We start from the raw sequence: 1072077 nt of genomic DNA, 5'->3' as shown, positions 1-1072077 counted from the left end.
GAATTACTTGTAATTTAAACGAATATATAAATTAATGAATATAATAATAAAAGAAATTTTATATTTCAATAATAGGTTAAAATTAAACAATTAGAAGAATTTGATCACGTATCGTAGAGGTGCACAACAGATCATAAAAATGGTTGAAAGTACATATTAAAATGGGCCGTTAGGTGAAAATGGCGATTCTCGGTGTCGAAAACTCCGTTTAAATCGGCAAAAGTATCAGGCTAGCATGTTAGGCAAGGAGGTCGACGGAGGTATTCTGAGCGAAGGTGTTGCCTCCCTACATTGCCTCCACGTAGTCACGCTGCTATTGGTCAGAGCGCGGGAGCCTACTGCCCCTTCTGTGCATACCCGCCAGCGCTCTGATTGGCCGTCGCGGTCGGCTGGGCATCCGCACCGCGCGCCGCGCCGCCGTTCCGATGGCGATGGGTAATAAAGTGGGGGTAGGCGTGCCGCTGCTAGAATACCTACTGCAACTTCCTCGCTCATCATGCTTCCCGCGTAACAGGAGCGATTTCTGAGGAATTAAAGACGACTCTAAACTCGAGATTCTCGCTTTTCTAATAACCTAAAATTCTTTTCATAATTCTTATCATCTTTCAAGGGTCTTAACGGATGCATAATACATTTCTCGTTATTACTTAATAATAATTTAATACTAATATGTATTGTTCATTAAATTAACATGTATTTATTAATAACATTTGCTTATGTGATACATATAATTCACGCGTACGCATAAGCGATATGTGCGTATATTGCGAGATTAACAATAAGATGATAACAAATTGAAATTAACTGTAATGAATGTTTTATCTAACCAAGTATACCTTGTGGTTTTAGGAAACAGTTTGTTTCATTAATTAATAAACACAAATTAAATATTGCAGGTACTGTTTTATAATCAGGAGAATCTTTGTATATTGCAAAATCTATTTGATCGGTATACGAACAATTGCTGTCATGTTGATTTACTATGCGATATGTAACTATGTAATAATATCCTATATCCTATCAGTGATTATCGTCGCCGTCGGATCGTTTTTTGGTTAAGATATATTAAAAATATTAATAGTATACATTAATTGTTTATGCCTTTATGCCAATAAACAATATGCGATTCAATGAATTTAAAATAAAATGTCTTAAAAAACGTTATTGAATATAAAAAACCACAATAAAAACGCATTCCCTAAATCAGCATACGAATTTTAAAGAATTCTTAAAAAATGACGTCATGTTAACATTGTTATGTGCCCTTTAACATAGGGCATGATCTCTCGAACAAGATTAAACGATAAAAGGTCTCAGAATATTGTTGCATAATGCTAGCCAACGAAAGAAAGGAAACTACGAATGCCGTCGCTCGAATGCTCGGCAGGAAGATAATCTAAATTCCGAAATGCGACGAACGACACGGGACTAATCTCAAGAAATACGATCATCTTATCATTGTCCTTATAATGTGAGGGATGCTCTCTCGAACAAGATTGAACGATAAAGAGTTATAAAATGTTTTTGCATATAATGCGTAGCTAAGGATTAATAAATTCTTATGTGTATATCTCAGCAACCATCACAGACATAAACATCATTCATGAATGACATAAAATATTGTAATTAGCGCAAATGTGATTAGTGTGATTGCAATATCATTAATAATACATCTCACATTAGCGAGGAAGCTGATGTGACAACGTAAACGACCCTGCTTTGGAAACAGGCCACTCGCTACTTAAAATAAACCTTTAAAAATCAGTTAGCAAAAACTCGAAAATATTTACGATAGACGTTGCCGTGCACGCCGCGCGCCGCGACGCGCGCCGGCATTCCCTGACTCGGCGATCTAGGTCAAGGCCAATTTAGAAAGTAGGTCAATGTACAGCTCGTGACAAAAGTGTCCCGCCGCCGCGCCGTCCGCCGCTCAGGTAGGTCAAGGCCATGTGTCGCTGACTAACTGGCGCGAGAAAGTCTTCCCTCGTTTATATCGCAAATATCTGGGCAACCACCGAAGATATAGAGATGATTCAAAAAGGACTGTTTAGTTTATACTCTGCGCTATTGGAATATCTCGATTTTGTTACTAACAATTACGTCCTTCCGTTTATTTAACATGATAAAGCGCGCGCGTGCCGTAACGATCGGGCGTAAAATGATTTCTGACTTTCGTAAAACGCTTATATCTCGGCAACCGTAAATGATAGAAAGATGAATTAAAAAAGACTTTGTACTTCGTACTTTGCCCTATTGGTATTTCTCAATTGTATTACTCGCAATTATGTACTTTCGTTTATTAAAGCAATAAAGTGCGAGCTGATGGCCAAAAGAATCGCGCGCCTCGCCGCATTCATCATTTTCATTAAACGTTTATATCTCGGCAATCGTAAAAGACAGAAAGATGATTCAAAAAGCACTTTTTAGATCGTGCTCTACTCTATTAGAATTGCTCACTTCTATTATTGGCAATCATTTTATTTCCATTTATTAAGATTATTAAGACGAGAGAAAGCGCGTGTAAAATCTTAAGGATTCGGGCGCCAAGCGATTTTCTATTTTCATTAAACGCTTATATCTCGGCAACCGCAAACGATAGAAAGACGATTCAACAAGCACTCGTTTGTTTGAAATCTGCCCTATTGGAATTAGTCATTATTAATATTGGCAATTTTACAGTTTCGATTACTATAAGACGAGAAAGCGCGCGAGATCTTAACGAAACGTGCGCCGAGCGACTTTTTATTTTCATTAAACACTTATGGTATATATATTGAAATTTTAACTGAAGGTAGAGTATAAATGTTGCTCTCGATCTACTGCAGTCTCGTTTTTACAGTATTATACTAGTTGTTGAGAAAAAAATTTAGTCTCATTACTTTTTAAACAGACCACGTATATATATATGAATTTATATATATATATATATATATATATATTGTATTTCTCTGCATGTTTTTTATATTTCAAGATTAGGTATAACTTTTCGGGACATTGTCTCATTTCTAAGATTTCGGGATTATGACATTTCGGCACATTGTCACGTTTTTTAAATTTTGGGATTTTGACTTTTCGGGACAATACGCGAGTTTTCAAATTTCGGCACATTTTTTTTCGGAACTTGGCATGTCCACCTAAAAATCGAGATTTATACGACGCGATGGGATGCATAATAAAGCGTAACAAAAGAACGTTCCGTCTGCATGGAATCTGATTTATTTAAGTAATTTGATTCGCGACTCTTCTCCGAATTGATGTAATAAGCGAAATGGAGAACGGCTTCGCCAGCGAGCGAGCGGAAGAGACCGCGTTACTTTATTAAATAAATGTAAATCAATCGTAGGAACGATCAGGAAACATCCGAGTTTGGAACTTTCGTCGGACTGCTATAAAACGGCGCGGCGCAAGAACGGAGAGCGTGGAGAAAAGTAAGCTGAGAAACTAATCATGACCTCGAATTCAATGCGGAATTTCCGCGGAATCATCGTTCGGAATCGCAGCGCCGCGCCGCGCCGCCCGCCGCCCGCGTGGATTCGCTCGTACCTCACACGCGGGTACCTAATATTAATTTCAATCTACATAAATGCATAATAATAAATTCAATAGCGGCTCCCGCGGATGTGCGCGACGGGAAAATTCTCTTGCGATCACGCGACTGCGCGCGCGGGCTTCTTCTTTCTTTCTTTCCTCTGAACGAGAGAGATAAAGCTATTGCGTTATCCCCGTTGAGATAATCATTTAATTAATAATCGTTATAAAGTAACCATGTATTTTCATACATAGTTGACAGATAAATAAGTTATTAATATATAACATAATATTTTAAGGATAAAGTAGTGATATATAGATATATATAGAGTCAGGTTTCACGGGTATAATCAAGTTTGCTTCACAGTGTATTAAAGATTCAGTTTTTCTATTCAACCTCTATTAGAAATTGTGACTATTGAACCGTAAAGGTTCAAGATGTAAAACTCCGTTCCGAGAATTTCATCTGACGCGAGACGCTCACGAGACGAGATTCAAGTAACAACTACCAAATACGAGTCTTAAAGGCAATATCGCGATGTGTAGGTAATTGTTACTCTGTTATAGGATTGATTATAGTAATTTTCTTTCACCCTGCTTCACCCAATTTTCCTCGCTCGCGGCGCGTCTGTCTTTTTACAATCCCCTCGCACTCCAGCATGGAAATTAGCTTCGTTCGACAAAGATCATCAACGAGATTGTCGTCGCGGGATAAAAGTAGGGTTAATATTTCAGTTGTTTCGCCATGCACGTTTTACGGTTTCGTTACTCTGCTCGGCAAACGAGATTCGCGCAGATAGCGTCGATACTAGAATTTCGAGCAATGTAATTTGCGAGTTGCATTAACGCAGGGACATATTATGGTCCCTGCAATGTTATTAATTTTATCTATCTGTCTTCTAGAAATCATAAAGATACCTCGCCAACTTATTTCGAGAAGATAATATCCGATAAATTAGTTTCAGGATATGATTACCCGATCAGCGCCAATTTTTGCATAAAAGCGCGAGACGAGGGTCGATATGAGCCCTTTTCACGACTCGAATCCCTCTCGACGTCCCGGCCTTCGACATTGGTAACCTTCAACAATTCGAAACCCCCCAGAGTCTCGTTTGCATGCTGGCAGTTGTGCGCTGCCGTGCCGGAAGGGTAGGTAAAGTTTCGTCTTCGACCCCGCTTCGTGTCAGTCCCAGGCGAATATTAGCGTTGCGTCCGGGTACATGTGATATCGTCGGTTCGTCGTTTCGTCGTTTCGCAATTCCGCGGACACGGCGAACGAGCCACGGGGTCCGATCTTAGGGGTCCGGCTGTTTCAATTTTCGAAAGTTCGTCGAAAGCTGCTGTGCTGCCATTCGGTGACAACGGTCGCGCGGTAGAGAATGCTCGATATGAATTTCATATTGCGCCGGAGACATTGCTCGGTTGCTCGTTGTTGCCAGTCGCGGAAGCGAATTGTTGCAAATGCGCGTAACGGCACTAACGACGCTCATTCGGTTTGTAATTTATTTGTGAAACTGTTTGCAACGACGACGCGGAACGCAAAGAGAATTTGAATAAAAACTATCAAGAATAAATCTAGATATTTATCTCTTAAATGGAACGCATTGATCACTCGTGTCTCTCTCACTAAAATCTTTTGGATTTCTAAAATACTCTTTTGTTATGTACATACCTAGATAGAACAGAAAGTCACAATGAAGCCAAAATGATGTCAAAATGATGGTAAAATGAGCAAACAATTAATCGTCATTTGCAGGTCATCATTTTGGCATCATTTTGACTTTGTTATTATGACTTGTTGTTGTTTTACTAAGTTTTTACATGAAAGATTCAAATGTATTATTCAAAAATGCTAAAAATATATGCATCATGAAAATTACTTATATATAAAAGTCTACATGTTGGAAAATATCAAAGTTATATGTACGTCTTATTATTTGACGAAGCGTAACCGCGTTGGATCCGGCGGCGGAATAGACTCGGGTCGGGAGCGGATTAGACTCGCGCTCGCGATCGATCGCGGCCGGCTGGAATCGCGGTTCGGTCGGGAGAGCGCACGGTAGTCACGGTACCGATCGCGGCCGGCTGGCTCATCTTAATCACCAATTCATCACCCGCCATTGCCCCTAGAGGCATTCGCGCGTGAACCTAACCAGATAGACGATACATCGACCGTACCAAACGCGTAGCTCCGCACAGCCTCCGTGCCGATCTAATAGATTGTCAGTATACAGGCCGACGAGAAGAGGCAGTGGTATGGACAATCTCGGCCGTCCGGCCTGGTTACCACGACCGGTTAATGCCTGGACCGGCTCCCCCGGTCTCGGAGAAGACAGGGTGGGATGCGAGAGGAGGGTGCGCTGAGCTCGGGGCTCCGGGGCTCGGGTAGGACGAGAGGGAGGGTGGGCTAAAGTTAAGGCTGGTTCGGGGGATGGTTGGAATTGATACGAACGTTCCCGCTGACGTGGACGGCCCGACCCGCAGCTCCGCTCTCGCCGATAACAACCCTTAAATCATTCCTAACCAGGGGGCGGGGGCTGCCCCCCACACTTCGTCGCCCACTCCGCCGCGCGCCGCGTCATTCTTCGCCCGATGCGTTTTTCTACTTATTGTTAGGGAAAATCGGTGATATCAAGAAATTGCTGATTTGCGGCCGGTAACGAACCGCTCGGAACGAACCGCGATTGCCACGAGGAGGAGGAGGGGACATCCCGAATACGCTCAAGATATTGCTCTTCTGCACTTGGAATACGCACTATCATCAGATAAGGCTCCAAGTACTGAAAGCTATTTTATACCACTAAGCTAAGTACCACAAGTTCCTAATTTTTTTACAACTACAAAAAGTAAAGAAAAAATTTATACACGCATATTTTTGCTGCTAAAGATATATATTTTTAAGATTTTCTTTTTATAGGAGGCAGAGGGCAATAAGTAATAGCGCGCAGGTTGTAATATTTATTACATATTGCGTTACATAAACTGACTTCGTGAGTACTTAAAAAATTATTATTTAAAAAATATTCCAAACAAGATAAATTCGGGACAATATTAAATTTTATTAGAAATTACGTCATTCTTGTGTGATGCTGAAATTCATAATTTTCACGAATTATGTGAATTATCTGTTAAATAAGAATTATACGAATATCGTAGTAATAATGTACCTTAATGTATGTTTCTAGCTACAACAGGCAATTGATATATAAAGGATTAATCGCGCAAAAGTATTTCTTCTTGTTTAGATCGAGGACTGGAATTAAACCGCGCTGTCCGTACGCAACTGTCGAGAGTAATAAGTATTAGAAGCAACGCCGAGTAGAAAGGCTTAGTGGAGAACGGCGCGCAAACGTTCCACCCCTTTCGCCAACGCGGAAATGCGTTGGCCCGTGAACTCACCGATAATGCAGAATTATAGTCCACGGCACTGCTGGAACCTCCCTTTTCGAACCAGCCGTGCGACTACCTACGAAACGCCTATCACCGCGCGTATCGAGGCGTGAGCAGGGGGTTGGTTTGCACGCACGTATTACACCTCGGTGATTACGCGTCCCATCCCGACCTGCCCCCCCCCCCCCCTCTACCGTGGCTGGTCCGAGAAAGATCTCGCTGGATTTTGCGGCATTTCCCATGCTGCGTGTCCTTCCTGCAGCAAAACGCGTAAAGGTCTCTCGGATATCTTTATGGCTTTATGGTCTTCATTTTTGTGAGGCGCCTGATCGGATAGTTTCGACAATGGCCGAGAATCAAATTGCAGCGAATGCTGCAGGAAAAAGAAAAGATAGACACTATATATATATATTAGGAAATAGACGGTAGTTGCATGGTATTACAAGTACTACAATTATAATTAAAGCAAGTCAATAAATTTATTTATATTAATAAGACGTCTCAATTTGGATTCTTAAAGTAAAAAAACCCGTTTAGTTATTGTAAATCGAGCAAATGTTAATGATCAAACAAGCAGTGTTAATGCAAAAATAGGCGAAAGTGTAAAAATTTACGAGAAAGATATAAAATGAAAAAACTTGTTGCGTAAACGTAAAGAAATATAGTCGACAGAAATATAAGCGACAGAAAATGTGACGTATGTTTCTTTTCCCCAAATCATTTTAGTTTATAATTATATTATAGTTGTTAATATAATGTATAAACAGCGACATTTTAGTTTAGGACCCGGTTAGTTGCAAACGTAATCGTGACGTTGGCGGAATTAAATGTAGCGAACGGGAGCAACGCGAGACTTTCATTGCGCCGTACAGGCAATGAAAATTGCAATTATCTCAAATTAAAGAGACATACGTACGTTCTAAAAAGTTTGCGGTCAAAGCGGATATAGCGAGCTGAGATTACTTTTTCTCTGCAATTGTATAGTGACATATCGTAATATCGTAGAGCGTATTACATTATAAAGTTTTTGCATTACACTGCTTTTTCGTTCTCGTGTCGAAAGCAGGTAAATGATATGCATTTGGTCGTCAGACCAATAATACTTTTTTACTAAAAATAATATAAGTTAATCCGGGTTTTCATAAATTATTATTTGTTGCAACTGTTATAGAACTTTACATGATATTTTCCTTTTTATTACCTAATCTTAGCAATCGATTGAGTGTTCTTCTCTACATAGCTCTTCTACTCTTCTCTGCTTCCTTTTCTTCTTTCTAACAAAAGGTAGATTTGTGACGTTAAGCGCGCACGCACGACACCCTCTCTCTCTCTCTCTCTTTCTTGCATTGTGATTTGAGAGTTACAATAGAAACTGGTACAAGGCGAAGATTTGATGTATAATTCGTGGGGATACTTACAATTAGGCTCGCGCCCTAGGGATGAACTAGTAACAGAGATTGTCGAAACCACTGGCCATCCCCCGGGGAGCTATCACCATCGCGTTTTACCCTCGTTCCAAACCCTTGATATTACAAGCTTGTATAATACGCGCTTGAATTTTCATAAAGATTTACGAACGGAATCACTGTAAGTGAAATTAACGACAGGGCACAGGGCTATACGAACAGTCGTGTTAGGCGAATAATTTGAATAGATCTGAATATAAAGCTAAATTGGCGTGTTCGACGATCCGAATTACTTGAATATTCCAAGTATCGCGCTTTTTACAGCGCTCTAATGAAGAGCCGCATGGCCGAATGATCGCGTCGATCTAAATGACAAATTTGCTTTGTAGATTCCAGTAGAATATATGCAGTATAATCGAAAATGATAAAAATAACCATAATGTCCGTAATATAAGTAATATCGTTTTAACTCGGTAACAATCTCTATAATCTGTAATCCCCCATCGAGTCTCTCCGCTCTGCTCGCTTATCCTATCTTTATATCTAATCTTATCTATGGATTGACGACAATTGATTGCACCGTGGGGACCATTTTATATGGGTTAATTCGGGGTGCGCGAATGTTCTTACCCGTAATCTATGTGTTTAGCTATATAGTATACACCCTCGCTTTCTCTAAATTTGTCCCTTGTTTCTCGGCATTTTGTTTCAATTCGCCCGGGGCGCATGTAGTCTCAATATGATTTATTATTGCTCGTCATACAAAATTAATTTATCGCGTTTTAATTATCTGTCTTTTAAATACAATAGAGTGCACAAAATCTAAAAAAAATTCTCAAGAATTATTATCATGCGTTATCCGGGCGATTGACTGCAATTGGCCAATGCCGCGAGCGTGTGAAAGGGTTTTAAAATGGTGAAGATATGCTCGAACGGTCTCTATCAGGCAGCAGCAAAAGATCTCATGGAGCGACGTACGCGTCAATGGCGTTTGAAGTTTGAAGACCGTTATTAAAATTCAGCTCGTCAGATTAAACGGCGCTTTCTCTAATATGTATGCTGAATATGCATGCCTAGGTAATTTTACAAGAAGCCGTAGAGATATAATGAATGAATACAATGGCCGTTTATTGACTATCGGCTGTTATACGTCGAGCGAAATATTCGCGATTTAAAGAATTTTTAAATAAGCAGCAAAATTTTAGATCAATAACATAATAGCGGGAGAAATACGCAATCCAGGTAAACGTCGAGTTTTTACTGTTAAATCAGGACGAGGATATGTCGTTCGCCGTGGTATGCGTAGAACGCCAGCAGTAAACCCGCCAGTATTACATGGTAAAGGGTTCGGTAAAACCGGAGGAGTCGAACGTGTGGAAAACCTATAGAATCTTTTTGCCGGAGCGCCGCTCGTTAAGCTCTCTTGAAAACGGATAAAAATTACGGATCCACGGATCTCTAAATTCCTCCCGACGGCAAAAAGCAAAAGCGCCAGAGCCGATTTACGCTCTCGCCACATTCGTAACATTACGAGGTATCATCAGACGTCGCATAATTCGTTAAAAAACGACTTGGACCATTTGTATGTTGGATCGTCATTGTCCTTAAAATAAAAAATAAAAAAAAATTAATTCGATTTGGCTGCAACAAGCTATGGTCGCGGATGAATTGAATTCTTGGAACCTCGGATAATCGCCGGTGTTATAATCGCGGACCAAAGATTTCCAATTGTGAGCGTTTTTAGCGAGTACTAGCCGGTATGACGTGCGGTTGGGAATGAGGGAGCGCGAAGGTGCCGAGGCGAGGGTTCAGTCCGTTCTCCGCGAGAGAGGGGGGAGGGTTTCGGCTGGACGTGGGGACGTAGATAGTGGTTTTGAGAGGGTATGGGTCCGGCGTTAGAGACAATAGTAGGCGGACAAAAGCATGATATACGGCGACCCTCGGAGCAGCGGTATTAAAATCATATTTTTAAGCCCTCCACCTCGGGGTCGCGGGGAGAGCCGTGGGGTACCCTTTCCCTGCCGGTCGGCCGGCCGCCTCTTTTAACCGCCGACCGCCGACCCCTATCCCGCAATCCACGCCGGACCGCGAAATGGCAGAGGACGGGCGCTGTCTTTGCGGCGTGCGGCGTGCGGCGTGCTCGGCATCGCCGGATTTAATTGGATTCGCTGGCCGTAATTAATGCGCCTACCGTCGACTAAGACGGACTGTATTGATTTACTTCCAATATCATCCCTCGTGACAGCCCGGCCGGAGTCTCTCCAGTCATTCCGAGAGAAAATTGCCCATCACGCGAGTCCGTGCGTTCTTATTGGCGGCACGGCTTCTCTCACTCATATTAATATATTTTATTATTAAGTCAGTTACTAAACTATCATTATTTTCTATTAGTATTTTTATATTTTATGATGTATAATTAGAAGCATATATACTTTGTACATTATATACATAAGTCATCCGTTTCTATAAATGTTTCGACATTAATTTTACCCCGGTCTCAACGATGTTTCTTGAACTCGTGGCAAGAGGAATTATGCGACGACAGTTTCTATCCGTGATGTTTTCATAAATCTGCAGTCGTCGCGTCGAGCAGGAAAAAAATAATTTGATGCTCTTGAAACGCTTATGCCCGCGCGTATGCTATCCCGGGTGCACTTCATTAAAACTTTTAAATTTTGCCTCATCCTCATCGTTTCGCAGGGTGACTCACGAAACGGGAGGGTTTCGCTATGCCGTGTGTCGCGTAGCGTTGCGCCGCGCCGCGCCGCGCTAGCATGAATTTGCCGGTCCCTTGAACGTCGTTACGTCAGCCGCGACTCTCGCGTAGTGCTTCTCTGCATAGTTTCTCATGTAAGTGTCTCGCTCTATACGTATTTCTTTCACTCATACCCGCAACTATGCAACTCATGTATCTTGTTGCAAACTATCGCAGTCGTGCGATTATCTATGATATCGCTATGATGGGAGTGCGCGAAGACCTAATCGGTAATTCGACTTTGTTTATACCCCGATCGCTAATCTTGAAACAGAATATATCCGCTCTCGATTTTCGTAGTTGCATATCGCTTGAATTTTTATACGAGGAGTACGAGAAAGCGCCCTTTTCATCCTTGACACATATTCTTTCGCGTTGCCTTTCGCGTTTACGCAAGAAATCGCGCCGTGAATGTGTAAGATGCATAGATATGTAAACTTATCTAATCTGCCGCGATCAATATTAATTGTTTTCTTCCTAGGACTAATTGGGCGAGATCGCTCGATATGACGATCTATATTTAAGGATTAGGGTCCGTGTTATTTCACTTGTGTTAATCTCCTGAGGATCTAAGGGCCGCCCGACGACGTTATTAGGCCCCGGATGACACGAGGGTCGGACGTCTAATCGACCTAGGAATAATGTGTTGCCGGGAACTTGGTCTCCGGCCGAGCTTGCTCCGAGGGATATTCTAATCCGCTTCTGAGAGCTCCTATATACCCGCTTCTCGCAGAATCCAACGGGGAAGAGGAAAGCGAGAGGTGCCAGCATTGCCAGCCGTATGCGCTATGCACATGCCAGCCAGCCCACCACCCTCCGCTTATTCGTCGCGAAGCTCACGCTCGCGCGAGGATAGACGGCGGAGTATAGAAGGTGAAGGAAGGGATGAGAGGGGAGGAAAACGATAATTCGGCTCACTCGGTGCATGCTCGGTGGTTGAGCTCCGAGAACGGAGACTCGAGTCTCGCTCTCGGGGTGAGCAACTGCGGGCGATTTTCTACCTACCTACTCGACTCTTCATCTCCCCTCTTGATATCGCTGTTAGATGGCGACTACCGAAATTCCGCTAATCTCGATTTACGGCACCGCGGCAAATCATATGTGCCTCCGGCAGTTCTCCTGTGTGTCTTCGCGTTATTAGCCGCTATCAACGCTGCCGCGTTTCCGAACCATCGGCTGTAGACGTTGATTGCGCGCGTGGTAAACGGCTTGACATTCCGCAAGCCATTTACTCATCTCGAAGATTTAAAAGACATTTATTACGATCATGTTCGCGTATATGGAAAAAGAACGGTTTTGCTGAAATGTTAAAAATTTTGTTAGATGCATGTAGATCTGAAAATAATTTTGTTGAAAATGGAAATCAAAATAATTCTGTAGGGTGCTCAAGCACATGATAATATGCTGTAAACAGTTTTTACATTCTAACAACCAGTTTGAGCGTCTTACATAATTATTTTGATTTCTCCATTTCGAACAAAATTATTTTCAAATCTGTTCCGAAAAAACCGTTCTTTCCATTCCGTATAGACAGAGAATAGTCGAATGATGAACATGAACTAGCTAGCGTGTTTCTTGCTAAATAATCTGAATAATAAATAGACAATAATAGCGCTTTAACTTTCAAAATACGTAATAATTTTCTGGAAACTTTAAATTGCACGAGCGGTGAACATTTCCTATTTTTTAAAAATATTTTAACATCAAAATTGGCTCGGACATGAATAATCTACATGTGTCATTTAAATCTTGAGTTAAAACAAGGCTTGAAATAAGAATTTTTTTCAAGCCTAGATACTAAATCGTATTTTTAAGTTTGAAGAGAAGAAGGGCGAGAACTGCTCTTTTTCGAGTCTTAAGAGCGATGATACGAGCACGAAAGCCATCCAAATCGTTCAACTATGTCTGGTACTACAAGCATACTCAATAACTATCTGCCGGTGGCGTGTAGAATCCGCGAATTTATCAATTTATCGTGTATTCCTCCCTGGCCGAAGGCTAGATGGGAAGATTGCCTGGAATGTCGCCAGGCGAGCAATCGTTCGTCCAGCTGGAAGGAGAAACTTGCGAGGCGCGCCCGGCGCCTGGAAGCCTTTGTGAAAGAAAGTGGCGAAAAAGAATGCACGGAGGTGGACTTGAGAAAGAAAAAGGAACGTGGACTGTAAGGTGGACAGGAAGAGTGGTGAAAGAAATGGAGAAAGGAAGAAAGGAAGAGAGGAAGAAAGGGAGAAAGAAAGAAAGGAAGGAAGGAAGGAAGGAAGGAAGGAAGGAAGGACAAAGTCTGGCGAAGACCACGAAATATCTGTCAATCGCAAGAGCGGGGAGGACCACGGCGGCGAAGTCGATTTAACGCCCGTTAAGGAAGCAATTCCTTTAAGAAGGACGAGCGTCTCGCCCGCAAGGACAACGTAACCCCGGAGAGATCCTTGACCCTTGCCGGGTCTTACGACCTTTTCTCCACGGGGAATCGCTTCCGTGCCGCCATTATCGGCGGACGAATAGAACATCAATAACCAATTTCGTAAGACTAATATCGCGAAAATTAGTTTTCCCTCCCCGAAAGTCCTCTCCCGCGCGTCCTTCGTATTTCACCGCCGCGCCGCGCCCCGCGCCAGTACCTTTCGTTAAAAGATCATGGTCCCGCTCGATAGCGACGTTCATGGTTTTCTTAATGTCCATTCACGGGTGGCGAACGATCGTGAATCTCCTTTTATCGTCGCGCAGTAGTCGTTTTTCTCCGCATCCCTTCTTTTTTTTAATACTCCACAGATATATCGCGGCGACGTCATTACGTCATTTACGTCGCGTCGGAGCGATGTGGCAAATTTTTTAACTGGCATTCTTCCCGGTTTACAGGAATCTCAACGACTAATTCAGTATTTTTAAACTTCACAAATTACTACACAATGTGTATTTCCTGCTGAAAGAACCGTGATGTCAAACCTCGACGGACTTGTTTCGTCTCGCATTGTATATTACATAAATTCTCCAAGTCCGACGCGCCGCCTAAATTTTATGGAAATTTCACGAGAGCGAGATGGCCGAGATGTCAACAAACGCGTCACGCCCGTGTTGGAGACTTATTGTTAGCTACGATCGCGTCAAGTTTCGCGGTATTACGTCACTCGAGGAGATGGCCCATCAAAAGCGGCGATGGCTCATAAACCGTCGACGATGCGTCGGCGTCGCGTCGCGCGTCGGCGCGAATCCCGTCGGGATGCAAATTTCATGGGTTTTTCCAATGGCGTTGATGAATAAGGAATCGTGAGGTCGCGCGCCGTATGCAAGTAACAAAATGAAGTACGGAAGGGAAGAGTGGCGTAAAGACCTCGTTGGAAAACTAGGTTTCATCAAGCCCTGGTCCCCTTTTCTCTCAGCCCTTCTCGCTCTTTCCCCTCTTTCTCTCCCTTTCTCGTGTCGCAATCTCGACTCCTTTATGTATATACATTCGCTCTTATCAGAACGTGCGCTTGTAGGGAATGGCCGACACCGGAGAAGGCCCGAAACAGAATTTTGCGTACCAAAGTTGACGGAGCACCCGCCATGCATTATTCCACCCGGTCCTTTGTGCGCGCGTCGTGCCGTCCGCCGTCGTGCCGTATCTGTTACGTGTTCTCGGTTCTCGCACTTTTTCATCGTTTTCTTTGTTGCTGTCGAATGTCGATGGCTGCCGCTCAGTAAGGAAATCGACTGGCGCATCCACACATGCACCCTGCCTACTCCCCCCCCCTCTCTATCACTCTGTTAACGAAAATTGCATTTAAGCAACTTTGTCTAAATAATTAACTTAGAATTAATAGTATATACATATAAATATATTACTGTATACTATAAATGTAAAATAAATAATGGGATAATTATGCAGTCGGTATATTGAGCGAGTGACGTGTCACGAACAAAAGCTAATCAATTTTAATAAATGTCACTCGTCCATATGTCACCGGATAAATTTGCAGTATAACAGACGCTCGTTGAAGCTATTAATTCGTTGAGCATCAACATGAAATGTGCCCGTATGTTAATTTGTCATTATTTTCAATGTCTAATCGGTGTAATCACGTAACAAATTAGACCTTAGAGTTTGTTAAGAGTCTTCTTCTTGTTTTTAGCCTGTACCTCTGTACCTAATTTCTCATTTACAAAGGTTTTCCAGAAGAACTGAGAGAAACGATTGGATGCCTCGCGATTCGCGACATAGAATCGGCAACTTTGACTCGTCGTGCGAAGATTACGAAACAACATGAAGAGAGGGACGAAGTTCGTCGTACAGACCATTAATCTGTCCAATCCGAAAACATGCATAAAGCCGAAGGTTCAGAGACTCGTTAGTGCGGATGCAGATTCCTCCTCCGATCCTAATCGCGCGAGCGATTACCGGACCCTTAGACCGGTGGCGGTTAAAGTTTGCTCGTGGAAAGATGCGCAGAGCAAGTGCCCGCCAAAGGTGAGAAAAGATTATTTAAGTTCAATTAGTTCTGGAATCGCAAACACATCTGACTGTAAGAAGCATTATGCGTAAATATTCATACACTAATACGTCATGAAATGTTTGAATCAAACTTGGAGATAAAAAAAAAGTATCGGCGCATATACATAAAAATGTTGCCGAAACGTTAAAACGTCTGACACATAAAAATACCGCGATAGAAAGAGGAGAGTGCGAGCGATGTCTAAATCTTTGGCACGACATCATAGATACTTTATGCCCTATGCCCTATGCCCTATGCCATACATTACACGCAAATCGCGAGGCATCCAATTCTCGGTTAAATCACGTGGCTTGTCGCTGTGTCGGAGCGTTCACTTGGCTCTCGCGCGATATTGACACGCTGCGTAACCGGCGTAACGAGATGATGGTGTTCGAGCACCTATACGGAATTGGTTAGTCGATACGTAGTTGCGTTTACCTGGAATTAGCTCGACAGTCGGTGTACCCTAACTATAGCGATGGGTCTCTAATGGAGGAGAGCGGTCCGAGTCTCTGTAACTGTTACAGGACATTATCGAGATCTTGGAACAGGAAGTCGAGCACAAGAGATGAATAACGCGGAATAGCAGAAGACGTGGCATATTTATTTCCGTAATTCCGTGATACTTTGATTTTAGAAATATATCGCAATCTAAACGGTGTTACCCGCGTAATTAAAACAGATAATAAATAATGAGTCTTAATTAATGTGTCTAATTGTCTCAAATATTTATGGTTCTTTATATCAAAATTTAATTAACTTTATTACATCACTTTACTTATACTTATAGTATTATTTGATATGCATAATTATTTAAATAAATAAAGATTAAATCCAGAAATTCTGAAATGTCTGATGTGATGATGAAATTTGGGTCAGATATATCTATAATGATGCTAAACTATTTGTACATCGTCTTTATTCATGCAGTTCTGCGAAACTCCTCAGGAGCCTCCGCCACTTTCGACCAACGCAATACTTTGCAGAGTTGCGGCGTTTTTTATAAAAGGCGCTATCGTTGCTGCTCTTATCTGTTGGACTTGTTCGGAGGGTCTTTGGGGCGACAGCACCGAAACGGAAGATCTATATTGCAGAATGACGGGCGTAATTTTTCCCGATCGGCCGGTAAATAAATGTTAAATACAAGCGTTAAAAGAATTGCATGGGTGGATTTCGCTTACGGGTTACGGCTTACGGTTTACGTTGATACGTTATCTTTCGTATCTTTCGCGTAGATCCGCTTGCCGCATCTCGAGGGAATAAAATACTCCGTGTTCGAGACGTACAATCACATGCTGGTGAAAGGCATGGATATTATCGTCAGCGTGCCGCGCGAGGTGCATCGAAAACTGCAAGGTCTCTTACTGCCGTGCGACACAACGAAGGAAACGGAGAGGACGCAAGCGAAACGGAACTCTGACGAGAATTCCGCGGAAATGTAATGTCGCAAATTGTGCGTATCAAAATCCGAGATACCGCGTTGCAATGGATATATACATGTACACGATATTTTTCTTTCAAAAAGTTAGTACAAAATCTTTTAGTCATCTTGATATTGCGCGGAATTTGAGTGAGAGCGTGAATTATTGTGAGATTAAAAATTCCTGTAGCGTTAACATGCGAATAAACGCACTTAATTTGCCATGGCCTTTGTGCAGGCCAATGAAGATATTCTAACGTGTCCTTTTCTTTCTTAGTTTTTACATACATACGTGGTGCTCGGTAACCGCGAATATATATGAGACATACAGGATTAAAATTCTGCGCGACATCTTTTCCATTTTTTTCCTCCTCGCGATGCTCAAGGGCTCAAGGGCACACGAGGGAGCTGGCAAGGTGTGCATATCAAGCGATTTTTATGGCCTGCCTATGTATCGTTGTAAAATCTTGGATAAAATCTTAGAAGCCGAGATAAAAATTCGCATTTTCATTACATGCATCTTCACGTATCACGTATCCTTCCGCGTTCCGCCGCGCCGCAATGTCTTAGAGCGTTAATGTTACACCATGTACCTACATGTCGCGAGATATGCGACACCCTGCACCACGCCTGCACGTATGATGTACGAGCTGTTAATGAGAGAATACTTTACGAGTTGGATTCGCTCGGTCGAATCGCGCGACGCATCCGCTTTCGCAACTCATAAAGACACCTAGATCTAAAGAAAGGAAAAAACTTACGTGTGAGACCAGGCTTCCTCGGGCATACAGGGCATACCGCGAATCTCTCAAAGCCGCCGCTCCGCTGTGAACTGTGAACTATGAGCTGTGACTCCTCACGCGCCGAGTATTCCTTTTTCGTCGAACTGGAAGAAAGTTTCGGCCCTCATTTTTCAGGCGCGTCTATCTCCTTTTTGCGGCACGTGAGCGTCGTTTGTCAGGGCACCTATTTTACTTTATAAGCGCGCCTTGTTTTCGTGCGCGGGCGGCGGTTGAGTTTGTATATCGCGTCGTTGCGCGTGGAAAGGTAATACCAGCAAGACCACTTGACCAGGTATCGCGGCTTAAATGAACACGCCGGAGGGGATTCGGACAATTAAACAGTTTATTCAGATCAAAACATGGTGTAGTATATACATACGAGTTAGTTAAACGATATCGGGTCGGGGTTGACGGATAAGGGAGGAAGGGGGCAAGGGAGGGTTTCGAGGGTTGATGTGTCTGATATGAAATCACCTATACAGTGAACTTGAGGTTCGGGCTTACGACCGCCGATCGATTACATGGACTCTCTCGCGTCGTTACGTACAGTTGATTATGTACAGTCACATTACTCGCTACTGTTACTTTTCTTCTTTTTTGTTCTCTCCTTCGCGCTTGATTGTTGGGTCACGTCAACCGAGAACGTGACTTTCGGTATCTACTTTCGGGCGATCCTTCTCGCAACACGCTCGCTGAATAAGATCCTTGCGCATGTGTGTGAAAAAGATTGATATATCTCCGACATTCTCCACTTTTACAAAATGAATACGAGCAGTAGTACTTTGTCTTATTCTAACTCTCTCGGTCTGCTTTAATGCGTCACCTCCATCATCTCTCTCTCTCTCTCTCTCTCTCTCTCTCTCTCTCTCTCTCTCTCTCTCTCTCTCTCTCTCTCTCTCTCTCTCTCTCCTCTCTCTCTCTCTCTCTCTCTCTCTCTCTCTCTCTCTCTCTCTCTCTCTCTCTCTCACACACACACATTCATAAACTTGGAACAAATTCGCGTGGACGTAAAAGATATGTGCCGTTGGATTGACCGCTCTCGATAATTCTTCGACGATCATTAGATAACGATTGCTACCCAGACAGCACGTATGTCTAAAAGACATCTAAAAGAGATTTAAACGCGTCGAAAAGATATCTTTTAGATATGCGTGCTGTATGGATAGATTCAAGGGATTGTCACAAACTGGTTAAGAAAAAGATTACGTAAAAAGTTCAGCACCAGTTATTAAAATCTTCAAAATTATCGAACGCCTAGAAAATAAAAAAAAAACAGGATTCTTTGTTTTCTTGAAAAGGAAGAACAATTGTGCGACAGAGAAATAACGAAGCTACGTTTTATTCGCAATAAAAGTGTTGAGAGAATTAACAAATTTATCTTTCAACGTCTATATGACGTACGGTGGGCAGTGAATTTAAAAGATCTCGGTGGAGCGCGTTGTCGAGCGTTTTCGTGTCAAACGTAAACGCCGATGTAAACAATTCCCACAATTCCGCCCTCGCGCAGGCAGGGCGACGGAAAGTTAAACGAGACGCTCGACAAGTCGTTTCGCCCAACTTATCTCTTCCTCTTGAAAACGTGAACGTCGTCAATCTATCGTTAGACTCTCCCGTGATAATATATACAGCGATACATTAGCTAACGAGCAACCATCGTATTTGACCATTATCTCTTTATACACATCGAAACACACGGACTCGACGATTGATTCGACGTTATTCGCTTCCTGTATTCCGAAACCGACTATTTCGCGTCGCCGACGCGACACTCGTTATTCATTCTTCGGTCCGTCACTCTCTTCCTCTCTCCTTTTTTCTTTTTTCTTTTTTGTTTTCTTTTTACACATTACGAGTCTATCGATCATCCGAAGCGAGCGCAAACTTTTCCACAAGTAAAGTTCGCGTTATATCGTTTCCATTAGGGATACGCTTTTCGTCGATTCGTTAGTTCCATTCTCGCCGTAGAAGTTTCACGACTTCGTCGCGAAGTGTCACGTGGAAGACCAGTTTTTGCAAAACCTTACAAAGTGAAGCTCTTTTCGCGCGCGAGAACGCATAGAATGTCGCGAATGCTACGGCGTGTCTCTTTCAATTTCTCTCTCTCTCTCTCTCTCTCTCTCTCTCTCTCTCGCTCTCTCTCGTCGCGAATCGAACGCGAATAACGATTTGAAGGATCCATTAAAACTATGTATATATTTACACATACGCATATACATACGCACGCACACACACACACACACACGCACACCCCGGTGAGAATGCTTTTTAGAACGTGTTTGAGAGTGTTCGAGTCTCGTAATGGCAGTATTTTTCATCATTCAGTGGGCATACAGAAAACTCATATCAGCGGTAGAAAAATTTATAAATGCTCTATCACAATTACCAATAGAGTGTAATGTGCGCCTAGTCTTGTTTCCGTAAGAATCGTTTTCACTTTGTACGTTACGCGGCTCGGCGTCGTTCGGTTTTTCATCTCTCTCGAGATGGGACAAGAGGGTTGCCTCTTCTTTCAACTGCCCGTTAATTTATTTCTTCCTATTCGAGATCGTAAAAATTAAACTGCAGTGAGACTACGCGATCGATGCGATCTCAAAATTCGATATGTAGACGCGTTCGATATGTAGACAATTCACGAGCGCTTTACTTTCATCTAAGGGATTTTCTTGAATTTTAATATATCGTTATCGTTATTCACATCCGCAATATCGCGCGAACGTAAATATCATCGACCGCATTCGCTCGGTATTATCGGTACCGCGATGTGTGAAAGTTGTGCCCAAAAATATCGAATTCGGAGAATTTAAACAGGATATCGACGCCCGCCTCGTTTCCCATCCCCTTCCTCTCGCTTTATCGCGATATCGGAGCTGATCGTTCAACCTTAAAACCGCATTTCACGCCTTCAAACTACACGCCAAAGTGGCATCGAGCATTCCCTTTCTTCTTTTCAGTCCGCGTTTCCCTCCCGCCCTCCTCTCACCCTCCTCTCGACTTCTTCTCGGTTCCTCCTCTATCCCCGGTATATTTTCGCGCGGTTCCTCCATTCGTCTTCATTCGAGCCATCGGAAAAGGGGTTCGTTCGAGAGCCTTTTATCTTTCCTCGTCTTTCACGGCCTGATGCTTCCGGACCAACGTTTCGTTGGTATAGGGATTCGGATTTATTTAGGGACGTCGCGTCGCGAGATGCTAGCGGTTTCGCGGTTTCACGGGAAGATATATATAAGAAATACAAGAAAAAGAAGACGAGGGGAATAATAACGAACGAAGGATCGAACAAACGATTAATGCGGCCGGAGAAAAATTATCCGAGGCCAAAAACATTTAACGAAATAAATGTACTTAATTGGCTGGAAATGAAAAGAAGAGAAAAAAGTACAATTATTTTTGCACCGTACATGAAATAAAAATTGATTCTGTTGGAGAAAATTCCAAAAGTGGGGTTGGAATAAAAGAGTTGGATTTTGATGTTCTTCCGTCGAGATGCTTCTCGAAAACGTATTTTAAATTCGGTATTCAATCCGAGCAGCTCTCGTTCGAACAACTCGCGATTCGATTTTCCGTTCTCTCTTTATGGTCCGCGATCCGCGACCGCCATAAAGGAGAGAAGCGAACTTGGAGAAATATTCGAGAAGACACACCGTCGAAGATCATCCCGGTTTGGAACAAAAAGGAGGGCAAAGACGGTTAAGTCGACGACCGAAAACAGAATGTTAGAACTTCGCAATACCTGCCGAGGCGGGGTGAAGAAACTTGGACGAGTTTTCGGTTAACTTCTCCGCATACTTCAGCCCCTTTCTCCCGCTCCCCGAGGGAGAAACTGGCGCGGCGATCGTGTTTCGGAAACAATCGCGACGGACGGTGTCTCTCTTAATTTCGCGGACGTGGACTCGGGACTCGCTACTGCTCGCTACTATGCCCGATACCGCGAGAACTCGCCCTTCCGTTGCCGTCGCGCGTCGCCTCGAATCGGAAAATCGGATCGGGCGGCACCGGACTGATCGGACTCGAGCGAAATCAATTGTTCGCCAGACATAATGTCGATCCCCGACCCCGACACGTAACGTATCCCGGGCGTCCAGGGCATCCTATCGCCCGGGATCGATCGCTCCAACTACCCCGCTATAGCGAGTCCTTTCCTCGTTTCGCCGAACGAGTCGATCGCGCTGGAGATCGTTAGCAAACACGTTAAAGCTAACAGGCGGCTGTCACGAAAACGGACAACGCAAACGCTTCCTCGGGAAGCGGGACCTCGAAATCGTTCTTAGATACGCGACGAGTACTCTCGAGCACGTTCGAGCCTCGCCTCTCGCTGGGATCTCGTGCCGGCCTCCGATCTCCGATCGCGCCGCACGCGGTTTAGTCGTTTATTCTTGATCGCTGTCGGGACGGCGACGACGACGACGACGGCGACGACGATGGTACCCCATGTCAGCTGCGGACGAGTCGAGCTTCTAGACGCAGCTTTCCGGCAGCCTGTTCGCCATCAGTCTTCGTTTGATCGCCTCGCCGTCGAGGCATTCGCCGGCCACGACGACACCCTGTCCGCCGCCCACGACGACGCCTTGGGCGCCACCGATTACGACGCCCTGGCCGGCACCCACCATCACCCCCGTCACCGGCATCCCCGGCATCCCCGGCAGGCTCGGTATCGTGCTCCTCGACGGTAACCTCAGCTCGGTCGGCCTCCCCGTGAACTTGTGGCAGAGCTCGTCTATGCTTGGCGTAGGTCCGGGCGTGACCCAGTGTCCCGGGGGATAACCGCCTGGATAACTCGGTGGGCTAACCTCCACGAGGTTACCCTCTACAACACCGAAGCAGACGGGGTTCTCTGTTGGGAGCTGCAAGTCGAGTGCGTTATGGGGTGGAAACGCGGAGAATAAGTTGCGCTCGGGGGTGCGCTCCTCTTTCTCTCGCCCGCCCTCGCGGTTCCTTATTCTTCGCCGATTCTTTATTTTAGGTCACGCGGCAAGGATAAAAGTTATCTTTAATGATAAAACGTTTGGCGAACAGAGCGATATTTCATGCTTCTTTAAACTTTTTCATCAACTCTTTTAATGTGCTATCCTTGTGTAAAAATAAAAGCAGATACTCGAAAAATACTATAGATTCTTGGAAAGACGATTCTATTCATCTTAATTTTGAAAATGGCAATTTAAATGTTTTTCCTTTTATTTTTGAACAAACTTTCATGCACTTTAGAAAGTACGGTTACTGGTTAAAACCGTGGTTAAAAGGATTAAACAAAAATCTTCCTTTAATTAAGTTTGATTAAACATGTAACTTTTGAAATTTCAAAGTTAAATAAATACGGAATAGTTTATAGAATATAAAATAAGTAAAAGCAGTATACGGAAATTACAATCTTAATTTTTCTACATTGAATTAGAAATCTAGAATTTTTGTAAAGAAATGCTAAACGCGTCTACGAACATCTTGTAGGAAGATGAACAAATTTTTTCTAAGAGAGAGAATAAAATCTAATTAAGAATCCCCCAGATGGGTATGATACAGTTTTGGTATAATCACTTTGTTTCCTTTATATTACAATTATGTATTATGAAGACAATTGCAACGAGCAAGATGTATCGATAAAATATTTACATATTTACAGTTCACAAGTCTTGGGCTAATTCCAAGTTTGAAGGAGGCACGTGCCATCCTTCCCGTTCATACAAATGGTCTACAATCTACGTCAACAAACGATCGTAATCGGATTCGCGCAGAGGCTGTTTAGCGGGTATCGGCTTCGAAGAGTCTTACCGAACTTGTTCGGGATCACGTCGGGATCAGTCTCCACGGTCTGCTGAGAATTCTGCAAGGGGTATTGTTGGGGCGGTAACTCGCTGAGTTCCGCCGGTTTCTCGTGCCGCGGTTTTGCTACGCGCTCCCGACGTACTCTGACCACCACTACCAGGATGATGAGCACCAGAGTCACCAGGGCGCCAACCACGACGCCTATCAGCGGCGACAACACGATGCCGGCGTCCTGACCTGCAACGATAAGGCGACTTTTACCTTCATGTGTTACGAGCTCAATCAAAGATCGCTTAAAACTTATTTGCTCATTAAATTGCTTCATCAATTATTCAGTTAAGTGGATACGGCTAGTAATCTATAAATAACATATTCAGAAACGATTTAGAAAGATTATTTTTCACTCGTCCAAATCCGCAGCAACCGATCACTCAATCGCACGAATAAAATAAAATAAAATAAAATAAATTTCTTATAAATTGTGAGGCGTTAAATGTACATTAATTACTTCTTGCCTTTCTTAATTCCAGAAAAATATCTTCAACACGCTATTCCTATCGGTCTATTATATAATAAGTGTTGCACATCATGCTTGTATTTTCTTCTTTATACTAAAAATTTTTTTCTACTACGATCCAGACGCGATGTTGAATATTTAATTAAATCGAAATCATAAGGATTGCGAGAAAAGAATTACTGCTACTTGTTGTTAAGCCCACAGCGGTCGAAGAATAAAATTAATGTGCGCATAATCTTCCGAGGAAGAGGATTATAACCACACTGTGTCACAATAAAGAGAAGACGTTGCTTCCACCCTCTCCTATGCTACTTATGAGTCTCTTCATTTTTTTCATGTTCTCCTTCTCTTCCTACAAGTCAGTTTTGCTATATGCGTAAACAAACACCGACTGACGCGACGTCGCCGCGCCGTAGAGAAAACATTTTATATTCTTCAATGTCGGGATTACATCTGGTAGGCGGTATTTTTTTGCCGTCACGTACATGATGGGTTTTACCAGCATTCAGTATTTTCGAATCGTTCCTAGAATCTCAAGTAGTAATGGCAATGTGCGCGCAGCATCCGGCATAGATTCCGCGAGATACGCCGCCCTGATGATTAAAAATCACTTGCAATATAGATGCGAGCCCAGTCATGTAATATTCATTTATATCCATGTCACGCATCAGGACAAATAATTATTTAATCTTTAAACACGAAATGTTGTCTCGTGTCAAAATAAGTTCACAAATTATTATTTTGTCAGTTAAAAAAAAAACGAGTTTTCGAATATATGAAAACGAACAGGCCTAATTATAAAATTTACGTAATATATATTTTTTATTTATGTATTCTGATTCTTCAATTTTTTTGTATTACTCAAACATTCAAAATTATAAATAAAATTCTATCTTAAATTCCAGTGCCAATTATAGAGCCTTTGAAGTGGGTTAAACGCATTAGAATAAAAACATGCGACGCTCCTCCACCTTTGTCTTACAAAATTTTGCGTGCCGAGGTAGACGCGCGATGACACCAGAGGTTTGCTCTATGGTTTAGCGCGTCATGTCGAAATTATTTCTCACGATCGTGCACGATCACCGCACGGTATGAGAAATCTTGCAGCATTGTTTTTCGCTTTCAGAGCTCCGCGCCGCCCGCACTGCCCGCGCCGCCATACGTCGGGTTCAAGCTTCTCGCTCCCGTTCGCGCACACGTGATAGCGTCCCGCTTGATAGCGCCGGCAGGGCGTGGGACCGCGCCTGCTGTTTTTGTCGGATAATTAACAAAACTGCTTTCTTGCATCGTTCTGAGTTGAGATCAGGTGGGCTGGTGTGCGAAGCGGAGCTGCGAGCTATAAGGTAGGTAGGTAGGTAAGGGGGTAAGGGGGCGCGAAAGAGCGCATACCGCTCGCTTGCTTTAATCTTTAAATTTTCGCCAACTTATTTACGTCGATTAAGCCAACTTCCGTCTCGCGAAGGCAGATGCACGCTTATATCGTAGGCTTGAATCACGTTGATATCGTTTAGTGTATCGTTCCACCATTAGAAAATATATAGTCGGTTTGAATATTACTATTTATCATTTACCTGGCTGTTCTTTTAATGTGATTATCATTACAATATTTCTACGTCAAGATATTTTTTTAGCGCACAGATTTTACATTTTCTTTTGTCGGGATTGCACGCGGGTGGTGAGAGCCTGGCGAAAGTAGAGACGTTAGTATAGCGTGTTTTACAAAGGACATTAATTATTATACAAACAGTGAAAAGATTCGGTAAGAATATTAAATAATTTTATTTGCTGAAAATAATGAATCTGTAAATTATTTCGCTATAATATGAAACTGTCTCGTGTTGCCACAAGGAAATGTATTTTGTTATTTACTAAGAGTAGACTCCGTTTTGCTTTAGCAGCAAATTTGTGTTTCTGCAGACAAATTTGCTCAGCGAGATTCTTCAACGAGACAAACCGTAATGTTAAATAATTAATTATGGCGGTTAGCTAACAATAAGATTGATTGCTTTCAAATCGAATAGTATAGCTACAGTTCTCTCGCAACAAAAAACCCTTCCTTTTTTCCCGTTATGCTCCACGTAGATGACGTATAAGAGAAATGGCATCGTGACAATCGGATCGGCCGTCTGAGCCGTCTCGTCTGTGTGGCGTGCGGCAACTCTCGCCGTAATACAGGCATATTTACACGTGTAAATGCATTAAAGCGCACGCTTGTGGCCGCGCGTCCGCGTGTGTGTGTGTGTGTACGTGTGAGGTATTTTGTCGGCGCGTGGTGCGCGTGGTGCGCGGTAATGCCCGTAAAACCCTGGGTTTAATCAGCCGGCAGCCTAGGGTACACACCACTGTGACCGAGCCCGTAACCCGAGGAACGTTCTGCGCCACGCGGCGGTATTATGCCGGGCATGTTATCGGGCCGTAAATGAGTTCCACGCCGAGGAACTCGGCAACGCGCGACGCCGCGCGCCGCGCGCCGCGGCCCGCACCGTTCCAGCCGAATGCCGGAATTGTGACGAGCGAGTGGCGAGCTTAAGAAATTCGTAAACGCACGTCGCTGCATCTCACAGGCGACCGTTTATAGATTGTCGTTTTACGCGTTGCATATCTCGATTGCGTGCATGCCGTTGCGCGACTCGCGAGTGCGGATAGATTTTCCGTTCCGGAAACGCGTGCGTATATCAGGGAGATTCGCGGAAAGCCGCCAGGTATAGTCACGTCAGAACGGCGAGCTGAATTTCTTCCCGAGGGACCCTTCTGCGGTGCTTAAAATAAAAAAAAAGCTAAACAACGTTGCACGCCCTGGGACTATTAGCATAGCTTGGCGCATACATGATTACGCGCTGTTGCGTTTTAAAAAAGTATCTCTCGTCGTATTTCGCATTGAAAGATTTTTTGTGAGAGCAAATGTATCCTGTTTGTAATAAATTTGCGATTTTTAATTTTATTTCTTATGTGTACTAAATGGCGCGATATTACTTATATTTAGAGTTCTGCGAATTGAACTTAAATTAAAAAGCATCGAGGAATTACCGAGGAAAAAAAGACATTCACGAATGTAAAATCTGAGTTTAGTATAAAGTTCTTATGCTATTATATAAATGTCTTAGCTAACTTTTTTCGCGACATCTCGCGCTTTTCAGTTAATCATAATCGCAAAGGCTATCCTTCTAACCGCGCGCGCGCGCGCGCGGGGACGAAAAATAGTCACGCCGCGCACCGTTTTGCGCGGGCTGATGATGCGAATATCGCATTCGACGCATAGTCGTTTTCATTTTTCGTGTAATTGGCCACGGCTTCGACTAGACTGTAAAGGAAGATTTATGGAAGTCGCAGCAGCACGTACAGCGAGCATGTCACGTGTGAGCACACATAAGCGACACGGAGTCCTATTGCAACGAGCTTAAGAAACTCTCGTAAATTCATCCAGCTCTGGATGAACTGCAGTAAGGCTTTTGACAATTTAGTTGAAGAAGATTTATAATGCCGGAGTATCGCGCGCTACTTTGACGGCTTAAGCTTTTAAATATTTCATTTATTTCTCCATCATTTTTCGACCGCGATACGATTCGCTGTCTCGTTTTAATACACCTCGAGTTTCAATTACGTCATTTCGCTATGTCATTTTGTTCCCTGTTCAAGCTTCTTTTACTATCACACCTATCGAGAACGCAAAAATATTGTGATTTGAAATTTAATTTAAATTGTCGAATGTTCCACATTTGTTAAGGCTTGTATTGGTCTTGCGCTCTGCTCGCGATGCCTCGCGTGCGAGCGTGTGTGTTTTTCAGATCGATGGGTAATTTTTCAATTTATTATTACTTCTATGGAACTTGGGCTCGATGGGGAATAGCTACAGTTAGCGATCGTATACAACCCTAAGCCTCCGATACTGTCTCGTAAAAGTTGCAATGGAAGTTTAATCGAGTTCTACGCGGAGAAACGTCTGGTGCCAGGGTAGTAAAGATAAACCGGTCCTTATATCGTCGATCCTTGAGAAAGGACTAACGGGATTCTCGAAGAGGGAGGGAGAGGGAGAGAGAGATCGCATATCCTAGCGGGTTCCCGAATCCCAAGTTCATCGAAGTTTAGATCACTAATCGGACTTGCAGTAGGGTCAGGAATGGAATCTAACCACTTGGATTATTTGGAAAAAATATCCCTCTCGACGCAGATAGGGAGAACTTGAAAAAAAAGAGGAAAATTCCGATCGTCCAATCCGAAATGTTGCGAAAGTTTGTCTATCTGTCAGGAACGCCGGAAACTTTTCTTGTATTTTTGATGGATCGTTATCTCTGTCGCTTATTTCTGCGAGATTTTAGGAAGATATGTATCTACTAACACAATATCTTTGACATCAATTAATTTTGTTATCTGACGCGGCAGGTAATCAAATGGCGGGTGATCAATCTCAATTATGTATTTCGTTATGTTTTGGCATGGATCGGAATTACGGTAAAAACTTGTTCCAAAGAATGAATAATTGCGTTACAAACTTTTGGTATGTGTTGAATTATTAGCTGTTGCCCGAAGATTTTGTTATTTTGGAAAGATGGTATATCAATAGCTATTTTGGACCAAGAAAATGACTTTGTGAGTCGTGTCGTGAGTAATCTGAATTTTATTTAATTTTAATTAAATTAGTAAGAGTAACTCAGGATGAATCTTACCGGGGAGCGGTATGCTCGGCAGGGTTAGGGAAGATCGTCTTTAAGGGGAAGAGTTACAGCACGTAACGGTGGCGTCTGCGTCAGAGGTAAGACGAAGCTCGGAGGTCATGGTGGCCGGTTAAGTCACCAAGAAGCCAGGCTTAGCCGGCGCCCAAATCCAAGTTTGGCTCACCTGGATTAATTCCAACGTAGGGTCGACCCCAAATCGCTGTTACGCTGCCTTTCCCCCGCTTTCAGCTAAAGCGACTTAGAGTCTCTCCCCGCTTTCAATTAATGAAACGTTCACGCGGCTCACCTCCCGTCGCGGCGTCGCTCCGTCACCATGGATCATTTCTCGAACGAATTTCTGAACCTCATTGTGGAAAACCTCATCAAGAACCGAAGCTAATGTAAGCTTTTGGGGCTTTTAATGTAAACTGGCCTAGCACGTTCCACACAATTATTAACCACCAATATAATATTGTAATTTCATTATAATTTTATCGCTATTTTAGAAAGAGTTTGATTCCGAAATGTCATAAATCGATTTCTGATCTAGTACGATTTCCTTTTCTTATTCGGTCATTTTGAATCTTTATAATACCATTATGATACATTCTGTAAAAAGACTTTCCTTCTGACAGCATACCACGTACGGAATGCATTAATCAGTCATCACGTGCAATAATCAGTCATCACAGGATAGTGAACTTGGAGACTAAATGCGGGAATACGGTAGCAAATCAGCCGATTAGTGTTAATCGCTTAAGAAGCTCGTGCTAAGTCAACAAAGCTACTCGAACATCAGGAAACCTTTGTTCCGGATCATCTATCATCGGCGTGCGCTCCCATCAAAGCTAACGAAGGATGATGAAGAGACGGCCGGTAGGTTGATGGTCGGTAAGTTGGATCGTCTTTGACGCAATTAGTCGACATCGCGCTGGGAATGCACAATTTCGAAGACGCGAGATGCTTATGAAAATTTCAGGAAGCAGGAAACGTATTCTACGTCGGACTTATTAAAAAGTTATCTTAGATATCGTCATTGCACTCAATCGCGAATATTAATAAAAGAACATGTCATTCTGTACGCATAAGAAGGGTGAAAATATTTTAGATAACTATTATCCACACTAAATTATGGAATTAACACATGGTGGTTTCGACATGCAATGTTCTTCTAATTGCAATCAGCAGATCCGGCAAATTCGGAGAGATCATCGTAGATCTTTTCTTCGTACGTGCGTATTATACGTATTACGTAATATACGTATACGCGTATACAAGTACGCTTGATGGTGCGTGTCGAGGCGAAATCGGACAGCAATTACCACCGCAATCCCGCCATACGGAGTGGATTGGCTCCCGGTCTGGCTTGCACAGTCGAGATGAAAGGACCAAGTTCTGCGGCAAGGCATGGCCACAGATCTTGAGCAGCCTGTCCGTAATAAATGCTCATGACAGAAGGAGGGGCAGCTTCGCAGAGGGTTTCGGCTTTCGATCGTCGACGACTGGGAAGATTTCGAAGTCGGCGAGTTCTAATCTCAATTGTTGTAGGAAGCGTCGCGTCCCGTCGCGTCGCGTCGCGTGGCATCGACGTCGATGGTACCCTTTATCTGATACGACCGTACCTCTACGAGACCTCTGCTTGATGCCGCTGTAATTCGAATACCCGCGGGCTCGTTTCGACCGAATTAACTCGGCGGATCGTCCGAATCAATCCTCCCATCCTCCGTAGCACGCCGCACGATGTAAGCCGCACAGATCGCGTTTGTACTCGCAATTGTTCGTTGTTTAATTGACGAGCTTTAATTCGGCACAAGGATAGCACTTTTTTAATAATTGTCTTCCGTAGATAAAGCGGTAGGATAATAAATCTACCCTGCAAATTCCTTCAAGTTAAAAGAGAAAAAAGGAAAGAAACGGTGCGTACTCCCGGACTAAGGTAATTACGTATAAATCGGTTATAAATGTCACGATATTTATAATTCTGAGTACAAAGGACGGTGTTCATTATAGACGAAAACGTTATTAGTCTATGTGCGCGCATGATGAATCGCGCTTTTAATTTTCAAAGTAATTAAAAATTTTCACAGCGTTCGCTGTAAATTAGATATAGTTTTGTAACATGGAATATACATTCGTTTGTGAAATTTTCGACTCAAAATTTGAAGAAGGTTAGTGCATTATTTTAAGAAGGTACCTAAATTGAATTGTGATCCAGTGATCATTCCTGATACATTATTAGAGTAGGAATTCATTTGTGATACTTCTTTTTTTTTTTTTTAAGAGTTACATCTGAAGAACCAGGTTTCGGAGTTTATATATTGCACAACTTTCGTCTTATAAGTATAACTACGTTCAATTCTAAAGTCTGTACGAGAAACAGGAAAGAAATAAATATCGCCGCACGAGCGACTAGCAATCCCTCGAACAATCTTCTTTCCGTCAAGCGCAAACTGCTAGTTAAAATTCGCGCAGGTCTTCGAGCGACAGTTTCGCAAACATCTCGGACGAGAATTGTTGTCGTGAGAGGTTGACGACGGCGTATAACAAGTAACTGCAAAGCCGAAGAAATTTGATCGTTACACGTTGCTCGTTCGTTTTTTCCGAATTCTGTTATTCGCGTTATACGCCGATTCGCGAGCGACGATTAGCGTTTTTTAAATAAATAATGCCCCTCTCATAAAACGGTTAAAAAATCACAACTTTCAAACAATGGCAAAACCGCTGGAACGAACGTACGGGTATAGAAAAAAACCTAGTAAGTACGAAGGGGATTAAGAGCTCGTATCGATAACCGATAAAGTTTACTTTTAACAGGACCAATTCCGAAACTTTTCGATTACGCCACATAGATGCTTAAGTTGGAGTTTACCAGTTCGCCTCACAAGGAAACTTCCGTTTTCATTTCTCGATATTCGTAATCGTCGAAATCTGGGAACACTTTTTCAACGAGTCGCTGATCTATCGTCCGCTGATTTCCGCTTCGACGATGAAAGGGACCGTGTACATTTAAAGCAGTCTCCGAAGGAAACCACTTTCAGCGAGAAACGCTAGGGTGGATAGTGCATGGCGCTAATTATTCTTTCCCGCCGGACCGTGAAAAAAAAAGGCGACCGCGCCATCGCCGTCGGGGACGAAATAACCGGGCGAGGTTACGCGATAAAAACGGAAATGGAAGGGAAAACGTAGCGGCGTGCATGTGGAAAGATGTGGCGCTTCGGCGACGTCTGACGAGGTCGCCCGTGGAAACGAGAAGCGCGAAATCGGACGGGAATATGAACGAGGAAACGGGAAAAGGGGAGTGAGACCGACGAAGGAGAGGCGCGGGACAGAGGGGGACCGAGAAAAATGACGACGGGGGTAAACAGAGCTAAGTGAAGTTAACGATCGGGCAAGAAGAGCGGCAAAAATGACCCCGGGAAAATTACCGCACGCGCAACGGCTTAATGTCCAAAAAGACGAGAGCAGAGGAGAGAGAAAGAGAGAGAGAGAATAAATAAAGAAGGGAGATGTAGGGAGAGAAAGACAAAGAGGGAAAGGGGAGAGAGAGAGATAGAAAGAGAGAGAGTGAGAGAGAGGGGGGAAGGAAGTCAAAGAGAACGGTCGAGGTCAGGAACGAGAGAGAGATATCACAAGAACGGAGAGAAAGGAAAGCTGCAGCTGCTTAATGACCACCCTGTACATTCGTATCTTTCTTGGATAGGCTTTCCTTTTTCTCTATCCTTTGCAGTTCCGCTTTACTTCCTTTTTTCGCCCCAAGTCCTTCGCGCAGTCCCGGCACTGGGTGCCGCTGGGACCATTATCTGTAATTGCTTTCCTTAATTCGATGTTCGTTGCCTATGTGGTGGAACAAAAAAATTCGCGTAATAAGTTAGAAACGTCTTAAGTGCCGCCTCGACTTGTGTGAAATCGCGTGAAAAGTTCGAATCCGTCAGGCACGTCGTGTTTCGCGACGGATACTCCGTTTACCATTTGCACGATTTCTCGCGTGGTCTAATAACGCCTCTCGATCTTTCTGCGCAAGATAGATTCGCCGTCTTTTCCAAAATCGGTGGCCGCAGCTTCTCTTCCATGATTCTTCGCGTATAAACGACAAGTGACGAACGTACAGAACGGGATAGAATTCCGGGCGACAGTTGTCTCTTTGGGTGATCGATACCGGAAATAAATCGCACCACGGCGGCGGCGGCGGCGGCGACCAGAATCTCCTTCGGCTCACGTTCGAATGCAGATTTCTCAATTTGTTTTTGAGCACGCGGACTGGCGGGCGCTCGCAGCCACAGGGTCAAAAGTCACGCGGAAAAACCGCGTCGGTCGCCATCGAGCGGCAAATTGATCGACGCTGCGACGACCGTAAATCACTTCACTGACAATTGATTTGGGTGCTACCCGTTTTACCTCGGACTACTGCGAGAACTACTGTTTACGAGAATGCGCGTGCACGTAACACTACGTTGCGTTGCCTACGCGAGCACGAGTTGGTTGCGGCTTCATTTGCTACCGTGTTTAATGATACGCAACGTGACGCTCTCGTAACATTTGCCACGTTCTCGTTGCGTTACCCTGTACGTACTCCCCGTTGTATTGTGTTGAGATACGCCTATTTCTATACTCACGCTTTACAATGAAAATAATTAGTAGTCAACTTTCTAGATTTATTTTACAATTTTAGAGATAGAAGAGATTTATTTTATGTTCTGCAGCTTTTATATTAAATAGTTGTAGTGCAAAAGGTTTAAAGGTATTAAGAACTTGTGTGTTATTAAATAAAAATAAGAGTTTAGAGTTTTTGAAGAATGAGAAAATTCAAGTCAAAATGACAAGTACTTTAATTAATTAAAATTAAATTAAACTCGTAATTTCATTTGTTAAATATAAAAAACATTTTGCACCCCATTCGATAAAAAAATAACATGAAAATTTTAATTCAAAGCTTAATTAAAAAAATGCAAAACAATGAAAATGACAAATTACAGTAAAAATAGTGATTTCCTTTGCTATGTATAAAAAAACCTCTAAATCGACAAATCTGGCGTTTCTGCAACGAAAATAAAACTGATATTTAATAATTGGTCCGTATCGCAATCTGATATTTCTTCTCTTTTAATTTTGGAGCGTCATCTAAATTTTATAAAATCCAATTACAGAGGAATGCACTTTTACATAAACATCGCTTTATAAAAAATAAATATCGATTTTATATAATGTATAATACCATAGAGAATCTCTCTCGATCGGATATTTCTGTAAATTGAGAAAAACGAAATATTCGATATATATTCTTCGGAGTTAATTCTGGCGCGTTTCCGGGCTTTCCTTGATAAGCAGCGATGCGCAATATATACGAACTAATGGGGCGTGGTGCATTCGTCTCTCGTAACGTTGTCTCGAGGATGGTGATCCGTCTTGTTTACCGCGCCGCGCCCGTGCCGCGTCGTCGACAGTTGACACCACCCACCTCGAGAACAGCCGCTATCCGAATCATCCTCCCCTGCCCGAAAGACCCATATGAACCCACGGTGACCTTGCGTCGATCCGTGTACCCAACCAGCATCTTTCGCTAATTTTCGAGCAATCGTGGATGCCCGCTAAATTGAGCAGGCTTGAGCTCGGTTGACTTCTCCTCGACGATTCGATCTCGCGCCGACTAATTGTAAGTGATAGACGATACACGATTTTTCATCCTGTCATCGCGATAATCCAATCTGCTCGCGTATTGCGCTATCGACCTGGCTAGGAATATCTTGGCGCAAGAACGAGACAAGAATATTACAAAATTTCAGGTGCGCGCAATTTAATACTACGTTGATCCTTCCGATGAGTCGCAATCCATCGCTCGAGAATGCCGATTCGTCGACACGTATCAATAACAGCCGCATAGAATGCAGTCGCGATCAAACATTGGTCTTCGATTATTTGACAAATGCGACGGGGTGCGTTAACGTCACTTGGGAGCACGTACTTACCGGTGCGTTTTTCAGCATCGCGATACGTGACCTCGCTGAGAATGACGGGTTGACTTCGACCCTTGGCGTTTACCGCGTAAACCGCCACATGGACCCCAGCCTCGACCGAGGCCTCCAGCCCGGCGAGGGCGAAGGACGGCTCGTCCGGGTTGGAGACGTTGTAGAGGGGCTGGCTGCTGGCTAGGTAATCGACGTCGCCGTGATAAACTTCCAGGACGAATTTCTGCGGCAGCCCGCCGTCGTATCCCGGCACGCATTTCACCTCTACGCTGGTATACGTCTGATTCGCCAAGGTGCAGTTGCGCACCGGAAACGGTTTCCCTGGAACGAGAGTGCTCGATGACGGAAATTGACGGGACGGAAGGCGACGGGAGGCGGTTCATATATTGTGTGACTTAACTGTACAGCTTAAGTAGTCGCCCCGTGCAAATAATGGAGTTTCGACAAAAGCACCACGAGAGGCTTTCTCCCTATTTCTTTCTCGCGGCCGTGGCCGTTGCCTCCTGACACTAAATCTTTCTCAGCGACACGCACGACCGCCACTTCCGTCTCGTGACATTTTCTGGACATCTTGTACGCGTCTATACATCCGAAAGCGGCTCTACAGGTTGGCTCAACCGGCTCAACGACCCGCGCCAACTCTCGGAAATCAAGCCCGGCGCGCGAGTGAAAAATGCTCGCGTGTCCATGACTGGCAAAGATTTAGTGTACCAGGATCGTAATGGGCGTAGAGATGTGTCCTGCTCTCTTTTTCTTCCCGCACCTCCGGGTCCGCCTGAGCCGACTACAACTGTCAGCGTGACACATCCTTCCCGCTCGCGCCATCGGGATCTCGCCGTTCCCTTCCTCGTCGAGAATGAGGGCGCGTCGCGTCGTTTTTTCTCCTTCCGGCCGAAATCAATTCTCGCGCGTCGTTCTTACCGAAAGTCATCGGTCGTGACCGTGGCAAAGAGGACGGATACCGCTCGTTTCGTTTCGCAAAAGAATGTTATACGCGTGTTTCCTCTTTCAATCTAATTTCAATATTCAACGCGCCAGTTTCACGTTTATCCGCTCGAGATTTCATTTATCACAAAGTCCGTCGCCGTCGTCATCGTCATCGTCGTCGTCGTCGTTGTCGTCCTCCCTCTTCCTCCTCGTTATGACTCGCGGATCTACAAAACGTATATTGAATCTCGACAATGCTTCGTTTGTACTTTACGCGCGCTTGTTCTCTCCTCGCTCGTCTTTGCCCTTCCGTTTCTTATGTCGCTTTGCCACGTAGCCCCATTCTCCGCGAACAAACATTTGTAACCCGCGCTTTCGTGCTCGTAAAAGGGCATCGCCCGAATAGAGACAAATTCAAATTAGTTTTGCAAACAAAGAAGCGGCTAAGTTCGTCAAACTGGATGACTCGTACAGAGAACGGCGTATTCTCTTAATATTTTTCTACACAAAAACCACGTCAAAAAATCGGTACGTCAAGTAAACACGTGTAATATGACCACACCGAGAAGAAATATGTGCAGTTTATTTTTACACTCACAATCAGTTATTAAGAGAATGGATCGCGATAAATTTTTTTGCAGAAAATTATTTATTCACGAGTAAGTAATTCTTTGCTAAATAGAGTAATCTCTTATAAACTATATTCATAATGGTTAATATTGTATATCTTATCTACAAAATTTGACGCTCTTTTAAAAAATTCTTTTGGAACGTATTGATATTATTAATCTATTTTTACATATCGCGATTTTTGAGAGAGAAATTGGAATATCTTTGTTTCATTCATGCGTTTGGGGATTTCGTAAATTTCAATTCAACGTTTCGGAATTCCAATTGTACGTTTGATATGCGTAACGAGTGGCATCTAACGTGATCCTCGATTCTATCGCGAGACCCTGTCCCGGAAATCCCGTCTTTTTACCATTCTTCCACGTTTCGACGGGCATATTCCTTACCGAAATGCTTCGCGGAATGCTAACCGACATCAATAACGTTGGAGGATGAGGGAGGGAGGGAGAGAGGAAACGGATAGAGGTACAAAAATAATATCATGCCATCGGGTTTACGGGTCGTTGGCATTGGTGGAGCACCGCGAGAGGGTTTCGATATCGAGGCAAAGGAACGGATGGTGCGCAAAAGGAGGACGGACGATTTTATTTTCGAGTGGGGGGGGGGGGCAGAGAAAGAGAGAGAAGGGAGGGGTGAGAGGCGAGAGGGCGAGGGGCACACCCCGATCGGCGCCGCTCACATTCGACGTATTCGTCAATGTCAATACGTCCTCGGCCGATCGCCATGTCAACGTCACTGTCGATCACGCACGGACGAGGGAGGGAGAGGGAGAGGAAGGGCGAAAAAAAAGGAGAACGAGGAAACCCGAAAAATTCGCCTGGGGATTAATGCCGATTTAACGGTCGATGATTGGTCGCCTCCCATTGTACGGCGATGATTCGCGGGAATCGCGCCGCGCTCTTTTTCCCCCAAGAGATCCCGTAAAAACAGCGATTTTGCGTTTCAATTGTCGTCGCGCCACACGTTTTTGGCGATTTTTGCGCGGACAGCTCGCGCGATTAAAAATGCACCTAATTTTATAATCCGATAAAGAATTTATTATGAGGCGCCACGGCGCTGTGAATGCCGCTTTTGTTCAACTCGAGCGTTTTTCTATGATTTTGTGTATCGAACTAAATGTCGAGTATGTTTCTTTAAATTTTAAAAGGCACGCCATACTTTGCCAGTCATCTATTTATTCGCGTAACTCTCGTAGTTATATACTGCATTGTTTCCTCAAACACAAGGAATGTTCACAATTTCGAACAAGTATGCCGACTTTAGGTATAATCCAATAATCTCTAATGTAATAATCATACAACGTTCCACCGACAAATGTAGTTTTAAAAACTCATCGATTGTACGAGTACTTGTTCCTTCCACACACATTTTCACCCTCTTCCCCCCGTCCCTATTAATACTCTTAAATTCTAAATAAATAAAAAGTATTTCTAACGAGATAAAACGAGGATAAAACAATCATTTTGATTGCTAGTTCGTATTTAGATTAACTTGATTTTTATCGTTGCTCTTTTAGCTGCTTGCAAACGTAATAAAGGAGATACAATACATTGAAACGGAAGGACAAACGTATCCTACACAAACTGTCGGTTAATAAACAGTTTATAGTTAACAGTCAGGATCAATACCCTGCGTTCGATCAATTTTTCCCATTAATTTTAAAATTTAACATTAACATTTCGTCCTGTAAAGTCCCTTTAAATATCTCGCTGCAGTTTATCGTGTATACTTACCGGCTGCTACCAGCTGAAAAAGACATGGCCTCGACTGAGTACCGACGACATTGTCCGCCCAGCACGAGAGGGTACCGTAATCCAGCTCGGTAGACGGTGTGTATCTCAGCACGCTGACGCCGCTCGACTTCTCCATGGAGAATCTAGCAGGTGCTACCTCCAGGGTCTCGCCGCTGTTGTTGAATTTCCACCGGAAATTGTGTGCCGGCGGATCGGCCTCGACCCTACAGGCGATGTCAAGCGACTCACCTCGCGATGCGCCGACCACTATAATTCGGTCCTCCTTGCACACCGGCGCGACTGGAAGCAGAATTATCGATTTGTATGTACCAGCGGGAGAAGCGAGACAATCTTCTTCTCCGCTATGTATTTCGGAGCTTATAACGCGACGGGGTAACCCATTGATGACCATCGCGCTGTACTACGGATTTTACTGTCGCCATGCGAAATTTCAAAACAATCAAAACTGCGAAGGGATTGGAATTCAATAGGTTACAAGCATGCAATTTTTAATTTTATACGTGAGAATTAGTATTGCAGAATTATTAATTTGTATGTACTAACGAGAAACGAGAGGATGTTTTTCTTCGCTACGAGTTTTATAATTTTCAACGCGACAGGGTGGTCCTTTGATGACCATCGTACCGTACTACGGATTTTACCGTCGGTGCTAGAATTCGTGATATTTATAACAATCAGGATTTCCGCGAAGAGTGGAATTCAAAAAGCTATGAGCATGAAATTTCGATTTTATACGTGAATTATAGTATTGTAGAGTTATTGATTCGTATGTGCTACCGAGAAGCGGCGCGAGAGGATTTTTTTCCGCTACGTGTTTTGTAATTTTTAACGTGACGGGGTGGCCCTTTGATGACCATCGTATCATACTACGGTTTTTTACCATCAGTGCTAGAATTCGCGATATTTATAACAATCAAGATTTCGGCGAAGGATGGAATTCAAAAAGCTACGAGCATAAAATCTTGAATTTTCACATTTAGAAAGAGGATATACACGTTCGGCGATTTTTAATTTGGTGAAATGCAAAACTAAATTGTATTAACTGAAGTTTCAAAATAACAATCAATAGATTTTATTGGAGAATTATTGATAATTATCGCATCGTACTATAAATTTTATTATCAATGCTAGAATGTACATGAAATTTATTTGTAGTTAATCAGTGGGATTTTCGTGAAAGGTGAAATTTCAAATATTACGATATATATAGAATTTTTAATTTTCGCAATTATACGGCTCAAGGAACACGTGTTTGACGATTTAATTTGCAAAAAGAGACCGGTATGTTAATTAAAGTTTTAAAATAATCGGCAGACGTCTGATGACGTTGAGAAAGATGTAAAGTAAATATCAGCGCTGTTTCTCTTTTCCCTCTTCGTCAGAAGATTCACAGATTTCATTTGCGAATTAGTGTTGTAAATTTCAAAATGACTGCTTTATGCTTTCCTCGCCTTCGGGCATGTCCCGTCAAGAGATTACTTGGGCGACGAGCGACGCGTATTAATTGCGCTTCTCGATAAACGTTATTAATGCTACTCTCTTTAGCTCCGTGAGCTCCGTCCTCTTTAGCTCGCTACCTTGGGGTACAGTTTTTATGAAGTGACGCTTTTTTCTTCGTCGTCGACCGTCTTACGCCAACGGCTTTCCACTTTGTTATGCCAACCAGAAATTATCTATAGCTGCGAGAAAGATAAGTTTTTAGGATACGACGGCTTTTTTCACGAACAAGCATCTGGCATTCATTAAGCGACAAGGGCGTTAATTGCCGATCGTAATCTCAGGAAGTAACAAAGTCTACTCTGCTATTTGTGACTGACAATATTGTCTAATTCAGATACGCTTACGGTTAAGTGACTTATTTGATACGCTAATTAAATTTAATAAAAAAAATTGATGTAGAGAAAAAAATTTGTTATTACTATTTAATACATTTAATGTATAAGTTATTATGATTCTAGGCTTACTTATAATTCAAGTAATCGTTTTGTCGCTGTAAAAAAATATCACAAAGCTACAAATTCGTTCTATGCACTCGCATTTAATGCTCGTTTAATACTAATCGACCGTTCTTCTACAACGCTGTACAAATTATTCTTATGTATCGTTCTAGAAATATTGGTGGATCGGACGGGAAGGGAAGATTTTTCTGTGGATCTGGTAAAGCCGTAGTAGACGAGATAAAGCGATGACGAGATTCAAGTACCTACCACCTCGACGTTATCTGTACACGGAAGGGCAGAAGGTCTCCCAGTCTGATGGTATGCCAATAATGACCTGCATATCGCAGTTGCATATTCTGGGAAAACACACAAATGATAGCGATATCGTACAGCGGACGATTTTTCTGACACAACCCGGTGTTTTGTCACGCGTCGGGGGCGGCTGCCGCACCCCCTCTCCCAACCGACGCGCGACGGTGGAATTTCGTTTTATCAACGCGAGGTTATGCGAAAAGGTCTACTCTCCCTTTCCCACCGTCTCGCGTCTTTCCGACGCGACGATATATATTTGTCCCGATTTATCTACGTTTATCTGTGCCTCTCTTTGTCTCCATTCGTCTCGCGCCCTCCGTGCGAAGAGCGGAGGAGGAGACAAACACGGGGCATACGTATCTCATCGTGTAACCGCGAACGAAACATTTCCGAGGCTGAACGGTGGAAATTGATATTACGCGAATAATTAGAACCAAGATCAAAAATGCTGATATAATATCCAACAAATGTAGCTTGGAGAATATAAAACGAGAGTCGGATCCAGGTTGAAAAGCTTGTGATCTCGACTGGTTGAAAGTACTCATTATTAAACTCGGATTGCTTTTAGCATGTCACTTTTATTACAAACTTTTCAGCTTTATTATACGTTCATAATTACTGCACATTTCCTATCGTAATTCGATTCGCAAAAGACAAGCAATTGTTATTAATTTTCGATGATGGCTGTAATACAGCATTCCATGAGAGTTAAAGCTTTTTACTGTTTAATATTAAATTTAAGCGGGAGGGAATGCGCCGCATTACAGGCTTATTGTTCTTCTCCCGTAACGCTGCATTGTTCCATTTGTAGTATTTTCAATTGCCTCATGTTTGAACTTTGATGACGGGTTTTTATCCGAACAAGCAACACGAAACAAAAGCGCCGTCAGAGAAATTTTACGATAGAAAGGTAAACGCGAAAGGTGCGAGATATGTGTGTGTAACACGCGTGTGTAATTGTAAACGCATTGTATTTACAATATTACACGGTTTTTATGGATGATATCCACATAAAACTAACTCGAAATCGTAGTCTATGTAGGTATATCATTTTTAAATCTAATAAATGTGATATTGCAATGCACAGTAGGTAATCATAAATAGATGTGACAATTACCATATAATGACTACAGATTATTTTATTTTATGAATTATTTTACACGCGTTAATCTCGAAAACGGAGAATGTTATTTATATATTTATTCGGTATTTTATATTATAGATATCACTTTTCTGTTAATTAAAAATACGAATAATTTCTTGAGATTATGCAGAATAAATATCAGACAAACTGTAGACTTTTTGTCCGCATAATAAATTGAGTAATTTAAAGTCAACAATAAATCGTGTTAAATAATCATATTGACTATAGCATGCGGTTTCAATTAGTTCCCATAAAATTTAATTAACATTTATACATCGAAAAATGGCAAAGCTATTTTGTTATAGTTATTAATTAATATCGTTCGATTAAACCTTCATGTATGTGTAATATCCGATTACCGTGCAATTTGGTAAATCGGTATGATTTTTGTTTGGAATATTTACAAAGTTTGTACATTAATGAATAATCTATTGTCACGTAACTATTAATCTTGAAAAAAATTTATAAATATAGAAAAAGCAGTTTTTTGAAAAACGCGAGACAACTTTATTATGAATAAGTTAGAGACTCTAATTAGTTCTCCTTGCAAATAAAAAAATATAATATACCTAACACCCTCCCAGATTCGAGAAAACATAGTATAGGATAATAATCAGAAAATATATGAAAATAAAATATATATATGACAATAATATCCAGATTGCCATTCTTGTATAAAATAAAAAAGTCTGACAATAATAAATAAATTATTCAAGTATTTCTTTCTTTCTTTCTTTTATGTCACATGTGTGTTTTCTCTGTAACGATTGATTCGAACGTGATATCGAATCGCAGTATGAACTTGAAAGCTTTTATTCTATCTTCTTTAGATACACTTGCGTCCCGGTTACCCTAAATTCCATTATATTACTATAGTGTCGATGGCGTAAACGTAACGTTATTTCCTCTTTTCTAATAACGGCGTAATATCCAAGGAAATAAACCACGAAACCGTGGTTTCCTGATTTCGATTCGTGGATACTCGCGAGATGCTGGCTTATCTAAGACTATTTCCTCTATCTTTACGAGGTCGTTACGATCCACGGTTAAATATTGAGGATTCTTGCCTGTCTGCAGGGTTGGAGTTCGTATGTGATCTCGCAAGTGGTGTCGAGGTTTCATACTAAATGGCTCTGCGTGTCAATTATTCCCGGATAATTTTACGAATTAGATTAAGCGCCTCGCGCGAAACCCTCACGTTATACTTTTACGAAAATCAGATTAAGAAAATCCAATTGATTTTAATCCCGTACTTTGACATCTTTTATCGTTCCAAATGATAAGATCTTAATTTAATATTTTAATTTTTAAACAGAGCACATTCTCGAGTATTCTAGAGATTTCTTAAACTGGAGCGACATTTTACCGAAAAATGTCTGGAAACGGAATTCGGATTTTCTCCCAAATACCTCGCAAATTGTGCGTCCTACAAGAAAAGTGCACGAGGTCCTTTCATGCCTCTCTCGTTTGAGATCTCTTACTTGGAAGGGCCGCTTTCGTAATTCGTGCTCTAGAGAGTTTTCAAGAGCGAGAACCGCGCACGTGTTCTGCCCTATTCCGTAAGCTACGGTATATATACGAATCACTTCTTTCGTGGAACTTAGGGGCGGCTCTCGTGTCGACAGTCGGCTATATTCTGGGAATTGGATTTAAAAAATGTAGCCGATGCTAAGTACTCTTAAAATATTTACGACAAATGTGATTCTCAGTACATATAGCACATAGTATATATACATAATAAATGTTTATACAAAAGTTGGAATAGAAATCATCTACCTACTATCAGTAAAAAAGAATCTTGTGACGTACGATTTAAACACAGAATGCATTAACGCGTGATAAAACATAGTTGAAAATATTTTCTTTTTCGAAGGCTGTTGTTGGGAATATTTTGTAATCATGGATCAACTTACATTTCACTCGAAAGTGCAGCGGCTCGCTGCGCGTCTCGTTCAGAGCGTTCGTTGCTGCGCAGACGTAGCGACCAGCACTGCTTCTTGTTACACTTTGCAAGACGAGGCTCTGATTCGACCAGATAATCCTCGCCGACGTATTATGCGCCAGGATTTGATTCTGTAAAAAGAAGAGGTTTCAATTAAAATCACCTTATTGCGCAACGAACATGAGACTTCTTGCGATACTGATACGTGTGTATTATCAAGCGGCTGACAGAGAGAAAGGGAGAAATATAGATAAAAGGAAAAGGAGAAAAGAGCAATCCTCTATTCTGCGAGAGAACTTGTTCTGCCGCGAGATCGAGCGCGCGATTTCATTTCTCGTTATTTTCTAATTTCGCGATAAATTAGAGATAAGCGCAACCGCGCGCGCGTCTCGCTACGATGTCTTCCTGCCTGTTACGACCTGTTCGTTATTGTATCATTTTTTTTACCCCCGGAGGAATGCCACTGTGGACCAAACGAGCGCTTTTATGACCGTGAAAGACAAAAGGGAAGTATCTTGTAAGATTACGAAGAAGCATGTACCTTAAGTATGCATTACTGAACGCGCAATATAATACTGTGGCAATTCGAACGAGTTAACGAGTCGTGTTTGCATAACGTGTCATTAGAAGTTTTCACAAAACAGACTGCTGCTGTTCGTGTATCCGTACTAACATATAAATATATATATATATATATATATATATATATGTTAATGCGTACCAGCTATAATTTATTGTAATCAATTGTGTTATATGTATGTATTTACCAGAGATATATATATTTTTGACCAAACTGACTTTATTATCGAAGATTCTTAACTCAACGTTTCGACACTGGTTTTGTGTCCTTTTCAAGATATTTCTAAAAAGTATACATAACGAAGTCATTACAAGCACGCTGTTACAGAAACAATTTCACCCAAGGAACAATTAAAAAGGAAATACCTACCTATCTAATCCTGTTCACAATTATTTCTGCCAAAAAATTGGATTCAATTATAAAACGTGGCAAAGACAAACTCGTAAATATGAAGGAAACAGGTGTCGTCTACAAAATTGAATGTAATGACTGTAACGCCTCCTACATTGGACAGACTCTAAGACATTTGGAGACTCGTGTTAAGGAACATCTAAGCGACATTAAAAAAGATGTGAATAAGCACTCCGTAGTTAGTAAGCACCGACTTACACACGGACATAATTTCAAATGGTCCGATACGGAGATTATGCATAGGGAGAGAAATGTGAGGAAGAGAGAGATTGCGGAGATGTTTTACATAAAAAAAGAACAAATGAACGCGATTAATTTAAAGAAAGACACTGAAAATCTCAATCCGCTATACGACAGAATTATAAGAACTACCTAATCATTTCTCTCTATGTGTATGTTTTTATTCCGTTGACCTAGTCACTTATTTGTATTTCGATGATTAGTCGATCGCCGTCTTTCGTTTCGGAACGACGTGTCTCCTGTCGGTTCCGTTTGCATTATGATTACGGGACACTGTATTGCGACTCTTAAGAATTTGACAAAGTTGCTACAACTGCAAGAACTTTACATATGGCAGAAATAATTGTGAACAGGATTAGATAGGTAGATATTTCCTTTTTAATTGTTCCTTGGGTGAAATTGTTTCTGTAACAGCGTGCTTGTAATGACTTCGTTATGTATACTTTTTAGAAATCTCTTGAAAAGGACACAAAACCAGTGTCGAAACGTTGAGTTAAGAATCTTCGATAATAAAGTCAGTTTGGTCAAAAAATATATATCTCTGGTTAATTTTTCACTGACGAAGAAAAGAATTTGTTAATGTATGTATTTAGCTGATCGCGTCTTTTTATCGCTATTAAAAATCACAGCGTCGCTGTTTTTGTTGAGTAATAATATTAAAGAGATAATATTATATATCTATAAATAAGAGATAATACAATCTCTTAATTTTCATTCAATTAAACTTTAATTTAACTGAGTTTGTTAGTAAATATTAGAAATATATGTGTAATTGCAACGGACAACTCGACATACCCCTCTCGATATTTTTAAGAAAAATTGTTTCCCAGTTTGTCGAAGAATCCGTCGCTAAAATTATTGTCATTGCTACTCGCAATGATGTCGCGCACGTTAACGAAACAACAGAATAATATATTCTGCGTTATCTGACAGGAGTTGCGCGGGACAAATACGATTTTACCAGTTTTACCGGTCGCGAGAGGAGCTACGCACGGTTACATGTCTCCGTAACGAATTTGCCGCTTTAATTAGCTCCAAAAGGGTGAGCCCCATTATGTCTTACTTTGTCCCTGTTTTCGCAACAAAATGAGAAGCGGGACGAATGTAGTGCTAATATCGCACTCCGTTGAAACTTGCAGCGGGAACGAACTCGGAGCGGAGTGGAACAGCCGCACGTCAGAGCCAACAAGTAGCTCGAGTCGGTGCATACGCTGCCGTCGCGTCGCGTCGGTGCCGTTGCCAAATGCAGGCCGAACCGCTTAATCAGGCGAGAGGCGGCCTTCGAAAGTTCCACGACCGCCATCTACTACCTAATTTACAGGCTAGTTGCTGGCGAAACGCCGTAGTTCGTAACGTAATTACAAAGTCGGTTATTAAAAACTAATATCGAACTTGTTATTTGGAACCATTTTCTTGGAATTCGGCAGTGAATACATCACTCTGTTACTCCTCTCGCATTTTCATAAAAATTTACCTCCCTTGTATTAAGCGATATATCTTTTTAGCTCTTTCTTCTGGATGCCGAACGCGCGGTAAAAGTTCGACACGCAGGATGGGTTGGGAGAGGAATATCTCAGAGTCGGCGTATGTCCGTCATAGTGCACTGCCCATAAAAGTGGTCCTGCCTATTTAATCAGACGAGAAACGACAGTCGGGCGTCTTGTCTCGCCGGCAAACATTTTCTCGTCCAGTAAAAGTCCCTTAAGTTTTTCACCCTGCTCCTCGCTTTCCTCTTTCCTCTTTCCTCCCTTCCATCATCTCCTCACCGCCATTTCGTTCTTATGCCTCTTACCTTACTACCGTTTCCTCCATTACACCGGCGCGGCGGACCCTCTTCTCTCCCGTTCCGCCAGAATCCGCTCGCCGAAGATAATTCGAAATCGATTTGAAACGAGGCCATTTGAATCTTGGAGAAGTTGGCGAGGTTGGGATATAGACCGGGGAATGCGCGAGGGGCGAAGCGAAGGGGAAGGTTCAGAGATTCCTTCTTCCACTCACTTCTGTCTTCCACCCCTTCGGGACGCGTTTCTTTCTTCTGCATGCCGCTCGAAGGGGTAGATTTATTCAATTGTTTTATAATCTTGGCAGCTCGACACGGCGAGGCGAGGCGAGGCGAGGCGAGGCGAGGCGAGGCAAGGCGCGTCGCGACGTCGTCCCTCATTGAAACCCTTTTCCCCTTCTTTTTCCTCGTTCATTGTATTTTTCGCTTGCGCGATTTCACGACAATAGTGCGGAGATATTTAATTACTTGTGCACGATTAACTGGTTATACCAATAAACTTATCTTGTTGTATTATTAGAATATGCAATAGAATGCCAATACGAGATCAACACGCAATTGGAGAGAGCTTATTTTCGAAATGTGTATTACATATCGATATTGATGTATTTAATAAAAAACGATTCCCATTTTATATATAAAAAAAAATTCAAGTGATTCAGAAAAACAAGCTCGAAAAATTTTTTAATATTTCAGCTTTGCAATTCATATGCCCTATAAAGCGCCAAATAAAATATCAGAGATAATATATTAGGCATTTTAGAGCACTTAGTCACTCATGTCACGATCATGTGAATTGAATGCGCGGGTTGATATACATGGAGTTTTTTTCGATTAAATTCACACAATCTTGATACATGAAATAGATTTTTTCAATAAAACGTAATAAAAAGCAATAAAAAGAGGGAAAAACAAAAAAAAATGAACGCGGTGTTTGCGGCCATTAGCGACGTAACTCAATTAAACTGCATTGTAATCTATGTAATCAGCCATCCATGTGGTCGAGTCTAGGCTAGGAGGTTTAGCACGCTTAGCATAGGTTAAGCCCCGGTTAAATCCCGAGGTTTATCTTCGATTTACTTGCGGCAAGAGACGAAGCTCGGAAAGGACTCGTTAAACGTTATATCTTGTTAAGCCCCGCGGAGGAATTTTTAACGGAACGCCTTTACATCTCTTCTCTCTGTATGTTTCCGTTGAAATTCTATATTCAATAATTTTATAAGATAATTCTGATCACATTACCGCAACGTCGCAATTCCTTGCGCGTAATCTTCCTCTTTATTCAAAAAGAATTCCTTTGGAACATTAGATGTATATATAAATATTTATATATTTTTTTAATAACAACTCAACGTTTTGATGAATGTGAGAAAATAAATTAGATATTACTTATTCTTGTCCAATAATTCTCGTAATTAAACATGACCCAAAAAAGACAAAGAAGATTGAAATAAAATTCTGTTATTATACATATCAATTATTATATTTGGATTTCGTTTGCGTCTCTTTATGCATGTTATATATAGTTTTCCTTTCTTGAGTTTGTAATCATTAAGCTTCTCTTTTATCTGTTTGAAAGTAAAACTGCTCAAAGCTTTATTTCACGATGTCTGCGTCAGATAAGAACCGCCGAAGCTTATCGGTCAAAACCACCATCAAAGAGACATCTCCGCGATGGAGATTCGCTACACGAAGATCGATATCGCGGCAGCTTACACGTATGGTCCCGTTGCGTACTCCCGCCTCGACAGAGATAGCAAAGTTTAAAGTTCCCTTGCGCGACTCGAATCCCCCAGCCTCCACCTTTTCGTTCCCACGAGTCGGAATTCTGTTCTTTCGTCGTTCCCGTCCGCGTTTCTCCTCGTCGCGTCGCGTCGTCTCGACGAAGCGGAATGGAGAGTACGATATCGTCCTGTGTAGTCAGCTCCTGACTTTCGTTTATCTTTTCTTGCGACCGAGCCATTCTACCAAGAGCCACCATCCGTCCTGCGTCTCATTCTACTTATCCAATCTACTCCTCCATCTGGTATACTTGTATTTGTCCGCGTAAGTAGATTCGCGCTAGTAATTTCGTTCTAATTCAAGCTCGCGATCGTTCGCGTATTTGCCTTCACACACAATAGTATAGTATAGTATAGTATAATACAATCAAAATTATATAAGACGTAAACAAGCTGAAAATACAACCATCCAAAAATTGTAGGATTTGTGAATTGATATCTTCAAGTTTAAAAGCCAAGTCTTAAAAATAAAATAGCGCGACGAGATCCGCGGATTATTTCTGATAGATAAAAAAAAAATCAGTAAGCCAAGATTGAAAAATTATACGTCAGATTCTACAAATTTATATTGTAATGTAATGAATGTGATGTGACAACCAGATTTTCGAGCAAAAATCATGTGCGCTTTGTTCAATCACGCGGCACATTTTGGTTCAGCGTTATTAATTTAATTTTATTATAGAGCTACGGCGAACGCAACAAGGCCCTTTGATCAGTCAGTCCCAAAACTAGAAGCGGAGAGAGCACTACGCTTCCGATAATTAGGTTTCATAGGGTTTGCTCCGTAAATGAGGATCAACTAACTTCCCCATTGTGTCCATTCTCCGAGCGCAGACAGCTGACACCCTTCTACCTATCGACAAGCCTAATTGCATTGGCCTAAGAGAATTGCTGTCGCTAATGGCTAATGTTATCTATCTCTGCGTCTTCGATACCTTCCTTTCTACGGTTCTTTAAAAGATATTATATAACGATACTAATGGGTTAAACGGGGTCAGTTGGTAAATGCGCGTCATTCGAAATTATTTTAGTTCCCCAATAGTCGTATGGCTGAAACGGTGATCATGTTACTTATCCTGAGTCAGTCTCTTGCGCCCCTTTTTCGATTCTTAGAACGCTCTCGCGCCAATCGATAGTAAGACATTCCATACGCGACACTCGATTTCTAGGAATGCGTCCGAGATGTCCCTCGTTGGCCCACGAAATCTCGGGACCATCGTACCACCGGACGGCCCGTCCAATTTCGTTTTGGCATCACCTTTCGGATCCTGAGAATCTATCGAATTTTCTCGCGCCCTTCAAACGAGGATCGCCTCTCGTATAGGAATGCCCGTCCGCGCGGTTCTGGACACAGAAACCATCTCCCATCACAGGAGGATCCTGTGCGGTCGCGTGATCCTCTCAGTGTTCCGCTCTCTCACATCTACCTCTCTCGTATGGTCAGACGCAAAAGGAGCAAGCTCGAGGAAAAAGAAAAGGGTTCTGCGGGATGAGAGGGGGGATCGTTCATTCCGGTCAGACGGCACACTGATTCTTTGAAAAATTGCCAACAAGCCGCGGCCATACTACCTTCCACTCTCCGTTCCTTCCTTCCTTCCTTCCTTCCTTCCTTCCTTCCTTCCGTCCTTCCTTTCTGCTTCTGTTGCCTCGTCTCCTGGCAGACCGCTATCCCTCAAAGGAATCTTTTTATTCCGTTTATTCTTGCGAAGCGCAGACCGCTGTCTTGGTCCTTCTTCATCCGCTCACAGGACGCGGCCGTTCCTTCAATCATCGTTCGCGATTCAGCCGAGACAGTAATTCGCGAATCTCGCCCTATGTTACGACGTGTAATCACAAACGCAACGTGTCGCGCATATGCGTAAGGGTGCATCGGTTAACAGTCAAGTGGCCGATACTAGTTTGCCCAAGTTATTTGTATTTTGGTTTTAGCTTTTAGCAATAGAGCAATCCCAATTGCACGCAGGGTCATATAGAGATGTGCTGTTATCGAATATTCGCAGTGCGTTGCAGTGTTGTCGATTTTATTACGATAGAAACGAGTGGCGCAGAGTCGATCAATTACGGTGTTGCGCGGATCGTACTATTTCTGACCGAGTTTTGAAAAATATTTTTCGCACAGGACGGTTATGATCTTTTATCCAAGCGCAATTCTTTCCAACTCCCAATCGAAATGTGAAATTTGAAACTAAAAATTATTACTGCGAGTAGAAAGTGCTTCCAACGAGCTCCATGCTGTTCCTTCCTTCTTTCCTTCCTTTAAATTTACCATAAATTACATAGTATACGTTTGCATTAAACAATATATTATATTAAAATAAAGGAAGAAAATAAAATATATAATAAAATGAAATTTTCAAGTGTTTTCTACATAAAGCTGCATAATTCTCTGTGTTAAATTTTGATTATGTACACTCGTTTAATTACAATAAAAGCAATATACATACTTTTTATATGTGTGTATAAAGAGGAAATCAAAGAAGATACTTAATAAATTATCGAGACTTTGTTCCACATTTAATTATATTCCCTTTAATTTACGTTTCTTTCCTTTTTAATGTTCCACAGTTAATAATAATGGAGCAAAAAATTAAAATAATGCAGTCCGGTTTTTGATAAGAAAAATAAATATTTTATGTATGTTCCATGATAACTTTTTTAGAAGCATTAAAAACAATAGTTAAAAAATTCAAGCTATAAAAGATTAATAACAAATTCTTTAAAACATTTATTAAATTTTATTTTATACTGATGAATTATGCTCACTACATCAAAGTCTCATATTTTTTTTAATTCTACAATTTTATAGTTTAACAGTCATTTATTTTTTATGTTGCAAAATATCTCAAAATATCTTAAAATCTTAATCTTGAATCTTGGCATGTTTGTAGCCACATCACAGGATGATACAAGAATATTTAAATATACTTGTTCTTTTTTCAAATATTGAAACTATTAATATTTCGAAACAATAACCTATGTCAACGTTTCTACATGTCCTGGAAATGTAAAAACGCTAAAAACTTATGCTAGAAACATATCCAAATACGCTTCATCTGTGTAAGGCTTGAGCGCAAATGTTTTTGGCGTTCTCGGGGAAAGTTTGGCAATTGCAATAGACGGTTGTATTGAGCCATTAGAATCAGCCGGGATCAATAGCGTCCATTGCAGGATTTTGGTCGGTGTATTCGGCGGAATGTCAGAGATACGGCGTGGAAGTAGTTCCGAACAGCTGTTCGAAAGTTGCCGACTATCGGGCTCTTTTTAGGAGTGCCAGAGACGAAGACTGTAGGTGGGATCGCGATCGGCTATCGCTCCTGATTCCTCGTCGCGTCGTCTTATCTCTTAACGAAAAATTGCGAGATCGAAATCGTATGAAACGAATCCATACTCTCACCCCTCCTGGAATCTCGGGGAGTCGCCCTTAGCGCCAGCGGGAACCCCGACACGCCTTGATCGCGATGGTAGTGAAATTGATTGATGTACGGCCCGCCGAATTCTCGACATCCACCTTCTCGGGAACCCACATACACACATACGCACATGCACACATACACACATAGATATGCTCTCACGCTTTTCGACTCCTCCGCACTCTCGCACCCTGCGCCGCATTAAGATCCGAACTTGTCGAGCCGAATCTCGCGTGAGAAGGAAATGCACTCGGTAGATTCGTAGCGCGGAAGCCGTTATCCTTGGCGCGCGCTCGTGCAATCCAATCGATGTATGTACAAAAGCCACGACGCCGCGCCGATACGAGCGCATCAAACAGCGGCGAGGCGACGTGGAATTTCAAGTTTGATCGATATTGCCCGTCTCGTGCTGGTGAAATCAGTTTGCTGGAATTCAGGAAGTAGAAACAGTTTTTTTTTCAACGTCGTTTTGATGAACTTAAAATACGTTAACGTTTCAACACTGACAAAGATTTCTTAAAAGAAATAACGCGACGTATTCGCTGTTTCAATTCTTGCACTTCCTGTACAGAATGGATTCAAACTGTCTCTTAATGGGGAGCGAAGGTGCAGCTAGATATAAGAGAGAGAGAGAGAGAGAGAGACTTGACGGAGCTCGAGATAAATTCTCGATCTTTCTGCGTGTCCACGAGGACAACGGTATTAATGGGACTCTTCCGGCAGTACGCTCGGTCAATCCACTTTGCGAGAAAAGATGAAGAGTTGAGAGAATCCTTTCAGGCTCTCTCTCCTCGTCTAAACCGGCTGGCCGATTGGCTCGTCGATGCTGCAGGTAGGTACAGAACTTCTCTATTGTCCCCGTGAATGATAGAACCGACTTAATCACTGCACTCCATTATGTCGGCTACCCCACATTTCTTTCTTCGCCTTCTCGATTTCTTCCTTCTTTTCGCCTTATTCTCTCCCTTTCCGCCCTGGCCCCTGTTATTTCCGTTTCTCTTTCACTTTCCGGTTCCATTCAATCCCTCTCGCTCATGCGTCGTTTCCTTCTTCCCGCTCTTCTCCCTCTCCTCCTTTACTCGCCCTCCGACCGTTCATGATTCTTTCTCCCTCTTTACGATTGCCACTCAAAAGGTTACTGCTGCCCGAAACGCTTTTCTAAGACCCCGTCTAATCGTAAGTCGGTGGTGCCGGATCCCGGTCCGATTGCTAGCTCGGGATTGATTGGCAGATAGAACGTGCTAACGGCCCTTATAATTCCTAGGCAAACTTTTCTAGATGAGTGAAAGGGATCGGCCACGCCGAATGAATGAAACATTTCTGGTGTACCGAGCGCGAACGTGAAAATCCACTCTAACGAGATCTAAAGGCAATCGCGTCCAAGACTCGAGAAATAATCAACATGGAAATAAAGCAATGTACAATAGAAATCAATCGTTCCCCCCCCCCCTGTTATAACACTTGATGTGTCTGTTAATACGCGCACATATTAATTATGAAGAAAATTATCAATCATGAATTTGAGGAAAATAAATGGACGTTAGCTTCTACGTTGTTTCAAAAATAATCGTTTGGAGAGAAGAACGAGCGTATTAAGCCAAGAAATCGTCTTCGGTGCTCATTTCTACTTAAACGTACTTTTCTTCTGAAAGAAAAACGTTCATCGTATTCGACTTCCGTTATGTCCGGGAGTTCAATAATCAGCAAGAAGTCCGAGTATGTACGTGTGTGTGTGTGATTGCGGATAGTTTTAAGAACCAGTATTACGATAATGGCGCGAATCGGGTGCGGTTGGATAATCCATCCATCGTTTGAAGGCACGTACAAAGACTAGAAGGAGCTTAACTGGAGGGTGAGAAGCGGATCGCGCGACTAGAAGACGATCCGCAACCAAGAGGAAGAAGTCGCGGGCGGAGAACGTAGGTAAGAGGTAAGAAGGGTAGCGGAGGAGGAGGTGACATAGTCGGTGCGATAGTCGGGCGCTCTCCCTCCGGAATGAAGTCGGATCATATTTTTAAGATGCAATTTCGAGGGAAATCTCTTACGCGGTAGCAGCTGCTCACCGCCCACCGTTAGCCCGTTTCCTGCAGCCCTTCGCGACGTATATCCGGCGAAAGATCGCCGTGCGACGAAACGAAAAGAGGGCGGGAGCGAGGAGAGGGAAGAGGATGAGCCGGGTTAAAGTGAACGACGGAACATGGCAGGGATATGAGGCCCTAGGCTGATCCCGGAAAAGACCGGAGGAAAGCTAATGCACCGCACCGCGCCGCGCCGCGCCGCGCCGCGCCGCGCGTTCCTGCGGGATTCCTGGCTAGCGTAGCCGATGGTAATATAATTATGGCGTAAATATACGTGTGTACCGCAATCTTCCGCCAGGTGTTATGGCCGTTGGATTAATGCATTAAGATCCGAGGGGGTTAAAAGGGGGCGGGGGAGAGGGGAAAGGGTGAATGCCGCTTTAAAAGCTCGGGAACGCAGCGCGGATCTTCCACTTAAGCTTGTAAAATTATAAACTTATTAAATTATGAGTTTTAAGAAACGTTCATTAAACATTTTCTGTCGAATGCTTTAAGATGAGCAAGAAGGAAGAAGATTGTGAGATATTGCGATAGTTGAAAGCACGATGTATATTTCAGAAATATATTGACTGTGTATAAGATTAGTTATTAGTCATAAAGTTTATGGAATTATTTGAGTGATTGAAAGATGCCTGTCAAGCTGTCTTCTTGCCATATTATATTACACACGACGGAGTTGCGCAAGTTATCGGATAAGCTCGATAAAAGTAACGCACGATCATTTATAATCGTGTCATTCCGTAACTTGAACTACATTTGCAAATTGAATTTTATTAAACTTCTATTGTTTTCATCAACATGCAACGAAATAGTATATGAGTCTCATAAAATTTGTGCTTAAACGGTTGTTCTCTCTCTTATCCAGAAAGGTTGTTCTTATCCAGAGAAAATTACAGAACAAGTTATCGACGATCCCAATGTTGGAAATTAACGCGCATCCATTCGTAATCGCGTGGTTTTATAATTTAAACTACATCCGCAGAGAGATTGAGCTTCATTAAGTTATATGTGTATTATATGTGAACCACAAGTTATATGTGTATCTCGCGAATGTCGCTCGCGTGTCGTTAGATCCTCGCAGACTTGCGGGGATCATCGAGAGACGACAAAAATTAATGCACAGCTATTTGTGATCGCGTGCCACGTGCACCGCGCGATTCTGGGGTTGCAGCCGGTGATCGGGACGATTAGAATTCAGGAGGTTGTGCTTCCGTGGCTGCCACCGATACACAGGCCAAAGTTTGTCGCTGATAGTCTCGATCTCGAGTACGCCTTGGGAGCGTTCCTTTAACTTCCGTCTCCGCTGCAATTGCCGCGCCTGTAGGTGTATACACAATGCGCAACGGCAGCGGTAGCGGAGTGGAGGCGGCGGCTGCGTTTCGAAATTCAAGTAGCGCTGCCTAGAATAAGCAGGCAGGCGGTCTCCCGAGGCAACTATCTCTCGTATGAGCTGGGACCGACTAACGTTGGTTACGCTTTGATACCCGTTTTATGCTCGTTCAGCTCGTTGCGCGCGTCTTTTATTCCCCGAGATGCAACGACGTCACGAATGTGAGATAAATCATGTACGGCATTCAATCTGGCTCGATATAGCAGCTTTTCGACGCAGCTTTAGAAGTGACATCATTTAAAATTGTATCCGATCGCAAAATGTACACGTTTATAACTGTCAGAGGAGGTAGTAACTATCGCATCGAGAACGTCGGGATAGTTTAAGTAAATTATTGTCATTATTGATGCCGTAATAAGAATATAAAATCAAAGTGTTGACCCGTCATTTGTAAAATTGTTTATATTGCATCTATTTGCCACGGATTTGAAGATATAGAATTATAGATGATAAAATTCACGATAGAGATCTTTGTAACAAAAAGAGGCCTATCGATAGGTATCGACGTAACGTCGTGTAGGAGGCTTCTCTTCAATATCGTTACGTGATAGCTCATATATATTATGTAAATAAAAGATTTAAAGTTCTACTCCGTGTTCGGTGTACGAAGCGGGACGAAAGTGTCACGCGTATCGACGAAACCCACCATAAAAGTCTTCCTATACGTGGGTACTGCGTAAAATTTACGTGGTGTCGTATTTTCGGAACTATCGCGATATCATAAAAAAGCGGTATACAAGGATATATTTAAGAATTCTTACGTCATGTATCCAGACGAGCTTGGACCAAGGAGGGTTGGCTCTAATGTGGCACTCGAAGTATACGTCATCCCCTTCTTTAATGTCCTCTGGGCTTAAGGTCGATCCGAGGTTTAACGATACTATCGGCGGATCTGCAACAGCAAAATATTCAAACATTTCTATGTTGTACACATTGACAAAGAATATTTCAAGATTGCATATACGTATTTTCTATATCAGTCTCTCTTTCTTTAATTGTTTTATTAATACAATTTTTGGATATTAAAATTGACATTGATATTAGCGTAAAAGAGAAGATAAAAAGGAATAAAGGGATAGACTTATGTTATGATATGCTTCGTTGATTCGAATATTTTGTCGTGAAATATATATAATATTGTAAATATAAGCGATAAAAGCATCGTAAATCGCTGTTTTCATTACCGGACTCGCTCGCGCGTCACACGCACGCGCGCACGCACACACACACACACACACACACACACACACACACACACACACACACACACACACACACACACACACACACACACACACACACCTCGATTTCTGCCAGCGAGCTATGTCCGCGAGGCATAATCTTCAACTTCTCCCTCCATTAGCTCCGATATTTTTCCTGCTCGTGAGACTCTCAATAATATCTCGCGCCGTTCCTACGGTAACTCGTAAATGTTCTCCCGCGACTCTATACGGATAGCTGCCAGCAATCAAGTCTTTATTTGCTCGTTGTATCTGGCATTTATTGTGCACATTAGTTTAACCATAGCGAGCCCCTCCGATCCTTTTTCGTAAGTTTACTTCCGTGCGGTATATTTTAATTCTCGCGGAATTTTATCACTCGTGTCGGTTTACAGTCATACCGTCCCTCCGCAGTCGTCAGTCCCTCCGAACCGCGCTGCTGATTTACCGTTTCGTTAGCTTGTTTTTTTTTACAAGTTATGGCAAGGTTCGTTAATATTAGAACAAGATTGGAAGGAATTACCGGAAGTTCAATCTTCTTTCGCCGTTATCTGTCGGAAGCGACAGTGACGACGAAGACGAGGGATCGACCGCGCCAGGCCGGACCGTCTCTCTGAGATGGTGTAATTTCAAGTCCGGACTCCGTAGAAACGGTCACCGTAATCGAATACGTGACATGACACCATTTCCCGTATTCTGCAGTTTTTCCCGTTACGCGAATACTCGTCCATGCTCCTTATGTATTTCCTGGTCGCCCGTTACTCGGTCGCTATATTTCTGCCCGACGTGCAGGTGCAACGGACGCAACCGGACAGATAAGAACGAACGATAAACCGTATAGAATCGAAAAATTTATCGCTGCCGAAGTAATAAGCGCGCACCTCCGCAAAATTGAAAAAAATACCTGAGGCGGCACGGGAGTCTTCCGCTCGCATCGCACTTTTTCCCGTTATTTATACATATTATACAATTAAAATGAACATACGATGATATACGGCACCTCGCAACATCGTAAGAGTGGTCTCTATTCTATCAAAGATTACCTCTGCGTCAACGTTCGTGGATATAAATTTATGTCGCGATGCTCTAACCGTTCCTTTAAAGAGCATTCGATTTATTGCACCGATACCAACCCACTTTTCAAAAGAGAGAAAAAGTGAGCGTAAAAGACTGAAAAGATGAAATTTAGATTAATAATTATAATGATAATGATATTAAGGCTCAAATAATGAAACTTGATTAAGATAATGAAATATCGATTAATTTTCTCAAGTGTTTCAAAAGAATGAATTAGATTACCTATTGTTGCATGAAATTCTTTGTTTTCTTTAATCATTTTCACAATAAATCGACTGTCATAGTTTCATTAGAACGCTATTACTTAACTGACGGCAATATTAGGTGCTGCGAGAGAGATTTCATTGGCGATAGATTAAAGATACCGACACGGATGACAGTTGCGCAGGAAAAAACTTTCGAGATTACGAGTCGCCCACGACCGGCGCGGGCGCCTTAACCGTCTTATCGCGAGTATCAGCAGGATAATTTATCCGCGACTTAAAAGAACCCCCGAGTTTCTGTGTTCATGTGTGTAAAATCTGCTTTTATGCCCATGTGACAGCGTCATTATTTTTTCTGACGCAGCTTTTACGAAGTTTATAATTATTGTCCAAGTATTATATCGTGCAAGTGAGACAGAGGAATTTTACACGGCGCCGTACAATAATCTCGCGAGGAAATGATGCTGCGCGAGGTAGAATTTGCCAGCTACCGTCTAACGCGCAATCATTGTCCGGTGCCGACAAATATAAAACACGTGGACATTCGCGTTAAAGATTTCCAGGACGATAACTCTGAGCGCGACTCATTTGGAGAAAGGACGCTGCTGGATGGAACATGGAACGAGATATTCGGTTCTCCTTCTCCCGCAACCTTCCAGCTGTGTTGTCACCCATCGTTTTAATATGCACTGAGCGTGCCGTAACTCTCGACACGCTAAGTCGAACATAAAGTTTACGAGGCCGGATGAGCGTAGTTACGTGATAAATTTCACGGGCGCCCGGCTAACTGGACGCGTGTTACGCGCGCGACGTATATATAATAATATTCCTACATCGCGCTTATAACCATTTGCAATAAACAAGATAGATAGAGAGAGAGAGAGAGAGAGGGGGGGGGGAGTGGCAGTAAAAAAGAGAGAGAAAGAGAGAGAAAGCAAAGAGAAGAGAGAGCATCGCGTAAAAACGAGATGAGACCGTTCGATGCTGGAAAAAAAAACGGCGCCTTTGAACGTAATTATCGCTCGAGACGAAAGACGACGCGTTTAATACTTTTAAGGTCTAAAGAATTGCGATCTAAGAAACTAAGGATATCGAGATCTTACAGTGTCTATAAAATTGCTTGTTGTGTATAAAAGGAGAGATTGCGTTGGATAATGGAAGGAAGAGTCTAATAGAAGTGGAAAAGCTACTTGGTTGTTAGTGAACGGAAGTATGGAAACATAAAATGTAACAGAAATTATGAATAGGTTTATATTAATTAATTTGACAATCGGGATCGAGAGACTCCGATGAAGATGAACGGCAACGCCGAATTTTTGACAGTAATTTATAAGAAATGGGAAGATCTTTTTATTGACGGTTGTAAAAAAGGGGAGCAGCACATATGGGACGCGAAAAGTAAATGATACGTGAACACGGGGCATGGAGAAGGTGCGTTTTGGTGCGCAGAATGAAGAGGTTCATAAAATCGGCCGAATGAAGATGAGATCGAGAATGTCGAGTGGTTGTCGGGCAATTTCTTCATTTTCTTTTTTTACGACACATGCGTGTGACGATATGCGACAATGGAACGAGTCGAAAGAGAACGGAGGGATAGAAAGAGAAGGCGAGAAAGAGAGATCGACAAACGCTGTAAAGTACCATTCGTCATGGTGTCGTATTCGATTTACCGCGATCAGTTTCGCGATCTGTCGGTCGTGAGCGAGTTTACGGTTCCGCGAGAAATTGGAACGTTAAGGAAAAATGTAATGTGTACTCACATACGACGTTGATCTTCCAGGACTTCTCGACGAAGAGTCCGGTCACGTTTGGATTCTCTGCTCGGCAGGTGATAGATTTCCCATGATCCTCCACACCCGGCTCGAACTCTACCGTGCTGACGGTTCGATTCTCGGATCTTTCCTCCTGCGAACCATCCAAGAAATTCAGTAAAATTATCGTTTTTATCTATCATGCCGATTTGCTCGCTATGTATTAGTAAATCGCGCGGAAACAGCAGCGACATGTGTTTATAAATCTTTTAAGCTTGTAAATAGATGAATTAACGAAATAATACGATTTAATTGGAATATTACATGTTATACATATGTTAAACAATAAAATCTTTAATTAAATAAGATTAAAACATTTTTAATTTTATTTAATTATTAAATAATATAAGAGATAAAGAGAATTTGAGATTATTCAAAGATATTCTTTAACCGGCTATTTACTATTGCATATCTCGTATAATTCTCTTTGCAAAACTTTTTATTTGCCCATGCAAGTCAATACAAACAACGAATTGAAACGATTGAGGTCGGAGCACGTATATGGGAAAGCTCATCGAGGAAGATGACGTGGAAGTGAATTAGCACGCGCGTCAGTAGTATAAAGTGTGTGCGCTTTCGCTCAGACGAAAGTCCTAGTTGCCAACTGCTATATTCTGTTAAGGAACTAGGTATGCCGGCTGAGTCGAGCTTCGATCTCTTGAAAACGCGTTTCGTAGCTCGCAATCTCTCACGACGAAAAGTCATTCAAATCTCGCACGACGACGTGACGTGGAAGCGAGTGCGCCGACACAGATGAAGCGCTTCGATCAGCGACATAAATGGATTAATATTTCGATAAATTTAACTCATTAATGCTAGAAACAGCAAATAATTATATATTTTAACATGATTATATGTACTATTTTTATTTTTATAATTGAAAATAAAATATTTGTTAATATATGTTAACCCTTAAATGCCACACCTCTCAAGAATCTCGTAAATGACACATGGGGTCTAAAAGACCCCAGCATGAAAAATGTCTCCTTACTTATTGATTTTTTGATATTTAGTTATGAAAATTATTTTCAATGTTGTTCAAGGCTTAGAAAAGAGAATAAAATGCTTATATTGTTAAAATTTCAATTTCAACATAGTATAAAAAATTAAGATCGCCAACAGTTAAAATATTGGCTCCAAAATCAAAAAAATAAAAAATAATAAATAAATAAATATGAGCTCCATTTTTGGCGGGAACATTTGAAAATATTTCATTCTAAAGGGTCTGGGATCCGCTGGACCCCGGGTGGCATTTAAGGGTTAATATATAAGATATAATAATAGATATATGTAAATTTTTGAGAAAATGATTGATTAGTATTATACCAGAAGTAACAACTTAAAAAATAGCTGCTTCAATAACTATTAAAAACTTATTTCTAAAATTTATTTCTAGACAGAATTTAAAAAATTATTTGCTATTGCTACGACTAATCTATTGCTACAGCCATTACTTGATGAATATGTCTATGCTAATATTTAATTTCCTACTTAGAGAGTCTAAATATGTACATTTGCATTCAATTCGTTGCCTCGCTCTTATCAAACTTGTCTCCAGAATCTTTGTTACTTGCGTTAACCTACTCAAGTTTACAACAGTTAGGTTTCACAAAACCCAACACAGGAGGAAATCGCGAATCCTGCCTTCTAATTGTCAGTCACTTCGCGCTTTAATCATTATGCTAATCACATAACTACTATATAAGCCAAATTTCGTAACTCTATGAATACGTAATACTGCCGAGAATGTCGATAAATACTGATTATTGTTTTATCTTCTCTTTGTCTTACATATCTCTATATATTGTCTATTTTTATATCTTAGCTGCTCCATGTCTCAACTCTTAACGATGTTACATCACGCTGCGATATATATTATATTACAGTTATTATTAATAATTATTAATAATAAAAATATATATCCTGCGTAATATGCCTCTAATCTTCATTCATTTTATTTCAATAATTCGGACCCTAATTACATGGTAAGCCTTTCTTTCGTTTTGAATGACAAATTGAATATGTGAAAAAAAGTAAAGAAAATTTTAAATTTATCTTCAAAATTTCCTAATAAATAAAATATAAAACAAAATGTAAAATAAAAGAAAATATATTTTATTAATTATATAATTTCAAGATCATATTCAGAAATAATCTTACCAGATTTTTTTCTAAATACATGCATGACTTTAAGGGTGTAAGAATACATCTGGAGAAACATCCGAAGATATGAGTGCCAACATCGGCAGAATGCGCGTGCAGTGGGAAAAAACATAAATAAAAGAGAAACGAGAAGAAAAAAGTAGATATTTCTTTTACGATGTTATTCTTTGACTTCTATTAAAAATTTATATGTTTATGTGATATCTCCGATGATACTGACACATATCAGTGCTATTTATGGATCCACTCACACGCTTCGACCAAATCCACAGATGACGAAAGGTGAAAGAGATTTTAGTGGCAGAGGTCATGTGCGCATTGAAAATTTGGACCAGAACATGACGCGAGAGGAAAGATGTGGACTGTATTAAAAAAAAAATATATATATATATAGAATATTATAGGAGCGAGCAAAGTGTGAGCTGTATTTCAAGAAAGCTTGCGCTTCCGTGACTCACATATTTATGAATATATGTAACGTAATAATATAAGTTATGAATATATGTAACGTAATAATATAAGTTACAAATCCATGTACGGAGTTACGGCTGAAAGTACAAAACACTATGGGAATTAAATGTTATTTCCTTTTTCAAAAATACACATTATAAATAAAAATGTATATTCCATTAGAATGGACGCTAGCAACGAAGGGATTAAAGGTCGGGTGCAATACGCGGAACTTCAGCTGCGCTCTCCGTTTCGTATCCGTTGGGAAAAATAAAGATAGAGAGAAAGAGAGATGGACAAGTATGATTTTTAAAAAATAATAATCTCGCGGTAAGAGGGAACGTTCCGAAACGTTCTCGTACGGTATAATTCCGTGGCGCAAGATGGCGAGGGAAAGCGGAACGGGGAAAAAAGGACGAGAAAAATCTGATTCGACGCGCCGCTCGCCATGGTTAATTTCGGTTATATTAGGTTCCGCAGGGGCGGGCCGTAAGCAACCGTGGTAACATCTGTCGGGAATTCGTCCTCGCCGGTTTTCAGACGCTCGAAAAAGCTCCGAGACCTGCCGACGTGGCGAGAATCTTTCCTAAGCAGCGCGAATTCCGATCAGGGATTTCGCTTATTTTTCATTTGCCGAGGAAAAGCAAGAGCTGTTCGCTGCGTGTATAGAAGGAGATAATCGAAAAACCGGGACGAGGGTACAATACCTGTGATAGAATAATAGATAAGAGCATGAGAACCGCGCGCTGTTTCCAGATGATTTTTAAAGTTATATCAATATAAAGTGTCGGAAGCTCAATTATTGCCACAAGTTTGTAAATGTGTATCTCTGTATACTATAAAAAAAAAACAATAAAATAGTATATTGGGGTAATTTTAACGATGTGTTTATGGCCGTGCCAAAATTTTTGCCGAAAGACAATCGATTATTTAATAATGTATACTCAATTTTGTCTGATACAATCAATTTTGCTGGATTGTTCAATCAGATATGATCAATTTTGCCGAAGCGATATAATTATTTATCGTAGTGTACACGGCGTTTCATCTTATCGATGCTTGATAACAGCTAATTACTACATACAGACATACAATAAACTTTTCTAAACAAAGAAAATCACTGTTACAAGGATAAATGATATTTAAAATATAGAGAAGGAGAGACATCAACTGTATCATTCATTAAGATTTCCAAATTTCTAGATATTTAAGTATAACAATACTTCATCATTGAATTCTAATACTTTCCTTTGTCTTTGTTTGTCTCATATTGTAATTTATTAATTTTTAAAATAGATAATATGAATCGATCTAATTCAATGACAGAAATTTATACATGCACATAATACTTTTTATGTATGAATATAAAAATTTCATTTAAACCCTGAGGGGATAGACAATAAACTTATCTTATAAAAATTTCATTTACTAATTTATGTATATGTGACTGTCATATTTCACAGAAAATAAAATATAAAACAGATTGTCATACATAAATAACAGTCGTAAGTTTCTAGATCCATTTCTTACATTACTGTTGTTGCAACTCGCAACTGTTGTCGTATCTAATTTGAAACGTACGTGATGCACGCAGCAATCGTTTGCACCGCTAATCAGCGAATATAACGGAGTTTTCGCCCGCTCTGGGAATACGCTTCGGAGCACCCGATATGCGGAGACGCCAAAACGTCGTTAAGCATTGCGGCCGGGGTTCGTTAATGAACTACGTGAAATTAATTAGGGCCGTACGTCAACGGCGCCGGAGACAACGCCGACTCCAAAGTGCGGCGCGTTGGCGTGTACGCGAGCCAACGCGCGGAAGTTACAGCTCTGATTCCAGATTATCGATAATGCCAGGCCCCCTAGGGCCGTGCGTATCTAACTATCACGATTCGAGCCGTCCTGGCATTGGCTAGTAAAGTTCTATAGAACGTTCGACGTGACCGAGGTACTCCCATTCGAGTCTAAACGCGAGTACGACGAACTTTGGAACGTATTCGCGCATCAAGAAAATCGAACGATTATTATTCACGTATTCGTAAGATATTCTTGAATACAATAAGAACAACAAAAATGCAGTAATGAAAATTAAGAAATTTTGCATAACAGGTATCCTATTTTTAAAATATCAAGAATGTTCTCACATTTCTAGCATTTTCAATAAAATATATGTATAAAATGCTAGATATTTTTATTACGTCTTGATATAAGCGAGATGAAATAAGTTGAGATGAATGGACCGACCTATAATATCCTACAACGTTTCCCATCCTAAAGGATATGTCAATAGAATCGACACCGTATATATAATACCGTAACTTTGGACTTGGAAATTCAACCGGCAATATGTTCTGATATTAAATATGGACCTCCGAAAATTCCATTCTAATTATCAAATTGATACACGATTAATAAAATTAATAATTAATATACCGACGATCCAAGCTAAAACAGCAATTCATGGAGACTTAATTTTCATAATTACACGTGACATATCTATTCCATCGATTTGGCGTTTCATTCATTACGCCGTGATTAATAAATGGCGATTCCCTGCGGGCCGGGTTCCTTGCCCCTGCTCCGTTCGGATGTAGTTTAGCAGACACTCCAGGAAGCCAGGCAGTAATGTGCTCTTGACGATATATACATTATCGGATAATGTCGAATATTCCCATCGGCCCGGACGCGGATTTTCGCACTGTGCGTCCGCTCTCGTAACGACCGCGTCTAGCGGAAAGGGCTTTTAGTATCGTAACATTTTGACAAGTATTATGCAACTCGCAGTTACAGCGCCGGAGGAAGTTTCTAATGCCACTCTCTGAAAGATCAATATTTCCTCCTCGAAAGAAAGATAAAATGCATATAAACGCAAATTCTTAGCTTCTTTATCGTGATAGTTTGTTGTTTCAGTTATCGCTATGATTATTAACAATTATTAGCGCGTTCACTTTTACAACTACTATTATGTTTTCAAGTGTGTTATTCTTTATTATACGAACAAAGTCGAAACGCTTGCAAAACACATATTTTTGCATCTTTCTCTAGAGCGTTAAAATGGTCAAAATAAGTAAGTAAATAAATTAAAAATAAAAAGTTCTTTACATGCTGTGTAGAGCGATAATGTTCTAGATTTATTTTGATATTTATAGCGGCATTGTCATGCAACGTGCACGATAGATTAATGCTTCTCGTCCAGAGCGTTCGCGTGTTCTCCGCAACTTGCTTCTCGCTGCTATTCGTTTAGCAGTTTAGCTAAACGCGGCGAGTAGATATCGCTCTTCGGTAGTCTCGACAGCGCGGCGCTTATAGAAGAGAGATGTAAATATAAAGTGGATGTTCGGGCCGGGATCGGCTGAATCGGTATAGCTTAATTGGCAATTAGCATGCCGCCAATGAAAATATCTGGAGTCGACAGGTGTGGCTGCTTAATTCAATCGGCGCGTCTCGAAAGCTCCGATCTCCGCCACTACAACACCACCACTACCTCCACCAATGTCGACGCTACCATCGCTTTCAACCAGCTATCACAATCGGATGTGACTCCGAGCTCGGGTGAATCCAATCCGTTTGGGCAGAGTACTAGTTCTTTATTTGTTCCTCGGTAGTCGATCCTTTCTTTTCTCTTCTCTTCTCCTTCTCCGCTTTCTTCGCTTTTCTTCGTTTCTGCCTCTCTGTCCTTTTTCTTTTGCCTTCCCGTCTTCCTTCTTTATCCCGGTCCTCCCGGCTCTTATGACTGTGCTCCTCTCGCGAGAATCTCTCCCAAGGGAAAGATTCGCTATTGAGGGGTGTAGTTATCGGTTCCCCGGGGTGTTTCGACCTTTTAACCCAGCATCCCTTCTTGCATTCGCGCCGTCATCGGCGCCAGCTCAACGTCTCATTCTTAACACACTCGAAAGCGGCACGTAATTCTCGAAAGTATCGGTGGAAAATTGACTCGATCGTGCGATCTCACGACGTGGCGCATTGAAATATATCTTGATGTATTATATTTGAAGGAGTCACAGATACCTCCATCGTCAGATATTTATTGAGTATCAATACTGTCGTTCGATATAAATGCGAAGCTAATTGGCGCGAACAAGTGGCAATTTGGCGAGGAGAGATTGCCTTAACTATTCTGCATATCGGAGGGCTCTTTCTCAGACAATAGATTTATCTCTTCGATAAAACATCCCGGACAAATATCCTCTTACAAGCGTGCAGTGGACAAGGTTACAGATGTCCAAGCTATCACTATGAACGATGGATAACACATCTCGTGGCTCTCAGCATAGAATTTTTATCTATTGACTGTTTGTCTCACTGACTTAGAATTTTATTTTCTAAAATGCTGCGTGTAAAAATAATGAGTTACTAATCAAAATGTAATTAATGCGATTTCCGATTCAATCGAAAGATTTTTCAGCGCGTGAGAACTCGTTTCTATACGACGTCGCAAAATACAGCCGAGCAAAATCCCTAAGCTTTATAAATGAAAGTTTGAAACAACCGAAATTGAGCCAGACAATGCGTTATCGCGTTATCTTTGCACCCGGTCTTTTTTAAACTCCTAGAGTCAGTGATGGCGATTAATTAACGGGGACCCGACTGGAGGATAATAAGCAGCTTACCCGTTAATTACATGCTTCTGTGCGCCATGGGAATTATGTGCGAATCGAATCGCGTTAAAACAACGTATTAGCAAATAGGTCCTGATCGGTCCTGATTAATCGAAGCGAATCGCAGGCGAGGGAAAGTTCGCGCCTCTGGGATTAGCCGCGCGCGCGAGTCCGGCGGTACCTTTCAGTGTTTCGCGAAAGTGCCGGAACAAAAATGGAAGTGACGAGCCGCGGAAGAAAGCGGGAAAAAGCGGGAAAAAGCGGCTTTTGTGCCGGGGGACAAAAGATACGGGATATACCCATGGTATAAGCCATAGGAGAGGGATAAGGAGCAGCTACTTCTAGGTCGAGGATTCGCGCAACCCGCTGTTATACTTCTTATTTTCTTCCTTACCGTCGTGTGCTTCAGCTGTCTTCTCCGACCCTTGTACCAGGTTATCACCGCAGGTGGCCTTGAACCAGCGGTCTCGCACTCCATGTCATACCGCTGCCCCGCTAGGAGGGACTCGTTGCCGATTCCTTTCCTACCCGGTCTTCTTATGATCACAGATAAAGGTTTCACTAAAAAAAAAAGTGATGTAAACTTTGAAGGCGTTGTTCTGCTACGTCACATCCAAGTACTAAATTCTTACATCGGACTTTGTCAGCATATTCCATTAGGTACTTGGTAAAATCTGATCAAATATTTTAAGAATATTCCATATATTAAAATTTACAATATAATATACGTGAAATTGAAGCGAAGCGTCGATGAAAATACCCACAAATTATTAACATTTAATCAGAAACCAATTTAATCAATTATTTGAAAAATTTTTAATATTAATTAAATTAATTATTGTATGTGTGATATTATTACTTTATTACGCATATTATACATAAAAATTTCATTTCCTTCAATGATTTGTTAGGAAATTATTTCCTAATAAAAGCATTTTTTAGGAAATTTTCTACGTAATAAATATTTTATAAATTTTAATTCAATTAAATTTGAAATACTAATGTGTAAGAACTGATCTGCTTTGAGGCTTTCTAATAATAATATAAATATAAATATAGATATATGTGTACAAACATAAAAAAGCTTAACATTTTTTATTTTTAATGAAAACTGTGTTCTCTGCCTTAAGGAATTAAAAATATGACCGATAAAAATATGAGAGCTCTAGCTACGGTCGTGTCAAATCGCTAAAATGGATCTCACGTTATAAAATGATAAATTGCCGACCTGCAGCTACCCTTCACTTCTGGATGAAGCTTCGGTATATCGTATCAGTTGCGCACCACGTGGAAACAATTGCGTAAGTTAAACAAATATTTTCGACGTTGTTCGAGTGGACGCATTTAATCAACATTTATTCGGCAAATATTTTTGCGCAAAGAATGAATATTTAGTCATATACGTATACGATACGCGGTATCGTCTCCCCGGGTAATCAAGTGTTCACATCGCCAACCTTCGCAATTATTGTTTCTGAATTTCTGATCTAATATTAATTTGCTCTTTTCGTCAAGTCTCGCGTTTGCGTACGCATGTATGCGTGTACGCTGAAAAACTGCACCGTCCTAAATTTTACTCGCGAAGTGACGATGGTTCTGACGGCCAATAAATCCAAGTTTCCAATTCGTTGGTGTCGACTAGATACAATTCGTTCATTCGTGAAATATGAAAACTGTGTATAGAGATTTCCATACGCTGTTTGCGATACACTTACTCCGATAATACTAGCATGTATTCGTTATTCATTATCTTTATGTTACCATCCTTATTACTAGTAAATTGTTTACATATTGACGCGGCGTTTACATGGATGCTAAATATTTATTACTCCATTTACGTAATTGAGCAATTTATTTTAGTGAAACGGTGTGTTATTTTTCGTTTAGAAATAAATATTCGATAGATATAAAAATCGGACGATTCTATTAGAATTAGTTATAAAATTAGCACTTTAGACGTTCGTGTAAAATATAAATTTATACATTTATTAAGTAACAGTATTATATATAAAACGCGAGATTACAACAAATACAATATGGAATGCGCGCGCGGTATAACATACCTAAATAAGTATGGTGCTATTAAAGCAGCTTGCTTTAAATTACAAATTTGTAATTTAAAGTTTATAATCAACTTTTAAAGCTAATAAGTTTAAGCACACTAATGCGTCGGTCGATGCAGCAATCTCGCAATTGATGTGCGCTGTCCCAAAGCGTTGAGTGCAAGAGGATGCGCTGTTTGTTCGAAATACGATTTTTAATTTTCATTTCACGGGGAATAAAATAAAACGGCAGAATAAATACGCATTGGATGCGCAGGCACTTTGCCGAAGTAACAAAAATCAAAGAGCGTTCATCATTTAGGATAGATCCCGGCTCGTTCCACTTCTTTCATCAGGATTTCCTCTCTGATCGTTTCAATCTGTAATTTTTTTATTCGCCGCTATGATGGGATCGCTCTTCGCTCATCGATAACCGGCCTGCAATTTCGTTAGTAGCTTCGACGAAAATCCGATGATTTTTGGAGGACCTGATTATTGGGCGCGTATCGATCACCGTCTCTCCGTATGGTCCTCGATATTCTCCCGTGGAAAAGCGAAATTCCTGCTTCCATAATACACGCGTAAAAAGGAGCAAGACTGATGGAATCCTTATGAGAACGTCGGTGATGGATAACGGTCTAATCGAATCAAGGGCCAGCAATCGAATCGTCCTGACCGATAACGATCGGGAGGGAAAGGTTCGCGGAAAATGGTAGCGAATCGGCTCGCGCGATACAAAAATCCCATCGTGTCGCAGACTTGACGCGTTCGTTGGATAAGGCACGACGCGAGATAAGATCCCACTCGCCAATTTTTCGGTTTAGTACGAAAATTAGGGCCGTCACCTTATTCCTATTCTACACCTCGCTCTAAACCCGCCCTAGGCGGGTTAACGAAGAATTCTAATTTCGGAGGAGCCTATAGAGGATATAGTCTGCCTTTCATGCTTCTTCTCTCGCTCCTTCTCAGGAGAGAAAAGGAGTGAGAAGAAGCAGGAGGACGAACGAGCCGGGTGGGATCGGAGGGTGAATTTAATATATTTCTCGTCTTATCTCGCCTTATCTTCCCTTAAAGGCGACTCGCCAGCGGCGAGAGAGCAAAGGATGTTGGCCCACTTTTGGTGTCTCGTAGATTTTATCGTTAATGCGAGACAAGATAGGCTCAGGGGCGAGGCCTCTGATTTGTTGGCCGCGTGATAAGAATTTATATTTTCCATCTTTGCTTTCATTACTTGTACTCTTGTCCTTTTAATAAAAATATTCGGCTGTTATAGATGACCACGAGAGAAACGCAAATTTGTGTTGTGCAAATATGTTTCCACGTGGATATTTCCTTTCGCGTAGATAAGAATATTGTTCTATTTAAATCAATGCAACAGAAATATTTAGATTCACTTACAATTGAGGTCCAGGGAAATCGATGTCTCCTTCGGATCCACCAAGTCCGTGTTGCGCGCTTCGCAGGTAAAGTTTGAACCGAGGTCAGAGCGATTGATGGGCTGTAGCGTTAATCTGTGAGTGTTAGAACAAGTTACACATATATAAATACATATATAAAACTAATCCGTGTGAGGAGGCATTATAAGAGAAAGATTTCCTACGTAATATTATATATACAAATATCTGTGGGAAAATATGATGAAAGAAATTATCCTACCTATTCTCGATTACATCTCCAGCATTATTTTCGTATTCCTCGTCTTTCACTCGGCCGTTTATGAGCCATCTAACCATTGGTTGTGGCTTACCTGCAATAAACAAGACATTAATTTTATTTTAGATTTTATAATTGTGTTATCTAAGAAAATATTTGATCTGGTTCGTTGCAAGAATTTCGCTAGTTGACACATCCTTCGTAGTTACCCTCCAGAATTAATTACCTTCTGTAAGAGTTCTCTGTGTGCAATAGCTATCCTTGTAACTATCATTCTGAGTCGAAAAACGAGCGAGGGATAACGCAGCGATGTGCGCTCGCGGCAAGCGTTCGTCAGAGACCGGTGAAGATCGTATGCACGGTGCAACGAGCTTTGCCGAGGCTACTAAGCGGTAGACGAGTTCTCGGGAACTTTTAAATTAGCCAATACACCTCCTCCCTGTCCTCTCGGAGCTTTCGGTACCGGTATGCCAAACAAAAACTAGGAGACTTCGGTCTCGAGGCGTTCGATAACTGCAAGTTATACATAGGTTGCTGCGCGCACCAACATGGACGTGGGCCAATAAATACGGGCTGTACAACGGGTCGGAATATGCGGCGGAAACGATCAAAGCAATTGAAAAATTAAAAACGAGATTACACGGCCGACCCACGGGGTTCAGGCTCTCTCTCGAAAGATCGAAATGAAGTATGCGCGAAAGTAAACGCGGTTATATTGCTCGTCCATGCGTCTCCTGACTATGAAATTGTTTTTTCAACTTTTCACCTATTATCACTTAAAAATGTTTAAACAATATGTTTTATTTTCCACAAATAAAGGGAAGAATTATTAATGGTGTTTCAACCGCGTTTTATCTAGCGAAGTAATATCTATTGATAAAAAGCAGAGAGAGAGAGAGAGAGAGAGAGAGAGAGAGAGAGAGAGAGAGAGAGAGAGAGAGAGAGAGAGAGAGAGAGAGAGAGAGAGAAGAGAGAGAGAGAGAGAGAGAGAGAGAGAGAGAGAGAGAGAGAGAGAGAGAGAGAGAGAGAGAGAGAGAGAGAGAGAATCGATGCACACGGGGATATTAGATTTTTATATTATAAATTCATTAAATCTTTTAAACGACGAGAGGTACATGCGCTATAATATAGTTATCTTTTGACGATGCTGAAATATTAATGTTCACTTTAGTGCGATGCGCATCCAATTAGAGTACCTTTATTTTAAATATATCGGGAGTAAAAGTGCTGATTTGACACTCGGAGATATCGGTGTTTTACCGTGATATTAGCTTTATCTTTGCGGGCTACGTCGCGCCAATATTTGTGCTACCTGGCCGGGGTTGTGGAACACGGACCGACGATGTGATCAAGGGAGAACCATGTAACGAGAGTAACTGTGGCTTACGCCAGATACGAACGGAAGTAATTCCTCTTACGGGAAATAGTGGTCGGGACTCTGCCCAATCTCGCTTTGTTTCATACCTATTGAAAATGTGTATTCAGTTCTCTAACTTTCTCTCTCCCTCTTTCTCTTTCTCGTAAAAATGGATTTTCATATAGATAATATATCATCCAAGTTACAATTCATTTTCATATCAAGCATCTAAAAATATTTTACAAATACACAACATTATTAAATGCGCTAACGTATTAATTCTATCGATTGACAATAAGGAGAATATGTAGTATTTTATATTTAATTTTTTATATTTAAGACAAGTAATTTTTTAGATAATAAAACTTACTTGGATCTTTGTTAGATTAAAATTTCCATAACTTTTTAAAGCAATTTGCATAGTAAATCATGTAATAACACTTATTTAGAAACAAAAATAGCGAAAAGAAAATAGTGAAAATTGTCCAAGTTATATAAGCCGTTGAAGCAAAATTCTTTTTTTACTAGAGTAAACGCCGATCATGTTTTCAGCTGAACCAGCAGTATAAAAGAGATCGTTGCAAGTACATCGTCTATCATCTGTACTTTTAGCGCGAGCCGCAGAAATTCATGTAGAGGCAGTATTGGTAAAGTGACGGCCATCAAAGGTTCGAATTTTCAAAACTGTGAAAAATGGGTTTTATTTTGTTTATGAAAACCGTTATACGTGTTTCCCATTAATCCATCCAATACCACTGGACCACATATGTCCCAAGAAATATTTGAAAAATTCTATTGGAATTGCAAATTTTATCAAAAACGAAAAAAAAGTACAATAAACAAAGATATGTTTTATCGCGAATCATATAAATATCTCAATTTTAAAAAACTATCTCAATTTAATTCAATAGCAAAATAAATCTCTCTCTGGAATGTATACTTGATTGTGCGATTTAACACCATCATGTGATTATTTTTTTTAGATTATAGTTTTTAATTCTGTATGGAATTAAATATCGTTGTAGGAAACTTTTTTGATCCTGACTGTAGTGCTACAGTCAGACAAAAATCGCCGGAAAAAATGAACGAGAGCAATCCCTCGAGCCTCGGGAGTGCGGGAAAAATGTGCCATTCAAATGCCGTCGTTTCATTGTTATTCACGGTAGCGTGCGGCACCGGAAACGCAATTTAATCAGGTCCGATGCAACATCGACGCGACACTTAAAATTGCAACCTGATCTTCAGCCGGAAAACACGACGCACATAGCCGACGTGGGAACGGCCTCTCGCCTAGATTAGTTCCATATCATTGTTATTCACGATGCCCGCCAATCCTGATTGCGTTTTAACCGTCTCGTTGCTTCTGATTCTCATCGTTCTCGTCTTCCGTTCCCTTTTCTTGTGCGCCGCCGATCCGTCTAGCGAACGCCATATTGCCGTCTCTCGAAATTAATTCTATCATGTTTATTAGGTTTTATCTGAATCGCGACGGAAATGTAATAAATTTAAAAGAGAAAAGACTTTCTTGTGACTCCGTTTCTTACATTTACAAACACCTCTTATATTTACGCGTATTGGACATTTTTTAAATTTTAATTAACTTCCATGAAATTTGAATCGCGTTGAGATAAAAATGTGAAAGCGTCCTTTTTGACATATCAACAGTTTTTTCGTTTAAAAAATTAATCGACCAAGCAAATTTTATCCGAATGCCAATATATTCGAGATGTGTGATCAGATAACAATAATCTATAAAATTACTGGACATTTTAGAGAAGGGACAATTTTTGTTTTCGGATCGATTTCAAATGAAGAATTTTCGTCTTTCAAAGTTTTACTGACTGTCGAGAATCTACATTTCTCATCCACAGTATAGCTTCCATCCGAAAAGTCGGCAAGTTCTTCATTCGCACAAAAAATACAGTTGTTCAAAACTGTCTTGCGCTCAAACCTGCCTCCGAAGTTTCCTGTAAATTTATAGCAACACTTGGAAATGTTTTCGTACAAACGAGTATTTTATTACGAGAGTACGACGTACGAGGATGGTGGACTGTAATTTCCCAAATATCTGTTTACGCGTTTTGTTTTACGCTGCGTAATAATCTATAATAACGTAGTTGCGCATGTGAAAGTCTTCGGTCTCATCGCTACTAATTATATACACAAATCGCGCAATCTCGCCACATAAGGAAATTCCCGGAGGAAGAAGAAAAAGTGAGGAAAAAAGCAGGAGGGAGGAGGAAAAAGGAACGAATAGTCCCCATTCGTCCGCGGAGTGCTGTACGCTTAATTCGACGGTAAGCATTTTTCAGTGAGCAGACGGCGCGTTATAACGACACAGCGGTTCCACTTAATTCGTAAGCTCAGCCGCTCGTTTGCATGAGTACTTAGGGATGAGCGAGAGGTCGGTCGTCGACCGTGGTGGTTGAGCCGAATAACGGTGATGGCGACGACGCGACGGTCGCGAGGGTAAGATCTTGGCGCGCCCCTGGCGTTGACTTTAACCACTCGGACTACATTCAAACCCCAACCTTCGACTTCCGCTCACCCCCCACCTCCCACCTCCCACCTCCCGCCCGATACGACATTGGAGGCGACGCGACGCGACGCACACCCTCACCCCCGCCTCTCGTTTCCCTCGAATCTGGCGACAACCGGTGTGCTATCTGCGATTCTGCGCTGCGCGGAGCGATAGAGGGAGAACACTAAAGTGCGAATTTTAATCCGCGGATACCGGACGATATCTTGAGGGATTAAGACTTGAGTCCACAAGCGCGCCCGGGTCGGCATCTAACAAGTTTTGGTTCGAACTCCGCTTAAAGCAAATACCTACTACGTCGAGTACTCGGCGAATCCTCTCGGCAGACTCAGCTCCTTTACCCCTGCCACCCTCGACCCCTGTCTCGTCATGATTTAGGAGACTCCTTGTTTGATTAAAACCGATCGTGATACTCTTCTCGCATAGCATCTTCGCGGCGATTTCACGATTTCAGTAGCTGTAGATGCCTTTTCTCGTAAATTGCAGAGGCGTTTAACATAATAATATAAAGACGTCATTGTATTCATAGTGATCGGGGCATAAAAGTTTAGAAAAGCGTGCGCTATATAGAAACGAAATATTTCGCAAGGAAGTCTGCGAATCGGGGAATGTTTTTCCTATCGAGAGAAAGCGGTAAAAAAAGGTATTACGGAAATATAAAAGCAGCGATACGTAGGGAGATTTTTGCGTCTTCGGCTCGCGGAACCAATAGCTACGGTTATTACGCCTCCAATATCAATATTTTCGTCGTTCCCGTGATATCCGGGGTTTTATCGACTGTTGCATTATTGAATGCTGGATTTTCCATCGCTGGATATTCCCGAAACGTGCAATGTAGACATTCCGGGAGCGCGAGTTCGTACAATTATGTCGCTCACCGATTACGCTAAAGCCGGCGAATTACTTACGGTCGTAAACTGCAGCCGTTCATCGTCAGCAGTAAATTTTATTCGAGATTATGAGTCGAAGGAAATTTACGACGACATTTACGTGGACGTTTACGTGTGACAGTTATATATGTATATGATCGGGGGCTTTTTCTTATCGAACTCGCTTCGTCCTTCGACTGGCTAATCTTCCCAGTGCTTTCGGTGGAAGATTCTGTACTTAAATATTGCACTAGTTCTATCGTTTTTTATTTTGCGTTTGCATCTCCAGCCAGTGAAACCAGCATTATCTCGTATTTTCATTTATCGCGCCATATCTTATTTTCGATTGGAACTTTCGCGATTTACGAGTTTTCCGGTTACGTGCTCGCCCCCTCTCCTTACCCCTCTTTACCCACCCCTCCCAGAACTGGATTATGTTTTCCGATTCCCCCCACGGAGATGCGCTATCATATTCGAATCGTGGCGTCGATAGTTCTCCCGGTCTGCCGGCCGACCAATATCGATTTCCGCAGTAAAAACTCTCCGCGGTGTCCGACGAATATTTCCTATGGTTTCACATCGCAAAAAATTCCTTCGCCGATGCTCTCCCTTGTTGGCGCGCGTTCTTATCATCCCCTGGCATTTGATTTCAATACCACGGCGAGCGCAATGAATTTTTACAATCGAGCGCTGCCCCGCACGGATGTACCGTACGGAAACGTGCCCCAGCTGAAATTCGACTCTTTCCGAGACAATAAACGGGAACAATGTATCAACGTATATAGTTAATATTATTGTATTAATCCTGTAAATACAGCGACATTTTGGACAATGTTTACAGAGACCGCGCGCGCGCGCGCATTTAAATAAAACATTAATTTCTAATATGAATCACTATCACAGCAATCTACTAGAATGGCAAATATTTAATAATTGGTATAAATTAGATTATAATTATCTGCGGCCAGAGAATCAATTTAATTCAATGTTTAATTATGCAATTACAGTAATTACGCCGCTTGTACGCGCTTTTGTGGTGCATCGGCTCCGGAAAATTTGCGACGTTCACCGCGATGTGTCGCATCGGAGATTAGGGGGAGAATAAATGCGTATTCGTTTTATCTTCGAGCTACGTACTCGATAAACGGAGTAGCTTATATGTACGCTCCGGGGAAATAGGGAGAGTGTTTTGCAGGGTTGTATAGTCGAAAAATTTTAGACTTTTACAGGACTGGCGAGAGAAACATTCGTTTGTTTCACACAGAAACACAGGTAAACGGGAATGATATCGAAATATAAACCGGCCTACTACTGGATGTCTATTGCTACAATAGACAATAGCTGCAGAAAACTGACGACTAATCATTACATGCACAATTTGCAGATATAGAAAAAAATCTGCAATATGAATAGTTGGGAGCAATTTATTTGCAATCTTGTAGTTTTATCACGCAATGCGCGAATCAACTTCCACCTATATATGAGCTACATATTATTTTAACTAATAAAACCAAATAATATTAACGGAATAAGAAATGTATTGTATATATGTATAGCGTGACTTGAGAGAACGCGGCTGCATTATAAATATAAAATATAAATACAAAAACATGAACGGAAAGAACACGATCTTGATATCCTGCTAGATACGCGGAAAATTGCGTATTCGGCAGCGTAAAATTTGTATTTAATTGTATGCGTCGGTCAACAATCGCCGGAATCTTCCTCCCTCTTCCAACTTGAATCGGAAATCAAATTCGATATCTCAATTTTCGTCACGCGCTTGTCGCCAGGTTGCTGGGATTAACGGACGCTTCGAGAAACGTTATATTCCAAAGAGTTATTGTCTCTCCCGCGGGTCTCATCGTTGGAAAAATTATTTTTCCTCGGTTTACGTCCCTCTTCTCTTTCTTTTCTTTGAACGTAGCAGCGAGAACAAGCTATTCTGTAATCGCATCTTCGATGCCGTTTCTTTCCTTGCTTGCGATAATCGTTTCTTCATTTTCGACGGACGGTTTTCGAGATGTGACCGGAATATCTTGGAGCGGTGGAGCGAAGACGCGATTCGAGACTCTCATCAAAGTTGTACCCTTAAATTCAAGCGCCGCTGTCGACCGGTAATCATCCGCGATATAAGAATTTATACGGGCCGCGAGGGGATGAATTCTCCTTGCGTCCATCCGACGCCGACGGGTGGATGGAAATGTGGCGTGAAGAAGGGCGAAGGACTTCCTTTCCTTACGTACGTATATACATCCTCTATGGAAGGACCCTCGATTCTTTCTGGGCACGAAGTCAAGTAATTGGCAATAAATTCTGGGCGCGGGGCGAGTCGTAAAATTTTCTCGCCGGCATTGTCATAAATTATAGATAACGCGGATACATCCTCTGCGTGAAGAGAGTTAGGCGTGCTTGTAAATCCCTAATTGTAACAGAATGCTCGAGAGAAATATATAATTGTGCCATGTTCTCATTACATCATATGGTTCTTTCCGGTATCGCGTCCACGAAAAAAAAACTGTAACGAACGATACTCTGGAAGGTTATTTTCTTCTATTAACTTTTGTATAAATTAAAAAAATCAATGTTAAAAGAGTAATATCTCGCGTTAATATCTTCCTGATGACGGACACATTCGCCCGCGTGTAGATATTCGCGTGACTTACTCGAAAACTTATTTATACACGCAGCGGCGGTATTACCGATCGATCTTCGTTTAAATGGTGTGGCAAACTCGAAAATGATGAGCGCGATATTAAATTCCCATTTTTATTACATCAACGTTAACATAGCGCGCCGCTTAATTACGCGGCACATGGCGTTGTTTTTACAAGACGGCGCGGCGGCCGAATTACGCGAGAGAGAGAGAGAGAGAGAGAGAGAGAGAGAGAGAGAGAGAGAGAGAGAGAGATTCGCGCGGCTCCCGTTTTCAGAGCTCGCGTCGCGCACTGGTTCCAGGTTTCACCGCGTACCTCGCTTTATGAAGATTAGATCCGTCCGGGGCGTATCCCGCACGCATGTCGCACAAGTCCCGGACAATTTTCTAGCACGGATAGACACGGATAACCGCGTGTCGTAAAGATAACAAGCAGCGGAACGGCAAACGTCCCACGGCTGGGCGCAATTACAACGAAATTGTAATTTTCAAAAATTCGATAGAAATGTAGCTCGTCATTATGAGAGGAGAGCGAAAGTACGCAAGCGAACGCGCGTCGATTATGATACCGCTACGATATCTGTTTTCAGCATTTTGATAACTACGCGAATTACGCACGTTCGCTCGCGCAAAAAAGGCCCCTGCGGAGCGGAATGTCACGTGTCAGCCTGTCACTTACAACCGGGAACGTCGTCCGATTGTTTTAACAAGCGAGTTTTTAATTTTAAATAAAAACATGACTCCTCTCTCTCTCTCTCTCTCTCTCTCTGTCTTTCGCCGCCATCCGCGCTTTGTTCTCTGACTGGCAAAAGATCGCTTGACATTTAATGCTCGTATTATACTCGTCTCGTGCACTCTATACGTCGCAGCCATGAATCGGATCAAAATTCGCCACGAGTTTCAAACGATTTAAAAGCAAAAAAGAAGATGGAGAAAAAAGAGAAGAAAATGTCACCGCTCGTTCCGCCAGCCGTGATACTTGATCGCGAAATATCGATTTCACTCCTCCTTTGTAAGCGTTATTTACAATTAAATTAAAACGCTGGATTCGCGTCCGGCGGATGGAGTCTTCGGGAGCGCGACGCCGAATGTATTGTTAAGGATAAGCCGATCTTCTCGATATTCAATTTATACGCCGCAATGCGTTTGATCGATGCGCAGCGTGAATGCAATTCCCATCGAATCTGCATACGGCAATATTCCCTCGGCTTTGTATATTTCAATATATGTACACATACACACACATACAACACACACACACACACACACACACACACACACACACACACACACACACACACATCCGCCGAAATGTGGGACTTGCGATGAACAAGGGCACCGAATCCGCCGTTATCCATTGCCTGTATTTGGCAACGATGACTAATATGACTGCTCGAGGCGATTCTAATAGCGAGATTCATCTCCTCTCGCGGTAACGAAGCCGACCAATATCTTCCTTCTTTTTGCTTTCACTTTTTTCCGTTTTTGTTTTGTTTCCGCTTTTAACGAAACGAGAAGGATGGACAATATATCGTGATGTATAACGCTGTTCATCGATGAACGGACGTTTCGATAGGAATTTGCCGTTGACAGATTACATCGGTTCAACATATTTGTGTAATTCCGTAAAAAGAAATAGGTTCGATTCAGCATCGTTGCGATAAATAAGTTATAATAAATATATTGGAAGTAATCAAAGAATATAGCTAAATCAACGTAACTTAATTACGAAATAATTAAAATATAATTAAAGTTTCATTCATATAATAATTGCGATATAAATAACTGTGACGTAAACGTGACACTGCATAATAGTTTTTGATTTTAATTAATTTGCGAATCTAAATTGTTAAACATTAATTCGCTGAAATCCTGACATTTTCATAAATCCGGTGTTTATCTTAAAAGTATGTCGCGTTTTGATGAAAACAATTAAATAATGACGAGTAGAAGGGGACGAAGAGGGGGAGGAGGGAGAGAGAGAGAGAGAGAGAGAGAGAGAGAGAGAGAGAGAGAGAGAGAGAGAGAGAGAGAGAGAGAGAGACATACAGCAGTAATGAATATTCAAACAGCAGATGAGACTGCACTCGGCGCGATTCGAGTTTACCGAATTTTGTCGCGACGCGACTTAAAATCTTCAACGACACTTCATCCTCAGCATATTTCGGGCCCGAGAAGGAGAGCAGGAGGCGTACAGTGTTTAATCACAGCGAGAGCTCGAAGGACGTCTCCGTAAGAGAACGACGGACATTGAGAACGAGCGGCAACCAGGTTGAACCCCACGAAGTAGGGGCAGGGTTGGAAATAATCTTTTAAGGCGGGCCGAAGAAGTTGCCGCAGTTATAAACAGAAATTTAGATCCAGTTGCTAAAGTAAACAGCGGGGAGCGTCGCTCGAGTGCTCCCTGTCTCATTCCATCTCTTTCCAGTTTCTCTCGCCTCCGTTGGTCCTCGATCCACGCACCAATCTAGGTAACCCCGGGGATACCCCGCACTCAACTGCGGGGATAGAGAGAGAAAGAGAGAGAAAGAGAGAGAGAGAGAGGGGGGGGGGAAGGGAGAACGGCCATCCTCGCGTTTCACTGAACTTTTCACTTAGCCACGGTCGCCGATAAAAAGTTGGCTGATCTAATAATCGGCGACACACCAGTGACTCCAACCACGATCGAAGTTTTTCAAACGATTTCGCGGTGAGGTTGCCGCGAGCGACAACTCTCAAAAATGTGCCGCGTGTGACCTAGGTGGGACTCGATGGAAAAAGGGGAGATCTTACTTCGCCGCGAGTTTTCTAGATGGGACGGGAAAGAATTTTATTCCCGATGATGTCAAAAAGAAAGAGAAAGAGAGAGGGGGGGGGGGGGAGGAGAGATAGAGCATGCGGTGGAAATTTGCTGATTTATTCTCGGAAGGTTCCCTCGGAACTACGTACATCATCCCTTTCGGCGCGTATATCAAATGTCAGTCGTACAAACTTGTCTTAATCTTCAATCACCCATAATTTAAAAACTGACTGATTACGTTCTTTCTTTTATTTTTAAGGACAATTTTAAATTAATCGAAAAGCTCATAAACATAAAATAGCTTGCTGGGATATCCTGTATAGATAAGTGTAGATGTGTCGCAACAGAGTTAGCGGGGGCAGAACGTTTTTCGGTGTATACATATTATATAATTGTATTTTGTGTTAGCTTACCACCCGTGACGCGACACGTGAGATAAGGTGTATCGCCTTCCTCATAAGGGCCAGCTGTGCCGTTCAAGATGCGACCCCATCGATCCAAAATGGTTGGCTGCTCCGGTGGAACTGAAATAGAAAAGAAAATTTGTATAAGGTCTAGTTCCAGAAACAAAAAAAATTAAATTATAATAATTATAACTTATTTTTAATATACCTATAATAATAAAATATAAAATATATATTTATCCTTTTATATTATATATTATTATATATATAATAATATTATATTAATATATATATATATATATATATATATATATATATATATGGCTACATAAAACATTATTATTATTATTGTCTTCTATATCTCCTACGAGAACACTATTTTAGCACAATGAAATTAATATAGTAAACAAACCAATAAAACTTAAATATCAAATAATTACAAGATAGAGAAATGTAATTAAAGATGTCGAATCAGTAAAAATAACTTTTTAAAAAATTTGTTTATTATTTGGTGGCTTAATTGATCATTTCACTATTTAAATGCGTGACGTAATTTTTGTAGGATTTTGGTTGCTTTCACGAGTCGTATAGGCCTTATTAAGGTTTTACAAGAGTAGCAAGAGCTTGGACACAGCGTGGATATCAAAGATATTTATGTCACTTGAGTTATGCATTTAGCCGTCACTGGCTTCCTGCTTTGCTTCATTGTATTTGGAACAAATTCAGCGTACCTGCAACGGGATACGTGCTTGGGTATCGGCTACACCGGTGTGTAGCTATGATCGTTCACGGATTAAGCGCAGCGATATTTTTTCGCGGAATATTCGCTCTCGCGAAATCGAAGCGGAGTCGGATAAACCGGCCAGGATATTTCTCTTGCTTTTTTCATTATTTTGGAAGTTACGCGCATACGTCGAACGTATCCGGCATTTTATCAACGAGGTTGGTGGCACTCGCTCTTCTCTCTTTCTTCTCTGCTCTCCTACACCGCTACAAATCGCGTTTATCTCCCCCTCTTTCTCCTGTCCTTTGCTCATTTCCCTGCTCTTTTAGATATTTTTCGTAAATTATTGCGTAAATTGCGGCCTTAGGTAAAGCGTCTCGACTCCTGTTTGCTATTGCGGAGTAATTTTCGGCAACCGTAATCGCGTGGATGTATATATCAACGTTTTATCGATTTTTTTTTAATTTAAAAAGTCAGTGCTCCGGTATTTTCAAAGTACGCAGTTCTCGACTAGGTAGAATATTGCTACTCGATATATCGGCTGAAGGATCTATGGGTGAGTTTACTCGACACTGCGAATCCTGCGTTTAACGATATGTGTATACGAGAACGTACACCAGCCACTCTGACGCAGCCTTTTCTCCCTCGAAACCTCCCCCGCACGTTCGCCGTACGATATTTGCTAGAAAGAGAAGTATGCGTATATCTATTGAACTGTGAAATATTCAACGCGGATTTCACAGTTCGTAGTACCGACTGGGGGTTTTTTTTTACGAGCAATCCTAGGGCCGCTCGGCCGACTCGAGCCTTAAAAAAAATTGTTTAAACGGAGAGTACTCTCGCGTTTATGGGATGCTGTGATCACAGCTTCAGCAAGCCATAAATGAGTGATACGCGCGTTAGCCTATCGTCGAATAAATGTTTGTATAATTAAATATATGTGTAACGTGTGTCGATTTGATATAATTGCCCGCTAATAATTACCTTGTCTACTCATCTATAAGAAAAATTTTGTTGCGATGTTTACGTCGAAATGTACGCCGGCTGTACGTGCACTCCGACAAAAATCCCCGAAATAGCTCGAGAATCTTCGTACCGCATTAAGGAAAATCCCGCGTTAAAGAAAAACACGATCGCGGGAGAAGGTTAAGCACAAATCTAGTTTTTCTAATTGTAAGTAGCAGTGACGACCAGCGTGAGCGCCAAGCGGATCATCGCGGAAAACGATCAAAAATCCGTGTATGATAACGCATGGTTCCCCGACGGCGGCATTTAATCAAACGTTCTTCTCGCGTTCCGACAAATTGAATTTTGGGGTATCCACCGTAACATCCTCCCGCCAACACCTCGGTGGCTGGCCCGAGAGTGAGCCTTTTCTCCTCTTTTCCCGTCTTCTTCATCCGGCCGTATCCCTTTGCCGCTCTCCCGTTCTCCTGCTTTCCCACTTTTCAGCCATCTCCTCTTCTCTCGTGATGGCGCAACGCCGCGATGAAATTTTCTCCCTATCCGCCGTTTCACCTGCCGGAACGTACCTGTAAAGTATTCACGAGGATTTATGGCCGCTTTTCAATCCATAATCGGGGTATACCCCGGGTGGGAAATAAAGCGTCATCCATCGTGGCCACGCACGTCAGCGTGCCAATCAATCGATGCCCGGCGCGTCTCTCGGTCTCACTCTCTCTTTATTTTTTTTATCTTCTCTATTTTGGTGCACACTCTCGTCTCGTCCTTTTATTTTCAACGCCATGGCTCGAAATTTCACTCTGGTTTCCTGGTCGCTCTACTCTTCTTTTTGAGCTCTTCATCTTTTTTTTTTATTTTTTTTTATTTTTCCCCTTACAGACAGCCTTGGGAGAGGCTCGGAATGGAAAGGGAACGTCGAGGAGATATCACTGTAGGATTTTCGCATGGAAAACGCCTCGCAGAAAGCCCCTTGTGTTAAGCTCGTTTGACGCTGCGCGCGCACGGACTAAGCTTCAGGCGTAGATTAATTAAATCCGCATCAAAGTCGATGCGCGAGAGCGTGCGAATTGCTTTCCTCGATGTTGCTATTCGTTTCCAATTCATTTTCTTCAAGTGCGTCCTCGTCCTTCCCTTTGGAATCGCGCTCGTTATTTATAAAATCGTAATTTTAGATATCCCATCGAGTGTATATTCTTACCTCGTAATTACGTTTTATAATACGAAAGGTGAAGATAAATTACGTAAATTACGTAAACTACGGCAAATTATTCTACGTGCAATATATCAGAATTCGTACCAAATTGCTTGAAACGCAACTTGAATCCACGTTCCATAATTATATCACTTTATATGAATAATTTCAAATTTCTCAATGCTTTATCAAATAGTTTTTGTAAAATCTAAAAGTGTAATTAAAATTAAATTGCTATAAAAGTAACAACGCATAATGATATTACAGAATTCTGATTTATATTGATATTAATATTAATATAATTAAACATTATTAATGTTAACTATAATGTTGTAAAATTAACGTTCTAAATTTAATCGACTGCGGTTAAAGGAAGGATCAATGTCCTTCTTCCAAATTGCGCGTAACGCAACCGATACGTAATAACAATTAAACGTCACATTTGGATGACGATGCGGCGAGCATGGTAATGTTCGCGTAACATTTAATGACATCGCCGATAATTTAGTCCAATTTACTTCGAAAAGCTGCGTATCCGGGCAAATTAAATGAGGATCATAGCATGTCGTGCATCATCCGATCTGCGACGATCCGCGACGGGCGACGACACCCCGGAGAGCTTAATTTCTACGAGACTCTGGGGGCGATATTTCGCTGGACTTTTGCGCGACCACGGCACACCTGGTATATTTTCTCTCTGCTCTTTAATCCAGGATCCATCTCGATCACTCGGCAATCTCTCTATATAAAAGCCGAGAAGATTATTTATTGAACCTGAGACTACGCTAACGTCAAAATAGAGACCATATCCGCGATAAATAAATCGGAAATCAAGAGAAACGTTTATTTTGTTTTTTGACAGAAAAAAATGAATAAAATAAATATTTTAAAGTTTAATGTCTTAAATCGACATATTCTTATAAAATATACATCTTTGTTAAAATTCTTTCTAAGGTAAGACATCTTTGTTTAAAAAAATTAAAAATTCCTTCATTTGTTTTAATAAAAATTTGAGTAAGTTGGCGATATATTTGTATTTGACATATAGATTACTTCCTTCTGTGATTCGCAACATAAAAAAATTGTTCTCAACTGATTAGCTTAAGTCACCGAATGTGTATCTTTTCAATAGATATGAAATAAGACATTAATATTGTGTGACAAGTTTCAATATATTTATATTCCCATGTCCCGGATTGACGCAAATCCGGGAAGGTATAGAGACATTCGGCGGAATTATTCGTCAATCTGTAAAATCGCTTTTCGTGCGGACGCGAGAGAGGCATGAAATACACGGAATTTATTTGTTATAGATTTCATTATCGGATTTAACCAGTCGAGTGAAACGAAGTCAACGAAAAATCTGAAATTAAGCAATTAACCGTCACGACGTATTGCGACGTATTGCGAGGGAATGAAGTCATTCTTTATCGGAATATCGCGTCGCGATGAATTGATGAAGCGAAAGGCGAAGGTACTAAAAGCCTGCATGATGAAATTCTGAAAGAAAGCTAAATTTCATCTCGTTTATCGAGCAAAGCAGGCGTCTCATTTGATCACATAACAGGCATTACGTTCATTAATCGCTTGGAAGTGTTTCGGAGAGAGGGCAATATATCGTCGGGCAAAAGTATGTATTCTTTTACGTGTGTGTCACAGGTATTTTCTAGTTTATTTTCTTATAGACCCTCGGGAAGATCAAGTATTAACAAGTTACATGTCAGACGTGATGCCAAATCATATATTAAACGTGTCGCATTTATGAAACTGTGTCGATTAAACTCGTCAAGTCACAAATGGTTAAGTTAATAAATACTGCGACGCGACGCTTTGATTCTGCACTTTCTTTTATTTTTTATTTTTGCTTTTAATTAATAGAAATCTGAAAAAGCTAGAGATATATTTTTGTACGCGCGGTACCACACAGATTACCCTCTTCAGTATATAACGTAAGATCGATACCCCGTGCACGATACTAATCGGGAGTTACACACGCGCGCGTGGGTGTAGATATCTCGGAGAAGCATCGCTCGCAGGCGAAACGTAATCGTAGAGTACGCCGGTAGTTACAGATACAACATCGCTTTAGAGATCGAAGTAGCCGTTCATTTCTGCAAATAGGAAGTCTAGTTTCGCGTGCAATGTCGTACACATGTAACAGTCCGCCTCTGCAAATATGGAGTTTAATTTGCCTGCGACGTTACGTATATGCATCTGCCTCTTAAATGTCTTGTATATGTATATATCCAGTTATCCATTGTTATACAAGTAACGTAGAACGCTATAAGGTCGACAAATAAATTTATTTCTCTATATTTCTGTTGCAAAATACCACGCCACGTTTTTAACCCGCGGTTCTTTTTTCCTCTCCGTAGATATTTACCATCGAATCCTTGTGTATAAGGTAAATTAGTAGACAAAATCTGCTCTAATTACTGTTTCACGCGGTCAGAGTTTCGATCTGCTTGCGCGTACCTTGCTATCGTTATTTACGACAATTGAGAAGTTGTACGTTGAATGCTACTCGTTCACGCTCTAGGTATCGAGTGGTATCGAGAACCGTGGCGGGGCCTGCTGAGGCCCGTGTGTGAAGTTAGTGGAAGAGATTGGGCACGACTGGATGGAAATTGTAATGGCAATTACCATTGGTAATCAATGGGCCGCGCTCAGATCGCGGCAATAATTTCAAGACCGGCTGGAAAACGGACGGTTCTGTGTACTAGCGCGCGTATGCGTCTACGTGTGGGGTGGAAGAACCAAAGTGGCGGAGGCGTGTGCTCACCGCAATTTTAATTGAGTTAATTTTAAGCTCGCGGGCCACCGAGATACGGGCGGCTTCGCGTGCGCGCGAATAAAGCGTCGAAAAGAAAGATTTCGGCGGGCATTACGGTTGCGTGCAGTTAAAAACATTTTTCCAGCAACATATCTTTTTTTTGTATCTACTGGTATTATCTCACCTAAAATTTTCAAAATCGACTTACAGCACATTTTTTCTTGGCACACGGAAGTTACATTTTGCCTCGGGTATCTATCGGATTCGAGAATGCTTTCCGAAAAATTTACACGAGTTTTTCCCTGGTGTTGAGAGTAAATGCGTTCACGTCCACAATTTTGTAAAAAGCAAGAAAATACGAAGAGTTAATGATTCGTCGTTACGATATCAAAGACGATCATGAACTTGGCAATTCAACGAAACTACAATCAGCCGCATTCTCTTAAAATTGTAAAAATGGCGATAACGAGCTAGCGGCTGGTACTACGCATGTCCCAAATGGCCACGTGCAATCAAGTCGCGATTTTTATTACATTTTTTTTTGCACAAATTCATGGCGCGTAGAAACCAGCAAACACACACACACACACACATCACGCGAATGCACGGATCGGCAAAGAGAATATTCGTGATTTTTATCAAAGAAGGGTTTGCAATGTAAATGGAATGAATCCGCGTGAATAGTCGATTACAAAGTGTATGTGTATGATGTAATTAAAATTATTATTTTATTACAGAATACGCGCGGTGAAATATCGTAAATTCAATGAAGTATAAAGTATGGAGGATGCGTTTTAAAGATATTACAAATAAAGGATCATGATCATGTTATTACGACGCGACTTTTAAACAGGAGCAATATTTCATTGCCGATAATCGGAATATTCCCCGATTGAGGAAACGGTTTTTGCTGAGGATATTTGCCACAGGAATGTATGAAATTGTTATACGGGGGTTGACCTACTGACCCGCAGGTTCAAACAGATTGGTCGCGCGGTTATCGAGATTCCGGCTAACTCCCTATGGGGCAGATCGTACATCGAGATGGCATTCGCAGACGAAATTACGTGTCACGAAAATATTCGCTTATTATTCCGCCGCCCTCGGCACTCAAAAACGAATATTGCCACACATTTCCGAGAGATTATTTATCTTCCGCGCACGGAAACGATCTGCGCCCCGCCACTTCTTCCCGAATATATATCACTTACAGCTACACGAAGGCAACGATCAAGTGAAGATTGAAGAAACGTGGACGGGAAGTTAACGGATCGTTTGTCATGTTCCAGCTCGTTTTCCGTAAATTTTTGCGTCGCGGCGACGGTCACGTTGAACGCGGAAATTCCAGCGGGATGGATGATTAATTGAAATCACTTCTCTCTCGGGATTTTTGCGAAACGGGATTTAATCGTGTATCTCGTTTTATAACTGTATTACGTTACACGGTGCATTAACTGCATAGGAATAAGCAGATTCCATCTCTCTCGTTTCCTTGTATTTTGTATTCACCGTCGTGCGGATTACCTTGTCATTTAACTGCATAACAATAGTACCGCGGCTCGCCGAGCGTGTTTCATTTCATTTCTTCCAAGCGCGACATGCGTATGCGAAAATTTTCTCCCGTCACATTTTCGGCACTTAAACGCGACGTGAACAGCGAGCTGACGTTATGCAAGCCGAATAAAGTTATCGATCGCGACACACAAGTGATGGAAAGTATAAATTATATATACGAGATGATGTGTAAAACATATATCGAGAAAATGTTAGAGACGTAATGTGTAACATTCGCAAAATTGAACAAAAAGGATTTGTGAAACGAGTGGTATTGCTTCAATTCGTCGATAACAGATTTGTTTCATATTTATTTATATTTTATGTGATCCGGCGCGCGGCGTCTTTCCGTTTCGAATCCAACATGCGTTATCTTGTCATATTGTTGCGCATTGTTTCTTCATCTTCGTTTGAACTCATGGTGATCGGGAAAGACGCGTGTTTCAGGTTGTCGTATGTCGTATCGGGGTCGTAACGTAAATTGTTATCGACAGGAATATCATTGCTCGCGCCCTCGCGGCGCGGGCGTGGGCGTACAGTATCGGTTAAGGCGACGTCGCTGGAGTGCAGGCGGCTAAATCGATTCTCAAGCAATTACCACCTACGTAACACGAGCGTTTGAACCGACGTGCTAAACAGGGACTGCGACTTCGTGCCATGAGATTCCCTCCTCTCCTTCCCCCCCGTTTATCGAGAAGCGAGCGTAAACGATTGAATCGGGCGCAAGTTTTTCCCCTTTTAAACGCAACGTGAAATACCAACGCGAACCGAGAAGACGTCCGACGGCAATTCTGCCGTAATGCTAAAGAGAAATCGGGCTGCGGTGGAAGGAGCGGGATCACGAAAACGCTGCTTCGCACGTCGACAAACTGGTCAACAAGTTAGAATCGGGAAGTTGCGATGTTGTTAGAGAAGGACATTCACAAAAGAGACAAGTTTTTCCGTTTATTCGTTGCTCGTAATGAGCGAAGTTGCGCGACCCTATAATACCACGACAATTCGCTGAATTTAATATGCATCGCGATAGAATTCTAACTGGAGCCAAGCTCTTGATTTTCTCCGCTTTTCACCCTTTTCTATCGTTTTCTCATTCTTCGCCTGCGCGAGCCGATCGTCTTCGCATCGACGCGACAAGATTTTCGATATACCACGCTATTATCTCTGCGAGGGAGTGAATTGCACGCTAATGGATTACATCCAGCGGACGGTTACGTTCGAGTTAAGATCCATCATTCGTAACTGCGCTATTAAACCCCCCCGAGGCTCTCTCTCTCTCACCGACGTGAAGGATTACATGTATATATGCGTCGGCGACACGACGCGGGTGCTCTGTCCTCGGATTTCAATAAAAACGTCAAATTTTATTTTCAAATTTACCAGCACTACCGTCGCGCCCATCGTTCATGTTCCTTGTCACCGTCGAGCTCGTCTTCCTTCGTCTGGGTCTAGGGTCCCGTGTCGTTTTTCCTCTTCTTCCGTTCGTCTTCCTCTTTCTCCGCTTCTCCTCCTCCTCCTTCTCCCTTTCTCAGTGAGTCTCTCCCGGTAGGGTCTGTTCGCTGCATGTCACCGAGTGTGTGTGTTCCCTTCGTTTCCCTCGCAGAAAACCGATCGCGATAGAAACGAGAGTTTCAACCTATTGGCGCGATGGCGAATGGCGAGACCGCGTATTATTTTCGAGACGTAATCGGTCGTTATATTCTCGCTACTGCGCTCTGAATACGTTTAACAGTCGCGAGTTGAAACTTGAAACGAATGGCATAATTGGAACAGCTCGGACATAACACGTGTGATGTCTAAATATCTCTCGAGTTTCGCGTGGTGTAACAAGATAGGTATTCCCTCGACTCGACGTATGTCGAAAGACGTCCGCGACAGGAATATGGAAAGGTACGTCGGCGATACAGTGGTATAACCCAGTGGCAAACGGTTTGTCAGGAGGTCGTGAATTAATTCGCGCTCGGCACCACCTACCCGGCCCACCCGCTCACTCGCCGGAAAGTTAAATTCACGAGTCGTGTGCGAGGTACACGAGTTTCCACTATCGTTCTAAAATTCAAACGAGCCACCGGCGAACTGGGCACGGTACTCGATCGTCGGGGTCGCGCCGCGGTTTTAAAATACTTGTACGACCGAGACCACCTGAGTCGACTGCGAAACGAAATTCGCGAGCGATATCTCGCAGGAGAGAAGGGTGGACGGGGGAGGGGAAATAACCGTGGTATATGTGGAGTACGCTGCTGGAGGCGACTACATTTTAGAAAGTAAATTGCTCGGAACTTGATACGTTCCGTTTTGAACCAAAGCGACAAATTAGCCATTCTTTTTAATCAAAACTTGAGTTCTTGAAACAAATTGTTAATAAAAATCAATATTATAAGACCGCTGCATGACATGATAATAGAAATGATACCGATACCGATAGGTGATATACATAGGTATAAATGTCAAGCTGTTTATTGCGAAGAATAAAATACTATAGGTAATTATTGCTCGTCAGAAGGTAAAATTCGATGCGCTATTGATAATATGATTAAAAATTGTTCTTAATTCGGAGCTTGCTTTTCTTATGACTGCATCTTTCACGCCAATTTATTCTGGAAAGTCCGTTTCTGGCTTTATTCATCGTCTTGAAGAATATTTCATCTTCCGTTCGAGTGACGGAAGCAGAATGAGACATTCACGAGCGTCGTTCCGATTTAAGGTAATCGCCCTCGTCCAGCCTTGTTCATCTCTCCATCTCTCGTATGAGATATGACGCGTTTCGCTGAAGAAAGCATAAGCGTGACGAGGCTAGAAGTGAGAGTGGAAAAACGAGGAAATGAACGTGGCAACCTGTTTTATCCTCCATTTCTCTCTCTTTCTCTCTCTACGTCCATCCTTTTTCCTATCCCGTTATTCTCTTCTCCTTTCTCTCTCTCTCTCTCTCTCTCTCTCTCTCTCTCTCTCTCTCTCTCTCTCTCTCTATCTATCTATCTCGCCGCTGGTCGATTTGAATAAGCCTGCTGAGCTTGAAGCTCTCGCGAGTTGAAAAGCCGCACAGTGTTTGTCGAATGCCACTTCGTATGCCAGCAACGCAAAGTACGTTCCTAAGCAGGTGAGCATTTTCATATTCGGCCGTGTGCGCATTGTACGTGAGCGAGTTTTTATGCCAAATGTAGAGACAGGCGAAATGGAACTGAGAATGCAACGGCGACTCTCTTTTTCCCCGACGAAATCTGGGATTACCATCGCCCTCGTTTCGGGTTCACGGGTCGACGAAAGAAACGCTTAAAGCGCGATGATAAAGTTTCAGCGATACGCTTCCGCGTGACTATTACACGTTGTAACAATTATATACATAAAATATTGCCAAATATTTTCGATAGAGTTGAGTGTATAACATTATTATCGCTGTAATCATATCGAAACGTGCTCATTGATACTAATTAAATTATTGTAGGTACAATAATAATTATATCATACTGCATAATTGCATAATTAAATAAATTGTAGCGTAATATTACAAGTTGATAAACTAATCTTTTCCTTGAAAACTGGATATTTGTATGTGGTATATGGAATGTATGGAATAAAATCACACACACACATTGTCAAAAGATTTACAGATGTTCACCGATCAATTAAGCTGCATATTATAAAAGACTGAAATCTCACAAATAATCATTTCTTCGTATTATTGTATATGCAATTTCTTGGCCATTTCTACAATTTTACGAAAAAGATCGTTTTCGTTAATGCGTTAAAAATATTTCTTAATGAAAGAAAAGCGTAAAGGAGAGTAATTATTTTAAAACGTAACTCAGGGAGTTACTTTTCTATTCGCAATTATGAAATAAAGGAACGCGGCTTAGAAATTTTCAAGTTACAACGACGCCGCGACGGTGTGATTATTCGATGTGTAAATTACCAGCGTGGAAATCCGATGACATACCAGGAGCGAAGAATCCCGGCAATCTAGCTACCGTAAATGCCGGGCCTACTTTATCGAGGCGACAATAGCTGCCTGTGGAATGATACGCGGTCGCTCGGGTAATAATAAATATTGGATTCCAACGGATTTCAATATCATTCCGTTGCACGAATCATCCTTCATTTCGCATTATTGGAACAGTTACGAAAGCTTCTTCCCTCCTCTCGTTCTTTTCTTCCTTTTTGCTTTAATCTCTCTCTCTCTCTCTCTCTCTCTCTCTCTCTCTCTCTCTCTCACTCACTCACTCACTCACTCACTCACTCACTCACTCACTCACTCACTCACTCACTCACTCACTACCGCCATCACCAAATCCTGTAACCCGGTGGTCCAGGAACTCCCTTGTTAAATTTTTACGGCCAGCAGTTTTTGCGACGAGCAATGTACGGGGACAAGCGGAAGCGGGTTTCGTGTCATCCTTCAGGATCGCCTGGAATTTATGGGGCTCGGCGCATCAATATACATTTATAGAGCACCGTCGATACATTTAATCGAATATTCGAAGCGGCGGTGAGTCGGGATGAAGGGAGTTCGACGACCTTATACGTACTTACACGTTACCTCTACGTCATACAGGACGTGCCATCGACGCTGATCGATTTCGAATACAAAATCCTCGTATTATTTGAGCTACTAACCTAGGACTAAAAGAGGACCGGGGTTGAGTGGTGATCTGGATGTGACTTTATAGATTTATGGGAATTCTGCAACATGCATTGGCAGTGGTCGTCAAGTATATTAATTGTGCACCAGTTACGAGAGCTATACACTGTTAAATATTAATGGATGAAATTTAAACCAATACCTTGAGTTAAATAACATTTTATTATTTTTAACTATCACGTGTGTCGAAATTTATTATTTTAACTCCATTGTTTTAATTAAATTAACGATATATTGAGTAGGAATAGTGGCGACCTTTAGGAATGGTTAAAATTGACTCAAATTGAGTATATAATTTGACACTACGAATTTAACAATAGAAACGCTTAAACTCGGTGAAAATGTTCGTGACAATCGACAACTTGGGTCGAAATAAACAGCAGAGACATATAGGAAGAGCATATATCAAAGAATTCATAAATAAAAGTTATTTGCTAAACAACGATAAGGCATTTTGAGAATTGATCCGTAAGTGACATCCACGATCCAGTATTCGTTTATATAATTTTATTTAATTAAACTTAAAGAATAGAAAACGGTAATTAAACTGAACAAAATTATTCGCAAAGTTGTCTTTATAATTGATTGTGATAGTTAGATACTTTATTGTTTATTTGGTATTTTTCTGGATAAAAATATAAATTTTTATTCTAGTGATTCAAACCTTCCTACCCTTAATCCTATCCATATTGGTATAACGAATGTGTACCTTCAATAGAACCATGTATGGAGCCAGGTATCTAATAAAATGGCGAGGTACACGATTTTTAACGAAACTATGAGAGAGGGAAACTAATTGGACGCAGAACGATGACGAAAAATAAAATATTTCCTTCGACGGTGTGCGAATGGAACTCGATATGAAAGAAGGCTCTCGATGATGAAAAGATATCCATCTCTTCGCAACAACGTCTTTCATCTTTCCATACACCCTACTTCTGCCTGGCAACGTGGTCAGAGCCGAGCTGATTGGCCGGAACTCCGTGAAAGGAGACTCGATCGAAAAGGACGGGAGAGACTTTTTTCTAGACCTTGTCTCAGTCTGAGATTCGTACCTTCTTTTTCTTACGGGACGACCCCCTACCTACGACCGCGCGAAGTCGATAAGTCAAAGCGGCCGACATTTTAATTATGGCACACTCGGAAATTGCAAGGTACACGGAAACGAATGTAACGCCAGCGAGTCTCGTTAATTCTTCCACAGCCCCCGACCGCGTCTTCCATCCTGCCTCTCTTCCCGACTCACTCTGTATTGTCTCGTACAGAAAATATGTTTCCGAACGATACGATGCGATGCGAATCTGCTTTGATCGCGATATAGGTGAAACAAGTGAACTGATTTTCAATAATTGACAATCAGTTTTTATGTTCTTTTATAAATGGAAATGAAACAAGTTATTTTTCTAAAGAGCTGCCGAGAAAGAAAGAGCTGAGAGAGGGTGAAGTTCCAGGGTTCAAATGTTTAAATGTTCAAATGTTCGTTTTATCTTTTACAATACGTACAATTATTTGCTATTATACAGTTGCGCTGGGTATTTAAGGGATTCCCGGATTCCTGCACGGCTAAATAAATGTCTCCATCTATCTATTTATTTCTTCGGAGCGGCTTTTTTCACAAAACGAAATGGGATCCAACCGTTCTGTTTTTATCGATTTGCGAGATTTGAATTATGATCGTCGCGATATTGGCCGCGGATTAATGTTCAATTTCCGCGCCGGATGTGGTCGCTAATGGACGTGCGAGTGACTCGAGGAAATATTGGAAAAGCGATCGGCATCTTTGAGAAAAGTTTTCGATAATAAATATTCGAATTTCTTTTTTTTTAGGTAAAGTAGATGAGAATCCAAATTATAAACGCCTTTTACCAGAGTTTACTTTTTTATCAAGCGCGTTGCAAGAGAGTAAAGTATTATGTAATGTTTAACGCAAAAATAACGCGAGTCTATGATAATGCTTATGTTCTACTTCCTTTTTCACACAATCGCTCGTTTCGTGCGCGCCTCAAAGTTCCTAATATCTTCTCCTGTTCGTCGTTACCCTCGATAACACAATCGAATCGTAATTACGGTAGCGTGTCTTCGTCCGTCTAGACTTAAAAGTTACGGCAACTCTCGCGAGCAATCGTCAGGGTCGTTTAAGCCTAAGTGGTCTAATTTTCAACCACCAAATGGCTGTCTTCGGATTCCTTAGTACCTCGTTAACCGCCAGTGTGGACGAGGAAGTGTGTCTGCGGGTCTTTATTGGTTTTAGATATCTGCTGAGGTCGCGTATAGAAGTTCCACGAATGAACTACGTACACACACGCACGCGCGCGCGCGTGCGTGCGTGCGTGTGTGTGTGTGTGTGTGTGTGGGGGGGGGGATATATATATATATATCCCACACGATATATATACATCCCCTGACCGTTTGATACTCTTCTCTTCCCGATTCTACTTTCCAAACGGCTTTTCACGATTTTTCTTTCATATTTTACGAACCACGCAGAATTATTTTTGAAATAACTTCCATAAACTCAATTTCGTAAAGAAAATTAATTGATATGGCAATGCAATTTCGCTCGAAAATTTTCAATTTAATCTTCCGCTCGCACTGCCTGCATTCCCGATGCATTTAATGCGCGCGTGCTTTTGCAACTTTCCGAAAGATAGCTAAAATCCGGATGATAGATGAAGCGTTAACGAAGTGTTAGTCGAAGCCGCGGTGATAATTCGAAACCAGCTTATACTTATATGCAGTATTATGGAACCTTTCCCACCGCGAAACTGCTGGCCACTATGTCATCGCAAGCAAGTTGCGACGTCGCCGACGCGACGTTACCCGGGAAAAATGTTATCCGACACCATACGTCTTCAGGATGATGTAAAGAGAGGCAAGGGTCCGTAAGAATAATGCGGGCGTTTTCAGAAGTCGTCGACGGGCGAAATGGATTCTCGCGAGTTATCCATGGGATATGGGTTATGGGTCGAGGAAAGGGGACGAGGAAAACGATGGGGCAAGGCCCATATTCGGATTCGGGACTGGAAGGGATGTGCGAAACGATGACGGATGAAAAAGTGCTCGCGATTCGTATAAAGTGATTTTAAGTGAGAGTCAGCTCGCGTCGAAAGTTTGCCCCGCTGAGATATGACGGCAAATATTAAAATCTGCTGGCCGGTCGGAATTCGTGGCCCTTCGGCGTGAATTCATAAGGGCGAGTGATTCTTACCTCACGTATAGAGGAACACGATAAAATTGCAAGAGTTTAGTATATATAGGGAAGGAAATAATCAGCCAGTCTTTATACCGTTAATGTTTGAACGATTAAAAGACAGTGAATATCAAAATACAAATTTTTCCTGATTAATAGAAAAAAAAAACATTTATCGAGATCATAATAATCAAATAAACGTTTCGTCCATTCTAGCTTATTGCGTATAAATTGCAAGCATATTTATAGACTCACGCATTACGTAATGCACAATCGATGACTTATGTAAAGCCGATCGCCGCACCATCGGCGATCCCCCGCCAAATTTATTGCGGTAACGTACGATTATATAGGCGGCAGGTTCCAGTCTGAGGCATCGATTCGGCGTGAATTCTGGTCGCATCGTAAAGTCAACGGTTTCAATAATACCTCACTATTTTACACGTTCCGTTTATTGCGGTGACGCGTAACAGTAATTTGCCAGAAAAAAAGATGGAAATTCTATATATAGACGACCAACGACCAACGACCGTCACGCGCAATAAAGATCCCGCTCGACGACGTCGCCGTCGTCGTGGTGTGTTCCTAGCGGTGGGTCGGATGTCGCGTAGATGTTACTAGGAAGAAGAAGGTGGGAAGATACGCTCCTGTTGAGATATTCGTCTCTTGGCGGTGGATACGGCGAGGAAAATTTTGTGTACTTATCGAGTTATGTACTCGCTTCACGTTTGTCGGATGTATCGAGCCAATTTGGGCGTCTGCAGTCAGATCAACTGCAGCTGCAGGCGAGAGGGAGACGAGGGGACGGGAGAGGGGGGGAGAAGGCGCGGGAGGCCGAGTGCGGATAGCGAGGGGATCCGGAGAGCCAAGCCGGAAGGTAAAGGAGCCGATTTCTACGCTAATATTTGCGAAACATTACTCTAAGGTAAAGCGACACATACTTGCGGAATGAACACTCGTCGTCGAGAAGGACTCCACCTCTCGTCAAGGGTAAGATAAAGAGGGGAGGGAGCCGCGACGTTCTTAGTGGGACATCTTGCGCCGAATTTCACCGGCGCGGTTCGTGAATTTCGACGGCGAATCGAGTTCGTTTGCTATGATTTGCATCTGAATCGAGTCGACGCCCGTGCACAATTAGATCGATCGACTGTGATGAGACCGTTCGAATGATTGGATTGGCCTCCTGGAGAAACATCGTCGAGAAAAATGTATAAAATTTTACCGCTTTGAAGTGTCTCGAGTCTTTCACACGGAAACTTCAAGTAGAACCATACATTTTCGCCGGCTTTTGACGTCATGGGATTTACGTTATCACTTTAAAGAGAAGAAAATCTTTCGAGTTAAAAAATATATGACTGATTTTGATTTATTACCTTATGTGCATAAAAATGTTATTTTTTATTATTTTCTTATTAATTGCAAATAATTTAAATATATCTTATATCTTTTTTACATGAGGAAAAAACCATGAGTTTGGCCATAAAAAATCTTATTTAAAATCTTATTCTAAATCAACATTGCACGTAATAGGTATACAACGTGTACTAAATATTTCGAATTTTATATTTGCAACGGTTACATTATTTTCCATCAAAATACATACAAGCGAGCCTCCCCTCCGCATGTACGCTTTATCGTTATTTAATAATTAAGCGGATTAAAAGGTTATCCTTTTATTTGTTTAATAAACTCACGCAAACACGCATACGCCAACGCGCGGAACGAGTGTTGGATTATAAACTGAGCAATCGGCCGCGAGAACGAGAAATTCTCTTTGAGCGACCTCGCCGTTTCTCTAGCACTTCGAGGGGGTGACCTCGATAGTTCGAATCAGCCACAAACGATGACGTAATTCGGGCGGCGCGGCGGCGATATTAGTCGAGATGTTCGGATACCTCCGGCAACTAACGCGATTACCGAGCCGTTTTTGGTTACCCGCGCGAGATCGTAATGCCAGGAGGGGTGCGAGGAATGCCCGCACCACACTACCACCCTCGCGTTTTCCCCCACGTCGTAGAGCCACACGTCCGCACTCCCCGTTTGTTCCGGCCGCGCGTTATATGCCGAGGGCTCGAGGGCCCGGAGAGATGTGCGGGCGAAACTTCTTCAGCAAGTACTGCGCATAGCACCGGCATCTACTTGGAATAATTCGCGTAGTTAGCGCGCAGCAGTTTATCACGCCGCGGGTGACAACGTTCGCTCGCCCGTATATATGTGTATATAGGTACGCTCGCACTTGCGGATTTCAAGCCGACAAGAGGGGGTGATGGGGGGGGGGGGGTGGGAAGAGAGAGAGAGAGAGAGAGAGAGAGAGAGCCTGTTGTCGTTGCTATACACATAGTTCAGTAAGCCGAAACCAAGACCGCGGAGGATGCTCAGTAAAAGCGTTGGATGAGAACGAGACAAAATAGTCGACAGATCAGTTTTACAACCAGCTATTTGCTACATTAACGCGACTTTAATCTCGCAGCTATTGTGTCCGATTGTAGCAGTTTTCATCTTTTCGTCTTAGAGTGCCGCGCAAATTTCGATTTATTCAATTGTGTGACGACACCTCAAAATGGTGAATATATAATGATATGAAAAATAAGTGTAGCCACCGACACAAACGCAATGAGATATCTCGTAATTATGAAGACACTTTTCAAGAAACAATTGCTCTTTTATTGTTTTTTTTTAAAATAATAATTTACAATATGCAAATGTATTTCATATTTGATAGATATTGATCTTAATAATTTTTCAAATAAATAAATTGTTAAGTTTTAAACATATTGAAAAACAGAAAAAAAGATCAACATATTTATATGTATTGAAACGTATACAGGAGGCTCATTCGAGTTTGAATATGTGTATATACAGCAAATAAACGCACGGTAAGGTTAAATAATGAGACCAATCGTTCCGCGTGCAATTACAATGAAAGGAATCTGATATTGGATGATTATTGGCAGGCTATTTGACGGATTATTTTCTCGCAATTTCATCCGATCGGTATTACCTACTAATTTACCTACTAATTTACATTGAGAGAATAATTTTATGATTAACAGATTCTATTGTATCATTCGCAATGTATAAAACTGTTTGCGATAAATTCGATTACCATATTTAAATTAATCGTCCATTTCGCCCGCGTTTCTTCTTCGTTCGAGAAACAGTGTCTTCTCATCGTGGTAAAATACTTCGGGACGTTACGGCCGCAAGATGCTTTAATAAAAGATCATCAATCACTTTCCATTACGTGCTGGCGCGCGTACACGCGGGCTGTGTTTTGTCGCAACACGCGAAAGTCGCGTTTTAATGAAAGATCGTCGGTCTTCTAGATTTCATTCTGGGCGCCTGGTTCATTTTGCCGTATTAAATTCTCGACGTGCAGTCGACAAAATGGCGATGTGGGGCGCGCGCGCGCGCGCGAGCGACGTTATTTTCTCTACATCGTCTATTTTAATGAAAAATAACTCGGTTCGCACTGCACATCGGAAAGTTCGTTAAAAATATTCCTTCCGCGAACGGATTCCCTTCACGACGGATTGGAATCCCTAGAAACTTTATGTCAACTCGTCCTGAGTCGAAATTGCTTTCCCACGTCTCAGATACATCCGCGTCGTCGACCTTTTCAAGATTACGAATTGTTATATCCGCCGTTTATACGACATTTCACGCGTGACGATCGTCGATCTCATCAATGGACGGAGGAGAATCGTCTTTTTCAATTCTATCGGGAAGGGCTGGATGGCGCGAACCGTCCGCGTCCGGAGAGGCCGACGTCCGCAAAGGCTTCCGAAAATCGTGGTACGCGCGAGCCAGCAACTTGGATTTATGTCTCCCATAAATTCATGCGACTTCGCGGACCGTTTTTCCGTTCTCGAATCCCGTTTGCCAATCTCCCTTTCTCTCTCTTTCTCTCTCTCTTCTTCTCGCTCTTTACCCTCTTTTTATCCCTCGGTCCCGACACTCTCTTTCCTCACCGGCGCGGCGCATTCCGGAATTCCGCGAGTTCTTCCCCACCCACGAGAATGAATCCCTCCTGGCTGCGGTCAGTTTGCTACTTATTATCAAGTGAAATATCGCGGTCGATTTGTTATCGCAGAGGGTGGGTACTTTGTGGGAGATCGCGAGGCTTACGATTCATGCGCTTGTTGCAGCGACAAGAACAGAAATCTCAATGTTGCCGGCGTACCGTGGTATTTTATGCTCTCGTAAATATGAAACGTCGGTTAATGTCTCAAGTACTTCATACATCATTCGCGTACACGTGTGTCACAAGCAAATTTGTAAAACAGGCGGTTAGGTGATATATCTATAATAGCATTTAAAGAAATGGCACAAAACAACCAGAGTTCTAAGAATCGTTGAAAAATTGTTGTAAATATTAACAAATTGACTGCCACTGACTGTCATAAGTACCTGACACATAAATTTCAGTCATGTGTAATTAACAGCCTAATTCATCTCCAATTGTAACCTTTTATCAATTTTATATATTAACATAATAAAAATATTAAAAAATCGTGACATTTGACGAACGTTTCGGAACAAATTTAACAGCTTTGGAATACCTGGAATAACTCTGATACATGTTTCATATCCTAATTATTTTACTTGTATAAAAAAATATCGTGCGCTTGGTGACTAGGAAGATTTGTCAAACCCTTTGGCAGTCTCTCTCTCTCAATGTGTTAAAAACTATCATCACTACATTTGCGTAATTGTAGATCGGCGCGAGATCGTTCCCGAAATAATTCGGAAAATAATTATATAAATTCCGCAAATATATAACAAATATATAATAAATAAAAAATCGTTCACCTCACAGATACTCCGCCGTTGCTCGATGCCTCCCAGGGACGCGCACTAATAACGGTAGATTGCGACGACCTTGCATGATACTCCATATATACTGCCGATGCTATTAATCGCACACGATGCATTTACATTGAAAAAACGTGAAATACTTGCTTCGTAAATAGATCATTTCAACGCGAGTTGTCCGCATTGTCCTAATTGAAGTCGCGATCTAATAATCGCGATAATTTTAATAATCGTAGAAACTAATCGCAAACACGATGATGCAACGGCACAGCGGCTGCCCGACCGTCGCGTCCCAAGTCTCGCTCGCGCGGATGTTTTGTATTTACAGTTTACATCTACGCAGATACGTACATCGCAAGGAATGAGTTCCGCGAAATATTCAGTATACTATAGAATAACCGTTTACGTTGATTATTCACATTGATTGTGTTTATTCCGCGATTATCATAATGTGACACAGGATGAAGCGACCGAATTAACCGAAAACTGACTCGTTGAAGGAACAGTAAGTCCAATTAATAGGATATCAGTAAGGTGTATTAGCTCGCTAGACGAGAAAGGTCGAATAGAGGGTGGAACGATAGACTTGCGATTTAATTTGCACGGCAAGTACGGGAACGAAACCCTGACAGGAAGGGGATGGTTAATTAGCCCTGCCACAAAGGAGCTCGATTATGTGGTGCTATACGACCGCGAATAGCACAGGCTACTTTTTTCTACTCTTCCTCCTCCTTTGCACCTCTCACACGCAGCGGCTCACTTATACCCCATTAGTCGACGCATAGAATATAACCGTATACCATACGCCCGCTGGAAAAAGGGTTGCCGACCTCGATACAAACTCCCTCATTGTTCATCGCGTGCATATGGGTGTATGTGTATGTCTGCAAGCGCACGCAGCCATGTGCGCTGGCTTAAAAAGGTGGAACAAATTTCTGCTCGGCGCTACGGCGCGCGGCGCTTTGCAAAGGCAGCCCCTTTGGTTGAAGGGGCAAAGATGAATTTTTCGCCGATCTGCGTACGTCACGAGCGCGTCAAAGTATTTCGCATTATTTGTACCTTCGAGGATGGCGCTTGTCCCTGGCGTTTGTCCCTTGAATCGGATTATCAACTTTGCCCACTTTTGCACGCGAAATATCGCAGCGCGATCGCGTTTAATTCTTGATTTCCTTTGTCCCATGGACAAGAGAGCCGACATGCCACGTCACGTAACACTTTTTTTGCGCAACAGCTTATTACAGTTTCACGAGTTTTTGAGTGGAGGTTTCATCAGAAGTATCCCTCGACAAGCATTGTACTTTTTTGCGATGCGAATTGCAATTCAAGATACACGACTTGGATGGATTTTGCGTAAAAAAATTTCTTTATATTGCGTAATAATTATTTACGTTTACATTTTGCAGTAGACAATGAGATGTAATCACGCAACATGAAAAAATTCGATTATATCGTGCGATGTATCTATCCGAATAAACGAAATCAATGTCGCAAACACTATTATGCGATCGATCAAGAGCTATATCAAAGCGTATATTAATAACGCGGGAGGAGAGGCATTTTGTTTAGACGGGGGATTAAATCCTCGAGGAAAAACACAAATCCCAATTCCTTCTACGACCAACTCCGTCCGATAATCCGCTTTCGCTTGTCTCAAATTATTCCGAGGAGACGCGCCGCTTAGCCGCCTCCCGACAGTTTGACAAAGACGCTTTATATTATTTCGAGCTTAATTTCGACTTGCATTATCCAAGCTCTCGAGTATCTCCCGATATTATTTCAACTGCGAAGCGAGAGCATCGATCTAGCGGGGCGCCTTTTTCCTCGCGAGGAAACGTAGACCAAGATTTTCCTCCGACGTTAATGCAACGGGAAGGCTAAAGCGGAGAAACGGAGCAGAGAGGGACGGCAGGAAACGGAGTTACGAGAAAGAGAAGGAGGGGGGGGGGGACGAGAGAGAGAAGGGAATGAACGAGAGAGAAAAGGTTAGGTTAATTAAGGGAAGACTTAACGACGAGGTTTGTCCACCCACGTCCATTCGCGTTCTTCCTCCTTCGCACCCCATTCACCGTGAGAGTTTGGCTCGAGCTAACGCGGAAAGTTCGCGTGGATTTCTGAAATTCTAATTCGCTCCTCTAATCTGCGCTATCCTTCTTTTCACAGACGCGCGACGCGACGGCGACGCCCGCCTTCGAGGCACGCCTAGCTTCAGAAAGTGCTCGCTCGTCTCTATCTTCTTACAAGGGTGAAAGAATGCTGCAGATAATTACGTATATAAAAGCGATCGCGGCGATTCAAAGAGGCGATAATTGGAAAAAGGAAGAAAGAAACGTGATAGGAGAAACGTTTCGGATTCGGATGTTCTTCTCTAAGGTTCGCATTAAGGAATATGTTGTGCAACTTCTTGTCAGTATTTCGGGGGCGAAACTGCGTTTCCGTGTTCCGCGAAACTGGCAGGAGACCAGGAGTAACGACACGCATTTCGGAGAGGGGGGGGGGGGTTGCTCGCGAAACTCACGTAAGTATAACGAACGCTAACTATTGCGCCACGCGCCGGCGCGTAATACACTTACACGATTACGGTGGATAATAATATTGCGCCCATATATACTGCAACACAGCGCGCGTTGTAACACGATAGCGTAACAATACCGCGCGAATACTGACGCATTAGCCTAATCTATAAGACGGTGCGCCTCACGCGCGATGTCTCGCGCTTGTGTGTGTTAATATATCATAGTCGTGTTCGCAAGAACATACGCGTGTAGTCCATCACGTGTACACGTACCTTGTGCAATCTACAACATCCCTTGCATAAGGAGAAGCCCTATTGCAATGTATTTTGCATAATTATCGCAAAATTGATATTTGTTTCTTTGATGATTTATGTGTCTCGCTCGTACATACATTCGAAATAAAGACTCTTGTTGAAATATTAAAAGACATATCTCGCGTATATATTTAATCGTCTGTTTGTTAATTTTTCAAAATTTTAACTCCGCATATAACGCAAAAACAATCTGGCAGTTTATATATTCAGCAAACTCTCTTAACTTGTAATACATTACAACTCGAATGCAAGACTATTGCGAGAACAGCTGTGTAAATGATATATGACTGTTAAATTTCGTATATGTATTCCGAAAGCACAGCAAAAAGCGCAGTAAGAATCTCAAAGTGTTTCTTATGTCTCGAGAAGTTTAAAGAGACGGACGGAGTACGTCGTGGAAAATAACAAAAGTTACACGGTATGTCGGGATTCGCTCAACGGCGGCCACATTCATGCAAACTTAAACGTCGAAGAGCTTAGATTACGTATTCTTCCCGGCGCGGCGTCTCGGCACCGCAATATGCGAGCAAGAGAAAGAGATAAAGCGGAAGAGACGCGCTTGGACATTGCATCGCTGGTATAGGACCGGTTATCGCGGAAAAGCCCAGGAAAATCGGAGAGAGACAGGTAGAGATAGATAGAAAGAGGAAGGGGGGAGGGGAGAGGAGGGAGGGGGGGGGGAGAGAGAGAGAGAGACGCAATCTAGAAACTCTCGGGAACCAATCTTCTCTGATGAAAATACCTTGTCCTCTGTGAGGTTTGATACCGCACCCGCGGGGGCCAATTTCGTTCGTTACTTTTTGGAATACCGCGAGTACGTTTGAATTGGACGGAGTCCTTGCGAGGCAGATTCCAGGGAAACATTTTGAGGGTACGTGCAGACGAGCGTGGTTGGCAAAGCAGGAGTAAGGAGGTGGAAAATGGATTGGCCTCTCAACGCGTGTCGCTTCCGCGATCAGTTCTCTCGACGAAAAATATTGATGCAGCTTAATTAGAGCTCGAAACCACGTGCGAGCACAATTGCACAAGGGAAAAACGCTTCGATGTTAAACTACCATCAAAATAGGTACAAAATGGGTATTAAAAAAAGGGCTTATTGTACTCTTCTTAATTGGCGCGATGTGATTTGTACGGAATTTTAACATAAGAGGGACTCAATTACAAATAACTTACATGGAGTTGAAACCTTGAGAGACGTGGTAGATTGCAAGTTCTCGCGATGTTTTCGTAATGGAAAAATGGATCTCAACCTCGAGGAGGAATATGTCAATAAAAGCATTATCCATTTACTCTCACGAATACCCTGTATTTGCGGGTCTTATATGGATATTCGACGCGGGGTGTTCCAAGTCGAACATTTCAGAAACACTACGCGCGCTCGGCTATTACTAGAAAGGGTTAGATCGCCTGAGGGATCAGCCGGAGAATTTCATGCTGGTCGTCGGGTCTTCTGGGAATCTGCACTGCGACACTTACATTCTCACTATCCTTATCCCTTTCCATGTCGTTCGAATCTCTCTCTCTCTCTCTCTCTCTCTCTCTCCCTCTCTTTCTTTACCTCTTTCTTTCTCTCGCACCCTCTCGCCCTTTCACTATTCCGTTCCAGTCGATAGCAGCGGCGAAGAGAGGCGCCAAAGATGGATTCCGGTATCGGAAGGATCGGGAGTAGAATTTCCCAGGTTATATTCCTGCCGCGAGCTATACGGGATATCCCGAGATTCGAACGTACTTCGCTACCGACTGCTCCAACTGGGGCTTCCATGAAAGTTACACCTTCGTACGATGTGGACTTTATGATCGACCCACACGACGTTATACTCGCACCGCGTGTATCCGGGTAAAGAAAGCGCAGCGTGGTACCCGGATATTATTCCAAATCGTGAGAGAAAGTAAGCAGAAGCAAAATCACCGCGATGTACGGTAATGGTGATCGCGAAATTCTTCGTGGATGTCGTTCGCGCAGTTAGGGCTCGCTGTCTTCGTCATAGAATGCATAGAATGCATGCAGAGAATGTTATACTTGTATAAGAATCGAGATTCGTCGTGACTGAACTTGCGAGCTTCTGCTCGAAACGATGCGCTCAGATACGAATCGGGAAAACTTGGGTCATGCGATCCACGTGGCGGAAAAACCGCAGGCGTGCAGGAGGAAATCGTGACCGCGATTGGTTCATGCATTTTTCAGTGATCGCGGCATTTGCTTGATCGGACGTTTATATGTCCCTTCGACGTCGGCGTCGGGCTCTGCGAAAGGCGGCACGCGTTGATAAAACGGTCGTACACGAGTGAGTGTGTGCTCGAATAAGTGGCGCGCATAGAAAGTAACGCGGACTCCGGTCGCAAGTTCGCGACTGCAGCGAGAGATCGATCGGTGCCGTGCCCTCGCGAAATAGCGATCTATAATACACCTATACCCTTCATGTTCGATCTGATCGCCACGAATCGTTTCTTCACGGCGGCAGCAGCAACGGTAGCGGCAGCGGCGGCGCGGTGCGACGCGACGTGCGTGTCGAGCTTGATCGATTTCTCGAGCGAAATGTAACCGCTATTTCTCTCTTTCCCCGGTTCTCGCTTTTCCAATGTCCGCGAGAGCGTACAATGCACCTTAAGGCTCCTCTTTAAAGTCGTGGTAAATTAGTTTGCTACGATCTTCCTTTGATTGAAAGGGGAGCGACGGTTTGCTTTTCGTGTAAATGTCGTTGCTGCGACTATTACTATTGCGCGCCGTATTATTTATTATGATCGATATGATAGCATAATTTATACCAGATATCATATTTAAAGTTATTATATTCCGTAATGTTATTTAAAGAGTTTATATTTATCTCTGTTATCTTATACTTAAATTTGAAACAAATATGCTCATGTGTCCGATTGAAAAAAACTTTCAATCAGATATATTTGTTTTTATATTGCATATATTTAAAATTAAAAGTTTGACGAAATTATGGCATTAAAAAATATTGGGAATCATACAGAGTGATCACAATTTAAAAATAAAAATGAAAAATAAATTCATATGAAACTGATTGATTAAAGTAAATTTATACAGAATTATAGATTTATAATTTACTCTTTCTCTGACTTTTTAAATTTAATAACGCATATCACTTATAGATATCCTTCTGTAAAGCAGTGGTAGCGACGTTTATAAAAAAATTGTTAATCGCTATATTTAGAGTATGTGATGGATTAAATTCTTCTAGAGGTCGGTACTCAGACTCACCGATCACGGTCAAGTTATACCGGAAGCTGCGCGTCTGGCCCTTCCGGAAATCCACTCTACATCTGTAGGTTGCCGCGTCGTGTCGCTTTATATCGTCGATCACCAGAACCGCCGGGCTCGGAAAGGACGTTCGAAAAAAGGCGCGTGGACCGAAAACCCCAGAGTCTGACGAGTGTTGCGCCTTCGTCACTGGCTTCTCTCGCGCGTCAATTCTGTAACAAGAAAAAAATATGTTTTGAAAACTTTAAAACTTAATCCTAGAATGTGCAAAATGTTCCATATACAAAACAAACGATTTTTCTCTTAGCAAATTCTCACATTAGGATTATTTTATTACTTAATTTAGATTTACAATTACGTTTACAACTTAAATACGTTATATTTCTTATACTAGATCGATCCTGTTCAATTTACAAAGTTCGTCTAATTTTCTTTCGTTTGTGTTCTATTCTTTAAGTCCAATACAGCGCCATTGTACACTCGAATTTCTTTTTCTTTCGCGCGATTGTAAGACAATTACCAGAGGTTTCGAGAATTCAGGGCACGATCGGTGGTATTCTGATACATAGAAAACGATCGCACAATTTCCGACCAATAAAATTCCAACCTCACGCAAGGAGATTCTACCGAGCGACGGCAGACAATGGGGATCGCGCAGCGCGGAGTTGAAAGAGGCGTTGAACGAGGCGCTGGGGAAAAAATATGCATTGCGATTCATTGACCGTCCCAGCGAACCGTGATAGTATATATCGAAGTATTACCCGCTTACGAGCCCAATATAATTATTTCAAATCGATGGTATAATTATCGTGCGCGGTGCAGAGAATGGAGCGCGGCGTGCAGGTAGCCGGCGATAACGCAATTAAATCGCAACCGTGTTATCCGATATTTTGAACGAACACCGCTCATTTCATCGATATCGCGTAGATACTAGGCTAGCTGAAGAAAAAGGACCGATACGCGCGATTGAATTGAATCGAATCGAATCAAATCGAACCGCGTCGGCTGATTACAATGGATAATTGGAAAATATAATCACACCGCGCCGCTCGGGGTATAATCTACGGCATTTACGTTATATTACGGTTTAATACTCGTGCAAAATATATATACCTAATAGATATATATATATGTATATATATATATGTATATAGGCGAGCATTTTGCGAAATTGAGAGACGCTGATACGCGACACAAGCGATTGATTAAGTTTCGATAGTCGATGTCTCTCTCTCTCTCTCTCTCTCGGCATAACTTTTTAAATTGAACATAAAGACGATAAGAATAAGATTCGCGAAGAGAGTATAATGACAACAATATAGTGCGCAAAATAAATTTGCGAAATAATGGAAATCAAAGAAAGCAATGAAAATGAGATGAAACTGGGAGGGAATAAAGAGAAATATTCGCAGTTGATTTTTGCCGTTTTGTATTCGCAATAATTCTGAAATGAGATTTTACGAGTGCGCGTTCAGCGATTCCCGTTTGACATTAACTGCAATTATATGCACGTGTAATATAGTAACTATATGTTAATGGGAACGTAAAATTTCCCGGTGGCGCAATATCGGATCTCGTTTGACGTAAATATAATGTCAAAAGCTTCCTGCTGGTGAAATTACGTATTTTATTAACAAAAGTGGCGATATACGTTACGAAATTTGCGATCAGTGCGGAAGGAAAGTTATTATTATTATTAATTTCACACACACACACACACACACACACACACACACACACACACACACACACACACATGCACAATTTAGCAGAGAATACTGCTATCCATATCGTCGTAAAACTACTTCGTCACAACGAACAACACATTATGACGTCGTAATTATTTAATAAAAGGACATTTCCTCGTGACAAAGATCAGATTTAATGTACCACAATTATGTCTCGTATACCTACCACTGCGACGTTAATTATCACATCATATCTCTTGATATTCACAACGTAGAATAATTCGTAGAATAATGCGATCCTAAATGTGAGAGCGCACGAACCGAGTGTGTTTGTATCGTGTATAAGCTTAGAAAAAAACGCGCATCGTTACCTTCTTCTTACCTTGGATGCGTTTGCGAGGCTTATGCATGTCGGCACAAGAGTTTTCATTTCTCTCCTTTGGATTTCGCGTGAACGGAGGGACGCGGGAGACGCGATGCGGCGCGGCCGAGAAGTGGAGGCAATAGAAGAAGTGACGGAGACGAAAGCGGGAGGAATGGAGGATACGCGGCCGAGAGATGCAATAAGGAAATGCGTATCTTTCGTCTTCCCTTTATGTGCAGGCAGGACCGTTCCCTTATCCTTCGGCAGGCGTTCTCGAGGAGCACTCCTCGGCGAAGACTCTCGATTCACGTCGACGCGGCGACGTGGGCGCCGGGTAATACGGAATCGATGTCTGTTTTATGAAACGTTTTATCTTGCCGCGCAGCCGGCTTTCCAATATTTCGCTCGACTCTCGCCTGCCTCGTTCACGACCTTTCCCTTCAAACTATCGTTCTCCATCCTCACTGTTATTTCCTCTCGCTTCATCACATATCGGCCCGTTCTTTCCCATACGGTTGCGTTCCGCTTCGATTATCTTCTCGGGAATGATACATATACTTTTTAAACCAGTGGTACTGAACTAGAGGTACATGTCCCCTCGAGACGTACAAGTCGTTGCGGTGGATTTTGAAAAAATTCAGAGCGCGGACGCGTCTCGATATCGACGTAATTTTCGATGTTTCGATCGATAAGACAAAAAAATAAGTACTTTCCGTGTAGTTGCGACAGCATTTTGATAATCCGAAAAACGTCAAAATGAAAAGAACCACTGCCTTAAAAATAGACGGCTAAAATAAACAGCCGCGCAGTAAGTACTGAGTACTGTGAGTACAGACTATCGAGAGCTCGCGAACGATGTTCGATCTTCTTTTTTTTTAACGCTAATAGATTTTATTCGCGATGCGGTATTGAACGAAAAAAGAGAAGGAAGATCGTCCGTTTAAGGAATCTGGCTTTCTGCGGTCGCGCATAATTGGAAATGCGGTCATTTCATATTTAGGTCGAATAATTTCGGGGTAGAGTTAAATTCATTTTCAATATTCCGCCCTAATCCACGGTCTCGTGCACGACCTTTCTTTTTTCCTTCCCTCTCGCGTGTCTCCCATGCGCCCCTCCGCTAACGATATACTTTCGTAAAAATGATAAATGCCCGGCGAGCAAAGGGTAAATAGCGACGGAATGAACGTACGGCTTGCCGCTTTTGCATAGCGTAGAAGATATACAAGAAAATTATACATCTCTAAATATTTATTGGCACATTAATTTTGCGACGTGTCTTTAACCCATCCTCCGGTGTCTTTACCACCCCCCCCCCCTCCAGCCCTCGTGACACGTGAGAGAGGAGTAGGGGAGAAGGCAGCACAATAATTCTCGTCGCGTCTCGTTGTTTACCGTGGCGCGCCCACGGGATAAAGTCGTCGGGACGACCCTCTTTTACAGTTTTCTAGATTACATGAATTTCGAGAGCGGCTGAGTGCTTTTTAATATTTCGCTCCACTATTACCCGCGCACCTTGTATGCGTACGCGATTCCTGCCCATCTACCCTTCTTCTTCCTTTGCACACGTTCTTCCTTCATTCCCTTCTCCTTCCTTCTCTCTTCCCCTCCTTCCACCTTCTACCTTCCAGCTTCCCTCACGTTCGCCGGCGGTCGGTCTTTTATAACGAAAATAACACGCATGCCCTTGGGGCAAAGGGTAAATAGCAAGAGAATAAATGCATGGCACCCGTTTTACGGGCACGTGCAATAAAATTCTTTTTCTTCCTTAACTCTTTTTCCCCTACAGCTCTATGTTAATTCCCCGCGTTTCTATGAAAATCGTATTCACGGCGTATCGCGATCAACCGGTGAAATTATCTAAAATTTGCGCGGTGCTTTTATATTCGTCCTTATCAAGTCGTTGAGGCCGTTACGTTAACATAGTAATAAACAGCTGCAATATTCATGAGAACCTTGTTTATACGTTCGTACCTGGACGCGTGTATATTGCGCCGTTTTAATAAATCTGTCAAAGTAGTCTTACACTTATTGTCAGCTTCCCGCAGAAAACGTGCGAGAACCATTTCGCCACCAAACTCCGTCCGTCATTCTGCCGGCGTGTTTTTATGCATAAGTACTCCCCTAGAACCTTGAACTTTGCCGTTGCAGATTTCCGCCCCGCGTTAATGCACCTTCGATTCGTTCCCGGCTTGTTTCGTTGTAAGCTCCCCGAAATGAGAGCGAACACCCGTGCCCGTGGCGTGATAAATTTGTTTTGCAAAGTAAAAAGGTTTGCGCTGTCTTCTCGAGAAAATTTGATGTACGGTTCTTCGACGCTTCGAGGATAACGCAATATTGTAGAGATTTTACATAGCTAAGGATATATTAAGATTTTTACTATCGATAGCTGCTTTCAAAAAGTAAAACTTTGAAACCAATGCTTTGATATTTGCCATAGTTTAACATCTTGCGAGTCAATTTAATTCTCGTAATATTACGTAGGTATTACTATGTATGTACTATTAATTATTACTATTTATCGCGTGATGAATATTTATCGCATTTATAATTACGTGGCGACGCTAATGAGATCACAAAACGCGACAAAATTAGATGCGCGATAATCCATTTGTCGAGATACGAAAACAAGCAAATTAATATTGATCTGAGATATGAGAGCACATATACGAAAGGAAACACGTACACGTACAGACGCACATACAGTATTTGGAATTTACATTTACCTTATAACGTTTTATTTGATGTACTATTTCGTATTTCGTAGAAGAGAGGCTTGTCTTATATAGCACCGAGATCGTTAGGTATGCGACGCGCTGTTGTTTACGCCGGCCGCGGCTTCTCGGAAACATGACGTAGTGGGGGTGAGTAGGGATAAGATGACTAGGCTTATCGAGCACGCATGCATATCCCCACTCTATCCCCCATTGTTCGCGCGTCGACGCCGCCGACTCGGCCGCTGATACGGCTGATACCCTATTGCGACATTACCGTTAACCGTTCACGCGCCGAGACTCGAGCAGGTAACTTCCGCTCCGTGTATCGTCGTAATATTTCATTGAATGCGATCGCGGCAAATGCCGAGAAACATAAAACGCGATTACTTTGAACAATTAACGAATGCTATTTCGCACGGTTTAATCGTCTCTTGTGTTTCACGATTTGTGAACGTATCGAGACGATGGCTATTCATCGAAACGGATATTTCGCACGATTTAGAATTAATACGAGGAACGAGTCTCACAAATCATTTCGTTTCGTCGCGATACTTACGGGCGACGATTGTCTTTTTGATAATGGTCGGATTAGAATATATTCTTGCTTTCGCTCTTTCCGCCGACACGCTAATATAATTTGCTCGGTAATTTCGCGATTTACAAATACGATTATTTCAAACAATTAACGATTGCCAAAATCCGGCACGGTTTAACCGTCTCTTGTGTTTAGCGATTCGTGAACGTATCGAGACGACGTTTATCCATCGAAGCGGATATTTCGCGCGATTCGTAGTAAGCATTGACGATAGGGAACGAAACTCGCAAGTTATTTTATTTCGTCGCGATATTTACAGGCGACGATTGCCTTTTTTAACAACGATCGGATTAGAATACATTTTTGCTCTCGCTCTTTCCGTCAACGTTAGTACAATTTGTTCGGCAATTTCGCGATTTACAAACGTGATCACTTCGAATAATTAACGATTGTCAAAATCCTGCACGGTTTAACCGTCTCTTGTGTTTAGCGATTCATGAACGTATCGAAATGACGGCTATCCATCAAAGCGGATATTTCGCGCGATTCAGAATAGGCATTGATAACAGGGAACGGAGGCACACAAGTTATTTCGTTTCATCGCGATACTTACGGGTGACGATTGTGTGTTTTTCTAACGGTCGGATTAGAATATATTTTCGCTCTCGCTCTTTCCGTCGACGTTAATACAATTTATTCGGTAATGCCGCGATTTACTCGTTCAAATTATATATTATATCACGCATATAATGTTGAAGTAGGCGTCGGCGTTGTATATTTTCAAACATTTTTTATTGCGGTTTTATTAGCCACTAACTCAATTCGCGCTGTCTCGCGGTATATCAGGATAAAATTGCCAATTCCATTTATGAATTTTTCGGTTATTAACAAAACCGTCACAGCTAGGAAACGGATCGATTTCGAGTCGTAATACTCGTACGTTAAAACGCCCTGTCATTCGAAGTTTATTCGCTACCGTGCAGAACGCCGCGAGTAATTAACAAATCGCATAAGTTCGTGTAATTATGTTTATGTGTTTTCGTGTGTGAAGGTTGTGCTACGAAAAATTAGCAATAGAGAAACATGAGAGGAGAAGGAGGCTCGGGGAAGCATCTGGCGACGGCGGAGCAATCAAAGGGTGAGTATATTTTATTATTTACTTGTTACGTATTATACGTTGTAAAATTTATTATTTATCGAACATTCTAATATTAATATTTTTATTTTTTACACTTTGTGTAATACGATGCATATGAAATATCTTTCATTATTTAAGAGATAATACTTTTTTCATTAAAATAATCAATACAATATTTTTAAGACTTTCAACATATACATTTCTGTGGGTTACTTGTATGAGAGAAATTGATACTTTTACTCATTAAATTTTAGAAAAGTTTATGCTTAAGAAAACATTTCTTTAATTTCGGAAATCTTTAAATCTCTGTTAAATATCTACTTGAATAATAAATATAAAATTTAGTACATATAATAATTGTATTTTAAAATATAATAATATAATATTAGATAATGTTCTAATCTGAATATATTTGTATTTTATTTTTATTTGTATTTGTATTTTACAGATCAACGTAGTTGTGCTACAACTCCGCTGCTGCGCATCGTAGTGGTGAGTTTAATATTATTTTTTAATTTAAATTTGGGGTAATATTGGGGTAATATGGTATATAATTTTGTTGATTTATTATATTTATTTATTGTGCTGATATGTTCGAGAATATGGGCGAGACGATTGCGCGCGCGAACTGATATATTTAGATATTGTGTGTATTTATATGAAGAATAAAAATATGAATAACAATTATTACTTATGAAACAATAATAGAGAAATATTGTTAATATTTGGGTGTACTTGTTTATTTTTCGTTTTTTCTCTATTGGTTTAAATTGGCGCAAAATAACAATATACTTAGAAATTTTATTCAGCACTCATATATACTGAAAGTATAAAACATACAGACTATATTTCATTGCTATGGTATTTTCGAATTTAACTAATGACGATTAATAACATTTATTTATGTAACGCGCCAGTTTAACGCTAATCTTTCATAGTCTATCTATATTTATTGGTGACTTGATTTTGCAATACTTAAAGAAAAGTGAAAAGTAACGTGAGAGTCAATTGTTGTTTCCTCTTGAGAGGAGTAAAAGAATTTTTGTATTCAGATTATTTATAAGTGGATTAATTAGATGCCATTTATGTTAAAATGTTTGAAATTGAAATAATTCTGTTATATTAAAAACAATTGGATTGGTTTCTGTAATATAATAACGAGATATCGAATCTCTTGATGATTTTAGTAATCGTTTCGCTTCTTAATCGAGTTGTCATCTTTAATCAAGATATACTTATTGAACGTGCACATCTCGAGATATAAAACTTTATTTCGATTATCTCAATTGATACGCTTTTAAAATAAAATTTAACTAATGATTTAAATTGCGGGCTTAAAATAAGTATTCGCAAAAAAATCAATCTCACAGATAGAATAACGAACTTTGTGAGTTTTTTTTATCGCACTCACAGAGTTCGTGCGATACTATCAAGATCGTAGGTTTTATTATTGAAAGTTATCTCAGAGGGTGAAACCCTCAAGCCGTTCAAGCGAACATCCATCGAAAATCATTCTTGAAGAATAAAACTGTCGAGTATGTTTTACTATTCAGTAGCTCTTGCAGAGCGGAGCTCTCGTACGAACAATCACTGATTGTTAGTCGCAAATTCAGACAAAAAATTTCTGTATCTCACGCCATTGTAACTCTTCTCATCTTTAAAAAGCGGTCTTTATACAAATAATATTATAGATAGGACATGTTGCGTTGATAATACAAACTCGACAAACATCGACAAGAGTGACGTGTCTAATGTACAATAACCCAAGTTCAATATAGATATAGCTGTATGTATTTTTTGAAAGTGCGAACGGGTGCGAACGATGGTCGAAATAGTTTTAAGGGCTTATAAAATTTAAAAAATTTTAAAAGATCAAAGATTTTTTTCCATATTTTATTATATTAAAGTCATAAAAATGGAACTGATATAGATTAATATATTGTAAGTAAATAATAAAAAATTATAAAATTTACATCCACAACTTTAAACGCTCTTTTCTCAAAACATTATTTTTCAAAGCGGTAGCCACACAATAACTCAAATCCGGTTTATGACTGAAATTTCAAAGCAATATTTTTAATATTTTGCATCAGCTCACGAAGGCTCGATCAATTTTTTTTTAAAGTTATAATGAAAAGAGAAAAAAATTTTCGGGAAGAAATAAATTTATCTAGCAATGCTTTCAAGAATTTAAATTTGTTCGTGCAGTATCTTTACGGTATATTAGTATAAAATACTACTGAAAAAGAAATATATGTATACTTAAAAATATATTTATTTATAATATTAATCCGATTCGTGCATTTAATAACGTTACTTTATTTAGTAATATTTTCAAGAATTTTAAATTTATTCGTGCAGTATCTTTACAACGTATTAGTAAAATTCTATTTAAGAAATGTACAAAGAGTCAACATAATGTTTTTTAAAAAATCTATATATATGTATACAAAACATTAAAATAAGAAAATATTCATTTATAATTTTATCCGATTCGTGCATTTAAAAAACTGTCGTAAATGTAAATCATACATATAGTGAGAGTGAGACTTATTAATATGGTGGAGAATATAACAGTTGAATTATGTGTATATAAAGTCATGGAAATAAATGCATCTAAATATATCATTTATCGGTAATATGCAGTATATTGCGTTTGCAACAGAAATCACACACGTCAGGACACATTCTTTCTTGGCGGTAAGAGCTAAATTGAATTAATATTGCGCAATGACGGCACTGTATATCGAGCCGTGAACCTAGAAATCAATCTCGGTTTTATTTCTTCGACATGTTTGGCGCAATCTTCAATACAGCCATTACGCGATCAATTGCGCAATAATGCCATTTAAAGACAACAGTTAATTGCGTGAGTTGGATGAGACGAGACAGAAAGGAGAAAAGCATTTTATCGCGGGTGAGAATCATTTCGGTCGGTTCTTACGACAGTTAGACGTTAGTTAGTTGAGCCGCCATATTCCATGTATTTTTCACGTCAATGTTACCTCTCGCCACTCGCCGCGTAGAACGACGCGTCGCGGTCCCCGGCGTCCCCGCGCGAAGGGTAAATAACAACCGAATAAAATGTGTACATACCGTTCGCCGTCCGCCGTCGGCCGTCGACCGTCCCGGGATCTACCACAGCCGCGAACAAACCGCAAAACGAAACCACGAAAAACACGAGCCACTCGAGCGACTTTACACTACGTCGCGTCCGCGACCGGCGGCGACCGCGCGAATGCCGCGAATGGCCGCGAAACGCCGAAGCCGTTAGCCGAAGCACTTAGAGCGCGCTTCTCGCGCTACTCCAGCTACTCCTCATGCCACGCCGCGCGCGATTGGTCGAGCGCGCGTCACGTAACGTCACGTACGCGAATCGCGAAGGTATTCTCATGGTGTCATGGCTCATGGCGGTGCTGGTGCTTGTGTCGCGTTTCGCGCGGTATAATAATGCCGGTAATCGCGGTGAGATCACCGAAGTGTTGCGCGCTTGTGTAAGGATCGACGCTGCGTTATCGTCGAGTAAGACGCGTTGGGTAAGAATCGTCGTCAAGTAATACGCGCGGGCTCGTGTAAAGCGACGGACATTCGGTAACGTCGTGACTCCGGCGCCGCGCCGTGGCTCCACTGCTCCGCTCCGGTACCGCGACGCCACGGCGCGTCACCATGGCACTCGGACGAAGGAATTCGTCGCGATCATGAGATCCGAATTCTCGCTTGCTCGAGATCAGGGCCGATGTAGTCGGACTCCCGCTGTCGAGAGGAGAACTTTAGAGTGACATGTAGCATGTAGCGCGGGTCGGGTGCCAATCGACAGGATGGTTGAAGGCCGAGGAGGGGGGCAAGGGGGAAGGGGGGGGAGCGACGAGATCGCGTTGAAGTTGGACGAGAAAAGCTCGGCTGGTATCGTGCGCGAAATCGCAGCGGTGCGCGGTGTGACTCGGTGACGATTTAAACGTCGCGATAACGCGAGCGGGATCAGTGCTCGCTCCGAGAAAGTTGAACGGTTTAACGGTGTCGAAACGGTAGCGCTCGCGAGCGGTTGGCAGCGAAGAGAGTGAGCCGACAAGAATGATTTCTTTACGAGGTAAGACATTTCCCTCTCCCTTCCCTCCTCTTTTTTCTGCGTAAATTATCATGCATTAACGTTAATTGATTGCTGTCCTTAGATGGAGTTGCAGAACGACGTGGTGGCTTCGTTCAACAGGAGGACAGGGAATTCTTCTCGCCTTGTATTGTCCCGCATGACGTAAGACACTCCAGAGAGGTAAGTGCGAAAACTCGAGAAATTCTCCATTACTTTTAATAAGCACGATCGCGCGCTGTACTTTCCGGCCTTCCCGCGCCTCCTTTTCAGCGGTTTCAGCCGAGAGTTGACGATACGGATCAATGGAGAATTATAAAAATTTCTTGACCACGCTGTGCTCTCTCCCTGAAGAGATTTTGTTGCGTGTTTGTACAGCTAGAATTAAGTTTAATATTTTGACGAATTAATTATCCTTAGCCTTTCCATGCGCTGTAAAAACAAACGGTCGTGTATTATCTTATCGACATGCCGGCTATTAATAAATAACATTACGCGCATTCATCTCGATATAACAATATTTGCGACGTCGACGCATACGCATATTTCACTATGCATGGGGGTGTATTTATACCAATTTCAAGTCAAAGAGGCGCGTTTTCGCTGTGGCCTGTCGCCGCTTTGTGAGAGAGGCAGAAAGTGCTCGGTCCGCAAAAAGTAATATTTACAATATAGAGTAATCAAGTTTTTTAGCTTTATTCGGCCGGTGCAAAAAATAAAAAAATAAAATAAAATAAAATAAAATAAAATAAAAACGAAAACGAGATTACGAGACGCGGACACAATTTCCGGTGGTTACATTTAAAATTCAGAGGCGCGTCGCCCTCGCCGAAGTCACCGCGGATCTCTTGCGATGTGTCTGCAGCGTATAACCGTGTTCGTCAGGTGGCACGAGGCGCGTTTCCCCGAGCAGTCGCAGTCGGGACACTCGGGACTCGGGACTCGGGACTCGGGACTCGGGAGTGACGGGGGAGAACGTTGGTGTGCGCTAAACTCGCGTGCCTCACAATCGCCGCTATTCGTGTTCCCGCGTCCGCGCCGGCTGTCGTCGGCAAATGCCTCTCGTCGTAGCGCCTCAGCCGGGCCTCGGCCTCGGTTTTGCCGAATATTTCCGGTTTCGCGTATATACAATGTACATGTAAGCGCGCACGCACTTCGATTCGGCGTGACTCTTGCCGGCCGGCCGCCCGGCCGGATTTTAGTAGAAATAACGACACGTAGTCAGACATATCGGGTTCGGGTAGTTGCGGCTGACGCTATCGTGATCGTGACGTACAGTACTACGTACTGCGTCGTACTGCTATACGATCGCCGTATACGTTGACCCGCGTCACTTTAATTGTTTCGCATTTCCGTCCCTCCTTTCACTGAAACTCCCCTCTTCGCGCGCGATAAATCACTATGGAAATAATGGAAATATAACGGGTTAATAGAACATTAACCCGTTCGTAAAACGATTTCGTTATTGCTGCCTGCAATTTGAATTATCGCACGACAGATGGAAGTCAGGTTGCACGCGTACAGATTAAATATATGAGTTAATCAATTATAAATTATATGAAAATAAAATGGGACAATGAGGAAGGAGATATGAGAGTACTTATTTATCGAAACAAATATTACGAAAAATGTGAGAAAGTGTGTAAAGACATTTAATTGTTCTTTTATACCTAAGGCTTTTATACCTAAAACACTTTTTATAGAAATTTGGAAACAGAACAAATTTGTTATGCAATAATCTGAGCTTACAAGCGGAAATTTTTTTCACTTTTGTTAATTACTTCCGTTTGCCTTCGTTATCTACGAAGCCGTTTAGAGAATTATGAATAAAAATATTCAAACGGGAATATATTGGGTTATGAGAAGTGAAAAAGATTTAAATTATTGACAATCAATTTGAAAATATCTGAATGGCAACAGTTTGACAACAGAGCGAAATTTCCGCGGAATTGCTACGCGTCAATTCATCATAGAATTTATTTTCCGCTGACAGTACTAGCGAGAGGTTAACGATTGTAACCACTTTTGATGAATTTGAGTGATAGAAACAATATTACAAACGCGGAAAATGCACTTTGTTTGGTTATCGCGTTTTCCGGTGCGATTACCGCGTGATGAAATCATGAGGCTTTCGCCATAAATACTCGCGATAGGATTTGCCGGCGCGCTCGTTCCGACGTGCGAATTGTTCCTGCAATTCATTTCGGTAATAACGTGTTATTCGCAGCAAACACGTGGAATGTATTTTCGACGCGCGAGATTCCATTCCATACAATTAGTCGCTTGATTTTCTTCAGGGGCTTATCGGAGCCTGAAATCGAACCCGCTATCATCAATATAGTCGACGTTTCCACGTTGCCACCTCTGCTCTCGCGAGTGAAAAATCGTCCCATCTTGGAGCAAACCCGGGCGAGGAAAAGTTCGTAAACTCGGTACGCGCCTTTCTACCCTCGACGAATCAAAGGAGACTCGAGAAGGGCGAAAGACGAAGGACTGACGATACTCGAGAAATATGCGATCGCACCGCGTCTTTTCCTTTGACACGCGCGTCGATAAGAGCCCGCGCGATTATTCCGCGGTCGAGAAATCTTCTCGGGAGATTGTTTCTCATATTACACACCTTCACCGACTCGCTCAAAGGATATACCATTTTCGTTACTCGCTCTCGTTCCGTTTTCCCGGCGCACTTGCACACGCGAGTGTGAAATTAAGCCTGTAGCGAGTACGCGAATTTGTCTTGCCGAAGCGATACTTAACGAAAACGTTTAATCGCGGCATTCGCTTGCATTCGCGTGACCATTCTAATCGGGCGATTTCTACTTTCTACCCAGGTTTTCCTTCAGCGGGACGCGGGACGAGTGCATTATACGCTGGATTATACGAGTAGCGACGAAATAATCGCGCTCGAAGGAAAGCGTTTGCGTTTCGTGCCTGTGTCGCATCGAGTCTGTAAATTCTTTTGGCTCTACGATTGTGCGTAATGCATAACGCCGCGCCGTAATGCATAACGTGGCCTCTAAGCAGTCTAAGCCCGTGTCTCGCTTGCTTTTCATCTCGCTTAAAAATCCATCCGCAACAATCGTCGACTAGTGCACGCATGCAGTCTATTCTCGACGACCGGACCTTTGAAGAGTTCCCAGTACTCTTTATGGCCCCGGTAATGCTTGTCCTTAGCGGCGAGGCCGGCCCCGATAATTTCGGCTCGATAACAAAATTCAATATTTCTGCGGTAATAGCCGTACAGGCGCACAATGGCGATGGTAATGCGGCGCAGTTCGCCCGCGGCACAAGTCCCGTGTTAATATTTAGGGTTACTACTCGTGAGCACGCCACGGTGAGTGCATCACGCACTTTCGTGCAACCCCGTTGGCGTTTTTTCGAGCTCCTAGGTTTCGGCTGAAATTATCGAGCCTTATACAGGGAGAACAGTAGATCACTTTGAAGCGAGTCTAAATACGCGTGTCGATAGCATTAGTTCCACAGTTCAGAAATCTTAATTGACAAAATTTTATTAGCTTCAGCGTGATGCTCTTCAAAGCGCTTCGCAATAGCAATGTTTATTACTTTGCAAAAAAAAAAAATAATAATAATAACGCGCGATATTTTACTCGAAAGTGGTATGCATTGCAAAAGTCAGACTTCTGTTAGAGAGCCGAGCAATTAACAGCGGCCTCGCGTTTAAATTCGACGACCTCGTCGAAAACCATGGGCGCGTTAATACATCACTTTTTTAACGGCGTTTCCTGGCATGTCGTGGTGCTTTGTTTTCACAGCTAAACATTGTTATGCAGATAGGACCAGACGGCATTGTTGTTTGGCTGAATCTCCGTGCGTAACCACGGAGCCATTCTCATGATAATTTTTGGAGATTATTTTTCGTAATTTCTCACGGAATACGTTCAACATCCTCTTTTCTCCTCCGGTTCTGGGAATAGAGAGCGCGATCGCCAGCGGTATTTCCTTTAATTTTCTTCTCCCGCGCACTATCTCATCGCGCGTTTCAGCTAAATAAACCCGCCTACCTATATCGCGGAACATGTACATTCCAGTAACCGAATGTTACTACGAGTTGAAGTTTGCGACGGGTACTATAATTACCTTTGTTTGCCAAGTTTTCTCCGACTATGGCGACGATCTTTGATCAACGTTAAGTAATGAGCACACAGTAAATTGTTCCGAAAACATCTCTAATCTTTATCCCTCCTTTACCTGCCTCTCATCGCCTTCTCTCCTCCGCTTTCGTTTTATTCTAGCAACATCCTTTGAAAGTCTTGAAGCCTTGTCGTAGGTCTAAAGGACCGAAATTACTTGCTAGGCAGGCAATATAACGGAAAGTCGTGTTAGTATATCAGGACCTATTTGCACGCGAGAGGAAGAAAAGGATAGCACAGGCCAATTCACTTAAATTGCGTTCCTCCAATCCGATCTGCGTTACAGCCGCGCTCGAATTTCACCTTCCGCGTCATTTCTTCGCGCTGAAGCTTCGCACGGTCGCCATGAATACCCGGTCGGATTAAATTTGCTGTTGCTAAACGCGGGATGAAAGCGTAATTACATGCACGTCACAAAAACACGGCGTTACGTGGTGACACAGCGGCCATTGTAACGCCGTAATACCGTAACGTCGTACTGCGCGACACTCATTATTCCAAATTGATGATTAATTATATGTGTAATTATAATAATAATAATAATGATAATGGCAATGGCAATGGTAGTAATAACGAGGATGCGCCGAGCGATGCTAGAGGAGACGTTGTTTATGACGATTGTAAATTATCGTTCACGAAGGCGTCGTTAGGCGGGGGGGGGGGGGGGAGGGGGAAAGAATGAATGCTGTGTTCGCGCGTAGCGATGACACCGCGCGAATGTGACAATCATACATACATACATATATGCACGGTACATATAAACATCTTTACGCCTCGCCTTCTCATACGGATGTATCCGGTCGGTGAACGTCGAAGAGAGGTTACTCGAGAAATGACAATGTAACAAAAGTGCGTGTGTTTCCTCTCGAAATGGGAGTACGTATGTTAGCCATTGCGTCCAATAGTAGCACAACTAGAACGTCTAAGCCGCGATAACTGGAATACTCCGTCCCATGCCATGTATGCGCATCCTCGATGAGCAGCGAAACACAATTACGTCCTATCAGCGTTCATTGAATTTCATCCTATTATAGCAAGGTGATTTATAGAATTACGGAGTGCACGGCGCACGACTGCATTTATGAGAGGAAGTCGCGTTGCCTCACCCTCACACTTTACGTCAAAACGTGCGCACGTGACATTTTGTATAAACCTTGTGGAAATTTATTGCACAAAGTAAATCCAGAAACGGCACGAAACACTGTGAGAATGGCAGGGAAAAAAACTTATTGGGCCGTACAAAGAGGCACGCTCATCGCACGCACGTCACATTGTCGCGTGCGCCTCGGAACGAGGAGGTTTTTTTCGGTTTAAAAGATTAAAAGGGGGGGGGGGATTATCTCGCGCGCAATATAACGGAGAAGACGTGTAGTCAAATGTCGTCACGCGCGACACACACGCGAGCGTGGACGTGGATTCGCGTGGCTTTATTTACATGCAAATGTAAAAAATGGCAGCCGCACCGGCGCGGCGCGTTCTTGCGCGGAAAGAAAAGCGGAGGAACGGAAGAGAAATAGAGGAGAAAAGATTATTTGATCCAGTCGCGCGATAAAAACAGACAAGCGAAACGTAACGGGGAGACAGACCGGTAACGGAAATCAATAATGCGAGTTGAACGGACGTTCGTAGGATTCGGTGTCGATTCGGCTCTAATTATCCGCATTGGTGAGATGACGAAGAAACTGCGTCCAGAAAGTAGGTTAGCAAGCATTTATTTATCTCTTACGTCGGATGCAACGGGTTCGATAGTTCTTGGTTCTACGGATAAACGAGATCGCTATCGTTGAAACATTCACGCGATTATATGAACGACAATGAAAAGTTCACAATCGGCGAACGTTCGTTTTACGCTATTAGCCAAATTGGCGCCCCAAGCCCATTCACGGTGGTGAATCACGTCGCTACGAACGGACGATGAATTAATTTCGCCGTGCGCGCGTATCGGAGTTGATTTTCAGCGGCGGAAACACGCCGTTTTGGAAGCGAATTTCGCCGCTGTCAATTCCGAAAGACAGTTTCTGCCCAATGTACATCGATGTGCTTCCCAATCTCTCTTCCCCGCCCCTGAAATCGAGTCTGCGCAACCGATAACAACTACTGTTGTATCGCGGTGCCTATGCTTGCACTTTGCCGATTGACGTTCCAACTTTCCCGATTGTCGACGAGATGATAAACCAATCCCCTCGTGGACCAATTGTGCGCCAGTTGGCCGGGGCAGACGGTTCAATATGATTCGATACGTTACAGGCGATTCCAATGATAACTTGTAGTCCAATGCAGCGTGAGCGAAAGTTCAATTTCAGCGTCCTCGATCACCGGAGGTGACCTTATCGCGCGTTCTACAATACGCGGACATCTGCCAATGAGACGGCGAGATGAAATCCAAACGTAAAGTTACCTTAAAAAGCTGCTGAGGTACTTTCTCATGCATTTAAAGATATTAAAGCAATCTAGCCTAAGTTACGATCTGTCATTTTTAAAGAAAGTTGCTACAACAATCTGTTTCTTCGTATCTGTGGAGAACTTGAAGCGTTATTAGATTATTGTACAAGTTTATCGGTTAATTCATAATTTGACATTCGTTCGAGTTTATTCGAAACGAACGAACAAAGAGAAAGGACATGATCAGTCTTCCAATTTTCAACGTCGATTTTCTCGAGAATAATGTATGACGTAAAAAAAAATAATTTTGCATTATCGACTTATTTTTCTATGTAGCATCATTATATACCTATAGACTTTGGTTATATATCATCATAAATTACGCGCGGAATATTCCACATATAAACCTAGTCGGGTTGCAACCAATATACTTCATCTCCTGCTCCTCAGCCATATTTCTCCCTCTGTCTCCCCGCGTTCCATCTTCGTCATTCCTACTCTATCAGCTGACACTCACCGGCTACGATTTGGGGCTCTCCGTTGCCCTCTATGTTATCCTTTCTATCTCGATCTCCCGTCCGCGTTCTCATTCGGCTATCCCCCTCGCACTCTCTGATTTAGGTCGTAGCCGGCCCGCTAACTGATTGAGGGTGATTGACGCTCTGGCTGAATACCGGACAAGCCCAGAACCCATTATTTACTGCTCGGCCCTGTACAACGTTATAATTGCCGGCAGCTATTCCACCCTCGCTTTCTCCCCATTTTCTCTCGTCCTTCCTCTCCGTCTCTCGTCGGTGCCATGAGCTGGTCAAGCGAACGAGTCGGCTTATCGACTCGCGCTCATTGGAGCCGATTTCGAAGCCCGATCCTTTGCCGCGATCATGGAAATGTACGTTTCGATGAAGCGTTTATCGCGCGAACTTAATGACACTAGTGATTACAGATAAAGGCACTCGCAAATTGGTGGTAACAATTGCCCCGCTTGTCATTTATCAAGCGAAAAACAAAGTTACGCGCTCCCGTCGAAATCAATTATCAATTCGAATCACGATACCACGTGCTACAACCGCGACAATACGAGACAAGTTTTTCCTATATAGCATATCGATATTTAAAAGTCTGTGGTAGCAGTGTAAAGTAGAGCGTAATTTAACGCAAATGCTTGCCTCTACGCATTTGCTTGCCGAAAGATAAATTGGATTTCTGTGTCACACGATGAGATCTCGTTTCTTAGAATTAGAGAGAACCCGCGGTCAGATATTGGTCCCAGTGAAAGTGGCCTCGCGTAACAGACGTCACGTCCGACATACAGTTTGTCCCAAGAAGCCACCTTCTTGGGACAATCCTGGGATCGATCCTGACGGGGTTAAGTAACCTGATGGTGGTCCTTGCAAGAAATATACTCGCGCCGTGGACTCGGGCACGAATCACGTTCATGGCTGGCCATCCCCCATCGCGGCTTCTGTCATCTTAATCCCTCGGATCCTTTTTACACGGCTTTCTCATTCGCATCTTCTGTGTACCCGAGCCCTTGTGGACTTTGGAGCTCGGGACGCGTTGGGACCGCCTTCCCTCTTATCCACTTGAATTACGGCGAGGCACGTCTGCTCCTAGTAGGTCCTGCTGGGGACTGGACATCTCGTTTATGTTTTACGAGAAGGCAAAATTCGCCGAATGATCGGGCCGTAAAAAAATATAACAGACCGCAAGGCTAAACTTCATTTTTATTCATGCAAAAAAAATCTCATTTTCTTTATCACGTTGTATCATATTTGAAAATAAAATATTAGCAAAAGGGCTTGGCATAAAAAGTATAGATAGTTCCTTGAGATAAACTTGATGAATTAATAATAATATCAGAATGACTGTGTATCTTGTTATTTGTTATTTTGATATCTGTCAAAAGAAAAATATAAAGAGAGTGTATTTAGTTTACGATAAGTTCTAAAAGTATTTTTGTCATAAAGTCTGTGGAAATAATTCAAATTTAAGAAAAAAATTTATATAATTGCAATAATCTTAAAATAAAATTATTTTTATAGATTTTGTGACAAAAATTCTAAATAGCTTTTTATTATCGACACAAGAATGAACGTAAAATAATCTTGATGGATTTATTTTAATTAATAACAATTGATTTTTTTAACGATAAAATGGAATCTCTACGCGATTGATCGTAATTTGTAAATTCGCTCCCATGTGCGAGCGCTACTGACGTTTTCGTTGAAAGGTTTCACGACAGATTTCCCGAAAGTTGCTCCACCTCCTAAACACATGAAGTTCGCCTCCAAATCGAGGGAGCGGTTAGTTGATTTCGACGATGGTCGACTTTTGCGATCAACGTGGGCTACTGAGAATATGTTCGTGTGACATCACGTACAACGAAGATGGTGTTGCAATCAGGTCAGCCCGATCAGTCAGTTGATAAAAGATTCGAAGGATAGGTTTTGTCCCATACCGGACATAGCTGGGCGACCGTGTCGAGCACGTTTCTATGAAGACTAACTATGAGTTCTTCCGATTATATGATTCACCAGGATTTCGCTGTAGAAAAAAAGCTTGAGTGCCTTCGATAATCATCGTGAAACCAAGTCCCTCGTCGTTTGAACGAGATTATCGTTATCACATCTGACATTGTCTTTGTAGACATGTTAAAAATTTCTTGCGACATTTCTTTGCTTTTAGCTTAAATAATAATTTGTTTTCATCATTACCTTCTTAAGCTGTGAACTGATGGATGTTAACTTTGTTTCGAGTTACTTTTTCCCATTTCAACGAAGAAGTTTTTAAATCACTGTAGAAAATGACATCTTAATAACTAAATCTTGAGATTAAAGCATGAAACTATGAAATCAAGTTCGATATCTTGGATATTCAGAAGTAAATTTCTTTTAAAATAAGTATGTATCTCGTTTATAGCGCAGGAATGCTCCTTTCTGTTGGAAAAATAATTCTCTGATATTTTTTTAAAATGCGCGCTTTATAAATTTAAAACTCGTTAAAACACCGTTGATATAAAATATTGATTAAGCAGCTGCCTTTTTCCTCTTCATTTTACCATTTCTTCTCTTTTTTGTGCTTTCTTTCTTCGAGTCCTCGTCTCGTTAAGGTACGACCTGCGAGCTTAATAGAAGCTAACATCTCTCAAAGGATAGCTAGAAAGGATCGCTAATAGATGAGACGGTTTACTATTATAATGAAATTGCTACGAGTAACCGTGGGTGTGGCCCATCATCCAATTACAAGATAATTGTTTGTAATTATTTAATATAGATCGGTGATATAGGAAATAAGTCAAGCATGCACATCGACTCTCAACTTTGTCAAGCTAACAATAAAATGATGGCACTTTAATCCACGTGTCCGTTAAACACCTCATCCGTGTCCGTTAAATCCTCAAGTTCGAATCGAATTCTTGATCACGTAGCCGAGTATCGCAACATCTTACCGTTAATCTTATTGCCCCCCCCGTTACGTAAGTTTCGTAAATTTTGCTTATCTTGCCAGGTCTGGTACTGACTTGAAACTCGAATGTCGACTGCGGGAGATAGCACAGAATTGTTCGGTCCTTTAAGCGAGCTGCATGTACACGGCGGCGGTTGGAAGTTGCTAGATGCTTCCGAAACGTCGGGGCCAAGGGATAGCCGCAGTTTCTGTTTTGATGCGTCAAGAAGAGCGGGCCGGAATTGTGCTTTAGGTTGCGCCAAAGTTGAATCTCCGCAATGCCCGTTGCTTCAAAGTACCGAGTACTATGTAGACATGTAGAGGTAGGGTCTCGATCGAAAATTACATTTTACACGGAAGCTACGCTCAACTGCAACATGCGCCGTTGCTTTCATATATTTTATATGAAAGACGCATTAATTGTTATGCTTGAGTAGCGTTATGTGATTATATATATATATTTCTTTAAATTTTTCGCATTTTAAATGCGAACAAAATCGTACCATTTTTAAAGTAAATTTAGTTGACGTAAATCTTAGAAACGAGGACAAAGTGATTAGCAAGTAGCATTAAGCTTTATTAAAATCTAATGGCAATGCAACGCGGTTTGAAAAGTAAAACGTTGTTATGTATCAATTCATACACTCTTAAGCATGTACCGCGTAGTATCTCCAAATTCGAGGTACAAATTTGTAATTTAGAAATTTGTACCTCGAATTTGGAGATACTACGCGGTACATGCTTAAGAGTGTACTGTTATCCTGATATTTAATCGCAAAGTTCAGCATTAATCTGTAAATCTCTCTCTCTTTCTCTCTCTCTCCTCCCCTCTCTCACAGATAATTTCTTCGCTCGAGAGCAATGTCGTCGGTATTCTAGCTTCGCTCACGAGACAAAGATACTCGACAAAGATACTCGACAAAGATGCGAAGTAGAATCCCGCGTTAAGGAAGCAAAGGAGGAAAGTTTCCAAAGTTTCGAGCAGTTTCCAGTATTTGCTGCCATGTTTCAGCGTACTCGTTTCACGGACGCTTGTTCCTGTTTGCAGAGTTATAAATTGAGTGTGTTTAGCTAGATGGAGAATGATATTTTTCCGCAGCGTCGAACGTCTTGGTTTCCTCGCGGGGCGAGTGAGATTATACGCTTCCGAGAAAGATTGAGTCTTTGCGCGTATATGTATATGCGTTTGCGTATTGCTATGATATCTCTAGTTTTGATTATAATGCTTCTCTCCGTTTGACTAACGTGCCGCAAAGTTAACGCGCGCGATTTCTACGATTTGCAAAAAAGAAATTTTCTCTTTTTTCTATATTTTCGTTCTTGCAATATATTTATAATGGCTCACATCGAGTTTGCAAGAAATGTTGGAATTTCGTTTCGATATTGCGCTGTGAATCAATATTGCGTCATAGCCGGATATAACAGCCATAATATAGAGGTGGATTGAATCGCTGTTAAATCTCTTTCCTGCGGATATTTTTGAAGAAAACTATGAGAGGTTTTATATCATTTAATTTTCGTCAACTTTTAATACATGATATAATTAAGAAAAAGCATTTTTATTTTCATCCAATTTTTACTGCTGCCTTTTCATATCTTTATATTCTAATAAAATTTGAATATACTCTATCGGAGAAATGAGATAAAAATAATTGTATATTGAAGCATAGGAAGTGCTCGTTACATTCCGACCATCGTTATGTACTTAATATTTGCTCGAGAGATGGTACGTTTTCAATGCGCCAAGTTTTACTTGAATTCTACAAAGTGACCAGTTAATTAAAATGCGAGTATTTCATTGGATTCTGCTTTATATTTCAACGTAATTATGGCCACCGACCGTTTTCATCGCGAGATAGATTTGAAAATGTCGAAACGCGCGTATACGCGCGGGTATACGTGTATATTACATTATTGCGCGATCTTATTACACGCGCGCTCTCTTTACAAATACGAGAACGCGGTGCATGAACACGGTTCGTCGACGAGAAATCGTTTTCATTCTACAAGTCGAGCGTCCTCGTGTCCTAAATCATTTAGCAGCGTGTCTGTGGTTGAGCTGCGGTTGCGTTATATTCCGGAGGGGAAGAGTTTCCTATCGCCCAAGGCGTGCGGTAGGAAGAGACGCGCCGCGAGGACGGGAGCTGTATTTCAAGAAATCAATGTGACATACGGGTGCATAGTTCATCGCTGAGAGATCACCTCGTCCTCGTGAGAGTTGAGAGAGCTCGAGAGATGAGGTCGCAACCCATTCTCGACCTCCGGAGACCAGAGAGAACAAACCTTATTATGCGTCTCTGTTTCTCCCCTTTTCTCTCTCTCTCTCTCTCTCTCTCTCTCTCTCTCTGTCTTTCTTCCTCTCTCTTTCTCTGCGAGATTCTCCGTTTCGCGTGAATCCTGCAAAGTGGCGAGGATGCCGTCAACCGAATAACCAGACCATAAACCACCGTCGTGGCGGCCGGTTTGCGCTGGCGGGGGTCCCGTTTACGTCACCCGTAAACCGGGCGTCCTGCCGGATTTCGACGAGCAAACACACTCTGTGGCTACGGCGCCTCGTAAAGCCAACGAATCCACGGAGCTGACGCACCGTTTTCCGCGGGCGACGCTCCTCGGGGACGAGGTAGCTCGCACGTTCCCGGCGAGACCCGACCCTACCGCTATCCACCTCCTGCGGAAAGATCCTGCGGAGCGGTCGAGCGTTTTTCTCCTTGGAAATCACGCCGAATTGCCATCGGCAAGAGATAAATGCGCTATATTCGCGACAGATAAATATTTAATGCGTCTACAGCCCGTGGAGATGATAACGTCTCTAAATCCGTTGGTACGCGGATCCGATGTCCCTTTTCCTCCCCCTCCCCTTTCCTGTGCTGGAAGACGTGGGAGAAATTAAGCGGGAATATTTGCCTTGTAGGATTACGTCTGAATGACGAGATTTTCCACGATACGGATACACGGCAGATTATGTCGAGTTAAGGAGCGTGCTGACGCTTCGTTCCGCGGATCGGTATCCAGGGACGTAGCGCCGCTGCGGATTTGACCTTTCCGTGCGCGCCGGTCGGACCATCGCATTCTTCGCTCGTAGCTAAGAACTGCGCTCTACTCCGGTTTTATCTGGCTCGACCTCTCCGCAGACTATTCCGCCAAGGTTTTCTCTAGCCTTCTCTACTAAGCCGCGTACATGATTGCGAGAGCGCGCATTTGCGAAATTGCCATGGCAAACGCTGGCGACGCCGTATGTAAGCTGGATTACGACAAAGCACGCCTGAGCTGATCAGTTTTTCGTTTGGGAACGGAATGTCCCGCTGTAATCCTAGGTATGCATCACGTTAACGGATGATATATCAACATAATCTTGAATGCGCGTTGTCACAGTATGTCGAAGCATAAAATATTCGTGTAACCCGAGGTTGAGATTCTACAGAGATACAAGAAACTCGTACATAGAAGAATCGCAGATTAACGGCTCGTTCATTAATTGCTATAGATTAAATTAACTCCAAATTTTTTCCTTTCGTGGAAATACAGTTATGTATATTCCTTTTGAATCCCCCCTCAAGAACTCAGATCCGAGTTATTGTGAATAAATTTTGAACGCGAATTTTACATTTCGTTTGTGAAGGATTTCGCGCATTTATAGAAGCTTCTTCACTCATTCAATCGCCTCGATATGGAAAATGCGACTTGCGTATTTTACGGGAGATCGAATCTTGAACTTCGAGAGGTTCACGTGCGCATTTTGCACCAATAATCGAGATTTCGCTAAATAACCGTCCGGCGTCGACGGCGGGCGCGACATAAAAATTTCCGAAACGCACGATTAATGATTTCCGTGAAAATCGGTCGTATGTAACGTAAAACGCGTATATATAATAACGCGACGCCACAGCGTCACGAGGTTCTTATTGCTATTCGCGGTTCACACAGAAGGAAGCGGTAAATTCTTTCCCCGAGACGCCGTCGTCAACGCGTTCAACCGATTCAGTGCGCCGCGCCGCGCCGCGCCGCGCCGTCGACACGCGACGTTACTCCGTGCACCTAAGAGCGCCATTATCACGTCTTGCTGGCTGAAGTAGCGAGCGACAAGGTCGCTCATGTATGCCTAAGTGCGCGACGTTATTGCGTGTCATTACGCATAACAATACGGTCTCCTAATGCCGCTGGCAATTTGTAACGTTGGCCCGATCCGCCCGATATGACGACGAAAACTCGAGTCACATTTCAGAAATGTTTCGATTAGCGCGGTTTTAAATTTAAATTACCATTTTACAAGATTCATAAATCGAATAAATTAATTTCCGAATATTACCAAGAAAAATAGGAAATGTGTTCGTTTTAATCAAAGGAAACAGCATATCATTTTTCGTCCAGTTAGCATTTCCGCTTTAAAAGTGTATAGTAACGACATGGCGGGAGGCAGATATCAGATACTCGTGACAGATCAGATCCCTCGCTTGTTGGAAATTTTAGGGGAGTTTCTTCAAGATCACACTCGTTCGGCAGAACATTTTCGATGACGAGTTGTCTCGTCGTATATATCGATATAGGTATACATATTTCGATGTACAATATTATACTAGATCGTAGGAAACTTGATCGGTTCAGTGCAACGTTGTACTAAACACAATTTTTTTATTATCGTAATCTTCGAAACGAGAAAGCGAGATCAATTGTGTCTTACAAAACAGTATAAATTGAATACATAATAAATAAGATTCAATATTTTGTGGATGGAGAAGCCGCGTTTAAAATCACCCTTCAGAGATGAATCCGGGAAAGAATTATCGCTCGATAAGATAAGAAAATGAATGTGCTTAAGTAAGATACTCGGCTGAAACGTATGTGGGTTAATTCTGCGTGATGCGTAAAGTCTGCTGGTGACGTAAGCGGATTAAGGCCTTAAAGGGGGAGTAAAGTTGAGAATTTACGGACATTTACGTCCCGCAAAATCCAGCCTTCTACGGCTTGGGTCCGATCTACGACCCAGGGCAGATATGTGGCCGAGCAAGACAAAATAAAGCCGCCTTTCTCGTGTAAGATTATGCGACGGGTAGGTATTTTGCATAAGGAATATTACCATGATCGATCTAATTTTAACCATGGTAAAAATCATGAGATGAGAAACGCGCTTACTGACTATAGGTATACCAAGAATAACATTGAAAATGTCTTTAATACTGCTCGAAATAATTAGGTCGTTTCTTCAATCATCCCACATACACACACACACACACACACACACACATTTCACTTAATAAATATTAAAATACCATTTATTTTGAAAATTTCTCCTGACATTCAAATTTGAAGCTAAAATAGTTACGCATATTTATACATATAAATGCAGCATTTCGAGTCATTCACTAATTTAATCGATAATTGATGTAATCTACGAATTATTCATGGCAGTGATACCTTAATTGCTTCAGTATATTCCGCGATTGCTTATCGATAACGTTAATCCTCAGAAATATTGATTGTATCTTCGATGATTCTCTATATGATTGGGAAATAACCCAATCATGATGATATCGCTGCGGGAGTTCCGTTTGCAAGGATGAGCGGGAGTGTCAATCTCATTTCGGAAACTTCGTACCCCGGTTGATATCGGCAGATGCGGCATGGCATCGGTGAGAAATTGATTGATTAGAAAACTTCCCTCTGTGTTAATATTTGTAAGCAATATCGCCGCCTACGAACCTCTCGGAAACTCATTACCGCGTTGGGGCTCATTTTCATCAAAGTAATCCGCGATATGTCGAATTTGCTCATTAGCTAGTTTATTTATTACCCTGGAATAAAATTATCCTTTTGGCATCATAATTTTTTTTATGTTAAATTACAGCTTGGATCATCTGATAGAAATGTATTTCAGAAATAAATTAAAAATTAAAATCAGGATTGTTCGCGAGAAGGGCCATGTCGGTTCTGATTGTTTGGCGAATGAAATATATGTCATAGAAATATTGTAGGATGATGAGATATTTAGAGGCAACCACGGAAAGAGTACGGAAGAGTCAACGAACTCTATAATGTACACGTATATCGAGCGCGCCAAAAAAATTCATGCACCGTTCTCTCTTCCCGTAACAAGTAACCCATCACCGGAGAATAACGAATCGCTGGATCGGTGTATACGTCTTCTTTATTTACGAGGGAAAATTCTCTGCAGCGCGCCTGAACGCTCCAGCGTCGTGTTCCGCAACAACCGTCCAATTAAATGCCGTCCGAAGGAAAGGATTAGCAAGGCGTGAATAACGCGGAGTGGTCCGTCGTGGAAAAGCCGCGGCGTTTTACAATACAGCAACGGTGGCGCGGATGGAGGGGTGGACGAAGGAACGAGCGGCCATTAAATCAGTGTGCATCGATTACGTTTATTGTGCCCGCCCGCGCCGGTAAGCGTGCCCGCCGGAAATGCGGAAAGAAACACTCGAGCGAACGCCCGTTCTCCATTACTCGCCGGACTGGAATCGCCGCTTATTGTTACAATGCAGCAATGGGGGAGAAACCAGTTCGCCGAAGTCGCGCGCGATAAACCTCCTCCTTCGCCCATAATTTCGAATTCTTTCCACGCGAGACCTCGCCGGTGTTTTACGACGTTTTCTCGAGCGTCTTACTAATAGCCGACTAATTCGTTTTTCGCTGTATATTCTCGCGACCATTGTTCCTGCCTTTTTCTCTGCCTGGCGTGCGTGCGGAGGAAGGAAAAACGAGAACTTTCTAAGAAAGTGGCAACGCGCGAGTTCTCGCGATGCTTTATTTCGCGCTTTTACCACCCTTCCGCCGCTAATCTTCCGTCTTCTGCTTTCTTTCCTTTTTTCATTTCGCCCTCTCTCTCTCTCTCTCTCTCTCTCTCTCTCTCTCTCCTTGGTATTAATATAACTTTGTTTTCACACATATTCTTTTACCTTCTCTTTTCATCTGCTTATCATGTGTATGTACGAAGATGCTGGTTTTCTCTCGTTTTGACTTTTTCCATCTATTTTTCACTATCTTGCTAGATACTCTTTCGCCTTCATCCCTGCGCTTTCCTCTTTGCTTCGTGTTTGCCTCGGCGTTGCATGTTCTACCTATCTCATTATCTCAGAAACGACTTGATTGCGTACTCGTATGTTATACTTACCACCATGTACGCAGACACCATATGCGATATATATAATCACACATTTTAAACATTCATGCACGGATTTCCAAGTTATATATATATATATATTTGTTTTTCACGAGGTGACGCCGTGTTTTGTAGCGTGAATATTCTGTATTAAGTACATTTTGGTGAATTATATTTATCGTTTGATTTTAAATAAGCCATATTTGGGACAAATTAAATTATACGTCAACGTATATGCTTTTCAAAAAATTTTTGAAAGCAAATTAAAAATGAACAAAAAATTTTTATATGCGTTCTGTTGATAAATATAACGAATATACACGTCCCAGATGAATCCCGACATTTCTGCACCGTGTAAAGTCATTATCAATCATTGCCGAGCATAATCACCGTTTTATTCGCGACCGCATATAGGAGTCCGCGCGGTCGGCAAAAAGTCTCCCGATATTTCTTTTCCCTCCCTTTTTCCCCGTTAATTTTTTCACCGTCTCGTTGCAGTAACGACGGTGCAACTGGCGTTTAATTGCGAAACGTTTCAGCCATAATGCGAAACGATGAATCAACGCGGCTCGCGGACTCTATCCTGTTTAATTACAAAATATCCACACCTACTGGCTCTTTGCCTGTCTACGCCTCCATCTGGTCTCCGCGTCGCTACAGGATCGCGTTATTTTTCTTCGCTCGAACGTACCCGGCCCGTCATTTCTCCCTCTCGCAGAATTTTTGCTGTTTGAACTCAGCAATAAACCCGCTAAACGCGGCAAACGAGAGCGTGCAAAAATTAATATATCGCAATTTGCGCAATTCGACCGTTGATTTCCGCGTTTGATAAATGCGGATGCAAATGTACGACGACCATGACGTTATTCCTCGACGATAACGATTATAATTACCGTTTATCATTATGAATTACGAAAAATTATGATACAAAAAATGAAAAATCGAACAGAGTGTCGATGCGCGACGAGTGTTGTAATCATTAGTTAATAATCTAATCGATATTGTTCATCGACGACTTTATATTAATTTAATGCGTTTTTATATTTCAATAAAAATGAGTTTTGTGTAGTTCAAAGCTGAGCTATTAAGTCAGCAATTTTTTCGTATGTATTTTTATAATAGGTATCAATATTCGTAAATGCACCGCACGTTTGTAATAGTACCGCCGGATGTTGGTAACTTGCGGATTCCCAGTGTACAAGCTTCCGCTGTCGGCGCAAAGTTTCTATTACTGCTTTCCACGATGAAACTTTGTTGCTCAAATTCGAAATGACAAAGTAGTGCCGTGCACACGGTGACGCGGCGATTTATCGGACGCCTCGGATACAATACAAGCACTGTAAAAAGTTTTCATCGTACATATAAAACGTATATAAAGGCGCTGTGCAAAAAGAACGAAAGTTAAACTATAAAATTTAAAAAAGGCTATATATAAATATAGCAAAAAATTCTATATATATATATATATATATACACTTAAGAAAGCTTTTTCAAAATTCTTGGCGAAGTAATATAATGTATTTTTGCACAATACAGATCGCGTGTACGTGAAAGAGGCTTTTATTTGTGGTTTTCGGCGACTTTTATGCAAAACAATCGCGACGCAAAGCCATTCCGCGAAATAGAAATTGCCTTTCTGCAGAGCACTCTCGTGCCGTGAAATTGTTTGCACGTAAAGAATGAAACTTAAATGATTCCTTTCTGGCTCTTCGCGGATATTTGCGTTGTGCTCGATTTAAATGCGATTTCTCAAGGGGAATCGGACAGGGATATACAGCTGTAAATTAAAATATTTAATATTCCACTCAGAAAACGTCGATTGCGAGTGAATGTAGGCGTTGATCGCGACGTTAAAAATTTTACACCCTATCGGCACTATCGATGACTAAGGGAAGTGGAAGCTACGCGAAAGTACATACCATGTAATCGGTCGGCACTTCAATTGAACGCCGTTTCGTCGTTGCGACAATTCGCGCTTAATTTTCGAGATCTGGTATAAGCGCGAAAGTTGAAACTCCATTAGTAGAAAACGGCTATATGAAGTACCGTCTCGCTGCTTTTGCGAATCGTGAAGGCTTTGCTGGCAAAAGCTTTAAGCCTCGGTTACGTCAGATAGCTCCGCACGCGTCGACCGGCGCACAAAAGTGGAAAGTAAAAGCAGATGGAGAGAATGGGGGATGGTAGAAGGCGCGCATGTACGCGAAATATACAGACGCCACTTGCTGGTATACGGAAATATGCTGAATATTTTCCGAGGATATGTCGGATATCCTCGGATTTATACAATTCCACGTCAGTTATTGCCTTTAAGGGCGGCGCGATATTTTATTGTACATTGGAGTCCCGGGAAAAGAGAAAAGTGGCTTATCCGTCCGCGCGATTTCTTTAGTCTTTTATTTTGCTACCTGTCACCCGACATTCATGAAATAAGTGTCGAGAATTTAGTCTTTGTAATGTCGAAACGGGGAGAGAGAAAGTCGGTAATACGAACTATCTCATCTTTTGACACGTTCAATCTGGTTGCCGCGGTCTCGTAATTGCGTAGAAATGAGGGTCTGTTAAATTAAATTCAGCGCACGATAGAATTTTATAGTACTTCGAGAGTTGTCTGGAATTATTAATCCGCTGAATCCGGTAGGGGAAAAAAAAGTAGCTCACGAATTTGCGAAATGTCCGTGTTCATGTAGAAGTCGATGCAAACATGCACACATCCGTGCATTCAGCAAGGCTCATGATGTAAACCGTTCCCTGTAAAGTTTCATCATATATGTGTATGTATATATGTACCTCTAACTTCCGCAAAAGTTCACCTCAGCGCTCCTCTCTCACTGCAGCGCGCGAGAAAAAACCACCGCGCCATTCTCATTTATGCACTTTCTATTACGGAAACTCGTATTTCAATATTGCGTAATATTACTCATTGAACACGTATGCATGTGCAATACTTGCTCCAGAAATGATATTCTCCAATGATTCTTCTAATAATTCGTTTAAATTGATCTACGCGCAAAATTGTATTTTCCGGCAAATTATTTCGATTGATTTTGAAATCTATGCATTGCGGGTACCTTTTGATTAACAAATTTCAATGTTCTCCTATAATAATCGATAAAATCGTCTTCTGAACCGGACTTTCTTGCAATCTTACAAATGCAGGGTCGGAACATACGAAGGCATTAGCATTTTCAGTGGGGCCTTGAAAGTTTAAGTGCACAGTGACAGTCGTACACAGACATACCGGGAGCATCTCGTCAGAAAGTTTTACGTCAGAAACTCTTAGAAGACTGCGTACCACGGAGAAATGGCGTGTCATTAATATAACACATATTTTTGCATGCTAGCCGTAGATTCGGTAATATTATGCGCGGTCGCTCAAATATTCAACGGCGGTCGCGTCGTTGCGGCACGGCTACGGCTATGCATACCGGATACGTTATAGATCGCGGACGAGCCGCGCGTTGGTAAAGGGGCACGGGCACGGTGTTCAATTCGTAGGATAGTTAAGGGCACTGACGTAACTACTGCAGCTAATGAGGCATAAACAACCGGGGGTGCTAGGTGCCCGAGACCGCGCGTACGGCAACCATCCTCTAAACCTCTCTCTCTCTCTCTCTCTCTCTCTCTCTCTCTCTCTCTCTCTCTCTCTCTCTCTCTCTCTCTCTCTCTCTCTCTCTCTCTCTCTCTCTCTCTCTCTCTCTCCCTCTCCGTCTGCTGTTCGCTCACCCGCCTGCCACCCGCTCTCTGCACCCTGCGCCCGACCGACTATCCTCGTCTATTTTAGTGGCCGTCTATAGTTTAGTCACTGTTCTCGTAAACTAATAATATCGGCGCCGCAGAACGGTCCTTCCGTGCGGTCAGCCTCGAATTTATGGTCGCCGACCTCCAAGCCGGCTCGCGCTCGCGCTCTATCCGCCCGGGATCGTCGTTCTGGATCGTTCCGGTAAAACATCCATGGATTACGGTTCGCCACGTCTGAACTGTGGAAACCGGACAACGTTCGCGCAGGCCATTTCGGCTTTTCTACGAGTCTCTCGACGTCAAAAGTCCTCTATCGGATCGCGTGTGCTCGGCGGAGGCTGAGAGAATCAGAAGAGTGACGTTCTCGTAGTCGTACTTCTGTTTAATCGTATCAACTGGGTTAACGCTATTCTATTTCAGTTGCGGAGTGCCGTCGAACTAAACTTTACTGGCCGAAATAAACATTTAATACAAATATGATATGCGTCGGAAAAAGAGAAAAGTGATCGAGTGAAATAATTAAAAATATAAAACAGAATTAGGATGAAATAAAAGGAGTCGGTTGGCTCGCATTAATTGGCTCGCAAGTAGCACGCATGTGAAAAAGTGCAATCCCTATTTTTTGTATCATATATCTGCAACGCGCATTCCATATGAAGAAGGGCGTTAACATTTAGAATTATATTCGCATCGCGAAACGCCGAAAAGTGACATCAATCTTATTCTGTGCAAGCTCGCTGGATCACGCAATACGCTGTATATCCTTATTTAGATTAATGCTTCTTTTTTTTCGTTACCACACGATTCCAATCGCTCGATTAGTCTTATGGCATGCGACACGCAACAAGTTCGCGTGAAGCGAGCTTAATCTCGGTCGAGACGCGAGTTGAGTGATGAGTACACATCAAAAATGATTTTCTTACGCAAGATCGTACACGATATTATGTAATTGTTTAAGTACCTTTTACATATATTTCCTATTCTCGAAAATATACGCTGATTCTTAATTATTTTGCCATAAATTTGAATTGCAATGACGATATCGTGAATTGCTGCACAGCAGCAATATATCGTAATATATAAAGTTTACTAAAAAATAAATTAAAACCAAATATAAATTATATGACGTGATGATACGCGAGATACTCGAATGAGTAAAATGAGTTGTATAAATACTGTAATATTTAAAAGAAAATATAACACTGCAGATTTGTTAAAAGATTAAGAAGATTATGTCTTAACTCAGATTGCCATCACATGTGCCATCATAGTGTATGTCGTTCCAAGTTCTAACGCATACGCATTTACTTCATTTAGAAGGAGATGAATTATTCAAGATAAACTATTTTCCTCATAACGAACGGCCGGGGACGGCTTCTATATATATAAAACTTACTCTATATTTTCAAGTAATCCTAGGTTTCTTGTACGATAAGAAAATCTCGCTTCGTTTGATCCGTTCGATCCATCAAAATAGAGAGGAAGACTGCCGTCTTCGACGTTCACCGAGTGTCTTTAAAAAGTGTATCCTCGGATTTAATACCAGTCATTACCGCGTACCAGTACGATCGTCCCGCGTACTAATTTCCGAGGACGTCGCTGGTTAGGGTCATTATTCGCTGTAAGAAATCCTTCAGGGAGATTTTTATCATTCCCTCTGGGGAATAGATGGAGAGATAGGCGGCCGGTCCGATAAGCTTCTCGCCGGCTACGCCGATGATAATTTAAGTAGCATGAGCCGCCTGGTTGAGTTTTGTTTACTACGCGGGAAACGAGCATGGAGCATGGGAAGGAATTCTGTGAACGAACGACGAGAACGAAAGAAAGTAAGAGCGCGAGATCGGCGGACGAGTAATTCTAACGGGTTTAAGAGGGTCGTTCTTAAAGCTCGCCCGACCGGCGTAAGGATCGGCGACTGAGGGCGTACGACCGCTAAGAAGAACGAAGACGAGAGAAAGAAGCGGGAGAAAGTGGGAAGGGAATGTATAGAGAAAGCGGAAGGACGTTTCCGCGAAGAGGGAGAGTAACGTCGAGCCGAGTAGCGCAAGCCGAGGAGCGTACTTGTTCGCGTTTCAAAGTAATTTCGTTAAACGCTCGTGGAAGCTTGCCCGTGAGAGAGGAACAACGCTCCCGTTGTTTAAACGTATAGCCTTCTTCCGAACAGTTGAGAGGATAGAACATTCGCCGGCACTTCAGACGCGGCGGTGGAGGCGACGAAACGAGGGAGAAATCGATCGTCTCGTCGTTTTCATCGTCTTCGTCGTCGTCGCATCTCGCATCGCCGCACGACCGAGGCGCGAGGGTACGAGAAACGTCATCTCTCCCTCCCTCTCTCTCTCTCTCGCTCTCTCTCTCTCTCGTTGCGTCGTGACATATTTGCCACTCGTCTGTAAAATGTGACTAAATCGCCGCGGAATCTAAACGGCCGCCATCGAAGCCATCGTATCGAACAACGGTTTCACGGATCATCGAGCGATGATGACGTGGCAATAAAACGCCACTCGTTTGAAAATGAGACGACGAATTTGCTATATTGCTCGACGGCGTGAAGAGAAAAGCATCGTTAATAATATTACTCATTATTAACATTATTATAATTATCGCACGAAGAGAAAAAGCATGAACAAATTTTCCGGTCTATTAGATAGCGTAATCACGCGATTTCTTTTGAACGTACGCTTATTTAAGAAGAATACCATTAAAAAAAATTGTATTATTTTCCTCATTATACTATGGCATTTGTTCTCCCTCTTTAAAGGTTAATTGATGCATTTACTCGCTAATTACGCCATTAACTACGGTATTAAAATCAGCTTACATTAGTATCAAAAATTACATCAATTCTAGCGAGCGAGAGAAATGCATGAAATTTTGCTCTGGTATTCGTTGGGAGATACTCGAAACAATTAATTCTGCCAATGGTCGATTAAATACACGGCCGTTGCAACTTTCATCTAGTTGAAATATCAACAATTTTACACACTATAAAATCTACTCGCGCATACATGAGCGCGTATATTTTGTTCTTCATGTAGAAGTCAGTATCTTTCACGTTGTACGCTGCAATCGACACAATTGTTGTATATTCATATCAAGCGATGATCGCATCTCCACATTAGAGACCGGCAAACAGCGTGGGAAACTCAGCGAAGTTTAACAGTGGCAGCAGCGGCGCCCTTTATTCGCCAATAATTATTATTGAGAGGCCCACGGATCAATTAATTCTGGCTTTCCGTGGCGGTTTACCGATCTACAGCTAAACTACGAGTCCGTGCAAACGTCGCCGCTTATGCGCGCAAGAGCTGGCTCCGGGCCTCGATTTCATCCTATTCGCCTAATAATTACCGTAGAATTTCATTAGGCCGCAGACAGGCGTTTTCCGCGTGTTAGCTGCCGAACAGACTCGCATAAATCGACTCGTAACCTGCCTCGCATAATCCACCTCGCGGCAGAAAGCGAGAGCTCTCGACAAGTGCATCGAACACCGTTTACTAATTTGTTAAGTGGAATTTGTCGCGGAACGACGAGTTGATTCACGGCCAGCGCCTCAGGAAATAAGCGTGTACGGTAAGCGACAGCGAAAATCATGAACGTGCAAAATGTGCACTGCTACGTTGTTTACGAACCGAGAATGTCATATAATAAATGCGACAGCTATGGTATACCTTTGCTACATATATTATGACTGTTCGTATATCCTACGTCCTACGCAGATCGATTGACCGTTTCTAGATTTCGTGACGCACACGTTCCATGTAGTAACAAACATGTTCTACATCATATTGCACACAAATCATATCTGCTATTTATCGTTAACGTTTTTTCATGACACATTTTTGATGTCTAATGCCTTATTCATATTTCATATCGAGCACTTGCTTCGCCGAATGGGAGCTAAAGCAATCTGCGTCGTGTTTTATTTGTACAACCCATTATGCATATCATCGATGTGTCAATAAATTTCACGAATCGTGACGACCGTTGGGAATTGACATTCGGTAACGCGGGGTAAATCGTTAGAAATTTATTCACACGGCGAGGTCTCGGCCGACTCCAAGTTATTCCCGGCGGCATGGCTAAAGCCGACGCGTAAAATTCACGCCATCCTTTACATAACTGGATTCAATCGGAAGGCGTTTTCCTCGTGAACGCGACTTCACGAATGCACATCGATGAGGTTCTTCCCCGTTCGCTCGGGGTTTGAAGGGAGCTGCAGCTTGGCGCAGAGCATGGCGCGGGAGGTGGTCTTACGCATTGGAGAGAAGCGGAATAAATGTAGATTCAACGCGCTCGCGCGTATTCCCGCGACATTCTACTTGCCTACCGTTCGCGAAAAGTTAAGTCGAACGTAAAGCATTGCGCGGGCGTGTATATCCACAGAAAAGCGTCGCGGCTTGAAAACCGCTGTAACATAACGTAGGAGATTAATTACCGGCACCCTGTGGAGTGTTCTACGGGAATCGCTTTTTAGAACCGCCGCACGGCCGAGTCGATAAATTATTTACGGTTAGACGGCAGAATCTGCGAGCTAGAATCGTACGCCTCCAGTGCCTCCACGTTACGGGGCGTTACGGGATCGATTTAGAGGAAGCTTTCAAATATAAATTTAATCGAGATACGTTTTATTCGGGCAATTCGTATCGTTCGAACAAAAATTGATTCAGCTCAAAACGATAGTTTGATGACGAAACAAATTCTCTCCCATACGACACAAAGATTCTTGCACTGGAAGCAGGTAATAGAAAACATTACCCCGAGCAACGTCCGTGAAATTACAATATAATATGAATCGCTTTAAAAAAGAGCTTTTGTTTCAAAAATGTCAAAAATGGATTTTCTCTGTACGTGATGTTTTTTATTTGTAGACATATATATATGTATATATATGTATATATATATATTCGGATATCGAAAGATTTTTACATTTCCAGCTGACGACTATTGTAAAAGTAATAATGAAACGGAATAGTAATGAAATACTTTCTTGAAATAAAGTTTTAATGTTAGCCTGCTGAATGTCTTTTGTGTTTTGTGTTCTGAAAAATGAAAGATACGGAATAATATCCGTTCTAAAAAATAACGAAAATTGATATATTCATCAGTTATAACTCTCACGCGTATAAAGTTAAACAAGAACGATTATTTATACATATTTTGGAGTATTTAAAGTTTGCTCCATTATTTTCGTAAAATAGAGCATAAAGAGCAAAAATAAAGATCTGCATTGCTATATCGTCCGGATATGTCCAGGTGGGGCTATTTCAATTTCCTATTTCTCCAGATATCGCGAATTTAACGGACGGAAACATTATTTGTATTTCCCTAGAGTTTTGAGCATTATCCCACCTTTCTCGACACGTATCGCCGTGCATATGCACGCGTACGTATAACGTGTTTGCGATACGGATGTAAACCACGATGCTGACCGTAAGAAAGTTAGGAGGTTTAGGCGCAGGTCTGTAACGTGCGTGAACGTGAGTTCACATCCGTAACAAGCTTACAAATACCGGCACTTGACGTTCATACGAAGTCGGACAGATAATTGATCCTTAGAACGAAGTTTCTCGAATGTTGCGAGAATGGACAAAGCGAGAGGCTTTGTTGCGGACCACCTAAACTCTGTAGTTCTCTTCAGAGGATCTATCGTATTATTCGCGCGTCAGAGATTCCAGGACATAATTCTATTTATAATTTTATGATCTGTATAGTTTGATATATGTGTTTATTTAAATATATATTTTACATATGCGTATTTTTCTGATTCTTCAGATGTTGTTCATATTATATACATGAAATTATAAAACAAGTTTTTTCTTCAATTCTGATAAAATGTGAATTATCTAAAATGTGTTTGAGTTTGAAAGCGTCATATTCGGATATAATTCGTTAATTATAGTTTGTTTAAAATTTCAATTCACGTACTACGTCCATGAACCCCCGCATTCTCACTTCAGAGTAGAAATTTAACATAGCGTATGTTGATTCGACTGCCACTCACTTCGCTGAAAGGCACTTATGCTCATATGAAATATTATTTCACGCTTCTTGTCTTGCTTTACGGGAAGATACAGACGTTCCACGAACAAAAGCGTCGGACGGATGGGCCGCCAATATTTTCAGTAGTAACACTCGATGTCTGGAACATTGGGTTGAAGCGGCAAGAGCAGAAAGAAAAACCGTAGAGGTACGGTATATATATAAGAGTAGACAAGAGATCGGCGTTCCACGGTCAAAGAAGAGGTACGAAGTAGAAAGACACGTGAAAGATGATACGTCCAAAGGTGGAATATATACACATCCTACCTATATTTGATACTGCTGTCATGCCGTATGGCGTGCGGTAGACACAGTTGATTTATTCAACCGGAAATGGAACTAGAGTGACCGTCACATACTCGACCCCCTACGCTCCCCTGTTACTATCCCCGAAAATACGTGAAAGAGATAATTGTGAGTCATTCGACCGATGTGAAATTGAGGAACAAAGTAACAAAGTTTCACCATCAACAAGTGTCTGCAAACATTTATAAGATAAATTCAACTCTTTTCTTTCTTGCGGTAGAGCTAAGTTTGGTTAAATAATAATAGACGTAAGGAAATAAGATCGATCGTCCTGGGAGTTTTGAAATTATTTGGTACAAGGATTCATCAGATATATGTTCATCAGCTAATGTTATTTAATATTTATACGACTAATTGTGACTACCTGTCGCGCTTCATGCTTATATGCAAAATTAATTTTAGAATATTTCTGACACTAATTAGCGTATGTTTTATTTCACGCGCAAAAAGCAAACTGCAAGCATGTCTTCTTTTATCTTCTCTGATCTGAATATTTCCCTATTATTTACTTTTGGAGGACGGATAATAATACTGTCAACATGAGAAAATACGATAGTAAGCCGTACGGGACTCGTCAGTCGTTTGTCGTCCGACTACTCGCCAAACTCGATTTGATGAAGTTGTCGTGTAAAAACGCTGTTTAGGTTTTCTCGTTAATGGCGGTAGCCATAGTGCATTGTCCAGGCTAGTATGGAATGGAATATTAATGGAACACCTGCTGTCTCTCTTTGCCGAGAGTAGGTTCACATATTTTCTACACATGGGAGAATGCTTTTAAAAGTGCCGGCGAAGGCTCTCTGTTTGTTTGATAATAAGAGAAAAGCTTCAATTCCCCCTCCGTCTCCCCCTCTTTCCCCACTCAAGCCCCCCCCCCTATTCCGCTATCGTTCACATAGTCCTCGCTGTCCGTGCGGGCGAAGATTAATCGTGTAACAACACCTGGCACTTAATCGGTCTGCTTGCGGAAAATCCCGTCCTCTCGCAAGTAGTAGTAGTTACGCTCTTGTCAGACACGGAGCTCACCTCGACGCTATCGACAAAGCTTCCATTGTCCCAGTTAGGTCAGAATTACTGATGTGTCGTTCTAGATAGAGAGCGGAAGGTACAGCGCGTATAGCAGATTTAGCCGCTACACAATTCGTGGGGACAAAAGACTGCGTTTATAGCCTAATTGACAGGATAGTTTATTGAGTAAACTTTCCAAGTTAATCGAACTTCATGTCGCTTGGTCAATAAAACAACCGAAACGTCGTTTGTAATTAGACGAGAATTTCCAATACATTTTATAAACGAATTAAACTCCGTGCTGTCGCAAATATAGCAGCAAAATACTTTATCACTACATTTCTTATATTGATAATTTAATTGAACTCGCGATTGAGCATGACATCAGTCGCTACATGTACATACATTTACATTTACATACACATACATTTGAATACAAATCATGAAGTCATTATCGCGTATGCCATTCGATATAGTCGTAGAATGAGAGCATTTCTCAATATATCAGGCTCGATTTCTGGCAGCTTTTGACTGCTGTCGCGGGATGTTTAACGTGTTAAAGTTAACAGGTACTGCAGGCTGAATGGATAATCTGCGCCGCGCAAGAATTGGGGCGATTCAGTTAAGACGGGCACTTAAAGCGCGGAATTCCCAATGAAGATCGCGTACCGTGCGGATCGCGCTACATTCCCACCGTACGCGATTCCGGAATGAAGATAAAAAGAAAGGGAAAGAAGAAAAAAGAAAAAAGTATCAAAAGTATCACGTCCCGGAAACCCGTACAGTCGTTTCCCTGGCAGCCGCGCACCCAATAATCGTCTCCACCGGTAGTGATCATAACAGTTACGTCGCGCGCGAGACCGTCTCTATTTTCACCCAGCGGAGTATAACATTATTATAAGAACGCGGCTACGAGGAAAGCCGGGAGAGGGAGAGAGAGAGAGAACGTCATCGATATGAACGGCACACGTGTTGCGAGCGATATTTCTCGAATAAATCCGCAACAAGCTTTCGTGTGGAAGGTTTAATCCGTATTTATACGTTCCAAGTTCTTCTCGCATTTATTTATTATGTTATTTATTATTCGCATTGTAATATCCGAAGCACAACGTTTTAAAATCAGATAAACGGATATCGTCTGATAAGAGGAAAGATAGGAATTTTCTTCGTAGATTCAGTCGTGTCACGGATTTTTCGATAAAAAGTCAAGTTTGGGGAGAGACGAAAAATGAAGTCGGAATAGAAATCTTCTGGAGAAATTGTCCGCGAGGCAGATTGCCACGATCCTCGTGGGCGTCCGCCATTTCCGCTTTCGAAACCCTTTCCCCTTTCGAAAGAGCGCAGCTTATCCCCGCGATCATCCGGTTTCCGCGTTCCCTCTTGGTTACCTGAGAGACGAGGAAACGCACCGCGTAGTGCCACTCGAATTCACATTTCACGCGTTATAATCTTTAATTAAAGCGAGTTTTCCGCCGTGCATAATGCGAGGTCATTAGACGACGTCGGAATCGTCGGGTTGCCATCGTCGCTTCCATGCCATTTCCATCCCGTCTCTTGGTCTGCCGTTTTGTTTCCGTCTTCCTTTACCTCGAGCCAGCCGCTGTTTCGCGAGAGCATTTAAGCGAGTGGCGGTCGTCGTTAAAAATTACGAGCCGCGATATCTTACGACGTTACCTCGACGTTCCCTGCATCGCGTATCGCTCCTTGATATGCAATCGTCATTAACCCATTTCGCGTACCGTCTCATAAGCGTACCCCGTCGCATATCTTTGGGAAGCAACCGCTCCGCGCTCGCGGTTGATCGCTCGAGTTCGCCTTCATTACGCGCGGGACAGCGCACACAATAGATGTTTTCCATAATTATTTCTTCCGTAATTGATTTTCTTTTGAGAACAACATCCGGAAAGAGGTAGCGTATATTAGAGATTAATTTCTCTTTTGCACTTAGAGCGTATTTTCGATAAAATGATAGTTGAAGCAATATACGTATGTAACGCTCTCCGTTGCATAAATTGGTTAAATAAAGCCGAAGGTTGCGGTCGTTTGTGTTGCGTTACATCATTGACGCCGATCCTCTTAACTGTCAACGGTAGAGCTTATTTACTCGCTCGTTCAATGTGTACATAACTGTATCTTATTGTGAACAGTCTTGATTCTCCTCGGTATCTCTCCGATTCAAGTTCAGGTAACCAAGAGCGATCTCACCGCTGCAAGTCCCGACCGATCGTTTCTGTTTCGCATTCGGGGCGGATTCGATGCCGCCGCCATTGAACATCCGCTTACGTTTCTCGAACGACGATGCACCTCCATTACGGATGATGCCGTTCGTTTCCCCGCTCTCGTTTCACCCCTTTGCGGGTATGCCACTCGTCATCTTCCTCGTCGACGTTGTGATGTACTCGCGACGCACTGCACTCGAGTTTGCGAGTGCAGGCTTTCTCGCGATCGTCCGGGAAACGAGCGTCCTCGTCGTCATCGTCATCGTCGTCGTCGTCGTCGTCGTCGTCGACGTCGAGAAAGAAGGAAAAGAAGAAGACTCTAAAGAAGCCAGCCAAGCTAAGGAGCGGATGAAGGCGCAGTAATGGAGGATGTTTGCGAGTACGATGGGGTTGGTAGTTAGGGCGGATGGATAAAGGGGTTTTATTATGTCTGAGGAAGAGTCACGCGAGTGCTAGGTAACGGGAGATATACTCGTGAGGCGACGACAAAAAGCAGGTGGGTGGTTTTCTATGTCCGAGAACGAGTCACGAAGGTGCACGCGGGCAAGTCTGCCCTGGCCATGCGATATAAAAGGTTTTATTGTGTCTCCGTGGACAAGTTACGTGAAAGATGGCTAAGAGACTTACGCACGTGGTTTCGTCACAAAGATAAAGCCTTCATTCACTTATTGCTTGACAGGCGCGGTGCGAGATCATCATAGACGAGATTAAAGGCGTTCTTCGCTACCTCGACCACTTACAAATCTTCATAGCTTCGTTCAGCCTTTCGCGCAAATGCAGGTGGATTTTAAAATGCAGATCTGGATTTTACTTGAAAATAATTAATGCAGAATTACAAAACATATTACAAAACTGATCCATGGTTCAATAATCATGACAAGAGTTTTTAATATGTAAAAAAGAATAACAATATCTACAATACGTATATATATATATATATATATATATATATATATATAAAGTGTTCTCCGTTACATACTCGCGATCAAAAGATTGGAGCGAAGAATGCAGTCGTTTGTGCTGATTTCTCGAATTTATTCAGGTCAGGTGTTGTCTAATTTTGCCGTTTCATTTATCATGCATACACATCTCGATCTTTTTTCTTATCCGTGACACTCTGACATATCTTGTATCTGCCGCTGTGCGATTCCGCGTAATTTTCCGTTATCCGGATATCCGAAAAGTATCGCAGCAGTATTATCGCCGAGCGTCCCGCGGCATCGATTGATTCAACCTATCTACCTGCGCCGTCCGCGCAACATCGTCGCATCCATCACCCCTTCGGGTCCATAAATAAATTATGGTCGCGTGACATTTACCGGTTACACATCGGCGCGCTCTTTCTTCGTCCTCACTCTCCCGGCCTCTTTCGACATGGTCCGAGTATAAAGGGAACTTCTTCACCTACGTCCGTACGACGAAAACGTGGCGCGGCATGCGTTCACTCAAAGAGTTTTCCCATGAACGCGAACGCTGATGTAAAGAGCAAAATAAAGGACGGGAAAGAAGGATAGGGAGGGGAGGGGAGGGGAGGGAAGAAAGAGGGAAGGAGAGAGAGAGAGAACTGTAGGAAAACATGTAGGAAAGCGGAACGAGCCAACGAAATCGTGTTCTTTAAGTTTCCTTTCGCAGCATTGCCGAGCCTTCACTCTTTTGACCGGTCATCCGATAAGGAGATCCCAGCATTCGTTTTTAGTCGGAGATGAGCGTGGGCTCCTGGAGTATCCAGCTAAACCGCTCGCAGAAACCATTGCGACCGCAAGCGAAAAAACAAATGACTCCGCGCGATATTTCCCGCGAAAATCCTAATAGAAGTGGAAATCGCGTTCCTTGCAATTTAGTACTCTTATAGCAAGAATGTCACACGCGATTTAATATTGTTGTGATTTACAGTTCAAGCATATTGCAAGACTTTGTTCTTGTAATAAAAGAAGAATAGAAAAAAAGAAATAATTTTGATACACTGCGGGAAAGAGTTCAAGTCAGACTGAATTTTATTTGCAAAATATTTGTCCAAATAAAAGCAACGATATCCGAAAGAAAGACAGTACATATTCTACGTTTAATCGCAAGTAACAAAAAGGGTTACTGCAAAGAGACATTTTGTATTTGTTGTATAAATAATTTTACAGTTTTTATTTGCTATTTTATCACTTTTCATTCAAACTGGATTATATCAAGGCATTTTATTCTTACGGCACTTTATCTTGATCGTGCTCAACCGAGTCCATCTTTTGCAAAAGATGCGTTTGAGACGAGATATAAATAGTTTAACAGGGACTACGCGGAGATACGTGAGAAACTGTTAAGTGACGGGTAGTAAAAACTGAATGACGTCAGACAATCGGAAAGATCCGCGTGCGACCCTAAAACTGTACGGTTATTTATTGCGGAGTGAGCGGTAGCGGATGCGTCTGCAGTGTATACGTGAAGAAGTATACCGCTTGCCTTTATCGGGAACGTTTATGTGCTCGGATTATAGCCGGCGGGAAATTGGCCCCTGACCCAAGCTACGCGTGTTTTTGATCGACTACTTTAAGGTTGCTATCCCTCAAGAGATGGACGGCTACCCGCGACACAAAGATAAAACTAGCACCCCGCTTTCATTGTCTTGCCTTTCTTCTCTTTTATTATTTTTTTTTGCTGGAGAGTTATGCGAAGTGGTACACCGTTAAATTACATGGTGCGTCACGGTCTGCGGTCGAGATTACGCGCGATGGCGAAGAGATCTGCTCGGTCTGCAATATCGCTAATGGCTGCGAATTGCACGAACAATAAAATAAACAATGGTGCACTTTGCACTAAATAACAACTTTGAGAGCCGTCCATAATGCACGTGGAACTGATAGTCGGAAAATTCAATTCAATTGCTATCTTACTGCCATTAGCTGAAAAAAAAACCAGGGAAGTCGTATCCCAAAAATTTGCGCCGGTTGCACGATAGATCCCGGGAATCCTATTTATCGCTTCTCGGCTTTCTTTTACCTCCTACGTACGTGACGTCAAAGCTAGACATCGTATATCGATGCTCGCTTTTATAGGACATCTAAAAATATTTCTGGGTCATTGTCCGCCAGTGTTTCGTTCCTCGTAATAACCGAGCGCGAAGTGGAGTTTTGAGCGCCACGCTGGCAGAAAATGCAGTTTTATACGAACAATTTTCGTCCGTACTTGCGGGCGGGAAGAGCCTTCAAAATGGCACGGACACGGTTTTTTTTTTTTACTATCGTACATACGAGCTCGTAAAAGAGCGCGAAGGAGACTCGACGATTACGACGTCTACGGCCACCGACAAAGTCGGACGTTAAGTGTTCAAAGCGGATACTCTTCGCGTGACTTACAATCCCAATATGGCGATCCGGTTACAAGCGGATCGTATTGCGGGAATTTTTAGGGCCCGGCCACCTTACTGTGCGCCAGATTACTCGACAATTACAAAGGTAATCCGCCGTTTGTTTGGACATCGCGTGACGGGAAAGGAACGATATTTTAGTGGTAGGTCATGCGTATAATTTCGGCGAAATTAATGTTTACTCTCGACACCATTGCTGTTGCCTTTGGGCGTTTTCGGATAGCGTGGCTACTATCCGAAGAAAATAGAGAGGTCGGAAGAAGGGTGAGGTATTCAGGCAGAAATTCCAGCAATAGAATTTTTGTTGCGAAGGCATTAGGTACGTCATTGGCACGAAAAAGTCATCGTGTCGCGCCACTCCTCAGCTTGCGGCTGTATTGCATCGAGTTATACGTTCGATGGCCTCAGTATCGGCCTCGTAAATACTTGATTAGATAAAGGACTACGTGGAAGCCCTTTCTTTCCTCGCGCACGGGTATAGCGCGATAAGGCAACATGGAGAATACAGTGGCGTGCGTGAAGACAGTAAATATTTCCCGCGAAGCATAAAACGCGATACGCGTCCCGCCTGGTTACGTTCGTATGGGGCTTTAAATAAAGCGATGAATTTAGTTAGAAGAGGGTAGGCGCCAAGCTCTCCTTGGCCTTTAAGTAAAATCTCCGTTGAACTAGAAGGGAAGATTTATGCGACGTTTAAATCAGTAAATAGTTTCACGGTGGATAATCCTTTTTGCTACAGGAGAGAAGCGCCTGTTTTCCTCTCTCTACCTACAACCACCGATCTCACTTTCCCCTGTCCGAGGAGAAAGAGAGAGAGAGAGAGAGAGAGAGAGAGAGAGAGAGAGAGAGAGAGAGAGAGAGAGAGAGAGAGAGAGAGAGAGAGAGAGAGAGAGAGAGAGAGAGAGAGAGAGAGAGAGAGAGAGAGAGAGAGAGAGAGAGAGAGAGAGGGGAGGGAAGTAAAGGAGAGCGCATTTTAATGTGGGCACGATTTACAGCGCGAGTATTATCTTCATTAGCGTGCTCCGTCCTGACATTTTCCAGCTGTAATAATTACTTAAAGCATTATTTCGCGCCGCGTAATCTCTTCGCCTTCCAAGGTTTCTCAATCTCGCTCTTAATACCTAGCCAACAGCGGGTATTCCACGTGAGATATCGTCGATGGAAGTTGTTTCGATCTCGCCACGAACAAAGCTACAAATAGTGTTGTTAACCGAAACAAATTACTTTCTGTCTACGAATAGGGGAGCTTCATTCCACGTTATCATGTACCAGGTGGTGCCCAAGGTGCAAGGGATTCCAAGCAAGATTAATGCTTCGGAAGATGCGCGGGGGCTTTCAAAGGATGATAACTCATAGAAGGGGCGGCGCGCTGGCGTGTAACGTGCCACTAAATTGTACTCGCGGTGGAAAAGTGGATATGTCAACCGTCTCGTTAGCTTGTAGTGGCCTTTAAATAAAGCGATAAATTCGCCGGAGGAGTTCATGACCTCATGCATCCTAGAGCGACGCGCTGCCTCTCTCTACCTCCGCTTCTCCGTTTCTCCCTGCAGCTTTTTATAAGCGCGATTGCTCGCTTGGCATTCTTTAACCACGGAAAATATATGCACGTTGCGAAGTCTCTCGAAGGTAATACATTTTTTTTACCAATCTGTGTGTACGGCGTAAAATACTCAAGTTGACGGCGGGTTCGGGAAGAAGAAGCGGATTGGCCGGTGGGAGTCCGATGGGAAAAATTCAACGCGTAAAAAAAAAATTTCGCGTCGGACAGAAATAATACCTTTCCCCTCTCTGCCCCTCTCCCCCAAATGGAGATTTAGAGACCTGTGATTCATGGAGATAGGTAGAGCTCTAATTTCTATTGTTCCTGGGACGGTGGAACCGCGGAGGAAGCCAGGTGCCCGCACATATACCTTTACATGCATACACATCGTCTCGAAACGACTTCCACCGGGTGGCGAGTAATAGCTCCGCTGGCCGGTAGATTAAAACGCCCGCGGGTTTCCGGCCGTTTCGTCGCCATTTATATTCGTCTACATGAGGCTCCTGGTGAAACGTGTCAGGCATTGCATATGTGACCGATCCCCGGGAACTCCTGACGCGTTTTCAGCCCGCCAGCAGCTTGCGAGCGAGTCGGCTCGTCGCAACGGACAGTTTAAAGCTTACCGCGGCGTGTCCTACGTCGGTAATCCTCTCAATTTACTTCTCGTTATTGTGTACGTCCCGCACGACTGTTTTCCCTCGACGCGACGTCCCGGACAAGGTCCTTTTAATTCCTCGCGTTCTCTGCTCGGCGACCGTATTATACTCGTCTCCGCACGAGGAAAGATTCCCTTCATCGAGCAGCGCTCGTTCGTTTTAAAGCGCTGGTCTCAATTAGGCGCATCCAGCGCAGCCGTTGGCGTATATCTACATTTTTTAAATTTTTATATCCCCTGTATTGCCATATGCGAAACGACCGGCCGGGACTTCTAATAAGCCCGGAGCTCTCGCGGCCAGCTGGAGGCATACGAGCGTTGTAATGAACCATTAAAACTGAGCGGAAGGATCGGAAGATCTCCCAGAATCGAAAGACGTACTTTATTTCAAAGTGGAACGAGAGAGAGAGAGAGAGAGAGAGAGAGAGAGAGAGAGAGAGAGAGAGAGAGAGAGAGAGAGAGAGAGAGAGAGAGAGAGAGAGAGAGAAAGACAAAGACCAAAGATCCCTTGCCATTGTATAATTGGATTTGAAAGTAAATTATACGCGGTATCCATATACTCGGCTCGAGTTTGTCTTCTATTTGGCAAGATCTCGCCTCTTAACGCGGTGGGCTATAATTCCAATCTCGCGCATACAGATTAGTGCGCAGATATTTCCGTTTCATCGTGCGACCGTGGCGGCTTCGATTTTGACGGGTTGAACTTCCAGCGGCAATTGACTAACAATAAGTACCACAGCTCGCACAGTTTTATACGGCCTCGTTTCGTCCAGTTCCCACTTACGATTCTTCGACTGTCTCTGCGAATTCGTAACTTTTTGCGCGCGCGGCTGAGGTTCCTAGCGTTACACGTCGAGTTATGAGATACCAAGTTGGTCCGTGTACGCGTAAAAGTTTTCGAGTGCATTCGAAGTTTGAAAAACACGTGACGCGCGTACTGTACCGCAATTCGATGACGGCGTTGCGAACCGAGAGAACATTTCTCTGTCCCCGTTAATTAATTTAGCTGAATTGCGAACGAACGGTAATGGTGGACATTTTGCCGGCCTGCCAGCTCGATAGTGAAACGACGAGCGCCAGCTTCTCAAGTCACTCGAGTGGACAAACGTAACGCCTGTAATTACGGAATACGAACGATCGGATCGATTAATTATCAGGATTGAAAGCACATTTGTGTTGAGCTTATTTAAATATTGCCAATTCGCGTGATGGAAATAACGAGGCGTGCAATGCACTGGCAATTAAATACAGATACCGCAGGCTAAACATGGAACGAACGCCGGAGATCAAACACATTCGCTCGTCATCGGAACGTTGCGATAAAGTGCAGTCTGCGTAATCGATTTTCATATCAAATACCACGGTATTTTATGCACGTCCACGTTGACGCTCCAAAATTCATCCCGGCATAATTAGCCACTTTAGCGTACAAATAACTGCTGCGCTTTTGACCGGTTACATATCGCGCGCTGCAAATTAATTTTGGAAAAATGGTTACGTCTGGCTAATCAGCGAATATCGATGGTGCTTTCGTGCGAAAGGGGTGAAAAAAATAACTCTTAAAATGCTAAGTATTTTATCTATTCGTTTATAATCTGTTCACGTAAGCGCATGCACATTAAGACATGTTCATTCCGTATCAAAATATCTATTTGATGCAATATTCTTCCCCCAGGCATTTACTTTCAACAGATTCATGTGCACAAATTATCTGCGAAACTCAAATTTGACGATGGCGATTACTACATCGTATCTTTGATCTGTATAATCTTTAGAAGACGCGTTGCAACATTGATTACATGATCTATATTACACCGAATTTCCATTTGATTAATTCGAAATAGATGTAAATTACACTTCTTGATCTAATATTGGTTGGTTACATGTTCCGCAAACCCGCAATAAAATCAGAACTTGAGATATAGCAATGAAGATATTCGACATTCATTAAATTCGATAGTATGATGGCGGTCATTCATTCTTTTTCGTATGGAAAAGTAGAACGGATAAAAAAGAAAAGAAATAAGACAATACGAGTCAGAGTGTCTATTTCAGGATTTAATATATATTAAACAGATTTAGGTTACTCTCATCTTCTGAACGTGCATTCATTTTTTATTCGGTACATTGATTTTTCGAGTTTACGCTATCGCGGTGTGATGGTCCTATAACAAAGTTTGGGTTCGTTCATTTTTTTTTTAGATCCGCTTGTGTGCTCCTATCGACAATGTCGTATATTCTCGTTGACGGTGTAGGGTGCCAAGGTTCGACAAGAAATTTTCAGGGACTCGGAGTACTGGAGGTATATCGTCGCCTTACCCCTATCACACTCCTACGAACAGGATTCGCGGCAGAAGGCAGTGCTGCTGAATTATTAAAGGGAGGTCGACGAGGTTGTCGCTTGTTCGAGTCGAGAGCGACCGTGCTATGAACGCGGAGACAAAGCGCTCGAGTCGTATATACGAGACGCACGTCACGATGGTGATTTTAATCGTGCTCGTTGCGGCAAAGTTCCAATATTTGGATCAACTCCATCTTCTCGCCATTGTAGTCGCGATTCTGTCGCTTTGGAAAAGCTCACCCTTTCACGAAAATAATTTCCTCCTTTCCGCTAAAGTTATATAATTTTAACGTGAATCTATGATTGTAAGTAGCTGCTATGATTTGTAGCAGCTACTCTGCAAAACCTATCTATATATTTTCATAAAAGTTTTGTGAATCTTATCTTGTATCTCTTCAAGTTTTTATTGATGGAAATGTTGTGTAAATGTCGACATTTTAAAAAGAGGCACTCTCGCAGAATTTCAACAAAACGAGGGAGAGTCACTGCCGAACAATCCCGCCTGCATCTAAATCTGCGTTGCGGTCCGTGTGTGCTCGGTTTTGAAACAAGAACGCGGTGTACGGTCTCGTAGTCGGATGATTCCCACGTCGACCTTTTTAACCGTCGCGGCGTCGGCGTAGTTGCGCATGACCGCCTGGCATAGCGCAACGCGTAGTTACAACGCGAGCGACTATTGTTTCTTCCGGACGCGTGTAATAGATTGCACGAATCTAATTTAATCCCTTCGCTCGCGGGGGCTCCCGAACTCGTTTAGATAAGTGCTGTTAATTACAAGTGCCGCAGTCAACTAATCCTGTCAAATGCGCTTGCGAGATCACTCAGGTGAGCGAAGGTAACTTCGCGCAAATTACAAACGTCGGCGATACGTTCCTCATGTTGATTCACTATCATTTCCGTGTCAGTGAATTTAATCGGTTTATCGAAACCGTTCATTAATTTTTCTAAGCGACGTATCGCACTTTTAATTCTTAACATATGCATAATATTCTTGTAGAAGCATCGAAAAACAATATTTGTTCAACTATTATATACAATCTTTGCATTAAAATATAATTGTTCAAAAGAAAATAAAAAATTATATCTTGTACAATTTACTTTAAACAATGAAGTATTACGTTAAAATTTTCACAGATTTAACCTTCTATTAAATATATTTAATATTTTTACAGAGAATCTGTTTTCTGAGACTTTCTAAAACCTCAGATATGAAATTAATAAGTACTTTTAAGGATTTTTGACATTCACATTTCACATATACACATATAATTCGAATTTATTAAAAAATAAGTTGTACAATATTTAATGATCTCAACATTCTTAATCTGGGCTCAAGAAAACGTGTAAGCTACTATGGATTAATTGGAATGTTTCATATTGCAATCATCTTTAGATTAGAGTTAAACTGTAACAGCGGACCAAAAACGTTGAGCATCACTGGCGTCTGTAACCTCATTCGTTCACCCGTGTTACACACGCGAGATCCCCACGAGTAGCGTGTAGTAACACCTAAACTCTTTTACAGCTGCACTCTGTATCTATCGTTTCAATTACACGATCGCTACATTCCAGGAAAAATTCCTTCATCGTTTTTAAAATCGTTTTTTTTAACGGGATAGAGATGTATGTAGCGAGGACGGAAAAAGCTCACCGTACAAATTATACTTTCACGAGATTCATCGTACTGCCAATATAAATACCAAAGTTAGTTGACTTAGCTTTTTAATATCTCTTTTTCAAACCCTTATTACAATTATGAGTATACTTGGCGGCTAAAAAAAGAAACTATGATGCTAATAATACTGCGCAAACAAATGTGAAACGGTATCCATAATGCCAAACTAAACTAAATCATTCCAAAAATCTTGCGTATAATTTATTAGCATGAGCATAAAAGCGATTCCGTCCTCCTATATTTGCCGAACGTAAAATATTAACGACCGAGATCCGATAAGATTAATGGTCATCCTAAATGTGCGATCGCGTGCAACGTTTGCAGAGTATTATTTATTAAGGAGCCGGTCAACGGACCGTATTATCCGAGCTTTTTTTCAAGCTTACTTAGGTAGCGAGGTATAAAATTCATGTCGGAACATTCGTAAGATCGTATAGTATTCGATTTTTCTTCCATAAATCCTCGAAAAATAACGATATCCCTTAACGAATCTACGCGACCTACGAATCTACGACTTGGCAGGTTGGCGAGTAAGTAGTAACGGGCGACTCTAGTCAGTCAGCCGTGTCATTCTTAATAACGCGCTTATATATAGAACGCGCCGGTGCGAACTGCAGCGTGTTACGAGTTACGAGTACGCGTGAATTGATGGAACGCAATCTCCGTGCGTCGTGAAAGGAGCTCGAGAAGGTGCCCTCGAGGGGAGGCACATTCGAGATGGCTTTTGCGAGAAAATATACGAGCGCATGTCAGAAGAAAGAATAGATACAACGTAACTGTTAACGTGACATCAAAGTCACCCGCGATTTATGCGTTCCCGGACGAGCTCGCGAGAGAGGCGAGTATTAAGCGAGCGGCAAATAACGGCTGAGACGGGAGACGCTGGGTGAGAAACGCACGCGCGAGAATATCACCCGTGCTCGTGCTCACGGAGGGCGGACGAAAAAAGGAAAGAGGAGAAGCATTAATGACCCGCTCTTTACTAGAGAGGTGTGTTTCTCACATACATATAAATCGCGGAAACTAGTAGCAGTAGTAACACGTTGCGCGTAACGTTACTCTTTGTTGTCATGCGGAGAATTCCAGCGTAAGTTTCGGTGTATAGATATGGTATCGACTATCGATTAAATATTAAATCTACGAAGGCCCCGTACTTAAACGAGACGCGCCAAGAATCCGCAGTGCGATGATGTAAATTAAATGAAGATCTGCGTGCTGCTTCGCGTAATATCATTTGCGGTACGTTATATTGTTTTTCACAAATTTCATCGCGATAACAAGCATTCCCGCGATCGATGCTTGAACGTATAAATCTCGGTCTAAATCTTTTCATCTTGTCCCTTTAAGGCTCTCGAGATGATTTACAGCGGAGACTTGTGTGCGCGCGTCTGAAAAAGATACTGCGAAAATATACGCGGTGGAATATTTTAGGGCGGACCGATCGTTACCGGTGAAACACACAGCGCGGCCGCGCCATAAACGTCCCAAATACCGTAATTTACCGCGTTATTCCGTGTGCCCGCCGGGCGTGTTACACAGTAACGGAAGACTAAATAGATATCGAGCGGCCACTCGCACCGACATGCACTTTGCCCCGAACTTTTCGTTTGTTGTGCGCGCGCGTGCGGCAGCGTTTTATTTTTCCACGGTATCCCGCGGTAACGACCGTCAACGGTCGTCAATTTGCAAGAAAAATATTGAAAAAGATATAATTATCCGCGGTGATCGCCGGTGAGGTTTTTTTACGTGAAAATTACGGGATCGAACGAGCGAACCGCCGGGATACACTGCTGATGCGATGGGGCGAGGGGGTTTTAATAAAATTAGTTGGCAAGTTCGGCCAATAAGGTGGCGATGAACGATGTGGTCCCGTATACGTCGTGCCCGTGCTGCGTTGGCGATGATAATACCGTTGCAGTAGGGGAGAGGAGGACTGAGGGGGGGCAGACACGTCGTTGGTTGACGCGAAAATACGAGGCTGCTCGAGCTGGCAAGTTTCCTGATTAAAGCCGTTAATTTGTAATTAAAGGGTGTGTACGCGCGCGCGCACGACAAACGAGGCTGCCCTTTCCCCTCGTTTTCGTCTCTCGATGCCAGAATCACCATGACGGACGATGCTGTGCGTTTTGCGATGCGATGCGACGCGACGCAGCGCGGCGCGGCGCGGTGCGGCACGGAACTCGCGCGATTACGTTTCGCTTCCGCGGACCGTAAAATTTAATCTTTCCGGGCCTCGCGCGTTACGCTTCTCGGTCCTTTTTTCTTGTTCCGAACGATGCGCACGGGCGATCGCCGTGTACAGTTCGCGTCCAAAATCAAAGGGTGCAAATTCGAACGTCAAAAGTTACAAGAGGCACTCCTCTCGCTTATTACCAGCTCGAAAGACATCAATCTCTTGATCGTAAAGGATGGAGGGAAAATTGTTGACTCTACCACTACGATAGAGCAAACAAACTCGCCGTTCTGCTGCGCCGTCCTCGAAATTCCACTATGACATTATTAATCGTGGCGCAACCGTTGTTTTTCTCGCGAGACTTTGAATCAACATTCGATCAAACATTGAAAATTGACATCTGCATATCAAAACGGTTGTTTTAAAAAAAGAGAAAAATAAACAGATTTTTCCTTTTACGTCCGTGATATCCCGTACACGAGATCGGCGAGATTCTGTATATTCGACGAAACATTCTTTTCCGCATGCGTTCTTCGTGCGGTGAGAATTCGGCGCGCGGCGCCGCGGCTCCCGCTTTCCACGCGCACGCTATTCACAACTCGAGGAATCTCCATGTGTAATCAGAGGATCCTCTCGATACGCGACGTTCGCGTCTTTTTACGGTGGGCGAGACTTAAAGCGGCACGGAGCCCCGTGGAGCTCGAGATTCTGGGCTGAAAAGCGACGCTCTCGGGGAATCTTGAAGAAGGCGGCGTTTCTGAAAGGAGCACTATCAGGCTCCGAATTATTGATACCGAAGGCTTTCAAAAAGGCATTCAAAAAGGGAGAAGCCGCTCGATCTCGCGTGGCATTAACGACTATCTGCAAATTATGAAAAACGTGAGCTCCACTCGTTTTTCAAAGCTTTAACTGACCTTTTAATTAATAATCCTCCCATTGAAAAAAATTGATTTGCGAAAAATCGAAATAGCCTTAATGTCCCACGAGTTTGATTCATTAAAAGATTAAATATAATATAGATAATCGTTTTAATTAAATTGCTACTGGTTTTAGTTTATATAGGTCACAGTTAAATATACTAAAATTATTAAACGTTTAATAATTAAACGATTATAGAAATTGGAAATAAAGTGAGTTTAAATGAGGAATATTTATTATAAAAATCACATTTTGTTAAATAAGTTGTACAATTTTTAACAAGTTAATGATATAAGGAGATAGAACTTGCGTGCAATTTTAATAAATCACGCCGCTCTACGATTTATATGTCCTATATTATAGCTGCGTTACATATTGCGTTGTAATATCGATACATGGGCTTTCCCATTGCATGAGCTTTTAAGCATCGCAATGGCTTTTCATGCGCTACGAGCTTGTTCCGTTTAATCATTTTCCAAGAAGAACCGTTGCTAGACGGACAATACATCACTGTAACCAGATTTAAAACAGGACACGAAATTTCGTTGCCCGTGCGATACGTGAAACGCGAATGCGATACGAAAAATGTACAGAATGGCCGAGGAGGGAAAGACGAGGACGGTCGAAGGGAAGAGAAGTTACGTGCTACGCGTGCAAAGCGGGATCCCAAACGGGCAGGGCCCGAAAAACGATCGCTGTCACGGCAAAATCGAATCGGTCCTCTTAGCTGTCATGGATAGACCCGGGAAAACGGAAGGATGATCTTTAAAGAGACGAGAAATAATGTATCTCGCAGTGACACGTGTTTTCCTCTTGTCGACTAATAAAAAAAAAAACAACTGATTATATCTATGGAATGGACGAAGAGAAACATTATTCGATCACACCCATAATGATTCGTCTTAACAAGATTATGAGTTTATTATTACTGCGATATTCACTTTTTATCGGGCTATTTTTGCGACTTTCCAAGTGAAGATCCAACGTTCAATTTTCGGAAAATTATACAAGTCTTTCCGAAAATTTTATGACGTGTAACTCGTATAAATTTGTCCAAAATTGCTTCTTTCGAAATTAAATTCGTAAACTGTCAATCATATCTTTTATTTTTAATAATAAAAAGTAAAATTGAATACGCAAATCAACTCGTTTTAAATTCAATATTTTAAAATTACATCGCGAATGTGCTCTCTGAAGAAAAAAATTTGTATAAAATATCCGTCTTATTTCAATTATACATGAGATTGAAAATAAAATTGAAATGCCAAATACAAGTGATCGGCACAGCAAAAGAAAAAAAAAATCGATTCGCCCTTGGTAACATTGAGTTGAAATCCGTAATCAGATAGAATTAAAGTACCTCTATAAATATCCAATAGCATTTCTCTTGCAAAGCACCTCTCAAGATGACAACGGGCACTTTAAGGGTTCACGAGACATGGCCGATGCGCACGTTATCCTCTGAGAGCTACGATCCAATCTGAGCCCAGTCTGATATTTTACGATCAAAGAGCCGGGAAGAAGAAAAAAAGAAAGATTCGTGCCGCCATAAGGGCTCGTTCAAACGAGCTGGCAATTGCCGTATTATATACTTTCCACTGCTCAAGATTACAAGGCACGCGAGCTTTAAGCTCGGTAATAATGTTGGGCGTTCTGGGGTGGCCTCGCGGCACGTGCAACTTAAATGCCGGCTTAAGACCTCAAATTATAGGAATGTAGGCTCTTAAATTTTTGGAGCCATGAGATCCAGCTGAATTTTACGGTCACTTTACTCCGGTGACTCTGGAGCTTGGAGTAATCACGGGACGGAAGTCGCAGAAGACATCTTCTACTATTCTACTATTCTCGGTTATCTCTCTCCTCCATTTCATATCCATGAATAGGACAGACGCAAATTGCATTCTGAAATTTGTTAGACGCACCGAATACAAATATTGGAACATCATGTAAGGAGTTAATAAGAAGAATTAAATATTTTTGTCTAAAAGAATATCAATGAATTATACGAAACTTGTTAAGACTTTTCTTAAAATTATGTACTTACATTTGTTTATTTGATTAATCTAGTGATGACGGTATAAGGAATATAATTATATGTATCTATATATTTCGTCTTCTATTAAAAAAGCGTAACAAAGTAGTTGCAATGCTTTTGCTCTATTTTGTTTACTAATAAGTTAAAAAAAAACCTATTTTGCACGATGCAGTGGTAAATAAACCTTCCTGTCTCGCTGTTTACAATTTACTATTCATTGCTAATTGCTTACTGATGTGCATGCGGTTTTATTCAGAACAAGTCACCGAGGCGAGGGGAAAAAAAAGCGCCTCGAGTGCTCTCACGTGAGACAACGAGATTGCCGGAATGCGTGCGTATTTACGCGACAGGGGTCGTAGGTGCCGGTAGGGTGGAGATGGCGGGGGTGGAGATTAACGACTGCCGAGGAATAATTGCCGGAACACGCAAAACGCCGAGCCACTCGAGCTGATCTTCAGACTGGGAAGAGAAAGGCGAAGGAGGAATAGTGCGAGAGAAGGCGAGAGTCACAAGAGGAATGAACGTGGAGTGTCTGTCTCTGTGTGTGTGTGTGTGTCGGAAGAGCGTAAGAGGGAAGAAGGATGGGTCGTTACGCCGTGGAAAAGCGGTGACAACGCCTCGGCTTTGAATCCGCCTTCCTTCCGTCGGGAAGGAAGGATAAGGGCGGGGGAGGGTTTGGAGATATAGGGTGAAAGAGGAGGAAGCAGCTCGGATCTGTCCGTCTGCCCGTTCGCGAGTACGGCGGGCGGGATGCTCTGCAAAATTTAAGGAGTCCATGGCAAACAGCCCGTACAGTGCCGCACGGAGGGTGGAAATGAAAACTGAGCGCGAGGATTTTTCTTCGCGCGCACTTCTGGCAATAAATATAAAGAAGGAGATGTTGTTGAGGAGGATGTTGCATTATATTGTGATCGTGCCGCTCGTGCGTGCGCAATGCTACGTGCTACTCACGTTAGCTATTTATTTATGCTCTTGTGACGGCGCGAAAGAACAAAAAGATGTTTGTTGCGCTCTCGTACGATCCTTCATATTCGCCTATATTTAAGCGCGAACGTGTGCTACGGATGGTATTTTAACAGTTAAAGACGCTCGACTAATCCACGCGCCATCGAATTTTTCGTCCCGCGGGATCGGCGCTGGGTCTCGCGTTATCGCAAAGTTTTAACGAGATTGCCATTTACGAAATTACCGCGCGATGATCGGGAAACTCGGGGAACTAAAAAGTAACCGATTAATCTGGGACGATATATTAACGTGATAAACCGACGCGCGGTGCTCGGCAAGCCCGTGGTCTCGCGCCGTTTGTAGATTTCGCTGAGTGTAAATGATATTACGTGCGCACATGCACATGTGGGAGCACCTCCACAGGGATGTATCTCGCTGTCCCTCTCTCTTCCTCCCCCGCAACTACGTCGCGGCCGTTGCTCTTCCTCTCGTGCGCGTGACTATTCACAAACCTGACTAAATGCGCGTATGCACGAGAGGGAGAGAAGGGATGGCGGATAGTTAGGCAGGGTACAAATACATGTAAACATTCGGCTAAATGCGACGGATAGAGAAAGAGACAAATTCGCTTAGATACACGATTGTGAGGGTGTGTACACGTGCCATATGCAAGGCACCATGCGGGTGACACGGCTAATATGGGCGCGCGCGCGTGGATTCTCCGCGGCTACAGGAGGGAAAAAAAAATCGTCACGCGCGCATAAGTGTATAATACTGTACGCACGTCCCGCTCGTATTAATACACGCACGCACACGAATTAGCGTCGCCGTGGCTGCAAGCGGCCGGGGAATAGTAAGCGGCGGTCCTCTCGAGCGGTAAATCAGGGATTTCGGCCTGGTACGTGCGCGCCTCGCCGAAACGATCGCTCGATACTCGCTCGTCCGTGCCGCAATCCTATCCTTTTCCCTTCGTTGCGCCGCACTGATCTCTTTTTTTTTCCTTCCCTCCTCCGGCCCATCCTCCCTCACGTACGCGCGTCCCTCGTTACTATCCGTTGTTCATGCAAGACCGGCGCGGGCGGATGCGTCTCGGGATTTTCTACCAAACTGACGTCGCGTTCGTGTAATTCCGCGTGATGTGCTGCCGACGCGAATCACCTCGATCCGATCGATCGATTGATCGGAATCGGAAGGAAACGCGATACCAGGGTGGACTCGAATCGGGGGAACGACGAGCGCGGCACGAATTCCAATGACCTATTAATACCAATTAAATGCTAGACCCGAGGAGTTTTCAGCTGGAAATCGATGGTATCGGCATTTTCCGCAAATTCGCTGACGCACCTGTAAACAAACGTGCACATCGGCGCATGTTTAACGGATAAATATATTAAAATCATTGGAGCGGCGTTATAGCGTTTTGCAAACAACTCTACCGCCCGGCGTATTTGACGGCGTAAATACCGATGAGTCTAATGAATACCGTGCGATAACGGAGCCGAGATAAAACTTTCACACGGCCGCCACGGTAGATTGAAACGCGAGATAATTAATTAACTGTACGGCGCAGGCAATTCGCCGAAATGAGGGAGGCGAGAATACCGTTTCCGCAAGGCGCGCAATCTTGTTCTTTTTCATTCAAGAAGTCGTCTCCATGAATAGCAGCACGAGACGGAAAAGCGGATTGCGGTATCGCGACACAGTAACAGCTCCCTGATGCGAAAATAAGAAGCGGAAGCGAGATGGTTTCCCCAAGAAACTAGCGTAAAATATAAAATTCGATTTCGCGGGTTAAACTCCCCGAAGATGGTGAAGTTCAGCGGAAACAACAGTGACCGATAAATAAACTCACTCTTCGTGAAACATTACGGAAACTTTCACGTTAACACTTGTTCTCGCACGCTTCACTGTTGGACCTTAAAGTAGAAATTTTTGTACATTATTGTTTATAAAAGAAACACATGTATTATTATACATACATAATATTTCCTTATAGACCTTTACAAACGATATTTTAAAATGGATATACCGGTTGATGTTACAGGACCTGTCAAGTTTACATGGATTATCAGCTTCCGAGTCTTCCGACTGGTAACGACGGATTTATGCGAATAATACTTTCGCGAGCGCGGCAAGGTGAGTAAGCAAGCAGTTTGAATAAAGCGACGATGATAGAGAACATTGGGGGCGCGACGGCTTTTAGTGTTTGCGTATGCGATACCCCTCATTCGGCCGTGTGCGTGTATGTGTGTGAGTGTTGTACGCGAGTACAGGCACGCGCACTCCTACTCTCTAAGGAAAAGTACGCTCAAGTGTTCATGTTTAGACGGCACAAAAATCCAATATTAAGAGCCATGGCGCCGGGCCGGGCCCGGTGGTAGAGAATCGGAAGTTACCGTGAATATACGTCGAGAGGAATTATGCGCCTTGCTTAAAACACTTCGCGATTTTCTCGAAAAAAAAGCGACGTGGAATGTGGTTCTTCTGTCTGTTGCCCTTACCTACCTACCTGTGCGGTCCCACGAGCTTGCCGCAATACTCTTGGAAACTTTCAAAGAAATTGGGGCGACGGATATCATCGCGGAATTTACGCGCGGAATTTACGCGCTCTCGGCCGAAGCGTGCCGATGTTAATCCCATTAATCCTGTTACATTCAATTAATATCTCGTTTGCATCGGCAATATCTGTTTAAGTAATTAAATGATTATCCGTTAAATATACAGCTGAAGAAACCTCACTCGTAATAATTCTATCGGGATTATTCACACCCGTATCAAGTTACGATATCGATGCGCGTTCAATTAATATTTGTCTCGTGATGGAATTATCGGCTCGCTTGTGTGGGAAAATTAGCATTTATTGAAAATGTATTGTAATAAAATTTGAATATATATACATATATTCAAATAAATAAATATCGCATATATATATATATATATATATATATATATAATATTCATTTACTTTAAGAAAGAAGTTGTAAAACATAACAACATATTAAAACTGACCAAAAACAAAATGGGAAATAATTAGCTACATGTATATGTAAAATGGTCTTGTCGGATATTCAATTAAAAGATTGATAAATCTATCTCATATCTATTTCGCATAATTTGCGTGATAGGTTTACTCTGAGATAAGTGTATAATGCCTCAAGGCTTGTACATTAACGCAACATATAGAATATATGTTCAAATCGAGTTATGCTAACAGTCTCTGCTGCTAAGATTAGATTATGTGTTCGAATCAAATTTCGTACGTTGTCTACGTGATTTTAAATTGCGATCAAATATATGGCACATTTCAAAATAAACTAAGATATGCTCAAAATACTTGAATAGTATACATAAACGAATATGAAATAATGCAATCAAACACGGTGCAACTTATTTCAAGAAAAGTTTTATTCATATTTACTCTTATTTGCCAAAAGCTCTTTTCTTATCAGGATTTAAGCATGTCGTTCGTGTATTGTAAAAAAATATAATTTGGCAACGAGTTTTTCCGCCGTCATTGAATATTTCGTTTCGTTCACGTTAATAATTTATTCGAGACTGCATACACGATTCGTGAGAATAAGAATCGCGTGTATCTTAACAAACTTTCTGCGCACAACGCGTATAATCTATGGGCGTGTATAAGCCCGCAATTAGAACACTTATCGATTATTACCAGAACTTTCTGTGTACGTTCGCGGCATGCAGAGTACACTTGTGTATGTATATAAAACAGCTGATTAATCCCGGCGCCCGCTTTTCTAGTGAGTTACTCGATCTCGTCAAAGTTTGATAAATTCTATATATGCATTTGTCGACCTCAATGCGCGCGCTCGCAGCACCAGTCAACCGTGCTGCAAAGTTTATTATAATTAACGGAGGCGTCGGAGGCCACGGAGCAACATTATGTTTGATTAACAAAGAGCGGCAGAAATGTCATTCGCTTGGACTTTCTTTACATTCACCCAGCCGTAAACAAGAAAGTAATATAAAATTAGCAAGAGAAAATCTGGATAGCACCATTGCACGAGGTCTTTTAATGTTTCGAATATTTTTGACCAGAAAATCCGTAAACCGCTCCGCTGCTATGTTAATACATTTCGACATTTCTGCACTTGTTTTATGTCACGTCTTCAATTCATAAAAATTATTATTACAAATATTGAACACGATAATGTACGACAGTATTATATTTAAATTGTAATGCGCGCAGGGAGGGAGGTATAAGAACGAAAGACGAAGAGAAGAGCGATATAACGCGATCGTTTGCATGCCCAGCCCGACCTTTTTCTAAATCGCATTGAAACGCCGCTCGATCGTACTTAATCCACGATTAAGCCCCAGTTCAGGCATCATTAAGCCTGAACTAAAGGACATCGAGAACCGCCGTGGAGACGGCTGCGAGATAAACGCACGATCGATTCTTCCCAGTATAAGCCGAGCCTTGACTCCTCGATCGTCCGTGATTCCGTCCCTATTCACTAGTCTGGCCGAACGCCGGGTTTACCACTGTCGACTGATAGGCGCCGTCGCTACACGCGCGTATCCCACAGCTAACTCTGAAATGTATTGATTCCGGGACGCTAAACTGGGCAGCGCTGTTCCGAATTTAGCACAAACAGTATGTAACTTGTTCCAGTGTAATTTGTTAATTCATTATTAAAACGAAACTTGGCGTCGGGGCATCCATTTTCCATTAATTAGCCTCTAACTTGCGTTTAACGTCGCAATGTTAAGCCAATCTTCTAATGTAGTTTATTAAAGCCGTTTAGAACACTCTCTTCTTAACTATTGCTATTGTTTGTTAAGAATATAATTGCTTTTACGCGCGATGTATTCTCGTCATTTGCCATTCCCGCCGGTGGTATCCGCGACAAGTTTTAGGATAATGGAACATACATTCGTTTTACAGCACGCTGCATGCACTTAAGCCGCGACACGAGGAAAACGTGTTTCAAGGTTTGCTGCAGGCAACACATTTTCATTCTTGTTACGTTCCCGTGTGTTCTCATGCGTCCCATGTGTTCGCGCACGGAAAGAGCACGTTTGTCGATTTAAGGGCCGTGAATCTTTAAAGTCGAGAACGGAAGAGATGCGCGCAACGGACAGGCCTGCATCCGAATGCTTTCACGGTGGTATACCGTTAGATTCCACCACACACTCGGTCGTCATTTGGTACAATGAAATCTCCAGGAATGAAACACCGTCGGAGTATCATATTTCGCAATTTCGCATGGTCGGCCGCTCATTTCAAGCTGGTTTAGGCGAGCTTGGCGGAGCATTAATTCGGCTGAATGACGGTTTTGGCCCATCATCGTCATCTCGTAACCGAATGCAGGTATCTAAAGCGCGATTCATGTTCTACAGTTTTGTCCGATACCGCGCGCTAGTTGAACTTGCTGTCTTCATGCAAACTTTCATTAACTTGCACGTATCGACTTGTACGTCGTTGGAATATCGCGTTTAATGAATGTTGAACTGACGCATAGGATGCGTCCCACATCCATTAATCCCATAATCTTAATTTTAATGATTCTCTCCCGAATGATCGGTAGATTTTTTTCGAGAATATTCAGCTTATTATTCATTACAAATTTCCAGCCTTTAACAGCTTATTGTTAGATAAACAGATTCCGAATTTAAATGAGCAGTCACGATTGCGTACGGCCAGATTAGAACGTAATCGTACTGCAGTAATAATTAATCAGCTCTTCCGTCCCACTTCCGATGCGCGCTGGTCCGTCGGCGTCGTTCCGCTCATCGCGAGCTTCCGCATGGCCGCGGGCGATGAAAAGTATTGAACGGCGATCGATGTAAGCCGGGAAAGGGCATGATGAATTCTCAGTTCTCACTTCTCACTTCTCACTTCTCACTTCTCAATTCTGTAGTTGAGCGCGACAGCTTCTGTTGCGGCGGCAATTAGGAAATGAAAGTCAACGGCTGAAAAATCGTTCCCTCGCAATCGAGTCGTTCCGTACCGGCACAAAGTGGATCCTCGAGAGTGACCATTTAAGGGTAGCAGATGGTGGAGCGAGAGGCAGGCCGCGAATATCGAACGAGGGAAAAGACAAAAAGGGAGGTTGAGAAAGGAAAGGGGTAATAGCAACGAGCGGAGCGGCGAATGGACAGTTAAAGTGGGGAAAAGGGAAATAGAGGAAGACGGGTGGGACGGACTTTTTTGAAAGTTCAAGCCGGCCGGAGTTATCGATAATCGATCATGCGAACTACTACTCCCGGACTCGTTTCGTGGTTGAGCGACGTCGTGCGTCTACGGCGATTTTAAATTCGCAAAGGAGAATAAGGCGCGCGGAACGGCCCGCTCGACCGTGAACGTGCAAATTTGAGTCTCCACGGTCGACTCCCCGCGGAAGCTGTATCTATCGACGGCACAGTCGATTGGTCTGGCGGATGGGAAACTGGGTTATGCAATGATTCGATAAATAAATAATCGTACCGGATTTATAGACTCATGAAGATACGAAATTATGATTCAGTCAGGTCACTGCGACCTGACGATGCGAACGCCGAAAATTATAAAAGTTCCAAAGATACAAAAATATTCATAGTGACATGCATCATGTAGGATGTAGGTTGCGAAAGGAAATATGATTGTCGCGTTTGTTCCTCGATTGATATTTCAATCCAGCACTTTTGTCAGGAAATATTAATCATTTCCGCCCGGGCGGATTTCTCTCTCTCTCTCTCTCTCTCTCTCTCTCTCTCTCTCTCTCTCTCTCTCTCTCTCTCTCTCTCTCTCTCTCTCTCTCTCTCTCTCTCTCCGTCAGTTTGTTCATTTCGTTTTCCCGCGACTAGCGACTAGCTGATTCAAGCCACGCGACTTCTTGACATTTCAATTACAAATTAACCGTTCACCAACCACGTTGCAAGGGTCTCACCCCCGATGCTCGATCCATCGCGCAATTCGTTGAGGAGGACAGGGGAGATGGGTGCGAGTGGAGGGGGGATGAATTTTTAAAAAGCTCGAGGAAAACGGGGAAGTGATTTGAAAGTTTCGAGGATGCCGAGTAGAAAAGTTTTTAAAGGGTGCTGGAAGACGAGAGAGGAGGCAGCGGAGGATGATATAAAAAAGGAGGAAACAAGATGGCGCGCGGTAGGCTGCGGCGGATGGAGGAACAGTGTAAGCCATGAAATTGAACTGGCTGTCTGCAACACCTTCGGCTTCGAGGAGGATGCTCTGCAGCCAGTTATATCGAGTTGTATACCGGCAACGGAGACTGGAAAGAAGAAAGTTCCTGCTCGCGCGTCTGCATGCGGAATTTTTACGATAAATCACGGCGATGAGTTTTAAAGCATGCGAAACGCGCCCTTCGTTCTCGTACCTCCTACTGTAATTTAATTGTAATTATTACGCCAGTTCACACACACACACACACACACACAACCATAATCTCATTTGCAACGACTTTCTCATATTATACGCACAGGCCGAGATAAAAAAAAAAGAGGAAAAAGTGCCTTTTTGGTTGAACCGCTGATTGGCATTTTCGCTTTAGCATTTACAAATAGTTCGATACAGAGGAGATATATTTTCTGAGAAAAACTAATAGAATCCCAAGCAATTTTACGCCAATTAATTTTGCTCGGGGGTGCTTCTACTTTTATGGATTCTGAAATTATAGCCGGAAACCCTACAGGTTCGCGATTGATCTACAATCAACTTCGAATTTCCCGGTGAATAAATTATCCATCTCGAACGAGATTGTTAATAAATTCATCTTTAATTGAGAATATATTTACTGCCGATATATCATATTCTAGATCTAGATCTCTTGTCAGACCTTTCTCGGGGTCAGTGTGAAACACCGAAATATCGGTACAGAAGGTGAAAGTCGAAGATCGAAGGGAGGGAAGACGCGCGCGAAAGGAGAAAATTGAGCTCTTCACTCAAGGGAAGAATACAAAAGTGCGAAAGATTCCACTCGATCTATGTATTTTGTCTCTGCATGTATGACGGTGTTGTATCGTTCGCGTACGTATGCCTTTCGGGGTTGCCTTGTGTAAAACGTTAAGGGAATCCAATGTATCATCGTGCTAACAATACAAGGGAGAACGCGAAAAAGGGGGCGAAGGCAGAAGGCGAAAGAGAGGGACGCGAGAGAGAGGGAGAGAGAGAGAGAGAGGGGCGAAGATAGGACGAAGGACGACAGTACGTGTCCCACGACTCTATCCCTTTCTCTCTTTTCCTTCCCCCTTTCTCTCGCCGCAACCACCTCATGACGTTATTTATTACTTATTGAAGCGGGCTTGTAATTTCCTCGCGTGATATAGTACTCGCGGAAAAATAATATCGGCCGCCCTCTGCATGCATTATGTATACATATATGGCGATTTTCGTGCGAGCAGGGAACGGAACGGCGCGCGCGGATGGTTCCCGATTCCTGGTTGCCCGTTTATATCTGACTGGTGGGGTACCTTAGGTCAAAGGCACCTCGGTCGCCCCGGGGGCGGAAGTCGGCGGACAATATGCATAGCGCAAGTTCGAAGTTGCATTTAATGTACTGAGCAACGAGCGACGCCGCTTAATTATTCAGGTGAATGAGTTTGCGATGGACGCGGGGAGAAGCGGAGAGGTCGCGAAGGGTCCGTTTTATCGTTTCGTACCCTTCCTGTTTTCAACGTCGTCGCTTCCGTTTTCGGATGTCTGTCTCCCGCCTCGCCTTGGCGTGCGCGACAGAAACGAAAATAAAAGGAAAAATGAAGAAAAAGAAGAAACGAAAAGATAAGAAAGGAACGTCGTAAATAACGTAATGAAATTTTTGAGACGGGTCGAGACACGCCGACGGCATTTAAGGCGCGACTTTATGAAGTCTTTAAATTCCCCGGTGCGGAAGGATATTATTAAATTTCCAACGGCAAAGTTTGCGTTTCCCCCCTCCCGCGCACTTGTTTGTCCCGAGTTCTTCCGGTTTTGCTGATACCTCCGCGCTGTATCCCTCTCCCCTCCTCCCTTCACCCGCGCGACCGGATTATAAAAAGCGATAAATAACGTTGTATAATGAGCACTTGTTCCGCGCGCACGTCGGCACGCGTCCTCGCGTTTTAACGCGAACGCGTCGTCGACGTCGGAAACATTGTGTCGAACTATTAATTTGTTCGCCGCGCGGCGAAACAATGGACGATGATGCAAGGTACGATCGATACTACGCGCTTTGCGAACAAACTTAACCCCTGTGACACACGACCGATCGATATATGATAGACGACAAAGGAAAGATAAAGTGGATAAGAGAACGCGTCGATGAATAATGAAGGAGCCGTCATGTCACAGGGGGGCGATCGCCGGCACGTGTTTCCCGATGCAGTCGAGTCCAAGCGCAATGTCAAAATACTTCTCCGTGATATATACCATTGAAACGCAAAAAATAAACGATCGTCACGATTTTTTCGGCCGATGACTTACGCGCGGAATACGTGCGATCCGTCAGTTTTCGGGATCGGTACTCCACGCGCATCACGCGTATAAATCTCTCTTTAGAATTTTGAAAAGCGATCGGATAATCCTCACTTAAAGCGCCCGGCGAATATACCTTTGACACTCGTTCAACCTTGAGGATGACTTCCGCGTCTCGTGCAGGTAGAAGCTCCGAACCGAGACAAAGGGCCGCATGGTGAGCGGCGGCGCCGGCGTTCCTATTTCCTGTGTATCGAAACACCTTGAAATATTCATGAGCCTAGTCCAGAGTATCGCTTACCGCTGGATTGTGAAATTTTAAACCATCCCTTCCCCTACGGTCCTCTCTCTCTTTCTCGCCCTCACTCTCATTCCCTCACAGTCTCTCTTTCTCTTTCTCTACCCTCGCGCCAACCCCCTGAACACCAACTTCCTGTCGGTGTGTGTCCAGATCTCGCGCTCGGCTTGCCAATCTCGGTAAGCGCGTGCGCGCACACGTCCTGCAGTTTGTCCTACAACATGTATCAAAATGTTCGAGCGACAGCTCGGAAAGTAGTTCAGCTGCCGAGGACCGCGGCGGTTGGAGAAAAAACTCCGTGCAGAAACGTCCTTCCATATTTTTTCAGTTATATTCGATTTTCGCTTTTTTGAGCTAAACGTATGTAATAAAGCAAGAAAATTATGTTCGCATTTTAGGGATTGGAATATATAAAAGAATAGCGTGTACAAAATGCATGAAATACTATTACCGATTTATTCATCATCAATGGTTATGACATTTGTAACGAAATTAAAACGGAATTGTTTTACTTTTTATAAGAATTATATATACAATTCACATTTAATAGAAATGTATCGATTGAACACATATTTACCATAATATTGAAGTTAATACAGACAAAAAATTATGTCGAGTTGAATTAGAGTGTTAATTTTTCGCAGCCATTTATTTCATATTTGCTTTGACAACACGATGCACCTTCGTTTCTAGTTATTGGTAGATTTAAGGTTAAATCGTGCCAATTAACGTTTACACCGAGTAACCGTTTATTTCACTGAATGGCACTTCGTTAACTAACTTGCTCGATCGACTTGCTTGGCGCACTCTCGTGCTTTGATTACACGTTTTAATCAGAATATCTCGAAAATTAAACTCTAATGGAACAGAGAACAATAATTCGGTTAAGGTAAAAATATAGGAGCTCTCTCTCGGGATATTCGTTGGAATATTCTTTTAAGCTATACGTATAATTTATATAAATTAATCTGTTTAGAGAAACTTGATACATCCCGGCGTTCCTATTTCCTGTGACTGAATGTCATCCGAGTGACTGAACGTCATATGAGCTTAACCTGTATTTTTAATATTTATTCAAAGAAAAATGTAGATAAACGTAATAACGTGATTATAAAACTTATGGTTTAAACATACACATATATACATATATATCTCTCGGATTTTATTATTCATCTTCGTCAAAATAATTTCGAGTGAAATATATTTCAAAGCAGAGAATATATACGCTTCAAAGCTAGTAACCGGAGCTTCTAACCGTATCGACGCAATGATTTTTCGTCGTGTCTACTAGCTGCGTCTGTATACTCTCTATTTCCGGATCGCACTGTGCGGCGACAATATCACACGGGCACGTGTATGCGACAGGCACGCACACGCACATCTGAACGTGCTCAGGCGCAACGACGGAGATACATTTCGGTAGAATCGGTCCGGATATAATCCGGCGCACTCGTCCTGCGAACATCCCCCGCGAGCCGGCTTGCTCCCTCCCCCTCTCCTTTCCCCCCTTTCGCCCTGCCGCTCACATTCCACATCCCCGATCCGTCCTCTTCCGTTTTCCTCATGCCGCCACCGCCTCATCCTCTAGCAAACCTCGTACCGGCCATCCGTAGTCACTGCGCAAACACGCGACAGCGTACGAGGCTGTATTTCGACCGGCAAGTGGTACGAATGCGAAATGGGTCAGGCGTAAGCAGCGAAATCACTGCCTGTCCTATCAGGCTGTTCTCCCTCACTCCCCCCCCCCTCTCTCTCTCTCTCTGTTTCTCTATTTCTCTTCCCTTCTCTCCATCTCTGTCCGACTAGCTTCGGACAACCAACAGCACGTGGACATTGTTCGATAGTACCGGAAGCTACCGCCTCTGAACGCGGCTCGAAGAGAAATATTAATGCATACTTTGGGCCCAGAAAGCTACATGTCCAAAGTCTGACAAATTTATGGGAAACGCAGGTGTATACGGAATTAGTAAATCGTCGTTGCTGTGCGTGTTTCGATATATAACGGTCTAGCTCTCCATTTCCGGTGAGTATTAATTAATGTTTCCAGCGAGCAATTATGGTTATTACAATTATTAGATATTGAGACCCATAAATTTCCGCTTCAGAAGTAAATGAGTTATGTGATGTCGGTTTAAAAAATATTTTATTATTTATACAATTTGAAGTTTTTCACTGCATTTTTTAGTTATTCCAAAAACTATACATATACTTGTATGTAAAATGAAATAAGATGACAGTAGAGTAAAAGTACGCATTTGATGCGTAACGTAATTCATAGATAAAATCTACTTCACAAAAAAGCTTCATAAGAAACTCTCCACCTAAAGGATAAATGCTTAATCGACTATATAAAGGAGTTGCCTCCGAACGGATCGCAAATCAGTTGATAATTGAATCAAGGTTGAAAAATTAAAAACGTGACTTAGATTATAAACTTCATCATCTGCTGAAGGCAAAGCTGAAGACGTGCGCGAGGAAGTGTCGTCTCCTTTACGTAGCGAGGAACAGCAAATTAAAGTCTAATAGAGCGAAGAAACTCGGAAGTAATTGAAGGGCCAACGCAGGTCTCATACAAAGGAAGAATATTATAAAAAGAGCTCGAGACTGTCACGCTTGAAAAAGCTTCAATTGAAGCTCCTCGCTAAACAACAGAGGGAAAATCTTACAGACATACGCAAGACCAATTTTACTATTGTCTTCTGCCATCGCAATTTCCTTATGCGCCAAGTTTTTCGAGATAATGAACGTTAAAAAATCTCTAATTTACATCTCTCACGTTGCTGGAATCACCGTTGAAATTTGTCTGAAATTGGCGTAATGTGCCATTTGCAGACAAGACACATAATAATCTAAAATTTCTAAAACATTTGCACTTCTACCAAATAGGCAAATACATTTAAACGCTATTCATAAGAATTTATGTTATACGTGCATTTTCTTTTATTACTTTATAAATATTAGATATGGATTATATCAAATATTTTCTGTTACAATTTCTTCATCATGCAGAGAATCCATGCCTCGCAAAACGGTCAAATCGCATACTTGTTTTTTCCGCTTCTAGAGTATACGCGAGATAACATTTCGATTTCAACTTTATCACGGCATTTCGGAAACTCCGAAAACTGTGGGTACCCTCTACCATCACCGTCCGACAGATTGTCCATTCCGGTCTGAGCACGTTTGCTGTACTGATACTGTTAGAACGCAGTAGCTTGATCTACCTCACCCTTTCCGTATCTGACCCCCCGTTCCATTTTTACGGACACGCACGTACCGTTTTATGCCCCACATACGTTTCCCTCTCACGACGCGACGCACGACACGCGTCGCAAACGGGCAGTTTTACGAGAGCGCATTTTTTCCCTCTCTCCGAATGTTCTACAAACGTCGTTGCGCGCGTGATGGAAGTGGCGGAACCTGCCGTAAGGAAACTGGCGGGAGGAGGCTGCGGGCGAGTCGTCGCCCGTCGTATTCAGGGCGGGCGATAGCTCAGCGTTGCAGCCAGCGCTTATTTTATGGGTAATGCATTTCGCCATCGTACGTTTATTTTATTTCGTGATTTGCTACGCGCGGCGGCGTATTACCACTCGTACGGTTCTACGTACAGGTAGAGTATACGCGACACCGTTTCGCACGTAAGTAACATGGCGCAATATGGCTCTGTTAGATTACGTTGGCTTTGGCCTCATCATAATCTTGATACATTTTTCGACGCGTTTATTTGTCACCGCGATGTGCGCGTAAAACACGAGGGAAAAGTAATAGTTTTAATTTCTGGGCTAAAAATTTAAAAGATGGTACAATGTAATTCCGACTGTCGTAGCTAAGCATGTAGAAAATATCTATCGATACTTTATTAGCTTCTTGAAAGTTTATAATAATGCGACAAGAGAAAAAAAGAGCTTCTACAGAGCTTCTTTTCCTCTGGTATCTTGCAAGCGAGCGTTTATCTCAAGAATGTACAATACCTACTATCGACTGGATTTATTGACTCAACCGCTCGTAATATTATGTACCGGAATGTCTCTCGGGCTACCAAATTTAATTTCAACCTCGGCAAATGCCATCACATCGATCGTTTCCGGGATACCGGGATGGGTGGTCGTCGAAATTACTTGACGTTTAAAAGAGGAAGGAACGGTCTCGTCGCGTTTGCCATTATCTGTGTATATACGCGTTCGTCCGTGGAACGCACAGGCCCGGGCTTTGTTTTGTTGGGGTAAACAGGAATGGCAATAATACTCGGTGTATCACGAGGTATCGAACTATCAGACTCTCCGCCGGGACCAATATCGCGCGCTACAAAAATACGGAAAACGCGATGGAACCGGTAGCGACACGGCAAACAGATAAGGTCGTCCACGTGGAGGGAAGAAAAAAACGAAGAGAAAGAACCAAGTCGAAGGTACGTCGGTCGGCTCCTTCTTCGGGATTCTTCACCCATGGATTTTCCTCCGTTGTTCGATTAGCGTGATTCGTTGGCTTGGATATTATTAAAATCAAACGTTATCAGCGAGGTTAATCCAAGATAATTGGCAAACAAAATTACCTAATATAATTTTGAAAAACCCAAATTTTGATATAAAAATGCTATAAGATTTGCTATAACAAGGTGATTTTACACAGGATAACAAATCGCGATACAGCACGAGAAAGTGAATAAAAAAGACAAAAAAATGTGTCATATTTTTACCAATAACTCTTTTATCGCAAGTGATGAATTTGCTGCACGAAGCAAGATATATTTGTGAGAGCCGAGAAAATAGCCGACAATAGTCGCAAACATTTTATCTTATCGGGCTGAATATTGTTTCGTACTTTAATTTCCAGACACGGCGATTAATTCCGCGGTTGAGGTGCTGCAGACGAATGTACGAAGCGGCGTAAAATATTTCGTACGCGGTATAGGCACCGATAGTAAAATATCGCGGACCGGAAGTAACGTAGGAAGACGGATAGCCGGCAGCACGCAGCGTGCGGCAAGAAATCGATTGTCCCCGCCTAAGATTAATCGGCATGTGAAGTTCACTATCTATACAGGTGTACATCTGACGACAGCATTGATCGTCGCTTTGATCTGTCCTAATTGGAAGGTGCGGGCAGGTCTTTGCAAATCGAGCCACACGGAAATGATTATCTCACTATCAGATCGAAAAACCGTACAGCCCGTCCCACCTGTCAGATTCTGACGAACTCGCACTGTTTTCGATCCTAGCGTTTTCGTTTGCAAAAATGTTTACAAACGCTGTCGCGTGCAAAGTCGCCCGGGGGTAATATCGCGATTAGTAACGGGGGCGAGAAGCGTAAAATCGTCACGCTTACCGATCCCGTCGAACGTAGGGAGATCGGTGATTCTAACTCGCGGTGAAATCCCGCCGCATGTCCGCAGGTCATTCCAATAGATATGGCCACTTCGGGGTAACAACGAGCACGCCTATGGTCCTACCCGGATGCACTTGACACGCACATACACACATATACATACACAAATGCTCGCTCGCTCGCTCGCTCGCTCGCGCGCCGCGGGTTTGTAACGGAGGCGAGCGTACGGCGTTTATGCAAATTCGAGCATGTGCTCGCGGGAAGTTCCTAATACAATTCGGTTTTGCGTACGCGTACACGCCTGGTACTTAACCGTTGTCAACTGTATCGGCGAGATTCGCCCTGTCGTGCAACGTCCGCGCAACAATTGCGCCACGTTCCATCGTCCCGTTCAGCCTTCGCTCCCGTGTTTTTGCTCTGTCGCATAAATACGAGTCGCTGTCGCCCATCTCTCACTGGTCATTACAAGCATCCCGGACAATCTGTCATATTGCATATCGCGCATTAATAAATAGCCGTAAAAATTCAAAATGTCGGTGGAGAGAAAGAGTATCAAATGAGAGCCGAAACTACAAGTGTCAATGATATTATTTATTATGATTATTTAAACTTATAGCAATGGGTTATACTATAATATTTGCGACGAAGCAACACTCCATACTTTCACTATTTTACAGCAATTTTATTTTTATTCACAATTTTGAATTTTCCTTATTCACGTGCAACTCCATTCACCATAATTCGCACGTTTAAAATATGTAACACAATGCCAAGATATTTTAACAAACGATGATTGAACGACGGTCTCTAAATATAAGGCGATTAAGTATAAATTAAAAAAAGTATAATAAATGATGCTGCGCGAAAGTTAATGTTTCTCTTGGGTTAACTTTTTCCTTGCGCCATGATTAAGGACTCGTTGCGGTTCAAGCGTCGGATTAATGGTATACACCGGGACACGGTGCGCGACTTATGAATATCCATGAGGCGACTTCCGCGATCGACGATGCGCCGGATCGTTTACCCTCTATCATCTATAATCGTGCACCGCATAGTTCCGCTCTCATGAATTCCGCCACATTTATGACGTTTCCAAAAATCCGTTTGGTCCCAGCGAATCTACCTGCAAGCTGTCTCCAGAAATATTATAACTCGGAGCGACGACACGACCGGAGTTTTATGAATAATCATAAAAGCCGGCCGTTCCGCGATACGTCAGAAGCAGCGTATACGCCACGCTGCGCTTCGCCGTCTCGGATCCTTACAGTGGCTTTCGCGTAAATCGAAATGTCGGCTACGCGCGTATCAGTGGCTGTAAAACAGCGGCGCCCGCGCCCATCTAATCTCGTCATATCAGCCGCGACGGATCTGCGGCGTTCGCAATTCGAATGCGTAACAAACGGTGAAAACGCGCGGCCCGAAAGACATCGGCGGAGCGGATTCGCATTGGCGCCGCCGCAGGGTGCGCAGGGTCGATAATCCGGCGGTAGCGTCACGTTGTCGATGAAATCGTCGTTCTTCATCCCGCGAGTAACGAGCGGGAAATTGAATTCATCGGCGCCGGCCGTGCTTGAATCCCGCGTGTTTACGTCATCGGTGCTTGACCGGTGCGGTGTCTGGCGTACCGATTTCCCTTGACGCGGCACAACGCTACGTTTACGTCGGTTTAGGATTTGCCTGGAAATTGGCAATTACTAATGCGTGACCAGCCCCACGGACTGACTCATGCCAATAGCCTTCCCTCCCCCCCCCCCCGGTCACGGCGACAAACGGATGCGCGCCCCACGATCGGCAGCTCGTTTTCAAACGCTCGTTGGAATCGTCGATGTCAAACGAAACCCAAATAAAAAGAGAAAAAAGGAGCAAAGTTTCACGGAGCGCCGGTTTTTCGCAAACTATCAAAATCCGGAAAAATCGATCGGCTAATCGAATCGACCGGGAAAAGTACGATCGGACGCGCAATAACACCGCGTCAGGCTCGAGCGTATCGTCACGTAACGATTAACGATAACCGTCGCTATATCAACGTGTTTCAAAAAAATTTCGCATTGCTGGACGTATGGCACGGTATACCGTTTGTATTTAATAACGCGCAAAGGGGATCGCCAAGGGGATCGGATGTAAATCCGTGGAAGCTCGCGAACTCTTTAAGGAAGAGGATGAACGACGAGCGACGAGCGACGAGCGACGAGCGAGGAAAGAGAGAATCATACGGGAAAGGTAAACGTTTATCGGCACCATCCGCTCGTCCTTCTTTTTATCGGCACGAGCTGAGCACGCGTTCTATCGTCTTCACCCTTCGTCGATGCTTCCTATACGCCGCTCCGTTTTCCGCTCCGTTGCCTCTCCGCGACCGAGGTCGTCCGTTCTCCACCCCCGGTGGATGAAAATATATCATTCCGCCTTCTTCGCCGGGAAAAGTAAGTAGGTCGCGGCGCCATTATCGCTTGCCACTGGACCTTCCGATATACTCGCAACTCCTGTCTGCGGAATGCATATCCCGGCGCGACACATGCATAAGTTACGAGACCGAATGCGCATGCAAGCCCGATGTAGTACGCAGGGGTGGACCGGGGAAGAGGGTGGCGGCATTCGCGCATTCTCTCGGCGCGGCACGCTACGATTTCTTCATCCCTTTATTCCCACGACGTCCTTATATTTTTATATTCGTCGCGTTTCCGCGTACGCGCCGCGCCGCGATGACGACTTTTGCGCAAAAAGAGAGCGAGAAAGACAGAGAAAGAGGAATGATTTTATGCGATCGTTACCGCGTTGGGTGAACGGGTACGTTAGAAAAATATGACGCCCGGAAGATGCGCGAATCCGCCGTTTCGTCATGGTCGCGATTTTTAATTTAACAAGCGCGGACCACTCGCCCTGATATCGTGAGGCTAATCTATTCCTGAGGATGAAACGTGGGAAATATAGATGGCAGACGTGTTCCACGAAACTACAAAACAGTGTTAATCGGGTAATTAGCGCGGCGTTATATCGGTATAATGATATTAATAAGAAATGTCTACATGTACATAAATCAGTGTCGCGAGGTCATTGCATGATGGCTTATCGCGCATTCATACACCTGTGATTAATTCAGTAATCGGTTTGCACCATAATCGAATTACTCTGTATTATTGGACGTTAGTGAAATCTTTAATCCTGAAGTGCATAGGTACGTGTGAAAGTTGGTTAGGTTAATTAATTTGTTATTTTATTTTGTGCAAGCTTTTGTCTTGAATTCAGTGGAATTTACACGTTTATTTGCCTCTTCGAAAAGATTGGAGATCAAATTTAGATCAACGTCGCGGAGGCATATCGATAATTGACAGTAGCGAGTATAAACGTCCATGTGAACCGGATGAGCAACGACTGCAATCTTGTCGTGGCATCGATGGAGCGAAGATCGCGAGGAGGAGGTCACCGACGTCAAAACTCAGCTGGTTCCGCGTTAAAGCCGGCTTACTTAGAGATTGGCTCCTGCACTAGCGATGCATATTTATGAGTCATCGTTCTCGTATCAAAAGAGCCGACTTCGTTCCAGACGATATTATCGATTAGACGTCATTTGGGCATCGCGAGTTCCCTAAAATACCACTCGCCAATCTAGTTATACACGCTATACTCTGTACCCATCCCCACTGACTTTCTCGGAATCGATTCAATATTAATCTTTATCTTACGAAAGTGTAGCGTTACTTTTACCAAGAGTAGAGTGTTATTTTAGATTCTAGAGATCTTTTAGATACTCTTTAGATATTAGTTGTTCATAAAAGTAAAAAAATCTACCTTTCTTTTGCCATTCTAAAAAGACATTTTAATCACGTAAGCGATAGAGTAAACACTATTGCACTTTTTCCAAGTATATATAACTAACGATAATAGACGGTAAAGAAGAGAGATTGAAAAAACTTAAAGTTCCCGCCCCGGCCAATATCTTTCATGGATATTCATGAGTTATTTGACTTTTGGAGTATGCAATTAACAAGCCCCATCAAACTGTTGGAGTAATAACTTGGCGTGAAGCTCTAGTCGAGACAGAGAGGGAAGACTCGATCGATCGATAGCTTAGCAAAATGTGTTCTAATACGATGGCAAACTATCCGCGCAATATCCGATCGGGAAGATCATTTTCATGGATATTCATGGGGTTATTCCTCTTCCGAACGCGCGTAGTTAAAACCCCTTTCGAACTGGCTGACTTACTCGTTGCCCCATATGTACGAACTTGTGTTCTCGAGAAAAGTGCTTCCGGAAATTTGTGAAAATCAGAAAGCATAGCGACAGCTAGTATAAACCGTACCGTCGCCACGTCGATTGGTTTCGGAGTTTTGACGGAACGAGTGAAAACTATATGTTTGTGCATCTCAATGTTAATAATATCCGTTGTTTCATCGGGTACGTTAAAAGTTAATTGCGATAAGACATTTGTTTCGAATTATCAAAGTATAGGGATTTTATGTTATATTGTTACATTCATAGCAAAGTTATGTAGAGCTCGATGTATGTGATGAATTTTTAAGCAAGCTGCCGTTCATTCACCGTCCACTTGAATAAGTTATAATTAGCTAACCCGTTATATCGTAATAACATTGTTACGTGGCAGTATTTCAAGTTTTACAAACATAAACCTGATAATCAACGTTCATTGAATCGATTGTAGATTGCATTATTCATAATTTTATGATACTCTATTTATAGTAAAATGCATTCATATATAGGTTCGTATGCGCTCATTGCAACTGACTTTTAAGAGAAAATTCCGATGATATTTCATCAATGTCATGATTACAATAAAGTTACGTTTTAAAGCGATTAGACATCATTTAGCGTTGCCATTTGTCAGAACAAAATCAATGGAATTTCTTAATTTATCGTGAGAGTAAATAACCATATCACAATATTTTGGACGTAGATTTCCGAGAACTTTCTTCGCTTGTCTGATTCAAAGAGAATTCTTTCGCTTAAAAGAGGATAGATATTACCAGTGTCTATTTAATGGATTTCTTCTAATGGGTATTAACATCTGGTTAATAAATGAGTGTATGTATTCTTATTGGAGATGTAATTATCTCCAATAAGAATAACAAGAGCCGCGAATATATATATACCTACCGTTTATAATAATTTAATTAATACCGCTCATCGGCGCCGCAATATTTCATAAGCAGATTAATGGGCGGTGGCTCACCCCGACGTGAAATAATGACGGAGCGTCGCGCAACGTTACGCAGACGTCCCGGCATCGTTTACACCGATTTGCCCCTGTTTACAGTGTTTACACAGCGCCGGCTCTAATCTCAGCCGGCATCGACAAATGGATTCTCGTAATTCTCCGGTCGATTTACGAAGTTCCGATTAACTCGACCCCAAACGACTCGACGACCAGAAAGTGGCGTCCATTGTTGCCCGAGCGCTACCGAAATGCCCGTAAATGGATTGGATAGATACCGAAAGCGACGGCTTGAAAGAATCCACAGCCTTTTTACGCGCGCTTTCCTCTCGCGCGCGGTCTGTCCGATCGACACTCGCCTGGAAAGTCTCTCGTTAATCAACAGCCATACCTGGAAAAATCTCTCTCTCTCTCTCTCTCTCTCTCGTATTAATTCGGAGAGCTTTCCGAATCTGACATTAGATTTTCTCGGACGAGTGTATTTCACGTGCACGCGTTACGTCCTTCCATTTCGCTTCTACATCAGGTGATAGCCCCGCGAGGATGTTCCTATTCTCGTTGAGTTCTTCTTCTTCTTCTTGAGTCCTTTCTTCCACTGACTTTTCCAATCTCGCATTGTCGCGCTTTCACGCTTTCGCGAAAACGCCCGTTTGAAATGTCAACGCCGACGTTTCGGCGATCCTTCGTTTCGTTTCGATATCGGCGGGACGTTCCTGGCATCGCGTGGACTGAAAAGAAATCCGGCGCGTACACCGTACACCGGGGCTACATTCTAAAAATGATCGCAAATAGGCGTAGAACGCGCGCCGTGCTGCGCCGGCACAACAACGAGGCGTCATTCAGTCGGGCCTGCCATTGGCCCAGGCGGGCACTTTGCTAATTGCAAAAAATCCGACGCGACCTCGATATTCCCTCGGTCTCGTTCCGGACTTTCTCCTCCGCGCGGCCCAATTTCTCGTTGTGATTTTATGGTGGCGCAAGACGCAACGTCGCGCAAAAATCGCGCGACTTGTGCGCGCTTCCGAGTGAGGTCGGCGCGTCCAACGAATATATAATGAGAAAGTAATTATAAGTTTCGTAAATCTATGAAACTAGAAGTATAACTTTAATCCTTTAACCATGAGGAAGAGAAGATGCGCGGAAGTTCGGGGCGTAATATTTCTCTCGCGGATGTACTCATTCCGTCACGTCCGCGGTAATTATTACGCCGCGGCACGTTAATCCGGAGCTTACGCCCGGCGCAAGAATAGCAGTCTCGATAAGATTAATTACCTTCGTCGGGTGCTCGCCCCGCGGACTTCCGGTCGCGTCGCCCCGGCTGAATGCAGTTATCGCGGCGATGTTATCATCGGTGGATCGCTCGAATGTCTGGCGAAGCGGCGCGGCGGCAGCTTCGAATAACCGGCTAATAGCCCACGAAACCCGTGTTGTCGGTCGGCGCGATACAGAATCGCGGCCGTATTTTGCCATGCCGTATCGCCCGCGTCAACAAAGAGCGAACCCTTTCTCGCTAATGAACCACGAAACGCGGCAACGTCATAGAAATATTTTGAAAGGCGAGATGCACCGCCCGCGCGCCTTCTTTTGTTGCTTCCTCAACCCCCTATCCTTCTTCCGCCCAACTCTTCAACCTATCCATCTATCTTCGTCCTTTATCATTCTTCTTCGCCACTGCGATCCGCCTCCTTCTCGCCGCGCGTCCTTCTCTACCCTCTCTACCCTCTACCCTCAACCCTCAACCACGATGCTCTTACTCCTCTACAACACCTAAACCTGTTCGAGGAAACGCGAGCTTTCTTAAAATGATCCTAGCCGATCGCGCGCGGCATCTCTTTAGAATCCCACCCTATTTAGTCCATTGTATGTCACGGGAGCAAAAGGTGACGTAAACTACGCCGATACTCTCGAGATACCTCCTTCTCGCAACTGAGTACGAAAGGCGAAAGGGCGAATTGCGTGGATACACTATGCGGCTCAACTCTTTGTGCTATATTGAATTTCCAAGTTCGATATACTGCGAGCGTTGTGTGAACAAATATTTGCCGCGCCATCGTTGGGATCGTTGAACACGTATCCGAAATTCGTTAAGTAAAATTATGCGCGTTCGAATGAAAGAGCGTTATACGCATAAATTCTAGAATAAAACTTGGCGATTTCTCTTTCTCTCTCTTTTCCTGCTTAAAAGAGAAGACGAAAGAAGAACGCATGTAATTAAAACAAGTATTCCCGTTAGCCGGGAATAATTGAGCGCAGCTTCGCTAAAGCGCACTCGCTCGGATCGTGGGAGGCAAATACAGGCGGAGGGGTCGACAGAAAGATTGACCCGGCACTCAGTGAAATTTATCGTAAGAAAGAGCCCCCAGGGTCCTCTTGGCTTTCAGGCCCTACTCGGGTCCTTCGCTCGGAAAGGATTCGTCGACCCTAATTCCCGAGCGCCGAATGTAAAAGGATGAAAGTCGGCGACCTGTTCCGCGCTTTAAGAACGGGATCGATACCTCCGTTGGCTCTGCGATCCAGACCAGCGCGATCGTTTGAGGTAGAACGGAAGTTTCGCGACGCTCCGGTCTCCGCTAGCACATTCGATACCTCTCTCATTAATCTTGTGTACGTCTCGCCGACGAATAGCGCACGCCCAAAGTCAACGCGACATTACGCGAATTGCTGTCGAACGCGATACGGACGCAGCTCGAAAATTTAACGTTTCTATCTGCGTTAGCCAATCCTATCATCAATTTAAACGCGACATTTTGCATATTTTTGCGTCCCGTCGAGTCCTTTTCTTTTTTCCTTTTTTCACTTTTTTTAAATTGTTTACGCGAACTAGATGCAATTCACGATTCCGATGAATCTCTTGAAACGCTTAAAAAAACTAGATGACACGAATCAACCAGCAGCGACTCTGGAATAATTCTGAATGGACGATGAGGCTGCTGAATTCCGTGATTTCGCAGGGCACGTCCGTGGAGCTACATCATGAATATGTAAAGCGATTGTAGGCTGTCACGTCACCGCGCAACCCGCGCGCCCTCAAAATACCCTCCTCCCTCTCCCTCGATTCGACTCCTCTAACAGATTCTCCGATTATCCAGGCGGACATTTTAAATGATACCTGCTGTGAGCAAACAAATTACTCATCGGCTGATAAAATACTGGTAATTGTCTCGGCCATGCAACCCGGCAGACGCATCGTCATCAACGTCGCCGTCGCCGTCGCCGTCGCCCGCGCCATCGTCGTTCGCCGCAAAACGCTCTTTAATTAAAAGCACCAAGCGCATTCATTGACTCCGTAATAATCCATTCGCGGCGTTCAGGAAATGCCGAGACGTTTAAAACGTCTCTGTGAATATTACGAACCCTCGCGAAAACGTTAACGAGCGTAATACTTGCCTTTTTACATTAAGAGGTAATTTCTACAGGAGGAAAACCGTGCGTGCGGTTCTTTCCGCTCTTTACAACTATTCGCGTAACTCGCATCAAATCAAGTACAATATTTCTTGCTACCTCTATCAACGCTATCAAAGAATGTTTACTGATCTCCTCCTTTCCCTGCATTATCTTTTTCCCCGCATAGTCTTTTTATCACAGTTTATTGCTTTTCCTCCCATTCTATCTAAATAAACAGATCTGTCGAATATAACGTGTTTGCGTACACACGTTCAGAGCGCAAAATGATACCGGCAAGATCCCCTTCTCGATCTTTAATTCATAGATGTGCACTCGGGTTAAGGTCTTGGTAAATTTTCACAGATTTCCCCGGAATACGTACGTGATCCTGAATGAATGAATGAACCTTATCGGTACCGACCGGCCGAGTGTCGCCAACGGAAAAGTTACGTCCAGGGTTTTGAAAGGAATTTCGTGGCACGAATCACTTATGTATTCGCGTGATTTTCATAATACGTTGAGTGGCTTCGATGAGAAACATTAGTATTCAGTGGTACACTCGCTGTCTATTTTTTTCACCCGAAAATTGTGAATAATTCCGTTGGCGTTGACTATACGCGATCTGCGACGTGTAAATTCAAGAAATTATTTCGCAGAAATCTCGTGTTACACGATATTTCCTCTTTATATAATTGCATATAAGAATAAAAATTCTTTTTCTGAAAAATGGAAATATTTTTCCATGTAGCATTTATTAATCTTCTGCGTAACATTCTCATATTACGTTTAAATACCGCCCTTAATTTCATGTTTAATAATGATGCAACGAACGCCTCTGTTCCGCAATTTCCGGTACGAAAGTTTCGCACATATCTTCGTTTTACCGTGGAAACAGTTTTATCTAAATAAACGAGAAACTCGTTAACAAGAAAAAAGACGGAAAAAATATGAAAAGTCGAACAGAATTATTCACATTTTTGGAGCGAGAGAACAAGTATATTATCGAGCTTCTCATTAAAGCGATTCAAAATCGCTTATTATTAATGAATATCGCGCGGATACATCTCAGTGACTTTTGAAAACATCCAGAATGAGATTTTGAAAGCATTTCAATTATATATATATATAAACATCCCTTCTCTTCAATATATATCGGCTATGAAAAGCTACAAACATTTCGACGTAAACAGACATATTCAAAGCGCGGCGAAAGATCAAGCATTACAGTGGATCGTTAACTCACCGATTGATTTTGAAATCCTCTATCGAGATTTGGCTGTTATTTCCTCGCACGGCAGATTGTGAAGGCTCGGTCGTTCGCGAATAACTGCGCGGAACGGATGGGCCGGCGAATTTTAAGAACATCGAGTCAATCCGCGAAAGAGACGTGGCTACGTCCTGGAAGCGGCCATAAGTGTCTCCACGGTGTCTGCCGAAGGATAAACTACCCCTTCGCTGACTTCTACGGGCGATATATAATATCCGGATCTCTCTGCATTTGGTTTCTGGCGAAAGTTGCCGCATAAATTTATACTCTCGGCGGTGAGCCGGTTGGGTGAGCCGGCTAGGCCGCGGAAAAATCGTAACTTTCCGACGGTACCGCCAGTTTTTTGTCGTTCTACGTCGCCCAGTTCTACCGGGGCGCGGCCAACTTCCACCAGCGTACGTTCCTCGCTGTCTTCCTACTCCAGCCGTACCCTTCATCCTCGTTTTGAAAATCCCCACGTGAATTATCGCGCTGGGATAACGTAAAACGTGCGTCGTGCATACGCGCGTACCTCACGAAATTGCCCTTATTTCGCACGCGAATGAGAATCAAAAGTTGTTCGACAATAATCGAGAAACGAAAATGTTAAACAAATAACAAGAAAAAAAAGGTTTAGATAAATAAACTAATCTCATTATTGTATACGAATCGTCGCAATTTTGAATGAAGGAACGCGAAACAACAATATGTTTGTGATTGACAAAAGTTGCTGAACCTTGTGTTATGTTTAATAAACGCGCACGTTCGTATGTAATTGGTATGAGATACGCGTTGTAAATTGACGATGATATTTTGCCTCTAGTTTATTGATTCGATAAAGGGAATTAATATTTGGTTTCTACATCCAATCAAATAAAAATTGCAATAGCCGATGCAATACTATGTGATATAATTTGATAAAATCTCATTGCAAAAATTAAAGAAACTTGGATAGTACAACATTTCGATAATGAATCGTATCAGGTGTTTTCTTTTTTGAGACCGCACGATTTCGTGCTTCTTGAACGCGAAAAATAATATTTCCCGTTTCATTTTTAATTTTCGAGTTTCTCGCTCGTTTCTCGCCTCTCTCGCGGACGAAAGCTCGAAGAAGCGTAACTAAGTACCGTAACGAGTTAATTAAGTCACTTGGTAACCTTAGTAAATTCGGAACTTGCATTCAAAGGTCGTTCGTCTGCTCTCTTGTAGCAAATGATAGAAGTATACTGTGAAGTTTGATAATTAACTCGGAACTTTGAACAATGCTTGACAATATGAAGTACCGACTTTAATTCCGTCACCATCCGACGCTATCGTCAACAACTGTAGAACAATTATCTCGATAACAAAATCGCCGAAGGATGTCGAACGTCATTTACGGTATCTTTTCCACGTAAATAGGAAATTATAGAAAGAGATATCATTAATGTTAACTCGTTAGTTGTCACGATTCTTATTTGTGGACCAATTATTTTTTATTCTTTGTATCATTAATTAATATTATCAATCGTTTTTACATCATTAAGTAAGAATAAAGATAAAAATTTGACAATTAATCGGTTAATAATGATGATTGAACATGATATTTCATATATTTTCAGATATTTTATGTATTTGTTCCTAAGTAGGTATATACATATAGTACAATCTCAATCGTGAATGGCAGTACTGCAGTGCTAAAAACGCGCGATAAGTAATCGGATATGATCGGAAACGTCTCCGATCTCGACTGAACGTTTTAGCACTTTTAGTAGATAAACCTGCGTGATTGTTATAAGGCATATTTTCCCGTGGATCCAATTCCAAGTGAGAAAGAACAGGCGGAAGTGCTTGAACCTGCGCAGCGGCGCGGCGGCGGCGGTAAGGTAATCGTATAATTTCCAACTTTTCCCCTTGGCGTTCTGGTTTCCCCATGGCTTTGTTCCCCGCATACGCTTTCCACGCGTTTCTTTGATGCCGGCGCTCACGCCACACTTCGAAATAGAAGGCGGTCTCGGAATATCTTCTTCTCTTCTTCTTTTTTTCCTTCCTTTCTTCCTTTTTCCTCCTCTCGTCCTACGTCTGCAGTGGAAACATTCCGCGGTGTTTCGCGCGCGCACAGCCTGGCCGCCAGTGTGTATTTGCATCCTCAAAATATAATTCCTTCAGAGTGGCGAGGGTTTATTGTGCTCGCACAAATACTACCCGTCAGACAATTCGCGCAAACGAGCGCCTCACGAGCTCGCTACGGTTTCAGGTACAGGCAATAACCCGCGCCGTGCACATCCCGCGTACATCCAAATCTCTCTTGTTTATCTACCAAAATCTTGACGTAAGATTCACGATTACGACCGGCGAACGCGATAAATATTTTTTCATTGGTCGGTCGCGCACCGAGATAATACTTGAAATAAGGGGGCCGATGAGTCGTATACTGCGATGTGATATAAACGAGATTCCTGCGGTATTAACTGTTAAAAAGTGACGCGTGTACATTACACCTGAATTCTATCATCGTACCCTACGATTAAAACCGCCCACAACGCGTATAGATCACGACGATGAGAAAGATCGGCGTCGGCCTAATGCGCGCACGTGTATCGAGTTCGCTCGAGGTTTAACGAAATAAAAGCCGTGAGCAGAGGTACGGGACGCAACGACTCGTCTCATTTCTACTGCAGGGATAAATAGCGAAAGAACAGAAGAGAAACGGCGGCGTGCAAAATGGGGAGGAAAAAATCACTTTCCAGGGCGGGACGCCATTCCCGGAGAGAATGCCGGTGTCTCCGTTTTCATATCCTTCGCCTCCTAGTGGTGAGACGCGAGCGGCAATTTCTCATTTTCCTCGAGCTTATTTCACCGTCAAGAGAGCGACGCGACGCGTCAATAGCGGATAGATCACGATCGACGGATTCGCTCTCATCCGTCACGTCGTCCAAGACTCTTCTTTTTCTCTCTCTCTCTCTCTTTTTTTTCAAATCGCGGCTTCATACCTTCGATCTCCCGTAGTAGAGCACGGGACGACAAGTCCGACGTAGGTCCGTATGATATTTTTATATCGAGGCCTCCGCGCGCGTGTGGCTCATAAATCTGTCAGCCGCGAAGGTGTCTCTCGCGATATGGATCATGCGCGTGGGGAAGGGTAAATCGCGGGGATCGGCGCGGCGTGAAAATCGCGTTGTCGAGAACTCGCTATTGTCCGGCGTGCAGATTCCTTTATTCTGCCGTTCTCGTCGCGCTTGCTGCCTACTCGTTTTCCTGCACGAGAGGACCGCCGAGAACGATCGCGCGTCCACGCCGTCCACGGTGCTTCGATATTGTCCGCGCCGTCGATTCCGCGCGGCCTTCGCCGCCGACGATCGGCCGTTTGATGGATTGCGACACGAAGTGGCGGCAGTCTGTCTCTCCTTTTAGTTGCCTTTATCGTCGTAATTTACGGCGCGCGTACTGGCAAGACAAACTGCACGGGATACCGACGACAATGCACAATGGTACACAATCTAAACAGGCATGGCAAGCAAACGCTCTGAATGTCTTTTTCCTTTTCTTCCCTCGCGTAACAGAAAATCTAGAGGATCCCATGAGATGTACCGAATCATGTTAACGGCTTCACCTGTCTCGTCTCGGATTGCAAATAACACTCGTGTAATAATTTCCATATGATACTTATCTCACAGTAACTCTCGTGTAATATAGTAATCTCGGGCTCTTACAATGTCGCATCACGTCTTACCATGTCTTAAAAGGCAATGCCGCCTCGCTCGCGACTCCGAATAATTTCGTGGAGTAGCCACTACGACGACGCCGAGAGAAAATGAAGAAAAAAGGAAGCAAAGAGTAGGAACGGGGCGAGCAAAAGGTGACGCGAAGAGCAAAGGCGGAGATTTAAAAAGCGGAAAAGGGAGAGAAAGAGAGAATGACCCAAAGATGCTTTCGAGACTGGCCTTTCCAGGACGACGCGACGATTTCCGGATGATTATTCTCTCCGTGGCTCGGTTTTTCGCGAAGGGTACCTATTACGAGCCCATAAGCCGACTGAAACGCTTGAAAAGAGGCCTGCTTCCACGAGATTAAGATCAAAGGAAGTGGCTCGAGGCAAGGGCTGTCGCTACTGTTACTGCTGCTGGCTGTTGGAGACACGGTTGGGACCGAACGAAGCGATGCCTCCGAAAGGTAGCATTAGTCGAGAAACGTTGGTTCTGCAGTCAACACTTGTCTGCACGAGCCAGTGAGGATGAATTAAAATAAAGCCGGCGCGTCTCAATGAGATAACTGGCAATAGACTGTTTTCATAAAGAGGAGATGTTAATCGGACATCTTGAACTGCAATTTCTGCAGCTATAGAAACTGCTTGAGAGAGAAGACTCAACATCTATTATTAAATTTGCAACAGTGCATTCTCTATTGTAATGATTAAAATGACAAACTGTTGAATATCTTTGTTACATGATACAAAAAATGCAAGTCACTAATTAACAATCACTGACTTGCTCTAAGAGGAAAAAATGTAATGTATGTAAATTATTATTGAGGAATATATAATATTTATTATATTTCTCAATTATAATTATTCAGTATTATTAAAAAATATTCTTAACTTTTCACACGTAAAAATAAAAAATGACAGTACATGTTACCTTTTGCAATGAGAAAATTGACAAAATGCTTGAATGTTGTACAAAATAACATTAAAATAGCGAAATACTAGAGTATTTAAACAGTCGGGATGTTTTTGAAGCAAATATCCTCAATGCTCTTTCGATCGGAAATCGAAAGAGGAATCTTCTTTGACGGTGAGATTGCTCGAAATCGCATGGCAGTTCCTTTAGCTCTCGAATCATCGAAGAGGTTCCAATATGGCGTTGGTGCAGAGAGTGTGGAGGTCGAATAAAGGAATAGGATCTAGCTCGAGCTCTATTTATAGCTGCTTTCGTTTTTGGTTACTATGTGATGTGAATGCAAAAAGCTAGACGCGCCGACTAACGTACGTCCGACTAACGTACCCACCCCCCTCGGTAAACCTCAAAGATTACGTCCGTATGCCTTTGTTCGGGGTTCGACTCTTATCGGGGTGGACTGTCACGGGTTCGTTTCATCGATCTCCTTTCCGGTGAGTAAAGAAACGTTGCCCCGCTATTGTTTGCGAAGGGATCGTCGTTATCGCGTTGTCGGGAATAAAAAAGTAATATCGCGAGTTTGAGGAACGAGGGGAAAAAAAGTTTCCGTGTAAATTCGTCGGAGGCGTCAGCGGCGTTGGCCCCGCAGCGACATTCTCCTCCTCAGGATGAGATACGGCGTAGTCCTGCGTGCGATGCGTCGGACGTCGAAAATAGCGAGAGCGTTATCGTCCCTTTCGAGCATCGCGCATCGTACGGGCGACTTCCGGAAGGAGATAACGGCGAAGCGCTCCGTAAGTTCGTAACAGGAAAGTAGTACGCAGCATAGTAGTACGCAGATACTTCTGTATCACTGCAACGAATTCTTTTTGTCTCTTATCACGTTATTTATCTTATATTGCTATTGCATTAAAATATTTGTGTATGCTTTATACTAAAATCGATACTTTTAGTCATTTTATTGGTATCTTTACCCGATCAGAATCTAAAATAAATTGTTTCATGCTCGCTCTTACTGTTGCAACGAACGTATAAGGCCAAAAGGATAAAAGGTGTCCGCAATATACATATTTTGTCGAGATAAGTCATAACCAGCAACGTTGGAGTTTCGATTATACTGGTGGGTCGATTAATATCGCCTATGTGGAACCGGTGAAATTTTGTCTAGAGAGTAATCACCTGCCACCGGCATCGTTCGTGAGCGACGGTTTGTAAAACACCTTCGTGAAGTTTGCGAACGCGAACTAGAACGGTACGTACCGCCGCCTCCGCCGCCTCCGCCACCGTCGCCATTGCCGCCACCCCGTCGCACGAGGAATGCTTTATAGCCCGTGACAGGGGAAGTGGAAAGAGCGAATCAGCGAAAACAGGGTAGCTAGATATCGAGGAATGAGCGCCGCTGATACGCGCCGCACCCGCTCTCTCGCACGGTTTCGGGATATCCTGCAATAAAACCGAACGATCGTCCGGTCGAGGGTGGCCGATCCGGCTACGGAGGGTTGCCCGCCGCGGCACACCGGAGAGCATTGAAAATAATTACCGGCGATCCGATACACTAGCCATCGAGCTATCGTTCGCAGAGGAACTTTCGACGGCCGGCTGCAGCGCGGCAACCCAGCAAAAACCCAGCTGCCGTCGACGTCATATGCGACGTTCATTGCGAAGTCACCCTGCTCCCTTTCTCTCTCTTTCTCCTCCTCTTCCTCCTCCTCCTCTACCCACATTTCGTTATCCTGCGGCTTACGATCGCGCGCTACAGGAAATGGCGATAAGGCCGAGAGAGCCTTGTGTCTCGCCTAAGTACCAGGTGGTTTCCGCGGTTTAAGCGACGTACTTCCGGCCGCGCGACCCGACGCGATACGGCCTCGTAAAATGCACGGCCGATATACGTGACGAGCGTGTCTATTAATTCGATTAATAGACAACACGATCAAGTGGCACGATCGCGTGCCTGCAAGATTCACGGTGACTCGCGCGAGGCGAGCGGAAATTATATCGTATCGTGCTCCGACTACGGGAATGCCGATTCTTGCGAACGAATCCGAGAGAGCGTTTCCCCGAAATGTCCGCGCTAATAATATATCTATCGTTGGCACTGGTCTTCGTACAAAACGTCGGTGCCGTGTGTAATCATTCTTTACGGGAACATCGTGTCCATTAAGTGCACCGGCTTCTCTTCCTCGTTTATGCCCGAGACGTTTATCGCGAGCACGCGAACGCCGTATTTCTTTTCGGAGCACACTCGAAACGTTGTCCTACGGCTGCAGATACATTCCTAAGGCTCATTTAATTTCGTTCACATAGCGCCGTTTATTTCGCCGCCGTCGTGTCGCCGACGCTTTCGCGACGTCTCCCCTTTCTCTTCTTTCTTTCTCTCGTTCTTTTTTTCTCTTTTCCTCGCTGCTTCTTCTATCGGTCGTGCCGATGGAAAATGTAACCGAGAGGGGAAAAAGGGCAGGAGAAAGGATTCTGAATGCCTCCCCTCCCCCCCCTCTCTCTCTCTTTCTCTCTCTTCGCACCTGCATCTCGGCAATGCGGCGATCCATAACTCCTCGATAGTGCAATTCGGTCGATTCTCTGAATACGTAATTGCCCGTTCCTACACGATGTCGTTCACATTTTCTCGTCGATTTTGTTCCTTTGCTCCTTTCTCTTTTTTCTTGCCCTCTGCCTCGCCGCGCGTTTCCTTCGTCCTGCGTCGAAGCGCGACGATGCCTCGTGCCGCCAATGTATCATCGATATTACATCGCATAGGTGTTGCCCTGACCTCAATAACTCGCCGATAGATAGATCGATAGATAGATATGTGATACCGCGATGCAAGGTGGCTTCTTAGTGCCTGCGAAAATCGTTCGCGCGAATATAAAAAGGACCGAGCGACGTCGAATAATTTATTACGCGTATTATAGCTCCCATAGAGCTTGATATCCCGATCATTCGCCAGCACAAAAATTGTTTTCAAAGATACGCGGGATACATGCGTGTCACATTTATTTTCCATTGCGTGAAAATTAGTGAAAATTGTGAATCAATTATTTTGTTGGAGCTATATTTATTACGCACGTACTTATGGCCAGAGCTAACGAGAACGAACGGAAACGACGCGGGTGGAACGTGATGACACCGAGCATTGAGCAATCTTTGATAAAGGGCAGTTCGTATCTCGACATTAAAAGCCATCCCTGTCTGCGCGACTGCCGTGTCTATCGAGGCGAACTAGGCTAGGTAAGGCTCGTAAATATCGGGTTACGGACGTAAAGATTGGGAATCCACCGTGCAATCGTTCGTTATTAGCCGTCGGCGCAATATATACGCCGCTTTAACCCGGGAAGACTATGAAGCTGCGCGTGTATCTTAGGATTAATCATCACGCCGATCCTCGGGCATGGAGACGATTTGCATAATTACTCGGGTTAGGGTGAGGTAGACGGGAGCCAATTGTCGGCGCCGACCTTACGCGAAAGTACATGCATCATATATCGCATAATTCCGACGTCTACATAATATCGTGAATTCAACTGAAAATTTAATGAACCAATGAAAAGTTCATTTCCCTTAATTTATATATTATTACGCATTACATTGAAGTCTTGGAAAAGTCGAATAGAAGTTTATCGCTTCTCTTTTTCTTATATACGTGCATCTTTCTATTTACAATCAATATTCTAATTTATAATTTATAATTAGTTTGTGCAATGCATAACAATCTAAAAAAATAGAATTAATTGGACAATGAAAAATAAGTATTAAGCTGCGAAAATTAATAACAAAAGAATGATCGGTACATGTGAATACTATATCTGAAAACCTATTCCAAAATTAATGAAATATAATATCTAGTAAGTAATGTGTGTAATTCAATGTGGAAAGTTTCAATTGATTGTACCAGAAGCATGTAACGTAATATGTTAGTATTAATAACATAATCTCTGTTTCTTCAAATATTGTTCATACTCTGTACATTATGGAAATAAATAGCGTGTTATGTTTTAATGGAGATAAATTTTAAATAAAACGTGATATGCTAAATGTAAAAAATAATTCGTATAGAAAAAATTGCAACTTCCACGCAGCAAATTTAAAAAAATAGTGATTTCTTAATGATGGCTTAATGGTTTACAATTTTACATACATAGCAGAGCTTGCGTTCGTATGTATAAACGTATGCGTTTAAATCTTAATATCGACGATTGCGTTCCTGCGGAATATATCCATAGAGATTCGTAAATATCAAGTTACGAGCGTGTAAAGACCGTGATTCTCGAGGGATTGTTCATTATTAGCAGCTAGTGCAATACTGGTTTGTTCCGTGCAACGAAGTTGCAGTACACTGAAGTTTCATCGACCTATACGCAGCTTATTCCATACGTTTTCACGCTTGGTTACCTATCGGGTAATAATGGCATAAACGTAATGATACACAGATTCAAAATTTTTATATGCAGTAAAATACTGTAATGAAGAGAGTACGTAAAAGAAATACTTAACAACAGGTTTTTATAAACTTGATTTTGATGTACTAATTAAAGGTACATTAATATTTACGTGTCGTGAGACTCTTCTTGCCAAATTACATTCGAGTAACTTTGGAAGGCTCGTTAGTAAAATGTAATATCCCTCGCAGGTGCAGCAGGATGAACGTTAACGCTAAGAGGAACAGCACATCCGTCATTCCGAGTATCCCTCTTTCGTAAGCGATTGTTGCAATTCCTGGGTTGCAGCGGGAATAGCATCCTTAGATTTCGGCGAAACAATTCGCATAGGATTCCACGCAATAGGAACTCCTGGATTGCCGCAGTGCCCCGCCGGTCCGTAAACTTGGCTCTTGCGGGGAAATAAAGACCGCAGATATCTCGCGTGGGAATCGTTCGTTATTAGCCGGCAGGCAATAAGTTTCCCTTATTGCCGCGTAAACGATGCACTCGGTGGCCGCGCGAGCGCGGCGCTGCCGCAAAGGGAGAGTTTAAGGGTAGCGCTCGAAAGAGCGTTAAAACGGGCGGACGAGAGAGTAAGAGAGAAGAGGAACGATCGGAGCAGGTAATATACAGACACCATTTTTAAAGTTAAGCATCGCCACGCAATGCGATTTAAATGGAGATAGACGAGATCCTATTCGCGGGGGTGGACCGAATCGTGTGCCTCCTCTATTTTTTCTCCCCATCTACCTTTCCCCCTCATTGTCCATTTGAGACTGGCTTAAATCTAACGCCAGTCGAGACGGAATTTAATTTGGTCCCCCTTTCAATTTCTTGTTCCTGACCGAATACTACGCCAGTTACAACTTCATTCGCATTATTAATTCGATATAATAGATGTACCCACTCTATTCGTTCTCTTTATTCTATCCACCTTGTCCTATCGTGATACATTCGTTGCCGTTTCGCAGAATCCCGTCCCACCGATCTGGCTATTTCTCATCCAGCTCTCGTGCATCCACGGAAGACAGCAATGGCTCTTCGCTCGATCGTAACAACCCCCTGCAGATCCGGTTCATGTAAAGCGTTCGCTCTTCTTCCTCGAGCGATAGGGAAAGCCATTTTATGCGGGTATTTAAGGGATGGTGCGCGCCATCTCTCATACCGTATCTACTCGAATCGCCGGCCGGGCCGTACCGTTCGAGCTATTCATGCATGATGCACACGGCGGTAACGCGCTTCCGCCACGCGTTAAAGCGCCCTTTTTGAAATCTCGCCGCAGTGAAAACGCAGCCGGAGAAATGATTGGGATTTATTGGCTGTATAATCTGGACGCACGCGCCGCGTCCGTTTATTTTCCGGTTATCCGCTCGCTCTGTAATAGCTAAAGATATATGTGTGTATACATATACATATACATATATATACCGCGCGATTTGTCGAGCTCTTGGACATCCGGTGCAAATGACCGGCTTTAATGCGTTTCCAGGTTTTAACAATCACGTCGCACATCGATTTTATTTTACATGTTTATTCCAATTTTTTCATCTTTTCGTCGTATCCTCCATCCCCCTAGCCAGCATCGGTAAGCTGCGTAACGCGGCGTAAAATCAAACGTGACAATTATTCGCTAAATGCGGGATTATGATACATCGCGCGCGGCGCTTCATTACGGAACAGCGTTTATATCCCCGGCGCTCTATCGCGCCGTGCTCTTACTCAGCGAGTTGTTATAATTTACCGGCTGTGTGTCGCTATACCAGCAATGCGTGCACGGTACGTGCACGCGCGTATTGTTACACGAGTGACACAGTGACGTGATGCGCCTGAATAAGCGGCGGCAGATAGGAACCGATAGGGAATCTGGGACCCTCCCTCCCGCCTTTCCATACGCGAGCGAAACCGACATTTGCAAATGCTTATTAATTAGTCATTCGTCGGTCTAATGGCGGAACGCGCTGGCCTTTGATGTGGCGCTAATAATTACACGCAATTAGATACTATTAAGGGTCAATATGCACACCTTTATATGCACTTTGCGGCCGTACGATCCCTTTGGCGTACTAAATCTACGGTACCGCGAATATAAATAGCCTTTATCCTGCGGTGCGTTACACGCTCATTCCGATATACGTAATCCATTGATATCCCATGTTATAATTTCCAGGGAATAATTATATGGTGTTAGAGACATTCGGTCGAGCAGCACCGCAATCTTTCGGTCTCTAATCAAACGGGGAAATAAAACCATCGCGTTACCTATCGCGTATCGTAGGAGAACATGGGTTAAAAGCACAGCTCTTGTTGCTGCGAGCAATAGTACTGTAATTCAATCGATTCATGCATTATTATACGTTATCGCCTACGGCCACGTTACGGCCACTGGGATATAATTTTTCTCTACTCTATCTCTGTGTTTTCAACTTTGCCTCGTCATAAGCACGCGTCCACAATCGACGTACAATCCATTTCTATAGACGCGAACATGTTTCGTTAATTTTCTAATCTTTTTTTCACTTAACGTTCGTATACCGTCCATTGACAGGCACGATTGCGGGCGCGTCCATAATCCGTCTGTCGGTGGTTCCGCGCGCGAACGGAACATTCGGAATGCCTGTCGCGTTGTTTCCGCACGATCTGCCGCGCGAGAGAAAGGACGAGGAAGAGAGGGATTCACAATCGGAATGATCTCCGGCGCGGGCGTGTCAACAGGCGCGGTGCGGCGCGCGGCGTGGCGTGGCGCAGAGGCGGCGCGGTCGCCGCAAGCGCCAAACCGCAGCGCTGTCAACGTGCGTAATTAATCCGCATTTCAGCGGGCCCGGCACACGCCCGACAGCAGCCTAAGATTTACCGCAATCCAATTTTACACCTGTCCGTCAGAACCCGCGACCCCGGGCGTCGCCCTTCGGTGAACGATGAAACCGGCGCCAGTTTTGATAATTATCAACGTATATTCGCGTCACCTTTAACCGTCTTTCTTCCTATCCGCTTCGACCGATTCCTCCGCGTACCGAAGATACGTCAAGTCGCGTTTTTTCGATTTCGACGCGAGAACGGAGCGCGTCTTTGATATGCCGGCCATGGACGACCGCGAGATGGACTCGAAATCGAGTTGGATGAGTTCTGGGTTTAATCGCGCACGTCCTGAATTTTAATGAAACGCCGCTACTACCCCTCCTAGCTATTTACGTTGCCGTAACGGGACACGTCTTAAGTGACTGACGTGTGTCCCTCGTAAACTGCATCTCATTTCAGACTCGTTAGAAATCCAAGTCGGATCGCAGATTTATTTTCACTTCCACGCGGCTTCCTTACGTTGACGCTACAACGCAATATCGCATGCAATTTGCACGTGCGATATGTGTGTAAACATTATGCCCGTGGTTTTGCGCGACACTGAAATCTAGACTTTACACACGTACATACGCGGACGCGATATATGGGACGTTAACGACTTTCATTTTCTGCCTGTAACGAGTCTGTAACATCCGCACCGCGTGCGTTACCGTCGACGGTCGGCTCGAAGCCACGTACGTTGGACGGGAGCGAGCGCACTTAATGCCGTTCGAAGCCAGCAATTTCGCACGAACAGGCGTTCTTCGTAAATGTCCGCGAAGCAACGTACCAGCAATTTAGGAATATTCGCTCCTCTGAGTCGCACGATGGCATGGCGTATCCTTTATATCAGTTTTACACATCCGGGGGGCGATCAACGGCAACCAGCAGCTATGACCCTAACATCCCTGAAATACGTTGCGAGATATGTTATGACATGCTACTAATAAAAATCCTGTCTCCGTACCTCTTCATACCTCTATAACTTTGCCAATAATTCTTTGCTACGTAAATAGTAGTACGAGACAGTAATGTTAGAAATACGACGAAACAGATGTCGAGATACTGAAACAAGAGAAGAACTATGAGACCCTTTAAGAACTCGTGGGCAAGTGACACTATGAAGGGGATGTTTGAAAGCCGAACGTAAATTTTCAAAAGGTGGGGAGGTCGCGTATGCACTGGCGCGGATTTCAACGAGCTTAATTCGAAGCGCGTACTGCCGGACAATCTGCGATCTTTATTTCACGCCGTGCCGATATTTCCGCTTGTTCGTGCCGCGCCGGCAGTTTCCACGATTATTGCCGCGCAGTCCGAGAGACAAAAGGCATCATCCGTGGGATCGTTGATACTGACGATCGTATAACTTTTGATTGGCGCACGGTTTTATTATTCCGACGACGCCTTCGAAAAGCGCCGTCGCGCTGCTCGTTCGGGATCCAGCACACGGGGTAGAAAATCGGAATGAGAATTAGCGAAGGGTCGTCGATCCGGCACGTCTTTTATTCAAGTCGTTTTAAAGTCCAACAACGTTTCTTGCACGATGGGAGATACTTCGAGACACTTCTTATCGACAGATAAAATTATAATTAACGACACTTTATTGATAATAACTAATGACGGAGTCCTTTGGACAACTTTATTGACAGCTCGATGATTTTGCGTTATTGCACAATATGGGTGAATATTGTGTAAGTAAAAGATGCTTTTTGATTCTCGACCCAGGCAATAATTTCTCGTAAAAAAAAACTCAAGGGGAGAGGAACAATCTATCACTAGACCTGAGTACTTGTCACGGTATTGCGTGAACGGCTGCCTCGAAAAATCAAAATTTTATCTCGATACTGTCTCGGTCTGGATTTATCACACTCATCTGATATCACTATCAAGAATTTGATGCGGCGTAGTGCAGTCATTATTGTTATTGCAGCGACGGTGACGATAACGACAGTAACTACAAGCGATGGTCCACGGTGAATGGTGAAATCGCCGCAATAAAGTCCGCGGAAAGATAATATTTGTACTGGGGAATAGTTGTGTATGTCGGCGACTTCCTCTTGGAGTAGCATTCGCTTGTTCTACGGTGTCAATCGGGACTGTCGCCGGAAGTCAACCATCGGCGACCGTAACGCCGAAATGAGGCACGATAAAACTTAAATGAAGCAATTTTCGTTAATAGTTTACGGAATGGATCTCCGGAGGGAATACGACACTGAAAACACGATGCGCCTGTGTGAAAGAACAAACCAAGGGAGGGAAAATGTGTCGCGCATTGCATTGCGGATATGCTAACCGGTGCGGTTACGCACTGACAAACGATCCTTTGCGCTGTATTTCGCGTAGTTTCGCACGAAAACGAGGAACGTACTAAAATGCTTTACGAGAACGGCGCGTATAAGCTGCGGTCCAAAGGCTAAAACAATCCGACGAGCCGTGGATTACGAGAACAGTAGAGACGCCCTCGTGAAATCCGCCGACGCAATCATAGTCGCGACGAGTTACAGTGTCGTGAATACTTTGGGTGATGGGAGTGGCCTGCACCGCGGCAATCGTTGTCAAGCATTAGGATCGTTAATATATCTTTCATATATGTCGATACGCTTCCCTCGAATATGATATATCTAACGAAGAGCACGAGAGTCGCGAAGAGAACCTTATTTAACGATATTGATCGAAATCTTCTTATGAAAAAATTTGTTAACGTTCCCTAGGATTCTTAAAAAAGAAATTGAGATTCTTGATCCTCGTAAATTTTAGAAAACATTATCTTTTAATTTTTTACCGTACTGAAATTTCTTTATTAAAAATTAAAATTGGTATATGGAGAACCAGATAAATGATAATTTCAGAAAAATGATAATTTTCTAACTACTCATCCACATGTGAGAAGAGTGATATTTTCTCTTCTAAAAATATTGGCTTTGGAATTTATGATGGTTATATTTGCATGTGCAGTCAATAATTAATTTTCCGACAAAATGTATGCCCTACAATTTTTAGAAGATTAATTGAAATTTTATTCATACCTGCTCCCTGCAACGAGATGGTAAACGTCGAGGCAAATTGTACGAAAAATAGCACGTTTCTCTCCCGAGCAGAATTCTTTAGTGTCGGTTGAATACGGTCCGGGGATTTTAATTTGCAAGAAAGAATTTCGACAAAAAGGCATCGCGCCGTTTTCGAGCGATCGCCGTGCCCGATATCGACACGGGCGACCATTAAATCCATTCACCTGGTTGCTTTCGTGCCCAAGGAGTCCATACGTGGTGACGGCGACGACGGCGGCGACGGCGGCGACGGCGGCAGCGGCACGGGGGAGGCGGGCTCGATTTCGAGAGACCACAGGCCGGAGGTTCCGCAGGCATTATGTGATTCGAATCTCGGTATTATTCTATAATCTATTCCGCGGGGATGATAGTGTTGGCGGTGGCGGTTAGGCTCGGTTGCATGCCGACCGTGGTTTGTTCGACCCCTGCACGCCACTGCCCACTCCCTCCGACCATCAATAAGCATCCCTCCCTCTCGCAATGCGCGCGTGCACTCCGGCGATCGCTGGGGGCAGGGATGCGTGGATCACCCCGCACGACGAGAGATACTCACGTGAATCGCGCGCGCACCATGTTACCCGTTGTAAACTCGCCTGATATGCAAGTCCCTGGGTTTAAAGCCTGGTATACGTTGTAACCTTCTTGATTATGGTTGCGCCTGGCGCTGATGGTAAGAGAGCGAAAGGGTCGCGCGGTCGTTGTTACCACTTATTTGCTGCATAATGGCGGGGGGATGTTTTGTCGGAGAAAAAAGGAGGGAAAGAAAGAGGGAGAAAGAGAGAGGAAAAAAGGAAAAGAGAAGATATCGCCGGAGAAAAGAGTGAGGCGAGATAACGACCGAGACGTGAGGATACGCTGATTTATGGAATTTGTAAGAAATACAGTAGAATACGATGTCCTAAATTATCTCTCCCTCTCTTTCTTTCTCTGGCTCGATTGAAATTTATCCCGATCGGTTTTCGCGCCTTTTGCGTTCCGCTGGGACTACATATAGATACATAAGCGCGATGAATACGATAGCGGATATTAATATCAGTTTATTAAACTATTAAACGCATCTACGATCGCCATAGAAATTTAGTGTAACTTTCATGGGTGCTTATATTCACGCATGCGTGCACGCAAACTACAATATATATTGTAGTTATGATTAATCAGATTTACGGATGTAACAATAAATCTGATTGGATCTGCGCACGTAACTACGATAATGCTATAATCGGCGTAAGCGTACCGGTCGCCGATCGGCCGGAAGTTATTGTCGCAAACAGTTTGGGATTTTATCGCAGGAGCAATCGTAACGCAAACACTCCTTCATCACGAAACGGCGTTCTCGGTTTCTCGATTGCCAAAAATTACATTAATAATCGTAGATACCATCGGAGATCGAGCTGAGCTCCGAATTCTCGGAAGTGCATACAGAGCAGTCGTAGCTTCTGACCTACAACCCCCGGGAGCGTGGCCCAGGGCCACGACCCCTGGACAGTTTCCACACGCCTCGTAATCCAGGGATGAATCCCCAAGATCCACGGCCTGGTTTCGCCAAAAGGTCTTCGAGCTTTCGACTTCTCGCGGCCGAAATCCCGCCCGAGGTTTGCGTTTTTACCATAAATGTAATCGGCGATTGATTCTACGATGGAAATTTTTGACAATTTTCGTCCACCCTGTTCTTCTCCAACATTTTTAACGAAATCTTGGATTCGCGAGGAAACTTTAAACGCGTAAAAATTTCATCTTTTTCTCCATTTTACGTGACGAATGAAGAAACATATTACTGCATCACTTAATGCCGAGATAATTTACATAGATCAAATCATGGAAAGTAAATAAGGAGAAACAGCCTCTATAACAACCTCTCATATTTGGTAATTTTTTGATATAGCATAATTTCATTACTATTCTTTTTTTCATTGCATGAACGATATTTGTACCTTGTCGATGAATTTTTCATGCTTTGACTCACGTGCAATTAATCGTACAATATTTGATGCAATTACGCGTGAACACACATAACTCGAAGCGAATAAACTGAAAGCGCCCGATAATTTTATGGAACTGTAATCGACGAAAAAGCGATTGCTGCGGAATAGGTCTGCCGGTTCGCTGGCCGATCGATCGCAGCAGCACCGACCTCGTGCGAGTCTGATGTCAAAGGTTTAATTCGTCGGCTTATGACACTGTCGCAGAGGTCAAATCGTGAAGCGTTCGCTCGAATAATCTAGCTCGAATAATCTAGCTGACAATAGCTGACAATAGCTGAGAATAGACGAGAATATCGACTATCTTTTCTGAATTATTGAATCACAAATCTAAAGAAGGCAGATGTTATATGCGAGATAAAAGTCAAGACTATTTATAACCGTGTCTGCGTTGCAAGATGACATTTGAAAATATATTACGCTTGGTCTTAGCGATTAATAAGTGTTTTTTCCGTTACAACAACTTGTTGTAACATAATATAGTTTGTAACGTTTCTGTAACACGATTGTAATGGCTGCAAATAGCCCGGCTATATCTGTGGTATTAAGTGCAATGAACCGACCACGTATTAAGTCTGAGAGGAAACTGCGCTGGTTAAAACGAGCTGGTTTCTAACGTACGTTCATTAGACTAAAGAAGAGAGCGTATTTAATTATATTATCATTAGGAGATGCGGTAGCGTCTCGACGCCAAGGGCATGTAAAAAAAAAATGATCACGATTTCTATTACCTTTATTACCGTTATATAATCTGTAATTGTCGATTATTTACACTATGTATAGTCAGAACACGTGCAACGTCTTCAGTCGACTTGGCAATTAATCAGATTATTATCATCGAATGTAACGGTGGGGTTGAAAATTACTATAATTACTCGAAAATTGATAATGACATCTGTACGGGGGGGAGGGGAGGGATAACGATGTTTGATATAGCGCACCAGGTTGCAAACCCTTCTCCCAAAGAATTTCACGTTAAACGAGCTCTCTGCGTGCAACGGTCGTTGCGAGAAAGTATGATAGCTACGTTGCTCGTCCGAATTTATGGTATCGTTCGATTACCCGATGCGTGCGAGCCATTCGCCGCAGGTAATTCTGCCATCATGATTATGGCGTGCATTCTCTCGCATTCGATGCGACGCGTGGCGCGTCGCCCATATTCTCTTATCCGTGACGACGCGTAGCTGTTTACGCGAAAACATCACTTTCGGGGCTTTTAGCGACGCGAATTGGCTTGATCTTTTGATGCACGACCCGCTAATAAATCTTGAAAGTAAAATGTCAGAAGTATAATTTTAAATTAATCCTAAATTGTCGAACGAATGTCGAAAAATAGCTCCTTGAAGCTTCTTTAAAAAATCAAGGAAGGAAAAAATACAGTTAAAGGATTATTGGAAGAATATCATATAAATAGGTATAAAAGCAAAGGTCCTCGAGGTTTAATAATTTGTCGAATAATTTTAAAATAATTTAAAATAATTGATTGAAAGTCTTTCTCGGCTTTCGCGACTATATTTATTATTCTTAAAACCCACTTTTATAAATATCATCTAAGGTCGAGATAGAAATTCGACTCGGTTGTAGATCTAGACAAAGAGGACAAGAGATGTCGATAAACTGCCGCTGAAAGCAGTAACAAAATTGAATTTGAGGGAAGATCGATACCTCAGTCTGATCTAAAGCTACCTAAGACTATCCTAAACGAGTTTGTTCCGCGTACGAGGAAAAAAGCACCGGAAAAGATCCAGGTGAACCCTTTGGGCGAAACACAAAGTGGACAAAAGATCCAGGGAGCGCATCGTGAACATCGCGATACAAGTGGATGCGCATAAATATTTGATAACACGGCGAGATAGGCAGCGGCGTCGATACAACAACGCTCGTGTCTGATGGAAGTTTTGTGTATGTGTGTGTGTGTGTGTGTGATGTTGGCGAGAAGGGGTAGAAAGGGGCCGAGTACGAGGGGCGCTTTTGGCCGCGCGCATAGCTCGCATACCGGGCCTTCCTCGCATGGTATGTTATAATTAGTGCTCCTCCTCCGTGCACGCACGCAACATCGATATGTCCACGAGCTTCGGAATACTTCCCTAATGAGATGGCAGCGATAAACAACGGGTTAAGTGCTCGCGCGCGACCAGGCGCGTCCGCCTATCCTCCGCGCGTTGCCCGTCTAAGGGACACGCCATCGAGAGGATCGTATCGTGCAAAAGAGCTGACGAGTCGCGAAATGTATCGTCGCAAAACTCTGTCGGTTAATGAGCGTGGCAAGTATAAGAAATTCCGCCTGCTCGCGAAATTGTAAAATGCGCGACAGTGTTAGAGCACTCGATTCACATCAAGTTTTTCGATATGCATTGCGCGACGCGTCAATTTTCCTCTCGTTTTCCGAGGGGGGCGAACGAGTATTTATCTTACGATTTCGTTGCATCCCGACGCGTGTGTGAACGCGTTAACTGGTGCGTCCTCACGAGAGACGCGCGGACGAGAATTGAAATTTTTCGGGCGTTTTTCAGAAAAATTGCGCTTGTAGATAAATCATACAATGTCTATTCAGCAGTCATCGCGAATGTATGTTTGCGGAAAGAAATAAACGCACGCGAAGGCTAAGCGTATCTCGGCTCTTGGCATTTAGCTCTTGCCGCAATAGATTTACATTGTACATCTCGCGTGCACGACGTAAGCATGTTTTACAACTCTGGCCAAATAAAAGCGTCGGCAGAAATCACGTTTCCTTCTTTCTTTTTTTTTTGCAACACGAAAATTTTACTGGTCGCGCGAATCAGGTCGGCGGTAAATCGCTGACGTTGAAGGCTAACGCGAGTTATTAATATAATGATAAATTAATAATAATAAATTTATTACAATGTACAACAATGAAAAGCTACAAGAGATTAAACATTAGATTGAATGTGAAAGAGACAAAGAAGTACGCGCAAATGGTGAGACACTAACAATACTGCTATTATGAAGCCTACCTAATAATAGTATAAGGTGAGAGAGATGGAAACGTGCATAATAAATGCACGAATCTCAGACGCACACACACTCCTATTCACACATGCAAAACACGTATACACATATAACCTACACTAATAAAACACGTCTATAATTTGGACTCGCGTCTAATAGTATTGCTCGAAAGAGTATGCGCATAAGAACAGGTCGAAGAAAATAAGCTATAGATACTAGTTTAAAGAGAAAGCAATCGAAACGATGAAACAAGAGGCCGCAGCGCGAAGAGAAGATAGAGAAAAGGAGGATTTTTTGGAAGACGGTAGTTTATTGCAATATTTGACAGTACAGTAGGGGAAAAGGCAGCGCGGAATTTACAATTAGTAGAGTAGTGATGTGAAGGAAAAGACAATAGGTCAATAAGACAATATATGTCACGCGAAATCTTTTATTCGCGGTGATAATCGAGGTACTTCGTTTATGCGATTAAAGATTTTCCAGTCTTCAAATGCGATAAGGAGAATTTCCATCTCTTCGTTCCTGTTCGTGATGTTAATTGTCGCGAAATTTTCGTACCTTTGATTCGCGTAACCCACGCTGGTTTATTGGCGTCATCGATCGCGTGATTTCCCGCGATTCGTGCCGTAGCACTGTAGCACTTTGAACTTGATCTATTAATAACGCCGCAAGGAGATTAATCGCGTCGCAGTCGCGCCCTCGTGCCCATCATGAATCAACGGATCTGAAAATCGTTTTTTTGATCTCGAGTCCGCGCGCGTCCGCCGTGAGAAATGTCCGGGCCACACGAAAGTACCGACCTCGTGTGCGGGGGAAAAAGTTTCTGTATTAGCGTCATTTACTCTTATTTGCCGCGACAAACGTCGTCGCCATTAGGACCCTAGTGCGGTACGATCGCGAGAGAGAAGGGGGACCGCAATTGTAGGTCGTCCTGGGACGAATAGAGGTAGACGGCGCGCGTTGGTAATGCGCGTCCGTGGATTCGCGAGCTTCTTCCTTCGTGGCCCCTCGCCACTTTCTTCCGTAATAATCATTACGCTGGATAGCCCCCGGAAACGGTGCCCTGGAGGTATAGGTGCGCGGGAGATACATACACCGATACCGACACCCACCCCCCCCCCCCCCCCCCGCCAATTATGTTTCATCAAGACTTTAATTCGGTACTTTGAACACCGTAACGCAACGACCCGGGACGAACGGAATTGCTTGCCGAGTACCTGTATCTGGAAAGGCGCAGTTGGGAAATTAAATATCGCAAGGAGTCTTGCCTCTCGGCATGGAAATACACTTTACGCGAATATTCGCGTATTCTTTAAGAGTACGGCGCCAATTTGGTAATAGTTATTGTTGAAATTCTGCTAAGCGCAGTCAGTGTGACATTTAAACGATAGTTTCAGAAGGTGCTTTTGAAAATGGCAATTACAATAATTGAATCATCATCCATATCATGGAACATATATATTCGTCCTACTTTTGCATTATTTAAAAAACGTTGGGTAAAAGTCAATTTAAAAATTTAATTAAAACAGGAAAATTAAAAATTTAAATGTCGAGAGACGCAGACAATACTATGATCCTAATATGCTGTGGAACGAGATTAAACCATGTTTAATCCGATCTACGCGCGATTGTATAAAGTCCTGCGGTGAAAAAGAATGCATTTATAATGAAGTTTTATCTGATATCCTCGCAAATCTCTGATGTTACTATGACGGTGAGACGAACAGCGAAGAGGCGTCCCCATCGTTATCAATTATAACGCCGATAAAGCTGCCAAACTAAATCTGGGAAACATCAAGCAGCAAACCACCCCTTATGCTCGTCGATTGAAATTTATCGACACGCCATAATTACACGCTACAGAAGTTGATTATGCGACGTTTGATTTCCATTAGGCGCGTGCATTTAAGTACCGACGCGGCTCACAAAATGCATTTAAAATTCGCATAAAAGTTAAGTTAGCAATTAACGGAAACTCGAAACTTGGTTCTCTCAGAAAGTGGCACTCGCGAAATAATTCAAAATTAGAGTCAGGCACGACGCGTTTGAAAGAAACATACACACTGATGTTTTCTCTTCCCTATAATATATGTATTGCAATATAGCATATTTGTTTATACAGTTAGTACAGCAAAAATATTTTTTTTTTAAGAGAAAAAGAAACGCGAATGATTATTTCTTATAATTTTCGCGATGCTAAACAATCTTCAAGATACTCTGTGATGTGAAGTAAAATTTCTTACCACGCCATATTCGTATGATTATAGCATAAATAAGTAAGTTTGACTTTAAATCTCTCATAATCAGTGATTGATAGAGTTGATTTTTAAGATCAAGATTGTATTGAGTATTAAAAACAATACAAGAAACAATTCATTTCTGGGGCTTTTTTCCTGTTAAACTGTGTAATTTTTCATTTTATATTATTAATATTCTATATTTTATATATATATATATATATATATATATATATATATATAATAAAAAAACTACAAATCATTTCCAAGCTTAACTCAGGTAAATCCCTTCATTGTAAAGCGGCAGTTGATTACGCATTCGATTGTAAATCGGGGGAAAAGAGCATATCTAAAGGTTTGTCCTCCCCCGGGCATTCCCGCAGTATCGATTTGATGACGACGGATCGAGCGGTTGGAGAAAAAAACGAGGAAAACCGTTGGAGAGAATCAGGGGGAAAGGGAGGATTGCATGCCACAAGCGGTGGCAAAGGTCGGCAGGGAAAAGTACACGCGTCGGATACACGATACGTATATCCGTATATATGTATTCGTTATCGTGAACCGGTTAAGCGTTTCCTACCTCTATTTGCGTTCTGTCGAAATACACTGTTTGTCTTCAATCCGCGTGGATCGAAAAATATTGAAGAGGTCGGGCATACGGGTTAATAGCACGCCTCAGCGATCTGCACTTCGAAATGCAAACTCAAATAACGCGTACGATACCAATAGTCGCATTGCGTTTAATTGAGCGGATTCCCTGCGTCGTTAAAATTTTAATGATTGCTACGTAAGTGTTATTGGCGATCCCGCCCGTAGGCAATCCTCTGCGGAAGTCGCGGAAGCTCTGCTTCTAACGCAGGCACGTTCAGAAATGATGTTTCTTGCGAGCCCGTTTGGGCAAACGGAAAAGCGGGGGTAAAGGGATTGTATGTGAACGTATAATTCGAGGACCGCTTATTCGTAAAGGAGAATATCGTGCTGGGGATGTGGAATACGGAAAGGGAATTTCCGTCAGAGGCAGCGGAGCACCGACGAGCCAGTGGTGATGTACGTTTAATAACGGGAGGTGAGTCGGACTTGTGCCACGATGTCGTAATAAAGAAGGGCGCCGCAATAGGGGCGGCTTTACTACATATTAGTCGCCAGGATCGTAGATCCTCAGAGTGTACTTGGAGATTTTTAGAAATCCTACATATGAGCTGAAAAACGGTAAATCAAAACACGGATTTCCACCGGAAATCATTGACGGCAGTTTCGATGATTGTCACGATAAATCGTGCCTCAATGCTTATACCTCGTCAGAGGCTTTGATCACATTCTTTGACGTTTTGAAGCGAATAAAGATCTTTGTGCAATTTGCTACGCAACACTGATGCAAAGATTTAGGCGACGAAAAGCACGTTAACCCTATAGGTATACACAGTGGGGTCTCGGAAACCCCAGACCAACTTTCTTTTTCCGCGTTTCTGTTTGTAGACCGCATTTTTTACCCGTATATCTCGGAGCTCTTTAATTCTATCGACTTTTATACATTATAGGCCTGTTCCTTGATCAATTCTCGATCGATTAAAAAAAAATAAACTAAAATATATCCATTTTTACTGAAGTTACGATAACAAATGTGGATGGGGTTTCCGAGACCCCACAGTGTATAATACGTAGGTAAAATAAGACTGTGTATACCTGGGGTTAACATTACGATATAATATATAAATAAAATTTTAAAATTGTATCACTTCTCATCTCTTTCTTCAAATTATTTAATTCATGTCTTCTAAGACTGTATATCAGTTGGAAATTTATTAAGAATGTGCTTCTAAGAATTATTTTTGTAAATTTCTACCGCATATTTCGTTATCTAATTGAAGCTACAGTCGTTCTGTAGTCAACACAATTTCGCAAATGCTAATTCCGCAGAAATTTTGCATGCGATAAGAACGAGATTGCAAACTCACGTGTACAGTGGTACTCCGGCTTCGTCTTTAAACCAGAAAACCATGTGCAGCATGTCTTCGCCGGGAGGAGTTATGTCGCACGGCAATTCGGCAGGCCTCCCTTCGACCACGCTGATATTCACCAACGGAACTGAAAACAGATGTTTTATTTGTTTAAATAATCGCTTTATTGTCTTTGTAGCTGATGCAATATTAATTAGAAGCCTGTGGAGCATTCCCTTAAAGAATAAAAATCCCGTACCTTCGCAGAGGTCTAATAAACGGATTCTTCTCCAATCTTCAAAAGCTCGCCGCGAGAAACGAATTTTATAGACAATTTTTCTAGCGAACACTTATGGAGAAGGAACGATGTAGATACGCATTTATTTCGATAAGTGATATTCGCGTGTGACTCGATATCAGAAATACCGACGATTTGCTGGTCGGTGCCGGTTGGACGATACACGAAATCAGAGATTTTGCGATGGGATTAAGAGATTCGGCTTATGAAATTCCGTTTTTCTGTGGAACATCTCCTGATCGTTGTCATCGTAGTTCGTAACACATCTCTCTCTTTCCCTCCCTCCCTCCCTCTTCTCCTTTCTCTTTCTCTCTCATGGTGACCGGAGGCGCAATCCGGCTGGACCAATTCGAGTAAGTGGATAGCTCGTTGGTCAGATCTCGCACGGGAAGGCCAATTCCTTTCGTAAATTTCCGGTAGGCTATTTCCAAGAAACGAGTTTCCATTCGATTCGGTCGGCTGCCTCCGTTCTCCTCCCGCGTGGCGAAGCGGACCTGATATAGCCGCTACACGGGGAGGAAAACCATGGCATACGAAGACCGTGGCGCCGTTTTGTTCGTGACGCAAGGGTCCTCCGGACTTTTTGTCGTTGACCGAGAAAGAAGAGAAGCGACCTGGCGTCTCGCCTCGCCGCTCTCGATTTTGTCACGCGCCGGGACATTGGATAGCCGCTGGTTATTCCTACCGTCGAAATGTAACGAGGATGAAGCGTCTCCCTGCCCGAAATGAAGGCAACAACATGGAAATCTATCTTTTTGTCTTTCAAACGTTTTTGCTCTACAGTAGAATAACATTACATTGAGTCGATCTCTTCGTATGGACTTATGGACGTGTATTACTTTGTGATTTGATGTTATCTGCCTGCTATCACATCTGTGAAATATCTCATCTAAGAACGATAATTCTTTAGGAAAGAAACGTAACGTTTTTTTCCTGATATTTATTTCTGCGTTTAACAAAGTGTAGCTTTCGTTCTTTTATTCTCTTTTTTCACACAATCATATTTGATATTTGAAAAAGTTTGAAATTAAATTATATCTTACTAACAGTACGATATCATGCCAAGTGTCAGGAAGGTAATATTTGTTCACCAAAATATTTTATCAGAGTCGAAACATCGAATTGTTGAACTCTTGTTTTAACGAATCTAAACATAAATTTTTTACCTTAGTCTCTTGCCAATAATCGACACGACATTTACTATAACCAGCAACTCACGCTATTCTGGCTTTGGGTAGAATTTTAAAAGACCTTATCAGCACGAGCAAGGGACAAGTATAAAGATTAGCATAGGCTTAGTATTTATTGCATGCCTCCGGCTCCAACGACGGGCATAAATATTGTTTAAGGGCGACTCTTTATCATATAAACGCCCCGGCGTAACGGTGCTCATTTGAATTCCCGCTTTTTCCAGGGCATAAAATGGGCTTCGCTGACGCGCAACAAGCCGTTTACTTCCTCTCCGGTTACTGGAGTAGTTGCTGGTGCTGTTGCTACGGCGGTGCACCAACGGTAGCAGGAAAGCCGCAAGTCTTCGCCATTGTACATAGGAAATGCAAGAAACCTCCGCAGATTCGTTATACTTTCATGTACGTATCTTAACTACAATTCTTAACTACAATGGTTGGTTTAGCATCTTGTTTTTCTACGTTATTTAATTACCGATAAATTTAAATATAATAGCCTACTTAGCCTATTTTGGAAGAAAAAACGTACTTTGAATGGAAATAAATTAACTGCAATCAGTAGGAAAGCGAAACAATTATTCACGTGAAACTTGTACTCGAAAATTTTTTCACACGACGTGAAAAAAACGATACATATAAAGTTGTAGTTTTTATAGAAGTATCGGAATTTAATTTGCCCGATTTTTTTTTTCTATCGTCACGTTTTCGCTTGTTTCAGTTTGCAAATTATTAAAATTATGAGCTGTTAGAAGACAATAAGGCTTTGCAATCTTGTCCAATGACTATATATTATTAATGAGGCCGTGCTAACGGCCTCATTAATAAAGCGAAGTTGAAAGCGACCGCGATTTATCTTCACCCATACTTTTTATTGTATTTTTATACATGTCACCTTTTATTCATACTTTTTTCTAAAATGTTTTTATATTAATATGATCTTATTAAAAATTTATCTAAAAGAGATAAAATTGGTCTTTTTTCATCTAATTACTAATTCTAATATATTGATTTCAAAATTGGTCAATTTCAGATAATTTCATGTCATATTTAATCAAGAAGATTTTAATTAAAGTTAACGAATTATTGATAAAATTTAATATTCGAGAAGGAAACGGACTGTAAGTATGCCTGATTTTCCTACCTCCTTTTGTTAATTCCCGCAATTCAACGACGTCGACAATCGCGGCTTTCACACTGAAAACGCCTATTGATCTCGAGACATTGGATATTGTCTTCTATCTGGAAATCTGCGTTTATTCGCAACGATTACACGTTTATATTTTTACGCCGGTGAGCACGAAAGCAACTGTCGATGGCCCATCAATCGTTCGCTGGCTGACGCGTGTACTTTAAATATCAGAAAAGCCTTGAAAATTGTTTCGATTAATGAAATTCCGCAACACGTCCGCAATTAACCCTCAAAGACCCGAGGCGCTGGTCGAAATGTCCAGTGGCGCGCTAATGGCGGGTGATGGTCGTGTAGCATTCGAAACGTATTTAATGAATTCATTATCGATCCAAATCGGCATTTGGTCTCACGTTTCGCTCAGAGCCATGCGAAACAGGCGATTCCGAAATCGATATGTGAGATCGTTTCGCGTGAATCGTTATGTCAAAACCGCTAATCCCGAATCTAATTCTAAAAATTAGAGACAAAATCGAAAGGAAGGAGGGAGCAGTTTCAAGTTTGCCAATTCGCGAAATCGGAACGGTCCGGCGCGGCGCGGCGCGTCGTAACGTTGATTGAGCAAGTTTTTCGATCAATTCGTGTCGTGCGCCGAGAAAAATTTCACTTCGTCGATTGGCGACGATCGTTTTTCGTTAACGCGACTGTCGTTTTCCACATACCGTCGATAAGGGAAACGTAGCGGGAATAATACTGCAAGTTCAGAAACTCGCGACGTAACGCGTGGACGTTCCTTTTAAAATAAAAATAAAGAGAAAGTTTTGAAGAGCTGATTCGCCGCGTACGAAGCGCCAGCGTGCAAAAATACGGCCTTCGAACGACGCCGCGTCTAATGGAAAAAGTGGATGTCATGAAGAGGATGAAGTTTCAACCTGCGCGAGGAAGGACTCGAAAAAGTTTAGTCAATATCTGCGGGGAAGTACGGGAAACGGATATGTGTCGCGTTCGGAAACGTAACGGACGTGTGTCGCTCGCGCGACGCGTTTTTAACACGTTCAATTATATACCCGCCGCGGTAACGACGACAGATGTTCGGTTACATCGCCGTGACGTTGTCACTCGTATGTTTCAGAATGATGTCTTCGTTAATAATTAACAGCGCCCGCTCGGCAGCTTCGCGAGCGTAATTACAGCGAGGGAGGGCGGCGGCGGCGGCGGCGCGGGCGTGCGCGCTCGAGAAAAGTTACATAATTCTATTAATAATACCGGGCCATTACATCTGCGCGGAGAGAACCGCGTGAATAATGAAAACTTCCCGACAAAAACTTTGTCGTGGAAGGCATTAATTGCTAATGAGAAGCTAGAGATCAAACTCATGATCTTAATGCGACCCGTCCCAGGAAACATTTTGAGAATGTCGCCCCTCTAATTCTTTTTCCATCCGTTAATATCGCGCAGCATGTGGTGCAGGGAAGATTGAACCCAAGTTTCCGTCCGAAAAGAGGAAGAAAGAAAAGGAGGGAGAAAGAGAGAGGCAAGACTTCCGTAGGTGGACGTCCAAGTCCGTTGTGTTCTCCCCGGGGGGATTTTCGCGTGAACTTTTCTGAACTTATACCCCCGGCGTTCTTCGCCGAAGCCGCGACATGACAGTGAAAGCAGATATTTTCATAAATCTCCGGGAGCGACATAGATTGATCATGTCGCTGTATCGACGTCGCCATTACACCGTAATCGCTCGGGCCCGGATATACGTTAATGGACGATGTCGCTATACAGCATGCAACTTAGGCACGCACGATCGTCTCAAAGCCACGGATCTTTGAAAGGGATGAACGTCGGAATGTTTATACAGTTCGCGTTTAAGGTAAACGTGTACATATACGCTATGTGCATATTTATATTATAATGTCTACATTATATTTATACTCGAGTAACGTTAATCGAATCTTTTATTCGACTGTTGTATATCGTGCGGATTTGCTGACTAAAATAATTCCACCGTGATAAACCGATCGCTGTGAGTTAACGTTCGACACGCGACTCAAGATACTTGCGAATGTATCTGCCGCGATTAGCTCGCAATAGGAAGAGTTTCGTCGCATTACCAGCGCAGTTGGTACGGTCGGACTGATTCAAGGATAGCGACCGAAACATGGTGTTACGTCCGTTATTTAGGGGTAGTTAAGTATCCTGAGCACCCTCCTGTTACCCTCGTAACACTCCTCTCGGGCTGGTCTCCTCAACTTGGCAAACCCGTTTGCTTCCACTAAGCGTATCAGCCTCACCATTGTCTACGCTCATTGTCCCTCCCTGCCCACCTCCTCTTCACGTCTACTTCGTGTCGTATTAAGTTAAAGGCAGCGCCAGCTAGGACAAATTAGCAGCCGCGTTAATCAGTTCCTTAATTTTCCGCGGTGGCCCCACCGAGGTGGAAAATAGAGGAAATGCAGTTCTGCGAGTTTTTGCTCTCTGTGAATCACGGCACGGAGCCGGCACGGAGAATCTATTGTTTGCGAGAAACGTTCCTTTTGCACCAAGTTTTAATGGCGAAGAGTCGTTTCGCGATACCGGTGCGGTAAAAGCTCATCGTTCTTAAATCGTAAGAAATTACCGAATCGATTTCGAAGCTCCTTAAATCAGCTTGGATGATCCACGACGTCATACCGTCCACGAATCGTATTTTGAGAGAAAAAACTAAGATTTATAATTATATAGTTAAACTAGCACGCGTCGCCATTGATACTTTCGTGTATACCCGTATTCGTTCTATGACGATTGCAAATTTCTTGCTTCGCGTGGCAGACTTCCCCAAGGACGAACGCGCCGCTTTTGTTTCGAATACGATACGCGGACAATTTCACGGAGCCTCGTTGGAGAACAGCGCTGCGCGCTGGCACGAAAAGCCCAGGCGGTCCATAAAATCCGCGCTACTGTCTTTGTCTTCGAATTCGTGGTGAAATCGGTGAAACCAGGCGTAGCGTGCGGCTCGCGGGGCCCGCGCGCCGGGATTTTGCGTCCCACCCCGCGGTTAAGCGGAGGCAACACAACGGGGGATGGGTGTTGGCGCGGACTGCGGCGAAAGTGGTAGCGACAGCGGACGGCGGGCGAGCTTACGCTTTATTGCGTATTTACATATTTCCACCGAATCCCCGTGACGTTTCATAAAATTCAACGTCTTTACAAGGGTCGACGCGAGACGCATCGTCGACACTTTATACCTTTGAATTTTCGTGACGAAGATTTGCCCGCGCCGGCGCCGCTCCGGTGACAGCGGTCGAGCTTCCGTTCCGCGGGGGTCGCGATGCTTTTATTTCTTCGAGCATCCAGAGAAGATCGCTTTAAAAGGACGGAATTTCCCTGCGATCGTGGAGGTTCGGTGACCCGTCTGCCGCCCTCCTATTCTATGCGTTCTACATCTGACGCTTCACCGGTGTGCGGCTGCAAAGCGCCATGGGAAACGATTCCACAGGTTCCACCGCAACAACAACGGTTTCTCAATATAGAACTTTCGTCCGAATTGATATGTATGAGAAGCATATTGTGCATGCAATACGTAGGTTTGTGCGTCCTTTTCCTTCAGCTTGTACATTCTCCTCGGATGTCTTTGAAAATATAGTTTCGATTTAATATGGACGTAAGTTGACGTAGAATTGATAACTGAAAAGACTGTATTCGCGCGGTGTTGGTACGGCGTGTTTAAATCTTCGTCCATATCATGTCTATATCATCGCTCGGTGTTTCTATTTGCTACAAAGCGTGTATAACGATACTTTTACCAATGCAAATTTCATAAATTGTCTCTCTCATATTATTGTAAAATGTGTCATTATATGTAAGATAAAGTATTAATAATTCCTACAACGCTGAACGTGCAGTACATGTCGTCGAGAACTCGTAAGAAACAAATTGCATTACATTCCGTTACATCTTCGTCTAACAATTTTCCCTACACAAGCAATTCTCCATGGCAAGATACTTTATTCCCCTCGGGGAATTTAATCCCGTGTTGCACCGTATCGAGCAAGTGTCCGCGATTTTTCTTGTCAGCTGCACCGACCGACCTGTTGGCAAATAATTTCCTCGCTGGACAAAACGCTGGCTGCGGAGAGCGAAAGGGAATTCATTGGACCGGGCCGCGCTTTGTCTTGGCTAAACTCGCCTGCACGAAGCCGCCTCGTGAAAGTTCTCGTCGGCTCCATACCGCAGGGATTAAACTTGGTACGGTTCTTCGGGGTAGATCCTTCCAGGGTAGGGTAGAGTAGGGTGGGATAGGGTAGGGTAGGATTGGTAGGGCGGCCAGGGTATATCGCGGAAAAGCTGGCCCCGGACCGAACTCACCCCCTCTCCATCGCAGCCGTCGAGTCGCAGCGTTAAAGCTCCGTTAAAGCCGAACCACGTAAAATTAATTAGGACGTTTACGAGCGACCCGGTTTCGGCAGGCTGCCTCCAACTACGACGCGGCTCTCGTAAAATTCGACGAAAGAGTGGATTAACCGGCCCCTGCACTCCCAATTCCTTTCTGCCGCGTGTGGAACCGCTCGAAGAGCTTCGATTTTGCGGAATGAAAAATAATAGAGAGCCAACGTCGCGAGGATCCAGGTGGATGATACGGGCTTAGCCGGATCGGATGGTTAGTTGCGATGAGGTACGGTAACACGTTTCGCTTCGACCCCGAGATCTCGTGGACCATCTACGAGCGCGCCAGGACGATTGCGACCGGGCGTGTAGAAACCGTACGGGGCAATTTGGATTACGAGCGTGTTATATTCCTCAAACGCACTGGTTCTCTACCATTTGTTTCGTTACATTCGCTATATATATAATATACGAGTTATTTTATTTCCGCAGATCTATTTACATGCAGGCTAAGTCAAAACAAGATTTTTGCATTTCTGTATATCTTTTGCACCGTATAAAATACGCTGGGTTTAAAATTGTAAAAAGTCAAAGTCGTTTCCTGTGCGACATCTCGTAAAACTCTCCCAAGTTGCTTTTCATTTATAATATACGGCATAAGAATGATAAAAGGATTATATCAAATGTTAAACGACTCAACTCCGTACAAGCGGAGCTTTATAATTTAATATTATATCTCACGACTCTTCCCGGAAGTTACATACGAGCGCACACTATTATCGAATTCGCCAAAAACCTAGTTTATTCCGTAATCCGCAATCGCGGATTTCCGCAGAGGTCCGGCGTATTATGGGCGCGCTTTGGGCTTCTCTCGTGCCGATTTACTAGTTGAATCAAGAGAATCAGGATATCCTGAAAACACGCTGCCAGGCGTTCCAGGGCAGCCTGCCGGCGCATCGCTACATCGCAGGGGAGTCGTAGTTTGCAGGAAAGCAGGCTAATTGAGAGGTCGGCCTCCGGAGAGTAGAACGAATCGCTTAGCTACCCCACTTCCGCCCTTCCATCCTTTCGCTCCTCCCCCCTTCCCCCCCTCTCTCTCTCTCTCTTCCTCTCCTTCTCCCTCTCACTATCTCTCCCTTTCCCTTGAGCTGCAGAGGTACGCTTACAGCGTAACGACGTCGCTTTGGAATTATTAATAGATCCTTACCCCACGAGATCCCCATTGTTGCCCGAAGACTGGTTCCCATCAGGCTTCTTTCGTGGGTGATAACTGCCACTGCGGAGGGTGTCAGATATATGCGACGAGTGTAAAAGAGTTTTAGAGTAAAAGAAACTACATGTGTGAGACTACATTCAGTCTTTCAGACAAAATGACTTAAAGATAAATAATTAAAAGTTGAAATATTTCAAAAGTCTCCCACTGATAAAAAGGAAGAAACAAAGCTTCGATTTTCAATGAGCAAATTATATAAATATTTTACTTATATAGCTTTTTAAGACGCGCGAGAGATATCTGAAGGTATTCCTCTCACTTAACTTTTAAATGGTAAAAAAATTCGTTAAGAATTTTATCTTCGTGTCATCCGCGGATTAAATTAAATGTTTCAGATTTACTTGCGCAGCAGTGTCAAACGCTCTGTATTAAAATTAAAGTTTTAATCGTAATAAAAAATATGTAATATTCATATCTAAATTTGTCAAAAATTCGATAAACAGATAATTATCGGATCATAAGACTCGCATTAATATATCATCGTCTAGACGATTAAGACGATATATCTTTTAATAGATTCTGCACCGGATTATATTAATCTTGATACGTCGACAATTTTAACACAGAAGAGAAGCTTTTGAATTATTTGCGCGCACACGAGAACAATTTAAATTTAAAATCTCAGCTTAGTTTCTTGTTCACTTTGATATTCGCAGTCTGGTAAAATGCAAATCTCCATTTTCCGAAATACAGTAGTATGCGATAAACCATTGTAACCCAGCTTCTACAAATATTTTATCCCGTACCCCTGTATCGACGCTATTCAGTTTCTCATCGATGCAATGATTTATGTATCACAACGTGCAAATCGCGTAATATTTTTGACCCTGTTACGTGGAGTGTGTGTATGTATATCCACGGTGTTCGTCCTATACTCTCGATATTTGGTTTAAATTCAAACGAACGTCTATATGCTTTAACATGTTTTATTCAAACGTATTCGCTTTTTATGTGAAGCAAGATCTACTTAAAAAGAGGATTGACCGGTTAATGAAATTTAAAAATTCATTCAACATCTACAAGTAATCTTGTTCGGGAAAAAAAAAAGACAAAATGGGTCAACCGATGAAACAGGACCCGACGGACAGCAGGCGAGATGGGCAGGATTATAAGGTCGCGGTTCATTGCGTTCACTGTTATATATGAGGCGATAATAAAAAAAAATCAGACAGCGTGGACGCGTTGTATTTCACGTGGCGAACGGTAATTGCTGCTCGCGTTTTCTGGCGACGCGACGCGACGCGCGGACTGTCGCAGCTCGCGCGATTAATTTCCTCTCGCCAACACATATGCCATGCGGAAAGGCACACGCTTCGAACGGGCGACACAAGGCGTAACAGAGTCGCGAGGGTCGCGGACGTGCAGCTCCTCGGCATTGATGCGACGTATAACATCCCGTAATGCGATGAACGTTACGGCGGCCGTAGAACGCGTCGCGTCGCGTCGCGTCGCGTCGCGCCGCGTCGGCGACGTCTGACGTCGGTGTTGCTGGTAGTGCCGTTGCTGTTGCATTGTGCAGTGCCCGGCACCAGCCCGCGAGACACTGAGTTACGAGCCACGGAAGGGAGGTCGCGGCCACTTCCGGTTGTAATGCAGTTTGCGCAACAATGGGAGCCACAATGGGCCAAGGGACCCGCGTAACATTGCGCTCCCTTCGGAGACGTTGGCCTTTGACCGAGGATCAAAGCGCTTTCCCTCACATCCCCGACCTCGTATAATTCGCGCGAAACCTTTGCGGGATGAACCTGATCTTCGTGGCGGATTCATGGCCAGTGATTCCGGATCATTCCTTAGGGTATATCGAGATACAATTATCCTTAATCAACTGTATACGGCGAATTTTACTTGGTATGTGACACGAATGCGCGAGAATACGGAGATATCATTTTCTCGAAACAATCCAGTAACAATTTTTAGAGCAGAAACATCGAAAAGATATAGTATATATGTATGTATAATAAGTAGCGCTCACGAAAAGAAAGCAGAGAATAAAAATCTATCGAGCTCATTAAAAAGTCCGATAGAGCTTGCGACTGCAGCGCAAAGGGCGCGATCATTTAACAGATTTTCAACTGCTAGTAGGGTTTCAGACAGGAACGAGAGAGAGAGAGAGAGAGAGAGAGAGAGAGAGAGAGAGAGAGAGAGAGAGAGAGAGAGAGAGAGAGAGAGAGAGAGAGAGAGAGAGAGAGAGAGAGAACTGGGCGCGGTGAATGTATTTAAGATATCTTTAATTAACGTACTTTCATTGCAAATCTAATCGACGGGCGTTAATGAAAGCCGTTGAAGACGGTTTCTTCGTTCCAGCCGCTTCTTTTATTATCCTCGCTATCTCACAGAGGTGGAAGGTATAGAATTGGCGGCAAATGAGCGGCGTGGGCGCCTTGGCGTTGTCGGCTCGCTAAGGAAGAGTCAGCCAAGAAGTTCGCCAGTTTATCACGCTAGGAAAAAGATATGGACTCGGAAAGAAGCGACTAATTGAAACGTTGCTTCTGCGCGATTGCTCCGAATGGCAACGAATTGTCGATATGACGTCGCGCACGAACGGCTTTCAAAAGGCGATCGTAATTAAGGCAGCACGCGTATTCGCAGTTCTTTCTTTCGATAGTAAACTAGAAGAAGATCTGATAAGTTGGCTTCGCAAAATGTTCACTGGCATATATTTCTTAATATGAATTACGAAATAAATATCGCGGGCATTACAGTGAGTCGACAGCGCGAGATTGAATTAATTTCGGATAAAGAATTGGCGTCGGCGGACCGCTTGAGAGATCGTTAGGGCACAGCGCGATGAAAGGGGTGAGACGTAAAGGGGGAAGGTGGGGGGCAAGGTAGACTTCTCGCGAACGTTCTTCGAAAACTTTAAATAATGTTTGTAAACTCCGCCCGAAGTAATTCGCGTAAGAAAAGAGAATTCCAGATCCGCGGCGAATGGAGGGATCGAGTTTACGACAACTTTAGAAATAATGCCATGATCTTGCGGTCGATTATACTTCGACGCGCAAACGGATGACGGATAAACGGAGAAAACCCCGCGGATTGTGCAGATACGGTAAATGCATTCGCTCCAATTTCGACGAGAACGAGAATTAATTATTCCCTTATGCATCCAACAAACATTTGATCGATAAATTACTTATATTTTTGTTATTTCAACACGATTATTATATCAATGATGAATACGGATTCACGTTTACCAATTTCAAAGGTCGCGTATGGATTGATTGATTGATTATTAACATCAAAGTTCAAATTTAACACCTTTAATGTAATAAATGTGTTCGGGGTATAATTTAATTTAAGACTTACGGTAAACGAAACGAGTTACCGTTCGCCATTATTTATTAATATCCCCGAGTATATTTTCGTCAGGTCGGATTACGTGCCTCGAAAGTGGCTTAACGAACTTTCTTACGAGATTCATAAAGTCTGTAACCGACGTCGTTCGGAAAGTTTTTACGCGCGGGAAACCAGTAGCGCACGCCTCGATTTTGGAGAAGCGCTTTATCGCTCGCTTATTAACAATCCTCCAACTTTTGTTTCTCCTCGCAATCCGGTAACTATCTTCGAAGGGATGCCTCAAAACGTATATATATATATCCTTCATTCTCCCTTTTAAAGATCCGCTATGCGACGCGACGCGGAAAATGCTGTTGCGCAGCGAGCGAGAAGATTTTTCACGCAAAGCGAGATCGCTGTACGCTGTTAATATTTTTTTCTTTTTTTGTTTATTTCTGTTGTCGGGATAAAGTAAAATATGTGTGCAGCAGAATCAAAAATGTGTGCACGCAGCGGCGCGCAGTCCCCGAATTTTCCTGACAATACGGCTTTCGAAGCTCGAACGAATGTAATTGTTTGATCGTCGTCTAGTTGGTAGATATGTACGATGCCCGACGGCGGCATATTGGTATTTGCTTGTCGCACGCGTCAATACCGTCACTTAACTAGCAAATATCCGACCTGAAGCGAGGTAGATAGGCGGCCAAACTCCCGGACCGAGCACTCCCACCTACAAATCCCGTGCTTGATAATGTCACCTATTGTGACTGTTCTGGCACAGACTGCGCGCTACAAACATCGGAGATCCGGTTACAATGAATTTTAGTCTTGCCATCAAGTTGCTGAAACAATTAATGAGATGCGAGGTACACGGTTCGCGGAAGTCACTACATTATTAAAATTTCTATTATATCAAATATATTAAATACCATTTATTATAATAATACATAAAAATATATTTGATATCTGATATTAAAGTATCAAATTTATTTCCGTGTTATATTAATATTTCTTCAGTATCAAATACATTTATCGTTTTTGTTACAACAACGACTACGTACAATAATTAATTTAATCTAAATTTTAGCATAAAAACATAATTTCCTTCTTATATCTTTATTTTCAAAATTAAATTACCTTTTATCTATGAGTTACAAACACTCCGGAAAAAAATATCTTCTCTAATTAAACGAGCTTTTTTCTGTAATGTATTAAGATGGATCGTTACTTTCTTCGCCAATTTATAAATTCTTTGAAGAATTCTTGGAAGAATTCTGTAACCCAAGGAAAAGTTACGCGTTCGAGCGCTTAAGTGTGGAAATATAAGTTTCGACAAATGAACCCACGAGTTTGCCGTTTGACCGATACAAGTGGCACAACACGGGTTATATCGGTGATTCCACGAGCCAGCCTGTTTGCTTTCGCCGGCTTTACTATTCTATTTTTCCTCGGCAAAACAGGGTCATCTCGATCCGTATTCAAAGATGTCGGGGCAATTTTATATCCCATATGTGCACCGCAGCAGCACGCCGGAATAGTAACTGCAATAAGCGATTCCACTTGTTTCAAATACAGTCTGTGCACGTTGGTTTCGTTTTATTTCTTTCTTTCCGCCGTAATTGCATCTCGTTACGCGCGATTATATAATCCTTAGTGCGATCCGCAACGTAGAAAAATCGACGATTAAGCCGGCCGAGGATTAAAGAGCGAAGCGAGCAGTCGGAACGGCGAGTGCTGATTATTTTCGGCGTACATTATTTTCAAAGGGAATCTCTTTGCGCTCAATTTTTTTTGAAGAATAAAAGAAAGCCTGATATTTTTTTGCGCCCAATGTCGCGGGTTGGAGTACCAATCGAGTCGCTGAACACTGCCTCTCTTTCTCTCTCATTCATGGACGCGTGGAATCCGTTGATATTTCCGCTTTTTGCGAATAAAACATGTCAAATATGGATTCCGCGCGAATTCAACGATCGTCCGGATTCAGTGAGAGTGGCCGAACCGTTAAAAAGTTTTGTTCCGCCATTACGGTCACGCGATAACAGTCGATTCGCGTCAGCGCAACTTGCTGCCCAATGTTGCCTACCCTTTGACAGAATATCTCGTTTTCGAGCGTGGTCGTATGCTTCCTACCGAAAATAACGCGCCATTTCCGTCGCACCGATTAAGTCAGACGCGCGCGCTTTTAAATCCCCCCGGTCGCAACAGATTATAGCTTTAGTTTTGAGACGACGTATCTCGCGTGACGAGTGTACAACGCGCGCGATAAACGGAGAACAATGCGGGACGCGGCGACAGATGTACGACAAACGGACGCGTTGTTATACGCGCCGATAGCGTTAGACTGTATTTGGCAACGACACAACACTCGGGCGTAGTTAAAACGGGAGGGGGGAGGGGCTAATTAAAACCGCGAATAATTGACCGCTCGGCGCTTTCCAATAATTAATTCCATCGTCGGAGATAACGTCACGATTCGTTTTGCATAGGCATAACGTCAGCGACCCTCCCGCGTGTGTCGCGTCGGCTATGCGTTCGACACACGCGTCCACTAACATATACATTTTATCCGCGCGTTGATATCCGCGAAACCGCGCTGTGACGTCGCGTTGTGCCCGCTCAATTTTCATACATACGTATCGAATCAACTTGATGGACGTTTCAATAAATTATTTCCGACATTCAATGGGGAACTGCCCATTGCCCAGCCAGTTCTTTGGAATAAATCAATCTTATATAGTATATCATGGATATCATAGCAAGTCATCCTTTAAATATACGGACCTATTGTCATGGTACTGCGATATAATTTGCCTACTTAATATGGTCTGCTTCACATTGATTTAATTTGATGTATAATTAAAGTGATGTGTTATATTTATAACACCTATCGTAAAAGGCGAGTAGAGAGTGTATAGCTTAAAGAGAGAAATAAAATCTTGAATAAAATGAATATTAACGAACAAAATATACGACTTGTTCACCATGTATCACGTATGTAGATATATTGATAGAAAGTTTAAAAAGTTTCCGGAATTTATTTTTAACTTTTCATTCGACACAGGAAACGAAATACGCTCGAGAAAGCATATATCCGTTCTTAATTTTTAATTAGTACACAATCTCGGAGGAACCTACAAGTTGCATTCAACTGTACGTGAATAAAATGGATAATACGTTATGTGAGATGTGTGCCTGCAATTTTCCATTATGGCGAACCGCAATTGCCGGAGTGAACATAATGAGCTTTTGTCGTCATCATGCGCTACCGTACGTCCTCTTGTGTAGCACAGTTGTAATTTTATGACAAGATAATACGCACGTTTAACATGCAAGAATTTACGACGTATGCGATATCGAAAATTATCTATTAATCGGCTGTGGCTATAACGCGATCGCGCTTGCATTGCCCGCGATCATTTATTCATGTGGCTCTAATTGAGTCACGTAGGACATAGAAAGCTCCACGTGGTTACACATGTATTTCCCGCCGCGATATCTTTCAGATCGTGAGCGATAAGAGTCATTAAGCGTGACGAAGCGTCAAGAGTATCGCGGAGCCTTGACAATCTTGACATGCCGCTATTCGAGAATATTTTACGCCAGGCGATGTATGTAGGTAATTAAAAGGGAATGAAGTCGATCGGCAGGCAGAGACGGAGGAGGAATGGGAAAACGCAGGTGATTCAGCATACGAGAATAACTTATATTATACGCGTTTCGTACGCGCGTATGAGATCGCCGCGTACAATTGTGCTGCGCGGAGAAGTTTCAGCGGAATTCCAAATGTAATTTCATCAACGTAAGTGCTCTGCAGCGGTACGTACATCTTCGACGTGTCGCTATTCTTAACACCGGCACGTTAAAAATACGCGCTATCGGATTATTTAATATCAGTCCCCCGCGCCACCGGCTGGGCGGACGAAGAAGATACGGCTGCGAATGTACGGCGGCGAGTAGTATGAATACGGGGCTACCTCAGGCGTACGATGGCGACCGCGACGGCGCGGCGAGTCGGTTACAGATAATCGCCACGGTCGTAGAAGTCAGGCCATTTGGACGCGAAATTGTTAACTTAATTCCATTCTCTAATTCAATTAACGCCGCGCCTCCGTGCCAGACGTACCTACCTTCCTACCTACCAGGTAGTCCGCCGCGTGATTAAATGGAAAGTACTTTTGCGCGCGGGGAAGCGATCTTTCACGCTTTCCACGTTTCCGGAGCGAGTAACAGGCGAACATGGCCGCACACATTTAGCTCGCGCTCCACATCCGACGGGTCTACCTTAGTAATCTGCCTCAGTGACGAGGTGCACCGCGCCGGGCATTTATTTCCGGCTCGTCCGTTTTGGTCGTTCTCGCGTTGCCTCAGCGTCACCGTGATGTTACGACATTGCGTCGCCGTCGCCGTGAGACGCGTTCGCCGCGCCGGACACTTCGAGAGCCATAACACGAATCATTATTCAACGGTACTCTCGACCGAAAATGTGCGATCCGAAAAATCCTTCTCGAAATGTATATTTCGAGCATGCCGATGTAAAAAAGATGATAACTCTAATTAAGCGAGAGTTATGTTATTGCAAATTTTGTAATTATAATTCATTAATTTGAAATATATCAGGAAAATCGTTAAGGTCATCGTGAAGTTACACAATGAACATTCGGAAAATTTGACTTTCTCGTCACGAGTTCTTGTTATCGTTAATCAATCCCTAATTGTAGCATTGTATACTAAATACATCATAAAGCTATATATTATTAAACGTGTTTAAAATAAATTACTTATTTCCATTCATGTTTCTAAAATATGTATGCGTAAATTTGATTTTAAATGTTACGCAAAAAATGATTGCGACGAACATGAGAACATACATAATGTAAAACTTCTCAAAGTAAAACTATTTCGACGACTTGAAGCGAGCGTAATTTAATACAGAGGAAGTTTAGAGAAGGCGTGCACAGATTTCTGCGAGTGGAATTGTATTCAATTAAGAAGAAATCGGGGTCTTTAGTTGGATGAACTTGGCATACGTAACTAGCAGAAGATATTTAAATAGAACGTTTCCGAATACATTACAAGACCGCATAAAGAAAGAAGAAAGAATAAATCGCTAAAGAATGGCAGTTTTACAATCAAAAGACCTTCGCGCTTTTAACTAATAATTCCACGTGCATTTCTATCCGTAGCAAATCGTTTAAATCGCTCAAATCGTCAAAACCCCATTTTACCTCCTATTTACATTTTATTCATTACAGTCGCGTACATCTGTTATAAAAATGTATTCAAGAAAATTCCTAAGCTTAACGAAACGATATTAACGTTGTTATAAAAATATTAACATAATTCATAAAACTGTCGATATCCTTACAACAACATAATTATATGCGCAGATATTATATTCCACGAATTCCACAGAGTATTGGCAATTTCAGGAAATCGATGATAATGCCTTATATTTCACGGAATGTTATCGCGCAGCATTCGCAAAACAATCGCAGTGTCTCGTAACCGGTGGTGCAAGGGTCTTGTCCGTTATTAGAAGGACGATCCCCGTCCTTCTTCGAGAGGGGTAGGCTGCGAGCAAAACCGTTCGAACCGTGCATCGGTTAAGCCGAGAATGATTGCCTCTAATTTCTACCGGGGAGGGCCGCAAGAAACTTCCTAATGCTTTCAACATGCTCCCTGCTAGCTGGTATCAGCTAGCACCCAGACATCCACCCCCGGCTTTTTGCTATCGGATATACGAAGGCGCGCGATCTACGTGACTGCGTTCGACGCGAGCTTCGAAACGGTCAGTTTCATCCGACTAATTCGCGCGATAAACGGGAATATTGCCGACGTGATCGAGAAATGCGGTAAGAACCACGAACGTTTCTTTCAGAATTAACGGTGATTTATGACTAATTTCCTAAATAATTTCGAATTTCCGCCGAGCGAAGGCGAAACTGACCATCGAAAAGCATTTCAAAGCCAGCTAAATTTATACGACACGTATACTTTATTCGTTTCAGTGCTACATACAACTATTTGAAACTAAATGTCCGTTTACTGCGTGTGCGACAGAATCTTCTTATGTCTCATTCACTGAAAGGGAATTATAACACGCTTTTATATAAATAAAATTTATCTTAATCGCTTATGTGTAATTATATAGAACTATAATAAGGAGGTAAAACGAGATAGTAAGAGCGATAGGAATTGCGAGATCATCTCGGTCAAAGCAATCCACAGCGTCCTTTCACTGTTAATACATTGCACAGGAGAGATTATATACGAGAGTTAATTATACTCACAATCAGTTATACTCTCATAAATTTAATAGATGGCCATTTTGAAAACAATGATGTAATCAAGATATAAAATTATATCTCGATCTCGATGTGTTATTGGAGTACGTTACCCGTTGTAATCAATAAATGCAATTAATTCTACGCTACGTTTCCTCGAAAGCATTATTATTCCCGTTCCTCTTCTGTTTCTATACCGATTTATACATTACAAACAGCTCTCGGAAATACTTATAGTAATCTACTTCGGTAATGCCGTTTAATAATAATCCGATTTCAACTGTGCAACAAAGCGATCGATTATTCGGTGTATTAATACTGTCCTACACATCTTTGCGATCAATTAGCAAGGACGCATTGTGCCCACAATACGCCTGGATTACCCGCATCCGGATCCAAGGAGCGACATCAGCCCTGTCAATGTAGCCGCGTTTGACTTGGGTTGTGAAATGAAACGGTCAGACTCATCAGACTAATCCTCGTGATAATCAAGAGTCGAGTACTTCGGTGAGCTTAATTACGAGGGTCGGTGCACGCAATTACGCGTTCGTTACTACATACGGGCCCGGCTTTGCGAACGCGTTTTCAGCTTGTTGGCCCGCCCGCTCGAATAAATATTTCATCGTGCCGCTCTGCGGAACGTGAGTTTTCCACGTCAATTACCGCAATGGGATTTGAAACTTAAATGCGCACAAATCAAATCTGATATGATCCTTACGACAAGTTTGGCGAGTACGTATCGTATCCCCAACTTCGGTTACCGAAGCGTTACGATGGCGCATTTCACGTTCCATCGATGGTATCAAATTAGCGTCTTCAACGCGCATAATTCGATTTGGCTTTGATTTGATACAGTCGTGATATTACGGTTTATTGGCAGCTCGTATCAAACGCTATAATTGAAATAGGGTACGCATCACATGTCTCGAATTTGATTACTTATTAATCGTGCGTTTTGCGTTGCATCAACCGCTACTACTTAACATTAAATTAATTTCCCCTACATTGATGTATGTGTGCTCGACTATAATGCTATATTCACTCTTTCCTAATTGTCACACGGAATAAATCTCAAAAGCCCCACACATATTTTACCGAAGTAACCCGAAGTGAGCGAAAAGAATATAGCCTCGTGGCATAATCGCTGCGGCAACCCCTTCTCCTCTATCCTTACCTCATGAACCAAAGTTCGTACAGGGGCGTCGAATCTTCCGAGGAGAGAACAAGTTTGTAAGAATCGTCGGGAACGAGCTGCGATGAAAGTTTTCATCAAGGAGCATCGTATACTCGCGCTGCGATGTCGCATTTTAACGCCTTACGTATATTCATACGCCACGCCACGCCGTGCCGGCGAAGGAGAGCGAGGAGGTGCGGCTGTCGTTGGGGATGTCGGTCGGATTCTTAAGGCGCCAGCCGGTCGCCGCCGCCGCCGCCGCTGCCGCTGCGGCGGAGAACTTGGAACAAGTCGAGCAATCTGGAATCGAATGGAGTTTCGGGGACTTAGCCGAGTGAAAAATTGCTAGAGGCAACTTTCCCACGCGATGTGCCTTATTCCTTGGGCCCATTAAGCGACTCAACAAGTACGATTCCAGTTTCCAGTAATCGTCTCGTCGCTGCGCTTTGAATGCGGGATCGCGGGACGCTCCGTCGCGCGATTCCATCGAAGATTCGAAATGGAAAATCGTGAGAGGAAGGGAACGGGAAGAATTGGTGAAGAAAATTGTTTGTATCGCGCCGCTGCTTGGAAACCTACGTCGTGGATAGTCTCTCGTCGAGGAACGCTGGAGAACGTAAACAATCAGAATTGCGGAGAAGCGAGCTCCATTCGCTTCGCGTTGCTCACTTTCCAAATAAATTTACGAAACAGTTCAGGGTGAAAATACCAGTGTTTTGGAATTTGGCTAATCCCATTTATTTCGTGGTTCCTCGACGCAGACAAATCCACGGGCGAATAACAAAGGTTAATGTTGATGCTGATAAACAAAAAAATAAATGTTGAGCTTTTTCCGAGATATACTTTCGCTTACGTAAAATAGACGTAAAGTAGAATTATGAAACGCTGGAGGAGAGTACAAGTGAAATTTTAATTCCTCGAAATTATAGTCGTGCCGCGGCTGCGCTTTCTGCAAAAATAATCCGCCTAATCTCATGCCCTTTGCCTTCCTCCCACTTGCCTTCTCCTCTTCCAGCATTAAAATTCTCCACCGGCGGAGTTCCGGTTTAACGAGTACCTACCTGTCCTTCATTAACGTATCTCACTTTCTATTCCGTAAATGTTTTCGCCATCCTAACGAGTATTACTCGGCCCCTGGTTGGGGGAAGTTTTGCAATAAACATGCGCCAGTGGCGCACAAGGCGCAAGGCAGAGACCGTAAATTTTCGACAGTTTTAAAGGCAAATGTAGCTAAGAGCGGACGTAGCCAGGTAAGCGTCAGAGTGCATACCTCTCCCGCTTCGGTCGTCAACGCCCTCCGTGCACCGTGGGAGCCGTGTCGGAGAAAGGGAGCGGAAACGACGTACTTTGACCCGTCGCAGAGTTCGAAGTTCTCTCCATAACACCGCCGTATGGAAGAGCATTCTTGCTTTATGGAAAGAGTACTAAAGGTTAGACCAGGGTGGTCTCGAGTGCGGCAGCTCGTCAGCCGTAAAGCTTTCCCGAATCTCGTAAGCGCGGCTCATGTCGATTAGGAGATCGTATCGAGTTTCCTGTGCTAAATTAAAACGAGATCTTCGGCGAAACGTCAAATATAATTCGGTTATAAGTTTCTCGGTTCTCCTACGATATTTGTCTCTTTACTAGTTTATAAATACAAATATATAATATATTCTTTTTGCACTATGTAATAAAAATAGCGTTTAATTCCATTAAATTCTGTCCACAACTCCACAAAATAATAGCTATTTGTGGACTTCCAGTTCCAGTAACTTCTCGATTGATATTCTGGGTATGTATCCAGAGCGTAGCGCAGGGATTTTTTTACAGAATATTATTTTAAACAGAGTTATTTGGCTCTAATTTGAAAAAAATTGAAATCACAGTTGTAAATAACGACATCGAAATGGATGAAGCAAAAAATAATTACGCATCGCTGCGCGGATCAACGTTGTTTTCGATCCTCACTCGATCGCGCGTGCAGTCAAGAGCCGCATTATAATCGCAAATACGCGCCATTGATAAAATTTAATTAATTGATCGCTCCGACGGCGCCGCGTTTCGCCTGCCGTGTCAATATATTTTAATTAACATCGCCCTTTAATTGAACATGTAGACGTCGAAAATTTGTGACGCGCGTAAAACTCTCTTCGCCAAAGCAGCGGAAAGCGCACGGAAGGTCGACAATTATTTCCGATCGGTTGGGCCGCAGACGGATGCGATTGGCATCATTGGTATTGCGGGGGCCCGGCCGTAGGAGAACACCGGCCGAAGTGGGGATAGGGAGGCTTTCGCAAATTTGAATTCGAATCTACGAGCCAAAGAGCCCGACGAGTGAAGTGCTCGGTACATTCCACCCTCGAACGTATGGATAGCGTAGGAAGAGTGCGAGAGGCAGAGGCAGAGGTGGAGGTGGAGGTGGAGAAAGGGAAGAGGGGGATGAGTCGAAATCCACTTCGACGGTAATTGCATGTTCGGAGTTATCGCGAATCTACTGCTGCCGCCGTGCGCGATAGAGGGTCCGGTTCGAGGATCCCCGCTTTCGACATGCGTTTTGCGTTATTGATCGATCGGTCGGATGACGCGCGCCGCGCCGCGCCGCGCCGCGCCGGCACCTTCTTGCGAGCGAACGAGATAACCCCTGAGTAATTAGCAAAATTACGGGGGACGTGATTCGAACAGTCGATCGGGGATTTGCCGCGCGAGGCGGCCGCGGCCGTTGTAAGCACGGACGGAAATAAAACGCAGAGTCACTTGAAAACGATATAATATTTTTAAATCGCATTTTATTAAAGCAAAATTGGCATTCGCATAAAAATTCTTATAACTGGATCAAATATATCGTTAACAGGAAAAAGCAGAAAAATTGTGAAAAAACCCGTGGAAGCAAAAACTTGCATTTTATTTCTGTTTTTATTATTTTCATTATTGACAACAGTCGCTAAAGTTCCTGAGCAACTATTCAGTTCTTGATATCTGGAAAACAAAGTGATAATTCCGTGCTACGTTAACGGCGCGCGGCGGTGAAAACGTGGTTTGAGACAACTGTTTCCACGATTCACGCGCTTTCTTTTTTTCATTCTGGAGCAAAATCCTTGGGATTTAGCCGCGAATTGTCACCGCGACTGGTTGGTGGTGTAGCTATCGCGACGCCACGATCTCGCTCTGAAGAGAGATAGCGGTTAGAGGACTTCTTCTTGTTCGAGCAAGCCGCGCGATCTTCGCCGCGGGAGCTCCCAAGCGAGTTCGATGCACGGCACATCGTTGATCCCGCGAAATCCACGGAAGGAGATCCCACGGAGCCCATAACTTTTACCCCCTCGAATTGCTCTTCCGTAGTTTTCAGATCCGAAGCACGATACCTCCTTGCGCCTCGCGCCTCGCGCCTCGCGTTTCGCGCTCGTTAACCCACATCGGTGCATCAGATGCCGATGTTGGAGCGCGTAATTTCTCCTCTTCCGCCATTAAAGGAGCTTTAAGTCGCAACGAGCGGCCGAGCCGCGATTCGAGTTTCGCGATTAGGCTTAATCACGTACCAATCGAACCCTAACCAGGCTGGGTTGCGGCTAGACGAAACTTCCGTTCGGTCATTGCAACCCCGATCGATTAATAGGCTTGGGCTATTCACGGGATAGGTATGCGCTTACAATTAACAACAGGATCACGTGACCGCGCGCTAATTGTCATATATAAATAGACGTTTTGAACAACAAGAGAATAAAATCTGCCGATGAAATTATATATACATTCAAATTGAACTTCCATATAAATCGTAATTGCGAAATTGATGTTATTAAAGGTTAAAAGGGGGAAAGAAAAAGAGAGAAGGAGAATGAGAGAGAGAAAGAGAGATAATTAATACTCTATTATTTTGTGTGCGTAATAGTACAATTCCGCATAGAAAACAAGATACGAAATTGTCTATGTGAACAGTATGATACGATACGATAATACGGTAGCAATAACGCGTTAAACGTCCAATTACAAGCCTTTCAACAAATGTCGAAGTGCTCGCGTACGGTTATAACCGTTGCGTGCGCGAGGATGTAGTCGATATTTTTATTGGTCTTCTAAGTACAGGGCAATCCGCGCGCGCTCGCTGCGGGGATGTTGGGGTCTCGAAGCAGTTCAAATATTACGGGTGAAAACACCCGGAGCACGAGGTTCTTCGGTTGTGTGCTCGGTTCTTAAACCCGGCATCGAAGTCACTAAGCTCGGCGAGGACCGCAAAGACAATATTATCTCGGGGAAGTCCTCGCGATGTTGTCCCGCTTAGCCCTCGAGCTATTTCGATATACGTACGCTCTTCTTGATTTTTCGCAAAACTGCTGGAGGATGTGTTCCTCCATTAATGGAGAAACACTGTCTTCGATTTTTTAAATTGCACCTAGTTGGTTGCCACATCACGCGTTTACTAACCGCCTTTACGTGCTCTGCAGCCTTTTAATGCGATGGTGGATGGTCACTTATTAAATAAACAGGAGTGTTATTGAATGTGCATCTTCCTCAAGATGTTATTTCCGATATGAGTCGCTGGAAAAAAAAACACGAAACGCATTAATGTTTTATCTCTCTTTCTCTCTCTCGATTACGATTTATTTAAATAATATATATTTTCCATATATCTTTTAGTAGCAATAAAAATAATATGTATCGAGTATTTTGTGCGTTCATTGAAGGATGCTCTGCACACAGCAAAGTTTCAGCTCATACTCTTAATAGTCTTGATACGTGAACGTATTTCTAATAAATCACCGAATTCGTTAAATTCGCTTGGAAATTGGAGGTACTTATTCACGCATACGATGGCGAACGTTGAACTTAACGAGGCACAGTAGGTAGACGTTCGCAGAAGAAAAATCCATGTAACACGCTATCGATCATAAAAATTGCAGGTGCACAGAGATATTGTTCGCGTCGGCAACCGGAACCGAGGAGAAGGGACAGCGAAACGACGTCCCGGTCCGAGATAGATGGCGGATGTAAAACCAGATTTAATAAGCTGTAAACCGATTTATACTTTCGCGTGGCGCCGGCGTGGTAAAATCCGCTGCGAAATAATCACGCGGCCATTAAATATTTCAGGCTATTCTGACCGCGGGCATAGCTTGAGTGGCGTGCATGCCGCGTGCATCATTTATGTACGGCACATGCAATACACCAGGCGTTTATAATCCTCACCGCGCGCGGAGCTTAGTGGAGAGTACAGTAATGCGCCCATTACTTACACACGCCGTGATCATATCGCGCTTTCCATTCGATACCGACATAGAGGAAGGAAGAGGAAACCGTTGTACGCGTAACACGTGAACGCGATCATTTTTATATCTCTTTCGCAATCCGACGCAATCCCGCGTCGCGAATTCCAGAGATAAACGCAATAATACGCTCTTCTGCTAATGGCGCAGATGATTATCCCTCGGAATCTTTTCATAACGGTACTTTGAAGATCGCGTCGATATTTAATTAAATCCGTGAACCCGCCTTCTTTTGTTTCAGGAGAACGTCGTCCTGGGGATTCAAAGAAGAAAATTTATTCTTTCGGAATATTATACGCCCGTCTCGTATATTATGTACATATCTATTGCTATTATACGTACATAAGGGACGCTAAGGGCTGCGCGCCATTAGAATTCCGGCTGTACAAGGAAGGACACTTAGAACCGAGGACCGCAGCTTGGAGCATCCTACAAATCTTACCGCGAGGGCCTCAGCTTCCGGTTTTGCGGAAACACGCTCGCAACGATGGCCGAACGATGTCGTCCAAGAGCTTTTCCACGTTCCCCCGGGCATCGCGGTATTATTTGATCGGCGCATATTCGGCGATTCTATCGGCATTTCCGTGATTATTCCGCGGTTTTCTCGATTTTCCTGTCGAGTGATAGCGCAGAAAATTCCCGCGAAATAACGAAATGGCGAGCGTCAATGTATCTCGTTAAATAAGCGAAATATTTTAGAGGCATCGAGTTCGTGTGCGAATGCACAGTTCGGCAAAATGTTATCTTTTCATTGTCATGTACTAAACTTGTAATTCTCTCTGCGATGATGCTCTTCATAAAATTAATAAAATGGAAAAAAAATATTACACTATTATTAATCCATCGTTTTATTCTTTCTTTCATATAACCTTCTTATAGTCAATTTTCTTTTGAATAATTTGTGTGTAAGATATTTATGAGCTTAATGAAAGTACTACTGACTGGAATATCGCAAAAATTGGATGTTACAGTTGTTGATTATGGAATAATATTGTTTCTTCATTTTAATAGACTTTTCTGTAGGTGACTCAAATCTTCCCTTTATTCACTATCTCACCGCAGCACGCGCTAATATAATCCAATACTTGGCGCCGACTTTCCGCAGAGTTCTTAATTGCGAATGGAGCTAATGAAGACAGCGGAGAAGCGTTAATCGGTGCCACTTTATATATACATAGTATATCAATTTATCTTAATAAAAACTTCCTAGCATGGTTAAGAGAACAGATCGATTTAATGATTAACGTAATCACATTACTTTACTCGGAACACAATTAAAAATTTAAATCCTTAATAATGTAACGCAATTTAAAGCTTAAACTAACAAGAATTGGATATTATTTCAGAGGAGCAATGTTAATTTAATGCGATATTGCTCCAATCAAATCAAATTTTAATCATGCTATCGAACGCATCATTTTTTAAATAAATTATCATGAAAATAAAAAGTACGCCGCATGAAATTTTTTCTTTTGGCAAAACAATCGAGGACTTTTTTCAAGTTGGACACCCGACCATTCCCAAGTTTCCGGTAGTCGCGAAACTTATTTACCTTCGGTTTTAACGGGCAGTCAAGAAGTTATTAGGGAATTCGTAGCTTCTTCGCTGACGACTTACAGCAATATTCCTCGTGAGTTAACTCGGCAGTTAGCGCAGACTATCCGCCAAAAAGTTGCGGAGCTCGGACGGAGTTGATGAAGAGGGCGGGGGAACGTTGGCCGAAGCTACCTACGCGACAGTTTGCTTATTTAAGCTTAGCTTAAGCAAAGCTCCCGAGTTACCGCGGAATGAGCGAAGGAGGAAGCTTGGAGAGAGAGACAGAGAGAGAGAGAGAGAGAGAGAAATAGTTTGACAACAAGTGCGTATAGTAGTAGATCGAAAACTTTCGATTCACCAATAACCGCCGCAATCTTACTTGCGTGCTTAATCATACATAATCACGAATGTACACAATCTGATATCAAAATTTTTCTACTAGATAATCAAAAAGGTTTGTGCAATATCAAGGATTAAACGATAATAATGTTGGAAGGATTTACAAAATCTATCTATACTTTCGACACCAACTGGCTGACTTATCCTTTCTTCGCGATTAATTCTTACAAATATATTTCTAACAAGATAATGCAAGCTATCTTGGTTGCCTAATCAGAGAGAATTCCAGTTAAGTGAGCCTTCTAAGAAATAAAATCACAGGGATAAATTCAGCGATTTTAGGTACATTCCTCCCCCTCCCGTTCTCTCTCTCTTTCTCTCTCTCTGTCTTTTTCGTCAGATTCTATAATCTGTTAATTATTCTTTTTCTTTTGTAATATTATATTGCGTTTTTTATTACTTAAATGTAGCATACTCTTCAGATAAATTTCTGTCATTAATTAAAATTCATGGTTTTTATTAGAACGAGCAAATTACAGAATATTATTTCTTTGCACAAAACAAAGAGATTGCGTCAAAAAATTGATTAATTTCGAAATCGTATGAAAACATTTGATTTGATAAGAAAACGTTGCAAAGAGTATTTATCATTTTCGACTTGACTTTTGAAAAGGTAAGAATCCTCCAAAACTCATATTTTAGAAATATTTATATTTTTATAAACTTTTGTTCTTCTAATAAAAATTTACGAAGTCAATTTTTTTGTTACAGTCATTTTAATCTATCTAACTCTTCTAAATTTAGCTACTGAAATGTGGACCCGCGAAACGGAAGGTACGCGATCAAATTTCCGTTGTCACGTTGACGCGGAAACGGTCGGTATTGACGTGGCTTCCGCGGTTTTTCTCGCGAGCAGTCGTCGCGACAGTTACAGCGGACAAAAGAAGAAAACGCGAAGGGGTTGAAAAGGAGGTAGGGCTGCGATCTTGGAAATTCTCCCCCTCTTTTTATCGAGTCGCCTCGCGCTTTGCGCTTTCAGCGTCGACTGTAATCTGCCCGGGGTGAATTCAGAGAAGCCGCCGCGCGACGTTCTCCTGGAACGTACTGAAAAAGAACATGTACGAGCACGGCGTCGACCGGTGTCGGTTTTCCGCGTGCAGCCTCCAGTAGCTGCCAGTATATAGCGACGCGACGCGTCTTTTAGCCCTTCCTTCGTGAGCCTTTGACGTCCGTGTATTTCCGCGTCGGCGGCGTAACCGCGCGTTCGTAGCGTCGCTATTTCTTCTTGACGTAAGATGGGATTTGCCGTATTCAAGCACGGGAGGGTGCCTTTTAGATCTTTTCTTTTATTCTCTCTCTCTCTTTCTCCGTTTCTCTCGTCCTTTTCCCTTCGCCGTCCTATACCGCGACGTTTGCGCGAGGGAATTACCGCGTGTTTTTTATCCCGCGCTTCTTACGCGTGGACTCGTAATTCCTCTTTTCATTAGGCCTCTGTCACGTTGTTGACGAAAAACCGCGAAGCCGATAAGAGCGACGGCGCGTGGAATGTTACTGACACTCTGATTTATATGCCATTAACTATTGTATTTAAAATCGTGCGTATCTAACAGCTGCAGCACATACAAATATGTAAAACGAAATCGCCGGAGTTGAGATAAATGAGAAAGTTATCCCACGAGACGGGAGAACATCGGTCGAGAATGCTTTCCTGCATCGCGGACCGCCGGTGTATATTAACCAATAAACAGGGTCGCGGATTTAACGGCGGCGATATGCTTTTTTTACGCGACACTTCCATTTTTCCTGACCGAGCATTAAAGGCGAGCGACGCGTGTATAAAACCGATGGATATTAGCGGCGCGTCGTACGCCCTGAGTTATGCGTCCCCAGTAAAAAATAGGGAGAGGCGGGATGTAAAAAAAAATGGAAAGAAAGACGGAGGGAGAGAAGAGAGGGCTATTTGTACAGGCTGCCCCATAACGACGGGCTCGCCTTAACGCTCATAACGTGCAGGTGCATGGAGAACGACTGTCTCCTGGAAAATACGAGCTGGGCGTGATGCCCTGTGCGGATTAGAGAGAGAGAGCGGAACAGAAATTTGATTCATCTAATAGTAAGTGAAATACATTGAGAGTACAGCTATAAGATAAATTCATGCCTTCATACATTCATATTCGTGTACTCATTATACGAGCAATACGTTGTCCAAGTTTAATAATTCGTCAAATATAATCCAGTTACGATCTTTAAGCGCCGATAAGACCGATAAGACAGCGACTTATTAAGCATGAAACAACAATAAGGATTATTCCTGAATGCAGGAGGCTTGGAATGACAAAGCAGTGTTTGCGCGCCGATGCGCTACGTGCGATAATTTCGAAATTTGCGCTTCGGCGTGCGTGCTTACGTAACATCTGAACGCTGCGTCAAGGCGACAAAGCCGATAATTGCATTGTTAACTGCCAGGATAACAATCAATCCAGTTTGCGTTTCGTCGGTCATTATTTTATCCGTTAATGGCAAAGTCGACCCGCGCGAATATTTTAACCATGCCGAGAGACCGAGGCTGCCCGGAGAAATTCTGGCAGTATTCTCCGGTGTCTAACTACCATGAAATTGTGTGCATAAGTTAATTAACGAGCGTATCACGCGAACGAGGACGAAAAGTATGCCAAGCATAGCTAATAATAATCGTTTTGCGAGCGATGCATCAGCTCGCAACAATGCTCTTTAGATATGTTCTTGCAGCAGGAAATTGTGCCGTTTCTTAACATTATGGCGAAACAACAATACACAATGAGATACAAATGGAAACACAAATGATACAGAATGCTACCGCGTCTCGCTAATTGACATGCATAACATACGCGAACTATTTACGGCAGAATAGTAGCATAAGAAAGAAAATCCGATGCAGCATCTCAGTAAGAAAAGATCGTATTATTTTTTACACATTTTTTGGCATTCACAGATCGTTTTTTTCTGTTACTTATATTTTTTCTCTAAATCCGAGAAAATCCATTCCATCGTAACTAACGAAATCATTTTTACAACAAATTCAATCGCGATAAACTTATCAACAGCGTTCATATGCAATATATTTGTCCAAAAAAACCTTGAAATTCTTATCGTTACTGTCATTAGCTGCGCGTTCAATTAGGATAATTAATTCGACACTCCATTTTCATATTCTATTTGCATATTCAAAAAATAGCTCAGAGCTTTACGTTTTTCAAATTAATAACGCAAGTAGCTACCGTCATAGAATTTTCGTTATTATATTATATTATATTTACTATATTATTTAAAATACTCAATTATAATTACACAGTTATAAATATAACTGTCAATTTGCACTTTCTATTTGTATTTATTTATAAAGCTAAATTTCTCACATTAAATGACTACGATATTAAAATACCTGAACAAATTCTTTTCGTAAATAACGAGATTGCAAAAGTATCTTGTGCTATAGATTTTCAATGTATTCTGTAATAGCGTCTCGTAATGGTGACGAGATCCCGTGCACGATTGTGGTATAATACATTCCATTTAGGTAAACCGCGCGGTATCCCTTATAAATTGAATAGCCAAACACGTTTATCCCATATGATATGAAACCTATGCAGAACTTATGCAATTATTAAATAAGCAGATTCTCTCTACTCATCGAATGAGAGAGAATCCAATTACCGCATACTGGATTAATAAACCAGCGAAAAACATAAGCAATTAGCAGGATATCCGTTACGTTAAGTTATCCGTTATCATTTAAAAGTTGAATAATTCTTAAGTTTCGATTACTTGCAATGTTTATCATTCTATTTAATAAAAGGCATTTATTTTCTGCATTCCGGCTATAAATTGAAATTTTAAATTGACCCAATTGATCTAATCTAGTTTAAAGGTCATACCTAATTATATTGGATGAGCACAGTATTCGTTGCTTCATCCATTAGCTTGTTATATTTAGAAAAATATCCGACGTAGAGCGTAATATTTTTGGACGCAGTAAGATTAGGAATAATGTTACGCGGTCGTAATAATATTAATGTGTGAGCAAGAATTACGCGTGTAGAAATGTGGAAAAATAGTATGCCGTTGCTCCTTTTCTTTGAGAAAACTGTACGGCATTCAAGCATTTTATGTCGTTGATTACTGCAGCCTTACCACTGACGACTCTCTTTGCAGTTCCGAATAGTAATTCCCGCGTTCCCGCGTTCTCTCTCTCTCTCTCTCTCTCTCTCTCTCTCTCTCTCTCTCTCTCTCTCTCTCTCTCTCTCTCTCTCTCGCTTCCTCTTCTCGTAAGTTGCTCAGAGTGTTTACTCATATCCCCGTAGGGAAGTTTTAGACTTCATGGGGTGGAGAAACAAACAAACGCTCAGAAAAGATAAGAACTTCGTTAATATATGCATTACTTGTACGCGCTAATATCTCATCATCCATTTTACTTGGCGCCCGATTCTCCTCCGCTTGTTCTTTGTTTCTCCTTGCACCGCCGCGCCATGCTGATAAATGGATTGCAAATTGCGCGTGATTAAGTAGTAAAAACTTTAAACGAACAAAAAAAACCAGCGATAATTATCAATCGCCGTATGTATTGCCGGCAGAAATGCGAAGACGGATGATAGATATGCAGTCGATATCCGCTTCGTTCGCGATGTAGTATATACGAAAAAAAAAGAAAAAAAGTGACGAGCGTAAAAAACATGTTCCGACAACCTGTCTCGCGTTTACATTCGTTTTATTTCGCAGATAATGATTTTTTACAGTGACAAACGGAAAGAAAAGCGTGATAGGGCGGTGGAGGGCAAGGATAGGGATGTAATACCCGCCCTTATTTTCAACTATATTTGACAGGGTTCAACGAACCGGAATCTCATTTTCTTTTTTATCTTATTAACGATGAACAATCGTCCACTTAACGAACGCGAACGCGGTCGCGGTTCGGGCTTTATTTTGCCGCGGTAATATGTGTTTTGTCATCGTGACGATGGCATCATTGCCCACGTAACACGCGTTTTATAAAATCACGGTCCATTCTTCGCCGCTTTTACGACGGGAAATTTTGCAGCGAGCTTCGACGTGGCGCCGCGTCATCGGCTTGTTCCGGGTGGAGATGATTATCGATCTGATCAGAATTGCTCGATCACGCGTGGGTTTCTTCGAGCATTCGATTCGCGCGTAACGTCTTCGCGCGTATAGCATATGACGATATGACAACCGGCACGTGTACCAACCGGAAGAAAAGACAATGACAAGGAAAAAAAATACCGACACGTGTATAAAATGAAAATAAAACGCATTTGCGCAAATAGCGTGGTGCGTCATCGGGGAAAATGCATTCAAAAGACACCTGGTGCTAACGAGGAAGATGAGACGGCGCTCTCGTGTCGCCGAACAAATGAGCGCGGGAACAAAAGAGCGTCGTTCTTTCCCGACCCGTCTTAGAATTAAGATAAACGAACGTACACTCGCACTCGCACACACCAATCCACAGGAAACTCTTAAATTGCTCGCAAGAAACGCAAGAGCCGCTTTTTCGTCCGTAGTACTCGGTGTGCCGTCTGCTGGTTTGGACAGCGTCTTAAAGAGAGGCCGTCTAGCCCGATTAGATCCGTGGCTTGTGCGGAGGGAGAAGAAAACTCGAGGGTGCAAGACGCCGCGGAAATTACCGTCACAGACCGTTGGAGGTCATGTGTCGGTGCCTAAGGGAATTAACGAGAGCGGTCGAGCCGAACTTACGCGCTCCCCGCGAAGCCGGTAGTAAAAATAGAAAGCGGGACTTTGGCATTTGCCCGTGAAACCTGCAGCGAGGCAAATTGAAAATTACGATCACAAGTTGACTCATGCGGAAGCGCCAGTATTTTTATGCATGTCCTTCCATCATCGTTTCACTTAAAGAACACGCTCGTAGACACTCGAAGCATTTTATGTATCGATTATTCATGTTGAATTATTGCTCACAGAGTTTATATTAAAAACAAATCTGTTAATATGTTAATATATGCTAATGTATGCCGTTATTCTATATTCTATATTCTCTTTTGTGAAAAGAACTAATATAGTCCAAGGGGAAGATGATAAAATATCTCTCTTTCCAGAAATTATTTCGCCCAGCGTGGAGATGAGGAGAGAAACGTTTCCCAGTCGACCGATAATTTTCTAATTACATGGATCCAAACGAAGTTAAGCGGATTTAATAAAAACGAGAGCAACTATAAATTAAATATTTTAAGAAGCAACGGGAATTTTTTCTCAAGATCCCTCGAGAATCTCGCGTGTTATCGTTCTCCACGTGCGACTTATTCAAACACTGCCTGTCAAAAGCGACATCAGGAACTTCGTTCCACTTAACGCATTACGGCGACGTTAATGAAAGCGGGTCTGTTTACTCTTCTCACACCTGCGAACGGGAACGTGCACGGTGCACGCGGATGCGTTATAAATGCGCGAGCGTCGACGCGTCGGTGCGGTGGTGCGCGCGTTGAAATTTATCGGAGGCCTCCGCGCTGCATTGCGTTGGTCCGTCACGGCGGTCGCGAGAAACCGGAAAAAGAGCCGGAAGTCCTATTGTTCGTCAGCGTAGCAGAGTCCCCCCGCGAAATACGCGCACGCTGAAACGGCGCGAATTCGCCGCAAGAAACGCGCGGAATTAACGCTCCTCAAGGTTCGTCCGGGACGTCTCACGGCGCGGCGCGGGCGGCGGAAAGCCAACCGATCTGGCTGATTTAGCATCGCGAGCGCTTCCGTCGTCGCGGTAGATCGCAAAGATAATCGACACGCTCAGTGACATGGAACGCATTAAAAGATCTGCTCGGCGAAACTCGTTGAATTGTCTCGGGCAGGCGCGACGATTTTTCTCTCGCGACTCAGCCGATTGTCCGAGCTGCATAAATCCGAGACCGACTTCGCGGCAGGCGTATAATTTCCGAAAGCGATTTTGTGCAGGGCGAGTTACGCGCCGGCTGCGGTTTCTGCCGTTTTTAAAGCGTCGCGCGAGCAAACTGCTATTAATACACTTTCTCACAATATGAAAAATATTCCCAATTACGCAACATATAATAAATTGCTTATACAAACTTATCTTCTTTTTATCACTTTCAAGTGCTGAATTATGTTATATCCCGATATAATGATTACGTTGCACTGTATAATTTATGTGTTTCTAACTTAGCAAAGTTAACACGAGGATTCCATTAAGCTAATTATGTTAGTTTCGCGAAATCAACTCTACGTGCTTAGAGACGGATGGCAATAGTCAAATGAAAGCTTTCCGGAGCTTTGACATTGTTGCCGGGGCATAATTTTTCAGAGCGCTCTAACATTCTGATAACAATTATTAACTCTGCAATCCATCGCGTCTCGGAAATCTATGGATTTTTGCGAGAAATCCGATAACGCTATCACTCGCGCGTTTGCGTAATGCATGTTTTTTTCGACGAATCGGCGTCATAAAATTTCAGCTGATCTCCCATTAGAGGCATCGCGAAATATCAGCATCGCCGATTTGCCTTTGATCTCGAATGCATCAAACGCATACAATCGGGCGCGCGCGAACACACGGCACTCGACACGCGCGCATTCACCCAACGACGTAATAATAACCGCGTATAATTGAATCGGCAACGCTAATTTCGGTAATGGCCACATTCCGCCGAGCAAACGAACGAAAGAGCGTTGACTCGTTTGGCCGGTATTCACACACTCGCACACGCGCGCGTAAATTGTAATTAAGTGCACGGCGTCGTTATCTTTTATATACACGCACGTATACAATTATATTATTATATCGTGATTGCCTCCCGCGGAAGGGGCGGGAGGGACGAGGGAATGACGTTTCGCGCTTTATCGGCGCGACTTTTCGCGCGACGGCACACGGTATACCGTATTAATAATTTGTTCGCGAAGATCCAATTGTTTCGTGCTAAATTGACACTGCGTACTAAAGCAGCTGGATGCCCGCGGGGCGATCGCCATTTCGCAAACTACGGATTACCGCGATTCCATTAATGTACATATCGAACGCGTTGCCCCGTCGAAATAACGCCGTGACGAGCACGCGCGCGAAATTAACGGGCGTGCGGCGTGTTACATTTCGGCGAAAAAAATCTTATACCGAATGCAAAGGTAATAATTTCCATTTGAATTAATTCTTCGCCTAATTAAATATAAATTATAAGACATTGAGATAATAAAGGCCCACGGCTATGTGAGGCCGTGACAAACACATTTTCACAGGTCAATGTTACAGATGTTATGATCGAGGAATATCATGTACTCGCAATTATGCGTAGAACTGTATTTCACACGCACGATCATCTGTTAATAAAAACTCTCAACTTCTATCTCGAATAATATTTTGTTTAAAATATTATTGCAAAATTCACCTGCTCTTTAAATGTCCCTTTAGGGTTGCTTGATATTTCAATAATTGCTAACAAGAGCTCTTGTCTAATCAGTTCTGGCTCCAAGCACTTACGAGGTATCACGTAAGCGCATCTACGTAAGCATTTGCCTCTAGTACTGTAGGTAGGAACTCCGAAAAACACTCTGCAATAATAATTACAATATCGCACAATCGAAAAGATCTTACAACATATAGATCTTAAAACGATCTCAAATAGATCTTACAATGTATAGCTATATGTATATATGTATATATGTATTCTGAGTAAAAGAAGAGTGCACAAAATATTAACATGTTTGATATTAACATTATAATTGTTATAATTTTGTATTCTACGCTCCTAGGACAAACAAAGTTTATTTTATCGTTGTCGAATAAAGTCTATTTTAGAAATCCTATTTATAAATTTTTGTGCTGTACTGTGCAATACAGAAAATGTTCGAAGAATTAAAAATATGCGTGTATATAAAACATATATTAACACATATCATACAAGAAGCATGGCAAACAAAAATATAAATAGTAGGTATTATATCCTGAAATCTGATGTGAATCATAGCTCGCTCAAAGTGAGTTTGATTTAAAAGACGTCGTAACAAGATAAATAAACGATCTAATATTTTTTGATTGCATATATGTATATAACGTAATTATATATAGATTCAATGAATTATCAAATAATTAAATTGAATTATCGATACATGTACAACAATCATTTTTTTTAAACAGTTTAAGAATAGCACAAATATAATGTGATCTTCGAGAATTTTCAAAATCTGGTGTAGTTGCGAATGCACGTGTACGCGCAAATGTGTATGTATGTGTGTGTGTGTGTGTACCTGTGTTAATATTCAGAGCAGAAAATAGATATCTATGATGATTTATTCAGTCGCAATGCGACAATCGCCTCGCACTCTATGCATATTTAATATATCATACGTAATACGCGTCTTTTTTGCGTAACTTCGAAGGCATAAGAGCTCTCTGACTCTACAGATGATTAGAAAACATTGATTAACCCCCTCCTTTATCGGTAACATCGAGGTTTGATCGTTAACTATGCAGACAATTTCACGGGTCAAAAAAGTTTTGATTCACGAAAGAGTGTGACGCACGCGTATGCGTGTTTAAAAATCATCATTCAAACTTTAAACTTCAAACACGTGTAACGCGCGTTATGCCTCAATTGCGTGCATGAAGAAGTAGATGTTCCGCATTTTGCTGACACCGGGTGCTTCACGCTCTGTGGTTGCGTGAATAAATGAACATGACGTACGTAAATAACATGTTCCTTGTTTACTACACCGCTGACTTAAATTATAGAATTATGATTTACGATCGCGCACGTAGGTACGTCTGTGCGGACGTAACGTTGATTTAACGTTACATTAATACGTTACGGCTGAAATTAATACGTTACGGCTGAAAAGCACACACCTTGCATCTCATGTGAATCGTTATTATTAGAAGCAAGATTAAAAATATGTTGTAAGCAGTACTGATAATAGCTGCAGCATGTTCGAATCTTTTATCGGTACTTTTATCAGTAACTTTTAACAGTAACGGTATAAGCATAACCGAAACTTTCTGCGCTGCAGAAATTAGCACTACTTATAAATGCAACGAAACATGACAGTATCATATAATCGAAATAGTTTATAATAACAAGTAAATAGGAAATGTACGGCTGGATCTACTCTTAATAATATTATTCTCATGAATTTATGTACATTTTTCGCTTAGCAAACTTTGCGACATTACTGTCGATCTGGACGCAATCTCAAGCTGAAGCTATAATAATATAATCACATAATTTAATTGATAATCAATTTAATAATACCGATACTAATACGAATCTTTAAAACCACTGTAATAAATATGTTGCGAAAAATATTACCCCAGCCAGGGTTCAAACCTGGACCTCTCTACTATTCGGGGACGGATGTCTTTATCAATTCGACCACTGAGGCATGTAGTAATATTTATCGCAACAATATAAATATTAAAGAGAACGTCTTTAAAGGCAAACGTGTATAAATCATATTAAGTCATGACAGGTTTATGATAACAATCAAGTAAATAAGAAATGTGCTAATATACGGTCGAGCTAAATCTTTTGTGTCTAATAATATTATTCGCATGAATTTATGAATAAACGTTCGTGACTCATTTAATTACTATTATATCTATATATATAAAATCATATTTTTAAACCTGTTATAAATACTTTGAAGTATAACTGTACGCGACAAAACGATCAATCATGTCAAATCAACATATTAATGAACAAATAAAAGAAATCAATATATATTTATTTTACTTTAAAGAATATTATATAAACCAAATCTCTCTCTCAGAAATTTTTACTTTGCCAGTAAATAATTACCAATAAAGACTTTTTATTCGGCCTAACTGGCCATCTTTATTATAATCGTCACGATGTTTTGATCATTGGTTTTGCTCTCAATTGATGTAACTTTTGATGCTAATATATATAAGCATACTTCTTAAAATCCCTGTAAAGAATTTATTGCGAAAAATGTCTGTGTGTGTGGGGGGGGAGGGGAGGAGTCTCTGCTAATATTTATACTCTATGCCTCTATGGAATTTCTTTTAATATTTAATATGGCAAAAAGTTTCTTCAAAAATTATCATCATTCTTTGTATATTATCGTATTTAATAATTTTCTTTCTCTATCCTCTTTTATCATCAATAGCGCGCGAAAGAAATATGACAAATTGTGTAATTCTTATATATTTTTTGAAATTTCAGTCCCACTTAGAATTTCATAATGTCCTAATTACATTTATGTTTTTGATATCATTTATTATGCGCTTAATCTTATACATGATTATTTCAAGTTTTTACAATTATGTAAAATATGTCCATGACTTTTATTACTATTCGATTCAATAAAACGGCATCTGGACACTGAATTAATATGTATCATGGATACATATGTATTAAAAACTTCATCTTGTCTCTATCATCGACATTATAGCGTTTAGGCGATTGCGTGAGCATACTGCATTTTACGATAAGACTCGCAATTTCGCATATTATTGACAGCAAATATCTCGTGTATAACGCATAAAATCCTAACGCAAAGAATTATTTCATTGAGTTCACTACGTAGTATTGAGATAACAACTAAACGGGCTATAAAAAACATGATTTCATCCATACGAGATAAAATCATACATTTGATGAAACGAGAAATGATTTATTTATGAGTGGATAATCATTCCTCGCGTTTATATTATATAAATTTTTATCTCTATTGTTTATCTCACGCTTATTCATCGCTTATAATACTTAATATTCTTTGCAGTATAAACTTAGAATATGATACGAAATTACCGAGGTAATAGATAAGAATTTTAATATAAAGATTTTATTTTAGTGTTATTTCTCCAACATTTGTGATCTCAAAATTCAATCTCTTTTCAATTTCTTGAGATCTTTAATGCAGAAATGGAAACATGAACATTGCAATTCTAAACTTAAACTGATACTGATACTGAACTTTCACAAATTTTCTTCTTTTCTTTTCTGAAACTCAATTTCTAAAATTTCCGAACTACGTCATTGGAATTTCTAAAATCGCATCACTGCAGTGCACTTAGACTTTCAGTCGTATTACGCATCGTATTTCTTCGTGAAAAACTTAGGTGTCGTCGTGATCGTCCATCATTCATTAACGAGACGTATCTTTATTCCAGTAAAAACAAAAATTACACGGGACTTTTCCTTTCCTTTACGATCGCGCGGATTCATTGAAGTGATCTATGGTGGGTGTCTTCGGCGGGGAATCGGACTGCCAGAGTGGGAGATGAATTATAAAGTGGCGTTCTACGGTGAGAGGTCTGACAGTTACACTTTGCCCGTTTGCTGCACCAAAGCGACGCGTTGCACGTGCGAGCCTTGCTCGGGGTTACGTGTATACCGGAGTGCATCGACAAGAGATTCATCGAGAAGAGAGCTGTGCTCTCTCCAGCCAGTGTAACGTTAGTATCATTTATGTTTCATATCTCATGAGTCAGTCCGCGTCATTTCTGTGTCCTGACTTCTCCTCACCGATTCCGATTCAAGGCACCCGCGCCGCGCCGTTTTGATCTCCCTCGGCAACATGCGTTATCGCGATATCTAAACTGTACAACAGTTAACACTCGAGAACGCATCCCGCTCTCATAGAAAGGGTTTCGGAATATGGGAGCTTATCGATTCGTGTCTGCACCGCGGGCCCTATCGTGTTTTTCCTCTTTTTTCTCCTTTTTTTTTTGCACAATCTCGTGTTGTAGCTCGATTGCAATAAATCATACGCGCGTTCGCTATATATGTTCAACAGTTTGATGTGTGTACATTATAAATGGTGGACATAAAACGCGATCCCGTTCGTGTCATTCGTGATTCACGTGACCCAAGGGGGTTTCGACGTTACGAAATTAGCGCACGTTAATTAATGTCGGCACGATTTTTGAGATGCCCCCTCGCGCACCAGTGAAAGGAGTAATACGCGATTTTCGTACGGAGCACGAACGGCGAATTATGTAAATTGATCGCGGTAATAATTGCGCTTAGTCCGCGCTGCGCGACGACTCTTTGTGGGCCCGTATTTCGTTCCTCCGAGCGCTAATGCATGCGCGTAATGGCACAGAAAGGCAGTCGTGTTAATTAGGGATGAATTAATTAACACGCTCGGTTAATTACAACGCTATTAACTCCTCCCGCTAATTAAAGAGAATATTTATTTATGTTAAACCTATATCGCGCTTCTCCGTTGCGTGCATCGCCACGGACGAAGGCTTATGATAATGTCGCGATATAGACTGCTGTTTAAAAAATGAAGAATGAATAATTGATGTGCCTTAAACTCGAATGCAAAATATTGGGGACGTTAAAACGGCAGACTCCTCACTTAAAATTAAACGATATAGGTATACGGTCTTCTAGTTATAGCAGGTGCTTTTTCGCACCAAGTTTCTTGTGCGGGAAAGTGACTTTACGCGATGGTTTGGATATGGATGGTTCGGTCTCTGACTTTAATTAGCCGGCAACGGATATGAACATTAACTGTCTCTGAAAAAAAGAAAAACAAAAAACAAAACTAGAGATCGCGCGAAATACGAATACCGTAGTGACAAGCGGCTAGTAAACGCCAATTAAATATGATTTTGCACGATAGCGATAGTTGGAATTACGGGCTCACGTGTCGTCATGCGACGCGTAAATCGTGGCTTTACGTGGTTTCGCGTTATTGCGCTCCCATTGATCTGTTAAGTGTACCAAATATCGCAATCAATTTACGATCACGCTTTCGCCGTCGATCGTCTCTTTTTATACAATCGATAGATGCGCATGACGGGATAAACGTGACGATAACATTTAGAGCAACAACCATGATAGAGACATTCTGCATTCTGCTGCACGCCAGAATTATCAAGTGATAAAAACGATAGGAAAATTATCTTTCTTGCAGAGTGATGACATTATGATAAACAAATGCGTGAAGCAACTTTACAGAGGTCTATATCCTAACGTAATAATATCCTAGGATTATTATCATTCAACTGCAGACACTCTGTACGATAATCATTGTTCGCAGAATGTCGTATAATCTATCAGTTGGTCCAGCATGTCCGATTTCCCATCTCGGACCGAGCCTTACCCAAAGCTGTTCAGGATCACAGTATTTGACGTTTATGACGATTTTGGATATGCTCGTGCGATCCCAGGAGAAGATATCTCAATCCTGCGAGCGTGTAAGGTCGAGAAGTCCACCTGAATACTACTACGATTTCATCGTCGTCGGCGGTGAGTAAACAGATCTCAATTTATCCATGCGCATTCTTAAAGTGTTGCCGAGTTAGAAACTAATAATTTGAAATTTTCCCAGTAATTTATCAAATACTGTTCACGCTATCACGATAAAAATTGTTGTAAAAACTGTGCCGTAGAAGAATTGAGCATAAAGAAACCATTTTAAATAAAAAATATAAATTTGCGCCAATTCTTGATACTATTATTTTAGAGAATTATACTTCATATTCTAGAATCAATAACTTTAATATCGTAAAACTTGAAAAACGAGATCTCTTAGTTACGGCCTTTCAAAATACCGATGTATGTCGAAGTCAGGTTCATTTGTTATGCAATCAGCTATCGTACGACTCTTCTGATTACTCACATTAGTGAGAGTTTTTCTGATGAAGCTATCGTTCAGAAATTGTAGTTCCACAAAACGATTGGCAGAAGCTATTATTTTAATTAAGGATAAAAGTGTAATGGCTATTTACCACGTTGAAAGGAAGAGTCGAGGAAAGTAACGGCCGGTGATTTTCTAATGGACAAGTGAAATTGATCGACGTAATTGGAATGTATCCTTGTATGCTTCTTACGTACACGTGTGATCGGATAACCGGTTCGAGTATTGATTCGAGCGCATGATAACAATCAAGTCGGCCTTATTGGAGTAACGAACCGATGTATCGTGAAAATGTGCAAACAACAAATCATTTCGCTGATCAGCGCCGACCGTTACTTGGACGCGACTTTGCGAAAGGCTGCCGATTTCGATAAACAGACCAAAACGGCTCGGTTCACGGCGCAACGGAAGCTAGACGATAGCGCGGCTCGTAAATGCCGTTCATTATGTGTGAAAGTCAGCGAACCGCAGATTGGAAATAATAAAATAACGCGTAACCTTCAAACGAATAGAAATAGCTGCACGCGACGTGTCGAAATATCGCTCCATAACCCATTTTTCTTTTTTTTTCTTTTTTTTAGACAATGGAAAACTAATTCTAAAAACGGGAAGTGAAATGAAATGCATAATCTATAAATGATGGAGCATTAATAACTCAGGCAAATGTACGTGATTATTCGTAGTACTTGCACATTACTGTTACCCTATATATCTAGCAAATACTACTTTGATAATATAACACAATATACAATATAAACGGATATAATCGCGCGCTATCACGCAATGGTTCAATCGGTACACGATATCCGCCACCAAAATAGCATGATTGTGTTAATGAAATATTTACCGGGGATACATAATTCACTGGGAAAATGAAAAACAACTGATGTCCCGCTCGTAAATTTAACGATGTAGCATATATCAGGAGAATAACAATTCCTAGCGCATACACACAACACCACACAGACATATATGTACATAAAAAATATATTTTTTATCAGAACTTTTTTAACATGCGCGTTACTTAATGCTACCTCGAATGTTACAAACGAACGAGTTTCTCAGCTCGGGGACTAATTTTCTATACAATTAATACTTCTCGCTGTCGCTCGTTGTAACAGTAATAATGTGTAAACTCGAGAACTCGCGAGTGTTTTCCCCGCTGGGGAGAGCAAAGGATTAATAGTAAGTCTCTCGATGCACAGCGCGATATTCGTCCTGACTTTCGACATTTACATTCGACCGACGTGAGTGGAGTCTGGCTGTAAAGGAAAAAAAAGGGAGAAAGGAGAAGCATATAATTGAATATTTTAGTATGCGGTTGATAAAACCCGTCGCGTAAATCCCGTCCCGGAAATTCGCCGGTCGGGAGCGGACGATACCAAACTCGGGATCGAGCGATCGAAACTAATTTTCTTTGCTTCCCTTTCGGTGATTATTCTCGATAGGACTCCCGGGATATCCGGACGGGAAGATGGAATTTTTCAGTGACTCGACCGGTTATCCGGTCGCCGTATGGATGACCGCGCTTCGCGCTCGTAATATCGACCGACCCTCTTGCCCGAATTTTCCACCTCGCGAGAATCCCCGCTTACCCTGTAAGTAAGAATACCGCGACGTGTCGCAGAAAAAAAAAGACTAAAGATAGAATGAAAAAAGTCTCTCTTAGTTCCCTCGGATATTATTACGATATTTACAATTGCTTCTAATTAGAGACAGTCTGAAGTTACATTATGTAAGGATTTGTACGCGCGGTAGGTTTTTCCGAATAAACCTGTGTGTCGCCTAAGAGACGCGCGCCGGATGCAGAAATAAACGCATGCACCGAAACGTACCTGTGTGGAATGATTAATCGTTACGTCGTCGGTGACCGCGGGTGTATTACCGCGGAGGTGAGGAGAAAATATTAATAATACCGTCGCTGAGTAATTAGCGTGATGCTTATTAATTATTCCGTCAATGCCCGGTCGGAAGAAAGAAGCTCGCGGAATAATTATAATGGCGCAATGCTCGAAGCAGAAGTTGGGGAGCGGTAAAAGGGTCGACTCGACTGGAAAGGAAAGAAAATGGGTTTTGTCATTATCATTAGAGCTGAGCGGTACGCTGTCGCGATAAAGCTCCGTTGAATAAAATCCTGATATGAATAGTGCAGCGTAACGTGATGTAATTGAAATAATTGCAAAGATGTTGTAACATCTCACTTAAAAATATAAATTATGCTCAAAGCAAAACGGGAGGGGGGAGGGAGAGGTGAGACGCGAGAAATCTCGCGCGCGTCGAGAGAATCGAGGCAAAAGCTTATTATTCCGCCAACAGTCGACGTAAAGAATGATGAAGGTGCACTTGTAACAATCCGGAAAATAAGCGCCCTTTATCACTCCGGAGTCGCCTGAATGTGCAGAAGATGGATTAGAAAATCAAGATAAAACACCGGTTCTCTCTCTCGCGGGAAAAAACGCAAAGTGAGCAAAATGAATACCGCCGATATACCCCGGCTGTTTATGTGATCCGTAAACATAGTTTCGTGTATAACGCAAGATCTAAACCTCCCGAAAAATCCATTCGAATAACAAATGTTTTTCGCGCAACGTTTATTTCACATTCCCGTTGTACAGCGAAAGGAAAAAAAAATGTTGCGCGCGTTCTCCGATGAGAAACGAAGAAATACGTATGAATAAATATATTCAACGTAACGCATTAGCAAATGAAATAATCGCTATAAAACGTTTTACAACATTGTATGCTATAACTCCTCCCCCGTCCTCTGCTCTCCGTAACCGGAATAATGAAAGAGCAGGAAACATTTTCATGCAGCGTAGCATCCGCAGCAACAATAAATACACAATTTTTACGAATTGTTCGCGAAAATTTAACAAGCTATTAAAGCACTAATTAAAAAATAATTGGGAATAGTGCGCTCGGCAAGATCGACAGTTCACAGGAGAGGAAGGCACCTGGTGCTTGTCTCGCAGCGAATTTTCCGCCTCCGTCAAACGAAACGGAAAAAAACACTATAAACCTTCCGGTGACGTTTACATGTTTACCATGGCCAAACACAGTTATCACGAGTCGTCGCCCGTGGCCCACGGCTGGTAATTGTTATTTGTCGTTTACAGGAGCACGGCGCGGCGCGATCTCGCTGGTGAAAATGCAATTCGACGCGCATGATCGTTCCTACGCACCGCGTATCCCGTTCGGATGCGATATTAATACAGACCGTTATTTATTCGGTCGCGAGGTGCGTGATTATTGCATCATTAATTTAATTACCGTCCCCGTGCCGCGCCAACCCTGCCTCTCTCTCTCTCTTTCTCTCTCTGCCCGGGTACCCCCGTGTCCCCTCTGTCGAAACCGCCGCGTTCGACGCGGACCGTCGCGTCATTACACCGACGAAGCTACGTTCCATTATTCCATACGTTCCTGTCCCGGCCTGTCGGGACATATAAATCCTCGAAGGTGGTAAAATTCGTTGGGAGAGAAACAGAGAGAGATAGAGAGAGAGAAGGGGGATTGGGATGCAGATCGCCAGCGCGAGCGATGCGAAGAGGACGGTGCATAATGTGATTTAAACGGCTCAACGAATTTTATACGCTCTTTGCATTTCGGGATAATTCGTACCGGCGACGCGATCGCCCATGCGCGAACGCGCCCGACCGTCCTGCATTTTGTTTATACATTTTGGTGATCTGTCGCAGCAGCTCGTTAATATGCGACGACGACTGCAGCGGGAGCTGATATTGGCGAATTATTCATGGAGGCCGAGTCGAGACGGAATGCAAGTGATAATTTTTAAGAGGGAGAAACGAGAGACAGCTGTAATTCGGAACTCGGCCTCCTTGAAAAGTGAAAAGCGGGACTAGAAGCGGCATTAGAAAAATTAATTTGGATGAAGAAAACAATAGATACAGCAAATATTGTTGACCTATGCTACTTTTTTATTTAATATATATGAAGATTATACTAAATTGTTATATTGGTATTTTCATGTGGATGATGGATGCGCAGCACAATATATCTGGCAAACTAATAAGTATGATCTGTATCTTTGGCAACCCCATGCATCTGCAGACCCCAAGTTTGCAATTTTTCACGGCAATAACCAGGCAGAGAGATCGCCCGTGTTTTTCTCTCGACGGGGCGCGACTTTTCCCCCCGCATTTTTCGCCGATCAAACACGACTGCCTGCGCAGCTAGAAAATAAAACGGCGGCCGAGCGGAATAAACGTGCATCATTCTGCATCTGCAACGCGTCAAAACGCGACGCGCTAAATATTGTCGGAAAAGTCGGCGCTAGACGCGTCGAAATCGATACGCTCCCGGCGGAGATAAAGATTTCTCCCGGCCCCCTCGGCTTCATTTTAATAATTAAATATCGGATCTTGAATGAAATATTCACACGATTTTAATATCCGCCGCGCTACATGCATTTCCCAACACTCGCGAATCGCGTACAGTAATTTATACGAATATCCGAGCGCAGCTGTAAATGATATAGCCACTGACGTCTCTTTGACGTGTTTTTTCTTTTTTTTTAAATAGGTTGCATTTTTTCATTAACATATTGCATTTCTCGAATTTTTAAATTATTCTAAATTTCAAAATTTGACTATCGGGTTTCAAATGTACAATCATTTGAAGAATCATTTAGTAGGGGAAACGTTAAACTTAATTTGCTAAATCGAATAGTTGATAATTATATGTTAAATATTCCATGTATGAAAATGTGAAGACGAATATCTCGACAGAGGTGACATTATATAAATACGCTATTTTACACTAGCGAGTTTGTATCGTTTATTCATGTCTTATAAATAAGTATACTTAAAGTATATAATTATGTTCTCCCACACATACGCGCACCAACGCACCAACGCACGTCACGATCGTCGAGACTTGTTTTCTAGATGAGTACAAATTGCGATCTGGGATCTCACGCGCCGCTCGTTTCCTATTACGAGTTATTTCCAATCGCGCATATAGCGATCAATGAGTCACGTATTAATGTCAGCGTCGGCGATTGACGGGTCGCATAAGTACGGATATACGAGTATACCAGGAGGACGTACCGGCATTGCGCATGATGACCTGAATAAATTGGTTTGATTTTGGAAGCGGAAGTGTAGCGATACTATACCTCGTTCGATATTAACCGCTCGACCGCTATCGTTATGTCTCACGTAACACTATCTGTCGAGGAAGCTCGTAGACGAACCGCGAGAATAGCACGTACGTTGTAAGGAAGCAAGTGTAGCGTGGCGCATACGTAAAATCGGGAAACGAGCGAGATCAGGCTGAGAAGGGGAGAAGAGAAGGTGTACTTTGGTTTCTTCGCGCGGCGATAAATCACGGACCCTTGACCGAGAAGCCGCGACGATACGCGCGACGTAAATGGCGTCTAACGATAAGCAAACTGTCGGGTGCGAGCGAGTTGGCGTGGTCGTAAAGATACGAATCGACGAACGCGGTAGCGCGAATGTTTTGCACACCGCGTGCACGGTGACGAGCGAAACCACGCGAGAGGCGAGAGACACGATATGTTCTCGGTGCTCGTACCCGTGCCGCGCCGTGGCGATGCTCGCGTAATCTCGAAATTCCTCCGCGATTCCAGCGGGGGATACGTCGTACGCTCGTACACACGTACGTTTTGACTTCGTACGAAATCGATCGTGACGGAGATCGTGGACAGCATTATAGGAGAAATCGTGGAGAACCGGGAAAAATCAGCGAACATTCGTTTGTTCGTTCACTTGCGCACTCATCAGGCGATGCACGAGTGCATCGGACTCCTTTCAACGCACGCACATATGCGCGTTGTACGTCGCTTACGTAAGAGCGGGTCGTTACTGTCGGGACAGAACTACGATTTCACCTGCTGTTCTCTCCCTCTCTCTCTCTTTCTCCTTCCTTCGTGTATCCGGTCTCGTTCGAATGCAGTCGCATTACAGTTGCAGGAAGGATGGGAAAGAGGAGGAGGAGGAGGAACTCCCGTGACGTGCAAAAGGAGGAAACCAGCCGGCACATGGGCTGGGATTATCGTTGCTCGCGGATTATCACGGATATTTAGAGAGACCCGGCTCGCCGGCTATATCCTTCTCCTCTCTCTCTCTCTCTCTCTCTCTCCTTGTGGTCGTGGAAATAACAAGCCGAGGAACATTCACGTTGCGACACGTAAATTAGGCTCTCCGTTTTCTGGCATTTTTGCAGCCACGACTTAAAAGCGGCATGCACGCTTTTTGCCCGCGGTCCCATTGATATTGGAATTATTCGATGAACGTTCCACTTATCGCTCCAGTCATCATACACGAGATCTAATAATACCACGAGTAATCTAGAGAAGTATTATTATTGTGTGGAAACGCAATTTTTTTCCTTTTTTACTTCCTACACTAGCAGCTTAATATTTCACGTAAGATAGTTAGTAATAATTGAACGATTGGCATATACTTAGGTATGACGAAAGTCATCTATCACATTTGGATCTCGTTGAAATGATCATGACAGAATTAGCGGATTATTTAATAAATATGCAGGTAATATATATAGCATGTTATTATTTATTTACGTGAATATTCATTAATAATCGTTTATCGAATTTGGGTTAACTGGGTTATCTATTTTTATTGGTTTCAGGCAAGCAAATAAAAATAAATAAATACTGTGAGCTTTAAAAAGAATTGATAAATTTTGAATTTTGAATTCTGCAAAAAACTGAAGATTACTTAATATTGAAAAGTTACATATGCGAATAATAATTTATCTGAGTTGATAAAAAAATGTTTAATTGTAACAAATATGATGTCAATTATACTGTAGTAAAAAGACAATTTGTTGCAATAGCGGCAACCCCATTCGTTCACCAACAACTTTCATGAATAGTATTTCATATCTTGGCCTTCAGAGATTAATAAAAATAATCAGTGTCCAAGAATTCCACGTCTCGTAACAGCAATTCCCGCGATCTTTATTACCAACGAATGCCGTTGTCAGTTGACTTTATTAAAATTCCTAACGGTGCTAAAGAGTAGAATACTTTGGTTAACGTTACACAAAGCTAGGACGTCATCTCCCACGTTGAAACGTCATATTTCTACTTACGTCTTCAACATCTCTCATAAATTGCGCTTACAAAGAGCTGTCAACAAGTGCTTAGTTGACTCGTTATCTTGTTTTATATAAGTATATACATATATATAATTTTAATTTCGTAGAGTTAATAATTTAATATTTCTTTTATTAAAAAACTCAATTTTATTTATTATTCACTTTAATCATAATCTCATTTATTCTTAATTGCATTTCCGGCAGTTGTATGTAATATTCGATAATCGATCGTTAACGTACGCTCATGTAAATATTCAATAAATTAAAATTTTTTAATTAAAACACACATTTAATATACACAGAGAATAAATTACTGTACATGCAACTGAAATAGCTAGTAGTAAGACCATGTTAGCTTTCGAACGGGCATCGAAAGAATATTTTTTCAACGCTCTGGGGCGCAAACGTGCCGTACGGAAAATCGTGCGGAAAGAAGTACTATACTGTCGTGTCACTGTTCGCGGGTGTTACTACTTTACTGATTCTTCCTGCGAGAGAGAGAGAGAGAGAGAGAGAGAGAGAGAGAGAGAGAGAGAGAGAGAGAGAGAGAGAGAGAGAGAGAGAGGCTGAACGGATCGCGAATATCGAAAAAACGGCGACAAGAACGATCGCGATCGGACGCAGTCTATTTTCCGCGCTGTTGCTCTGGGAGCGGGTCGCCGTCGTCGTCGAGCCGCGCGGGGAAACGTGAGGAAACGGAGAACAATCCCGGTGCGCAATGGGGAGAATATTACCATTCGAATGAGACAGACATTTGAATGACATTCTTGCACGCTCATTAGACAACATATTTTTCTTAATCTCGGTCGAATCATGTTATACGGAAAATGCAAGAAGAAATGTACAGGAAGGACAAGACCAGATTTTCTAAGAAAAAACTGATGTTTAGAGGTATAGATATTAACAGCTAAATCAACTGTCATCCGTATGAACTGTCATCCGAGGAAACTGAAATATTTTATTATTTCTACAAAGAGAAAATTAGTACAAAAAAAGATATATTCATCTTTTATTAACGATATTTTAATTTAAGCAGGAAAAAGGCCACTGTATTAAAAAATAATGGTACTAATAGACGTACATACTTTAATAGAGATGAAAAATTCATATAGGTTTTTTAGTTTTCATGTGAGTTAGATATTCTAGACACTTATTTAAAATTTACTTTATTTAAATAATAATATGTCCAATTATATTCTATTTGAGCATTTACAGCGGATAAAAAGTGAGAGATTTGCGCGGTTTATTTTTACTGGATATTTTTGTAGAGAAAGAACATGCTATATACTATAAATATGTTTTATTTAATATACTAATATAAATCGTGTCACGATAAAGCTATTTTGTGATAATATCTTTCTGTTCTGCATAAAGTTATTTCTAAGCTAGGTTATGCAAATATTCTTTTTGGCCATTAATATATTCCTAGAACAATGTAATTAACATAAATTCAATTCGTATTCGCGTTTGCTTACTTTAAAGTACGTGTACGGAAAGTTTGTCCGGAAGAGGAAGTAATTTTCCTTATTAATTGCTGAATTCAAAGTGGTTCTCATAAAGGAGCTAATTATAGACATCGTTAAGCTGATTTAGCGCGGATAAAATTCCTCCTGGTTTGTTCCGACATGGCGTCAATATGAAAATTCTTCTAGAAACACGCGGGACAGTGCTTAAAGGTCGCGGCGCGGCATCAAGCTCAACTAAATGACTAATTATCGAGAGACGAATTTGGCGCGTGCCCGCGTGACTCACTCGCGCGAACTCATGCCGGCGTATTTTTCTTCCTTCCGGGACTTTCTTCTTGCTTCTATTTGTGGATAGAAGAAGGAAAAGAACCGGCGGTTTCGCCGCGTAACTCGTTTTTCTACAAACGATAGCGCCGTGCCTTCTCGAGCACGCTGCAAACACGTTTAACAACCATCGATTGAAATATCACGAGTATTTCACCGAGCGAAAGAGGAAAAAGCGGCGAGATCGGAAATATTTCATCGCACGAAGACTGTAGCTGAATACGAATATATAAAAAAGAAAATAAATCTATAAGTTTTATATTTAATACAGTTAAAACATGTGCAATTTCCCAGACAGCACGTTACCGCGGCTGTGGTTAAATAAATATTTATCCGCCTTGTATTATAAATATAAAATTCATGGATGTGTATGAACAAGAGGTGGAAACTGACTTGCGGAAGTAATCTTGTTGAATATGCATTAACTGTCTCGTTCCCTCACCTATATATCTTATAACGTGATCAGTCGTTTCATAATTCACGAGAAATCTGGTACATAAATAGAAATGTCAGGGTCTAATAGAAACAAAAATAGAAGTTACGTAAATGACACAATGATATTAAAAAACAACTAATATCTTTAATTAAAATCTCGAATACTGTTTATGCAGCGGTATAAAATTAGGGAAAAAGGGAAGAAAATTTATATAAATTATTTGTACATATATTTTAACATGTGGCATGAGAGATGTACTGTTATATATGTTCAAGTTTGAGCACGTAAACGCGTTTGCTTTTCAGAGAAGTTATTTTTCCTCGTTTGATAACGACTTTTATCAAGTATACCATTACGAGCGACCGGAAAGGTTCGTTTACATTGTTGCAATATTTTGGTGTCATGCAAATAATGCGGTTCGGAGCCATGCACCGATATGCAAATCTCAGCTATTTATGCCAGATATACAGATTGATTTTTACGATGCGTTTTGATCTCTATTAAGAAATTATCATGATTCGTTCGGTCGTAAAAATATATTCCTCTTCTAAATAACAGAAATGAAAATTTCTCGCTCGAAAAATTCTCTCCCGTTGGCTCCTCGTCGATGGAGTTCGTTATGCCGAGACATTTATCAGCTTCACTAATAGAAAGAAAGTGACTTAATATGAGGGGCAATCAAATTGCGCTCGCGCGTTCACCGCAAAATTAATCTGTAAAAACGCCGGGCGCGTAAGCGTATTCATGCACACGGAAATGTCCATTAAGTCAGGAAAGAAAGCATTTGTATTTGGCCGTTGTACGCAAGCCCGATTTACATGGATGTAATTATGCGCGATCGACAAAGTAGGGCAGGCAAATCGTATTACGCAAGTGGCAGTCACCGTAACGCGATTTGATACACATGCGGAAATGCTAATTGAATTTCTTGATTAGAATATCCCGGCTGTAATCTGTAATATCTGCGGGAAAATAGAATTCGATTAACGCGATTCCGTTGTAAGCGACGGACCTGCGAAACGTATTTATGTCGCATGGAACGCGTATCTCACGGTCCCGTTGAGTTAATCTGTCCAATTAATTGGACATTAAAAATGGAAGAAAAATAAACGTAAATTCCCCCTGTCGTTATGTTTATTGTCAATACGCTGCAGCAAAATAATACATTTTCATGTATGATGAAACAACATTATTGAAGCTCCTGCATTATTGTACTTGCGCTATACGGGCGTACAAATTATGCCAGTCGCGTGACCGTTTCAAACGAACGTCGCCGATAATGCGGTGACATTCGCAAATCTCGACTGACCACGCGAACGCAGAGGCCTCCGCTTATGGGAACGCCTGTTTCCATCCTATTCGTGAAAACCTAAATTAACAATTCATTTGTCCGGCACAGAGTTGCGAAAGCATCGCGATAAGATGCTTTATTTAAATGGTCCAAGCATGTTTTAGAACTTACGCCTTACGCTGTTCGCAGTGTTCTAGTTAAAAGTACAGGCATGCAAATAAACTGACGTAATATCCTGCAACCGACTAAAGATGCAAAACCCAGAATTAGAAATAGAACGTCGAATAAATTTATACACCAACATAAAATATCAAGATTTGACGTGTACATACAATATTTCTCATATGTGTACAAATAGCATATAATATTTATTGCATATCGTATTACGTGACTTGGTAATTTCGGAAAGATCCGTTTTGGAAAAGCAGAGAAATATTTAAATCAACAAAGAGACCAGCACAGAAAAATGTACACGGCTGTGATCACTTAGCTCTTGGCGAACCATTGTCAAGGCCTTAACCACCAGCTTTCCACTGCGCCGTAGACAAGCCTTTTCGTAACAATTGATAAGATCGTAATAATAAGCCGCGGCGCCAAATTACGTATATCCGGCGATAGTCGATTAACATAACAATCTGAAGCTATATATTACGTCCTTACGTCAACACGATAATCACCATCGAATGGTGACTTTTCAACTGTTATCGGACGCACAGAGCTCTTCCTGTGTGGCTTTCCTCACGCCTATCATTAAGTGAACATTGGTATACGGACGGTGAGAGAGGAAGAACGATCCAGCGGCGATAAAGCCGCGATTTATCGGCCGATGATGGATCTAATCGCGAAAAAAAGTTAATTAAGGTCGCGCAGATGCTTTCCTTCCGGCGAATGTAATTATAGCGCGGCGTTTCACCCGAAACCTGTTTCTTCCGCATCGCCGCCGCGCGCCGGTCGCGGATGCATTTTTCTCGAACCGTAGCCGGTTTCGCGCTGAATAACGATAGGACTTTAATGACTTTTGTCGCTTCGGAATTAGGAGGATCAGCCGGTGCCGTGGTGGCGTCTAGACTGAGCGACATACCGGAATGGAAAGTTTTGTTGCTAGAAGCTGGCCCGGACGAACCACCGGGTGCCGAGGTTCCCAGTATGGTGGCAATGTTTCTGGGTAAGTTTCAATTGGACCCTCCCTGTATACACAGCGCCGCTGTTCTGTTATCTACACCACGTTCAAACCTCGCGATAATGAGTAATTAGGGTACTTACAATCTAGGATCAGTTTTGATTTTTACTTTGTCGTTCAACATGGAAATGAATATCAAAATTATGAGATAGAAAATGCACGAAAGTTTTTTCGCCCTTGATTCATTTTGATTCGATTATTCCCTGTGGAATATTTCTGTAGAATAACCTTCTTTCATTTTTAATGTTCGTTAATTATGCTGTAAAATAAAACTTTAAATGTGTCTGCTTAAAATTCAATAAGAACTAATATATTATCATTTATTAGCATCTCTGAAGCTTGATTTTAATCGGGACGCCACGCGTTTAATTCAACGATAATTTTATTAAAAGAGAATCGATGTCAAATTAGTTACGATAAAATCTGTCGAGATGTGATAGAACGACTCATTGTCAGTGAGTATAATATTTAAGATATCCGCGGATCTGGAATAACGCGAATAATCATATCGCCTTTATTTAAAATACGAGTGTTTCGAGCACCTCCGAGAGGAAATTGCTGCAATGCTCATCTGGAATCTATACCTATTATTGCAAATGCTGTTACTATCCGTTGCGGGCTTTACGCATGTTAAACGATCTGACAATTTTACCGATAGGATCTGACATTGACTGGCAGTATCAAACCACGAACGAGATGAACGCTTGTCTGTCAACCGGCGGATCCTGCAGTTGGCCGCGCGGTAAAAATCTAGGCGGGACGTCCGTCCACAATGGTATGATGTATATCCGGGGTCACGCGAAAGATTTTGACAATTGGGCGGCCATGGGCAATCCTGGATGGAGTTGGCGCGATGTAAGATCCCATAAACCCATAAACCTGTCCTGACGGACTATAATATTCAAGTGTTTTGGATAATATAAATTCGGGCAAATTAATTTTAGCCGTGAAAAGCGAAATTAGTCTAAAACATTCAGACTCCGTCTCTTTAGATTGCAAGACTTGTAATCTCAAATGAGATACTATGGGGAATAAAAGATACAAACTACTGTTTCAAGTATGCAATCGTTCAGCCATAACTTGTCGAACTTGTAAAAAGTATGTTATAAAGTATAAATTATAGTATCATTAGCATATGCCCTAACCATGGTATTGCAAGTCTCGCTATTTTATAAAATAATATCTAGGAAGTGAAAGTTCTGTCAGTATATTTTTTCAAATATCGATCGCTAAAAATTTTCAACTCCGGGATATTTAAAGAGATCGAATGTGAAAAATACATTCGCAAAAGATGATGGCTGATTTTGTTTAGGTCTTGCCATATTTTATGTGCTCCGAGAACAACACGGAGATCCACCGAATTGGTCGCAAGTATCATTCGACCGGTGGTCTGTTAACCGTCGAACGGTTCCCGTGGAAGCCTGCAATCGCGGACGATATCCTCGCGGCGGCGGTCGAAAAAGGATACCCGATTAGCGAGGACCTGAATGGCGACCAATTTACAGGATTTACTGTGGCTCAAACTACAAGCAAAAGTGGTGTCCGAATGAGTAGCGCCTCGGCGTTCCTCCGACCGATACGGCATCGGCGCAATTTGGACATCTCCCTAAATGCCACCGCCACGAAGATCATGATCGAAAATAACAAAGCTGTTGGAGTAGAATTTTATCAAGTTAGTATACGCATTTATGTTCTCTTAATTTGCCAGCGGTGACACAAGAAGCGTACTTCATCATTTTATTATCACGCATTAAAGGTTTATTAATATTTAAATACGTATTTAACAATTATTCTAAATTTTAATTATTATTTCTATTAATTAGTATATTATTATGAAATATGACATATGTGTCGGCAACTGTCCCAAAAATTAGAAATTTCGTTTAATAAGAAATCATTCTATTATAACTCGTTAAATATTATTTAATGATTCATAATTTAATTTAAAATCTAATTTAAAATGGATATCTATTCCATTTTAAATTTTTAATATAAGTAAAAAGAGATATGGGATGAAATTTCAATTTATATCATCTTTCAAGGTGGTCAAAAATGTATCACTTATTTCAGATTAATAATCCAAATTGTTATATAATTGCAGCAATATTATCTATAATATCCTATTTTCGAATACTCGAGGGTCGCATAATTGACAGATATAATTTTTATGGCTACCGGAAATTCTGCTTGTCACGATATCGCGGGCAAAAGGTTTTTATCCAGTCGAGAGTTACAGAGAAACCCGCTGCAACTTTTATTAATACGCTGAATACGTCACGCTCGAAAAATCTGTATCATGCACGAATGGGAATTTGCCGAGGGTCTTATTTTATTGTTTTAGCTATATTAAGATACAACGCTCTAGTAATCGTGCGCAGAAGTTGCACGATGCAAAATCATTTTCATGGATATTAAAAACATTAGTTTTTGTCCTTTTCGCTGGAGTTTTAAGTTTTTCGTGTATAAAATACCAATAATTATGTAATAGCTGATAGCTCATGCGCAGGCAGGTATCATATAATAGAGTCACTTATATGAGTATTAAAAAGATCATTTTTATCTCACTCGCTGAAGTTGGAAGTTTTTCATGTGCAAACCAATAATTACATAATGGTATAGTCCACGGATATCGCATAATAGAGTCACTTTCACGGGTATTAAGAGGATGATTTTTATTTTACTTGCTGCATTTATGAGTTTTTCATATGCGAATCAATAATCAATTTGTCCTAGTTTATCTGATTTAACTGACGCCTTTAGATATTCGCGAGTTATATATATATACATTTAAAGGTCATACTCTTAACTTAGATCTTGATTTAGTGTTTTCATTAATTGATCGTAACACATGACGCAAATTAAATACCGCAAAATATACACGTTGTTGGAAGTAGGCGAGACATAATATGATGATATCGCGCAGCATCGGGGAACTTTGCTTTTTGCCGAAGCGGTTACCGGCACTTAGACGCGAAATCAAGTTCGCGCTCTAAAGCGCGTCAGTGAGTTTGGTGATGTGAGTTTCAATGAACGCATCTTCAGGATGGTGAACTTCGAGTTGCCCGCGCCACAAAGGAGGTAATCGCCTCCGGTGGTGCCGTAAATTCGCCTCAACTGTTGCTACTCTCCGGAATCGGGCCGAAGGAACATCTGCAGGCGGTGAACGTCACAGTCGTCAAGGATCTTCCAGGTAAGCGATCCATTCATCGTACATAAGTCATTATGAATAAGACGATGTATCTTCCCAGAGAAAATAATAATCCGCCGACAGAATTTAACGTAATTTACCGATGACGCACAAAAGTTTATTATTCGATTCGCAATTCTGCATTACGACACAATATCAAGTCTCTTCCCAGAAATAAACTTAACAAAGAGCCTAACGGCAATTTTGCGCTATTGAAAGAGAACTAATTAGGCATTGAAGAAAATTAGTTCTTAGATTCTTCGGAGTATCTTATTTAAAGTACAACCGAGATTAATTCTCGCGGATATAGGTGTGAACGTCTACGTTAATTACGAAAAGCGGAAAGTTTTCGTTCTTATTGAACGTAATTGACGGAAACGAGCGTCGAGTCGACGTTCGGCCGGATCACCGACAGGAATTATGCCAAAGTCGATAATTGCGTTTTTAATCGATCGGACCATTTTGCCCCAGGTGTTGGAGAGAACCTGCATAATCACGCGTCGTACACTTTATCGTGGACCATCAATCAGCCGAACCTGTACGACCTGAACTGGGCGTCCGCCGCGGAATATATCGCTTTCCAGAAAGGACCGATGTCATCGACTGGTTTATCGCAATTAACCGGGATGCTATCGTCGGCCTACACGACGCCAGATCATCCTGATATCCAGCTGTTTTTCGGTGGCTATCAGGCGGCCTGCGCAACCACCGGTGAAGTGGGTGCCACCATGAACGGCAACGGTCGCAGTATCAGCATGTCGCCGACGATGACGCACCCGCGGAGCAAGGGTGAGTGAACGTAATTAGCCCGAAGTATCGGACTTCTGTCCGCAAAAATTAGCTAATTAGATGGTAATTTCGATGAATTTATCATCGATCACCGGCACCGTACCAAAATTCCACCCGTAATTTAATGTAGGAACGATAGGATCGGCTCGCCCGCGCACGCGCGACCGTGGTTATCACCGAGAAAATTTCTCTACAAATTGATTAATCAATGCTCCCGCGTTATGTCCCGCGTTTTATGCCATGAAATTTCGGCGATTTTCGACAGTCAATGTTTGGCGCGTCAGCGTATCGTTCCGTCGCCGATAAACGAATTTGACCACAGGGCAGCTGCGTCTCGCCAGTAACAACCCTTTCGCGAAGCCGATCATCTGGGGTAACTACTTCAACGATCCTATGGACGTGACGATCCTCGTTGAAGGTATCGAAGTCGCGTTATCCCTCGCCAATACCAGTGCCATGGTCAAGTACAATATGACTCTGAACAATAGACCGTTGCCCGTGTGCTCTCAGTATCCTTATCTGAGCAAGGAATATTGGGCCTGCGCCGTGCGTCAAGATACCGGCCCAGAGAATCATCAGGCAGGCTCCTGCAAGATGGGTCCGCATAACGATTCCATGGCCGTAGTCGACAATCGATTGAGGGTATACGGCATCAGGAATCTCCGGGTGGCCGACACGTCCATTATGCCGCAGGTAGGTATCTTCTGCAATCGCGGGAATATCGCGAGTGTTGATGCGTTTTTTCCTTCCTTTTTTTTGTTTTCTACTCTAAGCACTTTCCGACAAAGATAAACGATCATTAGCGAGGATCGCGAAACATTCGAATTTTTTCGTTGCAAAGATCCTCCTTTACGATTAACGCACTATTATCGTTCAGGTGCACATTCATCATTAAGTTTTTAGTCATTCGTTGGGATTCCCCATTACGTAAAGCGTCCATTTTAGACGATCTATAATTCGTGTCAAAATTCAGAATATTTTATAATTTTATCAAAATATACAGCATAAAAATATACAGCATACAAATTATAAATAAGAATGCGCCAGATCTTTAAAATTTGATCTGAGCGAATTATAAGTCGTCTAAAACGAGATTGATAAATTTCACGCTTTCACGCGACGACGTCAATTTGATAATATACTTTAATCTACATTAGTCATTTCTTTTTAGTCATTTCTAATTCAATATTTCAATATAATTTTTATGATAAAGGAAAATCTCATTTCATATATCTATAAAAATTTATAAAAGCTCTATAAAAGATATAAGATTCTTCTAATCCTAATTCGTCAAAACTAAAAGAGAAGATGTAGACGCGAATATGTGATTGCTTTTCAAGGTAACGTCCAGCAACACGGCAGCCCCGGCCATGATGATCGGCGAAAAGGCGGCCGCGTACATCAAGTCCGACTGGGGCGTTGCCGGTACACAATGGTACGGGAAAGAACCTTGCCCCATATGGAAACACAACCATCATGGGAGGCACCATTACAACAATTAGTCACCAGCAATTTACCATGTTTCCTAGTTCACACACGACGATCGACAGTACGCTGGACCTATTACTTTGGGGGATCAAGTACATCGACTGGGATCAGGCTATATGGTAGCCGGGCTCTACGATCTATCTAGTCTCTTATTGCATCCATCAATGCGTTTTCCGCAGCCTAAGAAAGTCGGCGAGAACGCGACCAAAGGCGAGGACTCTCTGGAAGATTCCCGTAGGCTGCGATTTCCTTTCTCTTCGGTATGATCGAGCGATCGAGCTGGACTTGCTCGTTCGATCGCTCGAGCGCTACGTTAGATTATGCTCAAAATTATGCCAACGTGCAATTATATTGTTACTAACGCAGAGATTCGAACGACTGAAGACAGTCGTCGTCTCGCTGTACCGCCATGTCTTAATTTTCAGTTAAGAATCTCCTAAGATTGTGCATCTCGTAGCGTCTTGGCTGTCAAGAGATCCGTTATCAATTAATTAGCCATGGCGCAACGCGAGCGCAAATCTCCGTACAACTTACGAGTATTGTTACTATTATTGTTAATTCCTTAAACAAGCTATAATTTCCTATTGTTTTTAGTTACCGTATGCACCAAGAGTTTAGATTAAAAAGTTTAGATGTACATATTATGATAACAATCTCTTTCAATACTGCGTTCATATTCAATAATTGTGGTATATAATAACACCCATGGATGTCCTATTAAAATAATGACCAAAGACAGATTCTGGTACCTGGTACACCAACCACCAAAAACATAGTAATTAATAGTTTTAAAAAATATGTAAAAAAATGAAATGGATTATAAATATGGATAGCTCGGCCGTTCTCAGAATGTTCGAGTGTAAATCAAAATACTGTAAATAAATAAGATTGCATAGACAGCAAGTAGATACAAAAACATATAATATAGCTCGCACACACACCCATTTCCGATAATCCGTTCCTACGATGCTATTATGAATTGCATTTACGTGTCATAAATGAATGCAATAATCGTGAGTAAGTGCGATAATCGAAATCTTAAAATAAACGAAATATAGGCTCTCCTGAATAAATCAAATAAAGGGAAGCGAGAGAGGCAATCGGAGCCACGCGCGGTAATTAATGCGCAATCAAATAATAGTCAATAATAAAATATATTAGTTAATACAAATTCGGACGTTTTGACACTTTTTTTGTGTCATCTCTTCAGCATATAAATTTTTATGTATTATTTTCATTTATACGCTGAAGAGATGACACAAAAAAAGTGTCGAAACGTCCGAATTTGTATTAACTAATATATTTTATTATTGACTATTATTTGATTGCGCATTAATTACCGCGCGTGGCTCCGATTGCCTTTCTCACTTCCCTTTATTCGAAATCTTAAATAAATGATTAATTAACTAAAGGCTCTCGATATTAAAATTAACGAGTAACAAGGAAAAGTGGGCTTTGAGAGTCAAACACAATTAGATAACGTTATGTAATGTTTATTAATTATTTAATACAAGTTATAAATCGTGCGTTTCAACTCTACTTTAAACTATTTTCAGCGAGGCGGTGATAGATATAAATAATCTCAAGCTTTCTGACGAGCATAAGGTGAGTATTTAAAAACTGAATATACTATATTTTAAGAATGCTCCTGTCGGAAAAATTTTTCTCAAATTATCATCCTTAATTGCAATCGAGTTATGTGTACAATAACGAAAATAAAGAATAATGGCATGTTTTCGTATATTGTTGCGCTTAAAGGCTCCTCATTAATTAATTTTAACCGTTTAAGTCAACGGTTGACAGCCGAGCGAATTAACTGTTATTTGGAACCAGGTCCACTCCTTGATTATATCATTGTCTCGATTATATCAATCATCGCTTAAAAATCATCTCATTTTTGGTTGTCTTTCTCAAGACATCAGTTTGTCAATCTCACGTTCTCTGGACTTGGTAAGTGGATTTCACTTCTCTTTACCAGTTAGTTCAAATTTTCATTTTTAGTCCAAATATTTTGCAAACTTATGGATATCATGACAAAATCTTTCTGGTATTTCCTCTTGAAAATTACACTATCTTTGTACATTCAATTTTTAAATACTTATGTTCGTTGGAGAGCTTGAGATTATTTAATTTATCTATAGTCACGTTGCTGAAGATGGCTCAAAGTATAGTCTAAACAGTTTGACTCTCAAAGCCCATTTTTCCTTATTATTCGAAATCTTAAGAATAAAACAATTACTTATAATAATAATTAAATATTTATCAAAATTACGTGGAAGGAAACGGGCTAATTAAGAGCCGATCGCTGTTGACGGTGCGAAATTATATTTATTCTTCATGGAATTAAACGACGTACGTTTCGGTCCCTATTCGGACCATCTTCAGCAATGTGCTGTGTGAGTTGTAGAATGTAAATGTTTAATTTGACACGTCGGTGGCCACTCACGGGTGACAAGATATTCTATGTGTGGCCTCCTCTAGGTGCCAGCCATAAGGAGGAGCACTTCTCCATCCGTAAGACGCAACCGTCTGTCATGAGCGTTCGATAACAACAGAGTCGTTATTTTTTATTAATTATTTATTTTTATTTTTATTATTTATATTATAATTAAACATTTACATTCTACAACTCACACAGCACATTGCTGAAGATGGCCCGAATAGGGACCGAAACGTACGTCGTTTAATTCCATGAAGAATAAATATAATTTCGCACCGTCAACAACGATCGGCTCTTAATTAGCCCGTTTCCTTCCACGTGTGGACATCCAACAGAGCCTTATCTCTCTAATTTATCAAAATTAATGTATTTATACAAAGCGATTTGATAAAATTTCAAACAATTATATCAATAAACTAATGTCTATGAAAGTTTTATGTGCGATATTATATATCAACTTTTACTTCGATTTCCGAAATGCAAATGGATTCAGCAGAAATGCAGGTCATAATAGCGCATATCTATTTTATTTGCACTATTTTAGCGACAGACTATCCGTCATTTTTCTGAAATGATAGCACGCGCAGTGATTTACAAGTGTGACAAGCAGAGATTATAACAAGCGCCATTATTATAATTTTTATGTTATGTGCGTTGAGCACTTAATCACAGCTAGACATTTCGCGGAACGTGCATATGCATAGAGGAAACGGGTATATAACAAGGCGACAACAAAACGGACGCCGCAATCAGGTAGTAAAAGCCGAGCGCAACGGACAAGATTCCTTACGACGCGACGATCGCATTCGCGGAAAATGGTATGTTGATATCCTGCAGTTGTATCGCTTGTCAATTGTATCAAGTGCAAGGGAAAAAGTATATTTTTAAAAAGTGAATACTCAGAAAAGCGAAATTAGTTTTAAAATTGTCAAGCCTAACTCAAAGTTTTGACGCATTAGTAAGAATGTTAAATAATCTCCTTCACTGTGTGACTGAAACTTTTTCCAATATTTCGAGATAGAAATTAAAACAGGTATAGGTATTTGAAAACGAGTATATTTGAATAAAATAGTATGTGCCTATAAGTGTCCTTATCGAGACGGCTATATTGGAGATGTGATGTCACGAGTTAATATCCCAATCGTAATTAATTTCTTTAGTTAGAGAATTTATAGAATTTTATATAAAAGTTAATCGAGAGAATTATGCAATATTTAATTCATTAAATCCTAGTATATTATTACATTATTTGTAATTTAATTGCAAGAGTAAAGTGATTTCACAACAGTAATGGCCGTGATATTCACAAAATAATGGAGCATCGTTCTACGGTTTATACGATGCATAAACTCGAGATCAACATTCTTAAGTGCCGCAATATATTTAGTCGTGCAAGCTATATATTATACGGTATTATAGAACGTGTCGGAGGTGCCGGAAGCACCATGTACGTCGCCCTTCGTAAGTGGACTCTCATTGACCGATGTCTGCAGCGGCAATTCGGCCACTTTGTTTCTGTCTATGGTGAACATGTTAGCTGCCTATAGTCCAATAATTAATGGTGTGTGCGGGCGAATCACGCCCATCAAGAGACCGCTACCTATTTACGACTTCATTGTCGTTGGAGGTAAGATAATCAATATGCCCGTAAACATAATTAACTATTAAGACCTATCTTGTCTAGCAATTTAACGAAAAGTTTCGCACAATTGTGTTCGGTGAACACACAGAATTGATCGCACCCACCCGAGATTCCCTGAATCATAACAATTAAAATCAACGATCGAGTTAAGATGATTTTATTTGTCGATTTATGGGATTTAATGAATATTATGACAGCTGCATCTTATGTTTTTAATTTAGGTGGTGCGGGTGGATCGGTCGTGGCTTCTAGATTGAGCGAAATTCAAAATTGGAATGTGCTCCTTGTAGAAGCCGGACCGGACGAGACAGCTGGCATGCAAATACCGAGCAATCTTCAACTCTATCTGAGTAAATATATTTTTATGTTTTCATAGTCGCTAGAAAATTAGCGACTGTGCGGTTAATCAATCATGCGATATTGTAGATACCGAACTAGATTGGAACTATAAAACCACGAATGAATCGTACGCGTGCTTGAAAACTAACGGCAGCTGCACCTGGCCCAGGGGTAAAAATCTCGGAGGGTGCAGTGGCCATCATGGTATGGCATATCACCGAGGCCACGAGAAAGACTATGCCAGATGGGTGGAAATGGGAAACGAGGGGTGGTCGTGGAACGAAGTATGAAGCATGAAAAGATTATTGTTAAGACTCTTCGTGATGTGACGTAACGCATTATTAATTTTTGTACGTTAGGTGCTGCCGTACTTCTTCAAATCAGAAGACAATAAAGAAATTGGAAGGGTCAGGGCACAGGATCATGGCACTGGAGGTCCAATGACGGTCGAAAGGTGCAAACATCATGCGCATTTTCCTGAATTACACCGTTCTAATTCTCACACTTTTTTTATGCTATCGCGATCGTTTACGTCATATATAAAACAAAAAACTGATTTGAAATCATCCGTGTCTTTTCCAGAGTAGTTGTACCCGCGAGTAAATGTGTGATTGCCATGATCAATTTATAATTAATTGTTTTTTGTTGTCTGTTACATAATCAGTTATTCTTTGAAAATTAATTTTATCCTCGAAAGGTATTCCCCCCAGCGTCGCATCTATCCCTGTCTATCTCGTGATTAGAATAGTTGATCCAGCATTCATTAAACAGGATACATGCGTTTAGAACTACAGAGTACCTCTAACGTAATCCCCATAATTTCCCTGCCGATTTAATTGATCTACACGTATGAATTAAACACGCTGATTACTTTCATTAATAGATTCCCTTGGCAGCCGCAATTCGCTTGGGACATAATGTCGGCGGCTAAGGAGGTAGGCTTAGGAACTACCGAAGACTTGGTGGGCGAGAATATTAAAGGTTTCACTGTGGCGCAGACGATCAGCAACAATGGTGTTAGACTTAGTACTGCCAGGGCTTTCCTGTGGCCGCACAGGAACCGCAAAAATCTACATGTGGCTCTGAACGCGATCGCAACGAAGGTGAATACGAAAAAAATCTTGTCAAAAGTGAAAGCCGATGGAATCACTTTCATTATGGTAAGTTGGCTCGTCATACTCTTCGAATTTCTATGGGCGCGACTTCGCGATTTCCATAAGCGATTATTCATCCCGAATCATCACATGACTTGATAAACGATTTACTATTTGCAGAACGGCCGACAATACAACGTAAGAGCGAGGAAGGAAGTGATCCTTGCAGCTGGCACCATAAATTCGCCTCAGCTTCTGCTTCTATCGGGCATCGGGCCGAAGAGTCACCTAAAATCCGTGGGGATTCGCCCAGTCGTCGATCTGCCAGGAGTCGGCGAAAATCTCCACAACCATCAATCGTTCGGCGTGGATTTCACTCTCAGTGAGACAAATACAAATGAATTGAATATAAATAATGCCGATATATATTTTTACAATCAAACCGGTCCGTTGTCGTCCACGGGTTTGGCCCAACTTACCGGGATACTGGCGTCCAACTATACTACCAACGATGATCCGGACATTCAGATCTTTTTCGCCGGTTATCAAGCCATTTGCGACACAGGCGACAGAATTCCGGACTTGAAAACGGACGGTAACAAACAAACCGTTAGGTTTACCTCCGTAAATCTTCAAGCCTTAAGTAGAGGTAAGTCAATGATTATGTAACTCGCATTTTACTAATTGTAAGTAGCATAAAAGTACTACTGACAATATAAATAGCTACGTATCAGCTACGTATTCGTCGAAACTATTTCGATAGATTTTTTTGTCTACTTTAGTATTTTAATCTCTCTTTATTCGATTTTATTCATTCGATCAATTCATTTTATGATGTCCGTAATAATATCAAAAGAAAATCAATTGCATTCCAATTTTAACTAATTACAATTAAAACTGAAAGTATCAACAAATTAAATAAAATTAAAAAATTATATAATTCTCTGTAAAAAATGAAAATTCTGCTCGCTGCCGTGACGCAATAGTTAAATGTATTTCATTGATAAATTCCAGGTAGAATAACACTTGCCTCGAACGACCCTTTACATCATCCGATCATTTGGGGCAACGATTTGGCGAATCCGCAAGATCGATCGATTATGTACCAAGGTCTTCAGCATATCTTAAAACTATCAAAGGCAAATGCGATGAAAAAGTACAATCTGAAGATGGTAGATGACACCGTCCCAGAATGCGAACAGTATAAAAAACAAATGAATTATGACTATTGGGATTGCCAATTCCGATACAATACCAGGCCTGAAAATCATCAAGCCGGCACTTGCAAAATGGGGACCTCCTCGGACCGCATGGCTGTTGTAAGTCCAGCTCTCAAGGTTCACGGCGTAGATGGTTTGAGAGTGGCTGATGCCTCCGTTATGCCCAAGGTAAGTAGCAATTCTCAAAATTTTGATGAACATACCACGACTAATTGATATATCGTCACTTTCTGTTTTCTTATTAGTTTATTCAAACCGAATAAGCAACGTTTACTTCGCTAGTCATTAATTAACCTAATTAGCAATTAAGCCTTTTAATCGACCCTACTGGCTATCATTATAATCGTTATGACAGTACGACCATTACTTTTGGTCAGATTAATTGTCAAGACGACTATAGATTTTGATCCTTCTAAATTGATGTAATTTTGATACTTATGTTATAAGCATCCTATTTAAATAATTTAATTTACGGTGGTACAACACCCTTCACGGAATGAGAGAAGTTCCAGGTTCGAACTCTGGCTGAGGTAATATTTTTCGTAATAAATTAAATTATTTAAATAGGATGCTTATAATATAAGAATCAAAATTATAAAAACGTCTTGACGATTAATCTGACCAAAACCAATGTCGTATTGTCATGACAATTATAATGATAGTCACTAGGGTCGATTAAAAGTCTTAATTGCTAATTAGGATATTAGTTTATGTTTAGAAACTAATCTAACATCGTGCTGAATGTACACATAATTTTTACGAAATTTTTCAATGTGCATAGTCCAGAAAAAATTTATGATTAACATATCTCTAGCTCTTGTAATCAGTTAATTGTTTTCTATCTCTTAGATGGTTTCCGGTAATCCCGTTGCCGTGGTCAACATGATCGGCGAGAGAGTCGCCGATTTCATCAAAAACGATTACAAAGTGATCTACACTCTCAAAGCAGATTAGATGACGATATCAATACTATGCATATCAATACCAAAAACTACATGTCAATACCAAAAACTTAGAAATAGAATCAACATTTATTCCCACCGAGTTAATAGATTTTATCTGTAGATACAAAATAATTTTTGGCGAAATATTTAATAAAGATATTCGTGTTTATACACAAAGCTCCGTTTTTTTCCTATGCCCTGTCAATCGTCTACATTAAAACTGATTCTGGATAACAGTTGCAGCAATATACAAATAAAATTAGATATTTTGTCTGCATTGCTCATTTATAGATGAACCTTTTTTTATTTTACAGACTGTTTTATTTAACGAGATTTCCTTTCACTGTAACATAATAACAAAGACAAGTTGACAGCGTTATGACAAATCAGTTGTGAAAGTCTTGTAAAATAGCCAATTATATATGTCAATATGTAATTGACATTTGTACAGAACTTAAACTCGAATTCATGACACAGCTGTTTCTATTCTAAACATTCGAATATGGAAATTTCACCTAAATTCATACATAAGCTCAAACATAAACTATTATCTAAAATCTAAACAGTTAAGTTAAATCAGTCCATTCGACCAAGCTGCATACTAATTAGGCTAGTAAAACGATCGAAAATTATTACTTAATTTAACCATCGACGAAATTGGAGTCACTCCGCTCGTCTTCGCGAACGACTTCTATGGCGCCGCAAAAGAATATGCCAGCCATCTCAAAGGATCCACTTACGATATCTTACGTCTCAATTATTAAGATGGAAAGAGGATAAAACGAGGGAATGCACCTTGGAAAAGGTCACGGCGGCGGAGTAGAGCGGCACGGATGGGAGCCCGTGAGGACTCACAGAAGCTGGATGCCTGGAGAGAGCTGGGCACTCGACCTCCTTAGACTTGCGTGCTTACACGAGAGCGATTTCGCGACCCTTCGCTTGACCTCAGTAGCTATTCATCCATCTCAACCTTTCCAGATCGAACGCGCTTGCCTCCAGAGTGCATTAAATCCGAGCGCCCGATGAACCGCTCGGAAAAAGATCTATCTACATAATCGAGCTGTTATTCGGGAGAGATAATTGACCAATTCGAATATCGAGAACACCTCCCTACCGAATTACGTTAATGCAATTATCCTGAAGTGTCTCTAAATAAAATTTAATTTAAATAGACCTCGAGAGAGCGGGTTAAAAATATCTTTACATTTGAGAAAAACGTAAAACGAGCTCGCTAAACTAATTGTAAGCTAGCGCTTTAGTCAACGTGGGCATCGGCTGGTTCAGCCGATTCTTTGTTCCGATAATGTAAGTAATCTACTTGTAGCCATTCACCTAACATTCCGTATATTCTTCGAGTTGCTGGATCTATTGTGCACGTTATTTGCGAGTACTGCACGCTGTAGATTGATATTGTAACGAGTGTCCTTGAATTTCATCATGTCGCGATGCAGAGAGCGTGTTCACGCCTTCGGCGAGAGAATGTCAGATCAGGTCACTTGAACGCATCCGGAATAGCATGTTCGTATCTGATATAGAGCACGAGATGTAGCGCAAGTAGCGCAACTGGTTATGCACTGGCTAATGCCTTCCAGGCATTGTTTCTTACGAAATCCTCGCCTTTCCCAGGCTTCTATGATTCTAAATGTTCCAACGAGAACATTATGTTCGCTCAGAGCGTCGTATAAAATCCGCTGGAAAATTGAATAATTGCTGTAATTCGTTAAATCAATCAGTTTGCGAAGTTCGAATCGTTACCATCGATCAACGTAACGTAACGGTATATGTCGCAAAGAATTAATCCCGAGTCGAAGCATTTGAAGCCCGAGATGGTCTACGAGCGTTTTTCTGGCTCCACATCCATCCGGATATCGCTTTTATATAATACGTTCCGAATCGCGCAGAATCTGTGATCTCAATATTCCACCTGTTGTCAATGATCGTCAGTTTTGTCGCTATTACGAATGCGAGAGAAGATAAAACGTCACTTATGCATCATTTACGCACCACCGAAATTCTAAAACATTTGCGGTCTTCAGACGAAAATTGCAACTTCTGTCGTGCTTCTCGCCGTTATGTGAAACGAATAAAAAGTTTGCTCGAGGAATTCACCGAGGGAGTTTATCTGCTTCACTTGCACCGGCCGACACTCGCGGGAAAAGTCCCCGGTGAGAAGTATGGCGAGGAGGAGAAAAGGACATTTGACTATTCATGTTTTCGACGGACGCTTGACGCTTGAGAGTCACTGACGGACTGCGGCGGCATCGCGGCAGCGTGTAGACACCGTTACATATACAAGTCAGCGGGTCCGCGAGCAGATGATGAGATAAACAAATTATAAATAAAACATCGAACACCCTTCCTCGTGCGAGCGGAGAGAACACGTAGGTAGCTAGGCGCACCGCTATACATCCGCGCACATAACTGTACGCGCCATCTCGTCCTCTTCATCCTCTTCGTCCTCTTCGCCGTCGCACTCGTTGTCGTTGTCGTTGTGCCAGGACCGTAACGACTGCTTTGAATTTCATGAGGGTGCGAATGAATTCATGGTGGGATGGCGGCGGATGGCGGATGGCGGTTGGCCTCGGAGACTCGGCGACTTCAAACGCCTCCCGTGACCTCCCGAGCGCGAGAGCCACGCGCGCTTCACAAAAGTCGAGGAAGCAATTCTCGTAATACTAACTGCCGCTCGTTTTATGCCGAGTATAATTCCTTAGGCCGATGACTCATGGGGCGGTCTCGCCAAGTCACGAGCGATTTTTCAGGGTCTCCATAAACGTCACGGCATCTTTCGACGTTTTGAAATGCACGATACGTTGCGAGATGTAAAACGCGAGAAAAGAAAAAACAGTAAAATATATTGCCCGATGAGTATAATACCTTCTCTTCTTCATTAAATAACATTATGAATCGATATCTGTTTCCAAGATTCCAGTCGTGAAACCACAGGCAGAAATTGCGTAATGTATTTATGGAGACACTTAAGAGGACAGCACGAAACTCCAGCCCATTATGAGGTAAAGCCTTTATGAATTATGTAATCCATTAAATTGCGAAATATCGGACTGATAAAGCAGGTGCGGTCACGGGTATTTCCGAAAATTATGCCCCAATTCCTCCACGAGAGAGAGAGAGAGAGAGAGAGAGAGAGAGAGAGAGAGAGAGAGAAGCGAATCCGATTATACCGGGTGAGCCCTTCGCGCCCAGCGTAATGAAATCTCCGTTGCCTCGTTAGATAGTAACACCGGTCGCTTTGACGCAGGAATTTATAATTCCTCGCGCCGTTAATGCGGCATTAGTGCGGAGTGATAAAATTACGCGAGGCCCAGGTGACAAACAAATAACTACATTAACCTCGGTGCTCAACATTTCTGCTCTAATTAGAACGTAAGGATGTGCGAACCGTTTAACATCTAAAAAAGCCACTCGTAAATATCCGCCACTGAAAACGGAAGTAACAAGACTAAGAATTCTTGATGTATTCCGAGTTTAGCTATATTCCGCAAGCTGTTGGTTTGCAAGTCAACGTTTTACCCTCTCTTTACCATATCCGTTGTCGGTTTTCGATTACGTATCTCTAATAACCTTCTAACAAGCTATCTGTAGCAAATCAGAGCGTGTTGAAACAAACATTTTCGATATTATTCGTTGTATAACGTTTTATCGTTCGAGCAAAGGCCGAGATAAGATCCTCGACAATCTACGGACCCTCGTTGTTACGAGGTCGGCAGCAAACGAGCGGAATCGTTAATATTTGACCTCGTGGATTACCCGACAAATCCAGGGTGGTAACTGTGTCGGCAGGATGAGATACGGAAGGGGACCAATCGCATTCCGCGAACTAAGCTACGTAGGCTTAGAGCCCGTAGCTCAACGTACCGCCGCGCCGCGCCGGCGCCGCGGGTAAAATATTTTGCTGGTCGCCTCGTTATTTATCCTGCCGGAGAAAGTTGTCGGTGTCGTCGGTAGTTGTCGTAATAAATGTCCCACCCCCGAGAGCGGACTTGACTCGCGCGGGGCGATGTCGTTACACAAGTTGGCCCGTCGTCGGAGCCGGGCCGGTTTTGCCCTACTTTTTGCACGGCATGCAGCCACGATCGTGTCAGGGACAATGTACAAAGCGTCTAACGCCAGAAAATAAGATACGAAGAGGAGAGATAGAGAGCGGTCGCTCGATTCTTCCACTTCCCGAGGACATCTAGTTGAAGTGCATTTTCTGCAAGGCAACGGATAAAATCGATAGACAATTCTATTTTCGCAAGACGCGCTGAAAGATCATAAAAATTACAAAAATATAAAGATTATTTAAAGATATTTATAGTACATGTCTATATTTCAATAGCATTTAAACTATTGATTGAAATTATACTTCCGCTTTATTAATAATTTCTTATATCCGCGATGAAATATGCAATGTATAACTCTGTTATATAACTCGAGCTGATTTTGAAAGACGCTATTCCGCGGGATAATTTTCGGGCGATCAATATCGTGATCCCGTCTCGACCTCGAGATAATAAGGTGCAAGAAAATTGAGTGAAACGGAACGTGGCACGTGCACGTGGTTTACCGCAACGATCAATTAGCGCAATTAATTCAACGGCCACTCGTCTGCGGAAGCGCGTTATTAAATTTGGAATAGTCACGATTACGTTATGTAATGGTACACACAAGAAGATGGGTGGTTCGTTATATTCAGATCTCGTTATATACTCCCTCCGCGAACGGAGTCGTCGCGTCGCTTCAGTCGCTTGTATAAGGTGATCCAATTAGAGTGACGTTTAAATAAATTTCTATTGATAGCCACTCACTTGGCTGTTGTTATGTCTACCTCTCGAATAAATTAGCAAAAATCAACTCGGTTCCTCGGCGGGAAACCGTAACACCATTAATTTCGGATCATCGTGAACCCTCGGGCGATATCAATCGCTTATCAAGTGCACGTCAGCGGTTCGGTTTCGGGAGCTTTTGCGGAACGAGACCGATGGTTTTTTTTGTGATTAATCGATCGATGCTTGCTTATCGCTGATTCATTATGGCATTGATGTAACATCATCATTTTCAAGTGGCCCGTATCGCATTATCGTATTATCATGACGAAGTTAATGTTGGCGAATTTGGAAATGCTGATACCTGCGATATGTTGCGGTTAAATTTTGCGGATAGAAAACATGACGCGTGCATTGCGAAAGCACGTTAATAACCGCCCCGTAATTGACTTATGCGAATACAAACGGAATAATTGACACCTGAAATACTTTATAGACAGAAAGCTCAGCAATGTCATCCAAAAGCGTTTTCAATATTTGCGAAATATGATTCCTCGTTCCATTTACATTCTTCGAGTGATATAAAATCGCGCGAAATGTCACGCATCGTTTAAACTGTTTCAGCCGTTGAAATATAAGTAATATCTCATACGCGTTATATTCGTCACAAGGTTAATCGCATGTGCCGTAAAAAGTTCAACGTTTTTTCACAGAGCCGTTTTCCAATTCCATGCCGTGGGCGTGTGGGGATGAAGAATCGAAAAGCGGATGAAGGGGCAATTCGTAGGGCTTTTTTCGGCGGTAACGTCATGTCCGGTCCGGTACGCGCGGCCGATGCAGTAGCTGAAGAGCGATCGTACGAGGACGCACGAAAGGGGTAGGTAGTTTCCGAGGGTAACTCGGGGAAATTCACGTTCGGCCGGAACACGCAGGGTAATGATTGTATCGCCCTATTATCGGAAGGGAGTCATAGTGTTCTCCGAGCGATACGAGCAGCCCGATCCTATTTCACTCCCGAGTGAGCGCACGCACGGGGACGGGAGTGTTGTTAACCAATCCGATGGAAAGCTCGAACTTGGTACTTCAACTCCCCCTTTTCTCCCTCTCTACTTCTCTTTCTCTCTTTCTCATACACTTTTTTACTCATTTTCCGAATTTTTATGCGTCTCTCGTGGGCCTTTTACCGGACGTTCATTTCCGTCCCGCGCGATTCATGATTTCGTCCATATAAATGGCAATGGCTATGCGCACCGATCGCGATGAATTACGATAATAAATACGTAATAAAAACGACGTCAGAATCCCCCTGGGCAGGCTTAGCTTTACCAAAATTTAGGGAATCGTGGGGTGAGCGGGAAGATAAGTGGGACGCGATGCGCATCGATTTGCGGCTTTGCTTCCATGGATGAGCGTTGCCGGCTTTCTCATTATAGCATTCGCGCTTGATAGCGCCGTATTATATTTAGGATAACTGCATTCCCACGTGCCAAGACGTGGTCGACGACAAAATGACGTGACGAGAGTCACCAACGTTCGCCAATCCGCGCGGCGTTTCAAGCGTCGAGTCGTACTACTGAAATTTGAGAAACGACGCGCAACCGCCGCGCCGTTTAGCGAGATATTATTTGGCCGTTTCTATTTTCACACAGTGTGAACGCACGCGTGTCGATGTCGACCAGTCCGTTTGAAATCGTGCGCAAAGTTTTCTACGCTTCCATTTTTTTATCCACCATTTCGTCGCAAACTCCACCGGTGACGGCAAACGATCGATCGGATCGACGCGACGGCGCAGTGTTTTTATTTTAAAAAGTCTCGATTCAAAACGTTCTCAACTCTCAGCCTCTGTTTCTCTCACAACGCCACATGGTCCCGAATTGGACTATAAAGCTTGAAGCTTTAATTCATTGCTAGGGGTAAATATTTCGTAAACGATATCACTGTTGAGGAAATCGCGGATATCACAATGCATTCGTATGGTAATTACATCCAGCGAGCAGCTCGACGAAAACGTTGTAAATTTTCTTCACTCGCGCAATATTCATGATTCCAATAATAATAAGAACGCTTAAAATCATTAAAAGCTCAAAACCAACATCTGTGTATGATAAAAAAAATTCCGGTAGGCATAAATCATGGCGAACGAACGACGCATGCAATCGCACGAATCGATCGGACTGCCGCGTTGTACCTCGTTTTCTTCGCCGAGAGGCGATGATACAGCATCTTTTTTTTTCAATTAGCTCCAGCGACGGATTATACAGAGAGGAAGGGCGGCGCGAGAGTGGGTGAAGAGGGTTAAAAGTGCCGAGGACGCCGTTATTATGTCTTCCACATCGGAATTACGTCCGTTGCAAATCGGAAATGTAATTCGATCGCTGGCAAATGCAAAATGAATGACAAACCCTCGATCAAAAGCAATCTTGTTTTTCTCCTCAAGACATTGGATAGGATCAAGCGAAGCTTTACAAGCCGTAATAGCGTGAAATGATGCGATAATTATTAACTGATATTAATAAATTGCCTCCCGATTGTGTGTAATGTAACGAGCCCTAAACGCACTGAACGCTCAGCCGGGCTCGCGTGTCTCGGAAATTATGACTGCTACAATTACCGATGGCAGATTAACAAAGTTGATAGACGTATCGTGTACGCAAATTATGTTGTGAATAGTACTTTTCAAGTCAAACGCGATTATTCCCGCGGCTTACGTCACAAGATATATCCGTCTAAGTGTCGCATAGAAAAACGTTATCCATGATAGATACCGACGTGATGCGATTCGAAAGATTACGCGGCGCGACAATGACGAAGGAATGACAGGCGAAACGTACGAGTCAATGTAAAGCCAACGTAATATTACGTAGCACGCGGCTCGATAATCTGCATCAAACGGCAACGTTCGGCGAATAAGCCTCTCGCGGGGCTTAATTCACTGCCTTGGTACAATCACGTTCACCAGCTTACGAATAGCCGTTCTGCGCACGTGCGCGAATAAACATTCTGCATATATGCAAACGTGAGCTACGGAATAAAGCGGGATAATACGGAAACTGATTGCGCTCTCTTGAGTGGCCAGTGGCCACGCCGGCGACGATATTGAACTGAGCTGGGGGGGGAGGAGGCGCTCCTCTTTGACGGATTATCGAAAATCGATCTGGCCGATACTCAATTAACCTACAAGTCATTACCGAACGTAATTATGCCGATACTGATCCCGGGATCTGTTTAAATTGATAATAATAATGATAACATCGGAGCGTGCTCGTATTTGCAATCCCGCGAGCGAACACGATCGCCTCTCGCGTCAGCGAGATATTGCAATCTCATTCGTCGACTCGTTTGTCGGCTGAAAAACATATTTTTTTTTTAATCTGCCACACGCGTACATAAGCCAAAGCCTATGCGATCGGCAAATTTCTCTTTAACCGGGGGAAAAAACCTGCGGAAGCTCGCAATAACGCGCGCGGTTTCTGACAGCGGTGGCCAACGTGCTCTTTCACATCGAGCATTTTGCAGTTCAAATAGTTCAATTCCACGCGAAATTGCTAACGATCTTGATACGCCGGACAGGATTCCCGCTTCGCATTTGTCCTGACTTGCTTTACACCGATACGACAATCTCCGACAAAACCTAATCTCCAAATTAAGTTTTGCGGGGCTATTTAATGCGGAGCTAGAGTAAACAGAGATCACAGCCAAACGAGGAAGATAACATTGTCAAAAAGAAACGTATAAAATAAATGCAGAAAATAGTAGAATATCCTTTAAAACTTTAAATATCTTTACTGCATTTGTATCTCGTCTCGAGAGGAAAGGTTGATTAATTGTTGTAAGCATTCTACCAATGTTGCTCAATATCGATCTCTTTTATTCTTGAATCTCTCTCTTCCTCTCTCTGTCCGACAAGTATTATTAATCCTTTGAACTCGCTATCAATCACGGGCTTTCGTTGTTCGATGAAACTTTGACGATAACGCGGATTATAGCTGCAAAACCGCACGTGCTGTACGGTGAAAAATACACAAAATCTCGCGCCAGTCAATTTTATGGGCTGCTGACGTTTTATTGGCCGTGCATATATACCCCGGCAAAACCTTGCCAGCGGAGCGGTTATTAGTCATAATTGAACTAATTAAACGGCCCGGCCCGAAACTGAAAGGAACGGTATTGCTTTCGAGCTACTTAACTTCCAACGATGAAAGCTGCTACAAACGACTTACTTTTCTCACACCTCGCGTATAAAAATGTCTCTAAAATAGAGGAGATATTGCTACGGCAATTTTATGATCTTGAAAGATGAACATTAAGAATTTAGGACTTTAATTAACTCACAAGGAATGTATCAAAATTATATTGAAAAGTCCTCCTTTGTTCGTGGCTCGTGTCGAACTAATATTAAGCGAATTTATAAAAAATATATCGAAGATAGCACGAATTCTCTCCAACTATGAATCACGAAATGTTCTGTCTCTCCGTACGAGGTATACATCATAAAAAGTGCCGGATCGCTAGATTCCTTGAATAATTATCGCTAGCCCCCTATTCTTCTTTCGCGTCGCAGCGCGAGAGACAACCGGTGACACCGATCGCGCAGAACGAATGTGCAAATATTGTCGCGCTCCGTAAATCGCAAAAACAACGGCGCTCGTCAAGCGGAGGATTTATGCGCGGTGGTTCCGTCGCAACGGCCCAAACCCTCGTTGCCCCCCGCTCCTCGCTCCTCTTGTTCCCGGTTCTCTATACCGCTTTAACCCCGCCGTGACCGTCTCTCCGTCCGTCCATCCCGGCCCGTATCCGCTTCCGGTTTCACGTAGGCGCACACATGTGCGAGACCCGCCGCGCGCCGCGTCTCGCTTTCCTCCCGTAATTCCCTTCCTCCACCGTTATCTTTTTTTCTATTTTTCTTTTCTCTCCCGCGGGACACGCCCAAGGGGAAGGAGGGACAGGAAGCTTCCAATCCGTGTACTCGCGCCTTCGCCGCGTACACGAGCCGGCATTAAGCTACAATTTCGCAGTACCGGCGAAGACAAATAGAAAAAGAAAGGGAAAAAAAAGAAGAAAGGTGCGATTCCGCTCGAGTAAATATGTGGGATGTGGCGTCGCCGTCGGTTCGCGCATTAATGCCCCTCTTGCCGTACCGCGAGATTCCGCCACGTCGGAATGATTCTCCTCGATTCTACCCGCGTCGGTCGGTTATTCCGCCCTACTTTCCGAAAAGTGGAATTCAGCCGATCGGCGCGCGCCGATTCGCGCGATGGAATTACCGATCAGGCGCCAGGTTTCAGTATCCCCGGATGCGGATTTAGTTACGGTGGAATGCTTTCGGAGGATACTGCGAAGCTCAAGTCGGCCAATCGCTATTCGACGTCGTCGCAATCAATGCGCGAGCGATAAGCCGATGAATTCTAAATATTATCTGAATATTTCTTTCTTCTTTTCAATTTCTTTTTTCATAACGATAACGCGCTTGGTAAATCTGAATTTATATCACCACAACTATTATTTAGTATCTTATTGCGTAGCAGTTATTTATCATTTCCTTCTCCTTCCCCCGTTTCGTTGCGTAGTTATGATTTATTAACGTCATTATTTTGGATTATCTTAGTGTACAACTATTACTGTTTAAACGAACTGCAAATGGTCGAAAGTTTAAAGCAAATTTACAGTCGAGCTGGCACTGTCGCTAAATGGACGCGACCACGATAAAAGGGCGCGGCTATTATAACGAAAGTCTTCGAAAAGCAGATTACCACCGCGCAGAGGTTCTTTCAGCCAAGCACTTTTACGAATTGTGTCGCTCATTTAATTTCAGCGTCGCTTTAGGTGCAGATTCCCACGTAGGAGGTTGGAGACCCCTTTCAGGAGGATCCCCGAAGGCCCCTGGTACGGTACGACGGAGTACAGTTACGCTTTATTTATTTTGCCAACATTTTATCCCCGAGTTCCTCCGGGACTCGAAGGGACTCGTCCTACCGTTTTTCGATCTGGAGTTAGGGGCCGAACCGTCGTCCTCGTTCGACAAATCTGCGCCGTTAGGGGCGCGACAATTGTTTCTCGGGGCTACCACCCTCGAGCGAAGGTGGTCCCTCTTCCCGTCTATCGATACCCATTTCTGGCGTCCTTTTTACCGCTCGCTGCCGAAGACATAGCCTCTCGTTTTGTATTTTTCTTGCTGGCCGAACGCGAACGACGGTCGGCGGAAGAGGATATCGCGTTCTCAAACCTACGAATCATCCTTCGATCCTTCGGTAAGCTTAAGTCTACAGCTTTGACACTATGCTAGATAAAATTTTCAAGACATATATGGAAATATTTATGTTTTGCAAAATTGTTGGAATTATTTTTTAATAATTTAGAAGTAAATTCTACAATGTTGTAAGAGAAATCGCCTGCCTTCATCGTCTTTCAACAAGGATCTCTTGTATCAGTAATCACATTTGTTATAACGACGCAAATTGTTAAATAGCTAAGTAGTGTAAGTAGAAAAAAAAGAACAAGCGCGGCATAATAATACCTGTAAGCACAAAGAAGGGAGAGTTTTCGCAAAGTTCTATCGCAAAAAGGCACTTTATGAAATTTTTTTCTCACCTACACGAGCTGCTCCGCTAATTGTGTTTCTTCAGCTATTTATAGCAATAATTAATTAGGAACCGCGTTGAACGAGACTAGAGCTCTCTGGCTTATGCCTTTTTCTTGCGAGCCATTACCGCGAGCATCCTTTTTACGTCCATTATACAGCCATAATAAAGATGATTTATTATTATTACCTCCTTTATTTTTGTCGTACTCACTTTGCACCGCCGATGAGACGCCGTTAGGGGGTTAACTCTCGCGAGGTTGCGCGCGCGTAAATATTCACGATAAATTTTCAAGCCGCGGTTATCTTCAAGTGTATCAACAAGAGTATATTCAACCTATAACACCGTTGTCCCCCCCCCCCTTAGGTGTCGTATCTCATCTCCTCGATTAATAACTTTTATCGTCGCGCAACATTTCCAGAACAATCCTATCGCAAAACGACATTCAATTCCAGTTCCTCTGCATGCGTAAGATATCCGCGTGTAAAAAGAGTTCACAGAAACCTGAATTTTCGTAGCAAAGCCGCGGGTTAAAGTTAATCAGATTTCGCAGTCGTGTCACGATATCGACAATAATCAGCGCAGACGGCACGCACGAAAATCAACGTACGCACGTCTCGCCGGAACCACGGCATAATGAAAGACTCGCTGTCGAAATTGAGACGCGACAGTTAACCGCGTTATCTAGTAGCAGCTTGCTCGATTGGTGAATCCGTGATAGCGGCCGACGCTTGTAGTGGTAGTGATGATGACGGTAACGACGATCCGGTGATACCGGTAGTGTTCCGTAGTGGTGGTATGGCTGGTCGAGATGGTGGTGAACGCAGGTGGTGAGGGAAGGTGCGAGGGGGTGGATGAGCTAGTGACTGGGGTTGCTATCTCATGTCAGTACGATGTTGGGAGCAATGGCGTCCCTTCAGGTAAGCGTGCTACTAGCTACACCGGAGGCAAGGGTGGATTTAACAAGCGATGTTATCTGCCCAGATGAATGCCAGTCGCCCCTTGCCCCCTTCGGCCACCATCCCTTGACTCCGATCGTATCGCGCCACATTGCCTGCTTCGTCACGAATCTCACGAAACGGTCGAGTCTCGCCTCAAGAATCTTTAAGAAGTCATTCGACAATAATCATTCTGTATAATACTGTTGAAATACTTTCACGGAGCTGTTGATACAATTATTGATTAATATAAAATTTAAATTGGCCGTCGGTGAAACTTGTAAAACCCTGTCAGTGAAGCCACAATAATTATATTTTCGTACACGATAATTTCACAAAAAGTCCTTATGAATTCATCTGCAAATTTTACAATCTCGCTCTCACTTATTTCGAACAATAATAAAATTGGCATTAAACTTTTACTTTTAAGTTACTCCAATTTGTATAGTTCCAAAGTATCGAGAAAGCTCGTGAACTGAGTGAAAAAGTCGCGCGGAAAATTAAAGTAGCATTTATAATGAAAATTAGAATCTCTTTGGATGGGCGCTCTTACGGAAGGTAAATTTTCAAACGATAAAACTTTTACGATGCAATTCGTATTTAGAACAAATGCTGAAAAAGCATTTAGTGATACTTTTTTCTGCAAGAACCCGCGAAGGTTCATTAGCGATATTAAGACGTTTCGGCGAATACCCGATTGGAGAGCTTCCAGAATTCAAACGAATTGCCCGGGAGGCGGCATAAGAACGAAGGAGAGCGAATCGCGAGATTTATTGAGACAGGCGCGAGAAATCCCCCCGAAATTACGAGCGCGGCTAGCGGACGAGCAATCTCGTTGAACAATAAAATTTTCGAGTAAGGCAGCGCGAGTTGCTCGAATTTTTCAAAGCAACTTACGGAGGAACGCCGTGCTATCGTGCCCGTAAAGAGGAATGAAACTGCGTCAAGTATTTCACCATAAAAGTTTCGGGAATACGTGTACAATAATGTCACTTAAAAGAAAAAAAAATCAGAAAAGAGAGAAAAGAACGAACCGAATAACGTGTTAATGTTCGCCGTCGCGTTTACTTCAAGCCCTCCTTTTTTAAGGACATTAATCATCGTCTCCGGTAAATGTTCTTTGCGTTGTTAATGTTTCGCGTTAACTCCCTCCCCTTGGGTAACTAACAAACGTAACCGTGGTCCGTATCTCGGTCTCCGCGGAACATTGAAATAAAACTACCGGCCTACTCCTTCCCCCTCATTTTTCCCCAGTCATGTACGAATAACGCAAATTTTTCACCTGGCGTACACCATTGCGACGTTAACCAGGTCCCATTAATCTCAACACCCCCCTCCTTCCGAAGTTTCTCGTTTAATACGCGGTGCCCGACCCTCCGTCCAGACCCTTCTACCCCTCTTCCCCTCTATCTTTCCCCCTTGCCTTCCTTTCCGCCCAAGGATGAAGACCAGGGTGGTAATTAAAGCGTGAATAAATAAAAGGCAGACGCGTAAATCCCGCGACATGAAAAAGTAGTGTGTGTGTGTGTGTGTGTGTGTGTGTGTGTGTGTGTGTGTGTGTGTGTGTGTGTGTGTGTGTGAGAGAGAGGGGGGGAGAGAGAGGAGGGGCGCGGAGATGGAGAGTTGCGAAAACAATAAACCTGCGTCTGTTTACGAGCTCTTCGAGATCTTAATCGTCCACTCCACTATAGGAGGCCGATTTCCCGGCGAATCGTGTGCCAGCACTGCCAGCACGCCAGAGCGGAAGTATGAGCGGAGATCGCTCGACTCTGAAGTTACACCGTTTTTGAAATAATAAGCTAGTCCGTTTCGCGAAATTTCGCGAGAAACGTACAAACATTTGCTCGAACTTTGCGGTTTGCCGCGATGCTGGATATATGTCAGTTGTGGAACTTGCGGATCATGAAGTTTCCCGCGTACGCAGAGAAGTTACTGTATGTCTCATTCCGCATAAAATGTCTGTCACGGAACTTTGTGAAGAAATGTTCAGGAACCTTCCGCGAAGATATCCGCATCGAGATCCATATCGTACGTTCACGTCTATATCACGGAGGAAAACTCATATCATAACTTACGCAAACATTGAAGAATCGAACGCCAGAAAAATGCTCCAAGAAAAACGGACGCAACGATTGTTACCCTTTACTTTCTGGAATAATATATTAAAATTACTAGGGATCTCCTCGGCTAAAAAGAGAGTCCCGTTCTCCCGGATTTGTACGCTCGGGATACGTCCCGATTCGTCTTCGTTGAGTCCCGCTCGGATAAGGGGGTGGGATCGGGAATCCGCAGGGGTAATTGATTCCTTCCGACTTGGCGGTAGATCCAATCAGGATCATTGGGAAAGTTAATCGAGTGGAAGGAAGCGCGCGATTTCCTCCCCCGCGCGCGCGCATCTTCCGGAGCGTATCTGCGCCGCGCCGTTTGCGTCGCGATTTATTCGCATTCGCAACGACACGCACCATTCTTTCATACCACGCCTCCTAAGAATTCATTATCGTGCCGCGATATTACCGCCATTCGTTACTCCGTCAGGAATAATTCGGTTCGGGAAACCGCGCGGGCGCGTAATATGATTTCCAGAAATAAGTATGGAGATTCGACGAGCGGACACGATGCAACAGTAGATTTCGATAGCGATGCAATCGACGTGCACTCGAGAGAATATCGGAGAATCAATGGCAAATTAAAGATCCCGTTAAATCGCGTGTGAAACTAGAAGGATTTGATTGTTGTATTTTCAGCTTTAACCGAGCGGATTTGTTCACGACTTTCCACTTGCTCGTATACATAATTAAACATTTTCCGCTTGCAATATATAATTGTTGGAGCAAGAGATGATTTAATGAAGATCAATATTCCAGTTTTACCAGTCGTGCCATTCTATGTGCTTAATAATAATGTTTGTTTGTCGCGCGGTAAACGATTATACATCATAAATCATCGTATATAGAATATGTTTCAATCCTCGAATACCGCGGTATGACAAAACATGGAGTATCTTATTCCGAGTGTTTAATAATTGTAGTAATACGCACAATCAGTTTCACAAATTAATATAATTAATATTCTATATACCTATTGCATTTCATTCCATCGCTTATTCCAGATGTCTAGAAAATGGATTGACGTTTTAAACAAGATCAAAACGTGACGAAATTTTCATATGGATAAATAACATGTGTTGTAAACCTGTGTATCTATAATATTAAGTCTCCTATAGATAATGCGATTTAAAAAACTTACTATTTCGATAAAAATGCTCAAGCGTGTATACAAATAATAAAATACATTAGGCGATTAAATATTTAAGTACTAAATATCTTGATTAAATTTTAGTAAACAATATCGTAATGTATAGCCGTTGTTTTTATTTAATCATAGCAAAATACAATATATAACAACCATCGAACGTCGGCGCCGTATTTATTCACTAGAAAAAGCGAGGGAGGGCTGTAAAGTAATAAAGACTTGATTTACGGAGATATTAAAATCGCAACGAACGCTCCGGGAATTTAGAAGAAAAATGCGTTTAAGAATTTCGAGGCAGATTCCTCGTCGCACGTCGCGAGCGCCGATGTCTCTAAATTGCTATGAGGCATCCCGTTATACGCATCTAGAGGACATAAATTACAATGTAGGTTTACTGCGAGGGGGTGAAGGAATGGGGCCTAATGATTAAGGCGCACATAGTTAGCGCGCGGTTGGTCGATTATCGAAACGGCATTTGTATCCGCTTTCGGGTAGCTGGAGACTACCGTAAGATATTGGGCGATTCACTTACTCTCATGAATATGTATCTACGCGGCAGTCTCTACTCTTCCGCTCTCGACAGTCATTATTCTTAATAACTGCCATTACGGCCGACCATGCCGCAAGGATTTTTTAACGCGCGGACGCGAAGTGATGGCGCAAAACGACGACGATAAAATTATACGGCAAACTCGGATTTCAAGAATGAACCCGCCGAAGCGTCGAATCCCCGGGAAGAAAAAAAGTTTCCCATCTTACCGTAAACGTCGCGTAACGAGCAGTAATATCGCGGCGAAGAAGGGAAAAAAAATTGGGGAAGAACGACGGTCGACGTGATGTAGCGTCGTCGACGACTCGTCTCCGCGTTATATCGCGAACGAATTTTCAACGAGCGCGGAAGCAACGGGCACTTTGATCAATTAATATGCGCCTGTATTATTTGCGCTACCGTAATTAGTAATCCAGCGAATTAATTACCGTATGATTATGTAATAATACTGGAAATATATCACTTACACATTATTTCCGCGTTGCTGGATGACGCCGAGGCGCGTGAGCAGCGGCGCGTAATATCACAGAATTATAAAAGATAACCGAGATGATAAATGCGTTCTGACGAAAAAGTGCATTCTCGTAATTCTTCTTTTTTCACGAGGAACAATGGTAATCACCGCGTCTAACTGGCCTTTTGGCCACGCCGTTTATTATTAATTTACAACGCGAGAAGCAATCGTTTATCCTATACTTAAAGTCCAGATATCCGAGCAATAAGGGCCATTCTACAATATGTCGCAAACGATGGCAACTGCTAGTTGAAAAGTGTTTTTTAACCTTTTTGGCGACGGTAACTGGCAATCGGCAATCAGAAATAACACTTTTCAACTGGCAGTTGCCATCGTTTGCGACGTATTGTAGAACCGCATCGAAACACAAGTATCACGATCGAATAGATCGGTAACATTACACGGTATCGCCCGGCAAGTGTTCCTCGCGTTTTAGTGCCGAGGTCCCGGTTGTTGGTCCCGGTCGACGCGACGTCGTGGCACGATATTTACGGCTCCGCTTATACCGCACGGCTTATACTAAGTTGCAATTATTGACGCGGTCAGTAAAAACGATCCCACCTAACGAGGCTACGGGGCTAGTAATAGTCGTTCGTCGCAGCCCGTCGTACAGTTAGCGCGAACAATTCCAGGGCACAAAGCACTTGTGCACGCGTGCGGCACAGATAAGAAATTCGCGAAGAACAACTCTCCGTACGCGCTCGACCTGTTAACGGGGTTAATTACCAATGGTCCCTCTCTCATCGCCGTTCTCTCGCCGATAATACCGGGGACGGGATATCGTCCCGTCGCACGTCGTCATTTCCGACCTGTGTTTTATTTCACGAGACTGCGCGTCCTCCATTTCAACGCGCGACGACATGGGTATAATAATTCATTCAGTATTATAATAATCTATTTTACACTATATACAAAATCTCTCTCTCTCTCTCTTCCTGTTCCTCTCTCGTACGTGCGCGCGCACGCGCGCGAATGCTTGATAATTTCCGCGTTAATGTATTCAGAATACCCGGCCTGTTATTATGAGCAGGGAATGAATAATGCACCCAATCTGTTATAACGTAGAATCTTAAGGTTCTCTAACATCATAACAGCTCGTTATTGCAATTGGAGGTAACGTAAAAACATGTGCGAGTCGACAAAACCCCGACACCGTCCGTTGCAATTAAAACCGTCGGACGTTTTATGGCTTTATGCTCAAAGATTTATCGTTTTAATTTACAAATGTTTACCATTCGAGAACACGCGACCAACGGAGAATTGTGTGTTGCCCAAAAATGCTCTTAGCTCTCAAGTGGAACTTCTTCCTAGATAATTTTTAAAAATACGTGAGTCTGAAAACTTTGGCGCATTAATTGATTGACTTGAAAATATTTGACATAAAAGAAGATAATCTCAGTATTTAAATTCTTTACAGATGTAACTCATACTTATTTTATAAGAGATTTCTATATCTTGCCGATTATATCTATGAATACGAATCGTTAACAATTAAAAAAATTATCTTTGTTATTAAAAGTAACTAAGTGACTCAACTTTAGCACAATAAAATTTTTTTTATTTCAAGATATAGATAATTTTTAACTCGAAACAATTTTGAATAATACTCTCACTCCGAATCTGTATAACGTTATTGAAAAACCACCATTTCTCGAACAAAAGCTGTACTCTGATCGAGATATGTACTTCGCAGTCAGTACCGTTTTTGTCCGAAAAATGACGGTTCTTTGTTGAATACTAGCTGGAAAAACTAATCAAAAAAAAAAAAAAAACTGCTGTACAAAGCAGCTTTGTTTCCATTCCACCCTCGCTTTCTTTTCCCTTATATGGATTCATATACCTGACTCAATTTCGAAAATTTCATAATTATAGTTGAGATTGTAAAAACAATTTCTGACGATCGTTAAATCTCCGGGAAACGACGTTTCAGCGTAAGGAGAGAATTAAAAACTCACGATTCTCCATCGCATCGCGAAAATTATGAGTGCCGCACGCGCATCGCATTTGAAACATTCACTCATAAGAGTTGGAGCGAGTTGTATGCGAGCTCAATTACTGCTTCTCGTTGCCGATGAGGGAGGAATGAAAATGAAAGGCAACCATTTCGCGCTTCCAAACTAACTAACTTGGGAAAGCAGCAAGCTCGCATAAACGCACGGCGAAAATAAGCACCAGCGAGAACCATCAAAAATAGAATGCCAGTGGTGAATTTTTCATTTCGGGTTTATGTCACATTTAATTATGTCCCGGATTAATGCTCGGCATTTCTCTCTCTTTCTCTGTCTCCCTTTCTCACTCTCTCCTCTTCTCCTCTTTGTCTCTTTATCTTTTTCTCGCTCTCGGCGCTTCCAGATCCAGTAGTTGTCTTTTCGTTGACGGTTTATTTCGAAATGGTATTATACGCGGTATATATGCCGTTTAGATTGCGACCGGAGAGAGACTTTTCTATTTCGAATCGAAATACCATACCCATACACGTTCTCCCTTTTTGTCTCATCCAATTTTTCCATTTTGTAAAAAATATTATTTAATGTTTACTGATTCAATATTTTCTGGCAAAAACAACAAATAGCATGTCTCTCGTAACATGAAAGTGGAAAGAAGGAAAAATTATATACGCAAATATATATACGAGCTATTTATTTTTGTCTTTTATTCGCGGAATAACGTTCAGTTTGTTTCATTCGGAGATACTAAATTAATTTCTTTAGCCTTTATTCTTCATTTCGTACTTATGGACATATCTTCTCTTTTCTGTTATTACTGGCGAGTTACGGATTTATAATTTCCCAGCCGAAAAAATTGTCAGCCCCGTAATAGAATTTGCCTGCAGCTACCGTAGATTAAATTATTACCGACGCGATTCAGACGAAGCCTAGCCGTCCAGCAAGCCTATTCTTAACTTTATTCGTAACTTTTTGCGTTATTACTCTGTTAACGAAGTATGCGTGATACGGTTTCTTCTTAGTGATAAACGGCATAACGCAAACTTAATGTTTGTTTAACGCAACGTCATCAACGCGTTAAAACCTATTTGTGAAATACATATGTAATCGTAAAGTATGTGTTAAAAAGTTACAGAATAGGCAAGCAGGCAGGCGTGTCTCTCTCTCTCTCTCTCTCTCTCTCTCTCGTGTGCCAACGACTCCGCGCATAACCGCAATTATTCGAGAAGATGTCGAAGCGAAGACTCATCCAGAATTATTCTTGAGAACAAGCAGCCGTTCCGACAAAAAGTCGGAAAAAAGAGTGTGTGGTGGCCACCCTTTCCATCGCTCGCACGGTACCGCTCGTTCTCCATTTTCTCCTCGGTTATTTCGCCGTGCGAAAGTAACGAGCCGCGCTCTTTAGAGCTCGCATCGTCACGATGACGGGGCTCGCTCGTGCGCCGCTTTCTGAAAAGTCCCCCAGCGGCAAACGATAGGTATAGCTCGCTCGCCGCGTTTCTCTCGTCCCCTGGACAGAGTACATAGGTGCATAACGCGAGTATGTACGTGCGTTTTACACGTACCACGACCTCGTCGGATTACTCGTGGGGATTACTCCGTCGCTTCAACCAGGATTCACTCTGGCCGATCTCTATAGGCCTGCACCTGCCGCGGTAATATCGAATGTTTCTACGCCCAGCCAGCTCTCCGAGTCTCTCAGGCGGCATTGATCCGACTGCGAGGTGTCCCTTAAAGACGCAATTGTACCGCGACGACCAAGTTGTAGCAATGAATGGAATAAGGGCGCGCTATTAGTTATTACGGCGCATTGTCGCACAGCCATTTGGCTCGCGGAGCCGCGGTGGGTTTCCAGGTGTGCGGCGAAATCGTTTTTGGCTTGCGCGATCGAGGGATCTACCGGAGTAATTAGACGCGCGAAGGATTAAAATAACACCCTCTTCTTCGTACCCTCCAGTAATAACGTCCTCGTTATTATATCGTTATAGGGATTCTAAGAGAACGGCGCTTAGCTAGCTACACAATTCCCCCGAATTATTTCTGTTAGATATTAATCGCGCAAAATTTCGAACGAGGTCATTGTTGCGAGCTGTTAAAAAAGTCGATCGAAATTTCGCACAATAGTCTGGCTTAAATTGCGCGGCAGTTAATACATTTCAGAAACGTGAGGGCACGAAGCTGCTCACTAAGTATATTCGCTAATTGTATGCCGCCAAATTGAGACGCAGCTGAATTTCTGAAGATGCAATTCCCGCGTAGTGAAATTCCTAATTAAGCCAATAATAGGAATAAGGCCGCGACGCAATATCACAATCAATGATAAATTCTCATAGTGATTAAAGTTGAACTGCTAAAACAAAATGTCGATTTTCAACTGTCCGTTGAATTGCTATCTGCTGAATTAATTTTATCATAATCATAACTATTTCTAGCAGTTTACTTAAAGTTTTCATGTGTTTTGAAATCTGTCATTTTAATCCTGTAATAAGTTAATAATCGCGCAACATTTGTTTTCAATCGCGACAATCGTAAAACTTAAGGACAATACCCGCGAATATTGAAGATCAGTCAGAATCACGTTTACATCGTAGTTAACTTTATCGTCGAAATTTTCGAACGAGAAATGCGTTCGAGATGCTATTGGAAGTTCAGGATTGCTAGTTAACTCACGGCCGTTCGCAACGGACGTAACGCGTAACTCTGTAGAAACGATGACGAACTTGGTGAAACAAACATCGAACGGCTAATAACTTCCTGAAACGCGCAAGATGCGCGCTCAGAAAATTCGCCAACTTCAGGATTGCCGTCTCTCCGCGTCCCGGGCGTATCTCGGCTCTCGGCATCGCGAATCGCTCGAATTGCTCCAACTATTTGCCGGAGCCACTTGGGATTATGTGCCGGCCATATCATTCGGCGACTTAAGTCGGCTGACGCAAAACAGCCAACTACAAGTAACGATCCACTCCAAAGTAAGCAATTAAGGCCGCGCGCGCTGACTCACCGTCGTAGTTTAATGCAAATTTTACGGGCGAAAAGAAGCCCGGTGCGCGCAAGTACTCGGCCGTGGAATTCTTCACGGTCCGTACTCTTTTTCGTCAAAGACGGTCGCGGCTGATTCGATTTTAGTTGGATAACTCGCCGGCCGCCTCCACCGTGAAATTCAATAACGATACTCGATAACGACTCGTAAACTCCCTCGCAGCAAATTGTTCGCCGAGATGCGAATAAGAGAAGTGAAAACTAAAAATACTAGATAAAGAAAAATCAATGTAAATGACCGTGTACCGAAGAGATACACACTTCATGTATAAATCCATTGCGAACGCGAATCGGCCTTTGTCGACAGCCTTTCCTCCGTTACGTCTTGCCCTCCTCATCTCCTTATTATGCACTTCCTTCGCATTTATTTCGCCATTATTGCGCAATGCTCTTCAAAAAGCAGCATCATTAGTTACACTTAAATGAACAGTTAAATGTATTCAACTTGAATTTTGACCGTTATTCAAGATAAATTTGACCCTGATAAAAACCTACACGGGAATCATAAGTAATAATAATAGAGATATTGTATTAATGACAATTAAAGGCTACTTAGTTTTCTCAAGAATAATGAATCAGTATTTAACAACAGTTAATAATAATTTCAGATCGCTACGGTTAATTGTAAACGATTTCGTTTTTTCGTTTACTTTACTAGATGAGTTTGTGGAATGCAATTTTGAGCAAATCCGCATATCAACTCGCCTAACGGTAGACAGAATTAATTATACGCAAAGTATTAATCACCGATCGCATTACTTTGAATTCGAGGTAGCGCTTGGTACAATCCTTTGGGGAACGCCAGGAGACTAATTATGATGGAGTGACTCGCATCTCTCTGTCTGACGTCTTCTACGTCTGGCATCTTCCGCAGGTTCCCGCCCCCTTTTCTCTTGCGAAATGGGATAGAATTTTACGCGCCTTGCAACTGCGGTTACACCACGTCGGCAAGCAGCCGCAGATTTCGCGTGATAGACACGACGGCGATGTATCGACGAAAACACGCAAGACAAACGATCGCCTGCGTGAAAACGCTCGCGGGTAACGCATAACCGTCTCCTTCAAATTTTAGACGCGTTTTTCAATTTGCGAAATTCTTCACCCGCCCGCGAGCTTTAATTAAAATCATGAAGATTAATCGCACAAGGCGAGAATCGCCGTATGTTTGTGTTTCCGGCGGACATTTACGATTGCGTGATACTCGCTTGTTTCTTATTTCGCTGTATAGGTGTAGACTGTAGATAATTAACGCAAATGTCTGAAAGTACAATCCATCATATTTTACCATTTGTCACATTTTTTATATAATTTTCCGATTTATCTTAAAAATGTATCGTGTACCGCGTGTATCCCACAAAAAATTATCAATATTTTATGTTATATCTTATATTATGCGTCTAAATATCTGCCATGTTAATGAAAGTTGTATCTAGATACATGTCTAATTTCTTAATTTTAAATCCTAAATTAAAGACACAAGCAAAACGATTTAATTAAAAAAAAATTAAAAAATAAGAAACAATGAGAACAAAAATTTTATAACACAAATTGAAGTATTTAAAATGACGGACTTATTATCGCGGCTAAACTACAAGACAGCCAATCAGAACGGTGGGATAAATACAACGTTTGAGTGCTCGTGAGCAGACAAGTTAAACTTGCTAGCGTAAAGGGTTAATTTAATGGGGGCAAAGAACGCCTGAACGCCTGTGGCTAACCCAACTGGACCTATCCAGTAGTAGAGTTAACCCTTTGCTATCCAACTGGGAGAATTACAGTGGAAACGGATGCGGGTTCTCTATTTAGACATCTAACGCTCCTCTCAATATCTTATCCTATATTATACGTTTAAACACCATTCACTGCTGATAGAAATTGTACCCGAATTTATGTTCAATTTTTAATCTGTTAAATATCTTAAATTAAAAACAATATTAATAGAATAAAAAGATAATATAAATAATATTAAATAGATAATATAAAAGATAATAAAGATGACCAATCACGATATTTTCAGATAAATGAAATAAAAATTAAGTATGTGAAAGATAGAAGTGCATCTTATATTCAATCATTTAATTTTAGAAATAGTGGACTACGATAATCAATATTAATATATTCAATCGTCAGTAAAACAGATTTCAAGATAAAAGTAGGAATGGAAAACATCATACCAAATTCAGTTCTGCAAAGTTATTTGTGAAAGCAATATCATATAATTAAATTATTATAATGTATATGATTATTGAAAGCTCTTCCTTAATCTACCGTTGACTGTGATTTACGTTGATAAACCTCGTAAAAGAGCTATGGGATGGTTTGTACGAGTTTCGAAACAAAAGCACTTTCTTAATTAGCAACATATCTTGCAGTTGTGCCACGTTAACCGCGGATTATCTCGCTGTGGGATGGATTCTGATCTCCACAAAAGGAGTTCGTGGTCTGTATAATCACGGGAAACAGGCGCGCAAACACGCGAAAGTACGGCATCGCGGCAGAGAGATGCGTAACGCGACGCGACGCGACGGCACGCACAAAACGGAGATTAATATCGCCGTATAATTCGTTGGGCAAATATTTATTTCCTGCTTAATTAATCGTTAGCCTTTAATGGCCATGCCATATTTCCCAGCTTGTTTGGCCGTCCGTGCCGCGCCACGGCCATTCTATTATAAATTATAACGGCCCACTATTAGACGGCCGGTGCCGCTTTTATCGTCGAACGCCATGAATTATCAATGTTGACCTTTGCTCGTCCGAATCGCCGCTTTTCTGCAAAAAAGAATCGCGCCGCAATTAACATCCGCGCCGAAATGGTGCCAAAGCGCCGATGGCACTATTCCGCCGGGATATTTCCCGGCGCGGTAACATTTTCAATTCGCTTTTAGTCGCCTATCGCCTGTCGCCCATTATTATCGTCCGACACATATATTTTACGCCACGCATCCCAATTAGAAACGGGAACCCACGTATATTCTAATAATCATCCCCGCGATAATGTGCTCTCATTACGACACGCGCGTACCATCTTTGCAAAAGAAGAGAAGAAAGAAGACAGATCGCCGCTCATGAAAATATCAGTCGCGATAGCGAAGAGTACCGCGTCGCGAAACCCCGCCGCGCCCGCGCCCGCGCCGCGCCCGCGCCCGCGCCGTCCGTAAAACGCTCGAGGATCACGCGCGATGAAGCATCGAACGATACGAAGAAATCTCCATTCCCCTGCCGATCCCCCTTGCGCCGACACGAGGCGAACGAGGTCGAGAGAATATCGCGGTCGGTGTGCGAGTCTCCCGCGGTCGGACCCCCTGCGCGTCCCACCGTTTCTCCTCCGCGCGGCACCTCCGTTCCAACGCGGCTGACTATACCGGTGGTTGCCCGGCCATAGTCACGCTAGCACTACTAATTGCATGTCCGACCAAAGTATATCACCACCGCCACCCATCGTGCCCGCCCAGCGCACTGAATCCGCTCGTTTCGCGTTGCACGTACTGTTCAGTATTCCTCTCCCTCAGGCGGCGTACTCCCTTTTCCTCCGCCACCTATCACTCCTCACGAGCTCGTCTCTCCACCCTCCCTTCTCACTCTCTCTCTCTCTCTCTCTCTCTCTCTCTTTCTCCCTGGCCTATACATTCTCCGCACCGCTCTTCATCACCACCCGGACACACACTCTCGTATCTCGCGTACGTTTTAGAACACGGTATTACCAGGCGTGGAAGTTGCGTCCCGCTTTATTCGAGTTATTTGCGACTGTTTTGATTAGGTTCATCGTGGCGGCCTGGCCGCGACAGGCGGCTTGAATTCAGTTCCATCCCCAACTTTCGTCCCGCACCTTCTCGCGGCCTAGCCTGCGAGATAAACCGACATCCTCGCGGAACATGCATTTACACCATGGTCAATCATTCTCCGACTGATTAGTATCGTAATAACTCGCGCGCGATACGGTTCTCAGATTGTGGTGGTCATCTAAATTCGCGCCATTTTTATCTCCCGCCCGCGCCGCATGTACGCTACATATCGAAACAACATTTATTCGGAGTTTATATATTTGAAAATTTATCATGTGATTCCGAAAGTTTGCTAAAAATCACTCGTGACATCCTCCAATTGCCGCTCGTACCATTTTGATGAATTTATGCATTTCATTTATAATATTTTTTTTTCAGAATTATCAAATATTACACTATTTGTATATCTCTTTAAATTTCAGCTAGAGCTTTATTATTTTAAATATTTTTAAATTTTGTTATGTTCGGTTATCTAAATAAAGACATTGAATAAATACCTCTGTGTATTTAAAGTTTTTTCAATAATGGTGCAATAAAACGGTCTCTACACGACCAATGTTGTTGATACAAAATATTGCTCCAATGTATAATATTAATGTAGATATTATAATATATTTTGACATTAATGTAGACATTAAGCGAACAATATTATTGCAAAATATGGAAATATTTTGTAATAATGTTAATCACGTAAGGTACAATTAATTTAACCTAAAAACACGAATAAGTGATTCATGCAAAATCTTATTATTTCTTTAAAAATGACAAAATTTTCAAAATTGAATTTTCTGTTTGCAATTCTCTCTTTCTCTCTCCTCCCCCTCTCTCTTTCTAAATATCGTATCATATAATTTTTTGTCCCTTCCTATCAATATAGTCATTAACGAAATCCGTATTAAGTCTATCGCGCGTCTTCGGTCACACCGACACGAGTTCGTCGACTATGTAGTAGTTAATAATTCAGCGCCCCGTTTTCATCGCCCCTCGTTACTCGTTACGCGATTTCTATTTATCTCCTCTGTCCCCTCTTTACGTGTTCCATTAATATTGTAATAATCCTTGTCACGTAACATCTGCCTTTGCCTGACACGTCACGTATCCGTTTCAGCCTCGCCATTCTCGCCCATTCTCGCCAATCTGCTGCGTGCAAACACCCGTCTTTGTTATCTGCCGAAAGTATCCTCTCTGCCGCGCTTGTTTTCCAACCGGCGCGGTGAAGTGTATCCGCGTCGAATTACGTGGGAGGTACGATTACCTTTGAACGCTTAACGCGTGCTATCCCATCTTCAGGTCCACTTTGTCCGAGCGCTTCGAGAGCTTTTACGAAAGGGTGGCACTGTGTTGCCATTAATCCGGCGCGGCGCGGGCGCGGCGATGACGCACGTTTCGCTTCGTCGCGCTTCTCGCGGATGTGCCCGTTATAGTCGGATTTAGGATGCGCATGAGAAATTCGAGCAACGAAACGGAATAATTCCTTATTGTCGACGTATACGAATTCGGCCGCACCACGATTCTCTTCCACGGCCTCTCTTATTGCTTATACGGCGCTTCGTGCAATCGCTATCGTGTAAATCGTGACTCGAGAACACCAATTTCAGCCCACCCTCTCTCGCAGTTCGATGCGATAGAATAATGAAATATATACCAGGCGCATGTAAAGCAGGAGTAGCGTGCAGTCTGCGCGATGCGCTCGATGAATTAAATATCTTAAAGCGGGGAAGATTAAGAAGCGCAGATGCGCGCAACCGTGAGATTAAAAGATGCAATAAATATTTGTCTCGGACTAATCCGTAGTACGTAGGTACTTCTTTAACCCGATTGTATACCGCGCTAAGTTATGGCATAATGAACGTGCTTAATCCTTCCTGGCCACAATTCATTACAGCTTCCCATCGACGCGCCTTGTTCTCGTTATCTGTGAAATTTGCTTCTCTCCCTCTCTCTCTCTCTCTTTCCTCCCGTTTACATACGCGCGTATTTCTCGAGTGTAAGTCGTTGTCGAATTCTATGAAAGCCACGATTTAGCTTTGAACGACCAGCGTCGAGCAACTCGCGTTTCTCAGTCCTTGTGCATTTCCTGTCTTCCCCGTAGAGCGATTAACCCGATGAGAAGCTTGGCGCCGCGTTTTCCGCCCACGTTCGGTGTTAACCGTGCAGAAATTTCTTGCGAATTCTCTGCCTTTCGCATTAGCACGAACGCATAATTTATCTGTACTTTATCTCTCTCTCTCTCTCTCTTTTCTCCGACCACTTCAATTATACTCTTAACTGTACGGCGTTGTTAATGCGAACGTTCATTATTAACGACAAATCTCGTCGCGCGCAGTTCTTCGTTACGATATCCGTTCCCGCGGAAGCTTTGTCCTTTGTTGTTCGTGAAACTACTCCATACCTCGGACGTCAGTTCTCGTTTTCACAGCGCGACCGACACCGGTTCGAATTTCACGAAAACCACCGCGATTTACCTTTGTAAACACATCCGACGCGTCCTCTCTTTCTCAATCTCTCTCTCACTCCCTATCTCTCTCTCTCTCTCTCTCTCTCTCTCTCTCTCTCTCTCTCTTTGCCTGCATATCGGTCAATCCGCCCGACATCCATACGCTTCTAATGACGTCATCCTTTCCACATCGCGATTTATTAATATGATTATATATTAGCGCGTCTATTGAATTGCAAAATCTTTCTCTTTACAAATCAATTGTCGTGGAGATAATTTTATTAATTGTTACTTTGCCAATTATTTAATTATATTCTCGCTCAGTTCCATGACTAGTAAAATCATTATACCTATTATCGCAAGAAAAGAATATGTGACGCGACAAAGATTTTACGTATCGAAAGATATAATTTAAAAAACTATATAGATATTGTATAATATATATATATATAAAAGTGAAGATTTATATACATACTGTATATTTTTATTTTATCTTCAGAAAAGATGTATATTTAATTTGCACAGTTTATGACTATTTTAGAAACTCTTAACATAAAAAAAATATTTACGTATTCCTACATTCCCCTCTACACATTCAATTTCAGCGTTATTTCATAAAGAGATAACTCGCAAGTTTGACAATTTGCAGGGTATTTTAATAGTGCTTTGATGATTCACGATATAATCTTTTTACGGTAATTTTTCTACTGTCAACAACGAAATTGCCCTCCCTTTGTTCCACGTGCCCATTTTCTTGAGGAAAGCTATGCAAATTCCGTGAAAGCCACGACTTACCTCTCTAAACAACTCAAAGGACGATCTTTTATTTTTCGCTGCTTTGCTTCTGTACTCATTCTTCTTCGTTACATTTTCAAACAGATTCTTCGATTAACATTCGAACTACGCGAACTACAGATACGCGACTTTAATGGAACATCTTTCTATCCCCTAATTTTATGCCATGTGATTATGTGTTTTTAAGAAAGAACCATTTAACTTAATATTAATAATCAAGTGTCTTGCGCGCACACACACACACACACACACACACACATATACGACTTATTTGGATTATAAAATAATCAGTGACGAGAGCAGAAAAAATCCTCCTCTTTATAGTATCACATTTATAATAAATGCCACCGATCAATACCGCAAAACGTTTTTGTCTTTCTTTTTTTGGGATACGTGCACTCAATTACAAAAATGTTTACACAAAGAAAAAGAAAGACAGAGAGAAGAGAAAGGACAATAAATAGAGAATTTAGTACACTCTTAAAATATAAAAATCGATTGCAATTTAATTAACTTTTCTACCTGCGTCTAACTCATATCGTTTAATATCTCACGTTTCGTCGAGACAGTATAGTGATTTCTTGGCAATGAATTTCCTGCATCGCGGGAAATGGGCGCGGTAATCTTGCTTTAGCCATCTCCTTGTTCTCCAAAAGGAGAGTCCTCTCATCTCGACAGTGAGAGCACGTTTAACAAATTCCAATACGAGCCACGATTTACCTTTGTATGCATCCAAGAAGAGCGCGATCCTCTCTCTCTCTCTCTATCCCTCTTTCTGTCTTTGTCTCTTTTTCTCTCTCTTTCCACCTAGCTCTCTTCATCCATCTTTCTCTCTTCCGCCCCATCGTGCCGGGCATTCTCTTGCCTGACGCGTATCGCGATTAATCCGCCGTTCGAGCGCAAACGCTTGGCCATGCTACCGGAAAAGAGCTGTGCGCTCCAACTTCCGGTTCTCGCCTGGCGAGGTAGCTACGAGAAAACGCGAGATACCCCGAGTGATACCGGCGATGGCAACCGCGATCCACCGTTCTTTGTATGTACTTGTGTGTATCCCGCTACGGATAACGTCGCCGTTTTATTTCTTTGTTACGTTTAATTAATCCTTTGATGATGATCTCGTCGCGCTGACGCTTGCCGCCGGCTGCTCAATCTGATCGAAGTGTTCGCATTTTCAACGAAAATTCCTGCGAAATCTGGAGCATGATAGCGATATGTTCTCTTTGGCGTAGCTTAATATCACGATTCGGATTTATGGAGACGATTGTTATCAGAACTCTTATATCGGCGACCTCCCATGGCAGATAATTTACTCGAATCGAGTAATGAGAGTAGATCGAGATAGCTTCTACAAAAAAGACTTATTATTCTAAATGTCTTAATAAGCTCGATGGTAAATCAATTACACTAGAACTTAAAAATTTTTTCTTAAAAAACTTTATATATACAGTATAGTACAAAAGAAATCCAATTTTTCTTACCTTAAAAATTAGCTCTTGCAAATCTATAGTGATTGAGTTATGCCAAATTTAACACTATTCTATTAAATAAGACGATTTATTTTTATCAATTAGAAAATAAATGTCATGTTTAACATTTTATTCGTGCATGTGATCTTTAGAATTTCCTTTCAGACGTATGTAACGTATCTTGTAAATCGATAACCTGAATATATCTATAAATATTTTTGTAAGATTATATTTTTATAAGATTCTAACACGTAACGCTTTATTCTCTCCTTTCTTCTGCGTCAGAGTTATTTGTGTCGCGAATGGGCCCTGTCTCGTATGTGTTACGTAATAAACTCCATCTATCTGTATATCTGTCTGTAATGACCGACATTACGGGCTCGCACTGCTCGCAGTCGTCCCGCACATACGAAACGCGGATAATGACTGTTCCCCTTTCATCGTCCTCGTCGTCGTCGGTTTAACTCGCCCTGCATCGATTCCGCTCGCGAATCCGTGACGGAGAAGTCGAGAGGCCACGGCCGGCTCGCACTCACGGGGCACTCCACGCTCCTCGCGTGAGCGAGCGTGCTCGGTCACCGTGCCGAGTCGCCCGGTAAGTGCCCATTCGTGTGCACGTGTACATCGGACGCGTCCGCGGTATATTCGCGCGAACCAACGCCGCGTCCGCGACGGCGACGGCGACGAACACGCGCGAGTTCTGCGAGTGGGCGCTCGAGCGCGCCGCTTTATTAATGGCCCGCAAAGCACCGAGTTACACCAATTTCTCCTACGAACTCTGTTATTTCGAGCACGAGCGCGGAGTGGACGTCTCCCCGGCAACTCGACTCTACTCGGCGCGGAAATACCTGCCGCTAAATGAAAAAAGCGACGGTCCGCAAATTACACGCCCACGATTACCAGCCAATAATTACGCGCAATCGTACTCTCGCGAGTCTCGCGAGCCGACTCGCTGATGCCGCTTGGCGTTTGTAACACGATTAATCGAAACGCAACTGGTCGAAACTAGCCGTTTCTCTTAATCGCACGTAATTAACACCGCTGTTCGATCGCTGTTTCACCGCCAGCGAGAGCGAAAAAAACGAGCATCCCAGAATTAAGAGCTGTCATTTCGAAGATACTTGACAGCTCGTTTATGCTTGTATAAATTATAATATTTATCTTGATCGAATAGAACTGTATTTCCTTGTATCTTGCCTTTCCTAAAGGAGAACTGTAATCAATAATCACGTTGCACAGGTAGTACACGCAATTACATTACGTAAGTTACTGCTACGTGTCCGCGGAGGATTGATTCGCAACGCGGATTGAACCTAAATGCCTCCCATGAATAAGTACACACGTAATTCGCATCGTGCTGGTAGAGATTGTTCCTTCGGCAACTACCGCGTCGCCGTTGTACCGGGATGTAATACGATATCCATGTACCTTAATGCCACTGGTTAACAAATTCGACATCCCGGATATAGCCGAAGCAATCGTTAACGCGCCGAGATGTACATCCGAGAGAACTCTGTAACTCCTATCCGCGTTATCACCGATATACGGACAACTTAGACATTACCGGCGTAATAAACTTCGACTACATCCAGCTGACGCTGGATAAGGAACTACATCTGGACAAGTTATACAGGAGCCGCGAGTACCGGCGAGATGTAGAAGCTACGTACTACGGACAGTGAAACTATTGGCAACAGCCGATGATTAACTACCGGTGCTACCTTAGCTACCAACGTTTCTCGAATGGGATTTCCTGTTGGCGGTACGAAATCTCGATGCAACTTGCACTACGGCGATTGGACGACGATTGGATGACGAGGTCGTCGACTACGTCGACTACGACGACGACGGTGCTGAGGAACCTACGAAGATGCCGTTGCAGCACCGTGGGGAACTGCCGAAGCGAGCGGCACAGTCTTTGATCGCCCGTGCGAGCTAAACGTCGAATAGTTTCGAATGGGTCTACGTCACACCGGAAGTGACCTCGTGCACTCCGTAGAAGGGGCAACGCGATCGCCCGCTTCACTTGGTCTCTCTATCTCTCTATCTCTCTCTTCCTCTGTGATGTGTCAACAGCCAACGAATTTCTCGTACGAGTACCGGTGGGAATACGGCGATCGATAGCGCCCGCTGCGAGACAAATATTAGACTTCGATATTACGGGATTAATCGACGAATATGATACTAATCGGCCGTGCAAAATCGGCGATTTTGTTTGGCTACCACTGCCCGTGCGCAGTATCTCGAGCGATACTCGGCCGACACACGTAACCCTCCATTCTCGCGTGTGACACTTCACCAAACATCATCACACTAATTAAAATTACGAAAAACACGAATAATTTGTGCGCACAAATTACAAACGATATTATTGCATTTCATATTTTTCATTTGCAACGAGTTACATTTGTGAAACAGAATGGAAAATTAACGAAATAAACGAAATGAAGTTCTATTTTCAGAGTAATATTCACAGATGTTTATAGACATAAATATGGCGCGCAGCATCGGCAGCAACATTTTTCAACGATAATACGAGTATAATTATTATTCTTTAGTGATATTGGAACGACTGTATTTTTATCATAGGAAAATATTGTAGACAATTGCGCCATAATATCACAATTATTCTGATTGTGAGTAACTCAGCGACAATATAGTCTTACGAATTTAATGAATTGTATAGATACGTTTAATGTCTTATTTACGGGATAGGGGCTTCAGATGATGCAAGTGTTAATTAGAAACATGCTTTGCTTGTCAGTCCGCTGGTCGTTCCGGTACAGAGCCATTTCAAATTTAATTTATGTCAATTTACAATCTCATTCCGACGATTCAACAAAACGCGTTTCGAGGGTGCGTACACGTGCATAGGTAGCAAGTGGATGAATGAGCGGGCAGGGGTTGGGGATGGAGAGAGTGGATTTATTGCCAGCTTACTGAGCCGTGAATACAGGCGGACGAACAGAGAAAACCGCAGGAAGCTCTGTCATTGACCGTCGGTTATTTCTCCCTCTCTCCTCTCTCCTCTCTCCGCTCTCTCTCTCTCTCTCTCTCTCTCTCTCTCTCTCTCTCTCTCTCTCTCTCTCTCTCTCTCTCTCTCTCTCTCTCTCTCTCTCTCTCTCTCTCTCTCTCTCTTTTCCTTGTTTACTCTCCTCGTTTGTACCCTCTTAGCTTTCCTCGGTCGCCAAATCTCTCTCTCTCTCTCTCTCCCACCCTCTCTCCCCCTGCCTCCCTCTTTCGCCACGCACAGTGCACGTCTACCATGCATATACTGCTCGTTCTCTATCTCCTGGGCGTCGGTTTCGAAACATTATCAACTCGCGGACAAAGCCGTATGATAGTTCAGCGTCTCTAGCCGCGGGGAATTTAATTCGGTCGTACTCACCTGCTATTTCGTTCGCGGCGAAATGGTTTATCCGTCCGATTTCTGTATCGCGCGCGAAATGTATTTCCGTGAACGCGGCCGCGCGCGAAAACCCGAAGTGTGACGAAGCCTCGAAATGTTTCTGACATATTCCCGCCTGGAGACGATAATTTCGTGTCAAAATCGCAGAGGAATCGGAATCGCTTAGACACGACGAGCAAGAATCTTGACGTAACATTGGATCACCTCGAGTACGCGGGGGAATGAGAATACGTCGATATATCTTATTATTTATTTATTTGCGTTCCATTTATTCGATTGTGTATTCATTCTAAAATTATAAATTTTTCGCACGTGCACATGCTTTACCGTCTGTTAAAGCAATCTGGTTTTTCGTTCTATAATTTCATAAAATATGAAGTTATATTTTGCATGTATGTATTTTTGTAAATACTTTGTTCTTTCACGAGGATTTACTCAAATACATATAATTAATAGATGCGTCTCTACTACTGTTATCATTTTGTTTAAATTTATCACGATTCTATATCGCTCTGATAATGGAAACAGAAATTAGTAATAAGAGAGAGACGAACTTGGAATGTAATTAATAATGTAAAAAGTACCGATAAAATTGTCAACGTGAGGTAAGTACTTTAGAAACACGTCGAGAGCATCAATAAATAATTTTTCTAAAGCACTTACATACAGATTAAAAACGAGAGAGTATACAGGGGAGAAAAAAAGGAATTGAAGCTAAAGTAATGTTAGCAAAATTCTATATAAAATCGCGCAGTTTGTACTTTCGTATTGTAATATAATTGAGTCTTACTACTGTGTGCAACTGGTCTTATCTACCTCCCTAATCCTGTACTTAGTAGTCTGTCGTGACCGCATGCCGCACAATTTTGTAGAAAAGTAGCGGCACAATAAAATTATCCTGCCAGAAACATAATCCGCCCTCAGTGGAAAGAGGGCAAAGTATGTACTACTCATCAATTAAAGAGATAGCCATCTCTGCAAATAATCGTCTTTAGATATAGACTAAAGCGTTCGAAAAGTTCGAAATTATGTGGGAAAAGAACACAAAGAACAATTTCTACATTCGCGATATAATTTAATTATGAAATCGTCGGTCATTCTGCATAAAAAGATTAAGATGCTCTCTTACCCATCCGGAACAAAGTCAGTTATAGTCTCGTCAAATAAGATCGCATTGCGCAAAAATTTCGAAGCTGAAATATATCAAGCAGTAAGCTACAAGACTGATGTACAGAACTAAAATGGTTAACATTATTCGTGAGAGATAACGTAAAGTCGCCAACGTCAGATGGGGGAGAGAGACGTATGGACAATTATGTTAAAATTACGCGACTACTTTATCTGCAGACCGAGGTAATTAAAGCTATCCAGCGAGTTGCTGGAATGCCCGTTGCTAGCATCGCTATTTTTAGTCAATGCGACTGGAGGACGGTGAATTGCCGGGGAAAAAGACGAAAAAGGACGGCGCGGAAAGAGCGTGCAGAAGCGGCGGAGAGGAATGTGGAGTGGATGGAACAAATGGTGGCTCGAGCGAAGGTAAACAGAATTCTACTCACGACTCTCACGTAGTCACCGCCACACCCGGGCGTCGTAAGAAAATTGGGCTCTACCTCCTCCATTTCGGACGATTGCCCTTGCCCAGCTTCTACTCTTTCATTCGGAAGCGTGTATCGACTCGAGGCCATCGAAATTCAACGAAAGGATGGATGCTAGATGAAAGCTGAGAGAGAGAGAGATACGACCCTATGCTAGGAAAGAGAGATGCTCGCTCGTTCAATGAACTTCTAGTAATTCCGGAGTCTCTTTGCCTTTAGCCGACAAACATTGTCATCTCTCGGAGACGGATGTAATGTAGGTCATTGCGTAAAAAGGACGTTATTTGTAGGGCGGCCACAGCAATTTGTCTCGAAAGAGAAACGCAAAAACTTGGAATGCTCGAAGATGCAGAAAATATACACTTAAATTTGTTCCTATCTCCGCAAAGGGATATTTAAAACATTGCGTCTCGTAGAGAAGTTAAACTCGTTAAGATAAGAATGTATAGATATACTACTATCTTTTATCTTTTACTACAAGATGAAATAATGAAGTGGATTCAGTAAAATTACGTAGCGCTGAGAATAAAACTTATAACCGTTATGAATTGCTACCAAAGAATTATCATGAGGTAATCTATAAATATCAAATGCCTATAAGAAAGAGAAAGGTGGAGAACTATTACTTGGCTTTTACATTACACCAAAGTGTTTACTAAAGTGCCGGCAATGCGAAGTCCGCCGAACTATAAATGGCCGGACGATAAGTTACCAAGTTTGTGGGTAAGTCTGGGTTCGCTTACATGATTGATTATCGCGATTAATGTGGTTACTGCCTTATATTTTCATCACACTTGATAAATTGAATGGACGTTAGGCCACCGCGCTTTTTAAGCTGAGTTTGTTTCTAAAAAGAGGCAGCGGTCGAGACATGTGCACCGACATTGAAAACACCTCTTGTGAAGAATAATCTGTAACAGCATCCGACATCTATGTTCATTTATCACGAGGCTATGATGAAATGTCCTTTTTGTTTAAAACTTAAAAATGATTTCAAGATGAATGCAAGGATAAATGAAAAAAGCAGAAGTTTTCGTGCTACTCTTTTTTTTAGAAATTAAAGTATTATTTATCTCTCTAATTAATTAATAAATTTCTTCGCCTCGATGTCAGAAAAATAATGCTAATACAGGTAAGCATACGAAATAAGCGTTCCCTGGTAGGTACAGGCTGTTTCGTGCCGACGATGAATATACAATGAATATGATATTAGCAAGTTAAATGCCGGGGCTCAGTTAGTGGAGGGCCTCGGAGGTAAGACACATTCATCTAAACTCCAAACAAGGTAGTGGAAGTCACAAGATTCTAGCAGTAACCTGTTGGCACGATTACGACAACCCCTGGAAAGAGGTGCACATGGGCATGAAGCCGATGAACTATTAATGAAAAATTAAACGCATTCCACGGATTTATGTTTTTGCAAAATATGTATATGTATTTACGCTCCGTCTTTCTTTTTGGAAATGCTATTCGTTTTAATAGTTAAAAACTCGTGCAGATACGCACGGACGGCGTAATGCGCGATAATACCGATGTATTAACAAAATGCATTGCGGTGAGTTCTCGCTATTTAGATGATATTTCGCACTCCCTTTGTTTTGCGTTAACGAGGACGGAGCGCGCAAAAATAAAGGAGCCCTACACAAGTATCTTCATGACAGCCGGTTTTCATCGCGGGTTATTCTTTCTACGTCTTCGTTAAATTCACTTCGCGCAGTAAGACAACAAATCATAACGACGACGCCATAGTAATTCCGTATGCGTTAATCGTTAGTGTAATTATTACGTAATTATACTCGTCTCGTGTAAATTATTCGCGCCTCCGCGCTTATGAAGCGCCGCTCGACGCATTCTCAAGGCATTCTCATTAGCGCGAGTAGTAGCGTTCTAAAGGATTTAACGGGCAATGGGGAAGGCGGTATACATTTCGAATCGCCCAGTATAACATACGGACGGAAGAGCGGGTGGTGGAAGAGCTACGATTGCAATAAGACGAGAGCGAGTGAGTTAGAGTAGACAAGTGGAGCGCCGATCGTTAATCAGCTCCCTGTCATTAATAAAGTTCCCGCGGGAATTTATCCTCCCGCGTGCGTGTGGGGGCCTCGACGCGCTATTTGGAAAAAGCCCGCTTACTGTGTGACCTCACAACGTCGCACGTCGTCTCGAAATAGTCGCGATGATGTATGATAGAAACTAGCGGCCGCAAATCGATGCGACCCCGCACCCGGGCCCTTTCCCTCAGCTCGGAAAGAGGAATTCGCGGCGAAACGACACGTCTGTTGCCGACTTTGACGAAGTTCCGGCGAAAGAAAACGCAGCACGCGAGATTTATTTCCGCAGGTGGCACGCTTTTTGCCACGAATTCTTTCATGCACGCCGCCCTATTCCGCTGATGGACAAACGGTAAACTGCGAGGGAATGTACCGGAATGCCATACCGAGAAACGACGGGAAGCGACATCAGAAATCAGAATCACGACTAACTTCTCCTACCACAGATTTGATTAATCGGACGCGCGTATATATTTAGCAAGAATGGAAAAATAGTGGACTATTATTTTCAACCGACGAAATTAATTATTAATGAAATTAAAATTACATTCCCAGTTAATTATCGTATTAATTAAACTATTGACGGGGAATAATTATTACAGCATTACATTCCATGGCAACAATAGCATTGCCCAACACATATTTTACAGAAATTATATGATAATAAGTGGTCTCGTATTATCATGATTCATGGATTTCAATTCCTAAAATTACCGAGCTAAATTGGCGCGTATCGTGGAATTTCATATGATAATCCTTATTAGGATAACGTTGCTTTTGCGATGTTAAAAAAGTATCATATCTATAGGTTTAAGAAAAATACGTAATAAAATTGAAGTAGAGATGGAGGAAGAAGAGTCACGGAGCAATTGGTCCCATCAATAACGAGCCGATGCAATTTGATTTATTTTCTTGTCGATACCTCAATTACAGTTACCGCTATACTCGTTTCACGAAGTAGGTTACATTTATTCCGTAGTCACGGTTCGTTAGTCGCGTCGTTACATTAAAGGGAGGGAAGGAAAGGGGAGAAGGGTAGTATCTCAGTAAAGGGTGCAACTATGCAGCCGACTTAAACGTCCGCAGTATATCTTACATTCCGAATTCGCGAGCACGCTGCGCTACAAGCCCCGCGCGTCAATGTCTAATTAATTGGCCGATCAATCAACGGCGATACTCTGTAATTTTCTCCGTGGCAAAACCGCCACGTCTTCCCATCCCGCTGTTATTGCCCCGCTGTCTGACGCACATACGACGTCAGTTTGTAATTAATGATCCGATTAAACGACAGCCGCGTAGCCTATTTTCTCCCTGATTGAAATAGTGTCCCCGACCGTTATTAGAACGAAGATGCACATCGACTTCGCGACTTTGCCGCGACTTTGGAGTCGCGTCTACCGCATCCAGCGGAAGGACGAGGATCGCGATTGCCAATTTACGCGTTTATCTAACGAGAGCATCGACTTTAGCGACACGAACGCATTTCACATAATACTCAGAATACACTCGAAGACCTAAGTTAGTCACGAGAATTTCTCATGAGGGAGTTAACTTTCATTCCCCTCCGATCGCCTGGCTACTCTTTGCCGACCCCGGCTCCAGTTCGACGTTCGATTCTTTCCTTCGGCAAAACGGTCGTACTGTGGGCTGAGTCGGCGAAATATATTTCATGGCGATTTGGTGAGACGTGCCCGACGACATCGTTATTTTTTTTATTTTTTTTCTCCTTTTTTATTCCCTTTTCCACTCTTCGCACATACTGACCGAACGCGCTCTCTCTTTTCTCGAACCCCTGGTAATTTTATCGTTCGCCGCTCAGTGTTATCGTACTGTTAACAGGGTACTTAAAGAAAATTAACCTTAATCGCTCGTACTTTTAACCCCCGCTCGTTCCGGTCGGCTAGGGTTTAAATGGCTTAAACGGTTATCGATGGAAAGATTGTTTAGGGTAATAGCTCCGTCGGTGTCTCCGAGGTTCAGCTTTTGTATTGGTGTAGAATATAATGTCGAAACAAAGCGGCCTTCCCCAGGTTTCTCATGAGGCATTTAATATTATAACGTTATTCCCGCGCGACATTATTTTGTGATCCTTCTAAAATCCTGCGTCAACAGAATAGTACACGCGAGAAATAATTGTCACGGATATAATAACATCGTAAAGTTATTTTAATCAATTTATCCAATTATGACTTCACTATGCATCATAAGATTACTTCAAATGAATTACTTAATTAGCAATTCATTTAGTAATTAATGTATTTAAAATTTTACATAAACTGACACCTACTGACCTACTGCTGCAAAAATAGCGTGCAGTGAATACTTAATATTTTTCTGTGTCTGCAATAACACATGACCATACGTTTGTAGCAACACTTATACCGCTACGAAAAAGAAATCGACATGGAATTGATAAAATAAACTACAAAATCTAAGAGAAAAAGAAAAAGAAAGAGAGAGAGAGAGAGAGAGAGAGAGAGAGAGAGAGAGAGAGAGAGAGAGAGAGAGAGAACGAACCGTATCGAATTGCTTGTGGATACGAATAAGTGAGCAAACTTATTATTTGCTGTGTGTGCGTATGTGTGTATTTACCACGCGTCACCATGTACAAGAGCCATCGTTTCAACAACGCGTACAACTCGATCCTATAGATCGCGCGAAGCAACCGCATGGCGCGACACCGCCGTCGCCAGAATCCCGCAATGTATTGGTGCAATTCCAATGCCTCGGCTTCGGCGGCACTGGAGACGCGAGTTTCGTCCTATCTGTCAGTAGCAGGCGAGGCAACCCCCTCGGGAAGGGGACATAAGGATCCCAAAAGGGTGGTACCGCCGACCGGAGGGTGGGAGCACCACGACGACGAGGACGACGGCGGTTGAAGGTGGGGTCCAGGGTCTGCAGGATGCCAAAATTGCCGCTTAAACATGACGCGCGCACCCCAAGTCAAACTGCGAGATTGCAACTCACCCTTCCCTCCCCGCGCAACCCCCGTTCTCCTCTTTCCCCTCCTCCCCCTCCTCCTCTACCTCCTCCTCGTCCTTTTCCCACGGCTGGCCCGCCTCATCGAAATCCCCATACAGAGCGTCAGACTCTGGAACTCGTTCGATAATATTGGATATGGCATCCCCCAGTACTCGCGCTCGCCTCTACGTAACCACCCTCCCGTTACTCCTCGACCTGTCGACCAATATGCGGTGGAAGTTATGTGGTGTTGGCCTTATACTCTCTCTCTCTCTCTCTCTCTCTCTCTCTCTCTCTCTCTCTCTCTCTCTCTCTCTCTCTCTCTCTCTCTCTCTCTCTCTCTCTCTCTCTCTCTCTCTCTCTCTCTCTCTCTCTCTCTCTCTCTCTCTCTCTCTCTCTCTCTCTCTCTTTCTCGCCCATTTCCTCCCGCCGCTTAACCGGGGAGAAGATGCTGAGTTCTTGAGTTTCTTAACTTTCACGTACTTATTTCCTTCCTTCCTTTCTTCCGGTCGCGCCGGTGTGCAATGTGCCTGCCTATAAAGTCACTCTCATCGAGAACTTAATATCGCGTATCGCGTCTATTGCATCGTCATATTTACAAAAAGTTTCCAATATTCCTGATCGTTCGATCGATCATCATAATGACCAAGTACAGCGCAGCTAGAATTAGCGCGCATTAAGCGGAAAAGTTATGTTTCAGATGTAAGAGAAATCTATGGTAGCGCAAACGGTAAATATAAACTGGATGTAAAAGATATACCTATTTCCGATTTCGACCAATTTAATGAAATTTACCTTAAATTGATCACATTGACCGGATATAGAACAAATTGTACGATAAAATTCTAAATAAAATTTAATCAAAACTAATTCAATTTTGATAGACGTCAATGTGCAGCATCCGAAATAAGACGAAAGATTTGATTTGTAGTCATCCGCGGTATTAATTTTTACCTCTAAAGTAGTTACTTTTAGTTTGCCGTTTCTGCGCATAAAAGCATAAACAAATTTCGTGCTTTTAAATAAACTGTTCCAGTTCCCTGAAAAAAAATTGGCCTACTTTAACCTCGTCGTTTAATGCGCGCGGAGTTGCGCTTTTATGTTTTATATAAGATGTATACGCTTTTGTATATCATGGTAAAACCTTGGTCAAATTTTTATAAAGTGAAATCTATCAGACAAAAAGCGGTAGAGCAATTTAATCCGTTGTCGTGTCAAACGTATTCTTTTTATTTACCTCGTTTACGTTATATACAGGGTCATCCGTGCTCCTATCAAATTGTTGGAGAACTTTTGCTGACGCGATAAGAAGACAACACCCCTAGAGCAATATCTTCTCTTGTCTTCCATCACACAGTAGGTTTCCTCAAAAATATCATCCCCGAGTCTACTTTATGTGATACGGGTTGTTTTGCGAAGATAAAAGTTAAAGCATTTTTCCCCCCAGGAACCAAATTCATCCACAGGCAACCGAAACCTTATTTCTCAGCCTTTGCGCCAGATAGGTTTCACGTTTCTCAAACAGAAACGTGTCTTCATAAAGTTACAAAACGCTTATTCAAACTTTCTTCACTATTATAGATCGTATTTATAGTTGTTTACTCCGCAAGTATCGAGAAAAATGCATTTTATATCGGGATTGGAATAACGTCGCAAAATCTTGGGAAGGAGTCGCCCATTCTTAATCTAAATTCGTTTTGAGATACGCGTTTAATTGCCCATAAACAGTATGTATGCAATTAGCATTAATTTAAACCGTAAAAAAAGCCGTAGTTTTGTTCGTCGTTCGTTTTACGAGTCAATAAAATTCTCGATCCCACGACCATAACTTATAGAATACTCTCTTCCCATTTCTCTCTTTCCTTTCTTTCTACGATATATAATTCTGTCAAATAATTCGAATGCGTTCGTATGTATTCTCGACCGCTGCCGGTCATGAGCGATTATCTTTTCATAATCGAACGTCGTTTCTATCAGCCTTCGAAAGGGATGATCTACATATAACGGGTTATTGCTGGGTTAATTATCCACGCTATCCTCTTTTTCCGCTTTATGACGGTAGCCCATAAAGGGAAGCCGACTACGTGCTTTTACCACCTTAGGCGAATATTGTTGCGCGCGGGACGTTGCTCGTTCAAGCAATAAAAAAGCGCAGCGCTCCGTGATCGGGGCGCGCATCCCGATCCCGCATCAACGCGGCGCCACAGGGGTAGAAAAAAGGCCATCTCAACGTCGGTGAACCGCCACAGCTTTTGTTCGCGTACATACATACACGCACGACGTGATATAACTGATTTAACGTCGCATGTGCGAGTTGCAGTATTCCTTCGAAGAACGCGTGTGCGATTATGCCGGAACAACACGCATTTCGCGCTTATTAACAACAGCAGATTCTTTTTGTCTTTCACAATTCCGGAAATCTTCCTGCTATGTCTGACACTTTAACTTTCCTTTTATAATCTTCAACAATCTAAAAAAAAATTTTATTCCTATGCACGTCCGTTCTTAAACATCGTCCCGTTAATTACGAATTTTTTAATTAAATTAACAATTTCTTTACACTCGCCTCCTACTTTTATTACCTCTGTCTGCAGCAAGAAAGTTAATTTTTGTTGCTTCGCAGATTAAATCAAATTGGATGCTGGCTATTATATTTGCTGCCATTTTGAGTACATTAAATCATTCGTAATGACTTTCATGATTTATTCTGAAAGCTGTTATTTTACATGTACATAATTGACAATTTCCATCGATCATATGAGAATGTTCGATTGACCATCGAGTCCGAAATTATACGAAATTATACGAAAGTAGTATCTGCATATTTTCCGTAAAAAATTTACATCTACAACTCTTTTTATTGTCGACGGGATTGACATTGTATATATGTACTAGTTTAGTAATGACGCAAAGCAATTTCCTGTAGATTTTTACGCATTCTCTGGCTTTAATAAATGGAAATCGTCCTGCCCAGTTAGTAAACGAAAAATTTGTGGTAAAATGGAAAAAAGATGGAAAAATGTTACGATTTTCTGAAACATTTAAAATTACATTTTTAAATATGTATCTCTAGAAATGTGAAGTATATCATTACTTCCTTTCAATATGTCGGACACAAAGAAGCTGAATATCGACGCGAACGACAGGCATAAAAGCGTTTCGTTTGCATGCATCACTTTGAACTGCATTTATTTGAAAGGTGCATGGAAAAATGCAATAAATTAACAGCGGCTAACAACCAGCGATCATGCAACAATTTAGCAAAACGTAGCAGGAAATGATACGCTACATCGTTCATTCGTGTCTTTGTTAGCATCTTGTAATTTGACGTGTTACCCGCCCAATACCGAGTGCAGATTTTAACAACCGGATTCGTATTAGCTATTAGCACGTAACATCGTGCGACTAAACCTATCAATGCAAACCTTTAATGATACGGTTTTTCTAAAATCGTCTACCATTTCGCTAATTTATGCGCTGACGAAACGTGAAAACTAATTATTGGATACGAGCCATGCATTCGTACTATAATTCGCGCATTGATTCGCGCCACCCCATAAGGCAATATACGTAGCGCGGATACTGACTGTCGATATTTAATCACTATGCCAGCATAACAAGTCGAAATTCGAGTGTAATACGCAATTCTATCGACGTGACATATCGGTCGACAATCTCTCGGCGGATCGATGCCGGGTGTTACCAGTATACCGCCGAACATAAATTCGTCAGATGCAACGCGCGATATCGGTATTCGCGTGTATTCCGTGTCAATGGATCTTTTATCTGATTTTGCCGTTTCGAAATTATGCAGCGACCGACCCGCGACCGGTTAATAATCTGCCCACGACACATTATCACGCACGCTTTGAATTCCTCGTTGCTTCTTTTCATTTATTTAAATATCTATGTATCGGATCTAAATTCTAAACTAAAATTAACTTCGACATCCTACTTCGACATTTAGATAAATTTGTGTCAATTCGCAAACACAATTCTTGAGTTTGTGGCAACTTTTATTTTTCTTTTTTAAAATAAAAGCACAGTTTATCATAATGTAATAAAAGTAAAAGTACTCTACTTTAATTCATCTCAATTATCTCTTAATCAGAACAAAGAAGAAAAAAAATATATATAATGTAAATTATGCTCGATTATTTGTAGAACAATATTACGATATTACGAGCATTTTCTATGACAATTATCGTTGTGGTAACGTTAAACAGAGCGCAGGGTAATATCGGAAGATATTGTGGCGTGTCATTACGCTGCTCTTCAACCCTTTGGCATTTCGTCTACCTAGTGTCCTGAAATCTATCTTTAGTAATGGAACCGTAACGACGCGATGGGCAAGAAAGGATGTCTCTTGATTGGAAGCAGGTAGAAGAGACTGATTAGCCCTCACGATGAATAAAAAACCAAACAATGGAATAGTATGGAATAGTGACAAGAACGAAACCGACACGCTCACACGCTGGGAAGTAAATGTACCGAAGTTTCTGATCTGTCTGCATCTGTCGGAGAAGACTAGCGTCAATATTACGTGTGTAGCGTATATCTGCATAAGCAAAATGAATTTGGCGTTAGAAGAGGAACGCCCTTTGTCGCGAATCGTTACGCGACGTGGAGAGACGCTACTTTGACCTGACTAATTGTTAATAATCGCGAATTTGAGTTGCCTGTGTTTCAAAGATGTAGTCGACCTAAGAGAAATTCCCAGAAGAAAAGAAAAATGAAAACCCTCATTCCGAGGCGCAGCTTGACGAATGAAAGAATCGGTGTTTCGAGAGAAACATTCTAAGATGCTTAATTATCGGAAATCGATATATAGACAGTTCTCTACTTAGCTCAAATCTATCGGACGATAATAAAAGCACAAACAAAACCACAAAATTGTTTGTTTCTAACGGAAACAATAACCGATATAACATTTCTTTTCAATTTTATTCTGGTATGACATCTTTCAATGCAAAAAGAATGTCAAAAGAGATTATTTTTTTCTCTTGCTTACAACACGTTTCTCATTATATTTGAATTTATTAGGGAATTATAGCAATCACCAAAGAATGTTGTAGTATGTTCCTTAAGGAAGTAAGTCAATCTCAAAGCCAATCCCAAATTTAAAAAAATGCTATTTGATTTATTTAATCTACTCTGGTTGGTTTCTTAAGCAACTATGAAATTGTAAATGACAATCCACTCGCTGATGCGACAGCTCGATATTATTTCCAAACCGACCGACGCGACGGGGCATATGGGGCGGGAAACGAGAAAACCGCTCCGGAAACGTCAGTCCCTCGGGGTCCTCCGCTGCACTCTGTCCAAGCACTGGACCACAGGAAATCGTACGTACGTCGGAACATCACCGGTCGCGTTTTTATTGTCAAGCCGTCAGCGAGAGTAGCGCAGCGTTATTGGGGAGATCGGTCCTTGGGGAGTTTCTCTTTCGATTTCCATTGTCCGGCGTTGATGCTACGCGCGTGGGATAGCAATAACACGGCTCGTTAGCTCGCGCGGGCCTTATCGAGCCGCCTCAATCGATGAGCAACGTGACTTCACGCTGGCAATTGGTCAATTGATAATCGACGAACAGTTAACACGATGGCAGCGACGACGACGGAACTGAGCGAGCTCTACGCGTGAATCGATTTATGTTTCTCCTTCGATTCCCATTACCGGATACGCCGCGGCCAATATTGAATCCCACCAGGACCTTATCAAGCCGATTATCGATTTGGCTCGACGCGACGCGTACGTCCGCCCGATGTCCTGCCGATTGATAATCGATAGGAGTTTATCTCTTGGAGTATCTGGCAACTACCAAACACCGCGACACCCCATGAGATCGAGACAACGGCGATGTCGCGTCGCTAATGCTATCTCATCGGTAATAGGCGGCGATAATAGTAAAGACGAAGCTAACCCGCGCGCGATTATGCTTTCACGCTCCTACTTATCGGACTACCGCCTTCCACAGGTATCATTGTTCCTGTATCGCGGTCGCGGTAAAGTACGAGATTTTAGATATGTTCAGTTAATATTTGTTCTCTGTTCTATGTTATGCCGTCATTTGTTAAAAGGAAAAGTCTCTGTAATGCGTAAAATATACATAAGATACGCGTCATTGGATGATTTCAAATATTTGAAAGAATAAAGAAGTTATATTACATAAACATTTATAGAACAATTTCAAATAATTTTAATAAAATCGCAAAAATTTGTTTTAATTTTGACAATTACTGGCAATCTTGATAGGATGATAATGGTAGATCAGATAGAAACATTTTACATCGTTCATCGTAAAGCGAGTTATCTTCGAAACGAAACGTCAACGTGGCTGTTAACACAAGTTCGCGAGAGCCTGGAAGTTACAGCGGCCGCGATAAGGAGCGGTTTACATCGGGAGGACGGTTAAGGAAGAGTTACGGGTACGTGATCCTGGATATCGAACACATTCGATCGATACTCGCTCGGTCGCACTTGGGAATTAGGAACACGTCCACACGTACGCGACGCTTATAGACACAGTTTTCGTCGCAGGGAAGGAGACGAAACAGGGAGGAGCAGAGAGGGATTCTGAAAAGGCAGAGATAGCGAGAGAGAGAGAGAGAGAGAGAGAGAGAGAGAGAGAGAGAGAGCCGGAGGAAAACGTATAGCGTGGCCTAGAATCGGCGCCGGAACGCCGCGCGAGATCTCGAAAATTCGAGGTGAAGCCTCCCAATGATGATGCTCGAGTTTGCGCCAAGTTTCGAACGAATGGCGGTACGTGCGAGAACGCGTGTCTTCCAATCCTGCAAAAACGTGATAATCTCTCAAACTGTCCCCGATCTCTCATACGGACGTGTGCGACAGATTTTTCCCCCTTCTTTCTCTTTCTCTTTTAATGCCGCGCGCGCGCGCGCAGACAGGCTTGAATTTTTACGGTTTTCAAGTTGCACGACGCGTGCCACTGATAAAGCGGATCGTTGTCACCCTACGTGCTGCAGAAAGCGGCGAATGAATGCAGGACAGTTCGAAATACTCGTGCTGCTGTTAGCTCGCGCTCCATATCGGACGCATCGACGGCGCGAGTGTTATATCCCTGTTTTGTAGTCCGAAGTTGTTACGAGCATCGGCGTCACTCAAACACCGCGCTCGTGATCGGAATATTCGCGGCGCTGGTATGATCACGATGGAAAATCAAGAAAAATTACGACCACCGAAATTTCTCGATCCAATTAGGAAGGGAAATGGGATCGAGAAACAAAACGCAACAAAGCAACGTAGATCGACAACTTTGAAAAAATGGATTCAAATGCACAAAAACAAACGAATTAGGGCTAACAATAAAATTTAACCGTAAACAAGTAATGGGATATAATATCTGCGATTTATATCGAGTATCTTTTTGAAATATATTGTTAATATATTCTTAAAATATGTTCTTAATATGTATAAAATTATGAGTTTTGTGCTATTAATTGTGCTTGTTACAAGCGACACTTTAATTGCATCACATCCGATTTGTTACCCGGGCATTATTCCCAAAGCATAACAGTATATTTTGAAACTTGAGCGCGCTCAGAGAACCGCGAAATAACAGGTACTTATCAGTCCGGAAAGTACGCAGCCAACTGTTCAATCGTCCAGTGTTGGAGTAGTAAATGCCATTATACAAACGGACAGATCGCCTTACAGTTTGTAGTCGGCATTACACGCCCGTGTTGCACTCCCCGAAGTTACAACAACGGGAATTGACTCTAGACGTGCCGCCGTTTCGCGATCCGGCCATTTCTGATTTGACTATTAACAAGGAACGGGATTGTACCGGCTTAGAATGTGGACGAAATTGGCGGTCGCCGAATCGCTTGTTTCGATGAACTTTACTTTGACGAATACTCGAACATTAATCTGACTCGAGCGAACCTTCGCGCTCCAACTTATGCACCGCGCGTTCATTACGATCTATCGAATTATTTATTAAAACCATCAATCGCACAAAGGCATTTGTTATGCCGTCTCCTCTCCGCAGTCTGCATAGTCCCTCGATCGAAGAAGCAACATACGTCCATCCGCAGTCATTCACGTTGTTACACTTCCTAATGGCAAGAACTAATTAATTGTAGTGACGGTCGAGCGTTGACGCTCGGAACCTTAGCGTTCCCTCCATCTCCGTGTCCTTTAACGAAGCTGCGGAAAGGTGAGGAATTGTGGCGCACAAATGACAACTGTAGCCAGAAGAACATAACGAGTACGAAAGAACAAAAAGAGAGATGGTTTCTACCCCGCCGCGCCGCGCCGCGCCGTCCCCGCCAAAATTGTCGAAAGACGATACGGTTTGGCCGAGAGTGCCAGTTCTGGGAATCGCCGTCTCTATATATATGTATATATCGCGTATCAAAAAAGAATCGCGATTATACATATATCTATATATCACGAGACGTGTGTGAAAATTTTATGCCGCATCCATATCGCGTGTGTGTCAGACGTGTGTCGGAAAAATAGCGCACAACAACGGGAAGGAGGGACGTTACTGATTTTCGATCGCTCGATATGCCGATAGTAACAAGCTTTACATAAGCGGACAGTACTTCGCTTTTCCGCTCGCGTACTTGTTACATGCCCGTATCGTACTCTCTAAATTTGCAACGTTTATTGATGCAGCCGTAGCTCGTGTTTCGTGATCAGAATATTCGTATTGGGCCCCCGGTCCCCTGTCCTCCCCTCCCTCCCCGGTCGGTATCGATCCTGTAAAACTCCATTACAAAGATTAATAATAATTGTGCGAGCGTTATGATGCTAAACGCCTACAGACAATTTCACGGTAAAATGCCGGAATATTGCGAGGATCGTAAAATAGAACGGTCGCGTATAATCCGCGATCTGTCGGTTCGATTTCACTCGCTATCGTAGAATAGATGCGGTAGGAGAAACGACAAACATTTGATCGTTAGTGATGTGATTAATATGATTTTATATAATTATGCGATCGCGCGCGGGCCAATCGAACACGATTTGCGTGATCCGTTAGGCGATGTGAGACAACAATTTCTGTTTAACATTGGTTTCCTCGTTTCTCTCTCATTAGAACAAAGAGTAGGACAGGTCGAGTTTACCGAAACGAATCATTACGCGCCAGAGGAAAAGTAAAACGCTTTATGCCGACAAGAAATATACATTGGCAAGCGTTAATAACAACGTCCACGAATAACTGTCTATATCCTCGAACCATTACACTTGAGAACATTGATTGTTCTCGCCCCTTGACCTGAAAACTTTTCCGGGACAAATCTTTTCACTTCTCCCGCGCGATCGGGACTCCTATAATACCTCGTGACGGCTATCGGTAGCGTCGAAAATCGCTACCGGGATTGTCGCACGCCGGCGAAAACGCGACGAGAGCGCGATAGAGAGACGGGTGAAAAAAATGGAAGAAAAAAAGAAAAAAAAAGAATAATGCATTCGGGACAGAAACGGGCGTCGCGGCCTTTTGAAGTTGGCGTGCGCACGCATATAATGCACGGCGCCGCAAAAAGCGTCGGGAAAACTTTCAATCAATCGCCCGGTATTGCAGTAGTAACGGGTCTTGTATGGGCGGACAGCCCGCCCGGGGCTTGCTACACAGCGGTAGCGTGGACACAGTAGTCGTGGATTTATTTGGTTGGACAGGAAACACCGGCGCGGCGCGGCGCGGCGCGGCGCGGCATCGAGCTACGCGGATTTCATGGTTGGCGACGAACAGGGCGACAACGGGGAGGGACGAAGAGAGAGAAAGAGAGAGAGAGAGAGAGGATGGCGGACGCGGCGTGAGGGCGGACAGAAACAAGGATGAGGAGCGGAGAGGGACGACTAAGGGACGAGGACATGCATATTAATAGGGAAACAAGTACCGAAATGTCTGACCACCGTGAATGAGCCGACGTCGTTGTATCGAACGTTTCCCGCGTTTCCCTCCCCTCGCTCGTATACTCATCCTCCCCCTCCCCCATCCAATCTATCTCTGTCTCTCTTTGCCACGCGATTCCTCGATTGTCCCCTCGTACGCCACCCTCCCTCGATCCGCACTCTCCGCCGATCGTTCTCCATTCCAGTTTCAATTCCGACATACGGGATACCGAGGACAACCCTCGCTGTTGATCCTGATGAACGTCGTGACGCAAGATCGATTAAAGCGCAGATCGATAGTGTCGTTCGCCGTTATGCGCGCGCGAGTAAAGAATTTAATGCGCGCCGATTTGTGCGCAAATAATCGAATAATGAATCGTACGAGCGTAATGACGCGAAGCGACGATGCAATTCTCACGTCACGCACGCGGAATTATGCGAGATCGCTTTCGTCGAGTGGTCTCATTGGAGGATTTCTCGTAATCCCGCAATATTCCGTTCTCGCATATTCCGGATAACTTTTTTAACCGATGGCCGGCGGGAATCCGTTAATATGTATTTGACGGATATTGAATAATGTCGTGCATTGTCACGCTCGCGCTCTGTTATTCCGGACTCGTCGCATTATTCTTTTTTTCCCACCCCCTGCTTCCTCCCTTTTTTTTATCCTTCATCTCCGCGCTCGTCCGCTGCCGTTTATTTCCCGTTCCCCTATCCGATAATTATATTTTCGATAAACAGCGCGGATTACTATTCCATTAAAAGTTGTCCGCGCGGATGCCGTCGAGCGCGGGATTTAATTCGGCGTAGCGCAGGCGTTTATACGCGACGACAGATTTTTTCCCGCGTACAAATGAGCGGCGCCGCATCGCGTCGTACGGCTATATTTCAACGATTTTAATAATAAACGCCGTTACAACCTAAGCCATATATTAACGATTTTAATAATACATGAGAGGATACATTCGAGTTTGTCAGCTTTATACCGCCCCGTTTATATTCGCGTCAATATCGACGCGGCCCATTTTTTTCTTTCCTTTCCTCTCTCCCTCTTTCCCTCTCTATGCTTCGATCGAGGATAAATAATGATACGCTCAGAGCATCAGCCAAAAGAGATCATGAAAATCGATTTGAACGTTCCCGCAGTAAATTACTCGACGGTAGGTTAAACCGCCCCGTGGGATCCCGCCGACGAACGTGCAACCTGCAATCGCGCACGTGCAAAACAAGTACGTGCCGAGAACAAGCGGCTAAGTAGAGTTATGATCGACTGCGAAAACTGTTACCAGGTCGATGAGTAGCTCGCGGTCTTATTACGGCAAGTATAGCCACGAAACTTCAAGGAGCAACCGATCATTCACGAATTCTCGATTAGCTCCACGCTTTGTAGAACGACGAAACGTAAAGTGGTAGGGTCAGGATGTTGATGAAATATCGAGTTGATTCTAATATATTTCTTGCTTCTGAATTTAAAATGTTTTTAATTACGAGTCTCTTAAATACAGTATTCTTATATTTATTTGTATATATTATCGATAGTTTTCTTGTAACGTAATGTCTTGTAAAATAAAACCAGCGCATCCGCAGCTCATCTGGGAAATCTACAGCGACGCGTATCAAGGTTGCGTGATTGATCAACACGTACTCGATCAGGAAGAGCGAAAGAAAAGTCGCGTAAGAAGAAAAGAAGTTAAACCGACATAAAAGTTAAATCGTAAAGTTGAATCGCTCGCGGGTGCGCGCGATACTTGTTCAGAAAGCGTGCCGTGCGAGCGGACGTGAAGTGTATTCTGAAAATAAGTCTCCGGTCTCTTTCGAGGACGGGGTGCGAGAAGTTAGCACGCGGTCGGGAAATTTGTAAAGCACCTAGGGGGAGAATAGGGGGAAACGGGGGACACAGTAACGACGACGGGGAGGCTGGAAAACGCGCGTACGTGTGCGCGTGTTCTCGCGTGGCATGCCGAGAGGCGCCGCCGCATAAATTAGTGGTGAAAAGTTAATTGGAGCGGACACTGGCTTGCTTTCGCAGTACAAGTTGCACTCCTATGCCGCGCCGCCCTCGGCCGTTCCCCTCGTGCTTATCGCTCTCCCTACCCTCCGCGGCACAGCATATACAGAGGGAGGCAACGACACAACAGCGTCCGACGGTAAGCTAAATTATCGGCTAGGCCAAACACGCTAATTTGCACGACAAATTCGTAATTATTGCGAAATCCGGTGGGACTGTCCCGCCGCGGTCCGCAGGGTCAAATACCGTCGAATGCGCCATCGATCTCCGTTGTTTGATTTAAAAAGCTACGACAATCGCCCGCCACAACTGACGGATTTAGATCGAGGTTACCAGATTTCTTGGCGATTTCTCCGCGGCGGGGACGGTAATGACGGAATCGTGTGATCGAAATTGCAGTCACGAATACACAATTTCGCTGTCCCGCTCAAGCCGATTGAGTGTTACAATTTAATACCCTCTTGTACCTGTCAAAAGAAGTTGGAATTCGTACATCGATTATTCTGTATGCGATGTTTCTCAAGAAATAAAAGAATTGTGATTCACCCCCCCCCCCTAATATATTATAACATGTTACTTGCATATATGCGTATAAAACGGAGGGGAGATGCTGGTATATTTTAAATACATAATTTGTTACGCAATGAAAAAACATACAAAATTGACAGGACAAGCACACATCTTGAGACATCACGTTGCGCTCGTGGAACAAAGTGCGCAGGGATCAAGGTTCATAGAAGCAGTATACGAAGAAAAGTTTAGTAGCTTAGTCCGCGCACGGACTCGCACGCACACATACTTGCAGCGCGGGGTGGTTGCAGGCAGTTTACTTTTTAATTCGGCTTGGCCCAGGTGCTTTAATAAAACCGTTGAAACAAGCGGGCAAAAGAAAGCAGTGGGAACGGAGCCACGGCCCCCATTTTCTTTTTTTTTTTTTTCCTTTTTTCTGCGACTCGTACCACACGCGCGCAATGTACCGTACACACACGTCAGAGGCGCGGCGGCGGTTCTTGGCTTTTTAATTAATGAACACCCGGTGGACGCAAAGCGTATTACGGCGCGGCGGCGTTCGCCTGGCTCTATAATAACACCGCTAATAATAATAATAATAATAAACAATGAAATTATTAGGTCGATTAGAATTACTGTTGTTATTATCACCGTTATATCAGCATTATTATCGTGTCCATTGTAAGATAGCGGCAACGATGCAACGAGACTGGCAAATAAAAGACAGAGTCGAGGTGGAAAGAGAGAGAAAAAACCGCTTGGCTTTCATTAGAGTCCGTATCCCCGATAACGCATCGGCTAATTTCACGCCCAAGCCTGCAACACTCGGCCGAGTTTCCGCGGTTTCTACGACTTCAGAGCAGAGCGGTTTCTCTTCTCGTCTCTTAGAGTTTTGCCTCTCCTCTCTCTCTCTCTCTCTCTCTCTCTCTTTGCACGCGGATCTGGTTGCGCCACACGATGTGAATGTCGACAAGAAAATTCAGAGAACCCTCTAATTACGCGCCCGGAAACTCGCACTTCGGAGTTTATACGATCCTTGATGAATATTGATCGGCTATCCCAGTCTTTTCGAGCGCTCGGTCATAAGGGGCGAACTTACGGTACAGAGTTAACTCACCCGTGCTCGTTTTGACGAATTGCTTGACTCGCGATTCCTGCCGGAAACGGCAGGGATGCTGAAACGCGCAATGTAATATTTAAATGCATGGCCAAGTTCTCTCTCCATCGAAGACAACCGAAAGTGTAGCTTCGATGTTAAAAGAAAGAGATATAAAAAACGATTTATATTTCGTGCAAAGAGATCGAAGTTGCAGAACATTGTTTGCAGTGTAGATGCTGCAATTTATCAAAATAATGGTAATACGCAAACGAAGAAAAATAATCGTTATAGCCATTAATATATCGCAACGGTGCGAGGCGACGAGCGCCGTTTCCAATCTGGCAAAAACGGATGTTATTTACGCAGACATACGGGCTGTGGGAGATAATAACTCGGAAATGTATACTTGGCGCGCACGATATCAAAATTGAAGGGTGGGAAAATCAAATAACGCAATTTGCCGTTCACGGTTACGTAGCCACCATAATTGTGACACCTCATTAAAACCATCGGGTTTCCGGTCGACGTGCGAAAATAGTATTTAATCTTGCGCGCGCCATTGAGGGATAGGACTGATAGGAGTGTGAAAATGAGATTGTTTTCCACTACGCGTTAAATGTTTATCGACGGTCATTGAACAGCTCATTACGGTTACGCAAATTTTCGACGCGGTATCGCCGACGAAAATTGAGAGGGGAAACAAAGAACCGGGGCGCGGAGTCTCGCTCGTTGCCAAAATATGCGAAGAATGGGATAACAACGGGTAGCGCGCGAGGTAAAATAAATTTCGGCGCAATACGAGCGCGAGTTGGAACAAAAGTGCCGCGGAATTTACGTTTGCATGGCGCGGATTTGTTGTCGCGAATAACGGCGGCCAAATGTTGTATGAGTTGCCGCTGAATAAGCATTAAATAATAAATAATCTGCCAACTGATCATACTCACTTAACGGAAACGCGCGCACTCATGCCCGCAAATTATTGCGCGAATTTTGAGCGCGATCCCCTCAATCGCGCGATATATAGTAATCAGCCAAGTATAATGTTTGTACATTATCAAATCCTGAAAGCTTCATGCAAAAATAACATCGTTATTGTTTCGCGAAATTTTAAATTTTAACCAAGCGCGGAAATATTCACCGACGCGCTGAGATGCATAATTCGGGAATTGCACCCGATGTAAAATGACGATCAGGTTCCCATCAATTTCATAAAAAAATATGCACACGCACGTAGCTTTTTGTAATGGCCATCAGATTAAAGATTATTTATTATTTGTCATACATTCGAGCGCAATTCGCGCAATAACACGTGTCACGGACGCGCGGGAATGTAAATTTTCGCGCCACCTTTGTTCCATCCCTCTCCCGCATCGGATCGAAATATTTATGTTCGCCCACACGTCATCGTTTGTCGCGAATAACTTGTCGGGTGAATTTGCCAACAATAACTTTGCGCGCCCGCTCGCACGCGTACGCTACCTATAACCCACGCAATAAAACATTCTACAAAATCTATCCCACGAGAAAATGGCATAACTGTTATATAAGGTATATATTTTTCATTTCGAATACGACTTCAAGAATTACGTCGTATCAATATGCGAGATATCTAATTCTGTCACATAAAAAATTTCCTAGTTTCAACGCGGATCCTTTATAACATGAAAATTCATTTTTATCTCTGCATAGAGGCCACAGAGAAAAAAAAATACGATGTGGCCCCTTGTTAGACTTATTGTATCTCATTTTAATCTTCGCTTTTTATACTATTTTTATATATTTCATTCTTTTATTCGGTTAGGACTAGTCCAGTTCCACCGTTATTTATTTTTACTTATTATATTAGTCATGACCTAATCTCTTTTTATATTATTACTTATTTTTTGGCTGATAAAGGCTCTGTGCAATTTGAAATGTTCCGTTAATTTCTTTTGATAATAAATCATATTATATGTGATACGTAATATCCTTATTTGTTCGTTTATTGTTCCACGACCTTTCCACTTTGCTTTCCAAATACAAGCCTCTGATCTTAGTTTATTTAAAAAAAATACCGTTCCAATCGATATAAGAAAAACAATACAATGTTTTTATAGAATCGTATGTACAAATATCATCGAGCATCCACATTGTTTCGGAAAATAAGAAACACGATATTTTTTCAAAACGACTGTGATTCAAATAATGCATTTTGAACTGCGTTACGTTTAACGCTCGTGTGACTATTGTACTTTAGCAATCGCCGCAATTTCGAATCGAACGGAGAATGGACAGTTAAATAAAGTACAATGAAGTTGCGGAAATCGAGACCCCTTTGCAGTATTGTTATTGGTTATTCTAGCCTTGGTTACCCGACGCCACTCACATGTTATCCGCTATCAAAAAAAATAAAAAAAAGGATGGAAAAGCAAAAATGCGGGGAAACTCATTGAATGCAATGCACACGTGAGAAATGCTCTGCCGAGCTCAGTTTCGGGTTACATCTTTCTTCATCCCCCGCACGTTCGTGACGTGAGAAGACTAACCCTTTACCGATGAAACAAGGCGCCGCTACGTCGAAACGTGTTACCAGCTGGGTAGGGACGCCAAAGTTTCGCCCGTCCGTGCAAGACGTCGGTGGATAGAAGACAGGGATGCCCCGAGAACGAGGCACTTCGCCGTGCTACTTAAAACACCCAGCCACTTCTTGTCGAGTATCTTCTTGCGAGATTGGCCGAACACGAGACGACGGAACGGTGAGGGACGCAACGAGAGAAAGCTAACAGAAATTTGAGAGGTGCCGGAATACCGTTGGCTGATGAAGAATACGGGGTTATCGAACAAAGTTGCTCTCCCTCTCTCAGGAGAAAACTCCTTTTCGAACAATATGTTTCCATATAAATGCGAAAGACTGATACGTCGCAAAAATTCACGACGTGTTGGAAGCCGCCTGGTGGAAACGTTTGTAACATTTTGCACAGTAGCGTTCATATAGTAGCGTCATTACAATACAGTGATACTCCCGAAAAATTCGAAAATTCGTATTTCCAAACAATCTTAACTCTTAATATTATCCGACGTGACTTAATCGAGCTCGATTTCAAACTTGGCTGTGTCGTCGAAACATGTTGCAGACCGCCGCGAAGTTTCGCTCGTCGTTCTATAAGACACGGGACAGTTCGATGTAGGGGCATGTCAGCAACATACGCCCAACAGTTTCCAAGTAATAATCTTCTTACAAATTTGAATCTAGGAAAAAAAGAACATCCGAGCGATGTCGCGCGTCGCGTTTGAAGACAAATGGGGAAAAGCGGGGCAAAAAAAATGGAAATTTAAACAAAATTGCGATACAGTGTAGAAATGCGCAAGAAACAAAGAAACCGGAGCATTTTTCGCGTGCAGGTGGTGGCAATAAGTTAAATTCTGTTCTTTTCAGCTGTATTTCTACGCTTCTTGCTCCAAAAAAAAAAAGAACAAGTACATATCCGTGCTTAACGAAAAGAAAAGAAGAAAAAAGACAAGCATAGAAAATGTAACTAAGGGAAAAACAGACCAGTAGTTTTTTAAATTGAATGACAGCGGCAAAATCTCACGCGAAGATCGTTGAGCGGCACGGAAATGAAGTAAAAAGAAAGATCGGGAGAGAATTTTTAATTTAATTCATCTCACAAACATTCCATCGCATTCCACTCGATGGCTTCCTTAGGGTCAACAAGGAAGACTTTCGCATGATATCATCACGCCGTCCTGAGTGTCGCTTAATTCTTTTTTCGTCGCGTACTGTTTTATCGTTAAACGAAGCGGAAGTAATTCCCCACTTCAATTATGCTCTTGGACCCGGTGTTCCATTAGCCATAACGCGATGATGCGAAAATAACAATGATGGGCGAAAGTAAAGATCCAATTTTCTACGCGAGCACATTAAATAAATTTGCTTTCGTTAAACCAACGTGCGGGCGTGATATACACATGCGTATACCTCTCCCCCACCTGTCCCGTATCTTATAAAAGTATATGACGTTGAATGTAATAACCGATGGACGAGCGCGGGAGCATGGACCAGCTGCTGGCGACACTAATAGTCGACAACGAAAATAATATTAACGGAATAATCCTCATCTCGCGATTTTGCGGGCCGACCAATCAAGCTAGTCGTACGGTTGTAAGGAATTATCGCGCAAACAATCGAGATAGCAAACACGTCAGCCGTGGATGAGCCCCAACGTTTGACGAGAGGAAGAACTTAACTAACGCTAAATATTTGGTTCGCCCATAACAAACCTTTCCCCCTTCCGGTTTACGTACATATTTACCCCGGTAAACATACCTTGGTGTGTGTGCGCACGCATAACTTCGCCTTATCACTCACAATCGTCCGTGTATATGTGTATGCGGACTGCAAATTCCGTGGACCCGCGATGAAATAGAGATTTTTTGTCGATCATCCTTCTAACTAATTAATTCGTATAAAACTCCGATGGGGGTGAGGTAGCTGCGCATGCGCCCCGATGGTGCCGGCCGATATGTTTTCGATACGCAATACAACGAAACAATCAATATTTTGATATCGAAGTTTACATACCGCAACAATGTAGAACGTGACAAATTGTTATTGCGGAAATAGGATTAATTGGATAGCTCGATGAATTTGCGGCGAGAAAAACGTTTCATAATTATCAAGCTCCGCCAATAATTGCAGCGGCGTGTCAAGTACGGTTGAATAATTGCCAATTCCAATCCGATGATAAAATACCCGATGAGCGTAATTGCCACTGTAATGCAATTAATAAACGATAAGACTGTCGTAATGCACAACTATTTGGCAGTTCGATCTGGATGTAACAAATTAGGGAGAGCACGATTACATTTGAAAATCGCAAGTGTCGCGCGCGCGGTAACTCCCTCCTCCTATTTTACAGCTTGTGTGACGAAAATGTACAATGCTCGCCACGTAGAGACAAGTATATGAATAGGTGCATACGTGTGATGCATTAAATATGTATTTGGTACAGCGGAGACGGGTAAAGAAAAGAGGAAGACTGCCAGCAGAGTAACCAATTTGGCATTCAAAGGAGCGATCATCCAAAAAGAACAAAATCCTGGCAACCAAACAGCACGATATCCGTATTGTATCAAATCTTTTGTATATAACGCAAGGCGTAGAGAATAACGAACAAACGTGAAATCTTTCTATCAGAGAAAGTGCACGCAGAATAATAACTTTGTTGTTAACGTAATTATTAGTACTTTTATCTATCACTTTTATCTGTAGGTCTTTTTTTACGCATATCTTGTCGAGGCTAGAATTTATAAAACTTTGTAAATCGCAATTTTTCCGAATAAAACTATTTGCGGTGTTTAGTAAGCTCGAGACGTAGTATGTGAAACCAAACAAAGACAGATAAACGAAGAAAGGAAAAGTATCAATTCCTATTGCGGATATTCTTATGAAATTCTTTCCTCGCGTCTGACGTGACGAGATAGAAATTGGACAATTTTATAGTCGGCTTTCATTTATCGCCACGCACATATCGTATATAAATAATATAAAACTTGAAATTTCTCGCATTCAAGACGAAAGGAACGATATTTTCATCAAAATCTTGTCGCGTTTTTGTAAAAGTTATATAATTTATTTTTTCATAATTAAATGTTTATTTTAATTTTTTGAGGTAATAATGAAATAAGTTCCATTTGTCAAAAAATATTAGCCCAATCAAAGGTATTGCATTAATAATTTGGTCTATTTCGGATTTTAATATATTTCGAATTAGTTCTGTTTTTCTAATAAAAGCTTATCTCGCATTTGTAAAAAACGCAACCGAAAAGCTTTAAAAGAAACTTAACTTTCTTTATGATCTTACTAAAATTAACACGAAAAACCTTCGTAATCTTTCTTCTCGATTTTAACATATGTTACCAGTGTTAATGGCATTAATCAAAATTTCAAAATATAGCACAATGATAAATCTAACGTCGATTCTAATTATATCGTGTTCTCTTTTAAAAATATTTTAATTTTTAACCTATTTTAGTTTCTCTTAATATAATTAAAAATATTTTAATTTTTAACCTATTTTAGTTTCTCTTAATATAAGCATATAATTTTATATGAATCAATGTTCGACGCGTACATTCGCTTTAAGTTCGATAAAGGTGATATGTGACGTGGCACGCATGTATAATTTTCAAGTATTTAAGTATTTAAGAAGATTCATTGAGAATATATTTGTTTTGAGTTTGAAATAAAATAATTATTCATGATGTAGTATGTTTTTTTTACCAGAAGTGATAAGAAAGAAATCTCAAAATATATGCAGAATCACTATGCACCCGGCCCGGAAATCCACTCCCTTGACCAAGAGTTTGTGAATAATTAGTAGCAGAGTTGACGATAGAATAGGGGATATAACTTGCACCTCTCGAACACCCTGGGGCATCTTTTGTTAGACACTCCTCATCGTCAACTTCGCTCGCCGTCAACAGATCGAGCAGGCTCCCTACACAACCCTCGCCTACGTGAGGAGAGTGCGGTTATACGGGAAGCGCACAATACTAACCATCGCCGCGTTTCCATCATCCCCTACATCAGCGCATCATCCCTCTCCATGCCGCGATTCGATGGTGCTTCCCTTCCCCACGGAGCTTGTCCAAGGCTTGTTCTTTCTCTTCTTGTTCTTCTTTTCCTTCTTCTTCCTCTACTCCTTCGTCTTCGTCTTCTTCTCCCGCCTTTCTTACCCTCTTCCCCCCGCCTCCTTTGCGGACAATGAGGATTTTCTTTCCGAGCCACTGGGCTTAATCGACGATCGTTTTTCATAAATTTCAACTCGACCGGCGCTGGCGGGGCGCGGCGCGACGCGGGGCCACGCGGGGTAGCGTCGAGGTCGAAGCCCCGCTATTGTTTGTACGTGTTCTCACGGCGGGAGAAGATGTGCATTACGAGCTCGTTTTCGTCGTAGCGATCCGGCCGCGCCGACGCTTCCATGCTCTCTGAAGCGGACGAGCTCCTACGGGAAGGGCTCCTAGCTCCCTCGTCAATACGATTAGACGCGTCGTTTCGATGTCCCGTCTCGTTCTCCACTTCGAGAATGTCCGCTAACAACTTCCTATTCTTCTTCTGTTCGCGCCATTGACCGCCGCCGCCGCCGCCGCCACCGCCGCTTCGTTGACGAGCCGGAATCAGCGAACTCATTTCGCGGGTTAGATACCCCTCTCTTTCCTCACTCGTCGCCACAGCCGCCATCGCCGCTACTGCCACCGCCACCGTTTACGCCCGTTTTATCGGAGCGTTACGATCATCTGTAACCGTGCGATCGCGCGTAACAGATGCCTCGATATAATAAATGTCGATATTCAAAACGTTCGGCACGGCCGAAACATAAATTGAGGAAATTTGCCAGCGATGGCGGTATGTAATACGTTCGCCCGAAAAAAATGCGCGCCAGCGAATGTCACACGCGCTATACCTCTCGCGCCGCGCGCGCGCCGTATGGAGTGGTCTCAATAAAATAATACATCGCAAACAATCAAACTCAAATTCGCCCGACAGAATATTTATTTTAACGGCGAAATCAAGCACTCCGGTTTTATTCGTATTGTAGTCCCTTGCGCATCAGTTTTTCGAGCGGTCTGGTAGCTGCAGCGAAAATGTTGTAAATAAAAAACGCGATTTTAATTTGTATCTGTCATTTCTGTTTTCGTAAAAAATGATGAACGGCTAATTGGCTCTACAAGAAGTAAACGAAAGTGGAAACAAAATTGTGGAATTTTACACGAATTTACTCGTGTAATATAAGAGAAATGTCAATTAACAGCGTAAAATAACCTTAAATTTGAATAATCTAACAATTCTCTCTACCTCATTCTCGATATATTAAAATAATCAAATGACAAGTTCAGAGAACATTTCTCATCTAAAGCGCTCAGTGCCTGACATATTTTCAAATTTCTCCCTTTATCCTTAGTTTCTCGTTCGCGATACAGCACACAGATTAACAGAATCGATTCTGCAGACTCGATTTAAAATGGAATTTGGTTTAACTCTATTGGTTTTTGGCTAAAAGATTAGATTACGGAGTTGTTGTTTCAGTTTTCAGTTTCGTCGACGCACACAATTTGGATTAGCGTCGATTTCGCCAATCCCGCTTAAAACGAAGTTTTGTTTTAATTTTACCGAGTATTCATTGAAATATTATATTACCGAGTATTCTCTGTAAAGGAAGATGACTATTTTCCTGCGCAATCGCGAAATTTTGTGGATCAAACTCCGAGAGTAATCCCAAATTCATTGGATTTAAATGCCCGAGTTATGTTCGTGCAAGCACAAAATTTGTTTTTATATTTAATTTTATTTCAATTAAATTTATAGGTCATTTTCCAGTGTACATATAGCTCAAGTTGTGATGACAGATTTTCCATCAATTTGAATAAACAAATCGAGACACCAATAGTTTTAAATCCGTGTTTATATAGCCGCGGTTCGATTAAAAACTGACCTATAAAGCCAATTTTAAGACATAATATAATTTTAATAAATAGATATTAAAAATTGATAAATCTTAAAAAAGGAGTATGTTAAAAATAGCCATTTTTGATCCTCTAAACCTTAAATATTATTAGAAACTATTTTTAGGATCTTCTAGGAACAGAAAATAACAATTATTTGTCCATCAAAGAAACAAACTTCTCTACATTTACTACTCACCTTTTAACACAAAAATGTGCAATTAACTTTATTTTAAATTAAAGACATGTCAAGGACACAAAGCTTAGAAACACTTTATATGATTATTTCAACATTCGATAATAAATCCCGATTTTTTCATAACTTTCCCTGGACCTTGTGGACAAATAATTGTTATTTTCTGTTTCTAGAAGATGTCAGAAATAGTTTCCAATGATCAGTTAAGGTTCCGTCAGTAGGCCAAAAATGTTTATTGTAACATTCTCCTTTAATATTCATTAGTTATGTTTATAATTACGGTTTAATTGGGAAGCTCAGATGAGGTTTATCTTGAGATCGGACAAAATATTTAGCTAATTTCACGTTTTATTTTGCTTGGTATGAATAGCTCGAATGATAAATAAATATAAATATATGTACTACAAATATGAAAATTTTCTGAAAAATTGGCGTATCATAAGAATAAATGCATTTAATCATTAACGCGTTTTTGAATAAATTAATTAAAATATGTTACGTGAAAATATCTCATAAATTTGAAGCTATTTGTGTGCATTATAATTATTAATCTGTTATTTTATATTACAGTGGCGGTAACTGACCAAACCCGTCAATAATGCGTCGATAGCAATAGACTCTATTCTATAAGCTTCGTATATGTGCATTCTTGTATGCACAATGGATTGACAAACGGTTATACAAATTCCAGGGATGAACATTGTGCGCTAATCAATATAAATAATTACTATGCGTATCTCAAATTATTTATTCGTCCGGCCCTCAAGTTGAATTATTCAATGACATAATTGTATAGTTTCCAAAAAGAGAATCTTGTTAAACATAAATTTTTATAAAATTTTCTAAGTTCTTCTTTCAATTCTTTTTTGAATCATTCAGATAAACAGGGAACAAACAATTAATTTGACACTCTCTAAATCTAAATCAGTGACTATTCACTGATTCAGCAGTACTATTCACTGATTCAGATGTAGAGAGCAAGTAACAAACAAAGAATAAATAATAAATTATTTCTCGTATAATTGCATCCCATTTTAATGCTCTCCAAGCTCTCTTTTTCTTCTTTCTTCGTTGCTCTTGCACAATGGTAACTCGCAAAAATACGACTAATTACGATTCATTCACTATTAAAATGTTTTTGCAATCGCTACGCAATATAATGCGATTAATAAAATTAAGTTGATGGCTAATTAAGACGCGATAGACCTTTTAAAATGTACAATTAAAACTGTGCTAAATAAATTTACTAGTAGTCGTCACTGTCGCGCTAATCATTAAAATAACAACAATCTCGCGACGCTTTGCACTGTATTCTCTAAAAAAAAAACAGTACGAAACTATAGGAAACATTTCATAATCATATAGTTTGAATAAATTTACATAATAAAAAGGTATGCTATATATAATAATTATTGAATTATTTTTATTCTATACACTGAGAAAAAAATGTTGTTAATTTGACTAAACTCGTTTAGTTGTAGTGATTTGTTTAATGTAAATATTAATATATTTAAATCAAATATACGTGAGTAATATCAAGAAATATTTTATTTTATTTTATATAATATTTTTTGAATTAACAAATGTTAGCTTGACAGCCCGTGACCGCTGCATTTAGTTGAATCAAATAATATTTCTTTGAATCAACGATTTTTTTTTCTCAGTGTAGTGCGCCAGTTTTATTGTAATCTTTTATGATTTGTCCTTTTATTAATTTATTTATTAATAACTTGCCTAATTATATCACTTGAAAGAAAGTTAACTTGAAATGACGTGAAATCCAGTAAATATTTCGTCGCGTATATAATATTGCGAGATGTTTATTAATAATTATACAATATACTTAAATATTTCATACAAATAAGTATATCATTTCTCGCAATCGGTTCAGTATATTCTCTCAATTAATCTTTAATTGAAATATAAGTCATCCGTATTAAGCCGTCTGAAAGTATAAAATACCGTCTCAAAATACCTGATAAGGTTTTTGTGACGAGATTAATGGAACTTATAAATTAATTCTTAAATATAAAAAATCTGTAGTGATCGAGACATATATTAAAAGAAATGGATTAAAAGATGGATAAAAGTCACATTTTTCAGTTAATTTCCGATAGATCTTACTTTAACAAAGTTTTAATTTGAAACTTGGTTAGATAGGTAGAGACGTGGAAGATATATAACGTTACAGATGCATAAATAAAGATTTCCCTCTCTCTGATATTTTTTCAGCGTTTCGAGTTGCAAATCCATTAAAGAATCCGTCATTAAAATTTCACCCAATTTCCATTTTACTCTGCAGGGACGTTCCGTATAGAAAACTCAAAGAACGTTTGTCCTGCATTTATTCTTAACAAAAGCAGCGCTACTGGCAGAAGTGTTCATCATGCAGATCGAGCAGGCTCGAATGGATCGCATAGTTAAGAAAAATCCGTCGTCGCGTCGGGAAAAAGCCGGAAATGAAGAGTTTCAGGAACAATGAATGAGCGAGCGAGCGAACGAACGAACGAATGAACGAACGAACGAAATACAGGCGGGAACGGGCGTTAATGAAATTAAATAATACACAGAAACGGTGAAATTAAAGAACGTGGATGAACGAAGGGTCGGACGAGATACGGTCGCGCTTAATGCTGGGAAGGAGAAATTAGTCAGACGGATATCGCGCATTCTGCGAACAAATCGCAATTAACTGTGCACCGGTGCAACGGGGGGAGGGGGAGAGGCATATTAAATCGCATTAAAACCGAAACGGACTCCTTTCGGCCTCGTTCATCTCTAGATGAAGCCGGAAATCTCACGTAATTTTATTTCTAATTTTTTATTTATCGAGATAAACGCGTATTATATCCTCTTAAATTGTACTGAGCGTTTGAAAGAGATTCCAGATATTTTAAGCGCAAATATTTATTCCAGTGCATGCTGAATATATTAATTTAGCTAATGTTGTGACCTTATATGGACGGGAAAAAATATGTATATATAATTTCTACTGAAATCTAAAGTAATTTAAATTTAATAAAATTAGGTGGTTGAAATTATAAGCTCCGTTTCCGCAGTTTATCGAGCAGTGATTCCGACGGCACGCATTTCACATTTATCGCAAACATCTGTTGCGATTAAACGCGTATCGAGATTATTATATTCCAGTCCGTGACGAAACACGCGTAATTTATCCGTGTTTAATTGCGCGGTATTGTTCACGTCCATTCCGCGCATAGTTCATTCAATTTAAGCGCGATACCACGCCCGAGTGATCGATGGATCGCGATCGTCCGTGCGATTGCAGTTAACGAAGTCGTTACGTTCGCATCGGCGCGCGGCGACAGCGCTTTACGCATTCTTCTCGCGAGAATGGCGAACCGTCCGAATCGTGGACGCGGAATTTATCGGTGATAAATTCGAGGCGTCGTCGAGTTGAATTTATTCTTATTCAAAATAGCCATCGAAGTATGTCCGAATGTCCGAATGGCCGCGCATCGATGACCAAAGCGCGGTATACGAGCGGCGCGAACGCGCAAATTCCCGGCGAGAATTGTGGAATATCGCGGTAAAGTATTTCCGCCTGTAGGAAATTTTATAGGGAGAATAATAAAAACTACGCCCAGGTTTACTGTGTCTGGACGGTGACGTTTATAAACGACGAATGTGAAATATCGGGGCGACGGTAAAGCGTTTATGCTTTGATATTATGCACGATAACTCTGCGCGCTGTTAATACAACGCGAATACGGTCTACGGCGTATACAGCACGAACGAACTTTTATCGGTCGTTATTTAGACATGAAAAAATTACATCTATTGTGTGCCCGACATCGACTTTGACGGGTGACCATCAAGACGACGAGAGTCATTAAGAATTATCTTAAAGTCTATCTCAAATTAGGTATGTATTATGTGTAGCGTTTGATACTCGCATGTTCCAGTGAAAAATGTTGGGATCTAAAACCCATTTTTTAAATTAAATTATTATTTTTTTTTCTTCGCGTATCTCTGCGAGGGGAGATTTTTTGCGAAATAACACGCGAAAAATAATACTCTGTTTTACTCCGCGCGCGCGCTATTCCATTTGCGACGTAGGACCGGCATGACAACGATCTCTCGTAACTCCCCGGATTTGACATCGGTCGATCTGTTGCACAAGTATTGTTTGCCGCCGCGTAATGCACGGCGCGACAGCACAATGAGCGTGAATTTTCGCATGACAATATGCGGACAACGCGTTATGTAAATGGAGGGGATCGCGGGATGCAGCGTGCGTGAATCCTGGACATTCGGCGAGAGTCGTCGTCGTCGTCGCCGTCGCGTCGTAGCCGTGCGCGGCGTGGCACGGTGCGCGGCGGGCGCGTCGCGCGACGGCCACCGGCACTCGCCGTCGTCAGGTCAACGTAGTCGTCATCCTCCGGATCCAAGTTAGTTGACGGCACCTGCCCATGGACAATGGGTCTACGGTCAGTACGGTACTATTATCCGCCTCTCGCGCCTATGACAACCCCATGAATTATGCAGCGTAATGTAGACGGATATGCACAAGCGCTTCTGTGCACGCATGCAGGTCCTGTGCGTTGTTCCATTACCGATGGTACCAGCGAAGACACGATTTACGCCCCCCGCCCTCTCTCGCTCCTTCTCTCGTCCACCCTCGTCTAAGCCCCTTTCGCGTCGGTAGATTTATGTTTGTTTAGCCGAGCGTAAACTCGCTCTTCTTCGTAATGATCCATGCACGCGGAAATCTTTCGTCTTCGGTGCGACTCGACGTGTGACAAATGAATAGCTCGGTCGAAGGACGCGCGCGATTTCCGACGCGCAGGATGAATAAACGTTTTTGATACGTTCGCGGCGATCAATTCAGCGGCAGGAAATTTTTCGGCTTCAAAACAGTTCGGGAAACTAGGCGCGAGAGGAACGAGGGGATTGCCGGCGGAAAACTTCAAACTACTACGTGGGTACGTTACTGGTTGACGGCACGCGATTTTGTGTTTCCTCCAAGGAGAAAGCGGAAGCACTTCACTGGATCCGAAGGACGTAGCTTCGCAATAAAATGCGTTCTTTCCGCGGGGACGTCTCGCCGAAGAACAGCGGAGAGACACAGAGAAATAGAAATAAAGATAGAGACAGAGAGAGAGAGAGAGAGAGAGAAGGAGAGAAAGGAAGAGAGGAAACGACGCAAATAACTCTCATCCCTTTCCGCCACCATGAATAATATATACACATCCGTCCACTTGTTTTCCATATCGTCTACTATTAACGACGGTAAGGCGGAATTCGTACTTGAAGAGGATCACATTGAGAATTAATTCTCGCGCCAAGTACATGAAAATATTCTCTCTCTCTCTCTCTCTCTCTCTCTCTCTCTCTCTCTCTCTCTCTCTCTCTCTCTCTCTCTCTCTCTCTCTCTCTCTCTGAAAAAAGAAGAGCGCTAGAATCCATTCACGTTGGGGAATCAAGTCAGAATATCACAGAAGAATTTTGTTTACGCGAAACCCTCGACAAGCAATTTGCTGCGAAATATCCGCCATGAAAGCTCTGCGAGCTTTGAGAAATCCTTTCGTGCCTCGCGCGGAGACTGCGGAGAGACATTGTTTCGAAATAAATGCAATTATATGTTGCCGATGAAGCGATAGTGCGTGGGCCAAAAGGCAATCTTGCGATAATAACATATTAGTGGAAAATGTGATGCGATTTTCTTGCGCCTTAATTCTCTTGCGTTATTACAAATACCGTGCCGACATTTACCGTCTCATTTCCATTTTAATTTCTACAAACAAAAACTACGCGATACGTGAAATACATTTTCTGAAAGATTTTGCGACGATATAGAACACTCCCTTGAAATAGCTACCTTCCGCGGCGCTAGAAAAGTTTTTCGATCCCGCAATCCCATTTGCATTTCAACCAGGATTTGTCGATAACTTGTATGAAACTTATGAAAGCGAGTGTTTTAAGGAATTTCAACGAATAGCACTTCAGAAATCAGTATTATCACATTACATCTCAAAAATAAATGGAATATCTTTGGACGCAGATTAAAATCGATTTGCAGGATAATCGCATTCCATGCAAATCTTACAAAAGAAAGCGAACAACTTTAGACACTCAAAGGGATGTTTGAGCATACGTGGTCATTGTAAAAAGACTTGTGTGCTACCTTCACAGCGGTCTAATGTTTCAACATAAACGAGAAAAATCAACAAGAATCGAACGTTATAAATATATTTTTCATCGTTACATGGCAGTCTAGAAATAACATTATGTAAGTAGTCGTTCTGAAATTGTAGCAAGGAGAGTTTCAACAAGTTCGGGCAAGTAGTTTAGCCTCCCGGGACACGCGGGTGAGAGCGTATGCGGCACAGAACCGAAGTATGGTCGATAGGTAACGAGTCGTGAAGCACGATTAAAACTTTAAAGCGTTTTCTTCGAAAGCCGGTAGTACCGTCTAACGTAGGACTTTGTCGCGGTTTCCGAAATGCGTTTTCCGGTCGGTTAGACGGCTCGTTCGGGACGATATTACGATTGTCGATAAGTGTATTTTCCGTTATCTTCTTCGTCCATCGCCGAGCGCTGAAATTCGAGAGTTAATATCCGACCAAGTACATTTAAGCTCCAGTAATTTTGATAATACTTGGTTTTCTCGAACGGAATTGATATCTTTATAAAGAGATCGGAAAACGACAAGATGTTTTCCTTCTTATCCGGTTTATTCTTGTAACCGAAAATTCATCCAAAATTTCCAAAAACTTGTCTGAGATATTCCGTATTAAAATTAATAATTAGATACAACATCAACTGCCACTTTTTTACAATTCTCGTTCTGCATTGTAAAATTTATCTCGTGTGAATCAATATTTTAGCAACGACAGTAATGCAGATGTAATGCAGATTTTTGTTTCCTTTTTTTTTTAGGAAGTGTTAATGACGCACTGTGAAACAATATAACACAGTTGAGTAACAGCTCGCGCAGGAAGATATAGACGTGCTGGAAAAATGGCCGTACAAGCACTAAGTATTCCCAGAGGTGAAAGAAAAAAAATACACCTCGAAAATTAATTCGCGTATCGCGAAGCGTTCGATGTTAACACCAGTGCTGTCCCGCCGCGAGTCAGTGAAAGCGTCATTCCCCTAGGGGTCATCCGTTTGGCGAACGGATGACCTCTGACTACTATTGCCGAGTGATCAGTCGCGCAAGAATCCTGCGGGAAATCGAACATTATAACGAAACATATCGGTCGCGTCACTATTGCTACCGAGCCAATTGCTGCACACTGGATTCACTGCACTGCACACTGTATGCTATTTATGTGTGTAAACACACAAGTCTTCTTTTAACAAATAGTAGTTAATGAATAGTATTATATAATTTTAATGAATGGTACAATACATACAATAAAATATGTATCTTAATGAGTAATATTGTATAATAATGTAGAGTTTGTCAAAGTAATCAATCACAGCATTAATTGACCGATTAAATGCATAAAGAAGAGCCTCGTATTCAAATTAATTCCGTTCAAACCTTTCAGCAAAAACCAAATCTTTTTAATACATTTAATTTGAACAATTGTCATCGTTTACACGAAAAATTTGCCTTTTTCGTAGATATTAATATTTATGATATTCAAATAATAACATTTTGTTTTTTGGCATAAATTCTATTATTTATCACATTTGATCAAGTGTGATCGACACATTTCAATATCGAATCAGTGTCTCAATCAGCAAGCAAGTTATCAGCAAGTTACGTTCAGTCTTCGTCGCACACATCGAGAGGATTAAAATAGTCAAATCTATAAAAAGACAGAAAAATCGATAAAATCGACTTTACTTCCTCTTATATCTTCGGCTGTTTTCCCAACTTACTCCACCGCGCGTGGGCTACGTAATCAAGTAGAAGAGACGTGTGTTATGAGGCGAAGCCGATCGATATCGAATGGAGGTTACATAAAGGAGAAAAAAAAGAAGGAAACACGTGTTAATCGTTATGGGACACGCGCGACGACGCACGCTTAGCCGCGTTTAAAAATAGACTTGTGATACGCATACATGATACGACTGGCGGGGGAGTAACTCAAAAATTAGCGTAAGCTCGTAGTCCCGTTCTATACATATATAACCGTCGGGACAGATTTGATGAAAATCTCCCAACAAACTGTCGTGTATCGCGCGTGTTCCGCTTCGAGCACGGTGGTGACCAGCGGAACGACGACATTAAAGCTCAAATGGTGAAAAAAAACGCGACGATTCGTGCGCGATCCGGCACTTTCGACATGACACGTACAATAATTTAAACAAACGCACGAAGGAAGTGAGGGAACAGCATTGCAAAAGTGTGATAGTGTAGTAATTTGATAATTGCACGCAACCGACAATGTAAATTAACGAAACCGTAAAGATATCAGGCTGTTTAGGTATGTACGTTATCGCGATCGGAGATTATATCGCAGATATGAGCATTGACATTTGAAGACAAATGCGCATCAATCATGTAGAATCGCGCTTATATTCGTGTAATGGATCGATCTCTAATCTACTTACCGCGCGTGAGATTGATATTACCGAATTAGTGTTGTGTAGAAATCACGATATCGATCGTACAACTTCACGCACGGTGAAAAATTTATTAAATTTAAGAGCGCGACACTTTATACTCGATCGTATCAAAACCCGTCCGTTGCGGTCGGGATATCGCCATTCGCCACTGCATTTTAAACCACGACATTAAGAGAACGCGGGCAATAACTCCGGGTGTAGTGCGTGTATAAGCGGTAGCCTAGAAATCGTGCTTAAAGTGACCGCGTATGCATATCGTATCGTATATTGCTGCCTCGTAACCGATCTTATCTTACCTCCTTCCAAGTGAAGAAATTTTACAATTCAGAAATTTTACACGTCTAACAAAGTGGCTTCTAATCAACCGCGGAAATTACACGACGCGCCACGCTCCCAAGCTGTTTGTTACGAAGCTACACAGTACAATTAATATTAATTTTACAGACGAATGTTTGTCGCGAGCACAATGTAGAAAAATATATCGAGTTTTCTCTCGCGAGTATGGGAATCCACGGAAAAAGGAGTTGCAGCGTACGCGCGTTATCGATAGGAACGGTTACCGTAAAAAGCAGCTATAGCTCGGCATTTGTAAAGATAGTGCACGTGCGGAAACACTTTGGCACAACCCCCTCGACGGTCATAACATTGACACGTTATTATTTTCATGATCTGTCATCCGCCACGATGGAAGAATTCTCCGAGCGAGAGAAAGAGGGAGAAGAGGGGGAGGAGAGAGAGTTTTCCCTTATCCCTTTCATCCCTACCCGTCCTTATGTCTGACGTTGACATATCGTTCACGCCGCCACTGACTGACGGCTCGCCATTGGTCGACGGCGTTCCGCCGTTCCTCATGATACGCAATTTCCCATAGGAGGCCGCGACCTACCCCGTCGCGTCACCAGACGCCTCTGATCTCATCGACTTTTTATCGCGCTGATAGAAGTACCTCTTATCCATCCTGCGATAAGACTCGAGAGAAGAACTGGCCCTCTATCCCGCCGGGCTAGCTAACGGCGGGGCTTTAAAGGAGGCAACTCGGCGCCGCGCCGCGCCGCGCCGCGCCGCACCGCGCCGTTCGCGATTAGTCCCGTAAAATGCTTGGAGCATTAAATTGAGAGAACAATTACGGAGGTAACCAAAGGTACAAAATTAATAAAATATCGCGCGCGCGCGCTCGGGGTTTCGACATTGACGAGAGTGTAAACGTTTCCGAACGAGAGGGGGGGCGGGGGGCGAGAGGATCTCGCCGTGGCTTTCGCCGGCTTACGCGTTCCGGAGCGAACAATTAAATTTCACCGGAGAGACCATGAAGCGCTTCATTACGAGAAGATCCTGATCCCATCATCTTTTCATCACGTTGATGGGAGAGACATTTCTTCTTCTTATCTTGCCCCTGCCTTGCCCGACAGCAGTCCCCCGCATTATTATGACAGAAATATAATCCTGGAAGTCAAGAGCTCCATCAATCTAGAGAGGCGTATCGTTGAACACGTAACACGTAGATTAATATGCGACATTTATAATTGGGTTCAGTTCATTATTTCCGCGCGCTTACGAATGCGAATTCGTGACTTTCAATTACGAACAAAGCTCGCGCTCGTTAACGAAACAAGATATTCCTCCGACGCACGAATCGCTATCGTGATTACGGAGGAAATGAGCAGGAGTACGTGTCGTAATCTAGATATTTTCAATGGAGATTTTATGGAGGTAGAAATACTAGAAATGAGAAATGCCGATTTCAGAGAGCGCTTTGTTATAACGACGCGAGAACGCGACGCAAGTCTGCGCGCGTGATATCAAAGGTCGATGCGATTCCGTCTTATATAATGCCAAGGGCTCGCTTCTTTATCTACGTGACTATAAGCGAAGTATAAATGGGCCGTCGGAGACAGTTTCGTAGATAGATACAAAAGTGACTCAAGCTTCAAGACTCAATTAGGAATACGAGATGAGTGAGTCGGGCGCCTTATTGTTAGAGATCAGACGAGCTCGCTAAAATCTTTTGTGCATCTTCGTCGCCTAATGACGGATTATTTGCACCGCTTGGGAATTCTCTCGCTGCTTTAATTTAGCCGCAGTCTTTCCTCCACGTACTCGCGGAATCACCGTCCATCCTCCGCCTCCGCCGCGAAAGGTCAGATTCCTCATCGCCCGAGGCTTTCTACGTTAACTGCATAGACCCACCCGCTGATATGGCACATCGCGAATCCACTTTTTCAGTCGTAATACAAACGAGGGAAACTTGGTAACTTCGGTACTACGTAAATCCGTAAATGCCGTTTCTTTCAAAGATACATTATGATAGTACCAGGCTATAATAATAAACGTAAAATGCTTTCATTAGTCATAAACGACTCTGAAAACAACGCAGAAAACAACGTTTATTAAATAAGTTGTTTTGTATGATGCAAAGTATCACACGAAATAACATATGTATCTTTCAACGCAAGCATCATGCTCGATTTAAGTTGCGAAGATTTCACTCGAGCAAACTTTCAAGTTGGAGAGCGATCCGTTTATGGCAAATTTGCAGCTCGCGTTTCAGCATGTTCGCGTCGATAATCGCCGTTGTAATTGAGAAATCGCTAATGTAAAAGCGGCTAATGCTCTTTGAACGACGCCGATATCAGTGAACGATTAGCATTACGACGCGAGACGGCGACGGTACGGTGGAGGAGCGCGCGGAGGATAGATACATTACCCGACGTGACAACATCCATTTCTCCGTTACTCCTACGGCCTCTCCTTTTTCCTAGACTCTAGAGCAACCATGAATCTCCGTTGGCGGCATTGTTACGAGATCGGGAAAAACGAGCGGCTAAACCGGTACGCGGATGGTCTTCGGCAGTTCCTTAAAGGGAGATCGAGAGGTCTGCTTCAATGACCGGACGCGATAGTAGGGAGTTCACTGAGTAAAGAATAGAAACAGCAGCTTGATCGACGAATACCGTAAGGATGTATAAAGAGAGGGCGGATACCGACATTGTAGAAAGAAGTTGAAGCGAATGAACTTTTCTCGGAACATCATCGAACGATATGTGTGCTCAATCAATGCTTTACGTTAGTCCGATCTCAAAATTGGAAAAGAAAATGGAATAGTGCAGTTCTTCGTTACCAGCCAATCGCAAAAGAATTGCTTTAATGTAAAAGAGGAAAGAAATCAAGCAACGTGAAGATTTACTGCGATTGTAACGTCAAGGACGATATTATCCAATTTCTACGCAATTTCTATGGAAATAATAGTATTTACGGCGTTTAAATGGCGCAAAGTTAGAATTTAGCATGCAAAGTAACGGCAATTGTGCTATCTTACGGGAGGAACCAGTTCTACATCAAGTCAGATGTCGTGAACTAACTTGGTGCAATTGTTACACACGTACAACTGCCAACAAATTGTTTACGGCGAATCGCGGAATTGGGTCGAGTTAAGCGTATGTCGTCTATAATAGAAAGCAGGAAGTAAAAGAATAAACCAATATTTAATCAATATGTGTACTTCCTACGAACATTTATATACCATCAGTCTGCGATTACTAAATAAGATTATACATTTCAACTGTGATTAAATATAAATCGCTTCATTTTTTCTTTTCTAATCATCTATCTATTTTTGTCTCCGATAAAGGAATAAAAGTCGCATAACTTAACAAATATAATAACTACAAAATTAAACCATTTAAAAAATATTAACAAAAAAACATTAAAAATTCAGAATAACAAGACGCTTCCGCCAAAATCCGGTATCTTCGCTTTTTTATCTATAATCCCCTACAAAATTTTCTTTATTAACATACTTTTACATCGCGATAATCAGTCCCAAACTAGCGCAACCGGTTATCGATCACCAAATGATGGTGCAACAGTGGCCTATTTGCGAAATTAATTCGCCATCAACCAAGTACGATGATCGCAGTTTGAGAGATGCCTTTTATTTTGACCTACTTTACTGATTGAGCGAAGTAGGTATACAAACCGATAAGTATACAGACAATTGCGCGATCCTCGCTCGTTTACTATACTCGGCAACGAGTTACGACGCGAGTTAAGCAGGACCTACTCTCGATCAATAAGAAAGTACCGGGATTACGCGACCCTCTTCCCCTCCCTCCCAGTCAGTAAATTAATCCGTCGTTAACAAACCGTGGCATCCTTTATAGTTCTCCTCACCCCGCGTCCTAGCCGGGGTGCGACCAAATACCGGCTGCCATCCGAGACGACGCCAGCCCCAAAGCAAATTACTTAGTGCGGCATCAGGCGACGTCGCGGCTCGTCTGGCGACGTTGATTGTCGAAATCGTAATTCGAGAATCTCAGGACACTGTCGTATCGCGTGTCGCAGCCGGATTAATGCTCTCGACGAAAAGGCACGCACGCATCCGCGAACTGAATTACCGGACGACGTGAAAGTGCATTAACGGAGGAAAAATGCTAATTTTGCGTCGATCTAAATGTAATTGCCCTAAACTGATTTACACGAATAGAATCAACAAACGCATACTAGCAAAACATGTTATTTCATTATTACATGATTTCTCTCGCCTTGTGTATTTTACGCTTAAAACATTCCTTTCATCTTTATTCATATGCTTATGACGTAATTCAGGTTCAACATACACTAGGTACTCCGTTTAAGCGTCATATCAATTTTTTAATATGTTAGGTAAATGGAAAGGAAACGTTATGTTCCATTCGCTTTATCGCGAGCGGCTCCGTACAAAGCTGACTCCCGCAGGTTTTTCATCTGTGGAAGCACCTGCGGCTGAATACTGAACAAAAAGCGACGAGCGACGGCTCTTAGCTCGAAGTAAATTCGTATATCCCGTCGGATCCCGCTGATGCGGGTAGAAACAAGTGGCTTATATCCCCCGCATCTTACCACCTACGCCGCGCCCGCTTATCCTCAACCCTTCCCTCCGATACCAGCAATCGACGATGGCGAAATAACTTGAAATCGTTTCGTGAGACAACGTCGGCAGCAGAATCGATCCCGCTAGCAAGATTCAATCGCGAAAGCTCTCTCGTGTTCGCTGCCGTTGGTGGCTGGATGGCTGGGACTTAAGATTGCAGGTGTGCCGGCGTGCATTCCCCGGCTGCATGCGTGCATCAAACTCGCGGTATGCGCTCGAAACCCGACGAGGAAGCGCGAGAATTTGAGGTGCTATTGGAGTCACGCGATTCAGTGAGCAAAGCTTGACGTTAATGTGTAGGTATTTATACTACGAACAATAGAATTAATATTTCGATAATGTCACACGTAATTTTGTTATGAAACAGAAAAGAAGGAAAAAGTTTCAGAGGGACAAAGCACGTTTAAACAGTTTTTGGTGCAAATTTTAAACAAAAAGTAGCCAAATTGTCGATTTTTCAAACAAAAGGTGCGCGCAATATGGATAAGCGATATATTTTGCAGTTATTTATCGATACAACTTTTATTTAAAAAAAAATGACAATTCAAGATCAATCCGAAAGACTTAATCGAAAATGTCTGTTATTCAAAACTATTCCCTTTTCCCTACGCATTATCTATGGCACGAAAACTACAGACGCAATCATTCGTGCGGTAAGCGCAATTTCCAAGCGAACAGGATGAGATCGAGATATCCGTATGTAATCCCGAAGAAAGGAGGCTCCTACGTTCCGGCAGCTCCCTCATCGCTGACAGTTATAGGACGTCTCGTTTGTAACTGTCGACACGACAGAATCGGGCTTAAAGCCGGTATGTATTCCCCGAAAACCGACGGGGAAATATTGAATTCAATGTATCCGGAAAAAGAAGAGAGATTCAGCGGTGGGCTGAGTTGAAAATATAACTAAAACGAGCGATGTGCAAATCGAAGGACGCGAGAGACTGCGAGAGCCCGCTCTCGTCAAATCGGCCGAATCGCATGATACTTTTTCCTTCTTTGAACACGTACTAGTCTGACGAAAAGTTGTCAATCTCGTCGAGCAGCAAGATTGAAGTAAGTGACACGTGTGACCGTTGAAATCGATGATCACATGAGATCGTAATTTTACTTCAAAAATTTTACTTCATAATTTCAATCCGAGGGACGTTCCCGAAAAATTTGCAACATTTTTGTGCGAATTGCAGAATTTTTCTTTCTTTCTTTTCTCTCAAAAATCGCGCTTCTTAATCTCTCATCTTTTAAACCGATAATTCTTAAAGTAAACTCTCAAGTTATTAAAATTCGCTGCGTTATCGAAATAAGATTATTTTAATCGATCCCGTGCAAGCTTGACCGCGTTATATAAATACATTTACGTTCCTCTTATTGGAAAATATGTCGGCTACACAGTGAATGATCAAAGGTCGGTAGCTCGTGTAGATGGAGAACGTTGTAGAGCATGAAATAACCGATAACACGTCGAGATGATTCGCGCGATGTACATTAATGTGTCTACCTTATCGTGTCTCTCCGAAACTTTCGTCACGGTCATTAATCATTTAACAGCGCAAATTGAATTCAAAAAACCCATCAATAAAGCCACCTTAAATATTTATCTAAATTCATCAATCAGCATAATAGTGTTAAAAATATCGATTTTGCTTCAACCATCGGTAGAAGTCAATAAAAGATAATTATGCATAATAGAATAGTAAATGCATCAAGCAAAATTTACGTGAAACACGAAAACTATCGCATACAAAATCTCAGCGTCAACGTTGAAATTAAAATTCTATTTTATCCCACATTCCATTACGATGCAAATGAAAATTCATTGTACCGATAATGATAACAACGAACGATAAGCTGGACATTAACTTGGTTGACAGTGAATACTCTATATATCACTTACAGTTTAAACGCGAAGCCCACCGAACAAATACACGTCCCAATAATATTAGCAACAAATACAATACATTCAGCGGAAGAGGGCGAGAGGTGCCGAGTGAATTATGTTACAGCCAAACAACAGGGCACCGTGAAAAACGCCCGGACGATAATCCGCTTTGTCCATTATTAATGCCGAACGATCAATTTTGTGTGCTTTTTTTCGCGCGTATCGCGTAACTGCAGGTCAAATTGCAGCTCTAAAATTTCCTTAACGCGACAGTTTTCCATAGTTTACTTTGATTACAAACGAATGGACGAGTCTCTCTCCCCAGTCCTTTATACACGAAACTTTTTAGTCCAATGGCGGACGTCGATGAAAGTTTCATCCCGAAAATTAACTGGTTGCTCGCGATTAAGCGAAGGAAATCCACTTCTCGATTAGAGTTACGCGAGGAATTATCGTGCCGGCAATGTCACAGCGTGAAATAAACTGCCGCGGGGCGGAGCGTAAAGTTCCTGAAAAGAGCGGAGAGGAAAAACGAAATCGGCGAGATTCTCCCTCGTGCTGGCGCCTACCTTTTTTTGTGCCCCATCGATCCGTATCACAAAGGAAGCGAGGGCAGCCAATGAATCGTGAAGAGCTCCGGGATAAAAATTACGCGGCAATAAAGCGTGATATTAACGCAAGTTGCATGTGCCCCCCGTGAAGAGATCTTACCTCCGAGTCACGTAGTCATAGAAATGAAGACTTCGCGCGTGAAAGGCGACCGCGCGATAATCTCTCGCCGAGAATAAAAGAGTCTCTTTGAAACGTACGTGCTAAGTGCTGCAAACTTCGAGCGAACTTGAAAATACACATAGATATATGTAGTCGCCAAATAGACGCGGGTTATAAAACTATACTAGACCAACATTATGAAATGTTGACAACTAGCTAAGAAATATACGACTCCTATATTCGAATATAACGTTTAAATCGTAATATAAAGCTAGGCACAAAGATGAAACCGATGCATCTTTAAATCCAAAGTGCGATTTTTAGAAAGAAGCAGAACTAAAGTAAGATAATTAAAATACGTGACTAATGTGACAATATTATTAGCAAATTCGTAGAAGCTTCTATCTGCTAATAATATTACCGCATTAGTCAGGCACTTTAAATCTCAGTCACGTCAACTAGGTCAGCCATGTCAACTACATCAACACAACATTGATATCAATCAAGCGATCACGTCTAAATGAAGCGGACCTCAATTTTCATCACGTGCGCCTAGCTCACGTAGACCGCGAAATGTACCTAATTTCCCGCGAATGGATTTAATTCTGAAGAGCGCTTTCTAGTAAAAATACCCTTCGGGGTGGAAAGTTTATTTCGAGATTCCTCTCGGTCGTCTCTACCTCGAAAGTCGGAATCGCAATCGGCCGTGCAGGCACTTCATCGTTCCGCGAAATTGAAAGAAACATCGTAGGCGTCGTATGTGCCGCAACGAGGAAATTAAGAAATGAGATTACCAGAATGGGGTGAACGCGCGAATGGGAGAGCGAACGAGCCGTAGCCAGGAGAGATGCGACGAGGACACGCGACAAAAGGGTGCATTACGCAACGGTGCAGTGGGTTGAGAGTTGGGAAACGGAAGCGGGAAGGGTAGGACGGTCCGAGAATGCCGGGGTACGGCCGAGAAGTAAGAGAAGAAAGTCGGAAGAACTGCGGCGGATCGGTTCGTTAAACCACCTCGGAGAAAGAAAACTCAGCGTGTGTATCCCGATACATCGCCCCTCGCGTTTTCCTCCTCGATGTCTCAGCAACAGCAGCAGCAGCAGCAGCAGCAGCAGTAGCAACAACAACAGCAGCAAAAGCAGCAGCACGTGCTAAGGTCCGCGTATCGTATACGCGTGTGTACACGTACGTGTCGTGTGCACATGAAGCGAGACGCCGCGCCGCGCCGCGCCGCGCCGCAACGACCGTTCGCATACGAGCCCTGGTCTTTTCTTTGATAGCGAATAAACCCGTTTTCTCTATTTTTAAAGACACGCTCGTCCCTCGTATTTGCTATTTATCGACTACCTCGCTCGTGCCTGCATGCCCGCTTTTCCTATCTGCCCGGCCTGCCTGCCCGTGTTTGCACTTGGAAGAAGTGGAGCAGCTTGCGTCCACGAACACTTTAATCTTTTCTTCTTTATCCGTCCGCACTCTGCCTGCCGCTATATACGCTACATACGATATTGCAAACTGAGTTTTCTCACGAAACGCTACCGGCATCTCGAGATATTTACGGTTAACTGGAATGCACTGGAATGCATAGGTTCCAGTTCGATTCGATCGTAGTTGTAATTTTACATTCTTACAAGCAGAAAACGTGCTTTAGCGTATTTATATTTTTCTCCTATGTTATGTTGTCATATTTTTGTGCTATTTTTATCTTAGCCTTGCTTTTGCTTGCAACGTAATCGCGTTCTGACTATGATGCATTACATTTTTTAACATATTTATACGTTTTCTAATCTTAGCGTCAGCAATAAATATAATCACTAAAAATATTAATAAAGTACTTCGATCTTCTAAAGATGCACAATTTATCGAACATTCGTTTTACACTAACTAATTGTGTTTTACATATAATTTCGATCTACGTTTCAGTTAAATAACGAAAACGTAATCACAATATTGAGCGAAATATAAAAAACAGTGCGTGAATGACACTCGACATACTCAACATCGTTAGTAAAATTGCTGGCTTTTCAGATATATTTATTATTGAGAGTGGTAGAGAAGAGAGAGCGAGAGAGAAAAAAAGAGAGAGAGAGAGAAAGGGAGGGAGGGAGGGAGAGAGAGAGAAAATGCGATATTCGGCGTTGTATACATTCCTCCATTTTCTATTATTACGACATGTTATAACCATGTTATAACCATGGCCATCAATAATTATAATAACGAATTCCCACGCCCGATTTGACGCGTTTGCGCCGATGCCTCTTACAACGCAAATACGTCACGACATTCGCTAACGTTGCAAGTTCGGTCTGCTTTACTGTAAGAATTATCGATCATACCCGCCGTAAAACACGAGTATGCAGAAATCACGTAGGTACGGTGAAAAATATAGGGCGCCCGGTAAGTGACTATGTCATAACTATGAATCTTACAAGGTAGCAGACGTTTCTGTAGAGCCACCTCTAACAAGAAATAAGTGAAATTGATTTTACCCAGATCTATCCACAGAACACATACACACACACACACACACACACACACACACACAGATACAAAATCTATAGTTGCACGTGCTATACATTGTTGAATCAACTGGAACATTAATTAATAGCTTTGGTACATTTATTGACTTTTTTCTTTTCCTTTTGTTTTTTATTTATACGTTTTTTCCCAAACATATCGAAAATATAATCGTGTGTGATTCGCGCGCTTTGAACAACGCCGATAGAGTTTTCACCGCAATATTTCTGCGTGTGCAAATGACACTCGACAAAAGCCACTCTATAACACGTAACGTCACAGTCGATAATTGTTACATTCGAACATGTTTTTGTTATTACGACACGCGCAGCTTGCCCTTCGCAATTTTCAATCGATGTAATTGCGTTAGTGTAAAATCGCCAATTGTCGGATCAATAAATGAAAAGAAAATTTCGTAAAGAAATAAGAAAAAAGGAAAAATTATGGAACATTTCAATAATTTACATGGCAGATACAAGCGGGAAAATGTTTTCTATATAATCCTCTAGACTTTAATTTACGACTTTGCTCGAGAATACCAAGTCTTTAAAGACTTGGTATTTATTGTGTAAATTTCAAAGATTTCTGATTGACAACCTATGGAGATACATCAATATTTGTAATGTCTAGAAAAACTGATCGATTTGATCACTGATATGAAATACTGATAGACGACCACTTTGTTTGATCGAGGAATTAAAGGCTCTTTAGCTAGCAATTCCGGCGCATTCTTAATCTTTAACGCGCGCCAAGAGAGAAGACGATTTAATCTCACCGTGAGCGCGGAGCGGATTAATAAACGAGCTGAAAGCGTCCATCTGCGGCACCGACACGAAAGCATGAAAACCTGAAGAGACTACGAGACATCCTTCTAAGGCTCTAAACCCGGAGCCAAGAAAGCTCCGGCGTCGTGAAAGTGTCGGCGCCGCGCCGCGCCGCGCCGCGCCGCGCCGCGCCGCGCCGCGCCGCGCGCCGTCCCGTATCCAGAAACGACGCTGAAGTACTTGCAGAATCGCAGTACGTGTCCGAACTTCCCCCAGCCTCCGACCGAGAGAGTCTCACTTGTCCAACCCCGTAAGTTTCCCAAACTTGGTGGCGTAGCCTCGCCTATTATAACGACCAAGTTCCAGTCTGTCCGGACCCATCCGTCCACGCACACCAGCGTGATGTCCTTTAATATATTCCCGTGTAACGTGTCACCGGTTATGTCCATGTACACGCTCGGCTTGTGTCCGTACGCGTGTTTCCGGCCCTACGTCCTTTAAACTCAGGTCTGTTCCTGTCATAAGACGACGCGGCGCTATCGATCGATGCTAACCGAAAAGCGATACGAGGATGCAAACGAACGGCCAACAAAGACAGACAGAGGCTCCTTTGAAGACTTTGATAATTGGACATTTCTGTATAGAAACGAGTTACATCTCACCATTATTATTATTATTAACTGTAATAAAGCATTCCATGGTAAAAAAAGAAAATTATTTCTCTCTTGAGTTTGCTTCAATTTTTATATTAAATTATTTAGTAGAAAGAGAAAGAGAGAGATTTAATTGTGCATAGTTGAACTCATTAAGTCAATAAACGGAGTTTGAATCGTTAGAAAAATATACCAATTATCTATTCTCCACTTAGAAGGAAAATCTAAAAACATTATCGACGATATGAGTTCCCAACGTGAGGCGTTACGCAATCGGGTACGCGGAAGTAAATGCGAACGCGTAAGGCAAAATCCAATCAAATCCCTTACCGCCGGAAATACGGATAAGCGACTGGGGTCTTCGTCAATCTCTTGTGATCAACGGAACGGAATCTCTAGACCTTTCTGCCTGATTGACAAGGGCAGAATATCTTTGCGCCTGAATCGCAGCGCCTTAATCGAATTCCCGTCGGTGCTCGGTGAACTTGTTTAGTATCGGGAACCGGAGACAATTGGCCAGAGTAAATGTCGAAGTTGTACGAATAATGTACTTGCGACGCAAATACGCGCGCAAGGAAAAAAATGTGAAGAGATAAGAAGATTTCCATGCAAATTGCCAGCGCGTCGTTATTAAAAAATTCCTTTATCCTCGCCAGGAGTCGTGACTGAAATATTATTTGATTTATCTTTTTCTTAAAATATTAGTACATTCCGTTCTCGATGGGAAATTAATTTTCGCGTGACTTGCCTCGATGTTGAAATGATGATGCAAAATTCGTGGACACAAGTTATGCAACCGAAAATGCCGGTCAAAGACGGAAATTTAGACGGGGATTAACGAGATCCTCGGAGCTTTTCGCACGAGAGCTCTACGCTGTTAACGATATTGCTGCTTCCATCGTCTCGTATTCGAAATACGCGACAAAATCAATATCGGAATAAGTCAAAGAAATCTTACATATTTGCGAAATTTGATTACGCGTTCGCGTGTTCGTAGCTTTACACTGGTGGCGCCAAGTATAAGTGGTACTTATGAAAAATGCAAGCCGTGCGCTATGCTATGCAATGACTTTGAGATAGTTTGAACTAGTTTGCAGTGGTGTACAGTGTCGACAGTTTATAGTTAAATGAACGAACGTCATTGAGCTACTTGAGGAAAGAAATGTACGATCAACCGCGGTCAGCAAATATAAAAAGCATTGAAGGTTACTCTTTAAATAACATGGAGTACATACTATCGGAAAATCATTAATTTAAATCCACTTATAAAATTATCTACCATATCTCGTTGAAAAATATGTCGACGTGACTCTTAATTTCAGGTCAGTTTGTACAAATATGTGCCAGGAATATGCCATTACACATTTTTAAAGTCTCTCGAAATCTTAAATTATAGAAGCGGAAAAAGAAGCTTGCGACACACACACAGACACATGTACATATACATCTAGCGAATTTCTGCTTGGCATTTAACATTTCGTTTTCCTTTTCACCGCACCAAGGAATTGCGATTGTGTCTGTGTGTCCGAGAAAGGTTGGAACACGAGCGATATAATAAGGTCAGAGGTTTCCACTACGTTACTTATGTCATCTGAACACGAGCGTAACTGCCTAAAGGTTTCATAAAAATAATTGAACGCTCAATGGAACGAGAGAAGACGTCCAAAGAAATGGTGCAACGAATTTAACCGACGTAAGTTCTTGATACGTTTCCGCAATATTCTGTATCAACAAAGTGATATCCTCTCATACCATCGACCGACAAAGAACCGCGGATATTTCTCGGTGGCTTCTTATTCCGCACGTAATCATTCACTATGGATTTGCGGAAATGTCTACCGCATGAATCGCGTGGTATCATAAATTCTACCGCGGCTCTGCGTGGCAGTATTCAATTTTATAATTTTAATGTTATGCGCATTATGTTATTTTATGATCTCGTAGTTACACAATGGATTAATTTCCTCGAGCAAAATATGAATTAACTTTGACCATTCTACAATATTAAACCATAGAATTGTAAAAACTGCTAAAAATAAAAGTTTATATGTAAAACTGTTTGCAATCGCGAATACTTTTATGAAATTATCAGATTTAAAAGTTTTTAAATCAATTATTTTTAAAGCTTATGATTGCGCGAGCTATTTTATAGCTTCGATAAATGTGATTCTATGATTGTAAATACACAAATTACAATTATCTATATCTTCTTTTTTTACATATGAAAGGGAAGGAAAATTGGATCTGATTCTGGCTAGTCAGAATTAACGATCCCATTCGGAAAAAAAGAAAGAAAAAGCGAATAGGGATCATCGATGCCGGAAAGTGATCGAACGCTTGTTTTTCATTGGTCCTGACACAAAATATATTTTGCCTCTCTGGTTCTCGTTGCGACATTCTCTATCATGAGAGTCAGACAAAAATAAAATTGGAGCTTGCCGATGTATCGGTATAAAGTTTGGCTTTGTCTGATATTTTCACCGAACGGGACGAATGCGCGGCATAGAAACGGCGCAGAAGTAACTCCCAGTTTGTGCTTTATAGAAACAGACAAGAATATAGGAGATTCGTAAAAATGTTAAAATATAAAGATAGGTATGTTTTTCCTAAATATTATTTCAAATACAATTATTAAAAGCATTGAGTTTCCAATCAATGATACATAACGAACATTAATAGAACGCTCAGATAAATCGAGAACGATTTTTGTGAAATCGCCATTTATTTTGCATCGTAGAACATATTCCAAGTTAAATATTAACTTCGATCGATACAAAAACGGGACAATTTATTGCGTTAATATTTCATATTTTACATCTGTCGTCGTACGCGAAATTAGCGGAACGGATCAACTCGTTATATACGAAGTAAGTAAAAAGGTAACGGTAGAGGAGGATACTAGGAGTGCAACGCTAATAATAACGCGCGGTCGTGATCTTGTCGTGTGTTCGTTCAAACGCAACACTACCGTATTGACGGGACGTAAGAGGACGTACGCGCAACACCGACATACCCGATTTCTCGTCGACGGTGGTACCGCTCCCAGCAACATACGAGGCAGCCTTCATTAGTCCGAGGAACAACAGCACTACACTCCACATGTTCTCTTGTTATTCCGCGCAAATCCTCGTGACGGAAAAGATTACGATGTAACAATGCCGTGTGCGGGGATACGCACTCTCTCCCTCTCTCCTCTCCGATCCAGCACAACCGATCTGCGGTCAACTCGTCTACGAGCCGACTGTGTTCGCGTCCTGCTACCCACGTTAAGTCATCATTTCAATAGTCACGGAATCACTCGCGGGCATTTACGCCACGATCATCAGCTCGACCGGCACCATCCCCTTCTCGTCCGAGTTGGAGTCATAAGAGGCGATCTGTACTCGCGACTGGCGATTACCACTAACGTTCACGACTAGCTTTGCTCACTCGCGCGTTTCTTGAAATTTCCACGAAAGACACGCAACGAGACGAAATGTCAACACAGATAGCCGATATAATAGATTTTTTCTTTCTATCCACTTAAGGCGCACCCCCGTCGCCTACTCTGTCAAATATCCCGGCTCCGACGCGCGGTCGCCAATCTACCAGCAATAAAGCGCTTTTGGTACCCCCGCTGCTGTGCGCCCTGTTTTCGTCTCTAATTAAACATTAATTAAAACACCCGCGGCACCCGCGCATTCTCTGGCCGTGCGCCGCTTCTTTTTTATCCTCCCTTCTCTCCCTCGCCGCTGTCCTTCCTTCCTCCCTCGATTCCCGTTTCACCACTGTTCGTTCGTTATTAAAGCGCGGTACGAGCGCGGTAATCTCCGAGACGGTGGAAAATCTCTTGCACTTCCGGTCTATCCAGGCGCCGCCACCGCCGATAACCCGAAACGTTCACCATGGTACCAGAGATCCCCAATGGTGTTGGAATGATTCGAGGAACAGTTCACCACGTCGTTGTCGAAAGAACGAGGAGCTAGGGAAGATATGGAGAACGTTCTCCACCGATCCGCCAAAGGCGGATGATTTTTCAAACCCGAGCGACAAACAGTGAATCAGTTGATATAAGCGTAGTTGCGATCAAACAAAGTCTCCAGATTTATAATGCTAAATTGTCCATTATGTAGATATTATCGCGTCTCCAAGTTTTACTTTCATTTGCGTTACGGAACACGACACTGTCTTTCCACAATAACGATCCCGGCTCCCGGCTCCTATCCACCCGGGCTAATTACAAAATCGACACGATCTTATGTCTGATCACTTCGTGTCCAGCCACAATTAGAAGTACGTCGTGCGATCTTCGCGCTGGATAAACGCTTATCGTTTCAAGAATGTGCGAAAATGATTTATTTAAACGTTAACAATAACTCTGACGAGATTAAAGACATTCAAGGTTTACTTGGACAATTCTGGCTCACCGAACACGAGTTTGTCGATGGCGAACTATCGCAATATGTATATAAAAACCGAAAGACTGCGGAGATGTTCAATCACGTCGGACCACCACAGATTTGGGGGTTTTCCTGGAATCGGTCCAAGTAACGACCTAGGGGACGCAAAGGCCTGCAATCACGTTGGGGCAGCAATAATTGCGAACCACCTGAAATCGATTCGAGAGAGGATTGAAGAAACCGACGAATCCGATCACACAGTCATCGTAGAATTTTTTTTATCGATCAGAGATCGTCCAAAACGTGGAACACCAAACCAGAGAATCTTGTGACAATTTTCATTCATCCCTTCGCAATAAATCATTTCGTCGCTCGCACCCAGTACATTGCAGCTCGCACATACGTCAAAAGATTAAAAGCACATTAGGGAAATGAATATGCCTGTTCGTCGATGAAAATTCTGCGAACGCGTCCGTTGCAATGAACTTCGTTTAACACGGAAAGAAGAAAAGAAAATGTGAATTATTGCCTTTTTCACCCTATTCCTGTTTACATCTCCGTTTCACGGAGTCTGACATGTGCGAGTCGAGTCGCGCGTCAAATTCGACAAGGTCCCACGCGTGTCGTCCGCGACGTCCCTGAGAAAACTTTGCAACACGTCGCGCACGTGTGATTTTCGGAGCTGCCGTCGGTTATCCCTTTCCCGGATTATCCCTCGATTATTTGCAAGTGGCACGAAGAGACGCGCGACAGCCACCCCTCGCGACGCAACGTAACACGCCACTGGGAACACGTGGTTCTCGACCGACGGCGGACGGCACACTGACGGAAAAGACGAGCAAACGGCGCCGCGACGGACGCGCAGCCTGCAAAGCCTCCGAGGAGGTGGTGGTGGAGGTGGCGGTGGCGGTGGCGGTGGCGGTGACGGAGGAAGAGCGGAGGGCGCGGTAAAAGGGGTTTTCGGACTCGTGCACCACCACCGCCGCCACCGGGGAGGATACTAGGGCAGAAAGGGATGTCTGTTTCTATATCTAAAGATGCGCGTACTCGAATAATGCACGTTGCTCGAGAGGGTGAAAGGGAGAATACATACGCGTGCTCCTCAACATCCCGTCGCGTTGCGTCGTGTCGACCACCTTCTACCCTGCGAAACAGAACGATATGCGAGCGCAAAGTGGCCCGATAGCATCGATAAACGTTTACCCGGGGGTTAGCCGAAAGCCCTGCGAACGGATATTTTATTCCAAACGAGAAACGAGATGAAGTAATACGTTTGATCCACTTGTTTATATATACGTGTCTGATTAATTAATCATTCATCGATTGCGATCGATATGAACGCACCGATCAGAAGATACAAAATGCATGTTTATTCGCCAAAATCTGAGACGCGCTCTCGCACGGAGAGGTAAATTTAATAGACAAATAATTACTATTAATGTGAATTTGTGCTCACTGATAATTGGGTGTGCTTACGTAACACAGTGAATCTGTATCTCTCGAGGGGATAAAGATATCCCCGTTTCGGTATCTAACAAGAATATGTATCTACTATTGAACATCGGTGAACGTGAAAGAGATATATAGACCAATATAATGATTTGCCTAGCCAACGTATACGCGAAAGCACGGGACTATAGATAATAAAAATAAACCAGAAAAAGCATGAGAGGGGACACCTGCTTATTTATTGTGTGAAGCGGCGCGACGCAAAAATAAATGGTTTAAATTATAGTTGTAAAATAACGGCCAACGTAAATTAGGCGGGTCGCTGAAACTGTTACGATACCCATGTAATTAGCCGCGCCGTAATATTTGCATATTACTCGGAACTTCTGCACCCGCGGAATGCGACGTACATACATACGTTACTACTGTGCGATACAAAAGGTCAAAAGCGAGCACCGATACACGCGCGATATATTTCACAAAATACCAAACTATATAAATGCACAGCTACAAATCACATAATTTTGATATTGAGTTTCGACTAATTACGCTATGAGCAGTGCACGGACGAGTTAGATTGGTGAAAAGATTATTTGGAAATAAAAAAGATATTAAAATACTGTAGGAAAGAAAATCTTATAATAAAATATCTCTAAAAACTTGTAATTAATTTTTGAATTTTATAATTATAATATGCAATCGACATCTATACGACGACATTTTAATACTTTCATAATGTGATAAAACTAGACTCTATCGGTATTTCTTTTTTTTTATTTTCTTCTTTTATTCAATATATCCAGTTCATCTCGGATGTATTGCTATTTTTGTTTTGACTAAAAATAAATTAAATAGGTCGCGTAATACGACATTTCCTTCACGTTTAAGGTTTTGATTCAGTTTGTGATATTTTCTTGTCACAAATATTTGCATTAAATTTACCGAAGGAATCAATAACATAACATGTCAAACTGCATACTGCATATTACACCACGGCAAACAGTATACCCACATCATAATATTGTAATAATAACATTAATAACTGATTGATAAACGAACAACAGATTCGAAAATATCTCGCGAGATTCCCGTCCGCGATTCTCGACGATCTTGATCTCGTAATATTGATTTCCCGATCCCCGGAAGAAATCTCGCTCACGCCAACGAGGTATTCTCGCGTACACGCGGACGTTGGAATAATAATTTAAATCGATTCGCAAGACAGCGGCCAATTTTCGCGTTGAACGTTAAATCTGGGAGGAGCCCAGGCCATTCCGCTCGGCGCTCGGCGCTCGGCGCTCGGCGCTCGGCACGAAGGTAGCTCTTGATAGTCGGGTTAAGATGCTTGCGCGTACTCGCTCGTCCGTGCACGAGTGCTTGCTTTCGGTTCAATGTCGAAGACGGTTTATAGTGGTTTAAGAGGACTAGAAGTCGGTGGCGCGGTTGGGGGCTGGGCGACGTTGGATGGGAAGGTGGAGGAACAGATCGAGATAGGGTGAGAGACCTCGAGGCGAAAGAGGCGGATGAGGAAGCAGATGCTCCCCAACCGGTGTCACGGATCATGGTCATCTTGAAAGCTCCTGAAAGGCAGGAATGCCCCGCGCGTCCTCTGAAAGCTATCTCTCCGAGGAGGGAGCGACTCACTCCTCTCGCGTCGAGGTCGCGTGGGCTCGTTCTCTCGTACAGATATATGCGTGTGTATGTGTGTGCACGTGCGTATGTGTGCCGCGAATAGTGTGTAAATATGTAGAGGGCTCCCTCCCGAGGACGAAAAATGGCAGGTACTTTGCGGACGACGGTTTCATCCGGGGCTCGTTAACTCGTTTACTCGTGTCAACCTTCGTTTTCACGTTTTTCGCGCGTACATCCCTTCATCGACACCTCTTTTTATTCACCTTTTATAGTTTGCCAATCTGACCAGTTAGTTGACGTAGAAACGATAAATTTCAGAAAAAAAACAAACGTTAACGCTAGAATGACGAGATGACAAAAAATCAATATTTTGAAAAATAATTATCTCACTCTTTGAATAGTTAGATAAGTTTCCATTTTCTTTTTGGCGTCTAAATTATGCAAAAGAGAAAACTCTTCTGAGAATCGCCTATGTAATTTTAAGTGATTCACATGTTACCAAAATTGTGCATCAAAAGTTCATAAAACCCATGGTAAACGATCTTGGTTCGTTACTCTGGCGTGCAATATATATTTCCGTTATTTTTGCATAAATCACATTTAATTACCGCGGGGCATGAGATTTCGTGACATCGAGAGAGGCACGAACTCCGCCGCGGGCGGTTATCGTCTCGTGTTCGCGTCGATCACATCGTGGAACACGGCAGACCACTCGATATGACCCGACACGGGAACAATATTTCGTGGAAAATAATATAATATGCCATTGTTACTATGTTATGACGCTAAAGATCGCGCGAGCTTGTTAAATGCCGCAGCGATCGGAAGGACCCGAACGCGACACGCATACATCGAACGACTTTGTTCACGCGAAAATGTATGTAAATTTTCATGATCCCCCCTCACCCCTCCGGACAAATTTTTACGGTTTTACGATTGACGGTGATTCGAATAGTTTTTTGTAACACGAACTCAACTCTCAGAATATTTTTCTATTTAAAAAGTTCGAATCGGCTTTGCGACACTTATAATTTTCATTCGATCTTAAAAAGACCGCCGCGAGAGAAGTAATTTTTTTTAAGTTGGTTCTCTGTTACGTAACTTCGAAAGAGCTGTCAGACTTTACTGATATTTAATTTTAGCAGAGAGTTAGACATCATAATGCGGTATGAAGCATTGAAAAGTTTGTCGAATGAATGTGCTTTAGCTCTGAAATATACCATATAATAATGGCTCTCGCTCTAAACAGAATACAATACGTGAATAATACAAATAAAATGTTACGGAACAAAAATCGTGCCAGCGAACTACCAGCTGCTGTAATTGAAGCAGCAATAAATGTAAAGAGAAATATTTGGTATATTTAATAATCCATTATTTAGTAAAATCCTTTACAATTATATAAAGCAGTTCCAATAAAATGGAATCGTTAGTGAGACTGGTTCATTAACGCATCTGTCCCTGATCCAATTAAGGAATTATTGAATATTGAACGTTAAAGTGTTTTACCGAAATCACACGCACACGCACACAAAATAGGCGTGTTATATATTATACAGCATTTGACAATTGTCGCACGAGGTTGCCGTATATAAATTAACTTCTGATCGTAAAATTAATTTATGCAACGTAAATTAGGTATTGACAAACGTGCTGCTACAATACTAATATACATTAATTAATGTAAATCGAATAGTTCATTTACTATTTTATATAAACGTCGAATAATTGATCGTATAAATCGCATTCACGTCTTTCGATTTCGGGTATATGTGCACATGCACATGCGAACATGTGCATTATTTGTAATTAACTACGCCATACAGTATAATAAGTACATTGATTAATATTTAAAACGAATAGTATGTAAACAGTGTGGCGGTCCGCGCCATCAATAAATTTACTTACCGGCCGTTGTGCTCGCGTTACCTCTTTCTCTTTCTCAACTCCTGGAGTCCGCCACGGGGATTCTGTTGCTTTTCCGTTGCTGCATCTTATTGTTAGTTCCTTTCACCTACAATCGTAAAACAAGAAGATATTAATTCATTCTATTTTTTATGTATAACGAGTAAAGTACACTTAACAATTCGTATATCTACAATTCGTGTCAGAATTCAGAATAGAATTTTGTTTTTAATTTTATGTACGGTACAAAAAAGCATTTGAGAAATCAGGATGCGCGCATATATAAAATATATGTTGAAACATTTATATTAAAATACACGACATATAAAATCATATGTAAAATTCTAAAATTATAAAACATAGATTTAATGGAAGTAGAAAATTACAAATTCCAGAATTGTAAAGTGTAAATTTAATAGAAAATTATAAACGAATACATAAATTTAATAACACACAATAGATATATAAAATATAAAAAATTATAAATTAAATTAAACTATAATGTAAAATATAAATTAAATTAAAATGTAATGTAAATTATAAATTAAAGAAGACAGAATTTTCTACTCTAAAATCCAATACAGATTATAGAACGGCTAAAGTGGGATCGCTTAATTGAATAGATCAATGCGAAAAATGCGATTATAATTTACCTTTGATTAAACGAGTACAATAACGGAGTAACGGTCGTGGAGTCAAATATGGCGAGCATATTGACGCGAGGCGACGTACGATACGATTCGAATTGCCGAATATGCGGCCGGCACTGCCGGCAGCTATCGGTTGCTCGATCAGCTCGATCACTTTATGCGCGCGACTAATAAGCGAATTAAAAAGACGTGGCGAGCGAATTTCACCGTTTCGGAAACGAGCGTTCGCGCGTCTGCATGTAGTAAACCGCGAACCGCGAATCGCGGCATCGTAAACTCAAACGAGCCGAACGTTATCGCCGCACCTTGCCCGAGCCCGACTCCGGCAATCCGGCGTTTGGCGTTTGGCGTTCGGCGTTCACTTCGGCCCTTACGCGAGATTACTCGGCTGACGCGGATTACGACCGCGAATACCGCGACTAACTGCGATCGCGCATAATAATCGACGCACCTCGACGCCAATAATCGTCCAGCGCTTGATGATTGACGGCGATCGACCAGATACGTTTGCACAGAACTCACTTTCGGCAGCCGTTCCGACGCGAGAAACAGCGCGAAAAGACGACTCGTAATGCTATGAAACTGGCGCGGAACAGCGCGAGACAAAGATGACGCCTGGCGGCTCGGCTTGAGACACGGAGTCAACGGAGTGGCGTCAAGAAGGACAGATGGCGGCACGCGGTTAGACGAGCGGACGAGCGCCTGGAATCAGTGGAGAGTGGAATCCTTGAATGGAAATTAATAAAATCTCGCAGAGCAGAGTGACGCCTGTGACGCAGAGGTTAAGAGGTAACCGGGCACCCGGCGCACCGCGCGGATCTGCACGATCGTGTGTGATCATGTGGACTTGGCGTGGAAGGTAAATACCTACAAACAGCTTAAGAACGTTTGCATGTATACACGCACCGGCAGCCGGCAGCCGGCAGGAATGTCCCACGGCAATCACGGCATATACGTGTGTAGACACACGCTGCACGCATACATAATCGTCCGATTTGCGCTAAAGATGCAAAATCGGAGTGTCACATACGTATACCTAGCGGCCGCGAGACATTCCTGCCGGTGCCGGGTGCGTGTACATATGCACATATTTACACGTTACATACGCATGTACATATACACGTACGTCGTATAATAAACATTTAAGGAAAAGAGCAGGAAGCAAAAGTGAGATTGCGAAAGGTAAGAATAAGACTGAAATAAATAGATACACAATATATGCAATATCTTTGATAGAGCAAACTCAGCAAACTATCACCGAAGCTCATTTTTATATCCTTTCATTAAAAAAAGAACTATTAGAAATCTTATCCGGACGATTTGGAGAAATCAATTTAAGATTATTCGAATTGGCTGATGGCTGAAAGTTGAAAATGGCTTGTCGAGTCTGAAACATTATATATTGCGTGAACAGAAATAATCGCGTAATTATACGTTGAAATATCGTCGTCCGTATATTAATGCGAGATTAATTATTTATTAATATGTAATATTGTTTAATATAGCGTCATTTAATTGTCGCCAATCAATTTAATATTTTACTCGGTGTATATACGGGGCGCAGTTATAATGCGCGCGATGTATAATTAACGCTTCGTCGATACGAAATCTGTTGTCGCTACCGGCCTCGGTTGGTGATTATCGCAACGCGAACATAAAATTCCGAGATGCCGAGCCGCGCTTTGCTAATAGCGAACACTGTTATTCCCAGCTATTTAATGTCCTCAAAGCATCGTAATGCATATTATTACAGGTGGAATCAGTTTTTTAATCGTCACCGGAGACAACATTAACATTTGTTCTCGTGAGGCGCGAGTCGCGACGCTTCATTGATTTGCGCGTGTTTCTCAAAGATTTCGTATATAAATCATAACCGGAGAACCGGAGGTACAGCGAGTGCAACGTAGAACCGCAACCAAGAAGCTGGCGAATTTGAATTGTTAATGACTTTCCGTGAATCGTAACGACGACTTGTCAGTGGAAATCTCAGATCGCCGTCGCGTCGGTTCGCGAATGTTTAGACGAATGCAGACGACTTGAGAATATCCCGAGGCAACGCATGGTGAACTTTACTCGGCGCCTGATACAAATTTTCCTGGGATGATAATAGAGACTAATAATCGTCGCAAACCCGAAAATCTAAATTCGGTATTGTACTATTGTGTTATTTACGTTTCGATTGTGTTTCAATTGAAAAACTGCCATTTTACGCTAATTATTTTATTAATTTTCTTACTAAATTATAATAATAATTATAACAAGCTGGCAAAATGTAGAAGAAAAATGGCTGAATGCCAATTGGCCCGTATTGCCTATCAAATCATCGAATATCTATTATAATTACATTGCATCCGCTCTTTCGAAAACAAGTCCTCAGAAACAAAGACCGAAATAAATTATTAATATATTTAATATTTGTTATATTTAATCATTAATATATTAATGCTATGTCGATAATTATATATATAACGTGTCAATTTCAAACTTTCACTGTCTGCTATTATTTCTTAACATCTCGGCGTTGTTTCAAACAGTCGCATAACGCTGATTAACAATGTGCCATTCGGAACGCGATAAGCGAATTAATCTCGTCGATCTTGCGAACGGTCCAATATCGTAATTAAAGAGTTAACCGTCTCTGTATCTATAAATAATTATTACTCGACATCCCCGCCGATTGAAATGCGATGATAGCATCAGCGCGGTGCTGCGGGCTACCGAACGTACGTTTATAAATTTGCCGTCGAGATTATACCGGTGAAAAACGCCGGTGATAAACGCGCGATAAACTATAAGGGAAACGTCACGGCTGCGTGATAGGTGGATTTATTGCGTTCGTGCGGATAATTACCTTTTAACATATTCTTTTCATTATATTGCTAAAAAAAAAAAACATTCGCAGACTCTACGGACGAAGTATATATGTTTCAATCGCAAAAAAGTGTTGTTGCTTTTCGAACACGCTCATTAATTTCTTTGGAATAAATCTCATAAATCCCTTTCATCCATGTAAACCTAGCTGCTTTACAGGGAAAGCGCGTCGAATTTTTTTTCTTCGCCGTTTCAGGGATTTTCACAAAGGCTGTATATACACACATATTCCGGGGAATGACTCTCTGTCGAGTTATATGCTTCATTTGCAAGTTGCCTTTTTTTTTCATTTATCGACATTTTTTAATATTCATATGTGTAAATTTCTCGCCTCGACTCCTACCTATGGGGCTTGATTATACGCCCCGTGAATAACTTTTCGATCGACCGTTGGTAACATCGCAATAATGGACATGCATCAACTCAGGTTTAACCGTACGAAATACGAATTGAATACGCATTATACGTTATACATTATGCAATAATACAGATTCAACGCGCGTACGATGAATATTATATTAATTACAATAATTGTGAAATATTACTTAATAGATACATTGTATGAAATAAATGCTGCGAAAGAAAGAACGTATGTATGAACGTATGTATCTTCAAGATAACAGCTTTACATGAAATAGAAAGATTTATTTCTTATGTGTTGTTGAATAAATTGTACGTAAACCGTCCAAAGCGACTTGAAAATATTATTTTTAGTAATAAGACAGTAGAAAAGCATTGCAATTAATTATAGAATTATTATATGTATACAGGTGATGTGTAACAAACCTGACGCGAATAGATTGCACTTTCGGCGTAGAGATGAAGACACGAAATATATGAAGAGATTTGGAGCGATTCCGAACACACAGAAGCGGATTGTCGATATCAAAATCTGAATTCTAAGATATTGAACTTGGGCCGTTACATTCACATGTTTCACGCAGCCTGCATTATTACAATGTTATCGACGATCGGCCATATCAAAGGTAAAATATCCAAAATATAATTTATTTATGTTGTTGCTTATAATACTATAAATACATCTAAAATACTATAATACTTATAATTACTTATTACTATTTAATCATTAGTGGAAGTTACTCATTATAAATTATAATCTACATGACTAATCACTCACTCATAGACTTCAATTATTTAACAATTGTCAATTATAAATGTAGTTAAAAAATTTAATACTGCTAACAATTACTTCAGTAAACCCTCTGTATTCATTGATAATAATTTGTTTAAAATGTCTGTATTAATCTCTGGCACAGTAATTTTATCTCTAAAAACAAAAATCCAATTGGAGCTTAATGCGAGAAAATGGATAAAATAAATGAAACAAAATCTTGATTAAAAATAGAAAGTTTTTTTTTTTAAGTATCTTATACATTCATGTATCATAATATGCATACGTTGCATTGTAAGGATTATTTGAATGCACATTCTCTACACGGAAAAAAAGGTTTTGCTGCAACAGCAAATCTATTTATTAAGTATGGGACAACTAACATTTTTTGCTGCGAGAGCTAATTAATTTTGCAATAATAGCAAAACCTTTTGTTGCAATAGCAAAAAGTTTTCCTGAACTTTGCTATTGCAGCAAAAGGTTTTGCTATTATTGCAAAATTAATTAGCTCTCGCAGCAAAAATTGTTAGTTGTCCGTATAGTAGCAAATCCTTTTTTTTCCGTGTATCGGCCAATTAAATTATATAAGCTCAGAACTACATCGACTACACACACTGTGATTTTTAATTATAATATACCGAAGTCAGCGCGAAGCAGTTCATTTCGTAATCTTCGCTGGTACCTCGAAGCATATAACTCTGTCATTTCCTTGTCGCAATGCGTAACGTACGATTAGTGAAACCTGTAAACAAAAGTTATGATAAACATTTATTGCAAGAGGTTGAAATCAACTAGTTACGAAAGAAGCAAATTGCACAAAACTACAAGAAGAAGCCTTGGCTTCTTGCTTGCCAACTGGTTTTTATAATAATATATTTAATTTGTTAATTATTGATATACATATATATAAACACGCGATTATAAGTCTTCTCTTAAACTCTTAAAAAGTTCGAAAAATTACCCTGGGATATATCGTCAGCACAGGGAAACTGTTTCTGTATATATATTGTACGCCTTTCTTCAAGGGACAACCAGCTTTGCTACCATCGGCGTTGAAAATATTATCGCAGGCATTTGTTCCGTCGACTCCCACGAAGGGCAAGGGTACATTAAAAAGAATCGCGTGCACATCATTAGTCAAGGTCTGAATATCTTCGTTAGGCGAGAGTTTGATCTCTATGACGGCATCCGTTCCCTGTTTCAACGAACATTCAGGATTATCGCAGCCGGATACGCTGATCTGCGTGGCATCCTCGAACGGGATTTCTGAAATCAGAAATTATAAATCGTAAACGAATCGTGAGTGTAATTTATGCCCGCTGTATTTTTACATAGCTCGGTTTCGATTACGTAAGGTCGAAAATACATTAATCAGACCGTATGATTACTTTATTCACAAAAGGCAATATAATTTGATACTAAAGTAGTATTCCACGCGCTTTTTGTCCAAAGAATACGCATACCTACATATATTATACATTTGAGTAAAAAAATGCAGAGGCTAAATAATAACAACAATTTCACAACTTGAATGTTGATCGCCTTGAGATATTTCATCTTCTTCCGCGAGACTCAATGTCGTTGCGGTGTCCGAGAATGTGAAGTAAGAGAAAGTAATGGCTTGGATATGAGTCGTACAATTATCGTGCTAATAGATTTAATTAACAATTAACGATTAACTCTTAAGAATTTTTTTAAAAATTTATCGGAAATTTATCATATTGGTAGCAATTTTCATTAGAGCACTGTATTAATAATATAATCTCATAAAAAGTAGAGAATTAAATTAACCAGTTAATCGACATAACTCAAGTCTTTGATTTGAAAAGTGTGAGAAGGAAAATGTAAGTTTATCCACGTTGAAAGGTAATGATATGTTTGCTTTTCATGATTATGCTTGTATCCATAACCGAAGGTCATTGCTAAAACGACTATACAGCAGGTCAGCAAGACATCTTAGATAATAAAAAAAATGTAAATTGAATACTCTCACATAATATGCCTGCGTTATTAAAATTTTTTCATGCAGTCTTTATAAATACGATCTATTTGTGGATGTAATTTTTTATCACGTACGTTTATTTGCATAGTTATCGCAACGTAACAATTCAAATAAAAGGACACAATAAACTGTTTTTTGTTGAACGGAAAGAAATATTTCAGCTAAAGACATTATTCGATAAAAAAATATTTTACTAAACGTACGTGCGTTATGAAAGTGTTATCAAAGCGAAGTAAATGATATGCATATAATGTCACATTTATTGTCAGTTGCGTAATATCTTTTAACTCTAACATGAGAAACTACAGTTACAATTCTAACGGTATTCACAAATCAGTCCGTTAATATGTTCTTTCCTGCTAGTTTCCGTCGCCTCGTTTCGAACACATCAACAAAGAGACTTTACTCGAAAACTTATACGATCTCAAATATTTATGTGCTCTAACCGACGGGAAGCTTCTAATTTGACATTGAAATTCTAACGATAAAACATGTCGGTCGTAAATTAACGTTCAAGTTAGTATTCCGCTCATCACTTTCACCGCGTGTCAATTATGTTTCTCGTAACGTAAGTAATTATATTGGTATTAATAACAATATACTACAGCTCGTTCAAAACTTTGTTCATTTACATCTCCAATAATTAGCAATCATTAAGCGCATCGTGCAATAATAACATTATAACATTACGAGAACACTAATTGTAAGTATAGCCTCTGCTATGAGCATGAGACACAATCTTTGATATAATCACTCATTTTGCGTCATAATTTTTTCATTCATCGATAATCTTATTGCCTGATCTTTAAAGAAAAAATTCTATTTGAACAATTTGTCATAAGATTACGGATGATATATTCATGCCGAAAGATGAGACTCGATGTCGATGCTCGAAAAAATTTAACAAGAGGAAATTAATACGTCCGACAGTAGCATATAGTATGTCGGAGAAAGAATTTCAGATATCGAAAATCGTATCGCGACAGTTCCTCATTTATATTTATAGAATGTTCTAAAATATTTGATCAAATTTTGCCAGTATATTCCATATTTTATATATACATATATTCCAGGTAAAAACATTATGCAAGCGTATGTAAAATTTATTCTTTCATCACATATTACATGTTAATTGAAAGTTAAACGTTGGAAAAAGATTTCAACATTTAAATAGTTTGGTATTATGTAGATTGATATAAGTAGCGAATATAAATAAATAATTAGTACCAAATAAGAACAAGATATACAATTTAGCTTGGAATACAAGTATGTGTGGTCTGTCTGGCAAGATATACTATTTTTAGATTTTGGTTTGCTCTAACAACGGACTTTGTGAGCAGATCTTTTTATTTTTCTTTCTACTTCTATCTCTATGTTCGTTGATTTTGATAAACAATTTTCATGAATCACTAATTAATGCTCCTAGAGATAAAACTCATCGAATTCTTGATAAAATTCATATTCCTGTTTAAGAATTAAAGGGCTATTTGTTCTTCTTGGAAAGATAATATTCACATACTTATATACTTATGACATTTTTTAAGGATACAATTAGAAAAATATATCGATCAACTTTGGTCAGATATTTTAGAAACGCTCTGTATAATGCAATTTTAACGTAATGCAACGCCGAGAAAGTTTCACGAAGGTATTCAACGATATCGACAGATCCTGTCGAGGAAAGAGAAACTGTTTTAATTTTAAAATAAGCATCTTGAGATCTGTGACTTTTCCAATGACATCAAAAAGATAATCACGGCTCTCAGTACATTTAAAAGTAAATTATTTCCACAAACTTTTTATAACGTTTTACTTGTAGAAAATTTTCTTTTGCGTGTGTTTGAAATGACAATTTTGTTGATTATTTAATTACAATTTAGCAAATTTTCGTCTATCAATCCGTCTATATATATTTACGTAACGATGCTACGTGAATAAATAAATCAACTTCAAAAAATTAAAGGAAGAAAAATGAATTATTTCGTTAATTTTGTTTCATCATTGTCGAAATAGTCTGCTTTTCAAACACGATTTATTAGAAACTGCACCTGTCTTTCGGTAGATTAATATATTCTTCACAATATTTGTATATTTCTGCTCGGTTTGTATATTTTACGTACCAGAATCGCAGTAATTAACTTTCGTGGCACTGGTGAGCACGACGAGCGCCGCGAAAACGAGAACAGTTTTCCTCAGCATCTCGGTGAAAGTGTTTCTGTTTTTCCGTTCACGAAACCTCGTCAGAGTGCTGTGGGTCCGATCAGACCCAACTCCGGCTCTCGACTGACGACAGTGACGACTGTAGCTCGAAGCTCGAACGCGGTCACAGGTGCGTAACGGCGCGCCGTTCGTCAAACTCCTACTTAAGTGTACCTCACCAAGGAAGGGGATAATATAAACAAAGTATCGAAGTCCGCATGAAATAACTCATATGTTGATTTCAGAAATACTCGAACGTTCTCTAAATCGCTCTAAGTCGCAAAAAATAATTTGCATCTGAAAAAAAATGTACACGTGGTATAAATGAAACACATAGAAGTATTAGGAGTGGAACGTAATTAAGATTAGATAAAAGTAACGACATGGCTATATTTGCTAAAAGAACTTATTATTATTCTATGTTTTTTAAAGAACTAAAATGATAGTTTCGCGCACTGTTATATATTATAGGCCGGTATTCATAATTGGTTCTTATATTTAAGACCGTCTTAAGCACAATCTTAAGACGTCATGAACCAATCACAGAGCCGTATTAGCATCTTAAGACATTACTTAAAACAGTCTTGAAATAAGAACCGATTATGAATACCGGCCTTAGTATTGATATTTATACTCCGTCCAACGAGAGATCATGGTTCATCAAACATAAATAACGATAGATATTGTCCAACACTATTAAAAATAAAAATAATTTAACGCGAACACCTTGTTGCGGCTCTGTGGCCTATCGTTATTTATGTTTGATCAACCATGATTTCTCGTTGGACGGAGTATAGATATTATGATTAATACTCTAGGATTAATCGTCGCGATTAAATCTTTGTGATTAAATACGTGTGATAAATAACTCGACAATCATAGGTACGCGTGAAAGTTCCATGCTTTAGTCATAACTCGCAGCGGTCGCTCCATAATGTTTGATTCCTCCTTTTTTCTGACTTCGTTTCGTTTACCTCAGCACAACGAAACGGAAATGAAACGGACCACCATGGTCACAAGAACAAAGCACCGGAAATTAAGAATCTCTGTCCACCATCTCGTCTCTTTCCTTCTCAGTTTCTCTTTTCTCCTCTCTCTCTCTCTCTCTCTCTCCCTTTCTCTATGGCTGGATGAGTCTCCTTATTTTCAATGGCAAACGGGGATCTCGATTAACTCCCGTAAACCGTATACTCTTGAAATTATTGCCACGTCGGCATCATATCGAACAATGTATCTCGTCGAAACTCGGCATACCTAGCCGAAGCGGTAGAGCCCGACGTAAAATCACGATCTCGCATACGCTTCATCTACATTTAATAATCGGACAATAACGCTATTTCTTTTTCTCTTTTTTTATCTCTTTTTCTCTGTGAGTATGATACAGGCGATATAATGAAAATAATTGTAATTATAATCGGGATTTCCAGACGCAATCAAGAATCTGTCGCGTTGCTCGATTTATGCTCGTAACATTACCATGTCAAAGTATACATTGACTTTATAATGTCTTCATTCTTGGAAAATTGCCTCTGCACGAGAAACAATAACATCGAATATGCAAATCCAAACCCCCGGATGCGGTTTGGTGACTAATGAAAAGCTTTCAAAACAGTAAAAAGGCTCTCTTACACGTCAGACAGTCTAATAAAACACCGCCGTGATCTGCAATATTATTTTGTATAATACATACATACGTTTCGCGAGATGGGAGTAACATTGGTTGATGCGCTACCGTGAATTATCTTGTCAAGCCGACAGAATGATCAGAGTGAGTCAGAACGGTTATGAAACTTTTCTGAAATTGTTCCTGCGTGACGATAAACGCTTTTGTCTCTTCTACAGTTGATCAAAGGTTATTAAATGTGCAGTCCACTTTCTACTAATCTTCAACTGTAATTTGCTTAATTATTTCGAAAGGAAAAGATATCTGAAGGATAAACGGTTGAAAAAGACAGGATTTTCAAAGGATAAATTTTATAAGACATTTTAAAAAGTCAATTGTAATGATCTGCTGAATGCATGGAAATAATGACGACAGTCCCGTTGCAAATAAAAAATATCGGTTTGTTTAAAATTTATCCCGATGATATGAATGCGGAAGAAATATATTCCACTATTAATACGGATGTTATCAACGAAGGTCATGTGCTAACGGAAGAAATTACGTATTCTGTATTCAAGACGTACAACGAGTGCATTGATTAAGGTAGAAACCCAAAAGGAATACTAATTACTGTAGCGGCAGCAACCTTGAAGAAAGAGCTCCTAAAGATTCTTTCGATTCTGAATTGCGGAGAGAGAGATTGCCACAATTTTTTTCAAATTTACCAAATATTTTATTTAGAAATATTATAAATATTATGTCATAATTTCTTGTTTTTTTATCGCTAAAAGAAATCAATTAGAATTAATATAATTATATAATTAAATTAAATTTTCTGAATGCAAACTCATCGAGACAATAATTAGATTTTTATCCGAAAATGTCAAAATTAGATTGTTGATCTCGACAAACGAGAGTATATCGCATGATTGTAATTTTATTTCATTACTTTAATATTAATATTAAATTGTCTGGCTGTTGACTTTTAGAAAAGTTCATAAATACATTGTCAGGAATATATATATAATTCTGCTGAGTGTTAGTTAGTTATCTTTATTGTCTCCCCGAAGGGTACAATGTGACTTCCATTTCTATACATTAAATATCATGTATACACATACACAAATAACACATTATAAATTTACCAACCAATGTCATATTCATGTCACATTTTATTTTATCTCTATTGCCCATCTTCTTATTTTGTTCCTTCACTCTACTTTCTCTTTCTCTATCTCTCTCCCGCGCTGCCTCCTTCCACCTTCTCATCTAGTCTTCCCCTTGTCCCTCCGTCCCTCCTCTCCTAATATCTCTATCACTTTTCTATGTCGTCCTCTGTCCACTCGCTACATTCCTTCAATGCGTGCGTTCACGTCTCGACCCTCCAACCAAATAGCTTGCATATCTTTTTTTCCCAATCTTTGACTTCCTCCTCCTGCCATTCTTTTACCAGCATATCTCTTTGTACCATTTATTGTACTTCGACTCCCTTATCTTCCGCTCTCTTTCTTTTATTTGTATTTCCTTTTCTTTCTTTTCTATCTCCGTTCATTGCTTCTTAATGCATTCCTGTACTTCTCTCCCTGTCACCTCCACCCCTCTCTTCCTCATTATTTTAATTCTATTTTCTTCCCACTTGGACAAGTTCTTTGCTCTCTTAGTTTTCTCTTTTATTTCCTCCCATGCCCTTGCTAGTCCATTTCCCTTACCTTATTCTAATTTCTCCTCGTATCTCCAGGCTCTTTTCAAATCTCGTAGTCTTAAATCTTGTCCCTTGAATTCTTCTAATCAGCTCCTACTAACCATTTTAAAAATCTTTCTTGCATACCTTCCATTTTCTCCTAATTGTTCCAATCCCATATCTCTATACCATATCTCATTATCGTCCAAATTAGAGTGTCGAACATCCATATCCTTCTCTTTCAGTCTTTTTTAAATCTTCTCTTCCAGATTCCTTATACTTTTCTCATCGTCATGCCCGCTTTCTTAATTCTTTTCTGCATTTCTGGCTACAACCGTTCCTTTGTAGCCAGACTTTTAGATATTTAAACATTTTAACTTATCTCATTTTTCCTCCGCATTTCCAATTCTACTTTCTCTTCTCTCCCTCTTTCTTGAACCTTATATAACTTTCGATTTTTCTGTATATTTAATTCTAAATCTTTTTCTTTTAAAAATATTTCTTAAATTCTATTATCATTCCGTTATATCATTAATCTCATTTCATTTTCTTCTTTCGCTATCAAAACTATGTCATCCGTATACGCTAAGGAATATATATATTTTTTCCCTTAATCTAACTCTTCTTTCTTTTTTTTTTCTTTTTTTTTCATTTTTTCTCCGCAATCAAAATATTGAACAACATTAGATATTGCTCCCTCAATCCTTTTGCAGTCCAGAAGTCTTCTCCTTCCTTCTCTCCTATCTTCATTCTGCTTACATCTCTGTTTTAGCTTTTCTATAATTTCTTTCTTTACTTCTCTTTCCCTCATCGTTTCCCATAACACTCTTCTGTTCATCGAATCGAAAACAGGTGTTAAATCGATGAAAACATAATTCTATTGAGTAATTATAAAACTGTAAATATTAAATTACTGATTTGCTAATTCAAAAATTAGTACTGAATTATATATACATATATGAGTCTGGCTCATTAAAAAATCAGTTCCAATTGTAAGATAATTATGATGTCAATGCAAATTTCAAGATTAACACATATACATATGTAATAGAGCATGATTATAAAAACGCAAATCGTTACGAAATGTAGCCTCATTAAATATGAATAACTTGTTTATGAAATCATTAACAACATGCCGCGCGATGATTCTTACTTCGAGGAATAATTATAACAAATAACACTAAGATGAATTTAAAGTTTTGTAAATCATATATTAAGTTACGTAAAATAAATTTACATTAATAAATAACAACGCAGTTGAAAATAAAAAATAAAATTTTTCGCGTTTTTCTTGCGTCTCTCTCTCTCTCTCTCTCTCTCTCTCTCTCTCAATAGTATTTTAATAATCTCCAGTTTTATAACATGGGCTTAATCTGAGAAGAAAAAGTCATCATTTGCCTAGACATGCACCGTAATTGGTTTTCTATTTTATTAAAACATTTTATTATAATATTATTTCATACGGAGTTCTATATATGATTCGCACATTGCATGAACAGCACAATTATCGTTCCGCCTACATTATCAAGAATAGAATCCTATGTTATCAGTTACAGGTACATTATTTTTCGTTTAAACAATAAAAAGAAACATAATTTATAACATCCAAAGATTAATTTCATTGGCACCGGGATTGGTACTAAACATAAAAACATAGACATTTTCATTTTCGTATATTTGAATCATGTATAAAGTATTATGGATTATATACAGAGATGCGATGATCAATAAATCATGATAAAATAAATATTATTAATACAGGCAATTACAGTTTTTAAGTATTTACAGCCGAGTAAATAATAGGATATTATATTGATTCGGTCATCACAGTATATTTACATTTTGAGTCGACACGATATATATCATGCAAACGATTTAATTTTGAAATATATAAATTATCTTGTTAAATTATAATATTAAAAAAAAAATTCAGTATTTTCATAAAAATTATCTAATCATATATCATTCATATGCAGACGACTTTGTAACTTTAAGAATCACTTTGGACTGCTCCTTTTTTTAAAATAGGATGTGGTAAACACATTTTATGCCGCGTAGAGAGCAATAATTAGTAACTATGTGCCGTGATGATTACAATCGTTATTACAATTTAAAAAAAACCTACGATAGAGGTTTTAAAGAGGAATTAATGTTACATCCTTATGTTACAAGGTCATCCATGTGGGATTCTATACTTTTATTCTAGATTTTTACAGTCCCGCCGTTGTTCCTTGTCGGCGATAGTCTGAGTTCGCTGTTATAAGTCCGTTTTCCTTGGATATAGCCGTAATCGCGCTTCCAATTCCACTGAAAGTAGTGACGTTGTGCCCGATTTTATTCAAGTAATCTAACGTGACTTGACAAAAATTTTTCTCGTTCTGGATATTCATCGGCAGCAGCTGCAATTTTTTAATAGCTTCCTTAACAAGGCTGTTAATAATAATTACAGACAGTTTATAAATAGACAGTATTTTTCCATTTAAAGGTTTATATATTTGATAATATTCAATAAATAAAGTAATTATCTTATTAACATTCTTTGCGTGCGTGATGAGAACTAAAGAATATATAATTTCTACTATTTCCTTTTTTTTCCTTAAGAAAAATATATTGAAGCATAAACAGTTTCTGGGTTATGATTAATTATATAAGAAAAGATTTCAGCAAATGCAGATTAAGAAATTATTCAAATTCTCAATTTTTTCGAATTTTATTAAATAATAATTTTAAGAATATATTTCAATAACAACTTCTTTAAAACTATTATCTATTAATATAATCTTTTCAATTTTTTCATTTTAAATATTTTAAATGTAAGATTTTTAATACTTTGTTTATCTTTTATTAAATAATATTCCTTAAAATAACTTTTAGTACCAATTTCTTAAACTGCCATTTACGACATTTAAAAGTCGGTTTGACTGTAATGGCACAATGCGAACTTGGTGCCCGATTAGAATTAATTTCTTAAGTTGAAATGCTTATATCGCTTGAACTCACTTGATGATGAAGTCTGCGCGCATCAATCGCTTCCTTTATATCGTAACCGAACCAAAGATTCAAGAGCATCCCAATCGCCACGCCGCTCGTGATCTTCGAACCACCGGCTGCACCAATCACTAATCTCACATCATTCTTGTGATCAACCTTATAAAAGAAGTCGCACCATTGAATTAAATGAACTTAAATTAACGGTCTAGGACTCGCCGCGAACATCTCACTCATTCTCTTCAAGATTATTTTGAAAAAAAGTCTTTAAATTTTAGATTTCCACACGGGTTTAGCCATTCGAATTGCACGAGAAACATTGACGAGATTTTATGTGGCGGCAGCGAGAAAATCGCTTCGTACGATCGCGTGACGATTGCGAATTGCAATTATATCATTGAGTTGAACGATTCCCGGAATCGATGGTTATCATGGCGATGGTTAATTGCAAACTCATTGTAGTCATTTTATTAGACGCGTTTCGCAACGTTCACGAGACGCCCGACTGTTTTGTTCACCGAACACGCGACTGTTTTGTTACACATTATTCCCCGAGTTTCGAGTTTCCAGCGAATTTATCGATGGTCACATTCGCGGTGAAATGGCTTACCACTATTGTCGGGTTCATCGAACTCAACGGCCGTTTGCCGGGCCGAATAAAGTTCGCCGGTGACGGCGGCAGCCCGAAGCCGTTGGTGATGTTGGGTGAGCTGAAGTCGTCCATCTCGTCGTTAAATATTATACCAGTGGACTCAGAGCGTATCATCGCGCCAAACCTGTTAAATAAAGATGTCTACAAAGAGCACGAAAAATCCTGCGCATTATACACCGCAGGATTTTATCGTAGACCGCATTCGCTGAATCGTTCCATTTTTAAGGATAGATAGATAGATAGATAGATATAAACCGCGCTTTCAAGAACGATCATATCAAACATATATATATATTTCGAAAGTGAAGTGATTCAATTGATTTTCTCCTTCTCGTTTTTTAACGGGTCGATACACGAGGAGAGTATTATAGGAAAAAAGTTATACAATAAAGTTTCTGTTCGCCTGAAACGCGTGCCGATATTATCAAATAAAAATTCTGATATTTTTATTTAAAAATGTTATTTATTTAAAAATATACGTTTGATACTTTATAAATCGATTATTGTAATTATTTGAATATTTATAATGTACAATTTAAATTGACTAAATTCCATGGCATGAAAGTGAAGAAATTTTGCCTGAGCACAGTTGATTTTATACAAATTGTTTCGCAATTTAAGCATTCGATTAGAGTAATTGATTAGAGTATTTCGTCACCTACGATTTTACTTACACCTGATTGATGGTCGATGTGGCGGAAACGGCGGAACCGTCGGGAGCGAGGATGGAAACGTGCGAGGTCCCCGCATCCTCAATTGTTGCGGTGACGGCGCCGTATACCGCTGGATCTTGACTCGTGCTATCGTCCTTAATCCTCTCCTTTATCATTTCCGCGTAATCATTGGACGTTAAATTGGTGAGCAGCGTGTCTACAAAGAAATAATTCCGTTAATCAGTTTCATTAAACGCTTCGTAATTGGCAGAAGGAAATTCAAAGAATGTATTCGAGAAAATCGCGCTGGAACACAAATACCGAACCTCAAACAAGTTTCGCCAGATGCGTTTATCTTTACGTGATGATATACGGATTGACGATTATTAGGAAACATATGACGCAATGATTTCCAGAAAAAACGTGCTGTATCGCGATATTAAGTAAAAATAATACATACAGTTTAAAATAACGCAAACATATAAGAAACTCCGTTTCCTTCTTTCTTGCATGATTAATTTATTCTTGTGATTCATATTGATGTCAGTATGAGAAAAATTATCTTTATTTATGAACGGTATCCTTAACGCATTAATAATCAGAATATTTTAATTTTAAATGTGCATAACATTTTCTGTTAATGTTATATGCATTGTTACCATTTTCCTAACGATCTCGTAAAGTGATTACTAAACAAATCGTTTTTCATTCATGTTTAGGAACTTTTCTAATTGTTTGCACCCGACTACTCTTTTTTATAATTTTAATGACTTTATTTATAATAGTATAATATATACATATGTATATGTATATGTATAATTTAAAAGATATATTATCGAAGAATCGCGTTAAGAAATGTTATACATTGCGCGTTTACGGTCCCACCTATGCCCTCGACAAAATCAGGGTCCCCCAGCTCTGTTCTTCTTGCGTAAGCCCACTTGAAGGTTTCCACTATACGTTGCCACATTTCATACTCCTTGCGGACCGGTAGCAAACGACGAAAGACATTCATTATGAATACCAGAATTGCGCCCGAGCCCGGCGGCGGGGCACTGTAAATTGTCAGGTTTCCCATTTTCAATGCGATCGGCTTTTTCCATATGGCCCTGCAAAGTAGACTCGCATCATCAATATGCTACTGTGACTTTCGCACCTGTCTTCTCCAAGTTTTCGATCCTATCAACCTCCCAGTTCGATATTATCATCATTTATCGTCATCAAGTTCACAATCATGAATAACTTATTGTAAGAACGGGGAAAGTAATTAACGTAAGAGCAGCTTAATATTTACTTTTATATAAGATTTTTGTTGTGATAGTCACAAAATCAACGGTATCTAATCTGTTCTTATAATTTTATCAATCGACTGGCTGTCGATAATGACATTTAATATGATTTCAATCAGTAATCTGATTCATATTTAATTTAATGCTTTAATACTAATTGTAAGATGCAACGACAGAGATAAAAACTGTTATTTTCGGTCATAATATCCTGAATCGATTTTTAAATCGACTGGCTGTAGATAATGACATTTAATATATAATTTCAATCAATAATCTGATTCATATTTAATTTAATGCTTTAATATTAATTGTAAGATGCAACGACAGAGATAAAAACTGTTATTTTTGGTCATGATATCCTGGATCGATTTTTAAATCGACTGGCTGTAAATAATGACATTTAATATGATTTCAATCATATCAGTAATCTGATTCGTATTTAATTTAATGCTTTAATACTAATTGTAAGATACAACGACCGATATAAATTATTTTCAGTCGTGATATCCTGGATTAATTCTTTTAATATAATTTAAAAGTTTTTTAATATTTTCGTTACAACAGATCGTCAGCATTGTTTTTATCTACATAATGACATTCCATTTTTATGCTCTTTCGTAAAATTTTAACTGCGTAAAAGAGAAAAGTTTATAAGAAATAAGTTTATTTGCCTTCGGTCTCTAGTTTAATCTATATTTAAATGGCATGCTTTATTTTACGAGCATCCATAAAATATTCAAAAACCCAGAAATAAAAAAAAACGTACTACACACCTGTATTGTTGAAAATCTCGTTTCGTGATTATTCCTTTAAACTTTGTTATCTCCTCGACCAATTTGTCTGTAATATTGCCATTGTAAAATACGTCGGGGCCCTCTTCCGCTATCAGCTTCAACGTCCTCGCCAGTTTGGGTCTCTTTATTCGGTCTCCCGCCTGTAAGTGTTCCTCTACTTATTTCATAGTTCTGTCATTCCACGAGATGTTCACCAGACAATGCGAGTGTTTTCAGAGTTTTAAAAATGATAAGAGGTTCTGGAAGCGAAAAGCGAGGTATTACTCACGATCCACGGTTTATTGGTCTCGGGATTTATGAGTATTTCAGCCAAACTGCTCTCGTTCTTTATCATAGGCTCCTTGTTGGCCAGATACGCGGCGAGATAATCATTGACGCGCGATCCAGTTTCGCACAATTTAATGGTGGGCTCGAATAACTCAGACCACAGCAATTTTCCGTATTTTTTATGCGCTTCCCAATAGCCCATAAGCTCACCGGGAACAGCGACTGCCAGGCCACCTATTCGACAACACATAGATTATCTAGTCTATTGATTACATCGGCTCGGCAGACCATTGTTATTACGCGCGAGCGAAGGTAGTGAAACACATTTTATAATTAATCGTTACGTTACATCCGGCAGTAACTATGACATCTTTTAAGCGATTCTGACGTAAATGTGCACATATCAGTAAGCTTTACTGCGAAAAAATCCTACCATACATGGCTAACTTAGCATTGCCATCGAACATGTCCTCTGTCGCAGCCATCGGGGCGGTCTCTCTCGCGTCCAGATAATCCGCCGTTTTGCTCTTTGCGTCCCATATCGTCATAAAAAATCCACCGCCCAGTCCCATGCTTTAAATCGAATGTAGAAATGTTTCGTTTGCTGTATATTTCGTTCGCAAATTTACATGCAATTAATCGACTCTCGAATCTCGCGACTGTCGAGTCGCGAAACGTTCTCCATAGGAAAAAAAAGAAGATGAAAAATAGAAAATTGCAATACCTGTGCAAGGATGCGACGCCTTCGCAAAGAAGTGCCGCTATCGCCGCATCCACTGCCGAACCATTTCTAGATAAGATATCGACACCAATTTTTGAACATTCTTGACCGTTTGTCGCCACGGCACCCTGTTCATGAATATTTCAATAACCGTGAGAAAAACCTTTGAAATATACTATATTACGTATTACATCTACTTTATCTCACGCTAGACTTCTTTCTTTTACATATATATAAAACAAAGCGAATATTTGTGAGAAAATAGCAAATGAAATGAAGCAGTTATTGAAATAACAATTCCAGTGAAAATATTGTATATTTTCGAAGCAAATACATACGCGCATAGCATTACTTCTATTATTTACTGTTATTTAATATTAAATTTAATCCTGTATTAATTAATTTTCTGTTATTGTTAGGAGACGTATTACGAGAGGTATTACGAATTTGGAAATAATCATATCTTTTTTCTGGAACGCCATATTTTAATTAAATAAACAATTTCGAGAATACGCTTTTGTTTTATATATGTATAAGTCAAATGTCGATATCTCTATTACGTTGTAATAATGTAATTAAATTAGTCTTTGTTTTTTATACTCTTTGATGATTGATAAATATTACCTTCGCATACCGACCCAGTTTAGAAGAACTGATGTACTTTACACCACATGTAACGTCTGAATTGAGCGTGAAGACTACAATTAATGCCACGAAAACGGCCACAAGTACGACTGCCGTCACGCTGAATATAATCAGCTTTTTTCGCACTCTGCGCAAAACATTTAAAAATAAATATTAAAAATCAGATTTTTACGATTCGTTCTTTGATTTGTTCTCGAAAATTCGTAATTAAATATCAAATGAAAGCTGCAATAATGGCTGCAAGACCATAATACAATCTCTAACTTTAAACATTGCTAAACTAACTTAATCCGCATAACATTCCACGTATGATTTTTATTTGAAATTCGCGTTTAATATGTAAAGAAATTTTTATTTTCTACCGCATTGATTTTATGATATGCGTAAATTAAAATCCGGTTATGCAACGCAAAATTAATCGAAAAGTTGAATAAATCGAGTTATTACAATATGTATGTGCATATATTCATTTTTTTAATAGGAAGTCGATGATTACGATGTACGTCAAATTACTACGTGATTGATGAAAGAAGCCGCACAATAGTGATCATAACATAAAAGTCAGTAACGCTTAGAGCTTCTGCCGGTTACAATCTCATGGTCGCTCTATGCTCCAATGGTTTACCATGACCGCATTTACACCTGTTGTAAAGGCCTATTAGTGGCAGCAAAATACAATTATAACAGCATGCTTACATTATGCAGCGTGAAATAATTTTACGTCATCTAAAACAGTTATATGATTTATTTTGCAACGTGCAATAATCTCATGTAACAATATACGATTTATAAATAAATATTGAAGAGATCTGTCTATAAGTAAATAAAATTGAAATTAAAACTGAAATGCACGTTCGGATAAATTAAGGTATTGTGCTACAAAGTTAGTAATTTGCACAGTTAGACGAGATGTAATAACCGTTTATGAAGATAAAGTTTCAAAAATTTTTTTATAAGCACTCCCGTAATCAACAACGCATTTATGATAAGATTAGCGATCTAAAATGTTTATATAATTAAACGTAGATATGTATCACTCGCGAGAAATATCAACGCGCCGCGGCGTGTATCAATTGTCACCTTTATTGCCGGCGTTAATTCAAGAACATGGTCAGTTATCACAGTCGTGCAATCACAGATTTGCACACGTAGAAGACATTTACTATGCAATTCGCTGAGATTACGCAATGATGTGTATACATCATTCAATACATTCACGCACCATATGGACTTAGCGTTGAACCATTACAAACTACACCTTTATCCTTGTCAATTTCAAGATAAGGATACGGCTGTAAAATTATAAGAGACCTACTTTTGCAACAGGTTAATTAATCATACTTAATTAAACATGTTTAAAGATCAGTAAATATTTAATTATCGCGCACTTTATCGGTCTACCAATTTCTTTATGAACGTACAATAAAGATATAACTTGAAGACATTAATGTAGTAGATACGACTCGTGTAGATAAAGCGATAAAATAATTTTTTTTTACTTTATTAATCAGGGGATCAGACATAAAGGAAGTGAATGACTTAAAATTAAATAAATGTCTTCTTTAGTCAATGTTATCGAATAACACAGGCCTGCACAGGTGGCATAGTTTTTTTAAACACGATTTACAGAATTTCAAATTACTCGATAACGTTAAAAAAGAAACAGATTTATCGCAATGCGTTAATGAGTTTTTACCAAGGTTTTTACACTTGAAAAGCATACTACGTTTTTTCACAACTTAAACATTCTTATTACGTCTTCGTAACTTCAAATTAAATAATGCTTGCTTAATTACAGGTGCGTTTAATTAATTACAGGTGTATTTAGTTAATTACGAGTGTAAGACTTTAAATTGCACAACATAATGTAATTTACAAGTATTTTACATACTTTAGGTAAAAAGATATGTCAATAAATATTTCTTTAATAGTATATACATATAAACACATAATTTTACTCTCAATTGTGAATTTTTAGCAGAACTTGCAAAAAAATATATCTTTCGTTTAATAAAAATGTGTTGTATAGGTATACATAGATATAATTAACTTAAACAATGCAACATAAATTAATTCTATAATAATAAGAGCATCCACAAATAAAATTTATTATTTTTACATGGCAAAAAAAACAAATTTTTATAAAAGATATTTTATAAAAGATATTCTTTAAAAAGGTTTGACAATATTTAAGTAAGAGTAATTTCCAAAAAAAGCATACGTATATAATTTGTAGCCAGAAAAGATAATGAAAAAGTTGCAAAAAATTGCCAATAATTCTCTTTTGATGATAAATTAGAGAAAAGGTTGTAAGATTTTTTTTTTAATACTTTGAAACCTATTCTTGTATTCATTCTTAGTACAAAGATGTGGCACTGCGCAAAAATATACATGCATAAATTGTGGATGCAACTTTATTCATAGCTAAGTGCTAAGTTAACTGCTTTTGCAATTGTAGTAGAATTATCATGTAGTCAACAGCGTGCACAGTAAGCGCAACATTCTGTTAGGAATGTAAAGTAAAATTGTCGACTTCTCAAAATAAAATTTTTTGTTAATTTACGACACTTCCTAGAGATTTTATAACGACTACTCGCTACAAGATGAACAAATTAAAATTGAATTGTTCTTTCCGTTATCATGTATACGTATTCATACACATATTTACCACAAATAATATAAACACAATAAACTACAAAAGTTTCAAACTACATGTTTCATTTTTGTAAAATCTGGTATTCATTTATGAATTCACTAAATAATGTTTGCAAGAAAATTTATATTTAATACTTGATAAATTTTAGGAAACGATGAATTTAGGAGCGAAATATTCCTAAAGTAAATAAGTATAAAGTAAGTCGATCGTAATTAGCGTTAATTATTGATATTGTTGTCGTATTATTTTTCCTACGAATATTTGGTCTTGAATATTTTTTTTTCTTTATTTCTAATGTATTAATTTACATGTGAAATATAATGACTCAGCAAATAAATATAGCACAAAAATATTCAAGTGGATTACGTTAAAAAAATTCTACTCGACAAGCACATTCTCTGCACAAATCACAAGTTTATGCAATTTACGTTTGCACTGCTTTAAGCATCAAAAATGTTGCGAGCTGCGGAAATAAAGAAGTGTTTCACGTCAGCGTCAATTTCAATTGTCGCGTACACAAAGACGGTCGCGCAACGCGCAACTTTCACTCATGCGTTGCACGTTGAATTTACATTAATTTTTAACACATTGAACGACGAATTAGAGAGACCGTCATTTCAGTAGGAAAAAAGATTATGCAAAAGTCGTGGTGTCAACATAGACATTTTTATTACTGCCTTCGCGGAGCGATAAAAAAAAAGTATACCGACCCGATCATGTTGAACAGGCGAACGTAACTCAGCGAGCATGACAGAGCACCCAGCCTTGACTAAACGTTTCTCTAAGCCGATCGCTTCTCTTATAAGACCAACGATACCGTTTCTATCTATTCATCCCCACTCGCTTGTGCGTATTTCCGGAAGCCAAAACAAACGCGCGTCTGATTTATATCGTTTTTATTTTTATATTAAGTATCTTTTCGATCCTATCACTTACTTTCCTAACATTGAACATAAATTATTTTACTGGAATAAAAGTTATAATACAATATATAGTATAATATATAAATAAATATTAAGACCACACACACACACACAAAGAGATCTCTATTTAACCTTCAGTATATGGCGGATTACGAATCAAAATTTTCCGGAGTTTATATTAGTTTAACAATAATAACGAGATATATTTTATAAAGGAATATTTGTTTAGAATTTGTATTTCCCCGCAATGGATTTTACAATATCTAGAGATTACGTGTCACAGTAAAATTAAACCCAGGGAAGTACAGAAACAATCGCTAATTATTCCGAGTATTTCAATAGCAATCTTTCTAAAAACAAGTTTTCTTGTATTTTTGTATTGCATAATCATAATGTCCACGATTACGAATATCATATAATATTACAATATTAATCGCATAAAAAAGGGCATAAAGCCGTAACAAGGTCTTCGTGTTAAGTTATTTAATAAAGAATTTTTTACAGACGTTTCGGCCAATATCTGGCCATCCTCAATGTAGAAAATAAATTAACGGATCAACTAACATATTATTACCGCATTAACGCAACGCACGCACAACTTCCACACATTACTGTCACAAGTCATTTTCTGAGTGACTCAGCCCCGAACCACGGTACCATCAACATCACGACTTTCTACACAGAACACCAAAGGGCTTACGATCATGTATATTGCACATACGAAGTAATATGCGATACAAATGTAGACGGGTAGCGTTCTTAGATTATATGTTAGAAGGACTATGTGCCTCGCGTCTCGTATAATGCGTTAATCGTCCGTTTAAGAAAATGACTTGTGACAGTAATGTGTGGAAGTTGTGCGTGCGTTGCGTTAATGCGGTAATAATAATGCGTTAGTTGATCCGTTAATTTATTTTCTACATTGAGGGTGGCCAGATATTGGCCGAAACGTCTGTAAAAAATTTTTTATTAAAGAACTTAACACGAAGACCTTGTTACGGCTTTATGCCCTCTTTTATGCGATTGATTTTTAATCATTAGAGCCTTTTAAGTATATTACAATATTAATAACATACAATATTCTAAAAGTAATACACACATCATACAATGATAAATGATACGCGTCTCTAATAAGTTACATCTACGCAACGATAGTTAAAAAATAGAAATGCCGAAGTAAAAAGAAAACAATGTCACAGCATTATATACTGTAACAATGCCACATATGTGTTCAAACACTGAGCCACCATTGAAGTCCACTGTACGTATTTAACGCTGAACATAGCCATATCTTCACTATATATATGCATATTATATGCGTAGCGTATTCATACATATGTACAAAACGTTACATATGTAATGAGCGTTTTATAAATAAATTATCGCATCTCTCTTATTTTTATGCGACGGCGTCGAGCATAAAGGAGAATTTCGTCAGAGAGAATTTTCATAGAACGAATATTCACAGCTCGATCTTATATTTAAGATCTTATAGGTGGGATTCAGTACGAATTTTAAATATCTAAAATGTAATCTTAAATATTAAAAAATCCGATTTTCTATTAAAAATTATCTCAATTCCCTGCAGACTATAGATGGAATATTAAAAACTACCTAAGATCAGATCTGAAACGATCTTAAATACAAGGTTGGACTGTAAATGCTTGTTGCTTCCCTTACTCTGATCTTGGGCGAGCTTAAGATTACATTCAGCTAATAAAATTATTATAAATATAAGATCGAATTTTATAAATGCCGCCCATTGATCGAGCCTATAGAACATCAGCGATTATCTCGAAGTATAGGGACTGTCCAGTCTTGGGACACGCACGGTGTGTTTCTAGGGAAATGCGTTGTCATCTTCGCGTCCACAGAACTCCAGACTCCCAGAGTGCCGGAACGAGACGGTGAATTGCTGACTGCTTAGAAAACGGCGGAGTCATTTCGAGTTTCCTGCAGAACAGTGAATATTTCGGACAGCCGAGACGATGACGGCGAGATACGACAGAGCGATCACGGTTTTCTCGCCAGACGGCCATCTGCTTCAGGTGGAATATGCCCAGGAAGCTGTCAAGAAAGGCTCGACGGCGGTACGTTGAACAGTGCGACCTAACCTCCCTTCTTCCTAAGTTGGAGTATCACTCTTTCGAGTATACTTTACCGGGTCCTCTCGTCTGTCCGTCGATCTACGATCTTTTTGTTGTCATGCACGGGATTTTAATTATAACCGAGTAACTTTATTCATCTACTTTGCGTTATGACTCTGCGCGAATCCTTTATACAGGTTAGGTTGATAGTTCTGCAGCTGGACATGTCATTTCAGTCTCGTCTTCGTCACATCACTTTGTAGCATTCTATTCTTGGAAATAAAACATTAGAAGTGACACAATTCTAGCTGAAATTCTTAACAAAATTAATGCTATTTATTTTTGGCTTGCTAAACGCAGGTTGGCGTACGTGGCGCAGACGTAGTGGTCTTGGGTGTCGAGAAGAAATCTGTCGCTAAGTTGCAAGAGGAACGTACGGTGCGCAAGATATGTCTCCTGGACGATCATGTAATTATGGCTTTCGCAGGTACGTTATTGGCTTGAGGATAAATATTGATTTTATATATTTTACGTTGCAAATGGAATAATTGTTTTTAATCTTCTTAACAGGTTTGACCGCTGACGCAAGGGTACTGATCAACCGTGCGCAAGTTGAATGCCAGAGTCACAAATTAACTGTAGAAGATCCTGTTACCTTGGAATACATTACGAGGTATATTGCAGGTACGACTAGAATTTGCACTCTTCCGCTGAACAGAAAACTGGAATCTTCTCTAGTATATGTACACGAGACGATGTTTGAGATCAAACTTGGGAGTCAACCGCTTTTATATGAAGCCATGAATCTGACAGAAAAACTAAAAACGGTTGTTATTTACAGGCTTAAAACAGAAATATACACAAAGTAATGGCCGTAGACCTTTTGGAATATCCTGTCTCCTAACTGGATTTGATTACGATGGTGTCCCACATCTTTATCAGACAGAGCCATCAGGGATATATTACGAATGGAAGGTACGTGTGTTCAATTTCCTAAATCTTTTACCAAATAATTGAATGTAATTATTTAATAGCTAAATTTATATCAATCTCTTCTTTCACAAAGGCGAACGCAACAGGTCGCAGCGCCAAGACTGTACACGAATTCTTGGAGAAGTATTACACCCCGGAAGAGGTATCGACGGAAAAGGGTTGTATAAAATTAGCTATTAAAGCGCTACTCGAAGTAGTTCAGTCTGGGCAAAAGAATCTGGAAATAGCGGTAATGCGACGCGGGCAGCCATTACAGGTATATCTGCAATTTGTATCCAGCTGCACAAACTTGATCTCACATCTTGACCGAAGATAATTTTCCACTATTTTTAAAACATAAATTCATAATGCATGTAATATTTTAGATGTTGGATACAGACACTATAGGCGAATACGTGACGGAAATCGAAAAGGAGAAGGAAGCAGAGGCGGAAAAGAAGAAACAGAAAAAGTGATGCCTTGTGTTCTACTATGCACTCAACTATACTACCATTATTAATTTTTCTTATAAAATAAACATATTGCAACAAAAATAGAGGGAGGAAGGCATATAAATGGAACGCGATGAAATTTGTGATTTTTTTATTCATACTGTCTACTGTCACAGAACCGTGTAAAATGTGTATACAAAACCATTCGCCGTATATTTTAAAGTTTTAAGATTTAGATTAATATTACGAGGACAAAGATCATAATCTGCTACGAGTTGTTTTCCAGCAATAAATTATTAAATTTCATATCTATGTAATACATCAAGTCATCGTTTGCTTTATATACATATATATCTTGCCTTCTTAAAAGTGATATATTTTTAATTTTAATATATTATTAATAAATCACATTACATGATTAAATTGATACCACTAAATATCAATAGATCTTTGCTGTTCTAACTGTGATTTAACAAACAAGATAAATAATTTGATATTTTTGTCAATGATCTGATATCAAAATATATCGTTTTATTCTTGAATATATTCTGGAGATAGAGATCTTCCACGATGATTAAATACTTGAAAGGATGGTAGATTTCGCAGCGTCTCCCAAGATTTATTCTCCAAATCGACAACTGCCCGAATCTCTTTGAAATCGCCAGCGATGTACATAACGCCATACATGACGACAAATAAACTGGCTATACCTTGGATTAAAATCTATAACAAGTAGTAAAGCATTCCAAGATAATGTTAACTTCATTGAACTTGGGGTAATATTTTATGCAAAAGCAAGAACTTTTGGCTTTTTATATAGAAAGCAAGTAGCCAGCTCATCATGAACCATAACTCACATCGATTGGCAAAGTGGTAAACTCCTGTTCGGTGATCCGCAAGTAGGAACGATCTATAAAAAGAAAGTAATGAAATCGGTAACTTTTTATTCCTTTCTAACTGTACTTTGTTCGCCTATCATCTCGGAAATTTGATCATGCACGTATTTTACTTTAAATACATAAAATGCAAAACAAACGAATCTGTAAATCTATCATTCTAACCTAAGAAAGTGACAAACTGAAGGAATAATGCGAGTACTCACGCTGTGCCGCCGAATAGGCTGCATGTAATATAGACATAAATCCTACGAAAGTTATAAATTTATGTATAACCGTAGCAGACATGACGAGCGTATAATATCACAGATGAGGCATTGAAATATTGAAATTCGACAACGCAGCAATGACGCAACGAGAACAATCATCGATTATTTCACAGTTATCCTAACATCCTAACCCAAGTTATCCCTATGTTTTGCGCGCCTCTTCTACGCGCACAAAACATGTATCTTGAACTACGTAGCAGCCGGATGCCGGATATTTCCAGCAGTTAATACATGTTGTCCATGGCCTACAATTCTGTTTTGCGCGTTATGTCCATTCACAAAATGCCTAACAAATCTAACAATGCCTTACAAAAATGTGAAAAATGACGATTAAAAATCGACACCTTTATTGATACATTTTAAAAACGTAAAAACGAAGTAAAATAATAATTTCATAAAATTCTATATTCGAAATGTTCATAATATGTCAATTCTTTTAAACATCATGTCGCTAGAGGAGATTCAACTTTCTTATAGTTTTGTAAAATAGCTACAGCTACAGCTTACTATTATGACTTATAATTGTTAGATTAGGGGCCGATATCACATAGTCTCCGATTAACGTGATCCTCCGATTAAACTCACTCTTCGTCTCTTTCTAGGGGGACAGTTAGAAAGAGATGCAGAGTGAGTTTAATCGGAGGATCACGTTAATCGGAGACTGTGATATCGGCCCTAGCACTTCAGAAGGACTGAAAGCAATATGGTCGAAACGTGAAGATTGAGATTCAATCAATGCGGCCAGTTAGGTCGAATTAAACATTTATTTTGTCAGTTGTTATTATTATTATCGATGAAGCAAAAGATTATTTTCTGTCACAAAAGTGAAATTATTCTTACTTGTCTATTAGAAAAGTATAACATGAGAGTGTTCGAATACTTTTAAATTTATTATATTTTTTAATATTATACATATAAGAAAAAAGTGTTTATAAACCAATGCATCCGAGCCGAGTATATATAGGCAAAATTATTTTTATTTATTATTTCATCATACATAGCTTTTCTTACAATTACGAAATTTCAATTTGTCAATTTTACAATCTTGAGTTATATTATTTATATTACATTATAAGGTCTATTATACTTTCAAAAATTCTTATAACGTTTTATTAAAAAAGAGGTAAAAAATAGAATACTTATATTAACATAATGTATGTAAAATTTATGATAAGTATACATATTATTGTGTAAGTACATAAAAATTTATAAATACCTATAAAGGGCCGGTTCTGTTCCAACCTGTTCCAACCTTGGTAAACTAACAGTTAAACTGTTAAATTATATATATATATAATATATAAAGAATAATAGGTAATTCCATTAACTGTAAATTATGATAAATAACTATAATAATAGCATTGGTTACCAAAATATATTTTTTTTATATCCTAAATTTTTTTAAATATAATCTCCTTCAGTTTATAAACATATGATATCTTTTAATTGTATAACGTAACTTAATTTATAACTGAATTATAACTTATTCATGTAAATGGAATAGTTTTTATTCATGTAAATTTTATAATGTGACCATAATCACCAGTTTGTTTTATTTTTATAATCTACATTTTCGTATATTTTTGTATAATGTATAAATATATCAAGGGGGTTCAAAATTAATTAATTTAAGAGTTGATTATCGACCGTCGACATAAATACCTAACAATTTTCTATCTCAGCCGATATATGAAAACGCACGTGGACACATTTCGTTTACTTTGGTTTACGAACTGTATGATACTCTATTTTTTTAGTGTGTGATTTTATAAAGTTAAAATTACATTGAAAACAATAGTTTAGCTATTTATATGCTATAAATATGGGGGTAAGTTAAAAAAGTTTAATATATGTTATTTTAATAGGTATAATTCGTACCTAACCTCTTGAAAATTTTTGTCTTAATTTCACGAAAATTAAATTAGAATTGGATCTAAATTCCTACGTATATGATACATTTTATTTACAGAAACGTTATGTAGTTTTTTATGCGTTATATTTATATTTGTAAATATATATACAATTATTGATTTCACGTTAAATTTTTAATCAAGAAGGAGCATATTTTTATAAACTTTTATTTTAATTCTATTAATTTTGTGTGTAAAGTGACTTGTATTATTAATAAATATTTATCTAAATTTAATGAGAAATTGAAGAGTTTTACTTAAAATAAGTATTTTATGCAATTATTTATTTTATAGAAATTAAGAAAGCCAAAAATCAGTAAAATTAAGAGGAATAATCAGACGAAGACAAAGCTTTCAAAGCAAGGGAAGCTTAAAACTCGACGACATAAATCACCAAAGAAACAACCTCAGAAATCAGCACCACCTCGTCCAGAAATAGCAGAAGAGGAAGAAGAGAGCGATCATGGAAGAGATTTGATGGACATGGTTGACGAGGATGATTTAAATTTCCTAAATAACGCTATATCCAACAAATCCTATAATTTGTTAAAACAGATTCGATTAAACGAGTACGGTTATAGTTTGTAATCTGTAATCTTCTATATTGTCTGTAAATCGTACATGTATGTATATTTATTGTTCTTGTATCTATTGGTTTTAGAGCAGACGAAGGCTTGAGCGAGAGAAAAAGAAAAAAAATTGAAAATAATCAACCGTTAGAAGAACTGTACGAGAATAATGTTGCAAAAATTGTGGAAGAGACAGGAGGGAAGTCAATTCGCATGTTGCTTCCCATAAAAACACAAAACGGCTTTATAAAGAAACGTATTATTGAAGAAGACAGTAAAATTTTAAACGAAGAAGGGAATGAAGATACAGATAATAAGAGCAGGGAAAAAAGCAAGGAGGATAATCAGCAAGAGGGAAATAGTGATACGGAAATGGATATGGATACACATGTAAGACTTAAATTATATATTTCAGAAATGTAATATAAAATTAAAATATGTTATCTATTGGAAATTCAAAATAACTAATGGAATTTTTTGCTCAGAATAACTTGCAAGTGACTGATAAACCAGTATCTACCATCGAACTTCTGGCGTGTCGCGAGGAAATACTGAGATCCAAGCGTTTCAAGATAGGCATACTTTCGAGCGGCATATTAGAAAACCCAGAACTTAAATCCGGAAATTTCAAGATATTGCTAGACATGATGGATGAAAGAGCTTCAGAAGTTTACATAACAATCAGGAAACTGGCAATGGTGTCCCTTTTAGAAATCTTTAAAGACTTGCTACCATCTTACAGTCTTCTGCAGATTTCTCAGGAAGGAGTAAAGTGTATGTATACATGTATACATATATGTGTGTATAATATCTAAAGCTTGCAAAAAGATTGCATAATATATACATTATTAATAGGTTCTAATCAATTTTATCTGTGACTTTAGTGAAGAAAGATACTCTTGCGCTGCAGAATTATGAAGCTACCTTGTTGAGGAATTATAAAAACTATTTGCAGAAGCTCGAAAAAATATCTAAGATTTTGAGAAGAAAGAAAGGGAACACGCAATCGGCAAACGAGCGAGAAATACAATTGGGCGAGACAGCTGTATCGTGCATGTGCGAGCTTCTTACCGTTCACCCGTATTTTAATTTTTCCGTTAATATAGCTAATTACATCCTTCCGTTGTTGGATAATAAACGGAGCAGCGTAAGAGAAAAAGTTGTACAATGTATTTCTCAAATATTCAAAGAAGACAAACGTGGTCAGCTATCTCTCACAGTAAGTTACAACAGAAAAGTTATCGTAACATTATTCATTGCACTAATGAAATTTCAGATAGTTCGAAAATTAAATCAGTACATCAAGTCGAGGAAACATTCTGTGCATCCTGAGGTTATAGCAGTGTTATTGGCCCTTCGCATCAAAGATGTCAATCTGGACAAGGAAAAGGAGGACGAAACAAAGCAGAAAAAGCTCATGTCTCATAAACAAAGGATACTCGCGTTAAGCAGACGGGAGAGGAAGAAGAGCAAAAACCTAGAGCAAGTGGAGAAAGAAATGCTCGAAACGAAGGCTGAAGAAAATAAGCAGGCGAAACAGAAGATTCTCACGGAAATAACGAGCATAATATTTACTATATACTTCAGAATTCTGAAACAAGCTCCCAATAGTAAAGTATTATCCGTGTGTCTGGAAGGATTAGCCAAGTAATTTATATTTGCTACTTGTATCTCTTTATATATTTGCTATTTATATTTTACTCGAATATCATGTTTATACATTCCAGATTTGCGCACTGTATCAATATAAATTTTTACCAAGATTTAGTAAGCGCCATAGATAGATTAATAGAAGAGGGTAATTTGGGATTGAGGGAACAACTGCACTGTGTTCAATGTATATTTACAATATTATCTGGACAAGCTGCAGCATTGAATATCGATCCGTACAGGTTTGTATATAATAATTTCCCCTCCATGGGCTCCACGTACGGAAGGAATCATATTCCTGATATATCTCTTTCTTATATAGATTTTATGTGCATTTGTATAAAAATATATTGAAAGTCCACTGCGGAAGGACGCACGCGGAAACTGAGATCGTACTGCAGACGTTGCTACAGATTCTCATTCATCAGCGAAAGAGGATCACGCAGACACGTATGATAGCCTTTGTAAAGAGAATAAGCACCCTGGCCTTACAGTCGCAGCACAACGCGACCCTGGGAACTCTCGGTATTATCAAACAAGTGATGCAGCTTGGAAAAACGGCTCACGTTTTATTGGACACCGACTGCACCGGCGACGGTCATTACCAGGTCGAAATTGAGGAACCTGATTATTGTAACGCTCACTGCACCGCGTTATATGAGCTCGTTGCTTTACAGGTATTATCTTTAATGCGATACTTCTTTTGCTTGAAGACGATCGAACGACGGATAACATAATAATTGTTTTGTTCTTACAGCGTCATTATCACAGTGTAGTACGACAACTCGCTAGAAATATAGCGTACACCACACCTACGAGCGGTGAGGGCAGCTTGGCTATCGAAATTGCGAAGTTGTGAGTACCGATTTTGTTTAACAATTATGATAAATTATTGTTGTACGTGTCTTTTTATCGTACACATTTTTGTTAAATAAAGATATAATTGTGTGTGTGTGTGTGTGTGTTGGATTTTTTTACATTGTTCATTTTATTAATTTTAGATCACCAGAGGAGCTCTACACGGAATATGATCCTGCGGGTGTAACGTTTAAGCCTGCTGTGCCTATTCCAAAGAAGATTACAGTTAAAAAAGCACCGGTGAATTATGGCATGAGTCCTAAACTCGAGGAATATGTTAATACTGTCGACGTCGGCAACTTATTTACGGACGGGCATGTGGACTTTTACAAAGCCTGTAAAAGTAATTTGTAACAAGTAATAAAGGATGGAATATACATAAAAAAGTATCGATGTTTCGATCAATAAATTTCACAACAATATTTAGAATAATTTCTTTATTTAGAAACTTTAGGACGACGATTAATTCAGCCAGCAAAGTCACTCAATTCTGCATAGCAAAATCTTGAGCTGTACAATTCATCGTTTCTAATTTAATCTTTCCACATATCAAATGAATCAATAAATAATTAATAGTCCGTATTATAGCAATTAATATTCGATAAATTAATCGAAGTTGAGTCGAAGTCGCTCTAAAGCTGAATTGGAGATCAAGCACGAACGAACGGACTGTTCGTTCGCGCTCGTTCGCTTGACGTCCGACGACGCGACGATTGCCGAACGTCTCCGATTCCGCCTATCACAATCACATTCCTATCCGCGCACGTCCGAAAGTCCGAAGACTCCGAATTGCGATTTGTGGTTATGTGTTTTGACACGCTTTGACATTATCCAGAAGCCAGGAGCACGTCATAATATTTCGCCCAGGATGATGTCCGAGAGGGATTACGCGCCCCTGAGCGCGGCATGCGTACGATCCCTCAATGACAAGTTGTACGAGAAACGGAAGCCAGCCGCCGTGGAGATAGAGAAGTAAGGTTATCCTGTACTATGTACATACAATTGCATCGCTCCGCGTTTCACGGAGCCCTTTCCTCTTCTTTTCCCCAGGTTCCTATCGATCTCCCGAGTCGCAGTTAAGCAGTCCTTAAAGAAGTTGTAGATTATTACTATGCAAGAAGCCTCGCTCCGATTCTTTATTCCTCTTTCCGTTTAATGATTGATCGGTATATGCTTTCTTTTTGTTAATCCGACAGGATGGTGAAGGAGTTTGCCGCTCACAATAACACCGTGCAGATCAAGAGACTGCTGAAGGTTCTCGGGCAGGACTTCGCCACCTCGCAGAATCCGCATACGCGCAAGGGCGGTTTGATAGGCCTAGCAGCGATCGCGGTTGGTCTTGGAAAGGACACTGGTCAATACATAGAGGACCTGATTCATCCGATCCTAGCATGTTTCTGTGACGCCGATCTGAGAGTCCGATACTACGCCTGCGAGAGTCTGTACAACGTAGTCAAAGTGGCAAGGGGCGCAGTACTGCCTCAGTTTACAGACATTTTCGCCGCTCTCAGCAAACTGGCTTGCGACTCTGAGCAAAGTATAAAAAACGCCACAGAGTTACTCGACAGACTAATGAAGGTAGCCGGAGAATACTTAAAAGAATTCTTAAAGATGCAATTTCTCCTCTTTTTACAACTCTCACACTCTCACGCATATTCTGTTTTCAGGACATCGTGACGGAAAGCGGCCTCTTCGATTTAGTCGGATTCATGCCTCTGTTGCGCGAGCGTATCTATACGAAGAATCCATTTGGCAGACAGTTTGTGATATCATGGGTATCCGTGCTGGACGCGGTGCCCAATATGGACTTCACAATATTTCTACCTGAGATACTCGACGGATTGTTCAGGATACTGGAGGACCCAACGCCGGAGATCAAGAAGGTCACGGATACGGTTCTCGGTGAATTTTTACGTAGCATAAAAGCCAATCCCGCGAGAGTGGATTTTCCGGCCATGATAAACATACTGATTACACATGCTCAGAGTAGCGACGAGCTGCTTCAATTGACCGCCATCACGTGGATCAAGGAGTTTGTACATCTTTCCGGGCCTCTTATGTTACCGTACATGTCCGGCATTCTCGTGGCCGTTTTGCCCTGCTTGGCCTACGACGGCGACACACGCAAAAGTATTAAAGAAACGGCGACGCAAGTAAATGCGAATTTAATGAAATTAATAATCGTCAAAAGTACAGAAATTACAAACAAGGATCAAGAAAAGGTACATCCTACGAAAGAGAAGAATGGTAAGCAGCAATTCAATTGCATTGTGATGAGTTGAGCGGCATTTTGAATCGTTTCTAACATAACACGTGTATTTCAAATTACTGCGACGGTTGTTTGAGATCAGACGCGATTTAAAATTCTAATCATTTGTGTGATTAAATTATTTGCAAGTTTGGGAGAGAGAATTAAACATTAATCTTTATATCATTTGGAAAACATTGTGCATATGTGGTAATAATAATAATAATAGAATTCCCTTTTCTTTCACTTTCAGATGTAACACAAGATCATTCTCTGGCTGAAAACTTAGATCTCGCCAGCGTAGTGGAGGTGCTTACGAAACACTTACTGTACCTGTCGGTCCAAACTAAAGTTGCAGTTTTAAAATGGATACATCACTTGTTTATAAACATTCCACAAAAAATGTTTAATCACATCGAGGACTTGTTTCCGATATTAATGAAATCTTTAAGTGACACTTCCGACGAGGTGGTGCAACAGACTTTAGTGGTAATGGCTGAGATTATCAGCTCGAAATCTCCGGAGGCGGTAGCGGCCGATCCCAATGCAAAGATGCAGAACAAGTATTTCACAAAGTTTATAATCAATTTATTGAGACTCTTCTCGACCGACAGACATTTACTGGAAGAACGGGGCACTTTCATTATAAGAGAGCTATGTACGCTTCTGAGCGCGGAGGATATATACAAAACTCTGGCCAAGATACTGCTGGAAGAACAAAATTTAAGCTTCGCCTGTACAATGATACAAACTCTGAACGTTATCCTGTTAACCAGTTCCGAGTTATTTGATTTGCGCAACAAACTTAGGCATTTGGACTCTCCAGTAAGTTTCTCCGTATATTCAGCTTCCTCGTGAAATTTTATTTAGTCGAACGTGATAGTATCAGTTCTGTTACAATCAGCTATATAAATAAAACAATATTTATGACTGGAATTTTTTTTTAGGACAGTTGCGCGTTATTCGAGTGCCTGTATGTGTCCTGGTGTCACAATCCAGTTGCGACAGTCGCCCTGTGTCTCCTGTCTCAACATTACCGACACGCATGCAACATCATTCGATCTTTGTATCCTTTATTCTATTCTTCTCTCATTCTACTTCCATTATTTCAACGAATGTTTTTAAGACCTTAACACAACGTCTGTAAATATCAGCGAAAATATAGAGGTTACAGTGGAGTTCCTAACGGAGATAGATAAATTGGTACAGTTAATAGAATCACCGATATTTACTTGTAAGTATGTGGCATTGCTAATAAGAATATTAAAAGCGCGTTACATTTCTTCTTTCTTTTTGTTCAAGATCTGAGATTGCAGCTTTTGGAATGGGAGAAGAATGATGCTTTAATATATGCATTATACGGCTTGCTCATGATCCTGCCGCAGAGTGATGCCTACGCTACTTTGCAACGTCGTTTAGCGGCGATACCTCCAGCTACGAAGCCGATACCTAAAAGTGATCACTCGCAGGAGAAAACTGATGCTAATTGCCCGTTCGATTTCAGCAAATTGTTGAAACATTTCCATGCAGTACAAGAGCACCACAGGGAACAGAAGCGCAAACAAAGACTGAATTCCTTAGTCGAGAGGAATACTAGTCACGTAGATGTATGAATCACGCGTTCCTTTTTTCAAGCATGCAAATTCGTACGCACGGATTTTACAACGCATATAAGAGAAAAGACACGCCTGATTTGCTAATTTTTTACCGCATAATTTTACTGCATAATGTAAAACTTATGTTTAGCTTTGTTATATAAAAATATAATTATTATTTATTGAAATGCAATCGTTAGACTCGTTGAAAATAAACGGTCATGTCGTTGATCTTGAAGTAAAATCTTGAATCATTTAGTCGAGGGAATAGAAGTACGAATTTATTTAACATTTACCTTAACAATTTATACACTAACAAATCGTACAGATATATCGGACTTCTAATATATACATTCTAAGGTCGGTATTCATAGTCGGTTCTTATTTTAAGACCGTCTTAAGTAATGTCTTAAGATGTTAATACGGCTTTGTAATCGGTTAATGACATCTTAAGATTGTACTTAAGACGATCTTAAAAATAAGAACCGACTATGAATACCGGCCTAAGTTTCAGTCTTTATCTCGTAATTATTGTCAGATTGATAAAGAAATGATAGACGCGTATATTAGAATTCATATCCCGCATCGGCCATGTCTTCCATCCTCTCAATTGTTGACAGATGGTCAAGTTGGTCTATAAGCAGACCGTTTTCACAAAGTAGCATCGCGATGTGTTCTTGCGTGTCACAGATGTTGCGCCATTTCTTCGTGCTTTCCTGCACTGGCACGCTCGTTTTTTCGATCGTTTTCGATTTGCCGGGCAGCCTATCCAACGAGTGCAAAAGATTCTCATTGCGCTCCTTGCTCTCTTGCGACAAACGATAGGAGAACGATTCCAGCACGCGTTCGTAACTGTCGATATCCTTGTCTAATATCTGAGTCTGTAGGAACACTGTTTGTGCCATTTTGTACCAATCGGCGACGCACTCGGATCGCTGCGTCATTGCCGGTATACACTCCGTCTCGAGAAGCGCTTTCAATCGACGTCCCGTTTCCGTGACCTGTTTAATGAAGGAGATTGCGACGTTTCAATGAATCTCGCGAAAAATAATTCGTGCGAGTTTTCTATTTCTGTCTTGATTTGTAATAACGGATTAGAAAACTCGATACGTAAATGTATGTACCTTTATGCGTTCAAGAACGTGGAATTGTTCGTCGTTGTAAGTGAGACTACGAGTAGCCCTGTCCCTCAGTAAATGTTGCCACCCATCTCTCAAGCGATCGACCAACGTCGCTGCCCTTTGGCTCGCTTTCGTGGCCCACGGGCACCACAAACCGCGAGTACTGTTGTCCCATTCTCCACGCAAGCTGCCCTCTTTTACATATCTGCAATAATATTTACGCTAATTACATTTCTTTAAGCTGACAGAAACGGGAGAACAATTAAACCGCTCGCTGTCGATGAAATTAATCCTTTTTTCTATTCGGTGAATTTTCTCAAATGCAGTATTTAGATGTTTTGCGTCTTTTGAGATAACTTACCTCTGATGAAGTTGCACTATTGCTGGAGTCAGTTCGCTCATAAGTTCCTTGCTCTTCACGTCTAATTCTTTCCGCCAGCTTTTGACCTCCACCGCAGTTTGACTGCCAAACTTTCGGAACACGTGCCTGGCAAAGGTCTCGCTCCTCTCTACCGCCAGGACAGTATCCTCCACCGCTTTTGTGAATTCCTTCGAATGCTGACACTTTTCCAACACTCGAGTAAGCTCCGTAGATAAGAGACCGCTGAACGCGTCTATGGCGTCCCGCGACAATTTGCTGCACAAAGCCAGTTTGTCGATTCTACGTTTACAGACGTGTCCTACGGAGCACGCGACTTTAGCTTGGCTCGCGTCGTTCTCTACGGAAACGAGATTCGCGAAGACGGGAAATTTGGGCAGCTCGGTCTCCGTCGGCAACACGACGTTGTTATTCTCTCGCGAAAACAGCATCAATGGTTTGTCGTTGCTAGTATTCGGATATCCCTTGCCTGGCGTAGACTCCTCGACGAGATTCGTGAGGGGAACCTCCCCGAGAAGAAGAATCTGCGCGTGAGGCATAATTTCGGTCTGGTCCTGAATGTGTATTTGCAAAGCGACTAGCTTCTCTTCTGGATGTAGGAAGACCTTAATCAAGCTGGCTCTATGAATGTTAAATATGTGAACGGGTTTTCTGCAAAGCGTGTCCGTGACCTCGCTGAAGAATCGCTCGAAGCTCCAGATCCTTTGCGGATCGACCTCGAGTAAGCCGGCCAACAGCGGAGTCACTATCTTCTTCAGGCCCGTGCTCAGCTGGCAGGTCTGCGGCAATTCCCTGCTCCACTCGATTGGCCCGTTCTCCGAAGTCTGCAGCCCAGATATCACGCCCGACGCCTTCTTCGTGGTGATGTAGAACATAGTCTCCTTATTTCTTCGCCCGCCGAACGGCCTGAACGGCAGATTACCTGTCGCAACGTGATAGAGAGTCACACCTATGGACCACAAATCAACGGTCGCACCGAAGGTCTTGCCGACGGGTTTTCTCAGAACCGCGCGTTCGTACATATCCGGATGCAGGTACTCCTCAGTGCCGTACAGCGAAACAAACTGCTGATCCTCCTGCAATTCCCGAGCGGCTCCGAAATCAGTAAGCTTGTATATCGTACTGCCGTCGTCAGCGATGAATTTCATTATATTACCTGCGCGAGAAGAAACAGAGGATAACCAAGAAACTCCGACTTCCGAGTGCAAAACATGTAAAGTGTTGAAAATATAAGTGAGACCATCGGTTTTGAATAAAACTAAATGAAAAATTGTGTTTTGTAACAAGAAAAACAAGAGCATTACTTTAGGTTTATAGATTTCCCGATTGTATCTTCTGTGTGTATCATGTCACGTGTGACGTGTCTCGTGGATCTCTTACCTGGCTTCAAATCACGGTGAACTAAATTGTTGTCGCGCAGGTGCTTCATGCCAGCTGACAGGTGCTCGAGCACCAGCAGGAACTCGCTCTCCGCGAGGCCGTACGTGTTCTCCGGGTCGTCCAGGATGTTGAAGAGGCTGCCGCCGGTGCAGAGCTCCATGACGATCACCTTCCCCCTGCCGTCCTGCTCCTCCTCGATCGCCAGCAGCTTGACGATGTTCTCGTGCTTGACCTTCTTCAGGACCTCGAACTCCCGCACCTGCACGTCGTGCGGCCGCATGTGGCTCAGCTGATTGAAGGTCTTGACCGCGACCGGTTCTCCGTTGTTCTTGTTGACACCCTGGAACACCGCGCCGGTCGCCCCCTTGCCGAGCACGCTGGTCGTGCACCAGACGTAGTTGGCGGACCCACGTAGGAACGACATGTCGTTCGCGCGAGGCTTCTCCTCGGACTCGGACGAACGGTTTTCGCCAACTTCCTCGACGTCTCCTCGCTCACGGTACGCGCTCTCCTGACAGTCCTGACTCCTCTCGTGACGTCACGTACGTGACACCTTCCGCGTTTCTCCGTGTCGTGTCGATGGACGTACGTCGACGCGTCTCCGTTAGAAAGTCGTCGATCTCCAAGAAGCATTCTCGGCCGGAATGTTAGGGGCAGCGTATTCCCGAATCCCGAGTATTAAAAGACCCTTGGATTAAAAGACAGTGTTGGGCAGGTTGGGGCGGTTGGGCTTGGAGTTGGAGTAGCACATGGTCACGACTGTCACGAGCGTCACGAGCGGCGCGGAGGGCGGCGAGGGCGCGTGGACAACCTATGCGGAGAATTTCTTTGTTCTTTCTCTTGACAATCTCGACATTGGCAGCCCTGGATATTCCAGGAGCTTCGCGCTTTTACCGCGCGAGGCCTTCGGGAGCGATCCGGACTCCGGAGTTTGGCTTGTCACTCCCTTGCGGCTTGCACTCCCTCCCTGACTGCCTGACCCCGTCTCCCGTCCCGTCGAAGAGGGCAGCCCAGGGCAGCCGGCAGAGGAGGAAGAGAGAAGAGAGATAGAGAGGAGGAGAGGAAGAAGAAGAAACTCGGCCGAAGCCCCGAGCAACAAACCCGGCAAACTGCCTCTTTTCGCCATGGAGCTGACGGAGTTAACGAAACACCTGGATAAGATCAATGTCCCGCGTGCCGGCGACAGGATATACAAGGACGAGTGCGTTTACTCCTTCGACACGCCAGTAAGATCATCCCTCGTTCTTTGTCCCCCTACGAGACTGTCGGGCGCGATCGTTATCGGTTGAAAAAAATATTTTCTCTGTCCAAGGACACGGCTACCGGCCTCTACGTCAGTCTCACCACCTTCCTGGGCTTCGGACGGGAGCACGTCACCCGGTATTATGAGAACACCGGCAATCCCGTGTACCTTCATATTAAGCGTACTAAGAAGGAGGTAATTTCAGAATTCAGTTTGCAGAGACTGACAATTTTGTTGAAAAGTTGTTTCAACTTTTATCTCTTTAAAAGCTAATATAATACAATATGATTAATATGTACAAAAGACGTTTCATATATAAAACTTCTGACAAGCTACATTGCTAAGCTACATTGCCAATACTAATTAAATTGTCGATACTAATGTACTAACGCTATCATTCGCGTTGGCATTTGATGTGTAATTACACTTGTATTCAAACGAGACTTAATTTTTGTTAATAAGAACAATTAGTAGATCACATTAGCAAGAGGGATTTGTTAGATATAATTCCTTTCACATCTGAATTCAGAAATCTATAAAATTTTTTATAGATTCCGTCTGAGGAGCAGGGAGATGGACCTGAGAAGAAAATCACGCGATTGGCGATAGGAACAGTTGGTGGATTCATGCCTGATCAGCAGAAGTATATCTATGAGGAGACCTACCAGATAGTCATTTTACCTGGTTTCCTTACTATCGCTTATCCTACGAGCGATCTGCCTGAAAAGGTAGGACTTATCTGTGAGATTATGTATAATCGATAATAATATTTAAAATACACAATACTGTTGGCAGGTGGAACAGGCAGTTAAAACTGTATTACAAATGGAAGGCGCATGGGCAGTGGCGCAGGTAGAAGCCGTAGCTAACATGTGGGACGGAGAAGTCAGGACGGAGTCAAAGTGAGTCTATTAAAATTTACTATTAAAAAATTTATTAATTGGATGATCTCGATTAATTTCACATATCTATTAAATTATACGTTCAAATATTAGAGAGTATTGCTACTTATTATCACAAATGCGCTTTACAATATGCTAAACGCTTTTATATTGCTTTTAAGTTATTACTCAGAATTTATAAGCATTTAAATTCAGAAAATATGAAACTTTTCTTTTAATTACTGAAATAACGTTTAATTATCTGAATAGAAATCTTTGTTTCAAGCAAGAATGTCAAGTTTGTCGGACTTTTTAGACACGCCGCGACTTTGAAACAGCTGGACAACGGTAAAAAAATCCCGCCGAGTGGTTGGAAGTGCGAAAAATGTGATCTCACGCAGAATCTCTGGCTTAATCTGACCGACGGCAGCGTACTGTGCGGTCGCAAGTTTTACGACGGAAGTGGCGGCAACGGTCATGCCGAGGAACACTACCGCACAACCGGTTATCCTCTGACCGTGAAACTGGGCACGATCACGAAGGGCGGTAAGGCCGACGTGTTCTCGTACGACGAGGACGACATGGTAGATGATCCAAATCTGGCAGCGCATCTATCGCACTGGGGCATCAACATCTCACAGATGGAGAAAACGGACAAGTCGATGATTGAACTGGAATTGGATCTCAATCAAAAGTTCGGCGAATGGGTCTCCCTTCAGGAAGCGGCCAGCAAATTAACACCGTTGTACGGTCCCGGCTACACCGGACTGACCAATCTGGGAAATTCCTGTTACCTGAACAGCGTCATGCAAATGCTGTTCACTATTCCTGGTTTCGTTAAAAGGTGCGTAAAATTCTTCATGATGCGCTTCCATTTTTTCGCAAATAATTTTTGCTTCTACCGTACATAGGACTAGTAGAGTCTCTCTGATAAAAGGAACGTTATAAGATCGACATCTAGTAATTGCCGGTAAATTTCAGATATGTGGAGAAAGCGCCAAGAATATTCGCTAGTAATTACAACGACCCGGCGTTGGACATTAATGTTCAAATGTAAGTTTCGGTGATGCTCGATAATTTAGTATTTAGCGATTGTCTAAAACTCCGAAGTATAATCCAACAAATCTGAATTTCTTTAGGGCGAAATTGGGTATCGGCTTACTCTCTGGTAAATACTCGGATCAACCGAGCAAATCCGGCACGGACGACGAGTCGCGGCAAGGTATTCCGCCACGGATGTTTAAGGTCCTGATCGGTCGCGGAAACGCTGATTTCTTCTCAAATCGACAACAAGATGCTCAGGAATTTCTTCTTTACCTGATTAATTTACTCAATGTAATTATTAATTTTATTTTCAGTAGTAATCGAACATTTCTTTATGCACTGTTAAATCTATTATTAAGCTAAGCCGAAGATTTTAATCGGGGAAATTTATTGATAGCGCAACAATCGACACGAGGTATGTCCCACGGAATGTTTCAAATTCAAAGTCGAGGAGAGATACCAGTGTGGCAAATCCAACAAAGTCAAGTACACCAGTCGGCCGGAATACATCCTGCCACTGCCGATACCATTGAACGCGGCTGTGAATAAGGTGTGTACATTCAAACACGTTTGATAATTTTTTCGAAGAGTGATTAAAACTAATGAAGCGACTAATCAAGGACGAGGTAGCTGCATACGAGGCTCAGAAGAAGGAAGCCGAGGCGAAAGAGCAGAAGCTAGATTCCAGTACTATCGTGAGACCCCGTATAAAATTGTCGTCATGCCTCGAAAGTTTCAGTCGCACGGAAATTGTGGAACAGTTTTACAGTTCGGCATTGAACGAGAAGACGATAGCACACAAGTAAATATCGTTATAGCTACCGATGGCTAAACGTTGTTCCATTTACTTGATAATTTTATATCGAACATGTTAACTCCGTTCAGCAATCAATAATATTATAATCTATTACATATCTCTGAGTATTCTACTTATCTATCTACATATAATCGTTAAAAATCGACCAGATCTGATTTTTCACAACAAATTCTTTTCACGTTACTATCTTTTTAGAACCACCAGACTGGCCAGCTTTCCGGATTACTTGCTGATCCATCTAAAGAAGTTCACCATGAAGGAAGACTGGACGTCCATCAAGCTGGACGTAGCGGTAGAGATGCCAGACACAGTGGATCTGAGTTTTCTACGTGGAAACGGTTTGCAGCCCGGCGAGGAACTGTTGCCGGACGGTGTTAAACCACCGCCGCCTGTCTACGACACGGTTCTTCTGAAGGAATTGACGGATATAGGCTTTTCACCAAACGCGTGCAAGCGGGCCCTGTACTTCACGGAGAACCGCAGCCTCGAGGCCGCGACCAATTGGGTGATGGAGCACATCGCAGATTCCGATTTCGACGAGCCATTCGTGCCGCCAGGAGTCGACGTTAAGTCTGGTAAATTGACACGCTTCAGCGTCGAATCGTAGCCGATTGAGCGATTTTTTTACCTGATTGATTGATTTTAGGCGAAGACAAGTTCGTGGCAGATCAAGCTGCTTTGGAAATGGTAATGAGCATGGGCTTTACGCGGGAGCAAGCAACGAAGGCACTCAAAGCGACCAACAATAATCTGGAGCGTGCGGCCGATTGGATTTTCAGTCACCAAGCCGAGCTCGACGCCCCGGAAACGGACGGTACCGCGGCGCCAACGAAGGAGTCATTCAAAGACGGAAGCAGTCGTGAGTCACAAATATATGTATTTTTCAAACTGCGAATTGTAATATCAATAATTCGAGAGAAAATATATGGTCTCTTATATAAACAATACGGACGCGATATGCCAAAATAGATAAAAATGAAGTGAAGATAAAGGAAGTTAGAAATAATGTAACCAAATTATTATCGGAATTTATGAAGCTTATAGCATTGTTGAGAAGAATTGAATGTAGCTTTTCGGTTGTTTTAAGCGTTTCCGTGTTTTAGGATACAAATTAGTGGGCTTTATATCGCATATGGGCACATCGACGATGGTAGGCCATTACGTTTGTCACTTGCTGAAGGAAGACCGATGGGTGATATTTAATGACGAAAAAGTACGACAATTATTTCTTGATCTTTGTTTTATAAGATTATTATTTCTGAAAACTTTGATATTTCTCTTCTTACACAAATTTATTATTGCAGGTCGCTTTATCGGAAAACCCGCCGAAAGAGTTAGGATACATCTACATGTATCAACGGATTGACTAGTGTAACTGCTGTTTTGTATAAAGATGTTGCTTTTCAACAATAAAAAAAATAATATAAATGGTTTTTATATTATATATTGCGTATATTGAAAGTATGTCAAAGTGATAACGTGAAACAATGCGGCATTTTCACGAGGCTAGAAACGTATAAGGAAAAGTAAAGGGAACGTACAAGGAGTATAAGATGAAAATTCCACTTTATTTTCTAACAATGGCACATTTCTAACTTCACGATTACAATTGCCAATGGAAATGAAGTAAATTCTGTTCGAATATATAAATAAAAGCAAATTAGCTCGTTTTTAATGAATGTTTTATAAATGCATAAATACCGGATTAACGGATTCTATGGCAATGTATAACAATTTCGCATGTTAATCGAAGTAATGTCGAAATAATCGTCAAATAATATATATTTTGATTAAGCTTGATCGTATGTATATATATATTCCTATACAGTCTCTAAATCTAAGTACACGGAAAGATCCAAAACTTTCTTTGGAAAAGGACGCATTTAACTTTCGTTATATTTTGTATCGAGTTAGCAGGCACTACTGGTGTACGGTAATACATATTTAGTTTATATATATTTGTTTTATCGTACTGTGCTTTTTGTATTTATGTAAAAAATCTTCAAAAATCTTTAAAAAAATATTTCGATCTGGTGGTAAGTAAAAGGCCACAAGCTTACGGCACATTGCGGTTAATAAGAAACGTTCTGTATAATCACCGTAACACGTCGGTAGCACTTTCCTTTGAGAAAAGGACAACTCGATGACTTTCTATGAGTTAACGTTTAAGTTATCTCGTATAAATTACGCATTCACTGTTATACCCCTCCCTCCCCCGGTGAAACTCACTTTCGTGGATTTCACGTATCGTCCTCTCTCACGCCGCACATTACAAGCTATAATAATATTTATAATATATTAAAGAGTATTTACAGAGAAATGCGTCGTGGGCGCTATACCCGATGGAATATACCAGCGTACGGAAAGAATTTATCAAGTTTCTCGTATGCTTCACGCCACGCAAGTGACTCGCATATGTCACGTGTATGTCACATTTTTTTCTTTTTACATACTCTTGACATAAGTATATCTATTATGCAGGCACCACAATTGACGAAATTTCAAACTTCTTAGGTCTACTAAGAAATACTCAAAAAATGTTAAAAATAATTCTTCACTGAAATTATTGAAACGTAGAACAAATACGAAAAATAACTAGAAGTTATAATGAGAAATTAGAAATTATAATGCTGTATAACATTATAACATTATTGAAGAAAAATCAATAATGTTTTTAAAACGTGATTATAACGTTCTTGTCAAAATTTTTTTCACGGGAAGAAACCTGCGCTTGAATTTCCGGTCATATGTCTGCAATAATATATGATATATGCCTATGATAATATATGCATAATATATTATATGTAACGAGAACTTGGACATTATATTTAATTTAAACGTTTGATTACGCAACAGATATACATAGACATTGATCGAACTTTCAGCACAGTAAAATTCGCATTACATTGACATTCGTCATAACGTGATTAATATTACATGAAAAATATGTAAAAACAAATAATTCAACTGGGAAAAACTTTCAAATGCGAACTCTGAGTACTGAATATTGTCTCATGAAATCGCTGAATGTAGTACAACAACCGCACGGCGGAACGTTTGACAAAAAATATATTTCTTTATAATACAGTCTCGAATAAGTCGTCGGACTTATAAACTGATCAATGCGGATTTATTACGAATCTTGTATTAACACCATCGATGATGCTCACCGACGGTGGAATGGCATAGATGATTTGATTACCGTCCTTCTTGAATGTCGGCTCGATCAAGTCAGGCATCACTTCAATGTGCAATAATCTGCTCTTGTTGCCAAGCATGCATTTGAACTTTACATCCACTGTCACGTGTAGGTCGGCACCACGCAGCCTATCCAAGAAAAAAAAAAAAGACTTTATTGCCAGATTCTTTCAAATAAGATTGCAATTAAATAAAAAATGTACACCCCGAAATTCGCTTGAACCGTTCATCAAAATTTTCGGAGACCAGGAACATTTTATACGGTATGTATCTAAAGAACGCATTCGCATATTAGATATTAAGTTTTTAAAATATTTTCGAGGCGACTTACTGATAGTATCGGTTGCTCAGCACGCCAACCAGCTCTCCGATCCTGTCGTCTTTGGCGATGATCGACAGAACGAAATCATTTCCACGATTCGAGTGAATTGTGATAAGCTGATCCCTTCCAGGCGAAACGCTTAGGCCAGTGATCTCCGCTATCGGCATACCTTTCTTCATGTTCTTGAACTTGACGCCGTCGAGTTTATACACAGTATGTTCCGTCACCACCAAAACGCGATCCGCTGGCTTGTTGAACCTATATTATTTCTTGGATTACCATATTATCACGATCATAATATCATTATTTATCACGAGATCGACGAGATTATTGACAAAATGAAAAACCTGTTAGTCTTCCTAATAAATGCGCTGAACAGGACGGTCTTAAAGTGGTCGGTATTTCGTAGGTTGTTTATCGAAGAATTGAAAACGTCGCTTTGAGGATTCTCGTCCGGCTTGGACAGATAGTTTCCCTCCCAACGACGGTCTTGACCCCAGTAAGATCGCTTCGAACGCAACACAGCACCCGCGGCCATCTGTAAATCAAATTCATGGTATAATTAGCGAATCGCATCGAGCTACTGATAATCTATTTTAACTGGCAGAAAGATCTTTATTAACTCTCTGATCTTTGATCTTTATTAGCTTTCTCAAGTTGCAGTAATAGATATAGAATAAACGGCGAAAATTGCCATGCCTTTAATCGAAGTTGCGGCCAATCCTCCCGAGGAATCGCTCTGAGTATCATCCATGCCCACCACCTCGCGTACATATTTCTCAAAGCGGGCACCACGTGTCTCACGGCGAAATTTTCGCGCGGCCATGGTAAAGTCTTGCCGTAATTTCGCAGGTTCTTGGCGCCTTTGAATGTCCGCTCGAGTTGTTTGATGTACACGCGTCGTTTGTATCTTCTGTAATGCTCCATCAGCACTAATGCGGCCTTCATCTTCTTGTACTTTTGACGGCAAAGATATCCTCGCCATTGCTTTTGTAAGAGAATTACGACACCTGGTATTAAGTCGCTGCGCATCTGCGAACAAAATAATTAATCGATATTCACTGACTGTAAATATTGTCGCGATATATGAAATTCAGATTAGGTCAATTAACCTTTTCTAACGCAAATAAAGTCTGCGGCGAGCGAATGAATATCTTCGTGTACCCGTACTTAACATCGTCCGAGAAATTCTTCTCATCCATCAATGTGCGTACGCCATCCTTATCACTGTCGCCTCGATAGTTTGGCCATGTGTATTGTGATATCATTTTGTATCTGAAACCGAAAAATTAAATTTATTGTTATTTCCATAACTTTGCATTTAAAACACTTATAATTTACTCGTTCAATAGTTAAAAAAAAATTCATAAATCGTAAAGTTAAACGTCCACCTAATTCTCAGTGCTCATTTCTTCTAAACACATTATTTTGTTTTTCTTTTATTTATTTTACTCTTATCAGTTCCTTTTATTCTTGTTCAATAATTATCCGATGATTATATCAATTCGAATAAGCATTTTGTTATTTAATTTTACTGCATTCTAACAGATTCAATACCTTTTCAGAAATCTGTCGTATCGTTGTCTGTACACGAAACCAGCCCGTCTCACCAATATGTTCTCCACAAGTCCCAAGTATCTCACTTGATGGTTTACTCTCTCCTCATCGAATACAACTGGAGACTTTACCTCGTTGGGTTTTATGCATCTGATATAAAAAGGTTCCTTACTCGCTAGATTCTTCACCAGTGCAATCATAGAATTGCGGAACATGGTGCCAGCAGTTAAAGGCCTCTTTGTCGTCTAAAATAAATAATGCGCAGATTTTTTTAGATACGATCTTTTTCAAATTATTGAAATCATGTATCTACATACAACATTAAAAATATGATTGTAATATGGTTCAACATATGTATGAGCGACCATCTTTCTTACCTTCAAAATGTTCTGGGCACCCTCAGGCCACATTTTGCTAATTACAGAATTTTTGCTTTGATAGAGAAGACGTTTGAAGTCTTGGAAGAGTGTGTCTTTGTTCTTGTCGAGGAAACCATTGATATTGTAAATCACATCGCCCGCATAATGTTTGATCTTAAATTGCGTTCTGTGTTCTAATTCTTTGTCCATCGGTTTTAATTGTCGAGAGCTGTAGTGTTTATGATTCACTAATTTCTTATCCATTGCGTTGAGAAGAATCTAGAAAAAGGCGTTTGTATTTTTCACAAGAGAATCTTCCGCTTAATAAAACTTTAGATCTTCCAACTACCTCATCGGTGACCTTCCCGACGTTGAGACAAGCTTCATCCATGATTGCTATCATCCCCTTGTGAGCTTGCTCGACCAAGTCGCAAATGATCTGATTGTTAAAGTATTCAATGTTTTGCCAAGCTATCCCTTCCTTCTGGTACTCTTCTTGCTCTTGTTTCAGAACCAATTCTGCGACAAAATAATGCTCGTAATTACGATTGTGAATCTTATGTCTTTCAACCCGATGTATTCCCGCGCATATTAAGTTAATATTATTAAGCATTAAATTATACTCACCGATAAAAAGCTGTTGCAGCTTTTCGTTGCAATAATTGATGCAAAACTGCTCGAAGCTGTTTATGTCAAAAATTTCGAAGCCGTAGATATCGAGCACGCCGATCAGCGTTCCGTATCTCTTCATGTCGTCACTGTTATTTACATTGATCGATCCATTGACCCGCGACACTATCCACGTAAACAATCGCTCGTATATAGCCTGAAAGATTCATAAAAATCTTTGTCAATACATCTTAATAAGATCATAGGAAACTCTATACGAAAATGAATAACTTGAACGCACTTTCGCTAATGCATCTCGGCCATATTCGGCTTCTATCAAAGTGTGAGTCTTCTGCATAACTTCTCCACCCGCCGCTATGACTCTCTGCGAGAGAGCAGTGCTTAGATCTTTCGAGTTGATGGAGAATAAGTTAGCGGTGTCATTTAAAGCACTGTTATTTCCGATTATAAGTTTGTCATCGTCCAGCCTGAAGGTGATGTTACCCTGTAAAGTAACAAAGAAATAAATCACATGAAATCGCGTATGTAACTATTGTAGGGACAAATAAAGCATTAATGTTGAGAAAAGCATTCTACTTTTATGTCAATTACCTACCAAATGTAAGATACCAGCGACGATATGCCATATGGTCTGCGTCTCGGCCGTGGAGAATCCGGCCGTAGACATGGCGGTGCAAACAGTTTTGTAGTCGCTTCTGTCGGAAGTAGTTGTCTTGTTATTGCTTCCATTGCCGATGAAGTAGTAAGCGGCTGGGTCGCGGACCAAACGTAGTTTGTTCAATTCGGCCTCGCTGCAGCCGTTCAGTAACTAAAAAATTAAACATATTTTTGCTATGGCATATTTGCAAGCGATTTATATTCCAATCTCGCGCGACGAGAGGTTTTAAGCGTAAAATTAGCGAGTGCGAGCGAACGGAACCTGATAGAAGCAGTGAAAGTTGCGTTCTCCCTTCTGCTGATAGACCACCCGCGATTTCTCGAGAAGGTAATTGGTCACGTGGCCGCCGATGGGGTCTCCCTTGAAATCGAAATTGATGTCCATGTACTTTCCGAAACGCGACGAGTTGTCATTTCTATTTGTTTTGGCGTTACCAAACGCCTCCAATATCGAGTTCGACTGAATGAGAATGTTCTTCACCCTGAAAAGATGCGCAATCGTTTTTATCACGCTTAGCCGCCCTATGGAATGAAAATATTTTCAGTATTATATCAACGGAATCTCTATTTTACGTTAAGCGCTGCGCGATTGAGTAATACACGAGAGTTTCCAAAAATGCAGTGAACAGAATTTAATCTTATCGCTTATAGAGATTCGCGCTAGACAGATTAGATAGCGAAAGCTGATACTAATTGTCATTCCAATCGACAACGTATACCTCTCGATTTCCTGCTGGCCGCTGAGATTGGTCACGGCGGCAATATATTTCATTATGATTTTGCTAGCTTCTGTTTTACCAGAGCCCGACTCGCCGCTTATGACTATACAAGTGTCTCTGCCCTGTTGCTTCATCTCCTTATGCACCGCATCCGCGATCGCGAAAATGTGCGGTGGGTTCTCGAACAGTTCTCTCCCTGGAAATAATTTTTAAAGATAAGAGCATCGAAAATTATTTAAATGTGTACATACGTTTTAATCCCCTCGATACCAGTCAAATATTCACCTCGAAGCGAAAATTATTGATATTTTTTCGATCGTACCTTTATACTTATTAATCTGGTCCGCATCGTAAATATTGGTGCTCCTGTAAGGGTTCACGCTCACACAGACTTCGCCGATGTACGTGTAAATCTTTCCCCCGTTAAATCTGCAACAAAATACAACAAGAATGGATATATTAAGAAAAGATGTAAGGTAGAATTAACTAAAATAAATCAAAGTCAGGGTTTTCTAAGCAAATTCATATTATTAAAATGAAATCTTGATAAAAATATTCTACAGGAAACCAAGACAACGTAAGCAGTCTTATACTCTATGTATGCAAGCCGCACAACTCGATAAAGTACTCAGTTTCCTTGGAAGGGAATTGTTCGTTAGTTCGTAATAAATAGTTTTACGGTTCTGTGGAAATTATAGACATTCGATATCCACGAAAACGATAGATAAGTGTTATCGGCCGTACAAGAGATCGACTTTGGGATTAGTGAAGCATAATGAGTCACTTGTCGTTACTTCGATGACAATTGCGCGCACGCCAGTGCAAATAATTATTTTTCTACACGCAGCGAGAAGTTTAAAACGATATATTTGATTGAACGATACGAGAACGTTTTAACGTTCTTCCTAATATTTATATATCCGATATATTTAAAAAGAAGCGCTGTATTCTGACAAATTAAAGAAATACAAATCCAGATAAAATCCCTTTATAATAATAATTATTTTATATTATTAAAACCCTTTATAATAATTATTATATCACATTATTCATATCATTGATCATTATGAGGCTGAATTTCGTGGAAATGACGCAAGCGCAATCCGAAAACTATGCAACGACTCGAGGATGACGATGACTCATCGCCGGCACGAGCCCCGATAAGGATTACACGAGACGCATACATTCGTCGCGTGTATCCGAGGATACGCGTCTTCGAACGCTCATTTTCTCGTCGAGCATTTACCGCTAAACGAGCTTGTCCCTCGTGTGTTTCTCATTTCGCGTCAGCGTCGCGGATGACATGAGTCGTCGTCTGAAATGATGACATAAATCGGTAAGAATAAAATGTTGACCTATGTAGCAGCTCAATCGTGGATAATCAGTCCGCATTGTATTTAATTTTAAAGGGTAAACTGAAGGTTTGAATGACAGTTCAAAATATTAAATTAATAGAGACAGCTTACAGCAAGCAAACGTTAAAGAACGAGCCGAGATTCTTTCCTTAATTGTTATATATCCTTTCTGAATTATACTGCAACTAATTATTTGTTATCACAATATAATCATTTGAGAGACTTCTAATTCCGAATCTTTCTCTTAGTGAAACCGTTAAAGCTGCCGAGAGAAAATAATCACGTTTTACATTAAAAATAATTTCATAGATGCTGCTCCTGAAAAAAGAGATTTTTTTAAATCACGAGCATGATTCAAACAGTCACGCTTAAAGTTAAATAAAGGTAAGAACTTCACGTACGTTTTCCCGATACGTTCTTTTGCTTCTTTCTCGTGAAAGTTGCAGTTTAGCGAACGGTCGGAGTATCAGTGATTTTGTCGAACCGTGGAGGAAAAAATAACAGGTAAACCCGTTTTCTAGTGAAGTGAGTAGTGCGACACACGACACAAGGTATCAGAATCGTTCGAAAAGATATGAGCTTAGTCTACGGTTGCGCCACAAAATGAAGCTGATATGACAGTTCCGCTAGAAAATATTTTCTAATCGGATTACTCGATATAACGTTAAACAAGAATGCTTAGTAATTTACTTGCATTATAACAATTTGAAAAAAAGTCTTGTTTTCCTTTTTATAAATTTATATAATTCAGATCTTTCAAACCGTAATTGAAGTTTTCAGTCTATTGTTAAAAATTAAATATTTTATATTACATATTCTTCACATTAACTTAGCCGCTTTTAGATAATTATAATTGATTTCTCTAATATATATCTGATCGGATATGTTCATCTAAGTGATCGATCCCTATAATCGAACACTTATCAAACTTATTCAATAGATATATTTCTAATTAATTAAACGTGCTTAATTTGATTCAATCTAACGTGCAGATTTATTCGAGATTTCACGTAATATGTCTATCCCAGTGTACGATGAATCAGAGCGCGTATAATTCATTTTCACTCATGAATATACGCCTTCCAAGAAATATGCGTCACGCATTGTGTATTATTGACCTTCGGGTGCTATGAGCGAATTACATCGAATCTCAATCTATAGCGTAGATATTTTACAGGTAAAAATATGCAATTTATATATATTCAGCATTTTGTAAAACCGGCTTGCGCGAGACCCGCGACATTTTCATACATATTGAACAGATATTCGAAATAATTACAGATATTGGAAACATTGTACGGATCTTTAGTGTCTCGGTATTTTTTTTGTACTACACAAAGTTGTAGCACCACGGATTTTGTCGTTAGAGTGTTAGAAAGTCGTTTATTATTTTAAAACTACTTTTTTCAATTTCTTACAATTATAAGGTCCTAAGCTGTTGACTTGCTGTAATTGCGGCGAGAATATACGGATTAACGACCGCTTTATCTTAAATTGTGCTACTTAATTGTCTCTGGTCTCTGTGCGTGCGATTTCGTGGCGGATGTGCGTAACGCGCGTATAGTTGCGTGAGTCTTTATCCGCAAAACGATAAACCCGCGTAACCGCGCAACAGGTATAATATCGTTGCTTCCGTCAGTTCAGTTGCTCACAATGTGATATTCAATTCCGTGCTCCCCGCGATGTAAACGATATCGCCAAGTGAATCGGAGTAGTTTCCCTGACGTGTCCCTTTTTGCGACACGAAGCGACGATTTTCTTCGTGACTCGTCTGTTTTTGAGCGTACCAGGCTTGTCATATCTTTAGAAACCGTTCGCGCGGATAATTTGGCAATCGTATGATAGAATAAAGATCCGTTTACGAAGAGACGATCGACTGAATTGTCATTTATCTTTGTAAACAATTCGGGCAACTTTGCAATTGCAAGATAGAATAAAAATCCGAAGAGACGATCACCTACTTGAATATTAACTAACTATAGTTTGTCCATTCTAGAGATTCTTAGGGCTTAGCGAAATACGCTCCTCGATATTAAATATCTCTACAACCGAGCGTTAAATTTTCGTTGAATAAGAAGTTAATAACCGGAATTTCAGCTCTGCGAAAGAGAAAGATGAGTTTATAACTGTCTCTACGACAGGACGGATTGCAACAACATGGTTTCGGTTAACTAAGTTAATGTGCTAATCGCCGTTTTTAATTCTCTATATTACAGCTCCGTCTGCGAAGATACAAAGAAGACGAATTAGCTATGATTAACGTCGATTAACGGCCGATCGCACCTTATTGCTGTCATCTAGAATCCGACTGGAGCCGTGGTCTGCTGCAACACCCAACTCGTTATTCGTCGTCTATTTACAGCCTCGCTTGTAATACATACACGCGGAAAAGTAACATCCAGTTAAGTTATAATTAGTGTCGATGTAACCGTCCTGGGAAAAGTTGTCACTGTGAATTGTGACATGAAAACGAAAGTATGAAACATGATACTGTTGGAAAATAGAGAGAAAGGAGTAAATTATACATATACTTCCAAGATTTAGGGAATATATACGCGCGTGTGCATATCGCGATTATATCGCTCGAATTGCAAAATATATCCTCCTAATGAATCTGACGATTTTTTCAAAGAAAAACGCACGTTTTGTTCTTTCGCCAACCTATTAATTGTCTTAAAAGAAGAAGTAAATTCACATATGAATACTTAAAAATGTCATTCAAAATAAAATAGATTCAAAAGAAAATATGATGAAAGTACCTGATTCCCATATTAAAATTATAATATGCACTAGTAAACATCAAGTAGGTACTAGTAAACATCCCATAAAAAACGCCCGGATTTTCTAAGGTTTCCTTCGATTCATTTCTCATTCGGGAAATAAAAAGCCCCAACAATCTACGTTTATATTTTCTTTTTTTTTTATTTCAAATTCTAGACTCAGCCAAGTACAAAATATATGTGAGCAAGAATCGCTTCGTATAATGATTTCCTCTCTTGTTTTCGATTCTCCAAGAATGGAAATATATATAATCTTTGCATTTTCTTCGTCGTGCTTTTAGTCGCGACGATTAAGAGGAACCTTGTGGCGCCCGACTCTCGCAAAAACGTAGGCCAGAATTAACTGGTCAAGGCTGTCCGGTGGAAACGACCTCGGACTCGGACGTCTTCCCGTACGTTGTCGCCGTTAACGGGTCAAGTTCAAGATACATTAGGAACTTAATATTCGAGGTACCTGAAAGATATGAAAAGAAGAAAGAGAGAGAGAGAGAGAAACGGGGGGAATTACAGATATGTTACTTCATTCTCCTCTCTTATCTCTATATGAAGTCATTCTATTGCTTCACGCGCGTATCTTCACTTTCATTAATAATAAATAATTATTTATCCGAGTTCGCAGCTCCTGTTTCTCGAAAGAAAAATGAAAACTCGATAAAAATTTCTACATCAACATCTCCAGAACGGTTTTCCGTTCGGTTTGCAGTTTGCATCGGTTTGAAGTTAGGAGAATGCAGAATATTGCAGAAAGGTGAACGTAAACCCTTCACCATCTCTAGGCGACCACCTGCCGACGCGCGGGCCAGCCACACCCTCTCGCGGATATAGCGGCGAACCGAGAGGAGATCGCAATCGCGCGGGGAGGCGCTCGGCGCTCGGCGCTCGGCGCTCCCCGCCGTCCACCTGTCAGGAATCGCGTCTGCAATTCAACGAGTTTTGGAATACGAAGTACGGATCGCCCGGTACCCGGTACTCCGAAGGATAGGATGGTGTGTACACACCTGATCTTGAGGTTCTCCACCACGCGCTCCACCGTGATTTCATCCAGCAACACGAAGTCGCCGATGCCGACGTCGTGGCTCGCCATCTCTGTCTCGCTCGTTCCCTCGTTTTCACGGCACGGCACGGCACAGCACGGCACGCGCGCAACGCTCACGATCGTAATAACCGCACTTGTCAACCACCCACGTGCTACCACCGCGCGCGACCGATCCGCGGCATCCGCGCGCACTGACGTGAGTGACGATTGGCTCCCACCGGCCACCGCACGACCACGACGCACGACGCACGGTCCCGCGACCCGCGACCCGCGCGCGTCCCACCGTCGGCGTCGGCCAACTTCGCTATCTCGCGCGAGCAGCGAATGCGGTGAATGCGGTCATCTTCGGCCCTCTGCCGCTTTCCGCCTCCCCTCCGCGCTCGGTCGATGACGGTGCGCGGTAGGGCCGTATGTATACATACGACAAAATATTGAGACAAAATCAGAATTGCCGACGAAACCATTTTCGCGTCTAGCCTTTGATTAAACTCCGATTAACTTAACTGGCGACCAATTCACCCGATAGAATCGCAAGAATTTCTGCAATTCATCCAATTTCATCTTCCTTTCCAAACGTCAAGCAACAAGTTTCAAGGAACTGACAATTCCATATAATAAAATAATGCGGGTGTCGCTCGACGAGTTAATCGCCGTTCAAGTTAATCGGAATCTAGTCAAAGTCATCCCGATCGCTTTCGCGGACGCGAGACGCGAGACTTTGATCAGCTACGCTACCGTGATTTTCCTTTCTTTTCTTTTTTTCTCTCTCGTTCATGACTCGCGCGGCGCGGCGCCGCGCGCCGGTGCACGGTACGCGGTGTACGCCCCTGACACGCGGAAGAGACGGACGGCGCGTGCGCACTCGCGCAGTGTCGCGCGTCGCGCACGCCCGCGCTTGTCTCACCTTTATTTTTGGAAGCGACTGGCGGCAGTGGCGGCGGCGGCGGCTGTCACAGAACAGAGTTGTTAGGTGTTAGTTGTTGGTTGTTGGACGCGCTCGGAGCTCGGACGTGCGTGTGTATGCACGCGTGCTCGACCGATCGCAAATCACGTCAATCACGAGCGATGTCAACGCGAGCGACAATGATGACGACGAGGACGACGACGTTCGAGCCGACGATCGGCTCGTCGCTGCTGACGAACGGCAACAGCAGCCTCGCCGAGAGCCGGAAAGCCACGCCGGCGAGACTCTGGACGAAGGTACGCGTCAACGAGTGGACGTTCAGCCTGTCGCTCTTCGCGTTCTCGCTCGCCATCGTCTTGGGCAAGCTGTATGTGAATTATGGTAAGTTGGTAAGGTGAAGGGTGGAACAGGCGAGTCGCCACTCTCCCCGGCGTCTCGTCCTCCCGATTTCCTTGATTTCCTTGATTTCCTTGATTTCCTCCACCTCCCGCGACTCGGACGATCGCAAGCCTCCGCGCGTTCGCGCGTCCGCGCATTGATAACCTCTCAGTTGAGGTTAGACGCCTATTTAAACACAAATCGCATTTTGTTTTGATTCTGTTGAAAGGGACGTTCCCGGCGATCTGAATCGCCTCCACGACGAGAATCGTTGTCGCGCGAACCGACGGTAGAGACCGGTCGCCGGTAGGACGGTAGGCGCCGTTCCGGGTTCCGGACCGGTCCGTCAGACGCGCAAGTTTTTGTTTTGGTAACGTTTGGAAGCCGGGATTGCCGACGATGCGAATCCGTCTCGAGGAAGCCTACGCCGACACTTTAGATTTTCACTTTGTTTGCCTTCTGTTTATACGTCGAGGAAGAGCGCGACGAGCTCCGATGGAAAAATTAGTGCCCGCCTTATAGTTCCTGCGACTATATTTTCTGTACCACCTGCGTTGTTAAATGTGTTCTTTTCAGTTACGCTTTCTACGTTCACCTTCCTCTTACCCCGGCTTTTGCAACATTAACATATAATTGATTTCGTAGAAAAGGAGAGGTAGAAATGCGTGGCTGAAAAAAACAGATCTAACATATGTCGATGATAATTTATCCAGGCGATTTCATTTAAGTTGCTCTGCGTTCTAATTCTTATTTATTATCAACGAATTTGTACTTCTTGAATTATTTGTGTAATATTAACCGCTGATGCTTTCTGATTTATGTAATATTAACCGCCATAAGGCTGGAACCTAACAAAAATCGCTTGTTCGTTTATGTTAATTTTACGTTAATTTTACAAACGAATATTTTCCTCGCAAAAATTAACAATTTTGTGAGCTTTATTCCCGAGAGATGGAAACGCGTAGGTGAAAAAAAGACATCTAATACATATAATAGCTCAGCAGTAATTTATCCAGGCAGTCGTTCGTCAAATTCGCTCTGCGTTCTAATTATTATTTGTTATCGACACATTTTTTTGTATTTATTGAATTATTTATGTAATATTAACCACCTGTGCTTTTTGTAAAGCGAAAACCTAACGCGGCCCGAAAGTCATCTGTTGGTTTATATTAATTTTACACATTTGTACCGTTATGAATCAATGTTCCATCACACATTCTTAGGATACCTGCAAAGCCGGACGATTCTCGTCGCTAAGTACTGACTTCAATAAATGAATTATTCTTTATCGCAAAAATTCACACGAGATTCCGTGAGCTTATTCCTCTCAGAAAATACATTAATATCGTACGTTGCATCGAGAGATGAAGAGATAACCGACGATTACCTGCGTCTCCAAGGACTTTAGAATTTAAATGCGCGACACGCGAACTCGCGTTAAAATGCACACGTCGCGCACATGCGGCCTGCATTCTTCGGTTATATTTTTAACACCGCGTGGCCCATTTCTATTACGAGATACATCTTTCCGCGGGCAACGCGAGTCCTTCGAATCCTCTCCAGCCTCCTCGCCAGCGCGCGTTTGTTACGCGAGATCTCTGCATCGCCCGTGACCGAATTTATCAAGGCCGTGTTGTCGCTCGAAAAGTATAATACATGCTTGTCTAGATACAAAAAAGAAACTGGAGATAGCTAGAGACAAACAACAGGAAAGAGAGAACTTCTTTTTTTTATATTTATCTTATCTTATTTATCTTATCATTTAATTAAATCAATTACTTTCACGGTGAACTTGGAAGATTACACGCGTGTTGAGGGTATAATATGAGTATGGTATAATATAGTCTTAATAAAATATATATCTGATATCTCAATATTAAAAATGATAATTCTATTTTATGTAAAATAGATGGTTTCTCTCTCTTCACAAATTAATATATTCTATCAATGTTGCAACTCAAAAGAGAGTTGAATGGCTCGTTTAGAATAAGGTAGAAGATTATTCATTAACATATATAAAAGCATTCTAACATTTAGAATGATAAATGATTTTGTTTAAAATAAATGTTTTCTTTTGCCCCACAAATGAATGTAATCTTGTAATATCTATAAAAGCTCTACTCAACCTCTCTCTTTCTCTTTCTTTCTAGAGATTTATGTGGCTGATATGAGTTTCTCATGCTCTGCCCTTAGGAAAGCCTTTGTCATGGCAAATCGGCGATCGATACTCGTTGCCGTCGGTGGCAACGTTTACTCAAATGTACGAAACGATACCGAGTATGTCCATTTTACCGAAATTTGACGTGAAACAATTGGATAGCGAGAGACTCTTGAATGCCAGTAATCAGTACGCGGAGACAACCGCTCATATGCTGGTCACATTTTACGGGAAATACGGGTGGCTGTTGAAAGCAACGATGAGCGGACTTGTGATAACAGGTTTCAGTTGGTTCATCCTTTACAAGGACAGCAGTATACCCGGTGTCAACCCACCGTCTCCCTTCAGCCCTTCCAGACAGAGGTAAAATCTTGGTTTCTATTTAATTACGGTATCTGTCCTATTTAGCTATAGTTCCATACAAGTATGCTTTAGAAAGTTAACTATTCGCAAATGGAATGCATTTTTTTTATTGTATAATACGTAATTGATAAGGATGTATAAAAGTCTAATAAAAATATACCTTCTATTGCTCATTGTAAATCTATCAGGATAAGCGTAAAATAAATCTGATATTTATGTTGCTTGAAAAATAATTGCGGATATATCGCAATTTACAAATGTTAATGTCGCTTATCGCACATATTTCAGGATACGCGGAAGCTCGAGGATACAGATGAATTATTTAGTCGGTGTGCTAAATGGGATATTATGTTTCGTCTACATGTGTCTTTAATCGACGGAGACGTCGTCGGTTTTCGAAAGATGATTCTATTTTTCTTTCGTCTATTTATATTATTTATTTCACTTATTTATGTTGTCGGCGGCAGCAATGCGTTTATTTACGAGTGATCTTGATATTTTGTAGATCTTTGTTGTGATTAACATAGTACGATATTACGTAACGCTTTCGTAAGTAGCTGTAATCTCTGAGTAAATCAAATGTCGCGAGAATGCATAGAGGCACGTTTCCCAAAATGTAGAAGTACTTCAAACGATGCGACCCGCTCTGTTAGCACTCAAAGAATTTGTTCTACTTCTGTATGTACTAGTAGTCGTTACTGCTAACGGCACAATGTGCAGAAACTATAGAACCTAAGTGCGATTGCGCGACACGCAACAACCAAAAACGTCAAAGTACAAAAGAGACCGTTGTTCCAGACCCCCTTCTCCAAATTTTACATAATTATCTATTACTAATATTTAAGACTGATCGATTATCTGACAAAAGGGCATATTTATTGTTAGACTAGAGTAAGTGTTGCGAGGTACAATTTTACTTTGTACGCAGAATATATATATTTTTGGCATGCTTATATAAAAATAAGTATAACGCAGAAGCGTGAGGCTACGAGTAACATTATATTTATTAAGTTAATATATATAGTATATTTAACGCATCGTCCTGGATCACACTTCTAAAAAAAAGTAGAAATTAGGCAGCTAACATGCCGAGAATATGTTGCGACGAAAAATCCGCACAGGAGACACATTAACGTACATTTATACACTTAAATTGTTTTGACAAACAAGAGATTAAAAGTGAATACATCGCGGCCCCACTCTCGCAAATATCAAGCTCAAAATTATGACCTTTAATTACAAACGTTCATAAACATTTATAAAACATTGTAAACACTTGTAAAAATTGCAAAACATGGTTTCTAAATATTGGGGAGCGCGAGAAGTGATAGTTACATTTCAAAAAGATAGAATAGGATGATTCCCAGAGGTTTATCATACGCGATAAGAGGCTCATCCTCTCCGGACATCGCAGAATTAATGTTACAGAGATACGCTATAGAAGAATGTTTTATTTTTTGAACGACTAACATAGGCAGGATTAAAAAAAAAAGAGAATGTTCGTAATATATAAGCTGCGCCTTATTGTAAACGTTATCGTTGTACGTGCACATATGCGGCATACGTTTTCCCGCGCGGAATTTCCGCATTCGCGAGAACGGAATGCCATTCAATAAACGTTGAATCACAGAATCCGCACGTCGCGTATACTTGAATGCATGTTCCTTAACCCGTTCGAATGTCCCGCCCGACGGCGACGTGTTCGCGCAGGATGGTACACGCGATGGGTGACGCAATCGCGACTATCGCGAGGAGCTTGCGCAAATCGGCGAAACGGTCAGTACACATTACACGGTGTTGCACGGTGTGTGTTATCACGCGTGTGCTACGGTGAATCTCTTCGTTGTTCGTCGATTTTCCGCCGTCCTTCCTCGATCCTTCGATCCTTCCCAGTTTCCCACGATGGCGAACGAGACGCGTCCGACCTGCGAGGCCGAGACCGAGGCCGAGGCTGCGAAAACGGCGGATCACCAGGTCTACAAGATCCACAACCTGGACGACTTCAGCCGGATCACCCGGGGAATCAAGGTTGCGCGGTGCATGCAGTCGCCGTCCTCCTACGGTGAGCCGCGAATGTTTAACGAGGTGGAGGAACTCTGGCGTTTATTTATTTTCTGCTGAATAGATCTGCTCCAGTTTTGGAACGGGAGGGACACGGACGTTCGGATTGAGTGCAGAAAGGTGTAGCTAGAACAGATGGACGTACATGATGTTTGACAGGGCACCGAGCAGGCTTATATTTTCGAGAGACGTAATTGTCCTTTTTGAAACAATTACGTTTGTTATTATTTTCATTGTCAGATTTTGACATTTTTGATAGACCGATCGATTCAAAGGCATAGACAATAGACATAGAGGAAATGATGTGCATCATGTGCATGTTGGAGCTTAGTTTTTGTTTAAAAATGTTTAAATTTAACAGCAGCAATGATTCTTCTGTTATAAGAATTCGTATTCTGGGAATGCTATTGTTAAATGTTATTTAATATGTTGTTATGATAAGATTACACGATGTAACAAAGATTATTTGCTTCCACATTAACATTCTGTACCTTAAAATTCACAGTTATATTAAAAATGTGTAATACGATGATAATCGTCGATACAATTAGAGTATTATAAGGATTATTATGTGAAAATTTTGTCTTCATATCTAATATAATCAGTTAGATCTGATATCAATCAGGAAATTAATAATATCGAGTCTCTTTGAGCTATAAAGCTTAATTATAGGAATTGAAGAAAGTTGAATATTAATTTTTGATGAGATTATCCTAAAAAATCAGCAAGCATTATCTTTATTTTTTCAATAGTGAGAAAAATACAGGAAATATCTGTGTTTGACAACATTTCACATATGGTGTTTCCTCTGCTTTGCAGTGCCTGACAGCGAGCAGCTATTATGCCAGCTGGTGGTGTCCGACTCCTTGTGTTGTTCCCACTGTAGTGCCGAGTTTGAGGACAAGGTGCAACAGAGGCTTCACTACAAGCTGGATTGGCATCGTTATAATCTCAAGCAACATCTGAATGGTTTGAAGTCGGTTAACGAGGACAGCTTCAATAGGTTGGCCGGCGAAGGTACAGTCTGAGATGAAGTACACGGCGACGATGCGAGCTTTAAAGCTGTGCAGAAAGTTAGGCATGTGGAAATTTTGTAGGCGACATGTCTAGCCTGTCCGGTAGCGAGGTAGAGTCCGAGAACGAGGACGATGCTGGTACTTCGGAGACTGGGACCTCGTCTAACGAGCAAACTAAGAACGAGCCGTCAAGTAAGACTGGACTTGGCAAGTCCAGAAAGGCGTCAGAAAGACGTGGGAGGATAATCGAGTCGGACATTTCGGACACGGAGTACAACGAGGAAATGTCCAAGGAGCGGAAGCTGCAGGTTGTTGCGAGTCGTCACACCAAGGTGTTTTTCGAGAACGACGACGGCAATATATTCAGCATCTATCGGTGCCTGCTGCATCACAAGAAGGTATGTTTGTTATCGTTGGCTGGATTGCCGTCAATTATAGAGATGTCCCTAGCAAATCTATACGCATACTATCGATATTGTTGCGTGCGCTTGTGAAAAAATTACACGCGCACGAAATATCATCTTGAAACCTGATCTACTTTGTTAGAGTCACTTGGTGTGTTCTGTACTTGCCAGATCGGGAGATATGCAATTACGTTTTAGGACATTCCTGAGAAAGACACCGAGATGATCGCTCAGGCATTGGACAGCGGCAGAAAGACCAAATGGACGGTTATCATGGTTGGCGGTGGACACTTTGCTGCGGCTGTATTTGAGGGTACGCATCTTAAGAATATTTATTATTTTTTTGATGCGCACAATTGTTACATCCACTCGCTTTGATATATATTACAGATGGTGAGGCTATCGTGCACAAGACCTTCCACTCTTACACTGTGCGGGCAAAGCAAGGATTCGCTCAGAATTCTCGTACGAATGGTAATCACGCGAAAAGCGCTGGTGCCAGTTTGCGAAGATATAACGAAGCATCGCTTATTCAGGTATATACTTTTGAATATTTCCACAGTTCTGTAGAAATTAACGAATCATTTAACGACTAATGCGAATAAACTGTCTGGTAAGTTGCAAGCTAACACGACGATTCTTTTAGCATGTGCAAGAGATATTAGAATCATGGTCGATGCACATCAACAATTCATCGGCTATTTTGTACCGAGCGGTCGGTCCGCATAATCGCACGGTGCTCTTCGGTGGCAAAAATCCTCCCTTAGATAAGAACGATTTTAGAATAAGACCACTGCCATTCCCTACTCGAAGAGCAACGTTTAGAGAAGTCAAGAGGGTATACGACATACTGAGCACCATGGAGATTTACGGTAAACAGTTGCTCACCATTTAAATTTTATTCATATTCAATCCGTATCGATCAATTTACTTTATGTAATACCGTACTTTAGGCTCCGCTGCGGATTTCACAGACTGTTTCCCCAATTCTCCGCGACAGCCCGTACGTAAGAAGGTCTCCAAACCGGAGATCATGAGCGAGATACCCGAGGGAGAAGTTGCTACCGAGTATAATCTTAATGCCGGTAGTAATGGCAATCCGCAAGAAAATGATAAGATTAAGGCACCTGCGCAATCTACACCGGAGAAACAACATCGGAATTCCCGTCCACATATAGATAGGGCGAAACCGAGGAAAAGTCCGAATCGGCCACTGCCAGGTACACATCATTAATATAAAACATGAGTAATTATGGGATTCTCAATTTTTTTTTAATTCTAGATATGCTGTGATTATTGTTGAAAAATAATCACTTGTATAATTAAATTTTTATATATTTGTGCTGAGTTATAGAAAAATTTTCTATAATTTTATTTCTGTTTTACAGATATTATTGTTAGATTAGCTCAATCGTCCTCCGAGTCCGAAATGGATACAAATTTGCAATTGGACATCCCTTTAATTGAAGAAGATTTTGAGGTATCGTTTAGGGAAAATTTACAAGCGTTTCAAGATACTGTGCCAAGATACATGAAGAACAAGAAGGCTCATCGGCAGAAAAAGAAAGTGAAGAAAGACAGTAAGTTTTTCTTTAATAGATAATCTACATCAAAGTTGTAATCTCTTCGCAATAATTTAAGAACTTAAAAAAATGTTCACAGTTTAAATTATACAATAAAAAAAGGTTTTCTGATTAAATTAAGGGAAAATGAAAAATGTATCGATACATACTTTATTATTTTATTGTTTAAAAATGTTTTATGTTATATTATTTTTAGCTCAGATGAACAATGAAGTGCTGTCGGATGCTAAAACTAAATTATGGAGTGCCTGTAAGCGAGGCGATAATGATCTGCTATCATCGGTCATTGATAACTTGTTAGCTAAAATTAAGGAGTGCGAAGAGGAGCAGAACAAGAAAGATATCACGGACACTTGCGCCACATCCAACAATACTCTCGTGAACACGGACGACGTGGCGAAATTAGTTAATGATACCAATGAGGACGGCAATACGGTGCTGCATTTGGCGGCACTCGGTGGACACCACGAGCAAGTATGGTGCGTGCGTTACATTTTATTTATTATTGAACAAATTTTATAATTTTAACGAAATCTTAACTTTAACGATGTTTTACGTAATTCGATTTGTCGATAGGCTACTACTAGAAATCGGATCTGATCCTTGCAATAAGAATAAAAAACTACAGACCCCTTATGTCGCTGCAAACGATAAGAAGACTAGAAATACGTTTAGAAGATTTATGGAAGCTAATCCGGACAAGTTCAATTATCAAAAGGTATTATTTATATCAGAAAATTGCATTGATATACTCGAAAAATAGTCTTATTATCCATAAGCTATATCATATATGTTTTAATGCTCGACAGTCTCAAATACCCGGGCCACTCTCCGATGAGATAGAACAAGCGGAGACGGAGAAGAAAAGACAGCAGCGGAAGTTGAAGCGTTTTAAAGAGAAAGTTAAGAGGAAGGAGTTTGAATTGAAGAAACAGGAGGAAAATGAGAAGCAGAGGTTTCTTAATCTCAGCGACAGAGAAAAGGTTAAACGCGTTATTATACGAAATTTTTTACTCGGTGTTGGTTCTGATATCTTATTTCTTTCCTTTCGTTCTGCAGAGAGCATTGGTCGCGCAGAACCGGATGTTGAACGAAGGATACACCGTGGTGTCGCGATGCTTCCAGTGCGCCATCGATATGACTGATAAGGTGCCTTTCGAGTACAACGCCAATCGTTTCTGCTCAATGCCGTGTCTCAAGGAGCATCGTCTTCACAATAAATATGTTATCTGATGGTGCTTCATGTCTAGCTAGGAAAACTTTTACGACAATTACTCATTCGTGACTGCGATTGGCGAGAGGCTGCATTTACAGGCAATTTACTGTACATGTATAATCATTTATACCGAATTATTCATACAACTTCACGTAGAATTTGTTTTATAATAATTTGAATGTAGAAAGGAATTTTCACAATGTGATCGTGTTTTCCTTCAGAATATTATTTTATAATAAAGCACGATAATTCTCAGAAGGTAAGGATGAGGAAGTCTTGATTAATTTTAAGAAATACGAAGAAACTTAACCCCGTAAGAAAATTATGTGGCGCATAAAGAATTTCGACAATGTGTACGAAGATGTAGTGATGTAAAAAGATAAATAATGTGCTCGAAGGATTTGAAAAATTTTTTCAAGCTATAACAATAGATTTTATATCTCGATCTATATATGATCAGATGTACACAGATGGCACGTTTTTTTACTAAGTATAATGTTCCAGATAGCAAAACGTGAGTGTGTAAAATTATGCAAATTTATTGCTGAAAACAATTTATATACTGTTGCCACAAATTACATAAACAATGAATTATAACTCCGTTCAGGATTCATGTTTTATGGTGTCTTTGCAGTAAAGATGTGTATAAATTGTTTCCACCAATAATATGTAAACTGTACATCAATGGAGTCTCCAGACGTAAACTGTTGCTGCAAAAATGTAACAAATATCGAATAAACCGTTGTTTGAAACAAATTCAATATTGTTGTTGGACATTTGCGAACACAGTTTTACCGGCGCTTTACTTGATACCGTTTTACTGGACTGTTTGATACGCCACTCACGCCCATTTTCAACGTTAGAACTATTTGACATATCCATTTTCTGACACTGCCGATAAAGTCTCCCCACTTGGTGCATGTCTGTGCTACGCTTATAATTGTTGGATAATATGTATATATATGTATATATACATATACATACATACATACATATATACATACATATATGTACACATGTCACATGTATGTATGGCTGCGTTCGGAAACGTCACCCGGGTACACACGGGTATACTCCCTTCTCCTTCTAACTCGCTAAGATAAAAAGAGAAGGGAGTATACTCGTATGCACTCGGGTGACGTTTCCGAACGCAGCCTATGTGATGTACTCGGTTCTCCAACTTTGAAATATCTTTATTTTTCGTTTAAAAGTATGCAATTTTGCAAAATCAATATTAAATTGTGAACATAAAATATAAATAAGCGAATCGCAGCCTATATCAAATGATGTACCCGAAAGGAATGATATATTATTTATTAAAAATGTAATTTTATATAATATACTTTTACGATATTAAAGGTTTAATTACTGTATATTGTACATGTAATATTAAAATTTAATTGCATATTTTTAGTTAATCAACTGGACGCTTTTATTACCCATCCATTTGACTTACATATAGTATCACGTGATACCGGACCAAAGTTGCGTGTTTAAATATTATTTCGTCATTATTAGTGGCACCGCGTATAGCATTTATTATTAGAAATAAGAAAAATGCATGGAAATTATAAATAAATATAATCAAATATTTTGTTTTTATTAGATATTAACTTCTTTTACACCTAATTTGCCACATAATTTTTACAAAGTAAATTTGTAAGTATAAAAATTTAAAAAGTAAGCGTAAGTAAAAAGTAAATTGATGTGTCCTAAACTAGTAAACAAAAACTATATTAAAATTATTAGCGGAATGTATAGACGGACACATGCGGATATCTCTCTTTCCATTGATTAACCAATTGATCGTTTATATCACAGTATATGAGATAAAACTCTTGCAGTTTAGGACATTGTTCGAAAATAACGGAATATTTATCAAGTGTATGAACTTTCATAGACTCAAAATATATCTTTTTCAAGTTTTTGCACTGCGCTAGTAATTCCAACTGGTGATCAGTGAGGCCAGCATGGCGCAAATAAACTTCTTGCAAGTGTTGCCCTCGCTCCCTCGCTCCCTCAGTTCGGAAAATTCATGATCGCGAAGTTGAGAGCGAGACGCATAGCGACGCCATGGCGCTCTTGGCGCGAGAAGTTGTCCGCGCGGGAGACGAAGCACCTCCGCTATATTGATGACGTTCTTCTTTCGTTTCCAGAATTCCAGAACGCGGAGCGGACACGGAACTGATCGGCCTCGGGACGAGTGGCGTCGCGACTTATTTAATTGATATTTTGGTAAATATAACATGCATTAACTTTGCACATATATATAATAAATCAGATGCAAGATGCAATATACAGTATAACCAAGAATCAATTATTTCCATAATTCTTTTTTATATCTATGTAACTATTTATCTTTATTAATTGTAAGATATAACTCTAGATACAAGTATTTTTTTCTAATTTCTATTGTCTGAGTTCTATATCAAATCATTTATTTATATGCTTTCAGAAGATGACGACGCGAGAAGTGTCACATCGAGGAAGCTGACAACCCGGAGGATAACCTGAGAAAAGGAGGAGGCCTGGAAGAGGCATCGGGCGCCAGTGGAACAACTTTACGGTAAATATTATTTTTTATTTTGTATAGATAATTTTTTTGTTGCTTGAGCCTTTTTGTTTTATAATTTAGAAATAAGTTAGATAAAAAGGAGTAATTTAATATTTTGTAAAAATTGATTCTTTAAAGATTATTTTCGGAAAATGTATAATTATTTAAATAAATATCTAATGAATAACGATGAATAAAAAGTTTGATGCCATAGAAATTATGCTTTAAAACATTAGGTTTTTTTGAACACCGTTTTAATACGAATTTTATATTTGTATGTTACAGAATCAACGTAGCTACGTAGCAGATATAATTCCGCTGTTGCGCATCGAGGTCGGTGAGTGACGATTAACATATTTATTGAGGTAACGGATGTGTGGTAACTTGTTAAATATACATACCATATATATAGATAAATGTATCTAGATATATCTAGATATGTATGCAATTTGATAACAAAGTAAGGATGTGACACATAACTATAGCATTCCATAATCCATACATCCGTTGCCTGACTCTATGGCCAGTCTCTGACTTTCCGATATTCACTGTAAGTACTGAAAATCTATAGTTTACGTCACGTAAACTATAGATTTTCAGTACTAGCCTTTGACTATATAATCATGAGCTACCAGTGAACCTTTTTCTGGTGTAATCGAGGGAAATCTGAGAGCGGCCATGCTGGCGTTTTGTTTGATACCGTTTTACTGGACTGCTTGATACGCCACTCACACCTATTTTCAACGTTGGAATTATTTAGCACTTTCGTTGAGAAACATTGCACCGAGTACATCACCTGTGTGTGTGTGTGTGTGTGTGTGTGTGTGTGTGTGTGTGTGTGTGTGTGTGTGTGTGTGTGTGTGTGTGTGTGTGTGTGTGTGTGTGTGTGTGTGTGTGTGTATGGCTGCAGTCCATTTAATGCTACAATTGCTTTGAAGCATTCTTCTCCTTCTTTCTTTATTGAAACAAAGGAGAAGAGAAATGCTTCGAAGCATTTGTAGTGTTAAGTGGACCGCAGCTTATGTGCGTTAAACGGGATGTATGTAGTCGGTGCAGTGTTTCTCAATACGAAAATTATAGGCGTAGCACGGACACGTACCAAGTGAGAAGACTTTATCGGTAGTGCCAGAAAATGGGTATGCCAAATAGTTCCATCAACGTTGAAAATAGGTGTGAATAGAGTATCAAGGAGTCCAGAAAAACAGTATCAAGTAAAAACGCCGGCGTGGCCACTCTCGAGGAAGGTTTCTTAATTAATTTTAAGCAAGACAAAGAAACAAGAGCGTAAGAAAATTATATAGCATAAAAATGTGTATAAAAAATGTGAATTTAACAATGTGTACGAAGCTGTAAAAAGATATAAAAAGATAAATGATATGCTTGAAGGATTTGAAGAATTCTTTCAGGCTATAACAATATGGATTATATATTTCTATATATAATCGGGTGTACACAGAGGGCACGTTTTTTACAAAGTATAACGTTATCATTCTATGCATATTTCGACTAATGTTTGACATCTCTACTCATGTATTAAATGCCGTACATATAATACATGTATATAGGAGTAAAATGACATACTACTAAAGGAAATAATAACTACTCAACGTTCAAATACACATTCACGTTCGTATCGGAATATTCGCGCATTACGCGTGTATACATACAGGGTGCTTAAGTATAACGTATCTCTAATATTTTTCTTAACAAACAGAGAGAGACAGACTTTGGTGATCAGGAAAAACTTACTTGAAAATAATATCAAATAATACAATTTTAATAGGTAATAAGTGTATGAGTAATATAAATGAATAAGACTTAACGTGTTAAAATCGTCTTCTATTTAAAATTTCTCTAGCTATTCATAAATGGTGTGTGACAGATAAGCTTGTCTAAAAATAAAAATTGGATTAAGAAGCTAGAAACTTTGAGGTATTAATGAAATTGTTTAAAGAAGTGCTTTATAGATCGTCAAACATTAATATTTAATATAATTGATTTAAAAGTAAAAATAAAACAATATAAAATTACTTAGATAAAAAAATCGCAAATGCCAAAAGAATATATACTCTATTCTTCTGTTAATTATTAATTAAATCTTTGCAAAGGCATTTTATCAGAAGCACCCTACATATATATCCGATTGCTCGTAAAATCATGTTATAATGACTAGTATCATCAAAAACGAGCATTCGCCCGCGCGCGTTGCACATTATCCTGAATAAATTGATTTTGTGATTAACAGTACAATATACAATCACGGAAATCCGGCACGGTTTTTGCAAGCGAAAAATATTTTTCCAACGAGAAATAAGTTCGTACGTTCAAGACGATTAAACGATCTCATAAATTCAGCAACGATCGACATCCAACAGTATATTATAACTCTTTCCATCGATGTATGTACAAGGTGACTGTCTTTACATTTAGTCCCTACAAGCTTGATAAAAATAGTGCACAAAATACACATTATATGCAAAACGATCGAACGGTCTCACGCGATTGTTTGGAAATTCGATTGAAACACACGCAGATCGAAGACCTGATGAACGGGATCCAACGATCATTGTATCGTACGATTTTAACGAGGATCAGAAGAAAATTTTTTGGTATCGCGAGTCTCTTCGATCGCCCTATATTATCCTTTCTGGTTTCCCTCTTGGATATTCGAGATATATACAAAGCAGAAATTATTTCGGAATCGAGAAAGTCAGTGAAGCACAGATCTGAGTATCATTTAGGCTGAATGCATGCGAAGTATCGCGCGTATCGTGGTCCTCTCTGTTTGTGCAAAAATAGGTATCCGCAATCGGTTTTCACTTCCGGTTCATCCCGCCGAGATGTCGAGCGCAGCGTATTAAGTACAAAATATCGGAGATTTCTATTCGAGATCATTTTTTTTTCCTTGCGTATATAGGTCTTCCTCGTGTCTGCCTTGATCGCGGTCTGACTTGTGCTATTCTCGTTTCACTGATTTGAGGTACACGCAGTGTACATTCTCTCTTCAGTCCCTTACGTAACACAGCTGTGTAAATTGTAACTGAAAGATTCTTGTTGAATATATTACACAACGATAATATTCCGATTCAAGATTTCTTATTTAAATTTTTCATCCTTATTTTTGTAGACGGAAATTCTCAAACCAAAAATTCAAGAGACCGTATCGATGTAATACTAATGAAACATTTTCCTTCTAAAATTTTTTACCGAACTTTTGTTGAATAATTAATAATTCAAATAAATTGATATCAAATGCATTATTTGATTAATTATTCCAATTGATATACTTGTGAAAATAACAATAGCCAGTGTATTAATGGCATGTGTATTAATAATTCAATGATGATCGAAACAAATCCGTTCAAAATTTTAAAGAATCATGGTTTGATCACTCCAATCATTTTCATTATTATTAATATAAATTTTTACAATGACGTAAACTATGGTTGAAGTTTTCTTAAGTAGTTTTCGAGAAAATCTGCAAGATGACTAACATATTTTCCATTACATTTTTTCCGAGATGCATTTGTCAAAATAATTGGATTCTCTTCGTTTCTTTGAGCCCGATCAACAGTTTAGCGATGGCGGTAATCAGAGCGATCGAGACCGAGGATTCCTCTCATGGCGGTGACATGCGAAACCTCCTGCCTTTGTTTAAATCGACGTGGAATCGTCTGTGTCGGTGTCGTCGCCGTAGAGACCCCGACCGTCGGTCTTCGTCCACGAGGTCGTGGTGGTTTCCACGCCGACCTCGTATCTATTCTCCTGCTGGGCGTTATTGGACGGCACGATCCTCACGTAGGTCTCTCTCACGCCCTTCTGCTCCGCGATGTCCTTGATAATCCTCTCCTCGCAGCTGGCGGACTTAGAGCGTGCCTTCTTCTCTTCGGGCTTCTTCGTCATCGCCTCGATCGACTCCAGCGAGCTCTTTCTGCGGCTGCTTCTACGGCTATTCGATCTAACGATCTGGTCCTTGTCGGTGGCGGAGGTCTTTCTGCCTACTACCTTTGGACTCTCGTTCTCCAGGTACTTCCGGATCCACTTGGGCGTATCGCTCGAGTACGCCTGCGCTTTCTTCGCGTACTTGCCAGGCGTGCTCGGCAAGATCATCGGTATCTCCGTCTCGATCACCGTCGTGATCACCTGTTCGTTCTCGTCGAAATTACTCTCGAGAAACTTGCGCTTCGGCGTCCCGCCAACGCTCAGCTTGCCGAGCGTCGAGGCGCTGCCGCTCTCGTCGCTGCCGGGCGTCTCATATGTGTACGAATAGTGCCGCTGAATGTGCTTCGTTTCCTTCTCCTGTTGCTGATCCTGTTCCTTGATTCCTTGCCTCTCGCTCGCCTCCTGGTTCCGTCGATTCTCCTCCTTTTCGATCCTCTTCAGCTTCTCGAGCGCGTCGTCGATCGAGTATCGCGGCGATTTCCTGCCACCGGTGCCGAACTCTGGCAGCTTCACCGGCGACAGCAGCGATTGCCTCAGACCACCGGCGATGCTATGCCGCTGCCGGGCAGGCGGGTCCAGCAGTCGGCGCAAGCTCGAGTTCCTGATCTCCGGCACTGACATCCTCTCCCGGACTGGAATCGGCGGTGGTTTACCGGAACGCGCCGACTTTGCGAACGAGAAGACCTCTGACTTGGGTGGCGATGGTGACTTGGACGGTTTCCTGCCCGTGAATGGGAAGTCAGGCGCAAGAAATCGCCTCTCGCCGGGCGGGAAGATCGGTGACGTGCTCGCGACGATCACGCTCTGCAGACCCTCGCAGGTAGGACTCTTCAATCTGTCAGACGTCAGCCCCATGAGCTCCTCGGTTTTCATCTGTTGATGCTCGAAGATCGGCGAGCTAGCGATCGGTAGCAGCCGTGACTTGCAGCTGTCCTGACTGTCTAAGCTGAAGCGCTGCTTCGCCAGTTGGCTGTCCAAACTGAAGCGCTGTTTGGGCGTGCCGGCGATCAACCGCAGGTCGTTCTGCGTCTCCAGCTCCGGTATCGAGAACCGATCGCGATTGAATTTGACCTGCGCGGCACTGAGATTGCCGCCGCCGCCGCCGCCGCCTCCTCCTCCTCCTCCCAGGTCCTTGATATTTCGATACTTGGCGCCGATGTCCAGCTGCGACAGACGGTCGCGCTGACTTGCCTGCAGGACGGCGGGTCCGAATCTCTTGTGCTTGAGGGGGTAGGGTGGCGGCGAGGGTGAATGCATGCTGATCCCGCCGCTGCTGAGGCACGGTTGGGATAGTCGCTGCTGCCGACCGGGATAGTAATCGCCGGTGACGAGAGTGGGCTGCGACAGCCGCTCGCGTTTATCTTGCCGTAGAATGAATCGGCGTACGTCCGGCTGCGACAGCCGCGACGAACTCCGCTCCATCGTCAGGCTGCCACGGGGGCTTCCGCTACCACCCAGGGCGTGCACGTTTGGTGTCGACAGTCTCTCCTCCTCGTTGATGCTGTTGTCGCCCGAGGCGGCACGCAGACTGGTGTAAGACAGACGACCGCCGGCGCTGCCGCGGTGCATGCCGACGAAGTTAAACGAATTGATACCGCTCAGGCTGGAGTTGAGGGTCGGCTGTGACATGCGGATGCGACGGTCTGGCGAGCCGCCCGATCGCCGATCGTACGAGATCAGCAGGGTCGGCAGGTTCGGCTGCGAGTAACGGCTGCGTTGACTCGCGGGCGAGTAACTCGGTGGACAAGGGGTGGTCGAGCGGGTGCACTCGTAGGTGCCCGAATCCTGGGATTCGATGCTCGATTGCGATTGCGGCGGCGCCTTGACGGGGGTGATGTGCAGATTCGGAGTGGACAACCGGTTCTTGCGGCCCTGGCCCGGTCGCTTCAGATGGTCGATCAGATTTGGCTGGGACAGCCGGACGATACACGGGTTCGGGCGTCGGTTCAGGTACCAGAGGTCCCGGCGAGAATACGGCTCGCATCAGAGGGTGCCTTCCTCACGCAGGCGTCGCATGAAGACCGGTCGCACGTCCTCGAAGAACGATGGCAGATCGAGCTCGGCAGCGCGCGCGATACCGCCGTCTTTGCATTCTAACCAGTACGTGTCCATGAGGCCCTTGCCCTGGAGAAAGCACAGCCAGAAATGAAACTCGCGCCGGAAGAGCGAGACCCAAAATTTATAGATAAAAAGAAATTAATTATCCATTAATTGAAAATTTATCTCAACGTCCTTAGGACGATGTATATATGTATATAATAAAATCGGAAAAGAGTCATGTCGGTGGGAACTGCAGAAAAATCAATATTGTAATAATTGATTTATATGAACAATTAAAATACCTTCACGTCGACAAGGCCACGGTGTTCAATTTTAAAACCGCCCACCGCGTCGAGTGCTTTCTTCATCTCTAAGCTGATGTGAATTCGCAGAGCTTGGGTAAAATAGCATAGAGAATTAATCAGTATATTGAAACATAATAGTATATAGTATAGATATATATAAGTGGAATACATGGAATCCACCGAGATCGATTTGAAGAAAATAAAAGGTGGGAAGAATATTTTCATTAACAGCTTAATCTTAATCTTGGCTATTTATACCTTCGCCGGTCGATTCCATGCGACTCGCGGTGTTCACTGTATCGCCGAAGAGACAGTAACGGGGCATCTTGCTGCCGACGATACCGGCCACGACGGGCCCGGTGTGGGCCCCGCTTCGTATTTGCAGTCGTTCGCCTGGACGTTTGGGCACCTGGAACACGGACGAAGCCGCCAGCAGGTCCAACGCCATCGTGGCGATCTCGGACACGTGCTTGTCACCTGAGAGGGACGCGAAATCGCGAAGAGATGTATTAAACGAAGAAAGAAATCTCCAAAAGAACAGCAAACACTGAAGTGTAAGAATGCAAGAGGAAAACGTTTATGTGTTTATTCATTTAGGAACTAAGAAATTTATGTGCACGAAGAAAAAGGGAAGTGCCGCACTATTACGACATCGAGCATGCTTCAAGACAACATGTGGAGCTGGGGGAGAATTTCGTACTTTTACCATTTCTCACGGGCAGACCGGAAGCGACCATGTAGGAGTCCCCGATAGTCTCTACCTTGTAGACATCATAGCACTCGATGCGCGCATCGAATAGCTTGTAGATCGAGTTGAGGAATGTCACCACCTGGAAAAAAACGCCGGATGGCTCTTGTCACTGTGTTGCGTCAATATCCTGAACGTGAATCATTCATTACGTTCCATCGTATTCCGCGCGTAAAATGGGAAATTAAATCTGGCTGGGTATAATCGCAGATAGAATTAAATAAATAATACGAGCAATCGGATAAACGATGAAAGTAACGATAAATAATGAAAACGACAAAATGGGAATGATACGTAGGAAGATGCATGATCAATTGCTACGCATCCGATTCGAATGGTCCTTGCGTATGTCCTACGGGAATTCGCATGGTATGCGCGCAATTTCATCACCGCGGCAACAACCAAGAGCATCGCTCGATGGAACTTTCCCGTAATTTGGAAACTCGGATCGATCGATCATTTTCCATCAGAACAGAACGGGCAAGGACGCACCTCGAGGGGCGTGTTCTCCGCGGCAATCTCCGTGAAGCCGACTATGTCGCTGAAGTAGACGGTCACCGCCTCGTAATACTCCGCTGGTACCTGATAAACGAAAAAAATTTATGAATCCACCGATCGCAGAATGTGAATAGGTTGCAGGTAATGAAAAAACTTGTTCTCTCGTTATTCTTCACGATCAATCATTTTATGGAAGAAGCGCGGACCGAGAGAAAAGTTGAAATTGAAAGAGCGCTTAATGTGACACTGCGGAGTTTGATGATCAAAGAATTTCTGATTTAAAAACTCTAGAAAGATAAAGCATTTATGAAAGAAAGTCTAGATCTGCTGTGATTTTAGAAATTACAATTGAGATTTATAGATAAAAATGCAGATTGAAACTTAAGGATGTAAGATTTCTAATAATCGTTCGAACATCGAGTATCGCGCAGCCACATTCGGGTGCGGAAAAAAAACACATTTTATAGATTCTTAAATTTTTGTAAATTATTTATTCGAGGTACTTGAAAAATAACTACTCGGGACAACTAAGATTGACCTGTTGAGTCTGCTTGAGTTGCTGGGCAACGCTAGGTGGAAGCATTTGGAAGAGCAGCGTGTCGCTCTTTCTCTTCTCGCGTTTGAGTTCGCGGGCCTTCTGAGCCAAATTCGCGGCGTACATCTGTAATTAGCAAGTTGAACGTATTATAAAGACAAAGATTTATAGCAGTTAGATCATATTATTCGATATCAAAAGCGAGAATATTCTCTCTTGTGTCTAGGGAAAAAGATTTTTTCAATGTGAAAAATATAAATTATTAAAATATTAAAAGTAGAACTTCAAAGGCGAAGCAGCTTATAAATTTATTGCGCATAAATTTAAAATGGAAAGAGTGGATTACTCTAGTATTACAGAAAGAGATTTAATACTTATAAAAAATGTTTTTTTTTGCGAATAGTTGATAACAAATGGTGACTGACGGATTAATATCGCTTAATAATTTTCTTTGTAAATAGAACGTTTTTATCGCTTTAAGCGATAAAAACGTTTTTGTTTAGACGCTGAAACTTCTCTCATCGCGACCTAGACTTCAACAACCGTTTTTCCATTGAGACGTCAGTCACGCGACGCGACGTTTATTCGTCGACGACCTCGTGGCCTCGAGAGCTCGGAATCGAGTTATAGGATTCGATGCGAAGTAATTAACGTACGGTCGGGAAATTTTCCCATGGCCGTTCACATCAATTCTACATACAATAAAATGTGCAAAGTTAACTTTGATAAATGACGGTCGGAAACAATCGTATTGTCACGAGTTGAACTTAATTTAGGCGAACAATAAAAAGAACCGTTGAATTTATCCGTCGAAAATGTTATTATTATTTATTTTTCCGTAGATTGAAAAAAATATTCTTGTAGGCAACTTTGTTCGTTCTTCAGCTTCGATTACTTGTAACTCAGAAATTATCGTTCAGATATTTTAGTAAAACATATATACTCCTGAAGTAGCTATAGTCTAATCAAGGAAAAATCAGGTTCTGAATTTTTGCCAAAAAGTCCGCGATAAAAATTTGAAGCCCGCGATACACACATTCTGTATATAAATTACTGCGAGTGTCATGTATAAAAGAGAGTCGGATGTAACCATGAAAGGAAATCAAATCGACGGCTTTAAATCGCCGAGGGCAAACCTGAATGGTGGCGACGGCGTTGCGCATCAATATGATGATGATGGGGGATACCACCAGGACCAGAACGACGATAGCGATCCCCGCGACTTCCTTGTTGCTCGCGTCTTGTAACGTCGAATTGACGTAATCCCTGGTGAAAGTTGTATCATACGATCAACATACTTTATAGATAATGTAATTTAAAAATCATCGTTCAAAATTATGAAACATTATTGACAATAAATACTGTAACATATTGTCGTCTATAAATCACAAAACGGAGTACAATCTATTCGGCATCAAGAGATTAAGCAAATGTACTAAATTTTATTGAGAGAGAACAAAATGTCGAAAAATTCTGCTTTATTGTTAGGAACGTTGACTGATTTGACGTACTGCAATTTATTAAAATCCAAATTTAGAGATTTAACGAAATCGCAAAATTTTATTGAAGTACGAGATTTATCGGAATTACTAAATTTCAGTGAGACAAAAACATGAAATTGAAAAAAAAATTTGCTTTGTTGTTAGGAATGTCGATTGCAATATTGCAATTTATTAAGGCCCAATTAAATAAATTTGTTTATTCATACATGACTGAAACCGTACGTCCTCCGTTTCGAAATAAAGTACATTTAATCGCGCGTTGAATAATTTCTAAGGAGAACATTCTCTTGCAAATCGTCTCGCCCCGCGGAACAAGAGATCGATACTTTCCCAATTGTGGTGTCAATTATCGAATATCCTGTTTACTCGTCTCACGTGGATAGATAGGTTTGGATGGGCTTCCCGTTGTTTTATGAGTCTCGCCGAGATGAATTGAAGAAACAATTCCATTATGAAGATTCGCTACCTTATCATGTGACGCAATTCCCGCTGCAGCTTACGCAGCTCGTCGATGTAAGTGGCCATCGAGTCGAAGTAAGCGATTGCGTCTTCCACGCTTGATTCCCTCCTCTGATTCCGCAGGATCTCGTTCCGTCTAAGGAAGGAATGCAAAACGTTTCGTCTTGTCTGCCCGCTATCTTATTACCGTAATCTATCATCGGCCTGTTACGCCGTCGACGCTCATAAAGGCGCCTTCACGAAACACTTCGTCTAAATGATCAAATTGCCCGAGAATCTACTTCTCACGAGAATACAGGGGAGAATAATTTATAAGTATCCTCACGTAAAAAGTATATGTAATTTTTCAAAAATGTAATCAAAGTATAGCCTTTTTTTTCGATCATTTACTGTTAAATTCGTAGCGTCAAATTATACTCAATTTGAGTCAATTTTAATCATTTCTATAAGTCGCCATTGCTCTTACTCAATATGTCGTTAATTTAATTAAAACAATGTCAATTTAACTAATGGAGTTAAACTTATAATACTGTTTTGTGTTTAAATAATAAATTTTGACACACATGGTAGTTAAAAATAACAAAATGTTATTTAACTTAAGTTTTAAATTTCATCCCTTAATAATAATAGTGTTGTGCATTGAACAAATATTATTGAGAATAAACAAATTCTATTTTCTCGTTTTATTGAAGAATGTTACGGGAAAGAGGATCGGGCAAATTTTTTCCTCCGTCTAAGTATATTACAGAAGATTTATACGCAAGACAAAGTAACTTTCTTCCAACAAGATTTTGCCGCGCGATCACGAGACGCGAAAGGGGAGCGCGAGAAACGTTTTACCTTGCCTTGATCTTGTCGTACTCGGGCATGGTGCGCGTAAGTTCATTGTAAAACTTCTTCAGGGATGGCACGTACGTTAGGGCGGCGTTCAGAAGGTCGCGGCCCAACGCCTCGTGGCGAACGTAATTGACGTAGTTGTCGCCAAAAAGGAGACCGCGGCCGAAGTAATTAATTCCCTCCACGGAGGCGATACCGAGGCTCTCGATGCTCCGCAGGAGATTCTTGAAGGCTATCAGATACCTGAAACGGAAGAGTCCCGTGTATCTCGGATCGCGCGGATTCTCGCGCCTCTCTTCCCCCGCGCGAGATCCGGCCTCCGGATTATTGTCCCCAGATTATTGTCTCCGCCGTCTCCCTCCACCCCGATCTTTAAGGGGACGTCGATGTCGATAATGCGCGTTACCTCCACACCCCGCTGTTGTCCGTCTCCTTGATCTGATTAGTCAGGTGGTCCAGCATAGCGGCGTTCACGCTCGTGTACCACGCCATCACCTCGGAGATGCTGCTCTCCTCCGAACTTATTTTCTGCCTGCGGGAAACGAACAAACGAACTTTGCGCTCAACCGCGATGATTGTTACATGCAGCGATGTCTTAAACGTACATAAAACGCGATCGATATATATGTCGGGAAGGTAATCTCCGAATCACGATCTTGTCGAGACAGGTAAGTAACAGTCGTAATGTGAAATGTGAAATATAATTGCGTCACGCATCGCGCGTGGAATAATCTGATCCAGTGATCTTACGTAGTTCGCACACGCTCGAGATTATCTGTAGGTCGACATTCGTCCTTCCCCCGCGAAATTTCCCTCCTATAGAGTTCTTACATTATTACGAATTATATTAAGAAGTAAAAGGAAGATCCTGGTACACGGAGCCATATGTTTTTTTAACGAACGACGCGGGCAACCTTTACTTATATCTCGACTTCAATATTTATCCCGACGACGCTTTCTCCCTCGTTACCTTCGTCTGGAGACGATCTCGCCCCCGTCCGAGAAGCGATGGTCTAAAAAAAGAACACGCGCGATTCTTCGGACAGGTGCGAGCAGCGATTTGCACGTGGCGGAATGTCGGTCGATAATGACATCAGCGACGTAGACCTTCGCATTTGTTACGAGGGGTTTGATCGGCGCGCAACGTCGAACGTCGACGAAGCGAGATTTAACCAGACGTGGACAGACGACGAAGGGAAGGAAAAGAGAAAGATAGACAAAGTGTATGCATGAAAGAGAGAGAGAGAGAGAGAGAGAGAGAGAGAGAGAGAGAGAGAGAGAGAGAGAGAGAGAGAGAGAGGCGGAGAAGAAGATATACATAAAAAGAGAGAAAGTCAGAGCCAGAAGAGGAGAGAGAGAAAGACAAGAGTCTAAAAATACTGTCTATTGCTCCAAATGGGCGCTCGCGCGCTCATGTGTGACGACCTCTTCCATTGCTCATAAAGAGAACGCAAGAGAGAAAGAGCGAGAGAGACAGAGAGAAAGAGAGGGAGAGAATAAACGTGGAGAACGAAAGAGAAGCAATGATACGAAGAGAAAGATAGACAACTTTATTGTAAGGACAGATAGACAGCTTTATTGCGTTCTTCTGAGATTGACTACTCTCGTGCGCAGAGAAGGAAGATGCGTAAGAATAATTGCAGCGCGAGCGTATCGTGACACGGCAGAAGCGAACGCGAGTAATAACGCGGCGAGTAGACGGTAAACAAATTCAATTGCCGGTATATTCAATTGTAAACGTACGCGTTGAGAGGGAGGGAACCGGGAAGGAACCGAAGAAGTAAGCGGATATTGGACGAAGGGAGGAAGAAAGATACGGCGGGATAAAAAAAGCTTTATTGCGAACTTCGAAATAATATCTCCTAAGAGCCCGAGCAAAGAGATGTAAATCACGAATGACAGTAACAGAAGGAAACGTAGACAATTTTTTGATGTATCGGTGTCATCGGTGATACTGGCCGGGCAGCAAATGAGGAGAGAAATATGGTGTATACGAAATACGAGGAAGGAAAAAAGGCTTTATTCTGTGATTAAAAATTTCTTAAGAATAAAGGATTACGTAAAGTAACACAGTTTAATTAATAACAACGAAGACGTAAATATATAGAATTATAACGGATAAGGAAATCGATAAATATATGTATCTTTATATCAGAACTAAATATTCAAGAGAAAGTGAGACACAGAATACTGCCGTTATTGAACGAACACAGCGTATCTCAGAATTTCAGACGAAGGTCTCTTTTAATAACTGTCGTCAAATAAAAATTCCATAAGGAGCATGATAAGAAGGAAGTCCGTATAGGAATCCGCTATGACTTTCCGCATCGATCAGTTTGCAAGATTCCCGCCCTTTTCCCGCAGGCTCGAGGAAGTCAGAGGATCGTTAGTGTCTTGTTATCTATCGGCTGTATCGAGGGATGACATAGATGCGCCGCGTGTCTTCCGCGTGCGTGGTCGTATGATAACCGCCGCGGGTCCTTCCGCCTTATTTCTGTTTCCGTTTCTCCCCATTCGATCGGCGGAGATACATCTCTCGATGTCGTCGGCACGAAAATTTATCTTACGAAGCAGACGCACCTGACGCACTGTTTCTACTTAAGGACTCAAAGCCCACGAAACTGTCCTTAGCAAGAGAATTTGCCTTTTAATAATGATAGTGTCAACAGTTTTTAAATCAGCCGATCTCTATTCTTTTCACAATTTTTCTATGCCTTTAGCTGCGAATAGTAGACCAGTCTGTTTGGTCGTTTCACGCCTGCTTTCCCTAGATTATCCTTTTGAAAGGGAATGTAAACGCTAACTCTGGTTATCGAAACCGGCCTCAGAACGCTCTAATTACTTCGAAAAATGTTTTCGTCTCCGCATTGTGACCTTTCGCATTTTCGCTGGTAGTCGCGAATACTCGATAACAGCGTGTTCAATATTTTCAATCGACGCGAAAGATATGAAAGTACGGTTGAGGTATTTTGCAATTACGCCGCGTGGATAAAACCGGGCCGAAATTAAAGTTTCCGCCGCACAATTCCGAGACACAAGTTACAATCAGCTTGCGCATTGTCATATCGATAGAAAAGGGATAGGCAGAGGGAAAGAGAGCGCGGGCGGCCTCGTACAAAATATTCTGTGTCTTCATGCCCGTCAGCGACCGGATGCGCGCAACCAGCCTTTCCATATCGATACTTTATCGTCCCATCGATTTATCGGACGTACGTGCCTGCCAGGCCGCCGGCTCGCGCTCGCCGTTTTCGCTCCGCCGGAATGAAAAACGTGCCTTTTATAAATATTGCCACGAGCGCGACACATGGAAATCGGCCCGATTCCAGCGTGCCCGCATATATATGTAAAGTGGAATTCACTCAATGGAGCGAAGTAGAGAAACGATCCATCCCACGAAAAGAAAAAGAAAGAAACCATTATTTCTTTCGTTTGCGTAATGCGTTTCGTAACTGACCAAGAAAACCTGCAATTATTGCGTAATTAATAAAAGTCAGCGATAGAATCGTGGATTTTTTTTTCTCTCAGTCTTGTTTCTTTTTTTTCTCGTCTGAACGACTAGCGGTACCACAAATTGTCATTTCGCACGAAGTCCGGCAATATTGTCCAAGTATTTCGAGAGAGCACCCTCGCTCACGTTACACTGAGAAAAATCTCTCGGAAAAAGTTAACACAATATTGTAGACCTTATTTTGTCAGATAAGTAACTTTAAATTGTAATGTAATAGAAAATATGAAATACACCGATTAACTACAATTTTGTAGCAAATTTATTTTGTCACATGCAAACACAAAAACTGTGATTCTGTGAAACAAACGTGCGAATTAATATTATAATATTTTACAGTCTTAAACAGTTTGTCAATTGATTTCAGACAATCTGAGAATAATTTTTTAGAACAATTTTTTAGACTCATTTACTACAATTTATCCCTGTCCCTATTTGTACTATTATTTGTAGAAGAGATCTTCACAATTGTACTATCTGATGCTACACTTTTTTCTGAGTGTAGCATTGCAAGTTAAAAAGATTGTCGGAGGCATTTGTATTTTCGATCTGCGAGATCCGCTCAGCCGCGGAGGCACGGGGGGATGAGGGTTAAATATTTTTATCGTCGATCGATGTGACAAGTCGAATGCGACACGCCGGGGGACTGTTATAAAAGCGTGTGCACGCCGCTCGCTCATCTCCGCCACGCCTTTTGACCCTCCGCTACACATATATAATTAGACGACAGGAGAAAAGGATTAATCGAGTGATGTGTACAAGGGCGTTTCCGATTAAATTGCCCTGTCGCTCAATGTCGCCGAAATTACGTTAATTAAATCGCTTTAAACGGGCGCTATCGTCCGTTTAAAGCGATCGTAAAAGTACGTCAGCCACGCGCGACGGAATTTTTTAATCCTAAATTGAGAAGTCAACGGACCAAGAAATTTTTTAATTGAGAAACTTTCGTTGGTCAATTCCTTTACTTACGCAAAAGGCAGAAGAGCGATAAGACTTTTAAAACGCAAAGCCTTTGTGTTTTTTGTCAGTGGTTTCTGTAACGCCGTTTTGAAATTCGAATGAGGAAGATTACGGATTAAACAATCTTCTATTAAAAAGTTTTTATGTTAAAGTTTTTCTATGTTAATGGCGAGATGTATTTAAATCGCGTTTAATGATTTACTATACTCGAATCGATTTCAGGACACGGCTTCAAAAATCTGCCAGCATTTTATCGTCACATTTGTCGTCACTTAAATGCCATCGAAATTTTAAACGCAGCCTGAGGAATTTTTCCGAGAATTTTTCATCGTCAAAATATCCCTCTTCAAACGTCAAAGCGAAACCTTTTGCAAAACGCAAACTCCGAAAGCTGCAACATTTCGTTCGTCGATGCAATCGCACAATATTTTCGAGAAGAAATCGCTAGTTGCGCTATCGGGTGAAAATGTGGCGTCGCTTCATTCTAATTAAAGCCCCTAATTAAAAATAATGAAATTTTTTTCTCGCCACAATCTGCCGCTTCGGCAACTTTGTCTTGTTAAAAGCGCGTTTCTTTTCTTTTTTCTGTCAACGCAACTCCCTCCCTCTCCCTCAACAAGAAATAAAGAGAAAAAGAATTGTACGTTTTTGCATAAAATATTGAAGCGACATTATCATTGGCTCTGAAGAACAGTTGGAGCACCCCACGCAGCAAGATAAAAAATTTCGTATATTTTCATACATCGCCGTTTTCTCTTATGGGGTCGATAAGAAATTATATCTCGCTCGTTTCTCTTTCCCTCTATCGATACATCGAGGAGCGAACGGTCAGTTTTCCTTTTCGCCCCGTCCTATTTCCACCATGAGAAAATACGACCGCAGCGGTCTCGTCGTATCGCGTTATCTTACGTTCGAGATGTACCACTTGATATAGCAACCCCCTTTTCACTCCGCCTCGTCGCTGCGGAGTGGTCTCTCCTTATGCATGCGACGCGCGTTCAGCATTAACGATGAAATATCGCTTGCCGATGCGCCACCTTCCATTATCGAATCGTGTCGCTATCTACGCCCAGAAATTCCAGTACTTTCCTATGTTTATATATTATATATGTAGGAAATAAAGAAAATAAAACAAAAAATTAATGGAGAACTTTTGAGAGCGGGTGCACTCAGAGCATCGTGATGAGCTTTCAAACTTACTATACATTAGTAGCGTCTGCATACAAGTTTGCATATTATGCTTTTTTATCTCGGCATTTTATTAATTTCTAATATCAAAGATTTCTTGCAAATCAATGTTTTACATATGCTTTGATTTATTCACATTTCAAAGATGTTTTTCAGCGAAATAAGTAGTCTTTTCCCTTAGAACATATATTGCACAACAGATTGAGGTAGTAGATAATTAATATTAAAAGCGAGTGAAACATTAAGAAAATCTACTTTTCCTGAAACTTTCGCTTTTGCCAACCATAGCATTTCTCGAACTTTCGATCAGATATCGAGAGCTCCCGCTCGCGGGAGCTGGACGACTCGATGTCTGCGCGAGTATTTACAGGAACACGGGCCCGCGGGAGAAAGGGAGAGACAGCGAAAGAGAGGATGAGAATTCCCCACTCGTACTCTGAATGGAAATTCAACAAGTGTCGGGACGAGGGCTCGAGGGAACGACTCGAGGCTTCCGCCGTAACTTTCCATACCAGCGGATGGCTCATATCCCGCGCGCGGAAAAGGGGTAAAAGCTAACACGAGAATTAACCGCCGGTTACCAACACTCAAAGCGATACCACCCGCTTGCGCCGGAGAGCCGCAATTTGTCCTAATAATTACGCCTGCGAAGAACGTCGCGTCGCCGCCCGTCTCCTACGGCGGGGCGGTATAATTATTGCGGGGTGTATATTCGCGCGCGCGCGCGGGGCAGCCTCTTAAGTTAATTAGGTAAAGATTGCCCGCGCACGGTTATACGCGACGCGGAATTTTACCCTTGACTTTTCGTTTTTTTTTTTGCACTTGCTTCTGTAACGCTGCGACGTCTAGCAAGTTTCTTCGACGCACCGCGCGTTAGATGAATTTTTAGATTTGCAACGTTCAATTAAAAATTAAGTCAAGCCCGATGAGAACGCTAGAAGCGCCGATTGTTTGAACGAAGTAAGAATCGCGAATCGAAGTTTTCAATTTCAACGTTACAGGCTTCGTCGTTCGTTAAGCTTCTAATTTTTATCGTCTCCTCCGCGTGTCTCGCTTAACTGTCCGAAACTCAGCCGAGCGAGTCAGTCAGCTAACCTAACGAGCTAAGGTCAGAATTTTGTGGGCGCGATTTCACGGTTGTTGGTCGCCTTTGTGACGGGCGATGCTCGGAGACGACCTTCGTCGTACAGATCGATTCGATTTACCTGAAGTCCTCCAGGCGTGCCTGGAAGGCCTCCTTGCTCACCACGTCGTATGTTTGCTTCTTGCTTTCGTCCCTGGGCACAGCCACCAGCGGCCACGTGCTCATGTTGTGGAGATCCTGGTCGGTTATGGCGAATCTCTGCGTCAGGTTCGACCTAGTTGTCGGGCAGAGGGTAAAGTGAATTAGGGAGGAAGATGTAGTTCATTGGGACGAAGTCTCTAAGCGCATCAGGCAAAATGGTCGTACGTTGCGAGCACGTAAAAATAACACAAGGCCGAGAAATAAGTATATGTACGTTATATTGTCAGATAATTTAGATAATGATCACGGGAAGAGTTTAAAAAGTATAATGCATCTGAATATAAATTGAAAACTATTAATTATTTTACACAAAGAAATCTGCATCTTTATTTTTTATATCAGAACTGATCTGTAGATTAAGTCGTTAATTGGACACTTTCGTTTGAGTTTCGAAGCATTAGACGTCTGCAAATTTCGATCGTCTCTTATTTAGTTTTGCTTAAAAAGTGTCGAGAGCCCAGTTTCTACAGAAGAAAATCTGTCAAGAGATCAGGGCGTACGTCACGAGAATATTTAAAATAAAACCAACATAAGCAAAGTGTACTGAGCAGTTTTATTTTGAATCGATTCGTACAGCTTTCCGAACGACTACTTCAGTATTCTGTGAGGCGTTTGTTTTGCAGAAACGTGTCGCATCCGCGCGTCTCGTCCCGATTGCGGGACTTGAGAAAGCCATTCGTTCTTATCACGCGAAATGCGATGGAAAGCACTTCCTCGCGCTCGATCGAGGAAGAGATTTCACATTTCGTCGCTGTGGCACGATCACGTGGTCGGACCAACGGGAATTGTTCTGATCGAGCGATAATTACGCGGGATATATCAGGAATGCAAGAAAATGAAACTGAAAAAGGAATTAAATTGTATTATTGTCTAATCAAACGCGGTTGATGTTGACAAGCGACAAACTCGAAAACAAAATACGAGTTGTCGTATCTTGTTTTCAACAAAAATACAAGTTATCTCTCGAGGGAAACTGGAAAAATAGCTAGTAACGCATACCTTAATGTGTTGCCGTTGGTGTAGATGAAAAAAGCCACTTCGGATCTTTCCAGCTGCATTCTGGTGACCATTTTGCCCAGATCCGTCGCTATCGTCACCTGTAATTGTCATCGAACATGCACATGTCGACCGCCATAAGCAACGCACCTATTACGGCTATTACCGTGGAACCTTAACTTTTACGAAGAAATATTTTGAAAAATGATTCCCTTTAAGGGAACGCTGTTCTATCAATTCGAATATATATTTCGTAATTCCTGATTCGATACATCGGATACTTCCTACGAAGGAAACAAAGTTGCCTTCGTCGGGATAATGGTTATCGCAGAACTTCCGTTAGATAACAAGGCTAATTGTAAGACACGAAAGGACCGAGTATTCGCGGAACATACATCGAGTGGTTACTTCAAGTCCCAAGTGTCTCGAAGATATCGTTATCACCCTTAGGGCTCGCGATCATCTCACTTCAACAGAGAAAATATCTTCTAACGGCACACTGAAGCTTTTTCTTATCCGCTGCTCGCGGATTCACGATTTGAAACAGATAGTCCTATATGCCGTCTCATTTCTTGCATCTTTTGCCGTAGATGAATATTTCATTTCATGGAGATTCATCGATGTACAAATTTCGCTTTCAAAGGTCCTTGATAATTCTCGATTCTACAAATCTTTGGATTTCCGAGCAGATTTTTCGACTGGAGAGACGGCTGAACTTCAGTGTCATAAATCTCTGCCGTCGCGAGGATCCCTTACAAGTTGTCGCCCGTTTGATTGCGTATTCTCAGTCATTAAGGAATCTCATCAGTTTAAGAGCGCGTCCTTGTTTCCATTACAATCTACCGGCTCGCGAGAACGAGCGATATTGCATTAACGCTGGTGGTAAAATCGCTTTACGACCCGGGATAATTATTATCATGGTTGCAAATTGCACAGCAATCGCAATTAGGTGTCCCACCAAAGCGCCGTTGACGTTCCGTCGATCTATCCCGCCCCTTTTCGAACAAGAACCTGCCAGAGACTCATCAAGCGAGCATCTTTCGTCAAAGACTTAGCACCTTCGTAAACTCACGAACTATAATAGAAAGTTCTCCGCCGAACTTGCTCTTTGCCAATAAAGCGCTCGTATACAGCGGAATAATCCGCGGCTCTGTCAGCGTGCCACGAACTTTTAAGCCAGAGCATCACAAGCCGGGTCAGAGGTCGTCCTACTCTGACGAAGTCTCAGCAAAGTTACCGTAAGGATCAGGGTAAAGCCAGAACGAACGTGCTCTTAGGCAGGAGTTCGTAATACGCTGATTTTAATAATCGCCGCTCGCGTACACTTAAAATTCACAATTTGTTAATTCTAATATTGTATATACGAATCCTTACGTTAATTCTAATATTGCATATACTATACGAAGATTTTTGCAGTCATCTCTGTTTCCTTAAGATATCATCGATTTTATTTATTTTTAGATACGTGGAACTCTTTTTGGATAAAATCCTACCTTGATTAATTCCCTCCTTATAGAATTCTAATTTATCTATTTTAAATTTTTATTCTAAATTTCTTTAACTCAACAAACAATATATAATTCAACAAAGTTTCTTTTCCCTTTTCATAATTTTCTGGTGCTCCAGATTATTCCGTAAATTTCAGCCTCCGGTTTCACATTTTCATTTCCTCTGTATTTCACTCATTCGTTCTGTTTTCATTTAATTTGCCATCACAAAGGTATGTAAAATGATTTACGTAATTTCAATTCTCAACGAATGTTAATTTAAATATTCATTGCAACAAAATTTCACATTAACAAATTAACAAATGTTACGGTAATTAAAAAAAGATGCTCAGGAATCTTCTCAAATCTGGTCCGAGCTGAAAGAAAAATTTCCAAGCTTCTCGCGCCGTGTTGAATTGTAGGGGGTGTGCCGACGGGTGTGCGAAACGCTCGTCGGTCGTAGAGAAGCGCGAGTACAATCGCAAATATACGTATATCTGACATCGCCGACAATGGCAACCATTCTTACGACGCTCGTCAAACAAGTAACTCGAGATCGAAGACCGTTGTTCCCGCGGCCAACACCCCATCGCGATGAATTTCTATTTGATCCGCCCTTCGCTCCCAGGAGGGTCGTGTCTAATATCTTTGTAGACAGGGCGATTAGGTAGAACAGTGGAATATTTCTCTTCACGACGACGAGGGAGAGCGACGCATAATTTACAATTAAAACTACGGTCCGCGATTATGGTCGATCAAAATTCACTCTTTACTTAATCTACTCGACGCTGCTCGAATTAAATTTATTATAGCAATTTAAAATTGACATAAAGAAAGCGGTTGGTATCTTAACATGTATACATTACGATTGTATAATTTCCTAATTATAAATATAAAAATGTTCTTCACAGGCAGAATTTATCTCGTTTAAGAGATCGAATAAATTAAACAAGAAACTTGAATTTAATATCTTGAATTTAAATAAAACTGACCATAAGTGGTAAACTGAAGTAATTCGCAAAAATAAAAGGTGGAAAATCTCCTGAGCTATACCGCAGTCCTATTTTTTTTATGGATAAAATGAAATAGCCTTTTTTAATGTTTATCAAAGAAAAATTTTATAAATTAAAAATGTGCTATTTTCAGCTGTGTTTTCCCTGCGATGGCAAGCTAAACATCAGTTACGGTACTATCCCCCCGTCTCCACGCGCTCTTCTTATTTTATTTCATCATCCCTTGCAAGCGCTCCTCGCTTCGAAGTAGCAAAAGGGCGATGATGGCGGCTCGGCCGCGTGTATATGCGAGTCGATAATCCGAACGTGCGTGAGAGAATAAAATAAAAATAGCCGGCTCGTCGCGCGAGAATGGCTGTAACGTAATTTCTTGCGCCATGCCGGACACCGCCGCTCGGATCGGAAATCGAATTGGACGCGATTTCCAACTAGCGCCCGACGTTTTCATTAACAACAGCTCCTGGCCCTGCGGACGCTCCCTCATCCCCATAGAGGAAAGAGCGAAATCGTTCGCCGCTGTAGCTATCCGCGTCTCTGTGATAGACCGATGAACACATACCGACACTCTATCACTTGATCGCGAAATTGCGATCGCATGTCGCGATCAAAGCTCGCGTTTCGATCTCACAAAGCGAACGAGTGGAGTCGCTTATTTATTCTGTCGTCGTGAATTAAGTTAGACTTTATCGCGTTTTTAGTAGAGGATATTATTGAAATTTCTTCCCCGTTACTTTTACACATTATTACCGCGTCCTTGTAATTATAATGTGACAATAAAATTCTCTTTTTTAGGTCTTCGCCTAGTGTTGCAAAAAGGATTTGAAAATGAGACCTCTATTGCCCTTGTGACTTTAATTAACACCTTGTGTTAATTAAATTTCACATTCTTATATTGGATTCTATAGAATCGCGTATTTTCTTTTTGCTTCTTTAAACTAAAATAAAGAGAGAATTATAATCGCGAGGCTCGCACTTCAGGTAGAAACGCCTCCATTATGTCGCGATGCTATTCGCAGACGTGAAAGCGCGTAGGTGCGGTGTATTTGTTCATCCTCTCGTTACCCTCAAACGAACCGCCGCCGTCGATCGATCACCGGTAAATTATACCAACCCAGCCTAATTGCGCTCTTTACATAATTATCAGGGCGCAACGTAAGCGTGCGCGTGGAGCTTTTCGTCCGTTACTTCAGACAACGCTGAACTAGCAATTTGTAAAACTGGAGTTTCCGCGAAACTCACATAGAATATATATAAGCGAGACGCGGCGGAACTGTCGGCTAAATTGCTTTTAATATATAGACTCTTGGAGGAACTTTACACCCGATATTTTATCCTCAGATACTAGGATTATATCGTATGAATGTAAACGGTACTTAAAACTCTTAAAGCCAGGAAAAAAAATTTCAAATGGAGGATAAAGAAGAAATGTATGATCGTTTCTGCGAAGTTTAATATAAAAACACAGAGTCGATTAATTACTGACTCGGGCAATAAGGACAACTTGATTCGCTCACCTGCGTCTCTATGTCAGACACCTCCTGGCGATAGATCAAGATGTCGTGGAGGGTATTGGCGGTCTGCACGATCAGAGCGAGGATCGGTATAAAAGGTAGCACCAGCATCTGGAGCAACTGGATCCGTCGGCCGCGACGATGGGCCGGATCGGTCGCGCGAGCCCAACACGACTTCTTCCGGTTCGCCTTGGCTCCCGAAACATCGTCCGACGAGAGGCTCCTCACGGAACTTACTTCCGCCACGCAGGAACCGTTGCGCGGCGACATACTGAAAGGACCGCCGTGGAAATTAAATTATTAGTCGCCTAGCGATTTTTTTCGAATTTGTAAAGAATTATCCTCAGAGGCAAACATATACAGTCAACATGCGTCATGCACATACGCAAGGGATTTCGAAAATTTATTTTCGAAATTCAATTGTAATTACAAGCACAATTATGATTCGTTACAAGGGATGAATCTAGTTGTTCGTTTGAGGATGCATACCAAGTAAGATCCAAAGTGGAAATCCACTTTGTCCAGAAAATTCTTAAAATTCGATGATTTTCAGGAATGATGATTTAGGACTTTTGAAATACGAGGATTTAAGATTTTAAAACGAAAGATCCGTACTAATCTGCCAATAGGCGAAGGATTACTCAACAGTCTGTGAAAGCCCAGAGACAGAACGATTTAACAATTCAGATGCGTCAAATGTAATCGTCGCGTAATTGGAATTCAGAAGCCACGAGGAATTCGATTAAAAATCCATTATCAGCTCGATTGTGCGTCGCGGAATTGCTCGTTGGAATTGTTCGATGAGAGGCGAGCTTTTATTTCCGACTTGTCGGCGATACGTCGTCCCGCACGTCCGAACTTTCGCGATCGCGATAATAATGACAAGCTGGTGGATAACGAGCCGACCGGCGCGGCGCGGCGGGTCTCCGTAATTAAACGCGACGCGAGAATAGAGATGCGTCACAGTCGACTACGCCGTGGAAAAAAAAAAGGGAGTCTCTCCCGTTCAAAGCTTCGCAATTGCGAACTTGGGGATGCAATTCGAGCTCGATAACAGAAAGCACCACGTAAATGTGCACGTAATTCCCCTTTCTATTTTTTTCCTTTTTTTTCACAACTAGAGCGTTATTCTCTTTGTGTTCTTGCACCCTATTTTTCTGCGTTATCTAGTTCTGAAGAGGAATAAACCAAGAACAGCAATATCTAACATCTGTGTCGACGTTCACGTTCTGTTGAGAATCACAAGAGTTAAGAATTCGTCGCTTATAAAAAATCAGATCGCGTTTCAGTGGCCTGATTTTTTAATAAACGCCTCAAATTGATTAATTCACAAAGTTCGTTTTGAAATAACGAACGAAAAAGATTTCGTCGCTTTATTCACATGAAAGTTCATTTCCATCCCAATTATCTTTCGAAACTTCTCAACGAGCAAGTTAAGAGCTGCGCGTTGAAGTAGATCAATTTCACTGCCACGGATATTCCACAGTTAAATCGAAATGCCTCGTCCTCTCGCGTAATCGTAACGCAGCGGGAATTAGAATTCTCACAGCGAGGAAAGTTCCCGGAGGTAAAATAAAGGGATTTGTATAGTTGTATTCGTGGTTTGCGTTCCGTTTCATCCCTCGCCTCGTTATCTCTAGAATTCATGGGAGACAGAGGAAGGAATATAGGGAGGGAGGGTTAAGCGATCGCAACGAGTGAGTCTGACTTCGTTGCGAGTCTTTGATGTCAATCTCGAAGATGGCAACGTCAAAAGCTGCTGCTATAATATCGGGAACGGCACTATCTCTCTGAATAGCGTCTGATTTTGTACGCGTGCCTACACATTAAGAAGAAGAAGAAATTAATAACCCGCCGATATTCTTCTCTTCTCGTCAACGAGAGGAAATCGCTGTCGTCGTAAAACGAGGGTGAAATAGACGCCGTGATATTAATATCGCATTGGAATGGAAAAAAGAGACCTAATGTGCCTCGGAAAAGAATCGATAAACCACGTAAGTCCCTTCATTAATTTGTATGGCTTTTTAATGACTCCTGCGTCATTCCATTTAAATGAAAAAATGATCGTTTCATCTCTTCGAATATTCAGATTTTTGGAATTTTACTTCTTAAAATTTAGAAGGTATCTTACATGCTTTAAGAATCATTTTACTCTTTGTCTCTTGAATATTCGGATTCTTGGCGGTTTAAGATTGTCCGCCTTTCCGGAACGAAGTTGCAGAATACCGTACATCTTTGGGTCCTTTGAAAATCTCAGGAAACCACCATTCGAGCCAAAGGGCTGTGATGCGTTCCAAACAATGTGTATCCTCGTTCTACCCTTCGCCTTCGTGCATAGCAACACGGTAATAAACTGCACTACAACAACGTTGATGCATAATCTAATGGCGTGTCGTCACCGCTTGCCTTGCTGGTAAGGACAAGAGAGGGGTAACCACCCCGCAGGCAGTTAGTTGCAGTAGCGCGCTTCGTCTATTCTCTCCCTCTCTCTCTCTCTCTGTGTTACATTACGTTATCGATGATGCCAACTCTGTTTCAAGATCGAGCTTCTATCGATTTATTCTGAATTGAATCGATCTTGCATCTTCCCTCTGAATTGTAAATAATTTGTTATTAATAGATTTATAGGAATCATATTAAAAAAAAACATCTCCTGGTCGAGCAAATCTCTTAATGGCGGTTTATCTCGTATCAGTTTTTTCTTTTACAATTAATGATAGGAGTTCAACTAATGAGAGAATTTACAGTATCAACGGAGCGACATCCGCAAAACTTTGGGAACCACTGATTGTGAGTTACATTAACGTTACACTCCACGATGCGTTTAAGGAAGGCGAACACGCAGACATGGCACACGTGTAAGTGAGTTGCCGCTGTTGGCCATTGTGTATATAGGGCTCGATTTCACGGTAAATGTGTTCTCGAGTTTCGCGTCGGCCAACATCCTAGAACATCGTAGAAGCATCCCCGGCGATGCGATGCAAGGATCGCATTTGTGTCACTAACGAGTCGAGTGACCGAAAATCCGGGGGAAGAGCCGGGAGGGAGGATTAGAATGCCGACGAAACGGGACGAGAACTGGAGGATCTACGCGATATTCTTCACTTTTATCCTTGTTTCCTGGAACACAGTCTGTCTACATCTTCATGAATCCCCCATTCTTTCGAAAATCCTGAAGATTAAGGCTTACCTTTGATTGAACCTGATATCCCAGTGTGCGGAAATTCAAGGAAATAAGGATCGTATTCATCTAGTCTGATCGATTAAAGGATAAACTTTAAATTAATTTGATGCGAATACTAATTTTCAATTTTTACAAAACATTCTTTCTCTCTCTCTCTCCCTCTCCCTCTGTGTATGCGCAACAATCTGGGACGAACGTCACATGATCGATGAGAATTAAATTTGATGCTAAAGAGAACGTAACGGAGGAATGCGATGCGATTACAAAGCGGGTATTCCTGATAATTTCATTGGCTCTTTTGAATTTGGATTCTCATTATCGCATACCTCTAAGTTAATCAAAACGGCCGTTTGTATGGAGCACGATCAAAATTATAGGTCAATTACTGAACAATACAAATGTAATAAAGAAAAATTAATTAATACTATTGCAATAGGCGTAAAAATCTAAAAACATGCATGAGGGAGAGGGGGAATGTTGTTTTAAATAAGCGCGAATATTTACACAAATTTTCTCTACGTATTAACAAGATAAAAACGGACATGCATATAATTTATATATGTTTATTTAACTATGATAAATGATACTCTTAGAAGCCAAGCTACTCTGAGAGACAAAAAGAAAGAAAATTGATAAAGTTATAAATCGCGTGGTCTGGTACTAAAATTAAGAAACTTACAAAAAATGAATTCAATTAGTTGGCTTCTGAGAGGCTCGAATAATACTTTGTTAACGTATAATTAATTAAATTAAAGTTTAGTTCGATTATATTCTTCTTCGAAATCAAAATAGGTTCTTCATTTACGACTGGCGTAAGAATTCGGTAAACATTATAACAATCGAACCATGTTAGCGCCATGGCAATCCACTTCGCATGACGGAATCTACCCAAGTAGCAGAGTGACGTCAAATAATAATAACGTCTTAATGATGTCTCTAACGTCAATAATACGTATTTAGATGTCACCCTGCTACCTGGCTATCGACTTGTAAATAACCGTAAAGCTGTTTGGAAGCTTTTTCGATATCGAGCTTTGTGATATCGAGCCGGATGAAGCGGCTTCGACATTAGGAAACTGAAACACATCCCCGGCGCGCGCCGTAAAGCACATTTATCTGATAGCGGCAGTGATTCCGTGCTCGTTTGTTCTCGGAGTTAGAGAGAAGGGTACTCCCGTGAGCAGGGAGGATTAACAATTAAGCTTTTCTGTGCAGAATTATTCGTGCTATCGCAAACATTATTTTGTCGGAAACTAACGCTACGAAACTTAAATATCCCGCGTCGTCGTTGTTATGGCTGTTCACTCTGCATATGAAGAAACACAGGGGGTTGAGATCGCGAACCGCACTTGTGTACAGCAGATGTTTAAAGTGTGTCTAGCTTGTACTCCGATTATGAATGCAGAACGGCGAAGCTCGCGCAAGGCTCGTCGCGAGCGAGAGTGGAGCTTAAAGCTATTTGCAATACAAAGCTGTAGTGAAAAACTATGATACGCGTATCGCAGAGAGCCAGCTCTGTGAAGTCTCTGAGGCGATTTGAAATCGATTCTTCCCCAACGAAAATGTCGAGAGGGCCGCTCGTGGCAAATTGTCACTTTTCCACATCAAATGTCCACGCGACCAATTCTTGAATTATATGTCGGTCAAAGCAAAGCCTCATTCGAGCGAGGTATCAAAGAAAAAATGAAATTCCATTATCTGAAACTTATTTCCCGGAAGACCTTTCACTTCTATTCTTTCACAACACGCTCGCTCCACGGCGACCGTCAAAGGCTTCGTTGGGGAAGAAAATTCGATAAAACTAGTTCAACTGTAGTGTCGCACTCTGTACAATCGCAGTTTAAAGCGCACAACGCACGTGCGGCAGCTATGTGCTTGCGTATGTAGAAGATAAGAAATAATCGTCGGTAATGTTGCGTCGGTTCCGCGCGGCGGGGCAAGTCGTTGTGACATGCATGACGCAGTTTCTCAGATACCCTCGAAATGACATACTCACTTTATGCAGCGAATCAACGTGCAGCCATTAGCAAGCCCGAGGAAGCCCTGGGTCCACCAGGAAGCAGCGGCGAAGCTTGGCGATCGAGGCCGTGGGCCGGCATCGCGGACGTCGGTCCGGGATGCGCGAAAGCGAGCGATCTGGAAAAGCGGGGTGCGGTCGGACGAACGGCGAAACGTTCTCGCGGTCCTCCTCTCTCTCCTCTCTCGCGATCAGTCTCGACTTCCGATCGTGATGCAATTCCTTTCTTTATTATTTTCTTTTCTTTATTGTCCCACCGCGTGCGACAAATACACGAGACCTCGGGTCTAGTGACGCACGTTTAATTGCGACAGAGAACAAGCTTATCGCGGCACACGGCAAATTAAAAGGGCGACGTGCGAATTGAACTCTCCAATTGCTGACGGAAGCCTTATCGGCATCGACGACCCGTCTTCTCGTACGTCCGTCACCCGCGCGCGATTACTCGTGGACGCGCCGCACTTTTGGTCGAGCATCGGTCCACGTAACGCGGCTTTCACCGTTCGCCAACGACGAAAGGGTGTCCGATCGCCCATCCCCCGCTTTCCCCCCACGAGAGAATAACGGTATCGGTACGCTTCCGGAAAGCGGTGTGTACTCACTCGTTCTGTATGGTGAGCATGACTGCGGGCCGCAGCGGCGATGTCCGCCCTCGCCTCTCGCTTCTCGGTCTCTCTCTCGCGATTCGATCCCGAATCGGTTGCCGGGGTGGCCTGAATGGCACGGGCACGGCCTCGCGGGCCTATTATCTCATAAAGGAGCCGGCAGTCGGTGCTCGCCCTGTCCATTCAGTCGCGACATAAAGGTGCGCGCGCGTGGTAGGGGCCACCATAAAAACCTCTCTCAATGACGACTACTACAAAATAATGCGACGACGGCCTGCAATCGTCGGCCTGCGAGCGCGACGACGATCAAAGTGACCACCACTTTCGGTCGTCGCTTTCGCGCCACGAGTCGTGGACTCGATTTCTGAAGGGAAAAATGCCTTCTGCGATACACCCGATCGCAAATCCGCGTCGTTATGGCCCCGGAAAGAAGCTTTTTCGCCGAATAAAGAGTCAAGGGAGGCACCTCGAAAATAAAATCTACATCTTAAGAGTCTCCGTCTTTACGACTCTAATAGCTGACTCTTCGACGAAGAACAGAAGTCATTCGCCGATCTCAAGCGGTATCATTTTCTTATCCGCTTTATATTCTATTTTGGTTATTATATTTTGACTAATATTGCTGTCCAGCTTGTGCCGTGAACTCTGTGTGCAGAGATTAATTATATATTTTTACATGCATTATAATTGCTGATTCAAATTATGTTGTTTTTTTTTTTAATTTCTTGCTGATAAAGAGTTTAAAAACATGTCGAAAATAAAATCTGCACCCTTAAAAGTTTTTTTCACGATTTTAATAGCAGGTTTTTGGACATAAAAAATAATGTTTTAAACTATAATTTAAAAAACATTTCTAACTTTGTTAGTTTAATGCGCTAAACAAATTTTTGCTAATTTTGAATTAAAATTATAAGGAACACACTAACTACAAGTAGCATATCGTCATTAGAAAAAGTTAAAATAAGTAAACAGAAAAGTGTTTGTGCACTGAAATACGCGGGCTCGCCTGTAAGTTGTTGTCGAGTGTACCTAAGTGGCTTTTAAATCTAATGTCGTGGTAGAGAGTCCGTGAGGCTTAAAAGCAGAATCCTATTTAAAGCACTTCACAGGCGGTGCACAAAAATATCTTTGACCGACAAAGAATAGTAAAAATTCTTAATAATTAAGAATTTAAGAAACGTGTCTTTAAAACTTAATAATAATACGAGGATTAATTTGCTGCAAAAAGTTTAGATATCTTATACAATTAGTAATAAACTAATATTTACATGTATGTCGTTGTACTTATTCGTTAACTAATCAGAGGAAGAGAGAGATACAAATCTTAAACAGTGAGATTGTTTTTACGGTTCGTCTAACTTTGAACGATTCTCGGATTTCGAAACAACTCAATTTTTACTTTTACATTGCGATTAAATGAATGCAATTTAGATTGCTTTATACACATCATGAAACAAATGTACAAAAGGCTATTAAACTAAATATTTTATTCTGTCCGATATGCTGGTAATAACCCTTTACAAATCGTTGTACACGTGAAACAGAAGCTCAGCGGTGCATATCAATTAATTAATTGCTCCATGAATTGTTCCATTGACAATATCGATACTGCGTGTGTTAGGGCTCAATTAGTAATTGAATTCACAGGTTCAGGGCAAATGTTGACACAATTTATCGAACAATCGGAATCGACAATCGATAAGCAGTGAAAAAAATGAATTTTATTGAATTCAGCATCGTAAATTAATATTTTACTAGTCGCTTAATTGGAAAAACGTATTTATAGCAAAATGATTATTTGACAATCTTAATTAAACCGGGTTAAATTAGAATTAGATTAAATTTGAACTCTATAAACCGCGATATTAATGGAGAAAATATTTTAATTCTAAAAAAGAGAATGAAGAGGATTTCCATTTCGACAGAATTAGTACATCAGTATCGAATATGCACTCTAATGTATAATTAATCATCGCGTGATTTAAAGATACAAAAGGATATCTGCTATGCCGAGAGACATATTATAGGTTTTCCATTTACGCCCACGCCAACAAATGACGTTGGTTGTACCAGGTACCAGTTTCGAAGTATTGATACACGTCGATAAAATTATGTCAAGCGACTGAGATTTTTTCTCAAGTTTCACGGACGACGAACATCTATAAAATCATGTCGGGGCTTTCGGGGGAAATGACGAAACTTTTATGAGCACCGCGAACTCTCGTCCGGACGATCGGGAATGCAAATACCGTGCATGACTAAGCGCGTCTTGCATCCTGTTTTCTCAAGGATATGCATCAAGCTCGATCGTTGATGTCGAGCATGTTATTAATTTAATTTAATGGATTATAAATATGAATGAATCGAGATACATTATAACTCGACACGTTCCGTTTAAAATAGCGTAGAACGAATGAGCACCCCAGTGGGTCTATTCTGTAGCTCTTAACGACAGTTTCATTATCGTTATATTTGCGTTGCGCAGATATTATGTATGGTAAAAAAGCTGCGCAACGACAATATAACGATAACGATAACGAGATATAACGAAACTGTCGTTAAGAGTTACAGAATAGGCCCACAGGACTAAAAAAAATAATAATTTTCTTGAGGTAGTATAATCCCCCCTTCATACACGTGTCTATCAGGCGAGAAATTAACACATCGATAATCGAACGATCTTTATTTACCGATAAAATCTTTCTCGGCAAAAATTAGCACCTTGAGATATCAAGTTTCGATAAATATCTCGGTAATCGATAAATCGAGATTGAAAAAATTTTATCCAAAGATAACGTTTATCTTAAACGAAGAGTATGGGGTCTGTCGAACGTACGCTTTGGGTATCTTTCACAAAAAAAGAAATTGCCGCGAGAAATTCACGCGCGACATTTGCAGATCTCCCTATGACACGTTAATCTTATTGCGGAACGTTCTCCCCTTCAGTGGATCAATGACAATCAGATGTAGAAGGACAAATGCTTCCGGCACGTCCGCCCAACTTGTTGATATTCACGCCGCTACGTCGGTTTATCGATAGCCACGGCCGATAAGTTCGCGGACGATCGAATGGTTCTGACGTTATCACTTCCGCTCCGCCAGCCTCCGCAGACTCCGGCCGCGCGCCACGCAAATGATAACGACGTCATAATATCGATAACGAAAATAACGGCAAGGCCGCCCGCTGCGAGACGGGAATCGGTGGAGCGTGCACCGTCGAGAGAAAGGAGGATTCGCTAGCGGCTAATTAGCGGCTAATTAGCGGTTAAACAGAATTTAGCCGGATCAATAATGCGACGTTAGTTTGCAGGAGCAACAAACGCAGCAGTGTTTGTTTTTTTCTTTAATTTCTCAATAAAGAATCGTTATTTTATATATTGCATTTCACTGCGCGAAAAGTCTATTAAAACTGTTTGTTAATTTAGCCAATTAATTAAACTCTGCTAATGAAATCTTGTTACGGCAAACTGTATTTATGAAATTAATTATTCGGTTATGTAAAGGTACCATTAACACAACAATGGTACTGGCCAAATATGTAAAAAATAACATAATAATATAATATAATATAATACATTTTATATAAAATATAAAATATGAAACCCTTTTAATACAAGTTTTAAAAATATAATATATAAAAGTAAACATAAAATTTGTTAAGTATAATATAATCAAAAAAATTTTACATAATAATTGCAACGTGCGGTTGAATGGCATTGGCATATACAAGTAGCGAACCATGCCGTGTAACTTCTCTTAATTAAGCCAGAATCATTGGACCATATCCATGCGGATGTGATCTCAGCCGATCCATGCATCTCAGATGTCCGACCTGTGGCACGCGTCCCCATCTAACGTTCTAGCGAGTCGGACAATGAGGCATAAATTATTATGCATTTACGTCTCGCCGCGTATAAACTGAGAGGCAGTGAAGCGAAATCCAATTATGATACACCGAAGGACGGACGGGATAGTGCTCGCAGCGTTCGTCTTCCCCTCTGGACATCTCCGCTAGGGAGAAATTAATTGCATCAACAATTGTGATTATAATATTAACATTTGTGGCCTCAAATTCATCCCCCCAAATCATAGTGTTAGCTATAAGGATAGATATCCGTGTTTTTTGCTAATGATAATAATCACGTAGAATGTTTTACGAATTCCGAACAAAAAATTCGACTGACCGCGATATTATTTCGACAACTTCTCTTAAACGTGAATTGAGAGGTCAAGCAGAATTTAAAACTTAACGAAGGATAAAATTACGCTATCTATGGTTCGTGTCTCTGAACCGCAATACGCAAGATGGTCATTCGTTCTTAATCGTCCGTGATGCAGAACCGGTAATCCGCTTTCTCGAGCTTGTTGATTACAATGATATGAGCGTCTTGTATGCCGAGTTTATTATTCCCGCTTGTGCTTCTCGGGTAAGTACTAAAACTTAGTGTAGCACGGTTAGTTAGGCGACGTTGACGCGAACGTCTCTGAAAAGTCTCCGCGTCTCATCCCGACGAGGTCTTATAATAACGCTCTTAATAGCATACGTTACGCTCGTCAGAGCGAATAAAGTTGGAACGTTTCACGATCGCGAACTTCCGCGATCGCGATCGCGACCGCGATTGCACCGATAAGAAGACTCTCCGAGATAAAGTCACAATTCGTACGAGTGTCAATTCCGCCTGACCGTCGAGTCCTTATCTAAAGGCAGCCGTTTGCCGACTTTTTTGGAGCCGGAACACTCTTGAACCTGTTAAATCGAACTTATAGAACTATAGTAAGTAAGCGACTTTTCGCTCGTAATCTAAATTATAATTTTATTCAAAAGCAGCTCAAACGTAACGAATTTACCGCCATCCGGATCATAAATATCGCGAGAATAATGATGCAAAAAATTCATATAGATATTTAGAACAGATTTAATCTCTCTCTTTCTCTGAAATATTACCCATTTCTATGTATAAATTTTCGTGATATTACGTGACTTATTACACTGCATTATTATTTTATTATAGTAGTTCCTGGTATTTTTATATTACTCTGCCATTTTATATTACCTATATATTTTATTATTTCCTGACACACACACAAACTCTCTCTCTCTCTCTCTCTCTCTCTCTCTCTCTCTGTCTTTCTCCTGTTGTGCTCGAAAAAATACGATAATGACTTCATATACTGCATATTCGAATAATAATAATAATAATACTAGATAGGGAGTCCATTGCATTAACATATGAAACATGCATTAAATTGTCGATAATATTAAACATTGATGCATTGATGGAGCACCATGAATGCTACCTATTTCATATTACACATAAAGAGGTTACAGAATGAATTGGTCACGTTTATATCATATCAAAATTATTCATCCGGGATTAAAAGGGTTTAACGCTGACCGACCTACTGGTGTAACACTAAATCAAATTTCCAAGGCACCAACGCGTTTTGCATACATTAGGATATAAACTATCCTCGAGAATATAAAAGTGCAATTAAAGATCTGACACACGGTAAATGATTAGTGTCGCACTCTAAAAATATTATCTTAGGTAAGCCAAAATCGACAGTACTATAATAAATTAAAGCTTTACATTTACGAGAACATTTGTAAAATACAAAGAATGCGTATAATTTCCTCCATATTATTAAATATTTTTGAATATTTAAATTATTATTTTTAAAAACTACATTTTTCATAAATTTTTATTCTTGACACTATCTTATCTATATGTTATTTTATTCTATTATTATTAGTATTATTTCTGCATCTTATACGATGTTTCTGTATCAAGTCTTCAAGCTTTTCTTTTCTTTCTCTCTTTTGCAACGCAATGTGAGTGCCATTTCAGTAAAGTAATGCCGCGTCGAAGCAACGATTTAAACAATTCAAGCAAGCGAGCTTTGAGAAGAAATCGTCTAATAGTTCAAGGGTTAAATCGATCTCAACCTCTCCGTGCGACAACCACCAGTAGGCCGCAGCGTATCGTGCAAAGGGGACATCCAAACGGAGTCTGTCTCCGCGATAGGAAAGCACGTTGGGAAGATCGTGTGTGTATATACCCTTAATAGAGAAAATTGTTCTTACGCGTGTACAATCGAGAAGAATGAGGGACACGTGGTGGAAGCCTCGCGGACTTTGTCCTTTCTCTGTTTCTCTTTCTCTTTGTCGCCCCCTTCTTCTTGTACCTCTCCTCCTTTTCCTACTCTGTATCTCTGGCCCCAGAGAGAAAGCACTTAAGCCAGAAAAACTTAATTCCTTAGTAGAAGCACTTGTATAGATATGTAAATTATATATATATATGTATGTATGTATGTATGTATGTATATTTGATCTTTACATATTTACCTAATCATTACATATTATAACAAAATATATCTGATTATATACACCTAAACATTTCTGAATTCTGTATAGAAAGATTCTGCATCGACAATCGACATTTGATACCGTTTATCCTTTTAATATTATTAAGCTTTACTTAATTTTTATTGTTTTACATATGTTCTATATATTGTTATCGTGTTATATTATATATTTATTATGTTTTAGTATATCGTAAATTTTGTGAGGATTTCGAAAATGCAATTTAGTAATTATTATAATGTGATAATGTGAAATGTGAAATGTGATAATGTTATACCTGATTCTAAATTATTTTGGACAATAGAACTTATTATAGCTAACACGCAAATTTGTTAAACAAATTAATCGGAATTAATTGAAACTATTATAAATGCGAATACATAAAACCATTTCTTCCAATATGTGTGCATTTGAAAAAAAAAACAACATATTTGCGAATCAATCGTTTTGGAAAGGTGGAACACACAGTTTCAAAATGTTTATATTTCTAAAAAAAATACAGGAAATATTGTCAACGTAATCACACAAACGCAACCAATTAACATTTTATCCTACGTTTTATCCGATGTTCCTGTGTCTATCGTTAAAATTCTAACGGCTATTTAAATAACCGTTTACAAATTAAATACATGTGTTACGTATGTACATGCACAAATGTGAATTTATACGAAGAAGATCATTTCCGTCATGTATTGCCCTTTCCAAAACAAACGCTTCGTTTACTGTTATTTACTTGGCAGCGATTGTGTGTTAAGTGCTCTCTCTGTTTTTTCTTTTTATCCCTCCGAGTTCGAAGATATTAGATCCCTCTCTGCGTATCCGCCTCTCTCTCTCTCTCTTTCTCTCTTTCTTTCTCTCTCGCCCTCCCTCTATCGCTCCCGTTTTTTCCCCCGCGAACTGAGCGCGATCGTGTAGCACGCGAGCCGATGCAGCCGCCGCCGACGGAGCAAACAGGTGTTCCCGCGTGGAATGCGCGACCGCATACTGACGCCGCGACGCCGACACGCGGCGTCGGGTCAGTCTCTCCCCTTCGGGGAGATCCCTCTCGACTCCCCGTAGTCCCCGTAGTCCCCGTTGCAAGCCCCGGCCTCCCTTCGGCGCGCGCGTCCTCAACCCCGAGAGCGCATCGACGATGACGCGCCGCGTACGCTCGCGAACTTCGTTCCGAGCCGGCGCGGCGCGGCGAGAACGAGAACGCTCTATCCGTTAACGTGCAGAGATATTGGCGTAATGCGTAATGTTCCCTTCTGCAATTTATTATTCGCGTACGTACTTTCCTGAGAAAGCTGTTAAAATTCATACACATACACATAAAAGCTCAAACGATTTTAATTCTCTCAGATCAGATAGTATATGACGGCACCGATTGCTCAATTGTAAACGATTGAACTTTCTATGAAATAAATTTCCGGCGGCTAAGCGCATGTGAAGAAAAACTAAATTAATTTAGTGATTTCAAACATTGCGTCAAGAAAGTTTTGTTTAAATATTTAAATACTTTATTTATAAAAATTTATAATATTAAAAATGAAATATTTAGTAAGAAAAATACGAGAAAACTACGATCGCATAAAGCTATTCGACTGGATGTCACGTGAATTTTGTCACGCAACAGATGAATCCGAAATGGCGGAAAAAATTCGTAAACCACGCGGCAAACTTAACTCTAATTACGATTCTAGGAATCCTTGAAAACTTTTTGAAATTATTATCTATTTATAACACATATATAGTGATCTTTTGACAATATAATAATTATAGATATTAATATAAAATTTTGGACAAATAGATATGAAAATATTAATAGAGCATTACCAAAATTATACATATATATTTAATTAAACACATTGCACAATTTATCAAACGATATACTTAGCGCTTCTTTTTATTTATATATAGATGTATTATATTTTTCCTAAATTATATTATCGATAGAATTTTTAACTCGTTTATAATATTCCCGAATTCCCGAGATATTATGCATTTGGATGCTTATAAAAATGAATGTTAAGTATTAAAAATTATAATCTTTGGCTAAGAAAAGTTTTTTTCTGAATAGAAATGTCTTCGATTTATTAGTTATATAACGCTGTAAACAAAATAATAATTATTATTATACCTAGTATTAAACGTATTGATAAAAAAATATGCGTTTCCCTTTTTTACCGCTCAGTAGCGATCGAACGTGATTGGCTCTTACTTTTAGACCGAGCAAATCAGCGTAGCGTGTTGATAAGACGACACTCAACAGTTGTGTCTGCTGAACACGGCCATTGCGCCTCTCATCCTTCTCTCCTGGTGACGGTGTGACACGTGTGTGCGTAAAGACACGTGGCATGTCACATATATCTATGTAAACTTGCGAGAATGTCGATTGGATTGCAGTCTTGTTTCCTTTTTTATAACACTTTCAATGTCATAACATGGTGTAATAAAGGTGCTATTTAATTTCGTGCATCGTTCTGTGTCTCGCATTATTAAATTGTGTCTGTATCGTAAAAATACACTTGAGTAATCTTGTGCAAAAATTTTCTTATTACGAATAAATCTTTTTGTAACGCATCAATAGACTGACGATACAATTTTGTTAACGTGTTAACAAGTGTTATCTATTTATTAAGAATTATATCAACGAACATGCTTATGCAATAACATAACCATGCATCTCTTTTTTTTTCAGAGAGCGGAGGAATCATTTTAAGTCGTTATGATTCAGTAAACAAGATATCCGGTGATTAGATAACATTATCAATAACTGCAGAATATAGATATAGTTCGATACACAGTTATTTGCAGTACCATTCCAAGCTAGTCCTTTCGCTGTTTGCTAGTGTACTAATTCTCAAGATTCTCAAGATGTATCGAAACATAGAACCTCTAGATCCATCCAAAATAAACATCACGTCAAGAACATTGCATCAACCGCCTCTCGACGAGTTAATGAATGGTAATTGTAAAGCATTTTGGATTTGCAGCAGGAAACTGCAGGTAGTAATAATGTAATTTTTGTTTATAGTCCTAGGAGAAGGATTGACTGCAAACTTTGCGGAGGCCACTGTCGAGATGGCTGATTGTCCTGATTTCAACAGATGGCCTTATTGTTTTTATCGGGAAGGTACGTATAGAAAAACAACACAAGGCATATTTGGTCTTTCTCCGAATCCCATATCTTTGATGATACTTTCAGGCTTGTGTGGTAATCCGATTATTTTGGATGTTGGTGGTCCAGCGTATCTTCTACCAACTGTCCAGAGAGATAAGTTCTACGATGTTAAGTCGTTGCTGCAACAGTTAAATTACAACTATGATACTCTCGTTATCGGCGCAGGAGCTGGTCCGTGGCCACATACAGGCAGCAATTGCGAGGTGTGTAGGTATTATAAGTACATTATCTAAATTGCATTAATAATATCTTCTAATTTGAAGGAGAGAGAAAGCAAACTTGTATAAATAAACGAAAGATTTATTTCAGCTTATTATGAAGTTAAATGTATCAAACAACCGAGTCTCGTCAGGGTATAAACTTAACATGGGAGTAGGGAATGGGACGCATTATGCATTTGTAAATAAGTCCACTGGAAAGTGCTTGTTCGAGCGTATAGTTGCTAATGAAGATGAAACAACTTTCGCATTGTTGGCCAATCTATATATATGCGAAGGCAAGCCAGGGAAAGTTATAAAAGTACGCGCTAAAAAACGTACCGGCAAACTGGACTTCATATCATGCATGCAGAAAGCGTTGGAGAAACAATACGGGGATAAACTCGTAGGTAGGTCTCAGAAATCATCATTGCTATATCGATAGCATTAAACAATATGGAAACTCGAGTAAACGTCAAATATCTCTAAATCTCTTAGGTTTGGGTGGCATGTTCGAGATGAAGAACGGAAAAGTGAAACAGCATATTATGCCAGATTTTTCGGACACCCCGTTGACTAGCGAGGCACAGCTTAACAACTGGCTACGTTTCTATGAAATGGAGACCCCTCTGATAGCTGTCGGCACATTTGTCAGCGCTGAGACAGTAAGCTTTAAAGAGATTCAATCCGTATGAAAAGAGAAAGAAGAATATATAAATTTATTTAATGATTATTTATTTCTCTTTTATTTTCAATTAAAGTACTCGTTCCTTCTGTCAGGATTTAGATCTCAGAGTACAGCATTTCCACAGTTCTTTCGAAGAGAGCCGTTTGGGTGGACATTATCATATCGATACAACACCGGATACTATTGAGTACGAGGGCTACTTCAATGTGGCAGCTACGCTTTATCGTGTCGATCAACCGCCTAAAAAACTGCAGTTTGGAAAAGATTAATTTCGTACTTCAAATATTTTCACAGCAGATTGAACTTTATCAAATTTTAATAACTGTATGCCAATGAAATTGTAACAAAAGAAGATATGTCGATATAATGTATTTTGTTAGAATTTATACAAATTTATCTAAGAAATTCCATTTTATATGATTAAGAAATAAATATATTTGTTTAAAAATACAAAAATAATTAGATCCGTTTTTTCTTCAAAATGCCTTCCTTTTTTTTGTGCAAATTGAATTAAGCGAATTTGTATCAAATTTTGTTGTATTAAAGCTCGGAAATTCATAATTTGTTTGATCTCAAATATTATTCCGTCAATAAAGACTGTGACGACCGTTATAATCTTGTATATATGTTTACGTTATTTATTTCCATTATGTTTTGGAGATATCGCCCTCTGGCTACAATGCTTTGTGTGATTGTTAACATCTACGCGGTTTAAGAAGGACCACTCTATTAGCTGCATTAATGCAATAATCAGAACCTAAGCAGATTATAATTATATATTATTCGCTTTGCAGCATATTTTTAAATAAGTGTTGATTGCATTATACATATATATATACATATATATATGTATATATATTGGTAAATGATATATTACGTATAACGTATGAACTTTCGCAAATATTCTAATGCGACGTTCCTTTTATCACATTAGAATAAATAATAGAGACACTTTTATTAATTATTGAGAATAACTGCAAAGAGCCGATGTCAGCTGATTTGTATGGTCATTAAGTAAGTAGAAAGTTTTTCAATAATTAGCAATGATTCGTAGGTATAACATGTAAAAAATTACATTTACGAAAATAAAAGGAAATATATTGACGAGAAAATGATCATTTATTCTTTATAAAAATAAGTTCTCTTTAAAGACATGTCTTTTGGTTTGCAAATTGAGAAATTCGTCTCGATCGTTTAGTAGTAAATATCTTCATGAATCAAGATTTAAAACTGCTGATAAATAATATGTTTGGTACTTTTATAACATTTTTGTTTAGATACAAAGTCCGCGTAAGAATCATGAGCCGACTTGGGAATATAACATAAGAAATGCATACACATTCATCACTAGATATGATTGAAAATTGAAGTTGTTTTACGCATATTCATACAACAAAAATATAATCAGAGTCTTTGTGTATCGCGTATCTTCTTATGCGGTATTATTAGTATTTTTAAGAATACCGATACGCGCGATACTAAAAACAAAATTATAATTTATTAGTTCTATAATTTCGATATTTCAATTGTATACTATAGTATAACAGTCTTGCCTTACAAGCTGTATCTATATTATACTGGAGAAAATGTCTGCGATATCAATCGACATGTTTATGTTTGATAAATTGAAATTAGCCACAAGTATGTACATGTAATATTTTTACATATAATTTATTTTAAAGGACATGATCATATAATACTTATTTTCTGCATATATTTTTTTATAATAATAGTTGTCCAGAATGAGTTGAGTACAGATTTCGAAGAAGCCACAGTCGAATGGGTAGATTGTCCCGATTTGACTCAGCATCCTTTCTACCTTACAGCACCAGGTGAGAGATTCACTGTGCACCTGCAATATTTTCCCTATACTAATATGCAATATACATTTACAGGACTATGTGGCGATACGGCAATTTTGGATATTGGTGGTATCTCGAATCTTTTCCCATATCCAAATAAAGAAAAGATATTCAAATTCAAAAATATTTTACAAGAACTTAATCGCACCCAATATGATAACTTCATCATTGGAGGAGGACTTTTCACTGCGCAACCAAGCAGACATTTATACGAAGTATATTTACATTTCTTACAAGCAATATTGAATATGATTTCTTTGTCTTCTTTATATTTTATCAGTCCCACTTGTCTTAACTTTATTCAACTTTCGTCGATTTAAGCTGCGTTCCGATATTCACACTGCCAGTATTAAAAACCTATAGTTTATGATAGAATATCGGAGAGCTGCTTAAGTGTTATCTTCAATTTTGCTTTTGTTTCAAATTTGCTGTTTGATATTATTGTTTTATCGTCATTCTTTAAATACGTTACTGCTTTATAGCTCATTATGAACGCATCATTCTCGCCAGGAGCCGGCGGAAGAATGACAGTCAGTAACGAAAGTCGCGTTGCATTCTTAGAAACAACGGATATAACAGATACAGAACAGATTAAATTAGAATTCTTAACTAATACCGATCCTTATTGCAACATATATGGTAACTTCTTCGTCAGCAAAGGTCTGAGAGAACAAGTTCTCAAAGTTCGAGCTAAGAAACGCTTCGGTCGCGATTTTATAGATGCATTGCAGCGTGCAATTAGTCGATTTCCGTATAAAACCGATTCGCAACTCATGGGTAAGTACCAAATTATTCACGTATAAGAAAACGTACGAGACTGTCCTTCAGTTATAATAATAAATTCTGAGAATGTGCTGTAGAATAGCTGAAAATAAGAAACACGGTCTCTGATCTCGCAGGTTTCGGCGGTACATTTGTAGTTAAAAACGGAGAAACGTTACATCACGTTATACGAAATGATTGGACGGGTAAGATAACAAGGAAGGAAAAAATTCGTAACTGCATTGAATATTGCAACGTGCAAACGCCTGTGATGGGATTTGCCACGTTTGTTAATGCAGACAGGCATGTTGTTAATATGAATCCAGCCAATCCAGGGTTAAAAGTAAAATCGATGTTCAAGCTTCAAAACTGATATACCTACATACGTCGTGATTTATTTATTAACGATGCTCGATGCTTTCCAGGAAGTTTCTCTTACTCGATCACGTGCTCATGGTTATTCTAATTACGGTGGCGGGTATTATCATGGGAACAAACCAAACGATGATACGGAGTACTTAGGATATTTTTCCCCAGCGACCAAACTCTATCGCATTGATCCCGTACCTATGTTCTATGAAATGTTAGACTTTTCTTGTTTATAAGATCATTAACAGGCTCTGCAACGTTTCGCTCTCTGTTAAATTATGATGACATTGCTGACTCATATTTTTTTTAATTTCTTTCAAGAAATTTTTTTATTTCTTTTAAAAAAGCCTTTTTTAATTTTTTTATCGCTTTTTTAATGTCTCTTTCAAATTGTCATTAAATTTTTATTTTTGCTGACTCATCTTTATTATATGATTAATCTACATTTTTACATTAGCAAAAGATACAGAGCTTAGTTGCTATGTGTGTAATATGTTGATTTTGACAAATACTGCAAATATTAATAGGCAACGAAACGTGTTTATTGAAGCCATATCAAACAAATTCGCCATGTTGTTTAATTAGACCACTTTGACAGATTGCAATCGAATGATGGTCGCGATGCTTTCGGTTGAGTATATCCTATTCTCTGTCGATCACGTTCGCGACTCTCTTCTGTCCCAAAAAGCGATCTCTTAATTTTTATCAGCAGTCTCTCCTCACGGTCGTCACTCCACTCGCCCGAATCTTCCTAACGTCATTAATCCGCAATAATCCGTTGGTCGTCTAAGTTATGCTGATTGCGGACGGAGTCGCAGATGCGTCGACAGGCGGACGACGACAGTACAGCTTGGGCTAAGTGCCGATCATCTGCCGATCTTCTCGCGTATTCTCGCCTCGGTGCTCTCGATATACATACCGAGATGAAGTTCAGTATAGAATCCACGGCTTCCTACAACAGTATCCACCCGGCTTATCACTATACCGAGCAGTTCGCCAACAACGGCGAAACTTATCGGGATGGTACCAAGTGGTACGGGGTGTTCCTGGCATTTCTGTCAGGCACCTTCTTCACCATCAGCTCCGCTCTGGTCAAGGCGGTTCGCAACGTGGACCCCATGATTCTGCTGGCTATCCGCGCCCTGGCGCAGATCCTGACGATGGCCATCGTGGCCTGCAGATCGTCCAGCGATCTCTTTGGCCCTTCCGGCCGAAGAATACTCATACATTTTCAGGTAAAACTCGCTCATCCACTGATCTTGGATCGAGCACGATTATACCGATCGTCTACGAAGAAAATGAATCGGGAATCTCTAATTTGTACAGACTGTAATTAGTACTTGCTAATCTGCTAATCTGATTATACCGATACGGGATGCTTAAAAAAATGTTAACACTTATGTTATAGCAGTAATTTTTTTTAGAGAAACAGAACTGATAACACAAGACATTATAGTAATAAATGTATTTTGTCTTCAGAGTCCCACTTGCTCACTATTATTGCCAACACATTCTTGGAATCTTCTCCAGGTCTCCAGAACTCGGAGACATATTTTTTTAGGTATTGTTGCAATTACATTTGCAATTTTCTGTTCTCCGAGATCTTGCACATTGCAATGATGGTGAACAAGTGGAGATTCTTTGAAAACAAAATACATTGGTTACTATTATATCTTGAGTTATCAATTCTATTTTTCTGAAAGAATTACTTCCATATAAATTAACATTTTTTAAGCATTTTGTTGTTACTAGTTTTACTGTGACAAAAATTTTGGTCTAACGAAACTAATCGGTCTCTTCTTATCTGATTACGCACATGTAAATCATTACGCGCTTATACGCAGCTTTTCTACAACGTGTATCATATTAACTGTATTAAGCCGGAAAAGATCGGCGACGAATATTATTCATTCGTAACATCTGCGTCCGAATGCGTTAGCGAAGCTTAGCCCGCCAGAAAAACTGAGAGACATAACGACGAAGCTTACGTTATTTAATATAGCGTGATATAGTGCGGATTTTCTTTATGTACTATCGATATAATAATGTAATGAAATAATACAAAAGCTTAGAAATAACAGTGTAATAACAATAAACTGTTACAAATAAACGCGTTAATAAATAATATGTCTCTTTTATCCTGATAAAGAAGAAGTCTACTACTCTACTATCAATCTAATTGTAATGAAAATTCTTTAGATTTAACAAGAAACGTTTATCTTCGTAGAGGGGAGTATGTGAACTCTGCTTCTTTGTGCGATTGCTATGCCGATTTATAGTTTTTTTTTTCTCTAGGGCTTGGTAGGCGGCATGACCTTATCGTTGCTGTACTACAGCTTCCGAGAATTACCTCTAGGCGATGCGACCACGATCATCTTCAGCTCGCCGGTGATCGTCATCGCGCTATCCTTCCTCTTCCTAAAGGAGCCATGCGGTGTCCTGCGCGTAATGGTCGTTTGCACGCTCTTGGCGGGCGTCGTCCTCGTTGCCAGACCACCCTTCTTATTCCAGGTAGTCAAAAGTAAAGAGAAATTAAAGAGAAATTAAAGAGAAATTGCGTAAACCAGGTGGCGTATTGACCAATATAAAAGTACTATTCAACAAAGATGAGCCTTAGACAGTCAAAGTTGAGTAAATATGCAGTGCGCGAGAGAGTACCTACATCAGCCTCTGCAAAAACTTGAGACAAAGAAGATATCAAATTCACAATCGAGAAATTATCAAGAAATTATCAGATTAATTTTAATTGAAGATTTCGAAGAAACGCGAATCAGGCTGTCTTTGCTCTCCATCCCTCAATCGATTTTTCTCCTCCAGATGCACCGCGCTGAGAGCTACAACCTTATGGGATATCTGTGCGCCATCCTGGCCACTATCTTCACGGCGCTCAACATGGTCGTCATGAGAAAGTGCTCGGAGATACATTACTCCATCCTGGTATTGAACCTGTCGTGCTGGTCGTTCGTCTCCGCCGTGTTCTTCTATTTCACGGTGTCTGGTCACGGCATCGGTCACGAGCTCCACAAGTTCTGGCTGCCGCACGACTGGTTCACCTGGGGCCAAATTCTGCTGGTGGCGTTAACTGGCCTCACCGGCCAGGTGCTGGTGACCAAGGCACTGAAGATCGAAGGCGCGGGTAAGGTATCGGTCACCAGATCACTGGACATCATCCTGGCGTACCTGATCCAGGTTTACCTATTCGGCGAGAAGCCCACGTCGACCAGCTTGACCGGCGCGATTCTTATCATCTCCTCCGTCGTTTGCATGGGCTTCGAGAAGGAAATATACGCGGTCTGCGACTTCATTCCGTAGTCAATGGAATTAATCATTCGAACATTCGAATCTCGGACACGAAGAACACAAGCGAGAATAAAATTGCTAAATGCGATCTTGAATTACGCTCTGTAATGAGAACAGATAAATCGCAATTGGCAAAATTCAATTTCTACTTTTTAAAAAATCACAGACTCAGAACATTACGAAATATCAAGACGCTAAATACTAAAATAAATTTTTAACGATAGTATTAAGATCAACGAACATTTAATCGTTCAATTTCTCATTAGAACAAGCTTCTAGTATCACACGTCGAAGAGGTGCCGATTCACAGATAACATTCACTTGTACATGCATTCTCTTTGTCTTTTCTGTACCTCTTTCTAATATTCCAATTCTTAAAGTGACAATATATGACAAACATCAATCATCTAGAATTTCGATGTCGATAATAATTGTAGTAATAATAATAAGTTGTAGTGATAGTAACGATAATAATATCAATATTAATAAAGATATATATAATCAATTTAATGACGAATCTATACGTGCAAATATATATATAGGTGATATAGTTGGATAGAAATGCAATTATTCAATAGGAAAGAAAGAAAGGTACAACTACGATTAACAGTAAACCGCTATACCATATCCAAGGTAATATAATTATTTACATTGTATATACTTTCTCTACTATCGTCCCTGACGAAGCACGTGTGGAAGCGCGCCATCAGTCCTATTAAATGTCGCTTGACAACGGACACTACCTACTCTTTTGACAGTGTGCTTACAAATGTATATATATATATATATATACTTCAGAGCTTAATTTATACAATTCGAGTGGCAAATGTAACGCAAAACATACACATTTTCTTCCTCGCGCTGTTTCTCTTATTCTCTCTCACACGCACACATGCACTTTGCTGCTCTTACCATCTTTCTCCCTCTTTCGAACCGTGTGAAATCTTCATCATGCATTTTGTTATATCTTCTATGGCTAATCTTACTCTACGTTATGCCTTACAATTAAAGAGAAGTTGCACATTTAATTACATTATGTATGAGTGACTTCTCGCGCTTGAAAAAGGTATGTGTACATTTATACTTCACATATATAACGTTGCTTCATTCCGCTTCGCTCTGCCCTTATATTTTACATTTTTCTTTTCGCTTCACACCTTGCACCACCTACGGCCGAGACGCATCTTAGTCTTTTGATGTAATCGCATTTGCGCCTAATCTACCCTGCGGCAAGTACGTCACGCGGCTCAATTTATTTGGATAAATGTACGATCGAGGGTACATCCGTAGCGACGTAACACAGGAATGTAATCGCGCACGGTAGAGTCCTTTCGCACAAAAGAAGGGCGAGGATCGAACGATTTGCTCACGTAATTCTCGCATCAACACGCCTCCTGTGTGTATGTGTAAATATATGTATTTACATATTCTTCCGATATTGTTTTCTTTTTCTTTTTATCTTACATTGGTCATGATTTTCGTCCCTGAAGCGCAATTCTTGCGACTGTACAAGTGAGGGACACCTCGTGCTGTTATGCTAATCGTCTCGCCTTCTTCCCTAACACGAAGTGGCTCTGCTTCGTGTCGTACATATATATAAATCTATATAATATTGCTAAAAGGAAGTTGTGTGTCTGTGTGTGTGTGTGTGTTAGCCTTGTCGTGCAGCATGGTGGCATGCGGTAGAAAATGCTACGATACAATTAAGTGCCTCTCAAACGAGATCACAAAGATCGGATAAGATCGCGCCGGACAGACCTTTTTATCACCGATTTCTTCAGCGGTCACTGACGCTCATGACAGATTTCCAGATGTCTAATAAAAGGAATCTGATCGCTGATATAAAAAATAAAAAGAAGAGAATCGTCCTTGACAGGCGACAAATCGATTACAAAACTCTATATCGCTTTCCTAAACATCCATATGATTATCTTCTTTTTTCTTGTTACAATGCGAAGTTTTCCCTCGCCGATGCGGTCTCGTCCAATCTCACGACATCCAAAAGACCCTTTTCACAGATTTGCTCTCGCCAACGTTTTTTTGACCGTCGAATCTCCCTCGTTCTCGTCAAAATCCAATGTTCCTTCGACCGGCTCTAGCTATCTCTTTTTTTTCCTCCCCGCTGCCGTGGAAATAAAAACAAAGTTCTGGATAGGCACTGCACGCCGCCGAGTCTCATCACAGTATCAAACAATAAAATGTACATCTTACCGCGAAAAAACGCACGTTTCGAGAATGCGAAAATTTTCATCATATTCAAAATACGTTTTGGCTACAAAAATAGGGCACGCGTTCGTTCCTTTTTTTGCCACTTAATCTTTTCTCCTTTTTTTGTTTTTCATTTTTTTTTATTGATTACCTTAATTAATGCCGTGGAGGTGTAAATACAAATGTCTAAAATACATTTGTCAACGTCGAGCTAAAGATACATTTGGATGTTTCTCCCTTTTTCCTAAACATTCAGCAAACAATCGTTCCACTACAGCATATTATGCAATGTGCGTTATTCTCTTTTTCTCTGTTTTATTCATTCGTTCATCCATTCATTCATTCATTCATATTCTCTTCCCCCCCCCCCTCTCTCTCTCTCTCTCTCTCATTCTATCAACGTTAAAGTTATATCGTACCGTGTAACACAAAAATGAACTCTGTTTCCGATAACTAATACTTCGAATACACGATACGATTAATAAAAATATTACTATCAAGATAACGTTATCAGAATAGTTCAAAAAATTTGAAAGACGGCAAAAATGTACATAGGATTGAATCTAACTCTTCATCGTCAGAACTGTCTCGCAAAAAAATTGAATATATCTCTGAAAAATAATATCTCATACATCACACTTATTCTTGAATTACATAAATTTTAGAATCATAATTTTCAAAAACACAGTGTTCTTAATTAACGAATAATGGAGTTAACTTACGCGAATATTTCTGCGATAACAACGGGGATGCATTAATTAAATAAATAAATATGGAGAAAACTCGTGGATCTGATAGTGAGAAGTATACGTCTTCAAGGAGCCTTAAAAAGTAAACGCGAAACGTATTAATTTCTCGCATGCACCGACGTATATTTCTTTTTAACGTTTCTATTCCATAGAAACTTAAATGAGATCTCTTCGTTATGAGATTTATAATAGCCATATAAAAAAAGAGATCTGAAGTAGATAGAATTCATAAACTCGCAGCCATGCATAACGTAATAGAATAACAAATTTATAGTCATTTATTATACGTTGAAACAGCCACGTGGCATTTTATACAATTTTGAATGTATATACATATATATATATATATATATATATATATATGTGCATTTCATATTACATACATATATACATAATATATGTAATAAATTGCATTATATTATATACATGTAATACGATACATCATTTCATATTACATACATATATACATAATATATGTAATAAATTGCATTATATTATATACATGTAATACGATACACACACATATATGTATATATATAGTGTATGACATGTATACATATATATGTACCTACATATTACATATTCATACATGATATATACATATACATGTATATGATATTATTTTTCTATGATACCAAAAGAGAGACAACTTATATAAAAATATAACTAATGTATATACAAGAACATAAAGTCATTAAATTGGTAAAATCTGACGTGTCAGATCCAACGAAAATCCAATTTTATATGATAGTGAGTGCGGTGACTCGAGACTTAGTATAGGCTTATAGCCGTATTCATAGTCCTTCCTTGAGTAAGGATTCCTTGTTCCTCATTCTACACTTCATAAATTTTAAGGTTCCTTGATCGATCAAGGAAGGTTAATGAAATGTAGAATAACTAATAAGGAATAAGGAATCCTTATTCCTCAAGGAAGGACTATGAATACGGCTATTAGTGTTCGAGACAGTGCTTACATCAGAACTGATTCTCCAACTCTCTTTCTCTTTGCTCTTGTAAAATTATAATACAATTATAATAGTACACGGTCGCATCTCATTTAAAGAACCGATTCCAAAGCTTATCTGATCACTCGCCAAACATACACTACAAATGGATTACAAATAGAAATTGACATTCACACAAAAGTATCCTAGTTGCAATGTTGTACATTTCTTCTGTGTACAGTTAATCTTTCTTTTTTGGAACCACCCAAGTCATACCTTTGACGATTTTTATTAGAATCGTCATTAATTCGTCCAGTGTTTTATACACTCATATATAATCTTTTGAAATTGATATTGCATTTATTTTAATATCTCTTGTCTCGTTTTTTGACACAAATAAATATCTTCTTTAATCCCACTTTCTTCCCTTCAGAGAGAAAGTTAGATTGATAGAATAACAAACGTATAATTACAATAATAAAGATTTCACGACACACGCAGGCGTTATCCTATATGAATTATAATTAACAAGTACTAAAATAAAGTTCGCTCGCAGCGGTATTCAACATTTTACTCCTTGCCTCCATAAGCGAACCAAAAGTAAAACTTTGAATTGAATCATCGTCATAAACTGAACTAATTATAGTCAAAATAACGTCACTATAAAGTATAATCATATCGATGTTTAGGATCCCTTTTTTCCATCTTCATATTTTCACATCGTTCATATATATAATATATATATGTATATGAAAAATTGTACTGTGAATGTTTATGTAACTCGTATTTTTTTGTTTTTCGATCCAGCACGTGTCATACTACTTTTCGGAATAGAAAATTGTAAAACTACAATTTCGTCGATGTGTCGCATTTCAGTATTACAAATCCTAGATCAAACAAAATTGCAAACGGTGACAAAAGGGACACAGTGACGAGTTGCGCGCGTCAAATGTAATGTAAAATAAACTTCATAATATATGTTACGATAAATATATGTTATGTGTATATCACGTGTATATGCGATATATATAACATATATACACATATACATGCATTATTTTACAGTTCCTGGGATTGGACACATCTTGTCATAGTTTGGTTAAATCATTTATCCGTACACTTTGAAATATTAGAAAAAGATGAAACTTGAGTCACTCACGATATAATACAAAGAAACGGTTCCTGGGCGATGCTAATCGAATTAAAAATACGCGAAATACGAAAATTCGAGTGCATCTAATGAGTTATAAGTAATTGAAGAAATCGCAATGTTCGATAGAGAATCGAAGAATAAAAAGTATAAGGAAGAAGGGAAAGAGTGAAGAATGAAGATAATTGTGATGTTGATAGAGGGAACGATCGTCGCCTCCTAAAACAGCAAACCTATCCGTGATAACCAACTATGCGATTCGATTAAACAAGTGTATACTTAAAGAAGTAGAACAAACCTCCGCGCCGCTCATCGGCTCGGACAAATTATTAAATCAAATGTGTATCGGTACGTGTACCAATAATTCGGCACGGCTGGAGAACACCGCGGAGCACATCTCGCACGTATACTCCAATGTGTCCGGTATTATCGTTTCCGGGACATCGTCTACCGGCGCGATAACACTATGTATAGTCATCATCCTCGTTTGCGATTCCACCTTGACACTGAGCTTAACGTTGTCCCTATTGCCCATCTCTCGCGGAGTGCTGTGTGGCAATATGCTCTCGACCTCGTCGTCATCCTGAGCGGTAATAACGCTCGCTTCAAAAGCTACTTCCAGATTACTACCATCCACTGCGTGGTCCATCAGTCGTGCCGGATCGCCGCTGTTCTCCATGGTACTGTTATTGTTATTATTATTATTCCGTAACTGTAACACCTGCAGCTGTTGCTGCTGTTGCTCCACCGCGTTTGTTACGATCAATGTATTCAATTCCTGCTTCACTACTGGTTGCTTCTGCCGCTTGCTCCTCTTTACGGTAGACGATCTTTTCTTGTTTGCTGACGCCTGAGTTTTACCAAGAGCTAAGATATTACCATTGTTGTTCCTGCGACTGTTATTTGTGGCCTTTTGCATGCCTGGCTCTTGCTTGACGTTAACAGCCAGTAACTGCTGTGTCGACATCGTAGACGCATTCTCCTTGGTCGATTTTGTCGGGAACGTCGCCGGCGTGAGCTGTGATTTACCTTCAACGTGATAACTGACGTTCTTTGTGCGCGGCCGATTCCGTTCGCCACCTGGAAAGATGCCGGACTTATGCTCATTCGGCATGACCTTCGGTGTCCGGGTCACCATTGTCTTCGTCTTCTGGCCTTTCTTGGCGCCATCACTGCCCACCTCGACCGGCACTCGCGTCTTCTGTGTGTGAATCATCTTCGGCCGGCCTGACTGGTTCGATGTCTGCGCTTCTTGCTTCTTCTCATCCTTGCGTAGCTTCTTCTTCGAGACCTTCGATTTGGATGCATTTAACTTGGAGTTACTCACAATCGAGTTTATGTTTTGTAGAGAGCTGTCAAAGCCTTTCAGTAGTTTCTCATAGCCTTCCTCGACGTTCGATCGTTGTTTGTTCTTCTTGCCAAGTTTCCGCTTTATATTGTCTTCCGAATCGGAACCTCCAGTGCCAGTGCCAGTGCCAGTCCCAACGCCAGCACCAGCGCCAGTGCCAGTACCACCGCTGCCGCCAACACCACCACTTCCACTGATATTACCGGCGGTACCACTACCGGTACCACCACCGGCGCCACCGCTATTTTCCATCATGTCGTATGTAAACTCGTCTCTACGTACCACTGTATTCGTCTCAAGTTTCGTTTTGCGTCTTCTCTTATACTTGCGCGGCCCACTCTGTGGTTGGCGTCTCAACGCAGTGTTGTCATCGCAATGTTGCACTATATGTGCCACTATTTGCTCAGACGTGCTGTATGACTCGCCACATACCTTACACAAAAACGGCGTTATACTGCCCACGCATTTTGGATCTGGACCGGAATGATGGGCGCGCACGTGTTCCCGGAGTACCACCTGTAAGAAAAAGAATACATATTTTAAATTTGATTATTCTAATCAAAACGGAAGTGTATAAGTTTTAGAACAATTTAATTTTATTCGTGCTTTAAAATTGTACCACACGGCTAAATATTGCTAACAGATTACAATTTACTTGGACTCGTAATAATGGTTAAATATTCGCCATTTAAACCATAATAAAACAAAGAGGTTCATGAAAAATAATATGAGAAAAATAGTACTCGTATAATATGCGTTACTATCTTTCTCTTAGTAAAGTAAATAAAGTAAAACGCATGTTCGCTATTCGCACTTTCGTGCGTTTTAACTATCAACTTACTCTCTGATTAAATGCCCGAGGACAGATCGCGCACCCGTATGGCTTTTCGCCAGTATGGATGCGCTCGTGTTTTCTCAAAGTACCGCCGTCTGCGAAAGCCTTCCAACAGAATCGGCAACCGTAGGGCCTCTCGCCAGTATGGATACGTATATGGATCTGCTGTGAGCTGCGACTACCAAAGGTTTTCCCGCATTCGCGGCATGGGAAAGAACGGCCGCCCAGTTCCCTATTATGAGAATGACGGTGGCTTACGAGAGCCCGTCCGTCGGGGAATTCCTCGCCGCACTCGTCACAAGCTACCATTTTGTTACGGTGCGATACCATGTGTCTGCAAGCAATATATTTTCAATTAAATAGGAAAATTTTATATAAAGAATGAAAGTTGTATTTTTATCAAAGAGATCAAAATGAATTTAATATTTTAATGTAAGCGTTTGTGTGTGTGTGTGTGTGTGTGTGTGCGCGTGTGCGTGTTATAATGTACAAAATACGGCATACACATAGCCAGCAAAATTAAAAATTTGTCTTGTTATACTATCTCATTTATACCTCCGCAAACGAGCTTTGCTGTGGAAACGCTTCACGCACTTTGTACAACCGAAAGTCTTATCGACATTGTGTATCCAAGAGTGTTTCAGCAAACTGCGCTTGTCCTTGCAAGTTTTTCCACACAGCGTACACGTATTTGGCGGCGCGTTCTCAGCGTGATTCTGTCGCACATGCTCCGCAACTTCTGCTTCATCACGGCATCTTGCCCCGCACAATAGGCAACGACGACTAGGAGATCTTGTTTTAAATAAATTACCAAATAAGTAAATGCATGCATATAAACGTGTTCCTAATGTGTTCGATTCAGAGAAAAGAACTGAAGTCGTTTCGCGTATGTATATACATACATACATACATATATATATATATATATATATATATATATATATAATTTCTTCTATTATTAATACTAGTTTGACGAGTAAATTATGAGAAAATACTTGATAGTGAAATTGAGTACTACTAATTTTGCATTGATCGCTAAATTAACGAAAGTTGTGGGATACCTTGAAGCATGAAGTTCCGCATGTGCTAATAGTGCTAGAGCTTCCGTGAACTCTTCTCCGCAAACATTGCACATATGATGCTGACTGGAACCTTCCATTGTGTCCATGTCCGTCTTCATGTGAATTCTATATGTACGATATTAAACTTTACATAAACAATTTTTTAATATTAACACTCACGATAACATGTTAATGATAAAAGAATTTTTAATTCACATATATTATTATTATCATTAATATTTAGCTACAATAAATTATAACTGATCAATTATATTTTCTTTACTAACACTTGGAAAGTTTTGAAAACTTTTCTTCCAATTTTTTAACATCCCAATTTAAATATCTTAATATCTATATTTAATAATAGTATTATGAATTCAGATTACTAAAATAACATTTTATATGTACAAAATCTATGAACCTTCAGTTATTGATATTTCAGAAACTATTATAATCGAACAACCATTCTGCTTTAAAATTCTATATCCAAACATTTGTGTTCACCGAGACAGGCAATAATTCTGGAATACTTAATGCAAATTTAAAATACTTACTTTTGATGGCGTTTAAGTAGATCTAAACGATGGAACGGTACCGCGCAAGTGCTACAATAAAACTCGCCGATCCTCTCGTTGTCGCCCGTGTAAGTGACGTCATTTTCATATTCCTCTGCATCGGATATCTGTTGGGGAATGGTGCCACCGTGCTTGATGCGTACATGTTCTCGCAGACTGTTGACATCCCAGAACATGTCGCCACACGAGGTGCACTCGAACGGACTGTCGCCACCGTGAACGCGCGCGTGTGACGCAAGTGCTTTCTCCCTAGCAAAGCTGATACCACAGGACTGGCAGACGTACGGCTTTGTTGGATCGGTGATAGGCCACGATTGTGGCTTCTGTCTGCCCGTGGCAGACGATATCTCCTCCATCTGCCACCTCGAGCTAGATGCGTAATTGCCACTGCGTGCAAAATAACCATCGGTCAGCTCATCCTCGTAGAAAGATAGCGCGTCCTTGTAAGCATCGTCTGGTTTATACACATACTTGCCCATCTCTATCTTGATTTCCTCGGCGGTACGTTTTGGCATACCAGCGGCGGTGTTGTTCTTCCGTTTGCGAGGCACGCTCGATTGTACCTTCTTGCGCCTGCCTTTGTTACCGCCAGTCGACACGTCCTCCTCCTGCTCGACAACCAGCAAATCCTCGTCATTCAGGTCATCCTCGAGGCCGTCTTGCGACGACGGGGCATACGCATGGACCTTCAGGTGATTGTTTAGATCACACTTGCGTACGTAGCGCGATCCACATAGATTGCAACCGTATGGCCGATCTGTCTGGTGTGCCACAATGTGATTCATCAAATTTGCCTTCTTTCGGAACCTGCGGCTGCAAAAGTCGCATGGATACGGCCGAGCGTTCTGGTAAGAATCCTGATCGATCGGCAACGGTATTTCCATGTCATCGTACTCCAGGAGATTGTCATGAGTCACCTTAGCCTCTGGAATCTCGACCCTTTAAGTAAAATAATTTGTTAATACACACAGTACACAAAGATACAAAAACATTCCTCAGGTTGAAACAGCGAGAAGATAAAGGCTTTGTTAAAGGAAGATCCATTATTTTACATATCTGTACACAGAAACTCACCCGTCATCTGGACCAGGTCTGTCCCAGTTGTCAGCTATTACTTCCTCAGTGACTTGTATATTCAGATAGTCGTGCCCCTGATCTTGTGGCACTATGTAGATCGATTCCATGTCATTGGTCTGAGGTACCATCAGTATCTCGGACTCGGTGGCGGATACCACGTCGGGAACAGACTCGACGGTTTCCTCCACCGTTACCTCCTCGCAGGCGCCAATCACCTCCTCTTCCGATGCGACCAGCTGCGCCTCCAGGCCGCATATTACCTCCTCGTGAAGCTCTACGTCTCCCACCCATTGTAGATTCAGATCACCGCTGACGTCCATTTTGTGTGGCTTTTCAACTACTTGATGACTGAAATCACTGGCGACGTAAGAGAGATCAGTAAGCTGCACGCTTCGCTCTAACCGTCCAGCGTGTCGCCGCACATGGACCGATCCTCGCGAATGGAACGCTGGACTCGCGAACCCGCAACGGTCTCGCGATCGACGAAAATCCACTTATTGTTCGGCATTCGCGGGCAAATTGCGCGTTCTTATCGCAAAATCGTCCGAAATTACGAGGAGCCCTCGAGACGGTGTCAAGACGATCGGTCGCGAGATTAGTTTCCGCGCGCGCACACGAGTGATCGTCCGCAGATCCGAGGTTACATCACGCGGCGAGCGGCGAGTCGCCGCGGAGCACACCACACGGCCTACGCGCGCGACGACGTTCGCGTTTCCCTTCCGTGGGGCACGACGGGAACGCGACAGTTCACAGCTCGGACAAGCTCGCGAGCAACGCACACCGAACTGACCGAACACCTAGCTACGACGAACAATTATTGGCAGGCCGCCGTTCCCCTCTCCCACCCGCGCCGCCCGACTCCTCGTCGTCGCCGTTGCGGGTTGCGGGACAAACGATAATCGCGCGAGGCAGTGGCGCGACCGTCCCGAGCTCGCCCCCCCGGCCGATCGACGTCGGGCGTCGGGCGTCGGGCCGCGTCTCGACGCGGACCTGAGGTTATAATTATATAGGTTATAACGAACGTTGGAGGTTATAACGAGAGCGAGATGCGCCGCGTCCTCGGGAACGTGGCGTCGCGACGCCACCGGATGAGGAGTGCCGAATGGCGCGACGAGCGGCGTTGGCGGCGGCAGCGACGACGACTAACGACGACTGCGACGATCGCGACGGTGATCAGCGGTGGTGGCGATGACATCCGAATGGCAGTCAGGCTAACCGCGAGCGGTACCGTCCAAGCGCGAGGCTGCTCCTCGTCCTCGCGACGGAGTTTCTTTTTCGCACGCGCACTCTTTTCTCCTTCGTCGAAGCGAGTCACACAGGCAGGCGGGCAGGCAGGCACAGGCACAGGCACACGCACACGCACACACAGGCGCGCGCGCGGATCTGAAGCGGAGGCGCGGCGTCGCCGCGCGGACGCCACGCCGAGCGTGACCGGCGCGAGACGTGGACGCGGAAACGGACGCGACGGCCGCGGCGCGATTCTACTTACTGTTTCGAAGCTCCAAACGTAACGGCGCAGCCAGTGACCTAACCAAAGAGCGCTCGGTCCCGCGATCGAGACGAGCAGCGTCGACCTTCGCTTGTTTTCAATCCTGGTGGGGGATGCGCGTAGAAATAAACGTGACAAAATGGCGGCTCGTGCGGTGCATGCGCGCGCGCAATTACGAGCGCCGGCATGGGTCGTGCGTAGATGCATAGATGGGAAAGTCCACCGCGGCCGAAAGCCACGCTTCCAAATGATCGGCGACCAATGAGATATTCATATCCGATCATCCATTGGGAGGACTCGCTTTCGAAGGATTTTCGAATGGGATATTTTTTGTACTTGGAAAACGGTTCCCATTGGATGTTTTCCAGTGAGAACGTACTATAAAAACTCGATACGAAAACTTTAGTCTGAACAGTCTGAAACTCTGAAGAAAAATTGGATGCTTTGATTCGACCGTCGCGCGTCGTCCGTCCATTATTGAATAGCGTTATTTATTATTCCACCCTCCCCCTCCCCCCCCGTTCCCGAGACGAAAAGTCGAAAGTTTGTTCTCTGTGCATGCTTTCCGCCACTTTCCGCATGTGAAACGAGATAGCTATATAAACGTTAGGCGTTAAAGAGAAAAAAAGAAGGATAAAAAGGTCCAAAAAAAACCAGCTACAAAGAATAAACTTTGTTATCTACAAAGCTAACATATAATCCAACAAAATCTACAATCAATTTAATCAATAAAATATTGCTATATAAATGTTTAATTCAGAATTGCAGTAACGAAATCACACAAAATTTCACTTATATTTATATTAGATATAACTCATGGGCTGCGTTCGGGGAGCGTGCTATTAGCGCTATTACATCATCCTATCTTTATCGCTCATCAAGTGTAGAACAAGGATAGAATAAGCAAATAGCGCTAATTAATAGCGTGCTCCCTGAACGCAGCCATAGTAGTACTAATAAAATATATAAATAACATACAAAATGAATAATATCAATACAAGATCGATGATTAAATATATCCCCCGCGAGATATTGTTGGTATTTTATAATAGCCGCAGCTCGGCAAACATGCAATATATATAATTATTAAAATATGCATTTAATCAACGCCTAATAACTTAATTAGATCGGCATCGTGAGAAAACGGGCGATGTTACGAGAGAAATAATCTTGATATCTTTACATTTCATTATTCGCAGCGCGCTAATTAAACGCACATATAACAGAGAATGTGACATATAATTATCAAAATGTACATTTATATAACGCCTAATAAGCTGACATTGCGAGAAATAAACAGAGTGTTGCGAGGGGAATAATTTATTTACATGTTACGTCGCGTTACGCGTCGCGTTATCATATATCATATCAGCTATCGGTGCAATCAGTGCGCTCGCTGGCAACGCGTCGTTGATTCTCTCCGCGACGATCGTAAAAAAAAAAAAAAGGGAAAAAGAAAAATATGATTCGTCATTCGCCTCGCGAGGCAGATATAATCGCGCGTACCCCACGATAACGCGCATCGTAGCTGATCGTAACTCGGCGCGAGATGAGGAAGCGAGTCGTGATATTCGGCTGCACCGGGAACACTGGTCTTTGCGCTCTGAGAACCGCCGTGGTAAATGGTAAGTCTCTCTTCCGATCGCTCGTTGCCGCGTCTTTTTTTTTTCTCTCCTGAGGTTGTCGCCGGCGGCCGGCAACGATGCGGCGACGATTCGGAATCTTCGCGATTGCACCACGTTACACCTTTCACGCTCGAAATAAAGCAAATATACATATTATTAGATATTAGACAGAAAAAAAGGAAGGATGGAAAGTTACAAGAAGCTCGGCTACAAAGAACGAACCTAATTGTTAAAAGAGTCCCTCGGGTCCCTCGTTCCGTCACTCGGGAGTGACGACAATTTGTATGGAGAGCAATTGTCGCGACAATTTAGACCTCATTTGCGAGTTATATAGATTTATTTTTAAATTGAGCGATCTGTAAGATCAGTAATTATATCGATTTGTTTTGTATAACGGCGAATTATATACGTTAACCGTGCAATAACGACAGTTTATGTGTGTATATATATATATGTGAGGCTACATTAAAATAAATTGTACAATTAGTGAGTAGTTAATTTCTTCTTAAAGAGATAAAATTAAAATGTTTATCCACACAAAATAATGTGATATGTGACTAACAGAATCACGAATAGTGTCAATAACATTTATGTAATTAATATTTCCTTCTATGTTTCTATATTTAAAATAAATGTACTTGTGACACATAAGTTATCGTGTATCTTATTGTGTAACTTTGTGTGCATGATGTATTAACTTTTTATCTATTTAAATCAAGTGTTATATCAACATTTTTCTTGATTGTCATTGTCATTTAGGTCTGGTGGTGAAAGCTTTTGTAAGAGATGAGGCCAAGATTCCCGAAGATCTTAAGAGTGATGTCGAACCAGTTGTTGGAGATGTTACTAATGCGAAGCAGGTTGCAAATGCGGTAGCTGGTACAGACGCCGTCGTGGTAGTGCTTGGTACCGGGCATGATTTGAGTAAGTACATATATTTTTCAATATTTATACATCTTTCGTTGTTGTCTTATAAGATATGCTGTACTTATTTGTTTTATGCTACTTCAAGGTCCTACTACCGTGCTATCTCAAGGCATGAAGAATATAATAGACGCCATGAAAGCGCATAATGTTGAGCTGGTTTCCGTATGCTTGTCAGGTAAGGTATAATATTGCAAAAACAAAAAGATAATAATAGAAATATATTATTGCGCCCAATCTTGCATGATTGCTCAAAAAGATATCTTTTTGGCACTCTTGACACCCTTGGAACTTGTTGGGAAACTTGAGTCTAAATATTCAACTTTATTGTATATGCTTACTTTTCTCCACTAATGTCTGTCATTGTCTTTCAGCGTTTTTATTCCTCAAATTTGAAGCAGTGCCGGCTATATTTAAAGATGTGACTGCAGATCACCAGCGCATGTTTGATATGATCAAATCGAGTGGTTTAAAGTGGGTGGCGATACTGCCACCACACATTGCAGGTATGTCTAGATAATGAGAGATGACGAAGCATGATTTTCTCGAGAAATCTCACGGATTTCATTTTTCTCTCCAGACACACCAAAATCCAAGTACACCGTCACATTCGATTCTTCACCTGGACGAATAATCTCCAAACACGACTTGGGTGCGTTTCTCGTCGAGTGTCTCGACAATCCCGATTATTACCAAAAGGTCTGCGGCATCGCCAACACGGCATGATGCGAGAAGGGGAATGTAGGGATATATAAATAATAAGATGCATGTATTTTTTCTAGTGGAAAAATAAATATGTATATTTATGTAAACTGTTATCACGTTCGATAAGTTTGGCATTTATGCAATTGACTCGATTCGCACGAGTTGGATGGAAAGAAGCGAGCGTGTTAAGCGCATTGTGTTCTGTCGCTGGAATTTAAGAGACAGGGAAAGAATATTTGAAATAAATAGAGGCGTATTCTGACGAGGAAAATTGCTAAAAAGCTGAGGACGAATCTGCCTGCTGATCATCCATAAATTAGATTTATAAAAATAGCTGTATTATAAAGTTCGAAAAATAAGTACGGCGCTCTCTATTTTGTAACTTATAATAAGAACAGAATTTGAAGTATCCAGTGCTTCGTTCGCGTCGCCCGACCGAGCTGGAAAGTCAAATGCACGTTCATTCGAGGATGATTTCACGTTCCGAAAAATCGTTTATATAATTGATATGTACTAATGAATATGATTTCCTAAACGAAAAGGCTGAAATTCTTCGTTAAGCAATGTGCCAATTCATCTAATCCTACTTCTTTTTTGGTCTACTTGAATTGTATTCGTTTTTTCTTCTTCTTTAAACATCTAATTTCAATTGACGTGAAAGGTCTCTCGTTGGCGTGAGCGGAACGCGCGGAGCACGTTCTGAAATTTTGATGTAACGCTAGTATCACAATTTTTTTACCATGTGCGTCTTTTGAGACAGCATACGCATGTCGAAAAACTTTGACAATTGAAACGCCGGCATCGGGGGTGGCGGTGGTGGTGGTGGTGGCGGTTGTCCGGCGGACTGATCGCCGTTCCGTTCCTTGAATCTTGTCCTGCCGAGGGGCGGACTGGCGGTTATGATGTCGTTAATGCCGTAAGCTTTAAATGGATCGCACACCTTGTATCCGTTCTTATAATAAAACACTTCCTGACCGTCCGTCTTTAGGTAGATGTTCTTCAGGCCTCTTTTCGCGACGTACTCCTCCACGCCGCGTAACAGTCTAGATCCTAATCCTCGAGATCTACACCGATAGTCGATTACAACTAAAATATCGCAGATATGTAGTTCCCTTTACGGTTTACTATGTGGATTTAACTTATATATTAACATGTGCTTTAAATTAATTTCCTTGTCAATTCTAATGCCGTGTACGTGTATTAAAGCTGCTGTCGTTCTTGCTTTTGCTTACCAGACTCTATGAAGCAGCTGACTTTCGATCTGGCCACAAGAGATATCTTGCAGTGCCCGAGAACCTTGTTCTCATCGTTAATTAGAACCAGACACGTGGGAAAACCGTCGCAAGATACATTTAGAGATTTCATTCTGTAATGAAACGATACAAAAACTGTTAGTTCGTTGATATATCCTTGCTGTTTTCCTAGATCTTATCTTTGAAACCAAGGAGAGAAGTAACACACCGTGCAGTCTCGCTTCGAGGCCATTCAGAATTAAGCAACTTACAACAGTCTTTGATCAAGTCAGGCCGATGGTGAAGAGGTAACACTACATACTTAACGTTGCTTTCCGTCATATCTCGCCTGCAACCAAAAACGGATATTGTTAGACACATTTCAGAATCTAATTAAACAGATTATTAAAGATTCGTAAAGGATGTCGAAAGATACCTTTATCTTCAAATGTATATCACTACTTTTTCACGTATATAATTATCCTAAATCTCTTTGCATTTAAATACATGTTTAATTTTTTGCATCTTTATATTTTTAAGTTTATCTATTTTCTTCTATAGAAATATATAAAATTTGCTTCTCATTTATATTTTTATGTATCTCCTATGTATAGCCTTTTATCATTCTTGAAAGTGAAACTTATTAGAATATCAAAGTATCTCCTTTTAACTAAACCTGTTAACACATCTACTTATCCTCTGCAATCAAAACTCATTTGACACACACATATACCCACCTGTCAGCCCTAAAAATATATCCTATTATGTACGAAAACGGCTACACGAGCTTGCGATACAGCTATGAAATGCTGCAAACGCCTATGAGTTTACAAACCTTAATTAATGCATATCTCCCTGTATACGTCTTATTTCCCTTAATCGAGCTGCACCTGACATACATACGTCTTCCTATCTCATATCTATATATAAATATATCTTGGATGCAGATGCAGCCGCGAGTACACGTGTGTATATGTACGATTACAGCCGAGCCTATCGTAGCGGAAAGTCTATCAAACTGTCGCGTCGCATCTTGCCAGTTGCCACTGACAGGCACTGACAGGCAAGACGGCGAGGAGAGGATGCCTTTACCGTGTATCTCTTAACGGAGGCGGAGGCCGAGAAGTCCGAGAACTCGTTCCCGCGTACTCGGACAGTCGGACGCGGTGCTCGCCGGTGACGATGACCGACGTGGTGTCCCATCTCAAGTTTTCCGCTCCGGAATACGATATTTCGGGGCTTTATCCCCACCGCGCGTTCGCGTTATGCCGCATAATCTAATGCGGCGGCGTCTATAACGAGGCGCGCCGCCGCCGCCGTCGCGCCTCTGTCTTCTCGGATTTCCTGGGGTCCTCGTGGTTCTGCGTTTTCTGACGGGCAGATCACCTCGTGTGGCTCGTGTCTCGGTCCAAGTACCTCGGCATTTGGAGAGAGAATTTCGGAATGCAAAAATCGCAAATACATTAAATGACTCTTGACTGGAACGCGTGGACCTACTTCTCTTTAAACGGGTTCTTTTATATGCTTGTTTTCAGCCCATCTCTGTATTATCTCACATTGTATTTTCTGCCTGTAACACACTCGTGATTAATTCTACGATTAATTCTACGTGATTAATACGACAGGAAAGAGGAAAGCCAACGGCAGCTCCAGGAATACCTGGTGGTTCTCTTAAAACGTATTCCATTAAAATGGTAAAACGAGATAACACTTCCTTTGATATTCTGCATCTATATAACAATCTATCGGGGGTATAAAAACATATATTCTCCAATCGTTAATAGTACTTAATACTATAAATTCTGCAAGGTTCGGGATAAATCGACGATAATGATAATCGGTGAGCAAAATGTTAGATTTAAGAATCCTCGATTGAGAGCAATTGAGAAAAGTTTCGCCCACGTGGCGGCCTACGAAAGTACGAAAAAGACGCCCGTGACCGAGTCTATTAATGTTCGCTCCGACGAGGAGAAAAACAAGGGGAGACGACCCTTTTTCTTTCGGTGCCGCGTGCGGTGCGTCCCATTTCCTCCCGTAACCTCCATTCTATTTTCGGAGTATGTGATGTGGTCCGCATTTCTCGCGCACGTGACACACCGCACGTGCACGTGACGGCGATGCGTGTAAATTCGATTTGACAGGAAACTGCATTTTCAACGCGGCGGAGCAGACACAACTGCATTATCGTAGCTATAATTAAAAAAAAACGCCTTTCTGACAATTTTACAAGACGTTTAACAAATTTCAAACGTCTTTTAGACGTTTTAATGTTCTCTGGATATCACAGATAATTTTTCGTGATTATCGGTGGCCCAATTGAAGAATATCAATATCATCGACTGTCGATATAAAGTTTTCGGCGTATACTAATATAAGTATCTCAACAATCGGCTTGTAATGAAGTATTAATTGACTTATTATGCTTTGTAAATAAGCATGGATATTTATGGCGCGATAGTATTGTATGTAAGCTGCATCTTATTCTATAATATAATAATTATTATTCTCGTGGATGATCAAACACGACGTGAAATTTTAATAACGTGAGTTGTGCCTTCTAGGTTACGCGTTGCATCCTGCCGTCTGCCGCGTCGTTCACACGCGGAAGAAGGAATAAGAAGGAAGAAGACGGCAGTTTGACGTGTCGTGACTGTCGTGTAGCCAAGTGTCGAACGGGAAATGTTGGATATACATGCTGCGAGACGCACGAGTTCGTCGCTGTAACATAATTCAGTACACGAGTACATCGTAGACCCTGGCCGTGTCCGCTGATACCTGTTCGCGACTCTTTCAATGCAAATGCAACAATACATCCCACGGTTTACGAAGTATAAATAAAGAAGGAGGCATGAAAAGCGGTACCCAAGAAACTGTTTGCAAATCGAAAAATGCGACGACCTCGGAAGCGAACGAGAAGGAAGAGAGCGCGACGTATGTGAAGTTATAATTTTATCTGGATTGCTGTACTTGTGTTGATTGTATACTTTTCAGTGAAAAATGTGTCGAAAATGTGACTCTATTGTTTTCCCGATAAATTACTTTTCTCGTTAGACTGTATTAAAATGATAGAGATACCAGATGTTTTTCTCTCGACTAATGTCATTCTCAAAAGTTATATCTTAGATATTTTTGTTCTTTTTGAAAAAGTATTCTTTATTCATAACTAGCTTAAACTACCCCTGGGGCACACTGCCAGGCTTCTATATATATCTAGAATATTAGGGTGAGATGTCCATGTTTCACAGCAGCCTACATTTTTCACAGGGGTTTAGAAAGTAACTATGCAAAATTTGATCCAGATTATTCAAAGGGTTTAGGAGTTAATGGGGACACTCAGATAGACATTCTAGTTTATATATATATATATATATATATATATATATATAGATAGATAATTATTATTGAAAATTGTGAAAATATTCTGTAATGCGACAGATTAACGTGAAATAGATAAGATGATTAATTATAATTACAGTCTGTTTTTATATTTATAGGGACTGGTGGCTTCTGTTCGGAGGTATAACTACGTTTACTTTGATCACCAGATTTTACAGAGTCAGGGAACCCCAGCATGTATGGTAAGAGAGATCAAAGATCCTATCAATATTATTTAGGCTTTGTTAACTTTCTTTAAAGGGGGAGTTCTCAGAAATTTTTGGCTTTTAGTTGGGACGAAACACATTTCGGCAAAATGGGGAGTTGGTACATAAACAGGACGTTCTTCTTTGACGTGCATCCACCTTTAGGAAAGGTAGGTTTCTCAGAGAGAGAATTCTAGGTAGAAAACTCAGTCATGAGACTGAAAAATATTTTATACTCTGTTTTAGATGCTCATTGCTTTGTCCGGATATATGACCGGCTATGACGGGACGTTTGCTTTTGAAAAACCAGGGGATAAATTCGAGAATGTCAATTACATCGGCATGAGAATTGTAAGTTAATCGAACTCTTTTTTAATTAAAATTAAAAAAACGAGACCTATCAAAGAATTTACAAAATTTAATGATGTCATTAAAGTTGCAAAAAGTTAATCAAAAATATTTCCCGTCTTAGTTCTGTACAATTTTGGGCGCAACCACTGTCCCTCTGTCGTATCTTATTGTATGGGATCTTACCAAGTCGATTCGCGCCTCTACGCTTGCTGCCTTCCTCATTTTGTGCGGTAATTATAACATTTTTATGATTATAGATAATCCTAAATTTTGAAGATTAACGAAACGACTCGTTTTTCATGTTGCAGATGTAGGATTGTTGACGTTGAATCAGTATATTCTACTGGATCCTATATTGTTATGTTTTATGATGTGTGCGACGTGGGGCATGGCACGTGTATCGTCACTCCGAGATCGTCCATTCACGCGACCCTGGTGGTCTTGGTTGTCGTTCACCGGAGCCTCGCTTGCATGTACGATTAGCGTGAAATTTGTCGGGCTCTTTGTCGTTTTACTCGTGGGTCTTTACACCGCGTACGAGCTCTGGCGAGAATTGGGTGATCTGTCTAAGCCTATTGTGAGTAATTTAATAATAAGAACTTGATATCTCGAGACTTTTAACGTTGCGAGTAGTGCAAATTTCGCATTTTTGTTAATTGACATTAATGTTAGTGATTAACGAACTAGTTAACGAGTTTGTGATGCTATTAATTTAATAATTAGTAAGAGACCGAATGGACAATTGAATTTCCAAAGGACGATTTCGATTTTGTTTTTTACAGTCTTATGTGGGGAAACATTTGTTAGCAAGGTGTTTTTGCCTCATCCTATTACCGGCTTTACTTTACATGCTATTTTTTTATATTCATCTTTCCGTTTTAAATAAGAGGTAAGAAGTATTGCTTTGACATATAGGATATGCATTTTTTTAATAGCCTATTCTTATTAATGTCAAATTTCTGCTAATATTTAATTTACAAATGGACGTTATGTTTTACTTAGCGGAAGTGGCGACGGCTTCTACAGTTCCGAGTTTCAATCGTTATTACGCGGAAATTCTTTATATAACGCGACGATGCCGCGACAATTGGCGTATGGTGCCACTGTCACATTAAAAAATCATCGCACAGGCGGTGGTTACTTGCATTCCCACTGGCATTTATATCCCGAGGGAGTTGGCGCTAGACAGCAACAGGTTGTTATACATACGAATATTTATATTTAACACAAGATAGAATTAAAGAGTAAATATAAAGTGAATTTAGACAGAATACATAGATTGATAAATTGATGTCAGCTATCTTGAAATAAATGATATGATGCATATCTTATTTTAATCGAGAAAAAAGCGGAAAATACGTATAACAATAGAATAATGATTTGAGTGGGCGACAATAGTGGGCAACAATGAGTAAAACGAAGTTCCTCTATTATTAACTAACGTATCTGACGTATTACAGATTACGACCTATTCTCACAAGGATGATAACAATCTGTGGCTGGTGAAGAAATTCGACACAGACGTCATACCGCCAGAGCCGGAATTAGTTAAACACGGCGACCTCGTGCGTCTGGAGCATATTACTACGAGACGGAATTTACATTCACACAAAGAGATCGCGCCGATATCGAAGAAGCACTACCAAGTCACTGGGTACGGAGAGGTAAGGTGATTTCAACGTGATTCTGACTGGCGTTAATTTTTTCATGAAATGTTTTTTTTTTTGTTCATCAGAATGGTACGGGCGATGCTAACGACGTTTGGAAAATATTGATAACGAATGGAAGAGATGGCGACGTGGTGGAGACAGTGACAAGTAAATTAAAGTTTGTGCATTACCTTCATCATTGCGTGTTAACGTGCAGCGGCAAAACATTGCCGAAATGGTTAGTATCGATAGAAATTACATAAATTTAATTCTTTCGTAGCTCGCGTAAAACCAACTTTCCGTTGTACGATAAATTTTTAATTTGTGTAGGGGGTACAGCCAACAAGAGGTTTCCTGCAACCCTAACATGAGAGATAAAAATGGGTTATGGAACATCGAGGATAATCAATACGCCAAATGTAAGTGAGCGACATAAGCCGTTGAATTTATCATTAACAATTAAAGCGATTATAACACTGTCCATTTTTATTAGTACCAAACGTCAGTTTCCGAGTATACGCGCCAGGATTCCTAGACAGATTCTTGGAGTCACATGCCGTGATGTTGCAAGGCAATTCAGATCTAAAAGTAAAAGAAGGAGAGGTGTCCTCGCGACCGTGGCAGTGGCCTATCAACTACAGGGTAAACGATCAATTTTTACACTATTATTCGCTAAAGTAATGTCATTGCTATGGCGGGTTGACGGGGCAAATCCTAAAAGAAACCACTGTCTTTCTCTGCAGGGACAATTCTTCTCCGGGAATAATCAAAGGATATATTTACTCGGCAATCCCATCATTTGGTGGGGAAACATAGTCTTCCTCGTAATATTCATAATTCTTTACGTTCACGCTTCCGTGCGCGAACAACGGGGCTGTATCGATGATGCCGTCATGATGGAGCAGCGAAGAAAGATAACGCACGCCGGCAAGTGGCTCTTCCTCGGATGGATACTGCATTACGCACCTTTCTGGGCGATGACCAGGGTGCTGTACTTTCATCATTACTTCCCAGCGCTATTATACAGTTCCATGTTGACCGGGATTACGTTGAATCACATCATTGAGAGCCTTCTACTGCTGCTACCCGGCAAAGTGGGAAATACGATTTATCATGTTGTTCTGGGAATCGTAATCTCCGGCACTGTATACAGGTAAAGTCTCGCTCAAATCTTACAACGTCGACGTAATTTTTGGAGTTTAAGGATCTTTGATCGGATGTAATTTTTATTAAGCTATATCGAAAGATATTTGATGAAAATTTTTGATGAAAATTTAAATTTAAATTGCAGTTTTTATCTGTTCTCGCCGTTGGCTTATGGGATGGACGGTCCGTCCGCCATGGATCCCGACAGCTCGATGCATTCTTTAAGGTGGATGGAATCTTGGGAATTTTGAAACCTGATTTATTCAGCGTAACGCAAAGTATATATACTTGTTTCGCGGTATAAGTAATTAGTAATGCAGTATATTTTACACTACTGTACTACTAAGAATACTAACTTACATCTTTAACAATGACTGAGATATTGGAAAATGCTCATCTTATTTGTTATTTATATTTTCTATATTCAAACTATATATATAGCGATTTATATTTATGTTTTATATTTTTTACAATTTGTTCGTACAACATTAAAATGATTTAACAGTAAAACAATCCGCTGTTAAGTATTTCAGCCATTCCATAGTTATTCTGTCAGAAACCGGATTTCCTTTGTGATTTCTTTCAAGAATGTCTTCGCGAAAAACAATATGCCACACTTGAAGAAAAAACTACGCTCCATGCGTTATGTTTTCCAATATTGCCGCTGGATTTTGTCTTGCGACATGCTTGTACCATCCCCAGTCTGCCGCCCTAGCGATAACATCATTCTGCTGCAATATATCATTCGTTTATATCGTAATATATTGTAACGATAATACGGCTACATATACATAGACGTATTTGTCGCGGGATAAGCCTCCATCATGCTCACTTTCGAATGCACTACATGCGCTACCTTCGGCTATCTCTGAAACCCCCCCTTCAAGATGATCATTGTAATCCGCCAAAATTTAGCCGGATGTCAGTCGTTATATAATCACTCATAGAATTATCGTGGAGATAATGCGGGTCAATAGAACGCGCAATCACTAAGAAATGACGTATATATCAGAGCGACACATCATACCGAAGAGAACGGGTATGTGCATATACACGTGTGTGTTTTTATCGATGACGAAAGCGCGTGGGCAATTAAATTGACAGGCAATGCTGAGTTCCTTGCTAGTAAAGTGTGAGCTTTCGCTACAGAAAGATAGTTTCGCGATTGAGAGAATCTGCATGGTTGAAAAGCTCGAGAGCATTGTGCTGGAACAAGTGGAATTTGGAGGCTCAGCGTTAGATAAAGATTGATCGGTGAAGGAAAGAGTATCGAGAGCTTGAAAGCTTCAAGCTCGAAGGTTTCTCCTGTAAAGCCTCGAGCTAAAAAATTCCCCCTGCAAAACTTTGAGCTTGACAACCGCGTGCGCCAGAGGTTGACTCGCCGAGGTTAAAAGCTTCGCGCTTGCAAGCACACGTTATCGCGCGCGCGCGAGCTTTCGTTGCCAGTGATAAGAGGGGACGCACGCGTATCGTACCACCGCCGCCACCGCCGCCACCGCCTCCACCGCCTCCACCGCCGCCGATGACGACGATACCGAGACCCGAGGGACAGGGCCGAGAGCGAGACGCGCTCTCGGATACTCGAACTCGATCAGTGCGCGCTTCCCCGCGCCGGCGGTCCGCCGCGAGATAGTCATCCGGACGGTCGACGGTCGGTGCCCGGCACCGGTCCGAGCGTCGCGTCGCGGTGGACCAGCGGATGCCGCAATCAGTGGCGCGTCGGCGGCCGCTCGTGCCGGACATATTGCGGGCTTGCGAAAATAGGTAGGGATAACGAAATCGCTCGCGAAATTATCAGCGGAGCTTCGCCTTCGCCGCGTGGAGAGATATCATCTGCTCCGTTTAAATAGAAGCGATCACAGTCTCGCTCGTGCGTATTATAAGCACTTGTTGCTGGCAGCTGGGATCGCGTCACGGCTAGACTCGAATGACTCGATGGTGTCTCTACGTGGAGAGCTTTCACCGTCGGACGTCTTCCCCCTCGCGAACCTCGTGAGCGTCGCGACGACGACGTCGACGACTTGCGCAACGCGTCGCGTCAACGCGTCGAAAGCGTCTCGTACACGAGGGGAGTGAAGCGAACATGCGATTGGCTTTAACATTGTGTATACAATCGCGCGCACACAATTGCCGTTGCTAGGATATGATAAATGAAAAAAGAAAAATGTGCCTGTGATAATCCATGTGTCTGCGTTTGCAAATTGTTTTTTAAATAAATTCAATTGCGCTTGCTGAAAAGGTAAGTTTGTAAATTTGAATTACTCGCTGCCCAACCATATGGCGCTATTCTAATCTCCAGATTCGATCTCATTTTACGATCATAGATAAAATATATCGAAATAAATAATATTGATTATTTGCTTATTATGAACAAATCAATATGAAAAAGAACTTTAATAAGTTTTCCTTTCGTAGTTCTGAATTGAGAAGTAAATTTCATAGAGTTAAAAATTCCGTCAATTTTTTTAATTTCTTTTCTATTGGAATTTTCTTCGAATAACTAATTATTCTAACCCCGGGATTCAACCTCGTCTTATGATTATTGAATGAAATATGTATACTAAATACGAAACAAATAATCTTGATTATGCTTTTATCGTAAAATAAAAATTATGATTAAAAAAGTAATAAAAAATATATTTAGTTCAATAAATAATTCTTCGCCAGTGGTATAATAATAAAAACGAGATTTTGTCGGCCTGACTGGCAATCAATTCAATGTATTAAAACGACGTTTCGACCCGTGCTTTGGGTCCTTATCAAGTTACAATATAGCAATGATAATTGCGCGTCAAATTATAAATCTAACAATCATCGTTGTAATGTGGTCCGAGAAACATGACCGTAGCGTAAATATATTTAGGCAGATAGAAGAATTAATTGCTAATTATTAGTGTTAGAGATTATATTCTACAGAGTGAAAAGTTTCGTCAATTTCCGTTAATGTTTTATATTCGAATAGGTACTCGTATTATTTTAATTTAATTTCTTTAAATTCTAATTTTTTTTATTGTTCCAATTTTCTTCAAGCAGATAGCTATTGATAGAATAATGGAACAAAATTTGCTTCAATCGTTAACGTTATTCAAAGATGTTCGAAGATGCTTAGATATACCTTCGACCTTCCGTCATGATATATAACGTCGCTCTCTATACGTAAGTGTATAATTATAGATTACTTATTGTTAGTCACGTCACCCCGAAACGACGATAAACGGATATATGTACAGATAGATAAGCGGAGATATCGGTATTCGATCCCGTTTTTGCGATATCGAATATCAATTGTCGATGTTTTATTCATTTATTCTTTACTCAATAGCTTCGGCTGACCGAGCCCTGGATAGCTCTGGTTAATTAATCCTTGATACATGCACGACTGCCTTTTCGCGATCGCGGTTTCTTTAACCCTTTAACGGATCCAATGCCCCAGTACGGTTCCGGAATCATCAATTCATCGATAAATCTTATCAGGGCACAGCGATTATGAATCACGCAACATTTTCAACAAAAAAATTTAATTTCCCTGAACGTTATCCCTGAACGTTACGCGCATTTTTATTATGCCAAAGTTCGAAAGTTTTATATTGAATATAGATGATTTATGTAGCTTTTTTATTAAATATCTTGTCAATTTTTTTTTTACGTCAAATTGCGCGATAATTTTTCATATTGCACATTTAGCGCGGTAATTAAATACTTCTTATTATAAATCTTGTCAATTTTTTACGTCAAATAACGAGATGATTTTTCATATCGCACGTGTAGCGCGGTAATTAAATTATTTCTCATTTATAAATAATTCGTCGATTGATGATCGTGTCCTGGCAAAGGACAGGAAAAAAGCTTTTGTTTTCTTTCATTTTTCTACAGAAATTTATTAACTCTGAATTAAAATGAATTTTTCGTGTAAATTCAAATTAAATCTGCAGTTCTTCGTAATCTTCGTGACTTTAATTTTCCGTCACATAACTCACGGTAATTAAATCGCAGATTAAGCTTTTCCGCGTAATGAAAGGATTCATCGTGCGGGGTCGCGACGCACGAAGTGCAAAATTATCTCAGGAACAACGGGTTGAAAGAAATCGTTCGCGACGCTCAACATTAACGCCATTCATGCGTTTCTTCGACGATAAGCACGCGGGCAGCTTATTGCTTCTTGCGATGCCGGCCGCAGGAAGTGTAAATTAACGATGGAATTTGACCTACTTGACGGTGCATATCGTACAGATCTCTACCGCTCCTTCAATCTTTTAAATGAGTTATATAAAATTCATCCGTCACAGACGCGAGAAGGCAGTCGGATGTGATCACTTCCGAGCGCGATGAAATGCCGTGGACTCCATTTATGTGACGGTTGCACGAGTCTCGTGAAGATCACGCGTCTCTTTCAGGAAGCTAGCGAAATTATTTCACGTGCGCGCGGTGCGAAATACCTATAACGAGAAAGATACTCTTATTTATAGGCAGACAGACGCAAGAACACATTTTTTATCTCTAGTTATTGATTGAAAGCTCAACACCAGGAGGATGTAAGTGGGGGAAATGGAATTATCACGAATCATCGCTATTGAAGTCCTAGATTCTTGAAATAAATAGATAAGGAGAGATATTTATGTGCATCGAGACGTCACAATATGATTAGTGAAATGATCGTATAGTGAAAATAACGACAAAACATAAACCGAGCAAGGAAACTGCCTAAATCGTAGTTGAAGATAGTCTCTAATATTGGCGTGATTTTCGAATCTCTTGGTTCTCGCTATTTATCAATTGTGAAAGTAATATTGCGCGTTCGCCGAACATGCGCTCGACGCTGATAAGAACTGATAACGCGTTATTTGATTCCTGCATATAACACATGTTCAAAAAGCGTCCTTACACGAAGAATAAACGCGAGTGATCCACTTGACATTAATGTTTTTCTGCGCAACGTTACTTCTATCATAAAACGTTAATTCGATACACAAATATGTATTGTCATATATAAGTTATCGTAATTAAGAAATTTTTTGTTCTTAAATCGTATAAAAAAGGAAATTAGAGGATTTGTCCTTTGACCGCACGCTCCATATTTGTATTTCTTCGTTACGAGCTGCGTTTCTTCTTTTTCGTAGCATCTTGTCGAACCGGACGGGCACCTTCCTTATGTAGCAAGACGTCGGAATATGCGAGAAAGCGCCTTAGCCGTGCTGCTGGCATGGACACTTGCGGCCCAGCAGGGGCTGTGCGGCAAGTTAGAGAAGATCGCCCAACAACCGAGCAATATCTTAGTGGATTATTACGCCTATCGTCACATCTCGATCATCCACTTCAATGTGCCCGAGCGTACCGTCGCGGTCGCCTTCAAGTACGTATCGGGTCGAGAAAGAATCGGTGGGACATTCTTCGAGATCTTGTGTTTAACGCATGCGGTTCGAGGATGTATCAGCAGCGAGAGATTTTGTCCTTTCCCATTTATTAGTTTCTACAAATGTTATTTATCTTTATTAGTTCTTTTCAAAATGACCTAAAAAATTTATATCTCTAGTTGGTTTGATATATATGTTCTAATCTAAAGAGATTATTCAATGATAACGAAGAACAATGAACACCTTTATTCCCTCGACTTGTTTTTCGCTGAGCTAAAATTTTCTGTTATTCATTTAAATTTTTCTGTGTCCCTCATACATGAAGATATATATTTTGTCGCGCTTTAGATTCATGGCGAAAGAAGAGAAGACTGGCGGGATAGGTAGATGCTCACCGGTCAACGTCTCGTTATATCTAAAGTCCGCTAGTTTGCCGTTCGTCTCTCCCGATGGTTCGAAGGTGGCCGCGAAGCTGATGGAGACGAAGAATCGTCGACGACATTACAGCCTGGAGATGCAGAGCAACGGCGAGCAATACATGATCAAGATAGAGGCTCCGTCAGCGGGTGACTGGTACGCGATCGCCTTCCGATCCTGGACCGATCCTGAGGAAGGCAAGATCAAGCAGCAAGGTAGAGGGAAACAATTTATTATACTTTCTTTAATGAATAGAAACATCGGGGATAAAATAAAATTATATTATTGGCCGCTTGTGTATTTTATTTTATTATGAACGTTTGTGATCTTTTATGTATAGTTCGATATATAATAATACTAGTTTGCAACTTTTTATTTTGTTTTTGCTCAATCAATATAAATACCATCAATTTTTAAAGATATAGGTCCACAACATACATTTATAGGAAAGAAATATCCACCACATCTTATTTAATTTTTTTTTCAAAAAATTATAAAAAGTATGTAATATTAAAGTAAGTTGAAATATATTTAAAACATCTTAGACCATATTGGCAATAGAAATGATTGATTATAAATAGAACTATAGAGGCTTATATCAGTTATGGAGACTCGTTATCAAAGATAGTGCGATTAAAACATGATGAGTGATTACTGATCTCTTCTAAGAGAAACCCAGCAGCTTACAAGAAGCAAAAGACTCATACAAAACATTTTTCATATCTCTTTTTTGAATTATAAATAAATTATTTCAAACATAAAATTGTATTCTTTAATTTTTATATTGTTACTTATTCTTTTCCTGAAATTTTGGCACTTATACTATTTATTGTAAAATGTGTAGGAATTTTTTGGTTGGTCATGAGCAAAAGTACTGTAAACTAGTATAATTCTTTAATAACGACAATATTTCTGAAATAGTAGAAATATTTCTGCAAAAGTATTCTCTCGAAAGTAAATTATTTTTCGGTATTTATAAATAAAAGTGTGTAGCTATATATTTTTCCGAAGCTTGAAGAAATGGAGCTGGATTTTGCTAATCTCCACTGCGCTGTTCAAGATTTAACGCGAAACTACCGTTTCGTAGGTATCAGCGTGTCCTGTGAGACTGTGATGGACGCCGAAATGTTCGTGGAGATGCCAACTACGACGTCCTTGGTGGATCCTGAGATCAACTATAAGGTGCAGCTAGACGAGACCTCTGACACGACGATAGTGCAGTATCTTGTGCCGGACGTTGGCCTCGAGGAAATAAGTCTGTTTTTAAAATCGTCCTGCGGCGAGGACTGCAACATTGCTGTCCACATCACGGCAGAGGATAATCTCGCCGGTAGCCTGCTCAACTCCACGGAGAAGTCGCTCTCCTTCAAGCCCTACCCAGGCGATTTCCACTATGTGACCCTTCGTCTACTATCGGGAAACGCGTCGAACGTGACGCTGCAACTGCCAACGAGCCGTCAAACGGACATCGGGGTCGATCAGGTGACGCCGGTGGTATTGTCGAGAAAATCCTTCCCCGAATTTTTCCTTTTCGATTACGAACATCTGCGCGGCAATGACACGAAGCCCCAGCCCTTCAACGTGACCGCCGACGCTCTCTCCGTCCTTAGCTTCGAGATCGGCCGGGTGTACGATGTCGGCGGCACGGTCACTCTGGGCTTTAAGCTGGTCGACGTGGAGGAGAAATACAAGAAGAACATCGTCCTCGTGGCCTGCGTTTCCTTAGGTTGGTTCGCGTGTCCTAGAAATCGCCTCTAATAAATTAATTTCTTACGGGATCAAAATAGGAAGTTGTCAATGAACAAGGTTTAAGCATAAAATTAAATCGGTCGCTTGCGTGATATCTCATTTTACAACAAATCTTTGTTTTGCGATTCAATATGTAATTGTAAAAAAATGGCACACATAGTCTATATAAAATTTATATCTACTAATTGTAAGATTAATTTCTTCGCCACCGTCTCATCATCCCCGTTTCTTTGGAATTCCTTAGGATACTACTTGAACATCACCTCGGGCGGTGCCTGCGTCCGTGCACAGGGTCTCACGACGGCGGACGTGTACGTGAATGCGACCGAGCCGGCTTACGTGCACGTGCCTTTCCCCGAAGCGGGCACTTGGTACGTCAGCCTGCGTGTCTTCTGTCCCGAAGAAGAGGAGAAGAAGACGATCAGCGCTGACAGCGGCGCCAACATTAGCAGCAGCACCAGCTCTTGTTCCTGCGGTCGCACTTGTCTGCAGGGCGATGTTGCATGCGAGAGCTGTGACTGCCTGTCGCGCTGCACTGCCGTCCGGGTGGAGAGCGTCGTGTCATCGTCGCCGTGCGTCGAGGGCCGTTGCGGTGGTCATGGCAAGTGCATGCATTATATGAGCGGCGGCTTCGTCTTCTCGGCGTGCCACTGCACCGGCGGTTATCGCGGTTTCGACTGTGCGGACAACACGTACGTTCTCAGTACCAGCGGCATACTTCTGCAGCTGCTCGCCCTCACGTTCAGTAACTTCGCCTTCCTCGGCTCGATCTACGTGGCGATACGACGCGAGTACTTCACCGAAGCGGTTGCCTACTTCGCGGTCATGTTTTTCTCCACATTCTATCATGCCTGCGAGGCCGGGGAGGAGATCTACAGTGTGTGCATCATGCGGTTGAGCGTGCTGCAGTTCTGCGACTTTTTCAACGCGCTGCTCGCTATCTGGGTGACTCTGGTGGCGATGGCGTCGTTCGGGCCGCGATTGACTGCTTTCTGCCAGGTAACCGGAGCGATTGTGCTGGCGATGGGCGCCGAGATGGACCGCACTGCGCTCTGGGTATTCCTGCTACCGGCCGTCACTGGTTCCGCCTTGATTGGACTGTCCTGGGGACTTAGATGCAGGAGGAGGCGCACCATCAAATATCCCTCGCGTCCGTATAGGTGAGAAAGAAAGGAATGTAGGAAAAAATCAATTTTTATCATAAAAACAGAATTTAGAAATGTTGCATAATAAAATGGTTGCTTGATAAAGTAAAAATTAAATTATATAGTAGAAACGGTTAAATAGAAATGAGTAGAATATTGTAATAAATAATAAGGCAACGTTAAGATAATGAAATTAAAAAGTTTAATCTTTTCATATGCAACCGAATAAGTTATATTTTTCATTGTATTTCATATTCTTCCTACCTCATTGCAACCTCATTGCAACACGAAATGTTCTGTTCTGTTTCTAGGACTGTCTACTTCCCAGCCGGAGTTCTTCTCGTCTCTCTGGCCCTCATTTGTTACGCATTCCTGCAAACACGCAGGAATTATTATCTCGTTCACAGTATGTGGCACATCTGTGTCGCAATAGGAGTTATTCTACTTCTTCCGAAGCGCAAGTACATGAAGTGATGGTCAAAGAGCGACGTATGCGTCCAGGAGATATTCGAGGAGACCGGAGACAGTATCAGAAGCTAAGAGATGTGATAGTAGGCAACCAAAGAGACATCAGGGAAATTATTACAATGCAAACAAATAGATATCATTGACGAATCGATTTTTGTACGAAAGGAATCACAAGCGCTGGTTTTAATTAGCATCTTCTACGTAAAGATATCTTGAAAACTGCCATATCTTGAAGATATCTTAAGAAAGAATTATTTATAATCTTTCGATTAAAACATAAATTATTCTTCTTTTACTTATATAGAAGCTTTCTCGGTTTTATCGTAAAGATGCGTGATTCGCTTCGTAGAAAAGTTGTTCGATCGATCGAATTCGGCACTTACGCATATATTATAAATATGTATATCAGAGACATTATTCTTCTAAAAAGCATCGGCAGTATATATAGATACGAGAGTGTTCCGAAGACGGAATTAACTCGGCGAGATCGATCAATGATACATTTAGCAATAAGATGCGACACATAAAGCAAATTTAACGACAGTATTACATCAAGGTAAGTCGCCCGTGAAAGAAATTTTGCTCATTTTAATAAGCATTAAGGAAACTGAAGAAAGTGTGACATCGACTTTAAGATGTTTTCGTTCTTCATTTAGCTTTCAACAGAATTAAATCCATATTGAATGTAAATATTGAAGTTTGAGAGTCACGAAAATATCGGAAGAGAATAATTATCATAATTATTGCTGAAATTGACGTTGGATTTTATAAAGTTGTTTATTATTCCGCGAAGTATTTTCGAAATGCACTTTGACATTCCGAGAAATTTATTGATCGCACGAATATAGAATATATCGCTATACTTTGTTAATTCAGTCGCGACCTGTTTGTAAGGACCAATTCTAAGATACGTAAAATGTTGGAAACGTTATGAAAGAATCAAGGATATCTTCGTGCGAATGGTGCTCTTTTATTCATACGAATGTTTCCTGCTATCCTTAGTCTTTTATTAATGATAGCACTATTGTTGTAGCACTATCGTAACACTATTAATTTATAATTATTGACGACAAATGCGTTCTTACAAGAGCATGCCATATTCAACAAGTATACATTCCTCATTGCTCTTTTCTTATGTAGAAGGCTTTAAATTTTAATTCATCTTCCTATTGAACATGAAAATAATTTAATCTTCATCTATATTAGTGAAGATAATACGAGCATAGAAATGTAATTTTAAGAAACCAGCCCTTTTTTCTAGGAATCAATACCTCGCACACGAACGTCCTGCTCCAAGAATAATACTCGAAAGTGAATGAAAAAGTAAAGATACATGTCTCTTATATTTTATAACTGACAAGTAACGTATATCTATATAGTACATACATATAGAAATTATATTCTTCTACGTAAAGCACATGTTACAGGACATGTTTTAAAAAGCAGATTTAGGACCTGTTGTCTCAACTTTTGCACTAATATTTCCGCCCCTGCCAGATATTATAAATAATCCACACAGATGTTCTCTCTTTTAACTGTGCGCTTTAACTTTCTAGCCAATAATAACGTCTAGATAGGAAGATAATGCTCAAAACGGAGTCATTTTTTTCAAGTTGCCTTGCACCGTGACAAGAGCGGAAAAGCGAAATAAGTAGGAAACCGCCGTGTCTTTACTTTCCGATTCATCCTCGCGTCTGTGTATGCATGCTGTGTTGTCCGAGGGAGAGTAACGCATATACATATATAAGTAAATACAACATCGTCATGGGCAGTGCCTGTACTGATTGTTGACACGTGTTAAGCGCGATGCGCCGCGACCGTATCGCGACTCTAGTCGATTCTATTTTCCTCAACGTGAAAGCCATTTAGACTATATAACATTTTCTACATATAGCCGAAGAGAGAAAGAAGAGTGTGTCACGCTGAGCGCACGTGAGTGCACGGGGGTTTTGCCGAGGAGGATTTCACTTTTGTTAATTTACAAACGTACACAGACACCCAAAACACAGATGTAATTCTCTACGAAATAAACATGAAATTATCGTTATACGAATCGAACTGAAATATCGCCGAAGCTATCGAGACTTTCGCCGCTCGTGATAAATAATTCCATATTTTGGTATTATGAGTTAAATTGTTAACAGATTCTTATCTTGCCTACTTCTTCATCGCATAGAATGGAGTATACGCAAGATACAGCGAGTTGTCAATTTTATGCGCTTCTTTTCTTCTCCCCTGCTTTAATTTGCTATTTAAATTATAATCGCCCTTTTCTGAAGAGCAAAATTACATAAGCAAAGTGTTACAATGACGAGGAGTCAGTGGGCGTCGTGACGCGCGCGTTCGCCGTCGCGATGACGTTAGCCAGCAGCGATAGCATCGTCTCCATCGAGAAGCCGCAATGTGGATACGATCTTGAGCAGTTTCTGCCGTTCCTACCAGTCTCCACCGCCTCCTCGATCGCCGTGCCTTGCATGGCCGTGCGGAACACCTGGTTGGTGGTAACTGCGTTCACCATCTTCTCGAAGGACGTCGTCTTCTCGTCCTTATCGTTCCTGTTTTCGTTCTCGTTTTCGTCACCCGCCGCGGCAGCCGCCTGCTGCGAGTAGGTGCATACCGCGCGTTGCATGCATGAGGTCGTGTCGATGCCGTAACGGGCCAGGACATCGTCAATCCTCGTCAGGGTCTGGGTGAAGCCGTTGTCATCACCTGCATTGAATTGATTTTATAAGGATGCTGCATATTCACGGACGGAATATTCACGAGATGCTAAAAACTCCTTGTAGAGATTAATTTTTCCTCGACGGAAATGAGAGAGAGGGAGGAATGTTGCTCTTTCGAATTGTTCCAAATTTTTATTTAGTAATCAAGTTTTGAATTAAAGATCTGTGAAGTTGTAAATCATGTTCTGTGAAATAATATTCTAAAAGATTTCCTATTTGCAATGGCTTACAGTGTGGAAATGATTATTTCGACGAGAAATGACATTATAGAATATAGATCTATAGCGGATACACTTACTTCTCGCGTACGCGCCATAAGTGCCCGACAGGATATAGAGCAGCTTTGGGATGATGAGAATCGATCCCACGCCTATAATGGCTCCCAAGAGAAGTCCACCAAGATCTATCTTTGCCGGCGCATAAGGCGACACTCCGTAACCCTGATCCGGATTTAATTGATTACACAAATTTAATTCAATTACGTCACAACGAGTTTCCGATTAATTGATTCCAATTACTGTCAATTGGACAAAAATAGACATCGACGAAGTAAACAGTAAACATAAGCTCTACGGCAAGTTTTTCAAGTAAATTTTATAACATTTTTTGAAACAGGAGATAGAAGAGAAGCGTGACACTTATATATGTCGTAAAAATGCAGATATTTATAGAATACGAGAAAGATAGGAAGAGAAATCCGATTCAATACTTACACTCCCAGTACCTCCGACATTGGTGAAACCAAATCGCGCCTCCTGGCCGCGATCCACGATGTCGTTTGTCTCGGATTCGCGTTTCGATGGTTCATTGTGCTGTTTAATCTGAGACGACGGCATGGCCACCTGATCCTGCGCCTTTGCCTGCTTGTCCATGTAGCTGATAGAGCTCGGCACAAATCTACCGATAGATCATGCAAAGACAGATACATAACACGGACGTCTTAACGATAAAAAGATCGACAATCAGTCATCTGAATAATTTTTAGTTTTTAAGTCTCTTTTGAAAGCCGTTTGAGTATTTTTTGCGCTTCTGCGGCGTTCAGGAAGAAATATTATTCAAAATTTAATTTAACCGTTGAAATGAGACTTACCCTCCATCATCGAACTTCGGACTGCAATTGATCAGAATGGCGAAGCAGCTTATTGCCACAGTTAAACTTCGCGAAATACAAAACGTCATCTGAGAAAGAAAAATTGAAGAGACAATAAACTAATGATTAATATATTAATATATCAATAAATATATAATTAAATGTATTTACATTTACAATAATATTTGCGTATCTTGATAAATTTCTGAAATATATTATAGATTTTTTAAGACACTGTGCGAATATTGTGTTACGGTAAATCAAGACAATTATTTGCTGTAAACATTCGTGTGATATGTATCGCACGAATACGAACACGTAATTTATAATAAATGTAAATTAATAAACGTAAATTATTTGAAGTAGATCGAATAAATACCTTCGGTGAGAAGGGTGAAGCAAACTGTCTCTAAGATAAAACGTGAAGCCTCAGCCTGAGGTCAGTTAAGAATGAGATATGGCGATTCAGTGTCACGGACTGACTACGCGGTGCCTGCTTTCTGGCATATATAGTCGCCTTGGTCGTCTGAACACGACAAGTTGTGGACGATAATTGAAGCGCCGGTTTCGCTTTCATTGTTAGATTTTCGTGGTGCATGACGTCTCCCCGTCGTCGTCGTCTTCGTCGTCGCGAGCGAGGAGAAGGCCGTCTTTCTGCAATGGCTGCAACGGCGCGGCGCGTCGCGTCGCCATCGCCGGTCACTCGAAATCTCGAAGCTGAAATAATAGCCAGCTGTCAACAATGTCCTCTTAAGACGTTCACTGACTTTTGACACGGGAAATTTCGCGACTCCGGCCTACAGCACCTCGTGACTGAGGTGATCTCCTCTGCTATGTTACGACTTCCCATGTTACGAAATGCGCACAACCTCGAGGGTGATTACGGCCTGTAGCTGCCTAATTGTTTACATGGTTTTGACATTTTTAAGGAAGGTATGGTATGGTGCAATCAATAATTTGATAAAATTAAATTTTAATAACTGTTAATGTGTGCGATTAAACGCACATGATGTCGACAGAACTTATGCTTTGGAAGATTCGAATTTCGTGAGGAAAATAGAATAACCCGATAGAAATAAAAGTTATCTAACAAACAACAAGAAGTACCTACGTAAAATTTGTGGAATAATTAAAAAAAGCCAATTTTTATTTATGGTAAAAGAATGGGGAAGGAATACAAAAATAAGATTCATAAAAGTGTAGCCGATTTATAAAGTCACGGAGATATGAATTAAAGAATCACGGACAAAGGATCAAGGATCTATAAATGCAAAAAACAAAAAAGCCGCGAAAGCGAATGTAACCAGTAGGATTTACGCCACGAGATCATACACGTCGGAGTCCTTCCGGTGAAATTTCTGGGAAAAGAAATTCCATCTGCGCGTTCGCCGAACGTCGCACGGGAGGGGAAGCTAGGTATAGAACGCGAATCGAAGCTCCCTTTCGCGAAGCTCGCGTGTCGCGCTCTCCCCCAGGCCCCAACTCGAGTTCGAGAGGTCCGTTCTGGACGGTGCCCCAGGAAATTCGCCGAAAGCCACGGCCGGCCGAGTCCATAATTCTAATATTGTCGTCACCTTCGTGCGTTCTTTTTTTGCGCTGGGTGAAACGCTTTTATAATAATTCCCGAGAAACGGTCGCTCGTGCTAATAATTACGGGGATAATTACCGGGTTAGGTTGGGTTCCTTAACTCTTCAATGCGATGAGGCCCGTGCACGACAGAATGTAAGAGCGACTCCCGGAATGTAAAAGCAATTAATAATACATTATTGTAGATTTCGCCGTCTAGGTTCGTTAATTCTAACGCGAGAAATCGGTATTTCCTGTTCTGATAGGGCAGGCGAGGCTCGTTACGGACGGGACAAATTAGTGGGGGTCTGCTGTACTCGACGTTGAAAAGCACTCGAGTAGTACAAATGCATCTCATTGTTTCGCGGGCGGCAGAAAGTCGAGGATATAGAGAATCTGAAAAAGAAAGTGTATTAATATTTCATCCAATTCTCAACTATTCCTAAACAGATTTTGGACATGAGGGCCACACCGACAGACTCGGCCGCTCTGACTCTGATTCTTCTACCTTTTGCGCTGTTCTTCGTGCGAGTTATTGGCGACGGCACTACGCGGACATTCACGAAGCCAAACGGTCAGAAATCGCAGCTCATCTCGTTTGACACTAAAGGCGGAGAAGTCGAAGTGAGTATACCATCGAATCGAAGTTAATAACGTGGACATTTTTTAAACGCGTGTGTAAATCCCACGAGGATTAATCTCATTAATTGAGTGATTCTTTTCGATCTTGAGTCATTCCTAAAGAATTTGTTTAGCCTTTTAAAAGATCCTTCCTAAATTTTCCAGATCACTTGGGATGTGTCGGTGCCCTTCTTCACGATACCGTTGAATCACGTAAGCGAGACTGGCGAGGTATTACCGCTGCTTAACGTTAACACGAGAGGGTTGTCAATTGCCGGCGTATTAACAGCCATTCTCTCTTTGGCGGTGCCCCTCTTCTCGAAGCCAGGCCCAGGAATGCAGTATCGAAGTACGAGTTTTATCTTTTTATCTTTACTCGTTGGTCTGCGTTAAGATGACAAATTTATTAGAAATACTTTTGAATTATCCGAAATTTATGTGAATTTCTTTACCAGGTCTCGACTCGCAATGGTCGCAAATGGGAGATACGATAAACGAGATTGTGTTTAGCAACCGGTACATCACACCCTGTGTCCAGCGCATTGTTTGCTCCGTCGTTTCCGAGGCGAGTCAGTCCGACAACCCTACGAGTACCGACAAGATTATCGATGGATTATCAAGGTACGTCTAACTTTTAATATTATAATTAACAATAATAAATAATTAACAACTATTAATAAGAAAAATATTATTTTGGAGATTTTTACTAATTTAATTCAGAATTAGATAATTATATTATTTTGGATGGAGAAATTTTATTTGCTTATTTAGTGAATGTTAACAACATTAATATCAATAATATATGTAATCGTGAGATTTGGAGGAAGAAATATTATAAAGACTAACTTGAACAAATATGTGAAAGTAAGAACAAGAGTGAGATAATTAATGTCATAATATATTATTGTCGGACGATAAAATACACTACAATAATAATTAAATAACGATTAAATACTCTTTTAATTTCAAAGATTTTGTCTCTTTTCTGAAAGGTAGTCGAAAGTTACATTCATATATCACGCTTCGTTCAGCGACATTAAAATTTATGACAAAGATATTAATTATTCAATTAAGAAAAATTGAATATGAAGATTATTGTGAATCAAATTATGTTATAAATTTTATTATAAATATATGCAAAAATATCTTAATTATAATTACATGAGAGATTAAATTCTAATCACACATGAATTTATCTTAAATATTTTAAACAGTCACAAGTGGTTTAAGGAATTCACGAATGGCACAGTCATTCAGGAAGCTATTAGGGTAGGTCGAGAAGGGCATCACGATTGCGGTCGCATTTACAAGGAGTGCTTTGTGTCGCCAAAAATCCTTAAAAGTATGATGGGGCAATTCGGCACAATTTGATGTCGCGACGTTCGACGTTCCGCAATTGTAAATTGTAAACTGTAAATGTATTATCGATCGCGAAATGGGCGACATTGGCGTATCCTTTTACGGTCGCATATCCTTTTATTACTGAAACAAACAGCGAACGACTTTGTGAAAATTTTGCAAAACACTCTCTGACCCGACGAATCTGTCTCACGTTCAATTTTGAAACCACTCGCGGTGTGACGAGCGAGTTATGTACATCAGGACGACCGATCTTCATTATCCTGATGCACGAGGTGTGAAATTTCGTTGCGCTTAAGAGAAACCACGTCGCGTATTTAGATGACGCGCTTTCACTTTTTCTTTTACACAAATCGTTAGAAAATTACTGCTATTTTGACAAACACGAGTCTGGTGTCACATAAGTCATTCTCAACCAATTTCGCTTAAAACAAACGATTTCGATTTCTTCATGACAACGCAAGTAAAATTAAGAAGATTTTTCTGCGCGTTCCTTCTCTGATATTCGAATTTTTTCAAAAAATTGAAAAAAAATGAGAAGAGGAATTTTAGATAAGATATATGTGATCATTTTTTATTTAAATTGAAATTATTTTAAAAGTATGCTATTCAATTAAATATTTTATGCAATTTTATTCTGATTATATAATGTAATGAATATTAATTCAAATAATCACAGCTGTTATTAATATTAATATAGGTTATTATTATTATCAATATTATGTTTTAAATAACGATGTCTTATAAATATCGTTAGAATAATACAGTACAAAATTATATGAAATTCGGAATCTAAGATTTCGAAGATTCCGAGGATTCCTAGGAGTCATTGGCTTCTTTATTCATATTTGTTCAAAAAATTACTGTAGTATATATATGTTTATAACCTTTACGTTTATTGTAAAATACATTTCTATAACATGTATAAATTTACCAATTTTGATAATAATAGAGCTGTTTATTATTGCAAAGAAATATATGCACTAAATAATGTTATTAGAGTTTATAAAAGGTTAGATACAAAAATGTTAAGTTTGTTATCCAACAAATTTGTGACAATCGTGTTACGCACTGTTTGTAATTGTAATAAAATTTGAAAGGAGCTAAAATATATATACACAGATCTCCTTTGCGACTATTCCTCTTTAAAACCCTGTCACATCACTGCAAATCCCAGTGTCTTATTTTAACCAAAGCTGTTCTTACATATTTTTTACCGTTTTAAATCACGTCATTTAACACGTTGAATGTATTAATTTTTAATTTAATACGATTAAACGTATTAATTTAAAACGCAACAAAACATAACAAAGCTTCAGTCAAATGTGCCATTTTTAGATGTGTATGTGTGTAGAAATAACTTGGATTAATTTACAGTGATACTTTTACATAGTCGCAATCTTTAAAACCTGGCTACATTAATCTCATTCAAGAAATTAATTTTTATTAAACGAATTTTTCACCTAGTATAGTATAAGCAATAGACTATAATAAGATCAAAAGAAGAGAATAGAATAAATCACAGTCAGCTCATTTTTAATTCAAGATTCACCTTTGAGACAATCGTTTTTAGCTGAAAGTAACTAAGACATAGACAGGCCAAGATTTTGCATTCGCGCTGCAGTTTTGTCATCGACCTCATCGTGGACGCCGTTCTGCTTGAAAGGTGCTAACAAACATATGGCACCTTCGGCTTGCACAGTCCCCGCGAGATCCGTCGCGGTTTCTCCCAGCATGTCGACGCAGCGCGGATCCGCACCGTGATCCAACAGGTACCTGACCGTTTCCACGCGATCGTGAAGAGCGGCGAAATGCAGCGGTGTGCGTCCAGAAGAGTCCTTCTGCGATAGATCGGCGCCGGCCATCAAATACGAGTGCAGACGCTTCGTGTTTCCGGCGGTTGCGGCTGAGCACATCTTCTCGCCGATCAACACAGCGTCGCCATGAAGATGCGCTCCACACTGCAGCAGTACCCTAATAGTCTGGAAGATTACGTGAAAACTTTTAATGACTCTGATCATGGAAGATCTTAGTCCACTAATTAAAATCAAATAGTGATATTTTTCGTGAAAGATTAAAAATCCCATCGAGGTCTTTTTTGACATATATAAATAATATAATAATGTCAACAATTTATTTTATACATATTTTATAGTTTCAATTGTCTCAATTGAATCTCAAATCTCTTTAGAAATATAGAAAGAAAGTATAAAAAGAAACAGAGATATGATATAGAGCTAGAATTTGGAAGCTAATTTCCTGAGAGAGTGATCTCACCTCATGACGATCATATTCGATTGCGTCGGTAAGAGGCGTGCGATCAAATCGATCTTTAATGTGAACATTTGCGCCCATTTTTAAAAGACTTCGCACGACTTTCATATCCCCCTCGCAGCAAGCTATGTGCAAAGCCGTTCGGCCGTCTGCGTTCGCCAGCGAGATATCCGCGCCCTAAATAGAAAAAGCCGATTACAGTAATAAATAATTCAAAAGTAACCCTTCCGTAATACTGTGTAAATTTATATTATTTTTACGATATCAACTCAATCGACATATGTATGTTAGAGACTATCGTTTTTCTAATATTGCTTTATTCTAGCTTTTAGGGATTTTCTTCGCTAACGATAAAAAAATTAATATTGCGAAAAAATATAATTTGCACGATGGAGAAGAAGGAACAACGTTTAAAAGATGTTTTAACATTTTAAAATATTCTTCCATTTGTTGAATTAATTTTGTTACTTAAAAAAAATTTGATTAACGTCAAATGAAGCAAAAGCGATGATTACTAACGTATCCTTTTAAAGACTCAAGTTTAACGACGTCGCGCCTGATCACTGCGGCGTTCAGCATAGCCGGGAACAGGATCGCTCCCAGATCCTGAAGCTCCGCCATCGAGGATAATCTCAAGGACCTAGCGACAGCCTCCACCAGATCCCAGTCCTGTATAATGGGTGGCCGACCGGCGGTCAGCTCGCCTCGTAAATTCGTTTGCATCATTTGCCGTTTAGTTTCTGTGTCCCAATTGTTTTTCGATAAAACGTACGCGAGTTTCGTTAATGCTGCCTCCGGTGTCATGTCAAAGCCCGATATCACACCTGCATATTGATAGCAATGATTGCAAGTCATAAAGTTTGTTGGAAATAGTACGTAACACTATCGTTATCTTGAACATTATTTATAGTAACAGGAAAATACTTATGTTTACATAACTCTGTGTCGCGCAAGTTTTGCATAAGACTTTCTATGATTTTTACCGAATGTATAATTTTAGCAGTTTAAGATAAAGAATTTAAATTGCTAAAATCTCGAGGAAAGTTTAGCTTCAGTATTATTTAAAACATTTGGGCGAGAGATTCCTGTGTATTTAAATTATTATAATTATCTCCTGAATCAATACTTTAGATTGCACGGTACCAGCTTTTTGGAGCAGTTTTCCAGCCTCATATGCGTCCGAGACGCATCCACTCGCGCATTGCGTGATATTCACGATAATCACACCCCGCCTCGTCGCCGCGCGAAACTCCTCGATGATGTCATCGCGATTTGTCGGGATGTTCCCCGTGCCGTAGGATTGCAGTACGACCCCTTCCATAGGCGGTTGAAGAAACACCTTGACCAGGTCAGACGTGATACTGGGAAACAATCGGAGCAGGCCTACATTTCGGTTGAGCGACGCGTGTACATAGAACTTTTCCATGGTACATGGACGGAAAATCGAGCGATAGTCCACTGCAAAGGAATATTAGCTTTAAAATTCTTATAAATCAAATTTCTCCTTCAAGAAAAAAAAGTGTTAATTTGAAGCTGCATTTGATAATAAAAAAAATATGCATGGTATAATAATTTCATAATATTTTAAGTATATACTGTGGTTTTAAATCCTTTAAAACTGTAGAAAAATCTCAGAGATCGTGCTCTTATTTTGAATCAACCTTCGATCTTGATGTTTGCCGTGGCGAGGGGTGGAAAGTTCGGTGACTGGAAGGCTTCGAAGGACGTCGCTGATGCCTTGCTCGTGCGATTGCCGCGCAGCAAGTTCGTACCGAAGAACACGCATACTTCGGGTATATTATAATTCGCAGCGATCACCAGAGACGCGAGAAAATTGTCCAGACCGTCACTCCTCGTGTCGAAAATCGGCACCTGCGAACCGGTCAGGATGACGATCTTGCCCAGAGCCTCGAGCATGAAGGACAGGGCGGACGCAGTGTAACTGAGGGTGTCGGTGCCGTGAAGGACCACAAATCCGTCGAAACGCTCGTAAGATTCCTGGAGAAGAAAAAGCTATGAGAATTACTTTACAATAATTTTCTTCAATTCATAGGTACGGCTCGTTTATGAAACTGATATATGCGCTTTGACTGCAAGTTTAATCATCCTTTTCCTTTAACTGAAGATAAAATATCTTTCCTGTAACTTGAGGAATAGATTAGCTTGAATAAGATTAGATTAACTCGAACTGTTTCAGAAACATTAAGTATGAGTTGTCTGATACATCAAATACTGTTGCAATAATAATTACTTCTCATTTGCCTTTCGAGTGCTTTATGCTTTGAGTACTTCAAGTACTTATTGCTCAACTAAATCGAATAAATAAATCGAATTTAAATAAGAGCAAAATATTTTCTTCGAGTGTTGCTCTATTTTTATCGATATGACTTGTACTAACCTACCTTAATATCGTTAGCAATGCGAATCCACTCGTCCATAGTCATATTACTGGAATCGCAGAGTTTCGAGTATTCGAATACGCTGTAAACGACCCGACGATTGTCGGTTGCGGTCACGCTGCAAGATTAGAAGGAAAGCACTTTTAACATTGCGCAAGGGAAAGCGAAAGGGTATATACGTGGGGAACCGGTTCACATTCTTCCGCAAATTAGGTGGAAGTGCCTGTCATTTTTACGGTTCACGTTTTCCTGCGGGAAATAATCGAATTGAGGAAAAGTGACATGGGAGAAACTCCGAATTTCTAATTTCTAAGAATAGACATAGTTTAACAATTATTAAAGTTTCTTTTCGTTTGTGAAATATTAATGCTGCTTATAATTACTTATCTTTAATAATAATTAATTGTTCTTGCCATAAAAAGTGGTATACTTAATATAAAAGAATTGAGAAAATCCTAGTAACGAATTATATTTTTAGGGACAATTCAAGATTTATTTAATATCTGATAATTTTTTTCTAACGAGTAAAAGTTTAAATTACAAGGAAAATCTTATAGTTGATAAAACGAGTTTGTAGAAATCATTGATTTTAGATAGAAATTTTTAATTGTAATATATATATATATATCTGCAAAAAAAATAAATATTAAATCTTAAATACTTACGGCAATACTAGTGGTCCCATCGCGCCGAATCTTTTCTCGGCGTACTCGCGATCGTGCAATTGTGGATATTTCCGAAGATTTTTAACAAATGCATTAGTTATCGGTACCAGCGCTAGAAAACATACACTTTGTTACTGTCAGCGAAATGCGATAAAAATGAAGATAATTATGATGCTATAATATGATTTTGCCATAATAATATTTGATGCTACAAATGCTTTGAAGCATTATTCTTCTCCTTCTTTTTTCACTGAAAGAAAAAAAAAGGAATGCTTCGAAGCATTTGTAATGTCAAGTGAACCGCAGCCTTTGGGTTATACTAAAATGTATTCGTCATCATATTTGGAGCTTTGACCGTGTTACGTTTATGGTTTTTTTTTAAATTCACGTTCAAACGTGTTCCTGTGAACAAAGATCTATATCGAACTGTGTGAGAGTTATTCGTCACATCTCAGTAGCAATTCGCAAAATCCATAATATTAACAATTGAGATATGTAAATACAAACATGCGCTACTAACGATCTGTGGATGAAACAAAGGACATTACAAGTAGAAATCCGCAGAACGCGAGTTAAATCAAAAGAAAGAAATATGAAAAATTAAAATTGTACCTAAATCTTTCAGGAATTCTCCATGAGACCGATCAGAGTTTTTTGGAGTTTCATAAGAAACGAACAAGAATACGCACACGCGTGTCTGAAACCTACGGTGATTTGGGATTTTGTGGCGCAAGATTTCACATTCTTGGAAATACTCTACGTGGTAATCTCTTCAATTTCACGGAATAATTACCTCCTTGCTCATTCCTCATCATTCCTATCGTGCCACCTGTGTAAAGCACCAGAACGCGACCTTCCGGCTTGTCACTATTGGCCATGCTGCTTCTTCTGTTACTTTCCAAATTTCTATCATTTTTATCGTTATCACGCACGTTGTCTTGTGACCCACTAGGCAATCGTGACATAATTGCTCATGAGTGTCCGGTTTTCACGCACGTGCAGCCGTACCGATGACTTCTACGCGACTGATTGCTTATGTAAGACGGCTAGTGCTGGTGTCGCATAATCTTGACACCGATAACAGACGTGAGGAATCGATATACAACAGTTAGTGGGAATAAAGGTTTCTCATTCCTTGAATTTTTCTGAAAATTTATATTATTGCCTATAAATTATTGTCTTCCAATTTTGTCTATGAATAAAATGTCTATATCGACTGTTAATCACTTATTAATTGAAAGTTCCAATTTGATAACTAGATTTTCTTTGGAATGAAAATTTTTATCCGTTAGAAAGAAGTCAAATGTAAGATAAATCACTTCGAATCGTTCCCAGAAATAGAAGTCCTTAATAAAAACCAGGTTTATTGGAATGACACAAAACGAGAATTTCTCAACTATGAGAGCCATAACGACAGACTAAAAATCTATAATTTGGAAAAAAAATAAACAAGTTCCTATTTTGAATGTAAAAAAAAATCTAATAAAGAAATAATGGAATAAAAGGATAATCAAATTCGTTCCATGAGCTTCGATAGAGAATTATCTACTTCATGTAGGATAGTAAGATAGATTGATCTTCGAATAAATATATAAAAGTCAATTCTGTAATCGCCTTTGTAATTTTCTCCCGTTTTTTCCTCGGTTAAATGGAATAAGTGAATAACAAGGAAAAGTCACCTCGTCGCTAGTTGCCGTCTGTTAGCCCGGCTTAGTTGACGATAATTCACTCTTATATATACACTATCACGGTCATAGAACGTGCCAATCCTAAGCATTCAAAAGAATGGCAAAGAGCGATAAGTTTTCAGCTGAGGCTGTTTTATGATTGTGATAGAGTGTGTGTGTGTGTAGAAATGTTTATCTTCCAATAAACCAGTTGCTAACAGATGACACAACAACTAGGCGATAAATGACATTATGTTTCCGTTTATTTTATTAAAGTCAAGTTTAGAAAATTTAAGATAAGGAATATCTACCATTTACTTCCTTTGCTCCTAATGGAATTTGCCATATTATAGTTGACAAAAGATATAGTATCTATTCGATTTTCTTTTTCATATAAAGTATTTCATTTAATTAAAAAAATATAAATTTTTTTTTGTAAATTATAGATTATAAAATGAGACAAAGTGTGTACAAAGTGTAAATGGAAACAATAAATTACTTTTTATTCAAAATTTTCTGAAATGTTGCATACGCGTGTAAGAGGAAGCATATGTCAAATTATTTTCAAGATAAACATTTACAAGAAAGAAGAGAGAAATTAACAAAGATTGCTATTGATTTTTCATCTTTTTCTCCTACTCGTGATAATTTAATAATCTGATTAAATAGTTTCCTTCGACGACAGAATTATTTTATAACTGCAATGTAAAGCTGTCAAATCTGAATAACCGTAATAATGTTAACATGTTTTTTAAAAGATGTAATCTACTTATCTTGATTACCTATCAATTAGTTTTCTTTATTAATTATTAAAAAATTCACAGAAATTTAATTTTTCGATTTCTCGGTCTGAATTCGACTGAGGTGTCTCGATATCTCGCGAGTCGAGATATGATTTCAACGCGAATGCGTAGTGACTAGTGGCAGAGAGAAGCCTGAGAGAGACCATCCCGGTCTTTTTCGTGGGACCGTTGAAAGCCCCTATACATTACAGCCAGTACATTTTTGAAATTGGTACTACGTAGCCACGTTCATTTTCCGACATTGCCGATAACACATCATTTTGGTACGGGTCCGTGCTACATCTGCAAAGATCTGTAGTAGTGTTATATGTATAATACTAATACTATAGTATCGAGAAAAAGGGAGGATTATATATATATATATATATATATATATATGAGCAATATTTTTAAAGGCCGTCCTGCTTGTACCGAATGCCATTGCAGTTAAATGCATTTTGGACTTTGCACTTTCTTAGTTATAAATAAAATATTAGTTCTTATCTCAAGTTTTAACTAACATGCGCTAGAAACAGGTCAACCTATAGAGGCCCTCCACCGCCCCCGCCGATTCCGATCGGCGGTCCTCTTTTATTTACAATATGTTTTTTTTCACATTTCTATCATTTATTTCATTTCTCTTACAATTTACTTTATAATAATGTACAACATTATAAAAGAGTTATATTACAAAATTAATTTGACAATTAATATACAATGAAATTATATACAATATTTCTTTTTGACATGAAATTACATTTGCAGCATTCGGTATGCGTACAATAAAACGAATTCTCACAATGTAAAACATGTGGCTATTATGTAACATTTCTTATTTATTAACAATCTTTCAATAAATAGGAACTTATAAAGTTTTAAAGTAAAGTTTTTAAAAATTCACTAAACACGTGTCATAATTTCCGTCTTATTATACGCATCCGATTACATAAGTAATATTATATAATTTTCATATTTTTGATATATAAAATTATCGATTGATTTGATATATTGGATAGAAAATAATTATAGGCGCACCTGGAAGATGCTCGCAATATTCTTCCTACCAAATCTAACTCGTTTTCTTAAACTAAAAGTGTTTGGTAAGAAGACAACCGATTTTATGCGCAAAATTTTCTGGGAGACAATGCTGGATCGCCGTAGTTATATATCGGAATGGGACGAATCTGAGTATCCTCCGTATCCTCACCCGCGCCATTATAAGAGATACGACCTCATCGATATTCTAGTCGACATCAAGTGGAATGATCCTGGATGGAGATACATTGAAAATTTCAGTAAGCCAAATAATTACGTTGACATAATTTATATAAAAGAATAAATAAAGATGTGTAACATAACGGCTTGCGATAACAAAATCAGAGTAACCGTCATGTTTGATCAATAATCATGAGAAACGAATTTATTCACGGCAAGTATCAAAAGCTTTTAGAACTTTATAGATAAATTAAATTTCAGGACTTGAACATGTCGAAGAAGATGATCTTTTGGCACAAGCATCTAGTTTCTTCTTATTTGGTTTTGAAACCATCTCAACGACTGTGGCCTTCGCGTTGTATGAACTCGCATTGCAACCTAAAATTCAGAACACTCTAAGAAATGAAATACTCGAGGTACTGAAGAAATCCAATGGAAGAGTTACACATAGCATGGTATGCGACTATCATCCGCTGAGTCTCTTTCGTAATTTTTTTATTTTTGTAAATTATTTTTAGTGATATATATTTTTAAATTTAATTGTATATACATTTATGGCTTATAATGCAAAGAAAATATATTTTAAGTCACAGAAAATGAACTAAAAATCAAGATAAAGTCTTATTTGACTATTTGTAATTATAATTTGAATGAAAAATTATTTTTATACCTTGTTTATTATTACCAGATGGAGCCAAACTCACTGTCATTACCGTATCTCGATATGGTGGTCTCAGAAACTTTGAGAATGTACCCGCCATTGGGATTCCTAAATTACATGGCTAAGAAAAATTATGAAGTGCCGGAGCACAATCTCGTAATTGAGGAGGGTACGCCGGTTTACGTTTCGTTACTTGGCCTACACTATGATTCAAAATATTTCCGCAATCCTAATATATTTGATCCGGAGCGATTTAACGAGAGGAACAAACGTAACATACCGGAAGACGTCTATATCCCATTCGGAAGAGGCGAACGTTTTTGTATGGGTAAGAAAATCGATTTTAATATAATCTCTATATCCTACATTAAGATATTAATACATATTTCTTCAGTTCTTCTTCATCAACATAATATAGACTACATACACTTATATATTTTGTAGCCGAGAAATTCGGACTTGTTCAAACGAGGTTAGTCCTGCTAATAATATTGAGTAAATACAAGATGACACGGTGCGAGAAAACTTCGATACCAGTAAAAATTGATCCAAGAGGACCCATGACATTGCCATTAAACAATGTATTATATCTCAAGGTCCAGAAAATTAACCCTTTAGCGGGCTGTGTACATAATTATGTACAGTCAAAAAAGAAAACTAAAAAAACTAAAAAAAATAAAAAAACTAAAAGAAAGTAAAAAACTTTCATCAGGGACGATCGGGATCGATGTGTGGCCCCTAAAGGGTTAATACTAATGTTATTTAGAACAAAATACGTTTTTAGTTAAAATAAATATACAATTATCCTTTTACTTTAAGGACGCAATCAGTGTTTTGATAAGAAATCTGTATGATTAAATATAAAAATTAATAGAAGAGTGCCCAGAAGATGATGAAGCAAGACAAAGAAATGCTAATCCTAAACCTTTGCCAGTTTCGCCAAGAAGGGGAATGATGATAGAAGAACCAGAGCCGGTAGTTACAGGAATGCAAACACGTAATGCAGAGAAATCGGAAGGAGAAAGCATACCTTTTACTAAGAAAAAATTAGAAGAACCGCCGTTTATTGAATACATAGTCCATGCAGAAATACACAATAATTCAATAAATCAGATAAATAATAATGAATCTTTAGAAATGCACAATGATCCAATAAATCAGATAAATAATACTGAATCTTCACCTTTCGAATCGTCAAACATTATAAATAACACTCAAAACGAAACACTTGAAATAGAAACATCCTTAGAAAACATTAACAACAATGACATGAATTCTTTAATTAGCGACAATGAAAATATAAATACTTTAAATTCACAAATAACTGTACCATCTAATCTTTTAGAAATACTAAATAGTTTAACAGGAGATTGTGAAAATTATGAGATTTATCAAAATAAGCCTACGCATGTAAATTATTGCGAGGACCACACGAAAATTACAGAGGAAAGAACCAACGACGACAAACCGAAAGACGACCAGGAAGATCAAGTTACTGACGATGGCGACTCCGAGGAAGAAGAGGAGGTAGAACGAAGTGAGGAAGAAGGAGACAGCGACAGTGAAGAAGATATAGACACAACATTCAATGAACTTACGATTACAGACGAGACCTTGGACAGAACTGAAAAACAAATAATAACGCGAGGACAAAAATACAGTATAATAAATAGTCGTGATCAAATATTTATGAGAAGAGAACATTATTTATATTTCCTAACCGCAAATGGTAAACCTACTATTCGATTGAAAAACCGATTAATTAAACTTTCCGCGAAACACAATATATATAAACCAATTATATTTACCGCATGTTGTTCCGCCGGCGCCTGATGCCTCTCCCTGGCCTCCACCTCCTCTCAGGCTGCTCGGGATGTCCCTCGTGTTCCCTCGATGCGAAGCAACGTTGCTCCTTCCCGCGTGGACATTTTCTGTAACATAAAAATAATCGAATCGATTAAATACGTGTCACGCGAATCGAACATCTTATTCGTTATTCAGAGTAATATTATATTTTAAATTACTTCTTCGAAAAAGGTTTCTACGTTAGAATCAACTTGAATCAAATTTTTCAAAATATTTCTTTTTACTAATTTAAATTCCGAAACACGGTTTAATGTAAGAACTGAATAAGCACAAAGAGGGATTCTATATCTTAAAAAAAAATAAAAAGTAACACTTACCAGAAGTGTTGGTACGCCGATGCCCGATGCCTATCCTAGGCCTCCTCCTCCTCTCAGAGTGCTCGGAATGTCAGCTACGCAGGATTCCCTCGCTGCTCCGATGTCACCTTCTGCGTCGTTATTTTCTGAAACATTCAAATGAACGATTCGATTAAGTAAAGACAGAAGAGATAGAAAATTTTTGGACATAAGTGACATAGTACGTGAAAATCAATTACACTCACCACTTTCTTTCATGCTGTTCCGACCGCAAAATCCACCTCCACCTCCGGGTCAGATAGGAGTCTCGAGCCACATTGAGACTCGTGGCAATGCAGTGTGACTTCATCCCTTAAGCAAGAAAAATCAAGAAGCATTTCAGCTATATTGCATTAATTTTACAACGTTTTTGCAATATAGTCAAAATGTTTCTTGACTTTTCTCGCTTAATGGAAATGTAATTGCTGAAAGGAATTAAAAATTATTCCCTACCTACGTTTTAACTAGGTCCCTTTTTTTTTTTTTTTTGTTTTACGTGGTGGAAATCTTCCATCACTGGAATCCCCACGACGTCCTGGAGGCAACCCGTCAGCAGTGGCAACCAGTCACGGTGGCTGTGCCACCGATCGGGGAGCACCACTGGTCGGGGAGTGCCTCCATTCTTCCGGGGTTTGAGTGACCAGTGACCCCCCTTTCGGGAGGAAGACTCCCCCTTCCCCGGGGCGGGGCGGGGGGAGTGCCGGATTCTGCGGAGAGCAGAACATTAAAGTTCCGCCATTTCCCCGCAGCCTACCGGCTAAAACCACCACGAGTGACCCTAACAGAGGATTTATTTATTACACGCTCACTGCTGAGAAAAGCGTGATGTCGCCGAAGGCAGACAGGGGGAGGATTTATTTGTTACACGCTCACTGCTGAGAAAAGCGTGATGTCGCCGAAGGCAGACAGGGGGAGGATTTATTTGTTACACGCTCACTGCTGAGAAAAGCGTGATGTCGCCGAAGGCAGACAGGAGGAGGATTTATTTTTTACACGCTCACTACTGGAGAAAAGCGTGATGTCGCCGAAGGCAGACAGGAGGAGGATTTATTTTTACACGCTCACTACTGGAGAAAAGCGTGATGTCGCCGAAGGCAGACAGGAGGAGGATTTATTTTTTACACGCTCACTACTGGAGAAAAGCGTGATGTCGCCGAAGGCAGACAGGAGGAGGATTTATTTTTTACACGCTCACTACTGGAGAAAAGCGTGATGTCGCCGAAGGCAGACAGGAGGAGGATTTATTTTTTACACGCTCACTACTGGAGAAAAGCGTGATGTCGCCGAAGGCAGACAGGAGGAGGATTTATTTTTTACACGCTCACTACTGGAGAAAAGCGTGATGTCGCCGAAGGCAGACAGGAGGAGGATTTATTTTTACACGCTCACTACTGGAGAAAAGCGTGATGTCGCCGAAGGCAGACAGGAGGAGGATTTATTTTTTACACGCTCACTACTGGAGAAAAGCGTGATGTCGCCGAAGGCAGACAGGAGGAGGATTTATTTTTTACACGCTCACTACTGGAGAAAAGCGTGATGTCGCCGAAGGCAGACAGGAGGAGGATTTATTTTTACACGCTCACTACTGGAGAAAAGCGTGATGTCGCCGAAGGCAGACAGGAGGAGGATTTATTTTTTACACGCTCACTACTGGAGAAAAGCGTGATGTCGCCGAAGGCAGACAGGAGGAGGATTTATTTTTACACGCTCACTACTGGAGAAAAGCGTGATGTCGCCGAAGGCAGACAGGAGGAGGATTTATTTTTACACGCTCACTACTGGAGAAAAGCGTGATGTCGCCGAAGGCAGACAGGAGGAGGATTTATTTTTTACACGCTCACTACTGGAGAAAAGCGTGATGTCGCCGAAGGCAGACAGGAGGAGGATTTATTTTTTACACGCTCACTACTGGAGAAAAGCGTGATGTCGCCGAAGGCAGACAGGAGGAGGATTTATTTTTACACGCTCACTACTGGAGAAAAGCGTGATGTCGCCGAAGGCAGACAGGAGGAGGATTTATTTTTTACACGCTCACTACTGGAGAAAAGCGTGATGTCGCCGAAGGCAGACAGGAGGAGGATTTACTTTTTACACGCTCACTACTGGAGAAAAGCGTGATGTCGCCGAAGGCAGACAGGAGGAGGATTTATTTTTTACACGCTCACTACTGGAGAAAAGCGTGATGTCGCCGAAGGCAGACAGGAGGAGGATTTATTTTTTACACGCTCACTACTGGAGAAAAGCGTGATGTCGCCGAAGGCAGACAGGAGGAGGATTTATTTTTTACACGCTCACTACTGGAGAAAAGCGTGATGTCGCCGAAGGCAGACAGGAGGAGGATTTACTTTTTACACGCTCACTACTGGAGAAAAGCGTGATGTCGCCGAAGGCAGACAGGAGGAGGATTTACTTTTTACACGCTCACTACTGGAGAAAAGCGTGATGTCGCCGAAGGCAGACAGGAGGAGGATTTACTTTTTACACGCTCACTACTGGAGAAAAGCGTGATGTCGCCGAAGGCAGACAGGAGGAGGATTTACTTTTTACACGCTCACTACTGGAGAAAAGCGTGATGTCGCCGAAGGCAGACAGGAGGAGGATTTACTTTTTACACGCTCACTACTGGAGAAAAGCGTGATGTCGCCGAAGGCAGACAGGAGGAGGATTTACTTTTTACACGCTCACTACTGGAGAAAAGCGTGATGTCGCCGAAGGCAGACAGGAGGAGGATTTACTTTTTACACGCTCACTACTGGAGAAAAGCGTGATGTCGCCGAAGGCAGACAGGAGGAGGATTTACTTTTTACACGCTCACTACTGGAGAAAAGCGTGATGTCGCCGAAGGCAGACAGGAGGAGGATTTACTTTTTACACGCTCACTACTGGAGAAAAGCGTGATGTCGCCGAAGGCAGACAGGAGGAGGATTTACTTTTTACACGCTCACTACTGGAGAAAAGCGTGATGTCGCCGAAGGCAGACAGGAGGAGGATTTACTTTTTACACGCTCACTACTGGAGAAAAGCGTGATGTCGCCGAAGGCAGACAGGAGGAGGATTTACTTTTTACACGCTCACTACTGGAGAAAAGCGTGATGTCGCCGAAGGCAGACAGGAGGAGGATTTACTTTTTACACGCTCACTACTGGAGAAAAGCGTGATGTCGCCGAAGGCAGACAGGAGGAGGATTTACTTTTTACACGCTCACTACTGGAGAAAAGCGTGATGTCGCCGAAGGCAGACAGGAGGAGGATTTACTTTTTACACGCTCACTACTGGAGAAAAGCGTGATGTCGCCGAAGGCAGACAGGAGGAGGATTTACTTTTTACACGCTCACTACTGGAGAAAAGCGTGATGTCGCCGAAGGCAGACAGGAGGAGGATTTACTTTTTACACGCTCACTACTGGAGAAAAGCGTGATGTCGCCGAAGGCAGACAGGAGGAGGATTTACTTTTTACACGCTCACTACTGGAGAAAAGCGTGATGTCGCCGAAGGCAGACAGGAGGAGGATTTACTTTTTACACGCTCACTACTGGAGAAAAGCGTGATGTCGCCGAAGGCAGACAGGAGGAGGATTTACTTTTTACACGCTCACTACTGGAGAAAAGCGTGATGTCGCCGAAGGCAGACAGGAGGAGGATTTACTTTTTACACGCTCACTACTGGAGAAAAGCGTGATGTCGCCGAAGGCAGACAGGAGGAGGATTTACTTTTTACACGCTCACTACTGGAGAAAAGCGTGATGTCGCCGAAGGCAGACAGGAGGAGGATTTACTTTTTACACGCTCACTACTGGAGAAAAGCGTGATGTCGCCGAAGGCAGACAGGAGGAGGATTTACTTTTTACACGCTCACTACTGGAGAAAAGCGTGATGTCGCCGAAGGCAGACAGGAGGAGGATTTACTTTTTACACGCTCACTACTGGAGAAAAGCGTGATGTCGCCGAAGGCAGACAGGAGGAGGATTTACTTTTTACACGCTCACTACTGGAGAAAAGCGTGATGTCGCCGAAGGCAGACAGGAGGAGGATTTACTTTTTACACGCTCACTACTGGAGAAAAGCGTGATGTCGCCGAAGGCAGACAGGAGGAGGATTTACTTTTTACACGCTCACTACTGGAGAAAAGCGTGATGTCGCCGAAGGCAGACAGGAGGAGGATTTACTTTTTACACGCTCACTACTGGAGAAAAGCGTGATGTCGCCGAAGGCAGACAGGAGGAGGATTTACTTTTTACACGCTCACTACTGGAGAAAAGCGTGATGTCGCCGAAGGCAGACAGGAGGAGGATTTACTTTTTACACGCTCACTACTGGAGAAAAGCGTGATGTCGCCGAAGGCAGACAGGAGGAGGATTTACTTTTTACACGCTCACTACTGGAGAAAAGCGTGATGTCGCCGAAGGCAGACAGGAGGAGGATTTACTTTTTACACGCTCACTACTGGAGAAAAGCGTGATGTCGCCGAAGGCAGACAGGAGGAGGATTTACTTTTTACACGCTCACTACTGGAGAAAAGCGTGATGTCGCCGAAGGCAGACAGGAGGAGGATTTACTTTTTACACGCTCACTACTGGAGAAAAGCGTGATGTCGCCGAAGGCAGACAGGAGGAGGATTTACTTTTTACACGCTCACTACTGGAGAAAAGCGTGATGTCGCCGAAGGCAGACAGGAGGAGGATTTACTTTTTACACGCTCACTACTGGAGAAAAGCGTGATGTCGCCGAAGGCAGACAGGAGGAGGATTTACTTTTTACACGCTCACTACTGGAGAAAAGCGTGATGTCGCCGAAGGCAGACAGGAGGAGGATTTACTTTTTACACGCTCACTACTGGAGAAAAGCGTGATGTCGCCGAAGGCAGACAGGAGGAGGATTTACTTTTTACACGCTCACTACTGGAGAAAAGCGTGATGTCGCCGAAGGCAGACAGGAGGAGGATTTACTTTTTACACGCTCACTACTGGAGAAAAGCGTGATGTCGCCGAAGGCAGACAGGAGGAGGATTTACTTTTTACACGCTCACTACTGGAGAAAAGCGTGATGTCGCCGAAGGCAGACAGGAGGAGGATTTACTTTTTACACGCTCACTACTGGAGAAAAGCGTGATGTCGCCGAAGGCAGACAGGAGGAGGATTTACTTTTTACACGCTCACTACTGGAGAAAAGCGTGATGTCGCCGAAGGCAGACAGGAGGAGGATTTACTTTTTACACGCTCACTACTGGAGAAAAGCGTGATGTCGCCGAAGGCAGACAGGAGGAGGATTTACTTTTTACACGCTCACTACTGGAGAAAAGCGTGATGTCGCCGAAGGCAGACAGGAGGAGGATTTACTTTTTACACGCTCACTACTGGAGAAAAGCGTGATGTCGCCGAAGGCAGACCCTTAGGAGGTTTTCTGTCAGGGTTTTCCTTCCCTTAGGTCGGTTAGGAGAGCCTAAGCTCCTCTCTCACGGCTCCGACCAGCCGAGCGGACTTTTTATAGAGGCCGCTTACCTCGCGAGTCCTTAAAAGGACTCCCCGGTCCACGACAGACCCGTAGGGCTGCCGTAGATTGCGGTACTTGTGTGCTCGGGTACTCCGGGTGCGCAAAACCCGTAGTGGAGGGCTCCCCCGTGCCCCTAAAGGGTCCGGGAGGACTCCCCCCACCCCCTGGAGGGAAGATTTATTACACGCTTAACTTTATCAGCGTGATGTCTTTAGCAGACAAAATTTTTTACACGCTTAATTTTTTTCAAGCGTGATGTCTTTTGCAGACTCGAGCCACATTGAGACTCGTGGCAATGCAGTGTGACTTCATCCCTTAAGCAAGAAAAATCAAGAAGCATTTCAGCTATATTGCATCAATTTTACAACGTTTTTGCAATATAGTCAAAATGTTTCTTGACTCTTCTCGCTTAATGGAAATGTAATTGCTGAAAGGAATTAAAAATTATTCCCTACGTTTTAACTAAGTAGCTTTTTTTTTCTTTTTACGTGGTGGAAATCTTCCATCACTGGAATCCCCACGACGTCCTGGAGGCAACCCGTCAGCAGTGGCAACCAGTCACGGTGGCTGTGCCACCGATCGGGGAGCACCACTGGTCGGGGAGTGCCTCCATTCTTCCGGGGTTTGAGTGACCAGTGACCCCCCTTTCGGGAGGAAGACCCCCCCTTCCCCGGGGCGGGGCGGGGGGAGTGCCGGATTCTGCGGAGAGCAGAACATTAAAGTTCCGCCATTTCCCCGCAGCCTACCGGCTAAAACCACCACGAGTGACCCTAACACCGCGTCGAGCGAGCAAGGGGGGAAGTCGCGCCGCGTGTCACTGCCGCCGGTAGACAACGCGCGTATTTATACGGTCGAGCGAGCAAGGGGGGAAGTCGCGCCGCGTGTCACTGCCGCCGGTAGACAACGCGCCGATTTATACGGTCGAGCGAGCAAGGGGGGAAGTCGCGCCGCGTGTCACTGCCGCCGGTAGACAACGCGCCGATTTATACGGTCGAGCGAGCAGGGGGGAGGTCGCGCCGCGTGTCACTGCCGCCGGTAGACAACGCGCCGATTTATACGGTCGAGCGAGCAGGGGGGGAGGTCGCGCCGCGTGTCACTGCCGCCGGTAGACAACGCGCCGATTTATACGGTCGAGCGAGCAGGGGGGGAGGTCGCGCCGCGTGTCACTGCCGCCGGTAGACAACGCGCCGATTTATACGGTCGAGCGAGCAGGGGGGGAGGTCGCGCCGCGTGGTCACTGCCGCCGGTAGACAACGCGCCGATTTTTACGGTCGAGCGAGCAGGGGGGGAGGTCGCGCCGCGTGTCACTGCCGCCGGTAGACAACGCGCCGATTTATACGGTCGAGCGAGCAGGGGGGGAGGTCGCGCCGCGTGTCACTGCCGCCGGTAGACAACGCGCCGATTTATACGGTCGAGCGAGCAGGGGGGGAGGTCGCGCCGCGTGTCACAGCGCCGGTAGATGATTATAATGTTGCGGTTGATTACGAATCGTTGCGATCGTTAATAAGCGCGCGTTAATCATATCGGAAAAAAATAAACAACTACGTTGGATCGTTAATAAAATCTTAATTAAGTGACTTAATTTTGCTTTTAATTTTACAATGATACGCGTAATTAATGTATTCGTCCAAGAATTAATACACAGCAGCAATGGAAAGTAAAACAGAATTATATTATCAAGAAATGAAAGAATTTTATGTTAATCGCGTTCTAATAAAAATCGTCGTGATTATATCTTCCCGGAAGAGGAGAACGAGCGAATATAATTTTTCTAGCTCTACCGGGAATCGAACCCGGGACCTTTGGCTCAATAGACCAGTGCGCTGTCTACTAGGCCATGCTCGTCCTCAATAAAATATACACAGAGAAAAAATAATGTTGTATCAACAGCATTAGTCTAATTGGAAATAATCTTGTTTTATTTCATTAAAACAAAAGCATAATGTATTGAATTAACAAGATTATTTCCAATTAGACTCAGGCTGTTGATACAACATTATTTTTTTCTCCGTGTATATTTGCCAAATTTAAATAATTGCATATAAATTTCAGGCGACTGGTATACTTCGCATGTTCTGCGATACAAATAACATTAGATGCATTAATAAATAATGCATCGACATAACGTATGTGCTTATGGATGCATTCTCCCGTAAGCACAATAAATCGATAAATAATGATGATGCTCCAGGATTAATTATTTAGCCTAGTCTGATCTAGTCTATCCATTTTAGAGCAACGAATTTGTAAGAAGTCGCATTTATCTATAGTACTATTATGTGGATACAATACATAAATATATCTAATATAGGTCTCACAAATTCGTTACCCCATATTATTGTAAAAAATTCGTCACTCACCGATCCGATGCGCAACGGGCGGAGTAATTCGGCCACGTAACTACGATGATACTGTAACAAAAACGAAAGATATAAATTAAAGAGGCGCTGAAAATGATAAATGTTTCAAAAAATACACATAATTTTACGCGCATCTAAATTCGTCTTTCAATTAGATTCACTGATATAATTATCTATTTTCCGGAAAAAATATTTACAAAAATAAATTTTTATAAAATTTTAAATAATTTCTTTTTTTCTAATTAGTTTTAGCTTATCGAAATAAAACTCCGAATAAATGAGGAAAAACTATTAATTTTATGCAGATAAAAGATGATACTTACCCCAAGGTTGCTCCGCCGGGGCCCGATGTCTCTCTCAGACCTCCTCCTCCTCTCAGGACGTCAGGCTTCCTCCTCTCATCGCGCACAGGACACTCGCGAGAAACACTCGCGGATAATAAACTACAATCGCGCGCGGACTAATTTCATTAAAAGTCTTTCTCGCGCGATACTGTACGGCACTCCCGTTTAAAAAAGTCCTTTAGTCCGATTATACTTGAACGGCACTCCCGAAGCAAACGCGACGAACCGGCTGCGGTTCGTTTATTCAATTAAATCGGCGGACGAGGGTACGTTAGCTTCCCCGTCTTTGAATTTTTATCCAAGCAGAACAAGAGTTTTGCTTGGGTAAAATCCTCGTACTGGGTACTGGGCCTTCCCACCTCGCCAAGGTCGTACCCATGGGAAGGAAGTACTTTACTCTGTAGTAATATAAAAACAGGTAACATAAGATTGATTAAACAAAACCACAATTAAGATTGAATATCGTATGCACATTACGCCGCGGTATCGAGCACGTAAATCTCGCGAAGGTAAGTACTATTAATGCATGCTTTGCACGATAAGGAGTCGCGATTATACGCGGCACGAAATACACGAGTCACAAAAATAAGAAATATTCACGAACGAGCGTTGTATCGTTGTATCACAGCGTGCTATTTACTTGAATCATTTACTTGAATCACGATACGATTTCACGTTGTCACTCGGCCCTCTTTCCGCTCTTCGAAAAGAATCGGGGATAATCGCACGACAATTCCGGCACAGCACACAGCACGTTCAAAGCACGACACGATTCGAGATATGCCGCGTAAATGAATGCCACGCACATTCGATGGTCCAGCGACATATGGCGGCCCGGGCCGGGACGAGCGATTATCGCCCGCGAATATCACGACGAAACTACAAATCACTCACGACACGTCACGACTCGCAATTGCCGTACGAGGTACCTTCGCCTCGACGCCCTCGACATCTCCGTCTCGAGCGAGCGACACATTAATTCATTCACGACACTTGATACACACTTGATGCAAATTATTGAGCGCCTCGTCGATTATTCCCGCGAAACGAGGAGCAGGAATGCCAATCGCACGAACGAGCGCGCGTTCCGAATCAGCACCCACGGCACGGAGCACAAACACTTGACACCTGTTCGAAATTTATCGGGAGAATGACTGATTGTGAGTAATATCCGCAGGTGAGGGTACTCCGAGCGTCGGCAAAACAAGTATCAAGGCTGTCTCGCCGATGGAAATGATCGTCCGCGCGCCGACTTTGCACGTACGTTGCTGCGAAATCGGCGGACTCATTCAACGGTCGCGATCGCGGTATTGCGACTGCCAAGGCCGAGGCCGAGGTGCCGACTGCCGAGTGCCGCGTGCCGCGTGCCTCGCCGACGCGCGGCGGCGGGCGGCGAGAGCGGCCGAACGTGATTCGGCATTCGGCCGGATTCGAAGGCTCCCGGCTCGACTACCTCCCGTAACTTAGCCGGTCAACTTCGACTTTATTAATTTTTTTTTTTTTTAATCGTTTGTTGGTCGTTTGTTGGTGATTGTTGGCCTAATTACAACGTTTGTTGGTTCTTAATTGTTTTTTAAATTAAAAAAGAAAAATTAGCCTTAAGTTAGCCGGAAAAATTTTATTTTTAATTTAAAAAAAGTCTAATCGATGCGTAATCGTTTGCTGATGATTGTTGGTCTAATTTTAGCGTTTGTTGGTTTATTATTAGTCTTAAAAACGAAAAAAAACGAAAAATTATCTCACATTAAAGTAATCGAAGATTGGTTTATTTGCCTACGACTTAAGGTTTATTTCTATCAATTTAAGGCTAACATCTATAAAACTGGCTATGAATACGGGCCTTAACATCGGCAGAAAATCATTCGTATGTATTTAGCCGGAAATAAACGTCTTTTTAAAGAATCTCTATATGAAATCGTTTGTATTTCGTATGAAGACTTTTGAAGTGCAATTGAAAAGGTTTGTGAGTCATTCGTTTAATTGTAATTAATTATTTATTTTTACACCATGCATTTAGCCGAAATAGATAAATTAATAAATAATTTCAGACTAATCCGCCGTCGTTGTATCGACTGTTCAATATGTAGACAGCTTTTACGGGAATCGATTGGAGGGAGAGGAACAATATTGGTGGACGCAGTTCTGCGCCGCGATCGAGTTTATTAAGACAATGGATTAACAGTTTCTCAAGAGTATCACAATAAATAAGATTAGATTCGATGCTGGTGATAATGTAGAAATGTATCATAATCATAATTTGACGATTTCATAAAGAAGAAGACCAATATCTTGTGTAAAGCTAGCTGAACAGTTTTATGCTTCCAGTATCTTGATTAAAATTCTTAAATAGCCTCTTAAATAGTCTGTTAGTTCTTTCGCACGTTATTATGTAACATTAGCAAAGACTGAATATACGTAAAGTGTGGCTTTATTTTTATTTGTAACTCTATTGTACAATTTCGCAGGACATCGAAAAAAAAGAAACGTTTAGATATTCTATAATTTATGTGTAAACAATACAGAACTTATAGAGAATTGATAACCATTTAGCAGGATAAACTGTCTTGACGTACTCTTTCTACATGCGCACCTTCCCCAAGAGCCGAGACTCGAACCAGATCCTTGAAAAATATCGCCACTTTCGTAGAGCTTTTGTACAGTTTTACTCTAGGATTATGTATCAGGAATATCGCGAGAGAAAGAAAGACTTCGGAGATTTTTATCCGAATCGATCGACATAAAGAGAGCAGAGCATAGTAAAGAAGCTATAGCTTTCGAGAATTTGAACGCATAATACTTGTTAATACTATGAGCGAATTAGTTTACGTCACTCTGTCAAGCTTTAATATTAAATTACTAATAATATATCGATATCAGTAGTTTAATAATAATACATTTAAAAGCGTTCAATTTAAAAGCAGGGCAATCCTAATAAACGACTGTAAAAAAAATTCAAGATGGAACGCAATTAGCAACTATCGCTTATAGCTATACAGGCTTATAGCCTGTATATTTATTTATTTCAGTATAAAATAATTTTTAAAACGTTTATATTAATTCTGACTGCAGACGGACCTTCGGGAACACTAGCGCCTTCTTCTTTTAACATGAATAACTAAAAATCTATATATTTCGGCTATATATAATTACCGAGTTTATAAATATTTAATTAAAATTATCTGGGTGACTCACAAACCTTTTTAATCACACTTCATAACTCTTCATACAAAATACAAACGATTCCATATAAAAACTTTTATTAATTTATCTATTTCGGCTAAATGCATGGTGTAAAAATAAATAATTAATTACAATTAAACGAATGACTCACAAACCTTTTCAATTGCACTTCAAAAGTCTTCATACGAAATACAAACGATTTCATATAGAGATTCTTTAAAAAGACGTTTATTTCCGGCTAAATACATACGAATGATTTTCTGCCGATGTTAAGGCCCGTATTCATAGCCAGTTTTACAGATGTTAGCCTTAAATTGATAGAAATAAACCTTAAGTCGTAGGCAAATAAACCAATCTTCGATTACTTTAATGTGAGATAATTTTTCGTTTTTTTTCGTTTTTAAGACTAATAATAAACCAACAAACGCTAAAATTAGACCAACAATCATCAGCAAACGATTACGCATCGATTAGACTTTTTTTAAATTAAAAATAAAATTTTTCCGGCTAACTTAAGGCTAATTTTTCTTTTTTAATTTAAAAAACAATTAAGAACCAACAAACGTTGTAATTAGGCCAACAATCACCAACAAACGACCAACAAACGATTAAAAAAAAAAAAAATTAATAAAGTCGAAGTTGACCGGCTAAGTTACGGGAGGTTCGATTATTCCCGCAAAACGAGGAGCAGGAGTGCCAATCGCAGGGAAAAGCGCGTTCCGAAAAACAGCATCCACAGCACGGAGCACGGAGCACGGCGTACACGGAGCACGAAACACTTCACAACTGTCTGAAATTTACCGGGAGAATGACCGAATGATTCCCGCAGGTAACGGTACTCCGAACATCGAAGAAAACAATCGGCAAGGCCGCTCACCGACAAGAACGATCGATCGTACGCCGACTTCGAAGGTACGCTGTTTCAACGTTCAACGGTCGCGCCTAGTATGGCGTCTGGTATGCCGCTGCGGCTGCCTGTGCCGGGCCGCTACGTCACGCCGCTACGTCACGCCGCCGAGTCGGCGCGGCGGCTCGGAGCGGCGGAACGTGATTCAGCCGGATTCGGAGGCTCCCGGCTCGACTCGCCGCGCGGCGCGCGCGCAAGTAATACGTTACTCGTTGAACGTCGGTACGGTCGCGGGTCGTGGCAAGACGTTGTCGCTCGTGTAAAGTAATTTGTTTCTCGCGAACGAAAAGAAATCCGGTTACAGAGTGTGTGTGTGTGTTGCAAGCTGAACGTACGCCGAATATTCTGTTCCTTCTCGTGTCGAGTGTAACGAGTGGGAAATGCCGTCGCTGGGCGAAATGAACGCCGAATGCCGTGTTGGACACCGACGACACTGTACGTATCACCCTCCCGGCTATGATTTGGCGGGTCTCCGTGCAGTACGCCGTGATCGGTGAGTGAATTGTCTCTTGCCGTCTCTTGCCGTTTCGATATCTACTCCGGAGTCCGGAGTAAGTGAATCGCGCGGGAAGACGCTTCAATAAATAGCTCGAACCTCTCGTTAAGCGCCGGAATTAATGGGACCGCCATCGCGCCATTGTAAAACTCTCGATGGTGATTGGTTGATTACGCTTCTCTGTGCGACGTGCGTGCGGCGTGCGTCGTCTCCTGTATGCTAGCCCAGCTAGCCAACAGCTGACGCGTCAACCATGAAATCGGAACAATTACGATGACGGTGAAGGAGAGATTGGAGGCCTATAGACGCAAGAAGCGCAGAGAGGAGACGATGGAATCGATTAAGAGTGTAATGAGAAACATATTTTCGTGGAATCGTAATAACAGAATCGGGAAATCCGTCGAAGAATCCACAAGCGAAGAACAGGTGAGGTTACGTACTGGGTGTCCTTAATTCCTCGGCGCTTTCGCGGTTTGTCAGGGAAAACAGGCGAGAACTTTACAGAAAGTTATAAAAGACATATTTAAAGAAGTCTAAGATTTTCTTTTATTGTTTCAAGGTTAAACTGTGCGAGCAGTCAGTGGATGTCCAAGAGGAGGACGTCCAGGAGGAGGATGCCCAGGAGGAGGATAGCGCGCAGGAATCGCGAGGCACAGTGTTGAACAGAGTAATCTATTTATTATACTTCTTGTTGTGGGCCACGCTGTACGTGATCGCGCTGGAGTACGAGTTCGGTGCTGTCTACTTCGTGCTGTCGGCTCTGGTCTTCATCTGCTTGAACACCAGATCCGGACCGAAGCGACGTGGCGAACCCAGCGCCTATTCTGTCTTCAATCCGAATTGCGAGGCGATAGAGGGTACCCTCGACGCGTCGCAGTTTGAGAAAGAAATAAGATACGGTATAGCAGGGGTACGATAAAATCGACAAATCAGTAAAGTCTGAATACTGATTTGATATTAAGACGTTACTGGCATTCCGATCTATTTAATGTCATGGTTGGACCAAAGTGATGTGGAGATGAGTGTGTAATGCAAATTTCAAATTTCTAGTAAGTAGCTTCACGATTTGAAGTTAAATAACATTACTCATATGGATCGTATGTGGCTTTTCCAAATTTGTATATATCTAAAAGCCAGTACTCTTATTTAATTTTTATTTAATTCGATATTTAATTTAAAGGGAATCTAGTGTTTCTTACATAATATATACGAGATAATCGCGAATACAAATTCCGCAAAGCCCAGAGAGATATAAAATGTGGTATCGAAGGCATATGTTAGGCATACATGTGAGAATAAGTATTATACCACGTTACTTTTGTACTTGTACATTTTTATAGAGATAAATATATCTATATATATTTGTTTTACGCACTTGCAAAATTGTTATTGTCCATTGCTGGGCAATAAATGTAAGACAATATACAGCAAAGTAAATGCCAAAACGATTTTCATATGTTTTTTATAATACAGGAACGAACTATTAAGATTCTTATAAGACTCACTAATTCAACTCGTTTTGCCACTTACATTGCTTTGCATAGAAAACCAAATGAGACTGAGAAAATAACGAAAAAATATATTGTTACATCAAGAAGCATGTGTTTTGTAACAATCTGTAATCGATATATTTTCTGAAGTCTCTCTATTTTCATGTCCTCTCTCGGGGTTCCTCCTTTTCATTCTATCTTTCCTGCAGAACTTTTATAGCGTCCTCGTAACATTTTGCCATTTGTTCGAGGTAGGCTAATATGGTAGGCTCGCTGATAGATTCGCGAAACGTCGCTAGATCGGTTCTGGAATGCGAATCAGTTTTGTCAGGACATAAAAGCGCCTTGTCCAGGTCTAGGAGCAGATCGTTCCATATCCTCATGCGTAGCATCCTAGAATATATATTGCTGCTGAGATATATAATCTTATAATCTGGCAATGACACGTCCCGTAATTTGATATACACCATTAAGTTTGTAAATTAATCAATGACTAATTAATTCTAAGTTTACTATACTTACTGGTTATTATCTGTCGCGTCGATTTCTGCATTGAGCTCTTTCGCGCCTGTGAGCAATACTTTCAACGTTTTCTTCAACTTCTCTGAAAACACAAAAAGGTAATGATTAATACGGGCTCTTTAACATGCCTGCCGGAAATCAACAAAATTATAGGAAACGAAAAATACCCTTCGCGTCCCGAAACCTGCTGGTGTCGATCGACTCCAATATCCTGTTAACGGTTTCATTAAAATATCTTGGCTCCCATTGAATAACTGTACTTTCGGACAATCGCCACATAGTTTGGCTAACCATCTGCGCCAGAGTTACGTCGTGCAGTCGGGAATTTTGATTTTGATGACTATATGCAAGATTGTTATTATTCTGTATAAAAAAAGTACAGATAAATTTTTCTGATTAATATATTATCAAACGCAAATAGAGTTTTAATAGAAAATATTCTATTAAAGAGTCTTAATCAGATGTTTTAATAATAAAATATTTAAAATCTTATTTTAGAATCTACAGCGCAGCGATTATACTTTATCAAATTGAAAATAAATGCGATATACATTGATCAGATTCCGAAAGCGCGAAACTTTTGCATGAAACGAGGCTACTTACGAACGAAAATATCACGTGCGGAATATCTAGAGGAAGGCGGGGACCGAATATTTCGTGCTCGAGGTATGTCCAGTTACTATCGCCGGGGATTGTCTTGATGGCTTCAACAGCGACGGATCGCATGACGTCCGATCCGGACAAAACCACGTGACTGTTAGCTGAAATTAGACAGTTCTATACACACGATGTGATAATACGGGAATAATAAAAATTCAAGCAAACCTCGCGTGAAACGACCATGCACTGTGACGTAAGCCAGGACCTTTCGCCACATGAACGTAGACAGAGCCTGTGAGCAAACGTCCGAAGACACAAGGGATACGCAGAAGACCAAACTTCGTCGTGGTCGCCAATTGTACTCTGAAGAAATTCTGTCCAGGACTCGTGCCAATTCCAGAGCTACAGCGATATTGTCTTCATTAACGGATAAGATAACATATCTGTCTGAAACAATTCGGTAGAATAAACGGACAAAGTCCTGGAGTAGAAGAAGAGAAAAGAAAAGGGAGGCATTGTTTTCTCTCAATTAAAATACATACAAATGACAAAATATTCGAAAAGCTTTAAAGATTATTCCACATAATTGCACGTGAATCGCAAGTCGCATGTAGGATGAATCTCGAAGATTGTGCAAAATACTTTGAGAATATATTAAGTAGAGTAGCGAGTGCAAAGAAAGAAAACAAAATTTGTTTTAGAATCAATATAAAAATCAATATAAATCTCTTTATTTCATCCGAATAAATCTAACTAAAGTGTCAATCGATTAAGGGACTCACCTGGTTCCCGCGAACCGTGGACACTTGCGCGAATGTATGATGCATGTTTAGACACTTTGTGAACGAATGACAAGTTGGAAAAGAGCCCACTAATGCGTCGCATATCTTCATCCAACGTTTGCCGATTTCTAATTGAAAATAAACATTTAATTAAAATTACTTATTAATAAAAAATTTAATTTGACAACTTTTTCATAGGAATTTTCGTGGAGACTAATCTACTTACGGAATATTTTGATTTGTTATATATAAATATGAGTGGATAAAATATTAAAACAACATACGTCGTGCGATCGTAGTCGAACGGCGCTCTTTCCAATTCCCGGAGTGCCAGTTGCTGAAGATACTCCGTGTTCCAAAGACCATTTCCGGCTAATTCGCCGCGCGTTTTTTGTGCTTGAGCCTCCAACGATCTTTGAACGGCGAAGCGGCCCAACAGGAAGCCGCAGAGGAGACACAGGAAACCGACCGAGAAAAGAAACGAGAAACACAACCGCTTTGTCACGTATTCGCTGGACTCGCCAATATTGCGTGACATTTGAAAGCTGAGGACCCGATGCATCCTCGCAGGGTGTTTCTCGTAGAAATCTTTTCAAATGTGTTATTGGCAGCTTCTTCCTATCATCCTAAAGACACGATAAATCATGTCGTGCCTGTCAGATTAAATCCTTCTTCTTATACAACCGCATACTAGCTTTTCAAAATATTGGAAATACTTATGACCTAGATTTTTGTTATGCAAACCGATCGAACTCACATTTGTACATTTCCAGATTCACGAATGTGTGATTCACGAAACTGAAATCACTTATTAAATCAACGTTATTAAATCAATGAAATCTTGCAATATGATGTGCAAGATATTTCCGTGTATTATTTACGCGAAAGAGCTCTAATTATACGATGAATTATACGCGAAAATAATCCACTTCCGCTAATTGAATTGACCAATGCAATATTCACATCCTGATAACATTACAAACATTTGATAACATTATCAAACTAGCGATAAATCTTGGATGATTTCGTGCGAGCACGCGACACGTCCACTTGGACCACTTCTGTCTTCACGCAGGCTAAGTTTTGATCGTGAAGACGATAGAGCTGACCGTTTTCCGCTGTCTCCGTCGTCGCCAAATTGCGTGGGATCCCGAAGATATATTTTACAGTCCGCCTCTTTTCGTCGTCTCGTTTATTTTATTCTTGTGTGAAGAGCGTGCGCGCGCGGCGTTCTCATCTCCGCTTCTTTGCATGAGGGAAAATAGGGAAGTGAGAGAAAAGAAAACATATAAACAATATAACGGCGAGAGTTTGTTCTCTGATCGAGTTCGCGCTTGACTTTTATTTAGATAATAAAAATTTCAGAAATTTATTCAATTATAAGCAAACGCTAATTTTTTAAGTACTTTGGCGAGAAATTTTAAATGGAGGGTAAGCCGAGACCGGATTATTGAGGAAAAGGACAGGATTACAGTTATCAAAGATTCTTAAAAAAATTCGTATATTTCTAAATTTGAGACAAGCATTTGGGGCAAGACCATTTGACAAGATTATAAATCCACTTAGAAAATACTAATTTAGAAACACTAAAATACGTTTTTTCTAGATACCGCGTATGCAAACGTCAGAAGCGTGGACGACGCATGTTGGGTAACTTATTTCGAGTAATAATACTATGGCGGTGTTTCATTTATAAATAGTTTTCGATGTATTACGTGCGCGTGCAAGGTTGTTCCAACTATAGCGTCTTCTGTGCAGACTTTCGAAATATGTATATACTAATTTTTCACGCGTGTTAGTGATATGTTTATTATATTGAAATTTCGTTATTTGTTCAATCTTAAATGAACAGACAGAACTACAGACATTTCGACTATTAACTATTATTATTATATATTATTAATTTGAACTGTAACAAGTCTCAGTTGATTAAGTATTCCCGAAATAGAATACAAATGTTTTAAATGTTTAATTAGGGAGGTAAGATGACGATAATATTCTCACAGATATTTAAAATCTATTTGATCTTAAAATAAATTAAGCTCAGACCTTTTTTAAAAATTAATTTTTATTTAAAAATTTTTACGTATATATAAATGTCCGTTTGTTTTTAAATTTAACATATCAAGTATTACGATCTAATAGTAGTCAAGAATGAAGATAAACGTTATATTTTTAAGTATCACGAATCAAGCAATTAATTTATGCTAAGTCATTACAAGTCAAGAGATAGTTTAATATCTATAAAATATATGTATATTTTTTAAATTAATATATTTTATGATATATTCTCTGTAAAAAGTCAGTCTTAATATGTATCGCAACCCGAGAAGAATACTGTCATAATTAAAAAATTTGCGATTTTTAGGAGAGAGGGAAAACAAATTTAATTCAATTTTTTTGAATTGTGAGAGTTAGTTATAACTTATAACGCAATTACAATTATGCTATCTTGTTATAATGAAACTTATATTGTTTCTTGAAGAGGTTTGCTGTGATTTATTTGTCAATTCGCTTATGACACTATTCATCGAGGAAATTGCATCATAACCGATTTACTAATAATGACACTTCAGCTTTCCGTCCTACAGCGGATTTCGCATATAGACTTGTGACGCTATTATAGCACATACAGGTAACATTTTAGGCATACTTTTCATGGGCTTAACTCAAAATCGAAATTTTTTGTGATGTGACAGTATTCTTCTCGGGATGTAATATGTCTGCGAATACATTTCTAAATGTAATTGACATAAAAGGGAGAAATTAGTGTAAATGCTCTCGTGTATTTATGCCTTCTAACTATGTTCTTCTTATCCTGTGAAACGTCGGAAAAATGATAATCTTTGCTGGAATGGTACGTTCCGGTGCAATGCAGCATGATGTTCCCTTAAACCTGCTAGTGTAATAAACGTATCGTTGCATATCTCGCACTCGAACGGTTCTGTGTGCAAACGCAGATTCTTTAGACAGTACGTTCGATTCGTAAAAATTGTTTGCGTGGACAAAGATATCTTTTCTTACCGTGAGTTTTCCAATGCAGAAGCAAACTCGAATAATCGCTATACGCTTTATAGCAATAAGAACAAAATACCATGTCGTTGTGATATACATAAATGTGTTCCTGGAATGTTCGCCAAGTCTCGCAGATTAAATTACAATGATTGCACGTGTAAGTTGCATCAGCATGGTATCTTTGCATGTGCTCGTCCAAACGCATCTTTGTCTTAAAATGAATGTTACATTTGCTGCAAATGTTCCGGCTCCGAATCATGAGGATAGAACGCAGAAGTCTGGAATATATTCTGCTCTCTCTATTTCTTGTTAAAATGGCACCCATAACAGACGGTTTTGGTGCAAATTCCTTTTAGAAAAAAATAACGTCACTGGTGAAAGGTAGATTTGTCTCAAATTCCTTGGCCTCTTATTTCTCGATCCTTTTTACGACAGGCTATTTCTATTCTTTTCGACTCTCTTGGGTGACAGGGCGTTCGTGTATGTGACAGATACGTGTTAGAATCTCAGGTAATATTTAATTTTGCAATTTAAATTGCAAAATGATGAAATCGCACATCGACAAGCACAATATTACAGCGCGTGTAGTTGATGGACTCGAAGAACTTTGTGATATTGAATTTGACCTGCACAGAATGTGTACGATTTTCTTCTCGTATCTTTAAACATATTTTTGTATATTTAAACATTAGGGATAAAAGGACAACAAGTCCTGTTTATGTGTATATCAACTTTGCATTGCTTCTTCAAATGTCATTGGTGAATATAAACTCATAAGCAAATTTGCGATCGCTGATCGATATGTGTGTGCGAATGTGATTGTGTAAATTACGTAACGTTTCAATTGATTAAATATTATCGAAATAAAGCACGAACATTTTAAATATTGAATTAGGGATAAGGAGATGAAAATATTGTGAAAAATATTTAAAATTTATTTATCCTTTAAAAAAATTAATCTCCAAATTTTTATTCTCAAAGCAATGTGTAGTCAGTTTTTATTTACAAATTTTTTTATATTTATATATAAATAATATTATATACTAAAACGTATATAACGCATAATATACATATAATATCATAATTTATATATAATATTTATAATAAATTTATAATAAATATTATATACGTAATATATTTAATAATATCGATGACATGATTTATAAATAATATTTTTATATATTTATATATACGTTTCTATTTTAAATTTAACATATCAACTGCCATAAGTCTGATATATAGTCAAGAGTATAATATATAGTAGTCAAAATATAGTAGTCATGAGAGAGAGAGTAAAAACCTACGTTATATTTTAAAGCAGCACGAGTCATGTTATTAATTTAACACAGAAACGAATCAATTATAAACGCTCCTTTCGTATATTATTTATTCCCTGTAATTTTATTCTTCTCTTTCCACTGAAACTGGACGAAACGGTAAATCGAATGGTAACTCGCGATGCAGCGAGATGTGATGATCCCTCAAATCTGATAATGTCTTGAACGTGTCGTAGCATACGTTGCACTCAAATGGTTCTGTGTATAAACAGTAAACGCAGATTCATTATACAGTACATTTATTCTGAAATAACTCTTCACCACAGTACGGACAAAGATATATTTTCTTACCGTGCATTCTCCAATGTAGTCTCAATCTCCAATAATTAGTATGCATTTTATAGCAATAAGGACAGAATACCATGTGCCTATGAACTAACCAATGTTCTCGGAAACTTAACCAAGTATCATAGATTACTTTACAGCAATCACACGTGTAAGTCATTCCGATATGGTCTTGCATGTGCTCGTTCAAACACACCTCTGTGACAAACTGGAGATTACATATACCGCAGATATTCCGGGATCGAATCGTATGGATAAAGTGCAGAAGCTTCTGGGACGCTCTGCCCTCCTGATCTACCAGCGTTGTTGTGTCCATGAATGGTGATACTCAATCCAGATTTCTTTTGGAAACAGAACGTCGCATTCGTAATAGGCGAATGCTGATTTTACCGTAGATTTTTTCCTAGTCTGATCTTTTGCTTTTTCAATTTCTTTCCGAGTCCTATTTCCGTCCTTTCCGACTCTGATTCCATGAGCGAGCGTTCGTATATGTGATATATATACATATACTAGATAGAAGCTCGGGCTGTAATGGTCAATTTTACAGTTTAATTTGGAAAATAAATTACAAAAAAATTGCAAAAGGAAGCTCAAGCGCGTGCGGTCGACAAACTCAAGGAACTCTGCAATAAACTTGAACGGTCGAAACGTGTATAAATTTTTTCTTGTATCTTTTTCACAAACACATCTAGAAATAAACAAATCCTGTTTATATATAGATATACATATATACGATTGCGAGCAAACTTTGTATTGCTTTTATAGATATCATATCTGGATAAATTTAATTAGATGGTAGATTTAATTAATTTGATTATATAGATATTTGTGCAAATTATCCAGCCCTTATTGCGAAAATATCTCGTGACAAATGGGAAGGATTTATTCAGTGTCTGCTTCCTCTTGAAACTGCGATCGCGCGTGTTGCAACGGCAGTGTTTTATTTGTAAATAGTTATCGTGATCCGTACAATATTGTTTTAATTATAGCACTTGCAAACTTTTAGCACAAATCATCGAAAACCCGAGTCGAAATTTAAGGCTTGAAATAATTCTCGCAAATATTTATTTATACTTTAATAATATTTTATAATTTTTATCTGTTATTCGTATAAATTTGTATAATAAAATAGTGTCGCATAAAAAAATCGATTCGCGAAGTATTATCGCGATATTATTATGAATAATTAGTTAATTAATTGAGTAGACTTGGCTAATAGCTAATTGTCCATTCAAACTGACCGTGTTCCAGAAGTAACATGTTCATCTACACGATATTCTAAGCATGTTAATAGGTTCCACCTGTGTGTATGCTTAGATCTTACGCGTTCTAACATTATTTGCGATTAAATCTCGCTGTATTAAAGCACGACTATGCACGGATTTTTCACGTATCGACTTCGAGACTGGTTTCAACAAATATTTATCTATTAAAAGTTGTTATTAATTTGTTTCTGAACTACAGAAAAGTATTAATAGTTTAAATATTATTTAGAACACAACATTTGCCTGAAATATATCTAATATTTAAATTAATATAGTGGTATTGCGAAGGATACCTATCCTTCAATAAACACAACTTCAAATTTTTATTCAATTTTTATAGAAACAACTTTTACATTGAGAACTGTTTTTTATTTTGTTTAAAAGTTAATGTATTATAAAATAAAAGTTAAAATACTTATAACTATTTTGCTTAATAGTAATCGAGACATAGGTACACTGCAGTTCGAAAAATCATATATCATGCGTTTGATCTTTTCTATACAAAATAATTGCAAAATAAAACTTAGCATTGGTGTAAATAAATCAATACATTTAATTTTTTTCGTAATATCTCCTAAAATGCTACTTTTCGATAGAATTGATACTTTATTGTTGGTATATGTCCAATAATTTACTATCGTTCCTGGTTAATTTACAATCACGTTCCTGATAAAAGAACATTGCCGATACTCGTAACATTCGCTCTCTTAAAATATTGTCATTAATTAAATTATATCATATTATTGCTGGAGTGCAGATTTAAAAAGACTCAACAAGAATATACTTCATTTTTATACATACATATTATATTTGTATCCTCTGTTATTCATGATACAATCAAGATGTAATTCTATATGACAAATCGAAAAGAGTAAAATAAAAGATTTTTATGTCTCTTATTTTTAAGAAATTTAGTTTTAAAATTCAAGATTTTAATTTTTAAACTACTAAATTTTACATTAAATATTAGGATTAATCATTATAATATGTATGTATTTAATAATTATTACCAATTGAAAATCAAAAGATTACTGATAAGAAATTGATTAATTAATTACATAGAATACTTCATTAATATATAATTGTATATTATTATCAAAGCCTGTTTGAGCAGCCAAACAGCATACAAACTTGTATATTGAACACCAAAAATATTCATTAATCTTTTGTCTCTTGTGTAATTTGCACGTGTCAATCTAGCAGAGAAAAACCTTTATCCCTTTGTACGTTCTCTTCTGTAATTTGTTTATTTATTTAATGCCGTGTTAACGTCATTAAACATCGTTAATGTGTTTTAAGAGATATATTTATGCGCTATAAACATTCAATCGATTTATCGTTAGAAGTGTTATTTCTAACGATAAATCGACAAAAAAGTAAAAATTTTTCGAAGTCTTTATATTGGATGTCCAGATAAAATTCATTTTATTCATGCGATTTCCTATGAGAGAGTATATTGTATGTTCCTCGAGAATAGCTAGGTGGTTGTTCATTAGTGGATCTGGTTCTGCAATCTGCGAAAATAGAAAATAACACGTTTATTATCAAACATTCCTTTGTTACGCATTCTCACTACTGTGTAATATATTTCCTATATATAATGTCTGGATATAATGCAAGAAATTGATCAATAAACATCAATGATATATCCGCACATCTTTTAACAATACTGATATAAAGAATATCGGAGAGAATACTTTCTGTGAGATTGTCCTTACCTGTTTGCTGCTCCTTGATTTCTTATATCTGTAGAACAATGACTTGGTGACCAATCGCATTCCTCCTCTGAATGTTTATCGATCAAATGCTGCCGCATCAACCATTTTGTGCTGAACTTCTTCCCACATATTTTGCATCTCATTAGCTTCTCGTGTACGCTCATATGAACACTTAAATCTTTCCATCTGTAAAAACATTTGTGACAGTATGGACACATATATTGTTTACTGAGCGTCTTCAAACGTCTAAAATTTTCGTAGGGTGTACTGCAAAATAAACAGCGACAATATTGTAACTTGTGCTTCGTTTGAATATGATTCTTAAGCGATTTCTCATCGGCGAAGATCTTCGAGCAATGACAGCATTTGAGAGCTGTGACTTCCGCGTGATTCGCGAAAACATGATCGTTCAATTGAATCGGGTTGGAGACTCGTAAATCACAGCCGTATGGTTTTAAGTCGTATTGCAGTTTCTCGATAGAATGGATGCAGCCTTGATACATTGACATCTTAGCGGCGCGGCGTCTCTTTGATGTTTCAATTCGAGTTAAAGGCACGCGTCTCTAATATGCAAACGTATGGTTTTGAATTTCTCGGCAATTCGATAGAGGGTTTGGCAATTGACTTTCCTTTTTCCTTTTCTTCACTCGTCGAGCTTCTGTTCGATCTTTGGCCTTTTTCGATACTCCGTAGATAAAGGTTCATATATAGAGACACGTGTTATCCATCGAAGCTGTTACGAGTTCGCTTTTTATAACTTTTTTATGATTGATTTTTATGATTAACGAGATATTTCACAATTACACACAGTATCGTTGCTGCGCGTGTAATCGACGTACTAATCGAAAATATCGTCTACGGTATCCAGTTTAACGATCGGCAAACGTTCTATTCCTCGTCCGGACACATTTAAAAACAAACCAAGAATTTCTGTATTATGTTTATACATGTATAGCATTGTTGAAATTTTTGCAGTATATCTCTCCTGTTATTTGATAAAAAAAATATTTATTTCCTTTTACTTCGTTGTTTCTATAATGCCATAAATTTTAGAATAGTTTTTTTACGCCATTTCATAGCATGGTTTTTCCTTGTGTCTGAGATGAATTTGATGAAAATGAGTCGAATTTGTTTATATATTTAAGAGAAAGCGTATTTTGCCCGCGTGCGGTTAATTAATTAGTGTGGTGGCATCTTGATAGAGGCACATGCGGCCCCCACAAGTTATATAAAGAGTCTAAATAAAACGCAATTCTTTTTTAATATTTTATTAAGAAGTAGACATGATGGTAATGTAAAAAAATGTTTGAAGTGTACTGGTTTTTAATAAAAATTAATCATAAACTTCTGTTCTTCGATCACTTTTCATTTACAAAGTTTTATATAGTAGGAATCTTTTTTTTATTTTATATGTAATATACGCACTTATCTATTACGACTTATTTAATAGTAATTACGAAGAAAGATCTATTTTAAAATATCACAATAAGTCATGGAATTGATTTATTCTACAATCATATGCATAATACATAAAGTGACTGTAATATAAAACTTAGCATCAGTATAAATAATATTCTATTTCAGAATAGTTTGAAATAAAATAATATTCTATTTCAGAATAATTTCTAAAACATTAGTTTTCAATGAAATTAATACAATACAGTTGTCATATGTCCAAAAGTCTCGCGTTTATTTACGATAAAAATATATTTTCGACTTACTGACAGTATGTGTGAAATTTCAAAATATCCTCATATATTACATTCTTGCTTCGCGTTATATCATTAGCGCATGTTTAGAAATAATATATTACAAGAAACCTATTCACATATGCTACATTATATTACATCCTCCGTTATTTATAGATACAAATAGAAGAAGGATAATTCTACATGAAGAAAAATATGCTGAAAAGTTCATATACGAATGCTTTTTCCAAATATTAGATTTAAAAATTCAGAATATTAAAGATTAATTTGTATAATTATTATTTATAAAAAAGAAAAAATAATAATTATTTGACAAATAATCATAATTATTAATTTCTAATTACAATTAGAATTTATGACTGATTAATAATTACAAGTATTAATTATTTATATAATTATTATTATGGCATATTATTATTGAAAAATAATAAATTTAAAACAGAATAATACTTATTTTTCCAAAGCAAAGCTTTATATAAAAAAAGATGCTACTTTATAATGTAATTCGATTATATATTTTTCCATTTAGAATTATTATCTTTCTAATTGTAACATCAATAACAGACTACCCTGTAAGTATCTCAAATATGTTTGCGCGAATATCATTGGAATTATCATTTTTTCGAACAGTTTAAATTTTTTAATATTAGGAACATTTGTATTATCCGATTTGTATTATCCATTTTTTATTTACTCCAACTCAGCTCGACAAGACTAATCGGACTCAATTTGATTTGAACTTCTACACGTCCCTACACTGAGAAAAAAATTGGTTGTACGGACTAAACTTGTATAATTATTGATCCAATGATTGATTTAACAATTATTAAGTTGCACTAAAAAAGGTATATTTAAACCATCAAAATATTTTAATGAAGAATTAGTTAATTCAACTAATGTTTAGTTTAACCAACTAATTTTTGTTTAGTTGAACGTATTGGACTAAATATTTTAGTTGGATGAAACACATTTTGTGTGTTTTTCAACAAATTTTTTTCCTCAGTGTAACTTTAAGCGTTCGTGACTTTTGAGATAACGTTTCTGGCCGAAATTGACGCCGCATTGCTGACACTTGTACGGCTTCTCCTCGGAATGAACACGTTTGTGCCTGGTCAGGTCGTTCTTCACGCCGAAACCCTTGCCACATATGTCGCACATATGATTTTTCTCACCCGTATGTACTGTCAGGTGACCAAGCATCTGCTGTCTCCAGCGAAACCTTTTGGCGCAATAGGTACATTGGTATGGAAATTCATCTGTATGGATCTTGCTGTGTATGTAGAGAGATGCCTTGGTTTTGAACGTCTTGCCACAAGTGTGACACACGTATGGGCGTTCACCGGTATGGATACGTCGATGATCCTCCATGGCGGTCTTCATGGCGAAGCTGCGGCCGCATATATCGCAGGTGTGATTCTTCACGCCATCGTGCACGTGTTTCAGGTGATAATATAGACTACCGCTCTGAACGAATTGTTTTCCGCATACGTGGCACGTGTACGATTTCTCGTCCGAGTGCGTGCGTATGTGGGCCCAGTAGCTTTTCCGCGAGCGAAATTTCTTGTTACAAAATTTGCAGACCATCGCCGGGCTGGTGGAGGCAGCCTTTTTGGCCTTGGACTGTTTGACGCTCTTCTCCAAATATTCATTAGACTCGTTCACTTCCGCTGCGTGTTCTTGCTGTGTATATAATGTAGCTTTCGTCTTTTTCGTGTAACTTCTTGCTCGCGTCTGACTAGCAAGAGTAGTACCTTTGTCTTCTGTACTTTCTTTCTTTGTGTCATTTGGCAATTTATTTGAAGGGGATATTTGACAAGATGTACTTGTGGGAGACAAATGTTCGGTTAATTTATTGTTATCGATATTATCTGCGGAAGAAAAAGTACTCTCCGAATTTCCATCGATTATATTGGACGTTTTAGTTTGAATTGGATTATTTTTATTTTTATATTCTACCATTTTATATGCTTGCCAAGAATAACTGTGGGCGATTAGCCGATCGGGGATGACGATCTGATTCTTCAATCTGTAAAAATAAAAAGTAACCATTTGTTATTAAACATTCGTTTATATTTCTGTTATCACATTATATATTTTCTATATATCATATACTGTGCACAGGATATTTAAGAAACGTATATTTTAGTAAATATAGTCTGTTACATACGTATACATATTTACATTATAAAATCTTAAAGTTTGCAAGAAAATTTCGTCTCTAAACAATATGCGTAAAATTAAAAATTTTCGATCTTTTAAAGTTTAACATATGTACTTGTTAGTTTTCTTTAATAAAAGTAAGATTAATTTCATGAAATTTACTTACAATTTCCTTTGCTCAGTTCTGCTGGTGTTATTTGCCGAACTCGAGAAATGTCAGATATTAAAGATCTCTCTTTTTATCCAAGGTTTCAGAATCACACTAGTTTTTTAGTTATTCCATGTACTTCATTCCATGTACTCTCTCTTTAGTGTCATTTAATCAATCTTTACTTGTCTCTATTTGTTTTCTTGGTTTCTACTATATTCTTGTTAAAATTTAAAATTACTTTATTTTAATTTCAAAGGAAGTATTAATAATTTTTACGTAATTTTCCTTAATGCATGAGATTCCCTTCCATTCGATACGGATACAGAAAATAGAAATAAATCAGTGCTAACGATTTTTCCGTAAAATTAAGGGATATTTAGTTCTTCTTATTTTGTTTTTCATCTAATTGTCGACTCGAACAGGACCTTGTCGTTCAGGCCCAATCTCAATTCCGGCATCCCCGACAGGTAGACTCTCATCTTTATGGCACCAACGATCTCCGAGCTCAAGACATTGCCGTTGGCGTTCGCCAGAAGGTTCACGGATTTTATAACGTCGAGAAAGACCTCGTTCTTGCGATACTTGATGCCCTCCGAGCGCCGCGAGACAGCGTTGGTCACCGCCATAGGGATCCTGGGTTGAATCTCCAGCTTGTGACCCTCCTGAGTTATATATTCCTGCAGAATCTTGCTGTCGGTGGTCTGAGGATAGCCAAAGTCCAGTAACTCGTCCAGGAGCTCGTAAATAACGACAAAGTTGTCTCTTATACTCTCCTCCTCCAACTCCTTGAAATACTCCTGTATGACGTGCACCACTTTGTGCAGAAATACAAATACTAGGGATATGTTTGCGTTCTTTTTGGTAGTCGACACGATATACAGATTGTTATATTTTATATAAGCGTATGTACATTCCGGGGTCTGAATGATGGGCGTAAGATTGCCCTCCTCGCGCTCCATCACCAGCGGCATGAACTTCTCTATGACACCGGTCTCGATGTTGCCGCGGTAGTTCCGCGAGATCAGCACCTTGCCCTTAACATCCAAAATATATATTGCTGACGTTTTGAGAATGTTTGTGGATATCATTTCAAGTTGAGTCTCAACAATCATTTCTTATCAAACTATATTTTTCAAATTTTGCACAAAAACGGTTTTACGTGTATATGCAATGACAATATAAGATCTTCCATTCCATCTCAAGAAATGTTTGCTACAATGTGGACAGTAGTATTTCTCATCATCATTCTTTCTCACGCAATGTTTTAACCAGTCGTAAGCCTTTGAACAATAAATTCAAATTCATGTGTTTCTTTGGTTTTAGGAACATATTTACAATAGTCTCTCCACGTGGATACATGCTCTTGTATGATTTGCAAAAATTGATTCTATCATGGATTTCTTGTTTCTGATTTTGTCTTCATCATTTTTGCCATCTTCTGTATTTATGATTTAATTCGATCGAATATTTGCAATTCTCGCGGATCGCACATAGATTTGTTCAAACATACTAGTCGAATTTAGTGGCATCGAGTTTAACGATCGGCAAACGTTCCATGACTACATTCGTCCGGACACATCCAGAGACAAACAAATTCGATGTTTCATGTTTACGTGCATACAGCTGTGTGTAAACTGCCACAGTGTCTCTTCAGATATCGCTCCTGAGCGAATCTGGCGCCGCAAATCGCGCAAATGTGCAAGCGCTGATTGGTATGAGTGCGCCGATGACGAGTGACGCAACCTTTGCTGCGGAAACGCTCGTCGCAAATATCGCAGGCGTACGGCTTTCGATCGGAGTGCCAGGATGCGTGTTTATCCAATTCCTGCTTCCTCCTGAAACCGCGGTCGCATAGAACACAGCGATGCGGCAGGACCTGGGAATGGTAGAGTCGGTGCACGTGCAGGGACGCCTTCTGCTTGAAGGACTTGCCGCAGGTCTCGCACACGTGGGGTCTCTCGCCGGAGTGAGTGCGTCTGTGCTCGTCCCTCGACGCTCTCGAGGCGAGATGACGCCCGCAAACGTCGCAGGCGAAATTTTTAACACCGTCGTGGACGTACCGCACATGCCTGTTCAAACCGGACGTCGATCGGAAGCTCTTGTCGCAAATGGAACAGATGTAGGGTCGCACGCCAGCATGAATGTTGCGATGAACTAGCAGATTGTACGACGTGGAAAGGACCTTCCCGCACTCCTCACACTTGTAAGGGGTGCATTTCTTCTCCACCATCGTCCTCGAGCAAGTTAATTCGGCATGTTGTTTCGATAATCTTTTCGATCGTTCCGTACATCCTTGAGAGTTCATCGTAGATTTTTCTTGAGACTTCTGCGTTTGCTCAGAGTTGGGATGAGAATCTGCCGAATGGTCTCTTTCTAACTTTTCTTCAAAATCGCCAAGACGCGTTGATGCAAGATATTTCTCGCTAGATACCGTTGATCGAGCTTTCTCGACATTAATGTGTCCTTCCATATCGGACTGCTCATTCCTTGGCGAGCTGACTCGTGCGCGTCTCTCCGATTCGTCTTTCGACACTCGACGCGTCCATCTGAAAAGAGAGTCAGCCCGTTACTTGGGGGACGGCCGAATTGCGTGGCGGCTCGTGGTTGAGTTTCTTATGATTAACTAAGTAGCGCTTCTGGCGGAACGAGAGGTTGCAGTCGGTGCAGCGCCAGGGTTTCTCGTCGGAATGGATCAGTCGGTGTCGCTTCAGCTCGTATTTGATACGAAAGCGACGGCCGCACACGTCGCACGCGTGCGGCTTCTCGCCGGTGTGCTTGGTGATGTGCAACATCAGCGGCGGCCGCGTGCGGAAGGTCTGGCCGCAGTAGCTGCACTTGAACGGGAACACGTCCGTGTGCGTGCGATTGTGCACGAAGAGAGAGGCCTTTTGCTTGAACGTTTTGCCGCAGACGTTGCAGACGTACGGCCGCTCGCCCGTGTGGATGCGCCTGTGGTCCTCGACGTTGCGCCGTGTCGAGAACATACGGCCGCACAGATCGCATGGCACGTTCTTGATGCCGGCGTGGGTCTCCTTCAGGTGCCGTGCCAAACCTTGATTCACGCGGAATCGCTTGCCACAGAGGTGGCAGGTAAACAACCGTTCGCCCGTGTGGATGCGCAGGTGCCAGTAGAAGGTGTACGGCGAATTTAAGTTCTTGCCGCACTCGTTGCAATGGTAGTACACTTTACCGTCATGTTCCATTCGGGCACGCATCACTGTCTCCGTGGCTACGAAGGACTTCCGATTCCTCTTCGCGACCTCGGGATGTACCTCCGCCAGATGGGCTTTTAACAGTTTCCTCTTCTCCGCAATGTGCTTACAATAGCCGCATGGATAAATTCTGGATCGTTTTCCCAATAATTTTACTGATGAAAGGTAAGGTTCTTCGTTGTCGCTTGCGCTCTTAATATTTTCCATCAACCGGTTCTTTTCTTTTCTCATACTGTCATCTGTCTTCTTTTTCTTTTCTGTTACCTTAGTGCGTGTTCTTGACAAATCTTCTTCGTTGGCTGAATCGTGATGTTTACAGCCTGTCATATGGCGTATTAGATGGTGCTTTCTTTTGAAAACACGTTGGCAGTTATCGCAAGTATAGTTCTTTACAGAGTTACTCGTTGACTGTAGAACTGTCAATTTATTTTTTTCTTGATATCTTGAGACGTTCGAGTCTATTTTTTCGTCGTATTTTACTGCGTTGCGGTTATCCGACGAATCACGTGTCTCTCTTTCTAAAATTTCTTTAACGTTTTCTGCAATCAGCGTCGTGCTTCTCGTTGGAATGCTTTCGTACTTTATCGTGACGTTATTCGTCCACAGTGCAGCGCTATACGAGGAGCGGTATGTCACGAAAGATCTCTCCTTTGTCAGCTCGCACCTGGAAAAACAACAAAGGCGGCAGGTTTGAGTCGGTTTCGTCGCTGGTAGGTCGATGACGAAGGACCGTATCTATACAGAGAAGGAGAGAAACAGAGAAGGGGAGGACGATGTTGCGCGTTCGGCGTAAATTTCTACCGTTAATAATGCCCCTTATCGTTAGGACGCTCGCAGAGATTCCTTGTGCCGGCTCTTGAGATGATTGTTCAGGTAGCGCTTCTGCCGGAAAGCGAGACCGCACTTGACGCAGACGAACGGCTTGTTCTCAGAATGGATGAGTCTGTGCCGCGCCAGTTCAGACTTGACCCGAAACTTCCTCTCGCACACGTCGCACCCGTGATTCTTCTCGCCGGTGTGCGTGGTTACGTGTGCCAGCACCTCCTGTCGCCGGCGAAACCGCTTGTTGCAGTACGAGCACGCGTGCGGAAACACGTCGGTGTGCAGCTTGCTGTGGATATACAGGGACGCCTTGGACTTGAAGGTCTTCCCGCACGAGTCGCAGACGTACGGCCGTTCGCCGGTGTGGGTGCGCCGGTGATCCTCCCGCGTCGCCTTGGACGCGAACGATCTCTTGCACAGGTCGCACGTGAAGTTCTTCAGCTTCGCGTGCACGTCCTTGAGATGCCTGGTCAGCCCGCCGGAGTCGCGGAACTGTTTGCCGCACACGTGGCAGGTGAACGGCCGCTCGTCCTTGTGGATCCTCATGTGTCGCAAATACGAGTCCTTTAGCTTGAAACATCTACCGCACTCGACGCATCGGAACGTCTCCTCTCTGTGCGACGCGTTTCCAAGAATCTCGCACAGTTCTTTACTGTCCTTTTCATCGTCAAGTACCAAATGTGTCGAATCGTCATTCAAGGTCTGATCTCTCTCGCTTTTCTTCTCCTCGCGTGCGACAGTGATCGTCCGAAGCTCGTCGCTATCCTCGTCGCAGTCGGAATTTTTTACAGAGCGCTGCGTCGCGACATACTCTTCCTTCGGTTCGACTGACTGATCGTTACTCTCCAGCTGCTCAGACACGGTAGACGGTTGATCGTGCATCGTGTCCATGACGGCAATCCAGACCGAGTCGGAATCCTCGGCCGTTGCGCTCGGCTTTGTCAGGTTGCGCATTCTCGACTGGCATCGTTTCCTGTATGGCTTCCAAAATGCTTTCGGCGTGTCCGGGGACACTCTAAACGGTGTCCGGACGCCGCACGACCTGCAAAATAGCCGAAACTTGACTCCAGGTTTCGTGATTGCGCGGCACGACGCAGCGGACAATTGCGATTTCGAGTTTCGGTTATCACAGCCGCTCAGTTTTCGAGGTAATCGTTAAAGTCAACCATCCCGGGGCTGTTCCGGCGCATTCCCTTTCGCTTTGCTCGAAATCTTTCGTTAAGCTGTCGCAAAAATTTTCTTGGCGTACCCAACGTCAGTAAATCGTTCTTTTTTTTAATGGCTTAGCGAGAGTTTCACATTTCGTTACGACGCGTGTCACGATTGCTCGTGTGTATTCAATGTCGAACAGTTTCCATCTTTTCGTGAGATACACGGGAAATGTTTAACAAGTTCTACATGTGGCACTTATTCTATTTTCATTATATTCTAATATTCTATTATGTACATGCTAGAAATACGGCGATCATGAGCAGACGGATCATATAAACGGAGAACAGGTAGCAAGAGAGACAGAGATAGAGAACTTTGTGCTTTTTGTATAATTAACAAATTATGAAAATACGAAATCATTACCTGTTGGATTTATTAATCATTATTTTTTCTGAATCACACGCTTCGTTTTTGTCATCGTCCTGTTGATTTGGCTGCAATAAGGAGTTTCAATTAAATTTCTTAATGTAAAAGGATTATTTCTTATAGTTTTATCGTACTTACCAGTGGGTTTGTAATATTAGACTCAATGGTCGTGCTGGCTGTCGTAAGCATCGGCGTAGTAACTTCTAAATTGTCCAAAGAAGTAGGGTTGTAATACTGCAAAACATTTGTAAAGAATATATAATTAGAATATTGTATACTTACAGAGAGAGAGAGAGAGAGAGAGATGAATGAGGAGACAAAGGATTGTAAAAAGAAACGCGAGTATGAGAGAGGATGCAGGAGAATGGAATAAGACAAAGCGCGTCCAGAGAAACACATTTTCTAGGATATAAAAGTAATCAGGATTAATGGATTAAAGAAGCTTGATGAATACGATGCGATAACAAAGAGAGGGACTTGAGAGTTAAATACTTAAACTCTGAAAAGGTAAATATGGCAATATAAATCCTCTTTATCTTATACATGTTATCATGTTTTATTTGAGATCTCAGAATGCAATAGGAACATAGCTGACTCGCTAATTTTCTTCGTAATATTAAACAGAGATTCCTTAACCTCACCATCATGCATTTGTTTACCTGCTGCTTATTTCGCAGTTGCGTATCCTGCATTTCCAGCAGCTTTATCTCCGCGTTCAGACATCCCTCGCGCAACTGGTGCCAGGCTATCAGGATGTTGGCGCAATTCTCGCACAGTTGCAACGGCAGAGTGTCGCTTTCGGATACCTGTAAAAAGCAATCAGAAGATGACCAACGCGTCGTTCACCGAGGTACTTGAACTGAAATTTCGGCGTTTACTGTACACACGTGTATCGGCAAGTACTTGATTATTTTGCTGGACAAGTCATGCTCCGCTCCGTCGCCCTCGAAGATGGGTATCATGTGATCGCTCGCGTTAGCGCATATCCTGCAGAGGTGCATCCACGCTAACGTTACCTCTGTTGCAGATACCGTTCCCTCGGGATATTGCACTGACTGGTCCTGCGACATCAAGAAGAAATCCTCGTCGGTTCCCTCCGACTCGTTGCGCTCTCCACGCGTCACTATACTCTTCACTGTCTCGATCAGCATAATGTCCTCGCCGGGTGACTCCATTTCTGGCGGCATCGAGTCGCTAGTCTCCATGCCGACGAAGAAGACGACCACGTGTCCAGCACGCTATCAACTAATTCACTCGCTGCGCACGTTGCATGCAAGACACCTTTGATTATAAGACGTTAGACGTTGGAGGACGACGTTGGAGCAAGCTTCCGCTTGCTCCTGTCTTTAGCCAGCGTTCGCATGCGCTCGATGGTTGACTGAAGAATGGTCGAAGCTTTAAAATGGCATAGAACGCCGGATGCGTACGCATCCGAAGCGACCTTGCTGGATCTCCCGCTTGGATGGAACGTGATCATATGGTCGATGGAAGTCGTCCAGATTGGTTGGGTTTGGGAACGCGCGCAGGTTTAAACTTTCCTGAAAGGGTTGGATGCCTTTACTTGAAGATGTACCTTCTTTGTGTGATTAGCTCTATTTGATTAGAATGCTTTAGGATGATTAAGATTATAGAATTAAGTGAAATAATCTAAAGTAACGTAAGACTCCAAAAAAGACATTTCTTAAAAAATAATTTATCTTTCTTTTAACTTAATTAATATAATAGCTCAGCTAATATATAATCTCATAGGAATTATCTGTCGTGATAACTTGTGATAATATTACAGGTTTTGCTTATGTTATGTGACATACAGTGAATTAATGCATGACGTTCGATGCGATTTTACACAGAGATCAAATTTTATTGTTATAATACTTAAAAAAATATGTCTTCCGCTTAAGTAATTAATTACTGAATATAGTTCAACCGCTTTATATTAGCAAAATACGCAAAAATTGACGAGTCATGCGCGATAAAATAATCCTTGCGAATGCATTAATTGCATAATGTTATTCATATAGGCTCATTAAAAGAAAGTTCCTCTAGGTTTAAAAAAGTGTATACATTTTTGAAACTATATTCTTTCTCTGTTTCGTTACTGACTTTTAATTCGAAAAAAAAGAAATTATTATTCGCCTGTATGCTTCTTTTTCTCGATGTAATGCTTGAAAAATTTTACTTGAATACTCTATATATATTATAAAAAGAACAGGTGATTTTGTAGTCCGGTTAATATTTGCACTCGTTTGTTAAATTTGAGACGCGAGCATTATAATTCGGAGCGACGTTAATTTGTGAAATGTGAAACCGAAGTTCTTGCGCCCTTTCATCCCTTCTCCATTTATTGGATTTGTATTTATCATTGTCGTTCGGAAAAGGCTCGTGCCAAGCTCATTATGTAAATGTGAATTCAGGCTGGCACAGGCTTGTGTGAATGTTATCGAAATATTATTATTTCCATTTCGCACCCTTCGGAAACTCGATAATGCCTCCCTCCCCTCTCTCTCTCTCTCTGTCTCTCGCAATTGATTTGTCTGTCAATGAATGACCGCGGTCGGCGGTGATCACTGTCCTTGTGGGCGTAATGAGAGGATTAAAACAATGTTCTCCTCGTCACCGCGTTTAATTATTAACGAACGATGTATCGTGGGACAAAGGGGTAAAAGAGAAGGGGAGAAAAACACGATATCCCAGCCGGCGCGATACGTTTTATTGACCGATCAAACAACCGGATTTCATATTTGCACGCGTTCGCGAATGACGCGCGCGCGTGCGATTCGATGTAATGACCGCGATTTAAGAGCACCCGCAGTCATGTAATTAAATCGGATATATACCGGATTCAGTGTACGAGTTCGCAGAAACATGCGGCGTTGGTAACATGCAAATTCGATAAATATCGGAAATTCACGTACAAATGGTAAATGGTCGTACATTCGTTTGACGAGGGCAACAATTTTGTAATTGTAACCTACGGGCTACGAGTATCGGGGATTCGCGCTTATTGTTTTTCATTGGACTGAATGTATTTGGATGCGTACATCCGATATCTCCATCAAACTTGCCCTCTTAATCGAGCAGAATTATGTATAATCATATATTATTTTGAACTTTGAGCTAAAACTAGTTCACGTGACGAGAGGCACGAACTATGTGACGATAGCTTATATTCATCGAAATTAATTCGGGCTGCAAGAAATAATTAATTTTTTCCCGAAATATTTAATTCGAGTCTCGCTTGGAATTTTTCATCGATTTAATTGCGTTCGTCCGCCATTTTCGATTGAAGGCACGGAGTAATACGCGAGTCAAGTAGCGGAAAGTCAGTCGCGATACGCGCATCGATTGTTTGCCAAAATGCTTGCTTTTTACGAGTTTAAAATATTCGAAATGTATTACGAGTGCAATTTCATGTAATCAATAATCTCATTTGGACATTATTTTCGGGCATTATTTTTCGTTAGACATTAAATCAGTCATTAATTTGACTTCATCGTATTTTCGGCATCAAAGTTGTCAGCCATGGTCGGCCAGCGTTCCTATTTCGTTCTTCTAATTCGCGCGAGTTAGAATAAATTAGAAATCGGTGAAATATTCGTTAGTATGAATTCATCGCAAGGGTGCGGAGTTATGATCGGGTGAGAATAATAATAGATTCGTCGCAATAAGATCGAATAGTAAATTGTTTATTAGTAACGAACGCTACTTTAGAATGTTTCGGTTATAAAGTAGAATCGAGCAATCGGTCACGAGCGGCGACCATATTTTTCGGTATCTCATTCTGCGGATGCATATTCCCGGTTCTGTTTCATATATTTGCTCATTAAGATAATAGCCGCCCTAACAAGCATAAGCGTACGTTAATTGCTTTCCAGTCGAAGCGCACGGAAGGTGCACGAAAGTGCAGCTAGGGGCAGTCGGTCCGTGGCTGGCCGCGGCTGCCGCGTGAAGTTCGCCGCGCAATTTATAAATGCTCCTCGCCATCTTGGCTTCATACGTTGCGCTGAAAGTCGCGTCGCCGAACGTCGCTCGTCGTCTCGCGTCCTTTTCCGCGTTATTCCTTTATCGCGTCGCGTCGTAACTAAGTGTGCGCGTCGCGTGCGATTAACGTCGGGAGTGCCGTGTGTAAAATGCCGCGCGACCGTCGTTTCACAATTTTCAGTAATTAGCGCGATCGTGATTAACCGAGTTTTGCGCGAGCGCACGTATGCGTATGAGTGCCGCAGCAACAGTAATGTCGTTTATAATGGCAGCAGGAGTAACCAGTAAGTTATTGACTAATAGAATTTTTTTAAATTAGCGGATTTTGAAACCTCGATTTTAATTTATTTGATTTGAAGATCCCTGCGATACTGAGATTCTCGTGAAAAATCTACTGTGGAGGAATGAGAGGAGACGAGGAAGTTTGGGAGGCTCGGGAGGCTCGGTCGACGCGAAATAACCGCGAGGTAAGCAATTTATAACTCATTTAAAAAAAGATGTATTTAAAAAAAAGATGTATTAAAAAAAAACAATCTTTATTTTACAGCGCAACGTTCTTGCGTTCGCCGCGGTGCCGGTATTGGTGAGTCAAGCGTTGTTTAATTTATTAACTTATCTATTTTTTATTAACTTACCTGTGTTATTATTCCGTTCGACGATCTATGAGCCGGCTTTTATCACCATGATAATGAGAAATATACATATATAGATCGTTGTAATAAGCTTGCACATAAAATATTACCAAAAAATGATCTATGAAATGTCCTTACAACATGCAATATATAAAATCCATAATGTGCAATAAATTTGTATAATTAAATTATACTTTAATTATATTTCTAATTATATAGTTATAATTTATAAATTATTTTCCTCGACAGATTTTTGCAAAACACGAAATAATACATAGATATTAGGCAGTTTTAATAACATTAAGATGAAAATAAAATATTTAACACTGATCTATTTTTCGAAAGTGCCTCAAAGTGTCTCAAAGCATTGACAATGAATATGTAATGATGAATAATGAATCGAATAGTACTTTTTAAATCAATACATTGACAATGAATATGTAATGATGAATAATGAATCGAATAGTACTTTCTTAATCAGTATATAAGTTTTTGTATAAACAAAGCAGATACTTTTGGGGAGTTCGAATAAATTGGAAATTGATGAAATATTCATTAGGATATGAATTCGTCGCAAGGGTGCAGTTATGATCGGGTGAAAATAATGATAGACGTCGCAATGAAATCGAATAGTAAATCGTTTATTAGTACGAAGGTGTGTGATAGTGTCTCGAGATTGCCGCCTCGGCCGACATTTCCTGATTAAAAATGCCAGGCCGTGACGGTGTGATACCGTGACGTGAACGAGTGTGACAGAGCTTTCTTCTTCCTTAGCTGACGTAAGAGATAGGTGTTAGAGCTAGTTACCCTGTTCTGCGAGCTAGTGTTCCGCCTTTTCGTCGCCGCCGCCGAGTTCGAGGGCCAATCTTTCGCGAGGGTTTTCCTCGAGGATCTCCTTCGTCAAGTATCGACCTCTCGATTCATCCGGGGCGGTAGAACTTGGGACGCTCAGCGCTATTGATACCGAATACCCGCGTACCGATTGGATTACCGTAGTTCGATCGAACTTCACCGACAGGGTCTCGCGTTGACCAGGTCGCTCGCGTTAACCCTCGACTAGTAATTCGAGCTGAATTGTTGGCGAAGTTAAATCGGACCAAGCGGAGATTTAATCCACGTCGAAACGAGATGTGGTAAAACGAACGTGCGCGCTCACTTTTAGCGCTCTCAATGCGGTCACTTTTAACCGCGACTTCCGTGTCGAGCAGATAAATTTCAGATCGGATTATCCCAGAATTGCTTACGCGTTAAATAAGTCGTAACTGAATTCTCGAATTTATTCCTTTAACATATAAAGATCGCGTTCGGTGTATCGCTGGAAGATGAGAATCAGACAGTCACGCTTGGTATGCTGTTACGCGCTATTTAAATGGAAATCTAATGAGACCAGAGGCAAAGAGAGGACTCTGTATATATATTTAACACAAAATACAATTGTATAATTCTTATTTTCCTAAATTGGAGAGTGTCTCGACACGAAAGAGATCTTGAAATAAAATCCAGAAGGATCGCATCTTAACGCTAAACGCGCTAGAACGTCGATTGTCGTCTCTTCTGAGCGTCCCCGGCATGACGAAAGGGCGGAACGCCCGTGCGAGCTAACTTTCAAAGAGATGCTACTTGTTACCTCCTCTCGAGGTATTCTAGTGCCTATGTTATTGTGTCCTCTGTTCTGTCTACAGCGCTAAAACCGCCGCTAAAAAACGACGTTACCAAAACTGGGGGGTAGGGGGGCTGCTGAGGACGAGTGACGGGGGAAAATGATCCCCCGTCCCCTCATAGAACGCAACAATAAATAATAATAATCTCGCGACTCGTACACGCGTTCGAAAGGTAAGGAAACGTTCTCTATTTCTAACTTTCGTACGTGCATTCTCTTCTTTATTTCTCTCTTTTCTCTCGTCTCTTTTTTTCCTTTAATCCTCTCCCTTCTTTCTCATTCTCTCTCTCTTTCTCACTCGCATTTTGGAGCTAAAGAGCTCGCTATCCTCGCGCACATGGTACGGAATAACAATAAAGTATCGTGATGGCGAACGAAAGACGACGATTTTACAAATAAAATACTTCGACGCATACGCTAAACGACTCATGCTTGATTCTGCAATTTGTGTACAAATTTAAAGGAAACATTACAGGTATTGATCATTCAATATTGAAGTACACGTTATCGATTTACATACTTGTTAAGTCAAATTTTGTATGAATAATTAAGAGAATTTATTTTTCAATTAATCTTAAACGAATTTTACGCCTCGGAGAGTTTAATTCCAGATAATCGATGTCAGACATTTTGCAAGTGCACGAATCGAATGTTAGATCAGAAATAGTTGACGAACGCGTCAACTTCTCGCATCCCTGTTATCCTGTTATCAGTATCTGCGTACGTTCGGATCACGCATGATTCGTTTTGCACTTCGCTCATTCGCCCGCTACACTCGATATGCAACGATTAATCGTGTTGATCCTCGTAACGAAGATCCCGCGCTCGGGGTTTCCGAGTTTCCCCCAATTAAAAATAAGAACAAGAATAACTTAGATTTCCGTTGTACGTATCATACAAGCTATGCACAAAAGAAAAAAGATAAAACAACATCGCGAAACATTCAATTAACATGGACGCAATAAGATACAAAAGCGTGTAACTCGATCCGCCTCTCGTTTTCTCTTTCCCTCGCATTTCTTCCGATCCCTCTTGATCTTCGAATCGCCTGATACTTTCGCGTCATGCGAGCACTTTGATTGTATGCAGTGTTTCTTTTTGATCATGCGTGTCTCGTCATAATAAGTACACACTGTACACCTTCATTCTTCCACCTTCGCTCTCGCGCTCCAGCCAGTCATGCTCTCGCAATTAATATTATTTTATTCGAGTATACACTTCCTGAGGAACGATGAGAGCTGCCTTAGTCTAATTTAAGAAATCGTGCTAATTAGCTAATCAGAAATTTCGCTTCTGGTTCAGAGAGCTTTTCTTCGCGTTCGAAGGGCCCCGAATGAGCTCAGCAATGCAATTTGCAAAGTTGCTTCGGTACGATTCATTAACTCATTAATTAATTAATACTGGTGAGCTGCTCGTAGTTCGTCGCAAGAAAGTCGAAGATCGGCGAAAGAAATAACTTTTCGTCGCTTTAAATTAAATCAGTACAGAATTATTTGATTATTACGCACTTTCTCAACTAATTTAGCTTGTTTGTCAAAATCTTTTGCAATTTGTTAAGACGGAAGAATGCAAGAAAATAATGTGCGATAAAGTAATGAACTATTTTAATTATCCTTAGGCTGACGAAGGTGCGAAAATACGCTGCGCACAATTCATTCAAGATATAATAATATTAAAAGGACTGAAGGACATTTCAAGTTATAATTGTACATTATTGCTGGTGCTACATTGTATCATCTAGGATAATTTAAGATCGACAATCGAGAGCACAACTTTCGGGAGCGTCAGATTGGCGTAACATTAACGGCAGCGTTGCGCGATCAACAAATTCCTATCCGAATATAATGAAAACTCGCGTGTATCGATTTTTCTGTATAAAAACGCAGATAGCTGTTGCGCCGCGTGACTTTCGACTTGTGTGAGTTATCATTAAATGGCATACCGTTTCAACGCTGCATCACAAGGATTTTAAACGTGGAAACATTTTAACGTGGAAAATTCAAAATTGCCAATAACGTCCTCACTTTATATAAAATTTTTGAACAGCCAGGCTCTAAATATTCATTCTCCTAAATTAATGGCAATGAAAGTATTGGAGATTTCAAGCGTAAATGTGTTTTAACGAGTCGAGTGACCTGGTGCAATAATAATTGCAATAATAATCAACATCTTCGTCACTGGTTGTTGTATTTTCAAATAATTTAACGATTTAATGATAAAGAAATAAAGTGAGAACCACGTTTGATTAAACGAGGGCTACGTTTACATTTTCAATGATATCGTCATTTTGGGCTCTAAGGCTAAAGCTTTAATGTTCGCGTCAACCCTGAACCGGCCTCGTTGCCGTCGATCGCGCAAACCACCGTATAATCTCGCCGACTCGTACATATAAAATTATATTTACAACAGAGCGATTATTTCTTTGTGTGTTGAGGTATTCGCGTCTAGGCGCGTCTAAAAAGAGAGCGTGCACTATTTTGAGGAGCGAGAGTGAGGTTTGCGACGTCCGAGAAGGCTTCAGGAGCCTTCTTTCGGTATCTACTTCTTGCAACCCATCCCTCTTGCTCCGAAAAGGAAAGATACAATGAATTTTCCTCCTTTTCCGATCTTCGTCGCCATGGTCGCGACGCGCGCGCCTGCCATACAAATAATTTAAAAATTATATTCGTATTTATAATCTCTTCTTTCGCGCCTCTCCCTCTATACATAGCTTCTTTTATATATATATATATATATTAAATTTCAATCTTTTTTTCTCGTTCTTATACGCGCACGGGAAAAGATTTCGGTAACGATATCGTTATGGTACAGCTATGCTACACACGGGGGGACCACCTTTCCTCCCGGTTCTCTATATACACTGCTCACCGATTACCGTTTACTTTCTTACATGCGGTATGTATATAAGAGATAGCGCTATTCATACGGTACTAACGTGCGTCTGTACATCCTAACACGAAAATTTTCCCTCTCACTCTCTCGCGTCTCGCTCTCGCTTTGGTCTATCTCGCAGTGTACCAAAAGCTTGAACTATCTTGCACCTCCGGTGGTGTCACTTCGTTCCGACGTAAAAAGAGCATGTCGATATTTCTACATCACAATATTTGTCAATTTGTCTAGTGTGTACGTGACTAGCTTCATTCACTGTGATTCTTTCAAGGCGTTTCGTTCTTTGGACAAAGTTACAATGCCAATCCGAAATTATTTTGCATTTGTCGATTACGGGACGAAGTAACATCCTGAGGAACAAATCAATGTCGGTTTACCGTGATCCGCGAACCCGCGAATCATCCACGTGCGACTACCGATCAAGGATTGTTCATAAAGGCTTGACCCGATCGCCGATAATAATGTGTTTAATAATGGACGCGGGTAATTTGGGCCATTCGCGGAGTTGTTCGGCCGAGTCTTTGTCTGGCGTTCGCTAGAATGGCAATTCAGAATGGGGCGGGGGTTGCGAGCGTGCCGCAATTGCAGCTCATGAATTTCCTAACACACGGCCTCCGTTACGTTATTAACAACATCGAGACTTTATTGGCGTGTTCACGGTGCCTCGCTTCTGGCTTCTGTTTCGGGAAAACGCGATTTGTGATCGAGAAAGCATTATTGCTGGATTGGGAAAGAGGGTTTTTTACGGTCAGAAGCTTTCGATTCCGGAATGAACGATATGAGGTGTACCCCGTGAATTGTGCTTCATCGGAAAGCTTTTTCAGAGCAAGAAAGGGTACATTTTCTCGGGAATAAAATTTCTCATGCTCCCTTCTTATCGAGCGAGCTTTATAGTTTTACGCTTCGGCGATGGGATTACAAAAATAAAAGGCTCGCGCGCGCGCGCCTAAAAATTTTCGGCCGTGAAAGTGCGAATATGTACGTGCATTTAGTGGCAGTATAGCGATGATATTAATGATACGTGTGGTGTCTACGGTCCTCGAAATCGTATTATGCACGTTGGAATCTGATTAAAACAATTCGGTTGCGATTTATTTCGTGTATATTCTCGCGTCGATTTATTCTACTACATAGAACTAAACAATAGCAGAAAAGAAAATTTCACGTTTAAAAAAGATTAAATCGATTTTATTTTACTTGGTCGGATAATTCTCTGTTTCGATAATCGTGAGGTGTTTTATTATGTTGGAATCGTGCGACATTTTTTGCAAATTTGAAAGACTAGGGAATGTATTTATTGTAATCCAAAATATTACTTTAGATATATGTATATTATATTATAGCCCATCACACATAACAAGACATTATATAAATAAATTGTTTTTGTCTTCCTTAAATAAGAAATCTTTTTTAAGGATGATAGAAAACAACACAATGCTTTTATCGAGTAATTTAATTGGTTGATCAGATTCCAACATACATACATTGTTCTGCTTTCCTGCTGACGGATAATTTGAGGACTCTGCGTTAGTCTACCGTGCGTGTGTTTACTACATTTCAAGACTATCATCAGCATGCATGAGTCGCTTCGCATCCCATTGCGAGACTCCCTAAAGCGTCATTGGTACGGAAAGTGATTATTATCGGACTAGATAACCGCGTAGTACTGTCTAACGTTCCCTATCGTGTAATGTGCGATCGGATCCGCTTCTCCGAGGGCGGGACAAAAATTATACGTTTCATCGTATCAAAGTTTGTACGAAATTTGCCGGTCGGCTGAACACGTCCGACCGTTTAGGATAGGACTGGCAGTGGATCGTTAATCTAGGGCGAAACACCCGTAATCGAGACCCGCTTATTTCGCAATTTGCACTGTTCATTTTAAACACACAACTTCGTTATTTAGCCTAGAAATACCACACCCTTGACATCTTAGACTTTGGATTAAGTCTGGATCAAATTTCATCTTATATTTTAGAATAAACAAATCTACGAGTTTTTGATCCGACGGGTTTTAATTTCGAATATTTCGCACGTTTGTCAGTTTACAAAACTGCTAATTGCTTGAAAGAGCGATGGGATTGATCGCTTAGGGTGATTTCGGTGCTTCTTCATAGCTCTTCGCGATTGGTAGTCGCACGATTTGCGGGCGACGACATCACGACGAGGACGAAGTTAGCTCGTTCCGCGGTTAATGCTCTCCCTCTACGTATATAAATTACAAAGGATTGGACTAAAAAGGTAAAAGTAATTGTTAACGTCCTTTGGTACCAGCCTGAGTCTCATTAAATTACAAATAAATTTGTTAGATAGTCTTGTGTGTCGATTATATGTATAAATCACTAAGAGATCACTGTTTTTCTCGTCAAGTCCGAATCGTCACTTGCTCGCGGGGGTCTCCTCGTCGCTTCGACGATCGAGTCGTTCAATACGATCGTCGCGACTTGATTCGCCGAAGCGATAAGAATACCTTTATTGACTCTTAACTGTGGACGTCGAAGTATCAAAATACAGCAGTTTAGCACAGCCGAATCGGCATCAGCCATTCTCTCCGTTAAAGAGCACGCTCGATAGTTGCCATCATTCCATCGTGACAACAAAGTGACAGAAATAAGGTCTTTTGTCTTTTTGCCTTTCTCTCTTTTCTCAGAGGAGAGAACACATCTCCAAGAGAACCCTCAGAGACGTCGCGATCGGTCCTCCATTAGGACACGATGTAGTCCGCGGAATGATGCGAGTGATGGGAGTTACGTTGCTTGTCCCTACGGTGATTTGTCCGGGAATTACTGCCGCGGGTGCCGCTGGTACCGGTCGTGCCGGTGGTGCCGGTGGTGCCGGACGTGTGGTGGCTGTAACCGCTGTCACTGCCGAAACTGCTATCGGGCTGGCCCTGATACAATCGGCCGGCATTGGTTACCTGATCGCACGCCGAGTCTCGGGTCGAGTTCGTGTAATACACTGGCTGGCTGTATTTGTCGTCGCCGAACAGCCGATCGGTCGGCTGCGAGTACGTGTCCGAGTACTCGCCGCCCACCTGGGTGTAGAGCGGCGTCGTGACATCAGACTGATTCTGCAGACCGTAGTAGTCCGCACCGTATGGCTGCTGCGACGATAGATACTTGTACTTGTCGTTGCCGGACTTGCCGTTGCGCGAACGCTCCTTGCCGCTCCTGTTCTGGCTGGAGTAACGATGAAGAGGGCCCAGTACTGGCACACTCTCGTAGGGGTTCTCCTCGAGTCGCGGTGGCTGCGCGGCCGGCAAGGGCGGCACGAAGTACGGTAACCTGTGCGCCACCGACGGGACGGACTGCTGACGTTGAGTGCTGCCGGTGCCTGTTCGAGCACCGGCCACGCCTGAAACCAGAGACTTGAGTCAGTAGGAACTCAGAGACGCGTTTATATACGTAGAATGCTATAACGAAGTTGAAAAGTTAACGCGGAGTTAGGAAATCGAGGTAGGAAATCAAAATAGAAAATTGAGGTGGGAAGATCGAGATAGGGAAACGAGGATAACAGGAAGAGAGATTACTTCAATATAGAGAAGTGCATTACATCCGGGAAGTTTCGATTCAAGTTTATCAAATTCGATTCGGTTTCATCAAGAAGTAGGTAAAAGAATGTATAAATAGATATATTGCGACAGGTCTTAACGAATCCCTAGTCTAAAAATGTTATCGCTCGATCGCGTAGAAGTGCTACGCACTCTAGGCAAACATTAAAGTAGCAAACAGTTCTTGGAAGGGCAGGTAGAAAAAACGGTACCGAAGAGCCTTAAGAAATAAGGAAAAAGAGCATCGACGAGTCGAGAGGCCGATGTGTCGCCGGCCAATAACGCAAGAACGGTAAACAATTACGGAGCGGATAAGCAAACATCAGTTGTTAGTTCAGAGATGTTGATTTAGCGCGCTACAACTACGAAAAATCTTTCGAGCGGAATTACTTTCTTCGGAAAATGTCTTTCTTTCTCCAGTCTACCTTTCTCTATCATCCTTTATATACACAACTTGGCGTATCTTTTCGTCGCTGTGACTTACCTGCGACGCTAGGATAGAGTTGAAGCAGCGCGTCCAGCAGCATGCCCTCGTGGAATTCGCCCATGTCGTGGTTCTTGTCTCGTCTGCGTCGGTCGAGGCTTCTGGGGCTGCGGCCGCGTCGTTCGCGCGGTGGCCTGCCACCGGCTGGGCACGTACCCCAGGTGGGGCCGCTGCTCGAAGTGAGCATCCTCGCCTCCGATGGCTCGCCCACCGACAGCTCATCCTCGGCGAACTCATCCTCGCTCACCGGCTTGGACGCGCTGGACGTGCGGTGATGATGACGGTGATGATGATGATAATGATGCAGACGATTACGGGCATTTAACTCGCTCTCCTCGTCCGTCTCCGGATGGTCCCCTGCGGGATTGAAATTCGTTTAAGGGTTTAACTTAACGGTATGACGATGAACGCGCGAGGATAAGAGCGGGATTTCATTCTTAGCGGGACGGAAAGTTGATTAATCGTGAATAAAGTTTGTTTGATAATCAGAGAGGGTTAACTGGATGTCAGAAAACGAGAGTATTTCTTAACACGCGGTGGAAATTAATCAGATGGATAATTAGCTTCTGGGAAGATAAATTATTTGGAAAGATACGTTTGAGAGAAGGTTGCGAAATAAATAAATTCGTATTTATAGTCGCATTTCTGTTGAGAAATTCAGGTGAAATCAGTTCAAGACATACGGATGAATCTTGATGTTATATTTATAACTGCGATTTAATAATCATTTCTTGAGGGAATCGCATTATATATATTAATAGGTTTGAACTCTCATATATTTTGGTTAATAATATCGTCAACTCGGAGTTAAACTACATTTCCTATCTGTTATTGATTTTTCAGCTCAAATGATATTAATTTATGCTCAATTTTCTTATATAGGTTTTATACGCTATAGTAATCAACTGATATTAACAGATTGATTTCTAATGTTAATTTTAACTGTTATATGCAATTTTATGTTTAATCATTTTTTTAAGTAAAAATATTTAACAGTTGATTAAAATTACTCCATACATAAGAAATTATTAAATTTTATTGTTATGAAAATTTGTCTTTGTTTTGATAATAAATATAATTTTAAAGTTTTAATTCTGTAAGAAGCGTGATTATCCAAAGGATGCCTCATAAAGTATCAGCGGGAAACAATCGCAATTCCATCCCACATTATATATCAGTCTATGAAGAACGCAATAGACTCTTTGATTACGGAGCGAAGGATTCGATTTGTCTTAGGGGTTGGGCAGTTAACCCCAGGACAAAATCGGTTTAGGATGAGAAACGTATTGTAACAATTAAAGATTTTACCGCTGGATGTAATTAAAGTAACCCACGATCTATTTAGCCGATACTTGGGCTTCGCACTGAAATTTCGCTTCGTCGGTTTGGCAACGCGAGACTCACTTCGCTCCTCCATTAATTGCCTCGCGTTATTCCGCCGAAATGTCGCGGTTGAGTCGCGATCAATACTAACGACACAAAGGGGGCGTGTGTACGTGAACTCACGTTAAAAAAAAAGAGAGCTATCGTATAAATAATCGCGGCGTAAAACGGATATTTCGAAGGGAAACCGGAATGCGGTGCGGAAGCCGCGCGCAGCGATCGAAATCGGTCGTCGCGAGAAATTGAACGGGCTCGTCCAATTAATTTTTATCTCGCGGTAGAAGTGGAAGAAACGCGATCGAAAATGAAGCGGGATAGAGAAGAGACGTATACCGCGCCCGAATTATTCTCAAACAGATTGGAGGTATTATCGGACTGACTCCACTCTCAGCATTAAGTTCGCACTTCGCTGGCCATTAAACCACTCGAGATATCCTCTGTCGTCTCGGACGAGTGTCCTCTCGAAATGCTTCCAGCGAGGACAGGAGGATGACCTGTTAACCGTTCGACGTCGATCTCGTCGATCGAGACGTATCCCGGATTTCCCATTTCTGTCGTATCGGATTTCTCGCGAAAATAGCATATTGTTAGCTAGTAACAACGGCTTGACTTATTCTGATCAAATAAATTTAACCTTACATAATAATTTATGTAGTTTTAAAATATGAATCAATTTTACCTAAACAATATTTTGTTCTACTGAAATAATTTTTGAGCGTCGGGAAATAAGTCAGATTTGGGAGATGTAAAAGAATCTATATCTAGAAATTATATAAAAATTATACGGAAGGTATACATTTTGAAAATTATTAAAAGTATTGCTCACAACTGTGTGTGTGGGGGGGGGGGGGGGGAATTATCCTGTCAAGAACAAGCAACTTCATTTTGGCAGGGTTCAATTTGATCAGTTCCATGAATTTTGCAACGCGCGAGTTATCCTCCTTGTCGACGTGATCGTCGAGTAGGTCCGTTGAATTCTCTGGCGTTTTTACAAGCCCGCAAGGGACAGGACCACCCTCTTCGAGATCGATGTTCTCTCTCGTCTCGAAACTGGAGAACGATGCGTACATAGTGTATATACGCGCGGGCCGAGCCCGTGGTTACGACTAATGCACGCGGTGCAGCATGTATATTCGATTACCAGGTCCTCGTCAAACGTCGAAAGCCTCATCACCATACTAATTAGCCGTCCAACTAATGGGAAGTATAAGTCAGAGGTCGTGTCACGCTTATCTCCCTTCGGTAAAATACACGACAGCGCAGAAGAGTGGGGATCACTGCGGAGAAAGGGAGAAAGAAAAGAGGAGAAAGAGAGAGGGGGAGAAGAAAGGGAAGGGAAACAATTTCAAAGAAATTATGAGAGAAAAACAAACAAGAAGATGCAACGTAAAACTGCGTTTATCAGATTCTCGTTTGTTGAAATGAATTCAGACTTTGATTGTATCTTTATAATAGATATATTAATAACGTAATTGTATGTTTTGTAAAATTACCGATCTTTGAATTCTTAAATTCGTTGATTCTTAAATGCATATATATTTTTAAATGTTTCGATATTTGCTCCCATAAAAAAATTCTTAATGCACACTGAATAATGAATCTGAAGGCATAAAAATTATTAAGTGGCCATATAGATTTGATCTTGCAGAGTCCGGATCTCGTACGCGAGGTTTACTTCTATTTAGATTACAAAGATCTAAAGATCTTCGTCAAATTTTCCGATAATTAAAAAATTTATGGAATTATTCATGTGCTTTTATTTCTATCCTATTTCTCATTTTTCTCTACAAATTTATCCTTTTGCAATCTTATCAATTTCCATTCACATAAACCCATCTTTCTTTCTCGCACATTTTCAATCTCGCGAACTCATTGAACTGAACGCAGACCGGAACTTCTGCGACACGCAGATTCTCACTTCCAAAATTCTTGGTACCAACGTCCTTAAAAAGTTCCATCGACTCTTTTTGCCCAATAAATCTCCCACGCCACAGACTTGCCCGTAAATCGCGACGCACGCGAATCTGCCGGATTATTCTGATAAATGCAGTCCCGCAGTTACCAGGAACAAACCAGAAAAGGGAAATACGTAAGAGGGGCAACGAGGGGAACGAGGAAGTTTCGCAAAGCGCGCGTTAGTCGATGGGATTTAACGCTAGTTCAACGCAGCCGCATGTTAATCGTGTATTAAGCCAACCGACAGACGGACACACCGTTTCGAAAACTCGTATACTCGTGCCGTACCTACGCGTTTCCCGCGGGCATGTTCGACTCCGAGGATACTCCCCAGCGTCTTCAGAGGCGAGTTTCATCTAGAAGGAGAGTGCGTGATTTGCGTCTGCATGGGAACGTTAGGGTTTCAGCGCGTCGTCGACAAGGCAACAAGATAGCTTGACGATCCCGCGAAACACTCGTTTATCGTTTGGTAGATTATGAAATTCGCACAAAAATGTGCTTAGTTAAGATAATTTATTAATAATATTATTTGTGTAATAGTATTATAAGTGTTCTTTTTTAAACCAGCTTCGAATTATCTTAAAGGTTTTTATAGAAGTCCTAAAAGATAGCATCTTATTATTTCTCAACCGATGAATAGAACACTTTATAGAAATAAAATATAAAACAAGCTTTCGATAAATTCGATTGCGAAATTCACTCTCGTGCGTCGAGTTTACCTTTTCAAAATCGAATCGTCTAATGAAAATTTCAACTCTTTCTTCTTCACTGTCGCATTGTTGCTCTCGGGATTTTCCGGCGTGATTTTTTTCCGTGAAAAACCGCGACGCATAAAAGGAGATGTCCGTGGACAAAGCCGTCCAAAGTAAACATCGATTATCGGCACTTACCGTTGCTGAGCTCCTCGTAGACAGGATTATAAAGGTCCTGCGATGTGTAAGGATCAGGACCGGGACTGCTGCAGACGAATACCCCTCTTCCGCCGTCCTTGACGTCCAGCATCTGCCGTGATAACAAAAATGAGAGTTAGAGAAAAAGGGAACGAACGAGACGCGACGCGGACGAAAAAATGTAATATTTTTAACTGTCGCATAATAGAATTGCTATTGAATGATATCTCGTGACTATTACTTACATTTTTCACATAATATGTAAAGTACAATGAGTGACGCGAATATTAGAAATCGATAAAACTTTAATTGAGAGTAATTGAAGAAATTTACCGGGGGGAGTTACACCGTGATTAATTTCATGTTCAATACAATCTCAATTTTATCGCGATATAATAAATTGCACGCCGTTTGAGAATTAAGACCGCCGCCATTTTCTTCCTCGTTCCGCGGGGTTGAAAGGTAATTAGTCCCGAGTTGTGACTAAAAATAGGTCAGCTCGTTACAAATGACTCGGGGTTCGCGCTTCCACGGTTGTTTTACGAGGCTCTTTAGGAACGGCGACTTGTTTACGACAACGTTGGAAAACAATTAGCGAATAAAGGAAAGGGATGCGGAAGATGGGGTACAATGGGGGCAGGTGGAAGGAAAATAGCGAGGAGAAACTCGGGGGATGATTGGCACGGGTACCAGACGAGAATCTTAACACTCTTTCAGAACCTCCATGTTTTCCGGCCGACGATTAACTCGTTCCCACCCATCCCCCCCTCTCAAACTCTCACCCTTCGTCTCCCGAGCTGGGATTCCAGCTCTGGAAACGCTGACTCGGTCACTGCAGGAAAAGCGAGGGTGTCGAAAGTTAATCCCTAAATTGGCAGGAAGCTTATACATCACGGCAGGATAATAAGGAACAATCTCTCGTCGCGCGAAAGAGAAAGAGATAGAGACATTTATCTCGGTAGCTAATCTCATTTCCACTGGCAATTTTGTTGACAGGTTGAATAATTAACCCTGCGCGGCAAAGTTTGATGAAATTTTGAGTCTGCCGCGATAAAAATATCTATAACTCTTGCTAGTTTGCGTTCTCGCGATGATGCGTTAGATATTTCGTTATCTATTCCTCCTCGTTGCAGGACACGAGGGTTAATCGAAACACCGGATAGACAGCTGGGAGAAGCGTGTGTAACAGATACACGACATAATCGCGGACTCGATTTAATCCCTTTGCCTCGTCCTTGTAATGGCTCGTGTGTCGTCGTAAGCCTGCCGCAAGCGGTTTCCGGTCTCCGTGGCGACGGTATCCGTGTCCTGTTGGTTTCCGAGCTGAAAATCCGCCACCAGCTGCTCTCCGGTTCGGCCGAGGTGTCACGTTAACGGGCGCAAATGATACGCTACGATCCCCAATCTATCTCGCTATCACTCCCACTCATCCTGGTGCCCATAATGTCTTGTGATCCCATCGGATACCATACGTACAGCGATTGAGACCGGTCTAATTTCGAAGAGCTCAATTTTCCGTACGATATGTACCAAGTACACCTTTCGATGCAAAATCGGATATTATTTTAACTTGACTGATATATTCTATTTTAAGTTTTATTCTCTTTAAGAAACGCTATATTTAAAATTGAAAAAGTAACATTTACAAAGGTAAAATTGAGATCAAGAATTTATTAATAAATCGAAACGATTAAAAAAGATTTTTGCGAGTATTCCACGTGTGACTTATATTCGTTTCACATATTCATTTCTCGTCTCCTTGACACGTCCGAGTTAAATTTTTCCCCGATAATCTTGATATCTTTATCTACCGGAAACTACCCACGTAGCTTCCCGCGAGATCTCCTCGCAAATGTTAATTTATAACGTTTACCTTTTTGCCTCGGATGAATCGTAATGTAGTCTCGCGCAGAATGGGACGATCGCGCAACGCGTGACATAAATTCGACCTCAAACAGGGATTGAAATATCACTGATAGCGCGTGGGAGTATCGGGTCCACGCGAGGGTGGCGCGCGCAGTCTACGTTATTTCTATCTAAAATTATATCTCCCGAATTGTACGAGTCGCGTTTCCTGCTGCCTGCTCCTCGGGCGGATGGACAAATGGATTCGATCGGATCGGATATGTTTGGTACATACACGTGTCTATTTTCTGTATTTCTCGAGATATGTCGCGGGTCGCGACGACGATAAGACAAACGCGTGAAAGATCCTTCCGATCCTTCTATGTTAAAAGCATTGGTAGGGTAGCGTGGGCCGAAAGGTCGAACGTCGTCGTTATTTTACAAAACATTGAAAAAATAATGGATAAATGCATTCTGTCGAGTTGCGTCCAGTCTACGAGGCCAATCGATTGCACAGTTTCATTGTGTACAGAAATATCGCGGAACACGGTTTTATGTAGATACACCGCGCGGTATATCTCCGAATAAAATACTATTTTACGCGCGTTATCGGTTAGCATATTATGTTGCAACAATCATGGGATGCGAAAACATTGAAATATCTTCAATTTACCAATATATTGCACCAGATTCGTATTTTTGTGTGTACATGTGTGTGTATATATATTGTATTGTCTACATATTAAATATCCTACTACAAAAAAACTGGTCACATCGAGATTAAAGTTAAAGATTCTCGTGTATAATTCAAATAAACTCTAAATCTAAATATACGTTTACAATATTTTTCTAAGAAGAATACGTAATAAAACGTAATTTTATCTAATTTTGCAGAAAAATTTAAACTACTCTAGTTTATATAATCTCTGATATTTTTTCTGCTCCGGACACGTTGCAGAATCGTTTGCGCGACTTTTTATAGACTCGAGTACAGCGAGTATCGGCAATCTAGTCTTTTATTTGTGGATGCAATCGAGTGCTCGTAAGACGCGGACGCCCTCGCGAGTGCACAAATTGCTGGAATCGAGTTAGCTGCTCGGTGACCCGCGCGGGGACGATTAGGCCAAAGGAAACCGACGGGTTTCTTGTATCTCCCCATTGAATTCCTCGAGGCGGTGCTATCGTCCACCAAAAGAAAAGGATTCTCGTTTCTACTGACAAGTGCCGCCGGCCTTAAAAGAGCACAGGGTTCATTATCGTGTTTAGTCTGCGGAAACCGTCAACCGGGCATCTACGATTTTTCGAGCGCTTAGCCTACTTAATCTTCCGCTCCTTAATCCGTACATTTAGTACTGATTGTGAATATGAAGTTATCCAATTGTTGTGTTTTATTGATTGTGAATTTTTCAGTATTTATCTACCTATGAAAATAAATATTGTAATATACCTACTATATTGGAATTATACAAGTGATATATACTATAATTTTGTTACGTATTCTTTCTCTTTTCTTTCCAAAAGTTTGAATATAGTATTTAAATAATTTATCAAAGAAAAACCGAAAAGAGTATGTCCTATTATTGAACTACTTTTCTTGAAATGTATACGTAACTTTTTTTTAAATATTGTCTTTACTTGTGAATGTTTAATGTTATTCAATATCCAATTGTCCACTTTCTCTGTCTAATGACCGTAAAATATGGTTTAGCGTATTTTGGTTAAATTGCTGCAGCGTTTTTCACACATATAGACCTAAGATACAATTTTCACAATTTTTATCCTGTTCCGGTGACAAGATAATTTTTACTTGAACGTCGTCCTCTCACGAGAAATAGAGTCGGGTCGTTCGAAAGTCGAGTTACGAGTTCGCCAAGTCGCATGTCCAACCTTCGACCTCGTGGAATTGAGTTAGGCACCATTAGCGCGAGCTCGAGGCAGAACGAAGGCCAAACCAGGTTTCCTGAATCAAACTTCCGCTCATAGCTCATCTAAACGGTGCAAAATGGCAAGAAGACTTCTTCTCTATGCGACTAATGAAATTTACTTCATGTTAACAGACAGAACAAATAAATGAGGTCGAAATTGTCGTGAGACGTGTCATGTTCAATCATATTAAGTCTCAATGCGCAAAATGTTTTCACTATATGTTTTTCGCGATCTTTTTAGACCGCTGGTTACACCTCTACTTCAATTTTAATATTAAATTTCTTATTTCCTGCAATTTCATTTTGGAATACTCGGTAGGGGATAAAATAATATCGCATTTACGAGGAACAGAAGGCAGGTCTCGGCTCAGCCCTCGTAAAGGCACTGCCGCATTTTTAGGCGAGTTATGAGAGTTGGCAAAGTTCCACACGTTCGGAGAATTTTCAATCTTCCGGCTGAGAAGTTCGATATTCGGCCGGTTTCACTCGCGCGCGCGGATCTGATTATCCTAATGATTTTATGGTACCCGACACGAGTTTTACTTGGCCGAAGAAGCGGAACGCGTAAAAACGCGACCGACTTCTCCTCTTCCTTCTTCTCGGTCTTTCTCGTTTTCTTCTTCCGCCGGTATTAAAATTCTATGTCTGTTATACGTCCCCCATAATGGCCGGGCTGGCGCTCGCGGGGGCCTTTGAAAAGTTGATCGCTTTAATGATCTCGTGGCCCCCGCAGGCGGCCGGCACCTCCGCTAAACTTAGATCTCTCGGACGTCGGCGACAGTGCAGCATACTTAAAGCGCCTTAGCCGACATAAAAGGGGTACGAGGGGTCGCTTCGTCTTTCCACCTAACTGCGAAAGTTCGCGACATAAATAATCAGGAACTTTCTTGAATTAATTTCAATCGCGATCGGAAAATTCGGGACTCCACCGATGGAGTTTCGTCGCGAAGGCGTCCCGCGAGGAAAACGAGTTTTCGGGTGTTTGGAATTAATAACGCATTAAAACAACAAACGATCGACTACGAGATAAAAATATCTATATCGGTACCAATGAAAAAAAACATCTGTTTTTTAATTCGTGATATTTTTTAAATTATTTCTTTTCGTTAAATTGTAACGAATAGATAACGTTCCCCTCGAATATTCGAATGGATAAACTCATCTGCTTCCCATATCTAATGCTTTTTGACACATCATTTCGAATATACGGTGTCTATAAACTTAAGCAGAGCAACTGATTCTGGCGTCCTACATACTGCGGACAATATCCAACTTGACGTGTGTGCGACCAACGCGTATATGTACATTTTATATAAATATTATACATGCGCCGATATGTCGTGACTGTATCTCGTTACCGTAACCCGTTAATTGTTAGTTACTGCGCCAATTGCATTAGGTTCTAAGTCCGGGGTGGACGGCCCCTGCCTCCGTCGTTATGTCGCTATTGCTTTGCAGATACAACGTCCCGAGCTAACGACGCGGCACCGACGCGCGTAATCGAGTCGACAACAGGTGGATGTTAGATCGATAGACTTCCGCCGGCGGATTGATCGTCTAGCGGCTTATCCGGTGTGGCACGGCGAGATTTATGACGGGATCGATAACGGTAAAAAGAACCCGCGGACGAAATAATTACAGTCTGGTCGTCGTCGAGTGAACACGCGCGAAATACTCCTCCCACGTCACGATTCTAACTCCGCGATACACTTTCGTAGTCAAAACGATCCCTACACGGACTATAATTTTCTTATCACGCATGTAATTTTGGTAACATAGCTTCGCATTGTATTCAAATTGCGCGAGGAACACGAAAATTCTCTTATCGTTATTGAGATTCTTGATAAATTTTCTAATTTAGTGAAGATTGAATATTGTATCGAGTAAATGAAAATTATATAAAGAATCAACGTTTGCGATCATGAAAAAGAAAAAGTATGTACTTTGACAGTTAAATTCGATTAAGTTCAATAATCGAATTTACAAAGTTGATTAACTAACAAATAAATTAAAATTAAAATTAAATATGTTTAAAAGAAAAGCATTTCTTTTATCATTTCTCTCTCAATTTAAGAATTCGAAGTTACAATAGATTACAAATTGTAATGTAATTTCTTAAAAAGTACGGATACGATTTTAGCAATGTTAAATCTTTTAATAAGAATGTAAAGTTGATGTTTGAAATATTTAAGTTCTATTTTGTCCTTTTTTATTTGTGCGGAGATAACTGACATATGTTTGAAGCTGAATCATTTAAACTTTAAACGGCAAGCGGACGACAATTTTCGAAAATGACGACATTGCATACGTGATTTCGAGGGACGCGAACGATTTAATAATATTCAAATATTTGAGTTTTACTTGACCTCTTTCCGCGCGCTCGCCGAGAAGACGTCGGCAGGAAGCATTTTTAGAGAAAAGGGACCTCTTTCGTTCGAGGAAACGTGAAGCGTAGAATGGTCGGTAAATCGGCGACACGTTACTGTCGGGATTTTCTGGTCTACCAAATTCTTTTGATTCGCTGACATTCAAATATTTAAGCCTGGTTCGACTCCGTATTCGCGAATCGACAAACTGTCACGCGGCAGAGAAAGATCGCGCGAGAAAAAGCTCTCGGCGAGAGCGCTAGATAAAAAAACCCAATCTAATTGACACGTTGTTGAGATTGCTAGATTATATTACCCGAGAAACGGAAGTTCTAATTTCATTAATTTTATCGGAATATCCACGTATCGTAGAATAGAATCAGATATCAACTCTTAGTTGAAACGGCCAAGTCTTTTATTCGACTTCGGGATTTCTAAAGAAAATCCACGCTCTGTGCCATTATTCAGAGGGAGAGCACTTTTTACTTCTTCTTAGTTCTTATTTCTGCGATGAAAACCAGATCTTGAAAAATATACAGAGTGTACCAGGTTATCCGCAGATCCTTTCATCTGCAGATATATCCGGATTTTTTATTTATTTCTTTTAATTCCAAGACTTATGACTTCAGTATAGTAATTTCTCTTTCTCACTCTTTATGTTCGCTTCAGCGGTTAAGAATTAAAATCTAATTTATCTCGTACAATCAAACGAAATATTTCGCTTTATAGACTATCCGTTTGATTTTATAGTTTTATCTTAATGTGAGAAATACAAAACATTATATATCGCGAAAAATTCCGAACTTTTTTGACACTGAAAAAATCGCGAATGCCGCAAAAGTGAATTCGAGTGCTAAGTTATTCTTTGAGCTTTTTCACAACGGGAATCAAGATCGAAGCTCGTGTTCTTTACGCTCTTTTTATTCTCGCCGACCCTTCGCAAATCATAAGTCGCTTTCTTTCCGCGCCGCTCAAATATTTACGTTATTTGTTCGTTGGTGAATCAACAATCAACAGCCGTCGGCTGTCTCGACGCGAGAAGAGAGAACTACGCGAATCGGAATCGGTGACGCATGGTTATCGAGATTTTTGAACCGTCGACCTCGACTGATCTCCAAGTAGTAACAGTCGACTGCTGGGCTCCATGCAGGGACGAAGGGGAGACATGAGACGCGCACCCTCTTTCGTCGACCCCTCAGCAATTAAATTAAACAACGTGGCCCGTGCGGAGAGAAAGCAGGAGAAGAAAAAGATTCTTCTTGCACCGCGCCGCGTCGCTGGATACTTGCTCGGCTCCATTTGCAAAATTAGAGATCTATTCGTCCGCGAGAGATGGCAATCGCTCTTGGAGAGCAAAGGTGACACGGCACAATGGTGACGCGTCAATCTCTCACCCTCTGCTTGCCCGCACTCTCCCTCCAGAAGCCCTCCTTCATTCTCCCTTTTTGACCTCCCGCCCATTTCTTCCTCCGCGGATCTGTCCTACTTTCTTTCTCATCGTTTCTCATTTGTGTGAGAATTCATCACCGAAAAAGAATTCGCTGGTCGGTCAGGGCTTTGGTCCATTGAATTTTCGTTCTTTTTTCTGTTTGCGCGGAAAATCCTAGATAGAGTAAAAATGATCTTTCGTCTAACAAAGTTACCCGATTAATGCGGAAAATAGAGTACTAATTGGTGTAACCGAGCGAGCGATACAGGCCGTTGCATATCTTTAGTCAAACAGAGAAGAAAAAGTTTGAACACAGAAGTGGTTATTCCGTGTCCACGTGTATTGTCATTGTGTCGGGAGACGATTTAGGTATACCGCGAGAGAAAACTGACATCTATTTTTCTCTCTTGATCGCACGTATGCGCTTCCGATTCTCTTTCCGATCTCGAGAGATGCTTGCTTAGAATAATCCGCGAGTCTTTTTTTTTGTTGATCGTGGGCGTGTCGTGAAGGGACGCGAGGGATGGGATTGTGGACCGGGTCAATAACCACTCCTCGTCAAATTTTTCAGCAAAGTAATTTTATTTTTCTCAAACTTCTCCTCCAAACTCTCTTTCTCTTTCTTCCATTAACTCAAGATATACACAGGACCGTCGCGCGTCATTTCGCTCTTCGCCTCGTCGAGCTCGCGACGTTATTTACAGGACACTGTGCCGACCGTCCGGCGAGGTGCGTAATAAATAACGGTAATAATAATTATAATAGACTAATAATAATCGTAATAATGTAATAGTACTAAAGACGGCGACAGTAATAGCGGTGTCCCTTATTCGCAATTATAATGATAGTACTAATTTACAAATTGGGAAATCAAGCTCTCTCTTTCTTCGCGATGCTCTGACGGACTTTCGTGCGTGTCCTCTTTTTCTTCTTTATAATATCTATATTCATATATGTATATATATATATATATTAAATCCTGTCGATATATTGTTTCTCCGTAGGTGCTATTTACAAAATTTACGGGTCTAATCTCTAAGCTATTTACAACCATAGAGTGCGCCCGGCCGCCGTGCCTGCACAACCGACGAATAAGGCCCCGCGCGTCCGCCCTGTTTTCCTTCGCGTCACGCTTTCTCGTTCTCCTTTCCTCTCCCACGTTCAAGCGTTCTTTCGATTTGTTAGTTTGTCGGAGATTGCGCGGGCACGGCTCCGAAGTAACAAAATAAATACTGACTAGCCCGTCCTGGCGTCTCCGCCTTGAGCGGCGGTAGCGAACGAACGGACGCCCGTTGATGAGTGAAAGCTCGCGTGACTCGAACATTTAAAATTGACAAATTAATTAATAATAAATTAACAGAAGCTTCTCTGTACGCGAGAAACTGTTACAAGCGGTTTTCTCTGCGAGAGATGTGGGTGCATCGATAAGTGACGACACTGAATGCTTATTTCTGTTATCGTGTATATATAAAGTAGTGTATTGTACTTTTTTCTTACAGGAGTAAGCATTCGAACAACTATGTCGCGATTGTCTTCAAGTATTTTTGTCTTCTTCTGGCATTCGGATTACAAGACGCTTTCCTTTAGCAACTAGTCGTATAATTATATAAGAGTGATTTTTTTAAGCATATATATAGTGCGTATAAAGTCATTTCTCTTTTCTAACTACCATTTCTCTAGAAATGTGAAAAAAACTAGCTACAATTTTTTCGAAGTCAGTGAGGAAGCATCGTGTGATCTGAATTTTTCAGAATTCTCCCGATAGCTAAGAGCCCAGGACTATCTTTAATAAATAGCGTTTAGTCAAATTAGTCAGTATTCAATAAACATGAATTGTTATCATCTATGTTCTAGCGTTTGCTCTAGAATTCTGTATAAAAATTGAATATGCGAATAACTGACCGGTTTTGCTTACCGCAATTTATTAAAGCCCCGTCTTGTAATTTTGCCCATTACTACTAAATATATTTAAAGCTTACGAGAAAGATTTACAAACTAAATATTAAATCAGAAATTGGCAGCACACACTCTTGCAGAGAAAATAGATTTCGAATCACGAAGCACACACAGCCTTAGTGTCAATGTCAATGGAATACCTGGTGCTATGCCTCCGTCCGCTCGCCGGAATCCGCAGGGCGCCAGATAATCTACGACGATAATCTTAGACAAGACGCAGCTGCGTCCCTTTTACGCTGCGACATCGCGTCGCGTCGTATCGCCTCGCGTCGCGTCGCGTCGCGTCGCGTCGCGTCGCGTCACGTCACGTCACATCGCGTCGCGTCACATCACGTCGCGTTGCATCACGGCCGCGGGACAGGAAGATAGCACACGACGCTCGGTAATCGAATGTCGCTCGGCCGACCTTGGTCGACGCGAGATACTCGCGAAGATATGTTGGAACTTCTGCCTCGGGATACGCGTTCGGGACTCTCGCTCGGGAACTGTCCGGATTCCCGAGATGGAACCTACGCCCTTACGCCGCCACGAGACTGTCGATCGACGGCCAGGACGGCACGTGTCACGTGTCCTGGACGTGCAAGTAGACGTCCTGCTCCGGCTGACTGAGGAGGTGGTGTATCTGCTGCATGGTGCAGAGCGGACAGACCTCCTCCTCGGTGCCGTCGGCGACGAGCCTCCTGGCGGCACCGGGCGCCCTTCTGCCGTAATCGACGATGTACGAGTAGCCGTCGGAGTCGATCGAGCTCGACCTCGTAGTCGTCAATCGCAACAGTCGCCTGCCGTTGTTGGGGGGATTCGCGGTCTCAGGGCGACCGTATCTCGTGGACTCCAGATCCGAGTCTTTGAAATCTATATAGGAATAGCCTTCGGAGTCTACCGAGAGTCGCCTACGGCCCTCCTCTCGGACCGCAAACCTCGACACCGCAACGGGATCCGCCGGTCTTTTAGGGCTCGACGGTGTCCGAGCGGGAGAGGTGCGCGGTCCAGGTCGGTGGGTGGGAGTGATGGGGATGCCGGAGTCACGAGGTCTTGCGGGGACTCGTACGTCGGCCGGATAGCCATCGGCGGCCAAGACATCGAGATCTCGACACGATGGAAATTCCCCGCGGGAGAGCATGGGCGAGGGTGGGGTGGGAGGTGAGGGAGGCCGCTGGCTCGTGATCAGGGCGTTCTGCGTAGCTAGCAGCAGGTGACTGTCTCGCAGAAGGTTGTTCTCGTTTCGCAGCAGTAGCGGGCTGTTCGCGCCAGCGCCGCCCGGAGCAAGTCGAGCGGCGGACGACTGGGCGGTGGCAGCGATCGACAAGGGTACCCCCTGCGACTTGGCCAGAAGGGCGCGCGGCGTCCGGTAGCCGCCCAGGACCGCCCGCGACGGCTTGTCCTGGACGCGCAGTATCGACCTGGGGTCGCGATAATCGAGATAGTCGAGGTGATGCGGCTGCGGCGGTCTCTTTTCCCTGCGTGCAGGTAGCAGCGGTGGTTCGCGTGGTGGCGGAGGGACCCGCGGGTGGGCCTCGGGATTTCGTACCTCGATCGTCGGCGCCTGGCCGTGACTCGTCGGCAGGTGATTGTGCAGCTGCGAGTGCGACACCGCGTGATCCTGTAGGTCCTCGTAAAGAACGGCGCCGCCGGCACCGCCGCCGCCAATGCCGGGGCCCGGATGCGGCTGGCCGTCCGGCAGCACGCGACCCCGTCCGGCGACCGCCGCCGCGCCCGCTGCGCTCTTGCACGGCAGCAAGTTTTGCACTTTCCGTTTGTGCCTGTAACAGATAAGAAAAAGACGATGTTATTAAACGGATAAGCGACAAAAATATCTCATTTAAGAATAAAAGTGATCATGAATAAGAAATTGTACGAGATTGCTGCGCTGGTCAGAATTCATTACATCAGTGTGACATTTAGATTTTAAATTTGAATTTTCTTATCGTGAGGACAATAATAAATCTTTCCGCACAATTAAGATATAAACGAAATTGCACTCTGTGTTTTATAGGAAGACAATGGAAGGCATTTTCTTCAGAATATCTTTTCCCTTCCGCGTAACTCTTGCAAATTCAGACATGCGCACGTTTCAAGTTAAATTCGGTCAGTTGGGACGATTCTATAGGTATGTTGCTTCTGGTTTCATTCGAAACACCATCTCGGAAAGCTCGCAGCAAATTCCTCAAGTTGGACGAGCGGAGGATGTTGATATTCTACTTTGCTCTCATCTCCCACTCCCCCCCTTCTCTTCTCCCTGCCGTCGGCCAGCCCCCGTCGACACACCAGATTAGTTGGGAGCTCGTTGCAATTGTTTGTACAGGCAGGCGCTTTGCTGTGGGCGCGCTCGAGAGCTTTCCTCGGTGTAAACTTTAATGAATCGGGCACTGCGTTTGCCTATCAGCGTCGTTTTACGCGTATACAGGGTGTCCCGAGATTGTTGCACTTCCTTTTACCCTCTGATCATTTTATAATTGACATTTTTATCAATGAAAATATTCAACTACCGGCAGTTATCGAGAAATTGGGCAATCAGATAACAATAGAATTCGTCATGAATTAACGCGAAAAATTTTGGAACTCTTTCAAATTTGTAATAAAAGATCTAAACAAATAAATGGTATTATTAAATTTAAAAAAATTTTATTTTGTTATAACAGAAATTTAATATTTAACCGTTTAATATTTAACATGAGAAAATAAGAAAATACGATAATTTCGAGATACCCGGTACATCTGGCGGCTCTTCGCCGCATTCATCATCTCCTACGCGAATTAACATATGCTCGACGAGCGCATAATAACGCGGTCGTGATTGCTACTTGGCCAGTATCTGTGCGATTGTACAAATACACATCTGTAATACGCGCGCAAATTGGCCCATACTCTCACTTCGAATTAGCATTGCATCTTGCGCGGAATGCGGACAATCTAATTCTGAATTGTACTAAATCTAATATATGCGGACAGTGACGTTCGTGCTGTTAAACCAGGTCACAAAACTACCGTGTATTTCAATACACGCATATATTCATCTCGAGAAGGTAGCGAGATAAAATTAAAAAAACAGAGAGCAGGTAGCTCATCATGTTTCTAAAATTATTTGTTTCGAGATAAAGATACGGTGTAATTATCAGGATAGATGATCATTTTCATGTATTTTAATATTTCGCACTGTAAGCACACTCTTTCTCAATACGATAAAAGATATTTCAAGCGTACGGAGGTAAAATGAAAACTATTATGGTACTCCTTCACGTATATTCCACGTTCCAGACAAGATAATGTCTGGCAGTCCGTCGAGTGTTAGCTGCGAAATTTCGCACATCGCAGCGCCTCGAAGTGATACGCGTGCATCTCTGACCTGTCCATCACGGTCACAGTCGTCTCCTCCGCTAATCGCAAGTCGCGCTGGCTAAAGCGTTTAAACTCGGCTCGTCCGACTGTGAGGATTCACTTATCCGAGAGAGGATTCGCGGTATAAACGCCGACTCTGACGAGGGTCCCGAGAGTTCTGCCGACCGGAGATAATGATGCTGGAAACATACGGCCGCTGATCTCCGGTCGCTAGATTCCTCTTTTTTAGAGGGATTTCTTCGTCAACGTACCGTTGGCGCCACGTAGTCGTAGTCGTAAATCACGAGAGAAATTACGTGTAATTTATTTAATCCTATAGCTCGTCATAGAAACTGCGCTGAGTAATTAAGAAAGAATATTGATGCCCTCTTTTAAAATACACTAGTAAATTTCAAACATTTTCGGATTTTCATAGATAATTTTCAATAATACATTAAATATTCAACCTCCTTAGAAAAACAAGATCTTGTTCGCATTAGTTTTTTGATAAATGGAAATATATTTTACGAAAATGTATTTTGTGGAATATTTCCTTAGCCATTGATTATTATTGACATTTTATAAGATAAAAACTTTTACCACCTAGAATTGTAAAATCATATTTTTATACTCGTTTTAGAAAAATTTCCAAGTATTCCGTGGCGAAATGAAGAACATATATGACTTCACGAAAACGCGAAAACTCCTATCGATTTTTCTTTATAATTATTTCTTCAAACGTGGAGGATCTTTAGTTCGCGATCCTTCGTCTTGCATCTTTCAACATATAGCGCAGCACCGATGGTATCTGCATGTATGTATATGTTCATGTATATTCAAAGACCAGGGCGCCGTTCGGCTCGCAAAGTAGTTTACCCTTCAAGTTTTAATTATCTAATTAACTCTGTCAGTTCGATAATATTTGCCCGTGTAATTAAACCACAAGCTAAGGTTAACAACTTGCGCTGCACTTTCAGCAGTAGGTCGAGATGAAGTTGAGAAAACGGAAAGATCCGCGTCTCTTTTAAACTGAAAAGAGCGGCGAGAAGGGGAGATGCGGATGAGAAGGCGGAAAAGGTACGGTATAAATACGAACTGATCGATTATCGGATCGCTGAATATGATTTCTGCCTCGTGACTGCGCTCGCGTATAAAGCTCCGACTTGCAGGAGCATTACGTAAACAACATTCGCGGATGACTTAAGAGTAGACTCGTTCACGTGGAGCATTGCGTTTGTATACGAATACGCACATTATTCGATGGTAAACATGATACTTTCTTACAAATGGCGAAATTTGATTTCTCGAAGTACTCGAAGCACTTGCTGCTTCACTACATTCTCAAATCAGGAATATCAAATTTAACTTCACTCTTTTGCCGTTTTCTTGTTAATATCGCATTTGCGTCTGCCACGTCAATTCTCTTCCCTGCGCTTCGTCATCGTCATCGCGAGTAAAGATTTTTCATTACGCTCGCTTACAACTGCCCGCTCTGCACCCTATTCCATTTCCTAATAGATTTTATTTAGTCATGATGATACGGGGAACGGCAGTGATCGTCGAAGGGCGACGAGTTTGAAGAAAAGCTCGGCTGGCGCGACATAGAAAACGATTCAAGCCGATTTCACGCCCTCATCGATTTTCAAAAGTGCACGGAAGGAATTAAATTAATTTCTTAAGTGAATCAAAGACGCAAAAAAGATCCCAAGAACGAAAATCTGAAGAGAATTATTTCTTTGGGTAATATTTTCCTCATGAAAAGAATTCAAGAAAATATACTTTAAATTCTTATAAAAAAGCTCTTTATATGTATTTTAAGTATTTAAATAACAAGATCTCGTAGAAAATACCGTTTCCTTAATTTTCATTTGCTTAACGTTCAACTGCACGATACGACGAGTTTCCGACGTAAAAGCGGCCTAAGTCTGCGCGAAACGACGATGTGAGACAACGTAAGTTGTCGACACAGTGTACCTCGGGATCTTTCTCGGGCGGATGGAGTCGAGGGAACACCAAAGTGAATTCGCTCGATGCTAAGCGTTGAATAGGTCATTTAAGCCGAGCTTTTAACTCGAGCTAATTAACTACCTTTCCCTCCCTCCCCCTCCGTGTCCTTCGTCGCTCGTTCACTAGCTCGCTCTTGCGCTTTCACGATATTTCTTTCCTTCGACTTTTCCGACTCACACACGTTTTCATGTTCAGATAATATACATGACGGGATATGAGTCTACCGATCCGAATGCACCTTTGATACATCATTGGCGCGAGAATAATACGAGCGATAAAAGGAATAATCGATAATCAGTAAAGTGTTAAATACAAGCAAGTGTCAACTTGATTGAAATTACTGGAATCATTTTACTATATTGATGCATCGTTCTGTTCTTGTAAAATATATTGTTAGGATGTATTTATTTTCTATTCATCTATTTTCATCATCTGCTTTTAATAGGAACTTCTATTCTATATTTATTATTTCTATATTTATATTTCTATCAGTTATAGTTAGTTCTACTAAATTTTATTATATATTTGGTAATTATGATTATTCTAATAATAATTTTGCATACAAATTCAAAGGACAACCTCTCATAAATCTTTTTTTTTTTTTTTCAACAACATCAAGATACTTGGAAAAACGGTCACGTGTTTTTATTATTTCGTCAACTTCTTATTATTCTCTACCGCAGACACAATAACTTTATAATCTTAATCAGCGAGTTTAAGATTATGGCGGATTTGAGAATAGTGTGAGGATGTTTAGAAGCGGATTAGCGAGCTTTTGTACACTGGAGGGTCACATCCGATACTCGCGCCGTACGTGCACCAAAGGCGCGAGACCGATCATAAAGTTAGAACCTGAGACATCTAGGATCTCGAAGTTTACTCGCCGTTCTCACGCGTGCGAACGCGCTAGAGTCTCTTGTAAGTTTCTCGAAACTACAAATTTTGCATATCAATGCGGGCTAGATACACCCCGACCGTCATCGCGATAGACGTCTTCTCACCTTCGCCATGACATCCATGCCATTCAAATGTTAGATAGATCTAATAAAGAAATATTTTTTAAACGTTTTTTAAACCTGAAAGAGATTTCTCCATTGGAGAACAGGAATATCGCCACTTTTCATTTTTTTATCGTTTCGAATTTACTGCCAGAATATCTTTTTAAAAAGACATATTAGAAACTGTCCAGATCCAGATTTGCATCAGTTATATCGAATTTCTAAAAATAAAGTGAAGAGTAAAAATAGATATAGATGTAAAGTCGGACGTAATAGTTTGTAGTAATCGATAAGCCGCCTAGTCAATCTTGAAGATAAATACCGTCATCAGAAATACCTATTGTTATTACCGGGAGTATCGTCATCATGGGGCATCATCCCGAAATCCGTTTGGTACATTTGTTTGATAGCTCGATGTAAAACCAAATCTATCTCGTATCTACGGAGGGAGGGGAATATTGTTTTGCCGCTATCTCGTCGTAGGGGTCGGCGCGTGCTTATCAGCGAGGTTTAGCATACAACGAGCATTATTCCGGTTCGGTCATGCGAGCGGCCGGTTATCAGTGACGGCCCCATCGAGGTCCTCATCGATCCTTACCCGATCTCTGTAGCTTGCCCGGGGTAGCAGTCCTTTCGTAAACGAGCCCTGTTCAAAACCCTTTACGACCACGGACGCGAGCTCCTATCTACGGGACGGGTTTACGGTCGCGAATAAAAAAAAAAATGATTTATTCCAGCGATACCTTTGCGCAATGCTCGGGATACTCAAATCTCTATGACGCGTAACGCTCCCCATTTCCAATATCCAGGAACCAGGACTACAAAGCGCACAGCTGCGAGCATTCTGTACGACTTTGAGTTCGCCGTTTTCTTATTTAACATTTAGGAGCGCAGCACGCCGCGGCTGATGCGCTTTTGATACGCGGATGCCTGCGCCCCATCGCAAAGCATTTTGAAACGTTACGAATGCATCTTATATATATCGTTCTTTGAATTTTCAAATGGAAGATAGATATCAAAAGATTCCTCCTCCTCATCTTCTTTCTTTTCTCTATTCGGTTTAACTTTTCTTTTCTTTCTGTCGTTGCGTTTGTTATTATGCAAATCGTGATTTGATGGTAAAGAATGGCAACGAAAATTCGCCTGTGAAAAACGCAAACGCGCGGGGCAAAGATTTTCCGAGTGGTTTTTAAGAACCGTCGAATCCGCGCGAGGAGCGTGTGCATGACGCGCGCTTAAAATATGCGGGTATTCGGGGCTAGTCACACCCCCGGTAGTCGATCGATGGCCTTGCACCGGCGACCGGCGTGAAACAGGCGAGGAGGACCTTTACGGGCCGCAATTTTTTCAGGGTAACGAGCATAAGGGTGCGATTGACGGCGGGTAGGTACTTGCCAGCAAAAGCGGTTTAACCTTCGCGGGAACAAGCTAGCTCTATAGAGAGTGTCGATGTTTTAGTTCACCACTACAACGGAATCGCGGCATGTTTCTCTCGTCGGCACGTCGATTATGTCCCAATAAAACAGGATCATTGTATTATCGCTTCTTATATTTCCCGAAAAGCAGGCTTTTTCGTTCGGCGATTATTTATACGAAGGACAGCATTGATCGCCGAATTTACCGCGCAGTTTCTCTTCACGGGATGTAACAATAAGAAGCTATATAAATTGATAAAATATAATATAATACATGATTCAGTCATTACACAAAGAATAACAATAGCTGTATAGAAAAAATGTATAGTCTCATGTTATCCCGTATTTCATAAACTTGCTTTGCAGCAAAATGTCCAAATGCACAGCATCGAGTAATCAATAAAAATTGTTATTTATACATTTTCTTAGAACGTGAAGAAAAAAGAAAATATGTTTTGCGTGCGTTTCACTATCAACAAATTCTGAATGTATGTAGGATCGAAATGACGCCGACAAGTTTACGCTAGATACATCCACGGTATCTACTGGCAAGTCTACTGGCGCATTGGTGACCAATAACACGCGGTTTCGTCCGCAAATTTGCACTGTCCAAACGCGAGACCGCCGGAAAAACCGCCGCGGTCGAGCTGAGCTTCGCATCGTCCACTAACAATATAATTAATACGCTATCCATTCGCTAATTCGTCGCGACTCGATTGCGCAATGCTAATAGAACGCCAACTAGAAAACCCTCGCTTCGCAATTGAAGCGACAACAATCTAGCAGAGAGAATTAATAATGTGCAAATAATCCAAGCTAATCTGTGAAAACAAAAATATGGCGAAACATACGGATTGAGGGGAGGAAAGAAGAATTAATAGTTTCCTTCCGATAATAATGGACAATATATTTTTGTGAGGCTAAACGTTTCGAGTGTAAGTAAATTTTGCAGATTTTATCCCGCATGAATAAAATTTCGTATAAAATATCAATAAATTTCCCCGGTGAAAGATATTGCATTCATCGAAATTATTTATCGAAACGAGAACAAGGGCGAAAATTTCGCAAATTTTATTTACATAAGCAAGTTTAAACAATTTCGGGAGCGCATTAACCGCGCGCGAATCCGGGAACTATCGGCAGTCGCGATGTAGTTTCGGTTCACCCGGAGTTTCCATTTGCCAGGGTGATTCTCGGGGAGACGTTAACAGCTACTCTGTGTGATACGTAAGTTATGCTCTGTAAAGCCGGCAATCTCGAGTTGGAAATCCGACAAATATGTAACGCGGCATTAGCGGCGGTAATTTACAAAACTCCATCTCTGCATTTGCCCCTTCGGGCGATCGCGTATTCAAAAGAGGAACCATGTATAACGACTACGTTCAATTCCATCTCAAATATCCTAATTAATTAGTCTGATTGATTACCAGGGGAAAAGAGGGAGATTTTAGATTAAAAATTATTAAAAATATTCAAATCGGATTACACGTAAACTTGCGAACATTATTTCTGAGAAGTTAAAATATCATCAGAAAAGTAAACTGTGGAAGATTTAAATAGTAATTACGAGAGAGTAATATTTCGTTCCTTTGGGGATTTAATCTCTAATTTGGAAGACTATCCCTCGAAAATTCCCTAGATTCGCTTTTGCCCGGAGGCAACTTCCATCCCTCATGGAAACTCGGGGAAAGCAATGCAGAAGAAGGAAAATGGGGAAGGCGGGAGGAAGGTTAATGAGCAAATATAATTATGGGTTACGAAATACTGGGCTAGCGGGACAGGGATCAGAGGTCCAAACGAGTTCCGAAGCTGTTCCGAAGTTCTTAAGGAACCACACGAGCCCGCTCTTCCCTGCCTCCCTCGTTCATCCTCTAAACTGGTTGCGGCACGAAAACGAGGCTGCTTAATATTTGACGCGCCAACACGAAAATCCTCCGAAGTTGATACTCGGGGGAAGGAAAGGGAAGAGAGGCCATGGGAAAGCCGATGGGAAAGAGCGAGAGAGAGAGAGAGAGAAAACTGATGAAAGTTTGAAGGTAGGAAAACTAATCTGGTGGTTGTTTATACGTACGTGGGGGAAACGGGGATGGAGAACGGCGACGCCCCTTGATTGAAACACCGTGGACATTTAAATTGTGGAAGTTTACGAATAAATTTGTATGCTAAGGCCGAGGAAAGGTACGAACGCCTTTTTTGGAATGAGCTGAGAGGGTAGGATTTGCCTAATGAGCGAATGTTCGCGGGGGAAAGCAAGCAGACTCTCGCAGGGAGCTTTCAGGGTGTAAGAGAGTCTTTTGTTTCTTGTTTGTTACCGTATTCGAGACATTGATGCTTGCTGTTAAATGGCGAATTAGAGAGAGGGTTGAAGAAGATCATGCCGAGAAGCTTATATAAGGGTGAATTAAGCCTTGAAAACCGAGTTTTATGAAAAACCTATAATGCCTGCTAAAATAAAATTAGTGGCGTAATGCTCTATTACCAAAACAAAATAATAAAATCTGCTCTTTACCTAAAATGTTTGTTTTATATATATATATTTGTTGTATTATTTTTATCGCAATCACTCTAAAATAATATAGCTATATGTTGTAAGATAAATATGTAAATTTACATGAACAACAAGTGTAAAAATCACCCGATTATATGTCTCTGTTACGATTTTTACAATTGTTTGTGTAATTTTACATATTTGTTTACAATATATAATAGTGCTAGGAAATACCCGTATTTGAATCTCGTGAAAGCCCGACAGTCACGTGTTACGACACGTTGATAGAACACGTTTCGCCACATAATCATGTGTAACTAATCCCATTCGGAATATTGAGAGATGAGGATCAAGGATCGTCAGTAGGTAGCGCAGAACAAGAGAAACGGAGGCGGCTATTGAGTGCAAGTACCAGCAGGCCTGGATGGGGAGTTAATAAGTGAAACGGGACGTGATTAACAGTCTGGCCATCCAACAGGATCTTCGTAATGAAAAGAGAAGGAGAAAGAGAGAGAGAGAGAGAGAAATGTCCAAACACGAGGGAGGGTGCACGTCGTAATGACCTCAAAGGTGGTTAGAAACGGAGGCGAAGGCGTCCCTGAAGTTTCACGGAGAAGGTTCGCGAACACTCGGCCAGACGCATTGTACTTTGGCGAGCACGTAGATGAAGAGGCGTCCGGGTTCTCTCCTTTGACACCGGGCATTAATGTCGTTTCGACGGTCCTCTTCGAGATCGTTACTTCGAGATACCTCGGCATGTACCGATCGATCTTGTGCTATTCCTCCATCTTGGCTACGCTATATGAGCCCGTAATGACTGCATTGAACAAACTTGTATTTTCCAATAGAGCGACGGGAAATAATTACGCTCGTCGGAATATAAAGTTTTATTGGTACTTCGAAGGTAGAACGATCAATTTGCCTGAACGTAAAGTGCAGAACGTGCAATAAAGCGGCACGCATGAAGCATAGTATATTTCCATCCGATTTTGGATTTATCAGAGTGATATTGGTCTTCGCGGTTTAAGAATATAATTACAAAGCAATATGTTGCGTTGACAGGAATACGATATGACAAGGATCATTTTTTATTTGAAGTTTATGATACATGAGTGACATGCAACATTTAAATTAATCCTTCTTTGTTACGAAATATTATTATTAATTAAAATTTTGATAGATTATTCTTTAACGCGTGCATCGCAAAAGGTTTTCTTACAACTGTTTGGATAAACATGTTCCATTAGTGAATTAGAGATTTTATTGATTTGTATTACGTTACGATCTTTGCATCTAAAAGATCTGTATTGTAAGATCTGAAAGCGAGTTTGCATTTTCAAAATGTCACACTGGCATCCCAACAGAATTTAATCTGCAGGATGGTCCGAACGTGACTGTCACTCGTCAAATTCGAATCCCGAACTTGATTTTCTCGCCTATTCATGCATCCGCATCTGCTCATCGTCACTGAATATTCAGGAGTCGTTCGTCCGATAGATGGTTTAACTCAGTGATGAAGGAATAAAAATGTGGAAAGAAGGGGAGAGTGGAAGAGGGAAAAAGAATATTATGCTTGGAAACGCGAGGAAATTAGCTCTCGCCCAAGTTTTAATATCCGTTTTATTTTATTTTGCGTGGCCGGTCGGATCAGCGGCAGCGAATCCCGCGTCTCGCGTCAGGATCGCTTCTCGTGCACCGTTCAACAAAAGATCGCGGGGGTGGATGGGATGAAGCCGGAGGAGCGCGATCGAGCAGCCAATTTCCTAAGCAAGGATTATGTTCCATACGCGGGAAATTAAATTTTCGTACTCCTCGCGAATTCATTTATCGCATGGACCAAACACGTGGATCGAATCAAACGCTCGACTTTAAGCGTCCTCGATATCATCACCATCGGTTCATGTATTCAATAGTAAATTCTTCATAAAATTAAAATCGATTTCTCCGTAGAACGATGTCTTAATTGCAATCTGTTTTTTCATCAAATCCTAACGTACGTCCCAAAATTCGATTTATACAGAACTCCACGAATATGGTGTACGCTTATTATTATGTTATAATATAAAAAGAGATTATAAGACACAAAAAGATCGTCGATAATGACGAAAGTCATCTTGAACGCGAAAAGTTAATAAACGTGACGTTTACGATGGATGGTGATTCATTGGCGTCGTCATATAGATCATAAGGGCGATTTAGAGGCTCAATAAGAGAGAGCAATCGGTCCGCGAATGATGGTCTTTCCCCGTCATTAGTTCGCCCTCGATGCCATACTTCGGATGATGATGTTTTGAGGAAATGAGGTCAGTGGAGTCGCGTTATTGCTACGTGAGGGAGTAATTAAACGGCGACAGTGATTAAGAGCCTCGTGAGCCGTCAGCCGTCACTTCGCGTCTTAATTTATTCGAATTCTGGCGTTAATGCCCGTGTGGCTTTCGAAAATATCGGTTCGCATTTAAACGTTATCGAGCTCTTTTATGAGCCGAGCGTTTGTTGAATGGAACATAAAAAGTGGGTAAAAAGTTAATTGTTTGTCTTACTGCCGTAAGAATATAATATCCGCTTTTTCGAAATATAATGGAATCAAATATTGTCGGCGGAAAATTAATAAAATTACCACATATAAAATTAATAAAATAAAAGAATAATCCGCACGAAGTACGATACCATTGAAATACACATACGTTTCACGTTGACTGATCCACAAAGATAAATATCAAAATATCACAAGTTCCAATTACTATTATTATTAAGATTCGTAGCACGATCACAATAAAATGTTCGATGTTAATACCACATTCTTTCTTAATCTGTATCTCGACTCGCTTTCAAATTAAGCATCTCGTCCGTACATAGAACTTGATGTACGTGCAAATTTCACGCAATTGATTTCTTGTAACTACTTGTAACAAATTAATCCTATGTTAGACATAAAGTTTATTGATGCGAAGCTGCGATTGCATTAGATTGTTCTAAACGGGAGACCAATTTTTGTTCTCTGCAAAGTATGAAGAGAGAAATAAGACGTGAAGAGCGAGAGAGAGAGAGAGAGAGAAGTCGGTGAACAAGGCTTTGAACAAAATCACGCTGGTCTGATTATAGAGAGATTCGAGCCTCCTTCAACGCGTGTAGTTAGCATAATTTCGTTTATGAAACTCGGGCGCTACGGCGCATCTGTCGCTCTCTCGTGTTTTTTCTTTTCTTTTTTTTAATTTCGCGGCCCTTCGTTATTCTAAACGAGTGCACGTCGCGCAAGCGGGAATATGCTTTCACATTTGCGACACGGGATTTATTTGCTATTGCATATACGCACGTGGAAGATTGCCTACCTTTTAATTAATTGCAATCCGTATGCGTTACGCAACATATCTCTTCTAGCCTTCCTTTTTCTATGTTTTTTTTCTTTTATATGCGCTTATATTTAACATGGTAATATAATATTATTTTGTAAGCGCGGTTTTCTTACGGTTCTCGAGATGCGTGAGATATGCAAATTACACTGAAAATTCGTGCATAAATAAATAAAAGTTATAAGTACATCAAGTTCTGAAAATTAATAATAAAACGTGCACCACGATCGGTTATCTGCTTCGCAGAGTTTTTTCGTTATTTCTTTCTCTATCTTTCCGGAAAACTGGCCTCAACTACTCTCGAAGCTTTTCGTTGCGGTCTATCGGACCACGGAATAACCCCGAAAAGAGCCAGCAGTGCATAATAATTGCGAGAAATGGCGGAACAATATGTAGAGAGGAGCATTATTTGCCGAGGAAAAGAGAGGAAGAGAGAAACAAGAGGAGACTCTGAAATAATTCTCTTCGATGGAATCTATCGGGGATTCCGGAAGATGCCCCACTCGATGCTGCGCCGATGGAACGCATTGTGTCCGGTTAGGAGAGCAGAATTTAGGGGGTCGCAAAGGGGGAGAGTCTTGAACACAGGATTGCGCCAATAATTCGCGAAATGCAGTCTAATACGCAGGTAGCGAATTCGTGGCCGTCAGGTGCGCAACGTACATACACACACGCGTGCACTCTCTCTCAATATATATCGGGAATGTTCACCCCCATCGGTTCTCCAACACAGCCCTTCGGCTTGGTTGCGTACCCAGAGTGTGCGGTCGGCATACCCGACGTAACATGGTAGCATAACTGGCGCGCAACGTTACATTAGCCCGCGTGTATGCCGATTAATCGACCCGCGTGCCGTTGTGCGTACGCTCGCGTATTGCGTATGTGCGTGTATTTGCATGTGCGCCGCATGACATCGTTGTAGAAGCTGCCGTAGGTTGGGTTAAGAGTGACGTGTACTGTAACAGTAAGATTTCGGGGAAATATCAAGCATGTTTTTAGGAAAAATTTATTTGTCGATATTATTGGCGCTTATAATGTCGCAATATTTAATCGGCAATTAAGTGCCCAAGTATATCTGTTAATTTCGCATCAGTTATATCGACCAAAATTAAGAGATCTTTTGGAGCAAAGTATCTTCTAAAGGAAGCTCGGAGTGCATACGAGCTTTCATGATCGAAATTACGTTGTAATTTATTTTATCTTGCTATATTTTGACGTAGAATCATTTCCGATGTATCTGAATACTTTAACACGAATGTTAAAGCCGGCTAAGACTATTAGTGCACGCGAGTGCATCACGCCGTCAGTACGTCACCGTGCAGTGCGATAGTGCGTGTTCGTGTACGCGAGTAATGTGGAAACGTGAATATATATCATTATATATGTATAGAGACACGCACAGGAATCTCTTAGCGCGCGTATGTGTGTTGCCCGCGCAAACGCATGTACTGCGGTATTCAGGTACTCAGTGCTATGCAGATGCAGGTAAACGGCGACGCATCGCGCCGCGTGTCCACATGTCGTGCGTGTTAGTTGGCGAACCGACGTCGCCGCATAGTCGCTTGTGCGAATATCACGAACCTGACGACGATGCGTAGGCAGGAAGGAAACGGAGAGGAAGAGAGAGGGAGAGGAGTCGTAGGCTCCGGAGGGACCACAGGGCGCCAGGGCTCGTGGCATTTATGGGGATACATGCGCGAGGACAATGACGATGACGTAATTATGGACGGTTAGGGTAATAACACTGTCTGCGAGAGTACAATGGAATGCGACTGCGATAACGGCCGCAATTCGTGCGATACGCATATCTCTCAAACAGCGTTTCTCAATTTCCCCTCCGACGTGATTCTAATTACGTAGGCTTATCTGACGTTAGTTTCCGCGCTTATGCCAAAATAGAGCATCGTGCTTAGACTGTTGTTTCATTGACATCTGCGGATTCGATGGTACAATTTAAATTTGTATGACGTTTTACCTTATGATAAAAGATACAAAGATTTAAAACTGCAAAGCTTTTTCTAATAATAAGTCCCAAGGATCTTCGAAAACTTTTGGAAGCATAAAAATCGAAATACCTTTGGATCGGAACAATTCAAAGACATTTGGGAGAAACAAGACAATGAATAAAAAGTGTAAGAATCTGAAAATCCTGCATAATCAGAAAAATCAAAGAATCAGAAGATCATTTTGAAGAGTTGAAGATACAAAGATCTAAAAAATGCGAATGTAAGCATTCTTAGGATCTTAAACTTTAATAATTCAAAGTTATAAATATCTGAAAGTAGGTACTCAAACGAATTAGCGATTATCATTTACTGCTGTAAGTCCATTTTTACTTATCTTTGGTAATCAATCTTATTTACGTAGCCACGTAAATGAGAAACACTGTAACGCTCTCTCTTGCACCACCCACCTCCTGTGGGATTCCCTTTATTATTCTCCTCTTAGGCCGCGTCCGCGAGTATATCACTGCCGGAACGACGGCGGGATAGCTGGCGTATTCAACGTTCGCCAAAACCGGTGGCAAGACCGACATGCTGCATCACGTCGCGACGCAGCCGGATGCGAATTGGCGCATCGCGCAAAAGACGGGTCGTGCATTTATCTCGCGTTGCAGTGCAGTAGCCACGAGAATCAGCCTCATACTTTTGTAATTGAATCGAATCGACCGGTGCGGTGGTATGCCGGGCCCGCGCTCGAGCCTATTCACTGCGAGATAGGATCACCATGCGTTTGCCTGCATGTGTGTATATATGATGTTTTTGTACGTGAAAATATAAGAGAGGAGAGGAGGATATGTTTATATTATTTATTTCGCGTTTTCAGAGTTATACATTATTTATAACGAATATTATTTCCATTATATTCTCCATTATATTGTAGTTTTTCAGCATGGTTACGCTTATAATGGAAAAATGCTCGAGTGAGATTGAAAAATCATGATTGGATGACCTTATTCACATGCGGTCAGTTTCAGCGAGCGACTAGTTTATTATTTTTTATAGGCTTGGAGATAAACCGATCGAACGTTTCGCAGAACTGAATGAATATCTCGTCTACCTATTTATAAGTATGCGCAGAAATTTATTTTATTCGTGAAGCAGTTTTTAAATCGAAGAATACGCGCGACAATGCGGCTTGTTAAAAGTTAGATTTCATCGCTATGGGTAAGAAGAACTTCTCGGACAGAAAAGCTCGAGGATCATTCATTTAGCGGAATAAAGTCCGCGCGTGCGGCGCGCCCCAGACCGGAGGATCGATTAGTATTCATATTATGCGCGAGATCTTTGTAAAGGAGCTTAAGTCCCGCGCAAATTGAAGAACGTATCTACCAGCCACTTATATTCTGTATCTCATTAAACTCGTAAGCTGCGATCATCCGCAACGGTCGGGCGAGTCTCGCGTGAGCTCGCGAACCGGAATATCATTAAAAACTCGCAAGCTTGGCAGCTCTGTAAAACTCGAAAATTCGAAGGATCGACGATTCGTAGAGTTCGCTAGCTCGACACTTCAGAGAGTTCCATGACGGCGAGGAGAGAATTTAAATTAAAAGAAAGAGCTAAAGGTTCGCGAGTACGTACAATTGAAAGCTTGTAATTTGCTTGCACGTCATTGTGTTGCGTCAAGTCGCATCATGGGAGGAAATGTCACGGGAGATTCCGTCAACGCCTGCCAAGGACTTAGCTACGTGCCCTCGTACACAATGTTCTCTCTCTTTCTCTCTTCCCGTCTCCTCCCTCTCTTCCTCTCGGTAAGGTGAATGCCTGTCGTCGCCTGATGGCCTGTCATCACCAATTATAACCCATTCAGACCCATACTGTGAGTTAAATTATCCATAGACTGGGTCAGATTGTCCCTTTTGACCACGTCTGTAGAAACAACGTGAGCGTGAATCAGTGGCCGCGTGCCTTCCTCTCGCCCCCTCCTCACATTGCATCCCGTCCTCGCATCGCCGGCGCGGCGCGGCGTCGCGCCCCCGATAATTCGTCGAATCGCCGATGAAATTGCAGCGACGCATATAATGCAAGCGGTATCGCATGCAACGCATTGCGAAGTGTAGCACCAGCCGTTCGTTCCTCGCCACACCCGAACATTGTTCACAATAGCATCCTGATTACTCGCGAGGGTTTGTAGAAATATCTCTAAAGTGAGCTAGTTAACAATTGCAAAATTCTGTACATAGTTTTGTAATTAAACAGTTTCTGTAAAAGAATCAACATAACAATGAATTACTTATGGAACAACGACGCCGAATGCCTTAAAAATGAAGGAAAGAGAACTTTTTCATTCGTGTATTATCGCAAAATATTCGATAAGCGAGCATTCTCGGGCGACGTTCGATTTTTATCTCGCATCAGGTATTGTCTCGCCACATTATTTTTCTTTGTTATCAGAGCTACTTTGTTATGTCGTATGTTTTATTGTTATTGATTTCACTTTTGACGAATACAAAATTAAAACGACAGCGATTTCTATAATGCCCGAGATGTGCAAAGTCAAAAGGAATTTGTTAACGGAAACGTTTCAACGGAAATCCTACTCAACGTGCGTTATTCTAGAACTGACCAGAAACCCTCATAAATCTCATTCTGTGCAAGATTGAAGAATGGGCTGCGATGAGATTTATGAGAAAACAAAAATTTCCTTTCCTTTCAAAACCAGACAGATTTTGCTCCCTTTATGTTAAGCTTAAGTAAATCTTTAGGTTCTTTGTCTTCTTCTCTTTGGTTAAGTATATGCATCAAGAAATATATCTTCATGGGATTTTGATGAATGTCGCAATAATTCTTTCATGACTTTAAGGAGGGCTATTTTTCAGGTTTTTAAGATAATATTTATACGATTCTAAATAAATATACCTATATCTTAACGGATCTATAAAATTATAATAAAATTAAATCTTTAGACGTTGAACTGTCTGCATTATACATATACTTGAGATTTTGGCACTTAAATTTCATGCCTTCCTGCCGCTCTTTTGTTACAAGCGAAGGTTTAATTCTAATGATTCCAGCAGCCGTGTCTGGCAATCTTCCCGTCGGTGTTCTCGGTAATATCCGTAAGTGCATCCCGCGATTTTCTTGCGCGCACCCTTCTTGCCGATGTCTTGTCGCGTCGCGAAAAAGAGAGAAAGGGATGCCGGGGAGAAAGAGGACCGGTCGTATATATTTTTAAGACACCCGGAGAAGCGGCGTTAACAAGCAATGACTGCAATGGCGAAGACATAGACGAAGAGAGGCGCATGGTGCGTCAAAGTAGTGACGTCTAAGTGTAGCGAGGCCGCATCCACTCTACCTAATTGCTGCTTTCCATATATACATATGTGTTATACATGTGTGAATGTGCTTCGTGACAATTCCCAATGGAACAAAATTTATTATTTACTGTTTGTAATCCACATACAAAAACATTTTAGTTACGGAGAGAATAGCGAACAGGTGAAAAAAGAGATGTAAATGCAGTAACGTCAAGTGATGAGCGCGAAACTTACCATCATCGTAAGCAGAAGAAATAAAGTTAAAAAAATACACGAATAAAAGAAGTTAATTCGGTCAATCTTTTTTTCCAGTTAAAAGGGCACTTTTTCAGTACGATATATTTTACTTTCTTTGATACTGAAATTTTAACTCTTTAATTTCCAGTTGTTTCGTTATAATTCCCCTCCTGTTTCAATAAAAGAATTCTATTTAATTCTTTAAAAGAAAAATGAAAAGAAGAATACAGGAGGATTTAAATGTTTTAGTGCCAGGCCATGATTTCGCGAATTAAGAATTCAATTTTGCATTGACCCAGTTCTCCGTCGCGGCTTTTTAATTCGCCTGTTTATTACATTGCCGTTACATGTTTACTCGCCATCGTCATCGCGATGTCGAAGTTTCGTTGAAACTCAACATTACTCGAGAAACAGCTATCGGATTTCTTGGGAACGGACCGAAGGCATAAACAAGATAAAGCCGATCGTCCGATTCGTTTGTTTGTCATATAAAATAACCGAGGTCTGTTTGTCAACCGTCGTATACGATCTGAAACTGTGTCGCGGAAAGGAATTGAAAGGATGAGACAAGAGAGGAAAGAAGGATTCTTCGGAACTTACCAAAGTTATCAGCTTCATGCTCCTGTTCAATATTTTTTGTCTTTAATGAATATTAAACACGGTATTAAAATTTAGAATTTATGAGATACAACTTTGTACTTAATTCTCATCAAAATTTGAATTAATTTTCTCGCACGCTATTAAGTAGATCTTACATTCTTCATTTTCTTGGCAAATTGTTGACGTTCAATATTTAAGAAATACGTGTATTCCAAAGATGAACTCGCAAAATGAAGTTCCCTTTCTTCTACTTTAGAAAATCTTATGTTTTGTCTTATTTAAAAAACGTAAATATTCGAAATTCACAGATTCACAGTTCAAAAGATTTTTGTCTTATTTTCTGTGATCGTCGTACTGTTTTCTTTTAAGCAGTTAAAAAATTTCTCACGCCGCTGAAAGTCTCTCACGTTCTCAGTTTGACACCGAAATTCTCCATAAAGATAGACGAACGGAGTACCAGAGGGCGAAACGCTCATGCAATGCAGATCGTTAAAGCAACCTCCTCGTGCCAGTGACCCGAATGTGGCTTATGGAGACAAAGCGCAGTAAGGCGGTCGGGAAATGGAGGAAACGGGAAAAGAGCCGGCGAGGGAGCGCTCACGAGAGAAGCGGGCGCCCGCGTTCGTTTCCGTTTTCTCTCTCTCTCTTTCTCTCCGCAATTCGTCTCTTCCGGTTTACTCGCGCGGATCCGTGGCGGGTGACGTTATTCCACGCAGGAAAACGTTGATAAACCTGGTTTCCCAGTTTTACCAAATTACGTTTTGTTTTACATACACGGCTTTGATGATCTGCTATTTTACAAGTATTTCTTTTATTCTGATAATTTTATTGTGACTGTGTCATTGCTGTAATAGAAAATAGACACTGGTTCTGGAGAGTTCCTTTTAGAGCGTTAAACACGATAATAATAATTATTAAATGATATACAATTATTTTCTTCTAATTTTACGATAACTACTAATTCGATAAACGATAAATCGATGCGGTTAAAAAAATGTCCAATAAATTTTAACGTCAAACTCACGACTTAAATGCTTAAGGTTGGGAATTGCATTCGCATACCCCCGGTGGTAAATGTGGCTATTCGCTTTTCGTTTCTCGATTACGTCGAACGCGCGCGCGCGATCTCGGTATCTTTAAATAAAACTCTGGATCGAATAGCCGCATTCGGTGCTAAACGCGGCGCTGAACAAGAGTGTAAATGCGCGAAGCTAAGACGAGATAGAAAATAGAATTGACGATAGTTAGAGCCCACAATGGTGGACGAAGATAGCGGCGAGGATGTACGGATGGGAAGGGAACACGACTCTGATTAGCATACAAACTACGCGCGGCCGTGTCGGTTCTCCACGTTTTGATTGTGTGCGCAGTGCCGTAGCTAAAGTCGCTGCCTCTCGTGGCGGGAAACTGGATTTGCCGCCATCTCAAAAGCCAAATATTATCATATATAAATAAAAAAATATCGCAATAAAATTTTCTGTTGCATAACAATGTCTCAAAGTAAGTTGCTCGAGGAAGATGATGTTAATCCATCGAGTAATGATAAATTAAATATAGTTTCGCACTTTTGTACATCAAACAAGATATACAAAGATAAAAAGACTTAATACGAGATCCACGTTTGTAATTAATATCTTTATGTAAAATTTTTCTCGTACTCACAAATTCAATTTTAAATATTTTTTAAATAAAAATCTCATGAAAGAAACTGTCATCTTAAATTTATAGATCTCGCTTAATTTTAAACTTCTTTAGATCGCTTTCATTCAGGTATAGTGGTTACGGTTCTGCGTTTCGCGCTAGGAACAAGCACCAGGAGAACATCGCAATAATATGGAGAACAGACGACCACGAGAACGGAGAGGAACCGCGAGAGCGTGCGAAACGGTGCGGAGAAATGCCGAGAAAAGGAGGCCGATGCCACCCACAAAGTAACGAGCCGCGAGACGCCGCAACACTCGAGACGTCACGCTCGATAATGGACCACAGCCATTACGATAAACGCGAAAACAGAGTCACGATTGTCCCGAATGGCGGAGAAACTCCAGCGAAAGATCTTTCGCAGCTGAAACTTGCACAGGAATTATATGCGAACTGATTATTTGATTCGATTCTATATTCTTAACGATTGAGAAATTCATTAAGAAAAGGGAGAATATAATTATTTTCATTTTTCGCGTCTTTCGAATCTTGTTATGGAGTCTTCGTTCAAAGAAAGAACGTTTCTTTTTAATTATTTTAGGACTTAGGAGATACTTCTTTTAAAAAATATCAGATGTGTGTCTGCTTTTCGTAAGTGAATTAAATAAATATGACCCAGATCTTAACATAAAGATTCACGCTTTATAATGTCGTTTTCTGAGCAACTTACAACCAGAGAGAGGTATCTTGACACTTCTCTGTTAGATATCTAATTTTATTGCGGTCGGTCCTAATTTACTGTGGCGTACGAGTGGTCGTACGATAGCCACCCACAAAGCGCAAATATGGGGAACCGGTAACACTTGAGATACTAGCAGCGTGGTCGTCGATAATGGCCGGGCATTACGATAAAACGCGCGAAAACAGGGCCGCCGTTGTCGCGACGAGTGTGTCTTCGAGGGCCACTGCCATAGAACCACGTTCGATCGTGAATACGAGGCACTGTGCTACCCAAAATTGTCCTCTCGACCGACGGTTTCTGGCCCGCTGTCCCGCCGATCGATCATCAGATAGAGCTACGAGAGGCGTGGATTCGCTGCTCATTAGCGGAGAGTTAATCGCGAGTTGTCAGTCCGTCGAATGATCCAGAGATCGGATCATGCGGACGGTCGAACCAGTTAGGCGGGAGATGTATTTGAGATTACAAGCGAAGCATGCAAGACAAATATTAATCGATGTGATTGGACGGACATCCGTGTCTTCGTCCGTGCACAGGAAATTTCATATCGCTGATGACGTTATCTCCGTTCCGCAAATTCCTTGATCTTTTTTTAGAACCTTTTTACTTTACCAAGAATTGCTCACTATATTTTCTTATCTTATCCTGCTTAAGATTAAATGAAAAATGAAGTGAGGTCTGAATCTTATTGAAAGCGAAGGGAATTGAAAAGGACGACAATCAACCGGCTCGACGAAGAACTCGCAATCATGAAAAAACGCACGGTTTCTAAAATCTACGAAAAGGTTCGAAAGCGCGCACGAAAGCGTCGCCCGTCGAATTGTCAACTTTTCCACGTGTCTCCTATTCGTCTTATCGAGCCGCTCCATTTTTTACCGCGCGTCCAATCAACGTGCGACAACGGCGCAACGAAGCTTTCGCCCGCGGCTGTGTCCGTAAATCTCCCAAGTAAGCTACCCCGGACGTCGGTAAATGTATTTTCCCGTGTCCCGCGAATTCACGAAACCGTGCCGACTAGCATGAGCCACCGTGTCACAAATTACTGGCGCGTTGTTCCGCTGTCGGTGGTACGTAACAGCGCCTGGGCGTACGCCCATTTCAGGAATGGCCTATTTCTGCTTTAATTTAAGACTCTCTGGAATGACAATCAGGCATGCTGTTCTCTCATTGAGAATCCGTAGTAAAGGTCGAAACGCTCGTGAGACAATTCTTAAGTTTAGTCTCATATATTTTCAAAGTGTCTCGTATATTTTTTAAGTGTCTCATATATTTTCAAAATGTCATGTATTGCAAAGAAGAAAAGTATACGCTCCAATTTCTAAAATTTTCAAAGGACGACCGAAAAGGCAAATCCCGTAACTGAAAGAACGGAACGGAACATAGGTGCGAATTTCTTTCCGGAAAATTTCCGGAGAACGGTCGAAAAGTTCTCGGCTACCGCTGTGCTCTAAATAAATTACCTACTGCGGCTGCTTGTAGATCAGCACGCGGTACTGCGAGCAAGAACCGGCGTTGTCGGCGGCAGACTGTAGTGGGAAAACCAGGGAAGGCTTTGTTTTTGGCTAATTTAGGGCCCATTAGTGCGACGACGCGACGTCGCCCTATTTCCTTCCTCGCTGCTTGTAACTCAAGATAGCACAGATAAAAATTCCAAGCAAAATTTCAAATGAAGAAATTACCGTGGCGTTTTACTTATTATGCAACGTCATCTCCGCTAATTGTTATATGTAACGATATTGCGCGTGGTCGTTTTTTTTTTGCGCGAGAGCGCAAGATGGCATCCTCGTTAATTACGAAGTCATCATCTAATCTCACCGCGACCTAGATCTTGGTGCACGATATGGGAACCAGAGCCACAGGCTGTCGGAAACACGGTTAGGTATTAATTAAAGTGGCAGGCTTTCTCGCCGCGTCTTCGGGTGCTCCATTTTCGGGTAATTTAGGATACGCTCAAGAGCAACCCTCTCATCTACGTCCTCTCGATCGCTTCGTTCGTCATCAGAAAAAGTTGCTTAATCGTATCATAAAAAGTCAAATGACAGTACAAGTCCTGTAACTATGTGAATATTTTGTGAGTTGTTTTAAAGTTCCTAGATTTGAGATGCATTTATTCTTAAGTATCCATTTTCTTGTATACTTAACGTATATCTATTCTATTCACATTTAGGGCGCTACTCTAATCTTTTCAATAATAATAAATTACAAAACTTGTAAAATTATATATTATAATAATATTCAAATATCATATTATTTTCGGCAGAATAAGTACATTCTCTAAGGAAACAGAGACCTCACTAAATCTTAGAATATCAATAGCTGACATTTTGACCATCGACTACGGTATCCGTGAAGTAACATTTCCCGAGTAGACCTAAAGCTACCCCTCGGTGCGGCTCACCGCGCCATAGATCATCGCCCGGTACGAGGAGGCAGAATAACTGGAGCGCTGTCGGGAACAAACCGACGGATGCTCAAACGCCCGTCCTCTCGTTCTCGCTCGTTGTTCTATTTTTGGTTAATTTTGGAGCAATCGGTAACGCTCTCTCCCAAATCCCGCACGACCTCGCTCTTATTCTCTCACCATGTGGTCGTCCCTTTTTATTTCTTCGGATCGCGTAAGAATTCAAGGGTGGCCTCTGTTCTCGATCCCTTGAAATACGGTTACATGCTAAACGACCTCGGACTTCGAAAACACGAGGCTGCACGACGACGTCCCGGCGCGAACGAAACCGGCGTTTCATTGTGAGAAATGACCATCGACGGCACAACCTCGCAGAAATTTTCACCGTATCGCGTCGTACTTGTCGCCATATCGTGTGACCGGTAAGAGCAAACGATAAGAGAGAAAGAGAAAGATTTACTTACTTCCAGAAAACGACAGACACGATCGCAGCCATTAGCAGGAGGACCACCGCGCAGGTGATGATTAGGGCAGTGCTTTGCAACGACGGGTTCGTGTGATAGGAAGCGTCGATCATCTGGAAAGAGAGAAAGTTATCGTTAGATTATGGACGTTTATTTTGTGAAAGCAACAAAATATTATTATACAAGCATATTTGTGTAGAAAACAGACGATCCTGCTTACTATTATGCAAGTATATCTTGCAATATGTATGGCGTGGATATTCATTGATTTCCGTATCAAAATATAGCATAATATTGAAATACGCATGATATTATAAATCGATACTCGAATATCAACTTCATTCAACAGAATCATAGAATAGTCGTGAGAATAGTTCCATGCTGAATTCTCTTAAAATTCAACTCGACATTATTTTACTCCGGTAATTCGCTACATTAATTCGCGAACTGATCGTCTATTGCGCGTTTATCGAACGGATTTCGGACTTCAAGGCGACCGGGAACCGGTTCGTGTCGGCGGTGATTGATAATGAGATCGCAGGTATAAATTTCCTCATTTTCTCACAAAAGAAAGTTGCAAAAACAACGTTGCGCGGTATGGTATTATGCGACGCTACCGTGTTATTACGCGGCCGTCGCGGGCGCGATAACACCGGAAGAGGCAAATTAATCGCCGTGGAAACAACTTTATTCGTTCATTCCGACAGATTTAATCGAGACAGCGCGCAGCTTTGTGCCCGCCGTCGTAAAGACGTGCTTTTACCCTGAACATAAAGGAAAACCCGCACGTTGCACAGCCATCCTTTATGCATAGACGAGTTGCTACTCACACACCTCCGCTTTTATTCCTACGTTTTTCTTGTATACATATAGTATTATTTATCACTGTCCTTTTATTTGTGGCATTTAATATTTAAAGCTGACCGCTCAGCCATAATTAAGCCAAGCATTAAACCACATACATGCCATATTTATAACAAAAATGAATTAATGCTTCTACCAAGAAATATTTTTGTAGCTACGGTCTATAGAGGTTACAAAAATAGTCTCACAAAATGTGGCTACAAAATCAGTTTCCTTAAAACAATTTCTCAAGATAATTTATAATTAATGTGAATTATTTTACAGTATGCATAACGAATAAACTTGATAGTTCAATAGAAACTTAATCTTTAAATGCGCAATTTTTCATAGCATTCTGAGTATTTTTAAAATAAATAATAACTGCTTAAGGAACCCTAAAAAATATTTAAAAAATTCTTTACTAATTTGAATCCTTTACAAATGGAAAAGAAAGGGGGACAGAAGACTCTTTACAGATAGGCCTTACAGTGCAAAGTTGCGCGTTTTCAGTTCAAACTTCATTAGAGAAAGTATACGGAACATCGAAAAGTCGCTTTGCATACATCATATGCAAAGCTGCGCACTTAAGGATTAAAGCGGTTTAATTAAGTCCTCATAAAAAATTCAAGAATTAATTTCCCGGAGTTTTATAAAGGATTAATGATTTAAAAATTCATTCCTCTCGATATCTCATAAGAAGACTTCCGGATGTGATACCGTTCCCTTCGCGGATAATCTCGTTCGAGGTAGTAGTTACGACGAAGAAGGGGGGAGATTGCGAAAGGCCGATCCGAAAGGAGGATCAATCGTGAATCTTTCATATCGATAACCACGTGAAATACCACCGCGACCCTCATTTACGTCTCCGCGCGGGGAAGTCTGGAAGGTAAGGGAGGCGCAAGAGGTGGAGAATTTCGCGGCCGAAATTCCTCGTTTCTCGAACTGGGTATATTCGATTTCGACGGCGGCGCAACGGAATGCCGGAAATTCGTATCGGAATCTCCAGCCCCTCCGCCATTGTGACTGGATTCTTCATAAGAGGCACGTAGGTGTGCCGGAAAGTGCCCGAGCACACGTGCTGGGTATGAAGGCAAGCGAAGGAAAGGGAGCGCGTTGAGGGAAGCCTGGTTTCCTCGGCGCGTTACGTGGACCGCTTGCGAAAAAGGGAAAGTGATTTTCACGGAAAAAAGATGGGATTCTCTAGGCTGAAAGGTAGTTCCGATCAGCCAGATCGGATCCGCCGCCGTTTCCATTCTCGGCCCCTCGACGTATCGACTGAGAAGCATTGTAAGAGCGAAATTCTCATTTACCTGGCGACACTCTGAAAGAGGCATGGTTGGTTCTTGGTTGGTCGGAGGTTTGATTAAACATGTATTGATAAGTCTCTCGCTAAAGAGGGACGTGGCACAATGCACGGTGCGGATGGTGATATCATGTTACACGCGTTATTTGGATCATCATCAAGGAAGGCGATATTTATCAAAGGTCACGTGGACCGGGACTTCCCTTATCTCGAGGAAGGGTCTCGTTCTTGAAAACATTTTCTTTGCTCGACTGGAAGTTCCGCGAGCTCCATAAAATTCATTCGTAACATTAGAGTTCGCCAAGATGAACATATTCAATGCGAGGTTGAATAATGAATGAACGAGCTTGAGTAATGATCGTGATGAAAGAGCGCTTAATTATTTCCCTTGGCTGAGAATGGAAGTCATAGCTAAGTTTGAGCCTTCCACTAAGTTGGTGCAAATAATTCACAATACAAAAAGCCGCATCATCAGTTAATTGAAAATTGACAAAAGGAATTTTTGTTCCTTCAGGATATTTAATGATTACAGGAGACTCCCAAGATTTACCTTTACGAACATTGATGCCTTTGATACACCTTCTCTAAATAAAAAAAAAAACCTCGGATTATCTCCGGCAACTCATGCGATATTAAATAACTGAAGCGCCGTAATGGTCGGCCGAGTGGCCGGCGCAGCGTTTAATCGTCGCTAACCGATATATTTACCGTACGTAAAGGTTTAATATACCGCGACACGAGCGTATCTCGCCTCGTGAAAGGTACGATGAGGAATACACGAGCGATGAGATACATTGTGCGGCGTGCTATTTGGCTGTGGGCCAAGCAAAGCAGCATTTATCAGCTTCTGTAAGCACGTATATAATATACGTGCAACCTACACGGTAGTGATTGTGGAAATGCGAACGTGTTAGTATCCCTTTGCCTCCACCATGCTTTTTTCTCTTTGTCTCTTTCTTTTTTTTTGCGAATTTAAATTTTAATTAAAATTTGAAATGGTTGAAATTTATCCGCTTATGCAACGTACTTTACGATCGCATTAAAAATTTTATCGTCTTATTATGTTGCTCGTTGCTGAGCGTAATACATATACCGCTTGCCTGTCTTTATACGTCGCCTGATCTTACAGCACCTTAATAATCTCGATAAAGAAAATTGTTGGGACTATTTTCAGTTCTACAGTACGATTATTCATTATAACTATTCTTCTTCTATTAATAAATTCTACTAATAAATTATTGATTACTGATTTTATTTAATTATTTTTCTATGTGGTTTCTTATCTGTACGAAAAGATTGTGTATTTCCTTTCGTTCCACATACTCCTCGTAATGTAATGTATCTACCTGTCTATCGATCTGCCTATCTGTCTGTCTATTCATCTCTCCCTTTTTTCGCTTGCTCTTTCTCCCTCTTTCTCTTTCCCCCTTAACATCATCTGAAAGTAACTCGTTCTCTTCTGATCCGCTTCGTCCTCCGCGCGGTGGCTCATCGCTCATCATTACCAGGATATTAATGGCGCTGGCTAATGGATTCAGTTGAGAGACCAGCGTCAGTAAGAGAATCCCCCTTCCTCTAAGTGATCGCCTCTCTTCATCTTTCCGTTCGCCATTTTCCTGGCGCGGTAGAATTTGGAAAATAAATACCGATAGCATGCCGTGATGTATTATGTCATTCTCACCAGAAAGACGATAAACTCGGGAAAGACCGAGGAAGAGAAAACAAAATTCGAGCTCGAATTCTTGAAAATTGAGAGCGGAGGGATTCCTACGTGAGAGGTAACGGAAAAGAGTGGAAAAGAACAGTGGAAAAGTCACCGAATATCACTCTACCGTTGCGAAGAGAAAGCACGATGCACCGTGTCAGTGACGCACAATGTGGTTGTATTTGCAGCTGCATGCGGTTCGCCACGATGCGATGCTCCCTGCCGCCCGCGGTAAAATGTACACTGGGATGAATAATAATCTGGATACGTTTTTGGTAAAACACGCGATCACAATCGCGCTCACGAGATTAAACAAAGCAATTATCAAATAATTCATCACGTTATAAATTAATTTGTGCACTTGTGCGGAATGTGTGCACTGTTCATTGCATGTCATTGTGAATATTAAATTAATCTTGCGATTTCTTAGGGTAAAAGAATTTTTGGCGACGTAAATTGACTACTATTCTATTCGTTGCCTAAAATAGATTTTACAAATACACTGAGAAACCCATTTCGTTGAATCAACTAAATCCTTGTTTGGATATGGTCAAACAAATTCTTTAGTTAATATAACAAAAATTTGGTTCACATAACAAAAAATTTGGTTAACATAACAAAAATTTTCTAACATAACTAAATTTTTTGTTATGTGAACCAAATTTTTGTTATATTAACTAAAAAATTTGTTTGACCATATCCAAACAAGGATTTAGTTGATTCAACGAAATGGGTTTCTCAGTGTAGTGATAAGAAACGCTCGGTTTTAAAAGCTTCGAATTTTCGAGGATTTACTGTCTTATTTTTCTGCGGTCATGCTGTGGACGCAGTTTCGTGAAGAGGAAAGAGCGACACAGCCGAAGTCGGATATGGGCAGCACATACGAGCTTCCGGATTTACGCGGTGGAACATGGGGCGAATCGAAGCTCGGGTAACCCGATGCCAGATCCAATTAATGGGTTCCTTGTGGAAAGCCGCGCGCGCGTAGCGCAATGAACGTAACAACGATCGTAATCGAACGGAACTGCGTCGTAAGGGAGGGTGAAAGTTCCCTGATTGCGGAAGCGGATAGCTGTGACGGGTAAGGGATACGTGACGCGTTTTCGAAGCCTATATATCTATATAGAGTATTCAATTAGCTTTTTTTCTTGAGAATAATTTTGGGACGAATCTAGTCGTTAAGTATTTACATACGGGATACCGTATAAATTAACGTTAACCAAATTGATACAATATGAGATAATATGAGAAATATATATAATATACGTGCTTATAATAATATAAGTTTGGCAGCATATTATCTTCAAAAGAAATTTAACAGCGGTGATATTCTGCAATCGCGAGAAGTGATAACAGAGATGTTTGACTCTAAGGAACTTTCACCTTTCCTGTTATCCGCAACTCGCGAAAACAATTTCGACCATTTGAGAAATGTACGCGGTGTCGCGTGTATATTTTTGTCGGTGCGCCATCAGATGAAGTTGAGAGATAACGTTCTCCGATCGGGCAACGATATATCAATTAAACGGAGTCTGTTCAATGCGCACACGCACACAAGCGTGCAGCAGCGGCGGACTGGCGCGGGGATCGATCGATCCTCGTTCGAGGATTCCCTTCGCTGTCGTGCATGAGAGCGGGGAAGCGATAACATCGCGGGATTGTTTATGGATCGGTGAGCGGCTACTGTTCTTCGGCGCCGTCGGTCGCCTATCGCGCTTCGGCCAGCTAGGCGATGTGTGCATTATTGGATAGACGTCATCTGCTCCCGTTGAAATTGCCCGTCTCGGAGAATAGAAAAAAAGAAAAGAGAAAAAAAGGACGTTTTCAACGGTTCGTTCGTCGCGCGCGAGTATCGGTTCGCCGATGCGTAATTCGTTCAAATATAATAGTAAGCTCAAATGTACGCGAATGTGAAAATGTTTCTACAGCGTGAAACGTGATGTACGCCCAATTAATCTTGAATTCCTCACATTATCCTTATTTATTCTCGCTGGAACAGAGACCCATCGATCCGTCGCGTCGGTTGAAACATCCGAAATAAATATCCAATTTAAAAAAAAATTAGTTAAAATACAACTTTGAGCTATATAACATTACGATTATTTTGTACATTATTCTATTAAAAACGATATTAATGACAAGAGATTGCGAACGCTTGTTAGAAACTCGAGATAATCTTGTATTTTCGGACAACGTTCTCCAGAGGCTTGTACATACAATCGTTGTCTCTAATCAATCGCCGCGGGGGTGGACACAGCGTGTGTACGAATGCAGCAGTATCTAAAGGTCGATCTTGCTAGTGGACCAAGGATGCCTTGCTTGCGTTACCGGATGAGTTCCCCTGCACCCTTTTGATCCGCGCGCTATACTGCGAAGGTATCGTTCGGCATCTTGATCAGGCGACGCGACGCCGCGACGCTCCGATTAATTAGCGTGCGGTCGTTAACGAAGCTCGACTGCACAAAAAGGGGGTGACACAGGGAAGAAAGTGAAACTAGCGGGGAGAGAGATAGGCGGTAGGGTTGAATGGGAGAGCAGAAAAAGGAAGCTCCCTTCGGTCCAGACTGGATGCAATCGATATCGCGTAATGCGATCTCGCGGCCTGAGTGCAGGGAAACATGTATACATTATGTTATCGAAGGTATATGTTTCCGTACGCATACATGTATGTGTGTGCGCGTAGGAATAATACACGTCGCGTTATGAATTGAATACTTTGGAGGGTGCAAAGAGAGAGATAAAGGGATAAAGATAAAGGGAAATCTGTTGTTCTTTATAGATTATATCTTTGTTTCGCTACTCGGAATGCTTGTTAGCAAAATGGCAAATTGTAAACGTAAAAAACTGATTATCTTGCTTTAGAAAGAGGATGCAGAGCGTGGTATAATATAACTGTGCTTTCCCTCTCCCTTTTTTCTTCTCCTTTCTCTTTAAAGATTTTTTTATGTATGAAAAATATTTTTATGTATGAAAAATATACGACGGCACACAGGACAAAAAATGTACGATAACGATAAGACGTTAAAAGACAGGCACAGATAAAAAGACAGGCACAGAAAAAAAGCAGAAGTGTAGAATTTTAAATTCATATTCTACTAATTCTACTTGGTGCGCATGTATTCTCTTTTAATAACGAAATAACGGTAATTATATGGTTAGTACATTTAACAACGATACTGATAAAACAATAATGTTTAACGATGTCCCGCTACAATTATAATGTCCATGGCATATTATTGATTTAGATATTCACCCCCGGTGGTTCAATTGCAAACGACCTCCGCGGAGTTCATACGCACGTAGGCGTATCCACGTCTGACGCACGAAACGCAAACGAGCGTACACGCGAGACGTTAAATTCAGTGGCACGGCATTAGCATAAACCACGGGGGGCAACAATAGCGGGAGATGAGACTACGAGACAGATAGAAATGCACAGGGGAAAAGGGTGGCGGAATGTTGGGGTTGAATCGAAAATCATCTCGTTGATTTAAATCTCTCTCTCTCTCTCTCTCTTCCCTCATTTCTCTTTCCCCCTTTCTCTCTCTTTATATTTCTTATACGCTTCGCCATCATATTTTCTGCTCTCCATCTTTTTCTTTGACCGCTTTCGATATGGCCAACATCGCACCCGTACATCACTAACGAATTTTCATTCAAGTTTATCTCTGAAGACGACTGATTATTTCAAATATCAGTTAAGGCATTTTCTTCAAAGTAAAAAAAATTTTTTAAAATTTATATTACATCTAGGATATTATTAGGAATATAAATCTATCGTTCTGCGCTATCTCCCTGTGACTTTCTCTTCTCTTTTTTGTCCTCTGCTGATACGCGTTTTACCGTAACTGGTTCACGACAGTTTAGGACACGTTAATTACGCATTTGTTCAGGGATTTGCATGCGTTACTCCTGCGCCGGAGGGATAGAGAGAATTCATGTCCATAGTGTGTACAACGATTCGTTACGGGACCTTGCGCCGTTCGCGCAATCAACGGTCCAATCGGGATCACGATCGATATGCGCGTATCTTAACAATGCAACGCGTCATTGATTATATTTCATGAATCCGATAATTGCACATCCGTGCATTTCTATCTGTCTCTTGCACTCGATCTCCTTTTTTAATTTTCTACTTAACTTAATAAGGTATTTAACTTAATATTTATATTACTTGAAGCTCGAAAGACATAAAATCTCCGTATAGAGACTTTATAGTTATTATAGTCATACATAATTGATAATTTTGGAGTTTAAGTCAGGACATTTTTATCGACGTTTTAATTTATTATTATTCGTAATGAAACTTATCTATAAATAATTATTTATCTATAAATCAATTAAAACTAGACAGATCTTTTATCAACTTGTAGTTTTCGTTAGTTCGTAAAAATTTCTTTTACAAAGTACTATACGATTATCACCATCATATTCTTTGACAAAATATTATTTTGTTCGATAGTATGAATAAATAGTTCGATAGTGAGTAAACATTATTTTGTTCATTGAACGCTTCATATTCGACAGGAAATAGAATTACAAAAAGAAAAGACTAAATAAAGAAATTCGAAATTGCAATCGGCAGGCGACGTTGGAACGCATAAAACCGCAACGTACACTAAATGCGGGTTTAGAATTTCCGTGGAAGCGATACGTTTTCATGGTATCGGGGCCTTTGAGAGGTCGGTCGTAAGCTCGGTTAAGCTCTGTTAAGCACATGCTGGTTCGCCATAGTCGCGATAATTTCCATGCCGGACGTATCAACGGCGGTGGCCGAGCATAACGGCACTGCCTGGACGGCCGAATTTTGCTGAGAGCCAATGCGCCGGAACGCGTACGATCGAGACCAATGGCAACCAATAAAATGGATGCTGGCCGCCCGTGACGTTCCTTTGCAACGCGATCGGAAACGGATTCGTATTCCCTGATGTATGATGCGACGCGTACTATCGGAATCCCGCGATATGGAGCGAGAAACCTGCGGCTGATATTAGCGAAATAGCTGTGTGACAATTCCTTGAGGTACACGTCAAAATCTTTTTACGAAAGTTAGTGAAATGATTTCCATGATCATAATTTAGATCGTTCTTTGTTTGATCATTATTCTTTTTAATTAAAAAAATAATAAAAAGAGAAAATTATGATCTAAGAACAAAGCAACTATATGTTAACTTTCGAGACTGATTGTTCTACACCTAAAATAGATGCACTATATTATTATAGATGTGAATAATTGAACTATTTATTAAAGACTGGGTAACTATCTCTAATAGTTGACAAATATTTCCAATGTATTATTATTTGCAACTGTTAATATCGAAACGGATCGCATTAATTCCTTAGACGAAAAAATTTTAATTAGCGTGTCCGAATTTAAAGAAGTAAACTCTTAATATCCGTGGGGAATCAATATCTTTTTCGATCGGGAGGTATACGTAAGAAGAAGATAACGAAAGCGGCTACTCTCCTATCAACAATGTTCAGACTTTCTCGGAAAGCTGAGCTTCACGGGAGCACTCTTCCGGAGAGAACCGTCTTAAAGCGCGCGTGCAACTTGATAAGCGAAGGATAAAATTAATTCGCTCACGGAGCGAATCGAATTGCGCGTTGCAATCCCGTGGAAAAGCCGGATACCGGTGCGCGGCTCCGTTAAACGAATGACACAGATTTTTCCGCGTAAAAGCGAACCCGCGTTCTCCGTCTCCGGATTTCAACAAACGAGATCGCGGATCTCCGAGTCGCCCCCGTAACTCGATCAATCGCATTGCTCGGTTGCTTGCAACCGGTCTCGCATCGCCCTCCTCGCCCGATCGAATCGATCGGATTGCGAGGATCGCTCTCGAGGACTGCGGAAAAGGAGCAAGGAGACGATGCGGTTAAACTCAACGTCGCCCCGAGCTCCTTCTTCACGAAGAAGTGGTAGTACTTCGATCTCTTACCGAAGAGAATCTTGACGTTTTCATACATGAATTATTTCGTTGAAAAAGAAGACGGTACGTGTAGAAATTATATGGACTTAAATGATTCTCATACAAAAAGCTCGAACTCTCCTTTGAGTTAAAGAAGCAATGGGAGGTCTCGCTTTTCAGGAAACGAGAACGTTTTATTAATGACACTAATATTTGTACTCATTAAATTAACACGCGTATCGGACAGCTGTATTCTGTCTTGAATATTTCGTAACACTCTTAGCACATCTCTGTGCTTGTGAACGGGTAAATCCTATTGAACCTTTACTTAGGCCAAGTTACCAAGCCCGAGAACGCATTTTCGCCGCAGGGGGAGGTCCCTGACCTTCGGGTGGGCCCTAAGGAGAGATAAAAGAAAGAGAAGAGAGAAAAAGGGCTCGAGAAACGTGACGAGATCCGTGACGAAATTGGCAGGGAAACGCGTCCGGTCGGGTACACGTACAACGAATCAGTCATTTCTATGAAATGGGACGCGAGGAGGAGGAGGAAGAGGAGGAGAAGGAGGCGAAAAGTGATAGCAGACAACCGGATGACGCGAGATAACAATTAGTCCCGAAAGTTCCCGGCAACGAGATCTCTCTTCGACCGACGATGATGATGAGGAGACGAAGGAACTTTCCCCTCCCGTTAGGAAGGTGTGCGGTTTCTCGACGCGGTTTCCCCTTAACGCGTCCCGCTGGGCCCGCCTAATTCATGCGTAAGTGGATAACTCGAGTTAGCTCGGTGCTTAACGTGAATCATCGGCAACTTTCCTTGGTTACGATCGACGACGCTGGTTAAGTTTCATTTTAAGATCGTCGTGTTTCGGATTTAAACCAGGATAGAATCGTCATCGCGACAGAAATACTGAACTGCATCGACGTCTCATAATACTTTGATTGATTTTTTAAATACTCAGTTAGTAGCAAATGTATAGTATATGCAGAAGCTCGAAGATCTATCAAATTTTTAATTCGTACTTAAAGCACTGTTATCTCAAAGAACCGGAAGAAATTCCTTCTTGCGCAGGACGACGAATGTGTAACGAGCTGCCGTACAGAATGAAACGAGAAGGATTCTCGGCGCGATCCTTATTCCCTTCGGACGGTAAATCCTACATCGTGTCGAAGCCCGACAGAATGGAGGATCTTTCCAATTTCTGACCGAACGTGCCGATTTCGGCGCGCGTTTTATCGCCGGGATCAGTCGTAGAATGAAAATCCGGAGGCAGAAAAGCAAGAGAAAAAAGCAGGAAGGAGGGAGATGATATCGGGACGGTCTCGTCCTCTTCCGGATGGAGGTGAAAGGTGTTTCCCTCAGGTTCATAGATTACTCTATAGTATCTTAAAGCCTCACAGACTGGCGCAATTTCTGCATTTGTTAAAAAAAATCTCTTTTTCGACAGGATTTGTAAATCAACGATTAGTAAATTAAAACTTAAAACAAAATTTAATCGAAATTAAGGAAAAAATTGCGAAAAAGGATCTTCAAAGCTTGGCAGCGTTCAATATTAAACGCTTTAAAAGAATGAATTGTTCTTTATAAATTTTTGATAAGAATTTTGATAAGAAAATATCGTTAGTTAAAGAATAATGAGAAATCTAAAAAACATTTATCATTCCTCTTAGATTATTCAATGCATAATTCAATGTATTGTCTTGAAAGAAGAGTCATGATAATTCCAAAGACTCTATAGAGTCTTAGGAATGTTCTTAGAGCCGATCCCGAATTTTATGCCTCGGGAGTGGCACTATGCCTCTGGCCGTGAGGTTAAGAACGGAGTACGGTGTGCCGGAGAGTGGTGGATCACGTCTCTCTTCAGTCTTCGTCGTCCCTAATGATCCCTTTGGCGGCTTCTCGGATGTCGCGAGGATGCCAAAGAGGATTCGTGCGGAAGGAATCCGGGCGAGGAGAAAAAAAGTAAAAAAAAAAAGGCGAAGAGAGAATCCTTCACCGCGCACCGCCTTTTCCTTCGTCGGATTACATTTATTATCGAGGGACGCCCACCGACGCCCACGTGCCCTGCCTCCAGAGGTTCGATGAAAAGTTCCTTATCCGCGATCCGAGGTGTCGGGCGCGAATAACGCGCGTAATTAATACGACGTGATACGCGCGAGTGTGGGCGAACGGGGATGCATATTAGTCAGTCAATCCGTTCGATGCTCGCAGCATAGCCGTGCGCGAGACGAAATGGCAAATAGCGTGTATATATAATCTCCTGAAGATATGAATATTGATGGAATTATCCTTGCATTGCCTTCCAATTGAAAGTTCCAATCCAGCTTGAGAGTCGCATTTTCTCGAGACAGTGAAAACTTCCGACAAAAAAGCTACATTGTGAATATTATTCTCATTCCTATATTTACCACAAAGTAGTCATCCACCGTTAAAAGCGGCTTCTCGAATATCAAATGGTGCAATTCTACCTGTTTCCGGGTTTCATAAAAATTCTTTAAGAACGAACGTCCACTCGAGACGGAACGAATCTTCAATGCGATTTCCCCCGAAAATTCGGTTTCCCCTCGATCGTACGTAATATCTACCGTCCTACGGATTTTAAGGAGAGAATATCGCAGAGCTCTTTTCTTCCTAATGATGCCTTTGACGGCCGCTCAGGTATCACTGAAGGAAAGGGTAGCATCTGCGAATCATCTCCCTTTAATTTCACGAGAGACTCTTTCATGTTGCCGTTTTTCAAAAAAAATTTTTCTCCAAGAAAGAACTAACTTGTAAGTAGAACTTTATTCTTTAAGATCCATAGATGTAAATTTTTTAAATTATTTTGTAAAAGCGGAGCTCCGAAATAATTTTATCTTCAATACCGATATTTAATATTTCACAAATATTAATATCAATGTTATTTTCAATGAAAATAGGAGGATTTTCAAAGAAAATATTATTGTATTTCCAAGATAATTATATAGTACCGTTCTTTTACGCCACGTATATCGTGTGATGAGTAAGAAAGGGATATCATTTGACCACCTACATGTGCAATTCGATCTGGACGAGCTGATGCGATTGATTTACATATTAAGTTCGACGTCATGCAAATCATCTCATTCTGCATTCGCAATCACTGGACCAAGGCATCATTCGCCGCGATTCTAATGATATCCGGCTCCGTGAAAGCCAGAATAATTCCATCGAAAAACTCTACGATGATTCACGCTTTCGCTCGACATGAAACAGCACGTATAGTCCATCTCTCTCTCCTTTATTTTCTTTCTTTTCATCTTTATAAATTATTTTTGCTATTTTGCTCGATTTTACTTTCATTTATCTTTTCGTTCACAAATTTCCGCATATATATTTCTTGACAAATATGTGTTTAAAGATCTCGAATGTGTGTCACTTTCCTACAACAAATTCAGGAGAATTATCCTATTTTCCTTTCCTTCTCTCGGAGTCATAAATTCCGTTAGTAATAAATTTCGAAGTCGATTTATCACGAAAATTCATGTGTCGCGAAACGAATCGGCCGACATCCATTGAGGAGGAAACCTACAGCGGTGTCCTCCACGCCGCGGAGAAGGAAATCTCGCGGTTTTAGCTCTAATCCCACGTGAACAATGTTACTGGCTTTAATGTTCGTTACGCGCAACGCGCAACACGTAATTTTCCAACGCCCAACGCGGAGGAAGAAGGACTCGTTCGCGCGGGGAGAGTGGAGCACATTTGTCTTCGCCCGCCGAAACCTCGCACCTGAGAGCGCCAGGACTTAACGCGAGTTACTGCGCGATCGGTTATACGGACCACTAACCCACTGCCACGGAATGCCACTGAGTCGCCTTCAGTCGCGGATCCTGCGGTTTAGCATAAGGATGACGCAACGATAGGAACAGAAGAGTAATGATCCTCATGCGATTCTCGTATCGCTCTGTTGGCCGCCCTAATTTAGATTGTCATTTGCGCCACGATAAACTGATACTTGAAACGTGACTACATTCCAAGTATATCTCACAAATGACGCATTTTTAATGAATAGAGAGTGTTCAAGTATTAATTCTCGTTCCGGAAGTTGAAATATTAGACTAATTAAAAAGGAGCAGCTAAGCTCGTACAGCGTAATTATACACACGCAGGCGTGATGGATCGGGGACCGCAGTAGTGTCCGCAGAGAACGTGCGAAAGTATTTTATAATTCACACTACAGTGTACTGAGTTGCGTTTTATGCTAAGCACCGCGGAAGATATACTTTTGCGGCGAGAACTATCATCAATAGGAGAGAGAGAGAGAGAGAGAGAGAGATGCAGAGAGCGATATATAATTTTCTCTTTAGTTTCACTATGGCGGCGGAAAAGGGATCGGGTGCGGCGCAGGATGCAGCATTAGAGAGAGAGATGCATTTGTCTTCGCTTCCCGAAACGCATCTGGGAGTAGTGCCGTTCGTTATCAGACCGCGATTGATTGCAATCCAGTAACCTAGTGAGGCGTGCTAGTTGCTCGTCACAATGCAGGAAAATGTGTGGAGTCTACGATGCATTATGTAGTATAAAACAAACACACACAATAATAGTATTATCCACATCCAGTGCTACGTACATTTGTCGAATTCCCCTTGAGCCTTGTCATTTATTATCTATAATAATACAGCACGTTTAACCAAATGCGGGGCAAAATTTTCAGTATTTTATAACGTTTCATATTTTACTTTTTATCTTTATACTCGGTTTTAAATAAATACAACATTTTACGCAGAGAGAAACATTCGGAATAAAAAAATATAGTTTTTAATTTCTCGAAATTAAAAATTATTATTAAATCACGTGAGAGCGTGAAAATTACGGTGCGGTGGTCCAAACGGACGTTCCATGTCAATCACGTCTATTGAAAACGACAACTCGATAGCATAAAAACTGTACAACCTCATTAAATCGACGAAACTGTGCAATTACCGGGTTCGATTCTCGTCGGGATTGAATGACGGCACGATATAATTAATGATAAGGCTGACGTCAATGTCGACATAATGATATCATTTAATACGGTAATACGGCGCTCACGGCATTTTTCGTCGGGATACAAATTGATTTACGGGAGCGATTCATTTATGCGCCCGTAAATATTGCACGAAGGCAAATTGGAAAATATTACAGTCACCTAATTCCATGCGCGCGCGGTCCCGCGTAGTGTAACGAATTTTTTAAAATGAGAATTTCATTCCGCATTTATTTCTTTTACGCGAGCGCCGCGCCATTTCGCCGACCGACGCGAGATTCAATCTTTCGTACCGTATTTCGTACCGCAATCGCTGTGTCGCGCGTTAGCTCTCGATGGCACACTTTCTCCGTGCAAATTTTTTTTTAATTTCCTGCCTCGTCAGCTTTGTTCCGCGGCGGAATCACGCCTTCGTTCCCCGTAATCATTCAATTTATCTGCACGCCGAAAAACTAGGTCAAGAACGACTATATTCGAAGCGAAAAAAAAAATACAATTTATTCGTAGAAGGAAAAAGAAGAATGAAAACCGAAATATGAATATGCTCTTAAAAGCAAGATTGATTTGTAATCTCATCAAATTAATATTCACGTTTATAGACTGAAAAAATACGGTATCCAACGAATATTTCTTTATAATTATACCTATTAATCTCATATTACTACTACTACTACTATTATTATATATTGATCTTTGTATTACATTGATTGCGTAATTTATAATTATATTGATCATCGATTTACGATTCGCACAGACCGTCAAGCATTTACAAAATATTTTTCAAATGCTCGATTTATCGCTTTTCTGCTTCATTTCGAATCTCTGTCTCATATTTCTACCTTTCCACCCTTTCTTTCTCTCCTATCGCCTATCTAATAATTTGCTGAAAGCTTCGCCAGTCAGCGTCACTATCCCATGGTCGATACATCTACCCCGCGTAACTTCGCGAAAGACCGAGCAGAAAGGGGGAACGGGTAAAAGGGTGAATCGCTCGAGCTCGTTTTGCGCTGCGCGCTTGGCGAAGCGCGACGTGCCGGGATTCGTTCCGTTTCGAATATCAAAAACAATTCGCCACCGGAGGGGGGCCGTCGCCGCCACGCGACCGAGAAGGGTTGACGGAGGCTTTACCGTGCAACTTCCGCCGTCGAGAGGGAGCGGGTGGATTTTAGGCGGACTGCAGTAATACGAGGGGCGATCATTCTCTCGGACGGAATGGCGACGGATATTAAAGCGCGTGTGGAACGTTGCTCTTTATGTCATTAAATACACCCACGCAGCATGCAACCCCACACCATCCCCGTCGCCCTCGATTGTGGTCCTGCGTTCTGCGGGGGGGTGCGAATCACCCCTGCGGTGCGACGCGTTCAGGAGAAAAGTATTGCGGTTTGCAATTGATTTCGAGAAATGACGAGGGACAGAAAGTTCTCAGTTAATTATTAACTGTGCTCGCCTATATGCGACGAGTAACGCTTTTCGTTTTTAATCTTCATCAGTCAGAAATCGAGGAAAATGGATATGATTCCTTATAACGAGTATACATTAAACTTGATTTTATAATCACTGTTTTAGCGTTAACCGTAAATGAGGTAATTGCTGGTTCATGTTTGACGAACTCGCGATAAACTGTCATTTGAAAATCATATGATGTAATAATCGGAACCGCGTAATGGGTGTAAATTAATTTTTGATTAGCTCGACAATCAGCCGATTATATCCTGGATTATACCCCGGGCTCTGTACTTTGCGTTTATTTATTTATTAATACAAAGCACGCTATTTGAACGTCGAAATACGTTTCTAAGGGAGAGCGGCGGAATATTTTCATTCGATCAGACGGTACGACGTTCAATATTTTATTTGCCGTTTGATGTTAAACATTTAATCGCGGCGGCACAATATTGAAACGCGCGGTTGCAATACCAATAATGGTCCACTTTCGGCGATCAAATTTGGAATGTACACGCTGCGAGTTCTATCGACGCGTTCATTCTCCGGGAACGCATTCGAGCAGCCAATATATTTTGACGTTGCCGAAATGCCGATCTCTCCGCGTCATTAGACTCTAATTGAAGAGATTTTTTTCTCTCTCCCCGAAACTAGACAACGGTACGATTCAATTATCACGGTTGATAACAGCAATACACGTGGAAAATTGAAGATTTAAAATCACAATAGCGTACCAAGTTCGTCAAGCATCGATTTTCAATGAGAGATAAATGGAATACCTTTTACTTCGTCAGTCAATTATTTAAGGTTCAATGCAATGCAAAAATCAAATGTCGCCAAGAATTAAACGTACGACTATTGCAAGTTCGTCCCGCTATCCTCCGTGAACGACTCATCCCCCGCCGTGGTTTTATTGCGTCGGAGATGGAGCGAGGAAAATGATTGAGTTCGACGTTTCGATGGCGGTCGGTGGTTTTCGATTGTTTCCGGGCGAAATTAAGAGGCTTACAGAGACGAGCCCTCCGAATTGACCTCCCCTGAAATCGCAGCGATTTTCGGGGACAGCTCGAATCTCCGCGATAAATTCCTGCAATAAATTGCAAGACGGAAAAGCCCGAACGATAAATTGTACATCGTAATAAAAGATTTATCGAGCGTATGCGTTATTTTGTTCATCGCGCTACTCTTTCTCTCTCTCTCCTTCTCTCGCCGCATTTGCATAGCGATGATTTTTTTGTTACTGCTCGTAAAAATATTGGAATATGCACTCGAGCATGAAGAATCGCTGTTTAACGCGATAGGCAAAATAACGATATATTTAGTAAAAATTTATTTAGAGATCGAATATTTTGCAACTGTTGAAATATCGTATAACTTTTAATAAAAATAACAAGTTATATATATTTTTCTATTCTTTATTAAATATTGAAAACATTAAATTATAAATATTAAATATTAAAACTGATGTGCTTATCATGCATTTTCTCGTTAATATACATTTATCAATTCGCATGGTTACTATTAATTATCAGTATTGCCACATGCTACTTTGTGTAGTTAAATAAAGCGTATATCTATTGCTACCAAAGTGAAACGAAACGTCGATCATCCAATACAGATATTTCGCCGTTTCCTCGCTTTACTTCGTACGATCGTCACTTCGCTCAACCTCGCGCTATAACGCGAACACGCGAAATCCCGCCGTAAAATTTGCTTAGACACGACGAAGCTTTACGATACTTCCGCCAATGCGAAAAGCGGGAGAACGCATGCCTCCCTTGATCGAAAGGAATGATGGCTGTGGGATGCACGCGGGGATTTTGCATGTATTTTCGTTACGGTGCTATTGGGGATACAATATGTACTAAAGTTGATGAAAGATATGGTCGCTTGAAAAAAGAATCACCGTTTAATGCGATAGGAAAAATAGCGATATATGTTTAATAGAAATTGATTTAGAGATCGAATATTTTGCAACCGTTGAAATGAAATGGGTGAACTAAAGCTGTATAAATGTATATAAGGAATACTTATGTGAAATAAAATAACACTAAATTTTGATACAAATGGAAAATGTCTAAATATGTGACTAGGCTCACAATGATTTAGATATATCCGTATAACGGAGAAGAAAAGAGGAAGAAATGGGAAAGTAGTGAAAGTGTCAAATAAATAAGGGAGCTATTGAGGAGGCTTTCGAAGGGTCTAAAAGGTTGAAAAAAAGGAGTAAAAAAAGGGTTACTTTCCGATCATCGAACCAGGACTGTTTCTCGTTCTTCGAATTCTTTATTTCCTTTTCCTACCGTTAATCCCCTTGCCGTGAAAAAAGAGCACTTCCTCGCGCGACGAGACGAAAGAAAGATTCCTCTCGTTCTGCCGAATTCAATTCCAGGATTATCTGTAATAAATAAGCCGCTACGTCGACGTTGCCGTACCCGAGTATGATTGGTGATTCCGTAGATTGAGAGCGGAAAAGAAATCAATCTCGGTAGTTCCGCCGCGTATCCGATTAAAGAGACCCGAAGGATTCGTGCCGCGAAAGAATCTTGGATCAGCCGCGATTTATTTTCGCCATGCTTTCTTAATCTCGGAGATAGCACCCTCCGAAGTCCTACGAGTTCCCGTAACTCTTAATTACTTCAACTCACACAATATACCTATATCTCATAAATCTTTTTCTACATTAATTATGTATTTTCCTTGTAATTGTTCTTGTAATAGATTATGAAGTTTTTTTATACGAAATCATTCAGAAGTTGTGATCACAATTAATAAAACAAATTTTTTAATAAGCTCACTGTCGATTGATAGAGCTTAGCAACTGGCTTTTACGTAATTACAGTTAAGAAAACATATGTATTTGTCGTTATTATCAGCATGTCGTCATTATCATCATCATCCGCTCGTTTACATGGCGAAGATTCGTCGAAAGCTTTTAAGAGGCTGCCCATGTCGGCTGTGAAAGCTCCGGGTAATCTCGTGAGCGCAGAAGGTCGTCGACAAGCGCGGAAATCGCGTCGTTCCTGAATAATTTAGCGCTCTCGAGCCGCCGTTCTCATAGTTATATCGGCGGTTTGTGTAGGCGAACGGTGTGGAAGTTCAAGCAGCAGGATCGGGCACGCTCAGTCGGAGACTATGAGTGACTATCACGTGGATATGCTAGGCAGAGTACTCTGCGGATCTCTATCTCCCCCTCTATGTCTCTTCGTCGCCGTTTCCCCGACTCCTCGCTCGCGCGACTGCAGTCGTTATCCGAGAGTTTGCGTCGAGAGTTTATCTTCTCTCGAGAGATATATCTGCCCGAAAAACTGTCGTAACGTTCTGCTTCCCAATTGTCGGACCGCATGTGCCGTAAAAAAAGAGTAGAAACATATACTTGTGTACCACACGTGTCTTGCCTTGCTTTCGTGAAACTCTCGTTTTCGGACAAACGCGATAAACGAGTATTTATATAGATATATGTTTCATTTTAGTGTAGTTTAGAATTTTTAATTACCGGGATATTTAATGTTATACAATGATATAATTCTTGTTCGCGAGAAAATTAGATGTAAAATTGCATTGACTTTGAATACGCCAAAGGTTTTCGATTTTGGTTCAAGTACATTCTTTTCGAATTCATTTCTGTCTTTTCGTTCTTACTCTGTAAATAGATTTGCGGAGAATCGACGTTGAAATTCGCGCGACCGCCTCGAATCGGAAATTCTCATTTTCGACGGATTCGCTTCGTTCACCGCAAACCCCTCCGAGAATTAGATATTACATCAATAGGGGTGGATAAGAAAAAAAAAGGAAACCGAGGATCCATGCGTGCTACCGGCTGGAAAATTAAGATAAATGCGTCCGCCCGCTTCTCTTTGTCCTCACTGTTCTCGTGATATTGTTTCACGCCTCCGTGGAGGCAGCCCTTGACAGCAGCCAATCAAGGGATGTATCTCCAGCGCGTCATGCCGCGGGATACGAACCCGTCACCGAATATCGAATCCCGTCAATGTCCCCCGGCATGACGCGCGAGGATATGGATGCTTCTCTCCTCGCGAAGACACCCGTATAGACACGCCACGTGCCCTTCTCTGGAGAGAATATAAGGGAAACTTAACCCTTTAAATTCCCTTTGAAGTCTCGTCGGATGACATGGCTTCCTCAGACTTCGTTCGTTCGTTACATTGTAATAATAAACTAATCCTAGAAATTCAATCTGGGGTTCCGTGTACTCTCTTTTGTGAACGTAACAGAGTACGGATAATGGTTTATTTCTTGACATTTCTTTTCGCCAAATGTAATCTATACAATTTACATTACTACATTATTTTATTTATTTTATAATTGCCCTACATTCAAAATCCGTTAACGTGCAGCAGTTTAGAAATGTGACAAACTGGTAGCAATTCGCATTCGGATTCTCGTCGGATTAACAATGATAGAACGCAATGTCGTTAAAGTTTGTGGAAGTGTTCATTAGGAGTTAATGATGTCGTTAAACGTCGTATAACGTCACGGCGCATTAATGACGTCTTGCGAGTAAAGCCGAACGCGCAGCGTGAAACTTAATTGGAGCGTGAACGTGATCAAAGATTCGTGCGTTTGAGTACACACGACATAATCGGATGCTGCGCGGGAATATTATTCGTATTTATACGTTACGTCTTCTCACCGTGATAAATTTGCGTTACTTTAAGAGCTAATTGCTCGATAAGAACAATTCATAAAAGAAACTTCACATTTTCGCTTAAATTTACGTTAATATTGCAACTCAAGTATACGAGTATATATTAAACTATTTTTTGCGTCGATCTCTTTTGCTTGCAACGTGCCTTGAATGTTAATTATAGAAGTTTTTGCGCGAGTGCGCTTTTAAAAATATGCGTAAGGACGCGAGAAGGATTAGGAAAGCGATGCATCATTAATTAAGGCGCAGTTAATTAAGTACTTCGCGGGGGCGGAAGAGTTGAAAGTATCCCTTGCGACGAGGGGGATGGTTCTTCCTCGACCTTCGCCCTCATCCGTATCCGCTTGGCAAAACGACCTTGCATCCAATGAACCTTGAATGCTAATTAATGGCTTTCCGATAATGTCCCTCGGAAGCCACTTCGGAAAGGGTTTTATATAATTCACGAAGGATCGACGACGATCGCTCGATCTTCGTCCCGAAGTTCGAAGTGATTTGTTCTTATTGCCGGCAGAAACTGCCCGGACATTGCCAAACATTAGACTCTCTTTCTCGACGATCATTCCAAATTTTAGCCGTCGTTTCCAGCCAAACTTAATGTTTACCTTCCACTCGGTAAACAAGATAATCACCAAAAGTCTGGCTAAATCGCCAATTCTTCGCTCGTTAAAATTTATAGAGGCGTCTTCTTACCGTCTTATCTTTTAATCATGTTCTCAATTTACCGGATTTCTGATATTAATTTAATCCAAAGAGACTATAAAATATTTAATTCAAACTCTTTCAACAGCTTTCAAAAAGATTATTCTATCCTCGTCACTAAAAACGAGGAAAACTTTAGAAACATGATACTGAATGAAAGATTTATGAATGACATAAAAATACGGAACCATCAACTAATCAACTGATTTAGCTCGTCGCGTTTGTATATAATGGATCGCTACTCCTGAATTTGAAATCGCGTATTTTTCTACACGACCTGTTTTCCTGAGTAACGATTAATGTGTATCGGAACGAGATCAGGGGAAAAGGCGAAACCTCGAAGAGCGGAGAGTCGGGGATGACATTTGCGGTTTTCCGACACCCTCGTTACAGTCTTCGAGCCTCGCCCTTGATTATTCTGGATGCGCGTAAACATCGAAACCCGAGACCGGCCGCATCAACCCCTTTCGCGTGGGAGAGAAATCGTAAAGCCTCCGTAAACATCCGTAACTACGGTGGTGAGAATAACGTTCCTGCGCTATAAAGAGCATCGTGAAACCGGGCCAGCACGAAACACTAACCGGTATCAGCGTTAATACTGCGTTCGATAATTCCTTTACATGTAAATATATGGAGAGACAGTCGCGTCGTAAAAATTGAATGAGATATAAGAGCGGGGACATCGTGCCATAAAATATCTTAATGAGAAAGGAAATTGCAAGGAAATAATATACGCATCGTAATGCGCTAATCTTATAATTCTACGTTAAAATTATCCGCGAGATAGAATAATTATGCAACATTAATTCTGGGTATGAGTTACTTTAATAACTAAATACGTTCTTAATGCTCATAATGGTAGGACCAGCGGAGGGTAAACGCAGTTCATTCATACATATGAATAATCGAGCGCAATTAACTTGCGTTATGGCCGTAATGAAACATAGCCGGGATGTTTAACTGACCGAGTATAATTTAATTCGCTATAGAATTAATTTCGATAGCTCTCGCGCGACGGCCGGCGCAATAATATTTTGCGGGAAAGGCTTTAACTTCCGCCGTCGCGAATGAGGTCGCCGTAAAACTTGGGAGCCAACTTGAATCGCCATTGAAGATGTGCATCGCGAAAATCGAGTTGGTACTCGGCGCTACTTTGTTAGTTTGCAATTAGCTCGAGTTTGACTTCCCTTCGGAAGTGACACAAATCGTAAACTGGTATACGGATCCGAACAAATTTCATTCGCGAGATATAAAGCAGTTGAATGGACAATGACCGTCGTTTTTTGTTCCTTAAAGTCGCAGTTCAAAATCCAGAAAAATTGTAATCAAGATGATTATTTTAGATAAAATCCATTATTGCATGCGGGCATGATTGTTGCTACGAAAAAAGTTTGGATATTATAATTATTCTATGCACATAGCCTATTGCTATAATTAATATATGGTTACCTAAAATGAGATTATCCTTTCTATTATTACATACAACATCGCGTCATTAAATAATTCACCGAAATCGTATCTTATATACCAAGATAAGATTCATGAAAGCCGTACGGAAGGCACAAAAAGCGTGGAATATATTCAGTCTGTTTTCCAAGTCCATTAGATCGACAATGTTGCTTATGCTTATGTTGGTCGGAGGAGCACCGCAAAGAGGGAGAGGAGGAAGGATGTTTGACTTCATCCGAGCTCGTTTGCCGCCATTGTGGAGGGTCGCGAGAGAGAAGCCGGGTCACGGCTTTGCGCGGCTGAGCTTTCGACGACGAGGATGACAAGGACGACACGGACGAGAGCTCGCAGTAAGGTCGTGAAAGTTTTCACGCGCTTGTTCCATGGAAGCCCGCTGTGTAAACAGCCCGCCGACACGGGATGCTCCGCTTCCCAGCGTCTGGCTTCTGTTGCACGACTTCTCCCGTGCCCGTCGCTCTCCAGAGTCTAATTATAATCAGATGACATACCTAGCTACGCTTATTCGGAGAACGATGACACGAAAAGCGCGGCCACGATGCGCCGGGGCAGCGCGCCGTGGATTCTCAATCTCCAATTTAGATCTCTTTCTTTTACGCAGAGTGTCCCACAATATCCTGATTGTGCAGCATTTTAATAGCTGATATTCTGAAGATCAGTTAAACGTCTAACATGAAAATGTCAGGTTGTAATGGTAATTTTCGAGTTATAAGCGATTCAAGTAGGCGCTCAGAATGTAGACGCTCGGTCTGTAACTTGTTATCGATTTTCATAGTTCAGATAATATTGTGTTTTGGCTGTAATCTTAAAAATGATAATTATTTCGAAAATAAAGCGTCAAATTACATTTTTATGAATTCGATGCAAAAGATTTCGAAGAATATTCTTTTATCGAACAGTCGAGTAAAAAATAAGTTTAAATTTTTTGCTTTTAAGTATCTTTTTATGCATATTCGAGCATACGTTCTTACGCTTTTACTAGAATAAAATTCTCGCTCGTGTCTACCGACGGGAAACGATCGGGCTGAATACTTTGAGCATGATTGCAAAATGGTACGTCGTTACTTACATCCCGTTAAAGTCCCAGAAAAGCGCGATTCTCTCGCTCTCTATGCTGGAATTTCCGGCGAACGAGATCAACGAGGGAACGCCGCTCGGCGCGGCGCGGCAGTGGCTCGCGCTATTTCCCGGTATCAAAAGACGCAAATCAGCTAAAGGAAGGGAGGATACGCAGACGCCAAAGAACCCCTTCGTCGACGGCCATGATATGCCGTTGCGGCGTATTTGCAATGCGGAAAAGTACCGCGGCGGCGGCGAGCAGGGAAAATAAATCGTAGCCTGGTATAGTATGCTAAACGAGAACAAAAGCGCGCAGGTCGCGCGGCATGTCAGCTCGATTCCCTTTTGCCGTGTATGGCAAAACGGGATGGCGAAACGAGGCGCAAAAGAGCGTAGAGAATCCTCCGCATTTCTTCGTCTGGAGAACAGATCAAAGGATACATTTGTTTTGCGTTTCGTTATTACGTTATTGTCGTGATATCGGGCGAGCGCGATAACAACGGAATGTACGCGTAATGCAGCGCGGTTATTATTGAAATTGGAATTGCATTGGTTTATCGGATACGATCATCTCGGCTTTATCTCGCGTGTACCCCGACGTACATTGGGATATTATATTGGCGCGACTAAAAAATGCGCGAATGCAAATTCACATGATTTTGTCGTTTCAAGGTGATATTTCGTTCGGGATAAAGTTTTGGGTGATAATTAATACTTAACAATTTAGAAGAATCAAGGGAAAAGATCGAAAGATCGAAAGAGCATTTACCGGGATAGCAACGCAGTCTTCGAGCTCGGCAAGAGGTGACTCCGAGCAGAAGGTGCCCTCGGTGAGGAAGGGCGGCCGGGGGGGCGGTGGCAACCGGAACTCAGGGGGCGGCCCGGGGCACTCCGGGCACTCCGTGCTCTCCAGCGTCTCCAGCTCCTCCATCCTCCACCTCAGCGTGCTGAAAAATCGAAAAGATCACCGATTAATCTCATTGACGAAGACCTATTATCGGGAACGTGGTAGAAAGACGGGGGTTGAAAACGCGTTATTTCGCGAAAAACTTTCGATCCGGCAATTGCAGCATCTGATGTAACTGGAGCTACAAATTAATACAGATTTTTAATAAAAAATTTAACAGATTTTGAAATAATAATTAACTTTTAACAACTTCACGAAGTAAATAAAAATGTGTCCGAAAAATGTCATTAGTATGGAACCGCGAAACGACACGTTTTTATCAGAGGTGCCTAACTGCCCAGTAAAGAATTCCCGCGTCGGAAGGCAAGGCCATCCGGCACGTAAGATAAGATAAAACCATTCTGGACGGATACACCTGCGCTCATTTTCAAACCTTTCGTTCTCCCTCCCCAATCATGAACGTACTTTTTCTTCATCTGTAAAATGCAAATGTGCAATTGGCTGGCAAACAATCTATCCTCAAGTGCATTAAACTCATTTAAAACATTTTAGTTTCCATTCGTCATAGAAATAATTCTAATGGAATGATTAATTTGATAAAACTTTTTTCTAGTTATATTATTATTTAACATTATTACATTAACTCAGTCCAGAATACTTAATGTACAAATTGCCGAGAGTACTTTCCTTAAATAATTATGCCGACTGAGATCGTTTGTTATTTCTGTCAAGGGTCAAGCTGATCCAATCTCGCGAATTCCTGGAAATCAGACACCGTACACCGTATCAAAAGAATGCAGAAGAGCGGCGGGTAGATGATAAGAGGAGCGCAGTGGGGCGGGGGAAGGGGGTTGCGGCGTGGTCGGTATGCTAATGTCCGGGGACTTAATTAAGGTCTCATAATGAATCAGTCACGGGGCTCGGCCGAGTCGCGCGAGTAGGTGCGCGCGATTGTGCCAGTTGATTAATTGTCTCACGCCCCCGCACCACCGCGCGACGCGGTACCATGCCACCGGTACACATCGCACAAAGAGAGAGCGAGCGAGCGTGTGTGAGAGAGAGAGAGAAGCATGGGGTGCGATACGCCCAGCGCATATTCGTCATCCGCGATCGCGCGGTCGATCGATACTTCCGGCGGCTTTCACCGATGATGATTCTCGTCGGTGGATGTGGAACAAGCCTAAATACCGAGTACGGTCGGACCACCCACATAGTAGTCGTGTTAGTGCATGACATTATTTGCTCCAGAAAAGCAGTAGAAAGAGATTCTTCAAGGAAAACCGATGGGGAAACAAAAAGAAGAAAGAAACCGAAAAAAATAGGAAAAACATAAATAGAATGAGAAGAGGAAGTAACAGTTAGTTGGCAAGAGATAAAAAGATTCGAAGAAAAAATGAGATGAGAGAAAAATAAGAGCAGGAAATAAAAAGATCGAGAAATATATAAGAAATGTAAGAAAAAAGGAACAAGAAAAGTAAGCAAGAAGAAAAAACGTAGAAAAAAAAGGTACAAGGTGATTAAGAAGAAAGGCAAGAAGATCAAAGGAAAAAAGAAAAATGAGAGCAAAGCGGCAGATATTGACAATAGCCAGAAGAAACACGCTCGAGAGAAAGCGCGAAAGATGGAGAGTATAGCGGAGATAAAAGGGACCGAAAGAAAGTGAGAGGAAGAAATAAAGCGAGCGGTGAAGAAGCGACTCGGTGATAAAGAGCGTATCGGGGCACTATTTTACACATACCGACCTCATTCCACGGGGGTAGTAGCGGCGGCCAGGAATTACGAACGGGAGGAGGGTTGGAGAAAAGAGCGGCGAGAGGAGAAGTCGAGGGGGGAGGGATTGCCCGAGCGAAAGCCCGTAGTTTCCACGGGGTGAAAGGCGAACGAAGACAGGGATGCGGGGGAAGGGAGGTGTGCACGTCTGCGCTCAGTTTAATAAATGCAGTCTTCCTTCCGTTCCGTTTCTTGGCTCGACTTGGCTTCGGCGACGAGGGGAACTGTAACCCTTCCCCCCGCGGTTCTCCTCTCGCGTCTCTTCCACCCTTCGTTCCCGTACCGCGCGTTTCCCTCATTCGCATGCAGAGTTGGAGGACCAGCCGAGCGAGCAGGCGAGCTCGGTGCTCATCTCGTTTCCGGCTGCGCGCAGTCCAAATCTACGATTCGCGTGATTTTTATTTAATTCCCATCCCCCATCCCCCATCCCTCTTCCGCGCGCGTCAGTCAGTATTCGTTTCTTTCAGAGAGAATTTCCAGGCATATATATATCTAGCCCCCCTCAACCGCGTGACTTGTGTGAGTTCGCACGATCGAATCGCGGTTATTACGCGTGAATGCTATATATGCAGATGCAACGCGACTATCGTTTTTAAGGATTAAACTATTTTTCTTATGAATTCATCATTATCTTCTGCAACGGCAATAATAATATATTGCGTTTGATAAGAAAAGTTAAAATATCTCCTTTTTTTTTAGGAAGAGCAGATAAAAAGATGATATTTATTGAAAATGGGTATAATCTATTGTTATCAAGAGAGAAGAGTATTAAAATGAGAAAGATATTTACGTAAGAATAATATTAAAAATAATAAGCGGAAATAATGTATTTGAGTTTGAATCGTGGCGAAAGAGACGGCCAATGATAACACATTATTTTTTTACGATTTGTACTCAAACTTGACTTTTCATTTAGATATATATTTGATTTAATTAAGATGAATTCAGTGGTTAAGGCGAAATGGAGACGTACGCCTGTAAAGTTACGCGAGTGTGGTTGTCGTACTTTGAAGTGAAGATGAAGTGGAAGATAATACCCGGAACGGTATGATGAATCACAAGTAGAAACAGAGTTTCGAATTAAATTGTTCAGTTTCATTAATTGCCAGTCCAGTGTAGTTTTAATTTAAATAAAACAAAGCAGGAAAGAGAGTAGGATACTCGTAGCAAACTAGGAATTTATAAAGTTATATCATTAATTATTGCAGGCGCTTTCATGGAAACATTAACTTCTTTCATGCTTCAGATTATTTATCAGAACACAATGCGCATAAAATTACGAGGCTACATAAAATCGACGAAAATTGCAGTACAATTCAACCGTACCTATATGATTCATTTTTATACGCAAGTCAAAAATGAATAAAACGGCATCTTTTTTATTTATTCGACACAAATGTAAATGCACTTGAAATTATTAATGCACATTTGCATTCTGGAATATGATTTAAAATATAATTGAAATATAAATGTATAATTTTAAATATAATTGTATTCTATAGAGAGAATATAAAAATTCGAATTGCAAAGGGAATCGGTACAATTGTCACGCGAGTTGAGATTCGCGTCCGTTGCAAGCACGGCCATTCTCGAGCTTGCGAACTGCAAGGAAAGAAGGAGAAAGGAAAGAGCAAGAAAACGAGTAAACCAAGGGGGATACCGCAAAGTGGTTGGGATGCTTTTTCCGAGTGGTCGAGCGAGCGAATCGACTGTTGGGGGACAGGATTGGCCGCGGCTCTTTTCGGCGTGCCGGAATTGCCCAGGGATTTATCGAGCGGCGTTCTTCACCGATTGGACCTCGTCGTCGGAGTCCTCGAGAAGCTATCGAGTTAGAAGAAACGGCCCGGCGAGACGGGAAACGGCGCGGTTGTGATTATTGGTGCATGATCGATTGTATTAAACGCGCGAGGTTTACTTGAAAGGATCGCGGATACCTTTGTGGTTCGAAGTAAATTGTCAGAGATGATACAATTGTGCTGATCTACATTATAGAAATAGCACACCGCTACATCTTGAATTTCGGCGCGTTGATTCCGGGAGATTAGGATTACTTTGATGTACTTAAAATATGTAAGACTTAAAAGTTCTGACTTAACGAAATAAATAAATCCGTTTCTCTCCTGCGAAACGAATGGCATAAAGAGAGAGAAGAAGAAAGAAAAGGAAAGAGACGTAGAGAGTGATATTTTAAGCGATACGAAGGAAATGAACAAACAAACAAATCCAATCTGGTAATTTCTCTCTCGTTCTCTCCGCCTCTTTTTTGTCGAAATAAAAACACATTGATCCCAGGTTGCGCGCGGTGGATAAGGGTTAAATTCCGTCGTACCAACGACGTGAGGAGAGGGCGGGGGGATTAATCCCTTTCTACCGTATGCGGAGTAGAGGAGTGCGCGGCTGTGTTGACCACGCCACGTTTTAATTAGGCAAATTTTCGTCCCGCGGCCATTTGTCACGATAAAGCATCCTCATCGCCCGGACGCGACATCCATTCTCTTTCGCCGTCCTGAAAAATCCTCGACTGACCCGGTCACGTAGCTGCGCACCGATATTTATCATTTCCTCCAACGCGAGCTTTTCGACTTGACAGGCGGCGTATTTTTCCCTCGCCTTGTACCGTATGTACAGGCCTGCGAAAGGCAACGGGAAATTATGATCATCGCGCGACACTACGAATCATTTCAGATGGTTCTAGTTTTTCCGCAATGTAACCGTTGTTTTTCTTCTTTCCCGTCCTATTTCGAATGTAATGAGGACTAGATAAGAAAAAGGAAAAAATGTTTAATTGCAATTTATATGATTTCTACATTGGTGTCTGTGAAACAAGAAAAGCATTGCGACGTAGAGACGACTGAAATATCATTGAAGTTAAGAGAGATTATAGTAATATGGACAAGTGTCGTTTTCGATAATACAGTTCTGAAAAAGAATGACTGAGAGAATAATTCGCTGCCGGTCGTTTTAAGCCCCGTAAAATTGAGAAAGGACATGATGCTTTAAGCGAACGGATTCTTCAGCTTCCAAAGGAAGGGCCAAGGAAGGTGTTCTCCAAGAAGAGCGCAAACCTCGTAATCACTTTGACCAAGCGGGAGCAAAGAGCTCGAGCGAGGGGTGGGTCCTCTTTATACAGGAGGCCGAATTAGCCTGCATTAAATGCGGGCGGCGCGGGTGGCTTTGCGAAGGATAAAATCGCCGGATTGTCGTTTTGCGCGGCGTCCGTGTCGGCGTTACGAAGTTTAAATTAAGTCATTTTAATCCCGCGGGTTGGGGGGTTGGCGAGAGGGTGGGCATCGAGGAAACTTCGTCGGCGCTCTTGTTAAGTTCCGACGTTAAGTAATCAGATTAGCCCCGGAACTAACCTCGAACGCCGCTGAAAACGTTGCGGCGGGGGAGTTTCGCGTTAATCCAGTTTCGCCCCTGCGAAATTTCGGCTCTGTAATCGTTGAAAAAAAAAAGAAAAAGGCGGATTTCGCGATGTGGTGTCGCGGAAATCTTCAAAGAAATCCTACGAGGATAAGAGGACGGCGGCCTCGATTATGGAAAAATCGGCAGAATCAATTTATTTTCAGGATTATTTATAAGATTCAACCTTGTTAATCATCAATGTTCATTCGCGACGATCATATTCGTGATGAACGTTAAATGCGAAACGCGCAATTTCCTCTTTATTAAATCCCTCAAAGATCTTATCGCGTCATCATGACATTCAATGTCATCTACGTCTCTACGTTATTCCTTCAAAACTGCCGTATCCGACGTTTTCATCTATATCCGTTGATAGCTTTTTTTTTTTTTAATAAAGTTACCTTCTCAAGAGATCTCCTCGAAAATTGAAATGCGTGAATTAAACTTCGCGGATTCAAGTGCAGGCCGTCTCGCTCTCGAAAGCGGAAACTTCGGCTGTCGCGTTAATAATTATAATTACATTATCGCGCCGTGACGTCCGATACGGCGACATCGTCGGCTGTAAACCTTCGAGCGGCGCGCGCGTCGAGGGAAATAACTCCGGACTTTTCCTCCCGCAGCAATAATTCAGTCGGGCCTGACTTCCGCGAAATGTATATCTGGAGTTAATCGTGTTTTTATCACGGGAAAGAGGAAAAGGAAAAGAGCGAGTGCGCGCGCGCGAAAGAGAGAGAAGGAAAGAAGAAGAGAACGAGGAGGATTCTTAAACTTTTAATTTCTCAGATTCTCGGGATAGAGTTCGGATATGAATCGTATTATAATTCATCTATGTGTCTAATTGTAAGAATTCAACTATAAATAAGTTCAACGAATTCTCTCAAGTCGATTTAATGCAATTTTACGCAAATTATTACATATGTTATATCTTGATGTTACGTTGTGGGATGCAGCAAGCTTGGCGTGTACTAGTTCATATCAGAACTATTTACGATTAACGTTTAAAGACACTAAATAACATTTTTTTATATATCAAAATAATTGTTATATCTATGTATTAGATTTTTAAAAAACCATAAGTTTTCGAAATTATATATTAAAATACCTATAATCTCTACACTCTTTTCTCATCGCTTATCACACTTAAAGTTTATTATACGTCACACTATTCCAAGTTTTTCCATTCAACTGCGGAAATATTAACTTGTACATTGAAAGACAAATGTGTGAGAGAAAGGGGGGAAAAGAGGAAGAGAGAAACAGAGAGTTCAGCTTCAGACTACCAGCAGCAGCAGCAGCAGCAAATACGAATCGCGCGAGTGTCAACAGACGTCAGCGGGCGCCTCGGGAGAAGAGAACTGCCGTCGTCGTCATCATCGTCGTTGCCTATCCGTCTGCCCGTTGCGCTAACGAGGAACTCCTTTAATTGGGCGTTAACCCGCCCGACGATACGAAGATACACGAAACAAACTTTTATCGAGAGCACGTGGGATTTGAGCGTGGTTTCTCAGTCGATTCGACAAGAACCTTAAAAGGAGAGAAGGAGAGAGAGAGAGAGAGAGAGGGGGGGGGGAGACCGAAACAAAAAACAATCTCGCGAGAACCGGAACGAAGAACGGCGTTAATCCCGTTCGCTGTCTTCCGCCGAAATAACGAGTTCGAGTGAGTCCGCCGTCGCCGCCGCCGGTAATTGGGCAAATACAGTCATTAGCGGACGCACGGTAAAGACCGGAGAAGAGGGGGAGAAAGACGGAGATTCCTCAAACCCGAAACGACGTATAATTTCGCTCCAAAAGAGGCTTGCTCCGTTTTTTCCTGATCGCCTTTCTGTATGAATCGCGCTTTCGAAGAAAAATGGAAAACATTTTTTTTTAATAAAAATATTTTATGGTATTTAGTGTATTGTCGGGTACTTCTTAGGCAGGAAGATCGGACTTGCGATTATTCTTCCAAGACGCGCTTTATCGAATTTTAAGATTAAGGAACGAAGAACTCTTTTCTTTGAAGATATATATCGGCAGTATCTAATTTTATAGCGAATTAAATCTAGGCCAGTTTAAAAGTATTAAAAGTGCACAAAGAATTCAATTAGAAAGGGAGATAGATAAGAAACATAACTGTATTATCGCACGAATATCTGCACTTGTAGACTTGTATCGGTTTAGATTTTATTTGCTCTAGTTTTCTGAAATGAGCCAATTATATTATTTATTTAATTTATTTTATTAATTTACTCTGTAATTCTTTCACAAAAATTTCTGATCCTTTCAAGCAACAGTCGGGATAACGCCCGAAATAATAATGGGCGCGGATATGTCTAATAATGAGTTACACGAGCGTGAGATTTAACGTTGGTCTTTATGATATGACGTTGGTTTAACCAACGGAATACAAACAAAGATTATTCCATCACGTTCCTAAATACGCGCCCAATTAAAAAGGCGCGTGGATATGACTTTACCTTCCCACGTAGCGTTGGTAGCGCGTTACCGTTTCCGGTGTGCGGTGGCGCGAAACGAACCAAGCGGCTAGTTGTCGCATTATATCAACATTAGCTTCGCTCACTCGGCTCGTATCTCCCGGTTAAGTGATACGAACCCTACTAATGTAGAAGCAAGGAACGCGAGGGCCGAAGGGAGAAAGAGCTAAGCTGAGTGACGAAGGGGGAAGAGGCGAGGGAGAAGCTAGTAGTACACCGTTGCGCGTAGAGCTAATGCACCAGTGCAGGTTATTACTGCAGTTTACAAACAGCCGGCAGAACGGTAATGCAATCAGCAATGATACAATCACGCGTGTACCATTCCAGTAACTTCGGGGCGAGCGCGGGTCGAGAGATGAAGCAGGGGGTTGGGAATTGGAGCGATGTTTCACAAAGGCCTCGATGAGCACGCTATATCTACGACATTGCTACCCCTTCCGTAAACTCTATGGCAGGTAAACAGACTATTCGGAACAAATGTGAAAGCGCGGGGACAACCGTGTTTCGACAGCGACAATAGTAAGAAAGAATAGTGTGTAAATCTTAAAAGTTTAAATTATGATTTGTTGTCCCGGCGCGGCGTTTCGAAATTTATTTAAAACACATTTATCTGAAACGTAAGAAACGCAAAATTCTTCTTTAGCGATAATTTCTCTCTTCGTTATATCTTTTCAAATCTTCAAAATATTACTGGTTAAGTGAGAACTACGTAAAATGATAATTTTATATATACATATTAAATCACGTTTATTATGTGGTGATGAATAAAGTTTTGTTAATGAATTGCGTGCGAATTGTGTTACTCGCATCAACATTATAAAATCATATATTTGATAGAGGAAGTTAATTCACGGTTTGATAATGCAAAGCTTTGAATTACAAATTATTAGAATTATCATTGCGCGCTTATATCTCTTCCCAGATATTTTACAAAATTTTCCGTCGGCTGATACGCGTAATTCGCGATAATTAATAATTAATTATTTAAACAATTAATACATTCATCATGTGCAGAATACTTCGTTAAATATCATTTTGTCGCAATTTCCTTTATTTCACACTAAATTTTACATTAATTATAGATCAGGGAATTTAAAAAACGTTAACATTTAATTTATAGAATTGTAATTCCCGTCAGTAATTAATTTAATTGTCATCTTTTTGATTACAGTAACTGTTACTGTAAAATGCTTTAATAATGAAAAATAATGAATCGCCCATTATCGCGTCACAAGTTACAATTTAATATTTTTTAATTTATTTTTCTTCATGGATATATATTTACGTAATTATATTTATATATTATTATTTAATGTATACATCTAATTTGCGGGCGGTTTTGATCATCCTGCGCTTATGATTGTCTTAACCCTTCAGGTCTGCTTTATCTAAACATGGTCCCCGCAACGAGCCCGCGATGAGAGGAATATGACGAGCGCCTCATGAGCTAACGGTTTATGCAACGTAATGCAGCTACGTAACTACACATATGCGCTTCACTTCCATATAATACGTTCTGAGGTATATATCCTTAGTATATATGTCTCATTCTCTATACGTATACAGGGTGTTTCGCAGTTGCTGACTTGCATTATTTTAATGAGGATTTATTTCTACGAACGATCCCGAGTTGATTCTTCTTAGACTTTTTTTGTAATTCCCTTTCTTTATTCCTGATATCAACATCAAACAGATCAAATATCTCGCTGAATAAATTACGTATTGAGATTAACACTAAATTAAAACATTAAAATCGGATACGTATATCCATGAATCTTAAGGGTCGAGAACTTCTCGATTTTCTATCTGTAATTAACAATATTAGTATCCGCTTGTCATTGAGATCGGAAGATCGATACAACCACACAGTCTGTCCACACAGACGCGCAACTACAGTGCACCAGGTAGATGGGACGAAGGGACGTCGAGGATCATGAGAACATAACTCTCGCGGAAAAGACTCCAAGGCGACCTCATCTCTATGTTAATCTTCCCTCCGCCTCGCGAAAACTCCCCGCGCCCTTAGCTCGAGGCGCTCCAACGAAGGAGGAGGACCAGTGAATGCGTCTTCCTTCTCCTCCGTTCGCGCGGCTCGTTTGCGGCCTCGAGGCTAGCCGGTTAGCCCGGCTTCAACTTGGTGGACCACACCGACGCGAACGACTCCGCGATATTTGTTCGCGCGACTGGAAATAGGATACGCGCCGAGTGGCCGAGTGCCGTTCGCGATCAGTATCGTGGGCGACGGAGAACGAGGATGGACAAGAATTAACAGAAAAATTGTTAACAGAAAAACAGCCTCGACGTTGTCCTTTAGTTTTACTTTCCATCCGTCAGGAACGATGCCGATCTCTATGTTGCATCGATCCGATTATCTTTTCATTAATTTTCTAATTGTTAAAAAAATTATTCTGTTAATTTAAAATAAGCAGGCTAGAGACAGAATTATCTGCAAGATTTGATGCGTGTCAGTTAACAATTGGAGGGTAAAAACCACAGTGGTGTAAGTCAAATTTTTTAAAATATTTTCTTGTGTGCATAGATGCAATCTGTACAATATATAAATTGCATCTATGCACATAACAAAATATTTAAAAAAATTTGACTTACACCACTGTGGTTTTCACCCCTCTCTGCCTAGTAAATCACGCACGAGAATGCTGTATATAATGCATGTAATAAAAAGAAGTTCTAGGTTGAAGAGATGACTCCCCGAAAATGAACATAAATATCAATAAATGTTGGCGTATAACAGGAGGAGGGAATCTTTCGGCACGGTCGTCGAAATTAAAACGTGTGCGGCGCCGACGCACATCTTTATGCGCTCGCTCGCGCTCATATATTATTTACGGCGAGGATTTTCCCCGGGCGCGCGCGTTACGTGCGGAAATTATAGCGCGTAGGTGTCCGCCGTTTCTCGATGCCCCCGTAGACTTACGGACCGTTAAACGCGACGAATTTACGCACGCGTCTTTTCACGACGCTGTTCGGCACCACGGCTCACTTTATTATCATATGTTTCGCGCCTACGCTAATAAATCGCGTTTAAACGGGATGGTTCGCGATATACGTGTCGGAGACTAGCAAGATCGTATCAAACACAGGATCTTTTATAGAGATGAAATTTCGCGAGGATACTTTAATTTGTAGTCAAGCTTTTCTTTGCAGAAATTTCAGTTGACATGATAAAATTGCGAAATAACTGGTCGCAATAAATTTAGAAACATAATGTGTAATAGTCAGAATTTTATTAAAATTAATGATGAACTTTTTATGAAAAATACTGTCGTCATTTCGAGTGATTCTATACATCGAGCAAGGAAGAATAAAATATGATATTCATGATATTGATCGACGTATTTTAGGAGCCACTCTATATGAATCTTAACCTTAGAGCTTCGGGGGTTATCGAAAGATCAATGATAGCGTAGGTTCAGAAAGGAATGGGAAAGAGAAGGGGGGGCGGGAGGGTCAGGAAAGCTCAACGCGATATGAGATATGAAATTATTTACAAGCCCGGCCAATAAGCTATCAGAAAGCTATTAAAAGTTTTCGCGATCTAGAAATAACGTCTGCACCCGGTGGAGTTCTCCCCCGGGGAATGATCCGTCCCTCCTCGCAACTCACCCGTCCACTCTCTACCCCCCCATAACGTCTCTACGGCGCGGGAGGGATGCGTGCCATCTGAGCGACTTTTTTTCTTCTCTATTTCCAGCGCTTTTCTTCTGGCTGCACGTCACCGCCGCGCCGCCAGAAAGAAAAAGCACTTCCGGCGTCCAGCGTTGAAACGCGTTCGACGGAAACCACCACCGCTGCGGCCAGCGAAGATCCTTCGTCTTCTTCTCTTCATTTTCTTTCTCGTGCAACCATCTCGACGGGCGATTTCTCTTTTCATGCAGCAAGCGCTTCGTAGTGTCGGTGGATTGTCTAAATCAAGGGTTCTCAACCGGCACGAAATCGAGAGGATAGGAGCAGATGACGGAGCAGGATTTCGTCGAGTTTGTCGATCAAATAGCTTGCGAGGTTACTGACATAAACATTTAACATGATCTGAATTTTTGGAATACTAGACCCTAAAATATCAGTGGTTATCTATTTTATTCATCTGATTAAATTCATCTGATTAAATTCTCCTTTCATTTATTTTGTTTAAATACATTCGACGATGCTATATATCAAACGTATATATTAATTTTTACATAAATTTCATTCTTTTAAAGGCGGTTAAAGTACTCCAAATTATGAACTGTCGTTTTGCGTTGAAACTTAGTTTCGTAAATATCGGAATATCGAATTTCACATAAATTCGGAAATCGGAATCGCGAAATGCTGAAATTGTCTATTATTCTTTTTTTTACATAGAAATTGCTTCTCGTTTCCGTCGTTATCAGTCCAGCCCATTTTGTTTTCCACAATAGCATCGTTTGCGCATTCTGTCGAAAGCGATTATTAACTCACTCTCTTGTTTCCCTCCGTCGAATTTATTTTTTCCGTCGTGACCATTTTTTTTCGAGGAATTAAAATTTAGCCAAAGACCATCTCGCGAAAAAAAAGTTCGCTTGAAAAATGACGTGGATAAAGGTTTAATGTCTGCAATTATTTACGTCGCTGGTAAAACGTGTTGCCGGGTTTTGTATCTTTCATGTGGAACGAGGAATAGCACGTAGCGTAGTTCGAATGGTCGGCTATTCAGATTCAAATTTCGATAGGTCGTTCGAAGCACCACCGATTCATATTCGATCTGGCCCGGACTTTCGTTCACGGACATCTGGACGATGCTATGTGAAATCGAATGCGTCGTTGTTCGTACGATAAACAAACCAAAATCCGATTTTGAAAGAGTACACTTTGAAAAAGGGAACAAAAAAGTGTTAGAGAAATTCAACAATTTAAACGAATGACCCAAATAGTCAAATTCTAATATTCAATCAATCTTTTTTTTATCACGATCTCTCTTTTATCTTTTCCGATAATTTCCAAGCTATTTCAGTTCGTGATTACGTTTATAAAACCAAGTTACATAAAAAATTTAATTGGCTAATTAGTTAATTGGAATTCTTTTCATTTTCCCAGTAATGACTTAATAAAGCAATTAGATAAAGCTTCGTGTTTCACACGAGTCACTTCTATAACCTGACGAATTTCGTGCGCGAATAAAGAACAATCGAGATATTTTGGCAATCTAGTCGGATCATCTCTTACGAGGGTATCAATACTCCCGTCACAAACCCCACAATTACTGGATAGAGAGCTCGAAGAACGAATAGAGACGACATGTTTCGGTCGAAGGTCGCGCGAAAGTGTAGAAACAAAGTTGGCACCCTCGTCGTTATCGAAATTCCACGAGGGATATCTCAATCTCTCCGTTATATGTCTCCTGGCTATTTCACTCACGTGATAACTATTAATTCCCGTTCTCGCCTCTAACGCTTCGCTGGCAAAAAAGACGAAATCGAAAAACACATCACAATTCCAATAAACGCAGTTATTAAACTTAAGAATCAATTATAGGAATTTTTAAATTAATAAAAGTAAATTAATTTAATTCCCTACAGAGTTTCTGGTGTCTCGCGTTGAGACTCGTCATTAAACACATATGACGTTGTGTCACCGTTGGTAATAACAACCACGGCGGATTGCGAGCCACCCTCTCGCTAAGGCGAGATCTCGATCGAGTTGCCCTCCATCCTCGCCCCCGCGTCGGTTAGAAGTTACGAACTCCTCCCGGAGATCGTTTAATTCGAGCCGCCGCCGGCGTCGAAAGGGAAGGTAACGGGATACCTAAAACTCCGTCACCCTCAAGACGCCCGCGCCGGCGAGCCACCCTCGTAAGTTCTTCCGTCGCTACCTCTCTTCTTACTTTTACCCCCGCAAGTCCGCGGGGAGAGCTTTTGCACGCACTCGTGTCTCGAGTTTCTCACCGGTGCTTTATTAAGCCAGTCTCTCCCCTTAATGGAAACGATTTCGGCAAGCTTGCATGCTACACTAACAGGATGGCAAGCACGCCGCTAAGGGATGCCGGAGACACCGACGTGATCCTGGTGAAGGCAATCTTGGTCTTTGCTAATTTCAGTACGCCTCAGCAGCCACCAGCAACTCGGTGATTTTGTGGATACATAAATAATGAGGCCATTCTGAACCTTTCGCCTTAAGTTCCGAAGTCACGTCCCGCAAAAAATGTAACAAATAAAAGTTACAGATAAAATAACATTTTTAAATTATCTTTTTGTGGGAGATATGAGAATCTTTTTCACTATCTACAATCTACATATAAGATTTCTCTTATCTATTCTTCTAAGAGTTCTCCTATCTCCAAAGTTTTTGAAAATCTACGATATCGGATCATAAGTTCAAGTATCCTGCACATATAATAAGAAGAAAAACGAATGTATTTGTAAAGTTAATTTATCTCAGAGATTGAGAATTCGCAGCGTATTAAAAAAAAATTTTCCTTTTGTTAGGATATTTGAAAGTGTATAAAAATCTTACGGACGGTAACAGATTTAGATTCTAAGCAATTCTAAGATTTAGCGCGCCACTGATAAAGACTGATTATATTACTCTTGTCCGTGGAAATCTTTCGTTTACTTTTCAACACGATTGCACAATTGTACTTGTGAGAAATTATACTTGTAAGAAACACATCCTCGATAGAGAGCCGATATCTGAATAAGATTTCTCAAAAGTCTCTCGAAAGTGAGTTAATTAACTCTACGTACATTAGTCAATTAAAGCGAGAAAACAATTTTGTTACGTTCATCCAGTATAAATATGAGTATAATCACTCTACAATATCATAATTATACGTAATATACCCGTAACAGATCGCTATTACGTTATGCGTACGAATTGTTTCGATGGAGCGGCTTTTACCTCGATGAACGGACGATATTTCCGAGTACCTATGCGCTCGATAGTTCGATATGCGCGCAGTCGTCGGCCCGTACTAATCTGCAAATCGCCTTTGCCAAGCAACGCGTTCGCTAATTCCTCGACGCGACTCGCTACTTCACGTCCGTAACTAACTCCATAATTCAGCTTTCTTTCCACGGCTTACATCGATCTTCCGTACGGTCGATTCCGTGCTCTCGAGACGCGACGCGATGCACGGAAGGGTTTTGCCGTTTGTCGCCCATTCGGGGAATATTTGCACGCTGCATTCAGCCCCCGAGCGCGGGCGGAATTCGAAGATCGATGGTGGAAGAAGTTACTGCGAATACTCGCGGCTCGAATCGCGAACTTCGCTCGAGTTTCGCGATTATTAAAATGCCACGCGAAAAAAATGGCGAAAAGTTCGAGGGGGTCGACCGTGGATACTTAACCGCGCGAAAAATTATTGCGCGACGTAGATCTCGCCCACTCGAGAAGATAGCGATCTCTTTACTTAGTCCGTTTCTGGATATAGTCCATAATATATAGCTGCGTGCTCAGAATTATAATCATCGTAATTATTTACTTTAATTGAATATTCATGAACGTATAGAGACGCATCAATTGGCATCAATCGGCAACATTGATTCGATTATTATATTCGAGGGAATATCAGTAAATCAAATATACATGACGTTTGATGCGATGGATAGCTTTTATCGGCTTGAATTTACTGACCCATTTCAAGCGTATCATACGCTCCAGAAACGCTGTTCGCGATTTCGAGGTGTTAAATTCTTCCAATTATTTGACACGCGCCCGTTCCTCTCTCCGCTAAAAAAGAGTTAACGCAACCGTTGGGCGGATAACTTGAGCGAGAATCCTGCACGTCCCGTAAAAATTTGCTGCCGAGTACCGGACGTTTAATTGCAAGTACAATCGCAGAAAGTCTCGAGGCCCTTCTTTTCCCCACGGAGGAGATAAATTGGATATCCTGCTGTTATCTCTTTGATCCGCCAAGTGCGCGCAAGAACTGCTTTGAATAATAGAGTATCATAGAGAAACGGGAGATAAGGAGAAACGGGGGGACAAAAAGGCACCCTGGAACGGCCAGGGGGAAAAGTTGGTTAATGTAAAATACATAAACGGAGCACTCGAGCAATTAAAGCAATCAGCATTCGTCGGGATTTTTCCGTCTTATCAAAGCGCTCCGTCCTCCGCCCCTTTTAATCTTCTCAGTATCAGCGTGATTCGTGTATAATATGTAACGGCCTGTATTTCTTCGGTAATTTATTGCTCGTCACGCTAGAAAGCTTTTATTGAGCTTTCATTGAATGTTGTTCCGAGATATCGTTACGTTTCCAATAGCGCGGATGTAAATCTGGTTTATTCTTTACAAGCTCTAGTAATTTGTCGATTGTATTCGCGTGCACGGTACTAACGTTAATTAATTACAATAAATGTGACAATAATAATAATAATAATAATAATTCTAATAATAACGGGTATCAATGTGCAACGCGAATCTCTGGTTTCGCCTTTTTTTTTATTGGATTTCGAGTGGGTAAATAGAGCATGCCGGCAGACTCATGTCGAGCGTGATTAACTCTTATTTCATCCTGCATCCGCTAATGGATTACACTACGAGAACGGTGTAAATGTCGAGTTATCATCGCAAATGTCCCCATGTGAAGCTTTCAGATGTAATACACGAATGAGATAACGAGTCAGAGGATTAAGACGAGCGAAAGAAATATTGAAATTCCATGCATATGCATACATATACGTAGTACATACGCGTAAATTAGAGTCTGCAGAGGTTTAACATTTTTTTTTTTAAGCGTGCCACGGATACACTACACGCGTTCAGTACAGCTTCCTTCGGTCATTCTCGTAATCTATATGGCACGACCAGACGTACGAACGAAGCATCGCGAATAAGGAAAAGAATTCCAATTAAAATGCACCCCACACAGTAAAAAATTTTGTGTCAATGGAAGTCCACTCTCAATTTTGTGTTAAAATAACTCATTCATCGTGTTATTTTTGACATTTAGAAATGTTATAAATGTCGATATAACATTTCTAAATGTCAAAAATAACACGATGAATGAGTTATTTTAACACAAAATTGAGAGTGGACTTCCATTGACACAAAATTTTTTACTGTGCACGCGATTCTCTCGTCGGCCAATACTTTTCCCGACAACTTCTCTTCGAGCACGATAACTCGGTCTTATGAATTTTGATACTTCGTCGCTCATGTAACTGCGCGATAACTGTATTGCTAGCGAGTATAACTGATTGTGAGGAATTGGCGATACATATTTTTTTGGATGCGAATAAAATAGTCGTGAAATATCAAAGATACAGTAGTAGATATACTATAGGAAGTACCGTATCTTTTAAACTGGAGAGTCAAACTCACAGAAAAACGGAAAGAAATGTAATGAGTATAATGACTGTCTCGAAATACTGATGGTTCCATGATCGTTAGCGATTAAAAGTGATCTTGTTAGATTGCGAGAGAACGATCTCGGATTTTCCCAACGGAGGGCCGAGGATGAAATCCAGTCGTGAAGATCCGACAATCGCGCGTAAGACGGAGTTGCTCGATGGCGGGACTAGGTACGCGAAATAACACCCGTGTTACATCTTATCGTCGGTTAAATCGAGCGCGGATAAAAAGAGCGACGCCCGGCCGGCGCAGCTGGCGTTAAAAGCGAGCGGGTGGTAAGAATAATCGTCGCGACCGATGTAAATAGAGGGAGACCGCCGGCCGGTCGGATGGGCAACGCGAGAGAGCGAAGTTTCGGTATTGTCTCTAGTGGGTGGCCGACCCGTAAGAAAAAAACAGAAGAAAGAAAGAAAAGGCGTATTTAACCCCGACGGGCGCCGTCGGTCCCGTCTCTTTCTTCGGCTCGTCCTCTCTTTCGAACCCTCGTGGTTTCTTCCCCTCGGTCCTCTCGTGCAGTCACCTCTCCCGCGATAAAAACGACACACGGCTATTAATAGGGAACATGTGTCTTCCGACCTTGTTGCTCGCCGCTCGACCCATTATCGCCGCACGATTTTACATCATTACAGATAATTGGAGACACATCGCTCTCCACGCCGCTCCCCTAAATGCATCTCGATGAGATAAATTTCAGGAAGTTAACACTATGATCTCGGGATCCGGTAGATTCGATCACGTCTTTCTACAGCTTTATTATTGACCGTGCATTCACGAGGTATATTCGGTGTCAAATGCAATCGACTTGATCGGCATTTTAATAACAAAATACAACAATTTCAATAATTCAAATCAATTTGACGTCGAAACAACGTAGCTTTGCTTTACTGTTAACAAGATATATATCACTTAGCATTAATGATATCATTTTAACAGAGTATATTGCTGGATACTACATCATTGATCATTCATAACTTGGACGCGGAATTATCCTGTCGGATGATTAATATTGCTGACGTCGCAGAATAGGAAGCACTCTCGAGAAATTCGTCGAAATGAAATTGAATCAGAGTTGCAGTCGAAGGTGCTGCTGCTATTGTCCATAGTTTTGCTCGCCATTAAGTCGCGACCTAATAAAGACCGCACCGACATCGCCGGCGCCTGCAACATGTTGACGAATTATTTTGACATCAAGCTCGCGCCACGACTGTAAGCGAAATTAATTGCCCGGATAATAAGACTTTGCCATTTCCCGCCGTATCGCACTTAAACGGCACGAGATGCCGGCGCGCAATAAATACAAACGGTGCACGGAGACCCGATTGTTAATTATTTTCCATTGTCGTCGCTGAGTAATGGCGTAATGTGAAATAACCGACCCGTGCCTCGATTGTCGCGTTTGATATCATCAATTAATGCAGCCTTTTTCAATTTTGTACCTTAAAACGGGACTTTTATTAAATTAATCCCCCCTCCAACCGCGCTAAATAAATTCTAACATATTAGTAAATTAAATGCTAATTAAGTGCTCAGAGTGTTAAGAAATTAGATGCTTCTATGTAATTGGTATTAAAATGTTTTATTTTTAAAACATTCTAATACACGTCAAAACGCTGAATTAGGTGCTAGTCCTGTTTAACAAGGATTTGAATTTAGGAGCACCTAATTTTTTATAATAAGGTAAACGAAACCGCAGCCGCAAAGTCGCGTGGATCGAGCGTAAGAAGCCTGATTCACGAAACGCTTCTGAAGATTGAGCCTGTCATACTTAATCAGATTTGATTAAATCCGTACTTAATCAAATCTCACCGTTTACCTCCTTTACCGTTTCGTGGAGCTATTGCAGAATTTAGGGATCTCAGCTTAACGTATCGAGTATTCTCCGTGACGTTGCGCGTTTCGCAGGTTCAATGTCGTCGACGGATTAACGTGGAACGAACGACGCGTCATTTATTCCAATGCACAATGCAGGCGAAGCGTTGTGCGTGGCAAATGCACACGTAGCACGACGCGCGGTGCTGCGCCGCGCCACGCCACATCGCGTCGTGTAAATCCCTGCTGGTTTTGAGGGGAAAAGCCGCCGGTGGTGGTTTTTGCGCACTCTCGCGTCCGGCTTTACGGGGCGTTAAATGCATCGGGTAAGTCCTTAATTGAATTCTCGCCCCCACGGTCGCTCCCCATTCTTCGCCCTCTTTGCATTTCCAGCGATAAGTGCGGGAAACGCAGTGAGCATTCTGTCGATCCGCGGTCCTTGAAATTAGGATGACAATACGCAGTTCCGTAAATGAGTCTCGTGAATTTTATACTTTATAATCGAAAGAGAACACCCCTTCTTGCAAAACTCATTATTCCCCGCGAAAGCGCATTTCTGCGACTGATAATGTGTTAAATGGATCTCCATTGATAGAAAATCGGAAGTGCGTTCTTTCATGAAAAACAGTTTTCCCCAGATAATCGCAATATATTCGTCTTTCTTCCGAAGAACATCTACTTTCCGTAGGATATACATTGCGACGCTCGGATGAGCGTTTGCGTTTATATAACGCACGTAAAAGTGCATCGGGCGCGTTTCGCGGGCGATTTTACTGCGTACGATGTGCGAGAGAACGCGCGGAAAGTCATTTACGAACCGCTCTTACGAGCGAAGAAAAACGCGCACGAAGATGTAGATGTTTCCTTGCGAAGCGAAAGGAAATAGCGACAGAGGGATGAAGCGGAATAACAACCGCAGAAATTGTCTTCGACGAAGAGAAGAAGGAGGAACAGGAAGTATTAGCTATGTGAAGCCAAAGCCGAGAAAGAGAGAGAGCACACTCTCTTTGTGAAGCTGAATTTTTTCCCACGTATTCTCCTCCCCACCCGCGGAAATTCCATTCCGTGGAGCAACAGTCGTTTCGCGCTGCGCGAAAGTCGAGTTACTTTAATTCCCGTCGGATTATCTCGACTCTCGTTCGCCGGACTCTCTTATCGCGCGGCTGTTCTCGAGATCATAGAACTAGACACGACGGCGGGCGGCGGCGGCAGTTGCGTTTAATCCGACATGAAATTTCCACGTAAGTTGCGTTCCGGCGCTCCGAGTGATTTTTAATCTCCTCTCTTATCTTTCCTTCTCTCGCACCTCAAAAAGAGCAAAAAGAACGGAGCGCGGGCGCCCCGCGAAATCCATTCTTGAATCTTAATCGAGATATAATTGTACCGCTTCGGGGCCGTATTTCCCGGTTGAGAAGCTCCCCTATCCTCTCTCCGTTTCGTTCTTCACTTCCGACTCGCCTTTGCCCCGTTTCCTTCTTCTGGACTTGTGATTCGTGCAAAAGCGAATTTAGATCTTCCGCAAGCCCGCAGGCGATTGAACCTATCTTAAAAGTACGCAAAACAAGTTATAATTAATCCGATTATTATTGCATTGATCCGGGAAAATGGATCGAGTTCTTTATTCCTATCTGGCGATCTAATATGCTGACCGAAAATAAGTATCCAAATCCTTACATTTCAATTATTTACGCGATACTAAATTCATTTTAAATAAAATGTTCTTATCCTTGTATATAAGTACTTCAGTTCATCACCAAAGTATAGCTCGAAAATACATATTTTCCATAAGTTCGTAAGCTACATGATATGGTCTTGTTAAAAACAAATTTTTATCCTACAGAAATTTCAGTTGTTTGATTGCGCTTATTTAAAATGTTTTCAAAATATAGTTTTGCCTATATGAATTTTAACTGGCCGATAGAAAAGTTTTAAGTAACATTGCTTAACTTTATCTTTATATTGCAAAACTGTTTCGGTTCTCTGGTTATTGCTTGTTTATCGCGAAAATAACTTGGCTGAGATGGCACAAAGCGAGTATTTTATTTTATATTCAAGCAGACTTACAAGCTCTGAATTACTACCCGGAATACATCTACCACTTTTCTCGATATCCAACCTCTGTACGAACAAATCCGCGTCCTTTACGAGATTTTAACGTATGTCTTTCAGAATTTATTTGGATCGTTAATAGAGACGGGAATATTTTACGAGAAATTTTACTTTAACTACATTTATTTATATCTTATCCCACGCCTCGCAATCGCTTATTAATCTGAAAACCGAGTCGAGGTTGGACGCCGTAGTCGTTATTTATCACGGACAATTCGCTCGCATTTTCGAGACGCGAATTAATTTGCATGCGCCGCGCGCGCGCCGCGACTATTCGTTCGCTTTTCTCATCTCGAACCTCCGAGTTGCTGCGCCGCAGTTCCGTTTTCGCGTTGAAGTCGCGGGGCGCGTATTTGCGATACTCGTCGTGCTTATAGGATTGGTAATTTAGCAACGTAATTTTCTTCCCGTCTCCGTTTGCGCACGGTGCGAAAACTCCCGACCGCCGGAGTCGCGAAATGCGAGCGCGTACTCGCGGGAAACGACGAAGAAATTCGCGCGGCATATATTTCCGCTCGCAGAAACGCACACGCACACACGAACGATCGTCCCAACAAACGATGGTGCCGCCGTTCTGAATTTCGCTTTAACCTCGGCGACGACGAAAGTTTGGATTAAGTCGGCGGTATAATGCGACGAGCGCGGGCAATTGGACAAGTTTGGATTTGAATTATAGCCACCGTGAGATTGCGAAAACCATCTCGCGTTCCCGCCCCTTCTCTCTCCCGGTGTTAGCCATCTGGCCGCCTCCGGCTAAAGGTGCAGGTAAAAGATGGATATTCTAGGATGTTAAAAAATATGAATGTACGCAAGTTTCCGAAGTCCAAAGACATTTAGTCAGAGAGAACACCAGCGCGGTTTAGATACTGTGCGATTACCGGATGCATGGATCTGCAATTTGGAAAATACTGTTTCTGTGTTAATTTTAAAATTGACGTGCTAATTTAATTCGAGTGCCTTTAAATTTAATAAAAACGGATTGCAGGATGGCATCAAGGAACAATAATTACGCAAGTTCCTGAGTATTGTCGTTTAAAATTGCAAATGTCGGACATAAAGCCGCGAAAAGCCTTTCTCCGATTCCGATACAAGATTCCCCGTCAGAAAGGAAAGAAAAAGGAGGAGGAGGTGGTGGAGAAGGGTAAGACTGAATCGCTAAGGAGATGACGGGCAAAGAAGCGAACGGTCAAGCCTTTTTGCGCCGAGCGAAGTCTCTTTATTACGCTAGGGAATCCGCTTTGTTTTCGCCGACGCCTCGAGAGTCGCGAAAAAGAGAATCGCGGAGTAAAAAAGGAAGAAAAGAAAGAAAGGAGGAGAGAAACGAAAAGAAACGCGGGAGGAATGCCACTCGCGCTCTCGCAGTCTCGGCGGAACTTCGCGCGTCTTGATGGGAATTGGAGAAACTGAAAAATGAGCAGAAAACGGGACGGCAAAAAACAGCGGAAAAGGCAACTCACGCTATCATGTCGATGTGTTCGATAGGATACAGAAAAGGATTTGTTTCCCGCTACTTTAAGGGATGTTTTCGTGCACGGACATTAAAGAGATGCAACTGTTACATCCCGAACGTTAGAACGAAAAATCGATGTCGAATGTTCACTCTAGTTGAATCGAAAAATAAAACAGCGCCTCAGAAAAAAACATTATTTGCAACGTCAATCATAATTTGTATGTAAACTATTTTTAGGTGATCAATAATTTCATCGTTTATCCTACATCTTCGACACGCCACATCTCAATAATAAGCGCGTCAATGTTCGCGAATACGCATCCGTGAAACGCGAGGTCGCGCGATGAGAGATGGGGAATTTTCATCACGCGCGACATCGCATTAACGCGCGCTCGTATCGGAACTTCCGGTTACCCGAAACACGTCTCGTCCTCATAGGAATCGCCCGTTATCCGCGGACTCTTCCTCTGTCCCGGTCGTAAAAGTACTTCCTCTACAGTCGGAAGAGAAGGAAGAGAAGGTGGGGACGGACGGACGACCTGCCGGACCGGGGACACTAATCGCGATGGGCTTAACGAGTGATAAAGCCCGGGCTCGTGTGTCCATCGGGTAAACGTTGCTGGTTCCCGCCCGTCGTAAACTCGGTTTAAGTGGAATCGCCACGACGAGGAAGTCCGCAACGTTTCGCCAGCCACAGGGACGAATCGACGCGGAATTATTCGCCAGTTTCCACTAAAAACTATTCGTTCTGCACCATTTTCGCTTCTGCACAATGAGAAAAGCTTTTAATTGCGATAAATATTAGGTGATCGGAAAAAAATTAGCAAGAGCGACGAAGCACAAGTGTAATCTGACAGTCCGCGACAGCAACGTAGAAAAATGATTAAATTTTATTGTTATTTTTTATTTCTTATTTAGTTGATTACTTTATTCAATTCTTGTTATCCCCTTGTATAGCTAATAAAAATCGCCCATTACTTTTGAATTCTGATTCTAGTAATAATTTTATATCGCCGATAAGAAATACACAGTTTTTAAAGTTATATAAATGACTGTAGACTCAAAATGTCGTATATATAAGATAAAATAACATAGCAAGAAAGAGTTATATTCTTCTTTATCGTATTTCACGTGTTGGTTGCACGACTAGATCGTTCTTGATACAGCCCTGTTCGGCTACGGTATACGGTATATAAATGCAGAAATAGCTGGCATGAAATTCGCAGTGAATTACGCGGTATAGCGAATATACGGGAAATTTCAGCAATTTCGTCCGTACGAACATTAATCCGAGTAGACGTGAATTAGCAGAACCTTAACACGGTATACTGGGTGTTCCGGAAAATATTGAATCCGCAGTTAGTTAAATAACGTGATGATGAAGTAAAGTTCTTCGTTTTAGTTATTATTTTATGATTTCGAAAAAATAAATTATAAAATAGTCCAAAAAAATGTATTATGCTAAAAAATATCAGACGATAAAATAGCTTTCATTCATAATAAATGAATATTTTATAGAAATTTGCAAAATAATTTATAAAAATATATGAAATATAATTTTTAAGGAAAACTTTTCCTCGGAGCGCAAAGGAATGCAAGCGCATCTCTGCGCATCGGCTTGTGTCTCCACCTCGTGCCGAGTCGCTACACTTTCGTTCCATCTGCCTCAGCCACTAGTTCTCTCAATTTTTTAATCAGTCGTTGCGCTTGTCTCTCTCTCTCTCTCTCTCTCTCTCTCTCTCTCTCTCTCTCTCTCTCTCTCTCTCTCTCTCTCTCTCTCTCTCTCTCTCTCTCTCTCTCTCGATATCATACTGTGCATCAAAATACATATTCTCAAAATATCCCCGAAATATTAGTATGATTTTTCTGCTCCAAAAATAAAAAAAACACAATTAAATAGAATTGTATATGCCATAACAATTTTGTTTTTTTTTTACGCAATGTTTTCAAGCTTATAACGACAGCAAGTAAAATAACCCATTTTTAGCGATTTTAGTTTATACGGAATTATAAATATTAGCTTTTCGATGAGTTTGCATCTAGCTTTGGCAATTTTTTTTCAGGTGGTTATTTTTGGGAATAATAAAAGTTGAAAGCTCAATATACGTAAATATACGCTCTCAGCAGTTTTTTTTATGTATGAATTTTTCCTGATCATTTATGTCCTGATAACTGAACATTATTTCTCGCTTGCATCACGGCTGCTCTCACACGATGTTGAAATAGATATAAACTTGCTAACTATACTTACAATCAGTTGTACAGTTTATAGCTAAAGTCGTTCATGTTATTCTGCGACTCGGAAGTAGAAGTAGAATAGCGTTGCGTGTGTTTATTGTAAATTTTTCTATCATCAGATCAGAGGATAAGATTGATTGTTTAGCTTTTCGGATCGATGAATTATCTTTGTGATTATTGACAGGAATGTGATGTATTTTTGGAATCGTTACTTGGAACATGATTGCAACTTAGAATTTCCGAAAAACTGTGTGAGAAACAAAATTTTCAAAGTTACGTTTCTTATCGACATTTACAGTAACTGCAAAATCGATTTTTTAGATTTAGATATTTTACGATATATATAGATGTATTAGAACCGTGAAAGGTAACATAATCGACGAATATCTCGTCCGGAAAAAATCCGTTTAGCGTTTTTAGTTTAAAGGCGCCCCATTCGACATACTTCTACCACGCGCGCCGTTTCTTCGAGGATTTTCCCGCGGAATAACGACCGAGCGATATGCGGGAACGACGTTGTTTTCAATCCGCTCGTTGGCCGTCAGGAGCTATCAGGATGATTCCGGCGTCGTTGGCTAAATCGCTTTTGGCACCGAGCGTCGAGCGCACAAAGAGGATAGTAATTTTCTACACGAGAACGCGCGCACTCTATCTCTACGAGGACACCGGCTCGATATCACGTTCGGGGAAGACTGAAATAAAGTAAGCGCCGCGAATAAGAAAGCCGCAGGACATACTCGCATTTTCGCCCATGGGCACCCCCCCATAACTGTCCCTAATAACTGTCAGCCGCAGTCGCACTTATAAACTCCCGGATCCGGGATTCCTCCGGCAGCGACGAGATTAATCCCGAGCTCACCCCCCCCCCCCCGTCCGGCCAAGTACGTTTGCGTCGTAACTCTCTTTAATCCAAGAATAGAGTTTGTGGCGCGAGAAAGGTGCGCCATTTCTTTCTATATCGCTAAAAAAGAAATCTGGACTCGACGAGATGCGAACTCGGCTAACTAACTTCCGTTCCTTCGTCGCGTGACGTTATTAATTCTTATCTCAGGAACTGGATTGTGCGATTACTTTCTTTTTCCGAGAAAGAAAGAACGTAACGAAAATCGTATCACCAGTGTAACGTTCTGTTACTTAGACGCGCAAAATTAATTTTCCGTGTCTATCTTTTCGCGAAGCTTACGATTACTTCCATCGAATTCTCACCACCCGCTTCGCTACTCCATTTTTCTCTCTGCTTTTCTACTTTTTTTTTTTACTCGTCGGATCATACCGGCATTCTCTATATACGCTTCTCCCTTTTTCTTCCTAGTGTCTGGCGCGGTATTGGATCCGGACGTAGAGCTATCATGTTACGTTTACCGCGAAAAAATTCCGGTCTCGCCGATTCGATCAACCTGCCGCGAGGACGGTGCGCCACACGAAACGCCAAAAAGATCATTACGGAATCCTGCGAGAATCGTGTGTCGTTCACAGGAGTAAAAATAGAAATCATCCAGGCGAAGAGCAAACAAGCAAATACTACAAACATTACGAATTGCAATGTGTTTAGAAATCGATGAAATAATACAATCTTGATATTACAAATATATAATTTGTTGATTGAGATTATCCAGCTCCTTTAATTCTTCAATAAATTATCTTTTAGAGATTTTTGAAAAAATTGTTAAAATTTATGATCATTTATATATATATAAGTAATGTTTTTAATTTCATCTTGGTTACAACTATAGAATTAATCTAAAGCACAATAGTTCTGTAAAAATATTACTTGATCTTGTGCATCTCAAGAAATTCATGCATTTTAATTCGATAATATAATATATGCTTATTGTAAGGCGTTATAGAGAAGAGAAATTTCTGTCGCCAGAATATACTCAGGAAAATAACAAGTACGCGGCACTTGATTCGATGGAAGTTGTAACGTCCGTGGAGATTTTCGCAGATTTCGAGCGCGTAGCGTATGATACTTGTATTGAGAAACTCGTGTCGAGACGTAAAATTCAATCGGGATGCACTCGTGGAAATAACAAGAAGTTGCGATGTGACTTGATCGAGGATGTAACGCGTGTAGCGATCTTTGCGGTTTCCCATACATATATTATAAAACACTGAATTTTTCGACGAAAAAAGTTTTCAAAATAGTTAAAAAAAAAAAATAAACTGTAATGTTGATCAGACAGAGAACGTATTTTTAAAGTATCTCCTTTCGGAGTAGAGAATTGAAGCGAAACTAATTCACAAGGAAGATTCCTGTCACTCGATGTGCTTGGGAAAACAAGAAGCGGTTGCAGCACAAGTCGAGCGTAACGTAAGATTTTCACCGTTTTCGGAAACGCTTAGGTGACACTACGCCTGTACTCGTCGACGAGGAAAAATTTTCGTCGCCCAGACGCACTCAAGGAAATAACAAGAAGTCGCGATTGGAATCGATCGAAGGTGGAAGGCGGCGCGAGAACGCTCCGCGAGGTCGACGAGAAAAAGTTCTGTGGCGAAAAATGCATCTCGTGGAATTAGCGGGAGAAAACAGAATCGGACCTTGTGTAGGAGACGCCTAACGTGCATGATGTAACACGCGGCAAAAACGACGATTTCTCGGTGAAATCGTAACGTGTACTCCATGTGAATTTACGCTAAGGTTCCCGCGACTTTATTGAATTTTCCGGAACGGCGAGACATCCCCGATTCTGAATTCCGCCCGACCGTCGAGATTTTCCTGCGGCGCAAGATGCCCCAGGACGCGCGCGGTCGATGAAAAGTGCAAGTACATGCGAAAGTCGCGACCACGATGCGTTAAAACCTCGGTTCGCCGATATTCCCGGCACCTCGAGCGGCAGTAAAATTTTATCGCCTGCCTTGGCTCTCCCTCGGGGAAGCGTGCCTTCCCGAAACAGTGAGCTAGGAAACTGTGATTTTTATCGAGTCCGCAGTGTCAATCGAACTGATAACACGAAATTATATATTTTTTCCTTATGCATTTATTTTTATTACTATTGTTATGAAATAATATCTGATCAATTTGCTGTTTAAATTAATTAACTCATCGTAATACGATAAAAAATAAGCGGCTAATGTATCATTGCAATGTAAATGAATCTGCATTCACGTGTATTATATTATACATATTATTATTAGTTGATACAAAATTGGAAACTTTGAAATGAAATTCATACTTATTGTTTTCATTCACGTTAATTCTTTTCTTGTAACATGTCACTCTAATGTTTTACATTTTCTGAATTCTGGAGACATATTTTCGATCTAAATTATTAAGATTATCGACAAAAAAAGCTCGTTACTTCACCGGGAGGATCTCGCAGCGCGAAATGTCGCAAATCCGCGATCGATCGCGCGATAATCCACGCGGAACGGGTCACTCATCCGCGCGAGGTGAGGCCCCTTGCGATGGAAATCGTCGCTCGTCGAGATGCTTTTAGGAGCGGATTCGAGGTAATCCTCTTTGCGCCGGGTTGCGCGAAAAAGGAAGACAGCAACGATGGTGGAGGGAAGATCCGTTCCGAAAAAAAAAAAACAAAAAAAAACGGAGTGCGTTCTTTACGCTCCGAAATTCGCCACGTGACGCACGCGTAATTCGCACTCCGAAGTAGGAAAGGATATTTTTAATTCTTTTTTTCCTTTATTAAAAAAAAGGTTCTTTTTTCCCAAAACCGCATGCCCTCAACAAAAACGAAACCGCATGCAATTACGAGCGTCCCTTTCCAGATACCTTTATCCCGAGAATCGCAGCTACTGCCTTTCAAAAGTTTCAGTTCGCATTTTGTTTAAACGGATTGGGCGGCACTGTAACGTTAAACACGTAATCCCTTTAATCCTCATTATCATTCGAACTAAAGTTAAACACTCTTGTTACACCGCTGTTAAAAATTCATACCTTTTAAATAATGTAATAAGTTTTTCGTGCATCAACCTGGAGTTTTCATATTTTATACGTTTTCAAAATTATCAGACACTTTCACGGTTTTCCTGGTATTATTCACATTTAGTACCAAAGACATCTGATATTCTTTTATTTTTTTTTAGTTTGCCGAGTCATATTCTCGGGTGAACTACCTGTTCTATTTTCTTCCACACTATTTGTTTGCTATTTATCGACGAGCTGATCATTATCAAAGTCAGATAAAGTCGTTTCACGTATCTTTCGAGATAAGGCAAGGGCTTATCCATCTTTGTTTTCCCTAAGTTTCCGAACAATGACGATGACGACGATGACGTGGTAAACGTGCGCAGCTTACCTTAGAAATCCGGCTGCGACTGCGGTGACGAAGTTGTCGATTCGCTACGAGCGCATCTCTACCGCGGACGATTTTCCGTGCGCTCGATTTCAGTCGCGCGACACTTTTTCGCGAGCGACGTGACAGAGAACCCTCTGCCCTCGCTACCACACGAACAACTCGCTGATAACACTAACCACACAAATCGCAGAAGAAAATCGCACGACACTCTTCACTCGGCGATATTCCATTCGTCGATCCTCGCGCGTGAAATCTCTGCCGATGGTCTCCCCGAAGTCAATGATGCAGCTGATGATGAAGCTCCGCGGACGATACAGCGAGACGTGTAAAGCCGCATGCGGTAGTCATATGCAGCTCCGAAGAAGGTAATTTCGCCCCGTTTGCAGTGTCGCGAGATACTCTTCAAATCGACACAAAGGGTCGTCTAGTCGCCTCCCTTCGTCGTCACGAAGGGCAGTCGCCAACTCCGCGTCTGCTGAGGTCAGTAAACCCCGACCGGCGGCAAAGTGTCGGGCACTTTCTCGCTTGCCTCGGAAAGACGGGGAAAAACTCGCGACGGAACTCTCGCACGGCGAACGCACTCGAGAGACGATGCACTCGCGACGAGCTCGACCGTTTTCTTTTATCCTGAGAAGACGCGCGTTATTGCGATATCGTCGAAGGCACCGAACGTGGTTTTCACTCGCGAATTTTCGCACGGATCTTGTAAACCACCTTGCAGCGTATTGTTGTTTCTCTCCGCTTGCTCCGGGAGAATTTGGAAGATCTGTCCGGAGGTGTGGATGATCTCGAACGAGTTTGCTCACAACCGAGTCGATTCCTCACGTCCGCGTCGAAATTGGCGAAATTCGCCGGATTGTCGGGAGCGGGCGGAAAAAGGGATTCTTCCTTTTGCCCTAGTGAGACGTGGAAAATCCAGTCGAGACGAGTAACCAGGTCGAGTTTCCAGCTTCCACCTCGGGATATCATCAAGCGCGTCGAACACAACGCGAGTTTCTCGCCGGGAAGGTTCACTCACGATCACGAATTTTCGCACTCGACCGGCGGCGCACGAGACTCCTCTTCGGTTATTTCTCGCCCGCGTACCACCGCACTATTTCCTCTTTCACTCAATTTTCACGCTCACTTCGGCGACGTGTCGAACCTCAGCACTTTTCGTTTCCTTTTCGCTGCACAAAATATTCTCCCTCTAATGCGAGGCGAGGAAACGAAAATTCTGCCAAGTTCTCACTCACTAGATTTAACACGAGGAATATTAAAGACGCTGCTTATTTATTCCACTGCGTTACTCCGATCGACGATGATGTTGCAAAAATCCGTCGAGGATGCTCCAAAACTTCACTCGCGATTCAATCCGATTTTCGTGGCGCGCAACGCTCTAAATCGCTCTAGATTCTCGAGTTTATCGTTGCCTACCGTCGCGAGCACTCTCTCTCTCTCTCCCCTTCTACCTCTCTCATCGTCAGAACGACCGTCGCTTCATGGCCGCGCGCGGCACACTGTTGCTCCATACGATCGTCCGCCGCTTCGAGCTCGGTCGCTCGTCGCTCGCTCCCACCAAGACCGCCACGATTTACCCTACCCTACAAGACCACCCCACCATGTGCCACTGCGTTGGCGACCCCCTCTCCGCGATCCCTTTTCTGAGTCGCCCGACTCTCCCTCTTTCTTCGGGTACGTGTGGACTCTTTTCACGAGGGTGCCGGACACACAAAACCCACGGGAGGAGGAGCGAATAGAATACAGGGTGCGGGGAACAGGCGACGCGACGTTTCGTCCTCTCGACGCACATGTACACGAGAAGAAGAAGGGACGAGGGGATGGAGAGCTCGAATTTGTAAGCTGCTCCGATTCGTCCTCTCGGGTTTCGGGTTCTGGGTAGGCCCGTTGTTATCCCGATGATTCCTTGATTGTTGGATTTGGCTTATATGAAAATATTTACTTGTTTTTATCGTCTCCAGTAGGCAGTAGAATTTTTGTTTAGGAGTTTAAGCGATAATAAATACTAATGTAACTACTTTTATTATATAAATATAGAAATCCATTTCTTTTCGAACGTGATGTAGTTATGAAGACGATTAAGTGTCACAAAATTCTGCAAATTTACGTCACACTAAGTTTGTGCATTTGTTTTTCTCTTACTAATTTATACAAAATTAAAAGAATCGAATTATATAAGAATTTCATATTAGAGTATCACGTAAGCTTGACTGTTTTTTGTGGATACTCAAAGCGATATACTTGGGTTGGGATTAACTTTCCGCGTATCGTGTTTCGTGGTCGATCCAGTTTGGTGTCCTTCAAGCCAGATGCATTATTCGAAGGATCATTCTACCTGCCTGCACAGTGGTGCCCTCTCAATCGTGACAGGATTCTGTTATGTACAGAAGGGTTTCGTATAGACACGCGAATAACAACATCTTAAAGGTTCATTATTAAATATAAAATCTATAACTTACTATGAATAAAAAAAAATACGGAAGATGATCGAAAGATGATATGATCGCATAATCTTCCCGTTATAGCAACGTTATTTTGTCGTAATATTTGTTACCAATTATTTAATGAAAAGCAATTAAAGTGATAAAAAAAAATATGGCCTATTCTCTCGTCCTATTTTCTCCCTATCTGCAATAAGAACACGAGACATTGTTTGAAAACATAAATTCGTTGTGCAACGTCTGAATTATCGCTCGCATTCAGAGACGCGAATTTGCAACGGTCCCAGAATGCGCCTCCGCGTGCTGTCTTTCCGTCGTCGTGCTGTCTTAGAGAGCGTAAGGGAACGCGCGAGTTTACATCTTGCCGACGGTAGTCTCGCGCCGACGGGTTTGCACAATGAAGCGGAGCCACCGGTAAGAACGACAGAGCATTTCGTCGCAGGATTCTGTAAATAAGAGACGGTGCGCAAGAGCTGCAATGACGACGACGACAGTGACAACGTTGTCGTCAGAACGGCGTTTTACATTAGACGCAAGTATCAGACGAATGCTAGTTCAAACAAGGGAACTCGCGTCGTCGCGGGAAAACGCACTAATCCCGCGACACAGCGATTCGTGTCGTTCCCCGCGCGTCTCCCGCGAGAATCTCCTCCCGGTCGACGAATCCGGGAACGATCGATCGTCAAAAGACGACTCCCACGGGGAGCCTAATCGACTGGCCGCGTTTGACGCCACCTCGCCTAATCTTCTACGTTCTAGAAAAGTTTTTCCGCGTCGTCCGTGCTGATTCCTCCACGAGAGACCGTAAAAGAACCTACTACCTGCTAAGTGATATCGATTGCGCCACGTTGCACTTTCGAGCTCGCGATGCATAACGGATCACGTAACCGATAATGATCGCCTTGCGCCTTGCTACGCGTTGTAATTACCCTGCAAAACGTGGGTGATTTAAAATGCACCCATAGAAAATTGTTTGGTGCAGTATTGAATGGTGAATTTGTAATCTTGGAAAAACATAACGGGCTGTTATTGTAATTACTGGATTTCATTTCTTTCTCTTTTCTGCTTCTAATTAATTCATTTTTATGATACTAATTCGCAGAAATAAAATCTATTAAAATAAATGTCTTTCTCTATACATGTTGGAGATAAAAAGAGACCAATTCAACGACTTTAAAGATTAGATATTCTACTTCCCAGAATTCGTCTATCTCGTTTCGTGTATTTTTATAGGATAAAACGTTTTATTGCACCATTATAAATAAGTATAATATCCATTCTATTCATTTTAATCATCGATTTATCGAGATTTGCGTCTCTCGGAGTCTCACAATGATCGCGCGGAGTTAGGCGACGTAACGGAGTTCGTCATACGATGTGCGCTCTTCTTATCTGAAGACCGCTTATCAGGCCGGCACCTCAGGCGCAGGAAGTCGGATTAGATGGACGAGGTAACGGAACGTCCGTCTTCTTATCGACGCGGCGGAAATCCGTGGATCTCCGCGGCGGAACTCGCGGGACCATAATTCGACGTATGTGGGTCATTTGGCTCTCGCGAGACAAGGAGGAGAACGTAGGTGAAAAGAAAGAACGAACGAAGGGGATATGCTCTGGACGGCGGATATGCAGCACGTGGACGGATATCCCCGGCGCGGGCGCGCTCGGGAGACCAGAAACGTGCCCGAGCCTTCGACGCGTCCGTAATATTACAGGATCCTCGCCGGCAGGACGTGTCAGAGCAGAAACGTGTCAGAATGACCATTACTCTTGGGAAGAATAAAGAATTGTGGAAGAAGAATTTTATCCCCGCGCCATATGATACGATTTTTCATAGTTTTTATTTTTTCGATTTCGCGCGATCGTTCTCCCACCTTCTCTCTCGCGCGCGCGCGAAAAGCAATTCTCGCTTCGGAGCTGCGAGACGTTTGCGAAACGAGTCGCGAACAAACATTCGAAGGGAATTTATTTTATTGCTCGTATCGCGGGTACGCTTGCGCAATTTGAGAATAATATACAGAGCGGAAGGAAAAATCGCCTCAAATCTTTCGTTTAATTTCTGCGAACATGAATTGCAAACGCGATTCCAGCTAAATGCAGCAATAAGATAATTCATCGACAAGGAAAACGAGATTACGTTACAACGAGATTCGTTATTATAATAATACTGTATACTGTATACTGTATAATAATACTGTATACAGACACGCGTGACACATTCTAAATCGAAGCGCAGAGTCATGCAAAACAAAATTTACGTAATAGCGGGGTACGAGGTACTTTTTGAAGACGATGCCCGTCCCTCAACGCATAATCCACCTTTGCAACGTATTTAACGTGCAAAAACAAATACGCTCACATATGAGGACCCCTAGGAGCTTCGTTCTATACGCGATGAGTATCCCGTCTACAATGCATGCCATTTCCATAATTATTAGCTCTTCTACGCACGACCTACTTTCTCTGCATAATGCCACACAGTTTCGGTGTTATCTTATTCTCTTTTAGGGACTCTTAAAAAAAATGCATATATGACTTTATAAAAAAAATGATTTATATGTATGTGTCTTATTTATAACTATTCACGTCAATATATTAATATTGTAATTCTCGCTAATATTTAGTCATTTGGAAACGTCTCCCCAGACTATCATGATCTTTTCGTTATTCTATCCGAGAACTACCGTGCGCACGTTTTCACCCCCCGGAAACCGAACGAATGGCCGTACCACGTCGCGACGAAGGGAACGGTAAAAACGAACGAACGAACCACCGAACGAACGGGGGTTACCGGCTGTGTTATACAATCGTAACGACGCGGTGGATGGAATTAATTAAACGCTGCCGCTCCTCGTCCCCTCAGACCCTGCCGTTTCCCATCGCCACCACCGCCGCCGCCACCGCCGTCGTCGTTGCTATATTTACTCGGTGGGCTTTGAGGATCGAATTGCAGGCGCCCCATGAGTGAGTGAATGAGAGAGAGAAAGAGAAAGATAGGAGGAGGAGGGAGGGAGAGAGAAAGAGAATGAGTTTCGTTGTTTGTTCCCCTCCTCCGCACCATACGACCGACCGTACCCCGTCTTCCACCGCTGTTGTCCCCTCTGCTCGTCCCTCATTGCTCCCGGCGTCAACCCCTTCCCAATCCGCGGCTGGTATTGCGAAACTATCGGCGGATATCCGCAAATACCGCGGACGAGTATTTGGAGGACGAGTGTTTTGCGGGGTGGAGGGTTGGGGAGAGGGAGGAGGATATAGGATGGGGCCCGGCTACTCATCGCCTGCTGGCCGGCGGCATTGAAAACTTCGTCAAACGAGGCCGAAGACGGGTCTCGGGATGAGGGATTCTTGGAAAGGAGGGGAGGCGCGGAGACGAGGAGATGTATTTACCGAGCAGTTTGGGATCAAATCGCCCCTCGAAAGAGGACTAAGCCGCACATATAGAAAAGTGGACAATGGTGGACATAATGTCAAAGCCAGCCCGACCAAATAGAGCTGAGCTTTACGAACAAGTTGACGATTCATAGAAATAGTTACGTTGACATGCTAAGAAATTATATCACGTTGGTGGTTAGCATCGAATGCTAGATGCTAGATGCTAGATGCTTGGATAAAATCACAAGAAAAAAATAGATGTTTAATATTAAACAAGCAAACGATGGACAATTACGTGACTTTGACAGAATAAATGCGGTAGAAAAATACGAAGAAGAGAACATACGCAGATATGTTAAAGGATACAATATTATACGGTTATATTCGATGCATGTCAGATTTATTAAATGTTTAATGAATTCAATGGAATCGAATAAAGTGGGTGTATGATAGGCAGACAGCTACAGAGGGATGGATGGATGCACAGGAAAAGAGAAAGAGGACGCAGTCGGCTGCGAATATCGGCGCGTTAGCGCATCAGGTCGATATTCCCGGCCCGTTGTTCTCGAAGACATGCCTTCGGAGAACGTGTGGGTAACTTAGGAGCTTTGTTGGCACACGTGAAGTATCCTGCGAGCGTGCTAAGAATGCCGCAGGTCGGAAGTTATGCTCCGGTTTAATGGATCTGCTCTGGCTGGCAACGCGAAGAGCCCGATGAGAAATTTTCCCCAACTTTCGAACCCGCGGACGCCCTCCCCCTTTCCCCCGATCTCTGGCTAAATCGCGCTGAAAACTTCCGTTCTCCGACACTTGAAACCTGTAAAAAATCTATACTGCCTTACTCTTCCGTAGTCGCGGTCGCGAAAGTTTCCCACCACCGTTTACCCTCGCTGTTATATCGGTCGTACAAAATAAAATAAAACATTGTTGAAATATCGATCACGAGCAAATATTATTTGTCGTGCAAAATACGTGTTTCTAGTCTGAATATATCATTCTTTCGACAACCTAACGAACCGTTTCCGAATCGGAAGTTCCTTTATTTTCTTCCTACGCTCGATAAATGTACCGTCACCAAATCCATCGTTCCATACCTTGGACGTTATCGATATCTACGTGTAACGGGATAATCGCGCGATGAAATATTATCGCTCGATGCGTCCCTCCCGTCGTGTTTCGTTCGCCAGCCGACATGTTTTCCTCGCTAACGAGGAAATGTCGATGGAGATAAAAATTTCGTCATAGATATCGCACGACCGCAGGTGCGGTTGATGAAACGACGGGGTACCCGGGCGTTGTCGGTGATACCCGGCGTCCGCCGCGTCGGTGTCAACGGCGCGACCTCGGCCCAGCCGACTGCAAATATTACTACGTCGCGTCAGAGATCGCCGCCGCTGCCACTGCTCTCATCCGCGCGCGTGTTGGCGTTTCCCGAGGGATATTCCCGGGCATGTATGCCTGAAAAAGCTCCCATGATGTTTATGAAACTACTGGCCGCCGAACCGCGCCGCGGGCGAGAATCGACGGATTCGACGCCGACAATTCACTCGATCCCGTATGAACGGCGTGGAGACACGTCGGAATTAATTCGAGAGTAATCGATTCGAGAATTCGAAGGTCGTCACGGCTGAATTGTGGTTAGTTCGACGTTCATGCGTGTATGTTTTATCGACAATCAATCGAGAGTCCACGGAAATGCCCTATGGAAAACCTTTCTTCACTTTAGTGATAGGGAGATCTTAGATCTTAGATAGAATAATGAAGGGCGAGATCTGCGGAATTGAGGATGGATGTGATTTAAGAATCTATAAAAAAAAGGGGATCCGAATGCAGAGAGACCTGGAATTATGAAAGTAATATGAAAGGGAGAAATTTGAGATGACAAAACTGGATGACAATGAATATTTTAATGATAATGGATGTTAAAAACTTACGAAAATACAAATGAGAAACATGTGATTAGAAAAAATATATGTATATAAGCATTGGAAGGAGACGTACTATTAAATTACAATTAAGACATGCAAGTGGCTATGCTTTATTATTTGAGGTTCTTTTGTACGAAAACTCTGAGGCAGCACTAAAGCCACACACACACACATACATACACCAAACACTTCATTAAAATTGAAAGCGATAGTGCGATGGGTAAGTACGATAATTCAAGGGACTAGCGCCGGTCGTAAACGCTGGATAGAGAAGAATAATGTGGGATAATGGTAGTGCTGTTTAAAAACAAGATAATCCCTCTTTTTCCCTGAGGAGGAGAAGGTGCATCGGTGGCGCCTGACATAGACGCCGAAAGCTTTTTTGGAAGCACTCGAGGCGTGCCTTGTTTGCCGACGGCCACCCCGTAAGGTGATGCAGCGAATTTCCCGAGTGTTTGTTAAACATCCTCGTCGCCTGTGTACTATCCTGACGCGAGTATACTTTTCGTAGCCTTTCGCAAGTCGCCGGTACTTCGCCGTTAATGTATTCTAAACGGGTGAGACTCTCCCGGCGGAAAAAATAGAATGTACCATCGAAGATTCTCGACTCGAGTCCGACGATCCGTGACAAATTGAAATTCACGAGGTATAAATCTCAATCATAGATCTAAGAATTTTGTAGTACCTACATTCGTGTCTTCGTTGTCTAATTCATTCTCGTAGCAAATATTTATGTTTTTATTAGAATTCTAACATCAATTCAATCAAATAAGTTATACGATCTTATAAATGTACATGTATAATATATGTAATATAATAATAATAATTATTGATAATAAATATTTAGAGTAATATGCGAAATAAGATATTTTCAGTGAAATTACCTTATACGGTACAAGCAAGAATACGAGCATAAAAATTTCAAGTTATTGGAAAAATAGGGATATAGATTATCTACGAGCGATGATACATCATCGATGGGCAAACACGAGTAATCTTTGATTCGTTGACAGATGCTTTGCAGCTTTGTTTAATCTACTTCAAAAATATCTCTAAGATAGCCATATCTCCCTCGTCAAAAGTCACAAAACTTGTCAAAGTATATCAGAGTGATATCCCAAGCAAATATTGACATAAACTTAAACAGTTTTCTTTTTCGAAAATAGTTTCGAATAATAAATCACATAAATTAGCAATAAAAATAATTTATCTCGATTTTGTTGAACTAATTTTATTAAAAACTTTTTTAATCAAAGTTTTACAAAATATGTCTTAGATGCTATGTTGTATCATAATCAGAAGTAAAATCATTATGTGATTTCAACGAGTCGCATTCGAACCACATCTTCACGTGGAAACTGGCCGATAGAGGCATCGACACGGCGTGCCAAACGAGCCGCACATGTAAATCTTTTTCGATTTATTCAGGCGAGAGCTCTCTCTACATTCGGGCCCCCGCCTTGTCAGGGCTTTCCCTTCCGGCCACGGCTTTTTCGATGCCGATCGTCGTCGCTCGATTTGATTCACCGATGCTTCTCGGTGTTTCACGTCGACCCTTTCGCGTTCTCCCCTTCTCCCTGAATAGAGTTTGCTGTAACGCGTTATCGGAACGTTATCGGTCGATGAACTGCGCGACTAACAATAAGTGGTCATCGCACTAGACTTTCTATCACCAGTCGAATGATTTTTTAAAGCACGCTTAAATTTTATGAGCTAGAAATATAAATATAATGAATCATTTATTTAATCGTAATTAAGAGCGGGTCGTCAAGAGGATATCCGGTGGTTTCGAGAGATATTCTGCATATCTTCAAATATAGATATTCAAGGTTCTTAATGTAAAATGACGCATATGAACAAGCAGGAATTAACTTCACGCTGCTAAATATAAGTTTATTACCTCGCCTTAGACGCCTTTTCTAAATTTATATCCCGAGAGTCAGCTTGCGATCCCCATTGATTACTTACGCGTTAAAATTAATAAAGGCAACGAGAGCGGCAGGCAACACCCGACGACACCCGGCAGTCTTTATCGATATACTCGGCGATCGCGCCGACGATGTTGGATACGAATTAAACGACACCCTTTGACCTGGCCTGCGCCCCCTGCGTCGCAGGTGTCTACGTACGGGAGAGCCTCGGTTCACTGATTTATGGTGCAAAAAGAAATCCCCGGCGTAGGTGGACGATGATTTATCGTTCGGGAATAAATTGCGGATACCTACGGCTGCCAGAGGTCGTCACTCCATACACGAGGACGGCACGCGGACGAGACAGAGGGAAGAGTGAAGCGCGAGAAGGGAGGAGAGGGCTGGAAAAATCAGACGGAATTCATAGTTACGATCGACGGCGGCGGCGGTTGTGCATACCAACACACATACATATGCACACGTATACGGGAGAGGGAGGGAGGGAGGACGGTTTATAAATTTCTGAGACTCCCGATGAAACCCCGAAGCCTTGAAACGCGGCGCGGATTTATCGCCAGATCCGTCGCACGCAGCCGCTTTCGCTGACTCGCTCTTTTTACTTTCCCTTTTTTTCTTTTTCGATATTTTCTCTTTTTTTCTGCATGCTACGCACCCGCCGGAAACTTAATAAATCGCGAGCTTTTTGTTACACCCGCCGCGCCGCCGGCCAGGCGACGGTTTAGCAGTTTTATTCGCGCCCTTCGGGAGTAAATACTCCGGGGGTTTGTTTTAACGTTTTAACGCGAGAATCTGCGATTCGATCGAATGTTTGCGCGGGTTACCTTCGTTAGGGATTGAAATGCCTGTTCTTGTTTCATGATTAAGAATAGGAAGAAATTGCATTACGCTCGTTACGAGAAATGCGTAATCTAATTGGAGTTTGAATAATCGATATTCTTCGTTAAAATAATGTTGGCAAAAGAGCGAAGGGATATTACATTGCACAAGCGTAATAATATTAAAATAAAAATTGATTCGTCGTTGCGTATAATTTAAAATGTTTTAAATCCTATGTATAAATTATATACATTTATATGTATTGCACAATCGTAATAGTGTCAGACTGATAAAACGACAGATTTGTCCTCGCTTTTGTCCGAGAGAGAGAGAGAGAGAGAGAGAGTTTGATGCTCCATTTAATTTAAGAATTCATATTAAGAAAAATCGGTTGTTGCCCATTTCAGAAATCCAAAATCATGTTTTCTATAGTTTGCTGTTAAATGTGTATATATAACTACGCGACTTCTATTTCTCTCGTGAGGCGATTCAAGTTATCGCGACGTAAACACGGGACGGCGATAACGTTTCTCATGCACGTCGGAAACGCCGCAGTATTTCGACCGAGCGCTGTTATTTTCGGCGCCGCGTATATACATTTCGATACTACACACTCGTCCGCGAGAATTTAAAAAGCCAGATTCAGGAATCGCGCGGCAGTGTTTTGCGGACGGACGAAAAACACGGCGGAATCGCCCGTAGAATGCATCGCCGACTCTCGCGACTGTAATTCATCCCGGCGCGCAATATGAAGTGGCCCTTATGACGAATGTCGAGTGCACAGGATATGCGACCGAAAAGGAAAAATGAGAGTAGTGTCTTCCCCCCCCCCCCCCCGCTATCTTTCACCGATTTCGTCGGGGCACACGAGTGCGCTTCGAGCGAGTCGCGCGCTTTTTTCGTGAAAAAAGATACCCGACGTTTCGTCCGCACGGTTGGCTGGCTCGAAATTCTGCGGGCTGTTTTGCTTTGATAAGTTTTTGCGTGACAAATGTAACCGCACGGAAGATGCCGACTATGAACTCGGCGTTAACAGAACGTACGAAAAGATACTAATAAAATTAGACGTGGAATTTTAATATGACATATCTATAGTTAACCGATTATATAGAAACCATAATAAGTTCGTATTATAGAACTGTTAAGAATAAAATATAGAGTATAATTTTAAATCGTATTTATGTAATACGCGCGTAATTGCGTGAGAAAATCATGAAGATATTTTTTCCACAGAGGATTGTTAAGAAATTACTTAAATAATACTGTAATATTATTTATATTGGCTGCATTCGGGGAGCGCGCTATTAGCGCTATTTGCTTATTCTATCCTTGTGTTACACCTGATGAGTGATGAGCGATAAAAATAGAATAATGCAATAGCGCTACTAATAGCGCGCTCCCCGAATGCAGCCAGTGTCTACTTTCAATTGGTCAATTTAGGATAAAGATGAAGTATGGGAAAATATATCTTCTGGGTTATTCATTAGTTCTAAGATACACAATATAGACCTAATGTAATTTCCCATGATACCTGTAAAAGGCTGAAGCATGATTGACTTGTCCTCCATAAATCCTAACGATATCTGGAAAATTACACCAATTATCGTAACAACCTATTCTTCGCGTCGAAAACAACACGAATGCGTATAATGCCGAATCCTTGTTTCCCGTTCTCTGTCTCGCTTCCTCCACTTCGGCGTTTCTGTCTCCTTTTTCGACTCATCGGCTTCATGGTGCCGCCAATTAGCCACCCGCAGACTCGGGTGCGACCATAAACGCATAAATCCGTCAAGCCAGGGCTCGACCGTCGACGACGGCCGCGTGGAAGATCCCAGAATGGCGATGAGAGCCGCCGCGGGGCGTCGATGCGGGAACAATGTCGCGGAGTTCATCCGCGTCTCCTTTTTTCAGCAGTCCCGTCACGTGTATGACGAGCGCGACCTTCCAAGAAGAGCGTTCTTCGGAGACCTCCGTATAGCGTCACGTCATAGTATCTTGAAGGGACGATCGAATGTCCACTGTGGGTGAACAAGATTTCGTCATGGGGTTCTTTTGCTTCCGGTTAGGAGACATTTTTTGCGAATGTAGAGCACAATGTGAATGAAGAACGAAGATTAAAAGCTGAACCGTAACGAAAAATGTGCGAAAATAATAAAAAGGAAGATATAACATTATACTAATGTATGACAGAAGGTGACGGGCGAGCATTCTTACGATGATATCTTGAAATCGGGTTTCAAATTGATATCTAATTCAAATCTAATGTGACATTATTACATTAGTGATTAGATAAATGTCATTGTAAGTTATTTAATCATAAAATTGAAAATTCCAAGTCATAAATCGAGTTATATCCCAATTTTTCCTTTCATTCTCCTAACGATCGAAGAGAGCTCGTGTCTGTATAATATTGTTCTCGACTGTTTAATTTATATGTTCCTCATTTCTTATATTTTATCGTGTTCGGGCGCTAAGGACGCGTCTTAATTTTCCCCTGGCTGGTATCAGGATCTGGCGTGCCACCGGCCTATTCATTTCCTAATCCCCCAAAGAAGGGGTAAAGCCGCTGCATGGTACCCCTATCCCGGGATAAAATAGCCGGCCCTCTTAACGTAAAACGCCTCGGTAATTCGAGATTTCCGGCAGCGTTTCGCGCAGCGAGGGAAACAGCGCAAGTTTTCTTCCAGCCGGAGAAGAGATGGCCGCGAAGTTTTCACTGTGCGAGTGCACAAGAGAGAAAGAGAAAAAGAGAGAAAGAGAGAAAGAGGAGTTTCGAGGACGATGCTAGAAGGGATTATACCCGGCAAGAGTAACCGGCGGTACATCCTTAATTGAACCATCGTTCTTGCACGCCTAACGCATTCGTGAACCATCGTTCTCGTCGAGTCGCGCGTGCTCGCGTGCTGGCTTATTTGGAAACTTAACAAAACAGTAAATCCTGCCGCGGGACTCTCTCTTTCGTCCAACGCGATCCACGCACTTTACTGTCTTGATGCGAATTCACGTCTCAATCGCTCATGAAAGAGAGAGAAAGAGAAGGGAAGAGGGAGTTTCCCTCACTCACTTTCTTGACTGAGATAGATTTATCGAAGTAATTTGAAATAAACTTAAAGCAGTTATCTTAGAACAGTTCTTACTTATCCACAATGCCACACAGTGACATCATCTTTCGTAATATATGAATCTGATAATAAATCGTTAGAAAACTAACTTTAAATTGTTTACCAGCCTTTTATAAAGCATAAAATAAAAATTAATAATGCAAAATTTGTATCATTAATACTGAAATAAAAATTAATGTCACATTTGCATTATTTCTGCTTCATTAATTATTATCGCTTTAATAATAATTTTTAAACAGTTTTTAAAACAGCTTTTACGGTATTATTCATTGCTTATCAATATTAATAATCACAATATTATTCTTGTATTACATTTATATTATACATATTTATATTTTTATATATTAATATTATATTAACAAATCGATAATTTCAACTTTTTAAAAATATATTAATTTTATACAATAATAATAATTTTTAAGATCCTGCTTTTTCATTACCCGAACAAGATAAACGAGTTATAGGGTTTTGTTTTCAGGCATCACTGCTAGTCACTGATCGCCGTGCCGCGGAAGAAATCCCTGAAGATCGATCCGGTGCAAGGCTTCACGCCTCGTCGTGAGTGTAATCGGCGCTCTTAACGCTTTAATCCCTCGGCGCGGCTCCGATCTTCGAGGCTCCGGGACTCTCAGCAGGAAGACCTCACGAGCACACTCCACTCGGCCCTTATCCTTCCCCTCGCACTCTTCCCCGTTGCTCTTTGTACCTGAATTTAACTGGAATGCTGTCTTTGGTGGTGTGACCGATGATCGCCATTTGCACCTTCAATGAGTTGGGAGGAGAGGAGATATACGAGAGGTATCTCGAGAAAAAAAAGCGTGTCACACGTCAGCTCGTAAAAATCTGTTCTTATCGAGAACGAATTTCGTATGCCTAGAGATAACCCCGATAATTTGATATTTAATAGGAAGATTTATTTTAATCAAATTGAAAATTCGTAGGCATTTCTTGCGATTTTTTAAAATGAAACTTTTATTCTGCAATTTAAAATGTATGCTTTGTTGCGATAAATTCCTCTTAATATTAATTAATGCATTTTTTTCTCTTCTATTATCGATCCAGTCATCAATTATCCATAATCTCATGCATATACTGTTCTCTCACCAACATTTCTCCTTGCTCACAAACGCTATTGTTCATCAAAGTTTTTTTTTTACTCTCTATTCGGACCATCTTTTGAGACCCCGTTTTTCTACACTTCGCCCGGCTGTTCGGGGTCGGTCGGTAATCGCCGGTTTATAATCTGGTAGACGTCAGTTGGCACGCGAGTCCCCGGGGCAACCCTGCGCGTTGTGCGTCGACACGGGTCGATCTTCCTCGTTCATCCGGATTGCTTGGGAATCGGAGGGATGATATCTGAATTATCTTTCCTGGTGTTTGGGACTGAGGTGGTCCGTTAAAACGCCGAGCGTTCGAGAGCCAGGCTGGGGGGATAGGAAGGCAGGCAGCGGAGGAAGACGAAGGAGCAGTTGGATGAGATGCGGGAATAATTGGCGGTCAGGTATGCCGTTCGGTCGAGCTGCTTTTACGTATATCTTCTTCGACGTAACTTCGAAACGGAGACGCCAATCGCAAGGTATAATAACATGAAATTCTCATTAATACAAATAATTTTTCTCTAGGTGTTTTCTCAGAGCAAACATAAAATCAATCACATACAGTATAGTGCATCGAACGCAATTTTGTTAAAATCAGAGCTGCATTTAGATTGTACTACGAAAAGTCGTCTGTATCCCAATCTCTTTTTAGGCCGAATGCCTCTCGATCAAATACATTGTTTTCAAATACTATGCATTGTTAGAAAATTAGAAACTTGAGATTCACCTTGTAGGTTCATGGAAAATATCGTAGACGAGTATTAAGCTGTAGTTTGCACCACAAAACTGCGTGAAGTGCTGTACTTTTCCTCGAGTGTCTTCCGAGCGCTCGTATTTGCATAAACAGAAAATCATCGCAAGGGCCCACAATGGATCCCGCGAGTGCAAACATCGCGGAGTGCATTTAGAATGTGGGAGGGGTCAGTTCACAAACACGTCCCCGAAAGCATCGAGGGTCCACATGAGCGCGCGGATAAAGCCACCCTATGGAAAATCCTTTGCAAACTGTCACCGCGACGAGGCTCGTCCTCGTCGACGGCCGTTTTGAAGGGATGGGAAAAAAAATCGAAGACATCTGGCAGCTCAGAAACTGGGAAGAGCGATCGATAATACCTTCGACGCATCGAATAAATGCGATGGCAAACAGTAACTCAGAGTTTCTGTCACGAAAAATGTAAATGGTGACTACTCGAAGGATTTGTCGGATTGACGTGGCTCTCGACATGATTTGTGTGTACGTATAATGTAGTGCCCCGACTGTTAATTCGTGAAGCTCTCGAATTTCTCGAAGTCGTACATTTCGGAATTATTAGAACTCCCGGCTTTTCCGATGTCGGGATATTTCAACGAACGAGTCATCTCGCGGTTTAGGATCTCTTAAGATCTCTGTCTCGCTTCGTTTTTTTTTTTCAACTCTAAGCTACTTGATTCCAGAATTTCTAGATACGTACTAAATCCTCAGATGTCTAGATTTAGCTCGTCGGATTTTCATTTCTTCGGATTCCGCCGGGTAATGCGTAGGTCAAAGAATTATTAAAGCGTCACGGTGATTAATTATGTCGAGATTAAACGGATTAGCGGCGAGGATCGGAGTTAAGGGAGCGCGAGTATGCCCTTTGGGAAAGACCGCGTGCGAGAGAGGGTAGATTGAGCGGTCTTCATTACCTGCCGCCCGCTCATTATGCTCTCAGCTTGAATTCTCCTACCTTTCCCCAGCTGCCGTCAGCTTCTGCCGCGCTTCTTCCGCTTGTCTCTAGTTTCCTAAAGCCGCGAATAATTTCATGGTTCTTTACAGCTGGACCTCTCGAGGGATATCTGCTAGGCGTTAACTATACGAAGACTTTTTAAGTAGAAAAACGAAAAACAACAAGAGAATGACTTGACGGCAGTCCAGATCTTTTTATTGGAACACGGTAAAGTTACTTGATAATATCACAACGGCGTAGTAAGAAGTCGGAGCTTAATTATTAATAGTATAAAATATTAGTTAAACAAAGTTATAAACCTCTCTCATGTCTCGAAATCTCGAAGTTTCATTAATCATAATTTGAGACACGATGATTAATATAATTTAGCTATAGTATTTATGGATCTGAAAAATACAAACCGAGAAGCAAAAGCTAAATAGTATGGAGACTAACTAAATAGTAATATACGTCCAAGAATAATCCTTTATTATTTATCGCTAACATCTGTGGAAAGCTATAACGCGTGAGTTAATTATTCTGGCAATTACTTCACTCGCCTATATTAATTATGATAGCCCTAATCAAACGTAATTCGAACGAGCGATATTTTATCATTTAATCCGCGCTTCGGATTACATGGACCGATTAATAACGCGATTACGATCGAGCGGTCTAAGCTGGGGCAATAATTCATCGTTTGATCCAACGACCATCTCGCGCGAGATAATCGGGGCTCTATTACGACTCTAACCGATCATGTGTGTGCAAGATGTAGCGCCGCATAATCATCGCGGCGGCGGCGAGCTAACAGGTATAATCGTTCGTTGTTGTCCGTCATTCCCCAAGATAGCTTCCATCTCGAGAGAGCGTCCGCGAGCTCCTCCGGAGCGGCCTCGCAGACAGCTCGTTCGCCATGGAGGGTCCTCGCGCGACGGAGAAAGAGAGAGAGGAGGGGGGAAAAGAGGAAAAGAGAAAAAGAGAGAGAGAGAGAAAGGACGAGGGCGAAAGAAGGAAGAGGCATCGCTGGTCGAGCAAGAAAGTAAGCGCACACACCTGACCAAAGAGAAACGACAGACGCGGACCTGCGGAGTGTACCTGCTGGAACAAAGGTTTAGCTAACCGCCATCGTCGTTGGAAGCTGAAACGCACACACCGCCGCGCGTGCGTGTACAAAAACGTACATGCACAGGTAGCCGAGAATATAATCACTGTCCCTTTCCTTGGCGTCTCTATTAGCGTCGCCGGATGACGGCGGGCTCGGTCCGGTTTCTGAAAACGATATCGTTCACGGGAAGCGGAATGTGTCCCTCGATTTCTTCGCTTTGGATACCGCGGCACCGAGAAAGGGTTTTATATCCGAGAAAGAGGAGGGGAGGGAGATCGATTCCGGAGACGTCGTAAGCACACCCCGGCCTGGAAAAGATCTTCGCGTGCAGCTAGTCTCGGAATATTAGTCGAGTTCTCGTTAGTCGATCCTTCCGAATACGAGACGCGCAACCGGAGTCATCCCTCGGAACGTTAGACCGTTCGTTTCGCTTCTGTGAATTCCGAACGATTGAGAGCAAATCGTTGAAGGAAACGTATGGACATCTTAATATTAAATCGGAATCGCGAAGGAGTCTTGTGAAAGATAAAATAGAGACAAAGATATGCAAATGATGTGTAAGGATTTATGAAGAATCCTCTAACTGAAGCATGCATGAGAATGTCGAGAGCTTAAAAATTTTAATATCTTCTTCAGGATATTGTGAGATCTTGGAAACGTCTATATAGCAACTATGTAAATCCGAAGCAAGTATTTTACCGTATAAACAATGTAAATTTCTGTAAAGTTAAAGTCATTAAGATTTTATTTAACGGAGTATGTGGAGAGAACGCACAATTTACCGCATCACTTTTGAGTACACGCGTGCTTCTGCAATTTTATGCACATGTACTGTGTTATTATTATCTAAATGTAACAACAATAGCGGAGGATTCACCATATTCGATGTCAATATATCTTTCGCTTTTTTTTTAATTTGTCGATAAAACCGCTTATTCCAAAACGCTTTTACCTTTTCTACGAGATTCGAGAACATCCAGGCTTGGCTTTCGTTTTCCGGAACGCTGTTCGTGTTCAAAGCCGCGCATGTTGCAGCTTCGGTAGGTCGCGCTCTTGCTACGCGATAGCGTAATTAAATGTATTCCATCGCGGACTTCTGGTAGCGTAAGTATTCGCGTACACGCCCTCCAGCCCTCCAACGCTTCCCAACGCTGCCGCATTATTGTCATTTCGTGACCGCATTCGCATCCCTCACGTACATAATATCCCGGAAGTGCATCCATACCGCGCGTTTACGTCACAGTGTATTTTACGGTCTACGCTAGATTGCTGATAGAGTGAATTAGACAGAGGACCGTGTGTAATATAAAAATAGAATTCGTTTCATTTTCGAAGAAACATGTACATACGTACGACACATCTAAGAAAATTAAGAACGCTAAATTTTTTATTGGTGCCAATATCAATTATTGATAGGCTTTTATTATATGATTATAATTAGAGTAGAGTAATTTCGTAACAATTAGAGTAAGATCAAACAATATACGTAATTGGTATAATCGAAATTAATTTGCGGTATAATCATAATTGGTATAATCATAATTAATAAGGATTGATAAATGTTACAAATTGCAAAATAAGCTTATTATATCACCCGATATTTTTAATGTTGAATTGTTGGATTATTTCGTATCAGTCGACGTATTAATTTTGAATTGAAGATTTATGGAAGGACGTTCAATGTAGACATTCGATATAGTAACATGATACTCATTATCAGAAACAGTTCTCTATCTCTCTCTGCGTCTCTTGATAATTACTGGCATTATCTCTCCCGCCACTAATCGCGTGTGTCTCAAACACAAGCTATAGTATATTGCCAGACTAGTGGAGGATATAGAAACTTGACGCATATTATGCCCGCCATTGTGTCGCTTATGCGCATTGATTTAATAGAAGCAGAGGCTTGTTGTACCAAGACGACTTGGGAGAACAACTGGATTAACGCGCGGCCTCATTCGCAGGTCTCGTCTAATTCGCGGTTTCGTCGAATCTTCAGAAGCCACGACTGGTAGCGAGAATTAATGTTCGCAAACGTGCAGCACGTTTGTCTGCCCTGCCGAGCACTCAGCTGGAGTCGCGCGCGAGTAACGCGACAGCATGATGGAGTTCGCGATGTTTTCTTCGTGAACGAGTTCGGGAGCAACGACGGATTATGCGAGATATAGGTGCGAGTGTAAAGCATCTAAAATGTTAACGCCATATGCAATCTCTTCAAAACATATCGTCGTATAATGAGACGTGCAATATTTATAAGATCTACTTTCTTCTTATGAAAGATTTTTAAAAGTTACGAGGGAATTGAATAGTAAAATAATACGCGTACCAAAAAAGAATACAAAAGTACAAATGTATTATATTTACTTCTCTGTTTAGAACTATAAATTAACTTATATAATGTTATTAAGCATGTAAATTAATATTGTCACATTTTAGTATTAATTTGATACCGGAGAATTGATATTAATTTAACACTGACTATTGATAAATGGTTTAGTAAATAATCATTGTATTACAATAACTGTTGATTTTGATGTAATAAGTAAATATTATTAAAATATAGAAATCAAACATCATCGAAGGATGTTATTATTATTGAAAAAAAAAACCCAGAAAAATCTGCATATGTAAACAAAGCTTTCTCTCTTTCGCGGGCGTGCTGCATTAGCATTTCAAGCGGCGTGTCGCGCAGTCCATTGAATATTAGCATCTCACATTGTTATTATAATATAATTCGGTGCGGATACGTTGGCGTTTAATGGAACCGAAAGCCGCGCCATTCTCTCGGCAGCAGTCATTCCGTTTCGCCAAAGACAATGGAATTAACGTTCGCTTCGTTCCTCCGCACCGTCTGCCTATCTTACGGAATTTCCGGTCCAAGTAATTTGCGCGCAATATCGCACGAAGTCTGCACTTCACGCATGTGCGTTTTCTCTTTCCCGCGCGCGAATCCCCGGGGTGCTTTTGTATCGGTGCATAGCAGTTTACTCGTGCACCCCGTGTGCGGCAACGTAGATCTCATCAGAGACATTTCTAAGAGCGCCGGTGCATAAAAACGCATTATTATGTCTCTGAACACTGAAGTCGATTTGAGTCTGTCGTGTATAAGTTATCGTTTTGCGAATTGATTTTGCCACGACTGTTACATTATCCAGTTATATATATATATATATAGTTCAGAATATATGATATTAACATGAAGGTAAGTTTTCGTGAATTAAACTACGAGACTATGTGTGATTTCTTGAATATGTCGTATACAGCATTTGGTTTAATTTTCGCTCATTAAGCTGGGTATACACTTAGAAAACGTTCGGACATTGGCATTTGTGTTCCTTGGTTGTTTGCTCTTTTTTTCGGTTGCCCCAAACACCAGAATTCGACTAGATTCGGTGTTTGCTGCGTGTAGGCAATTTGAGATTTTGGATTATATCTGTTGAATAATGACAACGAACGTTTGCGTTCACTGTTCATTCGGTGTTCGTTCGCTAAGTGTATACCCAGCTTTAGAGAATTTCTAATACAAAACGCTACGATAATTCATAACTGATCACGGAGCGTGCAAACTACTCAGCAGTAATTAAGAACGGCATTCTGTTAAAAGAAAGGAATGAAATTCGGAGACTTCGAAGAAGTAAAAACAAAACTTTCCATCGACGAAGTCTCGCGTTTCTCCCACCGACGACGAACAGCGAGACGCATTTGAAAACACTGAGGGCGATCAGTGGGAAGATGGCCGGGCGGCGCGGCGCGGCGCGGCGCGGCGGCCCGCGGATTACAGTTTCAAAGTCGTCGAGGCGCGAATAAATTCGTCCCGCGCCACTCTCGATAAGGAGCTTTCCACGAAACTGGCTTCATCACGTCGATGCTCATCGCCTCCCGCTTTTTTTTACCGTTCCGCACCGTTCGCCTACCTCGCCGTCGCGTCGGCTTGTATCGAATAATACGTCGTCTGAGCCACCGCCGCGTCCCCTCTCGACGCTGGAAAATCGCGAACAACTAACTCGATTAATCGAACCCCGTCCGTCCCTCGCGCTCTCGCCTGACTGAATTCTTCCGGCCGCGTTATTCCCGAGGAACATCCGGTGCGCCGCGCTATCAGGATCGCGCCAGCAGGGCGCTGGGAAAAGGCTGAGAAAAACTCTGGGAAAAGAAGGGAGCGGAGCAGGGAGGGACGCAGAGTTCTCACCATCGTCTCGTTGTCGTTGCGAGATAATGTTGAAGCATTATTAAAATTTGCACCCTTTGTGGTGCAAATTTTTTTCGAACTTTCCCGAGAGTCACGCGCGCGTACGTCGTCGTGGCTGAAATACCGACCGCTTAACTTGACGACGAGTTAACACGGGATTTAAATACGCCGCAGATTGACGCGGGCCATTTCTCGTTAAACGCGAAAATGGTATCATAAAATTCATAGGATTCGCACCACCCGCCGTGATAATCTATTGACAAAAGTGCCGCTTATAAAGTCGTGCGAAATTGAAAGTCACTGAGGTTGATACCTGGTTTCTCCTTAAACACGAGTGCGCATCAATCGCGATAAAAATTATGAAAAATTTATAATTGAGTCAATAAAGATTTCCATTAAAAAATAGATTTAATAAAAATTTACACGGTTCTATAACGCTTAAATTAGTTTTTACATTGTATACCAAATTTTTATCTCCATTTTTAAATTTTAAAAGTTGCACTCAAAAATTAGCGACGCTTCTTGACTTCAAAAGCTGTATGCAATTTGAAAATACTGTAAAATTGAAACGGAATGCATTGTTATCATACACATGTTATCACAATTTACTCTGTATTACATTTACTATATTATATTTATAGAATTTCATCTAGCTTAATAAGTGCTACTGGATGTTATTTTTTAAGAAGCAAAAGTCGTGTTTATCGCGATTATCGCGCGATTAGCGTAATACGACAGGATTGACCGTGTAATTATGCCGGTCGCTAATTCCGCGCCAATCGTAACCGACGAAGGCGCGTGATAAGCGAGCCGAGCTGTTGCGAGTCGAACGAGGAGCGGACTGTCGTTGAAAACCGTGCCATCTGGCAAACCGGTTAGCCCCCGATTCCCACTTGTCTGCCGCCACATGAAGACATTAACACGCGAAACCGGCAATTACGAACTAGACAACCGGACACGAGAAAGAATTCAGCACGGTCGCGTTAACGCATCTACCTGGGCGACACGCGATGACGCCAGACACGCGAGTCTCGTGTCGTTTGTGTCAGTTGTTTCTAGGAACTGTTGGTTTTGTGGATTTTTGATTACTCACGGGCCCCCTTGCCATCAGGTCGAGCGAGGATGCTGTAGATCTGTTTTTATTTCGCGGGTTTAGTACCTGGCAAACCGGTTAGCCTCCGGTCTCGCCAGATCCTTGGAACCATCAAATATAATGGCGCTAGATCGAATCTGTGTATCCTTGGTTTCGAAGAGACTTGGTCACCCGAAATTCTTGGCCTCGCAGATCTTTGATATCGTTGTTTTAATCTTTCATACCATGGAATTTTGAGCTATTAACGACAGTTGTTTACGCAGAATTTTGACTTATACAGATACTCACAAGTGTTTGTCTCTGTAAAGTATCTCGATTTACCCAGCCTGCCCACCTTGCCCAGGCCCAGCATATCGATTTTGAGCGCGGCAGCGTGAGGTACATTCGTTCGGATTCGACGACGATTACGTGGAAATGAAACTGTCGGTTTAGCGGCGCAAAGTGGCGGTTCGCCGGTCCGCTGGAATTTTTCGATCCAATTTTTGACAGAGTTTTCCACGCGTAGTTTTATCGCGAAATGAGGCTATTGGATCGCTTACCGCGCGAAGCATGTCGCTTCGAGTTGCGTCGCGTTCCGCGAAATTTTTTTCGGGAAATCGCGAAATCACGAAATCGGTAGTTCATTGGTTGTGATCGATCGAACGAAACTTTTTAGCTTTTAATTAAACGCCGAGAGATCGGGATCGTTAGCGCAGAGAATTCCGCAACGAGAATTTCGATACGTACCGCGCGTGAAAAACCCGCCCCGTTTGTTTCCGGGAAATCTCATCGTGATTTTTTATAGTTCGGTACGTTGATCTTCCATTTCACGTTTCCATTTCATGTTTTTATCGTGAAAAGCTGTTGCAACAGCTCTATTACTTGTATGCCGACAAATAATTAAAACTACGCAAATAGAATCCGCTGCGCCAGTCTATTTGAAATAAAAGAGTAAAATCTTCGACAGCGTCGAATGGTCGAAATTGCGTTTTGTGCATTGGCGCACGGTGATTGTCAAAGTACCGAGTGTTGAAAATTTTCAGGCGGGATTATTACAGCGTCGAGAGGAAAATGTGTTCCCTTCACACGCGATAATCTCATTCGTCGCATAATAACGAGCCTTTAAAACGTCCCGAAACTTGATTTACAGCGCTCGCCAAGGGACGCACCCTCCGAATTAATGTGCAACCTATTGTAACATTCACTTTTATTAAGAATAACATTGCCGTCGTGATATTTTTTCTTCAACAAGAGTGCAGTTTTAAATTACAAGTTTTTGTTTTAATTTGTTTTAACTTGGCAGGAATTTATTTAAAATTCAACATTTCTCTTTCTCTCAATCATTTTTTATTTATTTATCTATCGTTCTCTTTATACTCTGTCATCATCGATACAACGCGATGAAGGGCTCTCCGCTGAAATGCGAAATCACGATGTATTGGTTATTGCGAGCGTTAAATCTCATGTACGTACTTTAAACAGCAAATCTGAAGATACGAGCGCTTTGTATGCCCCTTCGTATTCGAAGGATAATCTGCTTCGATCAGGCCGAACTGGTCATGCGATTCGTCGGGTGTTAAACCACACCGGTGTTTTCGGACGTGAATTGGCGCGATTCGATCGAGAGTCACGGGAGAGGTATAGAGGGTCCGCGGGAAACAGGCAGAAACGGGAAAGGGCGCAAAAAGCATGAGCGGAGCGGTGGAGGTGCGGGTGGAAGCGACCGCGGACGGAGGACAACGCTCGCGGCAAAAACGGCTCTCGGCTTTATTGGCCGACCGGAACGCGATACACCGACCCGGCCGATTCTCTGTCCACTCCGGGATGAGATAATCACTTAATTACGCCCGATGCCGGTCGTCGTGCGCACGCGATCCCCTCCGAAAGGATAATAAAAAGAAGTCGCCGGTGCACCCGCTGATGGCGTTCGTTCCCTGTACACGGTGTACCGAAACAATCGATACGCATCGTCGCGGTCGAATCGAAGCAAAAAGTCGGTTACGCGTGACGATTTCATCAGCACATACGAAAATTTATATTAAATCAATTAGGTATTAATTACCAAATTTCAAAAGTTATCATCCTCAAACTCAATATTAAGTGTATTTCAACCAAATGAAAAGCAAGGTAATGTGTGTGTATTTTCATCTTTATTTGACGATAAGAGCCGATTTTAACTTTTACAACTCAATCAAAAATTAAAAGTTTTTTGATAAGTTGAAGAATCTTCGTGAGCGAAGACACCCCATATAGAATCTGATTCGGGGAAAACGAGGTTCTAAGGTATCCTTAACAGATATGCGTTGCGTGCTGCATCGCGCGACCACGCCTGCGAACGAAACCACGCGATGACCATATAAACGTCAACGGTTGGCGACATTACAAACGTGCGATAAGAGCTAAAAGATTTCCGAGAGGGAGAGAGAGCGAAGACTCGCGATATCAGAATTCATCGAATTAATGTAAGAAATCCGTGCTGTCGACACTCTGCGGAATCAAGCTCAAAACTCAGTCGTCAGATTTAGCTTAGAATAGACTCGACCGTGATATAATATTCAAATATCGTCGGAAAATCTCTTCTCACCGAATCGACTCAATTAAAACGATCGACGATAATTATATTCCGCGATGCTTGCTCGGGAGAAGATCCTTCTTGTGAATGATCCGCCCACCGGTGCGAGCTTCCTTCCGATCAGAGGAACGTTAGATGGGCAGCAGGTTGATCGTGTTGCCGCCCGCGCCGCACGGATGATAGCGAGAGCGGGGATGGGTCGAGGGAGCTATCATGAGTCTCTGCAGGAAGCGAGGCAAGAGAAGAGAGACTTGAAACAACGAAGAGAGAAGGCGAATTCAGGAAAGAGAAAAGAGAGAGAGAGAGAGAGGGAAAGAGAGAAAGGAGAAGGAGGACATCCAAGAGGAAGCTCGTACGCCAGCCATATGTCACGCCGACCTTACGTAGGTATCCTCGACGTATCTTATCTTCCGCGCTTATAGCCGCGAGCGTAATCCAAGTGGAAGACAAACGCGCACGAAATAAAATCCGGACCGGTTCCACGGGACTTCCTTACTCTCCTTTACGTCGCGCACTGGCAAGCCAAGGAAGCATGATGCTCGTGCCCGTCCCTCTGCACTCTCGGGAGAGAAAGAGGCCATAAGCCCGACGTTTCCCGGCAGCGAGCACGCGTTTTTCCTGTATTATGAGAGAAAGCTCCGTATCACGCGGCGACATCGTCAGGCGTGACGTTTTCTCGGAAAATCGAAGATTTTCTCACTAAAGCGAAAGCATTCGATCAGTCAGCGCGGAGAGCGGAAGTAACTTCATTGCGATTTAACGAATGAGATCTCTCTCTCGCGAAAAGAGTGTCTCGCTGTATTTAATTTAATTACAATTAAAAATATGTTGTATTCATAAGGGCGAGCTTTTGCGAAGACCAAAACTCAACCGGAAAACTGTGGCTGACATTGATTTAATCTCGCGCGGGTTTTTCCGCGTGGAATATTTTGTAAAGTTTCGAAAAAGAGCGTTGCACTGGAATGTTTAATGACACACGCATTTCCAACATGCGCGCGCTGGAAATTTCGGTGAAATAACCGCGGAACGTATCTTTCGGGCCGCGTCGGAAATTCGAGCCATTTCGAAATAAACTATCGAGATTGCTATGGAGATTTCTGGGACGTTACCGGACCGCGATTTTACATGGGCCATGTAGAATTTTCCGGCATCGCGCTATAAATTATTCGAAAGCAAATCTTGCGGCGCGCGCGGTACGAGGTGGGTCGGGTGGAGCAGGGGGAAATCTGCAAAGTCACGTCCCAGGATTCTCGAAATCCTGATTGCCCAGCTAAAACCCGGGAGACCGGGGGGGAAGTCGTAAAGAAAAGGTCGCGCGGCTAACCTCGCGCACGAGACCGCGAGCTCTTCCGGAATTTAGGATCCCGGCCTTCGTCGTCGTTCGCGACCCCCGAAATACGACAGAACGGCGCTTAATCTGAAGACGTGCATGAAATAATATTTGAACCGGTCCCATGCGGGTTCGTTACCTGCTCCATGGGGATGATCGAGACACGATGGGTAGCAAGTAGTCGAGTGTGTACTGTTTTCATATATCTCGATATTTTTGCAAAAACGACAGTTTCCAATTTAATTAACGAAACTCAAATTGATACAAGTATAATATAAAATCATATAAATCTATAATACAAAGAAATAAGTTAATTATATAATAATACAAAGAAATAAGTTAATTATATAATAATACAAAGAATAATTTAATGTGGACATTAAATGTGACAGGAACATGGTATAAAATAAATTTTTTACTCGAATGGAAACGTGCATCTGAAAAGGATCAAGGCACCGACATACGTAAACCTGGCTTTGCGACTGGGACTCACTCGTGCTCCAGTTTTCCGAGGAGGGTCCGATATGGCGACTCTCAAAGACCGTCGGTCCGAATGCGACACAAAGAACGACGAATTATTATGGAAATTGTCCGGCTTTGTGTCGCGGGCACGGGCTTATGCCGCATGAGGTCACGCGAGGTTACAACATCCTTTCAACTTATCTTATAAAGGGACAGCTAGAGAGAAAGAGAGGCGCTCTAGTATTTTCGCCCTAGAACAATCCCTTTTTACGGGAACGACCGAAAGAGATATGTATCCTTTACCACGCTGCCCATTGCGCGTCACACATGTGAGAAACGTGCAACGCATCTCCTTTTCTGGCCATGAGATCGAGAGGCGCGACTCGTCGCTCGTTAACGAACGCGAAGCTTAAATTAGATGGAACGATGGCACGTACTCCGAACAAAGCGATCAATGCTACATGGACATTTTTCTTAGAAAATTATGTCGCGAACGTCGTCGATCTTTATAAGAATTATAAGAGTCAATGCGAGACGTGATTTCTTTATTATGTATATAAATATTTCAGAAAGTGAACGTAAGCAAATGAATATAGGAGAATATTAGAGATCTGATTTAATCTTAAGACTTCCGCTTTCGCAGAACCTCGTACACACATACACATTCTCTCTCTCTAACTTTATCTATCTCTTTTTCTTGTTCTAGCAATGTGAATGCCACACATTACAGCGGATGTTGTCGTTGAAAGCGGACGAACCGGCCGGAGATTAGAAACATTTTTGCAATAAAAGTAGAGCGTATTTGACGCAACTAGTTTGCTCGCGAACAGGAAGTAGTTGTCGCAACTAAAACTAACTCGATAGAATGCAATCGTGAAACGTAATCGTATCGAGATCTTTGTCTAATAAAATAAGGGGTTTGTTTCGAATAAAAACGTTATATTACATTTCTTAACTGTTTAAAAGTAGACAATAGAAAACTATCCGTTTGATCTTAGTTTATCTCGGAATTACACGCTGAACCGGATGGGAAACGAAGGCGAAATTAGGAGGAAAGGCGAAAACATGGATTACACCCTTGGAAAGTCGATCTGGCGACAATCGTGCTCGCGCACGATTCACGTACCCATCGTAAAGGTGGACGGTGGAAACGAAGAAAATTAGAAATATCCGGACAGCGAGGATCCGGATGCGTCACGGAAAACGTGCTCCTCGCCCTGGTCGCGGCATTATCGTTACACGTGCATCTGTGTATATACGTGTCACTATCCGTCGGATCGCTCGCGCACGTTTCACGTGCGATGGGAACGACGAAGGTGGTGTTCTCTCCGTTTCATTTTTCACCTATGTGTCCTCCCCCTTTCTGCGCGTGACGTCTGCCGGCGCGCGGCGTCGATACGTCGCGTCGATCGTATCCCACTGAGGTGTGATTTAATTAAATACGGCGGTATCGGGCGAAATTGGTGATTACAGCGTCGACCGCGAAATCCATCGAGAAATTAAAGACGGGCGCGGCGATGGGATCGAGCGCCGCTCGTCTCTAGGGATGTACGTGACGTGGACGTGCGAGACGTACGGCTGGAATTTTTTTGGCATTATTTCGGTGATCGAATCACGAATTCGACGTTGCGAGAAAGAGAGAAATAATGAGAGACGAAACGTGTGACATTATTAAAGTGAAATTAAAATGTAACGATAATATAGCCAAGGTGAGCGAGAGAAATATTACAGACAGCATGAAATAATGAAGAATTGGTAACGGACGGTTTCATAATCGTGTCTTTTCATTTTCTGCAAAAAAAGAAAAAAATACTTGAAACTCTGAGTGACGTCTCAAAATTGCAAAATCGGAAAAATGTTATACCTTCTTTTCTTTTCGCACAGTAGAAAGTACAGAATTGTACAAATATCATGCAATTCCGAGAAACCGGATAAATACCGGATACGGTTTTACTTTGTAAGCATTCGTCATTTGTCCGCTGTGAACAGATTACACGTCTCTGAAAACTCGCGAGGTGATACGATCAGTCGGCTTCTGAACGAAGTCTGAAATCTTCGTGTTTCTCGAACTAACGAGCGGGCCGCGGGATGTTCCTCGATCTACCGCGATGATGGGTCTCCATTGTTCGGCGTATCAAGTAGAACGGGCGGCGGAAGTCTCGAGGCTCCGTGTACAAGGGCGTTAAATGGAGGCAGAGCGACTTCGGCGCGCGAGAGGAGGCGGTCGGCAGCCACGTGGACCGGGAACAAAACCCCCCACGAACCTAATTCCGGTGTCGACATAATCGCACGGCTGGCGAGGCAACAATAACAGGGTTGCCGTTTCACCCGTGATTTCGACAGGTGATGGAAGAGGAGGGAGAAATTATGGGTTATCGTACGCGAGACGAGATGATCGACCCTGCCGGGGAATAATAGCGGTGCATCCAACCATTCTCGAACGATGCTTGAAGCCCCGCGGACGACGTTTGAGGATTATAATAACTTTTTTTGTCACGAGCGCCAGGCACTCGAGAGAGATCGAGATCATTGATTGTAATAATTTCAGTTGATTGTCAAGGACTACGGAACGTTATAATAGCTCAAGTTTAATTTCGACGACAAAGTCTTTGCGGTAATAACTAGACAAATTTTTTTTAAACTATCTTTATTCTACTCAGTTAGCATTAAATATTATAGTATTCAAATCTTTAATTAGAAATCTTTGCAATCTTGCAATAATTTTCATTGACTGACGAAAATTATTTATAATTTCTTAACTTGTTAAGATAATCCAATTAATTGGTTTAGCATTACTGTTAAATTACCATAGTTTTCATGATTTACGCGTTATTATGCGATTATGCCATTACAGCTTCTCGTATCGCCCTACGGTCGCAAAAAGGAACGGCCGACATCAATGCACCGGGTTTATTCCGGTCGCGGAGTAAATTCAAGCGCATTAATAAAACCCTGAATAAGCAAAAGGTAAGGTCGTCGGGGCACATAAAGATAATATAGCGCTTACGAAAGGGCCGGCGTACGCAATATGCACGTAGTGGACGAGTCGTGTCCACGGAAAGAAAGGGGCCGTACGTGTCGGTTAAAAGCTCGTCGACCCTCCTAGTAGTAGAAAATCGAGTCCTCCCGACCGGCTCTTCCAGGTTCACTCACTCTCTCTCTCTTTCTTTCTTGTACGTACGTATCCGGGACATTATCCTCATACGCGGGAGAATTTCTGTTGACGGCGCGCCGTCGCAATAACGTTATCTCATCGTGAGGATTTTTAATCACGATAATTGGTGTTGAATGCTAAGAAGGATATATGTGTAGAAAGGGGTGTATACGCGAATTGTTAAATATTATCTTATGGGATTTACTGGCAATGGCGCGTATATGATCGAACTATGTTTAAAATATTTCCCTCGAAATAGACCAATTTGAATATCGGCAACGTGTAGCGGTGCTCAAAGCGAAACGATTATGATGACGGAGACTACTTATATAGGCCTAATTTCAATCCTAATTAAATTTAACTTTAGCTCACTTACTTATTGTATTCTATGTCTAGAAAAAAGGAAATAAAAAATCTACAAAGCACATATATGAATAATCAATAAAGCTTTTCAATCGGAAAAATGGAATAATGATTTGTCTAAGAAAAGTGCATGTGATGCAATAATTATAACCATCTTGCAATTAAATGTATATGTGAAAAGGATTGATGAAAGTGAATTTCGTGGTGGCCGAACGAACGACTCGGGCACGGTCGTTGTCATGGTCGTTTTAGTTTTCAGGGATGCGGCATGCCGGACGCCGAGCCATCCCCCGTGAAGGGGTGTCTGGCACTCTCCTCGCGAAAAGTACCGCAGCGCAAACTGAAACTCCGTCCAGCCGTCGTTTATTTATGTATGAAACCGTAGCCTATACGTACACTGTTCCCGGTATCCCGGTCCCCTTTCCGTTGTGTTCGGCTTCTCCGCTTCGTGCCTCGTGTCCACGAGCGAACTTGTGCGTTATTCATACGTCTCGGCTGAATGATGAGCGACGTCTATTCCTCCCGCGCGTTGCGAAAACTTCGCCTAGAAGTCGGAAAGTCACGGACGCGCCTTCCATCATAACGGGGCTAACCCTGAAGAAGTAAAAGTATCCCAAATTATAAAGATCTTCACGGCAAAAAAAATTTACTTATAAAAATGCGAACATTTAGAATTTATTTTCATGACATATAATATAACATTGCATTCGAAATATCTTATAATCATTGGGGAATTCACTGTCAGTGCCAATATATTACTGAATTAACGATTTTCAAATTTATCTTAATGAATTATTTCAGACCGAACAGAAAATAAGATGCTAATGAAAAAGTAAAGGTTTAAAGAATCTCAGTCAATCGATTTTTATAGGTAGGTCTCGAAGAGGAAGTGCGCTGCTCGGAGAACCGCTGTTGGATTTAATCGCACGTTTACGCGCGTCTTATTTACGCTCAATATCGCCGACTCCCGTACTCTCGTGATCGCCGGAAGCGCGAATTCATGAATTGGATTTTCGTTGCTCGCTCGGCACACGTTGCTCGCCGCGCTCGCGGGTGTAATAACGCTCGTCGCGTCAGCTTGAAAGCAAACGAAAATAACTCCCGAGGCTCCGATGGGATAATGCTATTTCGCTAACCGAAAACATTATTTAAACTTTCTCATCCAGTCGAGTATCGGCCGCTTATATCAGCCGTTTGCGTCAGTAAATTCAATTTTGTAACTCGTGAAATGTGCAGAAGCACATCTGGTACCCTAAATTGCTCGCTGTTGTTATTCGATGAACCAAAAATTTGCCAAACTGAAGTTACTACAGTAACTTTAGGATTTATCCATGCAAAAATTATTTTAATTAAATAATTCATGTAATTTATCTAATTCCACAATTTCATTTACGAAACAATAATAGATAGATAAAAGAAAGAAGATAGAAAAAAAAGAAGAGATAACGAATAATCTTATTCTTTACATATCTTCTTTCCACTGTGCAAAAAATGAAAATTTTATTTAAACATATTTTTTTCTATCTTGAGGTTCAATTCATCGACAAATTTACATGAATTTACATGAACGTAAGGAAGAAATAAAAACGTAATATAAAAATTAATCATTTGAGTGGATAATGAAAGCTATGAAACTATTCTTTTATATTAGCATTTTCAGTAGATGCTAGAAATCATAAACAGATCATTCAGAGAACTTCGATGAACTCTAATTGTAAGATCAACGAGTTTAATTTAATCGGTACATCGATTTCGCCGAGAAAAACGTGAGGAAGCGAGCGTCCTCAGCAAAAAAGCCGAGACCATTTGGAGGACAGAAAGTGTCGTTCGGGATCAATAGGAACCGCGTATCGCTTGGATATAAAGTGCATTAGCGTTAGAAGTCCGACGCGATCCCGCAAAACCGACGCGTCGCAATGCCGCGACTGTGGGCTTCTCGCAAAAAGTCGCGGGAACTCCGTCGATCGGTCCACGATAAGAAGCACCGATAAGGGCTGACGAGTGAATGTATCATCGAGGTGGTTAATCGTTTCGCTTCGCGAAGTACGTTGCGAACTTCATCCACCCTATGCACGTGCGACGAAGTTTAGCCGTCCTAGTTCGCATAATCCCCCCGAAGTGACGACTGCCGCCCCTGGACTACATAGATATGTTTATATTGTGGATTTCAAGCATAATAGAATGAAGAGCTTAATAATTTTCGTGCGATATGTCCTCACTTACCACATTGTATAAGCAAGTCGCGGTTGCGGCGTCGGACGATTTCAAATGTAATACGACAATCGCTGGCGGAAGCCGTCGTAGATCTTTAGAGTAATTACTGTAACTACTGACACACTGGCCAGACTGGTTTAGTAAATTCTCCAATTTGCACGGGCTTTTTATAAATGGATAATCTCTAGATAAGAAGCTATTTCCATTGTCAAAATACTCCGGTAAGAGAAGTATTTTGCATTTATAAAAAAAACTCTGCACATTGAAAATTGTAACATAATTACTTAATTTGTTTTAACAAATTTTAATAATATTTATCATGCATGTATAGTTATTGCTGATATCTGGAGAAATAAAAAATTAAAGAACCTCATAATATAGTTTTGGGTCCCGAGAAATGAAAGATATCGACAAGAATTGACAGTAAATATCGATTGTATGATATCTTTTTTCGAAGCTACAAACGCGAAGCAGACGCCAGGCGGCGGCGTCGGCGGTGAACGACGACGAGACCGAGGAGGAAGAAGAAGCGGTCGCGGATAAGCGGACGAGCAACGTTGCCGCCGGACAGAGTGAATTATGGGACAATTAGTTCCGGCAGATATATAAGCTCCAGACTCAGAACCGAGCCGCTCCTTCCCGCTACGGTTCGCCTCTATCCTCGCTCTCGTATCCTCTCTTCCTGCCGATTCGTTGCTTGCGTGGGGGAGGAAGAGGACTTGCTTGCTGAGTCTTGAGGGGAAAGCGTTCGCAAGAGCGCTCCAAGCTTTCGCGCGTAAACCCGAAAGCTTAGGAAAGGCACTGGACGACTCGTTAACCACCGACGCAACGGCTCTTTGTGTCTGGTCCGCGCGTCTGAGTCTTTGTTTTTTTCTCCCCCACTTCCCACTACTTCTACACGTCGTTTTGCACAGCGCGGTTCTGTACATCACAGATATTTTTCTCGAATCCTGCTCGAGGATCGTCTTTGTGAGCGAAAGGCCAAACGACCGGAAATTCGCGATTTTCTGGAATTCAAAAATCAAATTCGAGGGTCTTAGAATCCTGAAATAATGAACTTTTTTTATATAAAGGATCCAAAAGTTTAATCTTTCTAAAATTAGAGTTAAAGTGCCAAAGATTCAATAAGCCTACAGTTGAAATACTTAAAAGAAGCTTCAATATGTCCGAATTTTAAGACAGTACCTAAAAATCCAAAATCCAAAATTTTACAAAAAATCTCAAGTTAGTGGTTACCTATCGTACGACTATAAGTGTTTTAATGTTCCAGCATCGGATATAAATCTTCAAAATTATGCAAAAACTGATGGGTAACTTATTTCTTCAAATTCAAAATCATCTAATTTCTATAACGCTAATATTAGTCCAGTTGCTATAATACTATGCTATAGTGCCAAAACAACATTTTGACTAAAGAACGTAGGTGTGACAATCTTGGAAGAGATCTTTTTCAGGATTACCGGCGAGCAGATCTCAAAGCAATGCGGTTAAGCCCGATCAGGCAGATGTGAAGCGCTCCGATGAACGTCTTGTTCAATTATGCAGCAGCCCGAAATACCTGTCCGCTGACGAGCTCGCGGTCTTCGGGCCCGGAACGCGCTTGTAACCGTCGGGATGATCCGTTTCTTGGCGACACGCGCGATCTTTGGAATTTCGAGCACGATGTTCAGAAGCGTAAATAGCCCGACGAGTTCGGACCCCGCAGCCGGGCGATCGTAATCCTGCCCGTTTAATTCGTCAGTTGATATCGTAATTTAAATTTCGTTTAATTTTAATTCAGAAACATGATTTTATTATGTAAAGGTTACTAATATTAGTTTCATCAAAACTGACAATTTAATCTGTGAAATTACGTATGTTAGTTTATTTATCGTTAGTAGTTACCGAATAATACGTCCGTCAATCTTGAAATGTCTAAATAAGCTTCATAGATTAAATTAAGCCTCGCATTTACATTAAATTACACGCAAGATATTATTTCTTCAAATAATAGGTGTTTTAAGAAAAATTATTTGTTAAAAAAATATATTCATTATTACGTGATAACGGAAAATCAAATGGACGCATAGTTCTCACCAAGAGCCTTTAATTCTTTCAACTTTATAACTAAATCATCCGGCACAGGTTTGTCGCAAAGAAACCAATTTCAATTTCGTCAAGGCATTTATTACTAAAGGGAAGTGCGGTCGACGGCTCTCTCTGTACATCAGATCGTATTTAATAAAAACGTGCCTGTATATTCGTTACTACGCAAATAAACTCGATGCACGTCGATTCGAGCCATCGGCAATCCCGTTAAAATTCCGCGAATGGCCACCGAAAAGGCAATCAGCGTTCCCAACCATCGACGTCGGACTTTATCTGCGTCGCGGAATCATTGGCGCGCGTAAACTACCGTAATAACCCATCGGATGACGACGAGGATCGTTCGTCCATCTTCCGGGTAACAGCCGCACGTTGCCGCAGTTATTAACGGCGGTTTGGTAATTCCGATGGCATTTTGCGGCCGCGTATTGTATAAGTATTTTCCATTTCGCGTACACTCGTTACATCGATCTCCTAACGCAAATCGATCGCATCAAATGCTCGTGGAGAACTATCTGTCGATATGTCGTGTTAGATTTTTTTCACACAAACTATTTTCGTTGGTATTGAAAATACATTGAACAAAGAGAAGCTAGAATCTTTTCAATTTCTCGAACACATGCATATTTAATGAGGTTAAATTTTAAACTCTTGAATTACCTATGCTACGTTCAAATAAGAATTAAGTAATTTTTTCTTATATGCAGTGCGTAAGTCATTTTTCTTTATCAAAATATAGTAAAATGTATAATAAATTAATTATTATACAAAATGTATACACTGTTATTAGAGATCTCTACAAGTAAGTAAATAATATCGTATCGATCCATTTACACTCGATACTTATCTTCCTCAGTACGGAAGCACTAATACCAGATAAATTTTACTCAGCATTAAATGTGAAATACCGATACCTCAGTACATACAACCACAGGAGCATCTCTTATAACTTCGCTTTGATTGAAAATAGCGAATAGTCTGCGGCTCGTCGCTGTGCGCGACCGCGAAAAGTCGCGCCGCGATCAGTCGATCACGCGGGAGGCGAAATCGGCACGCGTATCACGCGCAGATTCGTTTTCAGATTCGGTGGATTTGAATCTGTTGCGGTCAAGTGTCGGCGGCCAGCTCCGAAAATCCAGATCGCATGGATATGCGCGCTGTCGTTTGCCAGGCGGACACGCGCATACCGCCACGCTTGACATTTCTGCTTGTGTTTTCACGAGGCAAATAGATAAATCACGGGGTCCGTTCCATCGAGAGCCACCGACCTCGGCCGTGCCGATCCTCACCGAGAGGAAACGCGACTCAGTCGCGCGCGACACATCGCGCGCCGACAGTCAAGTAACGATGCGCTCGATGTGTTTGACGGATGATCAGGGATTATTCTCCCGGACGGAAATCGATCATGAGCCTGGTCCTTTGAACTAAATTTTCGTCCTGCTTTATGCGCTCCGTTCGACGGACGGAAGACAGAAATGTGGAGAAGCGTGAAAAATGCGATCAAAAAGAAGAGATATTGGACTTATACGCGAAAGCCGGTGGTGGGTGGAAGAAGAAGTTGATACAATCAGAAAGATTTCCTGGTGGCCTGATACTATTGCGCAAAAATCACCTCCAATATTATTTCGCGAGGGAGGAGAAGGACGAGATGTAACCGGGAGAGAACGAGATTATTGAGTTCAGTAGTTCGAGATCACCGATTCATGTTCCGGATCTCGAGTTTCCTTGAGGTCGCGCTAATTATCAGATTTCAAGTTGCCTCGAAGTGGCGCCCTTCATTGATACCAGCAAGAACATTGATCCGAACAAGAACAACCTGGTAAGAAAGTTTATAGAATGTATCAAAGGACAAAAGTCCATCTTTAACCTTAAACAAAAAAAGAAAAATGCTAAAATGTTAAAATTAACATAAACCCGACACAGTAAATTAATTCAACAACTAAATTGCCATGTTTTAGAAACAATGTACTTGTATTTTTGCGTAAAAAACATATTTTTACACTAAATAATGTTAATCTCCCCGTTTCTCTCTCTCGGAACTCGCCATTTCATAAAAATTTATTCGTATGGGGTGATGTCATATTCGATTCACAGTCGAGTTCTGTATGGTTCAACCTCGTATATACCTGGAGATTGATGACACACACAAATCCTTTTTTTCATCTGACAACCTCAATTATTGTATAATATTTTATTGCTGTTGCTTTGAATCTTTAACGCGAAATCTGGTGTACTGCTGCGGAGAGATTTGTACGTGAGGGAATTAATCGTACTTTATGAACACTGCACATCCGAACAACTGTCGCGCGCATTCGGCGGATCCATCGTGCCGCGTATACCGTCGCTATTTATTCATACACTGCAAATAAAACACGATGGCGATTGACCGACGCGCGCGCGCGTGTCAAATTTTGTATGATGAAGATGAAAAGTGACGACAGCTAATTTCATGATTCCCTGATTAATCCCCCCGTCAGAATCCATCCGTGTGACGGACAGCTATAGTTATATCGGTGACACAGTGAAAAAAGTTTCGAGAAATATGACACGTAGCCGCATGTTCCATTCGATGAATATGATTTATAGCGCACTCTCCGGTGCATCGTTAGTTCTAGTTGAACGATGAAATTAATATGACTGTCACAAAAAAAAAAGACGCGGTTAACTGGTACTTGACATTTTTCTACTAACTCTTCTTCTAAAAATCTAATAATTATTTATATCTTATGTCGAGATGCTACTGAATCTTATCGCGGGCTGAAGTTATCGTGCGACTATATTTGGCGACGGCATGCTTAATATCAGAAAGGATTTCGCGTAACGTTACCCGACACGGCGGGGGATTAAAATATTAAACGCCGGCAACGCGAGGAGACAGTTTTCAACGCTGTCGCGCTGGTACGTGTCGCTGTACGACAGAGGAGAATTTGCCGACGGCAAAAATAGCCCGTACGGCCGAGGGGAATAGATCGGTGTGAAGAAAGCGCAGAGCCGGTGAGGTAGCGATGGAAACTGAAGCGAGGAAGTAAGAGGAAGGAGCGCGATCGCGCGTAATAACGAGCACGATGGGAACGAAGACCAGACACACGCGAGAAAGCTATCGGCGGAGATGGATGGTAGATTAGCTTTGATTTGTTGCACGTCTCAACGGCGTAACACTCAGAAGAAAAGCGTCGGAGAATAAATAATCTAATAAAAAAAATTGTTGAAGTGTTACCGATAATTTAAAAATAGTTGGATAAATCATCTTTGAGGGAAACACTTGTGTACAATACTTGCACTGGAGTATTTATAGAATTGCATTAATTTTTACGCGAATGAGAAGATGTTTACACTCAGTTAATTAATGAAGTTAGATACCTAGGATAAAACAATCTGCGACGAAGATCTGGAACTGGAAGATGCGTGTGAGTATTAAACTTTTAATCCATGAATCTGGTAAGACGCTTTGTTGAGCAACGCAAGATTGTGTCCTTCGAGAGGGAATCACTGTTGGAGATGAGAGAGTGGCGAGAGAGATACCGGACCAGTTTGCGCGTGGACGTTTAAATTGCATGGAAAAGGACGGGTATACCATGTTGTATACGCGACACGCTCTGATGTGGCCGCGACAGCTGGACGGCTCCCGTCTTCTGGTTTCTGAACGCCACATCCTCGTTCTTCGACTGTACAGGGTGTTACCGGAAGATTGTATAACGAGGATATTTCTTGTCGACCGCATCCGGAGTCTTCGTTCGTGAGAACTTCAATAAGTTAATTTAAGAAGAACTAAAAATTATGTTAAGCAAGAATTTGCGAATTTGACATTTCAAATATATTTCATTTATATCGATAATTTAAAGACTCAATTAAAATTTATTTGAGAATCTAAATACCTAAAGTGCAATATAGCCTATAGTTTCGAAAAATTCAATACAAAACTGCGTTAACTTAATAGATCAGAAGTTAATTACGTTTAACTTTTTGTTCTCTTCTTTCAGTCCTCAATTCTCGATTTTCAATAATTTCTCATGAATTAATCCTCTTTTTAAATTAAATGAATGCTGAGAATGAACGAAGCTCAAATCCGTCCAAAAATATATTGCCAGTAGTAATGTGCGTATTTTTAGAGCACCCCGTATAGATCGCTTTGCTTCTCGCGTCGTGCCGCGTGTTCCGCGAGCAGGCTAAAACACAATCGTTTGTATCGGTGAACTCGTAACTGTCTGCCGCCGTCGTAGTGATTTACGTACTGCCGTGGTAGATATGGAAGAAGGAAAAGGGAGAGAAAGAGCGCAAGCACGTGGCCGCCTTCGGCTTAACAGAGACTTAATCTTATTTCCCGTCCAGCATCGCGCCGAGAGTGGGCGATGCAACGACGTCACTTCGCGATTACGCGGACACCGATTGCCGAACAAAGCTTCGACCGAGTTCCCTATAAATCAGACTCGTTCGAGACGTCGCGCGTCGTCGCTTGTGCCTTAAACTTAGCGATATCGAAGAAATAAAACTAGATATATTATAGCTAAAAAATCGAATATACGACAGAATTCGTATACGTGCCGAAGAAAATAAAAGTTTTATTTTCTCATTGATCAAAACTATAAATGCTTTTACACTCATGTTACACATATGTTACACTTATGTTACAGTCAAAATTGACAAAAGTATTACACTGGAAAGAGTATATAAATGTTGTAAAAATTTAAATTGGAAGATCGAAGTGTATCACACGTGTAGAATATATCAACAGATCTATCTCAAGAAAGAAAACAGAAAATTGGAAATTTAAGAACGCAACTTAAACGCTCGTAACTCGGCCTTTGATGCAAAAGGAAAGGCGCAAACTAGCAAAACTGAGAGGAAAATGATTCATGCGAAGCTCTTCATCTTTTATATAGAACGCTTATGTAAGCACTTCTTCGTATTATGTTAAAATATTTCTTTGAGACATTTGTATAAATAGCGATAAAATATTCAGCCCAAGAAACATGACGAAGGAATAGCTCTATTTAAGTTGAGCGTATAACGTGGGTCGTGAGAGTAGTGGGTTAAACGAGTTCTCTCATCGAGTTGCAAAATTATCCGTGTATCGTCCGGCGTTCATGCTCGCGGTTCATAAATCTACTTTGAGCGCGGCAAGATGCGCGCACCGTCGTAATTTCGTTCCAGGAACGACGTCGTTGTCGTCGTTGTCGTCGTCCCGAAGAGAGACATCTCACGGTTCCAGCGCCGTCACGGTTCCGAGCCGGCGAACTCTTCGCCGACGGCAAACCTCGTTGCTTAACAGAGACGTCTCGATTCGCCCGGCGGAACCGTGAAAATTGCCGTGCGTGCTCGTGAAACGACAAAAGGAACGACGAGAGAGAGCGACTTGTGCTCTCAGGCTATGTTACCTCAGTCGGATGAGTTGTGTGTTTTAATTCGCGAAACTTTACTTCGCAGATACGTCGAAGAAGCCTCGGGTTAATCAAAATAACCCCGATGAGATATTGCAACTCATCATATAACTGTGTTTTAAAATCTTAGCAGAGACCTTTTATTTAGCTTGCATTACTGTGAAAAATTGAATTTCTTTTTATTCGTACAAATATATATAAAATTATATGAATAAAATTTAATGTTAATCGCTTTGATTTAGAATTTTCGAAATTTTTACATATTTGCTTCTCTTTGAGAAGAGACGAACTTTAACGCCAGACTTCACTTTTTATGCAACCCTTCACGAGGATATGCAATTTTTATCCGGAAACTTTCGAATTCCATCGGTGCAACAGCCTCGATTCTCGACGATTAATAACCGCTCTGCGCTAATTATAGTTCCTTCGAAAGCGTTGACCACATTACACGCTTGCCGAACGAGTCGACGTCCTAGTAGACACGCCGAGGAACATCCGTCCCTCCACGTCGACGCTAAACGGACGTAACATTGATTTATGAACGTGCTCGCGACTCTACTCGCGCGATCTAATCGCGACGATTTTCGGCCCACCGGCAAGGCCCCGACGACGATGCAATACTCCAGGGATCTCTGAGGAAGCGAGGAAGAGACTCCCGAGACGGAATCATTAATCCTTCTAATTGCCACTCTAGAGTCACGCCGCAAGGCAAGTGCGTTTTTCTTCTAGATTCCGCTCTTCCCCCTTCCCCACCGTTCTTCTCATTCCGAACCTTCTTCAGCCCCTGGAACTTAAACTCGAGCTTTTCTTCAACATCGTGCCGCTTCTTGCGTTGCTTTTCGGTCGAGGGAACGCGAGTCGAGCCGTGAGGAACGGACGAATCGACGACGACTGTCGGGGACCGAAGATAAACCATGTCTTCTTCAGGATCCCTGGGAAAGGACGGAGAGAGGGAGGGGGAGGGGGGGCTGGAGGGCAGGCACCGTACCGGAAAAAGAAGGGACCGCGCGTCTGGTCGCGACTCGGTAACACACTCGGTCGACAGATGTAGGATTGTTTATTTGATTAGCGGGATCATTAATCAGGAGGTCCGACCCACCCTGAAGAGAAATGCGTCCAATCGCCGTCGTAGCTCCTCGTTCACGAAATGAAAACGCACGCATCGGTGCTGATTAGAGTGCGTCGCTTGGTGCAATTATGCAATCGAGCGCACATTATGTAAATAAGAATATGTTATAAAGATCTATCGAATAATAAGCCTTGTTCACCAAATAATAACAAGTGACGTATTCATGAGTTAGACTGTTCAATATGTCTGTTGTCATGTTACGTGTAATCGATATGTGCGTTACGTAATCGTATGATTAGGTAAGAATGCAGAAGTGATACGAGAGTCCAAAGAACTTGAAGAGATAACATCAGAGTGATAGGCCACGTCGTGTAGATTTATGAGATCGAGTATTTGATCGAGGTTTATAAATTCAACATTCCAGAGATCCAAAAGATTAACATTCTGCTATTCGAGATCATAGAAATTCATCGGAAGAGATCATAGAACGATCCATAAATTTCACAACTCAAGAATCTCAGGCAGTCACATGATTACAAAAATATCCAATGTGTTAAATACTTTACTATGGAATTCGAGTGGATCGACGATGTATACACAGAAGATTTACGTTCCGAAACTGCGACGAAGTAAACGGGGAGGAGGTAACGCGCGTCATACCTGTACGGTCACTGCAAATCACACCATCGGAAAATTCTAATTGCGTGAAAAAGTGTACGCATAAATCGGAATTTCTTTCTTTTCGGTAAACGCAATCTTGCAATCCACATACACATTTTTGTTCAATGTATAACATTTATTTATTCCCATTTAATTCGTAAATAGGGAGAACTCTTAAATTCACATATTTAAGAAATGATGTTAGTACTGTCCCAGAGAAGATTTTTATTTAACGCGAAATATATCGAAAGAAAATTTACGAATATTTCCAACGAAAATCTAACGTTCGAATTTTATTAGTCCCCGTGCGGCAGTCTCGTTCGAACGTTTTTACGTTTCCCAGCTGAGTGAAGGTCGATCTCGAGTATGCTTTCGTGGAGCTTTGCTCGGATCAGTCGACTCCGATGCCCCCCTGAAAGCCGTGTCAATTGCAGATTGTACGGCGCGTGATTCCAGCGTCACGCGTACGGGAACGCGCGACGCGGCACGGCTTAACGACAAGCGTCCCGCGTACGATGTCTGCCTATAATTAAGCTGACAAGGTTTGACGACGTACGAGGACATGGAACAATGGTGGTCGGTCGGTCGGTCGGTCAGTGCACGCTGTCGATGCAGAGAGAGAGAGAGCGAGTATAAGAGAAGAGAGAGGAGAGAGAGGAGAGAGAAAGAGAGAGAAAAAGACGGTGCCCGCAACGTCACGACCGTGATGCGTGTCACGCGACATGACGCGGCCGTGTCACGCCAAAATGTACTCCGCGTGACGGCCGACGAGTGCGACGACACGTCGCGATTATTTATCGCGCATCGGAAAGCCGCCGATCGCTGGAATCGACCCGCTGGCCTGTCCGAGAGCCTCTCCCTTCTGGTCTCTCCGCCACTCCTGGTGGTATGGAATGGCTAATGGAATTACACGGGATATCGCGCGCCATCGGGACATCTTGGATAATTCCGTTAACGAGGCAACTGCGCTTTAACGACAGATACCGGATTTTAATGACGAATATCGCGAAATCGCTTCAAATATGCGACATGGCTATACCTAATACACGCTCGATACGCGCGCGATTCTCGCGAAGGTAAAATCGGCTTTGTACCACACACGAAGGGGAAGCATCAAATAACTCTTTATTAATCCTAAGTGAGTTTTCCATCGATGGAATTTCGATTCGGCTCTCAATTATTCGCGTATTTAATCGCCGGCGGGGAAAAAAAAAAGAACTTGGCTGAATTTCGCTGAAGGGAAAATTAACTTCAAACGATACGAAGAAACCATCGTTAAAGTATGCATCAGTGGTTTTTTAACTGCATAAACCGCCTGTAATTATTTTCATCCGGCGGATTTACGGACACATTCCGCGAGGTCGCGATGAACGCGTACAAAGCGAGAGGAGAAAAAAAATGCGTATATACCGGCGCTTTGTATCGCGGACGAAAACTTGAGCGAAAACGGCGGTGGGAGATACAACGTTTGAAACGCGAGAGATAGGATATGTAATTTATATCGCTGTTTTATTGCGAGGACGACGAGGGGCGTTGGAATCTTTTTACGTGCATTTTTTGCATGTAAATATGGTCGCTTTCGGCGCAAGTCGCTAAAGAATGGTGCTTGTAACTTTGCCAGACACTCGCGTAAAATGCGATAAACATGTAGAAAAATATCACGAGAATGCTATGTGGTTAGGTTGTACTAATTATTTTAGATATAATACATAAATTTTTATTCATTAGACATTACGCGATAGTTGGATTATAACGCACCAAGAGTGCTTGCTGATGGAAAAATACAGAATAAGCACAAAAAATGGACAAAAATAAGAAAAGACAATCTGCCAGGTTAATAATTTCACTATTATTACACATCTAATATGTCAGCGTGATAGTCATATCATTACGTTTTGAATAATATTAAAAAATATATATTTTTAAGAACATGGAGGTGATTAATGCACTGTAATAAAGTACGCTCAAATTTTCATTGCAGAATAAATGTTTGTTTCTTCACTTTTCGAACATAAGGGACGTAGAAATTTTTCAACGCGACAGCGAGATCGTCAACGCGCGGATTATATCTATTAATTTTCTCGAATTATTTCGTAACAAAACATAAAAATAAAGTTACGTGCGTCCGGTTTCGGAAGTGCCGTGGAAATTGTTGTAATTTGTAGTTCAAATTTCCATATAGATGCCCCTGTGTGCACTGTTGTTGATCCAAAAACAAAAAATTTATATGCCATTCGCCATATATTGCTGAAGATATTCAAAAAAGTTCAATACAACGCGATGGTATCGTGCACGGATATAATTTTATTCTTTTTTTTTTAGCTGTTATCGTTTCGGTTTAATCGATTCAGCCCCGTATTACTTTCTAAAATACAATATGCAAAATAAAATTCTGTAAAATTGCACAAAATGAAAAATTGCGTATTGTAAAATAAAGAAAAAAAGAACGCCACACATTTTCTTCTTTTAAATATAAGAGATCTCGATTTTTAACAACAATGCTAACAATCAGCTAAATCTCTCCTCATTGAAGTGGCAACGTTCAAACTCTGCCGCAATTACCGTAAAAGCCAGAAGCCCGCCACCATGAAAACCGAAAGAATTAACCGACAAAACGCTAGGAAAACGACTGCGACGTCCGTCCCGAGTTCGCGATTTCGCGTGGCGAAAGAAAATGGAAGTGAGCGAAGGAAGGATATAAAATGTTCAATGCCGCCTCGATCGACGCGGAAAACAGAGCACGTCGACGACGAATAAGCGGAAGAAGAGAGATGGAGAGAGAGAGAGATAGAGAGAGATAGATAGATAGAGAGAGAGAAGCGGAAAGATGACGATAGCACGGTGGAATCGGCGGCAGGCTGGTTGGGAACAGATTCGAGAGTCTCGTTCTGAACGAGGTCGAGTGAGAGAGCTAGGAGCGACCTCGCGCGCGCAGTTTCCATTGTCGAAATGTCGTGGACGGCTACCGGGGGAGGAAAAAGGAGCAATAAAGACGGCATGGCGAACAAAGCGACAGCCCTCTCTCCCTTAGTACCACGCTCCGCCGGAGGTAGAGGAGATCGTTCGTGTCTGCAGGCTCGTAGAACGGGGTCGATGGCGGTAAAAGCGCACGCCGGCTCTTGGCAGTTAAGACGAGCCAAGTTTTCCACGGTTACCAATTGTTTTCCCACGTGTCGTCGAAGATGAACGCGCGCGGTTTGTTTCCGACCGCATTCTCAATTTTCACTCGCGCGCTGGTCGAAAGTAAACGAAGGCGATAAAGAACTGTGTAAAACGCTATGAGTATATTTTAGCATACAAACTGTGATGTATAAATGGAAATTCTAGTTGCTCGGTATTGTTGAGAACCTTGCAGTTAAATCGAATGAACAGAATTTAAAAATCTTCGAGCTCGAGGGAGAATTCAGTTTGCCCGAAAGCTCGACGAGACAAGGATACAGAATTACACCAGAGGACAGACCTACATATTACGTGAGACCTGCTCGAGCAACTTTTATCGTGAACACTCTAGTCTTACTCGGCAACTCCGAGAGAAAAACCAAAGACACGATCATGTGTTACGCTTTTCACTAGAATGCTTTCACTGGGTCAGTTCTGCCGCTGACTTCTATATGTGAAATGAAAGGTCACGGAGAGGCAATGTTCTCCTCGTGGTCTTTCTTCCTTTCGCCGTCCAGTCGTCCTTTATTCGCCCGACTTCCTGCTCGCCATAACGATCAGAAAATCTAAGATATCGCCCGGTTTCACGAGATAGCTTGAGCAAAGACTAGTCGCCTTTCTTGAAATTTCATATTCCTGCTATCCATATTAAAAATTTAGCGTAAGTCAAGTTAACGCACATTACTTCAATAATCATATCAGATAAGTCCAAAACAAAGTAAATTGCGAGAAAATAAACGCGTGTTAAATAATAAAATAAGATTCGTAAATGTCCCAAAACTCTTATTGATTCGTATAAAACATCTCGAAAGCATAAATATTTAATGCAAAGCAAGATTGCAGAAAAATTTTAGTATAATTAGTTATTAAAAAACATCTCTTAGATACATTTTGGAAATGCATAACTATTACAAAAGTCGAATACTGCGGATATATTTTTTAAAGCGGAACCATTTCTTCTTATAAATGGAGTCGTAATTAGACATCGGAATCCGCGTTTATTCCTAGACGCGCAACTACTTGATCCCCGCGAGATATTCGCTGCGCTTATGTTCCGTGACGAGACGTCTTGCCGACAGTGGGGTGGACGCGCGTGCATCGGCCGCGAAGATAATGGCGTGCCCGGGCGAGATATTTTTGACGCGGTGGAAACAATAACGGGGCTGTCTGGGATCGTCGATCATGCACCGGTGTTCCCAGAAGTCCGCGCCGCTCACAGACGGAGACAAGAGGGACCTTATGGCGCGTACCTGACGAGTCACTCCGTACGAGCGATGGCTGACCACTTCAAGGAGCCAATTGACTCCACTGTGGGGGCCCACTGTCCTCGTGCCCGACGCGTACTTCACGGGCCGCCCACGTGGAGCCCAGCGATCACGTCATTGAAAAAAGTTACGAGAGAGAAAGAGAGTCAAGCTGAGATTTCAACTTTCAGATAACTGAGAGAAAAAAAGGCGATATTTTAAATTGGCTTAATAATACGATGGAGAGTGTCAGTAACTTCAATCAAGTTTATTGCATTATTGGGAAATGGATTAGACTCTTTACTGACAGACTATCTCTCCCCTGTTTTAGAGAAAAATTTTCAAGTGAAATTTCATGTATTTGCAGCTTAAAACCGAATAAGTCGAAAAAAGAGTTTATATATGTATAGAAAAGATTATATTTTTTAATAGTTTTCTATAATTTTCTTTGACTTCTAATTTTATTATATATTTTTTTAAGTTAAAAAAATTATATCAAATATGTTTAAAAATAAACCAAATATTACTAAATTAGCATACTGAATTTTGTATTACGAGATTTTTATTGTCAAGTTCATTTATCGCTTGGCTGTTTTATTCGAAAAATCGTGACAGACGAAAAGTGGTAAACACGATTATGTAAATATATCACCGTTTAAACAACGTCACGTCGTTGATACTAAAGACGTGATAATTCGACAACGCTTACCCGGCGTGTGTCGAACCGCCCCTAAATCCAACCACCAACCGGCCGCCTACCCGTCACCCATTTTTTTCCATCGTAATTCCCGGAATTTGAATTTATCCCGCCAGCCGACCGACCAACCGCGATTATTACGCTCAGTAATTAGTTCCGGGTTACGTTCGTACATACATATCGGGCGGCGACTCGCCACAGTTGGTCGGAGGAAGGTAAAAAGAAAACCCGGCACGATAAACGTCGATTTCGCCGCGATAGGCGGTTCACGGAAAAGAAATCGCGTGCGGATAACGAGCGCCGGTTTGCCTTATCCGACGGCCATTGGACGACGAAACGCGAGCTTCCTCCCTTGAACGGCACGATCGCAGAATACGGGGGTTGATTCCTCCCATCGTTTCGCCCCTGCCTCCTTATTCTGCAGCCTTGCCTGCACCCCTAGCTCCCATAAAACCTACCAGGCACTCCCCGCTGGAAATCATGCGATTGTTTTGCGTTCAAGTTGAAACATTCAGAGCTGTCTACAGCTTAAACTTATTAATTGCATTTTTTTCATCTGTGAGTTTCTCAATTCATTTGGAGACGATGCTTCTTCTTAGCGGAAATATTACCGAGTGGCAACTTTTTAATATAAAATATTTTAACAAACAAGATTCATATAGAAATTCAATTCCTTTTAAAGAATGTAAAGTTTAAATTAAATATAGAATAAAATTACATTACCTATTTAACATTTAACTAATTTATTCTCATTTCTAAAACTTAATACATTTACAAATGTAAATTAATAGAAATCGACTGAAAGGAAGACCTATATATTTATATAAATTCGTCATGAGAATTGCTGTAAACAATATTGTTATGCATAAGCCTGCCTTAATGATGTTTATGCATATGAACGATGAAAATAAATGTTATAATGAAATAAACGAAAGTATTTCTTTTAGACGGCGCCGGCGTTTTAAAACGAGCAATTTTCTCAATTACTTATATAAATTATACGAAGGCTAATACGACGATTATCGAACTGTCTCCTTAATATAAATAGTCACGCGATTCCAGGTATCAATATGTGCACCGATGTCCGTCGGTCTTCTGCAAATTTATTTCCATTCTTCGATACACATTCAGCGAATGAAACGTTCCGTGAACGAGCACCGTCACGGAAGGACGGACAAGTTACGTGTGTTCTCATCGATATCGCGTCGCCGCTAAATCTCGCGGGCTCGAATTTTTACCTCAGACAACGTAACGGCAGATTCGTCACGAGAGTACGATTAAACAGGCATTCGTGAATAAATAATAGAATTAATACAAACACATCTCTATTTACGCAAATTATTAATTACCTATCCTTCCGTTTTTCATCGAACGCATGATAAATAACTAAATTCCCAAATCCTGAAGAGAGATATCATGTAACGATACAATACACAATCGAGGATGAGATATTTCCCGAAACGCGCAAAGATTCTACGCCGCGATATTTCCCATTTCGCGATTGATAGCCACGTAATAGCCACGATGTACGTAACTACGACGCAATCGATCGCGACTATTATGACCTATGACGAATGCCGCGTTCTATGACGTCTCAATGACGATAGCACATTCTATGACGATGCAAATATGACGTCATTGTACGTCGGTCATAGGAAACCTTCAAAGGAAACTATTTGCGGCCAGCGACCTTTCGAATCGCCGACCTGCCGAGTATTACATATTCATGCTCACCCCGCTTTTCCCTACACGCTAGAACGGAATGATATATGCATGCGTTTGCGCGCACATTTCCATGAAACTTCTGCGGATTACGTCTAACGATAGACAGTTCGAATGCACCCCGATTTTCCAGAAACGAGGTCTATACGCAAGAATTAAATAATCGCCGTATTATCATCAACAACATAAGTGATCTCGGTTTTTTCATGGCTACGTTTGCAATGTTTGATCGCGATAATATTGAATTTTGAGAAAACAGCTCGGAAATGGTTCGGAAGTGGCGTGTATCCAATTACGGAACACTTCTTTTCCTTTCTATCCGTTTTATATTTGTGAAATGTAAAGCAGCACGAAATTACACCCGTCTCAAAATTCGCAGAACGAGCTTAACTGCTTCTGAAAATCTGTTAACTGGCTAGGGCGAAACGCTTTACGTGACCCGTTTGGTTTCGCGAGCGCCGTTGAACTGCGACCGGTTGGATTAAAGAAGGATAACGGTGCTAATAGCCGTTGTGCAATTGCGCGATATCTGCTAACCACCACGGCCAACGAGTTTATTCCTTCGACGTCCTTTTGCGGCGATCTACTTCGAAAATTACATCGCGCGGCAGTCGCACCGTAATTGCATTGCATACTTCCTCAAATCGCATTCTTATGCATTATCTGCGACACGCAAGCCGAACTTTGGTCGCACTTTATTTCCGTTTATTCCGCGAATCGCTACGTCATTGCGCGGCAGTCCGCGACAGCGATCGAAGAAACATCAGTCCCGATTTTATCCTTTCTTCCATTTGAAAATAACATGCCTAACATTGCCGCTATACCTTTAAATTTTAAGAGATTATTTTCTCAGTTTTCACTGAGATATAGTAATTACTCTATACTAACAATAAGATTATACATTAATAAAAATATGTAAAAAAATTGTGTATTTATTTTTCATACCAACTTACTTCGTTTCTTAATATTGTATAACATCAATAAAATTGTAAATAATTTCAGGTAAAAAGCATATTTAGACTTGAATATTAAGAAACTGCTATACATATAGCGTAAATAGAAAAAGCAATCAAATTAGAGTTTATCCTAGTTTTTAACTAAAGCTAAAAATTTAAACAGACGATTATTATCCGGAAGTTTGAACAAGTTAACGCATAATTCTCCAATAACGTTCGGAAGTAGCGCGCTGCTCTTCTAACGAGAATCTACAGAAGGGGCTCCAACGAGATATCGATTTGACTCGGTCTGTACGATATCCGAGCGATATTTCTTTCGCGAGCCGATATCGCGAGCCGTCCCTTTCTTCCTTCTTAATTTCAGCCGTTATCTCCCGATCCCCTCGCGTGCCACGACCTACTTAGAACGATCGGCTTCCGATTGCCTGTCGCTGCTAACGTTAACGTAAGAGCTCGGCAATCGGAGCGAGAACATTAGGGAAAATCAATGATCGTCCGTCTCTTCTCGGAGGAACCGCGCCGATCGCTTTATTCAAATGATCGTCCGGATCGCGATTTCCGGCTCGTCAGATGGTGCGGAATGTACAGCGCGTGTCGGTAATGTCTCCGGCGATGTGGAGGGATCGGATTGTTCGCGGCGAAGAGCCGGATTTTATGACGATGAGGATCCGTAGCCGGCATCCGAGAACGCGCCGCCGGTGGTTACAAATCGTCCAGCCAACTTTCAGGAGTCCTGAAGGGATTGCGTGAGAGAGCGAGAGAGTCGACACGGACTTCCAGAAACGCGGAAACACATCTTGGAGTTCAGCCCGTCGGCACATGCTTACGATTGGATTATATCGCCGCATCTGACGCGAGTCAGATGTTATGTCGCTATAAATGACGAGTGTCTCCCCTAAGGCACCGCAAACTTATAGTACACTCGCGTACACGCTGTAAAATTATTTGATGGTTTGATGCATTTGAAAATCTTACAGATCACGCGCCTTTTCCAAACGGAAAAGAAGAGTTTTGAATTATAAGGTTGAAACCTAGAGAATTTAAAATGTAACAGTGCAAATAGTCTAATAAAATAATTAACTTCCATTTATATAAAATTATAATTTTACACAAGATTAAAATTATTAATAGATATATCTGAATATAAGAGAAAAATAGACGTTTAGTCAGATTTACGCTAAACGAAAATTATGCATCACTTTAAGGTGCGCTCTTTAAACCTCTGAATTTAAAAAATTTTAACTCTTACATATAAACATTTAAAATGCTCAAATTTAGCAATTTTTCAATTATACATACAATATAAATCACAGCAGATGTTACAAGATACAGACTGCACATCGTATAGTGTAACACAAGAAGTATCATAGTCAAAAAGATAAAATTATCAATTTACATTTTTGTTTTTTCGAGCTCTCGATTCTTTTGAGAGTTATTATCGTCCATAGGGCGGAATAAACAATATCGTTTTCACGGTCATGGTGGCGTATACACGTATGACAGACCGAAATCGGCGAGCAAATTCGCTAGACGAAACATAAGTGGGTTATCCGCGTTTTCGCTCGAACGAATGCCGGGTCCGAGCTGCCGACCAACTGCAGCGTGCAATTAATTATGCCAATTGATCGAGTGGGTATCGGTCCGGCACGGCCATGCATGTTAATGTGTGAAAGGACATCTGTTTCCCCTCCGCGTGTATCCGCTTCGAGCACACAGACGCAACACGCACGCAAGCGCGTACGCACAATCTGCACCCACGGTATCCACGCTTCGCCGAGAAATACGCGCGTGCGAGCGTACACGTGCGCGACAAGTGTCGCGCTATAGTTACATGCGAATGCACTTGAAAGAAATTCTACCAGACGTATGATTCTTTTTAATCCGCGGCTATTACCGTTCTATCCAGACTTTTTAAAAGAAATTCAAGAATGAAGGAATCTTTCGCGCAGGGAACAAAGAAAAAATTGTACATATTTTTCTAATTCAGAAAGAAACTTTTGGAATTATATATATCTATTTTTGACTCTGAATATATTCTGCGAATATCTATCTTCAACAATTTGGTTCGATTATTTGAAGCACGCAAGGAAGTCACTGTTTAATCTATGCTCTTTCGATAAAATTTCTTCAATCGCGTCCTGATAATTCCTATCGTGAGAATAAAATTTATTTTTAAAATTTTTTAAAATAAAACTTCCAATGGGTACATAATGAATTATTTAGACAAATGAATACTTTCTATAGACTCAGTGAAAAACATTGAGAATTCTGCATAAAAGTTCCTGTCAATATTTCTATTCCGATTGAATGGATAAATGACGCCAGCCGTTATTACTTTTATTCGTTCTATTTTACGGTTATTCAAGTGATATCTCAGTTTAATATCGTGCATTGATCATAAAATCACGCAGAGCGCGTTTGCATGCGTTGTACTACACAATTACACGACAGAAAGAGATCAGGTGGACGCTGACAATAATTCCACGAGACGGGCAGCGATGTCCTCGAGCCCTGGGACCATATGCTGCGGATTTTTATGACCCTTCTATCCCTATGTCACTCGGGCTACGTCCCCCCCCCCTCCGAAGTACGATTTTACCCTCGCGCGATACACGAGCCGGCGACGGCAATGTTGCGACCATTGTGCAATTCGCGTCGAGACGAGGGATCATCAGCGCTCATTGTCATCGACTAATCGAATTTGGCACCGACCGAATCGCTCACGTGGATCGCCCGAGCGTGTCGGTGAACGCGATGCACGTGCAATGTCGCCGTAAACACAGGGGTACGGGGTTTTCGATCCTATCGGTGCGGTGGTCGCGCCGTCAATGCGTTCGTCAAAGGGGGTCTCGACGCTAGTTTCGAATGTTTATGCCGTTAATGTCTCTATCCTGATCGAACAGAGAATCGCTCATTATTTTCTATAGACCCAAAAATTGTCGCGGAATCTCTAAATTTCAATTTTAAAAAAATGTTGTAATTTTATTAAATTACATAATCGCACAATCTTAATAACACAATGCTTTTTCCTTCTTATCAGGATAAGAACTCATTCGGATAAAGTTTATTTAGAAATTATTTTCTTAAAAATTGAATTGCCCTCTAAATCTCCCACATTCTGAATATGGTAATAGAAACTTTGCGCGTTATGCGAAGGTACCACGAGCGACATTGTGCAAAAGTGTGCCGGAAGCATAAGCGGCAGATTGCAACATCGTTGGGAGCCATAACGCTCGTCTCAGTCTAAGGAACGGGTGTTCGTATTTAAGGATTACCGACACCACGAGCGTAACTTCTTCGGCGCGAGTGGCCTGTTTCGATTTTTACGATGGTCTCGCCAGGCTCGGATTAATATTGCGGTAAACGTTGCGATAGCGTGACTCAGAATGCAAAGTAGGAGAATCTAACGGTCTCACGTTCGCTGCATCAACAATTTTCAGAATATCTGTTCTTTGTAAGAGCAAAATTGAAGTTTTTCAATTTCATACGCGTTAATTGGTTAACATTGTTTTCTCTAACAACACTGAATCGAATAACGACGCTAGAAAAACCTTCGTCGCGTTCGTTTACGGACCACACACCGTGCGGCTATTTCCGATGGCAGTCGACCACGCATATGGAGTGACGATGTTTAAATACGTTTGTCTAATTATATCGGCGTTATTGGTTCGAAGACTTCGCGCGTCAACAGTAAAATTATTAAAATACTTGAAGGGAATTGTGTCGAGGCAGCTAATGAACAGATAAAGATAGTTAATGAACATATTGTCCACATCAGATTATTCTCAGATTAAACCGGCCCTGAATCTTTCGATGAAGGATCGTGACCACCTATCGCGCGTACACGAGTACCACGCTGCGTGTGCGCGCGAACACCTTTATGGGATACCCATGAGGACAGCTTCTGGGACTCCGTGGCACCTAACAAGCGGTACTTGCAGCACCTTGTGCTACGTAAAGCGGTAGCGTCTCCATAATAGTTAGAACCTGGAGCGAGTTACCCCTACTGTGCCAGTTAGCATAAAAGATTCTAGATTTTTAAAATCTCAAGTAATCTCAGAGATACTCTGTCGTGAAAATTGTAGTTAATTTTAAAAAATAGATATAATATAAGAATCAGTAAGTGGAGATGAATTAAAATTCATTAAACAAAAGAATCACGACAAAAGAGACTTCTCAATTTTTACTTTCAATTCTTAAATATTAAAAATACAATCTAATTAATGAAATCGAAGGAAGGATTTTCTCGAAGGAAGGATTTTCTCGAAGAAATCGGAAGGTATTAGGCACTTGTCCATATTAAAAGATATCGTGAAAAGGAGAGAGACGACGTTCTCGGCCTGCTGTTGTTCCGATGTACACGTGGTCCTCCACGTGTAGTCATTTTTGAAGCTGAAGACCGGTGTGTATTCCTGCCCCCGTCGTATAATACGCAACAACGGCGTATAATGCACTTCCGCGTGCAGTAGCTATTAAATGACTGGTTACATGGCCCGAGACAGACGCGGCATAGTCGCTTCCTGAAGAGAACGTGAGAGATAGGGAAGAGGGGATGGAGAAAGGGAGATCTTAGGGATTCCCTTGAGGGCCATCTTGCCTGTGGATCCTAGGCAGAACTAAGATGAAGATGGATACGCAGAGAACGCTGGACCGCGCGGCGCTTCCTTTCTTTCATGGGAGCGTTTCTAGGATTTGCTGGTGTCTGCTTAACATCTTTGCTGATGTCTTCGGGGAAAAGTGTGACTGATTGACGATTTAATATTTTACGCGGAGAAAGAATATACACGGCACTCTTCACCGCGAATAAACAGCGATCTCCTGTAACGCTACTCCATGATGAACTTGATCCGAAAGTTCTACATAATGTAATATCCTGAACGATGTTTACATTTTTATATTGCTAATCCAGTATAGAACTTAACTAACGTGCACAATTTATCTCACGTGGATAAAAATAATTAAAACTAAAAATTATTGGTGTTGCTATATAAATGCTAGTTTGCTTTGTTCTCAATGGAATTTTGCACGGTATCTAAATTACCGGCAAATAAAATTTAATAATAGTGTAGGTACCTTCATTGAGAGGTTGATCTACTAACTTGCAGAAAATTGTCATTACATTAAACGTATATAACTGGGTTGGATTTTCATCAGTACAATTAACACGAGTACAGTACAAATAGAAGTATTAACGAACAGTCGAGATTTTAGTCTGAATAACCTTTGACAATTTTCGAGCATTTAATTGCTGCTCCCCGGATAATTGTGCCTTTATCGAGTTACATGATTGTTTCGACGATCGCGCGAGAAATGACAAGGTAGTTATACAACTGGATAGACGTGCCACACACATTTCACTTCACACTAGCGGAGGAAAAACTTGGAAGATTCTCCCGAGAGATATCGTACGGTTGGACTCGAGGTAGAAGGAGATGGATCCGTAGAAACGTCAGGAATTGTTTTCTTCTTCCAGCATCTCTGCCCTTTTGCTTTCCCTCGCGCGTGAAGTGAAAGACGTTGCACTAAATTTTCCAGCAGGATAAAAATTCATCATGCTTGCGGTACGAACGCGCGCGGTTGTTAATGGTGTAATCTACATATTATTTTCAAAAGCAAATTATTCTAAAGAATTACAATTCTAGTCGATGAGAGAAAAATTTCGAGGGGAATGAACCACGAGTGAGACGATAATTTAATTCTCTCGCCTTTCGATTCTATTGAAAGATCCTATGCAAATGGTTCACGATAGCCGTTTGCGTACGAAAAAGTTTGAAAAATCAACACAATCCACTGCAACGGTTATACACCGGGCGCAATGCTTCTGACAAAGAAACCGATGCGATGCGATAAGGAACGTAACGATAACTGCCGATAGCACGAATGCGCTCGCGGAAGGCAGTATCGATGCAGCGAATGCACATGCAGTAATACGCGGATTCGCGAGAGTGATGCACCGGCGCGGCACGGTGCGACGCAACATGGATTCTTGATTCGGTGTGTTACGAACGCCGGATGGAAAAATTCGCCATTATCATAGAAATGGCGGGCAAACTCTGCCGGGAGATAATAAAAGGAGAATTAGAACGGGCGCGAGGCACATTTCCATAATTCGATGACGTCCGCGCGCGTATCCGCGACGACGAGGCGAAACCTTGGCGCTCGACGTCAACGGTAAATTACACGCGGCTATACCGGAGGCAATCGAGATGTACGCGAGTTGTACTTTATAAGCATTCTCATAACTTTTTATTCCCGTCGAACGAAGTTACAAACATCGCTCGACCGAAGCGTACAACTTGTATCAGAAATCAAAATAGCTTACCAGACTAACGGCCATCAGCTAATTTCACCAATTTTATACCATTCTGCTTTCATTATTAATCCAAATTCTTTTACACGAAGTTATCAACATTCGAAGATTTAGTTGCAATATCCGAAATAAATAAATATATGTTGATCAAGAAGATCTCATTACATTTAACAATATTTTTCTCACTTAAAACATTTACTTTTATTTACTTATGCGTCTGTATAAGATATTTTAAAATATTAAAAATACTGACATCTAAATTGCTCGAGCAATCGTTAACATCAAATGCAACTCTTGGATCGGAAGCCAGGAAGTCCCTGCAAATTCTCGAAAATATAATCGCGGATAATCCGGACGACCTTCGACGAACCGATAAACAGCGAGTGCACTCGAAAGGAGGCAAGGGGCGAGGTCCCATTAAGAGACGGCCGAGGAGGAGTAATACGTGAGTAGAATCGTCTGACGAACGGATGAAAGGGCTTCCTCCGATAAAATCGGCACGTTCCGAGAGAGAGAAGTCTCAAAAGCGCTTCCCATCCGACGCGAGATGCTGTGCCCAGATATCTATACGGCCGAGAATCGGAGGAACGAAAGGGATAAGCGATACCCCTTGTCCCCCTCGTGAAGTATCGAAACTGAGAAGGAACTTCGTATTGCCCCGTTCGAACTCTCTTTCGAGAGGGACTTTTCGTGCCTCCCTCGGGAATCGAGCGTTCCACCGGATTTATTATACTATCTAGCATAATAAATCGATTGTTCGTTCGTAACGTTGATTACCGCGTACATATTATTCGGAGATTTGCAAAAACGACACAAGATTTTCCCGGAAACCAATAGAGAATATTTGTAATCTATCGCGACAATAAGACAAATGAATTTATTAAAGTCTGAAACGAAAAAAAACGACGTTTCTTTTAGATGGAATCTAATTTTATTGGCAAAAGGTTCATTATCATTTATTATGAACTTTTAATGTTTAAAATTACTGACATAAGAGACAATTAAATTTGGAATTAAAGTATTGAATAAGCAAAGTTTACTTTAATCTTGGTGAATCACAAGAATTTATTAATTATTGATGCCTGAATATCCCTCTCAAGATGTTCAAGGAAACAAGTTAAAGAAAACCAATGCCACATTGAATCAGAAAAGTTAGTCAATTTTTAAAAATAATAATGAAGATTAATCTTACCTCAAGGAAATAACTGTTGGTTATAACAAACATTTTCCGTTAATAATTTCAATGATTTCTCAATCTAGAAACCAAGAAGCAATCCAACATCTTTAAGAATTCAAGATGAAAATCTGCAAAAACTCCATTACAATTAAAACGATCTTGAAAGCAGTATTTGCCCAAGAAAAATATCTTGTTAACAATAGCAGCGTAATTATATTCCCAATCGATATCAAAGCAGCGCATTTATAATGGCTGGAGGCGAACGTTCGTGCCGCAAGCATGATGAATTTTTATCCAGCTGAAAAATTTAGCGCAACGTCTTTCGCTTCACGCGCGAGGGAAAGCAAAAACTTGCGTGGTTCATTCCCCTCGAAATTTTTCTCTCGTCGACTAGAATTGTAATTCTTTAGAATAATTTCAATAATTTGCTTTTGAAAATAATATGTAGATTACACCATTAATAACCGCTAGTTTTTTGCGATGTTTGCAAATCGTATTTTTTCTGATGATTAAAAGAAATTCATATTTAATTCATATTTAGAATAAAAAAGATGAAGAATTACGATTCTCTAAGATGAGAAACTCGATATTTATTAATAATTTACGATTTGACAACTCTTATTGAGAGATGAAAATTTAATGTGGCAATATTACGACAAAGCGAAAGATAAATATAATAGATATATAATATGAATTTATATTTACATCGGAAAAGCATTGCATTTAAATTCAATGCATAATGCAAGATCGCAAGAGCTTCCTTGAAAAATTTACAGTTTGACAACTGACTGACACTAATCCAGCGTTTCGAAGAAAGCTGCACAAGAAAGAAGTATAAAATTGACACAAAATTACGATTATGATAGAGAGGAATTTCGAATTTTAATAGATAAATGGAGTATGCCGTAAAGTAAGATAATTCAAATATGAAACTATAAAACTCAAGATTACGCCATTTAAATCGGCCGGATCGCTGGCGAAGCTCTCGGATATGAGATATCTTAAATAATTCCCGGGCTGACGTTTTATCGACAACAAATCACTCGCATCCCTGTTCGCTCGTTCGTTCATTCGTTCATTCGTTCGTTCGGTAGCGATCTTCGATATTTCCCACCTGATGCCTTCACGTACATTCCGCATTCTCTCGGGCAAGCTCCCTCATGCTCTATCGGCAGCTATTCAGTCGACCGACGTATACACGCGTACGCCAACACCGGCCGGGAAAAGTGCGTCTACGCACGTATGCCGCGATGGTAGAGACGAGCACAAATCACGAAGCGCGCCCTACGCGGCGTACAGGAGCGATGCATCACGGGGTACGGCTATTGATGGCTGTCTCCTGCAATTGACGTGCGAGCGTCGGGCTGCACGCACGCTCGCACGCTACGCGCATCTCGATGGCGAGCGGTCGTCGAGTGCACGCGACCGGTGCACGGGTCCCCGACCACCTCTCACCACATCTCCATGCGCGCGCGCGAAGGAGGGAACGATATTATCCGGTGATGGATGCTCCATCCGTCAGACATCGCGCGAATATCTCGCGCGACACGACCACGTCGACGAAACGCCATCGTCGACCCCCAACGACCTCGCAACGACGCAACTCAATACGCTCCAGCGTATATGCGGGTCGACGTCGTCTGTCGCGTCGCATTCATCCCTCGAGGAACGACGGGACTACGTCGATCGACCCCCTTCGAAAAAGCGAGCACTTGAGAATAAAGCGTCAAAGACTGATATGGCCTAAGTCGTTTAATCGTTGACGCGATTAAACGACATAAGTCATATGGATGCTCTTTGAATTTACAGCGAATGCTAAATCAATTAAGATTCTGAAAAAATTTGAATAACGAAAATTCTTTTTATTAATTAAAATGTAAACTAAAGTTGAATTATATATTTGAAAGTAAATGCTCAATTTGTAATTTCAATATGTAAGGCATCTTAGAAGATAACTTGTTATTTTTCGGTAAAGTCGAAGTAATCTTTATAATGATACACAAAAGAACAAAAACCACAAAGACCACATTACAACATTCGAACAGTAGAAATAATGCGTGTGCACGCAACCAATTAAACGCTTGTGATATATTATACAAATAATTTATGTGACTACTGCGGTAAGATCAATAATGTGAAAGCGCGCGTTTATCGTATATGCGTATTCGCTTTTCCGACAATATCGGTTATTACGATAATAGTCGATGCTAATCCGTCGATTACCGTTTGCGCCGGCAATAACATTACCGGTTAGACAATAATTCGATATATCACCAAAGGCGTATCCCACGGGGAACCCGGTGGAACTGCGAGGTCTACGCTCCGCGTCCCCGTTAACCACCGACAGACGGCGGACTCGATTGCCCGATATCGATCGTCGCCACTCCACACATCGGTGTTATACGCAAACATGTTATGCCAAACGCGTTATGTTGAATTCGTCCGCCGACTAATAAATGCGGTCAGTCGTAAACTTAGCACGTACCTAACTGTCGGCCTCTACCAAATAATTCGTAATCTGAAATAGTTGTCAGATATCTAAAAGTTGGATCCAGACTATAAGCGACCAAGCGCGAACAAACGTGAATGAACAACTTTTGTTTCAATGCGTGCGAAGCACGGTCAGTATTGCCAGTACGTATATGGCATGCTTAGTCTGGAGATCCGACTTTACATCGATATATTCGCCTTTTCAAATCAAACCTGCGAAATTTGAAAGAACTATCCGAACTGTCGGACCGCGTATCATCGAGCTTACGTTGAGGATCTTGCGTGAAAAGCCACAACTATTAATCACTCCGATTAATCATCTTCGATCCGTAACGCCGTAACGCCGTCACGCGCCGCTTATAACTCCACGAAATCAATCGGGTAGCCGAATATCATCCTAAATCGTCCTCGACACGAGGGCTTCACGGAGCGCCGACAAATTTGCCGTCAGTTCCGACAGTTGGACACGAGTTAAGCAAGCGGGAGAGTTACCGTCGGATCGATTCGAAGTTTGGGCGCCGTTGATCGACACTTCCATCGATATGCGTCCGAACGCATAGGCGCTGCTTGGTTACCATCGACGTTAATCCAACCGGATGCGGGAAACCGGAGAGAAACCGCGGCCGCGCGGAGTCGGGCAGTCGTAATTGGTGGATCAGACTCCGATTAGCGGATCGACCGACAAGCTGACGTTCGTCCGGCGAGCGCTCGGATCGGCTTGTATCCGGATCCGTTAAGCGGGAGAAAGAGAACGCCCGAGGGATGAGGATCTCCCTTCGCGTACCGCGATACCGAGGGGTCCCTGTCCGTGTCAGAAGTTCACCGCGAGTTAACGGGGTTAACGAAGTTCCGCCGCGCGACCGACGTGTAAATAAGAGGGTGAGATGGTCCGCAAAGAGCTGCGATCGAGCTTGATGTCGAGGAGGCTGCAACGCGGCGATCACTTCGGTTTAAAAAGTTGATAAGTGCTACCGTTACCAACGCAACTAGCAAGTGCCCACAAGCGGGTCTTAGCGGCTCTGTAAATTTAAGTACGTGAGAACGTGATTGAATTTCTAAGTTGTTTCTTTAGTAAAGTTCGCTCGAGATATCTGCGATTATTTCTTCAAATCTTCGAACCTTGCGACTTTTCATTCTCTTTCTCTCTCTCCCTCTCTTTCTCGAGTATTTAGAATTTAGATTATAGCTTTCCTCGAGACAAATCGATTCCGTGGCAAGAAATCGGATTTCCAAGCCGTAATTTTTGCCAAATAAAAGTTACACGATTTTGGAGAAATAAAGAAGATCTATTACGTCTTTTTGGAAACGCTTCAGATAACTTTGCCGTTTCGCCTGTGACCCAGTTTCTAGCGCGAAATCACCGTCGCGAAGTTATTGAAAACAGTGAGTACGAGTTAGATTCGCAGTGCTTTACGAATCCATAACCGATGCGTAGCGATAAATGCACGATACATAAGGTGTACATACATTATACATATATGCATATGTTATATGTATGTGTATGCCGGTAGTAGCGATGGCCTTCAAACCTATTTGCAATTTTCCAACAAAGCAAATATAGATGCTGCTTCAAAAGCTATCGATAACGTATTTCATATTAATATCGCGCGAGTCTCGCGAGAATACGAACAAGTATCCAGACTTGATCGATTGATTCAATATAGGTACTGCAATTATATCGGAATTGGAATCGAAGCCGTTTCGCGATGAATACTTACGCGGAGCATTTAATGTTTGTTGTACCAAATATTTATAGTATGATTGACGATGAAATAAAAGAGGCATTATATACTACGTGTTCGTATTTGACGCCTCTCCATCGTTTTGATTACACTTTGATACCTTATCGATTTTTCATGCTTTTGACGGATTGATATTTTATTCGTGCGCTGTGAAAAATGAATATCAAGATTATTCTGTCAGAGTACTGTCATGTGCTAGTCATTTTATATGCTATACTAGCTGTCCTGTTCCCTTCATCTATCAAGTTGTCGATTATAAAATTTGACCGATATAAAGTCAATTTTTTTATTCATAAAAAGTGCTGAAAATTTGACTGTATAATTTTGTTGTTTGTTACCGTAAAAATTGGTGTGTTTGTCTGAGGATCAATTCGTGAAAAATTGATAAAAGTCTTAGTTCAAGCACTCGCACGAGATGTTCAGTCCCATCGCTATACGCCTACCGTTCGACGAGATATCGCGGAGAATTATTGGAGATTCGTTTCGCGCGATACACAGCTAAGTGTCATGTCCCGTAATAAACTTTATGTCGATGCTTCCGATCATCGAATGCAGCTACCTTACAACGCGATGCGCGAGACCATTATACGATATAAAAGACCGACAATGTAGAATGCAACATCCCCGTCCCGCACGCGTCATCTCACCTTTCTCTCTCTCTCTCTCTCTCTCTGTCTCTCTCTTTTATCCGCACGTACGCTTGCATATATGCATATACGTAATCTGTAACTCTCGAAAAACGGATTATTACCCGGAGAACGACAAACGTCGGCGCGGCGGAATTTATTGTAACGAGCAATTTTGTGTCTGTGTAATATTCCGGCGAGAATCATCGCCACGATCTCGCGTGGATGAGTTGTCTTGCACGAGATGCATATTTTGCATCGTATATTTTAATCGCTTTTCCAAGTAATACTCGTTTTCGACGGAAACAAACTGCTTTTTACTCTTACTGTAAAAATACAAATTCGCGAATATATAAAAAGTCAACTATATGTCACCGAATGTCCGACAACATAAAATTTCTAAAGTACAAATCTTTAAAAATATGAGACTCCAAAGATATATAAATTGATGTATTACTATCTCTGTATGTGGTTCAGTTCATAAATCTCTGTTGGAGAAGCAAAAGTTAAACGACTCGAGTTCCTCTTCAGACTAAAGACACGTGCATTTCGAGCGAGAAACACAGATACGCGGGATACGTTATTTCGGAAGTTGCAGAGCTCTGCAGATTGATGGATGAAGATAGTATAATTTATGGAGGATTACGCGGTCCGTGAGATCTTGTTCCGGCATTCACGAGATACGCGGAACGTCAACGCGGAGTAACAACGTGGCGGTCTGATAACGTCGAGGCGGAACAATTAGAACGCGCAGAAAAAGCCAGATACGGAGGAGAGATAGGCCACGATACGGCAACACGCCAGAGAACGTCGTATACAACGCGGCCATCACCGTTTACACGCGATGCGCGACTTCGAGTGGGGTGGCTTCGATGCGCTCCGTTGCATCATATCAAATATTTCGCTTTAATATATATCGTATATCGCAAAATTTTATATACAAGTTACTCTTCTCCGCAAAAACAAAAGCCACTATTGATCTCTCTTTTGTACTGTCTGTTCTTTTCATTATTGTATATTATTATTGTACACTAAAAGGTGTTTCCCGTTAATAATAATAATATTGTTATAATTACAAGTTGATGTGACAGACTAATGAATAAATATTGCTTCAAATAAGACCTTCTACTCCCAGCGCTCCAAAATCCTACTTTATTAAAATTAAAAATCAAAGAGCCATTAAAAAGCGCAAAAAACATATTTTATCATATTAATATATAGTAAAATAAAAGAATTGATCGTTTGTGCTTCATATTTTCCTAATTCCTTATTGCGTTACTAATTTTAATTTTATACTGCTTTCTGAAATCTAATAGTGAGTGTTTATTTAGAATGAAACGTCTAATTTAGTCTGCATTTCTTTCGAATCGCATTGAGGAGAGCGACACTCGCTTAACTAACAAACAAAAAAAAATATCAGTCTGATTTATCGTGACGATTAGAAAAACAAGCCGGTCAACGATCGAAACGACGCACGAGCGTATCGGCGCTTAATTGCGCGAAGTGGAGATGAATTTTCCGGAACTAACGAGCGCCTTGTCGTCTCACTACGCACGGAGGATCGAATCACTCTCACTCATCTCTCTTTCTTTTTCTCTCTTATCTGTTCTCTCTTTCCTGACATCACTCTATTTTCGAGTGCCACGCAAGATGCCGCAAATTCGCAAGTTAATGGGCGCCTAGAGTATTTCTGCGTTCGGTCCGTTAAACGGACCAATTTACATGACTTTCTGAGTTTCTGATCTCGACTTGGGCTGCGAACCGCGACGCGGTTCGATGGCGAGGAAACGTCTTTGAAACTTACAGAAATTTCGTCCGAAACTAACAATAAGATCACGAGGCAGTTGGATAATAAATCGTCGCAATAGAAACAACGCTTTAACCAAGATTTGAAACATTTGTGTGTGAAACATTTTAAACTAATATTTTTTAGGTACGTTTTTAACAATTACCAGAAAAATAACGAAATTTGTAAAGAGAAATAGCTTTGACGGTAAAGTGGAAAATATTTTGTAATGTAAAACATTAATTTTTATTTCCTAGATTCGTATTAGTGAAACTAATTTTAACCAACTTGTTACGTCGACTTGCTCGATTATATAGCGCAGTCGAAAAGATACGTTACAAACGTATCTTTGCGGAGAGTGGATACACACGAAAACTCGTTTAATTACGGATTCACAATGCAGCGGTAAACGTTGCGGAAGGTTCATTTATGGTAAGTCATTGGTGTGCGCGTTGTTCCGAATTTTCCGAGGAACCATGTACTTACAAACGTCAGTCGTATTAACGGTGGTGATTAAATGCAATGCCGGCTGGATGCCGGAGTCGCGAAACGCTAATCTGCCTTCGCCTTTCCCTGTGTCATTGGGCCATCGCCCAATGCCATGAAACTAGCTTATGACGCGGCTTGCAACTCCGCTAGGCCGATGTGTTCGGCTTCAAGCTCCGAAATCGTGTTAGAGCCAACCGACGAGCGAAGGCAGACTTTCAGGGGTGGTATTATGGTAAAGACAGGGCTTAAAGCTCGCGGTTTAATCCCGCTTACAACATACGCGCGCATAAAAGCGCCAGTCCTTCCGGTGTTTTCTTCGTTAACGAGCGCGTTACTCATACATTCATCATGTAGTATAATTACAACCGCATAGTGGAATTATTCGAAACTTTCGACATTTCAGTTAATGTCAAGCAATACGTATGAAATATTTAAAATTTGTCTGAAAAATAATTAATTAAAAAAAAGAAAGGAATAAAGAAGAGTGAGGATTTGTGAATCGCACGTCGAAGAAGAAACTCTTTAGAGTTACGATTTTTTTTTTCCAGATTTGTCGTCGCTGTTGTCAAATTCATATATTACATACTATAAATCGCAACGGCGCGGCGCATTGAATTTTCGTTAATCGTGAAAGCATCAGTCGTGATGCACATGTAAATAAGTTACGACCTGTGAATAATGCACGATAATGAAGTCAATGGTAAATTATGATTAACGTGAATAGATCGCGAGGGAGGCTGGATAACAGAACAAATAATAAACCATAAATAATACGCCGGCGGATAATGCAAGCGCGAAAATGAGTTTTGAAATATGCAATTAGTGCAGACACATCGTGAGGCGAGTTTTAAGTGACATTAATTTACGGTCACCTCGTGTCGCATATCTCGCGCAACTCGATTCGCGCAATGGCCGGAGTGCAATTTCTCGACGAATATCGCTTTTTGGAGAAACGTCGCTCCGCCAAGAGCGCGTGTTCAATCGATGTGATTTTAATTGCTCGTTTCCAGTCGTTTTTTGTTGAAGAAAAACAGAAAGGGCCGAACGCTCGACGATGAAAATGTTCGCATCGCGTTCTCGCGTGTTTCGCGTGTATCGAAATTAATTAGCCGATGGTGACTGTCGTATAAGCTCGTTTTCGAAGTTGCTTTCAATTACTGAAGGCGGTGCACCTTCGATATTGAATTTTGTATTGCTTTCGCCCGGTCGATTTCATCAATAATTATTGTATTATTAATCAGCGGGGCAATTCAGCTTGAATAATGCCCCTAAATTTGATAAACATGCACGATAAAACATCATTTGTAACGCTGACTTTATATCAAAAGAATAATCGATTGTATGCCAGGGTATTGTAAGGGTAATTTTTACAATATGGAATAATGGAATTCTTAATCCACCAAAAAAATACATAAAAATCAAATTGCCACCAACTCAAAATAAATCATGAATTTAACGCTTGGTTTCTTTCATATAGAAGCAATTAAATTTTACTTCTCGCCCATTTAAAGGATAATAAAACATCTTTTAACCATCGCTCCATAAAATAAATTTTATAAAACTTTATTTCTCAGAATAAAATTGCAAGATGGTTATATTTAATCCTCCATTTTGTATAATTTATTTCCAAAATTTTTTAATTGATCACGAATTATTTATCACATTTACTGTTTTATCTTTATCGATTTAAACACGAATATGTGATTTCTTTGAACATAAGAGAGTCAGGTCATCAGATCAATCTTAGAGGCTAAGATTTAATTTTGCTCAACATTTAATCACATTCGGTCTTCGTTACGAAGATATACAAGATATTTGCGCGGCATAGGCGATGATATCTCGAGGCGATGCTCGAAGATCTGCAACGTGGTGAATATAGCCAAGTGCATCGTCGACGAGTGAGAGTGCGGATGCTGCTTCAGCAACATCGTCTGCATCTCTCCTTCTGCCCTTCTCATCGCCACCGCGTCTCTCTCGGGAGAAGAGAACGACGCCGACGATGCGATGGACGGAAAGAAGAAAACGATCTTCCGAAAGAAAGAGAAAGAGAGAGAGAGAGGCACTCGTCCCCGCAAGGCCGCAGTGAAACAATGCGGGCATCGATCGGGCCTCTCTCCCCTTGAGTTGCCGTGTCGAGTTAACTTCCCCTGGCGCCCGTTGCCGCCGTTCTCGTCGGCGCTCGTCTTCAGAATGCACCGCTGAATTCCGCACCGTGGACATGTTCGCGTGTCACGACGATATTGGTGCTGATATAGTTACGGTGATCGCTCAATTAAGAGCCGAGGGGACAAGCGGACGTGATTCCGTAAGAAAGAAGATGTCTCGCTATTTTCGCCGCAATTTGCAATCGACTCTCTCGTGACTTTTGATAGGAATTTTACGACTTGCCTGTTCTCAGTCGAACGTGATAGAACGATTGGATTTTGCAAATAAATTGCTGCTATACACGCATATAAATACGAAAAGAATAACTTGTAGTTTCAAGCAAAAACGCGACAGTAAGGATAAAAAATCTTAACGTTTAACTCTAAACGGCGTTAAACGAGATTTTCTTTGACCTGAACGATCTCTCGACCTCGTGGAAACGGTACATCCACGTAATCTATCAGCGATTCTTTTTCTATTTTCCCCACATCCTTCTCTCTTTTTCTCTACCTATCTGTCTTTTTCCAAGTATTTCCAGGAATGTCCGTGCCGGGGAATCCTAAACTAGAAATAGTTCCCCTCGAGCGAGTCCGAGGTGTCGTCACTTTCTCGGACGATATCGCGGAGTCTTATTCCCTCCTTTCTCCCCTTGGTCTGTCTCCCGAGTCCGAGTTGGACGTCCCGCGGGACTCCCCAAGCGCAGGACTTTCGTCTGAATAAGTCTCCTCCTTCCGCACCGTTCCTAGACACCTCTCACTTATTGAGCTTGTATCTCAACCCCTTTCGCGAACGACCGATCTCCTTCCGCGGTGGATTTTAGAGCGATACCCCGACATGCTCGTCGCCTCGTTTGGAATCGCGTCGAGGGAATTGCCGTCGACAACAACTTTGCACAGGGAGAAGACGATGACGGCGATTGATAAACGCAGAATGTTTCCTTAGAATATAAGTGTCCCGGATTCTTTTAATAATACAATGGATATTGGAGAGTTGTGCGAATATCTATAAATTATTCAAATATGCTCTCTCCTCCCTTCTCACAGATATAATCTATGTTTAATAACGACATGTCGTATTTTAACGAATAAGAAATATTATTATCTCACTTGTAATTATTAATTATTACTTTATGTGCGATTCATAAGATATTACAAACTCGCTTTTCAAGCGAACGTTTTCCGCAAAGGTAAATGAAATTAATTTCTAAATAAAAATTGACATGGTTAATAGCTGACTAAGTGTATATCAGCTTCAGCACTTAAACTTTTTTCATTTTGATCCGATTTCCTCCGGGAGATATTGACTTTGATGTACCCAATACCTCGTCGTGGACACTCTCATCGACAGCTCGCTTGGACGATCACCACGTACGTTTATCTCACAAACGAGTCCCATAAAACTCTAACAGAACATTCGTTCCACTTTGGACCATAATGGATGTTTATTTGCTGCACGCCAGAAGGCGCGGTGACGATAATTAGCTTCGCATCCTGTCCTCGTCGCATCGTTGCGGGCGCATCGTAAAACGCGTGGCAGGCCCTTCTGTTCTACGGACAAGGTTCGTGTAACGTTCTCAATGGAACAGCTGCCTATTCCGTCCTTATCCCGCGCGCGTGTAAACGTGTCTCCGCTCGAGATTAGCCTCGTTTGAGGCTATCGCGACGCAACGTTCCGTCTTTACGGTTCGCCGAAACTCATTTCGGCGCTTGTAACGTCGACGCAGATATCGCGATAAGAACGCACCCTGTCTTCCCACCTTTCATCCATCAATGTTCGCCCGAAGACAAAGAGAATTACTAGCGTTTAGTCGCTCAGCCTTAAGCTGAGCAAACTTGAAGAAATAAAATAATCTTATAATGTACGCCTATTTCGTCAAGAAATTATTTAATAAAAAGAGTAAAGAAAAAAAGATATTTATTTCTAGATATTCATATCTACATACTGCAATCGCACACGGAAGATACTAATAATATGTAATATAATATGTGATAAATTATACATGTTATTAAAAGCATCCAAGTCAATTATTACGATTGTTGTGATTATTTTTTATTAAAATTTTTCCCTCTTCAACTTTAGCGTTCCTCGATAGAAAACGGTGGAAACCCCTCGAGATAATCGCGCTTCTCGACTTTTGACCGGCGATTGTTCGAGAAATAAGTTCGTTATAAATTCTTGCGTTTGTCCCGGCAATGAAGTCGCGGCGAAACGCGTTATTACGACGTTATCCCGCGGGTTTCTTACGGGCCGTTAGTGATTAGCCGACGTCGCAGCGTGTGGATTTTATAGCGTGCTTAGGATGGTGCTTTTCTAGGACGCGTGTGACGACGCCGACGAGAATAAAGGTGTCATCGCAATATCTAAGTCAGTTTACCACCCGTTGCCATCCTCAAGTCTGCACGAGGGGGGCAAAAACAATCGAGTCTCGGTTGACCACGCTTGGAAAGGAAAGACGATCAAGCTCTGGCTGCCAGCAAGAAGCAAAGAAAAACCAAGAAAGGGAACAAGCGAGAGAGGTGCGCGGATGGTTGCTCGTAAACCCCGAAGTATCCCATGGGATTTGTATTATATTCTTTTGCGGAACGTCATTAGGAAGAAAGTGGAAGAAACGCAGGTGACTGGTACCTGATGTTTCTTCTCGATGTTGAGTAGATGACAATATTGCGTGTATCTGAGTGTGCGTGTGCACATAAGAAATAACACGGAGTAAACAATAGTGACAGCATCGTCAAGCACCCTCTTGTCTTCTTACGAGACGCTGCTAATGAGCAAAACTTTTCGCGCTTCTGTCCAAGGGCTTGACACCCCGCCGTCAGAGTTGTTTTCAGCATTTATTGCCGCGATGAATGCGGAATGTCGTGCGAGGATGAAGAAACGAAAGAAAGCCACGTGGGTGGTCGAGGGAGATGTTTCAAACGGAGGGTTCCTCACCCTTTCCCTTACTTCGGCGAGGTTTCAAATCGACCGACTCTCTTCCCCCGAGTCGATCAGCAATCTCGAAAAAAAAGGATCCCGAAGAAGGAGCTGCGAGAATTTTCTTAGTGGATCATTCGTTACGCGCACCCTCTTTTACATTCACGAGGGATTCGTTTCGGGTGAGGGAGGACGCTGGAAGAAGGAAGAGAGGCATTGACTTGGCGTTCTGACAACCGACGCTGATCGATCTTCGCGTGCGAAAACGTTAGCGCAGGAAAGGAAATCTTTTTTCGAATCGCACATCCGTCACAGAGCGACTCGCTCGCGTGGATAGCTTTTAACACCACTCGGAAGGATGAGATGATTGTAATGATGTTAACTGATCTTAAAGTTCCATGATCGATTGATATGGAAATGTGTACGTATGCGTGAAATAGACTCGTAAAAACTGCAAAATAACAAATATTGAAAACGAAGGTTGATTCAGAGTTTGTTGTAGGAATCGGGGATTCTCATTCGAAGGAAGCTCACTATTGATTACATTTTGTATATAGTATCCTCGATATATTCCATGTTTACATATATTTTTCTACAAGTATCAAACGTTTGTTTTTACAAATATCAAGCCGGATAATTACAGTTATTGTCTTCCGCGCGTCGGCATCACGATGCAATTCGATTCGATCACAGTGAAATACGCCGGCGGTGCAATTACCCGCGATTCGTTACTGCGAATTTCCGCACGGGAGCTATCGCGCGCGAGGAAGGGCCGCGAATAAATCGCCGCGTCGATGGTGAAAAAATTTAGGTCACGTCGCCATTGATCTCCATTCGTTTTGCGAGAAGAACGATGCCGCCACCGCCGCCGCGTTTGATTCATCGATCGTGAAAGAGGGAAAGAGAAAGAGAGATTGACAGAGCGCGCGTTTCTCTCCACACTTCCGGTAAATGGCGATGTGATTTAGGTAAGGGCGACCATCTACCTATCCCGGCGAGGCAGACTGGGGCAACTCCAAGTTGCCGGAGGTCGGAATTCAATTAAGTCTTAAGCGTATCTCAGAACTATCGCGCCCGGGACGTCGCGGTGACCAGGAGAAGCGTCTTCTCCACGAGATGGAAACAGAGGCGGTAGATAGCGTACATATGTACTCCATTAAGGTGCCCTACCTGTCTGCGACCAAGTAACTGGAGTGTCTAATAAACGGAGTAGGTGTAGGACGAACCGCCACCGTGGCATCAAATTTTAATGATCAAATTTCTTCGACAAAGTTAATACGACGATCTTTTTTTTATTAATAAACACTTCGCAGGAGATTTAATTTGAATTGATTTTCAATATAGACAATCAACGGAGATTTTACAAATAAAGCTTTAAAATTTCAGCGCACATTTCTAAATTTATATTGATAATATATTTAATATAAAATGTTAAAATTTTATTTTAGCGTCAACGCTAAATATTAACGTAAAAGAAGAATAAAAAGCAGATTTTAAAATCAGGTTATTTAAACGTTAAAAAATAATTTGTTGTGTAATTAGATAATCATGTGTTAGATAATAATATGCGTACTTATAGAAACTTTTTTAAATAAGTGATACTTCAGTAACTAAACCAAAACAGATTGACCACCCCTGAGGGGGGACGACTAATATACCTGCGATCTGTGCGGCTAGCTATAGTGTTGCAAGTGGCACAAATTATTACTAACATTAGAACCTGCGAGTTGCCCCTGCTATGCTAACTGTGTTACGAGGAGGCTTGCGAGATCGCATTACCCATTCCAGCGTCCTTCGACCACGTGGTACCGGAGTCCGGTACTTACTTGTGGGGATGCACCCCGAGAACGATGCCAAGACACCAAGGGTTACGTGATTCCATTATCGTCGTTGGAGATATACCTATTCGCGAATTCATCGGTCGTGCCCGGGATTCTCTCGCTTTCGCTGCGAACGAGACATTTCGGTTACGATAACGGACTTCAAACCTTCGAATTGACTAAAAGGAAAGGTAAAATCGAATACCTGGCAATTGATCCTACAATTTTCTACGAATTTACTCTTTCTCACTTTGATTATATGAGTAAACAATTATTTCTTTTGTAGAGAAATATAAAATCCTATAAGTGAAAACATGTTGGGAGATGCCCGTGTTTCAACCTCAGAAGAGATCCCAAAAGCGTATCCAAAAATCCGGGAAAGCCGTGTAGAAAAATATTGACAAAATCCAACGGAATCGGTATCTATGTGCTACGTAGCACATAGCGCGCGGGTTAAAAAGCGCCCGAGCGAAACTCGGTCGTTCCATGACGTTGTCGCAACGAGCGAGACGAGGCGAGGCGAGGCCAGGCAAGCCGGACGGACGGACGGACGGACGGACGGACGGCCGGCCGGAGATAGTTAATCTTTATTACGAGAACAGCTGCATCGCACCGCGGTTCTCGCCGCATAGATGTCAGTTAAGATCCGGGGTGCGGTGCCGTCGCGTTATGTCCGCGTTGTCGCTTGATAAGGTATGCACATGGAAAAGCAGGACCGCTGCCCCGGGATGCGCAACTTTCGCGTGCTCGTACATCACCGGGCTCTGAGAGCGGCGCGGCGGCCGGGGAAAGAATTTACAAGCTGAAACGCGCCGCATTCTTTACCGCCGCGGTCCCGCGAAGTTTCGTTTCGTCGCGAATATCACAACAGCGTGCCAGCACGAGATAAAGTCTGAAGTACGACTTGCGGTTGCACTCGCAGTCTGCCGGGTTTGTTATTCAGCGACAATATGACGCTCGAACCGCTATGAGAGAGCGTGAGTACTCGCGATTATCGCGGACGATAATTTCGCGCCTCATTGGCGAAAAGCAATAATCAACGCGAACAATCGGTTAAGTACTGCGTGATTTTAAATTTGTGCAGTCCAAATGTTTTTATTTTCGCAGTTCGTTGTTTTGTCAAGTTACCTTTCACCGCTCTTGGTAGCAAAGCAACTAATTATAAAAGCTTTAGAAAGTGAATTTTATTCACAGTTTATATGTTTATATTACTCTCGCAAAAAATCGGGTTTTTGTTTGAATAAAAACAATTTTCTTATTAAATGATAAAGATATAAGTTATTACATCGAACGTGCAATGTGAATTAAATGCGGACGTACATCTGTATGTTAGTGAATGCAAAAGGGGATGAGGAAATTCTATCTCATTCAGTGAAATCGGTGAAATTCTAAGGGACAATGACGAGACGTGTACTTGTTTTACCTTCTGCTCGCTGCCCACCGTCAACCTCCGGTGGATGAACAGAACAAATACTCGGAGTAATTTACAGCCGTGTTTGCTTGAAAATTCATGCCGGACCGCGCTCGACGCGACGCGGCATCGCGCCGCGCCGCGGAACAAATGTGCTCGGAGTAATTTATACCCGTTTACTTAAAAATTCCATTAGTCCGACGACGTCCGTCACGTCTAGCGTTTGAAAATGAAAATCTCTCGACGGCGTTTGTGTATTTTGATTAATTAAATTCCGCGAGAGAGAGAGAGAGAAACTTGCAAATTCGACCGGTATGATCATTGGTTTGTAAGCATTCTAGTGTTCCAACCATCGACTTTTTTCATCATTTCAAAATATGGATAGTTTTAAAATCTTGGTAGTCGAGGATCTAAAAAAATTAATTTTTGGAAATGACTTTTGTAATTTGACAATCCTAACATTCAGGCTGGATTCGGGGTGCGCGCTATTAGCGCTTATTCTATCCTTGTTTCAACACCTGATGAGCGATAAAGATAGAATAATGCAATAGCGCTAATAGCGCGCTCGCAGCCCGAACGCTGCCTCAGTTAAAACAGAATTGTTATCAAAAAGTAATTTGTCATAGACTGTTATTCTTTCGAATTCGTATAAATGCAGTCGCTATTATATTACAGATAATCCGTTTCTCCCTCTCCCTCTCTCTCCCCCTCTCTCTCGATTTTGAAAAAAAGGCGCCAGAAGCGATTATCAAAAAGTGTTCGTAATTTGACGAAGAGGCATTGCCCGACGCACCATGTAAATTCGCCCCAGGGAAGGAAGGTGGAAAAAGGGCGATGGGAAGCGCAAAAAGGGCGCAACTACGGGAGGGAGAAAAGTGAAAAGAGAAACTTGACATGCGCGAGGCCGCGTACCGTACCGATGCGGACGTGCCTTTTATTACCGCATGCATTTAAATACAAAGAGACCCGGTTCGTCGACGGCGCGCACGCTACTTCTATGGAATTTGTCGGATATTCCTGAGGGAAGCTGCGTGACGCGCGACCGCCCTCTCCTGCACGGGGGATGCACTTTGTGCACACAGTTCCGTTCGTCACACTTACGCCTTTCACCCTTTCTTTCTCTCTTTCTATTTCTCTCCTTTTTTATATTTTTTCGCAAGCGACGGTCCACGCGACGTTTCTCTCTATTCATATCTTTTTTTTATTCTTGCTGGTGAGTATCACAGACGAGATCCAACCAGCGGAGAAGCGACTCTTTCGTTATTCGCATGTAGACTCAAAGAAATCCAGACGCCCGCGCGAGTCGCAGCAGCCACGAAGAAAAGCCTCGCCGAGATGATTCACATCGGCGAAAGCGACAGTGAGTCGAGATTATATTCATAAGATTAAAAGAATATGAAAAAGCAGAATAATTCGCATACGGGAAGGTTAAGTAAAAAATATATATCTAAGATATATAAAAATATTTCAAAGATTGTCTCTGAGCAAATGTTCAACTGATTTTTAATCAGGAATTATTTTTCGTATTCTATACAGCAATTTTTTTATTGCGCAGAGAAAATTATTAACTATAGTAATTACCTTCGATCTACACTTCTCGCGACTGACTCTTCGTGTATTTAAATTTATTCGTCTCGTACCCCGGATCCAATAAAGTACACCCAGTATAAATACCAATAAGCGTCGAGTCCTTAACCGTTTCTCGCGACACTTCAGACGAAGGTAAAGGAATCGTAACGACGTTCGACTTGTACGCTCGTTTCTACCTTCCCTTATCTTGTTCCGGTAAAGACGAGAGATAGTCGACCGGAAAACGTGGAAATGGCGAGAAAAGGATCGCGGGGTGGGGCAGCAATTACTGGCAAGTTCTTCTCGAGTTTATATCAGGTGTCAAACCATTAACTCGTCGCGATGCCGCTTCGATTCCTTTCGCGCTGATACAGCTCGGGTGTTTCTTCTCGTCCGTGAATCGTCACGAACGGAACTCGGGCGAAGTCCACTGAATAAGTAATTTCTATGTGAAGAAAGGTCGATGAACTGCTAATCGTGCACTATTTCGAGGAATATCGATCGTCTATTTGAGCGTTAAGCACGCACAATATAATTGATAGGATGTCTCTTGATAAAAGTTATTTGAGAGGATTTTATATTTCTATGTGCTCGGAAGAATTAAAGTAACATCGATCAAGGAAGATTCGAACTTCTGGCAATGGCAATATCCCGATTTCTCGGTGGACTTCGCGTGGAAAATAGGTCGAGCGAGAGGTCGGCGAGATCGCTTCTTCGTGATGTAGTTCGAGCCGCTTCTAAACTCCGGCGAGGACGATGATGTTCGGTATCGAGCTGAAACAGAAGAAGTGTGTGCTCTCTGTTTGTCGAAGGGATTCGCGGAAGGAATCGAACTTGATAGGAAGTTTCGAAACAAAATACTACAGAAGCTCGCTACAGAAATACCAGTTTGTAGCTCCGGTCGAAGTAAACAGTAACGATAATACCAGGAAGAAGCAGGCGGAAACGGAAAACGGAAAGAACGATTGAGGATATGCGTAAGAATCACGGAATTGGAACAAATCGTGAGATTTCGTCAGATGATACGACTAAGTTCTAGGTTGTAGAAGACCAGATTGCAACTAAATCATTTTTGTAAGAAATATTTTTGAAAGATTAAAATGCATTTCAAATTAAAAATATATAAATAAACGAATTTATTTTCATTTTCTCCTAAAAATAATTTTCTTTTTTGAAATATTTCATATCACAATGAAATAAAGTAGTTAAAAAAATTATGTATTTATGTAACAGTAAGAGATAAAATGATTAAAAAATTTGCCCTAATGACTGTTCTCAAAAATAAAAATAAAAATAGTAAAATGATGTTAATGAGAGAGGATAAAGCTAAATTAAATTATATCAAGTAATAATATATATATAATAATCAAACCACATAAATTAAATTTAAGATAAATCAATAGGAATTAAAAATCAAGAATTTCTACTACATGTATAATTTGAATCACTTCAAGCTTATGGCGCGAAGTAGAAACGCAGGGTTTGAATCGGGTTTGAGCGATGCGAGTGACCGAAAGCGTAAGATTCGCGGAAAGGAAAGAAAACGCGGAATGGAGGGAGTGACGCGAAGGAGTTACGGGAGCCCGTTTGCTCGAGGCGAATTCAGAATCATGCTACTCGCCAACGCTCGTCTGAGACGACTCTTTTCCGATTTTGCCGGTCATATGCTCGGTTCATCCGGCCCTTCGTTCCGTGACCCGAGACTGGAAGCCTCGCGCGAGATGGCCCGGAAATAACGCGGCCAATTGCAAACGTAGAAAAGACTCATCCCACTGCGGTTTGCGAGCCCTTGCAATCCCGCGTCTTTTCTCTTCGAGAGCTTCAGATGTTTGGAATCCACCCGGTAAATCATCTGCCGTGGTAGTCGTACAGAGGGATATATCCGCTTATTGAAGCAGAAATAAGTCCCCGTCGATACGGTATCGTAAAAGGAAAGAATTAGAGCAGAGCCTATCGCTCTATATCGTGAGTATCTATCTATGCACCCGGCAAGCTATACCTTCATCGCACTCTCGCATAAATTCACTAATCTTCTCGCTACGCTTTCCCAATCGCAATATAAAAAACATAATTTTGAAATAAATGCGTTTAACATTAACGCGATTTTATATTTAAATTAAACTTCTGGAAAGTAGAATTTAAACTTCTACGTTCATAATTTAGTAGAACTGATATATTAATATTAAGATAAACGACCCAGTGGCCGGACACGTACCACTGTCCAACCACATTCATAAAAATATTTACTATTTATTTGAACAATTAAAAATATAAATAAGCTTTTTCCCAATTAATCGTTAAATATTAAAGTTTTTTTACAATAGTTATTTTTATTTTTAATTGTTCACATAAATAGTAAATATTTTTCTCCTATGTGGTCGGACACTGGTACGTGTCCGACCACAGGGACGTTTACCTTACACATTAATTGCAAGATGTATGTGTGTCATAAAAATACCATCGTTCTTTTTATCTTATGGATTCCAGGATTAATATAAATAACGAATTTTGGAATATACATGACGTTAATGCAAATGTTAAATTTTCATTAGTTTAATGTTTCTGAGTAAAATTGAAATTGCTATAATAAGTAAATATAATAAATTAATATGCAATCTGTCATAAAGATATCACTCCTTTTATCTCTGGATTCTTTGACTAGATCAAAGATGTGTCGAATTTATATGCAGTTTGTGATTTCGAAATGATTGTGTTTAATGTCAATGCATTATTTAATTTAATTTATTGAAAATGGTTGGAGTTGGGATTTGTATTACATGACAAATGCACGACAAACACACAATAGATTCGATAGAAAAATAATATCTCGCGTATATAGATCAATTCATTTAACAATTCACATTTAATTAACTATAGAAGTAGTTCGATAGAATCAATACCGAATAAACGCGTTTTCAATAGTCACGCCGTTTTGATTACGCTTGAATGTGTTATCGTTTTAATTACAAGTTATCATTTTAATTGCAAGTACAAGGACGCGTAACAAGGCAGCCGCCCGAGACGTTAATTCAATTTCGCATTACCGCCTCCCTTTCCCCGAACACGGAAAGTCCGAGTCTGGGTTTCTTCCTCTCTCGCGACAGTTTACAGTTGGCCAACTTTTCCTGTTTCCTGTTTTCCTCGTTTCCGCTTTACTCCCCGGACTTGGAAAGTGGAGCAACGAAAATTGGGCTTCTCATCGCGCTCACCTCCAACGAGAAGGATCTCTTCTCTATAACCGAGTTAGGTTTACACGCGTGGCCCTCGCTGACAAATGGCCAGCTATTATTGCTGGTTTAAGCCAACAACCGCGTGTGAGGGATCGGGGGAGGTTGTTCCTGAATTATTGCTCGTACCGTGACAAATTATACGAGGATGACGCGCCTGGGTTGCGTGGCGGCGCGTTCCGATAGTCGCTGACATGACGAACGATGACGCCGGGATATCTTGTCGTTCATTAATATCGTCCGCAACGCGTAAATCTCGCGCGATCCCTTTCAATTCTATAAATTCTGTCCCTTTCCCTCATCCCTCATCCTTATTAAAAATTAATTTGGAAATTTTTTGAGAATTGACGCCGCGATCAAGTAAAAATGTTGGTTTTTGACAGTTTTAGAAACATGAAAATGTACTAAAACACCCTTTCGAATAATTACGGGGAAATTTCCCTCGTTGCGTAAAAAAATGTGAGGGTTACCGCTCCCACTTGTCGATTCAATTATAATGTGGCGAGAGTAACGAAGAACGGAGAGAATATTCGTGCGACGGTGCGTATAGGAGCCGTTGCACGACGAACGCATTCGCGTACACGTGGCTTCAATTATGAACGTCGCCGGTATGTCGCGCAAGTTTCGTTCGTTAACCGCTCCAGCGGTTTTGCCGGGCTGCTCACGGGCACCGTTTGTTGGTTTTAGAGCTGATTCGCCGGGGATAGGGAGCGCCGCCCGAGCAAGTTTCCAGGGCACCGCTTTATTATCTCCGCGGGATAGCCCCGGCTTCACATAAGTTTTCAACTCATTTTCCGCTACGTAAGAAAAATGCTCTTAAGAAGGCGTTTCCTGCTTTACGCTTCCTCGAACTCGATAACATGCAGAAAGTAGTTCCGGAAAGTTTCGAATTTGTCCCCGAGCATGGTTACGCCCGCTTGATATTACGGAGAAAGACGGACCCGGCCGCATTGTACCTTCGTTACGCGAACGAGAACTGTTACGAGCAGATTATCGACATGTCTTCTTATTATAATACTATCAAAGAATGTTTGCGAACCTTTCGTCGACGATTTTAATGAAGCTTGACAGGCTCTTGGAGTAAATCAAAATAAATTTTATGCGTGTCTTGAGGGACGGAAATCACGCTCTGAAATCGCAATTGTTCGGAAAAGAAGCTACGTGAAGTTTTTCTTCTTACAAAAGTGTTGTAGTTCCAAAACGGCAAGGTAAACCGGATCAAAAGTTATAAAATTGCTTAGCTTTCGAAAAATCAAGTCCCTCGAACTAGTTTTTACAATAACTTCTCCGTCTAATCCTATAACCATCGACGGGGAAAATTCTGTGATATAATTTTATCGTAAAAACATTTTGACGTGTATTACGTCGCGTTGTATTAAGCGAGAGCGCATTAAAAATAAATTCCCGAGTAGAGACGAAAGCCGCCTTCAAAAAGAAAGGCTGATGTCTTCCGGTTTGTTTACGGAGCCGCAACTGGGCGCGATCCAATCTAAACGGGTTGTCGGCCAATTTCCGGACGGCGGGCGCCGCGCCGCATTCAAAACGACTAATCGCCGGATTCATCGCGATACGTAAGCAACGCGGGCGCGAGAGCAGAGAGAACAGAGGGAACATCGAGTGCGTGAGCAATACACGCGCGAGACGAGCAGGAAAGCGGCACACGTGCGACTCGTGACAACGCATTAGCCTCGGCGTCAGCCAAGACAGGCGTCAGCCTTGCACGGCTTTCGACCGTCGCTACACCAGCCAGCCGTGTCACTGTCTTGTCAAACCGAAGCAGACTTACGACATTATATTTAGGTGGCACCTAGCACACTCCTCGCGGTAAAACGCCTCACCGAAAAGCTGTCGATGCGCGTATGGGCGAAGAGAAAAACAGGCACCGCGACATCGTCGACGCATTTACAGCCTTCACATGCAGCGTGAGTACGGACGAGTGACAAAAAGATGTGTTTGCCATCATTTCATCGTTATAAATAATCTTACTTTAAATACAATTAGTTTTAATATGTTATATAATTAGTCTAAAATGTTTAAATATTTTTAAAGTTCTTTGTTAAAAATAGATATCATAAAAAAATTGATCTATAAAGAGAACTATTATAAAAAAATAAAGATTTGTTCTTAAAAAATTTAGGACTGAAAACATATTGATAAGTGTGCCATAAAAACAAATGTATAAAAAAATAACATCAATGTTTAAAGCAATTTCTTTTCTGTTTCAATCAGTTTGTTCATGGATTAGGAAGATTTCTTAAAAGTCTTAATTTATATTCTTTTTAAAAAATCGCGGTACGTCTACAGATATTTCTATTCTTTAATATAGTTCAATATCTTCTTTTATTATAATATTTATTATAAGGTTTTGAGAATATCTTATCAAGTATTGAAGTATGTCGAGAAAGAAGTATCGATTAGGGCGTGATACGGCGTTAATCTTGCACGAATGAGGGCAAAGCGTGCTGCATTAACGAACAAAGAACGTGGCGGAAGAGGGAGTTTGAAGATTTCTCGCCGACAAAAAGGGAAGAGCATCTCGGCACCTCGTAACCCGCGAGAAAGTCAATTGACTCCCGAGGGATTGAGGGATTTACGGCAAAGACAAGCAGCATCGTAAAAGCCGCGAGGCACAGCGATGTCATAAAAGAAGAGGCTTAATATCTCTCGCGGACTCCGTAGAAACGACTATCGTCTAAAGGCATATTTATACTCGCTTCTAATAATCGTTCTGGAGGAATTTAATTGAAAGCAAATACATTCAGCAAGCGTGTATTTTTTTAGATATATCGTCAGAAACAAAAAGACGCAAATATTAAATTAATCTCAGAGAAATAATACGATTTGCTTTATTACTAGATCCTTCAATTATCAATTTCTGAAACATAAATTTATGGACTTTGTATTATTTGAAACAAACGAAATAATTCTAATATTTCCAGATTATTTAGTTAAACAACAATATATTTACAAGATTATTTTTTTTTTTTTTGAAAGAGGGGGAGTAATCCATCCGAAATGATTATAAAAAGCGTATTCACTTTAAATTTTTCGTATTCTTCGATCGTGAGCGAATTTATTTCTCCGGAATGATAGACAAAGCGGAAAGAAAAGCGAGTGAAAAATCAATTTCCCGCACTCTTTCGAAGGAATGTGAAAGCGAGTTGCCGTGCATAAAATATCGATGCTGATAGAGAGAAAATAGTAAGGGCAATTTCTTGTACGTGCCATGCAACCATATATTTTATCAGTTCTTACAAAAAATATAAAGTTTATTATAGTAAGAAAAACTGTACCATTCATAGAGTAATAGTAAGACGCGATCGCTTCGGTGAGATGGAAGTATTTTTGCGACGCCGTTACCACGAAAAATGTACTTGCAATACACATGACATTTATACTTATGAATGAGGTAAAAGTCCTTCGTATGAGCATAAAGTATCTGAAAGAAATAAAAATTTCACGATCTACGCGGCAAGTAAACCGGGGAGAGAGCCGAAATAAAAATCGCGTACTCTACGGCCTGCGAAATAAAAACCGCTTCTAAGTGTTACTATTATAGCAGTCGCCTCCCCTCGGGCCATATGAAACAGTAAACCGTGGCTTCAGCGAATACGATATCCGCTTTTAGTGTCACGAAAACAGGAGCTCGGCGAAAAGTCGCGACGAATGAAAATTCATCTCTCTGACATGATCCGCCTGTTTATCCGGTTTCAGTCGAAATTTGCGGGAGGTCGTCGAAAATTACGGGCCACTCCGACAAATCGATCCGCGAAAAATGTCTCGATTATTTGAGAGAGACATGCCACATAATATCCCGCGATTGCGAATCTGCGATCACAAATCTCCAGCTTTCCAATATTCGGAAAATGTCAGCGATGTATAAATCAGTGTTCTCTGGAGTGAGAATGATCCATGTTACTTCGTAATTTAAAGGCAAAATATGAAATGGATATTTTAATATATATTTGGAAAATAATTTCAGGATAAATTCGTACGATTTGAAAATAATGAATGTGCATTTTACACATATATGTATCCTTACACAGGGTATATAGAAGTTATTATATATATTCTCAGAGATAGAATATATTATAACGAATATACATAACGTTTTCTTTCTTTCGGCAAAAGTACAAGAAAGCGTTTATGAGAGAGCACGTGCCGATCGAGAAAGAAATCGAAAATCGTGAGATGATGGCGAGATCCACTCGTAGACTTCCATCGCATTGGAGAACTCCTTCGACGCTTAGATATTTTACGAGATCTTATGGCACGCTCGAGTTTTATGCACCAGCTCTTTCTATCGTATACCAGATTATTCCCGATGTTGGCGATGCGCGTTTGGGAATTACATACACCCTTTACTTCATATCGGTACATACGTCCGAAGAATTATACCTACTCTCCGTCTCGCATAAACGTAAAAATCCACATAAAACTTTTATTTATAGCCTCATTTGCCCCAATAGCACTGTCGATCTTTCCACGGCAAATCATATTCCGTCTTCAAAAAATATGATTTCTTTCGCGATGGCAAGTTATATGAAATAATAATCCGTGTAAATTGTCGATATTTTTTTATTTTTCTGTGCCAAATTTTTTTTATTACTATACATATCTTGACAATTCTAATATAATCAACTTTTGGGGTTTTATAAGTAAGAAGTGAATTTTTTCGGCTGTCACTTTTGTCGTAACCAGGGTTGTACGATTATCATTTTCGAAAGACGAACTTTCAAGCGGGCATGAGAAGTTTCCTCCCTTTCCCTCGAGATTACCAATTCAATGATATAATCTGAATTTAAGCGGCACACAAAATTATTATACAAGTACGTTATATTTGACCAGATCGCGGTGTGCGAATTCGGATGTATGCGTTCATTCATACGCGGATGCTGATGCGAGATGAACTGCTCGGCGCGCATTTCGCTACTATTTCGCATTTCAAATCAGTTATCCTCCCTCAGACGTCGACAGGATGCGGCCATTTGTACGGCTTGCGCTGGTTATACCTGCCGCCACTCCGTCGACGCCTTGCTTTTCTGTAAAACCGGCATTTACATGTCCTCGCGTCTCATATGAATGTGAAAATGTATGTGTATGTGTGCATGTGTGCGTAGAAACGTCTTTCAAATGGGATGCTGAGAAAAATACCGAGGTGAAAGCCGCAAGAAAGAAAAGGAAGATACAAATGCGCGATAAAAATAGAGGCAGTTGCATATTCTTGAAATGATAAAACGCGGATTGTAATTAGGTCTAAAGCAAACATTCCAGTGTTACTTAATGCTCTGTTTACCTGATAAATCTGTCTTAAAAAGAGCCGTTTTATTAGCGGTAGTTTCTAAAGAAATGTTTGCTCGGCTCTTTATTTATCTCTAAAATTAATTAAAGAAATATTTGTTTTCAATCTTCTTTTTGTGCGTATAATTGGATCTAAGTTTAAATGCTTGTTTAATTATGATGGCGCCACAATAAAGAAATATATCTTTACGAGAGAGAGAGAGAGGGAGAGAGAGAGAGAGAGAGAGAGAGAGAGAGAGAGAGAGAGATTTATGAAAATAATTTAGCCGCGTTGATATACACAATATTAAACTTCCAACGAAAGTATCATTAATGAGAATAGCAAAATACTACATCTTTGTTTAGACATTTATTTAGGAGAGAGACGATATTAGCAATGCGAAAATATCATAATTTCCAGGAGTAATTTCACTGCGGTGAAACTCTGGTACACAGGATGACCCGATAAAGGAATATTAGAAACTCGCGCGGCTTTCCACGAAAATTTCATTAGCGGAAATTTCTAACAGAATATAATATCGTTTTATTCGGTTATATATTCGCGCACGTAACAGAGAAAAATTACAACACGACAAATATCCTCTCGATGCTAATACTACCGTAACGAGCGACGAATTTCTATAAATAGATAAAAATTTGACAAGTGAAATATTTGCGTAATATTAAAGATTTAATAAACGCGTCTCGATAAAGGAACGTATATCAAGAACTCGAGGCTTCCCACGAAACTGAGAGAAGACACGACCGAACGAGATACGAGAGGGATGCAAAGGCGATAGGCTCGGGGATGCGGAAGGGCGGAGGGTAGCCGACGGCGCATTTCCTACGCTATAGCGGCTGTAAATTTCATATGCGCATTCCGCTCTCTGCTCGCTTCGAGCTCTCTCACATATACATATCTATACGCAGTCGGACTTGGTAACGGCCGCTGGCTGGCTCGTTCCAATGAAAGTCTCCTCCCCGCGAATTCCCGAATTCAAACATCTCTCCCTCGGGAAAGAGGGTGTATGAACAAGAGAGGAGGAGGAAATCGAGTGAAAGAGGTCTCTCGTCGCAAGTTGAGAACACTTCGGACACATCGCGTGTTTAATAGTAGGATAAATAAAAATGGCAGGGTAATAATATACAGCAATAGTATTAAAATAGACGAACTATATTAGCAAGTATTAAAGCGCATGTTCTATTAAATTAATATAATACTACAAACTGATGTTAAAGTAAATATAATATGTGTGTATTAATAAAGTTGTTATCAAGATTCAGATAACGTTACTGCAAAATATAATTACCGTCGAGATTAAATTTCTCTAATTTCCATGCTGTTCTCAATCCGACATGAAAATATTGCGTTTACTCTCGTGCTTATATTATACTTTAACTCGACGCGAGCAAATTACCAGACAGCGAATTATAACGAGTTTCTCAGGAAGATCAAAGATGCTTTGCATTCAATTGCAAGGAAATTTGCTCATATCTGAAAGACGCGCGTCCAGTTTAAAGAGCGAAATATGCTTCTGCGTCTTAAGCGATTTATTCTCGTACCTCGCGGCGGTGTAAAGCACAACCCCTCGCGGAATGCATGGGTCGGTTTTTATCGACGCCGCAATTTCAGGATACTCGTGGAGAGAGGTGAGTACGCCGCAACTAATTTTCTGACGTGACAGCCATTTAAGCAAATCTACCGCTAATGATAAGTAAATAAAGCCGGATTAAAAGCATATGTTAAATATCGTTTACATATTTTTGTTCTACATTCAGTTGAAATCTTTCATCGAGCGATTTGAGAGAAAATGTTATATATGTATATCACATAAAATTGTAAAATATTTCATAAAAACAAGTATAATACGAAAACGGAACATTAATGGAATTAAAAATGGCGCAAAAAGGAAAAGGATAAATTTAATGCCCATTCGGGAGAAAGAAAGAACTGTATTAAAAATTTCAATTATCTCCTCTCCCCTTTGGTCTGAGCTTCTCTTTTCGACTCATACGCTTTTTCCCCGACAACCCTACATTTAATCCTGCGAATTCCTACGAAGCGTGACGTATGCTGGATCGTTAATTTTTAATTCGTCTGCCTTTTCATTTCCGTTCGTTGCCGATTCGGCACGCACGATGTTATTTTAATTCTCGGGGGAGGCAGGGAGAGCAACGAAAACTATCGCCCGAAAGAATGTGCCAAAGGGAGTAGCGCGACAAAAGGGAACGGGGTTAGCTCACGTCTTATAAGTTGGCGGAACAAAGTGAGCAGAACCAATTCTAATTAATATTTTTATTTGTTGCTCATTTGTTGCTAAAGAGTTGCCAAAGAAAAAATTTGTTGCTCTGTAAGCTTTCTTAAAAAAATAATGTTCCGTTAAAGAAAGATTAAGTTAGCGGGACAATATATACATATATATACACGAAATTGCACATAGCAATAACGTAAGAATTTGTTGCTCACAAAATATGCTGTAGTCCCGATTTCGTTGCTCGCAAAATAAGTGTAAACAACAGGAAAACTTTAGCGTACAGACAGAAGAGTAAAGTACCAAAAAAAATTTGTTGCTCGTTTAAATTTGATTCATTACTGATGTATTGTCTGAATTTGTTGCTTTCGAAATATCCAACTTCTGAATTTGTTACTCGCTGTATTAAGAGCTGGACCTCTAACGATAGGGTCGTGTTATACGACAGATTTATTATCACTTAGAGTCTGGACGTTGAGCACGGAGATCGGGCACGGACCGAGAACCGCTGTGCGCGCAGCGGTTCTCGGCTGATCTCAATGCTCGAATGTCCGGACCCTAATTATCACACAGGTTGATAGAAGAGTTATTTGCAACTGCCTGCACGCTGAGATTTTCGCTATTGTTTATACTTATTTTGCAAGCAACAAATTCAAAACTTGGGTATTTCGAAAGCAACAAATTCAGACAATACGCCACTACAATTTAAGCGAGCGAATATTGTCCCACTAACTTAATCTTCCTTTAGCGGGACATCATTTTTTAAGAAAGCTTACAGAGTAACAAATTTTTATCTTTGGCAACTTTTTAGCCACAAATAAGCAACAAATAAAAATATTAGAATTGGTTCCGCTAACTTATAAGATGTCCATTGAATTCAGGTTCAATGGATAAATTTCAAACAACCGAATCTAGAAGATGCAATCGGAGAGTCGGTTAATTAATTCAGGATAAAGCATCGCGTATTATATCACCGGTGAAACGATGCGCTTCGGGAGTGGACAGGACGCAGTCGAAGGATGAGGACGATGTAAATGAAACTGCACGTTTAGCGCGAACTTTCGAGAGGGAGAGGAGACAAGAGGGACACGCGCGCGCGCGCACACGGAGGTGGAGAGTGACACGACAGAGGACGAGCTGACGAGAGGACACGAGGAGTGAGGAGAAAGGGGAGGGGGTTGTAAGTTCGTTGCGAAAATGAAATTACCGCACCGTGAAAGCAGCGCTTTGCATGAAATCACGCCATAGCAAGGCAAGTAAAGCGAGATAGAAGGAAAAAGAGGAAGGGAGGGGCGGAGGGAGGGAGGAAGAGAGAGGGAGGGGGAAAGAGAGGGAGGAGAGGAAGAGCAAGTTGGAGAGATGGCAGTTCGAGCTCTGTTCTCCTCCTTCTCCTCCCCGGTTTTCCAAAACGATTCCATCCCCCTCTGAATAAGTGAATTTTCACGCGTTCTCCCGGAGCTTTGTGTTCCCCCAGGGGTACACCTGCCGCAACACGACAAAGAGCGCGACTTTGTGGATTGAACCGTCTGTTTTCTTCGGGCCAAGGTTGGAGAACAAGCGTTGACTTTCCCGCCTTATCTTTCCAAATATCACGTTGACGCGCGTGCTAACGACATTCAATGACATTTTAGATCCATAATATATGATAACTTAATTTTTAACCGAAAAAATAAAAGAAAAAGATATTATTTTGTAATCTTGAGATTTTTACTGTTTAATCAGTGCTTTCAAGTACATATCCACCCACGCAATATGCATATGTAAATAATATAATTTAATAAAAATTTCAAGAAAATTTTAATGAACCGGAACCGAAAAAAAACTGTAATTTGCGCAATACCGCTACTTTTGTTAATAGAAAACCGAAATCGAAACCGAAACCTTTATTAAGTATTTTAATGGACCGAAACCGGAACCGAACCGATATTTTCGTCCTTTTGCAAAAGAGAGAAAAGAAATATCTAAAATATAAAAATGCATTATATAAAAAGTTAAGATGCAGATAAACATAATGAGAAATAGATAAATAACAAACTTGACAAAAAATACAAAAATTTAAATATTCAAAAAGTGATACTTAGCGCCTTGTTTGTACAATTATACCGAGTATCATATTTTGCCGGAAAAATATTTTTGGCGAAACGTTCAGATCGAGAACGAAAAAGTAACTTAAGTCACGGGACAAATAGCGCGTTTGCATAGCGGCGTGAAACGCAAATGAGCATATTTTCTCGCGTTTGCACCCGGCGGAATTGGAAAAATGCGGGCAGAAAATACGAAGGGCGAGCACAAGAGAAAGCTGCGGAAACGTTAGTTTCAAAGTGCATTCGCAATTCACATGAAATTCGTGTCATACTTCACACGATTGATCGGCGTCTCGCGCTCACAGGAACTCTCGTATAGATGTGGTATCCGATGCATAGGTAATTTTGACTGGAATTTAATGCCTCGACAATCTTTTCTACTTCTTTTTTATACAATGCAATTTTCACGCTTGCCGTAACAAATTGTCCGCGACAATTTGTCACAGCGTATTCTTCGCGATTCTAAAAAGTGATGAAAACGCGAATTATACGGTTTAGAAGAAATATTATCAATTTATCGATTTACTGAAAGTAGAACACTCGCAATATCGCCCGAAACTGCCTGAAAAGCGGTGTGAAATAAATTTTTAGTTACTTAAACTCAAAAATCAAAGGATCGTCGAACTGAGTTTTAAAAACAAAAAAGAACAAGATTCTATCGTTTGAATCTTTGTTAAGAAAAGACATTCGGTGTTCGGAAGTATTCGAAGGTTATGCATGATACCACGTTACCTTCAAAGTAACATTAAAAATAACATTAAATGATATAAAGGCTTTAAACGCCCTTCTTCAATTCTATTCCTCGTGGTTAACACTATCAACGAAGTACTCATATCAAAGTACTCGATATTGCGACCTATGGCGCATAAACCGGATACCGCGCAGTTTAGGCGCGCAATTTACAACAGTCAGTCGGGAACAATTTCAACCCTTCCGAAATAGGGAGACCGGCTGCGCCTTCTATTCGAAAACGGTCGTAACCGCTCATCGGCTCGATCCATTACGGCGGCTCATAATACGATGGAAATTCCGCTTATTGCCCTCCACGCGGAACGTCGCGTCGCGCGCGTCGGAATTATTCTCGGCGACCGTCACGCGACGACGATAATTCCCGATTCCGTCTGAGAAGTTTAATCGAAACGCGACCCTCTCTTTTGTTTCTCTCTCCCGCTTGATTCTGTCTTTATGTGCGCGGCATACGGGGCGCATATTTAGAGGAGGGTTCGTCGCCGCGCCGGTGAGAACATCGTACGTGCCACCTTAACTCCCTTGCTTACATTCCGGGGTTGCTTAGCGTTCAAGTGCGACGCGTGCAATTTTTCTACACAAATCACACTTAAGGCCTATTTTTTAACACATTCTAATTTTAATTCTAATTCTAGTTTAATCTTTTTAACGCTATTTCTGTTTTAAATATAGCGGAGGGAATCAAAAAATCGTGCGACGAATCTTCGCCACTCGCCCACGGTAATTCTATTACCTGTTGCTTGTAACCGCATTTTCGCCCCATTTTCAATAGCAAATAGTATACGACCTTTGTTAGATGTATTATAAGCAGGGACCCGGACTGGACCGGACCGGAACCGTAAACCATATGAAAATTTTATAAAACCTATAGGACCGCAATCGAAAACGGTACCGTTAAAAATCATTATATCTTCAAAAAAATTAAGACCAAAGATGAAAATATAGAAAACAATGAAGAAATGACATCTATGTCGAAATATCATCATTTGTTACAATATATATTATTAATTATTATACATATACATACATATGTATATATATATATATATATATATATATATATATATACAGAAAATAATATTCCAAGAATTAGTCCTGAAAATCTTATTTAGAATCTATTCAGTATCAGACATTCGAGAACTCAGGCGAATAAACTTCAAAGATGCGAACGAATCACTTTCTTTCTCAAGTAATTCAAATAATTTTCTTTAATAGATATTCGCTGAATTGACATTTTTAACAGATAAATATATTTGATACGTAATATATTTAAGAAAACTCTAAAGAATTGTGATCAATGCTTTGATTTTCTATACGAATTTATCGTTATGTAATTATGTATTTATTAACATCGAGAACAAAATTATAGTTTTCAATAATAATTGTCAATTTTAGAAGATACTTCCCAAAACTGTTGAATTTTATTTTAATTTGGCGACATTAGTTACATTTTGAAGTATCCATTGAGCCTCTCGAATGCAGGAATTATTTACTAATTCGTCGATACTTGACAAGTGATGCTATCGATGTTACATCGGGTGATCGCTAAAAGCCAATATATGTTCAGAACTAATATTTGCGACGCGTCAGCTATCAATGAGTATAAAAGTCTGCAAACCGCGAGCGCGGATTCACCAAATTCCTGCGCATCCATGCGCGACAGCTATACATCACTAGATAAATATCTCGCGCCCATAGGCAGAACAAATTTTTTTGTCCAAAACGCTACAGATACTATGTGATATTTATTCCGGGGCGTCGAAAATATTTATACTCTCGCGCGATCTGATATTCTTTATCGATTTACTATTTCACAGTTACGTTTGCATCAAGACGTCATAACATATTTTCTGTATATCTTCGTAACAATTGTGTATTTTTCTAGAATTCGATATTAACGTCCCATATATTTCTTTATTTTTATGTTTTCTATAATTCATTCAACTTCTTTTTACATTTTTAGCAATTATTATTATACGTATAGTTAAGCAACGCGTATAATATTTCGAGATGACTCTACGACATGTAATAAATTCTACTCTATTCTCTGCCTTTGTCTCTTTCTCTCTCGATTCTTCGCTCGTTCGTCCGCTCGCTTGACAGCGATCTATTCCTTAATGCATGTAAATGAGATGCCATGCTTTGCGGGTAACTCGTTGAAATACCACATACCTCCGGCTACAAGAGTGAGTGAGTTCTTCCGAAAAGAAGAACGAGATGGATGGACAAGAGCACGAGCGAGAGAGAGAGAGAGAGAGAGAGAGAGAGAGCGAGAAAGGAAATTTCGAGGGAGGCGAGAGACGCGGTTAGTGGTTACCGTTCTGTCCGTATGTTGGCGACGCGAGACGAGGCTGCTATCTACGCGGGGAATGCATCACGAGGGATGTGCAGCACGGTAAATTCGCGGGTAACACGATGGCCGTCGTGGACGTGACAATGGTAGTGGTGTTGGCGCTACTCGTAGTCGATGTCGTCGTTGTTTGCGACCAGAATAGGACGAACACCTCGTCGACGATGACGGTGGTGAAGGGCTGCGCACAAATGCGCTTAGCACGCCGCACAAACTTTTCATGCAAACGTATACATTTGCAAAAAAAAATTTTAGAATTTTTACAGTGTACGCTATGTGAGAAATGATACGAGTCTTTTAGAAAAATTTTATTTACTTTTGTTACAAAGAAAGAGCGAGAGTCTTTTACATCTATAATCTAGACCTATATCGATATTTTTTATTAGGTAATCCGAAATCCTCAATTGCTGCGATCTGTTAGTGGCAGCGTGGCACTCGTCAGTTGTCACAAAGCGGAACAATACTTTCGAATTTTGAAAAGTAATGACCGCGCCTTGTGACCACAGAGAGTAGTATCGTTATCGTGCGGCAACCAGTGCAATAAATCCCGCGTTTTCGACTCCGATATTGCGCAAGGTACTAGACGCGGCCCGGTGGGTGCATCCCATCTTGCGCCCCGGATGCGAACATGTATTTTGTGACACGGAGAACATTTCAGCCTCTGCGGCAGCTCAACTCGTCGCGTTTCTCGTAAATTGCGAGCCGGGGCGAATATCACGGTCTATCTCGATTTCGTGGTGAGGAGGCATCGTCGGGGAAATAAAATAAATATCCAAACAGTTCTTTGGAAAAACAAACGGTCTCGAGAAAAAACAAAGCGATTGACCATCTTACGAGAAAAATTACAGGTTACAAACAAACAGTTATTTTTCACTGTTATTAATCAGTAATATCTCTATTCGTGTTTCAACACGTAATATTTAGTCAGAATGTCCGTGTAATTGTGGATGCGTAATGTAGATTTTAACCGCGCTACAATGAAGTTTCATTTAGCACTCGTTTTTACTCGTCGTCGTTAAAAGTCCGCCAGTCCCGGTCGTATCTAGCACCCAATTTAATATTAAACAACGGCGAACCGCGTCGGTGCGACGACAATATTCCAAGCGAATGCATGAGCGCGAAAGTATCGGGGATAAACACTGAGTTTTTCGGAACAGCTCTAAAAAGGAAACGGACGAAAGGAGACGCGAGTCCTTTATGGAGCTGTGAGATCGCCTGTGACGCGTTACGGAACGGCCATCCGGCATAAGGCTGCACAGATTTTATACGTCCCCGATCCGTAGTAATGCGTCGGCATAATGGTGTTACGACGCGTCGTCCGATATGCTATCTTCCCGGTCATATACGACGCATCTCCCGTAGCATTACGACGTGTCCCGCGGGTGCACCGGCCGTACCGGGATTATGCGAATTGGCTTCGGAAATCCCGCCCGAAGAGACTCGCCGTACTATTCGCGCGAACAATGTTCTTTTCCCAGTGACGCGAGCACTACATCTACATCGAAGATTAAATTGAATACGATATTGGTATCATCTTTCTCTTTTTCACATTTCTCTTTATATGTGCTCTAAGAATAGTTGGTATTAGATATTTAGATATTTATTTCAAAAGTGCAGAAATAAGGTAGGGGGCCCAAATATCGTTTCCTAGTCACTTTTTTGTACCTGGAGACCGTATTAAATGATGTAAAAGCTCAAAAATTTGATATTACTTTCGTTAAATATCCTTTTACCTAAAAACCAAGGCCAAATCGCCTGTATAATCAATTGTCAGTACCAACAAAAATTTAATTTCAAAAGTATCTACTTTCGGCGAAACAAAAAAAAGTGTTCCCAATTTCGTCCCTATACTAAATTCCGAAAAAAATGTGATAATTACAATTTTTTTTAATTTTCAACTTTATTCATATTATTTACTAACAGTCATTACAAAAGTGAACATAATTAATCGACTGTAGTGAATTAATATAAAATTTTATACTTATGGAAAATTAAAAACATGATTTTAACAACACTCAGAAAAAATATAAATTTACTTAAAAAAAAACATTAAGAACCTTTCCAGCAAGCGACACAAGTATCGTTTTATCTTTGTTACTCATTACCAAAAAAGAAAGATAGAACGATGCTTGTGTCGACTTGTGTCGCTTGCTGGAAAGGCTCCCCTTATCATTATTATTTTTAAGATGAGCATTTAGCCTTCCAAGCAAGTATCAAATAACTTTCACTCGTCCAGGGGACGAAATTAGGAAAAACCCTTAAACTAACATCGCGGTTTCTTTCTTCTCATCAATAAGTTAACCTGACGGCACACAACTCACACACGCTTCTATTATATTTTAATTGTTGAGTTTATACTATTAAAAGATATAAAATTTTTCAAAACATAAAAATTGTTCTGCAAAACTTGGTCAATTTTAGTTTTATTAAACCTGTCTGTAAAATTAAAGCTAAGATTTCATACAAATATTTTGTACGGGAATCTGTTCAACGTCATTTTTTTGCAGGGCGTATTCTTTGACGAATTCACAATCAATCTCCACTTTTAAAGAAAATTGCATGTTGCAAACGCGCAATTCGTCGATCGTTCCACGTTTGATGGTATACACGCACGTGACGGTCCGTGCCACGTTAAAAAGCAGCCCGTAAAAACGGCCATTAAAAGTACAGCGACATCGTTACCGATCGGTGTGTCGTTGTGTCGCGGCCGCGGCCGCGGCCACAGCATTCGCGTGATACAATTTTTCGCTTCTGAAAAGCGAACGAACGAGCGGTTCCGTCGACATCTGCACCTTCATTCCGGCAACGGTCGCACAGTGTGTCGCGTTGCGACTGCAATGCGTGACGATATTCCGAGTGTGACTGTATCTATCCACCGCACGATACAATCGTAGCGCGCAGCTGACGAAAGAGTTAATAGCCTCTCCATGTCCGAAAGTATGATGTTTTTTTCGTTAACTTTCCATCAACTAATCCTCAAATAGTGAATAGAACTCATTTATAATATATGTATATGATTAACTATATCCACAGAGAAAACTGACGAGCAAATTAAATAAATTAATGCTATAATTATAACATGTACAGTTGTGAAAGTAATATAATTTAAAGATAATTAAGAAAGCTGTTATCGACATAAAATCGACTCGATTATAAATTCTTAGCATATTTTAAAAATATCCTATACAAGCAAGTAACACATCGCGTACTGGCGAACGAAGAATATTTCGTGCTTCACTCGGAACTTGTTTATCGGCAACCACTGCATATGGATGTGTTTTACTTCGGGCGGGCTTTCTTCTATCGCGAAAAAAAAAGATGTAGATGTATATGTGTATGTGTGCGTGTGCGTGTGAAAAAAAGAGAGAGACTGAGAAGAGAAAATAAGCCACGGGGCCGACTATGGGGGTGAAAAAGCAAGGCGCGTCGTGATGGATTGGCCCGGGCCAATCACCTCGTTTGTATCCATTTGCAAGGAATATTGTTCCCGGCGATCTCGCCTCGCGCCTTTTTTTCTTCTTACCTCGTAACCGGGGCTGGCGTGTGATTCATCTTGACGGTGGGAGAAAATGGAGGGGGTGTGTGTGTGTGTGTGTGGATGTGTGAGAGAAAGAGAGAAAAGTCATTCCGGCAGGAGGAGGATCCTGCCATCTCACAATGACGTTCTACAAGAGCGATTAATTTTCATTACGCTGGTCGCGCCATTGTCCGTCGGTTGAAATCCGACTAGATGTACCACCCACCTCTAATCTCGACTATTTACAATAAAGTGAAAGAAAATAGCTTTATTCAGGAGAAATTTTTGTGAAGAAAATAACATGTAGATGTGTGTGTGGGGGGGGGGGGGGAGTTTGTTCCTTTCATTTAAAACATAAACGCTCGCTTAATAACGACTTATAAAGCTTTTTGGTATTATTTCTCTGGAAAAATTAATAAAATAATTATTTTAAAAATTCGAAGTATACACTCTTAACCATGTACCGCGTAGTACCTCCAAATTCGAGGTACTAATTTCTAAATGGAAATGACATTTCGAGTTACATGCTGCTAGGAGATACTTTTCCCGGTACAGTAGCACGAGGTACGGAATACACGAGATACTGATAAAGGAGGAGGTACCGCACTTATAAATTCACGGTACAATTTTTTAGGAGGTACAGTTTTAGGAGGTACAGTTTTTTAGGGGGCTTCCCGTATGTACCCCGTACATACGTACCTCGTACGTACATATGTACCTCGTACATACATACCTCGTACAAATGTACCTCCTATATACGTACCTCGTATACGTAGCCAACCATGATCGCGACATCTGTTGAACAAAAGACATTCGCAAATAGTAGTGGCATCGACGCGGACGTGTCTGGACGTGTCATATCGTTGCTCGAGCAAAGGATTCTTAGACCGTTTTATACGACTGTTATATTATTTACGCAACTAACATGAATATGAATATATTCACAAGCAGTGACATTCGCGGAATATTTCGCGGTGCGTACCGGGAGTTACAGTGCGAAATTTTTTGAATATTTTGGCATTTTATAATCAATTATTTTATGTTTTAAAAACATAAATAATGTGTTAAACTTTCTGTGATTTTTCAAGAAATATCAAAGCAAGGTAAAAGAAATAATCATTACTTTAATTTCGAAGTAAATGTTTGGGAAAAGATAAGATCGGATTGGAAGGAAAAAAGATATCTCCAATCATCTAGTACATTTGTACATTTTGCTTTGATATTTCTTGAAAAATCACAGAAAGTTTAACACACCATTTATGTTTTTAAAACATAATATAATTGATTATAAAATGCTAAAATATTCAAAAATTTTCGTACTGTAACTCCCGGCACGCACCGCGAAATATTCTGCGAATGTCACTGCTTGTGAATATATTCATATTCATGTTAGTTGCGTAAATAATATAACAGTCGTATAAAACGGTCTAAGAATCCTTTGCTCGAGCAACGATATGACACGTCCAGACACGTCCGTGTCGATACCGCATAACGTACTTCCTAACTTCGAGGTACCATCTTTCCTTCTATTTTTGAGGGTACTTATGTCCCTCGTAATTACGTAGGGACTTTTTTTCAACATGTACCTCCAATTTTGGCGACACATGCTTAAGAGTGTAGGTTCTAATGGAAAATATTATTTTTAACTATATTACATCATACGCGTTTTACGTAATTTCCTAATAACATAATTATCCAGCCATCTTTTCTTGACATTTCAAATCATACCTTGATTATTAATGCAGCATTGTATATACATATAACGGATGATTTTAAACATTACTCTAAATCCAAATGATGTCTTAGCAGTAATATCGCAATATGAAACACTCTTTTCGTTTTATAATCGGTGCGTTTCGTTTCATCTTTCTATAACTGTCGACCAAATTACCATGACGAGAGAAAGGATTAAATATCACAGCTCCAAACCGAATGCCTGCGTTATCCTACGTTTCACTCGGGAGTTATCGCGAGTGCTCAAGGATAGGGGCGCACCATTGAACAGAATTTCTCGGTTGTTTCAAAGTACATATCCACACACGCAGTATGCATATGTAAATAATTTAATTTAATAAAAATTTCAAGAAAATTTTAATGAACCGGAACCGGAAAAAACTGTAATTTGCGCAATACCGCTACTTTTGTTAGCTAGAAAACCGAAATCGAAAAAGAAACTTTTATTAAGTATTTTAATGGACCGAAACCGGAACCGAACCGATATTTTCGTCCGGTCCGCGTCCTTGGTTGTTTGTTTTGCATAGTTTCCAACGGCGTGCTAATGCTGCCAGCATTAGCATATGGCCGCCACTGACTAGCTCAACGAGAGGAAGAGTAGAGTAGTTCTCGCGGGATAAGCAGATAACGTGCCGAGTAAGTCGACAACGGCCTGTCTAACGTCGTTCGTCGCCAGGAAGGGGAGGGGAGTGCGAATGGAAATAACGCGGGCGGAAAGGAGTCGCCTAGTTGCCGCTTAACGAGTTGACTGATAGTCTATAAAACTTGCTAACAAACTCTCATCCCCTCTCGTCCTCGCTACACTGTCTCAGATATTTCAACCCCCTCCGTGTCTAACTGCCGTTTCCGGCGCGATCCTTATCACTGCTTATCACAGGTTTTACTATACGCGAGAAAGAGGAAAAGAAAAGAGATTCTTCTTTCTTGGATGAAACCGACAAACTTCCTGCAAATTGGAAGATAGAAAATGCGAAGTTCTTTTCTCGTGATATCATATCCAAAAGAAGCTACAAAAATCTGTTGAAAATTTAACTTTAAACTAAATTTTATATAAAAAATTTGCAATCATGTAACATTTGTAAGAAATTTAAAGAGTTGGCTTAATTGTCTTATTGACAAAGATAATTTATTTTTCATGATGCATGTATATAATTTATAGAGCATTCAATTGCGCATTAACTGATTTAAATTGGTTTCTTGGAGAAAAGTTCAAGCTAGGCGATCAATGCACATTTAATTTTTTCAATATTAAGTTTTTCGAAATCGGATTGAAATTCGCAAAACGATATATGTACCTACTTCAATCGCAAAATGCAGATACGATTCGCGAGTGCGGATACAGTTCGGGAGCGAAGAGCATTCGGTTAACCGCGATGCGCGCTGACCGAGTTGCAACTTTAAAATGCAACCGTAAGACGCGGGGCGATGCCGATGGTCGGTCGACGAGACGAGCAGAAGCTGCGGTCGGGCGCATTGGTGTGCACCGTACCAGTGCAATTCGCCCGGGGGAGATCCGCCGAATCGGTTTTACGAAGTTCCATTACGGCGCTACCTGCTGTCGACTCACTCGTTCACCACCATCGCCGCTGCTACCGCCGCTGCCGCCGCCGGCTCTGAATTCTCCCGATAAAGCTGTTATTGGCTGTTTGCGTATTTATTGAGGGAGATCCCCGCCGATGGAAATGAGAAATATAATTGCGTTCCAATGTTTCATTATGGGACGCGGGATCGCCGCGAGGCCGAGCGCGGGATTTACTTCTCAACACTTTAAACGCGAGTTAACCAATCGGTCATGTTCAAAGGATAATGCGTAAACGACCATGGGATTTCATCATCGCGTCGACCAAAAAAAACATTCATTTTTCAAAGCAGTATTAAAAATTTGAACATCTAAGCGTGGAAATTAGATCACCTAATGCACATAATAATGTGCTGGAACGTTTATTTGTTAACAGTAAAATCTATGGACCAAAAATTTGAGGTTTGCGCAATGAATGCGAAATGACAGTTGCATTATATTGCTAAAATTTTACGTAGTGCGCTTCAACATGCATGCCCCGATTGTCTCGATCGTACCTAACGCGGTCAAATTCGCTCGAGTAACGACGACGATCAATTACGCGAAATTACATTGCTGGCGTAAAGTCGTTATGCGGCTTACGGTCGCGTGCGTACGTTTTCATTTCGGTTTACGTCGACACGGTATTTCTGCTTCGCGAAATGCCCGGTGGCAGCAACGAAATAGCATTCGACGGTTGACATTACGTGGAAGGCGTGATTTCTGATGCGCGCTTACAAACGTTTACGGCGCTTTGATCATGCTTCCTTTTCAGGGGAAAGCTGGTACATCGATCGGCTGCGGTCGGCTTTCGTGGCGTTTCAAAGTCAAAGCATCACCCACACAAATGGAATATTGGATAAAACGCTATGCCATACACTTAAAAGCACGCATGTACACGGATTTGGATCTTAATGGAAGCTACAATACCGCTGCTTTTTCTTTCGACACGACTGGTCCGTAAAAATTGCAAATTAAACCTCAATTTTACTGTAATCGACTAAACTGAGCTCTGAAAAGAGATTTGACCAATCGCGTGCCATGTAACTGTCGATAACTACTAAAATTATGTAAATCGAATGTATCTCACAAACGTATACTGATCGCTCTCGCACGCGAGAAGCAATTACAACTCTTATAGTAAATTGAAGGAGAATTAACTCGCGGCCGCGACTTCGCAGCATAATTGTAACACGTAAAAATAATGATAGAAATAATGAAATGACCGAGGGCTGTGCGACACAAACCACGATGCATCAACATCAGCTTTCAAAATCCCATCAGAATAATCAATAATATACTAAATATAATATTACTTAATAAACTGATTAATAAATCATTGATTCTAAAAAAAATATTAAGATATGTAAATATTCGTTGAAGGACGATCAATATTCGGCGGTACCCGGCGGCAATCCACGGTCTTGATCACATCTAACTTGCATGAACTTCCGCAAAAGCGGAACGCTCGATGCACAATTGGCCCCAAGTCAAGCGCGGTTAGCGAAATCGACGTCCGATCGGTTGCACGCTCGAGAGCGATGCACGTAATAGCGAACATCGCGCCCGATTGTAATTTTCGAATTTGAAACACGAACCGCACACACCTGCCGCGACGTTCGCCGCTCGCGAGGTCACGTGCGCGTAGTTACTCCGATGTTACATTGTGCAACAGGCGAAACGTAACGGTCTGTTAACACTAACACATTATGTGACGGATCGACGGAAGCGCATCCTCCGTACCCGCAATTTAATGAAAATTGTGGGTTTGGATATTAGGGCACCTTCGAACGGATGATTTAATGCGCGATAGTCCTTTTACCGAACCCTTCATTTACCGAAAATACACATCATGTATCAGAGACTCTCAGAACCTTTATCGACGGCAAACTGAGAGGAGTTTGCTTTTTCTTCGTGAAATCTTTATCGAATACTTATTTTTCAGCTAATTCAACAATTATTAATGTAAAACCTTGTGTAATAATTGAATCCTATGTTGAGTTTTTGACAAAATGCTATATGTAATATAACAAAATTTTATTAAAAGAAATATGTATTCATATTGCAACAAATTGTTGAGTTTTGCTCGTGCGCAAAACTCGCAACATCACGCGGTATCTCATCATAGATAGTTTTCGCAAAAGAAGGCGACGGGAAAAGAAGTGTGCGCGGCGCGGCGGTCCACCATATATTGCGGATATCAAACCGGTACGTGCCCCACATGCGGATCCGGGAATTCCTCGCGCTATTACCTACACTTGTCATCTCCTTGCCGAGTGTCCGACTATCCTAGGCAAGGAATGTCGTTCACCCGATCGTCCTTATAGTACGCGAATATGCGGTCCTGAGCATACGTGAACGTCGACGTGTCAACCGTGGCTGAAGGCGATCATGCGGCACGACAGGTGCTTTTTGGCTGTTCACCTTGCGAGTTTGTGAAAGAGCTATATCAAGAAATGAGAAACGAGCTGAGTCACGAGAGGGAGGAAATTGGTCAGCGTCGTATGTTTGACGGCTTTCGCGAAAGCGGTCGGGAAAACAAGAAAAAATAACGGGCTGCTCTAAACAGCTACTCAAAAGGGGTTGCTCCGTACGGTAATTCTTCGCGCGGCGCTTTCGAAACAACTTCCGGCATGATGCGCCCCGGGAAACGTGATAAAATTAAAAGAAGCCCTCCATTACGGGAGAGCGCGTCATGCAACTTCTCGTACGGTTCAACTTCTTACGGCCACGTCCGGGGCCGGTCTGTCTTGAAAAGTGGTTCTAAAAGCGGCTCGAAGATCCGATAACGAAATTATACGCGCAAAATTGAAAAAAAAATTAGATACTTTTTCGTTAATTATTATTCATGGGTTCCGCGAGTGTGTTCGCGGCTCGCAAATTCATTTGTGACCGTAACCAGTTTCGCCGATAATGAATTAATGTGGCCAATAATAATAGACAGTGAAATTACATGGGAATTTTCGAGAGAGGGTTAATTGGTTTTTCATTGATTATTAATTAGTTCGTAAGTTTGTTTAACTTCGCTGTGTTAAACCTCTTTCCACGCGCCTCTTTTTAATAAATAATAAATGAATTTAGATAAATATTAATTATTCTCTTTATGTTCTCTTTATCAATATACAAATATATTGATAAATTTTATAAACATGTAATAATTAATATAATATTATGTATCTTGCCATGTTATTATTACCATTAAAATAATTAAGCCCCCCCAGCTATTTCATAATGATTAATATGCAAGTTCAGTTATTCGATCATTGACCCTATACAACAATCACATGATCGACACGATGCACAGAACAGAATAACTATTACCGAATATATAATATTATTCATGGTTATGCTATAAACATTAATCACCTTCTTTTATTTACGTGAAACTATCAGTGCATTACAAACATGTTATTTCATTCCCTCTCTTTCTATCGTAATATCACAATTCTCCCTAATATTTGTAATAATCTTTCAAAGATCCTATCTTCCCATCCATGAATTTTTCTCCATGAACATATGAAATTTTAGAGGATATCGGCAAACGAGATGGCATAACTTCGTATTTGCAGCATGTATCGTGACGTGAGATCTCGTGCGATCTGAAATTCTTCTGGAAGAAGGCTTTATAAATAATTCCCCATGCCTACGCACATTGGCCCTTCCTGCATTTCTCTGCTTCGCCCTCGCCCGCCATATAGCCCATATTCCACATCCTCGTGGACCAACCTATCGTAAAACTTTCAGGCACGCTTGAGTTATGTACGTTGTCGTTCGAAAGAAGGGCCGAAAGTTGAAGGGAGTCGGAGGTGAAACGCGACTTTTGCCTAAAACCCGCCGCCCTCGATGATGTCGAAAGGTTCCTCGCGGAGACGACGAAAAGTACGCATCGATTACGAGAACGAGCGAAACAAGGCAGGCACGAACGATTTTCGATTTGAGTCCCGGCACAACCTTGGTAAATAATTCCGCGCCTTGCTGTGTGCCTTTCTTTCTCGCTTGGGTTCAGCGAGGGTGCCAAAGGAAAGTTCTCTCACGAACATGATTTGTAAATCCGGCGAAAGGGAACGAACGAAATCGCGCGCGATGAGGATATTGTCTATGAAATGTATGTTGAAAGAGAAAGATTTAAAGCAAATTGTTAAATTGATATTAAATCGTCTTTTCTTAATTGAAATTTTAGTTTGAATTATGATACTAAATTTCCTTAGCAAAATACTGACTCGACTAAATCCACTGTGTAATTTGTCTCTACGTTCCCTAATAGATATTTATTTCCCAATTAAATTGTCGTTAAAGAATTACCGATTTTAAATTAATTGGAAAAATTAATTGGAAGGAAGTAGGTATGCTACTTATAATGCATTTTATAAAAAATATTTCTATTAAATGTTTACTCTAAAAATGGGTTCATAAGTGTTTGAATTATAAACATTAAAGTAGAAAAAATGTTTGACTTATCAAACACAATTGGTAAAGCATTTGAGTTTCCAACACTTATGCATAGAAGTGATTGACTTTCAAATACTTTTGTATCAAACATTACAGATCTTTATAAAATTGTAGTTCTAAAATCAAAAACAAGTCAAATTAAACAGATATATATATACATATATATGTTTAATTATATATAAGGTTTCGATCGCGTGTCAAAAGTTTTAGAAAATCTGTTGGGCTACATATGGGCTGATAGAATATCTCGTATGCGTGTATATCTCGCGTGTGTTATCCTTAGTAGTGTATGTGTGCAAGTCTGTGTTATCGAGCGAAAACCGAAAACCAATATGGCATAACTCTTCGTCCAGCCTCGTCACGTCTCGTCACGGAGATATCAAAAAGAAGACAGGACGTGACAAACCCGTAAAAGTTTCGTTTACGTGGCTCCAGGCACTCATGCGAGAAGGGACAAACTTTTATTTTTGGGTCGCTTTTTATACGTACCACAATCGCGTTATCGAAGAACATTAAAGCCGTGCGGATTGGTATTACTTTTTATTTTTTAGTAGCATAATGAAAGAGTGCAACAACCTAACTTGTTCTACTTGCTATAATTTAACTCGTGTACCTTCGACTTCCCTTATCCGCAGCCCAGGCAAGTTCATCATAAACTCATTGTAAACTCATCGCAAACTCATCGCAAAACTAATGTACCATTCTCATCGGATCTTGGCACACATTTTATAGCATTTTCTCAAGGATCAAGATAAATTCAAAGCGCGTTGGATCCGGTCGCGAGATAGAGTGACATAGCTCATAACTTACGACCTTAGCTGCACTTTTTGATCGTGAGACGATCAACGTACGTTCAATGTAAACTCGTTACCGGCATGTAATATCCAGATCGCGCGTCTTGGTGATATCTGTAGCGTTACAGGCGCGCAACTCGATAAACAGGATGAGATTCTGTAAATTGCTTCGGTCGGAGTTGACGTGTGTGTAACGCTTTTACCAGAGCGGCACGCACGCCGAGATGCAGGGATGAAGACTCGGGAGTGATTGAACACTTTATGTGTACACGTACTGAAAGGGCTCTTGCAAAAGTCGCGAGCTTCGTAAAATATCGCTCGGCAAGTATCTTCGATGTAAAGCGCTGGCAAAATATTTTCAGCCGAGCTGCGAAATCATATATATAGAGCGCACATATAGAGCGTTTAGGAAACTCATTTCTGTCACGTTAAAAGGAGCACGCGATGCAACATATATATAATATTTAAAACATTTTGTCGAGTAGAATAAGGTAGGGAGCCCGAATTTCATCGCCTAGACACCTTTTCGTACCTGGAGACCGTATTAATGATGTAAGAACTTAGAAATTTGACATTACCTTCGTTAAATATCCCTTTATCGGGAAACCAAGCCAAATCGTCTGTATAATCAATTGTTAGTACCTAAAAAAAAATTATTTCAAAAATACCTACACTTTCGGCAAAACCAAAAAAGTGTTCCTAATTTCGTCCCTATACTAAATTCCGAAAAAAATGAGGTAATTACAATTTGTTTTTTTAATTTTCAACTTTATTCATATTATTTACTAAAAGTTATTACAAAAGTGAACATAATTAGTGGATTGTAGTGAATTAATACAAAACTTTATACTTATAGAAAATTAAAAACATGAATTTAGCAAAACTCTGAAAAATATTAAGTTGACTTAAAAAGAAATTATTAATCTTATTTTTTTTTTTAAGATGAGCATTTAGCCTTCCAAGCAAGTATCAAATAAATTTCACTCGTCCAGGGGACGAATTTAGGAACATAAAAGGGGACGAAATTAGGAAAAACCCTCAAACTAACATCGCGGCTTCTACCTTCTCATCAACAAGTTAACCTGACGGCACACAACTCACACATGCTTCTATTGACAACGTACCTAAGCCAATGACATGTGCAGAGAATATAAAAACAACGCTTTTACATTAAGCGTAAAGAACTATTAATAATGACATTGCAAAAACTCACGTTACCAAGAAAACGAAAAATCTTCGTAAAACTAGTACGAAAGCTTCCTGGATCACTTAACTTTCATAAGTAGTTAGGTTTGCCTTCTTCTATACACATGTATAGAGGCTGGCGTCGATAGCGCTTTTAGCGACAGGGCCGAGAGATTGAAGGGGACGAATTTTGGGCCCCCTACCTTACATTTTATATAATTTTCTTTTATTATGCATTAAAAATTCATCTTTCAAAAATTATTTTTTAACATTATAAGATTATTTTGTCTATCCACTTTCTCTTAAACAAATTTTTACAAGATAGTCATTTTCTTTATATAAAGAGAAAACTCGATGGAGAAGCTACTAGTGATTATGTCACGAGAGAATATTTGACTTCTGTGAGATTCTTTGTATTATAATATGTACAATGCGTTTTAACTGATATTGTTTTTACAGAGAGGCAGATGTTATACATATAACGAGCATTCGTTACCACATTATTATTCATAGTTCCCTCGACCGGACGGGAGTTCTGCATAACATGAATATGTGAGGCTGAAATATTATCGCGAATTTATTCATTAAAGTTTTTCTTAATACACGAATAAATGATAATGCATAGCAAAAACGAGCAAACGCATTATAACACGCAAACGTAAATAGAGAAGTCTGGAAATAGTGAACAGCGGAATAATCTTTTCTAGTAAATTTAAAAAAAAACTTTGCAAAATATAAAATAATAACGTCTATGTAAATATGTGTTAATTACATATTCCATTAAATTTTTATTATAAAGGTTTAAAAAATTTTTTTTATATTAAAGTTATGTATAATCTATAATATAAAACCAAAAATTGTGTAAAATAATTTTTAATTTGTTCTATTTTGATTTTTTCAACTTATCTCTACATCATGCTGCTTTTTGATTTGCTTGAAAGCAACATGATCAAATAAAAGATTAAATATTCACGAATGGACCACTATTCTCAAATACATTACACAACACAATTCTATCGATTGAATCTCGTGCATTTTCCATATGATTAATGAACGTTCGGAATGCGATATGCGGTATCTAATTACCGTAGCTGTAATCGAATTTACACGGAATAGGATTCCCGCGAATTTTGGGATGGTCAAACTTTCCACCTCCTGTCTTTGTTGTCCTGCCTGATTACTTTGATTACAAAAACACAATGGGCACGTGTATATTGATGAAAATGCGATTCAAATGCATTCGGTGGAGCGACATAACCATGTGTTACATGGAATTTCGAACGAGTCAAATGAAGAGAGAGAAAGAGGGGAAGAATCTCCAATTAAAATTCCCTAATGGAGTTGAGCGAAATGTCCCGCGCAAATATTACGATTTTTTTTTATCGCTTCTCGCAGATTTATTTTCGGTGCATGAGCGTTCGTCCGCGTTCTCGCGATCGTGTTGCAATATCGGGTGTATCGTGTCTGAAAGCACGAAATCCGTTATTGTCGGATGAAAAAAATTGTGCTGAAGATCGCATGTGTTGAAAATACTGACACGAGACAAGGCAAGGATAGACGTGAAATCGGAATAAATTCACTTTGGGTTCTTTCGCTTCTAGAATGAAATCACACGATCGATTACCTGACGATATAAACTGTATCGTTACTAATTGGCACAAATATATCGTGTAATCGTAATATCCTCGGGGAAATAAAGAAGCTCCCGATTGGATTTATTGCCCGCGAAACGTACAGGGAGAAGACAGCAAGCGGTATCATGAGATAGACATAACAACTTGAATGTTTCCGAACGAGTCCGATATATCGGCGAGCGTATGTAAAAAGATGCAACGGCGGGTGGCTGCAGCAGGGAACCTGGGAGAAGAAGCGATAATAGCCCCGGGATGTCGGAGAGCGTGGGTAATGCCGGGGAATGCGCGGCGCACGCGGGGATGGCGAACGACTAACATGCACGATCGAAGAACTCCAAAAGTAGTTGCGGGGTTGCGAGGAGAGTGGAAAAGAGAAGCGGAATCCCGCGGATACGGTAGTCAATCGATATTCCAGCCGTCGATCTCTACACCTCGCTGAAGATGAAGTAGGTACACGTAGTAGGTATGCAACTCCCACGGCCTCCATCGCCTTCCTCAACCCCTTTTCCTTCAATGCAGTTTCCGTCGCTTCGTTCTGCGACTGTCTTCGCGATATATGTGCGAGTACGTTTGATTTTCAAGGAATATCGCACGGAACTTTGTAAGAAGTTTCTGCCGCGATTGTCCTACTTTAAAGCGCATTAACAAACAGATCGCAAAATCGATGCCGCGTGTTCGATCTTGCCATACCTTCTTGAGAGGAAGAGCTTTCATGAAGGCTTGCGCACAATGAAAAATATAAGGAACAGATATTAGCGATTAGGACTAAATAATCAAGAATACAGTTGGATGCACGATGAAAAATATAGGCAAAAACAGGAAATAATACAGACAATAAATTTTTAACCTATCGGAAGCCGTGTATTAATGCTACACCAGCTTTATTTGTGATTTCCCATCTCTAATCGCCAATATATGTTCCTTGTTCCTTATATATTTTTCATTGTGCGGAGGCCCTTAAATCGCCTAAATTCTGTGAATGTAGCACCGTTCGTTCTCGCAAATAATTTTTATGTCCCAGTTTTAATAAACTAACCACCAATTTAATATTTATTTACAAAAGTTGGATAAAACGAAATATTTTCCGTTGAACAGTCTGTTTTATACGTGGCAGCACGAACTGACTTGCATACAAAAAATTAGTGTCAAAATAATCATGTATGTAGTAGATTAAGTTGAAAACGTATAAATAAAAAGGAAATAAAGACGTAAAGATATACTCTAAAAATGGGTTCATCATAACGAGCAACAAATGGAAGATTTCAGTGAAATTGTACCTGGACCAGAGCAGTGAATGTGCACCCAACTTGATTATTGCACCATCACGGAATAGCACAACAAAATCTTCCTTTACGTGTGTGATATATCAAACACCAACCAAAAACCAAACATTTATAAATATTTGAAATTTCAAACAGTAATAAACATCTTGAAAAGGGCGACAACAAAAGTATTTAAATTTCAAACATTTATTATTTTAAGTGTATATAGATGTGCTTGTATAGTGCAGAGAAAGACCATGCAAACCAATGGCGAGCGACGCCGAGTAAACTTGGCGGAAGACGCGGCTTGGATTATGGAACTATTAACTGTCACGCAGTCTGCTACGATAGTAGTTTCGCTAATTCAGTTTGGGTGTAAATTACGCGCTTGTTCGCGACGCAACGCCCAAGGCAAGACGCTCACGAGGTACGTCCCACCGCCGCCGTCGCGTTTATATTACCTACGTGATAAGAATGCCGGGAGAATGCCGACGATGTAAGATCTAATTGCCCACGCGTTCAGATGCCGTGATTAATAGTCACCTTAATTATCTCGAGTTAACTCGCTGCGACGACTTAGTCTCCGGCGACGCGCGCGACGTCGCGTAACTTCGGCGACTTAGCGGGCCCCAGATGTTCAGACAAGATGTCGGGAATGCGCTCTCGCATCTTCCGACACATTCGAGTGGGACAAACGAGAAAATTATTCGCAAATAGAGAATAAATATTAATAACTGTTAAAACCAAACTCTTTATTTCATTGCGATGGAAGGAGAAAAAAAGAATAAGATATTTCACGAAATAGTATGAGTATCATATCAACGTTGCTCCTCTACCAAAATTCACATCTAATGACTACTTGATGCTTATTTGATAATATCTAACAGTCTTATAATTTAAAGGATTTATATATTTTAAATTCTTTTTTAAACGTAAAAAATATCAGTAAACTCCGATTTTCATGATAAATTAAATTAGATGAAACAATGAAGATATTTTGTTATATACTGTTATCCACAAAATTCAGTGAGATAAAATCATGACAAATATTCTCTTATTCAACTTTACTATCACGAGAACTGCTTCTCTGTAGGCATGCGAATCTTTTCACTTTAAAAGTAATAAAATTATTCCATAAAAAAAACTTTCTCAGTCTCACATAATTCCGGATAAAACGTGAAAGTAGAAAAGAAAAGAAAAGTGCAGCGTTTCAGCCCTTTAGCTTCGTCTTTTAAAATCAAGTTATCAATGATAAAAAATTTTTTGTTTCGATATCTTTCTTATTTTTCCTAGAACTCCATAGAAGATTCCGATCAGGGACCCGGACCGGACCGGAACTGTAAACCATACTCTCTAAATCTGAATCAGTGAATAGTACTGCTGAATCAGTGAATAGTCACTGATAACAGTAAAATTTTAATAAACCGGAACCGGAAAAAACGGTAATTTGCGCAATACCGCTACTTTTGTCAGCTAGAAAAGGTGTTGAATTTTTCGGATTATTCTTATCTTTGATATAATCATATATATTAGCATTATATATTTATATTGTATATTTCCATATATATATATTACGTATTCAAATATGTTACACATATCACAATCGCAACGTGTATCTCCCATTTTACCCATTCGCTTAAGCTCCCGCAACTTAACACAAGCTTGCAGTTATTTTATATAAAGCTGCATTTTACAGAAATTTAATTAATCACGACGCAACAATTTAACCGTTTTTACTGTATTTAGCGTAATACTTCTCACATCAAGTGCCCTTTGACCTTTCTAATAGCGATGAAAACCGCCGTCGTGAAACGCTCGATGTTGCAATAATTAATTTAAACGCGACACAAAGCGCCTGTTTACATAAATAAGCGCATACGTGCGCCGGCCGGTTTTAACCGTATCAGGATCGGCTCGCGAAAAGTATTTGCGCCGATTAGTCGGAAATCCGATTTACATTTAACGCAAAATGGGAATTCCGCGAGTTCTCTCGTGGGCAACTAATGCATTTCGCGCACGATGAAAGGAAGATGGAAAGCTTTGTGAAAGATAGTGTCCTATTCTTTCACAAAAAGCTTCAAAACGTATGGCGGAAGATCTGAATCTGTTTGAATATTTGGACAATTAACAAACAGTCATTTCGTTAATGAGACTTAATGCGTTACGTTCGTTATGCAATACATGAATGAAGTAATCTATATTAACAGAAAAGTATATATTTGTATAGAAATCAATGAAAATTGCATATATACTTTACAGTTCGCCGATAATCAGGCAGTGATTGCTAATGATAAAGAAGATATGGAATACATGATGAGAAAGCTCATCGAAGAATATAATAAATGGGGACTTTCAGTGAATATACAAAAAACGAAATATCTATGTATAGGTTCAGAAGCATCCCAACTAGAATTGGAAAATCAACAAAAAAATCACCCCATGCAATGAGTATAAGTATTTAGAAGTGATATTTAACAATTCAGGAACGGACGAACAGGAAGTCTAATGTAGAATTACACAGGCAAAGAGAGCCATATCTTGTTTAAATGGAATACTGTGGAGTAAGAAGATCTCAAAGAAAAGAAAGTTTAACATATATGAAACGCTGATTAAGAGTAACCTGTTATATGGAGTAGAAACCTGAAGAATAACACAGAAATATCGGAGAAGAGTAGAAGCAGTCGAAATGGATGCTATTAGACGGTCACTGAGAATATCTAGAAGAGACAAAATTAGAAATAAAGTGATCAAACAGCGAATACAAGGCTCAATATCAGAAGACATAGAAAGAAAACAGCTGATCTGGTTCGGACATGTAAGCCGTATGGGAGATGAGAGACTGCCCAAACAAGTAATGAGATGGCAACCAACAGAAAGAAGAAAGCGTGGTAGACCAAAGCAAAGCTGGAAGTTAGGAATAAGAAAAGCAATCAGCGCTAGAAACCTGAACGAAGAACAAGCGCACAACCGAAGGGAATGGAATTTAGGAATCGGACAACGGCGAAAGACATTATAAACCGAAGAATATATATAATATATATATGTATTTGTTTCGCTAATAAGTGATTAACAAGAAAAACTATTTTTTAATCAACAACTTTAATTTATATTAATTGAAAATGTCACGGCTTCCGGAACATCGCGGCTGCATTTTTTGTCAATCGTTTTTAATTCGTTACAATCATATTATAATCCATCTATTTTTTTACATGGAATATCGTATCACGGTTTTGTTCTCTGCGGTATTCTTGCGTGCGCGTTACACGTATCGCGTTTCGATGGTAATCTATTCGCATATTAAATAAACTGCAAAAATGCACGGCGCTTTACACGATAAGCGTGTACGCGATGTAGAATCGAGTCGTTTATTTCGAGAACGGCGTGAATCAATTTTCAAAAAATTTTTAAAATATTTTAAATGGTTATGAAGCGCGTCAGTTTCTATTGGATATCGGAAATTAATCGCACACACAGCGTATTAAATATTTAGAATTAATATTTATTGTAATATAATGATTAGCAAAAGAAAATAATTACGATTTAATGAAATTTTATTTTGTAATTAATTGCAAACGAAAATTTAGACCAACAATTGTTTTATTTAATTCAGGGACCCGGACCGGACCGGAACCGAAACCGAAAACCGTATGGGTAAAGTCTATAGGACCGGAATCGAAACCGGTACCGTTAAAAGTCATTATATCTTCAAGAAAATTAAGACCAAAAGATGAAAACATAAAAAACAATGAAGAAATGACATAATACGATAATAAATGCACCTTTCCATCGCTAATTGAGTATAAATTAATTGGCAAAAAAATAAAATAAAAGGCTTCGTAAAAATAAGTAAGGGAGCGAGTATCTTTAAAACTTGTGCGTATGTGCGATAAGCAAAATTATACGTGGCGTGTTAGGCCATTTTTATTCTTAAAGTATATCGGATAATTAAAAGCTAGAATAAAAGCCAGGACGCTTTATGAGGCTTATTTTAGGCGAGCCGTTTCGCTCGCGAATCGGCCGCGCAAACGTTCAAGCACGAACTCCGGTTTTAATACTAATAATATTCCGCGCGAGAATAACGATACCGCCGCGCGACTTCGCGCGATCGCGTTCTCGCAGCTGCATTCATGATTGACATTTCTTTGAAAAGATTTGCAAAAGTTACGCAAGTTGCAGTCTTCGGTTTATGACTGTGGTACTAAATAGCATTACAAACTAAAAATTGTATATATGTATATATACATACACACACATATAGTAAACTTAATCCATTTTTCGAATCAATTCAGCAAGTTACGAAAGGAGTGAAAATTCGATTTGGAAACATCATGAATTTAAGTGCCAACCGAGCCATGCAAGTTTTGGACGTATAGTAACAGCGAGTGAATAGAAATGGAGGGCGAATCGGATTTTAAATTAGAAACTATTTCACTAACTCACTTCAACTTCCTCCACTAACTTCTCTGTTCGCTAAGAAGTAGTTTCTTCTGTGCTCACTCGGTATTTCCTCCAGGGACCCGGACCGGACCGGAACCGAAACCGAAACCGAAACCGAAAACCGTATACCGTATACCGTATACCGGTTTTTGTCGGACCAGAACCATAAACCGCGCGCGCGTATGGAAATTTTATAAAACCTATAGGACCGGAATCGAAACCGGTACCGTTAAAAATCACTATATCTTCAAAAAAATTAAGACCAGAAGATGAAAACATAGAAAACAAAGAAATGACATCTACGTCGAAATATCATTTATTACAATATATTATTAATTATTATACATATTTTATACAATCCGTATAAATTTAAATAAAAAATAAAAACATATGTATGTAATGTAAAATAAAAACATGTATCAACAATTAAAATTTACAACTTATAAGTACATATCCACACACGCAATATGCATATGTAAACCATTTAATTTAATAAAACTTTCAAGAAAATTTTAATAAAACGGAACCGGAAAAAAACTGTAATTTGCGCAATACCGCTACTTTAACTTGAAAATTGAATGTTTCATCAAAAAAGAATTAACTGTATAATTCTGATGAATTATACGTCGGAAACCACAAAAATACCGCTCGAAAAGCCAATACTCGGATTTGGAAAATCGATTATCGACAATCGACTTCTGTAAACAGGTTATTTTTGAAACCATATATTATCTATATTATTTACGCGATTATATCTATAATTTGAACTGTCATTTCCATCCTAAAATTCGTCGATCGTGATTTAAACAAATAAATTGAATTTTCACATATCTTGTTCCTAATACCTATTTTGTATATAAGTATAAAAAGAATTCCGTGTGCTTCCCCCATCGCAGGAAACGAACGGAGACGCGGCGGTTTCCCGCATGTTCCACGGCGCAGATCATTTTTACGAGAAGAGAGTTTGGTCTCGCAAAGCGCCTCTCGGGATTTGCTGTCTGCGGCGGATCGTTACTGAATGGAAATCGTTACAGAGATTGTAAACCCCGCAAGCGCGTGCGGAATGAGAATGAAAGAGAGAAGAAGCAAGAGAGAGAGATAGAGAGGAGAGAGCCAGACGGGGAGAGAACACAAACGCAGCATTTAGTAGACAAGCGAATGGAATCAGTGCGCTGTGCAAGCGGAATTCGACATTTTTATGTAAAGATCGGCCATGGCTCGCCGATTTCTCGCGCTTAAAACGAACGTGTTCCGATAAACCTCGTCGTTTCTCCCGCGTCGGAGCAAACACTGACGCGTAAAAGTTACTAAAGCCGAGTTTACCACGGTTTTCCATGCTTTTTGATTGACACGAAACGGCTGCGCTCTTGATAGCGTAATTACCTAGAGTGGTCGTAGAGTCGTAAAACTTCATAACAGAAATGTTTTGTTATCTCCGCTTGCTGTTGTGCATTGCACAACTGCATTTATACGGCTAGTAGTTTAAGTTTAAAGCGTTGACGGTCAATTGCGCTCTGTAAGCCTTGGCTAACATAAAAATATCCGTAAAACTATATCACTAAAATTAAAGTTAAAAATATTACGATAAAAATATAGAAAATTGAAGCTCTTTCTTAATACTTGCTTAAAAAATAATGAAGACCCTGTTGAGCTTGACTCTAGTCTGGCACTGTAATCATACTCGCGACAATCTGTATATAAAAAGAAAAGGAAATCTCAAGTAACAACGAGATATTTTGCAGTCGCGCTTGTTCAAACAAATAAAAAACACCATGTTGCTCGCTCGCTTTGTATGAGGTTAGGAAAGGCGAGAGGAAGGGCGAAAGAAGCGGCGAAAGAAAGAAGAAAGGGACGCCAGGAATCCAGGGATGTTGGCAAGGGAGGATGAAGAAGAAGAACAAGACGGCGCGAGATCTCCCTCAGCCGCGCCTTTTCCCCCCTCCTGGGGGAAATCACATGCTTCTCGGTTTTATGAGTGCTTCCCCCGGCCCCTGGCCCCATCGTTGACCCGCGGGAGGGTCTCCCGTCTCGCATCCCCCTTACCCCTGGAACAGCTAGAAGCACGTTGCTTCTTTCTGCCTTTCACTCCTTCTAGGAGGGTTTCTCTCCTTCTTTTAGACGTCCTGCGCGCCTCCCTCGGGAGTCCGCACCGGTCGATCCTTTTGTCTTTCTTTCCGGGTTATGCCGGCGATATGCTCGGCTGTTTGAGATCCTTCTTGAACACCTTTTCTCCGCTTTCATCGCAAATTCGATGGGCGCAATGTGGACGCACTCTTTATGTTCTTGAGATTTGCTCGGATGCGCGCGATTATCCTCTGCGGCTATTAAGCTTCGCGATTTCATGCGTGACAGAAAATATTGAACGTAAAAAATTCAAGGCGAAAATCGTGAAATCGCTTAACCCTTCATTCAGTCTTACATATTTGCAGAAGTTCCAGAAGTGAAAAACAGCTACTTTTCATCTATATTTATTTTCGATATAAAAGTCACGAAGTGTAATTAAGTATATACATTAAAGGAGATTTACGGCGGAAGGATTCGCCCGTTGTAACGGGCTACTCGAGCTCATTAAAATTCCGCGCGGCGGAGAAATTAATTTAGTAGCGGTATTAATTAGCGCATTACCGTACAACGTTTTCCCACTGTCGGTCCGTTCACCATTTTACGAATGCTCTTCAGGAAAATACGATGAAAATAAAATAACGCGCGACGGAAAACACGGAACGACATCCATAATGAGACAGCGCTTCGACATTACGACGGAAATATGTTTAACGCATTAATTACTCCTACACACTACTTCGCGACTCACGACTTAAGTAAAGTGGATATTCCCTCGCGTCACGCGATGTCTCGCGAATGTAAATGGCAGGAACAATGGCGCAGACAGCGGTGAAGGTAATCCGTAATGCGTACAGCAGCTTCACCGTATGCTTACGCGTTAAATGTGGAACGAGATTGTGGTTCTTGGTATTTTGCTTATATATAAAAGACTAAATTTATATGGATTCACCGATGTGAAGAGAGAGAAAGAAATTCAGAATCGTCTTTGTAAAATATTCTTGTACGATCTCTCTGCAGATCCTCGCGGAAGAAATAATTTTTCCATGTCGATGCCATCGTCGCCTTTCGATTGACCGACTCGACATCGTACGAATGTGTTGCCTCTATGATCAAATCAGATATAAAGTTTTCAAACTGATTTATATATATATATATATATGTCTACAATCGTTGGCGTACACGATCTTAACTCGACTGTCAATTGCTTATTAAAGCATTCAGAGAAAGGAAAGCTTATTAAGTCTTATCTCCATCGTTATAAACCAACAGAAATTGCATGATTATAACAGCTTGAATGCGTTCGCGTAAAATTTCCCGCTTTTCCTTTCTCTCTTTTTCTGGAAGAAAATTACACGATCATTCCCGAACTGTTACTCGAATCTTCATTAAGGACAGCCGAGCCCCGAATTGATTTAGGGAATGCTATTTCTTAGCAATCAAGTGCGCCGTATCTTTGCGCACTTTGGTAAGACATAAAGCTATCACCCAAACATCCCTTGTAAATCCGCAGTAATTACTTCGCCGCGTGTAATCTTGAATAATCGCGCGATGTTACCGATAATCTTCGTACCGCGTAGCTAACGAGATTTTCATGGGACATTAGATGCCGGTGCGGAAGTGTCAATATCGTGGCAGCCACAATTTCGCAGACGTCTACGCGGTCCCGTAACAGTTCCACGACTCGATCCACAATTTATCGCCCCTTCTAACCCCTTTCCCCTGGCTCCAACATCCTTCCGCCGCCTTCGTCCGTAATACACTTGCGCGTGCACTTACTAAGTTTGGAGACAGGATTTGCATGCATCGGCAGGGAACCGCGACAAGTCGAGCACACCGCTTTTGCTCAACACACACGTGCACGCACGCACGCATATGCACGCACCGTGCATGTGCACGGCGCGCTTGGCTGCTGCAACGAGGAAGGAGGAGGAACGGAAACGGAGGTGTAAGAGAGGAAAGGGAAACGCGAGATATCGAGTAAACGACGAATGCGGCCAAAGAGGGTGCTGCGCATCGCGCGCGTTCTGCACACGTATGCATGCGCGCGCGCACACACACATAGACGTGTGCCAAACACGTACAAGAGTGGCGTCTCTTCCGCCGTGATATCTCCACGGGACTTTCAAGCCGCACGAAGGAGCACGACGAGCGGAAAATTGAAATAGTTACGGAATACGGCCGTGACGCAAGTACAACGAACGTGGACGCCGCTGGAATTTTTCAAAGATCTGTGAAATGTGTTTATATGTATGTATGTATGTATGTATATAAAATTCCTTTTTCTATTATTTTATTATCTCTAGCACTTTTCGAATAGCGCATTACGTGACTTATGTGCCACGGAAAGAATTATATGCAAATGCCTAATTTGATTATTAATTATAAAATTTAAGGTAAATTTTTATTTTATAGTGTTATTCACATGGGTAATCCTACAATAACGAGCGACGGACATTTAATTCTTACGCTTGGAACAAATTCCGAGTTGAGTAAGAGGTTGTCATTAACTTGAGCCGGTCCAACTACGCTTAAAACGACGGCAATGGATGGCATTTCTTCATTCGTTCCAAGGATCAACATCTTTCTCATTTAATAACGTTTCGCGATCGATCCTCTTATTCGTTCGTGCTCCGCTTCGAGCTGCTTTAGCAGGGAAAGCACGTTCGAGTACACTGCTATTAAGACGCTCGCGAGGAAAAGAATTCGAGACGAACGGTTTATCATGCTTCCGGTTGTGCTCGGCCAGCTCGAGGAAGTCCTTGAAAGGACTTCCGATCGATACGGTAAGATACTTCTGCCATTTTACTATTTACGGCACGCGATTGGATATCTACAATCACTTGCTCGCGCTACTTTACGCAAATAAATTCCGCATAAAACAAAAATAGTAATGATTTTTTTAAATCGTTTTCGAAAGAGCACTACGATTATTTAAATGCGATTACAATTACATTGCGTACACTTTAAATTCAAATGGATAAATTTTTCAATTCGACGATAAAATATTTTAAAATGCCAGAACTGGATTATAATTTTTGAATATTTGAAAATCTAAGCGATCCATTCCAAAAACAAAATTATTAAAAGAATGTGTAACAAAATTTGATTGATACAGGAATAATAAGATACTATAGAAAAGGAGCATCTCCAAGATTCGGCCGGCACACAACCACTAATTACGTTCTATAAATTACGTTCAAGATATTTAATCGCGAAGAAAAGCTCGATTGATCCAAGGCGCCTTGTATTTTTGCGAAGCGGAAGAAATGACCGGGTTTTTTTTTCTCCACTTTTACATCGTACCGCTTCGTTACTCTTCACCATGTTCACCGGGTTGCTCCCTTTACAGTGTTATCCGAGTAAATGCATCCCTTAAGAACGACGTTATTATAGCTTCTTCCTCAGGAAATGTGCCGCTCGAATAAGGAGGACCCTCTTTGCTCAAGAACCACCGTTCTCTTTCTTTGTACCGGCCACTCGAAGAACTTGATTTTTCCACTGTAGCTTTCTCCCTTCTTTCCCTTCCTTACTACTCACTAGATACTCTTTCGGAAAGGACAAATCTTAAAGCTCGGCGGTTAATTATGCCTAACGTAATTTTAGTTTAAGAAACCGCGGGGAGAACTTATGTTATATCTAGTGCATAGTTTTTACTATGCACTATACATAGTAAATTTAAAGCTCTTTCTTCTAAAAATACTAGATTTTAAAACATTTTGTATCAAAATTCTTATTAGTAAGCAGATTAATGATTCTAAAACTATTATAAAAAAAAAACGTTATGTCATTTGAACGATAACAAATATTTATGGATCAAGTTGTAGCGTTTAAACGAAGGCTAAACTTGTAATTACATTTTAACAGTAATCCGCTCGAAGCTTTTAGCAATCAGATCGACTTGTAAATTTTAATTACTTACGTAAACATAATGTTGTAATTGGAAAATAAATATGCAAATTAACCGCTACGAAATGGCGAGACCATTTAAGTATTGCGTTGTCGAATTTTCGCAGAAAAGTGCCGACAAAGATTGTACAGCTATAAATATACGGTGCCGAATAATTTAAGCGGTAATGGCAACCACAAATAATCGATTTAATTGGCAGCGGTTTCCCATATCTGTGTTTTTAAAGTGCATTCGGACATTTATGCGTGTATAAACGAAGAAATTGTACACTTTGTACGTATGATAGCGCAATACGCAACCGAGTACATATAGCCGATTGCACATGAACGTTCATGCGCGCGAACGAGCACATAAACACGTCCTTATATATTTTATGCGACTAGCAACTTCGGGCGATATTCAGTGTTATTGATGTAATGTAACTCGTAATTTCGAATATCTCTCTGTATTCTATCGACTTGGCGATATCGATTTCTCTTCACGTGAATGCGGGCTACCATATAATGTGAGAATTTACTCCGGCAAAGTTATCGGTCGTATGGCAAGCACTATGCTATCGCAAGTCACATTTGCCTATCGACAAGAAGCGTAAATAATATTCTCAAAGTTCTCTCAAAAATTGTATACACATCCAACAGAATGCTTTTCCAATTAAAAACACTTGTTAGGTGTGAAGGGATTTCCATTACAAAGCTAACACTCAACATGTTTTTGTGAAAAAATTTATACAGCTCTGTAAATCCTTTTGCAATAATATGTGGATAAAAGAGATTAAAAAGGGAATATACGCAACACGTGTTTGCTAAAGCGCCTTGTAATTTGATTACATAAATAGAAACACCGAGCAAAAATTCGTGAAACTGATTTTATAAAAGAATTTACAGATCACTTTTTTGAGAAAACCATCGTTATTAAGTTCATTCATATACACATATATATATATATATATATATATATATATATATATAATAAGAATTATAAAAAATTAATTTTTAATGTTTAGGAATAATTTCTATAATAGTGGGAGTTATTAGTCCGAGAAAATTATGATTCGTTGCTGTTATTCTATGGAATTTCGTCAATTGAACATGCGGATATCGTTTCCAACAAGGCATCGATAGGGCTATATCGTCGGCGATCCTCGCATTCCACATTGTGGAATGACGATGACAACGACGACGACGGCTACGATGCCGTCGCCGGCACACCATCTCGTTAATAACGGGTCCTACTGCTGTGATGAAACGACCGCAATAATTGATGCCACTCGAAACGATTTGATTGAACGGTCGGAACGTGCGCGAGGTCGATGCCATTTGGAACAATTGGATTTTTGGTTAATAACCGTTCAAGTATCCCGAAGCGTTCATAGGATCTCATGTGTGATTTCTCGCGACATGATCGATTGATTTTAGAAATGTGTTATTGATAGCACGACCAGAAAACGTGATGAGGCAATATTGAATGGAAAGAAATTTTCCCTAAAAAATATTTATACTCGGTAAAATTTAGTAATTACGCGTATCCATTGTTTGGAAATGAATCCCTATAGCGCCGTTTTCGAGGTTAAAAGGGAGCCCGATTAAAACAGGCAAAAATTGCATCCTGGCAATAAAATCCACTCATGCGATATTATATGATGCGTCAGTAAAGCCTCGTTAAATTTCTTTCTAAACCTTCAGCTTTTTTATTGCAATGGGCATATTTAAAACTTTGCTCTTAAAACTTATTCTAACTGGCCGTATATATTTTGTACTTATATATTTCGTATATAATACTCGTAACAAGGTATTCGATCTCTTTGAATTCTCTCGCGATAAGTTCTCTCTCGCACAAAGCACGAACGAACAACGCAAGCCTAGAAAACCCTCTTTGCAGCTTATTAAGTCTCCTCAAGGATCAAATGGAGCCCCGAAGAATCAAACTTTAGTGTAAAAGTAATTTTTTCACGATTTAATATTCTAAAGATTGTATATATGTATGTATAATGTAATATAGGTATTTACTGGCAACACAATGAGAGAGAATATATGTTCTTCGATAAAAAATAAAGAAATGTACAATCAAACTTCTCAGAAGATAAATTATCAATTAAATGACGAGAGGGATAAAACTTTCGGAATGATATCTATTTGAGCTACAATACAAAAACTCTAGAACGATAGACATAATCGCGTAAAGGCCATTGCACGTAACAAAGTTTTAGTCGTAATCGTAAGGCCATAAGAAAATAGACCAATCACACTCGATTATTCTTCGAGCACGAGGAGAATAATCGACTGTGATTGGCTTATTTTCTTGCGGCCTTACAATTATGGCTAAATCTTTGTTACGTGCAATGGCCTTAAAAGTATATAAATCGATGTAGAGATAGAAACCGCATGTGATTTTTCCTAAAATTTGGTGTTCGATGAGGCGAAGATACTCCATGGATGCACTATTTTCAATGCAATACTTCGCGGCAGGGAACATAGGTACGTTGTTCCTGAACGAAGAACGTGTGGCGAAGTCGAAGGAGTTCGGGGGTGGCGACGGCGGGACGGAAATCGGGGAATGGCGATGGTACCTATGTAACCCAGGCACGGCTTCGTGGGAAATGGTCCGTGAGGCTCGAGCGTGTATCCCGGGCCACATACTCTCGCAAGCACGGCTTACGTACACTTACACACTTGCCCAACGACTGATAGCTCGTATACCCCGCATCGACCTCGTACACAACCACCAATTTCGCATCTTCCCCTCGCATGCGCGATATTTGCGATACAACCGGGGCTCGTAGCTGAAAAATATTACGGTTAAAACTTACGATTTTTACACGTGAAACAATTGCTAGTTTTAATTTCACTGCGTCAAGGGCATTGTGGAAAAAATATCCCTTTTACGTTCTGGGAATTATTCTATTAATAAAAAGCGCTAAAAACTATATACGTTAGAGAAGCGATTTCTTGCAGAATTTTTTTATGAATAAACAGATATAAAATATTGAAACATTTAACGACTTTGACAATAAATTTTATAAATCCAATATAATATAGATATTCTATTTAAATTAAGGTTTTTACTATCAAATGTAGAATTAAATTATGTTCTTCTGACTGTTAATAAGAGAAATTAGTTAGTATCATTTTTTATTACTTTGAGTCAGCAGAAAATAAATTTAGAAATTTTAATTAATTTATAAACATTATTCGACATATTACGCAGCTCAGGTAAATATCGGCGGAATAACTACGAATTTCGCGCTCAACCCGTTAAGAGCTCTTCCTTTTTACCGCTGGAATCGTTAGCGAACTACGAAGACTTAAATTGGCGCTCGAGCTGTCGGGAAAAGCAATTTTGTTTGAAATCTGACCGCTTTTAAAGAGCCGCGATCCTTCTCTAACTCACTGACCTGGCGCCAGCTTCCAAGAGACGTATAAACCGCTTTATTGCGTTCTTAAGTATTTTCCTCGCGGGCCTGGCGAGATATCACGCCTTAATCACGACCCCTAAATCTCGATAGCGGATCGTAAAACCGTTACGTCTCTATTAACTTCTATGAATTTCGCGAAATTATCTTCGGCTTTTTGCACACTGCCCAGCAAAACGAATGTCTAGTCGATATTTCATTCTGTGAACTGAATTTCCGCTTGCTACGCTGCATGATATGTTCGTCATACAATTTATCGATCAATTATGCGATTATTAAATTAGATTTAACGATTGAACACTACAATCGTGTATTAACTAAGAATATATATTGCACTGTTAATAAACAAATATTGTTATTATCGCGAATTACTATCATATAGAGAATATTGAAAATGTATAGAAATTGTGTGAAGAGTCAATATAAATCACTACTATAAATCACTATCTATGTGCTGTTTAACTTCAAAAATTAAATACAAAAATGGCAAGCGACTCTGAAATCTTAAAATATATCTGAAGAGATAACTTATATAAACTCTACGAACTTTATGAACTGTCATCGGCTCCGAACGGAACGGTCGAGGAGAGGAAACGAAAGAGACAAAACGGGAGCGGAAGAGAGGCGTATAAAGATGTTCGTCCAGCACCACTTGACGTTAGACAGCGCGGAACACCGGAACTCGGATTCTCGTTCGCGAAGGACGTTTCTCTATTCCGAGGGAACCTATTCCGAGCCTGTCGGAGCGTAAGGAGTGAGTTGCGGAGCCTCGGAAGAACGGATGAGGGACCGGAGGCTGAGTCTGGTTATGCCAGATGCCAAATTTTACGAGCGATGTCCCCTTCCCTCTCATCTTTCGTGACGACGACGGCCGGCGCCGTTTTCCATCGTCCTTTTTTTGCTGTGACCGAGCTGTCTTTTTTCTTACTCTTATTCCTTCTTCCTCTCATTCTCTTTCCTTTTCTGTCTCCGCACTTTCCGCGGTCGAGCGGAGTTTCAATCGTAAATCGTACGGTCTGGCGAGTGCGAGTGCGAGAGCGAATGCGAATGCGAACACGCAGCTAATCCTACGAAGAGCGAAGGGCAGAATCTTGGCGCGAAGTCAAACGTTCCCTTCGCGAGCAGGAAGAGAGAGCCAGGAACAGAGTGATAATCCCATCGTCCCGCGGTTCTCCGTTTAGAATTTACCAGCGCGTGGTCGATATTTTGAAATACCGTTATTTATTAATTTATTTCAATAAATATTCTTGGATCTCTCATAAAGTTTGAAATTTTAATCTGAATTTTTCTAGCACATCTTGCCTTTTTGTTTTTCTGTACACTCTACATACAATTCTAATCTCAGAATTCAAAATTATCTTGGCATTTTTTATTATAATTTAATAACTCCACGAAAAAAGATAGAAAATACTTAAATCACAAGGATGAGAAGAAAGAACATTAACACATCGAGCGAAAAATTTCCGCCTTATCGACCTGATGATGCAAGAATGCGCACGTGGATGCGAGTCTTTCATAATTTCGCATCGCCATCTACGTCGCGTCCATCTCATTGTTAGCTGGACAATAGAATAAAATTATAGCCGCCATGCTAATATCCATGGGTGGGAGATGGATTCGCGTGTCGGCTTGATTGAAATGTCACCCGCGCAGATAACCGGCGCGAATCCGAAAGGAGGGTGCGTCAAGTGGACAATGGGCTTGACAGGTGCTTCGACGGACTTTCGCCTTCCAGTCACGCATTTCGTATCAAACCCTTCGTGGTTTTCCTGAAATATGTGTCGATGGAAGAGAAGGGAGAACGCACATAACCCTTTAATTAAGTCATCGCACGTGTAATAATTAAAAAAACTGACTCGGAAGTTACGGAATTCCATTATAGGAAAAATTGTGACCCCCCCCCGTAATCATTTTTGTTGAAAAATATGTACATATGTGTACTCGTGGAAAAATCAACGTTATTTGTTATTTCATTTCTGTTGCGAGATATAGAACATCATTGATTATTCTAATTTGAATATCATTATAATTACATTGATCTCGCATAATTTTTATATAATTTTATATTATACAATATTTTTATAAATGTATGCCTGTAATTCTGCCACAATAAAATTTTAACAAAAAAGTAGCACAAATAGCTGCTTTTCGAGCAAAAGATATTTTTCTCATCATGTCGTCGTTAGTAATTTTAATCATTAAGATACAAAACATTGTATAATTGCATTGTATAACTTCAAATATCATCATACGCATCAAATGCGATGTCTGGATAAATAATCGGGGGCCTTGTTGCGCGAAAGCATTTCGAAGGGGAAACAAACAGCGGAACGGTTACTAAACAAATATTGGTTTTGACAGGTGTTTCGATACACTTTCACTGCTCATTAGAATCACACCCGGTACTCATCGATCCACCTCACTTTCGAACTCGCACCCCTGTAAGGTCAATGCACTCGCTAACCTCCGAAATGTAAACGATGAAATAATACCTTACTCTGTAGATTTATTTTGTACATGTAAGAGTAACAATTTTCTATATACATGAGCAAATAATAAACAGCTAGTGAGAATTATTTCTCTCATCATTTATTAGTCATAATAAAATTATTCTAAAATAATTTATCTGATATTTTCTCATTAAACAATTTTTATTTAGATACCTAATCTGTAAATCACTGCGGAATTCAAGATGAAATATTAATTAATGCATCGTGCATCTCGATCTACATTCGTATCTTGATTTTCTCACGCAATATAGATCGTTTATATTTCGTTCAAATAATTCTTCACTTTATCAACATGTTGAGCAATTCGCAATTATGATGCCGCGAGTTTACGGAACGATAAAGCGGCATTAACGGCGGTGCTGAGCGACGCGTCGTGTCGATTCCGCACGTAACCGTATTCGGGATACGGCACAACGTCGCCGTTAAGCCGTTGGACACGCGACCTGACATACGTGGGAAAGCGCAGCACGTGCACCATGTCGGGTGCAGACCTGACAAGCTCCGTCGAGATCGTCATTGGGCCACGCACGTGTCTGTGCGTGTGACGCGTTGCAACGACATGGCATGGAACGTGGTGCGTCGCGACGTCCAGACCGCAACCGCGAATACCGGCCGACTGCCCGAAAGTCGAACGGTTGACATGAGGTCGAAAACCACGTTTGCGTGCGCCGTCTTTGACGAGAAAAGCCGTTCGCGATAGCTATTATTTGACACTAATCGGCTTGGTGGATTATAATGTAACTCAAAGGTTATAGAACTTGCATTTTATTATTTACGTGCTATCACAGATTTAAGGATTAAAAATAGCTGCTTATGAAACCTAATTTGACACATTTGATAAATATTCGTTGGAGTTATAAGATATACGATAAAATATTTCAAAGACGAGTTTAATAATAAGTCAAGAAGATTGAGGAATCTTTACGAATAAAATATAATTAGTTCACCGTCAGGCGCAAACATCGATTAAATAAACATCTAAGGTAAAAGTAGCAATATTCATCGAGCAACTCTTTTGTGCTATATCGGAGCAGAAATAAACGCATAGCTGCACGCTTACCGAACGCATAATTTTGCAACCTTTAATGATTGTTTGTGGGACCAGAGCGGATTCGCACTAGTCATTGATGAGCCATTTAATCACGATATCACCGGCATTTATCGAGTGTAGAAGGGCGGAATGTTTGCAAGCGGCCGGCGCGGACAGCGAGTGCGGCGGTTTGCAACGGATGCCGTGGCAAAATTTTGCTTTGGTTGCCCGCATTACCGTCGAGCGCGATTCTGCCATATTTTAATCAAGGCTCGTGTGAGCGCGAGAACCGTGCGGATTGTGTGGGAAACCCGTGAGCACGTATTCACGCGCAATGTCATGACATGTAATGCGGTTGGAAATTCATTTTCTTCCTTTATTCTCAGTTTGGTTACGCACACTGATGAACATAACAGCATGAGTTAATATCTATAATTAACAGCACTAAATGTCTATGATATATATCATTGTTCAGAACGACAACGTGATGACAAAAGCCTGATACGATTAAAATTAACTGCAGCGATATGTTATTGCAGTATAATGATATTAACGCGTAGATTTATTGTAAGCTAGAAAGCTTAGATAAAATCATCATAAGATTATTTTTCAAAATTTAGCTTCTATTTTTGTTAACCACGTATAATTAATCTTTTAATCAATCTTTTTCAAATAAAGGATATTTTATGAGAATTATCTTGAATCTTTTATCTTAACTTTGCGCCGTAATTAAAGCATTAAGAGAATATACTTATAAATAAACCAAAATTGCATATTAATTTTAAGAAATTAGAAATATCGTAGCGTTATAAAAAAAACAGAGACGATAGATGTTTGTATTATATGCGCTAAATAAATAAAATAATTAACTTGTTTTTAATACAAATTTTTTCGACATAATTTCGTTCTCAACCTTTTGATTCATTTACTTCGATCGGCATCGGATCTAATTTTAATCGCACACGAGTCCATCGATCTAAAGTCAGACTCTATCGTGACGGGAATCTTTTATGGTATCGCCCCGCAACCGGAATCTCGGCTCATTGACACCGCCTCCTCCTCCTCCACCGACTGGCTCCGCGCCAGTAGTCCCCGAAGACCAGTACCGGTAAGCAAGTAACTATCGATTATATCGGCGAACCGAAATCTCGACCTGCACACCTACCTGGGAACTACCTCCGTCTCGCCCCGAGCCACCCATGTGGGTGGCGAGCGCATGCATGAGAAGTCTCGGGCGAACTACGCCGTGAGCGGGAAGACCGGTCAGCGGCCGCCTTCCGCTACTGAATTATCGATATAATATAAGTTTCACCGGATACGAAGTCGAGTTTCCGTTTGCCGCGCTACTGCCCCGAGGCGAGGCGCCGAGGCATTCGAGAGCCATCGATCGCCTTGCGACCGGGTATCGAATGGAGTCGCCCGCCGATCCGGCTGATCCCGCCGGCGGCGACAGGCCTGACAGGTAATACCCGCGGCGAAACTTATCGTCGACTCGGAATTCTAAAGCGACTTCGACGTACCACGACTCTCTCTATTAGGCCACCCCGAGACGAGTCGTGGAACATCGGCTACCAATTGTATTCATGTATCGCGGCTGAAGAGTCGATATGCATTAGGGTATTTAATAAAAATCCGAAAACCAATCTCTCACTAAACCAATATTGATGCATTACAAATTCAGTCACTACTAGATATATAACAGTTTTATTTCAACGCATTTCGTTTCATCAGTTGGATTCACTCTCTTTTGTAAGACGACATTTCCAGCGACACATGAATCAATAAACTGTTCAATCAATTTTCGAGACACGAGGTCTGCGGAAGTAATGACAACAAGGTGAACGTTCTATTCCGGTGCAGCGGAATAATTTATGCAGTAATTGTTGCTCGTGAGACGGGCAGGTGCGCGAGGTAGCCGAGCAGTATTGAGATGGTGAAGTGGGATTGTTCCTTCTAGGTATTATGAAAATTATACCGGCCTATTCGAATGGAGATGGCGAGGCGCACTTTTACGCACGTTCACTGCATATGTATCGGACCATCCAAGCGTATCTGTTTGTGGAACGTGCCTGCGGCGGTGACTGCACGTGATGAATTAAATATCCAGCCGCTATATAAGCGGCTGGATATTGTGTTATTAGTGAGTCTCCTCCTTCTAGTGCGACGAGTACTATTACGTTTTATAAGTTAGTGGAGCAAAGTGAGCAGAACCAATTCTAAATATTTTTATTTGTTGCTCATTTGTTGCTAAAAAGTTGTCAAAGAAAAAAATTTGTTGCTTTATACATTTTGTAATCGCGCAAAAATTCAAGACTTATCGTAATTTTACGCGACAGTAATAATATTATTTGCAAACGTAATACACAAAGTAATATAAAATATTATTTTTATCGAATTTAGTTTTCTTACTAAGAAAAATATAAGAACTTTGTAGATTTTAATAAATAGTTAATTAATCGTTAGCTGATAAGATTTTAACTATGTAACTATCACTACGAAGAGTATTGCAGTTCGATTTGGTTGATCGCGGAAGCAAAGGGTTAATGGCGAACGCAAAAACACGATATCCCGGAACATTTGTACATCATGCGGAACGCACGCGTACGCCAAAAAGTCGTTCATTCACAGTTTCGGAGCACGCAATCGATAATCGCCGGCGATAAGTCATATGAATCACGTGTCGGGGTACGCGCGGTGACCCAAGTGCCGTGGTCTTCATTATGTGCGCCCTCCGTAGTCGATAATAGATCGAAGAAAAAAGAAGAGAGAGAAATAAAAAGACAGCCGCCGTCGAGGGGTGGCATCCGACCCCGAAGCGCATCGGCGCATCGCAACGGCGGCATGTGGGGTCGCATATGGCGCGTGGCTTCCCATTGTTAAGGTCGTGGCTTACCTAACTGACTTTATGGTCGACCGTATTTTTTAGGATAAATCCGGGGTAGCCTTTTCGGATTGGGGCGCGGGGCAAGTGCGCAGGTGTCACGGCTCGATAATCATATCGTTCAATATTCTCTCTCGTTTCATTTATCGGAAAAGTATGTGAAGGATAAATCTTTCCTCATATTGTAAAATCTAAATTAAATGAATTAAGTAAATTGAGATACAAAAGTCCTTTCAACGAGATTTCAACGAGAAAGTATTTTTCAATGTCTTCGCGCGTTTCATGCCATGCGACGCGATCTGTTTGTACGAATCGTGATTGTGCGGGACGATTTATGCGTTGAATAATGATTTTCATTAAATTCGGCTTTGACGCGAATACGCGACGCGGGACGAGCCAGCGGGCGGGAGAGCACGGATGTCGCGCTTGTGTCCGAGATAAAACATTCAGCGTTTTATATTGCTATCGGAAAAACACGAGGAACAAGCGTCAAGCGCGTACCCATCCGTCGCTCACTTTTCCTACATTTCTGCAATTAAAACGATCGATTAGCGCGTCGTGCTCATTCACCATATCCGTATGATCACAATGATTCCGGGTGCCGCGATATTCATTTAAATGGGAATCATCCGATAAGCCAGTACTAACGCGAAAATTTGACGTAGATTTATTCGACTGCGTATCGTGTCGAGCTAATCGAGAATGCAAACCGATTACTTGTTTTCACGAAGTGAATAGCGGTTTACAGTAATAATTGAAAAAAGAGATTTTAGAAGATGGATCCGGAAATTTTCGAATGTAAAAAAGACTATTGGTTTCCCTTACATTCAAATGCTCTCCGTAAAATATATGAGAAATGCAAAGATAATTAACAAATAATACGAAATTTTGAACAGTTTTTATTTTATATGAAAGTTTGACATCTAATTGTAAGACATATTGATATATTACTAGATGCTGAATATAATAAAAAGATATACCAATATCATTTCTAATATTTTGAAACAAAATTCCGAATGAAAAGAATTTATTTTACACGCAAAAATTACTCATCAAATTTATACAAGATAAACGGAGGTAATCTAAGATTTTCAAAAGCCAATCTTTCAGGGAAAGTTATCGGAGAAAGTTTCCATGTTATCAAAAGTTGTTCAACGTTGAACTAACGGAAATGCGAGTCGATCGACTGCCAATTAAACGCGCTCGTCGATACCGTTACATAATAATCCCCTTGTCAGGCAGGAGTTCAATGAGAGTCGATTAAACTTTAAACACGGTGATCCATGACTCGATTATGATCATCGTTCGTTAATTAAACCACACGACGCTCTAGGGCCGCGCGCTTTGTCGAAGTTAACTTTTAATCCATTCAAATTCTACGTTGTCCAAATAACAGAATTCTATCGTTTCATAACCTGCATTGTTATGATCAATCAAAAAACACTATGGACATGCCCATCTCCAATTATATGAACTATCCCCTAATTATTATTATTTTAACGCGAACAAGTTTAAATATTATTTTAGTATAGTTTAGTTATTGTATTATCTTTTTATTTAGAGAGTGCAAAAATTATACAAGTATTGTAAACTGAAGACTTATATTCAATTGTTGTGGAACTCAAATATCTAAATTTGTTAAATAATCAGTTGTTTTTGGATTATGTGCTAAATAGACTTGTAAGCAAAGCAATCTAAAAGGCAATTTCGAATTTTAGAAGAAACAATAGAATTTTTTATTTAGAGGTGAAAGGAACCGGGCTAATTAAGAGCCGATCGCCGATCTCTCAAATTTTGATTTAGAATTATATTATAAAAGAGAGACAGAACAATGAGAGAACTGAATAACGTACCTATATAATAATATTCTCGACACTTCTTATAATCTACAACTGTGCTATTCTTCTATATCTTTCGATTTATCGCAAACATTTCAAATCGCACTCTCAAACTCTCGCCGTTGATATGTCGCAACACGAAATACACAGGCGGTCGCGATGCTACGCCGCGGAATGGATGTTGTTTCGAGCGTTTCGAGCAACGCTCGCGCCGGATCGAAATTCGCGTAAATCAAAGCGCCGCGAAATTCGAGCCGCCCGTATATTACATTGGAAAACTGCTCCCGTTTCCAGGGGAATTCGATTTATCGCTCTCGGCCGCGCATTACTATCGGGCAGTACTAGATGCAGTAGCGGCAGCCGCAGCATATCGCATTCGCATATCCCCGTATCCGTGGAAAACTTTTTCAACTAGCGGTCGCCGTGTCGCCTCGTGTCGCGTCATGAGGAATAATGAGCCGTGAAAGCCGGGCAAGTATATGAATGCTAAGGGCCCTCCTCTGCGATTCACCGGGCAGGTACCCTCAGCATAGCAATCAGCAATTCTCTTGAAAAGGCGGGAAACTGGGCCGCGAGACATTTAAATTATGCATTTCTCGTCGATGAGGACGAGTCGCGGAAGCTGCAACTTGTAGGCGGAAAGGGAGGAAAGAAGAACGCGACGAGAAATCGAGCTTGCATAAAACGTGATGCATGAATCGATGGAGCTCTAGTATCGAGTTCACAGAAAGTATACGATTTCTGGAACAAATTGCACATATGTTCGCACTTTAATAATTAAACCTTTGATCCAACGGCATAAGATCTAAGTGGAGCTTATGAGCTTCATTAATCAACAATGTCATTTTTTACTTACTAATACAACAGATAACTTTGTGTCTGTTATATTAGTCTTGTTTTTATATTCGTTAAACGTATTTTTCGTAGAATTTTGGGGAACTGAGAAACATAAGTAAAGTATATTAAATTGTACATTCTTTCATGAAAGAATCCTGGGACGGTTAGAAATTTTGATAGCGAAGGCGCAATAGAAGAAGAGCGAAAAATCGCGTTTTTGTGTAGCAAAAATATACAAATCGATAGACAATGTCGCGTCTTTTGTTCGATTTTTTGCAAGAATAGAATTTCACCGATCGTTCGTATGCACATCTTAACTTTAATTTAAGCATTGTAATACTTGATTTATTATCATTATTGATGTACGAAAGTACCAAATATTTCGATATTACATCGTTATATAGAAAAGTATAGTTGTACAAACTTTAGTTTCGAAGAACTTATCAGAAGAAGTGTATACAGCAGCAGAGATGGATTGTTTATCTATTCGGCTATCTATCTTGCTTGCGCCCAATTAATTATCCCTAATCAAGCGCGTTTGCAGGCCGCTCGCTTGCGATTCAATAATGTCACGATATCACGTTTCAATACGGGAATATCGAGTGCTGCGAAAATCAGCGCGACATGCGTATTATCAACCTCAAATGATCGCTGATGCGTTTATCGTGTGACGGTACGACCTGCCTTTTATATACCAGTCTGTGTATCGTTTGTACATCTGCTGTGTGGTATCTACTTAAATCGCAAACGTGCTACATTAACTCTTTTGATACCTTTTTTTGTGGAAAATCTAAGCTTTTTGTCGAACTTCCCTATAGATAATTGGAGCATTGGAAAATTTTTCCAAAGGCCTTTAGGGTGATTTACGGCATGTATAATTATGAGAAGCAGTGTTTAAATTCTAAAATATATCCGTATAGTCACATAAACCGTGTGAATCCGCCTTTAAGCGAATTCGCATAATTTATCGGTCGATTCAACGCGATCGCCGGATGCAGGAAACGCGTGTCTGCACACAATCCGAGCGCGATCGGGCGCGCGTGAATGTGCGCTTAGCTATGCGCAAACACGCCGGATGCGCTCTCGGGAAATTTTATTTCTCGGTTGCAGATGCATGTAGAGATACGCCGCTGATGTATGCCCCGTGTATTGCATTTCTGTTGTACATACACATATATGATCGGAAGGGGCGATTGGCCGCATGAACCATATAAATAATAAAAAAACGTGAAAAAATTGTACCCATAACACGGTACAAATAAAGACATGACATAAAAAGACTGTATAGGTTCGTAAGAAATTGCTTTTCGCCGAAATAAACTCTATACATGCCAAGAACGATAGAATCAGAGAAGAATGTAAGAACCATTTACGAGAACGTTTATATCATATATAAAGTGAATACAAAGAGTATTTATTTCTCTTGTACAATTTTTATCCAAAAATGATATATATTGTACGTATAAAAATCTTCTAAAATTTTAAATTTTCATTATAAATGTTGAGATAATAACAGCGTAGTCATAACAATTTTATTTGCACTCTGCAAATATTTCGCTTGAAACGCAAAGAAATATTAATACCTACAAAATATTAATATAATAATTGAGAAATTTCCTTAATATATATATATATAATTTCATTTGTAATTTATTTATTTACTTTTAATCTCTTTTACAGAGAAATATATATATTTGTTCTCTTCCATATTTTTATTAAAAGCATTTTTTGATATTCAGTCGATGTTTTTTAAATAAATTTGCCATATAAATGGTAAAGTATCAAACCTGAATACAAATATATTAATTGTACGTTAAAATAAAAATAACTCTGGAGAAAAGTGTATATTAATCTGTTTGTAACAAACGCTCACAATTACGATAAAATACTGATTTATTAAAGAAGAATTTATTGTATATAAATACAACAGATTGAAATATATTATTTATCAATATTACAAGTAAACAATGTCGCGTATTAAGAAGCTTTTTAGAGAAAAGCATACCTTTGAAATCGATACACTCGATACGGCGAAACACCGTCGACGAAATGGACGACGTTTTAAGGTTTTCCACTTCGCGTAGAACTTTGCTTCGTAGCAAAAGAAAAAAAAAGGAAGTAAAAGTAGCTTATGCTTTAAGAAACAGAGAATTCCGAAGACAAATCGTCAGGCGGACGGAAACCCGATACAGCCCGCGGTAACGTTGAAAGCGGAGGAACTGGTAACAAAAGATAAAACGGGGGAGGATGATGGAAGACAATGCTACAAAAAGGAACCGACAAATCAAGCAGGAGAAACAAGTCAAAGCCTTGGCTGACGCGTATCGAAAAAGTGCCAAGAACAAAGATACGCAATTTTATACAATGTATGCTTCATATAGAATTAATTAAGTTAAATACACAATTAATTAAATTTTTATCATCATAATTTCCGCAGCATGCGTACTTCATAATGCATAATTAATAATTTAATTAATTCTGCTATAATTTAATTCCGACATGTAAAAATATTTCTTTATATTTAATAAGTTTTTTTAATTAACAGAATCATTTAATATGAAAATCGAGATGAAAATTGAATCGTAAATTGTAGGAAGTGAATTTTGTTTTTAATTTATTAGTAGATATTTTAAAATTAAATTTTGAGAGTATCGTTTTTGTTCTCTTTCTTTAATTTATTTTGCGGTAGTGGACGTAAAATCTCAATGATAAAATAGTTTATAGAAACTAAAATTTTTTAATTCATATAATATTACTAATGGTATTATATAAAATGCAAGATATGTTCTAATTTATTACTCGAAACCGTGATTTTAAGATGATATAGATGTTTTGAGTAGTGAATAAGAATTTCAATTCAGCATTTAATATTATAATTTAAAAAATATAAATGATATGCGTTTCTCTCCTATTAATAATACAGATATTAGCCATTATTTACTGTAATTATATTTATAACTAAATGCATATTTAGCGATGCAGAATCAGCAATTTCGTAGGATACGTTTTTGGATCCTATGTACACCCCGAGGTTAATTCATTTGCTGGCCATAATCCGATTAGCCAACGCGAACGAATTAACAATGTACATATATTCTTGCTTAAAATATCACTAACATTTACGTCATAAAATGTCGGCGTCGTTTTCCTTAAAGGGTGTGCTATAGTTAAATTAAGATAAAATTACTTACACAGATTTCTTTTTAGAAATCGTGACTTATTATTATCGTTTTACGTTATCAAATAATAGTTCAGTAGTCTAAATGTGCCGCGACATTTCATTGCCGGGATCAACTCGGTGGTGATCTGGCATCGATCGTTAATTTCCTCGACGTCACCGAACGAAAGGGCAAGTGCGGAACGCGCTCGTCGCAGTTCGGGGCATCGAGCTATCTCTGCACCGAGGGGGATGCAGAATGTCAGGAGGGTTAGCGAGAGGGGTCGGTGGGGTAGCAGCGCGTAATTTATGGCGCAAGTTTTGATATACTGCGCGTTTAGGGTGGAACTTTAAAATATTAAAATAGCCGTGGCGATGCGACGGAGGCTCGAATCGCGCGACGGGAGATTTATCATGCGACGAGAGATACCGGTCTGTATCTATACCGGGTGCGACACAACAGCGTGACACGTCTCTCTCGCGACCGCGGGATTCGCCACTCTCTATCCGGCCCCATCGTTGTACGTATTATGAATATATCGACCGATTTAATGTCGATTTCCGCAACGCGATTTCGAACTGCACATCTCTAAGCACTGACAGATACTTCAAAATCGTTCCACATTTTCACCTCTTATAAGTTAGCGGAACAAAGTACGCAGAACCAATTCTAACTAATATCTTTATTTGTTGCTCGTTTGTTGCTAAAAAGTTGCCAAAGAAAAAAATTCCGCTAAAAGAAGATTGTTGCTATGTGCAATTTCGTGTTATATGTATGTGTTCCGCTAAAGGAAGATATTTTCGTCCGATCCAGGTCCCTGATTAAAAATATCCAATTATTCACTCACCCTGCGGTTGCCTCACCTCCGCCGCGCCGCGCCGGCGCGGCGCCCGATGCCTCCCCGGACCGCCTCCTCTCAGATCCCGTTAAATGTCCTCGCACAACACTCACTCGCGAACGCGATTAGGCGCGCGGTAATTACCAGAAGACGATCGCGCGACACTTGGTACGGCACTCCCGACGAGATTGATACTGCGTCGCGACGGCGGCGGACGGACGGGAGAATAAACGGGTCTACGATCGGTACGACGCTCGCGAGCGCGACGAACGAATCTAACATGGCGGCAGGCGAAGGGAAAAATCGCGCGGTCAACTTTGGGCGGTACTCGCCGCTCGCCGCGGCGATGCTACACTTGTTGCTTCTAACCGCATTCCCGCGCACTCTTCGCGCTTTGAATGGCAAATAATATTTGCTCCCTATCTTTGTTACGTGCCAGATGAGGGAGTAGATAATATGCGCGAATTAAAACTATAGACAAGTACCGTGGAATGACGTTCGTGAATACGGCCGTCGCTTCCCGCTCGCGCGATGCGTTACGACGGAATAAATCACACGAGATACGCACTTCGTGAAATTATCCACGTACATACCAAGCTTTATACTAAGCGATTGACGAATATCAAACTAATATCGGGTTGCGACGCCGTTCGACGCGGAGGCGATCCGTTCCCTGCCAGCCATGTTCCGTTAGTGACCGAGGGCGAGAACCGAGAAAGATCTGTTGCTAACTTCATACCGACGCCGTTGGTAAAATTGAATTAATGGCGACTATCGAGACACGACGAGCGACGAGACCGCCCGAAAATAGACAGCCCGAATTTACCTACAATTAGTATTGAACGCGTAATACGTCTCGAATCTCGCGAAACACGTGTATTATTCACAAATGATCGACATATCGGGGCCTTTTCCATTACGTGGATCGTTCGAATTGAAAACGCGACGCCAGAATGTACCTGACCTACCTGAATACAATCGTCGAGTAACCGACCGTAAATATGGCGAGACTATGATTCGTTATTTACATGTCGCTTGTCGTTTCCGTTTCTACCTCGCGAGATATACCTATCTCGGCGAAAACCGTCGCCTCGGAATATTCGTGACAATGCGGGAGTCGGTCAGTCGAACAGACATTAATCGCGAATCGTAATAATCACGCTCGGCATCCGCCGCCTACTTACCGCGAACCGCGAGGGCGCGAGAATGTCGCGAGTCGCGAGACGAGCGCGCAGCTCCCGCTCCCCGCGGCGTGCCTGCACGCCCTGCACGAGCCTGCTCGAGCCTCGCCAGTCGCCGCGCAATTAGCTCCCCCTCCCCCCGCCCGGGACAATGTTTACGGAACAGCGCTATGTTCACCGCGCAAAAAACGGTCGCCGGGCGCCCGGGCCGATCGACTCGTCGCCACTACAAAAAACATTTAGAACGTTACAAAATAACTCAAGCTAAATTCTGCGTTTTCTCGGTTTTAGAATCTAAAACCGAGAAAACGCAGAATTTAGCTTGAAATATTTTGTAACGTTCAAAATGTTCTTCGCATATTATCTCCGTATTATTTGAATAATTTTTACTTTCTCTATTTTTGACTTGCGAAATTATTATTAGCCATTCTCGTCAAAAGCTCAGTATTCTTATTAATTTAGAGACACACATATGTGTATATTAAACGTAAGAAACTTTCTATCTCTTCCTCTCTCATGTCTTTTCCACGAGATAAGCGTGTTACACAATTATATTACTCCATACCTTTCCGAATCTTATTAGAAATCCTCGGATTGAAAAGGAAGAAAGCTGCTCTCGTATCCAGTTGTCTTTTTAAGCGATGCAATCGTCTACAAAATATGCAACACTTCACTTATCTAAATTTTAGATAATTCTTTTTCAATCCGAGGATTTCTAATAAAATTCGAAAAAAGGTATGGAGTAGTATAATTGTGTAACACGCTTATCTCGTGGAAAAGACATGAGAGGAAGAGACAGAAAGTTTCCTATGTGTAATATATACATATGGTGTCTCTAAATTAATAAGAATACTAAGCTCTTGACGAGGATGGTTAATAATAATTTCGCAAGTCAAACATAGAGAAAGTAAAAATTATTAAAATAATATGGAGATAGTATGCGAAGAATTATAGGTTTGAAACTGTGTAAAAGAATTTGTACCGCTGAAAAAAAGAAGATTTTAAAAATATATTTCGCTAAATGCAGCTGTTCTTAAAAGTTCGTTTTAGCTGATCATTGAGCTCCTCTCATGTTCGTTCATTCGGTAAAGCTCGCTTGTTAACACATTGACATGATAAATTTCAAATTCTTAATTTTTATAATTGTACTTTCTATGTAAGAAATTTAGTTCCATCGATTGAACGTCTCGCAAAATTTGATGTTGTGAATGATCGACTGAAGCGAATGATAAACAGCCAACCGACAAAGGATGCATAGATTAATTTTATGACGCACGGCTCGCGAGCGATAAACAGATGCGGAATGGCTAGGAAAAAGATATTCGCGTGTTAGATACGCGAAGCCGAGTGCGATATGATAGGGTGAATCGAGTTTCGGAGCCGCGACAAATAGCGAGCTATTTGCGAAATAACGCGTTGACCACACGTAGCAGATATGAGAGAACGTGGGAGAGGTCGGAAGCTAATAAAAGAGGAGAAGAGGACCGCGACTGGTGCGGTCGCGACCGCCGCGCCGGAGTCGGACCGAAATGCAAAGCCGCTAATCTGATTCGGAGGCTCATGGAAGGCGGTGTAGCTTTTGGCCCGATGGCTTTGCATGGCCCGATGTGGCACGCGGATTCCCGTCAATTATACATTATAAACAGTCATAAATATGCAAACCGTGGTGGCGTTTCGCCGGTGGCGCGGCGATTGCGGCCGTCGCGACGCGGGCATCTCCCACGCGGATTTGCAGCTTCGCTTTCTGAGCTTCCACGTAAAAGCCGGTGCGCGATCATGAGAGGGCCATAAGCCCGTATCTTGATACAACTAATACCGTCTAAACAGAAGCCTGGGGTTGCTCCCAAAATCCTCCGTCCCGATTCTGATTCGTGCGGATTTCTTCGGCAGATTTCGAAGCAATTATTTCTCAGTCAAAATTTCCAGAGCAAGCCAATGTTAAATATTTTCTGAATGAAACGAGTTTAAATTCTGAAGGAGCTAAGCTCATTCAAATTATCTACAAATATCTAATTTTTGTTAAATGTACAGAATAGAATTTGTTTGTGCGGTGAATGACAACGCGTACAAACTAAGCGCGACTGAATCTAGATAGAGAAACTAAGCGTGCTTAATCGGGAGACATATGAATGTAAGACGTTAGGAGAGTTAATCTCGATAACGGGACTTTAATCGTGTGGACACTCCTCGCTTCTGTACTCCAATCAGCTTATCCGGATAAACGCGCTTCGCGTCAGACGAGCAAATACATTTACAGCTGAGATCGTGCATTTATACATGAGAAAATACATGCAACAGTCATGTATTAACCGATGACGTTACTATCTTGTTGAACACATCGACCATTCAATAATTAAACGCAATCTCCTCCCAATTGCATTTTGCCGTTCCTCTCTAAACTAATATTCTCAAATAATTCATGCAAAGAGCACGCCTCGAATCTGCAAAACAAATTAACTTTAATTCCTGAAAACTGCAATTTGCCCGCAGTGTATTTCTAACACTTTTATTACGTCGCAACCAGGCGCTGCGACCGGAGCAACAAAAATATACGCGACACTTCATTGTAACGAAAGTTACCGTACCGTCTGCAACGGGCCAGACATTCGCGTAATTTACGCTATTAAAAGCGTCGTAACACCGCCGCCGTCGGATTTCCTTCTTTAATATTATTAACTTCGTCTATCATCCGCGCGTCATTAAAAATTCCGGTCTTATTGTTGATTCGAAATTTTGAAGAGAAGAAGCCGATTATAACTCGCGTTCATTTTTACGTCTCTGCGATAATCCAAGGGTAAAAACCCGGATGGGCATACCTGACGTGAGAGGATCATAGAATCGGGATCAGTTTTCGCTATCTCGCGAAACGATACACGCGATTTCGCCATCGTCCACGCGAATTCGCGCAATTACGGAGCGCTCACGAGAGAAACTCGAATGCGATGTACGGTTTTAGCTGTGTGGTCACAAATGGCTAATTTTCTCGTTAGCGACCAGCACGATCTTTCCTCGGTGGGTCTGTGTTGCTACCGATCGTTTTAGAACTGCTTACACGACGCTTACGCGAGTGGAAAGTTTAGCTGACACTGCCCGAGGGAATCTCTCTCTCTTTGATAATTTTTTTTATCTCTGCGAAATGCGGGAAACAATCCGAGTGAACAATCCGAGGAAATTAATTTTACTCTAAAAGAGTTTAGAATCGAATTAACAAAGGTATATTTATTTTTAAAGAAGGAAAAAATGTGACTTTTAAAATTTGTACATTATTAGACTCTCCAGCTTTTGGAAAAAATTTCATAAACATTTTAAATATGAGAAAACTTTTGTATCAGTATTTTTACTAATTTATTATAAAAATTTTGTCTATAATGTAAAAAATATATTCCATGTAATCTCTAATGCCCCTAGAGAAAATTTGTATAATCTTTCTATAATTTTTTATCATCCTTAGGGATATTTTTTATCGTAAACGAGATAAAGCTATCAATCTATCGAGACCTTGGCCCCTCCTTGCGGATTTACGGCCCTCCGTTTCGCACCGAATGATCCCGTTGGGAGAGCGAGTAATCGGAAACGCCAGTACGTGCGTGCAATAGCGTAAGCTTGCGACAAGAACTTCAGGTGAAACGATTAAGCAACTTTGCGTCCAATCGCTAACTTTACTGCAAATTTACCTCGCGGATAACAGACGCGATTACGTCAGTCACTCGCATTTTATTTACCTTTCGAATCAGAAGTTGTTGAAATTTATCTTGTTCCACAGATCTTTCTCTCTTTCCTTCTCTCTCTAATCTCTCTTCCGTTTTTAATGTATTAATGAGAATAATTAAGATAGGTAGGGAAGTTGTTATGTACATATATTAAATTAAGTATTAAAAAAAAAGATAATAATTTAATCGAATGATTTAAGAGTCGTATGAAATTTAAAATTATTTATTTTCGCAACTTAATAAAATTTTACTTAGTTTTCTAAATCTAAGTCATTCGACGGCTTTGAGGTCAAGTCGTCTTGTTACGTCTGCAATCGTTTTGCTCGGCAAGCTAGTACATCAAAGTTAAACGTTAAACTGGTTACCGAGATACGTCGTCGGTTAGCCGGTTAAGAGATCGCGATGTCGGTATATCCGGAAAGGGTTGAGTTTCTCGAGAGATCACTCGTCTCGAAAGGTCCACTTTTACCTTGATCTTGATCACGGATCACCGCGGGTCTCAAAGAGATCGGCGAACGCACGCGAGATTTCGAACGGAAGAGTCGATCAAACGGGACGGCCGGACGAATTATAGCCGGCTCGGTAGTCCGGTAAAGGGGTGATGCTGGCCTTTGCCGAGGGCGACATCGAGATATTTCCTCTGATCTTGCCCGCAACGACTGATAAGTGGATGAAGAGGCTCGTGGAAACGGAGTTTCTCGAAAGCTCGGTTAAGTTAAAGAGACAGGCTGACAGGGAGGAAAAACGAAAGAGATATAGCGAGGGTTCGCGCGAATGTCAACGATCGCATCCCTGGCGAGGCTCGTTAAGCATTGACAGGAAGTTGCAAACACAAGCAACAAGTTCGTGTTCTCGCTGTTTGTCCGCTTAATACGTTCCGAAAATTTGCCTGTAAACGAGATTTGCATAAAGGAACAACAATTTCCTCGCACAAAGGTGTTTACCGTTCCTCGTGGCTCTAATTTACGCGAATTGCGATTCATGAGACAAAAATGGAAGAATAATTACAAATTTTCAAACTTCTCGTAACAGTTAAGCTATGCCATCATTCAGCAAATTTTTGACATACCTATAACAATTTAAAATAACTTATAATTTAGAAATAAAATGTTTAATCTAAAAGTTGTAAAAAAATAATTTTCCAGGAAACAAATATTCCTGATGATCGAATTACGCCATTGAAACTCTATTACTACTATAATGAGATATCTCATATGACGTGGAGGCAAAGTCGCGAATTTTCAGACCTTCGTCTTCGACTTCCGGCCTTTGGCAATTCGATAAAACTGGTGTCAAAAGAATCTCCGTCCGCTACGACAAAAATGCAGTCCGACATATCGAAGGGCCGCGAAAAAATGTGCGGTCGTTCGCGACATTTCCTTCAAAATTTCCGCGACGAGCGCCGGAAAATTCAGACGCTGTCGGAAGCGAAAAGGCGAGCGAATTCCGGAAAGATCCCGGCGAAACGAAATTTTCTGACGTCGGTCGTCTCTTTGTTGTTCGGCCTTTTGTTCCGGCCCGATGGAAATGTTGGCCGGCGACCAAATTGCGTAACTCTCGCGAGAGTGTCGCGGAAGGGCGAGTCGGCGGAAGTTCGAAGGAGCAAAACCGGGAGAAGGGAAGGGACCGAAGGACGAGATACGAGGCAGGGACGACGAGGGCGGTGCCAGGCGGTGTTTGGACTCCGTGGAGAATATGGAGGGTGTGCGCGAGAGGGTGCTGGATGGATCGGCGTCAAAGTGAGGCACCTGATGTATATGCATGCTACTCCCGGGTCAGCGGGATGGCCCGAATTACCATAAACATGCTAGATAGTAGGCTAACTGCCGTTGTTCCCGTCCCGACCCGCTGTCACCCTCGTCGTACTCACTCGGTCGGTTTACCCCCTTCGATTTGGCAGACGCTATAGTCGATTTCTGTCTCTTGCCTCAGTATGCGAACGTCTCGCGCCGGGCCTTTGTGCTCGCTTTATGTCGTTATCGATACGGTAAAGGCGTTTAAAAACGATGAAGTGAACGGTTGACTCAATACCCCATTGGATCGCACTCCTTTTAATTGTGAATACTATGTAAATCCTTAATGCCACAAATTTAAAGCACAGTGAGAATATTTTCTAATGAATAATGAAAAAAAATACAAATATGCGTGATAAGAAATATGTAATAAGATAAATGTATAAAAATATAACATAAATCGTATAGAAAACCGGATTAAACTTGAGAACTAACTTCATCATTCTTTGTGAAAAAAAATTATACATTTAGATATAAAAAGTACATATTATGCATACGTTAGAAAAATTTTGCTCGATAGATTTGACCCATAGCACGTAAGAATGTCTGTTTTCTGACGGGGAAATTCGATCGCAATTCCATCGGGAGAATACGTTTGGTTGCGAAATGGAAGTAACGGAAGAGGCGACTTTGACATCCGTTTTGCACGGTGGATTTACCGTGGATTTACGTAACGTCCGGAAATAATTCGCAAATTGTACAACGGATCTGCTCTTGATTGCAATCAGAGTTTTGACGCGTTATTCACGTTTAGTATCCTTAAGCGTTATACGCAGGTATCGTGGTAAAGATTTCAGAATTTCTGACCCATATAATCCCAAATACGAAGAAAATATTTTGAGAATCATTGAATGTAATTCCAGAAAGAAAATTTCTATTATTATTTAGCCGTGCATTTAATAGAGAATGCTCACAAAACGTCAGATAACAGCGGTCTGGAGAGATTACTCCTTCGAAAATTTTTATCCCAGAAAAAGTGCAATTTTTTCTTATTGTTATACACGAATGATTCGGTTTCTCAGCCAGTGTTATTTTCAAGGCGACCGTAGGGTGAGAGCGAAACCTATGATTATACTTATCGCGCGTGCACCAGTCTGCATAATACGAGTACAACCAGTGGCGATGCAGCCGTGTTTCGCTATACGCGGCTCTTTCGTTCGCCGGCCGCGTTCGTAATAACCGTTTTAATCGACGGTAGAGCCGCGAGGTTTCATTGACGTTTTATCGCGACTGATTATTCTCGACACGCGAGCCTCTCTCGTGTCGGACAAACGAGCCGGTTAAGCTCTTTACTGCCGTGGCGAAAGCTCGCCTTTCGCGCGACCCAAACGTAATCCGGTGCTGCTTGTAAATTTCGCGAGGACGCTTTTATTCCCGCGCGCGTGTTTGCTCCTTCTTTTCCGTGACATTCATTTTCCTCCTTCGCGGCTTTCGCGTATTATGTTAAAGCCTCCAATAACAAATAACATTTGGAACGTTACGCTTATACCTCTTAGAAATTTATGACCTACAAATGTAAAAGATCCATTCGAGATGCTATCTCCGAAAGTAAGATAGCACAGCTGCCTCGCAATCTTTCTTTTTTTTATTTTTTTTTATGGAACCGACAAGATGCGCAACGAGTTTGGCGATGTTAATTGCAATTTCGGTCGGGAACTTTGTGTCTTCCTTTTCATTTCACTCGCACCGGCACGATGAACGTCCGATACATCCTCCCTCGGCGTTTACTTTTTTCTCTCCTGCCTCGTCGTCGACGCGCCGCATACTAACATCGATACTCGATCGCTAATTACAGGGCTCCGCGGGAGGGCGAGCGAAATCATAGGGTTAAGGAAGAACGCCCTTAATGGGCACTCCGGGACCGCGCGCGGGAACCAGACCCTCTTCCGGAGAAGGGGGAGATGCCAGCTGCTTCTAATTGAGACATCAGTGTCGATATAAACCGGCCGCCCAGGCGCGACGTGAACCGACGCGTGAAACGCAAAGGCGTGCCCTGCCCCCCCTGGTATAGATATACACACGCACGCGAGTAGATAGATCCAACAACAACACGTTTTAACGTGTACAATATTCACGGCGGGCCTTGTGATCGAGCAGAGACGACCGGAAACGCGGGTCTCGCCGCTTCGCACCGTTGCCGACCCAATTTCCTGTACGCATGCGGTGGTTGGCTATTTTGTCAGTCGATAGTTATCCAACTAACGACTCTTAATTTCGAAACGCATGCGCCAATCATGCCGCGTGAAAGTTCTCAATCGACTGTACTGTCAGCCATTGTCTACGATCGAGTTCGTTTTTGCGTTGGAAACGAAGGTATAACGGTAATTAACTGCAGCATTTTTATTACGCGAAATCGATACGTGTATGATCAAGAAGCGTCAATAATTAAGAAATAAATTCTAAATTCTTTACGATACCATAATTTATTTTTCACAATTTGAAAAAATATGCGAAATTACTATTTGTTGATGAGTGAAGTTTGACAAAAAAAATACGGCGTTATGCATTTTCACGCATTATGCGATACTGCAATATAAAATGCCTAACATATGATTGAGAACCTCTATCGTGGACAGTATTGTAAGCAGAAACACAGTTTGATCGGGTGGAAAGCGCAGTGGGGCCGGCTTATCATGAAATTAGTAAATACGGAGAAATTATACGTAATTAACGTGTACCATATAATTAGCGAGTACGATATGGCATGTTCAACGCAACCATGATCCGATTATTTTAGCATTATGTGATATGAAACATATTGGCAGCTTTCGTGTTTGTAACTCTTGTGTATTGCAGAATATTATCCTTCACTCCGCGACAAATTCTGCCTACATGGCGGAACAAGGTTCGCCGGGCGAGCGAACGAACTTCGCGGATCGATTTTATTAAGTGCCATTCGTCGATAAGATTAATCGATGATAATTCCGTAAAGAGAGAGAGCAACGTCGCGGTTATTAGCTCGGCAAGTCGGTTTAATGGCGTACCTAGCCCGGGTACTCGATTCCCTCGCAACTATAAGGCACGTTCCGCCCTTTGCGTTCTCTCATTCTACTCTCTGTTGCCCAACTCTCCTCTTTGCCCCTCGTCGTTGTCCTCCTCGCAGAACTGGTGAATTTGCAATTCTGGTAAAGCAAGTGCGCTCGTAAAACACAAGCAAGAGCGCCGATGTTAAGCGTACATCTATACATCGGTCAATATTGTTTCACGATATTGTTACCCACAACAACGTTCGTTTAATGTCCCTCGATGTCTATACATTTTTCGCACATAAAGTTAAGTTTTTGTACATTTTCATTTAACGCTTGACCAAATTGTTATTAAATATAATGGATACATTTTAAGGGAAAGAATTTGATTTTTTAGATATATAGAATTATAAGCTAAATGTAAAATATAAAATAATAACTTTATCCTAAAGAAAATTTTTTTCTTCGTAACGTATAAGAAATTTAATTTAATTTATGCAAAAAAAATAATTACTTATTTTTTCGAATAAATGCTAAATAATACATTTACGTATAGGTAAGTAAGCATCCTTTTCGCGACAAACAAATTTTTTGCTAGCTAATAGTTCATAATTAACAACGACAAAGTTCGTGCACTAATGCTTATTGTACGAACCATTAACGATGCGTTAATATTAATCTTTACGATTGCAACTTTATCGTTTAGAAGATACACGTCGTCGTGAAATTATTTGGACACTAGAAGAAGCTAACGCAGAAGATTAAGATACGGAACAATTGGAGAAACTCTTCAGACGCTATATTGAGCGAGATAATATACTGAACGGTAATATACTGAATAACCGGGGTTCCGATTAAAAACGCTCCCCCGGGACTCAGCGGAAGGGAGACGGTTCTAAATTAATATTCTACTGAACTCAAACAAGCGCATAGGAATTTCTCCTTGGACGCACTAAGGAACTCGCCGCGGCTGTCTCGAGGGTCTCATTAAGAGATTTCGACCGGATCAAGATGGGCTGCGGTAATTGCAGTTTTCGGCATTAATTAGTATCCACGGCTGAAACCTTCGCGAGAGTTACTTGTTTTGTCAACGCCATCAGCCATCAGCCTCTGTGCCGGCTTGCCCCAAGCACGTTTAATAAAATTAATTAAACAAATACAAAATTTTTACTTATATAGATATAAATTGTTTCACGAATCAACGAAATACATATCGACCATTTGGCATTTAATTTGCGCATAGCAAATCAAATTAACAGAAGTCAAACTAAGAAAATTTAAGATAATATATTTGCTTTCATGCAATTTCCAAGATCCATGTACTCGTTACTCTTTACGAATAGGTAGGTACTTATTTACCGTAGTTACGAGTTCCTGGAAGCGGATCACGAGGGTAAACACACGTGCGCAAAATTAAGGAACTTTTAATTAACCTCGGTCGCGCTTGAGACGCCGTGTGTAATCTCTCCTTTCGTTTCCACTCGAGTAACGAGCGATTCACAGACTTCGATTAATACGCGTAGGAACGCGCGTCACAGTTTCGTCCTTCAAGAAGGTACCTATTCGCGGATCCTTATCGAGCGCGAGAATTACCCGGAAGTTCCCGGGCGCGATGTTCGACTAAATAACTTCTGCTCTCGAAAGCGGTGCGGCGCAGCGGTGCCGTGAGCACCGTCAGGAATATGTTACTTAATGTTTGCTGCAAATTTTATTCAATTTCTATAGCACGTTGTTTTCTATCTCCAAAAACTTTCCGTGATCTCCTCTGTACCTGCTAATAATTGCTTCGAAAAGAATGAAACAGCTGACAACGTCGCGTTATTGGAAAACAAGATAAGAATTTTTTGAGCGCCAATTTGACGTCAGAAAATACAATATATACGTGTGAAAAAAGTGATTGACGATGGATAGATGCCTAAGAAGCCGATTAATTCGTGCTCAGGCGGCGGTGACGTTCGAGCAACAAACTGTTAATACCTCTCGTTTCCTCTTCCCGATATTTATACTTTTCTTCCAACATTTCACCCCCATACCGATCCGTCCCGTCCTCCCGTCTCGAATGATCGACTCCTTCAAAATTCTCTCGCATGTGTGTAGCGTAGTGCAATAACAATATTTTTCCATGTAGTGCTCGCTTGAAAATTAGACTAACGAAATATCTTTATCTTTCTGATTGCAGGTAAGTGTTTGTCGACTGTCATCCGGACTTTCCGGACGATCGGAGTTGTAGTCTTCAAAGAGATAAGTCCAAGAGTAAGAGATATTAACATTTGACTCTTTTTTCGCATTTGTGTGGAATAACTTCGCAACTCCCCCAAGTAGACAACAGCTGTCAGAATAGCCCACGGCTCATATCGCGCCTATCGTCGTTGTTAGAGTCGTGACATTGGTTGCTCATATCCGGCATCAAACTGGGCAGAACAGCCCGAAGGCACCGGTTGGTGCAGGATATTGAAGTCCACTAATAACGCTCTCCCTCGAAAAATATTTGACGATCAGACACCGGCGCGGCGGCATGGCGACCGCATTGGTGCTGAAGTGTAGTACCACCCGATGCTCCCGTTCAAAAAAACGCGGCCGAAATAATAATTTTTAATTAACGAACTTCTCAATGGATCCACTCTAGCGAACGAACGCCGGTGTTACGACGTGTTGAACCGTTGCGGCATCGCATTTTGCACGCACAAAAGGTCGGCGAATCGCGAGGATTAATTAAAAATTCGATACACCGGACTAATTATCGAAATATTTATTTTTCGATAGTATGCAAGCTTGTTAACGGTAGATAAAATGTAAGAAAAATTGATTAATTGTATTGTATTATATTAATATTTTTGGCAATATTAATATAATACAATACGCAATCTAAAAATTTCTTGCACAATTTATACCTCTGAGAATCATATCGTTCCAGGATAATATCTTGATCCCAAAGCTGCTTTCTGATATAATTAAAGAGCCCCTAATAGTGCGCCGAATCAATTACCAAGATCACATTCTGCGGCTCTACACAATACACATACCATTCATCACCGACATAATACGTATTTTCTCATATCCCAAAAGTGCTTCGAAATTAGCCCCGTCCATATCTTTCTCTCTCGCTCTCCTCCTTTCATACTCCTCGATGAATCATCGGCCGAAACCGGCGTGTGACGGGCGTGCAAATCACAATTTTCCACGATTTCCACCGCGGCCGGTGGTACGCCGCATACGTTGCGCCGCGTGATTGCGTGTCGGTGTTTTAAGAGAGAGAAACGCTGCACGTTGCGTGTCGGACGAGATCTAAGCGGATTAGCCCTCCGCGCGCGCGTTTCCCTCTTCGTCTTCTCCGCGCCACGCGGGACGTTCGTGGGAAAGCAGACGGCAGTCACGGGATCGACTTCACGCACGCGTGCATGTGCATGCACGCGCCTCTTCTCGCTCGTACACGGTCGATCGACGGCGTGTTAATAGCCAGTCGGCTTCCTATCGAGATGGGATCAATAGAATCCAATCTAACAGCTCAATCCGCTGTCCCGTCGCATCAAATCATTCCCAGTCCAAGTCCCGTAAAGGCTTCATGCGCATCTTAATGTAATTCGTAGGGCGAGGCTTACCCACGTTTTCGAGGGCAAAATTAGGGTCACGATATGGCGAAGCCTAATATAAATATCAATAGCGTTCATAAAAAATCGATGTTTTTAATAACGTTACTTTCGCGAGTGCAAGCGATATCACTTTCGGTAAAAGTAAAATGGATCAAATTGTAGATTAAAATAGTAAATAAAATATAAATATTATAATGGCGAACAATATTGATAATGAAGTACACGAGACACTCTGAGACACTCTCAGTAATGTTCTAGGTATTCTGCGTGCAAGTGAAAATACAGTGTACCGCGCCCAAGTGGCAAGATGGTGGAGAAGCCACCTTACGAAGAGCCGTGGAACATCGTCGGAGGTCGATAGGTGCTTAGGCGCTTCGCAAAGCAGTCGGAATGAGCGCCGAGTTTGCGCCACGTCTGGGTGCACCGAAATTGTACGCACATGCAAAGGTTGCGGCCGCACCTGTGCATACACACGCATATACACAAAAACACACACATCGCAGCACGCGCACCGCCGTGTACATTCGAGCTTTACAACTGGGCCCGCGCGCGCCGTAAGACGTTTCCTTAATTAAACCCATCGATTCGCCGCCGACTGATTAGACTGCGGCACCCCAGTAAGTACAGGGCGCGCGCGACGCTTCCCTTTTTGCGCCCTTCGCGCTCGGAGGACTTTGTCGGACGGAGGGTCCTCGTCCTCCGATGAATCTTAATGCGCCGCGCATGAAAATCACGGTACTCATTTACGAAACGAGTGGCGCACCAAGAGATGCGCCTTCTGATGGAACGTGATTACTCGAAATTTTGGAGATAAACGTTACGCATATATAATCATCGTATCACAGTTTTCGAAATAATATATTATTATGTTTTTTCAGTTTTTAATTTTCCTCGTAGTATGTTGCGCATAATCATGAAAAATCCATAATTTTTTTTATACTCGATCTGTGTAATTTTGAAACCAAATGACTCATTTTCAATCTATACTTCGTTGAGATTTTAATCAAACTCGCCTATAAAATTGGAAGATATATCATTAAATTAAATTGTTTACATATAATCTGCAAATTTTTTTACAACATATATTTTTATGTGTTGCATATTAGTATTGCTAGTGAATCTTTAATAATCGGGAAAATCTATAACAATAAGATGATATTTTGATGAAATAAATATCCTTCGATAATAAACAAATAAGTTAAATTAATGAAAATGAAAGGATCTTGTCTTTCTCGTCATCATTTAAATATACTTTTTTTCCCCCCCAAGAAAATGGCACATGTGCCCTTCACATCTCGATAATTACTTCCTCAGAGAAAAGAGTGTTTCTTTCATCTCTATGTTATTTTCGTCAGTTTGTTACGTCGAATATACTTCTTTGTAGCTGCATTTTCCACGCTTGAAATGAAACAAGCATGTATTCATGCTTCATACCGAGAAAAGAGACACAAAGCAAGTGTGCAAAGTGCGACTAAAAGGAGCGGATAGCTAACTCAACGATGCAAGACACATCGTTATCGTCGTGAAGCTCACATCAGGAACTGCCGGAGCCGTTCTCCTCCCTTACGTCCGAGGCAGAGTCAAGGTTGTATCAATAACTAAGAGATAGGTCCGGCCGAGCTTTTACCGCAAGCTGCCGGCGGCAACTTCCACTGGCGTGAGGGATATCCGGGGCAATGGATCGGGACGTGTCCCGGGATTTGCGGATTAGGTCGACCGCCGGCGGAGGAACGCCGTTACGTCTGCGTCTGGCTTAACCGCGGGGATAGATAACGTTACCGAAGGATATACCGAGCCGGATAGTTATGGGCTCACATTTTACACCACCGCCGGCCCTTCCGGCATCGCTCTAGCGAGATACCTATAGCAACGTTGCCTCCAGAAATGTAACACGCTCGCTTTTACTTCGCAAGGAGATAATGGACCGCTTGATCAAGACTTCGAGGACCGTCGAAGTTACGCTACCGACTGAGTTTTGAAGAACGGATGTGAAATAATGATGAAGCGCGGAGTATATAAATAATATTTTATTACTATAACATCATTTATTACACGCGTATAAGTTACTTTAAAAGCAGAATAGAAAGGAAAGCGCAAGTTTACAGTTGTATCAAAAGTATACAAAAAGAAAAGTGTCATTTATCAACCTGAATTATTATCGTAATATTAATAATTATAATAATATTCTGATAATAATTTAACAATTATGAAAAAATGGAATCTAAAAAATGAAAATAATGGAATTATATTTAGACGTAATAGAAATGGATGAAATATATAACATTTTATAATGTTAGTGACAGTTCAGCAAAATTATATTAGACGACAAAAGTTTTTTTACTACACTTGGATCGATAATAAGAGAGACTATATTTTTCGTAAATGCTTTGGAAATGTACTTCAATTCTATCTTTTATAACGTATTTTGGTATTTTCATAATGAGTAGAAATATTTTCTGATATTTAAAGCGCTTCACTGGGCCTTTGTTCAATCGTCGTATATGTGGCTTTAGAATTAAATAGGAAATTAAATATAACGTCGTGGAAAAATAGTACGCGCGCCATCAACCGAATAAAAACGAACCGGCGATCCCTCCCTCTTTCTCTTGGAACAGAATTCCGTTGGAAGCCCATATCCGTTCCCAGAAATATCCAGCGATAACAAGTCCTGGGCAAAATGAATTTGACGTTTCAATTTGCCGGTAAGTTCATTCTCTCACCGGTTTCCAGAAAGCGCTACGGTTATACCCGCGTGCGAAATTCCGGCCCCGCGGCGAACTTACCGTATATCTATATCCACGTACACGTCGACTTCCTTATAATATTATAGAGTCTCGAGGACAGGTAACGAACCAAGCATTGGTCCTGTAAGTAAATCAGTGTAACAAGCCGTCCTATCTATCGTTCAAGTGGAAGCTCGCGAGAGCGGGGAGGCGACTTTGAGCCGGAAGGCAGAACCCGGAACTTCTTCGTTCACGCTCGAACTGGCTCCTTCGATTTGGCTTAAGGGCCCGATCCCTTTTGCTACACGCGAAAACCCGGCACGTTCGGCGAAATTTTTCCCCGCGAATTCGAGGAGACGCGGAGAATATTACCGTATCCTATTCCGCGGAGAAGAGTTGATTGAGGAAAAAAATATATTCCGACTGTTCACTTCATTTATTTAACTCGGTTGTGTTTAACTCTGCTATTCATTTATTCTTATTTTCATGCTAAAAGACTGAATTATTGATACATTATATCGCATTTAAAAAAAATATATAGTTTATTGTAATTATATTGCTTTATTATACAGTTTATTATAATCGAACTTTATTTAACAAAAATCTTATTCCAATTGATAATTGCGCTTGAAAATGCTACAAACACCTCTATTTTTACCTAAACGTGTAAGAATGAAACGCTTTCAATCGCTTTCGGATGCGCGTCCTTTATTTCAGAAACGGCAGAATCCCATCTAATCCCTATGCGTATCTATATGCGTGGCGAGCGAAGCGGATATTACTCAAACATAAATCTGGTAGCAGCCATCGGCGAATGGACCTGGCGGCCGGCCAAGACGCTTCTTATAAGTTATAAGTCGGAGCTCGGAGCTATACGCCGACGGGGCTTTTACGCGGCGTGTGTGCGCTCAGTCAACGGTTAACGATGTGTCAAAACTATTTTCGTTTCCACTTTTCACGATACATTTATGACGCGAGCTTTACGACAGGCGTGCGTCGACTCGTCACGCGTAGCGCGCAAAAACTACAGATACGAGGGCGAGCACGAAGCCAATCCACAAAATGTCGTGCGAAACAAGGAGATAAACTATTTATGGCGAATACGAAGGATAAGAGTGAGAATAGAGTTATATCGCGGGACGAATAATCCCGATCGAACTTATTATCAAACGAGAGAGACGATGACAAATAAGGAATAATTTAACTGGAGGAATCTTTCTGTGACGTTTAATCTTTCTGCTGCAAAGGCAAATGATGGAATCACCCTTACAAACGTTTCCCTCGCGTATTCTAATATTGAATAAATAATTTTCTTTGTTGTATCGTGCACCAAGACGTGAGAGTAATAGACGAGAAACGACAATATAAATAATTCTAGATTAAAACTTACGCTAGCAACTTACGTTAAAGAACTGCACCGTGGTAACTCAGTCTCTGGTAGAGAGTTAATTCCGAAAATTCGAAACTACGAAAGAAGATCAAGTTTTCGCGAGGGATAAGTGCACGTTGCTCAAAGGGACGGCCAGTCCTGGAACACCGCGCGTAAAAGAGGTGTAATCGGGTTATGATACTGGGAGGTTAATTGCATTTCGCCGCGGTTACATCGAGATTCCGTTTACCCGGTGGACTGGGAAACGAGTGTCATAATTATTTCACGACGACGGCAGTAGCGAGTGCTCAGCTGCTCTCGTTGGCGCGCGACGAAAACGAGGGAAAAGAGACCCGGGCGAAAAAGCGCTAGTTCGCGCGAGCGAATGCACGGTTGCGATGCCACATAAGCGTCTCCGAGGTATTTAATTCACGTCAAAGTACGGTTCCCGTACAAAAGGGAATAGGACGCCGAAGGAGAGAGAAAGAGAGAAAGAGAGGGAGTGCAACAGAAGGAAGTGGGTCGCCAAACGCGGTTGGATGAACAGTACCCGTGTTTCCCCTAACCGCAACGACCGAGAGAAACAGTAACCAGCCGACTCCTTCGCTCCGGTTATCCTTGTGTACGGATACGTCTTACGACCCAACCGGGTCCTATGCGCGCGTGTGTTTACACGTGTAAACCCGTATGTTTTCTACGTGTGTCCGCGTAGTTAGCGAACTCGATTACGGACCTTTGTCGATTAGACCGCTTGCACCGCTAATCCGCAAAAGCGCTTATTATTGCAAGTGGATAAAGAAAGATCGCTTCCATCGAACGATATTTGTAAAATTAAAAAAGACCATTTTCATCGCTCAACCTTTGATTTTCATGAGCACGTTTTGGGCATTAATAGAGCGTTCTAAGTATATTACGGCTGTGCTATTAGAATTCATTAAGAAAACCGTTCTCGTTTCACTTTTTATGATTACAGTTAATGGACAGGATGATCCATTACTCTAGGGCAGTCTAGGGTGATGGATTCCGGTTCCATTAGATAAATGAAGAGGCAATGCATTTTTTCTTATAAAGTTGAAAGTAATTCCGGTTAAAGAATTAATCGCGGCACTCCAGTCCGTATACACGAGATGTGTAGTGAGCTTTACGTTCTACGGCGCAACTGAGTGCTATGTGACCTCAAATCCACACTGGACGTTGTCCATAAAGCGGAGAAACGGTAATGATCCCTGTGGCGATTAGCTTCTGCTGCTTGTTACCCGAGATTCTCTATAGCAAGTCCCCTTTGTCTAACTTTCCTGCAATCACTTCTAACGCGACAGTTTTGTACGCCTTGTCATTGGATTAACAAATTGTTAGACTCGTACCGGAAATGATATCGATCGTCGTTCTTGACTGAAGAGCATTCCATCTCACGAACGAAATTGATTTATGGAATAATTTAGAAAATGTTAATCGTACAAAAAAATTGAAAAGTCGTGTGTGTGTCCCATTCATAAAAAATTCTAGGATTGAAGTTCAGATAAATATTTTTGTCATCGAAAACTATTCCGCGACAATATAGAAACGTATAGAATACGGAACTTATCCGTAAGAATTTCTATTTGGCGATATCTGAAAGTGTTATTCGCGCAGACACAACGAATCGCGTGTCTTCCACAGCTTCTTCCTGCATCGATACCTCGACGCTCGGCATGTGCGGATTTCCCGACACGTTGTGGAAGTGCATCGTCAAAGCGCGGCCCATATATTTCGCCCTCGATATGTCGACTCGATGCCGGTAGACGGAAAAAGAAATCTCGAGGATTTTCTCTCTCTTTCTAAGTTCGTGCGGAGATACGATAGCCGTGGGACGGATGGATTCTCGCCTGTTCGATATAGCGTACAGAAGTTTTCCGGGACAGAAGTCCTTTCGCCAGTTGCCAAGCGGCCGGGAACCTCCATCGCTCTAGTAACCCCTGCGTAAAGTATAACTTTGCAGTCGCTTGAAGGTAGAAATGTCTCAAGCAGCTGCGCTAGCCGGCTAGACCGCCACTCGCTATATCGCGTCCCGATGTCGCGCGGAATAGATGATTTCTATTTAGAACTGTTTACCTACGCGAAATGGGAAACGTGCATGGCCGATAGACGGAACTATACATTTGGCGAAGGCCGAGGAGGTAAATTCCACCGGTTTCGTCCTAAACGATTAGATGGCAAGCGTTTCAGTTGATATTTCCTTCTCGCCGGATAAAAATTATTTTGGCTATAGAACATAAATAGATTCTTTAATGAACAGATTAGATATGTTACCAAAATACATTTTTTATTCATTGCACATCAACAGAAATTAAAATAATTAAGAAGAATAAATAAATTGTATAAAAATATTTTTATTTTATAATTGTCTCAGTTTTATTTGAAAGTATATAAAGATTCCCCATATATGTATATTGCAATAAAAAAAATTATATTTAGAAATAATTTAGAAATAGCAAAAGCTACAGTCGATTATTAAAAAAACTTTAGTAAATATGTATCAAGAAAATAATGATAATTTAATAACATCTGTAGAGCGTCTTAGTGAAATTAAATTCTGTTTGACTTTCACTATTTGTCAGTACAGAACAAATTAAGTAGCTAAGATCCCCCAATATGCGATGCGCCAAACCTCCTCGCTTTGCGCAGCTGCACGCGCGGATGCACGTGCACAGCGGAGACGTGCAATCACTTGATATGTAAGCGGTCGGTTAAGCAACGCGTTTGCCATCCAATCTCCTCGCAACCCTTTGCTTGCTTACGAAATATCACAAACTCCTGTAGGGTAATCAAACAATAATAAGCTACCGTAACAATAATAAGCTAACGACGATATATACGACCACGAACGTTGGCAATCTCGCTCGAAGCACCGAGACCGACTCAATTACGATCGCGTACGTCTCACAAGTTGAAATGCATTAATATTTTTCAACGCCCTTAGGCGAAAAGTATAGAACGCACAGGGGTTGTTGGTGCTATAATAAAATTTTTAACGCCCGAGCTTACGATATAATAAAAATATCTTACGAGGAAAAGGGAAAGAGATTAGTGGATCGTGTTAGATTAAGAATCTACGTAGATTCTTATCTTGTTTCTCAAAATAAAGAGGAATGACTTGCTCGTTACTTCATTCAGCAATGAAGGGTTAATGTAACAGCTTAGACCGGTAAGTTTTAAGTCGATTTTCAATCGTAGTTCTCGTTGGCCTCGTTATCACGACTCGTATAGTTAATGTAGAACATTAACTCTGAAACGAGCGTTGCCGCTGGGAAATGTTGGAGTCTAATTTTCAGCCCGGTGTTACTATCGCTCCCCTTAATAGACTCGACCTATTACGACGGGGGCTACAGCGCCTTCGAAAGCGCCGAAATACTGCAAACAGAGCCGAACGGATCCGCAACTGCAGTTAGATGAGTCGACCGAGCGAAATCTACTTCTCGGCGGAGCGAGTACGACTTCCTTTACGGTTAAGCTTGCAAGTTCGCGCGAGAACATGTAATCTTAGTAGGATAATAAAAGACAGAACTTTCGGGCATTGGGGCGTGCATGGTGCGCCGCGCGCGTACACACGGACACCCGGGCTTTGCGCCACTGGTACCCCAATTTAGGGGTGTTATTATCGCGCGCGAGGGTCTCGGTGCGTTCGTAAGTTCGTTCGTACGCCCGAGACTATCGTATCCGCGCGCGTTTCCGGTTACCCGCGTCCGGAAATGGAAAAGTAAAGTTTTCCCTCCGATCTCTCCCTTCGATTCGGCAATTTTTACGCCAACCTGCGTGTACGGCCAGTTTTAACGTGAAACCGAGATGGCGATGTTACACCCGCCATTCCCGCCATTCTTTATAAACATATTTATGAAGCAAACGTTGAATGCTTTATTTTACATACATAATAACTTCGGTACTAAATATAAGAAGCTTTATGTAGATACAATCCTATATTAACGAAATATTAAATGAAACCTTTTGACTTTTCGAATACTGTGTAGTTGACCCAGTTTCTTTCTAGATGTAATATATTTTTCTCTCTCTCCGATACTCTTGAAGATATAAGAGCTATCATTATTTTCCACGGATGGATGAAGGTACGCTATTGTACCGAGAAGAGAAATATAATGCTGAAATGAACTCGCCACGTCACGGTAACAAGCGGAATTCTAAGCAGTAAGGTTCGCGATAAAGCAAGTAGCTTCTCGAGAGTATACCACGGGCAGGACTTTATTTATCGGAGCTTGTATCGCAAGGCACGAGCGTCTCGCTGCGCGCATCCGTGACCGGAGTATCAATTTTTCGGTTATTTGACGATAATTTGCGATGTATTAAAAAAGGAAAGGGGTCAGATCTTTCGCGCTTCGTTGACATAATTGTTAAAAAGATCTTGTCTTCTCTGAAAATGAACCTACAAGATATATTTATCAAGTGTCTATGAAATATTCTCGATTATATCACATCTTTGATTTTGAAAAAATTAATACAAAGAATAAAAATAAGTTTCAGTTTCTGGAGTTTAAGGTACAAAATAGAGAATGTTACAAAGTGTAATCTCATAACATTCTTGGCGATAATTAGTAAGTCAATTATAAAAAGATCGTGGAAAGAACGTGCGAGTTACAACTAGCTAATTCAGCGACGCTTCATATACGGTATGTGGAAGTTACTATTCAATGTCAAGGATAATTGACACTCCATGCGAGGAAGAAGGGTAGAAGTGTTAATCCTTCTCGATATAAGCGAAGGGAAAATGTCGAGAATGCGGGTCGCGTTAACAAGCGGCGCAAAGGGTTCATGGCGAAACAATCCTCGTCGACTGAGCACGAGGACTTATTTATCGAAAGACTCTCGCCGCGGTTGCATGCGAAGATCCAGTGGGGCGTGCCGTCGTATCAATCTCTCCGACCGTTGTCTTTGATCTGCTAAAATAGCTGCTGTGCGCTCGCTTGCTGTCGTCGGTCGGGGATTTAGCGTGGCTCGTGCGAGGTCGAGGAGGATCTACCCGATTAAGTTCTAGAAAAAGACGAGAACGAGCGAAAAGAATGGGGGGGGAAAAGTAGCAAAAGAGATGGAAAGAGAAAAAGACGGAGGGCATAAAAGTCGAACAGAGAAAGAACTTTTTGCAATCTGAAATAAGTTCACCATAAGAGCTTGCAAAATTGAGGCATTTCAAAAGTTGTAAAATTGCTCAAGTATGGAAATAATCAGAAAGTAAGAAATAATATACATTCACACAATTGTATTTTAAAATATAAAAAACATGTAATAATATAAAAGTTATTATGATAATTGCTATGAAAAATAAATAATGAAAATAATAAGAATAAAGCATGGAAAATATAATGAGTAATAATAAGATATTAAGCCGTATTTAAAGCGAAGATAGAGTGAGTGAGGGAAGAATGGAAGATAAGTATTGAAACAAAACTCGAGTATCCAGTTGAAGACAAATCTCGGTGTTTCCGGTAATTATTTAAACTGCATCATCTACTTCCGAATGATATTTCTACCGAATAATATTTCTTTTCGGTCCTTTAATTGTTTTCTTTTCGAAGATGGTAGATGAATCGAAGAATGAGTAGAAGTACTTACTAATTAATGAGATCGATTACAATCTTCGTCACATTAGCGATTTGTATTATCTTTAAGATTTTATTATCCGAATACCGAAGCTAATTTGTTATTATATCATATTAAAAATATACCGTCACATATGCGTCTTTTTTTCTAACGCAAATAACAACTACGCGAATTCTCATCCTTTGTTCATCCTCGTTCTTACAATCTCAAAAACCAATTTGAAGACGCCACTCGAACCGCCTCGATCAAAATCCAATTTTTTCCTCACAAAAAGATCACTTCCAGCTGTTACTCGAGCCCTTCTCCCGGTTGCTCGGATACAACCTGGGACACGTTTCGTGAGGCTAGATGCACACTAGGCGTCGTTTAATTCGTTTTCAAGCAACCCGTTCTCATCGCCGCTGAGGCGCGACGCAAAACGACCAGAAACGCATAATTATAAACCGCACCGACGGCACTTCATCCGGACAATCACCGCGCGGCCTCCTCCGGTAGTAATTTCGCGTTAAGATTAATTATTCGCGCGAAATGCCGGCCGCCGTGCTGGCGCGAGCGAACGGGAGGGCAAGCGAGCGAGCGAGCGAACGGACGCGCGTTTTAATTGAATTAATCAAGTGGCGCACTTGCGCGCGGCCCGGCCTAGTTCGTTCGCGCAACAACGCGCTCTCCAGCACTCTCTGAATTAACACCCTTATAATAACGATCCGCTTTGACGAAATTTCGGCCGGGGCGCAATTATCGCGCGAGCGGTATACGCTTGCCGAATTTCATGGTAACCATGCCGACCGTGCGGCATTAATCGGGCCGATTAATCGGCTCTTTCCGCGCCTGAAACGTACGCGTTTATTGTCCGTGCTATACTATGAACACTGACTCTCTAACAGCTCGTGTGCTTAAATTATTATTCAATACTTTGATACCTTTAATGGAAACAGCTCTTTTGGGAATTGGTTTCACAAAAATCACGATTAAGCGAAAGAAGTTCGACTGTCTCAAAGTAACTCCATCATAAAGTGAAAAGATTTTTTAGAAAAACGCTATGTTGTGTTTTTGTAAAACTCAATTATTAACACATTCTCGCAACTATAGAGCAATCTATTGGATCAGCATAACGCGATTGTTATCGAGCACAAGTAGCTGAATGCACAAATAGAGCAAGGCTTAATACAACATTGTGTTCTGCACGCACACGTTAACAATGGGGTAAACAGAGAAAATTACCGCTTGCCAACGGTAGAGTATCGAATTCAGCCTGCCTCCGCCTGACGGAGGTTGTTTGGACCGACGAGACAACTTTCCCTCATCCCCTCGTGGACCTGCCCTGCCGCGTGACGAGCACATCACCCTCCCTCTCCCCTTGCACTCAATGCTCTTAATGAAACCCGATGCGGCCCGGGGCCGATAACCCTCTAGGCGCGGTCTGGAAGCCGCCACCCCTTTGACGGCCGTTTCGGAGACGGGCTAGGAAAAAGGCAAATTAAATTCGCAAGTAAAATCGCGAGACGAGAAGGACGGCTGAGGAGGTGAGCAAGAGATAGGACGGCAGGACGAAACGCCAGGCGCGACAATGGCCTTGTTAAGACACCCACTAATTGCGCCCAGCGCCTTAATGGATCCTCGCGAAAATTGCATCGACCTAAGTCCGTCAGAACGACGCGTCCCTCCCTCTTGTCCCTGTCTCCCTTATCTTTTCTTTTTCGTCTTCGTGACTGTCGTCTAAAAAGCCTGCACAGGCTTTGTTCTAACCCGCCTCCACTTCGGCGGTATCGCTTCTTCGGCTTTTTAGAAAAAAATTAAATTATTTTCTGTCCACGGTTTCTTTTCGGTTTCTTTAGACGCGGATTTTCCGAAAGATAGGTGGAGGGGATACGCACACAAAGAAGAGGCACGTACATGGTGGTGTTGAGCGCGCATGCACGTGTTTCTTCTTTATGTACATATCTCAGACTCTTTTTTTTCGTATCACTCTTTTTCTTATTGTACTGTTGTACAACAAGTATTGTCGATTGACTAACAGATAGATCGATCGAGATAGATCGAGATAGATCGAGATAGAGCCTTCTTAAAAGTCCCTAATTTTTCTTGTAAGTAGTTTCTCTACTGACAATAAGTTAATAGATTTTATATTAATTAAAGTCATTATATCTTCAAAAAAATTAAGACCAGAAGATGAAAACATTGAAAACAATGAAGAAATGACATCTACGTCGTTTATTATAATATATTATTAATTATTATACATATTTTATACAAACCGTATAAATTAAAATAAAAAATAAAAACATGTGTATTTTATGTAAAATGAAAACATATGTATCAAAAATTAAGATTTACAACTTATAAGTATACATATCCACACACGCAGTATACATATGTAAACAATTTAATTTAATAAAAATTTCAAGAAAATGTTAATGAACCGGAACCGGAAAAAACTAATTTGCGCAATATCGGTACTTTTGTTAGCTAGAAAATCGAAATCAAAACCGAAACCTTTATTAAGTATTTTAATGAACCAAAACCAGAACCGAACCGATATTATTTCCTCAATTTAAACCCGAGGAAATCCAAACTCTCTCGTCTCCATCCGTCATAACAAATTCGCTAAAACGACAAAGTCGACCGTAAAAAAGGATCCCTATTCGCTATTCAAACGTCAGAAAGTACGTGCGCCAACTGCTGATCGCGTTTTTCGTCGCCGTAAAATATTCGCCGAGCGAAGTTAATTCTGCGAATTCGTTGCAGAAGTGAAAAAAAATACATATATAGCAACGCAGCGGCGACGCGGCGGTACACCTCGCGTTCGAACTGTGAGATGAACGAAATTGTGCGCGAACAACGCAACAAACGAACGCGAACGAACACGAGTGATCAATTTGCTTCAATGAGCGTGCGAGCAGTATACTGGTTTGCTTGGTCTGGATCCGGCTTCACATCGCCGTCAATAAGTCACGAGCGACGAACAAATGGAGAACACGATGTAGGACGTAGCCCGAAATAATTAGCGTTCGCGTTTTTATCTGGCGGCTGGAATCGCGGTGCGGATAATAATTTCGGAACGCGAGCGAGCGAGCGAACGCTCGTAAATCTGATTTATCGTTCGACCGCGTTTCGCGCGCTAACCAACAACGTCGACGCTTATAAGGACGCCTCCTCTCGTTGCGATTAATAAATTCGGTGCCGCTCTTGCTCGTATCGCGAGATTAATAACGAGCGAGCTCATAGAAAAGGTAACGCGGATCGTTGCCTATAATTAAATTCACCGAGTCCCGCAACCGGGACGCGAGATGCTCGAATACTGCCGGACATTCATTTCAGAGATGCCGCTTTCAGGGTAAGCGATATAATTTCATGACGGTTAAATTTTCATAATAAATATAATTTAATTTCATTAACAGAATCTATTACATTATATCTCTCGATTTAATTCTCAATTAAATCGATAATCATTAGAAATTCATAAAATGGAAAGCGTTTCATTGAGACTATATCAAAACCGAGTTCTCTAAATAATAAGGCTGAAGTCAGAAAACCATAGCTAGAAAACCGAAATTGAAACCTTTATTAAGTATTTTAATGGACCGAAACCGGAACCGAACCGATGTTTTCGTCCGGTCCCTGATAAAAAAAACCATAAAAAGCAGAGAAATAAAGCGAAGAGTGTTTCGCGAAGCGTTCGTGAGACTGTACGTTGAAGATATACGTCATAAGAATTATTATAGCTTGGTAAGAAAAAAAGAATTTCGTTAGGCAGTGGTACAACTCCATTTGCGACTGTAATTACAAGGATCACGGAGTGTTTCTTCAGCTGCCGTTCACGAGGGTAAAACGACGAGAGTACGCAAACAGACGAAAGATTCACTCCAGTGCAGTGTCACTCTTTTTTCCGCTCTCTCATTTAACGAAACACATGAGGAATGTGTTATATGACCGCGCCAAAAAGAGTGCAACTTTGTCGTTCATTAGCGAGAATGTAAAGCTTGGTGAAGTATATACTGCGACGAAATTTAAAGACAGATTATTCTTCGTTAATTGCGAGTGAACTGCATTTTAACAAAATTAAATGTTAAAATTCCAAAATTTAAACGATTGTGAAGAAAACCGATAGTTTCGTGTTTTTTCCCTAAAAACTCCACTTGGTGGTAGGATATACGAACTGAAACGAACTTTGAAACACACGGGATGGTCATTTTGTATATAATGTGTCGTGTTCGCAGTTTATGAGAGTCGAATGTGTCCCTGTGAGTCAGACCGAGTCTGCCTCGCACCGATGAGAGCTGACCGCTCCTGTTAATGGATTTGACAAGATTGAATTATAGACCACGCCGTCGCGTCGACCGTCTGTCTGTCGTCGGCAATACATTGCGAAGCGGGGCCTGAGGGGTCCCGTGTATACCAACGGCCCATTCGAAAGTAATGAACCAAGGGGGCCGACACACAGTTTGAGTGGACACACGCGACCGCTGCCGATAATTGCACCGCGCGTCGGAAATTTCGTGTCGATTTATCGCCCAGCCGCGGAAAAAGCGAGTTCGACGACAATAAGAGAGTTGCAGGGAGATGGCAGGACGTCAGTCGGTCAGGGGGAGGTGGCGATAATGAAACGACGGAGTTTATTGCCGGCGACTTCCTCGGGGAGAGTGTATACGGCGGTTCTTAGTGCCTGTCCGAGGCTTCTGGGAAAATGGCCGTTCCGACGGATTACCAATCTAATCGAATGTTTGTCGCAAGAATTACATCAAATATATGGTTTAGAACGTGTCGGACGATCATTCATCAACGAATTACACGTATGTCACAAATATTTAATTCATTAAAGTGATTACTTTACCTTTCTTACCTGGAATAAAGAATACGAAAATCTCATATTAAAGACAGATATATTATTCAAGAGTACACTTATAAAATAATTAAGCAAGTTTTCTAAGCGGTTTATTACATAAAATAAATTATCTCATGCACGATATATATCAATAATTATTTTACAATAACATTTTATTGTAGAGAAAAAAATTTCGTCAATTACGATAAGAATTAAAAAATGTATGAATATACAAAGAAATTAATATTTTAACGGGATACAAATATGAACATTGGTGACTTCACCAGCGAAAAATAAAAAAAGCGCACACCATTGTTTTTCTGACACCTGAATATACATGAGTAATACGATCGCGTAAACTAACAGAGATGGCGGAATAACCCGAATAAAACCTCTCTTAGTAATTACGGGCGTCGTGACTAATTTCTCAGAGAGAATTAGGACAGCCGGCATTTCCTTAAGAGAATGAGATCCAAAGTAAGACGTTCGGTGGCAGTATTTCAGTTACTTTCATTAGACCCTCGACGGAAAGGGGAAGGAAAAGAGCAGGGAGGCTGAGATCTAATGGGGGTAGGACTTTGACCTCAATTGGTTTCAAACAATTTGCCTGAAGGCCGGTCTGCTCGGTGTTTTCCCGATTACTCGTTCATAACGCTTCTTGTGCGAATATATCCCTTTTTCAAAGACTTGAACAAAAAAATCAGACATTTAAATTAAATAATTGGAACAAAGCGAATGTAATTTCTGTAAGATTTATTTTAAACGCGCTCGAACTTCATAACTGAAAAATAATAAATTTTAATGAGTTAAAAATTTTTTTAATATATTCAGTAATTATTCGAATAAGCTATACGTGGGGCGCGTTCTACGCGGCTCGTTAAGGGATCAGGGGGGTAGCAGCGGCGCGGAGGGCGAATTCGTGCGTCTCGATGGCATCCCAACGACGTGCCGAGTGATTCCAGCGTGGACGCGTGGCGTCGTGGCTCGCTGCCGCGCAGTCGACGCGTCCCGTCGACTCGAAAATATATGTCCCGTCGAGATCACAGGCCACCATTCGTCGTCCCCGTCGCGGCCGGCGCTAAAATTAAGCGGCATTTCCCAACGGTCCCCGATACTCGTTAAAACAGAAGAACGCGTCGAATTTGCAAAAAGGAGGAGCTATTTATAAAAAATTGTTAACGTATTATAAAGATGAAATTGAATTTTTCTCAGCGCTGTCTTAAAACAGCGAGATACGTTCACTTGATAGAATTACGGCAAAGTAAGAAGCAGGATACAATTTAACGAATACGTACCAAACAGTAAGAAAGGGTTATCACGCGGAAATAGTATAGTTCCTTTATTGTGCGGCATTCACCTTCGATAAACAATCAGGAAAGAATCGGTGTCCGATGATTTCGAGGGAGTAAACGAGGTTGCCGGCAAGGGGAAGAAGAGAGTGCTCTCGAACGCCACGCGATTGAGGCAGGGGAAAATAACTGGAGTTTATCGAACTCTTTGAAGACCGAGATTGGAAAACGACTTTACAGTAGCTGTTGGGAGTGTCGCGAGAGCGGATCGGAATAAAAAAAGGTAAAATAGCACAGTTTCTATTCGACCGTTAATGAAACAGTGACGATCAACGACGAGTCGTACTCGTAAAGAGCGTCTGTTCTCTTTATCGACGAGTCGCCGATAGCTTAAGAGCCACGACGACGGGATTGGTCTCCGTTTTCTTACAGGTACGGGTCAATATTCCGCGGATCACTTCGTTATCGCGGCGGTAACGACTCCCTCTTTTACATCCCGTCGCGATCATATTTCCAATTAGAACGAGAATTAACTTTTAATCCATGCAAAACGATTGCGTCAGAAAAACCTCGTCGTTAAATAGTGTTTTATTGATTGCTGCGCGATATCTGACGGGGATAAAAATCTCATTAACCTAGAATTATCAACTTCGTGAAATCGTGGAGTTGGAGGCAGCTAAGGAGTTGAAGTGTAACGTCGGCTGAAAATGGAACCTTACACGAAAAAAGAGATTGTGACGAGTTCGGGATCAGTTTTACCGAGCGAAAATTTCAATGGTATAATTTACTTGTGAATTATTTAGCATTGAAGATATATATTAACGAGTCTGAACGAGTTGAATTTAAAAATTACATCGTTTAATTTGTTACCTGTACAATTTCCGTCCGAGCGCAGATGGAAATCAAATCGCGCGAATTTTTCACGTGAGCGACGTGAAAAATGAAGATTCGTCCCGTCGCGATAAAAATCACTTCTCCGCCGGAAAGAAAACTCGGAGGAACGCAAAAGCGGGGAAAAACAAAAAATACATTGGACAAAACATGGCGCGTGCCACCAATCTATCACCGATCCGTCGCAAAATCTGAAAATCCTGCCGGATGAGGGTAGCACTGGGGGGATCAAAGGACACGTCCAATTATCGGCTGTCACAAAGTACTCGAGAGTAATGGTGCGAGTGCAAGCGAGCTCTCTCCTTGCCTCCATCGCACTCAACTTCGACCTGGATCACCAGGATTTTCGTCCTTTCTCGTCGCCCGACAGTGACGAACGACAGCGAGCTAGAAGCCACGATCAAGATCGCTAAAAAATAGGAAGTTTGTCACGTTAATACTGATCTAATTTAGCTCCGTGTAACATTGATTTAGTATGACTGAAGTTTTATATTATTGGTAATGTAGCTTCTACACTTTTTCTCCAATTAGATCGACTTAATGATCTTGGTGTAAAAAGGGGTAAAGTCTGGTTTTATTTAAGATAGATTATTAAGGCAAATTTTTATTTACTTTATGAATTAACTATCGAGTCTGCAATTTTATCATTCATTGGTTAATAATATTAATTTATTAAAATACATTTTGTGCGGTTAACAATATTTGAAATCTGAAATGTGCACTCATATGTATGTGTGTGTATGCATACTTTTTTCCGTACGATAACTGTTCGAATGTAATTGTTGCTTGTTAGCGAGGTTGTGCGTACTCGTAAAAACGTCTACCACAATATTGGATCACACAATAACATTATACTTTCAAAAGGGCCGCATGCAAAATTCATTGACACAACCGCGTCCGTTGACGAGTGACTCGATTATTCAATTTTCGCCGAGCACTTTTTCGCCGAGTCGCTGAGGGACCGGCGAATGAATCGCCGATTGCAGTTTAAAAGCATTTACATTTGCCTGTGGCCCATGAACGACCCGTAAATACCAAATATGTTCCATTTATTGCTTACAAAATTCGCTGAATGGGCATTCAGAAAACGTGCCTCACACGCGCGACCCGCACGCTTCGACGATGCGTGCGTGCACTTTTGGTCAATAGGAACGATGATGAGCAGCATGATGACTAAACGCTCGACGAATTGCTCCATTATTGATGACCGGAAAAATAAAATCACGATTTTAGATAGATGTCGATTTTTTATAGCGTCGTAAACGAATAGCAGGTTTTTATACGCTGATAAAATGAACCGATCACGAAGCGATGAATTGTATCGAACATTTACGAACAGTGAAATTATCGGATTTATACTAACTAAATTACGCATGCCTGAACAATTGAAGCGATTATTTTCTCCGGTACATAGAACAATATAAAAATTTGTTTATATGTAATAAAAAAAATTGTACGTGATATAAAAAAAATTATCCTTTTCAAGGTTCAAAATTCACCGGAAGTGAATTAACGAACGCCTCTAATTGCTGCGATTTTAACGATCTTCGTTGAACTGGAGCCTCTGAGAATTTTGCGAGGATTATTAACGAGATCGAAATAAGCGCGATTTCTTCCCTCCCTCGTAAAGGAGCTTTATGCCAGACGAGAGTCGGTGCGAGATTTAAACGCTGGCACGTGACGGCGTCAAAGGGGTTTACCTGACGCGAGATGGAGATGGAACAAAGGCTTTCCTTGGCACGTGTGCAACGTGCGCGAGATCCTATCGTTATGCAACTGACTCCGGGGCGCGTAGGTGGGTAGGTAGATAAGTAAGAGATGGTTTCTACTCGGGGTTGGAGGCAGGCCACGAAGCGGGCGAAGTAACGAGAATCGTAGATCAGGCTCAAGTTCTCCGTCGCGCTTTCTTTCGGGGATTCCCGTCGAAACGCCGCAGAATTATAGACTCTTTCGACGCCGCGCGGAGAGAGAATGGCTGGTGTCGTAGAGAGACCTGTCCTTTCAATATAGGTACCACTCGGAGAGGCTTCGCGAGAATGTGCGTAGTTTCATCAAGCAATGAAATAACGAGCGCTATTATTACCGCTAGTTGAATCCGCATCGATTTATCGCGTGGGATTCTGTAGGGGTTGCTTTGCAATAATTATATTAATATATATACGTATTAATGTATAATTTTTCTCGCGTAATTCTTTATCGGCATTACCTTTGCGAGAAATTAACCGCGGTGTAATTAATGAGCCTTTCAACATGAATGTTGAATATTAAAAAATTTTAGAATAGATTGAGCTTATATTTTAAATAACGCTTTTAATAAAGATTGCGTTGAATAATTCACCGAATTTACACAAAGATATTTCTGAAGTTTGATGCAAATGTGAAAAAAATGAGGAAAAAAACGAGGGAGTTCTATGACGACGGGAGTTCGCGTTTCTTTTTTCGCCGAGTGGAGATTAAAGATCTACTCGATCCAGGCAGAGATTAAGTCCTCCGGTCTCGATTCTCGCGAAAAGGGTAAAGGGGTGCTGGGAAAAATTTTCCGATAATCTTTCACCGGATAGAGATCAGTTCGGATCGACCTAAATGATCGCCGAATATCGCACGAACGGTCTAGAATTTGGAGTCTCGTCTCCTTCGAGATGAGATCGGGAAAATCGAGAGGCGGTGGATAAGGCGGCAGAAAAGGGTAGCCATTGTCACGTGGACTTCCAATTAAAGTCAGACGGACAGGCGCGGCACGGCGATAGGTCAGGGCAATCCTTTGCGCGCGCAAATCCTCTCGATAGTCCTTCGTCTTTAGACGTCGGTTGACGTACACGTCACTGGTCGAACGAGTTAAGCTGGGAGAGAGAGAAAAAATACTGTGGCCCCGCGGGGCTAGTCGGGGGTTTATAATTGAATTCGCTTGTTGCCGCTGATGGGCAACCGATTGCTTTCGTTTAGCAAACACTAACTTTTAATTATTTCCTCCCACGTACACAGGGCGAGCGAACGAGAGCTCGCGTGCGGGCGAGAGATTGATTCGGCTAAACAGTTCGCAACAACGGATTCTACGCGGCTGTACGAGGAGACGACAAAAAATACATAAGCTCACGTACAGGATGTATCAAAAGCTGGCTATGGATATCGATGATCACAGATGACAGTAGAAGAAAATATCATTTGTTTCAATTTAGGCGCGTTAATCATTCATGAATTATAAAGTCCGAACAATGAGACAACGTTGGCGAATCAAACATCAGAATTAGAATAACATCTCTTCAATTAATTCGAAGTAGACCTTATTAAAATATCAAGCTTTAATTTGTAGCAGACATTTTCTTCTCGCAAACATAGAATTTAATAACAGGGTAATATATTTGACACATAATAATTGATAAATTGACTACAAACTCGCAAAGAAATCTGAAATTACTGCACAACTTTTGATACGCTCTATACGCTTGCGCATATATATAAGAGTAAAAGAGAGAGAGAGAGAGAGAGAGAGAGAGAGAGAGAGAGAGAGGCATTGAATAGGGAGAAAATACGGCAAGAAGAACAAGCCAAAACAACGCGCGAGGATTGTTGTCGAACCTAACTGTGCAAACATCGCCACCCGTTGATTGCTTCGATTCGCGCGGGTTTTGCACTCAGAATCGGCGACGAGGCCGCGTGGCGGTAAAAGAATTGTGTACGGAGGGCGAATTAATGCGCGAGTCAAACTCGGAATTGGAAAAACAGAGCGGTTTCCGCGGTCGGTGATTGCACGTGCTCGCACGCGTATGCACGAAACGATCGTTTTTCCCCGCGTTTACACCACGGTTCCATATCGCCCTTCTACGAGACCTCTCCACCAGGTTTTATAAAAATAATTGCTGCATATCAAAAAATGGATAAACTTTTCGAAAATTTTGATTCAAGCATGTGTATATACTGAAGCAACAAACGTGTGTATTGATATGTCATATCTTTGCAAGCGAATCTTTTTGCGAAAAAAATTGTAATGAAATTTATTTAAAAAGCACATAGAGATTATATGCTTGTAATGTATACGTGCATCCTCTTTTTTTCTTATTTGACTTTTATTTTTCGTGCCGTTCTGATGATTGCTGATTATCTTTGTAACTAATTAACTTCTATTTAATATTATATATTGATTGGCGTTGTGCGAAAGATAATCTAATTATCTTTCGGGATATTTTACATGCCTTAAATTGGCGACGAACAAAATCACGAGAACGATCGTCTATAAATTATTACAGATTATCCGTACAGAATTTTAAATCAAAATTCAAATAATCATAATTCAGATATTGCGCTCGGTAATAGAGTAAACGGTGCGCACATATGGCTGTACAATTTTATAATTTATTTCTCCGGTCGGTGACTAATTAAACAGTCGAATTAGCGGTGATTACTGTAATTTTCACGACGCGGATGATAAAGCGCCGTATGCCGCCCAATTGCGCCCCGCTATTTGCGCCCTTCCGGCTTATTATGTGAGGTGTCCCGTAATTTTCGTTCACGCTGTTAAAGCCGACATTTAAATACTATCCAATACGCGATACCACATAAAAAATGTTGATGAATTTTACGCAACGCTTCTCTCCCAATGACAACCAATTAAATGCTCGAATCGCTCTCAATTCGTCCAATTTCCCGCACGATGGAATCTCGCCAACCATCGCTCCTTTTATTATCGATTAATTTGACGACGATTGTTCAACAACAAAAGTCTTATTGGACATTCTCATGATTCTTGACTCTTTAAAGTTAAATATGTTAGATACAATTAAAGCGCGAGTAGATTTTAAAATAATTTAATGTTTAGTCATGAAGGTAGATCAGTGTGCGTGTGTGTGTGTATTAAAATGACAAATTTGTCATCAAGATAGCTTCGTGACATTTTGCGAATGATAAAAAGAGGCTTGGTTGAAGAGTGATCTCTGACGCTAACAGCCGCTGCATCGTTGTTTTCTGCAGAAAAAAAAGAGCTGCAGGTGGACGATGCATTCGACTGCAGGTGGACGCGCGCCGAAGCAATTAACGAGCCGAGCGTTTAGCATAGATAATCACTCGCGGGAGCCGAGGCCGGCAAAATGCTGTTCTGGCTCTCCGCGCGTCCGCGATCCCCGATGCAATTATCAATCGAGAGAGCCCGATGTGCATTAACATAATCAGATCAGCCGGCCGCCGCGCCGCTGCTGCAGCCGTACCAAACCGTTCCGCAACCCCTTCCGGACCGAAAGGCCGTTCTCGCTCGCCTTTTAGCCACCTATTTCGCCGCCGTCAGCCTCGCGCCAAATCGAACCGATCCCACCGTTTCTCTGTGCCGCATCAACGCAATTAATCCGAAATGCGGCAGTCGGCACGATGACGTGGCTGAAAATGCAGAGCTGAAAACTGCTGCGAAGGCGCCGAATGATTATCCCGGTTCACTACCAATCCAATCGCGTGCCCCTATCGCTGCGATCCGATCAACGATACCGGATCTTATTCCATCATTAGGATGAATGGAAATCGATAGTTGATAGCAATAAAATCTTTTACGGTCGAACGTGATGAAGTACATAACAGATGAGATAGCTACAAGTTAAAGAATTACTAAGCAAACTACTATTGCCATATAAAATGAAAATATTTTTTATATTATAGCGGTGTAGATATCCACTGCCGATTCACTATGATATGTAATAATCATGTAAATCTAAGGAAAATAGCACTATAGTCATAAGCAGCTCGTGTATGACATAATTAAACACTAATATCGTGCATTTGCCAGATATCGAGGATTAGCTGAAATCACAAGATGGAAAACTAACATTTGTGTTTGGTATATAGAAAAAAAATTCAACAGTGACGAGTGTCTTTTTCAATAGTAATATGCAGAAATACAGCGATTTGTTAAATTGCGGTAAGAGAAAATTCTTCTCTCGTACAAATCGATATTTCTTTTTGATGAAAAAAAAATTATTTGATATGTGAATAACTGGCTTGCGTAAAACTCTCTTTCCTACACAGTAAAAAATTTTGTGTCAATGGAAGTCCACTCTCAATTTTGTGTTAAAATAACTCATTTATCGTGTTATTTTTGACATTTAGAAATGTTATAAATGTCGATATAACATTTCTAAATGTCAAAAATAACACGATAAATGAGTTATTTTAACACAAAATTGAGAGTGGACTTTCATTGACACAAAATTGTTTACTGTGTATTCACAAATTTGTCAGTTCTTTGCAATCCAGATTAATAATCAACACGGCATAAAAAGGAGGCAGTCATGCTAATAACTACAATGTAACACTCGCCGCGGGATAAGTAACAAACGTGGTTTACGCGAGCATCCGGAAATGGCAGTTACGATCTAATAAATCGCAGGGGATGCTCGATTAAGGTTAATGTAAAGAATAATGTACTTTTATCGGCGATAACCTAAGTGCCGGCCCGTGTAATTTACAGCGCGGGCCATTAGCTCGAATGAGGGTCGATAGGATAGTAATAACCACTATATGGGCGCACTGCACGAGAGAGGACGCGCCCATAATAATGGCGAGCGGATTAATAAACACTACGAGTGGACTAAAGTCCACTGCTAAGCGAGATTTATTAATGAGTCGCGCGATCGTAGAGCCGAGTACCGATAAATATTTCATATAGGTATCGCGCGCAACGCTAAAACCGATATAAATATTAACGATGATCGATAGGATTCTAAGTATTCGTGCCATTAATTACTCGCTGGCGCAGGTCCGCGTTGCGCGAGGGTGGGCAATTAAAAGAGAGAAGGGCGCAGAGAACTCGGCTTCGCGAAGTAAATTTAGAGAAGGGCGTATCGAGAATCTATCTACCCGAAACGCGCCGCGGCTAATGATCCGACTAATTAAGCTTCGTTAGCCGAAGAATTTCCGAAAGAAACACGGGTCGCGCATTAACGCTTTCCCGTAAGTAATTAGTATTACGTAAACTGGCACGCGGACCATAGTTTGACAACGTCGACATTCTTGGATATTTCTGGCGAGTCACCTTCGCTCGTCGTTTCGAAAACTGCGACGCCAACAAGAACGAATGGGTCTAGGGTGCTCGGCAAAGAAAAAGTATAAACTTAGTAATGTTGAGTCATCTTCGCACTATACCTATATCGTATAGTAGTTTCCAAATCGCGCCAACAGCATCGTTCAAGTATGGTATACACTGACACAAATTTGATATATTACGTAGAATAAATTAATCATTAATGTTAGCTTTATTTTTATATAAACATGGGATGGGAGAGAAAAAAGATTCATGATCAGAACGTACGATTTAAAAGAGAAAATGTGAAATAGAAATCACAGGGAGTGAAGAAAAGAGAAAAGTCAGCAAGAAATACAGAGATGGCACAAAATTTGTCAGTAAATTCCCCTCTAAAAAATTTCCGAGAAATAGAAATCAGAAAAGTATATCAGAAAGGTATATCAAACAGGTATATGAATCACTCACAGGGAGCATTTACGGATGGCACCCTTCGAATCCACTGAATTACGAGTCGTGCGAAGAAAAATCGACGGACTCTTGCGCGAAGGGACTTTGCCCGGGACGAGCTCGAATTCCCGAATTTTCGCGATCCATTCCGCTCGTTGTCTCCCGCTTGAGAACGGAGAGGAAAATGTCGCGCGCGTACACCTGAGGGGTAGGCACTCCTCGCCAAAGATGCGATACATATTCTTATTTGTTGCCGCGCAATATTTCCGCCGCTCCCGTGAAAACGTATACGCACGACGGATTCCTAAGGGAATTGCGTTCCTCCGCCCTTCCGCGAATTCCGCCGTGTCGCCGGAGATATCGAGTCGGTTTCCAGTTTCGCTTCGACGCTGGTGAACACGAGTCCTCCTCCCCGAGCCCGAATCCCGGAAAAGAATGGGAAATAGAGAGATTGGTAGGCAGGAGAAAGAGAGAGAGGGTATACGCGCCGACTCTCCCGATGGAATCTTGCCTTGCTCTTCCATCTTTCGGGGAATTGAAACGACTCCGCGAGCTCGACCCCTTATAGGCCACATTTCTCCTTCCAAAAACCTCAAGTAAAACGCGATTTTTCATGGGAAAACGGAAATCTCGCAGGACATCTATATCGCTAAAATATCGAGGCGTTTTGGTGACTCTCCTCGCAAACAAATGCTCAGTCTGAATCCTTCAAAAATAAATATATTAACTGAGAGTTAAAAATTCTCATTTTTTACTTTATCGAGAATTAATGTAAACGATAATTTAATTCTCGAGAGTTACATTAATCGAAATTAATAAAAAATATATATTAAAGTTATACACTTTAATCTTCGCATCTTCAAAGTTTTATTTACCAATATCGACGTTTTCAGTCGCTTACTCGGAAATTGTTTACACTTGATACTTCCGTTAAGAAAGATCTATTTCAGATCGGTTAAGAGATACGTAGACGAAAGGAGTGGCCCTACAGCACGCCGTATAATTGCACCGCTGGCTAGCACCCTGCGGTCAGGGACGAGAGTGCACTCTCGCATTCCGCGGACGTAGCCGGCCACGAGAGCGCTAATGCCTCGTCCAGCTGGATGTCGCACGTCCGAGAGTACGCCAACGTTCCGCAGGAGCTCGAGCGAATATCCTTGTCCGGCCGCGTTAACGCGGTCTCGCGAGCCGGACGACACGTCTCGCCTCGTTTTACAAGTGCACTGAAAGACGTTAACAAGGCGGCGAGAGTCCGTGACTCTCATCCTCTCGGCTGCCGCGGCGGCGTCACATGTGATCAACGCGTGCCGACCGGCAAGCCAAGTGCCTTATCTAGTTTGGAAAATTTCCTGGCTAGGAGATTAATATCGCGCTTTGTACCTATATGACTGGGAATGAAATGTAAATGCCAAAAATATTATCCTAGAAATCTGAAGAAAAGATCCCCGCGTAATTAAAAATATGAAATTATGAATGACAGGTATTGACGAAATATTTCGTGCCCAAATAGTAATTAAATATCAGTATATGCATATTTCAATGTCGATCGGTAATTCTAGAAAGCATTTTATTTAAAAATCAAGTCTTTTCCTAGGGGAAAAACCTTTTTATCTATAAAATCAAAACTGTTTCTGACAGTTCAATTTATATAAATTTGTCGAAGAATAAACAACTTAAAAAAAAAAGAATAAGACAATTATAACCAAAGAAAGATTTAACGTGAAAAATAAGATATAGATAATATTTATAAAACGCCATTAGAGTTTTCACTAAATTTAATGAAATTCAACTGATATAACATTGCCGAGGCAAAATGTTCGGATAGTTTTTGAAAGGAATGCAATCTTGCCTCTCGATACACGTTTTTCGCGCTCGGGGTACTAAAGCTAAAATCACCTCGTTCGCGATACCGCGTACGCGCAGCACCGCATGCACGCGCGTAGCTAATGAATCACCTGTTCCCGCGTATGAAAAGTCCATTTTACGTTAATTTCTTTAATATTCCATTAAACCTGTTAACTTTGTCGGCGCAAAGGAGTGGGGTTATACGAGCGGCGAGTTTTTAACGGGCTTCGTTGCCTCCCCCGGGAATAATAGCGCGTCCACACGCGCGCGTATTTTTCTACCACGCTCGCCGTCGCTCATATTGCGAAACGATATTACCCGCTTTATAACGTATAAATGTACTCGATACGCGCGGTCGAAAAACCCCCGATCGATGCAGCGACTGCCTCATGGAAAACGTATACTTTCTTCGTGCTGCAAACTCACAAAACGCACACGAAAGAGAGAAGGAGAGTTCGCTCGACGACTCGCGCGAATTCAAGAATCGCGTAATAAATGGGAATTATACTCACTCCGCGGTTGCCTCACCTCCGCTGCGCCGGCGCCCGATGTCTCCCCGGACCTCCTCCTCCTCCTCCTCCTCCTCCTCCTCTAAGATCCCGTTGAATGTCCTCGTACTCCTCGCACAACACTCACTCGCGAACGCGATTAATTAGGCGCGCGGTAATTACCAGAAGACGATCGCGCGACACTTGGTACGGCACTCCCGACGAGATTAATACTGCGTCGCGACGGCGGCGGACAGACGGGAGAATAAACGGGTCTACGATCGGTACGACGCTCGCGAGCGCGACGAACGAATCTAACATGGCGGCAGGCGAAGGGAAAAATCGCGCGGTCAACTTTGGGCGGTACTCGCCGCTCGCCGCTCGCCGCGGCGATGCTACACTTGTTGCTTCTAACCGCATTCCCGCGCACTCTTCGCGCTTTGAATGGCAAATAATATTTGCTCCCTATCCCTATCTTTGTTACGTGCCTGATGAGGGAGTAGATATATGCGCGAATTAAAACTATAGACAAGTACCGTGGAATGACGTTCGTGAATACGGCCGTCGCTTCCCGCTCGCGCGATGCGTTACGACGGAATAAATCACACGAGATACGCACTTCGTGAAATTATCCACGTACATACCAAGCTTTATACTAAGCGATTGACGAATATCAAACTAATATCGGGTTGCGACGCCGTTCGACGCGGAGGCGATCCGTTCCCTGCCAGCCATGTTCCGTTAATGACCGAGGGCGAGAACCGAGAAAGATCTGTTGCTAACTTCATACCGACGCCGTTAGTAAAATTAAATTAATGGCGACTATCGAGAGGCGATGAGCGACGAGACCGCCCGAAAATAGACGGCCCGAATTTACTTACAATTAGTATTGAACGCGTAATACGTCTCGAATCTCGCGAAACACGTGTATTATTCACAAATGATCGACATATCGGGGCCTTTTCCATTACGTGGATCGTTCGAATTGAGAACGCGACGCCAGAATGTACCTGACCTACCTGAATACAATCGTCGAGTAACCGACCGTAAATATGGCGAGACGATGATTCGTTATTTACATGTCGCTTGTCGTTTCCGTTTCTACCTCGCGAGATACCTATCTCGGCGAAAACCGTCGCCTCGGAATATTCGTGACAATGCGGGAGTCGGTCAGTCGAACAGACATTAATCGCGAATCGTAATAATCACGCTCGGCGCGAGAATGCCGCGAGAGCGAGACGAGCGCGCAGCTCCAGCTCCCCGCGCCGCGGCCGCGGCGTGCCTGCAGCCTGCACGAACCTGTTCGAGCCTCGCCGGTCGCCGCGCAATTAGCTCCCCTCCCCCCCGCCCGGGACAATGTTTACGGAACAGCGCTATGTTCACCGGGCAAAAAACGGTCGCCGGGCGCCCGGGCCGATCGACTCGTCGCCACTACAAAAAACATTTAGAACGTTACAAAATAACTCAAGCTAAAGTCTGCGTTTTCTCGGTTTTAGAATCTAAAACCGAGAAAACGCAGAATTTAGCTTGAGTTACTTTGTAACGTTCTAAATGTTCTTCGCATATTATCTCCGTATTATTTGAATAATTTTTACTTTCTCTATTTTTGACTTGCGAAATTATTATTAGCCATTTTCTCGTCAAGAGCTTAGTATTCTTATTAATTTCAAGACACACATATGTGTATATTACACATAAGAAACTTTCTATCTTATCCTCTCTCATGTCTTTTCTACGAGATAAGCGTGTCACACTGGTCACACAATTATACTACTCCATACATTCCGATTGTTATTAGAAATCCTCGGATTGAAAAGGAAGAAAGCTGCTCTCGTATCCAGTTGTCTTTTTAAGCGATGCAATTAGTCTACAAAATATGTAACACTTCACTTATCTAAATTTTAGATAATTCTTTTTCAATCCAAGGATTTCTAATAAAATTCGAAAAAAGGTATGGAGTAGTATAATTGTGTAACATGCTTGTCTCGTGGAAAAGACATGAGAAAGAGATAGAAAGTTCCCTATGTGTAATATATACATATGGTGTCTCTAAATTAATAAGAATACTAAGCTCTTGACGAGAATGGCTAATAGTAATTTCGCAAGTCAAACATAGAGAAAGTAATAATTATTAAAATAATACGGAGATAGTATGCGAAGAATTTATAGGTTTGAAACTGTGTAAAAGAATTTGTACCGCTGAAAAAAAGAAGGTTTTAAATATATATTTCGCTAAATGCACAGCTGTTCTTAAAAGCTCGTTTTAGCTGATCATTGAGTTTCTCTTATGTTCGTTCATTCGGTAAAGCTCGCTTGTTAACATGATAACACATTAACATGATAAATTTCAAATTCTTAATTTTTATAATTGTACTTTCTATGTAAGAAATTTAGTTCCATCGATTGAACGTCTCGCAAAATTCGATGTTATGAATAATCGACTGAAGCGAATGATAAACAACCAACCGACAAAAGATGCATAGATTAATTTTGCTAATAAAAGCTAATAAAAGAGGAGAAGAGGACCGCGACTGGTGCGGTCGCGACCGCCGGAGTCGGGCCGAAATGCAAAGCCGCTAATCTGATTCGGAGGCTCATGGAAGGCAGTGTAGCTTTTGGCCCGATGTGACACGCGGATTCCCGTCAATTATACATTATAAACAGTCATAAATATGCAAACCACGGACGGGAAAATAAAGAATAAATGACAATGACAATAATTTAAAAATATATATAATTACAGCGTACAGTTAAAATTATTGCCATTGAAATGAGATTACTTTATATTAATTGCTTTGAAATCATTCTGTATAAATTCAATTTAAAATTAGATCAGAGAAATGTAAATTCTCTTTGATTATCTACTTCCCGTGGTAATTGATAAATCAACCAGTCAGAAAAGGAAGAACTACGAGAGGGAGAAAACAAAGAGAGGAGGAGAGAGAGAAAAAGAAATGAAGTCGCTGTTGACGCCACGACGCCACGTGCGAAAGGAGAGGCGAAAAGATTTATTGCCGCATAATGCGCGGCATGCTCTTGAACGTCAGTTATTATAATATCTCGACATGGTGAACTACGCAACTCGGCGTATTATTATGATAAGTGCTCGTGTGGGAGTCATGAATGACACGTGGCGGGTGCTTCATGTCACATCTCAAAGACCTATTTAGAAACGGGATGACTTTCAAACGTCGTCGCGTATGAGAGGCTCTCATTGAGAGCTCATACGCGACTCTGGCTGATGCCACTTCCTTTTCTTAATTTTAATTTCATATCTATTGTACACCGTATATGATATGTTTGTATCATTCATGCGCTACTTATACAGATATCCGTCATCATGCTCAAGTGTCATACTAACACTTGAAATTTTCGTACGTTTTTATAACCATTTCTCATCGTAATTGTAATTGCTTATATCGACTCATTGCATTAAAGCATTTAGAATAGTTCCGTTCTCCTTAGCCTTACAAGTTCTTCTATATATCTAATTATATTAAAATATAATCAGCTACCTAGCCTTTGATTCTTATATAATGATTTTACTTAAAACCGCGGCCAATTATTCTGCAGAACGAGAAAATTATATGGTAGCACTTATTTCTTGATCGGATAGTACGTTTTTAAATCGACATTGTTTAGCGTCACAGCATTTAGCATTAAATAATGTAAACAGGAGTCATACATTGCGAGTACACCGTCCAAGTCGCCCTTATATCGTATCGCTTAAAAATCTTATGAATATGCATCACTCGCGTACACGTGCTCACGCACGCGTGCGTGCATACCTTTGTGAAGGACAGCACACACGCGGCGCACGACAGCGAACGAAGAAGGGAGTCGAAGAAATGGAAAGGGTAAGAGGAAACGAGCGAGATTATCTGCAGCGTGACAGGGGATTATGTCTGCCTGTCTACTAAACCGCCTTCTGCCCTCGTGTTCGCTTCTCTTCTGTTTCTACGTTCTCGCCGTCTGAGCGTGGCACCGTAAATATAAGGCAATGTGCAGGCTACAACGATGCAAAAGGCTCGGCGAAAATTCAAGTCAGATCGTACCTTCTTCCGTTTCTGTCAGCGACGAGGAAATCTAGAATACCTTTCCGATACCCGCCGCGGAAAAGATTTCGATATACGAGCTTGAGTACAAAGGTAATTACGATAAAATTTGCTCGTGCAGGGTATCGCAAAAGATATAAGAAATACTTTTACACTTATGCGCCGCTCTCCGCACACATATATCTATCTTTTATTTTATTTACAAAAGCATCTATTTAGAAGAGAGCTATCCGGAACGAAAATACAGTGCTAGCTTGTACAGTATAAAATTATCAAGGATAATCGTTTTACGCGCATTTATCTCGCTCATGAGATGTATAGTAGGGGTAATAAAAATTATATGTAAAAAGTGGGCGCATTGCGGCGAGAACGGAACGAGCGCAGGGATCGACGTCGTTGACTTTTTGAGAGGTATTCTCCTTCATGAATGTTGCAACGCGAGCGGACGCTGCAACCCCTCGCGGCTATAAAACCGGGATGCTTCTTACCGCCGAGATTTTAATATTTGATCTCGTGACGCGCGGCGCGGAGAAAAGAGAGAGAGAGAGAGAGAGAGAGAGAGAGAGAGAGAAAAAGAGAGAGACGGAAAGTTCGGGATACACCAGGGCCGAGATAACGGCCGCAAGAAATAGTGTACGTGAAAAAGGTAAAGATTCATATTAGAAATCACGAGGCCTCACGTTTAAATATTCATTCGCGATTGCTTAAGGCAAATAGACGCGGTAAACCGAGTCTATTTAACCGGGAACTTTTAGCATCTCCTCGCGGTTAAGTTGCAGACTTTTTAATCTTTGCTACCGGACCGGTCAATGAACGATGCAGTGACGAACTAATGAAATATTATTTGCAGTTTGTCGTACTGCATACTTCGATTAATCTCTTGCTTTCTTTGAATAATAATAACCGCATAAAATAATTAAACGCTCTATCTCTATTTATTAAAAAATACATAAAGTGTAAATATATATAAAATTTATATAAATACATAAAACACATGAAAATATATTTTATATAAAATATATAAAATTATATATACGTAATAATCTCAATGATCTCAATATAATATCTCTAAAGTTGAGGAATAAAAAATTTCCATGCTGTATGCAGTGATTTTCGAAGTGCGTTTAAGATCAAAGTGACTACATCGAAATATACACATAAAACTCGAAAAAAATGTTATGGAGCTTGCATAAGGCGGCTGACGGTATTAGAACGCAAATCGGCGATCGATGTTCTCCTCATATTGCAGCCTTCGGCCAGCTAATACGAGCACGAATTCGATTTTCGCCCTAGATGGGCCGATAATGCGGATACGCCGCTGTTAAACCAGAAGTGTTCGCATTCCATATACGCGAACCTAGCGGCTGTGACCTAGCCTTCCAAAGGTAACCCAATTAATGGGTGCATTACTGAACATTCACTACATTACATAGAACCGAATACTCATATACGCCACTCGTGTAATTCAGTAATTTACTTGCTTCTTCAAAAAGACGCGAATCAGAATTCTGTAAAAATTGAAACGTTCGGTTCTATTTTTTTTATTCTTCAAATTTGTATTTTCCCGTGTAGAGCTGGCGTGTAAAATCGATATGAACTATACATACATATTCATTCTTGTAATTCTTGCATGTATCTATTATAAATATTGTATAAAAATTACATAAAAAATAAGAATTATGATTTATTTTGTTACATTTATATGTTTTACCATATTTTCTTTCTTCACTATAATAAATTTCAAGTTATATTATTAATTTTATCAATTTTAGGTTTTGAGTCATTCTGAATACATACAATTGAACTAGAAATTTTATTGCCAAGCAAATGTATTTTGCCGCAAATGAATATCTTCGTTTCCTTCAACAAAGATCACACAGGGAGCCGTTAATAATCCACTAATGTCCCTTTTAATCCACTGAATCGCTGTCTTATCAGGAGCATTTCGCCGGTTTCGCTATTCCGTGACGTAATCGTGCCCGCATTCGAGGGTGAGATCAACAACAAGGCTGGCGGCGACGGGGTGGGTCGTATACGCAACCTTTCTAATTAGAGGAAGGCCGATACGTTTCGCGAGCGAACGAAACTCTAATTAGGCGGGGGCTGCTGGCGTATCGCGCTGTAGCAATCGACGCCGTCATTTCATGCGAAAGAGATTGGCTCTGCATCACCTTATCAGTACGGCGCACTCTTTGAGCGCGGAACATCGCGCTCCCTGCCTGGCAGACTCAAAGTATCGAATCGACGCTGCTGTGTGACGCTCTCAAAGCGAAAGACGCGCTTAATGCCTCGTGAAAGGGGCGTTAATTAAGAGCTTCCGGCTTAACCGCATCGAACAAGATCGGCGGAGACGAGGAAAATTAGGTTGAATTCTGCACGCTCCCCCTCCCCCCTCTCTCACTCTCTCTATGTATATATCTTAGTGTTCATCAAAGTGCAGATTGTATTTAGCTTAGCGTTAACACACAACTGATGTTTAGTTTGCAATGGTGACTTACAATCTAATACCGAACTTTCTTTCAAACTAGAAAAAGCTTTTCGATGTAAAGAAATATCGGAAAATATTACGTCAAGTTTCATTCCACATCAATAAATCTACTTATACAGCAAAAAGGATAGTGTGCTGCAAGAAAAATTCATGAAAATGGCATCATTATTCGTATTACCGTAAACCATGTCACTATGAGATTGACACGTCATTGTTCACGCGAGAGTAAAATCTGTCAAGTAATAAAAAAAAATCATGATGAAATTTTCTGAAAAAAGAAAGGCTATAACAGCCAATAGGATGTAGACATGAACAGATTAAGAAACGCAATTTTATGTCGTCAACTTTATAAAAATCTGTCAATGAGATTTTCATCTTGTTGACTGATAAAAGTTAAACGATTGTCTCAATGGGAAAAAGATTCTGTTTCACGCGGGACTCGTCGAACGAGCTAGCGACTTTACTCGACAGGTAAATCAGACTTTTTCATCAGTCCCGGAATCTAGTTTACAAAGCTCGCGCTTCGCCAGTTTAACGAAATTTCACTGTGCCGGTTAAGCGGACTTTAATCCCGTCGAAACTTTCTTATCAATGTGCGATCGATGGCTTCGGTATGGCGCGACGCGACGCCTTGAGATTCGACGCTTCCGTGGAATTCCCTCTCGAAGAATTCATTCCGTTCATTCGCCACGATGACGGCCCGATAAACGGGATCAATTAGGCGAGAATGCCTATACGCGGCTCGTCGTTAGAACGCACAAAAGAGTGCAACATTTGCGAGCGTCTTTCAACCCGTTCTCTGGAATTTTCCGGGGATTTTCTCCGCCGAACATAAAGCGAAGATCCTCATACTTTCCGAGGAACCTTTCTTGAAATTCCTCTTCGTCATCGACAATTTCATCAAAATCGAAGCTGGTCCGAAGAATTAGCGAGATAAAAAAGTATAATGCATTTACGAATATAAAAGGGTTTCCTTCTTCATTTTTTAAAAATCATATATATTATGTAAAATTATTCCTCAAATATTTTTAATCTATCTTGAAAATTTGTTATTACCGATTTTATTAAAATTTAATGAAACGTGCTGTAGAAAGTCGGAAACGTAAATCTTATTTCCTTACAGACATAAGTTTTGTACAATATGTTACACGAAATGCTGCATTCGATCAGTTTCGAAGGATTTTAAGCGGAATAATGGAGAATATCCGAATAATAAAGGACTTCAATACGCTTATAGCTGTACTTAAAGTTTGACTCACCTCTTTAGAAGCGTTACTTCATATTGATCTTGCAAATTGCGTCTTTTTCCGTTCTCTCTAGACCATTTTATGATATCGGCTCTTTCGAGCGGCACGATTTTCGCCAACTTCCTCGTGTCTACTATTTTCTCGAGAGTATTATCCTCGCGAAATTACAAGACAAGCGTAGGAAGATCGGGCGAGTTCCTAAAGCGAGCAGGACGACTTGTATTCTTTAGGAACGATGACTGCACTTTTGTCATTGGACTCCATCTCCGCTTCCGCTTTCCTCCATCTCCGTCCTTACTTTCCGCCAAGTTCTTAAGCCAAGTTTGCCGTCGTTCTTCCACCTTTGCACTTCCTACGTTTCTCTCAATAGATTCTACATAGATTTAAAATCTAGGACAACTCATGAGTCTGAATAGACCGTTTTTTTTTATCTGCTAAGTTCCGCTATGTGCGCAAAATATCAGTCTAGCGTTGATTAACAATGCGGTCGAGATATTTCGTTCACCATAAAAAATTGATTGTTTGAGTATTAGTTAATTACAGATAATTAAATCTTTTGAGATACAAAATCACCGAGATTTATACCACACAATCGGCCGATATACAAAGAACAAAATTAAATCGCATAGAGCCTTTAAAATCCCTCGATATATCTAGCGGTAATGTATCTCTTCCTTGTACTGGAGGATCTAAAAGGATCCCAATCCCGTGTGATAACCGAAATTTCCCTTCCTTCTTTTTTACGCGCCAATCTCTAGAAATCCCATTCACAGGAGTATGCAGGAGCGCACCGAGGGGGACGAGATGTTTTCATTTAAAGAACCGTATTAACCCACCTCCGCAGCCCCATTTCCGCTCGCTAGTTTCCACGAGGATTTGCTCGCCATCTCGTAATAGTTTGTAGCAGCGCGCGCACGTTCTCGCGCGTTCATCAACGCGAAAGAGGAGGTGCTGGGCATGTCGCCGCGAAATAGTTTGCATCCGAGTACGCAGTCGGGTGTACTTATAGACAGACATATAAATCTGCCCCTCCTCCATCCCCTGCTAACCCGATAATGCGCTCTAAACCCGCAAACGGTCACCTCGGTGGCGAATCTCCTTTCGAATACGTTTACGTTTGCAATACCTCGAAAATTTCAAAGTTTGCATCTCGGAGTTTAGCACGCAATAAATAATAATAGATCGTTGCACTGAAAGCGTTGCCCCTGTTACCTCCTCGATTCATTTTAAACTGAAGATCATTTTAGCAGTTCCGACTACTCCGAAAATAAAAACTTTACCTTTTAACTATTTGGAGGTAAAGACTACTTTACTGACAGAATTTGAAATTAAAGTTAGCTTCTCGTGCCGCGTGAAAGCGGAGAAGAGAGAAGATATGTCAAAACAACTGGATTATTTCTCGACATTCGACGTTTACTGAATTTCGCCGGTTATCGTTATCATATCGTTCCGCACAGAAGTTTGTGAAAGTAACTTGTCGCCATAAATCAACTAAGTTCTCTGTTTAATTAAGAACCGAAATTCAAAGTCAACGATAAGGAAACGATAGATCTATCTAATACTGGGAGATGAGTGGAGAGTGCAAAAATTGTTTAAATTATGTTCCACTCAGTTTTTACAGTTCAACGGCGTTACAATGCTACTTTTATTCACGATCGAACGAACACACGAGTACGCACGCGGGCCCTCCCTTTCACCGAGGATTTTACGGAAGCTCACTTCGGCGCCGTTTTCACGGCACCTAACGGCACTTTAAGTACGTCTTCCTCCTGCTCCTCTTCCTTGAGGGAGAAAAAGTTTCGCGGTGGATTTTTCAAGTAACGTCACCCATGCGAGAAGTAAACTCGCACCCCACCATGTCGGCGTCAAAGGATCAATGAAAAGTCGGCTGGATTCCCTTCAAGATAGATCGCGCGGCTCTGCGAGTGATGACTTCTTCTGCTTCTTCTTCTGCTTCTTGCCTTTTCAATCTTCCGCCACGGTCGCGAAGTCGAGACTAAAAAACATCGGAGGTTCGGAATTTCAAACAGATCATCAATTGCATCGACAAACAATTGGATTTAATTAATTTTGGTGATATCCTACATGTCTCTAAATTACAACTCTTAGAGATATTAAGATCGATTCTATATAGAGATCTCTCTAAATATAAAAACACGATTCTCTACGAGTCTTTCAAAAATTCTGGAAGAAATCGGGATATCGCAATAAGAAGAAAAGCTTCCGATTGAAAACTAAAAAGAATTCCTTCTTTCTCAATCCCGTATTTGTTCGCTTCTCGGCGAAATAATCGCCAAATTACGTTCGCAGAGACGCGGCCATTCGGCTCTTTGAATCCACCATCGTCCCAGAATCCGCTACGATTCTACTATCGTGTAAACGCGGTGGTTTTACCGGTGCCAGTCGATTGTTTCGCGCGCGCAAATCAAGACAATTCGGTCAAAGAATCCGTGAAAAGATTCAGGAGAAGAAGAGTTTACACTTGTCCTCCGCTCTGCGACGAGAGATCTCTTTGCTGGCAAAGAACCGGAAAAAAGGAGAATCGAGAAAAGGTGAATCGAGAGGAGTTGAGAGAAGGAAGGCTTTCTTTGCCACCTGGAAGACAATTACTGGCCTGGAGAGAACCTCTCTTCCCTCTCTCTTTCTCTCTCTCTCTCTCTCTCTCTCTCTCTCTTTCTATCTGTCGCTGTCTCTACTGGGAGCTTTCAATTAGTAAGTTGCGGGCGAGATCCTTCCGTAGAATCCCACCGCAGGAGACAACTTCGACGCGGAAGATGCCTCGTCGCATGAAGATCCTCTAATAACAGTCACAAAGTAATAACTCCGATTTACTTCAATCATCAGTGAAGTCAGTCGATAAAATAATGATAAATCCGTGAAAAGGCGCTTTTGTGAAATTTCCAACAGCGATTGCGAACAAAAAGTGAAATAGACATCCAAATTTTAACACGCAAAAGTCAATGTTTAAGTTCTAACGTTTTCTATACTTACGCGAGGCTTAAATTCAGTTCTTCAGTTTAAAATTGTTTTAAATTATTTATCACCAGTAATTACTAATTAGATACTATAAAATTATTTTGGAATATCAAAATAGAGCAAGACAGTAATTAAAAATTATACTACTTCATTTTCGACTTTTACTGGAATGTGGCTCCAGGTTTAGACATTATTTCAAGATTTGATATCGTTGCAATTTCGGGCCTCGGGCCATTTTATGGGACGATTATGGGCCTGCATTATTTACGTGTGTACAGAGATGGTCGCACACAATGCGGTTCACCTAAACTCCCGATATGTAATCCAGGTCCTAGTTACTATCTCCCTACTTTTCCCTCCTCCCCCCCTCTCTCTCACTATACTTATGCATATACATTCATGTGTACCATTGATTATTTGCGGAACCAAACGCGCATGTATGTGCAACTACGCCGCGCTGTGTTGATGCGGGAAATACCGGCGTCACTTGATTTCCAACGCCAAACTCTAGTATGGCTTTCAAAAAGTTTCCAAGACACGGAGGAGGGAGGAACGTTTACGATGGCAGAAGTTGTCGTGACTATCCATAGAATACGTCGTTGCGTGTTTACGACGCGGGGTGTTTACGACGCGGGGTGGAGAGAGATGAATCCACGAGTGTTTAGAAGACTTGTCGGTATATCAAATCTTTTTCAAAAATTTGTTAATCAGTATCCGTCTTGTGTCAACGTTTAAACCGAAACTTAATTGGAGAATCGTTTAACATTGAAAGTTATCGTAAGCGTGTAAAAGAACAAGTAATATTATTTGACAATTTCACGGTTAAACATTTTGAAAATAAAAAACGTATCTATTTTAGGTATTCTTAATGTACTCTTAGTAATGTTACAATTGAATCTCTATTAATTGCCATGGTAATAACATAGTTTCATAAAGTTTCAGCGTGCTTCCAAAGTTAAACGAGAAATGACGCTCCGCTGCAGTTGCATTTTACATCAATTTGCTATGAATAATGGTGTTAGCAATTTCCGCATGGTGTAAAGCGGCTGTTTACCCGAGGAAACGTTTGCATGATGCAAACTCCCTGTTTGCGTACAGCCAAACATTTCACGCGTGAATGTAGAACTATAAATTATGCAAGTTCCCAAAGGGAGATAATGTATTTTACTTGATAAATTAAATAACGTGTTTCTCGTCTTTACCGAAATCTAAGATATTCTAATACAAATTCATCCAATCTATTACGATTTGTTTTAACTTAACTATTAATTTCATATTTATTTTGTATTATTTCGCTTTATCTTTTCAGAGCGTTTTGTTTTTCAACTAGACGCTATCTGATTTTTGTTTCAATTAGATCTGTATGACGGTGTTTAATTATATCAATTCAATTCAATTATATTAATTTGCTTGCCTGCTTAATTAATGTAGATGTATTTTTAATATTTTTTTGCCGTTTTGTATCCTTCGGAAGTATCGAACGCGCGCAAATTTAGAATCTTCTTTCACTGTAGCTCGGGATAAGAGTGGAAGGAAATGAACAGACGGGTTGCAAAGAGAGAGAAAGATATATATATATATATATATATATATATATACAAAACGAGAGATGCTACCCTTTGCAGACGGGGTCGCATTGCCGGGTGGTGAATGTAACGATTCTACGTGTTAGTAGTGGCATTCTTCTGCCCTGCCCCGCGTCTGAGCGGAAGTACTAGAATTGAAAATCCATTATCTCTGTTTTTGCGCCGACGCCGGCGAATATTTACGCCCGTGCTTCGAGAGCTTCTCGACGCGGCGAAAACAGGCGCAACTTTCACTTCCCATTCCGCGACGTTAGCGAAATTGAACGCCATCGTAGAGATGATACACAATTGGACATTAACCGACCGGAGTTAATCGACCGTTGTAGAGATTAGATTGCGTCACGGTATATGCGCTCGGTTCGAGTAAAAAAATTGGACATGTTCGAAATTTATTTCGAGGACCATTAAAAGCAAACTAACCCTTGAATATTTGCCTATAAATTTCACCAAAATAGTAAATTTTTCTCCAAACATCCCGGTAATACAATACTATTATATTTAAAATATAATATTATAGTTATCCATAGCTAGAAATATACAAATATAATTAATAGCTATGATGTGCCACTTACTCAGATATGGAATAATATATACACTTGCTGAAAGAATAGTAATTTAAAAATCTTGGAGAGCAAGTCGATGAAAGTACCACAGAAACGTCGCGAGATTCTTTACGACGATGACACCGCCAGATTATTCGCCGCGAAAAGAATCGGCGCGAGATTAACGACCTCGAGCGAGAAAGGAGCGCGCCCGTTGAGAAAAATAACGGGTTGCTCGAACGAAGTATAAAAGGAAGGAGATAAAACGGCGAGTCGCAATATTGAAAAGCATCGATTGACGTGTAACCGGGAGCGAATCTAATAATCCATGCGCTTGGACTGATGCCAATCCAAAGTCTGTAACACGTCGCCGTCGCCGTCGCCGTCGCTGTCGCCGCCGTCGTCGTCGTTGTCGTCGTCGTCGTGTGCACCAGGAAGATGCAATTGCAATCTGTCGGAGAGTCGATGCGCTCGGAAATGGATCATCGTGCCATTTCAACGGTTGCCTGGCCAAGTATTCTGTCGATCTCTTAGTCCCCGTCTAGTTGCAAGACAACAAATTACGGTTCTGACTTAAGATTACAAACATATTTCCATCTTCGTTTGTTATCGTTACGTTTTTAACTTTCAGAAGCTTGGAGGAAGCTTCTTTCATTATTTTAATAGGACGGCAGGTGGATTAAGGAAAGTATTCGTTATAACTTGGAGCAGTCTTCGGCAAATAATTTCGGAATTTTTAATCGAAAAGAAATTCTAATGCAACTTTTCAGATCTACGGATTTTCATCCAAGTAGATTTTAGAAAAAATTATTTCAATAGTCCAACTGATTTTATTTTATCAACAAACCTTTTCTGCGCATATATATCAAATCTAGATTTTTTGAAGCTTTGCAAACTGATGTATCGCACGCGCAATTGAATCGGGAAATATGGACCGACTAAATTTGTTCCGACAATATTTCGAACGTCGATAAAATTGACGTTTCGTCACGTGAGAAATAGTTTTATCTTTTCGGCTGGACGTGTTTCGCGTGCGAGGTATATCGAATTAATGCCAGGACTCCGCTTGCGTCACCCATGTAGAGGCACGATCGTCGAGAGAGACGTTATCTCGCGGCTGCGATTCCCTCGAGAGCCAAGTCGAGCGTAACGTTAAAAGGAAAAAGTGCACGCGCGGTACCCCTTCGGATTTAAGTTCGCGATCCTGCGACCTCTCCTGCCGCATTCGTTCCCTTGCGCAAACACGCTTCTTTATGGTTGCCCGCTATTGGAAATGCGGAAATCTCAGATAAGCATCCTTGGGGCGCGAACAGTCGCGCATTATCAGCACTATACGTTATGTTTGCGCTTGAATACCTCTTCTCGCTTTGTGTCACGGTCGAAGAGGGGTCTAATCGCGACGGGCCAACGATTCAGATCAATGAATCGCGATATCAGCGAAGGCAAGAAATTAGGGACCGGCACGATGTATAAAGTTACGAAAGGGGTGGATTATCGTATGGATGTTTAAAGTTGTAGTGCACAGATACAATAAAATAAAAAATCACAAATCTTATAAAATCTGTAATCGAAAATTTGTGTTTCATGATATTAAACTTTATGACTCTAGAGAGATAATTTAATATTTAAAGTTAAAAATTTAGAACTATCATAATATTTGAAGCTGTACAGAGCCGTTTAAAATTTAGAAATCTTTATACAAGGTGTTTGTCTTTTCAGAAGCATACGAAATTATGTGTGGAATTACTCACTCGTCTATTCTATCCATTTCTATTCATTTCTTGGTGACAGTATTATACGAGCTCAGCCACACTGCTGTTCCGGGACGCTCAGACGCATAAACGATATAAATGACGTGAACGCAGCGTTCTCCCCGAGGTCGAAGATATTGTTTCGAAGTCGATAAGTCGGCCTCAAGGGGGGCGAAGGGTGCCGGACAAGGATAGACGTGCCATAGTGCGGTTCGAAGGAGGCGTATATGGAAGCTTGCCCGAGACCACGGTGTCACCTAAGGGATGATGGTAGTTCAAGAAAATGGCGTCGGGCAAAGACAGCAACAATGCAACGCATGGCTACGTCCCCGGTCGTGTCGCATTTCTCGAGACATTGCTTTTATCGCGACACATTTTACGACAAAATCCATAAAAGCAACATAGTTACGAAGTATAACCGGTATATTTAATGCAGTAAAGGCTTTATGAAAAAAATGTACGGAATGTAAAATTCATTGTTATCGCTTCTCATTTCCGACAATATAATAATAACGTAAAATATGCTTGTATGTTTTTACCATATTACATCTCACGAACTTTTCGCTTCAAAAAACATCGTAAAGGAAATGCTACGGTCTCTGTTAAATTATAGTGAATAGACTCTTCTCGTTGTAATACCGCGACTATCGCAACATCTTATCGCTTGTTCTTTTGTTTTTATACTTTTGGTATTCTTTGGTAGATCAGTTTTATTTTGATCCGTGAAGAGATTAAACAACGAGATAGAAGGCATCTTTCACAAAAAGCAAATGTGGACGCTATCACAGTCCTTTCACTCTAATATAACTTAAATGTAGAGTCGAGAAGAGTTTCCAAGATGTGGGGGGGGGGGGGATAAAATGGCAGTGCCCGCATATGAGACACCTATACGTATTTTTAGGCGCAAACAACGACGATCAGGCTGAAACCATCGACCGTGGTCGTTCCGGGGATGAAGGGAGTCACCGTTACGAGAGAGAGACCAATGCTCGTCGCAGTAGCGGTGCGGATCGGAGGCTTGGTCGGGAATAGGCGGTAAGGAAGATCGAGAAGCCAACCATAGGCGCGTCTGCGGGCTCGGGGAAAGGAAGGAAGGAAGGAAGGAAGGAAGGAAGTGCGGGCCTAGCGAGGCACGAGACAATTTATGGCCGCTGGAAACAATGCTGCTGTCGGCCGACAAAGGGTGCCGCCACCCTTCGCCGCTCCGCGTCGGCCGCACCCCCCGCTGCCGCGACAGAGTTAGCCAGACTACCAACTTCGCACCGCTCCCGCCCGGGTCGTGTCACCCGGGCCTCCGCAAGGTGATTTTCCAGCGGGTGCAACAACGTCTGACCGCTTGTCTACCTTCTCACGTTTCGTCTGGGAAAAGAAAAAAAATACGAGTTTCGCCCGGCGACGCGGTGTTTTTCACCCTACCGACAATCGGAATTTATCGCCTCTACGATGGAGAGAGCGAGATCGTAGAGGATCTTCGATGAGCCGCGAATAGCCGGGATTTCGTCGCCTCTGCTGCGGCCAAAAAATCGAAAGTAATACTTTTTTAACAATATTAACTTAAACTTGAAAAAAATTTTCCTTTAAACTAATCAAACAACAAACTCAAGACAGGAATCAATATATTATACTAGAGAGCATGTAACGCATACTTATCTTTATGATAAATTTTATTATTATATTAAAATATTTATATTTAGTTCAAAATCTTTTCAGTTCTTGATGAACAGAAAGAAAGAATCAAATCTCAGCTTCCAAAACAAAGTATTAAGATTGCAGGCAGTTTTCATCAATCGGTACGATAAATCGCATTTACTTTTCTCACAGAGATCGTCTTCATTCGAGAACAATTTTCAAATTCAAGCCTTAAATAGTAATTTAACACGACATTGCTCTTACGGAACCCCGTTCGACTCTTTGCACTTACATACATTGATACTTTTAATCAATAAGACACACGTCGCTTTACTCGTTCCGATAGCACGAAATGTATACCCTTACGTAGTGCAAACGCTATCATCAACGGGACAAATCTTCTTTTTTATATCATCTCCTGCGAATATCATTCAGCGCGTTTGGAGTTCGTTCAAAGAAAATACTGAAACTAAGACGGTTTGCAGAAATGAGTGCGTCGAACCACGGAGGGACTGACCTAAATCCCGGATCCTTCAGAGGATTAAATAACGCTATAACATACGGTCTAGTTGCACGCGAAAGCTTTCCTGTTGACTAGTGAAACTAGTAAAGTATCATCTGCACTTTTTTTCAATAATAATGGCGCATTCGCGTGCTTAAACGCTAAATTAATTTGCCAAGATTTTCACGTCGCTTTTTTCTGGTCCTGTCTGACACTTGACACGACCGATATTTTGATACGTCAAATAAGAATTTAGATATTCTTGATCACTCACGCACAGGGAAAACGCTGTGTAAGTTTTAGTTGAAAACTTCTCACGGAACATAACTAATATGGATTGCCAAAGATCTCAGGAACATAATTTTCATCATCTTTTTCGCGACAACCATTTGCCATCGAAGTACAGTGGAACATCCTCTGAGCGAGAGATCGACATTCTGGAACATCCTCCGCGGAAGCCACGAGAAGCTGACACATAGCTACGTCTAGCCAGCTATGGCAGGTACCACCCATTCGTTTCAGCCGCTCTATTCACGGAATTGGATCGTACGCAGATATCTTGAGTCTAGAACGCGACGAGTTTTAAGGGTATCAAAGGACAGGATATTAAAGTCTCTCTTACGGGGGCGTGGCGGCGAGGACACGAGCCGCTTCACGACGACGTAAAGTATCGTTACGGCACAGCTTCCGGTGCATCCAGCAATCCTCTCCCCCTCTTTCTCTGCCTCCCCCGCTCACCGCACCACGGTTGTCGTATTTTATGTGAAACGCTATATTCCGACGAAACCGCGGCGTGGCATTATGCGGCGCTTTGCGAGCGCGAAATATAATCCCATATATGAATTACCCTCGGCAACGAATTCTCCGAAAAGAGAACGAAAAAAAATCATAGAAAGAAATCAAGAACTCTTATCCGAATGAAATTCGTAATTATTGAAATTCTTAAGGGATCGTCTCATCCGTGTCTTCGTTATCTTCAGCTCGCAATTCCATTTATCCGTAAGCTTCTGGCCTATCTTGAGATCATTTCCTCTTGAGAGGTAATTGAGGATTACGAAGTGAAACGGGGATTGAAGATAAAACTGAGACATGCGCAAGCGATAAGATGATAATGATAAGTGTGGGAGGGTAGCAGAGGTAATTACGACCTCTTAACGCTTTAAATGGAAGGAAAGACTGCGTTGTAATGCTACGTGTTGCTGTGTATACAGTACGTTAAAAAAATAACATAATCTTCAATTATATGGCGATTATATATTTCAATTATATACAAATATGCAGTAATATGTCAATACTTCATATTTAATATCATTTTATCGAAAATATACGCTGCGTGTGTGCGATATTCTTCTGAAAAGTTTTAAAGAAATTCTACGTTACTTTAAGAAATAAATCTTCAATATCTCTTAAAGATATCCACTTGTAGGAATTGCATATCTGCACGAGATCCAGTTGACATAGATGCTCGTAAATTGTTAGATGCATGGCGACGTTATAAGAATCATGACGTAATCCTCGCTCGTTCTCGAGTTAGTAGTCATTTTCATAGTATCGCTTAACTCCTTACGAGTGCCGTTTTGAGCCGGAAATGGAAGATTTGCGAGGCATGAGGGTTCCGGTTTTCATCATCACCGACAATCGTAGGCGTCGACGAGCGAGCAAAGTCGATTCCGGACGCGTTTATCCCCAATACGCTCGATTAATGTAAATGTGCCGCGTTTATGTGACAGAGTTCATTGCATTCTCACGTATCGTTACACAAATACATTGAATTGGCACGCGTCGCGTTGTTATAGTTTAATACACATCGATTGAAATACAATAGTATGAAATAGTTACAACCGAAATAAAATTTTCAATCCATATCTATTAATTCAATATACATACTTTTATGAATAATTACAGCAACAGCTAGAATTTCATAATGCAATTAAAATAATAAAAATAATTTAAAAAATAATCCTCGCAATTTTTTACATTTAGTTATCGATATGATCCTGCTTTAATAGTCAGAATACTAGCATAGAGACATTTCTTTTAATTATTTATTTTTATAAGCTTTATTTATCTATAAATATTTATTTTTATTGTAGTTATTTATTAGCACAATATCACTACAGAATCTTAATCCACATTAATCTACAATCAATACGTAATGGCATAAAAAAAACAATTTTATAAAAGAGAAATTTATTCACAGATTTTAAATAAAACAGCATACGATAATTAGGCTAAAAAATATCTTATCTGAAATTAATTATAAATACGCATGATAATTTGAATTCGCGAAATAACAGGACGGATGTTCAGATTTAGATTCGGATTTAGCTCTCACAAATCAAAATGAGAAGTAACAGTTTTAATTCGAGCTCAGCGGATATTCGGCATTGCGACGCAACAAGACGCGACAAAAAGCAAACGTCGCTTCGAGACGGTGCAAGAGGGATAATTTTGACCTCGTCGAGAGCGAAAGGAATCCCGAATGTCGCGAACAACGAGAGAATTCCGATGTAAAGGATGCAAAATAAACTGCGAAAAGCGATATATGTTTAGCGAATAGCAGCTATAATCGAGTGACTAATTCAGAATAATGATTCCTCGCTAATGATCACTTTTTCACTTGTCAATGTTATCACATTCCGATCATCATGGAAGAAGAAGTAAATTCTTATCTTTATTTGCTATTGTATTTAGCTAATTTGTTATTTTAATTATTCTAATTAGCCGGTATACTATTTAAATACATTAATCTGATAATTTTTATTTTGAATCAATATAAGACAGGTTTTTTCATATGCGATTATTATATTTGTTATATTTCATAAAAAAAATAACGATGTCACAAGCAAATTTACAGTGTTGCCACTATTTTTACTTACAACCCTCGTACAATTCTCGATTAATAATTCAGTGCATCATTTTATTTGCAATTATTAAGACAAATAACGTTTTCATAATGAAAACGAAAAATAAAATAGGGTTTTTCCGATATTTTTAATCTAACTTTTTATTATACAAATGTACTGTTAACTAAAGTCTTTAATGCGTGATTTATACACACGTACTAGGTACGTACTAGTACGTGCGAACGATTCTGGGAAAATAATTTCGGGACAATGGATAGAGCAGAGGAATTCTGCGGTTCATGTTGGCGGTTGCAACGTCCAGGGCGAGAAACTCCGCGTGTGTGGCCGAAAACACAAGTCCGCAATTATGAGACCGCGTTAAGGCCCGAGACGCATCAACGGAGAGAGAAGAGAGAAGACCCGCTGGTATGGCGGTTGCTACGGTTGGCGAACGCAAAGTCGTTGGTGTCGTCGTCGTTTATACCGTGACAGTCTCGAGTCATTAGGGAGCCTCGCGGGAACATGCACACAATGCGACTTTACAATGTGATATATAGAAAGCTCAACAAATCTTGCATTCCTCCCCCCCATAATAGGATTTTTTAAATTCTTCTTCGCTTAATTTGAAACCATATTTCTTGTCCAATTTTTCGACTTTTAACATTAAACGTCAAGAAATTATAATTCTCTCGATAAAAATCTACCTTGATGAAGAAAATTTAATCATTTAGTCGTTTTTTCAAAATTTAAATCGCCATTTAAATGTCCAACATTTTTATTTCCAATCTATTATTTACGCTTTTTCATAGTTTGGTAATATCTCTAGAGAGAAAACAAAGCTTTTGAAACAGTTTGTTTCGATATGATTTCTTATTCGCATCGTGACAATTTAAATTATTTTGTTCAATCGTTCTCGAATCTTTACATTGTTTAAGAGCATCTTAAAGTTACATATTTGCTTACAAATAACAAAGGAGGCATGATGTTACAACCTTGGTAGTCGTAAATCTAATACTATGAAGAAGAAGAAGAAAAAGAAGATGATAAAGAAATATGCAACAAAAGCATATTACCACTTGGCGAAATTGAGAGTGAGAGTGAGATCTCCTTTCTTATCTACTTTACATAGTTTATTACATCAGCATCGTATCTCGATAAGATTTGTTACCGACACTTCAAACTATCAATTAACATTTAATATGATATGTCGTCGAGATGATACTCGAAGTGCGATACCGTGCGCAGCTCGCGACGCAGCACTTTATTCATTTCATCGCGTTAGCCCGAACGACGAAGGGAGACGCAGCTTCTCCCTTTGAAAGCGAGAAACTTGATCGTAACTCGACGGGAATGCCGTAAAGGGATCCTCGTTATTGTCGAGCATCTTCTGGCTGATCGAATGAGAGCGAAGTAACGTCACCGGCGTAGTGGGAAGATCGCCCAAGAATGGCAGCCCCATTTCGACGACACGGATCGCTCATAAGGATCTCCGGGGCAAACCCTGGCAGAAGCGGGTTTCTCGTGCCACTTAAGGACGAACACGGCCGGAGCCCGCGGGGGGTCCGCGGTGTCCTGAAAGCTGCGCGGAAGCTCCGCGAGGGTGAAGCTATGTTGGAAGATTGCATTTAAGATACTCGACTCGGTATTTATAGACTTCTAAGCAGTCAACAAGGAATCTTCTCCCGGGTCTCTCTGACCAGGATCGATCACTATCATTATATGCGAACACATCGTACAACCTTCGCCCTATTACCTGTTCGTCGCGTCGTCCTGAAAACCGTGTGACTAACTGTGCCGTAGTAAATAGACCATGCAAAAAATAATTTTAAAGATATGCGCGTATATTATTGAAATCTTTTATTTCTAATTTAAATGCTTATATAGAAGATCTTAAAGAGAAAAGAAGAGAGAGAGAAAAAGAAAACCGTTGTTTTTTACACTTAAAAATTTATGATGTGTAATCTGCAACGACATATTAACAAAAAAAATATTTTTTGTAGGTAAGCATGTTTTCAGGTTTCAGGATTTTGAGGGATTTGTTAAAAGTGCTCGAAGCTTTTAATTAAGACTGCGTTTTACAGTATTATATATTTGAAATTGATGCTATCATGTTTAATGAAAATCTTGTTTATCTTATTAATTTTGATCTGATATGACAACCGCTCATTTACTCCAATTAGATCACACTGTGTTATTAGATATTCTATCGAATTTCGGATATCCTATCAGCAGGTTTGTATTCAGATAATGTTGCATTTCAGTTACATCTTGTTGAATAACACACGTCTACGCAAACAATATCGTATCTCTTATTCGTGTCATTCGAGATAATGCACGAACGGATAATGTTTCAAACTATAAACAAAATGACATGTTATTCAAGATGTTTCGCACGTTGATAAAAAAGACTCTAAACTAAATCATGAATAATTTACAAAACTACAAACAGCAAGAAAACTTCGTATTATTTTTTTGTTCTGTTATTGCGAATTAGTATTTATCTGATTGTCGGACTAACCAGCTTTCGTACATATAATCTTATATTTATGTAAGAAATGTTACATTTCTGAGAAAAGGAAAAAATAAGATTAATTAATTCGAAAGAGTCTGACTTCATTCTCGCTCTAACAAGAATTTCCCATCTTCAAGTAACATTTTCACATAAATTGAAAATCTTACAAAAAGAGATTTAAGAAAATTGTCTGAAATTAATATAATTTTTTTTACTGCTTACACTGTGAATTAAAAAAAAAGAGAAGAAAAAAGATAGACAAGATTATAAAAACTACTATAATACTTTTACGTATAATAAAGTGTGATCAAGTTTTATTGTGATTATCTTTCTGCTTTGTGTTTGTATCTTTTACGAGATTACTCACATAAAAATTGCGCGTAAATTGAATAATAAGGTGGTTTTGCAACAATTTGTCGCGCCAGTAGGAGACTCGAAAAGAGTCCCCGCTGCATTGCGAGCAATGGTGACGATACCACCCCCTCCCCCTCGACACTAGAAATGGCCCGAGGGTTGAAAGAACGTGGCGCGCGGTAGTCGACGACTCCCCCAGGAAGCGCAACACCTAAATTAACCGTGGAATCCCGGCGTGCTGCGGCGGCAACTCGCGATAGTGCCTCGAGGTAGTATGTCCCCGCTTGCAAATTGGGGAATCAGAACTCTCCGGTCCGTCTCCAACTCTCCCGCGTCTTCCTGAATGTCGGGGGAGGGCGGAATTCCATTCGCGAACGGGTGGAAGCTGACGAGTTAGGGTCCTGTGCATTTACGCCACGGGAGACCGCCTCGACGAGACTATCCGGTGGACAATATACAAACAAGGACAATTAATGTCTGATGACGTATATGTATACTGTTCTCCGCGTTACGTCTAATTCGCTACAATATGTAAACTGTTTACGAGCAATGTGGGAAAAATGTAAGTGAATATTAGAGATAAAATAAACATAGAATTTTGACGATATGTATTTTATTGAGAAAATTGATTATTTTATTTTGTTGTATACTGGATATCGCATAATTGTTCGAGAGCTAGAAATAGTTTATTATAAATTTTTCATAGTTTTTTCGAAGAGATAAGTAATTCGCAATCCATCTTATTTTTAGAAATATCCTTTCACATTTCGATTCGAAAATTTATTAAATCGCTTAGAGATCCCTTTTCTAAAACTAATCTTACTTTTATATTCATGCATGTTGAACTAAGCTTTTCTAATGCGCTAGATTAACATTACTGGGACAGTACCTTGAGATAAAGTAAAATAAAGGTATTCATGCATTAACGATAATACAGTTCCTGACGTTAAGTCGAATTGTCACATTCAGTAGGTCTTAAGTATGGAATAATAGATCGGATGGAGTACAAAGAACGCGGAGATTGATTGAATCGTAAGAGATAGTCGTAATGCGTAATAATGTATCAAGATGAATGGGGCTGTAGCGGGAATCGAAATGGAGCGGGGCAATGTCGAAGGGACGAAAAGTACAAAGGGAGAAAGGATCATGCAAGTGTTGGAGGAGGATCTTTCGATTCAGGGAGCTCTCTTTTCTCGATTTGAAGAAATAGGAATCCAATTTGGAAGCTCGATAGAAGACGGAGTCTCGTTAGGGGAGGAGACTAAACACCCCATTGCATTGTCGGTGAAGCGACTAGGTAGTACTTAAGTCTACCATCCCCCGTTAGCTCCCCGAACTACTCGCCCCGCTATCTCGACGTGCGTGTATTTATTTGTGCATTTCGGAGCCGAGAAACAGACGAGGAGGGATAAAAAAAATAAAAGGGGAACAGAAAAACCGGATGGCTCTTCTCGTTACTTCGCACGAGAAGGAGCTTTACTGAGAAATCGCCGTCTCGCGTCGTTAAATGTATGAGGGTGGAAGTAATGGCCGTAAGATGTTCTTCCAAACTCCCGAAAGGTGTCCGAAAATCATTTCCCGGCAAAATGGATTCCTTAAATGAGATTGGCAACTCCGCAGAAAATGTTACCAATATTATTCTATAATGTTTGATTAATATAATGTATTTTTCTAATCTTTTTGCTGGTCCAGTGTAATAATACAAACTTATTGACGCATGCATATTTAAATAAAAAATTAATTATGAAAGTATTGAACATTTTAAATTTTAGGCGGAATAATTGACAAAATCTTTATTCGAGATTTTACATGAACTTTAACGCAACAAAATCATATATTTTATATGTAGTCTGTAAAGAACGAGAATATAGGGAAATGGTCACAGTAAAAGACGAAGAAATAAAAAAAACGTACCAACACCCGGCGAATGTCGTTCGCATTCAAGCGTCAAGGAGTTCACGCGCGAAAACAGAGCTTGCAAGACTCTTTGTTCTAAACCGTGGATTTATGTGCTCTTCACATTCTGTACCGGATTTATCTCTCTTCCCTATGCACAGCTGGACACCGTAAAAATACATGTAGTCTTGTGAAGACGGTACTATGTAACAGAAAGAGATAACATTTAAAATCGGAACTTAAACGATACGAATACGTGTAAAGAGGCGAGATAAAAGTAGAGACAAAAAATGATGTTACATATTAGATTTGTAAAGAGCATTCAAAATTGCGAGAACAAGAGGAGCAACAGCGCTGAGAATCAGAAACGAGAAAGAGCATCTAATAGATACTGAAATGCAGTTAATAATCGGAGCAGAGAGGCACGTAAAAGCGAACGGCAGTCGGAATGACGAAGAAGAAAATTGACACGAATAAGATGCGTGTAGGCGGTCAATCGGAATCGGGAAGGACGACTTAATCTCTTGATTTCCGCGCAAAGCTACTTCTACGTAATTTCGATCGTAAAAAGCGAGTAAGTCGGGCGTGCAGGAATTCCATGCCAGGAATTCTACGGGCGTTTTACGTCTTGAAGGGTTTTACTGGGACTCCTTGAACTCGTAAAGTAAAATTAGGCAATACGATTCCCCATCCTGCTTTATCGCGCGCAACGGCAACGTTTTCTCGTTGAAAGAAAAAAAATACGATACACTGATTTCAAGGATGTAGACCCGATACTGTCGGTTTAACGAATAAAATACACGTCTTGAATAGTAATATGAAAATAACGCACTAATATATGATAAGATTATTTTTCTTTTAGAAAACCATTCGCTGTAATTCCCAAGAATATGATTTTTCTATGATATTTTTCACGTAACACATCTTATTTAGTATTTAATAATAAAATCAAAAGAAACTGTTAGTTTCACCAAACATATATCACCAGGCGAGCAAACAAATCGGACTATCAATATTAACGCGAAATCTCCGAGTTAAATTGCTGCCATATGCAAATTGTCCGAAATAAACAAAGAGGGGCGAGACGCGGAGCGCGAAGCATTTAGCCGGATATGCGGTTTGTCGCGGAATCGCGAGATATCGAGTCGATGTCGAAAAGCTGTCGGTGGCGAAGCGAGAGAAAACAATAACAAATCGGCAGGGTTGGGTTACTGTCGCGCGCGCGGAACCGTGCGTCCGATAAATCGCGACGACGATTCGCGTGCGTCATCGGGCTTGGTACGAAGTAATAAACGGCGCGGATGCGCACGTCGCCGTAATTAGTTTTTCTGACGGATTAACCGCTCCGTCGCCCCTCCCGCACGAACGCGAACTCTCGCGAATGGAGAGCCCCGGTCCGCGAAATTGCGAACGGGATTGACGTCTCGCTCGAATCGCGGATCGGGTATGGACCCAACTTCCTCTCTCTCCCGCTCTCTTTCTCTTTTTGCCCTAGACAAATTAATAAATTAATTTACTTCGCGTGTATGGCTGCTAGCCGGAGATCGCGCGTGGAAATCGACGTAACAGCATGCAACGCATGAAGTTCAGAAATTGCAGTTTTTATTGGTTTAACACTGACTAATCTCGCCGTTTCGTTAACGATCAACTTCGTTTAACATTGATCTCGGAAACTTTTTAATCCTTCGCCGTGCTTTCGCGTGCTAATAATAACGAGCAGAGATACAAATGGCTAGACGTTTTTCACGGTCTTTTTGAAGTCAAAGAAATTAATTCTTTGCCGCGCTTCACATGCTAATAATAGCGAGTAAAGATGCAAATGGCTATACGTTTTTACGGTCTTTTTGAAGTCAAAGTAATTAATTCTCTATTCGCTATGCGTCAGGCACAATGTTCGATAAAGTACGTTAATCGCGCGCATCGAAAGAATTGGAAAGCGTTTTTTCAACCATCCCTGGCTCGCAGCGGGATCCTACCTGAAAAACGTCAAAACGCGGCCGCGCGCGAATAAATCTCTCCGGCGCGGCGCGCTATATTTGCAAGACCGGAAATTTTCGGGCGCCAGGGCCAGAATTTCGACACTCGTCACTCCAATTACAAACAGTTTAAGCCATGTTCATATGTCACGTTGCAGCCGACGAACTCGGGGCGATATTTCTGTTTATCGTAAACAAACAGTCGTGTTCCCCGCTATTTGTTTCGCGCGATCGCGAAACGCTCAAATCTCGTAATCCGTCCGCGTTAAATTTACCGAATGACGAGGAGGGGGGGAAAAAAACGAAAGCATCCTCCGACGCACTCGGGTTTTGCGAGCGAACCCTTTGTTATGCATAGATAACGTATATGTCCATGCGCGTGTGTTCGTGTGTGCGTTTGTGCGTTTGTACGTTTATTTGCATGCAGTTGCTCGCAGTTGCTTCCTCGCGCGACCGTATGCGTGCGTGTATACAAACGCACGCATGATATACACGGGGCTTGTCGATGGATACTCGGGCGTAAACAGAGTCTGTATCGAGTGTCCTTTCAATCGCGGATTCTTTGACGAATCCGAGAACGATTTTTATGTTAGCGACGATTCGACACCGCAGGCCTTTACGATCACTTGTGATATTAGATATATCGACGGAATCGTTATAAACACGGAATTAAATCTCACGAGAAGTCAAAAGCTTTTCTCTCTTCCCTTTATTTGTATCTTCTCGTCGCGACGCACAATACTTAGAAAATAAAATATACGACAATAATTATACAACAAATATATTAAATATATCTAAGGAAAAGCGTAGATATATTTTAAATAAAACCTAACAAAATTTCGCCATTGCGCAAGGAGTAATACGGGAAACAGAGAAGAGACGAATCTCATTTTAGGACGTACGTCTGAGCTGCAAGTTTGAGCATTAGCCGCGAGAAAAAGCATCCATCTCTCTATACACGAGAATATTTTCGTTTTGTTCAGCTCTTGTAAGCGCGGTCTATGCATCGCGTGCGTGTGTCTGCGCATGTGTACGAAAGGTATTTCTCGGTTGAATATCTCTATAGTGAAGCTGCAACACCGGCGGGCTAATCGACGCGCATTGCCGAACGCCAACACGATTTTCACATGCGACTGCAGTTCGATGCACCTCGGCCCTGTGCAGTGCATAGCGCGACAGCTCGCAGAGCCGAGGCTACAATCGAGTTTCCATCCCGTCTCATCTCGCCGCTCCGCCCGCCGATGATCCATGCACAGCTGCGGCTCGTTCGCGGGCTTTTGCGCGTAATAGCAACGACGATGCACTCTCGATGTCGCATGAAGATTTCAAACTATTTTCCCGAATCGACGGCTTCGAGCGATTCTCGCGAAATTGCATCGATCGGAGTTTTTATCTTGAATTATTTGAAAGGCTCGCTTAGCGCTGAATTGTAACATTTTGTCGTTATTTTCTCTATGCTGTTTCCGAAATTAAAAATATTCAGGAATGGCCTTACGGATGTACCTCCTGATGTTTCTGGTCAGTATTTAGCAATTAAATAAATTCAGCTTTTTCCGATTCAATCAACAACACGATGACTTTCAAATATAGAGTAGATATCAATAATGATATTGTTAAAATATAGCAAACGTGTGGCAGTCATCGATGAACTATAAAAGAGTTGGTAACTATTAACTTTATTATTACTCAAAAGTTGCAATTACTCTACTTGAGACAGTGTATCTAGTGCGCTTTTTTACTGTAAAAGACGTTTTATTCGCTCGATTAAATGGGTATAGCTATCAGGTAAAAATACATCAATTTGGTGAATTTTTTTACTGTAATAAAACCGCTATTAATAGAGCCGGAAGGACATCGCGATGACCGCGGCCATTTCTCCTTCCAGCACTGCGGTAGATTTCAACGCGCCGCCCGAGGGTTTCTATTTGCAGTCGTTGCACTTGACAAAAATCAAGCTCACCGCGACTCGATGCATCGGATGGCTCCGCCCGAGGCCTCCTATCCGAAACTCGGTCGATTTTCCGCATCCTCGTTTTCGTGAACGGTACGAAAAAAAAATATACCGACTAATTCCGACGCGACGCGAAAAAAAAATTGTTCCACCCGATGGAAAGGCTTAAATGCGTAGAGACGATACGTCGCGTATAATCTGGCTGCGAAAAGCGTTTCCAGATACCTAATCTAAATCTGGTCTCAAATCTTGGCCAAATGTATAAGCATATTTAACAGCAAATAAAACTACTTAAGGTTTATAAATTAAAAGACGGGCAATTTTTATGTGATTCGATTACGAATAGAGGTTCCGCGATATAATTACTAATAAAATACCTATATAACAAGTTAATGGCGCCATTAAATTTGTAAACGCTGAACAGTCGGATTCGTTGCAATTTATTGGAAGGCCAGACGATTGCTTTCCACTGCGCGCCACTGGAACGGTAATGAATTCGAAACGTTATATTCGATTGTAATTTTTAGCCGCAACGCGATATGAAAGATAAAAATCGTTTCCCCCGCGGCAATCGAGACAATTAAAACGCGTCGCGCCGCGGTGCGTTTTCGGCCGTACGATAATCAATTACGTCGCACGGGAGGCAAAATATGGTCGTCGCTGTATGATCATCGAGCGAAATCGCTCCCCGATATCTTGATTGGACAGGTATGCACGTGGAATTGCTTTCATAAAGCGGATTCCCACGCGGTGGTCGCGGACAAGTACCTACAACGCGACGGCGGGCTCGCGCCGCTCTGTACGCGACCGGTCATTGTCATCGGCATAACGATGACAATATTCGCCGTTCGTGCATTAGATTGATTACGCGTTGATAGCGGAATGCATCGCGGCACCGTCATATCAACTCCCCACCACCTTTGCGAATAATTCGCGTTCGCGATTTCGCTTTCGAAGCTGACCGCTCCTATTCACTGCTCGAGAACTCGATAATTGAATTGATACGGAATCGATCGACAGGGGGGGGGGGTCTCGGATCTGAGTCTGCGGATCAATCCGTCCGTTATCCTGGAAAATAGACGGTCGTTCTACCACGCTTGACGCGGATGACGCGTTCACGCTAGTTCGAAAAACGGAGTCGTTAGAGATATTTATCGGGAGGACTCCCTCGAGTATACAGGGAAACTCAGAGTGAGAGAGAGAGAGAGAGAGAGGAGGAGGAGGAGAGGAAGAATGGGCGAGAGAACGAATAAAATAAATGAAAGAGTGCGCGTGTTCGCAGATGCGCGCGACTCCGTAAATCAGTTCTTGCAGCAGAGAAACACGGCGCAGCTGCGTTAACTGGCCCATCGAACGGTTTTCCCGTCGCCTATATGTTTTTATATTAATTACTCCACCATTCGATTTTGCAGGGAGAGAGGTAGGTTCGGCAAAAGCGGCTTCGATAGTTCGCCGTGAAAACAGTCTCGGTCGGAACGCAAGGTGCGATCGTGTTTGCCTGATCTTCGAAAACTCACGCATTCGGCGGCGTTTGACCGGGCAAACCTGGCTTCGGCAAAATACGAAACTTTTCGCTCCACTCGACGCATATCGTTTCGCCCACTTTTCTCAACGGGTTTGAAATCAACTTTTCTGTAATGAAACAGCAATTACATATATCATATAATAGTATAGGAATAACTGCCATAATTATTCCTGCAAGATTAAAACGTACGAAGAGTGCGAAAGTTCGAGCTCTCGACTCGGCCCACCGCGCTCCAGCGAAGTCGAAATTTAAAGTCTCCAAAGGTTCCTCTTTCCCCGCATTGCGAAGTAGGGATTAAATTCGAACAAAGAGTATTCCCCGTCGGCTTTACCATCTGTGCCAACTTTATTCGATTGTGAAAAACTTCGCGGGGGACGATCCTTTCGACCAATCGAGCGACCGCAAGAAAATCAAAACTTTCGTTTTGAACGCATTTTCATTAAATCGTTAATAGACGAATATCGTCACATTTGTCAAAGATACAAGAATAAGAATTGAAAATGTTTCCAAATTAAAAAAAAAAATAGTGTACAAACTTTGTCGAAAATACTCACGCTAATTAATATCCAGATGCCGATTTCTTTCTTCAAATCTTTTGCGCACTTTCTATTCACGATATTACGATTCGCAATATACATTTTACGTTCAACATCAAAGCTTAATATACATAAAGAATGTGCGGCGTACACGAAAGATTCGAGCGAACGAGTTGCAAGTTTTGATTTGACACTCGCCGGATTGGAAAAGTCTGCCTTAGGAGCTTGGCGAAATTTCCAAGAGGTATTAAAATTTCAGGCTTCCAATGAGTTTCCCGCGTTTTTCCTGAAGTCTTAAGATAGAACTCAGCGCGGCTCGAGTCTTTTTCTGCAAAGAGTAGTCCCATCCCCGTCCTCGAGTTCTTATGCCGCGAACTTTCGCGGAGCGAGGAAGATGTCAGCTGCCGGTGATATTCCGGTTTCAACTAAAGAAACGTTCGCGTTGATCGAAAAACGATATCGATTCATGGCCTCAATAACAGAGGCGTAGAAATCGGGGACTTGTTTTCATCCTGTCGTTCCCTGACAAATATAGCGTAGAAAAGTGCATGCTCTACATCTATGCACAAATATTAATACTCGATCGCTATCTAATAAATAAAATAAAATTTCGTTATTTCTATCTACTTGTCTTTATATCCATCTACTCGTTCCAAGTAAACTGATGCGATTAAGAAAAACTAACTGTTAAGTTTCTTAAATTAACATTTCCATTAAAAAAAGATTTAATTATCACGTATTTTGGTGTCGAATAAAGTTAAGAGATTATTTATGTTCAAAAATGTCTAAACTTCGAATTATATTTACGAAGTAGCGAGAAATTGCATAGATAAATGTGAATGGAGAAAGAAAAGCAGAGTGCGCAACAACGACGCGTTAAAAGGGCTTAAGCGGTATAAAGTGATTCTCGAGACTTCGCGAAGCTCGGCACGACCATCGGGCGCACGCATGGCTTCCACTCACGTGCGATCGTTATTCGAGAGCTAAGAGGATTTCGAACAATCTCGAAGGGGTAGGTGCGAAGAGCCGTTTGTGCGTGATGGTCGAGGGTGTGAGTCGGTTAAAGTAGATGCGCGTCGCGCCAAGTACGCGCATGCATGCGAAGGGTGCAAAACTATGTACACGAGTATAGAAGCCCCTTAAATTTATCCTCGATGTCAATGCAGGCAGGAGAACATGTTGCACTTCGAAGTAAAGATGACGTATAAACAGATATTCTTTGATAAAATTTCGCTCGTATTTTATCCTTCCTTGATCAAAATTTCAACTAATTACAAATTCAATTTATTTCTCTTACATTTAGATAGCCGAAATTACAAAATTTGCAATTAATTACGCAATTAATTAAGTTAAATTAAATATGCAATAATTACATAATTTCTCATGAAATGATAATTTTAGTTATTATAATTTTGGACTTTGACAGTTTTATGTATTTTAATGACAGAAAATCGACTCCAAGCTTGTCAGATAATAATTGTTAAAATTATAGACGTATTGTGTGGAACATTCTGTAAATTGTCAGTTCTAGACGACTTAGGATTAAGCAAATATCATTTCGACGACACATCCAGGACGACGTCGTCTTAATTCGGCAAACGGTGACCAGTTTGCGAGCGATATGCAAATTTCGGTCGGAATCCGTCCTCGCGAAAGGAAAAAAGTAAAAAGGAATGGTAGATCAAACGTTGTCCGCGTTCGTTCTTCTACGGTCGGAGGTAAAGAATTACGAGCGCTCGGCTTAAATGCTCATCTGAAATTCGTGTACACCAATGCGTGCCGGGGCATTCGCGTAGGTAAGGCCAGGACACGGCACGTCCGGTACACGTAACGGTTACTGGGAGACATAAATTATTAATGAGTACACACGCCTACGATGAAAGCGATGGGGCCAGAGGCGGCGACTGCAGCTAGACACGACGATATAGCGCACGTCTTTCCTATACCCGCGGCGTGACGCCGCTCCAGCTACTACACGATTCGGTCGCACATATGCAAAATAATTTAAGGCGCATGCAACTCCTCGAGGCGAGTATTTCAATTGCAATATTAAGTGCGGAGTTATATCAATGGACTTGGAAAAAATTATGAAACTCCTTAGGATGCCCGGAAATCAATTAATCTGCTAAATGAGTCAGTCAGTTTCACGTCATCATTTGAATAAGATTCATCTATTCTCTCGCCATTATTACCATTTCTCTATCTCATACCGTGAGCTTCTCGCTATAATTACTAGTAGCATTTTCATCGAATAAGAACAATGAATTCATTTTTTAGTAATATCTGCAAATATTTAAAAAAAAGTACATTGAAAATATTCTGTTAATCTCTTTAAGCTGGGAGGGATCATTCGATTAAATTCGCGATTAGAGCTCGCTTCTCGGTTCTACCGCAGAATGATATACTTGTCACTCGATCGCATCTACCTCTCGCATCGTTGTCTCGATAGCAATTAATAAACAGATACTAATTCGGAATTCTCGCTTGTGGAGTCTCACACGGCGTAGCCAGAAAACATTTATAATTATACAGATAACGCGCAAAATCAGACATATCGGGCTAAAATTTCTACCACCATGACGCGGCGCCTGGCGTAATTATCATAATTATTTAGCCGACGCGCAATATCAGACAGACGAACGCGCGTACGCGTACCAAGCGGCGAAAAACGAAGAATCGGTAAGTGGCGACGACGGGCGAAGAGAGATACTGGGAAAAAGTCGGAACCCCGCTAAAAATACCACCGCGTCGCGGGGAAATTATTGCCCGCCGTCATTCCGCGATTCCGCCACGACGACTAAATATATCAGGCCGCGCGGGCATAAATATTTGTAAAATAACGTCGGCAGATGCGGTGGAGCCTAACTTTAGTTACACGCGACGTGAATTCCGCGGGCGACACTCGCGTTGCCAACTCGAAGGTGGGAGGAACCCCTTTACACGCGTATTTTCTTGAGCGACATCCAAGTTAGCATTGTTACTTAATACGCGAACACGTGCAACGAGCGCTTCATGATCGCCGCTATCTGCAAACTGTGCCACAGACATCGAATACTTTTACGAAAAAATTGTATTCTTATAATAATATCCGTAATTTAAATATTTCGGTGTTACATTTTCGTTCTCGTGTCCTGTGTTTTTTTTTAAATATTTTTGGCCAATCAGTACACGTAGGGAGATCAATTTGATAGATAGAAAACGATCATATCATCTATATAACGAATGATAAGACGGACCGCTATATTTTTGCCTTCGACGTGTTAAAAAGCGAAGGCACAATTGACTTATCGGAGGCTTCTCTCTTTTCTTATTCACTTTACTGGCGTTTCATCCAATCGGATCTATCACGACAGCCTCCGATAGTTAAAGTCTCGAAAGGCCGTTAAGAACTTTTCGACCGATTACATTTCACGATCCCGCAGGAGGCTCCATCGATTCATCGTTTCGCGTCGACCGACGACGGGAACGGACGCGAACGGCGACGAACGAGATACTTAAACCAACTGAGCGATACGACAGACAGAGCGATTAGGATCACGCTATATTAATGAACTCACCGTCACCTTAGAGACTGATGTTGATGCCCACTTCCAGACTATTCGACAATTCCCCTGAAGAGGAAAAAGATAGCAACGTGAGGTCAGCTTTATATACGACGCGATTATATCAATATTCGGAGGAGTATGACCCATATTTCTGTATTCTGCAGCATTTCCAAGGATACTGTACATGTGGACGCGATGAGAATATTCTATCCATGAATTTGCGATCATAGATAAATTATCATAATCTAGTTGTGGCCTTCGCTGAAAGTACGGAGGCATTGATAAATTGTTGTGAACCGGCACGCTCGCAAGCTAAACGGCACGGTACATTTATACGGAATAATAATAAATAATAAAAATGTTCCGTTTATAAACCGCAAGCAATATTACGCGACTGAGAAGAGAAGATAACAAAAAGATATACATTTAAAGCGTATCTTTCCTGATGTAATCTTTGCAAAGTCGCAATTAAATTATGCCTCATTGTACAGATCAGATAATACAGACGTACTCTCTGCAAAAAAATTTATTTGTAATGACAACGTTAAAAAGGTAAGTGGATAGAAGTCGGAGGAATCATTAGTAACTGTCGATAACACAAAACTTACGATCCGTTCGCGCACCAATTACGGGGACAAAAGTAATTCCCGCTCGCGACGGGTTCTTAATAAAAAAAGACCGACTCGATGAAAAAGGGCATGCCGTTAGTAACAGTCCATAACATTATACGGTTGGCGATCGCGATAATCTCGAGTTCGAGGATTTTTCTCGTTACCGTCTCATTAGCGCCGATAAGTCCTTGTCGCGGATTTAATCGCGGATTAAGAGGTTTGCACCGGACGGGACGGACAAAAGAAGAGAGATGTTCGAGAAATAAAGGGCACCTCGTAAGTATCCTTTAATCAAGTCTCTATCATCTGGTGTTAAATACAATTACAAGTTTAGTACAAGATTATGGTCGTTTCTTTCATTCCTGGATTATTCAATCTATTTTACAGCGATTCTTTTTAAAAAATCTGATTTTTCCAATATTTATTTCTATTCTTTAATTTTCTAAGTTATTCTGAGTATGATTAAAGTTCTGTTTTCGTATATAATACAAATTAAAATTGCTACTAAAAAGTCTATTTCTCGTCTCTATAATCCGTTCAAATCCGTCTAGTTTAATTTGTCTAATCTAATTCGTTCAAAACTGTCCATTTTTCGATGGCTAGCAGAATGAAAGATTGGCATCTGTGAATTCATGAGTGAAGAGAGTTCCGAGAGGCCAGCTCGCGTATGATTCTTACGGGAGTTGCATTTAATGTTAAAGTAAAATAAGATTTAGACAACCGCATTATTACGCAGTGGGCGTATGAGCTTTGATGTTGGAACACACAAGTTCTCGCACGCGTGGCACATACGACGCGTGTTCGAGCACCCGCAGCCACGATGACAGCTTGAGCGATGTTTAACAAACAGCAGCTGATGCCAGGGGATCCCTAAAACAATCTTACTGACGCCGGAGTTCATTCTCGCCTTTCGCATGCGATGCGGTTAGCTACAGCTTGCATTGCTCGCACTGCATCGTACGTAGCATAAATTGTACTCTTGAATTACTGTGGTGAAAGTTTCGAGTGCTTCTGATATAATAGGGATATAACAATCTGTTGCAATAACTAACATTACTCGCTGCCGCATCAATTACTGCTTGTTTGTATACGGCAATAAATATTAATTACAACGTTCATCGCGTTCACGTGAATAATGTTTGTTAGTGTAATAACTGGAACTATATAGCGCGGGATACTTTTTTTTGTAGGTAATAAAGAATGCATAACGCGTGGCGAACGTAATATTGTAATACTGAAAATTTCACGATTTTACACATATGCGCTGTACCGCGTTAATTTCGATCGCGCGTTATTCGGTTAACTTTCGACCGTTAATTTCGTAGAACGTTGTCAGGTCAATATTACAAATTCATGGTTACGACACGGAGTCACAGAGGTCGGGTCGCGATCAACCGAACGAAACCACGGACGATGCGAATGAACTTGATTAATTGTTCGGCTGAGTCACGAATTAGCGTGTGAATGACGGAGCACGGGCGCGAGTGCAGAATCGGGAGCGAGAACGGCTGGCTCGAAGTGAGAACTATGACTAAGGAGAGTCGAGTGGGCCCGACAGAAACTTCCGACCCGCTTCATTCGGCCAGTCGAGTACCAATAAAAAATCATTTTGCTCGAAGAGCGCCCCTATTTCGCATGATTCGATCGAGTTTCGCCGAATATAATTTTCAACTCAGCAAATTAGAACAATTTTTGTTCGAGTGTTTGAAACACGATGAACAAACTTTTGTCGCGTAAAATGCGAGGAAAAGAGAGAGAGAGAGAGAGACTTTGAAAGCAGCAATAGAATTTTGTACAAATAAATGTGATTTTAATCACTAAACAGCAGCAAAATTAGAAACTAGAAAGATTGCTGATTAAAAGATTAATAGAAAATATGTCTAAAAAATATATTAACGATATTTGCACAATGGCGTGACTGTGCAAAGGGACCGTGTAAAATAGACAGAATTCGCCAACGTAAAATAGATTAACGTGGGTCTATATGGCGCTCATTAATTCACTAAAGTCTTAACTTTTTACTCCGGTGACGAGCTTGGTGCTTTCGAAAGGAAGAGACGGTATGTATACTGGGACAGCCGGGAAGGACGGTGATGATGCACTTAAATACGGAGCGTCCCGGTTGCCACGCTCGCCTAGTTACCAATGCGCTGCATTAGTAAGTACTAAATACATTAATTACGTTAGTACACCTTAGACATCAGTCTCGTAACCTAGTTTACGTCAGTCGCTATTCGAGGGATTTGAATACGGTATCTACCAAGCCGAGGAGAGAGAAGGAGAGAGAGAGAGAGAGAGGAGTTCGCCAGAAGCGGCCTATCCCGATCGTATCGATCGCGCGATCGGTTCAATGCGTGCGCGCTCGCACGAATCACGCCCCGAATTAATTATGCACGACTAGCGTAGAGTTTGTCCGGACGGTTTACTCGGTAGTAACGATGATTCGCGTGAGCGTACACACAAGCGCTAATGTTAAAGGGCATAGCATATACTTAAACGAGTTGCAGCGGTCATTAATTCGGACCGGATGAGCTCGTTACAAAGATACGAATTTGTCTCCTCCCCAGGGCAAGGGGCGATGCCCAGACAATCGAGTTAATTGCGACGCTTTGCGCGAAAAAGAAAGATTCTATAATACATGAGGTTGAATTGTATTCGGTAAAAACGAGATATATTTAAAAATATAAAAATAAGTACGTGTTTTTATTCAGTTCTCGCTGTTTTTCGATTATTTGCTTAGGGACTCTAAAGTAATCTTTTAACATCGGTTCCACATTCAGTTACAAGACTCTGGATCACGGATTATTACCATATAATTGGTTTTTATGTGCATTATTCTTTGTATCTCTTTTATTAGACTATGCACATATATTTGTACGCATTCAATAAGGTTATTATTATTTCCCGTCTTAAAATCCCTCCGTATTAGTCTCGCAGTCTTATCACGCAGCTTCACCTGACGTTTGCTCCCCATTTGGAGGGGCTGCTTTTCTCGTCGAAAGCTGCTTTAAATCCCAAAGCGCGACGGCGACGGGGCAAGGAACGTTATTCTACCGCGTTATTATACCGTGCCGAATCGTGACAGTGTGTCTCAGCGTTCGATTTCGCACGGGGCATAGTGGAAGCGCTTCGGTAACATTTTTAAATTCAAGATTAAAACGCGGCGAGACCCTCCCGGGAATGGCAAAGCCGTTCCAGGGGAGGAGGGAAACGGATTTTATCTTCTCGCCGAGCGATATTATCGCGTGGAACTATTTTTTATCCCCGGTGGGCTGGTGGGGAGGAGCGAGGGCGAACGACGGAGAAATCGCCCCCCGCCGCGCGTTGATTAGTTCTGTTGCGATATCTCTCGGCCCCGCACCTTCCGGTCCCCCGAGAAAACGGAGGCGAGAACGAGGAGGGTCTCCACCGTTCACGATTTTTCTTTCTCCCTTTCTCTCTCCCTCTTCATTCTCTCTGGCTGGATACGAATCTCCGTTTGCCCTGACAAAGGAGGATTAGATAGAGCAGAAATTATACGTGGGGCAACAATGTAAAATATTGTAATGAGTTTATCTTGTCGTTGGAAGGATAGAGCCGCGACATGTTAAAAGATTACTTTAGAGTTCCTAAGCAAATAATGGAAAAACAACGAGAACTGAATCCACGAAACTTTAAGTCAAGGTTCATAACTTATTGCTTTCGGTAGCGAGCGATTGTAGAAAACTTTTACGTCCCCGTACTCACTCTCTTTCGTAATTCTGACTTACTTACAGTAAATAAGCTCACGCGTGCTACATTGACCTGGTGGCGAATGTTCGGTTACAGGCCGTTTCCAAAAGAATCACGTGCCGGCGTTAAAGCGAGTGTGATGCTCGCGTTAGGGGCGATCTACTAACGGCTTTACGAAATGCCGGATGAAAAATCTTCTCGTCTGTCGTCATGTGCAACGACGACGACGACGACGACGACGACGATGTGATTTACACTTCTCGCGGCACGAATCCGCGACTCAGAAAACCGCTTTCGTAGCAATCTTGTCATGGCGACGTCTTAACGCTAACGTGCGATAACGCTTTCCTTTATTTGACGTAACATTAAGACCTTTTCTTTTCTGTCAACTGCTTTTATGACCAAGCACGACGAAATGGCTCGAAGAGAAAGATTAAAATAAAGTCTCATCATTAAATTATTGCTATAATTCAGATAAATCATTTTTTCGATAACCAAATTTTAATTCTCGCATATTTATTATAATTAATACAAAGTAATAAGCCACGTCAAAAAATTCTTCAACGCTATAAATATTTAAAAATTACCAAGATTTGATTAAGGACATTCAGAAATATAGTCAGAGAATGAAGAAATTTGTAAAATGTTGCAGTGTTATACAATATTGGGCTTTTTGTAGCACTCACATTATTAGAAAGATGTATTGTCGTTATGCACTGTTGTTACTTAATTATTCCGCAGGTTTAGATTTGGATAAACCTGTACCACATCTTGTGAGCGATTGGCGTGTTTGGGGTGATAGATAACGGGATGGTCTCGCTCTTGCTCACTTTCTCGTAAACTTCGGCCCACTGCCAATATATTATTCGGCATGTTGTTTTCCACCAAAGATTGCTCGCTTTTTCCGCCGCAACAGAAGTAGAAGAAATGGGGAACGCGCGTTCCTAAACTTAGGGGATGATTGCAAGGATGGAAAATCTAGTGTTGTATTGGTTAATCGTGATATTTCTCTTTAAGAAGGCTTTAACGAGAGAGAGAATGGAATTATCTACAGAATGTCGACTAAGATTTTAAGTGATAAGTTATAATCAATGAAAGAAAATTATACTTAAATTTACAGTTGAAAATTTTATGTAGTAAATAGAAAGATATTCGTTAGTAATAGTATGTAGAAAATTAATTAGATATTCTTATACTTATATATTTAGTCGTTCTTATAATTTTATAAAATAGTGGATTTAAACTTCTGTGGTCAAACTTTACTTTTTCTGAATGCAAATTTAGGAACATTAAAGACAGAAATTCAATTACATGTTATTTTATACAAATGTTAAACGTTCTATATCATGGTAACTAAGTTCTACGTTATGCTTTTAAGATAAAGGCCACTTGAAATTAACTGCAGGATAAGATTTTGCTGTATATTTGCATTCCCAAAGTTTGTCTACCTCAAGAAAGAGAAAGAGAAAGAGAGAGAGGGAGAGAGACAGAGAGTCCTTAATTTACAGTTCTATATAACTTTGTAATTATAATTCGGTTAAGATTTTCGTAGAGGAGGAAAGTTAACTAGAAGTTTGCGAGGAACATTCCTGAAATTTTCTGCAAACGTTACAAAACGCCTTGTATTATCTCGAATCTTGAAAACTTCTACTTACATCTAAAGGAGAGAGGGGATGGCGGTTTTTAGATCAAGTTAAATGTTACACGTCTCGGAGATATATTATCTCTAAATCATTTTTCTCTAAAAACTCGCTAGTATCGAATCCATAAAAATAATAAAGTGGTTGCTGTAACATAACGTCATTGTATCCTATGATGGAAATCAATTTGAAAGAAAAAAGGGGACGAAAGAGCGAAGCCGCAAGAGAATCGTGGGTGGCTGACTGAATTTACGTATACGAAGAGCGCGCTTTCGAGGTTCGAGATTCGCGGGGGTTGATCTCTAGCTCGTGCAGTCGATGAAAAAACCGGGGCCCACCCCTTATTTAGTAGCCAGATGCGCACACATCCGATCCAATCACGGGCGTTTATTCAAGCTGTTTGCCAGACGACGCAACGAGGCGATAGAGAAAGACAGCTTTTCTTCCGTAATAAAAAGCAATGATATCGGTAAAGCATCTCACTTTCTTAACGGCTTGAAAATTATTAAGAATAATCGCAAAGTTCGGCGATTTGTTATCACGGCACGATTGTAAATATATTGACTAATTAGAAATTATTTGTCAAAATGTTGACGTAAAAGCAAAGTAAACGAAGTTACCGCGAAACATGGGGAAAATTTTACTTACTCCTCGAACTGGGCTTGTGCTATTTGTAGGGTTAATCTCGTTTCGCGTCGAGTGTGTCGTAGGGCGTTTCTGAAGAGCCAGTTGTCTCGACCCTCGCGGCGCGACAGCATCATCGCGGCACGAAGTCGGATTCGATTGCGCGAAAGTAATTTCGGTGAGTGGCAAGTCGGCGCTTGTAAGTGAGAAAATAGCGGTTGGCGGCATAGGAAAACCCCGGGGATACGCCGATCTCATTTTATTCTGGAAATCCGGAGAGAAGTTGTTTATACAACGAAATTCCCTATTTATTGCGATCAACATCTCCCACGGTGCCAATTATTTTCCTTTTGACACAAAAATCTGACTGTTAATACAAAGTGGATCAGTAATTGAAACTAACAGACTTTCGGGCCTATCGAGTCACTTTTATGTCTTTGAAGAAAAACTGAAATATCGCGTTTTTTTGTTATCGATACTTATTATAGGTACTTTAAAAGCTATTGATATCTCGACATTTAAGGCAAGATCTCGTGGACGTTCGTGCCCCGCATACTTTGTTATACTTCAATTCTTACGTGATACGCACATATTTACGTGACGATATTGAAGAAGTCGAAGCGTCCAGCCGTCGAGTACGTCACATGCAATCGATAGCGCGCTGCGTGTGCGAGCTCGTGTCAGCCCAGCGAGAATGACGATTAGCGTCGTTGCAACGACAACAACGTTACACCTCCGACGATCACGTATCGCCACGCGCGTTTGCATTACGATAACGAAGACTGTGCGACCATGCGAGACGATTCGATAACACGTTCGACTACCAGGAACAAATGGCAGTTGTTGCAGCCGAGATCCGATCGGCCAGTCGACACCCCGAGTGTATGGTTAGATAACGTGGGACAATCGGTCTCAGAAAACCTCGATGTTTGCACAGAGCGTCTTATCGTAAAATAAATAAAATAAATAAAGGTGACGTGATACCCATTGGCACTTGGTGATCGTCGTGGACAAATCGAATGCGAGTGCATCGAATGAATGAGCCCTTGTGCTGCGAGATGCATCGTTAAATATAAATTGGCCGGCGAATTCACAGGCATCCCACAGAAATTCCAGAAACCATAATCATAAACGGCAAACGTCGAAATATATTCGCGTTTCGCAATTTCGAAAGTCTCCAGATTTTAATAACGCATATTAATATATTAGAGCATTGGACACGAGTGCATTGTGTTTCTCGCGCACGAAGTACAATCCTATTATCTAGATTGATTTTAATCTCTGTACAAAATTTATGTCGTTCTGCAATCTGTACGTTCGCCTTTCATCATACTCGCTTTTGCTGAACGCGTCGGCGCTCTCGTATAGGCGCGCACGCAAGGTATTCGGCATAAATTGCGATACACGAATCGGGGAGCGTTAACAACTGATTAATAACAACGACAATCGCGACTCGGATAATAACCGCCAGTAATTCCGCGAATGCCAGCATCGGCGTGCCGCGCCGCGCCGCGCCGCGCCGCGCCACGCCGATCGTATTGAATTGCGATGCGACTGCGGTATACGTCCACTCTCCCGTATCTTTCATTTGTTATGTTGAATTTGCAAAACATCCACAGGAAGCGGTGACGTACCTTACGCAAAAATTATCGCGCGTTTCTGCGAACATAAAGCGACCCGCATCAAATAGAGAATTCTCTCGAGCTCAAAGAAGCAGAAGACGTACATTTTTCGTTCGCGATCATTGACACGAAGCGGTTGTGTAAATTCACGTTAGCCGCGACAGTTCGCCTGTTTACGGGCGAACAAAGTCGCGAGGTCGTGATACACGAGCCACGGCGATACGTAACGTTTTGCGCGCGGATACGCAACGTTTCCATCTCTCATACATAGAGATACGGGTGATTTACATACATATCAGTTTCATTTCGTTCGAGCCGCCCTTACGGCACGCGCGGTTTCCACATGGGCGTGGATCGAAAAGGGAGGGTCGCGGGGGACGAGAGAAGGTTGTACGTGAGCACCGCCGTGGAACATGCACCACGGAGAGCCCCCCCATAGAGCATAGAGCGACAGATGCCGGGTTCTCTCCTGCGTACAATGTCCGTAAATGAAGGCAGAATGCGTTATTATTATTCTTTTAATTCGATTTTATCTACGCACCGAGATATGCCGCGTGCATATGCATAGTGCACGTCGCAGTGGAGCTCGGAAAGTTGAAAAAATGTAGAGTGACGTGAATGACCGGTTTTTTCCGCTCGAGAGAAAGCTGACGGGTTAGAAAAATAAACGAAGCTGCAAAACTCGCAAAAGAATTCATAAATACAGAAAAATTCGGAAAGTCACAGTCGGAATGCAGTTGTGTTGTCCGCGTAAAAGCTCCAACGCCAAAACTTGCTGTTGTTATTAAAGAGCGAAGTAATTATAATTATACGGTATTATCGCTGACCGCGTTACGCAAAACAAAAAACTGCAGCTTATTCAAATCTATTGAAATAATATAACAATAAATGCTGCGTGTATAACTCCTGGGTAGAAAGATAAAAGATCAACGACCCGTCGCGCGAACAAACGCCTCCGCGGTTCGATTCTCGAGCATTAGTATCGGTCGCCGGAAAAAGCGTAAAATAAATAACGCTCCGTCCAGAGGATCCATCTGAAAGTTCCGTTCGTTGTATGCGGAGCAGCCAGTGTGTATTGCCACGCTGGAAAGAGAGTGTCGCGCGGGAATCTAGTTTCCGCCTTTATTCCCGCTTAATGGTTACATATTGAGAGGCAACAGCAACAGCGGACGCTTATAAATAAAGAAACATTCAATGGTTCTAGGTGGAGAATGAACCTGCTTCACGGGGAAGTCGAAAATGGTTTCTTTATGAGAAACGATACAAGTTACGCGGGCCGATACACGACAAAGCGCGTGTGCCGAGAATTTATTTTCTATAACTTATGAATATTATAATAAGTTTGATTTAATCGATTTAAACTTATATTTATTATTTACATTGTACATACAATTTAATTTTTTTTGCCAGACGAATAGTGATAAATTATATATATGCAATTATAGTCTAAAAGGTCAATTTTTAATTTAAAAAACGGTTTGTTCAATTGTTAAAACAATCAGTGTATCAATATAATTACAATAAAGAAAGAAGTGATAAGAAGCATTGAGCAAGTAGATCAAAGAATGCGTCGATCGCTTGTCACGTCGGATGACTTAATTGTAAAACTTATATTTAACCGTATGTATAAGAACCGTATATATAAGAAGACTGAATAAATTTTAGCACGACTCACAAGTTCAAAAGGAAATACTCCGAATTTTCCGCGGATAATCTCTCCTGCCTCCGAAATCCTGGGCGCGGCTCGCTACTCAATCCCTTGAAATAACGTCGACGAAGTAACCGGCTGAAACAGCCTGAAATCCTATTAGCAGACACAATGGGAATCGGGACGATGACGTTACTCGCACGACGAGTCCTCTCGGTCAACGAGGAGATCCTGCGTGAGTGTGATTGATTCCTTAATAATCGCGTTGCAGGATTTCGGCCCCGCCCGTCGCACGAGAGGCGGCTCGATAATGCAAATTTCGCAGACGCGAGTGGTAGACACGGTAATTATGTATAGGGCTGTCGGGAGCAAAACACAGAAAGAGAGACAAAGAGAGGAGAGCGACAAGAGCACGATAGGCCGTGAGACGGAAAGAGAAAGAGAGAAGAGGTGGGAAGCAACACCGCGACACAGAATACAACATAGGGGTGTCACTCGCAGCTGTTTCAACCCCACGCAACACGAACGAACCACCACACCCCGCGAAACGAATCAAGGAGCAACAACAGTCACTCGGTCATTAAGGGGCGTAGATCGTTGTTTGATTGCGGAGGCTGAGCCTGACTCCTTTCTCTCTCCTTTTCTCCGCGCGCAGGGACGGACGGTGCGATTTCTCGGATCTAATATTTTTTTATATTACTAATGATAACACTATTGATGTTTAATATTGTAAAAGTATTTTATGATATATCGCGTGATTTAAGTACATATAAATCATTCACTCGCTTCATGACACGACATGATCCTCATATCACATAATTCCAAAAGTGTATATTATATATTCGCTTAAAATGTTATTAGCGAAATAAAAAATGCTTGCACAGTGCACATAGTTTATGAAACCAACAAGTGTTTTCACGAAATTACATAAGGCTTCGCATGTAGATTATAGATCAGTCCATCTACCTGCGTCCCTCGATCTTTGCCTTACAGAGATTGTTCTTTCCATGGAGAGGCCGAGAGATTGGTGTCGCAGTGTTGAACCCTCGGTGGTCCCCTCGAGTAACCGCGTTGCGCAAACAAAACGGGAGTCGAGTGAGAGACGAGCAGACACGCACTAGAGCCGCAACACGAGGAAATCTCCATCGAAGCTCGCCTGTCGGTACCAAGGCAACTCTTGTGCGGGAGTTTGGCCGCAACGGCTCGAGAGTGAGCTAGTTGAAAGGGTAAAATGCGTTAAAGCGGATAGGGATCCGTGTAATAATCCTAGAATCCGACCGACATGTTTATATACGAGTCTGATTATATATATCCGCGAATAACGTAAATTGTGTGACTTTACGACGGTTTTTGTGTAAAGCATGTAAAGCAATCTCAAGTTAGAGATATCTTGAGTTGAATATCTCTATATAAAAATGCAATAATAGCTCTCGTAAAAATTAAACCTAAATAAGAATTTTATTTATTATATTTATGTAATTAGCCATCAGGACTGCCGTTCTTTATGATTATAAATTACATTATTAAATATAAACTAATATTTAATATATAAAACATGGAAATTGTTTCACTATTTATAAAAATAGATTAGCTATATTCAGAATTGAATTTAATGTTATGTATACGCCCGCGAGACTTCCATTACCCGAGATAAAGGTAGAAAGGTGTTCGTTACTAGTAGTTTATCGGCGAGGCGGAAGTGCGGGTTAACGAGCGCAAGTAATTATTTGTATTATCTCGTAATGCACGTTATTATAAACGTAATAGTCGTGTCATTTGTACTGAGCTAATTAAACGCGCGCAAACTCTCTCCCGTTTACATGTAGCTCGCTATAACGAGCGATAAATATATAATAATCGTTAGTCACCCTCATCGTTGTTTTCGCGAAAATCTCAGTCATTTTGGCGTCGACCCAGGCTGCGACGCGACGTTCGATAATCCTGTTCGTAATTACCGCGAAAGAGCCGATCTGTTTGCCGTTCTCCTTTCTTCGCGAGAAGCTGCCTCGCGATACGCAAGTGTAAATGCAGAATTTATCCGATGCCAAGTGCGAGCTGCGAACATTGGCGTCGTCGCCATTCGCAATGCGCGATAAATCGTGGACGATATTAACGGCCGGAATCGAGTCGATGCATAAATTCGGTGGTTGTAGTGATATATTCGGAGAAATATATAACGTATCTCTCTGGATGATTCATTATTCCGGCATTCTAATCTAGATTTTCAGATGTTCACGTACTTCACGTGAAGAGCTATTCAAAAATTTACGACAGGACGATCGTCAATGTAACGAGATTATTTTAAAAATCTTTTAATCTATAATTATATACAGTTAAGAGTTGATGATATCAAATTTTATAACGATATGTACAATGTTCGTTCATGCAGAGTGAAAAATACTCGGATATTTCAGAATTATCGAGAAATTTTGAACACCAAAAATTTCGCATTGAGAATTTTGTGCCGTGAATTTATTCGGCACATTCACATATAACACAATCTATTTGAACCGGAATCGCAAATGCCGGTGTATTCGCCCTGCCGTCGCTGGTCGCAATTGGAATGTCTCCAGAGCATCCAGGGCGAGTCGTAAACGCCCGGCTCGCCGAACGTAGATCTCTGCGTGTATTTCTGCGAGCGCAGGGCGCCTCCGTCTGGCCGGGATATAAATTAGATCGACTTGTCACCGGTTGCTGACACTAAATAATACTTAGCGACTGGATTAACGCGCGGTCTTTAACCGCGAGAGGCCGACCCTCCGCGCTCGCGGTTTCCGACCGCGCGCGGTCCAACCTCCTATTTCACGGATTGCATGAACTCTCGTCCGGGAACGATTTACGCGGCGGCGGGCGTGGACCAGCACGCCATTGCCATTGGAGTCTACGTCGAAAGAACAGACGGAGGAAAAATAAGCTCCGGTGATTTACGGGTGATTAACGCGTGGCGGATTAAAGGCGCTGCCTCCCACGCATCTCCCGACTGTATCTTCATATGCGTGTCCGTGTCGTTAAATATATAAGATAATCCTGATGAGAGAATAAAACTGTCGCCTCTCCGTCGTGGTATCCGAGACGATGGGAGCTCGCACTTTATGGATACGAGCATTCTCGCGAATATCATTTATAAATCCACTGATGCGGATTAACGCCAATATGTTCGCCAATAAACGAACTGTATTATTGTACTTTCTAGTTTTATTCGTTTTTTTGTTGAAATCATTACATAGGATTGAAAAATGCGTTCGCCTATCTGAATACGCTGAAGATATATAAGTGTATCAAAAAAATATACGAAAGATAAATAAGCTCCATGATTAACGCGAGACAGATTAATGACGCTGTCGTCTCTCAGCATACGTATATATGTTACTGCGCTAAGTTTATAAAATAATCTGTGTGAAAAAATAAATTTGATTCTAAAATTAACAAGAGTTTGTGGTTTTTTATGAATGGTTTTACTTGATTTATTCTGCACTCACGAATTAAGGTTAACGTCTTCAAAACAGTATGGAAAATATCAAGAAAAAATAAATTAAAAACATACATATATAAATCTGCGTTTACATAGTAACTAAAGAAGATTATCTGTTTCTTATGTTAAGCTCCCCTCGATTTCTGGACGCTAACGAAATGCCGGGCGGAAAGTACCGCAAGAAGTTAGACATGCGGCAGTGTCCCGAGAAATCCGATTGCCGCGTAAAAAAGCTTGTAAACAGGACTGTTTGGGAAGACTTATTATTTCCTGCCTGTCGTACGAACACGTTTTCGATTACGACACCGCTCATTTCGAGACGCGGGGCGACACGCGCATTTATGTCGGCAACGACGACCGTACTCCGAGTATCGATTATGGATGGCGTTAATGAGAGATCGACATGTTAATTTTCTTTCACGCTTATCTGGCCACCGGATAAACGAAAATATGATGGCCGGCATGCGCGTAGTAATACGCTCCAATTTTTAATGCCGACGTAGAATTTTGTCGGCCACGCTACAATTCGCTGAACATGGACGACTAAAAGTCTCACGGTACGCGTTTGCTCAATAAATTAAAAATTCCACGCTGTTGTTTGCTTGGGCAAGTTTTATGTAAACGCGAAGTTATCGTCGAGCCGGGGAATTTTATTATTCAAGTTCGCTTTTTACAAGAATTTATAGCGAGAGTGCTCGAGTGTTCCTCTTGAAGTATTGCTTTTACCGGATTATTAGACAATATAGTTGGCCATTTATTTCCATCATTATTTGGTGAATTATTATTTAATTAAAAAGTGAATAAAAGTAATAAATGAGTCTACTATTACGTCGATTGAAAGATAACACGACAAGTAAAGCAAATCAAACGTAATAAGATCGCTTTGTTACAAGAAGAATTTTCGCTAAACTCGATCTGAGGAAAAACGCCTATTAGAGTAATAAAAATCTGAAACCGAAGTTAATTAATTCTACAATCAATGATGCCTGTGAAAAAAGAGATAAAAATTCTTAATGTTTGATTTGCAATACAATGGAATTTAATTAAAACAACGTCGACAGAATAGAACTTTTGTAACATAAAATTTTAATTAATTTTATGTAACAATATTAAAATATCAGAAAATTCGATGACATCTGTTAGTCAAATTTCCACATATTTAGAAATAATTATTTTATTAATAAATACTTGCATATTTGTGTCTTAATTAGTTTTAGTTATTGATAAAACTGCCGATAAATGACACGTTTAAGTAACCTCGTAGAGACAAATCAGTCTATAGATCATCTCTTCGTTTCGATCGTCTCCATGTTAGACTCGAATCGAAAATAAAGTGATTCGTCACCATAATCGTTTGCTCGTCGCCGTGAGCGAACGACCATCGATCTCCTGTCGGTGCAAAAGAGTCCTTAATCAGAGGATTCCTACCGTTTTGTATCAGTCGAAGTTACGACGCTTCCTTAGCCAGCGCGGTCGTCATTATGCAATACGATCAGAACGTGAAGTAAAGTGCGACATAGATCGACCGACTCCAGAAGTTGGAGCATAATTCAGAACTTTGTCGCTGATCCCGCTCGTTAAGAAGAAGCGTTTTTTTAGGACACCGTGCCCGCTGCCGTTCGATAACTTTTTTTCTTTTATTCAGGTCGGGACGCGATGCCGCAGAAAACATATAACCATGTGGTGAAACTCGATCATGGAACCGAAATAATTTTACATTCAACACACAGTTATAATCTTAATTCTAGTGCTAATAACTAATTCTCAGATTAGCGTCTTTAAATTAATGGTCCCTATAATACGAATTTTCTAAAATATACATTCCCCTACAGAACTCTTCGTGGCAATACATACGTGATATCCAATGTGTCGCATTTGTATCTTCTTTTTCTTTGATAAAATTATTATGGCATATATTAATATATAACTGTATATACATTTTTACAAATAAATAATATTATTCTTCCATCATTATATAGATATAAATGAAAGCAGTTTATCGTGATGTTTTCTATAAAGACATCTGATTATACATTTTACTTTCGAACGATTCGAAGGTTCAGATATCGCCTTAGAGTGACGAGCGCGGAATAAGATGCAGGTTTAAGCGGTTTCAATGAGGAGAATATACCAGCGTACGTGTAAACCTGTAAGCGAGTTATGTGGACGAACGCTCGTGCAACGCGGTTCGACCCGAGTAATTCCCGTTCGCCTAATGGAGATAAGCCGGAACGTACGATGCGGTTTTCTCAGGTGGCGTAATGAGCGAGGACACGGGACCCTTAATATCGCGGTCGACTTGCCCCCGCGGACGCAGGTGCGGCGAAATTGCCTCGTCGTAGAATCTGAACCTTCGTGGTACACAGCCCCCAGTTCGTAGCACGGCTTTACGAACCTCGCGAAAGCCGAGCCTTACGAGGTAGGTACTATACGCTTCCGCCGTGGTGTCCCCCGAGGGACAGTCGAGTGCCTTCCTACGAGCTGCTGCGGGCTTATATCGTCGTTGAAATAATTAATCGGCACTGCGTGCGAGATCGATAGTCCCGCCTGCATTGCGCCCAGCTCCGTTCTTACCTCGAGCTAACTTCGAAAATATTGTATATATGTATATGAAAATGCATCGCAAAACATCGGCGGGTATTCATTAAACGGAACAAGATTCATTTCGTTATATGTCGGATATTCCACTTTGAACGTTTATAAATGAAAGACCAAGGGAATTAAACGAGCTTGACTGTATTCATTGCCTCTTATAAGATTACACTTCTGCGCATAATACAGCGCAAAGAAAAGGAGATTTACTTCTGCGCGAAGCGAGCTCTAAGCAACGCTTTACCGCAACCGTGCTGACACGCGCTCGGCTCTGTACACGTACGAAATTAATTTGGATCGTTATTTGCGTCAATAGCGTGCAGCTCGAACCGCGACTTAGACGCGCCTCGTTATGCGTTGCAGCGTTAATTACTCTCCGCTTCACCCAGGAGCCTCAATCACCTCTGTCTCGCGTAAGCGCGTCAACACACACGCGAATACAAACCCCACCTGGGGAAGCTTTCACGCCGCTGAAAATACCTTCGAACGGAAGTGTGCGGAGATGAATCTCGTGCGCGCGGGGACATATGGGGAAATTTCTGCATCGCCGTGACGAGCTACTCACACAGAAACTCGCGAAATCCATTCCATTTTTCGAGCGATCCATGCTCAAAACTACGTACAATCTAGGAAGACAGAAGAGAGAGACTCACCGTGCGAATCTGGAGGGAAGCCCCGTTTGTCACGTGCACCCTGCCGGCATTCTCCGTTCCTCCTTCCGTTCGCGACGTTTTCCTCGCTGGTTCGCCTTGCCAGAGTCCCGATGACTTTCGACTCGATGGACTTTAGGCCACGCAAAATCGCATCTTCAACTTCCAAACGCTGGCAGTAAAGATTGGTAAGAAGATCGTCCGACGAGGATTACTGTCGTGCGGAACGAATCGATCTTGGAAAAAGTATCTGTCCAGAAAGCCTATCCAATTTATCCAATGATGCCTTTCGGTAAACTGATTCAACGCGTTGACGGTGACGGACGCAGCTCGAGGAACTATTCTTATGTTTCTAGGTATTCTTGACGAGCTTCCTCCTCTTCACGCGATTCATGTATATTGCTATAAAAGTCGACTTCAGGAACAACTCTTTTTACCGGAAGCGGTCACGTGGAAAAGCGTTCCCGAGGATCGCTCGAGTTCGCCGAAGGCAACGACACGTTTATCGACCTCAAGAGGTCGTTAATCGTACCTCGTTAACGCGTTATCTCGATTCTCTAACTTCTCGCCGAGCGGATGTTTCCATTCGCTCAAATTATCGCTCTCTTACTCGCTCAGACTATCTTCTCTCCCTCTTCATTCCGATGTCTGGCCTTGCACACCCGTTGACCGCGATCACTTACGATCGATCTTATTGTCTCGATCGGCGAATCGAAGCGCGCCGCGAGGCGGCCGATGATCGATAAGGCGCTAACGCGCTAATTGGCAGACAGTGGCCACCGCGTTCTAACCATCGAGTTAATTATATTTAATTGGCGGGCCATTAATTGTATCCTTAATTATGGGTTTCGAGGTATCTCGTACGCGGCTCCAGTAACGATCGAGACGACGATACACGATAGAATAGGGACCACCACGTCGACATAAGCAAAGAATTACGAAGACTTCACGTCGAGGACCACCACGTCGACAAGGGACGAAGTACAACAAAGCCGTTCCAGGTCCAAGATATTAAACGATCCACAACGCTCCCGTCGCCGGATTAATCCTGCAAGGTCCTCGCGCGCTTCCTCGAGGTCGCAGCAATCGAGAGGACTCGACGTCGAGTCCGCCCGTGATTTTCTCAGATGAAAAGGGCTCGGTTTGTCTCGAGAACGGTCCTTCACGAGGCTTCTTACGCGCCTCGATGCCCTCTCCCGAGAGGATCGTTCGCGGGGACGAGGGTCGTCGTCCACTTTTCTTCGCGAGAGGCGCCCTTTTTCCGGCACGATGGGCGTGCTTCAAGCCGTCGCCTCTACGGAAAGCTCCCTTATTACGGCGATCGATCGGTCACTCCCTTTCTCTCCGATCCAGACTCGTTTCGAAGGGCACACGAGGATTATGCGCCTTGTGAGCCGCTTCGTGAGAGATCACTGACGTGAGTCGCGATTGACCGTAACGAGTGCGCGATGATTGGCGTTGTCGTCATCATCGTCGTCTTTAAAGAACTTTCACATTGTCTGAACGCGAACTACGATAGACGATTAGGCACTCTTCGTGACGAGATAGTTTTCGGCGCGCGCGATGCGGAACAGAACGATGTATTAGATGTATATAGGTACCTCTCGAAGCAGATCGCGCAGAAAATCTTAAATCTTTAAAATACACTTCACGCTGTTCGCCATGTCGCTAAGGGAAAACGTCGAGCCCTTGCATCGCGCGCTCTTTCCGGCGCCTGTTTCGTTACACGGAACGTCAAGTTCTCGAATACATAAATTCTTCGTGACGTCTACGTTTCTGTATAAAATGTCGAAAGCATTCAAACGGCGAATTCTTTGTGGAGTATCTACGCGAAATATTAAATTCTTCACGGCGTCTATGTTTCTACGTTTTGATCTTCGGGTTACGCGATCTAACCCAAGCTACGTATCAATCTTCACGTGTGCATACGCTTCCTCCCGATTGAGTCCCGCATACGGTGAATGTAAACATGCCTCATTCGTCTTCATCGACACCGAACCAGCTTTAATCAACTTTAATGAACTCGAGCCCCGGGAATGTCTCAGCGGATCGATTCCAAGCTCTCGTTACGTCTCTCGATGTTCCTCGCAGGATTTGCAGATTACCGATGAAGATTTTCAATGGAGCCTTGAAGACTTGAAGAGCGGCGAGATCCTCCAAAGGAAAGGATCGTAAAGCAATCACCCAAGACTTGCTCAACCATGAATGCGTGGCTCTTGGTAAACGTTGTCGCTGCAGTTATTCAATTCTCGTGCGCGGACGTCGAATTCGCGGTCCAAATGGCCGTCCGCTCGCGCGAGCACCCGACGACGAACTCCGAGAGGAGGACCCGGCGCGGAGGAGACACCTTCGCCGAGGTAGAGGAGAGGTCACCCCGCAACGAAGCGGGCTCTCGGCGCGACTGAGAGGCTCGGGACCGCGGCAACGAGAGCCACCCCCGCCGATGTGAGAGGGTGGCGGAGGCCCGGCGGGGTGTAGGTGCGCGAAAGAGGTGGAGGGCTAGAGGACGAGAGGGCGAGAGGGCAAAAGAGAGCGAGAGCGAGAGAGAGAGGACGAAGAAGGAGTGCTGTGCGCGCAGCCGCGAGTTCGAAAGCCGGACCGACGGCATTAATTGTGCTCTCTTCTCCACGTCGCGCGTCGCGAGGCGAGAATTCGCGCGAGAGTTCGCGAACGCTCGCCCGCGTCACTCGCGAGTCACGATCGTCACGAGGGGATTTCTATCACACCGGGGTCTTCGATTTGCAAAAGGGTCGCTCCCCCCATCCCCCGCACTACGCAGCTTTCCATCAGGCTAACCGCCCCAGTCGCTTTTGCAGCGGGCCCCATCGCCCTTCCTATTCTACCATCCTCTCCCCGTTCTCGACCGCTGCGCCTACCCTGAAATAATGGACGGATAATCTGTTCTGGCGCGGTCCCGCCGGGACTAAAAGGTTCCTCCGAATTCGTCGAGCAACCCCTGGCGCTACGCTATCACCCCATCCTTTGACCTCTCGGTTTCGGCTGCTTTCTCAACTTTTTCGCCCCTCTCTCGTCGACCACTCGCTCGCTCGCTCGCCTGACGTTCCCTTTCTCAAATGCCGCCCTTCGTTCTCTCGGGATGCGCGAGATTGAACACGGATGCTGACCTCAAACTCTACGAGAATCAAGAAGCATTGCTCGAAACGATCAATGTTTTTTTTATTTTAAATAAGGCCTTATCTACGCGTGGCGCAGATCTTACCTTTAGTTTAAGATTTAAAACAATACAATTCCGTCAAGCTTAGATTTGTTGTTACAGAAAGTTATTTCTAGGTTTATCCATGACGATCAAAATGGAATAGTCACTATGTGACATAAAAGATATTTCTTTTTTCTATTCATTATGCATTATTCTATTGCATTATAAAATCTTTTATATTCGCATAAAACAAACAAGAGACTGTTTAAAATCATCGACACATCCTGTCTCCTGTATTTTTAGCGAATTGCAAATCCACATGATATACAGCTGCAAATTCACGATATATTTATGGGCCTCGAAAGAACACATTTTTAAATAATATCGAGTATTGGCGAACTTTTTCGTTTGGGTCAATATTCGATCCAATTTTCGTTATCTATTTTGCTTTTCGGCCGTACGCGGGTTAAAAAACAATCCTTCTCGGCTAAATAAACGGAGAACGGGACGGTTAGGGCGCGACTTTTTAGTGTCGCGTTTGCATAGAAAGCACGTTTTACGGGCACGGGAAACGGCGAGGTAGATGTCCCGACGTTCCTGGACCCCTCTATCGGCGGTTTTGGTGGCGGAGGTGGCACGCAATTAGAAGTGTAGCAGCCGCGCCATAAACATAAAGCGTGTGGCCCTTGTGTGGCACTACGCCCACGTCAAACGACTCTGGCTTTTACTCCCGACAGTCGTAACGGCGACACGTACGAAAGTCCGACGCTGCACAGACACGGTCCCTCGTCATGAATAAGGAAGATGTACGCTCGACCCTTTCACGTTTACGAAATCTGTAATTTACATCCACGCGCGTACATGGAAACACCGACACGATCGAGTATCACTGTCTCTAAGGTGTCAAATAAATTAGCATCGAAAGGAAGAACTTGAAATAAAATTAGCGAAAGTATTCTGTTTTCTTGGTGTCCTGGCGGAATATATTCTTATTGAGATATTATAAATTACGTGGGCGTAACAACGTGCGAGTAACGAGTCATTTACTAGTACAGTGTCTGATTTAATTATCAAACTCTGCTTTATCTCTCTTTCGTAGGAAATTCGACGGTTAAGAACAAAGCGCGACGTACCTCCTCGCTAATATTATTGACAAATAACGTTCGTAACAGACTAAAGAAAAGCATCGTCCCTCCTGAGAGACACGAGAAAACGCGAAATTCGTGGTAACTTCCGTAAATGAGAGGATTGCCAAGGATGGCGAAACAGGCGAAAGTTGCTCGAGGGTATACAGCCTATTTCGTCGGCGGAAGCGTCTTCGGGATCCTGTCTCGGGGGGTCGTAAGAGGGTGGAACTTACGCCGCGCCGTCGTCCTCGATAGGACTTCTCAATCCGCCTCCCGAGACCCCACACGGTAAAGACTCGTCAACTCGATCGGGACTTTAAAACAATTTTGATATCTCATCTCTGGCGCGCGTCTCCCTGCGCGACTTTCTGAAATCAGCTCCCGAAGTACTTTTCAATCTCCCGGGGGAAACTGCATCAACGTCTGATTGCCGATTCAAGCGCAAACGCGAAAAGCGCGAAGTCGCAACGAATGAGAATTTACGACAGGGGATTTTAATTTGACAGTTTTTATGTAAAATCATTATATAACATCTTAATATATCGATTTTTTATACGGAAACAAATCAAACAGTTGTCTTTCAATTAGTGCTTTTTGTCAACATTATATTCCGAATAGAATTAATGTGAAACAACCAAAATCTGAAAAATGCATCGAAATGTCAATGATAGAATTAACGACTGCCATTTTTTAAATAAATTACTACATATATTTATTATATTGGGTACTATTATATATACAAAATCGTAAAAACTGATTGGTTATACTTTCTCCACAAAAAATGTAGTTTATTATATTAAAACTATTTCCACTCATTTCTTCAATCGTTCATACATCTGAAAATTGCACTCCGCGTTAGTGCTTGCAATTTATGTTTGATATTAATCACATTCATTTGCAGGCAATAACACCGCGCAATGATGCGATATCGATGTAATCCACGTTTATATTAATTACGTTGCTTATTAATACTAAGCCGCTGGAATCCGATTATATTCTCTGCCCGAAAAACTGGGGAATAATTTGCAAAGATTCGATGCTTACCAAATACTATAATATTTTCACAAATTACCCTGTCCGGGAGAATTTATAGTTGATCGCGCGCACCCGATTACGGCAATTCTATCGCTCGATATAAACTCGACTGTTAAGCAACTTTCAACAATGGACGCAACTGCGCCGTGGCCTTTTGTCTCCGTGGAACTTTCACAATGTCGCATTTTCCTATTGAAGTCTCAGTTAAGGCTAAGTGACATAATTTTGCGCAATTGGCAAGAGGATTATCCGCGAAAGTCCGAATTCAGTTATTGGAAGTCCGTGTAGAAGGCTTCTCATCTCTCCCGGTGAACTAATTGATCTGAAAAAGAATCTCGCGTACCCTCCCGCGACATTCGGCGATAAAGCAACACATCCACGTGCACCAAATGAAATATAGTGGAAAGCAGGAAAGACGATATTTCGTCGAATGGGAATTCTTTTTCAAGTAACGGCTCCTTCGAGCAATCGCAAAATTCTCACGAATTACTTGCAGGAATTATATCTAGTTAGGGGGCGGATTGTGTTACTTAACTTCGCTCTTCGTGGCCCATGCGCAGCCCACGCCTCGCCTTATTGAAACCCTAGCTAAGACCGCGTGGAACATAATTTCGCGAAATTGGCGGAAGGATTATCCGCGGAAGCCGCTGTAACTAAGCGTCTGTACGGAAACTTTTCTCTACGCCGATTGAGGCGGAACGATGAAGAGAGAAAGAGAAAGAGAAAGAGAGAGAGAGAGAGAAAGAGAGAAATAGAAAGAGCATAGAAGAGAGGGTAGAACAAGAGCGCGGAGAAAGGGGATAAAATCTGGAAGAGCGCTGTATCGATTTCTCGCGGCAACCCTTTGCGTTTTACCTCTTCGTCTCAATCTCACCCTTTTCTCTCTTTCTCTCTTCTTTCTCCCTTTCTCTCTACTTTTATCTCCCTCTCCTTTCCTCTGTTGGTTGCTCTCGCGACCAAATAAATTAGTTGTCACGAAAGAGCAGAAGCCGGCCAGCTGGCTGGCAGACGGACGATAAAATTACCCGAACGAGCTTAGAGCCGGGGACAAAGTTGAGCCACGCCAAGAGCATTTGCGGAAAGGGTTTGAAGGCAACTGAGATCGCCATTCGTACCTAATTCGCTTCGCAGAAAATAGAAGGTGGACGTTAACCCGGAGGGCGAACGAAAGTGCGGGCGATACGATTGTCACGATCGCCCATTCTCCTAACTCGATCCATGAGCATCCGAGAGAGAGAGATAAGGAGAAGAAGAAAGAAAGAAAGAGAGATCGCGTAAACTGCTGCAATTTCACATATCTAACATGCTCCTGTGATCTTCCGGAATTCTTAACCAAACGCCAAACCGTAACATTATTCGCTGACAAGACCGTTCTCTCATGCTCTCATGCTGTGCCATCTAACATTTTAATAAAAGATTCACATCTCGAAATGGTGCATATGCGCATTCATAAGATTTTCGATGCCTGCATTTTATACGCTCGGACCTTGAATATGTCGATTTTATGAATTTCAAGATCGTCAGATTGCGAAATTGTTGAACTCGCGGATTTGCTAGATTCTAGAAGACTCATTGGACTCTGTAATCTCAGGAATTTTAAAATTTTAAATTTTATGCTATTTGGATTTCAAATTTTGAAACTTAACTTTTGGACTCTCTTAATCTTTCTGGTGTTTGTTTTAGACCTTTGACTATCAGTATGCAATATAGAATCCTCAACGGATTTAAATTTCAGAAATCTTTTTTAGATACATCATTCTATATCTCATAAATGTTTTATATGTTATTAATAATGTAACTCTCTCTTTGTTAAAACAATAATAAATGAAACTGAACCGATATGAATCTTACAATTAATTAGAGAAGATGCCATTTTCGAACTGGATCTTGGTAGCCTACAAATAATATATCTGTATAAATTTTGTATATTTTTCCCAATTCAGTAAACTGTGTGTCAATTATTTGTCCGTCTTAGAACAGTTTTTTGTTGGAACGATAAATTCTTAACGTACTTAAATCGATAATTAATTTAACTTTTAATCTATTAAGCATCCTTTTATTTAAATCACTGTAAAGTAATTGCGAAAAATATCATCCCAGCCATTTAAACCCTCCCGTGATGGAGGGTTTAAACCAATTCGTGATAGGCGTTTTTACCATATCTTTACATGCCTTGAATTGATAAAAATGCCCGTCACGGATTGTAGGGAGATCCAGGTTCAAACCCTGGCTGGGGTGATATTTTTCGCAATAAATTTACAGTGATTTAGAATAGAAGAATGCTTAATAACATCAAAAGTTAAATCGATTATCGATGTTAACTGATTAAACATGTGGATTTATCGTTCGGAATGTATATGTATGACAATATTATGGTCTTATAAGATATACATATTCCTATTTCCTATTTCACATGTTATCTAAGTTGATATCGAACCTAATCCGTGTCCGCAGTATCACAATGCTCTCACCTTACTGCAGTAATACTTGCCATGTCTTCGGTTCGATGTATTTGCTATGCATTATATACACATATATATACATCCATACACACACACACACACACACACACACAACACACGCACACACATGCATACATATACACGCGATGCCGCTATGGCGTAAACGACGTCGCGTCGCATCGAATCAGATAAACGTCCGAAGGAGCACGGCAGTTTCTCGTTGCCGAAGATATTGTCGTACCGTATTCCATACCGCATCGCCGTCGTCGTCTTTCTCATCATCATCCGCGTCCGGCGAAACAGCAGTCGTGATGATTTTCGCGATACAACGATAACGTACACCTTGTAACGCGCGTTCTCGCGAACGAGCGAGCCATCGAAAAAGGAGCGGCAAAACCGTAGACACGCCCATCGGGCACCACGGCGAAAATAGCGAAATAACTGATATAGCCTGCGGGAACAAACCATCCCTCGAGTGTCGTGAGGGTGGTGTACACTCCGCGTTTCCCCGACAGAAACGAAAGAGCAACCCCTTGGCGATGGTCGTTGCGCTCTTATTTCCCCGTGCATTTTCGGACGTGTCGCGATTCTCTGCACACGACAGTATCTCGTTGTTCATCGGCAGATTCCTTGTTCGATATCTCGCCATCCGAACTAAGCTTCGACAAAACAGACGGAGAAAGAGGAAGAGAGAGAGTTTTTTTTACTTTCTCAATCACACATGTCAAATTACATCGAGTACACGTATTCTCATACATGATATATACCTTGAACAAAAATGGGAGCTTCTATGACGGAAGGATAGAAAAGTACAACAGTATTGATCATCTACTGTTCATATTCTCTTTCTCATTAAAAATTATATAAATTCGCATTAATTTCCGAATTAAGCCTACTCTAATACGGTAATTTTTCCTGTAGAAACTCGAAAGACGCATCTTCGCATCTGCCGGATATACCGAATAAGCAGATTATGCCTTTCTTCGGATCTCTCGTATACGTACAATGCGGCACGGACGAAATCAGCATAGCGGAGACATTAATATCCATTATATTCCCAGCGATCCGCGCTCAACTTTGAGTCCTGCCATTTCCCCCAACCCCCCCGCGCCATCTTCTTCCGTCCGTTCTCGAAGCAATGGTATATATCCGCGTACCGTTTCGTGATTTATGGAGAAAGTTTAGCCTCGCGATTATCCGACGAGGCTACCGGCACCGCGACAGTTGGCGACTCGTCCTTCGGTCCTCCACATCCTGCCGCGGCTTCCTCTACCTCGTCTATCCTGCGCCCCGAAACCCACCCGATTTCCGCTATCTCTCTTTCCGTCATTCGCTCGGATTAGTCGAATCCCCATTTTCGCCGACCATTCCGAAATCATGATTCTGCGAAAGGGCAAATCTTCCGTGCCGTTTCGTTCGACGCGAACAGAAACGACCTGCCGCACTCGTAATTAAATTAGCCGACGCGTTCGAATTAATCCTCGCGCACTCGGTTAGATTAGAGCAGAAATATTTGAAGACGGTTGCGGGGCTAACGAAGATATAAATTCGAGCCTTACCTACAATCAAATCTACGAAAACTCGCTCGCACCGACCGCGATTAATCCCGCGCAGCTAGATTCTTTATCTTCGGAATACTTTTTTATTTAACAAGTCAAAGACTTTCGAAGGCTCGGCGTTCTTCATTATTTTACAAATCTTCATATAAGAATTACAGAAATAATAAATAAATGTAATAGAAATATATAATTGTCCTTAAAATAAATTTTACTCAAAATTAATCACAAAATATTATCTATCCGTTTTCAGTCATAAATGTGATTTTTAAAAATTTCTAACTAGCCGAATATACAGTCGAATTTGAACTCTATTTTCAACTTTATTCTACAGGCGTTGAAATAAGTGATCATCGCTGTTTTTGCGCTGTCGTGCCGAGTGTACAAACACGCCTGCAGCGAGCAGTATTCCACCAGTCGAAATCACTCGAGCCAGTCAGAGGAGCGAGCACAATCGTGCTCGCGCACAACGCGAATATAATGTCTTTCAGACTGGATAATGCGATGTCGGGCGGTTCTCTCTTCGTGTTCTTGCTCCTCAGGAGCGCGTCTCTTCGAGCGCCCGAAAAACTACTCCCTCCCCTCCCCTCTCCTTTCCTCTCCCGCGTTTCCCTTTGCATTTCCGCCTACCCCTTTTCCCGCGTCTTCACCTTCCCTTTCCCTCAACCCCGGTCGCTCGCTCATTCCAAACAGATGTCGCGTTACGACTCACGGCGCGAGCTGGAGGCAACTACTACCGCCTACAATATTCCCTGGCGCGACGGCGTCTGCGTTCACCAGATGTCATGTAAAAAGTTTTCGCTTGGCGCTAAAGATGTCTTGCATGTGCCATGTTTCCGCGTGTATCCAAATGAGCGAGGTACGAATGATGATACGTTGCCATTAAATCATCTCGTGGGATGAGCTCGAGCAAGAAGAAAATGAAGACATATTCTTACCGCGGAATCGACATAGATCTACAGAAAGTAATTGAGATATGATCTTTTAAAATGGAAAATTAGATTAACAGTAATAGCACAAAACGATTTAATATATTAGCGAGACAGCAAGATATAAAATTTTGCATCTTTGTAATGTTACACAAGCTAAAGATGTCAGCTCAACAAATTTATGTGCTTTTCGACTGTACTGCAATTTTATGCAGCAAATCGCATCCTCGAAATGTTTTTTTCGCGTTTTAGCGTGACGCAATTGGCGTGACTTTACATAAAAAATTTACATGAATGATTAACAACTCTTTTGAGCAATGCTACGTTTGTACATCAACATGGAACGCATGAACAACTCGTAGCAACTCTTACCTACTAATAATACAAAAATGATTGGAATAACAAAGGGTAATTGCAATGTTAATTACGATTTTACAGAGAAAGATATATTCGTCGGTATTGCGGACGAAAAACGGGCAATACAAATTGCGTTCGTTCATACGAGCGACCATCAATTTCTATTGCCTTAAGTGCGACGCAGTTTCAATCTAGAGAGTGAATCAGAGAGCCGAGCGCGGAATTATGCAAATTGTCAGATGGATACGGAAATAGGTTTTCCATAACACGGTTACATTCCGTAACGTTTCCTTAATGAGAATGCAACTTTAATGACTTCCGCCGCGCCTGGAAGAACTTTGTTATTAGATAATATTAATTCGTGCCGATGCTTTTCGCCGCGCTGCATTAAATCACCATTCGTTATTCATACCAGATTAATCGCTTCATGAATCGCGTAAATAGTTTTTTGCGTTTACGCCGAAATGCAAGAACGCTGGTTTCCTAAGTTAAAAATGTTGCATGATTAAAATGTAAAGAATGTAGTAGAGAGAAGAACAATGTTAATTACAATGTTAATTATTGACAAACAGATAGCAATTTCTCCGAGATCATTAAGCCGCATGCGCGAAAGGCGCTGCCTTTCATCCCCCCAGGCTGATAGCCGACCCTAATCGAAAGAAATTAGCCGCGAGTTAGCCGAGACTGCTCGTCCAAGCCTCAATTTCGAGCGGGAACGCGTCCTCGAGAGAAGCCCCCGTTTACACGCGCGTGATTAATGTCCTTAATGTCGCCCCCGATCTCGTAATCCTGGCCGCGATTTTAATAACCGGCCGCCCCCCGCGACGACGAAATCACGGTATTGTGCGACGCGCGTCCGCTTTTATGGGCCCCGTTTAATGTCGCTCGCGCGACAGGGAAGGGCACACATCGCATAGGCGCCTCTATTCTCATCTTAAAACAGGGATACAAGAAAATACAACAGGGATATAAGATCAAATGTAACTTCTAGTCACGATTGTTAATTCTTTGATTCGTTTGATAAAAATATCCGTAATCTAACGTAGAAAAAAGATGCGTGTTACACACGTAATTACTTTTCGATAGTTAATGTCCCTGGACGTGGACGCCACTGCGAAGAGAGATAAACGCAAAGGGGGACAGGCGGTGGACCGAGTGTAACGGCACGAGTAACAGCAATATGCCAGCGATATCCCGTGGCGATGCATTAATGCGAGATGCAACGGGGGGATGAAACAGAAGGGAAGGGGGGGAGAGAGGGAGGAAACGGTGCACCGCAGGGCGTGCTGTGTCTTCTCGCGCGAAGGATGAAAGTTTGATGAGATCCCAGCCACGTGACTATCCAGAGAGATCTCGCGGCAGGTTATACGTGTGTTTATAGGTGGGCATGGGTGCCCCGGGTCGCCACGTGCCGCAGGAATGTCATTACACTGAGGAAGGGAGGGGTATTATGAATTCGCCAACGGCGCTTCGGACAGCCGGCACGGACTTGCACCTTATCGGAGCTCTCAGAATCACGCAGGGATTTTATTCTCTTCTCATTATCGCAAAAAGTCTTAAGGACTTGAATCGTATATAATATTTTCTTTACTCTCGTACTTTACCGTACGGTGCGGATTGTTAATTAGTATCTAAAAACTTTCTTTTCAGTAGACTTTCTACAAATCAAAAAATAAATCCATTAAAAATCTATTTCGTGAGATTTGAACAAATGCAATCTTTATCCCTCACAATGCGGTTCAATGCGCGTTTGACGGAGATTCGCGACGCAAGGATAATGGACACGAGCGTGCACAAATGCAGTCACTTGCGCTTGTAGTTTCCTCGCAACAAGCGCATTATTAATAGTGCGAATTGGTATTTGCACCGGGTAACTTTCGCAACGAATTCCACCACACCGTCCGGTGCGGCGCGGCGACCGACTAGGTGTGGAACAACGGCGAAAACTTTCGCGGCTGCCGTCGGTGGTCGGGACCGCAACTGGTCGAAGGCAAGAGCGGTTGGAAAGGAGAGGAAAAAGGAAGACGACCCTGACGAAAATCCGGCAGTTGTTTCCTCCCCGCGGGCGCTCGTCACCGACGAAACCGATGTACACGCGCCTTCGCGCGTAATCGGGCTTACGAGAACAGAGTTAATGCTCTTCGGGGCGATAAACTTTTCGACGAGAGATGTGAGACGCGACGATTTCCTCTGCCTGTCACCAATTTAAATTCCGCTTTAAAAGTAGCCTCGCGATTAATTTTTCGATGATCTGCAGTTGTATCATTTTAAAGGATACATGCATATACGCAATGTATCTTTAAATATCATAATAGTTTGGAAAATATATCACACATGCATATATACACATTTAGAAATCAAATACTATTATGTACAGTATAATTTTAAGATACTATAATAACATTATAGTATCTTATATATATATATTATTTTAATATCAGAAAATATTTCTCTCTTTTTCTGTGAAATTTATTTCTATTCTGTCAATGCTGAAAAGATCATGATTGAAACTTCAATAAATTAATGTAAAATTCTGAAATTTAAGTCCTCTCTTAATCCCACGACAAAGCAAATTGAAAGGTTAGTCAATGCAAGAATATCGTTAAAACTTCTGCACTAGTAACTTTCTCTCAATAAAAAAAGGGAATCGATATGCTGTTGCAGTATGAAATAATGTGGCAACTCGCTTTGCTTCTCCGAGGGAAACGTAGCTCCTAACTTTCCTGACGATGCCTCCTCATGCGAATGGTGGCGTTTCATATAATTTCCCAACAACGCGCGCTATGATTTCCCTCCCTCCTCGGAGATGCTCCCCGAAGAGTACGTCGGAAAACTTTTCGCCCGCGGAAAAAAACTGCGGTGGTAAAGTATGCCTGTAACGCGAACGAGCGAGAGCGAGTTTCGCCTCGTGTAACGTCAAAATGCGCTGGTAAAGTTACCGTGTAATTTTGCGGAGTACATGAAGAAGAAGCAGGTCGACGTCGCCGAGTTCCCCGTCGTCGTCGTCGACATCAACGAGTCACGATGTCGACGCTTATGACACTCACAAGAAAGCCCTCCGATTTTCACGAGCTTCACATACGCGGATATATACAGACACTTTAAAATCGGAGAATCACATGTCTCTCTCCTTATATTCTTCCCTATTTTTTTTACGTACGTTCCTCGCGGATTAAAAAGTCGAAATGCTTCTACAAAATTGAAAATAATCAAATTGAGTAGAGGCTTGCTGTCTATCTCTGTACTTCCGAAATTTCGTTCATCGACATCTTTCAATCTTCAATCGATTGTAATCTGAAAAATTACTGACAATTAAACGTATGTGTGTGTGTATCAGATTAACACATTTTATATAGCACTATAATATTGTTATAGTGCTATCAAATATGTAATATAAGTATGCTTCTTATACAGCTTGATATCGATATGTTTATAAGTTTATCGTAAAATTTGTTCTAAGAAAATTTAGATTATTTTCGATGATCCAACAGAGACTTCGGCTTTCTTCGATGGAAGAACTCGAGAGGGAAAATAGGGGAGCAAAATGCTAGGAAACCAGTCACGGGGCCCTCACGTCATGGGGGACGGCGAGCGGGCTGGTAAATACGTTCTTAATATGTAGAGGAGTATATAAAAGGTTTATGGCGGGCAATCAGGAACCTATGCTGCGTCATATTAAAAAATCTACGGGCGGTCGTTCGCAGAGCGCGGCGTGGCGCGGATTCTAAAACGCGGAGGGTGTACGCCTCCGGTATCTCGCGGAAAATTGCGAGCCCGGGCGGCTTTATATATTTGTATCGTTCCGTGCCATATTTTGCCGTTCCCCTCTCCTTCTCCGACAGGGTAGTAGAAACACAGGGGGTACGTTCTAGGCCTCGAAATTAAATTCTCCAACAAGAAGGCGAACACGGGAAAAGGCTCGCACGTGTAACCTTTTATACGAAGCACGGAGGGTTCGAATTTACAAATTTTGCAGAGGTTTTATAAGAAAATTGAGATATAAAAAATAAATAGTCAACCTAAGTAGTCGGTAAAAAATCAAGAGATAAGTTTGAGAACGGTTACCTATGATACATTTCAAATAAAATCATAATATATTGAATTATATAACTTTTGAAACTGCCAAACTTAATTTAAAATTCTTTATACACTTTTGCCCTTAGTTAGGATTTATGAAACTATTACGAACGCATTGGGGACGAAACACCGATGCTCATCAATTTCCTGAATTTTTCAGAACTTCGTGGATTCATGCACAGTTCTCTGTATAATCTCGCTAATTAACGCGGATTCGCGGATTCTCGTATTCGCGTACGGTTTTCCACTCTCCTGCTGAATATCGTCACCCCTAAAACACGCTGTTTGGGTATCATTACATTTCCATCGCTCATTATCATTTCAACCGACGCCGACGCAGCCATTCGCGCTGGCGATATACTCGCACCTGTCACATGTAATTCGATTACACCGCGTGCATGGGCTGGATCCCACCCAAGTTATCTCGCCGACTCGTTCAATACAATAGATGTGTGTGATAGTTCAGCATAGATAATAGATTACGCCATCGGTTTACCAGTCAGTTAAATACGAAAAAAATCTTTTACGGACCGTTTAACGGATTACGCAGGTAGATAATGCCGAAATTTGAGCGATACGACATTTGTGTTGAATGTATAATTAATCTTAAACGTAGCAGGGACTAATTGCCATTATGAGAGCTTCATGAAATTGTTATTGCCCACTTGTACAGCACGCTTCGACCAGCGTGCTAGTTTCATTTTAAGGAATTAATATTAAAATAATATTCATTATTTGATATAATTAATAGTAAACATAAATGTAGATTACGAATTTGTACTTTTTTTATTTGAGTTTCCTGTAAAATTTTCTTATATAACAATATTGTGTATGTGATTATATTTTTAATAACTACAATCATATTTTCATTAAGTTTATTTTAATTTTTATCATTTTAATAATTTGAAACAGATTAACAGCAAAGTTAATAAAATTCTAAAGATATTATTAAGCAAACATGTAAGATCTTGATGTAAACAGGTTACATAAGTAACAGGTCGGTAATTTAATTTCATAAGGAGTCGAGTGTCATCGACAAGACTCTAGCCTTGCACGTTGTACAAGACTGTACGTATATTTCTGCGAACCGCCATCGCACGTTTATTGGGACCGAGAGAGCCTGAATGAATTAACCCCGCCGCGATGCTACAAGGGAGAGGGGCGAAGTATAGCCCTGGAAATGCCAAGAGTATACCACTCGAGCGGCGCCATAACGTTTTACGTGCCGGGCCCGGCTTAATTAGAAAATGCTTGACCCTCGTAAAGCCCGGCCTCGACTGTCCGGATATACCGCTCCACGACACCCCTGGTAACCCCTATCAGACCACCACTATTGCTACTCCTGCGGTGACCGCCTTGTGTGACCACTCTCACGAATATATTTTGATTTGTGCTTGCTAACCTCCGTCGTTTGTTGCGCGTTTTGTTACGTTCATAATAAGGAGTATGTAAGTATGTTAACGGTCGATAGTTTCGAAATAGACGAATTTCGAATCAATTTTCCTTGACAAGAATGTCGAGGCAGTTCATAATTTGTTGCATTATCTCAATCGTTAATATTAAAGTTATTGACGAACGTGCCTTAAATTTCATTAAAATAAAATACGTCTAAGGTTAGACAAAAATTTGTTCATTTTATTGGCGTACAGTTATGATTCCAGAAAAATAATAAATTAGGAATTTTTCAAAAATTCAATAATACAAATACTGAGAAAATCCAATTTACATGTAAAAAGCTAGAAATTTTTATATCTTTTTCTTTTACAAGTGTCGGCATCAATTTTTTAAACTAAAATTTATTAATGAATAATATCGTGGTATTCCTCTCGTAGTGTTATGAAAGATTTGTTGTGCGATTGGCAGTGAGAACGGCGGATCGAAATGACAAACGCGCCAACCGCGGGCATTTACCGCACGAATGACATAGTAATCGAATCGGCCCAACCTGTCGTGGTATGAGCACCGGAAATCATCGACGGCGTGCATGAGAATGCTCGACACAACCGGTCGAGCCGGTCGCCATTATTTCGAGAGGCCCCGCTCTGCTTGTCGTTTGTCGGCACTTTGCATTTCCGTCATACTTACCTCCGAAACAATAGCATCGATCCCACGCCGATCGGACAATACGCCTTAACAAATTTTTTGACGATTTTCTCGCTCATTATACCGAATAGGCTTTTTCGGAACAAAAGTTCTTCATGCGAAAGATAGTTTCCGTTGCGAGTTAATAAATAATTCCCCTAATAAAATTAACCGAAATTCAAAATTGTAAATCTTGCTTTATCATTAAAAAGAAAATTATTATCGATTCTTCGTCAAATTCATGAAATTTATTATAATTTAGTTATAGAATTACAAGTAGTTTTGGTAGAAAATGCCAAGAATTCAGTTTATTTCTTTGTTTCTCGCAAGTCAATATTCATTCCGATGTAACAATGTAATTTGTCGTTATTGTGCAGCGAATTTTGTCTTCCTTATTCCCTTCCTATAAACAATTTTCACTGGTGTGTCTTCGCGATTGCCATTTCCTGCAGCGCGCAGACGGGATTAATTACAACGGCGCGAATTTTCCGACAAGAAAACGACGAATTCGTCAGCTGACGCGGCAGCTGGCATCCTCTCCTGCCCCATGCAGCCGGTAATTGTGACAATTTAGCGATTGTGTCGCATAATGGAGGCCGTGCGAGTCCTACACGCGAGCAGGGGTGGGCCCGGCAGGAACCGAGTGGGCAGGACGGGGGCAAGATAGACGCGATGTATAGGGATTATATGCCCGTCGAACAACGGGCCCTTTGTGCAGCAAGGTAAAAGGGCAGTTGAGTCACGTTGAATGTATGCGATCCGCGAGAAGCGATCGCGATAATTTCCCCTATGACAAATCCATAGTCCTGACCTTTACGTTATAAGTGATATACAGTATATTTAGAGGATTTACTGTCTTTAGTTGACTCGCAATCTTTTTCTTTTCTAATGATAGGCTGATCGAATTGGTAGCTTTTCTTAATTTTGGCAGTATAACGATTTGATCGTGAAATTCTTTCTGGCTTGGACATTGAATTTTGGCAAAACTCTGATGGAATAAAACGTACTAGAAGTTATTTTAAAGTCAAATTTTATTATCTACTTGAAACTCGCAAATATGTCCCAGCTGTCGACGAGGGGGAAAGTTTAATTTTGATGAAACGACAAATAAAGTCTCTCTAATTGAGGAATTTTCCGCTTATTTAAATAATTTAAAAACTATCAATAGCTATCAATATCTAGCTACGATATCTCTCATTCATAGGCAAATTAATTATTAATAGCCCGGCAAAAACAGGCATATACCGGCGCGGCGCGGCGCGGCGGGCGGTGCGTTTAACGCTGTTAATAATTTTATTAATTTCCGTTTAACAAAAAGAAGGGAAATATTTACTCCATGCTTATTTGAACGTTCCCGTGGTCCCTTCTTTTACGCGAAACATACGCGGCACGCGCAGACAGAAAGCGTCGGAGGGGTGCATACTAGGTGCAATAATGTGTCGTTGTATAATAGGGCACGGGGCTTGCACTTTCATAGTAGAAATAAACGCACACGCCTGTATGGAACCCAACCGAGGCTCTCTCTCTATTGTGCGAACGTTTTCCATCGATTTCTAATCTCGCGCCGGGGTAAACTGTATCGATTCTGCTTTTGTCGCATGCAAGGGTAGTACGCGAACACTACACCGTTGTTCCCTATCCCCCTTTTCCCCAAAATCGACCACCGTATTTTCAGGGTTCGGAAAAACGTACCTATACGATGTGGAATTATCGAGATGCTTTGTTCCTTGCCACTTCGCCTATTTCTCCTTCCCGTGTTTTTGCCGATTTTTATTTCATAACTTTTTATTTGGATATTATATCGCGAATCGAACGGTTGTTAACTTTTTCATCTCTTAATTGTGTTTCTCTTTGCGATACGTTGTATTTTATTTCCGTACAATAACGAAGTTTAATTCCAGGATATTGAATAAACAGTTTTTCTCCCTTTGCTTGCTTTTCACGGAATCATTTTATACATTATTTTAGATTTCCATTTTAGATCTCTGCGTCAATCCTCAAAATTATTACGCCAATTTGTTAAACAAAGTTTGTTTTATTTACTGTAAGCTTTAATCTCGTAGTTATTGCAATTATCACAAACGTTATACCCCCCAATATTACCAATTCTTGTGTATTACGTTTTATATTTCTTTTTTTTCCGTTATTGCGTTATATTGAAGCTACATTCATGATACACAGCACGATACACATTTATCTCTCGACAGACTTTGCTCTGGAATAATAAAGTATAACATCCTCCTTTCTCTCTCCTCCCTTTTGTTCTTCATTCTTCGGCTTTTGTCCTTCGGCCTTCGTCCTTATGGCCTTATGGCGATTTATTGGCACAGTCGATGATCCCCGGGAATCTCTATTACGCGCCCTTGTAAATTATCCCGGCGTTGTGATAAGGCGTCTCGCCGCGGGTGGCGGTCCCTCTGAAATATTGACGCTCGCCGAAGGTCGATCGGGAGGCGTGCACGGCCTCTCATTAGTTCGAGGAATTCGACTTATCGCGTTAACGCAGTTCATCCCGTGAGCCCTGGGATGACGGGGGAGCCGTCGTCGCGTCGGCGACAATGCGACGTTGCGTCGACGCGTGTCGAATAGCTCGCATCGTTGTTGAATAATTAGTCGCCGGCATCGCGACATTATTTGCAAGCCTGAAGCTTGATCGAGGGACCAAGGCACGTCCTTCTTTATCCTTAATCGCTCGTAATTCAACGCTGGTACCCACGCCTCGTGTTTATCGAAGAATCGATTCTGAAGATGGACGAGGAAAAAAAGGCAAAGATTTGGAGGCCCCTTATGTGTGAATTTCACTAATTAATTTCGTATTAATTAATCTTTGCTTATAATCATTATTGAGAAAAGATTGTAGGAATCTTTCCGTGTTTCAGTAGACTAAAATTTCGCGAGAAAATTTCGCACCTAAAGAAACAGGCGTTATCCCGGTGAGTCTTCCCGGATATACGAAGAAAGATTTCGAGCGAACGCGCGTCACGAGCGGGTAAAGCGTGATAATTAATAATGCAACGGGCGAGCTCGTTGTACGAAATAGTTGCGCGTTTATATACACGTGTGCGCATCCGAGGTAGCGGCAGCTCTAAAGGCAGACGGTTATCCCGGGGAAAGGCTGCTCGTGTCCACGTTGAAATATTTACTGTGCCATCTTCGAAAACTCGTGTCTCGAAATCTCACGTGGGAGCCACTACGCCGCAAGCTCGCTGTATACTTCTTACGCTTGCTTTGCGGGGAGGTGGGCGAAGGAAAGGGTTGCGCGCCGCGTATTCTCGATTCGTATTCTCCGCGGAGGCAGGCCGCGAATAATGGACCTTTGCAGCGAGCGGCAAGCTTAAACTTTTACGGGGATGAAATCTTAAATATTTTTACTCGCACACCGGCGCGGCGTGCGCGGTGCGCTACTTCGTTCCGTTCAACGTCAATCAAATCCCCCGGCTACCGGCGGGCGGCAATGAATAATAAACGTGATACCGCGAGGTAGGCTTGCTAAAATCGATAAACCGATAGGGCGGATTCGGGATATATTTTCTCGATACGAGTCGATACAATCGCTCGCGATCGCGAGCTTAAAGCTTGATTCTGACCGCTTGATGTTTGTCATAAGATTTAATCAACGTGATGACTAATTATTATTAAAATCACTCTCACGACGCAAAAATTGAAATGAAGATTTAACTGTGACCGAAAATGATATCCACTAAAGAAAGGTTTCTGGTGATATTCGTAATTGTTTTATTAAGTGTCACGCGAGGATCGAGCCAATCGCAAATTCTCACGTGACTTTTCATAAAATTATGCAAATTTTCATGCGGAAACGAGAAGGGAGCGACGCGAAAGGCATATCATCGATGGCGCGGATTATTAATAATCCGCGAGGTAAACGTTTGCGTTATAAATATCTGATGGCGCTCGCTCTGGACTCCCTGTTGACTGTCCCAGTTGCTCGCTCGATCGTGACGACAAGATGAAAGACCGACGAACCAGGAAGAAAGAGAGAGAGAGAGAGAGAGCGAGAGGAACGGCGAAAGAAACTCAATAGGAGAGGGGCCGCGTGTTGGAATATAATTAGCATTAACAAAGCATCGTCGACGGTAAATAATATCCCTATTAATTATATCCGGCCGCGCGCGAGCTCGCGTTGTTCGATATATTTCGCATATTTAATCGGCTGATAATTTGTTCGGTAATGCAGAATTATTCGACTGCGCGAGAGGCTCGATATTTTCGCACTCAAATAGTCGAAACGTGGCGGGCCGCATGTGTACCGATATATCGGATGTTTCGTTTGTCTCGAAGCGCAAATTGTTTCTGCACACATTGATAAATAGTAGAGATTTGGAAAAGGATATAATAAATGTGGATTATGCATTTAAAACGATTGGTTTAGTTTCAGTTCTCGATTTCTCGTTTCTCTTTAGTGAAATCTGAAAATCCGAAAGGTATACTAGAAAGATACGTTATTATTTGTCAGTTCTGAGCCGTGCGTCTTATCGGCAAAAAAAGAAAAAAAATCTAATTGTGTCAAGCGGCGCCAAGAGAGGTTGCCAAGAAGAGCCACTCAAGGGAATCGGCTTAGTAATCGTTTATCGATCACGCTCGGCCGCGACGGACGTGGAGACGTGGAGATCGCCTGGCGGTCGAGTGTCCATTAATTTCGATGGTGGTTGTTCGCGCGTACCCCTATGGTCGCGGTGCAACATTTTTGCTCGCCGCTCGATGCGGCGCAGCGCCGATGCGTGGGTTAATTTCCTTTTTTCCTCGTCGTTTTTCGTTTCCGAACGAAAAGAGCGACCGCAAATAGCTCGCTATTTTATCAGCGGCGCTCGTGCGTCATAGAGAAAAAGGCAGCGGGAAAAGGGGGGTGAGATCGCGCGGTAGAGGGTGACGGCTGTAATTAATCGAATATCCATCACTCGCTCGACACTCGACCGGCTGTTTTGCCTTGGATATATGGGAATAATGAGAAATATGGCGAGCGCTCGAGCGCGTTTAACAGCGGACGAAAAGTGCTGCGCTCGCTATTAATCGCTCGTTGCCCGACGGCGAAATAAATCCCGCCAATGACGACGAGGGATTGCCCCGGCGTTTAACATGGCCACGGTGAAAGGAGGAAAGAACTATTCACCCGCTTGTGCTGTTTCCCGCGTTAGAGGATGATAATAATTTCGTCGAAAATACCGTTAACGCTCCGGATAATCGACCGGCTACGATCTCGCGCGAATTAGTATAAACGGCGAACGTTAAATGTTACGTACGATAGCGGTTCCGAGATGCGGTTATATTTTTCCCGTGCGATCAGAGCGTGGAAAGCAAAAAACGAAATGTGAAAATAGTTCGGACGACACGAAATGAACGTAAAAATTCGCTTAATGGGAAGTGTATTGATTCTCAATGCGAATAGGTTCCTCAAAATCTAAACTATTTTCTATTATTTACTACATTACAATAAAAAATTTACATTATTATCATATTATATTATTGCACAGTTTCTTTCATTGTATTACCAATTTTTGTCTCTATAAACCTTCTAATTTGTATTGTTATTTAATTCTAGCGAGAAACTCCGCCGAGCCCCGACCGAGTTCGGTCGAACGAGACGAGCGCGCTGTATTTCCGGTGGCCCCGATTCCGTGACCCAAAATCGACGGAAAATCGCGGCGGTGCCATCCGGAGGAGAGACAATAAGCCCCTGGAAACGGTGCAGCGCGATCGAGGATCCGCGAAATGCACGGCCGCGCTGAATTGAAAGCGCGCTGCCAAATGGGACGCAAATACAATGAGAGACAGGAACACGATGTCTTGACCCGCGCCACAAACTCCGATAAAAGCCAATAATACCCGAGGCCGATAGCGTTCCTCGGGACGCTCGTGATGTTACCCTATCTCTCTCGTCCGTCTACCTCCCCGTTGCATGTGCATTCGACTTTACGAATGCACTCGTCGCGAAAAATGCAGAGACGACTGTGCTCAGTCAGGAAGAGAATGCGAATAAGAAACGAATGCAGACAAGAAGGAGGATTTATAATCCTGAAATTCTCCGGAGTTCGCGTTTCGTGAACGATCAAAAAATAAAACTAGACAATTAGTTTTTTTTTTTATAAGAAATTCTAGCATTAATTTATTAAAAGCGATTTTTCTGGAAATATTTTTTAGAGATATCTCTTTTTCGTAGAAAAATTGTATTCACCAATGTACAATCTCTCACTTTCGTTTACGTTTATGTTGGCTGATATTTCAAAACAAAAGCTCCAGAGAGAGAGAAAAAGAGAGAGATCCTGATCATGTTTCTTTGTTTCAGTGCGCGCGAGGCAATGTCGATAAGAGATAGAGAGGCCGAAGGCAGAACGGTCTACATGGACAGACACACGAAAGTCGCTTGTATCTGTATGGTCGCGAAATTATGAGGCTGACGTTTATTGGCCAACTTGCAACTCTTCGCAACCAGAGTCTGAATTATTCGCCGGTCCTTCCAGAAACCTCATAAGTTTATTTCAATTTGGTCCCGACCGCTCGCGCCTCCCCGCCCAACCCTCATCTCTCCACCGCCCGGCTTCATCTCGCCAGCCTCTTCCGCTTCCTCGCGTTTCTTGGCTCGGGAGCGCGGAAGATTTATAAAGCTGGCCAGGAATTCCCCGTTCCTCAGCCCGGAGGGAAAAAAGGATCGTCTAGCGAGCCTTAATCTTGAACACCTCCGGCGTCGCGACTGTTTGAATTTAAACGTTCTTACTTAACCTAGTGTTAGAGTCTTTCTTCTCCGTCTCAATCTCTTTCTCTCTCATTCTTTTTTCCTCCCTTCGTCTCCTTAACAGAGGCGGCCAAGCGGAGAGAGGAGCATGTGAGTTAAAACAGTCGTGAAACAAAAGGAGCGAATTCGCTGGAATGAGCAAGGCAGGGCGAAGGAGGGTGAGAAAGCTCCTGAAAGAAATAGCAATGAGAAGATGTAGAGTGGAGTGCTCGGGGGTTGTTAACGAAATAGAAGCTCTGGACACGTTATTACGAGGTCTACGAGATGTTTCAGAATCGCAGCTTGTCCTTTGTATAGACGTTATCACAGAATTGTTATTATTTCCGTTTACAAAGTTTTAGTTTAATTGAGGAGTTCTTGACACGAAAATGGCCAAGTTTACTTAGATGCCAAGTTACTCGTCTAATAAAAGTAGAACGTGAATAGTTCTTGAATAACAAGCTAGGAATACTGTCAGAAATTAAGTTCTGGAGAGATGCAGATAAATAATATCTTCTATAAAAGACAGAATCTACAGAAAACACACACACACCGAGAGTTGTGAATGGAAAACGTTTCTTATTCCCGAATAAAAATATAATCTCTTTTGCAACACGTATCCTTTTATTCAATTCTGGAAGCATAAGCCGTACGTGCTGCACGCTTTAAGCTTAATACGATGCTTCCAGCTTTTTTCGAGCTTCTCGCGGACGATCGCTACGTCGGACTTCGCATCGCGTGCGATTTCTTCGGCACTTTCGACGGCGCTATATTTCGTCGACGAAGTTTTGGGAAAGAACTACGACGAAGAACTTGGCTCCAAGTAGTTTCTCGCGTGGCAAAGCCGCGGCAGTGTGACGATTATACGGCTTCTTTTCCTTATAGAATTTGCCCTAGACAAAGATCGTTTGTGCGCTATTCGAACGTAAACAGCCCGTAAACAGATTCTTCTTCTCGAGAAACATCGGTTTTGGCAGGACAATGGTTAATAATTAAATATCAACATTTCGTGTTTGTTTGGCGATAGTATTAATGTCATTTTGGAAATAGTCGAGTGTATTTTGAAAAGTTGCTGGCGAATCTTGGTCAATATAATTATTGCGAATACCATTACATTGTTAATTATATTTTTACGTTATTAAGAAGAAGAAATCTCGCGATACTTCAATTAAAAATGTTATTACATTTAGCATCTGTTTGTTATTTTTTACACATCGACTTATCTTGAATTAATACTGCAAAGAGAAAATTGTCAGCTCAACCGTGTTTATTATTCTCACGATAATTACACAAAAACGTCTTGTCTCTTTAAATATATCTTTCTAGGACAAACCCCGCTGCTTCATCGTTTTAATTCGCGCAGAGCAGACATCAGAATTAGCAAATTAAATTTCCGAGTACAGTGAAACGCGCGCCGATTTATTTTTGAAGTTCTGGATGAGGGGAACGGGACGGTGCGGTGGTGCGCAGAGAGGGGGGCAGGATGCATCGTGTCCCAGGATGCACTTCCTGCAGTGCAAATTCACTTCCGTCCTATCTCGCCGGTGCAGTCGTAAAGCGAATTTATCGTTCGTTATTAGCAAATGTAGCGCGCAAAAGGGGTTTGCCCGGGAGAACTGATAAAAAAAATAATGTGACGAGAAAGAAAGAGGGAGGGGGGAGGACGGGATAGGATCGGTCGCAAGGACGACGGGGAGCAGAGGGGCAAAGTATGGACGAAACTGATATCGCGTCCGTCGATTCCTCGTCGCTTCTGCCCCGTTGCACCTTGAAAAACTCGTCGAAGGAGCGGCATGCCGAGCTTGGGAATCAATTATGGACAGGACGAAGACGAAAAAAAAAGAGAGTGAGAGCAGAAGGAGGAGGCTGAAGGACGACGACGTTGAGAGAGGGCGACTGTCGAGAGTAGACCCCGCGGAAAAATCGCTCGAGGAATTCGGAAGCGCTGATGCATATAATCGACCGTCCCTGTCGTCTAATAAGACGCACACTTCACAATTTCGCCAGCGAAGAAATATCGCTTCCGCGTGATGCGAGACGTTTATTTTGGAGGTAACGCGAGCGCGATATCGAAAATTCTGCCAAAAACGCGCCCAGCGTGTTATTTTAATTATTCCTAATATTTCAAGATTAGATTTGTGATATTTTTTTGAAATAGGCATCATGTCGATTAATAATTCTAATCATTAATTCAACATGTAAACATACTGGCATCATGGGCAATCTTAAAGAATTCTTATGTCGAACTACGAATGTACAGTGTCTTGTAAAAATTCTCAAATGATGATAAATGAATCAAATAGATTTATGAATTAAATGGCAACGAAAATTCGAATATTTTCCCCCAACCACTCCGTATGCTATTCAATTTTGGCTCGAGTGGTAGAACTCGTCGTGGCGAAAAAACGACGTGTCGACGTCGCGACGCGCCGCTGGACGCCAAATCAAGCCGCGCCTCGCTGTCGCATACGTCACGTCGCGAAATAACCCGACGGTCAGAAGATTGGCTTGCTCCCTCCCGGGGAGAAAAAAAAATGGGGGTACCTCAGCGGGAAAGGTACCCCGCTTCCCCGCTTGCCGTTCGCGTTCGGCATTTTATCACAGCGACGGGACGCCGTGCGACATTGAGTCCTCGAGGGAGCGTTCCGAGGGTTCGGCGAAGGGGGAATCAGTCGGGCAAGAAATTAAATATTACCCCGGAGGAGAGTGAGAGGCTGTGCGCGAAGCCCGGGATCTCGCTACGTTGATCGCAAAATTTTGGTCCTTTTGGTCCTAGCAGTGCCTTCTTCGATTCAGCCATCATCTCTTCCCCTTGAAATCCCTCTCAAGAAGAAAAAGGCTACGTCGCGAAGTGGACGCTTAAATTGAGATCATAAAGTCTCGTTCCACTTCAACTTCTTCAATGGATTGGCTGTTAATCCTTTCGAGCTTGATATCTATTGTAATGGATACCGATATTTTGTTATAATTTATGATATTTGAGGAAGAGAAGATACTTGTAATACTTAAATAATTCATCGTTAGTGCAGTATGGGCATTATTCTTATTATATCGTTATCAAAATTATATATTAAATTACATATCTATGCATATGAAATATGTAATATCTTTTCTGGTCTAAGTGCGAAAGAAGTGCATAATTAATTAAATTACATTCCAGAAATCAACCTGAGATTATTAATTTACCTTAATTATTATAAATAATTAATTTAATGTAATTAAATTAATTTTTAATTATTAATTTTTGATAAATTAGTAATTTTAAATTAATTGTTGGGAATTAATTAAATTAATTATACATTTATATTTGCGCTTATATCTTTATGAATTTGTTTCTATTATTCTAAAGGCTTTTATCATTTCAATTTTGTTTCTGTTTATGTGGTAAAAATTGAACGAAGATAAAATTAATCTTATTATTTCTCTTTCTCTCTCTCATTGATATAATATCTTTAATATTTATTTTTTAATCACATATCACTACTCAATTTCAGCATTTTAAAAGTATCAAAAAGACATGACATTATTTTATAATCTCTATAATTCAATAATATTTTTTAAAATCGATAATAGCTAAGAACGCAAATAACAGAAGGAAAGCGCAATATAAAAATGTGGCGCTACGAAATCTAGCAATAATTTTATAAAATACATATTTCGACGTCAAAGTATTTATTAAGTACTTCAATTTTTTTGCAGAACGCAAGAAATTGGAACATCCGAGAGTACGCATCACGCGCAGAGACATGCACGCACGACCCGGTTTCATCGTGGACGTAGAGATCGAGTGTCACCGGGTCCCACGGGATATCCAGGACAAATAACATCCTGATATGGACGTGGGCAAACAAGGAAGTACGTCTCTCGTCCCCGCTCATGCTGCACGTCCCTCCCTTTTCACCCTCCCTTTAAACCGACCCTTCGCCTTCGCTCGCGGTTAGAATGGATATCGATTCGAGAAGCTAGGAATTCTCGTTCCGCGAAGATGAAGTTGATTGAATTATGCATATATCTGTTCGTATATTTTAAATCAGTTACTATCTTCTGGTAGTAGATTATATTATTTTCTCTTTCCTCCGTTTTTGATCATGTTGTACGATAAAAACCGTTTCATGCACTCCTGATCTCGAAAGAATTTTTCGGCGAAAATAGAAGCATTGGTTTATTGGCTGGGAAAGTTTTTTCATCGCGAAAAATAAACAAGTTAATTATTTCTGAGTAATTACAACTCTAGTTAATTAGCAGTTCTAAAATGAATGGAAATATGGAAATACAGCGTTTTCAAACAAAACGTAAAATTTATTTTACATGTAATTTGCAAGTGGAAAAATGCCAAAGGAACAAAATCCTTTAATTTTTATTTGAATCATTTATGAAATACATGGTTCAACTTACAAGTGAGATATTATCGATACAACTGCACCTGGGCTTTGCTCGATCCTTGGTACATACGGTTTGGCGAAGATACGCGACTTCTGACACACTCTATGGTGTGTCAAGCGGATTCGACGTGCACGTCGAAGGATGTTTCCTACGTGCCACGTCAAAGTGCTAAACTCATCGTGTAACTTCGGCAGAGGAAAAGGAGGTCGGCTATCCGCGCACAGAGCGCACATGCGGTCGCCTTTCGTGGAACAAAGAGACCGCTTGACAAACTCGTCAACTCGATTTGCTCGGAGTCATGACGCGATCACGTTAGACACGCCACGTACATAAATTCGACATAGGCGACTTGCTCCAGATCGCGACTTTGCTCTTTTATTTTGAGTTCCCGCAGGCTCATGATACTGTAGGCTGTGATATCAATTTAAGATTTAAGACTGCTCGCAAATTTAAGATTTAAGCTAAAGGACTGCTCGCAAAATACGGTAGGAGTACATATATTATACACTTCTGTGTCTCTTCTCCTGGTAAAATCAAGCGAAAGTAAAGTAATATTCAACATTAATCATCTTGGTAATTAAAATAAGTTAAAATAATTGAAATTTTCTGGATAATGAGTTGTTACAATTGCACACAAAATTAATGGCATAATCCAATCTGGTTGCAGCGGATCAGAAGCCTCAGGCGAGAGGGCTAAAGCGTTAAGAATCGTATCTAGAAGCCGTGAGCGAACAAGGAAACTGCCGTCGTCCCGTGCTGGAACAGAGGGTGGTGTTAGAACCTCCCTCCTTGAGCGAGCGCAGCAAACCCAGTTAACGAAACACGTAGCATCCGCGCGAAGTTGCGAGTGCAGCCGAAACTCGCGGCAGACGCGGCGAACGCAGAGGGATGAATGCGGGCTACGGAGTTGTGCAGAAGAGAGATGGGAGGGAGAAGGAGGAAGAGGCTGGGAGGTAGACCGGGACCACTGCCGCCGGTGGGCGGCTGGGAAGTTTCGGGACAAACAATAACTACAACAACAACAGCGGCAACGGCGGCGGCGACGGCGACGGCGGCGCGGCGGCGGCGTCGGCGACGAAGGCAAGTACGTCGTGCACGCGTCGACGATAATTACAACAATAACCGTAACGACGTGAGTGGCGGGTAGGGGCGGGAGAGGCAGCGGTTTAATTAGAATCGTGTCTGTCGTCGACTTAAGCTCCCTTGTCGACTCGCTTTGAACGGCGCCGGGCCGCTCGCGGGATTTCGCCGCCCCCGTGACACGTAAGTGAAAAATCCGCTTAACCCTCTCGCGCCTAATGGCTTGTACGTGTCGCACGAAAGGGATAAACCGATAAACCTTTCGCCGAAACCGTGCACGAGCGTATTTATGAGAGATATCTATATATAATGCCTAAAACCGAATGATCGTAAGTGAAACGTCTACCGAAGAATAATGAAGGTGGTAACAGAAAAAAAAGATACTTAAAAACCTATCCTGTATTCGATTTGAAGATGTGATAAAGATGAAATTTTGGTATGAAAATTAGGTGACTGAAGAAGTTATCGATTCGATCACAATCTTTCTCGCGATTTTTCAAACTATGAATAAATAAAAAAAAAGTGACCGTACATTAAAGCCTATTTGGGCCGAAGGGCACGCGCTTCTAATTGTCTGAGCCCTTCGGTCTCTTTCTCCTAGAAGTGCACCCTCCCCCAATTAGCCAGATCTACTTCGATCGGGGCTGAAACCTTCGTATGGGATAGTAGCCCGGTTACCAAGAAAAACAAACCTAATGTTATTTTTCCCTCGCGAGCCAGTCCTCGATGCTTTGTCCGCCGTTCATCTCTGTTTCACTCTCGTCCTCGTCGATCCTGCTTTCCTTCGCTTCTTGCGGAGGGATCATTCAATCGAATTAAATCCTTTGAACTTTATTGGCCATGGCGGAATGACATCCCGTTAATTACATGTCGAATTCGACGCCGCTTCAGCTGCCGCCCCCGCTGCCGCGCCATCCATCCGCGATTCGATAACTTTCGCCGAGAGTCGTTTGTCTCTCACGTCCCTCGTTTCCAACTTTGCAAACCCCCTTCCAATCCGGGGAACATTCTTAATCGCGTTTAAGTGTTTGCGCGTTTATTTATACGAGATATCCCGGGGACATCACTTTTATCTTTCCTAATCAACTTGAAGTCGATCTTTTCTCGAGTGGAAATGACTCACCATAAAAATTGCGGGGTTCCCGATTGCGCAAATAAAATCTGCGAAACAGTTGGGGATCTGTCCCCTCGGAAATGACTTTGTTAGCATTGTCTGAGCACTGAATTAATTATTATAATCACAGGAAGAGAGATTATTTGTTATACATTATATTAACTCTATCGTATTTATTTGAATACTGTCGATTATCGATATTAATTATCCAGTCGATTATTAATATATTAATTAGCTAGCTATCGATTATTAATATATTAATTATCCAGCTTTATTTAAACAGCAGATTATTTGCTGTATTCGAACGAATGGAGATTTATTATTCATTACGAGTAACACTCTCGTGATTATTGCGATATCCGCGCGCAGCTCGAAACGCAGCAGCTATCATAACAATCAGTTCGCATACTCTTATGTCGGGGCGTAGCTGCGAATCTCCAACGTGTGTCTGAGAACAATTTCGCAAATGGCCTGAATTCGCGAGTAGGATGCATTTTATGCTACCATCATTGTTTCCTCGCTGACTGCATGGCTCGACGGTGAAACGAACGTCATTTCACTCCGTAAAAGTCGAAGATAGCGCCTGTCGAGGAAAACCACGCGAGACTACGTATATACCGAGCAACCAAGATATCGTTTGACGCACCCGTGTACCCAAAAGGGCTTAAGCAAATGTGCAATTATCAAAATGTATTTAAAATGCGTTTTCGACGATAAAATATGAAAGATTTTTTTGGATAAAATATTTCAGCATCTTTGTATATTTTATTTCAGCCAATTCTAATACAATAAATCCTGCTCGAGTTTCAAAAACTCTACTCACGGCTGAGAAGAGTCACCCTGTATGCAGACGCGCGCGCCCTTCGAGATTCCGAATGCAAGTGCGGCCGCATTCGCGCGTACTTTATTTCGGTCACGTAGCGATACAATCAAACGTTAGGGGGATGCGTGAAGAGGGTGTCGATACAAAAACATCGGGTCCCACTCATTCCTATCCTCACCCATCCCCTGGCCTCACGAATGAGAGAAACCATCGTAGCCGCTGGAAACTTTTTAGTCGGAGAATCGAGGAATAGAGATTCCGAGGGAGCGGGGAAACTGAAAAAGGAAGGAGAAAACGGAAGAGAAGCGGCCTTTAGAGAGGCGCGAAAAATTTCAAAGCACGATAGCGTTTCCAACTCTCTCTTTACCTCCTTGATCTGAGAAAGGGGGTATATAGACGCGATGGAGGGTGGAGTGAGGCTCCGACTCTACACGCGAGAGAAACTTTCGTAATATTCCACCGCGTTTCCCCGTTCGACTAACGGCTGCGAAGGCGGCTCGTACGCGCCGTTTGCGATCGAAATTTTCATTTGCCGCCCCTTTCCGACTCTTAATTTTCTTTTGCAGCGAACAGAGGCGATCGAGAGGTCCGAAACTTCCAAAATCGAGGAAAAGGAACGCCTCATTCGCGTCGAATTCCACGGTGTTTTCCACGGTGTTTACCGCGTTCACTTTCCACACGCTCGATTTTATCAAGACAATTTTATCGCGAAAGCGAGAAAAATATTATATAAACGAAAAAATCCTACCTTTTTCCTAAACATATAAACTGGGGGGAACAAAAACTAAAAATCTAGTTTGCTGTTATCAAGAATATTTGCATATCGTTGGAATTAATCGCAAAACGAACAGTTATTCACGATTGTCGCGTTGATTTTCCCTTTCTCTGTATCTTCAACTTTATAACACCAATTTGCACAGTCCCCACTTCGTAATAGAGAACGACAATGTTCTTGCAATTTTACGCCGGTGCGAGCTTCTCGCGGCGCTTGCACATTTTCGGAGAGACGAGAGCTTCTTTTTCTCCTCTCCCACGTCGCCTTTCTTATTTCACGCGCGACGGCGCCCCGTCGTCGAAACGCAGATTAAATTAAGCACAGGTGTTAAGAAGAGAGAGAGGAGGGAAAACGCATTCTCGGCGTTTTCCAATGCTTTAATCGTCGTGGCGCGGCGACGACGAGTTATTACGCACTTGAGTGGCGCCAAGCCGGTTCTCTTCGCCAATTCGAAAGGACGTGTCTAATGTTAAGCCTCTTACACAGAATAATTAAGCGAGGATCGCCGGAGGATGCGATGGTACCGGAAAATGGGGAACACGCCTCGTCCCTCGTCCGATAAAACAACCATCGTGCTCGATGTCGTTCCATCTAAGAGGATTTCGCCATGATTATTGAATGAACGACCGCTAATGCGTGCATGAATAATTTATCGAGAATGTAAAAACATAATAATACAATTAATTTCGTGCCCGTTCCACATGCGCTGTACGAGAGGTTGCATACAATGTTAAAATCTATTGAGTATTAAATATTGATAACCACGAAAATACAATTGCGTGGTATTATATAATTAAAACAAATCTCTAAAATTTTGTATGTTTTACAGGATGAGCAATCGTTAAAACAACCTATTAATTTAACTTTGCAGGAATGTAGCACTGCAAGTTTTCAATATATTATTAATATTAATCAATTATAATATATTCGAACATAATCACACACATAAATGTGTCAATTATATATTGACCATCAGGAATTAACTGTGTATATTCACATTAACACGTTTTTTCTCCATTATCCCGATGGAGCTTCGAAAAAACGAAAGATTCGACAGCAGGGAGAGACTCCGGAGTCACGTCGGAGTCAACATTAATTTGGTATCCGCACGCATAAATCTCTTGAGGCGCGCACTTATGAGCTTCACGCCTAAGAAGCGAGGAGAAGGACATGAAAGAGGAAAAGGATGGAATCGGTCGGAAGATCCAGAAAGAGATATTAAAAAACATCGTCGTGTTTACCTCATCAAATTCTCATCTACTGAGAGTAAAGAAAGTGAGAGAAAGAGAGAACGACGGTACAAAGAAAAGTTAAGATAGAAAGAGAAGCGTCGAGTTTGTCATAAGAAAAATCTCTAAAGATTTGCAAAAAGTAATAATTATGTAAGGATAAACGTGCATAAATATAAATGAGAAGAATGATGGAGTCGATTCAGTGTTAAAAATATTACAATAAAAAATTATTAGAATTGTTACTAGACGGCTCGAAATTACCGTGAAATGAAAATTACAAAAAGACGAAGAAAAGAACGAATGGTCGAAAGACGAGTTCACGCGAATCGCGGTTCGGCGGTTATAAATTATGAAATTCATCCCTCGGTCGAGTTGCGTCCTATAATAGCGGCTGAATTCGAAAACTTTTTTCCACAACCGTCGATCTGCGGGATTTCACAAGCGAGACATTCTCAAGAAGGTAGGAAGACAGCCGTAAAATTTTATGATCGAATCGAAGGTAGAGGAAATGGCGAATGTGTGAGAATCATTTCGTTTTCTCGATCGCAATAACAGGCCGAGTGTCGAAGAAATGGGATCATTTTCAGAAATTTGGCATATCTCGATGTCGAGAGAATTAGATGAGACTGATGATAAGTATCGAAATAAATTTGTTTTTAATTAAAATCAAATTATAAAAAAATAAAAAAAATTAATTAATTAATTATCTCTCTTTTGTCATCGTCAAGTGATTATTAAACGGTTCGTGTTTAATAGCGTTTCATATTTTATAGACAAATTTTAATTTGATGAAAAGAGGCGTTGTACCAGTTTAATCTATATTGATTACGAGATACTCGATTGAACCCGTCGAGTAGACAAGGTATTACCTCGATAAAAGGATGCATGTCGCGCTGCAAGCGACGAGTAAAAGGAACAAACGCCGTGGGACATCGTGACGAGAGTAGACAAAAAAAAGCGAAGAGCAGGACGAAGAGGAGCTCTTGCAAGATAAATGAACCAGCTGGCGTCCCGAGCGCGTCACGGATGAAGGTTACGCGACCTCTGAATACATTTCCTGCGCGCTCCGTATGCATGAATCGATATACTCGGCGACTCGATCCTGCGAGCCGCTCCTGAATCGCACGGCGTTTAGCTTCCGTTCGCCTTTCATGGGACGGAACTTACGATCTCTCAAACGTCGACGCGCGGCACGACTCGCGCCGATTTGTACACCGCGCCGCGCGTCTCTCTTCCTCGGTCTTTCCCTTTCTCTCTCACCCGGTATCGCGTTACGCGTTTAGATTTATGGGAATACTTCGGAGTGAGAATATACAACCAATGTCATTTCGTGACGTAGAGGTAAAAGACTGTCTCGCATCTGTGTATATTTGTATACAGACCGTCATGCTTTCCTCCGTCGCCGTCGTGAGCTTCAATAGTCGGCACGTTCTGTATGACCTGTCTGATATTTTTAAATAAAGATATATATTTTTTGGAGAAGAATTTCTGTAGAGTATTTCAGCGCGCAAGAAAAAGATTTACTTTACTATCGAGAATAAAGTATTCCGATAAAATCATTGGTAGCGTGTAATACACTGCAGCCACTCGAGAGGGATTAGAATCACGATATAGTAGTCGATTTGCCATGGTTCGTGAAGGGTTAAATTTACTTTAGCCGGTCGATCGACATTTGATATAGCGCGCAATATATATTTAGCGTGCTTCAATGCACTTCTCTCTTGAAATAGCGACACAGAATAAAACCAGAAAGATCGAAAAGCAGGAGAAAGTGATATTTATCAAAATCTGGATTTTTTTCAGATTAAAATCAGATTTCTTTAGTTACGACAAAAAAAGATATACAATATTTTCTAATGCTTATTTTAGAACATAAAAAGAACTTCCAATATTAATAGCCTTCCATCGTTCGTGTAGTACGCATATAGTGAATACCGTTACAAAACACTAAATTTTCTTATTCATACAAAACTCGTCTCTGGCAACATTTAGTACTAAATGATCCATGTTTTCACGACACATTTAGTATTAAACATGATTCTCCGAGGCTCCGTCTCGTGCTCATATCAGATGAATAAAGCTCAGGATCAAATGGCTCATTTAGCGTCAAATGTGATTCTCCGATTCTCATCTTTCGTAGACGTGGAGCGCACGCGATTATTCTCATGATAGAGAAATAAAATTCAGAATTGGATAACCGACCGACGCGTATCCCCTTAATTTCTACATCACGTTTATGCCGCGAACATTATTCCGTATTATACGAAACTGTGGGTTGCATTTACCGTCGAAAATTCGCGAGCCTCGCGGCCACGCCGCGTTATCCGAGCAACCGCATCGAAACAGTTGGATCGAAAACTCGAACCGTACCGTTCGCCGTTCGTCACAATGGACGAGCAGACAGCGGTGATTCTGCTTTTGCGTTTTCGACTATGTAACAACAACGAGAGGCTGCATTCGTCGATGGAGAACGTCAATGGCACACACCGGCAATCTTTCGCGGCCGATTCGCTCTTACTGTCGATCCAGCTAGCCAGCCAGCCAGTCAGCTAGCCCTTTTAGCTGGACCGGCACTTTTTGCACAGCTCCACGATGACAGGACGTTTAACGTATGAACACAAACGATCAGCGGCCGTGCACGCACGAGAGCAATGCGCCAGGACCTCCTTTGTCGGGGCTTCTTTTATTTTCTCGACGATAGGCACCGGTGCGATTCACCGTCGTGATCGAATTAGAACTCCTGTTAACCCACCGTTTCGTCATCTCTTTTTCATGTCTATACATAAAGCACAGTTTTTTGCTTTGTTATAGCCATATGAAAATCTGATAAAAAATATGAAGAGAATAATAATGCGTATGTGTGTGTGGTTATACCCTTATTAAACTTATAATGAATTTCCGTTCGCAAAAATTCTACTGTTGTTTTTGAATTATTGCTTTCAATATTTTCGTGTGAAAATGTTTGCTAAAGTAAAATCAAGATGCAACGATAATTAGACTATTTTATCTATGGATTATTGAAACTTAATTCAACAAAATTTTATATAGCAGCTTATTTATAAACTATTGTTTTATTTTTCAAAGAGAGATTATATCCTAAGGTGACGAAAATAGCATAGATTGATCTCATTAATCAATCGTTTAGCAAGCTCGATTATTATTTAATGATGTATACGATTACAGTAAGCAGTATCAGAATTTGCTTTCCTCAAAGATATTCTGATTTTCCATTTTTCATGTCAAATATACAAATTCGAAAATAATGAAACGCTGAACAAATATAAAATAAAAAATCTTGGCCGCAGGACGCGGAATGAGTCCCAGTCATGCTGTTTCCGGCGAATGTCTGCATCCGGTTGGGACAGAAGCGGTACCGTCCCTGCGTCGCTGTTACTCGAGCAACAGGGAGCGATCGGACTGTCCTTAATAGTAACGCCGTAGGTTGACACGTCGAGTTTTGACAGACAGCTCCTGTCGGCACAATGACGACCGGGGCCCCATTGTCCGCACGAAATTATACATGCACGTGAGCTACGCCACACACCCGGTGGAAAACACGCGGTATAGAACGCACAATACGCGCGATTTAACCTGCCGGTCCTCTTACCTGTCCCTCGAACGAAGGGCCTAATGAAGACAGACGGGTCGCCCTCGAGGCGATCTCACCCCATCTTCCCTGATCTTCCCATCCACCCTTAAACCCTATTCCTTCCTTCGGACACTCCTAGTGACACTCCATTCGTGAAGGATCTTCGACTCTATCGGTCGCATTTAGCTTCGTTTTGTGAGACACGTGAGAAGGAAAGGTTAAAAAGGAGAGAGATGGAAAGTGTGAAGGATGATATAGGTGCAGCGATCATAGTTGATACCTTTGGAGTACTCGTAGCGCCTGCAGGGTGTGTTGCGGACGGTCATTGACAGAAAGGAAAAGAGTTGACAGTAGTAATATGAGACCGGGTAACTAATTTCTCTTTCATTCAAAGTGTGACAATCTCGAATCGGGGAAAGAAAGATTTCCACATTTTCTCACCTCCTCTAGCGTACAATACCGACTTTTTCTCCCTCATTAGCAATTAATTGTATACATAGAGAAACTCGCCTTTTCTCGGTTAATTTCAAGACGAATTCGTTTTTTTTTATCTGCGACCCGATCGGCAAATTGCTTTATATTGAAAATAACAATAGTCGTTCATTAAATTGTCGCTAAGAAGATATTGTCTACAAGCTACTCCAAGAATTCATTACTATGGCATTTTCCGATAACAGCGATGTAAAAAAAAATCGTGGAATCTCGTTATAATTCCTATTGAAAAATTGTTCTTTATTGGTCGCATTCGGACGTTTCCTCTCCGGCGCGCGTATCATGTTAAGTGGCAACGGTATTCAGAAACGATAGAGGGGAGGAACGAAAGGGGTAACGAACGCGAGAGTTTCCTCCGCGAGGGTTCCCTCCCTCGGAAGGTGTCGCTGTTATTGTCACCGTTATTATTGTTACTCGCTGCGCTTTTGTCGCGCGTCGACCTCGTCGATACGGCGCGGCGCGGCGGGAGCGAAAGACGAGACCGAGTCGAAGGGATGTTTAACGAGTGCGGCCACGTTGTAACTCGAGACTCGAGAGCGACGAGGGTTGTTCCGACGTTTTCTCTCTTTTTTTTTCCCCTCGGCGTTCTTTTTTAAAGGCTCGGCGTGAAAGGGAAGAAGAGCGACGTGATCACGACGTGACTTTTGTTACTAGCGTCACAAAGGGTGAGCGCGCGCGACTTTATGGCCGGCGCGATCAAACCACTTCGCGACGGCAAAAATCACCGTTGTGTACGCCTCCGGGTGGCATATTTTCGCTTTCCATTAATGCCATATTTAACACAAGCGACATTTTTTTTATTAGTTTCCATTGAGCTGTACCCTCGACTGCTTTGGCTCGAATTTCGCGGAATAATATTTTACAAAAACTATAATTGGAGAGGGAAGGGATTTTAAGAAACATAATTCTATGTAGTAAAATTTAACTTCTTATCTCCGAATATTACTTTTTAACGCAATTATTAAAAAATTTCTATGCGATATTTAAATTGCTCTTATCACATTCATAATTAAATCCTCAAAATTTCGCGAGTGCCAACGGCAGCCGCAGTCCAAACGAGGTTAATTAGGATATCGCTTACTATAAATTGTGCGGAGGAAAAAAAGGAGGAGGAGAATCCGACATTATCGGGTGAAACGCGTGTTTGCGTGCAATGCAGCGCGAGTGCATTCAAGCTATTGCATTGTGGCGGTGGATCGCTTCGCAGCTTCCGTTAACGATCGGGCTCGCCCCGGTATTTTATTATTCGCGAAATATTCTGCACCGGGGCCGGGTTCATCGACGCCTCTGTTAATTAATTTTTATCGGTCGCTAACGTACATATATATGGCGCGACGCCGCGATCGGAATTCCGCATTATATTCCCGCCGCTGAGAGAAAGGGGTAAAGGGGCCGCATGTGTGGATGCGCATAATAATAAAATCGCGCGAGGTTGCGTGCCCCATCGATTGGCAAAACGAGAGTAATCGCGAGTAATTGCGAAAGAGCGAGAGACTTTTTGTTACCATTGCGGATGAACGGGCCGTTTAGAGCGCACGGATTAATTAATACGGCGCAATCATCAGTTTGGGCAATCGCGATGTTAAAGGATTTTGGACGCGCTTTAATCCCCGAAAAAGAAACCAAATCAAATTTAATCCCAACAGCGTCGCTGTTGCTCATTACAAGTGCGCGTTGTTATATAATCTATTCATTTTTTCGCCGTTGGGCGGGAGTATATAGTGGCGAGAGAGAATGGCGAATGAGGCGATAAAGGAGTATTAACGTATGACATAAAAGTAATGCTGAAAAATTATATAGCCATAGAGAGATTCATATACATGCTTTTACATTCATATAAATATATTGATATAAAAATTTTCTATCCTTATATAAGTAATCATAAAATCTCTCTATGTTTCCCTTGAAGAAAATGCCACTATAGTGAATTCTAAAATTTTCTAAAACTATACACATATATTTTCTTAACCGTATACACAAAATTATTTGACAGGGAAGGAAGGAAACCGTAGAAGGGTAAGACAAATTTTAGAGAACTTTATCGATGCACAAGAAAATTAAGAGTCCCTATGTTAACAAGCGTGAAAACCTATTTGGAGTATATAGTGGAAAAGGAGCATCGCGAGATAGACCCGCCTCTTCAAATTTTTCCAAAACATGAATTTGTATCCGCCTCTCTCTATCTCGAGTTACGTACGCCTAGGCACGCGTGTAATTAGCATTGTAAGAAGAAAAAAAAAAGAAAAACGAGAAACAGGTGCGGTTAACGTCAGCTCGGCGGAGCATTATGCAGAAGAGACTGCCGCGCTGCAGGGCGAGCAGGGCGAGAAGACGAAGGGCGCACCGCGGCACCCTTTGTTCGACGCGTGTTCGAGGATCAGCAAGAAAGCGTTCAACTTTTTCGTCCCGCCCTCGCCGCTCGACCGACGGATATATCGCGGCGCTCGTTTTTTTATTAGCCCCGTTGTAAAATAAATTAGGGGTGAAATTATAAAGGCGCCCCGCCGTTCCCCCACTCTCCGTATGTCCCCCTCCTCCGTATCTTCGGAGAACCTTCACCGACGCGATCGTAGGAGGTCGTAGGATGTAAGAACGGGGTCGTTTTCGACGAGGCGAGAGAAAGAAGCACGAAGAGGAGAGGGAGAGAGGAACGGAAGGTTGTTGTTATTCCTTGATCGTGGGATCCTTGCGGCGAAGGCGGTTCCCTTAATTATTACATCTGAGAAATCCAGGATTCCATATGAAAAAGGGTTACGAGTGAACTTCTTTTTAGCCGTGCTTTTTATGTTCGAGAAACAAGCATGTTCAAACTTTGCAGACAGAATAAAAAAAAGAAAATGTAGAAAACTAAAAACTAGTATCTTGTGTACACTTTTGGTTTCGATATATTTAAATCATTTTAAATTGAAGAATTTATTCTTACAGTAAATACATCTACTTTATAAATTAATTAATAAGTGACTAATAAATTACTGAAATATATTTTTAAATAAATTCGTGGACGTAGTGTTTCGTATTATTATTCAATATAATAGAAATAATCGAAATGCACGCGTCAAAATCTCCAAACCGACAAGATGCAATATCGGCATTTTTACTCTCTTGCCTACTGGAAGGACATAGCGAGGAATCTTATATCATTCACGGAGACAAGTTCGACACGGCGCGGCGCTGTAAAAAATCGTCCTGCCACCACGAAGAAGGAAGGATGGGAACCATTCCGAGTCTGACGAGTCTCGATAGGATGCGGTACGTCACCGTGCGAGTTCTTTCATTCTACCGCGAGACACCCGTTATACGTCAATGCAGGAGCAAGGAGTGGGTGGCCAGAAGGGGAACCGCCCTTCGAAAAATCTCATTTCGCCTTCTCTACACCGGGTTAACACCGAAAACACGTGCTGCCGACTTATGAACTTCCATTCTTAATGGTTCATGAAATTGCCTTATATTTCACGTCCGGCACTGCGTACATGGGGCGGAACGGATTTCGGAGGGTCCCGTACCCATCGGCGGGGACAATATAACGTAGATTCGACCCCGTAGAAATTCAAAAATTTCACCGTGGGGGCGGCGAAGCCGCGTCTCGATGGCATTTGATCGATACGTGGTGAAAATAGAAAGATGAACCGTAGAACATGAAAAGTATCCTCATTTTTCGAAGAGAAACGATGTAGTTTAATAGCAGCGATCTATTTTACTATAACGCTTGTAACGCTTATTAACTCTGTTATATTGATTTCCTACACAATTCCTCTCTCTTTCCTCTTTAAATTTCTCGATAAATTATTTCACGTAACGAGATCGGAGCGAGACAGACAACTTTGTCGTCCGTCTCTGTCTCCTGTCGATCGTGGGTCTGAGTTTGAACGATGCATCCAATATCATCACAAATAAGCAAAAATTTCGGGGAGCTCGCATCGGACCGGGACGACCGCCGAAAAATGGATTTCAATGGCGTAATAATTTCGACGGCCGGCCGCGCGCGCGCGTCGAAAGATAATTCAAGGCAAACTAATTTCGCGAATGCGCCTGTGCGCGACGGTAAATTTGAAAGGTCAATAAATAATAGTACGATCGTATCGTGACGGGCGGTTTATGAAGTGCCGTTTGTTTACCCGCTAAAGCGCGCAATGTCGGGATAAAATGCAACCGTATCTGTTACCGCATACGGCACCACGGTAGACAGCCGCAATTATTTACCATTCGATTTTTATGCGTATCTTGCATGCGACCGCATGTCCCTTTATCGATGTTGATGATCGTTATATCGCACAGCCCGAAACGCGACTGCGAGGATATGATAAATACGGGGCGAGCTCTAATCTGTGCAGAAAAGATGCCAATCTAGAAAGCTAATATATGTATCCAAAATATAAATTGAATAATTCCTAATTAAATTAAATCCCTCAAAATCTCGAAATATTCTAAATCTCTTCTACCATTTAATAATATTTCTGGAAGAAGTTTTGGCAAAGCCCTGCGCTTCTCAACAGTAGAAGCGTGATGGATAACGTCCAGAAGATCCGACATTAAAGATTATTTTCGCATGACAGTTTACTTCAACTCACCGTTCCATGGCATCCTCAGCGTTCGCCGATTACCTCACTGCAAGCATCCATTTATAAAATAAAGCATAACGTGCGTTAGCGTCGATCGTTCGCCCCTCGATTTGAATTTAATCGAAAGTCTCTCCCGTTTAGTGCCATCATCAATCATGCCCGCGTCGATTAATCGCAAACATTGTACACAAAAAGAAAAGGAGACAAAAGCCGAGGCTTCGAGATATCGACGCGGTTGCCAATTAGCGCGCGCCTGGCGAATCTCCCGCGTGCGATTCGTATTCCGCCACCGCCACCGCGGCAGGGACTCGCCACAAGCGAAACTTCGTAACGCTCGTTACCTTCAATTTATTCGCTTTTTCGTCGCCGTCCTCTCGTCCGCTCACAGTTCTCGAAGCCGAGGACAAAGTTGGCAATGGCCAACTCCAGCCGCATTAAAGCGCGGCTACCGGCTTATTAGTAAAAAGCATGACAAACGACTCGCGGTTTAACCCCACCGGCATGGCTTAGCCCAGGCCATCCGCGGCGCGGCGGACCGACCGGCCCCAGTTGGGCCGTACAAGCGAGTGCGCAACACGGCGCGTGCGGTGATATACGGCGATTTTTAGTCACGCTTTTATACAGAAATAAATCCACCGGTTAACGCGCGGTGCTCCGCTCCCCAGATTCCCGTAAGCGCGCGTCCGATCTGCGAAAGTAGAAGTCGTTCGCTAAAGACTGAAATAAGGCTTTCGGGGTGTACGCACATAGCGCGAACAAAAGTTCGGATACAACATGAAATAAAATACGGATTAAGTAATCTGCTAACGAGGAAATCACTTAAAAAAACACGAGTGTTTCATAGATAATATAGGAATTAAAAGAATGAATAAATAGATAAAAGAATAAATGAATTATCAATAAATAAATTAATTAAATGTATGAGTAAGAAAGTATCTCAAGTGTTTACTAATTTCTTCACAAAATTCTTGGAGGGAGAAAATTTCAAGAGATTGTTGGGACGCGCGTGCGACAGGATGCAGATGGCTGAGAGGCGACTTCCCGTTACCAGCGTTAGGCCGTTAAGTGATCCTAATGCCCGCGGCCTAATCGCCGCTAATACCGGACCACCATATCTCTCCCTGTCCTCTCCCTTGCCATCTCGCACGTGCATTGTCATGCACTTTGACTAACGTTTCTGACGCTCACCCTTGCCCGTGTCCCGTAATGAGGATTACGCCGATGGTCACGCGTATTAATCACCGTCGCTTCGCGCGCACACTATGACCGAATCGCGCACAATAATGATCGAGAGGACGAATCGGTCGGAAGAGCCGTATGGATTAACGCGACCGATCACGATTATCGAGACGCGAATGATATTTCGCGATATATCCTCGGGCTTGCGTGTCGTAAATTCAAATCGAGATTGTCATGGTGAGATTTATCTTGCAACGTAATAAGAAAATTTCTCGACATAACTTGCCACTTTCCAAACAAATATAATATAGCCACAGAGTGTTAAAAAAGAAAATACGGGGAACCTGGAGTACCTTATACGTAAGTAACAATGCTGCCAGAAAAAGTTATTGATTGTATTGACAGATAGCTGACTTAACGACGCTAAATATTTCGAGACAAGTCGTTCATCGTAGGCTCCATTACAGCTTATGTTAGTTTCGGCATTAAATTAGAGATCAGCAGGACAAACAAGAAATCGTCGAAGAATATTAATTAAAATTCAAACACAACTGGATATCTCGGTGCTCAGTTTTCGACGTCGTTTATCAGCAACATTCGTTTACCCGGGAATGTTCGTCTCGTACGGATCTGAGAAGAAGGCGAGAACGCCCGAGAGAGATATGGCGGTCGGTATTAGTGCCGATTAGGCCCGGACATTAGGGTCACTTAGTACCGGTCAGACCGCGGATCGTTAGCTCGGTGGCGCGCGCGATACCAATCTAAATTTAAATACACCTTAACACCTACTACTATTTATTGCGCCATTCGGCATCCACGGCCCTCGGCAGGCCGAGGAGCACTGGCCAATCATGCGCCCGTTAATGGATCGTCGGGCGAACGAACGTCGTAAATCACGAAATTGGAGATGAGCTCGCAGGTAAGAGCGAGAGAACAACGAGAAGAGAGAAGGGAGACGGAGGATGTTGTCGAACTGTTACGTTCACCTACATCTTCCGGTCACAGGCTCCTCCCAAGGCGTCCGTCTCGTAAAAATCACGCTTTCTAATAATCATTTGGCTCCGCGACTCTCCGAACAAACGATCGATTCTACTTCTTTTAGCAATTAACAATATTCTCTGAAAACTAGTAAAAATTTCCTAGAACACTTCAAGGATTTTCATAAATTTTTCCTATTCTCCAGAATCAATTTTACGGGTTTATTTTACAGAGATTTTTTTTTCAATTATCGAGATATTCATTCAAAAAATTATTTTCAAAAAGAGCTAAACTATTTTTAACGAAATTATTTTTTATTTTAATCGATAGAACACTGTGATACAACCGCACCAATAATACGGATCACTAATTGCGGATTAATCAAAGCGAAGCGCGCGTATCGCGGGTAAAAGAGAACGATTAATCGACCGATCTCTTTACGCTGAATTGCAGCCCGCTCTGTCTCTTGCGAATCCAGGCAGATGTACAGTCGAGTGTATTAATTCGAGCATGAAAGCGGAGCGGAGCGGAGCGACACGTTCTCGGTGCATCCGGGGCATGCAAATTAATGCATCGGAGTGTACGTAAGCCGGGGCGAACGATCGGACAGCTCGTTTCTGACCCTCTCTTTTTGCCTGCCCTCATTTACTCCGGCACAACCGCCGCCGCGCCGGAGAGAACATTCCGGCAATTCGCGTTAGCGCCTCATCGGTTTACGTCGGTTCCCCGCGTACCCCCTCCGGCCTGTCCCCCGTCGGGATGAGTTTACGCGCTACTACCGTGTGAAGCATGCCGACGAGATACTTAAATGTCGCTTTTACAGCGCTCGAATTAACGACATAGAGACCAGTTCTCGATGAACTGGTTTATCAGCAGACAGAACATCCATACTGACGCTTAACGCATGTATTGGCGGTAAGACAGTGATGTCATAAATTGAATTTTAAAGAGATTTTTCCTCGATAAGAGAACTGCATCATTACTCTAATCACTTCTCTATAATCTTCTACGATTTCTGTTTTCTATTGATCTATATACGTGGCATCAAAAACAATGTTTGAAATATTGTCTGCTTTCCAAATTTTTAAAAACCTTCAATATTCTTAACTCGATCTGTCAAAAAATATGGTTTATCGGGATACGCAAAAACATATAGTTAGATACATGATAATGTATTTACAATTAGATATAATGGTCGGATATGTGATCATTAACAATGTCATATAGCTGGATACTTAATGCAGCACAACCAACGCAGCATTTGCTTACCAAACCGCGATTTACCGAGATTACAATACGATTTCCATGAGTGATAACGCGGCATTTTATGCTTTTAATCGGTCAATGCTCGTATTCATCTCGTTTTATCAGTAGCATAAATTAAACATGAAGAGAGGAACGATGCGTAATCCGCGATACCGTTTGATGTCCGAATTAATTACCGCCGTTCTATTTCTGGAGTATTTCCGCATAATTTACTTATTTTTCTCCAACATGTCGATCGCGCACCATCCACCCTCCTCCCGTCATGTTTGTTTATCAGATTTGAATTCGCGCGAATCGCAATGCGTAACTGATAATGATGCAGGCTTTAATTATTCACAATCATCATTTAGAATCTGTGTGATATATACTGCGTGGCATTAATTCGCGATATAATTAATATTAATATTAATTGCTTTAGCTCTTTTTTTCAGAATCCAGATATTTTTAGAAACACACCGCTGGTACTAACACTTTTCAATTCTTTCATTAAATTCGCCTCTTCCATCCGTACACATACACTTCCGTCAAAGAGTTACTCCACATCAAATTAATTAATTAAAATAATAATCATATCGTAAACGGCACGAAAAGAGATCTGTGATGTTACCAATTGAAATCACGTTATACGAGTTGGAATATTATACGCGAATATTATAAAATATATAAATTATCGAGATTTTAATCGTTCGATATTAATTAAAGAATTGAAAGAAAAGAGATGAAATTTATTTTTCTTTCATACTCGCTATTCTTTCAACTGGAATTGCAAAGTCGAAAGAATTGACGGGAAATATACGACCCTTACTTCTCGTCATGCGACAGACATATCGATTTTCGCAAAGCCCAAACGTAAAGCCCATCGATCGTCCCTCAAAGGCGGCGCGGCGGGGACATCGAAATTGTATCGGCAGCATCCAGAGACCTTTATTATCCCCGCGAGAGCTTTCGGCACACCTCGGGGGGAAAATGATGGCCGTGACTCGCAAGTTACCGGTCCCCGTCATCCCTCGCGTCATTCGCATTCGCGCGAGCGCTCGACGCTCGCGAATGGTCTTCGCTGGGCACCCGACATTTTTCACTCCACCCCACGCGACTTGCTGAGCCACGCGTATTTCATTATTTATCAAGGGAACGTTGTAGCGAGGCTCGCGTTCCGGATCGTCGCTCTTGCCGAGACAAGAATGATCCAAAATACATTTTCTCGAAATATGTCCGACAGAATCAACGTCACTCTGTGCGATTCAGCTAATATTCTTAATCACTATGTTCTAAATACATAATAAATTACAAAACATCCGCAAATATGTACTTCAAGTCAGAATGTAATTTCGTAATTAATCAATAACCGATTTGTCTTGAGAAAGATTTTATTATACGCTAATTCTCAATATCTGAGATTAAATATTCTCGTAATCAAGTCTTAAAATGTTACTTAAGCATAGAAATGTATAATAAAATTAATTGTGAAATGACCCCATTATATTATTAAATTTGCAGAAAGTTCTATCTGCGTTTTAAAACATTTGTCAAAGAAGCATTTTGTTTTTTATCTGTCAATATTCTCACCATATAAAGTATGAAAGCAAGCTTTAAACCATCCTGCATCTTTTACTCTCACGCGTCACAGAAAACATCGACCGAGTCACAAATATACATGCATTGTTACCACATGTAACATCGTTCAATAAAAAATGTAATAAAATCTAGATTCAATGTGTTATAAACCTACGTCTTCCTTTTCCCCTTCGGAAAACATTTACGTTTTCAACGCCGCCGCAGGCGAAATTAAAAACTTACGATCATAAATTACCCCGACTACTTTCTATAAATTCCATTCCCATTCTAAGATCCCCCGAAGGGAGACACGTCTTTCTTACAGAACGACAAACGATTCCTCTTGCAACAGCGGAACGATTACAGCGTGCAACGTGAGTCCCCGAAGAAGCTCCTTCGATCCGCAGGGCTCGTCCACTCTGCGGCACCACCCCACCCCTCGGACGAGCTGTCAACCCCTTTTGTCCGTGACAATCGCCTCGCTCGTAATCACCGTTCATCCGTTGTTGATGCGGACGGATGCAAGTAGCGGCCGAGAGTGATTTAGGATCGTGGATGCGAAACGAGCCACGTTACGAGACGAACGAGCAAACAGCGGCAACGCTATTTACGATCCTGACTGCCATAAACGGTCCGCTGGTCCCTACTGACACGGTGGCGAAAGAGAGGACTGCGTGGTTCTACAGTGAAACTCTGTAGAACCTTGCGGTCGTGTCGTAAATCTAATTCGAAACAGGGTGTGTGTCACCGCAGCAACGTTCCTCGTTTCTCGCAGCGAGTCTGATCGGAAATATTCCCGCGAAAATATCACGGTAGTGGGTGGTTTCCCGACCGACCGACGTTTTACGGCAGTATATGTAGATTTCATTGCTTCGCGTGTAACCGTAAAGAGCAGTGAAAACACGTTTAACTTCTTATTGTAACGTAGCATGTGGATCTGACTGACTTTTTACCGCAATAAATGGATTTCGCCGGGTCTGTTGTAACCATAAAAATCACACGATAATAGCGCGGTCGGTGCATCAAATATTCCCGTGCTATAGCGCGAAATGCATATTCACATCCTCTTCAGAAATAATAAAAATAACGTCCTCTCGCTGGATTACGTATAAATTGCAGACGCCGTGGCATTTTCTCTTGAAACATTCATTAGTGTCTTAATAACACAGAGTGGCGTAACATTTTCGCGTTCATATTTAAAATAGATGCATCACTTGAGAGAATAAAGTTTCTTGCGCAATTCCCGTATTTCGCTTTTACGAAATGCCTTCTCCGCGAGGTAAATAAAATTCCATCACTGATATTACAGCACAATCTCCTAAAAGTCTCAGAAAAAAAATATTTAACGGCTTTATTTTAGTCGCAAATCTCGACAAATATATATTGGTATATATCGTAGTCGTTTTTCCGGTAAAACACAAATTTATTATGATAATTAAGATGGTAGCAATAAATCTTATCTTTTTCGTTTAAAACTGATAGCAATATGAAAGAAATATTACGAAGACGTTCCTATCGATAACACGTATACTTAAGTGTATTTGCGATAAGTTTTATAAAATATTTATCTTCTCTCACAGACATAAGAAGATAAATTCAAGAATAATAGTATCTATCGTTAAAAGCAAACATTGCTTTTGTAAAGATACTTATCAGTACCGGAAAATTGGCAATTTACTTAATGTTTTATTTTTAACTAACACCATTTAAAAAAAACCACTTTGAGATTTCATATCTTTATCGTAACATCATAAAGTACGCCCGACAAATCTCACGTAACATCGCGTATATCTGATACGCGAGGAAAATACTCGTGAGAGACGGTGGTTTCGATTTCGTGGAGGTTCGTATTTTCCACATGCGCAGGCCATTTCGTTTCCTTTCGTTAATTCGTGCTCCCGAGCTAATTACACGCGGATCTCTCGGATATTACGTACCGCAGGCCGCTGCCGCCGCTGGCTGCCGTCGTCGAAGAGAACAGCGCCGAAAGTCGGCGCACCACTGTTTCGTTAAATTAACGTTTATTAGCTGCCTCTTAGTCGCCCATAAATTCCACGATTATCGCTTCCCGCCACTCTAATTCCGCCATGCAAGCGCGAAGATGGACGAAAACTATTCGGGAATTTCGAGAGCTTCGGGCGTTGCTCCGTTACCTTGCAGCAGCGATGCGCTTTGTTGTCGTCGTCGTCGTCGTCGTTGTTGCGACTGTGGTTTAAGCAACAGCAACGATTTCTTTTTGAACCTTTAGGTACATGAATCCTATATATTCAGGAATATCTTCGAAATTTCCACTTCCCTTTTCTAAGTCGCGGTAAAAAGAGAAAACGTGAACACCGAGAACGTGTTTATTGCGATACGATGTAATTATTTCTCGCTTTGCCGCGAAAATGCGGATTTAACTCTTCGTACGTATATTCAGAGATTTAGAAAGTACCGAAACATTCCAAATAGTCCTTTTGCACTGTCGGTTACTAAGCAACGATATAAAAATTTTTTATTGTTATTAGCTATCAAATATATTTTCATAATTAAAGAAATAACAGTCATACATGTATCTCTTAAAACAAGAATAAACTAACATAAACTTTAATATTAAATCTCATGCTTTTTATAATATAAAAATAATTAACATTATATTTTTTTCCTATAAAAGTTTGGCGCAGAACCAAATTATTTATTACCCTTTAATGTTATTATCTTTTGATAAAGTCTACTTCTTCGTGACTTTTACTTAAAAAATATAATAGGACTCTCCGTCACGTACCCTATGGTTCGACTATATGGTCAATATAGCACGTGGCAGTCGAAAGTCACATGGTGCGTTTTCTTGCACCAATGATCTTTCCCATATGGCCAAAGCCCAAACTTACAAATAGTTAACACTTCCTGGAGCGACGTTAGCTTTCAGCAATGCTCTAAGTTACAATCCTGACGATCGGTTGATAAATGACGGTGTCCTATGACAAGGAAGTTTTCTTTTGAACGAATATGGCACCTGAGACTACGTGTATAATCTGAGAGCAAACATTAGGAACCATTTACAAATTGGCGAGTTTTTGTATCGCGAATTAATTTGTCACAACACTTTTCCGAAATATCAAAGCATAAAGAATTTAATTACTTAATGACTATGAGAGGGAGTTTACTAAACACTGTGAGAGTCAGTTTCGTAAAATATTCGCGGTCCGCGTGCTTTGTATAAATTTCAATTAGCAGATTAAACTTTGTAGTACCAGCGATATTGCATGTTTTTAATATTCGGGATCGATTATTTCATATTTGACGCATCATGATAAAAGTAAAAAAAAAACATAAAGCACACGCCACGCATATGCAATTTTCATTATACTCCAAATATGTCAGGGTATGCCAAACAGTGAAAATGTGAAAAAATTAGCAAATTTGGAAGCAAATTACTAAGGGTAAATGACAAACGCACAACCATCAAGTTGTATAATTGTTCCTGTTAATGCATACTCTAAAACGATCTAGATTAATGTTTCAACCGTTTTAGGAAACTGTAATGCGGCAACGCCATGTAGCTTCTTTATCGGGCAGTTGCAATGTGGCTTGATGAAATTGATGTGTGTGCAATTGTAGCGAAACGGGCGACCAATTCATTGAGGCCTTTATTAATACACTGCGAGAGAAAACGCGCATTGGCTCTCGCGTTTATGGGAGAGCGCAATAGCGCAATTCTGACGGGCTTTCACCGGGCGTCCGTCGGGACAATTATGCATGGCATGCCGAGGCTAATTTCACGGACAGAATTGCGAATCTCGCGTTGCAATGAGCGCGCGTGCGAGGTAATTCTCGACCGCCGCGGCGCGGCGATAACGAGTGGATTGATTGGTATAGAGATAACGCGGCGCTCTTCATTTACAGTTTTCATCCGATACCGCTTTGCGCGATCGAAAGGGACGCTCGCAATGGATCCATTCAAAAAGATACGGACGTAATTGCATCTTTATGTCGTGGAGCACACGAACTGCATATAATTGATATTGGAAATTTCGATGGCGTGCCTCAACGCTTTTCAGTATGCAACTATATGTTCTCATGCGAAAAACGAGATAAGTTTGAAGCATAAAAATAAATCCTATATAATTAAGATAAAATAATTAAATTCACCCAAGAATATATTTAGTGAATTTAATTAGGTAACAAAAAATATGTAATTTAATACCGAAAATTAATTTTCCTCGCAAATTAAAGAAAGATATTCAATTTGGAATTAAACTATCTAAATCAGAAACTAGAGAATATTGAGAAACATAATCGGCCGCTCCAAAACCATGATATCGACGTTCGCATTTAAGATTTAAGCTGCACGTCCTCGTATTCAATAATTACTACAAAATGCAAACGCTTATACAGCGTAGAATTCGTAATTTGCGTTATAATCTACATACTGCAGAGGGAATGCGCGAGTGCAGTCGCTCGTACATATGCGTGCATGTAAGTAGGACGCGCCTAACCGCTAATGTACGTTAGTGGAGTCATCAGGGCTGCATTTAACTCTGCGACGCGCTCTCGCGTTTGAATTTGTCCCAGAGATCCCGGGCAACTTCCTGCGGGATGATCGTCGCTTTTACGACAACCACATGTTACCGAGGAAGTCGTTCCCCGTATGTAAGGAGAACAGCGAGCGTACCGGCACGCTTGAGACGCTTCCTGAAGCGTGGGGTCTCGTCTGAGACTTCAGCCACCTGTCCCGAGGTCCCCGGGGAGCGGTAGCTAGGTACGGAGCGCGGTAGCTAGATTCTGAAACTCGAGAAAATCTCCTCGTCACTCCTCCGCCCGCGCCCGCTGCCGTAGAACGGCAGGAATTCTGTTACAAGACGCACCACGTGGCACGGGCATGTTGCCCAGACCGATTTCCACCGCTCGTCGCTCGCAAACGAGAAATGTGCGTCGCGGAAGGGAAAATCCAGGATCTCGGAACCAGTCGGAAAGTACTGCGGAATCGATAACGCCACTGACCCTCGGCTCTTTCAATTTCGTACGATCTTCTCGATACGATCGGTCTTGTAACAGTATTATCGTCCCAAAATCGATTTGCATCTTCTGCAACTCGGGTTTTTTTTTTGCGAAAAAATCTGCCGAGGATTTCCAGCGCTGTTAGCACACAAGCGACACGATCGATCTTATCGACTCCTCCGTTCTTCGTGGTCATTTTCAAACGGACATTCGACGGCTCGATATAATTCATGAAAATCGCTCGGATCGTCCTCTGTTCCGGAAGATCATCGACGTGGCCAGACGGCGATTGTGTTCGCGGTATTACACACAAATAGCGCCCGATAAATCATCCAAGAGGGAACCGAGTGGGCCGAGTCGAGGCGCGCTCGCGTCTATTGTGACGATTCCGCAGCTTTGTCCAAATTCTTCTGGTCGGCATCTGCAGGATACGCGGCTCCTCCCGACGATACATACGCGCGACACGCGTGCTGAAGGGCGTCGCTCTGCTTCGTTCCCTTGCGCCTCGTCCTTTCATCCCTTCATTTTTCCAACGTTTCTCCCTTCTCGCCACGGATCCCCGCTTGCTCCTCTGAGCCTCTCTTAGCGGACGCGAATTATTGCTAAGTAACGACACGGCGCGGCGCACCGGCGACAGAGAATTCCGAACCTTTTTATTAGACCCTCGGATTATAATGTCTCTGTCATCCCTCGGGATAATTTATCGAGACAGGAGGGCAAGGCCGTGCCGCGTGAATTTATCGATAGCTGTTCTTGCGTTCCGTACGATGCGGTGGCGGTGCGCCGCGAAGTATCAGCGGGACACGTGTTAAATCGATTATTGGTAACCATAAAACGAGGGTGCGATCAAAAACCTTCTTATGCTTCTGCGATCTTTAGTCTCTCGAAAATGTAAAAATTATTATACATTCAAATTATTATTACACACATGATGCTTCACAATTTCACTCTTTCAACTTTCAATTTTTTATCCTTTAAAACTCACGACGTGCTTCTAAGATTTTAAAGTTTATGTAAGTTATACAGTTTATCAATTTATTATTAGGATCATGCTCCGTCATAAACAGTGTATCGCTAAAAATTAAGTTAAAAAGGAAATAAAATATCTTGTTTCTGAAGAGACAAAGTCACGAGCAACTATTATTTTATTATAAATAACAATTACTGCGCGAATAAGTACTGCGCGTAATAATCCGATTTGACGTTGTTTCTCTAGCCGAGGATCTGGTAGATAAGATAACAAAGAAGGTAACTGACTCGGGGTGGTGCGTTGCTAATGAGCCTAAAGTCAATTGCTCCTTTTACTGGGGCATGATCGTTGCGTCGCCCCAGGCGAGCTACGCGCGCATCGCGTCAAGTTAACGACATGGTAAAGACGATTAACGTAGAATCCATTAGATGCGCGATTTGTTTTGCGAAAGATTTAAAGGGAATTGCTTTCGATCGCTAAACTCGTTGTCTCGACAAACTTCAAACTTCTAATCGAGTTTTTACCCAACGAAATGCTCCCTTGCGACGTGAACGGCGTTTCAAGAAAACGCGAATAGTTGTTTCTCACATAGACATAGATATACACATACACGTACAAATATTATACTAAATTGAATCAATCTGCATTATTCGAGGTCATCAACACTTACAATTCTATTACATTTATTTGCTAAAAATTCTACAAAAAATGCATTTGCTTTTTGAAATTTTCTATCTTCTTCCAAGAAGCCCTCTATCTAATAATCTATTTATAGTAAATAAAAACGTATATATAAATCCATGAAAAGTTTAATGCTTAAAGCTGAATGATAAATCGTCTACCTTTCTGAAAACCACTCGAAGAATAGAATGTTTCGGTGGCAGCAAGCTTGCTCTCGTCCCTTCTTCGAGATGTTTATTTATCCACGCCCGAATTGACCATCGACAGCTCGGCGTAACGCTACAAATCGATTCCTCCACATGCTTTTACTCCACCCCCAAGCCTCGCGAAAACAAAACGGGCCGCATCCTTCTTCATCCCGCATCAGCGCGATTGAATAGAATTTACGAGAGTACGATCACTTCGCTGTAGATCGCAAACAGCGATCTTCGAGATCGCGAGAGAGCTCCCGCGCGGCGGTACATTAGAAAGATTGCTCTATATTTATTATTGATCCGCTATATCTCAGAGAAGCGAGGCGAATAACGGCGATAAAATCGAGAAGCGTTTCGCTATTCAGGACGGTGTGCGCAATGGCTATACGCGAGATCTCAAAATAATAAATCAATATCAGTGATTTGTGTGTGTGAGCCAAGCTATTATATATAATTCTTGAAAAAGCGTTTAAATTGGAAATTAATATATGTTTTTTAATGCACAGTTAAGAATGTTATATATGTAATTATAATTTAACGCTATAAAATCTATGTACTCGAATTCAGACATGAAGTAACCCTTTTTGTTCTCATTTATATCAACAATACGGTGAAACGATTCCTCGGAACCGTGTCATCAATAGCTCGAAACGAAGGTTCTGAGATACGCACTGATCGCCGGCACGCGACGCTCGTATTTATACATCATTATACATATATTTCCCAAGGTCCAGCGAGGAGTCTCCGAGGAGAGACGGCGGGAGTGAGATTATCCGCGATAATCCTCGGGGCTCGTCGATGGTACCAGCAGCTGCGTGCTAAATCCCGAGAGCGCACCACCCGATATTTCCGACGAGAGGGGAGATCGGGGGCTGACGTTTGTCTCTCGCGCGCGAGCGCGTTCCTAAGAATCCCTAATGAGGCTGTGGCACGTCAGCCTGCTTAGAGACGCAGGTATCTGCAAGAAAGGCGGAGGATCGACGGCCCAAGTGCGGCTGGCATGCGAACTATGTCAACGAAGTCCTCAACCGGCGGCGATGCAGCCTGCATTGTCTGCGTAGATGAAATCCCCCTTCTCTCTCTTGCGTCAACGCCGTGTAAGTACGCCAAAATTTACTCGCGACGCGACGTGTCAAAGTACGACATACGCGAAGTAATAGAAATAAAATATAAAAAAGACAATTCGTGGCATTTAGAATGAATGGGAATAATGGGATAGTCAAGTGTAACGCTGCGATATTTTCCACAGATCGACATTTCTCGTAGAAATGCTTAGAAGGGTGATAATTAACTCGATACTCGTCTTGTTAAAATTATTATAACAATTAATTTTATCGCAGATTTGTGTGCAAAAAGCTTAGGGAAAGGAGCTTAGTGTTTCGTGTTCGATAGTTTATCCGCAGCTTCAATGAAATTCGCTTTAATTATATTGCGTTTATCTACGTTCTCAGATTATTATTATTATATTTACGTATGACGGATTCTCAACAGCTTACGACTCGGGCATAACAATCCGTTACAGTCCAGCTACTTTACTGCGGTATTACGCAGAGAAATTAAACGCAGGCGGTATGTTTCACGCACACCTGCGTTCCAGAGTATTAACCCCCTCGCACCACTGCCTGTTTCTGTCCCGTATAAACTAACATTCTGTGCATTCCCGTAGCGATTTTCAACGCCAAAGTATAAGCAAGATAAATGCCATAACGACGTGTATTAAACAATACTTAAGCAGAATGACTGCTAAAGCATAAATCTTGGTTTAAAGAACATAAATCAAAATATCCTACTTTTTCAGAAAAAATAAATAATTATGACAAGTCAGGATATCACTCAACGTTAATCAAACTTAATGATGATATTATTTAGCGTGTCGATACCAATACTACAACGAATATTTTTAACTGTGAAAAAAAAATACGATTAGTGTATTCGTCCTTTAAACGCTCAACCTATTCAAATGTCACTCAGGTATGTGAATTCAAGATTAAAGAGATCATCATTATTAAACTGCGATTCAAAGAATAAAGATATCCTAACGGATCTTTTGCCTCAGGTGCACCTGGGTGCATTCAGGACCTACGAGGAATTGAATGATCCGTTCTAGATCGGTTGCGTGAACTTCCGAACGTTATCACGCCGAAACTTCTCCAGCGTTCCTGCCATATTCCGCAAAAATGACAGAGAGCAGCTTATAATTCCCCGTAGGAGCTGCCGCAAATTGGGACAACAAGGAGACGAAAGTTGCCAGCGACTTAACCGACGAACCTGACTTACCGGCTCGACGGAGGCTAACGACGCGCCATGCATTTTCCTGGCGCATTTACCGCAGAACGCGGCGCGGCGGGAACGGGGACGGGAGAAACGGCGGTTCGCTCGGCGGTAAACAGGAGCAGGGGACGTTACGGGAGGAGGGTCGCAAAGTTTCGGTCGGTCGACGCTGGTTGCAACGAGGTCAGATATTAAAACGACTTTCAGCCACCCCTCCCAGCGCATACTGCCGGGATCATCGCCCTTTTCGAAATACATGTGTACACGAAATCGACGGAGAAACGCGGACTGCGCGAGGATTATGAAGTCCTGACAGCTGAATCGCAATTTCTGTTTTTCAGAAAAGATCCCTCCCCCTCTCCCTCACTCTTTCTCTATCTCTTCCTTCCCGCCTTAAGCTGTGCTTCCTTCCCTCTATTTCGGAACATCCAATTTCTTGAGGAAGTTTACGGCGTAGCGAGCGTGGGAAAATTGCCCGTTATATATTAAAGACGTCCTCAGAATGGTAAACAGAACGACTTCCTGCGAGGGAGAGAGGCGGACGAGGGCGGAAGATTATGCGACAGTCTCGTAGCCGGGAGAGGATTATCAGACGTGTCTCTTACCCACGGTACCTTATTGCTCGTGCCTCCTTTGAGAACGCGTCGGCGTTATTCGGGATGAGTCGTTCCCCCTGCAGAGACCGCCTAATTTTCTGAACCCCTTTCTGCACCCTGCGCCACGTATTTTCCCTCTGCTGGTTGCTATTCGAGTCGGCAAACTTTCCGACGAGGAGGATGATGTGGAGTTGCATATGAAAGGATCTCGTTATTGTTGATGTTTCAACGATATTTTCGACAACGATTGAAGCGTTGGGACTGATATGCACGATGTATTTAATTTATCTATGCGTCCTTTAATTCATTTTATAATGTTTCCTTAATGAAAATTTAATCGAATGTGAAATTTTGTTCAAAGCTCGACGTCGAAAAGTCGATCAAAGGACAACAGCTTTAATAATGCCACAATCGCTTTGATCTCTGATATTTCGAATAATGTGTATGTTTCCCAAGGTAGAACGAATAAATAATTACATGCCATTCTCGGGAAGAGCGTATCTCACGTATCGATCGGCTAAGTATCGATTACTTCTGACGAATAATTTCCGTAGCTACAATCAGCAATTATCCATAACGAACAAACGTTACCGTGAAACTCCGCTAGAAACGTCGGACGTTTTATTCTTGAACACGATGTTTCATGTGAAGATCAAAAAGAGTTTTCTGAATATAACTTCACCGCTCCAGATTCTCGAAATACATTCTCAGCATTTCTTTCGCGTAGATAGTCACGTTGCAGTAAATTGTGCCGATGAAGAACTCGTCGAAGACGCAGCGCGTTTTGCACGTAAGCACGCAGGCTGCTTGGCTGGTAGGTGTTTGTAGCTTTCAGGGAACCGCCCGCACGGCGCACAGTACTCGAGCACGGTAAATACTGCGCAAAAGACGTTAATGAGTGTTTTCACGTTTTCGCCCGGCTGGCGAAGCCGACGAAGAGGGCGGCGAGCCGTGCGGGCTTCCTTCGCCTCCTCTCGTTCTACGGCGCTTGTTTTTCGGCGATTTCTTCGTCGGTGAGAAGCGCTATTAACTTCGTCGCGAGGCACGTGAGCCCATTTTCCATTCGACGTTGATCGATCGCCGGTGAATTTCGCATAGCGCGGTAGCGCACTCGCAAAGCCGAATTTATCGGTACGAGGCGAGAAACAAACCCGATGAACGACTTATAAGGAGTTTCTCGTACGAATTGCACATTCGTTTCATCAGGAGTGCTCAACGAGGCGATAGACGATCGACGAATTAAGAATCTAGTCGAAAGAAAAATGTTTGACGATGTTTACATAATTAATAGCTGTTGCTATGCATTTTTTCAGACTTTAATAAAAATTAACTTTCATCATTCATCTAATCATTCGATATATCTAATATATATAATAGCAAAAACAGACATATATAACATTTTCTGATATAAATTATATCTCTTGATAATCCCTGCGAATAGGATGTAATAGTCTCTTTATATAACTTCGCATTTAATTCGGGATGCGACCTAGACCAGTAGATTCCGAGTTTGTTCGACACACGGAGATCACTGCTTTCATTGCAGAATGTAGGGTAAGCAAGATGAAAACCACATTCAGCGTTGAACGAGCAACGTGAATGCGGACCTTATGACACTAATGCCTCTCGCTTCGCGTTTTCCGTCGCTCGGAATCGGAGCGGACCTTTTAATTCTGTTTCCATGGTGGTAATCCTCGTCCATGAGGCGCTTCTTTGAGCATCGCGAGCACGTATCTCGGATCAAAATATTAGCTGCATCCAATACAGCGGGGAGACAGTGCCTGAGGCGCGGACATTCACGTTCATAATATCGAAGTCGCGTAGCCGTGCGGGGTATACGTACAGTGTACACGTAGAAAAGCGCGATGCCTCGGAGCATTGATGTCAGGATGATGAGGGTCGCGAGAGCTCGTGAGAATCCTGAAGGAAGTCGCGAGGACGATGACGGTGGTGTAAAAGTATACGGGGAGGAAGGGCAAAATGGAGACGAGCAAACGGCAGAAGCCAAGAAATCCCGGGACTGACAATGACGGGTGATATCGAGGAATCACCCTTGTCATGATTCGTCGCTTTCAGTCTAACGAAAAATCTCCTTCCTTCCGCAAACCCGTCTGTAAGAATTTCATTTGCATGATAAGATAAATCCGATTGTGACCGACCAGATGAATTCATGTTCATGTGTGTAAACGACTTCGTTAACATGTAAATGACGAAGAATGAAGAAAGAGAATTCTTTATCTTTGTTAATGACAATTATTGATTCTGTCTGAAGTGGAAATTTGTACGATAAAACTGAATGTAGTTTCATATCTTTATGACGATTCTAAATACTAATATTTGTATCTGTACATCTCAATAAACTGTAGATTTCTAGTTGTACCTTCTTCATATACTAATAAGTAGTCCAAAATAAATGTTACAAATATTGAAAGAAATAATCATATTTCTTTTTGTTTCCCTAAAAATTGTTAAAAACTAGTTCAAATTGTTTGAACAATTAATCGCGCCGATATCAATAATTCTAACGCGTCTATTTGAGCAGGATTAATCGAGAAACTATTGATGCATCCGCTAATTATCCCGCCACAAACCAAGCATCAGCGCATCGAGCAAAAAGGCACCATTTCGTACGCCAGTCTCGTCGCGTGAATGCACATAATGGCGACGGCGAGTCGTAGTCACGTAGTCGCGATCAGTTCCATCGAGTGCGAGAGCCGCGGGAGATAAATCCTCTTGCAAAAACGAAACACGCCGGCGCGGCGCGGCGCGGCGAGATGCAGCGCGATGCAGCGCGTAGCAGCCCTCACCCGGGACGGAATCATGACAGGGGTGGCACACGAATCTGGATATAATATGAATATAATAATTTATGGTGTATCGGGACATCAGCGCAAGATGTTACCAGCCAACCAGGCGACCCTTGCACCGCCTTCCAACGACCATTCCGCCCTTGCCGATCGTATTACGACGGAAAAGTCCTATCTCTCCTCATCCTCTCTCCTGCTACCCGTAAGCTTTCGTCTACATTATCTACGCACTCCATACGTAATGCCGTTGAAACAGCTCGCGCTGACGCTTTCAAAACTAATGCGTCTTGTCTCTCCGCTAGTCGTTGGAGCGGTTGGTTGGTTGTTTGAGGGGATATCTCTGATAGGGGCGAAACCGAATAGAGAGACAAAGAGACAGAGTCGAGTATCAGAAGGGAAATATTTTCGATTGTTCCGACAACTCTCGTACACACGCATCCGCCGTCGCCCGTCCCTCGTTCGCCGTGCATTTAGATGAGCCCCCCCCCCCCCTAATGTTTCTTCATGAATAAACAAGGTCTTCAATTTAGTGTACCTGTTATATACTCTCGCCATGCAAGGATAACGTCAAAGTTGTTATCGCGTCCTGCAAACGACGACACTGAACTTCCCAAAAGCGTTTTGGAACGTTTCCCCGCGTGACCGTCGTCGCGTCGAGTTGATCGATAATATTCATCGAAGTGTATACACCCCATATATTCTATGTACCTCGCGCGCGGTTCAGTAGCTCGTCGGAAAGGACTGATCAATGCCAGGGATACGGTGAGGCGAGATAGAAACGTGAAATATTATTTTAGCCGGAGCGAAAATGAGCGGGGATGGTATCGGTAACCGAAAGAAGAGAGAAGCTTTTTGGGAGCTTTGGGTCGAGATAGCGTTAACATTAGTTATCTTTATTGCGAAACGAATATCTTTAATATTATAAAAATTTATTATATGTACAAAGTTTTATGATATTAAAAATATTTAACATATATATTATAACGTAATATTAATATATCGCAACATTATAGCTGCAAATTTAAAAAATGGAAAGACTCGGACAATCCAGATTTATGTTACGTGTGTGGCATAGTCATGATACTTTGTGTGCATCCTGAGAAAATCCTTTTGGAAATGGCGGAACAGGAAGGAACGAGAACCCTCGCAGGTTCGGGGTTTTTATCCCCGGCGGTGGTCAGCGGCGTAAAAATTTCATCAGCAGACGACTTTTTTCGCGGGAGGAAAAACCGGCGCCGGACCGACGCGTGTGTAACGTACACGTGTGTAACGCGCGCCCGGAATTAATTACACGGCGTCGCAGAGGCTAATTTGCATATTACGAAATTAAAAAGTTTCGCGACTTTAATTCGGACCGGCGCGATGAATTCTAATTTCTCCGGAGTTAAGCGGTCATTTTACAAACCGACCGGCGCGCGGCGCCCGCTGGGATTCTTGTGTTTCAAGAATCAAAACTTTGAGATTTGTAAATGTCACGGGAATCTTCAAAGATGTAACGAATCTAAATTACGAAAACGGCCTTTCTATATTAAATCATAAATCGTAAACCGCAATTGTCAATTGCTCGAAACTGCGAAACCATTTCATTTCGTGTGTTAATTGGAAATGTTTCGTGTTTCGAAGCACTCTCCCATCCCTTTCTAAAACGATAGACTTCGCGCGTTCGTCGAATAAATCGCCCCGATGCCTAATGCGAGGGAAAACACGCGCACGAAAGGACGCCGAGGCCGATCCAGCTGCAAATTGGTTCTGAATCGGTAATCACAATAGCACCCTTCCAACTTTAACGGGATTACTGCAACGCTCTCGCGTCGTGTAACTTCATTCGTTCTTTCCGTCGCTCTCTATCTCTCTTCGTCCCGTATCCACGGCGCTTCGCAACACCCGTTCTTTTTTTCCAGGCACATCCGTTTGGATTTTTGTTCCGCATTAATAGGCAACGCAGCTCGCTGTCTCTTTCCCGCCTGGAGAGATTTAATACCGTTCGCGCGCGGATAGAAGTATATGTATTGCGCGCGCTCATATAATGCGCCAACTTAATCTCCGAATAACGCGGTCGAATTTTTTATCGCTCGTTCGCTCGACCCGCAATGCACGGCGGAAACGTACGCGGATGATCGTAAAGCACTTTTTCCGCACGCGCACGCTCGCGCAACATTTTTAGGATTACCGGCTGCAAGTACCGCACGCGTGAGTTGTAGGCGGTTTTGAAACGCCAAGTGAGGAAAATTTTTAGTACTGCAATCATTCTGCAACTCGAGAGTGAAAAAAAAACATCTATATAAAACGTAGGCGAAGAACATTTCTTCGTTCCTCCGTTTATTTTTTACACGCAAAATGATTTTAACTGTTATGTGCAATCTTGATTCGCAATAAATATCCATTCTATTACACTTGGCGTTTTTTCATTATTCATCCACCTCGGAGTCTCGCCCTCCACAGATTGAACGTTCTTACCGTCATATCGCAATCCTTTCTCCCCTTCGACAGTACGCCGTTTCTTTTGCAGCCATACTTCAACCCCGACTCGCTCTTATTTTCCATATTGCCAGACACGACGCATTTTTCGCCGCAGAAAGGCAACGGCGCGCGGTTGGTCGGTCGCTTTATTTCGCCTCTTTTACGTTTCTCCGAGCGACATTATTGCGGCTGGTAATGCACGTATTCTGAAAGGAGGCGGGGAAGGATTGCACATAGACCGGAAACACGAATTTCCCACCTTCGGATGCCGTCCGCGCCGAGTGCCAAAGTAACGATTTACATTCAATCCCGGCAAGTTAAGCGACCGATTTCCGCGACTGGTTCCCATTTGCGTGCTGTCGCAATTTTCTCGCGCGCATTTGCACGTTCGCGGACGTGTTACCTTAAACACACAACGATGTAAAATGTAACGCAGAAAGAAGCGCGCCGAGACTTTCTGGAAGATGAATCTACGCTATCGAATTCGTTTTCTCAGTTTACTTATCAATGACGATTAATTTATACATATATAATAAGACGTATTCGTCAACGTATAAAATAAATACCCTTCCCTACCCCGGAATTAAATCTACACGATTTAATTGTTTAAAAAACGTAAAGAATTTATTGCTAAAAATATTACCTCAGCCAGGATTCGAACCTGGAACCTCCCTCATTCCGTGAAGGGCGTCGTACCAATTCGACTACCGAGGCATATAATATTTATCGCAATAACCGGTTATTAACTTGAAAAACGCATGTCTATGCCCGCGTATATAAATATAATAGTAAAGGCTCACAAGATTAGAAATCAATCAAAGGAAGATGGAGCGTGGAGCCGTAACAAGGTGTTGGTGTTCATATATTCTATATTTACGTAAAGAAATAACGAATTGTAATGTACATAATGTACATATACATATATTCCAATTTAATAAACTGCGCGCCGCAAATACTGTATATGTACAGTATGTACATTACAATTCGTTATTTCTTTACGTAAGTATAGAATATATGAACACCAACACCTTGTTACGACTCCACGCTCCATCTTCCTTTGATTGATTTCTAATCTTGTGAGCCTTTACTATTATATTTTTTTATGTCTTGTTACATGTTAGAGATCCTTCCATTAAAAACGTACTTGTTTCCTGTAGCAAACTGACCAAATTACAGCATTCATGAATGGAGCAGCATTCACGAAAGTAAAAGAGCGAGTGAGAGAGCACCGATTAACGTGTCGCGAACGAAGATATTCGAGGAGTTTGAGACGTGAAAGAGACGAGAAAATGCCGAACATCCGGGAGTAGGTAAGACGAGAGAATAGGAAAGCAGCCGTCATATTTCTCACCCGGCGAACAATAGCGCCCTTAAACGGTCGCCGTTTTGCGCGTGAATATATTCAAAAAATCGCCGCACGACCCTCTGACAGGACTTAAGGCAACTCCGGATGGCAGAGGTGGCCTTTAGTGGGGGTTAATCCATCAATGGTGTCTAATGGCTGAATTCTACGGACAGAAAGGCGGCCGTTTAGGCGATTCTCATTGTCGCTCAGGACAAATTTAGCGTGAAAATGCGAGAACTTCGCGATCTCTCATTGTGCGTTCTATGATCGCAAAATGCGATTTGTGCCCGGTGTTCTTTGTTCGCAAAAAGGGGTGCGTTGGATACGCCATGGCTTACGTGGATTTGTTAATGGCTCTTTTATGACGAGAGAAAGCGCTTAGGCTTCGACCCGTCCGAAATTTCTTGATAAGATTTTATCCCTTCCGACAGGAGCTTCTCGGCTACCGTAAACTTAGCAAAAGTAAGGAAGCGAACTTAAAATTATATTATAGTATTCCAACTCTGCCATGTTAGTTAACGTAATTGGAGTTTATATTAATCAAACTAAGGATTATGTGTGTACTAAAGTTATAAAAACAAGCGTTTCTATTCTGTATTAAAATTATTTCTAATTAAATTGAAATTGTAATTGAAACTTTAAGAAAACTGTTTCTAAGTAAATAAAAAGCAGAAATAATTAATCCTGCGATAATGTTTCTCGTCTCTTTTAGTAAAATTTAATTAATTTTATATAGCAGCTCTACTTTTTAAGTAAATATATCGTGTGATATTTTTATTATCATGACTCGTCAAATAATTTTTTAACGTTGACATCTTTAGGAATTTGATCCATTTCTTGCGCCCGAGACAATTGTGAGATCGATTCCGCAAGACATAAATTTTTCAAGCACACCGAGCTGTGACCTCTTTGCACGCATTTGCGATTGTAATCGGGAGAAAAATTCTCGATTTTTAAAAGCCGCGTAGCGTCGGTTGCGACCGATAAAAAGCGACGTCGATAAATACAATGTAGAGATTATTTAAACGAACGAGCTCGGTCTGTATCGGATTTTCGGACCGAACGAACGTCGCGCGCGTTTTCGATTGCGCGTTCTCGACATTTTCCCAACCATTCTCCCCGCGCATTCCGACAGCAAATACGCAAAAATCGGTCAATATTTCACTGGACCGGCACGGCGAACCCGTCGGTAGGTACTCGCTGTCATCGATATTTAAACGAAGTCCACCCACTGTTTTGAATGGCAAATATTTACGCCGCCGACTCCGGGAGCTTCCGGGATTATGCCGACCTTAAAAGCGGAACTTCGATTCGGAACGTTGAAGCCGAGAATACGAGCTGTGACTCGTCTCTCTCTCTCAGTATCGAATACGAAATATCGGTAGTTTTTCAAGCGAGTGAAAATCAAGCGACTATTCGCGAGTTAATCGTCAAAAATGAAGGACGTTGAATTTTGTTCTCCACGTAAGTTCAAACGGGCTTTAATTTTAGTAGAACATTTATTTGCGCGAGAATAATGTGATTAAGAATAATTAAAAGTAATTAAATGGACACAAAAATGGTATCTAGTCGTTTTCCCAAAAAGAGAAGAATTAAAATTGGTCAGCCGTCCTGTTTCGCGTATTCTGTTATTCATTCATAGTAGTGTTTTTATTTACGATTTTATTTTATAACGGGGAGATTTTTCCCTCTATTTCAGAAAAATGGCAATTTTCGAGTTGCAAACTGACGAACGAAGCGGCGGAGCGCGACGCGTGTGTTCCATTGACATATATACGTAATTTCATTAGAAGTCGCGTCAAATCGACGATGCGGGCGCTTCATTTCCTGTTTGTTTCCGGGCAATCCGGGGAAATGATTAAACATTTTGTTCAGGCCGGCCGACGGCGGTAACTCGTATACGAAAGCTCCGCACGCGCGCCGTCCGCGCCATCCATTTTATATTACGCTATAATTGACAACAACGGGCGTGGTAAAAACGCGCCTGTAATAAACTCTAATCAAAGTCGGTTTGTGCGAATTTCACGCCGCGAGGAACATTCAATCTCGCGACCGCGCGCTAATTACAGTCGGCGAAATTGTGCGCGGCAACGTATACAAAGCCAGGCCCGTTCCGCCTGGCTACAAATGATAACGTTATAGTAATCATGGCTCGCAGGAATAACTCATCAGTATACATTCGGTACTCAGCCTCGGTCGAGTTACGTTCGTAATGACGAACGGATTCGCATTACCGAGCCGAAATGGCATTGTTGATGCGAGACGGGGAGTCGCGTGCTTGAAAAACATGCGAGAGACGCGTAAGATCGCACATGACGTTTAACCCTTTCAAGTGAATTTCGGAAAATTTCGGATAATTCTGTGTTTGACAGGAATAAAAGTTTATTTCATTACTACAGAGTGGAATAGCAGAGTTACGTTAATAGTCCTGTATTGATAGTTATTACTGCGAGTCAGATAATAATTCTTCGCGATGATTCTTAGCAACCTCAGCTTTTCCGCAAAGTGACTCGCGAATTTCACGAGAGAGAGAGAGACACCTTTTGCAAAATCGTAATTATCAGTAACATCGTTAGCACCTAAAGTGAAGAACCTTCGAAGAGGCGAGAAAGAGAGACGAGGACGAGGAGGGTGACGGACGAAAATTTCAGGGGCACCCACTCGGGCTTGCTAAACGATACGCTCTCACCCTTTGGCCCTTTGTGCTCGGTGACAAAATTTAACGCCCTCCTCATAGGCGCGCCATTAAACCTGTTGGAAGAGACGGCGGGAGGTTAAAACCGAATTCCCCTCTCCCGCCCGGTCCTCTGCCACCCCGACGACCTTATCGCGCGACGAAAGCCGCCAATTTACACGCATGGCGGGGACGGATTCCCGAGGACGCGGGAAATCTTGCGGGACATAATGGAAAATGTAAGAGAGAGGGCGAGAGCGCGTTCACCGCCGCGCGCCGGGAGAGCAGGGCTGCAAAGACTCTCGGCACCCTCTCACGCGTGGCGTTAGGGGCGGTTTCATCCCTCGGAAAATATTCCCGTTGGAAATTATCGTCGCTGCCGCCGCCTCGGCCTCTTAACGGAGCGGTCGCGCGTATGTGCTGAGAAAACACACCCCGGCGAGCCGGCGCGTCGCGGGGATGGTAATGGAGATAATTTCTGGAAGGGGTACGGGCCGCCGCGCCGCGTCACGTTGTGTGCTTTATCGAGCCTGCAGTCGTGCGCGCCAAGTGCTTTCGCTCGCTGTTAATGTTTGTTTATATAATCCATAAAACATTAAAATTGCGTTTAATACCGAGTAAAATTTCGCATAAAAATGTCGGCATGCAGTTGAGATAGAAAATGTTCTAGCAATAGCGTGCAATTAAAGGGAAAAGCAATGAAGAATTTATATCAAATTTGTAGTACTAACTATTTGATGCAATTGCATTGACGAAATTTTACGCCTAGCTCTCAGTTGATGCAATTTATAAATTAATGAGTACACTAATGCGTTAAACTTTCTCAGTGAAGGTAACAAAAAGTAACAGATGATTAAAGTAAGAGATTATACATTGTATTGATTTTTTACTCGAATTAATTACCAGAATACGCTATTAAAATAAATAAATTTAAATAATGAATGGTGAATATGAGACATCTTATTGTTTAACTATTATTATCTCATGAGATACTTGTTAGATAATTTTTGCATGTATTTAAAAAGTACATAGACTTGTGCGACAATAAGTGTATGTGCAATATTATGTTATAGAGTGTATCATCGTGCACGTTTAAACTGGACTGAAGGACGAGTACGCCGCGGAATACGAAGGATGTCAAGGCAAAGGAACCGCAAGATCTGGTATCAGGTAATATCGTGAAATTCGACAGAAGTTTTTTCGCGCTTACTCGCACCCGTGCGAGATATATATGTTCCTTTGTTATCGAGCTCTTTTTACTTCCCTTGTCTCTTTTCTATTCCTTTTTTTTAATGGCTAAAACCTTTCTTGTTTTTTTTCTCGCGCGAAAAAGTATCGATTATTCTGGGGAAGTTGTGCACGAAGGTACTTCAGCGAAGGATCAGGAGTTTGGTCCTTTGATCGGTGCATTAATGAAAGGCTTAATTGCCATGTCTCGCAGTCCGCGGAAAGAGCGAGGAAGAGGCTTGTAAAATAAAGAAAGAAAAAAGTAAAGAATTTAGTAAGAAAATTGGACGTATTATAATATATAATAATACGATGAAAAATAGAAAAATTTTTAATCTTGTTTGCTGAATCTAAGTATTTAGGCTAATATAACTGTTATTTAATTTCTTCCATAACTTTACAAGCGTAGAAATAAGTCGTACAAGATATAAGTGAGAGGTTAAAATGAAGAGGAAGTATAAATAACTTGTGTCAATTTTAACCCCGAATTTAATTTCTCATTTCATCATCGAATTTCTACGATCGTATGACAATTGAACTGTGGTTGTTATAAATAATTCGTTCGGCATGTAAACGACAGCTTCCGACGAAAGTCCCGTTTCGGAAGGGAACGAGATAAAATAATAAAAGGCTCCTAAAATAACATCAGATATCCGCTCGCGTTCTATAATTTCAACCGAATTAAATTTTTAATCCAATTGATCCATGCGATCGAAATTGAGCATTGCTATAATAATTCGTCGGGATATAAACGATTCGAAGGGTGATAGGCGAAAAGAAGAGAGAAAGGGGAATTTAGCGAAGCTGTGTAAGATTACACCGTGTTGAAGTAACGATCGCGTGAACTTTCCTGTACCCTCTTCCTCTCGTGGCTTCCACCCCTTCGTACCACTATCGCCCTTCGCGCTTCCAGCATCCAGGCGTCAAAGGAGCGCAGCCACTGGCTAATTCGATAATGCATTTTCGGAGGGTGGTTTGGGTGGCGGAAAAGAGAAAGAGAGAGAGAGAGAGAGGGGGAGAGTGAGAGCTTTGATTCGTCCAGCCTGAGATTACAGAGGAGGAAATCGGAAACCGAATTCCCATGTCGCGTATACCCTCCGACAGATTTAGACGAACGATGCGCTTCGGAAATTCGGCTGAATTCGGAAAACGCCGACGTAGGAAACTATCTACTACAACTACATTGTAGCGATTACATCGATACATTCGTCACCGCCGGGTGAACGACCTAAACGCTCGCGCAAAGAAAAACGCTGAGATAATAATAGACGTAAACACAACAGACAGAGCGAATAATCACGTGAACAGGTACCGAGAATCGTTAAAGCCCCGGATAGCGACATTTTCGGGGGAATTCTCGTTGCAGTCTCGTTTAGCGATACACAAGTACAAATAGTAGTAGAAGTATGCAAAGAAATGATATACATATCTTCCATTTTAATTCGCATTGAATAACTTCTACATTGCATCATTATTTTTCATATACTTTAATTAATATTTTAAAATTAAAGTTAAATAAATTTTAAATTATTATTGGCATTACAATATTACTGGCATTATTACGATATTACTGGCTATAAATTAGACGTAAAAATGGATGTGACGCGTCTTGTTTATTTTATTTAAAAAAATTAAATTTCAGAATGCAAAATCCTAGGACAAGGAAACAGGGTTCACGGAATAAAAAATGGCATGTCCATGCGTCTGTTATTTCTAAAAATTAAATTATTTTCGCAAAATATATGCACACGTACAGGAAAAGTAAGACGGTTGCAAAATAAAACACCGTGTATCTTTCTAGTTTATTTTATCTCCAAAAATTAGAGCACAAGAAACAACAAAAAAAAGAAAAGATCACTTCCATTAAAAAACAGAAGTTTGAAATACACGAAATATTAGCATTGCAAATCGCGGTATTTACTATATAAATATAATTAAACAGCTGTAAAAGAAAATAATAATGAGAAATTAGTTTCTATTTTTCAATTAAAATAAAAATAAATTTCACTCTTCAAAAATTTAGATTTAACATTAGATTTAGTAATTCTTTTTAAGTCAACATTTTTGTATGAAGATTTTTGATTATAATTAATCTATAAAATACGTTATTTAAAGTGTTATACGTAAGTTATATAAGACATGAGACATAAGACTTCGTAATTATTATTAAAAAATTACAAGACGTAGAAATTTATTTTTCATAGATTATGAATTATGAGCAACGCAAATCGAGAGAATTAATATCAAGACGTCCAATTTCGCGCTTCACGATAATTAACAATGACAACGACGGTCTCTTTTTTGTGAGGCAATTACAGGCTAACGAGCAAGAACCAAGTGAGCAATTCACGATTCGATTGCAGGAAAGCGAATGATCTATGATCATGCATGTTCCAGATTCAGATCCTATCATCCAAACTCATATCGCACGAAAGAAAACAAATATCATAGAAAACGCCATAACTATCACATGAAAAATCTATAAGTAAAATGCGATAATCTCGACTTTTATATTATAAAACGAGACATCTATTTATTAGAAGCAAGATTTTACTCCTCTCGAAACGTACAAATTTGGAATAAAATAAATAATAGATATTAATTTATATATTAATCTTGTACCTCTTCGATCAGAATAAATGTTAGATTTAATAGATGACAGTAACCTATTCATCAAAATTAATTTGAAACGTAAGAAATTCTCGACGTGTGTTTACTTTATGTGTCAAATATTTCGTGGCAGTGATGAATTGGTATACAGCACTCGCGGCGTTCGTTTTAGCGGCATACAGTACAATTTCGTGTTGTATACATAAAGTCACCTCGGTGTCATTCGCGCGGCGAAACTCGAGCCAACAGGCAGCGGCACGAGTTGCTCTATCATTGTGTTATTATCTATGAAACGTGACCATTGTCCGTGAACAATTATTGATTATTAATAATTGATTAAACTCTCTAACGATTAAATATTCGTGAGCGTATCGAGGCATAGATTAGCTATTGAATGCAGATACTTTGCGATAAATTAATTTGAGATAATGATTAAAGTAACTTTCGTGTATCACTTATCGTGTGACATATCTCTTAATTTCAATATATTTCGATTTTTTAATAATTTTCTATACAACAGATTATTCTCTATCCACGTCTCCACACAACCGCAGTTTAGCAGAAAAAAATCCATAAATAAAAACCAAATCGGATACCGCTCGTATTGTACGACTGCCGCGCTTTTTCCCGGATAAATCGGAAGATAACGTTTACAGTTCCGGCGATTGTCGCAACAAAAAAAAAATCGGTCTTCGTGCACGGGACGCGGAACGTCTGGCGCGTGTAATTCGTGCTTTTTTCCGGATCGGCCGGCGCAATATCGCGGACGAGAGGAGATTTATCGAATCCGACGCCGCATTAGGAGAGGACGGAGGAGAGGTAGCACACGGAATGGAGTGTCCAGGATATCGATGACAAATAAACGCGCAAAATCTCCCGTTTCAAAGCTTTGGCCGCGCTACTATCGGGTTTAACTAGCGTGGCTACATATTCGGCCGCGGTGAATCCGAGACGCATCCGGAGATGGATTAGGCTCGCAAGGAACAACTCGGGGACCATTCTCTCCGATTTCCACGAACTTCGGGCAAAAAAAAACCGGGATGTTATATACATTTGTTTCGTATGCATAATAGAGGTGCAAAATTCGAGATGGCCCCTTGACGAATTCGATTCTAATAGAATGTTTTTGAAGTCAGAAGATAATGTAATCATTAGGAATCATTGGAAACACGTTTTAGAGCGTGATATGTAAGGCGTTTTGCAATGATTCTAACTGCACTTCGACATTTAGATAAAAAGAAATTTGCTTGGTCGAAAAAATGGATCAAATGTGTATCATCAAGTTGATAAAAGTTAAAGAAAATGTATGGAAATTTATGAATCCCTCTCTATCCGTTGTATAATGACAATTCTGGATATGACAATATCCATGTATAACGACAATTCTGCGACCTAACTACAAATCCTCGTAATCCTCCTCTCTTCGCGTAATTTCCCACGTTTCCGGCGCAGTGAATTAACGCAATTCGTAATAATTACGATTTCACAAGGCGCGCTTTATGAAACTTGCATCGCACTCGACTCGCATACGTGGCGACGTCCTTCGCGAGTGTCCTGAAAATTTAATGAGATGCACAACAGACAAGATCGTCGGTGCAACGATGTTGTAATCATATTGGAATGTACAATCGTATATGAATGGCAACGAGACTTGCATAAGATTTTTCTTAATAAGTATAATATTTAAAAAGGAATGTAAACACACATTCATTATCCATCACATCCATTTACGTCTAATTTATGCATAACGTCAGTAATATTGTCAAACAATTTAAAATTTCTTTAACTTTAATTTTTAAATATTTCCCTTTCATGAGTTTTCGCGTGTCACGGAAAGAGCTTTATTTTTGGAAATTAAATCAAGCAAAATAAATGAAAACAAAGAATATAGGATGCGTTAAAATGTTTGGCAAAATTATTCTTAAAAAAATCTATATATAACCTTGCAAAAAAACAAGTCCAAAGAGAAACAGCAATTTGTCTCTTCTTATCGGCGAAAAGAGTATCGCCGGGACTGTTTTCGGTCTTGGGTGTGTCTCACTGTGCCTACAGCCATGTCGCGCCTGGCCGCCCGCTCCGCGTTTCCCACGCTTTTCGCCGATCGAAAGGAAGTCTCGCGCGTAAATTAATGACGGATGTATGTCGAATCGACCGACGCCACCGACGGGCGATCGAAAAGGCATGAGAAACGCGGAGCGGACGCGACACGATTTCGGAGTCGCACCAATATAACGCGACTACGGTATACGCGAAAAATTTGGGAAGAGCGCGGGGAGCGGGGCGAGAACGTCCCTTTTCAGAACAGCCGGGCGAAATAATCAAGAATTATGAGATCGACCGTCCATCAAAAAGTACAGCCCTTGGCGTTCACTTATATACGCCAAGCTTATTTTCGACAAATAAAAAGAAGTAATTGCGACTCACGTACCACGCTGGCACGCTGATATTAGCCGCGAATCACACGTTTCGCGTACCTCTCGTCGCCGCGCCGAAAAAATTCCTATTTACTTGTTATTTCGTAGGGAGAGATTGAACGCGGAGCTTAAAAAGTGTCGCTCGCGAGCCGTCGCATTTGGTCGCATTACTGCCGCTTGGCCGCTTGCTCCGCTTGCTCGCCGAGGCTGTTTACATTTTTTGCGCTCGAGGCTCGGCTAAATTCCTGGAAGACGGTTGACGCGGCATAGCTTCCCCGACTCCCCCACTCCTTCCAAATTTTTCCTATTGGCCCTATTCGACTTTACCAGCGAAAAGATATCATCATTTAAATTGACAATTAAATTAGAAACAGATTTATAAATAAAGTGCAATATCAGAGTCTCATCAAGAGATTAATGCCTCCGCACAATCTATTAAACAATCTACCTTGGTGTCCGTATAAATTCCGAGAAGTACATGTATTAAATAAACATTCGATATATCACAGTATTCCGTAATCTGAACCGGAAGCTCCGCAAGCGTCAGATATATGTACGATTTTTTCATGTATAAGAAGAAAAAATGTTCAATATCTGCAACATCTTAAATAACAGATAATTCTCTCGTATACGAATCAGCAGCGTTTCAGTTAATTCGTTCGAATGAACACTGCTCGTTCGAGCAAAGCTCGACTGTCAAATGCACATTCACGAGCTCATCGTCTTTGATATTTGCAACGAGTCTTTGATATCCACTAATTATCGCGATGGACCGGCGATCGGGTGCGATCGACAGATACGATTCGTGCGGATCGAACCGCAGCATTCCCTTCGCTTCACGGCGATTTATCGGAACACGTCTCACGGTGATTTCTTCCTTTGTTAACCGCGAAATCTCTCTGCTGCGAAGGAGAAAGGGAAAAATAGCAGAGAACGAGCTCGAAAAGCGATCTCTCGCGACGCTCGATTTAATGGCGGACGAGTCCGCCGGGTATCGACCGCTGCTGGCGTTCATATAAATCGAACTGGATCTCTCGCTCGTGCGATTGCCTTTATGGTTGGGCCAGCGAGATTTGTTGGCCCACTCGAATTCGCCGGACGCGATTATCCGCCCGTGCTCTTAAGTGAACCGGGAAGTGAAATTTGTAGCTGCCATAATTTTCCATGCAGTGTTAGCAAATACCTACACGCGAACTCGTGCCATCGATTTCTCGTAATCGGTTCAGCGAACATGTAATATTAGAATTCTAACAATCACCTAATTAATTTGCTTTTGTTACCTAGCAGAAATTTAGAGGCTGTATTAAACTTTTTAAATGTCTTTACCTTGCGAATGTTTGGACATTATAAATGAGGTTCTGACAAAATAAATAGTAAATATTTAGAAAACCCACAATCTCGTACAAAATTCTGCGATCTGTCCTTCATATAAAATTACTTTAAAAATACAGCTTTATGTCACTAATAAAAAGTAATGTATAATCAAATAAAAGATGTCTTCTGTAAACGATGATATACGGCCGGGATATCAATGGCATTCGGATGTAAAATGCAAACGCGTTTCGCGGAGTAGTTGTAGTGTAGTTGAGTATTATCCGAAAAGCGATAATGCGGTGATGCGGTATTATGATAATAAATGCGGAGAATTGCGCCGAATCATTTTCGAAAGTTTTTGAAAGTTTGCGCGTACATGGCGCGTCACACGTAAATCAGATTCAAACTCCCACGACTGACACGCGTCGTACGCCGCGTGCACAGTTCGGAACTTTCAACAGGTTGCTTTTAAAGCTCGCATCGACAAAGGCAGATCTGGTCCCGGCGCAAAAGATTCGCGAGTGTGTCGTCGATTGACGACTTACGACTTCCTGTATTCGTCATCGGGACCGATTCGTCCCGACATCATTAAATTCAAACAGGTATTCAGAAAGACAGAAAAACAGAATCGTATAAAGTATAGGCAAAAGTGATAAACTTATTTTTTGTATTATTAAAATTCCAAGATCCCTAGAAAGGCTTAAAAAAATTATGAGTATAAGATGAAAATGGAATGACTCAGAATACAATTATTTAAAGATCTAATAGGGAAACTGAAAAATCTGCAAGAAATCATCAAATTTTATTTCCCCTATTATCAAGTTAAACACATAAATTGTATCGAGCTATTGAATTTGTTAATCTTGATGTAAATCAATCTAAATTAAAGAGAGAGTTGAAATAAATTCTATATAAAACAGATTCAAGGATTATTCAATCTTCCTATTCTTCCCATCACATCTTTTCCTGCAATTCGTACAGCCAATTTAGATGTCACTTGTAGTCGCAACAGCAATAACGATTCGATCGCGGGAACTCGATGATGCAATTTTTATTATTTATCGTACCGCGAGAAAAACGAAACGCGAGGCATCGAACGAGATATAAAATCCAGCTTCTCCGCATACCGCCTCTCGTCCCACCGACGGATTATAGATTCGCGTTGAATTCCGCGAACGCGCGGATCTCGCCGCTGAGCGAACGTAAATGCCTTCCCGATAGCGCGCTCCGATGGTATACGCTGTATTCGATCCTCGGAAGTTCTCACGGCGAAAGGAATTCGCGAAATTTCATCGTAAGTTTAACCGCAGAACGCTGCCGGAGGGTGAAGATGAGGCGCCTCGATCCACGGGGGAGCGCGCGCCCGAGAGAACGCACGCTCGCGCGAAGATCATTTTCCGCACTTTGTCTTCCGACAAAGCTGCAGTCGCGTCCGCGCGCAACGAATGCACGCCGCGTGCGCGCAATTCATCACGCATTATTACTCATCTGTTCCTAATGACCTCTTGCGCGTTACCTCGCGCGCCGTCTTCTGCCCGATATTTTCCCTCGGCTTCCATGACATTAGCGTTGTGATATTGGAGTTTGTAGTGCCGAAGCTATTACATCGAACATCGACGAACGCAGTTGCAGAAGACAGAAGGTGGAGGATAAATAACTAATCTAACTCGTGAAAATTCAATTTTATAAATATACTTCTGCGAAGTAGCAGAAGAGCATTTACTTAATAAATTTATCAATAAATTCTGCAATATTTTATTACAGTACTGTTGATATAGGTATAGAAGAAAGCGATTGTAGCGATGGAAGACGAGAAACTAAAAATAATCTCTCTGTGCGAGCGTGCATTTTCTTTGCATTCTCTTCATTCTGTGCTCCAGGAAGTCAAAACACTTTGTCTTCACCTCCGGAAGCACATTCTGCAATAAAATCGATGAAATTTCACAAATTATTGTCATGGCAAACTATGCAATTTTAAATTTGATAAACTTCGAATATTACAAATACATGTCATACTTGTATCTAGCATTGGTTTCTCCCCCGTCTTTCCTTTTCCTCGCGATTGAAGCCACGAGTATATACCTCGCGAGATTTTTATAACACTTTCGCCGCGAACGAATGAGCACCGCTATTCGCCCACCCCCGCTTCCGCTCTTTTGCCATCCCCCATTTCATAGCCGGCGGCGGGTTCCATGGTAAATTAAGCAATTTTATCATACGGGCTCGTAAACCCCGTAGATCCGAGGAGTGCGGCATAGCGGGTAGCCACGCGTTACTAATGTCCTCCCCATTCATGAATTCGGATACCGTTCCTCGCTCTTTCTTCGGCGCATCGCGCTACTTCTCCTCCGGATTGCATATCCGCAACCGCACCTCGAATACTTGGGGCTTTACCTGAATGCCTTATTGAAATATACCTCGTGGTCGTACGTCTTATGAGTGTATAGCGAGTATGTCCAAAACTCATACGCTGCCCACCGACCCGAATCATATAACGTCAAAGGTGACGTTCTGCATTTGAATTAATTAGAAATTTAAATAAAAAAATCTAATCTATAATTTCGAAGAATCTCTCGTTAAAATTAAAAACAAAATTCTCGAACTCGCGATATAAAATATTTGCTGAGCAATGTCTTTTCATTCAAGATAACAAAATCGATTGCCTTTGCATAAAAAATGATCCCGATTTATTTCCATGCGGTGTTTTTAGACGAACGACACTGGCGAACGGGGCATGGCTTTTTTCCGCAAGATCTGCCCTCCATCGCGTACGGATTTGTTCGTTCTGCTTGCTTCCGCGCGTGTGCGGAATTTTATCAACACATTATTACGGCGTCGTGTCGTGTGTAGTAGACGCCGGGAGTTTTAAAACGCTCCGGCAACGAGAGGCACCGCGGCAGCTCTTGGTGCGTGTAAACTGCTTACCGCTCCGTTTGGGGATTATCCGGCTTACAGTTAACTACATACCCCCCCCCCCCACCCCCCGCGGAAACGCACCGCACTCTTTCCCACGAAATTCTTCCTCGTTTTTCCCGAGCTACGTCACTCGTCAGAAAGACGCCGCTCGTCCCTTCCATAATGAAATAATAGCCTGTTTCCAGGTTCAATTACGACGCTGGGATACTACGAGGTCTTATCCGACAAATAATTAATTGTTAAATAAATTGTATTATAATGGACTTAATTTTATCATTGCTAAAGAAAGAGCCTTCATAAAAATGAAAAAGATCATGAGATAATTAATCTTGACAGATAGTAGTACTATCACGTTATAATTGTACTATCACAAATATGTATTGTGTGTTTCTTTTAGTATTATTATCTTCTTTACATTTAAATATCGGTGATTCTCTTATTCGACGATCACTTTCAACATGCGGCTTTAATGACAAAATAGTTTGCGGAAGCGCTGAATTCATGACCCTTAAAAATACGAGACGTATCTACCTATTCGTAAAACTTTTCCATCGACGTTCCTCCACATTTACGGTGCGCGTTCGCCGGCTTAAAAAGGCAAGAGGAAATGTTAACGTTCGCTTTTATGGATCTGCACACAGCGCGTTTTCATTACAAACTGCATTGCGCGGCGCGTAATAATGCAGGAGTGGATCGCGCTCGTACAGCTCGTCTATCTTAATCCTCGCGATCGTTCCCGCGCTGAAAAATATTTTTGCCGGCGAGATCACCGCCGGAATTTCTGTTGACACTTTTCGGGAAATAACATTCGCCCCCCCCCCCCCCATGGAAAAAAGCTAGTGGCGCGATTCGTTTGGAAGGCAAATATTTTCGCTTATAAAATTTATGATGCCACGAAAGTTCATTAAAACGGCCGCGCGGTTTCCGGCCATCGCGATTACGACGTCAAATATTTTCCCGCGTGTATTTCCGCGAAGCGTTGTTACAGAGATTTGCCGCATCCATTTTATTTATTACATCCTTTATACACTATGTTATGGACAGTGAAGGATCGGGATGATATTTCATTAGGTAGCGGAAGCGCGAAATCGATCATCGTCGCTGCTACGCGCTGGGAACTTAATAAATATCAACGGCGCGCAAATATTTAATGATCGTCTCGGCGCATATAATACAAGACCTAAAGCAATCTTATTTTATAGTACCTTCTATGTAATAAAATAAAATAAAATAGATATATAATCGAAAATTAAGAAAAGCACACAAATACTTATCAACAATGAAGAAAATATACCTTTTCTCTTCTCAAACTAAAATGTTTCTCTCCAAAACTTTCTGAATCTATAATCGCCGTCCTAATACCTGCTAGGATTTTCCAGCGGTTGACCATAGATGGAAGAAATCGAAAAATCCCCATGCTTAACAACGGATATATATGATCCGCTTAGATATCGTCTTTGTATAATCGTATTTAAAAGTTACTCGCTCGCGTTCCTCTCCCGCAGGCAAGACGGCGCAGCCAGCCGACCCACGATCGACCACTCCTCATTCTCCAAGAGCAACCGCGTGCTAAGCGCTCAGCCCAAAAGCTCACAAAGGAAATTAATTCCTCGGGCGAGGAGCTCGCGCAAGATTCCGTTCCTCTTGCCTTTTGGTTACATTGAACAAAACGAGCAAACGACATGATAGTGGTGGTTAAACCAGGTGAGGAAGGCAAAAGTAGAGAAGTTACGAAAACGAGAGAGTGGATGCAACGATAACACATCGGTACGCAGCTTCTTTCACGGATCTCAGTTACAAGTTTCTGTCCCTTTCACGTCTGCAATTCGAAGCAGATGCAAAATAAACTGATCGAATTAATTGTAAGTGCGTCGTTTAATTCTACGTACAAGTTCTATTGAAGCAATTAAGCTTAATATGTATTCGGAGTCGTATCGTTAAAATATTTCACCTCTTCGTTTTTACTCTCGTGAGCTCTTTTATTTGCGTCTCATACTGCCATCGGCTTTTTCAATTTCGGAGTTGAGAGAAATAAGTGTTCGGTGGTTTATGTTTTTGCGTAACTACGTGAATGTTCCCGTGCGTCGTTCGCTTCCTTTACGTTCCACCTCGTATCGTCCTGCGGTCTCGCGTATCCGCTTCGTTGCCTATCGCCGACATAATCGAAAGGAACTCGCGCGATCGACGAGTTAACGACCGCGAAATCGGTGGCGATCAGCGTGACCGTGATCGTTTATCGAGAAAGGGATTCGCGTCGGTAGCCGAGTTCAGTTTCTATTATCGAGCATGATCGATATTACGTAAAATATACTTGCAATCGTGCACATCAATTTTCCGGATCCTTAACTCAAACTAACAGATATATTCAAATAAAAATGAACTAATTTAATTCAGTTTCAAGATATTGTTCGACACTTTAAATATGTAAATGTTTAAATCGTCTTAGATTACTTCTCACTCAATTTAAATATTATGTTTTTGAAAAAATTTAAGAACATTTTTCAACGTCTTACTCAACATTTAATTAATTGCATACATTCCGTACACATTTCCTTTTTTAAGAAAAAACAAATTATACAAAATAAATTTCAGGTAAGTGTTAGATACACCTCTCTTTTCACGCGATCATCACTAGTTTTGCTGCGCAACATTCTAGATTACACGTTTTGAACTGCGAAACGGATATACAGCGCAATCTATAATTTGCTGACACGGTTGTAATAGCGGTATATGATTGCTTCTCACCAGGCAAGCGCAGATTTTTCTCTTTTGGAATTCATAGGCGATAATAAGACGATCGCTAACCGCCTCTTTCCTGTACCCCAGACAAAAAATTATTGGTTTATCGATCAGCAACTGCGCTAAGAATAAGACTTCCATTCCTAGAAACCGTAAGCATTTAAAATAAATCACAAAAGAGTAGAAAAAAGTTCAATAAAGACACGCCGAAGAACATCTAATTTACCGTGAAAATCGATACAAAAATGATTAACCACGACAAATAAACATATCCGAAAGTATTATGTGCCCAAGGAAAGTGGAATCAGATACAGGAATCGAGAATAAAAAATTACATGTTCCGTAAGATGCGATGACTATGAAATTCCTCTGGAAGAAGGCGTCACGATAGTGGCTCGGGCGGCAACAAGGTAACATCTCGCCGAGATATATGTCGCCGGTGCAACATCCCCCGTAACACAATATCGAAGTTACTCCGTAAACAGGACTTCCAACGGAGTGGCTGTTAGCCCGACGATAACGAGACGCTATAACGGCCGCGGTTCTCTTAGTCCTCTAGCGGAAAACGGGATGCGTTATCGCGCCGATAACGCGAAATCGCCGTCGTACGTATGAATTCGTTGAACGAAGCGATGACGATAATGCACGCAGCGCCTGTAAAGGGGAAGGAAAAGTTCTAAAGGCACTTTCGGTGATGCACCTCCCCCCTCCCGCATGTCCTCGACGACGCATTTTGCCTTTACGTCGCTTCTGCGGCGACTCCTCTTCCTCTTCATTCTCGACATTCAAGCCACGATCGAACGACGATTTTATTTTCGCGACGCCGCCTCTCCTCCGCGCGGGCAGATGGAATCGGGACAGCGTGAGATACGCGTTATTTTCACCTGGCTACCCCTATAGACCGTTCTCGCGCGCACGAGAGGGGATGTTCGCCGGTATGTTTGATGCGTTCGCCAGACAAAACCTCTCGACGTCTTCTCTCGTGCGCACATTCTTTTTCCCGATATACAAGAGGTGCCCCTTTCCTTTAAATAACCTTCTAAACAACAGATTTAAATTCTCTTAAATATATTTGAGATTAGAGAGATAGGGATATTTGAAGGCTTGTTATTTCTTTCTTTCATCCTTTAAAAACTTTTTTCAACTCTGCTTGTTGCAACTCCAGTTCCTATTTTCATTTTTCTTTCTACTATTTACTTCCATATCTTTCTATTCCTATTTTTTATTTTTTTCACCCTGTCTTCTCCATCTTGTCTCTATATTTTTCTTTCTACTTTCTCTCTTTCTCTGCTTTTTATCTTCACTTGTTGCATTGTACTTTCTTCATTCTTCTGCACACTTTGCTGCACACTATTGCTTCATTTTTTTTCTTTGTTTTCCCTTCATCTCATTAATTTTCTTCTATTGCTCCTCCTCTCTCTCTTTTCCTTTATTGCTGTCTTACTCCGATATTCGCCCCTCCGGTCGTCCTCTCTTCTCAATACGGTCCTTAATCCATCTCCGATTCGGTCTGAAACTCCGTCATCAAGGATCGCGGCCGCTTCTTCGGCGTACCGCAGCCACGATATTACGTAATTGGATTTCCTCCCTTTAAAGGGCCGAGTGATTCCATTGACACGGCCGAATCGAGAATAACTCGAAAGGGGTTTCCAAGCGTTGGCAGATGCTGCTGCGCGTCTCGAAAGATCTATCACGGGTACAAAGCACAAGAGGATGGTTCTTGTTAAAGAGTCGTTGAGACGGCGGGCGAGCCCGCCGTACCCAGCCGCAGATTAAACGCGGTTTAATCCGCAGATTAACAGTGGAATACGCACTCACCGAGTTCGTTGATTCCGGTTAGCCGGAAACTGAGATCGGAAACCTCAACCGTGTCTAATCGCATCTCAATTAATCCGCATTGTTAAGACGTCCACTTATCACTTGTTAAAGTCATTACGCGAAATTGTACATTTCCTTTTCAGAAGTTATTCTTTAAATATGCATTTTTCAAGAGTACTCTCTACGTCTCTCTAACAGATCAAATAATAGATTTTTAATTAAAAAAAAAAACAAAATATGCAACACAAAAATTATTTAAACAAAAGTGATACTAACATAATTGCCTATATTTTTTTCTTACGTTCAAAGATATATATTATAATCATCATGAAGAAGAGAAAGAAGACAGAAAATATTATAACTCTTTCAGTAATAAAATAAGATTTCTTTGCGCATTGTTTACAGATATCTGTATATGAATATCAAGCATTTATCTTGCAATCAATTACTTTACTATTTCTATTTCCTCATTCTTTTGTACGTAGCATTCGCGGTTTCGATATAACTGTCACTCGAGAAATCTCTTTGAGCAGGGAAAGCCATTATTACAACGACGGCCGAGAGAACCTTTATACGAAATGTCGCGAGCGGTCGAAGGGGCGAGTTGTCGAAATTTACCGTATGCATTCTCGGTCAGATTCACGCGCTCGTTGACGATTATGTTGTCGAGGAACTCCGCCCAGAGGTTGCGTGACACTGCGTAGCAACCTGTGGTGGGACAGAATAAGAAGAGGGTGCGCGACAAGGATACGCGCGGCCGAGCGGAAGCTTATAATTGCCGCAGGACAGAACTGGATTCGAAAGCCGCGGCGACGCACAAGGACACCGCGGGGCGCTATTATAACAACGTCCAGGTGTCTTGTCGACACCTCAAAGGACCGCACTGCTTCTCTCGCGGAACCGCAATATTTGGTCGGTTTGTACGTGGTAAACGATATATACATCATCCTCATACAGGAAGAAAAATGACTTTCTCGTCGGCTTATGCTTCCCTTCCCGTGTGTGGTTTTCGATCTGAGAGAAAGAATCCTGGTGAACGAAGACGAAAATGGAATTCTTCAAAAGATACCGTCTCAAGTTTTCTATATACGCAAGAGACTCAGTTGTACTCTTCGTTACACAATACAGTTAACTTCTGCCAAAGAATGTCAAATATCCGAAATAATAATGACACTTGACGAAATTCGCAAAATTAATATATAGCGAGTGCCACGTGTATTCTTTCAGGGTTTATTGGACAGGATTCTTTGGAAAAACTCACATTTCTTTGACAATCTTGCTCGTTGTAACTTAATACATATTCACTATCAAGAAAATAACCTTATGATATTTTTAATAAAATATCCTGACCATATATACCTGTATTTCGTTTCTTGCGATTTTTATTACAGTCCAACGATTGTCGACTGATATTTATGAAACACTCTATATTTATGTTATGCCATTGGTCTGCGATTTCCAACATCTGGTCACCTATCTCCAGCGCACCTTTTCTTTCCGGGATAAGAAATCGTGTGAGAAGAAATATTTCTTCTTCGGCGCTTTAAATTTTCGGATGCAACGGACCGTGCGATTTTATACACTTGCGTGCGTATACGTGCACACGCATGAGCAAGCGACGCGATGAAAGGAAGTTCGACGGAAGATGATGTTACAATTTGCGAGAGAGCCTAGTCGAAATCGTGCGAGAGAGCTCCCGAGGAACATTAGATTTACGCTTCGCTGGATACCGATGCCGAACATCAAAGGAAGAGAGGAGTCTTCTCGCAGAAGCAGTACGCGAAACCAATGACGTACTCTCTGTTTCTCTCCCTTTCTTTCTCTCCCTATCTCTCCTCTCTCTCTTCCCCCATTTTTTCGCTTCCTTGCTATTTCTTGCTGTTTCTGCTTCTCGCCGACCACGGCACGAAAACGCGGTCCGGCTGCGGTTGCGGCTTCGTTGGCCATCGGCCGGATTGAAAAGAGGAATGCCACGAATGTAGAAAGCACCAACACAAAGACGACTGGGCGCGGCGCCACACCGAAAATCCTCGGTCGACGGAACACCGTTAACCGAATCCCGGCTAGATAAGTTTCTGTCTCTCGCGATCATCCTCTCGGCCGTGATTCCGCGTGCAACATGGACCGGTCGGCTAGTCGCCAGACTTTGTCTCCGGGAAGATGAGTTCTGATCAACGGAATTGTTCGCGTTGACTAACGCGCGACTGTAATTAAACGCTACAAACCAAACAGAATCTAAAACTCAAATTAAAGAAACAAAGCTTGGAAACATTTTTTTATCTCAGAAGGTAATCATTCGTTTCTCAATGCCTTCTTCCGTTTTAGAAAATCAAAAGGCAGTTTTTTTTATCTCCACGGTTAGCGAGTACACGTTTTCAGTTGAAGACGATGACTTTATAGAATCGTTCTGAAAAGGGCAGGACTAGGTGATTAAGACGAAAACACGAATTCTCGAAAATGATAACTGAGAGATTTGGTCGAGGATTAAAAGACACCGCACCGCTCGAACTGGCCTGAACCCCAAATTAAATAGTCAACAGACGTACGGATTACAAACTCGTTATAAATACCGGATAAGTATTCCCGTGTTGTTGTTATTATTGGGGATTACCTGCGAGTTTTCGCTCCAAGTGACTCATTCATCGGCGGTTCCCTTCGACAACAAGCATTCAGCAAATTTGGCCAATTTAGTGATGCGTATTTTCAACGGACCGGAAAGTTCCCGAGTCATGGGGACCAACGCGCCACCTGCGACTTTTCGACCGTGTTTTCTGCGAAGGCAAGACAAAGAAGAAAAGGAGGAAGCCGTCGCCGTGAGATTGGTGATTCCGCAAATCGCTAATGGCACGAAGCGTTAGGTCGTTAGACGAGTTAGCGTAGCGTGATCAAATTGCTAAATGCAAAACAGACAATACTGAGGATGGGGAGACGCGCCTCCACTGGGGAGCAAAAGAAACGGGCAGAAGCGTCTCCCCCCTTTCGTTCGTTGAGTCATCTCGACAATGGCGAACAAAACGCGACACCTGGTTACGAGTCTAATTATGACGGCGATTCTCGAACGCAACCCCCTCGCTTTTAACAATCACGGCCGTCGTGCTATAGAATACAAACTTTCTCTTCGAGCTTTCATTACACGGCCAGTATTCCCTATAATCGAGAAACGTCTCAATTTGCGAACCTACTTTTTTCAAGCCACTTCTTGAAATTGCTAAACTAGATTGACACTCAAATAATGTATTTATACGAAAATAGAAAAATGTCTAATCTAAAATATATAAAAACCACGGAGTAAGTTTTAAGAATTTAAGCTGTAGCTTGAAAAATTCTTACTCACGGATTAAGAATGCGCAATTTAAAATTGAAATCTGTACATATACCTACATACAATTTTGTAAATTCCGATATTGTAAAAAATTCACATTTCTTTTATCTATAGATTTTTTTATTTCAAAAATCAATTGCTGCTGAATAAAAATGCTAAGGCATCAATAGGTTCTTCAATTAATTAGAAACAATTTATAAACTAATATTTATTAATGTAAAAAGTGAAAAACTTGTAAAATATTTTTCGTAGAAGTCGTTCTTAAAATCAATATTAGTGATGAGTGATCGATTGCTGGAGCACACGTTACCTAAAACGTGACGTTCTTTTTCGATTTTAAAATGGTATTTGTCACGGAAAAACTGACGATTTTTTTTTTGTAAAAACCACAGATAAAGGGTTTATCGTCCGACGTAAAAGCTTCAGGGCCGATTCAATTTTTATCTTTGGTCATCCTATGTCTGGGAAGTCTCGCTTGTCCCGTTCGATTTATCGTTCTGCATCGCAACTTTCGTTATCTGCGGATACCTCGATATATTTTCACCGCCTGCTTCTTCCATTCCTTCTCTTTCCCTTTGCCGGGAGTATCTTTTGTTGCTGAGAAAAACATTTAAGCGTGAGTACATAGGACTTTCAGGATGAAACTTTGATCCACCCTGGGAGCGCCCATAAAGCGACTCGGTCGATGGAATTTCAGCTCTTTCGCGGTCGAACGGGTGTCGCGTAAACATCGGAAAGTGTAGGAGACGCGAGAGAGAAAGATAGAGAGAGTGACGAAAGAATATGAGAGAGAGAGAGAGACAGAAGGACAGTGTGAACGAGAGAAAGAGCAAGAGAACGGCGAACGTCTGTGGAATTGCGACTTACCGTCGATTTCGCGTCCGAACTGATTTACCGCGATTGCCAACATCGCTGGTCTTCGAATGGTCCCCGCGATTCGGCTTTGTGGGGAAAAATTCCGCGGCCGACAACGAACGGAATGTGATTGGTTCGGCCTGGTCGGCTTTTATTATCCCCATCGTAACAGTGAAAGTCGATGAAATACAAAACTCGCCGGTGTCGGTCGCATGTCACGCAAGAAAATGATATAGGGGTGATAGGCAAAACGTTCCAGATTTCCGGTCTTAATTCTATAATAACGGAGCAAAGAGAAACCACTTAACATTTTTAGAAATATTTTTATATGCAAGCTTTATATAAGGGTGAATATGTCTATTGTTCGTTCTGTTATATAAATACATTAAGCATTTTATATAGCTGCGTGCTTGTATTTGTGGAAACGTTATTTTTTATTTGTATTTGGTATTAATTTTAAGAACAGAAGTAATTCTGTAACTATTTAAATTTATAAGCAGCTAGTAACTTCAATAATATTTTTTAGTAACATCTCTTTTTTAGATATGGATTACTGCGACTAATACCGTCATTATTCGCGGAAAACGTAAAAAATGAAGAGCGTCGTGCTCACAGATCGATTTTCGCGTCTGTATCGCGACGGAATTGCCGCGTCGCGTCGGTTTAATTGAGTGGCCGACCGGTCGGCGCGTGTTCGATCGGAGAAAGGGTTGCTGCGGGAATCGCGGTGGTGTGCGGCATACCGGGAATTGCCCGACCGGGAATCCAATTAATGGCTCCGCGCGTCTTTTGGCCGCGCCGTGCCGCGTTGCGTCCGCGATGCATCGGTTTGGCGGTCGGAGTCGGGCTTAAAGGGGCGTGAGGGGGTTAACGTGTTTTGGTATGCGGCGTAGGAGGGTGCCGCGAACCTCGCAGCGATATCCCGCATAACTATCCGTCCATTCGCAGGTGGCCGCCTTCGAAAACGATCCGGAAACGCGCCTCCTTCCGCCGAATTCCGCTGTTTTCTCCAGCTATAAGTTACCAGACGGATCGCGCGCATCCCACGATCCCGGCATCCCTCGGATGCTGAATGCTCCGCAAGTTTGTCCGGGAGCCGGGCAAATGCGTGAGTTTACGATCCCGTACGCACGCAGCCGAGAAATGCTCGATTCGATTTATTGCAGTCGAACTTCTCGAAATTGCAGGCAATGCAGCAAAGTGGAGTTGGCCCTCCATTTATACGATTATGTGCTTTTAGTGTAAAACGAAGCGCTACATTCGTAATCGTAAGAAAAAATACCTCGATTAAATACTTGATGTACGATAAAGTTATTTAGTCACACCAGTTTGAATCAGTCGTATTTGACAGATATTTTAGCAAATGTATGAAAATGATATAAAATGATATAAAATAATGATATTTGGATACGTATTTTATTATTGAAAAGCGAACAGTGATGTATATTAAAAATACTGATTATATTTATACTCACAACTAGATCAATTTAAACGCACGTATTTTTATTTTGAAAGTACAATCATATTTGTAAGTGTCTTTAATCAATACATCATATATACACACGCGCGAGATCAATTGCTAAATTATTAACTATTGAATATTTGATTTCAACAAAAAGAAACTGAAATATATTTAATAAGTTAGAAATTAGACGAGTATCCCGGATTTCTGCGCGGAACGAGAATAATACGGATTCTCGATTCCACGGGAAATAGAATTGAGGATCTCGGGAGAGCAATCTCTCCAATCTCTCGACTCGTTCTTAATGCGCATCTTTATCCCGCGAAAGGAAATATTATAGAGGTCGGGCAGATGTATGCGGTCTGAGAAGATCCCCGTTGATAATCCGGACAAGGTGATTCATCCCTTATTTTTCCCGATTACGAAAACAATCTCCGTCCATTTTCCATCCCTTTTCTCGCGGCGTATAGCCACGAACAAACGCCGACGCGGGATGAAATAACATCGGCGCGATGTTTAACTTTCTTTCACCGTCAAAATAACCCGGCGGCCGCGGGTTAACACGAAGTCAAGTAGCGAGTAACTTCGCTGCTTAACCAGTCTCCCTATTGACTTCGCATAAGTTCACTGTGGAACAAGTTACGCGTTTATTTTTTTGTTTAACAAGAGGTGTTAAAAACCCGTAAGCAAGCGAGGTAAGCTGCTTGATCCGGCTCCCGCTCAGGCTTCGTGTAAACTCGCTTTTTTGCAGTCGGGACGAAGGATCGCTATTAATCCAGTTAAAGCGGTCAAACGCCGTCAGAATAAATCAATAATGGAGCTTTTCAACTGCGAACGGATAATATTTGCGCCCGCTGTCTACCCTTCCCGTCCGTTCCCCTTGCCATCAGCTCGCGGTGCTCTTATTTCGTCGCGTAACGATGTATTTTGCCGGCAGTATCGCGAGACGAATTTTTCGTTGTATGGAGTGACGTTCCGCGACATCACAATTTCGAATGAATTACAATGGACGATGAGCGACGCGCTAATAATTGTGGAAGGACACATACTGCGTGGTGGTAATAATAGTAATAATAATAATAATATAAATAATTAAGCTTCTCTGCTGCTCCGACATATCGGTTCTCTCGTTAAAATCCGAATAAATAATTTCTGTTTTACTGACGCGGGAATGAAAGCGCGGCAATTTGCGGCGCGCTATTGATTTATTTATTAAAATTTTATTTTATCTTCTCCTCTCTTTTTCTCCCTTTCTTTCTCTTTCCGCGCAGAATTCAATCAATGCTTTAGTAGCTATACCTATACACAATACTAAAATATAAATACTCGTCTCATTAACTATGATGTATTATTTGATACGAAATAATATTTCGCCCAATTTTAAAGAGTTAAGATGAAATAATTCTTAGTCATTGTGCTTCAAAATTTGGAGTTACTTTTTCAATCCGTGTTAATTCATCTATAGTGGATAGAATAATTTTATATGAGAAACGAATCTAGTAATAACGACGTGACAAAAATATCGAAATGTACGTAATACGCGAATCAACAGGCAAGCTTTGAGCCAGTTATAGTATTGGTCATTCGGCTACGGCCTTTAATAACCATTTTTCTAAAGTGTTAATTAGCTATTGTAATTCAGATTACAAATAAAATTATATTTATCGCTAGAGGGAAATCTGATATCTGCTTATCAGTGAGTGTTAATGTCGTTTTGGATTTCAAGTTCACGATCGAGTGGCCGCGAGCGAGTTTTTATCTGGCACGTAATAAATCGACTTTACGTCTACTCTCGGCATAAGAAGAATCTTCCGATTCGGGAAGCCTCGTTCACAATGCCGCGCGCATTTCCAGATAAGAGAATCTTAAGGCCCTTGTCGTGCGTTGCCCAGAGCTAGTTCGACCGTTGGCAAACATACCCGTGCGATCTCCATCGCTCTTAAATCATGCGGAGGAACTCTTTTGCCACGACTTACGAGCCGTCCGATACATTTTAAACGTCGCGAATATCGACGATTATCGAACAATGAAGTTTCGCCCACCGGCGAAGTATTCGTCGCTTCAATAATGCCCGTCGCCGTCTATAGTTCGTGAAGGGACACAAAGAAAAAGATTCCTGATTTAAGCGCATGAATTTCTTCAGCAATCCATGTGATTTTATCGCAAAAGTACAAAAAATCTCGACACTAGTGTCGCTGTTAAAATGTAAATCACTTAGTTTCATTTAAACTTCATTTATATAAAGTTCCAGAGTGGTGATCTATTAGAGGAATTAATCATCTTTCCGATAATTTTAACGTAGTTGGATTTAGTTTGAAGTCGAAGACGCTGCAAGAATAACTTTATTACACCGCATTTACAGTTTAATTTTAAGTAAATGAAAATTTTTCATGGGAAGATATCATTGCACTTTTAATTATTTAATTTTCTGTTTATAACAATTTTTTAATAATCAATATTAAAATACCGGATCTTTGCACACAAATATTATCTCATCGAAACGTAGATTTCATTTTACGATGTAAGGTGAATTTAAGATATTTATTTGTGGCATCTGCTAGTCGCTGTTCGCTCGTTCGCCGTAATTGAAATGACGTTAGCGACTCTTAATGGATATAGATGCCGTTCTTCAGCATCTGGCGGCTGAAATAATGCGGTCGAGACAATATGAAGACGAAACGGCTCGTGGAACTCCAACGTAACTTCGACTCCGCGACGTTATCCATCACGTAAAGTAAAAGAAGAAATAGTAATGAAAAAGGATGTAATAGCATCGCTGGAAAATCTCGGAAACGCGCGGTGAAATCGCCGCATCTTCGGAATGAGATCCCCGAAATCCTTATTTACACTTCATCGTTTTTCTCGCGGTCGACCATCGCGCGCTCTCGGACTCGTTTCTCAGAGTTGCACTCGTTAAACCGAAATCAGTGGCTAATCGATTTACGACGATACATTGCTAGCAGCAGTTGCCAGATAACGCCAGGAGCGCGATTTTTGCGGGCGAGAACATCAGAAAAAAGAGAAATGATAACGACAAGCCGCGGCGTTGTTCGAAGAGTCGGCGAAATCGTATTGCTCTCGGTTCTCGGTTTCGCCGCGAAGTTGCTCTGAAAATTCTTCCCACGTTTTCTAGTCGGAAGTTAAAAGTAGATTTTTCAGTAATATCCGCCAGAGGAACGGAAAAGAGACCCGAGAGATAATTCTCAGCGTTTACGCGTTTTCGAAAAATAGATAGTCCTTTTCACGGGGCCTTTAATATAGTTTACCATGTGTTTTAACACATTCATCACCAAGCATATTTTAGTTGTTTTCCATTCACGCCGGATTGAATAATATATTATTTATATTTATATTAACAAGAACAATAAACTACTTAATTTATAGTAATAAGTAATAACATTTGTATAAAAATATGATTTTTTTTACAGTTGTCCCCCGACAATCACTGATGATCGACAAAATAATAACAAAAAAAAACCCAGTGTCGCTCACCGTGTCATGTGTTAAGAAAGAGTAAGTGTATATTCTCTATATTATATTTAGTGTCGATAGATTTGGATTCGGTTAGGAATAGACGTTCGCAAAAATAACGCCTGGAACGTACGGTAAGATAAACACGTGTTATGTAAACCATAAAATATATGAGCGTGCGAAAATTTATGCGGCAACGTCGGCGAATTTCGCGGATCGGTTTCCGGCAAGTGTATTTTTCTCGTCGTTGAAAAATCGGTTTCACGTGCAAATTCGGGGAATCCGTCTGCCACAGGGAATGAAGCTTTTTCTTATTTAACCGACACTTCGCGCCCAATATTATATCTTTTCCCCGTCGAGAAAGAGATGTGTAGTCGAGTTCACCCCAAATTGTAGCCCCGTACAACAGCGTGCTCTTTCGAAACAAAAAGAAACCCTGCCTCGCACGCGAGCCAAAAATATGTTTGCCTTCAACCTATATATTTTTATGCCGCCGCGAATAACTATCACGTTCAGACGATGCAATCTGAACAATGCAGCAGGTGTCTTTATATATGCAGCGCGCGTATTCCTATAGCGGAGACGTGAATCATGCGAAAAATTCGCGCAGACGTATAAACAGTCGCAGGGAAGAATGTAGGTTACAAAACCGGGAATCTCTACGTGAACCCGCGGATCTATAAAGGCGAGAATATGTGACTCGAGGTATTTATGAAGCAAGGAGTACGAGCATTTAGGTCACGTATCTACGGCTCTACGGATGTATGATATCAAGGGTCTCGAGATCAGGGCGAAAGAAAGAGATGTCAAGGATGTATAACGTTGAAGGATTTGCAGAGCTAACGATACGTAAATTCATGGATCCGATTGTAGTCAAAGAAGTAACGGTGGACCCAGCCGTAAAACTGTGAAGTCGAAATCCGTGTATTTTCTTCGCGCAATTGGATACATGCGGATCGAATTGTAATAGAGGAGCTCCCTTTTGACGCGTGCTAGTTTTTCCACTTCAATCCTCTTTTTTTTTTCACTGACAACTCCAAAGGTGGACGCCCGGGGGTGGTGGACGCACAGTGAATACGAGCCTCGAACGACGGGTGAGTCGGAGTGAAAAAAAGTAGCGTTGCGCGTTTTATTCCGGAATCGAAGTAACCGTTGTCGCGATGTGGAATGACCCACCTCGCGCTCTCTTTTCTCCTTTCTCTCTCTCTTTTTTAACCAGCTCATCCCGCCGTTCTCGGAGCGAGTTTCATTGGCCGAGCTCGGCGCTCTGACGAGTCCTTTGTCCGGCTTGTCATACGGACGCCATTATAGACGCGCACACGCTTCCATTTCCCATTCTCGTTCCTCCGAGCCGCGCACGAGCGAGAATTTGCGCGAAAGGGCCATTACACCTCGCGTACACAACCATTTTTTTCGATCAGGGATTTTATTACGGATACGAGCGGTCTTTTTTGAATCACGAGCGGAAGCGTTGACCCGTTTGCGCAACGTTTTGATCGTTTTGCCTTGGCGTTTCTAGCTTTACGCTCTAAACTTCCGAGAATATTTCAACTAGCAACTCCTTTTTGTTTTACACTCTCAAAAAAATTTCCTCAAAATCCCTTTCAATTTTACACGAAATTTTATCAATCTTTCGAATTTTGCGTATATTGCAGTTTTTTATATTATAATGGAATTGTCTTGCCAGTAGGAAAATTAATGAGTAAAATTAATATTGCAAAATCGTTACATCTTCGAGCACTATCGTTTTCTATCTGTGCTTTTAAAGCAAATTTGCGAAAGCTCGTTGCATCTTGGCGACATGGTCACTAATGACTTTGCGTCATTAACAAGCAACCGTATTTGCGAATAAAGCCGTGATATGACGGCTCGGCGGACCGAAATCTCGGCGACTTGGTGCGCGCGGGAGTACTCTTCCAGGTATACTCTCTCGGTTCTATGTAGGATAGAGACGTCGGGTTCTCCGGGTCGTTTCCGGACTCGGGCAAGTTCGCTCGTTCGCCCGCAGTCCAGTTCCGAAGTCCTTATCTACCTTTCCCGGGAGATAGCCGTACAACTAACGACCGCGGAACTTCGCAAACTTCGCGGACCGCGTCCGTCCGGTTCCGCGACTTCGAGGAAAGCCGCGAGTCCGAGAGCCGTGCGAACATTTCTCGAAGATAATTGACGCGAGTCTCCGGGATATAATCCGGAGTCAGCGGAGAGAAGCGGATGTTTCGTGCATTAAATTCATCGGCGCCGTTGTTGCTTGTTACTGCAAGTCTTCACTTACAGCTCGAAACAGAGATTTCGTCAAAGTCATTGTCGATGATGTCAATAGCTATTTCACTACGCAGGCTGCACCATGGTCAGTCATCCGGTCCTTTTAACTTTGAACAGATACTCAAGATATTCAAATACCATCGTTAATTCTCGCGTCGTCGCTTGCACGAAAGAGAATTCGAGTACCTAAATTTAGAAATTTACGATTCAATAACTTCGGTTTCACTTTGGAAAAATTCGATTCGTTGCACTTGTGATTTAATCGTACTTATTGAGTGAATTGTGGCTACCATCGGGCATTCCAAGTTTTCAGTCGCGACTTTCGAGTTTAGGCCGAGGAGTCAAGGTGACAATGGCGGTTTATTAGACGCTAATGCCAACGAGCCGAAAGGTGAATGCGACCGAGGATGGCGAGGATCACTCCGGCCTATTGCAGGATCGTCGTAGAATGGATGCACCCAACGGTGGGCGAGCAACTTGGGTGACATCACAAGAAGACGCGCCGCGGCGGCGACAGCCGGTATCCTTTGGTATCCTTCCCCGTGGCGGCGTACATCACAGGATCACGCGGGGACAAAACGTAGCTGACAGGTGTGGAACGGAGGGTGAGAACAGCGGCGGTTGTGTCGCGTCGCGGGGTTGCTCTATTGACGCCTAAACTGCGCCAACAAACCACGGCGCGGTCGAAAAGCCGAATCGCGTCACAAGTGCATGCGGATGCACTCGCGGTGAGTGCGCCGCAGATCTGGTACCTGCTGCGAAAATTTGATTGAAAAGAGTGCGGCGGCGCTGAGTACCCGTGGACAAACAATAATAGACGACTACGTCACGTTTAGAGTGTCAAATATTCACTGCTCAATTTGTTTCTATGAAAAGCGTCCTCTGCTTTGACTTTATGACGATTATATATTTTTAAAATTACTTTAGAAAGAAGATTTGTACTTAGAAAATATGTGCAGTTATGTATTAAGAGGAAATTTGAAGACATTAATTTTATCTCTTAGATAAATTATTTTAGAAATAGAATATTTTAAGCATGTAATCATTTTTTTTAAGGAAAATATTTATTTGATTATTCAAAATTCTGAAATAATTCAGAATACTAAATATTGAAGAAATTTGCTATAAAGGATAACATTAAATCGATCGAGTATTACGCGAGATCGTACGGTCTTCATTGTCGGTACAAGTCTAAATCATTAAAAACGACGTCGTTCATGTACTCAATCGTTATACAGACCACTACGAAAGAGAGCTTTGCGTTTGTCCGTCGTTTCCGGGCAAAAGGTAGGTCGAATGAGTTTCTTTCGCTTCGCAGCTCCCGGAGCTCGTAAAAGAGAACGCTCATTGAGATTTGGCACCAGGACATGGCCAAGACTGTTTTCTCACGGTCAGATACGACCGTCGACTTCCATGATTCGACCGGATATTGACTGTGTCAGTCGGAAAATTTCGACGGCTGCAGAGCAGGTTACGCTAGAAATGCTTCATGCCTCTTTGCGCAGTACGGTTCATCATATGCTTTTTAGCAATAGAACAATTAGCTGTTTCGATTTTTTCATTTAATCAGTTATTAATATAACGATTTTAAAATGATTTTGCTATCTGGAACCAGTGCCGTTTTTATTAGTTGGAAATTCGAACAAAGATATCATTATTTTATTAATTTTTAAGCGATGTTTTAGAAGTATTTACAGGCAGTTCAAATTCTTCTGAATTTTTGTATTATTTAAAATGTAACGTTCAAACGCTGAATGACGTTTTACAATATCGGTGATCTAACATTCTGGGAACATAATACAACATTATTCTGGTCACAAGTCGATCAACGTTTGCCTGGCCAATGGACAGAAAGTGTTGTCAGATCGAATCAGCTACAAAGAAGCCCCGGGAGAGATATTGTTTTATCCAAGGGATATTTTCCTTTTCCTGCTCTTGGACGTGACAGCGAATATCTTATTATAAGAACGACACTACAGTAATGTGTCAAGCAAATATATAAAATTCGTCTATATTTTTTAAGAGATACAGCATGAATCCACTAAACGTTTCGTTATTAATTACATTAGTTTCTTTGTGACATGTATCTACGTAAATACTTAAAAAATTTACTCGTTAGTTTAATGTAAAAATTAGGGGGTAGAAAAATACTCGATAAATTGTACAGAAATACATATGCATTATGGACAGTAATATTTGGAAAACATTCTAGATATCCAGATAATCTTCTGGTCGTTCTTTTGTGGTAGATTCTTTGTACAGACGATGCACCTTGATACTCGCATAGTAACAGATATTTGCCTTCGTAAATGTAAGCAAGGCAACCGCAACGTGTACGTAGAAAAATGGTTGCAACGACTAGAACTGGGATTTTTTTAATGTTCTTGATACCACTAACAGCGAAACAATAAACCTCGAGAAAGCAGCTCGAGAGAGGCGCAAAGAAATTCCGTTATGGTGCAATTACCAGTAGCAATCGTAACAATATTCCGCGGAGAAATTAGGAAAAAATTTTCGCTTGGATGTTGCTTTAAATCTTTTAGGATCATGAATGCTTGATTATTATACATGCTAAGTTTCAATGTGCTGCTTTTGTAAACAAAGAATTGGCCCGTGATTAATATTAATTTCCTTCTTTTCCGAAAATGTTTTGATAAACATTACGCGGAAGAAAATTGCGTAAAATAAATATCGGCACTGCTATTATTAAATTTTTGATTTATCGAAACTCGATAATCACCTTTATTCAAAAGCCAATCTATAACAGGAGGACAATTATAGGAGGAGGATGACGTTGAAATTAGTCTATGACGTTGATTAACAGATTAGATATAAATATTCATAGATAATTAAATTTTGATCGAATTACATTTTTCAATTTATTTTTATAATAATTAAATAATAAATTTATCGGTTATACATTATTTTCATGATTATATATTTTATTATTTAATTTACTCATCACATTTTATTACCGTAATTAAACTTTCCTCTAATTTTTACATTTCTCTTTCTAAATCGTATATATTATATAAAAACAATAATATAATTAATGTATACGATTTTATTGTTTCAAGCAGTAATTTTCAAATAAAAGTTAGAGCTATTCTTCATTGAATATTTGCTAAAATTGCAATATATGTATACAGATTCGCGGGAATCTACTACAGGAATCGACTCTCGCGGAAGTAACGAAGCATCGAACGCAATCAAACGTAACTAATATAACTCGGCGCGGCGATGATCGACGTCGACGGCGGCAATTACCGCGATATTTCGACACGAATCGTTAATCGCTCGACATTTATCGGTTGTCGCGGCGATACACGTTTCATAGAGCATCCAATATGTCGCCGAGAGCGGCGACATACAGCTTCGCGCACCAATTCGTCCGCGAAAAGTATATCTTATTGGTAGTGACGACCCAGAGATCAATATCCGTATGTCGTGTAACGAAACACAATACAATTTTATATATTTTATATCTGAAATATATTAGTATTATTTTAAATAGTATATTTTTCGCATAGAGTTTTATTATCAATGTAATTAATTAATTAATTAATTATCAATAATAATAATTTAAATCTATACTCGATACACAGCCAATAAATAAATATACAACTAAAATAATATCCGTAATTAAAAAGAAAAAATTAATTATCTCTGATTGATTTCCATCAGCTAATTGCCAAATCTATTTGTTTTTCATGCGTGTGGTATTTTTCTTGTAAAATAAAAAGATTTATTATTCTTAATTAACTTTGTTATATGAAGATCAGCTTAAATATTTTATATTTACTTTTGGCAGCAGATATATTTTATTTGCGGGAAATTGCACAAAATTCTCTGAGGTGGCTTTTGCTACAATGATAATGTCAAGTAGCTGATTTTGAGAGTATATCGGGCCCATGATAATGCAGAGGTAGAAGTACGAACTAGGAGTTTTCTATAGCTTGTTCCGCATCGTACACGCTTGTCTACCTCGCATATGACACGCCGAATGAACACGCGAGGCTTAATTAATATGGGTATCGACAGCTTTGTAGCGTTCAATACAAGCTTTAGCTTGCCGGGAACTTGCACGATTAACCGCGTTCCGGAGCGATGGATTAGCCGATTTTTTAGCCGATTAGGCGATTTCCGCGATACAGAGAAGAGAGAAGCTTAAAAAAAAATTTTATGAATCATTATTTTGGACGTGATACTCATTAAAGATTTATAACATTTTCTGCATGTACGTATTTTCTGGATTTTATAATAGAATGTGTGCTATATATACAAAAATAAAAACGACTAATGAGAGAGGATATGAAGAATAATGAAAGGTAAGAATGAAAAGTAAAAACGTAAAAATAAACGTGGAATAGTAAAATTTTATGTAAGTTTTATGTTTGATAAAAATGGAAAGAAACAATAGTCGAGTACAAAATGACAATTAACAAAAAGAATTTCTGGATTTTACCCATGGTCAGAGAGCGTTGCTTTTAATAATACCTATATATAATTATTTCCATTTTAATAAAAATTAAAATTTGATGAAAATGTTCAATTTACAAGTGATAATTATTTTATTATAACTATATTTATAATAATAATAAGAAACTAATAAATGATACCAAAGAGCCAATAAATGATTTCGAATCTTTCTAAATCATTATTTTATCGTTAAAAAATAACGTATATGATATACATTATCGTTCCTCAACGACATTAATTTTTTTATCTCTAATTAATTTAATTAATTTTAGCTTCGTTTTTTCTATATTTTCGGTTTTAGCTAAAGTAGTCTGATCGATTATTCCTTTTTACTATATCGGAAATATTGGAATCGCGAAGTCGCAATTGAGGCGACTGCAGGGCTCCGAAATACCGATGATCATCGGTCCGAGAGTTTAATAGAGGCGACTTGGGGTCGGGCAAGAGAGCGATGAACACGGTGGTAGAGGAAGGATCGATGAGGCTTCGAGAGAGGACTTCTGTCCTATTAATATAGACGCACTGAGTCGACGCGAGTGTTCCCGCATATGCATATACGCGGTATATCTCTATTGAGTATTCAGGGTGAGGCGACGCGTTTGATTGGCGCCTCTGGGGTCATTCCGATGGATGAATGGTTTCTCTGCTTTCGTTGGCCGTGTCACCGTGGCTCGCCTAGAGCTTAAAAAATTGATTGGCTCTTCAGGATACGATAGCGCATCCTGCGGATGCACCGCGTTGGTCGCACGCGCTCCCTTCCACCCTCATTGTCCTAGGTCGAACCAATTTCCTCTCCTCTCTTTTCTTTTCCCTCTCTCTCTCTCACATGTGTTTCTCTAATAACATATATCAATTTTAGTATTCATAGATACAATAAATTAAGAGAAGCGATGAATGCTTCAGTACCGAAAAGTCTATAATTTCATAACAGTTATACAAATTTAAAAATAGAGGATTTCTAATGTTTGTTAAAATTATTCATATTTAAACACTTGAAATAAAAAATATTCAGATTTTCTTATCAAAAGTAGTCAGGAGACCTTTGATTTCTGAGATAACTTGTATCTATGTTATCAGTAGAAAAAAGTATCGGAGAAGATAAAGTGCAGGTGTATTCCGTCGAGATGGACGCGATTCGAATGCGCGAAACATTTGCAAAATCAATAGGCAAGTTGAAAATTCTACAATCGCAATTTATTTTATAGTACAAGAAAACAAAATATTATCACGTCGGTATAGTTACATGACATGTTGAAATGTTACATAAAGAAGAAGTTAAGAGTAAATGTTAGATGTTAAATGTTAGAAATTAATTTTGTATTGACAAATTTAGAACATTGGGGGATGAATGTAATCATTAAAATTTACAAGAATTTATAAGAACACATTATAATTTTATCTCGTAATATATCCACTTGTTATAACGCGATAAATGAAAAATTGCCAAGTTCATTACGTTTTACTGAATTATTTTTTACCGGTATCCACAGAGAGATGATATACATGTAATTAATGAATCTAGGTAGATGGCGGATGTTGAATGCATGGTGAAGTAATTAGCAGGATTAGTTAGTCTCTGTCAGTAGTTCAGAATCTCGGTCCGTTACCCTTTGAACTAGATCCACCTGAATAGCGTAACAGATCTAGTTCAGCGCGTCAACCTGAGATTGCCCCATGTATGACTATCTATTATTGATGCAGAGTGTGCAAATCAAGGCTGCCAGGTCATGTATGTCGATATCCTTCCAATATGGTCAACATCTATACAATCAGCATCACTTTGATGCCATTACCTTATCCGAGAAAATGCAAATGCAATAGAATCAGCGTTGTTTAAATTAACCACACAATTGTTCTATTCAAGTTAAAAAGTAATTATTATCATTATTATAATAATAAATATTAACTGTAATAATGATAATTTAAGCAATACAAATTATTACTGGGACATTTAATAGTTTTATTTTATTAATTTTTTCTCGACTTATAACCGAAGCTCTATTTTTAAATTTAATTTTATAAATAAAAATTGAAATAAAAATAACCAGTTAAAAATGGGAGTACATATTGCTATACGAATCTAAATTTAATAACATCATATGTCCTATTTTACATTAATTACAATGTATTAATTTTATTATAAGTTTTCCTTCAGTAATAGTTTCTTGTCAATTGTTCGGTGTTGCATTTTTGAATATTTTTTCTTCATGTTTTCTTCAATAAAGACTATTTCCATTTGCTATCAACATTTACATTTCAATATTTTCATCTTTAGTGATTTAACAAGAAAAAAGTATGTTTTATTAAGGTATCCGACCATGTACGGTTTATCATGTTGTAACTGTTAGAAATAGAACTTTGTCTCGCGATTTAATCAGAAAATTCCGCGACGTACGAGCAAATAACTTATCGCTATTTTGCATTGTGTAGATTTTCTTGATTTTGCCCGTAGAAGCTGGGGCAGCGGGAGTATTCGTAAAAATGTCAAGACGCAGGTGCAACGTCGGGCCTGTGCACGCGGCTGTCGCACGGGCAAGAATATTTGCAGCAAGCAAGCAGCGGCCGTTACCGTCGGAGGTGAGTACCGGTCGTCACGTCTGACGTTGCTGAATAGAATTAATTCAAGTACCTTTTCTGGCGACTCCAAATCGTAATCTGACGTTGAATTACACACCGCCCGCTGGAAAAGTCTTTCGGCTTTTTTCCATCGCGTTTCGTCTGCGACATCGCTAAAAAATCTCATATTTTCGTTTGCGAAGATAGATATCAGATACTGCCACAAAGTCGTAAAACATTTAATTGCGATTATTCCAGAGATAAATATTTTTTATTTTAATTACCTACCTATTCATGATTGATCTGCAAAATAAAAGAGATGTGTCAATTCAAGTATTAACTGTTGCTTGACTTCGATAATCAGACAGTATTTTACAACGTAATGCGATCGTCGACAAAATATCTTTTTTTCTATTAAATAATGTGTATAATTCACAAATTTTAATTTTCCATGAGTATATTTATTATAACTGTCTCAAATATTAATAATTGTTAAAAAAAATTCTGTATGAAATCCTGCACGATATTAATGATAAGAAAACAAATTTATAGCCAGCTAAATCAGATAAAAATCATGCTGAAAGATAGCGTATGTCGCGTGTCTCTAAAAAAAATCAAGACTGAAACAAGTGGAACAGTTAAAATTAATATCTATAATACTACCACAGGTCGCATAAAAAAATTAGTAATGCCGCAACGAGCACGCTATGTAGAACGGATATTACTCGTTATGCTTCATGCACCTTCCTTCATTTCTTATTCACTCCTCAGCATCTCCGGAGATGCGACGACGGGGTGGGAAGACTCAATTTTCTGCGAATGGAGTTTTGAACCTTAGCCAACGGCAGACGACAGATGTAATAATAACGGCGCGGAAAAGTGTCCCTAATTGCCGAATTCATCGGGATGTTAATGCTAATACCCAGAAAGGTATTTAACGACGAAACCCCCGATGGCGCACGCTCCCGGCGGCATAATTACATTGTCAAATGGTTGAAACCCATATGCGTTTCCGAGCACGATATTCGCCCGCGTGATTCGCGCGCGCTCTCTCTTTACGCGACGCATCGAGCTAATACATACATTTTTTATATAAGAAACTTACAGCTACATTATTTTCAAATTTCAAGATGTATGAAAAAATATGTACATCATAAAAAAACAATGTATGTTCAGGTTAAGAGACCTCTGATTTCGAAAATCGGCACAATTTCATATCATATGCAACGGATACCGAAACATGTCGCCTTTCAGACGACCAGACATAAGGATATGCAAGTTTTGCCGCTCCGCGCTCGCCGGGAATACGGCTCGTCAAAAGTTCGTCTCAAAGGAAATATACCGCGAACGTTGCTCGCGGACACGCGCGTTTCTCCCCGAGTTTTCTCGGCAAAAGGAGCTTCTTCCGGGCGAGCGAGTTCGTGAACATGCGCCTGTCTTTCTCTTTCTCTCTTTCTCTTTCTCCTTCTGTATCTCGTTCAATGAGAGTTTCCGTCTTAAACGTCTTATTAAACCTCGCAATTTCCCGCATCAAGCCGCCGCAGCGGGGCCTTTGCATGAGTTAGTTCTCTGATGGAACCTTGATATTCCCGCTAATAACCGTCACTGATTTTGCTTCGCTCTACCATGAAGAAATTCCCGCTTCAAAAGAAATCCTAAGAACGTTTAGACTTTTCGTTTACATCATGTATTCTTTAAACAAGACAGCGAAACATATATACTTTAACTATGCAGTTTATCATGTACTATATCGTAGAAATAAATATTTCTTTGTTCCACATCAAACATGTAGAACTCTTTCCCTAATGGGAATTAGGGAAAGAGAAAAATTAAGAAAGAAATATATCTCATTACACGTGATTTATGTGAGATTAATTGTCGTACAATATGCAATATTCATTTAAACAGTCAACCAATGAAATTCTAATGAACATTCATAAATTTTTTTATCCTGGTATGTTTGTTTGCACTGTATTGTGTGTTTCTTGTATATTGTATATTGTAGATCAACATAAATTCAGATATGGATATAGAGAAGAAAATCAAAAGAAAAGGCCGAGTATTTTCAGGACAAAATGAGAGGAGGTACGCCGGGCGAGCGTCCCATATAATGCCTCTATTACAATGCAATTCCACATCTTACCTCCGCAACGATAATCCCCTCCTCTCAATCGCGTTGTCACCTTCTCCTCTCCGCGACTCCCCTTGTTTCTCTTTTTATTCATTAAATAACCGCACTGCCGCTTCCGGGCGACGCCGACGCCGCGGAGTAACTTCTAAACGGCCCTTCCGGAAAATGCAAATGCACGTGCCGCTTACCCGCTCCCGCACGATGCGCCATCCGTCCGCGCCCCCGCCCACAGTAATTAAAAGGGCACGCGAAGACAACTTACGTACCGAAGAAGTTGATGCACTCTACTCGTTCCCCGCTCTCTCCGCGCACCGTCGCTAATGAGAACTCGCGCCGTTCTTCGCTTAAGTACGTTAATTCGTTATTTCAACCGAAGAGGAGAAGAAAGGGGACGAACATTTCGCGTTGTTGCTCGCCAAACTTTCTATCGAAAGATGCACCGAGAGACAATCAACGAGCAGAATCTATGCGCAGCGTTTTGGTATTTCCATCGAACTTTCAAATAATCGAATAACTATACGTATGTTACCAAGAAACTGAAGAATATGTCAAGGGACTCAAAACGACTTATCAATTAGTTTTGATGAATAAACTTTGCGTATTATTTGGACGTCAATTAATTTATATATAATATTATATATAATTTATCGAAGAGTTATAAAGATACCTGAGATAATTCAACAATAATCTATTAAATAACCATCTGTAAAGCTAGATGTAATTCTACAAATAAGTTATTTATAGAATAACAATCGAATTATATAATATTGTAACGATCAAATATGTGATAAAAACATATATGCAATTCAATGTAAAGGAATAGAAGACATGTACATGTGTAATAACCAATTTCTACGGAATCTCACGACAGCACCAGATATTCTATTCTATAAATAGACCTAAATCAACAAGTATGCGCTTTCATTTTCTCCGTCGAGAAAATGGAAAACAAACCAATCGTATTAACCAATCAAGCGTGGACTGTCCCGATCCGTGCCCTTCATGGTCGGTCCGATTACAGGCTAAAGGGCCGTGCGAACTCGAGATAGGATGGAGAGACTACACGCTGTAATAACATGCTCTGCGCATACAACGGAGTCCTTACACGTATTTGGCATCGCGCCCTTTACGTCTATCTATATGTCAGGTTACGTATCTGACCCTATGCAGTCCATTCCTCCCAATCCATTCCTCTCCTTCTCTTCGTCACCCTCCCCTCCTCCCCCGATGCCTTTTCGCCCCGTAAGCTCTCGCAGAGAATTCGGTACCTGTATTCCATTACGCGGACTGATTATTCGCTATTGTCCACCTGTAAACAGAATATACCGACGATTGCCAATTTCCATCCATGTCCTCGGTGCTAGGCGTTCGATCGGCCCGTTGGGTATATGTACGCGCGGCAAACAGCAACTTATGTGTCGGGCACGTGTCGATATGTCTCGGTTCTTTCCGTCGCTTCAATTCTCCGAACAAATGTTCATTTCAGATTTCGTCGACGAATTGAAATGCAAAATCGAACGTTTCAATATATCAAACATTTATAAGATATTTCTCTATTATCTTTATTATCTCTACACTAAAAAAAATTTATTATTTGCTAGAAAATAGATTTCTTTGAATTTAGTTTCCTTAATTCAAAAAAGTTGGGTAGATTTAAGAAAACATTTTTCCGAGTTTATAATATTTTCTCGAATCTACCTAATATTTCTTTGAATTAAGGAAACTAAATTCAAAGAAATCTATTTTCTTGCAAATAATAAATTTTTTTTCAGTGTATAACATAAGAGTTTGAACATTTATTATTAATTCGATGCTTGAATATTAAATCCTACGCTAAAAAATACGGAAGGTCGAGAAAATGTGCCATGATTAAAAATCAAGATTGTACACAGATTTTTCATAGTGTATAGTGCAAGATAACTAATGCAAAATGTATGCAAGTGTACCGTGATAGCATTTCTTAAATTGTCACTTATTATTTTATATTATTAAAGCATTAAGTGGACAGAAAATTTCGGAGTATCGAATAGTGTTTCTCCGTTTGTCCTGTTTGCACATGGTATCGCTAATGCGTCAGGCACGACCGATGAACCGCTCGCGGAAGGGTGGAAGGTGGCAGAGGGTGGTGCAGTGGACGCGGGAGGTCCTTGAATCCCCGGTCCCTCAAAGCTAATATAATTATGGAACGTAGTAGGACCCGGCGAGCAAACGGTTCACGGATACAATCAGGACAATCAGCATGATTGGCGGTCTCAAGTGTACACATGAGGAACTCTCTGGACACCAAAAGCTTAAGACCGACGGTCGTGTCACGTTGTCAACGACGTTGCTCGCTGAGAATCCTGTCGCACAGGATTCGCGCTAAAAAAAAGGCAACATTCTCGCTTGCCTTGTTTCATCGAGATCACACGTCTTCCCGGAAAATCAAGGATGATCCTAATAGGTGCCGTGGATGGGCAGAAAATTAACCTTCGCTGTTTTTTAGCTACACCGCGGAATTTAAATGCCCACGAATATTTCTCACAATTGTAATTAATTATAAACAACAAACAATATAAATATAATATAAAAATCTTTATACCATTTTCGACAATTTCTATTTTTATAGTACAGCTCGTTGCACTCCTAAAGTCCTCTCAACCTCGATGTATTTATTTAAGAAATCGTTCCTCTTTCGTGATATTTAAAAAAAAGAGTGAAGAGAAAGCTCTTTAGAGAGCAGAGAGATTTGCGTAATTATAAAACTTCTTCCTTTAATTAAACGAGAGAGATAAGCTCGTCTCTAAAATTTATTTAAGACTACGATCAAAGCCTAAGATCGTGATCGTCTTGCCTATCGAAGACCATCAAGCAAGGACCATTGCAAATGAGATCTCAGATCTCATCGGGAGGCACGATATTCGCAAACACGCAAACAGCCGGTCGCCCCCGCGAGCTGTTGACACTAATGAGTGCCCGTAAGACCGACGAATCCGAGGTTTCGATTTCGATGATCGCCGACGGTCTTCGATGGCGAAGGGATCGCCGTCACGAAATAGGAAATTCGATCTCGCGCCGGTCGGTCGAGCGGCACCAGGCGTCGCCAGGCCTTCTCAAAGGGATCCCGCGGATTCCCTTCATCCGAAGAGGGAGGCAAATCCGAGCGTTGTTTACGCAGCATATTTGCACCGCCGATCGATCCGTCCGCTTAATCGAAGGGCGCGCCTAATGGAATTCGCCGTACAAGGGAATAATTTCCTCGGCCGGGGAATCCGCTCACGATCGATGCCATTTGCCGCCGTTCGCGTTTCATTAACACCGGCAGAGCTAAATTAGATAGAACCGTACACCTCGTCTCCTCGGAAAAACCGTGGTTTCACCGTGACAGTTGCAATTACGGCGAAAGCCTGCTTTAGACAATTTTACGATACGCGATAGGAAACATTTGAGATAGAATCTATTTACAATTTTAAACAAAAGTCATTTGTACTCGATTTCCTTTCCTTTCCGTAGAGAAGCAATAAAGATAATTTTGAAAGCTCAGGAATATCATCAAAAGTTGCTATTGTCACGAAATGCGAACCGCGGGCAAATGAACTCCGTGACGCTGGACTGATGCATATATATAAATAACGCGCGCTTATATATTTCTGTGACGATCGCCCGCCCGCTCGATTCCTGTCCCATTTCGTCGCGTTGCGGTTTTATGTCAGGGCGACGGCGACGCGGCTATTCAATGGGCGACGAAAATGCGAGCTTCTCGAAAGCGGCTGCGTAGGTACATGCACACAAGCGTGCGCGAGGCTGAGGAAAAAGACGAGCAAGAAGAGGGCCCAGCATTATTACCGAGTGGCGGACCGGACGAATGTCGGTCCACCACGGCGAAACGCTATAAATGCATAATGCAATGTAGGCCACGGTACGGTCGCGCACAAGATCGACCTTTATGTCTCGTCGTGAGTCGCGATGGCTCTCGGAAACGATTCCACTCATTCGTGTTGCATTGTGCGAAACGTAACGTCGCGTCGCCGTTAAACGTCGTCGCGTTGTCACGTTTTGACTAGTAACAAATGATCGAAATAATTGCTTTCTTATTCTAATCTTTTTTTTTTTTTTTTTTTTTTTCGTGGGGAAATCTTCGACTACCGGGTTCCCGGGCCGGAGCCCGGTATATGGCCCGATAGCCCCTCCATGGTGTTATGGAGGGGAAGACCCCCCCTGCCTCCGGGGAGAGACAAGGGGGAGTGCCGGATTTTTACCGGCTAAAACCCCACGGGTGTCCTTCCTGCGCCTATAGGGGTAACCCGGGAACATTTCTGCATCCAGTTCTTATTCTAATCTGTCTTAAATATTGCCTAATAATAATACTAATATTAACACATCCTTTATTATTACTTCATAATTTATTAATTTATTATATTGTCAAACAAGAGATAAGTTCTAATTTTTACTAAAAGGCGTATGTAAAATGGTTCATGTCGGAATTAGTTTTGAGCCAAGATATGCCAAAACATTGAGAGCCAGTCTTCTAAACATAGAAAAGATATTTCTTCGGCTTCTCGCAAGATTGCAGCACCAGATAGACGAAAATAGTGTGATGCCTGACATTATTTTAGCTCTATCTTCTTAGTCTTTAATATATTACTTAAAAACTATTATTGAACATATAATTATCTTTTACAGAGAAATGCTACGAGAGATAATAAAATATTTTTGTGTTAGTTCACGAATGTGTTGCTAAATAAAAATATTGAGAATGCGATTCAACAATTTTTATAAATTATAGAAACATGTGGAGATCAGATCATGCATTGATTTAGAAGTTAAACTCAAATAAGTGAATTTATTTCGCAACAATAAAATGTGCATCTTTCTGCGGATGTAAAGATCCCGCGCTCGAAGAAGGTTTCCTCCGATACCCTGCTTTGCTCGAGCTATCTATTTCCGCGCATTATATCCGCGCTACGTGTGTCGTCGACGAATTCCGAGTTCTTATTACGAGACTTGGGCAGCACATACGTACACGTATAACTGGCGGTTGTCGGCCAACTGGTCTGGAAGCGCCGATAACCACGTACCGTGTTCAATGCCCGAATCCGAAATGGTGACGGCCCTCGGCCGTGCAATTTCGTTCCGTCGTCGGTTCTCAAAGTAAGCTTTCGCGCGCGCCCGGGAATTCCCGTGGAAGATTCGGAAATCAGAAGCTTCTCGGCGAGCGATCACGTACGCGGAATGTCCGGCCGGTCGCTCTGGTCGAAAATACGGACTGGCCCCGATTGACCGTCGTGTAAATGAGATAAGCGAGACAAGCAAAAATTCAACGAGCAGGCTGCGACCGACGCTTCTCAATTTGCACCGAAATGAAAGTGAGTAAAAATAAACAACAAACCTAACAGCTAAAAAGGAAACAAAACAACTCAAATATTTGCAAAAAACCTTCTATCTTTTCCTCTTGTCCAAAAGATAAATCAGTAATAAATCATTATATGCAAAAAATGGAAAAAAATCATCTTTTAATTGTTAATTGTAATTTCTTAATTGTGATTCTAATGACATTTTAAGCTTAGTTAAGCTTTAGTTATCTAGCTATATAATCGTAAAAATTAAGCTATTCATAATACTGTAAAATCGATATAAATGATATAAGATCCAGTAAAAGAGATAAGCGCGCGCGCTAAAAGATAATAGCTTATAAATTACTGTTTCACCGGAATCAGCGAACAGAAAGTAGCTAGCAAATTTCTGCTTTTTTCAAAATAAGCTAAAAGGTGATAACCGACCACTTACTGTTTTTCCAGAATAAGCTAAACAATAGACTTTGATAAATTATAACATTTTCATTCTTTTGTATAATAATAATAAATCGCGACTTATATATACTGTTTGATAAAATTACCCTTTATCTCACCTCGAAAAGAAAATTTATATGCTGAAAGTACAAGGTTCCATTAAATTATTCCGTAAAATAAATATCGCAATAGTATTATTGCAAACGTAACTACGCTACGTTCATCCGTAAATAAACGACGAAGGAGGGCAGCATCAATCGGCGTTAATGGATTAACTTCCGATGAACAATACCAACAATCTTCCTCGCGCTGCGAAGCGTTACACCTTCCGAACGTTCTCCCTCGAAGATCAATTTCGAGAGCCGGTAGGTAGTCGATTTATCCGGTTGCAAGATCACTGCGAGAGATCCCGGACGGGCTCGGACTACCTCGAAGAAATGCAACGTCGCCTTGTGCAAGGTCGATCTTCGGACCGCAAAGAGCGTGCATAACAGAGCGGACCCCGCTATTGTCCCCGGTGTGAGGTAAGGGACGACCGAAGGCAGGCGTTAATCGCATTGAAAACTGGCGCTCCGTGTCCAACTCTGTGTCGACCGACCGCGCGTTCGGTCACAAGTAGAACGGGATCGCGTTCTTCACGCTAAAATCGCGGAAAGACGCGGGAATTTGCCGTGGCATGGATCTCTCCTCAGGACCCGAATGGCCCCGCTGTACCTCGAACGTATTCGTCGCGCATCATAGATTTCGTTCGACAGAACTCCAGCTGCGCAACGTTTGCTTTTTGTCGCCATTAAGTTGAGAGATGGACAGGGTTACGGAAGTGTGCGGCTTTTTTTTGGGGTCGACTGCAGTTAAACGGAAGAAACGTGATGCCAAACGATGAACTTAATACCGGGTGTCTCCGATATATTACCGACATTCCTATTGCCTACGGATCCTTAAATAGTCCGAACTTATTAATTGAACGTAATCTTTATTATAGTTAAAAGAGAACATTTGTCGATGAAAATTAAAAGATTTTAGGAAAGAATGGTATTCAATCAGATTCTCTTTACGGATAAATTGGCATAAAATTGAAATGCAAGATGAACGAAACGAATGACGAGATATCTATACCATATTCTACATATCTAAGTGAGAAATAGGGCCAATATATCTTGCGTCTTTATCGAGATTCTTTCACGCAGATGCTTTCATGCAGATACAATGTGTACATCAAGCGAGCGTTTATTCGCAGCTCGCACTCGTCTTCCAAGTTTCCAGCTGATGTATATATTTGCTAACGCATATTTCAGATGTGTATATGTACGCGTGCACGTTAAAATCCAAACAGCAACGCTCGCTTTATCGCGAACGATCAAAGCGGCAATTAATATTAAAATTGACGGCGCGGCGCGGCCTCCGTTTCGCAGAAAATGAAAATAGCTCGGATTTCAATTAAAATGTCCGCGCACAATGGACCCACATAGCGGAAGAATAACACAGTTCTACCCATAATCCTTTGTTGCCGGCGTCGAAAGAGAAAGAGCGCGGGAGCATTTGCAGTACGAGAGTGAACCGTCGCTGCCCGTGCAGCTTCCTAAGAGCGAAGAAATGCCTCGAAAACCGGAAGACCTTGGGGCTCCAATTTTAATTAATACTACCGGGCAAACAGACCGTTCCCGCCTAAACCATTGTTATCCCTGCAATGCGCATCAACCACGCCGAAACAATACAACCACTCTGTCGACGGATTTACTCGACGAACGTTCGTCTTCATTTCTGTAGTAAACGGAAATTCACAGAAAATAAAGCAAGTATCGCGACGTTCACGAGAATTATTCAGAATGTTCGGTGCAGTGGCTATTGCAGAGAATGATGACTGAATCTATGGTCAGCGATATAAAAAAATTATACTTTTTCATGTAATGAAAATATACGGTGCTATCAATTTTTAATTATAACATAGTCTCGATTGAAGTCTCTATACGAATTCTGTGGTTATTTGCTAAAGATATTAATTATCTTGCAACTAATGCTATTATTTTAGTATTTATTTTTGAATACTAATACTTTCATACATATTCGACTTGGCAAAAGCTATTAAATATCTATTTTCAAATATTGCGTGGACAGAATGCAAAGAAATTAAAATAGCCGACACGTGTCAAAATAAGACGACCGAAGAACGAAGCGCTCGTGATCTAATCATTCTGCTGACTGCGGGGAAATGTCGTGTCGTATCTGCGAATCTCGGTCAGTCCCTCCCTTCTCTATGCTCATAAAAAGTTTATTAATTCGGTGGCACGTAATTCATTCTCGACCCGGTCCGATCTTCAGGTCTCATCAGCTGGGTGCACGCTTCCGCTCTTCGTATAAGGGTGTTTTACGCAGCGTTCTCTATGTACCAATTAAGCACGAGATATATGGGGCTTACTCATAATCACTCGTAATCTAGGAAAGCCAATACAAAATGATAATAAACACACTCATTTGTTAAGGACATATATTTTCGGCACCTGAGCCAGAAAGATAAGTATCTGTGTTTAAAACGTAAAATTACGGCACATGTCCCTAAGTCTTTTCTTTCTTTCACAAAAAAAAAACTATATATATTTAATATTCATATAATAAAAAAGATGGAGTCACGCAATCGAGTTTATATTGATCCTCCCGAACGACACATGTCAGTAACATTTCTATTAACGTGTTTATGTTTCGCAAAATAGTTTCTAAAGTCGGGGCTTTATTACAGGCATATTAAACTTTACGAGTAAACTCGAAGGAATTGTGTCGTTGTAAACTTTTCATCATCATTATCGTGAAACCGTGCTTTTCATACTTATTTTCAAATGATCAAAACTTCGAAGGGAGAGAAAGATGACGTAACATTAATTAAAAAAGATAAATGACTCGAACGGATGAAATATATAACAGTGACATTTTATTTCAATTATTAAAATAAAAATAAGTGAATCAGATATTTATGATAGCTTAATATTTGTAGTTTAAAAAATAATTTAAATTATAGCTGCATAAAATTCTTTAAAGCTTATAATTAGGACTCGCTATAGATCTTGTGTGTGTATAGGACTCGCTATTGATATATCATTACAAAACGATAACGCTCATTAAAACTTAGGGAAAAATAATAATTAAGGACGTTCTCCGGTCCTTATACTAGAGAAAATCGATTTTCTTTAGATTTTCTTGAAACTGTGAATATACGTTAATTTAGGTGTGCTTTATGCGTGGTATAAATTTCAGTACCTCTTCCGGTATAAAAAATCAAGATACTGAGCCTCAAAGTTTCAACTTTTACTAATGAAAAGGTTTTCCAGGCCAAACGGTAAGAGATACGAGGTTGGTCAAAAGGACCAAAGTTGCTCCTCTCGTCGAGTTCTATAAGGAAAAAATTCCAAAATTAAAAAAAATAAAATTAAAAAATTTTTTTTGGTAAAAATTGAAACTGAGGCTCAGTATCTTGATTTTTTATACCGGAAGAGGTACTGAAATTTATACAACGCATAAAGCACACCTAAATTAACGTATATTCACAGTTTCAAGAAAATCTAAAGAAAATCGATTTTCTCTAGTATAAGGACCGGAGAACGTCCTTAAACAACTACGAGCGTTACTGTAAATAAATTTACAATAAAGTTTTAAACAAGTTGTGGAAACACTAACTAAATCTTAATGTTAAGAATTTCATAAATAGCAAATAGAAATAGTTGTAATTTATTCAAAAGTTATGAGAACGATACAGTATTTTAAAGTTATTATGAAGAAAGTGTAGAAAGCAAAAGAGACAGTAATTATATAACTTGGGCATTGTGATTCATGTGCAATGTGCGCCTCAAATATTTACTGAATCAAATTGCTATTCAGATTTATATTAACTTCCTTTTATCATTAGTGAAATGATATCGCGTTAACTAATGAAAAAGATCTCGGTTAAAATTACAATGGACGATTCGTATTTCTGGAATATTAATTAAACTGTAATACTGCAAGTATTTTCTCGAAAGTCACAATTAAAATGTGGATTAATTTCTCTGTATTGTCATTGAAATACAACATTAAAAAAGAAATATTAAAAATAAGAAATTAAATCGTTTTCCAATTTTATCTCAATCAAAATTAAATTAGAATTATGCAAGAATATCAAATAAGTTCCACAAAATCGTGACTTGGACATGCATTTATTTCTCTACATTGATATTGATAACTAAAGACATTTTCTTGAAAATTTTCTACGTCTAGAGCAGACGCTATTTTTATGCGCTCTTCTCGAGATTGCATTCTCGTCATTGCGACTCAGCACTACTGTAGCTCCGCTCCGAGACACCCTGTAACCGACAATCGAGATAAAAGGAGCACCAGTGAAATATCGCACTACCGGCATTATTACTTGCAGTAAAGCAGTTGAAATACGCGGGAGTGTGTCCTTATTACAACGTTCCACGCATTACGTCTCTTGATAAGGCAACGCAGCTGATCAAATCGATAAAGAACAATGGCGCGTGATGCCGCTCGGTAGCATAAATCAGGCGCTGCTTTCCCTCGGCAGCGCACGGAGGTTCTACGTAAAAGAGTACAAGATACCGGATACCGGTCGTTGTCTCGGAGACCCGGAAGTTTTCGTGACAACACCACCATTAGCAACGCGAGACAACTCGTGATCTTAATAAAAGTCAACTAGTAAAAGCCACTTGGAATTATGCTCCTCGCGCGATGTGAGAGGCATAAAATATTTCGATTCGTTTTAGATTCGCCCGTGTTGCCGCGAATGAAATGTGAGTAGCCATAGAAGTAAAGATTTCAACATTAACACTAAATTCGCGACTGTGTCAGCTAGTATCATTCGATTATATTTTCTTATGTTGTTGATAAAATTGCGATTTTGCAGAGATAAGGAATGATTCGCACACCAATCGCGTTATCTATGGTTTATATTTTGTTTTCTTTTTAGCCAAAACTGTAAACTAAAAAAGAAAAAAGCTTTGAAATTGCATTAATGTCAATCTGTATTATAGTCGATTAAATTTTTATTCCGCAAAAATTTCATGAGAAAACGAGTTTTACTGTGGTAGAGAAATCGTATTTGATCACTTAATCCCGTCTGAGGGGAACGGCCAATTATATTTACGGGGAACAAAATGTGTGGTGAAAAATGGTACAAATGGGGGAATCGGCGAGTCCCTTGATGGCCATGCGTCCATCAGATTTCACGTGTCAACTGCCAGGACGTTTTATGTCGTCCAGAGATACTGTCTCTCCATTCTTAAGTGTCCATTCGTAGACCTTTATCTGACGGGACGTATCGATTTTCCACCATGCAATATGTCAAAATACCGATAATCCGCATGAACGGTTCTTCGAACCGTTTCGAATAATGCTATTATTATCGGGAAATCTACTTGTTGAAAAAATGGAAACAGACGTCTAATGGCGCGAAGTGAAGTTCATGCTACGGAATGTAATGTAATGCTATACTATCAAATATGTAATAATCAAAATTCTAGGGAAATAAACTTTATTTTTAATTATTATGGAATATATGTATATATATATATATAAATGATACCATTTATAATAGAAAGACAAGGAGAGAAAGAAAGAGACTATTTTTTTATTATTATTTTTATCACATCGATATTCATTTATATTGTCACTTTTTATAATCTTTTACATATCTATATGTAAAAAAATTATTACGTAAATATTTGTAAATAAATTTAATTTTTAAGTATTACAATCGGGAAAGAATATGTGATACTTTTCCTTATAATATAATTAAGGTATTATTTGTTTCCAATAGCTCATCTATAGTTTTAATCCTTAAATAATTTCTCATTAAACCGATTTCCATTTTATCTGTTTCTTACGAAAATAAATCTACAATAAACGACATCGTCATTATCGCAGTGCTTTTATCGAGCACTTGCAATTCCACGCTAAAGATTGGCCCATTAACCGAAATATCGATTACCCGAGCATTCTCTATCGTCTCCCATTAATTCGAGTAATCGACTTCCCACGGTGTATTCCCTTGGCTCGATCGAGCTACGCTAAATCGCGGTATGATCATGCTGAATACCTCATTAGCTTTATCGAAAAGAGAATTATCGTTAGGGGATCAAAAGATTTCGGAAGAAGATCGATTTCAATTCTGTCAATCTGCTCGATACGCAAAGTTACAAAATTCGCCCATTGTAGGAATAAGTTACCATAGGTGACGATCGTCTTCTTTTACGTCGCCAGAAGCCCTTTCGCATTTCTCGTGCCCTTCGCTTTTCTTTCGTGCAGTGATCGATCAAGATCACGGAAACGCGTCGGCTCTTCCTGACCGACATCCCGCGCGGAAGGAACGATAGGGTTGAATATTTATCAGCGAGCTCCACCCCCGCATATCCGCAGGCACATTGTGACCGCGATATCGCCAGTCTGGCATAAAACATCCTATTATCCGGCGTGAAAGCCATCCAGCCCCGTTTTATCGTAACGCCACTGTCGTCACCCTTACGCGCGCTTATTTTCCCTTTCTAGTCGCGTTATACTGCGAGATACGATCACGTAAGAAATAGCATAGCATTATATCTCGTCAAGTCGCATCGTCCCCTGGGCGCGTCTAATTTTTTACAACACTCCGCACCCTTGCCTCGAAAGACTTTCAAAAGAACGGTCAACCCATTCGTGCCGGTTATGTGGTGAACTCTTCTACGTGAAGTCACACACAAAGAATCACGCTGTAGCTCTAGCTACGTTTTCTGCGAGATGACGGTGCTCGGAAAAAGAAGGGAAAAGTTTTAAAAGACTTTGACGCTCACTGTTGTTGAATCGCGACAGTTACTGGACGGAAGCTGTGTTCTGAGAATTATTGGACAGCCAGCATTTATTGGATATATAAGCTACTTCCTGAAAGATAAAAATTCTTTTCGCGTGAAAGCATTTCCTTTGTGCGTATCGCATATACATACCGCCTATTTTAGCGGTTTTAATCATATTCTAAGTTACTCGTCCTGCATTAGAATTTCGATAACATTTGTCACTTCCACTTTCTGGATTTATGTGATATCCATATTTCCCTTGCGGGTCTCAATGTCGCGGGTTGAAAGACCCGGAAAGACCTTCGGTTGCCATTTCAATCTCGATTGCATCCTAGTGATTGCCTGACTTGGCGATTTTCGCAGAAGAAAGAACCGCGTTATTTTTCGTCAAAAAGTGAATCAAGGAAATTGCCTATTTGACATGAGCGACTATAAGATATTTGGTTACGCCTCATTTTTTCGATCTCATTCAATGCTTTGTCGAGTATACATATCAATACTTTAATTATATTTAATTATACTTAAAACGTAAATTAAAGTGAGGAGATATTTATAATATATTCATACGTTTTATGAGGAAAACATCTTTGCAGATTGTAATTAAGTCCTTGTAAATAGCGTTGAGTTGCATATTTTGTCAAACAAATAAAGTTGATATTTCAAAAACGGAACTTAAAGTTTTCCAGTTGAAACTTCTAATTACATATCTGTATCTCATTGTCAGTTTTGCACGTTAAATATTAGTATTAGTATAAAACAGTTAATCGATGACCGAGAGAGTCAACTTACTAATCGCCTTTGATAGCTTCTTTTTTTTTACTCGTTCTCACTGTAAGTGCAACGAGCGAGATAGGGGGAACGGGAAAAGCCCGTCGAGTGAATGGAACCGGGGAAAACCCGAGAAGCGGAGAGAGCCGTTGCGAGTGAGACGTTAATGAGGAGAGCGCTTGTGTGTTTGTACGTGTGGATATGCATTCACTCGCGTACTTACGAGCACTAACTACGCGAGTACCTCGAGCCAGACTTGTCGCTGAGCTGCGCACCAAGTGGTCGGGATACGTGTGTGATCTGACTAGTTCCAGACATTCAGCAGACCGCGCCGTGCGGTACTCTCCATGCATGTGAAATTTACGCCTTTATGAACACACGTGGAATAACCTTCCGATCATTCGAGTGACAGACGGAATCATTAATTACTAACAATTTGCAGCGTGGCCAGTCATTTTTGCTTCTTTTGATTTTCCTATTTAAAATTTGTAAGCAGGTATATATATTTTTATTATTATGTCTTGATTGTTCAAAACACTAATTTTATAATCTTTTTCTTCCAGATGCAGTCGGATGATCCTATAGTGGCAAGAAATACATAGAAAAAATTTGGTATGTCGTTAAGTAATCTGTTTCAATTTTAAGTTTTAGTTACGCCTACGATATAAGCATGCAAAAAAGAGATATAACTAATTTAGATTCATGCTTATTAAATAGCTCAATCTTATATATTAAATTCGTCTTTTGCGTAAAACTTTCGCGACATACGAAAAACATACGTAAATCATGCTCACCATACGTAAAATATGCTACGCTAAATCATGCGTCACCATATACAAGAAATCTTCAATCATTAGACGCCTAGTTAGTTAAAACTGTTTCGTATGCCGACAATTTGCAATAATCATGAGTTTGAGAACAACTCTTCACCTTGGACCATCCTGCTGGGCAAACAAAACCGAGCAGACGGGATGTTCTCTTCACCGAGCGTTTGCTAGTCAAAAAGTTCTCATGGAAATACTCGCGTTACTCGGCGCTAAACGGGAATGGGAACGTGGAGGAAGAAGGAGGAGGTAGGGAGAAGGCGCCGATAATAAAGGCCGCTTTTTGGTTCGATCGAAAACTTTTTTCATCTCACCGGCACCTCCGATCGCGCGCGCGAGCCTTCCACACCCTTTTCCCTCCCAGCCTCATCCCGCGTTTCTCCGTTCGCCATCGTTCTCGAAACGAGGAACTCATTATTCGAGAGCTTTGGCTGACGTAAGTGTTGACAGATAAGTGAAAGAGGCGCCAGCGCGGCCGCCGGTAAACGGAATCAATGGTGAAAGGAAAACGCCGAACTCCCACGGCGTTTTAATCAATCTCCTTCTCGCTCTCCCTTTCCCACCTCTCCTCTTTCCTTCTTCTTCTTTCTCTGGTCTTCCTATCTATCGTCTCTCACGTCTTTCGGAGCTACCTTTTCATAGCTCGATGCCTCGCTTCCGTTTCCTTTTCTGCTCGTAGGTGAAATCCCTTTCACCTCTCTCACCCACCCTTTCGTATCTATCCTGCAGACAGGGGGAGGGGGAAAGGGGTGGACTCGGTATCTCTCTGAGAACACCGCCACCGTAGTTTGTGTAGTTTCATTGAACTTGATGCGGCGGGACAGGGAACAGAACAGACGCCTGAGAAGGGTTGCGCGAGAGGGTGAGGTGGGACTGTGGGATCAGTCTCGTTGCGAGGGTGGCGCGGACATTTTGCATGGGCTACAGTTAATCAGCTTCAAGCAGTGACGGAGCTTCTTCAAGAGTCGCACGAAGCAGAAGACTGTATTTTGCACGGTTACACCAGCCGTTTAATTCGAGGGAATCGCGTAAAGAAAATTTCGAGCGTTGAGAGATAAATTTCAATTCTATTATATTTTATCGCTTCTAAGATACAATGCTTATGTATTCATGAAGTGTATAATGTTCAAAATTTAGAATTCAGTACCTACTTTTTTCCTTCTCAACAAGTAAGTAAATTGCGAATATTTCAGTCTGTTTTTTAAATCGTTTCTTAGAAGTTCGATAAAATAATTTTTTTTCATTAGCAAATTTGAATTTTTCCTTTCCAAAATAACAACGTAGAGAATGTTTTATTACGACAAAATCATTCCTTTTAATTACAAGGCAAGGTGGCACTATGTCAAACTCTAAGCATAAATCAAGCTCGTTTAATTTATATAAAGTCGAAAGGGAAAGCTTACAGTCACGCGATACGCACCAGTCAATCATTCAGTCAAGTCACTGAGTCATGGGCGACCGATGTGGAAGTTGCGGGGCCAGGGGCGTCCACAATCAAATATTCAACAGACGCTGAGCTGCAAAGTGCCAGAAACTCGTCCCGGGCCCGCCGTCGCGCCATCCTGACGGCGGCTTCCTCCCTCGGGACGTCGCCCGGGAGAGCCGAAAATCCGACAAGCCTTACCGTCGGCTCAACGCGCGACGTCCGTCGGGATACAAATCTGGAAACTTGCCTCTCCTCCTCGCCCCTCCTCCTTGCCCACTCTCCTCGCAACGTGAATATTTGCTTCCCGATCTGCACTTTCGATATTTAAACGTAATCGTACGTGGAAAGGGTGAATTCGGGACAATCTATTGCTCGCGAATTCAATTATCGGAACTGGCCACGGGAAGATGAGATATTTCGCCGTGAGAGCACCGAGATCAATATTTCAACGAGAAATTTTTATTATTTCTTAGCATTACATATATAATATACATGTATTCTATATTATCTTTTTATGCGTGTTAACATAAGATGGATTATCATAGAGCTTTATAATATCAAGGTATTGATTAATTTCGTACATTGTTTCATATTTCTCATATTTCAGTTTCTCAATTAAGATAATTGCGATATTGAAGATAGAATCGATAGCTTCATTTTTTAGAATAATTTTATAATATCAAACGGATTATCTTATAATTAAAATTTTTTTGAGTAATTTTAACATAATTTTTTTATCAGCGTTAATACTGTTATTCGAGGAAAAATCCCGTGTCGCTTCAGAAAGATGAGAACGTTTTTAATTAAATACTGTGTAAGGAGCCTCGAGGTGCACCGTGGATTTTAGTGACGCCTCGGAATGACGTAAAGTTTGCGGCGAACATTTTAATTAATTTTTACAAACTTCGATGACCCGTTTTTCCAGTTTAGCTAACACGGATGTTTCCGCCTAAGGGCTCGACGTATCTTACAATTAGAAACATGAAGCGGGCATACATTATATGTAACATATCACGTGTGCCTTCTCACCCCCGAAGAGAGGACATACTTGTGAGAATGCGAGAGATGGACAGGGAACGAGAGAAAGTTAAACGAAAGGGAGAGTTATCGCCAGGATCGTAGAGATTAACGTTGATGGACAGAGACAATTGCCGCTATAAATCCCGGAAAACTGTGGAAGTTTGTCGCGTGAATGTTGGGCAAATTCGAAAAATGGGCGAGCCACTAATTTTGGTTTTTAACGACCTTAATTAAAAGCCAGTCTAAACGGCTTTTAATTAAGCGGCCCTAAGGGTTCGCCATTTTTCTTATTCACCCACGCCATCGCGAAACCGATGCCGCGTAATTTGCCTTTCTGCTTGGGCGCTTAATTAATTTTTTGCCGACTGGCGAGTTGTATCAAAAGAGCGCAAGCATATACGCGCGTATCCTTCCAAGAAGCGTGCAATATGTTTAAGCAGGAAAAAGGGAAATCGGAGGTGCGAGCGAAACGGTCGGGTCTTGCGAATTAATCCATCTCATTAATGAGATATTTTTCGAGCGAGAGGATCGTTATAAAATATGGTTGCCTGCCATAATTTATATTAAAACTCGAGGACGACATTCAAATTGCACCGATGTTTTAATTTTAATATAATTATGGATTAACGGATTCAAAAAACTTCTAAAAATTCTTTAGGCAAAAATTTGTGTTAATTGCAATATAAAGATTAGAAATATTCAAAGAATTTGAAAATAATCGGAAATCTGAAAACTCGATGCAGTTATATAAAAGTAAAGGAGCAGGAAATCCTATAGAATTTCTGCGACGTCACTTTTGTCTACGCATTATCTGCGTATTAGATATGTTCAGATGGAAAGGTGTGGGGGGAGGAGATGAAACTGGAAGGAGAATTATCGTTCGAGTCGTAGAGATTAGCTCGCATAGTCTCGATGGGCAGAGAGACGGACTCCACTTTAAATCTTACATGAGGGACGTAATGTCAGGGAAATTCAGAGATGTGATCCATTAGCAACAACGGCAGCAAGGCAGAGGGGACGGAGGAGAAGAGCGCGTGTTCTCCCACGAGAAATAACCGTAATCGCTTTTCTCTCTCTGCATTCTCTTTCACCCCCCTTCCACCGAAACGCGAAGGGCGGAAAAGGAATCATATATATGTACATATCTACGTGGCCGTATGTGTCATACTTTTCTCAGAATTTTCGAATGCGCGTTTTGGTTTTATTTATACGTAAGGCGTTGCAAATATGCGTGTCAGAGATTCTAAACTAGCTTGGCTGAAAATGTTCAATCAGTCAGTTGGATTCAAAGTACATTCTAAAGACAATCTAATCGAAAGAGGCTAATTATTGTTACAGGGAACATCTAATGAGGCTAACGAACTTGTATTTTTATTTCACTGTTATATTGTATTGTCACATTTTTATTTTCGTATAGATTTTTTTAATTATCTGAGTCATAACTCAAAGATCCAAAGTAACTGGATTTTTTTACAACAGGCTAAATAGTTTGATTTTTCTCATGTATTAAACATATGATATATACTTTTACTTATTTATTTTATTGAGGATGGAGATAACGGTTTTAAACACCACCACTCGTACAATAATAATAACTCGCCTGTTTTTGACGTGTATTGAGCCAGAACTATCATTCTCTCGAGACACTCTTATGTCTCTTCTTCGCGCGCTTTCATTCTTCGCGAGTACCAAAAGCCGCGTTCCAAAATAACGAAGGCGGAAGGAAAAGGGGGCAAGAGCCGCGAGGCGAAAGAAAGCTTAAGAGTAAAGCGGGGGCCCACGGGGATGAAAATAGCGAGACGGAGGAGAAGAGTGAGAGAAAGAGAGGGAGACGTTCCGCTTTATGAACGATCGGAATTTAAATTGCTTTTCCTCCTCCCGCTGAGGGAAAAGAGGGAAGGCGAAGTTTTCGTTCCTCCTTATAAATCCCAATACCCTTTGGTATCGGCCGTAGAGCAAGAGAGGACGAAGATAGCGCGACGGAAGGGGTGAATAAAAGTGGGAGAGAGAGAGAGAGAGAGAGAGAGTGAGAAAGGGGGAGAGGGGGAGAGAGAACGGAGCAGCAGTCGCGAATGGAATATGAAAATATTTGGTATATGGACGGAATTCGCGGCGTTTCCCCAGCCACGTCGGCTTTGTAGCTCGTACGAACAGAAAACGCCGGCGAAATTGTGTTCGCCGCGATAACTCGTCGCTATGCACTTCGCGCACGTATTTGCTATTTACCTCTGGGTATATACATCGTATGTACATGTATGTGCGATTGTGGGTGTACGTCCCGAGCGGGAAGTGGCTGGGTTTCGTGCCGCGGTACCGCCGGTTCAGAATAAAACGGCAATATCGTTGGCGCGGCGCGGCCGCGCGCGGCAATGTACCGTTCATTCCGTAACACTTCCGTCAACTAACGCGGAACGTGTCCTAAGCGATTAATAGACGACCGTTTAAAGCTAACCGTGCTTCTGGTAATGAAGATTGATTATGCGCTTAACCCTGCAGCACGAACCCTTTTCAGTTAATTCTAAAATACCTGTTTTTACTCTCATTTTTCCAGTATCTTTATGGACATGATCATTATTTTTCAATACAACGAATTGTACATAATAATAATAACAAAAACATATGCAAAAAATCGAGCTTCAAATTTGACAGCGCTTAAAAATCTTGATTGAAAGAAATAGATACAGTTTTATTCCGGAATTCGATAAATGATTACAATCCACTATATCCACACAATGAATAATTTTCCGTAATTTTTACAATTTTTTGAAGCCTCTGTATTTGTAAGTTTGATGTTTTTTCTAAATTGTTGCCGTCATATTTCATTTAGACATTTAACCATTTATCGTATAAAACATATTGAATTCTAGTCAATTATATCACAGAGCTTTCACGATTATAAGAATTACAAATATTGTGGATTGAATAATATGGGGGATATCTGTTACAACGCTTTTTTTACGGCTATAATTATACAGAAATAAATTAAATTAATTGAGCTCGGTTGTTTGCATCCGCACATTTGCGGGAATTGCGAAATTGAATAATATATTATAATAATGTATTACGCAAAATTTTCATAAAATTACAATCTCAAGTATGCAATGTATAATATTAATAAGAGGGTTTTTATATTTGAGTATTTAATAAAACGTATTTATGCGTAATTATAATAAAATTACTCAAGTTTCATGATAAATTGCGGGACATTTTTATTGTGTGAGAATTTTTAATGATAAAATTTCATTTTTTTCAACAGTGGATTATTTTCGCATGTATCACTATCATATTTTATTACTGATATATGTTTATTAATAGCAGTGAGTTTTAATATTAAAGAAATAAAAGTCGCATAGATGAAGTTCACCATCGCTAAGGATTCGTCGATTACGCGAACAAATTGTCGAACAATTTTGCGTTCGCGAGTGAGTGTAACGAGGGAATCTGAGAAAAAGAGGCTTGGGGGGCATCAGGCGACGGCGGAGTAACTGTGAGGTATCACCTCTCACTGAGCGTTATCAATTGTGGCATATCAAACTTTGGACATGATATGATTATACATATATATTATACATATGTTATACACAAGTGTGACTGACAGAAATTTTTTTCAACTTATAATGCCTCTGGATCTATAATTCGATATTATTATCATGTGGTCATTACTACTTATTATAACTGTATTTTATATCAAATCACATCAGTGACCCAATCAATATTAGTAATCAATATCTACAATCTACATTAGAAAATTTAAGATAAAATTTCATAAGCTTTATAAGTTTTTAAATAAAATTTTCTTATATTGGATTATATAGATCCGTATCAAAAAAATTATACGATTGAAGGAGCTTCTTGTTTAGCTTCCAAAGTGCGACCAAGTTCCAAAGAGAACTCGGAATTTCTTTACAAATACCCGGCTTGATTCCGTTACGTGAACAGCTAAAGGATCAACCGCCGTCGCGCGCCCATTACACTTCCATTACACTCCGAGAAAGAAGTAGAAACGATCCCCTATTTTTACGCCATAAGCCGTCCCTCTGGGCAGTAATCGGTAGGTAAAAATCGTGTCTCCGAGGACACACCGCGACAGGATAGAAAAAGAGAGGAGGGCACGAATGAGGAGAAAGAGCAGAGCCAATTACTTCCGCTCAGTTACACTCGGCGTAATCTCCGTTAAACTGTTTGTCGAATCATATTGAATTACCCGGCTCGGGGCGCCGGTCCTTTGTACCGCAGCCCGAGGGATCCTACGTGAGATTAGATTAATTCGCCTGATTTTATTAGGACGTTTCCACAGCGGCGCGGCGTGGCGCGGCGTGGCGCGGCGCGACGGTACACCGGGGCTCTCCGTCTCTTCTCCTCTACCACCCCTTTCACGAGACTTCCCCATCCCGATGGGGTCTCTTCCCCCGAAGGACGCGACGAGCCAGGTGCGGTCGTTCTTTATCTTAAGGACTCGCAGCGACAGTGGTGTGCGGAGGCGACATCCTCCTCGGGAAATCTCGTTTCCAACGTAGCGGCGTAGAGCGGTCCTCGGCCGCTTTTTACCCCTCCTCGAGAAATTAGTACCGCTTTACGGTTCCTTGCGCACACGCGGCCCACCCGGATCCCGCATTCAATGCGCGGTATATGCGCGGCGGTATCCACGCAGGTAAACCAAAAAGGTAGACCTAGCAGGAAAGCCTCACCCGAGGGAGAAACGGTCTCTTCATCCTCGCGTTTATCCGACGACAATGCACAATGCATGTCTGCCTCCCCCCCTTTCCCCTTCCGTGCGCTGGCCGAAGTTGAAACCGACTCCGACGAATTCGATCTGTGACGAATAATTTTTACGCTAATTTCGAGTCGCCAGATGTCACCGGGGGAAAAGAAGGCGAATGCAAAGAGGAGTGAAGAAATGGTCGCGACCGTTTCTGGTTGCAGGATGATTCGTTGGAAATCGGAAAGGTTTTACCCGTCACATTGAAAAATATGGGAACAAATGAGGGAAATATGTTCGTTCTATTCGTAAGTGTTAACAAACGAATGATTACTCGAGTATAATCGAACAAAATTGGCACCAAAGATTAAATTGTATATGAATTAATCGAGTAAATTGTATTGCGTGTGCAAGTACATTACAAATTATCGATTACTCACAGCAGCCCTGATTTATCTTTTATTTTCAATTTTAATTTGGTTATTCTTGTTACTATCTCTAATTTTCCAGGTCGGGACACTATCATTAGTCAGTCGTGTAATCGATTAAATGCAATTCGCTTGATGCAATTATGGCAATGCTCGGAGCATTCACTATGCTCATTTCGGACGTAGGTCGTCCAAATAGAGAAACGCATGCAGTTCGGCCAATGAGTAATTAAATAAGTAATAGGCTAAAGTCCGATAGATTATAATATTACACGTACTATCGTGCGTAGGCCGATAGGCCGAAAACCAATTTCGTGTGTCCGTGGGATATTTGCAACTGCAGACATTTCAACTATTTACATGAACATTCTGGGAATTAAATAAATCGCTAAAACTGATTGGCACTATACGGCCGCAAAAAGCCCTTTCTGCATACGATTGTAGTGCAATTGAACTACATTCTAGCCCTCGGATATATTTTGCGATTTCAATTTCGACAAGATAAAAGAGATATTGTCAACGGGCTAAACGCGAAATAAATTTGTTGACCGCTGTATTGTATTTTCATATACATACATTCGCTCCTTGTTAGCCAGCTTTACTTTATTTTATCGACGCACTCCGTCAAAAAAACTCTGTTTTGCAGGCCAAAATATTAAATTCTATTTTTTATATAAAATTCATAACTGTTTATACGTCGTCGCACAGTCATAAATAGATCGAAATTTTGATGTATCAATTAAATCTAAATTATTCGTTTATTACGTGGTCTGCCTTAAATAATATAATTATACGTGTTGCTGTATCATTAGTATCAAAACTCTGCTGTTGCACGATCACAGATTATAATTAAGGCATGCAAAAACATACAAAGACAAAAGATTATACATATTTTCAGTAGAAAATAAATAAATCACATTGACAATTTATATCTTGGCCTCCTTCTAGCACATATTGTGCGAAAAAAGTCTTGCTTCTTACATTATATTATGTATGAGTTGTTAATTCTATACAATTATTCGGCCTTGACAACAGTTATTAGAGCCGTAAGAACCGTAGTAACCATCATTAAAGGTGCCGACTGCCAGATTATCTTAATATAGATATATCATGGCTTTCGGTTACTGAAATAATTTCATCCGCCAACGTGAGCATTTATTCTGCGCTTTCAATTCGAGACAGACGAAAAAGTTGCATTTAATGAGAAATTCAAAACGTACGAAACAAAGATATATCTGATTCGCAAGGAGCAAACATCGTTAATATATAATTATCGCCCATAGACAAGAAACAGTGACACTCGCTCTTTGCTCCGATTCCCTATTTCAATCGAAATTAATAAATTCGAGCGATATACCTACCTGCTTGAGTAAATTTATCGTTTGCTTCTATGATGTCTCGAAATAAGTCAGCAATCGAGTAGATTAGTCCATTCGCATAAGCTGGTAAACGCTGCGCAAAGAATGATCGTATTTAAAGAGATGATAATACGAAGCACGGAGCGGCACGCGCTGCGCCTACCGGCTCGAGTTTCAACGACGGAATGGCAAAGGAGCGACCGCGGACCGCGCGCCCGCGCACCCGCGCGCGCACGCCGACGCCGCGACGTAAACAACGAACGAACGTTAAACGTCGAGCACCGCGTATCTCACTTTTATCGTCAAAACCAAAGACGAATTGATTAAAGACCAAGAAGCTCTTAAAATAATAATCAAGTTCGCCAAGGCTGCGAAAAATCAATCGAGTCTCTACCAAGTAGACGTATTGTTGATGAACTTATGCAGCGATGTTCTCATACCCGAAAGAAAAATATTTTTAGATTATTATTCTCTTCATGAAGAGAATTGATAAAAACGATGAGAAAGAATTGAGACAAGCCAATGTTCATCGTACCTATTTCTAAAATTTTAATAGATACGTTATTGGATATTTATAAGAAGCTCAAAACATGGCAGCAAATACTTTTTTTAATCGTATTCACCATTATGTTGTGGTGTCTATCATACATCTTTTATCGGTTTGAACATAGGTAATATAACACATATTAACATACATCATTACATATATACAGACATATACACGGACATTTGACACCTTAACATATACATTACAGATTCCAACGGTTGTTTTCTGTATTATTATTTTGTCGTGACCGTCGTGACCGTAACACTAACGAAGAGCTGCTGCCGATGTTACAGAGAGAGACACGACACACAGAACATAATAATACTTTAAATATACACATTCATAATATACGCGTTGTATACCCTACCGGCATTCCACTAAATAGAATACGTAATACGTTTTAAATTTATAGACAAAATGTAAAGACGATAACTCTTTATTAGGTACGATGAACACACAGGCTATAAAATATTTAACGAATCAAAATAAATGTACGACGGGTATTTTGTGTGTGCGTATGTATATTCCGTATATCCCAAATCATTTTCGATAAATTATCAAGTCCGCTATGTTGTAATCTCGCGATTTATTTTATGAACTCGTTAGCATCTAAGATAACTATTAGTATTAAATGTATAATGAAAATATTATTTTAATTGTAATTTAATGAGAATATGCTGTATGCTGTATGATTGATACAGCATATGCAACAAAATTCTAATTGTTATACGCACGAAGTGCTTTTAAGTATTTCTTTCAATTTTTTGAAGTCGGTGTCAAGTTAACAATATTTTTAAGAATTTCTTTCAATTTTTTGAAGGCAACGCCAAATTAATTTAGTGATTATTAATTTGGCGCCGACTTCAAAAAATTGAAAGAAATACTTAAAAATATTATTAATTTAGCGCCGACTTCAAAAAATTGAAAGAAATTCTTAAAAGTATTATTTCATATACTTTTTAGTGCATTATTCAATTAATATGAATAAAAAAATAATAATTCATTATTTGCTTGTCATTTATTATTCCATATTTCCTTACTGCTCCGTACCCAGAAGTTCTAACGCGATATTTTATGTACTAAAACCTTCCTGGAGGATTGCTCTATAGGACAGTGAAAACCGCATCTAAATCCGTCCAGTAGTTTTAGAGAAAATCGTGGACATACCCACATACATACTCGCCGAATTGAGAACCTCCTTTTTGAAGTCGGTTAAAAAAGCCACTTCTGTGCTAACATAATATTGTATGTACAATGTGGCGTTATTCAAAGTGACAATTTTAGAACTATCTAACTAATATAATCCTTCGAGCTCGTCTTATTGAGAATACGAATGAAAATGCGCGAAAACTCGTTATCTTGAGAATTATTGTCGATACCGCGAATGCGTTGTCGCGAAGTAATTTCTAGGCTGCCGCAGGTAGACAGTCGCATAATTAGCATCTATGCAAATTGTTCGTCGCTTCGTTCCGCGCCAGTCATAGCCGGCGGCCACGTCTTGAGAAAGTTTCCTAATGTGGATGATGAACAGTAATCCCGGGTAAAATCTCGATTCGACCTATTCAAGCGGCTGCAGGCTGCCTCGCGGTAAACGTGGATTTGTTTGCGAATAAACCAACGGCAATTTTGCAGAAGATGATCCTAAGAGAGTTTCTTTATGAAAATTTCTTCTCAGGAGAAATATTAAAACGACATACCAAGCTCTGTGCCAGGAGATACTGCCCTCTAGAAAGTCTAGAAAGCGATTCTCTCACTGTAGCTTGGTTGTTTCTCGCCAACGTTTCAGTCGATTGCTTTCTTAAAATTTCATATTTTATTTCGCCGAATATGAAAAATTACACACAAGTAGCAGTATTTAACATGTACAAAACCTCTCTCGGCAGAATAAATTATAAGACAGACAGAGAAAAACTGAGCAAAACAAGTCGATCGTAATAGTTAATATCAATTTCCATTAGAATATTTTGATTCCATAAGAATTACTACGATAGTAATAATAATTTTCAATCCGTCAAGGAACACGAGTATGACGATAGATGAAATGCAAGAGCATCTCAGAAGTGAGAATTCAGATCGGTCCTCTTTGACTTCTACAAATCATTCCACTCATTGACCCCCGTGAGGTGATCCCGATTAGAACGCTGTAAATTTTAATCTCTCGACAGGGGGCCGGTTGCTCTTTCCCGCTTTATCGTCCCCTGCCGCGCTTCCTCCACCTTTTTAATTAGACGCTCCGGCGCCCGAGCAGTAAATAAGAACGCGGGGGAAATTCCGGGCGCTAATAGGGAATTTAACTTGGCACGGTAGGTAAATCTTGATGGAGAACACCGCGGAGGAGGTGAAGTCGAATATCGAGTAGCTATAGTACAAGTACGCCGGATATCTGAAATATTTTATATATATTGTATTGTTTTATTATTTTATATCTCTATTATTTTTTACGATAATATTTTCATACTATGTAAAATTATTACAAGTAACACTTTCTTCGGACATACTTAAAAGAGCGATGATATTATCCAGTGGAACTAAATGAGGACTTGGAATTTTCCCTATTTTTGCTAATAGACAATAAAACGACAGAAGCACATAAATTGCGGCGCGAAGAGAAGCGTAAATAGGGTTGTGATGGGTAAACAGAACATATTAAAAGACGTCCGCGCCGGAAGAGGAGCTGAAAGCGAGACGACGTCTGGATTTATGCGAACCTCCTGCCAGGACATTATAAAGTCGCAACAGGGCGACGACGCCATAGACGGTGGAGAAAAAAAAATCGAAAAGAGAAAGATAGGGAGGGGACGTCGCGGAAGAGGTTGCGGACGCCACAAACGAGGTAGAAATTAATGCGAACTTCAGGGAAGAGCCGGGACAAAGCTCCCAAGGAACGGGGAAGACCCGGGCGAAAGGGCCGAGAGCAAACTCTCGCAAAGGACGACGACGAGGTGGAAGTGGTGAAAGGGGACAACGTGGTGTGGAGCAGGTGTAGACGAGACTGGAAGCTGGAAGACGAAGGGACGGCGGTGGGCGATGGCGTGGTCGGCTGATTAACTTTTTCGCGTTTTTTGATCCTCATAAATTATGTAGGTACACGACGACGGAAGGTTCGCCGCGGGCGTTAAGGGGCTCTTTCCAGGCGAGCGAGACAGAAAGGAGTGAAGGGGGAGGTACGAAGAGCCCGCGTATACTCACGGTATATACGATGAACGAAAAAGAAGTATGCGCGCATGTTTCATGAGTTCCTCTTATCATGAACTCTCTTGGTTCGCGATCACGCTATGTTTTTAACGTCTTCATCGGTGTTTTGGACTTGCGGGAATCCGTGCATTTTTACTTATTTGTTTCGCATATTTTAATCGCATACTTAGAGAAAATTGCATTAAAAAATTTTAGAATTTTCTTTATTAATATTTTGACTTCTTATGAGGATACATTTTATTATCTTATCATCAAGATTCTTCCTACAATTTAATATAAAATTTAATTCTTGTATTTAATGGGCAAATTTAATTTTTTCTACAATGTTATCTTAATTAATAATTGTTCTTTAATTTTTTTCTAAATTTTGTATTATTCTAGTATTTAAAGATCAAAAGTTGTATGATTTACTGGATATTTTGTATACTTTTTATATTACTATTATTAACTGAAATATATAAAGACTAGGTTTTTTTCTACACCACATGAATATATAAAAAGATTGCATTAAAATTATCATGATGAGTGAATAATTCCTTTTTCCCTGTGGTGTGCAACTGAATTAGCAAGATTTATCCCGAGGGATACTGGTCGCGGAATGCACGGTGGCCACCTTTTTGACCCTCGGATTCTCTATGACACGTGAGATTGAATTATTTTCTCCTCCTCTTCGTCGTCGTCGTCGTCGTCGTCGTCGTCGTCGTTGTCGTCGCCATCGTCGTCGCCGCGACAACCACCGCGCCATGTAAGCAACGAATTATCCAGGAAACAGAAAGTGTCCCACAGGACGCGGCCTGGTTAAAAAAATGAAGCGTTCCGACGATGGTTTCCAACGTCTCGGCTAATTCAATGGTTCCTAACACGCAACGCAAGGCGGCAGCAACACGGATACCTTACTGTGCGAACATCTTTCCGGTAGCGTCGAGTGTGTAGTCGTGTTACCGCGAATTTTCGTAACTCTGTCGGCCGGGACATACGCGGAGGAGAAGTCAAAGGAATTAGAAACGAATTAAATTCTCTTGGACACCTGGACTTGACAAGATAGGAATTTTTTATCTTGTAAAAGAAATTAACGTGGTGTACGTAATAGCAAAAGTAAACTGTCTTTACTTTATTGGCTATTGATTGCACACGACATGATAAAATTGAAATTTTGTATGCACTATCGATTATTAAATTTTCGTATTATCTTAATCGCCATATTTGGGATGTAAATTGAAACATCAAGCAGCGGTAAAGCGAACATGTTTCGGGATATAAAATTTCCATACGAATACGCAGACAGTATGGAAACAACGATATTGGATTAGCAAACGCGATCTCATTACACGAAACACTCATTTCATAAATATCGCCCTTCTATCTGTAACACGGTACAAGTGCGATATTTTATGACGCGATCGGCCGTTTTTTGACGTCGGTGGGAAACGACACGTATAACAGGCAGTCTGGAAACCATTTCAAAACGTCTGCATTACGAGCTTCGAGATTTAGTGGTAATATTCAAGATGTCGCGCGAACTTTCCGGCTTCGATCGATACATCGTCGCCCATATACTTCCAAGACGCAAAAAGGCGATTTATATTTCCTTAGCTCGTGAAATGCCATTCGGATCATCTCCGTATATGCCAGTTTTTCCGATCTTTGGTCAAAAGATATTCGTGATTCTCGCAAGTTCAGAAGCATATGTAAACACAAAATTTAAGTGCTTCTTGTTTAAATCGAAGAAAATATGATGCGACTAATGATATTATTATTTATTTGCCACACGTCCGAAAAATGTAAATCCAATCTTATTTAATTTTTAGACAAAAAACAATCAATAGCAAGATAACGTTTTCTATTATAACTATGTCTCTGAGTACCGACTAATTAAGATTTGGTGTGAAATTAATAGTAAATTTATAACAGTTTTCTATTAAATCGACTTATCACACTCGATGTGATAGATTATGTGCGAGCGCGTTATCTTTTTGATATTAATATTTACGTGGCCCGCGAGGATACAAGAGTACCATTTTTGCGCTGCGATACGTCGGACATTCCTGGCCTCCGGGAGTAATAGGCGCGGGAAATATTACCAGAAAAACCAGAGAAACAAATGTATGCGCAAACGAGAAATTCTAAGGACTTGCATAAAAGAGAAAAAAAAAACATATTACATATATAGAAAAGAAACCGGCAAAAATAATTAGAAAAAAATGGATGGGTGTTTTAATTAATGCAGATTCACTGATTCATGAATACGTGACACCGTTAATTAACGTTTCATGTCGACTCAAAGAATATCGCATTATCTCCGTATAATTAACTGACGAAGCGAAGAGGGAGAGACGTCGAAGTTATATCGACACGTCGATACGATGAAGTACGAAGTTGGCGGAGTGTTCCTCGCGTCTAGGCGGTCTAGGGCGCTCAATACTCCGTCACGGAAATATGAGATGACGTGTAACCGTTTAAAATTACCATATGAAGTGCGCCACCGAAGTACGCAAATAAGCGCGGAGTAGGGACGGAGGAGACACCGAACCGCCGAAAGAGAATCGCGATAATTCCGACCGTGTCTGAGTTAGCTCAGTTTCGACTGAGTTGCTGGGAAGCACGGCGGACATACTTTGCCTTTCCATTAACGACGTCTCGAGTTTCGTAGGGTCTGCCCTTCTCCATTTGCGAACGACGGGAAGTCTCCCGCGTGTTCCCCGGGAAAAATGAAGGAAATACGACGTCATCCTCGTGACTCGATTTGATGGAGTATTTGATGGCCGAGTCCATATCTCAGAGCTTCGTTTATCGAGATTTTAAGTCGAATCGCTATGGTAAAATATACTCTGCGCGAGTATATTATCTCTTGGTTGTTCAAGAATCTTCATTCTTTGAGCCTTCCCTGGACCATAAATTCTTATGAACATTCTTATATGAACCGCAAGTGAGTACTCGACTTCGTCTTCCGGTTTTTATCGATAACGCGAGTTTTCTGTGTAAGTAACGGACATTCTTCAGAGAAAGAGAAAAAAAGATCGAAAAATGTAAGCGGCGCGCAAGAGAGAAATATTTACGCGGAAACGGTAATGCAGTCTCACTCCGATAACGGAATAACTCATGTTTACCAGGGCCACGAATCGCGCACGTTCGGCGTGCAAACTTATCGGAAGTTATGCGTTTACTGCTGGAGTTACGTGCAAAGGTGCGAGTCGGCGGAGCGTTGCATGTGCGGTCGATCGCCAGAAATATGCGTATCGTATCTCTGCGAGGGAAAAAAATCGAAATGCTTTATCGATCGACGTGGCGCCAGTCGGAAGCCGATGATGTATATTTACGCGGCTGCACCAAGTTTCGCGAACCTCCCGAATGATGTGCTCGGAATTTCGCGAAGCGACGTTGCCCCGGTATTCGCAGTAACTTCTCCTCTAGACCTCTCGCACTTATCTATTGCGTAGATAAAATATGAATCATTTATTCGCGTCGTATACTTTATTCTATGTTATGTTCAATTTTTGTATATTTTTATACCAAGGAATGTTTGAATAGCTGAAACGTTTATGGTTAAAGAACGATCGGATTAAGATCGTCTTTTCTATATTTCTATTTTCGGAGCAAATAATTTTTGCGGATAATTTTGAAAGTGATAAAAGCGCAGAGCGAAACTTTTCTTTAGTCAACGTATTTTATATTATTTTTTGTACGCGATTCATCACGGGGTAATTTGTGCCACGTGTAAAATCGATGTTAAGCCTAAAGCATAATGCATGGAAAATTCATTAGCAGTGTCGATATTTCAAGCGTTGCCCCAAGCTTACATTTATTTATTACAAGAGGCTGATAACTCCCGGCAAATGCCGGTACGCGTATCGATATTTATTGTCGTGTATATGCGAACATTGTTTGTCATCGGGAGCTTCGACTTCGCATAGAAGTCATCGGCGCGACATCGCCATCGCGACGGATTTATTATTCGAGTTATGCGTCATTGTCCCATGGCGAGGCAGTCGAGTCGACGACATAATGCCGCGGTACTACGATATAATGAAGGGAATGTAGGCGCAGCCATTGTAACCCCATTATATACACGGTGTGCTAGAGGAGTTCTACAATTCTTTCATGAATCTGAAGACGGCTAGTTTTCACCGACAACTTTATCGACCGATTCGTTTTCTCTGTCACAATTTTTAACTTTAAATATTTTGAGAATTAAACTTTAAATCTGATTTTTATAGCGACAAAGTTCAGTTGGTTAATTTACCGAAATCTTTAAATTTTCAGCTGCTTGCAACTGAGATCGTTGATTCAACCTGATTCGGATTCTGTTGTCTACGGCTAGAAGACCTCGCGATGAGTTTAAGCCACCTTATATATAATCTGACATACATATATATATACTACGTGTGTCTACGGGATTGCCGAGCCTGTAATTTGATCCGCAATCCGTCCGCTGTCTACCATTTGCTTTTGGCTAAAGCCAGTCGTGAATCAAGCCAGGTATACCGATAGTGATAGGCTACGAGCGGTAACGGCTCTCTCATTTTTAAGAACGCCGATCACTTGGAATAACATAACGATTTTGAGCTGACCGGATTGCCCGCTCGAAGAAAAATTGGTTACCCGTTCGATTTAGTTTAAATTCTTCGTCTGGGAAACATGATTCATGTTGTAGAATAAAAAGTAATTCAAGAAATAATTAGTCATTTCATTAAGGAGGATCTGACAAATATTCGATACGACATATAGAAGGCTTTCATAAAAGGTGCATATTTGATAGTTTTAAACTATTTGATGGAATATTCATGAATCGAAAAATTGGAAAGTTTAGGGGTTCAAAATGGTAAAGTTTAAAATTTCATCTAAAATTTCAATGAATGGAGAATACGAAAATATCACATATCCATTAAATCTTTTCCAATCTCATATCAAAGTGAAACGAAAATTTTAAACCTCGAATTCCGCAAACCATTCCGTAACCAACGAATTTTATATTCCAATTGTGTGGAGAATTTTACATTTTAAAGTACACGTATATATCCGAACTACTTTCATACTCGACAAATCCTAAGGAATATTCACAATGTCCCATCGACTTAGTCGCGTATAGAGCGGCTTCTTTCGAAACAAAAATATACAAAACGTATCAGAGGGACCCGAGATACACGCTCGACGAAATCTCTCGCGGAACAGGACGCGCCTGTGCGTGTTTGCTGATCCGGAGCACTCGAGCATGACCATGAAGAGAGGGACGCAGAAGCCGGTAGCGCGACAAAAGGTACGACAACTTAAGCCGCTAGGACCGGAGCCTCGGGAAGGAATCTATGTCTCCGGACACACAAATAGTTGTGACAGATGCCGGGTTATGTAAACAGGCCTCGATGATACCGAGCATTGTGTCACCGCGATCCAGGGAGAAAGACACACTCGGTCGACCATTTAAGCGACTACAATAGCCGGGATTTGCGAAATAAGCGGGTACGTAAGCACGTCTTCTCGTCAGGGTCGGCTGCCGTTTCGTGGCGTGTTCCGAATGGGTTTCTTACGACTGTCGTGTTTCCTAAACGTGGTGAGTGTGTCCGATCATTCTGTAATATTGTCAAATTTGCCGCAACAATAGAAAACAGTAAAACTCTGAAAACTCTGCTTTCTTGAGAAGCAAGGGACTTAATCATTTGTGCCTCCGTAAGGTGCGTAAATCCACAAATTTCTTGCAATTTTCGAGATTTAAAGATGAGTTCTGTATTTCTCCGAGCTTGAATTTTAAAATTTAATACATAAATTTAAGTTACAATATATTTTTTCCATGAATATTTATTGTTATCGAATACACCACGCATAGCATTCAGCTCGCACAATGGTCCCATGTAATCTTTAAAGCTGTCTCAACTGTGTCTACCCTAAATATCTGCGCCGGCCCTGAACTTCACTTTCGCCATCGGGAGACACATCCATCTACGCATACTGGGACGTGCGTATATGCAGGCTTCAATCCTCTTCCATCTTTCGTCTCTTCCACCTGAACGATTTTAAAGTCACGATGCTCACGGGAGAATAAGCTTCGCGTGACAATCGCTATCTACTCGCTCAATCTCTCCCGAATATTTTAACCGAAACTGTCTTCGCTGACTGTGGAGAATAGAGCGAGAGATTTCGGTCCTCACACTTCGCCGAGATAAGTTCGAACCTCGACTTGGTTCACCAATGCGAGACGTATTGTCCCCCTATTTGTACTTTTTCTCTCTTCGTCTCCGAATCTTCGATACTGAACTATTATTAAATACTTTATTATTCTTTGAGCTCGATTATGACCGATTATTTCGTATCTTACCGTAGCGAAAATCTAAGCATGGAAGGAAATGATAAAGTGGTTTTGTTTTGGCTTGTAATTCTCGTGCAACATCTTAACCTTTTGTTTCGTAAACACTTGCAACAACCTATGATAGCATAAAAGTCATGGTTTATCATCTAAATAAATTCTTAACCATCTACGATATTATTTAACTTGGCATCGATCTTAGGATACGATGAAGGGGCGGGATTATGGCTCATTGTGTCTCGAATATAAATGGACAAGATGGGAGAATGACCGGTTAAACGAGCGGTTTGGGCTCGGGCAGGCTTTCGAAAGGGTTAGTCTTTCAGATTTAAATGGGATCTGTGATTCTACGAATACGGATTTGGGCGGGATGACACGACGTAACTGGCTTCGATACCTGGTCAAAGACCGTTGCAGCACGTTTCGATATCATCGCGGGACGTGGCCCTCCTGCGGATTTACGTGGGTCAAAGCGGCTATTATTGAGAAATTAGTGCGGCTTTCATATGTCTTCCGGTGTCGGACGGCTCGATTCGATTCTCAAGTTGCGTGAGATATCAACGACACGTGACGGTTATGAACAGTTACGTATTATGTGATAGGTGAATTAAATGGAGTGAATAAATTTCAAAAAGAAATTTTCGCTCCACCCATAAAGCCCTTAACGTACTATCGATATTTCTTGCAAAGCCTGTGATACATAGCGAATAAAATCAATTTGGCGTGTATGACAAAGTGAGTTAAAAAGATCATATTGGTACATATGCATATGTATTTTTTAAACTCGATTTTTAGTTACGTATAAGTGATGAGGCGTATATATTCTTCGCTTTACATATCAAACTTTTGTGCGTTGCGAACGCCCGGTGAAACGAATCACACTCGTCTGTACACAGATGTTTAATCGGTCAGATGGCGGGGCACCCCGCGGGCCCTTTCGAGCGTAATGACCAGCGTTCGAATGTAGCATCCGAAAATTAGTATGGTTTTCGTACAGCGCGATATATATGTACCACGGATGCGCGTTCTCCAATCTGTTCGGGTTAAAAGCCCGCGTCCAGCGTCGCCGCGGGCGGTACACGCGGTAATATATATCCTTTCACGTCCCGGCGCGGCCACGTGTTCTCGAGGAGATCAGGGAATGCCATTGTGAATCGGACTCAGCCACCTCTCTCCCTCTTTCTCTTTCTCCGACTACAATGCGCGATTCACGTAACACCGGCATTCGTAGTCAAACGTGCCTGCCGCGCGAGCGAGTGAGCATCGCGGTTTCCCGCCGTTTCTCGATGTGCGAGTCACGATGCATCCGATGCACAAACCCCTTTCGGAAGTCTCTCTTCCCCTGCCTCCTCGTCCCCCGCCCTCCGCCCTCCGCTTTGCCCTTTCGCCATTCTAACACCTGCAAGAATTCGCACGGTAGGTGGCTGCTACACGGTCATTTATATATACATATATATATATATATATATCCACTGCATATATTGCATCGCACGCCGACGCGTTTGTATACGTCAGGCTCTCGACTCCAGGTTGGGGTGGCGATGTCCAGGTCGGATTCAGGCTGGCTGGTACATGCATATTACAACATCGCGCGCTGGGTGACTGCGCTGGGCGGACGCGCGAAACACCATGCACCGGGTGCCGTGATTTATCTCGGTTCTCGGCTCGCGCTCTCGCCAAAATGACGCTCCTCGGTGGTTTATATTTGGAAAAAAACGCGGGTCATCGTCGCGCGCGATGAGGTGTGCGCGCCGGTTTTTATTTCGCTCGTTTTATGAATAATGGATGACAGCGGCGCGGCGCGCGGCGGCCCGCGCCGCGAGCGCATAATCTTCTTTGTGTGTTAATGCGACTGTAATTCTGCGCTCGGCATGCCGATGAACGTCCGGGATATTTCTACGATTTACAGCGTACCGGTTGAGTTGAAAAGAATTAAAATCTAGGATGCTAATAGTAATGTCTCTTAATAATGGTAAAATATTTTTTTCACGCGGTTAATACGAAATAGGATCAAAGTATTGTTATGTATTATGCAATATATGTATTTTTACGTATCTACAGTATGTGATAAAGTAGATTTATTGAAAGAACTATAAACAATTATAATTATAAACTTCATATAGACTGCGTTGAGATATATTGACAAATATGATAAATTTAACTAATTAAGATAATAAATACCTAATATTTTGATTTAAAAAATAAAATTTTCAGCGAAAGGGGTAATCAAACAATTTTTATTTCGACTAAAAATACAATGAAGGTACTTAATTAATTGACGAAATTGTTCAAAATTTCTTGGAATTGCTATCAAAATCAGCGGAAGTCTCCGCATTGTTACGCGATATACTTAGCTCCACGCGGATTAAATTCATCCGCGCGAACTCGCTGGGATGTCGCTGCACAAACGACGCGAAAATTCGTCAACGACGTCGCAGCATAAGCCTCTAACGTGTACGCAATCGTCTAACGGCGTGTAACTAATTCCGAATCCATTAAATCCCCCGCATTTACGTTCAACCGTATAAATTGCACCGTAAACGTAGGCAGTAAATCGCGAATCCCGCATGATTGCGCCCTTAACGTAATTATCACATTCAATCTACCTCGAAGCCGCAGGCGAATTCTGCGTGCCACGATTTTTGCATCAATGCGTCTCATTTATTAGCGCGATTCGTTAATTACACGTAACGACAGAGTGAACTAGAAAGCGTAAAATAAAAAGATGTTGACATATATCATCTCTGTGAGAAAACCGTGAAATCTTTTATAATTACGAAAGTTGAAATTGTGCGGATTGTAACGATCGTACAGTTGTATCGAGAAAATATCGCCGACCTATTTCCAAAGAAAAGGCACGAAAGTTTCGACATGCGAATAATGTCATTCAACGCCCATTACCGCCATGGAGAAGTTCGTCCGTGTTTTAGCGCGTTCCGAATCCGTCGAACATCAGCATGATAAATCTTCGTTAATGACCTCGCGGATGACTTAACGTTACCGACGTTTCTCGTATACGACGCGTGGGTGAGAAACTCTTCTCTCGTATTAGTTGAGTACGGGATACAGATTCGCAGAACGCGGCTTTGTTAAAGGTACAGGGACGTCTTTATTAATGACACGTGAGAGATCGTAACATTCGGTGCTGCCATTATTCACCGAGAGTTCGACGTGGATAAGGAAGGCGACAGAGAGAGAGAGAGAGAGAGAGAGAGAGAGAGAGAGAGAGAGAGAGAGAGAGAAAGAGAGGAAGGAAGAGAGGGAGAGAGAGAGAGAGAGAGAACAAACGCGCAAATGCAGATACCCGGGATATGCATAATCTGCAGTTGCATTAATGTATGCACGCGCGCATTCATTAGCTCGGCACAATCGTATTATTACCGCGTCTCCCATAAACAAGACCGATCCCGTAGTCCCTCGTTTCCGCGCGTGATAAATGGTGGAAGCGAGACGTTTCGACTTTCCGACGACCGATGCACCCACGTGCGCCTATCTCGCGGTTTATCATCGACGCCCACGCGGGACCACGTCGGAGCCGCGTTGTTGTCGCACGTAAATCAAAATCGCAGGCGCCATCTTGTCGGTCCGCTTTCTCCTCTCCCAATACGACGGACACACCGCGGGATAAATGCCGGAGCTGTGACTGTTACGTGTCATATCGCTCGAAATATCAATTATTCAATATTTTTATGCGGAAATTTATTTTCGTCGAGATTAAAATGCCTTAATACTCTTGATAATATTGCATTTAAAAAATATCAATTGAAAAACACATGTACATATAAAGATTGTTTATATATTGTGTGTGTGTGTGTATTATAAGTTATTTATTAAATAATTTTGTAAGTCTATATAATTTCTTAGTGTAATGGTCTCAATAAATAATACAATTTTTAAGGACAAAGCTTATCGAGAAATTCTTACACTATTGCAAGAGAAAGAACATTAATATCCTTCGATCAAAACCCTTTCTCCTGATTTCATAACAAATGCACGAGAAGGACTACCGAATCTGATCGATAGATATCGCGGCCCGTTGAAGATCGACACCCTACCTTTTTCACCCTGTTTGTTCTTCCTTCTCTTTCAAACACCTTTTTCCTTATTTCTCACTTTGGCGGTGGGTCAATGTTACCTGTCTTATCGGTTCCATCATCCAATGCCGAGATCGTCAATTAACCGGCCGGAGTCTCCCTATCAAACGACAGACGCCGATCTAACAAGGTTTTTCGTCGGCCGACGCAACCGGGACGACCGGTCGACTGATTTAAATAAACCATTACCGGGTGGTATCTCCCATCGGCGAGCCCACACCTCCGACGAATTCTGACACTCATTTCTTGCCGACGCTTGTAACGGGCGAAAATAAGAGAGCAAAGGAACAAGAAGCGTACACCGGAATGCTCCACCTGCGGGACTCATGGTAGCTACTACTGATTAGTAAGCGTCGAAGTGTGTTAACAGCTATTCAGGCTTTAATGCATAAAAGTAGAAGAAATTCTCTTCAGTACGTAAACTACCGTTGATTTAATATATTTAAAAAACAAGCTTTGTTTTCAAATTAGTAAAGTCGATGGCCTTTGAATATAATTTTTTCAAGACGTCAAATTTCACGGACATATCGAAATCCGTTCTATTGATCTCTCTTCCTCCCCCCCCCCCCCCCAAATAGCAAAGTTATTCTGCAAAGTTAAAGTCTGCCATTAACTTTCCTTTCTCAATTATTATCGAATCTTCAATCATTTCAATATAATAGGATGTACTAAAAACTTTTTTTAAAATATCCTGAATCATCTTCGACGCTAATGGCAATCATAACAGAAAACTTGTCAGTCACGTACAGACTAATACTGATCGGTACGAATGATAGAGCCTGTTAGCCAAACGCTTCTTATTAGGAAACGAATATGCTCGCGGTTCAGGCTTGTTAACGCGGCCGAGAACTGATATCTGTGTTCGCCACGGCAGGACGTAGCTGGACTTGCCATGGTCGTAGCTGGTACACGTCGTGTACCGACGGATATTCATCTTGGCGGCCTTTGTCCCGGCAGCATTGTCCGTGCCGCTAAAGCCCACGGGCTGAATTTCGCTGGAACTATCGACGCACGGCCAAGGCGACGATAGGGTGTCAATTTAGAGAACGTTTTATGGGTCATGCGTGACATGCACGTCCGTCAATGAGCGTGATTCGTGGTAATAGCGTGACCGGGCTTAAAAATCGAAATATACCCGACATGAAGAAAATTGAAGTCCTGGAGAGAAGGTGCAAATATACATCTATTTCTTCAAATATTATAAGAGAAAAACGGAAAAGGATATTTTAATATCCTATTAAAGAGAAATTTTATATTCTACATACAAAATAGTCAAATTTTTATTTTAAAACAGTATTATTAAGTCGCAGGTCTATGTTTTGTTTTAAAATGAAAAAGCCATATATATCTTCTCAATATTTTAGAATTCTTATGTCTGAAATATATAATTCAATATATTCTCGAGAATATCGCATAAAAGAAAATGTTAAAACGCAATCTGCTACTAGTTTTCTACTTTCCGCAAGAAACTGTGCGCGCAAGGATGCAATTTTTAAGAGATTCATAGAGGGAGAAAAGTATCGCGACGTCAATTTAAAGCGTGTTTTATGAATCGTGCGTATCTCACGGACTTCTGCTTCCACCGAGCGCAAGCGCGTTCTCCATGTGCTCACTTCCGAGAACAGCGGTCTTCCGATCCGCGCCTCTCGTTTAAAAGGATGATATATCGTATTTGCTTTACAAGACGCTCTCGATAATCTCCAATCGAGTCGGCGCCGACGATCGGGATTATTAATTACTATCGAATTCCGTTTGACACGCCTTCGCGCCGTCCGAAACTCACGAGAACGATGTTCGTTCGGAGATTTCAAGATTTCGACGACTCACGCCCACAAAATTCTGATATTAAATGCCGCCCCTCGCATAATTGCACGCATGATTCCCACTTTATCCTACTTTTAACTCGAATCTAATTATGAATAATTTAACGTGAAATTCTGAGGTAACCTATACAATTCATATATCTTCAAAAATAACAAGTAGCTAATTCTGTCTGATTAAATATAAGCTTCTAAAAAGATCCCAGATGCTTTTCTAATCTATGAAGCTTTGCCTACATCTATATATGGAATTTCGCTTCAAGTAAAAATGTAGGTATTTGTGATTTTCTTCATGTAAACTAATGGATCCTTTTATAGAACTTGAAATCTGTAATTTTCTTCATGTAAACTAATGGATCCTTTTATAAAATTTATATCCAACAAATTGTATCGTGTTCGACGTTTATTGCTTGTCACAAATTTATGAGAACTTTTATTAACTGTCTGTATATTCAAATTATTAAACGGTTTTTTGCACATCAATAGCTTGAATTCCACTGCACTGATTTTAACAAGCGTGTTATGAATGAGACGAATTATCGCGAAAATTGTGCAAAAAATATCAAAATATATACATAAAATTCAGAATGCTTTAAATGTATAAATAAATAAACTCCATGCATACAAAATATCAATATTATCCTCTTTATTATATATATTCTAATTTTTCGAAACGTTCACTGATCACTAAATCCGTTCTGTCACCCAATACTTTTATGTTTCGAATTTCGCGAGCACAGTGCGTGTAAACAAACTGATCTCTCACGCAGAAATGCGTCGCTGAACAAACTTTGGGCGTAACCGACGCGTGCATAAATCGCTCGTGAGCGAAAACAAAAATTCGAAGGCGTACGCGCACAATGTATGCTCGCATGTGCGCTGTCGAAATCTATCTTAACAAGCCAATCTATCTAAAAAATTATACAGCCTTTTCATTATGCTTTTATCTTCTTAAGAATTATATCAAGAAATATTTATATATGTACCACACTAATAACAAATCCTCGCATGCAATTTTAGTATTTTATTTTACACAAACAAATCTTATTATTCGGAATTATATATTAAAAAAAAAAAAATGGATCAATATTCATTTTATTTCGAGGTTACCTTCCCTCTAAATAATTATATAAAAAATCTGAAAACTAGGACAAGTGCTTTCATATTACATTTGCTTCAATTATATTATTAATTTCGCAATTTAGTTGAATTATTTAACTTATTAAAAAACTTGTTAAAAATACTTTGACGGACATAATTTTCATTGAATGCTTTCTTTTCTCGTTTATGACAACGAAATGAATGTGCCACCCTCCTGCATCGCTCTCACCGCGCCCATGCGTCCATATATGTCGCGCGTACGCGTGGTTGCGCTTACGCGAGGTGTGTCGTCGCGATGTGATTTAGTAAAGAGCCCGAGACTCGATGGATCATTTATTGAATGATAATCTTTATGCCCCAGAGGATCATCTCCGAAGTTCGTCCTCAGAGAACGTCGATGACGTTATTGTCGAGATAGCGCGCGCGCATTGCATCCTCCCACACAAACCAATATTCGCGCGATTGGACGCGCTCGTAATAAATTGCAACTTCATAAATCGCATTTTGCTTCAGGGACAGATAATAAAAATTACACATGCATCTTTATGTACACAATATTAATATCGACAGAGAGAAGTAATACAACACAAAATAAAAACTTGAAAGATACTAGCAGATTCCGATTCAGTGTCGAAAAAATATGAATGGAATAAAAAGAGAGGGAGAGAGAAAGAAAGAAAGAAGAAAATAGGAACAGATGGAGAGGAATGAAAGAGGAAGAAAGATACAGAGATAACTTGGCGGAATCTCTCTATACACATGGTGTAATTAATATATGGCAGTTCGTCGAATGGCCCTGAACTGCTCGCGCATGATGCACGCCCATAGCATCGGGAATACAATACATATAAATCGTCATGAATTTTGAGAGGTCTGCAATTTCGTATTCAATTGCATTTTCGTACAGGCCCGACCCGTTCCCGGCTCCATCGCCGCCTCCTACCATCGGTAACGCTTTGCCCATTCGTCCTTTGATTGTAGGTTCGGATGACTTAGCCCATGGCACATCGCGTGTTTCGCGTCTGTGCACGAGCAATTTCCAGCAAGCTAGATCACGCGGCTTTTACGAACATATCTTTCGATTATAGAAGTCACAATAGATATTTCTATAGAAGAAAAGTAGAAGAATGTAAATCGGAAACTTATTTTTTCGCGAAGAGTCTGCGCGAGTCTAAAATTATTGAAGACTTCTGAAATTAAGCTCACTTTTAGTGTTTAAATAAGTTGAAAATGACTTTCTTATTTCTCCTACTTCTCGCGATTCATGCTATAGAGGTTTAAATTTAAGGAAACCTGCCACGTTCCCAAAGACATATGTAAGGAAAGGAGAAGCTGCGGAGGACTCGATTTTCAAGATACGCTCACGCTCTAATTCTCGAAAATCGCACAAACTTCAAATGTGCAAGCGAGGTAACTCTCGCCGCGCGATTCGTAAGTTCTTGAAACACGTTCGAAGCAGTTTCGTGGATGAAAGAGGGGCCGAAACATTCGGGCGGGCAAAGTAAATTCGCGGCGAAGGCGGCAGCGGCGGCGACGCGGCGGGCGGACTCCTCGACGGAGACGGACGAGCGATATTTCAAGTTTGGACGAACGCGACCTGATTCTGTCATAACGACGGAACACCGGGGGCTTACGCCCGCCCTGATGCACCCACCCCTGCTAAACTTCGCGCAGCACGCGATTTGACTTAACGCCGCGCAATATTTCCCCTGTCGTTCCGATGCAGACGTTCGCGCGAAGTTCTGTTCGAAACATGGTCGACCGAGAAAGTGATTTCGTCCGTATCGACTTTCGGACTCCCCCTTCGCGACTACGCCAAGCGTTCTGCTGCACTCTGAGAATCATGTTGACAGACAGCATGCTTACATATTTGGGTCTAAAAACTCGTATAATATGTGTGTGTATAACACTGTGACTAGTTCATATTTTTTAAACTAATTTTTTTTATTTATTTCATAATATATTGATGTAAGTAGCATTTCGTAACATATTCATATACCAAGTGCTCTTCAAAATATTTATTTTTAATATCAAGAATATATTTAAAAAAATAGTTGAAATTCTATATTTATAATACGATTTATATATTATATATATATATATATATATATATATATATATTTCTATACATATTATGTTATTATTGTACCCATAATGATCGATATTAATATTGCCAACGCCTAATAAACTAGACTCCAGTAATCCAATAACTGATTATATTCATAATTCCCATGTAATTGATCTCTACTATTATATCTTGTTGTCATTATTATTACCACAATTATAAACTAACTAGTAAATATCACATCCATGATTGATTCCATAGATATTGCGCCAAAAATACGCGTAAAAATATATTGTGATGTCAAAAAATGTAGAAAATAGATTCTACGCAGAATGAAAATTAAATTGTGAGACCTTATGCTTGTCGGAAAGCCTGAGATTATTTAATTTATCTATCACCGCATCGCTGATGATGATTCAAAGTAGAGTCGAAACGTACGATTTATAATTTACATTAAATTATTAATTAAATGTTATATAACGTTAACACACGCACAACCTAACCACGTCTGACTCTCAAAGGCCACTTTTCCTTGTTATACTTGTTAAATAGTGAGAATTGACTGATAAGGCAAAACGGGTATGTGCCGAGTGCGAGGGATATAAATCTTATGATAAATCGAGTGCCGGCGGGGGTGTAGCGGAATAAGCAAATGGCAGTGGGAAGGCCACCCTACAGGTGGCAACACCCACATACGTACACACATACAGACGGAATGCGCAGCTAGACGTATAATGCAATCGAATTACCCGTACGGAGGAGACTCCATCTATCATCCCGATCTCATCCGCCGGCTTAGGCGACCCCGATACGTCATTTTCCAAATCTCGCGGCGGCGGAGAGCGCTGGAGAGATTCCCGGATCGACGCGTCGGCAAAAGCCGAGAAAAAAAATCTAGAAGAGAGGAACGAAATAGGTATCGAGGGAAGTGCGATAGAGCGAAGGAAATAAACCGCAGACGTCGACGGCGTCGCGACGCGACGCGACGCTCTCCGCCTGTCAAAATTGACATCTGCCTCGCGAGATCACCCGCCATGACCGATAAATTATGTCGTAACTGCGTAAAAGTAAATGATTCCGCATTCCGCCCAGTTTTTCTTTCGCGTTGACATCTATCAGATTAATAGCTTTACACCCCCCCCCCCCCCGGATTGTTTGCAAATTTTGTAAAAATAGATCCATTTTACATGCAATTTATATTACGACAAAAATTGTAGTAGAATTATTATTTCAAAAATATAAAAAGCTATCCGCTCATAATTTATAAAGTTTATAAAATATTTAATTAATTAAATAATACTCAGTAAATTTAATTTAATTCTAAGTTGATTTTAGTATAAAAGAGGCTATTCCTATAAATCTTCTAAAGATTAATAAATTATCGTTTCCATAACTAAGATTTCACGAATCTTTTCTTTTTTAGATACGGAGATTATATTGATCTTTAATTCCACGAATCCAATTTCATATCATAATCTTTCGATCTATAAATCCTTTGTTCGACATGTGGCCACGCCTTCACTTAGCTTATCCTTGATACCACAAATTTCTTCCTCCATAGATCCGACTTATCAAACTTGGTTCTTTCTAGATTGGAAAATCCTAGACCGCGTTGATTCTCGGTTCCACAATCTTCTCTAATAAATCCCTAAATCTACGAGATTCTTATAAAACCGACATGCGTACGTAAACGTACGTAAACGTGTGCTCGTAAACTTTCTAACGATGTGACTTCAGCTACGTCAATATTCCATTTATCATAAAACGTCAAGTCGTCCTAATTAATCTACTTAGATCTTTTCATTCCGTTTAAAGGCATACCTATAATCGTCACCTCTGATGCGTGTTTGTTTTTCACACGGCCATTGCCATCGGGATGCAGTTTAAGCTACTCTTCTTCGAGATCCACCCAGAGAAACTCCATCGAAGATCGGTAATTACATGGCGGACAGGTTAGAGGGAAGAGTTATGGTACTCGAATAACCATGGTGTCTTATGCGAGTGGGCAGTAACTTGACCAAGGCATTAAGACGATCTCCCGCGGCGACCATGCATACATTACCAAAGACCAGCGCCGTTTACTCTTTCTCTTCCCTCGTACGACACACACGCTTAAAGACGAAACGCGCGCAGTCGATTAGTAGTCTACTCCGCGAGAATGATCTACAGCATCCTCTCGTTCTTCCGATTCTAAAAGATCGACCGTAAAATTAGGTAGGCCGATCTGGACCTCATGTTAGCTTACGTCAATTTTTCGTTCAAACGTAAAACTTAAAATTTAAACATTAAGACCATTTTCTACGTAAACGTAAAATTTAAACATTAAAACCATTTTTTTAACAGTGAAAGTTGCTATTTGTCATTTGTATGAAATCTTGTTAAAATTTCGACACAAAAAAACCAAATTAATGATAAAGAGAGAACATTTTACAGTGTTTTAATATAATTGCGCTACATTATTTATACTCTTTAACATAGTATTAAAACATTATACACATATGTAGTTATTATGCAGCACCGATATTTAATTGTTTTCGAAAATCTTGTATGTGCGCGCTTGTATGTGTTTGATGAGAAGATCAAAGCAGGTACAAAATTCAGATAGGGTCAAACATAGGTTCGTTTTTCGTCCATCTGTTCTCCGGAAAAAAAAGACATATGTTTTACCGTCCTCTCATGGGTCCCGTAATTTCATGGTCGATTATAGGACAGCCGAAAGAGAACCGGCTCGTTAAGGGACGGCCACGTTAAGATTAGGCGGAAGCCGAACACGTTTCAAGTGTTTGAACATTTAGATTTCTCAGACTCGAAATTGTTGCTTCATATCTTGTTCTCCGGCAATGATACACGTCGAGAGCATTATTACCGCTCGCCACACTGCACGAGATTCGATGCGAAGGTAATCATGATTACATCGCCCGAAGGCGTTACACGTTATAACAAACAGTGGCGGTCATCCTTAGCCTTGTTGCTTCGAAATAAACGTGGACTATAAAATATGCATAATTATTATGACCCTACTTTTACGTACGATCAAGAAAATAACGATTAGATGGCAAACGCGCCTCTGGCCAAAAGCTACAGACAATTTTACATCATAAATTATCTTCGTCCAAGAGTCTCAAAGAGCTATTTAAATATTTGGGTTCTTCTTATCGATTGCCGCGTTCTCGCGTATTTACATTTTCGCTTGATATCTTTTCGCTTTGATTTCCGAGAGGATGAGCCTCGTTCTCCCGGCGCTTTCCTTCCCGTCACTCATCCACCTTTATTTCTTTCATCGCGAAACATTCTCTCTCGATCGAGACGATGTCTACTCTCACATTAATGAACCATCGTCGCGAGCAGTTGCGATTCATTAATAATTTTAATAAGGGATCTTAATAGAAAGCGCCGATCCGCCTCCTCCTTCATCGAAAATGATTTTTTTTATTCGACAAGATCGGAGCAGAACCAGCTGTCCAATCGCGATTATCATTCGCCGTTAATTTGCACGGGCTTCTTTCCAAGACGATTCCTCCGGCAGGGAGCAAAGTTCCTTTCGCGGACTGTTTCACCAGTAAAGATTATCGAGAAACGAGCGCGCGACTGCTTCTTTTGCTGTAACAAGCTACTCGTCTGGCCGACTATGAATTACAGCGCGCACCGCTCTCCCATCTCGCTCTCGCGCTTGATGAGACTCTCATTGAGAGAATCTCGATATTTTATATAGTAGCTCGCTGCAATAAGAAACTTCCGTGACGGACGGAGGAGCGCGAAGAGTTCCCGATCGCGTCGATCGGCGATTTCCTAAGAGATTATTGTCTTCCGCTCGGCAAATCGATGTCGCAATTTTGTAATCCACTTTTAAAACCTCTCGAGGCTGTTATCTTCCATACACAGGATGTATTTCGAAACATATACGTATCGATTACGGTATTATATTCATTGAAAAGTAAAAGAGCTGCATGGGTTGTGGTTAACAAACTCACCTGCAGCGAAGCAATTTATGACATTAACCATAATGTATATTGATAGCCGAGGCAGTTAAATAAAATCAAAAGATTCTAAAAACTGCGAATTATACTACAGAAATCAAATTAAATTTAATTAATACCATAATTAATACCATTTATTTTACCATAATTAATTTTTTTTTTAAATAAACGTTTGTATGAACCAATTATCATCTACCTCTTAATTTTTATTACATGGAAGATATCAGAAAAAAGCCAAACCTCTTAACAGCAGGATATATTTCAGCGTCGCTCGGCCGTAGCAAAAATTTCAACCGTAGCAGCAAATTAATTATTTTACATGGACACCGTTTTACTAACGCGTCAATCACCAATAGACACCTGATGCGCCAATGATTAATGATCTTCCTCGATTACACGGAGGAGATCGAGATTTTGAGAGAGCCGGGGCCGGTGATCGACTCCATGGCGGTCGAAATAAAAAGGCTTTGACGAAAGGCGCCCGCCTGTTTCGGGATTCCGGCAAAAAGAGCGGGCGAGGAAAAGTGGTACCTTAGCATCGTCATCGTTATCGTTGTCGTCCGGTGACTCAACGATTTGCGCGGCCGTAGATCAGCCGGATCGCGCTCATAAATCGTGATTAAATCGAGCGAGATTTGTAAATATTGCGGTTAAACGGGAAAGAGAAAGAAAAGCTCTCATCTGGTACGCAAAAAGGATTGACATGAGAAGAAAGATAAGGATAACGAAGTCTTCGAGAGAATAAAGGGGCAACAAAAAAGAGCAGTATATGTACAGAAAAAATCTGGATCGCGCAAACTTTCATTCAAAGCAAAAGTAAAATAAATCCTAAAAGTAAGAATTTAAATCGAATGTATTTCTGAATTTTAATTTAATTATCCCATTCGATAATAAGGCAGCTTCGTTATATTCTTATTTTCTTCTAAATGTAAGCATTAATTCTTACAACTTGAATTCGATACGAATTTACGTTTTTACAATTTTGCATTTATTTTTGTTACGCAGAAAAGTACGTTGCAATATTCATGTCATCTATATTTTTTTCGTTGCTAAACTGATCTTGTTGGCGAATCCCGCGGCATATCGTGGTTGTGTCGCGTATAAGCGCTCAACTCGTCGTCGGGTTATTTACGGAAAATTTCGTTTATCCTCGATGCCAGCGCGAACGAGCAATTTCCGAAAAAAAAGCCAGCCGGAGGAAACGCACACGTTTTATCATACATAATCTCCTTTTCCTCGCTTGCATTCTCGCCGTAATAGAGGCTTTTGATCTTGCCTCTCGCTATCTTAAACCACAAACGCAAGTAACTACGAGCGCTCCATATGGGTTGTCATACGCGACTTGTTTCCCACAACTCCGTTCATCATCTTCGTAACACCTTTCGTTCCCGAGGGTCTCTTTCTCGGCCTGTCTTTGAACTCGCCAAGATGCGATAATTGCGTCATTTTTCTCACACGTGTCTTCATCTCTCGTGGGAGTACGCCTCTATCACAAAACTCGTTGACAGCAAACCGTGTTTATACTCGTTAAATGCGATTTCGTTAAATGTGACTCTCGGTTCGTCATAACATCAAATATAATCCTTATTATATTTGAGAACAACGCAATTTCCTATTTATGTATCATATTTAATATCGCCTAAGAAATTTTTCTAACAAAAGTAGTCAGAAGGACATTCGTGACTTTTGCTTTCGTTAAACTATTACATTTTAATCGTCTGGTAGTACGATTACACGCAGTAAAATATTACATTTGCTATAGCTTCCGCTCCTCTGTGAGATGATCCATCATAGGGCCATTTTGCTTTCCTCACGACGCAGGCTCATCCATCGATCGAAGGATCGAAAATCACAGTGACATCAGTGGCACAGATTCGCTCATTGACAAAGTGATGCATTAACCGAGCCGAAAACGCGCGCGACGTCGGCAGGGGATTTTATCCGGAATATCGACGGTCCCCGAGGGATCGGTTCTGAAGGGAGAGTGCTGTTCATAGTCTAAGGACCCCGGACTGACAGCTCACGCCATATATTGATGATGTGTCTGAGCTCGGGCTTCCATTTCACGGCGCTCTGCCTCCGTCTGTCGTATCCGGTTTCGCGGCATTTTCCACCCGGTGCCACCGCCCCCCCCCCCCCCATGTTACACACACATTTCTCGTTCTCGCGAGGCACGTCGAATCTCTGTAATACATCGTAGTCACTTACAGATGACTCATTTGCATTATCTTCGACGAGACGGTCCTCTCGGAATTCAACGTACAAATTGTTATGCGCGGAATGATCTTGTCGCGTATGAACAAACGCTCGGCATATGTATTTCTGCGAAGGGCGAGTCGCGTTTTCAAAATCATCAAAGATGTTTCTACTAAAATATCTGGCAAAAGTCGCGTCTCGCGACTTACGGAATTAGCGCAAAGCTTTTGTAATAAGAACTAGTGCAATTTCGAATAAATGCACGGATATAGATTTGATAATTAAAATAATAACATTTGTATTATGATCTAGAAAAGAGATATACGAGATATCTGGACGATTAAACATCTCTAGAATATTTACATAAAAAAGATGTTATTTTGATTTTTCCAAAAATTTGATATAAACTTTCTCTTCGTGTAAATTTGAACGACAATAAAGAAATTATTCCACAAACGTATATATATAATATGCAATACAATAGTTTAATGTATGACTGACAATGAGATCGGATAAGAGTAGTCGGGGTTGCTCGAAAATCAATTTATAACTATACGTAACGGATAAATTTGCACACGGGATATGGCAGCAATATCGTTAGTCGACAGAGTGGACTCAATCATATCGATGTCGTTCCATGCATGACGCGACAGAGAGGTTTCGCTAAACGAGGGACCATCATAGCGCGTAATACTTCTACCTATAGTTTACGATAGATTAATACGGAATTTATGGGCAAAGTTCGTCCGTATTGACTCTCGACACGGGAAAGTTTTTGCCGGTTGCAGCTGCACCGCGAGTGCAACATTGCAATCACGAATTTCAAGTGACTTTGTGGAAAAATCTTGAAAAAATTATAAGAATCTTTATCTATACTTTTTACACACCATCTCCAATTGCTATAAAAAGTTAAAAAATTTTACAAAACAGAATAAATTCTATTCCTTTATTTTCTCTTATTTTCTTCATATTTTATTAAATTTTTAATTTATCGATAATTCACTTTTATCCGATAGAGTATGCGTCTTTCTCAAAACGCATCATCGAATTCGCTTTATTTTGAATTGAGAGGAAAGAAAAGCAGGTCCAATTTTCAGTCAAAATTGGAGATAACGGATATCCGAAATATACGAGTCAAAAAATGAAGTTATTCACGGTGCACATTAGCCGCTTAAGATTAAAGTAACTTCAGCTCGGCGCTCGCTCGACCGAGGAATTTATCCCCCTTTGTATAACCTACTCCAATTTTTTCCCACCCCGTACGCTGGCTCGGGAAAATAACTAACTCGCTAGATACCCGATATCGTTCTCCCGCTCGCACGCGGGCGATGTCTTTCTTCTTTTTCTCTTTCTATGGAACGTCGGCGTCGCGACGCCTCGGCCGCGGCTTAACCTACGGCGCGCGCTGCGGGACGAGGGAAAATTGGAAATGCGGCTAAAACGAGGAAAAAGTTAAATTAAATACTCCGCAGTCCGCACGCCTGCCCGCGTCCTTTTTACCCGGATTTTTCAATTTCCTCCGGAGCTTCCTTTCCTTCACCACCCCACCGACACCACCACCCCCATCGAGGCGCATCCTCCTTCGTGCGGACTGCTGCTGTCACTCCGCTTCGGTCCGCCACACTCTCGCGGAATGATAGCTCGAGTGGCTCCTGACTTCTTTAAGGTAATCACTCGAGAAATTCCGGCAGAGGCGACGCTTCCTCAATTGAATTTCATGCCGCTCGCGCCGCACTTCTAATGAAGAGGCCACCGCCAAGTTTTCTCGCCAATTTTTAGGCGTGTTCGAATAAAGTGATGTACGTGTTCGAAGTGGGCGAAAAGCCTAGAGAAATAATGCGAGACCACGACCAAGTCACGAGATAAAAAAACTTCGTATTAGTTTTAAACAGTAAAGAAAATAGAGAACTGAGAGAGAGAGTGAGAGAGAGAGAGAGAGAGAGAGAGAATTTTCGATAATAAAGTGAACTCGTGTTGCAATTTTTTAAGAGGATATAAATCAGCTATAGTATCATCTAATGCGCCTTATTAATATGCATTCAGTTTGCATACTATTCGATTTTAATCCGAAAAGTCATAAGTTAATTAGAGTTTTCTCAAACATGCAACACAGATCTTTTTAATCTATGGATTTATATTCTAAACTGATCTCTATTCTGAGTACCAGGGCTTTTACAAAAGGTGACTTCTTGCTCGTAATACTCGAATTAGGATGCCCTTCCGGCGATGCGTAATTTTCTAATTTAGCAAATTCCCTAAATCTGAGAAACGCGCTTCTTGACGAGCAGAGAACGGACAGGTGCGCCGAGATATCGAATCGGCAAGTCCGAGCCTTCAGCTCCAGGAATCCTCTAACCGCCTCGATAGAGTCATTATCGAGCAGGTGAATCCGCATACGAAGCTACGAGCTCGGCGGGCACATAATTTTCGGGCCACACCGGGAGTAGCTTACCTCCGCGTAATGCACCTGCGTGGAGCAGGTAGATAATCAGCCCGCGCGGCTCCGACTAATAATTGAAACCGAAATCCGTCCGCACGCGCGCGCACACACATGCACGTACGTACAGCGCGAGCGCATCAAACACGAAGAGAATGCAGAACGAAATGCGCGAAACGCACGCGAGTTGTTAACCGTAATTGTGCCTGTACGTTGCCGACTTTATTATGATTCATTAAAGTTGCGATTGGCGGAGGGCAAAAATAACGGGAACGAAACTCGGATTACAACAGCGAGAACGTCGGAAATTCTTGCCAATGTTTGAAGCTTGAAAGCGATATTACCGCAGTTTTAGCATTAATTGTAAATCAACATCATCAGATACAACCAGATACATATTAATATTTGTCTGTGAAACGAAAGATTGCCCAAGTAACTAGTTATCCTAAGTAACTAAAAGAAGGCAAGGAAAATATTTGTTAAATAATTAAGGTTCTTACCCTCCTCGGAAGAGTGTAGTCCGCGCGGAATAATTACAAGACTTTACAGAGACACAACTGAGAATGGCTTTCGTGAAAAACAGGAGGAGGCGGCAAGAACTTTTCTCCGGAAAGACATTAATTTCAGGAAGAAAGGCTCCTAGTCGACTGCGCTCGATAACAGCAACAATAATTTCTTTATCGGTTCGAGTGCAGTAACACAAGCCGTCAGAGATGGTTTTTTCGACGTTTTTCCAGCGACGACCACCTGCCGCGATTGTGATCGCGTTTGAGCCAAGCCTACCGTAACTGACGAGAACGAGTAGCCTCCGCTTTTAACGATAAAGCGAAAAAAAGGGGGGAAGCGTCGCTCTCGCGGCTGATACGGTAATTACCGACGAGATAGATCGCGGTCGCGCTCTAACGACCGGCTTCATTAACGAAACAATCGGCACTATTCGACAAGTATATTTTTGCGTCAATATTGACAGCGTTTTCCACTCATTAGCGAAGCCGAGTACTACGCGCGCGTTGGAGGGCGCGTTAAAAAAACGCTCGAGCTTTCTTCTCGATCCCTCTCTTTTTTTCATTTAGCCTTCCCGACAAAACTCTCCGGAACGGAAACGAGGAACTGAACATGTCGAAACCGCGACTCGGGTACGAAAGCCAATAGGAAAACGCGCGAGGCGCGCGGATAATCGCTCGTTAACATTGAATTTCGCATAGTTTACGGAAAAAGAACCGACAGAAACAAAAGCATTATTGAAGCTTCATTTACAGTTCGCGATGCGAAGTTACTGAAACGTACTATACGTTATTTTCATTCTCCCCGCTTTTTCCATTCCTCCACGCGTCGCGTTCCAGGCCATTTTTTAAAATCGTACTTTATTGTTATTAACTTTAACATGGTGATTGTAAAATCTCCGCGAACGTCGCTCGCGCGTTAACATGCCGTGTTTATTGTTATTAAAAATGTACGCAGCGAGGAAAACAGAATTATTTATTAATCGCGCGGCGCGGACACACACGTGAAATAGACCGAATAATTATAATGTAAATATTTTCTGACGCCCAACAAAATTTTGGTACTCGAAAATATTCACATTACTCCAAAAAAGAAAAGGGATTAAAAGCTCTCGGGCGCATTTTCATGCCAAAATTAATTAACGTCGTCGGTTGTACGGCTTTAGCGACCTCCGAACAATATAAATCCGTCGTAAATTAGTTGCAGTAAATCGGGATTTATGAATTTCGACGGAAATAAAAACTTGGCCTACGGTCGGGACGGGTTTCACCTGCCGTTGCCCAATTTCACGGGTATAGATCGATCGAGAATCGATGGACGATAGGAAAATCGCCGTGATAATCGCCGGCGTCCTATACAGGCTAAAAAATCGTGAACGGGTCCTTCTTGGCGCCACGGTCATTATCCCTCCATCACGAGTTAATAATGGCATGGCCTACAATCTGCTGGTGTGTTTGTACAAAAAATTATATCTATGGTATACTGGGTTGCTTCTCTATCGACAACACTCAAGAAATTTCGTTCTTGAATTAGATATATATCTCTCGATATTGCATGATTATAGAGAATTGTATTTTTAAGTAATCCTAAGACCCTGTACTCTGTTATCAGTATAAGACAATTAGAAAAGATGTAAATCTAGGACGGATGAGAGAGATCTATAGCTCTAGTAATTCAAGAATGAATATTATTAAATTAAAATCAAATTTCCAATAACTATACGTAGATAAAAATTTTCAACGTATATTACAGAAAAATAAAAACGCAAATTTAAAATATTTAATACAATTTCAAAAAATAAGAAAAAAATAAAATGCAAAAATTCTCAGTGTACAAATTACTCGTGTTAGTCGCGAGATTGAAACGTAAGTATTCCGATCCTTGTCATATCAAAATGTTTGTGTCTCGGCAAAGTTACTAACGTACGGATCACGCAATCAATTAAGTCGTCAATCTACAGACGGTTTCATTTATCTACAAGCCTGGACGTTGCTTCAAAGATAACGCAGATAAGTCGATAATTAGTCGAGAAATCAGTCGCACTTGCGAAGGCGCAATCTTCGAGAACGATCTTTTTCCCGCTCCTTTGTTCCTCGTGTGCCGCTCAGCCTACGGGCGTTTCGCGGGAAAAAGTCCGTATTTTTTCCCCGTCTTTGTTCCGCCTCCTCCCGACTGTCTATCTCTCGCGATAGCCGGTCGTCCAGCCGGCCGGTCGTCGTCGGTAATAAAGACATTAACCGGGCCGGGCCGCGCGATCCTGCGGCACGATGAAGACCTTCCCGTTCCAGGAGGCCACTTAGTTCAGCCAGAGCGAGGCAGGGACGCCTGCTTTCGGCGAAATGATTTACGCCCCGCGAACTGTAATTATTAAAAGGGTCTTCCGCGAGATCGCCTCCGTTTGCTGGATCCACGCTATTTAACTCTTTACGGCCTAACCAGACTTCAAAGTAACGTATTATCTTTCTTTTTTAACAGTTTGAAGGATTATGGTGCAGATTACTACGATACTCGTATACTTGAAAAATGCAAGAAAGAATGAAATAAAAATAAAAATTATTATTATTTCAGTGTCGATTAAATTACAGATGATTCACATATGAATCAAAATGTTTGACTATAAGCATCACGAACATGATATAAGAAGAAATGATGATAACGGACCGGGTGTCCATGTCGTTAGGCAAAACGGCGCGAGAGGATCCAACCTGCTCACGAGACAAAACGTAATCTAAAAGACCGAACTTTATGCCCGCGCAGGGATCTCAGTCGGTCGTCGCTTTTATGCCGCCGTTTCCGAGTGCGAGGAAAAAATGATGGCTCTGCGAAGGATGATAAAGGCCCGAAATGAGTCGTCGTTCCGAGTTCGCGGTTCGAATTTCCGGTACGTTATATGCCGTCATAACCGGGATTTAAAAGACACGAGTAACGAACGAACGACACTCCGGAGACGAGTATAGCGCCGGGTTTATTTTCATTCACGTTATTGCCCCGCCGACTTCGACGCAACGACGGCCTCTCGTTCTCTGGAGTATCATCGATATCCAGGCACGTCGATATGCACCAACGGGATTTACGATGGCAGGCAGACTTATCTCGCGAAAAGAGAAGCGATAGTTCCTAAGAATGGGCTTGATCAATTCGAAAAATATATGCAAATTTTATAACTCAAAATACCAAATTTTTCCGATTTAATTAAATAAGTTGATATTATGTTTATATAATATTATTTGTAATAATCGACAATAATTATAAAATTGCTGATACCAGTTTAATATCATTCTTTTCTGTATCAACAAAATGAAAATTTGTATTATGCAAATTCAGTTCGCGATTGAATAATAACGAGAAGAAGTCTTCTTGTGATAGTCTTCTTATAGTTGACGAAAGAACCTAATTCGAATAATACTTCGATAGTAACAGTCCTCGCAACGCACCGGCTTTACGGCGCATCAAAGAGCGTCGATACAAGATTCGTTTGTGTACCGTATTATGGGAGTTTTTTTACGAGATGCTGATGTCCATGAGAGAGCTGCGTAAACTAGCCGAGGATATAAAACGACGAAAAGTTTCACGGCGGTCGGGAAGATGAGATGAGATGAGACGAGATGAAACGAGTCGCGCGAGGCGTAAAGCTCGAGTGGCTGCTCGCATTCTTCTCGCCGCGACTCCGTTATATTAACGTCTTATATTCGCCCGGACGGTTTTATCGATAATTAAACCAACTTTTCCGAGGCGTTTCGCCTTCGGCACTTCGTCCGAGGCACGAACGATCGACCACCGCAGGCATCTGACAACGGCAAATAGGCTTTAACTTGTCTTTAAGGCTTCGTCACTTAAGCGAACAACGGCCGACCGTTGCCACGAGCGAGCGTGAGAATAAAAGTCCGCAAACTTTTTCATCCCTGCCGCTTCGACAGATTACAGACTTCGATAGAAACATCAAGGCGCTCGCCGATAATGGCGAAGAAGATGTTTGACTTCACTCTAAGTAGATACGCTAAATGTTAACAATAACCTAAATCGAAACACGATATCTAGAGGGTTAAGATGATAATTTAAAATAATAATTTAAAATATTCTCTTAAATTTCCCCCAAATTTAAGAGAATATTTTTTACTAGGTACGGCAGGTAAACTTAGAGAATATTTTTTACTGGGTTTTTACGACAGGTAAACTTAGGATTAGAGAGAGATCTAGATTTTAAAAAATCATACAATCTGACTATTTCACAAACCCAGAATCCAGATATTTTTAAATTCAAATATCTAATTATGTATCCTGTATTTTAAAAGATTCAGGTTATTCAATGAGAGAACTCTTTTGGTGGTAATTTATTTGTTAAATTTATAATCCGTGCAAACAGTGATTATTATTAATAGCATGAATACCCTCGGCAGAGGCGACATGATAATGAGAGTTGGCACTTCACGTACAAGCAAAAGGGGCTTAGCTTCGTTTATAGATTGCAATCGAACGAACATGTAGTCTCGTTAGGTTTCTCGGTACGGTATAGGTGAGGCGATTACTCCGAAACTGTCCAATGCATTGCATAATGAAAGCGCTTCTCGGCGCTTACCTATGCCGATACGACTGCAAAATAGATGCGCGCAGTATGCTCCCAAAGTGAGAAGCGCAATCGTATGAAATCCGACGTTTATACATGGTATCGCCGCGCCGGTGCAACTTCGACAATAACACGGAAGAAGCGGTTTAATCTGCCAAATGTGGGACGAACGTGGAGTACGGTTAACTCCATTTGGGTGAGATTTCGACGGTTCAGCAGTTTCGTTACCGGATTGGGATTGTTAGCGTTTGTAAACAATTACTGTGTTCTGGGGGAATTAGGCTTAAGAGTTTTGGATTAGTCTTGGATTAATCTCATTGAATGCAATGTGTGTTTATATATTAATGTAATGAATCGTTTCATCGTATTATGCTACGTAAATCATTAACACTATAAGTATAGTGATGATACTATATTATATCATGATAGATTATTGTATTTATCAGCTGTTAAAAACGGTTATTAAATATTAAAAATATATGAAAGTGATAAATGATGAAAGATATAAAATAACAAAGCTATTAATTATATTATAACTATTAAATTATAATTAATTATAATATAATTTACTTCTTTTTTTCATTTTTCTTATTTTTATAACTATTTGTCTAAATAATAAGCTTAAAAATGTAATTAATTATAATGTATTTAATACTAACATTGCCTACGTATAATCCTCATGATTCCTTTTTAACCGTAATTTTAAAAATTTCCTGATAATCTTATCTGTGTGCAAAGTGCACTGGAAAAAAATTCGAAAAAATGACAATCTCTCTACTAGGTTCAGAAACAATTTTTCTTTTACGAGAAGTACTTTGTCATTGTTTATTACTTGTTCCCAAGCTTACTTTGTGAAATATTTCCTATCATTTTTTTTATTTATGCTTATATATGAGTTTGTCCTATAAACTTCAGGAGACTAGTATTCCTCATGATGAGTATCCTGTCGTGTAATAAAACACCAAAATTAACCAATAAATGACATATCGACATAATGTTATATTTTTTAAGCTCGCATATACATCCACCTATGCATAACAAATCAACAGATTATTACACATATATCACAGGATTAAATATAAACACTAATCTGTTGTAGCCCATCCATTTTAAGGTAATGGATCTATCACAGATACTGTATCTCTAGTTGTATTATTCTTTTGTTATTAATATCGATGCACATGAATTTTATGTGTACCTATATCTAATACAAATTTAATAGATCCATTATCTCAAATTAAAATAAAATATGCTCTTTCACTAACATAAGATATTCGATGTTTTCTTCTCCTGCTCTCGAATCCTCTCATTTCCTCATTTCCTATTAAAAATATTATTGCCCCGTAAAATCTGAATAAAATAGTAATTTATAATCCCATTCTGTATCGCTTACTTTAAATAAATAAATCGTACGAGATTTGCTATTTGCTAAAATAGCTGGCACTAGGATTTGCGAGTCTATAATTAATCTCTAAAATAGATCATTAAAATATTATACAATTGTAGGATATATTTTAGACGTATGTATTGTATCTTCGACATTTTTTTAGAAAATATACTATTATAAACTTTTTTATTTTTTAAATATTTTAAAAGCGTGAAAGAATTATTGATCATAATTCTTTCACGTTGATCATAATTTATGTATGAATATTTCAAGGAAAATAAATTTTATATACCTATCAGAAAATAATAGATTATTTTATATTCCTATCCGTAATAAGAAAAATTATTCATAATATAAAATTGTAATTGAATAATTAATTTTCATCTCATAATAGCTTTATTAAATCGATACTTTTTGACAGTCGTTTAATATTAAGCTTAAACGCAAATTGCTCGTCAGCATAATCTTATTATCCGATTAAACAAGAATTTAATCGGCTGACGTGATTTATTATTATCAAGTATAAAACGAGGCATTATAATTTTTTGACAATAAATCCTAAATTCCTTCAAGAAAAAGATAATTTTAGTGATAGTAATTTTAATCATATATTATGCATAAAAAGAAACAGAATAATGTACGAAACTTTTTCGATTACTAACGTATATGGTACACAAAATATATAGAGGAAAGTCCCCTATTATGAGATAGGCTTCTAATATGCGACAGCAAGGTTTCTGCTAAACTAATAGGCCCTATCTGTTGGTTCCACCATGAACTTATTACCCTTGGGATAAAACCTATTTAGTGGAAAATTCATTGTTTGATCGTGCGTGTAGTCGTTGCAGAGAAAGAAATTGTAAAATTGGATGTTGTCAAGTGCCATGGATATGAGTTTTTAAACCTTGTTTATTATATAATTAATAAATATTTGGCAATAAGTTCTGCATGCAGCGATAGAGTAAGGTCGTATTAATAGGAAAATACGGGATATGTTGAGTTGCTCAATTGTAGAGATTAGATTTGGTGATCGCAAAACCGCAAGGCGTGGTGCTCGTAACATGAGATACTCAGGGTGCTCCTGGGTTGCTGGAGTATGAAAGTTATTGTATAGTAATAAAAGAAGAGAAAATACTATATTAACGTTAAGGGAAGGTTTATACGAATTTATAAGACTGTGCTGACCTTGATTTGAGGGGGAAGGGTGGAGGGGGAAGATTAGGTACAATATTGAGTATAAGTGGGTTTACGATTGTTGCAAATATGCTTCTCCATTATATTTGTTTTTCAAAAACTTTAAATAAAGTTTTTTAATTGCAATATGATGTATTTTGCATTTTATTAGCGATTTCCCGGGGTCTCTCATATTAGGAGCACACTTTTTCGATTTTTTTAAAAGCTTATTTTTTACATTTTTCTAATTTTCAGAAAAATCAATATTTAAATTAAATTTTACATTTCAGCATCTTAAAGCTTATTAAATTCCCTTCATAATGACCTACTATATTTTTCAATTCTGCCCATAGACTTCCGGCAATCACACAAAATAGATGTGGTATCTCATAATCGGGGTCTTTCCTCTAACATTCTTGTTCCGGTATGCGATATAAGTCGTAAGATTTTAATCGGCAAACATCTTCGCCACAAGTGTTAAAATAAAAGCTTGGCCGATGGAATGATGCCTATCCAGGCGCATCTTCCTCTCGGCCACGAGGAATGGCTGTAATCCCCAGCAAAATGGCAGGTCGTAGAGACTCGCGCGATTAGCGTGCCAGTCCGGAGTGCCGGGCCAGAGGCAAGATAGTCTGATGGATAAACGAGAGGCTCGTTTGGACTTTTGACGACTTCGACCGAGTCCTCCAACTACACTGCAACTGTAGATCTTATCGCGGCCGCCGCAGCTGTGATCCGCTCGCATTAAGCCCATATCACACTAGCGGCTCGCGGCCGCGACTGCGATTGCGATTCTACCTCAGCCAATCAGAATTATTCGGAAAGTAGCGGTCAGCGATTGCGACTGGCGATTGCGACTGGCGACTGCCGTTTGGCAAAAGCCCATATGGCCGCGATTGCGATTGCGTTTGTGATTGCGATTCTATTTCAGCCAATCAAAAAGTAGCTGTCAGCGATTGCGATTGGCGACTGCCATTTGGCTTTGAATCCATTTTTCGAGTCGCAGTCACAGTCGCAGCCAATCACGGGATCCGATTTGGTCATGCGGTGCAATGTGGTGCTAGTGCTTGAAAACCACGTGTATACGACCGTGTTGAAAACAATAATATTGAACATCTGTGATATTGAAGCAGATAGAAAGTCACACAATGCCACCGAAACATAATTTCTCGAAAGAGACAGATTACCGTCTGATCGACCTTGTGGAATTAAAACCACTTCTTTGGGACTGTACAAGCCACTTGTACAGACGAACAGATCTCAAAATTGCAGCATGGGACGAAATAGCCGAGCAGTTGGGTTCAGATTTCACAGGTATGTATCAGAAGTGAATCGGTTCTCAATACTATCAACTATTTATAATTTATTATAATTAATTTAATATTAACTAACATAACCTATAATTAATGAATAATTAATATATATTAATGTTTCTTATAGTTTATATTGGAGTGGATTAAAGAATTACAATTTTTTGTAGGAAATATATTAAGTTAAAGTTATGCAAAATTAAAATAATAAAATTATGTAATAGGCTTTTTATTGATGCTATTTACAGGTGCTGTTGTATCAAGCCGTTTTAAAAACATGAAGGATACGTTTGCAAGAAATTTAAAAGCTATGAAAAAATCAAAGCACAGTGGAGCTGGCACAGACAATATATACAAGCCCAAGTGGCACATGTTTGAGAGATTAATGTTTCTCCAAGAGTTGTTCCAAGGAGACTCACAATCAAATATTTCCCCCATCCAGCTAGAGACAACTGCAGCATTGCAGGTAAATTATTTTTTAAAGTAATCGCCATTATGTTATTTTCTTTTTATTTCTTTTTTGAAGTAAAAATGATATTTTTACAATCTCGGTAAATCACAGTACAGAAACTAATTCTATATGTATCTGTAATTATTTTTCAGAAATTTGCGATAATACCACCTGAAGTAAATGTAGAAAGTATACACTTGACATCTTCTGATCCAAATTCTTCTAGTGTATCTGTATGTAGCGATTTTGAACCGATTGCACCTCTACCAGAAAAGAGTCCGTCACCTCAATCTCTCCCAAGGCTGGCATCTAATTCTGCACTCAGCAGCATCACTCAATCTTCTCAACAACAAAAAAATCCTGTTACTGTATCCAAAAAGCTATCATCAGAAAACCAAGAGCCATTATTTTATAAGAGAGGATTGAAGACGAAAAAACAATCAACCTTGAAACAGATGGCTCAACCTGACCCAGTTTTATCTCTTCCTCAACCTGAAATCAATGATTCAGCTCATAGTTTGGCATTATTCTTAGAAACCAGGCTTCGTTCATTACCTCCGGAGAATCGAAAAAAGTGTGAAGACGAAATTTTGAAACTGTTAGCACAGTTTTGAAGAGTTTAAAATTAAGTAATTAGTTATTTTTAAGTTTTTTTTTTCGGCTGTGCCATTGTAATGCAAATGCCTAATTTTTTATTGCTTTCTTATCCAAAGATAAAGTAGATATTATCTATTCCAATCAACGAAAAGCGTAAACTGCGCCACCGCGGCAGCCGCAATCGTGATTGGACAGTAGCCAGTCGCAATCGCAGTCGCAATCGCAGACGAAATCGCAGTCGCGGTCGCGAGCCGCTAGTGTGATATGGGCTTTAGCGGATCCCGATTTTACGGGCGCCGCTCGTTCCGCCCGCCATCGATCCGCTCGCGAACCAGCTCGATAATTATGCTAATTATCGCAAAAACCAGTCATCTTAAAGCAACGCCGAGGAATTCTCAAGCCTCGTGACCGGTATCCTCGACTCACGGTGAAGTCTCGGAATGGTTAAAGACCTCTGACCTAATGTTTTGGTTGCAAACCATAGCGCTCCGGAAGGTACTTCTTCCTCTTGAGAGATTAGCTTGTACGGAAATTAATTTCTTGTACCCTGACTTATACGTATGTGAATATCACATGTATGATTTTAATTGCAAAAAGAAAAATATTATATCGTCAAATATTTTAATGTTCATCAACTTTATACAAAATCTAACTTTAGAAAATATAATTTATATTTAAAAGTTAAATAAATTTACAAGCATCAAAAACCAAGATAGACATTCGGAGGTGTTATTAAAATCCAATCATTTCAAATGCGAAAGATTTTAGATACTTGAAAATCTAAAGATTATTTTCAGAACTGTGTGTAAAAGTTTCAAGTTAAAGAAGATAAATATTTTTACTTTTTGCTAATAGCTTGACATTTCAGATGTGTTTCGAGCGTGGTAACGCGGCTATTTCGAATCGACTGCTTAAAGTAAATTGCAAACTTCAGCCAGATGTTACCCCTAAATTAATACAAGCATTAACCTCGTTTATTGCTAATTCCCTCGTTGCACCACTTCTGCTAAAATTACATCCTCTCATTCGATTAAGCAAACTCCGAAGTTATATCGAGTTAAAAATGTTGATTTACACTGGGGAACCGATTCAGCGTTAGAATGTTCTCCTAACTTTCTCGCACTAAGCGGCTTTGTCCTGCGTAAATTTAGCGAAATTGTTCAAATCCCTAATGCTGCATATAAAATTCCGATTCTGTCTATTATCTACGAAACCAAGCAGTACTAGAAGATTAGATAACTTAAACTAAAATATCTTTACATTGCGGAAATTTTTCCGTATTCCATATTGAAGCGATTATGAGACACGAAAAGAGTAACGGCAAGAAATCACAAGCCACGAGTGCTTTCGCGGGTGTTGGGTAAAACTAGTAACAACTTCATCGCGGTGTTATAACAAGCAGGATGCAATTAAAGTAATTACCCAACGCCTCGCACGTTCGTGTCGATGAATTATTCCCAGCGTGTACTAAGAAAAGAAAGCTATAGAAGAAGGTGGAAAAGACGGGGCCGAGTTCAACATATTTACGGACCATCAACGGTCAGGTCTTAATTGGCCAAATTATACTTGTATTCGTCTATTTCAGTCTGGCTTGCAATTAATTACATGAAACAATTGCTTCTATGCAGTTGCTACGCATGTACGAGCAAATTGACTATTGTGTAAAAAATTATACGGAAAGTAAAAATATAAGTTTTAATCAATTTATGAATAAAAGCAAATGTGAATAATATACTATAACTAAAAAAGATATTTAACAACAAGAAAATCGTACAAATCTCGTTTAACAGTCAATAAATTCAGGATAAATTTAATTTTAATTTCTCAATTAGATCGAAATATTTTATCAATTTATAATACTGACAATAGACAATAAATCGATTTATGTAAATAATCGTCCAATTGTCTGAATATAAAATATTCAATACGTAATTCATGATAATATCCATTTATATTTCCGCGCAATGTAATCGCGCAACATTCGACAAATGCGATTCCCTTTCCGGTGTAACAGGCGGAAATGTGCAGGAAGCTGCGAGACTATCCGGAAGAAATTTATGTGCGCACCTGCGGCCCGCGTGCAGGCTTGTCATGGATCAATTAATGCACGTGCAATTAAGATCAAGCGAGGAGCATCCTTTCCGCGCTTCTCGCCCTCCTGCGCCCGGTGCAGATCCTTCGTAAAATACACGAGCCTAATCGGTCGTTAATCGAACGTTTGCGCGAAGCAAAAGGAAAAGGTGCAATTATTCGCGTACGAGAACTCAAATTGCGCGATCGTGAACAAGAGAGAAAAAACCGATAGCGTTGCGGAAGAAAAAGAGTCGAGGGAAGATTACGAGTGGATTTCCTCGTGATCAAGGAAATTCTCAAGTAATGGAGGACACCCTGAAATCGATTTAATATGATTTCTGCAGATGCAGTTATCTAAAGTCAATCGTCAAATATTAGTACAAAATCAATAAAGAATTTTTTAAATAATTATCTTGTATAATTGTTTTATAAAATAATATATTTATTATTATATTATACCTAAAAGTAGCAATAATTGAAAAACCCTTTTTGTGATTTTGTTATTGACTATAGGTATTTAATTAATAATAGGATATTAATTGACAAAGAATCAACTCTTCAATAAAATTTTTTCAGGTAATCGTAAATTTAAATTCCCAACACATATTAAGCTCTTAATTAATAAAATTTAACAAAGAAAAATCATTTTATCTTATTAAAAATACTTTACTGCTTTAACTTCTGAATTTCAACTGTTAACACAATTTTTTAGTTTAGTTTTGAAATTAACCGGATGTACCACATTCGTTCTGTAATTCAAAGTTTCGATGTATCACGATGCAAATAAGAGATAGCCAAGCATACCGAAGAATGCTCGCTAATTCCAAGACTTATAAACTTCCCGTCGTTATCCAACAAGTGCAATATCGAACTCGAGAAACGATGCATGATGTAGAAGGAAGAAAAAGAAAACGATGTGAGAGGGCAAGAAAACAAATGCAACAAAATGCAGCACATAGGTAAAGAAAGGAAAAAAAGAAAGAAGTTCATACAGGGTGATTCGAAAATTGTGCAAATTGATACCATTAATGAATATAAAGACAATTCTTTCTTAATAACAATTCTCTACTTAAATTAAATTACTTACGTAATTAAAGAAATATTCGTTAATCGGAAGAAACTTAAAGAGCGTACTTTTACTAGCGACTCTAGAATATTTTTATAGGATCATCCTGTATACGTGTGTGCACGCGCGATTGTCGAGGGGAATGCGCGGCTTTCGCAGAAAAGAGGAATTGATCCTTCATATATGTAAGACCCCGAAGGAATAGAACCGTCTATCTCCCGATTCCCAACATTTTCATTTCTCGAGGAGCCGCGAGAAAGAAACGAGAGTGTACGAGGGCGAAAACAAAAATAATGTAGATGAAAAACACGTACACTGGACGTAGAATGGATGGCGGAAAAAATACAGAACCAAAAGGTACTTCGCGGTACCATCGGCCGTCGAGGATGCAGGGCTGCTTACTTTCTCTCTCTTTCTCTCTTCCTTTCTTTTGTAGATTTACAGGATGACGAGAGATGCCCTGAGGACACGCGAGCGGTGCGAGGAGTACTGGGAAGGACGACTTGGCAGGAGAGAAAAAAGGGTCTTCTAAACCGTGTTCGTGCTAAAGTACTCGGCTTGCAATCTCCAACTCGTGCAACGAGCCGCTCTCGGGTTCCGGAAAAAAGTGCGAACGTTTAACCCAGTTTTCCACGGGTAAAATTAACGTCTCGCTTTAATGCCGAACTTTAAGTATTTCACCGCCCGTGCGGGCGAGATATATGGGATTGGCTACCCGGGAAATAGGTAATGATTCTTTTCATGAAGAATCTCGAGCGCGCAAAAGTTCATTTTCAAGTAACAGATATTACTCATATTAAGTATAAGATAAATGTAATGTTTTAAGCTATTTCGGAATAATATACGTTTGACTGTACGTGCTCGCTATGTTCATTAATCCAAAGAGTTTTAATTTTCTCCTTTCTTTCTTTCTTTCTTTCACTTTTTTCTTTTCTTCTCCTATATTCATCTCTTATTCCTTTCTTTTTCCATTTATTCCTCCGTCTTCTTAATCGCTTTCCTTTCGGAATAGCGGCATATCATCTTCGATTCGACTTCTCGACAGAGTTATCACGAAGGGACTCGAAGTCGATACGGGCACATAGGTAGACGTTGCCCAGCATAGGGCAACTAACAGAGCCTCGTAGTATTAAGTCATTACGTTCGAGTCCGGTCCTAATAATACCCTTCGAGCTGAGCGAGTGAGCGAAGCGAGCGAAGTCCCGTCCATCCATCCAGCCGTCCGCCACGACGCGCCGTATCCTCGGTTCTTGCAGAGGTTCTCACAGTGATCAACAACCTCCGTCATCGCGGTGATCTCTTCGAGGTCGAATGCAACTCCGACGTTATCATTTGCAGATTTAATACCTCATTGTAAACAGCAAGTTTACTTCGACTCTTAAATATCAACTAATAATACATCATCGACAAACAAAAGTTAAAAATATGTACTATGGTAAGAGATACCATTCGCGTACAATAAAATATAGCCGCTCTCCTGCAGTCTAATTTCCGTCGGCAAAAAAAATTAATATTTCGCTATAGATTATTTTTTCGGAAATATTGCTGCGGTATATATTAATTTTCTTTGCATCTCAGAAACTTGAAGAATTTTATTAGACGTTATAGCTTCGAAATGTATGATGTCTGACTTAAATAAGTCGTGACAAAACCAAATTAATAAAAATTTGAAGACTCTTCAGGATATATAATTCAGTTCTGGTGATAACGCATATACTTCAAACAATCATCCGTCTATATGAAATGTAATTTCCTACAGCACAATGATATCAATTTTCCAGCAAGATAATGGTTATGATACGATCATAGATCTACATTGTTAGACGAGTACAATAGAATAACAAAGATAGATGGATAGCTCGATATAAATATATTTTTTTAAATTCCGACTTGCAGAACAGCATTCATTATTTCAGTACCTATACATTGATATAACAACATAACCACAGACTGATGGATTTTCCTGACAGAACAAACAAGACTAGACCTCACTTTCTAGTTGAAATATATCCACAGCAATACCAAGTAGAGGAATTATTTACAAGCCTTTTCTCAATTAAGATTAATGCAATAACAACATTAACAAACGAGAATTTTGTTTAAAATAGACTTAACGTGTATGTTTTTGTGCGCATTTCATATATCGCGTATATCTGTAACTTCTATGTTCAAATCTTCGCGTGATTATCACTTATGTCAGTCTCAAAATATCGATGTAACAATACGGTCACGGATACCTGCATTTTCCTGACAGTACGAAGCTAGACAGACAGTCGGTTATTCGATGCCTAATACCGTTGAGTCGAGGCGAGCCAACCCGGCACGAATCTGCATGTCGCGCGAGCCTCTTTCTACGGATTCCCGAGCGCTCGTAGGCGCGGATCGTCCGCGTGTGCGAAACCCCACGTCGATAATCCCGTAATAAGATATTAATACCGGCAATCGCGGCTGGTCTAGTACGTGACTTCAAGGGCTGCCCACGCCTCTTCCTCTTTCCCTTTACGCGAAGCAGGCTCGTTGAGCGAGGGAGGATCGACACGCTTTGCGTCAGGTCTCTCCTGACGCAGAGGTATGCGTGCGTGCATCGTCGTCGTTGTGCCAGAACCAAGACGAGGATAATAACTTCATACAGAGTGCCGGTGGTCCTCCGTACACGCGGACACAACGTACAGGCTCGCGGGAACGATATGCAACGATCCGCCCATGTGAGAACTGCATGCAGCTTCGATAATCGACGGACATTAACCCACGCGTTCACTCCTGAATATTTACTACATTCCTTATATTTAGAAAAATAGATCGCAGATAAGCGGAAGCAATATTTCTAAAATTTAATCTAATTTTTCGACAAGATATAAGAATGATTAATAAAATGGATATAATTAATAAATGTTTCAGACTCTATATTTTTACGTAAGATATCACCTTCTATTTTTAATAATTTATTTTTTATAATTTCTCACGAAGAAATTATATATTTAATTTCCTCACTCTCTCTTCACTCTCTCTTTTTTTTAAATACGAAATTAGTTTCTATAAATAGTTTTTGTAAAATAGTTTAAGAGTAAATTTAATTAGTTACGGCATACAATCGGTGTCACAACAATCGGGAGTGGATTTATATCGAAAGCGATTCGTAAAGGAATTAAGCTACATTCTACGAAGTTGTCAGTTGCTGAAGTGGATTGGTTAGTTCCGAGCTAACGGCTAATGAAGCGGTGTGGCAAAACGAATGCGTCGAATACGGGTTTGCGGCAGATTCTACGACCGACAGCGAGTATCGCGTCGAGAGTCCCCTTGACTCGAATAATAACGTCTCTCGAACGCGACGTATATAGGTACACGCGTTTCCTTATGAGGAGGACGATATCCAACGCGGAATTTCCAATTAGAGCAACTTCGTCGCGGAGAATCGTTAACGAGTTTTGATCGAGAAACCATATCGATTACGCGGAAAGCTTTAGAAGATTTATGTGTGGTGCATCCGACGTTGAGACTTTACGTTATTATTACCGCGCCAAGTAGTCTTTAGCTCTTATTCTTTTATTTATGTCTAATTCCGTTTAATTATCGTTTTTCAATTATGCATAAATATTTGATTACCTTGAATCATTATTTGTAGCTTATTGTATTTAAATTTTTCAGAACTTAAAAAATGTTACTCGATTTGTATTATTGCAGAATATACTGATGTTTTTAAAAGTGTTATACAATGCTATATAATTTATTTCACATGTTACAATTAGTTTAATTTTAATTTATTAGCAGAATTTTAATGTGTCACTCGATTACCAAATTTTTTAATGTCGAAAATTATGATATTATAAATAAAAGACATAAGACGCTTTCTATTATGGAAAAATTGATCGAAATATTATCGCTTATTGCATTTTCCACCCTGCGTATTATAAATATTTCTATAATTGTTATGTCGCCGAGAGAAGTTTGAAATTGATTGACACAAGTTTAACGTAAGTCTATGTAAACTTTATGTCGTGCACTTTCGCGTAACAAATTCGACGAATAGCGCAATTAAATTCGCGAAAATGTTACATGTACGGTGACGAGAGATGACGGGAAACGCACTTTCTCCTATACAAAGGTGTGAAGAAGAATACACTTTATAAAGGGGGTACATCGATGATGACACACGACAAGGCTGTTTTCTAGGTGTACGGCAGGATCGGACCACCAGCCTCGCTTTCTGGTTGTGCCCGACGGGCTCTCGCGGGTTTGCTCTTGTAATATCTTATTACACGATCACTGCGTGCCTTGGCGATGTATACGGCGGTGTATACAGGATGTTCCAAAGTAGATGCGTTTCAGTATATAATATAGCAATCTCCAAAAGTTATAATTTCATAAAGAGACTTCGAACTTTACTTTAATCAATAAATGATCGAAGATTATTAAGATAGAAGCACTATAAAAAGTATTTTGAATTATTGGAGTTATTTTTTTTTAATAGAGCGTGTCAATGCTTGACAGGAAATTAAGAAAATTAAAATATTTCGTGTTTTTCCGTATTGCTAATATAAAAAAAGAAGTGTGAAATACCGAACTAGCATAATTAAAGATTGAGAAAGAGAGAGAACACATGCCTGAAAGATGCATTCGCATAATTTATGCGGTTATTATTCGCATGTTCCACAAATGAGACTCGCTTCGATGCTACATTAATGCATGATCCCAGAGTGGATATTAACGGATGCCAGTCTAGTTAATCTAGGTGGTTGCCTAATAGCCACGTTATCCGTTTGAAGACCAGATAGAAGACTTTCACATACGTCGAATCCCATTTGTCGGCCTTAACGCGCACTCACGCGTTCCGCCTTTTCTAGTCTTTTCCTGTGGTAGATACTCGTCCGTCGTGCGATAGCGCTGGCTCTATGACGAAGGAAGATCATCACCTCTTTGAAATATCCTAGTCGACCGAGACCGTATCCTCACGCGCTACGATCAGAACTTCTAATTACAGACTTGGTGCCGAGGAGATATCGATTGGATCTCTCGAAACGAGCGGCCGTTGAGACAATCGCGCCGAAACGCAGCGTTGATCTAACTCTCGTCTAGGCTAATGACTATCATCGAAACATCTGCCTTTATAGGCGATGCTGCTAATTTCGAAACGCCGCTTTCCCTTCAGAGTCGTAAAACTAGACGGTCGAAATAATAATCAATGTAAATTGCCACAGATATTGAAATAAAAATCGTTTTATTAAAAATTCCATTGAATGAGTGATGCAAAAGTTAATCAAGATGGCTCAATGAAGAAACTTCTATTTCACAGGAAAATAGTTTTCTGAATTCTACACTTTTAATAATATCTCGTTTAACCTACTCGGATGCTAATCCATTAAGGAAATCATAAAAGAAAGATCGTGATATCGTCAAACGTATTTTAGGGAAATCTAACTACTATCTATAACTAATTTACACTGAACTTATGGATGTATGAATCGGAGAACATAATAATTCATAGCTTTATGGATCGATCAGATCGTGGGGCGTTGGAGAATTACGCGACACGGTGAAAGCTTTTAACATGACAAGAAGACAAAAAGCTCGCACGCGCGAACGCGCGCGGATTACGAGGAGAGAGAGAGAGGGTGAGAGAGACGAAACGGAGCCGAACGCAGAGATCTCGTTTCCTCGCTCTACCAATCTTCTCCCGGGCGCTTAAAGCTCTACGATGCTTACCGCGGAATTGGTAGGCCATAATAAACCCAGATCTGATTACCCCGGGATTGCTTGATTTGCATCAAGCTACGATTCACCGAGAACGAGGACGTCTCGGTGCGGCGCCGCGCCGAGCCGAGCCGAGCCGTATCTTGAGGCGCGCCGCGACGAGATTGAGAAGCACACGAGGGTTTCATGCATGTCATCAAGTGCTTCGCATATTTCGCTGGGCACACAGATGCGGGGAACTCACTTTGACAGAGCTTGCTGATGGAACAGCGACAACAATGGGAACTCCACGCTCGCCGATTTCTATAGTCGGAGAATCGCGAGCTACTTCCGCTACGTAATCCGGCGAACTAATCAGCGTATGGCTTTATTTAGGGGCAGCGTTCGTCCTGATTTTCGAGGACATCGTTATCGGCTATGCAAACTCTACTAGTCATGTATGATCTCAAAGATAATCTAAGTTATGCATATGATGTTTGCAAAAAATTTCATTCTAATTATAAAAAATTTTATATTGACAATTAATATACTTTCTGGCAAAAGTAAATTTAAATATAATAGAATATTTAAACAGGAAGATAATAAAAAATTATGGTCAATTTAAAGCGCGGGCGATATTAAAATAGATGTAAATCAAATGTAAACCTATCTCTTGAAAAGTAAACCTATCCAATGAAGATAACAAAATATTAGCATAGCGAATATTAGCAAAATATGCTCTTTACACTTAATATATTCAATTTAACAATATCTCTTTTACGTGCAATTCAGTCTTGCAGTCATAATCGTGAATATATGAAGCAACATTAATTTCTTAACTTGTTTCTATGTAATATCTTATTTGTCTTTATTCATCATTATTTAAATTATGATTGACAGAGAATACTTGCTATTTTGGAAAATAGCAAGTAAATTAAATGAATTTTCTATAGGACTTTACAGTAATTTATACGAATATTAATTTACATCACGTAATAACTATCATGTCGGCATTGATTGCATGATTAATAATTAAAAATGATCACGTCCTTTCACAATAATTAAAGACAATCTCGTTCATTTACTTTTATTGAAATTTCACCTTTTTACATATATGTCGCAATTACAATAGTGCGAAACAAGCTATCGTTTTACATAGATTCGATTTACCTGTCGATATAACGAGGAAGAATTAATTACACTAATGAACTGCTAGTAGCTGTATTCGCGATTAATCATGATACGCGTATAGAACTGACATAATGTGGTAGATGAAGTAGAAACTTGCCGCGTGGGGCAGCCATTGGCAGGCGCCTGTTGCCATGATCGCTCATCATGCGCCCAAATATCGAGGCAAACCCATATCACGGGGGATTCCTGCTGCATTATTATACCGTTCAAGTTTCACCCAGCTTGTACGAGACAGTGAACATACCAACAGGTAGATATTTCGCTGAATTCAAATGCTTTACAGAATTCTAAAATCCAAGAATCTACAAATCTAAAAACTTGATGTAGAAATAAGAAACGTGTAAAATTATCTATGCAGTTTTTAAATCTTATTTTAAGTTTTTTAACTCAAATTTAACCTTCTCATATTTTATCTTGAATCCGAGACACTTTGAACTTTCCAAAATTTAAGGAAATTTAAGGAAATTGTAAGATAAAAAATATGCTGATATATCTAGAATTCGAAATCGAATAAAAGATATAAAGAAAACTCACCATGAGCAAGCCAACGCCTCCCTCCTATCATCAATACTCACGTCATGTGAGCTTTGGTACCAGACAAATTGGAGTTTTATAGGAAACATCCAAAGTATGTAAAGAGACGATTCCCTACCCTAACCCCACACTGGTTCGAAGACATCACAACCGGATTTGTTAGGGGAGTTAATGTGTTCTCTTGGATCAAGGGATATATACGACAGTTAGAACCAGTCATTGACTCAACCTATTCTGAAACTTGGAGATTGATCTGGGATGTTACTATAACAAGTCTTAACATACAGATCAATGCCATGACCCAAGGTCTTGATCATGCAGACCCAGGCTATTTCCTAAAAGTGCTAGAAGAACTCAAGACCAAAGAAAACTAGGTTTATGCAGGCAAGAGTAAGATCTTCATAATTAACATCCACAACGAACTAGAACAGGAGGCTGAGAGAGGGTCTCCATCATTCTTACTTCCATCTCTTCCTGGAATAGAATTCGTTGGAGATTTGATTGTGCTACACCAGTTCCCTGGTGGACCCATAAATCTAGAATTCAAAATCTCGTTAATTTAAAGAAAATGGTATTTAAAAAATTTAGTTTGAATATTCTATTATTTAGAATTCTTATTTTTTAAAACTTCAAAATAGTAAAAGTTTTAAAATCTCTTACGATAGTTAACAGAGTCAGAAGATAGTTTCCACTTTAAAATGTTGAAATTCTGAAAAGCGTTCTGATTGCATCGTGAATTGGAAACCTTTAACGGCATGCAGCGTCTTTCTAAACACGGGTACTCGTGTTGGATAGAGCCACTCGGTATAAACTGTTTGCCAGCAGATATTGAACCCGGGGGAGACAGAAAGGAAAGGTAGGCAAACAATCAGCCTTCTGGACGTCTTCGCGATAGTGTCGAAAGGTCGGATATATCCACTTGCAAGATCGTTTGCGCAAGAAAACGCCGGTATTAGTTGATGTTAATTCACGAAGTCAACCCGGGCGAATTGTCGAGCCCATTAGTCGCGCAATTTGGAACCTTTCCCGGTATGGAAATGGTCTGTTTACAAGATCATGGCTGACACAGCTTAATTTAGCAGTCTGCACCGAGTAAAGACGTAGCCGAATCGGAATTCTATTCGTGTCGCAGTAGCCAGAATCCGTTGAAGGCTTCGACCAAGACGGAGAGATCCGTGGCGCGTAATCGCCGCGCTAAAATCCACCGCGAAGCTCTTCGACGATCTTGCGGGCTCGTCCCGGGATTACCAGCTCGTCCTATGGAATTTTTTGTTGTTCCCGTTTGAAATCCCTCGAAGCGTGAGAGGATTATTTAACGAGGATTACGCTGATCGTGGTAATGAAGGTCATTTCGCGATTAACCCTTTTTCTTTTAGCCGCTGGTCGTCGCGGGTCATATAATATTTATTTGCTACAGTTACGAGGAAAGAATATATGAGAGAGAAAGAGAGAAAATATGCCTTTAAATTTATGAAGTGTTCCTAACTTTTCATGTTCTACGTTATATACGTCTCACACATGTGAAAGTTACATGCGCGGCATGCTAGAAGGGAAAAGCTCCGGAATACCACTCGCTTAGTAATTAAATTTAATTAATTAACTCGAAACTTCTCTTGGCTATGACCATGATCCGCTTTTCCGCAAACATTAAATACTCAGGAAGAGTATTTAATGTTCGCGAAAAAGTTTATATAGGCACCTACATAAAATTATACATTTGTTTATTACATAGAAAATCGATCTTTAAAATTCGAAAATTTAAACTTTTAAAATTCATTTATTGCATTGCCGGCATTAAATCTACTACTATCAATTAAAAGAGAAACTATGTTTTGTTTTCTAATTTGAAAACAAGCAGCATTGGCTCACAATTCACAATATTGTTAATTGTAAGATCCGCGCAGATAGCACGTAATTGTATTTCGATAAGTAACTCGAGCGAATAAATAAAAAATCAGAGCGTCTCGAAGAGCTTTTCGCGAAGCCGCGGAAGAAAGCTGAGAAGAGAAGAGGAATAAAAAAAGATGCGACAGGGACGGCGGGAAAAATGTAAATAGATACATGAATATTTGTTAGTAGTGGAATCGCGGAATGCAAGTTGAAGAGA

At 41.3% G+C, this 1072077-nt stretch overlaps 35 protein-coding genes, 3 long non-coding RNA genes and 1 pseudogene across 64 annotated transcripts; 20 read left to right on the top strand and 19 right to left on the bottom strand.

Moving 5' to 3' along the window:
* Positions 1-15064: 15064 nt before the first annotated feature.
* On the top strand, positions 15065-16734 carry LOC139772476 (uncharacterized). The gene is made up of 2 exons (XM_071706205.1): positions 15065-15523; positions 16479-16734. Exons 1-2 carry the CDS (start codon positions 15320-15322, stop codon positions 16686-16688), a joined length of 414 nt encoding a protein of 137 aa, XP_071562306.1. The 5' UTR covers positions 15065-15319; the 3' UTR covers positions 16689-16734.
* Positions 16735-18700: 1966 nt separating this feature from the next.
* On the bottom strand, positions 18701-365118 carry LOC139772434 (kin of IRRE-like protein 1). The gene is made up of 14 exons (XM_071706124.1): positions 362940-365118; positions 212085-212214; positions 106674-106885; positions 80786-80896; positions 70176-70266; positions 69918-70030; positions 66872-67038; positions 59216-59360; positions 55717-55847; positions 43257-43416; positions 37927-38226; positions 34637-34957; positions 23511-23741; positions 18701-22551 (listed from the first exon to the last, which is right to left on the bottom strand). Exons 1-14 carry the CDS (start codon positions 363025-363027, stop codon positions 22202-22204), a joined length of 2550 nt encoding a protein of 849 aa, XP_071562225.1. The 5' UTR covers positions 363028-365118; the 3' UTR covers positions 18701-22201.
* On the top strand, positions 116988-237116 carry LOC139772437 (uncharacterized). Its single transcript, XR_011718127.1, has 5 exons — positions 116988-117199; positions 117282-117379; positions 165264-165355; positions 213779-213953; positions 236519-237116. It is a non-coding gene; the product is annotated as an uncharacterized lncRNA (long non-coding RNA).
* Positions 250413-270929, top strand: LOC139772435 (glucose dehydrogenase [FAD, quinone]). Its single transcript, XM_071706125.1, has 10 exons — positions 250413-250570; positions 252169-252377; positions 264423-264551; positions 265225-265421; positions 265879-266238; positions 267609-267756; positions 268225-268542; positions 268865-269235; positions 269883-269977; positions 270072-270929. The coding sequence occupies exons 2-10, from the start codon at positions 252170-252172 to the stop codon at positions 270151-270153; spliced, it is 1908 nt and encodes a 635-aa protein (XP_071562226.1). The 5' UTR covers positions 250413-250570; position 252169; the 3' UTR covers positions 270154-270929.
* On the top strand, positions 273162-277886 carry LOC139772436 (glucose dehydrogenase [FAD, quinone]). The gene is made up of 9 exons (XM_071706126.1): positions 273162-273288; positions 273890-274097; positions 274334-274462; positions 274539-274735; positions 274811-274905; positions 275335-275611; positions 275726-276194; positions 276560-276933; positions 277615-277886. Exons 1-9 carry the CDS (start codon positions 273286-273288, stop codon positions 277717-277719), a joined length of 1857 nt encoding a protein of 618 aa, XP_071562227.1. The 5' UTR covers positions 273162-273285; the 3' UTR covers positions 277720-277886.
* A 5544-nt stretch (positions 365119-370662) lies between the features above and the next one.
* Positions 370663-396834, top strand: Prosalpha4 (proteasome alpha4 subunit). 3 transcript variants are annotated; one of them, XM_071706121.1, is made up of 8 exons: positions 370663-370800; positions 373583-373798; positions 394892-395107; positions 395465-395591; positions 395675-395788; positions 395946-396079; positions 396171-396353; positions 396463-396834. In XM_071706121.1, exons 3-8 carry the CDS (start codon positions 395006-395008, stop codon positions 396550-396552), a joined length of 750 nt encoding a protein of 249 aa, XP_071562222.1. In that variant the 5' UTR covers positions 370663-370800; positions 373583-373798; positions 394892-395005; the 3' UTR covers positions 396553-396834. The 3 variants fall into 3 exon arrangements, with proteins under 3 accessions (XP_071562222.1, XP_071562219.1, XP_071562220.1); XM_071706118.1 differs by having other exon boundaries at positions 394862-395107; XM_071706119.1 differs by lacking the exon at positions 370663-370800 and having other exon boundaries at positions 373519-373798; positions 394862-395107.
* Positions 374165-378254, bottom strand: Npc2b (Niemann-Pick type C-2b). The gene is made up of 3 exons (XM_071706122.1): positions 378067-378254; positions 374906-375210; positions 374165-374686 (listed from the first exon to the last, which is right to left on the bottom strand). Exons 1-3 carry the CDS (start codon positions 378143-378145, stop codon positions 374603-374605), a joined length of 468 nt encoding a protein of 155 aa, XP_071562223.1. The 5' UTR covers positions 378146-378254; the 3' UTR covers positions 374165-374602.
* On the bottom strand, positions 383086-392913 carry LOC139772430 (glutathione hydrolase 1 proenzyme). The gene is made up of 11 exons (XM_071706117.1): positions 392805-392913; positions 389418-389565; positions 388797-388921; positions 388506-388645; positions 388074-388306; positions 387785-387945; positions 386608-386831; positions 385744-385939; positions 385028-385193; positions 384430-384576; positions 383086-383828 (listed from the first exon to the last, which is right to left on the bottom strand). The coding sequence occupies exons 1-11, from the start codon at positions 392810-392812 to the stop codon at positions 383640-383642; spliced, it is 1737 nt and encodes a 578-aa protein (XP_071562218.1). The 5' UTR covers positions 392813-392913; the 3' UTR covers positions 383086-383639.
* Emc5 (ER membrane protein complex subunit 5) lies at positions 396663-397835 on the bottom strand. The gene is made up of 3 exons (XM_071706123.1): positions 397631-397835; positions 397386-397438; positions 396663-397251 (listed from the first exon to the last, which is right to left on the bottom strand). Exons 1-3 carry the CDS (start codon positions 397710-397712, stop codon positions 397060-397062), a joined length of 327 nt encoding a protein of 108 aa, XP_071562224.1. The 5' UTR covers positions 397713-397835; the 3' UTR covers positions 396663-397059.
* A 1527-nt stretch (positions 397836-399362) lies between these two features.
* On the top strand, positions 399363-403069 carry Noc3 (Nucleolar complex protein 3). The gene is made up of 10 exons (XM_071706070.1): positions 399363-399521; positions 399898-400172; positions 400265-400562; positions 400658-400946; positions 401057-401391; positions 401449-401819; positions 401900-402064; positions 402145-402499; positions 402580-402677; positions 402824-403069. The coding sequence occupies exons 1-10, from the start codon at positions 399516-399518 to the stop codon at positions 403032-403034; spliced, it is 2403 nt and encodes an 800-aa protein (XP_071562171.1). The 5' UTR covers positions 399363-399515; the 3' UTR covers positions 403035-403069.
* A 256-nt stretch (positions 403070-403325) lies between these two features.
* On the top strand, positions 403326-406767 carry LOC139772408 (protein VAC14 homolog). Its single transcript, XM_071706090.1, has 7 exons — positions 403326-403652; positions 403877-404258; positions 404348-404927; positions 405182-405753; positions 405876-405994; positions 406083-406162; positions 406231-406767. Exons 1-7 carry the CDS (start codon positions 403549-403551, stop codon positions 406539-406541), a joined length of 2148 nt encoding a protein of 715 aa, XP_071562191.1. The 5' UTR covers positions 403326-403548; the 3' UTR covers positions 406542-406767.
* Positions 406768-406791: 24 nt separating this feature from the next.
* Positions 406792-410218, bottom strand: Ikkepsilon (I-kappaB kinase epsilon). The gene is made up of 4 exons (XM_071706078.1): positions 409404-410218; positions 408006-409179; positions 407648-407849; positions 406792-407524 (listed from the first exon to the last, which is right to left on the bottom strand). Exons 1-4 carry the CDS (start codon positions 409825-409827, stop codon positions 407090-407092), a joined length of 2235 nt encoding a protein of 744 aa, XP_071562179.1. The 5' UTR covers positions 409828-410218; the 3' UTR covers positions 406792-407089.
* Positions 410219-410378: 160 nt separating this feature from the next.
* On the top strand, positions 410379-414816 carry Usp5 (ubiquitin specific protease 5). The gene is made up of 13 exons (XM_071706069.1): positions 410379-410629; positions 410716-410841; positions 411198-411374; positions 411442-411548; positions 411844-412371; positions 412509-412580; positions 412667-412862; positions 412969-413121; positions 413192-413373; positions 413584-413963; positions 414035-414247; positions 414492-414601; positions 414693-414816. The coding sequence occupies exons 1-13, from the start codon at positions 410528-410530 to the stop codon at positions 414756-414758; spliced, it is 2412 nt and encodes an 803-aa protein (XP_071562170.1). The 5' UTR covers positions 410379-410527; the 3' UTR covers positions 414759-414816.
* A 121-nt stretch (positions 414817-414937) lies between these two features.
* On the bottom strand, positions 414938-426672 carry Myo31df (Unconventional myosin ID). Its single transcript, XM_071706068.1, has 15 exons — positions 425964-426672; positions 421153-421259; positions 420831-421026; positions 420374-420593; positions 420050-420262; positions 419735-419938; positions 419452-419650; positions 419174-419343; positions 418843-419103; positions 418466-418710; positions 418021-418183; positions 417608-417940; positions 417256-417446; positions 416918-417166; positions 414938-416715 (listed from the first exon to the last, which is right to left on the bottom strand). Exons 1-15 carry the CDS (start codon positions 426047-426049, stop codon positions 416508-416510), a joined length of 3045 nt encoding a protein of 1014 aa, XP_071562169.1. The 5' UTR covers positions 426050-426672; the 3' UTR covers positions 414938-416507.
* Positions 426673-426860: 188 nt separating this feature from the next.
* Positions 426861-431436, top strand: LOC139772419 (uncharacterized). Its single transcript, XM_071706108.1, has 3 exons — positions 426861-427286; positions 429477-429804; positions 430093-431436. Exons 1-3 carry the CDS (start codon positions 427022-427024, stop codon positions 430175-430177), a joined length of 678 nt encoding a protein of 225 aa, XP_071562209.1. The 5' UTR covers positions 426861-427021; the 3' UTR covers positions 430178-431436.
* Positions 431437-431568: 132 nt separating this feature from the next.
* Positions 431569-436481, top strand: LOC139772399 (tRNA endonuclease ANKZF1). 2 transcript variants are annotated; one of them, XM_071706073.1, is made up of 13 exons: positions 431727-431866; positions 431930-432055; positions 432685-432882; positions 432963-433279; positions 433484-433598; positions 433676-433821; positions 433932-434157; positions 434239-434505; positions 434674-434865; positions 435065-435347; positions 435445-435586; positions 435678-435851; positions 435928-436481. In XM_071706073.1, the coding sequence occupies exons 4-13, from the start codon at positions 432968-432970 to the stop codon at positions 436099-436101; spliced, it is 2031 nt and encodes a 676-aa protein (XP_071562174.1). In that variant the 5' UTR covers positions 431727-431866; positions 431930-432055; positions 432685-432882; positions 432963-432967; the 3' UTR covers positions 436102-436481. The 2 variants fall into 2 exon arrangements, with proteins under 2 accessions (XP_071562172.1, XP_071562174.1); XM_071706071.1 differs by lacking the exon at positions 431930-432055 and having other exon boundaries at positions 431569-431866.
* Positions 436482-438172: 1691 nt separating this feature from the next.
* LOC139772412 (ester hydrolase C11orf54 homolog) lies at positions 438173-478126 on the top strand. Of its 3 annotated transcripts, XM_071706101.1 has the most exons (9): positions 438173-438319; positions 438540-438650; positions 438924-438975; positions 476300-476566; positions 476636-476734; positions 476807-476985; positions 477092-477389; positions 477478-477644; positions 477760-478126. In XM_071706101.1, exons 4-9 carry the CDS (start codon positions 476476-476478, stop codon positions 477934-477936), a joined length of 1011 nt encoding a protein of 336 aa, XP_071562202.1. In that variant the 5' UTR covers positions 438173-438319; positions 438540-438650; positions 438924-438975; positions 476300-476475; the 3' UTR covers positions 477937-478126. The 3 variants fall into 3 exon arrangements, with proteins under 3 accessions (XP_071562202.1, XP_071562201.1, XP_071562203.1); XM_071706100.1 differs by lacking the exons at positions 438173-438319; positions 438540-438650; positions 438924-438975 and adding an exon at positions 475903-476056; XM_071706102.1 differs by lacking the exons at positions 438173-438319; positions 438540-438650; positions 438924-438975 and adding an exon at positions 475972-476105.
* Positions 440047-444213, bottom strand: LOC139772407 (uncharacterized). The gene has a single exon (XM_071706089.1). The coding sequence runs from the start codon at positions 444207-444209 to the stop codon at positions 442293-442295; it is 1917 nt and encodes a 638-aa protein (XP_071562190.1). The 5' UTR covers positions 444210-444213; the 3' UTR covers positions 440047-442292.
* LOC139772400 (uncharacterized) lies at positions 444564-474730 on the bottom strand. Of its 4 annotated transcripts, XM_071706074.1 has the most exons (17): positions 474353-474730; positions 473341-473503; positions 467253-467506; positions 466630-466769; positions 461453-461720; positions 457442-457539; positions 456363-456515; positions 449911-450036; positions 449508-449747; positions 448675-448803; positions 447843-447972; positions 446710-446832; positions 446166-446255; positions 445626-445755; positions 445184-445402; positions 444923-445014; positions 444564-444704 (listed from the first exon to the last, which is right to left on the bottom strand). In XM_071706074.1, exons 3-17 carry the CDS (start codon positions 467436-467438, stop codon positions 444564-444566), a joined length of 2265 nt encoding a protein of 754 aa, XP_071562175.1. In that variant the 5' UTR covers positions 467439-467506; positions 473341-473503; positions 474353-474730. The 4 variants fall into 4 exon arrangements, with proteins under 4 accessions (XP_071562175.1, XP_071562176.1, XP_071562177.1 ...); XM_071706075.1 differs by lacking the exons at positions 466630-466769; positions 467253-467506 and having other exon boundaries at positions 473341-473488; positions 474353-474704; XM_071706076.1 differs by lacking the exons at positions 466630-466769; positions 473341-473503; positions 474353-474730 and having other exon boundaries at positions 467253-467387.
* Positions 478127-478670: 544 nt separating the features above from the next.
* Positions 478671-481535, top strand: LOC139772474 (ester hydrolase C11orf54 homolog). The gene is made up of 4 exons (XM_071706204.1): positions 478671-478681; positions 479303-479839; positions 479903-479924; positions 480012-481535. The coding sequence occupies exons 1-4, from the start codon at positions 478671-478673 to the stop codon at positions 480330-480332; spliced, it is 891 nt and encodes a 296-aa protein (XP_071562305.1). The 3' UTR covers positions 480333-481535.
* LOC139772423 (solute carrier family 35 member G1) lies at positions 481511-484465 on the top strand. The gene is made up of 3 exons (XM_071706115.1): positions 481511-481895; positions 482956-483171; positions 483478-484465. Exons 1-3 carry the CDS (start codon positions 481584-481586, stop codon positions 483970-483972), a joined length of 1023 nt encoding a protein of 340 aa, XP_071562216.1. The 5' UTR covers positions 481511-481583; the 3' UTR covers positions 483973-484465.
* On the bottom strand, positions 484447-495544 carry LOC139772395 (uncharacterized). Of its 3 annotated transcripts, XM_071706067.1 has the most exons (8): positions 495397-495544; positions 493905-494264; positions 493302-493769; positions 492810-493217; positions 492256-492381; positions 491750-491986; positions 491201-491528; positions 484447-490875 (listed from the first exon to the last, which is right to left on the bottom strand). In XM_071706067.1, exons 2-8 carry the CDS (start codon positions 494225-494227, stop codon positions 489346-489348), a joined length of 3420 nt encoding a protein of 1139 aa, XP_071562168.1. In that variant the 5' UTR covers positions 494228-494264; positions 495397-495544; the 3' UTR covers positions 484447-489345. The 3 variants fall into 3 exon arrangements, with proteins under 3 accessions (XP_071562168.1, XP_071562166.1, XP_071562167.1); XM_071706065.1 differs by having other exon boundaries at positions 492810-493769; XM_071706066.1 differs by having other exon boundaries at positions 492810-493769; positions 493905-495544.
* A 754-nt stretch (positions 495545-496298) lies between these two features.
* On the top strand, positions 496299-498757 carry LOC139772421 (flavin reductase (NADPH)). Its single transcript, XM_071706113.1, has 5 exons — positions 496299-497021; positions 497781-497945; positions 498034-498123; positions 498320-498451; positions 498526-498757. Exons 1-5 carry the CDS (start codon positions 496946-496948, stop codon positions 498669-498671), a joined length of 609 nt encoding a protein of 202 aa, XP_071562214.1. The 5' UTR covers positions 496299-496945; the 3' UTR covers positions 498672-498757.
* Positions 498716-501691, bottom strand: Naa80 (N-alpha-acetyltransferase 80). Of its 4 annotated transcripts, XM_071706109.1 has the most exons (6): positions 501542-501691; positions 500975-501452; positions 500112-500231; positions 499883-500016; positions 499591-499736; positions 498716-499525 (listed from the first exon to the last, which is right to left on the bottom strand). In XM_071706109.1, the coding sequence occupies exons 3-6, from the start codon at positions 500222-500224 to the stop codon at positions 499250-499252; spliced, it is 669 nt and encodes a 222-aa protein (XP_071562210.1). In that variant the 5' UTR covers positions 500225-500231; positions 500975-501452; positions 501542-501691; the 3' UTR covers positions 498716-499249. The 4 variants fall into 4 exon arrangements, with proteins under 4 accessions (XP_071562210.1, XP_071562211.1, XP_071562212.1 ...); XM_071706110.1 differs by lacking the exons at positions 500975-501452; positions 501542-501691 and adding an exon at positions 500718-500945; XM_071706111.1 differs by lacking the exons at positions 500975-501452; positions 501542-501691 and adding an exon at positions 500620-500729.
* On the top strand, positions 501592-507122 carry Twisted (Protein O-mannosyl-transferase 2). Of its 3 annotated transcripts, none has more exons than XM_071706083.1 (15): positions 501592-501722; positions 502444-502813; positions 503377-503460; positions 503549-503633; positions 503710-503814; positions 503936-504044; positions 504123-504391; positions 504597-504703; positions 504817-505009; positions 505275-505478; positions 505550-505701; positions 505794-505882; positions 505957-506105; positions 506207-506616; positions 506755-507122. In XM_071706083.1, the coding sequence occupies exons 2-15, from the start codon at positions 502731-502733 to the stop codon at positions 506858-506860; spliced, it is 2145 nt and encodes a 714-aa protein (XP_071562184.1). In that variant the 5' UTR covers positions 501592-501722; positions 502444-502730; the 3' UTR covers positions 506861-507122. The 3 variants fall into 3 exon arrangements, with proteins under 3 accessions (XP_071562184.1, XP_071562183.1, XP_071562182.1); XM_071706082.1 differs by lacking the exon at positions 501592-501722 and adding an exon at positions 501763-502344; XM_071706081.1 differs by lacking the exon at positions 501592-501722 and adding an exon at positions 501763-502348.
* Positions 507123-507781: 659 nt separating this feature from the next.
* Positions 507782-517786, top strand: LOC139772402 (post-GPI attachment to proteins factor 6). Of its 2 annotated transcripts, none has more exons than XM_071706079.1 (6): positions 507782-508373; positions 511727-511959; positions 512309-512592; positions 513465-514103; positions 514371-515286; positions 515583-517786. In XM_071706079.1, exons 2-6 carry the CDS (start codon positions 511778-511780, stop codon positions 515743-515745), a joined length of 2184 nt encoding a protein of 727 aa, XP_071562180.1. In that variant the 5' UTR covers positions 507782-508373; positions 511727-511777; the 3' UTR covers positions 515746-517786. The 2 variants fall into 2 exon arrangements, with proteins under 2 accessions (XP_071562180.1, XP_071562181.1); XM_071706080.1 differs by lacking the exon at positions 507782-508373 and adding an exon at positions 508380-508848.
* On the bottom strand, positions 517064-521412 carry LOC139772415 (uncharacterized). Its single transcript, XM_071706105.1, has 6 exons — positions 521219-521412; positions 519932-520269; positions 519553-519641; positions 519176-519359; positions 518761-518902; positions 517064-518448 (listed from the first exon to the last, which is right to left on the bottom strand). Exons 3-6 carry the CDS (start codon positions 519639-519641, stop codon positions 518042-518044), a joined length of 822 nt encoding a protein of 273 aa, XP_071562206.1. The 5' UTR covers positions 519932-520269; positions 521219-521412; the 3' UTR covers positions 517064-518041.
* Positions 521413-521466: 54 nt separating this feature from the next.
* LOC139772424 (uncharacterized) lies at positions 521467-523735 on the top strand. The gene is given in 5 exon segments (XM_071706116.1): positions 521467-521535; positions 521537-521743; positions 521906-522089; positions 522196-522361; positions 522955-523735. Coding segments are annotated over 5 exon segments (783 nt in total). The 3' UTR covers positions 523112-523735.
* A 239-nt stretch (positions 523736-523974) lies between these two features.
* LOC139772406 (L-asparaginase 1) lies at positions 523975-529552 on the bottom strand. The gene is made up of 8 exons (XM_071706088.1): positions 529231-529552; positions 528438-528549; positions 527776-527890; positions 527035-527371; positions 526517-526831; positions 525893-526197; positions 525377-525550; positions 523975-525081 (listed from the first exon to the last, which is right to left on the bottom strand). Exons 1-8 carry the CDS (start codon positions 529400-529402, stop codon positions 524683-524685), a joined length of 1929 nt encoding a protein of 642 aa, XP_071562189.1. The 5' UTR covers positions 529403-529552; the 3' UTR covers positions 523975-524682.
* A 1939-nt stretch (positions 529553-531491) lies between these two features.
* Positions 531492-535531, bottom strand: LOC139772425 (uncharacterized). Its single transcript, XR_011718124.1, has 4 exons — positions 535170-535531; positions 534946-535070; positions 532772-534693; positions 531492-532479 (listed from the first exon to the last, which is right to left on the bottom strand). It is a non-coding gene; the product is annotated as an uncharacterized lncRNA (long non-coding RNA).
* On the top strand, positions 531929-534448 carry LOC139772416 (cytochrome P450 6k1-like). 2 transcript variants are annotated; one of them, XM_071706107.1, is made up of 5 exons: positions 531929-532181; positions 532363-532556; positions 532790-533090; positions 533207-533234; positions 533582-534448. In XM_071706107.1, exons 1-5 carry the CDS (start codon positions 531929-531931, stop codon positions 533598-533600), a joined length of 795 nt encoding a protein of 264 aa, XP_071562208.1. In that variant the 3' UTR covers positions 533601-534448. The 2 variants fall into 2 exon arrangements, with proteins under 2 accessions (XP_071562208.1, XP_071562207.1); XM_071706106.1 differs by having other exon boundaries at positions 533157-533234.
* An 11950-nt stretch (positions 535532-547481) lies between the features above and the next one.
* Saysd1 (SAYSVFN motif domain containing 1) lies at positions 547482-549109 on the top strand. The gene is made up of 2 exons (XM_071706114.1): positions 547482-548165; positions 548299-549109. The coding sequence occupies exons 1-2, from the start codon at positions 548013-548015 to the stop codon at positions 548656-548658; spliced, it is 513 nt and encodes a 170-aa protein (XP_071562215.1). The 5' UTR covers positions 547482-548012; the 3' UTR covers positions 548659-549109.
* A 189-nt stretch (positions 549110-549298) lies between these two features.
* On the bottom strand, positions 549299-552290 carry LOC139772411 (uncharacterized). Of its 4 annotated transcripts, none has more exons than XM_071706096.1 (8): positions 551891-552287; positions 551418-551786; positions 551134-551261; positions 550577-550798; positions 550355-550512; positions 549919-550114; positions 549752-549833; positions 549299-549622 (listed from the first exon to the last, which is right to left on the bottom strand). In XM_071706096.1, the coding sequence occupies exons 2-8, from the start codon at positions 551693-551695 to the stop codon at positions 549424-549426; spliced, it is 1263 nt and encodes a 420-aa protein (XP_071562197.1). In that variant the 5' UTR covers positions 551696-551786; positions 551891-552287; the 3' UTR covers positions 549299-549423. The 4 variants fall into 4 exon arrangements, with proteins under 4 accessions (XP_071562197.1, XP_071562196.1, XP_071562198.1 ...); XM_071706095.1 differs by having other exon boundaries at positions 551418-551759; XM_071706097.1 differs by having other exon boundaries at positions 549299-549535; positions 551418-552290.
* Positions 552291-555387: 3097 nt separating this feature from the next.
* On the top strand, positions 555388-573214 carry LOC139772429 (uncharacterized). Of its 2 annotated transcripts, XR_011718126.1 has the most exons (5): positions 555388-556091; positions 568674-568892; positions 569063-569235; positions 569413-572833; positions 572914-573214. It is a non-coding gene; the product is annotated as an uncharacterized lncRNA (long non-coding RNA). The 2 variants fall into 2 exon arrangements; XR_011718125.1 differs by lacking the exon at positions 555388-556091 and having other exon boundaries at positions 568613-568892.
* Positions 560006-562929, bottom strand: LOC139772413 (uncharacterized). The gene is made up of 2 exons (XM_071706103.1): positions 562789-562929; positions 560006-562488 (listed from the first exon to the last, which is right to left on the bottom strand). The coding sequence occupies exon 2, from the start codon at positions 562419-562421 to the stop codon at positions 561462-561464; it is 960 nt and encodes a 319-aa protein (XP_071562204.1). The 5' UTR covers positions 562422-562488; positions 562789-562929; the 3' UTR covers positions 560006-561461.
* LOC139772418 (AP-1 complex subunit mu-1 pseudogene) lies at positions 563172-563890 on the bottom strand (annotated as a pseudogene).
* On the bottom strand, positions 564383-565243 carry LOC139772414 (uncharacterized). The gene has a single exon (XM_071706104.1). It carries the CDS (start codon positions 565241-565243, stop codon positions 564383-564385), a length of 861 nt encoding a protein of 286 aa, XP_071562205.1.
* LOC139772405 (uncharacterized) lies at positions 565332-569590 on the bottom strand. Of its 3 annotated transcripts, XM_071706087.1 has the most exons (6): positions 569273-569590; positions 569045-569191; positions 568524-568619; positions 568383-568453; positions 566787-567849; positions 566538-566649 (listed from the first exon to the last, which is right to left on the bottom strand). In XM_071706087.1, exons 1-5 carry the CDS (start codon positions 569588-569590, stop codon positions 566808-566810), a joined length of 1674 nt encoding a protein of 557 aa, XP_071562188.1. In that variant the 3' UTR covers positions 566538-566649; positions 566787-566807. The 3 variants fall into 3 exon arrangements, with proteins under 3 accessions (XP_071562185.1, XP_071562188.1, XP_071562186.1); XM_071706084.1 differs by lacking the exon at positions 566787-567849 and having other exon boundaries at positions 565332-566649; XM_071706085.1 differs by having other exon boundaries at positions 566575-567849.
* A 404-nt stretch (positions 573215-573618) lies between the features above and the next one.
* On the bottom strand, positions 573619-899923 carry Pxb (putative Hedgehog signaling attenuator pxb). Of its 4 annotated transcripts, XM_071706092.1 has the most exons (8): positions 897543-899923; positions 705105-705302; positions 645097-645274; positions 620244-620356; positions 596860-597091; positions 585811-585922; positions 581582-581938; positions 573619-580901 (listed from the first exon to the last, which is right to left on the bottom strand). In XM_071706092.1, the coding sequence occupies exons 3-8, from the start codon at positions 645256-645258 to the stop codon at positions 580252-580254; spliced, it is 1626 nt and encodes a 541-aa protein (XP_071562193.1). In that variant the 5' UTR covers positions 645259-645274; positions 705105-705302; positions 897543-899923; the 3' UTR covers positions 573619-580251. The 4 variants fall into 4 exon arrangements, with proteins under 4 accessions (XP_071562193.1, XP_071562194.1, XP_071562192.1 ...); XM_071706093.1 differs by lacking the exon at positions 705105-705302; XM_071706091.1 differs by lacking the exons at positions 705105-705302; positions 897543-899923 and adding an exon at positions 674070-676017.
* Between the last annotated feature and the right edge of the window lie 172154 nt (positions 899924-1072077).

This window comes from Temnothorax nylanderi, unplaced genomic scaffold, assembly GCF_030848795.1.
Source record: "Temnothorax nylanderi isolate EJ_2023f unplaced genomic scaffold, tnyl_v1.0 TNYL_tig0049_pilon, whole genome shotgun sequence".
NCBI lineage: Eukaryota > Metazoa > Arthropoda > Insecta > Hymenoptera > Formicidae > Temnothorax > Temnothorax nylanderi.
This window is presented reverse-complemented; position numbering and strand designations above follow the sequence as displayed.

Bases quoted from the DNA above. Each gene is read 5' to 3' on its own strand.
- LOC139772413 (XM_071706103.1), bottom strand. From the start codon at position 562,421: ATGGTAGAATATAAAAATAAAAATAATCCAATTCAAACTAAAACGTCC.
- LOC139772399 (XM_071706071.1), top strand. From the start codon at position 431,707: ATGGCGAACGAGACGCGTCCGACCTGCGAGGCCGAGACCGAGGCCGAG. The intron at 433,599-433,675 runs GTACGCATCTTA...TATATATTACAG, and splicing joins TGCTGCGGCTGTATTTGAGG to ATGGTGAGGCTATCGTGCAC. The intron at 435,852-435,927 runs GTTAAACGCGTT...TTCGTTCTGCAG, and splicing joins ATCTCAGCGACAGAGAAAAG to AGAGCATTGGTCGCGCAGAA.
- Naa80 (XM_071706109.1), bottom strand. From the start codon at position 500,224: ATGACGGAAAGCAACGTTAAGTATGTAGTGTTACCTCTTCACCATCGG. The intron at 499,737-499,882 runs GTAAGCAAAAGC...GCGATATTTTAG, and splicing joins CAGCTGCTTCATAGAGTCTG to TTGTAATCGACTATCGGTGT. The intron at 499,526-499,590 runs GTGTGCGATCCA...GCCCCTCGGCAG, and splicing joins ATTATAAGAACGGATACAAG to GACAAGATTCAAGGAACGGA.
- LOC139772476 (XM_071706205.1), top strand. From the start codon at position 15,320: ATGAAGAGAGGGACGAAGTTCGTCGTACAGACCATTAATCTGTCCAAT. The intron at 15,524-16,478 runs GTGAGAAAAGAT...TTATTCATGCAG, and splicing joins AGAGCAAGTGCCCGCCAAAG to TTCTGCGAAACTCCTCAGGA.
- LOC139772414 (XM_071706104.1), bottom strand. From the start codon at position 565,243: ATGGAAGGACACATTAATGTCGAGAAAGCTCGATCAACGGTATCTAGC.
- LOC139772405 (XM_071706084.1), bottom strand. From the start codon at position 569,590: ATGGAGACTAGCGACTCGATGCCGCCAGAAATGGAGTCACCCGGCGAG. The intron at 569,192-569,272 runs GTGTGTACAGTA...TGCTTTTTACAG, and splicing joins TCAAGTACTTGCCGATACAC to GTATCCGAAAGCGACACTCT. The intron at 566,650-568,382 runs GTAATGATTTCG...TTGTTTTTCCAG, and splicing joins ATGATTAATAAATCCAACAG to GTGCGAGCTGACAAAGGAGA.
- Saysd1 (XM_071706114.1), top strand. From the start codon at position 548,013: ATGACGGTGAAGGAGAGATTGGAGGCCTATAGACGCAAGAAGCGCAGA. The intron at 548,166-548,298 runs GTGAGGTTACGT...TATTGTTTCAAG, and splicing joins AATCCACAAGCGAAGAACAG to GTTAAACTGTGCGAGCAGTC.
- LOC139772435 (XM_071706125.1), top strand. From the start codon at position 252,170: ATGTCGTATAATCTATCAGTTGGTCCAGCATGTCCGATTTCCCATCTC. The intron at 252,378-264,422 runs GTGAGTAAACAG...CTTCGGAATTAG, and splicing joins CGATTTCATCGTCGTCGGCG to GAGGATCAGCCGGTGCCGTG. The intron at 269,978-270,071 runs GTACGGGAAAGA...CATGTTTCCTAG, and splicing joins GGCGTTGCCGGTACACAATG to TTCACACACGACGATCGACA.
- LOC139772436 (XM_071706126.1), top strand. The intron at 275,612-275,725 runs GTAAGTTGGCTC...TACTATTTGCAG, and splicing joins ATGGAATCACTTTCATTATG to AACGGCCGACAATACAACGT. The intron at 276,934-277,614 runs GTAAGTAGCAAT...TCTATCTCTTAG, and splicing joins ATGCCTCCGTTATGCCCAAG to ATGGTTTCCGGTAATCCCGT.
- LOC139772411 (XM_071706096.1), bottom strand. From the start codon at position 551,695: ATGCATCGGGTCCTCAGCTTTCAAATGTCACGCAATATTGGCGAGTCC. The intron at 550,799-551,133 runs GTGAGTCCCTTA...GAATTGTTTCAG, and splicing joins CCACGGTTCGCGGGAACCAG to ACAGATATGTTATCTTATCC. The intron at 550,115-550,354 runs GTAAGTAGCCTC...TTTTTTATACAG, and splicing joins CGCACGTGATATTTTCGTTC to AATAATAACAATCTTGCATA.
- LOC139772434 (XM_071706124.1), bottom strand. From the start codon at position 363,027: ATGTGGAGTGTAGTGCTGTTGTTCCTCGGACTAATGAAGGCTGCCTCG. The intron at 38,227-43,256 runs GTAAGTTGATCC...TTCTGCTTCCAG, and splicing joins GCTGCACTTTCGAGTGAAAT to TCGCGCCGGTGTGCAAGGAG. The intron at 23,742-34,636 runs GTAAGTACGTGC...TTATCGTTGCAG, and splicing joins CGATGCTGAAAAACGCACCG to GTCAGGACGCCGGCATCGTG.
- LOC139772416 (XM_071706106.1), top strand. From the start codon at position 531,929: ATGCTCGCAATATTCTTCCTACCAAATCTAACTCGTTTTCTTAAACTA. The intron at 532,182-532,362 runs GTAAGCCAAATA...ATTAAATTTCAG, and splicing joins GAGATACATTGAAAATTTCA to GACTTGAACATGTCGAAGAA. The intron at 533,091-533,156 runs GTAAGAAAATCG...ATATTTCTTCAG, and splicing joins AGGCGAACGTTTTTGTATGG to TTCTTCTTCATCAACATAAT.
- LOC139772400 (XM_071706074.1), bottom strand. From the start codon at position 467,438: ATGGACAGGGCGAGCACCGACTGCCGGCTCCTTTATGAGATAATAGGC. The intron at 456,516-457,441 runs GTATGCGTTACT...CCCGACAACTAG, and splicing joins ACCAACGGCAACACATTAAG to GTCGAACCTGACGCAGAGAT. The intron at 446,256-446,709 runs GTCAATCTTAGT...TTCGTTTATCAG, and splicing joins AACTCAAGCAGACTCAACAG to GTACCAGCGGAGTATTACGA.
- Prosalpha4 (XM_071706121.1), top strand. From the start codon at position 395,006: ATGACGGCGAGATACGACAGAGCGATCACGGTTTTCTCGCCAGACGGC. The intron at 395,108-395,464 runs GTACGTTGAACA...TGCTAAACGCAG, and splicing joins TCAAGAAAGGCTCGACGGCG to GTTGGCGTACGTGGCGCAGA. The intron at 396,080-396,170 runs GTACGTGTGTTC...TCTTTCACAAAG, and splicing joins GGATATATTACGAATGGAAG to GCGAACGCAACAGGTCGCAG.
- LOC139772423 (XM_071706115.1), top strand. From the start codon at position 481,584: ATGAAGTTCAGTATAGAATCCACGGCTTCCTACAACAGTATCCACCCG. The intron at 481,896-482,955 runs GTAAAACTCGCT...TTTTTTCTCTAG, and splicing joins GAATACTCATACATTTTCAG to GGCTTGGTAGGCGGCATGAC. The intron at 483,172-483,477 runs GTAGTCAAAAGT...TTTCTCCTCCAG, and splicing joins GACCACCCTTCTTATTCCAG to ATGCACCGCGCTGAGAGCTA.
- Ikkepsilon (XM_071706078.1), bottom strand. From the start codon at position 409,827: ATGTCGTTCCTACGTGGGTCCGCCAACTACGTCTGGTGCACGACCAGC. The intron at 409,180-409,403 runs GTAAGAGATCCA...CTTCTCGCGCAG, and splicing joins TCACCGTGATTTGAAGCCAG to GTAATATAATGAAATTCATC. The intron at 407,850-408,005 runs GTAAGTTATCTC...ATATTATTGCAG, and splicing joins ATAGTGCAACTTCATCAGAG to ATATGTAAAAGAGGGCAGCT.
- Emc5 (XM_071706123.1), bottom strand. From the start codon at position 397,712: ATGTCTGCTACGGTTATACATAAATTTATAACTTTCGTAGGATTTATG. The intron at 397,439-397,630 runs GTGAGTACTCGC...TTCTTTTTATAG, and splicing joins AGCCTATTCGGCGGCACAGC to ATCGTTCCTACTTGCGGATC. The intron at 397,252-397,385 runs GTGAGTTATGGT...TACTTGTTATAG, and splicing joins TTACCACTTTGCCAATCGAT to ATTTTAATCCAAGGTATAGC.
- LOC139772412 (XM_071706101.1), top strand. From the start codon at position 476,476: ATGTATCGAAACATAGAACCTCTAGATCCATCCAAAATAAACATCACG. The intron at 476,567-476,635 runs GTAATTGTAAAG...TTTTGTTTATAG, and splicing joins TCTCGACGAGTTAATGAATG to TCCTAGGAGAAGGATTGACT. The intron at 476,735-476,806 runs GTACGTATAGAA...TGATACTTTCAG, and splicing joins TTATTGTTTTTATCGGGAAG to GCTTGTGTGGTAATCCGATT.
- Myo31df (XM_071706068.1), bottom strand. From the start codon at position 426,049: ATGGCGAGCCACGACGTCGGCATCGGCGACTTCGTGTTGCTGGATGAA. The intron at 421,260-425,963 runs GTGTGTACACAC...ATTTTGTTGCAG, and splicing joins GTGGAGAACCTCAAGATCAG to ATTTAACGGGGGAAAGATTT. The intron at 418,184-418,465 runs GTATTGAATCTG...TTTCGGTTTCAG, and splicing joins TACGACAGATTTCTGAAAAG to ATACAAAATGATATCACAAT.
- LOC139772406 (XM_071706088.1), bottom strand. From the start codon at position 529,402: ATGTCACGATTGCCTAGTGGGTCACAAGACAACGTGCGTGATAACGAT. The intron at 528,550-529,230 runs GTAATTATTCCG...TATGTTTTCTAG, and splicing joins GATGAGGAATGAGCAAGGAG to CGCTGGTACCGATAACTAAT. The intron at 526,198-526,516 runs GTACCGTGCAAT...ATCAATATGCAG, and splicing joins AAAACTGCTCCAAAAAGCTG to GTGTGATATCGGGCTTTGAC.
- LOC139772408 (XM_071706090.1), top strand. From the start codon at position 403,549: ATGATGTCCGAGAGGGATTACGCGCCCCTGAGCGCGGCATGCGTACGA. The intron at 404,259-404,347 runs GTAGCCGGAGAA...TTCTGTTTTCAG, and splicing joins TACTCGACAGACTAATGAAG to GACATCGTGACGGAAAGCGG. The intron at 405,995-406,082 runs GTATCCTTTATT...TGTAAATATCAG, and splicing joins TGCAACATCATTCGATCTTT to CGAAAATATAGAGGTTACAG.
- Noc3 (XM_071706070.1), top strand. The intron at 400,563-400,657 runs GTAAGACTTAAA...TTTTTTGCTCAG, and splicing joins AAATGGATATGGATACACAT to AATAACTTGCAAGTGACTGA. The intron at 401,392-401,448 runs GTAAGTTACAAC...ATGAAATTTCAG, and splicing joins GTGGTCAGCTATCTCTCACA to ATAGTTCGAAAATTAAATCA.
- Npc2b (XM_071706122.1), bottom strand. From the start codon at position 378,145: ATGCTGAGGAAAACTGTTCTCGTTTTCGCGGCGCTCGTCGTGCTCACC. The intron at 375,211-378,066 runs GTACGTAAAATA...TTCTGATTTCAG, and splicing joins AGTTAATTACTGCGATTCTG to AAATCCCGTTCGAGGATGCC. The intron at 374,687-374,905 runs GTAATTTTTCGA...TTTTGTTTACAG, and splicing joins TGCTGACGATATATCCCAGG to GTTTCACTAATCGTACGTTA.
- LOC139772415 (XM_071706105.1), bottom strand. From the start codon at position 519,641: ATGACGTTTTGTATTTCGCGAAGTTTAACTGTGGCAATAAGCTGCTTC. The intron at 519,360-519,552 runs GTAAGTCTCATT...ATCTATCGGTAG, and splicing joins CCGAAGTTCGATGATGGAGG to ATTTGTGCCGAGCTCTATCA. The intron at 518,449-518,760 runs GTAAGTGTATCC...AATTCAATGCAG, and splicing joins TTATGGCGCGTACGCGAGAA to GTGATGACAACGGCTTCACC.
- Pxb (XM_071706092.1), bottom strand. From the start codon at position 645,258: ATGGAGGAGCTGGAGACGCTGGAGAGCACGGAGTGCCCGGAGTGCCCC. The intron at 597,092-620,243 runs GTAAGTAAATCT...TATCTGTTACAG, and splicing joins GTGTCTGTCGTTTTCTGGAA to GCACAAACGGAAAGTGCAAA. The intron at 581,939-585,810 runs GTAAGTGCCGAT...TCAATCCCGCAG, and splicing joins CTACGAGGAGCTCAGCAACG to GGGACCATCCGGAGACGGAC.
- LOC139772421 (XM_071706113.1), top strand. From the start codon at position 496,946: ATGAGGAAGCGAGTCGTGATATTCGGCTGCACCGGGAACACTGGTCTT. The intron at 497,022-497,780 runs GTAAGTCTCTCT...ATTGTCATTTAG, and splicing joins GAGAACCGCCGTGGTAAATG to GTCTGGTGGTGAAAGCTTTT. The intron at 498,452-498,525 runs GTATGTCTAGAT...TTTTCTCTCCAG, and splicing joins ACTGCCACCACACATTGCAG to ACACACCAAAATCCAAGTAC.
- LOC139772407 (XM_071706089.1), bottom strand. From the start codon at position 444,209: ATGTCACAGCCGACCCTCAACTCCAGCCTGAGCGGTATCAATTCGTTT.
- LOC139772402 (XM_071706079.1), top strand. From the start codon at position 511,778: ATGCGAGAAAGCGCCTTAGCCGTGCTGCTGGCATGGACACTTGCGGCC. The intron at 511,960-512,308 runs GTACGTATCGGG...GTCGCGCTTTAG, and splicing joins ACCGTCGCGGTCGCCTTCAA to ATTCATGGCGAAAGAAGAGA. The intron at 512,593-513,464 runs GTAGAGGGAAAC...ACCGTTTCGTAG, and splicing joins AGGCAAGATCAAGCAGCAAG to GTATCAGCGTGTCCTGTGAG.
- Twisted (XM_071706083.1), top strand. From the start codon at position 502,731: ATGAAAAGCGGTACCCAAGAAACTGTTTGCAAATCGAAAAATGCGACG. The intron at 504,045-504,122 runs GTAATTATAACA...TTCATGTTGCAG, and splicing joins TGCCTTCCTCATTTTGTGCG to ATGTAGGATTGTTGACGTTG. The intron at 505,702-505,793 runs GTTAGTATCGAT...TAATTTGTGTAG, and splicing joins GGCAAAACATTGCCGAAATG to GGGGTACAGCCAACAAGAGG.
- LOC139772419 (XM_071706108.1), top strand. From the start codon at position 427,022: ATGCACGCGTGCTCGACCGATCGCAAATCACGTCAATCACGAGCGATG. The intron at 427,287-429,476 runs GTAAGTTGGTAA...CTCTGCCCTTAG, and splicing joins CAAGCTGTATGTGAATTATG to GAAAGCCTTTGTCATGGCAA. The intron at 429,805-430,092 runs GTAAAATCTTGG...CACATATTTCAG, and splicing joins TTCAGCCCTTCCAGACAGAG to GATACGCGGAAGCTCGAGGA.
- Usp5 (XM_071706069.1), top strand. From the start codon at position 410,528: ATGGAGCTGACGGAGTTAACGAAACACCTGGATAAGATCAATGTCCCG. The intron at 413,122-413,191 runs GTGTGTACATTC...CGACTAATCAAG, and splicing joins TGAACGCGGCTGTGAATAAG to GACGAGGTAGCTGCATACGA. The intron at 414,602-414,692 runs GTACGACAATTA...TTATTATTGCAG, and splicing joins TGATATTTAATGACGAAAAA to GTCGCTTTATCGGAAAACCC.
- LOC139772474 (XM_071706204.1), top strand. The intron at 479,840-479,902 runs GTCGATTTAAGC...AGTTTATGATAG, and splicing joins CTTAACTTTATTCAACTTTC to AATATCGGAGAGCTGCTTAA. The intron at 479,925-480,011 runs GTTATCTTCAAT...ACTGCTTTATAG, and splicing joins TATCGGAGAGCTGCTTAAGT to CTCATTATGAACGCATCATT.
- LOC139772395 (XM_071706066.1), bottom strand. From the start codon at position 494,227: ATGGACGTCAGCGGTGATCTGAATCTACAATGGGTGGGAGACGTAGAG. The intron at 491,529-491,749 runs GTATAAATGAGA...TATTGCTTGCAG, and splicing joins AGCAAAGCTCGTTTGCGGAG to ACACATGGTATCGCACCGTA. The intron at 490,876-491,200 runs GTAAGTTGATAG...TTTTTCTTACAG, and splicing joins CTCGGGCATTTAATCAGAGA to GTGGTACTCCGGGAACACGT.
- LOC139772430 (XM_071706117.1), bottom strand. The intron at 384,577-385,027 runs GTAAGCCATTTC...TTCTTTTATAAG, and splicing joins CGATGAACCCGACAATAGTG to GTTGATCACAAGAATGATGT. The intron at 383,829-384,429 runs GTGAGTTCAAGC...AAAAAATTGCAG, and splicing joins CGCGCAGACTTCATCATCAA to CTGCTGCCGATGAATATCCA.